At 43.8% G+C, this 1,042,371-nt stretch overlaps 1 protein-coding gene and 1 pseudogene across 11 annotated transcripts; both read left to right on the forward strand.

The window, feature by feature from the left end:
• The first annotated feature begins 59,980 nt into the window (after positions 1-59,980).
• Positions 59,981-967,758, forward strand: NTM (neurotrimin). 11 transcript variants are annotated; one of them, XM_005611723.4, is made up of 10 exons: positions 59,999-60,393; positions 580,737-580,821; positions 796,886-797,118; positions 857,208-857,333; positions 946,827-946,961; positions 948,912-949,032; positions 953,410-953,561; positions 956,734-956,769; positions 962,132-962,164; positions 967,130-967,758. In XM_005611723.4, exons 1-10 carry the CDS (start codon positions 60,312-60,314, stop codon positions 967,228-967,230), a joined length of 1,104 nt encoding a protein of 367 aa, XP_005611780.1. In that variant the 5' UTR covers positions 59,999-60,311; the 3' UTR covers positions 967,231-967,758. The 11 variants fall into 11 exon arrangements, with proteins under 11 accessions (XP_070129095.1, XP_005611780.1, XP_070129093.1 ...); XM_014741317.3 differs by lacking the exon at positions 59,999-60,393 and adding an exon at positions 335,744-336,659; XM_070272992.1 differs by lacking the exon at positions 956,734-956,769 and having other exon boundaries at positions 60,075-60,393.
• LOC111774478 (U6atac minor spliceosomal RNA) lies at positions 74,998-75,109 on the forward strand (annotated as a pseudogene).
• Positions 967,759-1,042,371: the final 74,613 nt, after the last annotated feature.

Raw genomic sequence — 1,042,371 nt, forward strand, 5'->3', positions numbered from 1 at the left:
AGGGAGACCATGCAATGAAAGTGCCCACACATAGTCTGTGAGGAATACGTGACCTCTGAATAGCAAGAGGAGCTCTTCCGAGCTGCCTCTCTGCACTGGACCTTTCAATTCCTAACACTAGAAGGGAAAGAGAACCGACCTTGAATACATGTGCTGGACTCTCCTAGGAGCCCCCTGTATGTCATCATGTCACTCCCTACAATGGTCCTATGTGTTGACTAGAATTAGCCCCACTTAACCGATGAGGAAACCGCAATGCAGAGAGAAGAAAGAACCTGCCCAAGCTTAGGTTGCTGATAGAAACAGCGCTGGGACTCCAAGAATCTAGCTCTGAGTCCAAAGACTTTCTCTATCACTAGGCTGCGTCCCGGGAGACTGAAGGTTAACCAGAGAAGATTCCAGACTGCGCAACTAGTATACTTTCCCCACAGCCCTGGGCATGAGACACATGGCTCGAGAATTACTGCACACGCCAGTCGTCCACCGCCACCACCTCGCGACGCAATAATGAGAACCACCTGCTGCAAAACAAAGCAAGGAAAAGAAAAGAAGGCTTCACTGTGGGCTGAGAATAGCTGCAATTAGCAGCGGCGCTTTGGCCAAGCACACAGGCAGAACATGGGGAACGACAAGGCACAGCCCTCTGCAGCCAGAACCTCAGCAGAGAAACCCAGGAGAGAGTTGTTCCTAAGGACCTCCAGCCTTGGACCCGATAAAGGAAAAAATGAGCTAGTATTTGTTGAGCTTTTACTATGTGTCACACAGTGTGCTACATACCTCCATATGCTATGCTTTATTTCCACTTGAAATCATCCTGTGAGCTGGCTCTTACTCCCATTCTACAAATAAGGAGACTGAGGCTCAACAACTTCCCCCAACTGGAGTAGAGCCAATAGCTAAGTAAAGGAATGTAGCTGAGAACTGAGCAAAGGCGGAGCCCAGGGGAACAAGGGAAGGAGAGCTGTCGCTGTGCAGATGCTAGTTCTTCTTCTTGAAGGCGCTGTCTCCCCAACCCTGTTCCACCAAGAGCCACTGCTCGACTTTGAGAGTCAGGCAAATCATCACCTTTCTGAAGCCTTCCCCAGCTCCCCCTGTTGGACTCGTAATTCAAGAACCTGACGTCATACCTAGCGTGCCGGCACCCACCTCATCGATACTCACATATGTGATGGCTACACAAAAAGTCTGGAGCAGCGCCCCCTGACAGAACTCTCCGGATGATGGAGATGTACTTTCGTCTATGCTGCCAGTGCAGCAGCCACTATCACAGTGGCTGTGGCTTTCGTATTGGACAACACATGTCTGGAGACCTGGGTTTTCTCTGCTTTCACCACTGGGGCCATCAGCCATTTCATTAACATGAAGACTTTGAGGGGCAAAGAGACGCAGCTGATTCTACACTTGGGGGGAATCCAGCCACGCTTCTAAGAACATGACTAGCTCATCTTGAAGCATCTTTGAGAACTTCCTCAACTTCCATTAGCTGTTGCTCCAGGATAGACACCAGGATAAGTGTAAGAAGTGTAAGGATTTGGTTCTCCACGGGCCCCAAGTCCCTCTCTGACAATAAGGGAGGCTGGTTAAACTCTTCAGAGGACCGTTTTGGGTCCTTTGCTTCTCAGTTCAGCACTGTGGGAAGCTGACAGAGACAGACAAAACCTGGGCATTAGCAGCTGGTGGGGAGCGGGTTAGAGATTAGTGTGCAGAGCGGGTAACGTGCAGATGGAAGACATCTGCTTGGGAGCATTTGAGTATCTTTCAGGACTCAAACACTAGGGCACGGCAGTAGCTATTCCAAGAAGTGTATCAAGAACACATTGATACTCCTTTAGAATGAGCCATCCTCCTTGCAGAGCACCTGGGGCCTACCCTAAAGGTGAGCAAGGGTCAGGGGCTGGCAGAGGTGGGGCAGGTGACAGGAGCTTTGGCAGTCTATGGACAGCTTTAACTCAGAGCCATTAGACCAACTCTGAAGGAACAGCAGTTTAGCTCCCTACTCTCCAGCGTGGTTGGGGGAAGAAAGCATGGCGGACCAGCAGCCACTGGGTGATGTGAGGTCCCTGGTTGTAAGTGGCTGAGACATCATTTTCCAGTTAGGCTGAGCTGCCTTGGGAGGCACCAGCTTGAGGCACCTCCTGGCTTAGTTAATACTGTGACCTGGGAGCTTGCTCTTGCAGTAGCCTTTTGAAGAAGCTCTTTGGGACGTGAAGTAGTTATTAATTGCAGATTTCACCCAACTCTGTGGGCCCCTGGATTCTAGGTGTTAGTGGTTTACTTGAATATTAAAGTGTAGTGGGGAGGGAGACTGGGTGGGTCATAGTCCTTTAGTGGTTCTGGGACATCAGACACAGTGAGGTCTCGTTCTCCTCCATGAAAATCTGACCCCACCCCCTTGCCGCTACCTTGGGCCAGTTACGTATTGCGCCGAGGAGACCTCCTTGTTCTCCTTTCTTTCCTATTTCAGGCCTTCTTTCCTCCTGAACTGCGGTGGTACTTTTCCCTTCCAGTCTGGGTGGGTACAGGATTCTCTAAATCAGGGCACTGATTCTGGAAATGCATGCTTAGTGAATGATGGCCCACGGTTGCTAGGCAAATCTGAGCTGGCTGATTTCTGCATGGAGTTCCCAGGATTCTCCATGGAGTGGCTCAGAATGGAACAAATCATTTGGCCCAAAGTAATGGGTTTCTCTGCTATTAGTAGAGGCAGCTGTGCATAACGACAAAAAGCATTTTTTACTGGCTGTCAGGAGCTCTCTAGACCTGCCTCTGTCACTGCCTAACCGTAGAGCCATGGTCTCGGAGGGCCTCAGTTTCCTAATCAATAGAATGAGGGCACTGGACCAGGTCCCATGCTTGCCAAACTGTATTCCTCAGAGCCCAATGTAGAGATGGTGGCAGGTGGGATGCTGGAATCCCCACTTCTGCTTCTGCTAGATTACCTATGTTTTTATGTCTTTTACTAGTGTATATATCTCTGCATAAGATTTGGTTTGAAGAAAGTATTTGGTGGTTAAAAATAATTTGAAATCCCTTGACTAAATGATCTCTAAGGTGCCCTTTTAACTCTATAATTTTAAGGCAGCACCTGCTAATTGGATCTGATCATAAACCCGGGTCAGAGACTAACAGCTTGTGGTAGGCTGTGTTTCAACTAATTTTAGCAATTTGCTCACTTCTTTCCATTTGACACTCGGGGTTAAATATGTAGCTGGTTTTTTGTGTACAAGCGTTTTTGTTTTTAAGCTAATTCTCTGAGGTCTGGGAGATTGTAATGGGGGAGGCTATCTCTTGTCGCATTTCCCTTCTGAGGGGCCTCTAGGATGGCGGTCGGATCTGTGAAGAAGGCTGAGATTCTGCCTTTGCCCATCTCTTCTGAGGACTTCAGATGCCTCTGCCTCAGGACGGATTGGCATATGGGGAGTCAGAGTGGCTTCCACTCCTGGGTCACAGGAGAAGTTGCACCTTACTACCCTATGCCAAACATAGTGAGTCATGCTCTCTCACTAGCCCCAGAAGGTCAGCCATAAGGATGGATTCAATGGCTTTGTCATGAATACCCATCTTGTGCTCTAAAGCTTCAATTCTTCTGTCTGCTCCTCTGCTATTTGGGTTTGCGCTCTAGGAATCACACAGGGAAACCTGCTCTTTGAGATAGAGCTAAAGAACTCCTTTACCCCCAAAGTTGTTTTATTTTTTCTTTTTAAATCAACTTTATTGAGGTATAATTAACATGCAATAAAATGGACCCATCTTAAGTGTACAGGTCTACAATTTTGAGAAATGTGTTCCCATGTAAATATCATCCCAATCAAGACATAGTACATTTCCACCGCTCGTCACTTACTCTTACCCTCTATGTTGTACCATTGTTATGCCAGTACAGCATAGTGGAAGAATGAGTGGTGGGGTGATGGAAATGCTCTATGTTTGATTGGGTTTAGGTTACATGGAATAAATACATTTGTCAAAATCCATGCAACTGGACACTTCAAATGTGTCCAATTTACAGTTGAAGAAATCGAAGCTTAGAAAGATTAAATAAATTTCTTAATGTCACTCCCTTATTCAGTGGCTGACCCTAGATCTGACCCAAGGACCGTTGATTTCTACCCCATACTCTGAACTACCACCTTATTCTGCCTCCCTTTATTACCTTCTTCACACATGGAGATAATGCAGGCTGGGAACTAGCAATCTGGTTCAACCTTCTCATCGTCTAAATAAGGAAACAGAGACTGAGAGGTGAGGTGATGTATGCAGGAAATCAGTGGCGAGGCCCAGAGCAGAGCCCACACTCAGTATGCTCTCCATCCTGTGATGGTGCTTCGCATGGTGATGCTCATACCTTCATATCGATGATGAATTATCACATCACAGGACCTGCACCCAAGAAGAGCTCTTCATGTCCAATTTTATTACAATGACTAGTCCTATGAATATGAAGTGCTTTACAGTCAGACTTCCCAGACAGAGCCAGAAATACAAGTGAACCACGTGGGGATCTTGTTAAAATATAGATTCTGATTCAGAAAGGCTTGGGAACCCCAAAACATTTTTGAAGAATTCAAAAACAAAATGAAGTAAATTTAACTTAGACATTCCCTTAATTTTCCTCTCTCCCTATGGAGGAAAAACACCCTCACACACATACACACACAAGCACATGTGCACACATGCATGCACATACACACACATCGGCTTTGGTCACAGACACCAGTGAGCTTCTGATATCAACCTTAGCATGACCACCAAAAGCCTTGACCGTAAGACAAATTCTTGGACATGGATTGATTGGTCACACTCACAAACCACAACCGAATGTTTTATTGGCTTACATTTTCCAGCTGGAATTAGATATTGCAGGATTGAGTATTTTGATTGACTTTGCATCTGGGTCGGTCAAAACTGCAGGTCCCCGAGAATGGCTGTGTTGTGCTGAGAGGTTTTCATCTTGTGCTGCCAGAAAGACTTTTGACTAGTGATTGATTGATAGATCCCGATCCAAATCCAATTGCTCATCCTTTCTGCCCAGAAGGATTTGGGATTTATTGATCTCTGTCCAAGCTCATCTGGGAAGAACAATGCTGCTACAACAGAGGGAGTGCCACTTGGGGTCCTACATTGTGCTGCTTTTGTTTCTCCTGCCAACTCAGACCAAGGCTTTATCTGCAGCACTTGCAGCAGCTGGCAGGCATGGTTCCCTGCCTCCGACAAATCTGATTCACCATTCCACTGCATGTCCTTTGATGGCAGGTTCATTCAGGCACGTTACAGCCGTACAGATGCAGGCTGACCCAGTTAGCTCTACATGCGTTGTGAATCCAGTTAATTGTATATCAACTAATTGCATAATTCATTTATTAATGGACTGAATTAAAATCCAAGTGTTGCGGCTCCTCTTCAGAGCATCAGGGTTAGTGAGATGCAAAGCCTTAAAAGAATTTCACTTTTCAGATCCGTGTTTGTCCCCTTCCCAAAACTTATTCTCTCTCTCTTTTTCATTTGGGAAAAGAAGTAATCCGTGAATTGAGTAAGTATGAGATTTTTTTAAAAAGTAGCTACATTATTAAAAATATTAATAATCCCTCATATGTAGCTTCTTAATATTAGGGTACAGATATTGACAGATAACATCGATGCCACCCGAAAGAATAGTTTTGAGAATGCATATTCCCAGTTTAGAAGGAAGTCCAGGTTTCTCTTGGGTACCTCCAGCTACTTCCTCCTGGAATGACTGTCCGTTGCCAAATGGTCAAGGCTACATGAGGTCTCTGTTCACTAGGGGAGATACACTCTTACCACCCGTGGGCCCCAGAACCCTGGCCTTGGACGCTAATCTCTTCAGAAGGAGGTTGCATCTTGTCAGCTGTCAGCAACGAAAAGCAAAGGTTCAGCATTGCTTCTTCCTAATGCCTGCCCTAAGCAGCTACCTTATTGTCCCCAAAGTCCTTCTCAGTACTGGTTTGGGGAACACTCATCACACTTATTTCTGCCCCTTTACCACAAGTATAGGAACAGCCTTCTCATTTACTCCGTGTCTTAGGTTGGGGTTCCCCAGCCGGAGACCTGAGATAAGAATTTGAGTGCAATACTTTTGGCAGGAAGTGAACTCAGGAAGCACCGGAAAGAGGAGTGGGGAAGTCAGACAGGAACAAGAAGGAACCCGAAAAGGGGCTTGTTATCAAGCAAGATATCACTGGGGGCAATTGGGCTCAGTCCATGTGAGGAACTCTGGGAGTCTGCTTAGAGCATTCCTGCCCACAAGAAAAGAAGCTCTTGTATTTATCCTCCAATTCTCACCCGTCATGGATTGAGGCTTCTCCTGGGAGCCTTAACTCCTTGGCATTTGTGGTAAGGCCCTCTCTCCAATGGCCTGAGAGAAGCCCTCAGGTGGACAATTACAGCTGCTTGCAATAGGATCCTAGAGACATGTGGGAAGGTTGAGGGCCAAGGGGATGTGAGCAGGGCATTGATAGACTAGAGTAACCCAATGGCTCTTACTAGGTCAACCTTCTTTTTTGTTTGTGGCTCCCTAGGACCTAAGGAAGCTCACACCAATCCAGTTTAATTGCTTCCATCTTGTCCACACTGTGGGTCCAGAACAAACTGATCTCTGGCTCTAGAGGTAGAAATTTCCCCACCTCTCCCTTATTTTATACTCTTTCTTATCTCCCAAAGGTCTAATTTCCTGCCTCAGGATTAAGTCTCTTCCCAGAGGGATTCTCAGTGTGTCACATAAATTTGTTTCGGGGAAAGCACACCCATATCCACAAGTGTGTATTCTGTCCCCATACCCCGAGAAAACATTTAAAAAGTTATCTGAGAGTGGGATGTTTTTCAATATCCAGTGAGTAAGTGTGATACATCATTATCTTGTTATAATAACAATAATAATACTTTCCCTTTATATTATTTTTATAATTCCCAATGCACTTGTATTTTCTGAGTTGATGCTACCCAAAACTCCTGGGAGAGAGACATTATTAGATATCAGCAAGAAGAAAACCAAATCCCTAAGAGGGTAATTCAGGCCCTGAGACAGTGTGAAATAGCCATTAAAAACTCAGGCTTCTAGGTCAGTTAACCTGGGTCCAAATTTTGGCTCCTTCATGTACCAGCTGTGTGTGCCCGAAGACAATTTGCTGAAGCTCCCTTAGATTATTTCCTCAAACAGGAAGCGAAATTTGTGATAGTACGATCCGTTGGATTGTTTTGAGGCTTAAATGGGATGATGAGGTCAGGACATGTTGTTATTACTATTAACTGACTCAGTCAAAATCGCACAACGCATGGGGCAGGCCCCGTGGCCGAGTGGTTAAGTTCGCGCGCTACGCTGCAGGCGGCCCAGTGTTTCATTGGTTCGAATCCTGGGCGCGGACATGGCACTGCTCATCAGGCCATGCTGAGGCAGCGTCTCACATGCCACAACTAGAAGGACCCACAACGAAGAATATACAACTATGTACCGGGGGGCTTTGGGAAGAAAAAATAAAATCTTAAAAAATAAATAAATAAATAAAATGATTAAAAAAAAATCGCCCAACGCAGCCCAAGCTGGAGCCCAAGTGTTCTCAGTGTTAGTCTTGGGTTTTTTCCCACCATTCCATGTTACTGGTTAAATCCTGAAAAATGAGCCCAAATCAGGCTTTTTGGGGTTGGGTCTGTGCTGAACTTTCCCTCAATTCTTAGAAAATGTGCAGTCAACTTTGGTGGGTGACTTAGGAGGAGGGAGTTTTCCCAGGCCCACAAATGAAAATAAAATTATTGAAAAATAGATCCATAGAGCTGCGGTCCACGTGGCTCTAAGAGAATGAATGTCATGTACCCAGCACAAAACTGTCTTAACCAGAATAAATTTGCCTTTTTATGCTGAGAGGAGGCTGAAATGAAGCTTGCAGGGTCTTGGTGTCAGCAGCATCATCTTTATATTCTTAAATGAATAACAGATAAAGGATTTGCCTTATTACAGGAGAAAGGGCCAAATGTGTTTGCTTTCAAGTATAGAATAAAATGAAATGCATATTCTCAATGTGTAACTTCATTTTGATTACCCGTCTGGAGAAGGAGAGCAGAAAAAAGCCGCCCATATCCACCCAAACTCTCCCTCCCTTTTTTTTATTTGTTATTGAAGCAAATGAGGCCAATTGTTGGAAATTTCTGTGTAGCCCTCAATGGCTCAATGGTGACTCTCACTGAGATTAATGCATTTAATTTACCTCTTTGGTATATCTGAGACGCTATTCAGCAGCCAGTTGGGAGTTCCTGGTCCTATAAGCCGCTTCACGATGAGATGCGCTGTGGCTGTCTCTACATTGGCGTGCTTTGTAAGGCTTTGCCCGTGCCAAGGAAGGAGCAGGGTGGGCCCTGCCTTTCGAGATTCCCTGCCCACTCCTCCGGAGATGGCCATAAGCTGACAAATGTGGGAAAAGTTGAAATATGGGAGGAGACAAGCACAAAAGACTTGTGTTTACCATCTTTCCAAGCATTCTGTCCTGTCTTATTCCAAAGTGTTCTCATCAGCAAAGAAGTCGCTTCCATTCAGGGCAAAGTTCCCGATCTGTGGGGTAAGGTAAGGTGACTAAGTTGTTTTCTCTGTGGCTCAAATCCTTTCTGGCTCTTAGATGTTAAGTATCAGCTTTGGCATTGCTCAAGACTAATACAGTGAAACTTCCCCTTTTCCATTTATTCTCAAATATTTAATGCTATCTAATTTATGTCAGGTCCTGTGCTAGGTCTGGGGGTACACATACAAGAGGCACGTGCTCCTCACCTCCTGGTTCTTCTAGCCTGGTCGGGGCGACCCACTGTACACACGCAATCACACAAGGATCTGTTCAATTACAGTTTTGATAAATGTCACTAGAGAAACACACAGGAGACCTAGTCTAGACTGGGGGATTTCAGGAAAAATCTTCCTGAGGAAATATGATTTACATTATATTTAGAAGGATGAGTAAGAACCAAGAGGAAATGAATATTTAATGACTGAGGTGAGAGTAGTACCCAGGCCTCCTGGCTTCTATCCTACAACTGGGTTGGTCCATTTTGCTGCATCTCTAGAGTCCAAGCTGCCTTGTGGAGAACATTCATGAATTCCAGACAGAAACTCTGCCTCTGTGGTCTTTTGGTCCCCAGTCTTCAGTATGCTTCCTTGTTCTGAGACCCCCAGTAGAATGAGAGACACTCTCCTATTTATATTCAGCATTTCCTGGGTGCCTATCCTCAGGCTGTGGTTGTGAATTGCTCTACCCACTCTCCCCAAAGGACAGGAGGACATTCAGCCACCCCTCACCATCTCCTCCAACCCCACCAGGAATATCTTCTGCAGGAAATCATTCCAAAGGACTTACCTTTAGAAGTTGAACAATGAAGCTGTGGTCCAAGACTTCCTCAGACAACTCTATGCAGGGTCAAAATAAGGGAAAAGTGCTTATATGGTCCCCTACTCATGGATAGATTTCCCCTTGAGACTCAGAAGAACCCTGAAGAGTCCACCTTGGATGAAATTCGGCAAGGACGCGATAGGTTATCCCTGCAGAAGGTAAGCAAATCTTCTAGGCCAAAGCAAGGTCCCACATCCAATTTCCCCCACACAATATGGCATGGTAAGGATTCCTCCAGAGGACAAGAGCAAACACAGCCTTAGAAATTCAAGTCATGGATAATTCACTTAGAGTTTGGAACCAATGTTTATAAAGGAATGTGAATGAACATTTCAAAACCAGCTTCCAGTAAAAATTGAAACTTGCTACCTGACATCAGGAGCTCATTGCTTCTACTGGGGCCTCGGTCGTTCCACTTGTCAGTACGGGACAACTGCCCTCATGATACTCTTTTCCTCATTGTGATAAAGATGGGTGAGGTACTTAAAAAATGCCAGAGGAGGGTACTGTCTGAACCAGTATTATTAGCAATTTGCCTCTCCTGTCAGAGAGAGTCGACTGAGGGTTGGGACATACAGGCCCTCCCTCAAAGTTCTTTAATGGCCTGACTGTGTGGATTGGAGAAAACCATGGCCCTCTCCCATTACTCCATGGGCTTTGTTGTCAGGCAGGAATTGCAACAGCTCTCTCTCCCTCCGTGCCATCCTCGTCCCCTGACTGCGGAGACAATGAGCTCTAAAGAAGAGAAACATCGTGTGGTGTGATGTGTGAGCCTCAGAAGGCTTCATCATTTACTCTGAAATGTTGGCACAGCATCAAGTTAGTTCTTATGTGACATTAAAAACCTCACTTCAGTGAGGAAAACAAACAGATAAAGAACACCAGCTAATGACTTTGGAAGGCCAGAGAGCAGCTGAAGTATTGTTTTTTTAAATGCAATAGATTTTAAACGGCATTTCCAATAATGAATAAGTCACCCAATTACTGCACTCTTCTCATTCTGAACACCTGTCCCAGTGACTCTCAATCCCCAGAGTGACTTTTATTTTTAACAATATTTATTATCATGAGTGTTATCACATTAGATGAAATCAGCTGGAGATAGACGCCGCATTCATTGATGGCATCGAGGCGCTGTGTGAAGATTGGTGAGAGTGTTTTTCATCTTCTTTCAGATGCCACAGCTGCTCTGAGCTGCCATTACTGACGGTCCCCAGTGGACACGGAGATAATCTCATAACCACCCTACAGAGGAAGATCACCCTAGGGTTCTCCCATGACTGTCACCTCAAAGGGGCCCTAAGTGTTTCACAAAGCACTTGCAGGAGATGAATCTAAGAACAGCTCTGCTCAGCAACCAGAAGCCAGTGCTTTGGGGAATGGGACAAAGGAGCTCTGACATCGCCACAGAGCACTTCCCATCTGCTCCTGAGGAAATGCTAGAGAAATCTCAGGAAGGCAAAGGGGCAACGACTCAGAGGTGCCTTTGGTGCATCCCCTTTGCTCTTTAGATGTGGCCCAAAAGTCAGGTAAAGGATGTTTACGTGGCTCCGACCATGTCTCTAGCACTGGGCCTGTCATGCGTGCTTGTGAAGGATCTAACCTGGAAGGGAAAACTCACCCACATCAAACAGCTAGAGAGCATTTTGTAAAAGAACATCCTTTTAGTGATTTATTCAACATGTATGAAAGCCTGCTCTGTATTTTATATGTGATATCTGGTATGCCAATTTGAAGACAAAGACCCTGCATTAAGATAGTTCTGATCCTAGTTCCTAGGGAAGTGGACATGCAAACTAATAGTTTAGATAAGGATGGTAACAATAGTTAGCATTCTAAGGACTTGGTGAGTATTGAGCTATTCAATCCTCACCACAACCCCCATTTTACAGACAAGAATACTAAGACATAGAGAAATAACTTGTCCAAGTTTACACAGATGCTAAGTGGTCGGTCTGGGATTGGAATCCCAGAAATTGGTGTCTAGAGTCCATGCACCTGACCGCTATGCTCTACAGCTTCCCACAAAGATGGGTGACAAGGATGAAATAAGTACCGTTTTTGGCATACTTAAACTGTGGGCTAACCAGCATGATAAGCGTTTAACGTGTTATACAATTTAATGCTTAAAACTACCCAGCTAGGGTCAGGACTCTTGGTTGTAAGAAATAGACTTAAGTAAGAAGAGGAATTTAGCACAAATAGCTTATAAAATTAAAGATATCAGGGCAGAGCCCAGGACAATAGTAATTAGAACCAGAGGCATGAACATTGTCAGGACTCGCTCTGAAATTCACTCCGTCCCGCCCCTTTTCCTTCCTCCTTCTCTCCTCCTGTCTCATTCTCTCTCTCTCTCCCTCTCTCTCTCTCTCTCTGCCTTTCCTTTGCTCCCCTTTTCTCTCTCTCTCTCTCTTTTCTTTCTGTCTCTCTCATCTCTGCTCTGCTCTCCATGTCAGCCCTCCCTCTTATCTACTGTATACCAGCTTTTATTACATAGTGGAGGCAAAGAAATCTGACAGCTCCTGTCATATCCCCACATCTTTACTACCAGAGTAAAAGATACCTCCCCCAGCTCTAAGAAATTTCTTGGTAAGGACATTGGCTTGTCTTCTGTCAAGTGCCTACTCTTAGACTAAACACTATGTAGGACTAGCAAAGAAAGGTCATAAAAAAATGCCATTTCCATTCTGGCCACATGTTAGAGCAGGAGGTGAGGGAAATGAATGTTTCCTCAAAAGAAGGAGTGAGAGTGGTGGCATGACCACTGAGAGAATCATTGGAAAGTTAACGACCAGCCCGAGGTGTGTTTATTACGAGTAGATTTGTTGATACCATTTGTGCAGGAAACTGGAATGAGAAACCGGGATGGAAAGAGGTTAACCAAGCATCACCTATTGTTCATAAGAGATTTGAACCTGGTGGAATATGTGATCAGGCTCTGTGTGATGTGGCTTAGTCTCTAAGCCATACTGGCATGTCACTAGGCGTTGAACTGTTCACTTATCCTCAAGGAAGAGATAGTACTCACCCTGTTTACTAAAGAAAGAACAAAATTTGGGGAAGCAGCGAGGAAATTATTCCAGATAAGGCCAACAGGAAGCAGCAGCAAGAGCTAGGCTAACATGAAGTCCCAACGAAGTGGCAGTTTTGTGCCTGAGTCAGAATAATGTGAGTGATGACTGGTCCCTTCACAGAGGTCTGTGGGACAATGGGTTCTTTGTACTCACTCCACAAATGGAGCCTCCCTGGTTGGCACCACAGATATTGGCTGAGCCTTGTCTGTGGCGTTCACACCTGCAGCTGGATGGTCAGTGTTACCTCAAAGAGCAGTTTGTGTTCTTGAGGTGAAGCTGTCGTCACCCACTGGGAAATACAGGAGTAGTCACACTTTCGTCTGTACCTGGAGATCACGCCTCAGCCCACACTTTCTTTCATGTCTCAGTCCCTCCAAGGTTTAGAAATAAAAAAAGCCAAGATGCCCAGGTGAACCATGCCTAGCAGAATCTATGACTAGGCCATACATATTATCTGCAATTCAGGCACTAGCGTGCTTTGAAATTGGACTTCCCCGAAACCCTGGGCTAATGGTTCTGTTCCCTGAATTATGGTCGTATGCACTTCAATCACTCTTCCCAGGCCCTTCCTGAGTTAATTTCTCTAAGAAACTTTGTTTTAATCTCAAGGGACTCTATCTCTCTCTCCTTTACTAGAGTTCTGATAGTCTTTGTTAACTACTGCTACTGCATTCTATTCCTTTCATCCTGTCCTCTTTTTCTTCAAGAAAGCATCTTCCCTTTCCTTCCTCTGCCCTCACCCTCTGCTCACAACTGCATTCATACTTCCTGGCTCTTCTTTCTTCTGGTAGGAAGCCACTTGGTCCCGTAAGGGTCAGACACAGTTTTCTTGCTCTTTCTGTGGAGTGGGCTGGAATTATAGGAATGTGCCCAGTCTCTCTTGTGAATTTAACTCCCATGACAAAATCACAAGGGCCTCCCAAAAGGTGGTTCCCAGAATTCACCATTGTTCACTTGACTGCCTCCACTCCAGGGAACAAGAACCATTCACTTATTGATAAGTTTCTGCCTTGTATCTGACTTTGCTATCAGTGGAGTTCACCTCAACTTAACCATCACTACAGGAGACTTTTTAAACACCCCGTAGAATCCATCATACCTTACAATCTTTTTTGTGGTGAAGAGAAGGATTGTCTTTTAAGCGCAAAAGAGAGAAATCAGAAAACAACCCAACTGGCACAAATCCTTAAGAATGCGAATTGTAAAGCCTATGTCTTTACTTCCTGTGCCCTCTTACCTCCAGGGCATAAACTGAACACGTCCCTAGCCCCCGTGGTGCAGTCGCCTTGCTCAAGTGTTTCCCAAGAAAAAGTCCAGCATCCAAACAGTGACTGGAAGTTTCTACAATCTTTATTCAGTTCCCCAAACGAGGGAGTATTCTCTCTGATCCCCTTTGACTTCTCTTTCTGTCTCCATCTCCTTTACTCTAGGTTTTTATGATGTCTTCAGCCAGACCCTCTGACTCTATTTTTTTTTCCCGCTTCTCCCATTACCCAGCTTTGTGTAACTAAGTAAAGCAGAGAGTTGAAGCAGCAGGAATTCCTCCCTCTAAGACACATGAGTGTGCGAGTGGATGTGTGTGAGTGTGTGTGCCTACCAATACTTTCTTGACTGCTTTCCCTGTACGGAGGTCTACCTGGGTCCTTTCTGTGAAGTTGGCAGTTGAGTTGTTGGAGCGCCTTGGCCCAGGGAGACGCTTGCAGGTATGATCTGGCTCTGAGAGGCTGCTCTCCTGTGTTGGAAGCAGATTTGCACATTTTGACTCAACAGGCAGACAATTGTTATGGAAATTCCTAACCTGGATGGCAAGGTTTTGGTGCTTCTCTTCTCTGGAGGTAAGGGATGGACTGGTTTTCATATGAGTTGCTTCAATTCACTTGTCAACTATTTTGTTAAAATTCCCCTTCATAGGAGAAAGATGCTCCTCTAGGAGTTTATAACATTTGTTGAGAGCTTCCTCTCTGTAGATTCCCAAGTTAGCCAGAGTAGAGTGAAGGTCACTAATGACTGTCCCTGCCCTCAAAGAACTTGGACTTTGGGGAGGAAGTCTCTCTCTCCCTCACTTTCCCTTTCCTCTCCCCATCCTCCTCCTCTCCTCTCTTCCTTTCTGTCCCTAGCCCCCTTCCCCTCCCCCTTCCTCCTTCTCTCACTCAGTGCACACACATACTCATTCATACGCTACAGATACACTTAGAAACCTACATGTCAGCAGCAATAAAAATAGAATTCAAATGAGTGTACACTTTAAGTATACTGGGAGATTTACTGAGGCTTCTTAGATGAGGAGATAAGTAAAAAGATATTCTCAAAAGGTATGTTTTATAGATATTTGTTTTCTCAACTTGAATTATATGTTGATTTTATCATGACAGAATGCAAAATTATCAGAATCAAATATGTAAGTTTCTTCTCAAAATTGCAGTCCAGACAATCCTCTTTGATTCATTCACTTCTCAATTATTTGTTGATTTCTGACTTTGTCCCTAGTCCTGGGCTGGAAGCCCTGGGTACAGAGACAACTGAGACCTGACCCCGCTCTCAAGAGCCCAAACGTCATCGAGGGAGCAGGACCATGCCATGCATGTGGTGAGCTGACAGTGGAGGCCATACAGGGAACTACGACAGCACAGAGTAAGGACAGAGGGCACTGGGTAAAGGGGTGATAAAGAGGATTCTTGAAGAAAGCGAAGCCTCAGGCGTGTCTTCAAGGGCCTGTAGGGGTAACCAGGTGAAGAGCGGGTAGGGTAGAAAGGGCATTGAAGCAGAGGCCATGGAGAAGCAAGGCCCAGGGATGGGGCAAGGCAGGGATGGCAAGTATGTGTTTGAGTTGGGGGTGGGGTGAGTTGACCTCGGGTTGCTTGGTGCTCCTGCAGCATAAATTCCAAAGGAGGGCATGTTGAAAGGCCAGCTTATGAAGGTCTTATGAGCCACGTGCAGCATCTTGGATTTTCCCTGTAAGCAGAGTGGATGACGGGGCTGAGGGGTAGTTTTAGTCTGGGAGTAATGCCATGCGATATTTACTTTACATAGCTCGCTCTGTGCCATGGCTGGATTTAGGAACAATTAACAGATAGGGGGATCAGTTAGAGGTCTTGCACTAATCCAGATGAGAAACAATGGGTGGATAAATTAGGGAATTAGTGGTAGGGATGAAAGAAAAGGATTCTATAAATCCCTAAAAGAGAAAATTAGGAGGGCTTGGTAAGTGATTTTTTAATCATGAAGCATCACCACACTTGTCAACTCTGTTCTTCATTTGATTAGTCCAAAGAGCCTTGGGGTCACCCCGAGTCCATTTCTGTCAAGTTCACCAATGTATCCTCTTGGTGTCCCCATGTCCACTGCTGTGACCGTGGACCAGCCACCAGCACATCCTCCCGAGAGGCTCCTGACGGATCTCCCCGTGTCTGCCCTTGCCCTCCTCCAGGTTACTCTCTAGATGGCAGAGAGAGAACCTGTTAGAACATGCCTGGTCAGAATCCTCCACAGCCTCTCATCCCTCTCAGAGGAGAATACCCTACAAGCCTTTGCTGGCCAACAGCACTCCACACGCCTCTCCTGCCTGTTCTCCTGCTGTCCTCCCATCGTCCCTCCACTCCAGGCACGTGTGCCTGCCCTGCTCCTCTTCTTTGCCAGAAGTGCTCCCACATCAGGGTCTCTTAACTTGCCGTCCCTAGTCCTGGGGTGCTCTGCCCAGTGGACGCACGGCTGGCTCACTCACTCACTTCCTGTAGGGCTTTATTTTCATGTCGTTTCAGCAAGGCCTTGCCCGGATGCCCCGTGTAAAATCACAATGCCCCCGACCCTCTCTCTCCCTCCCTGCTTCACGGCTCTCCTCAGCCCCCTCACTGTCTAATATCCAACCTGTTTCCTCTTCTTTACTCTGTGTCTTCACACCAGCACTGGCTGTTCCCAGTAGTAACCCTAGTGCCTAGAACAGTACCTGGCAGATAGCGGGTATTCAGTGAAATTTCTTGTTGAACAAATGAATAAAGAAATGAGTTGATTGTCTGGAGAAGTAAAAGAAGGGGAAAGGAGGAAGAGCAGCAGCTGTTGCTCCTGAGCGAGGGTCTGTGTGGAGTGTGGTGTAACCAGGAGCACAGGGAGAGCGAGGTCCGTGCTGTGATGCTGTTCAGTTAGAGACATCAAGTCACAGGCTTTCCAGAGACGACTCCAGAGGACGACAGGATTATAAAAGTACAGTTAACCGAATATGATAACAAATTGAGAAACAAAAACACAAACATGCCACGCCGGGCCATAGTCAGGACTCATACTGGGTGATTGACTGAGTGGATTTTATGCAGCTTCTGAAGAAATGGAAGTGTGTAGATTGATGGCGAAGCCTGTCCAGGCAGGAGGGGCACCAAGGAGAAAAGGGAAAGAGTAGTGAATCACGCCATCTTTTTAAAACAAAACGCCCACTCTGGCGCTCTGTCCAGCAGCCCAGCTTGTTTTCCTATCCTGAACGAAAAGAAGATGTCCAATCCCATCCAGCTTGAAGGAAAGTTCTCAGAGCCCAGGCCCGCTGCCCAGTAGGCAATGACCAGCAGAACATCCTTGTTCCCCAAGACTTGCCGGGGCCTCTGCCAGTCACGAGGACAAACTGCCAGGTTTGGTTTAGGCTCCTGGTACTTACCTGTGTGCAGACACCCACACGGACGCACAGAGAGGCAGCAGGGGCTGTGCGTATTTGAATGTGAGTTTACGCTGGACACATAGCTTTACTTTCAGCCAGCATTCACTGAAAAGGCCCCCAGCACATGGACGCACAGCCGGCCCACTCTTGCCAGAGCCCCTGTGAGGCATTTGGAGCACCAGCTGCTAACGTTCCCACCACAATAGTGCACCCCCTGCCTCATCTTCCCTTTCCACGCCCTGCTCTGCGCAACAGCGCACGGCGCGGCACCTCCTCTCTTCATTCTGCCCCCTCGCCTGCTGACCATGCAGTGTGTGCGTGTGTGTGGAATAGACGCAATGTTGTTTGTATACGTATATATGCATGTAACTTCCGTCATAGAGACGTGTGTGTGAGCAGGTGTGTGTTTTCAGAGACAAGATAGTTGACACAAGGAGAGCTGTATAACATAATGATTGACAGTGCGTGTTGCCAAGTCCTCAGATCTGGGTCAAATCTTCCTTCTGCCATTTACTAACTTTTGATCTGAAATAAAGGACACAATGTCTCTAAATTTTCCTTTCATCTGGAAAATGGGGATAGAAAATATGTTTTTCAGAGTTTTAGAAAGAATTTATTAGAATAAGTGAGATGCTGTAGGGCTAAATGTTAGTTGTTATTGTTAAAAGTGTAATATAACAACACGGGACACAACAATAAAGACAAATTGAATAAAAGACAAATATAAAATTGGAGAAGAAAGAAATACATCAAAAGAGAGGTGTAAGTTGGCTTGTCACCTGTCTACACGCCCCCAGAGAGGGCCCACGCCCCTCTCCTCTTTGCCTTGCCTGGGAAGACATTTGCGATGGTCAGGCAAGCCGAGTGCCGGCATTCAGCCCCGCTTCTCTCTAGGAGCTGGCAGGGGGCTGCCAGGCGGGAGCAAGGCTGTTCTGACTTCTTGTTCCAAACATCAGCTCTTCACCATGTCTTGACTCTGCGTAAGAGGCCGAGGATAGGAGGCAAGGCAGGAAGAGGCGTGGAGAGCAAACGTCCTCCGCCCAGCTCCAGAATCTGGCTGAGCTGGAGGTTGGGAACGAGCGCTCCACCTGGCCCTCCTTTCCTAGGAGCCTCTGTTGGAAAGTAAACAAAAGGTTTGGCTCTCAGGGACTTTTAAGCCATGCTCCCTGGGAACCACCTTCACTCAAAAATGTTTAATTAACATGTTCCCACCTTCCTAAAAATAGGAAAGAAAAATCAATAAACACTAAATGGTTACAATCCTCGGATCAAAGTGGTTTTAAATAAGGTTGTCTGCAGCTTCGGCCCTTCTCTCACACTCTCTGACCACAAGCAGAAGATGTGCCCAGTTCTTCAGAGGGGACTGATGTGTCCTAACTGTGTCCTACGACCCCTGCAGGAGCTATCCCATGGTCTTGCCTATTTCAAGTGCAGGTGAACGGCTGGATTTGTAATAAGGTGGGAACATTTCCCACTTCCAAACCTTTGCTCCTTTATCCCTGGTGATGGCATTATTTGCTAATCTTAGCAATTTGGGCTAAGGAGGAGTGTGGATCCAATTAGACAACTATTTCCAAAAATTACTGGTCTCAGGGCCTTTGCACTTACTCCCTCTGCCTGGAATTCTCTCACCCTGTATCTTCATGGCTAGTTCCCTCAGCTCCTGCAGGTCTCTATTGGAACAGCACTTTCTCTGTGAGGCTTCCCTGATCTGAAATTACAATGTTCCCCAGACAGTGAATGTCTTGTCCCCCTTCCTGCTTCTCTGTATTCCTTAGCACTGACCACTTTCTAAGATGCAGATAGTTTCCTGATTTAATTTCTTTATTTTCCGTGTCCCTCTCAAGGAGGTGGAGAACAGAGATTTCTGTCTGCTTGGGGCTCTAATGTATTCCAGGCTTCTGGAATAGTACTTGGCATTAGAAGGAGCTCAGTCAGTGTTTGTCAGACAGGAGGCAGGGGTTGAGAACCCGGCCTTTCCAGGAATCGCCAAGGCGCAAATCCCAGCTCCCCCACTCACCGGTTCTTGACCTTGGCGATGCTTCCCTTAGCCTCCCTGTGCCTCGGTGTCTTCATCTGTAGAATGGGAAGAATGGCAGTGGTACTGCTCACAGAGTTGCTATGAATATTAACTATGCTAATATGTAAGATGTTTAACAAAGCTCAACACCTGATGTGTGCTTTAAAGGTGACTGTTGTTACTAACAACGACTCTCAATGATTATTAAGTCCTTACTATGTTCTGGGAACTGTGTGAACCATTCAACTTTCATTGAGTGAACCATTATATGCAAAGTGCTTAGAATAGTACTTGGCACATATTAAATGCATAATAAATGTAAGCTATCATTTTACTTTATCTCCTTTAATATACGAGCCACACAGTGAGGTAGACACGATTACTGTTCTGATTCAGCGCCAGCCTGCTGGAAGGTGCCCGTCCCCAAGCTCCCCACAAGGCGCTGTCTCCCTGCTGCCGACATGCCACCGCCGTGTTCCAGGTGCATGAGGGACTGTTCACTCACAGGCTCGTCTCTTCTTCCTCCTGTTAGTTCCGGTGACTCTAGGGGAAACTCTGGGAGTCCTTGATCACCAACCCCACCAAAGTTCACATTCAATCCAAGCCTGCTCTCTCTTTACAAGGATGCGTTACATGCAATTTATCATATGGGGCCTGTTGGTTGAAATTGTTTAAATTGGCTCAGTTTAGACACTATAAATCCAGAGCACAGAGCTTCCGAACCGACCTGATTTGGGAACTCAGGTTGTGGCTTTTCCCCAAGGGCTTTCATCGTCCTGGCTGCCCTATAAAACCAAACTTCCTCCCACTCCTTTCTGCAGCAGCTGCCGCCTGGGAGAGTGCCCCCCCGCCTGCCCTCCCAGCTGGCGGGCGGGCTGGGGAAGCAGTCCAGCACAGACACGGCTGGCGGCGTGGAGCCAGCAGAAACCGCGCCGACATCATCTTAAGATCTTAGAATCAAGAAGAATTGTCAGAACTGAAGACAGGAGTGGGAGGTAGTCAGCAGGGGAGCTGGACAGTCCCAGTTCTGAGTGGCAGCAACTCCTCCGGGGACATCCCCAAACAGCGCTCACTAGAAGGGGTTGGTTTCTTTTTGGTTCATGGCCTGAAATATCCTCTTGCCTCAGCAGGAATGGGTCAGCCCTGCCAAAGGGCCTTGCTGCAGTTAAGGAAATAATGCCTGGATGTGTAGCGGCCAGGTCCGGAGCTTGTCCCAGGAGGATATTGGGAAACGAGTTGCAGAAGAGCCTTTTGCATGAGGGCAGGCTACTGATGAAGCTCTGCACTGTGCCCACTTCAAACTCAGCGAGAGGAAAGCTGTTCAAGCGATTGGAGAAGTCACCACAGGGAGGACCAAGGAGGGGGAGCTGGAGAGGACAGCCCATCAACATGTCACTGGAGGGAAAAGGAAGCATGCAACCTGATGCGGCCCTGTTGACAGAAGGAAGAGAAGAGGTGCGCAGTCAACCAACAGAGCGGGTGCAGGGATGAGAGACAGACGGACGGGGTGAAGAAGGATGCCCAGAGAGGAGGGGGGCCCAGGTGGAGGGAAGGGAGAAGTGGCCCGCTGAACTGATGGAAGTGGGTGATGTGCAAAGATGACTTTCCTTCTCCTTGGGAGGCCCGAGTGCGGGCCCTTCCAGCATATTACTACCTCCGTGTGTCAGGAAAAGCCTACCAACACGCCAACAAGGGCACCCTGAGCAAGAGGGGGTGAAGATGGCAAGACCATCTGCAGGAGTCATGAAAAGGCCCTTTCTACCTCCCTGTGTCCTACTTTCCCTTCCTTCCCTTTATTTTACTTAAAATGTTCAAATTTGGTGTCACTCTTGTGGGGTAAAAAAATGAATTGTTCTCTGGAGGGGAGTGACTTGAGCAGCATATATGACAAAAGAAAGCTGGTAGGTCTGGTTGCCCTCTTATGAGTGCTTCAGAACCTTGCTTAACTGTGCCATTGGAGGACATATGGAGAGTGAAGATCCAGGGCAGGAGGGGCAGATACTATCCCCTTCTCCTGGGGACAGGCGATACAACCAGACATGAGGGAGGGCGGGTAGGGCATCATAGTGGTACCCCTGGACAAATGAGGCCTAGGAGAGAGTGTGGGTGTGCCAGGTGAAGGAGGTGCCATGCATGGGTTGGTAGAAAGGCCCAGCAACATGAGAAAATAAGGCTGTGCCTCAGGAAAGAAACATGGTGGCCTTTAGTCAAGCTATGGAGCAGAGCCATCTCTGGTCCTCTCATTCCTTGGCTGTTTCCCGTTGTGGATCAGGAACCTGCCTTTTTCACAGGCCATTCCTCTCCCTCTCGTCATTCCTCTCTGCTCAGAATGGAATCTCAGAACTCCCAAACATCTTCTTCTTTTTTTTAATGAGGAAGCAGCTAGTTATTCTGATGTTTCTTGGAGGATAACAATAAAATATTGGAGAAAAGCAGAACAGCCTCATACGTATTTTCTCTTGCCTCACAAATGTTCCTCCAAAGTAATGTATTGTAACACTAAAAAATAAACACCGTTTTATTATGCAACAGACACCTGAGTATTTGTGACACTGTGTGTCACAAGTGTTCCTCATTTCTCCCTTCATTTTTCTTTCTGTTTCCTCCCCTCATATTGGAGCAGGAAAGGAAGAGGAGAAGGGGCACAAGCTGGAAGAAGACGTAAAGAGAGGCAGAGGGTGGAAATGAGGGTGAAGGAGAGAGAAGAGGAAGAGAGAAGGGAAGAGAAGGAGAGGAGAGGAGAGGAGGGACGGGAAGGGGGTCAGGCTGTGGTCGGAGTTCTGGGAATAGCTTTAGTAAACTGCACTGTAGAAAATTAGACTCCTAGTCAATATTTTATTTAATTGGGATTCTTTTTTTCTTTGAAATAGAAGAATAGAAGAATGGAGCAGGAATACTGTGAACATGGTGAGGTGGAGCTAAAGACAGATTTGGTTTGACTCATTACGTTAAGGCCATTTTCTTTTATTGGCAAATGAGATTCTGCTTTGGGAGTGGAGAGGATGGAGGAGTGGGAGGCTTTATGTATTCTCTAAGCAGAGTAGAAAGAGATTCCCAGAATTAGAAAATATGGAATAATCAGATTCTGTTTAAGGCCTGTCCTCGCGTCCAGAGGGATTACACCTAAGCCACTTAAGCTGGAGTCTCAAGGGCTGCAGTTGGTCCCGTTTCTATGAAAATCTCCCTGACGGGAGAGCACAGGTTTTTTTTAAGAGGGAAGAGGAAAAAGCTGAGGATGGTACTAGTCTAACTCTAAATGATACTAGTTCTTCTAATCACTCAATGATGCAGTATGTTTGCCATCTAATTTCATCCAAAACACCCTAAACTGAAAATAAAGTCCTGTTTAATAGGCATGCAAAGATGTCATTTCATTTTGCTGAATGTTCTAGCAGCAACTACTAATTATTTCAATGTATTTTTTTCCTGTAATTATCTGAAACAGACTATTCAGAGCTCCCCATTAACTTCAAAAATATTTCGGTGTCCTACAGAAATTCAATAGTATAAATTGAAATAGCTTTTTCCCTCTTTTCTTCAGTTTGCTGGGAATACAGCTGCATGAGGTTGAGGGAAGAAATGCATCTTGTACAAACAGAAACAACCAAAGAAGAATAAGAAAGAAAGAAATCCCGTCCCTAAAGCTCTCCTTGTGCTTCTGGGCCCCTTTCTTGCTGCATTCAATTTCCGTCTGGTTCTCGTGGGCAGATTATAGAACTAATCCCCCAGATGCTACTGTACTTTCTGCTGAGCAGAGGGAGGCTGGGTGGCCAATGGAGGGAAGGCAGACACAGGGGACGGAGCTGACGGAGGAAGCAGCGGAGAGGAATGGTGTCGCCTCCCTTGACTGTTTGCAAATCGACCTCCTCGCAGAACCAAGCCCCAATTTTATTGATATCGTTTGGGAGGATGAAGGACCCAGCCGTGTTGTGACCACCTGCAGCCACCTGAGGGGCTGCACTGCTGGGCTTGGACGATCCCTACAGGCTTTTTTGTGTCCCTCTGAAAAGGAGGGCAATCCCCTATCCCTTCCTCTTCCAGGGAAGCTTTCTACCCTGCTGGCCACAGCACAGCCACAACTTCAGCAGCAACGTAGAAATAAGAGGGAGCTGAGCTTTGACCTGTGCATCACATCTGAGGGACGGCAGAACCGAGAGAACCTCGTTCACAGTCTAGTTTCTTCATCTGACCCTCCTGTGGCATCAACTTTAAGAACAGGAGGTTTTCTCATAGCAAGTTGAATAAATGATAACAGCAGGTGCATCTCCCACTGGTGTGGGGGTTTCTAATCTGCTATGAGTGGGTTCATTGCACATGAGTCCACGACGAGCCTTGACTAAAAGCCACTGTACATAGAGCAAGCATTACCCAGACAGCCGTCATTTTAGATTGCCCTTTCACATACCTTCACCCACATGGGAATGACTGATGGGTTCAAGAGGGGGGATGCAGCTCCGTGCTGGCACGTCTCTGAGGAGCAGCTCAGCTGAGACCAGACTGAAGCTGGCCTCTGCAGGATCGGCCTCGGGTCACCTCCTGCTTAGCTTTCTCCCTTCCCTGTCCTGCTCCTCCACCCCTGACAGGTCCTCAGGGAAGCATTTCCTTGATAGACCACTTGTACATGACAAAAATAAAAAACAAAACATATTTCTGTAATCATTCTCTCTAATCTCTAGCTGTGTGGTAGAGATCAAGAAATGGATAGAGAAATTACAGAAAACATAAGCTTTTGTTTCCTATAATTTGAATCCTCACTTTCGTGTATACATATTCCGTCCCCATTTAATCTTCTTAAGACTACCTAAAAGGAAATCTCAATTAGTCATAAATTAATCAAATAATATTTATTTGGGAAAATAAGGAGCTGCCCAAGGAATGGTCAGTTGATGAAGGAAGACCTCCAGGAAGAGGCCAGTCCTACCTGGAGGGCACAGAAAGGGCAAGAGCCAACTGCCGGGTGTCGCTTTGATTCATAGTATTCAGAGCAAGGTCCTCCAGGAAGATTCCCGCCAGGAAGTAAAATTAGACAGAAGGACTGAGCTCTCTCTTTGCGAGGTGTGCTGAGAAGCTAGGAAGAGACTTCCCTGAAGACCTCAGGGCGAGTCATAGCGGAGGTCCAAGTCAGATTAGTGCTGTCTCTGGGGGAACTTCCAACTTTAAAATGCTATGATCTTTTGCTTGTGTCTCATTTTTGCTGAATGAGGGAGTCAATAAGTACAATGTTACATTTACATATAACTTAATGGCATTAAGAATCCTTGCATGTCTGTTAATCCATGGGCCCCTCCCACGACCCTCATGTGCTCACTAGGTGGATGAGGAAATGGGCTCTGAGATGGAACGCAAGTTCCCAAGCTCATCCAAGCTCTTAAGTAGCTAAGTGGGAGGACCTTTCTCTTTTGATTGCCTCATACCACTTCAATTTCTTGGTCAACATCTTCAATTTCTTGATCAACACCTCAACCTAGATGCCCTATGGACTATCACAATCCTCACGTTCATTGCCATTTCTCTAAGGCTGTTTATCCTTCTTAAGTAATCTCTCCTCACTGCCCCATAACCATCACCAAGCCGAAAACATGAAAGTCAGCCTGGATTCTTCCCTCTCCTTGATGCTATACTCACCCAGCTCATTAGTGGTCATTTTTACCTGCTAATAGCTCATAAATCTTTCCCTCTTCTCCATATTACTAAACATGTCATCTCTTCCTTGCATTCCTGTCTGTCATCAGGTTTGTCAAGTCTATGCTCCATACAGAGCAATCTCTGTAAGTTCACAATCTGGCCAGCTCAATTTCCACTTAAAACTCTGCGGTGGCTCCTCATATCCTTCAACATAAGTGTGGTTAGGAGCCTAGGGTCCAGACTACTCCCTCCTTTGCCCCTGAACAGTCTGCAGAGCCTTGGGGAGACGCACAGTCTGCAGAGACATACAGTTTGAAAGTCACTGGCTTATAGAAGAAAAAGAGCTTGCTGTGCGGTCAAAGCCCTCCATGCCCCAGGCCCGGCCTGTTCTGCAGTCTATTCCTTGTCACTCACCGTCTCCAGTTCATATTCTATAGGAAGATCATAAATACAATTTTTCTCGGCTTTGCAGATGAGACAATCAAGTCATGGCATGATTAAATAACATGCTCAGGGAGACACAATGGACACATGAGGCAGTGTGAGCCTGGAGTCCACACTCTGCCTCACAGCTCGCTATTTCTACCACAGGTCAGATGCACACCTGGATGGACATTTCCCCGAGTGGAGTCTAGATTGTTTTCTGTTTAGCGAGAGGAAGCAGAATATTTAATCATGGCCTTCAGAGAATTCAGATAAAAATACTTAAGTACTCTTAAATGCACTCAAATAAAAAGTGCAATTAATACAGCTCTAAAAAGGAGAGATTCTGATCTATAAAATATTGACCTTATAAGGTTGTGAGGATTAAATACAATAATGTAGATGGAAGACCTCTGTAATCGTGAAAGCAGAGAGCAGAAGCACAAATGTTTACAGGAACCAGGCAGGTAACAAAGAGGAGCTCAGCTCTCCAGGTGGGAACAGGGGTGCCCTGCACCGGAGGAGTACCTGCCCCATTTAAAGAGGCAGAAGCTGCTCAATTGTAACAGACTATTGCAAGAGATTCAGAAAGTAGGTGCCCAGTATTGCCACTTCTGAGGGGTTTTTTTTGGTGAGGAAGATTGGCTCTGAGCTAACGTCTGTGCCAATCTTCCTCTATTTAATGTGGGACATTGCCACAGCATGGCATGAGGAGCCGTGCTAGGTCCACGCCCAGGATCCGAACCTGCGAACCCTGGGACGCCAAAGCAGAGCGTGTGAACTTAACCACTACACCACCAGGCCAGCTCCGAAATTCTCTGTTTTTTAAAAGAAGCTTTCTGATTTTAAAATGTTGGCCAATTTTTTTTTTTTTAAATCATTGTGTGGGGCAAACAAAACACCAGGAATCTGGGAGAGGGTCTGGCTTTGAGGCTGCCAGTTTGCAGCCTCTGCCCTGTGAAAGGTTTCAGGGACGCTGGCTTTGCCGTTAGAGCTGCAGAGGCCCACAGAGCAAACCACCAATGGGCCGGGGCACTTGGAGTCGGGAGAGGCGCCCTCCGCAGGAGCCGCGAGTCTAGGGGGGTCCAGAAGAAGGAGACCACAATCGTCTGAAGATAGGAAGCAAACGTGATAGGTGCGAATCACCAAGCAGCAGAAAATTAGACACGTCTGACTGAATCAATGGGCTTTTTACAGTCACAGGACTCAATCAAGGTGGAAAACAATCAAGAGAAAACTAAAATCAATGAGTTCTAAACGGTTTGTTTTGAACCCTGGCTCCAAAAAGGAGTCACATAAAATGCTGCTAACATCTTCCCCAGGCACTCAGTTTGCTCACTTCCCAAAAGAGGGGAAAATAAAACACGGTCCTTCACATTGGGTTTTGTGACAGATTTGTAAATTGGATCCTGTGGCCCTCCTGCTTAGACCGTTTATGACTCCCCTACTATGCTCAAGGAGATACAAGCCAAACTCGAAAATTTCAACAGATAACCGGAAAGTATTAGAAAAAAACCCCAAAATGATAAAATAGAAATTGAAACATTAAAAAGTATAATAAACCGTTTTTCCCCAAGTCTCTTATATCCACTCTTCCTCACCCCAGTGGACGGTAATTCTGTCTTTCTAATTGCTCAGGCCAAAAACCTGCAGTCGTGCTGTCTCCTCCCTCTCTCACACAGGATGCCTAGTCCATCAGGAAATCCTGTTGGCTTTACCTTCAAAATATATCCGCAATCTAAGCACCTCTGCCAGCTCCACTGCTAATCCCCACGACCAGCCGACATGGTCTCTCCCCTGGATCATTGCAGCGGCCTCCTCGCAGTTCTCCTCCTTCTGCCCTTGCCTCCTACCTCAGTAAGAACAGGCTACGTGGTGGTGCTAAGATAAATGTCATCAATCTCTCAGTGACTTCACCAGCAAAGTCCCTTCTCACACACTCCACAGTCAGCACAGGTCAGTCAGTGGAGGGGCTCTGTTCAGCACCGTCTCTTGCCAACCCGCACTGACAAAGCAGCCGCCGTTGTCAGTTACGTGGTGGAGCTTAAAACTTCCACTTGGAGGTGAAACATATGCCTTCCGGTCACATCTCATTGGCCAAGGCACTCAACTCACATGGCCATGCATCACTTCAAAGGGGCAAGGAAGTGCAATCCAACCATGTCCCGGGAGAGCTGGAACTCATTTGTGGACAGCACTAATGACCACAACATCCCCCTAGGATCCAACCTCAACCCAGCAGACCAAGTGTCCTTTTTAAAACATAAGCCAGATGGTGTCACTCTTCTGCTCTCCATTTCCTCTGAGTCAAAGCCAGAGTTCCTGGGATTGCTATAAGGTGCTACGTTTTCTGACCCTCTGACCCCACGTTACTTCTCTGCTCCCAGGTGTCGTAGTTCCCATCCCTTTGCTCACTCCATTCCTGTGCTCTGGACCTCCTTCCTGCTCCTCACACAAGCCAGGCCCACACACATCTCTAGGCTTTTGCACTGGCTAGTCTCTCTGCCTAGAACACTCTTCCCCAGATTTGTGCATCGCTATCTCCTGCAACTTTTTATCTCACCTCCTCAAGGTTTTGCTCAAATGTCGTCTTACTTAAAATTGCATCCACACATCCCTATGTTTGACTAGAATTCATGGCTTTCTAGCTGCATTGTTTTCAGAAATTTGCTTAATCTCTCAAAGTTTCAATATCCTCTCTTGTAAGAATAGAATGATACCATTCACCTTGTTAGGATATTGTGAAGATTGAATGAGGAAACATATAGAAAGTGGGAGACTCCCACTTGAGGCTGGTGCTCTCACCCATTTACAAACATAAAATAGCACAATGACCAGTTAGTGGTCATTTGCAGAATCCTCTAATGTTGGGGAGTTGGCAAGAACCTTTAAGACGATCTGGTCTAATGTTCCCAAATTATCTTCAGATCTTTGTCAATGCTAACCAAAACATAATGAAGCAAAAATAAAACAAACCCCCAAAATTCCATGGCCAAATAAGTTGGGGGGGAAAGTTTCTCCTATTTATGGTCACTTTTTGGAGATTCAGAACTCACATTAGCATATTAAGAGCTCTGAGAATCCTTGCAGTAAAAAAACCTGTTCAACTTTGTTTAATCCAACATTCCCCAAACTTAATTGACCAAAGACTCTGTTTTTTCCTTCACATTAATGCTTATTAACATCCTGTAGAACTAATGTCCTGTTGAACACAACTTGGGTAATGCTGATCTAGTCCAAATCTCACACTTACTTGAAAACTAAACTGTAGACCAGAGAGGTTAAGTGCTTAGCCCATTGTGACACAGAGACAGGGTGAGATTGGACCCTGACTTGGAAACAATCCAGGATGAGTTTCCTCATTTTGCACTCCATAATAAATAAAGTCATCAAACATGAAAAAAGAAAGATGCTCTCTCCCCTTTTACTGATATTGTCAGACTCGCCCTTTGTGCCCCGGTTCAGAACTCAGGGCTTTCACAGCCCCTTTTCATTCCCTTGCCTGGTTCTTGCGGAAATGGATGCTCTTCCTTTTACCTCCAAGTTCCTCTATCCACTTTGGATTTCAGGGTGCAAAAAACCCACAAAACTTTGAGAACAATGTGTAGGCAGACTATCAGGTATTATGTATCTGTGCCAGTGTCTTACTAGACTGTATGTCTAAATGAGGGGGAAATTGCTCCATAAATAACGGCAATGGTCACCTGTGGCTCTACCATGCAGGAGAGCTGACAGATCGAAAGTTGCAGACAGCTGATCTGCCATTGCCTAGGCTCCCTTCCTGCCCTCAAAGCCCCCTGCACCATGAGTGGCCCACCACATGCTCATGCATTCTTTATCATTTTCTCCTATTCTGTGAAATGGGATGTCTCAGGTGGACATTTTCCGGGGATAAAAGCTTTCAGATAAGATGAATGGGCTGGGGCCAGGGACCGAACATATGTTATTGGAAAACATAGCTCCCGACTGAATATTATGATATTTTCTTCCCCAGCATTCCTTGGTTTATTAAAAAACAGTGTATAAGAGCTATCTCTAAAGCCACATCTATATTATTATTTACATCTAGGAAGATTACGTATTTCAGTAATGTACTTTATTCTCAGACATTGCGATATTAGATGCAAAATTATGTCTCTGGGTGACTCATGGTTGTGTAGCACACCCTTTCTCCTCTGATCTTTACGAGATCTTGGTTCTCAATAGCTTGTTTGTGCCTCGCAGTCACACCACGTGATGGGCAGGGATGACAGGACGTACCCTTTCTGTAGGTGAGTAAGTGGAGGCACAGATCAGAGAAGGGTCTTGCCCAAGATGAGATATCTAGACATTTGAAGAGCCTGGATGTGAACTCTTCTCATTGGACTCTACATCCGGGACTGTCATCACATTCATGACCACTGACCTAGGAAAGGTTATTTCAAATACTCCTGCCTTGTTCCTGAATGGATTCCTGCTTGGTGACTTAGAAACCCCACATGGTGGAGACCAAGGTCAGAGGCCACAGAGCTGTACGTGCCTGAGACCCTAGCTCCCCTTGAGAAGCACACTGCCATCACTGCCGCTCATAGCTGAGCAGATAGACTTGTCTCAATCTCTCTGCCCACCTAGGCTAATTTCGTAAGAGGAAGATATTATATCACCACTCTGCCAGTATAATATATTTTGTGTGTAAATATTTCTATGCCTTATTCAACAGAGATGTGTACAAGTAGTATAATACATTATTTCTCCCAAAATAGGAATAGCTCTAATGTGTTAGTTTTCCTGATAACAAAAGTAACACGTTTATTGTAAAAAATACGAAAAGCACAGAAACCTATGGAAAAGAATGCAAACATCACCCTCTCTTCCACTCCCCCAAAAGCAACCAACATTAACATCCTGGTGAACACTCTCCAGGGACGGGGCTCGCTCACCCCGCTCATGCGCCTGTGCAGGAGACAACATGGGTCTTGCTAGCTCTACTTTTCTGACATGGTTGCTTCAGTGCCATCCATAAACATGAATGAATTTAATCAATTCTGGGAGGTGGCCTGAAAAACATAAAGTCCTGTCTGGTGTAGTTGTAAAGCATCAGTTCTTAACTTTTATGAGATCATAGACTTTTTTGAGATTTTCATGAAAGCCGCGGATACTTTTCAGAAAAAAAAAATATATATACCCACATACAAAGGATATTTTGCATAAAACAATAAGGAATTCATGGATCCCCAGAAACCCACCTATAATTCTTGCAAAGCCTTCAAATCGGAAAGATTCCTGTTGTAAAAGAAGAAAGAAGTGTTCAAAACACTTATCACAATCCATATTTATATATTTGTTTGTTTATTTCTTTAATGTTTCTCTCTCCCACTAGATTGTGAGTTTCACAACGACAGAGATGGTTTATTTTATTCAAAGATGTACCCCCTAAGCCTGGCAGCTAATATATGTCTCAGTTATTTGTGAAATGAATTGACAAGCGAATGAATGAATGAGTGCTTATTGCTGATCCTTCTGTCCCCGGCAGCTACTGATGCATTCTGTAAAGAGGAGGCTTGGCTAGAGGAAGAATAGGAAAGGAGATGTTTGAATCCGCCTTTTTAATACATATATAAAAAAGGTGGTAGGGTGGGTGGCTGTTTTGGTAGGAGTTAATATTTATTGTTTGGTGGGAATGGGAGTTGTAAACTGTACTTCATCCAGGTATGGAGAGGACAGTAGTGGCCTGAGTCCTTGAAAACTTTGCCTAATGGTCTAGTCGCAGGAGGATCTTTGCCTCTAGCTGGAGGAAGAAGATGTCTGAGCCTGATCCGTGATAGGAAGGAATTTTTCAGGCTCTCCTTCCCATTTACATTGTTCCAAATTCCTATTTTTCCCTAAATTTAAGACCAACATGTTCGGGACCCAGCCTCTGTCTGCCTCATACTCAGTGTCTGGAAGATCATATCAGATTATTCGCAAACACTGAATTCCTTATTGGCTACCTTTCCATGGAAAACAATGCTCTTTGCTCCAAATCATTGGTGCTGCCAGTTACCAGGTTTGCCTCTGAAGTGCTCCTCAGGCTGTGTTCCACTGGGCTCCTTCTTCGGACCTATGATTCAGACTTGACTATCTAACGTACCTGGGCTTCAGAGAGAGGCAGAGGGACGCCTCATCCTCCTGAGGTATTAAGCAATGCGCAGAGCCAGGGTGTCATCTCTTGGCCTTTACTGCATATCATTACCTTGTTCAGTGTACTCAGCACTAATCGCACAATAAACACAAATGTGCTTGGTGAGCTGAGCTGTGCAAAGCAATCAACTGGATGGGAAGATTAGATCACAGCCATGCTGTCGGGGGGAGAGGCACAGGCGGGTGGGTGGGGATGAGCACGGGCTAATGGAGTGGCACTGAGGCTGTCTGATGGGAAGCAGGTATAGCTCTTCCAAACAGGGCCATAGTCATGTTCTCATTCCTTGCCTCTCCCTCTCTTTTGACCTCACAGGACTTTGACACTTCCTAGCTTCTAATCCCAATTGTTAGAGCCAGAACACCTGGGACCTAGGAAGTAATCAACAAACACATGCTGATTTAAACAGAGAGAACCATCTGATTAAATTATTCAAACATTTATTGAATGCCTCTTTTCCAGGTATTGTTTTAGGTGCTGGAAATAAGAGGATGCCCCTGCCATTGTAGGTCTAGCCCAGAAGGGAAAAATTCACACATAATAAAGAAAACGTATAATGTCATAAGGGGTAGAATAGACTTCAGTTATCATTCTATGAAAGCACAAAGAAAGAAGTGACTCTCTTAGCCTATAGCATCGGGAGAACACATAAGAAGTGATATGTAAGTGTGTATTTACTTAACCCACATCTACTGAGCACCTATAACATGCCAGATGTTAGATAAAGCATTGGGAATAAAATGATGCAAAATCATTTTGCCCTAAAGGAGCTTACATTTTACTGGGAGAAACAGACAGACGAAAAGGCATTTGAATCTAAGGCTTGTGGTAGATTGTAAAATTGTTTACAATGATGAGTTTCCTCTCCTGTAGGAGTATTACACCTACCCATTCTTGCCCTGTCTGCCTGAGAGAGGAATATACTTTCCTGCCTCCTTGATGTTAGGCTTGGCCATGTAGCTTGCTCTGGCCTGTTGAAGTGGGTGTATGTGGCCCACACCATGTCCTGTGAGGAAGCTTACATTCTACTGGATTGTTCTATTCAGCCTCTTGTGTTCCTATGCCGTCTGCCATGAGGACGGCTTGTTTCTGAAGGGGACTGCCCCGTAAGCATGGGTCCTGCAAGATAGGCTACCTGGAGCAGACCTGGATCTGACCCACACCCTGAAGCAGAGGCTCATCAGCCAGCTCTTATCTGCAGGCATGCACCATCAAAAAGACATCTTTTGGGTTTTGCTGCAAGCTACTGAGACTTTGGAGTTGCTTGTTATGCAGTGTGACCTAGTGCAATCTAACTGAGACCGTCTGTCTAGTAGAGGTAAGCAGAGACCAAGGTGAGAAGACATTGGAGAAGTTCAAAAGCACCCCTTGGGCGATGGTCAGCAAAGACTGCCTGCAGGAAGAGGCGCATCCAAGTTGGAGTCCTGAGTAGAGAAAAGTTGGAAGGAGAAGGATAATCCAGGAAGTAGGAACACCGATGTAAAGGCCCAAATATAAGAGCTAGTGTGATATAGTCAAGAGAATCTGGCAATAACTCAGTACAGCTGAGCTTAATTATGAGCTTTTGTGTGTAAAAAGGAGAGTGTGGAGCGTAGATTGGGAAGCAGATTAGTGAGAGAGAAGACTGGAGAGGTAAGAAAAACCATCTCATGAAGGGTTTTCCGTGCTGTGTCAGCAATGTGGACTTTATCTTTTGGGCCATGGTCACCAAAGGGATTTAAGGTGGGGTGGGAGATGTAACTTGGCACTTGAAAGAGATCATTCCGGCTGCAGTTGGAGGACTGACTGCAGAGAGAAAGAAAACTTGAAATAAGGAAGGCACTTAAGAGGCTTTTGCATGAAGGTGTGAGAATCGGGGTCAGTAGAGAGGAGAGGATGCAGAGTGGAGACACTCAGGGGCTGGGATCAAGACACTGGCAGCTGATGAGGGGCAAAGCACAGGTAGGAAAGATGGAGGACTTCCAGGTGTCTGGGGAAGCAAAGAACAAACGGTGATGCCATTCTCTCCACTTGGGAAATAGTACAAGGATTAGGTTTAGGAGTGGGTGTGGGGAGATTTGGGGTATATAGAATATATATATATATAATGCCTCAGAGGTGTCTAAATGAAGATATCCTTCAAACATTGGGTATTTGGGTCTGGAGCTCAGGAGAGAGATCTGGCTAGAGGTAGAGATTTGGGAGTCATTAGGATAGAGATGGTAATTGAAGCCTTGGGAACAGATTAGAGTGAAAGTCTATAAAATAGAAAGAAAACAGTGTTAAAAATGAAATAGAAATAGTGCAGAAACCTTTTATTTTAGGAACCATGGCTGTGAAGCAGGATGCAAGACAGAGGTCAAACCCTAGGTGCGTGTAAGTTTATTGTGGGTTGACTTGTGTCCCCTAAAGTTCACATGTTGGAGTCCTAACCCCTAGCACCTTCAAATGTAACTTTATTGGAAATGGGATCATTGTCGATGTAATTAGCTAAGATGAGGCTGTTCTGGAATACAAGGGACCCTAATCTAATATGTCTGATGTCCTTATGAAAAAGGAAATTTGGAGAGAGACATGCACACAGAATGCCATGTGGATGTTGGAGTTAAACTACCACAAGCCAGGGAACGACCAGAAGCCAGGAGAGAGAGCTGGAGCAGACCCTTCCCTCATGCCTTCGGAGGGAGCATGGCACTGCCGACACCTTGATTTTGGACTTCCGGCCTCTAGAACTATGAGATAATAAATTTCTGTTGTTTTATGCCACTGAGTCTGTGGTACTTTGTTGCAATAGTCCTAGAAAACTAACACAAAAGATGAGGAAGGGATTTTGTTTTATGATTTCTTTTTTTAACATGACATATTTAAATGGCAGTTGGAAAGGCCTGGCAAAGAAAAGAGAGGCTGAAGATATAATTGAGGGAAGGAAGCATCTGAGGAGGAAGGAGGAAGGAAATGCAATGCAGAGCTTTGAGGAACGACAGCAGGTGGAGACCATGACTGCCGTGGTGGAAGCACAGGTGGGTGCGAATACAAAGATGTTTGTAGGCAAAGGACAAGAGCCAGAGACATGTTCAGGTTGAGGTTCCTTTGGAATCTCTACTCAGATATCACCTTATCAGTGAAGCGTCTCTTTACCATCTGCTTACAGTGTCAGCTTGCCCCTTCTCTGCCCCATCTCTGTTGTCTCCGTGACAACTTCGCTATCAGACATACTCTATAGTAGTGAACTTGTTCACTTGTTTGCTGCTGTCACTTTCCACCAGAGCGTAAGCTCTACGAAGTCAGGGATTTTTGTCTCCTGTGTTTACTCCTGCTTCCGTAGTACACACCAGTGTCCCTGGCTTGTAGAAGGGGCTTGATAAATACTTGTTGAATGAGTGGATGAATGGATGATGACTTCCTTTTTTTTTTTTTTCCAGTGAAATAGGAGGCAAGGTCATTTGCTGAGGAGGAGAAGAGAGTGTGACATTGGGGAAGAGAGGTGTCTCAGGAAAGACAGAAACATCACCACACAATGTTAGGGGCCGAGTGCAGGGTGGAGACCATGAAATAGTTTATGAGTTGTGATTTTCTCCAGAGGGTCTTAGCAGCTCTCAAGTAGGAGGGGAGAATAACATTTGGATGCCTCTAAGGGTGAAGCTCTTTCCAGGTCAATCTAATGGAAGGAAAGGGAGCAAGGATATTTTGGGAACTTGGCAGTAGCATGCTGGAGTATTAGACCACGGAGTCTTATCTGGATGAGAAAAGGAATGAAGACAAGAGGGAACTGCAGACTGGGAAGGAGGAGGAAACAGCCCTTAGGACAATGAAGTTGAGAGTTCCAGGCACAATGAGTTGCACAACCTAATGAATGGAGGTATGCAAGGAGCCCTATGTAAGAAGGAGCTAAATGAGATGACTAGACAGAAGATGTGGTTAATCCCAGATGGAGAAGGGTCTTACATACCATATTAGGGATTGTTGTTACGGAAAAGGCTCCGGATTTGGAATCAAGACCTAGATAAAATTTGGACTCTGAAACTTACTAGTGTATGATCTTCGGTGAATTATTCTCTCTAAGTATCCGTTTTCTCACTTTTAAACTAGGGATAATAATAACATCTTTCTCATGGAACATTTATGAGGATTGAATGAGATAAGATATGCAAATGCAGCCAGTATATTTAAGAGAATAAATCAGATGACATATGATACTGCATATTGCCTGTTTAGAATAAGTGTTCAATAAATATTGGTATTCTATTTTGCTGTTTGTTTGCTCATTTGGTTTTCTTTTTAGACTAGAGGTTCACACCTAGAATGTAGGTGTGAGCAGGGTACAGGAGAAATGGGAGCTATTACATTCATCTGGGAATTTTTTTAATAGTAGACATGATTTCAATATTCCCTTTTAACTTGATCCTCATCTTGCTAAGAACAGCTGCAGGAGGCAATGGGGTGCCTTTAAAAGCTTTTATGTCGATGAATAACATATGGATTTGCACACACAGCTCTGGTGGTTGTTCAGAAAATAGATGAGTGGTGGGAGAGACTGAAGGGTCTTGCAGAGAGGGTGGGTAATGTGGAGGACAAGATGCTTGTCTTGGCAGGAGACTGGGGGAAGAGAGAGGTTTATTTGATCTCTGATTAACTTTTAAGTGTCTAAGGAATTAGACATTGGGAAAAATTACTTAGATTCTCTATGTTTGAAAGACTGGTCAAAATTCAAATCCTGACTCGCCACTATTGGGCATATGACTTGGACCAATGACATCATATTTCAGCTTTTGTTTTTCTCATATACAAAAGAGAAAAAACAAAACTCACCACAGAGGCTATCGTAGGGATAAAACGAGCTAATGTACACTGAAGGGTTTGCATGGAGGTCCCATCTGGCACTAAGTAAGTGCTCACCAAATGGCAGTAGTGGTTATTGTTGATTTTTTTATTATTGGTTTCCATGACTCTCTGGGGTGGAAAATTTCTCAGTTTTTTCAACAGGTGGAAGATCATGAGCTCTGCAGATAAAAATAATGTTTGGCTAATATATTATTTAGAGTAGACGCTAATCTCTATAATAAAGTGAGTGCAAATTATAGTGCTTTAAATAAAAGAGAAGTTTATTCCTCTCTTACCTAATGGTCCAGAGGTAAGTGGCACAGAGTCCATGGAAACACTCTGCCATCACCAACATGTGGCTGTGCCTCTGAGTCCAAGGCAGCTACTCCAGTTCTCTCATCTCTAAAATTCATGGGGTGTTCTATTGCTAGAAGAGGAGAATGGATAATGGGCTAGAAAGAAAGGAGAACAGGGTGACCCTGGGCAAGGGAACTTGAGGGGGAAAAATGTCAAAGACACATCCACTTTAGGCATCTAGATAACTGGAAAATTCTTAGCAAGGCATGGTAAGCTCCTTATCTGCCAAAGCTAAATCAGATGTAGCTTGGTCCATATGACTGAGTTACGGAGGGCCTTAGAGCCAAAGCCTTAGGGGGGTGATTACCATGAAGCCTTATGGGTGGAGAATCAGGTGATCTCCAGGTAGGACCATCATCCCAGTTTGCCCAGGACAACCTTGGTTTTAGCAGTGAAATTCCCATGTCCCAAGAAACCACTCAGTCTGAGGGAAACCCGGATGGTTGGTCAATCTATCTCCAGATTTCATCTGGAAAATTTATCTCCAGGGATGCCTCAGTTACTTCCAAGGAAGACAGCCTTTCTTTCTTCTATCCCCACAACAGCAACATACACACACACGCACACACACACTGCCCCCCAGAACTTCTCCACTGGATCAAAGTGCTATGCTCAATTTCTTATGGAAAAATAGAGATCAAGGAAAAATATAATTCATTCATTTATTCATAATTCATTCACTTATTACACACTAATTAAATATCAAGTACTATGTTAGGCACGCAACATACAAGGATACCTGAGACATGAACTCTGATTTTAAACTGTTCACGGTTGATCTGGGGCGAGAGGTCAGTAAGCTGATGATCACAATAAAATGTGGTAAGTGATAAGCGCTGCAATGGAAAGAAGCCCAGAACACATAGAAAACAGGAATATGTAGAATACATGGAAATATAAGGGAAATGCACCCAGTCAAGCCTGAGGAGAGCTGGGCAAGTTTCTTGGGCTAGAGACCCTGAGTCCTTGCTTGAAAGACAGATATTAACGTCTAGGCAAAGTAAGTATGGGGAGGAAGGTGGGGCAGCAGTGTGGTGGAGGAGAGGAGGTTGGGGAGGAGGACGGGGGAAGGGAGCTCTCCGAAGCAGAGGGGACATCTGAGTAGCTGGAACACAGATCAGGGCAAAGGCAGATTTGGAGTTGAGACTTAAAAAGGAAATCAGTTGGTTGAATGACACCCCAGCCTTCAAAAATCTCCTTGCCCTTCCAACCCTCTTCTTTGCCACTTCCTCCCAGAGTGGGGTGAGCTAGTTGTTAGAACTGTGTGTGCAGATCCTAATATGCAGCTGGACAGTGAGGAGGCTCCTTTTTTTAGAAATTATTTTTTATTGTGGCGACATTGATTTATGATACTGTATAAATTTCAGGTGTACATCACTATATCTTGATTCCTGTGTACATTACTTCATGTTCACCACTCAGAGACTAATTACCGTCCATACCCACGCACATGTGCCTAATCACCCCTTTCATCTTCCTCCCTCCCCTCTTCCCTTAGGTAACCACCAATCCAATCTCTGTTGCTATGTGTTTGTCATTGTTTTTATCTTTTACTTATGAATGAGATCATATGGTATTTGACTTTCTCCCTCTGACTTATTTCACTTAGCATAATACATAATACTTAGCATGTTGTCACAAATGGTCAGATTTCATCATTTTCTATGGCTGAGTCGTATTCCATTGTGTATAAATACCACATCTTCTTTATGCATTCATCCCTTGATGGGCACCTAGGCTGCTTCCAAGTCTTGGCTATTGTGAATAATGCTGTAGTGAACATAGGGGTACATGTATCTTTACATATTCCTGCTTTCATGTTTTTTGGATAAATACCCAGCAGTGGAATAACTGGATCATACGGTAGTTCTATTTTTAACTTTTTGAGGAATCTCCATACTATTTTCCATAGTGGCTGCACCAGTTTGCACTCCCACCAGCGGTGTACCAGGGCTCCTTTCTCACCACATCCTCTCCAACACTTGTTTCCTGTCTTGTTAATTACAGTCATTCTGACCAGAGTGAGGTGATATTTCACTGTAGTTTTGATTTGCGTTTCCCTGACAGTTAATGACGTTGAACATCTTTTCATGTGCCTGTCCCCCTCTGTATATCTTCTTTGGAGAAATGTCTGATCAGATCTTTTGGCCATTTTTTAATTGGGTTGTTGTTTTTTGTTGTTGTTGAGATGTTTGAGTTCTTTGTATAGTTTGGATATTAACCCCTTATCAGATATATGGTTTGCAAATATCTTCTCCCAATTGTTAAGTTGACTTTTGGTCTTGTTGTTGGTTTCCTTTGCTGTGCAGAAGTTTTTTTAGTTTGATGTAGACCCATTTCCTTATTTTTTTCTATTGTCTCCCTTGCCCAGTTAGATATGGTACTTGAAAATATGCTGCTAAGACTGACGTCAAAGAGCATACTGCCTATGTTTTCTTCTAGAAGTTTTATGGTTCCAGGTCTTACGTTCAAGTCTTTAATCCATTTTGAGTTAATTTTTGTGTATGGTGTAAGATAATAGTCTACTTTCATTCTTTTGCCTGTGGCTGTCCAGTTTTGCCAAAACTGTTTATTGAGGAGACTTTCTGTTCTTGGCTCCTTTGTTGAAAATTAGTTCCATATAAATTTTGGCATTCTTTGTTCTATTTCTGTGAAAAGTGTTGTTGGAACTTTGATGGGGAGTGCATTGAATCTATAGATTGCTTTAGGAAGTATGGACATTTTAACTACGTTAATTCTTCCAATCCAAGAGCACAGAATATCTTTCCATTTCTTTGTGTCATCTTCAATTTCTTTCAACAATGTTTTATAGCTTTCAGTGTACAGATCATTCACCTCTTTGGTTAAATTTATTCCTAGGTATTTTATTCTTTTTGCTGCAATTATAAGTGAGAGTGTATTCTTAGTTTCTCTTTCTGCTACTTCGTTGTTAGTGTTCAGAAACGCAACTAATTTTTATACATTGATTTTGTATCCTGCAACTTGACTGTATTCTTTATTATTTCTAAACGATTTTTAGTGGATTCTTAAGAGTTTTCTGTATATAAAATCATGTCATCTGCAAATAGTGACAGTTTCACTTCTTCCTTTCCCAACTGGATCCCTTTTATTTCTTTTTCTTGTTCAATTGCTCTGGCCTTCTTCTTTGTCACTTCCTCCCAGACCAGGGAGAGCTGGTTGTTAGAACTGTGTGTGTGGAGCCTAATAAGTAGCTGGAAAGTGAGGAGGCTCCTTTTGAAGTCTCCATCTTTAAACAAAGCTCAATATTCTGGCGATCGGGTGGATTAAATTAATCAGAAGAGGATCATACAGGAGCCAGATGTGTCCCAGCAGCCCTGATTCCCTGTCGTCAGTGCAGCCAGCCAGGAAGCACAGACATGAATAAAAGAAAAAGTGAGCTCTCAGAGTGTAAGGGAAGCATTCATTAACTCAGCCTTCTCCTTCACAGTGTCTGACGTCGGCCGCATGTCTCTCTATCAGGGCTGTGTTAAGCTGTTCTAGGGCCCAGGGCAGTTATAAAGTTAGATCTTCCCATTGCTTTCCACAAATAATGCTTAAAATTTTGAGTAAAATGAATATTAAACAAATCACAGGTTGCCATGATTCAGTCCAATCAAAATCCTATTTGGCATTTACATTAACATGTGCTGGAACTTAAATTGAGCATCTCCTCCTGAAGCCACATCCTGGCCTGATCAAGGGTTAATCTCGTAGGTCTCTTCTGTCCCCGATACATTACTAGCAGCAGTAACAGGTGCTGTGAGAGACCCACCTGGGGTGCATTTCTTGGTCCTGACACAAAAAATAGTAAATTCCGCTGTTATGGACTGAACTATGTCACCCCAAAATTCATAGTTGAAGCCCTAACCTCAAATGCGACTGTCTTTGGAGACAGGGCCTTAAGGAGATGATAAGGTTAAATGAGGTCATAAGGATGGGCCCCTAATCCAACAAGCTTGGCATCTTTATAAGAAGAGGAAGGAGGGTGGGAGGGACTCTTAGGAAGAAAATTAAAATAAATCACAATAGAGGAGAGTGCTGTGTCGCCACACCTCAGGCAGGGTTCAGGGATGTTTTGGAGACTAGCCTGGGTTATGTTGTGTGAAAGGTGAATATCTTTGCTGGAAAGATTTCTCCTTTCTGGTCTGGAGGCAAATGGGCACCTCTGTCTCCAAGGCCTCCTAGGGGGGCTTTTGCTCCAGAGAAACTAGAGCCCACCTTTCCTACCCAGTCCCCCTGCATGGGGCAGCTCCCACTTCTCAGCCAGCAGGAAGCATTGTCAGTGATGAATGTACCCCAACTACCCACACACATGCCGACAGAGTTTAAGAGCAGGAGTGCCTGAGAAACGACAAAGAGTGCATCTGGAACGCATCATGGAGTGAGGACTGGAGGTGCCCCCTCGCCTGCACTTATAAATTTATGGCTATTCTTGCTTCAGCCACTTCATTTAGCCAGAACCCTGGCAAAAGAGGCATGCATAATTGAGAGGCCAAACCAGCGCCTCCTCTGTGGGAGTGGAGGGGCCTGCTCGGATGCTGTTTGCGCAGGCGCACAGCAGTGTAGGGTAGGCGCTCTGACAGCATCTTCTGTGGCCTCAGCATTACTTTATATTTCGTGCCTCAAAATTCTATTCAGAAGACGCTATTTAGTATGGAGTATTTTTTATCTAAGTAGATGGATGCTGGACAGTCACTACGGAATGGACAGTGTCAAGAGGGTATGTACATCTCCTGGGTGGTTGATCTAGAATCTAGATAACTATTTTCTAACAATAAGTCACGCTACATCATGGGTCACAAAATCAATTTATTGGATCATGGTCAGCATTTTTTTAAAAGAATGGAGTAGAATAGAGTAAAAATTTTTAGTATACACACACACATACACACACACACACACACACACACACAGTGTGTCCTGATATAAAATGTGGATTGCCATAAAAAATTTGAAAGCCTTTGGTGTCTATGACCTTTAAGTCCCTCTTTAACTTGAAATTCCACAATTCTCTCATTTCCTGCTTTGTGCTGAGCACCGTGCAAGGCATCGTGGGATGCAGAGAGGTTTACCAAGTGTTCCCTGAACCGAGGACCTCGTCCAGGGAAGCGAGAGGGAGCTGACACTTCCAAGCTCCTACCCTCGGCCAGGCACTCTGCTGGGCTCTTGCATTTTATCTCTTTTAATCTCAGCAAAAATCCCGTGACATATGTTTTGGGGGTCGTTTTTCTTTTCATTTTCTGGGTGAGGCAACAGGTTCAGTGAGGCTAATTGACTCCATGTAGGTCACATAGTTATCAAGGAGCACAAGACTTCACATGAAATAATAAGGGACTGATACAATACAATGGAAGATGGCATTCCAAAAGTTTGCTTTAGACAATGATGGTCACAGGGAATCCAGGAGAGGAGAGATGGTGAGAAACGTCCCATGCAAGCTGACTGGTGCAAAGTGATAACTTGTGGAGGAGGCCATTCTAAGTCGGGGAGCAGAATGATAAAGAAGCAGAGAGAGTTCAGACCAATTGAAAAACATGACTGCCTCCCAGGTGCTGTGTTAGTGACTGGAGCACAAGAAGAAGCACAGGTGCCCCTGTCCCCAGGGAGCTTAAACTCTAGAGTGGCTGCTTGCAGAAGGAAGCATTGGGGTAGAAGCTGCCTATCTTTTATCTAAGAGCATTTTTAGGAGACTTAAGCAATTTCCTGGTACCTGGAACTAATAGTTGTAAATAGATGGCCCATGTAAAAAATATTCTTTTTTCCCAGGCTACCAGGTTTCACTGATAAAAGAGAAAGAACCACTTAGTGAATGGCATAGAGGGCTGGAAGAGCCCGGTGCTTTCTCCGAGCAGCCAGGAATACAATCAGGGAGTTTCTCAGGCGTGAGTAGGGCCTTATTCAGCAACTCTGAATAAAACCCACCGTACCTCCGAACAGCCAGGGAGTGGGTTTGGATAAGATTCATCCAGGATGTGGTATGTGCATAGATAGTCCTGGGCATTTCTCCAAGGGCCCAATCATCCTTTTGGTGTCTCATCTTTGCCTCTCAATCAGATGCCTCTTATTATTCAGACTCACCATGCCAGGGCTAAAATCTCTCCCTAATATTTAACTGGTACCCACCATCTGCTTCTCTCCAACATTTTCTTGTCTCCGCATCACATCTTCTATCAGAGCCAACTACTGTGGCCTGGACTTCATTCTTTGTCCTATTCCTCTACTAACTTTTCTGTTTTTGCAAAAGCTCATCAAAATGTCTTTTTGTCCATCTCGTCTCTTTCTGCCACTCATGTCATTCCCAATTCATGCCTCAAAGAGTGCCTGTGAGGCGCCCTTTCCACACAGAACGCATGCCAACTTCCTCAAACACCTGCCTTCTCTCATACTAAGCTCCTGAGGTAAGTTTTCCCTGACTGTGGATCAGAGAGACACCCTCTCACCTTATAGATGCATCCTTTTCATACCACTGCTTCTCAAAATGAATTCAGTGCCGCTGAAACACAAGATCATGAAGAATGGCAGTCTCTTTATCTTTGCTACATGACCTTCTAACAGGTGTTTCCAATGGGGGAGTCCCTTGTCTTGCTCTTACCTTGTCATGTGGTGCCTGTGCCCTGGGAGGGTTCAGCCAACAGAGGCAACGTTGGGACAGACCAATCTATTCACACACAATTAGTGAATTTGTTATGTGTGATTTCCTGTGCTCAGCATACGTACTGGGCATATAAAAGATAAAATAGAAACTCAGTCCTTCAGTAGCTTAGGGTTGAGTTGGAAAAAGGGGATGCAGACATGTTTGTAAAGAATTCCTGACAAAGGACACAGTCCTCAGTGGAAGCAACATGTGGGATTCCCAATGGCTCTGCTCAGGCGCTTTTGCCTGTTTGTTTCCTTTCTCTCAGGCCCACCAGGCCTGCCATCTTTCTGGGAATTATCGAACGGCTCCTCAGCCCTCGGCTTCCCCTGCCCCAACGTGTGCTGCTGCCTTTCACCTGCCTGCCCTCCCCAGCAGTCAGGAGATGGCTCCCCGAGGACGAAGGAGAGAAGCGGATTTCATCTTCCGTGCACCATGCTCAGCTCTGGGAAGGACGTCCTGATGAGTCAGGAGCTTGGAGCAAGTGCGGAGGGTAATAAATAACACAAAACTCCAGGTTTGTTTTTTTTTAAATAACCCAAATAAAAGCAAAATACTTTCTATCTAATTTTTTCATGTGAATTTCTCAGCTCTTTTATTATTTTTATTATACAAATATTTCATGGTCATATTTTCAAAAGAATAAATGAATACAGAAATATGCAAAGTGAAATAAGAAGGTCACTACTCTCCCTCCCTTCACCCCGCTCCCAAGATGAGCACTGTCTGCCCATTGATTCACCTGCATTCCCCTCTCAAGATACATGCACAGGTGTATTTATCTTTTATCAGTGCATGGGATACTGCACTCATTGTTCTTCGATTTGCTTCATGTAATAATATCATTCAGAATCCTTTGGTATGTGTACCTATACCCTATTCTTTTAAACAATTGTATAGAATTCTGTAGAATGAAAGAACAAAAATGTACTTCAAAATATCCGTCCTAATGAGTTATCTCAGTGGTCCTCATTTCCTTTGTTCCAGACAAGCCTGCAGCCAATGGTTGTACTTGCAAATAGTTCATTGTACCCCTGCATGTTTCTTCAGAGTAGAGAACCAAAATGTAGAATTGTTGACCAAAGGGGAATGTACATTTAAAATGTTGATTGACACTGCCCAACAGTGTGTGAAAATGCTCTTTTCTTGCACCCTCAACAACTCTTCACATTATCAATATTTTTAAAATATTACCAATCTATGGCAGGGGTTGGAGTGGAGAAACTCATTATTATTTAAAATTGAATATCTCTGCTTACTAGTAAGCTTGAAGATTTTCTCATACGCTTATTTGTTTGTTTTTTGTATTTCCTTTCTGTGCATTGTCTATTTGCCTGGGGTTTTTGGGGGGTTTTTTTAGGAAGATTAGCCTTGAACTAACATTGCTGCCAATCCTCATCTTTTTTGCTGAGGAAGACTGGCCCTGAGCTAACATCCATGACCATCTTCCTCTATTTTATATGTGGGATGCCTGCCACAGCATGTTTTGACAAGTGGTGTCATGTCTGTACCTGGGATCCGAAGTGGCAAAACCCGGGCCTCCAAAATGGAATGTGCAACTTAACCGCTGTGCCAGCAAGCTGGCCCCTATTTGCCTGATTTTATACTGGGATGCACTGCCCAACCATGGGAGGGTTGTCAGCCACTTTAGGTGTTGATAGCCTAAGCACCTCTCATGTATACTCCACCTCACAGTCAGCTTCCCAGAGAATCTGACCCGTGGCAGGCTGCCTGTCTTTACCGTAATGATTCCTAGGAGTACCTTAGATATTCTGGATACCAAACGAATATTGCAAAAATAATGGGATTCGGACCTTCACAAGCTAGAAGTGAAACTCGCCTCATTTTTCTCTACCTTAATTTGATTTCAACCCTTTCCACTAGATGGCAGAAGCTGAATCTCAGACCCAACCATCATCGCCCCTTTCCTTGAGTTGGGGCCAAGTTCCTGCGGCATAAGAGTACCGAGGTGTTGGTGGCATGATTCATCTGGTCCTCAGTCATCTTTTGTCTACACTGCCGCCCCTGAGAAATACTTTACATCCTCTGGCTGTTGATCCAAATTTAAAGCTGAATCATCCTTTGTTCCCATTCAAGGTGACTTTACTTGCTACTTCAGCCATTATCTGATGCTCTGGGATAACTTGACTGTTTTTGCTCACGTTGGGCATGAGAGTTATCTATGAGAACATGTCAAGCCTGTCCTCCTGGACACACCACACAGGTATTTTCACTCTACTCTCTCTCCCACAACATGGGCTGGGTTAAGGGGTAGGAACACTGGGGCCTTGCTTGTACCTGTGCTCCACTTGGAAAAAGACATGTAAGACTCTTTGTTTCTGAGTTTTCTGTCACTAGCAACCCCCTCACACACACACACACACACACACACACGCACAACACATTGCCCCTTGCAACACCAGGCTCAGCCTGTGGCAGGGGGCTGGAGGCAGGATGCCTTTCTCAAGCACCCTCCAGTTTCTCAGTTCCCTTTATTTCCCTTCAACCCCTCTTTTTCCCAAAGCCAATAGAAACTTGATTGAGAAGCGAGACAGTCAAATCTAGAGATTGAGAAGGTTACAAACATGTTTTCCAAATACTTTTTCTTTGCCATGTCCTGGGCTTTTGAAATTCAAACACTGAGAACGGACTCCTTTGTTCTCTGCATTTACTTCATCCTCTAGTCTCTGAGGCGACGAACATAGAATACCCTTGCTGCTGCCAAAATGTGGAGAGGGCGATTGTGGGGAAAGGTAGCAGGATAATAGGAAGTTAGGGAAAAATCAGTTCCATCAAAATATTATTCCACTGCACCAACATTTCTTTTACTTGTCTTAACTTTGTTTATGGAGTCTTTTGTCATGCAGACATTTATAATTTTTGTACAGAAAAACCTGTCAATCTCTTTCTTTATAAATTCTAGGTTTTGTATCTTACTTAGGGAAGCCTTCTGATATACAAATTAAAAATATATTCTCTGATATTTTCTCTAAAGACTTTAAGAATTTTGTTCTTTACCTTAAGCTCTTCATCCTACCTTCAATTAATTTTTTTGTACAAGATCAAGAAAGGAAAGGTCTCTCTCTCTCTTCCTTTTGGATAGACAATTATCATTTTACTAACGCCATTAATTTGATAGTCAATTCCTTCCCTATTGACTTAAAATACCATCTTTATTATAAACTAAATTCCTGCAGGTACACAAATCTTGTTCTAAACACTGTATTCCAGAGTATCCCAAACCCAGAAGAAGAATGAGATGGGAGTTTGTAAGTACGTTGTTTTTCAATTGGTTTCTATTCCTCTGTGTATTTCATATAGATGAGTGTGATTCTAATGTCTGAAGATAATGTTTTCATGCAACATGCCTCTAAATTTGAACAAGGAGCTTCATTTTTGATCCATCTCTAAAAAGCCAGTGAACTCTTCCAATTCTGGAGGAAAAAAATTGGTTATGCTAGACTACTAAGAGATTTTAAAAGATAATTTTGACTGTATGTAGTTTTTGTTGTGGTTGTGGTTGTTTTTGCTGATGAAGATTAGCCCTGAGCTAACATCTGTGCCAATGCCAATCTTCCTCCACTTTATGTGTAGGTCACCACCACAGCATGGCTGATGAGGGGTGTAGGTCCTCGCCCAGGATCTGAACCTGTGAAACGGGCCACCGAAGTGGAGTGCACCAAACTTAACCACTACACCATAGGGCCGGCCCCTGACTATATATAATTTTGTATACCATGAGACTCCATTGTATCCTTTTAATATGCTGGTAGATGTATTTTGAAATGTATTTCATGGCTATTCTTCTATTCAGGGTTTCTGTCTATTGAATCAATGTCACCAATTCCATAATCCTAAGAAATCTTTTATTTCATCTAGATATGCAAAAGTATTGGCTTAAAATTATGCCTAGCATTCTCCTAATATTTAAACTTTAATTCATGTCTTTTTTTTATTTCTAATGTTGCTTGTATTATATACTTCCTTTGATCACACTAGCTTGAGTTTTGTCTATTTTATTGGTCTTTTCAAATAACCAGATTTAATTTTTATTGATTGAGTTTTCTGTCTTACTGTTGTTTCTTCTATATCTTTCTCCTTTCATAGTTATTCATTTCTTCCATTGACTCTACTATTAATTTTCAGATTTTCCCTTGTAGCCAACATTGGCCATTTGCTATAGTTCTGGCCAATGAAAACTACTAGAATTTTGAGAAAACCTTTGCTTTCCTGAAAAAATGGGATGGACAAAGACTAATACACTCTACTTTTCTCCTTCTTCCTGCTTGGTATGTGAATTTAATGTCTGGAGAAGCAACAGACATCTTGAGAGAGAAAGCAAAGACTAACAGAATTGTCAAACCATTGATAAAGCAGCCCCGATATTGTTTAACCACTGAATCAATGCAAGTGGCTGCCCATCTCTGGACCTAAGCAAAGGAAAACAGCAATAGCAACAACTTGTTCTCTTTTTTAAAAGCCTTACATTTGGTTTTTTGTTTGTTACTTGTAGAAATATTACTAACAGACATGAGTTTCTAGTGTTTCTTGTTGTCTGGTAATGTCATTTAAAACTACGGATTTTCTTTTGCCACATTCCATATGATTTAATATATAATATTCTCATTCATTTATAAATATTTTGCAATTTTCATTTGAATTCCTATTTAAACTAGGATTTTCCTCTTTTCACGCAGTTTCTCTGATTTCTCTGTTAATTTCTAAGTTTATTGTATTTTCATTTGAGAATGTAGCTCTTGGCATTCGAACCATTAAAATATTTTGAGATTTTTTGACTTGAAGGTAGCTGATTTGTGAAAATTCCATTGTGTTTGAAAACGATGAGCATTCTCTATTTTTCAAATCCAAAGTTCTCTCTCTCTTCCTTATTTCTATATCTATCATCTATCTATCTGTCTTATTCATTTATTTATTTACAGACTGTTGATTCTGTTATTAAAACCTTCTGAGTACATTTTTTTGCCTATTTGTGCTCTCATTTTTTTTGAGAGTTGTTTTAATATTTTTTACTTTAATTGTGGAATTGTCCATTTCCACAAATGTTTTTATTTTGTAACCATTTTGTGGTTTCACTAAAGCTCACGACTACTATTTCTTCTTGGTGGATTGTAGTATTTATCCTATAAATACTATTCTTTCTCATGGTTAGTCTTTCTACCTGGATTCCTGTTCCTTTTGATATTAATATCATTGTTTTTGTTGTTTTTTATTGTTTTTATTGTTTTCCTGGTATGTTATTAAAACTTCTGTATTGCTTTATTTTATATGCATCTTAATTAAGTAGATTAAAATTAGATTCCACACCCCCCCGTCTGTGAATCTCTGTTTTAATAAAGTTAATATACTTATGTTTATTGGTAGTAAAACCTTGGTACTTTTTCAGGTCATCCAACTCTTTGTTTTCCATTTATAATTCTTTGTAGTTGCTTATTAAGCCCTCTCTCGGATCTTTTGCTGTATTTTTAAAGTCGTCTGTGTCCATTTTTTCTTTTCCTTTTCATTCTTTTTAGTTTTTCTCAAATAGTTTGGAAGTTATACATTATCTTTCAATTTTTCTGCAGATTATCCATACTTCTTCTTCTTCTTCTTTTTTTTTTTTTTTTTTTGCTGAGGAAGATTCATTCTGAGCTAATGTCTGTGCTAATCTCCCTCTATTTTGTATGTGCGTTGCCACAGCCTGGCTGCCAACAAGTGGTGTAAGTCCACGCCCAGAAATTGAACCTGGGTCTCTGAAGTGGAATGCACTGAACTTAACCACTAGGCCATGGGGCCGGCCCCAATCCATACATTTTTAACACATGGAATTGAATGTATTTTTCTGAAAAAAATCTCGGGAATTATCATGGTTTTCCTTTCTTTAAGAAATCTCAGCTTGTTTCTTATTTTTCCTGGTTCTCTGTTCCACTGCTGTCCATCCATCAAAAGCCTCGGTCTCTCCCACGTTAAGAGCAGCTGATGTTTGAGTTTTAGATGTTCATTTTTTTTCCACAAAGCATAGCATCAATAATTATTTAGACTGAGTTATAAGTATTACTGTTTTCTACTGTTACTTTTACCTGCATAGCTTGACCCTTAGAATATGCTTCCTTGTCTTCTCGATTATTTTTCACCCTAATCAGCATGTCTAATAAAGCTGTCCTGGTATTGACCAGTATCTGGTGGAGGCCCCATCTGGCATAGTGCCTTGTGTGACATGTCTCTGGAATCTGACTTCTGTTGCCATCTCCCTGCCGTTCCCTTAGTTTGGGCCCTCTCACTTTTTGCCTAAACTCTCCTTTTGACCTCCTAACTGGTCCCTCTGCACCCACGTGAGACTTAGCATGAGCTTAAAAAACAAAACCTAGAAACTCTTTTTTTGCCTTAAGCTACTGAGATTCTAGAGTTCTTCTTTTGTGTCAGTTAATGTGATTTATCTTGATTGATTCAGTATCCACTATGTTTATAACTGCTGGTCAGTCTCCCGCTTAAACTGTGAGCAACATTAGGAAAAACTCCAACTATTTACTAATAGTCATATCTGTAGCACTTGTGAATTGTCTGGCTCACCGTAGGCGCGCAATCAGTACTGGACCATCCATCCAGTGAATGATGGTGACCCCTCGATGGCAAGGATTCACCGTGTCTGGATAAGGCACAGAGCCTATCACAATGCCTGAACAGAGCTGAGGCCCAATAAATTTTTGTTGATGGTTTGATTCATGAATACATGTCTTTACGCCTCTCTAACTTGACAGAGAAACATAATAAAGTACCATATTACATTTAAAGGAAATATAAACTTCCATATTCTTGCAATATGACCAATGTTCTTCTAAAGGGAGGACATCATTTGGAGTCAGTAACTGCAGCGTGAGGGCTGAGGTCAGACCTCCTGAGTTTCCTGTCTGGTTTGATTACACGTACCTTGACTCCTTGATCTTTTCACTGCTCACTTTTCTCATCTGTAAGATGGGGAAGAAAAATAAAGGTGTGCAAAGCATACTGTGACACCCAATATACACATATTAGAATTCTGGTTATATTTTCAGTATTTTCACTTTCACACATGATTTAGAGTGTTGTAAATGAAGAAAACATAACTGGAAGGGAAGGAGGGAGAATATATTTGTTAACGTGCATGTAACTGTACTTTTAGCTGTTATTAAGGATCATACCTCCTTGCCCCATGGAAGTGCCTTACTTGTGCAGTGACATTTCTACAAACATTTCATTTCTAAGAACATCAAATACAAACATACTTGTTAAAGCCAGTTTCCCCATAGAAGGCTTTTCGACTGTATGATGGTATTTCTGGGTTGCTGTGGAAGGCAGGAACCATGTCCGTGTGCGCACGTTTCAATTAACAGCGACAGGAAGCTGTGCACTGAGGGCCCTAGAACCTCTGTTCCTCCAGGAACAGGTCTCCTGTTTGCAAGGACAGATGCAGAGAGCACCGTTCTGCCCGGAGTCACTTCTTCCTTGTCTTAGTAGGCAATTTTAATGTATTTTGATATTTTGTCAATACATAACCCCCAGAAAGCTTTTCTGAACCAAGTGTAAGGCAGATGTACTGACGCCTGATTCATCTATCAAGTCAAGAATCTACTCTTAACTAAAAAAAAAAAAAAAAAAAAAAAGAAGTCAAAGATAGAGCCAATAAAATTCAAAAATTAATGTAAAATCAATTGTTTACTTAAAAACTACTTCTCCCCAAAATAATTATATTTGTCTACCTGATTGAAAAATAATGCCCTCCTAGTAGAATTAATATATACTCTGTGCCAACTGAGTACTAATGGCTTTACCTACAGGCTGCATTTAATCCTATGACACTATTTTACTCTCAGGTCACTAATGGGTTAGCTGCCACTCACACAGCTGAAGTGTCCTGTAAACAAAAGCAGTGTGTGAGTGGGGCCTCAGGGGAGAACCCAGCTCGGCCTCAGCTCAAGGGCCACACCTCTGGACCTCTAATCTATCTTGCTACTTCCTTCTCTCATAAGGTGTTACTTTTGTTAGTGATATGATTATCACCATTACACCATCTGTGTGTGTATGTGTATATTTTCTTTTGTGCTCTGTACTGAAAATGATAACTGATACCTCAAAGAGCAGAACGAGGGATAGGAAGCCTGGGTTCCACCCACCTCGCTGCTGCCTCATGGTTTCGACTGGGAGCCTCTCCCTTCTCTCTCTTGAGGAAATCCACATCCTATTTTTAGTCCCATCACTTCTCTAAGATTACGTCCAGATCTAACATGGTATCGTTGTCTCCACCTCAGTCCGAAGCAAAATGACAATAACAAAGATTGCAAATATTTTAAGAAAAGATTATGAAATAGAATATACAAACATACTTTGAAAATAGAAATTCAACTTAGAGAAAGATGTACAAGTGTTAGTGCTGTGGATCTGTCCACAAACAATAGTTGCAGAACAATTCATTTGTAAGGGACCTCAAAATTCATTTATTAAATTTCCCTACCATTTAGCCCTTATGTCATCCTAATTGAAAGTTTATTCTACAGAATGGTGGGAATGACCTGAACACATGGACAATGGATCACAATTCTTAGGGAGACAAAGGCAGAGTGTACCGGTGGCTGGCTCTGAGCTCTCAGGAATGATTCAGGCAACTGTCTCCGTCTTTTCTCTTCTGGACATAAATCAAAGACTCTAGCTTTCTAGCCTGCCAATTCAACACCTTTTATAGGCACTTAATTCACTCAGAAATTAAAAATATATACATACTCCTTACAGAAAGTACCATTATTCTTCAGCATGACACATGATTTGATTTTAAGCCTTTATATGTCTCTTCGATATCCTACAGGGGGTTAGAATCAGTCAAATGTCTATGATGGATAGCTATTGCTGCCTAGCCTACTCACCGCCCACATTGACTCCATTGATACCTTACTCAAGGAATCTTTGTGCCTCCCCTTCCCCTGCAGAAGTCACCAACGCAGCTTGTGGAGGTAGCACACAGACAAGTCAGGTTCTTGTCAAGAAAATCACACTATGTCCTCTTACCATTAGACCTTGTGTCTCCCGTCTTGCAGAGCAATATTCGGACTCACTAAGAAGGCCAAGTCAGTTGTCATTGTTGGCAAACCCAGGCTCCCGGGTCCCCATCCTCCTCCTCTCCTCCCCTTTCCACACACTCATACCACACAGGCTCTCGTGTTTTCACTATCACTCCTTCTTTCATAACCTATGAAAACCTAACCTTTTCAAGAAGTTGAAACCCCTTCACCCTAAGCTTTCAGTGATAGACAGCTTAATTTATCCACTCTTTCCAGGTATGGTTCCATTTTTAAAGATTCAGAACTTTCAGTTATGAAGAACATAATTTTGGGGAAAAGAACAAGCCAGGGCATATTGCTTGAGCAGAGAAGTCTTCACAAGTAGTCATTCAATCAAACTTGAACTAAGGTATCCAGCTGCATTCTAGAATAAAAAAACAACGAACACGGGATAAGGAGCCAGAAGAGTTGATTCTACTCCTAGTTCTGCTTTTAACTTGTATGAATCTCAGCATGTTACTGCCCTTCTCTGGACACCACTTCTCACTGTAAAATGACACTGTGGGGGACTGATACAAACGTCCCCAGAGTCTGTTCACTTCACAATCTTCCCCAAATTCAACTGGTAGAGTTTAGCATGTTTTTCGATAGCATTAAGATAGCATGAGGCAACAGACTCAGAAATGTATAAATCCTTCCTCAGATCAGGTTCCTCCCCCACCAAAGTCTTCAACTTAGAGGTGCTCATGGAGGGAAGTGGCCAAAAGCAGTAAATTGACACTTTATTGTCAAATTTGGCTGAGTCATCAGCCCTAGCATAGAGAAGTGGGGCTGTTCCATGTACCCCAAGAATCCTTCCACTTTCCTCTAGTTTCAAGCTTAACTCCCAGCGTGTACTATGTTCTGCTCAACTGCCTGGTGGGCAGCAGACTTTAAAGAAGAGGATGCTGGGACCCACGTGTGTGCCAGAAGCCCTCGTGTGTGAAGGGCTAAGAGCCAGGAGCCTCTGTTCGACAAGCTGCCCGGTTGGACTAGGAGAAGCACAGGCAGTTGTCCAAGTCCAGAGGTCTGCAGGGCCCCTCTGAGGAAGTGACTTGATTTACTATGCATTCCACCATAATAATCTCCAGAAGTACCAGTTTTAATTGCTTTCAATTTCTTGCTCAGAATCAACAGCAGCTATGCCTATCAAATTCAGTTCAAACCTCCTAGACATTCAAGACCCTAGGGTTTAGGCCCAAACTACATGCAGTCTCAGTTCCTTGAACACACAGCCTCAGATCCACCCATTTTGGGTCATCTTGATTTCCACCGACCTCCAAGTTCCCTCCAACCCTTTGCCAGGCAATTCTCCCAGTTTGAGTGAATCCCTAACTTCTCTTATTCAAAGCTGACGAAGGCCAACGTCTCATGCTCTCACTGACCACCCAAGGCTGCCCCGAGATTTTTGCTTTGAGTCTCAGTCTCACTTGAAGTGTAGCCAAGTGTGGGGGAAAGAGCAGGGCCTTGGGTGTGGTGAAGTCCTGGCCAATTACTACCTGTGCAGTGGTGAACAACTTAGTTAACTCTTTGCCTCCACATTAATGGTGACAGTATCCACGCTCTAGGGACACTGTAAGGGTTAATTCAGAAGATACATACAAAGTGCTAGCCCAGTGTCTGGCACACAGAGATGTCCAATAAATGGTGGTTTACTCCCTCCACCCCACTCTTTAGGAGGAGGAAGGATTCGTTCTATGTTGACTCCATCTATGACCTTATTTTAATTGCAATTTGATAATAGCACTGGCTATTTATTTTTTAAAAAATAAACGGCCTCAGATACCTATCTCTCCACCTAAGGCGTTCTCTCTCCCACAAGCTTCACAGAATGTCTCCATGCTTGCACTATATCAGGGAAAGTAACATGGGAGGGAGAGGGAGGCAAAGGGAGTTGGTATTCACCTGCCCTCACGTGGGCCCTTTCAGTCCAGACACTTTCAGTTGCAAGTGACAGAAACTCGATTCAAAATAACTTGAGCAAATAGGGAAGCAGGCAGCCTGAGGTGTGCGTCTGCCTTTAGGCATGGGCTGTCCTACTGTCAGTGAGGTCCTCTCCTCTTGGTTCTATTTTGCTTTTTGTTGACTTCATTTTCTTGCAGACTTTCTCCACCTGTTAGGAAAGTTACCCGCCTCCACCACCGCCAACCGTCAGCGGAGCAACAGAGCCTGTTTCCAAAAGCACCTAGAAAATTCTCAGGGAAGAAACTGATTGACCAGGCCAGGGTCATTTGCCTACTCCCATACCAAGAGTATGACAGCCCCAATCAAACCACGTGGAACTGACTCCCTGGGGGCCAAGGAGGAGGAACGTGTGCCGTGCATCCAAAGACAACAGCTCCCCAGTCTCCTCCAGAGCCCAGGGAGCACCTCCTGGCAATAAGCCTCCTGAAGGCAGTGACGCTGTGAAGTTCTTACTGAACAGTCTCCAGCACAGCGTTTGCTTTTTCAAGCAAGCTGCTTATAAAGACAAAGGAGCCGGTGTGTGTGTGAGATATGGGACAGGGGCTTTCCGAGGCTTCGTGTTGGTTAATCCATGGCAACTCTGTGAAGTAGATATCATTATTTCCACTTTAAAAATGAGATGAGGGGCCGACCCAGTGGTCGAGTGGTTAAATTTGTGTGCTCTGCTTCAGAGGCCCAGGGTTTCGCCAGTTCAGATCCTGGCCGCAGACATGGGACCACTCATCAGGCCACGCTGAGGTGGCATCCCACATGCCACAACTAGAAGGACCCACAACTAAGGTATACAACTATGTGCTGGGGGGATTTGGGGAGAAACAGCAGGGAAAAAAAAGAAGAAGAAGATTGGCAACAGTTGTTAGCTCAGGTGCCAATCTTAAAAAAACATAAAAAATGAGATGGGAGGAGATGAGATGAGAAAATTGAAGATCACAGAACTGAAGCTGATAAACAGAATTAGGCTTAAGTCCTGGTCTTCTGATTTTAAATCTTAAATTCTCTCTGTTACAATACCGTGAGTATTGCTTCTTTTTGAGATGTTGACGATAATTCACAGAAATCAAGGTCAGATTACCGTGCCCATAATTCCACTGAAAACCCTCCTTTTGTAGGAATGTGGGTTTAAATCTCTGACCTTAATCTCTGTGCTGTGACGAGTAAGACTTTCGTTTTAATAGCAGCTTAGGCTAATTATCAATAAATGGAGAAAATCTCCTGCTCTAAGTCAAATACTCAAAATAGACCCACATAATTCAGATACTATTTGCACCCTAGACCCACTCCATTTACATGCAAACTGACCATCTACAGGAGCCACGTCCACCATGGCTTTCCAGGGAGAGCCCCTTTAAAAGGCAGGAGACTGCCTTCTCCCATTTCTGCCATGGCTTTCTCTCTCCCCAAAGCGCTATTGCGAGTCCGAGCTGGACCCGGCTCAGCCCAGGCACGCGGAGGGCAGGCGCCCCCTCCGCCCCCGGAGGCAGGGCTGTCCCCGCGTCGGAGACCGAGCGCGCGCCGCACGGAGCCGGGCCGAGGCGGGCCGCAGCAGGCGGACGGCCGGGCAGAGCAGCGGCTTTTGTTAAGTCCCGAACATTATTTCAGTGCCGCTCTTTAGATTTAAGCTCCCGCAGTTCTTTCCATAATAGCTGAGAGAAAGAAAAAACACTGCCCCGCACCCGCTTCTTCCCTCCCTCCCACACACCGCACCCGCCGCCTCCTCCTCACTCGGGCTTTCCCTCCTCCGGGCCTCCGGGCCTGGCCCACCGCGTGCCACATTGTCCGCCCCTCCGCCCAGGGCTGCTGTCAGGGTTCAGCTGGCGTTTGGACGGCGGGGCAGCCGGGCCCCACAGTGACCTCCCTGGACTTGCTGCTGGGCTCGGCGAGGTGACGGGTGGGCATGGGGCAGGTTACAGAGAATCAATCCCTATTTGTACTAGCTCACCGCACGCCAGGCGGCATCTTAAGCTACCTGATGATGAAAGGTTTATGAAACGCCATCCAGGCTGCCCTCTCCTCGGATGTTAAAGACCTCATCTGTTTCCCCTTCCTTATTCCTTATTTCTCATGCCTCCTCCTTATTCCTTATCTGCAAACAGAACAATCGTTTTTGTAGTAAAGTTCTCTTAACTTCAAAGAGTGCAGATGGTGAGAGAATACCACTCTGCCTAGAATTTGAGGTCCCTTTCCTGCCATTAATTTTGTCTTAGGACCATTCTTCCTCCTCCAACGCTTGAACTGGGAAGTAAATGGTGCATAACATGCATCTGGCTAATCCAAGAGGCGGATTGAGTCCTGCAGACACCTGATTAGGAGTACTCACGCCTTCTCATGCAGAGGAAGGAGCTGTGATGTTGAGTAAGGAACCGAGATTTCAGTGTCCCCTTCCAGTCACAGCTTCCCCCAGTCAGGGCTTCTTTAGTCATTGCTCAGTTCCAGTCACAGAAAGCCCTAACCACAGCCACAGGCCGCACCACCACGGAAGGACCAAGACACCCACTGTTTGGGTCACTTGCAGGATTGAGATTCCCAGCTCTGACTTAAAAGACTCTGAGACTGAAATGGAAAAAGGAAAAGAACAAGGCTGACTTTATCGATGTGACCGTTTCATTAGGCAAGGGATGGGCCTGGCGGAACAGAAGCCTTCTGTAGACAGCCCGGCATCAGCTGTTCAATCTGTAATTACAGCAATGAGCTGCTGAGTGAGGCAACAGGCCCATATAGGTGACAGTGTGTTAAACTCCAAGACAAAGGAGAGGAGAGATGGCTCCTCTAGAAAGAGGTTAACTGTGTGCTTTTGCAAAACGTGAAGGCCACTGGGAAATTTTACTCTAGTGGTAAATCCAAGCATTGGAAGAGATCTTCCTCTCTAGGTATTTCAGCACTTAGCAACACTCAGAGCCCAAGTTCGACTTTTGGTTTGGACCATCTCTAAGGACATAGTTTGCCTCAGTGAGGGCACAAAGCACCATTCTGAAACTGCTCCCTCCAGAAGTCTTAGTTCCCAGGCACGGATAGCTCTTCCCAGTGACACAGGATACATCACGTTAGTCTGTTTCCTTAAAGTAGTGAAGCAAATGAAAATTAGTTGATGTTTCTGATGTATGGCGATGGTTGTTAGGGAGTTATAATTGCTGTTCTCCTTTCAGAGGTGGAGTTGAGATGACTCAACCAAAGCCTCACAGGCCCGAGGGAGCAGAGCTGGGGTTTGAACCAGCCAGAGGCAGCTTCAGTCCGTGCCCCACCATCAACCAGCCGTGTTGATGATGACAAGTGTCTGTTGAGTGTCCCTGTCGTGTGCAGACGCGGTTACGTTATCTGTGTGTAGACAGTAACTAACATGGATCAGACGTTGTGCCAAATTTCAATTTTTTAATCTTTTAAAAATTTTATTGCAATACAGCAGGGCAAGATGGGGCATCTCAGGCAGGTCTTAAGAGCCCAAAATTTTGGTGGTGTATTTCCGTGTCTAACTTTTAATACAGTGTCTCTTGCCTGCAGTGTTCTTCCCTCTGCCTTAGATCTAGTCTCCACCTCACTTCCTAGGTGTGTCATGACTTTCTTCATCTCCAGAGAACTTTTAAAAACTATCCTAGAAAATGCCCATCTATCACTTCTTTGCATTCTTATGAAATTACCTATGTGCACCAGCCATTTGCAACTCAATTAATACTAAAAGAAGTATATGGGTTTCCTGTATTTCCTTTACTGACACGTGCTGTTTCATATAATTCGTAGTCTCACATACTACTAAAAATAGCAAAGAGGTTGTATATAAGAATGTCTGGTGTCTATTTGAGGCCCTCACAGTATTTAACAGAGGATAGTATCTTAGGTGTTAGTCTGAGAGACAAATGCTTAGGCTCCAGTCCTGGCTCCATTGTGTACCAGCTGTGTGGCTGTGGACAAGTTTTCTTTGAGCCTCAACGTCCTCATCTATCAAATGGGGATGACAATGGCACCACTTCACAGGTTGTGAGGATTCGGTGAGAAAAATGGAGGCAAACACTGACTGTCCCGCCTGGCACATAGCAAATACTCTATAAATCAATGGGAAGTATTAATTTATTATTGTCATCACACATATGGATACTTAATAAAAATTGTTAAATGTACAGGTTCATTGCAGGATCGGGTGAGGACATTCACAAATGGCAGTGTCTCTGCCTCTCCAGGTGGGGACTACAGACTTATAATGACCCGTGGTCTTCATGGGCACTCTGGAGAGAAGTGGAATGGCAGTAAAAGGAAGCCACCTTTCCTTCTGTACTGAACTTTTATCACCGTCACCAAAGCCATTGCAAAGTGTTTCACTGTGCGCGTCACTCTGCTGGGCACTGTGCAAAAAGACTAGTAGAGAGAAAATTCATGTCTGTTGGGAGCTCACAATATCAAGGACGTTTTGATGGACATGTGAATTAGAACATAGTGGCAGGAAAAAAAATCTGCTAACTTAAAACAACTTTACAATGGAAAGGGGCCCTGAAAGTTATTCCAGTTCTCTAATTTTATAGATGAGAGCAAGGTTCACAGAGGTGAAACGACCTGCCCACCGTCTTTGATTTGTGCGGCACTAAGGCGAGGGTCCAGGTCGCCACAGCCCAGTGCTCCTTCCACTCAGAGCTACAGGCTGCACTGCTGCCAGGCCTGCCTTCTTCACGCACACACGCATGGGGAATGGTGCCGCGTGGACTTGTGCAAAGTGATGGAACTGTTTCCGTTCCACCTCTCTGCCCACAAATAGAAACAGATACGAGTGCTTTCTTTTTATGCAGTTGGAGAATATATACATTAAAATGATGCATGGGGGTTACTAGGAAGTATGATAATTAGCTGTGGAGATCTGGAAGAAATATTTCAGAAATGCGTGCCGAGGCCTCGCGATGCTGGGAATTTATTAGAATCGGCTCGGGAAGCTTCTGTGGGGGCTAAGTTTTCCAGAAGTTTTATTCCTCGTACAATTGCTTCCCATAAGAGGAAACCAAAAACTAGAATCATCAACTTCCAGGGCCTTAGAGTTAGAAGATCTCTCAAGAAGTCGTTATATCCATCCGATTATTTCTGTCAGAGTTTTATTTTTACCCATCACCAAGAAGATAAATGTCTGCAACTTTCTGAGGACATTTTTTATAACCACACACAACGTCTACACTCAGAAAGTCCTACAGCATGTCTACCTGAAAGCTGACTTGCTGCACTTTAAACCACAAGTGCTTACATTGCTTTTTCAGTGAGAGTGTAGATGGGCTGAGGCCCGTAGAATAAACTCATTCCTTGTTCTCTTTGGAGGAGCCTCCGCGCGTCCCAGATGTACTTCTTCTCAGGCCTCAGAGGCCTCGGCCCTTTTCACGGTATCATTTACACATAGTTGACTTTAAGAAATAAATTAAGAGGATGGAAAACAGCAGTGATGCAGGTGTTCTGAAACAGTGGTGACAGAAGAAGAAAATAGAAGGTTATTTATTATTTTCAAAGCAACAAAGTAGGAGGTTGATTGGAGAAAGGTGAAAGATGAGAGAGAAAGAAATCTGTCATTGAATGATATTTTCATCAGAGCGGAAAATAGGTACCAACAAATGAAATTTGACTCATCTTTGCAAGTTCCACTGAGCATGAAAATGACCCTTCAGAATTTCCTATAAGCTGTTGCTGGCTGTGGGATTTTCCAGGGCCAAGGGAATCTGAGTTCAGGAGGCCAGGGGATGCCAGAGAGAAAGGGATTTTTTGATGCTTGGGGCTCTGAGACTGTCACTTTAAAAAATGAAAGTCACATAGAAGGGGCGAAGTGGCATTTATCATTCCATCTCTCCGGGCTCCTGTCTCTTTAATCAGCTAGCCTGATTTGCCCAGTAAATGATTCCTGAGTGTGTGTGCGTGTGCCCGCGCGCGGGGGTTGTAGCTCTGTCAATCCTTGGATTAGAACCAATGATTGCAGCTTGTAGGAGGGCTGTCCAGCGCCAGATTGTAGGATGTGTCTCAGTGCCAGAGTATGAGTAGAGATAATTACTGAGAAGTCACACTCTCTCACACCGTCGGCTTTCTTGTTGTGTCCTTCAGCAAAACAGTGGATTTAAACCTCCTTCCACGAGCTTGAGAGCAACGCAGTCTGTCAGGAAAGAAAGGAAGAAAAAACCGAACCTGACAAAAAAGAAGAAAAAGAGGAAGAAAAAAAATCATGAAAACCATCCAGGCAAAAATGCACAATTCTATCTCTTGGGCAATCTTCACGGGGCTGGCCGCTCTGTTTCTCTTTCAAGGTAAGAGCTTGAGATTGATTTGCCTACAGTAGACCCAAGAATTGTACAGTGTGCTTTATATGATTCTCAGACTCCCTGAGTCGGCTCTGCTGCGCGGTTTGCAGGTGGAGGAGAGAGCGTTTACACAGCATGGCTGGGACTTCATTCTCCCTACCAGGCTGTGAGAATATTGATTTGCTGCTGGCTGCTCCCGGAATGGGGGAATGTATATGCATAAGTAAAATGTGTCTGGTGCTCCTGTTAGGTTCGTGGCTATGTGCTAGTCTCCCTGGCTGTATGTACATTCTTGCACACATACACAACGGAGCACACATGTAAGCAGGGAAAATTACAAATTCAGAGGGCAGCAGGATTGCTAATGTGTTGCTTATGTTTCTGGGAAGAAATTACAAGACGAAACTTTAAATATCGCCAGTAAACTTGCAAAGCTTCTGAAAGGAGCAAACAGAAAATTCAGGCTAGAAATAATCAGGTAACTGTGCCTCCTACAAGCCTCTGGTCAGAGATCCAGCTTGAAGGGATGAATCAATTTGGAGCAGCGGTGGACAACTGTATTAGTTTTTAATGTGTTTGGGGGTGTGTTTGTGACTAGGGGTGGTGGGGGTGGGGTGGGAGGAGAACAAGCAGATAAAAGGAAGTGGGAGCAAGCAGGGGCTCTGAAATTCAGGAAACCTTATCTAAGTTGAAGGCAGAGAGGCAGTAGAGTCAAATGCTAATTTTCTGTTTATTTATGGGCCTGGAAGCCCAGCCGTGGGGGCGGCAGGGAAGGGCTGAGCTTGCTCCCTGGCCGAGGGTATGCTCTGATGTTGGCTGTGCTGTGTTGGGGTGCATTTGGAATCTGTTTCAACCTTGAGTCCATTTGCTGCACCATGTGGCCCCAAGCTCTGTCTCAGCTCTCACATTCCAGGAGCAGTCTTATTTGCCAACCTGCTTGCTCCCCCTACCCTGTCAGGGGGTCTGGCTTGCCTCTTTCATATTAAAGATGCCTGAACTCAGAGATGGAGACAGGCAGAGAAAGTTTCCCTGGGTGGTCCAGCAGGGCTCTCGGAGAGGATCCCATGCAGAAGCTCAGTGCTGTGCAGCTGTATTCTCAGAGGAAAGTTCCGTCTCATAGGGTGAGAAAGGATGGGGAGTCCCACCCACCTTGTTCTCCTCTCCTACTGCAGTATGGAGTTCGCATGGTCTCTGAGTCCCCACCTCCGATCCTGCCAACCTCTCTCTGAGGGTAGGCTTTGGGGACGGCTGCTGTCCCCTTGACATAGCTTCCAGGGGCTACCACGCAGGACCTCACAAGGTGGGCAGAGGGACCAGGCTGGCAAGAATCAAGGAGGAAGGCAAGGGGGCACTGGAGGAATCTGAGTCGGATGACAAGGAGGTGCACTGGGTGGATCTGGCAGGGACAGCCTTGATGTCGCCTGCTGCACTCAGCCTCAGAGGGCCACCGGCCTCGGAGTCTCTCCTCTCCCTTGGGGCCATTGGTGGGTGCGAGGGTGAAGGAGGCAACTTGGAGACATCCTTGACTGACTCTTCTTATGTAATATGGAGCAGCAGCCGCGTGTGTGTGTGTGTGTGTGTGTGTGTGTGAGAGCGTGCGTGGTCTCGCCCCTACAGGGGGTGTGCACACCCTGATTGTTCTGGTGCACAGGGACTCACCCAGTGAGATCAGAGCCCCAAGCTGGCAGTGGGGGAAACTGAGTTCAGGGCCAGGCACCCTCCAGGAAACAGCTTCTATCATACTAACAACGGAAATAAAAACTAACTAGGCGAGGAGTGGAGTGAGGGGATCAGAGGAAGGGCAAGGGAAAGTCCCAAGTCCTCAATAATTTCCGTCTGTCCTGAGGTCTGTGCCTCTTCCATCCATCACAGCAAACTGGAGACAATGGCCAAACTTCCACCATCAACAGCCCCATTGGCAGCGCGCCAGGAGCCCCAGGGCCATAGCGAATTTACATATAAATTAGCATACGTCAGAAATAAATGCAGGGAAGCATAACATTTGCTCATACTTTGAATCATCCCTGAATAGATGAGTAGAAAGTGGTGGTGCAAAATTCTCCAGTGTGAAATCTGGAGGAGTTCCTCTCTTGGGGTGGAGATGGAGGCGACTGGGGTATCTGAGACCTCCTCTCATTCTACCAAGTCCTGAATTTCCTAGGGAGAATAATGATGGCAATGTTTGTGCTGCTCCCCTCGAGCCAGCTCTGAATAGGCTTCAATCTGTCCTAATAGAACGAGGCTGCTCAATTTTAAAGCAGAATGACCCCCAAAGACTCCCACACCACATGCCAGGTGGACCGGCAAAGGTGATGTCTGTTTTCTCTTTCAGGGGGTGAGAGCCGGCGTCTGCCAGCCACCTCTTATCAAACTTACAGAATTACTGAGGCAGCCCAGGTCTTGCCTGCAATAATCCACCCCTATTGCATTGACCCAGGGGGACTAGTTAGAATGCAGTACACATTCCAAGGCGATTTTTTCTTCTCCTCTGTTTTTGTTTTAAGCTGCTCTTCCTAGAGCGGCTACTTCCTGGCTTTTTTGCCTTCTTGAAAAGGTGTCCAGTGCTAATGGTAGGTTATGAACCCCTCTCTGACTCACTCTTCCCCCCGCCCAACTGGCAACCATGATCCGGCTTAGAGGGGGAGGAAATTTCTGAGGCATCAGCACTGATTAGTGCTGGGCAGAGGGAGGGGTGAGGAGCGCCCTGGGGCTCTGGCCCTGAGACGCACCAGGGTTGATAACCCGGCAGCTCCTCTTCCCCTGGAGCAGGAGCGAGGAAGCTGGATTAGGCGCTGTGCTGTCCTTTCAGCACACCGCCCACCTTCTGCCACTGAGAGGCTCTGGAAGGAATGGCTGGTGGTGCCGCAGCTTTTCTCTTTCTAGAAACCCGACCATTTCTCCTTCGAAGGATTAATGCTCTTTTGAACACCTTCCGATGAGCTTGGCTAGATTTCTGTCTTACCTTTCTCGTTTTCTCTCATCTCCTCCCACCCCACCTCAACTTTTCTGCCCACCTGAGACGCCAACAGGGTAGAGTAGAAGGGAAAGGAGACTGGCTAAGTTCACACTCTCCTTCGCTCAGTGCCGACCACACGGACACTGTTCAGCTGGGCAGATCGGCCAAGTTCCTGCCACTCACAGTCAACATCCGGGTGCCAGCAGCAGCCTGAGTTGGGCAATGCTTCTAAGGTGTGAGGGAGACAGATGAAACCATAACAATGTTTACTGGCAAAGTGAAAAATCGGTTTGGGAGGATGGGTCCCTGGGCCTGATGTAAGCGTTGTGAGCACTTGGAATCATGGCCAAAAGAAAAAGGGGAGGGGGACAGAGGGGCTTCACAAAGCAGCCCCTGGCTGCCAGGCTGGGGCTGCCAGCTTGGCCGAGTGTTGGCAAGTCGTGCATAGCGCAACAAATGCAGCTCTCTCCCTCCTTCTTGCTCGGGGACGGTCCTCTGAGCGTTGATCAAGGTGCCTGGAGAGGCGCAGCAGTGACCAGCCGGCCTTGCTGCGTGAAGGCCATTTTTGGAATTGCAGCTTTATTTACCAGGTGCAAAGCTTAGTCCTGGTACTGGTTCTTCATTTTGGCACTTTTAAAGCCAAATGTAAGCCCAAGAACCCCTCCTTATCTGCTTCACTGCCTAGCCCCTGACTGCTGTCCTTTCTCAGTGAGCCTCTCCGATGATGGTGCTGGTGTTAAGGGTGCTGGGCTGTGTCCTTGAAGAGTCGCCTGGTTCTTGCTGGAGCTGTTCCTCTCGGGACTGTAGCAGTTCCCTGGGCTCTGTCCATGCATGCAGTCTGGCAGCCCTGAGATGCAGTGACCCAGGCTGGTACCAGCTACTTGTCAAGAATGAGACAAACAAACCAATGCTGGCTTCAGCCACGGTCTATCTCTTGGGATGAAGTGAGCTCTCTCAATATCCTGAGACACGGCAATATTTCTGCATCAATATGGAACACTTAATTCTGGCATTTGCAGGAAACACATGTTGGAAACATGCACAATGCTCTGGGCTGTCTACTCAGGGTGGAAACACTCCAGCTAGGACGCTCACGTCTGGGAATGAGCTCTGTTCCAGGGTTTTTGGTTTGGGGCTCACGGCCTGTTCCTGCCTGCCAACTAGAATGCTAAAGATGAAAAACAACTTTGCTTTATATCTAACCTCAGCAGAGATCCTACAGACTCTTCTCACACTCTAATGAGCGTGTCTTCCAAATTTAAGACAGTGCTGGTGGCCTGAGCTCAGCTCACTGGGGACATCTGAGCTCAGAGGTCCCTATGTTTTCTGTAGGGGAAAATCTTTCCCTCTGTGAGCCTGTCTCCCCACCTGCCTGACGAGCTGGGGAGCAACTCCCGTGGGTGTTGTAAGGACTCATTAATGCTTGTAATACTCTAAACATGTGGTGCTAAGTGGAACTCCATGCTGAGATTGGTGTATTTATGCAGTTTACTTCCTTTCTGCTCTATTGGCTTGTTACATGTTTACTTTATGTCTATAGTCATTTGAAATTCAATAAAACAAATTAAACATAAAAAATGAAAACATGCAAAAATAAGGTAATCAACGGCATACAGGTCAGGTGGGGTTGTTGGCGCCGTTGTGGCAGTCCTCCCCAGCATCTCCTGGTGTCAAGCTGATGGTGGACACTTCCATTCCATTAGACAGTGCACTGCAGAAGGCCAAGGGGCTTTAGAAGAAGGATGCAAGGAGCACGCCTCCTATCCATTTGTGCAAGACACTTCCACATGCAGGTGCAATGCTGGCAGGGCGAGCGGCAGAGAGGAGGAGCATGGGGGTGGAGGAGATCAGGAGCTGGGAGTTTTAGAGGGGAAAAAACCCAGCTCTAATCTGGATTAGCAATGCGTGGGAAAAAGAGGGCTCTATTCTCTGCTTTGACTATGATTTTGGTCAGTAACCTCTGAGAGCTTTAAATTTTATGTATTTTTGTATTTACTTATGCAACCTTCTGGATTAAGCCTGCTCTTCTATCACTGCTTAAACTTAAAAGAGCTTAAACTTGAAAGACACGTGTTCATCCCCCTTCCCTCCCATTCTCTCTTTCCCAATCCCCCCCCCCTTTTTCTCTCCCCTTTCCTCCCTCCCCCTTTCTGCCCTCTCCTCCCTCTTTTCTGCCCTCTCTTTTCTCTTTTCTCTTTCTTTCTTCCTTTCCTTTTTCCTTTTCCTCCATGGGAAAAATAATTGATCAGTTGACAGATCTAGGTCAAGCTGGCAGGGGTTGCTCTGCCTCATGCAGGCTTGCCTGGGAGAAGGAGGGGAAGTCTGTCCTCCCAATGCAGTAAGAGGGCGGCAGAACCAAGGAGCCGACGGGCGAGTTCGGCCATCCCTAGTAAGGGTGTCTGGGTCCTGTTGATTACACAGTCCCCAGCTATTTGAGTTACCTGACACTCTAATTTTTCATATCTAATTTATCTTTCCCTCCTTTCTGCTTTTTGCTCAGCTTCTATACCCTGCTTGTTCCAGTTTTCCTCATTCCTCTTTCTGCTTGCTTCTCTTTTTCTCTTCTCCTTTTTTCCTCCTTCCCAAACCAAGACAGATCACAGAATCTCTTCCATTTAAGTTATATTAGAGAAATGGTCTTTTGTTTATTTGCAAGAAGAAAAATACAAACTTGCCAGAAGAGCTCTGTAAGTCATTTGCAGACTGCAAACAGACCAACAAAGATTCACATTTTCATTGCTGAGAAGGAAGTATTTCAAGAAAGGCTGTCAAGCTAAGAAATCAAATATTGGAAAATACATTCTTCAGCTCTGTTACTAAGGGCATCTTAGGTTACTAAATTTGATTTTTTTTTTTTCTTGGCTTCTCTAAGAGTATTTCCCTTCATAGTAATAAAAGGCTTTCAAAAGACTGGCTGGTTTTGGCTTGAATTGCTTATTCACATCCACTCTCTAGAGGTGCTTCCTTTGCTTTGTCTTGGTGGTGCCACCAAGCTCTAACCTCACACAGACTCTCTCTAGTTGTTTACTTGTTCATTGGTTCAATCACGTGTTTGAACCAGCAAGTGTTTATTGAGCATCTATTAGGTTCCATGTGTTGTTTTAAGTGCTGGGAATGTATCAGTGACCAAAACCAACTAAAGGATGAGGCCAGAAATAGAGTACAATCTCCCTGATTTGACTTGTTTTGCCATCCTTTTTAGCAGCATTCAGAAGCACCAACAGAAGTGCCAGCAGCAATAGGGAGGACTCAATGACACAGCCTCTGGTTTCTCAAGCAAATGATCGTGGGTGGCCAGAAAGTGAATTTAACAAGTCTTCCATCCTTGTTTTTGGATAAGGAGCTGTGGAGGAGGATGCACAACCCTGACTGTGTTAAAATAAGTGAGAGGGGTTGCCTTTGCTGCTCCGTGTTGTCTCCTGCCAAGAAGGAACTCATGGACGTTTGATGTGCCCTCAGTTAGCATGTGGATGGTGAAGCTGGTGTAAGTTAGTTGGCTTTGTGACCATTGTCTCTTGTCATTCAAGTTATTGGTTGATTCTTGTCACCACTGCCATGCTGTCCAGCAGCCTACCCACCTCCTTTGTTTCGTGCCTTCTGCATAGAACTGGAGGGCCAAAGAAGGTAAGGGGTGAGCGGATGCCCATATAGCACCAGGCAGGGATTTGCCTCAGGCAACAGCTGTTCACGAACTTCTGTGAGGGATTCAGTTTCAGGGTAGATCTAAGATGATCTCCCACTGAGAGCCTTTTTATTTGCTACCCACTCATCACACCCTACTATAGGGTTTGTGGAATAATAAAGATACATCATTTATTTATTCTCCTCTGGCGCTATGCTGAGGAGGGGACACAAATCTTCTCTCAATCCATCAACTTGTGTTTTCAGCTATTTGTACCCAGAGGGAATATAGCTTCTGTTATGCTCATACCGTTTACTACAGATGCCCCCGAATGCTTGAGGATGATTGCCTCCCTGGCTGCTTCTATCTGTATGTCCATAGTGTTGGCGATTATTCTCAGCTTTTCTCATGTACAAGAACAGGTAACTACCTTTCTCATGGATCCATGTCAAGCAGCCAGAGCGATCTACATCTCCTGACCCTATCTCAGAGGTCAGGAAGGTCCTCGCGGCAGGGGGTGTGTGCACTGTGTGTTTATTTGCAATACTCTCATTCTCTAAGCCAGTGGCTCGCAAACTTGGTGTCCCATAGAATTGCCTGAGGAGCTTTATAAAAATATCAATGACTGGACCCTATCCCAGACCAATTAAATCAGAATCTCTTTGTGATGGGGCCTCCTATCAAGATTTTTAAGAGCTAAGAAGTTCTAATCCATGATCAAGTTTAAAAACTCTGAAGTACCTCTGAAGTTATCTGAAAATGTTCTACGACTTTGGGTAAGACATAACCCATATGCACCTCCAATTCCACATCTGCAAAATAAAGAAATTGGACTAAGAGATTTTCAAGTTTTGTTTCAAGTTCAACATTTTGCAATTCTGCCGATAGTCTTTTTGAGTATAATACTTGAAAGGTAGTGGTCCTAGAAGAAAATATTTAGAAACAGTCTCTGCTTGCAGTAAGCTGAGAGTATAACACAGTCACAGATGGATGACCAAAGTCACAGTGGGGTGTGTGTGTGTTGCATGCAAACACTACATATTGTATCATATATACTGTGTCCCACATCCCCACATACACAGGTATTTCTTTATCTATAAGGCATCCTTAGTTTAGGAGGAGGATTCGCTAGTCACAGCATTTCAGGTAGGGGGAATAAGGAATGATAATGACTCTAACTGATCAATCCCATAAGAGAGATTCAGGAGCCGTTTGAATGTGGGTCAAGATTGAATGTGTTAGCATTGGACTTAGAGACTGCGAAGTGATAGTGGGCCTTGGAATAAGCTCCATTCATAAGTGCACAGATCTGCATATTTCTCTTCTCCCTAGCCTACCTCCCCCTCCCCAGGATCGGTGAGCTAGGCATCTTGCTTCCATTGCTCTCCTTCTCATGGGCAACCAAGGCTCAATGCCAAGAACCTCAATGGCAATTTTGCACCTAGTGTGTCAGACAGAAGCAATGCTGGCTCCACTCTCTAAGCCAGGCCAGTCCCTCTAGTGCATGTAGGAGGGAAAAGTTGTCTGTTTTAATAGAGTCAGCAGGTCTAGGAGGCACATGGGGAACAGGGCTACTGTGCAGATTTGTGCTGAGTGCAGTCACTGGGTAACTCACCAAGTGTTCACACTGCTGGCTCCCCAAGGTGTTCACACTGCTGTGTCAGCCAACCCCAGAGTCACATCCAGCTCAAGCCCAGAGCAACTCTCAAGGTGATTTATTTCAGTCCCTCTCTTTGAGCTCCAACACATCAAAATGCAGCTGCAGTGGTCCCCTAGCTTCTGTCTCCAGTCCTTATTGGGAACTGCATCTCCAGATTGTCTGTTGTATCTGACCATTCAGGAAAACAGAAAGAGGAAGACAAAGAAGGAGAATCTGTCTTCTTATAGATTCCAGCCATTTGCCTTAGGTCTGGAGAGAAATTGTAACATTGTGGCTAGATCGCCTGGGCCCAAACCCTGGCTCTGCAACTTGCTACTTTGAAACCTGTGGCAATTTAATCAACCTCTGTGTGACTCTGTTCCCTCTTCTATAAAATGGAGATAATTATGGGACTTACCTTTAAGTCTGTTATGAGGATTAAATAAGCTTCTGCAGATAAAGTGCTTGGAAGGCTGCCTGGCACATAGTAAGCTCTCAATAAATATTACCTAAGAGTATTATGGTGGCTGCTAATACCACCACCCGCAGCACAAGTCTACTGTTTCTTCAAGATGACTTTTCTTCAAATATTTGAAAACATGATTCCCTCCTCCCCCTCAAGTCTCCTTTGCACTATGTTAAATAGTCCAAGCTTTTCTTCCATTTTCTATATAATCACCCATAGAAAGGGTGCTGACTGCCTTTTCTAGAGTTAGTCTGGTTGTTCCGTACTCTTCTCCCAGTGTGCTGGGAGTAGCCAAGAATATCAAGGGTCCAAATCCAGAGAGTGTGAAGTCTCAGGTCTTCAGAAAGGCATGAGAAATCCTACGGGTCTGGCTGGGTCTGTCAGCCTTTCTCCTCATCCTTTGTACTCCCTGTTCCATGGCCGCCTTGGGTGTTTCTGCTGTTCCCTCCTCACAGCTCCCGGGCACGCTGCTCCCCTCTGCTGAGTGCTGCCCTTGTCTACCATGAAAACACTTGTTAACATTCAAGACAAAATCCCACGCTCAGCCTCCCTCTGAAGCCTCTCGTTTCTTCCTTTCTGCCTCCGTTGCTCTCGTGCTGACCTCCATTCTGAATGTCCCCCAGGTGTTTGCGTAGTTACCTACTTAAACGTCTGTCTAAACTCTCACCAGACCATGAGTGCCTGGAGGTCAGGGACTGACTGCCTGATTTCTCTCTTCATTCCTAGCACAGCCAGCACAGTACCTGGCACAAATGTGACACCCAGTGTTTATGGACAGGAAGAAAGGAAAGAGGGGTTGGGGGAGGGATAAAGGCCTGGGATCCCCTTAGGTTTTTCAGGAGCTGTATAACTCTGTTGACTTATGGTAAGCTGTTGTGAGCTGCTGTTAATTCAATCCTTCTTTATCCTGTGCCTGTGTTGTTTTACTATGTACACAACAACCTGACCTCAGAACTTACCCTTTCTGAAGTCATCTTATTAGGTTCAAGAGATCTTTTTTGGGCTCCGAATCTGTAATCCCATATATTAGAAACCCCTTGTGGCTGTAATCAGTCATAAACCGTAGTTATAGATACCTAGGTAGTGGTAGATGAACCCAATATTTCTGGCTAATCTTAGCTGAGAGCAGAAAATAGTCACTCTAGTGGTCAAGAGATCAGATAAGTGGAGGAAGGCGTGGGTATCTGGAGCCGCGTTGGCATCAGAAGGAGCAACAGGGACAAGGGAAGTTTGACTCTAAGAAGAGGAGAAGGTGACTACATGCGTTGATTGAGTTGAAGACGATGCAGTGGTCAGGTGTTTCTTATCTGTTTCTTCAAATCTACTCTTTCTCCTTCTTTCCCAAAGCTTTCCACTGGGGCATTTGATTGTCCTCCTAAACGGTCAGGATGCTGGGCCCAGACATGGAGAAGATTAATTGACAGCTTTTTTCTCAATGCAATTGGTGATGCACAGACATCCACAGTTGGATAAACCGTTTTGTTAATTCTGAAAACAAATAAGAATTAATTAATTGATCCACATTTCTTCCTTTTCCATTTAAACTTTTTACTAGAAGAATCTAAATGCCTTATCATTATTTTTTTCATTACTTTTTTGCACTACTGAAGCCTTGTCCAAGGTCAAAATAATTTAATCATCAAATCCAAAGCTTTTTCACAGACTCCTAGAGTTGTGAGATGCCTTGGAATTTACCCATTCTCCCACCCAAGGCACCAATCTCACCTGAATGATGTTCACTAATTACTGTTCAACAATTCCAGAGATTTCCAGTGAGCAGACACTCACTGCCTGAGTTGCAGTCCCCAGTCTGGCTGTCTGCCAGAATCAACTGTGGAGCTCGTTCTAAGCAGATGCCCAGGTCTGACGCAAAAATTCTCATAGAATTTATCAGAATAGGGCAAGGTCATCTCTACTTTGCAGTAACTGCAGATCACTCTATCAGGTAGATATATCTGAGAGTAACTGGGATTAGCAGCTCTTTTCATAGTTGATAAATTGTGTGAGAAAACACTATCCTGGCAGGTACTTTGGATGCCTCCTTAAAAATCAATTCTATCCTTTCTCTTTACAAACAGTGTTCTAAATTTGTTCAGGGCAGCAATGTGCCCATTCAAAATACTCATCTCTGAGGTTCCCTTATAGCTGAGTATGGTCATGCAACACAATTCAGACTAATAAGATGTAAGCACAAGTGTACTGGGTATACTCAGGAAGCCTGAGCTTTGTAAACCTTACCATTCCTAATTCTCCTTGACTGAGAGATTGGCATACTACCTGGAGGTCCAGGAGTCAATTTGCAAACAGGAAGACAATGCACATCATGACTGGAAAAGAAGGAAGCTTTTAGGTTGAACCAAATAGACTTGCTGTTTTGGTAAATCAAAAATAGTTGAGTATAAACAATTTCATATGGTTCAACCTAATAGAAGGACCCAGGTTCAAGATGATATAACAGTTGTACCAGCTCTGGAATACATATTTTCGTACTTATTATTACTTATGGAAAAAAAAATCCCTGTTAATTAGTTTTCTATTACTTGTAGCTGAAGACAATCCTAATAAATCTATGTGGAGCAAAAAGTTGCCTCTTCCTAACTTCTGCCAATTAGAGCTACTCAAAATACAAATAATTTTGTGTGATCCACTTTCTTTCTAAGAGACGACTCTCCAGGACCCTGCTTATCTTGACATTCTTAGTTCCTTCTCATGATTATCACAGGCATAACTTCTGGACCACTAATCATCCTCATCGTTATCTTCTGAACATGCTCCAGTTTGATAACAATCCACTAAAGGCATCACCAGACAGAGCCTTCCAGATGTAGTCTGATTGGCAAAGTGGAGCATGAACTATTACCTACAACATTTTGGACGTTATAGTTATATAGGCCCACTCTATTATTCTGTTAGTTTCTCTTTTTTTTTTTTTCAGACATACCACACTATTGACTCATATTGATGTTGTACTCATTCCTCTGACAAAAAAGCTATTATACAAGACCTCTCCGATCCTTGATTACAGTTAATTTTGTTTAAATGTTTCTTTTAAGTATTTGAAACTTCACTGCAACTTGGGTCATTATTTATATCCATTGAGATTATTCTGGGACTCTGATGAACTGTCACCATCAGTTTTGTTTCATCCCCAAATGATATAAACATGTCATCTCAACATCAGCAAGGTGAATGATAAAAAAGAAAAAAGTAACATAATAGATCCAAGGCCATGGCCAAGTTCTTTCTTTCTTTCTTTCTTTTTTTTTTGAGGAAGATTAGCCCTGAGCTAAATACTGACAATCCTCCTCTTTTTGCTGAGGAAGACCGGCCCTGAGCTAACATCCATGCCCATCTTCCTCTACTTTATACGTGGGACACCTACCACAGCATGGCTTTTGCCAAGCGGTGCCATGTCTGCACCTGGGATCCGAACTGGCGGACCCTGGGCTGCCGAGAAGCGGAACATGTGAATTTAACCGTTGCGCCACCGGCCGGCCCCCAAGTTCTTTCTTACATTTATATTTCATCTACTCCAGAATGATCAATTCAGACCCTACTGCGTGCTAGCCATAAAAAACAAGACATACTTCTTACACTCAATAAGGAGACAACTCAATATAGTACGGTAAGTGCTAGGATGTTTGTCATGGCAGCATCTAAGAGATTTTTCAAGTCAGAGAAGTCTTCTAGAAGGAACAGATGGTAAAGCTGAGACACAAAGGTGACTAGATTTAGCCAGTTAAGAGGAGAGATGAGTGTCACAGGTAGAGGAAACTGTATATGCCAAAACCTAGAGGCAGAAGAGCATGGTTAAGAATTCAGGAATCCAACAGCCAATCAGGCTAGATTGAGTGTGTCTATGTGGTTTAGGGGGGCAAAAGTGGAGGGGGAGGAAGGATGCAGGTAGAAAGACAAGAGGTGTAGGTAAAGATGGAGACAGACATCAGACCTTAGGTGGCCTTATGGTTCTTATTAAAGGTTTTATACTGAGGGAAGAAAGGTGTGGTGAAGGGTTGTGTGCCAGATAGTAACATGATCAGATTTGCAGTTTTAATCATTAAATAACATTATTTGGGTTACTAAAAAATGTTAAAATGTTACTCTAGTTACAGTGTGGGAAATGAATTAAAAGGGGACAAGACTAGAGGCAAAGGAGCATCCTAGGGATTGTTGCAGCCGATCAGACATGAGTTAACCAGGGGGAGAGTTGCAGAGATGGAGGGAGGTGGCAATATTCAAGAGTCATGGAGGTAGAAAGGTTCCGACTTGGAGATGGAGAAGACAGAGGACGGTAAGTGACAAAGGAAAGTGAAGAGGACTTCTAGCTTCTGGATAAATGGTGAATAGGTAGGTTTTCAGGAGGTGGTGATGAATTCGATTTGGGCCATGATGGGTCTGAAGGTGCGTGCTGAACATATATTAGGAGCTCTCCAATATGAAATTAGCTAGATAGATCTGGAACTCTGGAGAGACATCTGAGCTTGGACAAAGATGCTCAACACAGAGATAATTAATTACCCAGGAAGAGAGTAGAGAGTGCACGAAGAGAGTAGAGAGTACACGAAGAGAAATGAGGGAAGACAACTAGTATTTAAAGATTGGGAAGAGATCTTGGAAAGAAGATTGAGAAGAAGTGGTCAAAAACATACAAGAAAGACCAGGAGAACGTGGTGCCATCGAAGTCAAAGGATGAGTGTTGGGGGACGGCAGGAACATTAGCAGTGTCAAATGCTGCTGAAGGATCAAGTAAGATTATACTTAGTAAAGAGAATATCTTCGATCACCTTGGGAGAACAGTTTTGTGGAGTGGAGCCATAGTGTGGTGGATAAAAGTGGGATGAGGATATAGAAAATGTGAACAATTACTTCAAAAGTTCGTGGGGTTTCGGGTGAAAAAAAAAGGGAGAAAGCAGTGAGACAAAAGGAGAGTGCACTTGGAGAGGATGTTGTCACTTTTGTAAGACGGGAAAGAGCCCTCTGAAAGCTGATGGGCAGAGACTAGTAAACGGAAGCATGGAAGAAAGACACAGGAGATGACTGACCAAGTGGGGTCCCTTAGGGAGTATGAGAGGGTAGGCGGGGCGGTGAATCTTGAGCACAGGTAGAAGAATGAGTATTGAGAAAGAGAAAGACCAATTGCATCACTATTTAAAGTAAGGAAGGAGAAATACACTTAAGAATATCCATTATGTTTGTGTTTGGCTGCAAATAACAAAACTACATGATAAAAAATGGTTTAAATAAGATAGAATTTTACCCCTTGGCTTACAGAACATCCCCTTTGTTCATGGCTGGTGCAGTGTTCCCTAAACTCAGGGATCAAGCCCTTTCTGTTGTTTGGATCTATTGTACATGGCTTTGACACTACGCTACAATGGCAGCATCTGTGTGCCAGGCAGTGAGATGAAGGAGGAGATGAAAAAGAAAGGGTAGAATGGATAAGTGTACTGTCTTCCCAAGATGGTCCTTTCCTGGAAGCCCTTACATGACACTCTTCCTCACAGTCCCTTGGCCAGAACTTGGTCACATTGCCACATTTAGAGGCAACAGAATGTGGGAAATACATTATCCACTGCCTAGACAAATTCAGGGGCCTATCACCATGGAAGCATGGGAGGATGAATATTAAGAGACAATTAGGGGCTGGCCCCATGGCCGAGTGGTTTAGTTTGCATGCTCTGCTTTGGCGGCCCGGGGTTCCCTGAGCGCAGACCTAGCACTGCTCCTTAAGCCATGCTGAGGCGGCGTCCCACGTAGAGGAACTAGAAGAACCCACAGTTAGGATATACCACTATGTACGGGGGGTTTGGGGGAGAAAAAAAAAGGAGGAAGATTGGCAACAGATGTTAGCCCAGGGCCAATCTTCCTAAAAGAAAAAATAAATAAAAGGCTCTTTGCCTATTAGGAAAAAAAAAGAGACAGTCAGTGTGTTGTACGAAAGGAAGGTTAGAACTCCCCTTGACAAGAATGGAAGAGGCCCTCGGACATGCATGGTTAAGGCATTGCCACCTCCTCTGTGGCATCTAACCATGGGTTTGCAACGTCTCTAATCATAAGGGAAATGCAAATCAAAATCACAATAAGATAGCACTTTGCACCCATTGGGATGGTTATTATTTTCTTAAGAAAGAGGAATATAACAGATATTGGCAAGGACGTGGAAAAATTGAATTAGAGCACTTACGCATTGCTGGTGGGAATGTAAATTGGGGCAATCACTGAGGAAAACAGTTTGGTAGTTCTACAAAAAGCCAAAAATGGAATTACCATATGATCCAGTAATTCCATTTATAGGTATATACCCCAAAAACTTGAAAGCAGGGACTCAAACAGATATTGCACGCCAATGTTGCCAGCAGCATCATTTACAGTAGCCAAGGGGTAGAAGCAACCATAGTCTCCATCAATGGATGAATGGGTAAACAAAATACGGTACAGACATACAATCAAACATTTTTCAGCCTTAACGAAATTAATGAATGAAATTTTATACGTGCTACAGCATGGATGAACTTTGAAAACATTATGTTAAGTGAAATAAGTCAGACACAAAAGGACAAATATTGTATGATTACACTCATCTGAGGTACCTGGAATAGGCCAATTCATAGAAACAGAAAGTAGAAGAGAAGTTCCCAGGAGCCGGGGGGAGGGCATGGGGAGTTGCTCAATGTACAGAGTTTGTGGGATGATGAAAAAGTTCAGGAGATGTATGTTGACGGTGGTTGCACAACACTGTGGATGTACTTAATGCCACTGAAGTGTGCACTTAAAAATGATTAAAATTTTATGTTACGTGTATGTTACTCCAATAAAGAAAAATGAAAAAAAGAGGTAATTAGCTGTCCTTGGCACAGTGTGGATGCAGGAAAGTGAAGCAGTTTGCATTTGATGCCTTTTATTTTTTCTGAGCATAATTCGGGGAGGATGTGTGTTTACACACATGTGTGAACAGCTTCACATATGTGTTTTTCCAGAAAGCAGAAAAGAATTGAACTGGTTCCTTATGTAATGGGTCAAAGAGCTGGCTGGTGAGGCTGAAGGGTCTCATGCAGGGTTCGGTGCTCCTTTCCTCATGGCATTCTCTTTTCTCCCGATTTTTAAGATATAAAGAGATCTACCACTACCTTATTTTTCCATCTCTTTTTCCAGTTCTGGTGATACCATTTAGGAGATGGTACCAGACCACAAAGATAGAGTTTTACATTTGCCGTTTACAGAGCACATCCACATCAAATATATTTGTTGATCTCCACATCAATCAGGATATTCTTTTCTCATCCCAGTTCTATTTGGAATTGAATTTTTTCCCTAAGCCTTTATTTTCCTCATCTGTAAAAGGGGATATTTAAAGTTCCTTGGAATGTAGTTTTCATGTTTAATTGAATTATGTTTATGAAACCTGTCACTCAATACATAGTGGGAAAGTGAAAGCCAACGATTTTACGAGGTTTTTTTCACAGCCCAGGTGTCAGTGGCCGTGCCTGCCCATCAGTTCTTCTCAGCTCCCCCCTCCTGTAATCAGCAACTCAGCTCGGTTCCGCCTCTGAATGACTCCTGTATCTGCCCGCCTCCTGCCTGTCTGCCACTGGCTCAGGTGCGGCTTACGTCATCGCTTGGACCAACGCAGCCTCTTAGTAGGGCTCCTGCTACCCGTTCACATCTCAGCTCAGCTCACCCTCCATCTTGCCGGTAATTGATTATCTTGCTAAAAAATACATTTTGTCACCTCAGTACTTTACTTAAAGTCTCCACTAGCCCGCCTGGCTTTCAAGATAAGGCCCAAGGTCCTCAACTTGGCACAGAGTCCCTTCCCTCTCTTGCCCCAGCCTCTTTCTTGCTGAGTCTCGCAGCATCCTCCTCATCTACTCTTTAGCCCCACTGACCCTGAGCACTGACCCTGGACACTGATGCCCTTCCACAGCTCTGTGCCTTTGCACACGCTGCTCTGTGCTGGGAATGTCCTTCCTGCAGGATTAGCACAGTGCAACACAGCACAGACTTGTTTTAATGTCGAGGATAAGGGAATAAATGAGGCCACGAAAAGAATTTAAAAGGCTGAAAAAGGAGAACAAAACTGTTTTGAGACCTACTCTAACCCACCATTTCTATATCTGGCCTTTTTGCAGATCCCTCCCAACAGTTTCTTTGTTTCTAGTCTGCCCCAGGGAAAGAAGAAGGGGTGCATGGCACATAATGTTATTAAAGCCACAGCTGTCCCACTGTGGTCCCTGAATCCCAAAGTCTGGGGCTTTCTGACGCGCAGCTATCTGCGTTTTAAGAAGCCCCGCAGGCGATTCACAGTAAGTTTGAGAAGCGCTGAATTAAGGGGGTCATGAGGCACAGAGGGAGGGAGCTGATGGCAAGGGCTGCTGCTCCCAGCGTCAGGACGGTGACGGGGAGGGAGTCACCGGCCCTGCCCCCAGGGGAGGCTGCTTCTCTTGAATACGCCCACTTCAGAAAAAATAACACCAGAACAGAGCAAGCTTGGTGGTATGTAAACTATGAAAATATTTACATATTTTCATATGTAACGAAATACATATTACTATGTAAGGAAATGCATATTCCCTTTTGCTAGGGTGCCAGATTTAGCAAATAAAAATCTAGGATGCTCAGTAAATTTAAATTCTGGATAAACAACAAATAATATTTTATTATGCAAAGCACATACTTATACTAAAATATTATTTCCTACTTATCTGAAATGCAAATTTAACTGGGTGTCTTGCTCTTGTTCTGTTTTATCTGACACCCTACCTTTGTCCATAAGTGTTAAATATGTGAGGGAAATCGCCTGATCAGAATCAGATGTCTAAAAGGCAGGAGTCAGTTTTAGTAACCGGTTTATTTACTCTTTAATGGAGAGGTATATGATTTGAAAGGGAAGAAAAATAACGGCTGCTTTTCCTGACTCATTGGATTATGTGTAAAATCTACATTTGGGGAAAAAAAGAGAGGAAGAGAGTGAGCATATAGAGAGAAAGAAACAAGATGTCGGTTGCAAGTGGCCCGCATGCCAGAAAGTTCCTTCCCTCAGTTGACATAAATGAGCACCGTCATGGGCCAGGTCCTGTCCCCAAGGCCCATGCAACAGAAACGCGGAGCGAGCTTCAGAGTTGAGCTCCCTCCCCTGAGGCCCCAGCTCCTGGGCAGGTTTTCTACAGCCACTCCTTACTGCCCCAGGTGACAGGATGCCACTTCAGAGGGTGGAATGTGGCACTGTGAGTGGGGAATGAATAACAGGCTTCCTAACAAGATGCAGCTGAGGGAGCAGCTTGCTGACAGAACAATTTGCTGGTGCCCGGAGTCTCCGCCCAGCCTCAGCAGAACTGCAGCGGGCGTCAGGAGAAACTCAGGACTTACCATTTGCCTAGGTGTCAGGTTCCCGGTGAGTCGGCATTCTTCCCACGGCGCTTTTCCAGGCCTGCAGCCTTGATGTGCGAGCCACCGAGGCTTCCAGAGCCCCAGGAATCACACGTACAACCATTCCTTCATTTTCCCCCCTCTTGATCCGCTTGTGTTTATGTAAATGGTTGGAAAAGCAGTTTTCGGCTTATTTCCGAAGCTTAAGGGCTTCCTGAGAAGCCTATTATTGAAAAATCAGAAACTGAAAAGCAACTTCTTAGACAATGAATTAGCAGCTCAATGACTGTGTGTAATGCAGAGTGTGCTGTAACTGGCTGCGTTACAACCGGGAACTCCCCTGGGATGCGGTAATCAAACACATGCCAACAGGTTGTCTGTTTCAACAGAGAGTGAGTAATCAAAGGAGATTTGCAGTTAATCCAAATATTACAGAGACGCATCCAAGAGAAGGCCAGGAAAAGGAGAAACTAGAAGAAGGGTGTGGGGAGACCAGAGCTTTCTGACCTGGAGTTCCATGTGCAACTGAGAGAACTTCAGGGGACAAAGTTCATCCATCTGAGCGCTGATGGCACCAACTACCTAGAGGGGAAACTGAGTCTTGGCTACACATTGAAGCAGACCAGAAAATTAACCTCAACACTTGCCTCTTCCACTTGACCAGTGATGTCAAATTGGGGAGCAAATTACCTAGCATTCAGTGATTTGCTGCAAAAGTCTGAGTCCTATACTGGTTTGAGGGCTAGGGGTAGGGTGAGGAGTGGGGAAGGACTTGCTCCATCTGAGAGGCGCTGGCTAGATAGTGGAACTATGCAGTGTTTCGGGGAGACGGTTCAGTTTGTGTGTCTATCTCTGTGGTTCTCACAGTGTGGTCCCAGGCCAGCAGCATCAGCATCACCTGAGATCTTGTCTGAAACGCAGATTCTTGGGCCCCATCCCAGCCCTATAGTCTCAGAAACTGAAGCGAGGCCCCGCATGCTGTGTATTAAGAAGCCCTCCAGGTGATTCTGACACTCGCAGAAGTTTGGGAACCACTGGCTAATCTGAGCACCTGCACACTGTGGGTACCAGCAATGCTCCACGTTCCTCTGCAGGCCTGTGGGTGAGCACAGCCATGGCTGGCTCGAGTCAAGATCCTGGAGCAATTCTGTGCTGAGCCGCTCGGTCCTGATCCCCTCACAGGGCTATGGAGTTTTTGGGAAAGAAATTTAACATTTATTAAACATGTACTAGTACTTGGTGCCAGGCCCTGGTAAATGTTTTATGTGTGATATTTTATTTAATCCTTTCTACAACCTTGTGAGCTAGGTGTTATAGGTAGGATTTTATTGCTGAGAAAATTTTGGCTCAGAAAGGTCAACTGGTCCAGGTCTGAATGTTTCCTGAGCCTATGCTCCTTCCCCTATCCCCCACAGCATCTCTGACAGGCGTCCTCTGCCCCCAGAATGCCTTGGGTGCCCCCTGCACAAAGCACTGCCAGCCTGGCAGGGCCCCAGTTCTACATTTCCATTCCTCCCCCACCCCACCCGACTCCTTGCCTCATGTTAATTTCCCACCTGAGTACTGAGTACTTTATAAATAGCAAATCTAAAATGAATTTTCTACCAGCGATCATTAGCTCCCTTGACATCCATTAAACATTCTCGCAAGCAGAGTGAAGTGACAAAAGGGATTGATTTTTACAGTATGCTTAATAGGGGAAAAGAAAGAAAGGTGTTGACAGTCCTTTTTTTTCTGTCCTGATATCACAAGGAATTTGAAATCAGTCAAATGACTTTTATCTGGAAAAAAGAAGGCTAGGATTGGGGGTGGGAGGAGTCAGGGTGGGGAGAGAGAAGCAGCCTGCCCAGCACCCTGCTCAGCCCACTTCTGCATTTGTGACAGGTAAACATGGAGTTAGTTAGCTCATGCCAGCCACCAAGATGAATATGTCAGAGTTAATGCGTCAAAATATATAGGGTCCAAGCCAGGGAGCGAGTGGAGGGCTGGGGGAGGCAGGAGAGCAGTGGTGGGGAGAGGCAAAGTAACCAATCTTCTGCGGAAACTACTGGAAGAATAAATGTGTTGATGCAATAGCTGAAGTCAGAGGAAGCTGGCATATGAGGCACTGTAGCTGAAAATTTAACTTTGATTTCAATTTTCATATTTGTCAGCAATAATTAGATTCACGAAATGTTTTGCCACTGTTCTAAAATACTAATAAGTAGAGGCCTTTGTAGTGTGGTTAATGGAGTCTTTTTTTCCTAGTGGTCTAGAAAAATTCCATTAAAGCAAAAAGTCATGCTATATTATGGCACTTCAACATACAGGCCTCTGCTGCCACAGTACTGCCGTCCCCGAGCCCGCCGCCCTCCGTGTAGCCACAGAGCCCTGGCTGGGGAGGGGCTTTGCATGTCATAAGCCTCAGCTGTCCATCATGTTTGACCTGCACAGACTTCCCCACATGGGGGAAGCCAGCCAGTCAGAGACAAAAGGAGACGCAAACTGAAGAAAGCATTGCCCTGGAAAGGACCCTCACCTCCTGGAGCAGGCTGAAGAGAGGACGGGGGAGAGGATGGTCGGGTGGGTGCCTGGCTCTGGCTGGGAAGTGCGGCTCCTGCCTGAGGACAGGAAATCCATCCCCGTTCATCACCAAACTGGACTCCCCGGGGTTAAGGCTGGAGCCCCTCCGAGTGGCAGAGCCCACATTTCCATCTTCTCCCAGTGCCCATCCTGCACTGGGAAGGCTGAATTCTCTGGAGATAGAGTTTGGTTAAAAGGTCTGAGACCTACTATTTTTGAGTGACTTTTTCCTGGGATGTCTAAACCTCTCTCTGATATCCCAGGGTGCTCCCTGCAGGCCAATATGTGGTGGAGGGGTAAATGACTCCCTTACACAGTTAAGTGTATAATACAGACACTCTCCAGAGAGCCCAAGTGGATAAGGAAGGGTCTGGAGCACGCTCACCTCCCTTCCACCCTGCCTTCACTGGCACACCCTTGCAGTCAGGGATTCTCATGCAGGTGCGCTGGTGTCTCAGAGAGGCTCTCTCCTGTTGCTGCAGAGCAGCTGCCTGTTAGTGCATCTCTTGGAGTCCAGTGAACTCAAGAACTCTGCCATGATGCCCTTAATTTTCCTTCCCTAAGTTTTGAAGAGAATTCCAAGCCATCAGTTCTAAGTTAACCAACAGAAAAGAAGAAAGCTAAATGGAGCTGTGTGATTTCCATCACCCACCCCCAAGTCCCCTTCCTGTCAAATTGTGGTTGCTTGACCTAGTAGTAGAGTGACTTGGAATTGACTAACCTTAAAAGGGAAACGATGGAGGAATGGATAGATTGGCAGGGAGCCAGACTCGGACTGACAACTCAGCCCGGATAAAGGACAACTTTTGGAAGCCACTCATAGCAAAAAACGGTACCTCCATCGCACCCACGAATGCAGGGCAACTCCTCGCCTTTGCCCTGCCCTTCCCTGGGACCCTGCTTTCCTTGGCCTTTGTCCCTCTGTGCTATGCCCTTGCATGCATGCCTATGTCTCCCAGTGGACAGAGAATGGCAGCCTGTGCTCCTTCCCCACAGTGCAGAGACCTTCCTGGGGCCCAGGCCTCTCCCCAGCCCCTCCTTCCTTCCCTCTCTCCCCACCAGTCGCTATTTTGCAGCCGCCTTGCTCTTCCCCCGTGGCATGTGCCAGATCTTATCCCAATGCAGCACTTCAGGATGAAAGAAGGAGGGGATATTAAATCCACCAGTGATACGCGTGGCAATTGGGAGAGGCTTTTGTTGTGTCATTTCCTACCTCCTTCAGCCTATTAAGCAAACAAAAGTGCTTGTGGAATGAGAAATGTAAATGGCCAATGCAAGCCGATTAATCCTAGATGTACAATTCCATTAATAAGGCCGCTTTTTAATAGGCAGCTCCGGCAGCAGCGGTGGACAGGCCGGGAATTGATGTATTCTCTGTAATTGTATTGCAACTAATAGGATATGAAGAAAATTGTACTGGAGAAGCAGGTCTTTCAACACCATTTTCCAATCAGCTGAAATAATGACTTGCAGACGAAAGCCTTGAAAAGTAACGACACATTAAAAAAATATAACATCATCCAGGAGTATCCATTATTCCCAATCTTAGTTTGGGAGATCTTTCTTTCATTCTTCTCCCTCCTTGCCCCCACCTTCCCTCTTCAACTCCTCTCTACCACAGGGAATAACCCAAACCCAGAGGAGTCCTGTCACTTGTCGATGAGCGCAAGAGCTGTCAGGGAGGCCAGCTCGCAGGCTGCGGCTGTGTGTCTCCCTATTTGCAAGTCAGGAGGGAGAAGGAGAGAGGCAGGGTGCGGGGTGGAGAGATCACTGGAAGGAACCCAGTGCTGGATCTTAAGCCAGTCAGATGAGTGATTCTGGGCCGTCCCTTCACCTCCCTGGCTTCCCTTCCAGTTCCCAAATGCAGTGAATCTGAGTTATCACAGGGCAGGCTGGGAGGAAAGGCGGCCCCGCAGCATTCCGGGGCCAAAGATGGACGCCTGCGCACAGGGGTGTGCTGGTTGCCTGAAGGCCGCCTGCCGACAGGCTCTGCGGGACCCGGGTGTCTCCCCATGGACTGCGACTTCTCACCGGACGCCTGGCAAGCGCTCTTAGTCGTGGGTAAATTCATCTGTTCACTCCTTCGCTCACTCCCTCATTCATCAGATACTGACAGGATGCTGAGATGCTCTAGATGCCGCTCCAGGTTCTGGCCGCGCAGTGGTGAATAAAGCAGACAAAAAAATTCGTCCTTGCCCTCATGACGCTTGCAGTCTATCAGGTGAGCATAGTTTTTGCGGAGCCCTCACTATATATTCTATCAGTCCTTAGCCTTTTCGCTGGCTGAGAAGACAAGCGGAAGCGCCTCTGCTTTTGTGGATTTCGCTGGGGGCGGCAGCCGGCCCCTTGCCAGCACCTCTCCCTCCCCGCTCCCCCTCCCTCCACTGCGGTCGCTGGGTCTCTTTCCTGCCATTTGTATGCTGACTCTGCCCCTCCCTTGGTCGCAGGCTGGAGAGTAAATATAAGGAGAAAAGGCAAAGCACATTTCGGTTGAAATCCCCAAGGAAACAGATGTGATTGCTGTACAGAAATGGTTCCAATAAGGGCAGAAAGGAATATTGCTTTTATAGCTTTTGGGACATAAAACATTTAGAAAATGTGATTGACTGGCAGGGTCTAATTTATCATTTATCTCATTCCCTCTGCTCTCTCACTCTCTCTTCCCCACAACACGGGGGCACGTACTTAGAGGCAAACTTTTTTCTCCTCTTTGCTTTCCTTTCTTCTTCTCTCTCAGACTTGGATTTATCATCATTCTGTGAAGCAGGAGAACTCCTGTGGCTATTTATAATTAATGCTCAGAAACCTGCCAATCCATTTAATGACACTAGCAGGTCATGGCCCCCTTATAGCTCTCCATTAATCATCATTAGAACAGCTCTGAGTTTTTACATTCTTTTTAAATGTTAATTCACCTCTGTAATGCTCCTTTTAGTTAAAACTGTAAAGAGGCAAGTGGCTGGTCCCTCTGTGCCGCCTGCCAGGGGAAAGCCTGGTGGAGCTGATAAAGCCGGTTGATTTCATCTGCTCTTTTGTCCTCCACCCTGGCCCCACTACCAGATGCCAACCTAGTTTGTTCTTTGGTTGCCTATATTTCTCTTTTAAAAAATGCCTAGTGACTTAAAGTTCCGGGCCAATAAACCCACTCTGATATCTTTGGACTCTCAGGGCCAAGGTGACAATCTGTGAGGAGTTACTGACTCAGTGTCGTGATGTGGTTTTCTAGCTCCTTTAGGTGATGGATGGAGCATAAAGGGCTCCAGGGGTAAGTCGAGCTGAGAACTGCCCATGTGATTTTTCCAACACTCAAGAATATGCTCCAAATGAGCCGGCTGAATGAGGTTATCTAAAGAATTCTCCTTCTTGTCAAGAGAGCTCACCACTTCCCCCATTTTTGCCACTAATGGGCTATGAGACTTTGGGTAAAACATTTCACCTGCCTTCTCACCTACAAAATGGGGCCCATATCTGTCCTGCCTAACTAATATGGTTAAATCTCTAAAGACTAGGTGGAGTTGAAATTATACCAAACTTTTAAAACTAATGTATCGATGCAAGGTGTCCATATAAGTCTCATTTCTTACCTTTCTCTGCCGCTTCACGTACATATCTCGACCTCCTGCTAAAGCAGTGCTCTGTTGTCGTTCAGGCCCGTGAGTGTGTATGCCCTCAAACCTCCATCTCGGTTGTATTTATATCATATTTCTCAAGCCGGAAAAGTATAGTAGAAAAAACATTAAAATGGCAATGAGGGAATCTGAATTTGAATATCAACTCTCTTACGTACTAACTGTGCAACTCTGAACAGCTTTCTTCAGCTCTCTCAGCCTCGTTTCCCTTACTTTTGGGCTTTATATTTCTAAGCCCCCTTGCTCTAGTAAGTCCTGTGATTTTATGGCTTGCCTCATACATGAGTCTGCCCAAAGGGCCGTGGCAGTGACGCAGGCCTAATTGGGAAAACCTGTCCCTTTGACCATCTGAGCTCTTAGATTCTCCTTGTCTCGTCAAGCAACGTGCCCAAGGCTTTAGAACTCTAACAAAAGCAGGCACAAATAGATGGGGAAAATAAAAAATAAGATTTAGTTCGTTTCCAACCCACTGTCTGACCTCTCGATACTACCCCTCTTTGTGCAAGGCATTCAGAGCTGTGGATTTGAACTTATTTTCAAAGTTGCCTCACATCCACACATTAAGTTGAGATAACTGCTCAGGGCCTACCAGGAAGCAGACATCTCCTATATTACATCATTTACTCCTTCTTAATACTTCTCTAAAGTAGGCTAACCTCGTTTTATACATGATTAAACTGAGGCATGAAGAGGTAGTGCTCCTGGTCTGAGGTTTGTGTAGCTTGCACATTGCGGGGGCACCGGTCAACCTAGGTCCCCTAAATTGAAGTCCAGACTTCTGTTTCATATAGTTTCATCTTGTTTTGCTCACTCTTCCGTTGTCTTTAGATGAGGATGAGGTAATACACTTTGGATAAAATAAAGACATACTGTATCAGCTGCTCCTGTTCTGGCATGAATTGTAACTAGTGACCTATGATTTGGGCTAAAAACCTACTTTCCTGGGTTGATTCCTCACTGTGCTTGCTTTCGCGTTGGCACCACGATGTATAAATGAGCTTCCATGGGATTTTCTACGGGGAGATCCACCAGCCACCCCTGTTCGTTTTTAGTCTTCCTACCTGTGTGGTCCCAGCCCCCATTCTTACAGGGACAGTCATACCTCCTTCTCCTTCCTGCGAAGCATCACTGACGCTCTAAGCAGACACCAGTCCCCAAGCTAGGCTTTGGCCATCTGTTCTGCCCATCACTCAAGAATGCAATAAAACCCACTTGACAATTATGTCAGCACAAAGGGCAGAGAGGGCTGCATAGCACAAAGCTGTGTAAAATTCATTCTTCCAAAGGTTGCCTCAAGAATATTCTGGCCAAAAAAAAAGCTCTAACAGCAAGTGGAGTATTGTGTCATCTGCCTTTTTCTCATTTCACTACTTTGCTTTATTAATGGATCTATGTTAGTTCTTGCTTGGTACAAGTTAATAATAATAAGACCTTAAAATCATGCAATGCTGTACACATTTGAAAGGACTTTCACTAATCTATTACATCTTTAAATCTTCCTGACTGTAGTTGAATTTTTGAACTGAAGGGGCCTTAGAAAACATTTAACCCAACTCTTCCAGCTGATTATTATGGATGTATTTTGTTTAGTTTAAGTAATGTATCCTTATCAAACATAATTTGGAAACCATACAAAAGTTGCTTTAAAAAGATTTAAAGTCACCCATGCACAATTACATTTAATGTATTTCCTTCCAAGTTTTTTCCTTATTCTCTGCCGTGGTTTTTATTATATAGTTATAATCATATCATTTATATCTCATTTTTTCTTTTAAGACTAGATCAGAAGCAATTTTCCATGTTGTCACATAGTGTTATTGAGCATAATTTTAATTGGTTTTATTGCATTACATCAAGCAGATGTATAATACCGTTACCCTATGTTTGGACATTTATGTTGTTCTAATTTTTGGCTGTTATAAATAATGTTTCAGTGAACATCTCCATGAGTATAGCCTATCCCAGTTTTACAATTGTTTCCTTTAGACCAGATCACTAGAAATCCTATTATCACCGATTCTCTTATTTTACTCAGGGGAAACTGAGGCATAGAGAAATGAAGTGACTCCAGGTACTGTGGTCAGTGAAAAGATCAGCATGTACACCAGAAGTCAGGCCTTTTGTCTCCTGGTTTCACATTTCTTCCACTATCTGGTGGTCCTCAGAATTTTTAAAAAGGGCTTGAAAAACGTCTTGGTTGTCCACGTGAAGTAATTTTGTTTTTAGTGTCCAAAGATTGAGAAAAAACACAATAAAAATTGCCATAAATTCCGTAGCCCTTCTAAACAATGTGCGTGAAATTAACTACAGCAGTGTCCATATTTATTTAGGAACAACACGAGCGTGGATGTTGAGAAGGATCCATTCCATCTGTTGACAATGCTTGATGTGCACATGGATCCTAAACCCCTTTTAAAAACTTTTGCCCCCCAAACTAGGCTCCATTGTCCTTTAAAAAGAAGGCATCTTTGGGGGCCTCCCCAGTGGCATAGGGGTTAAGTTCATGCGCTCTGCTGTGGCGGCCCAGGGTTTGCAGGTTCAGATCCCTGGCATGGAGCTACACACTGCTCATCAAGCCATGCTGTGGTGGTGTCCCACATACAAAATGGAGGAAGATTGGCACAGATGTTACCTCAGGGACAATTTTCCTCAAGAGAAAAAAAAAGAGGAAGATTGGCAACAGATGTTAGCTCAGGGCCAATCTTCCTCACCAAAAAAAAAAAGAAGAAGAAGAGTGTATCTTTGCTTTTCTGTCACGATGTTCGTTCCAAGCTAGAACCTGTGGGAACCACAGTTCTCTCCCATTGGACCTTTCCTGCCCTCTTTAATTTATAGGTAGAAGAGAGATGGAGTGACTGTTCTGAATATTGACAGCTGCAACAGGCCTGCACCAAGTTTTATGTAGACTGCACAGCTTTACAACCTGAAAGATAGTCTCCAATAATAACAATAGCTTAAATTTATTGACCACCTATTAGGTACTAGGTACCATCCTAATTGCTATGTATGTGTAATTTCTGTTGATTTTTACAATGTTCCTATTAAATGGCTGCTACATTTATCATGCTTTTACAGATGAAAAGGCTAAAGAGGACAGGAGTTCAGTTCACACTATCTAATTGGCATGCAATATCCTATTAGTTTCAGGTGTACAACATAGTGGTTCAATATTTATATACATTATGAAATCATCACCACAATCAGTCTAATAACCATCTGTCACCGTGCAAAGTTATTACCACATTATTGACTATCTTCCTCATGCTGTTCATCATATCCCTGCGACTTATTTATTTTATAACTGGAAGTTTACATCGCTTAGCCCCTTCACTGACTTCACCCATTCCCCCATCCCTCTCCCCTCTGGCAACCACTGGTTTATTCTTTGTATCTATGAATTTGTTTCTGTTTTGTTTTTTAGATTCCATGTATAAGTGAAATCATATGTTATTTGTCTTTCTCTGTGTGACTTATTTCAATTAGCGTAATATCCTCTAGATCCATCTATGTTGTCAAAAATGGCAAGATTTCCTTATTTTTTATGGTTGAGTAATAGTGGAATTGTTGCATATATGTATCACATCTTCTTTATTCATCTGTTGATGGACACTTAGGTTGCTTCCATATCTTGGCTATTGTTAATAATGCTGCAATGAACATAGGGGTGCATATATCTCTTCAAATCAATGTTTTGTTTTCTTTGGATAGATACACAGAAGTGGAATTGCTGAATCACATGCCATTTTTAATTTTTTGAGGAAACTCCATACTGTTTTGCATAGTGGCTGCACCAATTTACATTCCTACCAACGGTGTATGAGGGTTTCCTTTTCTCCACATCCTTGTCAACACTTGTTATTTGCCATCTTTTCAATAATAACCATTCTGGCAGGTGTGAGGTGGTATCTCATTATGGTTTTGATTTGCATTTCCCTGATGATTACTGATGTTGAGCATCTTTTCATGTGCCTGCTGGCCATCTATGTATCTTCATTGGAAAAATGTCTATTCAAGTTCTCTGGCCATTTTTTAATTGTGTTGTTTGTTTTTTTTGATATTGCATTGTGTAAGTTCTCTATATATTTTTGATATTAACCTCTTGTTGAATGTATGATTGGCAAATATCTTCTCCCATTCAGTAGGTTGCCTTTTCATTTTGTTGATGGTTTCCTCTGCTGTACAAAGCTTCTGGTTTTATGTAGTCCCATTTGTTTATTTTTGCTGTTGTTGCCTTTGCCTGAGGATACTGGGCCAAAAATATATTGCAAAGACTGATGTCAAAGCCTGACTGCCTATGTTTTCTTCTCGGAGTTTATGGTTCCAGGTCTTACCTTTAAGTCTTCAATCCATTTTGAATTTATTTATGTATATGGTGTAAGATAGTGGTCCAGTTTCATTCTTTTGCATGTAGCTGTCCAGTTTTCCCATCAATGTGTATCGAAGTGACTATCTTTTCCCCTTTGTCATAGACTAATTGACCATATAAGTGAGGGTTTCTTTCTGTACTCTGTACTAGGTTCCATAGATCTATGTGTTTGTTTTTGTGCCAGTACCACATTCTTTTGGTTACTTTAGCTTTGTAGTACAGTTTGAAATGAGGGCATGTGATACTTCCAGCTTTGCTCTTCTTTCTCAAGGTTGCTTTGGCTGTTTGGAGTCTTTTGTGGTTCCATATGAATTTTAGGATTCTTTGTTCTAGTTCTTTGAAAAACACTTTGATGTTTTGATGGGGATTGCACCAAAGGGTAGATTACTTTGGATAATATTGACATTTTAACAATATTAATTCTTCCAATCCATGAACATGGTATATCTTTCCATTTATTTGTGTCATCTTCAATTTCTTTCATCAATTTCTTATAGTTTTCAGAGTACAGGTCTTTCCCATCCTTGGTTAAATTTATTCCTAGGTATTTTATTCTTTTTGTTGCAGATAGGGTGGAGATTTGAGCCTTGGAATCATGGCCACCAATTGTACACTCTTCCCCTGTGCACACACAGCCTCCTTCACCCCACGTCCTCCAAACATTTGAGAAGTGTGATGAGGCAGGTCATGGTCCTTATATGTTCAGCTCTTGCTCTCATCCTTATCTTTCATTCAGAACCCACTTATGGAGTGAGGGACAATAAAGGACTCTCGGGACTCTCCTCTTTACTGGCTGGCTTTCCAGAATCACTGAGATGGCTCTTCTTCCTGAATAGGAATTTGCTGTGGTTATCCAGGCAGCAGCCACATTTGACCGAAGACTCTGTGCTCTGGCATGATTAGGAACAGATCTGTGGATGATTGTGATTACAGTATTAGATTGGGACACACAAAATGGCCAGTTTTCAACCATTTTGATGTCCAATAGCATCATTGTCATAAGGCTTATTCTAGTACATGTATGGGGCCTGATTGCCTCAGCAAGCTCATTCATTGGTTGATGACATATTGCAATAAAGGGAGGAAGATGGATATCTATCCACTTTGCCCACCCCTCAGCCAGCATAGGGAAGCTACAAAGGGACCCAAAAAACTTAGAGTATTGTAGGATAAGGAAGCTGTAATGAATAGATGATTAGGACATCACCTATCCCTTCTCTCCCACCTCTCTTCACATCACCTCAGGTTTACCAGCTAGCCTGAAGAAATTACAACTCTGTTTCGGTTCCTACTAGCTTTCATGTGAACTTGTGTTAGGGTTCTTACCCGCTTATGCTGAAGACCATATTCCTTTTCTGAAATGTAAAGCACCAGAGGAGCTCACTCCAGATGCACAGTCCTTATCCCTGGATAGTGTCTCTGTTCTAAATTCCTGCAATGTTGATCAAAAGCATGGGATTTAGAACTAGAGAGGTCTTGGTTTGAATCCTGATTCTACCATTTAATATGTGACCTTGAGAAATTTGTTTATTTTCTCTCAGCTTGGGTTTTGTCAACTATAAGATGATTTTAATGGTTAAATTCTAGAATATACGTAAAAGTGCCTGTGCATTGTGGACATGGAAGACATTTTTGCTCCCCCTTTTTTTCTGAATCTGGTGATCTGGGAAGGATGCCAGAGGAGGAAGTATGAAGGTACTCTCTTCACAGAGAAACACTATGTGCTGAACTGTAAATTGTCCCCTAAGTTCCACCAGGTGTAGTCATGCTTCTGTAGACAATGGACCATAACATTTCAAATATGGCATATTTTAGGAAATCTTGGACATGTTTTTTATTATTTAATTTCTTTCCTTTGAGATTGAAGTAAAACCAATTTCTGCTTCCTCTCTCTAGACCTAACCTTGGGCCTTCTGAGTTTTTGGAGTCTGATACTGAACGTCCCTAACAAACAGCCCTTTCTCCCATAGCGAGATACAAAAGAAAAGAGACATGCATAGAGACAGACAGAAACTTAGAGACAGAGGGAGAAAAAGAATTGATAGATAAATAGATAGATGTAGATATTTAAACTCTTAGAATCCCAAAAGTCAAAAATATTTAATCATCAGATAAACCTTTAATTAAAAACAAAATCTTGGGGTTGGCCCAGTGGCCCAGCAGTTAAGTTCGCACATTCCGCTTCAGTGGCCCAGGATTTGCTGGTTCGGATACTGGGTGTGGACCAATGCACCGCTTGTCAAGCCATGCTGTGGTAGACATTTCAGGAGATTTGATCTTCATTCTTATTGATTCTATAATTTGAATAATATTCTGAATATGTCAAGCTCAGGGACCAATTCCTATTGTGGAATCAAGAACTGTTTGCATTAGTCTACTTTGAGTGAGAGTGAATAGCCCAAGCAATGACCTTCCTCCACATTTAAAGTAGAGGAAGATGGCCATGGATGTTAGCTTAGGGCCAGTCTTCCTCCGGAAAAAAGTGGAGGATTGGCAGCAAATGTTGGCTCAGGGCTAATCTTCCTCAAAAAAACAAATAAGATAAATAAAAACAAAATCTTAGAGTTACCTATCCTTCTCAAACTCTTTCAAAACATTGAAGAGGAAGGAACACTTGCAAACCCATTCTACAAGGGCAGCATTACCCAAACACATAGACAATACAAAAGACAAAGACAATACAAAAAATTACAGGGTAGTATCCCTGATGAACATAGATGTAAAAATTCTCAACAAAATATTAGCAAACCAAATTCAACAATATATTAAAATATATATACCACAGTCAAGTAGGATTTATCCCAGGGATGCAAAAATGGTTTAATATCAATGAATCAATCAACGTGATACACCACATTAACAAGATGAAGGACAAAAATCATACAATAATCTCAATAGATGCAGAAAAGTCATTTGACAAAATTCAACATCCATTTATGATAAAAACTGTCAAAAAGTGGGTATAGAGGGAAGGATCTCAACATAATAGACACCATATATAACAAACCCACAGCTAACAACATACTCAATAGTGAAAAGCTGAAAACATTTTCTCTGAGATCAGGAATAAGACAACGATGTCCATTCTCACCACTTTTATTCAACATAGTACTTGAAGTCCTGGCCACAGCAATCAGACAAGAAAAAAAACAAAATAAAAGGCATCAAAACTGGAAAGGAAAAAGTAAAACTATCACTATTTGTAGATGACATGATACTATATGTAGAAAACCTTAAAGATTCCACCAAAAATATTAGAATTAATAAATGAGTTCAGTAAATTTTCAAGATATAAATATACAGAAATCTGTTGTGTTTCTCTAAACTAATAACAAGTAATCAGAAAGAGAAATTAAGAAAACAATTGCATTTGCAATTGCATCAAAAACATAAAATACCTAGGAAGAGATTTAACTAAGGAAGTGAAAGACCTGTGCTCTGAAAACTATGAGACATTGATGAGAGAAGACGAGGATGACAAAAATCAATGGAAAGATACACTGTGCTCGTGGATTGGAAGAATTAATCCTGTTCAAATGTCCATGCTACTCAAAGTAATCTAGATTCAATGCAATCCTCATAAAAAAAAAACCAATGACATTTTTCACAGAACTAGAACAAAGAATCCTACAATTCCTCTAGAACCACAGAAGATCCTAAATAGCCAAAGCAACCTTGATAAAGAAGAGCAAAGCTGGAGGTATCACACTCCCTGATTTCAAACTATACTACAAAGCTGTAGTCATCAAAAGAATATGGTACTGACATAAAAACAGACACATAGGTCAACGGAACACAGTACAGAGTCCAGAAAAACACCACGCTTATATGGTCAATTAATTTATAACAAAGGAGGCAAGAATATACAATGAGGAAAAGATAATCTCTTTAATAAATGGTATTTAGTAAACTAGACAGCTACATGCAAAAGAATGAAACTAGACCACTTTCTTACACTATGTACAAAAATAAATTCAAAATGGATTGAAGACGTAAATGTAAGCCCTGAAACCGTAAAATGCCTAGAAGAAAATACAGGCAGTCAGCTCTTTGACATCCGTCTTAGCAATATTTTTATGGCTCTGTCTCCTCAGGCAAAGGTAATAGGAGCAAAAATAAACGTATAAGACTACCTCAAACTAAAATGCTTTTGCACAGCAAAGGAAACCATCAATAAAACAAAAAGGCAACCTACTGAAAGGAAAAAGGTATTTGCAAATGATGAGGGTTAATACCTAAATATATAAAGAACACATACAATTCAATATCAAAAAACCAAACAATCCAATTAAAAAACAGGCAGAAGACCTGAATAGATATTTTTCTGATGAAGATGTATAGGTGGCCAACAGACACCTGAAAAGATGCTCAACATCAGTAATCTTCAGGGAATCATCAGTATCAGGAATGATCAGTAATCCTCTGTGATCATCAGGGAAATGCAAATCAAAACTGTAGGAGATACCACCTCACACCTGTCAAAATGGCTATTATCAAAAGATAAGAAATAACAAGTGTTGGTGAGGATGTGGAGAAAAGGAAACCCTCATACACTGTTGGTAGGAATGTAAATTGGTGCAGCCACTATGCAAAACAGTATGGAGTTTCCTCAAAAAATTAAAAATGGAACTACCATGCAATCTAGCAATTCCGTTTCTGTGGATTTATCTGAAGAAAACAAAACACTAATTTGAAGAGGGATATGCCCCTCTATATTCATTGCAGCATTATTTACACTAGCCAAGATATGGAAGCAACCTCAGTGCCCATCCACAGGTGAATGGATAAAGAAGATGTGGTGTGTAAATACATATATACACATATATGTATACATACAGTGGAATGTTACTCAGCCATAAAAAATAAGGAAATCTTGCCATTTTCAACAACATGGATGGACCTAGGGAGTATTATGCTAAATGAAATGTCAGAGAAAGACAAATACCATATGATTTCACTTATATGTGGAATCTAAAATAACCAAAAAAATGAAAAAACAAAAAAGAAGCAAACTGATGGATACTGAGACCAAAATGGTACAAATTTCCAGTTATAAAATAAACAAGTCATAGGGATGTAATGTGCAGCAGACAGAATATAGTCAATAATATTGTAATAACTTCATATGGCGACAGCTGGTTACTAGACTTATTGTGGTGACTATTTCATAATGTGTATAAATATTGAAGCACTATGTTGTACACCTGAAACTAATATAATATTTTATGTTAACTATACTTCAACGAAAAAATAAATAAAAATAAAGTTACATTAAGAAATGAAATAAAACAAACTCCTATGGGCCTTATAAGCATCCCCAGGCCACATAAAGAATAATCTCCCAGGTCATCTAGCTTCACCTATTCCCACCAAAGGTCGAAATCCCATCAAGCTACCTGTAGCATTTGAGAAAATGTGTTTGTCACCTTCTTTTGCTCAGGGCAGACTATTGGGCTATCTCTTCTCAGTGGTTTCCTTTAGTTAAAACATGAATTTTGAAAACAAGCAGACAAGGGTTCAAATCCCTGATGTGCCCTCTTCTGGCTGTAAGTTCTTTAGCCTCATTAAATGGAGCTATAAACTTTTGTCTGAGCGTTGTTCTAAAGATGACAGCACTTGATATTGACAAATAAAAATGGCAAGCAATAGGATATATTGGAGAATATGAGGAAGCCATTTGGAATAAACCTAATTCGGCCTGACCTTGTCTTTCCAAAAGGGCCTGACCCTGGCTGCTGAGCATGCATTGTATATCTGCTTTAGATATTCCCTATGGCAAGAACAAAGGCCCTTGAGATAAAGGTGCAACTTCCCTCCCCCTCCCAAGGTTGGCATTGTCGTCTCCTTAAGGATTAAGCATCTTTCCTTAGGCTAGAAACTGATTGCTGAGCTCACCTGTGACCGCCCAGCTCAAGACAATAGACTTGCCTCCTGCTATGCCCACCGAGATAGCAGACCCACTACCTGCTGTGTCCATCAAGCGCTGCGCTGACAGGACAATCTTGTGACTATTGTGGGAGGGACATTTCAATCATATGTGAAACACCCTGTTTGGGGGTATATAACCACTCTGTGCACCCCACTTCTTCGGTGCCCTTTCTTCCTTTGGAAAGAAAGGCCCCGGGCCATGGTCCTCAGATTTCAGCTCAGAATAAAGTCACCCAAATTTTCATTTATAGATTGGTTTGGATTATTTTCGTCGACAACATATAGCAGGTATTCAAAAAGTAGAGACACCGTGTTTAATTTCTGGTGTTTAGATGTGTCAGTAGTGGCTATTTCTTCTTTCTCCATCTTCCATTGAATGTCCTTAATGCTCACCAGTGTCCCTGTCCTCTCTCAGGATATTGGGCATTTGAACAAGATGTTCTAATTGGTGCAATTAGGAATGGTAAGCTAAAAGAATTTCCTTCAGATGAATTTTATCATCAAAATCTTCTTCATCACCCCATAGTTATTCTCATCATCATTTGAGTCAGACCATTAGATTTTCTTTTTTTATTTAAACTAGGAGTTTCACCAAGAAAGGGACTAAACTGTGACTGATGGCCATGGCTTGCTCTCTTAGTTGCAGGTGGAGGAGAGATCTTTAGCTATGCCTTGCACAGCCATCAAAGTCTTGGCAGAAGTTACCTTGCTACTGTAGGAAAATGTGCCCTGTGAGCTGAGAATCATTCTAAGATGGTTTCTGGATATAGTGCCAACTTTGGAAAGACAGCTGACAGGAACTGGGTAAAGGATCTTCATTGATTTGTATGGGTGGGAGCATTTGGCTTCACAGAGCCCTACGCATCGATTATATTCCAAAAATAATATTATGGATGTAACAGCATGAAAATCGCATGTCATGTCATAACTACAAGGATAAAATATTGGATCCATATTTAGCAATTATTGTGATCTCTGTTACATTACTCAGTTCCATACATAGAGCATTTCTAGTTTTCAGCATCTTATACTGAGGAATTCAGAAAAGAATGGTCAATGGAGACAATTTCTTCTCTCCACAAAGAGAGATAACTAGATCATAGAGAAAACAACCAAGTGTTGGAGGATCCTGCTTGCCCAGTGGCCAAATGGAGTCTGGCAGAGGAGATCCCCTAGGAAAGGTTAAAGAAATGAGAAACTAAAGGATAAAAGGGGCTACAGGAATCCCCATAGAAGATGGGCCCCATTAATGGGGCTTGTGGATAAGAAGCACAAGGCAGTAAATGGGTAGAGTCAATCTAGATGCAAGTTATGCCCACAAGGGATGGACAGATACTCAGAAACAACCAAGAACTAAACAGTAGCCTGCAAGAGGATGCTAGTATCCAAAAAACAATTATTAAAACAAAGCATGTAATCTAGGGTGGAAAATATAGACACAATGGGATATCCTCTGGTCATACTAGTACTATTCAAACCTTTATTAAAACTCTTATTAGAACCCTAGGACTTTTATGGCATGTGCTATAGGACCCCAGAGGCGCTCTGTGGAAATGATCAAAAGGCCATATCACAGGGCCTACGAGGACTGTCACGTGGAGATAGGGTCGTTCAGCAGGAGAAAGAAGTTAAGGGGTGACTCAGTACCAGTCCACAGTTAAAATAAAGGATACTCCAAGTGGATGACAAGCAGCTGTTCTTCATTAGGCTTTGGAAACTCAAGAAGGTGAAACCTAATTTAATTGCAGTAGGAAAAGCTTAACTGCATAAATGGAAAAGCCAACCAACCCATTTACACTTCTTCTAGATTCCTAGATCTTTGGGCCTCCTGGACTGTCATCATTCTCCGAGAAGAGACACTGCTTGTTCTCCAGTCTCAGATGGACAGAGACAGATGTTTCTGTCTCTTCCATGTCAAATAATGAGACTCTCCATTGCTCACCAAGAACACAGCCTACCCCTTGTCCCAAAGATTACAGCACATTCCCTAAAGCATGGACCCCACAGTTTTTCACTCCTCTGCTATTTGTACTTTAGTCTTTACTACAGATGCTTTGGTCCTATAATCACTCCTTTGCAAACACCCTCAGCTCTCTGGATCTCTTTCCTTTTGCTGCATTTCCCTGGCAAACCTTAAGGCTGGTTGAAACCACATACCCACTTTCTCTGATCCTGGACTTCTGGAGCTAGACATTGCTAGAAAAAAGCAATCTGATCTGATGTCTTTTTAAATCTCAGTGAGTACTTACTACTGCCTAGGAATCCTACTGTGAATTCCTAGAAAGTTTGTTTTCCTTTCCTTAAGACATCTAATATGTACTTTCTCCCCTCTCCTCAAAATGTTTACAGTCTTGCAAAAATCTCCTTTCTCCCGTTTGTAATGCACGACTCATATTTTGTTGAGATAGAAGCAATCAGAACTAACGCATCTTCTGGATACCAAGTGGTCCAATATACCTGCCTCTAATTTGTAGACCCATACCTTACTCCTCTTATAATATAAAAAAATCTCTTTCCATTTTAGGGTTAAACTTCTCAATTTATGTTGTGAGGCCTCTCTCCTCCTCTCTCCAGGATTTCAATCCTGCGATTATCTTCCTTTTTCTTCTGCATCATTACTTCTTTGCTCTCCACTGGATCATTTCCATCCACACACACACCTGCTCCAGTATCTCCCACCTTTAAAACAACAACAATAACATCAACAACTTCTCTTGACCTCACATCCTCCTTCAGCTACAGACATATTTTCCTGCTCCTGTCCCCAGTAAAGCTTCTCAAAGGAAAGGTCTTTATTTACTGTCTTCACTTTTTCACCTCTCACTCACTCTTCAACTCTCCTGTCTGGCATTGGTCCATTCCACTCCACTCTTCTCATCACTCTTCTCGTCAACATCATCAGCAACATTGATATTGCCGAATATAGTGGTCCATTTCTAATCTTTAATCTACCTCTCAGCTGCACTTGATATCATTGGCCCTTTCTTCCTTTTTGAAAATTTTCCTCTTGGCTGCCCTGGCATTGCACTCTCCTGGTTTGCTGCCTACCTCACTAAGCACTCCTTTTCCGTCTCTTTTGCTGACTTCTCTTCCACCTGATCTCTACATGCTGGGTTGCCAAGGACTTGGTCCTCAGGCATTTTCTCTCTCTCTTCACTTTTCTAGGAGATTTCATCTAGTATTGTAGTTTCCAATATCTCTATATACTGGTGATTGTCAAATTTGTATCTGTAGCCCAGACCTTGCCTGTGAACTCAAGATTTATAAAGATAGCTTAAACTTAATATGTCACTTCATTCATTCCATTACCCATATTTTCTCACATTTTCATATCTCTGAAATTGGGATGCATCTTACAGTCAGTGGCATCTTATAATCTCTGTCTGCCAAGTGGAGACTTCGAGCTGCCATTGCCTGCACATGCACAAACTTGGTCACATTTTCTTCATTTCCCTCGGTGATATGCATTGTTGCTACTACCTGTGTTAGTTTTAATTGTCATTTACAATTTCTTTAATAAATGAGTCTTTGAATCACACAATAATTCAGCATTGAAATAGAAATGATTGTGTTCACAGAAATGCGTGGAAACAGAATAGCAGGGTGTAAATTTGATTATAGGAAAGTACATATTTGTCTATGGAAGAATGACCCCAATTCCATATTCTCTTACAAAACAACAATCAAATGCTTTACTGAACCTAAGATGGAAAGGAGGCCCTCGGTCGACAATCTGGCTGTTTAGATACACAAAAAATGTTGCCTATCACACACTTCATCTTAAGGCAGAGGAAACTGACAAGTCCTGTGCGATAGAAAAAAGACTTCAAATCTAGGGAGGCTGGTATGACCGGTTAAAAGTGATTCTGAGGTTTTTTTCCCTTTCTTAGTAGTACTTAAGTTATATGTCTTAGAATAAATGGCATCTGCCATTTGATGTGTCCAAAATGGAACTCGTTATTCCCCCATCTTGCACTCCACTGAGAGGGTGTTCTTCCCTCAGTCATCTCTAACTCACTTAATGGCACCCTTCTAAACATATTACTCAAGCACAAAACTTAAGAATTACAATTCAAAGAAATTTATGCACCCCTATGTTCACTGCAGCATTATTCACAACAGCCAAGATGTGGAAGCAACCCAAGTACCCAGGAACTGATGAATGGATAAAGATGATGTGGTAGATATATACAGTAGAATACTGCTCAGCTATAAAAAAAGACAAAATTGTCCCATTTGTAATGACATAGATGGACCTTGAGGGTATTATGTTAAGCGAAAGGAGCCTGACAGAGAAAGACAAACACTATATGATTTCACTCATATGTGGAAGATAAACAAACATGTGGATAAAGAGAACAGATTAGTAGTTCCTGGTGGGAAAAAGGGTTGTGGGGGTGGGTGAAAGTGGTAAAGAACACATATGTATGATGATGGATAAAAATTAGACTATTGGTGGTGAGCGTGCAGCAGACTATAGAGAAACTGATATATAGTAATGTACACCTGAAATTACACAGTTATAAACCAATATGACCTCAAGAAAATAATTGAAGAAAAAAGTTATCTTTGTTCCTCCCTTTTCTTCACACTTAACATCAAATCTGTTAGCATTTCTTGTTAGTTCTCCCTCCAAAATAAATCTCCAATCCATTTTCATTCCCCTTCACTCAAATGCCTTCATCCAAGGGATCGTGACTCTTGCCTGGACTACTGCAGTAGTCGATTTTGCTGCTTCCACACTTTCCACTCATCCTTTACCTCAGGCCCCCTACAATCCATTCTCCAAACGGCAGCCTATATAATACTTCCCAGCATAAATCCAATTTTGTCACTCCTCCTTTACACTTAGAATAAAATGCACACTCCTCCTCACGCCCCCAAGGCTCTGCAATCTTGGACCCTTGCCTGCCTCCCAGAGGTCCTCACGTGTCACCATCCTCCTCAGCAGTTTTGCTCCAAGAACTCTGATGTCCTTCTGTTTCTTAAATGTGCTAAGTTTTGTCTTACTTTGGGGACTTTCCATTCAGTTGGTTTTCTTCCTAAAGCTTTTGTCCTCCAGACCTTCCCATGCAGTGCTGTTCACTACACTTCAAATCTCACAGAGGCCTTTCTCATCCAGTCTGTTTACACGTGTGCTCCTTCTCTGTCACTTCACTCTGTGCAGCTTCCTGCAGAGCACCTACCAATGCCTGAAGCTTTCTCGTTAATTTGCTTACTTGTGTGATGTTTATTTCCTCCAACTAAGATACTAGTTCAAAAGGGTGGGGAATTGGCTCGTTCGTTATTGTGTCTTTAAAAGTTAAGGCAGTGTTTGGTTACTAGTAGAGGATAGTTCAATAATGTCAGAATTAATGAAGGAAGTGGCGTCGCTGAATCTGAGAGTGACACCACCCTTCCAAAACATGAAATATAACTTCTTTCTAGAAATTAGAACAATTTGTTAAACCTCATTTACCCTGCGTTTACTTATTTACATAGTGGCCAGACAGAAATCCTTATCTCTCTGGAATGTTTTAAGAACTAATAAAATAACTTATGCAAACAAATATTTTGCCAAATGGGAAACCTTAATATATTGCTCTCTGAGAATCAGATAAAAGCTCTTGCCCCACTCCCAGAGTGACATCTGTGGTCTAGGAAAATACCTAGATGTGCATCGGACTCTGCACTGAACAGCCCCAAAGATCACAAGTAAAGACACCTTCCCCCACGCAAACATTAAGCTTACCTTGGTCCACATTCAGGCAGTTTTCAAGCTGATTAAAACAATTTGGAAATTAGGATGTTTGCTTTTTACAGTTGATGAGACAGGATAACATTTGCGTTGTCAATATTGAAGACCTCGGTGTGTCACTGGTTCCAGGCACTGGCTCACTGAAAGGCCCACACCACTTTCTGTTTATATCAGTGGCCTAAGGGTTTCTAGAGAATAGTTACAACACTGAATTTAAACAAAAAACAGGACTCTCAGGAGAGGACCTTAGTGACTCGACGTGTCTGTCGTAGGATTTGGTGTGTTTTCATCCTAAACAATCTGTTATGTGGCCAGAAAAAAAAGTGTCACAAAAGGGAGCCCTGTGCTCGGTGCTGTCCTTTGCCTGTCAGTTTTTATCCAAGGGCTGCATTCAGTGCCCTGGAAACCTGTGCCATGGTGGAATTGTGAAATATTTTATAGCTGCATCCAGTCTGCGCACGCGAAAAACCCAGTGACCAGGGACAGAAATGTGACATGCAAAATTTATGTGGGAAACATACCTCAGGCCCAGGAGGGCTTACAGAGCAGCCAAGGAGGGGACATCGGAGAGAAGAGCCATCAGCGGGGTTGGAAGGTGGGAGGAAAGCTTTGAGCACCTTCTCTGCCCTGGCTCGGGCTTTGTCACACCTTCACCTTAGCTTGAATACTATGCAAGACGGCCCGTGACTGGCTCTTGAGGGGAAGGAGTCCCGTGGTCAGGACATCGCAGGACTGGACTGCCTGGCCTCCAGCTCAGATCCCAGTGGTTCCTGGGCGGGGAGAGAAGGCGACTCCTGATGAGGTTTGGACCCGCCCCTTTCTTTGAGCAAATATGCCAGTAGCATTTGGGTTAATGAACTGTGCCTTTTAATAAATGGTTCTTATCTCGCCAGAGTGGTGCTAAATTGTCAGGGTTTTAAATTAACTTAATAGTTTCATAGATGGTACTTATTCACTGGTTACTTGGAAAGTGAATGCGGCCCCCAGCCTGGCTTCTTATTGAATTATGCAACAGTTAGTTATTTCATTTGGGTTTAAGGGGAAATGTTTAAGATTAATGTGCAATGCCTCAACGCCCCCCTTAATGGGCATTTCCAGGCCTACCCTAAACTAAAAGCCAGTTATTCATCATTGGGTCACTCAGTGCTATGCAGGCTTCAAGAAGAGGCTGCACTGGCCCAGGAATGGTCCACAGACTCCTGAAAACACTCCCCTGCTGAAGGAGGGAGACCAAGTGCCTGTCTTCTCTTCCTTTTGTTCATTTGTGCAAAATATTTACCGAGATGGGTCCTTTCCTGCCTGTAAGAAGCTTATAATCTCTAAGTCAGAAAGCTGTAAATGCTATAAAAGAGGTAAGTTAGGAAATTCTGGGACTTCTGAAGAGGAAGGAGAAATTAATTCTGTCCAGCAGAGAGGAAGAATTGGGGTGAAGTTTCTCGGAGGTGACAGCTGAGTGGGCCGTGAAGAGATGTATGTAAACACAGCGACGTGAGAGCACTCCAGGTAGGACATTCGTCTTCCGGCTCTCTACCTCATAACGATCAGCCTGTGGGTAAAAAAGAATTGCCACTTTTGGAGCATTTACTGTGACACTAGTATAAATTGTTAGCAAGAACTTTATGAGACATAAAGCAGCACTGTTTCCATTTTAGAGATGCGAAAACTGAGCCTCAGAAATGGTAAACACCTCGCCCAAAGCTACGCAGCTCTCGGCACACACAGATTCCAACTGAAGCCCAAAAAGGTCGGTAATATTGTTTTTGAGGCAATTTCTTTATACAGAAATTTACACCAGTCGGATCGTCATCACCATGAAGCAGAATCATCCATCATGCATTGGAAATTATGTTTGGAAAGAAGGAAACAACTTAGCATGTAGCTAGTGCCAATTATGTGCGAAGCACAGTGCCTGGCAGGTACTGTGGCAGGTACCGCGGTGACTAAGCCACTATCTGACCCTCCGAAGCTGCCAGGACATGCAGAGGAGGAGCACCATCCCCACCAACGAGAGACCTGAGTCCGTGACAGAAACCACTGATGTTGGCAAGCAAATAATGAGCAGATGTGCGGCCGAGTCCTAATTGCAGAGCGAAATGGAGTAAGACTGCAAAGCGTTGGCGTCCAACTCTGTCTGAGGAGCAGAAGGATTCGAGGAGAGTGTATAAGGGCGGCTGAGAAGGGGCACTTACCTGTGTGCACTTTGAGTCCTCGTTCGCGCTCCCCTGAGGGCTGCATCTATGGCCCAAGGGGGTGGTGGGGTGAACTGGAGCTGGTTACACACAGCCTTGGGGCCTCCTTCCACTGAGTGGGGCACACGTCCCACAGTAGCCAACTGGGATGGCCCTGCTGGGAACTTCAGGTGTCTCTGCCCCCGGGCAAGGACTCTGCTGTGACTGAAGAGAAACAGAAAACAAAACCTGGCCCTTTCAGCTCCTCCGCAGGTCCCTGGGAGAGGCACAAGGGGGCCTGCTGAGCAGAGTGACCTTGAGAAGGTCGAGCGGCGTCTGAAGTGGTGCAGCAGCACTGGGCAGGTGGAGCCGCGCGCCATAAAGGGAATCTTGTGTATAAAAGATCCGTTTTTCCTTTCTTCTGGAGCAGACACAAGGCTCTGACTTCATTTTGCATTCATAAAGCCTTCCTTTGGAAGCGCCTTTAATACTACTCAGGAGGCTTGAAGAAGCATGTTGGAGGGTCAAATACACATCTCCTTGGGCTTGCTTTCATCTGCCTTAAAAACAAAAATCTCTCCTTTTTTAATCGCCTCCTCCTGTAAAAATGGCTAATCTTTTGTTAACAGCAGCCTCCCATGGCACAGAATCTCAGCAATTAATACAGGAGAGCAAGGGAGAGACAGGCGGATGGGGGCCGCCAGTGGAGGGGAAGAGGGCCAGTGAGTGAGAAAGGAAAGTTGAAGGACAGGAGGGTGGGAGCTGGCTGGCCGTCACTCGAGGAGGGAAGAGAAGAGGGAAGAAGGATTGTGAATGCAAGATGCTGATTGGGTTGGCCCGCGCATCGGAGAAAGGTGCTTTCTGGGTGCAAGCCTGCAAATGTGGCCAGTCAATCCAAACTAGTTCCTTCAATGAGGGGCCTGGAACTGGAAGGATTTCAGTTGATTGCAGCCTTAGGACTTCTTCCTCCTGTCACCCTTCCTGTGATCCCTCATATTAACTTATTTTTGGTAATTATTAAGCAGATTCATTATTTTCACAGTTTCTGATTATGATTTTTGCTTTAGAAATACATTTCTAAAAAAAAAATACACAACTACCCTGCTTAAAAACCTTCAATGGCTCCCCATTTCTCCTGGGATAAAACTCCAAACACTGCAGCATGATTTGAGGTTCCTGTGCCTGAGTTTTATAAACATTTCCATCCTCATTTGCTGCCAGGCCCCTCTCCTTATGCCCTGCATTTCTGTGCTCTCACACAAGCCGTGTTCTGATGTGACTTTGCCCCAGCAGTTACTCTACCCATGTACCTTCGCTTCCTTCCTACCTGACAAATCTCTTCTTGTCCCTTAAAACTCTGCTCAAAGGTCACTTCCTCTGTGACACTTTCATGAACTCCTCATGGAGTTTTTAACCATTTTCTCTGAGATACTTGCACGGCAGTCTGTGTGCGCCACCAACAATGTGCTCGTTCTATGAGCTTTAAATGATTTGTGCATGTGGACAGTTTTTACCGCCAAGAGATGTTCAGAAGCATGGAATATGCCTTATCCTTCTTCCCAGCACAATGCCTGGGACCTAGTTGGCGCTGAGCACATCTAAGCTGAAGACTGCCAAGGCTGTAATAATACAGTACAATAACCTACTCCCCAACATTCAGTGCTGGGAAGAGAAAGAGGAGGAAGAGGTTTCTGGATTCTTGGGACTTTATCTCATCAGGCAGGAGTAGGAGATACAGAGAAAGTCTGCTGGAGGATTTGGGGGGGGGGTGCCTTCTGTGTGTGTGCATGTGTGTGTGTGTCGGGGGGAGGGGGTGTAGCTGGGAGCTGATGAAGCCGATTCCCGGTGAGGAGATCACAGTGAGCTACTAGTGGGGTTCCTGAAATCCAAGGGAATGATGCTTTACTCCCAAACGTGGAGGAGAGAATGTCCAGAGGCCCCAAATCTCAGCTGCAGGTGGGGATACCTTCCCGCCTACCGTGCCAGATTCGCAGAGCACAAAGAGCATTTTGGGCATCTCAGAGCACATGGCTGTCACTTTTTTATTCTTCTTCCCCAATTACGTGTTTGGAACAGAGCCCTGAGGACAGTTTTATGCAGCAAAGGGAACAAAAGTATAAGCAGCATTTGTCTTACTTATGTGAAAAGAACTGTTGCAGAATTCCCTGCATGTCTAGATCTGAAAACATAGCTGGCTCCTCTTTGTCTTCAAACCAGGTGATTCCTCCACCCAGAGCTATGGGTTCCCTGCCCCTCTTGCTGCGGAGTGAAAGCTGGGTGCCAGCCCAGTAAAGTGTCATTTAGTGTCACTGCGATTCTAATAGCAAATGTCCCTTCAGTACATTGTACCCTAAGACTTAGATTTTTACCTCCTCTTCTCCTGGCCTAGGTTAGCCTGGACACTCCTGCCAGAGAGATGTGAGAGCTAAGGAGCAAGGACAGCATTTGTTTTGAGCTCATAAGCCTGTAGACTCTGATCATGGAACAATGATGAACTCAGCAGTCTGGACCTCTGAAACTTGTCAGGAAGGACCAACTCTGAGCTTCAGCATGAGTCACTTTTTGAGTGTTTCAGTTTCATGGACATGATACTGTGTGGAAGGATGGAAGAAAAGGAAGGAAGGAAGGAAAGGAGAGAGGGAGGCAAGAAGGAAGGATGGAGGGAGGGAAGAAGGGAAGAAGGAAGGAAGGATGGCAAGAAAGAAGTAGGGGAGGCAGGAAGAAAAAGAATGAGCTAGGCACAGAAAGCAAATAGACAGTTTGGGTATTTGTGCATTTTCAATCCAAAGCACATATTTGGGATCCTAATATTCACCTCTATAATATCTATCATCTCGACTTCTAAGTAACAATCTGGAATATTAAGACAAAACTGTCTTCCCTTCTCCTCCCCACTACACGAGTTAGACGTTTCGATACTTAGCAGTAGACAAGTTTGTTAGTTCCCTAAGTAGTTGATGATAAGGAATTTGTTTGTGGAGTGGTGTGGTTTATTGATGACACTTGTGTCTGATCTGCTCTCTGCGCTTATAAGTACAAGATTTGTGCTTAGCTTGTTGAGATAATAAAATCTACAAAGCAGTTTCAGAAAAGAATATGTACTTGAACGTAATTCTCGGTGAAAGCAATGCCTCTTTGTGGGGCATGTGTGTGTCTGTTTCTGAATCATCACTAATCATGAGACAGGGGAATGTCTGCTTTCTAGTGGTTTGTTTAAAAGGAGAACACCTAAGACAGGTCACCTATGATGATCCTAAAATGGTTTTAGGTTCTGAGTGGAGCTTTGGCCTGGCCCAGTTACAGAGGCCTTAGGCCAAAGAATCTTCAAGATCTAAGGAGAACTTATGGTAAATTTGAGAGAAAGTGAGCCAGAATCCTCACCCTTGGTTTTGGGAGGCCAACACAGTTCTTTGGTCCCCTGGTACCTCAGCTCCTCCCATGTGCCTATTGAATAGATAATGGCTGTTTTTCCGAAGAAGAGTGAGAGACCCCAGAATAGAACTGGTGCCACCTTGCAGCCTCCTCAGAGAAGCCACTGCTTGCAAAAATATTGTTATCAATGTTAGAGAAGTAATTAAAGTGAACTAATCATTTCCCAAAATATTTATGTATTGAAAGTAATTCCGACTGATTGCCTTTAAATAGCATTTTATTCTGTTTCAGTAATAAACAGTGATGTGTGTGTTTTTTTCTGCTTTCTGAGCTCCAGCCCACCCACGGTGGGAAGGACCCCGGGGTGGTGTGTGCCCTCCTTTTGAGTACAAGGTGCGAAGAGTACCTCATCAGTGACACGGCCCAGCCTCCGTCCAGTCCCGGGAATAGCCCCTGGGCCACCCTCTTCTCCGGCCGCAGCTCTTTGGGCAGGAGCTTTGGGCAGAGAGAGCCCTGTCCTGCAGTTACAGACGCTATCTTCTCCCAAATCATTGTCAGTTCTGTGCTGCTTCCTTCACGCCTCCGGCTGAAAGAAACGGGAGTCTGATTAAATTAAGGCAGACACACAAACAGCTGGGGTGCCAAGACCAAGGATTTCATTGAAAACAATAGTGTTTGTGGCAGTGCTGTCTTTTGAAGGTGCATGCAAACACACTGTTTCTGCAGTAGAGGTGCAGACTCCTGGCAGTTCAGACCCTCGGGGGCAAGCAAGAAAACTTTAGAGGATGAAGAGGCAGGAACGAGGAGCCAGCATGGTCTCTCGGTGGCCTGGCTGTGAGCAGGACAGGAGAGGCCACAAGGTGAAGGCCTCGTGTGTCAGGAAGGCGGTTGGGGGACCTGGTTCCCGATTAGACACTAACTGGCTGTGGACCTTTGGGCAAGCCCCAGACTCTCTGAATCTCCATTTCATCTGCCGTAGTGCAAATGGTCGGATCTTTGATGTTCTTTCCTCTTATGACATTCTTGAATTCTGCAGAAAGAGTTTATATGCAAAGAAAGGTAAGAGCAAGATATTCTGGTCAAAGGTGGGATGACATGAAAAACATAAACCCTGGAGAAAAATTTTACAGTGGAGCTCCCTTCCCAAATACTGGGAGACAAAGGGAGCAGAAGTACCCAGGGGGTGGCATTCCTCTGGATAGGGGCTGAAGAGCTGAAGGCTCTTTCTTCCTGTCCAGGACTGAGCAGATTATCTGCTGCTCAGGCCTCTGGCCCACCACTGTGGAGCTTGCCCTCTGCCAAGGCCCTAGATCACTGAGCCCCATGAAGGGGCCAGTGGCGAAGGCCAGACAAAGTCTATCCAATGACAAGAGATGCTGTGGCAGATGAGGGCAGCAGGCTGAGATGGCCACTTCCCTCATGCATTTTCTTTGTGAAGTTCAGGAGCACTCAGAAGTGCCTACAGTTCCCAGGAGGAGGAAAGAGCACGGCTGATGCCCTGTGAGGTTACTGGGACGCTACATGACTGCCTCCGGGCGCCACTCTGGCCCTATGCCCAGAGTCCATGGTTTTGCAGGTGTCTGCATGTGCCTTGGCCTGTGATGGACAGAGGTGCAGGTTGCGTTCCTCATTCCTTCTTTAACTTCACGGAAATCTGCCTTGCTTACCCATCAGAGTACTTGAAGTTCCCTCATTTCTTGCAGGCTCTTTCTAACCCTTCTCAGGCCTGCGTGTTATTCCCTCAATCTCCAAACAAGATTGTCTGCACAATGCAGCTGCCCAGGACTTTGGAAAGCAAGTTATGCATTCCTGAAACCCGCCCAATTCCAGTCTGCCAATCCTGCCACTTGGCACCTAGTATGAACACTGCTGATGACTTGGGGTGCATCAGGTGTAAGCCGGGAGCTGATTCTTCCCTTGAGAATGATAGGACCATTTATTGACAGCAAATCCAAGGGCAGGCCATCTGGGAAAATAATAGCGGATGAAATTGGGATGGAGTTGAGCTGTAATTATAGACTCTTAGAAAAGATTCTAGGTGATTTTCTAAGTCATTGGGTTGTAGACATTTTTTTAAACTAGTGACACCTTTATAAAAAGAGAATCTCCTAGCAGCTCCCAGCATACAAAGCAGATAAAGAGGGCCTGCTTCATGGAGGCAGCTCAGTGTGGAGCCTGGTTGCAAACCTCCCAGACCCCTGGCCATGTGAGTGCATCCAGATACTGTCCATCTAAGCCAAGAAACTTCCTGCAGACAGGACACGAAGGAGAGTGCTTTAGTACCTTATTTGTTCCCATTTTGCTTGATTTTCTATTTCCAAGGATATAGTTATGTACTCTATTATTAAACAAAAACAAATAACTGTAAATAGTTGCACGTCTGATGAGGAACAGTGCAGAACCCAGAAGTGTGGGCACCCGCCTTTGAGGCCAGTCCTCCTTCCCCTAAGCTAGAGGCCAGGCTACCAGCACGACAATGGCGGGAAGCCTGTTAGGAAGGCAGAGTCCCAGGCCCAACTCCAGGCCTACGGAATCTGAAATACGGGATGGGGCCCAGAGCTCTGCATGTTAATAAGGCCTCCAGGTGATTCTGATGCGAGCTGAAGTTTAAGAACAATTGCCATGGCCTAAACCATGATGCTCCTTGAATTTTTGCAGCAATTTAGAATGTTTTTGGTGTTATATGGGTTAAGGCTTTGGGTGTTTCCCCCTTGGCATTTTATGTGTTAATTTTGGTAGTGGGTACAGGAGGTAGGAGAAAAGATTTAAAATATACAGGATGCCCCACATTAGTTACCTTGTGATTAAGGTTGCCAGATTTAGCAAATAAAACTATGGGATACCCAGTTAAATTTGTTGTTCAGATAAACAATGAAAAATCTTTTAGTACAAGTATGCAATATTTGGGACATACTTATACTAAAAAGTTATTTGTTTTGTATCTGAAGTTCAAATTTAATTGGGCATCCTCTATTTTCTCTGTTAACTATATTTGGAATAGATCATGAATTAGGAAAATATCCTTTTTTAGTGTATTTTCTCCTCCTTTCTCTACACCCCAAGTCAGACACATCTCAGTACTGTGCTCTGATTTCCCCAGTCCCTTTCTATGTTGGTGAGAGAAGCTGGGAGAGAGAGGAACGTAGTGGTAAAGGAACTCACCTTCAAACTTATCATTTTTATTATATTATTTCACTTTCACATTCATCACATCATAAAAACTGCTGAGTAAGAGGCCAAGAAAACCTTTGAGGACTCACAGGGCAATTCTCGTGCCCTTCCTCCCACCAGCAAACACCCTGTCTGCCACCTCCAATGTTTACTGATAAACTCACCACGCTGGCAAATGAACTGCTCTTGGCCTCAACTAGACTTTACCAGCAAAACAGAGTCCATGTTTGTAAGCCACAGAGTAAGACTCAGCAAACAGACTCAGTTTCTCCTGTGGGTGGGAGCAGGAGTGGGGAGCATATTGTAGGAGGCAAAGAAACTATCAGGGGTTTTACCATAAGATTTCCAAATGAACTTGAACCTCCAATAGGACTTGACTTGAAAGTCAAAGGGAACAGGTCTGCAGTCTTGTTTTTGATGTACTCCTATTTAACAGAGCTTGAAGTAGGGAGCGGATTGGGAGATTGGGAGAAATATTAGCAGAGAAGTGCAAATAGAATGGAAGGCAAAAAAAAAAAATGTTTTCTCACCATATCTCTTGCCTGATTTCCTTTGGTGGTGGAAAGAGTTAGGACTGGGAGTCAGCTGACTTGTTTTCTAGTCTCAATTCTATTTCAATATCACCGTGTGACCTTGCGTGAGTCACAAACCTTTCTTATTCTCAATCTTCTCATTTGTAAAGTGAGGGTATTTGTGAAATTAGAACCACCTCAAGTTCAATGACTAACAAGTTATACCATTTCTCTTAGGATCTGCTAAACTATTCCCCAGATCTCCACTTATCTGAATGGCAACTTAAACCATTGCTGCCCTGGCAAACTGATGAGAGGCAAGAAGTCAACTGATAAGATAGCAACTTATTTCATGCATAAGATTGTGCATTAAACACAAGGAAAGAGAAAAGACATTTGATAATTTTCCCCTGTACCTTCTACAGTGATAACAGCAAGGCCTCCTCAAACTGTGGGTTCAGGGCAGACTTTAATGAAATATGATTTTAGAGTAGGGGTCCCTTTGATCTGATCCGTGTAGCCTATCCTCAGTGGGGAAGGCTTTCCTGGCTCCAGAAAGGGCTGAATTTTGTTAGACATTAAGGGACTTGTTATTTGACACTAGTGGGAACTGGAGAGATAAGTTCATTGGTCTAGAGGAAATTTGAAAGTAGTGTACAACCCTCTGTGCACAGGTTAAAAACTTAATCATTGAGGGGACAAAAAAATGTTCCAAGACAGAAGGCTTTGTAGGGGACTGGAGCAGGTGTCTTTAGGCTCTCTGGTGTGGCTGGATGGACTTGAAGCTGGTATTGAGTTCCTGCCAGCTGCCACAGACTATGCCCGTTGTCATGTGCACATCTCCTCTGGGACAGACCTGCAGTGCAGAAATAGGCGTGACACCTAGCCATGCGATTGCCTAGGGCGGTCCCTGCAGATGGCAATGGATGGGCAAGACATTTTGAAACCACAATAACCCAAAGGCCCCCAAGTTCGAGTTCATGCAGGATTAGATCAGCATTTCATTTCTCTAATCCTCTCGGGGCTCTTTCCCTGGAAGAGAAGGGTCCAGCAGTTAGTTCTGACCTGGATGTTGGGTTGTTCTCAATACAATTTAATTCTCCAGAGAATCTATATTAAGAAACATTAGTGCTACTATTCTAGGCCGAAATTTTGTTATTTAGACGGAAAACGGCATGCTCATTATTTTATTTGAGGTGCTCAATTTGGCAATTGAAATGGGGGCTGTGTAAGTTATCAAGAAAAAGACGGAATCGAGGAACCTTAAGCAATCATAGCCCTCTAAAATCCATGTGGCCCATTTGTTTTCATATAGCAAGATGGGGCCAATCCTCCCCAAGGAGGAGGTCGGTCAATGGCTTTCCTTCCCTTGATCCATGACACATACAGTCAGGGAGCTGTATCGTATGTCTCACCTAAAACTCCCCTTTGGCTGTGCAAGTCTTTTGGAAAACAAACAGACCATTGTGGAAAATGTCCTAAGCTTTTGGCAGTCTCTTCATAGGTTTGGTTACAGGTTTCATTTGCTCTTTTAATGGGATTTTCTGTGAGTAATTGGCAGTCAGTAGGGTTCAGACAACTGGCTGAACAGGAGGCATCATAAGATCATAGAATTTTAGAGCTGGAAGGAACTCTTGGGCTTGCCTTCCAGACAGCAATTATTTTGTCTTAGGTTGAGCTAGGAGGTAGTGAGGCAGGAGGGATTGGATCCAGTCCTTTCTGCCACACAACTAGACTGATGGAGACCTTTAAATGTCAACAAAGCCATTTTGAGTGGAATTCAGAGCTCACTAGGAAACTAGTCTCAGATCTGTGCTGTTAGAGGAATCACAGGAACCAAATGCCTTGTTGTATCCCAGTGGAAGCATTCTGCCTGGGCTGCAGCCTGCCACAGCTTTATCAGCATGCTGGAAAACTGCCGATTTGAAGCAATGCAGGCTAGACGCTATCGGCGCGGATCGCTATTACTATTAGTATTATCCATCTACTATTATCTACCATGACTATCACTATTACTATTACAGTATCAGCAGAGGTCAGACACCACCTGAAGATACCCGGATCTCCTTTGTTTCCCGTCTCCCACTCACCAAGGAATTGGTAACAGCTCTTTCGGAGACTGGCCTTTGGGGGAATCAGAGCAGGCAGAGAAGGAACACCTCCATCTGAGCTCACCCACAGCTGCAGATGCGGAGCGAGCGAGGGGGCGGAGGCTGGCACAGGGATGAGGCGGGCCGTGATTGAGTTGGCCTCCCAAGCCTGCCCGTCCACTCACAGACCAGATGTGATTATGTTCCTGTTTGTCTCCTGTGCAAAGCCAACTGCTGTACCCTGGCAGGAGTCACTGTGAGTTTAGGGGCAACGAAACCAACATAGAGATTTTCCCGGTTAGTCCATTGATTCTAGTGATTTGCAAGAAAGCAAAACAAATCACTAGGGTTTTTTCTGCCTGTCTGTTGATATTTCTGTGTCACATGTGTAGACATATGGACAAAGTTTGAAAGCCAGGAGGGTCTACGCCCTACACCCACTCCCCCATACGTTAAAGTCACAGCATGCTTTAGGAACTCTTCAAGTTTTGTACTTTCACCGCCAAATGGGCAGAAGTAATCACCAAGGCATGCACACATTAGACCAGTACACAGAGACCCCACAGGTCAGGGTGAGTGGAGTGTCTCCTTTGGATTAGCTTTCACAGATCCATCTGTCTTTCCATTCATCTACCCAAACATCCACCGTCCATTCATTTTTCCATCCATCCAACAGATGGCCCAGCCTACTAGGTAGTGGGCACTGAGCTAAGCGCTCAGTGTACACTGATGACAAAAGCAGACCTGTGCTTGGTCCTTGCCGTTGGCTTGGAGTCTACTGGGGGAGTCATGGGAGTCATCAGTCCTAGAAAGAACAGCTAAATTGCTAGCAAATTATTTGTCTGATTTTATTATATACATGTAAGAAAATCTGTTATTATATGCAAGTAAGTAAGTATAAGATTATAATTTGTGGTAAGTACTATGACAGTGTACAGAGCGAAATGAGGGAGAACAAGCCAGTGGGGGGCAGCGGGATCCATAGACAGAATGATCTAGAGAAGGGCTCCTGAAGGAGTGACATTTAAGTTCAAACCTGAAGAATGAGGAGAGACCAGTAGTGAAAAGAGAAGGCGGAAGAAGGAGGAGCATGGGAGAAGCCTATCAGCTGGGAAATAGCTCAGCACATTTCAAGGGACTAAAAGAGGCCATTGTGCCTGGGTTGGATAGGTGAGGGAGAGAGTGGAACCAAATGCAATGGAAGGAGAGAGAAGCCAGATCATACAATTGTTTGAAGGCCATAAAAATGTTGATTTTTATTCTGAGTACAATGGCAAGACTTTGGAGGATGGATAGGGGTACAAAAGGATTCTTTTAGCTACCGCGTATAGACAAAATTGGAGGAGGGTAATAGCAGACATTGGGAGACTATCATAGTAGCCTGAGCAAGAGATGCCAGTGGTTTAAACAAGAGAGAATGTGGGTCAGGACTAGTGGCACATCATTCTTAGAGACTGACGACTGAGCCGTCCGTGCCCAGGAATGTCACTGGAGGATTCTACTATGGAAGCCTTCATCAACCTTCTCCCTTCCTTAGGTTCTTATAGGTAGGTGATCAGCACCAGGGACAGTGTCCTACTCTCACTTAACAGTTGCTCAATGGGAATTCTACAAATGACTGTGCAGTAGGCTGAATAATGGCCCTCCAAAGATGCCCATGCTAGGGCATCCCTGGAATCTGTGAGTATATTACTTTACACGGCAAAAGGAACTTTGCTGTTGTGATTAGGTTAGGGATTATGAGATGGGGAGATCATCCTAGGTTTCCCAGATGGGCCCAATGTAAAGACAAATCCTTTTAAGATTTTCAGAGGGAGGCAAGAAGGTCAAAGGCTGTAGCAGGAGATAGGACAATGGAAATAAGAGGTTGGAGAAGTACAATGAGGGGCCATGAGCCAAAGCACATGGGCCGCCTCTACAGGCTGAAAAAAGCAAAGAAATGGGTTCTCCTCAGGAGCCTCCAGAAAGAGACAGCCCTGCTGACACCTTGACTTCAGCCTGGTGAGACCTGTGTTGAATATCTTACCTATAGAACCAGAAGATAATAAATTTATGTTATTTTAAGCCATGAAGTTTGTGGTAATTTGTTATAGCGGCAAAGAGAAACTAATGCAAAAGGTAACAGCGGTGAAATCAGATAAGCTCAAGGCCCACTTAGTGTGTCAGGACCTGTTTGCTGCACCCCCCAGGCTCCCTGTTTTAGATACACTGGACTGACACTAGCCTCCCACTGTGATGCATCCAAAGTTTGCTTCCCTTAGCAGAGCAGCCAACTGAGGACATTCAAGCCTTGGGCTTCTGGAATTGGATAGGCTCAGGAGACATAACCCAGGAAGCCAAACAAGGAATGTATTTATTTTATTTCTTTTTTCTTCATAAAAGTCAATTTTAGTAAATATATTGAACAATGGCAAGAATGATAGCTTGTTAGAACTAGTGAGTGTTTGTTGGAAAATGCTTGGGTCTAATTGTCCTTAATGATGTAAAGCTTTTTCTATTCAACCCTATACCATGCTCTTGAGCCTCTTACCCATTCTCTGGCACTGGCTTTTCTCTCTTGTGCCCTCATCCCTACCTTTATTCTCTCTCCATTCTGAGTCAATGGAGTGTGTCTACCCTTCAAACTCAGGAGCAGAGCAGGCTGATTCCTGTGGGGTGTGAGATAGGCTCGAAGCTTGAAGAGGACTCCACCAGAAGATACTCCACCAAAAGCATCCCAACTTTTAACCAAGATTTTACTTCAAGAAATCAAGCATCTGCCCTGAAATAAACTTTTACACCTATCTGGCAGCAGCTATGCCTCCTCCACTGGCACCCACCACCCAGGTCTGCAGATGCCCCTCAAGTCCATTGGCATGGCTGGCTCATGAGCTTCCTGTGCTGGCTGACCAAATGCCCATGGCTAATCTTTTCCTCTGAGAAAGCAACTGGGCTTACCAGTCAAGAAGAGGATAAAGACATCTAAGACAGACTTAGAATCCCACCCTGCCTGATGGGATAGTCCCTCCTTTGCAGAGGCTGCCCGCACACAGTCCTGCCTGGAGGAAAGAGAAGGGATTGGACAGTGCTGAGGGTTCTTCTGGATCCTTTGACCTTTTCCCCACATAGACTCTTTCTTTGAAACCAAGACTAATGATCTGGTATCCCTCCAGACAGGCCTCCGGGAACAAGGGCTTAATTAGGGCTCATTTATAGAAAGTTACTGCATATGCAGTTCCAGGCGACTTCACCAAGGGCTTAAGGCTAAGATGACAGGGGGTGACATGGGTCAAGATTTAGACTCTCTTTCCCAGAACTGTCACCTCTAGCCTGCCTCATTCAGGCTTCCCACATGCTACCTCAAATTTAAACAAAGCAATTGCTGCCTAACCTATGTATCTTTATTAAGAACGCTCCACCTCAGCCTTGGAGAGACGCATATTTAGCAGTGTGATTATTTGGGGTTAGCTAGTTTCTTCCTCTTATGAATACACATGAGGATTCTCCTTTCCCTCCTAACTTTGTTATGATGACTGCCTCACTAATAAGGGTTTTCCTATAAATGCATTTTACTTTCATAATTGCTGAGGAGTTTAAATGCTCTCTAGAGATATTAGCTGTTCCTATGTCCTGTGAACAGGCAGTGGTCATCAGCATAAGCTGTTGAAGAATCAATGGATCGAATAACCCAGAGCATTCTCACGTTCAGATCTTAGCCCCATGTTTTGGCCACAGTGCAGTGAACTTGTGAACAATGTAAGTGTCCTGCTTTGTCCTGATGGAGGAAGGGAAAGACTTTGGTCCATCTCGGTTGAGCAGAGGATAGCTTAGGATTCTGATAGACTATTCAGAGGGATAGGAGTGACATCTGATAGCAGTCACGTCTGAACATTTCTTATCCACTATTTCAGATCTTGATGTGTGCCCAGCTCCAATCTGCTACCTCCCTTCTGCCCCCTCTGCCAGAATCTCCATCTAGACACTTGTCGCTTGTCTCTGGATGTCTGTTTCCTTCTCACAAGGTTTTCTACCTTCAGCCCCTTGTCCTGTCCAATCTGGCTGAGGAAGTTGCCAAATTGCCAGTTCTCCTGGCATGTTTACCACCTCCTTCCTTCCAATGAGCCCTCCTATGGCACTTCCTGTCCTTCCGGACTCAATTCAGGCTTCTGACCATGGACTTGTACTGGTAGTTACCCTCCGGAACTGACACTCCAGTTTAGGATCTCTAATTTTTTATACCCCTGGCCTACGCCAGCGAGATACCGAAAGAGAGTTGATAAAAGATGTATTAGCTTGCTCTGACTGCCATAACAAAATACCAGAGAGCAAGTGGCTTAAACAACAGAAATTTATTTTCTCATACTTCTGGAGGCCGGAAGTCCAAGATCAAGGTGTTGGTAGATTTGGTTTCTCCTGAGATCGCTCTCCTTGACTTTCAGTTGGCCTTCTTGCTGGTCTTCATATGGTCTTTCTTCTGTGTATGCCCCCTTGGTGTCTCTATGTGTGTCCAAATTTCCTCTTCTTATAAGGACACCAGTCAGATTGCATTAGAGCGCACCCATATGACTTCATGTTACCTTAATGACCTGTATAAAGACCCTATCTCCAAATAGTCTGAGGCCGTATTCTGAGGTCCTGGAAGTTAAGACTTCAACATGGGAATTTTGGGGAGACATAACTCAGCCTGCTACTTGTAGACATGAGAATGGTAACAATAATAATAATAACTCCTAAAACATAGTAAATGCTTACTGTACGCCATGCACTGTTCCAAGCTCTTAAAAATATCTCAGTCGACCTCCACAACATCTCTTTAAAGTGGGCATTATAAATATTCCTATTATTATCTGAGGCCCAAAGAGCTTAAGTAACTTGCAATAGACACTCAGCCGGTAGTAGATACAGGACTTGACCCCAGGAAGTTTGGCTCTGAATCTGTGCTGTTAACCTCTCTGCTATACTAATATTGCAACTAATGATCACATTTATTGAGAATTCATATGTGCCAGGCAGAGCATGAGAGCTTCACGAGCATTAGCTCAATCACTTCCACAACCCTTTGTAAGGTCAGCGTTTCAAAATCACCCTCTTACAGGAGAAAATAGATGTTGGCAAGATAAATGAGCTCACGTGAGGTTACAAAGCTAGTGAAAATCAGAGTCAGGATTTGAATGCGGTCTGTCTGACGACACAAAGTGAAGTTCTCACCACCGCAGGCCGCACGGTGCTGCCTCCTGATGCTTGCCTAGGAGGCAAGAAGTCCTGGGGCATTTCTGAAGGTAAATAGCGATCTTGATTCCACTAACTTGGCTCTGTTTGAGACACTTTAAGCAAATACCTTAACTTTCCATGCCTTGGTTTTCCTGTTGGGGAAAAAGAATTAAATTGACAAAAGATAAAGAAAGGAACAAAAAGCTTTTCTTGTTGGAAATGCTGAAGAAAGGGTAGTTTATCAAATATCATCTAATTTTGAGTTTCACTTTGGGAAGAAGCAGTTTGCCTTGGCTTTTAAAGTGACAGGACGTTACCCCTGGGACTGGGTGCTTGGAAATCAGTGCTAGAGAAGAAATGGCTGTCAAATACCTGTCATTAAAAAGATCATTAGTTTTTGATCGGGCATGAATTAAATAGAAAACAAGAAGCTGTGAGGTCCTTCTGAAACCCACTTGGTAAGAAATTTCTTGGGTAATTCTCAGAATCCCCAAAGTTTGCAAGTATCTTCCAAAGTAAATGGCCCACCTCCCTCCTCCAGATCATAGAGAAGCTGAGCCATTTTAGATACTAGTCTGGGCAGGAAATCTCATCCGAACCCCTCCCCTCCCCTGCCCTTCAAAGGAATGTATTCCGGTATAAATCAAGGAGGCAGCACGCGAGAACTCATTGCAGATGGCTAATTTTACTCCTTCCTCCTACACTTTAAACCCACTTACTTATTTGATGCATTTTACATGTAAAATTTATTTCTCCTAAATTTTAAATAGTTGTTGAACATTGAATAAATTGTCACCTTAAGATCAGGGACCATCTCTATTACTGTCCTTGTTTCCACTTTCTTTCAGTGAGTGAAGTGACAGCAAGCAGCCAACACTCGACGGTAGGATCTCTGTTTGCTGGGCATTGATTATGTGCCAGCATTGTCCTGGGTGCCTTGCATCTTTGCTGCACAAAATGTGGTGCCAGCACCAGCAGCATTTTCTTTGCTTGGGAGATTTTTGGAAATGCAGGCTCTCAGGCCCCGCTGCAGACCTCCTGCATCAGAATCTGCACTTGAACAAGACCCTTGGGTTACCCATATGCACGTTTTAGCTTAAGAGGCACTGGTTTACATCATTTCATCTATTCCTTACAGAGACTCTATGAAGTAGGAATTATTGCCCCTATTTTACAGATGAGAAAAATGAGGCTCAGGAAAGTGAAACGAGCTGCTTGAGGTTATGTTTACTGAATAGGTGAGAGACCAGGGGTTTCAACTCCATTTTCTCTGTCTCTGTATTCCATGCTTTTTCTGCTCTGCTGTGCTGACCTCAGGAGAATCCATTTACAGTAAAGCTGTAGCTTCAGAGATACCTAGCTTAGCGAGTTTTGAAATTTTCTGGGTTAAACCTACTCTGGTTAAAACATCTAAAGGTGCTGACCAGTGGACTCTCTGTCAGTACAGTCCATTCATTCATTCGTGGAAAAGGCATGTCGTTGTTCCTGAGCTTCTCTGGGTGCCCGGCAGCACCGTTGTCACTTCCCGGGCACAAGGACCAAGGGGCTTAGTGCCTGCCTAGGGGGAACGCTTGTCGCTGAGGAATCATGAAAGCGCCTGCTGCTCGGAGACCACAAGTACTTTCTGATATCAACCCAGAATCCCCAAAAAACACAGGCTGCCTGGAGATCAACATGTCCAACTTACCTCCAGGTTATACAGTATCTGGTTCCTTCTACGTTGCTGGTCAGGGTGTGGCACCTTTCCCCTTCCAGTCTCAGAAGGGAGCTGTAGAGAGCAGTCTGAGTTCCTCAGTAAAATCAACCATCAGTCTCTGTATCCGCAGCTCAGATTTTTCACGAGTAGGGCATTCCCATTTTCCTGAGGCTCCTCCATGAAGAAGCTAGACATAATGTCCACCTGGCCAGTCGGTTAGGGAGGCGGCCCTGCCCATTGACACCCACTTCCTACCCAGAGTGGAGAATGAGCTCAAAGCTGCCATGCAAATAAATCCTAATGGCTTTCCTCCTGCATTTACATTATTAGGAGTCCCTTTGACTGGTGTTATGATGATAAATGAAAAATGCTTTGCACCATTACACCAAGCACTAATGCAGAGCAGAAAGAATTTCTGCCTGTTTTTTTGCTTTGTTTTGTTTTTTTAAGAAAAAAAGAGAGAAAATAGCAGATGGGAGAGCAATTGGCTCCTGGTGTCCTGCTAAATTATTTGCACACGGGCCTGGGGGGAGGCTGCCTGGAGGGTGGGGCCGTTCACACTGCACTGAGCCATGCCCATGTGGGCTGCCTGCCTTTTCTATGCTGCAAAGGTTTTGCCAGGCTGAATTTTCCATTTCTCAGGATTCATTGACACTTAGGCCCATTTGATAGGCGGGTGTGCTGAGTTATGCAACTTCCTCAAATCATTACAGATAAATGCCTGATGCATCTAACTGGCCCGTGGACCAGCGTGTCTTCCTCAGAAGGAGCACCGTGAGAATTTACTGTCTAGTTTGTAATAGATTAGTTTTATTTTGTAACTTCTTTCTCTTTACATGTTTATCTTCTCAAATTTAGGTGCACTTTGTTGTTAAGATCATTGGACTAAGAGGGAAAAGGCCTGAGCTGAAGTTTTCATGTTCTCACCCGTCGTCACAGCTCGTGGAAGCCTTTCTGGGATTCGGTTTTCTCATTTTTAAAGTGGAGACATTTGATACTTACTTCTTGGGGTTATTTGTTTGGTTTGGTTTGGTTTTTTGGTTTTTGTTTGGTTAGGGGGAGTTGAGAAATAATTTAAGTGAAATAACGTATGTTCAAGGTTTTGTACAAGGTAAGGTGTAGGGGGAAGAACTATTCGTTTACTGTCTAGGTCCTTCCGGCTGGTCTGAGAATTAGATCGACACGAGATAGAATAACAGGAGAAAGTCCAACAAAGTTTAATAACGTGTATACATGGGAGAAACCTAGGAAAACTGAGTAACTTACTAAAGTGGCGGAAGCCACCAACTTAAATACCATTTTCAGCTAGGGACAAAGGAGGATGTTGGGGATAGCGGTTTGGGACTTCAAAGTGGAGGAATGTAATTCACATGTAAATAGAAATGCAAATGTTTGGTGAGCAGATGTTTGGTAAATAAATGTTTGCTGGGCCACCTATAGACAATGTGACAACAGAGAGAGAGAGGGAGGGAGAAAGAGAAAGAGAGAGGGAAAACTTTGATAAGCGAGCTTAGCAGGGACCCTCCCAGTCTACCACGCCCAGAGTCATCTATGACGATGGCCTGTCCTGGGAAGCGCCTTCTACCTTAAATTCTTTTAGGCAGTTAGTGGGAAGGTTAAGAGCATTTTGTTCCTAAAAATAAGCCAAAGAAACACATTTTGGGGTGGCAAATTCTGATCCCCCACAAAGGCCATAGTTTTTAAATAACTTCCCATAGTTCCTTGCTGAGTGTTATGCCCCGTCATGCCTAAACAGTCCAGGGTCAGTGTCTCAATCAGTAGCAGCCTTTTGATGTTAAGGCCCACAGACGCTAAAGTAAAAAATAAATACATTAAAAACCCAACAACACTATAAAGAGATTTTAGAAATCTGAGTGGGGAAGGCGTTCGGAACCCAGGGTGGAATACTGGCTCTTCTCCAAAACCAATCAAACAACCTGTTAATATGGCAAAGCCGAGTTCATCGCTTCCTGCGGGAAGGAGAACACCAACTCCACATGGTCTTCCCTGTGCCCCTGAGGGAGAAATGCAAATCTGGGCTACTTACTGAGATGTCCTAGTCTGGTTTAACTGGGTCTTTCAATGCAAGGGCTAGGGAGAGGCTGATTAGAATTCATAAGGATCCTGATGTAAATGGTTACAATCGGTGGACACAAAGAGTCTTAGGGTAGAAACTGTCCTTTGATATTTTTTATTGGTGACTTAATGGCTCTTTCAGGAGGCTCCTGAAAGGAACAATAAAGTTACTTGCAGCTGTAATCTTCTTGAGCAAGAGTCTTGTGAATAATAAAGTTGTGATAATAAATGACAGTGGAAGAGCGAAGACAGGAAGGTATGCAGAAAGTCTGGCTTCTCACCAGGTAGGACCCTATCAAGGCTGATCACAGCAGAGACTACTGCTGGTAGATGGCAAGTGTCATCCTCTTGGAAGCAGTCATTGAGGGCCTGGTGAGTCCTGTTGCCGTATTCTGCTTCCTCCTTGTCCCTAGAAGGGTCCTGTTTGGCCAAGAGGTCATGTTTCCCTTTAGATCCTTCTCACTCTTCCTGAAGACTCTGAGTGGCCATAATTTGGGTGTCAGGATGAAGTGCCGGAACTGAGTGTGCAGGTTCTTGAATTCATGTCCACGTGTGTCTTTGTGGGTCCTGAGTAATGAGGGCAGAAGTCCCGTTCCAGGATGGGGGTTGGACGCGTGGCAGTGGAGTGGCGAAGGGCCCCGGGAAGCCAACACGTCTCCACACTGACGTGTTCCTGTGTTCCTCAGCCCACCTGAGGAACTCCAGCTTTCTATCTCAAAGTAACCCAGTATGCAGGGAGGGAATTTCTCTGCTCCCAGCTTCTAAGGTGTTGTATTGAACAACTGCAAATAAAAAAACAATTAAATTTGCTAAAGGTCTGCAAAATCAGATCTAATCTCTTTGGGGACTTGGGAAAAACAAGCAAACAAAAGAGCTGGGTTATCGATTGCTGCATTTCAGCAGCTCTTAATCTGAAATGAAATCAGCCTGGACTGGGGCCCAAAGGCTGGAGACCCTGATATCCATTCTCCCCTTGTCAGAGGCCCACCTGTCAGAACTAGGGCTCCTTGTTCAACGACTAAATTAGTAGGCAGGTGGCAGGTTACAGAAAGCTGTGGCCATTGGGCTTTCTTGGGGCACAAAAGGCAGAGGAAGAACTGGAAGATTTTCTTAAGTGTAGAGCAGTGGAGCAAATTGAGTTCACAGGGTCAACGTTACTCTTCTTCACCATATCGACAGAAGCACCTAATCTGGCTGGCAGCGCTCTACCTCCATCCTGTATTTCCCTTTTATGAGGTGCTGTCACTCTATTATCTTCCCTGAGTTGGTCTTTACCCCTTTGACCTTCAGAGGTGGGGGCGGGAGGGAAGGCAGCAGACTGGTGGTCGGGGGCTCACCAGAGAGGAGAAAGACTTTGACCTTAGATAAACTAGGTGTGTAGCTTTCCCTGAGTTCAAATTACGTCTGGGATGGAGTGAGAGGGAGCTGGAATCTCACTGGGCGCGTCCAGTCCTGAAGCAGATGACTCACACCTGAGGAGCCAAGGAGCTAATCTGGGTTTGTGGCGCTTTGAGGGGTTTTTTTTGGTAATTGTAAGAAAGATCATTTGACATTCCCCGAAGCAAACCCAATAAAAGTCTGGGGTAAGAAATGTAGATCTTTTGGCAATTATCCTGAAAAGATCAACCAGACAAGTCAGAATATCTTAAAAGTTACAGTTTCTCAGTTTACTTCTTCAGATCCAGGGACAAGGAAGAAGAAAAGGGCCAATACCTCTATTTTAGTGAGACTCTTTGTCTTAGTCCACTCAGGCTGCTTTAACAGAATGCTATAGACTGAGTGGCTTATAAGCAACAGAAATTTCTCACGGTTCTGGAGCCTGGGAAGTCCAGGATCAAGGTGCCAGCAGATTCAATGTCTGGTGAGGGCCCCCTTCCTGGTTCATGGAGGGCCACCTTCTCCCCGTGTCCTCAGGTGGTGGGAGGGGTGAGGGAGCTCTCTGGGGTCTCTTTTATAAGGCACTAATCCCATTCATGAGGGCTCCACCCTCATGATCTAATCACCTCCCAGAGGTGAGCGTTTGGATTCCCTAAACCACGCAGTAGAGAGATGGCCGGGAGAGGGGCAGCCTCCTCAGAGAGGACCGTGAAGAGCACAGGCGAAATTGAGAGGACACTTCCAAGATTTTCCCAAGGACCTATGGAGCCTCCAATTCCTCTTTGTAAATAGGGATAAGATACCCACTCTACAAGGATGTTATAAGAACTCAGTGAATGTCTCCAGTGCATTCACAAGTCATCCATGAACCCAGATTTTGGATGTCATTACTTTCTAGAGTAAACATCTGTGAGGCTGATGATAATGATGATTATGAAGAAATATGAGTAATAAAGACACAAAGCGACACAAAAATAAATAGCTGTATAACTTACATGAGAATGTTGGAACAGATTAAGAAATTGGAGAACACTAAAGCCACTTGAGTCAACAGCTCTGGTATTTCCATGCACGCTCCTTGAACTCATCCAACTTGGTGTCTCTCAGGTAAAGACATGCCGAAGAATGCCTTTTTGTCTAGTCTCTGTATCACCAGGGTCTTTTACTCACACAGTGCTGCTCTAATGCACTTATTCAGTAGGATTTATAATGCAATTATGAATTCATGCCGTAAAACTTTCCCGGTCTCCAGAAATAGCTTGCACTTCCCTGCCATGTGTCCCAGGCGCTCTGCTCTTAGCCTCATCATGGCACTGACATTGCAATCGTTGATTTACTTCTCAGTCTGTCTCAAATGTGATTTGAGCTTCTTCAGCACAGGGACTGTGTCTCGTTCGCTATGCTCCTGGTACCTAGAATAATGTACAACACTTAAGTTGTGCTCAGAAGGTACTTGCTGGCCTTGCTCACTCATTAGCACATGTTTGTGGGGAGCACCTTTGCTGTCAAGCCGCAGGCACGCAGAAGTGTGACCACGTTTACTCTGGAGACTGCAGCTGAGCAGGGCTCAGCCAGAAGGAATTACTGAGTTAAATTGTGGTAAGTGCTGCAAAGGAAAAATACAGTGTGCAAGGAGAACGTACGAGGATCCCCAGCCATTTATGAGGGTGTGGGGAAGCATTTATGAGGAAATTATATTAAAATCTAAAATGTGAGGAAGAGTTATAATACTGAGAGCGTGAGGGGTGGGGTGGTGAAAGGTGAGTGAGAAGAATAGTCCTCTGAGAGGACAGAAAACTGTGAGGGGAAGGTGTCTGGATCTTCGAATGTGCAAAGCACCAGAGAGCCAGACAGATGGGAGGACTGGCTTCCTCCTGGTTGCTGGGTCAGTTGACGGCAGAGCAAAGACTGGAATCCAGGAGTTTTTCTCCCAGACCACACTGCACAACATAGCCGTGGTCAGGAGAATGAAAGCCTTGAGCTATTTGAGAGTGACAGCGGGCAAAGATCCAGAGTGATTACAGAAAAGGGAAATAACAAGTTCATCCTGAAAGTCACATCATGTTCATTGGGACTAATGGTTCCTCCTAAGCGAGACAGCAGTCCTGTACCTTATCACAGCGCTCAAACAGTGGGGTGGATGACCGGTCCCTGGCCCCGCAGCAGCCCTGCCCATTTCCTCTATCGAAATTCTCCCTGCAGGTTACAGCGCTAGAGGCCTCGCTGCTGGGTCGCTCATCCTGGAGAATCTGCTTCCCCAGAATGCTATCTCCCAGCAGGGTCCTGCAGGCTGCCACCTTAATAGCCTGTCTGACCACAGGCCCCCTGATCCTGTTGCTGGATCCCAGTCAGTATCTTCTCCACCCACTGGGCTGTCCCCAGAGGCATGCTGCAGGGAGATGGGCTACGAGATTCGTGTTAGCTTGATTTGCAGCAGCCCAGTGCAAAGCGTCTCAGGGACCTGCAAAGACCCCCACGGCCTTGACTACATTGCCTTTTGCTGTTTATCAGTGGAACCTGTCTGTTTTCATAGCCACTCCTCCGCCATGCTCAGGACTGCAGCTTTCCTGATGGGAATCATGCCCTGGCAGCGTGGGTTTCTTATTTGGGCATTGTGGGCAGTGGGAGGGGTGAGGAAAGCAGAAGAGAGTGCAGGAGGGGAAATAGTCATTCAGCATTGTGAGGGCTACTGCCCTGGCTAAGGCCCAAGCCCCTCCCACTTCCTTTCTGCCCCAAACACCCCACTCCCTACACCTGCTCATATCCTCACACTGACTTGGGGGGAGGTGGAGGAGAAGGACCAGCAGATAGGCTAACAAGATACCTCTAAGCAATGACGAGTCTAGGTTCCTGATCTGCTTTCCTGCATCCCCCATAGACGTGTTGCTCTAGGACAGCAGACTCCTGTGCTCATGAACTACCCTTGGCCCCTAGCTCGCAGCTGACACTTCATCTCCACTCATTAATTCAGTAAATATTTATACTCTCATTTGACTCCCACAACCACTGTAAGATTTAGCTAAAGTAGTTTTGATTTCTCCATCCATTTCACAGATGAAGAGGTGACCCTCTGAAGGTTACACAGAGTCTGGAGCCAGGTGTGCATCTCCAGATGCAGCAGGCTCTGGGAGAGGGTCTGCTTCCCCAGGGAGTTTCCACACAGTGAGCAGAGCCCTGGGTGGGACAGAGCCCAGCAAAGAGCGCCCCCATGACACACTCACTCCCCACCCCCCTTCCCATCACTCCTCCCACCATCCCTGCCACTTCTCACCTGCCAACATCCTCCATCTCCCCCTCTCCCCTCACCCGTCCCTACCACCCACCACTCCTTATCACTCCTGAACTTTCTTGTTTTGAGTGGTGGAAAGAAGGATGATGAAAGGCATCTACAAAATTAAGTTTCAAGAAAGAAACACTTCTCTACTTAAGGGTCCTTGTTTGGGAACTTAAAGCTTAGCGAGCTCAGGAGCTTTTGAATGTACCTCGAGTGGAGGGAGGACTTGACCCTCTGCGCTTCCAAGGCCCTATCTTTGACCAGTGCCAATTCCTACTGCTGATAACACTATAGCAGAGAGGGGAAGCACCGCATTCCTCTTTAAGGAGAGAACTGCCATTTGGGATGTGAGAAGGTAGTCTTCAGGATGAGCTTGGAAGTAGACAAATTCTTTCATCCTTTATTCTCTCCGAGTTGAGGAAATAACGGTTAACAAACCAAGACCCATCCCTTTATGGACTCCACAGTCTAGTGGATGAGACAGATATTAAATGACTAATTTTCTCATTAAAAATTTTGGACAGCGCTCAGAAGGAGAACAATTTTCTGTGAGAGAAACTGACAGAAGACCTCCTTTATTTTGGAGGGTGTCAGGGAAGACATTTTGAGGACGTCATAGTTAAACTGAAGTGACGGACCAGATTCTTTGTCTGGTTAAGAGAGGTTATGAATTGTTCAAGGTCACATAGCTAGCAGGCAGTAGACTTAGGACTAGGGGTCAAAGGACCTCAAGTCCATGGCTTAAAAAAGAATCCTATTTTTATCAAAATAATTATCAATAATACTACAAGTGTAATTTTAAAAAATTGGCGTCATTCTCCTCGCCCAAGAATCCCATTCTCCAAAGGCAGCCATTTTCAACTCCCTTGGGTTTACCTCCAAATTTCTAAATAACATGCTTGGAAAGCTATTTTATCAATGCTAGACATTTCTTTACTACAGAAAATGAAGTCCTATTAAGTGGATGTTGTATTTTTTTATATTTTTTGTCATCCTATATTTAAAGTTAATATTACTTAAAATTTTTTTCAGCTATAACATTTTTAATTTCCAAGAGTTCTTTATTATTCTCTACTTATTGTTTGTTTTCGTTTGAGAGGTAAGTGCTAAGAAGCTCTTTGGAAAGTCTCTATGTGAGCATGTTGACTAGAGGGCCTCATCCTGAGTTCATGGCGAGGAGCCAGACATTTTGTTGGGGAACCTTCAAGTATCAACAATTTTGCTCTGTTCTTGTGGGTGCATTTTCCAGAGAAAACTTCTCTGAAAAGTCTTGGAAAAGTCTGCTTCACTGAGAGTTATCTTCGACTCTGCAGTGATGTATTCCCAAGTGGTCCTCACCTGGAGTGAGCATCAGGGTCAAGGCAGGGCTGGTTAACCAAGGACTGCTGCCCCTCCCTGCCCGTTCAGGAGTCTCTGACTCAGGAGGTCTAGGGCGGGGCCCGTGAATCTGCATTTCTAACAAGTTCCCGGGTGATGCTGATGCTGCTGACTTGAGGACCACATTTTTGGAAACCACTGCTCTAGAGAATAAGCTTTCCATCTATCACCAGGATAGAAGTTTGGTGCCCCAGTCTGAGCGAGGATTTAAGGAGCATGACTTTTCCTCAAAGAGACTTTCAACAGTCTCCTTGTTTCTCCCCCCATCCATTACCACAGTCTCCATAAATGGATGGTGTCTCAAATTCATGAGCATTTCTAGAGTTTGCAGCCTGAATCAGCTTGTTTCTCCCATCCAGGCATTTCGGTTTTAACTTTCCCAACTTGGCTAAATCAGTTACTATTCATTCCTCTGCTTTCTGTCCTATACAATTTTCTCTACATATTCCATCTGCCGATGTTTTCTCTCATTTAATTTGTCTATATGGATTTTTTCATTGCTGTTATTTTAGAGAGGTATTGGAAGGAAGTAGAACTTAACACAGTTCTTCAGGCCACTATAATTAGTCATGTCAAGAGTAATTTCGATTGCAGGGCACTGCCTCCCTTCCCCGTGTTAAGAACAACTCTCTCTGGCCATACGCTTACAGTGAGCTGATGCTGTCCCCAACCAAAGCCCAGACACTGCAAATGTGCCATTATCCTAATCACGCAAAGCACTCTCATTTCCACTCCTGCCGAGGGAGGAATGCTTCCCAGAACTAAAATCCCAACTCCAAAAAGAAGAACAGGCGGTTTGACATTTTCTTGACTGTTTGGAAATTTTTCTAGCGCAACAAGCTGTTTATCCTCCACTCTGGTTCTTATTGAATTAAGGAGGAAGAAAAGCAATCAATTCACTCTCCATATGCTGCACGGTAAAAACCACCACTCACTAAACACTATGGAATCCTACATATGGAATAATATGTAGGAAAGGGGGAAAAAAGATAAATCCATCAACTAACAAGATAAGTGCCTTGTTCCTCCATCTGTTACTGCTGTGTCCTTATCTGGGATAGGAGCATGGCAGCCACGATATATCTTGTGTCAGGTATTATATTCCAAAGTCATATGAATGAATTTTCATGCTAGTAACCATGATGTAGCCCAGCCACAGCTAAATTTGTCCTAAGGCACCAACTGTCTTTTTGCATTTGGAAGTCCATTGAATTCACAGGCAGGAATAGGGTTGACTGCTGCTGTCGAGCGATGATATCTGTCTCAGAGCTTTTCCAGCACGGCTCTCTCTCTGCTGTGCATGGGCTGGTGGTGATGACTTAATGGGTTCACCTCTGAGGAAGTGCTCATGTCTTTGTGGGATACAGGAAAAAATTGGAGGCTTGGAGAAAAAGTATATAGAGGTCCTGTGTCTGGGTACATGTACAAGGATTGAATCATTGATTAGATGATTGGTTAGATGTGCTCCTTCTTAGGTCACTGGGGAAAACTTCAGATAGTCTTCAGTTGGAATGACATCTCAGGCTCTTTAGCAGCCCCAATTATACTGTGATGATTTCCTCATTCAAAAACAGAGTTTATTTTGAGGACTCAGGCTTAACTGAGCATCCAGGTGCAGTAACAGAGATGATGACACGTGGCGTCGGAACCCGTGATTTTGGCATTTCTGACAAGGCTGAAAATCTCAGTAGATAGATATAACTTGTTTGCATCCATGGTTGAGACTGAACCTGGCATTTCATTATAGAGATGGTGTAATTCATCTATATTATCATCACTGTCATCATCATCCTCACCGACGATAGCAGCAGCAGCAGCAGCAGTGCTACAGCAGAGGGTACATTACAGCTTTCAGCACTTGGTGAAAATCTTATCTGTGTCCATCTCTGTCTTCATAACCCAACAGTGTCTGATTCATAACAGGCAGTGTGCAGGACAGAGGTACTTAGACATAGTGTTCATGAGCTAGATTTGCTTCAGGAGTCCAGGTGAGACACAGCGAGCAACTGAACTTTGTAAGTGGTAAAGAGTTGGAAAGAAAAGAAACAGGTTGAAAATATGTAGCAAATAAACTCAGGAAATGAAGACTGATTATATTGTGATAGAATAAAGGATAGTGAAAAATGAAGTTTGTCTTCCAGGTTTTTAGCTAGGATGCCTGGGTTCATGGTTGTACCATATTTGAAGAATAGGAAAGAATAGGTCAGATTTATAGAAGAAAACAAAATGTTTCCTTTGAAATATATTGAGATTGAGATGCCTGTGGGTCATCCAAGGAGGGCTGTCCAGCAAGAGTAAGTGTATGAGTCTAAAACTCAAGGGAGATATCTAGGGATAAAGATATAGACCTGGGGTCTTCAGTGCACCTGTAGTATGGTAGGCAGCCTCTAAGATAGTCCCCAATGATCCCCATCTATTAATCTTGACACCCTGCATGTAATTCCTTTGCCTTGAGTGTGGGGTGGACTTGTTGACTCACTTCTAAAGAATAGACTGCAGCAGAAGCCCTGGGATATTACTTGCAAGACTATATTATTAATGTGCAGTTGTGCATCACTTAATGACAGGGACATGTTCTAAGAAATGCATTGTTAGGTGACTTTGTCATTGTGTGAACATCATATGTGTACTTACACAAACCTAATGGTATTGCATACTATACACCTAAGCTATATGGTACTAATCTTATGGGACCACTCTTGTATATGGTAGCAATGACATTTTGGTCCATCGTTGACCAAAATGTCATTATGGGGCATATGACTGTATTGTGGCTTCTATCTTAGGGTCTCTCTATCAGTCCCTCTTGGATCACTCACCTTGGGGAAAGCCAGCTTCTGTGGTATGAGGCAGCCTTGTGGGGAGATTCAGCTGGCCTGAAAAAAACCATGTGAATGAGCTTGGAAGAAGACCCCTCTCTTCCCCCAATTCCCCCAGTTGAGCCTTCAGATGAAACCATAGTCCTGGCCAACTGCTGACTACAACCTCATGAGAGATCTTGAGCCAGAGGAACTCAGCTAAACCTCTTTCTGATTCTTTAAACACAGAAGTCAGAAGATAATAAATATTTGTGGGATTAATTTGCTAAGTTTTAGGGTGATTTATTACATAGCAATAGATTACTAATATAGGTAGTTAAAATTATGAGAATATTTGAGCTCATCCAGGAAGAAGGTGTAGAGAAAAGGAAGTAGAACCCTGATCCTCACCCGTGTCAAAGGATAAGAAAACAGTAAAAGGAGACAATATGGGGGACAGAAAAAACTGTAAGGGTAAAATGAGAAAAAACAGGCCAACTTGGCATTATAGAAGACCAGAGGATGCATTTTACAGAAAGAGAGAGAGATCAACAGTATCAAATGCTGCAGAGGACTCCAGTAATATAAGATTTGAAGTGTCCTATAGGTTTGGAAATTGGGATATGGTCTTGGGTGATCTTATGAGGGCAGATTCAGTAGAGTAGGGAAAATAAAAACCAGATAGCAGTGGATTGAAGAATAAATGGTTCATGAGGAAGGGGAAAAAGAGATCATAGACCATGTTTTTTATTTTGTTTTTAGACTATGTTTTGAAAGGAATGATTGAGGAAGGGAGAAGGATTGGATGATAAAGGAAGATATGACATAAAATAATGGCTTTTCATGCTGGAAGTACTTGGAATGTGTTTAAACTGCAATAGAGACAGAAGAAGAGAAGAAGTGAAATTTCAGGATAGGTTAAGGATCACCAGTGGAAGAAAGACAGAGAAAGTGGGAGAAGGTGCAGTCAAGGACACAGGTGGGGGCCGTTGGTCTAAATATGACCATAGCTCATCAGCTAAGACTGGAGAAAAGATATAAAGGAAGACTAAATGTGGGTATAAACGTTTCTGGGAAGGAAGATGAGAAATTGTGAGAGATTATACTTGACCTTGATTTACTTATCAAAGCAGGAAAGGGTGCATATCACAACAGTGCTTCTCCAACTTTTCCATTCAATATTCCTAATAAGAAAGAAGAGCTCATGTACATCTGTAGCAACTTGAAGCCATAGCACAAAGTGATCAGCAACAAGCTTAAAAATTAAAAATAATTATTAATACATACTATTTATATTATATTCATATTAAAGCCATGTTTTAATATAAGATGTTTCAATTTGTTTTAATATTTAACTTTCCTCCAAAAATTATTCAAATAAAATCTATGTTTCTGAAAGCTGCATTATATTTATCCTGCAGTGTGTTTGTCTTGGCACATTTCCCTGAACCCCTAAGGGTATTTATAGGGCAGTTTGAGAGTCCCAGCATTAAACCATTAGCACCCACTGGCACATTAGCTCAATCAGATTTTGAAATTCATTCAGTTCTCAATGGTCACCTTGGGAAGCACAGAGCTTCATTTGAGTGAATGACTGAGAAAAATGAAATTTACATTTACTAGAGGAGATGAGGTGAGAAAGCAAAGAGAGAATAATCTTAAGCCTGGGGTGACATTGCCAGAATTGGGCAGTTCTCTTTGGTGTACCAAGGGTAGGGCTGTGTCCTCGTGGGGCATAAGGAAGGAGCTTATCTTTGAGGTGAGGCATGGCATATGGTAATCAGCCTGAATGTGGAAGTAGGGTATGGAGAGGTGGAAGTTGTTGAGAGTTGTAATAGAGTAAGTGACAAGGACACACTTGACCTCCATTTTTGCAAGTGATGAAGCTGCCAGGCATTAACGTTCCTGCAGGATGGGACTTATATATACCATCCAACCTGCGTTGCTTTTTGGGGGGCACCAGATAAATTACGAGCCCAATATTTTTCTTTTATCTCAGGGCTTGGCAAACTAAGGCCCACTAGTCAGACCCAGCCCATCACTTATTTTAGTAAATAAAATTTTATGGGAATATAGCCATGCTTATTTGCTGACATATTGTCCTTGGCTGCTTTTTCCCTATAATGACAGACTTGAGGAATTGTGACAAAGACTTTATGACCCACCAAGCCTCAACTATTTACTATCCAGCTATTTATAGAAAAAGACCCCTGTTCGAGATTGACGTATCTAATGAGATAAAACTTAAATAATTTCTGCAGATCAGTCCTGCTCATTTTCAACAATTCCGAGTTTTCAGGTGTTCAACTTAAGCCTCCTCAGCCTGCTGGAGGAGAGGCTGTGTTACACGTAAGAGACTTCTCAGCCTTCACCTGAACCCCTTCAAGTTTGGTAGTGTAAGCCCGTTAGAACTCTCTGTGCTTACATACAGTTTGCCTTTCAACAGAACTTCCTACGTCCAGCTCAGTCTTACAATAGTCTCCCAAATTCTCCAGTTTGCAGAATTTCTGCTGGGAATTAGCCTTTGTATTATAGTCTCCTTTCACCCTTCTCAGCTATACTCTTCCTTCCAAATTTTACTTTTTTTCTCTTTTAGAACTTCCAAGCAAGCACACTCAGAGTTCTGGACTCAAACTTTGCTCTTTCCCTCTTCTTTGATCCTCAGTAGAGACAGTGAACAGGACTAGTTAGTGTACTTTAAAAAAATATCAATTCTTCATGTAAAAGAATTTACTCCACCCATCACACGGAGGCATGCATTCATGCACCTTCTTCTCCTTGACCTTTGAAATCCAGAGCCCCTGGAGCCAATCAAAGGGGGTGCTTATGGCCTCCCTTATAGCATTGGACCCCACATGCCCACCCAGAGCCTTCCTCAAGTCATAAATGCTTCTCTGATGCAGCGTTTGGGATGAAGTCAACTCTGAGTGTAGGTACATACAGCCAGTGCTGACTACATGTGATCTGTAGTGGTTAATGCAGTTTGTAGGATGACTGACTTGTGACACTCAGCGCAATTTGGGGCCTCCATCTTCACTCTTATCCAGAGTATTCCCAGGAAACATGTTATAGTTTGAGTAGGTCCCAGTTGTTACCAGGACCTAAGCTGAACACTGGCTGTGGAACTTCACAGCCAACAGACTAATTGCATTTGAAGGCATGTGGCAAATTCAGATTTAATTATGGCTGACTTTAAAAATCACTGAGGTCCAACCCAGCGCATAGAGTCAGCAACAGGGATATAGACACTAGTGTCTGGTTCTAGAAAATCGATTTATCTATAGCAGAGTCCTACATGGTGGCACTATCTGGACCCAGTCAGTCCAACCGGGGTTAGGGCAGGTCCCCAGCACCTGCAGGTCCATTCTTGCATTCTAGGCCATGAAAGTGGAAGTTTGGGGAAGGCATAATTTGCTGGGTTATGTGGATACACAAGGCTCTCATTAGACACCTTCTAACAACTTAGAGCAATTCATTGTAAACTCCACCTACTCCCAAAGCAGTTCCTGCCTTGGGCTGGATTAGGGGATCAGGAAATGGAGGGAAGGACGGCAATAGCATTTGCAGAGCACACACATGGGAGAAACTGTTCCAGACTCCTAATGCATGTTCCCTACGCTGCCATGGATGGAGTGCCTTCGCGTGGCAGGTAGCTCTGGGCTCTTTGCATCCATTAGCTCTGTGGCAGGAGGGTGAGCATGACTGACCAGAACTGCAGCCTGCTTCTCCCGACAGGAAAAGCAGTCCTGCTGGGAACCACAGACAACTTCCCAGACGTTACTATGCACAGCTGAAAGCTTCATGTAGCATGACCCAGAGCTTTGTGTGGTAAGAGGTGGTGGCATAACATGTCACAGTGGGGAAACCATGTGAGGCGCCATGAGGGCGAAACTTTTGAGAGAAAGCGATGTGCAGTGAGGATTTTTAAGGAAGTTTCACTGTGTAATACATGGTGTAAGTCCTCTGCTGTCCCTTTAAATAAACCTTCATTCTTTTTCACTGGAATTCGGAAACAGCACATTGCACCTGGCCGGGAAGGGCTCTTGCTTTGTACAGGTTACATGTAGCTACCTATATCGAGCAGCCACCAGGTGCCAGGCACTGGCCTACGTACTTTATACACATTTTCTCATTTATTCTTCATAAGAGATCTCTGCACTGGATTACATTGCTAAACACATAGACTCGGAGAGGTTAAATGAATTGTCCAAAATCACACCGACAGTACGAGGCAAAGGTGGGTTTCCAAACAAGTCAGTCTCCCTCAGTCCTTCCCCTCCACCCAGGGCACGCTGCTGAAGCTGGCAGCCCAGGAAGCACGTTTGAACAGGTGAGGGTGAAGAAGCTGATGGAAAGCAAGTGCTTTTAACTATTGTCTTAACTAAAAATAATGTTAGGAAGAATAGACAGTAACAGGATGTGAATAAGAATGTGTAATGAACACCAAAGCCAAACATAATTATTCCTGCTTTAAATATTCTGCCCTTTTATGGGGTTCCTGCTGAGGTTCTCCCTCTCCCTGACACGGGCCGCTGAGCTGTGTGTTCGGAGGTGGATGTACACTCTGGTCAGTGATCGCTTCCAGGCTTTGGTGAATTGCATGTGGGGCTATTACAGCCTGGTTTGGGGATGACCACGAGGGCTGGTGGAAGACCCCTAACACGCTTCTTACCACTAAAAGTGAAGGTTAGGAGCACTTCCTTCTCCTCGTGACTGTCCAAGACTGATGATTCAGTTTACATTTCTTCTTTTCAGAGCTCACGTGCTCACTGTTGAATTAAACAGAGGTCCCTTCCCTTTGCTTCCCGCTGGGGCCCTGAAGGATTTGGGTTGTCTCTTGAGAGGCTCCCAAATCCCTGTTCTAATTTCAATTAGATGCTCTCTGTGGTGGTGCAGGCTGGGCTGAAGAACCGACTCCTAATCCCCACATTGGTGCTGATTCATATCTTTCCTGAGCTCCTTCATTGGCTGCTCCTGGGGGAGGGAGGGAGTGAGAACTGAGCAATCTTTCAGAAGAATAAATATGGTTTGTTTGTATTTGTTTCCACACTGAATTCTGATTGCATCCTGTGCCTTGACACCACAATTATTATCAATTTCCCCCGTCTGCTCTTCGATTCTTGCTGCCACAATGACGAGATGATGGATAACGTTAGATGTGGTAATTGGTTGAGTTGGGGGAAGGGAAAAGAAAGGAAAGACAGATGTTTCATTATGAGATTTTCGAAGCTCAGTTTGAGCCTCCAGAGCAGAGGCCTAAAATGAAGCTGCATTAGGGCAACTAGGAGGAGAGGGGACCCCATTCTGATGCCCTGCACACCTGTCCTAGTTCTGCATCTTTGCTTATTTTCCTTGCATTTTGTGTCTTGGGATTTCACACCATTTATGGTAAATGCTAGAAAGCAAATAAGATGGAGTGTGGAAAGCTAGACCACCCCGATTCTTCAGACTGTTGCATCCCCACTTTGTGGGGCAGTGGGCCACACGGCCTGGCTGAGTGACCATAGCCAGACTACGTCCTGTTGACTGGTGAAATCAGGTCACTCCTGCTTGCAATATCTCCTGATTTGTGTTTACAAATGGCAGCTTGGCAGCCCCTGCTGAGCTCCAACTCTTAGAGCTGAAGAGGTTGGTCTCAAATAAGAAGCAACTCAGAGGAGCTGCTGTGCCCTGGGCCCTCCCCTGGCTCAGGCTGCCTCGGCCCCAGCTGAGCATCCAGTGACGAGTGAGGTGGTGAAAAAGCCAGTTCTCCGGCATCACTTTCTTCCCTGCCTGGCGCCCATTCTCTCCCTGCACCGTCTGTCCTCCCACCAATAACTCTGCTACCCACGCGGGCTCATGCTCATTCAATTTGCTGCCTCTGCTTCACAAACACCAGCTTCCCCTCTGATGTGGTCGGGAGGGCAGGAGAAAGCCGTGTCTCTAGAATACACACCTGTGTGTGGTATGGCCCTCCCTGAGCCTCTAGGTGTGGTATTTCCCAGACAATCTGATAGAATCTGAAAGCCAAGAGAGGAAGTTGGACTCTGCCCTCTCTGGGGACCAGGAAGACCTCACAGGTGCTGACAGGAGCCTGCCCTCACGAGAAGAGCAGCAGAGGCTGCCACTCTCCCAGCATGATCGGTGCTGTGTAGTTCTGTCTGTCGATACAGGCCATGTGGAAGAAAAGGGGAGCCCTAGGCCCCAGTAGCCCCTTCCTTGTTCCCATGTGTTTTTTGAAACCACCAAGCAGTTGGCCAGTTCTCAGTGGACACTGACTGGGCGTGCCATAAATGTAACTCAATTCTGACGCTATTTACCTGAAGAGAGCATCAGGTCTCACAAGTTAAGGGCTCAGTCCTACAAGACTGCTCCCCACTTCAGATGCCAATCGCAAGTCCAGGTTGTCACCTGTGCTTCTGACTGGCCGGCTATAAATTGGAGGTTCCCACAACCCTCTCCTCAGGTTCAACTAGTTTGCTAGCAGGGCTCATAGAACTCAGGGAAACATCTACTTACAATTACACACAGTGTAATTGAGTGCACATTACAATGTGCACTCAGTGTTATAAAGGATATTATAAAAGATACAGATGAACAGCCAGATGAAGAGGTAGTGGAGGGATGTCCAGAAGGATCTTGAGTGTAGGCACTTTCATCCTCTGGAGTTGGGGCTCATCACCCTGCTGGCAGTAACCCAGAAGCTCATAGGATCTCGATGTTCCAGAGTTTTCCTAGAGCTCAATCTGCAGCCCCCGCTTCCCCTCCCAGGAGGTTGGTGGGTGGGGCTGGAAGTTCCAACCCTGTAACCACGGGGTCTCTCTGGTAACCAGCCCCATCCTGGGGCCATCTGGGGACACCACCCTAAATCACCTCATTAGCAAAGGCTCAGAAGGGGCTTCTTCTGAATGACAGAAAACAATCCTATTACTCAGGCAATCCCAAGAGTTTGAGGGTTTTGTGCCTGGAACTGGGACACAGACCAGATCCACTTCTTAGTACACCGTGCCTGTCGTCGAGGAGCTCCTCTCACAGTGCAGGCTCCACGCGGGGCTGAGGCTTCCTGTCCACCCTCTGCCATCCCTCTAGCGGTAGCAGCAGGGCCTCCAGGACACATGTACAAAAAGAAAGGGGACGGAACATTGTAGTGAACAAAAGACTGTGCTGGTCACTCCCACGGAAGGGGGGTAGGGAGTCCTCCAGGACTCTGGGCTATAAATCGGCAGTCACATTAGGTGCTTACATTTATTTTTTTCTCATCAGCACGGACGCTGTTGCTGGTAATGGAGCTGCCGTGCAGTAACTCATGCATGAGATTAGCAACAGAGGAGGGCCAGCCAGGGAGCTGCCAATTGCCGAGCAGGCACAGGTGAGAGGAGCCTGAGGGGGACCCTGTGTGGCTGCTCACTAGTGGGCTCTCACAGGGCCGAGAAGACTGGGCCTACAGTTTGAATTTACAGACAGGGAGGGAACCCTGGAGATAATTACAGTCCAGCCTCTGCATTTTATGAATGGGGAGCAACAGCCCAGATTGATGAAGGGACTGGCCTTAGGGCACACAGCAAGCTAGTGGCACAGCCTGGGCCAGTATTTAGAACAGTAAACTTTCCTTTACAGCGTGTCTTCCCTTTCTGAAGTCTTGCCTACAGAGGGATTCTCAGTGCAGGGAGGAGAGAGCATCCAGTGGGTGCACAGCCATATGGCAATTCCAGCATCACCACGTCTTTGTCTCCTTCATCTTCCCCCAGCAAACCCTCTCTCCTCTCCTAATTAACTCGCTCTCTCTCTGTCCTTGTGGTAATTTCCACCAGCTGGCCCTTCAAGGGAGCGTGTGTGTGCAGAATCGCTGGGGGCCCCAGGTGTGCTAGCTAATTGTGTACTCCCCACGAGGGACCGGAAAGTCCTTGGAAACCCAGCTCATCTCTCTCATGTGCACTCAGTGTGGGAAAGCTTGTCTGGACAAACAGGGCTCTGTTGTCAACTCACACTGGTTGCCAGACGGGAACTGGGTGGATCAAGGAGAGAGAGCTCCCGCCCCTTCGGTTCCAGGCACTGTCCCTGCATTTACTCAGCCCAGTGCTGGATCTGGAGACCAGGACTCTGAGATGCTCAGACACGCTGTAGTTAAGGAGTCAGTCACCTCAGAGGGAGCTGCTGTTCCAGGGCCACAGCTGGAGACCCTACATCTTTGCTCTCCTTCTCTGCAGGCCTCAGGGTAGGATGCCTTGTTCTATCTTTAAGTTGCCACCACTTACTTCATCCCTCAGAAAAACTTCTCAAAGGCTAAGCTTCCATGGGATCAGTCTTCCCAGGGACCACCTTCCTCACCACCTCCTTGTCTTTGCTAACTCCTCTCTCAGGCCTCAGGTTCCTTTCCGTTCATCCAGTAGATGGGGAAGAAAACCAAGGTTCCCGAGCCAGGCGCAGGGATTCACACAGGGGCATCGGGGCCAGACCCGGAAGCGGCGCACGGCTCCCAGGGGTTTCATCCGCCGGAACTCCATCGCGGCTCCACTGCCCTTGGCATCGCCAGCTGCCTGTCACCTCGCTCTGTGCCACGCAGCCTGGACCCCTTCTCCCTTTTACATTCGACTAATTCCTACTCCGTCAGCTTCTAAGTCAGGTTTGGTTCTACCTCCAGGCAGCCTCCCCTGAATCCTTAGCCGGGGAGGTTGGCCTCCCACATTCCCTGGGGTGCCCTAATGTGGCCCTAGAGCATCCATGGCAGTGTTAGCTCTGCTCACCCCTTTCTCACTGCGCCCTGACCGTCTCAAGGCATAAACTGTGCCTTTGTTTTTGTTTTCAGGTACTTTTTCAGTGGTTCTTAATAGAAATTATAACTTGGAATCACTCTGAGATCTAAAATATCTGTGCTTTGGACCTACCTACAAGTAATTAAATCAAAATCTTTGAGTGTGGGGTCCTGATAATTTTTTTTGAAAGCTCAAATATTCATTCAGGGTTGAGAATCATTATAGTAGATGCCTCAGAAATGTTTGCTGAGTAAATAAACTCTTTTTTTTCCAGCATTTAGGAATGCAAAGGAGATGGGGCAGCACAATGGGAGTCTCTCCAGTGTCCAGTGGATGGGTTATGCTCATTTCGTGTGATCTTTACACACAGAAACCAATCCATGTTAGTTATTTTTTAAAAATCATTCGACTTGTTCTGGATATTATAAATTGAACACAATAAAGTCCCTTTCTTCTATTTACAGAATTATGGGGAAAATGTGTCTATGTAGAGAAAGAAAAATAATTAACAAACATTTTATTATAAGCACTTATTGAGTGCCAATTATATGCCTAATCTCAAGAGGGACTGTGGGGATATATACAGTCTAAGGCATGGATTTTCAATGTCAGTCGGGAAACCAAGCAGATGCAGAAGACGGAGAATTATAGATGAATATTTTCTCTAGATATTTGTAAGGAGTACATTACTTGGTACAGATAATTAGAGAAGAAGACAGTGTACCATCAGGTGCTAATTATGCAGTATGGAAAATAATGTGAAAGGTGTAAGAGGAGAGAGAAATCATTGTGGGCTCATGTTTCAGAGAAGGCTTTGCAGAGGAGAGAGGCTGTGGGTTCAGCCTGGACGGGTGGCCCACACAGCACCCGGTGTGGGCAGAGGGAAGCCATGCAGGCCAGAGGACTCATATGCGCAGATTCAGAAATGGGCGGGTGTACCTGGACATTTTTAAAGAGACAGGTCTGGCTGGGACAGAAGGCATTTGGGAGAAGGAACATGAAATCCATGTGCTTGAGGAAGGCGGACCGAATGACGAAGGACTCTGACGAATGGGCAGAAGAGCTGAGACAAACTGGAGATGATGATAAGTATCGTTGGTGTGTGATCTGGGGACACTGTGGTCATCATATGCTCGAAAACTGATTCTGACAAGGTGTGCATGAAGGTGGGTGTGAGAGGAAGCAGCAGCTCAGAGGCCCATAAGCGGCCATTTGGGTCATCTGAGTGCGATGTCATTGGGCTCCTACCCATGGTGGGAGCGGAGGGAGGGCTGGGTGTGCTGCTGCGGTGGGTGTTCACAACCGAGAACCTCGGCATCTCCAGGATGGCTGCCGGAGAAGCCCAAAGCACCCCCCACACAGAACACGTCTGCTCCTCTGGGCTTTGGTACTGTCTCCCCGTTTCCTGTGCCCCTCGCATCATATCCTCATACAGTCAGAGGTAGTTTGGGGCCCTTGGATGTGGACCTGGGGTGGAGCCTCACTTGGAAGGGATGGGGCCAGTGGCATGGTGAGCTTGACGCTATTTTATCACTGTTGAAGCCTTCCGAATGTTTGGAGTTTTCTGAGCCTAATGGGCTGAGAAATGGAAACTCACTCAGTTGGCAACTCCTGCCCTCCCCACCTGCTGCCGTGCTGCTTGAGCTCTCGGGCAGCCTTCCTGCCAGCAGGCCGCACTGCCTCTCAGAGTTTTCCCATGGCATGGAAGCCCTTAGCCCAGACACATTCTTTGCTCAGCCCACGGTCTACTGGGGGTCTCAGGTGGGGAGTCTCCCTGCTTTAAAGGCATCCTCCTTTCAAAACTTTGGGAAAGACTTCTCCCTTCTCTGAGCCTAGAACCTTGGCACAGGGCTACTCATTTCTAGTGGTGTACTGAATTTAAATGGGCTGGCAGGAAGCTCTCTGAACCACGTGATGTGTGTGTTTTCATTTGTAGAAAGGGGCAAACAATACCTTTCTTCAATCATGTAAAGCTAAGTGATGATCTAGGAAAATATCTTCTGCATAGTAAGTGCTCTATAAAGAAGCTATTATCAGCGTAGACATTCATTTTCATCCCTGTGAAGACACTGAAGTTTGAGGGGCTTCTTGGCTTTCCCAAGACCGCCCAGCTGGTTAAGGTCCTTGGTGTAAGCCCAGCTCCTCTGAGATTCCTGAGAGCCCCACCTCCTCCTCCTTCAGCACAATGATTAGAAAAAGGCTGAGCGGGTCCCTGTGATGCCTTTGGGTGGGATTCTTATCACTAAGGTGACTGTGACTGCTACTTTATTCAGTGACCCCTCAGGAAAAAAAATAATAATAATAACCACCTCTGTAGTCCAGCTCCCCTTGGGACTGTGCAGTAGTCAGTGTCCTGGATGATAAAGCACACAGGACTCTGGTTTCTTTTTTCTATTGGACCAGCTCTCCCAAGACCGCATTTCTACCACATTTCCGTATCTCAGTGGGGCTGTCTGTCCTAAAAGGAGACATATTTTGGGAGCATAGATACTTCCTGAATCTCTGAGCTTCCTTTCATGCCCACAACATGCTCTCAGGTCCCTGGTCAAGGGCAGAAACACAGATCATCAGCCCTAAACCCCCAGAACTCATGGCAGGAGGAACTCCTCTCAGAACTGCACGTGGAAAGAGACCTAGTTTGGGAAATCGGGAAATAGGAGAGGAAAAAATGAATGCCTTCTGTAGAAACCCCAGCTTGCATCTTCCCAAGGTGTGCTTTCAAAGAGAGGAGACCTTTTGTGATTATAATTAATAATGGTGAGTCATCTGAAATACTTTTCATTATAAGAAGGCTTGAGGGACAGTAAATAATTGGTGCTAACAATCCCACTACGAATCAGGGAGCAACTTTTCTGCTTGAAGGGTAGAAATCGCTTTTCTCTAGTGGTACAGAAAGAGGAGACAGAGAAAGAGGGAGAGACAAGTACAAGGAAAAAGAGTAGTTTTATTCAAAAAACAAAGCAAGCAAACAAAAGGAGAAGAGCTTACCCAGGGATTACCAGGCCCGCAGGGGCCTTACAGAAGATCCACATTTTGGGCGCATCACTACATCGTGTGTTGGGCTAGAATATGTGCGCTAAAGCGGAATGAAGCATCTAACATTTCACAACCCCTCCACCGAGTCCTTATTGAAAACAAACTTCTTGCTGGCTCTCACATTTGCCTGCATTTGCTCCAAATATCTGCCTGAGGAGGCACGTGATGACTGTACCATCAGGGGAGAGTGAGGGAGTGTGTCCCTCCCTCCCGCGGGGTGGGCTGGAGGACAGGCAGGCTGGAGGGCTTCCCCGGCATGGGGCCTCCACACCGCCCACACCAGCAGGCCCCACAAGGCAGCAGGCTGAAACGCCTGTCTCCTCTCCCCCTTCCAACTCTAGGACTTCTTTGGTGGTGTCTCTTACAGTCTCCATCCGGGATCCTTTCCCCATCACACGCTGGCTGCTCTGAATCTCAAAGCACATATTTATCTTTTTTGACTTTTTATGAACAGACACCCCTCAGTTCATCTGTAAGAGGATTACTCTCTCTTAAAAACAAAATTTTTCCTTTCTTCTTTCATCGCTGTGTCTGAAAGGCCACGTGTGGCAGTGAGAAGCCTCCCCTAACACACCCTTTCTCTCTGTGTCTAGACTGCAGTTCAGGACGCATGGCAGCTTCCTGCTTCTTTTCAGGGCTGGAGCCAGGGCTGGGGATCTTGTGGGTGGAGGCGGGGGAGGCAGAGGCAGAGTGCTTACATCCATCGGAGGAAGTGCACGATTTGCAGGTGCTATAAATTTTAGGAAGTCGCCTCCATGGGCAGTATGTATGCATGAAGTGGAGGGGGATGGGTGGGAAGCAGGGAGAAAAGGGCCAGAGACTTAGAAATTAATGACACGCGCAGCGAGCCACCGCATCCTGACTTGGTAATAAGCTGGGGCCACAGAGAGAAGAAAAATCACCTGTATACAGATCCTGTATTTGGCATAGTTTAAATAATTTTAAATGAAACTGTCAGCCTTAACCTCTGAAATGTGCCTCCAGCAAAAGATAAACACAGAGAAGAGAAGACTGGGGTCTCAAGGGAGGGGGGAAGACATCACAATCTTTAACATTTTTAATCATCCTGTCTTCGCAAAACAGGAAACATTGTTGCAGATATCCTTGCAGACTATAAATTTTCTGATTTTTTGTGTGCTGTTCAATGCAAGCATGATAGTTCCATTTCAGAGGCTCAGCAAGACTTAAAATCTCTGCTCGGCAGCCACTGGCCCAGTGAAGGCACCAGGTGCTGTCAGTGGCTCAGCAATTGACCTGAAACCTGCAGGTAGCGGCAGCCAGCCCCTTGGGTGCAAAGGGTTGTCGCAGATTGGAGTCAGGGAGGTGCTACAAGCAAGGCAGAGGGACAGATGGCCCACCTGAGAGCTGTGCATCATCTAAAGTGTCTCTGTGCTCAGGCTGCTATGGGAATTTCCACCATCAGGCTCAGACCACTGAGATAAACCTCCGCCTTCGAGCTAACACCTTACTGAGAGTCTTAGCACAAAGGAACAGAACCACGTATCAGGTCAGGGGCTATAATTTTGTTTAGGAAACTGTTCCTTGGGAGGAAATCGGGCCCCTGAGGTAGGAAAAGAGGCTGAGAAGAGTGGAGGAAGGGTCTCAAAAAGCATAGGGGAGAGGGACTTAGCAATGGTGCTCAGAGTCAGATAGGACTTGGCTGAAGTTCTGGCTCAAATGGAGGATTGAGCCCAGGAGCAGAGAGAGGAGCTATGAGGGAGGTCTGGATCTCACAGATCAGGGTTCCAGAGCAAAGCAGTTAGATGCTAGTGGGTATGCCTGGTCTGGGAGATGTCTTGGCAAGGAGAGGCTCTCTGACCAGGGCGTCAGGCACTCCTCTGCTTGACACATGTCCTTCTCTGCTTTGGAAGCCCGTTGGGACTTCCCTCCCTCCTCGGTCCTCATCTGGCATGCCAAAGTCCAATGTTCTAGCATAGCTCCCAAGATGGAGGAGCCCAGAAAGCCAGCATGGCTCCTTGTCTGAGGGAGGTGCCCAGGATAGACAGCATGAAAGTCAGAGGTGAAGTTGGGCTCCGAGTGAAATGGAGCTGAGAAGTGAAAGTGGAGCTCAAAAGCAAATCTTAATATCATGCATATTAACTCGGAACCAAAGAACATCTTTGACTATAGGGAAAATCCCATCTACTTGCAAGAGCTTGTGGGCAGTTACATTTGAGTTGAGTCTGGAGCAGGTGACTCTGCACGTTCCTTTGTCCTTTTTTGCCCTCTCATAGGAACCTCTGCTCCTGCTAAACTAGATTGGATCCCTGTGCTTTCCTATCTCTCTGTTTATGTTTAAGCTCTTCTAAGACTTGAAATGTCTTCTTTTCAGTTCATTCAATGTAACATGCCAGGCACAGTGTTAGATGATGGAGGCCCATTGTGATATAAGATGCTTCAATTACACCCAAGGAATACAACATTCATTTTAGGGGAAGAGGACATGTAGCGTGTTATAAACCAATAATTCAGTGAATATTTGCTGAGCATCCACTCTGCCAGGAGTTGTTCTAGATGCTGGGGATATAGTGGTGAAAAAAGCAGAGCCTCTACCCTCCAGGATCCATGTGAAGAAAGAAAGCAAAACAAACAGCTGTGGTAAAGAAAAATAAAGAAAGCTAAGTTGGATAGAGAGTATGAGGTATACTTCTTTAGACAAGGTGGCCACAGGTAACTTCTCAAATAAGGTGACATCTGAGCACAGATCTAAAGAGAGTGAGGGTATGCAGATGGTTTAGGAGGAAACACGCTGCATGCAGTAGGGACTCTCATGTGCAGAGGTCCTGAGGTGAGCAGAAGCTTGTGAGCCCAGTGGGCTAAAGAGGAATGAGGGAAGGGAGGAGAGCAGAAGATCAGGTCAGAGAGAGAGGAGGGGCTGGATCCTGCGGGGCAATTAGGTTGACATTTGCATGTGACTCTGAGTGAGATGAGAAGCCATTGGGAAATGGATAGCGAATAGGTCGAAAAGCTGAGAGTGGGCAGATTCTGCGATTTCAAAGGTCACACAGAATTTGCTGACTTGGATATGGGATTTCAAAGAGTAAAGACAAAGATAACTCCAAGTTTTTGTCCAGAAGTTTGGGAAGCATGTAGGTTCTTTTTACCAAAATGAAGACAATTAAGTGGGGAGGAGGTATGCTGGAAATGGGAAACAGTTATCCCGGAGAGTGTGAAGTTTAAGATTCCTATTAGATAGCAAAGAAGAGATAGGAAGTAGGTGTGTATGTGAACCTGGAGTTCAAGGGGAGGTCTGGACTGGAAATTTTGCAATCATGTGGGTATGGAATTTCACTTATTTGAGATTGCCTTACCTCGGGAATGAGTGTGGGTTGAAAAGAGAAGTTTGAGTATTGGGTCCTGGGTCCCTCCAACACTCAGCTGAGGAGGAAGAGTCATTGAGGCAAGAAAGAAGAGAGGGTAGATTCTTGGCAGGCAGGCGCCTCCTGCAGGAGAGCCGTCACGAGTGTTAGTGCTGCCGGAGGTGGGGCAGTGGAGGCTGGGAAGAGGCCCTGGGGTTCAGCTGTGTCGAGGTGGTCGGTGACCTGACAGGAGCTTTCCTGATGGCATGGCAGAGACGTGCAGATATGCATACTTTGAGGGGAGCCCCATAGTAGACATATTTATAGGGCATAGGGAGTACAGAGAAGGAAGAGAGCGTCCCACCATCCCCGGGGAGCTCCTTCCACAACCTCTGTCGACCAAACCCCAGCCATCCTTCCAGGCCCATCACAAAAGCCATCTGCTCCATCGCAGCAACCCTCAACTACCTTCCCTCCCATCCTCTCCCTGCTCAGTTGGACTGGTTCGCTTTCTCCTTCACCACACTGTAGAATTTGTGTGACATCTTACCTGTTCGTCCCTGTATATGTTGTAAGCAACCTAAGGATGCGGGCCGTGCGTTATGCCTCACTCCCAGTTCTCTCTCACTTCTAGCACCTAGTGCATTGCCTTCAGGGAATGGCCACTCGGAAAATGATTGCCGAATTAAAATCTGAGAGTTGTTACCAACCTCAGGCTGCCCCTTCCAGGGCAGTCTACACTGGGTCATCAAACTCTGAAGCAATGATTCTCAAACTTCTTTCCCCAATCACTTGGAGACATTATTAGAACACGCGTTGCTGGGCCTCAGCCCTGAGTTTCTGATTCAACAGGTTTGGAGTAGCCCAGAAGTTTGTATTTCTAACAAGCTCCCGATTGCTACCAAGACTTCTAGTTTAGGAAAAGCACTTTGAGAAGCACTGCCCAAGACCTGAAATGTGATTTCTTTCAAGCGTGTTTATTACTTAGCTTCCCTGGAGAAGCTGGCTCGGTTTTTTGTGCATAGAGGCATTTGGTCTGGGTGCATGGGAGGATGTGAATGCCACCTCTCCATGCTGTTCAGTGGCAGCATGGCACTGTGCATTAGCCTCCTGCATGGGGCAGGGAGCAGACATCTGCACAGCCATCAGAGACCAAGCCAAACAGCTGCCATTCTGGACCTACTGAGACTGAGGGCCACAGGCCTCTTGCACTCCCCAGCAAGAGTGCCAAATAGATGGGTACAGAATCTCCTGCACCTTCTTCTCTACAGTTTCATCACCTAGGTTCCAAAAGGGCTTGGTGGCTTCCAAGGATATATCTTAAACTATCTTATAGATTTGTTCGTATGCATATCATTGAGGCCCTAAATTCTGCGTCCATCTATAAGGTTGTTGAGAACAAGAAATGAGCCATATTTATTCTGGATAATCAGAACTTTAGCTGTTGCACAGTGTCTGCTTTTAAGAAGAATGACTATAGAAAGGACAAATTACTAGGATGATTATGAGCAGCTAGAATGGAGAATGGCCCTCACTAGGAGCAATCGCTGGTTCACGACAACCAGCCCTAGCCATCCAATCTCATTTCCTTTTTATAACAAGTGATTTGGGAAATTTGGTAGCCATGGTTTTCTAGATTTCAGCGTGGCGTTTCTCGGGGCTCCTCATGGTGCTCCCGGGCGGTGGGCGGATTTGTGCCTGTTGAACGGCAGTCTCCATAGTGTTCTGAGTAATGGATCAGTGTCAACCGGAGGAAGGCCTTGCGCTTTGACCTGGTCCAATTTAACAATTTTTATCAGCATTAGAGGCAGACACAGCAGGCACACAGATCGCACTTCCACCTGATTCAAAACCAAGAGAGTTAATAGTCAGAATGGCAGAATTGAGTTTCAAGGGATCTTGACAAGCTCAGCAAGTGGGCCAGGTTTTAAAAAAATGGGACAATTATCAAAGCAGTAAAGAGAAACAAGGCTCAGTAGTGGAACTTAAAAAAAAATGTTTAGGAATTTTGGTTGCTAGAAAGCATAACATGTCATTAGTGCAGTGTAACTTCCCAGAAGTTGATATATGGGGCTGTATTAATAGACCAACAGTGCCCAGAACAAACTACATTGGCAGCATTATAAGTGGTTAGGGATTCACAGACAAACAGAATTATGTCCGAGCGGCCCAGATGATGAATAGACTGGATAATGTGTCTTATGATTCTTATGATGAGTCATAGAAGGACCTGAGAGGGCTTAGCTTTCGGCCTAGAGAGGAAAAGACTAGAGGAAGACACAGTGATTATTGTGTTCGAATATTTTGAAATGTCTCATGTGAATACTACTTATTTTGAATAGCCCCAAAGGCCAAAGGTAAGATGGATGGATGAAGTAATAGGGTTACAGATTTTGACTTAATACAAAGATAAATATTCTAGAATCCAGAATCATCCACAGGTGAAATAATAATATTGATGATGACGATGATGAAGTGAGCAAAAACTCTAGCAAGTCATGCAGGTTGATAAAGCACATGCTACTCCAAATACAGGGCTTGATTCAACTAGACTATCAGGATGGCGAGCGCAATATCACTGGGAAAATGCAGCCGTTGGCTGAGCAATGATGTTGCAGAGGAGATTCAAGCATCAGATAGGAGGTTGAACAGGATGACCTTTATTTTGGAAATACTGTGACTGTGCTTTTCTAGGCCTGTGCACAGAAAGAACTGTCAATACAAAATATTTTTATTCTTCACATTTTTTATATTATTTCCTCTGGATGCTTTCAAGTATGACAGAAATTGTGAAGATGAGGATATTGGTTGCAAAATCTGCTCTTGCCACAGATCTGAGTGGGAGACTGCCTGTGATCCAGGATTTGTGGGCCTGTCTGCAGGGGATCACTGTTTGTTTTATTGCTTATAAACAATCAATGTATTCGTTGTTGACGGCCAATCCTGTGCCAGTGTGACCTAAGTTGGCCAGTGCATTACAATTCCAACGCCCTACTGTGATAAAGAAGAATGTCTGCCACTCAATCACCAAGTTGGGCACCATGCAGACGTGCGAATCTTTTCATGCGTGTTTGTGTCTTCAATGCCAGTGTGGTGCCTGGCAACCATCTACATTCAACAATTTTTGGTTGATTAAAAGAAAATTAGAAAACAACTAAAGAAAAATCTCTGTATAACTGAACTTAAGAGACGTGAGAGATGAAAAACAAAGAGGTTCAAGTTGAACGTGCCCTTACCTTAAACCCAGCGAGCCCAAGAGAAATGAGGACGTAGGTTCAGACACAAATCTTCACGTGAATGTTTGTAGCAGCTTTGTTCATCATTTCCCAAAACTGGCAAGCCCAAACGTCCTTCAGCTGGTGAACAGATACAAAACGAAGGTACCGTGGGATACTGCTCAGCATTAAGAAAGAACATCCATGCAACACTGTGGCTGCCCCTCGAATGCTTTATGCTAAGCCAAAGCCGCCGGACAGAAAAGGCTGAATCCTGTGTGATTCCACTCACACAGTGGTCTCCAAAAGGCAGAACTGCAGTGACAGGAAGCAGCTGAGGGGCTGGAGGGGGGAGGAATTGACCACAAAAGAGCATGAGGGAACTCTGTAGGTGCTGGAAAGATCCTGTATCTTGATTACAAAGTTGGTGACATGATGGTGTGTTTGTTAAAACATGTCAAACTGTATCCTAAACATGGTGAATTTTACTGTATGTCAATTATACTTCACTTTAAAAAAACAAGCGACAACAAAATAGAGGCTAGAGAGGACTGGATCAGCCTTGGAGGAGGTAAGATAAAAATGGGGCTTCAAAGCTGGTGAATTAGATTTAGCGGAGAAGAGGGAGGGAAGGTTGCCACCTGAAGGCTGTGCTTCTTTATCCTGAGTTCTCTTTTCCGTAGTACACAGCTGCTACTGTTTCTGTGGAGGGACTTTTTCGTTTCAATGATTTCCTTTTGTTCTGCAATGAGGCAAACACCACGCGGATCCTGCCCCTTCGCAGCAGTGGACCGCAGCTTCCACGAGGCCCTGCCGTCAGGGCCCCTCTCCCGGGGCAGGAGCCTGTGAGCTGGACTCCAATGAGACCAAAGGTTAACCTTGACTTACAAGGGCCGCTCATCTACTCATGAGAAAAAGGCATGGGTAAGAAGAGGCTTTAGGGGCCGGCCCAGTGGCGCAGCGGTTAAGTTCACACATGCCGCTTCAGCAGCCTGGGGTTCGCCATTTTGGATCCTGGATGCAGACCTAGATGGCAAGCCATGCTGTGGCAGGCATCCCACATATAAAGTAGAGGAAGATGGGCATGGATGTTAGCTCAGGGCCAGTCTTCCTCAGCAAAAAGAGGAGGATTTGTGGCAGATGTTAGCTCAGGGCTAATCTTCCTTAAAAAAAAAAAGAGGTTGTAACTGTTCCAAAGGTTCAAACACAATGTCTCCTCGTCCTCTTTAAATGTAGTGGAGAAGTGACCGACCCAGGACGTTAGAGCACTGGGTTCTAGGGCCAGGTTTGCCTTGAGGCCAGCGACTTCACCTCTCTGGGCCTCAGCTTTCCCTTCCGGAAGAAGACTGTAGACAGATGACCAGGTGCCTGCAGTCCTTCCCCAGTGCTAGCATTCTGTCCTGTCGTGCTCCCATCTCTCAGTGGGAAGCGGCCAGAGGCTGTGGATCTGAGCGTGAGCCCTGCTCTTGACGCGCAGCTCCCTGGTGTTCCTCTGAGTGCAGCCGCCAGGCGCACACGCCAGGATCCCCGGAGCAGGAGACATCCAACACCAGGAGGCCGCCAACCAAGCAGAGCGGCACCAGGTGGCCTAGAACCCTGGCCCTACCCCTCGGTGTGTGACCTTGGCAAAGGCCTAAGCTCAATTTTCACAGCTGAAAGACGTAGATATTTATCTATTCCTGAGGACTAAGCATTGGAGATTAATGTACTAGCCAGGCATATTGCGAGCATTTACTAAATAACAGCTGCTAATGTATTATTATTATTATTATCATTGCTATCATTAACATCAAAGGTGTAACAGTCAGCATGCGAAAAGCAGTCCAACACACCAAGATGCAGTTTATCATCTACCTTCAGATCTGACCCTCATACATACTCTCCTTTCTGACCCTTTCTTCATGGCTAAACCTGTCCCTGTGAGATCCATGCTGGGGGCATCCACCCGATTCCCAGCCTCCATCCAAAATGGACTTGGCTCTGCCTCCTGGAGGCTCTGGGCTGCACACTGCTCAGGCGACGGCTCCAGGAGAACCGAGCCTAGGAAGAGAGGCTGGAGGGTGGGGGCAGCGCTGTGGCAGCTTCTGGCCTCCGGGGATTTATCATGATTTATGCCCAGGTTTCTGATGAATGTGTGAGAAACGCAGGGTGACGAAGCAGCACAAGTCAAACAACAGTAACATCTTTTGTTTTTTAAATGCTGTTGACCCAGAGCTTGGCTCTCTAGGCGATTTCCTCCTTGTCTCCCACTTTAGGACAGTTTCCTCCCTCTAGAGATGTTGATGAGAGTGCTGCTGAGCCTGTGAGGAAAGCACCAGGGAGAGGGGGCAGGAAGGATGGACACTGCTGCAGGGAAGGCGGCCCCTCGGTCCTTGATGAAAGTGTCGGGGGAAAAAGCACATCCTCGGAGACCTGACACCACGTGGACACCTCCCAAGAACAGGGAGTTGCAGACACACTGCAGAGCCTGGGAACTTTAGGGTATCAAAGAACTTTGTCAAGAGGGAGACTCTTTCCAACGTCAGCAGTAACCGATGGGAAAGGGGAGGGAAGCCACATCATCAATTCCTCACTAAATCTGCTCTTTCTGGCAGCCATCTCCAACCCCAGTGTATATTTCACAGGGTATAAATTAATGGTGGCCCCACAAGGATTTTGCCTCATAACACTAGTCCCACTCTCTTGGTTTTCTTCTCTCTCGCTGGCTCCCTCCTCCTCTCTTTCACTCCTTTTTCTTGCTGCCCCCTCCCCTGCTCCCAATTTGGCAAACATCCTACAAACTGAGACACTGTGACACCCCAAACAGGCACACAAATCAGGGATGTCATTGACAGAATTCTGGGAAACAGCTATACCCTCTGAGGGGTCAAGATGTCCTTCTGCCAACTAAGAACCACATTCTGTCAGAGACTCTGACAGAATTTCAACTATCAGTGTCCATCCTGGGCTTCCAGGGGTCAAGGGTAGCAATAAGTCATGCTTAAAAAGATGGTCAAATAATTTGCCTGCTTCTCCTAAAAATCCCTAGCTCCTGAACATGTCATACTGGGTTGATACCCTTCTTGGACAAGGCCTCCAATTGTCGTTTTTACTCAATGTCGTTTTAATCAGTGTTTCTACAACCTTGATGGAAGGACAAATGGCATTCAAATCTAGGGGGAAATCGCACATATACACACACATACTGCTGTAGATCCAGCCATTTCCCAATTTCCCCAATGGTGGATAACCCCAGAATGACTTATATTTAGCTTTGGTGTACATGATAGGTAATTAATGCATAGTGGCATCACCTTCCTAATCAGGCTTTGCTCAGCTGATAAATGAGTTTGAATTCCTTGAATACATCCCAGCTGGGTGGTGAGGCAGAGCTGCTCAGGGATGAACTACAGACGACCCCACAGACCGGCAGCCCACTGGATTGTCACCTCTCTGGGATTGCTGTTCCCATACACAGTTATTGCTTCTATCACAGCCCATTTTTTCTGTGCATTCCACACTGCAAGAGGGAATTAGAAACTCTGAATCAGGCTGAAATCTGAGAAAAATGCAGCAGGCCATGGACTAGGAATAATAGACCTGCGGAAGCAGGAAGCTGTGACAGAGGTGATTGCTGCGGGAGAGTCATGCCTATGATTTCGTCCACAGTGCCAGCTTACTACATGTTGTTCTATACACAATTAAAGTCCTTGTCATGCGTGGGACCTACTGTCCCCAGGTCCCAAGGCCTAAGCCCTTGGGACTTGTATACTGATCTGAGGTTTCTTGGGTGCTGTAATTTCACAAAGCAGAGCACCAACTCTGATTGAAAGTCAATAAAGTATTGAATTCCACAGCGAACACTGTCTCTTTCTTTCTCAGAATTCCAAACTGGGCTGTCATTAGCACAGACAGAAAGGACTGGGTACTCCCGTCTGAATGCGCCAAAGGAATCACAAACTGTTTCTGTGGGTCTGTGTAAGAGGAATTGAATCTGTCTAGGATAGTAGAAAAGGTCTGTGGTGGTCCCCTTGCCATTCTTGGAGCCACAAGGCCCTTCTCTGTCCTTTAAAGCCACAACAGGATGCCCTGATGGTTGCTAATATCCAACAGATGGCAGAGGACCACCAGGGGCTGTGGTTCTTTGAGCTACTCATCAGGGTAGAGCTATCACCCAGCAGGGGTTTCAAGCAGAGCAGGATGTGTGTCTAACAGGATCCTATAAGCTTTCGCCTGAAGCCCTCACCTTTAGCATAGTCAGCAGAGATACGAGCACCTGGGGAGCAGGTACATGATCTGTCTCCTCCCGGATATCACAGATCCTCCAGATGCCTGTGCGGAGCCCTCCTAGTCCTGACAGCCAAGGATTATGCCCATGAAAGGGGCCCGGGGAGAAAGCCATGGAGAGAGGAAGAGAGGGAGAAGAGAGCAGTAAAAGAGAGTGGGAAGACGGGGCAGGAAACAGAAACAAGATATGTGGGGCTATTTTCCAGCTGATAACACAGCCGTGATGCACTGAGTACTTCCTAAGGGCCAGGCCGTGTGCAAACTGTATCTCATGTAATTCTTACAGCAATCATATTACAATAGGTGCTATTATTAGCTCCAATTTATAGCTGAGGAAACATACTCTCTGAAGTCTAAGTAGCCTGCCCTAGGACATATAAAAATAGACATTCCAGCCGGAATTAAGACTTAAGAAATTGTGACGGTTTGGGATGAGTGACGTCTGAGTCCTCGTCTCAACTCCTGCCGTGGAGTCGTGCAGACTGTGTGCCAGCCCTGCCTCAGTTTCTCCTGAGGCAAGAGCCACTCCCCTTGTCTCTCTCTCAGATGTTGTGCAGCACAATTAGTTACTGGTTATAAGGCAGGGCAGGTGCCACTCAAGTTCACAACATTGCTGACCCCTGGTGACTGTGTCTACGAATTCCCTCCTTTCCGTGGGAATCGGGGTGGAGTAGGTCACGGCTCCAAACCCTGCAGCTGCTGACCAGATGCTAGAATCAAACCTGAAACAAGAGCCTTTGGGAAGGAGACGCCGTTTGTGGATGCAAAATCACAAAGCAATGATTTCTTCTCTCCTTTTAAATTATTTTCTTAGTGTTGGGGATTTACAGACTTATTCTTCTCTCAACGCCCTGCTCTCATAGCCTCTCATACAGAGGAAATGAAATCATTGGCCTACTCTCCAGCTCTTCATACGTGCACACACATGCACACACACACGCACACACACCACACGCTCTCAACCCAATCCTTAGTTTTCTGGCCTAGCAGGACTTTGAAGAATTGCTTTAGCCAATTGTGAATGATGAATGATGAAATTTTAAAAACACGTATTTATTATTGGTAAAGTAAAGATAGGGAAGGGAGAGGGTAAAGCCAGGCACAGAAGAAGAAAAAGGGACTAAGGATCAAGTTGGGAAATCAAGCGGAGAAGCAGAGAGGTCCCAAGGGGAGCTGAATTGTAGCTCAGAGAAGCCCGTGACCTTGATGAGCATGCCCTTGGCGTCCCCATTTCACAGGGATATGTATAAATTTCTCTCCTTCCCATTATAAGTCAGGGGCAGTCAGGAGCCGGGTCCCCACCGGGAGTGCGTGGGAGCGCGCTGGACTTCATCCGCCCGGGCTGCACTGCCTCTAGGCATTGCTTTTACACCACTGAGGAATTCAGCCGTGCTCCAGAACGCGTTTACAGGGCCGAGTTTAGGCCACTGGGAAAGTTTCCCCAGATGTTTTTGAACTGTGTCTTTAAGGTAGCTGCCTTCCTGGCTACAGGTCTGATATTTTCATAAACCTGCGATACCTAATTGTTGGACTAAATCAGTGTTATTCAAACTGCAGGTTTTGAGGTTATTAAATAATTCAGTCGCTTCCACCTGTGACTTAAAAAAAATGAAATAGGATTATCAAAGTGCATGGCATATAGTCGGGATATTTCATGAACATTTTGTTTTGGTGGTGGGGTGCATGTGGAGGCTGTGTTGTGATAAACAATGAATTTGTTACTGTGAATCACAGTCAGAACAGTTGAAAGCCATGGGAGCAAGTGACCCAGCAGGCCCACAGAGAGTCTGTGGGCCTCTGACCCTGAGCCACCCCATGAGACCACTTCAATCCAGAAAATGGGGGCAGAGAAGTCTTCTAATGACAAGCTATGCTTTCCTCTGTCTGTGGGACTGAATATTTGAGAAGATTCTAGCATATCTTCCACACCTGAAAGTTTACAGAAACCTCTTGAGTCAGCCCTTTGACCAGTTCTGGATGAGTACACTTAGGGAAGGGGAGGGGTTGGGGCGGGTGTAAGCTGCTGTAACAGGAAGGGCATCTAATGCAAAGGCTGCTTCTAGCCTGTGCACCTCCCTCCCGCCCCGCACTTCACCCGCCTCACTTTCTTGCCCGTCTGCTCAGTCACATCTGATTGACTGGCTGACTCAGGCAACCTAATGAGAGGTAACACCCACATGACGAAGCCAACGCTGTGTAATGGGTTGATTGACATCTCTGGGATCTGACTGTGTGCACAGCCCTACTTGCAGATAATGTTAATGGCTGAGGAATTAAAACGTTGCTTGGTGCCTAATGAATGCATCATGTGCCTCATATTAGCACATGCCAGCTGCATCGCTGGGAACCAGGAAGCAGCAACAATTTCTAAATTATTTATCAGTTTCCTTACCTCTCCCCCAAAAGAGAGTTGGTTTATGCATTTATTTATCTCATGGACCAATATGTAGAGTAATTGCTTTGGGTTTTTGTGATTTTTTTTTGCCTATGGATTTTCTTTTTCTGATTCAACAGCAGGGGGAAAAAAGAGAGAAAATATCATGTCAGTGTCATTTGAATCATAATAGCTACCAATTCACTCCCTTGAATAAATAGAGAAGCTTATTTATCAAACACAGACAAGATGTCTGTCGAGTTGTTAACAGAGGGAGAGAGATTTGAGTAGGCAGAAGCAATTGCAAAAGTTTGCATATCTCCAGAGCTCCCTCGGGAGGAGCAAGCAAGCAGCTTCTTCCCTGGCCTGAAACCTCGTGTTCGGCAGCTGATTGGCCAGCCAAACGTGACTGTCAGAACCCTTCAAAGGATGAACTGGGAGGCTGAGAGGACCAGGCACGACCTGAGGAGTGAGGCAGTGCTTGTCCTCATTCAGCTCCTTGTCCGTTTAAGGCAGACGGAATGGGTGAAATACCAAGATATGGGAGCAGATAGAAAGGGTTAGGTTGTCTGTGGCTCTAGCCTTTTTATTCTATTTTATTTTTTCATCTTTATCCTGGAGGGGCCCCTGCTGCTCTCTGTTGCAATCACAAGCTTCTGGTGCATCCTCCCTCTGTCTCTCTCCTCCCGCAAGCAGCCCCTCTGGGTCCCCCACAATGCTGCCATATGTCTCCTCTGTGAACCCTCCCGCAAGAAGCAGCCCCATGCAACAGGAATGGCCACTATCTGCTGAGTAGCTACATCCAGGGGCTCGCCCAAGTGCTTTACATATATTGTCTCATTTAACTCACAATAAACTGTGAGAAACAATATTTTATGACAATTTTATATAGACGAGAAAACCAAATCCCAGGTAGGCAAATGACTTGCCAAGGTCATTCCCACTACCACATGTCCAGTCAGGATTCAAGCCACCAGGTAGACAGACAGACATCTGGACTGTGGATCGGGGGACCTTGTTTTGATCCCTAACTGCTGGGTTATCTTAGGCAAGTTGCCCATACCTCTCTGGACTCAGTTCCTAGGCGGCAGGTGGCTGTAATAGTGGGCAGAGTCTGTTCAGGACTCGATTTTCTGGGGTTAGACCCTAGTACTGCCAACAAGGTCACCTTGGAGGGCGCTACTTGACCTTAGTTTTCTCATCTATAAAACGGAGGTGATAATCATAGTGTCTCCCTCCTGGGAATGGTTTTGATGATTGAATGAGTTACAGCACAGAGACCCCAGAGCTGAGCTTGGGGCACAGTAAGCACACACTGCATGTCGGCTACTATTCTTTAGTTTTTGTCTGTGTTCATATTTGTAACATGAGAGGATTAGATGCAATGATCTTTAAGGTCTACTTTGGTTTGGAAATTCTATGAATCAGGTCTGTGTTTACACTTTCTTAAAGCTCTGTAGCTATTTATGGTGTTATGCCAATGAGAACAAAATTAGAGGGTGAAAACTGGCATGACTGTGAGCAGCACGCACAGCTTGCACATGAAGATCTCTCTTATTGGCAACGCTTGCTCGTGTCTCCATCTCATTTCAGATGAACGTGAGAACCTCACATTATCCCCTGTGGGTAGGGCAGGGAGTACTTTCCCCATTTTAAAGAATTATTCAGCGATTAGCCCAAGGTAAGAAAGGTTAGTGGAAAAGCAGGACGCCCGTCCACAAGTCCTGCTTCCCAGAGAGTTCTCAGTTGTCCGCAAGGCAAAGGGATTTGAGATTCTGAGTTAAACCCCAAGAAAGGAGGCGCCTTAGAAAATGAGCTTTTGTCTAACTGTATTAGGCATTTTCTATTCCAAAATAAAAGACTGGGCAAAGCGTCTTGGCTGTATTTCATCAGCTCATCTTTCTCTAAACATAAAAATTTACCACTTTTCCTTTTTCTGACTAGAGAGCAATTAATCTTGTCCCCACTAGACCCTCGCACTGGCACACATTACAGCTATCTTGAAAACAGACAATTCCCTGGGAGAGGAGAAAAGTGAAATAACCCAAAGCAACAAGAAGGATTGGAGAGTCCAAAGCCTGGCCAATGGGAACCAGTGAAAGTTGCCTCGGGGGGCTCCTCCAGTGCCTCCGGGTTGTCATCTGGGGGGACAGACCTGCTGCCCAGGCTTGCAGGCAGGAGTGAGCAGGTCAGAGCTCCAAAGGAACGCTGGTTGGCGGGTTGCATGCAACAACGCTACACAAGGTCCTGAGGGAGAAAGAAAGGCCAGACCTGTGAACTCAGAAGAGAAAGCAGCCAGTGTGCTAGGAGATTTTGTTGAGTGAGAAGCAAGCAATGCCTGTTAACACGTGCATTTCTAAACTCCCACAGCCTATCTTATCTATACCATGTAACCCGTTCTGAGCTCCGCTGTGCTCCCTTGCTAAACTCTTACCTCCCTCAGGAGATCACAGCTCAGAGTTGACAGGAAACCTGCCGTACACTTTTACATCTTCTCTCTCATGCTGGGAGCATAGAAGATGCTCAGTGAATTCCTGAGAAGTCAAACTGGATTGACCAAACTGCATCCCACCCAAACATCACTCATGCAGGAGTGCTGTAGTCTCTGAATCAGCGGTGGGGTGGGCACTCTTGACCTGGGGAACCCAAGAAGAGTGGCTGATCCACGAGACCTCTAGACACACTGTATAGTTTTTTGTATCAATTGCCTTCCCAAAGAAGTTTTTCCCGGCTTGATTCATTCACTTATTCAACCAATATTGATAGAGTGCATACAACCTGCTGGCGTGGGACTAGGAAATACAAGGGTATCAAGACAGCCACAGCCTTTGTCCATGCAGAACCGATCATATATGGGGAAATGTCGATCATCATGATTACACGAATTGTTTAACTGCAATAATTACATATGCTACCGAGAATTAGTGAGTGTTCTAAGCGTGCATAACAGGGAGCCCCACCCAAACCTGCCCAGGGTGCAGGGTGGAGGCGAAGGAAGAAATCTTTGAGGACAGGCTGTTTGTATCAAGATTTAGGGAAAGAGTGTGCAGTGCCAGTGTCACCTCACATGCAGGTTGAGGTGCCAACGTTAAAATGAGTTTGTCTTTCCTGAGGACTCCCTAACTGATTGCGGGTTAGCTGGTGTAGAAGCAGGCCAGGAAATCCACTCTGTTCTCAGAGAATATGCTTGCTCAAGGGTCTTCAGGACAGCCTGCCTTCATTCACGTGTTACAGAGCACAGGAGCTGCTCCTGGAGTTCTAGCTGCTGGACGGGGACGTGGGAAGTGATGCAGAGTGCCTGCACCTGTCTTTCTGCCCTGTGTGCTCAGTGGCATCAGCCTGGGAATCAGCTCTTCTCCCCAATGACTTGAGAAGGGGAGAATCAAAATTTGCTAGCCAAAGATTTCATTGGGAACAAGGGTATCTGCCCGGTGTTGAGGTGGCTGGGAATTCTAACCAGTTACCTGAAACTAAGACATTTCAATTAACGTGTGGCACTTCAACGGCAATCTCTCTCTTCCTGGCTTCCCAGTCAGAAAGCTGTGTATTATAAATAACAATCAGCCGGCCCAGTCAGAGGCTGTAATTGTGTCTCTTCTTTCTGCTGACATCAGCAGGATCCCCTTGAGTGAGTTACTGTGTGGGTATTTAATTGGGTGACACATAGGGGAAGCCAGCTCCGCTCTGTGTAATTGCCTCAGGTATGCCCCACTGGTGTCAGTGCGTACCCCCGTACAAAGGCTCTTGGACATCACTCATGTCCCAGGAAGCTATTGCAAAGACATTAGGGAAGACCAGGGACAAAGGGAATCAGCCTAGGGGCTTGAAAAATGAAGGAAAGTAGATGGAAAAGAAGACTAATCTCATGTACAAAAACAGTTGCCCTGGTTTACAGATTGAACTTGTTTGGAACCTAACATTTATTAATTGTGTGTGTGTGTGTGTGTGTGTGTGTATGTGTGTATGTGTGTGTGTGTTTTGGGGGGCAGAAGATAAAGGATGGGGAAGAACGCTAGCATGCACATAATCACAAAATACAAGGGAGCAAATGTTAGGTGCCAAAAGAAAGGCATAGTCATTTATTCAAACAATTTCGGCACCACTTCCTTCATCTAGGAAGAAGGAAACAGGGGAGGGTTTAACTTTTTTTTAACTGATGAGTGTCTGGCAATGAATATATGTCATTTTACTCCTTACAATAGCCCTCTGAGGTAGTATTTAATGTGTCTGTTTGACAGATGAAGAAGCCGAGGCTAAGAAAACATAGTTAATAGGTGGTAGGTATTCCATTCAGACCTGGGTCTGTCTGACTCCAAGTCCCGTATTAATTCCACTGCAAGCCAGGGAGTCACCACCTTTCAGTCCTTTCTCAAGCTTCTTGAAGATCACAGTGATTAATTAATGTGCAAAATATTTGAGTTTCCAATGTGTGCAGGGAATAGCTTTTGATCCTGTAGGGAATATGAGGAAGAGTAATAATACCCATAACAGTAATAGCTAATGTTTACATGGTAATTACTATTTTCTAAGTTTTGTTCAGAACATTTTACAAATATTAACTCATTTAATGAGAAACCTGCATCTAGACAACTGGCTTCCAAGCATATCATCTCTGTGCTCCAGAACAGTGAGCCTCTCACACCCGGGCACTCTGGCTCAGGAGTCAGGCAGCAGGCAAGAGCGAGAGCAGGCTGTTAAGCCGCTGCCCAGGCCAGGGCAGGCAGGGGCACCTTGTGCTGTGGCACAGGGGCTCCACGCCAAAAAACAAATTCCCCATGCTTTGCCAATTGTACCAAGAAATTTTCCTAATGGAGTCCATGAGCAAAATGTATGGATCCCAGACGGGGAAGGGAGGGGTTGTGAATCAGTGGGTGAGGGTGTGTTCACTAGCTATTTAATCTTTTTCCCATTCCTTACTAGGGGCTCAATTCCTCTCTGCAGCACCTAGGGAGGCTGCAGATAAAGATGTCCTTTATCCTCTTAGCAAAGAGGCTGGGATGGGCAGGGTTTAAATCATATCAGAAGAACTAGAGATTAGACGTTACTTAAACTATCCTAGCTGCAAGGTTTTTGAGAAACTTGGAAGCATAATTGAATTAGGGAAGGGAAAATGGAAGCTAACATCATTGAGTGGCCGCTCTCATATATCACGGCAGTGTGATAGAGTGTGTTCAGCTCCCTTGCCCGTTCCCACTGTGCTTATTCCAAACCCAACCTCTCCTGCTGCCTAACCACCATGCATAGCTACAGCTGGCTCCCTTCTCCTCTCAGAGGACGCCGTGTCTCTCTCCCTGCTAAGGGCTGATCCTGCCGCTTCTACCACACATTCCACCTGCTCCCATCTCCTCTGGAACTTTAATTCATTCATCTCTTCCTTCTCTCTCGAGCATCTTTAACCTCTCCTTCCCTTTGACCACTTTTTCCCAACTTACTTTTTTTCAATCTATCAAGTTTTCTTTAAAAATTAAGAATAACAGTAAACATTAAACATCTGTCCCCTTCTAAGAATTGCTCTCTCTCTCCTTCCATTATCATCCAGATGGCTTGAAAGAGTAGTCCACACCCCCACTGTCTTCATCTTATTACCTCACATTCAATTCTCAATCAACTGTGTTCTGGCCTCTAGCCCCACTATTTCACTGAAATTGCTCTTGTTAAAGTCAGAAATAATGACCTACATATCAAAAACTACAAAGCACTTTCAGAATCTCTCTGATCTTTCTCAGAACATATTCACATCTCACATATTTGTAATGTTTGACGCAGCAACTAAATACTACCTCTGTCCTGCAACTCCTCCTCCTCAGCTTCTATGGTACCTGCCTTTCTTTTCCAATTGTCATTTTAAATGGTCGGTTTCTTTGGGTTCTACCCTTAGCTCACTTACTCTTCATGTTCTCCTTGCCAATTTCATTTATACTCCTATTTTAAAGTTCTACTTCTATGCTACTAATTCCCAAATCTTTATTTCTAGTCCATGAGTTCCGTACCCACATATCCAACTGTCTGCTGGACAGTCACCTGGATACCTCTCAGGCACCATATGCTGCACACTCTTTATATACAACCTTGAATTCATCATCTTTATCTCCTACCCTGTTTTCTTCCGAATTCTCTTTCTCGATTTGCAGCATCTCCATATGCTCAGTTGCCCGGCCAGGAGCCTGGACTTTTCAATATTCATCTTTCTCCAGAGCTCCATTTACAACCAATCATCAGTCCTGAAATTTTTATTTCAAAGATATTCCTTTTTTGTCTTCCTGATGCCACTATCTTAGTTTAGCTTCTCTTTATATCATTCTTGGATGTTTACAGCAGCCTCCTATCTGTTATTCTTACCTCCACTCTGCCTATCACCTCCCCTGCTCAAATACATCCTTCATACTGCTCTCTGAGCAATGTTTCCAAAATCTTGAGATGACCATATGAGTACTCATATTCAATTGGACAAAGTTTGAGCTTTTTTTTGTGTTACATAGAAAGGTTTAATATATGTGACCCCAGCCCATTTCTCTAGCCTCATGGCCTACCCTTGCTCTTTATGTTATATCAATATCATGCTACTTTCAATTACCCCAACCTATCATGGTTAAATCTCTTCTAGCGCTCTGCCCAGAGTGCTCCTTCTGTCAGCAACATCCCGCATTCTCCTCTCTTCCATCATGTCTTTGGCTCCATTAGCTCTTTAGTCTGTCCTCTCAGTTGACAGAGCACAGTCCTTCACAGACACAAGGGAATAAATTTGGCAAGCCAAGTCCAAAATTATAAGTAGATAGGGTAGGTGCCCATCCACATGGTTTGAATGGTGGGGCTTTGGAAAGCTCTCAACTAGTGATCTCCCATTGTTTAAAATTATTTTTATTATTGAGTCATTCCTTTGATCGCCTTTGTCTTCTAATTTTTGGAGAGTCCTCTATAAATTTCTCTGGGAGGAGGTTAATCTCTTAAATCTTTATCAGTTCCCACATATTATGGGAAGGAGGTCATAGTTAGCTGAGGATGAGGCCCTTCGTGAAATGGGACATGGGATAAAAAATTGCAATGTCGGGGGGAGGAGTGTTGCTCTACAGAGAGCTGAGATAATGTCAAATATGACAGTCCACATCACAGATCTAACTTGATTGAATCATGTGGATGGCGCCAGTAAGTTAGGATTCAGGTTAATACCCAGGTCACCAAGAAAGAGAAGAGATAAAAAGATTTCCTGAATAATACAGAATCATTACTCATGTAACCGTATGTTCACTTCCACAAAATAATGCTGCCAAAGATAGATTATTTATTTAATGGGATCTTGTGGGATGGGCCAAAGTATGTCTGAGTTTTAGAAATGAAAGATAAAGATAATGAACTCAGTACCCTACAGGTTGTTGGAGCTAGAGTGAGAAAGAAATTATGTTACGGTCAAAAGACTGGGAAGAGTGGAAGAGAGGCAGGAAGAGAAAGACACATTCAATAAACATGTGTTGGGCATCTACTACCCAGACACTGCTATGCCACTGAGATTATATTGGTGATCAATATGAACACAATCCCTACTGTGAATATCTGCTTGGCACAAGGTAGGTCTCAGTATACATATTTGTGGAAGGAAGGAAGAAAAAAGGAAGGATGGAGGAAAGGATGGAGGGAAGGAAAGAAAGAGCGAAAAAAGGGAGGAAGGAAGGCAACAGGTGCTCTATTTGTTGGTCTAGGATAGCTTAAATTAAATGAATCTGTATTAACAGTTTACTGTTTTACTTTTTACCCTATGATATGTTCTTGACCATGGCATGTTCTTCTAGAAAATTCATACTAAATCCATTCCCCATTAAGGTCAGGGAGCACTTTATCAGCCTAACCTGTGGACTGTATATCAATTCAGCATGTTAAATTTGATGAGTTATTAAAACAGATAGCAAGTGAGTGGTAGTTGGGATTCTGAAACCCGGTGCCATGAGGACCCCAGCTGATCATGTACGTGGGCCCTGTAGCCATGCTGGGCATCAGAGAATGCCTCCCTGCTAGTCTAGACCACTGAGTGGGCAAGCCATCTGGCGCATGCCCGGAAGGGGAGAAGAAAGGGGTACAGAGCTCAGGGCTGTGGCTAGTCCAGTCGTTGTTTTCTAATCAGTCTTAGTTATTTACAGACCCCAGAGCAATGGGGGGAGGGCAAGCTTATAACTTTTGATTAGAGGGGTTTATATGTGTTCTGGGCCAGTTTTGTAAGAAAGCTACCCCAATAAAGGATTTATCAAGACAATGAAAAAGAGAGACAAAAGGCTAAAGACCCTCTAGTGAAAACAGCTCTTTTATATTATGAGAGTCTAAGAGGGAAAACTTCAAACAAATGCCAGGCTTTGTCCATGCCCACCCCACCCATCCTTTCTCCTGCCCAGGCCAACACAGAGGCAGACGAGATCTCTAATCTTCACCCCAGGGTCTAAATACTATGGGTACTTGATTCAACCTCAATCATCTTACCCCAGATAGGATTTCCTTTCATTAGAAATGGGTTTCCTGTTTGGGCTATTCTTTGGGACCTCAAAGATGGCGAGTTCTAGCCAATAAAATAGTTGTGAATTGAAATTGGGCATTTCAACCCTGTGAAAGCCACAATGTGTTTCTCCAGGTAACCCACCACCTACATTTCAATTCAACTGGGCTCTTTATTGAGTGTCTACCCTGCCCCACACATGCGTTGGGTGGGAGGGGTAAAAGGCAGATTCCAGGCAGCTCCGGGACTTGTGGTGTGCACTGTGAGCACTCACTTGCTGAGGCCAGCACTGATTATTAGTGCCCTGCACACCGCCTTGAAAAGCCAGGAGCTTAATAAAGGCTTATTTATAAGCATTCTAATCATGATGATTCAATTACTCAATTATTTATAATTCATTTATATAACCATCAAACTTGTTTTGAGCACCTGCTATATGCTTTCAATATAAAGATGAATTAGAAACAGTCTCCTTGCCCTTGAGAAGCATTGTAGAGCTTGGTGGAGGAGACAGATGTACCAACAGACAATTACAGTGTAGTGGGAAGTGAGTTCTAACAGAAATCTACACAAGGGGCAAGTTTTCCAGACAGAAGGAAGAAACAAGTATTCTAGGCAGAGAGAAGAGCTCATATAAAATGTGAGACAGGTGGAAGGGAGCATGAGAGCTTCAGGGAATTGTTAGAGATGAGGTGCAATGCATCATAAAATGATAGTTGATGGATTATTTGAGGAGCCTGGAAGAGGACACGTTGAGAACTAAGGCTAGAGACGCAAGTTTAGGGGTTGCCTAAGGCACACCTAAAAGAAATGAGGCTGCGGCCGCTACAGGCTTGAATTCCTTACTGTGGACCCCTACGGTTCTTAAATGGTGGGAAAAGTGAGATCACAATGTGGAAAGGGGCAGTTCTGGAAATGAGTGAACCAAAATAGAGGACTATATATTAATGCAGGAAAGAGATGATGAGGAAATGAACTGGGCCTGTGACAGCGGGTGCGGAAGGAAGAAAGTGATTCGAAAGGTAATTGGGAGGCAAAGGTGAAGGTCATGATAAGCGGTTGTGTGTGAGAACAGGGCAGGACCTGGGGAGGGTGGAGGAAGTGCGCCATTCCCCTCAGAACAGGGGGTAAGAGAGAAGGGGAGTTATCAGGAATGATTGTCAAGCAGGATGCATGGAGGAAAAGCCACGGTGGCTTGCTCCATTGAAGGACTACTCCATCTGCTTCTAAACACGGTTCTCTTCCTTGTATACCTTTCCTCTACCCACCGAAGGTTGCCATTTTATGCTAGGAGTTTTCACCAAATGCAGATATCATGCAGACCCTGCGTATTGCTCTTCCCTGAGCAAACTGAGTTTGGGTCTCCCATGATGAAACTCACATACAGCTTGTGTGCATCTTGCCTGAATACCACAAATGCTTTGGAATAAGCATGGAAATTGGTTTCTAAGCTCCAGCAGTTTCTAAAATAGGGGTGGTTTAAAATAAAGCAGTACTATAAAAGGGATTCCTATAGAGCAGATTGTGGGAAATAGCAGTGAGCCTCCAAAATGGGAAACCTGGAGAAAGAGTCATAAAGGGCATCCAGACATTCCCAGGAAAGGGTGGTGCGGGAGGGAAACGTGTGATAGGCCAGGGAGAGCAGTCAGCTCTGTCTCCATCTCTTCAGTGTGGTGAACCTCATTTCTCTCCATCCCCTGAAGCTTCTTTTCACTTTATATCCTAGCTTGATGCAGATGTAATATATCCCGTCAGTGCAAAATTTGGGCTGGAAAATATTGTGGCCTTTGGAAATCTAGGAGGGAGTTGGGTGAAGGTTTTCCAAATGAATTGCAATGTGTAGATGCAGTACATTGGGGATGGGGAGGCAGAAGAGGGGAGGGTAGTGACTATCAGAAGGCTGTATGTGTGGCACTGCTTGGCTGGAGAAAATGGTAGACTGGATAGGAACAGGATTGATGTAGAGAATTTAATGATGGAGGGTGGATGAAAATTTGAGTAGAGTTTGTCTGATAGCTTCAATTTCCTTAGAGAAGTTAGAGAAAAGATTGTTTTCCGACACTATAAGGTTGGAGTGAATATTTAGCAGGATAGTGAAGGTTAAGAGAAGTGGAGAGAGAATTGACCAAAGATAATGAGTGGATTTGGGAGCTTCCCTCTCTGAATTTGGAGAGCATGAATGCACATGACTCCAGTCTACATGGTTGCATGGTCCTTATCGCTGGCCATGCTCGGCTTTCTGGGCAAAGGCTTGGAGTAAGCGGGCCAAAGGACTGGCTCCAGGTTGGGAATATATAAGGCATGTGAGTAGTGAGGGAGCTGGTGGTGTAGAAGAGGGAGAATTTGAGAAGTAGCTAGCATTGGGGCAACCACAATGAGACCAGCGATGAAGTGATGGCAAACATGAGTCTCGAGCTTCCAAATGTTATGTCACGTTTTCGTTGTATGAGAAACGGCTAAAGGATCTATGTGATCACAGGTCCTGTCTCAGCAGAATCAGTGCTACGTCAGCAGAGGCCGCTATATAGCCCACACTTTATAGCAACTGGGGTCCCTTTTGTTATCTTGGCTTCCCTACAATCAGTATGAACTCTGCATCATTAACAGTACTATCTCCTCTCTTGAAATGCAGCCATGCAGTCCCCTCCTAGGTAGAAGTTGTCTTATCTGCCTCTCTAGAACACCATTTAGGAACAGGGCCAGTAAAGAAGACATTCCCTTAGTAGCACTGAAAGTCCCCCCTGGTCTCCTTACTCATAATGAAATGGCTAAAATATGGGAGTTGATAAGGAAGGCAACATCCTCAGGTTGATAATGAAGATGGATGCTGCTAACATTTCTTATAACCATACTGAATACAGCTGTCAGGGCAGGAGGGATTTGAGAAGGTGGTATGTAATTAACCTAGTTGGAATTGGGCCAAGGAACCCAAGGTTAATGGCCCTGGGAATGGGAGCATTAATGACCACTAATAGTCAAGCCCCTTTTCATGTCTTACTCATTAGAGCTACCTTTTATATTCTATAAGATCATGGCCTTTGGCCCTGGGACCAAGGGTAATAGAGAGTGGCCACTCCCCCAGACAATGTGTTATGTGTTCTGACAGCTTCTGTCCAGCTCTTGATTCCCTCATCACAATATTCAGGTATAGTGTGTAGCAGATCTTAACACATACCAGCCATCTGCTGAACACTGCTGATGATAGCTAAGACATGTAGATGATGCATATTCATGGATAAAAATTGCTTCAGATTTTTATCCAACAGACTGACAAAAGCGTGACATCCTCTTGCTTTCACCTGTTTGGTGCTGGTATTCCATTTTCTAACACTCCTGGGTGAGCTGGAATAGAATCTTTAACCACTCTGGAATGTGTCCTCAGTCATATTTGACTGTGACAGGAATTATTAACATGTGAATATTCACAGTCTTCCGCCCTGACTTGATTGACAAAGAGAATGCTATTTTTGTCCATTCCATTTCTCCTTTCCTCTTATTCCCTTTACCCTCCAAAAGAGAATTCCACCTTTGCTATAAGCTAATCTTATATGATAAGCTTTTGTGATGCAAATTTGGGACACTGGCTAGAAAGAGACAGAACTGGAATGGGGAGATGAAGGTATAAACTCAGGGGAGAGAGGGAGAAAGCAGACACAGAGCAAAGAGAAAGGGAGGACAGTCTAATTCAATACAGTCATGATTTGTTGGGGGAAAGTTCATCACGGGGCTTGGAAAGAAAGAAGCTTCAAGGTAGCTGTGTCGTGTGCATGAGAGAGAAAAAGCACAGGAGAAGTAGGGGAAAGTGAATTTTAAGAAGTCTGGTTGATAATTATCAATCAGATCTCTTTTAGTATTCTTAGAGGCTTGCAAACAAACACTGGAATTATTTTAATTATGTCTGTGTGTTGGGTGTGGGAAGACCCCCCTGAGACCGGGTATGTGCAGTTCTGGCATTGTCCAGCTCACACGTTTAACTGGAAGACTGAAATTGATGCCCTGAGAGCAGCTCAAACCTCATTCAAACCTTCCTTCTCTTGACCTCAGAGTCAGAAACACATTTTGTGGTGCTACCTTCCCTAGTGAATTTTAAAAAGCAGAGTGTGTTAAAAATTACTAACTACCAAGCAGCTGCATGCTGCCTGCAGTAACATGCTTTACAGAAGGCTCCACGGTTACACAGCAATTCCGTACAATCTTATTGAAGCTTTACATAAACTCTCTGGAGTAGATATTACTTTCCGATTTTGTAAACATGATAACTGAGGTCTAAGCCGCAGAGTGACTTACTTGTCCACGGTTACAAAGCTCATAAGGAGCACCTCAGCCCACAGTAGAAGTCTGAATTTTTATGACTTCAAATAAAGGCAAGAATTCAGTGAAAACTATGAGGCTTTTCTTAGGTTTCAAGGGCCAAGCTCATTTGGGTGATTCTCTACACACAGTTACTTTGAGCCGTTTGTTGAAAGAGTGTGATCATCCAGCAGAGAAACAGAACCGCAGCTTTTCCTGCTGCATTTCATCCTGCATCATAGCTTCAGACAGCTGGTGGGCTCTTCCACTTACCTGGCCCTTTTCCTTGGACCCAGCAAAAGGGCAATGAGGGATGCAGAGCCTGTCTCCTGCCCTTGGGAACTAAGGACTGGGTACAGACAGGACAAGAAGAAGATGTCCTCATGGTCCTGACAGCCTTGGCATTTCCTCCACAAATCTGCAAGATAATTCAAGCCGTTAAATCATCCAAAATCTTATGCAGTGACTGTCATTTTTCTGTGTGAACATCTCACTGGCTGAACACAAGCATCTCAGTAGCCGTGGTGTCCCAATTTTCTTTGTTGGAGATAACAAAACCAAATGTAATGAGTGGGAGGAGGGACTGAGTGCCAGGGGCAGACTGAGGAAGTCTCTTGGGCCTAAATACACCTAAAGCAGATCCAAAAGAAAGCAGTGATTACAGGCTAATTTTCTGCCCGCGTTATGTTGTGTCCCACCGTCTCCACAAATAGCAATTGCTTTATGCCAGAAATCTTTCTACTAAAATTCTCTTATTGGTAAATTTTGTGTTTAAAAAAAAGGAGACTAAGGGAAGATTTTTCAATTTGAAGGTGAGACTATCAGGATACCACTAAAAGATACAAGGCTGGCACACACCCAAGAGTTGATTTTCCTTTTCAAATGCAAATATTAGAGAAGGAGAAATGGTTCTGTTCTTTAATTTTGCCAGTTAAGGATCTGGGAGGTCCAAGCTTTTAGCTTTAGGAATGCACAGCTCCACCTCGTGCAAACCCACTTGGTTTCCTGGCAAGAAAGCTGATGGTGGGCTGAGGTGGGGAGCATAGGTGAGAAGAGGCTGACAAAGTTAGTCATTCCTGAGTCGTCCCAGGTGGCCCATTTGCAGGGAAAGTGAGAGGGACACAGGAGACCCTTCTTTCTCCTGCATTGATCCCACCCCTTTCCCAGGAGCAAGGAGAGTCAGCTCAGCCACTTCACTGAGACCCTCTTACTCTTCCAGTCTCTCTCTCAAGTCCTAAAGGTCTTCGTATGATATTCAATCATTCGCTCATCATCCATTCTATGATCATTTACTGAGCATCGTCTATGTGGCAGACCATGGGCCACACCTAGGGAATTAAAAAACACAGTTAAGAAAAGGAAGCTGAAAGCAGGATAGTCAAACAGAAAGTGGAACATGGGCATTGGAATCAGATCTGAATGGCAAATTTCACCAAAACCCTTCTTGCCTTGGATAAATTACTTATGATCTCATACTTGTAAATTGGGGTAGTGGGGAGTAGATTATTGGTACCTACCTTAGAGAACTGTTTAAAGGATTAACCAATACATGCAAAGCAATTATCACAGAGCCTGTCACCAGATCAGGGATCAATAACTGTGAAATGATTCTTCCTTCTTCTGAATTCTCAATGGGGACCTGAACCTTTTTTTCTCAGGGAAGCTTCTGACTTACAACCATAAGGGCATCAGGCCCCCAGGCCAACTTCAAGAGACACTTTCTTGTGCCTGTCAGGATCCAAATCTACCATCCTCTTGACAAGGAAGCTGGAAGGAAGGATAAAGACTGTGACATGTATAGTGGGGCAGGGAGAATTTGAGACAATTCCAAGGGAAGGGTACGTGGACTGGTGAGAGGCCCTTCTGTGCCGGGTACCATGTTAGGCATTTTGTATAGATTATTTTGCAGGCCTGTGTGTGGGGTAGGAATCCCTGCCCCATCCAGTCTCAACAACTCCAGGAGAATGCCACCAGAGGGGTCGGAGAGAAAAATAAGGAATGGCAACTTCCCAGAGCCCCAGAAGATCGCTGAGCCTTGGCCTTTTACCACCATGGCATGTGCATTTCTGAGGACACGTGGCAGGATCATTAAATCCTAAAAGAAATGAAGATTTGCATTGCAGTTGGGAATAAGGTGTAAATTAGCAATTAGTCAACTTTTTATCCCATGTCCCCCGCAGACAGAGTTTTGATACCAGGGAAAATCGGCTTACCCTCCAACCACCCCCAGTGGGAACCTGGGGCTTGATTTAAACTTGTCTTCACGCGTCATGTACCAGTGCTGAGGGGTGTACTTACTTTTCTTGAACATGCTGACCCCAAGCTCCTGCAGCGCACATATTGTTATGGAACCTTAAAGTGACTAACGACCTTCAAGTTTGAACGCAGCCTCAAGGGCAGGATTGTGAAGGAGAAAAGGAGAGTGTTGGTCCCTATTTCTCAGAGAGTCTAGGCATGGATTATAATCCATACTTTGCCTAATATGAGCTATGTGACCTTGGGCAAATTATTTCTTTGAGCATGTTATATCTTCTGGAAAATGGCGATTGTAACATCTGACAGGGTTGTTGTAAGGCTTAATTTAGATAGCGCAATTTAAATACCAAGCACAGCAACTGCCATTTACTGGAGGCTCAGTTAATATTAGTTCCCTGATACGGAATACAGAACGAAGGACATTTGGCAAAGATTTAGTGTTTGATGATGATGATAATGATAATAGGAGCATCACTGTGGGTATTCAGACAGGAAGACAAACATGGGACTCTACTGCCTCCAGAACTTGGCAGTGAGTCGGGTGCTAGCCGTGGAAACGGGGGTGGATGCAGCTTTGCCGATTCATGCTACCAGCAGGCCCTGAAGTTCCAGTCCAGGCAGCGAGCCGTCTATGGCCAGCATGACACCAGGGTGCACGAGGAAATCGATGGAGCTGCTTGATCACTCATCTCAGTCTTCTACATCTCAGGTTCCCAGGGCCAACCACTAGTTTGTGCCCCTTCCCAATGGTAAGGACACTCTCAGATGGGGTCTCTCTCAGCTCCCTGACTTGCAGCCGCCCAACTCTGCTTCTGATTAACCCTTTGGAACCTGGCAGAGATGGATTTCCTAGACCAAGTTTTGCTGGTCAGGAATTGGCAGGGACTTAAAATAACGGAACCCCACACCATCCCTTCTTCCATATCCATTGTCATTTGGTGCTAGTTTCCTAAAGCACTAGGTTCTCTCACGATCAAGTCGAGCAACCCCAATCACCCATGAACGACTGTCACTGTCTTCCTTTTTCTTCTTTTCCTTTCTACCAATATTCTTCTCCAACTTCTCTTTCTCCCTTGTCCTCTCATTTAGCCTTGTTCAAAATTGCTGAGTCAAAGATTCCTTTTCCTGCTGCCTCTCTCAGAAAGCTGACAAATAGCAGGATGCTAGCACTGGATGGGCCATAAATAATGCACGGTGCATAGAAACAGCTGGAGAGGCCCTCTGATTACAAAGAAAAGATCTTTCGATAACATATTATCCTATTTACTCTTCTTAACGCCACCAGTTCTTCATTCAGCAGTGGCGCACACCTACTTGTTCATCAATATGAAACCTCAGCAAAGGGCCAATGTTTCTCCTGCTGTCTGATCCCAGGTCCACCACCAGGAAGGCTTGTCTGACATCCTCTCCTGATGTCTGCCTTGCCATTCTCCAGGCCACTGGGAACCTGCCATAATGGTGGCCAGGCTAATTTCAGCTCAAGGCTTATGCTTCATTATTTTAGTCTTGTTATAGTCTTGATGTCTTGATACTTGCTGAACTCTGGAAGGGACAAAGACCTCTACCTCAGTCCCCTGATGTTTTTTTAGTGCCTAATAAGTTTCATATTCAGGACTAAGGGCTTGGTGAATCCTGGATGCCCCAAACATAAACCTGTAAAGTATGTTATGATTATTTCCAGCTTCAGTTGAGGAAGTTACAACTCAGAGAGTTAATTGATTAGTCTAAGGTCACTGAGCTAATAAATTATAAGTCTAAGATTGAAATCTAGTATCTATGACTTCATGTTCCACATTCATTTTTCTTTCTGCTGATTAAGATTCAGAATTTGAAGACTAACATAGGGGAGTATTTCAGTCAGGGTAAGAGCAAAAAACAGAATTCCACTTGGTTCAAATGAAGATATGGTAATGAAGAGATGAATTACAGAGTTTGTAGGCAAGGTAAAGAAAATCCTACAGGAATGTTGAGGCCCCCAGTGATTCACAATCAGGGGAAGCTGCTACCATCTCCAGGTCTATAGCGAAAAGGGGAAGAGATGATGTAGTTGGAGCCAAGTGAGAGCTGGAGCCATGGAGAAGAGTCTGCCTGCCAGGATTTGTGGCTCAGAAGACTCAACCACTGTCAGGATGGCAGCCCTGAAGCATAGAGAGAACAGGAAAAAGACCACTTTCTGTGTGATGCATTTGCCAAACACAACTGGAACCAGCTAGCAAGGGAGAAAGTGATGTAGTCGGTGGGGGCAGCATTCTTTGACACAGAGGAGAGCAGAGAAGGCCAGAGAATGTCTGTCAGGGGTTGGACCGTGAAGAGTCATAGCACATAGAGCGAGCACGAGATCCTTTATCATATGGCTGGCTGGCATGTAAGAGAGTCACTGCCTTCTTCCTCAGGCTCTATATCCAGAGGTGGATTTTCCATGAAGCTGATGAAATTTAATCTTCGAGGTCTATTTCCATTATGTCTTGCTGCATAATGGACAACCCAGAAACTTGATGGCTTAAAACAAAAATGATTTGTTATTCCTTATATTTCTGTGGGTTGGCTGCATGGTTCTTTTGCTTCGCATGGTGTCGGCTGGAGCCACTCATGCAGCTGCATTCAGCTGAGAGCTCAGCTGGGTCTGAAACATGCAAGACGGCTCCACTCGCATGTCTGGGGTCCTCAGTTCTCCTCTGCATGGTCTCTCTCTCCCCACTCGATCTCTCATCATTCTTTAGTCTAAGTTGAACTTCTTTCCACGGCAGCTGGCTTCCAGAAGGGCAAAAGCAGAAATTGTCAGACCTCATAAGACATAGATCAGGAACTGGCACAGCATCACCTCTGCCTCATTCTATTGGTTAAAGAAAGTCAAAGACTAGCCCAGATTCAAGGGGAAGGAAAATAGATTCTACTTCATGATAGGAAGAGCAGCATGCACACACAAGGTGGGAAGAATTGTTGGGGGCCTCTCTTCAGACAATCCAGCACAGTTTGCCTTCTCACTAAAGAAATTCAAACCATCTTGTGTGGAAAATATATTTACCCCCTCACAAGGCACCCCTAATTTTCATCCCACTATGGCATCAAGCTCAAAGCCAGTATCTCATGGTCTGTATTGAGTGGAGATGTGCATGTGTCTCCTTGGGTTCAGCACCTCTTGAGCTGAAGAACTGTGAACTGAAAAATATGAGTAAAATTCTCCCACATTCAGCAAATAGTTGTGATGTGTGATCACAGGAACATGATAATTTGATTAAACACTCCCATTCAAAAAGAGAGAGATGGGAAGCAGAGAGCAGTTACTGGTCCACAGCAATCCTAAAATCCAGAGGCATTTGCTGTCCACTCACCCTTCCTGAGGCCAAGACTTTTCTTTACTTAGGGGCTCTGTGAGAGTCTCCCAAGCCACTGCTTTTGTTTCTACCATCTGACACTTGGCTTTGCCCTCCAATTCATCCTTCCTTTATCATAAGAAATAGCCCAAGCTTACACCTGAGTAACTTTCTCAGCCTGCTTTCGTCCCATAGGAAGTTGAGAGTTCCAACGCCTATTGCACTTTGAACTTCCCTATTCCTTTATCCAATCTGGCAGTTCTGTCATTAGGACAAAGCTCTTTAAACTATCCTGTGTTAGCTATCAATCTTGTTGGGGTTTGCCCCAGGCCTTAGCATAATCCTTTCTGAGATTGACCTCTTTCTACCTTGGGAATGCACAGCTGCTGTGGGACAACACCCTGATGATTCCTAGGAGTCCTTTTGTCTTGCTCAGATAGCCTAGGTCATTGCCTTAAATCTTCTAGAGGTCTTAAAACAGGGTCCTCTAGCCACAGCCTTGATTTGATCTTTTCTCTAAGGCCCCTACTTTCAGAGTCTTTTGCCACCTGGAGAAACTGTTCTGGGGCCCCTATGTTTTCTCTAAATTCTGCTTGAACGCTGCTGTCTTTCTCTGGTTACCCTTTCTTTTGCAGTACCTTAACTTACACTACTAAAAGAAGACACTTGACATTTTCCCTGGAAATCTCCTTAGCCACGTTTGCAATGTACTCACCTCTCTGCTCTTCGAGCCTCTACTAACACTCTCCCCTTCCAGCCTTTGCCTGCTGCATCATCGCAGAGCCAACGCCACACGTCTATGGCAGCATCACACTTCTGGGTGCAATTTAGTTGTCTATTGTTGGTTATTACTGAGCAGAAAGCCTTCCCAGAACTTAATAGCTTAAAACGGCAACCATTTACTTGCTCAGGATTTTGCAATTAGTGCAGGGCTCAGCAGGGATGGCTCAAGTGTGCTCCAGACAGTGATAGCGGGGGTCATTCATGTGGCTGCATTCAGCTGGGTGCTCCTTTGGAAATGGAACATCTAAGAAGGTCTCAACTATGTTTTGGGACAGTCTATTACACAGCAATAGATAACAGAAATAGAACCCCTCACTTCTACTGGCTCCTTACAAGGCCCTGGACGAGGCACTAAAAAAAATAGTCAGCTGGTCAAATTATTTTCTAACTATAGAAAAGTATGACATTTTAAGTGTAATTAATCAGGACTTCTATTACTTAAAATTTGACATAACATTTATCCTACTTCCCCTGTGTCAGGTGGCATTTGAATGGCCACAAGCATTTTTTGGACCCAGTAAAGAGGAATTTGCATTGGAGATACCCTTATTTTGGGTTTATTCAGCTGTACTTTATGTACTTCACAGTCACTTTCAAGCATATTCTATTCTTGCTAGCTCTTCTGATGTAGAGATGGCTTCCCAAAATGTTCCTACTGCCTGCATGAGACACCCAGCGTTACCCCGATGTGACACTGCAACAGGAATGTGTCTTCTGGGGCCTAGCACCGGAAGTGTGTGGGGAGCGGAGGAAAAACAAGGTTTGAAGGGTGAGGAGCCTGAGGATAATCTGGAAATTTCTTCCAAATATCTTAGCACACAAATGAAAGGAATTTGATAGAGTTTTTCCAGATTTGGCTAAAATCCTAAGAATTTCTATGTCATTACCAATCCTGATTTGGGAAGCTGAAAAAAACCATTCTAAATTATCAATTTAAAAAATCAACCATACTAGCAGACACACTGAATTATCTTTCTATTCTTTCTCTAGAAAATATTATAAAATTATTATCACGTGAAGAAGTGATAAATGTGTATATATATATATATATATATAGCTGAGAATGTAGGAAAAATATCACTGAAATGTAAGGGGAGATAGTTAATAATAATAGGTTATTTTTCTAGAGTTTCTGATGTCGCGATATTTTTCAGCTTTTAAAAATTTACGACTTGTGATTTCTTATCTTAAATAAATATTCACATTCATACTTAATTTTATATTTGTAATTTCATGATGTTTTCCTTAAAGAGGACCTCAAAACTATGTGAGATTCAGGCCCCACTGAATCTGGGCCATGCCTGTACCTAGAGCGGAGAGTTCTCTCTGAAAGGCAATGAATGGTGGGACAGTAACTAACAAAATCCTGGAGTTGGTGCTCTCTCTCAGCATGGAGGAATCATGCTCAGTGTAAAATGAATCATTTGGGTTGTGTTTCTGGGAGGATAGAGAATCAGAGGATACTAGAGCAAGATAAGACAAGATGAGGGATGGAGAAAGCAAAGAAGAAGGTCGCCTTACCTGGTGGCTGCCAAGACAGATGGAAACAGCACCTTGTGGCCCGAGGGCAGCCTCAGACCTGGTCAAGATCTGGGAGCACAGGGAGAATAGTAATGCTGCTAACAATAACACAACAATAACAGCTTAGTTCTCTTATTTCATTACTGTTTCAGGCATTGTTTTGAGCACTTTGTATGTATTAACTCACTTGACCCGTTTAACATCCTGTAAGACATTTTCCACTCTCCTATCCATTTTGTAACCAAGGAAAGCAAGCACAGAGAGGGGCAGGAAGCTGCCGTGGGGCACGCTGCCTGTGTGTGGTGGAGCTGGGGTGGCTTCTGCAGCAACGTGCAATGCAATACCTTGCATTGGTACAGCAACGTGCATTTTATCAAGCAATTTTACAGACAGCATCTCACTTGCAATCCTAGTTGTCCTGGAAAATTGGCAGGACAGTTGCTGCTAGTCTCATTTTATGGGTGATTAATTGAAATCTAAAACTACAAAGTGACATTTTTAATCACACAGCTAGTAAGTGGTGGTATTGGATCTGAAAACCAACTCCTGTATGCTTTTCATTATATCACACTGTGGATTAATATACTTCAGCTGTAGTACTTTTCAGTTTCTAAAACATCTTTATGTATAATGCTAACTCAATAACTTCCCCAACTTTATAATAAAAGTATTGTTATTATCCCGGTGTTACCAAAGAGAAATATGTGAGTCAGAGAGACGAAGCATAGACTGTACCTGGCTTTTGACTCCTCGGTGGTAATAACTGTGGTAATGAAGATGACGATGATGGCAGCTCAGACAGTGCCTCTGATGCAAAGCCGATCTGCAGGTTAGACGGAGGCCCCCATTTCACAGATGAGGCAGTGGGCCAGAAACATTGAGACTTTTTCAAGAGGCAAATCAGAATTAAACCAGGTTTAAAAGAATATAAACCCTGGCAACTTTTTCTTACACTGTACCTCCCTATTCCTTTGCCCAGAAACCATTACTGGTATTCTATTTTCTACTCCATCAAGGCTGAGCAACTAACTTTTATATTTATGACATCCACGATTGAGCCTAACCTACATACCCATCCTAATTTTTTCTTTGTAGCCTCTTATTTCAACTTTATTTCTTACCAAACTTATAATCATTTCTCCTCAAATATCTTTCATTCTTGTACCACTAAGAGTCTGTCATCCAACAAGTTCTATTTCCCTACTTTTTACCAAGTACTACACTCAACACACACAATTCTCTCTTTCTCAAATGTGCTTCCCCCATCTCTACCTTTCAAAACCTTCTATGTCACTTAAGGTTATGCTCTCACGTGTCAGGAACAGAGTAAATATGAATAAATGATTACTATTAATATTATCACTATTTTCATCATCAGTCATCCAATAAATATTTGAGTGTGTGCAATGTGTCCAAGCACCGTGAGGTGTTAGAAAAACAGTTACAAATAAGACACGCTATTGGCCTCCAGGAACCACGGTGGGTGTGGGGAGGGTGTATGGAAGGAAAGCGGGGACACACGATGAGTATGAGAGGGCAACTGACGGTGCCGTGAATCACCAGCCCGCTGTGGCGGTATTGAGAGCCTTTCAGAAAGGGCCGGGCCGCCTGGGGAACACGACGAAGTCGCCCAAGCGAACACAGAGTCACAGTGGATGGATGGCTGTCCAGTCTGCCTGAGACCACGGGTCTTTCTGAGTCACTGATCCCTGAGAACTAAAACTGCAACAGTCCTGGCAAACCGGGATTGTGGTCACTCTGCTGCCTGGCAAGTATTTCTGAATGAATGAATGAGTAAATCACGCATGAATACGCGAGAGGAATAATCCACTGCCAGTTGACCTCCCTCTGAATATTTGCAAACCCAAATCTGACCTGAGGGTTCGCAGCTGCCCCCTGCAGGGTCCTGTCCACAGTGATGTTCATTCAGAGGCTGCTGTCCATGGCACGATTTTAATAAGGAAGAAGATGGAGCTGTCACCAGAAGGTGGGTGAAGATAGCTCTGGAAATCTCCCCTCCCCAAGCCCATGTGTTTCATTAAAATATGTATGACAACATTTCTCCTCCTATTATTGTATTACACCATCCTTAATTGCATAATTCAACATTTTCAAGGGTATTTGGAGGAAATTTGGATGGTTCATTGACTGGTATTTGAAGGAAGCTGAGAATTAAATTAAAAAACATGAGAGGAAATTAGTAGTAAAAGAGACTGATTGAAGGGCTGACGTGGCTGACTCTGCGCTCCCGTCCCGGCGCCGAGGCACCAGTTTGGGTCTTTGGCCCTTCACACATCGCGCGGTGCTCCCAGCCCGGTCAGCAGGGGCCTCGCCTTCAGTCCGGGCCGGCCCGCGGCTGCAAGAAGCCTGCTGCGGGGTCCTCCCTGCCCTCGCCCCTCGCCCCTGTTGTTTGCGGTGTTTGTGATTTTTGACACGCGTTTTGCAGATTGCGTGTTTTCGCCTGCTCTGTTGTCTGCGCCCGGCTCTCGGGCTGATTGCAATCACGCTGATTAGGAGGTGGCGCCGGCCGGCGGCCCAGGCCGGCTCCGCCGCTGCCTGTGCGGTCGTCCTGGGCTCCTGGCTCCTGCTCCCTGCCCTGCAAACTTCCCTCTCCCACCCAGCATGGGTTCTCCTCCTTCCCTCCTCCCGGGTGCTGAGATCTTGCGCCGCAGCCTGGGCCAGCAGCCAGCAGAAGCTGGCGTGAAAATGAGGCTGGGCGGGGGCCTGAGGCTCTGGGACGGCCCCCAAGCTCCTGGCAGACATTCCAGCCCCAAAGCCGTTCCTGTCGTGGGAGCGCCCTCCTTCAGGCGCAGCAAAAGCCCCAGGTTCCAGTCGGCTTTACATGCTTACTCCCAGAACGGCTGCACATCAACAGAACTAGCAAACTGATGCTTTCCGCTTCACTGGTGGGTGGTTTTGCTAGCAAAAGAGAACGCTGGAGGGTGTGGGAGGTGTCAATTTATCAAAAGGGATGCAAGGAATTTGAAACGTGATTGCAAGAAATCTGAATGGCCTTCCAACTCCAGCGAGAGGCAGACTGAGATCTTTGGCTGAATTCAAAACTGGACGCCTTTGGACTGAAGGCACGTTGAGTTCCGGGGGAGCAAGTGAGTGGTCTGTGACCGAATGTTCAAAATGAAGCAGATCCCTTCCTTGCCCCTGTCAGCACTGGGATTGTCTGGGTGAAGCTCCCACTGTAGGGCTAGGGAGGAGGGGGCCTTCTGGGATCCTTTCCTGCCCTGGGATTTAGGGTTCATGGCTGAGAATAACCTAGGCAATGGCTTTCACACCCCTTTGCCCCAAAGAATGATGCTTTCGCAGTCCTGCTGGCAGCCAGGTGGGGTCCAGCCTCTGTCTGCGAAGGAACAGGCCTCCTGGTGACCTTGCATCTGTGCTGCTGTCACATGGGCAGGGTTCCTGCAGACGGGCCCCTCGCCCTCAGGGCAGTAGTGTTCAGCTTGGAAAGGACCTTCCTGAAGACAACTGGCAGCATCCTTGCTTGCAGACAAAGCAGGGGAGCGAGACCCCAGCAGGCCAGGGGCTGGCACAGCCAAGGGCAAGGAGCCCTGGGGCCTGGGCCACAGCCACATCCTATGACCTTATGGCTCTCCTGGAGGGGTCCCAGGAAGCTACTGGGAGCTGCATGCTGAGGGGGTAAAGATTAGCAAAGCCCTCCCTACTGGGGGCGTCATCTTGACCCAGCATCTTTGTCAGCTTATTTGAGAGCATTTAGCTTGTTCCAGTTCAATAATTCATTCAATAAAACTGTGAAGGCCTGGCATGATCTCGGACTGGAGTGTGGCTACAGGTACAAGGCTGCCCCAACTGACGGCCCCTCCCAGCACCTCCACCACCCACCCTCGAAGTGAGTACCAGGTGATGTTAACATCATTGGAACTGATAATGGGAATAATGACAGCAACCTGGGAATAGGCAGGCGGGTCTCTGTGAGGCCTTACCCGGACAACACAACCCCCAAAGAGCCTAGCCCAGCAGTGGTCCCGCATGCCTCTCCCTCGCAGCTTGCTCCTGAACAGAGACAGATTTCTGTTACTGAATTCTCTCCAGCCCGAGATAGATGCTCAGAGGCTGGGCTTCGCTTCACAGCAAGGTGCTCAGGCTTTGGAGGAGAAACGTGGCTCCATGTGATCTCTGGTCGGCGAGGAGCCACGCGTTTCCATCTCCTCTCGCACCAACTCCTAGGGAATGGGGCCCCCATCTCCATCCCACCTACCATTTTGTGCCAAAAGTTGCTGCTGCCAAGAGGCCCTTCCTGAGCCCATATCGCGCTTGGTGCTGTGGATGGTGCCACCATGTTAAAAACTGCTGAGGACAGAGGCAGCTTTGAGTAGACGTTGGGAGTATGGGCCCTGCAGTCAGACAGACCCAAGTTCAAGTCCTGGCTTAGGCCCCACCGCTCTTGTGATGTCAGATAGAACTGTGTTCAGTTTCACTTTCCTTAGAATAGAGGTGATACTACTACCCGCCTTGAGGAGTGGTCATGAAGAGTGATGTACGTGTTGCTTGGCACGTGGCTAATATTTATTGAATGCTTACTAACAGTTACTGAAATAATATTAAATATTTTATATTGTCGTTTTATTGATTCTGCTGTTATTTTTATTATGATTATCATAAGATTCTTCTGAGTCCTGCAAATGGCTCCAACCTCTGCCCTGGGGCCAGGACCTTTTTCGTCCTTTTGCTCTGAAAAAACCACAGCAAATTATTGCCCATTACTTCTGCCTTTTCCCTGTGGTCTTGTTTTATTAAAAATGCTAATTCCCCCAGCCTGCTTTCCCATCTTGGCATTTGCATATACATGAGCAGCTTGTCCCCATTCTGGAGTGGGGCTGAGCTGGGGCCTGAAAGGGAGCTCTGTTGGAGGGGCTGGCTGAGGAGCCAGGGCCAGAGCTGCCAGGAGGGGTGCCCACTTGCTCTGCTCCTCATTTGACCTCCTTTATGCTTGCTGGCCATCTCCTGGAGGCACCTGCTGGTAAGCAGGAGGATGCCGGCTCCTGCCTGGGGCTCTTCTAACTGGCATGGTCTTGCCAGTGTCAGTTCCAGGCAGGAGATGCGACCTGTGCACTCTGCAGTGGCGGGAGGCTGGTCCTGGCCATTCACTGGGCCAGGGAGCAGTGTCACTTGGCCAAGTGGTCCCAGGGACGTTCCGTTCCGGCACTCGGAGGCCCCCTCTGGAATCCAGAAGAGCTGAACGATAAAGCACAATGATTATTACAGCTCAGGGAAGACATGGCCGCTAAGCAGGTGTCCCTGCTTCCCCAGGAGAATGTCGGGGACCGTGGATTCCATAATTCTGTACACTCTTTATGGAGTGAGTGAGGCAATAGGCGAAGAAAGCATTCTTGGGGTCCATAGACGTGGGTTCAAATCCGATCTTGTGACGTAAAGTCTAGGTAAGTGAGGAGCTCACCTGCTCTGAGCCTCAGCTCTCCTCGTTAGAGTGGGTCAGTGGGAAGCGCTTCATAGAGTTAGGATGGCGTCCAACAGGTCAGGGCCTTGCCCAGGCTCATTCAGTCCCCTTTATCTCCTTTGTCACTGCTGTCATCCAAGCCATTCTAATCTCTCACCAGGACCACTTTGCCTGCCTTCTAAAATCTTCCCATATTCCCTTTTGCTTCTTTCCAACCCATTCTCCAAACCATGCCAGACTGTCCTTTCTAAACACAATTTGGATCACATCACTCATTTGTTTTAAACTCTAAATTGGCTTCCCCTTTTTCTTGGGGAAAGAGGTTCCCAAATCTCTAATTTGTCCTTTGTGCCCTTCCAATCTCGTCTCACACACTGGCTTTTTCTAATTGTTTAAAATATGCTAAGTTCCTTCTGCATCAGGGCGTAAAATCTCCTGAGCCCCCAAACCAGATTCCTCTCCACCTGCGATGACATGCTCTGAGAGTGTCCTGTGCTTTTGATGTGCACCTGTATGTCAGCTATATACATATTTCCATTAATTTGTTTATCTTTTGTTATTTTGTGAATCGTTTGAGCTCTTTGAGAAGCTATATCATTGCAAATGAAACCCCTGGGTGATGTGTGTTCTGGCACCAGTCACGGGATGGAAGAAGCCCTCATCCAGTCTAGGGCTTTAATGCCATCTAAGTGCTGATGTCTCCAGCTGCCACCCCTCCCTTGAACTCCAGACTCGTAGATCCAGCACTCCATGATCTCTCCACCGGAAGTCTGACAAATATCTTAAAATTAACATATTCACAGCGAAACTCTTGATTTCAGGCTGACCCATTCTACACACAGGCACACAAGCCCTCATACATATACACAAACGTGTTCCCTCTCTGGTGGTCGCTATTTTAATAAATGATGTGACCATCCAACCAGTTGCTCAGACCAAAGCTCTGGTAATCTTCATGGATTCTGCTTTCTCTTAGCCCCTGTCCCACATTCAATTCTACAGGAAATACCATCATAACTGGACCTTTGCATCATCCCACTGCCACATTCTCTCTTATCTGGACTGGCAAAACCCTGGTAATTGGTCCTCCTGATTTCACTCTCTAAAATGCAGCCAGAAAGACCTTTTTAACACGTGTATCAGATCTTAGCATCCTTCTCTTAAAAACCCAGTATGCTGGAATAGAATCCACGCTCCTTCCCTGGCCTGTGATGTCTTGCGATGGCCCTGCCTCTTCTCTGAACTTCGTCTCCTGCCGTGTCCTCCTCACTCCCCATGTTCCAGCACAAGACTAGTTCCCAGCAAGACAAGTCCTGCCTAGAACGTTCTTCGTCCAGATATTTACACAGCCAGCCCTTTTCATCTTCTTAAAAGTTGCCTCCTCAGAACAGCCTTGACCACACTATCAACAACTGCCACTTCCCCCCACCCAAGTCACTCTGTATCCCCTTCCTACCTTTATATTCTTCACAGCACTCACTGCTCTCAGACCAATACGATTTGTTCCCTGTCTTTATTTACCTGTTTGTTGTCTGTCACTCTCATCAGAATGGAAACTGCAAGAGGGAAGGATGTTGAGTGTCTGGTTGTATAACTCGGCAGGTCTAGAAGTCAGACTGTCTGAATTCGATTTCCAGCCACACCACTTACTAACTGTGGTGTCTTAGGCAAACTACGTCCCCTCTCTGTGCCTCAGGTCTCTCATCTGTAAAATGAAGGCAATAATAGTAATGCCTACCTCATGGGGATGTTGTGAGAGATGATAAATAGATATAGAACACGTGGGGCAGAGCTTCATGGGAGATATTCGCTCAATAAATAGTTGTGGAATACCTAAGTCCTCGATCCCAATGCTTTCTCATTCCCGGCACATCATTGGTGGCTGTGAGTTCCAAACTTCACAATCCCTGTGGCAGCCCTGCCCCCTCCTGACCGCAGTGGACGTTGGAGAGAGAATAAACCCACACAAACTACGATCCCGGTAGGCTCATGCTGAGAGAGGCCTCCACGCTTCTTTTCTCTTTCTTTGGCCAAGTTACTCGTTTTGCTGGCACAGACAGGAGGAGCCTGTGCAGTTTTCCTCTGATTATTCCCAGCTCTTCGGAGGTAAGAGGTGAGGTCTTCACCTGGGATAAGAGAAGGAGGTTTGGAGGCTTGGGGAGAAAGCAGGAGCTGTGGGGTGGCCAGCTCAGAGGAAAGGAGAGCAAATTCCCTTGGAGAAAGAGTACTAAGGTCATGGGGCAATTCCAGGCCCACTTGATGTTTGAGGTCAGAAATTGAAACAGGCTTGGTGGCATGGTGACGCATTTTTCTCTAACCCGTTTAGCTGCTCTGTTAGAGGTGAAGTTAACTGGAATAGGGATTAACGCAATGCTGTCAACAACCCCTACGCCAACCACAAAAGGGCTGTTAGTGCCTCCAGAGCAGGTGGGTCTGGGCAGGAAGGCCCAAACCACAGGCTTGAAAGGGAATTGGGTTCCAGCAAAGGCGCTACTTGGCTCCCTTTGACCCAGGCACCTGAGGGCCACTCAGATCAGAGCCATCTGTCCCAGCTGGCTGCCTCCAGGTCCCTGCTTCTGATTCCACTCACTGTAGACACTGTGGCATGTCCCTCCCCACAGGGCCTGCCTCGCGCCCGGCCCCACCAGCTGTCCCTGTGCTCGCGCTTCCTCTCTGTCCCCCACAGTTCCGCCCTGCCGTTGGCCTGTTCTGGCTGCCTGGTCCATGGCTGACCTCAGAACAAGGATTCACTGGACTTAGGTTCCCAGGGGCAAACATGGCCACCTGCCCTCTCCTGACAGGGGGTCCCCTCAAATCAGGTGGAACAGCAGCCACCCGGCTCACCCATGGCTAGCCCCTTGGGGCTTGACAGGGGCTGTCTGAGATCCTGTTTCTTGGCAGAGAGTCAGAAGGAATTTTCAACAACTGAGCACCACCATAGCACCCATTCCCAGCTCCAAATGGAATCAAGAGCCCATTTCCCATGGCACAGGGGTTCTCTCATCCACAGATGGTGTTGGTGAACTCACGTGTACCACTTCTATCTGTCTCTGGGCTTTCGCACCTCTACCTAGATTTGCAGATTTTCCAGACTTCCCCTGTCTGTGTACTCTGTGGCCATCTGGGTGTTGGTGCACCCCCACACGTCTGTCAGCTGTCAGACTCCCCCGGTATCTGTCTATTTATTGGGCTGTAAATTCCCTGCCATGGCGCACCCTGTCCATCTGTCCACCCCCTTCCGCTTCTTCTGCCTGCATCCCACCCCAGCCCTACCGCAGCCTTCTCTTTTTTGGCACTGGGTGCTCATGTCTCAGAATCAACATACACGTGTTGAAAACAACCCGCCCTGTCCGCAGCAGTAGCATCGCTGGCCTGAAACAGGCCGAGGATGTTAATGCGAAGGCAGGGTGCCGCTCTGTACCCAGCGGGATGGCAACAGGACTGGTGTGAGATCGCTAGCCCTGCCTCCTGCTCCACCATAGCGAGGGCACTCAGCTCTCTGAGCCCCGTTCACCACACTAAGCAATGGGGATAATGCGACCTGGGGTATCGAGGTCGTTGGAGGTCTAGACAACAAGATGTTACTGTATGTCCAGCTAAGTTTACAGCACATAGTAGGTCTTTAAAAGTGCTCTTGAATCTATGGCGTATGGTGGAAACCTCAAACATGTAATATTAACAACTACCATTTAGGGAATAATTATTCTCACCATGTTGAGGACTTCATATGCTTCGTTGTGTCAATTTTTACAAAATCCAATGACTTTGCTCATTAAAGTGTGGTCCCTGAAACAGCAGCACTATTATTACCTGGGAATTTTAAAAAATGAAGAACTTCCTCCTCCATCCCCAAACCTTTTGAATCAGAATTGGCATTTTAACAAGATGCCCAAGATGTTGAAAAGTGACATAATACCATCCTGTATCCTCATTCTATAGGTGAACAAAGGGAGATATAAACCGGATAACTAATTTGTTCTGCGTCACACAGCTAGCACAGGGCAAGTCTCGGGTCCTGCGGCTGGCCTCTCTGACTCCAGTCCTCTCCACCACAGCCTGGGGCGCAGGAGGATGTAGTCACAATCGTGCATTCTCCCGCCCGCAAGAGCAGGGGGACGGCCCCTGAGTGCTTTCAGAGCCCGTGGCCCGAAATGCCCAGAAGTCAGAAGCCCAGACAAGCTGAGAACTGTCTTCCTTCCCCTCACTGGAAGGAGGTGTGGTGGCAGGAACGCCAGACTGGGGAGGAGGAGACTTCAGTTTAACTAGCTGTGTGATCTTGGGCATGTTGCTTTACTTCTCTGAGCCTCTGCTTCTTCACTGATAAAGTGAGATGATTGGACCAGATATTATAACAATGTTCCTCTGTTATTATCCTTTTATTCTGCAAGTGATTATGTCCTGACAATCCATATGCATGAGAAGTTTGTCTGTGTTTTGGTCTGATGTCAGTCACTACTCAGGCGATGGAGTTGGCATGGGGGGAGAGGAAAAAAGGGTGTAAGAGGTTGTGAGAGAATGGTTGAATTCGGAAATCCAAACCTGGCCTCCCCTAGAACCACTCATGCTCAAGCACAGACAAATCAGAGGGCCCTGTGTCAATTACTCCTTGCGATTATTCTGGAGCTTGTTTGTGGGACTAGAGGCCCTTTCATACATCATTCCTAGGACTTTCCTCAAGGGGTTTATGGACCAAGGACATCTGGTGCCTGAGGCTTTATGTCTGTTGGTGTGATCATCCAAACGGGGAAGGGCCTATAACACTCCAAATGCTGGTGCCCGAATATCTTTAATTCCTTCTGAAGGGTCGGGGTTATTTCTCCATCGGGAGTGCTAATGGGATTCTAATACCCTGGCAAATGGGATTTTTTACAACTGCCATTCTGCAGTTACTGAGATGGCGTGTCGCTGGGACAGCCCTATAAATCCTGCCGGGTCGCCTTGAGGAGGAGGCGGAGAGGGGACCATAGGGAGCAAGGGCTCACTCCTGGTGCCAGCCGTGTGGTGGCCCGCGGAGGGGGCTGCTCTGGATCTGGTTCTCAGGGTGAGTTACTAACTCTGCTGGAGAGCTGAGCTAAGCCCTGAAAATACGCCAGGGTCCACAGCCCCAGGGCCTAAAACAAACCAGACTGAATGTGAGGGAAATGAGGCAATGGGTCTGTAGGAAATAGACTTTATTCTTTGCCTCTTGCTCTTTCTCTTTGGTTTTCTAAGGCATCTGTTTCTGAGGGTTTGTGGGCAGAGGACTTCAGGATGTTTGCATAAAGCAGGTACCTCTGTCTTTCTGAGCCCATTGGAACAAGACCCAGAGAAAGGCTCACGGTAGATTTTACAGAGAAGGAACACACAATAGGTCCATCCTGATGTTGGGGTAAAATGGATGCCTCAGAGTAAAAGCAGTGTTTAAAAAGATAAATATTTTGATAGATAGATAGATATGTAATGTTCAGATTAATTACCCTCTGAGCACAATTCCTTGTGAAGCCAAGTCACTTACGTCAGAAAACTGTTCCCTGATAGCCTGCACCACGAGAGATGAGAAAGATGGGCAGATCAGGGTATATTCTTTCCATTTTAGAGAAGAACACTACACTCGAAAACTTAAATAGGTTGTTCCAGGACACAGCAGTTTAAGTTGCTGAGTTAGGACTCAACATAGATTTTGTGATTTAAACCCAACCTGCTCCCCAGCCCCTCACGCTGTGTTGCATTCTCTAGGAAGGTATTTGGCACAGTCCCCTTTCCTCCTCAAGGTCAGCAGTCTCGGCGGACAGCTGCCCTAAGGAATGATCTTAGACTGGGGGTGGGGTTGCTTATGAGTTGGACGTTTGCCCGAGGGCCACCTAACATTGCATCGTGACTACTCGGGCTCCAGCTCCCCTTCCCTCTGTCCTCGCAGCACGTTGCTAGGCTCTCTCTGGTTGTGCATTTCTTTCCCTATCTTCACTGGCCTGCTGCCTTCCTCCCGCTGATGCGAACAGCTCATTCAGTGGCATCACACCGTATCGTGAGCATACTTCTGTCCACAGCAGAATGCAAGCTTCTCTTGGAGGCTTCAGCAAGCATTTACTGAGTAAATAACATTTGCATAACTAGATCCGATGGAAGATATGAAAAAAGATAAACCCCAGTTCTAGTTTTCAAGGAACTCACAAATTTCCTAGGAAGACAGGATATATACATAAGCTAAAAATCAAAGTAATTTGTTGCCTTTATAATGTGCACTACTTTCACAGCAGTATCTTGTTCCATCCTCCCTTTAGTGAGAGGAGGCTAGGTTTTAATTCCTTCTTTAAAGATAAGGAAATGGAGGCTCAAAGAGGTAAACTGAGGCTTGCCCAAATTTATGAAGCTAGAAAGCTTTTTAGCTAAAGCTCTATCTTAGGCCTGTTGCTTCAAGTAGCTGAGGGTGGTAAGAGGATGATGCCGATTTGGGTGATGTAGATGCAGATACCACAGGCCATCAAAGGGAGAGCAAAATCATTAAGCAGGAAGGATTGGAACAGACTTCACAAAGGATGTGATGTGTAGACAGGTCACGTTTTCAATTTCTCTAGAATTTCCACATGGCCATCACAGGGATCGAAATTCACAAGTTGTATGAAGCCATCCAGACTTTGCCACCTGGGGCAAAGCCGTGCCATCCCAGTGCTGGGAATGAGCCTGCCCATGCAGCTCTCCTCACCCGTGATCTCAAGCTTCACACTCCCCCTGGGTGGCCGCCAGCCCCAGGAGGCCTGCCCCTCTGGACCCTGGCTCAGAGCCCTGCAGCTCCAGCCTGGAGGAGCAGAGCCGGTTAGGGTGGCATTTTCCAGGTCAAGGAAGAACCTGCTCTGACACCACCCAGCACCGCTGTCATTGTCATTCTCTGGGTATAGATGGGGAATGGTCAGATGGGTCTACTTGCCTGCTGTCCTTGCCAGTTTCCTAGCCCTTCAAAGAGTGGAGCTTGGAGCCGGACAACCCTCAGTTCAAATCTAGCTCCACCTCTCACTTCTTGTAGGATTGCAGTCAATGTAGTAACTTCTTGGTGCCTACTAACTTCAGCCTCAGCAATTCCTACCTCCCATATCCTCTTATTATCACTTGGTTATTCTTGCTTTTATTTTATTATCAGTAGACCTTTCTAAAAGTCCCGGGGACCGGTGCAGCTGGAGGAACTAATGTTCTCCAGGGATGGCTGGCGCAGGGCTCTTTCTTCTGCTCATCCCTGGCTGGGCGGGGTCCACGCTGACCGCTCCACCATGAGAGGAGCTCTGTCCAGCAAAGCCTACCTCCTGATGGTCTGGAAGGAGCCATGAGCCATCTGCATGGACCGAAACTGGCATGTTGTGTCCTAACCTAGATTCTGCCCGCAACTTACTGTGTGGTTTGGGGAAGTCACTTAACCTCTCAGAAACTCCAGTTCTTCAGGTTGAAAACAGTTTTGAAGAGAATAAGACCTCTCCAGGGCTGTTAGGATCAAGGTAGACGATCCCTGTGGAAACACCATAAACTGTCGGTCCTGTGCTCCAGGCCATGTGGTCTTCAGCTGGTGCTTTTGGGAGCTCGTCATATGTTCCTCTGAGACCCACACACACAGAGACGCGTCTGAGCAGAGATGCCAGCTGGTTGGTGGCACAGGTTCCAGGGACCAGTAGCAGAAGTTCAGGAGGAGCCAAGCCACCCACTCAGGTCCCAAGCCAGCTGGATGAGCCCAGCAGGTGAGGCTGAGACAGCAGTCAGTGGGAAGAGCACAGTGGTCCCAGGCCCTCATTGAATCAAAGCGAGGTCGGGGTAGCATGGCAGCCAGCGACTCTTGGTTTTGGCCTGCCTCTGGCCAGGGCTTCCATGATATCTGTGCTGTTACCCTGTAACCTTGAAAACACTCCTTCATTTCCCTCCCTGCTTGAGGATGGTTTGAATACACCAGTGCCAGTGCCTCCAGACTTCAGTCTGAAACCTAGGGCCTCACGTAAGCTTGTCTTCAGGCCTGCACTTAAAACAACAAAAACAAAACAAAAGCCCCAAGGTTATGCATATTACATGACTGCATCCAATCTCTGCTTAGGATTGATTTTTCTCCATCCCCGATTGCAGGAAGCCAGAAAGATGGGATTATTGTCTTGGGCAATCATGAGCTGAGACACCTGGCAGCTGAGCCCTCTACCTCCTCCTTCCAAACACTTGTAAATAGGCAACATCCAGCTCTATCCTGCCCCCAGAATCCTCAGCTCCTATGGCACAGACGGAGGCATTTACTAAATCCCATTATAACTGGAAGCACTTTGCAAAGCCACTCTCTGTGTCCCAGGGTGACCTTTCAGCACATGAATGCAGAAGAACCTGACCCAACCAGGGCTGACAGGCACAAGGCCCCACTCTAAGGCACAGGATTTCCAGTCAAGCGAAGCCAGACCCACCTGCTGTCCAAACAGATTCCATTGATCCAGGAAGGGAACAGAGACAGACAAAGGGCCAGAGAGGTAATCGCCCACCAAGTACAGAGACCCACAGGCTCCCACTGTGGACCCCACATGCGACGCCAGGCCTGGTCACCAACTCTCTCTCCAGGGAAGAACGGAGCAGGCTGAGGGCCCTGTGGACACTAGTGGACCAAACTGCTGGGCTTCTTGTTTTGTGACAGTGCCCCTTGGGGCACACACACTGGAGCAGGGGTGCTGAATTGATCGCAGAAATAATTTGCTATGTGTTTGTTCATTTGTCTCTCATTTGTTTACCTTCTGGATGTATGTAAAGTCTCTGTCCATGTCCTTGCTGCTCAGCTCCAATCGCAGGGTCTCAGCGGCCCCGCCTGCTGCTCTTGCTCAGTCCAGCACAGGCAAGTGCTCTCCTAAGGACGTAGGCCAGTGCAGGGGCAGCGGACTCAGGCGTGGTGCTCTCACCTGGATGGAGAGCCAGCCGCGAGGCCGCTCCTCACAGCCTCGGGCTTTGAAGAGCGTGGGAGATGGCCAGCGCTTTGCTCCCTCCATCTCTGTTGGTCTGAACCTTAGCCAGACTTCTGCAGGCTCCGCCCTGCTGCAGGGTCAACCCAGCTCTGCGTTCCTGAGCTAATGACATCAGAGAAGATTGGACGTAACCAGGGGGGGCAGGAAATAGCTTCAGAAGGTGCTGGCCTGGGGCCGGCTCCATGGCCGAGTGGTTAAGTTCGCGCGCTCCGCTGCGGCGGCCCAGGGTTCGGATCCTGGGGGCGGACATGGCACCATTCGTCAGGTCACGTTGAGGTGGCATCCCACATCCCACAACTAGAAGGACGTGCAACTAAGATATACAACCGTGTACAAGGGGAGTTTGGGGAGATAAAGGAGAAAAAAAAAAGATTGGCAACAGTTGTTAGCCCAGGTGCCAATCTTGAAAAAAAAAAAAAGGTGCCGGCCAAGCCACAGGCTGCTTTGCTTTGCTGTCTGCCCGCGCCATCTCCTCAGCCACCTACCAGACCCGCATCCTCAACTGGGGGAGAATGCAATCCTGTCACGTGTGTGGTCCCTGAAGGGACAGCCCCGCACTCTGTGCCCTCCCTCTGTGGGCCCAGGTTTGCCTTCTGGAAGGTTTCCCCTTCCTCGGTCTTGACATACGCCCAATTTAGCATTCAATGCTCAGCCGTGCGCTTGGCATCACTGAGACTTGGAGCCTGGTTCTGAGGCTGCACTAGAGGCAGCTCCTGATGCCCCGTCTGGTCCTTTCCAACCCTTTCTCCAGCTGCATTCAGTTCTTGCTCTGTTCTGTGACTGCGTCGTTTCTGCCTGTGATGCCGCATTCTCCACGCATTCTCAGGGAAGCCTCCATTGCGCCTCACATGTGGGATGCCACGAACGGTGCTGCATTAATGCATGAATGCAGGGTGTTGTCCACTGCTGCGGGTCAAAACCAAGTGCAAAGTGAGGTCAACGCTTTGCGTGTGGCACCGCCTTTCTAGAAGGAAACTACTTGACCTGTCAGTGCTGTCACCAGGAAGGCTCCCTTCACCAACGTGCTGGGGGGGACTTTGTACTGAGCCCCCGAGAAGGAGTCGCGGCTCACACCCAGCCTCTGAGGTTTCCATAGCAGGCAGCAAAGATGGCAGCAGACCCTGGAGAAGGCCAAGCCAGCCGGACCAGAAACGCAGAACAAAGAGAGAGAAAGCCCTTTGAACACCCGTCAAGGGGCAGCTCCTCCCTGAGCCTGTGACACAAGGGGAAGGTGAGCAATTTCAAGTTTGTGTGAGACAGGATTAAGGAACGACAGCAGCTTCCTTCCTGACATCCCCCTTCCACTGTCAGATGTGGTGAAGATGGGACGAAAGAATAGATACGAAAGTGCTTTGAACTTTTTTAGGCTCAAAGGAGCTTTAAGGATCTAAGGCATTATGATTATCTTTTTGTGTGTGTGTGTGTGTGAGGAAGACTGGCCCTGAGCTAACATCTGTTGCAAAGCTTCCTCTTTTTGCTTGAGGAAGATTGTCGGCTGAGCTAACATCTGTGCCAATCTTCTCTATTTTGTATGTGGGACACTGCCACAGTGTGGCTTGATGAGCAGCGTGTAGGTCCGTGCCCAGGATCCGAACCTGTGAGCCCCGGGCCGCTGAAGCAGAGTGTGCAAACTTAACCACTACACCACCTTGCCCGCCCTACTGATTATCTTTTAACCGGATGGTAGCATTGATTTGTGGGGATATGGTGGGCTGTCTCTGGCTGCCTGGGCAGAGTCCTTGGAAGCTGAAAGTATTTATAAGTCTTGTTGTGTAAAGGTCATTGGCAGGCTAGGATTCGGGAGACATTTACAAAGGTGGTGGAGGGCCAGAGGTTAAGTTTTATCTTAATTGTGTGTTGCGAAGTGGCTCTCTGCCAACTCAGAGCCCAGCAGGGAGAGAATCCGGTTTCCCCTTCCTGCAGCACCGTTGCCCTCCTAACAGACACATGACTTCCAGCCTCACCCTGCCTCCTGCCTCAGGCACTTATGCTCCCAAGCCCTGGCATCAGGCTTCACCAAGAAAAATGATTATTCGTGATAATAATAATAATAGTAATGGTAAGTCAGCCGACACTATCACTAACGTCCCAGGGAAGGAGGCCTCAGAACATCGCCCGCAGCATAAACACTTTGATTTACTCTCCCAAGTTAGGATTCTGCTGTAGCTGATAAAGTGGAAAGATCCCAGTCAGAGAAAATGGGGCCTGAACACCCACCCTGACAGGTGCTAGCCTGTCGTTTGATTTTCTGAGTCTCGGTTTCCTTATCTTTAAGTGTAGATAATGCTAATGTCTCCTGTAATATTGATGCAAATGTCACAAGAGGAGGAGCCTGTCTCAGCTGGCTGTTAGTGCTATCACCAGTCTTTGAAACGCCTCGGAAGATACGGGAGCCCATTCACAAGCCTAATGAATCAGAATCTCTTTTTATACCCAAAATCAGAAAATCAGGTTCACTACCGAAATCAGAATCACGGGCCTAACTCGGAGTTTTTGTGAGGGTTACTGTTGATGCTGCGCGTCAAGCACAGCACAGCGGCCAGCGCGCAGCCCGGCTCAGGACCTGCTCTCACATCCTGGGGAACCTGAGCAGGAACACGGCTCTCTGCCCGGGGTGTGTGGCGCTTCCTGCCTCCCTGTGAACATTTACTCACCCGCTGAACAGTTTGGTGCTGTGTATCCTCCTCTGCCACTAGGACAAGCCCTTAAATATTGGGGATAATTACAGGCAAAATGGGAGAGCTGGATAGAGTCACCCACCCAGAGAGCAGGTAACAGATGAGGTGGGAGTTCTCCATGAGTTCAAGGTGAGAATTGTGAAGATCATTTTCTGCTGGTGTCAGGCACATTATTTTAGGAATGTGCAAATCTGGCCTTGGAAGCCAAGCCTGGTTCAAAACAATAATTCACAGTTAATGAACTTATAGAGTTATGGCCCTAGGATCAGAGCGTTCTTCTTGCTCATTTGGCCAGTTTGGCTGGATCAGGTGTTCAAGTATAGAAATGAGAAACATTTCATAGAGATTGCACATATAAAGCCTCCTCTGAATGCCCAGGCTAATTTACAGTCATTTTTGTTTAATTATCCTATGTACTGCCATAGCAGGGCTGAACAAATGAGTCTATTCTCTACCCAGTTTCTAGGTCGGGAAGTAGTCACGAAGAGAAGACCCATATGGAATTTGGGTTTAGAAAATATGCACAACTTGCTAAACTTGTAACTTTTCCAATGAGCTAAATAGAACTTATTCTTTTATTTTTTAAAATTTTTTATTGAGGTAACATTGGTTTATAATATTAAATAAATTTCAGGTGTACATCCTTATATTTCGACTTCTATATAGACTGCATTGTGTTCACCACCGAAAGTCTAGTTTCCATCCGTCACCGTACACATGTGCCCCTTTAAGCCTTTCACACTCCCCGAACTCTCTTCCCTCTGGTAACCACCAATCTGTTCTCTATATCTATTTATTTGTTTGTTTATCTTCCACATATGAATGAAGTCATACGGTAATTGTCTTTCTCCATCTGACTTATTTTGCTTAGCAAAATATCCTCAAGGTCCATCCATGTTATTGCAAATGGAAAGATTTCATCTTTTTAATGGCTGAGTGGTATTCCATTGTATATAAACACCGTATCTTCTTTATCTATTCATCCTTCGATGGGCACTTAAGTTGCTTCCAAGTCTTGGCTTGTGAATAATGCTGCAATGAACATAGGGGTGCATGTATCTTTTCAAGTTAATGTTTTCATGTATGTAGAACTTAGTCGTCCCCATTTATAACCATGTGTATTTGTTCATTTGCTTGGTTTTTCAAAAGTAAGTACACTAGATATAGAGAAGGCACTGCTTGATTGAATAGATTTCCTTTAATCAATGTTTTATTTCTGGGGTGTGCTTTTAATCTCTCAAAGTGCTCTTACCTGTATTATCTCATTTGATTTACACAATGGTCCTGTGTAGCAGGAAGCAGGTATTATTTTATTTCGTAGAACAGATGGAGGAACCAAGCCTTCCGCTCCTGAGGCAGTTAGCACAGGGGATGTGGTGGCATTGCTGGAGCTGGAACCTCAGGCTTCAGGATCTCCAACCTGTGCCCCTTCCATGGGATGACCGTCCCTCTTGAAAAGTTACACCTGCATTGTGAGAAAATATTTATTGTATCAACTTGACACCACCGGTGTGGGGGGTGAGAACTTGAAAAATGGCACAGAGGAATTTCTTGTGTGACTGCTCAGGGAGAAAGTTGTCTCTGTCTCTCTCTATCTTTTTCTCTTCTGCAATGTGAAAAAGAACCTTCTTTCCTGCTTCTGGGCCCTTTTAAGTGTTTTCCACGGAAGCGGACATAGAGCCACTTTAGAGTGCGTTTCAAGGTTGGTCGCTGAAGCGGGAAAGGTGACTACGGCAGACCAGGGGGCCATCCATCTGGAGACGGACGTGGCGTGGGTGTGGGAGGAGGGTCGCCGTTGGAAGACGGTGTATGTTTGCTCAAGACGGCTCAGCAGGCCCCTGGGGAAGTCTCCGGTTTTGGCACAGACTCAGGTCTCTTGGGTGGTGATCGGCAGGTCTGCCTTCTCATCGCCTCTGCTGTGGCTCAGGTCTGAACTGCTGTTTCGGTCTCAATTTACAGATATCCCAATCGTGCCCTGCAAATGGATGCTTGATTGTCTGCACCCAGGGTGTCTGTGCAAGATTCTGAATAACATGTAGAACAACCAGACTCTGGCTGCCTGTGCCACATGTCCAACGAAGACTCCAGGCTCACTGTACTGGGGACCCTTCCTCTTTAATGTCAGCTATACCCTTTCTCTGTTGCACACTCTAAATGTTAGCATTAAGTGCACCCCAGTGGCTTAATCACAAGAGTCATTATCAACAGGCAAAAATAATACGCAGGCCAGCAAATGGGGGTGCAGAGACCTGATCGAGCCCTCCTTTATTTCACTTACATGGGAAATCCTGTGCCTTACGTATGCCCTGTCTATATTCTTCCTAATTGGTTGCCCAAGCATCACTCTATTTTTTCTAGCCAACTAGAGTCTAGCTTTTCTTTATTTACGCTCCGGCTCAGGCAGAATGGTCTTCTGGTCCTTAGCATGGTCCTTGAAGAGACTTTACAGGACCCCTCTATCTGCGTTCACCTGCCATCAGGCCTTTGGTTCAATTAGCCCATTTTCCAGCCAAAGTCCCCATATGTAACTTCTCTTACTTACTTTCCCATTACCCAGCCCTCCCTCTTGCCTGAGCCCCTGCTGCTACTCGAGCTTGCACAGCCCATCTGTACCGCTCAGTATTCTGGATATCGGCTCAGCTATTTGAATTAGCACTAACACAAACATCCTCATTTACATGGAATGCACAGAAGGTGACATTCTGTCTGTAACAATAGGTTATAATTATCATGTCTCTCATTTGTATTCTATTTTACAGCTTCTTGAATTATTTTCACATGCGTTACCCCATTTGATTCTGCTTACAATGCTCGGAGGTAGGCAATTATTCATTCCTTCCTCACTCACTGAATGTGTATGGAGGGGCCAGGGAGGTGATTAAGACAGCCGTGGTTCTGCCCTCGTGGGGCTTATATTCTAGAGAAAGTAGGTGTTATCTTTTCTGTTTTACAGCTGACCCAACTGAGGCCCAGAGAAGGTAAAAGGCTCATGTCCCTCACATGGTAGGTGCAGGAGTGAGGCCTAGAGCCCAGATCTGGACGTCTACGCTCGGCTTTCTCTGCTTTACCTGGCCGTGTCTCAGAGAACAGAGAAGTCCTCATCACAGGCGGAGGCTGTCTTTCACAAGTTGAGCACTTGGAATTCAGGACACATTCTCCCTTAGAAATTATGTTATAAATGGTTACTATGTTACAAGGCCATTCAACAAAAGCCCAGTTAACCCGTTTAACCCATAATGTAGCTAAAGTGTGCTATTAATAGGACAATTCCTTCCACTGCTACACGTTTGGGAGGTATTTCATCCGGCTCATTCAAAATTGATGCTGTGTGAAAAAAAATCAACTTTTGGCCTTTGGATTTCTTTAGTTACTCACTGTAGGCAGGGTACCATCCCAGTCTAACAGGTCCTCTTTCCTCCATTTGTTTATTTTCCTCATATTTCTGCTCTCTCTATTTTTGTATGTTCTGCAAGGAGCTAATGTTATAAGAACTAAGCTTAGTTTGTGTGGATGGCATGCTATTAAATGAGTAAGTGATTATCTGGCTTAAGGACAAATATATGGCTGTTTCCATAGATACCTGATCATAATAGCTAATTAGACCAACATGTTTTCCAAAACCTATTTCAGGGGCATTTCAGAAGTAACATACTCCAAATGTAACATACGTCCAAGTATGTACCAGAAGGAATCTGCACAGATGCGAGCTGAAGCATGCTTACTCCTCCTCTGAATGTTAAGACCCCAGATTCATGCCTCGCTGCCTCCTGCTTCCCCTTCGTAATTGCTGAAGACGTTTATGCCTAGATTTTTCATAAATCAATGTTTCTCTCGTTTCTAATATAACAATAGGTCAAACTTCTCTTGGAAACATAAGCAAATTAAAATTTAAATTGATGTGATTTATATGGAAGGACAGCCATGAGGATATAAAAGACAAGACAGCAATGTGGAGTGGCTCCGGGTGCTTGGACTAGAGGAATGAGTAACTTTATGACTGCTAATCGAGCTCATGGCTGTGTAATGATTAAGTTCCGGGGTCCTCCACCATGCCCTCCTTCCAAGTTCAGCACCGACAGGCTGACTTTCGAGGAGTCGCCTTTTTCTTGGGACTGGTGATAACTGCAGTTACCAGAAGAAGGAGAGATTCAGGAGAACCGAGACCAAGCCCTGTGCAATCTCAGCTGACGCAGACATTAGGTGACCAGATGTGCCGCTAACAATGTTTGCAGGACAACACAGAAAAGCCCCCTGTCGGTACGCGTGGTGTTTCATTTTTAGCTAATGTCAGTGTCGAAATAAAATAGGATGATCTGCTGAAGTCTTGACTGATACGCATTTCATAACAGCTGTGCAATTCACAGTTGAATTGATGAGCTCTCAGGGTTAAGTGTTTCTGTAAAACAGAGACATCTAACTTGGAAAAGCTTTCTCCAGGGAAACAGACCTATTTGAGCTAAATCAAAACAAGATTAAAGAGTGATTAAAGTGCTGCGAATAAGAACGATTTGGAAAGGTTGGAGAAACTGGTCGTATTTAACCTGGGACAGAAAAGCTGTACGGAGATTTCAGGAAAACTTCAAGTGTTGTCCAAAACCTTCTCCAACCAGCGCTTTCCTCTGTCTCCATAGAGCACAGACCAAGGGAACCATCTTAAGCTGTATTATTAGGGATTTAGGTCAGTCAATGGTCCTGAAGCCCCAGCTGCATATTTAAATCATTTAGCCACCACTTAAAGCATACTGACGCCTGGGTCTTACCCTAGACTAGCGCGTCTCCAGAGGTGAGACCCAAGCATTAGTATTTTTAAAAGCTCTGCTGGTGATTCTAATATGTAGCCAGAGTTGAAAACCACTGGGTTGAATGAAGCGACAGGTTTCCTGAATACGTGGGTCCTAGGAACTGGTCATGAAAGCATCTGTAGATGTTAAGTTTTAAAAAAACTCAAGAGAGTCATATTTGAGCTGGATTGGTTATGGCTATACCAGTCAATTTAGTATCCCCATTTCTGACTTGGCCGCTTTTTCTAATAGTAAGTGGCCTGGGATCCTCAAGTCCCAGAGAGCATCGTAGCATGGGTTTCTCAGTCAATATTTGTTGAATGAATAAATTAAGAAATGAATGCTAAAAGACCTCAGAGGAGGGCAACTGTCAGTTTGTAAGGCTGACCTGCAGAGGTGAATTTCAAGAGTGGCTTCCCCAAAACAAGTGGTGCTTAAACTAAGAAATGGCTGCTAGACATTGTGATTCAAAAATATCTGCTGGGGCCAGCCCTGTGGTGTAATGTTTAAGTTCCTGCATTGGTGGCCTTGGTTCGGATACTGGGGGCAGACCTAACACTTCTTGTGAAGCCATTCTGTGGAGGCATCCCACATAAAATAGAGAAAGACTGGCACAGACGTGAGCTCAGGGGCAATCTTCCTCTCTCTCTCTCACACACACACACACACACACACACATCTGCTAAATTGCAAGACTTTCCTATCAAAAAGTGGTAGAGTTGGAAGTCAGAATTCAGAGGTCAACAAGGAAGACGGTGGTACAGAAGTGGAGGGAGTATGAGTTGATCACTCATTTGTGACGTTTGAAAGTAAAATGAAGAAGAGACGGTGAGGGACACCTGGAGGTGAAAAAAGGTGAAAAATTCTCTGTTTGAGTTTGAAGGTAGAGAGGAAGGATGGTGGGAGGAGGTTTAAGATGCTGGGCAGGGCAGTGTAGCCAAGGAAAGCAGGCTCCAGAGGAAAGAAGATTGAGGACACAGCTAGCAGACTTCTCAGAGTAATTCAGGTGTGCCTCTGGTCTAGTTAACTGTCGCTGAGCAACAAACTTCCCTAAACCCAGGAATTTGGTCAGAACTCGGCTGAGGGATCTTCCTGCTCCGTGTGGTATCAACTGGGGTCAGTGGGTGGCATTTGGCTGCTGACTGTGTTGGTCTAGAGGGTCGGAGGCAGCGTGACTCACATGCCTTGTTGCTTTGGAAGCCATACTCGCTTGGGCTCCTTTCCTTCTCCATGTGGACGCAGCACTTTTCTACCTGGTCTCTCCAGTGTGTTTGCCAGCCTTTTATGTGGTAGCCTAGAGCTCCCAGAGACCAAGATGGAAGCTGCCACTCCTCTCGGGCTGGGCCTGCACAGGCCTAGTATCACTTCTGCTGTGCTCTATTTGTCTAGCAAGGCACTGAAGCTGGCCCACATTCAGAGAGAGGAGAACGGAACCCACCTCTAGATGACAGGACTATCAAACAATTTGTGGCCATCCTTACTCAGGCACAGTCACTCTCTAGAAAGAACAAATGAACATAGAATGAACAATTCTGAGGTAGAAAATAGTGAAAATTCAGTAGAACATATATTGAATGGCCTGTACATGTCAATAAAAGAGAGATTGAGGCAAAAAAGTATATGTGGGGCTCTGGCCTTAGACTAATCTAGTTTCTAACCTTAGCTACTTATTAACTAATTAGTCTTGGACTGTTTCCTCGTCTGTAAAGTGTGGTTAAAGTAGGACCTACCTGAACAGAAACTGAATTCCTCAGGAAGCAGGAACTGAAACAATTTAACAAAAAGTTGTTTGTTGGGAGGTGCCCTTGAAACCCACACCAGTGGAAAGGTGGAGAAGGAAGCACAATTGGAAGAGGGACAACTCACGCTCTGGTGCAGGCCAGTCGTCACCTTGGTGGACCCCACAGTGGGGCACTTTGCAGTGAGAATGGCCCTTCAGAGTAATTCTGAGTAGACTGAGTGTCAGGTCTCTATTCAGTCATTGATTGTGGCCACCTGGGGAAGGGCCAAGGCCCTTGAGCGAGATGGCTCTCTCTAGCTGAGGGGATCCCTGAAGGGGCTGACAGCTGAGGGCATCTGTTGAAGCAGCCCCCAACAGCTGGAGCAACAACCCCTCATTGGAGGGGGTCTGGGCAGTACACCTCAGCGTCCCCCGTGCCATGTTAGTCAACCTCTAGACCCCGGCACAGCTCTTGTACACTGTAAGCACTGTTTGAATGTCAGCTTTTGTTTGCCAGTAGTGGTTGTGATAAAGGGTTTGTAGGCTAGAGGGCAGTTTTCTGAGCAATGATGTGGAGAGGAACCAGAGGATAGCTAGTGAGACCACAAGGGCTGCATCAGCGTTTAACACAGTCCAGGTGGGCAAGGAGTCAAAGGTAGCCAGAAAAAGCCCAGCTAATGGACTGGGCAAATTTTGAAAATTGCTAATACATTCCCAGAGCAGTGTTAGCAGGTAGCACTCTCTTCACCATGTGAATGAATGGAAAGGGAAAGGTCATGGGACCCACTCCTTCTCTTCCCCACAATTTCTCAGCATCACTGGGGCATGAGGTCATGGAAAGATAGTGGCCTCTGGGTTCAGATTCCAGCTCTACCATGCACCAGACATGTGAACTTTAGCAAGTGAATTAATCTCTCTGACCTCAGCTTCCTCATTGTAAAATGGAGATCACAAAGGCAAACTTGCAGGCTTGCTTAGTGGTCATGTATATATAAACTGCCTGGAAGAAAGGCCTGTGATCAACAAGTAAAAATTCTTATGACAGATGGGTTACTTGTGAACTGCCTCCTTTCTCCATTCAGAAATTACCAGGCTAAATCCCAGAACATTTAGATTCAGCTTAAACATTGATTGAGCATCCCCTGTGTCAGCTCCGCATCATGCACTTGCACATGTGTGCTCTCACCAGAGCCTCACAGTAGTACTGCTGCACAGCATTATCGCCCAGTTTCGCAGAGAGGGCAACTGAGGCTCAGAGGAGTTAAGAGCCCAAGGGGTTAAGTAGTGCAGTAAGCAGCCTTGAACTCAGGTCTCTTGACCCCAAGTCTCCCCTGTGTACCGCGTCACCATTACCTGCCCTAAGCTGAGGCACAGATTAAGTCTTTCTCTGCACCCTGGTGTTTGGCAGGGGTCTCGGGTCTACAGCAGGGCTCACACGATCAGGGGTCACACATTTCAGGATGGTTCAGCACCATAGGCTGGAGCATGCATCTCCACCATCAGCTTGGACTGTCAGCTTTCTTCATAATGATTAAAAGAAGGTAAAGGAGGAGGAAAAGGTCTAAAGAAATCGTCTTTGTACATTTTAATCTGAGCCCTTTTGAGCAGCGTGATAAGGCAGGTTGTGGAAATGTCAGCTTCTCCTTATCTCTAATTGACTTAAGTAGAGGCGGCTCTAATCCTTGTGTGCACAGGAGCCTGGACTGGAGAGATGAGGTCTATTGATTTCTACTTTTTAATTAACATATGAGCTGCTTAAAAACAATAGTATATTGGGGGCAGTTTGGGAGCAGAAGGGAACGTGTGGGAGGTGGCTTCCACGGCAGTGACATTTAGAGCAATATCGACAAGTGTCAGCGTTTGATTAGAATCAGGCTGGAGCAGAGCTCAGAGTGTGTCTTGTGCTTGGGCCTGGTCACAGAAGGCTGCTGCCAAGGCGACAAAGCAGTTTGTATTTCTAGAATGCACTAATGGGGAGACCCTTTAGTTTACTAAGCATTGTGCGTACGTTGCGGGGGCGGATCTTAAGGTTTGCATTTGTGCAAATTGCTCCTCAAACTGTCCTCTGTGTTGGTGCTTGTCCGGGGGCAGTTAATGAAGTTGCTGGTTTAAGTTCTATCTCATCTATGTGTTAGAAGGTTCATCCATGCTAATGAATAGCATCTGTGGTAATTTTGCCCATAGCATGGCTGATGTGCCTATGTGTACACCCCCCTGTGCACCCAGAGCTTACCCCACTCACATCCTATGTGCCTGGGTTAAATGGATAGGCTTTTGTCCTCATTGCAGTAGTCTCCTTATTCTGAACTCCAGACTGGTTGACTGCTGCCCCAGTTTTCTATAAAATCACTTCTGTTCTCCCACCCCTGAGAGCTGGAGTTCATGCTCAGCACTCTCCTCCCCTCCCTTCTTCACTAGTCTTATATCAGCTCGATCAAATCTGTGATCACCATTTATCTTCTGCATTCAATGAACATCACCACCACCTGGATATTCCCATTGCCACGCTCAATCTATGCCCAAAATTAGTTCCCTGGCATACTGTTTACCTGTAAGTCTGTGTAAGAACTAAGACTTGCTTCGTCTCCTGGACATTGACATTTGAACTCTGCTCTGTTCCAGTCGGGGATAGGAAAGGAGGGAGAAGCCTCATTGCTGAATTAGCTTCCCAAGGCCCATCCCTGTAAGAGCATTTCTATCGTTTCTTTCTTCTTTGTTTATTTTCAAGATTCCAGCACTTCAGAGTACTTCAGGGCCAAATGACCGTGGGTCCTGATACTTAGAACATTATTGGAGCGTGCGCTTAGGATAATAGGCTTTTGATTAGTGCTTTTAATATATTAATAGATGGGAGACAGGGGCATGGACTAGATGGCCTCTGAATGTTTTCTTTTCCAGGATTTAAAGATCTGACTATTCTGTAGATTTGGAAAGCAATAAATAAAATGATTGTTCATAGTATTCTGCCCATTCCATCATATAAAACTTTTCTCTCTCTCTTAGCTCCTGTTCTCATTCTGTTTATTTTCGTTTTACTTTTTATGTCTTCAAGAGGACACACTAATCTGGGAATATGCCGTTCTTCTCCATTAGAATTAATCTAAGTTTCTTAAGGATGGGGACCATGTATTATCCATTGAGATAGCTCCATACTAATAATAAAAGCTGACATTTATTGCGCACTGGCTTTGTGTCTCTGCACTTTACCTGTTTACTTTCTTTAATGCTCACACCCCTTCCATTGAGGAGTGAGGTTATTGTCCACGTTTTATAGTTGTGGAAAAGGAAGTTGGGAGATGTTAAGAAACATACACAGGTTCATGCAGCTAGTTAAGTGTGGGAGATGCTAAATCAGTGTGCAACACAGTTTTTCTGTATCCCTCCCAGTGCACAACACGCAGTAGATTCTTATTTAGTGCTAGTTGAATGATTGATGAGTTAAGACATGGATTCTATTTCCAGTTCTGCTACTAACTTGAACATTCCCTCTAAGTAACTGAGCTTTTTCTTCTACCCACCACCTTCCACAGGTCTCAGTGCATAGCAAGTTTTCAGTAAATATTCAGTAAATGAACACTAGCTGAATGGGTGAATGCATGGTTGATCCTGGAACTCTTTTCTAGGTCTAACAGTCTATGGCTGAAGCTTACGTTGCTTTCTCTCTTCTCTGACCTCTCACACCCACTCTATGTTTAGACATTTGATTATATTCTATCCTTTGTTAGTTCTAAGTGTTCAATGTGTGTGTTTTGTATTCCCTAATAAATCGTATTATATTTCCCTTGTATCCTCCATGGTGCCTAGCCCAGTTCCCAGAATATAACCGTACTCAGTAAATATAGATTGAGATGGAATTGAGTATTGCCTCAGCACACTACAAGCCAAAAGAAACACTGAAATAGCAGTAGCCTCCTGGGCAGTTGTTTTAGTCTTCAGAGAAACTGCCATGTGGTTTCTGCTGAACAGATGTCTTTGACAGGTCAGGGAGCAGTGTCCAGGCTGCTGGCTTAACGCACAACTTGACACACTACCACAGGGTACTTACTATCTGCCCATGAGTGCTGGTCTCCCGAGAGAAAGGGTGTTATGCAGGTTTTCGGAAATCTAAAGGGCAACAGTCTGAGAGAGAGACCCCAAGGTAATTGATAAAATTCTGCTAACTGAATGACTGGTGCCCTGAGACGATTGCAAACACACACACACACACACACCCCTACCTCAACTCTTTCTGATCCTAAAGCTACTTTTAAACTTGTGGGCAAAATTAGCCTATCAACCATGCTCCTTCCTGGAAGCGGGGAGAAAAAACAATTCTCAGAGGGCAATAGGGCGGGAAAATGCCAACGGGTTCCCGGTGCCCCAGGAAACAAGAAGAGCCTTGGTGGTCAGCGTCAAGAGCAGGCAGGGAAATCCTGGCTTCTTCAGCACCCCAGACTCCAGGACTTAATGAGCACCAACCTGAAATCAAGAATGATTGATACGCATGTTGGCGTCATGGCATACATATTTATCCAAAGATCATAGATTCTCTAGGAAGTAAGTAAAAGAAAAGTCAAGAGGATGACAGGAAAGTCCAGGCCTTGAGTGTCTGCCTACCCTTAGTTATCCTCCCTGCATCTAACCAGCCTGGCATTCTTTGCAGAAAGACGTAAGCATTCCTGTTTTGTAATTCCATGAATAACCTACTTTTGGAAGGAATGAACTCTTTTATCCTATTCCGCCCATGCCCTAAGTCACCTCCCCGTCTATATTCCCAGGGCTCTAACTCTCCACCTCACACACTGTTGTAGAGTTCCTTGAGGAGTGTGAAAGTGAGTTTCAGAAAGGAGCAGAATAGGAATTTGTCCATTCTTGTGCATCCATCACACACCACTGGACCCATCTGCGAAAGCGGGATTACTTGGTGCTGCCTCTGTACCTTGAAATCCCTCTGCACATCAGACATCAAGGCACCTTGCAGTCATATATTCACCGGAGGCTCTTTTATGGCAAGGACCATATCCCATCGATCTAGTACTCTCTGGTGCCTAGCACAGTGTCTGGTGCATAGTAGGCATTCAATAACCATTTGCTGAATCTATGAATGGAGGAAACTTTAGATGGGTTTCAGATGTACCTAACCTGCTATGATGGATGCTTTATATCCCCTATTTTAATCTATTTTTTTTTCTATAAGAAGGTTGAAAGTATGAGAATTTAAGGGCAAAAAGAAACAAGAAAGAAACACATTTAACCATGGAAGGCATCCAGTAAAGTTTAGTGCTTTTCACAGAGAGAACTTACCAGTTACTTAATTGGGGGACTTGAAAGCTCACAAAAGAGAAAGGAGGGTGGGAAAATAAGAGAGAAAGAAAAAGCACTTTCCTCACTATAGGGAGGGCTGGGACATGAACAAAAGCCCTGTGATTCACCCAAGAATGGAAGCTTAAAGCTCTACAACTACGTGCCAAGGCGCGAGAGGTCCTGCCAGCCTCAGCTCATGTGGGGCGTTTGCTCTTTGCCGCAGCCAAGGAAAGGGATTGAAGCAGGCTAATGGTGACCTTAGAACAGCTGTGCTGGAAGCCCATTTTGGAAAGAGGAAGCACCCTTATCCTGACCCTTCCCCTAATTCCCTACCTCCTAATTGCTAAAGGAAGCAAAAGAAAGAGTTAATTACTAGGCTAGCAAAACTAAGATCATGTTGCTGATGGAATAATTTATGCAGAAAAAAATATGGAGGTAATTAAGCAAGAAATCTGAACTAGAGGTGGGGGAGAAGAGAGAAAAGTAGTGGGAGGGAGAGATGACCAATGAGCAAAGTTACAAGGAGAGGCCCCTGCGACAGATAGCAGTGTGCCTTGAGCAACAGCCACAAGCAGGGGCTTCCACATACTATCTTACTGAGTCTTCACCATCGACACTGAGTGTAGCCCTGCTATTCCCGTATCCTAGACGAGGAAGCTGGTTTCAGCCAGGTTAAATGACAGGACCAAGACTCGGCCACCAGACCAGAGTCGGGATTTAACCCACGTGGGTCAGATAACACAGCAATGCTTTTGAAGCAGAACCGATGTAGGGGGTGCAGCCGGGGCTGGGGGTGGGGTTGCCGAGTGACATATTCTTATCTTCCTCCTTGTTTCTTTCCTGTGTTGCAACTGTAACAACTTTCTCTGAGCGGTTGAGACTGCCTGTCCCCCCACCGGCATAGAATTAAACAAAACACGTCCAAGACCGACCAGTGTAATAAATATTTATTGAGCTCTTACTATGAGTTAGGAATGCTACTATGTGCTGGGGATGCAAAAATGAGCAAAGCATTGTCCCTGACATAGGAAACTCCCAGTCCACCTAAAGGGATTATCATAAAACAAGGTAGGGTGACTTAGTAAGGCATGTATAAACGCTTGAAGAAGTAAGTGGGGACACATTAAGACCTCTGATGCGAGAGGAATTAGCGAAAGCTTCTGTGATAAGCTGATTTTTTTGAGGTTAGGGTGGGAAAAGCATTCCAGACAGAAGGAAGAGCACGCACAAAGGCCCAGACCATGAGAGGACCATTGCATTTGGGGTGCAGGGAGTCATCCAGGCTCTTTCATCGGGGAGAAAGTAGAGATCATAGTCAGTTTTCAAAATCTGCTGCCTTAATGTATGTTTGTTTTTAGGAGCAGGCTATTGTGGTAAAATAGACATAACATAAAACTTACCATCTCACCCATTTTTCAATGCACAATTCATTGACATTAAGTACATTCACATTGCTGTATAAGCATCACCACCATCCATCTCTAGAACTTTTTCATCATCCTAAACAGAAACTCGGCACCCCATTAATCAATGGCTCCCCACCCGCCTCCCTCCAGCTCCCACCAACCGATATTCTACCTACTGTCTCTGAATCTGTCAGTTCTAAGGACTTCATATAAGTGGAATCAGACAATATTTGTCCTTTTGTGACTGGCTTATTTCACTTACATAATATTTTTAATGTTTGTCCATGCTGTAGTATGTATCAGAGTTTCGTTCATTTTTGTGGCTGAAAAGTATCCCATTGTGTGTATATACCACATCGTGTCTATACATTCTTTTGTTGGTGGACAACTGGGTTGTTTATATCTTTTGGCTGTTGTGAATAATGCTGCTATGAACACTGATGTCCAAGCGTCTGTTTGAGTCCCTGATTTAAATTCCTTTAGGTATAGACCTAGAAGTGGAATCGCTGAGTTACATGGTGGTTCTATGTTTAAATTTTTGAGGAACTGGTCAACTGTTTTCCACAGTGGCTGCACCATTTTACATTCTCACCAGCGATGTACAAAAGTTCCAATTTATTCACACTCTCAACGACGTTTGTTGTTTTCTGTTTTTTTTAATTGTAGACATCCTAATGAGTATGAAGTGGTATCTCACAGTGGTTTTGTTTTGCATTTCTCTAATGATCAGTGATGTTGAGCATATTTTCACGTGCTTATTGGCTATTTATATATTTTCTTTGGAGGAATAAATATTCAAGTCCTTTGCCCATTTTTGAGTGGGATTGTTTGTTTTTTTTGTTGATGAATATATAAGTTTTGAGTCTCGGGGCCTATGGAATTGGAACTAAATATAACAAATAGAGTTTTTCGGCTTCTGCCAAAGGCACAGCTCTGCCTTGCTGAAATGTGAGACTGGAGAAGTATTTTAAAAAGTCCTATTGTTGTCATTGTTATATATTTTCTTGTATTTCTTGAACAAGTAGCCCCTCCACAGTCTCCCATGGCCAAAGGTAACACAACTCAGAGCAGATGTGGGAATGCCAAGCTAAACGAAAACCCAGAAGACCACCAGGAAACAATCTGAGGATGTAAATCATACAGCGTGAAAGCCACTGGATTAGAAACACATTACCCTTGTCTGATTTGCTAACACTCACATGTTCCAAGTAAACTTCAAGTGTGATTTACATCCCAGCATTTAAGGGAATGGGGAAGGGTGATCCAGCTCAGCCTTGATGAATGCCTCTCTCTGTGTTTGTAACTGCAGCCCTGGAGAAGAATGGGGTAGATGTCTCCGATCATGCAAATGGGAGACCTGGGCCCAGCAAGACCTTTGTCCATCAGTTTAAGGGCTTCTCTGCCCGGCCCTGACTTGATCCTGGATCATCAGTTACATCAAAGCAGCTGTGTCCTCTAGCAGATCTAGTCCAGGATTGGGGGTCAGAACTCCTGCCTTCGAGCCCAGCTCTGCTCGTGTTCCTTAGAGCTTCCCGAACCTTAGGCTTTCCTTCTGCAAAATGGAGAAATGGAGCTGTCACTCTAGAACTGTAATAGGATTCATACAAAACAAAGCATGTTCTGCACATAGGCAATCTGACAAGAAATACACTCTGACAGTGGTAGAGAAGAAGAAATAAACAAGGCGAAAAAGGCGACAGCAGCAAAGCACATATGCATAGAAAAACAAATGGCAATTTTTGTCCAGCGTCAAAAGCAGATGTTATCTAACAGTTGGAAATTTTATTTGTTGTGTTTTCCTTTAGATTTGAAGGCCCCTCTCCCATGGCACAGAACCTCTCCTGTGCCTGTCCCCCAGCTGGTGCTCCCAGAAGGCATTCTCCCCCACACATGCTCTCTTCCCCTGGGCTCTGAATTACCAGGCAGTCCTGCTCCACGAGCTAATCCCCAAGGTGCCTCTCCAAGGGAGGTTCAGCTGCATGCATGGATTCCGCGTTAAATCCCTCGTATCCACCCATCCAAGTGAACAGCTGGTAGTGGATACTGATAGCGAGGAAAGAAGTCATCGCTTTGCTGGGGGTTTCTCTGAATAATAAGTGAATGGCCTATGACATTTCCAAGAGCGTCTAGAACAGCCGTCACCAAGCTGCTGCCACCGCTTTGCCCTCTGTGGTTTGAAACATGGGTAGAGCCTTTCCTAATGCTTATGGGAAATTTGTATGAATGGTGACATCAGACCATAGCCAGGGCCCTAGGGACAGCAAGTGAAAGACACACACGTGCAGGGGCATTAGAATCAAGTTTTCATTTTTGGCTTGTGACCTTGGGCAAGTTGTAAAGCTTCTCCAAATCTTGCTTCCGTCCTCCATGAAATGGGGCTAATTTCTTACCAAAAATCTGTTGGGATTCAATATAACAGCATAAGAGAGGGTCTCTGGCACATCCCGTAGGCGCTCAATAAATGTTAGTTCCTTAGTCCCTAACCCAACATAAAAGAAAATCATATACTTATTTCTTTGTCCAAATAAAAAGCTTTGTTGTGATATTTCTGGGAAAAAAGAAACTTTGCCAATGATCACCCTGTATCCTTGTTGGGCACAGAGCCATTATTGAAAAGTCACTTGCAGAAACAGTTGCACCACGGCCTTGGCAGGAAGAGGGCTGTGCTCGACTGGAGCCGGCTGCCCGAGTGTCTGGAGCACAAAGCCCTTCAGTCCGTGCTGAGTCTTTGATGACTGGTGTGCGCTCAGCCGCCCCCAGCTGCAAATCCCTGCATTTGCAATGGAGGGAGCCGCTCCAGTGGCACTGAAGTGAGAAGGAGAAAAAAAGCTTTCCTTGCAATCAGGCTTGTTCTGCAACCACCACTGAAGGTGTTTTTAACATTCACATTGGTTTTGCCTCTCAGGGTCCTTGATGCTGCTCATGAAGGGAAGGGAACTCATTTGTCTATGTGCCCCTGTGGCCAAGGGTGGTCCAGGTGACAGCTGTTAGTTCTCAAGCATGATGGACCCCAGGCAGAAGCAGGACTTAATTAATCAATGCAGTGATTGAGCACATCCTGCAAGCCAGGCACTGTGTTAGGCACAGTGGGGGATAGAAAATAAGGCACAGTCTTGCTTTCCAGTATCTTAAATTCTAGCCAAGGGTGATAAAATATATGCACGTGAAAAGTTAAATAGCGATTTGAGAAATAAACAACGGCTCAATTCAATGATATAGGAGATGTCAAGCAATACTCCGGTCCATGATTAATTACCAAATGAAAGGTATAGACGTTAAGTGCTATGGGAAGAAATTAATCAGTGTGTATTTATTGACTGCTTCTTACACGCCTGTGACCATGAAACAAGCAAGATATTTCTAAGGACCCTTCCCTCACCTCCTCATCTAACGCTATTTTGAAGTTCTTGGCAGTCCATTAAGTGCTAGGCGAATGACATAAAGGTCTTTATCCGAATTCCCATCCCCTCCCTTTCTAGGTGCTCAGCCTCTGTGCTTAAGTCCCCAAGGGGAAGGAGGCCAGGAGTGCAATTTCCCCATCAAGAGGTTAGCGCCCACATCTTCTGGTGTGCATCTCCCTTGGAGAAGTCATCATATGGCCTTGAAACTGTTGGTGCATCTGTCTCCCTCATAAGAGCACAAACCATCCAAAGACAGGGCCTTGTCTTATTTGCTTTGTAGCTTCCTCTGTGCCACTGCTTAACATGGTGACTGACACACAGAAGCCACTCCCAAAACATGTTTGAATGAACCCTTACAGCATGCTACTGACAAGGTATTGCTGCTGCCAGATATATCTATCTATAGAAGAACTGTTAAGAGTAGATAGTGCTTTACTGGAAAGAATGACTCTTTCCTTGTCAAAAAGGTAACACTTGTAACAAAAGTATGGATTCAGTGGTTGGGTGGCAGCACTCACCTTATTTCTTTTTTTCTTTGATAGAGAACTTGGGGGAGTGGGTGGTCTTGCTCAATTATATCTTCCCTGAAGCAGTCCCAGGGGCAAATAGGTCATTTGCATCCTACTGGCTGTAGGAGCATGCTGGTTCTCCTTCCGGTTGGAGCAGAGGAGATGGGCAGTAACCAAGAGAGTAAGATGCAGTATAGCCTGGGCGCCTGAACTTTCCCAAGCCTGCTCTGTGAATGTTGCCTAACCCTGATGGCAAATCAGAAAGGCAGAGGCAGGGTGGAAGGTCAATCAATGGCACATGAACAGATTGGACTGGCAATTAGCAATTATTTACTGAGCACCCAGTAACTTTTCTCAGCATCACCCTGGTTATTAGAGGGGACAGTCACATAGATATGGAGCCCAGAATGTGGTAAGCACTTCATAAGTATTTACTGAATAAATAGATTAACGAATAAAGCAGAAGATCAGAAACATTTCATTTTTTTCTACATTTTTATATTAATGTTATCCAACATACAGAAAAGATGAAATAATTCTACAGTGAATACCCACTGTAATTGTATTCTACAATTAACAGTTTACTCCGTTTGTCGGAAATTAATCTGTCTATCTGCTATCCATCCATCAATCTGATGATTTTGATTTTATAAAGGCTATATTCCGCTTAAGGAACAAGGCATATCCATGTGAAACAGTTGCTCTGTGTTTCACAAGACAGTGCTGAATAGTGAGATTTAAGCACGCATCTGGTTGGAGCTGAGAAGATGATCTTCCATGAAGGATAGGATATTCAGAGACCATTTCCCGGAGGGAAGCAGGGCTTCCGCTGGGTCTGGAAGACTGAGTAAGATTGGGATGGGTAGAGAGAGAGAGCACAGTGTTTCGGGAGTGGGGTTCCAGGGAAAAGGTGAGAAGGAACGTTTTGACCAGCACGCACCATCTCTTCCTTCCTGCCTGATGTTGTTCTGGGGTCATCGTCATCCTCAACATCATCAGTACTGAGGACGAAAACTCGATGTGAATACCTGGGGGCTTCAGACCCTGAGGGAGCTGGCATTTTTCTTGTTGAGAGTATTTCCAGAGGTTGGTCCAGAGGGATGAGTCGTTTTCACCCAGAATGAAGTTAAAGAAAACACTCGATCTGGATATTGTGGGATGTTGGAACTTGAGGAAACGGTTAGGAAGTAGGTGGGGAGTTTGAGACTCCAGGCAGCTAGTCTGCCTGCCTGCTGAGCAGGGAAAGTGACAGAGACCTGATGGAGGGGAACACACTGGCCTCCCGGTGGAGCACATGCAGCAGGCCCAGCATAGGGTGGAGGCAGCTGGAGGGGAAAGCAGGAGCTGACAGACCCATTCAACACTAGCCTTCCTCTCGGTGTCTTCTTGGGAAGAGGCTTCTGAAGATCAGCTTTAAAAGGCTCTTATTGCTTAGGTCCTTCCTGGGACATTTGCTGGTAACGGGAGACAGACATGATCCTTGCTTGTGCCCAAAAGGCAGACAGAGAAGGTGCAGAGCAATCTCTGAGCACGTCTGCATGTCTCCACAATTTCGACAACTCGTTGCCTGTCCCCTGGCAGGAAAGGCTTTGGCCCCAGGCAGCTGGAACACTCTGCATTGCCTTTGGTTTTTCTCTTTTCCTCCACTTTCTCCCAGAACCACCCTCGCCTTTCACCTGCATTGTTTCCATCCCCTTGAATGGGTTTACTGAGCATGGATTCAGTCCACCTGGGGCTCCCTGGCGAAGGAACACAGCGCCTGCACTCTGTGGAGATGCTCGCCCCGTGCGGCGCGGGCGGAGCAGGCCAGGCACCTGGTGTTCACAGAACAAAGGGCACCTGTCCTGTGAATGGTCCAGCCACGCTCGCCGGGAGGAATTCAAGCCAGCGCGGCGGAAGCAGAAGCCGGTTCATTTTGTGACCACGCCTCTGTGTACTCTGTCAGCAAGATGGAGAACACTCACTATTTTTTCTGGCTTTGAGGATTTCCATGTTTATTGCTTGTTTGCTACCACCAGGGAGAGGACAAGGGGAGAAAACAACAACTTCCTCAATTTGAAATTTTAAACATGAACGTATGAGGTTTCCCCTCCCTCCCTGGTCCCCTGCAGTTCCAGCAACACATGGAACCAGAGAATGTCAGAGCTGGAAGCACTGGAAAAATCCAGACAACACTGCCTCATTTTACACACAGGGACACACAGGCGTGGCATACAGGGACGCGGTCAATGCCACATACCTAGTTAGAGGCAGCCCTGAGACCAGCACTGATGTCTGCAGAATCTGAAGTTAATTTCCTACCACTACACCATGCAGGCTCTATTTCTATTCAAGTGAAAAAGCCAGCCTTGTGTAGGAGACCCTACTGTGCATTCGGCACTGTGAGAGAGCCCCGCGCATCAGCTGCTTTACTCTCACCAGGCCCCGGAAGGGTAGGCATTTGTCCCGATCTGTTCAGCTGTTGAAATGCCTGGATCACAGAGTGTGTGATGCAGAACCAGGGCCAGAGGGAGAGGCAGTCACTGTCTCCAGGACCTTATCTACTTGCTGAGGTGATGACAGAACAAATGTGATGCAATCAGGAATGACATTCGCTGTATGTTGGAAGCACTCAGTGCAGGGCACACAGTACATGCTAGATGTTTGTAGAGGACAAGAAGGGACTATCCCTCATCAAGGGGCCAGAGAAGGCTCTTTTTTTTTTTTAGGAAGATTAGTCCTGAGGTAATATCTGCCGCCAATCCTCCTCTTTTTGCTGAGGAAGATTGGCCCTGAGCTAACATCCATGCCCATCTTCCTCTACTTTGTATGCGGGATGCCTGCCACAGCATGGCTTGCCAAGTGGTGCCATGTCCACACCCGGCATCCAAACTGGTGAACCCCAGGCTGCCGAAGAGGAACATGTGAACTTAACCACGGTACCACCATGCCAGCCCAAGAAGGCTTTTTGAGGGAGCAGCACTGAAGTTTCCTTCTGGAAGAATTTCAGCTGATGAGAAAGAAGGCATTTCCAGCAAAAGCAAGAACGTGAAATAGGATGTGTTCAGGGAACAGCATGCAGGAAGGTGTGCATGGGGAACGAGCAGCCGTGCAGGGGTGGTGGAAAGTGGGACTGGGAGGGACTTCAGCCATTCACGGGGCAGATGTTTACTGAGGGCCGGATGTGTGACCAGCCCCCTTGTAGGCCTGTGATTTTTGCAGCCAATAAGACAGAGAGGGTAAGGATGGGAGGCACATACTCACACGCAGATTTTGATGTGACAGCAAGTGCCTGGGAGCCTAATTTGACAGGGGCCATCTGAGGTAAGACTTGAGTGACAAGGAGAAGCCAGCCGTGGGAAAAGCAGGGTTGGACAGCCCTCCAGGCAGAGGAAAGGCAAGTGGAAGGCTTTGAGGCAAGAACAAGCTTGGCACATTTGAGAACGAGAAAATAAAAGGCCTGTGTGAAGTGAATTTTGGTGGAGTCTACCAGTGCGAGAGGAGTTTGGGCAGCTGAGCGGGAGTCAAATTATGCAGAACATTCTAGTCCATGGCTTGGAGATGGAATTTCATTCTGAGTGCAATAAAAATAAAGTCTAATCTCCTCCCCTGTGTTATCTGACCTTGGCCTCTGTCTCTGTGGGAACAACCCACCTTGGTTTGCCCAAGACTTCCCTCTGTTTCGGCACTGAAGGTCCGGCATCCAGTGGATGCCCTCAGAACTCTGGGTTGGTCACCTTACCTCCCACCCTCATTCTTGCTTACTACAGTCCTTTCATGATTGTCTGGGGCCATGTTGTGGAGCTTCTCAAAAACTCGGGTTGATTCATTAGAAAACAGATGGCCATTCATAATTTTTGAAAATGATGTTAATATAATTAAAGCTATTTCAGCATTTTTAAGATACTGATAATTTCTAGGGTCATCAATTTACATAAAGATGCCTTTCTGTGGAAATTTGGGGATTCATTTTGATGTGGAAAGGGTAATGGGCCAAAAGATGTGGCTTCGTTGGGAATGAAAAAAGACGGTCTCCATCCAGATGTTCCCATCAACACCCTCTCTTGCAGAATTGATCAGACTATTTAGTCCTCATTCTTCAACTTGAAAGTAAGAACTCAGACTATCTATCCACAGTGAGCAAGACTTAAAGAAACAGGCCTTCACGTGGCAGCCCCAGCTGAGTCTGCACAGGTCTCTGGGATTACCTAAAGCTAGTTGTGAGAGACAGACCGTAGCCTCTGTGCTCGCCGCCTCTGGAACTGTATTTTCTAGCTTCTCATTAGTTAGGTGTGAAATCAGAATAGGAACTTGCTTCTTTAAGAATCTTTACCAAGATAATGAAATTCATGATCTCACAATCACATAAATCACTGCCAGCCCCCTTAAGTCAATTCATATTTCTGTAGTTCGTTAGTGGCTCGGGAGGAAATTGCATTTATTATAATTGCCTCTAATTGCACCAGATTAGTGATTACAATTATTGATGGCAGCTGATTATTCATTAGGCATCAAATCAATTCCCGTGCTTCCTCGTTACTTGAAACAGTAACTCTGATGAGGAGAGGTCTAAAGGAGGCCACGTCCACCCTCTTCCCTGTGGCAGGCAACCTCCCAGTGCTGTCTCTAAATAAGCACCTGAAAACAATTAGGACTTAAAGACACAGAGAGGCATCCCTCTCCTTTCCCATCCAATGCCTACTGCCAAGCCCAATACTGACTGACGAAATTACGGAGTCTGTTCAACATCACCAAAGGCTATTTGGAGGCCCCAGAATGCTCCAGAATTGATAGCTCTTCCAGGATGCCCTTCTTGGTTGTATAGTGGAGACTTCAGAGTCCCCTGGCCCAACTCTTCTGGAATATATATAGCCTAGAATGTGCAAAGAGGATGGCCCTTAGAGGCGCACAGACAACACTTTAAATTCTGGCTGAACCCTTGTGTGCTATGTAAAGCCAGACAAGACACTAACCCCGTCTGAGCTGTAGAATCGTCTGTAGATTGGAAGTAAACAAGTGACGAGATCGTCTCTGCTTCCTTGTTCACACTGTTCACTACCACCTGAACAGCGCCAGCGAACATCTGAGGAGTGAATGCCTGAGGGCAACCACGCCTACCGGAAAGGGTTGTGGGGAGGCTGAACTCGATTACATATTGAGAGCTGGTCTTGCACCAGCTTGTTTTGCACTAGCTTCTAGACCGGGACAGACTAGGAAGAAGGACATGGCCACCGATTTCTGAAAACATTGGCCATGAAAACTTTATGAATAGCAGCGGAGCATTGTCTGATACAGCACTGGAAGATGAGAGGATGGTGCAAAAAGATCGGGCAGGACTCAGCTCTGCCGTCCACAGGGTCTCCAGGAGTCAGAACTGACTCAGTGACACTAACAAGAACTTGCACCAGGTGGGATTAGTTGCTCAACAAATGTCATTTCCCGCCTGCCTCTACTTCCTCCATACGTTAACATCTAAATTATCTTCAAAAGCTTTATTCCTTCTCTCTAGACACTGGCTCAATATTAGCCGTAAATCTATCATTCGCGTATTTTCTTGTCAGTGAACACCAGTGTATTTGCAATATAAAAGCAGCTTCCAGAAGACTTGCATGGTGGTTTTTGTTCTTTGGCTCTTACGTGGGTACCTACAGGATGCCAGGCACTGGATCTAGAGAAGTTGAGAGACAAATAAAACCTAGGTATTGACCTTGAACAGTTCACAGCCAAATGGGAAAGACTGTCCATTCTGTTTCCGTGCTTTGTCTGCATTTAAGGAATGTACAACCATAGAGGATGGAGAAAGCCAGCTCAGCTGGAGGGTCAAGAAGGCCTCATAGTGGTAGTATTTGAGATGGGCCTTGAAACTGCATGAATTTCTTCAAACGCCTAATGGAATGATTAGATTTCCAAGAGAGCAAATAGCACCTGAAAAGATAGGAAATCAGAAGCGAGCACCTCTTCAGAGCGGCACTGTGCACTTCAAGGTGTTTGATTCATGACCACTGTGACAATTGTAAGCGCTGTTTGCCAGATGTCCCCACGGGCAAAAAGTCCATGACTGAGAGGACTTTCCTCTCAGCAGCTGAGATGTCAGAAATGTGGAATTGTTGGAGGGTTTTTCCCTGCAGGCTTCTTTGAGACCATATGTTGCCTTTCGTGACACAGAATCCTAACCTATCCTTTCCCCAAATTTCCAGGTCAGCCATATCTCTCCCCATTTCAGTGCCCTTGTCCATCAGCTCCCCACTTTTCACAATCCCCTACTTCCACTCATGATTCAGTTCAAAGAGCGTTAAGTGTATTTAGACATGCTGCTGCCCATGCAGATGCAGAATCCTCTGCATGCCAGAGTGGGAAGGAGGGAGGCTGCGGTGAGAAGGCATGCAGCCCAGCTCCTGGTCAGGCCTTGTCTGCATGGGAGCTGCTGCTGGTTTCCTCTGTTGCTCAGACTTGAGCCCTGCAGTGGGTCCGACCTGTACCCAAACCTCTGGGAAAGGAAACAGCCATGCTCAAAGCAATCCAAAACACAGGGCCTGGAGCCGGGAGGATGAGTCCTGGTACCCTTTCTCTTGAAGGCCATACACTCAGTTGCCAACACTCTGCCTCTTTCAGGGAACCTGAAGGGGCACATGCAACCTCTGTGGGCAGGATGAATTTATCTTCTACCTTAAGTCTCCTGTGCATCCTACTTCTGAGTCAGTTGAAACTTCACCGTTTTATCTTGAGACCTCCCCCTCCTACATCTCAGGCTGCTTATCCAGGCGGGAGGAAATTGACCCTCTTCTCTAGCTGACATGTTCCTCTACCTACTGTCTTCTAAATGTCCCAGATAGTGGCAGTCTCCTCTTTTAGGGGGAGGAAATACATAAGTATAACATCTCTTCCAGAGAAACAAGAGAACATCAGTATTGTATGACAGATCAGACTCCCAGACAATGCTTTCTCTTTCTTGGCAACTGCACCCCCTTATCGCTTTCCCAAGACCCATTGGAGGGTGGAGTCTTTCCTGAAGGGCAAGAGGACACTCCCCCATGGACTGGTAAAGGAAATTGTATTCAGTGGTTTTCTGATTGTGGAGAAAGCTGCTGTGGTCAGAGCCAGAGGGAAGTTCTGCCTGGTGACTGAGAACCGTAGGGGTGTGCCTGGGCTGCTCTGGGAAGCCACCTGGAGTCTTCTAGTAGCTCCCACATGAGCTCTGCTCTAACAGAGCTCTCCCAAACCCTAAACTTCCAGAGAAATACAGGGCCAAGCTCCATTCCCCGCCCATCCCCCAACTTCTGCCCAGTCCTCCATCAGCCAGTGCTGCAGTCCTGCAGCGTCCCGGTAACAGTTGGTAAATGACTCCCAGTTTAGCTGCTTATGCAGGATGGTTGTGCAGTAAGAGCCTTCATCCTTATGGCAGGCACATTAGTGCCAAGTTTGCTCATTCTAATTAATAACAGTCAGTAAACACCAAAGAGAGCTAATGATGATTACAGGCCACAGCTCCTGCATGTTAGCAAACACGGCAGGCAGGTGGCCTCTCCTCCCTTCCCAGGAAAGAGGCCGGGTCTGTTTCTTGAGGAGCTGCCATGCCTCCTCAACGCCCCTGCTGCCACATTTAGTAAATCTCAGGTTACTTCTCACCTCAGTTCCCGGCAAACGGGAAGAGAACAAGGTCCATGCAGCCCAGGCAACGGAGAGGATCTGGCTTCGAGAACAGAGGGCTGCGAAGCAGGTCCTTGGGTCCATTCAGGTTCTGAGACAGCTTGCCCTTGAATTTGGGATTAAACAAATTTTTCTATTTTTTCCCTTATTTTTAAAACATTTTTTCCAATTTACAAAAGGATGCAATTTGCTTTGAAAAATTAAAATACTAGAGAAGTCTGTAAAGAAGGAACAGAGAGCCTCCCTTAGTCCTACTCCAGAGGTAAGACTGAGTCACTGGGTGGTCTGTGCACAGCCCTGGCTCCTCCATCTCCTCTTCTTTCACCAGTTCCTCCTCTGATTTTATTCTCCTCTATTCCTGTGCACACGTGGTTTCGTTCGACTACTGAATTATCCCAGTTATGAGCCCCTCCCTCCTTGTTCTGCAAAGCTTTTCCCCACTCTCTGTCCCTAGACTTCTCCTGACTCAAAAATCCTTCCCATGATCATATTCTAGGCTCGAGCAGGCAAAGAGGAGGAGTCAGCTGCACGGTGCCCCCAGAACACCTCGTCTGGGATGTTTTCTTACTTGAGTCCCTGGGCTTGTGACAATTAGATATAATTAGAGAAACAGCCTCTCACTCAGGTCTGCATCTAAATTTGCAGAATGTTTAACTTCTCAAAACAGTCCCTGACTCCATGCCCCTGGGAGCGTGGGGGTTGAAAGAACTTACTTGCTGGATTGTTGAGGAGGCTGACACCTCCATGTCGTGAGCCTTCCAAGTGGTCCCCAGCTGAATGATAAAAATGGATCTCCAGCCACCTGGGAAGGGAACTCTGTGGCTGTGGGAAGGGGCGGTTTGAGGAACAGAGAAGCTTGCTGTGGTATCCAAATCTCACCCATGGTTTTACCTTTTGCTGGAGGACCCAGACCCTCTCAATCTGTCATTTTCCCTTTGCTAATCCAATCCTCCTTCTTACAGAAATCAGTTCATTTGGCTACAACGGTAACATTTCTTCTATCACCATCACTGCAATTCAGACAAGACTCTCCTCCTCAGTGGATGGACTGCCCAGTCTATCCCACCCAGAACTGATTCTCTGAGGGTTTAAGAATGAGGGGAGTGTAAGGAACTGCAAAAAGTGATGAGGGAGCATTTCTAAGGATGTTAATGAACAGATCCAAGTAAATAATAGAGTGTGAGTAGAATGGTTTATCTGATTGTCTTTTTAAATGTATGGGACCTTATACTCTGTTTCTTTCATCTCTTTTTTTCTTTTAAGTGTGTCCCTTTCTATGGCTCTTCGTCTTTCCTCTATTTTTTCTCTATTTGACCACTTTCTTCCTCTCTCAGCTTTCTCATTCTCTCTTCTCTCCTTTTGATTACAACAAGGAGTTGAAGGGCATTTCTAAATTTAGTTTGATATATTTAGTGCATTTATTCATCCATCCATTCACTCATTTCACCAATACTCACTAAGTTCTTACTCTGCATCCATCTCTTTACTGGTTCGCAGAATAGAGAGATGAAGAGATAATCTCTGCTTTCAAGCAAGAGTGAATCAGTTTGAGGAGAAAGATGCAAAATCAAATAAACTGATAAATGGATGCTGGATATTATGGGAGTTTAAAGAAGGTGATGAGCAGGTTTACGGGGTCATATCAGGGGAAGTTCATAGAGAAAGCGACGTTTGGGCTGAATATTGAACTGTGTTGAAGGTATCGCCAAGGACAGGGTGGGAGGCAGAGAGCAGGTGTTTGAGGCCACAGGAGCCGCCTGAGCAAAGGCCCAGGGGCGTGCGGCAGTGGAACGTTTGAACATCAGAAAGTCGTCTCACCCGGCTGCAGACAGTGGCGACATGAAATGGTCCGGAGGTTAGCTGCTGAATGTGATCATCAAGAAGTGGGCAAGCTACTGGAAAATGCAAACAGTGTTTCCCGTGGGTCATCAGCTGAGGGAGTAGGGATGGTGACGTTTACATTCTACCTAACAGCTGGCTGTAGTGTTTGAATTTTTATACCGTGAGCATGTTTATTTGTTAAAATGTAACAATAATAATTTTATTAAAAGTATTAAAAAGTGACACGAGTAATTTTATTGAAAGTGTTAAAGTGACAGTAATGACTGATAGCATCGTGTGCCATGGTAAGGTGTTGCTTCTCCTCCTTTCTGAGAGCAGGGAGAAGGCAGGGTGACAGCTCTGAGACTAACGCTCTTGTGTTTCCTATGCCCTCACTTTAACGCTTTCTACATTTCTTTAACAAACTAAACCAAGTGTTTTTTTTTTACCTCTAAGTAACTCTTGGTTGACTTTATTTTTCTGTTGCTCCATGACCCTCGATACAAACAAGGTTCCCCACTGCTCCATGAGCAATTCCACTTCATCCCTGGTGATCGCCCCATTTCCCTGTCACTCTGTTTCTAGACACCTGCCTCTCCTCCTCCATTCTGCACAGCAGGGATTTCTGCTAGGGCTGAAAAGTTGCCTATTAATCGCTGAGCAAAGTCAGCTCCATCACGTTTTCCAGACTCAGGAGACCGCCTGTGCTTCTTGCACCAGCCGATGCACCAAGCTGCCCGGCTCCTCTCATTTGGAGCTTTTCCATCTGGTACCAGCACATTCCCCAGTAGCAAGAGAGCCCCAGCAGCTTCTGCAGCCGCCTCAGCCACTTGGGGAATGTGAACAGAAATTGCATAAAGCAGGAGTGACAGGAGCCACACTGGTCTTTCTGCAGGGCTGCCAGCGACCCCAGGAGGAAACGAAAAATCAGCTGTCCTTGGGGTTTGCGAGGAGATTGGGAGGCCCAGATAAAGAACCCTTCCTCTTTCTTTTCGCTGCTTCTCAGGCTGTACCTTCCTTCTCCTTCTGAACCCCTCTCCCAGGCCTCAGGCCCCTCTGTATGCCCTCCTCTCCCCTTGGCTGGTCTTCCTCTTCTGGGCTGGGCTGCTTTTTCCGTCCCTAAATCCCTGGTCCCATCTCCGAACTTTGTGCCCACCCCTCTTCTGTGAGGTCCTGCTCCAAACCACCTCCTCCAGGAAGACTTCCCTAGGACCTGTGTTCTTATTTATCTCCTGTCCTCTCAATTCCCGCCTACTTCACATCTATCAGGGATTAGGTGCCCCTAGATTCTGTACGTCGACCCTATGTCCCTTTTGGAAACTCCTTGAAGGTGGGAGGCAGGGTTTATGAGTCAGTGATGCTTCCCAAATCTAACAGCACAGTGCCAGGCAGGAGGCAGCTAGAAGCATCGAGATAAGATCACAAATTTGTTTTCAAGATCACAAGGAAAAGAGCAAGAACTTTGGAAAGAGACAGAGAGGTTGAAACTCAGCCCCGCCCCCTACATACCCCGTATTAATTCAGAGATCTTGGGCAAGAGCCTGAACGTAAAGGGGCTTCTCTTTCCATTACTATAACATAGAGACAGTGATCCTTCTCTGGGAGTTTTAGAGACTGTTACTTTAGGTATGTAAAGCAAGTAACTCAGGGCTTGGATTTCACTAGGTATTAATAAATCTTAGTTCCCTTCTTTCTTTGCAAGAATTTTTTCCTTTGGCCACAAGCATGTTTTGCCTCCACTACCACCCTCTCCTTCTGCAATTTTCCAAGTCAATCCCACCCAGGCAAGAAATAGCCCCCAGGCAGTACATCCAGGTGATGCCTCAGGAGTGAGTCAGGAAAAGGCAGAAAAAGAATCAAAGGCAAATATATATATATATTCTGATTCCCTAAAAGGGAGGGGTGAGGCTTGATCATCTTCTTTTATATTCATGGTGCTTTTCCCCTCCCCAGAGACTCAGTGCTACACAAATGTGAAGTTATAATAATTATGGTAACATTCAGATTAAATGTGATACTGACAAGCCTTCAGGAGATACAAAGATTTGCTGATTCCCACTGGAATGGGTAGAGCCAAGTCTCTTTCCTCAACCTCTTCTATTCTGATCCAGCGGGACTGCCTAGGGGTGGGGGAGTGGAGAAGAGAGGCTGACCCTTTGGAGCTTTATTTATTTATGTGATATGTATCAAATGCACCTGTTGCCTCCAGGCCTCTTAGTATATCTAAATCCAGTAGTTAGCATATACGTCAAATAAAAAGAAACAAAGCAACAGCAAATTTCCACTATGGACCAATAATTTGAAGTCAGTTGCTGATACCTGGCAATTTGGAGCAGTGATACAGAAAGCAACAGTAATAAAGAGCTTCATGGCCAGTGATCTGATTGCCCTCCAAACTAGGGGTCCTTGAAGGGAGAATCCAGGTATGAATGAATGAACGAACACTCAGAGGCAGAATTCCTCCTCGTCTCCACCATTCCCTACTCTTCTTAGTGCCCCAAAAAGGATGCCAAGGAAAGTGGTAACAGATCAGAGGCAGATTAGGGAAGGAAGCCTTCTCCTTTTCTGGAACATCTTCAGATCTCACTCTCGATTTTGACAGCAGAGGCATGGAGGTGCCTCTGGGAACTCTGCTCAGCAGACTGCAATCAGGTGAATAGAAATATATGTCTGGGGTCACATCCCAGGTAGGAGAAACTCCAGGCAGAAAGGGACAGAGGAAAAGAGAGATTAAAGGGTTATTGACTGCCCTCAAGATGTCAGGAGCTAAACTCCACGTTCATGTGTATTATCCTACAATAAGCCATAGGGTAGTGACTACGTCCTTAATTTCTTAGGGAAAAAAACCAAAACAAAATGAAAAACAAGACAGAAAAAACACTGCCATCCAAGGATGGAAAATAGTCTTCCCCAAGTCACAAAGGGCTGTGTTTTCTGGTACCAAAAGCTTTTATACCCCACGTGCTCATGTGCCTTGGACACTGAGAAAGGGTTTTCAGTCAAGGACACATTCTGTTGGAGGTTATTCAAAGCTATTCCATGCAGCCCTTCAAAAATCTTCACCAGTGGAGAGTCAGGGTGGGGGGAAATAAAATCTTCACATGAGGAAATTAAATTCTGCCCCAAAGATGATTAACATCTCCTAACACTAAAAACGAGGTTCCATCTTTCAAATGATAACACACGTTTTAAGGTAGCATCCTTTTCATGTGCATATGTGTGCAGAGTGAACAATGGTGACATGGTCAAGCATGTGGCGATGTGCATTGCGTCCCACACGGTGGACTCCTGAGCCACGGGAAGTGCTTGCATTGCCCCAGGGGAAGCATGTGGCGCTGGATCTGGAGAATTAGGGATCCACACTGGCGAAAGAAGCAGGAATGATAACAAGATAATAATGAGAACAATAGATAGCTACATTAAACATTTACTATGTGCCAAGCACTGTTCTGAACACATTACATGAAATGCATTAATTAAGGCTAAAAAAAAAAAAGGAAAGCCCTATGGAAAAAAGAAAGCCCTGTGAAATAGACACTATTCTCTCTTTTTTTAGATGAAGGAACTGAGGCTTAGATATATAAAGTAGTTTGTGAATGCTACCCAGCTGGCAGTGGGAGCCTGGACTCCAGCGCCCTGGCATTGAACTGACTCTGTGCTCCAGACCCTTTCGAGGAGAGGAGGGACTCAGGGGGATATTCGAGTCAGAGCAGCAGCTTAGAGGGAAGATAATGGCTTGTAAAGATAAGACTTCTAAGGTAGCCAAGAGAGTAAGTGAAACTGTCAGAACTATATGAGCCAAAAAGAATGGACTTTGAAGGAGGAGGGAACACATCTAGTGTGGAAATACTGTGAGATGTTCCTCAAAGAAATAAATAAATAAAAATAAAATCTCATGATTGCAATGGTCAAAGTTTAAGAACATGATATCTGCTATTATGGCTCTCTTGGAAATTCAGTTTTCAGTGTACACAAAGGCTCCAGAAAGTCTTGCAGCTGAGAAACCAACTGAACGTTGTTAAAACCAATGTGTTTCAGACACATGGAACCATGAACCAACTCATCCACCATTTTATTTTGTATCTTCTGTTACCATCCTTGTAGAAGTGAAGAATCCTCTGTCCGTGAGACTGCTCTGGGTAAAGTGCTTATCCCCATGTCTCTTTCCTGCCTGTTCTGCCCTTGAGGGGACCCACGGATGTCCTTTGCAGACTTCCTCTTGGTTATCAGAGAAAGAGACCCATGCCAGAAGCTATGGCTGCGATTGCAAACCCTGAGTCCCCAGGTACAGAAAGAAAGCAGGTAGCTACCGCCAGCCAGCCGATGAGGCGTACTGAAAAATTAATTAATGTTTTGAGGTTAAACTCTCACCTACCATACCAAGACTACCACACACAGGGTAGAGCAGAAAAGAGGGCCAAGACCTCTTCAGCATCCATAGCAGTTATACAACGGGCAGGGGAATCGAAGCTTCCTGTTGTCTAGGATCGCTACAAACACCTTTAAAGAAAGTGTCACTCAATTTACATGTTTTGATCAAAGTCTAAAGTTTTAGACAATCCAGTAGTCTCCAGTGAGCAAAAGACTTAAACGGGTGTTTTACGAAACATGTCCCAGATAGCCAATTCAACATCATCAGATATCAGGGAGAGGCAAATTAAGACCACAGTGACATACTAAGGCACGTGCCCCAGAATGAAGAAAGGAGAGGAGGAAGGAATGGAGTCAGGAGGGGAGAAGGAAACGGACAGGGAGGAAGATGAAGGGAGAAGTAAAAGGAGAGAGAGGCAGAGAACAGAAAAGAATCCTGCCAATGCAGTGTTGAAGAGAATGTAGAGGAATATACGTCTCACACACAGCTAGAGGGACTGTAAATGGGGGCAGGCACTCTGGAAAATAGCTTGCCTTTATCCACCAAAGTTTAAGATGTGCACACCATATCAGTCAGAAATTACACTCCTAGTTATAAGAAATTTGTGCACGTGTGCATCAGGGGCTGTACGCAGGAATGTTCCTGACAATGTTGTGTAAAATAGCCTGAAGATGGAAACAATGGAAATGTCTATCATAGTAGAATGAAGACACACATTGTAGTGTATTCCTTCAATGGGATGTCAAATAGCATTGAAAATTAGTCAATTCTAACTACACACAACAGGCTGACTCACACGAATCAGACTGAGCTGCAGAACACATAACGTACAACATTCCAAAACAGACAAAACTGAACTCTTACGCACTGCTTTCTTAGGTGGGAAAACCAACGAAACAAAAACAAAGCAAAAAACCCAAGGAAGTGGTTATGATAAAATTTAGGATGAGGTTACGCTTAGTCAGGAAGCAGAGTACATGAAGGGCAAGGGGCTCATGAGTTCTGGGGTGTTGGCTATTCTCTTTTTTGTCTGGGTGGTGGTTACAAGGGTATTTGGTTCACAATCATTCATCAAGCTAGATATCTATGTTTTATGCACTTCATGGGTGTTTTATTGCAATTAGTAGTAGTAGTAGCTTTTGGTGAGGAAGACTGGCCCTGAGCTAACATCTGTTGCCAATCTTCCTCTTTTTGCTTGCAGAAGGTTGTTGCTGAACTCACTTCTGTGCCAGTCTTCCTCTATTTTGTATGAGGGATGCTGCCACAGAGTGACTTGATGAGTGGTCTGTAGGTCCGTGCTTGGGATTCGAACTCGCAAACCTCAGGTCACTGAGGTGGAGTATGTGAACCTAACCATTATGCCACTAGACTGGCTCCTTTACATTTTTAAAACAAGATTTAAAAAATCTCAATGTGAACACAGACCAATTCCACTCTCCTGAGAGCTATATGAAGACTCCCGACAGCCTGCCAGACAGCTTCACCCGGGGTCCAACAGCCACCCTTAACTCTAAGGATTGTAATGAACTCATCCCTCTGGCCTCCAAGTCTGTTCCTTCCTTTGTGTTTTCTGATTTTAGGAATGGCAGCACCATCCCGTTCTGGAAACCTGGGAGTCATCCTCTCTCCTCCTCCCACATTGTTTACATCCATTTAGTTCCTAACCCTGACTTATTTCCACCTCTCTCACATTTAAAATTTTATCTCCACCTTTCACGCCCACTGCCACAATCCTGGTCAGAACCGCATAATTCCTGACCTATGCGATAGTGACACTTCCCAATATTTTCTGTGTCTATTCTCCCCTCCATATGATGTCATTTGCCTCACTACTCTCAGAGGGATCTTCCTCAAATGCAAATCTTATTAGGTCGGATCATAGTTTAAAGGTCTTCACCATTTCTCTATCATCTGTAAAATCAAGCTCGGATCTCTCCATGTGGCACACACAGCTATCTACAGCCTGGCGTCTACATATATTTTCACTCCTGTTTCCAGTGAACTTGACTTGCTATTTCAAGTTCTCTTAACCTATGGACCTGTTCTTCTCGCTGCTGCCAATAGCTTTATTCCCACTCTTTGCCTGGTCAACCTCACTCATTTATCAATTGCTCAAGGCCCAAATCAAATGGCACCTCCTCTGTGGATGCTTCTCTTCCTGCCTTTAGGTTTTGTAAGGGTTATGCTTCCCTCTTTTTTATGCTTCAGTAGCTTGACCTTAGTTTTATTTTGTTACTTAACATTCTCTTTGGCTATTATGTGTTGTCATGTCTGTCTCCTTTTCAGATCAAGTGAACTTCTAAAAGACTTTGTCACATTTACACCTACAGCTCCAAGGACAATGCTTGGCACAAAGTATGATCTCAATAAAAGCTGCTGAGCGAATGAGTGAACAATAAATGACTCACATGAGACCCTGTGGCAGTTTGAGACTTATGGCATACGGTGAAGCAGCTCAGCCCCTGCAATGTTTAGCAGCATGTCAGTTGTTGACTAAACACAATGTTTAGCCACTTAGGACTTTTGACAAGGAGAATCAAGATCCTCAAGGATGCAACAGCTTATAAACAAGCATTGCTACAAATACTCTTTCTTTGTATACAAAGTTTCCTTAGGTCACCTTCAAACAGCCACAAGCACATGCTCACACGCATCTACAAAGGAGTAACTCATGAGTACAAAGGAAGAGAGGATGCTACTTCTTATCGCTCTATTCTAGTAGTTTCTCCTGGCTTTTCCATTGCTTTGGACTGCTAGCTTAAGTAATTCACAAGTGCAGAACAACAAAATCTCCAGGATTAAGTTATATATTAACACCACTTTGCTAGGTATGAAAAGCAATTAGGTTTCAACAAAGTTTTTTGAAATCACTTGGCTGTTTTTTCCTCATTATTTATTGGAGAAACCCAACCTCCGCTCAGATGCTTTGCCTTGCCTTGTGAAGAGCACTGCCTCCTAGCTCTCCTCCTGGTCGGGGAGCAGAGGCTGCTGATGACATGGCATCTAAGCCCACTGCTCTTTCTGATTAAACTGCTCAGCGTGTCTCTGGGTGACCAGCTCAGCAAGACACAAGAACCTGGCTCTTTTAAGGAAGTCACACATTTTCTAGGTCATCAACATGTATTAAATACAGTCAATCTGCATGTCATAAATATAAAACGAACACAAACATTTTTCCCAACTTGTGGTCGAAGTCAATTTATACTCTGTACCATTGTTGTTTGGTCCTTTTTTGGGTGGTTCTTGGGGGAAGGATGGGATAAACTGACCAGAATTCCATGAGACAGGGTGATCATTCAGTCCTTACCATGAAATCTGTAATGAAGACAGTCTTCTAAAGGTAAAAATGCTTGAAACTCATTGGGAGTTCCCCAGGTTTTTTCTTGGTGAGGGAATGGATTGTAGAACAGAGCCCTCGAGTACTAGAGAACTAACTAATGGCCCTGAATTGCCTACATAGCCCCAAAAGTTTCCAGCCTGTGGCACATCCAGTTACGGGTCGATTAGGAATAAGCGAAGCACAGAGCAGCCTAAGAACATTTTGGGGGGCTCTTTTCTTGCTGTCATCGATCAGACCCAGCCCAGTTGTCAGCTTTGGTTTCCAGATGGTGTCTGGGGAGCGGAAGGTTCCTCGCTCTTCCCCAGGCAGGAGAGGTCCTGCTGCTGCCTTCTCTTTCCTCTATCAGTGCTGTCCTCTAGGCAGTGGCAACTCCAGAGGGCACAACACGCACTTTCTCTGACAGCATCTGTTCCCCAGAGCAGTCAATTCCCTCAGGGAACAGGCTTAATAGGACATTTTTGAATGCCCAGAAGTGACAATGCACTTCGAGCCCACGTCTCAGGCCTCCGGGGTAGCAAATAAGGAAGAATTACATATGACAAAGGGGCAAAGGGGCTGCCTTTGTTGATGGCTGGTGGCCCCCAGCTCTGTGCACACGCCTCGAGGAAGTTAACCAGCCTCTGAGGAAACAGTCAAAGGAAAGCCTCTTGCTTTTGCCAGGAAATGAAGGTTTAGCATCTTGTGGATGAAAGTGTGTGTTCTGAGAGCTGTCATGGTGGAGAATATGTCCTTGGAGCTGAAGGCAGCAGGTGAACAGAGATGGAAGATTGGAAACAAGAGTGAAAGACAATACAAGTGACAAAATTACAAACCACTATGACTCTGATGTCAAACTCTTATTGATGTCCAGTCCCCAAGTCACCTTCCCATATCAAGAGTCAGACCATTAAAACCAAAAAAGTTACCAGCACCACACTTAGAAAGGATAGAATATCACCAATTACTATAAAGTTGGAAAAACAACCTGTTATATCTAGATTACATGAAAGGCAGAGTATTATCATTTAATACTTCACGTTACACTCTTACTGGGAATGGCATTTAACAATGGATAAGTCGGGGGACCTGAGTTTAGAGCCCAGTTCTGCCACTTCCAGTTTGTGAGTTTTGGGCCAATTGCTGTAACTCCGTGCCTCAGCATCCTCCTATATAAAAAAGGTCATAAAAATTGCACCTATCTCAAAGGGAATTTTGATAAGCGAAAAACATAAATCTCTTTATCTATCTATATCTTATAGCTACCCAGGTATATACAACTATCTATCTTAGAAGACCGTGCTGTAAATGTTAGCTAGTATTGTCACTTATAATCATCCCATTCAGAGGCAGAACATTAATGATGGGAAAACTTGTACACTGTCTTGGTGTATGCATGTTTGTGTGTATGTGTATGTGACTGAAAAGGGGAATTTCAGGTGATTTTTGACTTCTTTTTTCAAGTCTGTTATGACATGCAGGGGCAGCTCATCCTAGTGTTTTGAAGCAAATATTGGTTGATTGATTGATTGATTTTCCGGGGTTTCCCGGGAAGGGAAGCAGGACATGGCTGGAGTCCTCTGGGTGTGCTTTGGGGCTTCAGGTTTGTGTGTAGCAATAAGTGTGGAACCAGACAGAGGGGCAGGGTGAGGGTGGGCTGGGATGCGCTGAGCGTCGGAGGCGGCTCAGAGGACGGCAAAATCAGCCCCAAGATGCTGCTGTGGCTGCCATTCTTCTTGAAGCAAATATTTAGATGAATTTTCTCCTTCCAGCTAAGCCACTTACCTTGGGGAAGAGGAAAGAAGCTATTCTTAAAGTAGAGTAACTGAGGCTATTGCATGTGCCTTTATGGTTAAGGTGTGCTCTGAGCCAACGAGTGGTTCTGTGACCTGGGCAACTTGGCTCCAAGGAGTGGAAAAGCAGAGCAAGATTCTGAGAGCACTGGCCGTTCCCTCCATCTTATCATTGACTGCTGACCCTTTGAAAGCCACTTCACCTTTCTGTGCTTCAAGATCCTCCTTGGAAAGGACAGTGAAGACAAGAATCCTTTTTACACACGGGAAGGAGATTGGCTCCTTTAGTCATCATGACTGAATCATAGAGTCAAGATCTTCCAACCTTTTAATGCTCATAACACCCTCTTGGTTCAGGAAGCCTTGGATCCCTGACCTAAAGCCAGTAATAGGTTTATCTTACTTCTACCTGGAAGACACATTTTTAAATCAACTTGATCATGTTTTCTCAGCCCTATTATGTGGCACATAGGAGTGTGTGGGTCTTTGCTTTGGACTGTCACCTTCCTGAATGCAGTGGATTCTGTCGTTGATCCAATGTGCCTGATCAATTAAATGCTTCTTAGACCGTTTTGATGATGGGGCGGGGGAGGTGAGTGATGGTCTATTATGCCTGAATCTCTGAGCAAATGTTAAATGTAGTCTTAAGACTGGAACATCAAAAGAGCTCAGCGCCAGAGCCCCACACCCAGCTCACTTTGCAGCATGCAGCTTGGCTTTAGGGGCTGACACCACTGCTGCTACCTAGAGATTCTGCCTCAAGGCCACTGAAAAGAGAACAACTACCCACCAATGAAGCCCCATCCCCTCCTGCCTTCCGTTGACTTGTTTGGTCCTGACATACACAAATAGGAACCACCCTGACGAACCAGTCAAGCCTTTTATACGCTGAGATTTTACCCTTTGAGAACATCCATTTAGAAATAGAAACCATCTATGTAGAGAGACGGGCTGGCCTGGAACCGGGGTGGCATCTTTGCTTCCTGCAGTTCCTTCACTTGCTGCTGCAGAGTCCCCTGGCCCTCCCCTGGGCTAGCTTGTCTAGCCCTCACTCCTGGGAAGACCCCTGCCCATCTGACAGACCCATTCTGGCGGGCTTAAGACGCTGGGATTGGAACCATCCATAACTGTCCAGTAGCTCATGATTACTCAGATAGTCATGGCATCAAAGGACAGAGAGATCTGTTCCCTATACCTCGGAGTTTTATATAAAAGTGTTACTGGTTTTACAATTCCAAACCTCAGCTGTGTCTCTTCTTTCCCTAGAGCTGAAGTCTGTTTTGTTCTCAAGTTTTGAGGATTTCTTCTCTTTTTGTGTATATACCCATCCTATTATTGAAACAGTTCCAGGAAGATCCCCTGAGATTTTGAGAATATCATTTGCTAACGGGATTGGCAAAATCCTAACGCTCCAAGCAGTTCCTTTCTTGGCCTGAAGAATACGGTATTGGAAAGGCAGCCAAGTACCACCAGGATCGCTGGACGTAGTTTCATGTCTTTAAGAGGACGGTGGTCAATCTGAGGGGAAGGGATGATGTTCTCTGAGTGGCTGTGCAGACACCGACTAGAACTTAAGCTTGTGGGAGAGAGAATTCAGTTTCAGATGTACCATTCTACTTGTATGTGGCTCATAGTGAGCCCAGAAAATGAAAAAAGAAAAAAAAGAAAGAAAGCAAAAAGGTAGATAAGCAAATGTGGCAAAATCTTGATAATTGTTCATTCTGAATGATGGATACATGGGGCTTATTTTGTCATTTTTCTGTGAATGTTTGAACATTTTCTTAATAAAAAGTAAAATCAAAATGTAATTGAAGGGATAATGATGAAATACATATTAGGGTATGTAAAACAAAAAAGAGCAAGAATGAGCATTTTTATGTTTATTTGTTCTTGTTTTTGTTTTGGTGAGGAAGATTTGTCCTGAGCTAACATCTGTTGCCAATCTTCTTCTTTTTCTTCTTCTTTTTTTTTGCTTGAGGAAGATTAGCCTTGAGCTAACATTTGTACCAGTCTTCTCCCATTTTGTATGTGGGATGCCTCCACAGTATGGCTGATGAGTGGAGTATGCCCATGCCAGGAATCTGAACAAGCAAACCCCAGCTGCCAAAGCAGAGTGCGCAGAAATTTAACCACTCGGCCATGGGGCCAGCCCCCTTGTTTTTGTTTTTGTTTTTCGCTCAGGAGGATTCTCCCCGAGCTAAAGTCTGTTGCCAATCTTACTCTTTTTTTTCCTATATGAGCCGCTGTGAGAAAATGGCCACTGACAGAGGAGTGGTGTAGGTCTGCATCTGGGATCTGAACCTGGGCTGCCAAAGCATGGTACACCGGGGCCAGCCCTGAAGACTGTTTCTGTTTATTTCAGTAACCAGCATGTCTTCTGGCTGGCCTGGATTTCTCTCAATAAGCCAACCTCCACTTTTGTGCCTTCCCAGCTGTATACCCAAAGGCCTGATCTAACTTTTCTCCTTCTCTTTAGTGAAACTTGGCCTTTACAGCAGTCATGCTACTCCAGAAAGGCCCATCAGCCACACCTAGCATCTCCACCTGGCGTTCCTGACAGTTCTCTGGGAAAACAAGGAAGTGGCTCTATTTTCTGTATTAGGGATTCTGCTCTGCTTCTCCTGTCCTTCCTGTCCTCCTGCCCCTTAGCATCCATGGGAAGAGTGTGGTGTGTTTGCTTCACAGGCTCCAGTTTATGAGATGTAGTCCTGACTTTAAAGAAGTTTGTGTTTTAAACAGTAAAGTAATGTTTTAGTTCCAAAGGAGATTATAATTGAGTTTTGTATTATTCAAGATATAGGTTTCAATGCTTTATTATAGGCAACTCCAAATATGGGGCTTAGTCAAGGTGGAAATGTATTTCTCTTTTAAGTAGGTAGATGGTTTAGGACTTGTGCAGTGATCCAGACAGTCATAGCTTTCAAATCTGGTTCCAAAGCAGCTGCTTCAGTACTTACCATCACATCTGTAACCCAAACAGCGAGGAGGAGTAAGGGAACAAGAGAATCACACATTAATTCCTTCCGAAGGCATGACCTGAAAGTGGCACACATCACTTCTGCTCTCATCCCATTGGTCAGACAGTGCCACATGCAGACCTAGCTGCAAACGTGAATGGGAAATGAAGACTGGCTATTAAAACAAGAAGAGAAGAAGTTATTGGTAAAAATTAGAATTTTCTGCTACAGTTAGCTAGTGGCCCACCAGGACTCAAATTCAGGTGTTCTGACATTCCATATGGTGCTATTTAAGACATGAAACAGAAAGTTAAAAAATGATTTTCTCCCCAAAATGAACGCACACAATTTGCTACACCCCATCTTTAAGGGACCCTGCAGGTGAAGGTCTCAGACAAGACCTGAGATGCAGCTGCTCTTTGCTAATCCTAGGAAGAAATGATTTTGCTGTCTGTTGCACTTTTTGCTTCATCCTATCTTTCAATGGAGGCCAGGGAGTTTTCCAGTTTTCTGCGTGGGAAGCCACAGTTTTCCCTCATGCAGAAATTACAGAGAGAGCTGCAACTAGCATATATCTATCCCCATAGTAGCAAACACAGTTGCAGAAATTTTGATTAAAAAAATCTGTTATCCAGGGTCAGGGCTGGAATATATGTTCCAACATGCCGTAAATTTTCTAGTAATCATATACTACTTTTTTAAAAAAAATCAGTAGCTTGAAGTCAGCCTGTGGTAAAACGTCCAAGGAAGAGAATCTTTTGTGGAATTTATTTTCCATTACATTTTTCTCCGGGGGGTGCCCTATATTCCCGGAGAAGTGATCAGTTACTTACCTTCTTCATTCACTCTGCTGGCTCCCCCCATCCTCCAGTCACATCTTTGGAATATGAAAAGCTATATTCGATGCTTAATGTATTCCTCCTGAAGAACCTTTAAGGCCATCTTCATAAACACAACATTTCTCATTTAATAAACAATCACTGTCTCATTAAATGTAAATTAGTTCTTTATCCTTAGCTGTATTTGTTGAATCTATTACTTACTGTGTTTACCAATTTTGTTTCCTTTGGCTGGAAAGCTTTCTGTAAACTCCTCATAAATATAACGTTGAAATGAAGGCACTCTCTCTCTGTTTGAGCACCTGCATTAGCAGCTTTGAACGGCCCTTTCCTTAAGGCTGCTGTCTTCCCTGGGCCCCTTATGCCGACGGTTCCAATCACCTGGAAACAGCTCAGCATGATTGCTGGCTCCAGGCAGCCAACCGTGGGCCTTTGTCTCTCAGCAATGTCCACGTCCACCTTCCTGGCACAATGCGGGGGATGTCCGAGGACTTGCTGTGGGGGGGACACGTATGATCTTTGAGAAGAATAAGGATAGTCAGTCTTTTGCCGAGTAGAAAAAGAGTTCTTTGTAGAAGCAGCAGCGTTTGGCACTCTGACTCACTGGGTTCTAACAAGTCCAAGTTTCCCGGCTTATAGGGCGCAGTGTAAGGCCCATCTGTTCCAGCAGGCCTTCCCTGATTAGATAGAATGCTTGGCAAACAGGGTCTCAGATAATGGATATTTGAATATTTTTGTAATTTCCATGCTTGTGCCTAACAGCTTAGCAGTTGGCCCTATGTTTAAAGAAAATGGGTAATAATCATGACTAATGTGGCAATTTCCATTCAAACATTTCAAATGGCGCTTAATTAAATCTCCCGGTAACATTTGGAAGCAAAGGTTCACCCTGCCCACGCAGTTCATGAAGGAAAAAGAGACAGGACAGTGGACGGAATCTTCAGGAACTTGTGGTAAGACCAAACCACGCCCAAAAGCTGTGACCACTCACTTCATGGCAGCCCCAAAGAGAGCACTGTGCACAGCCCAGCACTTTCCATGGGGCTGCTCACTGGCAGCCTGGCTGGGAAAGCATCTCATGACTGGCAGAGGCCCTCAGCCATCATCGCTCATTTCCACAGTGCCTGTGAGAATGGAGGCACCGCCGCTGGTTGAACTCCTGAAGGTGTGGTGACAGTTCTAGAAGGCTGTTCTTCTGACCCTGTCCCGGTGCAAAGAAGGCTTGCTACTTTCCGGGTCACACGGACGGCTGCTGGCTGGCAAGTTGGCTCATTCAGAGCGTGTCCTAGACGGCAGAGAAGCCCTCATCAGAATCTTCCCACAATGGATGCTTGTTCTGATTTTGAAAACCTTGAATATAAGAGCTTTCCTTAACTCTCCTTGGTAGCTTTTAATGTCCAGAACCCTGTTAATAATAAAATCTAAGAATCCTAGTATTTGGAGAGGACTTAGTAGTCTTCTAGATGGACCCTCTCATTTCAGAGATGAGAAGCTCAGCCCCTGCTCTCCCACCCGCCCCAAAGGCTAAAGACATATCCAAGTTCATTTCAGCAGTTTTCATCCTATTGGCCTGGGACCTGGGTCTCCTGACCTCCAGCCCAGTGACCTTTTGCTTCAGTGTTACAAGTGGATTTTTCCTCTGCTGACATCTGAATCTATTTTTATTCCTTCAGTGCCCGTTGGGGCTGGGCAGGAGGTGGAGTGATAGGAAAATTTATCAGTACCCCATTTGTATTCATTAGTCCCATCACACATGGCCAGCACTGCACTGCCTCACTGCCCGCTCCTGGCTCCTTTGGCCTTCCTTCCATTATGCCTGTCTTCTTCACCTCCTTTTGTCTCATTTTCCCAACCTGCAAAATCAGACAAATAGGATTTACCCTCTATCCTCTAGGGATGTTCGAAGATTGATAACACATCAGGAAAAAGACTGGATTTTATTAGAATTTCACAATATCCTATTTAAACAGAAAATAGTCCACTGAGAAAAGAAATTTGAAAATAATTTTCTCTTACGTTATTTTTAAAACTTACTTTCTTCCTCTAATTATTATTGCTTTTTACTTTTCAGTCTGGTACTACCACAATTTAAAGTCTCTTATAAAGGTCCTGAGGGCTCCTGAGAAAGCAGGCCATGCACTGAAGCAGGGCAGAGAGAAGGACGATGCAGGGAGCCAGGCCTGGGAGCCAGGCTGTCATGCTGACTTATGATGGATGAGGGGAAAGTCCATTTCTCATCTGTAGTGGGGGAGGCGAGGTGTAAAGAAAGATACACCAGGAGTCTCTGGGCGACTCATCTCGCGGCAGATGAACTCTCAGAAGCTACAGAGGTTTTAGCAGAAGAGAGAAAGAACTGAAGAATTAAATTCATTATGTGAAGTATAATCTCACGAGGAAATATCAAAACATGTCAGCAGCACCCAAGATGGGAGGGTGGGAGAGGGTGGGGAACTCGCTGATGGTTTTTGTCAGCTGCTAAACCAGGCGTGGTGGCAGAGAGGGCCCGGGTTCCCCTGCTCACGCTGCAGACAGCCTTCCCACCAAACTCCCGAGGAGGCTGGCACCGCCGGGGGCGTTTCACAGTGAATGAAATCAGGAGATTCAGCAGGCATACGGGAGACCTCTTTGAAGGCCCTCCTTCCCGGGATAAAATTCACCTTCCCCAGCCCTTTGCTTTGTGTTCCTCCCTTGTAGGTTCTGCAGACGTGGAATCTGGAGGGTAGGTCTAAACAAGGCCCTGGAAGGTGTCATATGGAGCTTTCTCGCTAGAGTGCTCCCTGTGCATTTCCAAATTCTAGCAGAGCTCTCCCCACTCACAAACAGCCTGAATCTTGCAAATGAAAATAGATAGTTTAGGGAGCCTTTCCCTGGCCCTTTAAACATGCTTGGTGGACTGGAATTCTCTTAGTCCTGCACATGCATCAGGCGCCAGCCAGCTCCTTTCCCACACTCTTCTGCAAACTCGGCCCCTCCAGCACCCCAGGGGGAGAAGCTGCAGAAAGCTTCGCCAACTCTGAGCATGGGGCAGGTTTTGCAATTTCAATCTCTGCCCTGCTTCTCATTCCCAGAGTGACCTTGGGCAAATCACTTTCACCTCCCTGAGACTCAGTTTCCACATCTGGAAAGCTGAGATAATAGCTACCTGCCTCCTGGGGGGAATCTGCGAGGCTTAATTAATTAATGTTTGGCAAAGCTTCCGAGACCTTTGCTTGGAAGAATCCGTGTGAGTGCAAATTATTATTATTATATCACTGGAGCTTTAACTCCAATTTTGCTGCTGAGGCTAATAATTATTTCTTTTCTGAAGAAAAAAATATTAATTTTAACTCTAAGTAATTTATCAGGTAGCAGGGAAAAAATTTACCATTTGTCAAGGACTATGCTGTCTAAATGGAAGTTCCAGCAGCCCCTCTCAGTGAGCATTGCAAGAAAACTTTCATGTTTTCCATCCTCCGGGGCATCTGCTCTGCATGCCCCTTCTCTGGTCCCTGCTCTCCTCTTGCTCTCCACATGGTCCAGGTGTTTGCTAGGTGGGCCAGGGCCATAGCTCTGCTGAACGTGCTTTTGGTTTCCCTGTGCTGAGGGGCCCTCGCCCCAGCCCCGCGTTCCACCAACTGCCCCATCCTCCCAGCTCTCCACACTTCCTTTGGCTCATCATAGAAGCCAAATGCCAAGTATTTTTAACGAACAAGACTTCATACAATACCCTTGGAATGATTTCAAATAACTGGGCACCCTCTCCTGTAAAAGCGTCAAACTAATTTACTGTGTCAAATGAACCACCTCCCCCAAGACAATGGCCCGTGTTTTCCAGGGGGATAAAAATAGTGCGCGGTGTTGGCAGTCATTTTCTCCCTTTCTTATTCCTGTCCCTGAGGCTTAATGGACCACCTGGCTCCCCACGCCAGGTTCTCTTCAGTCCCCCAGCAAACTTCCAGGACTTCTCCTTAGCTGTTTCTCAAAACAACCTGCAACACTTATGTTGCTGCATTACCGAGGGACAGATAGGTTTCTGCTGCCCAAGCTTTGCCCTGACCCTCCAACCTCAAGCCACACAGAAAGTCACATGAGTCTGTGTTTCTCGAGGAACGCTGTAATTGCGCATTAGCTTCCGAGCCAGGAGCAGACATTTTGTGCAAGGCTTTTTCTCTCGGTGGTTTATGCCCCTTGTTTCTGTAGGAGTTTTTGCAATGTAAAGGTTAGTGTAGACTCCATTTTACTGAGGAAGAAACTGAGGAACACAAAAATAGCTTTTCACTTCTCTTTCCTCCCTATGGCAGCTCGTCCCTATGGCACCATCCCTGCCCCAGGCTTTAAGACTCATTTTCTTGTCTGAGTCTTTCTTCTCACATACCTCTTTTCAGGAATATTCTCACCACACACACACAGACACACACACACACACACACACACACACACAGAAATGCACACACACATTTCTCTTCTGTAACCGAAATCCTTAACTTTCTCTGGGACCACTTCCTGTGTGTATTGCCCAGGCCACAGCGGTCTGCTCTCCGCTTGTACCGTCACAGTGTGTGAGACTCTGGAAGATGTACACCAGCTTTGGTGCTTCTCAGGTCTCACGTGTTGGTAAGACGGCAAGCGTGATGAGAAGACGATGATTCTGAGCGCGTAGCAGACGTCTGATTGCTGCACGTTGGCTCTTGTGATTATTTCCAGCACTGTTCCCTCTGGACAAGAGCAGCAGGACGGACTTCTATGTTGATTTCTCATCTCATCTCCAGTTGTTTCTCACCTCAAAGTCTATCTCCAGTCTCAATGAAACATCGGTCATTTCCTGAACGTGTCATGTTCCGTTCTTCTGTGCCTTTGTTCATGCTCATCCCTCTGCCTGGAATAGCATTAACTCCACTTTCTGTCTAGAAATCTCCAACCAATATTCTTGGCCCAGGCCGAGCTTCTCGTTGGTGAAGTTTCTGGGTCTGCTCCCTGCCCCCTTCCTCTCTTCCCAGGTAGTTGGAGCAGGTCACATCTTCCCGTGCGCCATCATGGAACCCTGTGGGTAACTGATTGTTAGCATGCTCTGTGCTGGGTGGAACATTCTTGTTTTCATAGCTAATTCTCCTCCTTGTCTAGGAGCATCTTGAGAACAGTCCCTAGCCCTTAGCTGGCACTCAATAAATATTTAATGAATGCATGTGTGCACAAATAAGTGCCTCTAAATTCCATGTTTTTAGAGCAAAAATTAATGATACATTTGGTTTATTTTGCTTATGTGCCAGAAAAATACTGAGGAATCTGCGTAGGGCCCTGATTTTCTATGGGACTCTGCATACTACTTCTGATAAATGTGCTCCAACGCAGCTTGCTGAGACCATCAAGTCGCTCTGTTCTAGCAAAATCATACACATATTTCAGCGACTGCTCTATCGGTCCATATTCTCAAGAAACAATCTTGATCTTTATGCCAATCAATCAACATCCTCAGGAAGTCCTGCCTTTGTTCAACCTTCAGTCCTATCAGCCCCGAGCTAGGAAACACTGCACTTTAGAGCAGGATGAGTAATCTGTGTGTACACACCAAGACTGAAGTGATTAGCAATGAAAATGTGATGTCGATATGAGATGATATTATTAGAAACGAGTTAAGTGCATTCCTGGTGTGTGCTTTTAATGTCTCACCCTTCAAGAAAACCGCCCCACACCGTGTCTCATTTTGTGCAGTCAATACGATCCTGATAAGACCTATCACAGCGCTTGCGGGGCTAGAAGAAATTAGACATTTAGGGGACTCCTCTAGCGCCACACTGATTGAGCTCAAATGATGCTGCTAAATTGACAGATGCATTTGTCCTTGCAAGCTACTAAGGCTTCTTTGCAGAACGGGTATTACAAATTCCTTAACAGCGAGGAGATAAAAACAAACCAAGAACTCCTTTATTCTACCTTTATGCTGCTTTCTCCAGGAGGGAGTCTCGGTGTGCCTGCCTGTGGTGTGTGTGTGTGAGTGTGTGTGCGTGTGTGTGTGTTGGATGCAGGGGGAATGCAGCAGGAGAGCCAAATTGTTGCTCAACTCATCATACACGCAGTGTGAGTCTTGAGCTTTCCAGGGCTGACCCTCTTTTCCTGGCCATTCTGTTAATTGAGCCAATCGTGCCAACTCCTGAAATGCGAGGACAGTCTTGTCAGCAGGGGAAGGCACCTTGCGCCTCCCAGCCAAATGTGGCACAACTTTAAACCGATTAATAAAACTCTTAAAAGGATAATACTGTTGGGCAAAGTGCTAAGGTTTCCTGCTCTTGCTTGGGTTGTATTTTTATTAAGCTGTAAGCCATGTTTTTAAGAAAAAAAGAGAGGGAGAAGAGGAAGCAGGAAAGAGACTTTTATAGCCTGCAGGCTCTTGTTTGCAGATTATTTTCTGAAGATGCTCAGTAGAATATCAATTGCCTGTGATTAGAAGTCCTGCCAGGTACTGCCTTGAATGGAAGATGCTTTGGAAGTGAGACCAGGCCCTCAGAGAAGCTGCACATTTTAGCTTTGGAAGATGGCTCAGCTGGAATTTTGCCCCCACAGCGGGCAGAGTCGGGCAGGGGGCTTGGGAGGCTGGGGCTCTGCTGGGCGATGGGCAGGGTTTGAAAGGAAGCCTTCGTACTCTGCTCCAATCCGCCTTGGTGAGGAGCAGGCAGTGTCCTCATTACCAGAGAGCTGGTCTGGGGGGCCTGGGAAGGGCTGGGCTGGGGCAGGGGGCTTAGGAAAAACCTGGAGTGAGGTCAGAGACACTTGAAAGAGCTCTGACTTCAAAAACCTGAAAAAACTCTCATTGGAAGTGCGGCTGTTCAGGGCCATTCCATGAGTCCTCTCAGATTATAAGTAATCAAATTCACCCAAACGTTAAAAAAATGTTCTTTTCTTTTTTTAGAAACAATGATAATTCTAAATGGAAATGTGCTTCTGCATCAGCTCAGTTGTGTAAATGCTGATGTTTCTGCCCCAAATAACTAAACAAAGATGCTACCTGGATCCATCCCATTTGTCCATCACAATGAGAAAGATGGTACCAGCCATGGCCGGGGGGTGGGGAGATGGAACCCCATCTGGGGTGGGACCCAGGGACTCAAATTCTTACAGATGTTTATAGTCACAGAGGTGCTGTCGTAGCACATGGTCTGCGTTCAATAGTTACTGGTAGAATGAATGCGCTAGTAAGCAATAGTAATGCCTGCTCTGGATATTTCATCTACGTGGAATCGGACGCTATGTGGTCCTTCATGTCCGACTTCTTTCGCTCAGCACGGTTTTCCACGGTCGTCCGTGTTGCAGCAGGCATCAGTCTTCATTCCTGTTTATCAGGTGCTTTCTTTTTTCCCAGTGTCTTTTATTGAAACTTCTTCTCATTTCTACCTATGGATCCAGGTTTTTCTCTCTCTCATGTTTCAAGGTCCCAGAAACCTGGGCCTTCTTGGCTTAAGCTCTGGGTTCACACTTCTTGGCCTGAGAAATCGTTCTCCTTGGCACTAGGTGAGCTTCTACTGGGTGCGTGGTCCCTGTGCAGGGCAGCTGCCGGGCTCCGAGATCAGCTTCCCAGCTTGGCTTTCCTTCTGTTAATTCTTGCACTCCTCCCGACGTCATTTAGTCTGTCTCACTCTTCCTTGCCCTCTGATCTCTCTGCTCAAGGCTTCTGACCTCATGCTCCTCCAAATGCGAATGCAAAGAATCACCCGAAGCTCATGTAAAATGTCACTTCTTGGACCTAAACTGCAGAGGCTTTCATTCTGTTCATCAGAATCAGCATTTTTAAACAAGGTTTCCAGGAAATTCTGAAGTGGGTGGTCCTGTGTCCTTCCTTTGGAAAACTTTCACTCCTTTCTAGTATACTCCTCACAGTACTGGAATACTCCTCACCCTTCTAGAACACTCCTCCCCCTTCTGGTACACTCCTCACCATTCTAGTACACTCTTCATTCTTCTAGAACACTCCTCACACTTCTAGGACACCCCTCACCCTTCTAGGACACTCTTCACCCTTCTAAACACTCCTCATTCTTCTAGAACACCCCTCACCATGCTAGGACACTCCTCACCCTTCTAGAACACTGCTCACTCTTCTAGAATACTGCTCACCCTTCTGGTACACTCCTTATCCTTCTACTACACTCCTCACTCACTCTTCTAGAATACCCCTCACTGTGCTAGGACACTCCTCACTCACTCTTCTAGAACACTCTTCACACTTCTGCTACACTTCTCACTCTTCTGGCACACTCCTCACCCTTCTAGAACACTCCTCACCCTTCTAGGACACTCCTCACAATTCTGGTATACTCATTGCCCTTCCAGAATGCTCCTCACCTGGTTTCTAGATGCCTTCTCTTTCCCCTCTTCTGTCTCTAGTCACCAACTTCTTTTCAGGGACAGGAATGGCCATTTTCCATCTAGCTCACCACTGCCTTCCCTCCCACCCCCACTGTCAAAAACCTCAAACTTTCCTTTATTCATTCACTGCTTTCTAGAAGCATTTCTTGACTTGAATAATGCTAGGTGCAAGGCCACAGAGGCAAATCGCTGGGACCCCTGATCTCAAGGAGCTCACCCTCCTGAGATGGATCCTGGTATGTCACTAACTGCTCCATGCATCCCCCCACCATTTATTGCGTGCCTATGGAATGTCCCGCGTTCTTTGAGCACAAGCCACAGCAGTGAACAAGACAGACAGGGTGGTTAGATATAAACACACAGACACAGAAATAAGTACGACATCCTCAGAGTGTTGAGTGCAGTAGAGAAAACTAAGGAGGGTAAGGGGTCAGGGGGGCCTGGGAAGAGACAGCCCCTCACACAGGAGGCTCTGAAAAGGGGTCTCTGAAAAGGTCTCTGAAAAGGTGACGTGGGAGCCAAGCCTGCGAGAAGAACGACCCAGGCCCTTGAAGATCCACCGGAAGAGCAACTGTGTGAGAAGGACAGGCCAGCGCTGGCTCCAGAGCGCCATGACGCAGCTGAGACAAGGTGCCAGGGCACGAGGAGAGGAATGCCCTCCATCTCGTGGCCCTCGTTCTGAGCCGCTGGCCCTCTTTTGGTTGAAGAAGAGCTCGTCTGCCGCTGATGCCAGGGGCCTTCTTCCCTCCACCAGGCGGAGCCCCCAGCCTCACCTGACCCTGGATGAGCATGCCTCTATGAAAACAGGCCAGGAAGAGGAGCAGAAACGATCAGTCCTTAGACTGGGGTGCTAACTAAAGTTTATTGAGACCCTTCAGGGTATAAAGCGGGCCCTAAGCAGGCAGATGACACAAGTCCTCTATGCCTGAAGGGTAGAGGGAGCTGGAATTATTCACAAATTCTGAGAAATTCTAAAACCCCGAAGTACTCTATGAACCTTGAAAGAAATGCATTTAGAATGAATTTAGTAGGTCATGAATTTGCAGAGTCCTTCACCCACAGGATATAGTACAGGCTGAAATAATAATTTAAGAATAATAACCATTTGTTCAATAAACAGGATTGCTTATTATGCGCCAGGCACTGCAGACTCAGAATGAACGAGAGCAATACCATCCCAGCTCTCCTAGAATGTACAGGGTAACAGAGAAGACAGCCACCGAAGAGTGATTAAGGCCACGTCAGTGCAGTATCGTGGGAAGAGCAACAACTTTCAAGTACATTTCTTCTGTGTGGCCTTGGGCAAGTTACTTAGCTGCTCTGTGCCTCAAGTTATTGATGTTTAAAGTGAGGATACTAGTAGTACCTCATCGGGTTGTTGTAAGAAGTAAAATGTTTTGAATGATGCCTGGCACACATTAAGTGCTCAATAAGTATTATCCATTAGGTAACTAACTAACCATATTTTTGATAAATGCTAGGCAGGGGAAGTGGAATCAGTAGTGTAACAGGAGCTCCTTGCTCCACCTGGAAAAGCGCCCCTGACACAATGACTTTGCAGGGGCCCCAAGCGCCGTAGCTGACGACGTACATATATTGACATGAATCCAAAGAAGTCCTGCAGAGTAGGTATTACACCTCTTTTAATTTACTCAGGAGGAAACAGAGGCTTTTCAGGAAGTTTGAGCATCCTGCCCAGGTCATCTACCTGGGAATGGAACCAAGTCGCACCCAAAGCCCAGGCACATTCTTAGCACTTCTCTTGGCGAAGACGCAGTTCTGGGAGGGAAGCTCCGTACTTAGTTACCGAGGGGAGCTGGGATGTTTGGGACCGCCGTGCGTCCCGCCCAGTGGCTCGTGGCATCAAGGTCAGAGGAGAGGGCTGGGCAGGAGACACTGTGCTGTGTTCCCGGGGGGCAGGTCTGTTCTTCCGTTTATGTTCTTCGTTAAAGAGCACGGTGTGGAAAGATGAAGGGGGCCCTGGTTCCCGTCTGCAGCTGACCCAGCAGCAGGGGGGCCGCCGTCTGAATCCTGTCCTTCGTAATCAAAGCTGTGCAGGTGTCGGCCTCTCAGAACTAGGTCACAAATGGGCCTGGCGCAGACACTCCTTTTTGGTACCATGGGCTTTGGGAGGAAGAGAGCACACATGAAGAGGGGTGTCTGTCTTCCTACGTGGTGTGTTGTTCCACAACACCAGCTTCTGTCTTGGGTAGGTCACAACAGGCTGGGCAAACAACCTTAGACAACAGTGTGAGATGCTGGTTGGGCCCACTAAAATAACTTTGGCCTATAGCAGTTGATTCATGGCCACACCTGGGTGCTCCGGCTTGCAGGGAGATATACAAGTGTGCGCCCTGTGGCCTGCAGACAGAACAGGGGCACACGCGGAGCTGCCTCTCTCTCAGCAAGGATGCTCAGGCCCCAGGATTTCCCTACAAGGCAGGCGAGTCAGAGCTGCCCCCATGGATGGGACAGCCTGGCTCTCAGGCTCTCCGTGGCTAGGCCCCAAGAGGACCCCCGCCAGAGCCAAGGATCCTTCTGAAACACAGAGCAATTGAACACGTTTGCCCCGAAAGAAAGCTCTTGTCTGTTCTTCTCCAGAAGATAAAAACTAAACCTGAAACGTTCCCACTCCCACCGCAACCCTCCATCCAGTCTGGGCGTTCCCACTTCCCCCATCTCTGCTTCCTTCCCTTTGTCTCTCTTTACCTGGCTGTGCTTTGTGATCTTCTGTGTGACAAATTTCAGCTGCCACCAATGTTCATGTCGAGCATGTTTCTCTTTCCCTTTGGATGACTGCGTGCTCGGTGAACGACTTCTCAGAGATGGCTCCCTGAATAGAAATGCACAGGAGACAGACAAAGCGAGCAGCGCAGACATCCCCACCATGGCTCGGGGAGTTTAAAAAGCCCCCATTGCCCTAGAAATGAGGCTATTAAGGTGTGACATGATTCTCGCTTTCAGACAGAGGCTTTTTAAACTGCTGTAGAGCCCAATCAAGAGGAGATGAAAACTTCAGTGTTTCAAGACACCCAACTCTTCTGCTGATGAAGGAGAACACGGCCGGACGCACGGAGAATGAGAAGCAGGCTCCTGGCACACGGTCAGCAGCCTGGCTGGGACGGCTCGCAGCCCCCCCCCCCCCGTCACCTCCTGTCTATCTGCTCGTCCTTTCCCCACAGCCTCCAGAGCCAGCATGAGGGGTGCAAAGGGGGCTTGGGATCCAGGAAAGGTCTCCGCTGGAGTCGAGCAGGGGGCGCCACCCCACCCTTGCACCCCCTCTTCCTCCTGGGGCCGTGAAGAATCCTGAACCGGAGCAGGCAGCAGCGACAGCCTTGTGACCCGCTGGGAAGAGGGGTGAGAACTGCGAGTAAATACCCCCCTGCCGGCTTGAGCCCAGGCTCTTCGTTATCATTCCCAGAAATAGCATCTGACCCACGGAGTGACTTTGGCACCAGGAAACCAGGGTTTAAATCCTGTCTCTGCTAATTTATCATTGTCTCGCCGAGCCTCAGTTTGTTTATTTGCACAATTCCTGCCTTTCAGAACTGTAGAAAGGAACAGATGAAATGTTTCATATTAAGTGCCTCACAGTAGAAAGCCAATATAGATTAGCCTGTGCCGTGTTCTTAAATGGCAAGGAAACGAAGGCAAGGAGTCCCACCCAGCAGGTTAGGGCTCAATTCAATTGAAAGTAACTTTAATTTTCTCCAATTGTTGAGTTGAAACAGAATTTCTGCTCTTTCTCAAAGTCTCACGTGGTAGATTAATGCCTCTCTCAGTCAGGTCCAGTTCTGCCAAAGCCCCTTCTCCTAAAGCAGTTCCCTCTCCTAAGATTACCAGGAGAAGCTGGAAGGAAAAAAACAGAGATTATTTTAGCCAAAAGAAGTACCCTTGGTCCTGCCAGCAGGGACCCAGAACCCCATCCCCAAATGTCTCCTGAATCCGGGTAATACCCAGTAGCGCTTCTTCACAGAAAGGTTGGGGACCTTAATCTTAAAGGATCAGATCCTGTTGACAGGCTACTCAATCATCTCTGGGGTCTTGGTGATGAGGATGAGCCTACCCCTTTCTGCGGGTTTCTTCTAAAGTGTCAGGAGTATTTTCCACCTGGAACGTTTGAATCCCCAGAGGTTTCGTCTTTGAGCCACCGGTCGTGGTCGGGTCTTAGGAGGCCATGGCAGGCTCATGCCAGGTTGGATGATGAAGACCTGTGGGTTCTCTTCCTTCTTTTGAATGCAATTTTCTTTATTCCCACTCGTGGCTCCAGCATATGAGTGTTAGGGCTGAATTCAGATTTGGGGGTGGGGGAGCCAGATGTCCGGTGTGTGTGCGCCTGGGTTATGCAAAGTTTCTGTCAGGTGCTTGGAGAGAGAGATCCAGCTCAGCCATTGGAAAATGAAACAATCTGGAAACGGCAACGTTGTTCTCTGCAGTTGCAGGTGAAGCATCCAGTGGTGACTGCAGTTTAGGAAATCATGTCATTGTGTTCCCCACTCTGTCGAGGGAAACATGAGCCAAAAGCAATCCCGAGTAACTGTACACCACATTTTTCAAGTCCCCTCATGTCCACCACTCCCTTTAATTCTTTCAACTTCCTAGGAAAAAAGGATCATTCCTATTCTCTCTATTTTGCATAAACTGAGCCCTGGCTGGTGGAGATGTGTTCTGGCCAAAGTTATTCAGTGTCAGAGAGGGAACTTCAGAATCCATGCCTGTAGTACACCCGCCGGGCCACACTGAGAGATCCAAGAATGCCCGTTAGAGCGCGTGAGTGTGTTTGAGGGGGTGTGCGCAGGTCTACGTTCCCTTAGCGTTTGTTGGGCTCCCTTCCTATGGTCCATCGTGGTGGTCAATGCCAGGCAGAGGTTCCCTAGGGGAAGGAGAAAGAGAAAGCAAAGGAGAGCATCAGAGCAGAAGGAAGGGGACAGACTGAGACTTTGTAAAGGAAGCCATATTATCGCTCCTTAAAATCCTTTTTCCTCCCTCAGCTTTGCATGAGGTCACTCAGCACTTGTCTCCCAGCAGAGAGGAGGAAGGCTCTCCACCCTAATACGTGCTGAGAGAGCCTCCGAGAGCTGGAGCCGCGAGGGGGCGCTGGGCTGTTTGATAGCAACCCCCAGGGGCGGGCCTCTCCTGCTTGCCTGCCCGCTTCAGACCCCTGACTGCCAGGGGCCTGAGCTCTCTCAGGCTTGGAAGAGACCTTAGAGAACATCGATCTCAATCTGCACTTGCTACAAGAACACCTTAGTCAGCAGGCCTTCTCAAAATGCTTTCCCAGAAATCCAGTCCCTTTGGATGTTCTTTAAATACAAGAGCAAAGAGGGCTCTATAGTTCACCAGTCTATGAAATTGTTGGACAACTATCTTCGTCTAAGGATTCACATTGAACCTTGGCATACAAAGGCTCTGAGAATGCCTGCAACCAGGAAAACTGTCAAACTATGATAAGACTAACAGGCTTTTATACAGACATGGTTTGAACAGCTTCAGTGACAGAAAGTCCACCAATACATTAAAATGCTTTCCTAAAGTGTTCTTATGGTACATATATGTCTTTGGGCTTGTAGACATATTTTATTTTCTCTTCTAGTTGAGATGTTTCTGGAACACAAGGACTATAGACCATATTACTTGCATCATAGTATACAACATATAGAGATGCTCAATACTGCTTTTTCCAAAAGGGTGTAGAAGAACATTGAATAAAGTAGTACGTCCAAATTGAATGGCATTTAGTGACGTAATCTTGTCGCATTGTCCGGTTGCTGTAACCTTTAGAGCTCAGACAGTCGAGCTGGAGCCTACCTTTCTGGAACTCTCAACATATCCCTCCTCCTTTTATCCCATTTCCTCCTGTGATTTAGCTGAACGTCTTCAAGAAAACAATTTGATGGTGTTCAGGAGCAATCACTGGGCTGGGGGGAGGGGACAGCAATAATGACAATGTTGGCTTACCCTTCCCCAAGTCCAAGAGAGTCCAAGGTGCAGGAAACTTTGCACAGACCGTCCCTGGACCACATTTCTCCCTTACTAACTCAAATCCTCCCTCTGGTACCTGTATGCTCCTGCTTTCTCCTGGCTCACTGGGCACTCTGTGGATTCCAGTCGAATTATCTCGAGCGGCAAATATACTCTAAAAGAAGGCGAAGTGCAATGCATCTTACATTACCAGGGTTAAAATTTCATTTCGTTCCTTGTCTGATGTTATTCGGGACTGTTATCTTCCTTCGTGCTCAGTAGGCAATAGAAATATATTCGTCGGCAGAAAGCCAGCCTCCGACACAGTATCTAGAAGATGCGCCAGAAGGAGGGGGTCATTGTGATTTGTGCTCCCTTCCTTCCACTCTGCTCCTGCCAATTAGGGGAGGGAGAGAGCTGACCTCCAGACCATAAATAACAGCTCTGCCACTGAAATCCCCCTGCCAGAGCATGGTTCTGTGCACATTGGCTACATATTCTACAGCTTCGTGTCCCTTTCAACCATTCTCCAGCACAGCTGGAAAAAGATGAGAGGAAACAGCAGGATGTGGATATTTGAGGGGTCTTCTGTCAAAAGGACCAGGATTGGTCTGTAACTAAACGTGCTGAAGGTAAGGCCTGCCTCGGTAGCCTCTGCCCTCCCATGATGGTGCTCTGCCCCCTCCTTCCTCGGGCTGTGACCCAGACCTGCCTCCACCCATCGTCGGAGCTTTTGCCCTATTCTTCACCCCTAAGATTATCAAAGCTTACCTATCTTTCTGTCCTTTTCTTTCAATGATTTACTCTCAACTGGACACATTGGGCGAGAAGCTCTACTTCAGACCAAACCTTAATGACTGACGAAGACAGTTTCCATTTAAATAGAAGACGATGCCTCCCTCCAAGGAAAAAGAGCATCTCTAAGTGTAGGTTCACGTAGGAGCTCGGGGAACAGATACAGCTTTCAGGACCCTCCAAGAATGGCCAGTGAGCACCTGCCGGTGTCAGGTTTGATAATAAGATGAGCCCTGATATAAATAATACCATGATTGTAAACAGCAGACTCCGGAATCAGGTTATGTGGGTTTGAATTGGACTTTAGACAATTTGCTTCCTGTGTGACCTTCAGGAAGTTCTTCATCTTCATCTACAAAATTGAGTATGATAATATTACCAGCAGTGTGACTCTTGTGAGATTAAATGAGATAATCTGTGTAGACCCTTAGCACAGCGCCTAGCTCAGTGTCAATGCTCTAAAGTATCAGCTCTCAATGTACCGACAATATTAGAAGCCCGTGTGGTATAAAGGCAAATTTCAATAATTTGGGGACCAATCAAACCTGAGTTTGAATTTTAGCTCTTTTGATTACTGGCTGTATGACTGTAAACAACTTATTTAACCTCTTTATAGCATCAGCTTCCTCTTTGGTAAACAGAAATAATCATGTGTTTGAAAATACCTTGTAGCTAGGAGGCATTCAATAAATGTTTGGGGATGAGGAAAACGTCTTCTGAGCAGACCACTCAGAAAAAATGACATGGGTTCCTCTGGGCATTTAAATGTGTGCATTTCAATAATGGGCTTGCTTTGTCACTTTGTCCTGAGGCTATCTATCAACTCTCATAGCACTTCTGTGAGGCACAGAGCAAATGTGGATAGCAGTGTGTCGACTGTATTAACAAGTGAGTGTCCCAGGCACCAGTCAATACAGCCCAATCAAGCATGACTCCAGACAGACAGGTTGCTTTCTCCCTTTGAAGCAGACGTTTTCAAATTATATTTTACATCTCACTTTTTCAAGAAGGATCTAAAATAGAACATTATTAAAATATACAAAATGGGGGCCCACCAGCTGGCATAGTGGTTAAATTTACATGCTCTGCTTCGGCGGCCCAGGGTTCATGGGATCAGATCCTGGGCGTGGATTTACATGCTGCTAATCAAGCCATGCTGTGGTGGCATCCCACACACAAAATAGAGGAAGATTGACACAGATGTTAGCTCAGGGCTAATCTTCCTCACCAAAAAAATAAAATAAAATAAAATTAAGAAGAAGAAAAATATACAAAATAGTGGAGCTGCTCGGAGTGAAGGGTGTGGACGCCTGCTCCATCTCCCCCTCAGCCCCTTCAGCAGCCTCTGAGCACCTCTAAGGAAATCTGGGACTCCACGAGAGACAGTTTAGACCCCAATGTGCCAAAGCCATGGCATTTTCTTTAGACTCTTTCAATGCATGGTGTGCGTTAATGGTGATTCCCACTGTCTTAGATTTAGTCAGATTAAGTTGTGTCAGACAAGTCTCCTTTCCGACTTTGACAGTGTTTTCCAGGGAAGTGCAGTAAGCATAGTGAATTGGTATTTCAGGAATGCATTTTACAGGGCCTTTGTAATAGCTTTGTTGGAATGACGAAGATATTTACACTGAATACTAGTAAAATTAGGTATATTAGTAAGTGGATGAACAGCTATAGCCAACAGATGCTGAATCCCTGATTGATCAATGTCAAGCAGTGGGCCGCAGGATGCAGTATTTAATGCTTCGGCTACGTCCTGAAGCATTAAACGTTTCCATTGGCAACTTGGATGAAGACAGAGAGATGACACTTAGCAAATCTGTGGATGACATGATCGTGAGGAAAAGCAAATTTGTCAGGTGATCGAATCCAGAAAGATCTTGTCGGGCTGGAGGAATGGGCCAAATCTAAGATGATGAAATTTAACGGTGGGGGGAGGGGAGGAGGATGCATACCTTATAATTAGTTTCAGTAAGTGAATTATTGAAATAAAGGTCTGTGTCACCCTTGTGTTAGCTTCAGGCCAGCCCTGGTAGCTGCAGGAGCTCCCCTAGGCTCAGGGCCCTTTAGGACGGCCCTTCGGGGAGCCCGAGTGCCAGGAGACGGCAGCGGAGGCAGGCCGGTGCGTCAGGCACAGCGTGGGTTCTAAAGAAGTCATGGCTGCAGGAAAGGGTGATGGGTCAGAGCTGGAGCCATTCCAGGCTGCGAATGGTGACAGGAAGCCAGGCGCATAGAATGACTGTCCCGCTCGCTCTCTCCAGGCATTCTCATCTCGAGGCCTGGGCACACCGTCTTTATGGGCCCAGGCTCTAGACTTAGACGCTGCGGGATCAAATACTGGCTTTGCTACTTACCAGCTGTGTTCCTTTAGGCAAGTTACTTATCTTCTCTGTGCCTCAATTCCTTCATCTATAAAATGGAGATGTACTTGTAGCTACCTGCCTCGCGGGGTTCTTGTGCAGATCCAGCTCAATAATGCATAGAAAGTATTTGTTATTTCGACTGCTGCTCACTGAGTGCACAGCTTGATCGAGGGAGGAAGGGCAAGGCCCACACTTCTTTGGGGGGAAGCTTAGCAGAATCAAAGCAGAACACTGAGCGCGGGAGATCCCGAGGCCTGGAAGCTTAGCAGGACCGTCACAGGAAGCAAGACAGGGAGCCAGTCGCCAGAACTGGATAACAAGGAGCAAACTGGATTTGGGGGCCAAAATGGAATTTAAGTGATCAAAAGAAATGCAAAGTCCCAGTCAAGGTAGCAAGTAGTGGAGAGCCTGGGGCATTAGGCGGGTACACTTTGAAGCCCTGGTGTTTGAGGTCAGGATTGATTGTAGACACAAGGCAGAGTGGACACCGTTGTGGACAGTTCCTGCTCTGGACCCTGTTCTGAGGAACAACGGGGCACTGAGGCTGGAAGTTAGGAAGAGGCTAATAGATTGGAGAAGTTTCGTTTTAGCAGAGTAGGAAAGGAAGAGGAAAAAATGTGCTGATTTTATGGATTGTCAGTTTCCTACAAGTTACAAGACTGAGGTATATGTTATATAAAACAAAAACATTTTTGTGTGCCGCCTTGCCCTGAGCCCATCAGACAATGCCCGGGGCTCCACGCTAACCATCGCTCCACACTTTTAAAAGTTAGAAGCAGCCCATGCTGGCCAGGATGGGGAAGCGACACGAGTGCACGTTGCATGAACAGAGGACAGGAGAGCCTGCAGTGTGCCTTTGAGGGAACCACAGCCGAGTCCACACACGACCATGCGGCCTCTTCGAATATTCGCAGGCTGTCTCGTGAAGGAAGAGAGGCTAGTCCTTGCTCAACATGCTGCTGAGGAACAAAGGATGGAAGGTCCAGGGAAAGAATTTTAACTCTTAAATTCAAAACCAGTGAAACGCCCAGGATGGAAGCCTCAGCCTGGAGAGGGGCGTGCTTCCCGAGGGCTGGCAAACACACGGGGGCGTCAGCGCTGCTTCAAGAGTCAGGCTGATGGCGGTCTTTAAAATTTCTTCCCAAACATAGCGTTTTATGTTTTTATGAAAACTGCTACAAGACAATTGAGTAAATCCCAGGATTTTGGCTGTGGTTCCAGTGCATGAGTGCCATCTTTGGAATGGCTGTGCTGGACGTCGTCTTTGCCTGCTGTCAGTTGCAGAAGTCCTTATTAAGCGAGCTGTAGTTCTCTGCCGAGCCAGGAGGTGGAGCCAGTCTATAATGTAGCTGGAGGACCCCCCAGGGAGGGCCGAGCAATGAAGTTGAGCACTGGAGCTATCTGTGTGGATTGGCAGCCATAAAGGAATGTGAGAGCTAATCGGCCGCCATCTGTCTTCATTTTGCTAACCCCCTCTATTGGATGCCACAAGCAGCTCACTTCCTATATTTATAAACATCCCCAATCAGTCATTTCTCTGCCCGCTGTCACATATTTGTGGCATTAATGCTAGCTGCTTTATCATAGATTGGACTTCATTTCAGGCATAACTCTCCTAGACTGTGGTTGTGAGATCTTTATAGCCACATTACAGTCTACAGCTGAGCTGTGATTACACATGAGCACTGCAAGGCCACAAACAGTGATCTGGCCCACACCCACCCACCTGCCAGCCCTGCCTTCTGCGGGCAGCTCTAGATCGTGCTATAGACATAGAAAAATTGGACCTTGAGCGGGACTTGGAGAACAAAGGGGCGGGCACACTTTCACGAGGACTCAGGACAGATGAGGGCTCCTCCACAGGGCTGAGAACTCACGGAACTGTCTCCTCTTGGCAGAGTCCCAGCAGACGGACAGAGTTAATGGAAGGAAAAGAGAGGTGAGGGAAAGAAGTTTACAACTGAACTGACCTTTCTTGGGAGCCCCCAGATTTCAGAGGTGACAATGGGGCCATAGGTTTTCTTTACCTTACATCTGAATCAGGAATAGAACTTAGCATTTCTTCTTGCTCTCTGCCTCATGCTTGCCACGTTTGTAAGACTGCTTTTGTTACAGAAACAAACAAAAATCATCTTTTTTTGTTTCATTGCACTTGGGTTCTTGTGTGTCTTGTGAATGAACCCTTGGAACCACAATGACGGGCGAAGTAACAAAAGTTCCCTATCTGGAAGTCATGGCAGCCATGAAGAGGTCAGAATGCACAGTTATTCTTGGTCAGTAAACAAACAAAAAAATGGGGAGGGGATAGTAAAATTTTAGAGAATTGTGGGCCTCTGGTCGTTGCTAGAAAAGTATGGGATATTGGGTATGCCACCTGCATTTTCAAAGAAAATGCTTTTTTATTCTGAAAAACCCAAATTTTCAGTCCTTTGCCATGCTTCCTTCTTGCTATTCCCAGTAGCCTGGAAAAGCTCTCCTCGCTCTGGTGGGCGGAGCCTGCTCTTCCTCCCCAGCGTGCTTGAGTTTTGGAGGCTCTTCCCAGACCCCCACAGGTCTCCTCTCACTGCCCGTGGCTGCTCAGGCCTCCTCAGGCAATCTTGTCACCTCTTCACTATGTCGTCCCACATCTCTGTTCCTCTTTATCCTCAAATGTAGATACTGTTTCTTCCTTGTTCCCCAAAGAGGCATGACCACGTGATGGTAGCAGGGGGTGTTGCTTCAGGGGAGAGGAGAAGTCTAATTAGATATAAGACGCCGCACAGTGAAACCCTCACTCACGGCCTTTCCCTGGCGTCCTCCCGCTCCTCCTGTGCCCGGTCCTTCCCTGAATCCCAGGGCCCTGACCTGCCCTCTACTCTCCCTGCCTCTTCTCAGGGGAGGGACATTAGTGCCCCGGCCATCCTCACTCCCCAGCGTTTGCTCTGCCCGCAAAGAACACGGGCTTTGACATCGTTATGTAGAACATGTCCATCCTGAGGGTCTCAAACTCCCCTTCCAGACTGGGCTCTGATCCTCAACTCTCCAAACCAAGAGGCCCGCTAAGGTCCTCCTCGCCCTGCATACTCCCACCCTCCTCATCCCCCCGACAGCCAGCGCTACTCGGGACAGGTGGGTCCTGCCCCCGTCCCTAGAAGGCAGAAAGTGCTGCTGCTGTGGCAGTTACACCCCTTGGGGGGTTTCCCATGCTGGCGAAATCTGCTTTACGTGAACACCAAGAATAGCCTCGCGGGGGGAAGTATGGACTAGAATCTACACTGACTGGCACCAACCAGCGTATGAGAAACATGGAGCATGGAAAAGCGGCCAGCTCTGCCGCCTGTCAGCCGGGCCCTGGCTGTATGTAAATGAATCCCCCGGTCTTTTTTTAGAGCCGTAGCAGTAACTGCACGTCTAAATTTAAGTGGGATGCTGCTCAAGTTAGCTCAGCGGTGAAGCCGTGCGGCAGAGTTGGACGGCCTGCATTGCCAGCCCAAGCTTTACCGCTTACTAGTTTTGTTTTGTTTTGTTTTCCCTCTGGAAAAGCTCCGTTTTCTCCTCTGAAAAGGGAATAATATTCCCCTCTGAGTTGGTAGGAGGAGCAATATTCACCTCAATGCCTTCAAGGCACTTAGGACAGTTCTCAGTATGAAGTTAGCACTCAACAGCTAACATATTGATATTATTGATAACAACCAATGTCACCTTCCCCAACTACCACTTTTCTGTCGAACAGACACCTCAAAAATCAAAAAGCAGGGGGCTGGCTCCGTGGCCGAGTGGTTAAGTTCACGCGCTCCGCTGCAGGCGGCCCAGTGTTTCATTGGTTCAAATCCTGGGTACGGACATGGCACTGCTCATCAAACCATGCTGAGGCGGCGTCCCGCATGCCACAACTAGAAGGGCCCACAACGAAGAATATACAACTATGTAACAGGGGGCTTTGGGGAGAAAAGGAAAAAAATAAAATCTTAAAAAAAAAAAATCAGAAAGCAGCCTCTTCTCAGACCTACTCAGCTTAGGGGTGCTGCCACTGCATCGGGTCAGAGCTGGGCAGGACCAGAACTCTTGCGCTGTCAGAACTGGGGACTACTGTCTCGAGCTCCCGCCAGCCGGTCTCATCTCCTCCCGGCTGTGGATCAGGGCCGCACTGCCTTCAACTGAGGCGCTCAGGAAACCTCATGGATGGGACATCCTTCAGGACGAGGGCTCCAGCGTGCTCTGCTGTTCCTGTGCCCCGCTCCCGCGTGGAGGCCCGTCTCTCTGCTCACTGGGAGGACCCCAGCGCTTTGCGAGCCTGTTTCCACGGAGCTTGGGAAGCGGTGACGGAAAGTGCTCTCGCAGCCTTGGGTTCCAACAGAATGGATCATGGTCTGGTTTTGCAATTGGATTCAGAGTCCTGAGCTGAAGACCATCCTGTTGGTCCTCGAGAGCAGAGAAGGTGGTCTCTCTGCACCTCGAATTTAACTCATTTCAAAGAAATTTGAAGTCTCATAACAGTGCTCCCTCCCTATCCCCCCACTACGTCCTCCCCATTATCTAACTCTTTAGCCCTTGTGGCAAATAGATATTAAAATATTAAATCTGTCCAAGATATCTTCTTCATAAAATATTAAGGGAAAATGTCTGTGTTAACAATGTTTTAGCATGAAATAATAAACAAACTGCAGTAATTGGGTATTTTTCTATTTTTCTTCTGAAGGTCATATGCCTCCACAAAAATCACCCTGGCAAACGTGCAATTCAGAAGAGTAATCGCACCTCACATTCAGAAACTGTGTTTTTCCATGTTCAAAGAGCTTTCTTAAACATCAATGAGTTCTCCACCAAATACCCTGGGAGGCGTGGATTGACATCTGCTAGTGCGGACGGAGACTCACAGAGAGCAACGCTGAGTCCCGTCTCACATCACGCCAAATCCTGGGGCGGGGATTCTTACCTCGATCTTCACGAATGGACCAGAAACAAGCCACAAGTGGGGCTTAGGGACCGACGGTTATTTATCCTGAATTTCTTAGGGGTTAATTCTTCTCCTCCATTCGCGTGAACCTGACAGATGAACTCCTGAGAAACGCTTTCATCTCTCCCCTTAAATCAGATATTCACTTGTTCCAAGAGTCCTCAGCTGGAAGAGGTCCCCCTGCCTAATAGAATGGGGACTACATGATTTTGAGGGACCATTTCAGCCAAAAGTGATCTTTCCTAAGTGCCAAAAATTAGAAGGAGGAGGGCTGCTATGGGAGAGCACAGATCACAGAGGTCCCCCGCATCTTCCTGGGCTTCCATCCACTAGGACCAGGACAGGCGGAAAGCTCAGAGATGAGCTGGCTGCGAGCCTTCTTTGGCTGACACCCTGCCCGAGTCAGGAGTGTCTGTCCCCAGGTCCCTGCTCCATGCTTTCTTATGTGCCCATTGCATAAAACCTCTTGCAACCATTCCCAATAATTGCAGCATAAAAAGTGAGCTGATCAGCATCCGACTTTTACGGCCAGCTACTAATCCAGCCAGTGTTTTCTATTAATACTTTGCTTTTATATCCCAAGATCGCAGAGCAATTTACAAAGATTAATTAGAAGCACCTCAGAACTCTCCTCCTTGGTGGAGGCCAAGAGAGGGGAGTTCAATTAGTCTCCCCCTAGAGTGGGTGTGAGGATCCTAAGTGAGGGCTTGTCTGGTTCAAGCCAGGGCTGTATCTGAGAATAAAACCCTCTGTCCCATTTGCAGGCAACAGAGAAACAGTGTGTCATTCGATATTCCAAAAGGATTCAATTGAGAGGAAGTAACCCAGCTATATGTGTTTATTTTCTATTTGAAAAATAATGTAAATACCCAAATTTGTTACTACCCCCTGGGTCCTGGCAGGATGCCTAAGATATCTGCTGTTTTTCAAGATTACAGTTCGCGCCACCCCAGGCTGGCCCATTTCACTTTTTGCTCTTCCCTGGCCCAGAGCCTACATTTCGCCGTTCCCTGAGAGGTCAAGGGTAAAGCTGGTGTAAATGTGACCCTTTGAGGTGTGGTAGTATGTGGGCTGCCTTCTCGGGCTCCCCCTCCTGGTGCACCATTGGGCCTGGCTCTGGGAGAATCAGCTTGGCACAGAATAGGCAATGATGGTGGAGAAAGGACTCTATCAGGCCATTGAGGAAGCGCAGCTGTCGAGGGGCCAAGGGGAGGGGCCGGGGGAAAGCTGCAGTGACGTTCTGTTTTGTTCTTGCAACCAAGGCACAAATTAAGGCAAAATTAGAGACTTTCTTTGGGAGATTGGACGGATGGGAGGAGGAGGAAGACGGGAGAGCAGAGCTTTTAAGGACAGCAATTTGAGAACATCTGAGACAAATCTGTGGTTGATTTTTTTTTGCGGTTAGTTAGTGACTTTCTTTTTGAATTCCGGAGAGGTTTTCCCCCCTTCCTTTCCCTTTTTGCACCGTGCACATGTAAATGTGATTGAGAATTCTTTCGTCAGATCTGCTGCCTTGGCAGCCTTCCTGCCAGCTGGCCTGGCTGGGGGAACCCACGCTGGTGGCTGATTGCGATTGACAAGTCCTCCCAGGCTTCGTGGGAGGAAGTTTGGCTTGGCAGACCCTGCCAGACCCTCGTCTGGGCTTTAGTGCCAGGAGGGAAGGAGGGCAGAGGGGACCCCCAGCAGGACTGAACTTCTCTCTGCCCAAGGAAGGTGCCCAGGCCACCACCACCATTTTGTCTTTGTCCACACAGCACACGTAGTGGCTGGTGCAGAATGCTTCTTATTCTCATCAGGATACCATTTGGTGCAGAATCTCTGAGGCCCAAAGTCAGAGTGCATCTTGAAAGGCCATGTAATCCGCACCCCTTCCTCTGTCTCCAACTCCGGCACTTCATCAAAGCGCCAAGATATTAGAGGTGTAAAAATCTTGCCCACGCAAAGTCACTGTAGCTTATGGCCAATTCTGCCTTTTTCTTCTCTATTTCAGCTCATTCTCTTTTGTGTCCCCTCTTCTTTCCCACCCTGGCTTCAGGCCATGTCATTTCCTTGTGTTTTTTCTTACTATCTTTCCTTTCGTCTCCTTGGCCAGCAAATTCTCACCAATTTACCAAGACCTACCTCAGGGCTTGTATCCTCCACCAAGTTCTCTCTGGCAACTAAATGGGGTAATGTTTACAAACTGTTGAGCGCAGAGCCTGGCATATAGTGACTGCTGTCTAAAAGGTCAATGAGATGATACCCTATCATAGTTCATCTCTAGTGTGTGTGTATGTTTTAGCTTAGTTTTTTTAAACAATATTTCACTTCTTCCTTCTTTGTCTCGAGTTCATAAAGCTACAGTGTGCAAAGACTCTCTAGAGGTCACTTTTTCTATAGGTGGCTGTGGCAGTCAGCCACTGAGAGGACCTCCGAGATCCTCTCCTGCTGGCACTCACGCCCTCGTGTAGTCCCTTCCCCCTGAGATTGGGTGGTACTTGCTGACTTGATTCTGACAGAAAGACCACAGCGGAAGTGCTCAGATGGCGCTTCTGAGACTCAGTTATAAAAAAGACTCTGGCTTGTGCCTTGGGCAAGCTCTCTCCCGCTCCCTCAGAGCGTTCACCCTGCGGGGAGTCAGCTGCCATGTTGTGAGGCCGCCCTGTGGAAAGGCCCACCTGGTCAGGGCCTGAAACCAACGGTCCTGTGAGCGAGCCTGAAACAGATCTCCCTCCTTCCAACCAAGCCTTCGGTCCAGACTGCTGCCCTGGCCGACGGCTTCACCGCAGCCTCCTGAGAGACCTGGAACCAGACTCTGGGCCCAGAAGCTGTGAGATAAGAAATGTTCATTATTTTCAGCTGCTTAGCTTGTTACATAGCAATAGATAACTAATACAGCGGGGTCTCAGGCCACTATAACACTCCATCCTCCTCTTATGATGCTTTAAAGAAAACGACTGTAGGTTCTCAAAAGGAAAAAAATACACAACCAGCTTTAGCATTAAGGGACTATTTTTTTAAGTATTTTTAACTCTTTGGAAAAAACAATCTAGATTACTGATCTCACACTGGCTGTATCTCAAACCAGAGCAACTTCAGCTATTGAAAGAGATATCAGACAATGCTGTCCATCAAATTCAATTCAATTGACTTAAAAAATAAGTAAATGTTCAATTGGGAGGCTATGGAAGAAGTGGAATTACTCAGACAAGAGAGGGACACTAAATAGTGCTAATTGTGCAGGTGTTATTCCACATGGCGTACGTTCTGTTGTCTCATTTAACCCTCGCATTCGTCCTATGCAGTGCATTCTATTATGAGTTCCATTTTACAGATGGGACAGCTAAGGCACAGACAGTTTAAATAGATTTCTCAATGTGATATAGCTGGTAAAAGTCTGACTTCAGAGCCCCTGCTCTTGGCCTCAAATGCAAGTTATTAAATACAATCAGGTCTTAAAACTTATAAATTAATTGGTTGAAGAATTGATGAATTACCTAGACACGAAATGATTTCGATACTATAGTGTATATTTTAAAACTCCATATCATGTATGGAAGATCTTATTTTGCCAGTCATAATACACACCCACATGAGTAGAATTGTCTCTTTAATGCTCCAAAGCACCCAGTACGTAACTCTATTCTTTCGTGACTATGCATCAGAAACAATGGGAGGAAGTAGGCCAGACAGGGCCCAGCATGGAGAGAAGCATGGTAGTTGTCAGTACTAAAGGAGAGGTGGCCGGAGATCAAAACAAGTTCAGGGTTGGTGAAATAAAAGTGAGAGAGAGAAAAATCAAATCCCTGTCTTTAGGAAGAGGTCGACGAGTAAGAGTGACCCAAAATTGATGAGTCAGACAAGGACGCGGAAACGCAACAATGGGACGCTTGTTGTGTGCCAGGCACTATTCCAAATGATTTACATGTGTTGTCTCATTTGATCTGCATGTCACCGTATGGCATGGTTACAAAAATTATCCCTATTTTGCAGATGAAGAAACTGAGGCATAAAGAGATTACTGTTAATCCCAAGCCATATTAGTAAATAGAAGGGCCAGAACACAAATCCAATATCGCCCAAGTCCAAAACCCTTCCTCTTAACCACTACACTAAGTTTTCTTGACAGTATAGTTTGAGGCAGTGGCGCTAGTAAGCCAAGGCCCTGAAGCAATTTGAACTGAACTGAAGAATAGGGATGTTCATCTTATGGTGTCTTTTATAGATGTTGGACCTGGGTAATACAGGGGAGCAAAAACCCCCTGTAGCCGGAAGGATGTGACATCCTGGCAACCTGATTCCACCTAGAACTAGAACAGACAATCAAAAGGAATAGGAACTGTGGGAATAAATAGTCAGTCCTGGTAGGATTTTACCAAACATCAAATATTTACACTTTTTATGTATCTATTATGGGCAAGGGCCCGGGGTTGGGTGCTATGGATAGATAAAGACATATAAGACAAGGTCCCTAGTCTGTTAGGAAGACAACACATATCATTCTATAACTCAGGGTGATGTGCAATCATTGCTAAGTGAAGTAAAGATCTTAACTGCTGGATGAGTCCAAGAGACAGCTCGCGTGCTGTGATTTGAGTTTTGAGCGAGAGCCCTTACTGAGCCAGTGAGGGAGAAGGGGAAAGGGCCTTAAGGAAGGCACGACTACACGAGGAACGTGGAGCCGGGACAGTGCTGCAGGGTCCCGCAGCGTGTGCACATTAGAGAGACGGGTGGCTTTTTGTCCTGTAGGTCGTGGGTGACTGCTGAAGGTTTTGACAAGACAGGCAACATGACGGAAGCAGTAGTTAAGCGAGGTTAAGAAAGCAGTTATACCAGGAACCATGGAGTTAACCTGGGAAAAAACTATCTAGGCTCTGGGGACAAGGGAAAGGCACTGGGCTGGAAGTCAGGAGAACGCGTTCCTGTGACTATCCTGCCGTTAATATCTGAGAGCCCGGCACCTGCAGACAGGGCTGCCCACACCAGCTTCTGCAGGGCCAAGACTGGCCTGTCCTCTTCTTCCTTGCACACGAGCACGAGGCCAAGGTGACTTTCTCCTCTCGGGGTTATTTAATCCCAAATCACAATTGTCATTTTGTGTTTGGTAACGTGCATGCAGTAAGTTTGGAATATGCCATATACAGGACAGGGAAGCACAAACCCACCCCTTCCTCATCACCTTTGTTGAAACATTTTCACAAACACACATACACACACCCCTCACAATGCCAGCTAAGCGCACTGGTCTTACTGCCCTAGCCTCACTGCTGAGGAGAGAAAAGCCAAATTTCCAGGTAACTTGTTGACCCCTGCCCAGTGTTTCTTAGCTTGGGGTGTAAGGCTGGTGTCAGACAAGACAGGGTGATAGGTTGATGCCTGTGTGAGCAGTATATTCCTCACCTCAGAAAGTAGGGAAGAATAGCTCTCCTAAACCAAAAGGCAGCAAACAAGCAAGAAATCCTCTCATCTACAGGTACACCCAGGGTCCGAATAAATGCAGATATTCATTAAGGAACTAACATGTTCGAACCCCAATACTGGGAATGTTATTCTCAAGATGATCTCTGAATATAATTTTGCAATCTTTCAGACTATTTTGCTAAGCCCCTACCACCAGCCTGTCCTCGCTATCATTGGCAGGGTTCATTCTCATGAAGGGGCAACCTTCTGTCCTGCCCCAGAGGGCAGCCCTCTTTGTCCTTTCTGTTTTCAGGGCCAGGATTTTCCCAGCAGTGCTGGCTCTGAGGGCTTCTGTCAAAATTAAACTCTCAGGTCTGAGGTGGAGCCAGTGGGAGCAGAGTTGCCTGAAGTGACTAGAAGTGGGGTTGACCAGGAGCTGAGTGCAAACAGCAAACAGGTTGATGCCAGAGGGGCAGGACCAAGGTCGGGTGGGAAGGCCACTTGTGAGCTGCAAACAAGGGAAGTGAGTAAGAGCCCAGGAGGGCAGGGGCAGGGACAGAGAGCAGCACTAAGGGGGCCCGACGACCTGGCTCTGAGAGAGTGCCACAGAATCCCATCTCTGGGGCCCAGGTGTCCTCTGGGTCCCCAAATGAAGACATTTGGATGGCCTCTTAATGTCCCAATGTCAGGTCACTGTCAGCACTTCTATGTATTGTAAGAATAATTTTCCTTCTTTGAATGCTTACTCTGGGCCAGGCACTGAGTAAAAGCTTTACAACTTTATCAAAATTGATCCACATGACAATCATGTTGACATGAAGGCCATTTTCCCATTTTATAGATGGGGAATTGGATCCCCTAATGGAGCTTGAACAATTTGTCCAAGGTGTGTTGGAGTCAGTGGCAGACCCAGGGTTCGAACCCAGGTCTGACCCCAAGGCCAATGATCTTAACCGCTGGTTTTTGCTGTCTCCACTCACTCCAAGGGCATGTGGGTGAAGGTGACAGCCGAGCAGCATTTGGACAGTGCTCCGTCACCTGCAGCCCAGCTGGGGTTGGGAGAGCGGGCTGTGCTCCATTTCTGTGAGCACGGGAAGCTCCCAGGAGAAAGCTGAAGTGCACGAGGAGACAACAGCAACAAGCAGGCCAAACGAACCCAAGGAGATGTCTGGGTATGGTTTCGGTTCATCCGTTCCAGGAGCCAGCAGCGTGGATCCAGCCACAGCTTCAACTTCTTAGGGAAATTTCTTGCCAGCTCAGCCATTAAGTCTCAAACACCTCACGTCCTCCCAGCCCCAACTTTACGGCTCCAGGTTCCCGTCTTCCCAACACCATTCACTCATCTCAGGCCAGAAGGCCTGGCAGAACACTGAATGGTCCCTGGGGAGGGGAGGCCCTCCTGTGGGAGGCCAGATCTGTAACAAACGACTTCCTAGGGAGACAAGCTGTGTTCAGAGGCCCTGCTGAGGAAAGCTGATGTCTCCCGGTGGGCCTGCCTGGCCTGTTGACTGCTGACAGGCCATGGAGCTGAGCCTGGGGAGGTGCACCCATAGGAGACTGGGGACCACACTCTGCCACCCCGCTGGGTTTAGGACCTAGCCTGCTAAGTTCCATCCCATCTGACAGCGCTACGTGGAGATGCACGAAGTCCTGCCCAACAGGACTGTCTGCTGATGAGCTGAGCCGGGAGTTGCCAGTGTGCATAAGGCAAGGCCAGGGATTTGGTCCCCATGAAAACCACTGATATAGAAAATGGCCACTCTGCTGCCTTCAGCCTATCTTGTACCAGGTAAACATGTGGCCTCAATCACATGAGGGAACAGGGGAGTGTGGATGGCTCGTCCCTGCTCATCACAGACAGTGGAGAAATACCCCCAGTACGTATGTGACTGGCACTGAGGGACCAGCCCGGAATGGAGAGTGGACGTCTTATTCATAGCTGAAGTATGCTCTCATGTGTCTGATCTAAGTCCCTCCTGTTGCAGTTAGTTGTATTTTCCCTTTTGGTTTCATTGGAAAAGTACGCTTCGTGTTACACTCTGGGGACGAACCAGCACTAGTCGTTCCTCAGTGTCTCCAACTCTCTGTGAACCCAAGACTGCTCTTCTTTCCCTCCACTTGCACAAGTAGCGTTTTGGCTCAGGTCTAATAATGATGCTCCTTGTGATAGGAGCTTGTATTGGTCAAGTTGATGATGAAGGGAAGAAAACTATTTTTTATAGAGTGTCTACAATGAACTCATCAAATTTTATCCCATTCAATTTAACATTTGACAAAACCAGAGAGGAATTTCCGGGGCTTTCATGAAATACGTAGTAGAGGGTGCTGAGTGCTGGCTTCAGACCTCCACCATGGTCTTCACGCTGCCGTTACTTGCTGAGAAGCCCTAGACATGGTACTTAACTGCTCTGCAACTCAATTTTCTCGTCTGTAAAATGGGGTCATAATATCTACCTCTTTAAGCACAGTTGCTGTACCCTTTTAACCTAGAATTTGCGATCACTAACCCAAGGTCTGGAGATCACAGAGGCTCAGTGATTACTTTAGTAACAGGTCAATGCTTAAATGGTTGTGAGATGCTTGAAATAGCACGTTTAAAATGCCTTATGGAACTTAGCATATAGTAGCTTTCCCAAAAAAGCCAGTTTCTTTTGCCTTGCAGTGGTAATGGGAGTCATGCAACCAGGGTCTGAAATTTTCTCTTCTGTGCGCGCCCGCAACACACATGCACATGTGCATGAGCATGCATGTGCGCACAGCACACTCCCTCTTTTGTTCAAAATTGACATTTCGGTGCTCTCTCTTCCTTCTCCCCTGCTACCTCTTGCTCCCTTGCTCTACCTGGGGTCCTTGCCAGCCCTTGATGGCCACCCGTCCCATGCCGCAGCCTCCAGGTCCTCTCTCCCTGTCCCCGTTTCCCCGCCGTCCTGGGCCTGTGGCAGATGTGCAGCCTCCTGCCTCTTCTCAGCCAGCGTGCGTCCCTGTCAGTCTCTGGCCATGCCTGGCAGCTGGAATTGCAATTCCCTTGTTTACAATGCATTGTGATTGCAGACACAGGCTGTGCTGTCACTTGTAATTTTATCTCGTCCTGTTCTCCCTGCACATTCTCTTGCCTAAGTGTCAAGCGCTTGCCCTTGTGAGAGGTACTATTGGCAGGAAATGTGCTCCAACATCTAGCAAAAAACCAAACTATTATTTATTTCTCTTTCTCTCCCTCTCCACTCAAGAGATGAAATAGACCAAGAACAGACCTGCCCTCCTGCAGCCTCCCCCCGCCCCACGCCTGCTTCCCCCTCTTCCCTCCGGTCCTCCAGCGGCTGGGGCTCCTGCTTCAGCTTGGACTTTGCTTCAGTGAGCCTGCAGACTAGGGGGCACGGCGAGGAGCCCCCCCCTTGGTGCACTCCCAGCAGGTAGTGTCTGGGCTCTCCAGAGGACCGCTGTGGCTGCAATCCTCAGGGCGGAGGGCGGAGCCTCCCCGGAGTGCCGGGCTCCATCAGGGTGTCTGAGACAGGGTGGAGAGAGCCACCCGCGTGCGTGGTGCTGTCCTAAGCCGTTTGCGCAGGGACCCTGGTTAATCCCCTTTACAGCTCTGCAAAGAAAGCACCATTATCTCTGTTTTGTAGATAAGAAAACTGAACCTAGGGCCCAGTCCAAGGTCACCCAGCTATGGTATGTGGGGAAATTGGGACTTAGAACGAACCCCATCTGGTTCCAAATCCCCCGTGTTTTATTGTATTTTGTTTTATTTTGCGTGTTTATCTGTGTTTCTGGACACACTCAGTCTCTGCAGTTCCCGTCTTGTTTTATGATCACCCATTTGCCTGTCCGCCTGCTGCTAGACTGCAGGGGCCTGAGCGCAGGGCCGGCGTCCTTTCGTTTTCCCCCTTAGCACCTAGCGCAGAGCCCAGCGCCTGGCGGGTCTTCTTCATACGCTGGTTGAGAATGAATGTATTCAGAGGGTCGACGTTGCTTTGTTCAGATTGCCGTCTGGCAATTGCTGAATTCTCTGCCCCGGCCTTATATACTCTTGTTTCTGCTGAACGTGCAGAATTCTTTGCCTCCAGATGCATAAGGTTGATTGTTTTAGACAAAGTTAGAGGGCGGGACAATTCAGAGCCTATACCTCATAACAATTCGATTCAAGAAGAAATCCACCCCAGTAGCCCCACTTGCATGCTGTTGAATTTGGCACTCGTAAGGATTGTGGAGAGGAACTCTGATACTCCTGTAGATTTTTGAAATCTATGTCAAGTCGCCTGTCCCTGTCCTGACAGCGTTCAGTTTTGGCGAGGAGAACCAGGGGTGGATGTCCTCTGAGCTCCCTCCCCCCAAGCCTTTCGTAATGCTCTCACATTACATCTACAACGAAAAGAAAGTTTACTGCTTTAAGAAACATTCATAGCAATCCTCTTTCCAAGGAAAATATTGCAGCAGCTTGAAGGGAGGGAGAAGGAATGAGAGGAGCTCTGGCTTGTTGATCGGCATTAAGACCTAAAGAAGTTGATAGGAAGGAAGAGCGAATCATTACGTTCTCTAAATGTCACATCAATGATTTCTCCTTTTTCCTGCCTGGTGTTCTGTCCCTGCTCACCTACTCACTAGCTGTGTGTCTTTGAGCCACTTATTCAACCTCTCTGTGCTTCCATTTCCTTATTTATAAAACTGGGCTTATGATGCCTCTGCCTTATAGGATTTTGCTGGGCTTAAATCAATCATAAAATATACGCAGGGGCCAGCCTCGTGGCTGAGTGGTTAAGTTCGCGTGCTCTGCTTCGGGGGCCCAGGGTTTCGCCGGGTGGGATCCCAGATGTGGACATGGCACCGCTCATCTGGCCACGCTGAGGCAGCATGCCACATGGCACAACCAGGGGCCCTCACAACTAAAATCTACAGCTGTGTACTGGGGGGCTTTGGGAGAAGAATTTAAAAAAAAAAAGGAAGATTGGTAACAGTTCAAGTGCCAATCTTTAAAAAAAATTGTATGCAGAACTCCTAGAACAGTGGCTAATACACAGTAAGCTTTCAGTTAAAGGGGGCTCTTAATACCATTGCTGTATTCACACTGGGAGTAAGGACAGTGACCTGAAAGAGCTGGGCGGCTGCAGCTGAGTGGCAGCATGAGACGGTTTAGGCTCTACATGGAGCAGGCAGGGGCTCACACCGCCGCCTGGGCAGGGCCCTCCAGCTGATCACCTGTGGTGTCTGTACCCTCCCTCCACATGGCCCTGCGCCTCCGCCAGCTGAAGGCAGCCAGAAAGCTTTGATGAGATCCAATTAGGAATACAGATTCTACATTCAAGAGGGCCGAGCGGTTCATGCAGAGGGAAGAAAAGACCCTGAAATTAGTCTAAGTGCTCTGCTCACAGATCCTTACAAGCTAAATGGTTAAGAAAGACGCACCATTCAGCAGCACTGACCCTGGGGGTGTCTGCCTCTCATCAGCTGGGACGCTATTATTGTTTTGCAAATGACATCTCCCTCTCAAGTGACTGTGTTCCCCCTCACTCTAAAAAACACATAAATAAATGGTATTTAGAGAGCCGCTGACTGTGGAGCTTGGCTGAGATGCAAGCCGGGGGCCAGCCTTTCCCATGACACCCCCTTCGCAAGCCCTAGGATGGGCTGTGCACGCCTGCAGGATTCGGGGTGACCAAAAAGGCGCATTGAACCACACAGCCTCCTCTCTGAAGCCACTCGGGCCTCTGTCCAGGAGTAGCTCAGGAAGACCTCAGAAGCAAACTCCAGATGCTTCAGGGCAGACTCAGAGCCAGAGCCAGCCAGAGAGTGGTGTCTCCTGCCGGGCAACAGCAGAGGGAAGAGGCGTGGGCGTCCACGGGAGGACGAGAGCCAAGGACAGAACACACCGGAGACCGCGCCTGGGCTGACGGCGTGCCTGTCAGGAGCTGGTCCCTTTGCCTTCCTCATCCGTGTGGTGGTGGGGAAAGCCCTGCTCTGCCTGGGCCCAGGCCTCTCTCAGACTATCCCTAACCGTGAGATCGGAACACCATCCCAGGACTCAGCCTCCTTCTCTGTGAGGAGAACACCCACCTGGGGACTGCGCCAACCTCGTGACACTGAGCAACGGGACTCTCCTTTCACTCAAAAGTGCCCCCACCTGACTGCATCTCCCTGGGTGACGGAGATGCCTCCCACTCTACTCAGCTCAATCCAACATTTGTCTTCCTTTTTCAGTGAAATTCAAGATTATTATTTAAGGGAGAGAGCAGGGATCAGCAAACATTTTCTCTAAAGAGCCAGACAGGAAATATTGCAGGCTTTGAGAACCTTGGGTCTCTACTGCAAGTACTTCATTCTGCCATTGTGGCAACACAGATAAGGAATGACAGCGCCTGTGTTCCAGTGAAACTTTATTTATGAAAACAGGCAGCAACGAGAATTTGGCCCAAGGGCCATAGAGTGCTGACCCTTGACATACTCCATCTGGGTTTTCCGACTCTGCCTACCTCCTCATGCCCTTCGTTCCTCTCCTGGTTCCTCTCCTTCCCCTGTGCTCTGCTGGCCAGGAGGGAGCAAGGCCCTCCTTTGGGATTCTGGTGAACCCATGGGAACAGGAGGCGTGTCTGAGGACTCCAGAGAGGCAAAGGCCCTCTGTCCTGCACCCGCCCGCCTCCTGCCTGCACCCGTGCTGCAGCCTTGCGCTCCGCCAGACTTCCTCTTGGGGCTAGATCTTGATTTACTCTCCCAGTTAATCTGAGGCTCAGTTTGGGCACTCAGAAAATTTAGGGACCCCTTTAATACCATATGGGAAGTTCCATCTGTCTATTGTTCTCTCCCTCTCCCTTCCCCTTCGCCTCTCTTCCAATCCCCCTTGTTCTCTCAATCTGACCCCCTTCTCCCTTTGCCTGCTTGCCCCTCTCCTTGCCTCCAAAGTCACTGCTTTCCCTGCAGGCGTTGGTGGTGAAGCCCCCGCAGGGGCTGCCCTCAGCACACCTCAGCTGGGAAACTGTATTCCACTTCCCAGCCCAGCCCTTCACTTCAGCTCCTCCATTCCCCAGGAGGGATCCTCTCCCACGCCAACTAGAAAGTCCAGCCCTAAGTCAATGAGTCCCTCTTCCTACTTCTGTGTGAACTGCGCCTACCCTGCACCCTCTCCCTGGGCAGGAGTGGGCTTTGAAGGGAATGGTCCAGCCTCCTGAGCTATGCCCTCAGTAGTCTCCACAGTGATTATTCCACTTTTCATGTTGCCCCCAGAATAAGGGGGATGAGACAAGTAAGCAAGCGGGGGAACATTCCATCAAAATGTCTCATTCCTAAGGCTGGCACACAGTGAGGGCACATGAATCTCCTGGCAGAGCAGCCGCTCCGTTGTTGGTGTCCTTTATGATTAGCTTTAGGGAAACTTAATTCAGAAGGATTCAAGAGTCCCTTTGCCCAGGGTGAAGAAAATGTTCCACGGCCTATCAGGAAGTCCTCAAGAAAGACAAGCCACAAAGCTCTACATGCTGCCAGCCTGGGTGGCTGGGGACCACACTCTTCCGCTCCTTTCCTTGTCATCTAGTTCTGCTCCTTGGAGCTCTACCGTTGGGAAGCATTCAGGGTCTGCTTGGGGGCTGATAGTGCAGGTCAACGTGTGTGTGTGTCTGGTGTGTGTGTGTGTGAGAGAGAGAGAGTGTGTGTATGTGTGGTGTGGGGGAGCTTTCCTCGACATTAGCCACTCAGAGACCCAGGCTGATGGAGGTTCCTCCTTCTGAACCCACACCATGTGGGACACGTGGCCTCCAAAGCTATCACCACAGCAACAGAAGGAAGAACTAGAGAGCCACAGACCTGCCCACGAGCGTTCCATGCCACTTCCACACCCATCCGTGCACCGGAGCTAGTCATGTAGTCCTGTCCAACTTCAAGGGGACTGGGAAATGTATGGAAGCACACGGATATTCAACGAGCAGTAAGTGGTTCTGCCACATGGATCTTTAGCGTCTTTAGACCTTAACAGCCACTTTAGAGAGCAGCACCTGGTTGCCCATACTATTTGTATATCTCCTCAATCATTACAAATAATTATTGAGCACCTACTTTATGCTGAATATATTCCTAGGCATTGGGGTTATAATGGTGAGCAGAAGAGAGCCTGTCCGTTCCTCAAATGGCTCACAATTAAATAATATAGTGTGACAAATGCTGTAATAGGAAAGGCACAGGGCACCATGGAAGCACCTGGCAGGAGGAGTTAATGTGCTTGGGAAGCTGGAGTTATCCAGGCAAAGAAAATACTGGTGGTGGGGCGTAATGAAAACGCAAGTTGCTCCAAGTCAGGTCCTCTATCTGCAGAAAGTGAAACCCAGGAGTCCCAACTCCCTGGTCAGAGTTGTGCCCCCAGTGGCCTCCCTTCTGGAAGAGGGACAGTTTGGAAGCAGAGAGTAGAGCCCAGTTGCTATAAGCAGATAAGCAGGGATTGTCTGCGGCTGAGGATCTCCCTTGCCTTCTCCCAAATGGCACTCGTCCCCTCTCTGAGCCAGCACACCTCTGGTGGCCAAAGTTGAACAGAACACAGGGAACCCCTGAGTCTGCGTCTCTTACAGATGTGAAACTACGAACAGCCCAGGATGCAGCTGCTCACGTTAGGACCCCTCCTCCAAGCAGCCTTCTCGGGGAGGTTGGGGCGAGGCTGTGGGGAGACACCTTGCTGTTTAGTAAATAATAGAAGAGATTCATAAAGTGCCGGGGAAGCACATTCCTCATGCAGAAATGTTACAGAATAACACAGGATGAATAATAGAAAAGGTTATTGAAAAATTCATAATTTCCAAGTGCCAGTGAAGGGCAGCTCCTGTGCTGTCTATTTGCCTGTAGAAAAGTGATTAAAATATATATTATTGTCCCATCTATAGGAAAATGTATTATTAAGTGGATACTAGCGTGACATTTGAAAAATCCATTTTCTTCCATTTAGCAGCAGAGGGATTTTGGCTGCAGCTTTGTGTTGCATGTTTCACAAGCATTTTAATAAGCCATTGAAAAAACAAAAAGGAATTTTAATTATGGCCCCCTGCCTCACAGCCATACTATTGCTTTGCATTTACAGTTCTTTTGCCAAAGAAATGTTGAAGCACATAATAGGGAATGTAAATATCCTGCCTACATTTATTATGTCACTTGCCAAGAAACAACCTGACCATTGACCAGTACTTAATGGGCAGAAAAAAGAAAGGCTGGGAAATGGATTTGCTGGTCCAGGCACAACAAGAAACAAAGCCTCGGGCTAAAGGCCTGCCATCTCTGAGAAACCTGAAGTCTGACTACCTCCTAAGCAGACATTCCCGATGCTGTCCCCGTGAAGCCAGGAGTTACTTCTGAGGTGTACTTCCACACGCTTCGTATTTCTGAAGAATGACTTGAGTCAGGGTTAGGATCACCTGATTTATCCATCTGCTTCTGGGAAGGCTGTAGCTCCTCAGCTTGAAGATCCTCGTGCCCAGTAAAATTCAGAGCTGGGTTCTGAATAGATTCAGATTCAGGGCTTGGGAAGAGTACCTCTCTGATCCTCGCTCAGTATTAATTTTCTCCTATGAGTTGAGGAAGGGTTGGGGACAGGAGGGGATCTGAGAGGAGTGGGCCACATCCTACCAACCCCAGGGTCTGATTCAGCTTGGACAGCTCTTGCGGCCGCTGGTCTTGGGCTAAGGGTTCCGCAGGGTCGGGGGTCATGAGGTCGTCCAGCAGCTAGGGCAGGAATTTAGGCAGAAACAACACGGTGTTATGAACAGTACATTCACAGTCCCTTCCTCTTACCAACAAATTGTGTAATTTTGCCAGAATCGCAAACCTCTCTGGGTCTCAGTTTAATGACAAGAAAATAGAGCAATTTGCATTAGATCATAATTTTCAATATTTTTATTTAAAACCAGTTTAAAAAATAGATAATTAAACCTTTTGCTCTACTGTAATTTCACCTGGGAGCAGATGAAGTGTTTCTCTAGTTTAAGGATGACCAGGGCATCAAATTGCCCCCCACCTCTTCCCTCTGCCTTTTCAAGGCACTCCCAGGAAGCCCAGAGCTCGGAGCTCTGATGCCACAGGGATTCCTGGAGCACAGTGTGGAAACCAATGTCTCTGGTGATATATAAGTCTCTTCCAGCTGGAAGTTTCTTATACTGAATTGTGGCCTATGTATGACTAGTCGAAATGAGAGAACGGCTTCTTCTGACCTTGTTTTTACTCCTCCTTATTTCAAGTCATCATGTATTTATCCATTTATTCAACAGACATTTATTGAGAATTGCACATGCATTGCAAGCAGAATACAATACAAGGACTGCCTGAATACAGAGCGTGTGGAAGAGGTGGTCCTTGCTCTAATGGAGCAACAGACATCTAAACAACTTGCCATCCTTCAAAACACAGGAAATAAGAGTGATATTGGATGTACAAGCAATTTGTTTACTGGTAAAAACTATGAAGTTTAAAAAGAAACGAGCTAAATGTCTCCATAGTTCATTTTTTTAAGGCCACTTCATTAATTAAATTCACCATGCTGCACCAGGATGGCTAAAATATTGAAATACTGCCCTGTGGGCTGGTGAATAGACTCTGCTCAGGTTTCCTGAGTGTCCTCTACTGCCTTCTAGCTTGTACCCACTCATCCCCGACTTTCCCTTGATCCAGCCACTCTTCTAAAATCTAGGAGGAGGGGAAGGGGTTCTGGACCCTCGAAGGCTATGGCCAGAGCCCGGCCTGAGTGTTTAGTGCCAGTACCTTATCAAATATTAAATATGTTGAATAACCCTCTTCCCAAAAAAGCCATGCTATGTCAATGCTTCTGTAGATTCTAAGTTCCCAGAAGACGGCTTCCACTTAATATTCACTCCCCATAGATTTCCTAGCGTTTCTCTGGCTTGAAACCAGATAGTGAAACTAATATCCCTCTTTAGCATTTTAATATTGTTTTGCCTTCTCTGTTCTCTCCTAGATGATCTCATTTAGATAGCATCTTTGCGTTAATGACTCTCAAATGTCTATCTCCAGCTCAAACATCCTGAGTTCTAGATGCACACACGCAACAGTCTCCTCGAGCTCTCTGCTTGGACACCTTACAGAAAACCCAAACTTCATCTTCCCAAAACTGAGTTCCTTTTTTCTACTGTGTTACAAACTCATCCCCCATTTGGTTGTCACTATGGTCAGTAAAGAGTGCCTCTATCCATTTAAGTGCTTATGTCAAACACCCAGGAGTCCTTTCCTTTACCATCCACCTCAGTCATCAGCCACTCTTGTCAGTTCTGCCTCCAAAACATGCCCTGTAATTATCCCTTCGTCCTTCTGTACTAATATCATCTTGGTTCAAGGCACAAATATCTCTCCACCCAACAACCAACTAGTCTCTCAATTTCTGCTTTTGCTCCCTCCTAGTTACTATTCCACGTAACAGCAAGTGTGGTAATACTACCCCTATGCTTTATAATCCTTCCCAATTACAGTGAAATTCAAACTTCACACCCTAGACTGCAACGTTCTGCAAAACATGCCCCAGGCTTACTTCTCCCAACCAATCCCGTGCCATTTCTCCCTCTCTTCCGTGCTAAACCATCCTGGCCACTCTCAGTTCGTCCACCATAACAATGTATTGGTATATCTGTCTCACTTCAGAGCCTCTGCCCTCTCTCCCTCTCTATCTAGAACAGTGCTTCTCAAACCATAATGTGCATGTGAATAACTGGAGACCTTATTAATATACAGAATATGATCTCATGTGTCTTGGGTGGGGCCCGTAATCTGCATTTCTAATAAGCTTCCAAGTGCCGCTGACCATTCGTCCATGGACATAATTTGAGTACCTTGCCAAGACAGATTTGGACTACTCCTTCCCAGCTTATTGCTTGGCTAGCTCTTCCTCAATTATTTTCAAATAGCTTGATTGAGGTATAATTCACATTCCTTACAATTCACCAATTTAAATTGTACGATTCAATGTTGTTTAGTATATTGACAGAGTTGTGTAACTATCACCACAGGCAATTCTAAACCATTTTTATCATCTCACGAAGAAAGCCTGCACCCATTGACAGTCACTCTTGACAGCCCCTGTCACCTTCAACCCTAGGCGACCACTAGTCTACTGCTGTCTCTACCAATTTACCCATTTTGGACATTGCGTATAAATGGAACTATGCAACACGTGGTCTGTGTGACTGACTTTGTTTACTCGGCGTATTTTTTTTCAAAGTTTATGTTGTAGCATGTATCAATACTTCACTCCTTTTTACAGGCAAGTAATATTCCATTATATAGACATATCACATTTTTTCTATCCATTCATCAGTTGATGGTCATTTGGGTTATTTTCACTTTTTAGCTATAGTGAATAAGGCTGCTGTGAACGTGCATGCACAAGTTTTAGTGTGGAGATATGTTTCCATTTCTCTTGTGTATACACCCAGGAGTGGATTCTGTGGGTCATATGGTAACTCTATGTTTAAAATTTTTAATAATTGCCAAACTTTTTTCCAAAGTGCTCACATCATTTTACAATCCCATCATCAATGTATGAGGGTTCCAATTTCTCCACACCCTCCCCAACACTTGTTAATATCTATCATTTTTATTATAACCTTCCTAGGGAGTATGAAGTAGCATCTCATTGTGATTTTGATTTGCATTTTTCTGATGACTAATGATGCTGAGCATATTTTCATGTGCTTATTGGCATTTGTATATCTTCTTCGGAGAAATGTCTGCTCAGATTCTTTCTTCATCTTTTTTTCCTTTTTTGAGGAAGATTAGCCCTGAACTAACATCAGCCACCAATCCTCCTCTTTCTGCTGAGGAAGATTGGCCCTGAGCTAACATCCGTGCCCATCTTCCTCCACTTTGTATGTGGAATGCCTGCCACAGCATGGCTTGACAAGCGGTGTGTATGTCCACGCCCAGGATCTGAACTGGCGAACCCCGAGCCACCAAAGTGTGAACTTAACCGCTGCAGCACCAGGCTGACCCCCCTTTCTCCATTTTTTAGATTAGATGTTTGTTTTTTGTTATTAAGTTGTAAGAGATTTTTATATATTCTGTATACTAGTCCCTTATCAGATATATAATTTTCAAACTTTTTTCTGTTCTGTGGGTTCTCTCTTTTTTTTTTATTGAGTTATTGATAGGTTACAATCTTGTGAAATTTCAATTGTACATTAATGTTTGTCAGTCATGTTGTAGGTGCACCACTTCACCCTTTGTGCCCACCCCCCACCCCACCTTTCCCCTGGTATCCACTAAACTGTTCTTGGTCCATAGTTTTAAATTCCTCATATGAGTGGAGTCATACACAGATTATCTTTCTCTTGCTGGCTTATTTCACTTAACATAATTCTCTCAAGGTCCATCCATGTTATTGCAAATGGAATGATTTTGTTCTGTTTTGCAGCTGAGTAGTATTCCATTGTATATATGTACCACATCTTCTTTATCCATTCGTCTGTTGATGGGCACTTAGGTTGCTTCCACGTCTTGGCTATCGTAAACAGTGCTGCAATAAACATTGGAGTGCACAGGACTTTTGGGATTGCTGACTTGAGGCTCTTTGGATAAATATGTGGGTTCTCTTTTTACTTTCTTGATGGCATCATTTGAATCACAAAAGTTTTTACTTTTGACGAAGTTCAATTTATCTGATTATTTTTTTTTAATAATGTTTAGTCTGGAGATTTAATATTTTAGCAATATTAAGTGCTCCAACCCATGAACATGCACTGACTTTCCATTTCCTTAAGTCTTATTAAATTTCTTTCAGCAATGTTTTATAGTTTTCAGAATACGTTTTGCATTTCTTTTGTTAAAATTATTCCTGAGTATTTTATTCCTTTTGATGCTACTATAAATAGAATTGTCTTCTTAATTTCACTTTTAGATTGTTCACTGCTAGTGTATGGAGGTATAATTTATTTTGTGTATTTATCTGTACTCTGCAACTTTGCTGAACTCATTTCTTAGTTCTAATAGTTTTGTTGTGGTTTCCTTAGGATTTTCCCTATATAAGATCATGTCATCTGCAAATAGAGTTTTAATTCTTCCTTTTCAATCTGGATGCCTTTTATTTATTTTTCTTGCCTAATTGACCTGGTTAGAACCTGCAGCACAATGTTGAATGCAAGTGGCAAGAGCGGACATCCTCGTCTTGTTCCTGATCTTAGAGGGAACGCTTTAGTTATTCACCAATAAGTATGATGCTCACTATGGATGCTTTGTAGATGCCCTTTATCATGATGAGGATGCTCCTTTCTATTCCTAATTGGTTTTTTTAATGTTTTTATCACGTAAAGGCATTTCTTCAATTTCAAGTCAGCTTAAATGGTCCTTCCTTAGAGATCCCTAAACTCTTCCCGGACAATCTCATGTCAGCTGATTTTATAATCAAGTTTCAGTCCTGTACTGCCTCTTCTATATTCCTTATTAAATATTATAATTTTTTTTACCTTCCTTGGTCTTATTTTTCTTTCTGTACCCCACCACATCCATGAAACTCTCCCCAGGAAGGCAGGGACCAAGTTTGTCCTGTTCACTGCTGTATTTTCTGTGTCTATCACAGTTCCTGGCAGATCAATGAGTCAATATTTGGTCAATGAATAAACATTTGTTGAATGAATTAATGAGTGTTCTGTGTAGACAGGTGCTGAGTGGTCACTCATTAGATGGAAGTAGAAGAGACTGATGGCCAATTATCCACCTTTAAGTAGACATTACAGTAATGAGTCTGAAAAATAGCAGAAAAACTTTTAAAGTGGAAGATTTCAAACAATGGCCAAGACAAAAAGAGAAGAAAAGGATGTGGGAACCGACCACAAGAAGAGCTCTGTGAGGGTGGAACGCCCTCATCCCCACACCCAAACCAAGTACATTGTGTTCAGTAGTCTGGGTTGTTAACAAGGGAGTTTTGTTTCTTTCCAGGGTGACAAAGAACGACAATAGCTATTACACTCTCCCCAGCAGGCTAGCATTGTAGGCACGGAGCCAGCCTGCTTTGGGGGTTTTCCTATCCCAGCCTGCTGCGGCTGACAAAGGAAAAGGCCATGGCAGAGGAGACCACATGGTGGTTGGCTAAAGAAACCTCTAAATGGACCTTTATCATCAGTCTCATCTCATTCCTTTTACCACCCTGGAGTTAAATCTGTCCATGTCTCAGCCTCCTCCTCCTCCTGAGTCCCATCGTGATCATCTAAATTAAAATCTGTTATCGGTTTCTGGGTAATCCTCTTTGATGCCCTGAGTACTGCAGGATCTGTCTTGCTCAGACCTAGCATGTAAGTGCTGATAGCTTTGGAGCAGCTGAAATGGCTTTGTATATCTCACACAAATGTCTGCATCGCTCACAAACAGCCAGGAGCTGGCAAAAAAAGACACAATCATGGCTGCAAGTTTTGTGAAATTGGGAATTGCCTTTCAGGACAGCTCAGAAGGGCTCCTGGACATCCTCTCCCTTGGAGAGAGGGGGACAGGGCCCATGCTTCTCGGCTGCTGTCGTGACATCGTCCTCCCCGTGGTTTATTTTGTTTGTATGTTGGTTGTTCATAACAATCTTGCTCCAGTAGGTTATTCCGGTTACTTCAGTGGCCAAATTAGAAATGTGAAATTTTTGATGAGCACATTCTAACTTCTCCTGGGCCAGTCAACCTCAATCACGACATGACACAATTTCAATTTAGTTGTTTTCCCATTTCTGCCTTCCCTTGCGAATGACCTTTCTCTCCTGGGGGAAGAGAGGTGGCTATCGGGTCCCGTAGGAAGAGTACGCGTTTGGCGTAAGCAGACTTCGGTTCAAATTCTGCCTCTAATGATTACTAGCTGCAAAATGCTGCACGAGGGACGTGAGCCCTCTAGAACTCAGTCCCATTACCTAAAACACGAGGACTCGAATACTCTTGTAGCACTTACTAGAAAAGAATGTACTTGACGACTGTTGAACTTAGTTAATTATTGTCATTCTCCCAAGCTCTACAGTAAACCAGATTGTAGACTCCAGGAGGCCAGGGAGTGATTCTGCTGTGCTCCCCGTATTGGCAAGACGTGTTGCACATTATTCGCTTGGTAAGCACATGTGAATGAGTGAGTGCTCAATGCTCAGGGTGACATGGTACATGTTTATAAAAATAGTTATTTCTTTCAGTTTGAATGGTTCTCAGATTTTGTGTACAGATTAGCACATTAGAAAATCTCAGTTAAGGAGAAAATTCCTTCCTTTTGAGCCTTCTCTCTGTGACAGTGTCACACCATTTTTCCTAAGTAATGGACCCTGATAGTCTAACACTTCCTGACCTGGGGACCTGTGCCTTGGTCAGATGCAGATGACTTTGCCCTGGCGCCCAGGCCTCGTTCCCTGGACCGTCTCCAGGAACTTTGTGTACACCACTCCCTTTTCGCTTCTCAGCCTGCCAATTATTCCTTTCTCCCTCTTTCTCTCTCTTTCTTTTGCTTCCTCCCTCCCTCTCTCACTCCTTCCTTCTCCCTCTCTTTGTGCTTTGATTCTGAACCTTCTCTGGTACTATCTGGTGGAGTTGCTTCATTTGTTAGACAAGACCACTTCTTCAGAGACATTGGGATTTAATAGTGTCCCACGAAGCTGGTGGCAAAGTCATGATTAGATAGCAAACTTTTAATCCTGATCTTTTTGGCACTCCTATATTTGTGCTACCTATATCAGCTGGAAATATTTGTTAAAGTAATAATTTAGAACTTTAAAAAAAAAATCAAGCGAACTCTTTTTAGCAAAGGAAGTCTATGTACATGACCAATAGTTAAAACTAAGAAAAGTGGAGGTGCTCAGTTCAGGGCATGGACAGAAACACGCATACTCAGCTTTCCCCTGAAGTTTTAGGAGGCTGACTGTGCAGAGACTTGGGGTCTAAAGACCACTTTCCTATGAGCACTGGATTTGGTGAAGGGCGACTGTTGGGGTTACATTCTCTGGGTCATGCTGCTACAGTAGTCCCCCCATATCTGCTGGGGATACGTTCCAAGACCCCGCATGGTACTGGGCCCTCTATATACTATGTTTTTTCCCATACATACATATTTGAGGTGCAACAGCAAAACTAGCATGACTTTCTTTTTCCTTCTTCACAATCTCACAGATGGAAGATTCGTTCTTACCGTAGATCTTAGCAACCTGAGCACACATTTTTTTTCTTTCCTTATTAAGTAGAGAACTTCCACTTTTTCACTTAAAGGAGGCACTTTATGGTTTCTCTTGGCATATCCAAATTGCCAGCATCATTACTCTTGCTCTTTGGGGCCATTCTTAAGTGAAATAAGGGTTACTTGAACACAAGCACTGCAATGCCGCGAGAGTCCATCTGATAACTGAGATGGTTACTGAGTGTCTAATGGACGGGTAGTGTGTACACTGTGGATATGCTGGAAAAATATCCTGGGTGATTCATGTCCTGGGTGGGACAGAATGGGATGGCGTGAGATTTCATCACTCTACTCAGAATGGTGTACAATTTAAAATTTATGAATTGTTTATTTCTGGAATATTCCATTTAATATTTTCAGACGGTGGTTGACCACGGTTAACTTGGAAAGCGAAACCACGGATAAAGGGGTACTGTACCAAGGTTCTGCCTTTGGTTTGTCTCAGCCACAGGGAGAGCTTAGGCTTGGGGTGCTTGGCATAGTGGGTTCTCTCTTTGTTATCATGCCTGGCTTCATAGTAGGATGTTGAGGTGTGGTCAAAGCTCTATTATTCAGTCAGTTAAACTCAGACAGGGCCTAGTCTGAGAAAACACACTGCAGGAAGCACCTTGCCCACATCTGGTAATGGAAGCCGTGACCGACGCCCTCTGCAGCTCTGATCTCAATCTCCTCCATATTTGTTTTCATGCCGTGTGGTCCCCTGATTGTGACTCAGTTTGGGTTTCCATCAACAGGCTTTGACTTAATCCGGAGAAGATCGAAGACTCCTTGATGGAGACAAGGCACTGGAAAAGCAGACGATGCTTTGTGTTTGAGCTGGATTTATTTCTGGGTTTTTTTTTTCTTTTTGTATGAATAACAATGCCAGTCCTGGGTCTGGCACTTAATAGATCCTTATTTGCTGGATGAGTAAATAACTACTCCCCTTTATTCACTCCTCTCTAACAGCCAAAGCAAGCTTCTGTCTTCAACCCTCTTACCCAGTCCCTGGTTCACTTCATATAAATGCTAATTAGGATGTGGGCTTAAGGTCATTATTCTCTCTCGGGGAGAAGACACCAAGGATAGGCTTTCCCGTTCCAGAGGAGGGCAGATCTCAGGATGCCTGTCTTTCTCTTGCTTCCATCCCTTCATCTAAACAAGGAGGTGGGAGGCTCTGCCCTTGGCGAAGGAGAAATACATTTCTTTGTTTCAGTCATTTGCACAGTTCTGTCATTATCACCCTAGCAGCATCTTGTGGAAAACAAAAATGTACAAGCACAAATTACTCCCGCTTCCCACAGTGGGCAGCCCCAAACAAGACACTTGCCAATGGTACCAAAAACAATTGCTAAATTGTCAAACAATAAACAGGGTAAACTGAGAGAGAAAATAAACCAAACAGAGAGAGAAAATAAAGCAAACAGAACGAGGGCATCAGCAATGGCAGAGCAAGTGGAGTGTCTCCTCTGCTGGGCGGGATGCTGCCAGGCCCTCACTGACACAGAATCAAGTGTTCCAGGTTTAAACCATGATGGGAAACCCAGCTCTTTCCACCCAAAGTAGCTATTGAGCCAGATGAAGAAGAAAGGAATCCATTAAAAACCTTGTTCCTGGGGCTTTTACTGGGGGTTTCGGCTCACAGAATTCACTTTTGTAAATAAGTATTGAATTCTTCTCAAATGTGGAACAGTGTGCTCAACCCAGCTGGGTGGAGAAGACCCACGGTCTTGTCTACAAGAAGACTGTTTTTAAAGGAGTTCTACACCAGAGCAAGGAGAAACTGATTTTAATACAAGGTTGTACACTGGGGCGAACGAGCAGAGTGGACAGCAAGTGGAACTGGAGATTAAGAGAGGCAGGTTCAGGAGGAGCTAAAACACTCAAAGAAGTGTGATGGGAAGACGGGGAGCACAAATGGGTATAATTTGGATGTGCAGGGGCAAGGCCATACCAGGAACGGAGGCCAGCATGAGCAGAGGCATGTGGTGAGAGGTCTCAGATTGGGTAGGAGGGAAAAGTAAGTAGAAACATACTTTGTAATAAATGTTGAGGATTTTATATGCTAGGCCAAGGAGTTTAGACTTCATCCTGACATCAGTGGAGAACTAATGGAAGGTTTTTTCAGCCAAAGAATAAAATGATGAAAGTGGCATTTAAGAAAAATGGATCTGGTCAAATCATGCAGAATCGATTGGATTGGAGGCGTTAACGGTGGCCAGACGACCTGGGATACTAATGCAAATAACGTGTTGAAAGGTGATAGAAACACAGAATAAGGTGGCTGTAAGAATGGAAAACAAATGGAGAACAGAAACACTTCAGCATTGGTCACTGTGGGTGTAGACAGGGCACAGGGGATCAGGGTAAGCCAAGGGGATGCTGAAGGTTTTAGCCTTTGCGCCTTTTTTTAGGTGGAAACATGGACAGAAAAATATCAGTTAGGAGGGAAAGGTGATTTTAGGGAGATGATGAATTTGCCTTTACTTAAATATGTTAGGCGTGAGAGAGTAGCAGGATACTCCAGCACAGATAGCTGGGGAAACTCGATTAGAACTTGAACTTCAAATGGCACCTTGGATCTGTGCAGAACTAAGTCCTGCTTCCTGCGTGTATGATAGCATTTTATAATCACATGCTACGCTCCGCGTATGTAAATGAATTTGGTAATTATAGGATAAGTCCTGTGGCTCTTTGCCTCTCTAGCTCCTCTGCATGGAATCATATTGCTTTGGGACTGTGAGAACAATAGATCAAAAGGGAATCCTCTTATATAAGGAGAGAGGAAAAGAGCAAGTAGGAATGACAAGAAGTTTCTAATTCAAATGGAGCTGAAGACCTAACACACATCCTGGTCCTGTTGCTAGTGGTAAAGAAGTGGAGTGAGAAGCAGAGTGGAACTAAAGAGAAAACAGGTGTTAGGAGAGAAGACATAGTGCTGGAACTGAACTGGACTTGGGTGATGGAACAGAAGCTGCCAGAACCAATGAAACACACTAAAACATGTCAACCAAGGTGGGAAAAGCTGGACTTTTCCCATGTGGAGCTATAACTGTCTACCTGCATGTCTGTATACATGATGACATGATTCCGAGGATAGTGTAAACGTGGATTCCAAAGATGAATTGCTGGTTGTGGCAGCCAGCCTTCAAGAGGAACTTCAATGAGCCCCAGCTCCTGGAATACATGCCCTTGTATAGTACCTTTCCACAGCATATCAGGGCTGGCCCTATGTGACTAAAAGAATACGGGGGAAGTGATGGTAGGAGACTTTAGAGGCGTGGCCATTTTTGACTTGATCTCTTGTATCACCTGCTTGGGGGAAAGCCAGCCCCTGCGTCTGAAGCACATTCAACCTGCCTCCAGTCAACAAGCAGCACCAACCTGGCAGCCTGTGAGGGAGTCACCTCGGATGTGGGTCCTCCAGCCCCAGTCAAATCTATGGATAAATTCAGCCCCAGGCTGCATCAAACTTCAGCCTCAGAAGTGACCCTGAGCCAGGCCTGCCCAGCCATGCTGCTCCTGAATTCCTGACCCACAGAAACTGTGAGAGGTAATAAAGTCTTCCTGTGGTTTAAGCCACTAAGATTTGGGCTGATTCGTTATGCAGCAATAGGTAACTAACACACTAGAGTCATACGAAATGTACTAGAACTGTTTAGAGTGCTCATCTCAGTTTTAATGAGAAAACATTTTGGCTGCTGTAATGCATCACCAAGCTATTGAAATTTATGAATAAAATGTTTTCAGCCCAAGGTCTATCCAAAAGTACGCAAAGTTTCGTGCAGGGAAGCAGAGCTCAGGAAGAGAAATGGATGCGTATTAGATGTCAAACACGTGCTTATTGAGTTCAATTGAATTGAAATTGCAGACGGTTACAGATGAGGCGCTTTACATTGTCACCTCACATGTTTATCAACTGCTGAACTCCTGACAGCAGTGTGCCGCGTGGAACGCTTCTGTGTGAAAGTCACTGTGGTGGAATGCAAGCTCAGCCAGCCGCGCCGCGGGAAGGCGGGCAGGAGTGCTCCGCCAACAGGAGCAGCAGCTTCCCTCTGGCTCAGGGCCCATGTGCAGAACCACAGAGGCTCAGCCCTTGCCCGCCCGTGCTCCTCAGTGGCCTGCCCTCGTCCTCTCCCTTGGCCTCTGCTGCGGGGGTCTATTTCTGTGACACCCACAGTTCAGCCTCGCCTCAAAGTAGGCGAAATCATTCCAATCTGATGCCATTTCCCTAGGGTGACTTGGGGCCAGGCCCTTTTGAGAACACATAGCCTTGGCTGTCCTCAAGTGAGCCTCCTGGTCTGTCCCTCCCCACGTCGTCTTCATTGAAGCTTCCGCTCCTCAACGCCTGCTTCCCTTACAGATTTCTAGCTTTCCCACCTGGCCCACTTCTTGCAGTCTGGTTGGGAGCTTTTCCCTGGGTGCTAGCCATCTGTCACATGCCTGTGCACTGTCCTTGCCTTGAAGCTCATAGGTCACTCTCACAAGCTGACCCCTGGTGGCCTCATTCACCATCCACCGACTGCAGACAAAAGCTGGTTCTTAGTCTGCCCAAAGACTGGGCTGTCACGCTGAGGTCTCTGCAGTGGCATTTCTAATTATTCCAAAGTCCTCCAGGGCCCCCTGGATTTTTCTTCCAGGCGGTACCATTAGGATCTTTCAGCACCCTTCCTCAGGCTGCCCCTCTGGGGTATGCTGTCCCCTCCTTTCTAACATGGAACCCCAAATGCCAGACTGAGGAGGGAATCCATGATAGAGTGGGCACTTCATCCAAATTTAGTAAAAATTTAAAACTTACCACGACTCAAGTTCAATAGTCTAATCTGAAAATATTCATAATTACAGCTTCCGCTTATTGGGCCTTGGCGAAGAGCCAGGCACTGTGCCGAGGAGGTTATATACGTGACCACATTTAATCCTCACCACACCACTGAGAGTTACTGTGATCATTGCTAGTTCACAGAAGAAGAAACTGAGATGAGAGAAGCTAAGTATGCAGCCCAAAGTCACACAGCTGTGAGACCTGAGGTCTGTTTAGTTAGCGGCATCCCCACTCTGAGGTGCTTGGGCACGCCCACTCTCATAACGCTGGAGGGATCCTGAGAGACCGTCCCCTGCAAGCCTTGACGCTGAAGCTGAGGACGCAGAGGAGCTGCGGGCTCCAACTCCTCGGCCTTGCTTTCTCCTACTCTGGGCTGCCTCCTTTGCCGGTGAAAATCCGTTTCTTCCACGCAGACTTGCGTCGTGCATTTCCCTCCTTGCTTTGCAGAAAACTTCAAATGTTGGAGTCGTAAAGGGACTTCGAGTGACCTCTTAACCCCGGGCTGCGCGATGACTTGGAGATCGCTGAGCTTGCCAGGTGTGCGCAGGATGCTGGCCGTCACCAGTCCAACTAGAAGAAGGCGTTTTGAGGAGCAGCCTTTCTACCTGGGAGCTGCCCTCCGCTCACGCCGAGAACGGCCTCTGACTGGCCTGCGAGTGCGCTGGGCCGGGTTCCGTTTCTGGAGGTGTCCCTGGTGCCCCCTGACCAGAGCCCAGTGGCCGTGCGGAGCTCGGGAGGGGTCCCTACCCCACCTTCATGGGGACCCGCTCCCGCGGCCCGCTCCAGCTCTATTACTAGCAGTTACAGATCCACGCCGGAAAGTGAACGCTTTCCCCAAAATGGGTCAGTTCTTTTTCTTCTGATCTCTTATTCTTCCCAGAGGGAGCAAACTCGCTGATGTTCCCCAGGGTGAGGGGCCGGCGTGGAGGCACGGCTGGCGCAGGCAGTGCACACCCTGCGAGGACGGCGCCTCCGCGTCCGCCCGTGAAGAGAGCGGTCCGAGGAAGGCCGTGGGGCGGGCGCTGCGGGTCCATCCCCCAAGGCCAGAGCCGGCTGCAGTTCGACGCCCGTGTGGCTGTTTTCTAGGGCTAGCTCTGGGTGACTTTTTCACTGAGATTGCCACTTCTTTGTCAGTTCTTATTTAAACGTCCCCTGGGTTGTAAAACTGCGTCGTCTGTCCCAGGTCTCAGAACGCAAAAAGCTGTTGCAGCTGCATATTGTCCAGAAGACGATGAGGCTGGAAAACGTGCTTGGGTGGAAGTGTCCTTAGTGGAAAGTGAGACACTGGGCGGCCTCCCGTCACTTGAGCGGCCCCAGCACGGGCCCCTAGGTGCTGGGTCTAGGTCCTCACCTTGTTATAGCTGGCTCCGCCCCACCCTCCTCCTGCCCCGCCTCCCTCGCCCGTGAGCCATGTGAGGTGAGGGAAGCAGGAGGTCTGGCAGCCAGCAAGGGGTCTTCACCTGAAGCCCTCCTCTCGTCCCGAGGTGGTGGCAGCGGATACGCTTGTGGTCAAGGCAGTAGCCCAGCTTCCCGGAGGCGGCACGCACAAAGGTTGTGCGCTCGGACTGAGAACGGGCGTCTGAGAGCGACCAGGTTCCAATCCTGCCTCTTCAGAACCTGCCCCCTCTGGGACCTGGATCAAGTTACCAAGCTTCTCTCAGCCTGCTTCCTCCGCAGCAATCCGTGGAAGATGGTATCTGCCTCTCAGGGTGAGGAGGCCAAGTCAGAAGCGCAGCACTCCGCCTGACTCACCGAAATCTCTGCATCAACAGGAGCCCCGCCTGCACTCGGATGTTTGGGCTGTGGCCCCTGGCAGCTCGCAGCTCCCAGGGGGCAGGGATTTTCGCCTTGTGTTTCTTCTCTAAACCCTTTGGCACCTAGCACGGTGCTGAGAATGTACACACCAGGCGCTCACGGAGTACCTTTTGAGTCAGCTGATGGACAACCGAGTCCGGGCAAGTGAACATGGCAGGACCGCTGCCAGCCGGCTGGCTGCGGTGACCTAGGGGATGGCCGGAGTCCTCCCCGAGCCTGTCCTGCAAGAGCTAAGGTCGAGGGTGTTTGCAGCACACCCGGCTGGTCAGCCATGAGGAGTACAGAGTGTGGCACTTGGGTGAGTATATTCAGCAGACTGGTTTTTTCATTTTATTGCTTGGCCTCCAGTGGAATCCTACAAGCTGACCAGTGCTGCTGGCTGCTCTCGGCTGCTTCCTCTGTCTCATGCACTTCCAGGGCCTCTTTCTTCCCGGGTAGCGAATCGTCTACAAGTATCGATTACCGGCTCCGCTCAGGAGAAAGCGGCAAAGGAGAGACTGTATCCGGGACAGGACGCGGCTCCCGCCTCACCCTCCTCTCCCAGGCCGCTCTCCCATGGCCTCTTCTCCTTCTTTGACCAAGGCAAACTGCTCAGTACAGATCCCCATCGCCCAGGAACAGTATTTGGAGTTGAAGGACAGAGGAAAAAGAAATAGTTCTTAAAACTAGGGAGTCGGAAATCACCACGGACAGAGAGCAGGGGAGAGGCAGACCATCACAAAATAGAGGAAGCCATCTGACAATGAGGTGAAAATTGCCACTGCTGCTGCTCCCTGACACCCTGAGCTTCACTCACGGGCTCAGGAAAAGGAAAACGTCCACAAGGAACCATAATAGTTTAGTGATGGCCTGCTGACTTGGAATGAGATAGAGGCTGCTGCTCTGCCGGGGGAGATCTCTCCTGTTTTCAACCCACGCTGACAGGATGTGGAAACAGCCTCTTCCCCAGGCCCACTCCTCCGGTGGCTGAGCACAGCCGCTCAGAAAAGCCTTGGGGATGGAGAGAATGTGGAGAAGAAACTCACGTCAAGACAGGGTTTTAAAAACATGCAGGTGGAGTGTGTGTGTGTGTGGTGGTTGGCTTTCCTACAGCTGTTTTAATGAATGTGCCTTCCCTTTTAGAGGCCCTCTGCCTCTCTCTAGCATATCTCTACTTTATGGCAAATGGGCTTTGATTTTGAAGCAAATTGACCTTGAAATAAGTTCCAGGATCTGAGTTCTTATGCCCCAGATGCTGGGTTTGGAATGGAAGCTGCTCATTCAGCAGATAGCAACTCCATCATATGAATCTGGAGGGGAGTGCCACACTGTATCAGCCTGGCTGGCGAAGGAGCATTGTGGGCTGGAGGCTGCTGCAGGCGAGGGTGGAAATATCTGGGGTGTGTGGCAGACGCTGGTGCTGCCTTGGTTCTCCTTTCTGATTGAACGCATGCATGTATGTATGTAATCGAGGCTGTACTTGTATTTTGGAATTGTGCCATGAGTGGTGGGAGTGGGGACTGCAAGAATCTGGGATTACATGGTGGCAAAACTGATCACAAATCTGTCATGTCACTGGGAAACTGAATATGGTTTATGGAAAAAAGTGTGTGTTATGTGCATGCACCTGTGTACACATGGAAGCCAGATTTTTATGATGCTTCTGATTAAGAAGTTTATCTCAGCCTCCGTTTTGCTGCGCTCCTGACCCTCTGTGTTCTAACGTGTCTTTTGTATCAATAGGATATCAGCATTACTCTATTGAGATTGTAATTTGGGGTTTTGATGTAACAGTCAGAGACAGCAAATATTTATCGCGCATCTGCCATGGCCTGGCAACGGAGCCACTCTCTAAAGTGAAAGCAGAGTAGAGCAGAGTTGTGGGAACTGCTTGGGCTCAGCGTACCGCCGGTGTGCTCACGGCCGGCTTTGGAGTGTTGGACAGTACAGGTGTCAGGTCTAGTTTAAAGGTGATTTTTGATTTGTGTTGCTTTAATGCGTCCAAGTGCTACATTGTTCATGAACTGAACTGGCAATATAAGGGCTCATGTCACCAGAGCAGAGATGTTCTCCTCCCATTTCCAGCTTCCACAACACAAACTGTCATTGAAACGAAGCGTTTTCCCCAGAGGTGGTTGTTGTTGAGGCTGAAGAAATGAAACAGCTCACTGCAAAGACAGCCAGATGCCTTTTACAGATTATAGAGGTGAATCTAGACCAGAAAGCTGATTGGGAGGCAGGGGGCGAGGGCACCGGGCTGTCCAGTGTGCCGTCTCACCTTGAGATGGAGAGTGATGGAGCCGTCTTAGAAGAAGCAGGGGCCGTCAGCTTGGCCCCTCTGGGCCGGATCTGGGCTGCTCTGATGTGGCCCGGAACCAAGCTCTTGGGATGCTGGACAGAGAAGTAGGAAGGGAGTTAGTGCCAGAAGAGCAATCCCAGAAAGGCTGCAGGCTGCTCCTTTCTCTTCCAGGGAGGGAGACCTGTGGGAGAGATCTGTATCGAAGCAGCAGCTGGGTATAACTCTGGTGACAGTAGACACTCAGCAGATCCAAGGCCTCAAAAGCCCCCAGAGGTTGCTTAGTGCAGCTCCCTCCCCTCTCTGGTCTGTGTCCACAACCATTCGAGAACAACGGCGTTTCATTTTAAATAGTTCTCAAGAACGTTTCATAAACTCCCTAAAGCACAGGTACCAAAACAAAGCCCAGCAGAAAGAGGACCAAATTTCCTCTGGACCATAGCCAAGCACAATCCAAGATGGATACAGATGTTTCGAAAGCAGGCAGTTAGTCAGTAAATGTGCCAATATACCTCTTCTCTGTGCCCTCTGGTGACATGCTTTCCAAATTAAATTAGCTTGATATTGCTCAGGGCTCCTATCTGACTCTGATTCATTCTGGGGGGAACAACATTTTCAGTTCAAAGAAGAGAGGTGAGCAGAAGTCTTTGTCCCTGATAACATAAGAATGTGGACCCTGGTTCTGCCTCCCTGATGTTCAAGTGAGACAGGCAAACTGGAATTTAATTGTTAGTTGCTTGCATTCCATAGTCAGCTTGCACTTTTGCTAGTTTGGGGATAACTGAGTAGTGAAAAACCAACATGTTCTGGAAACAGAAGGCTTAAAACCTCTTCCATGCATGGATACAAAGGAGCTTCTTCTAATGTGCTACACAATTGCTCGTATGTATTAGTCACCAATTATTTGTGCTACAAATGCAAGATGGTATTCCTAAGGTGATACTAAAGAAGAAGAAATATTTTCAGAGCATATGAAGACTGATGAGATAGGATAAAAGTCCTGTGGATAAAAATATGCTGAGAATGGAAGAATTAATGCTAGGCTAAAGAGGTATGCAAAAAAAAAAGACGGGGGAGGAAAATGTTAAATGTTAAGAGTTTTGCCCTTGGAGAGCGTAGGTGGAGCTCCTGGGATGCAGTATCGCTCCGTATGGAATGAGCTCAAAAGAGAATGCACAGGCGTCTACTTCTGACGACAGGAAAAGACATGTTTGGCAGTGGTTGGTAATACCCAAAAAAGAAAATGGAGGTGAATAAATGAAAACCTGACGTGACTATTTAGGAAGTTTCCTCTCTTCTTGGGCCATAAAATCATATGGAGAGGCAGCTAAGATGCACCAGTCCCACTACTGCTCCCACTCTGATTTTATGTTAGACATTTGACATGGACAGAAGACCCTGGAAGATACATGTCTCTAGTAACATTGAAGGTTGGGGCGAGAAACCACAGTGGGAGCACAGGGGATATCTTCACCCTTTCTAGTGCTTGAAGGTCAGGGATAAAAAGCAGAAAGGAGGAAATAAAGAGTAGTTATGTATTTAGTACTACAACACAAGAGTTTGTCTCTGAAAATGTAGTTTATCAGACTGAAATGATGGGCAGCTGGTGATAGACACGGTGTACCCGTGAAAGACAAAGAAAGTCAAGAGGGTCAAAAAGCAAAAATTGCATGAAATGGAGGAAAATGTCCGTATGGAACTATAACTTTAGACCTTATAGAGAACAGCAGGTGTGGTATAGAATGGACTGTGGAAGGCGAGGTGTCCAGGAGAATAACAGTAAAGAACGTAGAAGCAGTATTTCTACCCCAATTATCTATATACTAAAGCACAGAATATAGGTAATAAATAAAGGTAATATGAGATTTTACCCAAGGAGGTAAGTTCTGTGACTCTAAATTTAGACCCATCAGGACTAATTGAAATTTGGTTTCCTTTCCTTATGCTTTTTCTCATTTCTTACCACCTTCTGTTACCCCAAGGATCTCCTAATGTCCACTGCTAAAACCCTTTCAATGTCACCATCTTCTTTAGAAACCTCTTATCGGTCTTCCTGTTTCTACTCTTTTCCTATCCCTCCCTCTCTCCTGTTCACTACTCACCAGGCAGAGTTATCCTTTTAAAACATAAATCAGATGATGTCGCTTCCTGCTTAGAATCTCCCAATGGCTGCTCATCTCATGCAGCATTCAATTCAAATGCCCCAGCCTAGCTCACACGCCTTTCATAATCCAGCTCCTGGCTGCTCCACAGCCTCCTGTCCTACCACACCCCTTGCTCGCTCATCCCCAGCTACCTGGGACTTCTCACTGTTCCTCAAACCCACCAAGTATGCTTCTGCTTCAGGGCCTTAGCACTTGCTGTTCCCTCTGCCTGAAATGTTCTTGTCCCAGATATTCACATGGTAGCTCAGTAACATCATTCAAGTCTAGGCTCGCATGCTACCTCCTAATATAACACACCCTGTGCCACCAGCCCTGCTCTATCCTTCTTCATAACACGTTGCTCACTGTAAATCACATATTTATTTATTACATCTGAGCTCTTTCCTAGGCTAAGATGTAATTTCTGCAGTAGCCGTGCTTTTGTCTGTTGGTCCATTAACATACCTCAGTGCCTGAAGAAGCACTTGGCACGTGGAGGATGTTCAGTGACTATTTGTGAAATGAATGAACTAATAATGAATCATAACTAGAAATGATGCTAACCAATGACTTCAATCGCTAATGGTAATCGGGCATTGCCAGAACACAACGCTCCATAAGGTGTATGATGCAAGAATACAAAAGACCCAAATGATGTAACATACAAGAGCACAAAGGGGATTCAGAGCTGATTGAGCCCACTCCCTGTTAGAATAATGAAACTCAAAATGTCCTATTTATTAATTTTCACGTAACTAGTACGTGGTGGTCCACACAGGAACTTAGGTCTCTACTGTCATAGGCCAGAGTATTGCTTGTTTACACTATTCAGTAAGCTATTTGTCCTCTAAAGACAATCTGAGTCTCTTTGGGAAGACCAGCTGTTTGGATTTGACAGTCACTTAAGAAGCCCTGTAAAGTACAGTAGGCAGCGTGGTGGGAGAATCGGGAGACGAAGGGAGGAGAGGAGAGATGTCCGTTGACCACCTCTGAGGGAGCTTTGTGGGTGCCTATATGAGGGGTAGACATGGGTGAATGCAAGGGACAGAGTGCTGTCTGTCCTTAGATGCAGACCTCAGGTCAAGAGTCACCCCTGTAGACAAGGGAGCTACAGACAGGAACTGAAAGGAATATTTCCATGGGGACTTGGTGAGACATGCAGCCCATATTCAGGGGCCTAAACAGCAAAGAACAACATAGAGTCAGGGGCAAAACTTCCTTTCAATGCCTCATTGGAAGCAGGGGGAACAGCGTGTAAGCCGTGAAGCTGAGTGTCAGAGGGAGCATCCGGAGCTGTGGGCGTGGCAGGTGCTGTGCTGGAGTCGTCTGCAGGCGGTAGAGGCTAACAGGAGGCCAGGGGCGAGGGCAGGTGGGGCCCATTTCTAGGGATCCAAACCCATCGATGGGGAAGATGTGGCCAGAGATTAAGTTCCTGTAGTTAGGTAAAATGGGTAGAAAGCCAGCAAATTTTATCTCCTAAAAATAATGTGAGCTCGGGGACGGCCCCGTGGCCCAGTGGTTAAGTTCCCAGGCTCTACTTCGGCAGCCCAGAGTTTTGCTGGTTCTGATCCTGGGCGCAGACATGGCACCGCTCATCAAGCCATGCTGAGGCAGCATCCCACATGCCACAACTACAAGGATCCACAAATAAAATATACAACTATGTACTGGGGGTATTTGGGGAGAAAAAAGCAGGGGGAAAAAAGGCAACAGTTGTTAGCTCAGGTGTCAATCTTTTAAAAAAAATTAATTAAAAAATAAAAAAATAATGTGACCTCAGGGGTACCCACAAGCTGATGAGGACTGGGGAAAGATGAATAGAAATAAAATAGGTGCATGTGTGTTTTATTTATCTCCTAGTTTGCACAGTCTCATGTAAACAAGCATGAAAGCTGAGACTCCGATCCCCAGCACACGTCCAGCTCTGTCATCGGACTGCCTTACACAGGGACAGCATTCGTTTGTGTGCATAACATAGCCTAGTATTCAAAAATGGTTTGAAAAGAATGAACAAATAATTTATTTCTTGCTTGAAAAGTTAATTCATTTATGTTAATATTTCGTTTATTACCTCTAAGTTGACCAGATTATTAAATTAACCATTATTTGGTATAGCCAAAATTTTGCTGCACAAACAGTACAAATTGATTGTTTCTGTCCTGCGACAACACAGTTGAGAAAGAAGTGAAGAATAAGGGAGGGAAAACAGGGCATAAATTGGCTTCAGTTCTGCTTCTGGGCCCCTATTCTTTTCGTGTAGCAGAAGGAAAATGTAGGCACCCCGGCCTCCAAGGAAGTCCACACCCCAAGAGCTCCGCATGGACCCTGTGTGTTGGGCCCTTGAGTTAATAAGAGAAGAAATCAAATGAGCTCTCTGGGAACTGTCAGTCAGTCGGCAGCCATCTATTAAAATTACGTGTTTGTGTTTGTCACTGAGACATCGGTTGCCTTCCACTCAGGTGCTCCTGTTGGTACATTGGCCTTCAGATTGGAGTTCTCCAGAATAAAAAAGAAAAAAAAAAGAGAAAAAAAAAAAGGGCTCTGAAGAAACAGCTTATCTCAGATGATCTCAGAAAACTCACCCCCAGCATTGAAGAGGTGGGGCCCCATGAGCACACAGGCGCCCCTCTAACTGGAATTTTACTCTGTAAGTTCCTTCAGGATGAGCCCACCATGTAGTGGACAGCCCCAGATAAGTGGTAGTGTGGGCACAGTGCAAAGAGTATGAAGTTTACAATCAGAAGATGGAGATTGGGTCCCGATCCTACCCTGTGATAGCTGCATGACCTTGGGAAAGTCACTTCACCTCTCTCAGCCTCAGCTCCTTCATCATCGGTGTATATGGCAATACTACCTCCCAGGACCGTTTTGAAAATCAAATGAAAATATATGAGAAGAGACTTTGCACTCGGTAAAGCCATATACAAATACTGGTTATTATTACAATGAGATCCTTTTGGTTGTTCAATAACTAAAAGCCTTTCACTAAAGACTAAGACAGACACCACGTTGTCCGCCAAATTCCACTTTATACCAAATCGTGTTAGAGAGTCCGAGTAGTTTCATTTTAAAATTCCATCTTCCTCTGCCTGCATATTTAAATGAAAATTCACTTGGATGGCAGCATGCTTGGAGCAAGACAGTGGTAACTAAATAAACAAATAATCAGCAATGGATTAGGCCCTGATACGGATGCGAATGCAGAGCACCTGCAGTGACACCAGCCTGCGAGTGATCAGAGCTGATGCTCCTCATGCTCCCGCTTGTCACCCTTTGGGCCAGGACCCGCGTTCCCTCCCACACAAGAAAGCACGCCACACGATTAAGCACCTAATGTGTATGTAGGGAGTGGGGAGGAGTTGATGGTATGTTTGCTTTTTACCTTATCTTGTCTGTGTCCGGCTTTTCCTCTGCTGTAAACCTGAGAAAAGCCTCATGACTCTTCTACATCCGGCATAAAATGGAGGGCAGGCCCTGGGAGACCAGTGTTTGAATGCCCGCATCAACTCTCACCCAGCAAAAGCGGTTGCTTTGACAAAGGTGGCTAAAGATCCTTAATTCTTTCTGCGAAAAGAGCTGATGGGCCCTGTTGGGATGTCTTGTCCCAAGCTCTCTGTGGGCATCTTGTGCTCTTCTCAGAGGACCGGTGGTCCCATTTGTGCTTGAAGAGGCAGGCAGTTGGCAGGCCTCAGATTCTGTTTTCCCAGCTCATGGAAGTGATTTCCTGGCAGGTACTATAGTGAAGTCTGGACTGGGCATCCGATCCAACGGTGTCCCGTTCGTTTTCTGAGGACCAACTCACCCAACACATCTTCTAGCAGCAACATGTATCGTGTGTCTACGCTTGGAATACTACTGACCTGCTCAGTGATCTCAGGCACGTTGCTTTAGTGTTCTCGTCCATATGATGGACCCACTGCCAGTCACCTCACAGAGCAGTTCTGAGTATTCATGTAGTCCAAATACAGAGCTAAGATGCTCTCTGTCACCTTGTAAACCACGGACACCACAGGAAGTCTCCCCTGGCTGCTCCACTACTCTTGACTGCTCTTCACTGTGTCGCCACAGCACCCTGCTGCATATTTGTCCTGTTTGTGAGCTCCTTGTGTTATTGGCTATTTCAGAGTGCTGCCTGTGAGGGTGGGAAGCATGCCCGCACATACCTTTGTAGCACTTAGCATCTTGCTGAACGTGGGGCGGACATTAACAAATGAATGATTTGTTAACTCAAGTCTGTTTTGCTTCATGAATAGTAAAGTTAGAACGCCCATTCGTGCTAATCAGGAAGTGCTCCATGGCCCAGGGAGAGGGCAAGCCACTCTCCAGCTTACACTTCAGTCTGCTGGATGCATTCATTGGTTCTCCCACTGTACATGTCTCACATCCTACCGAGTGCCGGGCCCCTGGGGCTGGTGGCCAGGAGCTGGGCAGCCGTAATCCCCATGGAGCGTGCACTTTAGGGGCTTCAGTTGCTGATCTGCTTGAAGCGTTTTTGTCCCTTCAAAGAAGAAACTCTCAGTGAGTCAAAGTACTTAGAGATCTCCATAACCTGAAAATCTTGGTGGTGTCTGAATAATAACCCACACCTTGTTATGTTGAGCTGTCATCAAACTAGAAACAGAATTACCACATCAGACACCCTGCAGTACTGGTGGAGCTTATTTCCTCTGCTATACGGAAGGCACCCGTGTGGAGAAGCCACCTCATTTTAAAAACACTCGTGTTCTATTTAAGTGTGTTAAATTATCATACTCTTTGGAGAGGAATATGTCCCATCAAATCATATGGCTACATCAGAGGCCAAGATGCAGGTGTGGTTGGTCACCCTCCTGAGGTCCTCCCCTGGGGGGTCACGGGGAGCCCCCTGCACAGGGAGAGGGACTTTGGTGTTCCATTCCTGTAAATGGCAAAGGAAGGATCAAGAATCTTCAGGATTCAGAGTTGACCAAATGTACAGAAGGCAATTCAGTCACTTCTTGGGATTCATAGAAATTAGTCTTCCATAGACTTTTCCTAGAGAAAGAGAGAGAGACGTGGGGTGAGGGAGGATGGAGGAAGGAAGAAAGGAAAGAAGGAAAATTTCATATAACTTTTTAATTTTTTCAAAAATTGCCTTTGAGTGTAACATACATACAGCCAAGTTCACAGCACGGCAGCTCAGTGAAGTGTCACAAACCGAACTTACTCAAATAGTCAGCCTCAGGTTAAGGAACAGAGCAGCCCAATCCCACCCATTTATAGTCACCGTTCCCCTGGCCTACACGTCAATCTCCCGCTGACCCCCAGCCCCTGCGGTGAGTGCGCCTGCTCTTCAACTCGTGTGAACAAACCGGCTCGCAGAGCATGCTGTCCTCTGTGGCCGGCTCCTTCTGTTCAGCACTGTGTTCTGAGATTTGGGCATGTTGTTGCTTGTGTTTTTGGTTGCCATCCTCAGTGCTGGGTAACATTCCCTTGTGTGAATAGGCTACACTTCATGGAAAGTATTTATCAAAGTTTCCTAGAAGAGGAAAAGTTTCAAAAGTTTGAATACACGTAGAGAATATAGCTATTACATCGTGGTGAGAAAGACAGCTAATTGCACTAAAGCATTTATACTTGTTCAAAGATTTCTTTGTAGTAATTAGTAATTATTACAGTGCTAATAATTAGTAGTACTACAAAATGGATATGAATTATTAATCATTGTAAATGCCAATGTTTGGTTGTTTGGTAAAGAGTTCTATTTTGTCACCAAAATGAGTAGGAAGTGTGTGAGAAACATGAATCATTGAATCACAGCTGCAGGACACTTAGCTGTTCATCCCAACAGTGGCAGCTTACCTCAGTTGCAGGCAAAGTATTCCTCAATAAGAAATGATCAGCCTTTAAAGTACTAGTCTGGAAACTTCCTACATGTGGAGTGACAGCAAACGCCGCACGCTGCCAGGCGACGGCAGAGGGAGACGACGGGCACGATCGGGAGATGCCTTTTACTCACCGAAACAAACCAGAGAGTCAGCAGAGAGGTGAGGGCTCCTGGACAGTCCATGCTTATTCTCCACCCTGACCTGCAGAACCTTCTTCCAGGGTCGGTTCTCCTTATGGAAGCAGTTTTCATCCTCTGCTTCTTAGTTTGCTGAGAAAGCATAAATAAATAAAAAATAAACAAACAAATAAATAAGTAAAAGATAAAAAGAGCCCAGCTCTCCTTCCCAAAATTGCTTCTTCCTCCTGCCTCTTCCCAGGGAACCCAGCTTGTGAATGACAGCTGCTTGGGCAGGAGCTCTGAGGAGTCTCTGTGCTTATCTCCCTCCCCTGCACCCAGTGATAAGATAATGAGATGCAAGCTCCTGTGTGTCTGACAAGCTGGTCTCTCCAGCAGGAGAGTTGAGAGGCTCAGGGGCTGGGATTGGAGATTAATTAATGCTAAAAGACACAGTTTGATGTGGCAATGAAATTTCGATTATAATAATCTCTAATTATCTTGTAGCATGAGCGCCCTGACTCTCCCAGGTGTTTCTTCCTGGTTGGGAATAGCGATTTGTACATGAAATAAAGCAGACTGTATTTTTGGAGGAGCAGTAGGGAGGGGGTGTAGGTGGGACTGGGAAGAGAATTTGCCCCGTCCTGCTCAGAAGCAAGGGGGTGCCTAGGGTGCCTCTTTGAGGAAAGTGTAACATTTGAGGAGAGTGAGGTTGGCATTATTTTACAAGTGTAACTGAGGCAAGATGGAGGGAAATGTGATGAAGGAGCCAAGTGGAGCCAGAATCCTTATCTTTATTTGACTCCTGAGTGCCAGGCAAGGACTCCCTTCTGCAAGCCTGTGCCGCCTCCATGACTACGGGAGAAGCAGTCCCCTGGTGGAGGACAAGTTAAGTCTCATCTTTCCAGGTACATCAGGAGTCCTTTTTATAACAGAGATTTCCCCGTGGGAAAGAAATACAAGCCCTAAAGAGTTAGTGCTTGGACCAAGGAAATACGACCTCGACAGGGGAGAACAAGAACCCCTGGCTCCAGCTGCAGAAGCCTCTGCCCCAGCCCCTGAGCCCAGATATCTGTGGCAGGAGCTGTGTTTGCAGAAAAAATGTGGGCTAGTCAAGGCTGCGAAACTTCCATTCTGCTTCAAGATTACTCAGAAAGTTTGGAGGGCTTGTGAAGCCAGGTGAGGGAACTGACAAAACTTACCTTCTGGAAGAACACATAGGAGGGAGGAGACAAAATCTCTCACATCTACATGCTCTGAAATCAGCAGGAATTTACAAGAAAATCCTTCCACTTATTCGTGGATTCTCCCCAGGTGACCCCTTCCCCTCAGTGAGCCACAGCTGGGAAAGCCGTGCCATCATCACTGGCCATAGATAAGGAAGGATGGTTTAGAGCCTGGCCGCACATGAGCTGTGTGGACGTGAGTGAACTTCTTAACATTCTAAATCTGTTTCTTCATTTGCAAAATGTGGGGAATAGTAGTTATTAGTAATTCACAAAGACTATTTTGATGAGGTAATGTGTTTGGCATAATATCTGGCATATGCTTAATCAACATGGTGCTAACAAGAATATTTCAAACATACCCAGATCTTTTGCCCAAGCGCATAGACATCTGAAAAGCTTTTAGGTAGAATCGTTGAGTGTGTGTGCCCGTGTGTGTGTGTGTGTGTGTGTGTATTGGAACTAACTGCACATCGGTTTTATTTGGGGCAGGTCTGGTAGCCAAGAGTCAGATATTCAAATGGTACTCATGTCTCTCATCCTCATGCCCAATACTAATTATCCTGCTCTCTAAGGAAATTACTGCCTCTGTCTGAATCTCATTATGTGTCAGGAGTGTGCTGGTCCATCCAGACCAAGGGCTACCTAAGTTGAAGACTAGGCAAGGGCTTTTCTCACTGGAGACTAAGAGAGGATGCTGATGTACTGCTGAAGTTTTACAAGAAATCCAAAGGGGACCTTGCTGTTCCCCTGGGATAGAGGTAAGTATCCAGCTGGGATGATGAACCGTGTGATCAAGAGCCAGGGATATGGGACAAAGGCAAACAGAGTAAAAGGAGATGGACACAGTTCCTGGAAAGAGGCAGTTGGTTGACTCATTTTGGGGGGCATCTGCTGCATGGTGTGTGAGGGGCAGGGATCAAGTTGAAGGGAGAAGCAGTAGGCACAGCGCCTCAGCCTGTTCCTTAGATCTCTGCCAGGCTCATGGATTGTGAGCAGAGAGATCTCAGACAGCGTCCTTGTAAAGATTGTAACTCAGAGTTTGGGGAATTTTTCTATCATCCCTTTAAATGAAGATGACAGAGGTCTTCCCAGGAACTTAATAACAGATTCAATGAAGAGTAAAGCTGTGTGACTGCAAATACATTAAAGATTTTTTTAAAAATCTTTAGAACCATTACAGAATGCCTAAGTCATTTCATACAAGGCTGTCTTAGTCTGATCATTTCTAGTCATGCCAGAATGGAGTCCAGTTTCAACCTAAGCACAAGGAAGCTATATCACTCCTCACCTTCCATTATTCTAAGTCTGCATGTCTGTCGAGCCTCTGAAACGGTCTTATACTTGGAAAAATTTTGCATCCTTACCTGAGGGCATCCCATTTCTGAGCGGAGGGCTCTGAGAATGGGCAGCTATATGATGAGGATGTGCCTGCATGGGTATCCATACATTGAATAAGTGGCTGGCTGGGGAGAGTGGGACACTCCGTTGCCTCTTGCTTACACTTATCTGCTTAAAATTGCTTCTACTGAGGGAAGCCCCGAGAAGAAAGCAGCTGGCTTACAAGAAATACTCTGGAGGATGCACAAATACACATACACAATTTCAAAATGGGAATATTTACATTCGGTTGGTGTGGTTGAACAGAGGACAGAACCTCATTTGTTTTCTGTTAGACACACAATCTGTGTGCAAGAATAAAGGATCCAAAGTTATATTTTGCTAAAGGAGATGTATCATAGCTGGGTTTAGATTTAAGAAATAGAAACCCGAAAAATAGTGACTTAAATAGTATAGAAATCCCCTTTTCATGTGTAAAATGCTAAAGATAGGCTGTTCAGGGCTGGTTGCGTGGCTCTGTAGTCATCCAGGACCAGTGCTCCTCTGCACTAATTTTAGTGTGACACTTGGCCTCATGGTCTTGGTCAGAGCTCCAGCCATCACATAATTCACCTTCCAAGTGGCATAAAGGGAAGAGGAAAAGTCAAAGCACATGAATCAACTATATTTTAGGACAATTCTTAGAGGCTCCCACACAACCCTCCTGCCGGCTAGAACTTAATCACGTGACTACATCTAACTGCAAAGGAGATTGGGCCACTGTTTCACTAAAAATTGAAGATTTTATGAAGATGAGAATGGATATTGGGACAGAAAGTTAGCAATATTCACCTTGGATCAGGATAAATCTATAAAATTTAATATCCAAAAATCTGATATCCCCAGGAGGAGATGCTTCTCAAATATTTTTTCTCTCTTCCAAGCGCCAACTTAATCTCTTATGATTAATCCTGGCTTCAAAGATTTGGATAAGCCCTTTTAAATTGAATCTAGGGAAAATCTTGGAAATTTTTAGATGTGCTTGGCTCTTCCGAGTTCTCAGTGTTACCCTTTTCCATACTCCACTTGAGTTGAATAAAAATCTGTGTGTGGTAAGAGTTTACCAGGATTGATGACCATTTCTTCAATTATCGTCTCACTCCTCAGCATTCATCCTCCATGCCTGGACCATACAGCCAAATGATGGAAATGAGACTTACAGTCAGAGATCAAGTCAAGAGTCAAGGACTCTTAACATATGATCCAATCAAGACCCAATAGGCTCCTTTAGAAACTTGGCTTTACTCTTTGTTATAGCCCTCCTGGGTCAGATCAGGATAATCGCCTTCCGCGCTGGGAGCTCCTGGAGGTTAATTAGTTATCTGTACTGCAGATTGAGCCTTTTATTGAATATTTTCTCTCTGGTATATTACATGAAATTTTAACTAGGGTTTGCTAGGTTTTAGAATTATTTTTTTCTGAAAACCTAATATTTAATGATGTCTTTGTGACATTCTTCAGAGCAAGGGAATAAGTTTGGATGAAAAACACTAAAAGTAAAAGCTGCTTTCAGAAACCAAAAGCTTCCCCCAATTTTATTGTTTATATGTTCCACAATCGCTAACCTGCTTTTCAATATTCTCCAGTAAACTGTTCTTTTGGTCAGGGTGAAATCAAGTAACTGTGGAAGTACCGCATAGTGGTTAGGAACTCAGGGATGTCTTGAGAAATATATGGATTTTAGTAGGGCTCTAACCCCTATTAACAATTTGCTTACCCTCTCTGATTTTTAGGTTTTTACTTGTTAAATAGCAATAATAACACCTATGGTGGGGTATTGTGAAGAGTTTATGAGACAATGTACGGAGAGTGCCTAGCTTATTGAGTTCAATAAGTGCATATGTGTGTGTGTGCATGTAATAAATAAACTTACTGCCTAAAGTACCTAGACAGAGGAAACCATCCAAACCACAGAAAGTACCCAAACTGACAACATTTTCAATTAATCTAATTCTCAATTTCAGTCTCTGTTCCCGGTCCACGTTATTGTTAAGATATTTTCAAAGCCAGGATGGATTTTTAAATCGCAATGTGTATTATTTTCTAAAAGTTCCCTCTAATGTTAATAACAGAGATTAAAACCACTAAGAGAGTGGAGAATTTTTTTAAACTACATGTTTTTACTATAGACAGTAGCGACTGACTCACGACTCAGAAGGATGTGGGAATAGGCGTTGTAATGCTTCCTCCACTTGACTGTGGATCACGTTGCTATTTTTCCATTTCATTCACTTTTGTTACTACAATTTTCATAATTGCTTGCTCCTAATTATAAATTTAAATGCATTTAAGTTTCAGAACCAACAAGTCTTTTCCTCCCTCTCCTCCATTTTGATTGGCTCACACATTCTTACACGTTTGGGAATGTGCCCTGTGCCTTTAAGGCCACTCAGCTGCCATCATATTTTTTTGGTGGGGGGGTCACATGTTATTTCCCTCAAATGTTGGTAAACATTGCTCTCACATCATCTAGCCTTGAATGTTATCTTGGAGAAGTCTGAGATTAGCTTGGACTTATTTATTTAATTTTTTCCGGTGACTTTTTTCCCCCCCCAAGATGCTGGAGAGTTCTTACCTTCTCCTCCATGGCATTTCATGTAACAAGGTTATGTCTCAGCACGAATCATTCTGAAACAAGTGTTCAAGGACGTGGAGCACTCTTTTGAGCTGCCGATCCAGTTATTCCTTAATTTCACGGCTGTTCTCCTGTACTGTATACTGGAATACTTTTTCAGTGTATTTATTAGGTATTTTGGTTCAGAGATGCCACTTTTTCTTATGTTGATTCCCTCCATATTCATCATCTTCTCTAAGGATATCTCAGGAGTTTCCTTCATGCCAGCAATTGAATTGTCCATTGTGTCCCCTCTTTTATTATTGGTTCCCAATTCATTAGTCTTGAAATGATCCTCAGTGTGGGCCTCAGATCCAGTCTCACTTTTTCATCTCATTCTATTGTTTTTCATCTTATTTTATTTTACATTCATGCTCTTATCAAGTCATTGTACAGGACAGAGCACTCATGGAGAATATTCTTATGGATTTCAAGTTAGATTTTCTTCCAGTGTTTTTCACTGATGTTTGCAAGCAAAGTTTCTTCCTTTATTTCCAATTTGTTCTTCCCCTTCTTTCTGTAATATATTTAAAGAGTTGCCATAGCACTTCCTTGCATCCGGATCATTCTTGGGCAGCTTTGTGCAGTCCATCCAACTATCTGTTCTGATACCCTCTTCTCACTGCGTCCCAAACCTGTTCTGAGAGCCAGGTGCTTGACATTCTGTTCCACTTCATCACAGCCTGAGGGCCAGCGAGGGGGAGATGTCAAATGAGTCTGTTTGAAGTATTTCTTAATAATTGGGTTCCGACTTATCCTCTCATATTTTGTTAGACGTGCATTCCCAAGGGGGCTATCCTCAGCTTGGGAGTCTGTCATTTTGGAACACGCAAGACTTCACTTCAGACAGTGGGAAGCCAATCCTCTTTGAGAGGTTGTTCTGTTTCCTCTTCACCCATTTTACCAATCTCTCCTGTCCTGTGAACCTCAAACAGAATTCAGTGTCTGATGCTTTGAATTGAAAGTGAGGCCCAGCAAAAGTGAATATTATGGTTTGATTCAATCTCTGAACTCAGAGTTTTCTCTACATGTATTAAGATTCTCCTATTCTCCAAAATGTCAAAGAAAGAATTTGTTTGCTGCATATCCTTCTCAGTGTATCACCCAGGGTTCTCTCTGTCTGTCTGTCTGTCTCTCTCACACACACACAGACACACACATAGACCCACAGTCACTCACTAACAGCCATGCGATTTAGAAGAGCAAACAGCTGGACATAAAACCTGTCTTGGTCTTAATGAAGCAGAACTCCTACCATGGAGATCAATTTCAGAATTACGTCAGGAGGCGTTCTGTTCCTCGTGGTGTGATGTGCTCAGTGGAGGCATCTTAGGGGTAGAAGGAGAAAATGAGACAGCCCAAAGTCATGAATATCCAAAGCAGCTCAACTCCATCTCCTCAAGGCTATGTTGAACCAAAACCCCCTTGTGAGCTGTTTTGAGTTGCAGATCTGTTTGCAAATGAGCTTGGAGCACACTGGGTAAACGGGATGGTTGGTAAATTCTATTTCACTTCACCAGTGAGCTGAAAAAGCATTGGATAATATGTTATGAGTTGTAGATCTGTTTGATTGCATTGTTGCAAAGTGGGAATTGTTTTGCAACATAGATTCTTAATCACTGAGGCATCTATGATTGAATGCGTCGAAAATTGGCTGAAATTGAAAGTTAACTATACTGCAGACGGCTTATTCTGGTGTATAATTGAAAATAAATTCTAATAACTCTTCTCGAAAGAGCTGCTCAGAGGAAATTTCAAGCCCCCTGAAAAAAAAATGCTTTCTCAAAGAGACTCTTCCTCTGCATAATGTAATAATGAAAACAAATCTCTCTTCTAAGCCTGAACTAGTTTTCCTGGATTTGAATACACTGACCAAAAAAATGTTGATATTGAACACTTGTAAACTTATTTTGTAACGTACATCCCAAGCTTTTATGCTGGAGAGGTCTTATCATTTCCCTCTGAAGTCACTTTAGGATGGTTTTACACAAGGACAGCCCAGCAGGAAAAAAAAGGCATGAGCTTTTTAAATCAAACAGCCTTAAATTTGAACCCTTGCTCCAGTCTTTACTAACTTTGTGACATTGGCAATTAATTTTTTTCTAAGCTTCAGTTTCCATCTCTGTAAAATTAGTTTAATAATATGATCTAATTTTCCCTGCTTTGTATAGTTGCTGTAAATATGAGAAATAATACATTTATTTGAACAGTATCTTGTACGTAGTTGGCACTCAACACATTGTAGAAATTATATATGGATATGTGTATCTATACATAAGGTCTATATATCCATTCAGCTATCATTCATACATTCATATTCTTGCTTAAATATTTATTTACTCATTTCTGCCCAACCACAGGCAACAATTAATAAGAGAATCAGGAAGAGACACCCAGCCCCACCCGGGAAGAAGAGTTTAACTCTGGCCTAATTCAGAAAGACTGGAGTTCCCATCCTGTCCTGGACATTAACCTCTCTGAGTCTCAGTTTTTCCATCTGTAAGACGAAAATAATAACTTTATATATTTCATTAGGTTGTGGGAAGTGTTAAATAAAATAACGCAGAGTATCTGTCACACACTGAGTTCTTTTTAAATGTTCACTGGTAACAGCAGCGACTGTGGCTGCACTATCTCTGCGCTGCCCCAGAGTCCAGTGGGTGAAGCATGGGCTTCAGGATCAGACTGCCCTGGGCCCCTCTGACTCCTCCACTAAGGGGCTGTGTGACCTTGAGCAAGATACCGCATGTCTTCTGTGACATCATAGTCCCATACGTAAAATGAAGATGCTAACATCTCCCAGTGTAATGAAGAGGTTTTACTGAGATAACACACATGGTGAGCACTAACTCATGCTAGTTGTCTCCTGAACGCCTTTCCAATTATTGTTGGTTTAGTTTTGGACAGAGTTGGACTTTGACATTGCTGTTTTCATAGTGACTTCTGCTCAGAAGTGGCCGAAGAAATTGTCCCCTGTCCACCTCCCAGCTTCTGAATAAAATGTCTGCCTCTTTGTACAAGGCAGTGGATGCCCACTCTGTCTCCTGGTTAGCCTCCACAGTGCTGTGCTCATTTCCCTTTCAAAACCTAGGCCAGGGAGGCCTGCACCGCATGGCCAGAACATCCACCTCTGACTGGCTATGGCTGCTGCTCCTGAGCTTGTTTTCTCCATGGAAGGCCAGAGTCTCTCTCCACGGAAAAAAATAAATTAAATATTAGATAGCCAAAAAGCAGGAGGAGAGACTCTTCCTCCACCTGCAAGGGGAGCAATCTTTAAGGTCTCAAGCAACGTGTATGCATGTTGTATGTGCTCTCAGGCCCTCTGCACACGACTACGTCATGTCTCCTTCCTGGTTCCCATTCTGGCTTCTCTGGCCCCACCTGTATTCTCAGCTCCTTCCCTTTGGCCCAGCTCAGGACGTGCTATCTATGTTTCCTCCGCTGCTGCCAGCCCAGCAGCTTCACCTACGAATCCTGTCCTTCCTGCTAGAGAATGAAGCCTGGCCCCAAATCGATGCCATAGAGCAGCAGTAAATGACTGGCCCCACTCACCATTATCAAGGGTGAGTCTTACCTGCCCCTCATCCTGTTCTCTGCCCACCTCTGCCACCACCTACCTTCCCTCCAGTTCCTGTGTCCAAGCCAAAAAGAATAACAATACACTGTCCTTAAGTAGATATTTTGCATGAAATCTTACCTCCCCAAAGTCAAGCTAGCCCTGGTGGTGCACGAGAGAACCTATCTTGTAGAAAAGTTACAAGGATTAGACTCAAACGACAGCACAATCTCAAATCTTGGAACAATCTCAAAAAACGGTAGAATTTTCTCTTTGCTTCCCAGATTCTGATTCCAGTCTCTTCCTGTGGTGCAGCTTCTCTGTGGACTGATGGCCAAGAAGTAACAGTCCCCCTCAGTGGCCCCGTGTCCTCAGTAGCCATATCCTACCAGGTCACACGGCGGCACCTGGCACAGCACGGCCTCGATGGTGCAGCTGCCGTTATCTGAGGAGCTCCCTATGGTTTGACACATCCTGCTTCTCAGGTGGCGCAAGCTTTGCTGGAAGGAAGAGTGTAGGTGTACCAGTTCATGGAAATTTCCAGTTACAGGAAAATTGTGCCCCTATAATAAGGTTAGGAACACTATTGTCACAGGAAAGTCGATGGAATCGTCTACTAAGTTTTAGAAACTTAGGAAAACTTTCTTCAAAAGCACGTGTAGAAAGATGCCTCATAAGTAAGTTAGATAAAGCAGGCGTTATTCTGAGATTGCTCTGGCTAAAATGGGATGGGCTGGCCTCAAGTCATACCTCTTATGACAGTGGGTTTGCATCCCCTTTGTGTGGTTTGGAGGCCACATGACATACGGTTTACATTCTGGAAAGCTAGATCCTGGTTCCAAATAGCTGTGGTGTCTTCAACAATCTCTTTGGTCACAGTTCTATTTCTAGACTGAAAACAGTATATTTCTCCCTTCATGCCACATGAAAATATTTCTAAAAGTTAAATTTTAGAATAATTGTACTACTAACAACAACAATCATAGCTCAGACTCACGGAGTGCTCTCAGGTGCTACTCTAAATTCCTTTGCATGAACTAACTCATTAAATCTTCGCAGTCACCTTGAAAGGTTACTCTTACTATGCCCATCTGACAGATGAGAATATAGAGGCACAGAGAGGCTGAGTAACTTTCCTGATGTCACACAGCTAATGAGTAGCAAAGCTAGGATTTAGAACCATGCCATCTGAGCCCACACCGGCACTGCAATCTCAGACTGCCTTCCTAACACATTTAAGAAGGTGGCAGTCACAGCACTACATGGAGAGGTTTCCTAGAATGTTAAGATGTTAGCAAAGAGATCTTTGAAGTCATACTATTTGGAATGGAAAATGATACTGATACTTTTTGTCTCTCCCGGTTTGGGGATTTCCTGAGAAGTTGCTGACTAGACCTTCTCTTTGCTGATAGCATTTATTTTCCAAAGAAAATTGCTGTTTATCAGATAGGACTTGATAGTTGAAGTAGCGATGCTGCTTTCAATAAAGAAGTCTTAGAAGTCTAAAACAAATGATGGGTGCTACTTTTCACCGCACACCACAGATGTCCTCCCTCGGAGGCTGGATCTGGAGTCCCAGTGTGGTTGGGGCTCACAGGCCCTGCCGATCTTACTGTTCGGTTAAGAGTGGAATTGTCTCTTTCCAGAGAACCAGCTTTTCCCTGTCCCACTGGGCAAAGCCCTCTCCTGCAGCCTCTCAGGAGGGGTGGGTAGCCTTTCCAAAGGGGGCAGCCGTGTTCCCCTCTGGTTCCATTGAGCTGGCGAAAGACGGCTGTCCATCCTGGGGAAGGACAGAGGCAGAGAAGCTCCAGTTCAGAAGGTGTCTTCTTGCTTTCTTTCTTCTGTGATTTTGTGCTGGTTCTGTAACCTCCTTACAGCTGGGAAGAATTAGCTTTCAGAGGGCTTCCTTAAATCTGGAAAAAGTATGAGGTCAAAGTGAAAGAAACAGTCATTCCTCCTCCTGGAAGGATAGACATATGCAACTTATTATTATGCCAATAAGACAAAGACTGAAAATGAAAACGGGCTCAAGAAAGGTTTAGATCCACAGACCTCAAGACAGATTATTAACAGAGCATGTCTCCTCCCGCCTTTCGAAGGTGAAGCTCAGGGAGGACAGCGATCTTTCCCGACAGAGGCTCCCCTGCTGGCTCTCGTGAGCTATATTTTGGTGTCACCCGAACCATGGGATTGACCTAATTTGCCGTTTCTTGTCTTGTTAATGAGGCTAACGCTACCCCGACTGCTTTGGAAAAGACCTTGAAAAGTGAATCCAGAGGCTAGACTGCAGGACGTCACACTCCACAGGTGACTTCAATTAAGCGCTGTGACTCCTAAACCCACGCCGTTCCCACAGCTCACTGTGGAAATTATCTGTGAGGGTTTCTAACACTTGCGCATGCCTTCGGCCCACCCACCCCACAACTACTAAATCAGAATCACCAGGAGGGACCGAAACGCCAGGATTGTTTGAAATCCTCACAGGTGATTTCGATGCACAGCCGCCGTGCAGAAGGACTCTATTTGACACACAGTTTCTGCGCGTCGGTGACCAAAGGCTGCCAGAGTCTACCTTCTGCTTAGCTGCCGGGTTATGGTATCAAACAAGTTATTTTCATTTCCCAGGCACTAAAATCAGCACTGCGTGTTTGCTGTCGATATAAACAGCAAGGGAGTCATTGCCCGAGGGAGCGCCATTGCTCAAGAGACCTGAAATTGGTCTACACAAGAAAAACGGATTCTTAGGAGCTGTCCCTCTGTGCTTGTTTGCCATTTGAGGACAATTGATGGATGTCCACACTGTCACTACTTGCTAACCTCTCTGGTTCAACTTACATTCTGTACCCAGATTGACATTATCATTATGATGATGATGATGATCATCATTATTATTTTACCCATTTGCTACACTGAGTTCTGTGAAATAATAGGCGTGACTTTGAATGGGGCGTCAGTTTCGTTTGATAGCCCACCAGTGTGACCTTGGACAAGTCACTAACCTCCCTGGGCCTTAGGTTTTTCATTTACAAAAGGAGAGGAGGTAAATTAGGTTGACAGTTTTCAAAAGATATTTGAGAGGGGAAACCCTTTTAGAATAAAACAGATTAAAGGCGGGTTTCTCTGGCTGCAGGCAGGGGTCAGTTGGTGGGAGCCAAGCTCTGCCTCTGTGAAGCTCCCTGAGACCACACGACTCTCTGGTCTGGGAGCTCGGAGGGGGAGAAGAGCTGCATTTCACCTGTCATCGCTGAGGACAGCCTCAGTGCCCTGCGCTGTCATCCTGCCTACCTTCCACTGGGAGCCGCCAGCTGCCAGCCCCTCCTTTCCGGGAGAGACGAGGAGTGAGAGCGGACGGTGGCCACGTGGAGTACCCCAACTTGTAAATCACAGCAGCAGATAATCCCCAAGTTTTCACAGTTCTGATATTCTGAATTTTGAGACTCTTGATTTTTAAAATGTCTCCTAAGTAAATAGGAGACAAAAAAGAGATGCCCATCCAAATTTTTACAACAGGGCTATTTCCCGGCACAAATTCATCCATTTTGGAACAATTGCTCAGGTGGAATGGACAGTGACAAGCATGCCGAAGGAGCCTGGAAGCCGGGAAGGACCAGGAAGAGGGTTCTCGGGGCAGCCGCAGCAGGAGTCCTCAGCACGTTAGAAGGTCAGAGCTGTCTGGAGTTGAGTCAGTATCCCATTCTAGAAACTGGGCAGAGATGCGGAGTTGCTCGTCAAAAGAATAACAATTGGGGAAGTGGGAGAAGTGACTTTGAAACAGATGAAACAATATAAAACTCCAATAAACTCAGGTATCACTCTGGAATTAATGGAGGAAAAATTGGATCTGCTGTTAACTTAAACACCCATCTGCTCACATCCCTGGAGCCTGTAAATTTGTGGGGCTAATTAGTCGTTGCCATCCTGAGAGCAGCAGGGGGCTAAGCACGTTCCCTGGGGTTTTGTTACACACACAGCCCATTCTCCCTGCCTCTTCAGACGCCTGAGCTGGAGGGGAAGGGAGAAAAGTGAAGACGGCCAGTCCTGGAGAGATCTAGAAAGTTTGGATGAGTTGCCCATGTACGCATCTTGACCTTCCCAAAAGACAGAGTTGGAAATCTCCAAACCAATTAAAATTTCCCTACTTTTTTTCCACCACTACAACAAACATTGCTTTTTCTCCTCTACCCAATTATCGTCCTGTCCCCTCCCTCAGTACCCCTCTGCCGCCCGGCTTGACTTCTCTAACAGCAATTGTGCCTGTACCAGAAACGTGGAGGCGTAGCATAGGCTCTTCAGCATAATCACTCCTTAATTAAGTCAGGCTATGGCTCGGTTTCTCAGAATCGCTTCCAGAGGGCTTAATTTTACTTCTGCTCAGAATTAATATTTTACGTTTTACTCTTAAAAGAAACAAAAAAAGACTAAAAAGGAATTCCAGAAGAGGAGAATGAGAAAATGGTCCAGGGAAAAAGAGAGATCATATTTCAACTCCCATTACAGAAATGTTCAAGCCTCTGTCGTTATTTTCAGCAAGTAATACTCAATCTGTGACATTCACTTTAGCAAAACAAAGCACGGATCAAGGTAATTAAGCAGCACAGCTCAGAGTGAATTAAGGGATGATTCTATCAACAGGAGACACCTGCTGATCCGGCACTTTCCACGTGCCTGCTTTGTCCTGGCTGTGCCTGCGCTGGCCCAGGGCTGGGGGAAGCCTGCTGACTGTTCCAGCACACAGGGTACCTGGTGCACCTGTGCTCCAGCACAGTCAGAGCTCCGTGTGCTCATCATGAGGATGAAAGATGCGAGACATGAATGATACTAATGACGTTATATCTTCTTTCTCAAGAGCTGGCCAACTACTCTCCTGTGCCCTGGCCTGAGCACTCCCTGGGGGCTCCGCCCAGCTCTGCACAGAAACCTGTGGACCATTCATCCTGAGATTGCAGGGAGTCCATCTCCCACAAGAAGGTGCAGCACTGCTGGCCCTGGCCAACAACCCTGTCTGTATCCATTCAGCCACTCAGTGACCCTCCACATACCAGATTGTGTCCGGCTGCTGGCGCTACAACAACAAAATGCAGACAAGAGTGTTGCTTCCATCAAGGCCACAGGTCTGTGTGTCACAGCACATGGGGCAGGCTGAGAGTTTGCTTGCACAAATTCACTCTGAGTGTGTGTAGCAGAGCTGTATGAATCCTCAAGCAAGGACCAGAAGTGTATCCTGAGGATATATCCCACCTAAAAATGGGTCCGGTGTGGATTTTTGCAGTACGGTCATAATTGCATGTACACAAAAATTCTGTGTTTCTTCTATGATCATCCATCGCGAGACTACCTCTGCACGGTCTCCCGGGGTGCAGAGCTGTCGTGCAGGGAATCCATTTGGAGGCCAAGGAGCTGGAAATGAGGTGCTGTGGCTCTGCTGAATGTGTGGGAGGTTAGATGCAATCTCCCTGAGAGATTCCTTCTTTTCATCTTCAGCCCTCCCTCCTCTCTGCCTCCCAGCTAAGATTAGTGTTGACATGGGGGCAGTAGAAAGGGGTGGAGAGAGGCTGAAGATGCTCAGAGGGACCAGTTAGACTGGGTGCCTAACCATTTATCTAACTACATGGCATATGCAAAACTATGTGAACAGACATGATAACATTTGTATCTGTGATCTGTGTGATCACCTGAAATTCCGGTTCCAGTCGAATGTGGTAGGATGTTGAGAAACTTCATCCACAGAGCTGTGACTGAGGCCACACTCTTGACTTGCGCGACTGATTACTAGCCAGATGCCACCCTCAGTCCCGGTCTCATGGGCCACAAACAGTCCCAGCAGATGGGATTTCTCCTACCTGACCTGCTCTTGCCGAGGGAATGCCCGAATTCATTAGCTGCCAGAGAAGTTTATTGTACCAAATACTATATCAGATAATTTTGCTGTAAAACAGCAGGGATTGAGAAATCCTTTCCTATATGGATTTTCTTCATAACAGTATATACCTTTTAGGAGCAGACTTACAACAAGGGGCTTAGTTTACAGGATTTCTCAATTTCTTTCCCTAAATATTTCATCAGCTTGAGATATTTGTCTTAATAAGATTGAAAGATACATTTTCCACTGTCCAAATTGGATAAGAAGGGAAATGATTTGTTTTTTCCTGAAAAAGAACTTAGGATGGCAGTCAGCCCAGGTATGTCCAGGTGCTATATATGGGAGCAGGGACTTCAACATTTATCCCATTTTGTGCATTGTTACCAAATGCTTCTTCTGAAGAGGACAGGCTGGAAACATTGGCGAGTGTGTGCTCTGCCCAGCTTCCCAGGGTCAGGTTGGGGGCTCTGTGCTCTTGGTCCACGTGGAAAGGCCCTGACTCCACTGCTGAGTCAGGCTTCCTTTATAATAAGTACACCTCACAACAATCACAGGAGGAAGATACCATTATTAGCCACTTAAAAGTTAGGTAAATTGAGGCACAGAGAGGTGAAGTGACTACCCGGGGGATAAGGAAGCCAGGGGGTCTAATTTCCTTGACAAGTCCTGTGCTGGAGAACCGTGTCATGTGCCTGCTTAGTGAGGCCCACCCTCTGGGAGCCCCTCCTTCTCCTCTCACGTGTTCATCATTCTCAGCCTTTCCACAAAGCACCAAGTCCTGCCGAGTGAGAGCCCAGTGGCTGGAGAGAGGGCACAGGCAGAGCATTCTGGGGAAGTGGGGAAGGAGCGTTCCATTTCAATCACGCCTTTCACGGCAGACCTACATGCTAAGTAGGGAAAGGAATTCTGTGCATTAAACCCAACCATGTGAAGTCTTCTCTTCTCTATCCTCAAGCCGTGTCTTACTCTTTCATAGTCACCCAGTTTTAAAATTGATCTCTTCCATGAAGATTTCTTCCAATTGCTTATTTTGGCATTCTTCTAGTTCTAGGTCTAGAGAGCTAGATTTGCAGCTGCACTTGCATATGTTTATTTGTGTGTTTGTTTGTGCATGATTATGTTGTGTCTTGTAAAACACGTACGTATGTTTCTTGTTGCCTCCATTGGATTGGAGCTCCCCTTGGGAAGGGTCAAATATTCTGTCTTTCATACCATTTTTCCAAGAGGATTTTGGAAGATCGGTAGATACTGGGTTATGTGGAGTGCACAGAATGGATGAACAGCTAACGTTGGAGACTGGATCATGATCATGACCTTGACACCATTTTACACCATCAAAATGTCCATGATACTTGGCCTTTTCAAGGAGAAATGCAAAGCTTAGCTTCTAACTATTAAGAATATGAAACCCCAAGACCAATCTCAGCTATAGATATGTACGTATAGAAGCACACATGTAAAAGGTTAAAAAATGCACTTGCACAGTGAGCTCAGAGAAATAGACAAGAGGGGAAGTCTACTTCATGGATAGACTTCAAGGGCAAACACACAGTTGATCATCTAAGATGGGTCAGCGAACTACGGCCTCTGGGCCAAATCTGGCCTGTGACCTGCTCTTAAAATAAAGTTTTATAGGGATGCAGCCACACTCATCATTTGACTTGTGGCCAAGGGCTGCTATCATACTGCAGAGTAGAGGTGAGCAATGAGGCAGAGATGTGGGACCCAAAAGCCTCAATATGTACTGCATAGCCCTTTTCTCTATTTTTGCTGCATATGACCCTCTTCTAAACTTCACATGGAAAAATTCCTGGAAGTCCAACTTTTTCACCCATACCTTAACCCATTTCCCTTCCCTCCTACAAATGTCATTTTGAAAAAAAGATGTCCAGAACTTCTATCTCTGCAAAGGAATTATTTCTTCAGAATATTCAATGCTGCGGTCTATTTAGATACAGATTTTAGATGAGGTTCCACATTTTTTATTGTACTTTTCCTTTTTAGAGTACATTTTAGCATAAATGGTACTAAAATTCTTTGTGCATTGTCTCACACGTAGAATCTCTTTGCCAAATCCTGCAATTTTGCCAGGAATTTCTGGAGTAGGTGTGATAACCATCAGACAGTTCTTGACACCTCCAACCAGAAATGTATAGTGGGAAACTGAAAAGAAATGAACTCTAGAGGGGGTTTCAATCTCAGCTTTTTCAACATTTGGAGTTTTGTTTCAATTTTAACCTACTATTCCCAGTAAGACATATTTCCTGGTTTTCAGTATTGATTTTTATATTATAGAAGAAATACAAGAACGTACTCACTGTTTCTGGGCCATGTTCACACTTAATATGTTTACTAAGGAATGTGTGAAGCCCTAAGTCCAGAATTATAGAGAGCCAGAAAACGTGAAAGCAGGCGTGGATTCGATATGCTGCCTTGTGGGGCTCCCAGGCCTTAGGCTGTACATAAAATGTTTAGCCTTCAGACCCAAGCAGTACCACCTGACAACTCTGGGTTAACCCATCTTAAATCTCACACATTTATCAGTGGGATTATATCCCCCACCAACCTTCCTTAACTAAAGGTCAAGTGGATCATGGAGAGGGGTCCAGAAATAGCAAGGCAAGTCCTTGAGACTCAGAAGCATTTGATCCAGGGAAAATATGAGCCCTAAGCAAAGAAAGAAATTTACAGCTTACTTCAGACTTGAGAGTCTCACCATCAAGGATTTTCCTAAGTGCATGGATGGACCTGAATAGGTTATTAAAGAGTGCTGGGGATGGGGAGTACATCTGTAACCTTGAGAATAGGGTCACAGAGGGTGGCCACCACACTGTCTGTGGTGCTGCAGTATAGAATGCTACAGTAGAGACCTTTCGAAGAAGCTTGCTTCCAATATGAGGAAGGGCAAGCTTTGAAAAACAGGCGTGAGCCATCCGACAGACTGATCTTATTGGATTCTTGCCAGATTTCTGAATTCTATAAATCAGGCTCATTTAATAAACGACAGAATTAAGCCTTAGTAGTGTTAAACAATTTGTACAAAGTCATATAGTTTGTAAATGATGGAACTAGATGCAAATTCTTATCCGATTTTGCACTACACCGTGCTGAGTGAAAACTGTTGTCCCCTGATCTCTTGGAATCAAAGCTGGGTGAACGAGTTGACTTTTGTGTAGCTTATAGATAAGTTTGGTCTTTTTTGACTCACTAGAAATGATGAGTTTAGTACAATTACTTGAGGTAATTTCCATTAGGTATATATTGTGTCCTAGGCTGAGTCTAGCTTAGGACCTAGTTTCTTTTGGTAACATACACTCTGAACAGCCCCATCTCTTTGAACACTAAAATACCCTAATGATCATACTAGGAGAAGAGAAGGGGAAAAGTGTGGATGGTGGCATGTAAGCCATCATCCCACTCCTGTCCTCCCATCATACTTCATTATAGGGTGCAAGGATATAGGACCTGAGATTGTTGCACATTTCTCTTCGAGGCCTTCTTAAAGAACATTCAAGAACTACTTTTTGTGATATCTCCAGAAAGAGGAAATAGAGGAATAGAAATCACCCTTGGTCACATGAGTACAAATGTAAAGCAAGAGGACCTGACAAATATTGAAGCATGAGCCAGAGACAAAAGTGGGCCTGTGACATTCCCCAATGCTGTGCTGAGTGTACATTTCATCACATCGTGTGCCAGGTGCATGGAAACAGGTTGCGCTGACAGCCACAAGTGCTCAGTTGAGGACAGCACTTCCTCTATGACATTGCAGGGGAGGATGGAAAGATTTCTTTCTCTAAATCCTAAGTAATAATGATGGTAATTAAAGCACTGTGCATGGCACCAATTAATGATAAGTAGGGAATTTACTTAAATCAATTAAATCTAAAGTCACTGCTTTGGTAACTATATTTGAATACAGGCTAGAAGGACCTGGTGGGGCTCCCAGAAACAGAATGCAGCGTCTGTGTATGTAGTGGGGAGCGGGAGTGGGAATAAGTACTTATGGCACAGGAAGAGGTCTGGGCATTCCCAAGGCCTTTCAGCACCTGGAGAGCATGACGTAATTCACAATCCTGAAATGCATAGGCTGATAATTGCCTTAATCACTAGAGAAACATGGCTGAAATGTACTGAAATAAGCCATAAAACTCATTACAAGATAGCAAGATTCTATCTATTCTCTGAGGTCACGTTAGAGCTCCATAAGGTCAAGGAGTTAATCACCTCACTCAGTAGAAGGCCTGGAGATAAGAAACTGGTGTGTGTGTGTGTGTGTGTGTGTGTGTAAATCTTCCCAGATTCCAGGACAATAGAGATGTCCAGGTAGGTGAAAGTAAAGTGGATGACAGTCTAAAAATAGCCAATTATTTGTGCTTTCCTTTCTTAACTTTTGGAGTGAAAACTTCTGAAGTATTGGTAATCACTAAATGGACTTGCTTTGCAAAATTAGTCTTCCCCAGACTGATCCACCCTCATACAGTCAAGCTGTCGAGGGTCGGCAGTGGCGCAGGACTGTAGCTTTCGCATCTGAACAAACTCCTTTCCCATTGGCCTGAGGAAGTGAACCACAGACAGTTGGACAGGAAAGAACCTTCGAAAGGAATCACCTGCTCTCACCTCCCAAGTCTGTCAGATGAGAGAAACAAGGCCCGGGAGATGGAGGGCTGTCCAAAGTCCCAGGGTCGTCCGTGGTGTGGCAGAACTGTGAGGTGGTCCAGGGTGCTGTCTCACCTAGAGATCAGGTTCTTTGAGGGGGAAAGGCAGAGGCAGTGGGCAGCACACGCCCTTTCCTGAAGATGAAATCTCTGCATTCCCCACTAATGCCAAGTACAATGCCCTCTTAAGCTGGGGGGACGGATCCTCACCCCCTCACCCCTGTAAGGGGTGGTCTCAGAGTTATGGGTAAACCCAGTCCACTAGCATTTGCTGCTTCTGCATTTTTGTCCTCATTTGATGAAGGCGGCCCATGCTCATCTTCTCTCCAGGATCACTCAACTCTAACTTTGCTCCCCACTCTTCTCCATAGCTTCTAAGAAGCTAGGCCTAGATCCACAACTAAGACTAGATCTAAACTTCCTTGATTTCTCAGTAAAAACTGAAGAACAGCAAAGATAACAGAACTGCCAAAAGGATGATTATGAAGATGAACTGAGATTACGTACCTGGTTCATAGAAAGTCCTCGGTGAACAGTTCTCACTGTCCTCATCACCGTCAGCACCGTCCCTCTAAGAAGGGCTGTGTGACAGATGTGAGGAGAAGAGTGACTGACTAGTTTTCATCACCGCTATGGCCTCATTAAGAGAATGGGCTTAAACTGTAGCCAAAAAAATATCTAATTTTTTAAAAATAAAATCACTGAAAGATTCTATTATTTGATTCCAAGGAAATATCTAAAAATCCACCTGCCTTCTTCTTGGGATGATAAACGAGTTATTATCTGGAGATGGGGTGACTTCAGCGCCAGCTCCAAATGTTTTCAGGCATTTAGATACAGTTAATCATCAATAAATTACATGTAAATTTAAATCTACTCGTCAAGAATCCTAGGTTTTTGTTTGTTTCTTGTTTTTTGGTACATGTAGTTTCTAAGTCTGCAGATGAAAAAGATCAAGAGTGCTGTCATTTTTTTAGAACAAAACAAGAAACTCTAGCTCCTGGCTTCTATGACTGCCAACTCCTCTTGAAAGTATTTCCTTTAAGTTCGATTTGTAGAAACAATTTAAACTAAGCTCCCGAATATGCATTTATTGAGGATTTACTTTGATAGATCCTGTGTAGGTGGTTATTGCAGAACTAATCCTCAGTAAATATGTTTTTGATAATCAGTTGACTTTCATTTCACACACAATAACCAGCACAGAAACCTTAGGCATAAATATCTAGTTGAAAAACAAGCTGAATAAATACCAACCAGTTATTAAAACCAGTTATTGAGGATTGAGTCCTTGTTACTGTCTGCACCCAAATCAACTGGCCACATTCAATGGGAAATTTTAGGTGGGATTTCCTGGTAGAGGCCGTGGAATGAAGCTCATTCACTGACACTGGTAGGATGCTTGGATATACATTCAGCTTGGGGCTAATAGGTTTAAATGTTTGCTTTCTGGGCTGAGGATAAACGAAGAGAATATAAAAACCAAATGAGTCCGCTGGGAAGGGAGTGCCTGGGGCAGGTTGTCAGCTGTGCTGGTCCGCGAAGCTCTGTGGGCGGTGGGTACAGGCTCAAGATAGCGAGAGCGGATCTCCGGCAGTGCTGCATCTTGTCCAGGAGCTGACAGCCTTCCATCTGAATCCTTAGAATATGGCACAGGAACTGGGGTCTGCTGCTGAGTTCCAGATCTGCAACATAACAACTTGTGACTTTGGGCAAATGATGACCTCCCTAACATCAGTTTCCTCTTTTGTAAAATGGGAACATAAAATAATATTGACCTCATAAGACTTCTTATCAAATGCGATAGTAAGTAGGACACGCGAAAGGACTGTTAACTGGATAGCACACGAATAGAGATACTGTTACTGTGATGTGTTTCCCATGAGAAAAGGCTCGGTATGATATGCTGTGGTCCCTGATTAGACTTCCTTGGAAACCAAATGCATTTATTGGGAAGGCAGGTGTCCAGATGATACCCAGATTTCCAGTGGCCACAGACCAAAATTATGCAAGCTGGTGCTCCAGTCTCAGTTCCCTTGGCATGGGGCCCAGAGCCAAGTCCACCCAGTTGGTGGCTCACCTTCCTAAGTGCTCGACCTGCTATCACTGTCCATCTCTTTGGAGGATTGCTCGCAAGTGGTGTTGTCAAATATGTAGCAGTTCAACTTGGGGCACAACAGGTAGCAGTTAGCATTTAGGGTGAGCTGACTCACCATAACCCTGGAGGGACTCAGAGCAGGTCCTGGCTTGGGGAGAGGGTCCGTCCCTTACCTCCTTAGGGGCTCCATGAAGTCAGAATTCTGAGCAAGAAGCTCTGGAGCGTGACTCCGTCCAGCACGCCCTCCCCTCGCTGCTTGTTGGCCTGAAGGCGAGAGGAAGGAACCAGACTCACTTTCTCAGTAGTAGACAAGCAAAGAGGTGAGGGTGCCCCACACAGTGTGTTTGCTCCTTCCTGTCATGGGGCAGGAATCTTAGCATGTGGAGGGCATCAGACCCTCAGAGGGAAGGAAGCACTGGAACACGTACAGCTGGTGGCAGGCACTAGCCTTCAGAAAGTCGCTTGGAACGCAACCTATGCAATTGCCTTCATCGTGCCTGCTTTGCCAGGCTGTTTACTGGAGCAACCTTATTACCAATCTCCTAAAAATCCCCATAAAATCCATAGATCACAGGCTATAGCATTATTACAGCCACCAGCCTACATGATGAACCTCTGCAGTTACTAACCGGGGGCTGGATTAAGCAGACCTTGGTCACCAGGTCCTCAGTGGCATGCACTGTGTGGACCCCAGAAGCAGCTCCAGAAAGAAGGAGAAGGACGGAAAGAAGAAAGAGCCCTTGACAGTCTCTCTTTTAAATTCTCCCCTTTTGATGGATCTTTTTCTGAAGGTGTCCTTTCTTTCTCCCTTTGTTCTTTCTGTCTCACAAATCTCCCTCCACCTACCATCTCTCTTCGCCCCAGGAAACAGATGTGGGACATTGGAAAGACAACTTCACAGTCTCCCTGCTCCGGCTGGAGGGACGGCAGCAGCAGCGGCCCCGGGGGAGGGCGAGGCTCAGGCCTGGCTGGCTGCAGCTGTGGGAGAAATCTCTGATGAATTTCCAAACCTGCCTTTGCTTTGAATGTGATCAACAGTCACAGTGGGGCCTCTGTGTTTTACTATATGAACAAGCTCAGAGGGAGGGAGGCAATGCAGCCCCCTCCGCTTCCTCTTTCCTCCCCTGCTGCAGTGTGGCTGCATGGAGGGCACAGAGAGATGTGTCTGCTGCTGTGCTGTGGGCGTGCGCCCGCCCTGAACAGAGCTGTCCTGGAGAAGGTGGAAAAGGGTGCTGTGCAACAAGCACATGCCCGCTGCAGCTGTCCCCAGTCCTCCTCTGGAAAGTGCGAGATATTCAGCAAGATGTAAAGGTGGGGCCTACCCTCAGCTCCTGCCAGAATGTCCTGGGCAGAGAGCTTGGGGCACCCACATCAGGGAGCCTGGAGCCACTTCTAGGAGGAGAACACAGATGGGGACACACCCACGCTTCCCTTCTTAGGGCCCTGCCTCCCCAGCATCTCTGTAGGCTCCCCTGGGACGTGGCTTGTGGGATAATTGAGATGTATTGGTGACAAAATGTGGCTGAAAAGGGGCTGTAAATTACAAAAATTCATGCAAATAGAAACCTGTCTCACGTTATTACATCCTCCAGCCTTATCAAAAGGTGGATGTGAAGTCCAGAGGCATTTGTTAGATGCTCGCTGTTGAAGCCTACATCCAACTCTCTACCAGAAAACTGTGTGACTGCCTCTTGGCTTTCTTGCCTGTCCAGTTGTCGTTCAGTCATTGACTCAGCTGACATGTAACCCGTGTCTCCTTGTGCACACAGCAGTACTTAGTGGTGGCCCTATAAGACAACCCATTCCTGTCGTCAGAAGGCTATTTGGTGGGATCATGGGATCTCTTTTTAAAGGAACAAGATCAATCCTCTGACAGTAGAAGAGATGGAAAGGGGGAATGCTGGCCTCCTTTCCTTTCGCCTGTGGAAGCTCCTTTCACAGAAAGCAGTCTTTCTAAGTGCAGCCCTAGGAAGATAAGGAAAAGCCAGGTGGACGCCTTTCTCAATGGCAGAGCCAGTGTCCTTATATCTGTTCCAGGTAAGATACACTTGAATATAGGATGTGCGGGATCCTCGCAGCCCCAAGAACTGCAGTTGTAATGGGAAATAACTCCTCCGGGCCTTTTTTCTTTCAAAGAGCCTCAGGGATGAGCTAAAGCAGTGCTTCTCAAAGTCTGGTCCCCACCAGCAGCAACAGCATTGCCCGGCAGCCCCTCAGAAATGCAGGTTCTGGGGTCAGATCTTGGACCTGCTCATTCAGAGATGGGGCTGGAGCTCGGCAGCCTGGCTTTCATGCCCTCGGGGGCCTCACACACATGCCAGCATGCTGCTGCTCAGATTTGGCTGCGTGTTGGAATCAATCGGACAGCTTTCAAAAACTCTGATACCTGCGTCCCACTCTGAGGAATTCTGATTGGATTGGACTGGGATGAAGCTTGGGTACCAGGATTTTTAAAATCTACTCAGGTGATTCTAATCTGAAAAGTGGAGGACCGCCACTGACGTAGTCATCTAAAAGTTCAGCCCTTGAGAAAAGGCGGCCTCAGATCCTTACCCTAGCCCAGAACTTTGGCAGCTATGCTCCCTGTTTTCTGGAATTCTCAGCAATTTCTGGACGTTTGCCCAGTCTTTAAGGAGAAGATGCTAATTAGTAGCATCTAAGCTGACTCTGATCACCTTCCTTTCTAGAGATATCCCACAGATGAACGGAATGTGCCATGAGGTGAGGTCAGTAAGGGTTCCTGAAGCTTCCTGGAAACACAGGGAAGTTGCTGGCACAGCTGGTTTTGCACAGGTGGCATTCTTCAGCACTTTGTGTCAGAGACACAGAGGGGACAGAGGCTGAACGCAGTGAATGGGCTGGGCTGCAACCCTGCTCATAGTCCCAACCCCCTCTCCTGATATTACTTCCCCTCCAAATCCTCACCTCGTCGTGGTAGAGAAAGAAGGGTGAGGGTGGCAGGGAGGAAAATTGAGATCACCTAGACGTTTAGCACACTGCTATGTCTGATTGTGAAAATCAACAAATACACTCACTGGAAAGAAAAGGAAAATCTGCCCAGCGAAGTTCTGTGTGAAGCAACCAGAGGAAAGGAACAGTATTACTCAGAGGAATTCTGGTCTCCCAAGGGAGCCTCAGAGCAGCATAAAAATTGTTCCATTCTTAGGGCTGGCCCCTTGGCATCGTGATAAAGTTTGTGTGCTCTGCTTTGGCAGCATGGGGTTCATGGGTTCTGATCCTGGGTGGACCTACACACCACTCATCAAGCCATGCTGTGGTGGCATCCCACATATAAAATAGAGGAAGATTGGTACAGATATTTGCTCAGGGCAAATCTTCCTCACCAAAAAAAAAAAAGCCCAAACAAAAAACATGGTTGCCTTCTGAAATGCTGGGACAAAATCCATTGCCCATGTTGGCCTCAGCCACATCTCATCATTAGACATGTTGCCTGGCTCCTGGGAGGCCCTCCATCCTCATTCTAGGAAAGAATGTGAGGGCATATGAGGGACAGCCAGGAACGTTGTCAGTGCTCCCCTTTCCTCCCATTATTCCCCTGCATTCACCAGATTCCAGCTGACATCTCCCTGGGCCTCGGTTCTCCTACCAACAGCATGTCAGTACCAGACCTCTCTCTAGAGTGTGGAGAAGCTGTGGGTAGGAAAGGTAGGAGGTATTTGCGTTTCAAGAGTGTTCTGCAACAGGGAAGAAGAGAACGTGGGAAGAAGTGCGAGAGAATCCACTCCATCCCCATCCCATTTGGGGGTCTAGCTAGAGAAGAGGTTTTCAAGCAATCCCTCTGCCTATAGAATACTTGCCTAAAAATACCATACCTCTAGATGATCCCACGTCATTTCTCCACCTAAATAGACTCAAAAGCAATCCTCATTTCTTTTTCTTCAGGCAATATAGCATGGGCTGTGATGTGATACCTCTAAATCAAGGGAATAACTGCAGGTCTTTAGGAGTCATCCTCCCAATGACATGGACAGAGCTGGGAGTTGACATAGAGCCTTCACAGATGCTACGGAGGAGGAGTTCAAGGCTCGACCACCTGTGGCTTGCTACAGAGATGCTGTTGAAGGTCACAGCAGCATGGATGTGGGAGCAGAGCTCCTGTGGATGGACTGTCACATTCCCAGTTTGGACAGAGGAGGAGTGTGGGTGTAGGAGCAGAGAGGAGGGGAGGGATACTACCAAGCCCTGGATCCAAGCTCTTGCCTTTTCATCCTGTCTCTTTCCTTGAAGGCCCAAAGGCCATAAGACAGAGAGTTAGAGGAGAGCTAGTCTTGGCTCAAGACTAGAGCCACTCTCGGGCCAGGTTTGGAGTAAGTATGCAATTGTCAATATAAATGCTCCCCCTGGGAAAGCACTTGCACTGCATTTGGAATATGCACATTTTGAATTTGGCCAAGACCTTTGTGTTCCATGAGCCACCCTCATGGGCAGCTGTTCTTCTATTTTTTCTTTTTTTCTGGTGAGGAAGATTCACCCTGAGCTAACATCTCAATCAGTTGCCAATCTTCCTCTTTTTCCTTGAGGAAGAGATAACAACTGTGCCAATCTTCCCCTATTTTGTATGTGGGTCACTGCCACAGCATGGCTGCCAATGAATGGTTTAGGTCTGAACCTGGGAACTGAACCCAGGCTGCTGAAGTGGACCACACCCAATACCAGGCCACAGTGCGAGCCCTCAAGTGTCCTTCCTTATCCCCCAAAGGCTGAGGAGCGTCCCTGGCTGTGGGAGCAAATGGGTTAACTGAGTTAAAGTGAGGAATGGAGATCTGGAGAAGAACCTCTTCAGCTGAAACTGCTTTGAACAGTTGGGCTGTCACCATTTTTGGTGTTACGTTGGCCCTATGAAAAGCAGCCAAAAAATTATAGAAACACATCGGGCTTGTAGTGCCTTGAATGGGGACTGAATGTTGAGTTGGCCCCTCTAGGCCCTGAGCCAGGCCTTAGATTTCGGGGCAGGTCAGTGGGAAATCCATCACAGAAGAACTCTGCAGTGCAAGATGGGAGAAAACCAGGCAAACTTGCCCTTGCCATGGAGGGATGGAGACAGATGGTGGTCAGTGCATTTTTAAGGCAGCATTGCAGCAGGACCTGCTTAAAAAGGGCCAGCCTCTTCTGTGAAGTTTTCCCTGACAGCCTCCACCGAATTCCAGGGTTATTTTCTCTTTGTATCATCTCAGCACCCAAATGAAAGACACGGCACTCTGTCCTCTCACACACCCTACGCCCACCCCTGTGTGTCAGCTATGATGCTACGTTATAATTCTGTGTCTCCTGTTGGTTTTCCCCTTTAGACCACAAGAAGATAGAATCATATCTTTCATCTCTGTAGTCCTAGAGATATCATAGTATCTGGTGTATACAGACCCACAATCCCTTATCTGTAATTCCAAATTCAAAAAGGTCTGAAAACCTAAAGGTTTCTTATAACTTATTTTGTAGTAGAACCTGGGCTAGGTGTTGTCAAGTTTGCAAAGTCTAAATGTAGTAGCAAAGTAGAAACAATAGACTAATAAACAGCAAAATGGGAGAAGTGCTAAAAGCAAACGCGAGCAGCAAGCTGTTGGGTACACAGGACAAAGTAACACCTTCTGGGGTGAGCCACAAGAAGGCCTCCGAGACGACGTGGCACTTCAGCTGGTTTTAAATCTTAGAAATGATTCCCTAAGATGAGGAGGCGGGGGGGGCGGTGGTAAACTTGGGATGGTAGTTATAGTTTTCTGAGTATTTCCCAAACTTATTATATTTCTATCTTCCTGTGAAGTTTTCAAGCTTTCCCAGGACTGGGACATTATTTCCATTTTTTTCATTCTTTCTATATGGCCCAGTAAAAGGCCTTGTGAGCACTACTTTTGGGACTGTACCAACAAAATACGGTCATCTCCAGAATTCTCCTGCTCTGCAGGAAATATAGGCCTTGCACATAGTTTATGATCAAGAATATTTTCTTGAATAAATGAAAACTTAAGGAGTGCACCCTTTTTTAAACTAGCAAACTATTTTTTTTTTAGTTATTATTTTTTTTATTGAGGAAGATTGGCCCTTAGCTAACATCTGTTGCCAATCTTCCTCTTTCTGCTTGAGGAAGATTGTCACTGAGCTAACATCTGTGCCAATCCTCCTCCACTTTGTATGTGGGATGCTGCCTCAGAGCATGGCTTGATGAGTGGTATACAGGTCTGCACCTGGGATCCGAACACAGGCTGCCGAAGTAGAGCACATGAACCCAACCACTATACCACCTGGCTGGCCCCTAAACTTTATTTTTTAGAGCAATTTTTGGTTCCAGCAAAATTGAGCAGAAAATATAGAGATTTCCCACATACCCCCTGCCCTCACACACGCACAGCCTCCCCCATTATCAATATCCCCCACCTGAGTGGTCCATTACTTGTAGTCGATATAGCTACACTGGCATGTTATTATTTTGATGCTCACTTCTCCTTAAGAGTAATAATGAAGACAGACAAGGCATTGCTTACCCCACCATCTGATTTAGCACTTCTCTCTCCCTTCCCCGCTTAGAGGTTCGTGGTCTACTGAGAAACTTGCCCAGCTGCAAAGCCGCAGAGCAGGATTACAAGCTTTGAAAGGTGTAAACACTGAGAAGGCACAGAAATCATTCCTGTGCAACAGCAGGAAGCTCATAGGCATAGATATTAAAGGTGGAAAAAGACCCACGAGGTCAATCTCTCCCTCCGAGTCTAAACCGGGAGAAGTAATCGGGCATACCAGCTCCTGACTGCTCATTCACTGGGGAAACAAGAGCACATCTTCACCAGCTCCCTGGTCCACTGATGCACAGTGTTCTCTGTCTTTCCAGAATGTGGCCCAAGGACAGCAGTGCTGAACACCAAGCCCTTAAAACTCTTTACAGTTTACAAAGCCCATTTCAAGTACCCCTGCAGCCTCATACATCCTGACGGAGTACGCAGACTGCAGAGAGTTCCCCCTCTCAGAGATGAGGGCGCAGTGGGAGAGCAGGCGGGGGGATTTCCCACACTGGGGGAGGGGCGGAGTCCTGGGCTGTGCTTCCCACAGGCTGTGGCAGGAGGCGACATAGCTCTCAGGATCCCTTGGCCACAGCCTGTGATAAGACCCAAACAGTTATTCTTAGTGTAACATCCGTAAAAACAACAAAAAATAGCCATCCTTCTGAAGTAGAGAAGAGTGTTTTAATTTGTGAGTAGGGAGCAAAGTTTCTGAGACAAATAGTTTCAGGAAGAGCTTAAGTGTGGCTCTTCACTGGGGACCTTCTCCAGCTCTTCAGTGTACTACTGTGGTCATCAATCTCCAAGAGGTGAAGGAAGGTGCAGCATTTTCTGAAAATATTTGACCACGATTCCATTTTTGGCAGAGCACCTTGAGTGGAAAACCCTTTGTGGAATGCAGTATGAGAATCAGTCAAATGGGGGACACGTGGTTACTTTTTGAGTCAACTCAGCTCTGGGGTGTCCTCCACAGAGGTTCTCAGAGGAGCTTGAGGAGAAAAACCAGAAAACTAAAATCTCTAAGAAAAGGCTAAAAAGAACTGAGTTACTCAGGCAGAATAAGGAAAAGATACTGGCAGTACACTAAAGTTGATTCTAAACTATTTGACGTGTTAGGGGACTTGGTACATGGCGCAGGGTGGGGCTGTTCCCCCTCGGCAGAGGGAGGCGGGGAGCCATTGGGCTGTGAGGAATCTGCTGTGCGAAGGGTGGGAGACTCCGAGGCCAGGAGCAGGCAAGGCATGGACTCAGCATCTCGGAGTTCCCAGACAGAGGGTCTCCTAGGACACGGATGAACCAGGTTGGATCCTACCTTGAGGCAGGGGACTGGAGAAAATTACCTACACAGGTCTCAGTTGGCCTTACGGTGTTGTGATGAGCTATTTCTGTAGAAGCCTGAACCATGAGCACTAAGATGAAACTATGGCTGCTGTGTGACAAAGGGGAGGATGGAGACCTTGGGTGAGCTCATCCTGCCCTGGAGGACTGAGGGGGAAGATGGGCAAGGGACAGAGAGGAGGAAGACTCAGAGCCAGAGCCATTTGAAAAGGTCCCGGAGCCTCAGATGGAAAGTCACCCTGTGGAGAACTATGACCTTCCTCCTTCGTAGGCATCGGCCAGCACTGACCCCAGGTCTCCGGGGCACCCGCCTGTGAGAAAAAAGGCTCCACGCGCCTCACAACTTCAGTGCCTGCGTCTTAAGTCTACCTTGATCTCTGTGGTCTGAGTGTCTTCCCTCTTTCCTTCCTGACCTTTCCTCAGCGAAGAGAGGGAGCAGGAAGTGCAGGGCGAGGCTGGTGAAGAGGGACAGTGAGCCGTAACAAGACAAAAGGAAAATCATGGAGGGAGGCTCAGCCCTGGGGATGCACTTCTCGCAAAATCCGAGTTTCATTAAATATAGAAAGGTAGGATGAAAAAATAATACTCACTCATTGTTACAGTTTCAAAGTCGGAAGCTGGCCTTGATTTCAAAGAACTTGTGTGTAACGTGATGCATGGCTTTCTCTTCTGTCTCTCTTTTTATAGGTAAGTGACATTTCATTCTGCTCATCCCCAAGGCAAAGTTGGATGTTTTTAAAGTGGAAAAAAAAAATGAGCGGAAAAGGAACAGGGAAGGTGGGAAGAGGTGGCAGTCGCGGGGCAGCACAGGTAGGTGCCCCTGAATTCATCGTCCTTTCACAGACAGGCGAGGGGGGCTCTTCCCCCCAGAGGCCATGCTGAATGCCTGTCCCCAGGACGAGAGGTCCGGTCACGGCTGTGGCTTTTGAGATGGAGATGCCTTTGCTCTTGGAAAGAGGTCGGTTCAGTGAAATGGATGGCTGGTGCTCTGGCCAAGGGGTCTCCCTTGGTGAAGTTTCAAATCTGAAATGAGGTGAGGTTTTGAGTCCTGGTGCGATGTATCTGCTTCTTTGCTGTGGATTGGTGGAAGAGCAAGTAGGGGAAAATACGTTTAAATCTGGAGATATAGGATTAAAATATTCCAAGGAGGAAAATTAGGAATGTGGAAGATGCCCTGATGGAACTGCAAATGGTATGGAAATTTCTAGACAGAAAGGAGATTTGTGGGGAAACTGAGATCCTCTGGTACTGGTATGTTAAGCGTCATTTACTTAATTGTAGGGTCCGTCTCATCACTGGGATGGATTTGTCTGTGCCCACCTGGTCGCCGAGGCTAGAGCACCACTTATTTTCTCCTCAGCTGGGATCAGAGTGGCTTTCTAAACTTGGAGGATGATTTGTCATTATAGTCACCTTACCTCTTCTTGGTCATTGAAGGAAGCAGTTCTGAAGTTCAAGACTAGTTTGGGTCTTGGGTTCAAGACTCTTCTGAAATTCAGTTGCTTTCCCCTAAGATCAAAGTGGAAGTGCTTTGAGTTTTCTTATAATTTGCAAACGATCCACAGAAATAATTGACTGATGGCTCTGCCCACATGTATTTGTTATTTTCCTTGAGAGAGAGAAATGTAAAACATTCTACTTAATAGTCTATAAATCTAGACTGGGAACATAAAACTCAATTCAATAAAAATATTTAAACTGTGCAGTCCTATCTTACATCCAATTAAGGAGATAAACAGAATTGATTGAAGGGTGGGTTGTTAGAAAGGGGAGAAACACTGGAACAAAGCCAGACTCAGCCGAACTCTCGGAGGAGATCTCACCACACAAGAGACCAATCTGTGGGTGTTAGAAGTTTTAAAAGAGACAAAAATACCAGAATTTGTTATGAAAGTTGTTTAATTCTGTTGCTAATATTTGATATACACATGTTCTTTAAAGTCTCTTTTCCTCAATTTCAACAAAAAGGAAAAAAAAAAGAAAGCTCAAAATGCAACTTCCTCCTCTGAAGTGGGAAAAGTTTTATTGTATGTGGAAAACCCCAAAATACCTCTTTTCCTGAAGTCATCTCCCAATCTTGTGGTCATTTATCGTGTTTTCACGGAAGACACAGTGCCTTCTAGTGCATGTTCATGGCTGCAGACGGGCCCAGGGACGCTCTCAGCATCGCCCCGCAGCATGGGGAAAGCAAAGCTGCCACCTCTCTGGATTCCAGCCCAGGCCAGGGCTCAGCTCACCCCCACGCTGCAGCCAGAAAGCCACCCCCGAACCTTGCCCAGCAGATGAATTAAAAAGTGGGGTTCCTAGCCATAGGCAGCCCCTGTGTCACCCCTTCGTCATAAAACGCAGATTTCTTGTTGCTGCCTTTGGATCAAGGCTGATGGAACCATTGACTTTGTTAGAAAACTCCTCTTTTTTGGAATTTGTCTGCAGAATAAGGGCTGGAGGCTAGATTTTCCTTGTCTGATAGGCTGCCCTCTATGCAGGGGCAGGTGGTGGAGGGGTGGACAGGGCAGCTGTCTCTCCAGGATTCTCCTGGGACGCCGGAGCTTGCCTCATCTGCTCAGAGGCAGGGACGTGGGGAGGCTCTGGGGACTGTGATGGAGGAGGTCAGAGCCTCAGAATGTCTTATTAATAAGGAGGTAATAGAGCATATGTTAATTTTACAAGAAAAATTTCCACAGAGTATAGAAATACATGGGCTTATCTGAATAGTGTAAATATGCTACAATTCTCAGAACTATGAGAATAAAATGCTATTTGCACCTACCTTATAAACAACACATTTTCTGGCATTACCATGCCCTGTGGAGTAGGAGGACAAATGAGTAGTGCTTGCACACACATACATCCCCAAACACACGCACCAACACTTGCACATACAAACGCATATTTTTAGATGCAAATGCACAAAGCTATGATTTTGCCTTTGGAAGGTGACAAGGAGCAAAGACATTTTTCAGAATCAGATCTGCCCTCTCACTGTTGTTTCCCAAGATATATGTGCCTGTTTTATCCCCCATCCCTTACCAAACACCTTGCCCAGTCACTGGATTTAACTTCCTGGCTTGGATGCCAAAAGCAATAGGTTCAGGTTCTTCCTTTGCTCTGGAACCCATTGATCTGGCTGCTTTCCCAGCTTCAGCACCCCAGGTTGGTACAGTTCATCATGTGGGGTCCACCACTGATCTTCTTCCCTTTGTTTCCCTCTCTGCTCTGGATCCCGTGGCCTTCTTTGACTCCTCTTTCTGTCTGCACCAGTCCCAGCCTGGAAGGAGGCCAGGCTGCTCTATGGAATTTGCACTGAGTGCAAGGTGGTAGAGACTGAAACAAAAGAATATATGGAATTCCACAATTAGCCCAACCTTCTGCCACCCTTGCAAAGCCTGCTTTGGGGACTGCTGGAATCCCTACTCTTTGGGCAAGGACCATTTTGTCATGTTTTTTTAAAGCTAGCCTTTACTGGGTTTCAGATACCATGCTAAACAATGCACAAACAAACTCACATTCACACATATTTTATTTTTTTAAAAATCCTATGATGTTGGTTTTACCATCTTCTATTTACAAACAAGGAAATCAAGGTTTAAGGAGATAAGATAATTTGCCCAAGGTTGCTCAACCTTGAAGCCTGACTTTGAACTTGTAACTCTCTTACTATGACATCCATGTTCTTAACTGCTTGTATATAGAATATACTATCCCAGAAGAGCGAAGGGTGGCAGGAAAGGAATGTCTTCCAACAACACTGGACTTACTCCTTTCTAGCTGTTTAGATCAATAGAGCTCTTGACCACGAAGGTAGCCTCTGCACAGGCTTTGGAGGAGCCAGCACAGGTAGTGAAAACATGCAGGCTTAGAAGAACTTGGGTTTGAGGCCTGCATCTGCCATTAATTTGCTGTGTGCTCTCCGTCAATTTATTTAATTCTCTGAGCCTCTTACATCATGACAAAGGCAGATGCAGGATAATACTATTTCATAAGCTTAATAGGAGACCAAATCAGAGAATGATACCTATGAAAGGATGCTCTACCAACATGCACTTGTTATCATTACCTGAGATGTTCCATTGCATCCTGGTTCCCCAAACCTCTAAGTCTAGTTCTTGATTTTTCTGATGAGATCTACAACTTTTGCCAAAAGCAAGGAACAGTTCTTGGCAGCTTTCTGAGTCTTTACTTCCTTTTAATACCAGGCCTAGTGGAGAGCAAAATTGCCTGCCAATCACTCAGAAATGTGTGGGCCCCAGGAAATTAAATTCTCCCTCTCTCCAGCTGTCTACTCCCAAGTGCCAGGTACCAAGTGAATACACAGGCCACATGTTTCCCTTCCGTTGTCTCTTCCTCCTGTATGTTAATTTGATCATTTTAGTAGAACACATCAAACCAAGAAGATTTGAGATGTAGTTCATTATCCCCGAGGGCCAAAGGTTATAGGATGTAGTCAACGGGAAGGTGATTATTGCTCTCTTACATTATTCTCTTGGATTTCAACATTTTCTTTTTCCAACAATATTTAAAAGCCACCCTTTTACATTGGTCACCATCTTTTAACGGCATAGTGAGGGAAGAGAAGCTGAACAAAGGGGCCAGGGCCACTCAGCACGTCCTTGGGGCATGTGTGGCTCACTCTGAGCCGCTGGAACTCTCTGTGCATCTATGTGGCACTGGGGACAGAACGCACAAAACTGCTGTCTGCAGACTGCGTCCGGGTACACCACACGCAGTTGGGAAAACAACTCTCCAAATGCCTCCTGTGCTTGCCAGTGGCATTCACACACTCTCTCCTGTCCCTCAGGGAAATTAAGAAAGGAGCTCCTCTGAAGACTGATACCTGGACAGAGCGCTCGTCCTACCCCTCCTTTCCATACCTCATCTCTGGAGTGAGGTATCTTAATCCTTACATTTGCCCAACCATTCAGAGTAAAAACCTTTTTTGTACTGTGGGGTGAAAAATATTTTGGGTACACAGTGATTACACTGATGTGAAAAGCCAAGTGTAGAGCCCACGGCAAGTGAAAGATAAAGAGCTTTGTCTAAACTACTTGGTCAATGTTATAAGCTGACTTGTGGACTCTCCAAAATTCATATATTGAAGTCCTAAGCCCCAGGGCCTCAGAATGTGACTGTATTTGGATACAGGGCCTTTAAAGGCATATTTAAGGCAAAGTGAGGTCATATGGGTGGCCTTCCTCCATTCTGACTGGTGTCCTCATAAGAAGAAAAGATTAGGACACAGAAACACACAGAGGGAACACCAGGTGCAGATGCAGGGAGAACATGGCCACCTACAAGCCAAGGATAGCGGCTTCAGAATGAAACCAACCTCACAGACACTCACCTTGGACTTCTGGCCCCAGAACTATGAGGAAAGGAGCTGCTGTTGCGTAAGCCATCCAGTCTGTGGTCTTTATTATGGTCGCTTGTGCTGACTAAGACAGTCACAGCACGGGCACATCAAGACTCGGCCCCAGTGTCGAGAATGTGCAGAGACTCCTAGGGGTCATGCAAAGAAGGCAGGCTTATCATCCAAATTCCTCCTCTGCCGTATTTTGCTTGACCTATGGTAAGTTACCATTTTGATCCTCAGTTTCCTAATGTGTACAATGAGTATGACACATATCTCACTGCCACTTTGAGAATTAATCGAGATGATGAGTAATAAATATTATAAGACTCTAAGTGCTCAATATCCACGTCTCTAACTCTAGCTATTTCTCTCAGTAGTGATAGGAATAAAAAATAATTGTACATATAATGTTGTAATTTTTAGCATGTGCCAGGCATTGTGCTGAATATCCACCCAGGATACTTCATCTAGTTAGGCCATTTTGTCTCCTGGTAATCAAAGACAGCAACTCTGTTCTCAGGACTCTGTGCTTGGGCTTGTTGAATTCATCAGCCTGTAGGCAGGGGTCTGAGTGGAGGCCTCGAACTTTCCACTCCTCACCCTGCCTGACTGATATTCGTCAGCTTTCAGCCTCACTGGCTTGGGGAGTAGGACTGCCTTGGGTCACCGCTTGTCAGAAGCCCACAACCCATCCCTGGCCTGCCTCCCCTCTTACTATCTCCAGATGTCCCTCTATATTAATGACACTTACAGTTACAGACAACTGTGGCCAAACTCTAAGGATTCACTTACAAGGATTTACATCATTGAGGTTGAGATTACGGACCGTGAACATATAATGCGCCACGAACACACAAGACATTGACAGGGCAGGGGGATCAACTGTCCTGCCCATGGCCTGGTCTACTTGGACATGGAGACTTGCCTACAATGTGCCCTTCCCAGAACAGAGGATCTCAGAATGAAAAAACACAGTGAACACACACCAGTCTGACATCCTGAGAGAAGAGAAGCCCATGACCTCCAGGCATAGATTGACTGGAAGCCAAGAAGCACTGGATGACATCCCCATTGTGTGTTCACCAAGGACATGGCCTTCAGCCTCTTGGGTCCACAAACGGATGGATGAAATCAGTCTAACAGACATGGCCAGACTCATGGTGACAGACTCACAGAGCTACACTCACAAAAAGATGATGAGCACCGCAGAATTCCAATGGAACAGTTTACCATGGAAGAGGGCATGCCTTTCCAGAGATTGCTGCTATCAACATTTCTAGGAGCTGAGTTATTGATTAGTTTCTTGGTGGGTAGAAATCCGAGCATAGATTTGATCTGTGAGATAGGGCCCCACGCATCGGTGAGCATATCTGGGCCACTGCAGTTTTCCATAAGGGGCTGACCAGAGGGCCTCAGCAGGGTGGAGCGCTGTGACTGGCCCCTCACACCATGCCATCACCTTGGCCGTCAGGACCGGAGTGCTATGAAGTGAGTTGGCTTGAAGGATGACTTATTCCATCCTGCCATCCCTCCTCTTTGCCCCACTTAAAATTCCTCAGTTTAAGAGCATCCTTTTGCCCTTACAGGGAGGACCCAAATCCTCAAACATCTCCAAGGCTCTGCAGCTCTGCCTCTGCTGCTCTCAGCTCACCTCTTCCCCGTGCTTCCGTTGCTCCGGCCACATGGGCTGTGCACTGGTCTTTGGTCCTTCTGCCTGGAAAGCGCTCTTGCTCTCTCTTCACATGGATGACCTTAGGCATCCTTTATAACTAAACTCAAGATCCTTCCTTGTGAAGGCCTTCCTGGTCCCCAGGCTGGGTCATGGCCCTGGGATCAACCTTCTTCCCCGAGTGCATTTGTTTTGGTTTGCACTTAAGCATTCACTGGTGATTTAATTCCAGCTCCCCAGTGGACCAGCTGCCCCAAGACAGCAAGCTCTGGGGCTGCTTTTATTTCCCATGGTCTGCCCAGCACCTGGAACAATGTAGGCACTAATCCTGCTCGTGGAGTGGCCCAGGGAAATGTCCCTGTCCCGTGCAGTGAACTCCTTTCTGGAACAGGCTGGACCAGGAGCATAACACCTCTAGGGAGCCCTTTCAGAAAGAACACAACTGGGTTACCCTCTGTGCTTGATCAAGGTTGAAGGAGTTCACTGCCAACCTCAGGAGGCTGAGGAGTTCTCAACCCTGACCTCTCCTTAGAACAGCTGGGGGAGGTTTTAAGAAGCACTGATGCCCTCCGTTCATGCCTAGAGATTCCCACCCAAATGGTCCAGGAGCCTGGGCATCCTCAGGTGTTCCGTGTGCAGCCAGGCTTAGGAGCCCTGCTGGAAGGCGCCCTCTCTCTCGCCGTGTGAGTTTGATTAGTGCATGTTTCTTCCAGGTTCTTAATAGTCGTAGCACACTGTGCGAACCTCTTCTGGAGCCTCTCCCAGCTTGACCCTCACAACAGTTGTTAATCCTATTCTGTGGATGAGAAAGCGCAGTGCAGGGAGACTAAGCTTCTCCAGTAAGGATATGCAGCTCCCACAAGAAGAGGCAGGATTTGAACTCAAGTCTATCTAACCCCTGAGCCCAGCCTATAGATGCTATATCATATCACGTTACATTCTTGTGGTGCCGGACTTCGGGGACACTGTGTCATAAACATACATGTACATCTCCAGCATTTCCTCTTGGGATGCCTGGGTATTCCTAAGGGTTCACAGGTAGAACATGTTGCGAGTTGAGGTTAAAAAACCCCCAAGAACTTGATTATGTTTCCGAAGTGTCTAAACCCTGTCCTCTGTCCCCTCGTCCACCACTTAGAGCTTTGAGCTGAGAAAGAGCAGGGCCTGCGTGGCCACCAGTACGAGCTGTCTGGGCCCCACGCTTGTTAAACAGGAGTGAGGTAGAAAGTATGACGAGGCAGAAGCAAAGTCTTAAGATACCAATTTTTCCCCCTTCTAGTCCCCAATTTTGGACAAACATGGGGCCCACAAGTGAGTGAGGGAATTAAATTAACGAACACAATTTCTCCCTGTCATTGAACTCTGACTAATGAGTCTATTTCTGGGTAATAAGAGGAGCAGGAAGTGACAAGGCAGTGTAATGAATTAGTGGCCCAGAACCTCGTTAGTCAGAATAATCTTTCCACGAAAGATAAATGATGCAAACATTAATTATAAAGCCAGGGTGGAAACGCATCCCATTATTTGGCTTCCTAAGAAATCTATCCCAGTTATTATGAGGCGTTTCAAACAACAATGATAATAATAAAGTAAAGGCTCCGTCAGAACTCTAACCCTGGCGAGACCCGCTGGTGGTGGGAGCAAAGGGGACAGCTCTGATTTCTAAAGGGGCCAATTCTCGATCTCTTGGAAGCCACGGTGCGCTCAGAGTTTGCCCCAGGACTGGTTCCCCAGCCTCAGCCTCTCGGCGACCTGCAGCCCCCCGTGTCTCCAGCTTGGTCGCTCAGAGCCGTCCACTCAGGGCCACCAGACCCAGGTGAGGCCGGGAGTTCAGCAGGAGCCTTGACCCCTCAAAAAAATGACAAGGCCACGGGTTTTGCCATGAACTCTAGCATCCAAAAGACGCAGCAGAGGTCAAAACCACAAAGGAAATGGAGGGTCAGGGGTCAGGCTCTGGAATCAGCTAAATTCAAACCCTGCCTCTGTGTCTGAATAAGTTATTAGCCTGTTTCTTCACCGGAGAACTGGTGACAGCGGAGGTATCTGGTCAAGAGGGCTGATTATGAGGCTTAAAGTCGGCGGCGCAAGGAAGATGCTGGTACCCATTGCGCGTCCTGTGGATTCTGTTTCCTGGAGCCAGGTGAAGGCGGCAGAGCCGGCCCCCGGGGTGGGGCGCCCGAGCCAGGTCCTTCCCACGAGGAGGGCGGCGCGGGCCCGCCAGTGTCGCGCGGGGGTCGGCGGAGCGCGCGTCTGGCCTCGGTGGGCTCCGGGCTCTGTCCTCTCAGGATGCTCGTCGTCGCCTGGAATTTTGGTAGAAGCCAGGAGGGAAGGCGGGGGAGGCGGAGGAGGACCTCGCTGGGAGCCCAAGTAGCACAGGCTGAATCAGTAATAAATGTGGCTGCTGAGGCCATTACTCCGGAGAGTAAATAAACCGGAATTAAAAACCATAAAAAAGAACTCGGCAGCGTCCTGGTAATAAACTCGTCCGTGACTTTACGGCTCAGAGGTTCCTCCGCTTCTGAAGGTTGGGCTGTCTCTACCCCAGGGTCGGAGGGCGCTCGGTGGAGGGAGAGGAGTTTGAACTAAGGCGGGGACGCCCCGCAGGCCCAGTCCGGCGGCCTCTGCCCGGAGTGGAGGCTGCAGGCTGCTTTTGTTTTTAATCCTTTGTTGTTATCTCACTGGCAAACCTTGGTAATGAAAGAAGAAAAAAACCAATTAATTGGGAATGAATTTTAATTGTCTCTGACTTCTCATTTGTAGACTATTAAAATGAGTTCCCTATTAAGTGATCACATTGGGTTGAATCACTCTGAGAGACGGAAGGCACCCAAAACTGCTCCTCCAGGCCCGACTCCAGCCTCTTCCTTTTGGGCAAAAACTGGGCTCTTGGGTTTTAAGCAAAATGATGCAAATGGGAAAAAGAAAAGAAAAACTTGCCGTCAAAATCTTTTTTTTTTCTTCTTCTTTTATGTGTTTTTTTGGCTGAAGAACAAACGCCTGCGTCGGTTATTCCGTGGCGGTGCGTTTCTCTCCCACTTGGGGAGTGCTCTGGGAAGGTGGCTGGGGACAGGGCCCAGCCAGGCTTCCGTAGCATCTCTGTGAGCCCCTTCTCTGCCACCTGGAATGGAGACTCCCCAAGGGGCTGCGCGAGGCTGTCAGGAAACGGAGCCCAGGGGGGCAGGACAGGGAGGGGCTTGAGAAAGGACCACCGACAGCTCTGCACCCCGCCCACCATTGCTCTTAAGCTTTACTGAGGTATAATTGACAAATAAAAATGGTACTCATTTAAGGTGTACAATGTGGTGATATTGAATACATTGTGAAATGGTCTCAACAATCAAGCTAATTAACGTATCCATCAGCTCATAGAGTTACCACTTTCCTTTTTGCGTGTGATGCGAACACTTAAGACCTACCTCTTAGCAAATTGCAAGGACACGAAACAGTAATGTTAACTGTAGTCACCACGGTGTGTGTTAGCTCTCCCAAACTTATTCCTCTAGCATCACTGAAACTGTGTCCCCTTTGACCAACCTCGCCCCCCTCCACCATTCTGCTTTCTGCTTCTAGGAGTTCGACTGTTTTAGATTCCACATGTGAGTGAGGTCATGCAGAATTTGTCTTTCTGTGTCTGTCTGGCTTATTTCGGTTAGCATGATGTACACTGCAGCACTATTCTCAATAGCCAAGACACAGAAGTAACCAAAGTGTCCAAGGATGGATGAATGGATAAAGAAAATGCAGTCTATACATACAGTGGAATATTATTTAGCCTTAAAAAAGAAGGAAATCCTGCTATTTGGGCCAACATGGATGGAGCTGCAGGGTCAGTGACGTTTCGTTGCTCCGACATAGGCTGTCCAGGGTGCACGGACCCCTCTTCTTAAGTATTCTCAGAAGAATGCTCGTCCTGCCCCCTCACTCCACGTTTTGCTTTTCCAGGCGAGGCATAGGGATGTTGTGTCCCTGAGCCACTGAGGATGTGGCAGGTCGTTCGATGTCGCTGAATTAAGCCCAGGTCACGTAGTTATGGGAGTGGGAGAACCTCTCTTTGGAGATGGCACTTCCTGCCTCTGTTCCTCCCTGTGGGGCTGTGTGAGTGTAGGCTAGCTGGACACTAAGAGCCCAGGGCCCAGGAGGCCCCAGGGATGCCAGTGCCTCAGCCTCGTCCCTCAGCTCTCCCTTCTCAGGCTTCCTCCCCTTCTCCCTCCTCTGACATGTCGCTCTCCATCCTTGTCTGTGCCTCTCGCTCCCATCCTCCATCCTCTTTGCCCCATCACCCTCTGCTCACCCTTCCTCTTCCTCTTGTCTCTTTCTATACAGAAGGGCCATGAATTCCTCCAGAGAAGGCTTAGCTCAGGAATTTGTAGGTGGCTCTTGGCTTCTTGCCTTTCTAGGTAAGCTCTACACTCAGCAACTTTATGGCTGTCAAGGCGCAGCCATTTCTGTCCCCCTCGGGCAGAAGCATAATCAGCCTGCAAGGCCGGTTCCACCCCCTCTGCTCCCTGGGGCTCTATCTGGCTTCCAGCCTCACCCACACCCCCACCCCCTCATGCACAATTTATTTATGGAGGGCCAGCGGCACCTGTCTCCTTCCATCTAGATTACCTGCATATTCAAGGGGATTAATTCGCAGCTCCTGCTTACACTTGCCTTATTAGCTCTGGGCTTTGCAGAGAATGCGGTTGAATCAAGGTTAACTCTGGGTCTGTGGTGCGGTGGGCCCCAGCAGGACCCTCAGCCTCCTCTGGAACCCATGCTGGACTGGGCAGAGCTGGCAAATGGCTTGGAGCCCTGTGAGAACTGTCAGAGTCAGACGTGTAAGAAGTTAAGGCCTGGTGTAAATCTGCAGGTCACCAGAGGGTGACAAAGTGCCAATCAACATGGGTTAATCAAATGAATGACATCAAAAATGGCAAAGAGAACTGTGTCTTCTGAGCTCGCTCCAGAATGAGGGCCTGGGAGCCTGGTTGAGGCAGTGATACTTCTTGGTTTGGGATCTGAGGCCCCTTTGAAGGTCAAGTCAAGGTTGTGGTCTCCAGAATATGGTGTCTTTGACAGCAGCAGTTACCCAGCTCAGGAGCAGAGGCCTCCCCCCTCAGTCTCGGAGAGCCAGGCCGGCTCTTGGCTGCCCCTGCCAGTGCCTCCACTGGGCAGCAGATGGTGAGAGGCGGGCTGTGAGCACTTCTGCGCTCCTCTCAGTGTGCCCCAATCCCTGTTTCTAAACAAATGGTCTGTTTTTGGAGTGGACTAGGCTTTCTGACCCCATGGGTCCTGGATGATGAGCCTTCCTGGCAGAGGCAGGAGGACCACGTCTGAGCATTGCTGGCACAGGCGTCCCGCTCCCTCCCTCTCTATCAGAGGCCCCAAGAGCGTTGTATAAAAGAGGGTGCTTCATGTGCCCTCCGTTTAGGAGGACTTACAACAGGGCAGGCTGTCCCAAATGCCTTCAGGATCCAGGCAGGGCAAGTGAATGAGCAGAGCCCGCCTGGATGAGAAGGATGGCGGATGGCGGCAGACTGGACCAAATCCACCTCATCTGAAAGCATTCAAAGCTTATTTTAAACCCTGGGAATACTTAACGAGACAAATGTGCGCCAACTTCGGGCTGCGGTCCATGCAGCTTTGCAACCCTGAGGAAACTACACTAGATGCACCGGCCATCCAGACGGCTTGCGTCCCCCACCCCTGCCAGGTACCACGGACCCTCGCTGGGACATGTCTTTGCTCAGGCTGTTCTGGATTCCTGGAATTTCTGTTCCTTCTCTTCGGACTGGCTACTTCCCATTCATCCTTCAAGACCCTGCTGAAGCCCCCCATCTTTGTTCCCATTGCACTATGATGGCATTAACGAGAAGGCAGTGGAGATATTTATTTTTCTTTCCCAGTGGACTACCGGTACTTATAGGAAAGGGACACGATCTTACTTAGGTTTTGGTGCTCCTGGCTGGGAAGGGCCAGAGGATTGGAAACCCACGTTTCTGATGGTGACTGTGAGGCAGCAGTGAGACCAGAAGGCAGCTCCACTGCCCTTCCTGGCTGCCCACCAGCTGCGCTGCTGGTGAACTCTGGGGCAGCCCTCACTCAGGGCCGCTGAGGGTTCCTCACTGAGCGGGTGGGGCTTGCAGTTGACCCATCGGATCTCTACTGACCTGTGAAGAAGCCTGCCTTACAGGACGCAGCGAGGCCAGTGGCCTTCTCTGAGCAGGGCAATTGGGCAGGCTCGGAAGGAGTGTGTGGCCCTTTAGACCAGATGCAACTCTGATGCTTCTGCCAGGCTCCAGATCTGCACTTTGTAAGAGCTGCAAATTGTTTTCCCGTTGTGTGAGTGTTTGAGTGTGAACATGTGCGTCCTTTATTCCTATCCCCTCACCATCCTTGTCACCCGCCTCTGGGCAGGGCCTCCATTTAAACATGGCACCCAGCTAATGACACCCTACAGTTTGGGTGTCTCCTCACTGCCCCAGTTTTCTCCTCTTTCGGGATCTCTCCATGCTCCTCCATCCTCCGCCAGGAGTGGCGCTGGAGAGGCGGTCCGATGCCCGGGTTCCCAGCCGAGCCTCAAACCTCCCCTGGACGGCATCCCGGCCCTGCACCCTCCGGGCTTTCCTCTTTGGGACTGGAGAACACAGGCCTTACGTTTGCACACTGCCTTTAAAAACAAAGTGCCAGAACAGGCAACAGGGATTTCACATCTCCAGTCAGGGAAAAAGTTGCGTGCTTGCCACCCGCTCTTCATTTCTCAGTCTGTTGGTGTCAGACTCTGATGTGTTGAAAGGCAGCGCAAGAGGAAGGAGGTGGGGAGAACGGCGTCTCAGGGAGATAATTGACTTCAGAAAAGCTATGTCTGAGATGTAGGAAGAAAACAAGTGAAAATATGTTATTTTACAACCTTGATACTCCTGACCTCATTGAAAATAAATATACACACGCTGTACGGGCGATCAGGTAGACTGAAGAGTGTCCTAGCACGGGGTGCTGGCGCCCTCTCGCGGCCATTAGAAATAGTGCCACATCCTGTGTTCTGTTTCCCAGAGAAGCAGGCTGTGGCAGAAGCGTTTGGACACTGCCTGAAGCGCAACCAGAAAGTGCCTCAGAGCGAACTGAAAAGCAGCTCCTAAAGGTCTCCCTTCTCTACTCACGACATTTTTGTGACTCCTAGGGCTGGCTGGAATTCTAGAAGAGAAGAGGTAGGTATAGTAGGAATACAATTCAATCCAAGAGCTTGGTTTGGTCTTTATCTGCAGCTTATCACCTCCAGATCCTCTGTGGGTCTCAGTCTCATCACCTGCAAAATGATAAACTTGAAATGGACGATGCTTCCGGTTCTTTCCAGCTGGGATAGTCTGTCAAGTCTCAGCAGCCCTTGAGGAATGCTGAAGCACCAGAGAGCTGGCGATCACTGATATTAGTCTGGTGGGGGAACTCTTAGTATGGGGTTGCTTCCTTGCATTTAAAGTGCTACTATTATAGCCTTTCTCTAGCTCCGATGAATCTCGTGTAGGCTCAGTGTAACAGAACCAGCCCTATTGTTCCCATTCCCTGTTAGAAGAATATCCCTATTGTTATTACCAAGCCTGACTTCCCTGTCTGGTTACTTACATCGCTGCCTCTCCCACACTGATGAGAGAGAAATCCTTCCCCTGGGGAGGTAGATTATCAGGCACCTAGACTCACTCCAGCTCCCAGGTCTGCACCCACAGGAGGCTCATGAGCGCGTGACTCCCTGAGCTCTGAATTGTGGACCAAAACGTGGAGCTCACAGTTAGTGATATTTCGTCTTAAATTTTCCCTTTCATCTGACTCTTAACACAGTTCACTCACTTGCTGCTAGAAAAGAAAGCTCCCCAGTGTGCCACATGTGTCCAAAAGAGTACCATTTTCTGCATTAACCCCTCATAGCAAGAGTCTGTTTTCTGTTAAATGTTTAACCCATGTGAGCAGACTTTGACCCTCACCCACCCCGCCTCCTGGTCTTGGATGGACTTCCCGGTACCCCAGTGTCATATGTTCTGCGGCTCTTGGATAAGATGCATAGAGTCATTGATCTTTCTGGTGAAGCCCTTGGGAAGTCTGTTTAGCAAGGGAGCAATTTCAGGAAGCTGACTGTTTCATTAAGCGTATGAAACAGCAGAGCGGCTCATCTGTTGGCCACAGTTTGTCGCCTGGTTGTCTTGGCTCTAGCCCAATATATCATGGGTTGTTTTCCCAACACATTTTAAAATTTTTATTACTGACTATGATGTGATTTCACTGCTGTTATTATTATAATTAATTTGTTTCTTACATAGCCTAAAACACAGAGTAGACCTTTGCCAAATGTATCATTATAACTTTTCTGGAATGGTGGCCACATTAATAAATAATTAGTCCTCACTGAGTGCCTACTCAGGGCGGCTGAGCTTTGCACTGATTTCTTCTGTTTTTGCTACAGCTCTAGAGGGGAGACAGTGGTATCTTATTCTACCAGATGGAGACACTGAGGCTCAGGGAGGCAGAGCGGCTTCTTCAGTTGCTCACAGCTACCAGCTCCTGGAGGAGACCAGGCTCACACAGGGCTCTGGCGCCCACGCCTGTGCTTCTCTCATGGGACCCGCTGCCCACAGCCGCCCACAGCCCCCATAGCCCCCACAGCCACCCACAGCCCCCACAGCCCCCACAGCCGCCCACAGCCCCCACAGCCCCCACAGCTACCCACAGCCCCCACAGCCCCCACACCCACCCACAGCCCCCATACCCACCCACAGCCCCCACAGCCACCCACAGCCCCCACAGCCACCCACAGCCCCCACACCCACCCACAGCCCCCACAGAACCCCACAGCCACCACACCCACCCACAGACACCCACAGCCCCCACAGTCACCCACAGCCACCCACAGCCACCCACAGCACCCCCCACAGCCACCCACAGCCCCCACAGCCACCCACAGCCCCCACAGCCACTCACAGCCACCCACAGCCACCCACAGCACCCCCCACAGACACCCACAGCCCCCACAGCCACCCACACCCCCACAGCCACCTACAGCACCCCACAGCCCCCACAGCCACCCACAGCCCCCCATAACCACCCACAGCCACCCACAGCCCTGGCCCTGCTGACATTCTGTCTGGGCCCTGGTTCTCCAGAAGGTCATCTGGCCAGCACATTGACTGAGGCTCTGTGTGTCTTCTCGTGTGAAGGTGACTCAAAATCCGGGGCAGTGTGTTTTCAGTCTGAGCACCCTAGGAGACACTGGCCCTGCCCTTGGAGCAGAGGGAAAGCTCAGGCATCTGCTTGGATTGCAAGGAATCTGGGGCCCAACTGCAATATACGAGGGCCTCTTATTAAATGTGAAAGTATTCAGTGCAGGGCGGGCAGGCAGCTCAAGCAGAGAAACCTGGTCATTGGTCTGACTCTTCAAAACTTAACCAAGCTGGTTTGTGTGCCCTTGTCTGAGAGGAACGACGCTTAGCCAAATTCTGACACAAAGGAACCTTGGACTTGAAATCTTGTCTTTCTCTTCTGGAGAATCTGAGTTTTGACGGGAGACTGTGAGAGGACTCAAAGTCCACCTTGACTCTCAAATATATGAACCTGTGGAAGAGGAACTGAAAGAGAGGAGTCTCTGAGAGCAGATAACCGTTTTCAAATATTTCCGTGCGGTGTGGTGGGAAAGGAGTGAGATGTTTTCTATAGGATCACGTAAAGCGAAACCAAAACCTTAGAATAAGCTCACATTGATTGGGAACAATCAATCTAGTATAAAATAAATTTAAAGGTCTGAGGTGCCCGAAGAAGGAAAGGGCTGCACTGGAATTTTCTGGCACAGGAGGGTTGTGCGTGTGCGTGTGTGTGTGTGTGTGAACACCCATGCACGTGCTCGTACGTGCATACATAAGCACATGGTCACACATACAGAGGGAGGGGCAAACAGAAGATAGATTTAATCAGATGACCTTTACAATTGCACATTTTCTGGACTTCTATAATTAAATTTTTAAGATGGGCCTTTAGGTACCACATTGGTTATCAGAGAGAGAGATTTGCTCAAGAAGTCTGCCTGGTGCACTTTTTTTTTTTTTGAAAAATTTCAAATCTTGAAAAAAGTAACAAGAAAAGCATATTGAACAGCTTTCACTCATATTGGCCATGCATCTTCGAAGAACAAGGCATTCTCTTGTATAACCACAGCAATGATCAGTTCAGGAAATTTGACACAAATAGGATGCTGTTCTTTTATACGTGGTCTGTCTTCAAGCTTCCTCAGTTCTACAAATAACGTCCTTGACCACATTTCCGGCCACGGGCGCAGTCTGCTCAGCCACTCTCACTGGACACGCCTCTTTAGATGCCTGCCATCGGCCGTGGTGCTGCAGCCTTTGTCTTCCCGACACTGACATTTGTGAAGATGACACAGACTGTTCGGGAGTGCTGGGTGCAGTTCAAATGTTGCTCAAATCACCTGCAGATAGTCCCACGTCTGGCACATAACATCTAGTAAGAGTTAGCGACTGGAAGGGAATCTGTGAACTGGGGGCACAGGCCCTGGAGCCCGGCCTGCCGGCTGGATGACTTACCTTGGAGGCGGCAGGCGCTGGGGAGGGTGCCTGAAGTTTGAGTTCTGCTCTGCCATTTGAGTTTGCGCAAGTCACCGCCTCCTGTTAACCTCGGTTTCCTCCTTTCTAAAGTGAGGTCCTCCCACGACAGTAATGAGAATTAAGTGGCATATTGTAGGTAAAAGTGCTTAGTAAACTAGAGCAAAGTGCTGCACCACTGCATCATATTATAATTTATTATTAATACGCCAGCGAGGCAGCCTGAAGCCAGAATAGCAGAGTGAGCTGGAAAGGTCTGTAAGACGCAATGGAGAGAAGCAGAAGCGGAGCTGACGGGGCGGGCTTGCTGGGCGTGCAGCTGGACGTGGCGCTCAGGGCCCTTCTCAGGGTGCCCCGTGGCGCCTTCTCTCCACTACCAGGGGCTCCAGCACTAGTCATGGCCATGGCGCATTGAGCATCTACTGAAGGTCAAGGGCATTGCCAAGAGAAGCCAAAATGCTCATAATAACTCTGAAAGGTCTTATGACTTCTATGTTAAAATGCGGAGTTTCAGAGAGATTATGTTCTTCACTCAACGTCACAGTCACACAGTCAGAAAACGGCAGAATCAAGAAGCTAACTTGTAACACCTCCCGCAGAGGCATTGCTGTGTGTGCGTGTGTGTCTGTGTGTGTGATGACTGTTCTCGAAACTCTTCCCAATCCTTCCTTGGTGGCTCAGTGACACAGAGTCACGTGACATAAAGCTTGTCAGCAGGCCCAACTCTAAAGTAACAGAGTTTATTTAAATCTGTAGATCAACTCTCTTTAGGCAGGACCTTATTTTTTCATTGATATGCAGATGCATGCTAATAAGCTCTGGTTCCAAGCAGCATCTGACGACCTCCGTTTCATTTACTTATTGACTCTGTGAAGTGGTGTGAGTCTGGAGGACTCTTCAAGGAGTTCCTGGAGCTCTGCAGCTTCCCGGGGCCCTTGGTAACAAGCAGCCTCTCTCCCTTCCCCTGCCTGGGGGCCAGACCAGGATTTGGGGAGGCAGTAAACTCAGGTGCCCTGGGTCATGCCAAGACTGCTCTCCTGGACATCTCTCTGCAGCTCACACTCTAGGCAGTCATGCTGGTTTCAACAGGGTCGATGCATATGCCATCAGGGTTTATGGAACTGACATTGGATGTTAAACTTGGAAATATCAGGCTTTGCAGTTGGCCAGGAGACTGTGCCCTCAGGCTGTGCACACCTTTAAGTGGCTTTGCCCACTTGGGAATAGCGCCCATCACTCGGAATTCTGCTTCCCCCTATTTTCTGCACCAGCTCAACTGGAAGCCAGGGAGGCAGTTTGGGTATGTGGGCAAGGTCTCCTGAGTCTTGTCTGGGCATGGCACAGAAACAAGAAGCAATGTGAAACGGATGCCCATCCCCAGTCTCCTGCCTACCCCGTCCTGGAGCCGTGTGTGTGGGAAGGCTGGCTGGGGAGCTGGGTTAGACATCTAACTGTCCAGATGCCCCTTCATACCACAGTTCTTCAGACCCTCTTGTGCTGAGTTCTTCATTGCTCTCTTTTCTTTCTCTCTTTCTTTGTCAAGAGACTTTCAATTAACTGTTTGTTTTCCAGTTTGAGGGAAAGGTTGTCATTAGCTCTGTCTGCCTTCCATTACTCACCTTTCGTCTCTGACCTCTGACCCTCCCCACAAAGCTGAAGCTCGGGGCTGCTTCCCACAGCCTGTCCCGCACCACGGGCACTTGGAGAGAGAGCATTCCCAGAGCCCCTGGGACCACCCTTCCCAGTGCTTTCTCTTTGGCAGGCACACAGCTTCCTCTGACACCTTCTGTGATGGTTATCGCACCTATCATGTTACATAATTGCTTTTGAAATGGGAAATATTCCACTTTTGGAGAAAGTGCTTGAGGAGAAGAGCCACTCTCCTTGTCTTCCCTCTCCATGTGTGCCTGGACACGTACAACGCACAGCTGGTGACTGCATGATCTGTCCACAAACGAAAGTTGCCCCACTTCCTTCGGGTTCCTCAATCTGCCGGGGGCTCTTCCTCCATCTCCTTTTTGTTCTTGGGTCCAGATGTCCCCTCCTGCTCAAAGTCAGAAGGAAACATTTCGTGCACCAGAGAAGGAATGAGCAACAGGGATGGTGCCTGCAATAGTGTAGTCCAAAGTCTAGATCAAATATAGCAAAGAGTTTTTGTCTTGCCTGCCAATTGCAATCAGTTTTAGTGGCTTTCTGGATTAGTAAATTGAGAAGGATTCTGAAGTCAAGTCTGGGCTCAACAAGAAAGAAGCCCATGATCGATTAATAATGCCTGCCATGGGCATGGACATAGGAGTATTGGTGTTTAGTCATCCAAGAGATGATGCCGTACCTCTGAGTATGCTAGTCCTTTTGCTATTTGTGTCCAATTTCTGCCATTTCCTCTGACAGCTTCTGGGGCAATTAGTTTCCATAATAAGCCAGTAAGAAATGTTGTAAAAATGTTACAGTATCAATGTCACCTGAAACTTCTTAGAAGTGGAAGCCTTGATCCCAAGCACAGATATACTGGCTTCAAAACTGAGGTGAGACCCAGAAATCTGTGAAATCTATGCCCAGCCCCTCAAGTTATCCTGATACAGGCGAACCTGTGAGAGCTACTGTGTAACAGAACAGGAGAAACGGGGGATGTGGGAGCTGAAATGGAAAAGGCTAGTGATGGTTTTTGAATATCTCCTTTCTTTCTTTTAATAAAGTCATGGCAAGGTGAAACTACTGGTTTAGGCGTCTCTGGGTGAAGCCGCTTGAGAAGGACCTATATTTTATAGCAATTTTCAGCGGCAGACTTTATCGAGCTTCAGTGAATCCCTCCTGGGGCGCGAGGGGGGGGTGGGGGGGGGCGATGCTGTCCGGCAATGGCGTCCTTCTCTGGTGTTTGCACCGCTGCCTCGGCTCCATACCACCTTGCCTCACTTCTCCAGGCGTCCCTGCTCATGGAATTGGTGTTTCAGATTTCACTCAAGTGAAGCAGAGCAGATACCAGATGTGCTGTTGGAGGGAAAAGGGAATACTTAGTGGCATGAATTTGTGTGTGTGTGTTTGTGTGTGTGTGTGCGCGTGAGTGTTTGTGTATTTTCCCTTCTTGAACACTATAGCTAGAGAATGGAGGTAAATGAAAATTAAGTAGGTTGAGCTGGCCCATCTTTCCATTCTCAGGTGATATCTCTGGAAATACCACATCCAGGGTCCAGACCACAGGGCTGGAGGCAAAACCTCTGCACCATTGGCACCTCTTCCCTGGCCTCCAGGGGCTGTGGCTGGATCATGGCTGAGATATCTCCCAGGCCGTGAGGGACACTGGGTTAAAAATTCTGCATTGCTTCACCAGGTTCCTGATTTCAAATCCCTCTTCTGTCAGCTGCTACGGGAAGGGTGTGTTACTGTTGGCATGCTATCTACCTGAGCAGCCTCAGGTTTCTCACCTGGAAAATGGGATAGTACCTGTGAGGACTCATCCAGAATCTGTGCACATAAAATAGCTATGCCGTTGAAGGCACTTCGAGCCCTGCCTCTGGGATTATTCTGCAAGTACCAGGGAGGACCGGCTCAGAAGTTCCTTCCCCTCTGGGCTCTCCTGACTCCTCAGTGGCTGGGAGCCCCAGCAGGCTGAGATGGGCTATGGCCCATCCTCCCTTGCCCAGACTCCACGTCATGTGAACAAACTGTAGAATTAGGAAGCACTGACACCCTCTTCTTTGCCTGTGGTGCTCAGCCTGTGCCCCCTGGTGGAGACTGAGGATCCTGCAGGCCCTTAACACTGCCAGGCTGGAGGAGGGAGGAGGCCAGCCACTCCTCCTCTTGGTGCCCTGACTCAGGAGATTCAGTCTTTCCTTCTCGCTCCACTGCAAGTGCACCCTGCTCAACCTGCTCTCAGTATCTACCAAGGAAGTTATCTGGGTTCATCCAGGTCTGATGGCTGCATCTGAAGTTGACTATCTCTCACACCAGAAATGTTCTCTCTGGCTGTTCACTCAACTCTTCTTTTGGTCTTGAATCCCTCCTGGCTCCTGGCAGCCCAAGAGAGGGGCCAACCAGCACCTGTGCTGTCTGTGTGGAAGGTGTCTGTGCTCAGAGCTCACTCTGCATTTTATCTGCCAGCCAGGGCTGTCCTGTGGAAAGGAATATGCTTAAATAGGCACATAAATATCACAGATATGCAACACCAGCTTCCCCGACTTTCTCTGTCTCTTATACACACACACACACACACATGCACATGCAGAAACACAGGCCCATAGAACTTTCTAGAAATTCTACTGGTGTAAACAACTCCCACACTCATCTACACAGATCTTATTCCTCATTATAACTGAACTTTCCCTCTCAAAGTACAGCTTCTCTTCCTTCCTACTAAACTCAACTAGAAGTTCTGCACATTTTCTTCCTAATCAAAAGGAAATGCTGATGACTCCACTAGCCGAGCATCGCTCCCTGGGCCTCAGTAGCTCCCAGACATCATCCCCCGCCTTTGCTCCCCTGAAGTAAGACAGGAAAGGGACAGGGAATGTGTGTATTGCTCGAGACGCTGCAACAGATGGGTCTGTGTCCTGGGTACTATGTGGGGTGCAAAAGGAGATGAGATGACCCTGCCCTCAAGCCCCCATGGGTCACCTCCCTCCCGGGAGATAAGGAAGCAACAAAATAGGCTCCAAAAGAAGTCTGACTATGTGCATGCCAGACCACTGCTGGAGCAAAGACCAGAGAGAGGTGCAATGGTGAGAGGTGCAAGGGGCTCAGAGGAACATAATTTTGTGTGGCAGGATGGGTTTAGCAGTAGCTCTCTGTTGTAGTTCGGAAGTATACTCCACACGTGTCAGAGCTTTACTTCGTCCAAAGGTTAGCAGCAAACCTACACTTGGGCCTGTGGAATGTCAATCAACAAATGATATTATTACTACTGTGAAAGGGGCGTGGCCGAGCTCTTAGGACAGATGGACCAATCCTCAAGGCAGCAGATGGTGTTCATACTTTCGGGGGTTGCCAGAAGAAAGCTTCAGAGCAGGTGGCTGGACATCTCAGAGGAAGGTCCTCTCAGTGAGAGCCTCTGGATTCCCCGTTGTCATGGGACTGATGGCTCCCAGGCTCCTCCGGAGCTTCCCAACCTTGGTGCCATGTTGGATGTAAGGAAAGGACTCTCTGAGCGAGCGGGGAGCTTAGAGGGGCAGGCGTGACTGATGAAGGGCAGGCCATGGTAAGAAGAGGTTCTTGTGACTGAACCAATTCCCTCTTGACTTGGAGTTCAAAGTCCTAACTGCAACTCTGCTCCTTGCTGGCTGTGTGATATAGTGTTCAAGTTAACTTAACCTCACCCAACTGCATTTTCTCCATCACTAAAACTGGGTATCCATCTCTGGATTTGGTGGTGAGAATGAAGTGAGCCCATGTGCGTGTGCCCTGACCGTAGTGCCCAGCACAGAGAGAGGGATGTGGTGATGGTGGTGGTGACCACTAGGATGACACAGTGATGGCAGCTCTCTCTAGCTCCACTAACCTTTCCAGAGTGATCCACAGAGGGTCACTCTAGCCGAGTGACTGGTGACAACCTTGGGGATCACAGGAATATATCCCGACCTCACTCACCACCTGCAAACTCTAGAAAGGAGGTTCTCCCCACACTTTCAGGGCACGTGCAGCCTGCTGGTCCCTGCAGGGCGCACCGTCTCTCAACAGCCTTCTGAGGAGTGGGCTGCCTTCTCTTTCTCATGCCCTCTCCGGCCCTGGCTGCAGCTTTCTGGGTGCTGAGAGGGAGCAGGAAGGTTGTGGGGAGGAGGGTGCTGTCCTGGCCAGTCTTGTGTCCTCTGGCTGGCTGATGCACTGGATTGCTTGATGCTGGCTGTTTGTTTAGCTTTGGGCCTGAAGATGGACAATTGGGCCCAGCCCCAGGTCGGAGCATGGGGGCCTTCCCATGTACATCTCTGCCTCTCACCGCTAGTGTCTCTGAGGAGCCTCCTTGTCCCAACAGCCCACATTCCTAGAAACTAGGGAGGCATCTGGAGGCAGCAGTTTGAACCTCAGCCCAGGAGTTGACCTGTGAGGGATAACGTGGCACATGGCTGTCTAGGACTCGGTGTCCCAAGGTATGTAGGAGGGAACTGAGATGCTGACATGGGAAAGAGGAGCAGTGACCTGGGTGGAGGGGAAACTCCAGAAGGCGTTTCAGAGGGTTACTGAGCTCCTCCTCAGGACCAGCCAGAAAGGTGATGTCTGTGGAATGTTGGCTGAGACCAAAGGGAGGAGGCTGTGTGGCTTGGGGGCCTGAACTAGGACCATCTAGGTGGAAAGCTCAACCCAAGAGAGAGCTTTCTAGAGATTAGAAGGTAGGGGGTTAGCTATCCTTTGTACCTTACACAGGAGTCTCATTTAATTTTGACAACATCCCTGTGGGGAAGGATTTACAGTGGCCGTTTTAGAAATGAGGAAGCAGGAGCCCAAGAGCTGGGTAACTTGAACATCACCCAGCTTGGGAAAAGGCTAGGACTGCCAAGCAAACTCAGCCCTTCATCTGCACCGTTCCTGGGGACATTCACGCCGTGGCTGGAGGGCTCCCAGCCAGCATCTAAGCAGGCAAAATGGGTATTGAATGGAGAGTGAGGCTGGCAGGCCCACAGTCCCCGGGTTCCCAGGACTGGCCACACTGTAACGTAATGTAGCCTGAGCTGCATCAGCACAGGAAAGGAGGTGCTCCCCACACAGCCAGGGCACGTGCAGCCTGCTGCGCCCTGCAGGGAATGCCTTCTCTGAAAACCTCTCTCAACTTCTGTTGCCAGTTGATATGCCTCCGACCCCTCCTCCTGCCCTCACCCTCTGCTCATCCGACTGCAGCGGCACCGGTGTCGTGGCTGTCCCGCTCGTGCACTAACACACCCTCGCTTCAGGACATTTGCGGTGCTGCTTTTCTGCTGGCAATGCTTGGCCCTGGTGTATCAAGTCGACTACTCCCCCACTTCTTCAGGCCTCTCATCAAATGCCACCTGATCAGAGGACTCCCAGTCCCCCTGCATAGTAGAAACACGGCCATTCCATTCCATCTCTTTACCTTCGTCTATTGTTTTTTCTAGCCGTTTCAACACCTGACGTATATTTACTTGTTTATTTGTTTAGCGTTACTCTTTCCCCACTAGAATGACAGCTCCATATGACTGGGGACCTTGCTCACGTCTCCATCCACAGTGTCAAGAACACTGGCACAAAGAAGGCACGTAATGAATCAAGGTTGGGGATCTAGTCCTGGTGACTCGAGGGACTTTTCCAACCCCGAGACCCTAGGACCGTATGCTGCATAAGTAGTGCTGTGCGTGGCACCAGATGTTTACAAAGAAGTCTGGGCTTGGGCCGGTCCCCCAGAAGCTTATTACCACAGAGGAGAGGGGAGGAGCTCACGAAGGTGGTGAAGAAGCAGGGGACCACAGAGACCTCAGGAGGCGGGAGCTGCACTGTTTCTAAGGAGGCAGCCAGCCTGGAGCCGGCCAGGCCTACTCAGAGACCCTGATTCAGAGAGCCCTGTCTGCAGCTCTGCTGGCCGGGCCCCACCCGGACACCACAGAGAGGCTGGCCGCGAGGCACAGATGAGAACAGGCTAATTTCCTTTGATGTTTTCAAAGGTAGAAAAGAATTTCTGTCGCTTCTGAGAACAGGTAGCTGTAGGCTGATGTGGGTGGGGATGCTCCAGCTGCAGGAAATGCTCATTAGAAACAATTACACCCAGACCTGACCTGCTGGCATGCTTGGTGAAGCAGCCTGAGCTGAGCACCCTGGCCGGAGGGCTGTGGGCCAGTGGCACCAGGGCCACGACCTTGCTCTCCAAAGCCGGTGCAGACAGCCCCTTCACGAATGACCTCCCCTACTGCTGTAAAATAACAATTTGACGAATCCAGTGTTCCAGGGGAGAGTACCAAGTGTAACTGCATGAAATATGACAAAACATGAGATACGGTAATTAATAACACGAACCACTGATGCGCTGGGAGCTCGGTGGGTGTCCAGACATTCTGCCTCTCCCAGGTCCCCTCCCACCTAAGTAGTCTGAGTGTGACATTTCTGCCCCTTTCACCTTGCGTCTCCAGCAGGAACGCGGGCCTTCTCACCCCCTCAGTGACCCTAATGAGGGCTACAACAAGGGCAGGAGTTTGCATCCTGCTGCGTCCTGGACTTCCAGGGTCCCAGCAGACCCCTGTGCTTGGCAGCCCCTTCAGCAGGCTGGTCACCAGGCTTGGGGGCATCCAGCCTGGAGTGGGCACTTGTTTGCCTTGCCCGTCTCCCCAGGTGTGACTGCAGAACAGCGCAACCACGATTCGCTTGAATTAATGCTGCCCAAGTGCCTGAGAAGCCTGTGTTAGGCGCTGCAGCTGGAAGACCGGGTGTGAGGGGAGTGGGCACAGAGATGAATGGCAGAGTACTCTTCTCAAGGAGCAAAACAAGTCGACCTTAGTGCCACCGGGGAGAGAGGGGCAAAGGGTCACAAGGAGGAGAGGGGCACCCTGAGTTCGGCAACAGAGGATTGTGAAACGCCCCCTCGTGGCCTCTGCTGTGGATTCTTGGCGGGTTCCCAGCCCCCACGTGTCCTCCCTGCACACACACATCCCCCAGTGCCGAATGTGCTCTAGCAAAGCAATCAAGTGAACGTGTTTTTAAAAGAAAACTCATTTACCAAGCAGGCCTCTGGAGCAGTTGATGGAATAGCCCTCCTCTGGATGGAAATAGTGGTGTAATGGCCTTCCCGGGGCTACCTCTGCACTGACATTACAGCAGGCTAATAAACCCCAGAGGGGTGCCCGGTGAGCTGCCAGCCACTCCGCACATCTGGATCCGGCGCCCGCAGCTCCGGAGGACAGCCACGGGAGGGCGCTCCGGCTCCCCTCGCGCCGCCGCAGCTGCGGGGGTCGGCGCCGCCACCCGGCTCCCCCTTCCCCGCCCCAAGGGCTCTCGCAGCAGGCTCCGTACCCCGAGGGTGAGCAGGCTGCGTTGGTGCCGCCCTCCGTACCGCCAACTGGATTAACGCAGAATGGTTAGCAAAGCCAACCCTGCAGACAGGATTGGAAGGAGGGTGGGTAGCTCACATCACTAAATCAGAAACCAGCACGTTAACATAATTTATTTGTCAAGCCCGTGGACAATGCTTTCAAATCACATCAAGATGTATCATTTCTCTTTGGGATACAGGAGTCTGTGAATTGAGCTCCAAAATCACAAAGGCAAGAGTAGTCTGGGCTCCCTCTCCCCCCAGCTTCTCTCGGATGCACCGGACATGGGGTCTGCTCCCCCTGCCGCCTGTTCCCTGCGGGCTCTCCTGCAGCGGGGGCAGCGGCTGCGTTATTGACCTTTGTGTCCCCAGGATCTGGCCCATAGCAGATGTGTGCACAGTTCACGTTTGAGTTGAACTCGATATTGCTGCTTCTGCGGTGGGAGCGATGCTCGTGCTTATGGTATGGCAACCAAGTTGTCGATCCTGCTGTCAGACGATGTGACATCATTTGGGATCCGAAAATGTGGCCGTCAGTCCCACACACTTCTGGGCAAGGTGCCCAATCACCATGGGAGATGGTCGCACCCAATCTCAGAGGCCTGTGAACCCCAACACATCTTAGAAGTGTTTCCTCAGGATTTCTAGAGCACTTGTGAGCACCGCAAGGCACATTTGATTTATTTAGTTGGTCTTTAAAAATGTATTTAGTTAGTTTTAATTTTACATAGCATACCCTTCAGTAAGAGCAAAAGCTGGCAAATGAGTTGGATGTTTGTTAAGGAAAATCCCGGGCAGCCCCCTGGTGGCCGTGGAAGGGAGGACGCTGCAGGCGGGCCTCCGAACCCTGAGCCGGGCTTGTTACCGGGAGGAGGAGCCCTGTCTCCCCTCCCGGCTTCTGCCATCGCCTGGGCTCCGCGTGCGGACGTGAGGGAGAGCCTGGGACCAGAGGCAAGTAGGAACATAGCGGGCGGGGAGCTGTCCTGGCGCTGCCTCGGCCTCCCTGGTACAGCTGAGCCCTTGGAAACCCAGGAACTCCTGACAGGACAGCTCAGGAGGGGTGGGAGGACGACGGGCAAGGAGCGGGGTGGGGGAGCAGGTGGAGAGCGCATTTGCTCCCCGGCCAGGCCCAGCGCAGCAGGCGAACTCTTTTGTTTAACTTGCAGAACTTAATTCAAAGGCTAGCTCAGTCCCTAGGCCAGACCTAGGAGATTTATCTTGTGATGTTGATTTTAGCCCCATTCCCCTGAAAGCACTGGTTCTTTCTGAGAACAGGTGGAGGGAGAGTCCATGAGGAGGGGCTGGCCTGGCCTGTGGAACCCCAGTGGGAGGGATGAGGTTGCACAGGGCCTTGTGCAGGGAGGGGATGGAGCCCCGTCACCAGGGAGACCTCAGCTCCTCCTTTTCCCTGTGCCTCCTCCAGGCAGCAGGTCACCCAAGGTTCATGGGCTCACCTGCTTGCATTTTGAGAAGCCTGTTTCAGAAAACACTTCTTTAGACACCGCGTTCATCTTCTTCCAGGACACCTGCCTGTAATTTCGTTACGTAGCCACCTGCCTTCCTCCAGCCTCCCACTGCTTGCTACGAGAAAGAAATGAAGTGGGAAAAATCAGGATATTATTACCTTACTGGCACTTTATTCTCTTGTTTCCTTCATGTTCATTATCAAAAGATAACACAGAATACTTCTACTAGAAATCACTGCTAGACGTTGAGGACTGGCCGGTGTGGGCAGTGTGCCAAGCACTTTACTTACACTCATGGGCGAATTCCTTTCTCATATCCTAAAAAGTCAGTGCCATTATGACCCTTATTTTGCAGATGAGGAAACTAAGCCACAGAGAAGTTGCAAGTTGTCCTGGTCACACTTCTCATTTGGGCAGTGCCGGGCCTCATGTCCAGCCCATGCTTTGACCCTGAGGCTGGGCTGTTGCACAGGCAGAAGTCACTGGAATGGCAGAGTAAGGCGTGGCAGAGGGAAAGTCACTCCCCAGCAGGATACCCCAGTTCTTATGTGCCCTCACTGGTTTGAGAAGTAGAGAAATGCCACTCTATTGCTTTCAGTGCTCCAGTGATGAAATGTATACAAAATAGAGATATAGACACCCCCAGGGGTGGAAAAGGGAGGCAGGCAAGGGTGACATGAGTTCTGCATTCACCCTGTCCAATCTCGCTTCCCTACCCCTCCCTTCCTTCCCCCAGGCTTGGACAGAACACCTCCGAAGGCTTGGACCAAGGCCTGCCTCTACCCTTCCTGCAAGCAGCTCACACCATTCCCCAGGCCACCCCTCCCACCATCACCACTTGCCAGCCCTCTAGAAGGACTTAGCAGGGAAAAGGAATTATTTGGCTTTGATAGTAAATACCAATTATTAATGATCACATGCTATCACCTGAGACAGAGGTGTTTTCCTTGACGTTGTTGGCTCCCAGGTCTGCACGTGATGAAATTCAACTGTATATGAACCTAGTGGTCTTCAGGCTGGAACTCATGCTGTGACGTCCATGACGAGGGGAACTGGCTTCACAGTCAGGACTTGAGGCCACAGGGTCCCTCCCCTCGCACACATCTGTCTTTGAGCCATCCATTCATAGAACTGGGTACAGGAGTGCATGGAGCCGGCAAGGAGAAGCCTGGATCCCAGGTTACAGAAGAAGGAAAAGGTACGACACAGTGAGGCCTTCCCGCACATCCTGGCCCAGTTCACATGTCCACAAACATTTCCTCAGGAATGCAGACAAAGCTACCAAGGTCCTGGGAATTGAGGAGTAGGCATTCTCCCAGGGGAATGCCATCGTACATAGAGCATGCGCCTCTACTACACAAGGGATGGGCAGGACACACACAAGTATCCAGGCGGGAGCCCAGAGGCCAGAAGCTCTGGAAGAACATATTTTGCAGGCTGAATGCAAAGTTTCAAAGATATATCCAATAAATGAACCACTTAGTGGAGGTGGCCATGACTGCCCTCTCCCACCAATGCAAAATCAACCACACAGAAAGCAGAAATGATAGGTATTGCTATCACGGACTCGTCTCCCCAAGTAGGTTTATCAACCTAGCCCAAGGAATCTGGGACGAATATGATGTTTAAAAACTGGGGGACAGGGTGTGTTGGGGGCTGACACACATCACTGTGCCTTGAGGGGTCGTTTGAGGCCCAGCCCTCTTGTCCCCACCCACCCACATCTTCTGAGTTTCTGGACTTCATGGACTAAGACAGCAGCAGAGATACCCAGAACCTCCATAGGGTGCAAGAGAGCCAGCTGAGGGGGCTGAGGCAGAGCAACCAGTGGCTGTCTCCTGGCACCTGCAGATGGGCTGTGTGCAGGGCTCCTCCACAGCCCAAGGACCCAGATGAGACCTCTCTACTCCATGCTTGGGGCCAACCCAGATACTCCCATCCCGACACTCATTCCGCAATTGTCTGGGCAAACTTGCCACGTCTCTCCTTTGGCCAGAGCCGGGAGGGACAGGCCATGGTCCTTATCCTCCCTCACTGGCCAGTCCTGGGCCTCCAGGGGAAGAGGGAAGGGAGCACAGGAAAGACCCACCTGAGAGCCAGAGTGAGAATGCTGAGAGGCCATGGGACAACTCTTCAAGAATTTCTAGCGTGCCCAGAAAAGGGAAATGGAATCTTTGGTCAAACACAGTCGGGGAGAAGCTGCTCGTTGGTGTGTGTGACTGGCTTTATTGTGAGATTTGCTTTACTGCAGTGGTCTGCAACTGAACCTGCAGTATCTCCAAGTTATTCCTGCAGCTCACTGAACTTTCTTTCTTTCTTTCTTATTGCAGTAACATTGGTTTATAACATTATATAAATTTCAGGTGTACATCATTATATTTTGATTCTTGTGTAGATTACATCATGTTCACCACCCAAAGACTAATTACCATCCATCACCACACACATGTGCCCTGTCACCTCTTTTGCCACTCTCCCTCCCCGCCTCCCTCTGGTAACCATGAATCCAATATGTTTCTATTTGTTTGTTTGGTGTAGTTTTTATCTTCTACTTATGAGTGAGATCATATAGTATTTGACTTTCTCCCTATGACTTATTTCACTTAGCATAATACCCTCAAGTTCCATCCATGTTGTCACAAATGGCCAGATGTCATAATTTTTTATGGCTGAGTAGTATTCCATTGTGTATATATACCACATCTTCTTTGTCCATTCGTCCCTTGTTGGGCACCTAGGTGCTTCCAAGTCTTGGCTATTGTGAATAATGCTGCGATGAACATAGGGGGCGTGTATCTTTATGCATTCATGTTTTCATGTTCTTTGGATAAATACCCAGCAGAGGAATATCTGGGTCGTATGGTAGTTCTAGTCTTAATTTTTTGAGGAGTCTCCATACTGTTTTCAAATAGTGGCTGCACCAGTTTGCACCCCACCTGCAGTTCATGAGAGTGCCCTTCTCTCCACATCCTCTCCTACACTTATTGTCTCCTGTCTTGTTATTATAGCCATTCTGACAGGAGTGCTAAGACTGATGTTGAAGAGAATGCTGCCTAGGTTTTCTTTTAGAAGTTTCATGGTTTCAGGTCTTATATTAAAGTCTTTAATCCATTTTGAGTTAATTTTCGTGTATGGTGTAAGATAATGGTCTACTTTCATTCTTTTACATCTGGCTGTCCAGTATTCCCAACACCATTTATTGAAGAGACTTTCCTTTCTCCATTGTATGTCCTTGGTTCCCTTGTTGAAAATTAGCTGTCCATAGACATGTGGGTTTATTTCTGGGCCCTCAATTCTCTTCCATTGATCTGTGTGTCTGTTTTTGTGCCAGTACCATGCTGTTTTGGTTACTATGGCTTTGTAGTATATTTTGAAACCAGGGAGTGTGATACCTCCAGCTTCGTTCTTTTTTCTCAGGATTCATTTGGCTATATGGGGTCATTTGTTGTTCCATATAAATTTTAGGATTCTTTGTTCTATTTCTGTGAAAAATGTTGTTGGGACTTTGATAGGGACTGCATTGAATCTGTAGATTGCGTTAGGAAGTATGGACATTTTAACTATGTTAATTCTTCCAATCCAAGAGCATGGAATATCTTTCCATTTCTTTGTATCTTCTTCAATTTCTTTCACCAATGTTTTATAGTTCTCAGTGTACAGATCTTTGACCTCTTTGGTCAAGTTTATTCCTAGGTATTTTATTCTTTTTGTTGCAGTTGTAAATGGGATTGTATTCTTAATTTCTCTTTCTGCAATTCGTTTTTAGTATATATAAATGCAAGTAATTTTTGTATGTTGATTTTGTATTCCTGCAACTTCACCATATTCATTTATTATTTCTAAAAGTTTTTTGGTGGATTCTTTAGGGTTTTCTATATATAAAATCATGTTGTCTGCAAATAGTGACAGCTTCACTTCTTCTTTTCCAATCCGAATCTCTTTTCTTTCTTTTTCTTGCCTAATTGCTCTGGCTAGGACTTCCAATACAATGTTAAGTAAGAGTGATGAAAGTGGGTATCCTTGTCTAGTTCCTGTTCTTAGAGGGATAGCTTTCAGTTTTTCTGCATTGAGAATGATATTAGCTGTGGGTTTGCCATATATGGCCTTTATTATGTTGAGGTACTTTCCTTCTATACCCATTTTATTCAGAGTTTTTTTCATGAATGGATGCTATATCTTGTCAAATGCTTTCTCTGCATCTGTTGAGATGATCATTGATTTTTATTCTTCATTTTGTTAATGTAGTGTATCATGTTGATTGATTTGCAGATGTTGAACCATCCCTGCATCCCTGGAATAAATCCCACTTGATCATTGTGTATTATCTTTTTAATGTATTGTTGTATTTGATTTGCTAGTATTTTCTTGAGGATTTTTGCATCAATGTTCATCAGTGATACTGCCCTGTAATTTTCTTTTCTGTGTTGTCTTTATCTAGTTTTGGTATCAGGGTAATGTAGGCTTTGTAGAATGAGTTAGGAAGCCTCCCCTCCTCTTCAATTTTTTGAAAGAGTTTGAGAAGGTTGGTATTAAGTCTTCTTTGAATGTTTGGTAGAATTCACCAGGGAAGCTGTCTGGTCCCAGACTTTTATTTTTGGGGAGATTTTTGATTACTGTTTCGATCTCCTTACTGGTGATTGATTTAATCAAATTCTCTATTTCTGCTTGATTCAAATTTGGAAGGTTGCATTACTCTAAGAATTTATACATTCCTTCTAGATTATCCAGTTTGTTGGCGTATAGCTTTTCATACTATTCTCTTGTAGTTTTTTGTGTTTCTGAGGTGTCTGTTTTAATTTCTCCTCTTTCATTTCTGATTATTTGAAACTTCTCTCTTTTTTTATTGGTGAGTCTAGCTAAAGGTTTGTCAATTTTGTTTTTCTTTTCCAAGAACTAGATTTTTTCCTATTGTTTTTTTTTTAGTCTCTATTTCGTTTAATTCTGCTCTGATTTTTATTATTTCCTTCCTTCTACTGATTTTGGGCTTTGTTCTTCTTTTTCCAATTCCTTTAGGTGCACTGTTAGATTGTTTATTTGTGATTTTTCTTGTTTGTTGAGGTAGGCCTGTGTTGCTATAAACTTTCCACTTTTGCTGTATCCCATAAATTTTGGCATGTCGTATTTTCATTTTCATTTGTCTCCAGGTATTTTTTGATTTCTCCTTTGATTTCTTCATTGACCCAATCGTTGTTCAGTAGCATTTTGTTTAATCTCCACATATTTGTGGTTTTCTGATTTTCTTCCTGTGGTTGATTTCTAGTTTCACACCTTTGTGGTCAGAAAAGATGCTTGGTATTATTTCAGTCTTCTTAAATTTATTGAGACTTGTTTTGTGGCCTAATATGTGATCAGTCCTGGAGAATGTTCCATGTGCATTTGAAAAGAATGTGTATTCTGCAGTTTTTGCATGCAATGTTCTGTATACACCTACTAAACCCATCTGGTCTAATGTGTTGTTTCAGGCCAGTGTTTCCTTACTGATCTTCTGTTTGGATGATCTATGTAAGTGGAGTGTTAAAGTCCCCTACTATTATTGTGTTGCTGTCTATTTCTCCTTCTGTCTGTTAATAATTCCTTTACATATTTAGGTGCTCCTATGCTGGATGCATAGATAGTTACAAGTGTTATATACTCTTGTGGATTGTTCCCTTTATCATCATATAGTGCCCTTCTTTGTCTCTTGTTACAGTTTTTGTTTTAAAGTCTACTTTGTCTAATGTAAGTATTGCTGCCCCAGCTTTCTTTTCATTGCCATTTGCATGGAGTATCTTTGTCCATCCCTTCACTTTCCGTTTGTGAGTGTCTTCAGGTCTAAAGTGTGTCTCTTGTATGCAGCATATACGTGGGTCTTGTTTTTCATGTCTAATTTGTCACCCTACGCTTTTTGATTGGAGCATTTAGTCTATTGACATTTAACATAGCTATTGATAAGTATGTACTTATTGCCATTTTGTTACTTGTTTTCTGGGTGTTTTAATAGTTCTTCTCTGTTCCTTTCTTCTTCTCTAGCTCTCTTCCCTTGTCGCTTGATGGCTTTCTTTACTCTTATATTTGGATTCCTTTCTCTTAATTTTTTGTTATATCTTTATTATAGGTTTCTGGCTTGTGATTACCATGAGGTTCATATATAATAACCTATATATATAGCAATCTATATTAAGTTGATGGTGTCTTTAGTTTGACCTCTTGCTGAAAGCTCTACTCTTTTACTCCCTTCCTCCCACATTTTATGCTTTTGGTATCATATCCAACCTCTGTGTGTGTGTGTGTGTATCCGTTAACCTCTTATCATGGAAATAGGTAATTTTAGTACTTTTGTCTTTTGACTTTCATATTATCTTCATAGCTGGTTGATCTGCTACCTTTACTGTATTTTTGCCTTTATCAGTGATTTTATTGCCTTTTTTAAAAAAATAATTTTCTTATTCCTACTTGTGGTCTTCTCTTTCCCACTTAAATAAGTCTTTTTAGCATTGTTTCTTGGGGGTAAACTCCTTTAATTTTTGCTTGTCTGGGAATATCTTTATTTCTCCTTCCATTCTGAATGATAACCTTGCCAGGTAGAGTATTCTTGTGTGTAGGTTTTTTCCTTTCAGCACTTAAATATATCATGCCACTCCTTTCTAGCCTGCACAGTTTCTGCTGAGACGTCAGCTGATAACCTTATGGGGTTTCCTTCGTATATAACTTGTTGCCTTTCTCTTGCAGCTTTTGGGATTCTCTATTTATTTATTTATTTTGTAAAGATTGGCACCTGAGCTAACATCTGTTGCCAATCTTCTTTATTTTTTTTCTTTCTTCTTTTCCTCAAAGCCCCCACTACACGCTCCTATATTCTAGTTGTGAGTGCCTCTGGTTGTGCTATGTGGGTAGCCACCTCAGCATGGCCTGATGAGCGGCACCATGTCCACACCCAAGATCCAAACCTATGGAACCCCGGCCCACTGAAGCAGAGTGCATGGATTTAACCATTTGGTCTCCCGTCCAGCCCCTCTCTCTTTATTTTTAATTCTTGACATTTTAATTATAATGTGTCTTGGTGTGGGCCTCTTTGGGTCATGTTGTTTGGTGCTCTCTGTGCTTCCTGTACCTGGATGCCTGTTCCCTTCCTCAGGTTAGGAAAGTTTTCAGCTATTATTTCTCAAGAAGACTGCTCTTAGTGGGAGAAGTACTCAGATAAGCCCCTTGGAGAGGGGAGGGAGAGTAACAGGAGCCGATTACTAAGTGGAAGGCCCTTCACTTTCCAGAAGGGTGTGCAAGCCTGGAGCTGAGCTGCAGAGCTGAGACAGGCAGAGGAGAGGCTGCACCTGCCCTGGGGTTCTCCTCCATTGCCCCCATCCGGAGCACTCCATCTCTCCTCTAACAAGCATTGAGCTCCTCCAGAGGATTCATCACTGCCCGCTTGGTGCACCCGGTGCACCCACCAGTCTTGATCCAGCTATGCCTCCTCCCCACCCTCAGCATTAGGAGCAGTTTTCCTTCCATCGCTAACCTTTACAGAATTCCATTCACATCTGAAGGCACAGTGATAGCCCCTCTGTCCAGTGGCCTGGGAGTAGAAAGCTGGCAAGTGGTTTGTTCTCCCTCTGCTGGCTTCCTCCTTTCCTATGCGAAGCTCAGACTGCCTCCCACGTGCACCTCCTGCGACCACCCATGTTGACGGTGGCTGCTAGGGTACTTTTCCCACAGAGGGGTCTGGTAGTGTCTTTTGTGGTTGCTCCCTTCCTGCTGTGGGGTCTACAAGATCACTTTATGTGGCACTCTGGGGCCCAGCCTGGCTGAGAGGAGAGATCAGCACCAAGGAGGCGGCAGCAGGCAGTCTGTCTGTCCCCTCTGGTCCCCATCACTCCTCCTCCTAGGTCTCTCCATAGCTACTCAGTGTCAGCCCCCCTTGTGGTACCCTCCTTCCGCCTTACTCTCTCTGGAAGTCTTTCCCCCACCCTCCCTCCCATCCCTTTCATTTTTTTCTCTTCTCTTTCTTCTCTTTCATTTCTTCCTCTCCTTTAATATAAACCCCAAAGGGGGACAGTATAAGGACTACACCCCCAGAGGCTCAGGCACCTGCTCAGCTTCGTGGGGGTGCCATGGCAGTTCTGAGCTCAGGCCCTGCTCCACCAGGTGGAGCTGGTGAGGCTTCTCTAGAATGATCTTGGCCGAGATGAGCTAGCTGCTGCAGGCGGGCTTTCGTGAGTGTCCGCTGAGCTTTTACTCCGTGTGAGGTATTTTTAATATGCCATCTTACTCGGCACTCAAAAAAACCCACAAACTCTTGTGCAAGGTAGATATCATTAACTTTTCTTTCTAAGCAAAGAAATTAAAGATTAAGATGCTTGAGTAACTTGTGTAATTCAAATACTGAAAATGATGGCAGTGTGGATAAGATTCTGTCATCTGGTCCAGAAAGAAAGGCGCTGGAACAGCTCCTGGCAGCACCTGTGGGTGGAGTGTGGGGGCTGTGACCCCCCCAAGGCACACCCCCCCAAGGACCCACAGAATGCAGGAGGGAAGGGAAGAGCACAGAAGAAAAAGGGGGGCAGAAAGTCACAGGATACACTTCTGCAGTTCTTTACAACCCCCACATTTCTCTCTTCCATCTGGGAGGGGCCTCGAGCTCCCCCAGGGTTTCCTGGGACTTTCCTAGAGGTTGGCTTCGAGAGGAGCCCTTCCTGCAGAACTCTGGGGGGTAAGGCGCAACGTTAGTCCCGTTTAAAGAAAGGGAGAGAGAAACAGAGGAGAGAGGAGGGCAGAGAGAGAAAGGAGGGGGAGAGAAGAGATCAGAAAGGAAGGGAGGGAGGAGAGGAGGGCGTTTCCATTCTGGCATCTGGGCCAGGAAATGGGGACATGGGACTCTTAGCTGAGCTCTGATGTGGCCTCAGGGCAGAGAGTGCCTTGCTGAGTCTCCTAAAAGAAGGCAGACAAATGCAGAGAATGGGGCAGGAAGCCAAGAAACCCCAGTGCGACCCCGTCAGGGTTAAAGACACTGAGAATAAAACCCTAGGAAAAGAAGGGGTTAAAAGAGAAACTTGATTAAGGTTTAGTGATTCCAGGAAGAAATCAAAGGGAGGAATGTCACTGAGCATTCAGGGTTAGTTTTAGATGCTTTTGCTGAAAAATAGAATGGCAGGTCATTAAATGAATTTAGTTGGGATTCTGGGTTTTTATATTGTGGTTAATTAATCTATGTAAGTATTTATAGTGGTAATGGCAGAGCACCATCAGCCAAGACAAGTCATGACAAGGCAGTCAGGCCAGGCCCGGCACTGGGGTGGGAGGAGGCGTGGGACGGGGGCTTGGCCTTACAAGGGATTGCTGTGTTTTAGGTGTGCTGGGTGGGGGCAGAAGTGGGCTAGGGGAACCAAGCAATAGTCTCGGAGCTCAAGGGTCAACGGGCTGGTCAGTGTGACAGCGAGTGGGACAGAGCTTCATTCGGGGGGGCTGCTTTTCTAGTTCTAAGACGTTCTGTCTCAGTGAGGGATGGGGAAAAAATCTCCAGCTGAAAGATGTCACCTTCACCCTGACACGGGAGCCAGAGCATTTACAAATCTGCCCGTCACCGTGACAGCACGACAGATTGCAACCGCAGCTGGGGCTGAGGTAAATCGCCCTATAAGTCTTGCAAAAAGTTTTGGCTCTTAAGATTTTTATCATGGAGACAGGTTAAGGGATGGGGGTGCAGCTTGGAAACAGGAAGGAGACTGAAGCTGAAGCGCTGTGCCCACGTGCTCAGGAACTCGAGCAGCTGCAGGATTATCTGTTACCTGAGGGGAGGTGACAGGAGAAAATTACCCCGCATCAGCCGCATCTGTTGCTGAGCACCGTTTATTTCACCTGCACTAATTCACTTGGTTTGTCATTTTTCCTTTGTCTCCATGTCATCCACCAAACCCTACCTTTCTGTGCCCTTGTGTCCCCAGCCGGGCATCGTGGCTGTAGAAACAAAGCCTCAGGTAGCTTTGCAATGAACTGCAGTCACTCTTGAGTCTCTCTCTCCTCTCCCTTCCTTGTCATTTCCTCTATAATTGATTAGGAACTGGAGGCGAGAGAGGAGAAGCTGTGATTGCTTTTACAGCCTGGGTCTGCAGGCAAAGCACATTTCTCTGTTCGGCTTGGTCTCCTGGGATCTGCCTCTGTCAGGAAGAGGTGGCAGGGTATTAATAAGGGATAGCACTGGGAGAGGGCTACAAAAACTAGGCGAAAGCCCCGGCTCTCCCATTATCCTTGGGTGCTTGGCCAGCAACCTCTCCCCAGCCGGCGTCCTCTCACCTGCTACACAGGCCTGATGCCTGCTCTCCTGGGGCCTGCGGGGGTTGTGGTAAAGACTAAGTGAGATAGTATATGGGGAGCGCACTGTGCCTGCTGAATGAGAAAATGAATTCAAAGCACTTAATGGTGCCTTGCCTATAATAAATGTTCCATAACTACCATTATATTATTATGCAAATATAAGTAATTGTGATTTTTTTTTTTTTTTTTGCCCTTGCAGCATCTGCCATTCTTTTGGTTCCTAAGCTAGATACGTTTTTCATTCAACATTTATGGAGCAAGTTCTATGTGCTAGGCACTGCACCCTGTCCTGAGGATATGGGAATTTTTAAAATGCTAGCTCCCGGATCTGGGAGCACAGAGACTGGTGGGAAGAGTGGTCGCAGAGTTGAGAACAGGGGCTTCCAGCGCCTGAATTGGAAGGGCTCCCGGGGCGGGGTGGTGTGTGTGTGCCAGAGAAGGTCCTGATTGAGAAAGTGACATCGGAGCCTGGTTTGGAAGGGATTAGCCAGCCGAGCTGGCGGCAGGAAAGGGCATTCAAGTGGGAAACCAGCTCAATAATACCTGGGGCAGGACGGGGGAGCAGGGCCCTCTGGGGGAACGCAGGGCCCCCGGTACCCTGGAGCACGGGCCCCAGATCTCAGAGCGCGCAAGGGAGATGTGGGCAAGGGAGATACCGCAGAAGTGCATATTATTTCATGCCAAGGATCACAACCTTTCCTGGAGGGCAGGGAAAACCATTAAAAGCTTTTAGACAAGGAGCGACGGGATCAGATTTGCCTAAAAATCACTCTGGATTGGAAGGAGCCTGAACAGAGAGGAAAGATTAGCTAGGCTGACAGCACAGAGATCCAGAGCCTGCGAAGAAGCTGCCCGCTTTCGGGAGGGGCGGGAACCCCCCAGCTGAATTCTCTCAGCGCGGAGGAGATGCTCCCCAGGGTCTAGGGCTGGGTTGGGGCCAGGAGCCGGGAAGGAGCCGCCGAGCTGGCAGTCCGGAAGCCCCGTGCAGGAGCGAGCTGCGGCCAGCAGAGGGCAGTGGCGGAAGGGTTTAGACGCGGCGGCGCCTCCTCCTCCAGCTTACGCCGCAGGGAGCGGGGCTGGGAGGCCTGGCCGCGAGGGGAAATGCCCTGTGTTGCCCGGACGTTTTTCCCTGAAAGCGTCTGGGGCACGGTCCGGCCAAGGATTTAGTTTAAAAGAAATCTCTGTGATGCTACTGACAAGATACGTTGGACTTGGCTGAGAGGCCAGGGCCCCCGAGCACCGCCCACACGCCCCTGGTCTCGTGCTTATTGTGTTGCGTGCCCACCTGTCAGCCCCCACCCCCACGAGATGGTGTTAAAGGTTGGACGGGGTTAGCCCGAAGCCTTCCTGAAAGATTGACCTCATATGGCTCCATGCATATTTCATACTCATCATCTCATTTAATCCTTAGAGCAACCCTGTGAGGTGCGGATTAACATTTAACAAATGCGATTCAGAGAAGTTACATGGGTTGCCAGGAAATGGTGTAGTCAAATTTGACTCAAGAGCTCAGGCTGTTTCTACTATTTAACACCAAATCCTCTCAATATCCTTTGTCCTTTGAAATAGGATGTTTCTCTATTTCATTGGTGGTAAATCTGTGGATAGCGAGTGACTGAGAAGCCTGACCTGCACACCCACCTTGAAAACGGTGGGGGACACTGCAGCAGAGAAAGATGGAGGATGCCAAGTGCTTGAGCGTTAGCTGCAGCTGAGTTGCTTACAGGGTCATTTCCCACTTAATCCTTGGGGCAGCCCCACGGGTAGGATTATTATCCTTATTTTCAAGTGAGGAAACTGAGGCTCAGATAGGTTAATGGCCCGAGGCAGCACAACCAGTAACTTCCAGCAATCTATGCACCTCCACAGCCATGCTCTCGGCTCTGCTCTTGCCCTGAGAGGGACAGGAACTGAGGTCTGTGTGCCCACTTGGATGGCAGGGCTGACGTCCATTAGGAAGGCTGAGCTTCCAGCCCAGAAAAGTGCTCATCTAGTTAACGTTCCAATAAACTAGTTTCCGAACACAAAGTGTTGTTGATACAATAGACTTGTGATAATCCAAAACCAAGGAGAGCTGGCCCCTGTGGGGAGAGCAGCTAATTCCATTTGGGACGAAAAGAGCTGTGATCCTCAGCAAACAAGTTTCCTGAGCTGCCTTGAGTCTTGGAACTGTGTTGAGTGCTTGTTGTTGTGAGCAGTAGGAGAAGGGAGACACAGTGCAGCGCCGGACCGCCCAAAGGAGGATATGGGGCCACCAGGGAGGAGAGAGGAGCGTCAGCCCAGGAAAACAGCCCTGGTGACACAGGTGGATGCAGCCTAAATGGTCTGTGTAGGAGTCGTAGTGTTTCTTGGGTTAAGGCTGTCTGGGATACACGGGTTAGCCCGGCACAGTTACTTGCTGGCTCTAAGGAAGAGAGCATCCCAAGTCCCATGGACCTCCCATTCGCCCCACACGCCTAGATCAGACCACACAGGGTTGTGCTTCTGTTTACATATGAATTCTGGATTCTTTCCAGCACATTGCTCTCTCTGTCTTGTCGTTCCTTTTTCCTTTCCTATAAAATTAGTCTCGTAGCTAAGTAACCCTTCCCTGTTACGGAACCTCTCCGAGCCTCATCCTCCTCATGCGATGAATGAGCACGATACTCTCCTCGGTATCTGATTGCCATGAGAATGGAAAGAATTGGCTTACGTGATAGCAATTAGCTCAGGGATGGCACATAGTAAAGCTAAGTAAACATTGGTTTTCTTTCTCCCTTCACCCTTGCGTCTCAAACATGCTGGCATGTGCACACACAGGGCAAACCACAACCTGGCCAATAAATCTATGCTCAGTCAGAGTTAACTTAGAAATCAACATGGTGCAGAGGCTTTTAGAGGACTGACATTCCTCAGGTTATAGAAAACAATAATAATAAATCTTAAGGAATGTCACCTTGCCCCTGGCACTGAAGACAGGAACTTGAAAACGTTAGTGCAATAGCCTTGAGGGTGTGGAGAAAAGCGTAGACACAGTCTGCTCACAGCAGGCAGGAGGGCGGTTTTTAGAGGGAGCAAGCTGGGGGCGTGATGGACTGGCCACTTACTTGTCAGACTCTGTACTTGTTAATCTCTCAGATTTTATTTCAGGATGAGGATACAGGGTAAGATGGCAGCGAATGTGATAAATGCAGAGGTCACAGTCATTGAAAGTTTGCAATGAACTTGAAAATGTGCCTACATCCATCCAGAGCCGAGGAGACAGTACACTACTGCCACTGCTGGCGTGGTGGCCATCGTGAGGGTTTGCTGGGCCTGCCACCGCAGTCCCATCAAGCATGTCACATGGATTGTTTTACAGATTGGCTGATTATTTTCAATGCTTAGGGCCTTTAGTAATTTTGGAGCATTACTAATCTTCCATTATCTCTTCAAATACTATTTCTTAGCTCCCTCTGAAGCTTCTACTAGGCACGTGTCAAGTCTTCTCACTCTTAATTGCAATTTTGTATTTTTCATTTCTGTATTTCTGAATGACTTCCCTAGATTTATCTTCCATTTTGGTAATTTTATCTTCTCTGATAATGCTCAACCATTCACTGAGATTTTTAAATTTTCATGACTTCGTTTTTTTATTTCTTTTCTTCGTTTTTATTTCATCTCTTTTGCTCATACTAAGATGCTTCCTTGTTTGTTGGCTAATTTTGGATTGTGAGCACATCTTCAGCAGGAGAATGCGGGCATTGGAACTGCTGTGTGGCCTGGGGTGAGTGCATGTGCCTCCCAGAGCGTTCTGTGTTTGCTCTGCCGGGGGCCTCAGGAAAGAATCAGAGCCCCAAACCCACAGGCTGCGATTACAAATTCCTGGGGAGACATGGCTGTTCCACCCAGAGCCCAGGTCAGGACACACAGAGTTCCCTGCGGTCCCCATGCTAATTTTGAAATTGTTTTCTAATTCAACATTTGGAGATTTTCAGGGGCTCCAATCCATCCAGTTCCAGCCTCAGTTCCCGAGCCCCTGCTAAGACTTGGCCCCTTCGCTTACAGCACCAGGAGCTGCACCCTCCCCTCCCACAGCCCCAGGCAGCTGAGCACCAGCTCACATCCCCGCCACTCTATGTCCTCACTTGGTTGTTGATCCTTGGAGAATTTGCTTATTTTCTTGCAATCATCATCATCATTAGCAACATCATCATCATGGCTAACATTTATTGAGCCATCGTAATACGTGCAAGCTCTGTTCAAATTGCTCTAAGTGGATTAACTCATTTAACCCTCATAATGACACTATGAGGCAGATGCTATAATTATCCCCATTTTACAGATGATAAAATTGTAATTTCCTTGAAAGAACAAGCATTCCCCATTGAAAAAAAATAAGTCCTAAATATTTGCGTAATCATTTTCTAGCAGAGAAAGAAGAAATAGATTCATAAAGGAAAATGATTTTCCAAGGTTCACATAGTTAGTTCTCATCAGAGTCAGAACAAGCACCCTGTGTCCTTATTCTCAGCCCAATGGCAAATTTCCCTGTTAAGGGTCTTCCTTTGATGAAGTTCTATTCCTTTCTTATGTCACAGTCAAGATTTGATTTGCTGAGGGATATGGGAGAGGACGGTTATGGCATCCTTTCCTAACGGTCGGCCTGGTCGCTCGTCTCCGATCCCTATATTGCTGCGGATCTGTCTAACAACCTTGGCGCTGGGGAAGGGCTTTGCATCAACTGACCACAAAATCATTATAAGAGGTGGGTGTTAAATTTTCCATCTTCCGAGGAGGGTGTTTCTTATAAACCCAGATAGATTTATAAGTACAGATAGAACATCTCTCAATGAAAAGTGTTACGGTTGATGTGGACCCCCTCCTTTAATATGAGTTGTTTTGGGAAAAATAATCTATCTGCTGAAATCAACTAAGCAGCTTCTGAATTATGCTTTGAAGTTATATTTCTACTTCTGTAGAGAATTATGGTTAAAAACCAAAAGCAACAGTGAAACATAGGCTCCTCCTCTTAACTTTAGTCCTGAAGGCTTCTCTCACATTGTTCACGACGATGACTGGGCCTGGAACACAAGATTGGGCAAGTCAGAAAGTCTGGGGCTGGAGCCCAGCTATTCTTGGGACCTGACTGGTCCGATAAGGCAGGAAACAGCAGGAGGTGGTCTGAATTAACAGCCCTCTGAGTCTAAGAAGGCAAAGAATCAGCCGGAGTGGATGGGTGACTGCACCTCTTAGGAGAGAGCTCTCAGCTCCCTATGCTGCTTGGTGTGGCCTACTGACTGTGTCATTAAGAGGGCAGAGGCCATGAGGAACTGTGCTTCACCAGGGCAGGGCAGGCATTTTCCAGGAAGGTCATGCAATGCCTCCGACGTGCCCCACTTGTGTGGAAACCTCTGTTCCTACCTCCATCACTTCCTATCTCATCAGCTGCATTGGTTGCTTCCTCCTGACCCAAAACCTGTGCTTGAAACCAACTACCCAAGTTCAGCTTCCTGCCTTCCTGACTGTGCCAGTGTGCTTTCTACCAGAGGTATATTTTTTCCCCCTTTTTTTTTGACACCAGCCACGTATTCCACCTCCCACATGACAGCAGTCATTCCAATAAGCAGTCATTCATTCCCTTTATAGAACCTGGGATTGACCCAACCCCATCTATTCTATACATCAAAGCTTCCAGCTTGAAGCATAGTTCTTGGGGCCATGGGTGGAAAATTAACTGGGGAAATATACAAGAAGGCCCTTTGGGTTGATGAAAATGATCTGCGTCTTGATTATAGTGGTGATTATACAGGTAAATACAGTTGTCAAAATTCATTGACTAGTACACTTAAAATGTATGCCTTTTATTGTTTGTAAATTATACTTCAACAAAGTTGACTGAGAAAACCCAACTCCCATGTTGGACAAGGAGGCACAGAGGTCCAGGACACCAAATCCTCACAGATTCTCTGAGTCTCATCTAGGAACAGAAGTGATGCTGGAAAACACAGACGATGCTGAAATTAAAAATGCACTTTCGAGGAATGAATGTTTTAAAATGAGAGTCTTTGAGGACCTGTGATAGTCAGGCACTATGCTAGATCCTGGGACTGTGACTAAAATGATCTCTGATGTAAACTTACAGTCTACCAGGGAAGACAGAGAAAGAAAAAGTTTCAATTCAGTGGATAAGTGCTATGATAGAGGCAAGAATAGGAAACTGTGGAGGAGCTTCAAACCTAGATGAATGGCATGAAAGGCTTTCTGCAGGAAGTCCATACTGAGCCCTAGAGATCAGGAGAAATCCTCCAGGACCACTAGCAAAAGTAGCAGTCAGAAGGTACTGAGCACGTGTGTGTGTGTGTATGTGTGTGTGTGTGTTCAGTGTCTTGAACTAGACCCCCCCCTCTTGAAGACCAGGACTCTCAGCCACATAGAATGTTGGATACCGCATTTGGGTGGAAGGTCATTGAGGGGCTGGGAAATTATCAGTGTGTGATGGCACTGGGCACAGACTCTGGTGATCGTTCTGTTCAGGCACTAAGCAGAGCAGCTGGGTTAGCTGTGGTATCCTTTCTCTAGGAGTTTGGTTTAATCTGATTTCATTTGTTATTTCTGATTATATTGGTTACGATCCAAGCAATTATCTTTCTTGGTCAGAGACTCAATGCTTTATTGCATATATAAAGAAATGTTTCCCTTTTCTTAAAACTTCAGAAACTTTCTAATGACCAGCTTTTATCCAATGCCTCAAAGACAGTTTGAATATCTATCAGGATACTTGCTTCCTAAGGATCTCTTCTCTTTGCATTTTACCCTTTCTCCTTAAGGGATATCCTTTTCTCCCATGGCTTCCATTATCATCTGTAAGTTCAGAACTCTTGATTTTATATCTCTAGTCAAGATCTCTCCCCTTAGCTCCATTTGACCCAGTTGCTTACTGAGTCATAATAATCTTCTTAGCTCCACAATGACCTAGGTGTTTACTGGGCCATAATAATAACAAACACTTATATAGCACTTACTCTCTGCCTTGTACCATTCTAAGGACTTCACATGTGTTAACCCATTCAATCTTCACAGAAACCCATTGAGGAAGGCGCTATTATTGTATAGCATCCTCTTGGATGCCTTCCAAGCACCTCAAACTCAACAAGTCCAAAAGTGATGTCACAGCCCTTCCCCTAAAACCTACACTCAGCCTTCTGTATTTCACATTTCATTAAATGATACCATCTTCCCCCCAGGAGCTCAAACATGAAACCTGGAAATCATCTTTGACCTTTTCCATATTCAGTCTGCATTCCATCACCAGGTTTGCTCTCCCCTACCTCAAGGGGCAGCATCAGATAATGGCTAAGAGTTTTGTCTTTGGAGCCAGTCTGTTTAGGTTTGAATCTTAGTTCTGACGCTTAAGAGCTACAAGTCTTTATTGAAGTTACCTAAGCTTTCTGAGCCCCAGTTTCATCGTGAGAATTAAATGAGTTAAGGATGTAATGCATTCAGAATAGTGCTTAGAATATAGTCACGAAATGTTTCTCCATCTGTCTCAGTTTCCAGTTGGTGGACAGCATATTACACTAAAAAGAACAAGGCAATTAGTGACAGACAGACCTGGGATTATGTCCTTTTTTACTGCTTACTCTATGTGTAACTTGGTCTTGTTGGTTAATTCACTGGGCCAAGTTTCTTTATCTGTAAAATGGAGATAATACTCCCCACCCACAGGGCCACTGTGAGGAGGGGATGAGGAACCCTCTGAAAGAGAAGTATCTGGGCCTGGTGGATGGGAAGGGAAGAGGGAGCAACTCCGCAGAGTTGTCAGCTTTGCCGTAAACTAAAGGATCCAGAATCATGGGCAACAATTGTGCCTCTGACACCCCATCTCTCTTGTTTTTTATCCTTTTTTTCTTAAGACGTGAGTGTCGAGTTAGTGAGTTAGTGTGTAAGTCATGACCTATATCTTAACTGTACTCCAATGTTCAATGCCCATGTTTCTGAAAAAAGTATGGTCTCCAGGTCTTCCCTCCTCTTTACAGCAAGTACACTGCTGAGCACCTTTTCATTTCCTAGTTTAATGGTGTCTCAGCCATGCCCCCAGGGATAAGGACCTGGATGAACACAGATCTGTCCCCATCCCGTTGGATGGAAGGCCGGGCAAGTCAAGAAAGGGGCAGGGTGGGAGAGCTACACCACGTATGGGGCCCATTGTAAAAGGCAGATGTAGGACTCTTGTTCAAAACTTACTCAGCATTTCAGGATAGCAACAGAAGGACATGAAGCCAAAGTCAGGGGCTCTTCTGAGCTGTGGGACTGCACTGGGCACACACTCATGAGGCCAGCCCTGGTGGGGAAGACCGAGCTCCCTTTCCCAGGGCTCCCTGTGGCCTCCCCTCGGCTGCTGTAAGGGTCCTCAAACCTTCTTCCTCAGCCATGGCTTTGTCTTTTCACCCTCTGCCCAACCCAAGTGTCAGATTACCTTAAGAAGCAGAGGACCTCACACCAGTTTTCTGATCTCTCCGTCACCAGGAATTAGTCCACTCTTTGGACCCCCAGTTTGTCAGACTCTGCTAATCCAATGATCTCCACTCCTTGTCCCTAAAAAGTGAAGAAGGCAACAATAAAGATGTGTGATTTTTGAAAGTCAGCATTTAGATAGTGTCTATTGAGTTCCACACAGTGGGCTTTTAACATCTTTTTCCTATTTAATCTTTAAAACCGTCTATTCACTAGTTACTGCTGTCACTCCATTTTACTGATGAATTTACAGATTTAGAAAGATGAAGTATCCTGTTCAAGTGAGCAAGTGGTGGAGCTGGGGTGGGACCAAGCTCTCTGATTCCCGAGCAAGGGGAGAGGGTTTCTAGAGTCTGGAGAGGTGTGTAATGGACGAAATGAACAACCACAACCACCACCACCAAACAAAGAAAGGAGAAACAAACTGTATTTTTGACAAGGAGATTGAATATTATTAAGATGTCAGTTTTCCCTAAGTGACTTTATAGTATTAAGGCAATTCCAAGGAACATACTAATAGTTTTATTTCATTTAGTTGGAATAGCTGTCAGGGGAGAATAATGTTCACTTTTAGGCATAGCCAAGAAAACTCCAAAAGACAAACCGAATGGAGAGTAGAGGAACAGCCCTGCCTATTTTAAATCATTCCACCCAACTACAGTAATATAAACTGTAGGGTTCTGGCATAAGAATCAATAGATTGATATATGTAACAGGATCAATTGCCCAGAAACACTTTTATGAAATACAAGAATTTTGTGCATGAATATGACAATTTCAGAAATCAGTTAGGAAAGAAAAGGGTATTCAATAAGTGAAGTAGATTTTTCTAATAGTGAAAAATCGATATAGAGCCCCACTTCAAAATAAATTATAGTTAGATTACAGAGCAGAAAGTAAAATACAAAACCATTAAAACAAGAAGTAAATGTAAGTAAATCTATCTGAGGATTCCAGATGGAGAAAGTCTGTCTATGTCCAAAAGCAATGACATAATAAGGGAGGAAAGACTGATGAATTTGGCAACCTTAAAATGAAATCCTTCTGTATGTCAAACATCATACAAATTTAAAAACAAAGGATCAATATGGGTAAATATTTTTAACAATACTGTTAATATCTTTAACACATAAAGAACTTTGACAATCAATATGAAAAACATGAATATTTCAACAGCAAAATAAGCAAAGGATCTGAAGAGCTAGTTAAACATATGTTAATGATGAAGAAACATAACAAAAACTGCAAATCACTTTCATCAAAGAAATTCAAATTAATGTAAGATGGAGATGTGCCTCATTTTGCCTCACAAATTGGCAAAAGTTAGAAAATGTTGACTCTCTACCTTACTGGTGTCTATTCTCAAACACTGCTGTTGGAGATGTTAGCTGAAGGCAGCCTGGCTGCATGCAGCAAAGATCTTAAGATACCCATGCCCTTTCACCCGGCGTTCCCACTTATAGGATTACATCCTAGGGTGATTAAAATATAACTCATAAAAGGTTTTCGTAAAAGGTTTTTTGTTGCAATGATCTATAAAACAACGAAATAGTGGAAACAACCTAAATGTCTAGCCTTCAGAGAATGGTTACATACAATAAATAGGATGCAAATTATGAAGTCACAGGTTTCCTTCATTCATCACAAATCAATTGAGGAGCGTCTAGGTGTTAGAAATGGTTCAAAACCCTGGGAATATATCACTGAGCCAAACAACAAAAATCTTTGCCCTTGAGGAACTTACGTTTTTGTGGGGAGAAAATAGATAAAAAGTATAACACAAACAAATTACAGCAAGTGCTGGAAGATGGTAAGTGTTAAGAAGAAAATATAGATAGGTAGGCGATGGGCAGGGGCAAAGACTGAGGTGGTGGCGTTGCAATTTTAAAGTGGATTATCACAGTTGGCCTCACTTGGCAGGTGTCATTTCTGCAGATGCATGAAGGTAACAAGTGAGTCAGCTTTGTGGACATCCATGGAGACAAAAAAGCATTCTGTAGAGGGAAAAGAGGCTGCAAAGGCCCTGAAATCGGAGCTTGTCTGGTGTGTTCAAGAACAGCAAGGAACCTAGTGTGGCTGGAGCAGAGTGAGCAAGGGGGAGCATGGGAGCTGATAAGGACAGAGAGGTGAAACAGGGGAGGAGAGCATGAGAGGTACCTACCTAAGAGTGGGATTGTGTAGGCCATTGTAGATGCTCCTGCCTTTTCTCTAGCTGAATGGAAATCCATTGGCAAGTTATGAGCAGAAGAGTGACATGAAATGACTCATGCTTTTGAAGGATAACTATGGTTTCTCTGTTGTTTGTAGACTCCAGGGTGGCAAGAGGCAAAGCAGGGAGACTTGTTTGGGAGACTATTCTGCTTAATCCAAGAAAGGAATGATGGTAGGGGCAGTCAAGGTGGTAAGGTCCATGTGAGAACAGTTAGTTTGAAGGCAAAAGCAACAGGATTTCCTAAAGGACTGGTTGACAGCTATAAGTGAGAGACAGTAGTCAAGTTGTCCTAAAGGTTTTTGGCCCCAGCATCCGGAAGGATGGCTCTGCCATTAACACAGATGGGGAAACTTTGGTTAGGAGAGACCAGCAGTCACTCTCCGACATGTTAACTTTGAGATGTGTGTTAGCCGTTCAAGCAGAGATGTTGACTAGGTAGCACGTGGTGTGAATCTGCAGTTTAGAGCAGAAGTCTTGCAGGATGGACACATGTGGAAGTCGTCAGCGTATAAATGCTATTTAAAGCCATAAACCTGGATGATATCACCAAGAGCATAGATAACAGATGAGAATCTATCCAAAGTGTGAGCCCAGGCACTCCACCATTGAGGGAGTAGGGGAAGCAGAAGATCTAGTCACAGAGGTTAAGAGGGAGCAGTGCTTGTGATAGAATGGAAAAAACAAAACTAAAACAAAAACAGGACAGTTGGTGTCCTGCAGGTTAAGTGAAGAAAATGTGCTGTGAAGAGTAAATGATCAACAGAGTGAAATGCTACTACTAGATGAGTGAGATGAGGACTTAGCACTGGACAGGACATTGGATTAGCAACGTGGAGCTTATTAGTGACCTTGACAAGAACAGTGTCGGTGCAGTGGTGGGGGCGAAGAGAGAGATAGAGAGGGAGGCAATTATAGGCTGAAAGTCTGAACTAACGCGTCCATGAATGCACGGAAATCGTCTCCTTTCACTAATTCAAAGACAGTTCTCACCTCTTTCTCCTGTAGCATCAGTCTTCTCCTTTTCCTGGACCACTCTCATCAACATACAAATGTTCTACAATTTCTCTTATCGCTTCTCAAAAACTGCTTAATGACGTAGGATAATGCTCAAGATATCTTGTTGAAGAAAGTACATAACACCAAATAATATACTCAATGTGATGCCACCATCTACCCAACATGGGATTCAGTCTCCTTTCCTTAGTCTCTAATCCAGTGGTTCTCAAAGTATGATCCCCAGACAAGCACCATTAACACCATCAACATCAACATCTGGGAAGTTGTAAGAAATGCAAATTCTTCAGCCTATCCTAGACTCAATGAATCAGAAACTCTGGGATCAGGGCCAGCAATCTGTGGTTTATAAGCCTTCCAGGACATTTTGATACACTATTCCAAACTCTCAACATATTCTAGGCTGTGGTAGGTAAAAAAAGGTTGTTTCCCCCAATTATTTTATTGAAATCATAAAGGTTTATAATGTGTAATTTGAGTGTACATTGTTACTTATCAATTTCTGTATAGACTGCATCATACCACCAGTACTCTAATTTTTATCCGTCACCAAACGTAAGATGAAGGCATTTGTGAGTTACCTAGAAGGATCACATCTCATGCCACAGTGCAAACAACATAAAAATGACTAATAGATGTTTCTTTTGCTAGAAATCCTTTTGCCCACCACCATATCATGGAGTGTTCCTGGCCACTTCCCTGATTCCCTTCTCTCCAAGGCCTCCTTCCTTTTCATCCATCTTCCCACTTCTCACCCTCTCAGGAATAGAAACACCACTTTCAATTGTCTTGTATAGAGTAGTTTAGCCGCACATAAATTTTATTGTGTTTTTTCTTCTCAACATTTTTACGTTTGAAATATCCTACCAAACAGTCTTTCTTAAGGGGAGGGATTCTACTGGCAACAATTAGGATAAATATCTTATCACATATTTGCACGGGTGTATTTGTAAATGTGTGTGTGTATATTCATACACATATTTTATAAATACATACAGATCATTATTCATATCTATAGGTATCAATATAATAAAATGTGAACAATTGCCCATAAGTGGCGAGATAGTAGATGGCTTTTGTTTTCTTCTTCTTCTTCTTCTCCTTCTTCTTTCGCATTTCCCAAATTTTCTGCAGTGGGCATATTTCACTTGTATGCTAAAAACAAGTGAAAATCGAAAATAAAGAAGGGAAGAAAGAAATAATAATGAATTAATCAATGAAGGAAGGAAGAAGGAAAGAATAGAGAAAAGAAAAGAGAAGCATGCTAGCTTCTCTGCAATGTTGGGCAATGCGGTTTGACTGCATGGGGAGTCCATAGTGTGGCGGGGGAGGTGGGGCCCAAGGCTGGTCGAGGGCAGAGGTTTAAGAATGGCTGTGGTGATGTGTATGTTCTCAGTATTCCATCTCGTCCACTGTAGCTGCTGCCAGTGCCTCTTTAGAAAAGCATAAGGCTGGGAATTTAGTCTGGCTTTGTATGGAAAACAAGGATATCATACTACACACCGGCTTTGTAATTATAAAGAAATGGAAATTTTTAGAGCAGCAAAATAGAAAATAGTTGAGCACATGTTCTAAATATAACTACACAATGCCATACACGCAGTAAAAGAGAGAGAGAAAGATAGAGATCCAGCTACGCACAAAAGGGTATTGTTGTCACTTAACTGTGATAAAGTTCTGTTTCTAACCATTTACTTTATTGTCCTGCTTCTATCTACATGGTTCAGCCTAGTCTGTCTCAACTTAGCCTCAGCCATTAAGTGAAGTCCAAATGTTAAATGCCTCATTAACACTTCCTGCCACCAGGAGCAATTGTGTCTCGAGTGATTTTCTTAACTTCTCTGGGGCCAATTCATTTTTTCTATTTTTTAGAGAACTAATCTTTGAAAAACCTTCCTCTCTTCCTTTCTGCATGTTTTCTTTTTCTCTTTTATCCCCTTGAAAGTGTGCACTACAGGCAGGAAACCACGTACTCTTCTCTTTGTTTCCAAGTCTTACTCAAGCCTACTCCCCTCATTTTAGAATCAATTTCAATGTGCTATGTCACAGATTAAGCAAATGCCACCCTTAAAAGTAGCACAGATGTAAGGCACACATCTTACATCTTCATATGGCATTGTCTTTCTCTAGTCCACTGTCACCCAGTGATGTCTGTGACACGCTAGATACCACATTTTTCCTTCTCTCTACAGAGACGTGGCCAACTTCCACGGCCTTTGCTATTTCCCATGACCAAGAAACATGCTATTGTGGTTTGAGTGGTGCTATTTCGTTTGATTTATGGTCATTGACATTTATTGAAATGGACTCTTTAATTCTGCAAGCTGAAGCAGTCCTAGAATAATATTTGCCTAATAAATGCTTTTCTAATGATAAAATAAAGATCTGTTTGTACACAAAGATCTGTTTGCACATAAAATTATGCTAGGTGCTTCAGGAAGATTCACAACACAACAAACACTAGCTTCTAAGAGCTTATGATACAAGACAGAGAAAAGCATGGTTATTAGATATGTGGTTGTTAGGTAGGGAACAGGCCACCCCAAATACAGTGGCTTAACTAAGATAGAATTCTACTTGTCTCTCACCTCACAGTTCAGAAGTAAGTAGGCTAGGGCCCCACAGCAGCTCTATCATCTCCAACGCTTGGTCTCCATGATTGTTCCAATTATCATCAATGCTCAGTTAGAAAGGAAGAAGGAAGGATGCAGGGCAAGCAATGGACACCTCTTTTGCTCATATGCCATTGGCTCAAACTTAGTCACATGACCACATCCACTCAAAGAAGACTGGGAAATATAGTCTGTAAGTGCATAGCTGGATGCCCAACTAAAACAGAAGATGGGAGAAGCAGTTTTTATTACTGAGAGGAAGAAAGGAAACATGGTTTCCAGGAGGCTGTACTGGTTTCCTAGGGCTGCCATAAGAGATTACCTCAAACTGGGTGGCTTAAAGCAACAGTGTTTTCTCACCATTCTGGAGGCTGAAGTCCAGAATCAAGATGCTGGCAGTGTTTGTTCCTTCTGGAGACTTTGAGGGAGCATCAGTTCAAACCTTTCTCCTACCTTCTAGTGGTTGCTTACAATCCTTGGTTCTCCCTGGCTTATAAACATATCACTCCAATATCTGCTTCCATCTTCACATGGTGCTCTCCTCTCTGCATATCTATCTAAATCTCCCTCTCCTTTCTATGATAAAGATACCAGTCACTGGATGTAGGGACCACCATAATTCAGTATGACCAAAGATCAGGGGTTGTCAGAGGTTAGTTTCCTCTGAGACTTGGTTGCCTGGTTGTAGCTGGTTGCCTTCTTGCTGTGTCCTCACATGGTCTTTCCTCTGTGTGCATGCTGTTGGTGTCCCTCTGTGTGTCCAAACTTCCTCTTCTTATAAGGGCCCCAGTTAGGTTGCATTTGGGCCCACCCTAACAGCCTCATTTTAACTTAATCACTTCATTAAGGGCCCTATCTCCAAATACAGTTCCATTCTGAAGTATTAGGGGTTAAGGCTTCAACATGTGGATTTTACAGGGACACACATACACAAAACCGTAACATCATATCTTGACTTGATTACATCTTAAAAGACCCTATATTCAAATAAGGTCACATAAACAATTACCAGAGATCAGAACTTGAATATAGCACAATTCAACTCACTACAGAGGCTATTAGACCTATTCTGTATATTATGTCATCAGTAAATGCAGTTTTGTTTAAAAGATAGATTCACGTGAGGGAAAGAGGCAGTGCAAAGAGGGAGGCGGTTACAGAATTCCTATTCCTATCTGTAGCCAACTGAGTCAGGGAAAGCATAGGGTCCTTGTGTAAGAAATCCAGCAACACTTCCCAAACAGAAATTGGTCTGCTCAGATGGGAAAAACCTAAATCAACGGTGAATAGGGGACAAATAGGTGGGAAGATTTTTTTGGCATTTCAGACTATTTCCTCCACCAATCATTATTTGCTGTTTATATTGAACAGCTTATGAAGTATAAATGATATAGAATAAGCTGCACATGTTTAAGTGTGAAGTTCGATAAGCTTTGAGCTATCTGTAGACTCATGAATTGTTGAAGTTTAATCACCACAACCAGGGTAGTGAACATACTCTCCCGCCTGTCAGTGCCCTCCCCACCCAGGAAGCCACTCATCTCCTTTCTGTCACCAGAAATTAATTGGCCTTTTCTAGAGTTCCATATATTTGCAATCACACAGTATCTATCTGCTTTTGTCTGTGTTTTTACTCAGCATAATTATTTTGAGATTTTATCCATGCTGTTGCATTTATCAATAGTTTATTCTTTTTTATTGTTGAATAGTATTTCATTGTAAGAAGATACAATAATTTGTTTATCCATTCACATATTGATGGACCTTTGGGTTGTTCCTAGTTTTTGCTTGGTAGAAATAAAGTTTCTATGAGCATTCATAAGATGGTGTGGTCATATGGTTTTACTTCTCTTAAGTAAATACCTAGGAGTGGAATTGTTGGACCACAAAGTAAGTGTGTGTTTAGCTCTTTATGAAACTGCCAAACCACTTTACATTCCCACCAGCAGTTTATGAGAGTTTTAGTTGCTCCGTAGCCTAGCTAACTGTGGAATTTTAATGACAGCCATTCTAATGGGAGTGTAGTGGTATCTCATCATGGTTTTAATTTGAATTTCCCTAATGGCTAATAATGTTCAGCATTTTTTAATGTGCTTGTTTGCTAACTGTATATATTCTTTGGTGAAGGCGTTGGTCAAATCATTTGATAATTTTCATTAGATTGTTTTATTTTTTATTATTGATTTTGAAAGTTCTTTGAATATTCTGAATACAAGTTCTTTATCAGATATATGATTTGAAATATTTTTTCCCAGTCTGTGGCTTATCTTTTTGTTTTCCTAACAGTGTCCTTAAAAGAGGAGAAATTTTAAAATTTGTTGAAGTCCAATTTACTATTTTTTTCTTTTATAGATTATGCTTTTGGTGTCATGTCTAAGAAACCATTGCCTAGCCCAAAGTCGCAAAGATTTTCTTTCATGCATTTTTCAAGAAGGTTTTACGTTTAAGTCTTTGATCCATTTTAAGTTGATTTTTGTAAATGATGCAAAGCATGGAATGAAACTCTTTTTCTTTGAACCTGTGGATATTTAATTGTTCCAGCACCATTTGTAGAAAAGATTATATCTTTTCTCCATTCCATTGCTTTAGCTCTTTTGTGTAAAAAGAAAAAAAAATCAGCTGTTCTTGTAACAGTGGGTCAATTTCAGGACTCTATTTTGTTTCGTTGATCTGTATTTCTATCTTTATGCTAATACTACACTGTTTTGTTTACTGTAGCCTTACAACACATCTCCAAATCAGGTAATGTTGAGCATCCAACTTTGTTTTTCTTTTTCAAAATTCCCCTCTGGATTTTGAAATCAGTTTGTCAATTTCTACTAAAAAGAGCCACTAGCATTTGGATTGAGATTGTAGTATTAAATCTATGGTTTAATTTTGAGAGAAAAGCCATCTCAACAGTGATGAGTCTTATGACTGATTTATCTAGTAGGTCAGTATCTGATTTACCTATCTAGCTCAGTAATTTATCTAGGTCTTCCTCAATTTCCTTCAGTTATGTGTTGTAGTCTTCAATGTACAGGTCTTAGATATCCTTTGACAAATTTAACAGTAAGTATTTAAATTTTCAATGTATTTTGAATGGCGTTGTTTTTAAATTAAATTTCAGATATTCATTGCTAGTATATAAAAATTCAATTGGTTTTTGCATAGAATATTTTATCTTGCAACATTGCTGCACTCATTAGTTGTGGTGGCTTTTTTGTAGATTTCATCAGATTTTCTAGAGTGGCAATCATGGCATTTGCAAAAAGCAGTTTTACATTTTCCTTTCTAATCTGGATGCCTTTTATTTCTTCTTCTTGCCTTATTGCACTGTCTAAAACCTCCACTACAATTTTGAATAGAAATCACGTAAACAGACATCCTTGTCCTGTTTCTGGTTTTACAGGAAAAGCACTCCATCTTTTACATTTAGATATGCTGATAGCTGTAGGCTTTTCATAGATGCTCTTTATCAGACTGACAAAGTTCTCTTTTTAATTTGCTGAGAGGTTTTCTTTTCCTTAATCAGAATGGATGTTAGAATTTGATTTTTTTTCTCTATCTATTGAGATAATCATATGATTTTCTTATTTTAGTTTGTTAATATTATGAATGATATTCATTTGATTTTTTAAATATTAAATCAACCTTGTTTTCCTAGGATAAAACTTACATGGTCTTGAGCTATTCTTTTTATAGATTGTTGGATTCGATTTGCTAAAATTCTGTTAAGAATTTTGCGTATATGTTCATGAGGGATATTGATCTGTAGTTTTATTTTTTTGTAGTGTCTCTTTACACTTTTGGTGTCAGGGTAATGCTGGTTCATAGAATGAACTGGGAATTATTTCTTTCTCTTCAGCTTTTTAAAAAAGCTTGTGTATAATTGAATTTATTTCTTCCTTAAATGTTTGGTGAAATTCACCAGTGAAGCCATTTGGGCTGGCATGTTTCTTTGTGGGAAGGTTTTTATCTACAAATCTAATTGCTTTTGGATCTGACTTTTAAGATTTGTTAGGTGGGATCAATGCAATGTTTGGTGTTGGGCCCCGCTACTGATGCAGCCTACTTATGAGTACTCAACTCAACGTCTCATGAACCATAGGTTTTCCAGTCTGGCTGGTAGGAACAGGCACTGTTCCTGGCCCTGTGTGAGTGCTGGTCACTGTTTCCTCCAATTCTCTGGATGGTTCGTTCCCTGGACTTTGGTCATTTCATCACACACATGCACTGATGACTCTGCTGATACTGAAGGAGACCCTCTACAGATCTCTGGAGTTGTCTCTGGGCAGGTCTCTTCTCCCTGGTATTCTGTTCTGAGAACTTTGCCTTCATCTCCCTGGTCGCTCAGCCGCTCAATTCAAGGAGTCCTCTAGGCCCGTGTGATTGCATCTCCCTGCACCATGCCTGGAAACTCCGTCAGGCAGTCAGCTGGGGCAGTTTAGAGCTCACCTCATTTATTTTCCATCTCTCAGGGATCACTGTCTTTCTCTGTCTGCTATCTAGTATCTGAAAAACTACTGTTGCGTATATTTTGTCTCTCTTGTTTCCACTGTTATTGTTTCAGATGGGTGAGTACTCTGGTGCCTGTTACTCCATCTTGACTAGAAACAGAGGTTGACAGTTTGTATTTGAATCTAGGGGAAATCATGCAATGTCCTCCTGGAGAGACAGATGTCTGGCTGTGCCAGGTCCATAATGTCAGAGAGAATATTCAGGGAGAGGGATAAAGTTGAGCTCTTATTGTAGTGCAATGCCTTCCTCACGTGTGTGGTGATGCTGGTGTAAGAAACCTACTGTGCTGCCAGTCATATAAACGTACAGCACATGCGATTATATACAGTATATAACACTGGATAATAAATGACTGTGTTACTGGTCTATGCATTTACTATATTATACTTTTAATCATTATTTTAGAGTGTACTCTTTCTACTTATAAAAAAAAGTTTACTGTAAAACAGTATACTGTTAGGCTGACAGCAGCCTCATCCATTTCATGTTTACTGTGTCTCTTGATTGCACCATTTTCTCTTGTGTTGAGATTTAACCTCATGTTGTTTTGTTCATCGTGGCCCCTAAGCATACAGAATTCACTGCTAATCCAGTAAGAGGCCACATAGAGTGAGTGACCTGGAAATGAAATTAAAAATGATTAAGAACTATGAAGGTGGAAAATCAGCAATAGTTATTGCTCACCAGTCAGGTATGTCCAATTCCACCATAGGCACAATCTTGAAGAGCAAGAACAAAGTGATGGAAGCTGTTAAAGGATCTGCTTCATTGAAAGCAATAAGACTAACAAAAATTCAAGAAGGGCCTGCATCAGACATGGAGAAACTTCTAATGACCTGGATTGAAGACCAGACACAGTAGCATATCTCTCTCAGCACCAGCACGATCACGGCCAAAGCAAGTTTGTTTGTGATGTTGAAAGAGAAGGCTGGACCTACTACAATGTTGAATTAACTGCTAGCTCTGGGTGGTTTAAATGATTCAAGAATTGTTATTCATTATATAAGATGAAAATGAGTAGTGAATCTGTGAGTCCCGATGTGAAGGCAGCTGAAAAATTTTTAGAAACTCTAGATAAGCTGAATGTGGAGGAAAATTACTTGCCATAGCAAATATTAAATATGGATGAATTCTTCCTATTCTGGAAATTGGTGCCTAAAGGACTTTCATCCATAAGGAGGCGAAATCAATGCCAGATTTCAAGGCTTTTGAGGACAGGATAACAGTCTTGCTTGGGGGCAATGTTGCAGACTACAAATTGAAACCCTTTTTGATCTGGCACGGTGAGAACCCCAGGACCTTCAAGCATATCATTAAGCACATTCTGCCAGTGTACTACAGGGAGGATAAGAAGTCAGATGACCCAGCTCCTCTTCCAAGATGGCCTCCTGAATTGCTATGCCAGTGAAATGGAGAAGTACTGTTTGGAGAATAACATAGCTTTCAAGATTTTGCTCATTGTTGGTAATGCTCCTGGACATCCTCCTTTTATTGGTGATCTTCATCCGAATAAAAGCTGTGTTTCTCCCTCCAAACACCACCTCTTTGATCCCACCAATGGATCAAGGAGTTACAGCAGCTTTTAAGACTACTCCCCGGAGGACATTTGCCCAGGCTATTGCTGCAGCTGACGAAGACACTCAGAAGACACTGTTACAATTGTGGAAGGATTATGACATCTATAGCTCCGTTAAGAACCTTATTTGGACTTGGGGTGATGTCACCAAGGAGTATAAGAATGGCACCTGGAAGAAGACACTCAAGAGATTCATCTATGACTTCAAAGGATTTGCCAAGGATGAGGAGGTTACAAAAAATCAACAGGCTGTGGTTGAGATGGCAAACAGCTTTAACCTGGGTGTGGATGAAGCTGACAGTGAAGAACAACTAGAGGTGGTTCCTGAGGAATTGACTGATGAAGAGTTGTTGGAACTGGGACAGGAATGCATAGCTGAAGAAGAGGAAGAGAAAAGGAAACTGCAGAAGAAGAACCCCAAAAATGTTCACAGAGAAGATTTGGCAGAACCTTTGTAGACCTCAACAAGCTCCTTAAAAGGTTTGAAAACATGGACCCCAACACTGAAAGGTTTTCGCTAATAGAGAAGAATGTTCATGGTTCTTACAAGCAAATCTATGATGAAAAAAGAAACAAACCAAGCAAACCACCATGGCCATATTTCTGTGAAGAGTGACACCTCCTCAAGAAAAGCCTCAGGCAGGTCCTTCAGGAGGTGTTCCAGAAGAAGGCATCGTTATCTTAGGAGATGACAGCTCCATGCATGTTACTGCCCCTGAAGACCTTCCAGTGGGACAGGGTGTGGAGAGGAAAGACAGTGATATTGATGGTCCTGATGCTGTGTAGACCTAGGCTAATGTGTTTGTGTCTTCATTTTTAACAAAATGTTTGAAAAGTAAAAAAATAAGATAAAGAAGTTTAAAAATAGAAAAAAGCTTATGGAACAAAAATACTAAGAAAATATTTTTGTACAGCTTTACAATGTGTGTTTCAAGCTGTGTTATTACAAAAGAGTCAAAAAGTTAAAAATATTAAAATGTTTATAAAGTAAGAAAGTTATAGTAAGCTAAGGTTAATTTATTATTGAAGAAAAAGATATTTTTATAAAAGTAGTGTAGCCTAAATATGTTTCTAAAGTTTATAAAGTCTGCAGCAGTGTCCAGCAATGTCCTCGGCCTTCACATCCACTCACCACTCACTCCCTGCCTCACCCAGAGCAACCTCCAGTCCTGCAGTCTCCGTTCATGTAAGTGCCCTGTACAGGTGTAGCACTTTTTGATCTTTTATACCATATTTTTACTGTACCTTTTCTATGTTTAGATGTGTTTAGATACACAAATACTTACCATTGTGTTACAATTCTCTACAGTATTCGATACAGTAACATGCTATACAGCTTTGTAGCCAGGGAGCAATAAGCTATACCGTACAGCCTAGGTGTGTAGTAGGCTATACCACCTAGGTGTGTGTAAGTGCCCTCTGCAATGTTCACCATGCAAATGATGCATCTCTTAGAATGTGTCCTCATCATTAAGCGATGCGTGACTGTATCGTACGCCTACATTGTGCCAGGAATGTGCTAGGCGCTTGACATAAGTTATTGTTTTTAATTCTCATAACAAGCACGTGTGACAGCATGGTGTCAAATTTATGGAGAAAGAAGTGGAGATTCAGAGATGCCATACACCTTGTTGGATGCAGTGTTTCTACCTTCAGATCTGAAGCTCTTTGCCTATCCTGCCTGAAGAATCCTTAGCTTTGGACAGGTCTATGTTAATTTATTCTCTGAAGCAGTCCTGGAAAACAGATAGCTCTTGGGCTTTGGAATCTGAAAGACATATGTAGTTTGTAAGACTGTCTCCATCCCCCAAAATCAATCAGTCATTCAACAGGCATGTGTTGTAGACGATGAAGGGGATGGGGGAAACAAATCAGACTAGATTCTTAGTCTGATAAAGCTGGCAACCTAATGATGGCGGCAATGTGGAGATTCAAACTCAGCTTTGCCTAACATATAGGCTTTTCCACAACATCATTCTGCATTCCCAATATAATTTAGCACCATGCTGACCACCATCAGGCTAATGAACTATTTTGGCTCCAGAGCAGTATATTAAAGTAGTTAGAAATGTGGACTATGAATTAGGCCTCCTGAGTTCACATCCCATCTTCACTACTTATTATCTAAGAGATCTTGGGTAAATTACTTAACCTCTCTTTGCCTCAGTCTTCTTACTGATAAAATGGGGTTGATAATAAGTATCTACCTTATAGGGATTTTGTGAGGGTTAAATGAGTAGAGCACTGAGATGAATGTTTGGTCCATTTTAAATACTTAAATATTGCCAGCATAACTGCGTAATGCTCATTATTACTTTCTCAGTCATCTGCCTTCCACTCTGTCAGTACTATTTATGTGCTTAAGTAACACTCTCTAAGTTCTAGACATGCAAACCAGCTCACTACACTGGTGAGCAATAGGGGTGTGTTCTGGATCTCCTGCCAGTCATTTTCCCCCCACAAACTATAGTCAGTAAGAGTGACCTGCTTGACATTTAAAATGACCCCATGCCTATTGCCTGACTGCTGAAAGGAAAACTTTAGGGATATTCCTTTGATATGGACTTGTTATTATAGAGCAAGATTCAAAGGTTATTCTTCAAGCATATAAATAATTAAGTCCGTGTTTTAATTTAGAAACATACAGAGTTCAAGGTCTTGCACAACTCTTACAAAGTGCGAAGGAGAAAGATGAGGGATGACTTAGGGATTAAAGCAAATATGCCAACGTTGGTGTTTTATTTTCTACTTTCTCATATATTCTAGTGGTGAAGAGGATTACAGTGACAATCACGGAAAGACACTTGACCCCTTTGGTTTAGCTTCTATAAACTTGGAGGGTGCTTCAGGGCCACTAGAGAGTGATAGGGTCACAGCTGTAGTCAATAGGTCCCAAATAAGCACACCACAAGGCCAGTAGAGCTGTTTCTCCTCTCCCATTATGATTTTGCTGGTCTGAGATAGGAGCTTTTCTTTACCCCTTGTTGGTATCACCCAATCACAATATCTATATTGTGCATCTTTAATTTCTAATTTTACCAATGAGGAAATGATGACCCCAAAGAGTGAAATGTCTAAAGTATCCCAGTTGGTTAGTGGAGAGGAAGGACCAGGTTCTAACCCTTTGATCATAATTTATATTATTATTATCTTAAAAATCCAATATTTAGCATTCATTACTATTTTCTAATTTTTCAGAGAGGAACCTCTCTGCCCAGAAAGGTTAAGTGACATGCCATCCAGGGTCACACAGCTATTTAGTGACAGATCTGCAACTGGAATCCAGTTCTTCTGATCCTCAATTTGCTATTCTTTCCACTACAAAAAAAGAAAATACCAAAATCCTCTTTTCAGAGTCTGGTCATTGAAAGTTATGAAGCATTTTCTTCTTCTTCATATTATCCAGTGGTGTTTTAAGCTGTTTGCCATGGCAACCATCACAATATTAAGCCCCTCAAAGCAGGATTGGAAAGGCCACTGCAGCTCTGCTATTGTTCCCGGTGATGGTAATGGATGGAATAGAGCAGAGCCTAGAATCCGTTGCCTCTGATCCTCTTCCACTCAAGTGATGTCGACCACACAGTCGCTGGACCAGAATTCAGTCTTCTCCATGATGGTTTTTCTGTATGGTATCTACCCCGTGATAGGTTTATGTTAAACACACAGCAAAAAAAAAAAAAACAGGAATAAAAATGGTAGGTTATAGAAGACCACTCCTACTCTCCCTCCCTCTCTTCCTCCTTCCCTTCCTCCTTCCTCTCTTTCTTTTTGTGTCAACAATAACACAGCCCCCAAATCCACGTCAAGTTTCAAATGGTTTCAGCTGAGCAGATAGCTTCCCCCATCATGCCCTAGGCCCCTGAGAGAACAGACACTGGTCTTAATGAGAATATAATATAAATATATCCAGATCTGCTACTGCTTGTTGCCCTCCTCCTTTATCTCATTTTCCCTCCTCTGGTATCTTCAGCAAAAAGATGTGTGTGTGTGTGTGTGTGTGTGTGTGTGTGGCGGAGGGGGGGGTTTGTGAAGATATTGAGTATACTTGCTACAGACTCGTGGTGTTTGAAAGGTGTTTTGCTCTCTGTTGACCCTGAGGTGGCAGAAATCAGCCGAGGGAGGCAGTGGGGGAGAGGGAGAGATGGCTGAGGTGGTGGTAGGGAGCAGCAAGAAGGCCTAGGGGCCAGTGCAATTCCTTTGAACCAAATAAAGAATTCACAGTCATGTGATGTTTCAAAATAATTTCCCAGTTTGACATTATTTATCAGGCAGTACATCTTTTTAAAGAGGTCATTTGAGCAAGTCAGAGGAAGGAGGGGCTACTCTTTTTATAGCAGGGATTGCAAACCAATCCTGTAGTTAGTGCTAAGCGGACAAGCGGCGGGGGGAGCGGGCACAGGTGTTTAGGCCATTGCTTTGTCCTCCTGTCCAGATGCTGTGCCAGCTGCAGGGTGCTGAGGGAGCTCGTGGACCTCACCTTCTCCAAGTGTCTGATGCATAGCTGGAGGCGTCCTCTTTGGCTGCCCATCTGGCTCCTGGCACCAGGAAGTAAAATTATTATTATTTTTTCCAAATGAAAGGCTTTGAATCACAGCTGTTAATTACCAGATGATTATTAAAAACACATATTGCCTACTGAGGTTTGAGAAGACAACTCACGCGTGCTGTCTGCCTCTCAGAGGCTCTTAGCCTCAACCATTGTACATGTTTCTTCAAAGAACAAAATCTCACTTTACTATACATTCAGGCAAATGCAAATAAGAAGGGTAGTGAAGAGATTCCAGGACACTATTTAAAGTGAAGACTTTTTCTTCCTGCACAGCATGTTCCAGAATCTCAAATTGCTTGTCTTAGCCCAATGCTTGACTCGGATTACTTCCATTTGGGGGCCTTTCAAACACCTGCAGCCCCTCTGATGGTGTTGACTAAGGCCTGTGTACCAATGATGCCTGAGAAAAAGAAAGAAAGAAAAATGCCCAGCAGAAGGGCACTGATAAATTATAGATCTCAGCTGTCATGCTGGGTTGCTGGAACTTGGGTGAGGGACAGATGGAGGCTGCCTGAGCAGGCGCAGCCTGGGGGTGGAGAGAGCAGCCAGAGAGAGGTGGATTCTTTGCATGTCAGGGGAGATGGCTGGAAATTATGGCTGGACAAGGAAGGGGAAGTGGGCTGAGAGCTTTGAACTGTGTTGGAGTGGGAGTGGGGGGGGAGCTCCAGATGTTTATGGGCATTGCATGGGCATCCCAAGTCCAGGGGACAATGTGGTCAGACCTATAATCCAGGAATATCTTGTGCTCTCTAAATTCTCAGCATGGTGCTATGTACCGTGGGAAGGCAGGCATGCAAGGTGGGGTATCTTTTTTTTTGTGGAGCTTACAAGCTAGTTGGCAATAAAGACTACAATGGACGGGGCAGTTTATGAAAAAGGGGAGACAGAAAATAAGGGCTAAATTCACACATTCAACAAATATTTACTGAATACTCATCACTACATGAATCAAGTACTGTATCAATGAAGAAAATAGGAAAGCCTGAAATAACATCTCTACTTTCTTGGAGCTTACATTCTAGCAGAGTGAGACAGACAATATAAAATTTGAGGAAGTAAAATATACACAAATCAGAAAACAAGAACGGGTAGTCTTGGTGGGCGGGAACCTAATTACAAGCAGCGTGACCAGGGCAGGCTCCATAGAGGAAATGACTTGAGTAGGGGGAGGGACTGAGCCAGCCAGACACCTTGGGAAGAGTGTGCCAGGCCGTGGAAGCAGCCTCAATAAAGGTGTTGAGGCAGAAGCAAGCCTGGCACATTCTCTAGTCAGTGGCCTCAGTGACTGGACTGGAATGAGTGGCAGGGACAGTGGAGAGTGGGGCAAATGAGATAAGGAAAGTAAAAGGGGAACCATGTGGGACTTGAAAGGCTTTTACTGAAAGCTTGCTGGGTCTGGAGAGTGATAGCATAGCACAGAACAGAAAATAACTTAAACTGAGGGTGAAGCATCACAGTCCTAGAAATTCATCAGCCATCCCCCAGGCTGGGAATGTCTTGTTGGCTGTTCTTCCAAGCCTTGGTCTCCAGGTTTGTAACTAGACCTCCTTCCCTCTCCCAAGAATCCACTGCTCCATTGCTCTTGAAGCTGATTCCCATGTCACCTGGGCAGCTCCTAAATTCCTCTTACTCTTTTGCAGAGAGCAGACTGACTCTCTTGTCTCCTTACTCCTCCTCCAATACACCCTTGGGGGGCTTTGCCTTTTATCACCCCAAAGAGCCCAGCAAGGTCTTTTCCTAAAGGAAAGCAGAGTTCTCTTATGAAGACAAATTTCGTGGTCCTCTTGGGGCATCTGATTTCAAAAGCAGCCAATTTACATACTAATACACTCAGGTAGTACCTGTCCAGGTACACACTAGGAGAGTGGAGGGTAATGCAATAAGATGTAGGATAATGTAGTGTAGGGTTGGGTAACAGTGTGTAATGATGAAAACTATCAATTTAGGAATCAGACTATATGGATTTGCAATCTGAAATGTCCTGGCATTTACAAGCGATGTGACCTTAGGCAATTACACAACCTCTGTGCCCTGAGTTTTTCATCTCTTCAGAGGGGTCGTTATGAGAATGAAATGAGTTCATACACGTAAAACACATTAAAAAAAAACCTTGAATGGGCTGAGTGCTCAGTAAATGTTGGCTATGAGGGCCACTGCACACAGTGGACATTCAGTAAATATTGGTGAGATGAAATCAGGCAGATTGGTGCCTGAGGTGACAGGGTGTCACTATTGAAGACAAGAGAATGAAAAGAGAGTTATTTTGTGAAAACAAATGAGTTTTAACAATATATTAGTTTCTTTGTAATTGAGATATAATTCACATACTATAAAATATACCCTTTTAAAGTATATAACTCAGTGGGTTTTAGAATAGTGACAAAGTTGTGCAATCATCACCACTAATTCCAGAACATTTTTATCTCTCCAGAAAGAAACCCTGTACTCATTAGCAATCACTTCCCAACCCCTCCCCCGAATTCCACCAGAGGCTACTACTTTCTATCTTTATGGATTTACCTGTTCTGGACATTTAATATAGATGGAATCATTCAATATGTGGCCTTTTGTGTCTGGCTTCTTTCATTTAGTATAATGTTTTCCAGACTGATCCAAGCTGTAGCATGAATCAGTGCTTCGTTCTCTTTTTCTGGCTGAATTCTCCATTGTTTGGATATATCCCATTTTATTTATCTATTAATCAGTCGGTGAAAATTTGGAATATTTCTACTTTTTGGCTATCACTAATAATGCTGCTATGAACATTCATGCACGCGATTTTTGTGGACATACATTTTCATTTCTCTTGGATATATACCTAGTAATGGAATTGCTAGGTCAAATGGTAATTCTGTGTTTAAAACTTTGAAGAACTGCCAAATTGTTTCCCAAAGTGGCTTCACTATTTTATTTTCCCACCAGCAATGCATGAGGTTTCCAGTTTCTCCACATTCTTGCGGATACTTGTCAGGGCTTCATTTTGGTTAGAGCCATCCTAGAGGGTGCGAAGCAGTTCCTGTGATTTTGATCTCCATTTCCCTAAGGACTAATAATGTTGAGCATCTTTTCAAATGCTTATTGTCATTTGTATATCTTCAGCTCATTTGTTTTTAACATACTGCATTTGAGATGGGGATGGTAAATCTAAATAAAATTGTCCAGAGGGTAACATATGCCTTATAAAGACATGGGCAAATACGTGAGCAGGTGAGACTGGAGTTAGAGTTTTTGTAATAATCATCATATAGGTGGTTGCTGAAGTCATGAAGAGGCATGAGTTCTAGGAAGAACAGAAGATCAGGGAATCCCTGAACTTCTAGAAACATCCACTCTTAGTGGGAGAGGAAAAGAGGGGGAAGGGAAGAAGAAAGTAAGGGGTCTGCAAAAGTCAGGAATGGATCTAGGGTGCCTATTTGAGAGCAGAATTCAAATTTCGAGGAATTTTATTGGGATCAGCAAACTGCTTGAGGTCAGTGTTTTCTCTCTGAAATAAAACAGTCCCCAGGAAGATCATTGCCAGTTCCAGAACCCAGTCAGTAAGATCTCATCAAGTTTTATTACAACAAAAGAATTATAGTTGGGATATTATTACCAATGCTTCTCATATCAGCCTGCTAGGCTGCTTTTTAAAAAGATCTATGAAGTACTTTACAGATTCAGAGTACATTCCCTTATAGTTTCTCAAGCCAGAAAGAAAATGACCATACAAAGGAAAACACCTGATTGACGGTTCTAACGTTTTGCACGGCCCACAGCCTGCCCCTCCCCCCAAAGTGTGCTCTCCCTTTGCTCCTTCACGTTCACTCTCTAGACCCCAATTTTGTTCTATTTAGAAGACTCAGAGGAAAATCGCAAGCATTGTGAATCTTTCTCAACTTTGTGCTCACCTATTTCTTTAGATCAAAGTTATGTAGATCAGCTCCCATTTTCATGTTGCTTAAAATAACTCATTTGGTCTTGTTGGGTAGGTCAGTGCTTAGTTTTGATGCTTATCTCCCATTTGTGTCCAAGATCAAAGTGTTTCCTTGTATATAGTGTTATTTAATCACTCCAAATTCCTCTAGAAAAGGCCTGTCACTGTTCCTGTTTATGCCTCTTATTTCAGTTCATTTCATGCAGCTTCAAACACAACTGACACTAACCCAGGTCCATTAATGGAAAATAAAGGTCATGGCTGCAATGCCAGTCATCACCTTTCCAGACTTCCACCTGGGCTTGTGCATGCGTATGTCAATCTTTTCAATTTTCTTCTTGATTTAGTGGAAACAATCAGAACAGAACTGGCCCTGAATATTGACTGCAAAGCTTCCTCGAAGAAATTCACCAACAGGCATGCAGCTGGCTGACTGGATCCCATGATTGAATTCACCAAAATGCGTTTACAGAGGTGAAGGCCTGCTCAGCCCAGTCTCAGAGATGGAGAATTCCTCTTCTACGGAAAATGCTTCCTGGGCTGGGTGTGCCGGTTGTTGCTGGTATCTATTCTGTGCCTTGGTGCTCCCTCTGCAGACCGCCCACCAATGCTTCTATCTGTACATGCACTTGTCTATCTGGTGTCCTGCTGTGTGCAGTATGCATAATGGTTAGGAGGAGTCATGCACTTTCAAATTCAACTACCCCTACCACTGCTTTGTGTGGTCTTGAGCATATTTTACGTAAATTTTCTGGGCCTCCACTTACTTGTCTGTAAAGAAGTTAATTAAAGATCCTGTTTCAAGGGAATTAATGAGATAAGCTACAGCAGTCCTTATTACAATAGGAAGTGCAAAATCCATCTTGCATTTTGTTATTTATTAACCTAATTTGTTATTTATTTACCCAATTGAACAAGATGGAACCTCTCAAGTCTTTGTAAATATCTACTTCTCTCCTCAGTCCTGCTCTCTTATCTAATTGGTTCCTTTTCCTGTTGGCTGTATCACAGAAAGTCTCAAGAATCCATCGCCTTCTTTCTATTCCCACTGCCATTGATTCTTTCAGGCTCCACCATGTTTCAGTGATTCTGCCTCCTGTCCTCCGCCATCCTATTCCTCTTCTCTTTCCTAGTGTCTTCAGAGTCCTTTTTCTTAAACACACAGTCGCCATGACAAATTGAACAACTGACTTTCTCAATGGGAGATTTCAGTGGGAGAAATTTTCAGGCAATCTGTCAATTGTAATTTGATAAAATGCCCCTATACTTTTTACTTTCATGGGTTTTTTGTTTATACAAAGTCTTATTATCTCAAGCCTGGTGGTATAGTACTCCATAGTGCTTGCATTGTTAGTTTTATGCATTCTTAGAGGGCACTGAGGTAGCTTTTGGTGATGTCTAAAATGTATGGACATTTTTCTTTTGCCAGGATATACGATCATTTTTTAAGTTTTAAAAATACTATTTTATTTATACTCATGTATGAAAAAATGGCTATACTATCATGTTTACATATGTATCAGAATTAGAAAGAGTTTGATAACAACTAACATCTAAACTTTACAAAGAACACACAAACAATGAAACACTGAATGTTTATAGAGAGCAGAGTGGGGGCAAATAGTTAACTACAATTTTAATTTTCATTAAAGATCAGCACCCTCTGAGAAGAATCAAATCAATTAGTAATATTCAATTAGTAATAATCTCCACCACGAAACAATATATACGTGGAAAAGTTAAAGTCTCACACGCTGTAGTCATTTGTTCCCAATGATACATTTCACTTTCTTTTTGGATTGATTCTGTTGGTATAATATAATGTTTTACATTAACTTTATTACAGTGATAATCATTTATTAATTTATAGCATTAGCATGATGAATATAATTATTACCCAAATATTAAAGTCTTGTTTTAATGAAAAAATTTGTTTTCATGTCAGCTGACAGCTATGGTACTCTCCCATGTAGAAATTTTGCTGTTTCCCCCATTTGCATGACTTAAATCCGAATTCCCTTAGCATGGCATTCAATGTGTGTTATAGTCTACTCACCCAGCCTCCTCTTTCATTGCTCCACTGCCAAGAACCTTGACCTCTAGCTTTCTTTCTGGCTTTTTTCCTCATTTAACATCATCCTAGTTCTCCACTCCCTTAAAATTACTCTAGAACATTATTTCAATAGTTGCGTAATAGTCTATCATATGGATAGGCCATAATTTATTTAACATCCCCATGTGGTTGATCACTAAGATAGTTTCTAATTATCTGGTATTATGAATAATGTTATAAAGAACATGTTGTTCAAATTTTTTGTCTACATCAACAGATATTTTTTTGAAATAACTTACTGACAACCTGAAAGTACGCTTAAAATAGTGACTGGTGGCAGACTCCTGATGGACTTAGACATATCTGACAACAAAGGGACCCTACAAATGAGGCAGTACAGGGAGAGAGACAAGGAAAGATGGGGACAAACCTATTAGTCATTGACTTCCCATCCACAGATCTGCCACAGCATCCTCCAGCTCAGAACTGACTTCCTGGGTGAATTGAGGCTTGTCCTTTTAGTAATCATTCTGGAAATGAACCTGGTTTTGGAGTGGCTGAATAGCCATTACCATTATAATGCAGTTAGAATACTTGATAAGTCCCACTTAAGGATCCACTAAATCCCCCTGGTTCTTTTCTGACTTTGATTTACACTTTTCTACTTTAGTGAGCTCTTCCTTCTTTCCTTCCTTCACTCGCTCCCTCCCTGTCTTCTTTCCTTCCTTCCTTCCTTTCTTAATTCCTTCCTTGCTGCCTTCTTTCCTTCTTCCCTCACCCTCCCTCCTTTCCTTTCTTCCTTCCTTCCTTTCTTAATTCCTGCCTGCCTTCCATCCTTTCAGTAAGCATATATTGTAGGCCAAATATGTGTCTGGTAGTGTGCTAGGTAGAGGGACCCAGAAGTGAATAAGACGTGGCCCCAGCCAAAAGGACTGAATCTCATCATTCGCAGGATATAGAGTCAAGAATTTTTACTCTTGTCCCTAACTGTAATATCATTTCAGTGACTCCCAACTATTCTTTCTGCTTGTATTGGCCTGTTTTTCTTACTTTAGGTTAAAGACATTTCTAATATCCAGCCTCCTGCCCTTTGCTTTATTCCAAGATGTGTGATTATGCACAAGTGAATACTTCTCTAAAATGCTCTGAGCTTCTGAGATGGAAATTACTCTTCTTCTTGCCACTCTCAGTATCTTTATTAACAATCCCAATAACAATATGAGTATCACCAGCAGCACAATATCCCCCTGAGTCACTATTCACAATCATTATTATTATACCTCTTTTTATTATTTCCCCACTATCAACCAGGGGCTGCTCAGAAAATCAAAATCCAATAATAAGAATGAGGAATAATTAAAATAACACCAAGAACAATAGAAATGAGATGACAAATACTGAAAAAGCCAAGAGAATATAACCAAGGGGCTAACTTCACTGTGACAGGTGCTAATAAGATCAACTAGGAATACATAACAAAATCCTTCCTGGGAACTTGAAAATTCACTCCTTCTTGCTCAATGGCCTTTTTGCCACTGAGGTCTCAAGAGGTACTAGATTGTATAACACTTATTTAGCTGATCCTGCCAAAAATGTGCTGCAAGGGGGAAAAAAGATGAAGAAAAGAAAAGAAAACTCTTTCATTATGAGAGTCACACTGAAGAATATTTCCCCTCTGGCTGGATGCTGGCAAAGCTCCCGGGCACCCTTCACAGCTGCCCAGCTCCTACAGAAAGCTTTTTGGAGCTTTAGGGCGACTTCACATTTCATTTCCCCCATGTTCTACCCACCCTTGCAGGTTTTTACCCTCAGATAATGCATCTGAAAAATAGATATAATGTTCAGATGTACAGCTCATGAGAAAGCCAAGTAACATGGCTGCTTCTATACAAAACATTTACGATAGTAATGTGAAGTCATTTTGATGAAGCATATGAGTATTAAAAATTAGAGGGGATGGAATTTTACTGTCTGAAACAAAATCAGCTGAAAGAAAGAAACAGTTCGAATAGGCAAGTTCTGTTTTATGTATACATGGGTAAGGTGTTTAACATTGAACACAGAGTATGTCACTGAGCTTTACCTTTAATAGACGATAAGTTGTCCCCTGTGTTTGCATGCTTGGCAGTTTCTCTGGGTGCTTTCATGCTCTGTAACTCAGTTGCTCCTTCTGCTAATTTTATGCTGAAGGTCAATGTTGCTAGGCCAGACACATGTGTAGTGGAAAGAGCACTGGAATGGGAGCCAGAGGCCTTGGAGACTCCTTAGGTTTTTATTCATGAGATAAATATCCTTGACCATTCTTGAGCCAACTCTGTGTAAATACTCAAAACAGCATGATGCTCCACGAATCACTCCTTTCCATGTCTCAGTATTCTCATATAAAAAAAAAATTAAGGGCATTGGGCAAGTTGTCCCTCCCTACTCTGACATTATTTCCATTGTTTCAAAGATGAGAAACTAAGATCTGAGAAAGTTGATTTGTCCACGGTCATATGCCTCAAGGGATGTTTGACATCTAGAATCTAGTACAGCCAGTTCTAGATTCAAGAGTCATTTCCACATTACCAAAGCTACTTTGTATCCAGAATGCCATGAAACTAGTTACACCTCTCCTTTACCGATTCACGCACACCTTTACCTGTCTTCCACCCATTTGCCGGGTCTATTCTATTGCTCACAAGTTCAGAAGTACTCAGCATGCAGTCTATTAGGTGACTCTGGAAAGAGCATTGTCTGTCTGAGACGCAAACTCTTCTCTACTTACAAAGCACTATGGCACCAGTCAGAAGGGGCCGGGCAGCCCCGCCCACTGCCTCCTCCCTCTCTCCTCATATCAGTCAGCCCAGCGTCTGCTGCCTCCTGAAATGGATTTCACTTTCTGTTCCATCTCATTTGACACTTTATCAGCTGGAGATGGCTCAGAGACGGTGTTCTGTCAGCTCCTGAGATACATTCCATAGCTGCCAAAAACCTCTCATTCCATGGCAAGGCAGCTGAGGACACAATAAAGGAGAGAAAAAGAGGTGGATGATTAGCTTAACTCAATGTTGTTAAAGTAGTGCAAAAATCCCCCTGACTTCTCCTAGGGTGGCATAAAGGGAGAGGAGGGAAGAGGCAGAAGAGGAAGAATGAGCAAAGAATTGTCATTCCTGCTTCCATCCTGGAAGGAGGTTTGTCCATCTTAGTCGAGAATTTAGTGTTGATCCATCACATTCTCATGGATTATTGTGAACGTGTTTGCTTTGTAAATAAGTCATATTAACAGAGTATTCTTGTATGGGGAGCAGTGTCATTACAAGATTCTTGTGTATAGTGACTGTCCCTAGGGAGCTTAAAATCCTATCTGCTTTTTCATACACATGATAGTGCTCTCCATTTATTTAGAAAGCTGCTATGTCTGGATGTCAAGTTGTCAGGCTGACGGTGTCAAGGAGAGGAACGGAATGGACATTCACTAGACTCTGATGTATCTAGCCTTGTGTAAGGCATTCCTCACCTGGTAGCTCATTTAAGAGGGAACAATTGGTCACGTGAGTTGAGCCCAACCACTGGGTGAAACAAGGGCTAAGAAAGGAAACAAAGTGACTGGGAGGGTTCTCAGTGGATTGGAAGGGGAGGGGCAAAGCTACAGGAGCAGAATAGTGGATCTTACCTCTGTCTGAAAAGACCCACTCCCGTCTGGACCACAAACAGCAGAGATCAAGGAGAACCTTTGTTCTGAAGTTCAGTTAGCATATTTGTTCTGCTCCACTTCTCTTCTCAGTAGAAGAGAAACCATCCATGATATTTGTTTTACTGTACCACTATTTTTATCTGGTATAAAATGTGTTGATTTTTCAGCATTTTCCTATTTGTTATTTCATTTGCCCTCCAGAGCTCAGAAAAGAGCATCAAACTTGCTTTGTTTCTCCCTTCCTGATCCTAGGGGAAGATTAATAGATCCGGGTTTTATGATGTCTATGCTCTCTGCTCCCTTCCCCCTTATCCTTTCTCCTTCTTTATGTGCCTTCTCCTTCTCCCCTGCCCTTGCTTCCACAAATATCTTCCACTTGGAATCTGATTCTTGATTTCTGCCCTGGGGGGAGGCGGGGTGGGGAGAGTTCCCATTCTCCTCAAACTCTACCAGAAATATGAATGCCCAGTACCAGGCTGACATCCCAGACCCTGGGTTACCATCCTGGGCATTTTCTGTCCCTTGTCCAATTTAGTTTAGGAGGTTAAATGGTTTCTTTTTTGATATAAAAATTAATTTTTGGACAAAAAGAAATATGCCTGCACAGGGGCCAAATTTGTGTTGTCTCACAGCGCGGCTGTAATTGCACTGTAGATCAAACTGACTCCTCTGTTTTCAGTGGCTTTTTCCGTCTCTGATGTCCCTGAGGCTGCCAGGAGAGCCAGCAGCAGCAGTTTTCATTAGCTGCAGAGCAAGGGCATGGCGATGGATGGGCTGGGTTAGCCATCATTCGTAGCTCTCTCCTCAAATTCTTTTTCTGGATGGACACGTACATTGCAGAGAAACACAGATGGACCCAGCATTCAGGTCTCCTGCCACAGTGTGGCGGTGAATGGTGGTGGCAACGGGAAAACCCTTCAACCTGTTGGTGGCAAGCACTACGACTCTTCTGCTTTTAGATGTCAGCAACAAGAAGGGTTTGACCCATTTCCCATGGTCTCTACACACTTCCCGTTACCATCCTGCCTACCAGAAGCCTGTGTCCACCTGCTAAAAATGGCCACTGTGAATTAACATCAAGGTAAGAACTTGTGAAATAAGGCAGAACCAACAAGAAATGTTCCAGAGTAATGAAAGTGAAGTGGCTTTTACGCTGTGTTCAATATTGTGACTTCTAGGAAGACCATGGCTTCTCTTAATATCCCAACTCCCATAGCTAATTCTAAACTTCTCATACATAGCTCCACCGTTGTTTGTCTGGTATAACTAGGCACCAAGATCTATGGCCCTCAAGCCAGCATCTACTCTGCCAAAAAGCCATGTATTACTCCCCAAAGAAACTTATGGGATTCTGACATCTACAAGGTGAATGCCAACTGTTTATTCACAAATTATGACATGCATTCCTTCAATTTTCCCATAATATGTTGGGGAATGATTTGTGTGTGGAGAGAGGAGTGTTCAGACATACTCTGTACTTAGAGAGAACATCACGCTAGGTGTTCACTCCTAGAGTGTGAACAACTCCTTCAAATGAGCCAATACTTGAGAATGAGATTATGGGGTCCTCTGATTAAACTTAGGGCCAAGGGGTGCGGTCTTGGATCCCAGCAGCCGCACCACTGGCTGGAGTGGCCATTCACCTACTAGCTGCCAAGTGAGGTAACAACCCCTGCCCTGCAGTGCTCACAGGAGCACCTTAGAGATGACTGAGCTGCAAGGCCTCTGAGAAGGAAAAGTTCTTTCTCAAACCCCTTCCCCCACAGTTTGTTAAAGGAACCACTATTAACTGCATTTTCCCTGCTTTTGAGAAACCAAAACAGCTCACTTTGTTGGAATGGAATAAACAAAAAAGAAGGGTTTTGGAATCAAGTGTTTTAAGGTTTGAATCCCAAATTTACCACTTCTTACTATCATGGATAAGTTACTTACTCTCCAGGAACTTTATTTTCCCAACCTAAAATGTGACGATAGTAATGCCTCCCGTGAAAGGCTGCAGGAATGACTAACTGTCTTCGTTATATCAGTACGTTTCCAACATGGAGAGACTTTGGTTTCTCAGGTGCTTTATAACCTATGGCATGCTTCTCATGCCCCCACACTGGTCACCCCTTGCCTGCCTGTGTCCACTCTCCTGTCCTTTCCGGGGCCTGTGGAGGGCTTTGAAAGTCAGGGGTGCTCAGTGCCCCCTGTCGGAACCTGTCAAGCCACAGAGTAACCTATCGTTTGCTTCTGGTCCAGGGAGGGCAGACAGCTGTCTCCCAGGTCTGCGCTCCTGGTCAGCGTAGCAGGGCGCCAGCGGGGGAGGAGGGATGCTGCAGCGTTGCCGTCAGTCACACACAGGGACCTGCGGTTGCCAGAGGCTGCCTGAGGGTCTGACTTCTCTTCCGTCTTCACCTGCAGACAGATATACAGCAGCTGGCTGAAGGCCGGGAGCCTGTAAAAGCCATGAACTAGGAGGCCCAAGTGAGGGGAAAGCCTGATAATGATGAAGGCGCTAGATGCACAGCCTCTGAGACCGGGAGAAGGATTATCTGACAGTTCGGTTTAATGGAAAGATCAATGGTTTGGGAGTCAAATAGGGGTTTGAAGCCTCTCTGACACTTTCCTCAGCACAGCGCTGAGTAAGTTTCTTTCTTCATTCACTCTCAGTTTTCTTATTTACATCGGAGAGCCATACCTCCCTCACAGGGCTGCCGAGTAAGACTGTGTTCAAACAGCAGCCCCACCCCAGTTACCCAGTTACCACCGGTGGGGCTTTGGGAAAGCTGCTGACATCCATACGCCTCAGTTTCCACATTTGTGAAGGCTGCCTCCAAGGGTGTCGTGAGGATTAAGTCATGTGATGCACGTGAGAAGCCTACGACATAGGACCCGACAATATGAATAGGCAGCAGATCTGCCATCTTTCTCTAGTAAGCGGCTATCATTGACGTTATTATGTAATTGATTTTAGCTTATTATACACAAAAATAGATAGTCTTACCTACTAACTGGACTGGAATAAGACACTAGTTAAATTGTGTGTGTTTTTTTAAATGGCTTATACTAAAATCCCTAGAAAATTCTCATTTTCTGAAATTTTTTTCTTGACTCTAGAGTTTCCTTCCATTTAATCCATGATTCTCTCTCTCTCCCTTTCTCTCTCTCTGTCCTCCGTGTAGTAAAACGGAGCTCCAGGCAGTCAATTTCGAGCCAGTGGGCTGTGAAAAGCGGTTAGAATAATAGTTTATTGACCCTGAATGTGGCAGCTGGAACTGAGGGCAGGCTAGGTTCAGGCAAAGCATAATCGTCACAATGGAGGTTTGATCATCTTTGATCATTTTTGTGACCTTTAAGAGATAGGATGTTTGCAGAGAACCAGGCGGGCACTGTCGGAGCAGCAGAGTCCTGGGGAGAGGCCCAGCCCAAGGCGGGCCAGGCGTGGGTGGAGGAGGCAGGCGGCCGGCGGTGGGGTGAGGCCTGTGATCTGCACTCACCTGTGGGAGTGGACTCTGTGTCCTCTGACCTGAGTGTCTGAGCTCTGAGAAGTTACCGAGGTCCATTGGTGATGCTGAGCCTCGATTTCAAATCTGTCAGCGCCACAGAAAAACACTCCATTTCTCAGGTCATCTTTGGCTCCTGGGGCTTTGCTCCTAAATACTGACTTGCCTTCTTCATTCACTGAGGTGAGCACGGACTTTCTGATGGAAACACAATTAGGAACTGAAAAATATTTAAGCTAATTTAATATTTCAATATTGTAAGCAACTTGTTTGCAGCTGGGATTACAAATAAAAAGATAGTTGAAAGGTAAGATGAAGGAAGAAACTCAGAAAGAGGAGGGCATGAAAAAATGAATGAATGATGCCTGCATTTTGCATAATTTGTGAATTAAATATAGTAAAATAAAAAACAAGGATTTATAGCTGTATAATACTATAAATTTAATAAAGAAAATATCTAGGTTCTGGGCAAATTTTCTTGTGAACTTCAGAAAATATTTCTAAATAATAACACGTTACCTCATTCTATAAGTGACATCTTTACTTCATTGGTTGTCTTTAGATTTATTCATTTTGTGAGCCTTTGGTTCAACTATTTATATTGAAAGGGACATTATGTACATGATGATGTTTTGTTTTTTTTTAAGAGAATATGAGTATCTTTTGGTATCTGTAATCTGAATTATGTTGCAGTTTTTCTCTTGGGCTAGAGAAATAGCCCATGTGGATTACACAGAAACTGATTTTAGCCAAGCTGCTTCCCACATTAGACAAAAGGGCACTTAATGTCAGTTTAAAGATGTTGTGAGCGCTGGGTGAAATATATGAGAGGGGGAGCATAAATTGTTTCTTTTCATTTAATTTCTTTTCATTTTAAGCAGAGGAAATCCTGGTAAACAAGCTGGTCAGCTAAAAACCAACATAAGTAGAATTGATTGCTATGGGGGAAATAGAAAAAAGGCACCACGCTTTAAGTAGAATAGAATCTAGGTGAAGGGTGAGAACACAGAAATGAAATAATCTTTTGTTTTTCCCAGCAACAATTCAGCAAGTGCACACGTTAAATTTGCATGAACTGAGTGCCGAAGTGCTGACTGTCTGCTAAGGGCGTGTGTGAAGAGGCAGCTCTGAGGGTTGACAGGAGAGGCTGGCAGATTCAGCTCCACGTTTTTCAACTGTTTGAGCGTGTTTATCAACCGTCGAGGTCTCAGCTTTGTGTCACTGTTCAGTTCGGTTACTGCAGAGGGAGTTGGCAGAAACCATCCTCGCCTCCTTTCCCTCCTCTCATAAAGGATGCCATTGTTTGAACAAGGCCTGAGACTTGGTGGCACCTCCAGGCCTGGCATGTGTTTATGACTTAACTAGCTGTGTCTTTATCATTAACCCCTTCCTAGTTGTACATTTCACTGGTTATTGTTAATATTGCTTTTTTTTCATATTTTAAAAATATTAACTCTTGGTTAGTATATGTCTGTTTCTTGGGTCTGGTAATTATTTAAGAAATAATTTTGATAGAGTTAAAATGGAAGAGAAAATAAAATGTAAAAGCCACATTATGAAGTCTACATTTACAAAATTTCACTTTAAAATCAACATGCTATTTTCTAGAGACAAGGTATGGCAAGTTTCCACAAAAACTGTGAAACAAAATAAAACTAAGCCAAATATAATGCTAGGACTTTCATAGTACTCTTTCTCAGAGGGATAATTTGCTATGTGGATTTTAAATGCATTCAGGATTATGGATTCAATTAAATGTAATTGCCATACGTAGTGTTCCTACCAAGTGTTTTGGCCAGAAGGAAGGTATATTAGTCAGAATGATGACTTATCCCATTTTCCAAATATATTTGCCAACCACTGCCCCTTTTTGTGCACATTCCCTCCACATCTCAAGGAGAACAAGCAAAAAGCAGTCAGACTGGAAAGTCACGTTAAATAGTGGAGGCAGCTGTTCTTATTTCTCTGAAATGCGTACGCCCTTCAGCATGATACCGATAAGCTAGAGTTTCATCTAGAGTTTCTCATCCGGTTCTCTGGGGCAGAGCTGCGGTGTCCAGGATGATTCTCGAGTGCTTCAGGCCCTCTACCATCCTGTCTGTTCATTCCCGCACCTGGACCAAACACACCCTCGTGGGCGTTTCCATTTTCCTGTCCGTCTACTATGACTCTAGTAATCCGCCAGCATCTGATTGGTTCTTAGGAGGAAACCGAGTGTCTTTTTGCACTAGAAGCTCTTGATATTCCAAAATTAGCCCTTATCCAAGGAGCAAGTTTTCTGCTTCCTATCTTTGGAGACGCCGACTTTCTCTGTAACTTGAAGCAAGTCTCTTAACCTTTCCTGATTTCCCCATCTGTGAATCAGAGGTAATTATTCCTCACTTTAAGGAGCTATTGAGAGGATTAATTTGTTAATGTTTGTAAAGTACTTTAGATATGTAAAGTGCTAAGTGTTATTAAATTCCACATAAATAAATTGCAATCTGGACTCCAAAGGGACTGAATAATTGACTTCATCCTTACGAGTTTATAATATTTTAGAAAAACCACAAAAAAGTGGTTTTTTTCACCTAACGTTTATAAAGAGATTATTCTTCTTTGTATACAGAACATGCAAATCAACCTCTCCTACCTGCTCAAGTTAATAAAAACGTAAAAGAAATGACTGTCATTAGAAGCAAACTGAGTCCTGGGGGAAAGTCTCTCCCATTTCAAACACTGCTGCAATCCCCTCCTCACGCAGGCTCAGGAAAGCTGGCGGAGAAGGTAAAGGAACAGAGAGGTCTATCAAGGGATTGGATATGGATTAGACAATTAAAGGTAAAAAAACAAGAAGAATTTCCTAATTGGGTTGCTTCCTAGACTTTGAAACAGTTTTGGTAAATAAGCATAACGTACTTGCCCTCAGGCCTAATTTCTTCGGGACACAGGAGTAGACTGTGGAATTGGTTGCCCTTCCTTTAGTCCCAGATCCTAATTGTTGTATATTCCTCTGACATAATCGCACCGCAATGGTGGGTCGACTCCAGCCTCTGTGTCCTGCTATATCATGCTGTGTCACGCTGGAGACTACATGAACTACTGGCTGCACGTGTGCTTATCTCCTGGGCACATGCAAGCACTGTGCATACTGACATAGTCCCCAAATGATGATTCAGCTGAAGCCATTTCCTGTGTTTATAAAGGGTGATGCTCTTTAAATAGACGCTGCACACAAAAGCAGGGACCTGCACTGGTGTTGTGCTGACATACTCTCTGATCCCTGGTGCTAACAGAAAACACTTTGTAGAGTTGTAGCCTTGGGTGACAATGATTATTGCCCATGTAACTGGGACTATATTTCCTGGAGCTATCCCCAGAGGACTGAAGTCCTCCTAAAGAGAACAGAGTGTCTGTGTCCTACAATGGGGATTAGGAGGCGCCGCCTGGGGGGCCTGGTGCAGTTCCCGTCATCTTTCCATCTTTCCTGGTGCAGTCTCCTCATCTTTCAAATGCGGGGATTTATTAAAGCTACCACCTGCCTTATGGGATGCCGTAACTCTGAAGGTGTTGCAAAGTTTAAAAGCCCTATGCAAATACAATCAGTGCTATTAGAACCACTATTTTTGCTATGATCCGAGCCTTCTCCCTGGTTTAATGATGCCTCAGGCTCCATCACTCTGTCCTCATCTGCTGTGGTTAGCTCTTAGGAAACCTAACGTCCTTACAGAGAATAACTGAAGTTATAGCGCTGAAAAAAAATCCCTCTCAGTGGGCAAAAGACACCTTTTCTGTTTTGTTTTTTAATTTCACCAGAGGAAGCATTTCAAGGGGAAATGCTCATTCTGTAATCTGTGCCCCTCTTTCTGCTGCACCTCCTAACACCTGGGCTGCTGGCTGGCTGACGGCAGAAGGACAGAGCGCTGTGTGGGAGGCTGGGGCCTCCCAGCCCACTCAGCCTGCATTGTCCTCCATCAGGGGATGTGTCGTTCGCCCTCTCTCTGGGAGTCTTTATTCTCTCCTACTCCTATGGATAATTAGAAGGACAAGGTAAGTAGATATGGTGGAGAACAACAAAAAATCTTCCCTCAGAAGGTGACTTTCAGGGTTGGCGAGATTTAATTTATTTCTCTGTGGCAGCCATCAGGGACAGACATCTTTCCCAGAGCTGATTGGGTACGTTTCCTGCATGCTGGTGGGACTGGGAGACATGCTGCTCTTTTCAATCCTGGAAAACTGAAACACCGCTCAATGGAGAGCTCTTCTTGACTTGAACGTAAGGATATGGTGCAGCCAAATCGGTGTGGTGAAGTTTTACAGACAGCAAAGGAGGAACAGCAAAGAGAAAGAAGACAGATGTTCACGAATGCACTTCTTCATTATGCACCCAGCCTCTAAGTTTTCCTTTCTGGATCCTTATGGCATAATTTTCCAGACCAGGACGAGCGTTAAGCATGTTGTCTATCTCCTCCTGTGCAGTTTGCAGTTTCAGGTGGATAGATCTGTGCATTTGCAGAGACATCAATAAGTTTGTGCATTTAAATGCCCTTTATCATCCAAGAAGCTCAGAGTGTTATAAACGATGGGATATTGCTTTTTTTCTCCCTGCTTCAGACACCTAATTTTCTTATAAAACTTCGAATTTCAGTGTCATCCTTCATGAGTCTAGGGTACCATCAGAAAAAAATGACAACAATATCAACAAATTATTGTAACAAAGACTTAACAATACATACAGGAAAGAATCAGAGAACTGGAGTTTAAGTCCTGACTCAGCCACTTACTGACTTGCTGAAGTAGTTTTGTTGCAGTAACTTAATCTTAGAGAGTCAACTTTGTTGTCTGTAAAATTGGGGTAAAAATATCTAACCTGTAGTGTTGTGATGGGGAAAAAAATGAGATACCTATTTCATTGTAAAACATTATACAAATCTGAGATGATTATTATAAACATGTCTTAGAAGCCACTACATCCCTTAGGAGCAGTTTACTTTTTATATAAATATGCCAGAGGGAAACTAAGTCACAGATGGAAAATGTACTTTTTCCTACTGCAATCTGTAAACTAACAGCTCTGAATCTATTAATGTGGTAAAAACTACTATGAGCTTAAAACTCCTACAGCAAGATGCCAGCTGGGTAACTCACAAGCACCCAGCCTCAGCATCTCTTCTGAGTTGTCCCTGCAGACCTGTTCCTCCTTGCAGTTGCTGGCACAGCTATCTGCGTACTTCCTAAACCTTTCTCCCATCAGTCATCTCCTTGCTATTCATACAACTGATGTCTCAGTGAAGCCCCTCTTGTGTTTCTACTAAACGCAATAGCTTCATAGCTGAGCTCTCTGCCTTTGGTCTTTTCCTCACCTCTGAAATCATCTTCCAAAATCTTGCCAGAGCTGTGTTTATGAAATGCAAAACAAACCATGCCAATCCTAAATATAACTCCTCCCCTATGGATGCCCCGGGATGACAGAATAATCTCAAGCTTTTCTTCAGGATAAAGAGGGCTTTTTATCACATGACCTCTCAAATGCTGACCCGCCACAGTCCTACTTCTCATTGGAACCCTCAGCAACACCAAATCAGTTTTCTGAAAGCCGCATGCGATTTTCATGTCTGTGAACATTCTGTTTTTCTTGCATAGAAGCCCCTTCCCAGGTTTCTTCATCTGGCATGATCATTCTGTGGTCTCAGGCATGCCTCCACCAGAACACAGCCAACACATCATTACGGTGTCACTGTGATAGATCATGGGCCCCCCACTGCACTCCCAGGACACCCCATGGCACCTGTTACCTCTCACAGAGGTTGTAACTTTACTGACACATATTTCTAAGCACAGTCCATTGGCTGGGTTCAAGAAGTTTTGATGTCACTGTTCCTACAAGATTGAGATGCCATATGGGCCAAATCCGTTCAGTTCTGTAGTAGAGCTGTGTGCATTTGGTCATACAGTCACTCAGCCAGCTTTGTAAGGGTTTTCTATGTGCCAGGTACTGCAGCAGTTCTAGGCAACACAGCGTTGAAGGGGTTCTTCGTCAGGTGTCCGGGGTGTGTGCCAGGTAGTATATAAATGGGACACAGGCTTCCCCCATAGCCCGCAGAACCACGGACAGTTCCGAAAACAGAGGACTGGAGCAGCAGAGAAGGATTCTTACCAGCAGGGGTCACTGCAGCTAACCAGACGCCCAGACGCCCCTGTCGCAGAGGCATTAGGAGCTCTGTCTTGAATTAATAACATTTTAAACGTTTTCTATTTATATGTGAAAATTCACATTTCTTTGCCTTTTGGGACTAGACTAGATCTATTCGTTTCCTTTAATGGCTTTGTAAACACTGTGTCTGCTGTGACCCGCCCCTCCTCCCTCTCTCCGCGTGCCATCTCCTGCCTCCCACTGCATGGAGCGAGGAGTGGTTTTTATTTTGATTGCATTCATTTCCTATAAAGAGAGAGGCTGTGAGTGAAGCGTACATCGGTTCAAACGACTTTCTGTTTTGAGAATGTTCCCAGGGGGTGCAATTCTTTTAATTTATTTAATCTGATGTGCTTTTTCAGCCTCATTCTCTTCTGCAAAACAGATGGGAGGGACTGCCCAGCCCGGCCGCCTCTCCTCCCGCCTGGAGACCTGGGCCCTTCACCGCGGCGCGAGGGGCCTGGCGGAGCCGCGTGCTGGCGGAGCCGCGTGCTGCCGTGACACAGCGCGTAGCGGGGCTTCTCCAAGGCCCGGGGCCTTGACATCAGGAGGGCCCTGACTTTTCCCTCCTCTGGGGCCTTGCCCTTTTGTTTGGATCAAGAAGAAAGGACACAGAGCAGCATGTGTCCTCCACACTCAGACCCACGGCCGTTGCACAGGAGTCCTAGCCCTCCGTGGGCCCCACAGCAGATCAGCAGTTGAAGCAGGATCTGGCGCGGGAGCAGGTGCAATATGTGCAGACGGCTTCCTTTCCCACTGAAACGTGTCCTGAATAAACAGAATCGACTGCCACATGGTTATCAGGAACACAGGCTTCTGGGTCACACAGGTCTGGGTTTGAATCCCAGTTTGGCCTCTTGCTAAGAATGTGACCTTGGGCAAACTGACACGTTTAAGCCACAGTTTCCTAACGTGTAATAAAGGAATGACGATAATCTCCAGGGTTGCTCCGAGGAGTCAGTGGCATAGAGCTTGCAAAGTGCTCAGCCTTGTGTCTGGCACCGAGTAAGCAGCCAGAAGTGGTAATAAGCATGAAAGGTATTGCTATTAATTGTACAGAGTTAACACTATGGGAAATCATTCTCTTTCTTTTTCCGTTTGAAGGAACCAGGCTTGTTCGATGCAACCCCTAGGACACACGTCTGTTGCAGCACCTACATCCCCGTGTTGTCATTATTTTACATGCTGAGCCACTAGACTTTTTACCGTCAGCTGTACCGGGCAGAGGCTGAGTTGTTAGCATCTTATGTCTGTCATGTTTGGACAGGGTTCTGTCATAGAGGAGCAGCCCTATGAGTGTCCAGTGAAAGACAGCCAGGGAAGCTGTCCCATGGTCACTTGCTCCTTGATTTGTTTACTTAAGGTCCCACTTAGGTGACAAACCATTAGGCACCTGCTTACATGTGACAAGGAAAAAGCACCAATTACCTTAGTGTTGCCAGTTCTCTCTAAGTTTGTCTTTCAGAATAACTCTCTTGCATTTCTTTTTGAGAGAGACGTCTTTCTCTTTTATTCATGAGACTAGGTGTTAACTTTGTCTAGGGCTATTGTACATGGCTGTTCAAGCTGGACAGTGAACCGTCCACACATCTGTATGTGGTGGCCCTGCGTATTGAGTTAGAGAGAGACTTCTAAGGCATTGCATTAAGTCACATGCATATTGCTACGTACTCATGTATTTTTACTGTCTTTATTTTTACCGTCAGGAAAAATGTTACTCTGGCAACAAGATTATCACCTCCTTCCCTGTAGCTTGCCACTCCAGCCTGCAATACAAGTTACTGTGACAATTACAGGGCTCCTGGCTCTGCTGCCGCTTCCTAACTCTCTATAGGTGCCTCTGTCAACCTGACTGCTCAGGACAGAGACCCGGTAGCCTCCAGACCCTCCCTTCCTACAGTCCTGTCATCTCAGTCATCACCAAATCCTGTTGATTTCACCTCCGAAATTCATCTTGGACGTCTCCATCCCCACTCTCTCCATCAAGGCCAATGCCTCGGTCATCTGCTTCAACTACAGCAATAGCCACTGACTGGCATCTCGCTTCATTCCCAGCCTCATTCAAATCATTCTTATCACTGGAGTCTGCATGAGACTTTGAAAGCATGAGCTAGCTTATGCTGCTCCCATTCATCTATCAGTGAATTTCCTCCCGACTTAGGGTCAGATCCTGAGTGCTTCCCATGATCTGGAGAGCTCCACTGGCTCCAGTCTAGCCTCCCTCTACGTTCCCATCACATTCTCTCTCCCCCTGCCTCAGTGTTCTCAACTACATGGGCCTTCCTGCAGTCTGAGGAAAAAGTACTGAGCTCCGCCCCATTTCAGGATCTTCACATGTCTTTCCCTCCATCTGGAAGACTCTCCCCACTTCCCCAGCCTCACTGACTTCCTAACTCTTAGTCAGCCTTCAGGGTGTTCAAATGTTCTCCTTCCAGAGGGCTCATCTCTCACCTCTCTAGGCCACCTAAACTGGGTGGCCTCTGTCATTGTCTCTTAGTACACATTATTTGTTTGTATTTCTAATGATACATACCATTTGCAGGTATGTATTTATATCTGTGTGTTTGTTTAACATCTGCTCACACACTGGATGACAAGCTCTGTGTCTGGCAGGGATCCTGTCTGTCCTTTGCCATTTTATGCTCAGTGCCTGTAGCACAGCAACTGGCCAAAAAAAAAAAAAAAACAGGTGCTCAGAAAAGTGCCCGATGAAAAGCACAGCCAAACTTTACTTATTTTCTGAGTATTCTAAAACTCAATTGACTTCAGGAAAATGCAAACCAAAGTACCACGTGATAGCATGGCACCCCCCCCCCCCCTTACAATGACTCTCAGTCAAGACTGACTACAGCAGCTGTAGGCCAAGATGTGGAGCAACTGGAACTACCATGCGCCGTTGCGAGGGATGTCAAGTGCTAGAACTACTTTGAACAACAGCATGGCAGCTCCTTGTAAAGTTAGACATATACCCACCCTATCACCCAGCTGTTTCATGCCTTGGTATTTATCTAAGGGAGATAAAGCTATATGTCTATGCAAAGACTTGTACACCAATGTTAATGGCAGCTCCATTTATATTAGCCAAACTTGGGAACTATCTATGTCCATCAGTGGGTGGAGAAACAAATTATAGTAAATGCATATAATGGGATAGGACTCAACAATAAATAGAAATGAGCTATTAATATAGGCAGCAACATGGATGAATCTCAAACTGTTATGCTGAGCCAAAGAAGGCAGATACAGAAGAGTATAGATGGTACAGCTTTATGATTCCATTTATATGAAATTATAGAAAAAGCAAGGTTAATTTATAGTGACAGAAAGCAGAGCAGTGGTTGTTTGGGCCTGGAGTGGCGTGAGGATTGACTGCAAAGGACGGGAGGTAACTTTCTGGGTTGATGACAATATTCTCTATCTTGATTGGGGTGGTGGTTACACAGAGGTATATATTCATAAAAACTCACTGAGCCACACTCAGTGAGTCGCACATTTTATTGTATGTATGTATATGTATATAGCATACATACATATACGTATACACACACATAGATACATATATGTATATATATGTAAGTATGTGTAGGTATAAACTTTGATAAAGTTGGTTTAAAAAGTTCAGTTGGGGGCCAGCCCGGTGGCACAGTGGTTCAGTGAGCACATTCTGCTTCGGCGGCCCAGGGTTCACCAGTTTGGATCCCGGGTGCGGACATGGCACCATTTGGCAAAAGCAATGCTGTGGTAGGCATCCCACATATAAAGTAGAGGAAGATGGGCACGGATGTTAGCTCAGGGCCAGCCTTCCTCAGCAAAAAGAGGAGGATTGGCAGCAGATGTTAGCTCAGGGCAAATCTTCCTCAAAAAAAATTTTTAAAAAAGCTCAGTTGGCATATCAGGGAGCATAAGTTTTCACTGGTCATATACAGAAGTTTCAGCCTTGGTATAGGAGGGATCCCAGCGACCCCAGAGAGTGGAGACTGACCGAGGTGGCAGAGGAGAGAGCGATTCAGTTTTCCTTGATGGCATTTTCAGTTTGCCACAGCAAAGTGAAGCAGGGGCTCACGGCATTAAGATATAGATGGACTACATTTAGGATTGCCAGAAAAAAATACACGATGACTTGCTAAATTTCAATTTATGATAAATAACTAATAATTTTAGTATAAGTATGTCCCATGCAATATTTGGGACATATATGCTAAAAAATTATTTGCTTTTCATCTGTAATTCAAATTTAGCAAAGCGTCCTGCTTTTTTACTTGCTAAGCCTAGCATCTCTCCCAGCAGACCATGTTATCACCCAAATGTTTGAAGTCATCTATGGAAAGATTGTCTTTTGAACATGTTTTGCATCTTGTGATGCTACTCACATGGAAAATTGGAATCAATACTATTTGGTGAAAATAATGTAGATTTTATAGTGAGTCAGACCTTGATTCTAACCTCGACTTTGTTTCCTAATTCTGAGAATTTGGCCAAGTTGTTTAACATCTGTGAAATGAGGATAACAACATCTAACTCAGAGAGGAGTGGCAATGGGAGGATTAGGTACTGCTTTGGCCAGGAGAGGTCAGTGTCTCAACTTTCAGGAACTATAACACTGTGGTGCCTGGACAGGAGGCAAGAGCTGCTCATTGTTGGCAGTTACTCTAATTCTAAAAGGGATGCTGGGTGGTCATCTTAGTTATCACCATCAGCATCCCACTCCCGGTGGTGTTCCTGAAGAGGTCAGTATCGTAGCAGTGGTGGCAGGAACTGGACTAAGATGTCATTTTCACTCTGCTAATGCATCTTGAGAGAAAGGAAGAGGTATAGCATTGAAGAGGAGTAGGGAGGGGTCTTGATCTGCTCTGGAGAAACTGGAGGGGGTCTCCTCATGTTAAAGACTTGCTAAAATAGGGGATTGTTTCATCTAAGGAAGAGAAGAGGCAGGGCTGTTCCAGGGGATAGTGAAAACTACTCACTCTCCTTACTTACCTTACCTGACAATAACACAAAGACCTGAGGGCACTGGTGAAATTTATGGCCAGTAAATTCCGAGCCATTAAAAGGAAATGCTTCTTTATCTGCTATGCAGTTGACTGCCGTTGGAGGTCATTGAAGCAGAACCAGGGGCTATGTTTAAAAAGAGGACCCAGGAATTTTATGATCCATAAAATCTTGACTGCTAATGCAGATTGGAGCAGGGGCAGCTTGGAGCCCAGGGTGACAGAATGACAGCTGATGCCTTCAGCAGGGACAGGCTATCTTTTTTTTTCATTTTGAGGAAGATTAGCCCTGAGCTAACTGCTGCCAATCTTCCTCTTTTTGCTGAGGAAGACTGGCCCTGAGCTAACATCCATGCCCATCTTCCTCTACTTTACATGTGGGATGCCTACTACAGCATGGCTTGCCAAGTGGTGCTATGTCTGCACCCAGGATGCAAACTGGCGAACCCCAGGCTGCCAAAACAGAATGTGTGCACTTAACCGCTGCACCACCGGGCCGTCCCCAAAGGACAGGCTATCTTTGGTCTCACTTTTCCTTGTTCAATACATTCCTGGGCCCCACTCTTGGCACTGGGAACATCTCTCCTTTTACCTTTCAGTCCTAGGCCTGGTAGAGACTTTCTCTGGTTGCTAATCTATAGGTTCCCTCATCACCTCCTCTTTCACTTTTCCAAAAACTTTATAACTAGTGCCCAGTATGAAATTCCTTCTGCTGGAGTGCTATCATGCATGAACTCTGTCTGACTGGGCCCTGACTGATGATCCTGGATGTGCCATTCTCCCCAGGGTTATTTCTACCTGTCACACTCTATCTTAATAGGATGTATATATTAGCTATGATCAATGTGGCTGCATGGTCAAGGCAAAATTATATGGAAGAAAATCTGGGTACTGACTCTCTTCCCTCTCTTCTAGGACCCATGTACAGGGATGTGCTAGTTCCACAGTCAATGCCATGTGAGAGGGGTCAGATCTGGAGATAGTCACCTTTCCCCGGGGAAGATGGAAGCAATGCCAGGACTTGACGTTCTGGACTTTCACTCGTGTGACTTAAAATTCAATCATCAGGTGGTTATTGTTGTTATGCCTGATTTTTTCTTTTCTTAAGAGGAGGTTATCCCTAAGGTCTTCATGCAAAATCAGGATTCAAAGTCATTTAATTATTTTACAGAGGAACTTAACCGGAACGGGGGCAGTGGGAGAAACATCAGTAAAAATGTACCCAAGGTGAGGAAAGAAGCCTCTCCAACATTAAGATGCAAAGAACATTTTTAGAAACACAATTATAAAAAGTGCATTCTAGGGATAAGATGTGGATAAAGGCTTTGACGTTTAGCTACTATTCTACCAGCTTCAAATTTTAAACAGACCTCCATCCAGTATTCTATGGGTTTAAGTGGGTTGTATTTCAAAACACCCCCAGCTGGTCACTGGGCAATGCAAGATGCTGCTGAAAGCAAGTGGTCTTACTTAAGGAACAAGCAGGAAAGCCCAAGATTTTAAATCCAAGATATGCTGTTTACCTAATTTCACATTGTTCTAGTTGATGGCCAAGAATAAGCTTCATTTAAATATATAGCTATGGATCTTATCATTGTTTTCACTTCCATCTTTGATGTCTTAATCCAACTTCTGTCTTTTTTTTCCTACTAGCTAGTTGTAGCAAACTCTGATGATGCGGAATGATGTGAGCTTGTAATATAGGCATATTTCATTTCTGGACATATGTGGGAAATTGAGTGTTATTTACATTTGAAAAAATTGAGTCATACTTCACATTCACTACAAAATACTGTCTTTGAAGCAACATCTCCAGAGCTCTTTGAGAGAGAGAGAAAGAGAGAGAAGGAGAGAAGGAGAGAGAGATTCTTTCTTAGTAGGAGATTATTAGATTATTGCCCCCAAATCTACCATTTTGGTGCACTTGAAGATTTCTGAATCATATTTTCTTAAAACATCTGCCTAGATGAGTTCTAATAGAAGCAGTGACTGCTGGAACATGAGTGGATCACCCATCTTCATTGACATAAGGAGCCAACCTTAATAACTCCAGGCATTTCATTTTTGAAAAGTTTAGTCTATGACAATCCAAAGAGAACAGGAGGCACACTTACAGCTATTTTTTGGAACACATTCTCTGAAAGCCTTCACACCTTTATGACTCCACTTAGAACATGGCAACCATAACGAGAAAGTTCACAGCTGTGCCATCCTGGGGCAAAGGAAGGGATTGGAAGCAACAGTCTCACTACGCTCTTTATTCCTTAGTACTGTTCATTGGCATATTTATAAATTCTCTTAAAAAAAATGCTTCAGGCTTTTTAGGGAATGAGAAAATAATTCCATCTTCATGGTTCCAAGTACAGTCTTCCTGGGGCTGCAAAACTAATACTATAGAGGCTAAGATTGCCTGGCGTTCTGGAGCCTGAGAGCAAGCAGAAGTCAGTATTCACTTTACGCAGCTCTGCAGATCTTCTTCAAAGAAGCATTGGAACCTGGACCTTTTCACTGGCTCGTCAACTTCCCTGTCATGACTCCCTTTCCCTAGCTCTTATTCCTTCCTCCTTTTGTTTCTAACTCATTTGTTTGGAGAACACACACTTAGGTATTTAACAACAATTTTATTTGCCTACGGTAAGAAATTCACAGCCATATAAAACAAATTTGTAAGAGGTTAGAAGAAAGACCTTGCAAAGAAAGCCAGTTGCCTGCAAGTGTTTAAGACATTTTCCATGATTTTAATACTTGGGCTCATTAGGGCTTATTTTCATTGCTGCTACAAACTTCATGGGAAATAATATGCTTTATCCGGATCACTAATTTAGCTTCCTGACATTGATGAGATGGGAAGCAAGAATCCAATGAAAGCTCGATCCCAAATGGATTTATCTCTCCAGGAAGAGATCCAAGTTTCATCTTTATTTTTAGTGCTTTTTAGGTATTCTTTATAAGAGGGAGAGAGCGATGTCAGAGTGTTAATGAAAAAACTAAATAACTCTCTGAACATGAACCCATCATCTGAAAAACAGAAGCTAATTTTGAATTATTAAAGGAGGCTGGATCACAACTCACCACTGAGAAACAGAGGGAGGGAAAATGGTGTTTGGGAAGTCCAATTATTTCTGAACCAGAGACAGTCTTATTAAGTTGGGCAGAAAATTAATTAGGCTAATTAGAAAACCTCATTGGAATTGAGCAAGGAGTTATGAGAGGAAACATGACAACACTGGATGTGGTGGGAGAGGGAGAAGGTTCTGGGGAGAGTGAAATGAGTTTTTCAGGAAGCAATTGGAGGGTGATTCACGCGCATGGCAGTTGATCACTGGGTCACTTTAGAGGGAGGCAGCGGCGTTTTTATAGACTTTCTGTTCCCAGTTGTGGGTCTTCACTGAGTATTAAAAATGACGTCTGGTGTATGTTATAAGAGAAAAAAGAAAAAAGAAACCCTAAGATTTATTCTGAGGCTTCAGTGGGATTTTATATTTATTTTGGTATTTCCGATATGCTGGTTCATCAGCATGGCGCATTGTTAAAAAGTGCTGGGTGGGTGGTTTTTTATCTTCACGGATTTATGGAGTCCTTAAAACATCTGTTCCGTTCTGATTCCCCTGCTCAGTACAAAGATGTTAGTCAGGGGAAGTGTCTAATGATGCCCTGTTTCAGTGTACTGACGTTGGCAGCAGCTAATAGAGATAACCCTGATGAGAGGATCAGTGGTGTCTGGGGCTGGGGAAGGGAGGCCAGGGGATTCCAGCTCCAGGAAAAGTCTCAGGGAGACAGGGCCCTGTGATGGGGCTTGGTGCTGCAGACACTGAGACTTAAGGGTGAGGCAAGGGGGGGCCAGGAAGGGGACACACAGGATGGTGAGTGGGTCGAGGAAAACTGATCTCAAGGAAATCATGAGAATGGAAAGTGAACTCCACACTTTTCTACAGCCCTATTGCGGAGACCTCTTCCTTGATGGGTCCACTGGAGCCCATCTCCTGGCTCCTAGGGGACAATTCTTTCTGCTGTTGTTGTTTTCTGAGAAAGTAAGATGCAACCCAGCCCAACTCATCAGGATGGAGAGAATTTCAAAGAGGAGATATTTTCCATGTTGGGTAGGGGGTAGGACAGACCTCCCGATGAAAACTGATGGTACTGTAGATCAGAGACTCTGAAAGAGGCAAGAAGGAGGGACCAGAACGGAGATTTTTGATACCTAGTATATGTCAGAGGCTTTTTCTGCATTAACTCATCTTAATCCTCATGGCGATCCAATGTAGTAGATATTGTTAGTCACAGGGAGGTAATGGACTTCTGGGCATGAAGTCATATAGGAGCTGTACCTAATGAAAGAGGAAGCAGAAATTCAAACCCAGGTGTTATATGGACTGAATGTTTGTGTGCCCCCCAAATCCATATGTTGAAGCCCTAACTCCCAATATGATCTTCTTTTGGAGATGGTTCTTTGGGAGGCAATTAAAGTTAGAGTAGGTCATGAGGGTGGAGCCTTCATGATGGGACTAGTAACTTTATCAGAAGAAGGAGAGAAAGAGATCTCTCTCTCTCCATGTCTGGGAGGAAAGGCCATGTGAGGACACAGCGAGAAGGTGGCTATCTGCCAGCCAGGAAGAGGGGTCCCACCATAACCAGACCATACTGGCACCCTGATCTCGGACTTCAGCTTCCAGAACTCGAGAAAATACATTTCTGACTGAGTTGTTCAAGCCACTCAGTCGATGGTCTTTTGTTATGACAGTCTAAGCTGACCAATACACCAGGTTTGTTCCTGTTTGAAGCCCCAGGACTTCCAACAGCACCTCCAGGAAGTGCCTCCAGGAAGCCCCTCAATAGTGATTGAGGACACTGACCATTCTTTGCATAGGTTTCCACATGGCTCAATGTAACAGTGGTAAGGAGAGCCCTTGGAAAAGTTCCTATAATCCCAGGATGATAGAAGTTTGCCCTGCTTACCTAGAGAGGGACCCTGCTTTCCCCTTCCTCTGGGTAAGGGTAAAAAGGATCTTAACAGCAAGATTTAAAGGTGAGATACTGGAGGATGGGGACAAAATGATGCCAGAGGGTCTGAATTCTGAGTGTCCTTCATCACTGTAGCTCAAGGACACAGGCAGATGGGCAGCCTCGTCTCCCTGTAGGCCAGGGGCAAGTCAGAGCTGCATGTTTGAAAACTGCGACCTGAATCTGTGGGGCAGACACTGGGCAGTCCGCTCGCACTCCCCCAGGCGCAGCTGGTGCAGTGGCCTCTTGGCCCTTCCTTGCCGTGGGCCTCTTCTCAGGCCATCCTTTTCCAATCACTAGGTTTGCTTGTCAGGCTGAGCCAAGTAATGAGACAGGAGTCAATTAGCTCTCCCCAATAGACTGCTCCCCTGTCTATGCCCAGCCTCCCAGGTGACCCCATTATGATAATGGCCCAACCTGGCTGCTCTCAGAACAGGTCTGATGGAGAAGTGAGAGCCTCCTTGAAATGTGAATTACAGAGAGGCTGGCAGACTATGCCTCTGTTCCCTGCTGGCTCTGGACAGGAGCCTTCTGCCTCCCCATTGTCACCACTGAGCGATGCCATGTGCTTATTCATACCGCACGCTGCTGGCATCCCAGGAACATCCCATCATGCCATTCATTCCAACAATGGGCTCGATCTGCTGACATGCAGGGAGACAGGTGGATTCAGAGTGCAATATGTACTGCTATCACTCTGGCATCCCAATCCGAACTCAGTCTTTAGAGCAGGTGCCCATTTTTATATCCTCAGGTATATAATGGTGCCGCTCGCTCCGGAGCTCAGTAAACACACCTTCACATAAAATCTAAGCAGCTTGACTGCAAAACCTTAGGAGAAAAAATTAGCAAGTCAGTCAGTCATCTGGATATGTGATTTAACATCAAGCAACTTAGTCTTTCCAAATATTTGAGTATGTTAATGTTGTGATAACACAACCAAAGAAACATTGTGATACGGTGATCGAGTGTTTCAATAATCTCAAATAATTTTCAGAATTGTATCATTCTCAAACTCTGGCAAGCAGTCCATCCTCTACGCACACACTAGTCATTCAGTCAGAGCGGGTAGTTGAAGAGTAGGTACATAATATTTAGCCAAGACTAAAGCTAAATTTTGAGATAATTTAAAACACAGAGATTAAATGTATGTCACATGTGATAAGGTGTTCAGTTAAGGGGATTATATTATCCAAGTGATTTATAGCCTTAAACAAATTACTTTGTGTTCTAGGGGAGATAAAATCCACTCACAAGTCTGAGTCTAGAATGGGAAACTGGAGTGCCCTTTGTACTACAAACCCCAGGGCTCCTCATTCCAGAGCCCTTGGTGTTTTGCTTCGTATCCATAGGCAAATCTTTTTTTTTTGTATTGCGTAACAGTTTCCTTTTCTCCTCCCTTCTGTCAGCTGCTGTATATAGTGCTGTCCCTGTAGTTCTGGGATAATTTATTATTTAATTATGTAACCATTACATAATTCTTCAGCTTCAGCCTTCAATGTTTCTATTGTTGTTAATGTAACTGCTACGGAGGCATGTAAATTTTATTTATTGTTTCCATTCCGGAGCAATAATTATGTAACTTTGCAATTCGGCAACAATTATTTCTATTTGCTTAATTACATAACTACAACGATATTAAGCCTCTAAAACATTTGGTGATAGATTTATGTGGAAGATGCTAGGAGACAGCAATAATAATGATCTATCAGGGTAATAATAAAACTAAATAATAGTATTAATATTAATATTAATGGCAATAACGGTAATAAGCAGCAACATCACCATTTGCTTTTTCTTCATGCTGTATTTGGTCTCCTTAATGGGTTCCTTCCCAAGTCTCTGTGGTTAATTAGCTATATAACATTTGGTACTCAGCAGTGGGTACAATCTCATTTCCAGACTTTACCTGGCAAGGCTGTGCTTTATAGAATACCAGATGGAATGGGTCTGTTCTATCCTTTTATATAAGGCTTGGAGTGGGCAGATTTCTTTCTTCTGCGTGTCACCTGGGGCCCTTCCATACATAGGATACCCTGTACTGAGAGACACAGATGCTGCAGAATCCTAAGAACCTGAGATTTGTTTGAGATCCAGGTGTGTGCTGTGGAAGAGCCATTACGGTGGAAAGAGCATGGGGTTTGGAAAGAGACAGATCTGGATTGAATTCTGGCTCTGCTACTAACTAGGTGACCTTGAGTAAGTTACCTAACTCCTTTGCACCACAATTTCCTCCTATCCAAAATGGGGATAATGATATCTACATTGCAAGACTGTTGTGAGAATGAAATAAAATAACAGGTATCAAATTCTAGGCCTGCAGTAAGCGCCTGTTGGTAGCTATTGTTTTGAAGCTGCCAGTCAATGAGATTAAGAGGGAGAACATGACTTGAAGTTTCTCCTTTCTATAAATCACCTTGTTCTAGTCTTCTCAACTTGTGACCAGGAGTTCCCTCCCTCCCAGACCCCCGAAAATCACCGTAACAGTTAAAGAGCTAATATTTAGCCAATAATCACTGCATGTCAGATTCGTTACATGCATTATCTGATTAATCATCACAACCGCCTAAAAGGTAAGTATGATTATTACCACCTAGTTGAGAAAACTGAGACACAGAGAGATTGAGAGACATGCCAAAATCCTCCTAGTTCATTGGTAGTGGTGCCTGGGTTAAGCCCAGCCAGGCTGTCTCCACAGCAGGCGCTCTTAAGCCAAACTGTGTATTCCCTCCAGGTGCATATCCCAGCCACACAAAGAAGCAGCCATGTGAGTACCTCCCCTCTCTGAGGAGCCAACTTTCTCCTTCCCCTCTTGCCCCTCTCCAGTCCGTTCTCCACAGAGCAGCCTACCTAATCATCTTAAAACGTAAATCAGATGCCATTATTGCTCCTTTTAGACCCTCCAATGGCTTTCCATTACACTTAATATAAAACTCAACCTCTTGCCAGGGCCTAAATCTAAATATGTCTATGACTTGACCCCTGCTTACCTCTCCACTTCACCTCCTCCCCATCTCCATCACATGCAGGCCCCTCGACCTTTCCTGACTACACCATGCTCCACCCCCATCTCTCTCAGGCTATTGTGCTCACTTTCTGATGCCCGGAGTGCTCTCTATCTTCTCATCCTGTAGGTCTCAGCTTGTGTATAATCTCTCCTAAGAAATTTCCCCCAAAAGCCTTTCCTAAATTAACCCTGACCCCACGTCCTCTTATTCATTAAGAAAAGTCTTGTTTCATGTGTTACATGTATTATCCCTGTAGTTATTTTATTTTTCTGGTCATTTGTTTTTTGCAGTGTGTCTTCCACTAGGATATAAACTTCATGAGGCCAGGCACTGTGTCTGGCTTGTTCACAGTCCTACCCTGGCACATTGCTCAGGACCTGGACCTCAGTAAACATTTGCCTATGGAAAGAACGACTATCTGCCTTTGTGTGGTCATATATGCCCTTGGGGTTTAAATAGTTCATGCGTAATGGGAAGAAAGGAGATTGTATTTTCTCATGAGGAGTGTTGATTAACATCCAAGAGGTGATACAGCTCCCATCTTCAAAAGTTTAGACCTAGATGAGACTATTTTGGGGCCAGGAGCTGGGAGCAGAGAAGGACGGTAGTGTGGTCAGCCAGGAGGCGGGATCTGTCAGGGAGAAGGCAGCGAAACCAGAGGCACTGGGGAGTGTGAGGAGAGAGCACCTCCTGCTTCCATAAGTGTGATGGAAGTCAGGGCTGTTGTTCTAAACTGACGTTTGAGTTGGAACTCTGGGACTCAGAGCAGCTGCGTTTCCAGGGGTCAGACAGCAGGCCCCCATTCTGCCGAGAATATCTCTTGTTTGTACAATTACCTCCAAAGAACTCAGACAGACCAAATGCCATTATTCCACCTGTCCTCTAGTTATTATTATTCTATTGAAGCTTTTTTACTTCCTTGGGATATATATGTGTGATCTTAAAAATATAAGTGACGTTATTTATAGCAATGCGTTCTTTCTCCTTTCCACTGACTATTTTCGTTTTCAATCAGACGCTGTTCCTTCTTACACATCACATTTCACTCACTGCCACATGAATAACAGAGAGTATAAATATTCAGATCCAGGCCTCTGCGTCCCTTTTCTAATTCCCATTTTTCTTCTCACTTCACCTTCATGAGGATATTCCTCTCCCTTTTTCCCAGTAGCTTTGTCACCATAACTCCATCTTCTTCAATAGTCATCACTCTTATTTATTTTATTTTTAAATTATTCACTAATGTGACCAAGTAGGAATCACTTAGCTATTTTATGTCATCTCTCTGCATATGTTTTCTTTTGTGCGCACAACTACAGGGACGGTAATAAAGATTATGGAAGGGTCAACAGTCCAGAGTCCAGAATCAGTTGGCCTGGGCTCTATCTCAGCTCAGGAGCAAAACTTTTGGGACCTCAGTTTCTTCATCTCCAAAGAGAGTTCAACAATCTCTTCTCCTGGGGTCGTTGTAAGAATTAAACAAGATAATCCATATAAAGAGTTTGGTCATTTCTCAATACATCTTTACATTATTATTATTGTTATTATTAATTATAGTAGTAATGAGAGCATTTATGGTCCTAATAGCACCCGTGTAGAGACTACATCATGATTCCCATTCTGTAGGAGCCAGACCTCTGGGCACTGTGGGCTGGGTAAATAATATGACCTAGACGTTTTTGTATTATTTTTGAAAGTGTGCAGTTGCTATTGTGTTTAGTAATATAAACTCATTTAAATGCTACTGATTTCATGAAAAGTAAACCTGAATAGGTGAGGTGGAGGGTCTTGATAAGGTCTTGATATCTGAGAAAGTTGTTGAACATTGACAGAAGGTAGCAAGTAGAGAGACCAGGCGTATATCCAGCGCTCCAGCAGTTTCCTGTCAGAGAAACACACAATTAAGCCTTTAATGACTTCTGTTGCTGATGTCGTCTCGCAGAGATTCTCTGCTATATTTTCCTAGTTTGAATATTTCGTACCCAGTTCTGAATCCCCTATGCTTTTTTCCATTCCATCAGTTCTTATTTTATTCTCCAGTGATTTGATACTTTTAGTTTTTTAAGGTAAAAAGTCTCCGATTGAAACTATTCTTTCAATTAGGAAAGAAAGCCCTCAGCACTCTTCGCGCATTATGCCTCTGCTGAAAACGCTGGCAGAGAAGCCCCAGCGTGGCAACAAGATGAGACAGAAAGCAAGAAGGAAGGAAAGAGAAGTAAGTTACAGAACAAAGAAGAGGAATAAGTGCTCATCAGTAACTAGCTTCTGGTGCCCAAAAAGCATTCTGTCTCCTTTTTTCCGGGAGATCAAAATATGCTGAGTTCATTAGTTACTGCGTTGGGATACCACTGTCCTATGGAAGCCCCTCGGCACACCCTGCCTGCGGAGCACATTTCATTGACTCTTTCTTACAAGTGAGGCAACAGAGATTTGGAGCATTGGTGAGAAGTGCTCAAGGGGACAGCCAGTGACCTGAATCAGGCCTTGAGTTCCAAATGCTGTGCCCTTTCCACTTGTGCATTAGGGAAGGCTGGAGGGGGGCACCAATCACATGTCTGCCCTGCGTGTCCTGAACCAAATGAGAGAGAGACCAAGAAGTCAGATGACAATATTGGCTTTGTCACTGGTAATAAACACCATGCAGTCTCAGACAGACTAGCAATGCGACCTCAAGCCTCTTGCTCGTCAGCAGTCTGCTCTCCGCAGGGTGGAAGGGGACACACGGCATCCTGAGGCACCCAGCCAGCCAGAGCACACGTGCTCAGGATGGTTCCCAGGCTCACCAATCAGCCAGGTCTCTCCTCCCCTCAAGGGGAAGAGTGAGTGAGAGTGAGGGGCCAGTAGCATGATTCCAGCTCAAGTTTCCTCATGGAATTAAGACAATCAGGCAACGCCCAAAAAGTCCACTTTGCTATTTTGTTTGTTCACTTGTTTGTAATTAAATCCTTCATGCAGCTAACCAGGCAGCAGGATTCATGCTCCCAGTCACCTGATTTGCCCCTCTGCCTGACAGGGGAGACCAGATGGCCAGGGTTGAGCATTCTCACACTTTTGCTTCCCTCCTCCCTTTGTACAGAAGGTGGAGAACCCAGGGCGTTTAGGTGAAAGGGAAAATGAGGCCATAAATCTCCTTACCCAGCCTAGCTTTCGAGAGCTGAAGTGGTCGACACGGTGGGAGCTCTCTCCTTCTTCCATCAGCAGCGAAAGTACTCACATTCCAAATGGTCTCGGCATCTGAGGACAGTCAGTGCAGCTTTCCCAGCAAGAGTTCTTAGGCAAGTCCGATTGGAGTTAAGTGTTGACTTTGTAGGCTCCAGGGTTATGACCACTTCTGAGCCCTGGCTTCGTAAGTCATGAAACTTTTCTAATAAGAAATAAATCTGCTAAATTAAATCAATAGCCTTTGGGTGGAAATGATAGCTTCCACATGCAGAAGTTCCCAGATCCTGAGCCACACAAAACTGAATTGGAGTTTCCTGAAGTCTCCTGTTCATTGTTTCTTTTCCAGTGCTTTGCCATTGATCCCTGGAACGATTGGGAACACTGGCTCGTCACGACTTTACTTTGCAACTTCATGGTCAGTGTGATGAGTATCACTGCCCGCTGCTCATTCTCCTCAGCCAAGGTTTCTTGAGTCAGAAAGGCCCATTACTGAAGAGACACCATCAGTGTCTGTCCCTACATCCAGAGCCTGGAGATCTTTGTGGGTGGTACAGGTGCTCTTTCTGCTGCTGTTCTGAGCACTGGATGCTGGTTTTTGCGGATGCTCAAATTCAGGATGATGCTCCTTTTCACATTTTTTGTAGCCCTGGTGATTCGCATGAAGAGGTCCTCTAATCATGTGCCTAGCAAAACAGAGACCCACCTCTCTGAATGAGCTGTAAAAATCAACCGCCACCAGCTATAAAAGTTATGCAACGAAAATAGCAGTAAAAAATGTAGTTTCTTGATACAAGCCATCTTGGAAATTCTCAAAATGCTACATATTCTTGTCACCATAAAGCTTTTATCAATTATGTCACTCCTGTTCATGGTCACAGTAAAATGCAGTTGGTTTTTATGTTATTCTGTAAGCATACTGATGGACACGAAGGTCTCAGGGTTCAAGCTCTGAGCAGCATTCATTAAGTAGATGACAAGGTTGGAAATGAAGATGCCAGGGCTTCATTCATGATGGCCCCAGAGACTGGCTAGGCTAAGACCACGCTCTGTCCAGGTGTACCAGTCAGGACTTACTCAGGCATGTGCTGGGCCTTTAATCCTCTTCATCACCCAACTAAACCTGAGAGTAGTTTAAAGGGAAGTTACTAGACCTCCTTTGGGCCCAAGTCCATACTGTTTCATAATTACTTTATAATTCAGTCAGAAATGTCAGTGTTTTCAAGAAGAGGAACTCCTTGTTCTGCTGGGCCCACGAGGTGAGCAGCCTGGGCTCTTCAGGTGTCGGTGGAGTGTTTCTAAGGGTTATTGTCCCAGAGGCAGCCGCCGCCAGCACCAGCTGCACACACACTTGAGCCTCGAGGTCCTCCTCACTGCTCTGAAGCTGGCATCGCCATCCTCCTGCCTTCTCCGCCTCTTTCCAGGGGAAGTGCCCCAAAGCTCTGGGACGGGGGAGAGTATAAGCTGATCCCTGCACATCTGAGATGGACATGCTGTTTCTCATTGACTTTAAAAAACAACTGAGGGGCCGGCCCGGTGGCGCAGTGGTTAAGTTCACATGTTCCGCTTCTCAGCGGCCTGGAGTTCGCTGGTTCGGATCCCGGTGTGGACATGACACCGCTTGGCAAGCCATGCTGTGGTAGGCATCCCGCATATAAAATAGAGGAAGATGGGCACGGATGTTAGCTCAGGGCCAGTCTTCCTCAGCAAAAAGAGGAGGATTGGCAGCAGTTAGCTCAGCGCTAATCTTCCTCAAAAACAATAAAAAATAAAATAAAAAATAAAAATAAAAATAAAAAACAGCTGAAAACTTTGATGATTCTGTTGGTAATGGTATAAAATAATGTAGGCCTTGTGAAGAAGCCTGGAGTGGAACGTGTAGGCTGGACTGGACATACTGCCAGAAGATATCTTCCTTATTCTGCAGAAAGTTTTCTTTTTCTTTCCATTCTCTACCTTCTTATACCATTTCCAAATCTATTTTTCACTATTTCCCCCCAAACCAACCCCAAGTTTTGTGGTGGTTTGTTGTTTAAATGTTGTTTTTCTATTGGCACTTAACTTAAAAGAAGTTATCAAATACCTATTCTATTTTTGGCATCATGCTAGTTGCTGTGGATGCCGATTTGACAAAGGCATGGTCTCTGCTCCAGGGGAGCTTACACTGAAGAGACTGTGCGTATATATATATAATCTCCTAACTGTAATACATGTGATTATTATACCACAGGTTGACTGTTACAGAGGATGGTAGGCAGAGTTCTATGATGACCCCCAAGTTCCTCCTCCCATTTGAATAAAATCTGTATAACCTCCTCCCCTTGAGTGTGGGTGAGCTCAGTGAATATGACAGGAGAGCACTCCTGTGATTAGGTTATTAATCAACTGACTTTAAATTAATCAAAAGGGAGACTATCCTGGGTGGGACCCAGCTGATCAGATAAGCCCTAGTAAGACAAGGCAGCTGTCAGAGAGACACTCTCCTGCTGGCCTGGAAGGAAGCAGCCTGTGGAAGACTCGATGTCTAGAGCCTGAGGATGGCCTCCAGGCCTTGAGAGTGATCCCTGGCTGACAGCCAGCAGTAAAACAAGACTCAATCTTTCAGTCCCAAGGAGCTCATTCTCCCAGTAGTTGGAGGGGGATTGAAAGTGGATCTTTCCCTGACTGAGTCTCTAGGTGACAATACAGCTGGCCAGCTCCTCAGTCTCAGCCTTGCGATATCCTGAGCAGATCACTGAGCGAAAACATAAGAACTCCTGACCCATGGAAAACATTAAATAATAAATTTGTGTTGTTTTAAGGTGGAAAATTTGTGGTGGTTTGTTCTGCAACAAGAGAAAACTAACACATGGTGTTTATACCAAATACCAGGGGATCACAGAGGAGGGAATAGTTAATTCCATCTGGGAAAGAGCGGGAATGTTACAGAGAGAAGATGCTATTTGAGATGAGACCAGAAGGGAGAGTAGATTTGCCAGACAGACAAAGGGGAGAGACATTTATGGCTGTGATATCATCCAAGATATGTTTGTGGAACAACTGGTCCGCTGACATACCTGAAGGGTAGGGTACCTATGCTTATTTAGTTCTTTCTTAGTACAGCCATTTCACAATGATATTCACGGACTTCTCCATGGGTAAAGAAGTGGAGTCACCTTCATCTTAGTTTCGCACGTCATTGATGTCCCTCATATGCTATTGGCCAGCATTTTCTGTATCCCTCTTTTCAGCATTAGTCTCATATTGATTTATTTTTAAATCAGAAACATTATTAATGCATGCAGCAAATAGTTGAGTGGACATCTTTACCTTGTCTCATGACATTTTCTCTTCTTTCTGACTACCGTCATTCTCATATGGCTAATGTGCTACCTCAAACTCATAACCTTAGCAATCCAAAGTCACACATTTTCTTGTCAAATACAGTCTTTATCCAGGGGCGGTAAGAAACCTGGCTGTGTTCCAACTTCCATGTGTCCTATGTCTTCACTTGGGGTGACTAGGCACTGCATGGGCTTCCTCTCTTTTATTATGTACTTGGGGTCCTCGTGTATCATTCTGTCAGCTACAACTGCTGGACTCACAGTACAATTCCCATAAGCATTTTAAAGCCTGAATTCAATAGTGTTAAGGACCTCCAAATCCTGACATCTTCTGTTGTGCCATTTTTAAACAAAATAGTCAATAGCCATGGTGTCATTGACTTTGCCTTCTTCCGTTTTTCCAAAATTGCTCTGAAACCTTCCACTGAGCTTGGAGTACTTAATCGTCAGTGAATTCTTCATAAATGTCAGTGGGAAACCTATCTATTCCGAGAGCTTTCCTTTATCTCAATAGCTTTTATTAAGCTTCCTCCCCCTGAGGCACTGATTTTTGTCCCTTACAACCTCAATTTCTTCTTCCGAAGCAGCATCCTAGGGAGGACATTTCTTCCTTCTCCCCTTTCTGTCCTCCTCTTGGGGATGCCCATTCTTATCACTCACACTAACCCTTGACTCTTTACAAAATTACACATACTTCCTTAAAGAGCTGGAGAAATTATTTTCAAAAGTCACTCAACCATAATTCCATTTGGCAGAATAATATGCATTTCCGAACCTTCTGTTTTCTAGAATGGTCTCTAGTTAATATCATTCCAGCTAGGCCAATAGAGCATCTCCTTGTCACAGATGTATTCATGGCATGTGGAATAAATGAGGAGGTCATATTTTTAGCTCCAAATACAATTTTCCATCTCTGTTTTAGGTCTTGTGTGATCGCCAAGAATTGTGGCAAGAGTCTTTTCTATTGCTTGCCATTAAGGGACATACCTCAGAGCTGTTCTTCTTGTGGTTTCCAGGAATGCATTAAACTTAAGGTGAAAATAATTTTGCCTCAGCATTCGATACAAGGGTATCATTAATGATCTGAGTGCTATTGCGGACTACTTCCTTCCTAAGATGTCTGTGGCTTCTAGAGCAGACTCAGATTTCAAAACCACTGAGAGAACTCAGCTTGCTGGAGAAATCCTGTAATGTCTCAGGAGAAAAAGGGTATCTATGTTTCCTTCCTCTTTCTCTTCCTCTCCCTTCCCTGCACATGTTCACAAGGCTTAGCGACACCTTGGAGTTTTGTTTTTATGGGAGTTGAGATAATCACTCCAAAGGTGAATGCTTGCCCAGTTTACAGGCGGACTCATCATTGCTTCTTTCCAGCATCTCTGGATTGTAACACGGCACAGCGGCCGCCAGGGGAGAGCTGCACTTCCAGCTGATCGATAATTTACAAAACACACTCAGCCGCATCTTAGGAAAAATACATGGAAACACCTTGTATGAGGCCTGTCCCCTGAAAATATTGGATGTGGAGCATTAATACTCAACTGCTGTTGGCACCTTTATTTATTAGTTCACTTGGTTTATAGTTTAATATCAGGTCGCTTTTTGCTGTGTACAGCAGTTGCTTAACCAGGAAAAAGTCCACATGTTCCCTCCCTGGAGGTGAGCTTCTCTGCCAGGCAAAGATGAGATGAAATTTTGGCAATTTTTAGGCAGCAGGAATCAACATAACTGAAAATTTTATCATTTTAGTTTTCCTTACTTGGTAAATCCCCAAAGGAAAAATTTGCCCTCATGATTTCCCCCTTCTCTCCATTGACACCACCTGAAGGTGTGCATTTGGGGAACGTCTGTTCCAGATATAAGCTTTGATCATCTCTTCCACCCAAAAGGAATAGTCATTAAGCAACTCTTGGTGCACGGTGCACATTGTAGTAGTTCTGTCTCACTTAGGCACACCATGAAAAGAATTGCATATACTAGGTCTGTCTCCTCTAGGAGGCTTTAATTTAGAATAGACAGGAATACGGGAAATTCAGTCAATATGAGGCTTATGGCTGAACGAAGCCTTCCATGCCAAATAGGCAATGGTGATGCGAAATTGATGTTGAGCCGGGACAATTTCTGATGGGAGTTAAGCACAGAAGTGACTATTTGGGATGGTGGCCTGGTTAGGGCAGAATAAGCACTTTTACGAAGATAACCCACACTGCTCATTGTGTTTCCAGCCAGTTCCATGGGCCAGAAATTACACTGAAAGTTCTTTTCTGGAGCAACATTGGTGCCTGCTTTATTTCTCTGCTTACACCTCTGCCCCGTCCCTCTCTGTCAGGGCAATGGTCAGCACCTTGAGGCTATCTAGAACACCATGGGTGGAAGCCCCACTCTTAGTCTGGTCTCAGCTGCAGGGCTGTGTCATTTTGCTTAATTGAAAAGTCTTAATGGGTCTGCGAGGCTCAAAGGTTTAGCCATATTTCAATTGTTTGTCTTCTAAAAGCAGTTTCAAACCTGTGCGACTCCAAATTTCTGATACTTTTATTCTGTTTCTTTTTGTCTGCAAAGGAGCTCATTTTTTCTTGAAACACCTTGCCAAACACAGCAAGAGAAGATCAACATATGCTAGCATTCTGGCTCTTTCCAACCACTTTCCTGGGATGCTCAGGCTCAGTAGGCACTTGGTCTGCCTTCCACACTAACAAGGGTGACCGTTTTACCAAATGTTTCACTGCAGCAAAGCAGGGATTTCCAGCTTGCTTGATCTGTTTCCTCACTGCCTACCACAAAACTGCTAAGCTCCTGTCAGCTATTTCAGATGTTTTTTTACGGCAGCATCGTCTGCTTCAAGACCTTGATTTCTGTATTGTATCGGATAATGCTAGCTGTTGCAAGAAGCAAATTCCCACATTTTAATGGCATAACAAAGTAAGTTTGTTTATTAACAAAGTAAAGTTTATTTTCCCTCCATGCAAATTCCACTGCTTCACGGAAGGCTGGCTTTCCTCCACATGGTTGGCGCAGGGACCCAGGTTGCTTCGGTCCTGTGCCTCCTCGCGGTCCTATGGCCTCGAGGTCTTCAGCCTCCAGCTAGCAGTGCAGGGAAGAAGGGGGGCTCTTGCGGACCCTCCTTGGAAGCGGCGCCATGTTGTGTTACTTATGATCAGGCTCCGTTCCAGTAGTTCTCAGTGAATGTCTGTGCTCAAGTGTGAGGAGACTGGTAAACGTGGTCTCCGTGTGCGCAGCCACTTCCCAGTGACAACAGGACACTAGAAAAGGTCGAATCACAAGGTTTCGGTGCTATGAAGCTGCTTCTTCCATAAGTGGAGAAAAGTTTTAGAAGAAATTACTGAGTTCTATTCTGGAAGGAAAAGAAATATTCAGTAATACTTATGTATATATTATGTAATATATACACATAAGCATATTCATCCATATACTTATGTATTTAAGTATTATATTGGTATCATATATTATGTATAATAATACACAATAAATATAACATTTCCACCAATACCCTCCAGAGGTAGGGTACCCTCTCTTTGCAGTCCTGAGTTAGAGAGCCTTGTTTGGGAAGAGTTAATGTCAATGAGAAACACTAGTTTCCATGAAGAAAATACACACACCGTAACACACACACACGCACCCCTCATAAGTGAAGATCTTTTCGTGAGCAATATAATTCCAATTCATCCTTATGACACAAGCCCTCTTTTTTAAAAATTTTGGAATATATAAACCATAAATTTCCACACTCGGTTTTTTATGAGTAAACACTTTCCTGCATGCAAGCTCGGTGTCAGCCGGCACTGAGGCAAGCAGTATGGGATCCTTCTCTCAGGCTGACCACTCTTAGGAGGTGTTTGAAGTAGACGTTTGCTCTGCACAGTCTGCTCTCATATTGTGTTCTTGCTTCAAATTATGATATTTAAAAACACCCAAAACCTTATCCTCGTTTTTGCAAAAATGGCTCCCAAAAGCATTGTCAGTAATGCTGCTAGTTCACTCTATTTTCCTGGCAGATTGACACCCTTGGATATTACAGTTGCTACCAAGTTCCTAGTTGCTTCAGGAATTTTTACATTGTATTAGTGTAATGACAAAGTTTATCTACAGTATATGACTATGAATGTTCCACCATGCACTTCCATTAATAGACACGCCATAGTTTTTACATTAATCATAAAAGGGAATTAATTGCCTTTGGGAGTTTTTACCTATGAGCAAAAATGTTTGAGCCAATTATGCTTTCATGGTAAGGGATGAATACATTGAATTATGATACATAGATCACTGGTGGATTTCGGGAGAAGGGAGGAACTATCCCAGGAGAATAAGCCATGAGTGAGCAAGTATTAAAAAATTTAAAAACTGATAATACTGTCATTACATCACCTGTCACGGCTCAGAAGTTTAATCCCATTCAATGCAGGAGATGAAAAGGTAAACCAGGTCTGCTCAGTAACAGTAAGCGCCTGTCATTCAAATCCCAGCATCCAGATGGATTTGTAGAAAAGCAACATGAACCTGCTACAAGGAGCCAAAAGCTGCAGTGCTAGCTGGTGACTGGCTTTCCAGAAAGTTAAACTGAAGCTAATTCAACTGGATCCATGCATCCCCGTGCTTTGCAAAAGGATAAGCTGTCAGTATTACTTCAAAAGCCACCAACTGTATTCTATAGAAGTTTAAGAAGTTTAAGAAGAAATAGAAGTTTAAGATTCTATTTAGAGTCGATAAAGCTGAGCAAGAAATTTGAGTGGCTGATCAGACTTAATACACAGGAAAGTCCTTTTTCACACATGTAAGTATTCAAAGGCTGAAGGGTTTTTGTGTGGCTGTTTGCAATGACTTGGAATAAGAGGTAATTACAGGGTAGAAGAAAGATCATTTTAATAGTAGTCAGGAATGCTGCTTCTACCACAAAGTACAAGTTCCTCAAATTCTACACTCATTTATAAAATGAGGAATTTAACCACATAACATTTTTTTTTTTTTAACAAAAACAGCATATCATGATGGTAAAACTCATATCTTAATTCTATATGTATTTAAGTCTCATTTGTTATTTCCCCTCAATATTGGCTCCCTTTTCCAGTCTCCCAAACTCCTCTTGAGCGCTTGAAGTTTTCCCGTTAACTACGACAGGAGAACTCAAAGACGGCCCCCAGATTCTTACCCTCTGGTATACATGCCTGTGTAAACCTTGAAATTTGAGTGAGAGCAAGACCTGTGAGCATGATGAGATACTCTCTTATTGCTCTCTGGGTTGGGTTATGCTATTTGGCAAATGTGATTATGTTACATTATGTAAGTTTCCATCATAGCAGACAGGGGAGGGATAGAAAGTCAGACAGATGTGTTCCTGTTGGCCTGTAAGAAAGTGAATAGCACTGTCATGAATGGTTTATGAGGGCTACATGCCCAAGATCCACAGTTAGCCTCTAGGAGCTGACAGTGGACCCAGCCAACAGCTAACAAGAGCACAGGTACTTCACTCCTACAGCAGAGGAAATGCATTTCGGCACAGCCAGTGAGCTTCAAAGAGAGAATCGCAGGTGAGATTCCTCAGACAGAGAACTCGGAACCTCAGGTGAGATCACAGCGCTGGCCAACATTTTGATTTCAGCCTGGGAAGACTCGGAGCCGAGGACTCATGAACCTCTGACCCATGAAAGCTGTGAGATAATTGTAAAATTTTGTTGTTTAAATTGCTAGGTCCATGACAATTTGTTATGCAGCAATAGAAAACTAATATGACCATATGCAAAACTTCAAATTAATGTTCAAGTCATTTTTTTATTTCATTTTATATTCATTCATTCTTACAAAAGATATTTATTAAGTAGCTGCAATATGAAAAATGGCGTGGCAGGTACCAAACTAGTAGGATATAGGTTAGTTAAGAAAAGTTAGTCTAGGTTATAGACTAGTAAAGAAAATAGGTATATCAACAAAATCTGTTAAGAATGGTTCACATGTGTTCTAAGAGTAGCTCATATCTGGTGTGGCCAGGACACGAAGAAGAAGTAAATAAGTCTACTTATGGGTAGGGGACATATAAGAAAAGGTTCTATCATAAAATGTAACTTGAATTAAGTGTTAAAGAAGAATAGATGTTCTTCAGGGGGAAAGGACAGAGAAGAGCATTCTGAACAGAGAAGCTATATGACCAAACACACAGCGATGCTTTTGTAGGCCCTCTAAGTGGGTAAGTAGGTGAAAAGGATAGGCTGTGGTGGAGGAGGAAGAAAGAGAGATGAGTCTAGAGATAAATCTGAATAGAGACGTGCTACCCAAAGTGTGCTTCAAGGACTAGCAGCATGGATATCACCTGTGGACTTCTTAGAAATGCAGGCCCCAACTACATCTACTAAATAGACTCTACACCTCCTCAAGTGATTCACAGGTACTTTCATGTTTCAGAGAGCCCTGATGCTGGTGAGTCTGCACCCTGTCCTTTAGATAAATGAAATGTTTTTAAGATGGGCAACACAATTAGATCCATCTTTTAGAAAAAAGCATTGGAAGAAGTGAGAAGGACTGTTTACAAGAGTATGGGACAGAAACCACTTAGAACTTTATTCTAATAGTCCAGGCAAGAGAACAAAGCAGGAACAGTGGGCACAGAAAGGAGCAGATAAATAAGACGGATTCTAAGAAGACAGAATATCTAGAATTCGAACAACAGACTAGATGAGGTAACTGAGGGCAACTGAGTTGTCTAAAACAAACCTCAGGTGTCTGGTTAATATGATTACGTGGATGGAGTGGTCATTTTAAAATGTAGGAAATATAGAAGAAATGAGGAGTTTCATTTTGGGTATGGTGAGTTTGGTAGGCCTGTGGGACCAAGGTGAAAATGTTTGGTAGGAAGTGGATATATGGGTGAGGTCACTAGGAAAGTCTGGGTCATGAATTTGGATGTCAGGGACTTGGAGGGTACATCTGAAGTCATGACAGGGAGAAAGTGTTTCCAAGCTGATAATTCCTGCTTAATGTTCGCTTCCAAAATTTTTTAAGACTTCTAGACTTAAGATTTCCACTGGTACTTGATTTCCTCTCTTCCACTTTATTAAAAGAACACTTAGAAAAACACATATGTATATCCAGGATTAAAAGGTTTGAAATGGGCTAAGCACATCCAGCAGCCCTTTAGATTCTGATGTGAGAGGATTCTGGCTGCTCCAGGTGGGAAGTGATGCTGGTATGGAGGAAAATCCACCTACCCATCAGCTTTCATTTACTTCCTCATTCATGAATAAATCCAAACAAAGAAGTTATAACTGTAAGAGACTCGTGAGAAGATGCGGTGAAGAATTGTTGTACTTACAAGACGCATGTTATCACACCCAAGATCTAAGGGAGGAAACAGAATTTTAAAAAAGTTATGCTACAGAAAACAGAAGATAGCTTTAGAATATCTTATATATATTTTCCATAAAGGCAAAAAAAAAAAAAGTCACTAGCTCTGTGGAAAAAGCGATAAAATATCAGATGCTGTGCTAGCAGATTGAGTTAAAAAGAGAGTTCCATTATATCGAGAAATATTTAAGGAAACTACAATTTAAGAAGAGGAGTATAGGAAAGAAATAGCAGTCTAAAATTTAATCACTGGTGCAGAGAACACATTTGAGAATATTTTTCAAAATTAAAATGTGAAGAACAAAGAAATGAAAAAATTAGAGCAGAAAGAATAACACTTCTTACGTAAGGAGAACGTGCATCCTACAAGAACATGTCATACCAATTGAGAACAACATACATAGAATACATAATTATTTCCTAAGCTACATAGACACTTTAACTTACAGAAAGAAAACATTTGGTCAACACCAGGAGAAATAAATGAAAAAAAAAAAAAGAACATAGGCATATATGAACCCAATTTAAGTACATTATATTATATATTAATTCATATTGCTAAATACTTGGCACCATAGTAAATGCTGAATAAGATTCTGTTGAATTGATTCATAAAATATTGCAAAAAAAATCAAAAATTTAGTAATGAAGCTTCTAGAATTTTGCTTCCGGCCAAGAAAGATTAATTGGTACCAGAATTCCCTCCTGCTGTAAAAAGAAAACGGAACATAATATATGAATCAATATTTTTCAGATATTGGACAACAATCAGTGAGGACCATGATCCCTGAAAAAATGAAAACAGAGGAGATGAACCCTATGATCGGCTTGGCACTCAGTCTGGAAGCACTTTCGGGAAGCACATTAGTCTTGCCGAGTTGAACAGACTAGAGATCAGTGTTCAGCGAAGTTGAGGAGACTGGCAGGAGGGAGGTACACGGACAAAGAGCTGCAGAAATGGGCATATGGGGCCCCATGATTTTACTGGTGAATACTAAGAGGCACATCCATCAAGTAAACATGCACATGGCCAGGAAAAGAACCATCAGGGATTTCTAAGATGGATCACTCCTAGAACTCCACAGGAATTGGAAGAGAGTCCAGTTCTGACCAGCTAGACTGGAGAGACCTGACTGAACGTGTGGGGTGCTCAGTAAAGATGACAAAAGGATCACAAAACAGAAAATAAGTGAAACCAAAAGTTTATTATTTAAAAAGATTGTTAAAATTGATAAGCCCCAAGAAGATTGATCAATAAAATACAAAGAATTCAACAATTACCAAAATAGAGATGAAAGAGGGAGAATTATTGCAGCTCCTACAGACAGGAAAAGGATAATAAGGATGTATAATAAAATGGTATGAGAATAAATCTGACAACTTAGATAAAATGGAAAAATTCCTTGAAAAACAAAAATTACCAAAATGTCACAAGAATAAATAGAAAATCTGAAAAGCCATATATGTATATATAAAATAAATTAAATAAATGCATAGTTAAAAATATTTCCACAAAGAAAACTCAAAACCAACTTGGCTTCACTGGTTAATTATATCAAATAGTTAAGGAAGAAATAACACCAACCTATGGAAACAATGCCAGGAAATAGAGAACTAAGAAACACTTCTCAGCCAATTTCATGAGAACAAAATGGTTTTCAGATAACAAAATGGTTATCATTTTGTTATCAGAACCAAAGAAATTACAAGATTTTTTTTAAACTCTTTAAACCAAAATCACATATAAACATAGATACAAAAATTCTTCACAACATATTAGCAGATTGAATCCAGAAATATATGAAAATGATAATTCATTATGACCAGTGGATTTTATCCTAGGAAAGCAAGATTGGTTAAACATTTGAAAATCAATATAACTCTCCATACTAACAAAATAAAGGAGAAAAAACTCAATAGATGGAGAAAAAGCATTTGACAAAGTTCAACTTCTGTTCCTGATAAATACTCCCAGCAAAATAAGTTGAAAATGTAACTTTCTCAGTCTGACAATGGACATCTACAGAAAATCTATCATCATCCTTAGTGGCGAAAGACCTAGTGATTTCCCCCTAAAACTGAGAACTAGGAAAGAATGTCTGCTTTCACTACTATTTATTGTTGAGCTGGAGGTTCTAGCCAGAGCAAAAATATTAGGAAAAGAATAAAATGTTACAAATTGGAAAGAAAGATGTTAAGTTGTCAGAATCTGTGGATGACATGATTGTATACTTAGAAATCTGAAGGAATCTATGAAAGACATTGGTACTAATAAGTGAAATTAGCAAGGTTGTATGATACAGGATCAATATACAGAAAATCAAGTTTATTTCTGAATACTAGATGAATTGAAAAATTCAGTTAAAAAATCCCATTTACAGTAGCGTCAAAAACATGAAATATTTAGGAATGAACTTTTTCCAGCTTTATTGAGATGTAACTGATATATAACATTGTGTAAGTTTAAGGTGTATAATATGATGATTTATACATGTAATATTGCAAAATATTTACCACAGTAAGGTTGGCTAACACATCACCTCACATAATTATCATTTTGTTGTTGTTGTTATGGTGAGACCATTAAAGCCCTACTTTTACAGCAACTTTGAAGTGTATGATACAGAATTGTTAACTGTTGTCACTGTGCTGTATATTAGATCCCTGGAACTTATTCATCTTGTAACCTAAAGTTTGTACCATTTGACCAACATCTTTCCATTTTCCCCACCCCTTAGCCCCTGGCAGCCGCCATTCTATTTTTTACTTCTATGTGTTCAATGTTTTTCGATTCCACGTATAAGTGAGCTCATACACCATTTATCTTTCTCTATCTGACTTAGCATAATGACCTCAAGGTCCATCCGTGTTGTCACAAATGGCAAGATTTCCTTCTTTCTCAGGGCTGAATAATATTCCATCATATATATGTATCAGATTTTTAAAAATCCATTCATCCATTGACGGACACTTAGGTTGTTTTCATGTCTTTGCTATTGTGAATAATACTGCGATAAACATAGGAGTACAGATATCTCTTCAAGATAGAGATTTCGTCTCCTTCAGACATATAATCTGAAGTGGGGTTGCTGATCATATGATAGTTTTATTTTTAATTTTTTGAGGAACCTCCATACTGTTTTCCATAGTTACCACACCGATTTACACTCCCATCAACAGTTCACCAGGGCTCGCTTTTTTCCACATCTTCACTAACATTTGCTATCTCTTGTTTTTTGAAAATAGTCGCTTTAACAAGTGAGGTGATATCTCATTGTGGTTTTGATTTGCATTTCTCTGATGATTAGTGATGTCAAGTACATTTTCCTGTACGTGTTGACCATTTATTTGTCTTCTTAGGAAAAATGTTTATTTATTCAGCTCCTCTGCTCATTTTTTAATCAGATTGTTAACTTTTTTGCTATTGAATTTTATGAGTTCTTAATATGTTTTGGATATTAACCCCTTATCAGATATATGGTTTACAAATATTTTTTCCAATCCTGTAAGTTGCTTCTTTTGTTGGTTGTTTCTTTTGCCATCAGAAGCTTTTTAGTTTGATGTAGTTCCACTTACTAATTTTGCTCTTGTTGCTTGTGCTTTTGTTGTTATATCCAAAATATCATTGCCCAGATGAATGCCAAGGAGCTTTTTCCCTGTGTTTCCTTCCAGGAGTTTTACAGTTTCACTTCTTATATATTCATCTTTAACCCATTTAGAAATAATTTTTACAAGTGGTACAAGTAGAGGTCTAATTTCATTCTTCTGTATGCAGTTATCCAGTTTTTCCAATACCATTTATTGAAGAGATTATCCTTTCCTCATTGAGTATTCTTAGCTCCCTTGCCATGTGTTAGTTGACTGTAGATACAAAGGTTTATTTCTGGGCTCTTGATTCTGTTTCATTGGTCTATATACTTATTTTTATGCCAGTATCATACTGTTTGGATTATGATAGCTTTGCAGTATGGTTTGAAATCAGGAAGTGTGATGCCTCCTGCTTTGTTCTTCTTTCTCAGGATTGCTTTGGCTATTTGTGGTCTTTTGTGATTCCATACAAATTTTAGGGTTGTTTTTTCTGCTTCTGTGAATAATGTCATTGGAATTTTGATAAGGATTGAATCTACAGAGGGCTTTGGATAGTATGGACATTTAACAATAGCAACTCTTATGATACATGAACACAGGATATCTTTCCATTTATTTTTGTCTTAATTTCTTTTATCAATGTCTTATAGTTTTCTACATCTGGATCATTCACTTCCTTAGTTGAAGTTATTTCTAAGTATTTTATTGGTGTTGATCCTATTGTAAATGGGGTTTTTAAATTTCTTTTTCAGATAGTTCATTGTTATTGTATAGAAATGCAACTGATTTTTGCATGTTCATTTTGTATCTTGAAACTTTACTGAATCTGTTTATTAGGTCTAACAGTTTTTTGGTGATGTCTTTAGGATTTTCTATATACAAAATCATGCTTTCATTGAACAGATTTGGATGCCTTTTATTTCCTTTTCTTGCCTAACTGTTTGGGCTAAGACTTCCTGTATTATGCTGAGCAGGAATGGTGAGAGTGGGCACTCCTGTATGGTTCCTGTTCTTAAAAGGAAATCTTTCAACCTTTCACTATGAGTATGATGTTATCTGTGGGTGTGTCATATACAGCCTTTAGTATGTTGAGGTATGTTCCTTCTAAACCTAAGTTGTTGAGCATTTTTGTCATGAAATGGTGTTGAATTTGTCAAATACTTTTTCTGCATCTATTGAGGCGATCACACGATATTTGTCATTCATTCTATTTTTGTGGTTTATCACATTTATTGATCTGTGTATGTTGAACCATGTTTGCATCCCAGGGATAAATCCCATTTAATTTGGATTGCTAGTATTTTGTTGAGAATTTTTGCATCTGTGTTCATCAGAGATGTTGGCCCGTAGTTTTCATTTCTTGTAGTATCCTTATCTGGCTTCTGTATTAGAGTAATGCTGGCCTAGTAAAACGAGATTGGGACTGTTCTTTCTTCTTACAACAGTTTAAGAAGAACTATATTCATTCTTTAAATGTTTGGTATAATTCACCCATGAAACCATCTGCCCTTGGGCTTTTTAATTTTGTTAGGAGGTTTTGAATTAATGATTCATCTCCTTACTTGTACTTTTCTGAATCATGTTTCATGATTCAGACTTGGTAGCTTATGTGTATCTAGGAATTTATCCATTTCTTCTAAGTTGTCAAATTCATTGGCACATAATTTTTCATAGTAAGCTCTTATGATCCTTTGTATTTCTGTGGTATTAGTTGTAATAGCCTCTCTTTCATTTATACTTTTATTTATCTGAGTTCTCTTTTTTCTTGATAAGTTTATCTAAAGGTTTGTCAATTTTTGACTCAAAATCTATTTGTCTGATCTAAGTATAGATACTCCTGCTCTCTTGGTTACCATTTTGTGTGGAATATTTTTTTCCATCCCTTTACCTTGAGCTTATGAATTTAGCAGAGTTTTATGTTACAGGATCAATGTACAGAAATCAGGTTTATTTCTGTATACCAGAAATGAATTGGAAAATTCTATTAAAAAATCCCACTTACAGTAGCATCACAAAACCATGAAATATTTAGGTGTGAACTTTTAATATTTGTAAGACTTGTTCAGTTGGAACTATAAAACATTGCTGAGGGAAATTTTTAAAAATTAAATAAAAAAGAAGATATACCATATCTATGGATTGGAAGACAATATGCGTAAGGTGTAAATACTTCCAAAATTATACATAGGTTCAATGAAATTCCAATAAAAATTTTGGCATTAGTTTTCATGGAAATTGACAAGCTGACTTAAAATAGCCATACACATATGCTCAATTGATTTTCAACAAAGCTACCATGGAAATTAAGTGGGGAAAAAGATTGCTTTTTCAATGTATGGTACTAAAAAAACCTGGATATCCATATGGAAAAATATAAACATCTATCTTTACCTTGTATCATACACAAGCACAACTCACAGTGGATCATAGATCTAAATGTAAGAGCAAACTATAAAATTTCTAGAAAAAAATAGGAGGAAATCTTTGTGACCTTGGGGTAGGTAAATATTCCTTAGATCTGACACAAAAAGCATAAACCAAAAGAGAAAAACTAACAAATGAAAATTCATCAAAATTGAAATCTTTTACTCTTTGAAAATGTGAGAAGATGGCAAGTCAAGTGACAAAATGGAAGCAAATATTCTTAATGAATGTTTCTGACAATTGATTTGTACCTGTAATCTATAAATCAATCTTGAAACTCAGTAAAAGGTCAAATAACACAATGTTTTTTAAAAATGGGCAAATGTTTAAACAAATCTTTCACAAAAGAATGTTAATGAAATGTTGATATCCACATGAAAAAATGTTCAACATCAAGCAAGTCAGCAAGCAAACACAAATTAAAACCACAAGGAGCACCACTTCCCACTTTCTAAAATGAATGCAATTAAAACAACTGTAAAATAAGGTGTTAAGGAGGATGTGGGAGCCGGTAGAACTGTCATGTTTTGCTGGTAGGAATGTAAAATTGTACAATCACTTTGGAAAACATTTGGCAGTGTCTTATAAAATAAAACACACACTTGAAATATAATCTGCAATCCCTAAGCATCTACATAAGATAAATGAAAATGTGTCCACACAAAGATTTGCACTCAAATTCTCATAGCAGCTTCATTCACAATAGCCAAAAACTGGGGATAATCTAAATATCCGTGAAAAAGTGAATGGATAAGACATTTGTATTAAAGCCATAAATTGGAATTCTATTGAGTAATGAAAAGAAACCATTGATACACAAAACAGAATGAATGAATTCCAAAAACATTATGCTGAACCAAAGAAGCTAGACACAAAGGAGAACATAGTATGTAATTCCAACTGTATGAAGTTCTACAATGGGCAAAACCAAGCTATAAAGAAAGAAAAACAGAGCTGAGTTGCCTGGGGTCAGAGTTGGGGGTAAGGTAGAGGGACAGTTGGTGAAATACACTGCAAAGGGACATGAGCTAACTTTGGGAGGTTTAGGAAATCTTTTAAAGCTTGATTGTGGTGGTAGTTACATGGGTGAATAAAATGTCCAAATTCATTGAACCATACACTTTATAAATGGTTTTAAGTTTCTCCTTTTGCTCTTTCTGTATTTTTCCAAACTCTCTCTCCAAATTCATGTTTTAATATTTTCGTCAAAAATAAACTAAAAGATTATTTTTATCCACTTTTATTGCTCTTGCAGGAGACATTGTGTAAGTACTCTTTACAAGCAACCTAGTCAACTCTACATACTATAATCAGAATCTACAAAAACTACAGTCCTTTAAATCTTCCTTACTGCACATATACAAATGTAGGATTTCTTTTACCAAAGATGTACTGCATTCATCGTTAAAAAAAAAATATAAAACAGCAGGAGTTGATCAGCCTTTGCATTGGAATCAAGACTTACAATTTTCTTCATGAGTCTTGCTGGAGCTCACCTGTACAATCCTCTGGTCTTGATACATAGGAGTGTGGGCAGTGGCAGGTGTAGGCAGTGGCCCGTGGGAGCCGGGTAAGATGACCATACACAGAACAAGATCTGTGGTGAGGCCAAAACAAGATCCAAAGCAAAAATCAAGACTATATGAATTTTAACAAGTGAAACACAATGTAAAATGAGACAGAGATAAGAACAGATCAGAAATAGTCTCAAAAATGAGAGAACTGATTCTTCCAGATAGCTGGGAAAGCTAATTTTACAATTGAGCCCGTGGCACTAAGGCTAACAAAGAAATTACGTAGTATTACTTAATTATCCTTTTCCACTGAAAGAAAGCATGCCCATTTTCTGATAGAAAATGTGTTCCTGGAGCAGAACTGAAGACAGCATTTTCTGGGGGGACAGTGAGCATTGGGTAATGAGGTAAATGATATCTTCAAGAGAATTTTTTTTTTTTACCTCTTATTTTCCTCATTTATTTTTTTTATTAAGGTTATAAAAGTTAACATCCTTGTGAAATTACAGTTGTACATTATTATTAGTCATGTTGTAGGTACACCACTTCACCCCTAGTGCCCTCCCCCCACCCCCCTTTCCCCTGGCAACCACCGATCAGTTCTCTTTGTCCATATGTTAACTACCCCCTATGAGTGGAGTCATACAGAGTTCGTCTTTCTCTGTCTGGCTTATTTCACTCAACATAATACTCTCAAGGTCTATCCATGTTGTTGTGAATGGGACAACTTTGTCCTTTTTTATGGCTGAGTAGTATTCCATTGTATATATATACCACAACTTCTTTATCCAATCATCTGTTGCTGGGCACTTAGGTTGGTTCCATGACTTGGCTATTGTGAATAATGCTGCAATGAAGATAGGGGTACATGGAGCTTCTGAAATTGCTGATTTCAGGTTCTTAGGATATATACCCAGTAGTGGGATGGCTGGGTCATAAGGTATTTATATTCTTAACTTTTTGAGGAATCTCCATACTGTTTTCCATAGTGGCTGCACCAGTTTGCACTCCCACCAACAGTGTATGAGGGTTCCCTTTTCTCCACAGCCTCTCCAGCACTTGTCACTCTTGGTTTTGGATATTTTTGCCATTCTAACAGGTGTAAGGTGATATCTTAGTGTAGGTTTGATTTGCATTTCCCTGATGATTAGTGATGATGAGCACCTTTTCATGTGTCTATTGGCCATCTGTATATCTTCTTTGGAGAAATGTCTGTTCATGTCCCCTGCCCATTTTGTAATTGGGTTATTTGATTTTTTTATTGTTGAGTTGTGCAAGTTCTTTGTATATTATGGAGATTAACCCTTTGTCGGATAAATAACTTGTGAATATTTTTTCCCACTTAGTGGGCTGTTTTTTTGTTTCAATCCTGTTTTCCCTTGCCTTGAAGAAGCTCTTTAGCCTGATGAAGTCCCATTTGTTTATTCTTTCTATTGTTTCCCTCATATGAGGGGTTATGATGTCCGAAAAGATTCTTTTGAAGCTGATGTCAAAGAGTGTGCTGCCGATATTCTCTTCTAGAAGACTTATTGTTTCAGACCTAATCTTTAGGTCTTTGATCCATTTTGAGTTTGTTTTAGTAAATGGTGAAAAAGAATGGTTGATTTTCATTCCTTTACATGTAGCTGTCCAGTTTTCCCAGCACCATTTGTTGAAGAGACTTTCTTTCCTCCATTGTAGGCCCTCAGCTCCTTTGTCAAAGATTAGCTGTCCATAGATGTGTGGTTTTATTTCTGGGCTTTCAATTCTGTTCCATTGATCTGTGCATCTGTTTTTGTACCAGTACCATGCTGTTTTGATTACTGTGGCTTTGTAGTATGTTTTGAAGTCAGGGATTGTGATGCCTCCAGCTTTGTTCTTCTTTCTCAGGATTGCTTTAGCAATTCGGGGTCTTTTGTTGCCCCATATGAACTTTTGGATTCTTTGTTCGATTTCTGTAAAGAATGACATTGGAATTCTGATTGGGATAGCGTTGGATCTGTAGATCGCTTTAGGTAGTATGGACATTTTAACTATGTTTATTCTTCCAATCCGTGTGCATGGAATGTCTTTCCATCTCTTTATGTCATCGTCGATTTCTTTCAAGAAGGTCTTGTAGTTTTCGTTGTATAGATCTTTCACTTCCTTGGTTAAATTTATCCCAAGGTATTTTATTCTTTTTGTTGTGATCGTGAATGGGATTGAGTTCTTGAGATCTTTTTCTGTTAGTTCGTTGCTAGCATATAGAAATGCTACTGATTTATGTATGTTGATTTTATACCCTGCAACTTTGCTGTAGTTGTTGATTGTTTCTAATAGTTTTTGTATGGATTCTTTGGGGTTTTCTATATATGAGATCATGTCGTCTGCAAACAGCGAGAGTTTTACTTCTTCATTGCCTATTTGGATTCCTTTTATTTCTTTTTCCTGCCTAATAGCTCTGGCCAACACCTCCAGTACTATGTTGAATAAGAGTGGTGAAAGTGGGCACACTTGTCTTGTTCCTATTCTGAGAGGGATGGGTTTCAGTTTTTGTCCATTGAGTATGATCTTGGCTGTGGGTTTGTCATATATGGCCTTTATTATGTTGAGGTACTTTCCTTCTATACCTATTTTATTGAGGGTTTTTATCATAAATGGATGTTGGATCTTGTTGAATGCTTTCTCTGCATCTATTGAGATGATCATGTGGGTTTGTTTCTCATATTGTTAATGTAGTGAATCACGTTGATTGACTTGCAGATGTTGAACCATCCCTGTGTCCCTGGTATAAATCCCACTTAATCATGGTGTATAATTTCAAGAGAATTTTTAAAAAGCAGAAACCCTGCTCAAAGACACAGTCCTTGTGCCCAAGAGGGCAGAGGAGGTGATACTAAGATGGAGATAAAGATGGTCAATTTGGGACACAAGGTTAAGGCATTGCTTTCTGATAATCTAATTTAATACAGTGGTGATAGCACTAGGAGAGAATAAAAAAATAGTTGCGGAAGATATTACACAGTCTTCCTCAAATATCAGATATATTCAGAGGCTTCTGGCTGATGCTGGGACTCAGACAGTTTATGATTGAATCCTCTAACAAGTACCTATAGTGCAGGCATTCTATGTTGCTGTGATGGCCATATGCTTCTGACACCAGATGGAGAGGAAGATGTCATTCTGCTGTGAAAGTTGAGGAGCCAGACAGAAGGCTGTCTCGCTCTAGAACAGGTGGGGACAGCAGGGTTTCTCTCAGGTAAAGCCAGCATTTTCTTCAGGGAAGGGCTCTCTGTCTTCTAAAGCACTTAAGCATGTGTTTGGTTAAGACCTGAAAGTTTTACACAACCTGGAAAGAAATGGCTTTAGCTTAAAAAATTTTGAGATAACTGTTATATCTGACAACCCTGTCCGTCAAAGGAGCTTCAGTGTTCACACTATGGAATACCTATTTTTTAGACAGGCTACATCTTGATGTGTTCGCCAAGATGAGTAAGCTACAAGGTGAGTCGAAAGCTTCACCTGTGTATTGGGGTTATGTATGTTTTAACATATTTGTGCTCATGGATGCCTTACAAATGTAGTGTTTGCAACTTTGGTAGAAGTGATGCTGACACTCTCAGATTCAGATTCTTCGGGAGGCTAACTAATGTCAAACAAAGAGTGGAGGAAGACACAATTTAATTCAGCATTATTTCACGTCCCGGAATATTACTGAGTACCCTCCAAGACATCAACGAGATCAAGAAACAGAAACAACGACATCAAGGCACTATAGGGGACTTTTTAAAAAAATAAATAAAACACTCTTAAAGTACCCGAAACGTACAAAGACAGAATTGATCTTTTAGACTTATCATGTTATTTAAATATGAAAGGAGACCTAGAAAATAAGTTAAACTCTAGCTCCAGCTGATAGAATTTAAATTAGAGATTACACCTGCAGGAGTCTATTTCCACCCCAAGACTGGTTAGCAATAGAGTTTAGATACAAGTCTTAAGAGGCATTCATAGAGTAGATCTGTTGGTTGCAGACTATTCTGTCCATTGAGTTAAAGACCAGTTTAATAGATACCGCAAATAGACTAAACTTGTCATATGCTTATAACACGTAATTGTCACGTGCTTATAGCACATTAATTGTCATGTGCTTTTTTTAATGTGATAGAATTATATAAATAGAATTATATAAACTCTGCATTTCTGTAAACTTCTATGCATATGCCATTCTATGGGCAATGGTATTACTTAGTCTCCACTTGCTATTGATAGCTAGGATGAAATCTCTGATTAACTACAGATACTACACTCATTAAGATTGAGAGATTATTTTTCAAAGATCCTAAGCTGAAATAGCTCTCGACCAGCTCTAATATCCAGTAACCTCTTGATTCTATTCCAGTTTTACTTAGACTTCCACCACCCTCTGTGATTAAGCCATATTTTATTATAATATTTTTAAATTAATTGCTCAATTGTATTATTAATATTTTTAATGAGATATTTGTGTCTGTACGAGGAGTGAAAATGATTTTGGTATTATGCAATATCAGATTTATAAAACAAATTTGGAAGTTTTATTTTATCTATGGCCTGGAATATTTCGTATGTCATTGGAATTTACAGGTCAGCTAAACCTCAACTGTGAACCCATCTGGTCCTGATTCCTATTAAAAATGACAGGTATTTAATCTAATCTAGTCAGAGTTTCCAGTTCTCAAGTGAGTTTTGATAATTGGCATTTCCCTGGGATTTTATCCATTTTGTCTATGTTACTATTGCGCTTCATGTAGTATTCTTTTAAAATGATTTAATCGGCCTGGAGTCAATGTTTGTTCTTCTTTCTTTTTCCCTTCTTTCTCTTTTCTCACTCCTTATTGTGTCTATATTTGTTTTCTCTTTAATCAGGTTCACAAAGGAGTTTTCAATGAACTGGACAGTGGATGTTTTCCCCTTCTCTTTTCTGTTTTTTTTTTTAAATTAATTCTTGAGTGCATCTGTGTTAATCCTTCCTTCTTGATTTGTTTGCTTATTTTGTTGTTCTTTCTCTAATTTCTTAAGATGAATATTTGGTTCATTCACTTTTCACCTCTTTCATTATAATAAAGACAATTGGGGATACACTGATTTATCCTGGTGTTCCATAGACTTGATGTGAGGTATTTTAATTTAATTTGCTTCTTTGGTAAGTTGCAATTCCTTTTTTTGACTCAAAGATGATCTGGGATATATTTCTTGTTTTCTAAGTAAAGGTTTTGCATCATGCTTTTATTATTTATTTTTAATTTAAGGAATTTTGATAAGAGAATGTTGCTGTAAAATCTTTAACTTTTAAAATTTCATGAAGTTTCCATGTAACCTAGTGCAAGATTAACCTTTAAAACTATCCCTTTTAGATGGTATAAATTAATACTATCTGAATATAGAATATAAGAATATGAGATTGCATCTGAGGTCAGTTTTATTGACTATATTCTTCAATTCTTTTATCTTCTTATCATTGTTTTTTGTCTACTAAATATGCCAATTCTAAGGAAGTTGTATTACTGTTTCCTATTATAACTATTCTTTTAAAGATTTTTTTCGCATTATGGATAATTTTGTTTTACATAATTGACTGTACATTGTATACTATATAGAGATTTTTACCTATGTCATCTTAATCACTATTCACCCTAAGGCTCCCCCTTTTGTACTTTTAGAAGTTCCATTCTGTTATTAATGGTTATAGTCTTCTCTGCTGACATACGTATTCTTTCCCTATTATTTGAAAACAACATAAAATCTAACCTCCCCACTACACTGACTTTCATCTACAAAGATGTCCTATTTTTCTCCCAATCTGCCCCAGGTAGACATGATGCCTGGGAAAATTGTGTTCCTCCTCCTGCTCATCTCACATCAAATCCTTGATATTCTTTAACTTGCTTCTCCCACTTTCTTTCCCCTCAACCTGAAGTTCTAGGTTTTGATGCAGAATTCTGGACAATTTTTATCATTTCTTTTTTAATACAGGCCTTTCTTTTCAAGGGTGAGTTTAACACATTCTGGGGCAATTCATCCTTATCCACTCTGAGAGGAATGGAGAGGCACTCATTTCTCAGCCCTGTATCACCTTTTCTCATCTTACTCTCCCTGTAGCCTCTGTTCTGCTCATCCCTTGATTACTCGGAGTTGTTCTTGAGTATTTTCTTCAGAGGGACTGTATGCATGAAGCGGTTTCTGAATTATTGCCTGGTCTCAGTATCTTTCTTTTTCTGTGACAGGTGAATGATATCTTGATGAGCATAGGATTCTAATATTGCAGTGGTTGGCTCTCAGTGATCTATGGATGTGATGTCATTGTCTTCTAGCTTCCTGTGCTGCTGATGAGTTCAATGCCTGTCTTTTTCCTTTGTCAGCCACTTATTCTTTCTACATAGGAATTTCTAAGACTATATATTCATATAGAATTCTGGAATTTTATTGCAATATGCTGAGGCACGTGTTTTACTTATCAACCCAGCCTGGAGTAGAGTAAACCCATTCAACATTCAGACTCAGGTCTGTCAGCTCCCCCAAACTTTCTTCTATTATTTGTTCAGATATCACCTCTCTTTTCTCAGTTCTTTTCCCTGTGTTAAACAATTTTTATTTGTTTATTAGACTGTTGTGTCTATCCTCATGATTATCGCCTCTTTATCCTTTTAATATGTGCTTTGAGAATACTTGGCCCCTGATGTTCCAGGCAACTAATTTGAAACTCAACAATGGCGTTTTCTCTCTACATTCACTTCAGATTTTTTTGGTTGAGAAATTGTGCAATCTCTCTTTTTTTTTTTTTTACTGCAGAAATACCTGTGTGCTAAACTTGAGTACATACATACATATATATATGTATACATATATATATTTTTTAATTCCATTTGTCATCTCTGGGAGTCCTATTTCCTTGAGCATGTGCCCTCTTAGTTTTGACAGAGCCTTATTCTCTAACTGCTGATCCCCCATGAATAGATTATTTTTCTTTTTTCTCTTTGGGATTCAGGTCATGTTGAGAAATTACTGGATATGTGCTGAAAGGTGAAGAGGGCTCTGCTCCTGGGGATCAGCAGAATAAAAAGTGAATTTGTTCCCTGCCCCCACTTCCTCTTACCTTTCTGCCGTCAGGAACAAGTAGGACTCAGCTTGCCTGTTCAGTTCTTTTTAAGCCTCCTTAGGACCTAGGAAAATCAGGCCACTCACACTAGGGAAATGTTAAGATGGTAGTCTTCCTCCTAGGAGCACACAGATTGATGTGGGATAGGCTTATCCCAAGGTCCACCACTTTCTGGTCTGGACAGACTCCCCGAAGGCAGTTCACAGAGAGCAAGTCCTATAGAAATTCTCTTCATAGCAATTCCAGCAGTTTCTTGCATCAGACTGTCCTTTGGCCCCAGATATGTGGCTCAAGAGACACAGATTAAAGTTGGAAATGAGGAGAAAAGAGAAGCATTCAGGTCATCACTTTACCAGGTTTGTTTTATTTATTCAGAAATATCTTTGGAGCAATCTCTATCAAACCCAGAATGCAAGCAGCAGCAACAGCAACAGCAACAGCTGTTATTAATTAGTAGTGGAATTTTAAGGTTTACCAAACACATTTGATCCTTGAAATCACCCTGTATTGTGGGTGTTAGTGTGAGAAAAGAGGTTCAAATTGTTTAGTGCAATGGCTAAATTTACAACTGGATAAAGAATGACACCAAGGCTTTGTCTTTCTAATTCCATTGATGTTTACATAACCGTTTTAACAAGCAAGAGAAAATCAAGACTAGTTTTGTTCTATCTACTTTAAGCTAAGTAGATAATAATGTAGTACAGTAAAGGAGAAGTAAAGTATATAAAAAAATAAACAACATCCAGCCTCAATATGAACAGAGTACTTTCAGATATTCTGGCTAAGGAAGTTATTTTCTTTTATTCGATGCGGTGTTAACTTTCTAAAGCCACAGACAGTATCTTTTTTGCTTGTTTATTTGTTTTTGTGTGTGTTTACACTTTTATTTTATCATTTGTGTGTGTGTATGTGTATACATACATAGATATGTATATACAGAAAAATCCACACATCCTATGTATACAGCTTCATACATTTTCCAAACTGAATACATCTATGTAACTAGCAGCAAGGTCAAGCAGCAGAACATTACTCATGTTTAAGAAGCCCTCCATGCTCCTGTGCAGTCATTACCCAAGCCTCAAATGACCATTACCCTGACTGCCAACAGCCTGGATAACTTTTGCAAGGACAACCTGATTTACCATTCTATATCCAGCATCTAATACAGAATGTTTCCTGTGCTTGGTAAATATTTGTTGAATGAGTGAATGAATGAATGCGTCAATGAATAACTGAGTCAAGTAGTAAGGGAAGAGAGCCTTAGAAGGTGAAACATTGCCAAATATGGCTTTGGAGCCAGAGATGGAAGAGAAGGCTCAATCTTAATCGGTTGTGTAACTTGAGGCAAGTTATTTAATCTTATTGGACATCAGGTTCCTTATCTAAAAAGAGAAACACCAATGTCTATCTAATAGGGCTTTTTGTGATAAGCCTTAAAGTTAATGTATGTAGAACCAGTGCCTGGCACCTAATAGGCTATTTATTATTGGTACCTAATAACTGTTGTCATTATTTGAAGAAAATGGATCCAGCTTTCTGTATTTGGGGCATGACTAATCTCCTTACCTTGATCTTTTCTGTCTTAAATAACATTCAAATCCTAGAAAAAAAAGAAAAAGTAATCAGCAAATAGGGAATATCATGGGGGTAATGCAGCTAGTGTGTGTCATGGAATAAGTTGAGGCCCTGATCTGGGTTTCTGCTCCTATGCCATAGTGTCCTCTGCTCATGGTATGTTCTCACGGTTTTCTGACCCTCCAGGCCTTGGCTTATTCCTGGTGGTGGAGCCCCAGCCCAGCCTGGTTAGATTTAATTTGGTGTCATGTCAAGCCCAAGTTCCAACCCCACACCTTGATTGTTTGAGTCCCACAATAATCTAGCCTCACGTGACCCACAGCACTAGAGTTTATGCTCTTCACATCTATGCTGTGCTGCCACCACCTCTGCACAAAGTTCCCTCTATCTGACCGCCACCTCCAGCCATCTTTGCCTCCTTGCTGCTCCCTATTCCATCTGAGGCAGTAAAGGATGCAGATAAATGTCCATAACAGATGGACACGGCCTCTTCACGTGACTCCTCCTGAAATGCAATGTATGGCCCTTGTTCTTTAAATTAAAAGAATTTCGTTTTGTTTTCAAGTTAAAAAGAGCAAGCATAGAGGCTGTTGATTTGATGTGTAACAAGAATGATCAGGTTATAAGAAATGGTTTGTTTTCTGCATATCTTGTCAAATATCTTTTGAGTAGGTCCCTGATTATCAAATGATTTGTATTTACTTTAGATAAGTTGTTTAATTTCTCTTGCTAGCAGTTATCTCTTGTCAGAAAACAAAATTCAAGTGAGTACACTTTAAAGATATTATTGGATTTATTCAGAGATTCATGAATTGGGCAGCATCCCATCTAGTGGGTAGAAAGTAGCTCGGAAGAACTGTACAAAATGGAAGCTTTTATAGGTAGAAGGGGATGGGGAAAGGAAGTTACCAGCAAAGAGCGGGTTGTTTCAGGCAAGGTCACCTTCCTTTGTGGGGATGGCAGGGTCTATCAGGCAGATCACCTTGCTAGTGTTGACCAGGTAATTCCAGATTGGCTGGTTAAAGATCACATTCCTGGAGGAGGCTGAAATTGCAATTAAGTTAGGTATTAAGTCTTGGTTTGGTGTCATGGGCTTAGCACAAGTGACTCCATTTGGGGCCTGTTGTCTCTTTTTTAACAATTCTTCTCTTTTGATCAGACTTTCAGCTTAAGTGAGAGATGTGATCAAAATTTAAGGCATTAGTGCCACTCCCACCTACTGCTCTGAAGCTCTCACAGTTTTTGCTGATCCTTTGTGTAGTATTCACAGGTCATGACATCTTTTTGCTGAATCTTGGTGGCATTCACAGGCCACAACTTCCAGTTCACAATTTTTTTAGGTTGATCTTTCTCTTTGTTCCCTTTCTGACGTTCCAGTCTTAGGGAAATCATTCACTTTGTGGTTAGCAGCTGTGAGCATGCATTTAAAGCCTTTGATAGAATACAGTATACCAAGGGGATTACTATTATTATTATAAGTAGGATAATTCCCAAAGTCTGGAGTGTACTTTGGAACCATCGTCCTCAAGACCCAAAGCAGTCAAAGTCAAGTAAGTCCAAGAAAAACCCCATTGAAGGAGTCACCTTTTTAGGCCAAGTGGCTTACTTAGTGATCTTATGAACTGAGATTCAATTTCCTTAGAAGTGTTAATCTAGATGCAGCAAGTGGTGTTGACCACAGCACAGACTCTTCCTTGTTCAGCTAAAAGTTAATCAAGGACTATCTTATTATCAAGAACACTTTGGCCAGCGAGTCTAAGACTTTTCTTGGGCAGCTATTACTTTAGCAGCAGATTCTGCAATATTTTCTCCTTTACTAAGGAGAGATTCCTGCTTATAACCTGATTTGTATTCACTCCTAAGCAGAGAAGTAAGGACCTGCCAAAGGAAGTGAATCCTGAATTATGAATGCCTGGTAGGTTCTTTCTAACTGGACAATGTAAATTCAGGGGAGTTGACCAACGAGGTGTCTCAGTTTGTTTGTGGACATTTAGGGAACTTAAGAAGCATCGCTCAGTTATGTACCATCCATCTAGGCATTTACAGATCTAAGGAAAATGATTACCACCACAAATCCTGTCTGAAGAGCACAAACCACTCCCACTAAGGTGGCATGCTTAATGGACAGGTAGGAGTTTTTGAGGATGAATCCAGCAGTCTGAAAGGCAAAGGCTACCCCCCCTTAGCAATGGCCTGGGAGATATGGATGATGATGCTATCTTTCCAGGTCAATACCAGAATAAACAAAAGAAAGGATTTCATGTTTCGTTAAAGTATGAAGTCTTGATCTGGTGTCCTGGGTGGAAGCCATCTATCTCAATGTCAGCTACTTTTCTTCTTAGTCAATTTGACTTGAAGTTCTCCAGTGTTTGCAGAGGACTAGATGTCAGGTGGTGACTTCTTCAGCTGTGAGATGTGTACCCAAAGGTTAAGTCCCTGGAGTTTGGCTACCACCTGGATTGTGAGGAGGGCCTGGTATAGCCCTTTCCAAGGAGATTCAAGGGAGTCTTTGTTCTTAGTGATTCCAAATCAGAATGGTGGAGAAAATTGGAAATGTTAGTTTGGAGAGTTATAGCCAGATGTTTGAGGAAACTAGAAGAAGTCAGGATCCAGTTCAATTTACAGGTATATCACAAAGCCTCAAAGACTATTAACAGGACTAGAATCTAGTACCTATAAAAGTGCAAACATAATTTTTCTCTCTACAATTATTCTCAATTTTTTTTACCACACATAATCTTAGCAAGGCTAACTTATTTGCATTAAATTTGCTCTGATTATTTACAGCAAGAATAAAGATTGACCATATAAGCTCTTTTTAAGGCTGCTTAGCTGGAACTTTTCATAGAGAATTTCAGTTTAAACTCTTAAAATCCTCTGAGGCCAGGAAACAAAGCCAAGGACTTGCCATCAGATTTTACCTGCAATATCTATAGTTTGGGTGAATTCTTCTCTTCTTTAGGTCCTCAAAAGCATCCTGAGGTTCCTGGGCTGGCCAGAAAGTAACCTTCCTTACTCACCTATTAAGGCTGTTGGGCACCCTGTAAGCAAGCACCAGGCTGAATTTTCCAAGCAGTTTCTTAAAGCTGTCAAGTCATATTTGAGTCTATGCATGTTTCTCTCAAATCAAAGCCAATCAAAGCTTTGGTAATATAACCAATGTTTCCAATTTTGTCTTGTTACAAGGAGAACAGATGATTCTCATTAAACTTATGTTAATAGCCAATGATTTTGCCATGACAATAATACTCAAGAGTTTCTGAATCCCCACAGTTAGTTTAAGTCAAAAAGACTTCATTTAGAATTTGATTTTTGGAAAGTTCATCAAGAATATTAAAAAGTTTTTAAAACATTAATTAAATAAGATCATAGGTCACTGTGAAACAATACTTAGTTGTGCATTTAGCCAAAGTGACAATTAGAGATTTCCATGCAAATTCATAAAGTTAAATAGTTGAAAAAAACTTAGCTCTTTTTATAGAGAAGACTCAGTGTTCTTAAGTAATCAAAGACCTGATAAAGGCAGGAAGAAACACAGAAAGTTATTTTGATAAAACACAGAACCTTTGTTTTCTAGGCAGATTACTTAAAATGTAAAGAAACACCTTTATCTACAATTTCTCATTAAGAGCAGACCAATAATCTAAGAAAACCTGTCCTTTCAGCAGATCAAAGAAAATTAAGGTTTATTTTTACGTACATACCTATTGATATTAAAACTTATTTTTAAAACCCTTATAACAATTCATTCAATCTTATCTAGTTTGACCATGTATAAAATTCCTTTCCCAAGGTTTCTTTCCCACAAACTTTCTGCAACTTTCTTTTACATTCCTATGTTTTTGTCCTATGTTTTTCCTCTTTCCCATTGTGAAATAACCAGCCTCACGTTAGGACAAATTTACTGTCTTTTCCCTCAACAAAATTCATCTCCATGTCTCATACCTTCTTTTACCATACTAACATGAGAGTCTGATATTTAGATGTCCCCATGCTCTAGTGGCTTTAAGAGCTCCATCTGCACCCAGCAATTTTGCAGCTTGTTTTTGGCTTTAAGATTCCCATTATCAATAGACTTCACCTCATGTGCACATTAACATGCCAGCAGAAACAAACAAGATCTTACTGTGGACTGACCAATAGAAGGCGCTGTGCACATCGCTGGCAATTCCCAACATGGAACTGGGGATTGGGGAAAGGATTGAACCAGAAGACCCCATAGAATGGGGACTGTGGACTTATTCCAAACAAATGGAGAACTGTAGCTCCCACCAGAGGTTCCCAACATGAAATCCGGGTAGCAGGGGACAAAACCAAAGGCTGGGGGTTTCCAACCAATGGAGGACTGTGGACTGAAGCAAAGGCTAGAGGCTTGGGCTCTGGGTGGAACCATCTGCTAGCTCAGGCTGACCTGCCCTAGACTAGAAAGTCAACTAGATCAGAAGCTCAATGCAGAAAGACTGGAGCACAGAACCTAGAGGAACTTAGCCATGGCCTTCAGAAACAATGAGAAAGGCAGAGTACTCAAAAAGAGTTTGCTGGTGCCACACCTGTGTTTCCTGTTGTCCTTGAATGCTTTCAAAAGTTCACTTTGGATCCCACTGCTGCCACCAACTCTGTTAAAAACAAATTCAACTGAGTTGAATCTTATTGACTATATTCACTGATTCATGAATCAGGGAGCATTCCATCTAACAGACAGAAAGATGCTCCAAAGAGCTGTACAAAATGGAAGCTTTTAAAGAAGGGGGGGGGGGAGGAAGTTATTAGCAAAAGAAAGGACTGTTTCAGGCAAGTTCACCTTCCTTTGGAGGAAGGTAGAAGAAAGATTACCTCACTAGTGTTGACCAGGTAACTCCAGATTGACTGGTTAAAGTTTACATTCCTGGGACAGGCTGCAACTGCAATTGTTTTAGGTATTAAGTCTTGGTTTGGTGATGTGGGTTTAGCACAAATGACTCCATTTGGGGCCTGTTGTCTCTTTTTTAACACTCTCCTGTGAAATGGAATGGTCTGGGACAGATTCCTCAAAGTGCAGTTGGGCAAATGAACATATAGTAGGCAAGTCAAGAGTATCATTAAAATGCAGGCCTTGGGAACTCTTCTCAGCAAGAATTGCCACTGCTTAGAAGGACTTTTCAGTACTTCCATTTTCCATCTCCATCACAAAAACTGCAAAACACTGAGAGCTACCTGGGAATGTAGTCTGAAAGGTTCATATGGAGCCTACCATGTTTGCAGAATAGTTTTCAGAGTAGTAATAATGGTAATGATATTACTATTTGGCTGCTACTACTCCTTTCGTTGTTATTATTATTAGTGGTAGTGATAATAATAATTATGCTAAGTATCTGCTGAACTTCATGAAATGAAAGACTATCTCTGTCTTTTTATACCCTAATGCCAGCGCTGAACATCTGGCACAGACTAGCAACTCAATATATATCAGTTAATGACTGAATAAAGGAATACCAGGTACTATACCCAATACTTTGCTATGTTATCTCCTTTAACTTGAAGCAATCATATATAATAGGGAGCATTATCTCCATTTCACAAACAGAAAAACTGAGTAGCAGAGATGTTAAACAATTTGCCAAATCACAGCACCTAAGTGTTTCCCTCCTGGGTCAGGTTGATTTGAGTCTGTACAGTACCTTCCACTATTCTGTAATTGTGCCAGCTTTTGGAACCACAAGGCAAAAGCTTCTTTTAGACCAGGTAAAATCCTCATATTATGCAAATCTTACATCATGTTTCCTGCCTCCCACTCTATTTTTCTCAAAAGTGGGAATCAGCGTGCTAGGAAGAGATCCTGGCAGAAGATTCCTGAAACAGGGATACGAAGTCTTGAGGCCTCTGCTTTGGTCTGAGCATTAGAACATGGGACCGAGGTCAAGCTCTACCTTCCAGATGCTGTGCTGGGCTCTGCTTCTCATCATTTCTGTGTGTGAGAGAGATAGACAAATGGAAAGGTTGTTGCCATAGAGCAACAAGAATGATTAGAGGGCTGGAGGGATTGACTTGTGAGATAAGATTAAAAGGCCTCAATAGTCATCATTTGTCGGAGCTGTGACTGGGACAGACAGGATAACCATCTACCAATATTTGCTGGGGGTAATCATCTCAGACCACTGCACTCTCCACGCAAGTAGATGCTGGTTGTCAGAAAGGAACGAGGGGTTTGAGAGGGCGTGGACTGTGGCGGCACGCACAGCCTGCTGAGTGCCATGCTGCCTGCCTGACGCCACCTTCACTGTTCAGGGGCTCTTCTGCACCTCTGGCTTGGGAGGTAACTGCATCTCTGCATCTGCCCTGTGGGCAGTCACACCAACATTTTGGGTACAATGCAGTCTTTAGCGCTGGGTAGTCATTTTGCTATGGCCTCCTTCAAAATAAGGCAACAGAGGGAAAAGGATAATCCTTTAACTCCAGTGATCCTCGGAGCTCAGGTATTGCATTCACAATAGCCATTAGCCAAAGAAGTCAGCTACTGTCTTCATGATCTTTAGTTTCTGGTATAAATTAATACTGTAACATATGTAGTCTGCCTTTATTTCTCATCCACAGTTTACTTAATCCCTCAGGAGTTATCCCAAGGAAGACAGATTTTCACTCCTTGCTGCTTTTTACCAATCCATTCATTGAATTTCACAAGTGCTTGAATAAACAATGACAATAGACTGATACAAAATAGGTACTCAATGACTATTAGTTGAATGAATAGATGCATGAATATATGGCCAAACTGCATATATGGCCAAAGCTGCACCTTTTCACAGTCATTTTTAAGAAAGAGTGTCCTAGAATACATTGGCATCTAAAAGCAGATTGTGTAGAATTTAGAGAAATAAAGAGTTCCTTGAGACATGTGAAAAAATTCATGTTCTTTGAAAGCCCTCACCTGGATTGCTCTACATTAAATAAAATGCTCATCTCAGACAGCTACAGTAGGTACTGCCCTCTATAGATACACAGTCTGCCCTCTGTATCTGCAGGCAGATTCAACCAACCCTGAACCACTAAGCATATTCATTGTACCACGCCATTTTATATAAGGGGCTTGAGCATCCACAGATTTTGGTATCCACGAGGGTTCCTGGAACCAATCCCCTGCGGATACCAAGGGACGACTGTATATCATGATCACCTGGCCATGTAGTAATTGGTGGATAATTAAGGTTTTGGAGTTAGGGAGACCTGAATTTACAGTTCAGCTCCACATGTCACTGGATGTGTGACCTTGTGCAAGTTACAGAAGCAGTCAGCAGTGCTGCCTTGTTGGATTCTGAGACCAAAGGGAAAAACCAGCAATACTAGTCTTTGTTTAAAATTTTCATCTCTCATTTATTGTCACTTTTTACATTCATTTTGATTTTTTTAAAAAAATGTACTAAAATATGTATGATGATTGCTGAGTTTTTTGTCACTCCCTTAAATTTTCCTCCCAAGGTGAAGACCTCACTTACCTCACCCTAGTATCACCCTTTCAGCATCACTTTTTCTTCATTTTTAAAATAAGACAGCAATTTCTCCCTCAAAGGGTCATTGTTAGAATTTAATGAGTGCAGTGTCTAGGTGCTCACAGCGTATGCTCAGTAAGTGGTGGATATTGTCGTTATTAGCTGTTGGCTAAGTATCACTTAAGAAAAGAGTTGTAATGTTTTAGGACTGTTCTTAGATAGACTACCGGTACTAGGTCAAATGCTTAATATATAACTTGAAGAAATGGTACCAGTTCACTTCTAAGCTGCCTTTTACCCCCCTTTATATGATTCTTTATGATAACAAAATACTGTATGTCAGAATACAGCAAGGACATATTTATCCAGTATTATCCATGAGAATCCTGGCCTCACCAGTGCAGAGGCCTAGGATTCTCCTATGAGTTCAGTTCGCGTTTAGGCCAGTATGGTGTCGGGACAAACAGTACATGTTCGTGATCCTTCCTCTATACACTGGATGTGGTCTGAGGTGTGGTAGAGGCAGTGACCCATGTTGTGACATTGCCTTGGGGGACAATTGGCTGGGGAGACAGGGCCATAAAAATATCTGAGTGATATAACAATGAGCACAGTCACAAGAATGTATGGGGCACTCTAGGATTATAGAGGGTGGTGCATAGTCTAATGTGGAGGGAGAGGTAACTTTCTTGGAGTAAGCGATGCGTGAGCTGCGTCATGAAAGTTGACCAGACAACTGCATGTGAGGAAGGGGAAAAGGTGTTGCAGATGAGAGGAAGTCATGAGCAAAGGCTGTGAACCAGCACTTGTGTGCAGAGCTGCAACAGTCAGGACTGGGCAGGAAAACGTAACCCACCCTATACTAAGTGGGGTTACCAGAGATTACCTCATATAGGGAATTGAGCAACAAGATGTTGGAAGATTGAAAGGACAAAAGGAAATACTGAAGCCCTCTGGGAGCTGGGAGAACGAAGGGAAGAAGTTGGGATTGTCAGAACCCAGAACTTGCAGACTTGAGGAGGGCCTGCGGAACTGGGACCAGTCCTCCAGCGGGAGGGTGCTGCCGGGCTGACGCTGGGGTCTCAGGAGGGTGTAGGAGGCACACTGTGCGCAGAGCTGGCAGTTACGCCTCTGGGGAGGGGGCATTGCCACTGCCTGTGCTGTTTCCTGTGACAGCAAACAATGAACTGAGTTGGGGATGTGGAAAGAAGCAGAAATGGAACCAACTGCTCCTGGAACTAAGTGCTGCTGCCAGAGAGAAGGGCCATTGCTGGGGCAGCAATGAGGAAGAGCAAGCCATCAGAAAGGAGCAAGTCCCTTCCACATTTCCTGCCTTTCATCCTTTATGTCCTCTGCTGACAAACCTAACAGGAAGCCAGCTGGAAAAGAAGAAATGTAGCTTGTTGAATTCCAGCCTCAGCGTCACAAAGCAGAGTATAGAGGGTCCATGCGGAGCTGAGAGACACAGTGGTTTATAGTAATGGGAGTGACTTTGGCATCAGTGGATGAGACGAAAGGCTGGAGCTGGAGCTAGGTAGAGCGCCCAGGGAGGAAAGTCTCAGGATTACCCGGTCCCCCTGTAATGCACGGTCCACTGTCGACATTGTGCCTTATGGGGAGGATGGATCCCTGTCTGCCTTCCTCCTAGAGAGGGTGACATTAATAAGTCAGCGAGGGAGGAGCTGAATGTCACACTTACAAATAGTTGGAAATGATCCTCAGCAAGTCATCAAAAATATTTAGAAATGATTAAATGGAAATACCTTCCTTCCTTTTGTTTTCTCTTGGTAAAGCACTTCATTGTTCAAGGAATAACTAAAGGAAGTTCTTAGCAGGCTCTAATAATGTAATTCTAATTAAATGCTTTTTAACATAAAAAATATTCTGAATAATGTGTTTAGTAAGTAATGGTGTTCTTGAGTAATCTTTACACCAAGCAAATGACTTAAGACCATTTATTAGAAGCTAGGAGGATCATTTTTTCATTGTTTTTTTCTTTGTGGTTTCCAAGGATGAGCACAAGAGCACCAGCAAAACAGTAGAAGGCATTTTGTACAGATGAACGACTGTCTCTGTCCACATCTTCATAGAATGTTGACTCTCGATGTGATTTTGTAAGGAAGGACAGGAGCCTTGGAAAAAAACCTGGTTCCTGACCCAAGGAATTTATAAGCGAAATGAAGAGATACAGTGGACAAACAGCATTTGCCTATGCCTGTGGCAACATGTTTGTTTGTCATGGATAAAACCTAAGGAAATATGAGACAAACGGGACCTGTTCAATATACCTCTCCCTCTAGCTGATGGCCCACGGTGGGAGTCGTTGCTTACTTTTTTGTTCTTTTGCTGATGCAGGCAAGAATCTCTCAAATATCGAAAAGTAATAAGACAAGTACAGTAATGTGTGTAAATCAATAATGCATTTTAGAACAATTACTGATGTAAGTCCCAGATGTCTTTTCTCCTGGACAGATTTTATATTTGCTGGAAAATAACAATCACTTTAGTATGTATCACTAATTAAAAACTGTTGAATAATTTCCAACAGATATTAAGTAATTGTTGGCAATTCCATGTCAGCACCGGTAAATAATCATCTCACCTTGTATCACATAATTAAAATTACAAAGCCCCCCCAACAAATATTAAGCAGTCATAAATAATTCCAATTGTGTACAAGTAGCAGCCACACATTCGACTCAGTTGTGTTTGTAATTTAAAATGACATTTTTCATTTGAGTGCTGATTTATGAAATTTTAAAAAATCAATTTGCCTTTCTTAATGGGCTAATGCTCTTTGGGGACACACCAGATGTTCTTCTGCCCAAGGTTGGCAGCTGGGCAGGAAAAATTAGCCAAGCATATTGATAAGAGACCTAAACAAGAAAAGGGTAGTGATAACGGGTGGCAGGGTAAAATAAATTAACTGAAGATTTGCTATGAATTGGTTCTTGTGGTCCTCATTTTTATGATTCACGTGGATGTACAGGCTGCAGTCTGCAGATTCTCTCAGCGCCTGTCTGTCCCTCTTCCTGACTGTCATTGTTGGCGTATTGGTGTCAGCGGCCAGGTCAGCACTGCAGTTCTCTTCTCTTCTGCTGAGGAACGGCCTCTGAGTGCAGGGAGGAGAGGTACCCTCGTCCCAGTGCTTCATTGCGTCTCCCTCCCACAACCTCGCTGCCACCACAAGAAGGGCAGGGTGCAGAGTTGAGAACGAGGAGTGCAAAGCCTGATTCTTTTAGAGAGATCACAATCTTTCCATTGATTTATTTAACAGATATTTGATGAGCACTTACTTTGGGTTATGTACTACAGTTGGTGCTGATGTTAGGGTTTCTTAACTTTTAAAAAGAGAGGCACTATACTTCCTTTGGTCTTTCACCTCAAACCATATAAGGCCTATGGATCTATATTCAAAAAATGGTACATGTTCTTTGTCCATTTCTTCTAATGTGCGAATGCCAGAAATGATGTAGTTAGATGATCTTTGACTTTATGGATTCTGAGATATTATTATGGGTCATTTAGGGTATCTGCAATCTCGTTCTGTGTACATGGAAAATGACCATCTGTAGTTGCCCCTGCCCTGGGTTACTGAGGTGCTTTCAGGAAACAGATGGCAACACCCAGTGAACTTCTAACTGCCTGTTCAATGACCTCTCCCCTACTAGACCATTAAGTCCAGGAAGAACAGAGTTCATGTCTATATTAATCAACAATCCATTCCCTGCAATTAGCCCAGTACAAACATTTGTTTTATTAATCGTTGATTAAAATTCTAAAACATTAAAAGGAACAGAGAACAAAATTGCCAACACCTTGCACCCTTTATTGTCAATTAAGAATAAATATTCATCTTGAAAGACAAAAATGGCTACATATACTATACCCCACCCCCAACCCCATGTGACCCCAATCCTGACTAACATCCTATTTAATTCTTTTTTTTTCAATTTATTTTTTTATTGTGGTCATAATAGTTTGTAACATTGTGAAATTTTAGTTGTGCATTATTATGTGTCAGTCACCATATAACTGTGCCCCTTCACCCCTTGTGCCCACTCTCCACCTCCCTTCCCACTGGCAACCATTAAACTGTTCTCTTTGTCCATAAGTTTATTTATGTTCCACAAATAAGAGAAATCATATGGTGTTTGCCTTTCTCTGTCTGGTTTATTTCACTTAATATAATACCCTCAAGGTCCATCCATGTGGTTGCAATGGGACGATTTTGTTTTTCTATGGCTGAGTAGTATTCCACTGTATATATATACCACATCTTCTTTACCCATTCATCGATTGATGGGCACTTGTGTTGCTTCCATGTCTTAGCTCTTGTGAATAGTACTGCAATGAACACAGGGGTGCATAAGCCTCTTTGCATTGTTGATTTCGCCTATATGACTCTTAATGGAGTGTGTGCTTCAAACTGTCCCATGCTAATGCACAGAGTCAGGCTGGGGCGTTATTCTTGGCGCGGCACACTGGGACAGTTCTGAGGACCACATAAGTAATAGTCCGAGCTGAGTTAATGGGTATCTTTGCCCTTCGCATCAAGAAGAAACATAGCAGCTGCACAATCAGATCCCAAAAGATTTTTTTATTTGTTCTACATCCTCAGGTAATGCGTGGGCCATACATAGGGTAGGATTCATTAAGAATTCTAGGTTGGAGGAAGGGAGTGGTAATTAAAGGTCACTGAAGACATCAGGGAAGCCAGGAGGTCTTCAGGTTCGGAGCCCAGTGTGATACATCCTGGCTCAGCGGAGATTTGGTTTCTGTCTGTGCACCAGAAGTGAGGAGGCAGATTCTGGAGCTTTGAATCCAGTGACAGCTGATCAAAGGAGTAGTTCTAAGTGAAGGGTGACCCCTTCTCTGATGTGGGCACAGAAGAGCACCTGTGAAGAGGGGAGGAGAAAAGAAATAGAGAATCAGTGTATTTGCAAGTGTGGCTTGGTCCCTGGGTTGGCAAAGTATATTCTGATATTCTTAATAAAATATTTGATCCCTATAGAAAGTCATTTCTGAAAGCTTTGAATAAGTAGATGGGTGAAAGTTCAGGAGGGTGGAGAAGAACACAGAAAAGTTTGAAAATTATGGTTGCAGTAGATTCTATTAAACATCTGGGTTGGCCATGTTGATAATCGGAGACAATGATATAGGACAAAAATGTATTGCTTTTGTGAAAAAAAAAAAGTAGATTTCTGTGGATAAGACCTGGATTCTCAAATAGCTTTGTTTTGGACTCCCATAATGGTTTCATTAAAACTTAGTGACATATTCAAGAAGATGATGTTTAATGAATTTCTAAATTTGTTAAATTCCCCAAGGGTACACAGTACAGAGCATTTTGGCAAGTGGTAGAAGAATGCATGGAACCCTGTGTCTCCGGGAGTTCTCTCTCTAATTCCTCAGGTAGCTCTAACATAGGAGCATCTAAACAGGCACTTGCCAATCTACTTTTCTCTTTAAAGGAGGCTGATTTGATGATTGCTTTATATAATGCTAAATTCCAGTAATTTAAATGATGCATCATTTTCATCCTTTCTCAGTCTTTATACTGACACTGCTTCACGCTCTGAACCTTCTATCAAGGATCAAAACCTTTCTAGTGCCACTGACTTGGTACGTCTTCCTCCTCAACAGGGTCCTTAACTGCCCTCAAGTCAACTACGACAGCAGTGCCATATAATAGAAGGAATTTGGACTTGGATGTCATGTGATTTAATTTGCATCCTTAGTCCACCTCTTACCACTTACAAGACTTTGGTCATTTTTTTTTAACTTTTATGAAACTTACTACCATTCTTTAAAAATTGGGAAACAGCAGCCATCTCTAAGCTTATTGGTGGATTTAATGAGGGGATGTGCATAAAGCACCTGGTGTGGATCTTGACACATTCTAGATCGTCAATAAATCTCAGTTTCCCAAACACTCAGCACCAGGCCTGGCAGAATGGGCAACAGTGAAGGAATCCAGACACTCCTGTAAATGCTTACACTTCAGATGCAAACAGATCTACCAAAATGAAGGGTTTAGGACTTTTGGAATGTGAGAACAGGGTTTGTAGGAGTAATTACGGTCGCCATCGCCTTCTCTGGTGGAGCTGACCTAAGGAAGTGGTGTTGCTCATTTACTGAAGACAAAACAAGCAGGCTAGGAGGTTTCACTGCTATTTAGCTCATATTTCTGTGTTTGTGTTGGCAGAGTGTGCTTTAAAGCTGTGAGCTTCAAATGCTATCCTTCCTTGGTCCCTAGGCTCTCAGTGGGAATTCTGAAACATGGAACCACAGGTGTCCCCAAAGGAGGCTACATATCTTTCCTTCTTTCTGCAAAAGCGTCACATGGGCTAAAGAAATTGGATGGGTACATTTTGCTTTGTTTAAATAGCATTTGCTTTTGCTGCTTTTAATCATTGGTTCCCCTGAGCATGGCACGCTTTCTGCAGCACACACTGACTGCATACCTAACCGATATTTTGAACACAACAGCTTGACTCCCCTGTTGCTTGGATGATAGCAACTGGCTAGGTGTTCATCCTCTCCCTTCTCCCCCCTCTATGGAGGCAAGGAGATTTCAAGTGCAATTTGGCCTTGCACATCAAGCAGCAATTTTCCTGCAGAAACCAGAACCTCCAAAAACTCTACCCTAATCAAATCTATCAAGTCCAATTTAGAGGTGAGTTTGTGTCTGTTTATCAAGGAAACAGAGTTGAAATTGCCCCCTTTAATGGAATCACAGCTGCCCACCATAATCTTTCACATGGACGTTTGAATTAATGGCAGGACATGGCCCATGCTCTCCAACCTTGGAATTTGTTTCCAGTTATAGGAAATTGCTGTAATTTGTGTTCTGGGATTCTCAGGGATGTTGAGGCATTTTATGCTGGGGTTAGAATTAATGTGTCAGAGGAATTAAATAATTCAGAAGTGGTTGGGGGAAGATTAGCACTTTTATACAACACCCAATGAGTCACCTCTGCATCAAATCAAACCTACTGTGACCCACACGAATGACTTTTACCAAGGCAAGGAGAAAAAAATAGAGAAACAACTTTTTCTGAAGTTGAGATTTTAAATGAGAACACCACAGCTAAGGGTAGAATGTATTTGTCCTTCTGAACATAGGGCAGCTTTTGGTTCAATTGCATGTCAAGAGTCACCACACTGGCTGGGCAGAGAACCAAGCTAAGACATCTAGCTGTTCCCCGAGCCAGGGAACAGGCCATCAGTGGAATGTAGTGCCATCCCTTCTCCTTACCCACTCCTGCAGTAACCTCAGGAGGTTCAATTTCCCACTGAAGTTCCGGTCTCCCCTTAGAGATTGTGTTCCATTCAGCACGTGGAGATAGATACTATGGCCATTTTGCACAAGGACAGTCATTTCATTTCTAAAATGTCCTTACCAAGAGACATTCTATTCCTCTTTCAAGTATATTAACATCTTGTATTTATATACAACTATTCTAGCCACTTTTCCTGCTCCTTTTCCTGTTTTTATCCCATTTTATTCTCACAGTACAGAAGGGAGGTGAAGTATTTATAATGCGGTATCGTAAATGATGAAACCAAGGTTAAATGACATATCCAATTAACGATGGCACTAGAAATGCTCTCTCCTGACACGCTTTGACATCATTAAACTGTCTCCCGCTCCCTTTGCCTGACTATGAGCCGGGCACATGCTTCCTGATGCAGTCAACGCGCCCCGGCCTGCTCTGCCCCCCTCCCCGCCCCACCCCCCCCCCAACACCTTCTGCTACACCTCTTTTCTCCTTCAAGGAAGTTTCTCCTCATCTTCACCCTTCCCTCAAGAAATAATTCTGAGCATTACAATAAACAGGTAATAGAGACCCTCTCCTTGTGAAATGCACCTGAAGTTTTTCCTTTTTCTATTGAAAATAAAAGACTCTTAAATTAGAGAATCATAGAAATTCAATAAGTGTGGGGAGAAAGCCTATTCATTTTCTTGAAGAGTGGCTAATGTCTCTCAAAAAAATCTCCCATTTGGAGTTAATTCAGCTTTTCTCTTGCGTCTTTTCTTGTTCCTTTCCCTCCTTCCCAGGCCTGCCTCTTTTCATTTTACTTAGGGCCATTTGCATGAAAACGCATTTCAGCTACCTGAGGTTTTTATCTGCTGCTGTTTATTCGCCCTCAGAATTCATAATCCCCTGATACAGCCTTCATTTCTGCACCAAGTGAGGGTTCCTTCAGGTAGGAGGGTACAGACCACCGTGGAGGCCTGGATGTCATAGGAGGGTCCTGGCATCAACAAGGACTGCTGGTAAAGTGCCTGGTGTGGGGACAAGGTGATGCTGGCGGGCCGCCAGGCTGTCTCTCCTGTGGCATCGGCAGCTCTGCTTGTGATCTGTTGACTGACTGTCCATCATCGGCATGTGTTGCAAGTGCAGAAAGCAGTGGCTGGTTTCCTGTGCTGGAAAGTGCTGTGCTGACCTTCCTTCCTGCACTTCTGATGGCTGACTAGTAGCCTGAGCAACTGCAGAAAGAAAGGGGAAAACAAAAACGTGGTGTTATTTTCCCCCACTTTATAAAATTGCTTATCGGATTATTGATTGAGGTTTATCCATTCTGTTGTGCAATACCCTTTGCTGCTGTTGAGAGTTGTGAAAAACTGCCTCTCTCTTAGGAGAGAGTCTTATATGCTGCCCACAGGGCCGGGAGGATCTGGGCAGATGCAGACCCAACTCCAGAGCAGTCAGGAATGACACCCATCACTGACAGGTGCAAATAATTCTAGCACGTTATTTACCGGGCATCTTGAGCTTCCAGACATTTCACAGAACTGCAGAGTAGCAGATAAGGCAAAGGTAGATCACTTTCCCTCCTGTGGCTGATGGGGGAGCTTCATTTTGTGGGGTATTTTCCTCCCTCTCCCTGACAAACTGTGTGAGAGAACACCACGCACTTAGAGTTCTTGCCATCTCTATGCAGCTCCATACTTTGCCACCTGTTTTTCCCATAGCACTGTTTTCCAACTCCTCTCTTGAAGTTTAAACTGACTTATTAATTATCAAGTAAGCTGGCTGGGTCTCAATTCCCCCTCCTCCCTCCTGCAACATTGCACTCAGGCATCTACATCTCAGACTGGCCTTCCTGCCCTTCTCCTTCTGTGACCACTCATCCTCTGTACCCTTGGAGGCTCCACCTTTTTTTGTCCCCCAGGCAAAGGTATTCTCCAGGGTTAAGTCTGTGGCCCTTTTCTTTTCCATATTTTCTTCCTTGGCATTCTTATCACCTCCCACTGTCCAATTATCACCTCTGTGGGAACGATGCCTAAGTCTGTCTCCAGCCTTGACTCCTATCTTGAAATCTAATTCTGCATTTGTAATTGCCTGAGGAATATCACCAGCTCTCCCCCTTGCCCCTACATAAGATCTGTCTCTCGGCACTGTTGATCTGCTGATTCTAACTTTATAATGCTCCACCCCTCCTTTTCATCTCCACCACCTCCATCCTAGTTCATTATTTCATTACTTCTCACTTGAACTATCAGAACAACCATTAATTAATCTCTCTCCCTTCTGTCTCTACCCTTCTTATCTCTGCTATATTAATCTTCCCAAAGCACAGCTCTGACCCTGACACTCCTTAGCAGAAACCATTAATGATACCTCTTATGCCAGGAAAGTTAAGTCCAAATTCTTTTCTCAGGCATGGGTGAGGGGGCAGTCAGCCAAACTCGTAAGCTTGACACTTATTGTTTCCCGTGGGTGCTCTAGTCCCCTCAAACCCTCGCCTTCTTCCTCTAGCGTGCACAAGCATTCCATGCCACACTGGACAACTGGTAGTTTCCTCAACATGCCACACTGGATGATGCCTCTAAATTTGATCATGTTGTTCCCCCTGCTGGGATTATGATCCCCTCACCCCCCGATCCCACCCAACTTCACTCCATCGCCTCCACCTTGACAAACTCTTTATTATTTTTCAAAACTCAGTGTAAGGATTATGTTCTCTGCAAAGTCTTCTTTCACCTAACTTGATGGGGCTAGCCATTCCCTTCTCTCTACTCTCATCATGCCTTGTACATCTCTATGTTATAATATCCACTTCTATAAAGCTGGGTCCACCTTGACCATCTTATTTGTCTTTATAGCCCCAGCAACTACCCCACATAGAATAAACATGGGATCATGTTTATTCCCTCACCTCCTAACCAGTCTGGAAAATTTGTTACTACACGACCATCACTACGATTTCTTCTCTCTCTGCTTTTTCTCTGGTCCTTCCAGCTGGAATCCCTCCTCTATTATCTACTCACCAAAATTCTACTCATGTTTATAAGGCTCAGGGTAAATACCTTCTCCCATAAGAAGCCTTATTTGATCTCGTTTTATAAAATGTCCTTGTGTGTGTGTAAACTCCAAACATGGAAAGATCATGATTCATATTTATCAGACTTGAATTAGGATTTTGACTCACACAAATAGAAGTTTATTCCTTCATTTTTTAGAAGTTTACTCTACACTACTCTAATATTACAACTCCTCTTTCAAGGACAGTAATACTTATGAGAGATCCTACGATGGCACCTGGAACACAGCAAATGATCAATAAAGATTAATTCATGTTCTTCTTTCTTTGAGGCACTTATCATTTTATGACTTTTAGCACAGACATTCATGTCATTTTCTTATTGTCGATAATAGAACAAAGCTCCCAGTGGAAGGACAATATCTTATTCACATTTCTTTTCCCAGCAGTGACTATCAGAGCCCCTTATATAATTTAGTTGTTTAGAATATGTGTTGAATTTAATGGAGCAAACTGATTTAGAAAACTTTATGCTTCAAAAAGAATATAGTTTTGTTATCTGCACAAAATTAAATATGTTTATGGTCATGCCTCTAAAATGTTGGACATTACACTTCTGGTGAGGAATGTAACCTACATGATAACATATTTCTATGGGAAAATCAGATTAGGCACCCATCATTTCAATTTAGTGTCTTTAATAGAAATATTGCTCATTCTCTCTGTGAGGACTGCCTATTATATCTTTATAAGCATGAAAAAAATGAAACAGCATTGACTTGACAACATTCCTTTCAAAGGTGGTCAATGAGGTAAATTAGATTACCTGGTGAATTCCATGCAGTAGTTGAACTATCCTATAAATCTAAGTGGAAAATCTTTAAAGAACTTTGTTCTCAACTATGGGAAAAATAGAAAGAATTGTTTATGTGCCTTCAACTACTACGCCTCAGAATCTTAAGAATATCTGGTGACCATCAAATTTAAAGATCTCTTAGTTTCAGTTTTCTCTTTTGAGAAAGAAAGCAAGGTCAATAATAATCTCTTTGCTTAGATCACAAAGTTGATATGAGAACCACATGTGAAGTTCTTGATTCCAGAGTGTGTCTTTGCTTGCACATCCCTAAAGCCTAATAGAGTGTCTGGGACAGAAGAAGCGTTCAACAAAGATTTATTGACTACAGGAAGAAGATGAGGAAGATTTTTGAGGATTTTGTAGTGTAATATATTAGAATTCATATTATGTAGTGCCACTCTCTTATTTTAGATGAGGTAATGAGACTCAGAGAGGACAAGGAATTTGCCCAATGTCACACAGCAAGCTACTGGCAGAGCAAGGAGCGGATTCTAGATTTCATGTTTCCTGATCCAATGCTTTTCACATCTGTCACACCATTATCAGCCATGTCCCAGATGCGATAAACTCTTTGAAGATAGAAAAAACCAATTCATTTCAACTAACGTTTGTTAAGCTTTTAGTATGTTCCCGGGATTACAAGATGAACTACACGGTTTCTGCTTGTCAGGTCACAAACTTTCATGGAGGAGGAAAACACATAAACTGCTACTAAATACTTATTAGAAAATAAGTACTGTAATGAAGATACAGAGAAAGTGCTGTGGGCTCACAGTGAATGGAGTTAATAAATAGGATTATAGGGTGGGCAAAGTTGAAGGCTGCGGAGTGGTTTTCATGGGAAAAGTGATATTTTTGGCTGATCTTTGAAAGAAACACATGGCAGGCATTAGCTAAGAAGAGGGGGAACAGTCTGGACAAAGGAAAAGTCTGGGAGCATGAAGGAGGAGGAGGGTGGCAGTGCCTCAGCCACAGCTGTGACTTGAAGGAGTCACAATAGGGATATGGAACAAAGACTGGAAATGTCAATGTGGCCAGATCACTGAGGACCAGGAATGCCATGCCTGGGAACTGAGACTTTGTTTGAGATGTAATGAGGAGCCATTGAAGGTGGATGAAGGTGGGCACTATCCTTTTTGGAAAACTCTTCTAGCATGATTAGAGTGGAGAGATGGCGGCAAGGAGAGCAGTTACAAGGCCCTTTCAAAATCCAGAAAAAGTGCTCTCCAGATAGGAAAATAGTGTTAAGAATAGAAAGAAAGCAACAAATAGGGGAAATGTGATAGAGAAGAACTAGCATCTTGAGCTCTGGATTTGACTGGCTGTCCCCTTTGTGTCCTTATACAACTTCCTTAAATTCGCTGTGCCTAGTGTTTTGATCTGCAAAGTGCCCACTCATAGTATTGCAATGGTAAAGTGCTAAAAAGGGTGCCTGGCTCACAGAAAGTTCTCAGTAAGCATTAGTGGTTGTTGTTGGTACCAAGATGTTAACATGGAATGTGGGTCTCCTGAAATCAGACAGTTTCACTCACTACTGTATTCCCAGTGTGTAGAAAAGTGTCTGACACATATTGAGCATTTAATAAATATTTGTTATTGTGTTTGTTATTGTTATCAAAGTCTTTTGTGCTTTGCACCTTCTCCCTGTATACCCTTCTGATAATGATTTTATATGAAGTTATTTACATAAGGATTATAACTGGCATCTTCAGATAGTATGCATTGATAGGTGGAAGATTATTAATGGTATCACAATCTTTTCTAAAACTATCACTTTCAATTTATTCAGCAGAGGGCTTGGGAAACAGAAGTTGTAAGCTGAAGATGAACATGTTGGAGGCATCACTCCTTGAATTGATTTAGAGGATCTGTGAGCTGAAGTTAAGCCGTAGGGATTCAAAAGGCAAGGGTTCTGTTTGGCTGCTCAGTGGACTCACTGGGTCGTGAGAGCTGAGCCATGCTCTTTCTAAGACTTACTTTACTTGTCTTTGGAATGGGATTTATGAGCTGACCTCATAAAACTTTGTGTTTATGACTGGATATGTGTTGATAGTGAAGGACGATGACGGCAGTAGATGGAGAGACTTCATAGAGCATGCACGGATTCCTAATGATAAGCAGGAATTGCCAGTCCAGTTCTAAGTATTCATGGGCTGGAGTTCTCTTTGCACTTCTGCTGTTAAGCATATGCATTTCTTTGATCATAATTCACTTTTCTTCATTAAAATCTTATTAGTGAAAAATATTCTTCCAGCCACCTTCAACAAACACTTATAAAGAACCTACTATGGATCACACTCTGCTAAGTATGATGTAAATAAGTGTAAATAAAACACAGTCCTTGTGAACTGTGAACACAAAGAAATACTACCTATAAAAAAAATAAGTTCAATAAAGAGAAAAAAGTGCTATCATAGAGATATACACAAGATAGAAAACAAAGAAACATCAGCTCTGTGGAATGGAGTTGGCGCTGGTCAGGGAAGGTGCTAGAGTCATGAGCTGGGTGTCCAAGTGTGAGGTGGATCACGGAGCGGGGTGGTCCCAGCTTTGGTAAACAGCACACGCAAAGCTTGTACTAAGTCACCACTGTGAAGCAGCCCACATGGAAGAGAACATATTAAGAATTAGATTGCAAAGGGAGGAAGGCGTCAGGTCTACAGAAGTATGCTCGTGTCCACACATACGCACACCACGTGGCTGGTGGGACAGAAGAAAATGCCTGGCCAATGAGTTCAGACAGATTTGGAGCAGAATCCTAGCTTCTTGAAGCTTTTGAGTCTCAATTTCCTCATCAGTAATTAAAGATTCATCATATCTGTTTAGTAGTGCTAATGTGAATAGAGATATTTAACATGTCCTATGTCCTAGAAAATACATATAAAATATAAAGGAATTAGTGAATACTTATATGGTAAGTGGATACGTATGCCTAACGTGTCCACATATACATATATAAAATGTTTGCAGAGAGAGATACTGATTGATTTGGTGATGGAGACTCAGTGCTTAACTTTTTAAGTTCCTTTCTCAATTTCTAGAAAGACTAGTATAGTCATTTAGATCAACATGCAGCAATGGCACTAATTCCTTAGCAAATAAGCAATCCTCTTTAAGACACTCCCGGCCTTCTTGGGATAGCTTGGTTGCTGATTCATACCACCTGTGCCTGATTTGTTCTTCATGTTTCAGTGTTGTGCTGCGCATCCACCCTCACCTGTCCCAGGGGATTTGCTGCCATTAGTTCATGCCCGTGCCTTGTGGAGCAGCCAGTCAAGCTATGGCCTATGGAGGACGTTCGTGTAAGATGGGGAACTGTGGAGAGCGGAGAAACTGTGAACAATCAGCACCAACGGGAGGCAGCTTTTTGAGTCACGTCCAGCACCTCAAATTGTATTTGAGCACAGGTTTCAGAATTTCCTGGATATGCCTCCACCCCCTTTTTATGTCAGCTGCACTCTCAGTTTTGTTGCTGTGAAATCTCCTCTCTCCTTTTTGGGGAACTCTCCCTGATTTTGATCTGAGGCAGTTGTCATCTGGTGACAACCAGCAATTCCTGTTTATGGTACCAATATAAATCCTTGGCTTCCCCCTCAGTTCTCCTCACAAACCTGGGGGCCAGGGTGCCAAATGAGACAGTAGCTTCTCTGACTGTGTCCCAAGGTAGGTGAGCTATTGGGCTCCAGTGGCTGTCCTTCCAAATCATCTACCAGATTTGTTTCCAAACCCCTGCCTTGACATCAATGTGTGTTTTGATAGAAGGTTAATGCATACGTGAATACACAACTTTTTGATTTATTGTCGTTGTGAACTCATCACTCTTTCCTTTAAATTAAAACTCCCTCCAGATGGGGATCTGTGACACAGATTTATCGATCTGCAATAAAACCTCACTCATAATCTCTACAGCTGCCCATTCATCTTCTCCAGAAAGAGGGTTCATTACTCTGGATGTCCCAAGAATGAAAGCAAGAAGCTAACTTTCTCCTTTTGTTCCCATCCTGCCCCTCCTTTGCTTTCTGCTTCTCTCCTCCCTCCTGCTCTCTGCCCACCCCTTCCTTTGACTTCATGCAACCAACTGTATCCCCAAAATGGAATTACTCCATCCCCCATCTCTGTCATGTTCCCTTATATTTCTCTTCACTCCCTTGCCACCCACCCCAAAGATGTTCTTTATTGTGGGCATCCTGGAAGTGTTGTGACATTGAATCTGATCTGTGGCTGTAATCAATAGCCCAACACTCCACTCTGCTCCTTCCAGATGGGTTTGTACTCCCTGGTTTGGACAAACTGCTATGCACTCAGGAGATGAATGAGATCATTAGAAAAAGGAGACCTAAGCAGCCAGATTGATAGAAATCAGAACGAGTGACAGGTGGGAATGCACTAAGTCTGTGGCTGAAACGGGATAAATGTAGATAAAGAATGCTTACCTCTGTGTGTTTTGTTGGGTCCAAAGAGCCCTCTGATTTATTGCCTAGGAGATATTCTGGAGTGCACACATAATTGAGGCTGCTTCCACTGGTCAGCAGATGGCTTGGTCAGTGTGCCAGGATGCAGGAGAAGTAGCTGTTATCTCAGACTCAACAGAAGGAAGGGCAAAAGGACTTTTGGAGTGATCAGATGGATTGCCTAGTCAGTTCAGTGGAGTATCTCTTTATCTTGCTAAAATTCTCTTGGATTTCCCTGCTGGCAAAAAAAGCCTGGGTATCGTCTAGTCTAGTGGATTTCAACTGCAGTGTCATGATACCCTGGTGTGTTGCAATCAGCTGTATGGTGCAATGCAACACCCCAGCATGTCACAAGTAATTTGTTACTTCCAATAATAAAGTACTGAAATTTGCAAATGAACTTAAAACAATCAATTAAAACAGATTCAAGGTTATACTTATAATGTCATTTTCACTCATATGAAAACGATACAATTTCTTGAATAGGGATGGGATGTATTTAGAGGTAACCTGGAAGAAATTACACATTGTATATAGAGGTCTTGTGTGCATGTGGGAATTGAGAATTACTGTCCTGGACTGTCTCTCTTACCTAGGCAGGAGGACTGTCCTTAGAACTCCAAGTACTCATCTCTTGCATCCTCGTGGCATGACAAAAGATACCGTTTCTCATTCTCATTTTAAAATAGCAAATTCATAACTCATTGCCAAAGTCGGGATTTGAACCCAAATGTATAAACTATTGTTCCAGTGCACTCTTTCCACTGACCACTGCTTCCTCCAACAGGCAGGTGTGAAGAGCCTGGGGCAGAGGCGAGGAACAGGCAGAGCAAGAGCGATAGGCAATGAATCACCATTTATCACTGTAATCAGGAAGCTACCCCAAGCAGGTTTAATCACCCCATGCGGAGAGGGATGCAGAGCAAGTTTATGGTTTACAGTGAGCAGGCTGACACAGCTGATTGATGTCAAATATGTCATGATGTATATTGTAAAGCAGGGAGATTTAATGGTGTAACTCCATGGCAGGCTTGGAAGTGAGATGCTGCAAAGTAAGGAGTGATGGATGGGCTCATTTACATGTAAAATTGCCAGTGGCATTGACAGCACTGGTATGTGAGGGGAAGATAAGAGGCACATAGCAAGATTCACTCTTGTCCTAGAATTGGAATATTAAAATACAGCTGTGGCAGCATCTGGAATTTGCAATGAACTTTAAAGATATAATTATTTTTCACCTTTTAGCTCTGAGATAATCTACGTCTTTTATAAGGTTTTCTAAAAAGCCACCATACCTTCCCTGGATCAAGTACTTACAGTATATGGTGATGCTGGTATGAAATTTAGTTGTGTGGAGGTTGTTAGCACACCAAAATACTCCGTGGCTTTTATCTATCCCCAGTCTAACAACTTTAGGGTGCTTGTAGAGTAACCATGTGAAAGACTGGAACACACATTTTAAAACTCCTTTTGCCTCCCCCAAACTCTTGCCATCCTATGGTTTTCTCCATCCTATGCTAGGAAGAGACTCTCTCTCCTCTTATGTGTGTGTGTCTCTATTTAATTCTCCCCTAATAAGGCCGCATTATCAAGTACTGACTAACGTCTATTACATTTGAGAGTATGGGGAATGGATTTATCCTTTCAACAAATAATGATGTTTGAATCAACTCCAGCTAAACATTCAGCCACAAGGATAGACTGCTGGACCTAAATTGATGGATGAAGAGCACCTCATATTTGTCCTCCAACATTCGAAAAATGACAGTATAGCATTAGAGTCTGCCCACTTGCCTGTCCTTCCTCTCCATTCCACTGTCCCTCCTTTCTCATTTCCTCTTCCACACAATGTACACCAGGTACTGTGCGAGGCACTGGAGACATAGCAGCAAATGAGGTGCCAGGTTAGAGCACAGGGCACAGAGAAGAAAAGAATCTCATGACAATACTTCACGATGGCTGCTACAAATGCCTGGGAGGGATCACGGGAATGCACAGGAATATCTCCATGGGACAAAGGGAGGAACATGGCTGTCAGATAAACAAGGAGGACTTTTTGGAGGAATTAGCATCTGAACCAAGACTGAAGTTAGCAAGTTAGCAAAGTAGGGAGGAGAAATTCTACCCCCCAAAATGGTGTATATATGACTAAAGCAAAAAAGTTTGGAAAATTCGAGGACCTGCAACTAGTGCAATACACGAGAAAAGAAGCACTCAGGAAGGGACAGTCAAGAGATGAGGCTAAAGACACCATCTGTATCCTGAAGAGCTTGGCTACACCTGTCTAACGGTGTGGACTATGAGACACAAAGGATCCCTTGGTACAGACGATGATGTGTTAGATTCGCCCTATGCACGTATTTGCCTCTAACAAGCTGAGTCTTTTCTGGACATGATTGTCAATTGTGTGGCGAGGAATACCTGTCGACAATAGTAAAAATTATCATCAAAGCTGTGCCTTTGGGGATGCTCACTGCTTGTAATTAAGCACATAATATTTAGAACTAAAAATTTACCAAACATTTGTCAATTCCTTTAACGTATTTTATGTACTTCTTCAAAAACCAGATGATTGTTATCATCACAGCAAGTTAATTTTAAATGTTAATAGCATCCATACCTTATCATCCAACAATTCTTTCATTCCTTCAAAACATATTTATTGAGAACCTACTAAGTTCAAGGCATTTTGATAGGTGCTAAGGACACAAAGATGAATAACATAAGAGTCTTCATAAACTAATGAGGAAGACGCACACATGTATATGAAATGATTGCCAACACATCGTAAACTGAGCTATTATGAAGAATGACTGGGGCTCTGGGGAATAGAGGAATTTGTGGCCTTTGCCAGACTCTGTGACACACAACAGAAGAGATATTTGAGCTTTATCTTAAAGAATGTTTAGGAGTTTTCCATGGGCAAATTTTGCAGATGACGAAACTAGGGAGTTTTGATGTAAATAGTTCACCCACATTGAGTTTCATTGAATTTCACCAAGAAAATCAGAATTATGTTATTAAGTTCATTGAGCTCGACACAGTAATCTTTTATTCTTCTAAGGACTTGGTTGCAACATTACTTCTATGATTCTCCTCGGAGGGTAAGGTCGTGGTTAGGACTAGGACATCTGAAATCACAGAGACGTGAGTTCTCATTTCATCTTTGCCATTTACTATGTGAGATCGTGGATGAGTCACTTGATCTCTCTAACCTTCATCCTCCTCACTTGTAATAGTGCCTACTTCACAGAGTTCATAGAATATTAAAAGAGATAATGTACTTAGCTCGGTGTGAAGTACATAGTAAGAGTTAAATAAACGTTAGCCATGTATGATTAATATTATTATTATTATCTGTCATTTAATGCCTAATGAAACTTTGAATGAACCAGGACACAGTAACTTTATGGAGCTAATGTACCTCCCAGAAACCTTACTAGAGCTCTCTTCAGAAAGAACGTGGTCCCGTTGTAATAAATCAACACCACAAAAGTGGGTACACATGGCCCCTATTCTCTGCTAGTCGCTTGGGTTTTGCTCCAATTATTCTGCTATTTTCCCTGGTGTTTCCTTTTTTGCTACGAAGCTGAAAACTTCATGAATGTGCAGTTTACTTGCTCTTCCAGATCATTAACAAAGCTGCTATGAAGGCTTGTACCTGGCTCTCTTCCTTCAGCATCCCTCCCTCTAGGTGCCTCCCCAGCTGGTTCTCTGCTAGCCCAGATTGTGAGTCCACACAAATATGTTCTTCTCTCACACACACGTTGTTGTGTGAAAACAAAGGTACTGGAACCTTTTCATGCAGTTTCAGACAGTAGTTCATTTTCACTCCTCCCCACACCTTGTTTTTTTAAAAAAATTATCCAATGCTTGGATCCTAAAAGACACTCCTAAACTTGGTTCTGTTCTTAATCAATCCAGTGAAAAGAAAAAGTGAGAAAAAACCTAAAACCCTCAAAACAGAATGGGGAAGTGAGAGGGACCCACATTTAAAACCATTCTAATTTCTTGCCACTTGTTCTGCGCTGGACCTCCATGTTTCCTGGCATTGCTCATCATCTCCATATTGTTTCCACAGCTGCCCTTTGTTCTGCACTGCTGCACCCACCCTGGTGCCCAGCCTAGAAACCTAGACCTCTGATTCCTTCCACCCCCTCACCATCACATCCAGACAATCGCCAAGTAAGGCCTGGCAATTCAAACTTCCAAATGTCTCAAAACCAACCACGTCTCCTTTAGCTCCACTGCCACCTTCTATATCAACACACCATAGGCAATGGCTTTGGATGATGTGCCTCCATTTTTACTCTTCTGCAGTATTTCTTCTACTCAGCAATCAGAGATCTGTTCAAATGCAAATATGATCTTATTGTTCTCCAGTTGAAATACTTCCATGGCTTTCCATCACTCTCTGGACGGGATCAAGCTTGCACTCCTTTACTTGGGTGAGAAGGATCTTCTTAACCTTCATGACCCTTCATCCCCAATGCCCTCTTTGTTCCCCCAGCCCCCACCTTTCTGCTGGCACTATCTAGAATTTACCTATTGGTTTAGAGTTTAAATATGACCTCCTTCTGGGAAGCTCTCCAACTCAACTATACTCTGTTCTATGGCCCACTTACATGCTTCCATAGCTTTCCAAATCCCTGGAGCATAGCACTTACCATGCAGTGCTCTATTGTAGCTGCTTATCAAACTGCTCTCTCCCTTGCTAGGCTGCACTCTGTGAGAGCAGGCACTACCTCTCTTGCTCCTGGTGATCATGCACAGTACCTGGAGCACAGCAGGTACTCAATATACGTTAGTGGAATTCTTAAGAATCCTTTTGAATATCTTTGAAGGATCCTTTTTGGGAGGTAGGGAGAGAGGGATGAAGCCAATCAGGGATGAAACTAAAATTATCCTGGGAGTGGGAATGAGAACCCCCTCTGCACAGGAAAGGGGATGGCTTAGGTTTCTCCCCACCATCTGCCCCACTGCCACCTGTATCTCTCTCCAGTCCCTCTCTTGATCAGGATCCTGTCTCTCATTTCTCTCAACATGACAGTCAGCAGAAGGGCCTAAATTGGGATATTTTCCAGAGGCAGGTTGAGTAAGCACCCACTGAGCTGACCCTGATAGAAACGCTTAAGAAGCTTTGCAGGAGGATTAAGCAGCTGCCTTTAATCTTGCTTCTGTCCGGGTGGTGGGAGCAGATTCCAGCGTGTGGGCAGGGCTGGGCTGCAGAATGTCTGAGCCTCTGAGTTGCAGGCTGTGGGGGGTGGGCACTGAGGAAGCCAGGAGTTCGGAATAGAGAGAGAAATCTGGCAAAGAGGCAATTGTTTCCATTTCAACACTTTAAAAACCCAACTGAATTATCTTCTCTTATCTACTCCTTTATTTACAATTCAGAAAGCTTTCCTGTTTCTAAATGTGAGGTGCTCTCATTAGTGACTAGAAGATTCTACATTTGCGGATTATGTAACAACCAAGGCTAAATCCAGAGACACAGAAGCAGAAGAGGATTTATTGTGGATCACATCAAGTGAATCCATACAGGGAGATATCTGAGGCTCAGTCACTCATCCTGAATGCAGTGCACCTCAGATGCACTGATCCCCAATCATCTGCTATTTTCACAAGTGTCAGGTGGTGTGGCCCCGGGTACAGTATCTTTCTCTCAGCCCCCAGCACTCTCCAAATAGTAGACAGTTGCCCCCAAGATTACCCTAACTGTAGGGCATGATACTTTCTTAAGAGCCCTGAAAAAGGAGAGTTAACATTTTTGCAAAATCTGGGGTATTCCTTCTTGGATACTCCACATTTTAAAAGCCTTGTTAATATGGATTAAAGACAAAAGCAATTATCTCTAGATGGGGAAATAATTTCATTGGATATTAAAACTGGAAAAAGAGTTTAAAGATTATTTAATCCAACTCATCATTGACAGGTGAAGAACCTGAGTCTTTGAGACTTGCCCCCAAATCATGCAACCATGTATTGACTGAGCTGGCTTAGAATTAGGCCTGGCCTACTTTTAGCTATATCACAGTAGAGGTTTAAGAAGTTAAGGGTCGGGTTTTCTTTTTTTTAGGAAGGTTAGCCCTGAGCTAATGTGTGTCAATTTTCCTCCACTTTATATGTGGGTTGCCACCACAGCATGGCTGACGAGTGGTGTAGGTCCATGCCTGGGATCCAAACCTGCAAACCCAGGCCACCAAAGCAGAGCATGCCGAATTTGACCACTCTGCCACGGGGGAAGCCCCACAGGTCTTTGATGGGAGCCTTACACAGAGCTAAATGGGGTCATGTGCCATTTGAGTTTCCTTTTAGTTTGAAGGCTTAGAGTTGAGTTTCTAGGTCAAGTCCACACTTAGTATAGTCTAAAACATAGGAGGCACTCACTGAACATTAATTGGATAAATGCTGAATTTGTACTGTCTAGTTTCATGTACTCTGAGTGAGTTTCTGAGTATCTGGAACTTCCAAATATTTCACCTAACCCTCCCTGAGATCTTTAACTATTTTCCTTTTTTCCTATGTCACAACATCTATTTCCAAATATTCCTTATTCAGGCTGCAGGCTGCGTGGGCATTTTGAAATCCGGACACTTGAGGATACATTCCCTGGCTTTGTTTCACCTGGGTCTATTGTTTCAGGTTTTAATTTCAGTATGTTAATGTCATTCTCTCCCAGAACTGCTCAGTCTCTCTTTGCATTCACTTCCAGGCTGTTCTGAGCACCTGCAAGCCTGTGTGAATTTCCCTGAAAGACTCAAGTGCATCATTGTACTTGTGTATTAATAATATATCTGATTCATTACTACTGCACCCCAAGCAACACGACCTCAGGGTATATATGACATTTAAGACTAAAAATTATTTCACATAGAACAGATCTGCTTAAAAAATAAAATCATCTTTAGGGATTTAGGGAGAGTGAGAGTTTAATGGATGGTGCTGATTTTGAAAAACAAATAGTTGACCCTAAAACAGCTTCTCTTAGTCTTTTCTTTCACTGAGACCAAGACACTATCCTCAGCCTGGCCTCAAACTAAGGCTTTTGCTGGGCAGCTCAGTAGCAGCTCTCCAGCAGGGAGAAATTCACAGCTGCTCTCTCATCTCTTAGCCAATAACATGAAGAGGCAGGGCACCAATTGGAATATCCCAGGAATCCTTAGTGTTTTATGTGCAGCATGCACTGGGTCTTTTCAGTCTGTCCTGGAAGGGGCTGCCGAGCTTCTGTGCTGAAGATCTACATGCGTCTTTCTACGGCTCTGGCTCTACCTTTCTGAGCTAACTCATTGTCTAGCATTGGAGCGTTGGCCACACCATTTCAATTAACAACAACCCCCAGCCCTTGTGTGCACTGACTCAAGACTCAACGCTGCCTGTTTATGTCATTGGTTTATACTGAAAGACTTCCGGATATTTTCCTGACCTTACAGGGACTGAGAAGTAGATGGGCTGATGCCGGCTACTATTGCTGGCTTCGAATTTTACCACTTATTGTCTTTGCAAATAAGGGTGAATTCTCTCGACTGTGCTTTCTTCCAAACAGATTTTTCATCACCAACACCGAAAATGATCGGCTGGGGAGCTGGGGTGTTTACAATGAGCATTCTGCACTTGCTTACTCTCACACATTAGCAGATGTTTGCACCCTCCAGTCATCAGCTGAAGGAGTCTGAGGGGGACAATGACCTGAAATCTCCCTCCTTGCTTCAGAGCCGACCTTCACGCTGCAGTGCATCCTTCACGATGATTTCCAGGGAATTAATTTAGAATGGCTTTCTACTATCCTGCTGGTATCTCTGCAAAGGGCTCCCTTTGCCCTAAGCCTGCCTGATTTCAACCCATTCTCTCGCCTACTGACTTCAGTAAATGGGGAAAACATATTTAAATAAAACAGAAGCCAAGTTTCTAAGGAGTTATAGAGATCTCTACCTAGTGACATAGACTGAAATCTCAGCAGGTGCAAACTTATCCTTCCTGGAGGAAAAACTATATCCCTCTTGGCTTTAAAGCCATACATTTGCATATTGATAGACTCCACGGACTTGTGGAGCCGGGTTGGGATATTAGAAAATAAAAACCACAACTCAGGGAAGCACTTTGCTTCTTGGAAAGTTGTGGGGAAGGTGATTATTTAATATCTAGTGAGACAGAAATATTCAATTTCCAAAGACAAGCCGCACTTTGATTCACCCATTAGAGGCACCGTCCATTCATTTATTCATTCACTCATTCAACCAATATATAGTTACTGAATACCCTCTGTGTCAAACATTGTCAGTAACTGGGGAGACACTGGAGGGAAATAATAATAGTGTCAAAGTCTGTTGCTATATACCTCTTTTCTCTACTGCTTATCTACATTTACCACTTGTCTGTGTGTCTGCCTTTTCATCCAGCATCCATGCAGAGTAGAGCAGGAATTATAGAGTCCTATCTCTGCTTCTTATCAGATGCATGTCTTTGATCTCCCCACAGAGATTTAATACACAGAAAAGGCACTCAGGGAACATTTGCACTGGTTGTTCTACATGAGTTCTGGGTCATGGGGTTTCAAGGTCATGGAACTGGCAAACCCAAGGGGACTGCAAAAATGTCTAGTTATCAGATAATCCTTTTTTAATAGATGAGGACGCTGAGACTTGGGGAGTTTAGGTTACTTGCCAAAATCACGAAGTTAGTTATTGGTGGAGGAGAGATCGGACCCCACTTGTCCTAATGCCTTCTCACTACTCTTCCTACTGTGTGAGTTTGTGACCAAAACCTGTAAATCCAGCTGAAGACTATAAGAGACCATCTGGTCCAAAGCTTTGGCTGCAGATTTAGAGTCACCCAGAGGAGCATGTAAAACCACTGCAGATTGGGTTCTACCCCAGGGAACTTTAATTTATTTGATTTGGGTCCAGGTTCGGATGTCTGAATTTTTTAAGGATGTCCTAGATGATTCTTATATATTGCTTTTAGAAACAACTCAAGTGGTCCATTCACCCACACATTCTACTACCATGTTCATTCATGCATTTCATTTCATATATTTCCTTAGATATTAATTTAACGAGAAAGATGTACATAGAACATCTCCAAAGCAATCCATATCCTGTGTCAGGAAGATTCTGCCAGCCTCCCAGCATTCCACAGGCACCTTCCAAATCCCGTCCCCCAGTTACTAAACATCACTAACAAGCAGGATTAGCCAGCAGGCCCGTGAAGGCTTTCAGCTGGTCCCATTTTCCAAGCTTGCCTCACACAGGAGCCACTCGAGAGCCCTGCCATCGTCTGCTGGGACCACGTTCATGTTCAGGACCGTGACAGAAGGCACCAGGGGCTCATTTCCCTTTATTTACTTTTAATTATAATTTTCCTGCGTGGCTCTGCCCTCCCGGGAGAGCAGCAGCACCCTGTTAATGGGATTATGTGGTGTGGATGCTGCTGTGTGCGTGTGCGCCGCTCCTCCTGTCTCTGAATTTCACCCAGATAATTGATTTTGGTCTGTTCCCTGACACTTGCCTTTGCAGCACAGGGTGTTATTAGGGCCTTTGTTCCATTTTTGAGTGATAAAGCCTTTACAAGCCAGCCAAGCAAAAGCAATTGTTGCATCTCTCACTTTTCTTATTAACTAACAGAGAATTGCAGGCAGCTTGAAACCCGCTGAGAGAAATAATAACATAAGCGGCTGCTTGGGAGCAAAGTGGGTCCTTTCAACCACAACAGCCTGGAGAGATTAACAAGGGCCCCTCCTCTCCCTCATCCGCTGGATCCGAGCTCTCCGTCTTCTGTCTTCTATCCTCTCTGTCTTCCCCTCTTACATCTCTATCTGCTCTTGGACACTTTTCCACCCCCTAAAGCAACACAGTGGTCTATGGAGAAGAGGCATCATGTGAGATTCTGAAGGACCACAGGATCCCCACATGGACACTGGGTCTGCTCGGTGCCTCTGTTCCCTGCGGAGTGGAATCTCCCATCTCAACCATGGCTGCTTGTTGGTATTTAGGAGTTTCTGTGCTTGTTCTTACATATTTTTCACCTAAAATATTTATTACAAAATATTTTAAGCATATAAAAAAGAGAGAAAATGAACATTATTGTATCTACTGCCCATATTAACAAAAAAATGTCAGTCATATAGATGAGGAGTCTTGAGAACCCATGTCTGATCTGTTCAGCCTCTCTCCCTCCCCACAGAGTTCAACACGGTTCCAAATTTAATATCTGCCATTCCCAGGCATTCATTTCTATCTCTACCAAATATGTGTGCCACTAAACAACGTAAAATACTGTCGGCATGTTTTTAAACTTATAGAAAGTATATCATACCATGTGTACTTGACAATCGGAAAGTTTTATATGTGACATTCTTCTATTTGATACATGAGCTAAAGTTCCTAAATTTTTACCATTGAGTTCTATATTTGTCATATGATAAACCCCAACTGTGTACTTATCCATTTGCTGGAGGACGTTTCGTTGCTTCCATACACTTTGCAGTTACAAATGTTGCTGCCATCGTATCTGGGTGCACATCTCCTTGCGTACATACACAAGACTTTCCATAGGCACAAGCCTCCATGTGGGATTGCTGTTTGTTAGAGCTGTGCATCTTCATCTCTTGTGGATAATGCCAAGGTGTCTCCAAAGAGATTTTCTCCTAAAAGTGTAAGAAAATGAAAATTAGGGATTGTTAATCACATTTCACATGTGAGCACAGAGAAATGATCTCTCCCTTTGTTTGGCCAGGAAGACAATAGCTTTGGGGAAAGGAAAACCACTTGCCCCAAGTTTTCATTTTTATTCTCCCCCCATCCAGGGTGTCTTAGCTTAACAGAAGCATCACTATCCTCCCAATGGAAGTGGAAACTCATCCCTTGCTTTTGTTTTCCTTGGTGACATTGATTTCTGTCCTAGAGCCATGGCCAGGTAGGAGCCTTAGTCACAGACATACTCTTTCTTGTGGCAGCATGGTCCCTGCTCTGTGACAGAGGCTCTGCTCAATGACCAGAGCTGCATGTTGCTTTGCATGCTCTCCAGTTGCCATGAGCCTCAGCAAGTCACGGGAGCACACCGGCAGAACTGCGAGTTTGTCTTACGACTCTGTCTTGAATTTGAGTTCTCACCCTCACTAGTTTTGTGATCACAAACAAACACATCTTCTCAGGTTCTGTTTCCTCATCTGTAAAATGAGATGATCACCCTAGCCTTGCAGAGAAGTTGCAACGATTAGGGAAGAAAGCACGGCAAATCAAAAAGCACAGTGCTTGGCCCCCGGTGATCTCCCGTTGAACAGCAGATGTGGTTTTAACGTATGCTGTGCTCTGCATGTCGGGTGTAAGGTGGCCTGAATACCCCGTGGGGGGAAGGGCTCCTTGCAGGGAAGACTTGCCCCCACCTCCTTGCTTTGGACTTCCTTCCATTCCCTGGGCCGGAGCACACGGGCAATGCTGACCATGACGGTGATCCATGACAGTGTGGGGACAGTGTGGTGGACTTCAGAGGACTTTCCTAGACCTACCCCAGACCCTACCAAGGAGACTAGGAAAACCAGTTTCTGTGTGGACAAAAGGCTCAGATAGGAGTGGCTTCCATCTTGACCCTCTTCCTCGCCTCCGTGTAATTGTACTTTGGGGAGGTGGAAGAGCAGTGTCCTTCCTCTCCAATAAAAACTCGGGAATATCAAGACACCGCTCAGATCCCCTTAGAGGTGGGAGAGAGGACAGGGTCAGAATCCATTGTACACTATAGGGCACAAAGCTATACTATTTTTACGTTGTTTACTTCTTCACAGTTCTTCTTGTTTTCTCATGCAGTTGTCACCAATTTAATTACCCCTCTGCCTTTGTTTCTGTCTTGGCTCCCACTCCTCCTGATGTACTTCTCTCTCACCCTCTCCTCGTGTTTTCTTCCTCATTCTCTCGACTTCCTGGCACCTCCACAATTCACCTGCCTCCCCCCAATGACTCTCTTGCAGCCCTCTTGAATGAATGATTACTGGAAGGAAAAGAATTGTTTAAAAACGACAATGTTTTCTGTGCACCAATGTGTAAAATTTACAATAATAAAGCAGAACGGCACTAAATGAATTATGGTTTTAAAAAAACAAATTACCCACCTGTCAAATACTATTAGCGCTAGAATCAGTAGGAAGAATAAGAATGAGTGTACAGAGGGAGCTTTTCTTTTTTTGTAAAGCAAATATCAGCCCCTCATAACAGCTGGTTTGAGTCTATGAATGAGCAACTGATAAAAAGAAGGAAGGTAGGAAACTCACCATTGAATCGTTTTTCACCGTGTCAATGAAATGTGTTACATTTGTGTGGAGTTCAGACGTGTTCCTGTATCTAAGTAAAGGGCTTATTGCCTTTCCCCAAGCTTAACGATATCTTATGTCATAGGAGAGGGAAGATGGGAAAAGGGAAATTACAAAAACTAAAGTGGGTGTGGAGGTGAGTTTTCGACATCCAAGGACCAATTTGATTCTCAAAAAAAGCGGGTTTAAAAGAAAAGCCACATACACAAGAAAATACCTTGTCTCTGTGAGTAGACTAAAAGGCAATCTACATTTGGGCAGAGAGCAGTAGTTTTTTCTTTTCTTTTATTTCTTTCAATGCTGAAAGTCTGGAGACGAACTGGATCTTTAATGCGATAGGAGTCTTGCTTTCACAGAGGAACTTCAAAGTTAGTGTTAGGAATGGGGAAGAAAACCATATTACTTAGGAGGTGAGTGGTATCACTGGTGATAAGCACAGGGCATCCCAAGACCGTGGAACTTCCTTATTGACTCTCAAAGGGTTATTTTCTTCTCTAACGTTGGATAAAAGAAAACTTGGCCACTGGAGGCAAAGTCCAAACAGATTCTCAGCTTGCAGTCACTTGCAACTTCTTTGAATTCATCTAAATCTCTTGATTTTGTCCTTCAGATGAAGATTAAATGACCAAGACATTAGTTGAGTATGAAATTATAAGTGGGAGAAACTAAATTACAAACAGATTTAGCTCATCTGGCCCGCAGGAGACGCACATTATATCTCCGTTGAATGAAGGAATTTGCTATGAAACACCTGGACGGCCTGTGACAAGAGTTCTAATTAACAAGCTTCTGGTTTTTGTTCTGTTAACTATAGATAATGCTTCTTGCTCAACTCTAACATAATAGAATACAGTCTTTAACAGTGTCTTAGGAACTTTAGATAAAAAGAAATAGAGAAATAGAAATTATTATTAACATTATAGTAGCCTAAGTGAAAAGAACACTTTCCTATCATATTCATAAGATTTTTTTATATCTTCTTCAAATTACCCTGATGTACATTGCTTTAAAAAAACAACTTTGAGTTAGAGAAGTAATTGTGGGTATATTATTTCAACTGGAATTAAAAGCATTTCAACAACTAAGCCCACATGTGAAAGGTTGGTGCTTTGGTCTATGTTTCCATTTAAAGTGTCCAGATACAAGAGTGTGAGTCAGGAAGACACGAGGGTAAGCAGAAGACTTTCCAGTTTCTGTGTGTTCTTTGTGCAATTTAAGACTGTGTGTGATTACAGTGTTAGTTGCCTTTAAGGGCTTTGTTTTCCCCTGGGTTACAATATCTAAGGGAGGCGGGGGGAATAATAGGATAAAGAGAACTGAAAGGAATTCTCAAAAGGCATTGTGGAACACATCAGCTGAGGCACAAGTTATAAGTGAATCTGAGGGAGAGACAGTTAATTTCCTTCCATGCAAGCTTGAGGCTGAACAGAAGAACTTACTTGGCATAACTTTGTTTAGCAGGAGCAGCAAATTTTAAAAACTCCTTAGTGTAGGAGAAAATAATTCAAGCCATTTGGTAATAATTATCCCTTAAATTTGTTCAGATATTGCGATCTGTTGTTCCCTAAAATTTCTATATCATTCAGTTCTGATAACATTTGTTCAGTGCCCATTGGGTTTCAGATTGGTGCTGGGAACTTAAGGCTCTAAGAAGTCACAGTATTCAATAAATTACCTGAGAAAGTCAACACTTTATTATAAAATAGGCTTTGTGTTAGATGGTTTTGCCCAACTGTAGGCTAATGTAAGTGTTCTGAACATGTTTAAGGGAGGCTAGGCTAAGCTACTGTGTTTGGTAGGTTAGGTGTATTAAATGCATTTTTGACTTATGATATTTTCAACTCATGATTGTTTTATTGGGAAATAATCCCATTGTAAGGCAAGGAAGATCTGTACAGGAAACGATTACTTATACAAAAGAGTGAAGGGAAAATCAACACTATCAGGTTCTGGAGAAAGCTGTAGGGGATAAGACCCAAGTGAGATGATGACAGAGAAAGTTTAGCTAGGAGGAGCAATAACTCTTGTATTCTAGGGAGGAAAAAGAGAATGTGCTCTGATATAGGGATGATAGTGGGTATACTCAGTTTGAGTATAAACACAGAATTGTTTTCTAATAAATTCTGTCAACTTTTCTGAAAAACAAAATCACCTTTCCTCTTTGGCCAGCAGGGATTCTTAATAATATCTATTCAACTCCATAACTATTCAATCAATTAAATTTTTAAAACTTGACCACTTGCGTTTAATATTGTAATTTCATGTTTCTTCAAATCTACTTCCCCGCAAGGATTCAGATTTTGATTTGAATGGCTTGGAATGTAGGTGGGGCTGTGGATATGGTCTGCTTACTCACTCCTAAACCCTTTTGCCTTCGATTTAGAGATGATGTTCATGCAAGGAAGAAAGCAAATGCGAAAGGACAGTCTCTGAATCATGTCAGCTTTAAGGACATGCCTAAGCTCAAAGTGAAGGGAGGGAGAAAGATATTCCATGCAAATAGAAATCAAAAGAGAGCAGGGGTAGCTCTACTTATATCAGACAAAATAGATTTTAAGCCAAAAATGGTAACAAGAGACAAGGAAGGCCATTATATAGTGATAAAGGGGTCAATTCATCAAGAAGATATAATAATCATAAATGTATACAAACCCAATATCTGAGCACCTATTTATATTAAGCAAATACTAACAGACATGAAGGAATAAATAGACAACAATACAATAATAGTAGGGGAATTCAATACCCCACTTTCAACAGTGGACAGATTATCCAAATAGAAAATCAAGAACAGAACATTGGACTTGAATTATACTTTAGATCAAATGGATCCAATGGACATATAGAGAACATTCCATCTAACAGCAGCATAACACATTCTTCTCAAGTATACATGGAACATTCTTCAAGATAGATCATATGATAGGTCACAAAACAACTTAGCAAATTTAAGAAGATTGAAATCATATCAAGTATCTCTTCCAACCACAGGGGTATGAAACTAGAAATCGATAACAGACAAGCCCACAGCTAACACCATACTCAATGGTGAAAGGTTGAAAGCTTTTCTGCTATAATCAGGAACAAGACAAGGATGTCACTCTCACTACTCCAATTCAACATAGTACTGGAAGTCCTAGCCAGACAAAGGAGTGAACAAAAAGAAATAAAACAAATCCAAACCAGAAAGGAAAAAGTAAAATTGGCTTTGTTTGCAGATGATATGATCTTATATATAAAAGTCCTAAACACTCCACCGAAAATGTAGTGGAACTAATAAACCATTCAGGAAAGTTGCAGTATACAAAATAAACACGCAGAAATCAGTTGCTACACAGAAACAATAAAATATTTGAAAAAGAAATAAAGAAAACAATCTCATTTACAATTGCATCAAAAACAATGAAATATGAATAAATTTAATGAAGGACATGAAAGATCTGTACACTGAAAACCACAGACTTTAATGAAGGAAGTGAAGAAAACACAAACAAATGGAAAGATCTCCCATGTTCATGGATTGTAAGAGTTAATATTGTTAAAATGTCCATACTACCCAAGCCATCTATAGATTCAAGGCAATCCCTATCAAACATCCAATGGCATTGTTCACAGAAATGGAAAAAACAATCCTAAAGTTTGTGTGGAATCACAAAAGGCCCTGAATAGCCAAAGCAATCCTGAGAAATAAGAACAAAGCTGCAGGCATCACACTTCTTGATTTCAAACTACACTGCAACGCTATTGTAATCCAAACAGTACAGTGCTGGCATAAAAACAGACACATAGACCGATGGAACAGAAGCAAGAGCCCAGGAATAGACCTTTAGATAGATGGTCAACTAACACATGACAACGTAGATAAGAATACTCAAGGGGGAAAGGATAGTCTCTTCAATAAATGGTTTTGAGAAAACCATATAACTGCATGGAGAAAAATGAAATTAGATCCCTATCTTACGCCACTCTAAAAAATTATCTCAAAATGGATTAAAGACAAAACATAAGAACCGAAACAGTAAAACTTCTGGGAAAAACCTCCTTGATATTGGTCTTGGCAACAAGTTTTTGGATATGACAGCAAAAGCACAAGCAACAAAAGCAAAATTAATAAGTGGGACTGCATCAAACTAAGAAGTTTCTACACAGCAAAAGAAACAATCAAAAAATTGAGGGAGAAAATATTTGCAGACTGTATATCTGATAAGGGGTCAATACCCAAAATATACCAAGAACTCAAGAAACTCAATAACAATAAAACAACCTGATTCAAAAATGGGCAGAGGAACTGAATAGACATTTTTCTAAAGAAGACATACAAATGGCCAACATATACATGAAAAGGCACTTGACATCACTAGTCATCAGGGAAGTGCAAATCAAAACCACCATGTCACCTCACACCTGTTAGAATGGCTATCATCAAAAAGACAAAAGATGATAAGTGTTGGTAAACATGTGGAGAAAAGGGCACCCTTGTGTACGATTGGTGGGAATGTGAATTGCTGCAGCCACTATGGGAAACAGTATAAAAGTTCCTCATAAAATTAAAAATAGAACTACCGTATGATCCAGCAATCACACTTCTGGGTATATAGCCAAAGAAAATGAAAACAGAATCTCGAAGAGATATCTGTACTCCCGTATTCATTGCAGCACTATTCATAGTAGCCACAATATGAAAACAACCTAAGTGTCTGTCAACAGATGAATGGATACAGAAGATTGGTATATAAATACAATGGAATGTTTTTTAGCCCTCAGAAAGAAGGAAATCCTGTCATTTGCAACAGCATGGGTGGACCCTGTCACCATTAAACTACGTGAGATAAATCAGACAGAGAAAGACAAGTACTACATGATATCATTTATATGTAGAATCTAAAGAAAAAGCCAGACTCATAGAAACAGAGAGAAGAATGATGTTTACCAGGAGCTGGGAGATGTGGCAAATCAGGAGATATTGGTCAAAGAGTACAAACTTCCAGTTATAAGAGTAACAAGTTTTAGGAATATAATGTACAGCATGGTGATTATAGTTAAATACTGTATTCTATACTTGAAAGTTGCTAAGAGAGTAGATCTTTAATGTTCTCACCACAATTGAATATTGTAATTACGTAGTCTAAAGGATGTGTTAGCTAATGCCATGGTGGTAATCATTTTGCAATATATAAGTGTATCAAATTGACACCTTATATACCTTAAACTTAGACGATGTTATATGTCAATTACATCTCAATAAAACTGGAAAAAAGAAAACGAATGGTTTCTGCCCAAAGAGAGTTGGCTGCACTCTAAGTTGTGGATCTTAACTACTCAATTAGCTTACTATCTATAGACTCTGGAGGGGCAGGTGGAGCCCCAAAAGGCCCAGCTAGTGGAGTCTCAACTCCCAGCAACTCCTCTAGTTGATGTTAGTTCCCTCAGAACCAAAAATCAATTACTTCTTCCAGTTGACCCTCAGCTGGCGGCAACTCATCACTTTATTGGATGCTCTAGACTCTTTGCTCCAATCCAATGAAGTTCCCAGAAAATCTCAACCCCACAATCTCATCCACTCCTATTTCCTCATGGCCCATGGACACTGTTAGAAATATCATGTGTAAGTTTCCAGTATTGTGAACTCAAGTTCCCAAGGAATAGTCTCCGATGTCCTTTCCCGGTCATACCCCACTCCATTTCTTCAGAGTGCTCATCTCCTCACTTCATTAATACAAGTAAGCTCAGTAGACCTTGCAGCTCAATAGACTATTAACTGAGTGACAACTGTAAGACTTTATTATTACAGGCAGACATCAACTTCATGAGAAACCTTTGCAGCAATCCTGTTCCCCTTGAGAAAGGAGAACAAGTCAAGAGGCATTCTCCCTTGCTTTTCCTGTCCCTCACGAATAGTCCTTTTTTCAAAAATCCTCCATTCTAGCCTTCTATATTAGGTCAGGATAGAGGGATTGCAGAGCAGAAACCTTTCAGTCAAACCTTTGAGGAGGTGATTGGTACCACAGCTGCTGTTTCTCTGAACTGAGAATGTGGGGTAAGCAGTGGTTGATAACTTCAGAAAAATTGGGAAAGATCTACTTAGCACTTTATCCCATCTTATTATTGGATAAGATAGCAGGAAGCTGAGAATGGGAGACAGTTGGAATACAAGTTGGACAGAGTAACAAAAGAGAATTTTCAAGCATTAAAGGGGATTCACTAGAGGTCAAGTGTTGGGGGCCAAGCACTCCTGGCAGAAGTGGGAAAGAGCAATAGGGAGCTATTGTGGGTTGCACACAATGGAACAACAAATGATCACCCTGACTGTAGCACTGAGAAGGATTTAGAACGCCAAGAAAGAGAGGAGTGAAGTGGTTAGGTGCATTCAGAATTCATGCCTATCAGTTCTGAGGTAACTTATTGCCATTGAGAAAAGCCTGCCTGACATTTTACCCCTAATTGACCCATTTTCAATGGCCTGTGTTTTCTCTATAAATCTGAAACCTTGGAACCACACCACTTCCCCTTTGTCACACTACTCTACTGTGATTATGCAGCATAACCCAAGCTTAGTACATTAGCTAAGAGTGAAAACAAAAATTTAGTTTTACATTTAGTGGTTATCTTAAAGTTCAAATTATATACAGGTAGGTAAATGATAGCTATCTGGTATCATGTCTCAATTTAGCTTGTCATACTCTAAAAAAATGCTCAAATTTTATGGACAGTTATCTCTCTAATTTCTAAGTCCATCCTTTTTCTGCTCTTAAGATTATGCTCATCCGCACTTTAAGCAATCCCATAACATCATTACTTGATAATATTCTCTAGATCTCCCATTTCAGACATTGTACATAAACCAATTCCCCATTGGTATAAATTTATCTCTGTGTTGGGTCCTTACTTTTCTGTCTTTTCTGGGCAGAATTGCAAAATGGTCAGGTTCATGGCTCTGGAGTCAAATTGCCTGGGTCAAATTTCTAGCTCAACACACAGCTATGTGACCTTGAAAAGCTATTAAACTCACCATACCTCGTTTTCCTCATTTATAAGATGAAAGTAATAAAAGCCTCTCCCTCAGCAGGCTGTTTTTAGGTCTAGATGAAATGATTCATGCAAAGCACTTATCACAGTGTTGTCCATAGCAAGTGTTCAATAACTGTCACTTGTTATTATTGTTTGCATGATTATTACCACCATTACCACCATGATCACCATCACCACCATCATCACCACCATCACCATCACCACCATCACCACCACCATCACCACCATCACCACCATCACCACCATCATCACCACCACCACCATCATCACCATCACCACCATCACCACCATCACCACCATCACCACCATCATCACCATCACCACCACCATCATCATCACCACCAACACCACCATCATCATCATCACCACCACCATCACCACCATCATCACCATCACCACCATCATCACCATCACCACCATCACCACCATCATCATCATCACCACCACCATCACCACCATCACCACCATCACCACCACCATCACCATCACCACCATCACCACCATCATCATCATCACCACCACCATCACCACCATCATCACCATCACCACCATCACCACCATCATCACCATCACCACCATCATCACCATCACCACCAACACCACCATCATCATCATCACCACCACCATCACCACGATCATCACCATCACCACCATCACCACCATCATCACCATCACCACCATCATCACCATCACCACCATCACCACCATCATCATCATCACCACCACCATTACCACCATCATCACCATCACCACCATCACCACCATCATCATCATCACCACCATCATCACCATCACCACCATCACCACCATCATCATCATCACCACCACCATTACCACCATCATCACCATCACCACCATCACCACCATCATCACCATCATCATAACCACCTCTGTTACTCTCTCTCTGTCTCTTCCTTTCTCTCTCTCTCTCTACAAAGATACACATACTCATACACACACATACATGCTTATGTCCAAAACTCAAGGTTACACAACTTCCTTAATCATCCCTTTACCTAAATCTAGATACTAGTGATAAGAACTCCCAGAGCACTGATCCTCACTATCATGTCAAAGGAAACCTTTGTCCTATTTGGGACTCATTTCTTTAATTGAAAATAGTAGCTTCCAAAATGTTGGAGGGCTCCTTTTCATGTCTACATCTATAAAAATTAATAAATGACTGAAATTGTTATGGTTTGCTATTGTTTACAAAGCATACTAGCAAATTTGGTCACCTTTGAAGACCCAACATGGCTCTGAGGAGGCACTTGTGTCCCATTTTACTGATAACCAACTCTGCCATGAAATTAGGTGATGTGCCCAAGTCCACACAGCTGGAAAGTGGTAAAGCAGAGCCCTCGACCTCAGCCGTGTCACCCACGCACACCAGGCTGGGGCTGGACTGCGTGTGAATTCTGACAGGAGTCCCTGCTGCAGTCTGGTGACTTCCCTGAGTCTCCAGGAGGGCAGAACTCTGGGCAGTTGTCACAGGGTTCAGGCCGCACTTAAAACCTTCCCACTCAAATTTGGGAATGTGTAACTTTTCAGGAGACCTCACAGCTTATGTAGCAAATAACTTTCCATGGGGAAGCCATTCCTCGAACTCCAGAGGAGACTGGAATTGTATTCATACTATGGCTTTGCAGTAAAAATTAAGTAGCAGATACTCTCACTCTGCAACCTAAATTAAAGAGAATGAATTTTACTTGACTACTCTCAGAACAGCCCCATGCTCAGATTACCTCAAGGTTTATAGAAGACCCTTACATATTCATGAAAGCACAAAGGATGCCAAATAAGTCTGCATACTGAAGGTAGAGAGTGGAGAGGTCTGATTTCCTAGCACATATATATGTGAAAAGCCAGTATTGGTCAATTCTCCTACAGAGGAGGGTTCTTCTGCATACAGATGGATAAACAAAGGGAAAACACTTTGCTTCAAATCTACTTCAACTCCCAAATCAGCCATCAAAACAAGCCACACACTCAAACACAAGTATAAACACTCATGTCAAAGTCTAGATGTTAAAGGAGGAAAAAAGCAGAGGTCATATGTATGCATAATGCTTTCTCTTTTTACTCATGAGTTCAGAGTAATGTTTTCACCTGCTAACTCAATGTCAGAGTCTGAGAGACAGAACTCAGACTAAACAGCCAGGGGAATGAGCACGTGATGTTTGGCAAAGCAATCATTACAAAGAAACCTCACTTCTAAGGAAAAAAAAACATGGATGCCCTAAGGAGGATTTGACCTGGATATCTGTTCTTTGATGGTAAAAAGGAAGCATGATTCTGTAGACTCACTAGCAGTAAAGAATTTACTATGAGCTTTATTTATTTATTTATTTATTTATTTATTTATTTTGAGGAAGATTGGCCCTGAGCTAACATCCGTGCCCATCTTCCTCTATTTTATATGTGGGACACCTGCATAGTATGCCGAACCCAGGCTGCTGAAGCAAAACGTGCAAACTTAACCACTGCGCCACTGGGCCAGCCCCGATGAGATCTATTTTTAATCCCCATACAGGACAAATTTTGTTGTGACAAATTCCAATGGCCTATGAAAATTACTCTTGACTTCACCCTCAGCTTGGATACGAGGCAGACTAGTGTAGGGAAGCCCGCAACAGGATCTGGTATCAGACTTCTGGACCCATCACTGACTTATTCTGTGGCCTCAGATGAGTTTCTAAGACTTTCCAAGCCCCATCTTCCCTGCTGTAAACTGAGGAACAATAACACTAACTCCTTCTCAGGGTTGCTGTGGGGATCAACTGACGGAAGTGTATGCCTGTATGTAGGTGTCCATGTAAACCCACATGCGTACACATTCACACTCGTACATATACACTTATACTCATGCATACACGCATGCAAACCTATATGAGAACACTCTTCGAAAACTAAGTGCTATCCAAATGATAAATGAATTTTAAAATATAATTTAGGGTGCTCTGTTGTAAGGTATTTGTTGCAATAATATTTTCTCCTTAGTAATTCTGGACTAATTTGCTATTGCTCATAAGGTAAACAAAATATGTATGAGACGGCAGGATTAGAATTGTAGTTAATACCTATAAAATAAAGTTTTTCTCTGTGATATTAACTAGTCCAGAAAATATTAAGGTCATAAAGCTTATTCTACCAGTTGTGTCTTGAACAGGAGTTTGCAAATATAATTCTTACCAAAACATAGTAGATTACACCTGTTCGAATGTTCTCCTTGGGTATCTTCCCTGATTTTCATATTTGAGGATTGTGACACAGTGGAAAGAAAGGGAGTTTTCAAATAGACCTGAGTTTGACCCTTGTTCCAGCACCTCCTAGCTGTGTCAGCACGAGTAACTCACTCTCTATTTCTATTATTGCTATCAGTAGCTAACATTGGCCGACACTTAATATGCTCCAGCAGCTGCGCTAAATGCTTCATACACATTATCTCGTTTAATCCTCAGAATACCCAATGAAGTAGATACTAATTTTATCCCCATTTTAAAGGGAAGGAAACTAAAGCACAAAGAGGTTTATATGACTTGCCTAAGGTCATACAGCTAGTAAGTGACAGAGGAATGTTTTGGATCCCATCTGATTCCAGATTCATGCTCTTAATTGGGAGAGAAGGTCTTAAAATTACATGTTATACTATGATAACTTCAACCACTAGCAATCATCACCACCTGTGAGAGCTGCCTACAACCAGGCACCTTATTTGGTGTTGTAAATGCAATGTCATCTTTTACCCTTATATCAATTTTATAAAATAGTCATTATTTTTTTTGTTTTTTAAATAGAAAATTAATAATTAATAGATTAGTGTCAAAAACTCACCCAGGTCCCACAGGTCACTAAAGGTAGAGCCAAGATCTGGGCCCAGATCTGCCAACCTCCACGTTCCAGGCTTTTCCAATAGGCTTCACTTAGCAGTAAAGGTCTTACCTCTCAGCATCTGAGCTCGGTTTCTGGATTACCTGTCCCTAGAGCCTTGATTTGATCTGAGATTCCTGGAGCCAGGCGCAGGCATGGTGAGGCAGGCCTAGGTGTGGACTGTAGAGGGAGCAGGAAGTGAAGACAGCATGGAGCGGGAAAGGCTGAGTTTAAAATGAAAGGGAGAGTCTGAAGGAAGGAAAAAATCAAAAGAGGACTGGAAGGAGGTGCTAATATCAATCTCAGGTGCACAACCCAGGCCAGTCAGAGAGGAAGGGCTTCTGGAGCTCCCTGAGGCAGTAGGGACTGGAGCCGTCACTTGAACACGCGTGGGTAAAGCCAGCTCAGGAGACTGAGGGCATCTCTAGCTTTACATGTGAGTCGGAAGGTGGCTGTCAAGCCTAAATGAGACTTAAGTGTGACTTGAGGTGTTTTACAAAACCACTCAGTGAAGTGAACACTCAGTTGGTTCCCAGCTGGTGCTCTTTCCTGCCCCACCACCTTTTCCACTCCAGCCTGTCCTACAGGAAGGAGCTCTGTCTCCTTTCTCCTGAGGAGGTGGTACAGCCTGGCAGTTACAGGGAAGGTGGTGTGACGTGCAAGGACACAAGCTTTGTTATACAAAAGGGTAACTTTTTTCTTCCTACAATAACTCAATTTCTGTTACAGGACTCCATTTTGCTCAAAGACAGAAATTTTCATCTAACTATTTCCAAGATTTTTTCCTCAGCGGTTTTATAAACTCCTCTTGCTCCCTCCCCCACCCTGCTGTATTCTCCCTTCCTGCTTGAGATTGATCTAAGTTCTGGAAAGTTTGCGTAGGCTCATGGCGTGGGGGTGGGGTGAGGTAGGGAGAACATCAGTATACGAATGTCTCATTTCTATCCTGATATCCTCTGTCTAGTCTTTGTTCATTGACTTCTGTTTCATCTCACTTTATTTCCCTGCCTCTGTGCTACTCAGAGTAGGGGGCTCAGAGCCCTGCATCCTCACACTCTTTTAGCAAGCTCTGAAAGGCTGAAATTCCTTATGGCTTGGGCTTCTCATTCCGTCTTCTCCCATTCTCCAGTCTCTTCTACACCCAGGGTCTCGATTATGACCAGAGACCATGGCTTCGTGTGAGACGATTTCATGGTTTCTTCCCCTGAGTAATTACTCATTCACCTTTCATTCAGTTAACAACTATTTATTGGATCCTTACCATGTGGCAGGCACCATGCTCAAGGTTGTAGCTTTGAGTAATACAGATAAGGTCTGACCACATAGAGCTTCTGTTACGATCTTCATTGTCAACATCATCACTGTCATCCCTATAAGAATCGTCATCATCACTACTACCTAGTGAACTTTACTTGGATCAAGTTTCCTTGAAAAGGTTCACATGCATTAGTTTATTTCATCTTCTCAGCAACACAGTGAAATAAGCAATATTATTATGTATGCTTTACACACTAAAAACCTGAGGCAAAGAGAGATTAGGCAACTTAACCCAGGCCACACAGTTACTGAGTAAAGAACCAGGATCCAAACTTAGGCATACGTGGTCTATAGTCCATGATTTAAATTACCTTGCTATACTACCTTCCAAATTGGATATATGACCTAAAATGTTTGTTTCTTTAATATCTAACAAGTAAGATGGGGTTTATGTATTATCGGCGGATATTAGGCAGCTAAAATCCTCTGAGGGACGTTGCCTCCATGGTGACCCTGGCCATTATTTCACTTAACAAAATCTTTTACATTCTTACTATGTGCTCAGTATTGTTCTCAACACTGAGGAACACAGCAGCAAACAAGATCCGCAAAAATCCCAGCCCTCGTGGGGCTTACTAACCTGGAGGTTAAATGTATTATAAGAGGAATAGAAGATTTTAGGGGATGGTAGATACCTGTCCTTTGCTTTTTACTCAGGATTCCCACATCTCTTTGGGCTCAGAGCTGGAGCCATTTCTCTTTTTTTAAGGTCCAGGTGATAATGCAAAGTTTAATGCACAGCTCCCACCCTAACCATTCAAAACAGCAAATGAAAATCGCCAAATACATGAGTGTATGAGTGTCTTGGAGGCTATGACTTATGCCATCCAGAACGTTGCTGGGGATTGGTTTTAAGCTCCCTAGTCTGAGTGATTAAAATATTTACAGTATATATAATTGACAAAAGATTTATATCTAGAATGTATAAACAAGTCCTACAAATCAAAAATAAAAGGACAGGCATCCAATAAGAATGGCCAAAATATTTAAACAGGCACTTCACAAAATGACCAATAATTTGTAAAGGAACTCCACCTCACTAATCATTAGGGAAACGTAAGTTAAAACCGCAAGGATATATTACGTAGTGTGTATCCATCAGAATGGAATGGCGGAAGCTAAGAGCTTCACGACACCAGGAGCTGATGAGGGTGCAGGGCAACTAGAACTCTCGGACGTTGCTGTCGGGAGTCTAAATTGGTACAAACACTTTGGGAAATTGTTTAGCACTGTTAACTACAGAACCTCACATTATTCCTTCCAACATAGATTCCCGAAGCGTAGATTTATACATGCCCCAAAAGACAGTTTTACAAAAATATTCGTAGCTGCACTATTTTATCTTCAAACTAGAAGCAACTCAAATGTGAACAGTTAAATGGATATCCGAATTGGGATGTATTCATCCAATGGAATATTATAAACTGCTAAGACCAACAAACCGTGCGTAACGTGGATGAATGTCACAAACACAATGTTGAGCAAAAGAAGCCGGACACTGCAGAATTCATAACAAGTGATTCTGTTTATATAAACTGTAAAAGCAGGCAAAAGTGACCCGTAGACAGAAGTCAGGATCCTGTTACCTTTGGAGAGTATGGATGCGGAGGGACCCAGAGAGGGGCCTCTGAGCTGGGCTAATGTCCTATTTCTACAACTGGTGGTAGTAATACAGTTGTGGTCACTGTGTGAGTACTTATTATGCTGTAAACTCCGATGTGCTCATTTTTCCTATATGTATCTTATATTTCAATAACACTTTTCTTAAAAATAACTAGGATATCTACCACTTTCCATTTCCTGGTTCTTCCTCTGTTTTCCAAGGTTTCTCACGGAATTCTAATTCTGTAAACTTGTTTGAGAGCTTCTCCGGGGAAGAATTCTTGTCTTTTCATCTTTGTAAACCTCCCTTAAATCTTTTTGGACCTAAATAGCGAATGAATTAAAATATTTGTCGAGGAAATTCTCATTTTTTATGCCATCGTACAGCACAGTGCGTGGAACGCAGTAAGCAGAACATGAATACTGGAATGAAGGAATGAATTCATGCTTTGTAAATTACATTAATACTCTTTTTTAGTATCTATACTAGTATGCAGTTTATCTGAGCCTAGAAATGCAAGCTTATTTAACACAGCTTTCCAGTGAGCATGTGTGCTTCTCCCCGTTTTGTGAGTGGCTGGGCCTTGCTGAGTCATTGCAGGAGTCAGGTACCCAATAATGGATGCTTTGTTTACTTTAAATATGTGAAAAATGCTTTCACTCCTCAGGGGATTATTAATTACTGGTTTACTAATTACTCTGAAACTGTTTTTAAAAAAGAAGTCTAGGCAGTTGTTTGAATGAATTCTTATTTAAGTGAGTAATTAGTTGGATCAAAATAATTGACTAAATTAAGAAATCCTTTAATAGACATTATTTAGGTGTCAGTTTGATTGTGCTACTGGTGGTGTGTAACAAATTTGTTGTGTGATTAGCAATAAATCAGTCACTCTTGAAGGGAGCCTCTTCAGATCAAAAGGGAAGTCTCTTGTGAGGCCTGTGGAAAACCTAAGTATTCCCTACTTATAAGCTACGACATATTTTGCATTTTGTTTTTAAACTTTAGTTTACTGACAAGACTTAAAAGAGTCAGGGTACAGAAGAAAGTACATATATATTAACATGAAAAACTCTGATGGGGAAGGAAGGTATTTTTTGAGCCGTGTCAAGAGTGGGGCGGGTGGGCGTCCATTCGTAGATGAGCCCTTCCACACAGGCTTCTCCGAAGCTCACCCCTTCTTCAAGACCGTTTGAAAAGGCACTTATTCTGTCATGCCTTCTCTGACCCTCACCCCCTCAATTAAGTAGTTAGTGACTCTATAAATTGGGTTTTCTAACAGATTGTTCAAATCCTAAAATACTGTTCTCACTATGCTGCAGGCGTTCGCTGATAGACTGTGACCCGCCGGGGTGATCATCTTTGTAATCTGAGAAATCAGCTGAGCTAGTAAAGAGTGAATCAACAATGCATGAATGAGTTAACATTTAGGAGATTCACATCCACTTGGGTCCTTGCCAAGAGCCTTTTTTCTGCTTTGTGAGCGATATGGTTTTTCTCACGATGAAACGAACAGATTCCCGCTAAGTAATGCGAATTCTTCTGCCACGTTTGCCCAGGATGGTCCTTAATCGTCAGTTTGAAGGCCAACCCAGAACAAGCCCAGCGAAGGATTTTTAAACTGGCACCAGCTCCTGAATGGAAAAAGTTACTGTGCACCCACGGGCTATGCATAATCTCATAGGGGACCGTCCTCATTAACCGCCGTGATGTCAGGCACCACAGCTGACAGGGGAGGGGTGATCCCCGTTCTATGGGGGGAGACATGACTCTTGGTGGTAGCGCTCCCTGACATTGGAACACGTGTTCTTACTGGGCATGACTTTAACCGTGTGAGCTAGAAAGAGGTCGTGTATAATACCAGGTTTTATATTAAACAAAAATAAATTTTCTCTAACGCGAGTTTTCAGACAGGTTGTCCTAATATATTAACTTCTGTCTGTGTTTTGAATAGTCAATTTCACGGTGAAATGAGTTCTTAATAATATATTTACCACCTGGGAGAAATCTCCCAGCCATCTGGAAAGGAGAGGGGATTTAGTGCCTCCAAACGAGATTGGATTTTTTTTTCACAGTTATTTATTTATTTTTACCTCCGGTAGCGGGAAGGAAGACCTGGTTCCAGCACCGCCGCTGCAGTGGGTGGGGCGCGGCCTGCACCCGTCTGTGCGCATGCTCAGCCACCGCCTAGTTAGGAAGGCGGGCTGTGTCCTCCCTGGCGGCAATCTAGACCTTTAGAATGTCAACGATCCTGAAGGAGTATCCAATGTTCTATAATGCTGGTGGGAAATACGGAAATAGTAAACTTTAGTGTCTAGACTTGTTTATATTGTGCATTTTTATGGGGCAACAGAAGGTAGAAGATCAGAACAATGGCTTTAGACTGGAGAATACTGGATTCAAACCCTGATTCTATGATTTGTTAGTTATGTTACAGGTTAATAAATCCCCCTGAGCTTCGTCTTCTGCATATTTAAAATGAAGATAATTATATCTGCCTTTCAACGTTGTTGTAAGGATTGCAGATAGTGTAGAGAAAGTACCTAGTACAGTGCCGGGATCAGCGGTCAATAGGAAAGTGGTCAGTGTGAGAATATGGAACAGCTGAAAGAAAGTTAAAAATATATGACTGTGTGTGTCTGTATCTACATGTGTGTGCACACATACACACACACACCTCAATACAAAATATAACCTCCAGTTGATCTGATAGAAGATATCGAAACTGGATGGATAAAAAGAGGGGCTTAAGTTTTGAGAAGAATTTTCCAGAATTAAAAAAAATCTATTATTTATTCACTCATCAAATAGCTACTGAGCACCTACCATCTACCAAGCACTCTTCTAGGTGCTTTGTAGTGTCCACGAAGAAAACAAATATTCCCACCCTCTTTCAAGTTACTTTCTCAAGGGGGAGAGTGGACAGAAAAGGAGTGGTAAACACAATAAGTAAGTAAATCTTATATATTTTCAGCTGATCAGTGCTCAGAGAGAAAAAACAGAAAAGGCTTAACGCTTGCGAGTTTCAGGGCTGAGGCAGGTGGCAGTTTTAGCAGAGTATTCGGGGTAGGCATCGTTTATAAGATGACACTAGAGCAAATATTTGAAGGAAATGAGGAAGTGAGTCATGTGGACATCAGTGGAGAGAATAGTCCAGGCGAGGAATCAGCCTGTGCCTTAGCCCCAGGGCACCTGCCAGGCTGCTCAGTGAGCTGCAAGGTAGTTAGTGGCTGAGGCAAAGGGGTCCCAGGGATGTTGTAGAAGTGAAGGTAATAAAGATAACAGGAAGCGAGAAAAGGAGAGCCTTCTAGGTCATTGTAAGGACGTAGGCATTTATTCTGTGAGAAAATGACAGCCACCACAGGTTTTGCACAGAACTTACATTTGAAAAGGATCAAGAAATTCTTGGCTGCAGTGTTGAGACTAGATTTGGGTAAGCACGGGCAAATGTAGATGTAAGGAGAACAATAAGGAAAACTATTGTAGTAACCTGTGGAAGAGGTAGTGGTGGCCAAGGCGGTGGCAGTGCAGCCATTGAGAAGTGACCAGTTTGGAGGAGGCATGTACAATTGCAAAGCATTTGACCTGGACGAGTGGAAGGATGCACTTGTCATCAGTTGAGATGGGGAAGGCTGTGAGTGGGTCATGTTTGGGAGGTCAGGTGAGGAGTTCCATTTTGAAGATACTGAGATTAGTGTGTCTGTTAGGCATAGGTGAGGTTGAAGGGCAAGCAATTGAATATTCATTTCTGTAGTTCAGATTTGTACCAGAGATATAAATTTGGGTGGTGTTGGCATATAGGTGTTATTTAAAACCACGAGATCCTCAAGGAAGTGGATGAGACTAGAGAACTCCGATATTAAGGAGTAGGGGAAGAAATGAGGATACAGAGAGGGAGTCTGTAAAGAAACAACCAGTGAGGCAGGAAAAAAGCCAAGAACGTGGATGCCACGTGAAGCAGGCGTAGCACGGAGGGTGGGGCGATTCGCTGCTCCTCATAGGTCAGGTTAGACCAGGCCTGAGAAGGGACCATTAGGTTTGGAGGCAGGGATTCTAACAGCAACCTTGAGAATATTTTCAGATGAGTAGTGAGAGCAAAAGCCTGATTGAAGAGAATTTAAGAGACAATATGAAGAGGTGTAAAGGAAACAATGAAATATACAGATTTTTTGAAGAGTTTTTTTCCTACAAAGGGGAGCAAAGAAATAATAAAATTAAGGTCAAATAGTAGGCTTTTAAAATTTTTTAAATGGAATATACAGCAGCACCTTTATATGTTGATGGGAATGATCCAGAAGGAGAGAAAACATGACCTGAATGAGTGAGTGTGAGGCCAGTATGAATGATGTCTTTGAGTACATTAGATGGAGAGAAATCCTGTGCTCATTGGAGGCAGCTGTGGGTACTGATGCTGGCAGGTAGGTGGAGGGGTGGTGAGTCTATAGAAGTGCTCTTCTGAGCAGTTTTAATTTTCTCAGTGAAGTAGGAAGTAAAGTCAAGAGGCGAGTCTGAGGATGATGGAGGGAGCATTAGAGGTTGCAGAAGAGAGAAGGTGTGAAATGATCCTCTCGGTGAGTGGAACACTGAATAAACTAGTGGGATGGAATGGTTGTCCAGCAATACAAAGCTCTCTTGAGGCTTTTGAGGATTAATTTAAACTGAGATCCTTCAATTTATGGTCAGTTAAATAAGTACAATTTTTTGAAACATTTTATAAGTCGTGAACTGTTCTTGGCTATGGAGATGTAAAAATGAATAGGATGCAGCCTCTCCTTTCAAAGAACTCACAGTCCTACAGGAAGAGAGACTGAAATGTAAAATCGATAACTATAACAAATTGTGGTAATTCTAGAAATGAGTTATACTCATTGTTTTGGGAATTACTGCCAAGTGGTGTTGCCAAATATAGTGACATAGCAAGCTGGTGGGTATTTCACATCTGAATCAGAATGTGGTGCTCCATAGCTACCTTCCATTTACTCAATAAACATTTATTAAGTGTCGTGCACCATGCTACCTGTTAATGCTACAATGGCAAATAAGATAACTTCTGCACTCAAAGAGCTCACCAGCTAATGCCGTGATTTCCAACCTTAGCTACACATTAGAATCACCTGGGTGCTTTTAAAAATACAGATCCTCACGCTGTAGCCCATATCAATAAGTCAAAATTTTTTAAGTTCCCCAGTGTTTCCAGTACGCAGTCAAGGAAGAGAACTGCTCATCTAGTGAGAGAGACAGATAGGAAAATAGAAAATGAAAATATAGGTGAGATAAATGCTATAAGATAGGGAAGCACGAGGTACTAGAGGAGCCCAGCTGAAGGTTCACCACCTCAGACACAGGGATCGGTGAAGAGTTCCCAGAGGAAGGGCCACCTGGGTAGAGTAAAGAATGAAAGTCAGTGTGGGAAGTGAGGAGGAAAGAGTAGTGCAGCTGAAGGAGCAGAAGTGGCAAAGCCCGAGGGATGAAAGAACATGCTCTGTTCAGAAATCCGTGAGTGGTTCAGTAAGTTCAGAGCAGGGGGCATGAAGTAGGAGAAAAGTGGCAAGAGATGCTGAGTGACCGGTAGGCAGGAGCCACATTGGAAAGGGCAAACAACGAGATTTGTCCCCACGCTGTTGCTGAATCTTCATTCAAAGATGGCCGGGGAAGCCTGCCTATCATACAAAACTGGGTTCATTAATTTGCTGAGCAGGGGAGTGGAACACCTGCAGGACTCGCAGAAGGGTCAGGAGTTCGGGAAGGGCACTTTACATGGCTCTGGGGGCTGGGGTCAGCCACAGGGTGGTTTTAGGGCAAAAGTGAGTGAGCAGGGGCTGAGCAGGGATTGGTTCGGTTTTGTAAACCATGTGAGTTGCTGGAACGGTCAGTGGTCTTTTCTCTGGAACGTATGAGTCGATGAGAAGTTACTATTAAATCAGTTTGGTCTATTCTCTGGTCTTATTTTGAAACATAAGGGTCTGAATGAACTGATATTCAAATAATTTGAGCTTAGATTCTTTGTGTGGTGTACCATGGTTTGGTAGGGCTTCTCTGCCTTTTGGGTTGTGGTCCAGTTTTGCAAGCTGTGATTTCTGTTTCGTTTCTCACGATTTACTGTGTTAAGAAAATGTGGCGTGGTGAGGAGAGCACTGAGAGTCAGGAGCGTGCCGTAAAATACTGTCCACGAATCTGCTGACACCTGGAGGTGACCTAAAGATGAACCACAGCATCTACTGAGTGTGTTCAAGGCATCTAGAGGAAAACAAGTGCATGGAGAACTGACCATTTTTTAAAAGACACTGTAAAAGAAGTGTCTGATTGACTGTATCAGCTATCAAGTAAGGAAATTTGCATACATTTTCATGCAAACACTATTGAAATTATCAACATTTATACATGAATATTCCAAATATATAGAAAGCCATGATGAACAATGAAACACAAAAACGTGTACTAGCTACCCATTTTTCTCACATGTTATCATTTTTACCAAATTTACATTTTTACCAAATTTACTTCAGACCTCTTTGTGAGGGAAGTAAAACATTATAGTCAAACTGAATCGCTCTGCTTATCCTACTTCAATTCCATTCTCCTCACTCCTTTCTTCTCTCCCCAGACGTACCCCAAATTTAGAGAATTTAGTGGGATTTCTTTTTCTAATTGTAATGCATTTGTGTGTGTAAGTAAAATATAATATTGTCCTCCATGATTTTGAACTTTTATAAGTGATCTCAATCTGGTTATATCCTTCTATCTGCTTGCCTTGTTTATGCAACTTTATGTTTCTGAGATTTGATTCATTTCCATTGATTATATATATCTGATATACATATGATGTATATATGTATATATTATTCATTTTAATTGCAGTGTAGTGCTCCATTTTATGAATATACTACTGTTTTGGCTCTCTATCATTTCAAGACAATTGGGTTGTTTCCAATGATCACAAACAACGCTGCAGTAAACATTCTTGTATGTGGCTGCTCGTGTATGCGTGAGAGAGATTTACTGAGTGTTCAGCAAAAGCACCTTCAAAATCTCTAGATATTGCCAAATTGCTTGATAAAGTGGTTTTACCAATTTACAATCTCACTAGGGTGCATGCGAGTACACGACTTGCTGAGTGTATAATGATATCTTATTGTTGTTTTAATTTGTATTTTCCTGATTACTTTTGTTGTTGAGCGTTTTAAAATACTTACTGGCCATTTGGTTTTTCTCTTACTGAACTACCCATCTTTCCTATTAAGTCTTTTTTTTTCCCTTTCTTGGAGGTAAATATTTTTTTTCACACTTTGGTTACTAATTCTTTTATAGTTATATGCATTGCAAGTGCAATTTTTTTTTCTCCAAGTCTATGACTTGTGTTTTCATTTTATGATTTTTAGGGGATAAAGAAGGGGTTTTTTTGTTTTGTTTCTCTTTTAATTAACTAAAATTATATTCTCCTTTATGTGTGTGTGTGTTTGCATAAAAAATCATTTCCTACAAGAAGCACATAAAAATACTCTGTTATATTTGTATGCTAAAAATGACAAAGCTCTGCTTTTCATATTCGGCTGTTTTGTCTGCCTGCAGTTGATTTTTGTGTATGGTTGAGAAAGGGGTCCCGGCAATCTTTATTGATTCACCAGGAACCTGCAGAGTCACTGCTTTCCTAAATCCAGTTTCCACATAATGCGGTCTGTTTCAGGGCTTTTATCCTGTTCCACTGGTCCATTTGTCTATTCTGGACCCATACCACATGTCTTGATTACTCTAGCTCTGAAATACGTCTTGCGATCTCGTAGAATGAGTCTTCCCATTTTGCTTTTCAAATTCATCTTGGTTATTCCTGACTCTGTTCATTCTCTTAAAATTAATGTTTAGAACCACCCCAGATTCTCTTGGGATTTTGATCGGAGTTGTATTAAATTAAATTTGTAGAATAATTTGGTGTGAATTGACATGTTTATGATGCTGAGTTTTTCCACCCCTGAATGTGCAATGTGCTTCCATTTATTTAGGTCTCATTTTTTGGTTTTCACTAACATCTTATTGTTTTTTTTGTAAATCTCTTACACATGTTTTATACTGTCTTTCCTACAAACCTTGTTTTTGTTGCCATTATATATGGTTCTCCTCTAATTAATTTCTTATTTGTGTGCTTCTTGTGTTTAAAAATTTAATTAATATTTCTATATTGATCTTATATTCAGCAACTTTTCTAAACTTACATATTAATTCCAGTTAATCTTTTGATTTACTTGGATTTTCTACTTAGATAATCATATCATTAGAAACCGTTACAAGGCAGTTTGTTGTCTTCATTTCTAATGCTTCTTTTCCTTATTTCTTTGTGTTCTCTCTCTGTGCTGACTCTGACCCCTGACTCACTGTTGAACCAAAGCAGTGAGAATGAGCATCCTCGCTTTGTTCCTGACCCTTAAGTGATTGCTTCTAATAGTTTCATTATTAAATATGATGTTTGTCATACGTTTTTGGTAAATTCCCTTTCTCAAATTAAGGAAGTGCCTTATATTCATAGTTTTCTTTGAGCTTCCATCACAAATGGATCACATTTTATTAAATAGTTGTTCTGCACTTATTGAAAAGAATATTAGTGGGGTTTTTTTTCTCCTCAGAATTGCCCAACCATTCCAGAAGTTCACTGAATGAATCCGCTAGTTGTAACCCAGAGGCTGGCTCAAGAAAAATACAAGAGACAAAAGCAAATAGGGATCACACAGATGGTGTCCACCTTCTAGAACGGAGCTGGGAAGAGGCTCCTGACTCAAATGGAAATCTACTTCTTCAAAACTAGTCATCTACATCATTGCTTCTCAAAGTATAGTTGACAGACCAGTGTCATCAGTGTCACCAGGGAACTTGTTAGAAACGCAGAGTGTCAGGCCCACCCAAGCCAGACTAAATCAGAATCTGGATCTAATGAGATGCCCAGACACATCGCATGCCCATTAAATCTTGAGAAGGCTTCTTAGACAGTGTCCTTCAAACACCAGAGGCAAATTCATTCGTGTAACCTAGTTATTAACACATTTTCTAAAATTACACCAAATTTACATTCATAGGACAAAATAACTTGATCATTTAAAGAAAAAGACATCTCTGGATTTTGCATCTCTATAGGAGAGTGACCTATAATTTTCTTTTTCTGGTACTATCCTCTTCTGGTTTTGGTATCAAGACTATTCTAGCTGAACAAGTGATCCGGGGATTCTTTCCTCTCCTTATCCTCTCCGAAACAGTTTAACTTTTGAGTTTTCTGTATGTTGTATTTTTGTTATAACTTATCTGTAAATTACTTTATGCCTAATGGTGGTTATTAGGTTTTTTAACTTCTGATGACATTTTGTTTTAAATGTCACATGTCTAATTTGATTTTCCATGTTTTTAGTTTCTTTATTTGTTTTCAAATTTACCAGTAAATGTTTGTTCCTATTAATAAAAGATTCTCCTGAATTTATCATCATATACTGGTTTGTTGTATTCCTAATATTGCATATTTGTGCCTTGTCTTTTGTTTTTTTCTTTACCTATGTTAACAGAGGTTTAAGGGTTTTGCTGGTATTTTTCAGAGAGCCACTTCTTGACTTTATCAGTCCTCTATAATTTTTATTTGTTTCTATTTCAGTAGTTTCCTCCCTTATTTTTGCTATTTTCTTTATTTATTCTGTTGTTTTCTAACTACATGAGTTACATGACTAGCTCATTAATTTTCAATCTTTTAAAAAATGTTTAAATCTCCCGTTAGTATTGTATGGTTTTAGCTATATCCTCTGTTTGATATTTCATTATCATTTAGTTCCAAATATTTTTATTTCTTATTTGGTTCGTAAGCTGAAAGTTTCATATACATATATATTTATATAAGTAGTGACTTACTCTATGGTCTAAATAGTAATCTGTGATAAATATGCCGTGTGCACTTGCAAAGAATGTTTATTCCCTAATCCTTCTCTAATTTGTTAGGTGCAGGTTTCTGTAAGCATCCGGCCAGGCAAGGCCGAGTCTCTGAAGAGCCTGGGGACAATAAGGATCCGAGACTGGGCTGAGGAGGCAGAAGGACTGGTAGTAGTTCTCAGGATGGGACAGAGCCCAAGTCATGGATTAGGTCTGAGTGACAGAAACCCAGTTATTTTGGGGGGAAGCTAACAACAGAAAAGTAGAAAATGGGATATGGAAGGGCAAGGCATAAGATCAGAGCTGGAGCAACCAGGACCTTGTCAGTTTAGCAAAACCTGCATTGGAAAAGAACCAGGGACTCGGTGCTACGATGTTGGCATAAAAATCAGTAAAATAGGAACTTGATCATAAAGTGATGGTTAATGTTTCTAGTTCTGTGATCATAGATTTAATTTCAAATCTACATCTTTCATTTGGTTGTAGGGACTACAGCTGCGTTACTACCGTGTTCTAACCTTGGCTTTCTATTCCATAAAATAGGAATAATAATAACATTCATCATGTTGAGTTATTGTGAAAACTAAATAATAAAATGGTTAGTTTGGTCTGTGAAATCTAGTGGCTACTCAATGAATCTTAGCTATATTTGTATTTTAAAAATATTTTAATTCTATAATTTTGTAATATGAATACCTATACTCACTGACTATAATAAGGCAAAACAAGATGAAAGAAGGTACAGCCCTATGCTGAGCAGGCATAGGACGTGCTCTCAGAGCCTAGGCCACAGGCAAACCCACGGTGGGAGTCAGAAGGTCTGGCTTGTGTCAGGGCAGCTTCGGCGGGTGGAAATCATGCAGTTGCTGCAGGAATGGAGGCAGCATCTTTGCTTCTCATGTGCTTGAAGTCCAACAACATTCTCTCCTCTTCTCCCCACTTGCTGGGGCAGTAACATCAGGTCAGACATCAGTCTAGAGTTAACCAACCATTTCTTAACTTCAAGAATCATAATGCCTCAGAGCCTGGCATTAGCAAAATGCCTGAGATCAAAAACCAAAATTGGGGGCAAGGAGTCATGTTAACGTTCTTTAATGGGGGAAATGATATGCTGTAAGGAAGTCCCATTACTTCAGTAGACTGTCCTTCAAAAGCCAAAGGCAAAAGCATACAGGCCTTCACTTTAATTGTATTTTAGTCCAAGTGATGAGATTTAAAATTATTTTGAACAAAGCCTTCTATTTGCCTTGCCTCTCATTCAGCAGGAGATATTTTCCTACTCCCCCCATTATTATTTTTACCTTTTGGGTAAGAGTTTTGCTGTTATCTATACTACTGCAGCCTTCCACCAATGGCAGCAAGCTCCACGCCTGGCCTGTGTTGGCTTCCGTAGAGAGGTTGCCACACACAGGGGACAAGTGTACTTACACCAGCATTTTTGTAACCTGAGAAGAGTAGTCTAGACCTCACTTGTCAGGTTGCTTCGAGATCTAAAAATATACTACTTGCTTGCCTTACGAGTCAAGATGTTGCACACATTGCCAAGAGTTGGTTAACACCTACCATCTACAAGGCAGCTACCTATATTAGGAAGCCAATATGGTCCTTGTTATTCCCAAATCAATAGAAGTCTCACCTATCAAAGCCACAGAAAACAATGATTGAGGTTCCCTATCATAGCCAAGTTAGCCCCCCAGTAGAATAAAAATGCCTATGTAGGAAATCTGACTGACTGGTTCTCCCAAGACCCAATAGAAAATCTGTGGGATAGACAGTTTTTCAGGTAAAGGAATGGACTACCCCATCTGTAAATTGTCTAGGTGCTAATCTTGTTGCAATTTGTTCTATCTGCTTTGTGGTAATAACCCCAACCTGACCATTACTCCCAATGAGCTTCAGAGTTAGTGCTATGCTTTTGCTTGGGATCGTATTTAATATACTCTAAATATGCTTAAGGAGTGCCAGTCATCCCTTCATTTACCCACCCAGCACGTGTTCTATCACATCTGTACTGATAGATAAGACAGATGCTAAGAATACGTGATGAATAAGACATAGACCCCTTCTCAAGGAGCTCAGAGTTGAAGCACAGAAATAGACACAGGGGAACACAGCTCCTAGAAATGTACATGTAACAACACCAATAAGCCCAAGGTTGTATGGGTACCCAAAGGACTGCCACCTAACTCAAACTGTGAGCATCAGGGATGACTTCCTAGAGAAGCTAGTGTCCTCTCAGGCTCCTAATGGATGCATAGGCTTTCTTTGTGTAGAGCTGGAGGTCGAGAGAGCAGTGAGGGAAACCCAGCTGGATAGATGGTTCAGAGTAAAGGTATGTATTTGAGAAAATGTCTTCTTTATTTTTAATTAAAAATTTTTTTTTTGCTTTATTGTAGTAGCATTGGATTATAACGTTACATAGCTTTCAGATGTACATCGCAATATAATTCGAATTCTGTGTAGATTACATCATGTTCACCACCCAAAAACTAATTATAGTCCATCACCTCACATGTAAACCTAATCACCCCTATTGCCCTCTCCCCTCCCCCCTTCCCCTCTGGTAACTACCAACCCAGTCTCCATTGCTATGTGTTTGTTTGTCATTGTTCTTATCTTCTACTTATGAGTGAGATCATACGGTATTTGACTTTCTCCCTCTGACTTATTTCACTTAGCATAATACCGTGAAGGTCCATCCATGTTGTCACAAATGGCCAGATTTCATCACTTCTTATGTCTGAGTAGTATTCCATTATGTATATATGCCACATCTTCTTTATCCATTCATCCCTTAATGGGCACCTAGGTTGCTTCCAAGTCTTGGCTATTGTGAATAATGCTGCAGTGAACATAGGGATACATGTATCTTTATGCCTTTGCGTTTTCAAGTTCTTTGGATAAATACCCAGCAGTGGGATAGCTGGATCATATGGTAGATCTGTTCTTAATTTTCTGAGGATACTCCAAACTGCTTTCCATAGTGGCTGCACCAGTTTGCACTCCCACCAGCAGTGGACAAGGATTCCCTTCTCTCCACATCCTCTCCAACACTTGTTTCCTGTCTTGTTAATTACAGCCATTCTGAGCAGAGTGAGGTGATACTTCATTGTGGTTTTGATTTGCATTTCCCTGATAGCTAATGATGTTGAGCATCTTTTCAGATGCCTGTTGGCCATCTGTATATCTTCTTTGGAGAAATCTCTGTTCAAATCTTTTGCCCATTTTTTAACTGGGTTGTTGGTTTTTTTGTTGTTGAGATGTATGAGTTCTTTGTACATTTTGGATATTAACCCCTTATCTGATATATGGTTTGCAAATATCTTCTCCCAATTGTTAGGTTGTCTTTTCATTTTGTTGATGGTTTCCTTTGCTGTGCAGAAGATTTTTAGTTTGTTGTAGTCCCATTTTTTCATTTTATCTTTTGTTTCCCTTGCCCACTCAGACGTGGTACTTGACAATATGCTGCTAAGACCAATGTCAAAGAGCGTACTGCCTATGTGTTCTTCTAGAAGTTTCATGGTTTTTGTTCTTACATTCAAGTCTTTAATCCATTTTGAGCTGATTTTTGTGCATGGTGTAAGGTAATGGTCTACTTTCATTCTTTTGAATGTGGCTGTCCAGTTTTCCCAACACTATTTATTGAAGAGACACTTCTTTCTCCATTGTATTCTCTTGGCTCCCTTGTCGAATAATAGCTGTGCATAAATATGTGGGTTTATTTCTGGGCTGTCAATTCTGTTCCATTAATCTGTGTGTCTGTTTTTGTGCCAGTACCATGCTGTTTTGGTTACTATGGCTTTGTAGTATACTTTGAAATCAGGGAGTGTGATACCTCGAGCTTTGTTCTTTTTTCTCAGGAATCCTTTGGCTATTCGGGTCTTTTATTGTTCCATATAAATTTTAGGATTCTTTGTTCTATTTCTGTGAAAAATGTTGTTGGAACTTTGATAGGGATTGCATTGAATCTATGGATTGCTTTAGGAATTATGGGCATTTTAACGATGTTAATTCTTCCAATCCAAGAGTACAGAAATCTTTCCATTTCTTTGTGTCTTCTTCAATTGCTTTCAACAATGTTTTACAGTTTTCGGTGTACAGATCTTTCACCTCTCTGGTTAAGTTTACTCCTGGGTCTTTTATTCTTTTTGTTGCAATTGTAAATGCGATTGTATTCTTAATTTCTCTTTCTGTTACTTTGTTGTTAGTGTACAGAAAAGCAACCAATTTTTGTATGTTGATTTTGTATCCCCTAACTTGACTGTATTCATTTATTGTTTCTAAAAGTTTTTTAGTGGATTCTTTAGGGTTTTCTGTATAGAAAATCATGTTGTCTGCAAAGAGTGACCGTTTCACTTCTTCTTTTCCAATATGGATCCCTTTTATTTCTTTTTCTTCCCTGATAGCTCTGTCTAGGACTTTCAATACTATGTTAAATAAGAGTGGTGGCAATGGACATCCTTATCTGGTTCCTGTTCTTACAGTTATAGCTTTCAGTTTTTCTCCATTGAGAATGATATTTGCTGCGGGTGTGTCATATATGGCCTTTATTATGTTGAGGTATTTTCCTTCTATACCCATTTTATTTAGAGTTTTTATCATAAATGGATGCTGTATCTTGTCAAATGCTTTCTCTGCATCTATTGAGATGATCATGTGATTTTTATTCTTCATTTTTTTAATGTGGTGTATCACATTGATAGATTTGTGGATGTTGAACCATCCCTGCATCCCTGGAATGAATCCCACTTGATCATGATGTATGATCTTTTTAATATATTGTTGTTATTCGATTTGCTAGTACTTTGTTGAGGATTTTTGCGTTGATGTTCATCAGTGATATTGGCCTGTAATTTTCTTTTTTTGTGTTGTCCTTGTCTGGTTTTGGTATCAGGATAATGTTGGCTTTGTAGAATGAGTTAGGAAACCTCCCCTCCTCTTCAATTCTTTGGGAGAGTTTGAGAATGATAAGTAATAAGTCTTCTTTTAATGTTTGGTAGAATTCACCAGGGAAGCCATCTGGTCCTGGACTTTTATTTTTTGGGAGGTTTTTGATTGCTGTTTCAATCTCCTTACTGGTGAGTGCTCTATTCAAGTTCTCTACTTCTTGGTCCAGTTTTGGAAGGTTGTATGTTTCTATGAATTTATCCATTTCTTCTATATTATCCAATTTGTTGGCGTATAGCTTTTCATAGCATTCTCTTATTATCTTTTGTATTTCTGAGGTGTCCATTGTAATTTCTGCTCTTTCATTTCTGAATTTTATTTATTTGAGCCTTCTCTCTTTTTTCCTTGGTGAGTCTAGGGTTTGTCAATTTTGCTTATCTTTTCAAAGAACCAGCTCTTTGTTTCATTAATTTTTTTCTATTTTTTTTTAGTTTCTATTTCATTTACTTCTGCTCTGATTTTTATTATTTCCTTCCTTCTGCTGATTTGGGGATTTGTTTGTTCTTTGTTTTCCAGTAGCCTTAGATGTGCTGTTAGATTGTTTATTTGGGATTTTTGTTCTTTGTTGAGGTAGGCCTGAATTGCTAAAACTTCCCTCTTAGAACTTCTTTTGCTGTATCCCATAGATTTTGGCATGTTGTATTTTCATTTTCAGTTGTCTTCAGGAATTTTTTTATTTCTCCTTTGATTTCTTCATTGACCCAATCATTGTTCAGCAGCATTTTGTTTACTCTCCACCTCTTTGTGGCTTTTCTGGTTTTCTTCCTGTAGTTGATTTCTAGTTTCATACTTCTGTGGTCAGAAAAGATGCATGGTATTATTTTGATCTTGTTCAATTTATTGGGACTTGTTTGTGACCTAATATGTGATCAATCCTGGAGAATGTTCCATGTGCATTCGAAAAGAATGTGTATTCTGTGGTTTTTGGACGGAATGTTCTATATATATCCACTAAGTCCATCTGGTCTAATGTGTAATTTAAGGCCAGTGTTTCCTTATTGATTTTCTGTTTGGATGATCTATCCATTGGCGTAAGTGGAGTGTTAAAGTCCCCCACTATTATTGTGTTACTGTCTATTTCTCCTTTTATGTCTGTTAATAATTGCTTATATATTTAGGTGCTCCTATGTTGGGTGCATAGATATTTACAAGTGTTATATCTTCTTGTTGGGTTTTTTCCTTCATCATTATGTAGTGCCCTTCTTTGTCTCTTGTTCCAGTTTTTGTCTTAAACACTATTTTGTCTGATATAAGTATTGCTACCCCCACTTTCTTTTCTTTGCCATTTGCATGAAATATCTTTTTCCATCCTTTCACTTTCAGTTTGTGAGTGTCTTTAGGTCTGAAGTGTGTCTCTTGTATGCAGCATATATATGGATCTTGTTTTTTTATCCAGTTGGCCACTCTATGCCCTTTGATTGGAGCATTTAGTCCATTGATATTTAAAGTAGCTATTGATAAATATGTATTTATTGCCATTTTGTTACTTATTTTTTTCTGGATGTTTTAGTAGTTCTTCTCTGTTCCTTTCTTTTTCTCTTGCTCTCTTCCCTTGTGGTTTGATGGCTTTCTTTAGTAATATGTTTAATTTCTTTTGTCTTATTTATTTGCTTACTTATTATAGGTTTCTGATTTGTGATTACCATGAGGATCCTATATAATATTCTATGTATATAACAGTCTATACAGAGTTAATAGACTCTTGAGCTTGACCTCTTTCTAAAAGCTCTACTTTCTCAGCCCCCTCCTCCCACATTTTTTGTTTTTGTAACCATATCTAATCTCTTGTTTTGTGTGTGTCTATTCATTACCCTCTTATCATTGAAATGGGTAACTTTAATACTTTCGTATTTTAACCTTCATCTTATCTTCACAGGTGGTTAATATGCTACCTTTACCTTTTTTACCTTTTACCTTTACCAGTGATTTTATTGCCTGGTTTTTTGGGGAGGTTTTTTTTGGATTTTTTTTATCCTTATTTGTGGTCATCACTTTCCCACTTAAATAAGTCCCTTCAGCATTTCTTGTAGAACTGGTTTGTGGTGATAAACTCCTTTAATTTTTCCTTGTCTGGGAAGCTCTTTATCTCTCCTTCCATTCTGAATGACAACCTTGATGGATAGAGTGTTCTTGACTGTAGGTTTTTTCCTTTTAGCACTTTAAATATTTCATGCCATTTTCTTCTCGCCTATAGGGTTTTGGCTTAGAAATCTGCTCATAACCTTATGGGCTTTCCTTTGTATGTCATTTGTGGCCTTTCTCTTGCTGCTTTTAGGATTCTCTCTTTATCTTTAATTTTGGACATTTTAATTATAATATGTCTTAGTGTGGGCCTCTTTGGGGTTATCTTGTTTGGAGCTCTCTGTGCTTGCTGTACTTGGATGTCTGTTTCCTTCCTTAGATTAGGAAAATTTTCACCTATTATTTCTTCAAATAAATTTTCTGCCCCTTGTCTCTCTCTTCTCCTTCTGGGATACCTATAATATGAATGTTAGTGCACTTGATATTGTCCCAGAATTCACTTAGACTGTTCTCATTCTGTCTAATTCTTTTTCTGTTTTCTGTTCAGCCTGGGTGATTTCCTCTAGTCTTTTGTCTAGCTCACTGATTCATTCTTCTGTATCCTCTACTCTACTATTGAGTCCCTCTAGTGAATTTTTCATTTCCAGTATTGTATTCTGCATTTCTGATTGGTTCTTTTTAATATTTTCTAGTTCTTTGTTGATGGGCTCACTGTGTTCATCCAGTCTTCTCCTAATATCTGTGAGCATCCTTATGAGATTTTGTTTGAAATCTTTGTTGGGTAGGTTGCTTATTTCTGTTTCATTTAGTCCTACTTCTGGTGTTTTGTCCTGTTCTCTTGCTTGGAATGTATTCCTTTGTCTCTTCATTATGCCTCTTTCTCTGTGCTTATTTCTATGTATTAGGAGAGTTGGGTTTGTCTCCTGATCTTGGAGAAGTGGCCTTATGTAAGAGATGTCTTTTGAGACCCAGCAGTGTGCTTCCTTCTTGTCACCAGCCCAAATGATCCAAGAGTGACCCCTTTGTGGGCTACTTGTGTCCTTCTGCTGTGGCAGGGTTTCTCCCATTGCAGGTACCCAGGGAGTCTAGTCTTTCCTTCCCTGGCCAGCTGTTTATAAATCTGGTTTGGGGAGCCTCAACACCATTGGCTAAAAGGTCTAACAGCACACTCCTGTTGCAGTTTTACTCTTAATTGGGTAGGTACTCAGTGTAGCTGGTTGCTAGACTCAGGGGTTTACAGTTGCTATAGGCCTCAGGCCTACAAGGCTGTTGTCAGTTCTCTTAGGAGTGCAGCTGAGTGGGACTGGCCCTAGGCATGGGAGCACTCAATTGTTTCAGGCTTTGGAAGGTGGGGCTGATCATTTTTATGGCTATTTGTGAAGCACAGGTCTTCTGCACTGATAAGCCTCAACCCCCTCCCCCCCCCCACACACACACAAGATGACACACACTATCAACACAGTCCTGGTCCATGCACACTTCCCAACCCCCTGGAGCGTACCCCAATGCCCCACTGCAGAGGACCCCCCTCCACCAATGCCCCCCACAGTTCAGCTGGTCCTCACACAGGCCCTGCCCCATAGAGGCGGACACACTTGCCTGCCTGTAGAAGATCAAGGCACCCAGTCAATGCAGGCCGACAAGTAGCCTGAGGGTTTGCTGTTGGGCAGGGCTGGTCCCTAGGGCAGGCTGTCTTCCCTGGCTGAACTGGATTAAATCTGTGTTCTAGTGGGTGTGGCAGACCCTTGGGCTAACAGGCTAGGGGAAGAAACTCAATGGCGTCCAGTCCACTGGGGTCTGTGTCAGCACACCTTGACCAGGTCAGAACAATGGCCCCCACCAATGTCTCAGTCTCTGGAGAGGTCCCTCCTCTCACCGAGCAGCCCCTAGAGCCCACCAGGTGAGTCTCTTTTCACCACAGGATTGACAATCTTCTCTCTGGTGATTTTAGGTTGCTGAGATGGGTGAGTTTGTGCCTTGGCCCTTTAAGACCCAGGTCTTTTTGGCTTTCATCTGATAGCTTTTCTGGGGGTATCCCCACTGCAGTTAATAGCCAGCAAAGTCAGATAGTGAGACCCTCGTCTCAGTTGTGCTGAGTCTTAATGATGCTTATAGCAGTATCAGCCCCTGCTCTGGACCTCACTCCTCCAGGGAGGGCTGTGTACCTTAGGGTGGCCAGCTGAGAAACTCCGCTGCTCCCAAAGGTGGCTTTTTTCTTTCCAGCAGGAATTTCTGCCTCTTCTGCCTTAGTCAGGACTGTCCTTTGTTGTGGGGGTTCTTTTTATCCAGTTTTCAGTTTCCTATCCAGGGTAATTTTTCCAAAAATAGTTGTAACCTGGTTGGGTTCATGGGAGAAGATGAGTTCAGGGTCTGCTTATGCTGCCATCTTGACAAAAAGAGAAAATGTCTTCTTGTACATGGGAACACAGGCAGTTCAATGTTTCTGGAACACAAAATGTTACTATAGGTGGTGTGGGATGGAGAGAAAGGCAGGAATCGGGCACAGCTGGCTTTGCACCATGGTGGTGGGTTTGGATGTTTCTCTGTACACGACAGAGAACTTTAGTAGGCCCTGAGCAAGGAAATAGACATCTGCAGATTTGTGTGTTATAGAAAGTTTGCCATAACTTTAGGACAGAATATCAGGCAAGAAAAAGCATTAGGAATCTTACAAGCTGGCACAACTTTATGGACCACTCAGTGTAGTGTCTGGCACATGGTGTATTAGTTATCTATTTTTGGACAGCAAATTGCTCAAAAACTTAGTGCTTAAAGCAACAGACATTTATTTTCTCACAGTTGCTCTGGGTCAGGAGTCTGGGCAGAGCTGAGCTGTTTCTCCTGGCCCAGGATCTATCATAAGGCTGACATCAAGGTGTCTGCTAGTGCTATTGTTGTCTTAAGTCTCTACTGGTGGTAGATCTATTTTCAAGCTCACTCACATGTTGTTGGCAGGATTCATTCCCTCCTGGGCTCCTGGCAAGAGGCTGCCCTCAGATTCTTGCCACATGGACCTCTCCATATGGCAGCTCCCAACGTGGCAGCTCGCTTCATCCAAGGGAGCAAGCAAGAGAGCAAGAGACAGAAGGTGAGCAAGAGGAAAGTCACAGTCTTTTATAACCTAATGTTAGACAGTGATGGTATCCCAATCCTTTTGCTGTGTTCTGTTTGTTATAAGCAAGTCACTAGGTCCAACTCACACAAAACGGGAGGGGATTTATTTACCTAAGGGTGTAAATATAGGGGGAGAGAGGAAGGATCATTGGCACCATCTTGGAGGCTGGCTACAACACATAGGACATGTTTGTTATATATTAGTAAAATGTTTACTGAATGAATGAAACACTTTTTCTCTATATTCTTTATTTTCTTTTTTTGTAACAGTTTTCTGAGGATCATATAGATGTGTTGTGCTATTGAATGGAATTTTCTTTAGGGATTCTAAACTTCAGATAAAAAGTTGGTATAAAAATACAAGATATCTTGATATTTTTTTTCTTAATCTCACTGAAATGCCCTTTCCTCCCTTCAGGCCTAACTTTTATCTTTGCCTCTGGATTTTAGCTAAACAAATAATTTAATAACTGCAGATAAAGACATGGAACCCTCCAGGTAGCCATACTCTCAAGTGGAAGTTTATTTGATTATTCTTATTAAATAGTTGATTCCCTTTCTTCTCCTTTAATAAAGTTAAACTGTGGCCATCTGGAATCCTTTTCATCCACATGAAAGTCTCTTTCCTGGTGATGTGATAATATCAATAGTAACGTAGCCTTCAGATGCCTTGAAGGCTATGGGGAAGGTCGTGATGGATGTTATCACACAGAACGCAAGCATCCCATGAAACATACCTGCTATGTCAGCTTCTCCTTCAGTGTCTCTTGAAGAGATCCACTTCCCTCTGACCTTTGTGCATTCATTGCATGCACATTTTCAGAATATTCCTGATAACTAGCATTTAGATGATCTTTACATTTTGCAAAGAGCTTTCATATCAATCATTGCCTTTGGTTCTCATCCTAGCTCTGGAGAGTATCAGATGGGCCTCAGATCACACTTCTAGGAAATATCAGAGCCAGAACTAGAACCCAAATCTTCTTTGAGCCTGCTTTTTAAATTACATCATGTTGCATTGTGAAGTTCCAACTTTTTTTTTTTCATAAGTTGGAGTCACTAACTTATATTACTCTTAAATGTTTCCAGGGAAGGGTGCCTTAAACAATTCCTTGCTAAACAGCTGATTTTTCTTATACAAGCTGTTTTCCTGCCTGTAAATTTGCTTTCTCATCTATGAAATAGGTATATAATCATTTCTTCTAATAATGATAATTGTATGAGACTAAATGAACTCAACATAGTTAGGTTTTCAAGCTTACTTATTTTGGTTTACCAATGACGTGTTTCAAGCAAAGCCTACTGCTAGACAAATTAAGGATTTAGAGGGATATGGAGACACAGATCCTCTCCCCAGGAAAGATTGTAATTTAGAGCACTTGTTCTTATGATGTTCTGAGTCAAGTAGTTGTTTGGATTCTCTGAGGACTGTGGCCCTTCCATGAAAAATCTTCGTTGACAAAAAATTATGCATAGAGTTCCCGAGGCAATTATAGATCAGCTAAAACTCATCTTTGGATGTGAGTTAAGACCTCCGATCTAGATGCATGTGGTCTGCACACGGGACGCTAAGTGTAGGCTACAGTAACCTTTAGTAGTAGGCTAATGCCCAGGATTAGCTTTAATGGCTTGCTAATATTAGTGAAAATGTAAACACTTGAAATCATTCCATTGACAGGTAAATGCACTTTCACATTCTCCATTACAGCTTTAGGTATTTGGGTTAGCAACCAGACTGTCTGAAGTGAAGGATTGCTGCACAATTCGTAATACACAATGAATACTCACTTAGTCCATTCATTAGATTAAATCTGCATCCTAGCAGCTATTAAATGACACTAGCCCATTGTAACCACAGAAAAAATAAAGCTGGTAGTATTCCCAAGCCTTCTCCACTTTACTTGGCTCTGAGGTCAGCAAGTCTGATCATACACTAGCAAGTCACCCTTTTCTCCACGACCTTGTAGCATACACATTTCTACTTGGGAGATGCAGAGCAGGGAGGCTGGTCAGGAGTAGGTTTTCTTTCCTTGTCCTGAGACTTTGGCTTGTCCTTCAAAATGTGAGGTCATTGTTCTCAACTCGCTTAAAGAAAACCAAGAAACAAACAAAAAAGGGATTAGCGAAATTCCTTTGGGTAGGTAGAGCTGCAGAGGAGAATGGTCTGATGAAGTGAGCAGCAACAATCGATGTTCAAACGGAGGTCAGCAGGTCAGGCTGTGCCATTGGATTTGGCCAGGATTGTTTAGTCAATAAATGACCTGGCAGGAAATTCCTATAAACAAACTGCCCTGTCTTTAGTTCGGGAGCCGACCCACAGGGTTTCCTGATCAGAAGCACCGGCCACAGGCTGTCTCTCACACTCCTTTCAGCAGACGTATCTGCTGAGCTGAGCTGCGTGTACAATGTCCTCCCTGCCCTCCTGCTTCGTCTCCCCATCTCTGCAGCTGTCGTCCTACCACAGCTGTCTTGCTATTGTTAGTGGGTGAGCACGTGCCCTCCTGAGTGTCCACCTCTAAGCTGAGTTACTACTTGCTGTAGGTCAAGGAGATCCACATTTTAATATGGTCATTTTCTTGCTTTGCCAAATCTAAAGGAGACTATTTGAGTTCAGGTTGTACATAATTATTGGTGTCAAATAGATCTAAATAAATTATTAAATGTAAGTAAAAACTATGGCAGCAATCCTGATGTTTGAAATCTTTGGTTCCATACAGCAATAGGGTCTTAGGAACATAGACCTGTCAAATATTGGGCAACAAAGGGGCTGGAGGATATACAGTCCAGCACCCGCATTTCACAGACATAAAACTGGAATCCTAAGTGATTAAATGATGTGCTGTCCACAAGTCAGTCCTCTTTCTTTCTTCTTTTTTTTGTTTTTTCCTGAGGAAGATTGTCCCTGAGCTAACATATGTGCCAATCTTCCTCTAGTTTTTGTATGTGGGGTACCACCACAGCATGGCTGATGAGCAGGCTGTAGGTCTGCACTTGGGATCCGAACCTGCAAACCCTGGGCCACCGAAGTGGAGCAGAAGAACTTAACTGCTACACCACTGAGCCAGCCCCAGTCAGTCCTCTTTGTAATGAAAAAATATTTTTTATTACTTTTATTTTTTGGCTAACATTTCCATTCAGCATGGTTTCCATCCCTTAGTAAATGTAAAGAATAGCATTTCTCTTCAAAGTTGGAGAGAGGGCTGGTTTTTAATATGATTATCCCTAGGACTGCCTGCGTCTCCAAACTCACTTGCTAAATTAAAACTTCCTTCAGATTCCAGCTGCTCTATAACCGTCCACACTCCGGAACAATGTGGCAGTGTGTCTGGCGCTTGGTGGAGGCAAGTTCAGGAGAAGTCCCCCCATTTTTCTGAAATTTCTCCTCATGCTTTGTAGCAGGACTTAGCATCCCTCTGTTGTGCCACTTTCCTTATACAGCTCTCTAGTAGGCACCATTCAGGACAGAGCGCCATTCTGTCCTGCCAGGCAATGATCCGTGCGAGGGCAGGAACCATCCACCCCCCGCACAGAACAGCCATAAATTAATAATTAAAAATACCTTTGTCAAATGACAGATGTAAGAATGACCCATACATTACTCAAAACTTTTGTAAAAGAAAAGGAGGGGAAAGAGGGATATAGAAGAAGACAGAGAAAAAAGCAAGAGGGAGGAAAAAGTCCTCATTTTCGTGAGAGTTCTGAGGAAGGTTTGGGTCATTTTCATTTCATCTCCTAAATCAATTTGCGTGTCTGGAGCCAGGGCCTGGGCCTCTCCTCATGTTGGGAAGGAGTGGCTTTATTACCAGCCACTGGACTCGCTGATAGACTTGTCCTTGATGTTCTGGAATGGAGCGACAGGCAGCGGCTGACAGAGAGGCAGTGTGAGGAAGGCTCCCGCAGGGACGGAGTGTTCGAACCTGCTGAGGCGGCTCCCCACGGGGCCATGAGCTGTGTGCAAATGGCAGTCGGTGTACGCTTTGAAGCCTCCAGCCTTGGGAACTTCAAACAAGGAGAGGACAGACGGATGATCTATGGGAAATTAATATCTAACGGGGCTCAAAACTACTCTCCCTGTCACCTTCATCTCCCGCGCGCTCGCTGACAGTATTTACTTTCTGAACATACTGAACATTTAATCCAACAGAGGCTCCCTCACCCTTAATTTTTCTAAAACGGAAAACCTTACATTTCAATACCATCCATTTTAACTATTTTGTTTTTCGGCTTCACTTTGAACTGTTCCTTTCTCTAGGTTTTGGAAAGTTCTCTGGGAGCAGAGGAGTGAACAAGGTTTGAGGAAGGAGCTGGACTGGCAGATGGAACCCCTTGCCACTGCCCTGCCCTGCCCTAAAGATGCTCCTGGAATCCTGCTCAGAGTCAACCCCCACTGGGTCAGGAGCAGGTCTTCTTGCTCACCTGCGTATAAACCCACATACCCTAGGATTTGTACTTTGATTTGATTGCTGGAGTAGATAAGCTCACCTTGGACCATACCTGGAAAAGACATGGTTTGCCTCCATTCATCTATCCATCTCTTACCCATTCATCTATCTACGCACCATCCATCCATTCAATCATTCATTCATTTGAACATTCAGGCAAATAGACATCTACAAACATTTGTAGAGCATCTACTATGTGCCCAAAACTATGCTAAATGCTGGTAATACAAAGAGAAGAACGTGTGGTGCTGCCTTTGAGGAGTGTGTATTCTACACTGGGAAAGACCCAGAAGCAGACAGTTCTTTAATGCCACCCTCCTGTGTTTGACACACACAGGTTAACCTGTCCCTCAAGTCCCCCTTGAGGGCCCCACATAGTGTTGTCTTTTCACCATCTTTAGGATGACCAACTCGTCCAGTATTGCCCAGCACTGCCCAGTGCTTCCCTAGCTTTAGCACTGCAAATCTCATTTCCTAGGAAATCCCTCAGTCTCAGGCAAACCAGGCTGGTTGGTCACACCGTGTGTCCAGTTCCTACCCATTGACTCACCACCATGTACCCACCCGTTCTCAGCATCCCCTGGGAACTTGTCAGAAATACAAATTCTTGGACTCTACCCATGACCCTCTGAATCAGAAACTGGGAGTGTCACAACAATCTGTATTTTAATAAACCCTCCAGATGACTCTGGTACATGGTAAAGTTTGAGAACTACTGCTCTAAACTGGTTCTGACTTCTGACCCATCAATATCTTTCTGTCCTTAGGGGTTCTCAGAATCCTGTAGGTGACTGACTAACTGATTTGATAAACTAAATATAGCCAGGTGCTAATGATGATAGTATATTCCCTGAACTAATAATCATTAATATAGAAATAAACAAGCAAGCCAGTAAGTAAATTAACTATGATGGGGAAATATACTTAGGCAACAGCAGAAAGCTGAGACGCCACATCTGGTAGCTGAGGGATGTCTCCCCTTGAAAGGTCAATGTGTGTGAGAGGCTGAGGTAGAGCCTCGCTGTGTGTGGGCTGCCTAGAAGATCACCCCCCTTTCTAGCTCATGTTTTTACAGAGTTCTACAGTGCTTTTGTGTGAAGTCTCTGCACTGTTTGCCCCGCTATATCTGGAGCAAATATTTGGAGAAGTGCATTGCCTGTACACAAAGCCAGCTCCAAGAACAGTGCGAGGAGTCAGGGAAGCTGGCCTGTCGTCTCAGCCTGGGCATTAAGTGATCTTGAATAAGTAATTCAGCCATTCTAGACTTCACTTCTTTTACCCACTAATAGATGTGATAAGTGTGCGCCTCTTCTTCCAAGGTCCTGTGAAGCAGGTTCTTTTGAGAACTATGTCATCATAAACTGTCGTTTCTGTGATGACTGCTTCATACACTCCTATGTTGTATATAAATGTATAAATTCGTACAATATGGGAAAGATTTATACACTCCATATTGAATGAATAATGTATTTTTTTCTTGAATTCTGTAGAAAAGCATGCCAGTAATAGAAATTACACAGTGGAGGGGTCTGGGGCAGAGGCACGTGGTAAGTTAGGAAAGCACCCAGACACACTGCGACACCTTGTGCTAACTCTATTTCTTAGGCTCACAAAGAAAACATTAGTAATAATAAGAGAACACCACCACTGAAGTTGTCTCAGAGGAAGATATGCGTTTTCTAGTGTGCTCCAGGGTGTAAAGGCTGCGAGGGTCCTAGCCATGGGACAGGGATGGTCTCTGACCTGTCTTCGTGGTAATGGCGGCTCAGGCGTGAGAGATGCTGAGCACAGTGATAAACAACATGCACCACGTCCTCTCCTAGGAAGCTATCATTTGAGTGAAAAGTGCGGCACTAAATAACAAATTTAGAAAATAAGGTTACGTCTGTCACTCTTGAGCGCTGTGGAGGCACTAAAGATAGGGATGTGATTATGGGGAGGGGATTGCTACCTGAAGATGGTATGGTCAGGGCAGGCCTTTCTGAGGATGTGGCATCTCAGAGGAGCTCTGAAGGAAGAGAGGAAGCCAGTACTCAGAAAGCAGAAGGAACCATATTCTATGCAGAGGAATCACCAAGTGCTCGAGTCTTGACATAAGCCTGGGCTCGGTGTATGGGGAAAGCAGAGAAGATCAAGTATGGCTGGGGCACGGTGAGTCAGGAGAGGGGAGAGGTGAGCTCAGGGAGATGGAGGAGGAAAGATCCGGCCAGGAGATTTAGAGTTTGGATTTTATTTTAATAGTAATGAGAAGTCACTGGAAGTTTTAAAGTAGGGTGAACCTTTAATTTATTGTCCAAGTGGGATTGCTTTTGAAAGTGAAAGGGGCATTCTTAATAATGACACCTGCACAATGGTCTCACAGGTAAATAGGGGCTTACGTTTTCCCTGATTTTGAGCAGTATGGTGACATGATTTCTGTCTGTGAAAGATCATTGCAGCTGCCATGTAGAGAATATACAGCAGGAGGGCAGGAGTAGAAAAGCGAGCAGTGGAAACCAATGTGACGGCCATGGTTGGGGGGGGGGGGAGGCTAAGAATGGGCCTGAGACTCAGCCAGTCACAATGCAGGTCAGGGAACGCAGATGCGATGGCAGTTGTAGACCACCAGAAGGAAGAGGCACCACATGCAGCTTAGAATTGGTAAATTTAGAACAATTAAAGTGAATATTTCTTTACCCAGCAGGTAGTAAGTATATGAAACTTGTTACTCCAAGACATGGCACTGGCTGACAATCTAAAGAGGTTAAAGGAGAGTGAAGGGAATGAGTTGCTAAGGGAAACTAGGTTATTTTGGATACACCCACGATGTTGAGATATTAATTTGAAGGAAAGTAACGGTGGCCTCTCCATATCAGCCTCAGAAGTAATAGAGGACTGAAAATCTTCATTTGTGACGCTGCTTGGCAATTTTCACACTTTAAATTCCCCGCTGCCCACCAAGAAGCTTAGATCCTCCTCATCCTAATAGCAGCAACAACAAAAATAACAGAAAACAGATGAAACCAAAACTTTCTTTTGACCCTGCCATTCCTCAACCTACTAACCCTTTTTCTTCTTCCTGTTAGTGTCAAATCTCTTTACATACCTGTACACACTTTCTGGTGTTTATCTTTTTGCCTTCCATTTCTCCTTAAATTAATGCTTTTTAAGTTTCATCCTAACAACATTCTTAAAGGTCTCTCTCAAGGATGGTCCAAAACCCCTAAGACCAGATGCAATGGAATCTCTCTTCCTATCCTTTCTTTCTTGTTTGCAGCCCTGGGAGATCTCTGGGCTCCCTACAGATTTGGGACCCTCACCTCCCTCAGTGAAGTTTGGCCTCTTGGGGATGAGGACTGTGCCTTATTCATCTTTGTATCTTAGTAGTTAGCTTAGTGCCTAACACAAAATAGCTGCTTCTGAAATGTTGTTTAACTGAACTATGTATAAAATGGTCCACCATGTACACTGCCAGATCCTCACACCTCACAGACCGTGGATGCCCAACAAAAGTTGGTTGAATGAATGAAAGAAGGACCTGTTGGATTGATGAGACAGTCAAAGCATATTTATCGTGCCCCTTTAGGGTGCAGCTCTGCCTTAGGTGCGCAGGTGCTTGCAGTAGTGGGTAAAATGAGGAAGCTCTGTCTGTGGTCTCAGTTTCCTCGTCAGCCATTCACTGCTTAGCAGCGTGCAGTGCTGAGGCTTTTCCCCATCACACTGCTGCTGCAGACTCTCCGTCTCTGACAGTGTGGCAGTGTTCCTGACAATATCAAATGCAGTGACTTTTTATTAGGTCGCGAAAAAATTGTATATCGTGTAATTTTATAATTAAGAAACATTTAGAGTTTATCTATATCAACGCTCTCCAAATTTTTCAACGTGTTACTCATTCTTTTAATCCCCATGACACCATTTTCAAGTATGTCTCCCCAAATCTATTTTCAGCAACAGCTCATTTTCTCCTTCAAATAAAAGTATATGTATCTGCCATTCAAAGCAACTGATCAACCTTAATTCATAAACTGAACAAATAGTTATTGAGTTACTGTGTCCCCAGTGCTGTGCTGGATGCCAGAAATTAAATGATGAGCAAAACACAGGCTCCTTTTGCTGACAAACCTTATGATCTAATGTAGGAAATATCCAGTGTTACCACATTACTGAGTTTATATGATTCCAGCCAAAGTAAAAGACATTTTATTTAGATTCAACTGCCTTTGAATATGTATTCAACTGGATCTATGTATTCTCTTATGTATGTATTTGAAACATTGAACATGGGTATGACCATCTTTAGATAAATGTATTCTTTTACATTTATATTTGAAACTGAAAATAGGCATGGCCATCTTTAGAGGCTCGAATACACCGGGGGAGGCTTCCAGTGTTAAGCCATCCCGCTGGTGGAATAGCCCATTTTACAGACAGGCATGTTAAAACCCACACAGAGTTTTAGTGGCTTGCTAAGGGTCACACATCTACTCAGTAATAAAGCTGGGGCTAGAGCTGAGACATGGATTTCCAATCTTGTGTTTTTCTTTTCTTTCTGTTTTGATTTCTCTGATCCTCTTTCTTCTACTTCTTTGTATATAATATTAAAGTATCTTAGAAGTCCATTAGTAATGGAACCTGTTTAACTTAGTTTAATCCAGCATTTTCCAAACTTAATTTAACCGCAATCCCCTCATTTCACAAAGCAGTTATGAACACCTCCTGGGACACAGGTCCTTGCACAGAACAGACTTAGGGAAATACTGGCCCAGATAAGAAGTTCAAACTCTTTAACCTGTCATTTAAATTCCTTCACCCTCTACTTTTCCATCTTTATCTTCCATAATTCCCAGCTTACATCCTATCCTAAAGTCAAAGTTCTGAGTTATTTTATTCCCTGCTCAGAGTATGCCTTGCTCTCCACTGTTGCATCTTTTCTCACCCATATTCTGGGCTGTCCCCCTCCTACTGGCTCATCTCAATTCTGCCCATCTTTTGAGCTCTGCATACAGCTTCCAGTGATGAGTGCAGCTGGAAGCAACCATTTCACCTTTCTCTCCCTTCCCACGGTACTTAGAGTCTCTACCTTAATTTGGCAGTGAAGACATATGACTCTTTGCTGTTTGTTGTCTTTGCATGATTTTGTATCCTTTCCTGTGGATAGGCATCTTGTCTTGTTCCTTATAACTCCCATAGGGCAAGCAGGCAGGAAAAACTGAGAAATTTGAAAACCAGTCAGGATTTCTCCTTCTCCCTACCCTCACTAAATGACATCTTCAATGTGTACATCTCTTCCATTCTCATTGTTAAAGCTTTAATCCAAGGCTGTTATCTCTTGTCTAGGTCATGTTATTGTCTCCTAACCCGTCTCCTCATCTCCTGGCTCACCCAGCTTCAATCATCCTCCGCCCTCCTACCAGATGACCTGTTTAAAATAGAAATCGCATCAAGTCATTCCAAAGGTACCCCATAATCTGCAGGAAAGAGCACCAACTCCTTCACGTAGCATAAAGCCCTTCACTGTCTGGTTCCTAAAAGCCCTTCCATCTCTCTCTCTCTCTCCCCACTCTATCTCTTCCCCACCCCCTACCCCTCACCTTCATTCCCAGCTTGTTTTGCCATACTGAGCCCTTAGAGATTCTGGAATATGAAAATTGTTTCGTGATTTTCGTACATGTGATTGCGTTTGCCTTGAATGTTAACCCCCACCTGCCCATACACTATCTTTGCTATCTATTGCAGTTCTTAATTTCTCTTTGTCTGCCATGCTTCTGCCAGTTACTATGCTGAGATTCTTGTGAATATTATATGATGAACAGATTGCTCTCTCTCTCTCTCCCCTTCCTCCTTTCCTCTTTGCCTCTCCCCATTCTCACACACACATACCTTTAGACACACTGTTTTGCAATTATTGAATTATTTATCTATTTCCCCCGTGGGGTTACAAGCAGATAGGGATCCTGTTTGAGTTATCATTTTGTCTATACTACCTACAAAAGAACCTGGCCTATGTAAGGAGCTTAGTATTTGTTGAATAAATTAACAAATGCATAAATGGTTGCAGTTCCTGGTACCAATGAGGCTACTGTGCACTGGTGGGCTACATGCATCTAAAATAGGACACCAAGTTAAGTAAGAAGAATCCTGCAAGGGAGGCTATAGCAGTTGCAGGTGCTTTGTTCTATTCTAAACTGACATCTTGGCTCACTGACTTCCATTAAGCAGGCTCTGTAGAAAGTTGAGCCCTAGCAGCTAGGAACACATGCTTGAATCCTCCCTTCAGAAATAGGGCCTGAGAGACTGAAAGACTGGCAAACAGGCTGTGGGGCTTCATTCTTCCTTAAAAATCTCCAAATCAGTTGAAATTGGCAAGAATCCAGACAACTGCATTCCTCTTCCCAGTGTTTCTCCATCGCTGCTTCTTTATGGGACTACCTCAGGTACTTCAAGTATAAAAGGGGATGGAACGGTAGAGAGAAACTTTATTCCTCTAACCTAATCAATTATTAGTATAGAAAACTTGGAACATAAAGATCACACTTCACCCACTCAGGGATTTGCCACACTTCTATTCCTAGGAAATGATTTCAATTCTTCAAAGTCTATTTTCACCTTTAACGTCCACCCATCCATCCAACAGTCCATCCATTCATCTATTCATCCACCCATTCATCCATCACTTATCCATCTGTCGATCCATTCACCCACCCATTCATCCATCACCCAATCATCTATCCATCCACCCATCCATCCATCCATCCATCCACCCATCCATCCATCCATCTATCTATCCGTCTAACAGATATATAAGGTGCCTGCCTGATGCCAGGTATAATTTTCAGGGAATACAAAGATGTGTTCTTTGAGTTAACAATTTGTAAATATTTTGTGTTATCTTTGAGAGTGCTCTGTAAATCTGTAGTCCTGACCAGTAGAAAAGAGAAAACATTCAAAAATTAAGGTTTCACGGAAACTCTTATTTCTTTAAAATTGTATAGAGGACTGAAAATCTGAAGCTAATAGAGAACATCCTTGATATCTTGGATGGCTTTCTCCACATTGTGCTACTGGGAATCCAGGTGTGTTAAGGGACAATTAGAGGTAAAACTGATGCTTGTCTTTTTCAAACAGTGCCATTAAGGGTCACGTTCTGGTTTATCTTTCTCCCCTTTCAACCACATTTTGCAAGTCGCACAATATTCAGTAAAAAGGTGTTGCTATGTCTGAGACTTCTCTTGTCTTCCTGAAGAGTACACCTGGATGAGATCTTGGTTCTATCATTTACCAGTTCTGTGACTTGGGCACATTACTTAACCACTCTGTCCCTCAGTTTGCTCATTTAAAATATAGGGATAATAATATTACCCATTACCTATCACATCCCATTGTGAATTTTAGCTGAAATCCATGTATGTAAGGAGCTTTGCATATGCCTGGTGCACTGTAGTTGCTCAACTAACAGTGCCGAAGAGGATGATGATGTTGCATGATGTTAATGATAGTCTCTGAGACATTCTGCATTTCCATTTCAGAAGTCCCCCACTGTTTCTCTTCTTCTCTTTCTCTTTTTCTGAGACTGTTAAAGGTTGTTCTTATTTGTAAGCGCTTCCCGCCCCCCCTTTTGCCCTTCTTCCTCACTCCTCCTTCTTCTCTAGGTTCCCGGGGCAGGAAGAAACGTGTTTTTTACTGTGAGTAACTCTCCTAGCTATGAGAGTCCCCTGAGTGCTGAGAGAGCTTGGGCACTGCTGGAGGTGATGCACCTGTACTGGGTGACAGCCCATATCTGTAGCCACCACCAGCATCAAAAGAAACCCCAGGAACAGATGTGAGATTCAGGATTAAGCATAGGACAAAAACCAGCAGGAGGGTTTTCACTGGGAGAGGATGTATCAGGAGTCCTGCAGACCACCCCACATTTGGAGGTTCTCTAGGAAGACTCATAGGACTTAGCATGTAACGGCACCCATGAGTAAGATTTATTACAGAGGCATAGCAAGGATACACAGCCAAATCATGATGGATAAAGACACAGTTAGGAGGAACCCGTGTGAGACTTTCTTGTGCTCTCTCCCTCCCAAGAGGGGCTGCACAAAGCTCATTCTTCCTGCAGCAAAATGTGTGTGATTTTTCTGCCCAGGGAAGCCCTTTAAAGACTCAGTGACCAAGATCTTAATGGGGGGGCTGGTCATATGAGTACCCTCTCCCTAGCACATAGCAAAATTCCAGACTCCCAGAAGGAAAGCAGGTGTCCAGCATAAACCATATTGTCTGTACAAACAATGTAGGCACAGAGAACCAGGCTTATCAGCTAGAGAAGCGTGAGAACCCTTCCCAAATCCAAGTTCCCTGGCACCAGCGAAAGACCAACCTTGCAAGCAGGCCCTTCTAAGGACAGCAGCCTCAGACCTGCTGTGTTAACTTCATTCTGCACAGAGGGCCATTCCGTTCCCCAGCTAACAGTACTGTTTTCCACTTGTTGACTCAGCCCTGTGTGATTTCTGAGCCAGTCCCACCCAGGGTGGGAAGTTAATTAAGAGCTCTGTGGTCTATGTAATTCATCTTGCACTGATGATCCAGTATGAACTCCAGGGAGCCTGTGCCTTTCCTTTATCTTTTGGCTGAACCTCAGCCTCCCTCTTTCACACACTCTGGTTCCCCGTTAGGCCTGGATCTCTGCCTCAGCTCCCAGGCTGTCTTCCTTGTCCCCCTCCTGAATTATTACCTCCTCTTTCTTAATAGAAGTGTTGATGAGTCTGCATCCTCTCCATGAGTTTCACAGCCTTCATGGACACACGTTTTTCTCCCCCTATCTTACTGGTTTCAGACTTCTGAGAAGGTCCCGGGAGCCAGAGGCCATGATAATCCCAAAGTTAACTAAGTTAATGCTGATTCTGATGCTCACTGCTGGCCCTCACCCAGTACACTGGCCATCTCCCTCTGATTTAACATGACCTAGAATTGTCCCAATTTGCCATGGGCTTTTGGACCCTGTCCATTGATGTCCCAAAGGGTGCAATCTTAGTACTCGAGGATTTCTTCCACGCTATGCCTGGGTCTCTGGCTTCTCCATGGGTACCTTTTTACTGGGAACTGAGCATGTCTTTGGTGAAGAAGACAATGGAGTCAGAAAGAAGACCCACGTCAGCTGCCAAGAGAAGACACTGCCTTCTATTCATGTGAGCTCTCCTACGTGGAGCTGAGAAAGGCCTAAACAGTGACACCAAAATATTAATAAAGAGAGGACTGCGCTGTCCTATCCTCAAGTGTTGGAAATACTTCAGACCAATGTGACCTGTAGCTTAATTGCACATTTTCAAACAGCCTTTCTAAATTAAAACGTAATCCCCCAGCAATAAGGGGCGAGGTTGCCCCTCTCCCTCGCCTGGCACTTCATTTCTCTCACTCTTCTCTTCTTATCTCACTCCTGCTTTAAATCTCTTTCCTTCTGCTTCTCTGTTCATCCTTCTATGTCCTCTATCTATCTTTTCCTTTCTTGATGAAAATTAAGGAAAAAACAACTTGATAGATTTTCCGATAACCTTCGCAGAAAGTCTCACCGGGTTACATTTTGCTTTAATAGCATTTAAGCCAATCTGCCTGATGTTGCTGTAAAGGTCAATTAAATTCACCCTAAAAATTTCACTCCTGGCTCATTATACAATTGGAAAATGAATTAGAAGCACATGCTGCCCCTGAGGTTTCTGATATTTCACTAATGAATATGTCTTAGAATGCAAAAAAAAGGTGTTGTAGGCCACACAGCTGCTTGCAGTGTTACTGGCCTGGCACAGATCATTGGCACAGGTAGCAGCTTGAGACAGTGAATGCTAGTTAGTCCTGTCTCCACTCCACTTTAGGAGATGTTCACACTTCTTTAATGCCTGAGGGTATGATCAGCTCTTCAGCATCCCTGTCTACGTATCTGGAGCCCAGTTTTAAACCCCAGGAGAGACATCTAGCTCACCTTTCTCCCCTTTGCCTGCTCTTAGTGTGGGTTCAAGGACTGCAAGTTCAGTCTAGATAAAATATGATTCTGAAGGTAAATCTATAAGGAAGTTTGGGGCCTGGGGCATGTGTATTTCAAAGCCAGTTATCAGCTGATGTGGGGATTCTCAGATTCTGATGATAAGGAGGGACATGGTAGCTGTAAGTAGAGAACAGTGCGTGGGGGAGGAAATATGCATTTCTGGCTTAACTGGGGCCAAGGGTACAGGGAACAAAGTCAAATATGGGTCTGACTTAAAGAAGTAATTTTTAACTGACCTTCCTCACTGCTGGAAAAAAAAAGTCACCAGACAAGATAGCAACCTCCTTGTCCCTGAGAGTGTCTTCAACAGAGCAAAACAAGCCTGTGGCTGCCTTCTCTCCAGGGAGTTATGTTTCAGGTAGAAGCCTCATTTATTTATTCATTTATTTGTTCATTCAACGTATTTATTGATGTGTCATAGACAGAACTAATCTTAGGAATGGCTACAGCTGCCTTATTATGTATTGAGTTTTTTATGAGGGTAAAGTTATTTATTTTTTTCTTTTGGTGAGGAAGATTGTCGCTGGGCTAACATCTGTGCCCATCTTCCTCTATTTTGTACATGGGATGCCACCACAGCGTGGCTTGATGAGCAGTGTGTAGGTCCACACCCGGGATCCGAACCCTTGAACCTAGGGCCACCAAAGCAGAGCATGTGAGCTCAACCACTACACCACCAGGCCAGCCCTGAGGGTGAAGTTACTTTTAAAAGAAGTTTCCATATCTAAGTATTGAGTTTAAAACCTGTCCTGACATTCAGGTTTTGGAGGACTTTCATGTTCCCCAGACTGCCAAGGCTATGACTATTCTGCTTGCATGAAACTGCAAACTGGTTTGCTATTTTAAGGCAAGATGGCTCCAAATCTCACAATATGCGTTATTGGATGTCTATCTTAAGGTTTAACTATAAACCTAGCTAAACGAACTAAAATATATAGAGACAATCTCTCTAGTCCTTCAGGAAGGGGAAGGGCAATCAGTGATGTTCATCCTATATGTTTCACAAATATCCATACAGGATTTCAGTATTTTAGAGCTGGAAGGTACATCAAGGTCATCACGTGGAGTTTTTCACTTCTAAAGTGAGGAAACTGAAGAGGCTTTCCTCAAGTAGTTAGTATGAGAATGAGCCACACTTCACCCAGGGTCTTTGGACTCCAAAGCAATGTTCCTTCTTCTCTGTTTTTCTACTATATTGGCTTTCTCCATTTGTAAAACCCTGTTCCTCATGTAAATGGTGTTCCAGAAGATGGAAGCCTTCAGGATGTGTGTTGAGGGTGGCCAGTCAGGTAGTGAGGAGAGGAGGGCATGGGCATGCAGGGCTGTTGTCTCTGAACCCCAGGGGGTGAGTTCCCTTTGCTGTACTTGGCCTTGGAGCCAGCCTGCCTCTGAGAAGGATTTCATTAACATGCTCTTGATGTTTTCATTTTCATCTCCTGGTACCAGAACGTTCGTGTCCTTTATCTCAAATCTAGTGTTAGTAGATGCTCTTGGAGTCCTGTTGACTCCATTGTGCAGCAAGCTGAGCCTATTCAGAATGTCGCCAAGAAGCACCATGTCTTAGATCCAGGAGGTGATGATCAAAGGCACTCTGCCACTCATTAGCATCACTGACTGTCAGCAATCTAGCCTTGGAGCACAAGAAATAGAAAACTGTGCAAACTAAGGGCTGGAGATTGATGATGGCATGAGGGAAGGGTTTTCCCTTTCCTTCTTTCTAAACTCAGTCTGCAAGTCATAACTCTGAAGGCACATAGCCTTCCTATCTGACTTCCACAAAACCAGGACACAGCCTCAGGTTCTGCTGCCTCTTCCCTCCCTCTTCCTATCTGCCTTCTCTTCTCTAAAAACCCCTCAAGAGCGCAGAATCTCCTGTTGTCCATGAACATGAGCTCAGGCTGCCCCATGGCCTGGGAGGGCTGGCCAGAGCTTGTGGGGCTGGCTAACTTTAGAAAGCATTTTGTCACAACTAGAAGGACCCACAACTAAGATATACAACTATGTCCAGGGTGGTTTGGGGAGATAAAGCAGAAAAAAAAAAAAAAAAGATTAGAAAGCATTTTGATACATTCTTATTTAAAAGTCAGAGCTAGTTATACCAATATGATTTAACACAATCAAATTTCAGATAAACCAGTGCAGGCTTTGAGAGTAAGCCTGATGTATTTGGGCTTCCTATGGGAATGGAACTGGCAAAATACAAAATGAGATGCATGGGGCACTTCAATTTGTGATGCTGTACCCAGCCAGGGAAGTCAGAGGGAACAGAGAAGAAAGAGAGAAGCGGGGATGGAAGAAAGAGAAGAGACAAGGAGGCAGACCAGGCAATCACAGAATTACCCTGACGACAACAAATGGAAGGACTAGATAGTTTAGAATGCTATGTATCCTTCTTGGAGTGTAAGCAGTCAGGGAAGAAAAGGAGGGAGAGAGAAAGGAAATCCAGTGAAAGACAGAGTCAGTCAAAGAGGACAGAGCACATCAGGAGGGAAAGAGTCCAATCACTCCTCTGCTGGACACAGGGCTTTGAGTGTTGTCACATGAGGCCATCATTCTAGGGCTGCTGTGACCGGCAGGACCCACCCACCAGATCCTCTCCTCGGACTAACCGTTTTCAATTAAGACTATCAGAAAAGCTAATTATAATTTTAAATCTGCCTCTCAGACTCACTCTCCCTCTTGTTCTAAACGGATTGCTTAATGGTCCCAGTGCAAGGCTCTGAAACACTGGAGGTTTCCTATTATTTCTTTGCCTCCAGCAGGGACCAGGGAGTTCCAGAGCGTTAGATTTCAAGGGAAAATTGGAGTAGCAATACTCTCTTTCTCTTTTACAGAAACAAAGACTCTTAGCATTGGGAGAACATTCGATTTTGATTTTGATATAGTTGGACCTTCTACTGCATCAAAGAGTTTCCCTGCATGCCATCTGTGACCAGGATTACCTGGCTTTGTTTGAACACAACTGGTGACAGGGAGCTTGTTACCTTAGGTCCTTTGTTGGGCAGCTCTCATAGTCAGAATGTCTCTCCTAGTGTTGAGCTGACATCTGCCTCTTGCTAATTTCCATGCTTCAGTCTCAGTTCTGCCTTGTGCTCAAGATTTCTGGGCTTGGACAACCCAGTCTTCTGATCTCAGCAGTACCTGAGCTTGGGAAATAGGAAAGCTGGTCCCTCTCTCCACTGAGCTCTCCTCCGTGGGATCCGCCACCTGGAGTGCCGTTCTGTGTTGGGGGTACTAGCTTCTGAAGCTGTCCCTCCTATCGCCTGCATTTCAGATCTCCTAGATGAGCAGGGAGACAAACAGCCTCCCACTTCAGTTATTATGCTGTATCATATACGATGTGTAAGTACCCTGGAAGGTAGGTGTTAGTATCTCCATTTTTAAGTAAGAATTCTGAGGCTTAGAAAGATTAAGTGGCTTACTCAAAGTGATGTGACCAGCAAATGGCAAAAGCCAACGCTCAGGCTGGTGCCTGTTAACTCCAAAGCCTGTTTTCCTATGACACGCCCAGCAAAACACATGGGACACATGGTTTACCATGTAAGAATGTGCTTGGGAGTATATGTTACAAATAGCTATTTGAAGATGGGAGTGTCCAGAAAGATCCTGAATATGTTATATGTATATGGACTAAATGGTTGGCTAGCATCAGAGTCATTCCAAAGGTCACCCCTCTACTTTGCATAGCCAGCCTCACACATCCCTCCCACTCTGCACTTGACAGCTGGTGGAAACACACAGACAACAAACAAAGGCAAACAGCGCTAGCGGGGCCTTAGTCCAGTCATGTCCACGTGCGTGGCCTGTGGACTGCCTCCCTCTGCCACGCCCTGCCCGCTCCCTACACACACACATTCTGCCTTTTCATTCTTTTTTCCTATTCAGTCTTGTCTTGAATTTACATGGGCAAAAACAAAACAAAATAAAAAACACAAGCACCTATTAGGAGTGAGGGACCGCACCCCTCAAGATCACCAGTGGGTTGCTGGCTGGTGCTTTGGAACTGCCAGGCCAGTCAGTTGTGATGGGCAAAGCCCATTTCTTAGAGGGGGCACCTGGGGGCCAGGAGCCCAGCACGAACCCCACTGAGCAGGGCACCAGGGGCCTGGACCCATCTGTCTGCAGGGACGGATCCACTATTCCCTTCAGATCTCCAAATCCGGAAGGAACGTTATTAGGAACTAAGAACGCACCTCGCATTAATTTAGTGTGTGTGTGTGTTTCCCCTGCAAATCTGTAGGGACTAAAAATACCTGTGCGCTCCACGGCCCTGGAGACCGCTGACAAAGGAATTTGCATTCGCAGTCAGAAACACCCTCCGATTACTTTTGAAATAACCTCCCTTACATTTTAAACAGGTTGGCGGATTCATCATTTAGGCTACCGCCAGGAGGCAGCTATTAAGAGATGTGGCAGGGAACAGCATTTTTCTTAAAAGGTTAAAAAAAATGGTTATTTTCATTACAGTGTCGTGATTTTTCTGGTTTAAAAATAAAATCCATTTGAACTTGGGATTCTTTAGGCAAACTGATATCTTTAGGGAAAGTAGGTTAATAGGAAATGTTTTTGGAAGAACCAGGCTGTCTTCCCCATTCCTCTGGAATGAGAGCAGGACACTGTGCGCTGCCACCAAGGCGGAGAGCAGGACGCAGATGGGCGGGCGGAAGGGCCTGTCTTTTCCCTTCCAGGTCTCTTGGACGAGGGAGCAGGGTAGGAGGGAAATGCAAGATCACTTAGCAGCCTGCAAGTAAATTAACCAGCAAATTAACTTTTCAGATCTCCAACTGTTTGCCCTCTCAAATATATCAGTCCTACCAGTCTATTGTTTCCACTTTGCAGCAGGGCTGGGAACAGTGTGGTTCAATTCAAATTCCAGGGCCTGGGGAGAGCAGACCTCAGGGGCTCCAGAATGCAGGATGCAAGGAAGCAGCGGAGAGGCCACAGGCGCTGGAGCAGAGAGGCTGTGCATTTGCAGAAGGGGCATCAGAGAGGGAAGGAGCCAGGCATGTGTGTGCGTGTCTATGTGTATGTCTCTATGTATGTGTATGTCTGTATGTGTGTTTACGTGTATGTGTCTGTATGCGCATCTGTGTATGTGTGTCTGTGTGTGCATCTCCGTGTGTCTGTGTCTCTATGTGTGTGTGTGTGTGCGTGTGTGATGCAGGGGATGGGGTGTGGTGAGGGAGTGTTAAAGGCACAAAATGAAGATTTTGCACAGGACCACAGGCCTCAGGATCCCACACCAGCAGATGGTGCTGTAGGCACAAGTTTGAGAGAGGCAAGGCTACAGGTTTGCTGGAGACCTCAGAAGTAATTACCATGTTGAATGCAGGATTTAAGGGAAGATCACACCCCGTCTGCATGGAAAGCAAGCAAACCCTGAACATACCTAGGAGTTCTGCTTCCTCGCCAAGGAGCCCGTGTTATTTAGACTCATTGATTGAATTGCAGGTTGCAACTAAATGATGCCTCATATGGCTCCATCTTTGATGATGGGCTCGCTGGCTCCCTCGCGCCACCTAGAAGGAGCACTTTATAGTTTGGATATATGTTGGAGGATAAGGCACCCCTTTGTTGTACAGCTGCGGGAACGAGGCTTCATCCCTGGAGCCCCTCTCTCTCCCTCTCTCCCACCGATCTTTCTCTTGGCCAAGTTTTATCAAAACATCTCTCATATCTCTTATTCCCCCGTCCAGTAAAGCCTTCCATTACCTCACATCTGAGCTCATTTAATCCTCTCCTACCGGCGTCTCTGCCTGCAGTCATTCCCACTCCCATCCGTCTTGCATGCTGCCACGAGGTTAATCTTTCCCAAGCACAGTTCTGATTACGTCGCTCGGCGCAGACACTTCAGCGTCTCCACTGCCAGCTGTGGGGTCCAGCCTAGTCTCCAGCCTGGCCTCAGTCTGGGAGTCACACACAGCGCCAGCTGCACTTCGCGTTACCTCTTGCTCTGCTCGTTCCAGAGCCAGAGCTAGCTCCTTGCTGTTTCCCACGTACAACCAGAGCTCTGCCTCTACTGTGTTAGTGTTTTCATTTTCAATTTCATTTCCAAATGCCCCAGTCTCCTCAGATCTCCCCATCATACGCTACCTGCTCCGTGAAGCCGTCCTGGTCACACCAGCTTGAAATGCCCACTTGCTGCCCCACACCCCCAGCCTGTCCCAGCGCCTCTCTTCTGCACTTGGCCTCGTTCACCCGCTGTGGGTCCCTGCCCCCCTGGCCCTGCCTTGCAGGTGGCACATCTCCTCCTGTTCCCACCCCTGCCGTACAGGGGAACTCAGCAAAACTGACGGGGAAGTGAGGCCAAGAGTCTACCCTAATGTGCTTTTTTCTCAGCTAAGCTTCAGTTTGAGGCAGTTTGTGGTGATTTCTTTCCCCCAGCTTGGAAACAGGAGGCAAGAGGACCCTGTCTTCCACTGCCCGGCCGCCATGACCATGAGCACTCCCTACCCCTGCCTGCTCCAGCTCCCTCACCTCTTCATGGGGCATTAGTGGGCATCAGGAGATTTGATTTTTAACTTCTACGCTGCCCCCAAGTGGCAGGCCCGTCTACCTTCTGGGCCTTCTCCCCTCCACGAGGCTCAAGGAGGAAAGACGGGGCCTTGGCTCCTGCCACAAACCCCTTGCCCTCTCCTCTCCCACAACTCATTTGAAAACCACCATTTCAGAGGAAGAACGGCCTTGCAGCTCTGTGCTCACTGTGACCCCAAGGTTGCCCTCTACCCTTTGCGTCTTGAAGCTTTCCTGCCCTCCTGGGGTGGCTGGGGAAGCGCACCAGCAGCCAAGAAGCTGCCGCTCTGGCATCGCTTACCGTTCACGAGCTTCCCCAAGAAATTGGCCTGTCCCTCCCTTGCTCGTCTTCCGAACCAAATAAAATTTAGAATTATTTCAGATGGCCTAGTTGATGCCAACTTTCAGCCTCCCAAGTGCTATTTCTAAAAATTTATGCTCTCGTTTTATTTTATTCTTAGTAAGATTATAGACTTTTTCAAACAGAAGGAACCTTTAGTGATAATTTGGAAGACTTAATTGTGAATCTCAAGTCAGTGGCTGCTGTCGCATCTCTTCTCGCCGTCACTGTCCTTCCTCATCCAAAATAGCCCCGGCATTCCTTTTGGTATGAGAGGGAACCTTAAGGCTACACTTTGGGCTGTCCAGCTCTGAGCCCTCATGCGGTGGGGCACTGAAGGCCGGAGCTCACTCCCTCCCCTAGAACCCGAGTAACTTGGGGGTCGCACGGCTTTGAATCAGCTGGCACTTGCTGGTTACTGCGTATGTGCCATGTGGATGTCATCTCATTTAATTCTCACCACAGCCCTACAAAGTGGATCCAATCTCACAAGCTGAACAAATGGAGGCATGCAAAGTTTAAGTAACTTGACTAATGCTCCAGCCCTTAAGAGGCGACGCTAAGACATGAGCCTAGGAATTCTGACTACAGAACCTTTGCTTTTAACTCGTCCATTTTACTGCGCTCCTGTGAAGGCAAAACCCTCAGGGCAGGGAAAATAGTTCCACGGTGAAGTCACAGCAGAACGGGAGAAGATGAGCTTTGGGTTTGGACTGAACTGAGTCAAGTCCTGGTTTTACCAATTGTTGTATGATCTTGAGACGGTTATTTTAATTTTTCTGAGCCTTTGTGTCTTTATTAGCAAAATGAGATGAAAATGCTATTTCAAAAAAAAAGAGCACAGTAACTGAAGTTCTAGGTGTGGAATTCCTGGCAAGGGTGCCTGGGGAATCGCAGGTTCTCTCTGAAGGCGGGTTTCTCCCTCTCGGGGTAGAAAGTTTGAAAGTCCTCGCTTTGCGCGGGATGAGCCAAGGCCAGCTGCGCCTTTCCCTGGAGCCCAGCCCCGCTCTGACACCAGGTTGGGAGCCAGTTCTGGCTCTCTTCTTTCAGCAACGCCCCTTTGTAGCTTTGAGCAGGATCTCTCCCCTCCCCGCTGGGACGTGAGCTACATTACCATTTCCAAGGTTGGAGGTGTTCTATTTCCTTGAACTTTCAAGGTGAGAAAGTGCTGATAGAAAGACACCAACCTGAAAAATTTAGAAGCCAATTCACAGAGAGAAAATGATTGAAATAAAATGCTTTCAGCCCAGAGTATGGTGTTTCTCAATCAGGAATGAGCATCAAAAATGCCCTGTGTGTAGCGTCCAATTATTTAAATTTTATAAAGCTATCTTTGAAGCCCCTACCCCACTGACTCCTAAAAATTCATAATAGCTGAGATGAAAACTCAGATCTGTGTTTTAAAAATATCCCTGTTTCAGAACCACTGAGCAGGCATGGTACAAGGTGCCGGATGGGCCTATTTAAGCACCTGACCTAGCCTAAATACAGAATCAGCAAGCTGCCGTCATAGGGAGCAGATGTAAAAAGCCCATCTGAGAACAGTGTTACATATTTTATAAAGTATAGCTGAAGATATTGTCAGTTTATTATGTGTTGCTGCACATGCTAAACAGGGCCAAGAAAGAGGCTGCGTGATCACGTGAGCTGGTTTGTTTCTGTTTTAATCAGTGAGAACATTAAAACCAACATACGTTGTCCCTCTGTCTCGGCAGCTCAGAGCTAAATTTGAGCTCACTTAAGCTCAGTTGCCCAGCCCAGGTGGTGCTTGATACCTTTCTTTCCCTGTTCATTTCAACTGGTTTGTGTTCCTGTTTTCATTTTGAGCTATTCTGTTTTATATGTATTTTAACATCGCAAGCTGTCTCAGACCCTTTTTCTAAGTAGGTGGAATATAAATCATGAGTAAATAAATAAAGCTACTGAGGCAGTGAGTGACTTCTGAGAAAGGAGAGGTATCATAGGCAGGCAGACACAGCAGGACTGGATATTATTATAATGGGTTTTTATACTTTGATGATAAAACTATAGCTATTAGCTTTGAAATATTGTTTATACATTGTTGCCTCTTATATGCTTATTAATTGATTTGTATAAACTTACATACATAGTTTATCAATATGAATACTTTACATTTATGAGCTTGTTTTCTTCCAATTAGTCCAAGGAGAAACCCAGTGACAGCACGACACCCATCCACTGTTCCCCGACCCTCCCTCTGGAGCCCTGTCCACCCTCTCCTGCTCCTGTGGGCCGTCCTGCCCTGGGTTCGTGGGAGACTTTCTCCCTTTCCCTCCCTATTTGCAACTACTGGTCCCCTAGGTTCTTCCTTTCTCATCACGTACTTTGTCTTCTTCCACTTGTTTCCCTGCAGCTTCTGCAGTTTCTCCCAATTAAGAATGAAGAAGTTCAGTGAATTTCAGTCCTAAAACTGGGAAAAACTGTCAATGCTTTTAAGGGATTTCAAGGCTCTTCATGAAGACATGCTGTGTACACCTACAGAACTCCCTTGGCACTTTCACAAGATTCATTCATTCTTCCATGCTACTGGATTATGTTTCAGTGCATCTAAGACATCCCATTAGCAGATCATTCTCTGCTAGGCATAATCCCGCCAAATCCCGGATGTCCTCCAGCAAAAGTGGAGTAGATTCTGGCCGATCTGGCCAAACTAGCCACAAACAGGTGAGCAAGCAGAGCTCAGATGCTTGGGCCAACCCTCGATTAACCTTGAGGAAGTCCTTCCTTAAGTTTCACCGGGCTCAGCAGTATCTGGCTTTCTGGTAGAAAGTTTTAGAAAGATTATGCACAAGGAGGAGCAGATATCGACATACTTAGGGATGCCCAGATTCATCAATTTCTCAGCGTCCTTCTACCTTGTTTCATTTGTCTTGATTCCCCGAAAGGGCCAGTGGCTGCCTCATATATTGGCTTGTTCAGCCAGGATCTATGTTCATCAATTCTCCTTTTTACAACAGTCATCCGATTGGTATTACCAAATAGTTACGTATTGTTTTCTGGCTTTCTTTGTCAAATTTCAGTAAATTTGAAAAAAGCTCACTAGTTGGTATGTCTGTGTGTTGGAAGGATGGGGATGATGCATATAATGAGTACAAAACACAGTTGTAATATGTACGAACACATCCAATCTGGTGATTTGTATTCTTCCATCAGTGGATAGTGGCTATACTGAAAGCTGGTACCATTAAGATTTGATTAATGAATTATGTTATCATATTGTTGGATACTGGGCCAGATTTAGAATGGGTAGTGTTGGCACTTAAAACCAGCAACAGAGTATTTAGTACCATATGCCTTGATGGTTGCTTCAATGTGAAAAGAATATAGAGACCTTCTTGGCTCCCACAGTTGATGTAGGTTGGGGAAAATGGGGCCCATCACCTCTCCTTCAGTTGCTTTCACTGAGTCCAGCAAGACAAAGAATGAGAACTGTGAAAATTTGGTGTGGGGTGTGCTGCATATAACCATATTTTTCATCCTAATTTTATTTCTTTCAAGATGAATTGTTTTCATCATGATGCTTTGTTTTTCAGTTACCATTATTAAAAATGAAAACTACAACAGCAGCAGCAAAATAACAGTAGGATATTTTCTATTAAAGAAATATTGCTAAGCATCATATGAAAAAAATTTAAATCTAGAGTTTTATATATCTAATGGGTCAAGTTTCTTAACCGTAATATTCAAATCTTACAGGCCCTGATTAGGGGGTTATAGTTAAATCTTTACTACTTTGCTGCTTCTTGTACATTCTTGGCCTAGGTCTACCAATTAGTTTAATGCAAAATGTGTTTGTTAGATAAATCTTTCTCCATTCCTTCTAAAAATGCCTAAATCGTACTGTACTACTCTAAACTAGTTCATCTATATGAAAGAAATACTTAAGGTCTTTATGGTTTAGCCTATCAAAGTCTACGAAATGATTGATCAAAACCTTTATTATTGCCAAAGTTCTCCTTCTGACCCAGGGAAAGGGTCGAAAAGCCCATTCTCAATCCCAGTTTGGATTTTCTGAACCCCTGACAGAGCTGCCAAAATGAGAAACTAAGTTGTGAATTGTGATGGGAGAAAAGTTGATATTGTCTAACTCAGCAAAGGACAAGCTCGCTGAGGCCAGGGCTTTCCCTTCCTGGGGCCTCTTTCTATTTAGGACGCAGTAGGGCAGCAGCTGGAAAAATGGCAAGAACACAGATTTGAGCTCCAACAGAAACATCGCCACATCGTGGATTCTCTACCGGTTTCCTGTGAGGTGGAAAAATTACCAAACTTTCTGGAGCCTGGTTTCACCACACGTGACGTGGGATTAATACTTTGTCCTTTAAAAGTTTTCTCCTCATCATCCACTCCTCCCCACCTAACCAAAAACACCTGGTTTGTTGATCTCATATATTGGGCCTCCTGGAAACATTTTATGTAAAGATCGTTTTCCCATACTTTAAAAGAAAGAACGACTGAATATCACGGTTTACAGTGGTCTGGGAGATCCTGAGGGCAGGACCCATGGTTTGTCCACTGCTGTGTAGAGCCCAGCCAAGGATCTGGTATATAACACAGGAGACTCTGAATTGATTTTGGAATATCAAATGAATGAATGAATCTATAATAATGGGAAAACCGCTTGTCCCATGTCCCTCAGGCAAGTGCTGTTGTGGTTGCTGTTATATAATAGAAGTAGAACAGAAAGAAAATCAGGGAAGCTTTCTGTTGGACTGTGAAATATGTGACGGATTTTAAGTCACGAGAAAGCAGAAGTATCCATGTATACTTCCCTGTCCACAGTGACCTGTACATGATCTCGCACAATTAATCATTTAATACAGCCTTTTGATAATGACGACACTGAAAATGATGATAACTCTCTCTTATGTGGTCTCCACGGACATTGTCCCAGAGATGGATATGGCCAGCTGGGCAGAGGAAGTTCTCTTGGCGACTCATTTCTTTGTCCCTTTGTTCATTCTCTATTATTCCCTTTAGCGAAAGGCTTTCCAAGGGCTGTTTTTCGGTTCATCCTCCTTTGCAGAACTGAGAAGTGGGGTCCTGAGGGGTAAATGGTGGCAGAGGCAGTAAGGCAGCTAATGGGCAGAGGAAGAAGAGCCCTGTGTACAAGGGAGAGTCAGGCCAAGGGAGTGACACTTGACAATTTTGTTTTGAACTTCTGTGTTATTTCCAGTAAAGCGATTTCCTTGACATTTTCCTGTGGCATTTGAAGGGGGGAGAAAGTAGATTTTTTTCCTTTGTCATCTTTTTTCCTTTTCTTCCTCTCCAAAGTGATTTATTTGGTCTTTCTCCAAAAGTCAACACTCCTCAGAGTCTAATAAACAGTGTGAGTGTTGTAGAAGGATGCACGTTTGTTCTCCTCTGTCTGCATGGGGGCCTGTGTACAAGGACGTGTGTGCATGCATGTTGAGCCAACAGCTGTGGCCCCATACAGCTAAATACTGTCACATGAAGCTTGTGATTAAGATCCCAGTAACTAAACAAGCTGCTGGATGCGCAGTTAGAGGTGCACTCCACTCCCCTCTACCATGTTCACACTCTGGCTTGTGGATTACCCGAAACCTATCTTTAATGTCTAGCTTGTCCTCAGGTGCCTGGCCCTATTACTCACCTGATGTGTGATCATGAAAAGACCAATTAATTTTAATCTTAGCCCAAGCAAAACATAATTAGAGAAACCTGCTAGAAGAATAACATATGAGACTTTCCAAAGCCAAAAGCAGGTCAAATTCCGCTGTGAGGAATGTCAGGAGACTGGGTTTTCATCCCCTCTGTATACCAGACCCACCTGTAAAGAGAGATTGCTTCGGAGTGCAGCATCGGCAGGAGCTGAGAGAGACCTGCTTACAGGAGTGAGACGTCCTCATTTTCTCCATCAGTAGAACACACATAACTATGGCTATTCCAGAGGGCTAGTGTAAGATTTCATGAAAACACATGTAAACTGTAAAGTGCCATAGGAACACAAAGGATAATTTTGCTGAACTGATGCCTGATATACTGGAACGGTACCTAACTGCCTGTTCCACAATGGCCCCTCTTTGGCTTTTCCTTCTTGCACTTTTCTCTTGGTTTGGTCTGGGGCTTTGAAGGGACAGGCTGTCTTCAAGTTCAGTTCCAGAAGGAGTCTGGCCAGAATTCCAGACTTGCAAAAACCTCATAGGAGTGTTCTTGATTACCAAAGACTGCACCCACGGAGTCCCAGAGAGACAGCAGCTCACACCTGCGGCTCTGAGAGGGCCTCCGTTCTTCCCCTGGGATGCAGCAGACACACAGCAATAATGAAATACACCCATGCCAGACCTGCTTAAATCTCCGTTGGGTCTCCATCTTTCTTTCTCTAAATGCTTATGGAATAAATGGAATTTATAATCAGAAACCATAAACTGATTTATTACTCATCTTGAGGACAATATTTAATAACATATATTTTATCACCTCTTTCTAATGCTTTGTTGTGGAATTTTACTTAGAGGGACTCTATCCTCTATATCAAGCTATCTTTGGCACCAAAGGGGACTAAGGGGTCCAGAGGCTTTGGGAGAACATTCAGCTGCCCTCTGGGTTGTTTGGGAGGTCTCGGGTTCCGCGGGCTGGGCACCTCTTCTCAGTCTCACCACCTGAGAAGTGAGGCGATGTGAGGCGTGTAGGGGCTCATTATCCACTCCCAGCACCGGAAATTCTGTTTGGGGATTGATTCCTTTGAGCCTTGAAGGCATTGCCTTTACAAGTGTTCCCTATTCAAGTTCTGGAATCCTTGGAAGGAAAACTTGTTATCAGGGAGCTTCGGGATTATGTAACAGCCAATTTAAAAAAAGCATCCCATGAGAAGGAGATATGGGGTAGTGGCTAGAGTTGGGGAGAGGAGAGGGCTCAGGAGGAAATAAACAGAAGTGGGAACCAAAGCGGATTTGGCACACTTGACCATTCTGCTTGGTGGGATAGACTTAGCCTCTTAAGCTCCTACTCCTTTCTTCTGGGCCCAGTCTCTTAAAAGAAAGAGAGAGGGCACTAGCCTCTTGGCGTAGTGGTTATTAAGTCTGGCACACTCTGCTTAAGCATGGGTTCAGATCCTGGGCACAGACCTACACCACTAGTCAGCCATACTGCGGTAGCCACCTACATATAAAGTGGAGGAGGCTGGCACAGAAGTTAGCTCAGGAATAATCTTCCTCAAGCAAATAAAAAGAGAGAGAGAGAGAGGGAGAAAGAGATCTTTGTCTTATATGAGGCCCCATCGCCCTTAAATATTCCAATGTTTATCTCCCCCAAATAAGAATCCTATCTTCTACCAATATATAACCCTCCCAATCAGGAAATCAATAAGACGCCAATGCAACCTTCCAACCCACAGAACTCATTCATGTGTTGCCAATTGTCGTAAGAGTGTCTTTTTCCTTTCTGGCCGAGGATCTTTTCCAGAGCACACATTAAATTCAGTTGTCATAACTCACAGTCTCCTTCAATCTGGGGCAGTTCCCTGGTCTTCCCGCATCTCCCATGTCCTTATCAGACGTCATGTATATCCAGGCCTTCCGTTCTGCAGGGTGGCCCTGAGCCTGCCTGGTCTGCCCCACCTTTCTTCATGACCAGCCGCAGACAGGGCACTGCTGGCAGGAGTATCACAGACACGAAGCTGCACTCTTCCCAGTGCGACGCATCAGGCGGCACAGTGTCCGCCTGTCCTGGAGATGTTCGGCTTGATTCCTTGGTCAACCTAGTGCCTGCCAGGCTACTCTCCCGTGTGGACAACCTTTCCTGGAAACAACTTGAGAAAAGTCTAAATTTGAAGTCATCCTGATGCCAGACCCCACTCCCAAACCCATCTTCAGCACTGTTGCACTTAAACTGAAGTAGGTCAATGAGGTTGATACAGCAACACAGGGCAAAAAAGAGAGTTTCAGCAAGGTGGGAATGGGAAATGTTCTTACCTGTCAGCTTAGTCCCACCGTCATGTCTTTGGAAGGATATGACAGGCTTCAAATTCAAATATTCTCAATTTTATCTTTTGAAAATTTATTTGAAAATTATTTGTTTTATTTTTCACCTTCTGAGTCGCAGAAGGAGAAGAATGCAGCTACTTGAGGTCTTAGGGATAAACTTCAGGGAAGATCCTTGGCTGCAGCTGTAGCTCTTATCTGACAGTCTTTTAAATTATTGTTTTAAATTCTCTTCTTTCTAGATCCCATCCATGGTCTTCTTTATGGTTCAATGGTCTGTGGCCTTAGAATCTTGAAAAGCTGGAAGAATTATCTATGTTACAAGGGGATGTTTCAGGATTTTTGTGCTTGTGTGTATACCGTTTGCAATTTGTTTACTGTTTGGTTTTTGTTTGCTTTTTGGTTTTGCCATTTTTAAGAATTACAATAGAGAAGTAATGTAGAGCCATAGTGGGCCAGAGAGATAGAAACTGGACACAGGAAAATCAGGTTCCCTCTTTCCACTCTTATTTCCTAGCCTCCCCCACCATACACAAAACATCCCTTCTGGGCAAATCTCTAAATCTCTTCTAACCCAATAGACCAATCACAGGACTCTTGATAGAGGGAACCAAGAGGACCAATTCTAAGAGCAACTTTTTTCCTCTTCTGAACCACTGCTGAATCCTTAACAAGGCACCAGTCCTCCCTGGCACCAGCTCTGGCAGCAGAACTCCTGGGCATGCCCGTCACCAGCGCCATGGCTAACATACCTGGGTCTATGCTAAATTACAGTCTAGAGAAGGGAGGACTGGGGGGGGGGGGCAGATGATCACAGGTTATAAATACCTTCAAGGTAACAATGCAAATGAGGGAAGGGAATTATTCATCTGCTCAGCAGGTGCTAGGACAAGGAGCAATAGCCTGGAGCTGAGGAGGAGAAAGTTTAGGTAGGGGATTAGCAGAAAAGCTCCTCACACAGAGAGTTTTCTGCCCAGGGCTCTAGGCCTTGGAGTCCTGTGCCAGGTACCCGGGACAGAGCATGATAATAGGCATCGGAAAGAATTCCTGGCGGATTCAAGAGTCGTGGGGGCTAACCCAAAGCTCTCTGGTTATCATCTGCATTCCTAGGATGGAATCCACACAAACTTTGCCTCAGGCATTTACTTTCTAATGTGGCTGTTCAGGAAACAAATTCCTCCTGTTTGATCCTTTGTAACAGCTGAAAGCCAAACTCAGAGTCTCACTCTTTCCCTTTTGCCCAGGAAGCTGGAGGTACCTGTAGCCCAACCTTGATAACTCGGGTCCAGCCCTGAGAAGCACTAATTCCATATGCAAAATGTAGGGCTCTTGAGCCAGATTTGGTGGGTAAGGAAGTGATACAGTAAGACACTTAAAAGATAGTAGAAACAACAGAAAGAACATTCCAGTAATAATTGTTACTGATGAAATTATTACTTGACTGCTTTCTGAATGTGTCTTATCTTCCCAATAAAAGTATTAAGTGGAACAGAAGAAAAAATAAGGACTTGAATGTGAGACCCATGTGGTTTTGAATCTTAGCTCTCTCAAATCTAGATGAATGACATTGAACAAGTGTTAACTGAGCCTCTCTCAGCCTCAGTTTCCTCAGCTGAAAATCTAGGATAATAACGCCGACCTCTGAGAGCTGGTGTGAGATTTAGGTAAACCAATTGGCACAGGCCTGTTACGCAGCAAACATAGGGTGTCCCCATTTCTCTCTCCCCACGTTGCCACCCAATTTTTCCACCTTCCATGAACAGTACAGATTTGCCAAATTTGGGTTCTAAATGATATGCGTGTGCACACGTGTATATTTATATATGTATGAATGTATATGTAAAGATAGATATAGATATGGTTATGGGTTTAAACATATATTATTTGAATTCTCTTTTCCACCCATTCTAACAATACCTACCTAGTATAGGTTAGGCACATGATAGGTGCTTAAAAAGTATTTATTGAGTTATATTCCATTGGGTGGTTTTGTTGACATCTCCCAAAGCATCCTTAAACTGAAGGTTCTTGTTTTCTTTCTGGTCATCTCTGCTGTTGATCAATCCAGAAAATAGATTGGTGGTCACAGTTATCACCATTGTTAGATGTAAGCATGAGTCTAAACTTTACTGACCTCCCCAGATCCCAAGACCTCTGAGAGCTGCGTTAGCGCAGACGCTTTGGACAGTCCTCTGCCTTGTGACAAGTCTCAGGGCACATGACGGACACACAACTTGGAGCTACTTAGCTTAGTCCCAGATACTGCTTAACAAGTATAATACCTACACACGTCTTTTTTAGTTCCAACCATTTTCATCTGAAAGCAGCTCTCCGTTCTCTTACCCTTGTCCTGATTCAGCCAGGTCTTTCTTTCTGGCATCCAAAAGCGCTGGAATCGCTAGTGGAAATTGGTAATCTGCAGCCATCTGGCACCCCTAACTAGTTCACGGCTCCATGGGATTCCATTCTGAGAATCCCCTCATTATGGCCTTTTCCCCAGGCTGCCTCTTGTCCTAGGAAGTGGCCAACCATAAAAGGCATCCGTTAGTCATGAACTGAATTTCCTGAGCCTCCGTGGAACTTGTTAGGAATATTCTTATTGAAAGGATTCAGTATATTCACATATGATCTGCTTTCCTATGCAGATTTCCTGTATTTTCAGCCCTGATTCCACTACTTTCGGATCTCCTATGAAGGCCTGTGCTTAGCTGTCCAAGTGAATTTGGGTCTCTATTGTTTGCTTGTTATTGGCCTTGCATTAGATTGTCATTGTTAACACTCACTGAGCACTTACTATGACAAATTAAAACAATATGAACATAGGCGAATATAATTTCTTTTTTACAGTCCTTACTAGTAAGACTTGAGGAGGCCGTGCAGTCCTGGAAAGTATGTGGATTTGGAGCCAGAAACACTGGGTGTGAATCCTAGATTGGTCACTCAACTGTATGATCTTGGGTAATTCACTTGATCCTGGTGAATTTCACTTTGGGGATAATAAAACCTCTCCAAAGAATAATTGTGAGATTTCATTACACATGCATGCATGCGTGTGTGTGCGCGCGCGCAGTCTCTGACAGAGAGCAGCCAGTAAGCAGTAGACACTAGAACCGCAGGCACATTAAATATAGCATACAAACAGCAAGAGCTGTGGCAGCATTTGCCTCCTCCATTAATAAAAGCTAAAAAAAGGCACTAAGAAAGTTTAGAGGAGAGAAAGATTATCCCCAAAATTCTTTCAGGGAAGACCAAGAAGGCTTTTAGGCTTGTCATATGTTCAAACTATGATTGATTTCTTTCCAGTCACTGAATACCTTGTCTCTGTGCTTTCAGGGCTGGTGATGGGGCGAGGAACCCGCACCTTCAAATAGACGGGGCTGTGAGAAGCGAACGGCTGTTGAGTGAACACGCGCCAGCCTGGGCAGGGCAGGCAGCGGCAGGGTGTGACCAAATGGTGTGCTGTGCCTATCTCCATGTCTCCATCAATAGCAGAGAACAAGTTCACACAGCTTTCTTCTCTTTGCCTAAGTTGAATTAGCCAGCATTTAGAAAATCAGGTAAAATCCAGGAAAGCTTTATAGAGGAAGGATACACTTCAACAAAGTGCCTGAGAGAACGTCTTGCCTATAGGCAAAGGGTAACATCACACTACACATATCACATGTGTATTAGGGTTCCCTGGAAAACCAACAGGATGTGTGTGTGTGTGTGTGTTACATATATGTATATATGTGTATAATATATATGTATATATGTAATACACACACACACGCATATATAGAGAGAGAGACAGAGACAGAGACATTTATTTTAAAGAATTGGCTCTCTTGAAAGTGGAGGCTGGTAAGTTTAAAATAGGGCAGCCAGCAGGCTAAAAGCCCCGGGAAGAGTCAGTGCTGCTGTTCTGTTGGGTCTGCAGGCAGAAGGCCTTCCTCTCCAGGCAGAGTCAGTCTTTTTTCTGTTAAACCGGTCAACCAATTGGGTGAGACCCACCCACATTATGGAGGGTAATCTGCCTTACTCAAAGTCTACAGATTTAAATGTTAACCCCACCTAAAAAACATTTACAGAAACATCTGGAATATGTTTGCCTAACTATCTGGGTGCTACGGCCTTGTCAAGTTGACACACAATACCAACCATCACAACCTGACTGAAATTACTTCATGACACATATGCTAACACCGCTCGCTTCCTTCCTAGAATGTCTCACAGACAGTGGGGTTTGGACTGAGCCACGCATGAAGGGGGAAGTGAGGGGAAAGGCAATTCACAACTGAGATGAGGAAGTATGTGTTTGCAGAATAGAAAAGGAGAGGGAGTAAATGTTCTCTGCCAATTTGTGATGGTTGCTGAGGCCAGTGATTCTTGGCCTAATTATAGAGAGCCTTGAATGACACATTGGAAAGTTTAGGCCTGATATAATAAGCAATTGATAAGAGTTTCTACTTCATTTTATTCCTCCTTTTTTTCCTAAGAAAACAGAAAGTGGGTGAGAAAAAGTTCAAGAAAATCATGAGTGACTGGGTCAGGCTGTTTTAAAGGCACAAAAGCTATACTCCCTGGGACAGAAATGTGTGGCACATCCTCAGTCCACATTCCCGCTGAGGATGGGAGGCGGCAGTTCCTGGGAGGAAAGAGCTCCTCTGTTCTTAGCCTCTCACCTGGGAAGTGGCCCAGGCAGTCCCCATCAATGAGAAAATTAGGGATTTCTCTTTGGTTGTTTGCTGCTTGTCAAGACCTACACATCAGCACACAACCTTTTTATGTCAATTACAGTACATCTCAAACAATTAAAAAGAAAAAGTCAAAACATTAATATTTCATATTGAAAGGTCATGATATCTCCCATCTCCTTTCCAAAGGTGGTGATAAAGAGCATGTTGGCTTCCCCACCATAATACTGTAAAACACAAACAAATCAGAGGTGGACACATCCGCTCGCAAGGCATCAGGAAGCAGAACCTATCCAGATCATAGCCAGATTCTCAGAGACCTTTGAGTTACGGCCATGTTCAGAGAGCCCCAGAACTGAAAGAGAACAAAACAGCATCTAGTATACTCCTATCATTGTTCAGAGGAGGAAACCGAGGTCCAGAGAGAAGTGATCTTCTTGGTGGTACACAGCTAATTTGTGGAAGAATTAAGACTGGAACTCAGTTTTTCTGAACCCCTGACAGGTGCACATTCTCTTTGGCTTAAGTTAGAAACTCAGAGTCTGAACTATTAAAGCAGAAAGGTGGTAGGGAGAAGATGACAGACCAGTGCCAAAGAGTGTTGTTCAAAGGTTCTTCCTTCAAAGGTGCTGAGCTGTGATGGATCTTCAAGCTAAACCTCATTTTCACAAGAGAAGAGAAGGGGCAGCATCCCACCTTTGTACATGGGAATGATCCATAGATAGATGACATAGAATGGGAGGAGTCTTAACCTTAATTAAGAAGCTGTTTGTGTGTGTTGGGAAGGTGGAATATGGTGGATACAAATAATAATATTTAGCATTTATTGAATACTTAATATGAGGCAAGAGCTATTCTAAGCCTTTCATGGGAATCAACTCATTTAATCCTTACAACTGTCTTACGTGCTAGATCCTATCAGTGTCCCTATTTTACAGACAAGGAAACTGAGGTGTTAGAAGTTGTTAATATGCCCAGGGTCTCATAACTAGAAAATGACAGGGCTGAAATTTTGACTCTGGAGGGAGGACTCTAAACTCCTACACAGTGGTGCCCATTTGGCTTTGGCTACCCACAGAAAACGTCATCTGTGAAAGTGTGACCTTCCACAAATGAAAGATCTTTGGGTCTAGTACAGGCAAACTGTGGGGTCCAGAAGGCTCCAAGAAGAGAGAACAGTGTGGGAAACATTGGCAAGAGGGGCAGGAAGGAAGAAGGTAACGGTCTGGTCTGAGTTGGTGATAGGATCATGCCTGCAAGAGGTAGATTGACAAATGCTGGAGGAACTTTACCTCAGTAGGTTCCTGGGACAAAGCACTCAAATATGGGGCAAGAAGATTAAGGTCCTTTTCCAGAATTTTAGAGTGAGTGCTTCCTGTTTGCCAGGTCCTGTTCTTAGCCCTTTACAGGTTATTTTATTTGATCTTTGCAGCAAACCACGAGGCAGGCACGGTTAGTGTCTCTATTATCCAGAAGGGGAAGCTGAAAGGTTTAGTGTATGAGCCCAGATTTACAGCCAGATAACAGCTGAGTTTACTTGATGCTGAGACTCACAGGGTTGGGTCAGAGCTGTGTGTGTCTTCATCCTAATGTAAGTACTAGTGCTCAGAAGTGGACCAGGGTTGACGGAGTCTCAGCTTCAAGGAGTAAGCAGGTCTGTAAAGACCGGCCACCCATCATGCATAGCCTGGGAAGCAGGGTGCATGGGATTCATTCATTCACCCATGTTAGCACCCACCATGTTCATGGCAGAAAGGGCTCCTGCCCTCAGAGAGCTTACAGCTTGACAGCATTCACTCCTAAGGAAAGGAGAGGAGAGAGCAGGCCTATCTGTGACAAGCAGTCTAGCATGGCAGAATCACTCCTTCAAACCAGCACTTTTTACAGTATTCCAGGCAGGTGGGGGCCCCCCACAGAGAGCCGGCTGACACATAAAAATGGCCTTCTGCATTTCTGCTGACACGTCGTCTGTATCTGATGGAGTAACATCTTCATTATGAAATTAGATGAAAATCCTGATGCACAGACTAATAGATAACATCCCACGCTTTTCCTCAGGAGCCGAGCAACAGAAACAGCAAAGACCAAGGAGTGGAGCCAGAGTCATCCCCTACCCCATCCGATTCCATTTTCATACCCACCTGTCATCTCCCCACAAACTTCATTAGCTCACAGAGGGGATGGTGTCTCATTACATTATCAGCCACCACCACAACAGAAGAGCTTTTTGTATTGAGGCTGCAGTTAAATTATGGATCAACTAGATAAATTTTACACAAGAAGTTCCCTGTGGTGCAGTGCTCCCTATGCATTCAGGACCCCTGATTTCCAGCACAAGAGCAAGCAAACTTTCTATTTACGAAGTCTGCACATACAGGCCATTGAAGATCAGAGAGTTGGAGTTGATGGAAACATGAGGCACGACACCCTGAAGACTCTGGATTCATTCTCTCCTACCAGGGAGGGAGCGGAGTGGGTTACTCCCTTGAGAGACTGAGCAGCTAGTTCTCTGCCTTCCTTCACCCTCCCTCGTCTCTCCAGGAGATGCCTATCTTCCACGATGGCTTTGTTGACCAGGATGGTTTCAACCCGACTATCGCAGGAAGGAAGCTAGGCACAAGCAGGACTCAGTGCAGCCAGGGAACAGGTGCAATTTCATCCTGTTTGGTTCACTCTGCCCTGGTTAAATGCTTCCTTTCCTGCAATCTGTGCCACCTACCTGTTTGTGTTAATGGTCCCACCGTGAAAAACACCAGGTCGCCTTGCATAAACCCAAGCCCCCACTCTCCTGGCTGGCCATGGAGAGGGAATTTCCACATGGGCTGGAAGGGCTGATAGATCCCCTGGGCTGTCTGATTCCTGGGCCATCATTCTCTTTGACAAGCCCTCCTGCCCAGGTGTGCAATGGGAGGAGAATCTCTGCCCTCGGGTAGGGCTGTACTAAGGGAACCTCTCAGCTGCCACCGGCGCGGGTTTTTAGGTGATGGAGCAGACCACTTTCCAGTCCTGGGTTGAGTTAATTTTGCTCATATTTGGGCTCTACATCAGAGAGAATCCTTTCTGCCTGAGTCCTAGGCATGCTCCGTGGGTTTATAGAGTGAACCGTGTTCATGTGGTCCCCTTTTCTTGCCAACTAAATGGGGAAGGACTTCTCTAGAGGATTGTTGATTGTGTGTCCTCTTCTCCTTACCAGGGGCAGGGCCATGCTGGGGATTCAGACAAGATCCCTGTACCCCAAAGGTGAACGGGGCAAAAATAGGTCAGAGATATTGAGGGGTCTTTCCTACAAAGCTCTGACCATGACTATGGTAGAGCCAAAGTTTGCTACAAGCTATCCTTATACTTTCCTAGCAAGGAGGAAGAGTCTCACATGGGCCCCTGGGCCAGGTTCCCTCGAGACTGCTCCCCATTCTGCAGTTTCCATCCATCCCCCTTGAGGATACTAAGACCACTCTTTTATGGCATACCTCCTGTGTGTTAGGCTCTGTCATGGACATTATCCTCACTTTGATCCTCATGATAAACCTCAAAGTGGGCACAATTTTTCCATTTCACAACTTGGGAACCTAAGTCTTAGAGTGGTTAGGACGCTTGCCCAAGTTCAACTACTTGGTAAAATCTACATCAATATAACTCCAAAGCCCCTGATTTTTCTACCACATTGTATCTGGGTCCTTATATCTACCTCCTGCCTACTACTAATTCATCCCAGTTTAATCCCCAGTTGATTGTATTGTTCCCCATCTCTACTTTTAGACTTTAGGTTGAGGCCACAGCTCTCTTCTTCTAGGCCCTTCTTTAGCTCCTCAGCAGCCTTCCATTCAGGCCCAAGGGAGCTGCCTCCCCTTTGACCAGCCCCAAACCAAGCTATTAATGTTATGTAGGGAATTATCTTCCTTCTTCATGTGAAAGACACATCCTTGGCCCCCAGCGATATGGCAAACATTTAATAGCCAACATTTATCTTCTACCTTTCTCTCTGAAGTCAGTCATACAGAGGCTGAGCCTTTGGCTTATAGGGAAATTTTTCTTCATAGGCTGGTAGGAGATCTACAATTAACACCTGACAACAGAGAAGAATTTAGGTTATGAGTCACTAACATGCAGGGAATATTGGTGAGACATGGATCCTTTATTCCAAATGCCAAAGAGAAGCTTATTTTTCTTCTGATGTGTCAAACAGCTGTGCCTCAATAGCAGTGTACATTGAATGAGGCATTTATCTACACGGACCCCTGATATCAGAGAGTGCATTCCACTGCAGGTAACAGAAACCCAAGTTCATAAACTTAACCATAGGGCATGAAGTCCAGAGATAGGCAGGCTCCATGAGGAGAAGCACCATGATGTCACAGCTTCCAAGAATCTTCTTATCTTTCCTTTCTGCAATCTTCAGTGTCAAATTCTTGTCCTTATGGTTAAAAGGTGGTTGCTTCATCTCCCCCTTCACTTTGATTTCCAAGCAGGAAGAAGAAAAAGAAGTTAGAAGGGGAAAGAAGTAGTGCGAGAATCAAGAAACAAAACTGTCCTAGGCATCTCCCGGAGGTTTCCATTTTCAGACCACTGGCCAGATCCCCATCATGTGGCTGCCCCTTGGGTACAAGGGGAGCTGGGAAAGGTAGTTTTTAGTTAGGTCCACTGGTGCCCTAAACCAACTCAGAGATAGCTGAGAAAGGAAGATGAGGAGACACATATTACGTAGATGGCTGGTAGTTTCAGATATCTTCTACTATGTAGACTTTTCCAGGAGAGAGAGGAAGCCACTAGAAGGAAACTCTAACATTCTGTACTTATACTAACTATACTATACTTACATACTATAGTAACGTTCTATACTATTCTTTCTTAAAGACAGAGCCCTCTGTTGCCTCTCACGTTGTTTATCACAAGAGTCCCTTAAGGGTGTCCACTACTTCTTGTCTCCCAACCCATCAGTCAATCATCCACTGATGCTCAAAACGTCTGTGTTGTTCTACTGTCATTTTTACAGTTAAGGAAGGATGACTAATTTTGTCTATTATATAAGGAATTCATAATGACCGTAGAGCAATTCAAATAAGGATAATAGTGGGTAGAATAGTCCAAAATGGATCATGTGTCTACCTTTTATTAAAAGCTCCAATGAATCCCCATTTCCAACAAAATGGAACACAGACTCTTTAGCAAGCCATGTGGGGTCCTTCTTTCCAGCTTCACCTCTCACCACTCCTCAGCCAAGAACAACTTCTCACTTTTTCTTAAACAAGCCATGATCTTTTAAAACTTAATTTTTTTCCTGTTCTTTGCTGGAAATAATCTCATCTCTCTTCCTCAATTGGTAACTTTCCCCCTATTCTACAAAACCTGTCTCTTCTGCTAAGTGTTCCCCAACTCCTTTGATCCTCACCTCCAAGATTTCAGACTTCCTCAACATCACTATCTTAGCTCTCATCATCCTGTTGGTAATTTGTATATGTGTTGTCTCCTCCACTAAGCGATGAGCCACTGGAATGTCAGCACAGGCTCCTATAGACCACTGCAGCACCTGTATCTACTACAGCATTTGCTACATTGTAGTTACTTATTAGACCATTATAATAGCACTATTCTAGGCACTTTGTATGAAGGAGGTACTATTATTGTTCACCCCATTTTACAGAGGAGAAAAACCAAGGCAGGAAGAGAGTAAAGGGCCACATTTATACCTTTAGCAAGTGAGAGAGCTGTGAGTGGAACATTGGCCTCTGGCTGCAGTGCCTATACATTTAGTCATTGCTCCACACTGCTTTGCAGTAAAATACCTGATTAGAGAATGAATGACAGCACAGATATTGTCCAGCCTGTTTTGGAAAGAGTATCTTATACTGCAGAGAAATATGTCGTTCATTCCTTTCCAGCTTATGACTCACTTTTGATCCACTTGCTGGCCCAGCTCTCATGCCTTAAGCAGTGAGCCTGGCATGATGGGGGCTGCCCTCCTTGAGGTTCAGCCCCAGGGTCAGTCCCTTCAGATGGAAGGTCACATTGCAGCATCTTGACATGGCTCTCTTGTGTTGCCTGCTCTCTCTCTCCCTCTCTCCCTCTGTTCCTCCCCTTTACCCTATGGTCCTCTCTTGCTCTCTGCCCCTTCCACTTCCCTATCATAGATGTAAAATGCGTGCAGCCGTCTCCGATGCTGCTGCTAACCACAGGCGCTCAGGAACAGTCTTGCTCCAAATCCTGCCTCCTATTTTCATATTTCCTGTGGCATTTCATAGAAATAGCAGAACAATTGCTCATCCACAGGGGGTAAAGGGAGCAGGATTTTATATAATTAAATGTTAAAGTGACAACGTTTCAGCCTATGGGGAAGTAGAGGGAAGGGAAGATGGGATTGGGATGGTCCAGGGTGAAGGAGAAGCCTGGGCTGTGATTCAGTCATGCAGAATCCAGCCTTAATCCTCTTTTTCATCTGTGACAAGGATGATGGACACAATGTGAGCCCTCGGTCCTGTCTTTCCTTCCACCGAGTTGTAGCAGCAGACTCCGAGCGGGGAATGGGTCTCCGCCAAAGGCTGCTTGGAATCACCTGCTTCCAGAGACACCTCTGGATTGTAGAAGCGTTAATTTATTTCCATCTTCTGCTTTGGTGGGAGAGACAAAAGTGATGGTTCATCTCCCAAAGGAACATTCTTAACACGATGAGGGACAGAGACGAGAAACATCTGTAGGTAGCAAGCATGCTCAGAGTTTCCTCATAAACACAGGTTTCCATGAAAACCAAACAAAGGAACGTAAGAGAAAGGCCAGACACATTCCCCTGCAGTTCCCAGATTTAAAGAAGTCACACAGCCGCATTCCTTTCAAGGGTGGGGGACCAGAGGCAAGCCTGGCCCAGAACACTGCTCCAGGCTGCACCCAGGGCTGGCCTTGCACACGGCCCCCTTCCCGCACACATGGGTGCACATGGACATGCTCTCCAGCCATTTGTTCCTTTGATGTGCACTAAGTGAAACATAATTACCCACTTTGTCACACTGCATGTGACTTTGACGGCCCAGTGTGTGGGCTTTTTTTAAAAATACATTAGAAGGTCCTCAAGGGGAAACAGTGTTCCTTTTGGGGTTTGTTTCAAGGACTTCTACATGGTTCTAAACAACAGAATCACCAGAACTGGTCTTTCCAGTAAAAAGCAGCTGCCTCTTCCCCACCGCCTTCACCTACAAATAGATAGAAAGGACAGAGAAAGAAAAGGGCACAGGGCAGGGAAAGAGAGGCACATCTATGAGGCTTTGATGAAGCCGATGGGGGAGGACAGGAAGGGAACCGTCGGAGCGGAAGCCCACTGGAATACACGGCTTTTGCATGTTAAATCATTTCCAGAACCAAGGATGGATGTCCCTGCACGAACCCTCTGCCTCCACCTTCAGAAACGTCCTACTTAAGCATGCGTTCAGTAGCTTTCCCAAATCCCTTGTCCGCCAAGTCTCATTTCTCTTGCTCACACAGGCTCCTCCTTCCCAGACATGCAAAACTCATCTCTCCACAGCAGCACTGACCTCTTTTCACTGGACCCTCCTCCCTGATCCAGGTCCCCTTTCTAAAGGAAGGCGCCTGGCTACTCCAAGATAGTGCACATGTGCCTACATGCACACGTGCATGCACACACACACACACACATACCACACCCCTAACTCTCAGAGCCTTCACATCTTTGTGGATACACACACTATATCCCCTGGAAACAGAGCATCCTGAACACATTTTGAGTCTATAAATGCTGTTAGAGATGAGGCTGTGAGTTTCCTTAAATGTGAAGCCTGCTCATTACTGCAATTAATTGGCATTGCTGTGCTAACCGTAAGTTGGCCTGCCTATAATAACCAGCAGCAGCAGCCTGCTGTGTGTAGGAGAGAAGCAGTGGTGGGGGCTGAGCCCTGTGCAGTGTTTACAGTGGAGGATACAAGAAATCCATAAGCATTTTCCTTTTTTATAAAGCAAGGTTGCACTATTGGATTTATATTAGCAATTTTCAATCATCTTTTATTAGGCCTACATTGATTTTCTGTTCATTTTTTTGCATATTAAAGCATAATAAGCTGAAGAACTTTCATTCTTGGTCAGCTGATAAAAGCAACATCACCACCCAATTGCTTATTAAGAGCTCAAATGAGCCCCTCATGAAAACTCCTTTGGATGGAAACAGACACGTGCTAAATGAAATGGTTATCTCTAAAATGAAGTTGACTTGAGGATTCCATATCAATTTATGTGTCTCTATCTGGACCACTGTTGGCCATGTGATGGCAGGTCTCAGGGATTTGTAAGAATCATTCATTCATTCAGCCTTTCATCCTGGCGAGTACTTCACTGAGCTAAGGGTGCAAATGAATTCCAGCCCTACTCTGGCCTAGCCATGTGAACTTGTTTCTACTATGTAAGCTTTCAAGCCCTTCATTCCCTCATCTATAAAATGAGGACATTGACCTAGACGACTTATATAGGCCTTTTTAGCTCTAAAGTAAATTGATCTAATGAAAAGAAAAAAAACCCTTCTAACAATGAGTTAAGGAAGATAACCATGTGTTTCTTGTAGGGAAGATGCCATGTGTTTATACTCAACTATAAGACAGGCAGTATGTTGTACATGCTATAGGAGATACCAAATGTTACAGGAATTCAGAAGAGGGAGATCATTCCTCACTGGGGTGACCAGAGGGGACTCTGTGGAAGAGGGGGTCATTCAAGTTGTGTCTCGAGGAGTGAGTGTTTCATTGACAGAGATGGGGTAGGGGATAGGGCATGTCATGTGATGGGAACATCTCACTCTTGGGAAGAGCGGAAGGGAAATCTGAAAGGTATGTTGTCTTGAATTCCAAGGAAACAGGCCATTTCAAGAAGGAGGAGACTATTTCAGGGGGGCCACATGCTGCCAAGAGATCAAGGAGGCTAACCATTACATCCTGAATGAACACTACTCCCGATAACAGGCCTCTGGTCCTCCTGGTGTGCTGGATGGGGTCTACTAATGGCCAGCTGTGAAACCACCCCATGGTGCTCTTCATGGCAGAAACTGGTTTCGTGCTCCCCAAGCCTGTGGCATCTGTAAATCCTGCTTATTGTTATATGGGCAACAAATGCTGCTTTTCCAGACACTCAGAAGTGACACACTGGGAGATGAATGGCAGGTCTGTTACATTGCTCAGACATTTTGGATTGTCTTCCTTTTCTTTCTCTGTGTCACATTCTTTCACTATGCCTATTTCTTGACAGTGGTTCTGGTTCTCGTTCCATCTGTTCCTGAATTGTCATCTTCCTTTTGTTCTTTATAAATTACTCCCATTGTCCTGTGTAAGTACTCCTCAGCCTCCCCATGGGCCATGGCATAAGGACTATTCCACAAGGAGCGAGGCTGGAGTCTTGTGTTTATCAAACCGCAGTTGAGTAAAGCGAGTCTTGACTTTAGAGTTCAAAGACTGGATTTGACACTTAGATCTTCCACATTCTACCATGGGGATTTGTCAGCTGCCTTTACAAATATGATTCTTGGTTTACTCATCTATCAAATGGGGACAATGGTTCTTCTGGACAAAGTAATTGAAAGAGACTCAAATTACATGGCAAAAGCTAATTTATTTTGCAGGTGCGACATTTTGATCTCTATTATAGTTATTATAACTGCACAGAGAGAGGGAATCTTTATCATTTAAAAAAATTCATCAACTATTCTATAAACTATTCTATAAAAATCATCATCATTCTACAAGCAAAATAATGTATATGACTTAAAATTATGTGTACATTTTGCATAGCTTGTCTCAACCAGTGTGCAGTTTTCTTTCTCGTCAGGAAATCGTGGCTGATTTCTGATTTAAGTCAGGTACATGGCTTTTTTTCACCTGTTTTCCTCCAAGCGTTTTCTACTGGACGTGGAACTCCTCAGGTGCCTCTACTAGGCATTTGGATGCACAGGTAGACCGTGTCAAAAGGTTACCACGTCCTGCCCTCTGGTTGATCGTACTCGGGTGGTGAAGGGACTTTAACGGTCCTATAGTGTCCAAGCTCATCTGTCTTTTTCTCAAGGAGCAGATCACATTGTAGACAGGAGCGATAGAGAGCACTTGGTCCTTGCCCAGGACTGTCAGTGGAGCTCAGGCCAGCCCACACCCTCAAGGAACAAGAGTGTCTTTCTCCTGACTGGAGTCCACAGAAGGCTGGAGCTTCTCACAGAAGGCAGTGTGCAGAGGGGCCGCCAGCCTGCCCGAGTCCATCGGCGGCACTTCTGCTTTCAGACAGGAAGCTTTTCTCTTGCCCACTGCTGCTCCTTCTCTAGGAACAGTCGTGGCATATCTTTTCTCTCCCCTAAGGCAGAGCTCCGAGTGTCATTTTTGGAGCTTAGAAGTCACTTTGAACCTTCAAGCTCTATGCTGGAGGATTCTTCCTTATCTTAAAGGATACCGGGAGGCAGAAAAGGCCAAGAACATCAGAGAAGAACAGCATATTTGTCCAAAATCGAGGATGTGGGCAGCGTAGTCTGGGCTATTTGTAGGGATTTGTATTAGGGTTAGGAGTTTTAAAAATATGCATTTGTGTATCAATTACTTTGGAGGGCTCAATTGTTCAGGTGAAGGCCCTTTAAAATCGCATCACTGCTGGTCTAAAATACATTTGAAAGTGCGAATGCTGGAGGTGGAGAGGGGGAGCCAGAAGCCCACTTGTGCAAATATAGGGACATAAATGACTCAGTTTCCTTCTCCATAAAGAAGAAAATAACGCTGAGTTACTTTCCTGGCAGGTTAGCTAATGTGTGGGTGTATGTTAATTAACATCTTAAAGAATTGTGAAAGCATAAAAACTTGAGAAGTACCCTGGTGTAGTATGATTCTTGGTGCATTAACCAGCTTGTGCCTGCCAGCATTTATAAGAGTGAGAGAACAAGAGAAAGCAGGGAGCAGAAAGCAGAAGACATGTGCCCACGGAGCAAGACTGGTTCAAGGCTGAGCAAAGGAATCTAAAGTAGAATACCATCCTCATAGTGTACCTCAGAGAGCACCGTCCTCATAACGTTAGCTCACCTTCACTGAGGAAATGGGAATGCAACACTTCAGATGCTTTGGGCTGCAAATAATCGAACCCTTACCAACAGAGGCTTAGAGTATTAGGACAACAGAAAGGCATGGAGGGAGGCTGTCCGAAAACTCTGTAACAGCCTCTGGGATCCAGGATCTCACAGTCAGTCTCCATCATGCTTGAGATGTGGGGTCTTCATTCCATGGGTGGGAAGTGGCTGCATTTCTTCAGCCCTCACGCTGTCACCTGACTATGATCAAAGACAGGAACAAAGCGGGCATAGAAGAGTGCACCTGCTTCTTTTTGATTGGGGGGAATATCCAGCCCATCTACTGAGTCATGTGGTCATCCTTCAATGCAAACAGACGGGAAAGTGACTATCTGGCATTTTTCGCTTTTATTGTGAGAGACAGCCTCTGCCAGTGGAAAAGAAAGGAAGGGAGAAAAAAAGATATTTTATATAGATGTAAGCTCCTAGTGCCTTTGTAAACAGTGGACTTGTAGATAAAGATCAGGGATTTGTTGGGAAATATTCACTCTGTGAACACCTGAGACAATTGCGCAGCTTCTCTCTAACTGCCAGCAATATGCTTGCCTAATTAGTTTCTCTACGGTCCCCACCTCTCTGTGTTCAAGCTTTGGCCTTGCGGTGCCTTCTCCTACCCACGGATCATCCCCAACAACAGACCCTACTGGATATGCATGTGGCGCCTGCACTGTAGACTAGATGCCTCTGTTGTAGCCCTTCCACACAACAGAGAGTATGTAAATGAGGGCTTAGGGACCCCAAGCAGCTTTGCATTCCTGGGAAGTTCACTAACTCTGCAAAACTGGATACAGTAAAATATGTGTATGGCAGCCCTGAAAACCAGTACTGAATCCTGGCTTGGGCCTGAAAGAAATGGGGGCAGTTCTATTGAAAAACCAGGCAGAAGGCCTAATGAGAAATTAGTCAGATGTTCTGTGACACTGCCTAACCCACAGGCTTCCATCTGCTTGCACCCTTCTCTTCCAAATGAAGTACCAGTTGTGTTTGTTCGGTAACCAACTGGGCATCCTTCCTCTCATCTCCTCAAATTGCAAACCAGCAGCAGCAGCAGAAGTTTCCTCCCTATCAGACCAGAGCAGCACATGAAAGTTATTCATTCTCCTCCCTCTTTCCTGATGCATTTTTCATCATTAAAGGGAAAATGTCATTTTGGTGACAGATATTAGTATGATTGGTGTCAGGAATGAATCTTCCTTTCTCTGTCAGCCTTGCTTCACACGGTCCTAAGACAATGTTCTGTTAAAAGGCCACTTCCATTTCCAACTCCAGTGGTGTGCGAGAAGGGCAGGCTTCGGCTGTGATGGATGGGCTTAGTCAAGGCTGGAGCGGTGCCAGGGAGCGCAGCTGGAGCCTGACCCTTCTACCACCAGGCGAGCCTGAGGAGGTTTCTAGGAAGCCCATGTCTTATTTCTGGCTGAATTCTGTTGGGAGCAGTCTTAAAAAGAGGAAACCTCCAGCTCTGTTTGGTGACAAGGTTTTAAGAGATAGAAGATTTGCCATCATCAATGGCATCTAGAGTGATATAAATCCAAACCCTTCTATTGGAAAGCTGACCTAGAAATGAAAATTTTTGTTTTCTTTCAGCAAAAATGTAGGCCAACCTCTGCAGATGTTTTTCTAGGTGCAGCTCTGAGCCTTGCATGAGCTAGAGGTAATAACACTTTCGCCTCTGCAGCATACCTCATCTGATGCTCTGCAGAAAACACCCCTCCAGAATTCATTTAGAGTTCAGTTTCTTTATGCGTGAAACACAGATAATACTACCGCAGCTGTCTCTCTCAGCTACTGAGAGGCGGCTTCTTCAATGCAATGAAGGTTTATTGAACTCACACTCTGGGCCATGCGCTTTGCTCAGCCTTGGGAAATAAAAAAAAATAAACGGGAAATAGCACCTGCCTTCAGAGAGCTTATAGCCTGGTAGGTGAGATCAGGCAATTATACACAGTCAACCATAAGTCAGAAATATATGTGTTTAATAAATTAATATATATATGCATATATTCTAAAAAGAGTTTGATTTTAACTAGTTGGGGGAGGGGCAGGGAGCATCAGTAAAAGTAAAATTTCAAGAAGGAAATGGAATTCTAACTCATCTTTGAAATCTGAATGGGACTTAGAAATCTGTGGATGAAAGAGAAGAGAATCCTGGCAGAGCAAAAATCAGAGCAAATAGTTTGGGATACGCAGAGAGGCTGAAGAGTCACAGGATGGTGGATGAGCGTGGAGGTTGGACCACAACAGAAACTAAGGCTATAAAGTTAGCTTAGGGTATTTCTAAGGGCCTTGGCTGTCAAACTTGGGAATTTGAACTATATGGCATAGGCAGGAGAGCCACTGAAATTTCCTGTACAGATAAAGAACATTACGGAACTATCCTTCAAAAACGTAAAGCTGGCTTCTGTGATAGAATTTTTTATATCAGGAGTTATCCACTTTTTCTGATCCAAATCTCATTAAAAAATGTTTTGTAACACACTTATTACTATGCAAAATTAAGTTGATAATAAAATAAGCTACTTATACACTTAGTTCAAAAAATGACCTCTGTAATGTCCTAACTGGATCTACAAGAGAAATAAATAGAAAATGATTGATAACCAAATAAGTATAAAATAAATCTTCTGGCCCAACTACACATAGGCTGTATTGAATATCTACATGTAGAATCTCCACGAATGTGATGGCTACAGCACAAGCTGATACGGGGGTGTATGTAGAATTGGTGACTTAAATACCATGAGAAGTGTTACCATCGGTCACATGATTTTCCAAGCTAGTGAATGATTCTTGGTGAAGATCTGAACAAATCAAAGCACAATCTTCCCTTGGCTTATAGGTGCTTGCCTTCTTGGAAGATTAGTGAACATGAAAACCTTGCAAAAATATTTTGTGTTTATATATCAAGCGGAGTTCATTTTAGGCTTATCGGAAAAAAAAAAGGTTTCACTCACCCAAATGTCTGACAAGCATTCTGCACCCACGACTTTGCTGAGTCTAGCCTCTCTGGCCCCCATGCACTAGGGGGCAGGAGCGTCTCCACAATTATAGTGACAACCAAGTTCCCCTGAGAAGTCTGCCCAGCCCTTCCAAGAAGCAGCAGTTTAGGTAGAGGCAGCGTTGGAGGCAGAGAGATGAGTTAAGATTTAATTAAAATAGTAGAGAAAAGAAACAAGGGGAGGCTTAGCCTTAGCCATGGCTGTGGAGTCCTGGAAAGGAGGAAGAAATGTAGGAGACTTCCCTACACGAGTGAGAGAAGGATGGAAAGGTCCGCAGGAAAGTTTGAAGCTCCATGCAAACATTGTTGCTGCTAGAGTTAAATGTCATCATATCACTTCACAGAAAGGATATCTGAAGCCCTAGAAAGGTGCAGCGACTTTTCCAAAGACACAGAACAGTCAGGAATTGCATTAGACACCCAACGCCTCAGACCTACCACTTCGCTGTAACTACTAAAGCAAAAGAGCTTCCGCTCAGCATGGAGAATTATATGCAGAGAACTAGAGCAGAGCAAACGCAAAGATAGAAACAACTTCTGGAAACAGTCAAATTGCAAGTGTTCTACTTAGTACCTTGTTATTTTATGGAAAGCCTGGAAAACTCTAGGATTCAAACAAAGATAAAGATTCTACAATCCATCCACTTCTGTTTGCTTATGCTTCTAAATATTCATCAGTAACATTTAAGACAAAGGAAAGAGATAATTACAAGGGGAGTTTTTTCAAGATAGTAAAGGTTAACAGGATTCTTGGCATTTGTGTCCTGTCAATTTCCATGTAATTATGCTCAATTCCCAGAATTCAGAGTCGGTTGTGCCTGTTAATGCTTAAAGATGATATCCTTGGAAAATAATTTATAAGATCGTTTCTCACATTTTTCAGGTTCAAACCAAGCACCCTGGCTAATAGTTTGATTATTATTAATGTTATTCTTGGATGGAGAGTGCTAGGAGGTCATAAGTTGGATTTGGGGATTAGAGTGGGTTTTTATGAGAGTGTGGTAAGCTAGCTTTCCCAAGAACAAAATAAGAGCACTGAAAATATTTATATAACCTGATTTATAACTTCTCCTATTTTAGTTTGATAAATAAGAACATGGGAAGGACACCTCAGTTCCCTAGAACTGTACTACCTCTTGGAAGGAAGAAAGGAGTCTGGTAGAGACGTCTGTGCAGGGAGGTACAACCAACTGGCCTCATGGAAAAAGATTAAGATGTTAGATTCTAGATGTTTTTACATGTTCATTCATTCAATCATCCTTCTTACATTGATTTATTATTGAATATATTTTATCTCTTTCTGTGCTAAGATAGAGTGATTATTAATAAGACACTGTCCTTTCCCTTTTCTGTTCTCTTGTAATCTTGCACTTTCCCTTTGTAATATATATTCCGCTTGTGATTCATTGATTATCTGTACAATTTTTCTAACGTTTATCTCTTCAGTGGGAGGTAGCCTTGGGGGCTGGACCAAGGATATGACAGTCCCTGGTGTATCGCATTGCCTACCCTAGTACATACTTGTTGAATACATGTGAGAAGGGTGCTCTCATCCCAGCTGGGCAATCAGAAACCATCTTTCCAACCAGCTTACTTGAAACCTGATTTGGAAGAAAATTTTCTAGAGTCCTTCTGGTCTTAAGCCTGCCATTCCTTTAGATCGCTGGGGCCCTGTGCATGTTCTTCAGCTATGTCTTCTGGAAAACAAAGTGACTAATATAGCTTCCCAAATAATGTTATAGTTAGACACCTTCTGGGGAAGCAAATCATGTGGAGCATAAACTTCCGGCCCCAGGCCTATGCATTATCTATTGTTCTGGACGATGGCTGTCATAATGCTCTTCCACTAGAGTGGAAAATGAAGAATTATATGTAAAACTGATTGCTTCCCATCATGCTCTGGAAAGTAGGCTGATACAGGGAAGCAACAAGGCGGAGAAGAAAGAGCACGGAATCAAGAGTTTAAAGGCACATGCTGTAATCCGGCTCTTCTGGTCATTAAAAGTTGAGTCCTTGGGGCCAGCCCCAGTGTCCTGGTAGTTAAGTTTAGTGTGCTCTGCTTCGGCGGCCCTGGTTTGGTACCCGGGTATGACCTACACCACTCTGTTAGCGGCCATGCTGTGCCGGTGACCCATGTACTAAAAATAGAGAAAGATGGGCACGGATGTTAACTCCAGGCAAATCTTCCTCAGGAAAAAAACAGTTGAGTCTTTGGAAGGAATGAGCCAAGGGAGGTGAGGAAAGTGCCCGAAGTACATCAGGAGGGAATGTCCAAGGAAATAGTGAGTGCAAAGAGAAGTAGGCATCCCAAGCCATTGTTAAGAGGGGAAGTCAGGAGTCAGACATGGAGGAAATAGTCAGGGGAGTGGAGGATAGGAACAGAAGGCACTCCGACTAATTCTACCTAAAAAGATGCTTTTCCCTTGCTCAGGGTTCATTTTTCACACAAATCACACACGTATTTTCTTGGAGCATTCCAAAAATACTCTTACAAGTGTATACAAAAGTTCTCGAATGGGTTGTGCTATAAGGTATGCAGGGGGAATGATAAGCATAATTCCATTATCCCTGGCAATGTAGACAATAGAATTACTGGGTAGATGAGAACGTGACATTAGAAAGGTCACACCAGGTCACATCAATTCAGATGTCCTAGTCACCTATCTTGGACAGTGGCAATTTTGCACGGGAATCATACTTCAAAGGTTAGAAATATATATCAGACACCCTAACCTAATAAACCAGTATGGGTCTGTCACCCATTAATTTATCCAAATCTTCCTTATCCTATTTAGATATTATTTTTGCCTGTATAACCTTTTATACAGACATGCTTGTTCTTATCCTTAATCTACCATCTTTCAATTTCTTGAGATTCTTTTTTATTTCTAGTTGGAGTTCGCTCATTAAGCGTGTGTACACCCTATCCTTACACTTCATGAATACCAAATGTCCCCATCTTCTTAATGTCTTTTCATTTGTAAGTTTCTGCCAGAAAACCATTTTAATTTTTGAATTTTCCCTGACTGCATTATTCATTTAAATTCAGCCAATATTTATCAAAAACCTATTATGTGCCAGGCACTGTGTTAGGCTTCAGGAACATAACAGAGAAAAAGACAGAATTTGAACTATTACACATATTACAAATGTTAGAAATGCTGATGCAGTGGGCATTTACCCCAGTTGAATGGCATAGTTAAGGTAAGGTCTTTATGAGGAAGTCAGAACTTAAAAGGATGAATAGACTTACCCAGAAAGATGTGGGGACAGTATTCTAGGCAGGAATGCAGCATACGCAAAGCCCCTGAGTTGAGAAAAAGGAACCTTTGAGATATTAAAGCAATAATAAAATAAAGACCAACATGGATCTATAAGGGAAGAAGTGACAGGAGAAAAAGTTGAAAATAGATAAAGGCAACATCATGAAGGCTCAGAAACCACATAAAAGATTTTGGGCTTTATTTAAATCGTTGTGTGGCGTCACTAAGGACGGAATGGGGAGAGTGACCTGGTCAGATTTTCAGGAAAACTTTATTCCAGTGTGGATCCTGAAACAGATCTAGAAAAAGCAGATGGAGAAAATCCATGTAAGAGGGAATTGAGATGCCAAGGAAGAAAATAAAGAGAGATGGTGGCTGAGGCCAGGGTGAGGCAGTCGGGGTTGAGAAAAGTGGCTATCCATTTTTGGATGAAGAACCCATGAGAGAGAGAGACAGAGAGACAGACAGACAGACAGATTGGATTATGGGGAGGCAGGCAGTGGTGAGGGAGAAGGAGAGATTGAAAGTGACTCCCGATTTCTGACTTGAGCAATTGGGTGCATGAAGTTCCTGTATTATTTGTGAGCTATGATGATAACTACTATAAACACTACTGAAGAATTTAGCCATCGTAATTTTGAGTAAAGGTAATATTTCTTTCTTTGTTTCTATTTTTCCCAATATCCTGCTAATAGCTTTCATAAAACGTTTGGCCCAACCCTTCATTTTTGACAAAAATCCTGATACCTCAGACAATAATCTATAGTATCATATTCCAAAATGTAATATGAAGACCATAACCTAGGAACCACTGGCCATGACTGATTCCAATGTTGTTTTCCTGGGATATAAAAGAGTAATTACTGGCTACTATTTCTGGATTTTGTACCACATGCCAGGTACTTCACTGGATACTTTCCACACGCCATCTCATTAAACTCACAGCAAACAGACGAGGTAGGTGATATTCCTATTTAATAGAGGAGAAAATTGAGGCTCTGAAGGTAAGAAAATTATCCAATGTCAAGCTGGCAATTTGCGGAGCCAAAGCCACTAACCCCAACATCCATGCTCGGTCCACTCCTCATCACTGTCCCTTCGTCCACTGCCCGGAGTCCAGCATTTTAGACACACACTTTAGATGATTTTTCCTAAAATATATTACATCACGTTTGTCCACTTCTCTGCACACACATGACTTTATGGATCATTTCCAGCTCACGTGTGTCACCTAAAGATTTAATCACTTAGGGAACTTCGTGACTTCTGCAAACTTGGGAGAGTTTTCTATGCATTCCCTCTGACAGGTCATTGACAAAAATACTATGTTTGGTTTGTCCTAGCAACATGCCCTTTGTGAATCTAATGTTAATACATTGCTGTATAGAAACATGTCAATATATCCTTGATTTTTGTCTTAGCTTTACGCTAGTTCTCCACTTTTGAAGAAAAGAGTCCCCTCATTACCCACTTTGTTATTTTAAGGCATCTTTGATCCTGACACCTTGTCAAAACTGTTGTGAAAGCCTAGGTAAATTATTTTCACGTGTTGTCCCTTATTCACACGCATACTCACAACATTTTCCCCATCCTCCCTCCTACAGGTTCAAAGCACTGTTCAAGGCCACTGTCCCAGGCCACTCACAAGTTTCTCTGACTTTCTCACTACCTGCAGCTGCACCTGTGGCTTCTTGGTAAACTAGATGGAGAAAGCGTATAAAAGGCTTAGGGAAGTCATTCCTGTCCAGGAGGGAAAGCCCATATCGACTCCCAGGCTGGGAAGGGTGTGGTACTCTAACTGCAGCCTTCACTGTTCAATGGGAAAGCCCCTGCACTTCTAGTGGTAAGACGTAGAGATGGACCGGACGGTAAAAGGAGGAGGATGCGTAAGCTTACAGAAATGTGTTCGATTATTTCTTGAGTTTCTAAGACTCAATAAATAAAGACGCTTTGAATACGGAGCATTTTTTTAACTGAAGATGCTGTAAGGATTGTGAAGTGTCTCTAGTCTGACTTGACAGAGATTGAAATAAAGGAGAAAAAAGGAAGTGGGACAATTTGTGTATTAGTTTAATTAGAAACACAAAGAAGCAAGGCTTCCACAGGAAGTACAAATGCAAGCCTTTCACAAGCAAACAGTGAGAATACGTTTAGTTCTCTTAGAAACTTGTGGAATGCCTTCTCCTGGATGCTTCCATATCCCCTCCCCATGTCCATCTCTGACTCCATCCCCTCCCCCCTCTCCAGGGCCTGTGAGGCAAACGGTGAACATTTATAAATCTAACTCCGGAAACTAAACCTCTGAAAACCTTAGGGTCAATTATTTTAGTCTCAACCAGTTTCCATGTCTCGAGAAAAGTTAACTCAGCTTGAACACTAGCCTATCTGATTATGCGTTTATCTTTAACCCACGTCTCGTAAACTGATTTGATGAAACCAGAGAGTGAGTGTGTGCTTGTATGCATGCGTGTAGAAATTTTGTAAATGTATTATAATCATAGCAGAATAACGTTCCAGAAGTTCAGCCAGGACAACGTTTATAATAAAAAATATTGATTGATTTCAGGGAAAGCAAAGATCAGTTCTCCCCAATTACACTCTCACTGCCCCTTCTAAAGCAGCGTGACTCAGGAATTATATCACAGCTCTTAGTCTTTTATATACAGCTGCTCTTATCGAATGTTCCTGATGGCATATAAAATAATGCATATGTACATAGAATTTGTTGTGTGTCCTAAATGGCTTATCCTAAGAAACTCAGGAAAGACTGAGACAAAACTGCATCAGAACAAGTCTAAAACATGAAGTCCACATGCAAAAATTGCTAACAGAAAGGAGAGAAAGAGAGAGAGAGACCGAGAGAGGAATTCAAAATAAAAGTAAGAAGAGGGAGAGAGATATAGGCAACACAGAATAAGCTCTTACTGAAGAGATGGCAAAAAATAGGTCCCCAGAAAGTCAAAAGACACAGAGTATAAAACTTACTAGTCCAGTTGACCTCTCAGGCCCTTCCTACTATGATATTCTAATAGTCTAGTCTTAAAAGGATGGTTTAAATATTTTCTCTATGGCTGGGTGCCTGGCATGGACTATGATCTAGGCAGCCATGTCCCAGCTAGGCTTTAGGGGAAGATTCCCAAATGGGCAATTAATTTAGATTTAATAGGACAGTTACCGTAAGCTTAAATAAATGCCAGTTAAATATTAACAGCATATTTATTGAAGATTAACATTGCTGGTTGCATTGTGGGATTTCCTTTTCCTTAAAGAAACTCTTTATCGCAAGACTTTTAATCATCTTGACTCTTCTATCGGCTTGCCTTAGATCCAGGGCTGCTCACTAATTACTTCGTAGAACACTTTTCTGAATTTTGAAGTGGATATCTTGATGAACGAGAAGAGTGGAAGAACATGATGATGGGGGCTATTTCCCTATGAGAGGAACTGGTAAGAGAATATGAACAATAAACTGCTTTTGAGAAAAGTGTGAAAAAGCGTTATAACCATAGGCTGTTAGAGTTGGAAGGGTCCTGGAAGTCGTTTAATCCAAACTCCTCATTTAGAAGGAAAGTCGAAGCAAACTGGGCAACTTCATACATCAGACTTGGGGCTTAAATGCAACACCCTCAACCCCCAGCCCCTCTACCACGTTGTTGTCTTACTCTGGAATAATTCTTCTGTCAAAAGTGCGTTAGCCCATTTGGATGCATTAGGCCTAGAGGTTCTCAACAACACACCTATCATGAAGATGTTGGTTCTTTTGACAAATGAAGAAACCAAAAATTCAAAACAGCAAGTGACTTATCTAAGGTGACATAATGATGGCCTGAGTTGACTATAGAACCCAGGTCTTCTGGTTTGCAAAATGATACTTACAAAAGGTCATCTCCAGTAAAAAGGACAATTGAACCCATACGTTACTGAGCAAATTCTTGTCTCACTAAAATTTACTTTTGTTGCTGCTCTTGGCTGGGGAACAAGAGATAAAACCTCTAAAGAAAATGCAGAGAAAAGGTTAAAGAGAGACATGAGTAAAAGACAACTGTTAGAGAGAAAGGTGTGCAGGGGCAGAGGCAAGCCAATTCCTTTGACGGTAAATTTGGGTTCTTAGCTTCTGGTTTGGGGCTGTGAGATTGCCATTCATGAGACTCTTTCCATATGAGAAACCACTGCCTGACTCTGGTTGGTCTGCATCTTGTAAACCTTGGAATTGGTGTCTGTCTATGCATGTAGATGAATGTCTGCACGTAACCCTTGCTCCCTTGCACAGAGGTTCTGATGCTAATCCCGAGGCACTGCTCTGGGATGTTCAATGGTAGAAATTAGGAGAGATGCGGCAGACACAGGATCTTATCATCTAACGACTAGTCTAAGATCCAGAGCTGAGGAGGCTTTGGATTCAGCCATCAGGCAGACAGGAGCAAAGAAGGGCTTAGAGCTTCATGGGAGCTGCTCAGAGGGCATTGCTTATTGTCTGATGGATGGAAGTGTCTTGTCTTTTCTCAGGTTATTTTGCTATGTTTCAGATATACGTGGGAGCATGACAGATAAAAGTTCTCAAGCTGCCGCAGAAAGAGAAAACCATATCCTCTTTCTCAAGCGCAGGCTGTTTCCCAGAGACCTATATCCTGTGTACTTTTGGAGAGCACTGGGGTGGTGACACGGGAGGGGAGCGGGAGGGTCACCCTTCTTCCTGCCCTGACTTGGAGGCTAAGCTACTTCCCCTGTCTGCCCACATCTCAGCGTGAAGCTTCTGCTCTGTCTCTGGGATGCAACCCTGCAGGAAGTGCACACTGAGAGTGCTCATAGGCCTGCGCTCAGAGGGCTGTTCCTGGGGTCTCTGAACAAATGTCATACTTTGACCTCCTCTGAAGGAGGGAAGCCTATCCACTGGCCATCACTTCTAGTCCCAGTGCAGAAGCACAGTGGCTACCGTGTGTCCAGTCCCTGCTGTGTAACAGGCCCTGTGCTAAACTCTTTACATCAATTGTCTTATTTAATCCTCACATCAACACTTTGAAGTAGGTACCACTGTTACCACCACTTTACAAACAAGGTCTTTCTCCTGAGATCACACAGCTAGTCACGGGAAGATGACTTCCAGTTTGTGTGATCCAAAGCGTATGGTCATTCTTAATCAATAAATGTGTACTGAATGAATCGATGAATGCATAAACACAGAACGTTGAAGCACTTAGAGGTTTTCAATTGGACAGAGCACGTCAGACGTACCCATCCTCAGTTTTAATAAGCACCACCTGTGAATACAAAAGGCAGCTTCTGCTCATGGGCCTTCTGGGCTTGAGTTGTGTCACTTCTGTCCTGTATGCCTGCAACTTGATTCCTGCCCACATGCATTGCCTGCCCCTTCACCTCCTTCTTGCTGTTAAGTCCCAGCTTAAAGGCATTTCCTTAGAGAAACATCTTCTGATCCTAATTGGATCCTACAAGAAACTTCTGTCATATGCATTCTTCCATTCCCTCCCCATAGCTCTATCTAGTGCTTTTAGTATCTGTCTCCCTGCCTGACAGTGGGAGTTATGAGGGTAAGACCCCCGGTGCTTTTGTTTTTGTCTCTCTCATCCAGTGTGAACCCACCACCCAGCACATAGCTGGCATTTAGGGTGCACTAAACACTTGTTTGTTGAGTAGATTAACTTCTTCCCTACATTTACAAATCCTTGAGAGTACCCTTCCCCTCCCAATGCCATTTTAAATGAACTTAAAAACCATCGTTAGTGCTTGGAAATCTGGACAAGTGTAATGGGGCAAACAGTTCCCAAGGGGTGGATGGACCCCAGATCAGTGATGAGGATGTCCTCAAGAGCTGACATGGAGCAGAGGGTTGAGTTCATTACACCTTCAACATTCAGGAATGTAAATACAAATAAACTCCTGACAAACCCAGTAACACTAGACTATAAACAAATTGAGGGCAGGAGCTACGTCTTCCATCTTTGAATCTCTAACTTCCAACACAGCTTCTGGTGGATAGGAGGAGCTCAAAATCTCCTTGTCAACGTTTACTGAATAAACTGAATTCAGATGAATAAGTGGATACCCAGAGGGATACTGGACAGTGATAGTATCACTTCTTCTGTGGTTCTCTCTCTTGTCCACAGGTAAAGGAGATGCTTTATTATTTAGCTCTTCAGCAGTTTCCTTACCTGACAAATGGAGTGGAAGGAACAGTGGAAAGGGGCCAGGAGTCCAGAGTTCCAGTCCTGATTTACCAGTTATTGACTTTGTGTCCCCATGACAATGATGACTTCCTCCTGGGCTCAGTCCTCCACTTATGCAAAGAGCAGTCAATATTAAACATCTCCCAAGGTCCCCTCTTGCCGTATCCTTCTGTGACTCTGGGGATCCCGGGTCTTGTTATGACTGGAAACCTAGGTAAGGAGAGACCCCGCCCTACAGACCCCTGGCTCTTGGGATGCTCCCCTTTGGGTGTCTGACTTTGGCTCCTTTGGTTCTTTGATTTCGATCATTCCTTCTTACTTTTCTGTCTACCTACCAACTGTTCTACCAACCATCTCTCTGCTTTATGCATTTCTGATAAAGATTTATGACTTTCAAAGTCCATAGTAGCCTAACCTTTGCCATTTCTCCCTACCCTCCTTCTTGATTCTCTCTATTGGTGACCTCTTTTTCCTCCCTGGAGGCTTCTTCTCTGTCTTCAAGTTGCTTTTTTGCTCTTCAGGCTGAAATCCTAACGTGCTGCACTCTAGCCCAGATGAACAATGGTTTTATTTTGATCCTATATTCATATAGGAGACAAAAATAGCACGTATTTTTCCAGAGTCCAGCCCTTCCTCACTCTCCTGGAGGCATCTCTTTATCCAGATGGACACTGCCATTTCTGATTAAACCTTCCAATATCTATGTGGTGCCATGCCACTCTAACTGCCTTGCATTTCTCATCTTCTTGCCTGTGCTCCTATTTGGAATCTCCACCAGGAGAGGGGGGCCTTTAGCCTTTTTAGAAAAGAGGAAGCAGAACTGGCATTTCTCAAGCTAGTGCTCTTCTCTTGGTCTCTTGTGTGTGTGGAAAAGTCATGGCTCTTTAGCTAACCTGGCTTGCTGTAGGTAACAGAGAGTAAAAGCAAACAACAGCTGACTTCCCTTTCAGTGGGAATTCTTCCCTGTTCCAACCCTGCTTTAGTGTGTAGATGCTACACTGCCAGAAGTCTCTGTCTCCCATCTCCTCACCTGCCCGCCAGCCCTCTGGAGTCTGCCCAGGGAACCCCTTCTCTCCCCATCCTCTGTAGTCATTGGATTATTAAAGGGAATATGATTGTTTTCTTTTGCTTAGGCAGAATATGTGTGTGGGTGCGTGTGTGTGTGTGTGCGCGTGCGTGTCTGTGAGCTTGAAAGGCATTGTCCTATAGATATTTTTATAACCTGAAGCAATTACAGCTGTCAGCACAGAGACAAGCTGTGACAAGTTGATTTATGTGTACGGTATATGTGTACGCAAGAGGGAAGGAAGGAAGGAGAGGGAGATGGGGGAAGAAGGTGGAGGTTGGCGCTCGTTAGGAATCTGCTTTCCAGGAGGCAGAAAGGAAGTTGTTTCTATAAAGAACACAAATAATGAAATTGCTCTGACTGTCATCCCTTTTTCATTAACTCGGATACGCTGGGAAAAATAAAATAAATCCAGCAGTTTTTATGAAGCAAGAGACAGGTTAGAAGATAAGCCACTAAGTGCTGGTTATATTTAGGGATTAGGAGATGGGAAGGGAGTTGACATATGATTTTGATCTTCATTATTTAAACCACTTCAATAAGGAGTTTGAATAAAATGGATTCCACTTTGTTAATTGAGCAGGCATCTCTGACCTTTCCCCACTTTCTAAACTTCCATTTTTGAATAAAGTTTGGATCCCTGGGTCCACAAAGAAGGCACGAGGTTGTGGGTGGCTTTTCTTTGTCCACCCTGAGCACTGCCTGAACTCGGCGGGGTTTTCTGCCGGCCGCTCCTGGCCAGGATGCTGCAGCGCAGCGCTGTCCCCTCGGCCAGAGACAAAGGTGGGTTGACTGTTTTAGATCAACTGCACGCAGACTACTACAAACGGAGCATCTTAAAGGGCCCATAAAAAGAATTATTTTTCTGCCCAGCCATCATAATGAAGCAGTGGCAGGCAAAATGTATTAATAAAGCATCTTCCACCTTAAATGGATTTCTAAGTATTTTACTGTAGAGTTAATCATGTCTGTAGGCCCCTCGGGAAGGCCTGCTGTTGCATTATCCACATTCCTAGATGCAAAAACTAACGCTCATTTGTACCTACCTGGGAATTAGATGCAAGAGCCAGGCTTAGAATTTATTCTGAAAGGAATCATCACTGACATTTTCAAGCCCATAGGGAAATGACTCCAAAGCTCAGGATGAGTCCCTTCCCCCCATGACTGGCCTTTGTTTCCACTTGAGGTGGTGAGGATGGGTTTAGGAAGAGGGGTCGGTGGGGGAGCATGAAGGATGGTTAAAATGGACAGGTGGATGATTAGAGATAATTCCTTGGCTTTGGGGGAAGAAGAATGCCAAATTCAGCAGACTGAAAGCACACGTAACCTCACGCCAGGCGACTGCTGTCATACAACATCTTAACTTGGTGATATCATTCAACTTCCCATTTTCACAATTTCTCATTGTAAAACGGAGATAAAATAGGGTCTTGTAAGAATGGACTGGTGCTAAAACAGGTTAATCTTCCTCCTTTTCTTCCAAAAATATAAACAAAAGTCTCCTGTTCTCCATAGACATCATATTTTTTCCTGATAGTAAAGTCGTTTTTTGTGGCCATAAGTTGACAATCGATTTTTTTGGTGCTATATATCAAAAGGTCCCCACTGGCCAAAAGTAGCAGATGGGTTTCCTGGAGAATTTAATATCAGGAAAAGTCACCAGAGGAGACGAGAGAAGAATGGGCCTAATGATGGATTAATTGAGATCTTCAGTGTAAAGTTGCTCAACTTTTCACGGTCGACCACTTTCTAGTCAACTGTTAAAAGAGAAAGGCAAGCCTGCTCAGGCTTTCTTCGTCACCCTGGAGTTTGGCTTTCACATCTGTAAACCCTACCTTCACCTCTAGAGACCTAAAGTAATTAGAGTGAGGGGGATATGACGAGTGAAAAGTTTGCGTCATCCCTAACACGCGTGTCAGCCACATGTAAGTGATGGTTATTACTTGCAAGGCACAAGGACTTTTATGACACCAGGACTCTTAATAGTTATAAGGACACAGTCTCTTTGGTGTTGGCAGGATAGTTTTGGGGAAGAATTTTCTGTTATTTAACAGTTGTTTAAAAAAAAAAAAAGCTTCCTGGTTGGATATGATCGAAAGTCGAGCAGAAACAACAGAGCCACTGTTGCTTCCTCTCCACCCCCAGGGAGAACTTGCTGCATGCAGGGAGCTCTGATGTGGACGTCCCTCAGGAGAGAGTACTCAGGGTTAGCGGTCCTGTGTAGGCTGGGCTGCCCTGGGCTTCCCCCTCCTCAGGACCCAGGCCCAGGAGGGAGCAAGCATTCCACTCTGTCACAGTCGAAGTTAAGGGAGAAATAAAAATGTGGGTACAGGGGAACCCACAACAGCCAGAGAGGAGAAGTGACAGGAACTGAGGCAAATCCAGTTTATCCTGGGTTTCAAGAATTTGAAAAAACACTTCTTAAAATGAAACCAGCTCTGCAAGAGTGTGAAGCCAGGGAACTTGGGAGTCAGCTGTATAAATAAAGCAAGGGGCTCGCACTCGGGTCGTCTGAGGGGGCACTTTGCAGGCTAGCGTCTTTTAATGTCGACAAAACAAGAATGAAGAATGTAAGTCAGTGTCAGAACTTGACCAAAATTTTGATGCGATTTTGCCAGTTTCGCACACGAAGAGGCTTCTTTGATGTTGCGTTGTTTTATATATGGAAGCTCTCTGCTTAGAATAGTGGTGTTGAGTCTCTGGCGTTTGAAAGTAGCTTTTGGGGGGGCTGTCGGGTGGGCGTCAACTATTGAATAAAAATGAGGTTATTCTAAAACCTCCTCCCCACACTCTAAAATTACCCCAAATGCTAACGGAATTAATCTGATAATTTTAAAGGTGCATGTATGCATGCTGCAGGCTTTTCCTGTCCTAGTTAATTAGTTTGTGACCCTTATTAAGATGTCTCGGGCTTATGAAGACTGGGTGGTAACTTTGCCTTTCTTCTCAATTTGGAAGTGACAGCTCTTTAAGGGGGAAATGGTTAAACTCGTGGCCTTGGCGCCCGCACCGCCGTTTGCGGCATGGCGCGGCGCGGCGCGGCGCGGCGCGGCGGGGGTTAAGGTGGGCGCCCTCGCCCCGCGCCCGCCCGCCCGCCCGCCCGTCGGGATGAGCGCGCAGTCGGCCCGCCCGCTCGCGCCGGCACCGGAGAAAGTGGCGGTCAGTGATGGAGCCGCTGCCATGACAACCCCGGCGGTCGGGGCCCGCGCGCGGCGGGGCTGCTCCCGGGAGGAAGGCGGCGCGGAGGCCGGGGGCGGCCGCTGAGCGTGGCGTCCGCGCGGCTCCGGTGCTGGCTGCGCCTCGCCTTCCCCAGCGAGCGAGCGAGCGCAAGAGCGGGGGCCGCCACGGTCCGCTCCTGCCCGGCCGCCGCCGCGGCGACTGCTCCCGCCGAGGCCGGCGCATCGCAGCGGCTGCAGCGCCCAGTTCGGCTCCGAGGAAGTTGACCGAGGCGGCTGCGGCAGCATCGCCGGTCCGGATCGCACGAAGCCCGGCGTAGCCTTCTCCTCCTCGCACACCCCCTGCCGCCTCCTGCGTGCTCTACTTTCCATCTCCGCTATTGTTACAGATTATTCTCTGCTGGCAATCCTTCCTCCGAAACTTACAGAGAAAGTGTTGGATTTCCCCTTGTTCGAACAGAGGAATTGCAGACCACCTCTGGGTAGCCGGATCTAACCCAACCCCTGTCCCCTTCTGGTACCAAAGTGCTTACTCCACTCCAAAGTGCCATGTCTGAACTGTTAACGGGAAGAAGGGGCTCCTGAGCCGTGCCCACACCTTTGCACCTGCCTTGCGCTTTCCCGTTCTCGGCCACCTTCCTCGGCCGAAGCAGCACAGAGGAAGCCCCCCTTCGGATGTCCTCCGTGGAAACTGGTTCTCCGAGGCTGGAGCACTGAGGCTGGATCTGGGGGAGGAATATTAGACTTGGAGGAGTCTGCGCGCTTTTCTCCTCCCCGCGCCTCTTGGTCGCGGCTAGTTCACTGCTCCGTCCCTGTGCTCGCTCTCTCACCCCACCCACTTCCTGTGCTCGCCCGGGGGGCGTGTGCCGTGCCGCTGCCGGAGTTCTGGGAAGTTGTGGCTGTCGAGGATGGGGGTCTGTGGGTACCTGTTCCTGCCGTGGAAGTGCCTCGTGGTCGTGTCTCTCAGGCTGCTGTTCCTTGTACCCACAGGAGTGCCGGTGCGCAGCGGAGATGCCACTTTCCCCAAAGCTATGGACAACGTGACGGTCCGGCAGGGGGAGAGCGCCACCCTCAGGTAGGGAGCTGCCATTCTTGTGTGAATTATCAATGATTTGTCTGGGGGTGTGGGAGGAGAGGGGCAGGGGTGCAGGTGTGTGTGATGGGAGCCGCTGGCACGGAGGTCTCTGGGCTGCACAATTCATGGACGAGCTGGGTGCTGCGACCCGGGAATTTGGTGGTCATAGGGAAATGCTCAGAGGTGCTAGACATCAGCCGTTTTCCCAAAACTGGCCTCCTTGGCTCAGGACTTGGTAAGCATGAGGGGTGTCTGGGCAGGAAGCTGCTGAGATTGAGGACAGTGGCCTGGGCACTGTCTTTGCTGGGACCTAGTGGCCATGGTGACTAGTGGCCTGGCTGGGGCTCAGCGTCAACAGTCTTCTCTGAAGTTAATGAGTCCCAAAGGGCGGGTCTGGCTTCCTGTGAACGCCCTCACTCTGCCCATGCCATGGGGAGTCGCCTGCCTGGCTCCTCTACTCTGGTAGGGCTGCTCTTTTGTCCTGGGCCTGAGGGTACCCGGGCTTTCCTGAGCGCCTTCATGCCATGAGCTAGCGGGCAGAGGGATATGCTTTCTTCTGTCGGAACATGGCTTTCTGAGATTGATGTCAGGGAGGTGAGTCTGATTTGTCCTTGGAATATCAATTTACTCTGGTTAGCTGTGCTCTCTGGGTGCTGTCCACCAAAGCAACACGTGCAGAACTTGTCTACCCAGCAGAAACGAGCTGTCAGGGTTGGGTTCGGTCCCAATTGGCTTCTGGGCTTGAGGCTTACAGGCGCTGGAGGAGAAGACTTTTGGTCATGTTTTCCTGAGGCAGGAAGAGTCTGTCTCCCTGATTGCCCTGCCTGCTGAAACGCTAACTCGATTTCCTGTGTCTGCGCACTGAGCCGCTCACAGGAGAGCAACACAGAATTAGCGGCTGCAGTGGGAAATCTTACTCTCTGGAATGTTATGAGAGACTCAGCATGAAGTAGACGTTAAGAAGGTTCATGGGAAGGATGATTTCCCTGCCTCTCTTTGATTGCATATGCCCTCTTAAATAAAGTTTTCCAAACTAGGTCGTTGAGCTAACTGCAAGGCAGCATGGCAATATTCCCGTTCTTTGCACAGGAAGATTCTTGGAAAGATAGCCTCGGAGCTGGTGCCCACTGTTTTTCGCCCTGGTGACTGTTCTTCTAAGATCAGATTCTTTGTGGATGGTACACTTAAGGCAGTACCCACTGGATAGAAAATGTTGAGGAGGGGGCACTGGCAACACAGAGCTGACTTGTCGGGAGATTACCAAAGGAAGTGTGTGATTTAAGGACGCTTGCAAGGCCTGCAAGCATCCCATGCTTCTTTGTCTTTGGGGAGCTAACCCCCATGGCTCTGGTGAACTAGTAGTTACTCATTGGTTCAGGAAATGCACCTCTTCCACTGAGCCCTTTAGGGACTATTTTGAACAAAGGTTGAACATCTAACTGCCTCCCAACCTGAAATAACTAGGTATCTGCTTCATAAAGGGATTTCACAGGAGTTCCGAGTATGCCATGATTTCAGACTTTTAAAGAGAAAAACAAAAACAAACCTCTAAAGCAATATAGTGGATGGCTTTTAAGGTTGTCTGGATGTCCCTTTTGTCCCTAACCTTTGGCTGCAAGGAGAAGCCTCCAAGAGATAAACTGGACATTCTCGCATGGAGAACGTTTTAGAAACAAATGGGTTGGTATTTTCAAAAGGAGGGAGGAAGGTAGTCAGCGCTGTAGAGATTTGGAGATAAAGAAATAGCAGAGGGGCCCTGACAGAAGGTGCTCCCATGTGATAGGAGCAGTGAGGGGGGTTGGACGGCCAGGATCTAGTCTCCAGAAGGCAGCCCCCAGGCTCATGAGAATCAGGGCTCTCTAGACAGTAGCTGAATTTAGCAGATGCTCAGCCAGGGGATGGGCCTGGGTTAGGAGCAGCTTTCCTTTTAGTCACACTGTCATGCCCTAGCTGGCTTCTCTTTCTTTGTCCTTCCTTCCGCACCTCTTTCTTTCTCAGACTAGGGTCACTCTCCTTGTCTTTTTCAGGCACTAATGTTTGTTTGCATTTTCACATGTGCTCTAGACTCACTGGTCTTGTTTGGGTGTAGACGGGAGGAAGTGGGATATGGTGGGACACCTCTCTACACCCAACCCAGCCATGTCATAAAAAGGTCCTCCTGGAACCCCTCCTGACTTTCGGTGCCAGTCCCTGGGGCTGAATTTCCTCCTGATATGCAGGAGGAAAACCCTCCTAGTGGATGGACCCCTCTAGGGCAGGGATTAGAGGAGCTAGAATCTGCTTGACATCAACCTGTTGGCCGTGGGCCTGATTTAGGATGTGAATTGGGCAGCAGGTGCATGAGGCAGCCTGCACAGAGGCTGCTCATGTCTCTGCAGGACGACCCTCATTCTTCTCAGGCTCTAATGTACTGGAAGAAGGAAGTGCCGCCATGTTGGGGTGGACTTTTGTGGAGTGGAAGCCCTTGAACTCTCAAATACAAGCTCTGCACTTTGTAATTCGGTGTGCAAAGAAGCAAGTAGGAATTCCAGAATGCATTTTGTTTGCATGAAAAGTGATAAATTTGCACATAACCTGATTCCAGGTTGCAACAATCTAGTAGTTCAGAGCTCTGGGTCATTTTGTTTTTGCTTTTTATTGTGTGTATGTGGGTCTCTTCTTTCCTTTTTATTCCCTCCCTCTCTCTGTTCCTCCTTCCCTTCTTCCTTCCTTCATTTTTTTGTTCAGCAACTGACCAAGCTACACAGAACTACAACTAGAGAGGCCCTGAGCGCCTCTGCCCTACCCTGGAGAGCCACCCTGTCCGCATCGCTGTGGGTGATGATGGGCATGACGCTTGTAGTTTTCTTTTCAACCAGCAGAGGACTTTTTGCTCTAATTTCATTTTATTCTGCTTTGTTCTCCACCAGTTTCATTTTTGAGAATCTTTTCCAGTCCCCAAAGAATGAATGCTTTTTCAGTGGCAGATTCTAATGTGAGGCAACTGTTTTTTAAGGTTTTATTTCATCCAATTAGCACTAACAATCCTTGCAGAGGTATTGGGGAACCTTTCCCCTAACATGGCGTTGACAGCCTGAAAAGAATTGCAAACAATTTGCATTCTCCCACTCTTTCTGCCCTCCTGCTGATAGTCTCTATGCATATTCTTTTAAAAGGATGAGGTTACATAAAACAGAATGTGCAGTAATAGTAATATTAACCAGGGTGTATTGAGTGCTCACTATATGTTAGGGAGTGTTCTAAGTGTTTCATATATCTCACCCATCATCCAACCTCATAGCATTACCATTTAACCCCAATAAAAACCTTGTGATGGAGGTGCCATTATTATCCTCATTCTACAGATGAGGAAACTGAGGCATGAAGAGTTTACATCATTTGATTAAGATTGCACAGCTAGGAAGTTTTGAAGCCAGATTATGAGGCACTAGTAAAAATAATGTTTATAAGATGAATACTACTATCAATTATTGGTCAGTTACCGAGTTAAACATTTTGTATACATAGTAACATTTAATCATCACAACAACTCTGAAATAGACTTAATTATCCCCATTGTGTAGATGAGAAAGCTGAGGCCCAGAGAGGGAAATTTAACTAAAGTCACACAAGTAGCAGGGGGCAGAGCTGGGATGCTGGCTTGGGACTTTGCTCCTTGACTTTGCACACCAAGGTTCCCTCTTAAATTCTGTGTCCTCCTAATTCCTCGCTGGTGCTTAATATCCCCTCCACTCATTTCGGCTTAGCTCCTGTCTTGCAATGTTGCTTAGCTCTCTGTCTTCTTTCTCCGTGGGGATTGGCGAGCAGTAAGCTCTTGGAAAACAACGATCATGGCTTGTAACGCCGTGAGCACTGTGTGCTTTCAAATGTTTACTGAACTGATGAAATGAATGAAAACAAAACTAAAATATCCCCCAGCCTATATTCAATTTATCTCTTTACCACACTTCTCTATCATTTTAGTTTAAAATGCAACTGTGGTCAACCAACAAAGATTTATTGAGCGGTTCCTACATGAAGGGAACTGAGCAGAGTGTTGAGGTATGAAAAGGTATGAGGTGTGGACTTCTCACTCCAAGGCCTTGGATTCAGCTCAAAGGGCTGGACTTGGACAAAGAAGTAGTTAGCAGTTGAGGGAGAGTATGCCCATTCACAAATGCGTGATGCGAGGTCAGAGGAGAGCACCCTCTCTCCCAGTGTGGTGGGCCCAAGCTCCTCTGATGGAAATGCTGAGAAAGCAGTGAAGAGCAGTCCTACTGAGATGTCCAACTGTGTGAGTGTCATTAATTAGAGAACTTTGCTAATCATTGTGTTACTTGGCAATTTTTTTTTTTTTTGGTGAGGAAGATTGGCCCTGATATAACATTGATTGCCAGTTTTCCTCTTTTTGTTTGAGGAAGATTGTGACTGAGCTAACATCTGTGCAAATCTTCCTCTATTTTATGTGGGATGCTCCCACAGCATAGCTTGATGAGCAGTGCGTAGGTCTGTGCCTGGGATCCGAACCTATGAACCCCAGGCCACTGGAGCAGAGCATGCAAACTTAACCACTATGTCACCAGACTGACCCCATCACTTGGCAATTTTGATGAATGCGTTTCATAGATTCCCCAAATATGGCAGCAACTAGCAAAGTGAATTATTCCCTTGGGATCATCTCGTAAGTGTCAGAGGCTGAACTACACCTCTGCAGTCTATCTAGATGAGAGGCTTTGCACTGCACCATGTCGTTTTGGGGGGATGAGTTAGAAATAAAAGGTCTGAGAAAGGTACAAGATTGAAGTTGCATTTTGGTGTAACAGTTCCATGGACTAGCAGAGAATAATGTGGTTTTGATACTTGAGAAAACCCAGGGAGTTCCCTTCGGATGTAGGAGGCTGCGGCACTTTCCTCTTATCCGGTACAGCTCTTAGCCTTCGTTCATCAGCAGATGGAGTCTCTGTTAGTCTCTTCGGCTGCTCCACAGCCTGCGGAGGGAAGAACCGTGCCTGCTTCAGGTTTGTATCCCATACCTGGCACACGACTCGGCCCATGGTTTTTGCTGGTAAAGTCTGAGTGACTGTGTTGCTGCCCTTCCCTTCACTCCCTCTGTCGTAGGCACCTTGGCCTTCTGTCTGCTTCACGGAGGCAGAAAGCTGCTTCTAGCTATAGAGCCCTTACACTCATGACTCCCCATGCTGGGACAGTCCTACCCGCCATCTTCCAATGGATGGCTGTCTCTCATTTTGGCTTCAGCTCGAATGGAGCCCCTCGCGGAGGCCTCCCCTGATGCCCAAGTGAAAATAATCCCCGCCCGCCTCCCCCACTCTTCCTCTGGTGTGTCGTCCTGGATTTTGAGCTCAGAGCCGAGATCTGCATCCCGAGTTTTCCCTTCATTTATTTCGTCATGTGTTTATGACCTGTGTACCTCCAACTGGACTGTGATTTCCTGAGGAGAGGCACTTTCTCTGTCTGCTCTGCGCTGTGTAGTCTTTCTGGCCTGAAGAATGTGCTCAGCAGACGGTTGTAGTGTGAGCGAGTGAAGGATGAATGTCTGAGACCACCATATCCTTCTCCTCGCTCGTCTCTGTCCTTTTTCTGGAGTTGTCTTCGCTCTCCTGGCCCTGGACATGTTACTGGCTCCCTGTCATTTCTGTCTAGGTCGTGCAGCTGTGTGAGGCTTTCCTGTGTGTGAGGTTGCTCTTGAGGAGGTTACGCATGCACATCAGGACGAGCTGGTGTCTTTCTGCTCAGAACACAGATGGACGGTGTCAGTTATCTGTTATTTCATAGCTGCACCCATGACACTTGCCCTCTCTCTGCCAGGTCACTTCCCTACCCAGTCCTTGAGCCTCTGAAGAAGTGCTGTTCTCTGATGATGTACTCAACCCCAGCTGGACCTTAGGGAAATTAGCATTCTCAAGATAAGGAGGGGCCAAGAACCCCGCCTCTCTGCCCATCCTTCTTTCTCTCTATTTGGAGTCTGCTGGCAGCGTTGTCTCCTGGTGTAACTATCGATCCGTTGTTTATGAGTTAACTTGTTCAGAATAGCAATGCCACTCAGGCGGTGTCTGCTGCCCTGACCGCCCTGCCCCCTCCCAGGATCGAGCACTGCGGGCTCACCGCTGAGGCTCGCCACGCGTCCAGCCGGTAGACCATGGCTCCAAAGAGCATGGACAGATGGGGCTGCGGAGGGAGGCTCCTGAAAGCACACTCAGCCTGTTGAGGAGCCAAAAACTAAAATGGGGAAACTGAAAACCCAACCAACCCTGGGGCAGAAGGAGAAGGAACATGTTAGTTGTCACAGGAATCTAGGGAAGGGTTCGGAGGGCCAGTCAGTTCTCCGACACTCGTCACCTACAAGTATAGCTGCTTTGCAGACATATTTCTCTTTTCTTTTGAGTTTGAAAGGATTGCAGTGACCAGGGAATTCAGCCACCTGGTTTTACAGATAATGAGGCTAGTGATGATCAGTCTCTCCCAAGGATGCCTTCTTGCAAGGGTGACAAGGAGCTGATATCCAGCCCCCATTCCATCACCCACGGGAGCCCTAGCTCAGGGCTACCTGCGCCTGAAAGAAGGCCACCTTTTCCTGGTAAGCGCAAATGTACCCTGCTGACAGTGAGGGCTTCGGAGGCCACAGCTGTCCATCACCACGCTCTCTCCCACCTGCTGGCCTTGTCTGGTACTGAAGCCTACCTTCTCAGCCCTCAGGCTCTGCCTCTGATCCTTTAGGGACAGCTCTGTTTACAATGCATCAGGCGCTAAGCACTCTCCCAGCAGTCTTCTTTAATCCTCACAGCTGCTCCACGAGCTGGGTGCAGTTATTATTCCATTGTACAGACCAGGAAACCCAAGCACAGAGCGGCAAAGTGCGGCATCTCCCAGATCACACAGGCAGGTGTGGCTGGGACTCGGAGGCCCCTGGTCTGCCTCCTGGGCCAGCTGTCTCTTTGTGTCATAGGGCTCTTCTCTTCCATGCCTTCTTTTCTTCATTGCCAAGTTCTCTTCTCAGAAACCAAGTGAATTTGGTTGTTCCTCCTTGTCCTGGAGCACAAGAACCTCCTTTCTGGAAGTATTTTAGGAATGGGGCCCAGGGGTGTTTAATGTTTTCTGTAGTTTATGGCCTGGAGATGCAGAGAATGACCCAGCTGGCCTCTGGAGCTCCCATCTCATCAGAGAATCCTAGAATCTCCATAGTTTGTTCAGCGTAAGACTTTTATTCCGAGTTCTTCCACCAACGTTTTGCTTCAGATTTCAGCAATCTTGGACTCTTACACAGAGAGTTAACAATTTCTCACATGGCCATGTATTCCTCTGGAATGGGATATGGAACAAATCTAGGTGGGAACACAATTCTATGAGGATTCCACAAGCCAGTGTATCTGGATGTGCTGGCAGTGGGAGGTAGAATAAGTCAGACTTTGACCTGTAATTTTCCTTCTTTGTTGTACTAAATTAGGAACATTGATGTCTCTCCTGGGGAATCTTGAAAACATTTATAACTATTATTACTAACATATTTATTCTCTTAGGTTCAAAGTCTCCACTGATGGGTAAAATATAACATTATCCTTCTATTATTTGAAGTCATTTTACTTCCTTGGGAACAGGTTGATGGGTTCCCACTCTGTGTAGTAGACTACTGATAATAAATAAATAAATAGTACCATTAACATCATATTGATGGTCAAATAATACTATTTTTAGGAAATCAAGAATTGATTGGGTTTAGGATGCAACTCAAATTACACGTGTGAGCCAAGGGAGAGGCGGGAGCGGTTGGAATGTTTAATGGGAGTGCAGTTGATGGAGACAAAGATCACCAACACACAAGACCTTCCTAACTCATAATTTCTTGAGTTGTTTTATTTCAGAGGGGGAGTGAGAAGAAAGGTAATTCTTTATTTTTCACAAAAAGATTGTTGCATAGCAAGTTAGGACGGTTCATGGCTCTGAAGATGAATTTTCTACCAGAAAAAACCATATGGAAGATTCTGTTGAGCCAGGTTATCTGAAACAAATAGTGTGATCAGGAATTCGTGTATAGATTTAGGATTTGTAGACCTTTTTTCCTTTCAAGACTGATTTTTCCATGATAATTCCACTGGAGTCAGCTGGCAAAACAGGGGTAGAGATGCCATCTCTGGCGGGGCGGGTGGGTCTAAGCCCTCCCAGCTTTAATGTTCTCTGATTGTATTTTCCCTTCATTCACATCTCCTCTTGATTCATTGAGAGGCGAGCTCAGAACTGGCACAGTGACGGCAAAAATAGAAAAAGAACTGTCTTTGCATTTGGTAATTTTTCTTCTGTGTGAGTCTAGGGCAAGACCCGTGTGTCTGGCATTAGAAACTGATCTTGGAATTCACTGATACAGCCACAGGAACAGTCCTTTTCACTTCAGCCCTATGCCAGGGGCTTAAATTAGTTTAAATTATATATAGCAGTCTCAATCTTTCATGATACGTTTTTCCCAAAATTTATTGGTTCACATGGTTTGGTTATTTGGGTTTATCTGGGCAAATTTGGCCAACTTTCTGTTTTGTCCGTGTGAGATATTTTGGCTTAGAAAGCTTTTGGGAGGTAAGATTTGTCATAAAATGAACATATGAATTAATCTTATAATCTTACTGATGGATTTTTAAAAATAATATAATTTTTAATGAAAACAGCATCAACCTCTAGACTGATGGAAAACGGCAAAGCTGAAATCAACCTTCAGATAAAGCTTTGTTGGCCCCGTGGAGGAAAAGGAAGATAGGTTTGTGTGAAAATAATTTCTTGATCTTCTCTGCCTTTCAAACAGGCTGTAATGTAGTCGATGAGTAGGAAAGTGCTCTTGCACTCAGAGTAATCAGTTTTGGACAAATTTACTCATCCAGAGAGCTCAATCCAACACTATTCTAACTGGTCAGAAGCTATGAGGAAGAAAGTAAGAAAAAGAAGATGTGCAAATGATTTTTAAGTTGGTGTAGTTCTTATACATGAAAACTCGAAAGAGCAACACTTTGGTGTTGTGGGTTAAATTGTGCCACCCCACCTCCACCCTTCCCAAAAAAGAAAAAAAAATATATATATCTTGAAGTCCTAACATCCAGTAACTCAAAATGCAACTTTGTTTGGAGACAGGGTCATTGAAGATGTAATTAGTTAAATAAGAAGTAATTAGCTAATTAGTTAATTAAGTGTAGGGTGAAGACCTACACGGAGAAGGCCATGCGATGATGAAGACAGATGCTGGAGTTGTACAGCTGCAAGCCAAAGAATGCCAAAGGTCGCCAGTGGAGCTCCAGAAGCTAGGAAAAGGCACGGAAGGATTCTCTCCTACAGGTTTCAGAGGGAGCATGCCCTGTCCACACCTTGATTTCAGACTTCTGGCCTCCTGAATAAATTTCTGTTGTCTTAAGCCATACAGTTTGTAATGCTCTGCTATAACAGGCCCAGGAAACTGATACACTTGGGTATTAATAAAAAGTTTTCTTAAATAATCATCACATATAAAGGACCACTGAAAGACATGGTTAGACCACTTCATCACCCGTCATGACACGAGCCACTGCAGTCCATAGAACTCTGAAACGCTCGGACGACTGTTTCTCTCCCAGTCATGACCCCCCAACCTCTCCATCACAAATGTCTGGGAGGCTGATGGGGAGTAGGAATATAATTAGAATTGATTACCCTCTTTTTCCTAAGAGACCATCAGGACAAACCCTATTGTATCTTACTTCTCAGTTATCTTAGGCACCTCAGAAGTCAAAGGCCTCCCCAGGCCATGTGTCATTGTTTAGATTCTTGTCACCATATGGTCTTGTACATCCCCTAATCTGACCCAGCTGCAGACCTCTCCCTAATCCTCTGAAGAGTTCTGCTCTCTTGTCTTTAGGATCTGCCATTAGCAAAATGCCTCTGTCCTCAGCCTCTTCTCTGACTGTTCCCATCTTTTTTTTTGTCCTCAAGCTGAAGCTTAGCTGTTTTCTGTGTTATTTCCACTCCTAGAGTCATCTCAAAAGTGACTGTTTTTCTCCTATACCTGCTTCCCACAAGGCCTGAAAGATAGATGTTCTCCTTGCTGTTCGTTGTGGCTTCTGGACATTTCTTTTTCCATCTTTCTCAAACTCTCCAGTTACATTGGGGCACATGCCACCTTCCCCACAGCCCTTCCCTCACTGTGGTCTTCTGCTGTCTATCCTGACCAGTCTCCCTCACTCCTTGTCCTAAAGTGAATCTGCCTTAGGACTCAGACATTTCCACCTCGATGCATCCGAAGCAGTGCTCTTGATACCAGCCCCATGTAACTCATCACTGTCCACCACCAACCTGGTCTTCCCTCAGCCTGTCCTGGCCTTAGGAATGGGCACCCCCATGCTTTCATCTAGCTGCTCAGGCCAAAAACCTAATACATAGACATTTTTTCTTTCTCTCTTATGCTACATCCACTCTGTCAATAAATCCTCTTTGACTTTACTTTTAAGATATATCCTGAGTCACACCACTTTTCACCATCCGAACGTTACCTCTCTACTCAAAGCTACCATCAACTTTCTCCTGGACCGTTGGTAGCATCTCCTCTGGTCTTCCTACTTCCACTTCTGCTCTACCAGAGTCCATTCTCCACCTGAGAGCCTGAGTTATCATTTAAGAGCATCAATCAAGTAGCAACGCTCTCTGCTCAGAACTCGACAGTGGCCTCCAGTTACATTTAGAATGAAATGCGAACACGTCAGTGGTGCACAAGACTTTTTGTCACCTGGTACCAGTGTTCTACTCAGACATCTCCCTCTGTCATTCTTGTCCCACTCACAAGGATGCAGCTCCCTGAATTTCTCTGTTGTTCCTTGAGCCCACCTGGTCCATTCTTGCCTGAGGAAGTGCTCTCTCCTCTGCCGAGACCCACTACAGTGCTGTCTGGCAGGATCCTTCATGGCGTTCATGTATCTGCTCAAATAGTGCATCCTCAAAGAAGACTTTCCAGACCATGCTTTTTGAAAAAGTCATACCCTCGGCCCCCACGTCACTCTATTACCCCACCTCGCTTTAATTTTCATCATAGCTGTTAACACTTAGAAAATTCTGTTAATTATTGATCTATTACTTATTTATGGCCTCCTCCACTAAAATGTAGGATCCACAAGGCCCCTGACTTTATTGCTGTCATTTATGGTAGCTAAATTACCCCCTGGAACATGGGACATATCAAGGAATGTTTGTCAAGTGAATGAAAAGTTTAATAGGAATAAGAATGAGCTGTTACTGGTAAAAATTGTCTCCCTTTTATCCGAAAGAGGAGGCTCGGCGGTCTCTGCGTTGGCAGAGGTCTGGGTGTCCTGGCACAGAGCTCTGACACGGTGTGTGTGACCGCCCGTTGCGTGTCTTCTGGGACAGTGAGTGGACCGGGCCCTGGAGGAGGGAATCGTGGGGACGGTGTGACACACTTCGTAAAATCTGCATGTGTGGAATTGAAAGGACCTTTACATTTCCACTTTCACAAGAGGTTTTATAGAATATCTGATAAGCGCTTAAGTAAGGATTGGTTTCTAGCTCAAGGCCTACAGGCTTAGGGGAAAGGAAGGAAGTGGCAGTGAGGCAGACATCGGGCTGCGAGCCTGAAATTCAACAGATTATTCAATGTCCATTCTATTATTGTAAACTTTCTGTATTAAGAGAAGTTTACCTTAAGGCTCTAGAGCATAAAAACTAAGCACCAGCTCTGGAGCCACCTCTCCCTGGGTCCAAATCCTGGTTCTGCCACCTCCAGGTATGTGATTTCTGGCACGTTGGTTAACTGCGCTCCGCCCCAGCTTTGTCATCATTTAAGGGAACTTAGAGTGTGAGTACTGAACCAGGAGTGAAATAGGAAGCATTTAGATCAGTGCCCGGCACTAAGTAAGTGTCAAGCTTTGTACGGCCAGGGAAGCTCCGAGCAGGGGCCAGTAGTAATGCTGTGAACCTCGTGATCCTGGGAGCACTGTGGAGACATACAAAGAACAGGAAGGGGGGCACTGGGGTCATGGCTGACAGGGGTGCAAATCCCCCAGCGACGTGGCTCTCTTTGTGGTGGGATGATTTCGAAACCTCAAGTTTCCTTGTTTGGGGAGTGTGAGTAGTGGTCCAGGGCTAGAGTGATCTGAGTTTCAGTCCTGGATCCATCACATCGTCATGGAATACTGCTGAGAATACTGGCGTGCCCTCAGTCTCCCTGTGTCTGAAGGGAGAAGAAGCGGGGCGTGATGCGTACTGCTCTGTTCAGCTCTTTACGTTTCAGGGAGATTGTTAGCTGTTCAAAAATACGTCAGCTGTTTATTCTCCTCCCGGGGCACAGAGCTGGACTGCATTTCTCAGCCTCTCTGGAATTCAGGTGTGGCCATGTGACACTTCCCCCGGAAGGAGTGTGAGCAGCAGTTATGCGTGGATTGGCCCATCAAAAGATCCCAAATGCAGTGCTTCATGCTCTTTCTCCTCATGCCATCTGGATGCTGATGTCCAAAATTACCTTGGAAACCTGTGTCCTATTTCGCAGAAGCTGCACGAGCCAAGTCACTGAAGGCCCGCACAGAGCAGGGCTTCTGCCCCCGCCCTGCCCACTGACCCGGAACCGTGTTCCTGAGGTCATTGATGAAGAAAAATGTGCTTCCTTCAGAAAAGCCTTCCGTGATTTCGGAGTTTATTTGTTGCAGTAGCTACAGTTACCCTGTCTAATGCAACACAATGTTCTAATTCATATTTTCTGATTTCACCTGCTTAGAAATACATGGATATATTTTTTAAATCCAAAGTTAAGCACTTATTAAAATTTCTTGGCAAGCCTTTTGATGGTTTTTGCATGTGTCTGAAGGTGGGAACCATGGCCTTTTCCAACTGAAGCCTCAAATGTTTGATTTTCATTTGCTTGACTCTTTACATCTCCAAACCGAGTAAAATGTGTGCTTTCCTCTACAAGTAGGTGAAACCAGTGACAAAGAAAAGTTCTACCTCGAAGTAAATTAGCACATGTCTGTAATGGATACCACTCAAGACATACTATAATTAGTGAAAATCCCTCTCAGATGACAAATGGCTCATTAATGGCTGCAGGTTTCTTATTCGGTGTAACCTTTTGTGCTGGAGATAGTCTAACGTTCAGTGTTTTAATTGACACACAGTAAAGAGACAGATGAGATGATTTGTAGGCTTGTTCTGAAAATGTTGAAGAAAAAGGAGAGAAAACCTCTGTCGGAGGAGGTCAGATTTCAGAAGAGCACGAGCTGGGGGGCTGGTCACGCGTGCCGCTGAGTAAAGGGGAGGGAAGGCAGGAGGGGCGTGCAGAGGCAGCCTGGTGACAGCTCCCGAAGAGCAGAGGCAATGCAGAGACATCGGGACTTAAGGCAGCTCCGCTCCATGATTTCCTGGTTCGGGGTCAGGGATGGTCTTACTTTCATTGTCGCCTCAGTATGACGCAGAATGCTGGCACATAGTAGGACCTTAACATATCCTTGGAGAGTAGATGGACCAGCTTTCATGTGTCACTTCAGCACGACTCACTGCACGTCTTGTTTGTGCCAGGTGCTGTTCTAGGTGCTGAGTTCCTCCTGTGGAGCGATTGTCAGTGAAGGGCAACTGGGGCTGCAGCTTATATGCATTGAAGACAAGGTGTCCTCTCCTAGCACACAACTTCATAGACCAGTCAGGAATCCATGCCCTTCCTCCAGTCTGGCAACTCATTCACTAGGGCTCCTGGTTGGGTGAACAGGGTCCCAACTGCGTTCTAGGCGCCTCTTCAATGTCTCGAGCCCAGTGCCCTGGAGCAGTAGACAACCTGCACAACTGTACCTAGCAGGCACCAACTATCAATGGATACATAAGAGACAAACAATACATTATGTGGTGAAAAGCATTATGCCAGAAAATAAAATGTGGGTGAGGGGCAGGTTAGCTTGGGCTGCAGGGAGAAGGGTGTTTACAGGGTCAGGAGCATGACCGTTGGGGAGAGCCCTGCAGGGGTCAGCAGGAAAAACATTCTAGGCAGGGGAATCAGCAAGTTTCCTGCCTATTAAAAGAAGAGCAGGGCAAGAAGGAGGTGGTCTCGGGACTAAGAAGGAGTAGAGTGAGAAGAGACAGATCCGGCCTGAGTGTCTGTGAGAACTAGTGTAACACACCAAAATCAAGGAGCAAATGGTGAGAGAAGCACAGATTTTAGGAAATGAGAAAAATAAAAATGCCGCACAAACAAATGCCACGGCTGTGTCGATTCTGTTTGCTGCCTGTGGCTGCCTGAGAGCTCACAGGTGGACGCTGGGCAGCCGTCACAGCCAGGTGGTCGTGTGGCAGGCAGCCGGTGCTGGGTGCCTTGCCCTGCCTCACACACCTCAAGCTGTGAGGGTCTAGTGTTTTCTAACTGAAAGATCGTCCTTCGTTGGTCCATTATTCTTTGTCGTTTTCATTTATCACATCTGAAAATTATAAACATTTAAAATCTGCATAATATCCGATTTGATGTTTTTCCTCTTGCCATTTCCGGGATATTACATTGTGAGATGAAGCCGGCGTTTGACGATCGTGTGTGGATGTGTGTGGATGTATAAGCAGACACATATTTGGAACTAATGGACTCATAGAAATCAGAGATGGATTAGGGCTAATGAGCTGTTCAGAAGAATTATTTAGCACATATTTCATATCTCTATTCAGTAATCAAACCTCCACACTGTGTATGCTAAGAAGGTGAGGTTTTTGCCTTTTTTTCCCTCTTTGGATCCTATGTGTTTGTGTCTGAAAGTTTAGCATTGTGCTCCCCCCACAGCATTTTGCACTGACTTTATTAAGCATCCAGCTTGACATTTTCCTGCCCTTAGGGTTATCTTTGGTATCAAAAAAATAGTTGCTTTGCTTGTTACCGTTAGTATATAACTAGTCGTTGGTGCCAAGCTCCAAGGACCCACTGGGGCGCTGGGCAGCTCAGCGCAGGTGGCAGGGAGTCGGCAGGGACTGAGTCCTGCCTCTCCCCAGTTGCTTCTGGTCTTTGGGAGGGATGGGCCTGACTCAGAGTGCGCTGGCTGGAAGATGTGGAGAGTTAACCTAGGCAAGAGCATTAGAGAAATAGGTTTTTGAATTTTTATCCAAAGCACCTGATTTCCTTGCTGCCTTCCATTCTCAGTATGGTAGGAAATGACCTTCCTGCTGGAGGAGCAAGTGCACTTGGCTGTTGCCCACGCTGGCTTGTGCTGTTCCTTCAAGCAGAGATGTGCAGCAGACCTGCAAATTCCCATTCACAGCATGGCTTTCTCCTCCAACCAGAAGGAAGAAGGAGTGCGAGGTGGGATGCTTGATGGTCCGGCATTTTACCCTGAGGAGGACTGACTTTTTGAAGCTGTCACAGAGACATGAAATTATGGGATTTAAAGAAGCCTGGGAGATGGGTTAACACATTGTCAGCTTCCCAGAGTTGAATGCCTATCCTGTGAACTTTCTTTATAGCTTGGTTAGATATAATACATAAACGTTGATCCTAAACATATATGCTCAACTCTTGTTAGTCTATGTAAAACGTGCTAATTGAGAATGTATTCTCTAGTGGGAAAAAAAAATAGACTCTGGGGTTGGGACAAATTGGAGCTCGAACTTGATTTGTGAATTTATTAACCTCTCTTAGCTTTTATTTTCTTATCTGTGAAATGGGGCTAAATAATACCTTAATACCTACCTGACAGAGTTGTTGTAAGAATGCAATAATAATAATAACAACAAAACACAACATCATTAGCAGCACGTAACGGGAACCTATCATTACATGATAAACGCTTTACATGGGCCATCTCATTTAATGATCATAATTATTTATAATAATTATATAGGATAATAGGCAAAATCTCAATGATTGTGCCTGGCACTTTTAGGCATTAAACATTTTCTTTTCTGTTAGTAATATGTTAAATTAGCAAAAAAGGAAGCTAAAACTGTTTGTCATGGATGGATGATGATGGACGATATGTTCTCCCATCCATGTCGTGGCTCTTGCCAGACTTTGTGGATGTAAACCTCTTCTGTGCCTCTCATCTGTGTGATGTCCCGCCACAGAGGTGCCTTCAAGTCCTGCAAAACACCATTCTCTGTGGCTTCCTCAGTCCGATTGCTTTCTCCATCCCTTCTCCCTTATTCTTTTCTTCTCTTCTGTTTCCCAGACACCAGTCCAGTGGAAGTGCCGCAAACAGCACAAATCTCAGTCTTTCCTTGATCTTTCCAATTGGAACAAACTTCTTATTCTCCTATGTTCACATAGCATGTTATTTATAACCATTCACTCATGTGTTCAACAAATGCTTCTTCAACACCTGCCGCGTGCCAAACCCTGTTCTAGACCGTGGGACACGAGAGTCAATGACAAAGAAGTGGTTACCTTATATAATGTCAGGTAGTGATAGCTACTCTAAAGAGAGCAAACCCATCAAGGAATGGAAAATGGAGAGTAGGTGGTAATTTGAGACCCGGTGGTTGGGGGAGGTCTGTCGGAGGCGGGGCCTTTGAGTGAGGTCTGATGAAGTGAGGGAGTGAGCATGTGCACATTTGGGGGAGGGTGTTCCCGGCAGAAACACAGCAAATACAAAGATGCAGAGGCGGGAGCATCCTTGGCTTGCACAGACAGGAGAGAAGAGTGGAGCCAAGGCCAGGCCGCTTGGCTGCGGTAACAACAATGACCACTCGGGATTTCATTCTTAGTACTGTGGAAGCCACTGGAGCAGTCTCATCATTTTAGCTGCTGTATATTAACATTTAAAAAAGTTTTTCTGTATTTTATTATTGTTTTCATGTCCTACCCTTGTTCAATTTTTAGTTCTTTAGAAGCAAAGACCATATTTGATTTGTATCTTTGTATCAGCGATGGGACAGAGCCCTCAGCTGGCTTAGTGAATCTCCTCTGAGCTCTCACAATTACCTGAGCCGCCGCCTCTCATCAGCGCTCACCTTAATACACGGAAAAGCTCTTTCTCTGTCTCTCTCTCTTTGGTTCGGCTCACACTGACTCACAAAGTATGAAGCCACTTCCAACTGTTCCCTTGTGAGGATTTCCTTGATGGATCGTGAAATATCCCCGGAGTACGAGTCCGTTGGTGTCCTTGGGTGAATAAAGAGTGTGCCATCTCTAGACTTTCATTTTCATTGATGATCAAAGGCTCAGCCACATTGCCAGGCCCCTATTGCTCATGGTCTTACGATGGTTGAAATTGATGAAATGTCCTGAAAGAATGATTTGTAATAAATGCTTCGGCAGAGAGGCCATAAACTGCTATTCTTATTTTATTATTTAATTGAAATTTTTTTTCATGGCTTTTAAAAAGCACATAATTACTGTTCATTTCACTTTGTTATTATCGCCCTGGCTGGTGCCGGGTTGTTTGTTAACCCTACAGTGTGTGCCAATGGTATTTTTGGTCTGTATTTCCCAATAACTACTGCTGAGTTGCAGAAAAAATGTTAATTAAACATACTCCTATTTTTAAAGGAGATATTTACATATACTTCCTGTCAGAAATACATTTTGAACTTTTCTATTATTTCTTTATGTTTATCACCAAATTCTCTGCTAGAAAATGGGAAAGAACGGATAGGTGGTGATGAGGCTATGGTCCGGGCAGATGGGTAATGATGAAGAGTGGGCGTCACGTGTTGTCCTGTGATTGGTCCTTCTTTCTCCTGACTCATTTTGGATCTGCTGGCACCTCTCGCTGTGCCTGGCTCGTGGTAGGCACTGGGTAAATGTTTGATGAAATGTTTGTTTGAGTAGCACAATATTTAATGTATACTGGGAGCCAAATATGTATTATTTTCCTTTTTATTATGAAATATGTTGTATATCAATGTGTATATAACATATCTATGCATTAAAGCATACCAAGTTGATCTCCTGTGTGCCCTCTGCCCACTCTAAGAAAGAGGACCTTCCGTCACCTGGACCTCCCATGCTCCCACTCTGTTTTATACCCTGTCTCCTCTGAGGAGCTGACCACTGCCCTGATTTTTTCTTTTTTATTGTTTCCTTCTTTTCTTTAGAGTTTTATAAACTATGTAAGTATTCTTAAACAATATGTTATCCAGTTTTATTTGCTTTTTTCCTTTATATAAAAAGAATTCTTATTTATTATTGTGCAAATGTTTTTAATTTAATATTATGTATTTTCTAATCGTTTGAAATTAATATCATCCTGAATATGAGTAAAGGCAGAATTCTATCTAAGTCATTGTGGATAATTGTCTGGTTTACGACTCATCAGTTTAAAGTGGGTCCCTGCCCTGTGAGTGTGAGTGTGTGTGCACACACACACCTGCCAAACCCTGGAAACACCGGAAGGCTCTTCTGTCAACACAGTAACCACAGTAACGCTCATAAAGTTTCTGAGTCATAGAGTTACGTGTCACTTTGATTTTCTCCTTGTGTTTTCTATAATTATTAAATTTTAGTTTGCTAAAATCAAAAAGAGATCAGTGTTATAAAATCTAATAGAAGTAAAAATAGGTTACCCATCCTACTGTGTATGGGTCACAGGGCTTTTTGCGCACATGCTACCCTGGAGGGCATTCTGCTAAGTACCACGTAGGCTGCACAGATGAGTGAGGCATAGTTCCTGTCCTCATCCAGCCTCCAGTCTGGCCAGGTAGGAGAAGCTTCAGAACCAGGACTTCAGAAAGAGGTTTAAAAGGATGCCACGGCTGGTCTGGTCTGGGAGGCCACTTATAATCTGCAATATGGGAAGGGCTGGTTGGAGAAGCACAGAAGGGGTCCTGTGGGGTGGCAGGAGAAGGCAGGAAGGGGCCTGGGTCTGTGAGAGCTGAGGGTGGCTGGGCTGGCAAGGCCAGAATATGCCAGTGGCCTGGAGCAGCAGGAGGTCACTAACTGAAGTTAGCTAGTTCCTAGAGGGGGAGAGGGTGGCAGAGTTCTGGGCCACCTCAGCTAGTCCTGCCCCCACGGCCACGCCTTAGTCTGTTCCAGAGCTGAGCCAGGAGCAGTTGGGGTCTGTCAGAACACAGACTGATAAGTGCATGCTCTGTGTGGCTATGTTAGACTCAGTTTTATTCCGCAAATATTTATTGTTTGCAGACCATGTGCCCATCACTATTCTAGGCACTGTGGAATACAGTAGTTAACAAAACACACTATGTTCCTGTCCCCACCAAACCTACCTTCCAGCAGAATGAGACAGACAGTGAGCAAAATTCCCACAGAAAACGGAGGAGGTGAGCTGCTGGTGCGTACTGTGCAGGAGAACGAGGGGCGGGGAGGTGGGAAAGGAGGATGAAGTCTACTTTCAAATGAGGCGCCTAGAGACTCTTTGCTTATTTGTATATTTTAAATTGTCAGCAGAAACAGATATTATTTTAACATAAGAAGAAACACATAGAAAAAAAATTAAAGACAGTAGTTTAAGGCAAAAGAGTCATCCCTTGGTATCTGAGGGCCATTGGTTCCAGGACATGCCCCCTGCCAATACCCAGACGCTCAAGTCTGTTATATAAAATGGCATAGTATTTGCATATAACCTATGCACATCCTCCTGTGTACTTTAAATCATCTCTAGATTACTTGTAATACCGAATACAATGTAAATACTATGTAAATAGTTGTTATGCTATATTGTTTAGGGACTCATGACAAGAAAAAGTCTGTACGTGTTGAGCTCAGATGCAGCCATCGTAGGCCTTTCGACCCACGGTTAGTTGAATCCAGGGCTTCTGAACCCACAGATACGGAGGGTCCAATGTATATACTTTTTTCAACATTTGAGGAAAAGAGATTGTACAAGCTATATCAGGAATATGTTTCAGTCTAAAACTCTTACAGCCACAATGTTGATCTTTATTTATCACCTACGTTCTTCTTCCTCTATCTTAATTGCCCCGTCTGAAAAAATAAAAATGAAAACACTCTGTCCACCTTCATCACTGAAAACTTGTCTCTGATCAACGGATGAGGGATAACAAGCTGCTGCTGATTATGGTGATTATTCAAAGCTTAATGAGCATGCGCTTATCATCAGTGGGCACTGCAAAGAACAGGACGGGAGTTACACCCTGCCCTCAGGAGGCTTTCTGGAAGGTTCTGAGCACTGAATCAGAGCTGGTGCAGATACAAGAGACTGGTTGGAACAGCCAATCCTCAGGCGACTTTTAGCCCAAGGGCCTTTGGAACCAAATTGCATGGAGCAGTTTAACTGCCTGGACACCACAAGCCTCTTAAAAGCAATGGCCGGTGAATAAGCCAGAAGTCGTAAATAGATAAACTAACAAGCAAATAATGGAATTAATAGATAGAGGAGCAGAACCAGTGCTGTGAGCACCCGCTAGATCAAGAAATGTCAGCTTTTCTCTCAGCTTTTCCTCCACGGCGCCAACTGTCAGTAATTTAACTAACATTTTGTAAATAAATGTGGCACTCGGACAGCTGTCAGCGCGCCTGCTATAAACACTCCTTTGTCACTGAAAGCTGGCAGTGCCACGCTGTTTCTCCTGCAAGTGCGGCCGGCACTGCCAGTTGGCTCCTGGGCCCAGGACTGTCAGGGAAACGCATGGAGACAACGGCGGAGGCCGGCCCGCTCCTGTAGACCCACAGGCTTGTGCGGCTCAGGCCTTTTGGTTACACTTGGCCAGTTGGTGAGGCGTTGCATTTTCCTGCCTGTCCTGTTGACCACAGGTTGTTTTCCAAACACCTTCGTGTTTCAGTTAGGAATTCTGCCTCCCTGACCCTTTACCTTCCCCCAGTGATTGTGCTCTTCCTAAGATATTTATTTATCTGGGTCAAAGATACTAAACTTGCTCTTTCCTCCTCTAGCTGCTAGATGGTTATCTAATTCTCCACTGCGTAGTTTCCTCTGTGTGTAAGACGGACGCCGGGACTGTGCATCCACTCTCAGAGGTTTCACCCCCGAGCTTGAATGAGTCAGTGCTGTGGTGTGCTCCGTGTCCCTGGTGCACTCTCCTTCCAGGATTCTGAACCTGTACCCAAACAAGAGCAGAGGGGGAGGAAGATCTGTCTTAATATAAAGGTCCTGTGGGTAATACATTCGGGTTATTGTAATATATGTAATCCAGCTTGGTGAGAAAAAGGGTGTACTGGGTAATTAAGTCGTCAGAAATATATTTAGTAATAAGAAAACATAAAATGGTCTAGCGAACATTTACTGAACTCTCTTTTTGGCCATGTTCCTTTTCCAAGCCATCTATATACTATCTCACTTATCTCTGGGTGATCTATTATCATCCCTATTTTACAGATGGGGCCCTGAGCATGGAGACTTTAGGCAACCTGCTCAAGGCCTGATGCCTAGGTGTGGCCGAGTGAGAGTCTGATCTCAGAAGACTAATTCCAAGGCCTGTGCTCCTGGCAACCACTCCACGTCCCTATTGTGGTTACTGTGTGCGCCTGGGGTGGAATTACCAATTTCAAAGAAGTTAGGACACAATAAACCCCACGGTAAAACTAAGGAACCAGCTTTGATCTTTCTCTAATGAATGAGAAGCCTTTTTATAGGATTGTGGCAACTCATCAGGAACATTATTCCCTGGAAGATATCATGGTGTAATATAGAGAGAATATAGGGGAGTGATTAAGAGAACGGACTCTGCTGTCAGCTTGGAAATCTACTTAACCTCGCTGGCAAAATAAGAATAGTAATTAATAGAAACTACCATGTAGGGGTGTTTTAAAGCTTAAATAAAATAACTCATATAAAGTATTTAGCAGTACGTGGCGCAGAGCAAATATTCATTCTCTCATTGAAATATTTATTAGGTGCACATGATGTGTCATGGATTCTGTGGTGAATAAGAGAGACATCATATATTCTTGGAACTTATATTCTCCTGAAGGGAGATGGTGAACAAGCAAGCAGACCTATACAGTGTATCAGATAAGATGAAGTGCTGTGATCCAGGCCACCTGGGTGGCTGCTCTAGGTTGGCGGGTCAGTGACATTTGAGCTGAGATCTAAATGGAGGGAAGGATCTGGGAGTAGGGCACTCCAGGCACAGGGAACAAGCTTCCTGTGTTGCAGGAAGAGAAAAGAGACCATTGTACCTGAAGCAGAGTAGACAATGTGGAAGGAGCTGCAGGATGTTGTGGGAGGGATGCGACGGGCAAGGCTCTGTGAGCCAGGTAATGGATTTGGGTCTCATTTCATTATATAAGAGGAGCCATCAGAGCATTTTCATAGAGCAGTGACATGGCCTGAGTTACTCGGTTACAACCAGAGGCTGCTGGCTGGCCATTTGGGGAATGGTTTATAAGGCTGAGAAGTGAAAACTGTGACACCTGTAGAGATTATGCAGAATCCAGGTGAGGGCTGACAGTGGATTTGACCATGGTGGAGGCAGGAGAGATTGAGAGATGCTTGCAGATATGTTTGATGGTTAACCAGACAAGCTGATGCAGTTAATATAAGGGTATTAGTGATTGTAATAATTGTACTCTGTGCTATTTTTAAATAACACTTTACTGGTGGTTTTGTTGGACTATCATTATTGCGGTATTTACATAATGAATTATTTACATCTTGAGATGTACCCATAGAATTATTTGCCACAACTGCACTTTGAATCAAACATGGATATTCTAATTTAGAAAGCATCGCTACCCGCCTCCTCTACTTAAAACCCGGTCAGAGGCGCCTCCTTTTTGCTTTTACTCCCTTTCTCTACTTATGAGACTGAGATTGATTTCTCTTGTTTGTTAAAGTTATAAATATTCTCCCCAAGAGTCCATTTGTATCCAAGTCTGCATCCGAAGTTTCCTGATAGTTATTTTGGATTGAAGTGCTGTGTGTCTGCTGCCCACAGAGAATTCGGCAAAACAAGGGAGGTGTCACGGGGGCCCGGTGAGGAGAGGAAAGGGGGTGGAGGGACCCTGACCTAATCCACCATCTCCCTCTGACCCCCTCCCGCTTCCTCCCAGGACCAGGTATGTTTTCTGTGGACCTAGTTTCGTCTTCCATAGAATAATGTATTTTAGTTAGGGCCTCTTTCTCTAGTCTTCTTACCTGTAGAGTTTTAGCCCCAAATGACAGAGGGATCTTAGTCCTGGATTCAAGCCCTGTTTCTTGTAGAACGAAGAACAAAGACTGTGCAGATGAAAACAGTGACATATCTCACTTTTTAATAAAATGCTGGCATTTGCTATCGTTAATAATGATGTTTTGTTCCTATGCAAAATCAACATTAAAGTATTAGTATTATAATTTTACTCAGGTATTGCAATAACTGGGAATGATAAAAAGAGAGGAATCAAGGAAATCATAGGTATATATGCATATAGAGAGCAGGTTCCTAAATATCTTATTAACTCCTAAGCGTATCAGTATAAAAATTGGTATTCAGAACGATGAACCTGAGACATCATTTTAAAATATATTAAATTACATTCAGCATATGCAGTCTCCCAAGGCATTGAAGGAAGCTGTATATTTTAAGCAATTTGTCATCAAAGTTGGTTAAAATTAAGGTGATAATTTTAGGTCGTATAGAATTAAACTTCAGGTTTGTCTCCATATTTATTTATATGATATGTTGCGTTCCTATATATAATACCAGAAAACTGACATATCACTGTAAAAATGCGTGTTTTCTATTTATCTTACTGTAAAATACTTGTTTCTTACTTATCTTACATTTTGAGTGTCTTTAAGAAGGTATTGTTTGCTTGGGTGTATTTTTATCGCGCTGTGGATATAGCTAAATGATGAGGTATCAAACCCCTGGCCAAAGGGAACTGGTTCGTAAGATCAGCCACCGCTCGGAAAAAAGACCCTACCTGTGGTACCTCAGTGGAGGGAACTGAGGAGCATGCAGATCTTACACAGTTAGTACCAGGATTCATTCGTCACTTATTATGTACCAGACAGTGTTCCAAGCGCTTACGTCTCTCTCTTAACAGCAACAACCAGTGAGCTAGATTCTACTATTAGTCCCACTTAGCAGGTAAGGAAACTGAGGTCCAGAAAAGTTAAATAACGTGACCGAAAAAATATGACTAGTGAGTAGTGGAACCAAGTTTTCCGTTCAGTTCCAAAGGAGACTTTTATCCTAGATCCGAAAGAAAAAGTCCAACATACCTACTGTCTTAGCTTTTTAGTTTTCACCTGTGAAAATATAAAGATAAGAGACAAGAGGGTCTTCCTCCCTGTCTGTAACTAGCCAGGACGTCTGCTCTGTTATTCCTGCAGAAACACAGGCTCTGCACTTTCGCTCAGGAGTAGAGTCAGCAGTTTATGTGTGTTTTTTAATACCCTCTTAGCAATTAATTATTCCTTTTAATAAACGCAATGAAAAAGAATTGGTATTGGACTCGTACTTTAATTGAATTAATAATTTATTCTGGCTATTAATGTTTTTTTAATATTCTGTGTATTATTTCTTGTTCTATTAGACAGATATGGCAGGGAGATAAAGTGTGAGGCTGCCCGGCCTGTGTGTGCGGAGCTCTTTGTGTAACGCATGGGCCGCTGGCAGTGGTCGGCATTAAGTGGGCGCTTGTTGCAGGGAGGGGGTGAGATACAGTGATGCCTTCTCATCACTGCTGAAGTGACTGAGGTCTTTTGGATAATTTCCTGGGCAAAGGTGAATGAAATAGCAAAGTCACTCATATATGATGCCAAATTTTTCATCTGAAAGTGACTTCTAGAGTCAAGTCTATTCCCATTTCTCTAGTCATAGACTGATCTAGGCCAGGGAATACTCTGCACTTAATACCATGACAGTCTGGATCTGGGCCTAACTGTAGAAATAAATCATAATTTCTTTATAGCCAGTTTTCCATTTAGAGAGGCAGCCCCTATGTTAGAGTTATAATAAAGGGCATGAGGTATGGACCAAAACTATTTCCTAGTGGATGTTCAGCAAAATATCTCAAAGGGCAGAGAAAAGATGAAATTCTTTTAGATTGTATGTAGCCTGTCCTCTGTAGCTGACTGTTTCTGTCTAAGGTTACTGAGCCTGACCTCAAAATAATGTTGTCTGTTATGTCTGGGTAATAATAGGCGCGCTTGCTGTCAGTTTAGCTAGGACACCTGATTTGTCCATTCATTGATCTGACATGCACTGGGTGCTAACTACGTGCTGGGCATCATTCTAGATGGTTGGGATACACAGTTGACCAAGATAAAGTCCTTGCCTTCATGGAAGGTCACAGTTTTGTGGAAAAAACTGATGATAAACACACAATTAAGCAAGGAAATTTTTGATGATAAGGTCTGAGAAGAAAAGGAGCAGGTGAGGTGATAAAGAATAATTGGAGCGGGGTGGTCAGCAATGGGCTGCTGAGACGGTCATGCTTGAACTCAGCCTTGAGGGATAGAAAGGAGCCAGCCAGGAAAAGAGCGTGGAAGGAAGTAGAGAATTCTAACAAGAGAGAAAACAAGCACAAAGCTCGTGTGGCTGCAACCATCTTGGCATGTTTGGGAAAGTCAAGGTAGTCATTGTGGCTGAGCATAGTGACAAGAGCAAGTGTGCAATAAGAGAGGTCAGGAAGGTAGGCAGGCACAAGCTCATGCCCTGCCTTGCTGGCCAGAGTGAAACCTTTGCATTCTTTGTGTGCGGTGGGAAGGATTAGAGGTTTTAAGCAAAAGAGTGTCTTGGCTGTGTGTGTGTTTCTAAAACGCCCAACTGCTTTGTATACAGCAAAGTGTGAGGGTGACAAGAACGAAAGACCCCTTTGGAGGTTCTTGTGGTCAAGCCAACGTGAGATGATGGCGGTAGCTTGGATGAAAGTTGTGGCAGTGGATATGCAGAGATGTAGTTGTGGAAGCCTATATTTTGGAGGAGAACTATAGGACGTGATGCTGGACTTTGTGATAAGAGAATAGAAGGAATCGAGGATGACTTCCAGGGATTTGACTTAAGCACTTGATGCTTCATGATTCTCTTGACCAAGAGGGAAAAACTGGAGAAGAAGTGGGGTGAGGAGTATGAGGAAGCAAGATGATCTCCTTAGATATACTAAGTTTAAGATTTAGAATCAAGAGGAGTTTTCAAGTAGATTTATGATCGTGGAGCTCAGGGAAAAGATGAGAGTTGGGGATATAAATTTGGGAGAGATCAGCTTGTATTTGTTGTTAAAGTCTTGAAACTGGATAAAATCACTAAAATAGGAGAGAGTGTAGCTAGAGTGCAGAATCAAGGATTGGAGCTCCGAGGCTACACAGCATTTGAAGATTAGAGAGAGGAGGAGCCAACAAGAATGCAGAGAATCAGCAGCCAGTAGATAGGGAAAAAACCAGGAGGGCGTGGTATCCAAAAATGCAAGAGAAGAAAGAGTGTTAAGGAGGGAGTTACCAACTTTGTGGAAGGCTGCCCCAACCAGGAGTTCTGGAAAATGAGAGAAATGTCCATGAGATTGGATAAGATGAAGGCTTCATGATCTTGGCAATAGGTATTTCAGAAGAGTAGCAGGGAAGAGGAACAAAAAAGATAATAGTAACTGGAGAGGGAAATCAAGTCAAAATAATTGTGTGATTGTATCTGCGATCAGACACATGCGACCTGGAGCCTGATTGCGTGCTGATGAGAAGGTTCCAGTAGAGATGGAATCTTTATGATGCAAGAGAGCAGAGATGAGAGGCAGAGCAGAAGTCGAGGGCTGGCCTTCGCAAGAAGCAAGGGCTCACTCTTGGTGCAACAGTGCTTCTGTTGCTTGCTTCCTAAATTTTTCTTCTTTTAGAACCCCCTTATTCTTGTAAACCACTCAGCTGGGACGATTTGATAACATATTTTTATGAATTTTCCAATAGGCTAGTTGAGAGTATGAGGAATTTTGCATATGGAGATGGATGAATGAGTGATGTTTTGCGGGCCTGGGGGAATTGAGAGCAGTGGGGATGGATGCCAGATTGGAGTCGGAGACGTGTGGCCCAGTGCTGGAGCACATGGAGAATATCATTTGGTTTGAGGAGCCCCAATATGGGCTACTTCATCACCCTTAAGTTTTACCTATGTCTTCTCTCTTGTCTAACTGGTTTTGTTCTACAGATCTGAGCTGAACCAGAAGAATCTGGTTTTCTTGTTTGTTTTTTTGTGAGGAAGATAGGCCCTGAGCTAACATCTGTTGCCAACCTTCCTGTTTTTTCTGCTTGAGGAAGATTGCCACTAAGCTAACCTTTGTGCCAGTCCTCTATTTCATGTGGGATGCTGTCGTAGCATGGCTTGAAGAGTGGTGCTAAGTCCTTGCCCAGGATCCAAACCTGCAAACTCCGGGCTGCTGACGTAGAGTGCGGGAACTTAACCGCTACGTCCCGGAGCCTTCCCCCAGAAGAATCTGTGTTAAACTGTCTGTGTACGTCTCACCCCAGAGAACTTTCCTCATGATTTTTAGCTTCATTGTGGATGACCCCAAAATGGGATGGACAATTTTGAAGCCATCTGGTTTGTCTCGACTTCCAGTCTCCACCCTGAGAGCATTTACCAGACACTGCTTGATCGAGGTTTCTTATTTTTGCTCTTGACCTGTGCAAAGTGCCGCGTGCAACTGCTGTGCAATCCCACTGCTATATAATATAACGGGATAGCAACAAATGCTGTCGTCTGCTCCCAGGAACAGTTAATCGTAGAAGAAGGGGAGTGGGGAATGCTTGTTGGAGATCAAACAAGTAAAGACATTAATTGGTGTAATTTACTGGATAAATATGTTAAAGTTTACTGGAGGGGGTCTATATTTGCTTGGTTGTCTCAAGTGTTTTACAAATAGCACCAACTATATGCACAAGCAAATTTCTGTGCATGGTGCCCATAGGCCTGCCTGCCCTTCCTTCATTACAGAACACCTTATACACCTAGTTCATTTCCCTTGAGTTACAGAACTTATAGACACTTTTGTTGCAAATGATTGTCCCAAAGCTTTCAGGAATGTTTCTTTATTTTACCTCTTTAAATAACTCTTGGTGTTTCTCAGGGTCAGAGTGTCCTCCTCCTGATTGTGGGTAAGTTCAGTGGAGTAACTGAGCACCTAACACCACACGTGGGTCTTGTCACTCTTTGTACCCAACAAGTGTTAAGTGCTGGGGAAGGATTTGTTGCTGAATTTCGCATGTTGTCCCAATGTTGCTACATCCTTGAAACATGAAAATTATTTAAATACACCAGCCTTGTTTTGATGACATAATCAGTTTATGAGCTCACACAACCAGTGATGTTTTTAAAATGCCATTTCTGAATATGGGTACACATTACCAAAATATTTTATCAAAGTGGACCCATCCCACCAAATACATTGTTTCCTTTTAATTGACTCTCTTGACCAGAAGGGAAAGTTCACATGGCAGTATGAATGGCCCATGTGGAAGAAGACGAGGGGAGAAGGAGGATATTATGGAGGATAAAAGAGAAGAGGCACATTTTACAATTTCTCACACATCTTATTTGTATTTACTTTTTTGGTTTTTTTTGTTTGTTTGTTTGAGGAAGACCAGCCCTGAGTAAACATCCACCGCCAATGCTCCTCTTTTTTGCTGAGGAAGATTGGCTCTGAGCTAACATCTGTGCCATCTTCCTCTATTTTATATATGTGATGCCACCACAGAATGGCTTGATAAGCAGTGCGTAGGATCTGAACCCAGCCAGCCGGCCCACCCCTGTATTTACATATTTTTTTAAAGGGCCATAACTCATAAAACTATTGCTTTGATTCCACTCACTCACTGGCATTCTTCTGTTCTGTATTTGTGGGCAGAGTGAAAACTCATTAGTCTGGAGTTGGAGTTGCATCCCTGAGCACTCTTCACTTCTCTGCAAGCCCCAGCCCCAGCCCCCTGGGGGAGTCAGAATAGCACAAGGAAAATAGCCCTTGGGATAGGAATGCAAATCCTGTCTTTCCCACTCCATTTCTGTGTGTGATCTTGGGCCAATTAATTAATTACTTAGCTTCCATTTTTCTTATCTGGAATCCTTTTTGTAAACGAGGATTAGAGGAGATAATGTTCATAGTAGAGGGCTGGGTGCAAAGGCAGGCAGCCCATGGCATCCCCCAGCCCGAGAGCTGCACATCCATTTCCCACAGCTCCAGATGATGTCCTTCCCTCTGGTTCAGCCGTTCTTCGGCCTGGGGAAGGGGGGATGCTGCTGACAGTGGTTGGACCCCTCCCATGGGGCAGGTGCTGTGGAGGCACTCTGTGGTATGTGACCTCATGACTGTGACAGTCACAGCTAATCAGTGCTGCCCTGGGATTTGAACCCAAGACTATCTGCCTCCTATGTCCTTGATCTTTTTCACTAAACTATTCTGGGTCCCCAAACTGAACATGGGCTAATGGCTCTTTCTACCTGTGAAGTAGTGCTTTCTGGGTTATAAAGCATTTCCTCATAGTCTCTTTACTCCTCTCTCCCTGGAAACTATAAGCACCTGGAGAGCAGGGAGTGTCTTTATCTCTGCGCCTCTACAGCCAGGCATGGTTCCTGGTCCATAACACGGTGGAACAAACAGGCGAAGTGAATGATAGACTTTTATTCACTCCTGTCTCAAGCCTGGGAGGCGCCAGGAGGATTGGGATAATGCTTGCAAAGCACCAAACACAGCTGAGCAAATGCAGGTTCTTATCGCTATTATTGGGGAACAGGTATTATTCACTTGGAGTGATCAAAACAAACCCCTCCCAAAACGACTAAATAATGGATTTGAGCTCTCAACCCAATTCTTGTGTTTCCAGTTGACTTCATCACCTTTCAATCTAGGTGAAGTGTAGATGTATTCAAATGGGCAAGTGTTTGCTGCATAATAATTCACATTAAAGGGCACACTTAAAATTATTGAACATCATCTCATATTACAACTGATTTTCCTTCCTCCACTTGCTTCCTTTTTTCCCTTTCTTCCCCTTCCTTCTGGAGACATCTATTGATTACCTATTTTATGCCAGGGTTTTGTTATTTGCTGGAGATTTAAAAAAAAGAATTAAAGAGAACTGTAAAGCCATGGGAAGATGGGTACTTCAACAACTCACTGCAATGCAAATGGAAAGTGATATAGCAGAGGCAGGCGCAAACTGCTCTGCAGAAACAGAAGGGAGAGTGGATTAGTGGGGTAATTGTTGCTCGCTGCTGTACTAACAGCTTCCAGATCCTAGCAAGCCACAGGATTCAAGTTAACTTCTTACTCATGCAGTGTCCACTGCAGGTGACCTGGCTGTCCCAGTTGACCTCCTCAGGGAGTGATTTAGGGACCTGGGCTCTTTCCATTGTGTGGCTTATTTATATTGGAGCCCTTGTGTCCATGCAGGTGGAGAGGAGAGAGAGGATAGAGAATCAGCAATGCCTTTTGGGGTCAGGCCTTTTTAATGGAGCCTAGAACTCTAACATGTCCCCACTTAGCTGAAAGGAGCAGGGAAAGGCATCCTGGCTCTGGTTCTGGGAGGAATGACAATGGTTGTGTGGACACATAACATTTTCTCTGCACAAGGAACAGTTATGCCCATTGAGAGCAAGAATGGGGCCAGGGGATCCAGGAGGACTCTGCAGAGGAGGCCACCTTTGCCAAAGCTCTTGAAAAACGCGTAGGGTTTAACCACGTGGGAATGTTGCAGGGCATCCCAGGCAGAGAGACGCAGGAGGATTGGGCATGCACCTGTGGATCTTTGTAATGCAGTCAGGGGCGGGGAGGCATCAGGGGAAGGGGCGTTTCAGGCAGCACTTTGCTGTCACTGCATCCTCACGTTCTCTTCCCGGCCCTCTGTTGACCATCTCACCTGGTGGTGGGTATTTACTGTTTTGGTTACCCAGCATCCAGACTCCTTTCCTATTCGAGGAGATTCTCTGATGTGTGCTCCCGGAGGGGCCATCTCACCTATGGAAGATCTCCACATACTTGCCTTGCTCATTTCCTGGCATGTAGGGTTTGGACATATGAACTAGGCTCATCCTAACCAAAGCCACATCAAAGATGTCAGCTCTGGGCTAGTGACACAAAGGAGAAGGAGTAGCCAGAGGCCAGCATCACTCTAGGGGCTGGGCCAAGTAATCTGTGTTTCGAACCCATTGTGCTTCTGATGTGTGCTATGTTTGAGAATCACCACTTTCACCTGTTTCTCCCTGCTGAGCCCACCCTCAAAATTTCTGATTCAGTGGGCTTGGGGTGGGGCCTGAGAATTTGCATTTCTGACAAGTTCCCAGATAGTGCCGATGCTGCTGGTCTGGGGGCTGTACTTGGAGAGCCTCTGTGCTGTCGTATTACCTCAAACATATACAGACTAGGAGAGACAGGAGGGCCACCAATGGAAAGACTCTCAGGCAGAATGAAAGGGACGGAGGAAGGAGTGCACCGGGGTGACTCTTCCGCCTCTCTTTCCCCTCTGCCCTCTGAGACACTACGCTCATTGCTGCCCAGCTCTTCCCATCACATTGGCCCATGGTGCATGGGTAAAAATTTTAGAAATGCAACTTCTTTTTTCCTCTACAAGTGCTGGTTCTGTCGTTAGAAATGTCTTGCCAAATTAGATCACAAATAAGCCAAGAATATCCTTCAAAATGCAGATAATCAGATGTGCGGCGGCAGAGTCTGATCCTTCCCTCACACATCCTGGTGCCGGCCCAGAGCTGCTCTCTTCACAGCCTGGCAGACATTCTCATTCTCACTCACATTTCTCTACAAGAGAACGGGTTACCGGATAGACTGATAGTCCTTAAAGAAGATTCTTTCTTAGAGGGACTTCATAAAATCCAGATCTGGGCATTATTTGCATGTGAAAATTCTGCTCTTCTTGCTCATAAACTTTTCTGACTCAGTTGTTTCTTTTTCCCTTTTTTCTAAGAGCTTATAAAGGACTGGTAATTTTAAACCATCATATGCGACACTGATATGCTTTTGGTAGCAGATAAATGCCACTGGCTGATATGAAGACAATTTGTCTGGAGAATATGAAGTTCTGTATATCCAGAATTACTAGGCACAGTGTAAAATTCTCTGTAAAAAAGAAAGAAGAAAAAATCGCCAGGCGCTCGCTCGCAGTGCTGGGTTCTGTGCTGTGCTCTGTGGATCTTCCTCCTTGTCTTGTGTTAGACACAGAGGCGGGGGCTGCTGGGGAGAGGGGAGTCCTCAGTGAAGAACTCCTGTGTGCCGGAGGGAGCTCAGGCAGTTCTCTGATCCACGCAAAAGACAGGGAACACACCCCGTAGTCTGAAGGTCCACCTCCTAGTCCTGGCTTTGCTTCCACACAAGGAGCAATGACATCAGCATGTCGTCTCAGCATTTTGCCCTTGAAATAAATTTCTGCCTGCTGCTCTGATATCCAGTGGCTCACTCCTCACTAATTCAAAATAGGTCCCAGTGGATTGGCATCCCCTCCATCTGAATTGCAGCGTGCGCTTCATCTCCTCCCGTTTAAAATGAGGATGAGCAGGCTTATAGTGTTTAAGAGTGGGAGCTGCTTCAGGGTTAGGTATTTGTAGTTTCATGAATTATTTATTTAAGCACATGTATACAGAGCATTTATGTGTTGGAGTAGTTGCCTGATCACACTCGAAGGGGTGTCGTGCAAATGTGCCATGCCACAGCATCCCCATTTTGACATATGTGGTGTATAGAATCAAAACACTGCTCCTGGGATAGAACAGGATTAGTTCGGTTTGGAGTCATTTGGCTCTCATGATGCAAGACTAAGTAAATGCGTTTTATCAGCTCCCCTGTTGGGTAAGGATAAAGCCCAGCCTGGATCTATTTGGGCTTCATGCCTGGAGTTTGAACTAAACACACTCCCATTGGTGTGTTCTAGAATTTCATTGTTTTTGTTTTTGTTCCCCTTTTCACCAAGAACAAATCTAGGAAAGCAGCAGTATGTGCTTTAAAAGTTTATAGCATTTTCCTTATAGAGAGATTCACAAAATAGTATAAATCAAGTCCAATTTTTAAGTATTTATGCGACACAAAGTCTCTGCTTTCTCTGTTTCCTTAGCATCTCCCGTCACCCGGAACGCACATGCACAGCGCCCAGAGGTCTGCTGTGACACTTAGTGATGCATTCAGGTGTTTAATTTGAAGCCGTGTGGGGAGTGAGATGCCTGCGCGTCTCTCGTGTGTGGGCAAATCCAGCCTCAAGCTCACTTGGAACCCTTTACTCCACCAGTGTGGCTGGGGGCAGCTTCTTGACCCCCAGGGTGTTTTCACCTGCTCCTTTCTGGTCCATCGGAGGATAAAGATTAAAGTCAGGGAATCGAGAATGAGTCCCTAAATCATATGTAAGCGGATACTCTTCTCTGAAAATAGTAAGAGGTGAAATATCAAGAGTAAAACGACTAGGTATTCAAGTTTTTAGCTAAATATTCAATATTTCTAAGATTATTTGAGGAATTAACCCAAAAGTGAATCATTAGCCAGCCAGTGTTTGTCAGAAGAAAGGGCAAATTGCATACATTACTTGGTTAATAGCCCCTGTGGGGTAGTGTCTGAAGTGTATAGTGGCCTCCTGCACCCTTACTGACACCCTCCCAAGGTCCCACACGGAAGGGTAGATGTAATTGCTGGCCGTGGTGCGTCCATCCTGAAATCTCTGCGAGACAGAAGTATTAAAATGAATAGGCGGCGTCTGGCAGGTCGCTTCCTGCCAGTGATAAGCAATCTTGCCTATTAAGTGTCTTCCAGTGCAGGCAGACACTTACATTCTGCGCACGGTCACCAGCACGGCGTGGGGTGATTGATGGAATATATCTATACTTTGTATACAGCTAATGAACTGGGGATGGTTGCTTAAAAGGAAGACTGATAGAACCCAGAAGTCTATAGCCACATTCTGTCCAGAAGGAGAATGAGGAAGCAGTCCAGGGACTCAGCGTAAAGGGGCAGATAAATCAGGCGGATAGACATTCTAAACAGGCCTGAGAGGCTGGGGCTTGCCGGCAGTGAGAGACTCTGGAGACCCAGGGAGAAATGAGGAAATGGACCGCTGAAGAGCGCCTTGCAGCTTTCCATCCTTAGCACGCTTGGGGTGGGCAGCCATATGTGCTTTTTATAAAAGCATCTTCTTTCTCAACCCTAGAAACATTTGTCTTAAAAGACATTAGAAATTGTACCAATGCCCTTATTTTAGACGGGAGAGAGCACCTAGGTAAAATAAATTGCCTCAAAAGTCAAACAGGCAGATTTCCTTACCCTTATTGTTCTTTAAAAGGAAAAGAAAAAGGTTGTTGTTGTTTAGAAAAAAAAAGAAAGGGAGAAAAAGAGACAAGCTCATTGTAAAAGCCTAAACGGTTCGGTATTTTAAGTAGAAAGGAGACGTTTCCTTGGAGAGGTCTTTCTCCTCATCCTCCAGAGGATTCCATACATTTGCATATATTTTTACATTCATTTCTACCCAAATACAGTGCATAAATATGAGCTGTACACTAATGAAACATGTTTCACGTATTGACCTGTGGCTTTTTAATTTACAAATAGTATATTGGCAACATACATCCTTGTCAGTATGAATAAATTAATCTTGCTTCTTTTACCTAGATGAATAATATTCTATTTTCTAAGATGCCATAATGTATTTCACTAGTTCCTTATCAATTCACATGCAAATTATTTCCAGTTCTTCTGCTCTGCCATGCAAGCCCACCGTGTGTGTCTGGGTGCGTGCATGGGAGCGTCTCTGTAAGGCGGACTCCTGGACACAGGATTGCGGGACCAGTGTATGCACACTGAAAGTTTGAGAATTATTGTAAAATTACCTAACAAAAAGGTTATTGGAATGTGCCATCCCGCCAACTGTGTATAGAAGTTTCCAGAAAACCTAGCCAGTAGTGTGTGTTTTCAAACATTTGACATTCGTCACGCTGGTAGGTGAGAAATGTTTAATTTATATTTCTTTAATGATGAGGTTGACTGTCTTCATATATTTGCTGGGCTTTTCAATTTCATTTTCTTTGCATTGCTTGTTCATGTTACTTTCCTATTGTTGTTGTCTCTTTTTCTCATTGATTTGCAAGAGTACATAATGTGTTAAGGTAATTTGACCATTGTTATGAATGTTATAAATTACTTTCGAGTTTGTTGTCTCCAATCTTATTTTGTTTATCAAACATATTTTTCTGTATAAAATGTTTCATTTTTATGTAGTCAAATAATTTTGCCTTTGTGACTTCTGACCTCATGGTTAAAAAGATCTTTCCTTTCCCCATCCCCAGATTTTGAACAATATGAATTATTTCCTTAATAGTTTGTTTAATTTTCATGATTACTTGTTGATCCATCTGAAATGTATTTTATGCCAGGTGGGGCGTCCAGCGTTTTTCTTCTGTATAAACAAGCTCATAGTCCCAGCATCATGTATTGAGTCTGCCTACTCCCACTGAGTGGAAATGCCATCCTTATTATATAAAAATAACCATATGTATCTTGAACAAATTCTAAACTCTCTTTTATTCCATTGATTTGTCAGGCTCTTACTATTAGAGCCAGTTCTATGCTGTTTTTAAGTATTACTGTTTTGTAAACTCTTTCAATACTTGTCAGGGAGAGCTCCCCACATTAAGTATCCTTTTCAGATTTTTCCTAATTGTCATCTGGGGAACAAGATGAGAGGAGAGGCCGTGAGACTCCATCGTGCTGGTGCCTCCGTGTGGTCCCGATGACCCTCTTGGCTGTCCTGGCTCCTTGGAGCCTTGCTCCCCTCCATCTGAAAGTCTGAGACAGTGGACATTCACCTGTCACTCCCAGAGGGCTTTCTCTGACTTTCTTGGTAACAGGCCCTCTTGTTGGGAAAGCTGTGGGGGCAAAAGGCAGTGCTCTGTTGTGTGGCTTCTCTCCTGCCTCTGGCAGCTGGCTGGAGAATGGCTTCCTCCTTTCAATTACGGTGGGCTTGCTTTTTTTACACTATGCTCTCTTACATGATTTCCTCCCGTGCTTGGCACTGACGAACCAGCTTTATCTTCACGCCTGACTTTATTGTCCACCCTCACTTCATGTGTTAGGTATGGGGGAGCCCCAGGGGCTGCTTGAGAAACTGCCTTTGCCTGTGCAGCCGATGTCCACCCTCATGGTCAGGTCAGCAAGTTCTGCATTCCTGTCAGCCTGCTGTCTCCTCGGGACTGCGTCTGTCTGGCTGCAGTGAATCCCAGCACCAAGCAGAGCTCCTGGCAAATAGAAGCACTCAAAAAGTGGCTGATGAAGGAAGGAAGAACTAAGAGGAGGGTGGGGGAGAGGAGCAGGACGATACAAATATGCACCAAGAATTTGGGATGAATGTAACATCTGCCAGACACAAAGGCCCTGAGGTCTGTCTTTGATTCTGACTCTGTGATCTTGTTTTACTGCGTTAGCACTCTGGGGCCTGTTTCCTCACACATTGATACCATTCAGTTACCCATATGGGGAGTAGTTAATATACCAGTTAATAACATTGACTTTGGCATCAGTCAGATCTGAATGTGAGTAATGGCCGTACCACCCACTGATTTTGTGATTGGTTTAATTTACTTTTTTAAGCCTCAGTTTTTCTTCCTTAGGCTAGTAGTGAGGTTGAAATGAGATCATGCATTGAAAGCACTTGGCACAGAGCCTGATATGAAGTTTGCTGTTACTGCCGTCGAATTGATTCTGACTCCTAGTGACTCTGTATATAGCAGAGCAGACCCTGCTCAGTCTTGTGCGCCATCCTCTCCCATTACGGCGCTCTATCAGAGAATGCTCTGCTGCTATTCATAGGGTTTCTGTGGCCAATATTTTTTGGAAGTGGGTGGCCAGGTCCTTCTTCCTAGTCTGTGTTAGTCTGGAAGCTCTGCTAAGCCTATCCACCATAGATGACCCTGCTGGTATTTGAAACACCAGAAAACAACTGGGCCATGGCAGTAAGAGCACCCAAGCTTAACCAGGACCAGCTTGATATGAAGTAAGCACCCAAAATATTAGCTCTTACCAATAGGATTTCTGTAATTTTATTATCATTATTACTCCTATCTTATTATTATTAAGTGCAAAGACGATAAATGCAGTTATGTCTTTGGCCATAAGGCCATAGGTGCGACCCTGAGCAAGACATTCTAAAAAAAAAATTAGCACAATGGTTATTATACCCAAAGATGTGTTTTTCAGGAATTAACAAAACTTAGCCATTTTTGCTCACCAAAACATTGCTGTTCCTCTGATGATGGCTTGTTATAACAAAGGAGTTAGTGTATCTCAGAAAGTTGACTTGCTTTGTGTCTAGAAAGAATGATTGCTTAAATGAAAATTAGTGCTTCCCTCAACACTCTAGTCTTAGGACCCTTGCACTTGCTGTTCCCTCTGCCTTCCCCTGGATATCTCACTGGCTTCTCAAGAACATGGATCAGGGTGGCCTTCGCTGACCACTGTTGTAACAAAGCTCTACGGCCCCGACTCTGGGCAATTCCTTACCACTTACTACCACCAGACATGTCCTGATGTTTTTATTTTTTAAATTTTATTTAAAGAATAAGAACATCTAACATGAGATCTACCCTCTTAACAGATTTTCAAGGGTACAACATAGTATTGTTAATTACAGGGATGTTGTTGTCCAGCAGATCCCTAGAACTTACTCATCTTGCATACTTGAGAGTCTGTGCTCGTTGCTTAGCAACCCTCCATTTCCTCTTCCCCCAGCCTCTGGCACCACCATTCTACTCTCTGATTCTGAGTTTGACTGTTGTAGGTATCTCATTATCACTAATGAGATAAGTGGAATTACGAGATAAGTGGAATCAAGCAGTATTTGCCCTTTGTAACTGACTTATCTTATTTAGCATAATGTCCTCTGTGTTCATCCATGTTGTTGCATATTGTGAGAGTTCTCTTTTTTAAGGCTGAATGCTATTCTGTTGTATACATATACCACATCCTCTATATCCATTCATCCATCAGCAGACATTTAGGTTGTTTCCACATCTTGGCTGTTGTGAAGAGTGCTACAGTGCACACTGGAGTGCTAATATAGTTTTGTGTATTTATTGTTCACCCGTCTATTCCCTGTCATCCCCAACCAGAACCTAAGAGGCATGAGGGCAGTAGCTTTGTTTTGTTCACTGCTGTTTTCTCAGAGTCTAGAACATGTACTGTCCTAGACTTAGATCCAAGCACCTATTTCATTTGTCCTTAATATTTACTAAGATGGAAGGCAATCTCAGTCCAAGTTTTAGGCTTTGAACAAAATGAAACTCCCAGAATGATTGGAGAAATGATCAGCTCTGACATCCTTGGGAATTCAGAGTCTTGTGCCTAGTCTACTCTCAGTACTGGGCCTAGACCCAGAACAGTGACCCACATCCCCACAGTCTCTGAAGAGCATCCGTTTGAGTCATGAGAATGCCCTGTGTGAGGCCTGAGTCACTTGTAAGCCTGGTTTTAGTTGAAGATCCAGACCCACTAAGAACTAGCACTGTCAGCCTTGCAGATCATTTTCAAAAGTCCTGAGAGAGCAGAAAGCTCTGTTTTGATGTAAGATGGACATTTCTCGTTCCTTCTCATGCCCCATTCCCTATTTTTCCATCCTGTTGAGACTCCCATAGCTACTCTTATTTCTCTCTCCCAGCACTTTGCACACTTCCTATTATTTACTATTTGTAATTAGTCTGTTCCTGTTTTCCTCACTAGAATATAAACTCCATGAGAAATGCTTCCCTGTTGTTTTGTTCGCCACCCTGTCCTGACTACCAAGCATAGTGCTTGACTATATTTAGAGAGTAGTGACTGGATGCCGATTGACGGTTTAACTTTGTTTCACCTTCTCCTTCACGCTGCATCCCACGGGTGATAGGAACGGGATGCCCAGCCCTTCCCAAACCTGCCTTCAGTACCACCTTCCTAGGTTGCTCTATGGCCTCTGTTGGGTCTGTTTTTCTCTAGATTCTTCACTCTGCAATGTGTCCTACACAGCAGGGATCTCAGAAGGATGCTCCTGAATATGGCCCAGGGCAGAGCACGTTCCTCCTTTCTCCACTGCACACAAAGTTTTGCTTACCAGACAGCATCAAATTCCCTTGCCCAGTTTTCTGGCATCTGACACGCTGACTTCAACCTCCCATTCTATCTTTTCTCCCCTGTATCTGCACTTTGCTTCAGCCAAGCCAGACAACTCACCTTCATCAGATAGACCCTGCATTTTCTCTCATAAACTTTGTTCACACAGCACCCTCTGTCTGAGGAGCCCTCTCACTCCCCTTTCACCCCGTCCCCTTCTTTGTATGTTTAGGTCCCACCTGAGCTTAAAAAGAACATAGAATCTGGTTAAATCCTGACTGTGTTTGACCAGTGGATAACTCCTCCCTGAGCCTCTGTTTAATTTCTGTCAAGTGGGGCAAATAATGGTACCTACCTTATCAGGACATTGTGAGCGTTCAATTATATACTGTATATGGACTGGCAAAGAATAAGTGTTTCATAAATATAAACTATTATTTCTCTTCAAAGCCCAACTCAGAAAAATTACCCTCTGCCAACTTTCTTCTAATCTTCCCGGGCGTGGTCTCATTTCTTCCTTACCGTCTCCTCGAGGTTGTGGCCATGTTGGCCATGAATTAGAACTCTTCACACGCATGTTCTGTCTTCCCATCTGTCCATCTAGGATGGGAAACACCTTGAAGTCTGGAAGCCTGTCTTGTGTTCTCCACAGTACTCTACGCTGCAGGTGTTCTGTATATTTTTTAATGGACCCAATCATTTTGCTGCTTCCCAGGCTTGATTCTATGACAGTATCCTGGGTGTCAGGTAAGAATAGTCTGATTTTTATGTTGGTAATGGCCCTGCAGCTAGGCCCTGCTTTTGAGCTCTTAATATGGTACTAGGAAAATCATTAGTTTCGAAAGAAGTAAGATCAGAGGGTGAATACAAAAGCATTTGATGAGGCTCTTAGTGTAGCAGTATGTCTCACTCATCTTTTTTCCTTAGCCTTTGAAATAGACAATGGCCTGGAGCCTTCTCGGCAGATGGACCATGTTTGTGCCTTAGCCACTTAACAGCCATTAGCCTAATTCCATACACTGCAGCCAAATTAAATAATAAGTAAGAGCCTATGAAAAGCTGGTTTGGAGGCAGTGTTACTGCCTTTCGCTTGATGGCCTTCTCTGAAGCAGATGTTCCCTCTCTACCCTGTTAACCAAGTCCCGTGACAAGGAGCCTTCACACAGAAACAACAGTAGAGGCCTGGAGGAGTTTCCTGAGCTCTAGAGATAGGTGCAAAGTCCTGTTCTAAAACTGAAGATTCCACCACCCCTCCCAGCCTCCATGCTGCCTGCTGAGAAGACCAGGATTTCAACCCGAAGTCATAATAACACGATTTCTGCTTTGATTGGTCAAGAGTTGCTGTTTGGGTTTGTAGATAGTATATGACCTATAAAAGTGCACGACAAGGAAGTAACACCCTGGTCTTACTCCTAACAAGTCTGACAATAAATTCTCCTTTATTATCCCTGTTTTCTTGCATCCATGTCCTTGCTTATAGATCCCTCCTACAGGAATGCCTCCCCCTACCCCCAAATCCTACACATCCTTCAAGGACCCACCTAAATGTCCCATCCCCATATGAGTGTCTCTGATTCTCAACTTCACTCCCTCCCAGGGGTGACCACATCCTCCTTCAATCCCCCTTCACACTGAATCGGAACATAATTTTTCATGGTATTCACTATTTTCAAACTTGTAGTATGAATGTTTGGATATGTGCTTTACCACCAGAATCTAGGTTCCTAGAAGGTGGGGACTTTATATTGTTCTTCTATGTATTTCCTAGAATTTAACCTTATTTGCAATATGTCTGTGTGTGTAGATTTATGTACATTCACATACAGTAAATATTTTTGAATCAATTCGTGCAAACTCATAGCAATTTAACCTTACCTACTGTCTCTCAGCTTGCCCTCGGTGGCTTCAGATTCTCTGCATGTAGGCGAAAGTTCTCTGTATATGCACGTCTCTGTCACTGTCATGCTCATTGCCTGGCTGGCAAGGGGTTAGAATCAGATATCTTCTAGAAAGTGTAGCTGTATTTCTCAACTTAAAATTTGGCAGAAAATAAAGGAAAATTTTATTAATTTTCATTAAAAAAGAAGAAATTCATTACTCTAATACAAAGATCCTTGTTGGAATAGTTGTACCTTATAAATAAGCACACGTGGTTCTTAGGTGTGGTAGCTGCCTGGTGGCCAGCACATCACTTCTATTCTCTCTTCCTATCTTTGCTAAAAGTTCCTCCAGACTCCAGAAAAGAAAGGCAAATTAGTTAATTTGTTGTGATTCTGCTAGTGAGGTGGCAAGTACATTTAAAGTCCTTGACCCTAGTAACACACATCAACTTGTTTGTTTTGGGTCAATTTTATCAATTTTGCAAAATCAGAAGGTAGCCACTCATCGTGGTTCCTGGACAGAAATCATCAAGTCCTCCAGCTGCTGGCAAGGTGGAGCCTGGGGAGGGAAATCAGATGCTCATTGGTTTTCAGGCATCAGGAAAAGACTGGATGGTCTGTTGTCGTGGCAACATTTCTTTGATGTTGCAATAAGCGTGGAATGTGAGGTGCTAAGGTGTCCAAAAATAGAGACACAATGTATCCTTTTCCCCTGATATTTTTATAAGATATTTTCACAACATATTTTGGGACTAAAAATTAAGATCCATTTTCCTGGTTATGAGGGTAAGGTGGATATGGTACCCAAGGCTGTTAGAATGGCAGAAGCCAAGTTTGTGTGTGTATGTGTTGGGGGGCGTGGGGTATGTGTGGGTGTGTGGCTGTGTGTGTGGGGGTGTGTGTGGGGGTGTGCACTGTGAGCACTGATAACAGGCATTTGCAGACCAGTACATCTACCTAGGGGCATGAAATACAGAGAAATGCAGTATTAAAGTTATGTTAAACTTTTTGGGAAAGTAGACACTCTTACCACCTAAACCAGAGGAAGGAAGGAGCTTTCTTTAGGTAAGTAATTTCATCGGAGTGGTGGTTTTCTGTGATTGGTTTTCTGTAGTCATACTGGCTTGAGCAGCGTTAAGTCTGGTTGAGGCTCAGTGCTGGACAAAATACAAAATGGCCACAGGCTCCCAGACTTCTGTGGAGCAGTGGTTTACTTTCTAATGAAAAGGGAGGAGGAGAAAAGAGTAGGGAAAAAGGAAAATTGTTGGTAGACTAACAAGAGTTTAATAAACCAGGAGAAGGAAAGATAAAGAGATCAAAGATGAGAAAAAAGACAGGGGAAAGGAATGGTGTGCCGTAAAGAGAATGGAGACCTTGAAAGTGAGTCTGATTAACCAAGCCACTCTTCAGAGACAGAGAAGGCATCACATTCCTTGATCACCTTAGCAGCCACTATCTTTCATAATATCAGTTATCTGTCAGGTCGAACAAGTGAGTTCCTTTTAGTAATGATTTGTAATTAAGTAGGTCAAATCAGAGGGATGCAGCAGCATCTTCTGACACTGTTCCCCAGGGTAAGATGCTGACAGAGCTGTGATTTAGGTAGGATAGGACCTCCTTTTCCCTACAGTAACCACCTGAAGGATGCCTCCTGGCACTGAAGGGAGTCTGGGAATCAGAGGTCAGCGGTTTGGGGAATGAGACACAGGCATTGCAAATAGCCTAGGGGGCTTCTCTCCCCAGACCAGGCAGGGAGCCTCAATGGACTGGTGGCAGGGACAGGAGGTGCAGGACCAGCCTGCTGTACTCTGACCCAGGCTCCGGGAAGCAGGAGGACTGCTAGAGCTCAACAGCACCCAAGCTGCCGGCCACACCTTTGCCTGGATGGTGCGGAGGCTCCGACTCCGCAGGGAGAAGATGACCCGCTTTTCTCTACGGCACGGAGTCCACGGTCAGCCAACAATTGGCTCACTCAGGGCTTCCGGTGCTGCGGTAGGAGTATATAGATTCTTCCCTTCCCATCAGCCCCTCCCGGGAGCCTGTGTGCCTGGTTGAAGCAATTTCTCCCCACAGTGCCTCGCATGAAGTGTGTGCTCAATCAACTTTTACAGAATAAATTGTTTTTTTAGAAAACAAATCATTTTATGTTTGTTATGAAAGTTTTAAGAAACACTGATAAGAAAATACACACGCACACACACACAATTAAAGGCATCTGTAATTCACCACCCACAGTTCATCATCATTAACACGCTGGTATATATGCTTTCTTTACTTTATACAGTTATATATCTGATTATATTTTTCATTTATAAAAATGAGTCTCTATATTACACAATCTGTTGTTACATGTATGTATATAGACATGGAAAGGTATTACGGAATATCTATGTTATATATGTAATACCTTTATATGTTATTAAATAGCTTATAAATTATATTTTGTGTCTACGAAATATTCCATTTTACAGATGGGTCATTATTTATTTAATAATCCTCTATGGTTGGACAATTGGACTGTTTCCAGTTGTTTGGCTGCTGAAAATACCATTCAGATGAACATCTTTGTTGTTCAGTTTATTTGCAACCATGATTATTTCTTTAGGATGATTTCTTGCAAGTGGAATTGTAGCAGAGAATACACCAACATCCAGTGCTTGTTGATACTTGCTGTCAAAGTGCCCCTGATGGGTGACCCTGTGCACTCCTAGACGGAGTACATCCTCATGTACACTTCTCTACTGGGTCCCTGCCCACCCCCAACATCAATGACCAATGTTGACTGTTATAATTCTGTTTAGGTTTGCTAGTCTGATAGGTAGACATGCCATGCCATTGTTTTAAATTGCATTTCTTTGAATAGTACTGAGTTTTAACTTTCCCCCCACAGAGTGATTGATTGTCTGATTTTTCTTCCCAGATACCTCCGCACATGGATCCCGGCTGCACTCCTAAAAGTGGCAATATGGCAACTTTTAGGCTTTCCTTTTTATTGGAGAAGCATTAGATAGAAAATACGCTCCATAAAATGCATTTCAAAAAAGATTTTAAGAATGTAAGGGGAGAAATGTAGATGATCAGAGAGGCAAATTACAAACTGAGGGCAACTGTAATAGTTTTTAAGAAAGGCAAAAACTCAAAAGATAATAAATGGTAAAAGAACAAAATATCTTAGGAAATCCACTGCTTGGGTGAGAATCCTATACTGAGTGTGTTCCAGTATAGGAACAAGTGCCTTCCTCAAGGGAAGTGCCCTTTCCCAGCACCACCTCCAGTGTTCCACTATAACAGCGTGATTTTGTACCAGTGTCCCCACCAGGGACACATCCTACTGTAGCTCACTGATAACAAAATCTTCCTCTCCTAAATATAAAGTCCATGCTTTAGCTTTTAAAAATAACAGCAGAAAATGACCAGAGGGGCACTCTGCGACGTCTAAGAATCCTAGGGCAAGACAGCCTGTTCTTAAGATAGCTCCGTCCTTGTCTTGCTGAATTATTTACCAAACCTGTGGGAGCAGAGGCTGAGTAAAGGCACTTCCTTTCTGAACATGCCCAGGAACTCCCAGGGCCTGGCGGGGAAGCCGGTGTCTCTAGGATGTCTGATACCTGGAGTCTGGGAGTCTGCCATTGATTTTCTTGAGAGCGAACCTCTCTGCAGACGCCACAGCCCTGTGTTAGCCAGCATCGTAGAGGACTGATCACAGGCAGGCAAAGAGAACGGGGAATCCCGTGCTCTCATTTCACCTCTGTCCTGCACTGCTGCTCCCCTTAATTTCCATATCTGAGTGGAAGGAGAAGACAGGGGTCCCCACCTCCAAGTCAGAATAGTGACCTTCAGCACTTGAAAGTCCTAGTTATTACCGATACCATTAGAGCCGTCCACACTAAAAAGGCCTTTGGGAGTGGGAGGGATATGGGAAAAGATGACAAGCATGATGTCTGCATTGATTTCTTCTTGACACAGGTGATTTCAACAGGCTTTCCAAGGAGGTGTATGGTCCTTTATCATCCCTTTGGGTCCCTGGCCAGATTTGTCAGTTTCTTGGGCAGGAAGGCTCTTAGGAATGAGGATACCTGGAGAAGTCTCCTGGCCTTCGGGCTACTGCTGGGCATAGTCTCCTCTGAATGTGTCTCCGGGTCGCTTGGGCCACAGTGCAGAGCAGTGCTCCACACAGGACCTTCCTTCCAGCACCGGGACATGGTTCTCTCCTTCACATTTATTAGCTTTCTTCTCATCCTCTTAAAATTTGCATTTCTCTTCTAGCAAGGTGTCTTGCCATTCACTGATGGAAACTGGGCAGGAGTGGCTACCCCTGCCCCTTCTCTCCAAGGTCAGCCTCCATCTGTGTGGGACAGTGTCAACCAGAAGCAATGCTGGCAGCCCTGAGTCATGTAATAAAAGGTGTACGGGGGTGGGGATTGGCAGAGAGAGTGAATTCAAAGCTCTTCTGTTAACCAGCTTTGTGTATGAATCGGATTCCTGAACTGTCCAAAAGGATGAGTGAGCACACTTTCATTCCTCAAGCATCCATTTTGTGCTGTCCACTTTGTGTCCTGTCAGTTATCTTGTTTAATCTTGTTGATCGTATGTTAACTAGGGAGTCTCATCCCTCATTTGCATACTCAGTAACTGAGGTTGGTAGCAGTCTAAGGTCGTATAAGCTACAAAGTGGCCATGCTAGGATTTGAACATCAGTTTTTATTTTAGTGCAAATCTTGTTTTCTTTCCAAGATGTTATAGTTGCCTTACTTCACAGGGCTGTGTTGAGGATCGGATGATTATAATATATATGAAAGGTAAAAGAAAACAGTCTAAGCATTTTTTGGTCGTGTTCTTCTTGCTTTTATATTTTAGTCACCTCTCTGTTATGAAAAGGCAAGTTTCCAAAGGTCCTGGCTTTGAAAGGAAATAACACAACTTGGAGAAACAAGGGGAGAGAACTTACAGTCTCTCTGCTCATCCCAGGAAATCGGTTGTCCTACAGCGTCATTCCGAAAGGTCCATTTGTCACCCTGGGAACTCAGCCACAGCCCTGCTCTAGGGTCCACTGCTCTGGACTGCAGCGGGCCAGGCTCTCCTGAGCAGGCTCAGCCTCCCGTCCTGCTGATGTCCACTCGTGCTAGCACATTCTGAAATATCTCCCTGCCTCATCCCAGGGCTCATGCATCCTTAAACCCTGGAATCCAGTTCTTACTCGTGATTTTTATTGTCACAAACAATATAAATAAAAATAAAAGTAATAAATATAAGAGTATTTTAGTTGCCATCCCACTAGTTTCCGCCATCATTGTTTATGTCCCTCTCCCACCATGGAGCATTTTGGAATAGGAGAGATTAATTTATCATCTTGTCCTAGTTCCCTAATCTCAATTTAGAAGGTGTGGAGTTTTAATATGAATATAGACTTTTTAGAATCAGAAAATTCTTCCAAGGGATGTAGCTAGGCGTGTGTGTATATATATTTATATTTCTCCCATGACTTCATGTAGTATGTTTAAAGCTCCTGGAAATTTTGCTCTAGGAATGGCAGCAGAAGAAGCCGCAGGCTTCATGGTTGATTGCTTTTCTGATTGGTGCCGTAAAAAAAATGCATTAGAGAGAGAATGTTTGATTTAAAGAGCACCTAGTTGCCGACACCACCTCTGTTTGTTTTCCTTCCTTTAGCAGAAACCTTGTAAAATTTTTATGAAGCATTAATGGATCTGAGATTTTCTCAAGGAAATTTTATGTGGTGAGCTTAATCCCACACATCCGACACAATTTAGCAGTCTTTAGAGACATAGAACATAAAAAGCCCTCGGAAAGGACCCTGGGTGCCTCAGTGCCACAGAGAAAGTGGTATCGCGCAGGGAAACGGACTTTGCTCACGCACGATCCTTTAATATGAAGTTTCAGGCCCTGCTGGGTGGTAAAAGGAATAACCAGGCTGGATAGAGTAATGAGATATCCCGGCCGCAGAGAACACAACACAAGTAAGTCAAAACTGCAGGTATTAAATTTTAATTCATAATTTAGCACTGACTTCAAGAACTTCCCCTATATAACTCTACTCATCAATGAGAAAATCACATTAGGAAAAACAAAAACTTATTTGTATCAACAACTCCTGTGATGTCAACCTGAAATCAATGGCTTTGATCTCAGAGAAACATACACACTCACACACACACACTCAACTCTTGCCTCCAATTTATTTTCTATATCTGAAACCAAAGAGCTTTGAAGAAGATAAATTAAATTTTGATATATGCTGATGAGTGAAATCGCATTCTGTAATGTGAAGCTTGGTATTCCATAACCCAAGCAGCTCAATGCATCTTAGAATACTAGTGAAAAGTGGGCATTTAGAGGAGCCCCTCACTTTCCTGTTCGAGAGTTCTTGTCATTTATTGGGGGAATTCTATTAGATTTATGATCAGCATAATAGGGGGAACAGTGTCTTTTGAGAGAGAGGAGCTCTCACCTACTAAGACATCTCAGTGCCCTATTGAAGGACTGTGAAGGGTCTGAGATTTTACCTGACTTCAAGCTGATAAGGTGGCCTGCCACAGTTTCCTCAATGCCGGCAGAAGACACAAGAGCCCTGGGTCAGAGACAAAAGACTTCATTACTCATGGCACAGCAAGTGTCATGAGCTTCATGTTCATATCAGTCCCTTTTGTCCTTCAAGTCCCAAGAAGGTGATGTGTGTGGCTCAGGTGGATACTGTGTACTCAATTTGAATGACTATGGGAAGGGAATGGGGAAGACAACTAAGGATGTTGGCAGATGTTTCCTGAGAGAGTTCCAGGAGCTGGGGCCATCCCTTACTGTTTCTGATAAACTTTTCAGTGAGGTTAAGGGGAATAGCGGTCAAATTATGGTCAGAGCCATCAAGAGTGGGATGGCAGACCCAGTAGTCAGTTAAATTAATGTGTTCATACAATTTTAGAGAGCCATACTGGTCATTTTCCTTGTGAAGATGGTTCCACAGGCAGTTCTAAAAGACAAAAGGTGATTCATGTCCCTTCCACCCTGTAATTCCCAGGGTCTGAGGCGTCCCTCCCCAGCAGCCTGGGCTTTTCTTCTCTACGTCTATAAGATTGGTATGTCACATCCAGCAGCTATAACTTTACCCTTTCTAGCCTACTGGAATGTAGATCTTTGTACCTAGATCTTTTATCCAGAAGAGTCAGCTGCAAGAGGGTCAAGGGAATTTTTATAAAACTTAGAGAGATGCATTATTTCCCCACTCTGGCCTGTGTGGGCCACTGTAGAGGCTTTTAGACAAGAGTGTACTCAATCACATGACCATTATCCTTTTGATCTAGGACCATGTCAGTCCAACAAGAGAATCCAGGGGGCTGAGCCAGAATTAAGTTTGAATCCTCTAGATCACCTTTTGATCAGGTTGTCACCTAGAGGGTGAACTAACCAGGCTGGTCTGGGGTTGCTGTTAGAGGAAGGAAAGAACATCATCCCCAGGAATGGTCAGAGTGAAATCTTGAATTTTCAGACAGGCTTTTATAACCTCCCATTTGTTTTGTTCTGTTCATTATCCAGGAAGTGGCTGAAAAGAGAAGATCTTTTTCTTGGAACAGCCACTCTCAGCAACCAAAGTGACATATGAAGGTGCGTAGACTGGGAGGAGATGAGGGAAGCAGAATCAGAAATCTTTTTGATCCAATTTTTCAAAAGTTGTTCCAGCACTCAAAAATATCAAATGGCTATGGCTGATAGGAAGAATAAGTTCCATCAGATACCTTGACTATCAGCTCTTTGTTGAGTTGTTTTAGTGATAAAAGGTGCAGCATTGCTAGATTGCAGAGGTTCTAGAAAGCCTAACACATGACCTAGATTCTTTTCAAGGGCCACAGAAGTGTTGGCTAGAATTAGCGGATTATGCTAGAAGAGCAGCACTCTGCTGTGAAATTGTGTCTACTGCAGCGAGGCAACAACAATAGGCCTGAAGTGGGGGAGTCAAAGGTCACATGTAGGCAGTGGGCAGGAGCAATGCCCCGTGCAATGTGGCCTCCCTCACCACAAGGTAAACAGGTCACCTTCGCCAAGAGTCACAAGTGGCAGTCCCTGCGTTAGACACATAGAGTCCTTTACTTTGTGCCCAGTCTTGGATGATGGATGTTTTGCCACATCCAGGACAATGATGGATCCAGGCATCAATGGTGTTCATCAAGGTGATGTGACTTGATTTCAATTGGTCTCTTGAGAGAACAGGCCATTGCTGTGGTCATCCTTATGAGTGACCTAGGAGGTTTGATTAGCAGCTCTGTGATTTGTTTCCATAGATCATGGCCCCAAAGAGGGGTATCTAATCTTCCATTCTGTAGTTTTCTAAATGGCACACCAAATAGCTAGGCTGTCAACAATAGTCCAAGAGTCAGTAAATATGTAACAAGATTCATAAAGAAGAATGTTAGCCAGAACTATGTGAATGACCTTGAGTTCTGCCACTGAGTGGAATGGCTATGTCCATTTTCGGTTCTAGTCTGCTGGTTCTGAGATTGAACAGCTGCAGCAGTGTAGAGGACACTATTGGGTTTCAGCTTAGTTGGAGCATCAGTCAGCCAGGTCCAGCATTTAGGGGAACCTCTGTGAACTGATGGCCCTACTGAGTCAGTGGCTTTGATTCAGGCAATGGAATTGGGGATAAAGTTTCTGCAGAAGTATAGCTGACACTTTTCATGTAAAGCTGAGATGCCTCTGAGTTAGGCAGCCTGCATTCTTCAATAGATCATTTCCATTGACAAGCAAGGCTTGTTGGGTTCTCCCACCTTGACAGTCATTGGGTCCTAACTGAGCCACCTCAAAATGGGGATATCAGGCCAGAGAGTCTCGAGGCCTCCAACAGTCAGGTGCTCAGTTTTTACAAGAGCCCAGTAACAAGCTTATGGCTGCTTTTCAAAAGAGGTGTATCTGGTAGACATGTCAGGGAGGTTAAGAGTCTAAAACCCCAAGGGAGACCTCTGGATGAGGCTGCTTCTCTTTTCCAGAGGCTCCAATCAGCAAAATAATCACTCACAGAGCCTTGTAGCTCAGAAGGGTCTTGAGGGTTGGGGCACCCCAAGAGTAGAGAGTATGCCACAGGTTGCTGGGCAGCTTCCAACACAGCCTGTTGGTTTGGGCCCCACTCAAAGGAAGCTGACTTGAGAGGCAGTCAGTATAGAAGAGCAAGTAGAAGGCTGAGTAAGGCGCATCCTTTTTCCATTACCCAAAGAGTCTGTTGACGTGCCAGACCTTCCTCTTGGTGGTGAGAGGCTGAAGAGACAGGAGTTTTCCCTTGACCTCCAGGGAGATTGAACATTGTATATCTATATACATAGTCCAAAGAAACTTTATGTGGCAGGCAGGGCCTTGAATTTTGCAGGGGTTTATCAGCTAGCCTCTTCTGCTGGGGGAGGTGTGAAAGAATTGCATTCAGAGTCATTGAGACTGAGGCTTCTAACTTGCCAATTGATAGAACATCATCTATGGAGTAAAAACTTTGGACAGAGTAGAAGCACCAGTGCTAAATCTTGATCCGACCCCCTGGTGACACAGGTCAGGGGAGTTTGTCCCACTAGCATTTTTCTATCTATAGCTCTTCCTAATTGAGAGGATCTCTGTGACACTTATGGGATGTGAAAGTACAAGCATATAACACATCAGATCCTACTGTTGATGTAGAAGCAACAGTGGCAGCAACAGTACATTGAATTGGCTTAAAGGGCCCAGCCCACAAAGTTACACTAACTTCCCTTCTCCACTGTGAGCCCTGCTCAGGCCCCATTAGCTGAATCTAAGTACCCCTTCACAATAGGGACAGGTAGGATGGTGACTTAGGATTCTGTATCCAACAGATCCATAACATTTTGATTCCTTCCCCTCGTCGAGTTTCCCTAGCATACTTGGATGGGTACACACAGCCTTCAGTCCGCCTTGGGGACAGGGAGATCTCATGCCCCCTGCTGATCATTTTTCTGCTCAAAGTAGCTGAGGTCAGGGCAGAGGGGGTGAGTAGGATCAAGGGGTGTGGAGGTAGAAAGCACTTCTGCACCAATAAGCCAGGAACAGCCAACCAAACAAATTTCTAGTGTTTTCAATCCTCTCAAAGTTCTATATTTCTATATAACTCATTGCTGATGCCATTTATTTCAGCTCTGGGCTGATTCCTAGGCTCAGCAGCCACAGCCATATTATCTTTCTTATGGGGCTGTGAAGTTTGCTGCACCACTGTCATGATAACATCCCTTCCTCCTCCCATCTGGAGGAGCGTAGGCAGCAACCAAACACCACTGAGGACTTGTTTCAATCCTCCCTGTCACCACTCAATCTCCAACATTCATTAATAGGTAGGACAGCGGGAACACTTACTCACTGCTCCACCCCCACCACTGGGCAATGACATTTGCTACAGGATCCCAAAGAGTTGTTTTCTATCCCTTACTGCAGCCGGTGAAGCCTACCTTTTTTCTCTTCCAGAAAGCTCTTTCTCTGTTAATATCCTACTCTCATCATTGAAACCTATCAGGAAATGTGGAGGGTCTGAGATGCTACCATACTTTCAGTCTAACAAGGTAGCCTGCCACTGTTTCCTGGATGCTGATAGAAGACACAAGACTCTAGGGTCAGAAACAAAGGACTTCATTACTCTGGCACAGAAAGCAGCACAAACTTCAGTTCACATCACCTCCTCATGCCCCCCAAGTCCACAGATGTGATGGAGAGCAGCCAGGTGGGTGCTCTGCACCCAGTGGGTTTGCATTGCAGCTGAGTAACCCTGAGTTTAGGGAACCTGAATCTTTTATAATGGACTTCAAAAAAGCCTGCTCAACGTGTGCCTGGGAGGGACACATTGTCTTTATTATAGTGGGCACTAAAGAAAACATGTCCTCTGCTCTGAAGGGAGATACTATTATCTTCCAAGGTTATTTATCTACAAACATCTGTGGAAAGATTATTGGGTCTTTTGCTTGTAAGATATGCAGAAATGCAAGTGACCTATGGCAAATTTTTCCTAAGACGTTGCTAAAAGGATCCAAGCCAGAAGCACTGGGACAGGTGACTGTCACAGCTCTAATCCTGGCTTGAGAGCATCCCTTGATTCAGTAAGTACTTACCAGAATGTTCCAGGTTCTGGAATAGACACAGAATATATGATAAATAACATAGTAATGGTTTCTTCCCTGACAAAACTAAACTTATATATAATAATGGTGGCATCTACACTTAGGTAGTGCTTACTATGTCCTAGTACTTTTCTAAGTAATTTACATTTTAATTATCAAAGTGACACATTGAGATAGATGTTATTGTTATTATTCCCATATTTACAGATTAGAAAACTGAGGCACTGAGAGGGAAGCAGATGGAGTCGGGATTCAAACCCAGGCATTTTCTCGAGTTTGTGTTTCTAACTACTCTGTCTTAGACTGCTTCTGGATTACCACACAGTATCATGAATTCAGTGGCTTTCTAATACAAGAACAACTGGGGTCATCTAGGAGGAGTTTCTAAGCCAGACTGAAGGGCATACAGAGGAAGTGACATCTAAGAATGATCCTGAAGGGTGATCGGGTATTAACCAGTCGAAGGTGGTGAAGAGATTTTCCAGTAGTGCAACTGCATGTGCAAAGGCAGTAGAGGTGAGTTGGGATGGCTCATGATAATATCTACTTTGATGGGTCATTTACTCTAAGGCACACGTTCCTTTGGAAAGAGTAAGCTTGATGAAACTTTCCCCAGACTTCTAATTCACCGCTCTCTATTTCCTGTGTATTTGGATCTAGAATATTCCATACATTTATTGTCAGGATGTCAGAGGAGCCTCTAAAATGTCAGTAAAGTAAGCCAGAGCATAGCAGAAGTTATACACAAAACCCACCATTCTCTGAGTTTCTTTTGATTTATGTAGGACTCATAGACCCCAGGTGCCTAATTATTTAGCAAGTAGAGAAATTAAGGCCGGTTATGCAGAGGATTATGGAAGAGAAGAAAAAGATTCAAAGCCCAGAAGACTGTTTGGATGTTAATAGCCTCTTTAACAGTCTCTCTTCCTTATGGGATTCTATTAGGCATCATTTTTCCCATGACCAATGGCTGGGTCTTACCTTTATTGTCTCCCTCCTGGCAGCAGTGGTGGGGTTCCCTTGGTTGTGAGTACTAGCATAGTTATATTGGTCTTCCACACACTAACCTTCCGTGTGATCACCCAACATGTTCCCACTTAGTGTCACCAGATGGAGAGTTCCCTGTGATCTGACAGTTCTGAATAATTGATACTCACTCATACTGAAGTTGAGTTTAGGTTTTGTGGTTCAGCAGGATGCTTTACTCTTGTTGACCTTAACCTTCAGAAGCACTCGGGCATTACCGAGAGATCAATAAAACTTCCCCCGGCTGGTCTGAGAGGACAGGAGCCTGACAGAGAGTGATGATGGAGAGGAGAGGGAGCAGAAGATTGTGCTGTAACCTGGGGAACAGGAAAGGGAGAGAGTGTGAGCCAGGAGGGCGGAGGGAAGGGGTAGCATGGGGCTGGAGAGGAAGAGAAAGATAATTTATAAGAAGGATGAAATGAAAAATAGAGTGATGGAAAAAAAGGGGTTTGACAAATAAGGAAGAGAATTGGAAGGATAATAAACAGAAGCATGAGAACAAATGAGGGAGATGCAAGAAAGGAGATTTATTCCTTAACTCTTGTGAATGGAAGGCTACAGTATGCAAAGGTATATACTACAGGGAGTTCTTAAGAAACACAACATCTCATGGGAAACAGATGACTGAATAGCTTATAGAGTGAAGCAGAATAAAATAAGGGTTGTAATAAAGGAATTAGGTCACTGCTGGGCATGGGAGGGAGGCGAAAGGGACTTCATGCTTGAATGCCAATTGTATGCTAAAAGAGCATCTGCATACTGTAGTTTAATTATTTATCATTAATTATGTTACATTGTATAATATGTTGTATAGAATTGTTTATGAGTTATTATTTAGTGTAATTATCAAATAGCACTTCAAGGTGGAATTATTGTCCTCATTTTAAAGACGAAGAAACAGAAGCTTACAGAGGTTGAGTGTTTTGAGTGAGCACATTGTTAAATGGGGAGCTGGAACACGCGCCCATTTCTTATGACTCTTACGCCTGTGTGTTCTTCTCACCCTCTCAGGCTGCCACCCACAAAGCAAAGCATTCCGGTGATTTATTCGTACGGAGGCAGTGGGGAAGTCTTTGGTGGACTATAAACTAATTAAAGGCTGGGGCTGTGTCTGATTTTTTAAAACTTACCATGGCTAACATAGTAAATATTGCATAAAATATGTTAAAATATTTGTGGAAAGAAGGCAGAGTTGGAGGGAGGCAGGGTGGAAGCAAAGGAGAAAGGGAGAAATGAAGGAAGGAAGGGTGGGAAGGAATTGTATTTGAGCTGAACCTAGAAGAATAAATTGTATTTTTCTGGGTATGGTGGTGGGAGGAAGAGTATTTGAGGTTGAGTACCATCATCAAAAGTACAGAGTGTGTATGTGTGTGATAAAAGAATGACAATTCATTCTAGCAAGATTCTAGACAGAAGAAAATAGTGGGAGATAAGGTTGCTAAAACAGAATGGATCTTGATTGATTGATTCATTCATTCATTCTTTCCTTCAACAAATATGTATTGAGTGACTACTTTGGCTGGACATTGCTACAAGGGCTTAGGACATGTCAGTAAATGAAACAGCTAAATACACGTGCCCTTATGGATCCTACATTCTAGTGATGAGAGACAGGTAATAAATATAATACACAAATAAATAATAGAGAATGCAAAAAGTAATAGTGCTTATGGATGAAAAAAAGAGCAGAATAGTGGAGTGAGATACAGGACAGGCCCAAGTAGCATATTTAGGGTAAACCATTAGGAAGGTGATATTTGAGTAATATCTTAAAAGAGGTGATGGAATGATTAACGCATTTGTCTAGGGGATGAATTCCAGGCAGAGGGAACAGTCTGTATTAAGGCTCTAGGACAGAAGTGAACTTGGAGCATTCATGGGCAGCCAGGAGGCCACTGTGTCTAGGGTAGTGTGCATGCCGCGAGGTTGGAGGACAGAGAGGCGGCAGCAGTCTAGATTGTATCAGGCCTCGAGGACTGTCTCACTCTGAGAAAATAGGGAGCCACTGGATGGTTTTGAGCAGAGGAGCAGCTTATGTTTGAAAAGGATTTCTCTGGTGGCTATGTGGGGCAGACGCGGAAGCAGAGGACCAGTTAGGAAGTTGTTGAAGTCATACAAGCCACAGATGGTGGTGAGGAAAGTGGCTTCAGAGGGCAATGCTACCCAGGGCTGGATTTTGGAGAAGTTTAGAAGGAAGATCCAATGAGATTTGCTAATGGACTAGATGCAGAGTTTAGAGAAATAGAGGAGTCAGGGTAACTCCAAGGTTTTTGGCCAAGTTGTCAATATCTGGGAAATATTGTGGGTGAGGCAAGTTTGTCGGAAAAGATCAGGAGTTATTTTGTGCAAGATAATATGAGATGACTATTAGACACCCAGGTGCAGATGTCAGGTGGGCAGATGAATATAAAAGAGGCTGGAACGTAAGGGAGATGTCCAGGTAGGAGCTTACACTGGGAAGTCATAAGCACGTAGATGGTATTTAAAACCACGAGGTCAGAAGATAGCACTAAGAGAAGAGGAGAAGTCCAAAAATCCTAGATGGTCTCAACTGCCTTGCCAAGGTTTGGAATTGTTTGATCGATGGGGAACTATTGATATTTTTTTGAGAATAGGAGTACCAAAATCTCAACTGGGCTTGTTTTGTTGGTGCTTTTGTTTGTCTGTTTTATACAGATGCCACTCTGGTGGTCCTGTGCAGATGGCCCAGGAGGACCAGTCAGGAGACTGGCACGGAGCTGTGTGAAGGATAATGAGGACCTGAAGTGGAACTGTGGCAGTGGGGATGGAGGGGCCGAGAAGGGGGAAAGATAAAGGGAGGAAGGGAAAAGACAGCAAAACCAATTGTCCTTTCACTCAGTTCAAAACAGAAATCACCAGATCAATAGGAAAGAAAACATAATTTAAGCCTGAAAAGAAGGTTTTTGTGCTTTCTCTCTCCTTTTTTTTTTGAAACTGCTTGAGGCATGGCTATGGTTTATAATGCGTTGCTTCCTAGGGGCATAGCTGACAGCAATAGGAAAGGAAAATAGAGACAGAGTTTTCAGTATTTCAGAAAACCGGTTTCTGTCTGAACTGTGGAAGGTAAGGAGCTCGCTCTTGTCATTACCTGTTTAGCACGTTCAGAATCTGGGAGAGAATTTGTGAGACAAATAGATCTGTGTATATTTGGATAGAAAGATGGAAATGTCACCATTCCCCCAAATCCCGTGGTTTTTTATATAATTGCAATCATACCACTTATATAGCAATAGATTAAAGGTACATATATAAAGTAGCTAGCCATGTGCTTAATGCATGGTAACTAGTATTTTACCAACAAGAATGCTTTACGATTTAAAATCACTTTTATGTACTTTATCACAATAAAGTCTCACAATGATCTTATGAAGTAAGTAATGAACATTTTCCCCCCCTTTTACTAATAAAGAAACTAAGCCCTAACCAGGTGAAAGTGACTTGCTCACATCACAGGGAAACGGAAGCAAGAATCAAACCAGTTTGCAAGCTGAGGTCTGCTTTTCCACAGCATGAGCTGCCCGGAAACATAGGGCCTATGCCACTGAGTACCCTGGATCCTGAGTCTAGAGCCTCCTCAGGCCCATTATGTGCCATTAGAGGATTCATTCATGATTCTCTAAACTCAGCACCATCTTTGACAACTGTTTCCTGAAAATGTTAAGGTTAAAGAATGGCAGGCTACTGCTGCCATCCTCAAAGGCACCCAGAAAAGGTAGGCTCTGGGGCTCACAGAGTAGGTTAAAAATGGCCGCCCACTTCTTTGTCTCTTCTCCATGAAGTACCCCATCTTGCCTGGTTAGGGTTTATGTCTTCCCTACTCTGTGCACTGTGCTTCTGGATCTTGCTGGCTGCCCCATGGTTTGTAGCAAGAGTATAGTGGGCTTTGGAGCAGTGAGGTTGTTGGTGGGATAATTGATCCCCAGTGGAGCACAGGGGTGGTAATTCCTTTTTCATTCTTATCCATCACACATATCCTCTCTAAAAGGCAATTTGAATAGAGCTTTTAGGTGACTGAACACAAACAACTTTCTACCCCGTTAATTCTCCTGATGATTATTTCAACTATTTCCCCACTGACTGTTTCTCTTACTGCTCTTTACGTCTATTGAAGACCAGTGGTATTTAAGACCTACCTGGTGAATTCGTTTGTCAGCAGGCAAGGGGACTCTGCCTCTATCTCTGAAACATCTGTAATCAAACACAGTTAATTATAGGGCAAATACAATACAGCAGCAGGGCTTTTAAAGATCAATTAGCATGCAATTCAAGATTAAAAGCAGAAGAGAACTAATTCTGTTTTCCATTTGGGTGGTAGGCTGCTTAAGGAATAGTTGTACAAAGGCCAAAGTCTTGGCAAGAATATTTAATCAGAAGTAAAGAGAGTTTACCCAGGTGTCTTGGTTACTCATAAGAAGTGGGGGACTCCATGGGAGAGGGAGGCGCTGGAAGGCAGGCTACATTCTCCAGGAGACCTTTCATGGTTTTCTCTCCTCCTAACCTCAGATATACTCTATTCTTTTAGTCATCCTCTGTGTGAGTTATTTGCACTTGTTCATGTTTTTCTGTAATTATTCATAACTTTGTCTTCTTGACCTACACCGTTTGTCCATCAACTCTGGAGAGCAGGGACCTTTAATCTGTTGCCTTTGGAGGCTGATAGAGGTGGGGCATGCTAAGTTCTCCATGCCTTTTACTATGAATTAAAGCCATATAATAGATATCGAGAGTTTCATTGTTTGGGGTTTAGTGTCACAGGATGTGACTAGAAGTATTTTAGACACTGGACAGATCTGTCCCTTTGAAGTCCTTCTATTATGTCTAATTTTGAGTACTATACAGAACGGACACTGTATACATTTTGAAAATGGTAACCTGCTCTCTAAACTGAAATTTTTCTCTAACCCCAGTGAACCCTTTGCCCTTTCTCCCCTTTCTGTGTTTTCATCTTAGTATAAGGAAAGAAAGATGATAATTCATAGATAAAGGCAATGAAAGTTATGCAGGTAGAAACTTCACCCACACCTTATCACAACCAAATCATAATTGTCCTCATGCATCCAGGTCAAGAATGACGATGTTAAAAGACACTCATCATGGCTCTGATTTCCTTGTATTTTACCTTAACTCGGCTTGAGTTAGTCATGAGATTCAGCTGAGTTTCCTGGCTGCTTCCATGTTCTACTGGCTAGTGAGCCTGGGCTGAGGTTCATTTCCTTTGAGCCTCTCTCCACTTCTGTGCAGGCTAGACTGCAACTCCACATGGACCTTCCAGATTGGTAAGCCCTGTTGTCATTCATTTGTCAAGCCTAATGTCATCAGTCCTCTTCTGCAGACTTCATCCTTCCCAAGCTGGCGGTTTGATTTTTACCTGCAGATTCACGTCTGTTCCCAGTTCCCGGGACCCTACACTGAGGCAGCAGTTTTCTAAATTGTTCGAGTCCTAAATTCTGGGACTTAACAGCATCCAGCTTGGCAGCTTGTCTGACCACAGTTGGCACTGCATTTCTCACACCTGGGCTCTTCCTCATTCTCCATGCCGAATCCTACTCGCTGTTCTTCATTATTTACACCACAGATGCAGGATGGTTGAAGGTTGTCAATCACATTCCTCAGTTCATAGACATTATTATCTCTGAAAAGTGCTCTTATTTTTCCTCTTCCTTCACGATCTAACTCTTGTTCCCCTTCCTCCGTGGTCCTCCACACAAATGTGTCTCATAAATTTCATTGAATGTGCTTATATCTTCATGAATCACGATGATGTATTGTATGTATATGTCACTGATTTGTCCGTTCCTCTAATTCATGAGGGCCATTTCCAGTTTGCCTCTATTCCAAACAATTCCACAACAAACATGGCTTTGTACACCAACACGAAATTTCACTAGGAACAGAGCTAGTGGTGGCATTGCTGGCTAATGGGACTCCAAATGCTTAATTTTTATTAAGAGCTTCCATATTCTGTTTCAACATGGCTTTACATGTCGACACTCTCCAGTAGAGTGTCAGAATTCCCGTCTGCACACATCTTCACCAACGCTTAGTTTTATCCACTTCCTGATTTCTGTTTTTTTTAGAACTCTGTTCGTGGATGTACAATGCTAGCTCGTCGTTGTTCCCAGTCTCCTTTCATCGTTTGCTGTGAGTGTGAGCGCCTAGCATGGCTTAGTTTGTCTTTGAGGCTTTTCCTTCTGTGGATAGCAGATTCTTCTCTTTTGCCTATTTTTTGATTGAACTGCCTATCTTTTTCTTATAGATCTCCAAGAATTCTTTGTATATTCTAGATATTAATTACTTGTCAGTTTTGAAAATAATCCTTTTTTATTTTTTGCTTTATTATCTATTACCTTTGTCAGTGGTGCATTATATAATGATTAAAAGCATATATGCTGGAACCAAACTGTGTGGGTTCAAATTCTAGCTATGTGGCCTTAGAGATGGTCTTTAGTTTTCTGTCTGTAAAATGGGTATATTAAGGTTACCTTCTTTATAGGGCTCTTTTTAGGATTAAATGAGTTAAAATTTGTAGAGAATTACAACAGTAGCTGGCAAAGAGTAAGTTCTATACATATTTTTTTCAATGAAAACAAATCATTTCTTTTTTTTAGCTTTATAATTTCACCTTTCCCATTTTGGTAATTAATATGAAGTCCACTTTAACATAATATAATATAACCTTAATGTAACAGAAGGTAGGGATCTAGCTTTATTTTTCCTCAAGTATGAACAAGTTTTCCAGTATCATCTGCTAAACAGTCAATCACACCCTGTTGCGTTGTGGGGCTACTGTTTTCGTGTCGAGTTCCTATACATTCACGGTTCTCTGTCTGAGTTCTCTTGTCTTTCCCCTTGTTCTGCTGTTCCCGGGTCTGTACCATACTATTGCGTTATTCTAGCCTTACTACCCAGTCGGATGGTTTTCCTTTTCCTCTGCTTTATTTCTTGTGACTGTGTTTCTGCCTGGATCTCGTCGTCATTTTTCTGTCTACTTGTACTGACAGAGCACATGATATGACCCTCATGGTTTCCTTAAGAGTCTCAGAGGCTATCCTGGACCAAAGGACTCTTAATGTATTTTCTTCCTGTATTGTTAGAGTATAAAACCCTAGGAACTGCAACATTGGTGCATCTTTCATTTATTTGTAGTTTGCCAGCTATAGTGTCGGGGGCAGTTAAGATGTTTTTAAGGGTAAAAAAATAGCACCACTTACCATCTCGCCATATCATTCTAAATGAAAGGAAGTCTAATGATTTCTGTGCACAGTTGAGTGAATTGTGAGTCAGCTTTTTCCTTTTGAATCCATCTCATTCAGAGAGGTCTAAATCACTGTATAACTTCTAGCGAAGCTAAACAATTCAAACCAACAAATAATCAGACAAATAAACAAGTAAGCAAACAGACTAACAACAACAAAATAAATACTATGTGCTGAACAGTCAACTTAACTCATGGGTCTTCAGGACTCGCGAAGAACTCTAAATTCATTAAAGTGGACTTCAGGTTCCCTAGAACCTCCCCTGGCCAAGGCTGCCTCTTCCTTCTGTTCCCATCTATAATTACATCACCAGGGAGGACTACACAAAAGGGAAGTGTAAAAAAAAAGGCCAAATCGCATATCCTTTCTAATCCATTTGGTTGATTCAGTCCTTCCGGAAGGATACAGAGAAAGTTGAGCACAAGACTCTACTGTGGGAACTCAGGGCTTTTGGGAATTCCAAAGCCTAGAATTCTGAATATGGGGACCCCAACTTGGCCCTTACTCCACAGCGTGTGGATTCAGTTCAGCTCCCCACCATCCAGAGGAAGACTTTTGTGTCTTTATCTGTGCTTCTCCTGGGAAGTATCTGTACTTGCCCGTCCACTCCATAGCGGTGGAGTCTTTAGGGCAGGAGTCATGGGCTTTGTTCTTCTACGTCTTGCATTATTTAGAAGAATGACTGACACAAATAGGCATTTTAGACATATTTGAATAAATGGACAAGTGAATGAACTGTGATAAAACTGTGTATTTGATAATTTATTACTTGTCCCAAGTATATTTAGCCTATCACTTTTAAGACAGGAATCCTTTTGCATCTTGCTTACCACCCCCGGATGTTTGTCCTATAGGTAACTTGAACTGTGATCAGCATTAACATGCTTATCATTTACATGTGAACTCATACCTCTCTGTTCTCAGGTTAATTCAACAAACATAATTTAAGATCTACTCTGAGCACAGTATAATGTCTGAAAGGTGCATGAAAGATATGTATAAAGTGAAAATAGAATAGAAGGTGTGAACACGAGCTCTTGGGTCAGATTGCCTAGGTTCAAATTTTGACCCTGACCCCTATAAGAACATGATCTGGGATAAATCACTAAAATGCTCTTTGTCGTAGCCTTCTCATCTGAAAAATGTTATTTTTCTCATAGAGTGATTGTGAAAATTCAATGAGATAACATGCATGCAAGGCCAGGCACATTCTTAACATATCATAATTATTAGATACTAGTGTTATTGAAAAACTCTCAAATTTAGATGGGAAAATAAGACATAGTCTGGGGCAGTTTACACTTCTGAAAAGGCTGAAGCATATCACAGATGTTCTAAGTTATTTATGCCTATACTGTGTCCCCGGAGTCCCCACCCCATTTAGTTTGCAAACTCCTTGAAGAGGTCTCACTACCTTGACAGGTAAGCATTCTGCTCTCAGTGGATGGTCTTCAGACGTGTAATCTGACCCATTTTATGCCTTAGAAAAAATTTAGATCATATAGCTCCCTGTTCTCTCTGTCCATTTCCTGTTTCTTCCCAGCTTCTGTATCTTCAGATAATGGGTGAGACCAGAATAAGGATTTTTCCTGCTTATGGAAAGTCTGGTCTCCTAGGTTTGTACACCACAAAAAGTTAAGGAAAAAAAAGTCAAACAAATAAACAAAAAAAGCTTAAAGGCTTAGACTCCTATGTGAATAGACTTGTCATCATTGGAAGCTCCCTTTTCTTGAACCACTCTGCAGGGGTTATGGAAAGGTGATGTATGTGTGTATCTGGCTCACACACTTGCGTGATAGAGTTGTTCACCACCGGATTTCCTACTGTGGCTGTTTTGTGCTGTTTCAGCCTGAGTTCATGTGAATCTTTTCTCAACAGTTTCCTTCTTGTGAGGGAGAATGTGGGTTGCATTCGAGAGCCGTCAGCTTACTGCTATTACACTTGAAAGGAAGAGGGTCCTGAGGGGAGTGGAATTTCAAGTTTCCATGGGCATCAGGAAAAGGAAACAGTTCTGCCCAGAATTTGCCGTCATTTATTTTGGAGAGCTTTGTGGTGTGCTCTGTGCAGGATCAGGGATGCGATGAGCTGGACTCGGGACCCCGGGGGCCTCAGCAGAGAATCGGGTACCTCCAGTACCAGCAGCCAAGCATCCTTAGTGAAGCCTAAGCTGTGTTTCCTGGGGTCTTGATACCTTTTCAGAAAGAACTACGTGGCCTTTGAATGCATTTTAGACATGCGATTGGTGCAGTTTGATTGCTGTTTTCTTTCTTCTTTATTAATTTGGAAAATCTTGAATGCAGTTTAACTCAGTTTTCAACATAGTTAATAGAATAAAGTTGACACGATGAGAGGAGGGTAGTGAGTGGACTTAGAGCTGAGAATGGGTGAGTATCGGAGATGAGCTGTTTTGATTAGTCTGGTTCCCTTCTGGCTTTGGCTGCCAGTTGGCCTGGTGGGAGGCAACCTGGTCCAATGGACAGCCATCACTCAGCTCTACTTATAAGCTGCCTTTTACATTTGACAATTTTCAATGTTCTCTTCACATTTTCTACCCTAAGGAATCGTCTGGTATGTTTGTGTTTTCTTAAATTCTTCCTTTCTTGCTTCCCATTTTCTTTTTTTGACTGTAGGAGATGGGTACACTGGTTAACACACAGATAATTTAGAAGGACGTTTCAGTCAGTTTTCTCCTCTACCCCCGTTCAGGAGTAATCACATTTACAAATGAATGGATCCAATTAATAGTATAAATAAAGTCCCATATGCTCTCTGGAGTTCCAAGATCCATAGGTCAAGGGCATACTCTCAGTATACCAAGTCTGTCTTCTGCCTCTGTTTCAAATTTTTGTAGGAAAACAGTCCGCTGTGGTGAGCCCGTAGTATTTTACATGGAAAAGAATCACAGCAAACGTCCCACGTGATAACAGCTCTCATTTCCATAACTCTGCTCCCTCTTGAGCACAGGTACATTTAATTCTCACAAGTGTTACCTAAATGAAGGAAGCAGCATGAGGAATACACAGAGAATGAAAAATATCCACGTGTGTGGGTAGTACATGGCCGCTAATCTTTCCTGACATTTACTTTCACTCATGAGCACAGGGGTGACCAGCCCCACCAGTCCTAGATGCTGAAGATAAATGTCAACCCCATCTGTTGGAAGCTTTCTATGCATACATGCATATTGGAAATCAAATATATTTGGCATATCACACACTGAGGCTCGAGTGCCCATCCTTCAGAAGAGCATTGATTGCTCTCTGCCACCCACTCACCACTGCCATTTGATAGAGCTGAGGAATGGAGGACTAGTTTGCTGCATTTGTAATGGGAGAAAAATCCAACTAAACTTAGCAGTTTTCACATCATGTGCTTTCAGTGCCGTGCTTTGTCTCCCCACGTGTTGTGATGCCAAATTTCCCAAGAGCATCTGCTCTTCCTATTGTGAAAACAAAGAACTCGTGTGTGTCATGCAAGGGCTATTCTAGCCCTGCCAGATAGTTCTGTACATTTTAATTGTCCTCAGATTGCGCTTCACCAGTCACTCAGGTGCACACCACTTCTTCAGCCCCAGGCAACTGAAGTCGTCACATTCATGAGCAATTGCTTCCCTCACATAAAGGAAAAGAGGGTTTTGGTTTTAAGGTCTTGCCAGTTCACTGACTAATTTACTCTTAACCTTGAATATATAAAGCCATTTGAACATTGTGCTTGTATGACATGGTTAAAGGCTTGTGTAAATATATCCAATAAAGGCTGGGATCTAAAATAGTCAGAAAGAGCAGACTTTGTTTCTTTTGACTAGATGTGATAAAAATCTAATGTCCAATTAAGATCTGAAGCAGAAACCTTTGTAACCCAAAGCAATGTAAGTTGCTTTCAGGAGAAAAAGGGGAAAAAAAATCTCCGTTCTTAGGGAGCCATTAACAATGCAGTATAATGTGGCCTCTGATACATAAGAACAGCCTAAAGTAATTTGTGGAGAAAATCAGTCACAAGCTAAAGAGAAAAGACAGTTGTCCAGATTGATTACAAAGTCAAGAGGGACTGCCAGTGGGGGCAGCTGGAGTGATAGCCAAGGAGGAGGCCCTTCCTCATGGGCTCTCCATGGCCAGAAGGAAAGAAAGGAGCCACGTAAAGTCAGGCAGCCTTAGAGGTAACTTCTGGAATCTTAAGAATGAGAGCACACTTCATTTATTCAGTTGAGATAAAAAGCCTGCTTCAAAAATAAAGGTGTATCTCATACTTTTGAAGACAAAGTGTGAATTGGTGATAGAGCGAACAACAGCGTAGGCTGGAAAACCTGGAACAAAATCATCGTAAGTTGAGTTAAGAGATCTCAAGGAAACTACTCATTTGAATATTTTATCTTATCATCTGTTTTTCACCAAAATAGTAATAGACTCCTAGAATGTTTGCAATGGAGGTGACTTTCGAACATCTAGTCCAGTGGTTTTCAAACGACTTTTGTCAGAGAACCTGTTCTTCTGAACGAATCTTTCCAATTTAAGAAAATAAAGCAAACAAACAAGATCAGAAGAGAAAAAGAGTGGACTTGCTCATGCTAATGAGCTGAAGAGGTCTGAGGCTCCCCCTGCCTGGGTCTGCTCTGGAGGCCCCGAAGGAGAATGCCAGGGCTCCGTGAATAGAATTGGAACCTAAGTTTTTCTGGTATTAGTTCTCAAACTAGACTTGTGCATATTCTGCCAAAACATGTTTCCTTAGTTTAATAAGTTTTTAAAATGCTGCTTATATGATCCAGAGCTTGGAGAATTGCAAAGCACACCAGTGCATTGAAGGCTGTGAGGAACCCTTTGGGTTTGAAATGTATTAATGTGTGTTTGATCCAGTTTTTTACCTGCATACTTGAGTGTACCTGACTAGGGAACCCTCTCGTCAGAATCACCTCTTAACATCTGTGGCAAACAAGTCCCCTACAATGCAGTTTAGAAAACACAAATCTTGTTAGGGTCCTGGTCTAATTCCTTCATTTTTCAAATGGGGATACTGAGGCTTAGAGAGCTGGTAAACTAACCTGCTCTGGCTGACACCATTGGAAGCATAGTTAGAAACCAGATGTAGCACTCTTGAATCCATGAACCCAAGGGGCGTTTCAGATATATTCACTTTAACAGGTCCACACAGCTGTGGGCAGACAGCGATCATATTCTGTTTGTCTGTGCTGAACACTGAGACACAGAAAGTCAGGGATACCCAGTCAAACTCAAGTCTAACTGTCCACTTGTGCCCTGGTTTGATTACAGGGGTCTACATCAGTCCATCTCCCTGATGAAGGCGAGAGGTAAGGCTGTCCAATTGTTTTTTGTTGTGTTTTTTAGAATTCTTCTCTTTTTTTTTCTTTTTTTTGAGGAAGATTAGCCCTGAGCTAACTACTGCCAGTCCTCCTCTTTTTTGCTGAGGAAGCCTGGCCCTGAGCTAACATCGTGCCCATCTTCCTCTACTTTATATGTGGGATGCCTACCACAGCATGGCGTGCCAAGCGGTGCCATGTCCGCACCCCGGATCCGAATCAGCGAACCCTGGGCCGCCAAGAAGCGGAACATGCGAACTTAACTGCAGCGCCACTGGGCCAGCCCTTTTCTATTGTATTTTTTAAAGATTGGCACCTGAGCTAACTAACAACTGTTGCCAATCTTCTTTTTTTAATTCTTCTCCCCAAAGACCCCCAGTACATAGTTGCATATTCTAGTTGTGAGTGCCTCTCATTGCGCTATGTGGCCGCCGCCTTAGCGTGGCTTGATGAGCCTTGCCATGTCCGTGCCCAGGATCTGAACTGGTGAAACCCTGGGGCGCTGAAGTGGAGTGCGCGAACTTAACCACTCAGCCATGGGGCCGGCCCAAGGCTGTCCAATTTTTATATTAGGACATGCTAAGTCTGAGACTTAAACTAAAGGAAATATGCAATGACGTTGTTTGCAATTGACATAGTAATTTCTTAAGATTCAAAGAAACCAGTGCATGCTCACAACCGTTTATAGTGATTTAAGTTGTTTTGCTATGTTGGCATTAGAAAATTGGGCAAACCTCTGGCCAAGGTGGAGTACAACCCATATGAGCTCTAGAGTTGCAATGAAAGGGAGTTATGGAACCCTCTCAACTGTCCAAACTTAATTAAGATATGATCGGGCAGCCTCTCTGTGGCCATTAATTCATTGTTGGGTAATCCAATAAGGGGATATTGTTAGAAGCTGTTTGAGAGATACTTGCCTCATTATTAACTCAAAATTGCCCAGTAGGCAGCACTAAGATGTCATTTTTTCTGCTCAGAAGAGGATTTAACATTGAAAGACATTTGACATCCACTTTTGACAGTACTTTACACTCAAGCATTATGGTTGAAACATTCACAAGTCTGTGGATATGATAATGGAATGGTGACATCTAATTACTAAATGGCAATTAATGATCATAGCCCTTTGTGAATATGTAAGGTCATTCACTACAAGGAAATCATTGCTCTTTGCACATATTAATTAATATAGATAAGCAGGTGGTGACAGAAAGGTAGCTTTATAACTTTATTGTTGCCGAGTAAACTTAGTCATATTCACTTTGCCCCTTATCGATATACAATTAATTGCTTGCTGACTTGAAACCACATGGAATATAGTTTTAGAACTAATTGAAGAGGAATAAGAACTGTAGGGAAGTGGAGGGAATGGATATCAAAAGAAAATTCAGGGTATTAGTAAACTACTTGGATGCCTTAGTTACTTCTACTCATATTTTTGAAACAGGAATTGGTAACTTTTACCAGATTGGTAGCCAGACCTTAAACAGTAGTAAACTTTTTGCAACGTGGTGTCTGGCATATCCAGAATAAAGTTAATTTGTTATCTCCTCATAGAATCCCAAAGGTCTGGATTCTATTGTCAAGTCAAATTCAACCTGGTAGTGGTGTTCCATCAGTCCTGGTGGATATAGCCAATATTTGTTTGCCAAACACCTGCTTGAAAATAGAAATTTTAATTAAAAACAAGAAACCGAATTCTGTTATCTCTATTGATCCCCTCCAAACTCCCCAGATTGTTTTATGATGATTTACTTGTAGAATTTCAAAAAAATAAGTTTTTTAAAAAAATGGACAATTAGTTGAATTTTACAGTGTTCTGTGTAGAAATAGAGTGAGTTTTCACTACGTTTCCAAAAGTGAAAGGGAGACAATACCATTATTTTCTATATTATTTCATTCCCATGTATTTAATGAGTACATACTATGTGCCAAACACTGGCCTGAGCCCAGGATTTGTTAACAGAAGAAGCTTTGATTGTGGCCCTGAAGACACTCAGTTTGGTGGTGGAAAGGACGGCAAACAAGCGATTACGACGCAGAGTAGTAAATTCCACAGCAGATGTATAAGCAAGTTGTGAGGGCTTATGGGAGCAAAGAAGAGCAAGAGTTGACTTTGCACGTAACCCATGCATCTACATGCTAGCAGTCTGAATCAGAATCTGTATCACTTATGGGAAGTACTTTGTTCTACAGACCTATCCCCCTGTCATTACTTCAAGTGCTTTCATAGTTCTGCAGTTTGGACCTGTGGGGAGAGTCTGTGTATATGTATGTGTTTATAATAAGTTTAAATAACCTGATCCTTTTATGATCTCACCAATCCCTATTGGGATCGATTTGTTTTGACATAAGGGAGGGAGATGAGATTTGGCATGTGGTAGGTGTTTTAGGTGGACAAGTCCTGAACAATTTGGGCAGTTTAGAAATGTCCTGCATCTTTTTACTCTGAATTGTGTAAGGCTGCCTGTTGAGGACTGGAGAGGAGAGAATTAAAGTGTTCTGACACAGTATTCCACATTGCCTAGGTTTTAAATAGGCAACAAGATTTCCACCTAAGAAACTCCAATGTGGCTCTGTTTGACCAGCGAGCTTTCTGATTAACTGTGTAATGGCAGCTGGGTGCCCCCTGAAGTCATTTCCCTCCTCTCTCCAGCCATGGGCAGGAGTGCTCTTGATGAATCTCTGCAGGCACTCCTTCCTCAACCAAGGGATGAGTCATTGGCATTCAAGCTGTTAAGTGGTTAAAATAAAACATTTTCATGGAAATGTTCTGCTTACCCTGTATTCCCTGGCACCTCTGCAGTGTGTCTGTGGTAAGAGAGGACCAGTGGGGACACACATCACCCTTGTTTTGTCTCTCTTGTTGGAATAGCCAGTATTTCTGTGCTAGGATAGGATTTGAAAATTGTTCTAGTTCATTTCAGATCACCCTGCATGTCTTCTCGGGCTCTGAAAGTAGAAGAAAAAAAACCTCAAAAGCTACAGTTTGAAATTAAGTTGGAGATTGCCTATCAGCCTAAAGGCAAAAGAAGTCTCTGAGACACATGCTGAGGATGGCGGACGCTTTCAGACAGCAGCACAGTGTTACCATGAAAAGGGAAGGCTTTTCTGTTGTTTATACACAGGAACTTGCCCTGATTGGAGAAGAGTTTGTGATCCTCACCAGTGTGGGGTTGCTTTGTTAAAATGACTAGGGGAAGGCACAGAAGTGAGAGTGTAAGAGAAAGAAGGGGCAGAACAAAGATAAAATGAGTAGGAGGATGGAAAGGAAGAGCCATTGCCTGGACATGGATGGAGGGGGAGGGACAGTGGGGGTGGGTGGGGGAACAGATGAGGAAATGAAGCAGATAACAACTGCTTCTCTAATTGCAAGAGCAGCTGGGGACACTGCAATCGGACCCGCTCAGAGGAGAAGGTCCTTCCAGCCAGGGTGACCTCCTATGGAATGCAGAGTTTCTGCTTCTCTAATATGTGCCCTTGAAAGCATGCAACATTGGGACATATAAAATGAAGGGAAGGGAGGGTGGAAAAAAGGGGAAAATTATTATAATTCTTAGCTGATTTTAAAAAGCAGTGATTTGGGTACTTTTATTCATTACACGTAATAAAGGACTCAGGCTGTGTTGCCCATGACTTTAAAATCGAGAACCCTATTAAAGCCTTTTCTTGTTAGTAACTCAGTGCTTTGGAAACTCACTAAGAAAAAAAGCCAATTTAATCAAGGCAAGATTTAACACAAAGGAAGAACCTGATTTTGCCTTTCTGCAGAAAAACTTTGAGGATCAAATGGCTTAAGATTTTCATTTACCTTAAGAATCCCTGTGGAATCAGCACTTGGGGGAGGGGCTCCTTTTGGTAGCTTGCCGGGCACACCCAGATTCCGTTTCTTCACGCTGAGTCCTGACCGCTTCCTTAGCTAGTGAAAGAAAAGTAATTTTTTCAGTAGTGCTATATGGAGGAAAACCGATGACCTAAATGAGGGGGCAAAAACAAATCTACCTAATGTCCAAAGGTAGGGAAAGGTTGGTTGGTTTCTCTTGACCCCAATGGATCCCTTTCTTAATGACTAATAGTGTATCTTCCATTGCCAAAGGATAGTGTGTGATATGATGAAAGGAGATGCTGGAATTGGGGAGACATAGATTTGAAACCAACTCTTGCATTTGTAGTCTCTTTAAATTAAGTAAATTAAATTCTCCAAGCCTCATTTTTCATATCTGTAAAGTGGTGGGTATAGTATTGTATCTGCTATTAAAAAAACCTCAGAATTTCACTGGGTCAACTTCATGTAAGTTTATGTCTTGTTCACTTAACAGTCTGAAATGAGTGTTTCTGATTGTGGTGAGGAGAGAGCTCCTGCTCTGCACAGTCACCCAGGGACGCAGGCTAACAGAGGCTCCGCGATCTTGGACACATGCCATCCAAGGTCACCCTGAGCACTATCTTCCAGCCAAACAAAGAGGAAAGAGCACGGAGGAGCACACCTGGGAGGTTTTGAAGGGTCATAATGGTGCATATCAGTTCTTCTTGCATCCCTTTGGCTAAAATGCAGTCCCTTGGTCTACCTGGCTGCAGAGCCTGAGAAGAGGAATCAGCCTAATGCCAAGAAAAAATAGGAAATGGATTTTGTTGTGTAGCTAGCCATTATAGCTACAGTATTTTCAAAAATATCCATTTGCACTCTTCTTCACATATTTAGAACACACATAGCCTCAAGTTAGACAAAACATTGAATCTAACTATTGCATCCAGCTCGAAGTCCAAGATCACTTGATAATATTTACTCATTTTTTTCATGACCAGACATGGCTTTTCATGGAAAAGTGGCTTATAAAACTAAAAAGATTGCCACTCCTTGTTCCAATATCCTTTTTTAATTTTTTATTGAGATATAATAGACATATAACAGTTTCAAGTGTATAAATGATGATTTGGTATTTGTATATATTGCCAAATTATCACTACAATAAGTCTAGTTAACAATCTGTCACTATACATAGTTACAAGCTTTTTTTTTCTTGTGATGAGGACTTTTAAGATTTACTTTCTTAGCAACTTTTAAATATGCAATACAGTATTATTAACTATATTCACCATACTGTACGTTACATCCCACTAAGTGGAAGTTATAAACGTCTCTTTAATGGGTTGAAGGACAGGATTATCACAATAAAACATTTGGACGTTTTGGAGTTTGGCAAGAGAGGAATTGGAGATATAAAGCAGTGACCGGTGGGTGGTCTGGTGAGTGACGCCTCTGTCCTGGCAGTTGGAGACATTCCTCACCTAGAGTCTGATTCTGCTCTCCAGCAGGAAATTTTGTATCTGTTGTCCCCTGGGAAGTTCACCCACTGGGTAATTCTTTTTCGTTCAGTGTCCTCCATGACCCCATGGACAGTGATCATTGTTGAGCCCATCCTCCTTGGGGGCTGAGTGCTTTATGGAGCTTGTTTTCTCTTAGTGCATGTGGGGGACATTGGCAGTTGTTTTACAGTCATGGGCTCTTTTAAAATAGACCCATGGTTTCTTTGGCTACACGCTTCCTTCAAAAATGCCATAAGCTTCTGCTCTGTTTGTTTTCAGGCAGATCCATTTGCCATATGCAAAATATCAAAGGCATAACTGGCATAACTCTCAAGCCTACATTATGTCCTTCCTTTTGTGCCCCCATGTTACTGTCTCTCAACTTAATAGGGCTACACTGAGCTCTTCTAAAGAAAGGGCTTGGTAAGGAAGGCAGCAGCTTTCATTTGATAATTGCCACAAAGGTGAGTCCTTTTATCCAACTTAGAAGTCTTAATGAGCCTTTCCTTGCTTAGAGCTGTTTTCTTGCTTCCTGACATTTGGGATCCAGGTTCAGTTGGTTTTTCTAAACCTGGAAGGCCTCCAATTTCTGGAATCAATCTCTCCTTCTCTCCTCCTCTCTAATTTTAATATCTGCTTGAAAACTGGTACATTCTTTCCTGAGCTCATCTCTTCTTTGTAAGCATTGGTGTAAAAAGAGAGCAGTAATTAATACACACAAATACTTCGGCTCTTTCCATTGTAGGGGAGGAAGACATTTCCTCTTCCCAAAGGTGGGTTCATCTGGCCGAAGAACGAATTACATTCACATGAGACAGAATAGCAAGAGAAAATTAAACAAAGCTTTATGAGGAACCATGGCCCGGGGCCTCTCTTCCCGTAGGAAGAAAGGGCACCGAAGAAGTGGGGTGCACATAGTGGTTATATACCCCCAAACAGGGTGTTTCACATGTGATTGAAATGTCCCTTTTACAACAGTCATGAGGCCGCTCTGTCAGCACAGCGCTTGATGGAGGCAGATAGGTCTGCTGTCTCAGTGAGCGCCGCGGGGTGGCGGGTGTGTTGCCTCCGGCTGGGGGGGGGGGTCACAGATGAGCGCTGCACTCGGTTCCCAGCCTAAAGAAAGATGCTTAATCTTTAAGGAGATGCCAATGTTGGGAGGGGGAGGGAAGTCAGTTATAGGAGGTTACCAGAGAAGCACAATAAAATGCAGATTTTAAGTCCTTGCCTTTGGTATTGATTAAGAGTTTCTAGAGAGAAAGTCATCTCCTTTCTTCTTCCTGGTACAGAGATGGGGGGCACCTTTTACAGATAGAGATTTACCTTACAGATGTAAGTGTCCTAACAAAGGGCAAGTTCCATTCCTCAGAGCCTCCTTCCCTGTCCCAGTTTATCAAAAGCAATCAGCCTCAAATGATCCTGATGCCAAAGAGACATATCTTGGGGTGGCCAATTTCAGGTCCCTACACCATCCATTTCTTGTAGAGCAACAGGCTCAGTAGGCACTTGGTTTGCCTTAGAAGTTATCAAAAGTGACAGTTTTACCAAATATTTTGCTATTTCAAAACAGGGAACCCCAGCCATCCAGCCCACTCTCTCTGTTTCATTGGCATCGATTGCCCAACCACAGAGTGGTGCTACTGATTGTAAAGTGTGGGAGGCTTTGCCTCTTGTGGTCTTCAGGGATGCTGCTGTATGGAGACTGCTATGTTCAGTGTGTGACTTCCAGGTCTGCCATGAGTATCAGCTTCTGGCTGGGGGAGGGGAGAAGCTAGAGCAGCACGTGAAGGAGACTCCCAGGGCCGGGATTGGTAAGTCCTAAGTGTCACTTCTACCCTCATCCCATTGGGTCAAACTCGGGCCCAGTGTCACACGTAATTTCAAAAGTGGTTGGAAAATGTCATCTCATGAAGTGCCTAAGAAGAGAAAGCAAGTTTTGATGACTAGCCTCCAATCTCTCTCATAAATACCCACCACATGTAATTCTTGTAAGGATTGAAACAGGCTGTGTAAAGCGCCTAGGGTGAAAACACAGCATATCATATGTACTCGGTGAGTGCTAGTCATTTCAGCTCCCTCCTCACTCTAGATATTCCCCAAAATAGCCAATAAGCACTGAATAAACGTGGAGTAAATGATTCCGTATCCACAGTTATTTCCCCTCTGAATTAGGGACCTTTGAAATCTGACCCTGTTTTAGACTGAACAATTCTGAATCTCTTTGGGCCTGATTCTTCTTAGAATTAAAAACATCTCTCCGGAAACCTAGACTATTTCTAAAGAACTCCATCTGTCTGTTGGAAACCGTTTCAGAGTTGAAACATCAAGCCTGACAGGTCCTTTGGCCACTAAAGATGCAGCCCCTGGGGACATGCCTATGCTGGCTATTAACATAAAATGGCAGAGCAGAGATCGGATGAAAGTCATCTGCTATGCTGAATTTGGCATCCTCCTTAAACACATTGCCTTTGAGTGTACTTTGCACAAAAGCTGGATTTTCTTTTCCCCAGATTTTAAATCACTTTGCAGACTACAGAAAGAGTTGTAAAGGGCCTGTTTTGTTTCCTTCCATTTCTACACTTGTTTATAATGTTTGTTGCTTTTACCCTCTCCTCGTTCTATTTTTTTTCAGTTGGTTACCTTTTTCCCAGCTTTATTGAAGTATTATTGACAAATAAAATTGTAAGATATTTAAAGGGTATAATGTGATGATTTGATAAACGTACACAATGTGAAAAGATTCCTCCATCAAGTTAATTAACACATGCATCACCTCACATATTTACTTTTTTTCTGTTGAGGACGGTTAAGTTCTACTCTCTCAGTGAATTTCAACATGCAATGTAGTGTTATCAACTCTAGTTACCATGTCTTATGTTAGCTCCTCAGTCCTTATTCCACTTGTAGCTGAAAGTTTGTACCCTTTTACCAACCTTTCCCCTTTTCCCCCACCCCCCAGCTCCTGGCAACCACTTTTTTACTCTCTGTTTCTGAATTTGATTATTTTTGTATTTTTTTAAGATTCCCCATTAATTGACACCATGTAATATATTTTTCTTTCTCTGTCTGGCTTGTTTCACTTTGCATAATGCCTTCCAGATTCATCTATGTTGTTGCAAATGACAGGATTTCCATTTCCTTTTAAAGGCTGAATAATATTCATATATTATATATATCTCTCACATGTTCTTGATCTATTCAACCATCGACAAGCTTAGGTTGTTTCCATGCATTGGCTATTGTAAATAACACTTCAGTGAACATGGGAGTACAGATATCTCTTCAAGATAATGATTTCATTTTTTGGATATGTATCCAGAAGTGGGATTGCTGGATCATATGATAATTCTATTCTTAATTTTTTGAGGAACCTCCATACTGTTTTCCATAGTGGCTGCACCAGTTTGCATTCCGTCCAACAGTGCACAGAGCTTCCCTTTTCTCTATATCCTTCCTAGCATTTGTTATTTCTTGTTTTGTAATAATAGCCGTTCTAACAGGTCCTTTGCTCATTTTTTAATTGAGTTTTTTTCCCCATTGAGTTGTATAAGTTCCTTGTATATTTGTAATCTGAACACCTTATCAGATATGTGGTTTGCAAATACTTTCTCTCATTCTATATGTTGCCTTTTCATTTTGTTGATGGTTTCCTTTGCTGTGCAGAAGCTTTTTAGTTTTATGTAATCTTGTTCATTTTTGCTTTTGTTGCCTTTTCTTTTGGTGTCAAATCCAAAAACTCAAGATCCGAGATCGAAGTCAAGGAGCTCACTCCCTAAGTTAGCTTCTAGAAATTTTATGGTTTTAGAGCTTACTTTCAAGTCTTAATCCCTTTTGAGTTGATTTGTATATGGTGTAAGATAGGGGTCCAGTTTCATTCCTTTGCATAGTTGATCAATTAATTAAACATTTCTCGTGTCATGGTGTATATGGGACATGTATAAACGTAACTTCACCAGAGTGAGACTTTCCCTAACCATCCTATCTAAAATCACAGCACTTTCTTCCTCTCACCTGTGTTTTAATGTTTTCCTTAACATGTTAGATACCAGCATATTACTTACTTGTTTGCTTTTTGTTCATTTTCATCATCTAGAATAAAAGCTTTATGGGGGCCAGGATTTTTTATTGATTTTGTTTATAGCTCTATCCTCACTGGCTAGAACAGTGTCTGACTAAAAAAGGAGTTCAATACGTATTCATTGAATGAATAAATGATTCTTCTTCCTTGCTCTTAAGGAATTTAAATTCTAGTAGGGGAATTCTGACACATACCCGCATAATTATAAGGCCAAAAAGATTATATTAATTACCTTAAAGAGTTATAGTGTTAACCAAGAGAAAAAAAGGAAAACAAAGGGAGAAATAATTTTTGTTAAGGATCTATTATGCCTTAATAGCTTTGCTTACATTATTTCATTTATTTTAATCCATACAGTAGTCCTGAAAAATAGGTCACAAATCTCCCACTTAACAGCTGAGGAAACTGATGCTCTAAACGGCAGAGTCATTTGATCAAAGTTACCAAACTAGCAAGTAGTGGAAACAAGATATTAATCAGATCTATCTGGCATTTTAAATCTGTGCCAGTGATTTATAAACTTCTTCATATCCCCCCATAGAAATAAACATATCTTAATTGTAGCATTTCACAGACAAGCTCTCACACATATGGGCATGTGCAAACACACACACACACACACACACATACATACACACAGATGCATGGAAGTATTTACTTTATATGCGAAGCTTTCTAACATTTTCTATCCTATTTATTCTATCCTATCTATCCTATCCTATCTATTCTATACCATCCCATCCCAAGCCATTCTATCCTATTTTTTATTTTGATTTTGACCCATTAAAGAATTTTTACAACAAAACAAATGGGTTACAAAGCAGGATTTGAAAATATTTGCTCTTTGTCATGTTACCAGGTATTGAAAGAAACCGGAGACATAGATCGCATGCTGAGGATTAGGGTAGACTTTATTGAGGGGTAATGTTTGAGCTGGGCCTTGAATGATGAGTTGAGTATAATAAAAATCTTAAAAGTAATACAAATTTCACCCATTCAGACAATAGTACTCATATAATTTAGGCTTCTATCAAATAATCCAGATGCTTTGCATTTTGTGATAAGGCTGAAGAAAAGTCAAAACGCTCTAATGCGTTGCTTTATTTATTTAGATAATCAGTCAGTCAATCAACTGATCAGTTATTCTCATTCACTTAGAGGTAATTATTGAGCTCTGGTTGTATGTCAGGAGGTGGGTTCAGCACTGGAAACAGAGATGTTCCCGTTGCTGTCTACCCTTAAGGAGCATGTGTTTGTACTTCACTTTCCAGAAGCTGACCTGGCAACTAACCCTTTGCACTGGGGCTTTCCCACTCTAGTCTACTGTCCGCAAGGAATTGGCATTCTTCCTTGGCTGTGTGCTAGCCATCCTGGGGATACAGCGTTGCTCTCTCCTTTCTTCTTTCTTAAAATGGGATCTCTAAGTTAAACTGGAGCTATTCCTTGCGTCCTGATGCCATGCATTGGCAGTGGTGGGCTTTCTCTGTAAAAGCCTTCCACGTAAATGATGGATCTAGATGTGATGAGGTAGATTTATGGGTTTTTTCGTCACCTCTCTTGCCTGAGATCAGGTTTATTCCCCAAGTCAGGGAAATGAAAGTTCCCTCATCCATTTAAATCAGAGATTCTCTGGAGAAGTCGTTCTGTGTGGCTCCCTGGGCAGTACCTTCTTCTTTATGGTTTTCCGGGTCTGATGAATCGATTGCGGGTAAAGGCAGTGAGGCAGCTGAGCTTCGGCAACAAGGCCTTTGACAGGAGAGCCTCTAACAGGGCCCCTGTTTTGAGTGGGCTTTAGATGACTAAAACATAGTACCAAAAATGTTAATATATATTTCCTTAATGAACTTGTGTTATTTTGGAATGGATAAAAAAACAAACTAAGCTATATAAACATCAAATACAGTAGAAAGAGACATCACCTTTCTGATCCTGTTAATCCAGATTTAGTGGGCCTGGAACGTTCTCCACCGTTTTCTGTTTGTTTGTCTTAATTGCTCTACTAGAGGTTATTGGTACTGTGACCAACCACTGAGATGTGTTGTGAATGTGCTCCTCCTGATGTCCTCTTGCGATGCTCTGGGCTGAAGGTCCTTCGAAGGTAGTTCTGCGTTATGTGCCTCACCTTATTCCCAACATGGAGTCTTACAAAAAGAAGCTGCTCAAAAATGTACTAATTGACAAATTAATATCAACTAATATACCAACACAGCAATTTGTAATTTATAAAACACTTTCATATACATTTCATCATTTGATTTAAAAAAAATCAACAGCCATTTATTTAGTGATTTGTTCTTATCAAGTTTTTACAAAGTATTTAACTTACTTTTCATAGAATGGAATTACAATATGAAATTACAGTAGTTATACATGGCATAAAAGAAACTGATTCTTGGTAATTATTCACCTAACTTGTAGGATCAGAAAAGTGGTAATATACTAGTCTAATAACTCTGGGCTTTCAGTGTGTTTTACAGAAGAACTAGAGAGCATCAGCTAATCTGGTGGGGTATTTACTGAAAATTAATTGAGGGGTTCTGATGTGTATCAGTCAGCTTTTGTGAAGTTATGTTGCAATAACAAATGTTCCCAATATATTAGTGTCCTGCAACGACAAAGATGGCTTGCAGCTCTGTGTGCATTCTCTTTCTCTCTTTCTCTATCTGTAGATAGTTAGATAAATAGATTTATTTATATATGTTTGTGTGTATCTGTGTGTGTATATAATATATATTTATTTATACACATGCATACATGCATACACACACACTCACATTTATTTATTTAATTCCTAGACCAAAGTTGGAAGGAGTAGGTTTTATTTGAGATATGCAGTCTTGCTCCAGAGAGAAACAAATGGCAAAACCACAGGATGGCTCCTAAAGCTTCCATTTTATAGCAGCACGTGAAATTTCTGTTCCTATTGCAAATGACCAAGACTGATGTCAATGAGGTGCAATATATAGTTCTTTTTATAGAGAGAAGCTGCAAATACTTAGAACAATAAATATACTCCACACAAATATAGAGTGAGAATGTGGAGATCTGGGTAGAGGGATCCATCTTATATTGATTTTGATCCTCAAAAGTAACCATAAGTTTGGCAGAATAGATTTTATTCACTACATTTTATAGACAAAAACCCTAAGGCTGGGGTTATCTTTTTTTTGTTTAACATTTTCAAGTATCTTAGCTGATAAATGGCAAATTATAAATTTGAACTGAAATAAAAATCTGACTCTTTTCCTAACCTAAATCTGATACTCTTCTTGAGCATGCTACATGTGTGAATGTTTGATGTCAGAAATTAGAATGAAAATATTCTGGCTATAGAGTGTTGGACAATTCATTTTTAAATTTTCACTCATATATTTCATTTTCTTCAAAGTGATCAACATTAAACCAAGGTAGTTTTCTTTGTCCATGGATATGATCATTATTTTTAGCTTATTTTATTAAGATTCCAGTTTTGGCATATACGTATATGTGTGTGTGTAAAGTCAGGTTTCTTTAGTCCTCTGCAGGACCTCAGCAAAATATTCTTATAGATCCTGCTAACGTGTTGACTTTCAAATCAGAAATTAGATTTCGTTGATGCAAACCTAAACAGAGAAGAGAAACATAATCCACCTTCCTGCATTATTAAGATTTCAGATATACAGTTTTGATAAAAGCTTGCAAGTACAAAATTTGCTGTCAAGTCTAATGTAGCATGGAGGATTCTGTCTGAGTTGGCAAAGGATCACATTTTCATCTCCTACGAGGCAGGGATTGAGCTCTATAAACTATTTTCCACATGCATGCTCTACTCAAAAGAGAAAAAAGACTATTTCATTTTGAATCTTTGTCTGGTTTTAGATTGGGTGGGCTCTAAACCCACCTGATAAATTGCATTGTGTGTGTGTAATATACATACTCTCTGACCTAAGCGAAAACATTGACTTCAGGTACAAGGAAAACCAATGCTACACAATAAATGGACTAGATGACTCATTCAGTTGGATTCATGTTTGCTATACATTTAGTACTGTGGTGTGTACTATAGAGAAGATGCAGTGCCCTTCTGGCCGCCAAAGAGTTCTTGCTGAAGAGATGAGTTATGTGATCTGGGGGAGATGCTCTTGAAGCAGGATTTAAAAAAGGCTGTTTTCGTCTGACCTGCTTTGTTTTCCCTAAGATGGGGGGAAAAAATCCATCTACTCTACTGCATAGTTGAGAACGGTAGTTCCATAACAAGAAGGTCTGGTTTGGAATTCAGAGATTGAGTCATTACTGGACATAGACAGTCACTTTTCTGACCTTTTCTTCATTTGGCACCCTCTTCTGATTTACTAGTAATTAATAGGTGATTCATTAATTAAATTAGTTCAGCCCTTCATTTAATAAACATGAAATGAGGTCATTGTCTGTGCCCAGAACTGTGCTAACTGATAGAGAGCCAAGGTTATAAGCATTGCCCTTGCCCTTCATCTGAAAGTCCAGTGGGAAAACAGACAAGCCGAAAACAATTCCAGTGCTGTGTGATAAAAGCTATGTCAGGTATAAGCACAAGCTGTTTCAGGACATGGGGGAAGAGTAAATTTTCTAGATTCGAACATCTTGATAAGAGTTTCTAGAGGAGGTGGTCCTTGAGATGAATCTTCATGGATGAGAAAACTAATTACCCAGATAATGAAAGGGGAGAGGGCATCCTGGACACGTTGTACATGTCGTAGCATGCACTCAAGAAGATAGGCAAGAAACGGCACATACAAGTACTCATGACAAGTAGTTAAGTTTAGTGGCAGTGTGGGGGATTTGGGAGGAGGAGAAAGGTTGGGGATGACAGTAGACAGGTAAGACAGAAGTCAAATTTATGAAGCACTTGGGGCTGGCCCCGTGGCTGAGTGGTTAGGTTCGCGCGCTCTGCTGCAGGCGGCCCAGTGTTTCGTTGGTTCGAATCCTGGGCGCGGACATGGCACTGCTCATCAGACCACGCTGAGGCGGCGTCCCACATGCCACAACTAGAAGGACCCACAACGAAGAATATACAACTATGTACTGGGGGGCTTTAGGGAGAAAAAGGAAAAAATAAAATCTTAAAAAAAAAAAAATTTATGAAGCACTTATAGTGCATGTTTATGAATCTGTGTTATTTTGGACTTACGTGCAGAAGCCAATCAGTCTAGCTTAGGCAAGAACTTGCTTAAAATTATTGGATGCTCTCCTGGAGTGCAAACACAGGGCCACAGCTTGTCTTCAAAAATAGACTACCACTGAGGACAGGAATGTGATCAGGGACCTCAATTTTGCTGTTCTCTTCATGGGTTCTTTATTCTCATTATACAGAATTGCTCATCTGCTTTTATCATTCATGTGATGGAACACAGATGGCGCATCATCCAAGGGTGTATCTCACATATACAACCACCAGAAAGATTGAATGCCTCTCTGTGTTCATTTACAAATTGTCTTTGAAAGGAAGTTGGTTTGATCTGGTGCCTATACTTTCACCACTTTAACTGTAGCTAGGAGGCAAATTGTGTTGTATGAACGTCATTTGGCCTTGAGGCTGCAGGGGAATGGTTGCATTGGAAACTCCCAGAGAAAAAGATCGGGAATTTTACAAAATATCCCTATTATATAAGTGGGCTCCAATGACAGTCCACTGGTAAGTACATCATAATGACTTCTGGAGTTTTGGAGACATACACCACTGAAGATTCTGATTCAGTAGATCTGAGGTGGAGTCTTGGGATTAGTGATTCTATTGCCTATTTAGATTGGGAGCCATTTTAAGGAATTTAGATTTTCTCTCAAGGAAGAGAGGAAACCTCAGGAGGAAGAAGGAAGTGTTACAGGATAGGAGAGGGTAGATTTGCATCATAGTTCATCCATGCGGGCCAATTGTTTGGAAGGGAGAGCATGAGAGTACGGTGACTTCTTAGGAGTTTCTTACATTCATTCTTCTGAACGAATGTAATAAACATTCATCCTTCTTCCTTATTCATTCTTCTAGGGCAGGAGTGATGCAAATAAAGAGGCGGAATATTTAGAGAGTTTAACTGGCAGTTTGTTGTCATCAGTTATATCTGGGGGAAAAGGAATGCATCTAGAGCTACTCCCATATTTTTGGATGGGTAATGAGGTAATTAGGTGATAGAGGAGGAGAAATGGGATTTGTGGTGGGAATTGATGAGCTGAGTATTGACATTTTGTGTTTAAAATGCCTACGGGGCCTCTAGCTGTGCAAATCCAGGAAGTAGTTGGGTATATGGGAGTTCTGAGCTAAAGATAATGCTTTTGTAATCATGTTTGCAAATGATAGATGAAGACATTGTGTGCGGATTTCCTAGGGTGGGTATAATTAAGGACAAAGAGTCTATGAATTTTGGGGACAGCAAGAATTAAGAGGGAGTGAGAAGGCTGGAAAGGAGTAGCCCATAGAGGAGACACATCAACAGAAGTATAATATAAATCAGGAGAGACTAGGGAAAGATTTTAAAGAAGACAGAATTGGCCAATAGCCTGAAACATTGGTGTCAAAAGTGTCTACTGCGTTTTGCTGGGAGCAAGTCAGTTATGACCTTGAAGAGAGCAGTTTTATCCTTTAATATTATTGGCATATATCTGTTTTACCTATCTCATGGTAAACTTTATTCATGCATTTGTTGAGTAAACATTCTGTGGTAATATTGGTAAGTACACAGAAAAAGGACCAGCTAATGTGGGCTGATGTGTTGGCAGAAGTTTGCTAAGAAAGGCAGAAACTCCTCTGTCTTTTTTTAATGTTCATACTTTTCAAGATTTTAGCATAAGCTCACTCGTCTCTCCTGGCTCTACACAGACACCAAGGACTACTTCATTCCACTTCAGTGATTTTAGCCTTCGGGCCAGTGGCTCCCCAGTTTATGTTTCTGGCCTTTGCTGGATATCAGATCTAATTCTCCCACCACCTGCTGGGTATTTTCACCTGGATGTCTCACATGTACCTCATATTTAACAAGGGCTGAACTGGACTTCATTTCCAGCTTCATATTCTGAGTTCTTATTCCTAAACTAGTGATCTACCTGGTCACCCAGAGCAGACACCTCAGGGTCCCCCAGCCTCCTCCCTCTCCCTTATTCCCTGTTGTCTGCTGAGTTTATTTTTGAATGACTTTTATCTCTCGTCTGCAGTCACGCTGCCACTGTAGTAGGTCAGATTCTTGGTGTTTCTTCCCTGTATTATTGAAATAAGCCAGCCTCCCTGCCTCAGGTCCTCCACCCTCTAAGGCATCCTCCTCCACTGCATGGCCATCGTGATCCTTCTGCATCCTTTAAGCCAATGCCCTGCTTCCACCATTGGTGGCTGTGTGCTAACTATAGGTTACCATCTAAACAATTTAGCAGGTCATGCAACACCTTCTTAATCTGTCTCCATTCTAGGCCTATCCAGAAATTTAACACAATTTTATATTTTCATGCGGTCTGCCAGGTCCTGAGCTAGGTCCTGTGATAACAGTGCCCTGCTCTAATGGGGCTTACATTCAAGTATGGACGACAAAAATGGAATGGGGAATTGAGAATCTAATGAGTGTTTGAAAAAAGTGCCTGGAGTGGTGTGACCGTGTAGCTATGTGTCCCTGTTAGTCTGAGTGGTACGGGGTACCTGCCATGGAGGCTTCTCAGAGGAAGCCATGTCTAGGCTGAGGCCTGGCTGAATGAGGAGGAATCAGGTAGGTGAAAGTTGCAGGGAGGAGAATGCCGCTTGTCAGGATCCTGAGTGGAAGAGAGCGTGGCGTGTGGAAGATGGCGACTTGGATGGAGAACAGAGAAGGGCCAAGGCTAAGGGATGTGCCTGGTTGGACCTCAGCAGGAGCCAGATCATGCAAGACCTCATAGGATTGCCTTAGGGAGTTTGGACTTTCTCTTATGGGCTGCAGGAAACAACCAACGAGTTTGAAGGGGCAGTGACACGGTCAGTTTGTGCTTTAAGAGGATGACTCTGACTACTCTGAGCAGAATGAATTGGATAATGCCAAGGGTCAAGGTAGGAAAAGCAGCCACCTTATTGGTCATATCCTATTGTCTCCTGGGCCCACTGCCTGACACCTTCCACACCCAGCGCAGTGCCAGGCACCCCTGAGCTAATGTCTTAATATCCAAACCTTCCCTATAAGGAGTGAATGAATGGTCTAGACATAACAGATGTCTTACTGTACCTCAAGTATGGGTGGTTCTTTTGCATCGGCTGCTACTGCACAGGTTTCCTTTACCAGAAAAGCCCCTTGCCTTTGGGCACTGCAAACTCCTAGGCACCCATTAAGATGCTGCTCAAATCGCACCTTGCATACCTTGTCTGCTTTAGTCCTTAGAGCAAGCATATGAGACAACCATTTTATCTCCACTTTACAGATGAGGAAAAAGAGGCTCAGAAATATTAAGGACTCGCCAAGAGTCACATAGTGGGGTTTTGGGATTTACAGCTGAGTCTCCTTGTCTTCATATCTGTTTTCCCCACTCTGCAAGGCTCCTGAAAACATGAGTGATGGAGGATGGATAATTTCCGACTCTGGGTCATTGCTACAGCCCCAAGGTAAACCTGACTCCCTGGGCCTATATTTGCCCTCCTCCAGGACTTCCGATCACACCCTCTGACTCATCACCTCCCTTGCTCTGTCATCCCCTGTCCCTCTAGATGGAGGGACTCTCTCCATACAGCAATAACTCATTCAAACCTATAATTTGCTTTCCTAGCTTTCTGTCTTCTCTGATCTGGAAAACTCAAAGCCTCCCCAGTCAGTCACACTTTATGAACACTGTCACCTGATCTGGATGCTCTGGGGGCAAAGCAACAGCAGTGCCCAACTTCAATGGAGGCATTTCAACATACCATCACCCTTGTTTCTTTGATATTCTCTTAGGTCTAAAGTCAGCATCCATCACTTCTCCTGCTTCCTTGGGTTCTGTGTGTGGATGCCTGAGCGCTCGAGTGGACCGGCTTGGAGGCCATCCCCCTGCCCCACCCAGCTCCTCACCTTACCCCTCTGTGCTTCCACCAGGAACACTCAGGCTGCCTTCCTCCAGCCTCTGTCCTTGACTTCTGCAGGATGATGCTGGCTCTTTGTGGGGACATGTAGAACACAGAGCCTGGATAATAAATTTGGAAGACTAAAGATTTCAGATCAAAGCACAGGATCAGGTTGTCTCCGTCACAGTGACTCAGAAGGGGCCTCCTGGGCCTGAGCGGAGAGCCCCGCTGGGGACTGGGAGCATGCAGGGTTTGCAGCCCTGGCCACGCTCCAGCTGGGTGGAAGGTGTTCTCACCCTAACTGACAAATTTTCTCTGAACTGCGTAGAACACTTAAAGTGCTCTGAGCTGGGTTTCTGGCTCCTATTCTTTCTCTCTCTCTCTCTCTTTTTTCCTTTCTGTAATGCAGGTGTCGTAATAATGGGAAGATGTCCTTGAAAAAGTGCTATGGAGCCTGGGATTCCCTGGTGGCTTCATTTTTTATCTTTCTGACGAAGGTGCTTTCTTGCCCAGCCCCTGTTGGTTATGAATCTGTCTGCCGAGTCTTCGGTTCCCACTGTGTCTGGAGAACACTACTGAGATTTTGGCATTTTGGTGCCCCGAAGTGCTTGAAGGAACTGCAAGGCCATGTTCACATGCATTTCTCATGCCTCCTTCCTACCTCCCCTTGCTCTGCTGCCTTCCCTCCCCCCATTCCCCAGTCCTTCTGCCCCACAACCTGCCTTCTTCTTTGCTCAGGGCAAACCCTTCCTGGCGGTGTTTGCTCCATCTTTCCTCGAGGCCTTGTAAATGTACAGACCATTTAGACTTTAAGACAGTGGGGCCACTTTTCATCTCAGGCCAGGCTGCTGCCTGGTTTTACGGGGTCATAAAAGTCCTGACAGGAGTCATAAAAGCCTCCAATTGCACTGCAGAAACCCTTGGAGTATATTTTAAGGGCCCCTGAGTTTTCATTTTGCTGCTTTTATGGGGACTCGTAAAAGCTGCGTGAAGCAAGCCCTCTGATTGGCTGCTCAGCACGGAGGTAGTTAAAATTACAGCTTTAGACAAATTGTTCCAGTCCCAATAAATCAGCATCCGGCATGTGGCAGGGGGAAGGCTTCCAGTTCTGCTGCATTCCCTGTGGCCTCCCTTGTCCCACCTCCCAGGCAAGGCTGTGCGTGGGGCCCGCCCTCTCAGGGCCGCCATCATTGCTCGAAACCATTCCTTGCAAAGAGAACACTTGTTAATCACCCAGCTGTTTTTATGCAATTTACTGAATAGCTGGTTGACTTTTTTACCTCCATAAACCTGATTTTTTTTAACCAAATTGATTTACTTTTAAATCAATTGAAATTAAAGGGATACAATCTCAGACTCTATCCATCAGCATGGCTACAGTATACCTGCTGAGTATAACCTGCTTTCTCCCTGCGGATCCCCTCACATCCCATCTCCCAATATGCCCTTCCTTTCTCCACCTTCTTCCTACTGTTGTCTTAGCATATCTGTCCTAGCCCTACGATGGGCCAATATAGGGACACTACAGGGCCAAAATGATCAGTGGGAATATCATTCTCTGGATCCATCCCAATTTTCCACTGGTTGTACGTGGTAGAGAGCCAAACCAGAGTATTATGGGAGGCTGCTTGCCCTTATTAACTTTTTATTAGCTTGTGGCACAAGTATGTTGCCAGTCTAGAGAAGTCTCAAGATATTGAGTGGAGAGCCAGACATTGTTTCTTCCCTTCTTTCTACACCCAGAATCAGTCAGGCCCAGCTGAATTACCCTGCTAACAGTCTGAGGCTCAATCAATCTCTTCAACTGAAATTTGGAAGTTAAGAAGAAAGGGACTAACCCTTCACCACCTTGGACCCTCTTCCTTTTCAGGCAAAGAAGGCTTTCAGGAGAGGCTCTGATGGTGGAAGAGGCAAGGAGGAGGGTCTGCTCATGCCCTCTTGGGAGAAATGTGCTACTCCTGTTTGTGTGGCTGCCTCTGTTGCCATGGCAACCACCTCTCTCCCCTGCTATTTCTGAAGAGCACGTGCTTGTGGGAGTATCATTCTGAAAAAAGATGCTTAGTCCTCTTTCTCTGAGGTTAGCTAAGTCAACACCTCCAACAGTATGAGGTATTTTATTACTTGGGAAATGCCCAACTAAGTGTAGATTGGTGGGAAAGCAGAGTGAAGCAGGGAGAAGGGCTTGGGGAAGGGGAGGAATGGAAGGGAGTGCTGCCAGGCAGTGGATTAGCCTGAGAAATTAGAGGAAGATACATGTAAGAAAAGCTCCACCACCATTGGTTCACTTTCAGAGTCATGGGCTGGCAGATCAGCCCATCTAAGGCAGGGAGGCAAAGGGAGGCAGCTGTTGCCGCAAATGTCCTGCATAAGTCAGAGGAGCAAACAGCTTCTCTCCTGACATATGCCTCTGTTTTGAAGGGCCTTATTCTTTTCTTAAATAAATGAACTAATCACAAAGGTTACGGGCTACGGGAGAGAAACACATCTTATTTCTGTCTTGCTCTAGTTTTATATAATTATTCTATCAACTGTGGCTGATCAAAGCATTCATTAGGGAGAAACTATCTCTCCTATGCTTTTGTTACAGTTTGGAGAGATTTGACAGGCTTTATATGCCTCTGGCTATATTTCCCTTTTTCTTTTTCACGGTTGATTTCTCTCTTCTTCCTCTCCTGCTCCCCTTTCTCCGTACTAGTGATTTCTAACATGACTTTTTTTTCCCTCTTTTTCCCCTCCCCCTGGCTTAATCAGATCTCTCTTAAGGCATCAGGGGAACCATGAGCCAAAGCAGTTCTGGGAGTTCTATCTGCGTGTCTAGTGGGTGAGCACTGCGGCAGATCTTCAGTGTCAGAGAAGCGATTGGCCACATGGAGGTGCAGAGGGCCCTCCGCTAGGCAAGCGCCCCCTATCCCTCCCTGCCTTCCTTGTGTCTTTCTCATGGACGCCGATTCTGTGCTGAGCTTACTGCTCTGTTCCAATAGCCTCCTTCCACAGACAGGCACATAGCTGACATCCCTTTGTTAAACAGAGGGGGAATTCTGTGCTAGCAAAGGATTTCGGTATCACCACCTCTCTGTCTTTGCAAACTCTCATCTTTCAGCGTGGTTTTTGCCGCTCCTCCTTTCATTATTCCAGTGCTATCCTTCCCGTGGAGGTTGCTCCAGTTTATTTACCATAAAGGGTTTTCCCCCGAGGATTTCAGCAACCCAATAAATTACAGGAGGATGTGACTTGAACTTGGAGAGCATGCGAGTGAATGTGTACAAGTACATTTTTCATATTAACGTGCCTCTGTATCCCATTGTGTGGCATAATTTTATCTCATTCTCCACTGGGCTAATGACAGACTCCTTCACAAATTTATGAAAGTGCTTTGGTCTTCAGTCTGTATTTCATCCTTCATTTATTCACTCATTCAACACACGAAGCACAGACTCTGTGCTGGGTACTGTGCTGGTGCCTGGGGACATGGAGATAGATAAGAAACAATCTCTGCCCTCTTGCAATTCAGAGACAAATAGGGCAGGAAAAATGTAATCAATTACTTACTAAATATTGTGGACAATGCAGTGATATATAAGGAGGAAGCAGGAGTAAGCAATGACTTTCTGGGAGTGTTTAATCTTATCTGGATTTTCCTCCAGAGGAAAGAATAAGGAAAAGGCATTCTAGGTAGAGAAAGAAACGTAGGAAATTCCCAGAAACATAAAACAGCATGTTTGCTGCATTCATAGTTCTCTGCTGAAGAAGACCAGGTGAGAGAAGCCTTGAACAATAAAGAGGCTGAAGAGGAACTCAAGGATCAGATTTTGAGGGGTATCAGTATTGCAAGATACAAAACGTGGATTTTATATTACTAAAGAAAAAAAACAGCATCACATGTTTCCATATCAATGTGGGGCATTGCATGTCCCTTCAACTTAGTAAATACTTATTGAGTACCTGCTGTGTACAAAGTAGTGCTAGGTGGGGCAGAGTTACAATGATGAAGAGATACAAAGATGATGTAATGATGTATGTTAGTACCAGCCTTCTAAGAATCAGCAATGTTTTTGCAGAGACAGGGCATAAACATAAAAAAGCTGACTAATAGCAACACACACACGAACACACACACACACACACACACACACACACACACCAGACAGCAATGGAAAGTGAGATGACAAGATCATACATCATGAGTAATTGTCGAGTAATCTTGAGGATAAAGTTATGGAAGTGGAGGACATGGATGGTCAAGGAAGCCTGCACAGAGGAGGTGAATTTAAACTGAACCCAGCAGGGTGGGAAGGACTTGGAAAGGTGGAATCTAGATGGATAGAAAGATGTGACTGAAGGTGTTATGGCAGGAAAATCCGGATCTTAATTAGAATGCAGGGAACGCAAGAGGCCTGCTGGGAGGACAGGGATGGAAAAGCATGGTAGCTGGCACTGGATGTTGTTGCCTGAAGATTGTGGAGGGTCTTCAAACGTCAGATAAAAGGTACTGGACTTCCCCCATTGGCAGAAGGGAGTCACTGAAGGTATGAGCAGGGAAGTGACATGGTGCTGGTTACCCTTCTCTTAAAGGGTGTTTGTGGCACCTTTATTGTACAAAAGCCATCAAATTAATAATTCTTGAGTTATCTGGAACATTCCTATGGCAAGATATCATATCTTTTAATGGGAATTCAGGAATAGGAGGTTATGATAAGCAACTGAATTAGGAGGATATTAAAAGGGAAAATTTGGGGTGAAGAGGATAAGAAGGTGAGTTTTGAGTGGCAGTGGTCCTAGATAAATCCTACTGTATCAACTTCTAAGAGAATGCAATTTATACTCTGAATCAGCATGCAGAAAAATGAAATTGTGCTTTTGTGTTTGTTCCCCAAACTAGGAGGCTTCTGGTTATTGCTTGTACAACTTTCTACCATTAATATGCACAGACTTATGTTTTTTCCCTTGTTTTTCTTTTTTCTGAGGAAGATTAGCCCTGAGCTAAGTGCTGCCAATCCTTCTCTTTTTGCTGAGGAAGACTGGCCCTGAGCTAACATCCATGCCCATCTTCCTCTGCTTTATACATGGGACGCCTACCACAGCATGGCTTTTGCCAAGCGGTGCCATGTCCGCACCCGGGATCCGAACCAGTCAACCTGGGGCTGCTGAGAAACAGAACGTGCGATCTTAACCGCTGAGCCACTGGGCCGGCCCCCTCCTTGTTTTTCTTCTAATACTCATGATTCTTCCCAAGAATCTCAGTCTATGTATTAAATTGTATGGCATCAGATTGGACCCAAGTTCTGCCACTTCCTTGCTCTGTGATCTTGGATGAGTTATTAAAACTTTCTGCGCCTCAGTTAAGTCACGTGGAAAATGGGGGAAATACTAGTAACAGTTTCGTAAAGTTGAGGATGAAGTGAGTTTTACACATAAAAAGCACTTAGACCAAGTCCTGCACTGAGCAAGCTCTTAACCGTTGTTGCCTTTCCTGGATCCACTGCTTGCTGAGCTAGCTTCACTGAGATGTTCACTGTGTAGAATTTGGTTCTCCCTCAGCCACACAGATTCTCTAAAACCTCAAGGCTCTCTTGTAACCTTTTTTTTGAGCATTCCTTAGCCCCTGGATGGCCCAGCTCCCCTACCTTCATTTTGCAGATTTCATAGTCCTCTTCATTAAACATTAGCATAATGTATTAGCATATCTTTAGCACAATTATATTTTGATTACTCTAGTCCCAGTCAGACTAAAAGATGCCTTCAATCTAGGTATAAATAATTTAGAATGTTTATACCAAGGGGAATTACAGAGGAGGGAAGGAAAGGAAGGAGAGAGAATATGTATGTGTTTGTATGGGTTTGGTGGACATGGGGCAATGATTGTGGCAAAAGACAAGTTGGATTGCCACTTTATCTTGCATCTCTTCTCTGAGCTATGCTTAAGAATGCATACGTGTATATATATTCTAAATACAGGCACCATTTTGAATTACTTCAAATCCTTTCCTTTCTTTTAATTTTATTAAATCTGTCAAAAATGTGTCTCATTTGTTAAGGAAAACATAGCGGTTTTGAGCTTCTGTTTCTTCCTTAGGGCCAGATCCCTGTGTGAATGCACCCTCTTCTGATTCATCTTTGGAAGATGTCTCTTCCCTCTTCCCTCCCCTCATCATCGATGTCACTTGCCTTTGTGCTACTTTATTGTCAGTTTGGAGACCTATTTCCCTTGATTGGTATCCTCAATAACAGGCTAAAAGAAATCTTCCTATGTTTTGGCTCTAAAGAAGTTTCACACACACACACACACACACAGATGGTTCGTATCGGCTGTAACTTGAGCATATCTGTGGCAGGATCACAATCATTCAGAGCCTGTAAAGTTCCAGCTACCTTGGAGATTGATTCAGCTTTCAAGTAGCTGTGGATGGTAAGATAAAAGGACTGCTCTCCTTGGGAACTCTTAAATAATGACATTATTGGTTAATATCTGAGCAGAATGGAGAGAAGTTTAAGGTCTGAAATGAAGACAGTTTTTATAGTGACATTTAGAATGGATGACATATGTCTAAACCCATCCTTGAAAATTGTTACTTCTGTCCCTTCCCACCCAGAATGACAACAAGATACTTGGGAGAAGTAGATCTAAGTATTCTTTTGCTTCTGATGTGAAAATGCTATTGATGATGGCTGAAATGGGGTGGGGGTGCTAAGGAAGCAGGGGACGACTCTGTGAAATGATAGCATTGGTATAGCTGTCATTAGATTAGGTTCACCTTGGGAGTTTTCAAAAAATACAAGTTCCCAGGCCTCTAGCCTGGAGATTCTGCACATGCAGGGATGGAATTTCATCAGCTGATTCTGACAATCTGCTATATTTGGGAATTCGGGTTTAGATGGTGTCAGAAAGGTCTGAGATTGAATCTTCTCTTGGCCAATTTACATCTACAAAGCCTTTGGCAAGACACATTCTCTCTGAGTCTCAATTTTCTCATCCTGTGGTTATTTGTTCTAACCCATCTCCTCCCTAGATGGTAAACAACTTAAGGGCAGTATCTCTGTTCTCTCTTTTTATCAGCTCTTGCATAGTGCCAGGCAGGGAGTAGAAACCTAGTTAATTGTTTTAGATTGAATGAATGAATGAGCGAATGAATGAATGTTGGAAGGAAAGGATATATGAATGATATCTCAGACATTTCTTGTGTGTATTAAAGAGATAATAATGTGCAATACTCCTTACATATAGTGGGGATTCAAAGAAGCTTCTTTCCTCCTTTTCCATTCTTATTTTCTACACCAGCGTGCTCACTGTGTTTTGTTGTTTTCATATTCCTTTGCCTTCTGTCTCCGTCTTTCAGAAGGGGAACGAAGTGCTCAGACTGTATTCCTCCTGTTGTCTATTTCACTTGCCTCGACCCACAGCAGGTCCCGTAGTTTACATATTAGCTCACCTAGACAAACTATCATTTTGACTTAAATCCTTCTTGTTTCCCTAAAGAGAATGCTTCCTTTTATTAGCATTTTTAAAACAACGTTAAACAAATAATAAATATTTTTGACGAAATAAAAAATAAAGGATTTTAACCACATCTGGGTATTTCAGTTATTAGTGTTCATCTGTGCCCCATGAATGCGGATAAGTGAGACATCTTTGCATTATCATCCTGTCACAAACAGCCTCTTTTCCTTCCTCTCTTCTCATTAGGTATTCCCTTCTTTCAGAAGCCTCGTCCCGTTTGGCTAATGCATCCTGACAACTGCCTTAATGGGAGTGCTTGGTGTTAGCATTCAAGGATGTGTAGGAGTTGACAAAAATCTACCTTGCAATCCTTTTCTGGCTTGAAAACAAACCACTTCACCCAGGGAGACCTAGCATCTGTCTCTCTCAACCTCAAATGCTGAAAAAGCTTGAGAGGAGAGGAATGGCCACTGATTTAACAAAGACAGTTTGATTTGTTTGTCTTTCTTTTCTTCCTTGTGAAAAGGCTAGAGGCAGGAGGAGAAATTTGGGGAGTAGAAAATGTTTCAGTCTACCCAAAAAAACAGGAAAAACTCTAAGAACAAGAAGAGTTGAGAAAATGTGAGAAGACAGCTTCCCTTTGATATACATGAAAGCCTCTATTGCAAGCCCATCATAAGACAAACGTATCTCTTCAGGACTGGAAACCTCAGCAAGGCCCAGAAGACCTGGTTCTCGCACCTAGGCAGCCTGCGGAGGCGTCCCCCAGGGCGGGTGTGAGCAGCACCTCTTCTGAATTCAGGGGAACTCTGCAGTCATTTCCTTTGGGAACAAAGCTTAACGGGCTAGTGATTTAGGGACACAACTAGGAATCTCTTTCTTCCACAGAACTAATGTAGACCAGGTCATCTAGAACTCCCTTCCTGCGTTTATTCCCCAGGGTCCCCAATCTGAAGCTGCTTGTCCTCTGTGGTCATAGAATAGCCTTGGGCAATTGTTGGTGCTACTCGCTGAATATTTTGCACTCTCTGAATCCTAAGCACTTCCTTTGGTAGGATTCTACTTCCTTCTTTTGTTGGGGGAGAGCATGTGACTACTTCTGGCCAGTGAGAGGCAACTAGAAGAGACAAGCATCACTTGGTGAGTGGGTTACACATTTTATTTCCAGTATAAAGCCCTCTAGAGCACTTTCCCTCTCTTATGACAACCAATAGCTTTAAAGGTTGTGACTGGTCCATCAGCCTGGGTCCCTGAGTGACTGGATGAAAAGAGCCCCTGGGCATCCTCCTGCAGGCTAAACTGTGATGAGCATCTAGAGGGAGAGACAAATAAACTTTTATTGTTTTAAGTGACTGAGACTTTCAAATTGTTTGTTATTTCAGCATAAGCTAACATAGCCTGGCTGTTACAGACTCTGATTCTAATGCGAAAATAATCAGGAATTGAAGCCTGGCTCTCTACAGTGGCTGCTTACTTTTGATGCTCAGCTTTCTGCAGGGTGAAATGGAAATAAAATAATAGTGGCAGTTCATACCAGGATCACTTGTGAACACAGATAAGACTGAGACCCAAAGCCAGGCTCTGAGCAGCAGAGGACCACTAGGAGAGTCGGTAGGATCTAACTCCCGCTAAACACTAGGAACACAAGTGATCTGGGGCCTGGCAACAGCTGAGGGCTAAATGAATAGGCCCAAAATGTGAGTTCTCCAGTCAAATATTTCTGATAATCCTTTTCATTGCAGTCTGCTTTGCTTTATTTATGCAAAGAATATATCCCTGGGGAAAAAATCAAGTCATATCATAAATGCATCAGAGGAGCCTACTATTTAAGGAAGTCTATGGTGAATCCTTTTGTGAAGGAATAATCATCTACCCTGATTTGCATTTGCTTTGCAAATTTTGTTTTTGTGTGTGTGTCTCAGGTTTTAGGAGTTTGAGGCCCATCATGATGCATTCTGTCAAACATAGAGTCCAGCGGAGCTGAACTGTCCTCTCAGGTCAGCTGAAGCACAGAGCTTGACGTCATGATGCGGGCAGAGCTGGGGGACAACTCAGTATGAGCTTTTAACTGAAAAGCTCTGCAGCTGGAGAAGGTGGGTTCAAGGTAGGTGGTGGGGTTAGATTTGATATACAGGAGGTCAAAGGAGGTAAGGAACATGAGGAGGAGACAAGAAACCATGGAGTGGACCAAATTTAGATTATAGAGGATGGCATGAGGAAATTGTCGGCATGAGGCACCTGGGGAGAATCCACCAAGCCCTCGGTTAAGACCCTCAGTGAGGAGAGGCAAGAGGACACGTCTGAATGTACTGAGCGTGAATAAAGAGGCCACTGGGCTTAGATTTGCTTTGCCCACTCTGCCTTGACTCCACTGTGTGGAGCCATGTAATAGTGAGAGAGCGTGCACTGTGGTCAAGGACAGACGGGAGATTAAATTGCAACTCTGCCACTTATTGGATGGATCTCTTTGGGCAAGGTTTATATATTTTTTAAATTTTATCATTATTATAGTATTTCTGAGCCTCAGTTTTCTGTCCGTATGCAGAATGTCATAATCCGTCCTTGCAGGACTGTTGTATGGATCAAGATCCCATGAATGTCAAGTACTTAATATTATAGCTGACCTCTGATAGGACTCAGGAAATTACAACTATCAATGTTGTTGACTGTATATTTATTTTTTCCTCAGATCCTAAATGTTAAAGTGTTAGTATAGTGTCGAGTCCATGATAGGGCTTTTATAAATGTTCGCATAGATAATGAACCATCATGGTAGCACACAGAGTATGGAGAATGAAAACTAGATGTGAGTACTGAGGGGTAAGGAGCCTCTCTCTGTATGTCGTTTGCCTTTCCTCCCAACATTACAAATGCCCCCCAATTGCCCCGAAAAACATGTCTATTTCACAGAATCCACATTTCTCAGAAAGATTAAAACCATGTTCAATGATTCCATCTTCTTTTTTTATCCTTTCTATCTTACCACATCAGGTTCTCTATTCATTTGATTTCAACAACTCAAAGCGCTCTCCCTTTTCTTTCTTTTCTTTCCCTTTTCCTTTTCTTTTCTTTCTTTCCTTGTTTTTTTCCTGTTGTCAGAGCCCTAGGAGATTCTTTTCCCTTTTTAATTAAGAGCGAATGAAAGTAACAAAGTGTTTTATAACTGGAGAGAATTCACCAGCGGGACACCAAGGTGGAAATCCACACGGTGAAAGAAAGGCAGACAGACACTACATCAGCGCGGTGGGAAGGTGGCCTGCACTTGCTCTGCATCCTGCTGTCTTATTGCTCAGCCCTCCCTCTGCCCATCAGCCTGGAAGCTTTACCTCTGGTGAAGTCCCCCTGTCTTTTGTTAGGAAAAGCTGCAATTGAAAGCTTGGTTTTTTAAAGCATTTTTAAGCACACAGTGTGCTCTCCTGAAATACGCCTGTGCCTGCAATGGTCCTGCAAGTTAATTCCTGCTGCCCAGGGAAGTGTCCTAATTTTCCCTGACTTTCACTGACCTACTCCTCACTGTGTCCCTGGTTGTCTTTAAACACAGGTACAGCTTGGGATTGGAACAGCAAATCCCACGGAAGTGTCTGTCAGATGTATATGCGTGTGCTGGTGTAAAACAAAGATGGTGGCTAAGAGAAATTGTGTAAGCAGAGAAGGAGAATAAAAAGCTATTGCAGAAAGCCATGTGGAAAGAGAGACGCTTTCTGGCACAGAGGCAGTGCCCAGTCCAGTGTTGTGCCGTGCTCTCCAGGCAGCTCTGGAGCGTTCTGATATTGGGAGAAAGGAACGCAAGCCCTCGGTGATGTCTTTGGAGCCCTGAATCTGAGTCCTTGTCTTCCGGAGCTATGTTTTGCATACGGCCCTTTGAAGACGGCATTATGAGATTCCTAATGAGGAAAACATGCTTTTATTAAACTCCTGGACCAAATTGCCTCCCTGTTGCCCTCTTTCTTTTTCATGAGACGTGATGGGTTATTACATTTGTGATTAAAAAAATCCGTCATCGGTGTGTTTGGCCTTTTCAGTTTTGTTGGAAGGTGATCGTGACTCCAGTTCTCAGAGGAACAGAAGGATGGAGCAGGGAGGGCATGTTTTGATGTTTAAGGAACTCGCCCTGAAGAGAGGGTTGGCTCTTTTTTCTGTGTTCGCTGCTGACCGTGTGGTTCAAGGGGTTGCAGAAGGTCACTGAGCTGACCACATGCACACTGTACCTATTCTTCACAGCAACAGTGAAGAAAAGGGACAGGCCGATTTCTTAAGTCAGACAGCAGATTGTAGATGCCCATAAAGATAATTCTTGAACTTTTAGAAAATCCAAATGCTTATCCTCACCATGGCTTTCACATGATACCTAATCAGCTTTTTACTTCATGTTAGCTTTGTACTACATATCTATTTGGATCTAAATGTTTCAGAAATGACTTCTTCCTAGAAAACATTGATCACACAACTGAGCATTTGAAATTCAACTAATGTGTGATATAGCAGCAGTCCCAGACTTTCAGCTCACCTGGTTACTGGGCTATCGAAGGAGGATGAGCGTAAGGATTCTGTTCCTCTGTGGTTTGACCACCTGCTTAGGGATCTAGATATCAAGTTGTGGGGATAACTACTTCAGTACAAAGGTTGATTTTCTTCAGAATCCCCTGCTGCTCTTCCCAATGACTTGACACGTACTTAGACTACTAGAATGACCTTCTAACTGGTTTCTTCATTCCCATCTCAAGCCTCCCATCTGTTCTGTATTCGGAAATACTTCTTTGTGCTAAAAAAGTGCCTTGATCATGTTAATAGTCTCCTTGAACAAACTTTAAGGAATTTTCCCTTCAGTGGCCATTCCTGTCTGATCCAGGCATCTGAGAGTCTCTGTTACGTTACCCACCTCTACTTCTTTATGTGTTATCTGACAACAGACTCCCACAGGAACCCTTCATGGTAACTGAATGATATTACTAGCTATCATTGAAGGGACTCAGATTTCTCCAGCTCACACGATGTTGCCAGTATCCTTTTGTCTCCTTGTTAACCTTTGCCACCCTTTATTTTTACTATCAAAATTGTACAGTTTTCTCAAGGCCCAGCCACATGCTATCCCTCTTAAGATTTCCCTGATGAAAGTATGATTTACTTGATGCCAGATGAGTCAGGTTATATCCTCAGCTCTTAGATAAGACACTTAGACTTCTCTTCGTCTCAGTTATATTTCTATATATAATCTCTAAGCTCTCTTGAGCTTCTTTCTGTAATAGGACGCAACCTCATCCTTGTGTATTTCCTATGGGCATTACCACCATGTGTGGCTGTGAGTTGTTTGTAAACGTGTTTAGTTATAAGCCTGAGCAAGCATGGAACCATTTCTTAGATGATTGGCATCTGCCATAGCAATTAGTTCTATGATTTGTAAAATTTCTTTCATAATTATGTGAAGATCTGAGTGAAGCCACCTCCGGTGAAAACTCATACTTTATAAGACAAAATAAATCAAGATGAGGAACTCCTTGAGACGAGTTTTTTGCAGTGTTCCTAACATTTTCCTGAAATATAAATAAATGCGTTTTAGTAAGCCAGCCTCTCTTTGAAGTGATGTGAATTCTAGCAGTGCTTCAGAATGAAGGGGATCATCAGGCCTCTCTGTTAAGAAATGCAGAATAGACTATGGCGGGAGATCAAATCTGTGCCTCACCGCGAACTGGAGGAGTGATCAGTAAATGTCTGTCCTGCTGTTTATCAGCAGGGGTGTTTATATCTAACATGTTCTTTTTTCTTGTAAGAAAAAGATATTTGCATTTATGATTTACATTTTTATTACCTACAATATACCTGAGCTTTGTAAGCATTATCCCAATTAATTCTCATAATAATACTATGACCAAGAAATTATGCATTTTAAAGTTGAGAACACTAAGATTCAGACAGTATAAGTAACCTGGCCAAGGTCCCACAGCCAGGAGGTGGCAGTGGCACTGCTCCCACCCTGACCCTCTGAGTCCAGAGTGCACGTTCCTTCAGGGCATCACGTGGTTTCCGTATGTGCCTTGCCTTTTTCTGCCTCTGTGCGGGTCATTCCCAAGCATGTACTGCCTCTCCCCATCCCACATCTCTACAAGTGTCCTCCCTTATCCCCAAGCCCTGTTCTCCATCAGTTTGGAAGTAATCACTTCTTTCATGGGAATTCTCACGGCACTTTAGATTTCTATCTAAAACTGCTTGATATAATTAATCACTTTCGTCTATATAAAATAGTCATTTATGTACTGATTTCATCTTCCTCCCTGCACAGGGAGCTCCTGGAGGGCAGAACTGATGCCCTTTGATTCATTTGTACTCTTCAAGAGTGACTAGAACCGTTGATGCAGTGTAGTTACTCTGTGCACGTATGTGGAAGATGAAGTCGGGGAAGGAAGGAGAGAGAGAGAGAGGAAGAAAGGAAGGAATTAGAGGACAGTAGAAGATGGTGTATAATTAAGTGCTAAATTGTGTGGTTCAGACTAATTATAAAGCCTTTTAAAAGAAATTCAGTTTTATTACTTTCAAGACTATAAAGTAAAGTTAATTAATGGCTAACAAAACGTTGTCAAGTAGCTGTCTTGTCATTCCCACTGTAATTAATCAATGCTTTTTGCATAAATGCAAAAGTGGACTTAAACCCAGCCCATATCCAGATTATTGAGAATTTCAAATTAGTATAGTCTGAAATAATGAGTTTTTTAGAGGGTTAGATAGAAGGCTAAAGAAGAAAACATAAAGAAGACAGAGGATGCCTCTAAATATTTTTTCTCTTTAACTAGTTCTAACCAGGGCCTTTATAATTGTTGAAGCACATATAGGACCTTATTTGCCAAAATTATAGCATATTTGCTTAGAATTATTTTTTCTTCCTCTTCTTTTGATTAATTGAATGATTCATTCATTCATTTAAAAAAGGAGGATCTAAAATGACTATTTTAAGGGTATATCAAAAATGCTAAAATGATGCAGTAATAGAACAGATTAAAACAGTATCAGAGGGAGGAGGGAAGGAAAAGATAGAATAAAAACCTAGAAATGATAGGATAGGACTTATGAACAGTGCAGCATAAGAGTCAGGAGAGAAAGAACTGCTGGATAACTTCCAGAGTTCTTGCTTAGGTACTATTTGGAAAGGCTTAGGGAAGACAGAAGGAGGAGAAAGAAACTCGTGAGGTAGAATGTGGAATTTAATGTTGGATCTGCTGTGTTTGGGGTGCTTATGAGCTGTCCAATTAGCGTTATTCAGAGAGCAGAAGGGAGGGTCACCTGAAAGAGAACCAATTTTGGAGTCATTGGTAGATGCGTAGGTCAAGGTGAAGCTTTTCACAAAGGAGCAATGTATAAAGTCAATAGAGAATAGAACAAGGAAGGGTATCACAAAGATTGAAGTAAGATTCAGAGAAGTTATCTAAACAATGGTTTTGAGGAGTTTCCAGAGAAGTCAGAGAAAAACCTGGAGAGAGTGATATCAAGGAACCTAAAAGGAAATATTTTTAAAAAGAGGTCTTTAAAAGAAGAACTGTAAACCATGATCTATCAGCTGCTGTATTTAGACTGCCATAGTTGAGTGCAGGCTTCATCGTGGTAGAGAAGGGAGCTCCACTGGAGCTGACTGTGGAAGGAGAAGTATTATTTTAAGGAACTTAGTGGTAAAAAGAAGCAGCTAGTGGAGAACTTGGAGAAACAAATGGAGTTGGGAATAAATGGGATCTAGAAAAAGGGTGATGGCAGTAGTCTTGAACAGGAACAGCATCATCTCCTCCACTGAGAAAAGAGTGGAACTGTGAATATCTGACTTTAGGATAGAGCTGAATGAAGAGTTCTGTTCACTGTTGTTTTTTTTTTTTTTTTCCTGTTGTTGTTTGCTTTTGATAGCTTTGTTAAGGTATAATTTACATACTATAAAATTCACCCATGTTAGTGTAAAATTCAAAGTAAATTTATAGAGGTGTGTAACCATCACCACAATCTAGTGTCAGTTTTAGAATGTTTCCATCACTCCAGAAAGTTCCTTTGTGCTTATTTGCAATTAATCATCACTTTTACCCCCACCCCCCCAGCTCTAGGCAACCATTGATCTGCTTTCTGTATATACAGATTTTCCTTTTCTGAATACTTCATATAAATGGAATTATACAATATGTAGTTTTTACATTTGGCTTCTTTCATAATGTGTTTGAGGTTTTTCCATGTTGTAGCATGTATCAGTAATTCATTCCTTTGTATTTCTTAATAGTATTTTCTTGTAAAGATGTGACACATTTTGTTTATTCATTTACAAGTTGTTAGACATTTAGATAGTTTCCAGATTTGAGATATTATGAATAATGCTGCTATGAACATTCACCTCCATGTCTTTATGTGAACATATGTTTTCATTTCTCTTGTAGAGATTCCTAGGAGTGGAATCACTGGGTCATATAGTAAGTTTATTTTTAACCTTAAAAGAAACTGCCGACCGTTTCTCCAAAGTGGTTGTAACATTTTACATTTCCACCAACAATTTATAAGTTCTTCATCTTCTCCACATCCTCGTCAACACTTGTTTTTGTCTCTCTTATAGCGATCCTAAGGGATGTAGAAACCACAAGGGGATCTCCTTGTGGTTTTAATTTTAATTTCCTTAATGACTAATGATGTTGAACACCTTTTCATGGCTCATTACTCTTCATAAATCTTCTTGGGTGAAATGTCTATTCAAATATTTTGGCAATTTCTTAATCGTATTATTTTTATTCTCATTTAGTTGTAAGACTTCTTTGTATATTCTGGATACACGTCCTTTATTAGATGTATATTTGCAAATATTTTCTCCCTGTCTCGGGCTTGTCTTTTCATTTCCTTAATGATATTTCTTAAAAACAATAATTTTTAATTTTAATGAAGCCCAATTTATCTTTTTTCCCCCCTGTATATATCATTCTTTTGCTGTTGAATCTAAGAACTTTTTGCCAATCCTTGGTCAAGAAGAGTTTCTCCTGTATTTTCTTCTAGAAGTATCATGATGTTTTAGTTCTTACATTTAGATCTGTGACCCAATTATAGTTATTTTCTGAGTATGATATGAGTTCAGGACTTAAATTCATTTTTATTCATACATATATTCAACTATTCTAGCTTTGTGTGTTGAAAATACTATCTTTCTCTCATTAAATTGTCTTATCACTTTTGTCAAAATTCAATTGACCATAAATGGAACTTATGGCTTTTCTTTCTTTTTTTTTTCCTTCCTGTGAATGAGATTTATTTCTGGAATCTCAATTTTATTCCAGTGATCTAAATGCCCATCCTTGCCCAAATACTACACATTGTTGATTATTGTGACTTTATAGTAAGTTTCAAATCAGGTAATGTAAGTCCTCCAACTTTGATCTTCTTTTTCAAAATTGTTTTTGCTTTTCTACATCTTTTGCATTTCCATATATAGTTTAGAAACAGATTGTCAATGTACACCAGCCTGCTGAGATTCTGATAGGGATTGCATTGAATTTATAGATCAATTTGGGGAGAATTGCCATTTTGACAACATTGAGTCTTCAAATCCATGAACATGGAATGTCTCTCCATTTATTTAGATGTGTTTTAATTTCTTTACACACTGTTTTATAGTTTTCCATATAGACATTTATTCCTAAGTATTTGATTCTTTTTTATACTACTGCGAATGGAATTGTTGTCTTAATTTCGTGTATGGCTTATTTTTTCTTACTATACAGAAATACAATTCATTTTTGATTATTGATGCTATTTCCTGCAACCTGGAAAAATTGTTTATTAGTTCTAATAGTTTCTTTGTGAACTCTAGAATCTTTCACATCCAGGATTATATCACCTGAGAATAAAGACAGTTTCATTTCTTCATTTTCAATCTAGATGTCTTTCATTTCTTTCTTTTTTTCTCTCTCTCTTTGCTCCGAGTAGAACTTCTGGTACAGTGTTGAATAGAAGTATCAAAATTGGATTTTCTCATGCCAACAAATTGGACAATTTAGAAGAAAGGGATAAATTCTTAGACTCTTACAACCTCCCAAAACAGAATCAAGAAGAAATAGAGAATCTGAATAGACCAATCATAAGTAAAGAGATTGAAACAGTAATAAAAAACCTCCCCAAAAGTAAAAGTCCAGGACTAGATGGCTTCTCTGGAGAATTCTACCAAACATTCAAAGAAGATTTATTACCTGTTCTTCTCACACTATTACAAAAAATTAAGGAAGATGGAAACATTCCTAACACATTCTATGAAGTCAACATCACCCTGCTACAAAAGCCAGACAAGGACAACACAAAGCAGGAAAATTACAGGCCAATATTGCTGATGAAATTAGATGCAAAAATCCTCAACAAAATATTGGCAAAGTGAATACAGCAATGTGTTAAAAATATTATACACCATGATCAACTGGGATTCATACCAAGGACACAGGGATGGTTCAACATCCACAAATCAATCAATGTGATACACCACATTAACAAAATGAGGAAGAAAAACCACATGATAATCTCCATAGACGCAGAGAAAGCATTTGTCAAGACCCAACATCCACTCACAATAAAAACTCTCAATAAAATGGGTATAGAAGGAAAGTACCTCAACATGATAAAGGCCATATATGACAAACCCATAGCCAACATCATACTCAATGGGGACAAACTGAAAGCCATCCCTCTGAGAACAGAAACAAGACAAGGGTGCCCATTCTCACCACTCTTATTCAACATAGTACTAGAGGTTTTGGCCAGAGCAATTAGGCAAAAAAAAGAAATAAAAGGATTCCAAATAGGCAATGAAGAAGTGAAACTCGCAGTGTTTGCAGATGACATGATTTTATATTTAGAAAATCCTAAAGAATCCATTGGAAAACTATTAGCAATAATCAACAACTACAGCAAAGTTTAAGAGTACAAAGTCAACTTACAAAACTCAGTGTCATTTCTATCCTCTAATAATGAACTAACAGAACAAGAACTCAAGAATACAATCCCATTTACAATCACAACAAAAAATAATAAAATATCTAGTAATAAATTTAACCAAGGAAGTGAAAGACCTACACAAGGGAACTTTGTGTAAAACATTACTAAAAGAAATAGATGATGACATGAAGAATTGGAAAGACATTCCATGCACATGGATTGGAAGAATAAACGTAGTTAAAATGTCCATACTACCTAAAGCAATCTACAGATTCACTGCAATCCCAGTCAGAATCCCAAAAACATTCTTCACAGAAATAGAACAAAGAATCTTAAAATTCATATGGGGCGACAGAAGACCCTGAATAGACATAGCACTCCTGAGAAACAAGAACAAAACTGTTGGCATCACAATCCCTGACTTCAAAATGTGTTACAAAGCTGTAGTAATTAAAACAGCACGGTAGTGGTACAAAAACAGGCACACAGATCAATGGAACAGACTGAAAGCCCAGAAATAAAACCACACATTTACAGAAAGATAATCTTTGACAAAGGAACCAAGAACGTACAATGGAGAAAGGAAAGCCTCTTCAATAAAGTGTGCTGGGAAAACTGGACAGCCACATGCAAAAGAATGAGAGTAGACCACTATCTTTCTGCATACACAAAAACAGACTCAAAATGGACCAAAGACTTGAAGGTAAGACCTGAAACCATAAAACTTCTGGAAGAAAATATAGGTAGTGCACTCTTTGACATCAGACTTAAGAGGATCTTTTTCAAATACCATGTCTACTCAGACAAGGGAAACAAAAGAAAAAATAAACAAATGGGACTTCATCAGACTAAAGAGCTTCTGGAAAGCGAAGGAAACCGCAATTAAAATGAACAAACAACACACCAACTGGGAGAAAATATTTGCAAATCACATATCTAATAAGCAGTTAATCTCCATAATATATAAAGAACTCACACAAATGAACTACAAAAAAAAGAACCCAATCAAAAAGTGGGCAGAGGATATGACAGACAGTTTTCTAAAGAAGATATACAGATGGACAATAGGCACATGAAAAGATTCTGAGCATCACTAATCATCAGGGAAATGCAAATTGAAACTACAGTTAGATATCATTTTACACAAATGTGGTAGAGGGTGTGGAGAAAAGGGAACCCTTGTACACTGCTAGTGGGAATGCAAACTGGTGCAGCCACTGTGGAAAACAGTATGAAGATTTCTCAAAAAATTAAAAATAGAAATACCATATGATCCAGTTCTCACACTACTGAGTATTTATCCAAAGAATTTGAAATCAACAATACAAAGAAACTTAGGCAACCCTATGTTCATTGTGGCGTTATTCACAATAGCCAAGATGTGGAAGCAATCCAAGTGCCCATCGACATTGGATAAAGAAGATGTGGTACACACACACACACACACACACACACACACACAATGGAATACTACTCAGCCAAAAGAAAAGACACAATCGTCCTGTTTGCAACCACATGGATGGACATTGAGGGCGTTATGTTAAGCGAAATAGGTCAGACAGAGAAAGAAACATGCCGTTTGATGTCACTCATAGGTGGAATATAAACAAACTTACTGACAAAGAGGACAATTTAGTGGTTACCAGGGGGAAGAGGGGTGGAGGGTGGGCACAAGAGGTGAAGGGGCATTTATATATGGTGTCTGACAAATATTAATGTACAACTGAAATTTCACAATGTTAAAAAATATTATGATCACAATAAAAAAAAAGAATGCAAAATGGTACAGCCACTTTGGAACACATCTTGGCAGTTTCTTATAAGATTAAATATTTACTTACCGTATAACTCAGCAATCCTACTCCTGGCTGTTTACCTAAGTGAAATGGAAACTTTATTAACACAAAAATATAAATTAAAAATATAAATACAAGTGTAAAAAAAATTGGATTTTCTTGCCTCTTTCCTGATCTTGGGGGAAAGCATCATTCAGTCTTTTATCATTATTGTATGACGAGCTGTGGATTTTTCAAAGATGCTTTTCTCAGCTGGGGATCTTTCTTTCTAATCATATTGGTTGAGAGTTTCTATCACAAAATAGTGTTGAATTTTATCAAATGTTTTGCTTCATCGATTGAGATGATCATGTGGCTTTTCTTTTATTCTATTACATGGTGTGTTTGATTAATTGATTTCCAGATACTAAATCAAGTTATCACTCCTGTGGTAAGTCCCAGTTGGCGCTGATGTAAAATGCTCTGTATACATTGCTAGATTCAGCTTACTAATACTTTCTTTGAAAGTTTGCATCTGTGGTCATGAGGGATATTTGTCTGAGGTTTGGATTATTTTTCTTGTGATTTCTTTTTCTGGTTTTGTATCTGGTAATACTGGCCTCATAGAATGAGTTGGGAAGTGCTCCACCTTTCTTTATATTTGGCAAGAGTTTGTGAGGTTTAATATTTCTCTTTTAAAAATTATTGTGAAATCACATAGGTCTGGATTTTCTTTGTGGAGACTTTTTAATTATTAATTTAATTGTTTGATTTAGTTCTATTCAAATTTTCTCTTTCTTCTTGAGTCATTTTAGTAACTTGTGTCTTTCTAGCAATTTGTCTATCACATCTAAACTGTCTAATTTGTTGTCATAAATTGTTAATATTTCCTTCTAGTGTGTTTGTAGTCATATAATCTTAGCATCTGTAGGATCATGTCCTGTTATTCAATTTTGATGGTTTTTTTCTTCTCTCTTTTTTCTTCGGTACTCTAAAGAATCGTCAATTTTGTTGCTCTTTCAAAAAACTAATTGTTGTCTCATTGGCTCTCTTTGTTGTTTTTTCTCATTCTATTTTATTAGTTTCCCCTCAAATCATTATTATTTCTCTTCTTCTGTTTGATTTCTATTTATTTTTTTCTTTTCTATTTTCTTAAAGTGGAAACTTAAGTTATTGATTTGAGACTCTTCTTCCTTTGTAACACTGGTGTGTATAGCTGTAAGTTTCCCCCTAACACTGCTTTTGCTGCATCTCATAAGTTTTGATATGTTGTGTTTTCATTTTCATTCAGCTCAAATTATTTTCTAATTTTTTATACCATCTTCTTTGACCAAGGCATTATTTATAAGTGTATTTTTAAATTTCCAAAGATCTGGGGACTTCTCAGATTTCTTTCAGTTATTGGTTTATAATTTAATTTTCTCATTATTGAGAACATGCTTTCCATGATTCAGTCCTTTTAAATGTTGTCACTTACTTTGGTCTACCATATGTTCAGTCCTAGAGAGTGTTCCGTGTACATTTGAATTAGATCTGCGTGCTGCAGACATGGGCGAAAGTCGTCTGGATAAATCAGTGAGGTCCAATCGGCTGGCAGTGTGGCTTCAAGTCTTCTGGTTGTTATAGCAATTGTTGAGAGTAGTACTGAAATCTCCAGCTTTAGATATTCATTAGTCTTTTTTTTCTTGCAATTTTGTCAGTTTTTGCTTGATGTATTTTGAGTGTTTTTAGGTGCTTTATACATCTACAAGTTTTATATCCTTCTGATACGTGAACTTTTATGAAATATGTCGTATATGAACTTCATCATGAAATGTCTGTCTTTGTCTTTGATAATATTTCTCATCTTAAAGTCTATTTCATGTGATATTATTTCCAATCTGGATGTTTTCTTTCTTATGGTTACTGTTTAACTGGTATATCTTTTCAACCTTTTACTTTCAACCTATTTGTAGCTTTGAACTTAAGGTGTATCTCTTTTAGATAGCTTATAATTGGATCTTAGATTTTTATCCAAACTGATCATCTCTGCCTTTTGATTGGGATATTTATACTGTTCAGATTTAATGATAATTATTTTTATTATTTGGTTGGATTGACATTTGACATTTGTTATTTGTTTTATGTATGATTCCTGTCTTTAAGTTCTTCTGCTTATTTAGATTGACTTTTTTGTGTTTAAATATTTTTAGTGTATTATTTTAAATTCTTCTATTGACATTTTATCTATATATTTGAGTTATATTTTATTGGTTGGTCTAATGATTTTACTATATATATGGTAAATACTACATATATATGTATGTGTATATATATATACATATATATATACTACAATGTAGCTTATCACCATCTACTTTAGATTAATGTTTTTTTAATTGTGTTAATGATAGGTTACAATCTTGTGAAATTTCAGTTGTACATTAATGTTTGTCATTCGTGTTGTAGGTGCACCACTTCACCCTTTGTGCTCACCCCCCACCCCACCTTTTCCCTGGTATCCACTAAACTGTTCTTAGTCCACATTTTTAAATTCCTCATATGAGTGGAGTCATACACAGATTATCCTTCTCTAGCTGGCTTATTTCACTTAACATAATTCCCTCAAGGTCCATCCATGTTATTGCAAATGGAATGATTTTATTGTGTTTTGCAGCTGAGTAGTATTTCATTGTATATATGTACCACATCTTCTTTATCCATTCATCTGTTGATGGGCACTTAGGTTGTTTCCATGTCTGGGCCATTGTAAATAATGCTGCAATGAACATTGGGGTACATAGGACTTTTGGGATTGACTTCAAGCTCTTTGGATAGATCCCCAGTAGTGGGATGGCTGGATCGTACGGTAGTTCTATTTTTAATTTTTTGAGGAATCTCCATACTGTTTTCCATAGTGGCTGCACCAGTTTGCATTCCCACCAGCAGTGTATGAGGGTTCCTTTTTCTCCACAATCTCTCCAACATTTGTTACTATTAGTTTTAGATATTTTTGTCATTCTAATGGGTGTAAGGTGATATCTTAGTGTAGTTTGATTTGCATTTCCCTGATTATCAGTGATAATGAGCATCTTTTCATGTGCCTATTGGCCATCCGTATATCTTCTTTGGAGAAATGTCTGTTCATGTCTCCAGCCCATTTTTTGATTGGGTTGTTTGATTTTTTGTTGTTGAGTTGTGAGAGTTCTTTATATATTATGGATATTAAGCCTTTGTCAGATATATGACTTGCAAATATTTTTTCCCAGTTAGTGGGTTGTTTTTTTGTTTCAATCCTGTTTTCATTTGCCTTGAAGAAGCTCTTTAGTCTGATGAAGTCCCATTTGTTTAATCTTTCTATTGTTTCCCTTCTCTGAGAAGAAATGGTGTCCAAAAAGATCCTTTTAATACTGATGTCAAAGAGTGTACTGCCTTCGTGGCGCAGCGGTTAAGTGCATACTTTAGATTAATGTTAACTAAATTCTGATGAAATATAGAAAATTTGCTGTGTTACAACTCTATTTCCTCTCCCTATTTTTGTGCTATTATTGTCAGATATGTTATATCCATATATGTTATAAACATAGCAATACAATATTATATTTTTTCTTTATTCAATTTTATATTTTAAAGATGTTAGAGAAGAAATGAGAAAAATACTTTTGAATAATTCCACATTGTTACCCTTTTTTGTGTTCCTCATTTCTTCCTGTGAATTCACGTCACCATCTGGTCATTTTTTTTTATCCTGTAAGACTTTCTTTAGTATTACTTACTTGTAAGGTAGGTCAACTAGCAATGAATTGTTTATCTGAGAGTGTCTGTATTTCACTTCATATTTGAAGGAGAGTTCAAATCATTTTGTTTCTACTGGAAATAGAATTCTTGGTTAACAGTATTCTTTTCCTTTCAGTACACTGACTGTGTCATCTCACTGCCTTGTTTTTCATCATCTTTGGGAAGCCTTCCCAATTATTTCTTTGAATCCATTTTCTGCCCCTTTCCCTGCCTCTCCTCTCCTTTGAGACTCCTGTTATGTATGTGTTGGTACTGAGGCTCTATTCATTTCTCTTCTTTTTTTCCCCTCTGTTTTTCAGTTTGGATAATTTCTATTGATCTCTTCAAGTTCACTAATTCTTTTTTCTGTCATCTCAAATCTGCTGTTGAGTACTCCAATGAATTTTCATTTTCTCATTGTATACTTTGTACTCCAGAATTTGCATTTGCTTCTTCTTTGTAATTTTTGTTTCTTTGTTGAAAGTCTCATTTATTGTTGTCATACTTTTCTTTAATTATAAAAACATAGTTTCCTTTAGTTATTTAAACATACTTATAAGAGCTGCTTTGTAGTTTTGACTGCTAAACTCAAAATGTGGAGACACTCAGAATTTCTATTGCCTGCTTTTTTGTAAGCATAGGTCATAATCTCATAATTTTTTTTTCTTTTTAAAAATTTACTTATTCATTGGAGAGTTTAATACATTCACATGGTACAAATTCAAAAGGTACAGAAAAGACAAACAGCAAAATGTCTTCTTTGTCACTCCTGTCCCACAGCCCCTTAATTCCCCTTTCTGGAAGCAATTACTGTTGCCAGTGTCCTGTGTCTCTTTCAGATATAGTCTGTGTGGAAGCAAGTACTTTTTTTAAAAAAAAATTTTTATTGATAATCTCATGATTTTTTTAAAGTGGGCATTTTAGATACAATATGGTGGCAAATCTGGATCCTACATTCTACCCCTCCGCCCTTGGAGGAGGTGGTTGTTTTTGCTATTTTTGTTTGTCTCTTTTTGTTTAGTAAATTGACTAGAATAATCTGTGAAATCTGTTTTCTCTGCTGTGCAGTATGCAGTCAATATCACTTCTCAGAATTTTCTTTAACATCCGTGTTTTACTTTTTAAGCTTAGTCTCTAATGGGTTGCCCTGGGTCTGTGAAGCTAGATTGTCAGCCAGTGATTGAACAGAGGTTGTGCTCCAACACCTCAAGCCAGTACGCCCTGTGCTGACAGATTTGTGTGTGGGTAGGGAGCACATTCGAAGTTTGGGCCATTTTACAATCTATCCATCTTTTTACCTTCTGCCAGGGTCTTTCGTATCCTTTCTTCACATGTTCACAGCCTCAAAGTCAACAAAGAGTATATGGCCGACTCGAGGCCTTGCCAGGCTAAGCTGTACATGCATGCATATAATGCGTGCCCAACCCTGAGCAAAACCTCCTGCTGGTGGAATCACTTGCCCTCCCTCCCAGCCTTTGAGAGTGTCACTTGTACCCACAACACCAACACCATCACCTATAGCTCCAGCTCAACTGGGCATCTTAAACTGTGGCAGCGGAGCAGCTAGTCCTCCTGACCTGTCCTGCCCTGAAGACCCTCCACATTGGCTGGGCATGGGGTGGGGTCAGAACTCTACAGATCTCCACATTCTTCACCAAAGCTCAGCAGTTTTACAAGAATATATGCATCTCAGACAGTTGTATGCTTTTCTCAATTTTCATGTTGCCTAAATGGCTGTTTTTGTTAATTCTGTTCAAATTTATAGTCTGTTTTTCTTGGACAGAGTACTTGCCAGTCTCCTTTCTTTGCCATAGCAGACGTCCCTGGGTTTTATTTAGCACTGTTCTCAGACCTTTAAATTTGTGATTTTGGGTGATGTTTCTTCAGAGTCCACATGATATTTGTTATCACAGCTCTCTAAATTTGTAAGTAAACTTTTAGTCCCATGTGGCCTTGCAAAAGACACTGCCCTCACTTTCTGTCAGTTGCCATGAGCTCACCTAAGAGCCTTGCAACACTTAGTTTCCAAGATGTTACCTCTGACTGTGGAGTAAAATTAGAGGCTCATATTTGCTAAGGAGACTACAGTCAATGACAGTCTCCAATCCAGGCTTCTCTTGAATTTGCTGGTTAAACTCAGGACAGATATTCCATAGGTAGCTTTAGGCCTGAAATTATCATGTGGACTGGATGCCTGTAACTGCACTGAGTAATGTACAGTAGGAACAATCTAAGAGAATGTGTATCGTGGTTCTTAAAGATTTGAAAGCTGCAATTCAAGGGCTGTTAAGACCTTCAGCTGGTGATAATTGGATTTGTGAGACAGTGCAACATGTGATAAAAATGCTCCTGTTGGAAGGGATCCCAGTTTTCTTCTATCCTTCCTATTAATGTGATAAATGTTGCTGTCTCAGCTGATAGGGCCATGTTGGATAATCAGATTGGAATCAAGTGTGAGTTGCTCGGGCTGGCTCCATGTGAAACTCATGGGAAGACTTGAAAAAAAATACTGTGGAGAACGAAAGAGGGCCCTGGGTTTGCAGAGGGAGCATCTTACTTTCATCATGAGGCTCTTTGGTACAGGGAAGACTTATTAATCATAGACCCTAGTCACGTGCTGCTGCCTCTGCATGCCAGGTCCCGTGGGAGGCTGTGGGAAAGGCTCTCCAGTGTTCCTAGGCAAATGCTGTAGTGGAGGCTCGGAGAAAACAACAGCATCTCTTATGGGGGTGTTGGGCCTGGGAGGAACCAAAATAATGTTGGAAAACTAAACTTTTCTTAATTAAAGCTGGTGGCAAATAAACTCGAGTAATATGGCTCTACAACTGGGAAACAGAAGTACAATTTGAAGCTGATGGCTGTGAATCTGGGGCCTCTGATCATAGCTGGCCCTTCAGGAAGGACAGAAGCCTTGGCAAAGGTGTTTCCCCTGCCTGGAGGACTGGCTGGGCTAGGGACAGGCAGCTAGAGTGGCTTGCTCTCTGACTGTTTTTGAAACAGTATTCCCCACCAAGATAGCTAGCTTTCTGGGTTTCTAGACTCCTGGAATCTGCTCATGAAGACCAGCCCTTTGTCCTATAGGCTTGTTTAGGATTTTTCCTGAAGTGAAAAGCATCATTGTGAGTGCTGGAATTGAAGAGATGAGGCTCAGAGAGGGGAGGAGAATAGTATTTGTTTGCTTTTCTGTTTTTAAACATTTTTATTTCTTCATTTTCTCAAAGACCCCTAGGCTGTGCTCTTCATCGTCCATATGGTCCATTGGACAGCTCCTGGTGGTCTGTTCTTGACCATCCATCTTGAAAGCCCTGTATAGGACAAATCCATGGCTGCTACCTCTCCTTCTTCTATTTATGCCTCACTAACTGGCTGCACTTATGCTGGGTGGGTATTTTCCAGGCTTTCCCTGAAGTTGTTAACTTCTGGCTCAGTCACATTCTTGACCTCTGAGGCATGTGGCTACAATTTTCTTTTGAATATTTTCCTTAGGCCTCTTTCTCACTTGTCTGTGAAATTTAGTCAATCTTTTCACAAGGTTAGGAACAACCCACAACAATGTACATTGATCATCATGTGTGCGTCAGGATGGGCTAGACTATGCTGCGGAAATAAATAAACCCTCAGATCTTATGGGCTAAACACAATCAAGTTAGTTCTTACTCCTTCTGTTGCCTGGAGCTGATTGCACAGACCCACTGAGAGTGTCTCCCCTGTCTGTGACTCCTGGATCTGAGTTCTTTCTGTTGTGTGGCACTACTGTCTTGGAGTTCCACGGCATCCAGCTACAGATGAGAGAGAGAGAGAGGGTACAAGCCTGAGCAGTGGGAGAGCATGGAAGATTGAGCAGGAGGTTTTATGGCTGGGCCTGGGAGTGGCATTTCTCCAAGTATTCTTTATTTTTTTTTTGAGGAAGATTAGCCCTGAGCTAACATTGACCACCAATCCTCCTCTTTCTGCTGAGGAAGACTGGCCCTGAGCCAACATCCGTGCCCTTCTTCTGCTACTTTACCTGTGGGACGCTTACCACAGTATGGCTTGCCAAGCAGTGCTGCGTCTGCACCCGGGATCCCAACAGCGAACCCCAGGCCACCCAAGCGGAACCTGTGAACTTAACCTCTGTGCCACCGGGTCGGCCCCTCTCCACATATTCTATTGTCTAGTAGTCAGTCACATGGTGTCAGCCTCCCTGTAAGGGAAACTGGGGAATGGAGTCTTCCTGTGTGCACAGGATTTGGCCAGTCTTTACCACACCATAACTACTAATATCAGTCTGTCAGTTATCGAAGTCTTAGTGCCTGGGCTTGAAGGGATCTTTGGAAGCAATTTAGTAATTCTTCTATCTGCATTTAAAATACCTTGGACCAGTGCTTCTACAACTGTGGTCCTGGGACAAGAGTGGTCCTTAGCATCACCTGGGAACTTGTTAGAAATGCAAATTGTTGGGCTCCACTCCGGACCCACTGTATCAGAAATTCTGGGAGTGGGGCCAATCCATCCGTCTTTTGATAAGCCCCCCCTAATGTTCTGAGGCTCCCTAAGGTTGGAGAGCCACTGTCCTAGACCAGCGGATCTCACTTAACCTTGGCCACCCATTGGGATCATCTGGGAGCTTTTCAAAGTACTGATCTCTGGTCTACACCCTGGAGATTCTGATTGAATTGGCCTGGGGCTATGTCCTGAGCTAAAGAGGAGAACCATTGCCCTTGAATGATTTGTGAGAAATGTTTTTCCCCCCTGAAAATAGATCCCATGTGGCTTCAGTGGCACTTAATAACCACTCAAAGGCTGTGGGAGTGATGAAATTTCATGTCGCAAGCACTCCCCTATCCCTTTCAACTGGAAGCAGCCATCAAGCTTTGCATAGTATGAAGACAAAACAGAGATTTGAGAACTTACAAATGGAATCCTGATTCTGTCACTGAATCATCATTGGCCTTGGGCAAGTCAGTTAATTTCACTATGTCTTGTCTGTCAGACGGGAGTAGTAACACTTGCCCACAGATGTTTCCAGCATTATCTAATTAATGAGCAGCGAGTGTTTGGGAAATATGAAGTACTGTACAAACGCTAATCATTATGATGAATGCAGTGCATTTTGCAGATACAAAAGTGCTGTGTATATGCTCATAATTATTATAATTATTGCTAATACCAATAATATTGCTACTACGAACACATTTCCCTTGCAGTGGGAACTGAGTTTGTCCTTTGGGTTAACAACTTGCCCTACATTGTCAGGAAGTCTTGCTAAGCAGCTGTTTAATGACCATTGCTCTCTGCCTCCCCGGAAAGTGTCACTCATCAGGAGTGCAGATAGTCATGTATCAGACCATTCTGGGGTCTACTTATGAGATGTCCCTGACTGTTAGGTCACTGCCAGATCATGTTACAGAAGCTCTTCTTTAGGTTAAGGAAATGCCCAGAATATAGAGTTTATCCAGTCTTTCTAGTATTTTCATCACAGGCATTTATTTTGTCCTTCTACACTGATATTTTATCTACAATATCTTTGCCGTCTGCTTTCATATTGTGATAAATGTGCTGAAGAAGACCCTAGTGTGTGTTGGTGAGTGTGAGTAGACTCCAACGCTGACAGTTCACAGATATTATCAGCAGCAAATGGTGTTGAGAACAGGACAGACGTTTTTGCTGTGGTTTTGTTTTGTTCAGTTTTAGCTTGGATTTTGACTGGGAGGAGGGGTCAAAGGCAGCTGTGTCTCTCTTTTCACTTCGCAAGAAGGAATGGTACTGAGAATTGTGGGATTGGTTTGGGCAAAGCCGATTGGAAACAAACAGGATCAATAGATGATATTAAGATACAGAAAGTAATTAAAAGATACAGTTAGCATTTCCCCATATTCATGTTCATTCTGACTTTCATTTCCTGGTCATAGGATGTGGAAGTCTGAATTACTAGAGCTTCATCCACATTCCTGCTTCCTGATTTATTCACAGAAAAATAGGAATGAAGCTTACAAAAACTCCTCCTGAGAATTATCCTAGATTAGCCTGAGACCTTGGAAAAAATATGGAGCTGCCTGATGGTCCCTCCCATAGACTCCTGCGGGCCCTCCAGACATCATCACCGTTTCAAAACCCCAGTGGCTATCTTCATTTTCCTCTTGGTGAGGCCACACATGATAACTGAAATGTCAAGTTTTTTTGCGTTAGCCTGGGGCTATATTAACTCAATGGGTTAGTGCTGATTGTCTTATGCTGATCAGATGTTCTGACTGGCAGAGATGACTTGAATAAATAAAACTGGGGAAACGTAATTATTATCACTTTATGTGGATCCAAGTTTCTGACCTACATCATTTTCCTGCCTTCTGAGGAACTTCTTTTAACATTTCCTGCAAGGCAGGTCTGACAACAGATTCTCTCAATTTTGATTACCTGAGAAAGTTGTTATTGCTCTTTCACTTTTGAAGGGTAATTTTGCTAGCTACAGAATTCTGGGTTGGTACATTTTTTCTTTTAACACAAGCCATATAGGTTACATGGGGTAAAAGGAACTAAGGTAAATAGATCTTTAGTGTGAGGTTTTATGCTTATCTGGCTAGGGGTTAAACAGTGTTTACCACTTGTTGTAGCTGTAGGTGTCAAAGGCTAAAACTTCCTCTGGTATCCTTGTTTTTGCCTACTCTGTTGTCTTTAGGTTTTCCTAAAGACTCCTTAAATAATGTCTGAGATGCACACTTCTTTTGATTGCATTCCCCTGTTATTACTACACAGGCCCCCTTCTGATGTGGCGGCGAGGCGTGGGAGGAGGAGAAACATTCTACAGTCAGGTGATTAGGTCTTAGTATTTTAGTGAGCCTGTGTCCCTGGCCTGTGACCATTACAATTGTGTCTCAGTTTGTGTTGCTTTAGTGAGACAGGATGGCTAGGGCAGGCTGCAGTGGACTGTTTCCCTTTCCTCAGGTCATTTAGACTCGGGCAAAATAATTTCTCTTGAAATTAGGCCTTATGAAGAACAGAATACTACAAGTGTGTTTCCATATGGCAACCTTTCCTCTCCTGCTATGAAGTATGAGGGGATTTTTCTTTGGTCTTCACTGTGAGAACCGAACCTGGTAGGGCTTCTGGAGATGTTATTTGCAAATGTGTGTGGGAGCATCTCTAAAGACTGGGACCCCCTGGAGTTTTTAACTCTCAAACTTGTCCACATGGCACCTCCAACGATCTGTGGATTTGTTGTTAACCATATTAAGTTTTCGTGTCCCAGTACTGGACCACAAAGACTTTTGCTCTTGGCTTCAGCCCCTGTAAGCTGTGATTCTCTGTATCCCCCTAACTGTCTCTTCCATTTTGGGGGTAGTGGTTTGCCCTGTGACTTGCTTTCTGTTGAATCTAAGAAGCTCAGTTTCAGTTTGCTCAGCTTCATCTTGTTGTGTGATGAGACTAACGACTTCCAAGTTACTTACATCCTGGAGTGGAAACTCTGTTTGCTCCAATAATTATCACTTAACAAATGCAGCCTGTGTAGTCTGTCAGGCAGGAAAATAATCATAATCATATGGGTCTTTCCTGTGAAAAAGTGGGAAATGGAATGTACATTGACTTACAGCTACAACTATTTGTTTTTACAAACTGCCTTTTTAAGAGAAAAAGAAGAAAACCATAGAAGGGTGGGAGGAGGTGGGTCAGAGGAGTAGGTATAAAACCAACTCTGCCTATTCATGGGGAATGAATAATCAGCAAATTCATTACAGATCCTTATGTTTCTATAGGGAAGTCTTATTTATGAGGCACCGGCAGCGTTCCGTATGAATGAATTTGTCATATAACTGATCTAGCATCCTTTCAATTGAACTTAAAACATTACAATCCTTTTTGATAGAATTCTTTTTCTAAAATATATTATTGTTCTGTCTTATTGAGCAAAGCGTAGAGAATATCATTTATCTTATTTTGTTACTAAGGTCATTATTGTAAACATCAGTCACAGAGCAACTCTGTTGTATGCGGAGCAGCTCTCAAGGGCTCTGGAGGTGACAGGACTGTTTGCAGGAAGCACACTACCTGCCTTGCTTCCTGACGCTTATCTTTGCCCTTTTCACCAATGACTCTTAAAGCCCCCAGCCCATCTCCTCAAAACAAAATAAACTATATTTTACTTATATAAAATCTGTTTATCTCCAAAAATCACCTCATATATCATTTCATGATGCACAAGCAAACATTGGAAAAACACCGTTGTAGGATAGGGAGAATTGAAAATCAGCAGTGGAGGGTCTGGCCTGGTGGTGTAGTGGTTAAGTTTGCACGCTCCTCTTCAGGGCCCAGGGTTCGCCAGTTCGGATCCTGGGCGCAGACCTATGCACTGCTCATCAAGCTTTGCTGTGGAGCCATCCACATAGAAGAAATAGAAGGACTTGCAACTAAGATATACAACTACATGCTTGGGCTTTGAGGAGAAAAAGAAGAAAGAAAGAAAATCAGCAGGGGAAACTAAATTTATGTTTATTTAATTACTAAGTAGACTATATGTACCAAAGTAAGTTACAGGCTCTGGCCTATATGCTAAAAAATAAATAAATGTGTACCATGTCAGTTGTATTATGGAGTACCATGGAGAAAAATAAACCAAGGCAATGAGCTAGAGGTAGGGGTGGTCATGAAAGAGCTCTTTGTTAAGATGATATTTGAGTAGAGACCTAAAGGAAGTGAAGAAAGAAACCATTTGGATATTGTGGAGTAGGGAGCGGGAACTGCATGTGCTAAGGCCCTGTGACAGGAGTATGCTTGGGATCAGGAAAAAATAAGAGGCAGATGTGTTTCTGGCAGGGTGAGGGAGGGAGAGGAAGAAGGAGATGAGAGCTGAGAGGTAGTGGAGGCTAGATCATTGAATTAGCTATTGACACCAACAGTGCTGCAAATAAAACTCGAGGGCCTACAATAGCATCTTTCCCCTCACTTTTGGATTTGTGTATTAGCTGCAAGGCTGTAGACTGCAAATTAAGCTCAGCCCTCTTTCACACCTGTTCATTTTGAGGCCCAGGCTGAAGAGCCAAAAGTTACTCCCAAATCTCTTCTCCTGGCAGAACACTAGAGTGCAAGACGAAAGCCCAACCACTGATGCACTTTGCAAGTCTCAAGCCTGCTCACCTCCTGTCTGCTAACATCCCCCAGGCCAGACCAAGTCACAGGGCTAAGCCCACAGCCAGCAGGCAGGAAGTTACACCCTGCCCCCTGTTGGGGGGTAAAGAACTGTGCCCGATTATTCACTCTCCCTCAAACAGAGAGGGATTTATAGACCATTGGAAGTCTTTAACTTTTACTCTTTATCGAATGGAAGTCACTAAAGAATATTGAGCCAAGGAGTGACTTGCTCTGACTTTTGTTTTCAAAGAGTAACTCTGGGAACATGAGGAGAATAGATTCTAAGTGTCAAGTTGGATGCAAGAAGAACGGTGAGGAGACTGTTGTCATATCCCAGAGCAGAGATGATGGTGTCTTTGACTGTGGTACACAGTGGGCACAATGTGGGATAGACACCTCCTGGATCTGTTCCACAGGTAGAGCTGTCGGGATTGGTTGAGAGATTAAACGTTGGGTACGCGAGAAACAGAGTGATCCAGGATCAAGTAGGACTCCAAGACTTTTGCTTGGAGGACCTGGAGCAATGAGTAGGAAGACTGGACCAAGAACAGGTTTGAGAGCTGGGGGTGGGAAATCCGGAGTTCTATTTTGATCGTGTAAGGTTTGAGATGTCCATCAGGCTTTCAAGTGGAGATGCCAAGTAGGCAATTTTAAATATGAACCTAGGACTCGGAAGAGAGGTCTGATTTGGAGATAGGATTAGATAAAAGTTTATGATAGATTTACACCTGTATTTGTCTTGGATGTTGAAAATAATATTTCACATAGAGCCAGACTGTCTTATATAATCATTTGTGGGTGGGAGATTCTAAATCCTCTTGTTCTCTACTGGCTTTTCACCCAAAATATAGCATGCCCAAGCCCTCTGCTCCCTCTTGCTCTTCCTCTCACTCTTTCTTTCTTTTTTTTTCTGTGAGGAAGATTGGCCCTGAGCTAACATCCATGCCAATCCTCCTCTGCTTTGCATGTGGGATGCTGCCATAGAATGGCTTGATGGGCAGTCTACAGGTCTACACCAAGGATCTGAACCCGCGAACCCTGGGCAGCTGAAGCAGAGCACGTGAACGTAATCACTATGCCACCAGGCCGGCCACCTCCTTTCTTTCATTCCTAATTGACATTTTTAAAGAATAATCTACTTCTTCATTTCCATCTGTTCTTTAATCCACTGGAATCTATATTCTAACTGCTACATCTATTAAAACTGCTCTGACCAAAGTTCCGATTGTGCCAGCCCCGCCTCTTCCGGAGCTCCCTACAGCTTTGGCTTCTGCGGCACTGCCCCCTTGCCTGATTTTCTTTATGCTGCTCCAGCTGTTCATTTTTTCTCCTTGTGTACATTTTCCCTCCTATTCTAACCCCTTACACATTGGTTCTGTCCATGACCCAAAGTTGTTAGCCCTCTCCCTGGGAGATCTCCTTCATTTCCTGCATTTTCACAGCTGTTTATGTAGAAGGGCTGGCTAATTGCCATCTCTGACTCTGATCCCTCACTTGAATCTATTCAAGATATTTCCAGCTCCATGTTGAATACATCCAAATCCATGTCTAATAGGTTCCTCAATTTCGAGTCTCCAAATGAAATACCCCTGGGGATCAGAGAGGTAGAGGCTCTAGTGACACATAACGTCTGATAGATATCGTCCTCGCCAGTCCCCAGGCCGACAGCCATTCACCTCTGAATTTGTTTGTGACGTTCCGCTGGGGAACCATCCCCTGCCGAGCCATCCTTTCCTTTGTTTTCAGGTACTCTAATTTAAAACATCTGATTCAAATGGTATCTCCTTTAAGAAGGTTCCTCTGAGTTCATAACTAGGATACAATGTTCTTCCCTGGTACTCCGCCAACATCCTATTTACATGTCTCATCAATTATGTTGACATTGCGTGTACATCTTTTCGCCTAACTTTCTAAATTAAACTTCTCCAGGGAAGAATGCTGTATTCATCAGTGAACTTCACATACCTCCATCAGTACTCAGCACTTGGCAGGATCTCGATAAATATTTTTGAATTTAACAGAAATGACACTGGGATCGATGAATCCAACTAAAGATAAGCAAGACCCAGATACAGCCATAGACACATAGTCTTTTAGGCGTCATGGCTTCTCCTCTGGAATTCGTAATAACTTTGGTCCATTCAAAAGCTTTTTCTTCATGACCACTATACACTGTAATGAGAGTGTGCTCATGACCGTAGGCAAAGGCACGGGATGATTTACATGAGTTCTGACAACTCCTTAGAAAGAGAAAGTAGCCCAATCATGCCCGGCCAGATGATGAGTGTGTCTCATGTTATTTCCAGGCACTGTAGGGTTTTATTTTTGTCATGCACCAAATGGACTTGGTGTCAGGCAGTCAAATGTCTGGCAATCTGCCTCGCTGAAGAGATAACATGAGTAGCGAGTAGAACATTATTGTGTGATAATGATTTCCAGCAGCTATTGAAGATAAATTCCAATGCAAAGTAGAAAGCTTTATTTCCAGGGGAGGAGATATCGATCCTGTGGCCACTGTAAATAAAATGAGAACTGCAGGTGTAAAGAGAGGTCCAGTCCTGTCATTGCCACCGAGATCTGACTAACAGAAGGAATTGCCCTGTGAAGCCAAATGAAAACTCACTTTCTATGGGAAGTTTGATGTTCCCCTGATGCTGTTACTTTCTTGTAGGAATGTGTCACAGGAATCAGATGGAGCATGTGAAACATAGGAGCCACCAGAGAACAATTACCAGTACAATTCCTAAATGTGGAATCACACAGAGACCTCTGAGGATCAACCAGGATTTGTCACAGTACGGTCCCTAGGATCTTGCTTAGTTCTTTGAGAGGAAATGTTTTATGAGTTGGCAATATGTTGGGAGCCTAGGCTGCGGAATTGTTTTATAGACTTAATGGCTGGTTAACACACTAGTCTCTTTTCCTTTCCATACAGGTTGAGATTGATGATGTGATTATTCTTCATTAGCTTTTGAAGAACTGATCACGGCAGCCTTTCTAGTTCGTAGACTGTTCAATCCAGGGAGGCCCTTCAGGATCATCTCATCCAATCCTTTTACTTTTCAGCAAGGAAATGATGACCCAGAGATAAGGAACATAGACAAGGTCACATAGTTAACTTGGACTGTTTTTTTTAAAGCATTATGAAACTGTGTGACTCTTTTTAACCTTACTAGACTTCTGGTGATTGTAGAAGATATTTTCTTTGGAATAGCATTAATTTATTCCAGAATGAGAAAATCTTCACAGAGACCTTTCAAATTCATAAGCATCTGGAGGAGAGCTCCCTCCCTCTTGTTCCCAAGGCTGGAGGGCACATTTTTATGTCCTTCCACTGATAAATGCAGACTCTCTAGTGCTCTCCTCCTCCTTATTCTCACCCAGGCATCAGCTACTAGTGGGCCTATGGGTCTAAAGTTGCCTCTCCAAGACCTCTGGAGGGCCCTGAACTTCACTGTCACTAAGTTCAAGATCTACGCCATGTGGATCCATGCACCTCACACATCAGTGAAGAATGTTCGCAGGGTAAATGTTGTTGGAGATCTGTGACTGAAGGTCAGCAGTCGACAGCTTGCTCAAGTGGTGATCAGACAATGGCAAATAGATTTACATTAAATACATCTAAAACCCAAGAGGCCATTTTTATCAACCCTCAGCCACAGGGGCACAGTAACTCTCTCACGTGGCTGTTTCCATGGCACCTAGTTATCAACAGTGATTAGAAGGTGGGAGTTTAGGGCCAAGACCCTGGAGAGAGGGGTGGGCTCTGTCTCTTCCCAGTCTCAGAGAAATGCCCCACTGATCCCCAGCGAGTTGTGTCCTGCGTTAACCACAGCATGGCTGCGTGCTTTGATTAAGGCTTTTGTACTTTCTTAACTTGATGGATGTAATTCTCCAGGTCTTGGTCTGCTTGCTAATCCCCTGTGTTGTTAAGAAAATGCTCCTGCTGCCGTGCACCGATGATCTCCATATACACCTGAATTACACACACTCAAATGCGAAAGGGATATTGAAGGTTTGGGCCTGTTTCTAGTCTCCTGGCACTTTGGTTATACACAATTTTAAGCTTGTTTATGCTCATGTTTCTGATATTTTTCTTCCAAAGCTTTCTGTTTTTCATTCATGAAGAAAATCTGTTGCTGTTTTTCTTTTTTAAGATTATGATAGTTTACAACCTTGTGAAATTTCAGTTGCACATTATTTTTAGTCATGTTGTAGGTGCACCACCTCACCCTTTGTGCCCCCTCCCCACCCCCCCTTTCCCCTGGTAACCACCAATCAGTTCTCTTTGTGTAAATGTTAACTTCCACCTATGAGTGGAGTCATACAGAGTTCGTCTTTCTCTATCTGGCTTATTTCACTTAACATAATACCCTCAAGGTCCATCCATGTTGTTGTGAATGGGGCGATTTTGTCCTTTTTTATGGTTGAGTAGTATTCCATTGTATATATATACCATATCTTCTTTATCCAATCATCAGTTGATGGGTACTTAGGTTGCTTCCATGTCTTGGCTATTGTAAATAATGCTGCGATGAATATAGGGGTGGATGGGACTTTGGAATCACTGATTTCAAGTTCTTTGGATAGATACCCAGTAGTGGGATGGCTGGGTCATAAGGTATTTCTATTTTTAATTTTTTGAGAAATCTCCGTACTGTTTTCCATAGTGGCTGCACCAGTTTGCATTCCCACCAACAGTGTATGAGGGTTCCTTTTTCTCCACAACCTCTCCAACATTTGTCACTTTTAGTTTTGGATATTTTTGCCATTCTAACAGGTGTAAGGTGATATCTTAGTGTAGTTTTGATTTGCATTTCCCTGATGATTAGTGATGATGAGCATCTTTTCATGTGTCTATTGGCCATCCGTATATCTTCTTTCGAGAAATGTCTGTTCATGTCCCCTGCCCATTTTTTGATTGGGTTGTTTGATTTTTTGTTGTTGAGCACTGCTGTTGTTTTTATTTGCTTTTGGAGAACTGAGAGGACTGTGGATCGAGAGAAATTGGCAATGTCTCTTTCTAACGGACCTGAAATGAACTTGATATTGCAGCTCTCTTTGACGTTCATTTTAATCTGTAAGAAGCTCTATTTATGACTACAGCACCCCACAGCAAAGCTCCCTCTTTTCTACTGCTGTAGTTCATGTCTGTACCAGTCATTTGGCAGTTAATTGTATACTGCTTTGTGGCATTGTAATTTCACTGTTTATGTATCTATACTATTTGTGTGAGTGGACTCAGATCCTTGAGGGAGAGAATTGAGTATTACACTTCTTTGTCTCCTCTCTAACACCTAGCAGAGTGCTATATGCACAGTTGGCTGTCAAACAATATTTGCTGAATTATCTACCACACAGAATTTCTTAATGCCTCTGCATAATGGTCCCAGAGAGAATGTTACATAAAAAGAGACAATATTCTTCCTAGTATTAAATATTCGGTGAAATGCTACAATAGTGATGTTTCAAAGCCTTGCAGATTAAATGTTTCAGGGAGTGTAAATTGGCTGTTGGTGTGTGTGTGCCCATGCACATGCGTAGCATTTTTACGTGCATGTGTTGGGGAACCTATTCCTTTCATCTCTAATTTTGAGAACCTTAATCAATCCCTCTAATTAAGGATGGAGAACATGGGCTGGGTAATGGATATCTTGCTATGGATGGCAAGGCAGTAATGCCTCGACTGGAAAATAATTAAACCCCAGATTTCAGCCTGTCTCTCTATCACCTATCAGCAGCAGCAAATCTGCCTTAACAGCCAAGAATTCCCTTATCTCTCAGTGACTCTGGACCATGTGCTGCTGCTTTCTGTAGATGGCAGATAGAGCTGTATCGCTACCCGGAGGTGACAAGAATATAATTTACAGGCTCAATCAGTTCTGGTTACCATGTAATTACAGAGTTATTACATGGTCATTTGTTTCTGATGGACACCGGCAATCTCTTATCCTATTCTCCTGTGGTCTGTTTCTTGTCTTATGCAACCAAGGATGTTTAGTCTCTTCTGCATGGAGTGGCAAATGGTGTGCTAGGGAGGAAGGACAGAAATAATTCGGGATAAGATGTTGATTATGCTGGGATGCTATTTGTTCTCCTCAGTTGTCCTGGTGATAATAAAACATCCTGTGGCTTTCCTCCCCTAGGCTCCAAGTTCACATTTTCTCCGTTCAGAGAGGATGGAGACAATATTGTACTTGGCAGCATGGCGGAAGTTGGGTGTAAGGAATATTCTGACCCATCCACCCAACAACGAGACGGCACTGTCAACCTCAAGATTATGTCATTGCCGCTTGTAATTTGAACCTCATGTTAAAACAGTACCTGTGGGAATAAAAATTCCTTCTTATAATGAAAAGAGGAATACATCTGAGTGTGTAATTCAGTATCATAGAGAAACCGCGAGAAGGCTCAGTAACCTGCCCGGTGGCACCAAGTGAGTAGCATGTCTGGACCTTGCATGACACAACTTTGCTCCTTCCACTTTAACACATTTAAATGAATTCCTGTCATTAGGAGGCGCTGTCCTTTTAAAAGTACAAGTACTAGATCCCATGTGAAGAAATTTGAATCTTACCACATATTTGCTCAAATGACTTGGAATAAGCTCCTTAACTCTATGTTTTTGTATTAATTATCAGTTGATGCGTGTGATACCACTTCACTTTCTGAGGGGGTCTAACGTGTGAATTTCTAATTTGGGGCAAAATGGACTGAATGAGGCATTTTTGTCATCATCAAACAGTGTGATAGCCATGTCGCGATGTGGGCGGTGTACTGGAGGCAGCATTGGAATGCAGGTCAGGAGATCTGGGCTCTGGTCTCAGTTTTTCCAGTAAACTATGTGATTCAGAGTCTACTACTCTGCCTGCTCAGGCCTCACTTGGCTTCTCCGGAGAGTGGACAGATGGACTAGACAGTTGCTGAGGTCCTTTCCAGCTCTGACAAGTCATCTATGACTCCATGATTTAAGTCAGCCTGCAGGAAAGGCAGAAAGCAGCTTGGCATCTTTGGGCAGAGAAACACAAGGTCACAGGAAGAAAATATTCAGTATTGTTATCAGAAAAGCTTCTCTGTATATGGGGTAGGAAGGTGCCGGGTGCACGTCACATTTTAGTTGATAGAATGCTGTGACTCATTAACACACTCTCACTTCTCTCGGTTCAAAACACCTTGCTGATTTAATTAAAATACTTTTTTTTCTTTTGAATGGCTTAAAAACAGCACTAATTATAATGTAACTGCTATGTAACTAATATGTGCAGGTAATATTGTGATTATATATAGACAGCCATATGCTACTGTGCAGCCATTCTCAATGCTGTTAAACTGCTGAAGCGGATAACTCCATGTCCGCGCACAAAGTAATTGCACCAAACTAATTTGTGTTTGCAAACAGATCCCAAATTAACTATGTAAATAGGCAGATCTGCAAACAAAATATTATAGTGTGCATGTGTGCACAAGCATGGGGCCAAGTGGAAGTCCTTTCCTACCTGCATGAGTGATGTTGTCGGAGAAGGACGGGGGGTTTGCCTGTGGCCTGTGTTGCCTTCCTTGCTCCCAGGTTCCTCTGAACTCTGGTCCTGTGTTAGCAATTCTGAGTCACTCTGTTTGAATGTAGGTGACTGAAGGCGATCTAAATTTGTTTTCACTAGGAGTAAAGGGTTATTTTCATGAATCCACCTTTCTTGACTGCTGGCTACCCTCCTGTGCTCCTTGGCCAGTGATGTTTCCAAGATGGCTGCCTCTGGCTAAGTGGTTAATATGGAGTGAAAGTTTTCTCACTATAAAGAAAGGAGAGTTGGTTCTCTGACTTGGCAGTTGTTAGTGCCCTGAGGACAACATGGTCTTCAAGTCAAACAGGGCTATTTGAAATCCGGCTTCACCTCAGCAATCATTTAACCTTCTGAGCCTCAGTTTCCTTGACTGTGAAGGACAGGAGGATGTTACACTTGCCTCGTAGGGCTGCTGGAGGATTAAGCGAATGTGTGTGTGGCATTCAGCATGGGGCTGGCAGGTGGACAGTGCTCAGTCAGCACTTGCTGCTGCCCTTGCTGTGTTTGATGCCACCATGGTGGTGGTCATCCTGGCTCTCCCCACACAACTCCCTGTGTGCCCTGCCAGCAGAGTCAAGATGGATTTCAGACGGGCTCCCAAGCTGGGATGTCAGCACCAAAGAAGAAAGCCCACGGCATTGGTCAGGGATCTCCAGAGAAGCAGAACCAATAGGCTATGTGGAAATATGCAAGAAGAGATTCGTTATAGGCTCTGGCTCATCAGATCATGGAGGCAGAGGCATGCTACAATCTGGTGTGTGCAGACCGTAGAACCAGGAAAGCTGAAGGTATAATTAAGTCTGAGTCCGAAGTCCTGAGAACCAGGAGCGCCAATGACCGAGGGCAAGAAAAGATGGACGTCCTAGCATCCTAGTTCAAGAAGAGAGAGAATTCGGCCCTCCCTCTGCCTGTTTGTTCCATTCAGGCCCTCACTGGGTAGGATGCTGCCTGTCCACATTGGTGAGAACAATCTCCTTTACTCAGTCTGCAGATTAAAATGCAGAAACACCCTCACAGATGCACCCAGCAATAATGTTTTGCCAGCTATGTGGGCACCCCTTCGCTGAGTCAAGTTGACACATAAAATTAACCAACACGCCCACTTTAACCAGGGAAGGTGAGCCCCAAAAGGAAGTCAAACGTGTCTGTCTTTTTCTCATCTGCATCCCACCCTGTACTCAGCATCTCCTCCTCCAGTTCCGGGTTAGTGGGCTCCTCCACAGCTGCCCTCCACCTAGGCAAACCTTCTGTTCTTCACTTTTCTGACATGCTTCTTGTTTTGTAAAGCCTGGCTCTCCTGAGGCCCTTCTCTCAACACTTGCCCCATGCCTGGGTAGTTATTTTGAGCAAAGGCATTAGTAGGGTACAGTAACCATGCTGGTCTCCGTGGGACCCTTGCTCCACTGGTACCTCTGCCTGAGACACTCTTCCTGGAGACCCGCAGGGTACAGGCCCTCCCCTCCTTCAGGTCTTCACTCAAGCCTCACCTTCTCCAGCAGGCCCACCCCCACCTGGTTGCAGAGCAGTCGGCCCTCCACTCCCACCCACAGTCTCCATTCGTCTTACCCTGCCCTAGTTTTTCTATTTTTTTATAGCCATCATCTCCTTCTAATATTTTATGCATTTTACATATTTATTTTGTCTGTTTGTTTCTCCCTGCTTACTTATAAGCTCCCTGAAAGCAGGGTCTTTGTCTGTTTTGTTCATTAATGATTGTCAAAGACCCCAGTCTGTGCCTGACATGAGGAGGGCTGCTCATCAGTTTTAATCAAAGATTGCTGTTTGGGCTCCTCTGCTTGTCATCGCAGAATCTGTGTGGACTGGAGGGAGAAGGACCCTGAGACCAAGACACAGAGCAGAGCAGCCTTCGCGGGGGCCTCGGAGGTAATAGAACTGAGGGACCAGATAGAGCCAGCGGCCTTGTGGGCAGGGGGCCGGAACCAAAGGGAGCAGAGGCAAACCTCAGTGCAGGGCTGTGGGGACGAGACAGCAGCAGCGCAAATCCAGCGCGCCCTCGTGTTGCATAAGTGACCAGGTGAACCACTTGGTCTGTCTGCAGCTTAATTTTCTCATCTGCCAAGGACAATAATATCTGCCATATTCACCTTATATGTTTTGTGTGAGGATCAATTAAGGCAACCATGAAAGTAATTTCATAAATATATATACACACACATATATATATATCACTGTTCAAATATTAGTGGCTTATTATTATTTATGTCTGTCTCAGTTTACCAGTTTGAGAAATGGGCCATACCAGGAATGGCCATTAATTAGAATGGAGATTGAGTGGGAAGAAGCATATTTCTGAAGGACTGTAAATCATCGTTATTACTTATGGATTGCTTTTATGAGCCAGCCAATATAGAGAGCATAGGTGAGATGGACTAGCTTAAAAAGCCAGAGGCAGACTAGACATTTCCAAAGACTCACCTCAAGGGAATAATTAATATGAGAGTTACATGCACCAAGAAACGCGCCAGCTTGGGAGACGCTTTTCGGGAGAAGAGGTTTCGCCTTCCTCGGCACACCTGAGGCATCTCTTATTTCATATTAACCTAAGATTAGCAATACCCTTGTGGCACAAAACAGTGGGTATTTTGATTAGAACAAATAATCGGTCCCCAGGTGCTAGGCATCACCTCTTTCTCCCTGTGAGCCTTCTTGTCGTATTGATGTGTCTGTCCATCCACCACCCCTAGCCTGCAGCACAGGCAGTAGGGCGTGGTAGACGCTATAAAACTTGCTAGCCATTCAGGTTTGAGAACAAGGTCTCCTGTTCTCTCGTCTTCTTCGGCCTCCCTGAGAGTCCTTTCTTCTGCCAATGGGTGATCTCCTTAACCTCTGCTTGTTGTCGCAGAGGCGGGTCTGGAGAGAAGGAAAGAGATTTGTATCTGTGCATGTGCTTTGGTTTCAGATTTCCGTTTGGATATCAACTCACCGTTTGCCAGCTATATGACCATGAGCACGTCACTTAAGCACCCAGTTTCCTTACTGGCATAAAAAAGGGCTAATAACTAGTCCCACGGTTGTTGCAAAGACTAAATTGGTTAATATATGTGGACGTACCTAACACAATTCCTGGACAATTCCTGGCATATAATAGACATCCTGTAAATGTTAGTTTTGCTCTTCTGTTCACACAATAAACAAGCTGGAGTCTTCCATATCCAGTATTTAAAAAGAGAAGGGTTTCAGTTGCATTTACCTAGATTGGAGACTTGCTTTGTTTAAAATGCACATATCAGCCTGTATCTCTTTGTTATTTTTGCTCTGTCTATTTTTTAAGGTGTGTATGTGTGCGCATCTGTGTTGGTGGGGGTTTGTTTTTCGAGGAATCATTTTTTGTTTCGTGTTTTTGGCTTTTTTGGTTTTAATTTGTAGGCAAATGGATGGGAGAGAACTGCAAGAGGAGCCAGGTATAGCTGAAGATGAGAATGTGGAAATGAAGGATGTTCACTAGACTCCATCTAAAGTGCTGATGGCAAAGGACTTTAGTTCATCAAATCTCTTCAAATGTATTCAGAATAACCTTAAGCATATTTTCGACAGTCATACATTTTATTTTTGTCTCTGGGCGTTAATGTGCTGACTTATGGGATTATTAAACTATAATTCCCCAAGATATATTTCTGTCACTCAGTGGGCATGAATGTGCAATCATTAGCAAACCCAAGATTTAGGATTCTTGTGTCTGCATGTTAAATGGGAGCAGAAAAAAGAGCATGACTGATGCCAGAAGTGAGGGCAACCACCCACCACTCTTCCTGAATCGCTGGCAAATTCTGAGTGCTAGTGGAAGGATTGTGGGATTTGGAACCAGAAGACATGAGGACCAATGCTGGCACTGCTGTTGGTTAGCAGCATGGCTTTGGGCAAGTCACTGAGCCATTCTGAGCCTTAGTTCCCTCATCTGTAACATGGAGAGAATATCTGTCATGTGAAGATCAATTAAATTACATATGTTAGCAGATTAATAAATTGTAAAACGCTGGCCACTGTTATGTTATTTATTGTTAGTCATCCTGAGTTATTGTGAATATTCCAATTTGGGAAATGAGAACCAGGATTATAACCTGATTATTACAAGGGTCTGCTTTTCTGTCGACCATGTGAGGTTCATAGTTATGCAATGTTTTAAATGCTGGTGAGCAGTGGGTCACTCACCGTGTGTTCTCTCTTACACTTTGAAAGGTAGGTAAGCATCTATACACTTTACTCTAGAACCAAAATGAAGAATTCAATTGGCTCAGAACTTAGAGCGGCTGCTCTTTTATATACCAGCAATGAACAAGTGGAATTTGAAATTAGAAACAAAATTTCATTTACATTAGTGCTTCAAAAAATGAAATACTTGGGTATAAATCTAACAAAATATATGCAAGATCTATATGAGGGAAACTATAAAACTTTGATGACCATAATCAAATAAGAAGTAAATAAATGGAGAGACATTTCGTTTTCATGGATAGTAAGACTCAATATTGTCAGGATGTCAGTTCTTCCCAACCAGATCTATAGAGTCAATGCAATCCCAATCAAAGAGTTTATAAGGAGAGAGACAAGACCTAGAATACCCAACACAATATTGAAGGAGAAGAACAAAGCTGGAGGACTGACGCTTCCTGCTGTAAGTAAGGACTTCAACACTTACTGTAGAGCCACAGGCGTCAAGACCTTGTGGTCTGGAAAAAGAATGGGCAAATAGATTCATGGAACAGAGCAGAGCTTAGAGGGTGTGTTGATTTTTATATTAGAAGTCAAATAGCATGTCCCTCTTTCGTATTCTGTAGGAAAGAGCCAAGGCCTCTGCACGGCCTGTGGGGAATAGCCATTTTTCTAAAACAAATATGGCCACTGTAACTGGAAATGCCCAAGGGAGATTTACACTTCCTGCTGGTCAGTCACTTCTCTACAGGGCCTCCAAATGTGTTTCTCCCTGCTGAAGAGGAACAGTTTTACCAAACAAACAAAAACTACATCAAATAGCCATAGGGCCAGCCCCAGTGACTAGTAGTTCAGTGCAGCGTGCTCTGCTTTGGCAGCCCAGGTTCAGTTCCTGGGTGCGGACCTACACTACTCTGTTAGTGGCCATGCTGTGCTGGCAGCCCACATACTAAAAAATAGAGGAAGATCGGCACGGATGTTAGCTCAGGGAGAATCTTCCTCAGCAAAAAAAGAAAAATCCCCATAGGGACAGGGGCCGTGGCCTTGTTGTTCACCTTATAGCCTCAGCACCTAGGACTCTGCCTGGCACAGAGTTGATGCTCAAAGCAAATATTTCTGAGCATTATTCCACTCATTGAGCTTATTCCTACACTGGGCTAAGGTACTTAATTTATGCCTCTGTTATGTAAGTAGAAGTATGAAGAATCCTCGATTAAAGAGGAGGAGTTCTAGAGGCTGGGGCTGCTGTTAGGCTGCTGGAGCATAAAAGTGGAATTCAGAAATCCTTTTACATGACTCTATGGGCCAAGGGAGAGTTGAAAGGGATTTCTTTTGGCAGGATGCTGAGGAATCTTGTGTTTACTCTCATGTTTTTGCTACTGCTTGTTTTGGTTTGTATGTCTCTCCACTCCTACATGGCCACTAAGGGTTTGGGCTCTGTTTTAAGATTTGACCTAATTCTTCCTCCTCTAAACCTCATGGATGCTGCCTAATGGGTGTGCCAAAAGCAAAAGGAACTATACTAACCACTTATCACTTAACAGATGACACTTTTTAAAATAGGAACTACATGCATTTCAACAAAGGGGGAGGGTGCTCTCGGTAGACTGTCCAGACGTCAGCACGCTGCCTCCTCTATCCTCCATTGCCATACAATTACTGAAGCCCAGTGTGTAGCGAAGCAAGGAGCTCAGGAGCATGTGTGGCTCTACGTGGAGCCACGGACCCTGACTCAGGCAATTTTCACAGTTTGTTGATTTGGGTTCATTTATAGTTTCTACACGATTGGAAAGTGGTCACCCATTATGGCCCTTGACAACTACTTCTGGGTCAGTTCAAGCATGTGATTTAATTATTCTCCCCATAGCTGGATGGCAAGGAGAAAACAATCACAGCGTTGGATATTCAGGGAAAGTCCGGGATTATTGTTGTCCTAGAAGTGTCGATTGATGTCAAGAGGAGAGAGAAGAGAAGGTTAAGTTTGAAGAATCATGCAAAGAAAAAAAAGTTCTGATCTAGTGAAATATGTATCACCTGGCCAGCATCACTTTGTCCTAGAACCATTCTCCTGGTTAAGGAAGGCCCAATCTTAGTGGGATGAGTGGCAGTGCTGCCATTCTACTAGTTTAAAAGGGCAGAGGCCGACTGTGGGGGTGTGTGTTAGTAGGTAGTATGCATTACCTACTATGAGGCTGTGCTATGCTGGCGACCACCAAGTCTCTCATAATCTCGGCCCGTATGCAGGGCTCCAGCAATGATGACTTTGCCTGTGTGACTCTTTCTTTCAAGAACATATAAGGCCTTTGCATGTTAAGATTTACGTTACTACTGCAGTACATGGAAATCAAATCACATGGGACACTTGTGTTTCAGAGATGGGAAATCTGAGGCCAAAAGAAATATGAATTGTGGAAATCAATAAGTATGTCAGCTTAGGAGAGAGGATGCCTCTCCCGAATATTGTCATTTCATGGTATCTCTTTTGTGCATCTTCCCATGGATCAAAATATTTTTTATTTCTGTGTCCCCAAGGTGGCCCACAGCTATGAGAGAAGATGAACAATACAGATCGAAAGGGCCGAGAAACAAGAGAGTAAGCTGTCCCATTTGCTATCCTGAGTGTTTCTGGGGCACAAGGAAAATCAGCCTCCACCACGGCCTTCTAGACAGCACAAATCCTCTTATGAGACTGTGTTCCAGAGCAGCCTGTGCTTTCTGGAGTAGAGCACTGCCTGGGGGCCTGCAGTGAGCTGAAGGGGAAAGGCAGTTTTCATTTTGTACTAACAGCTTTAGAGTTTCTTTCTTTCTTTCTTTTTTTTTGAGGAAGATTAGCCCTGAGCTAACTGCTGCCAATCCTCCTCTTTTTGCTGACGAAGACTGGCCCTGAGCTTACATCGTGCCCATCTTCCTCTACTTTATATGTGGGACGCCTACCACAGCATGGCTTGACAAGCAGTGACGTGTCTGCGGCCGGGATCCGAACCAGCGAACCCCAGGCTGCTGAAGCAGAATGTGCACACTTAACTGCTGCGCCACCGGGCCAGCCCCTAGAATTTCTTATTGTTTGTTGCATTCTGTTTGTTGTTAGGACCCACCATTTCTGTGATAAGCAGTCACACATCTCTTTGTACTTATTAAAGGGTTAAGCGCTGGCAGCTCCGTGAGGCAGTTGCAGATCTCAAGGAAGGGGAGTCAAAGGTGACATTGGCTGACACTGTTGCTGGGGAGGAGGAGGGATGGAGAAGGAAGAAGCCAAGGAGAGAAAGGAGGGGATGGGACGGGAGTCATGGAACTTGCCCTCGCAAACATACTGATAATTAGACTACACTCTTAACAATTGATAACTTCTCTTTTTTCAGTTTATAATTCTACACGTAGAGATCGTTAAAGATATTCTTCTGGTACATTTTCTTATTTTAGCTTCTTTTACAAACATAGTGTTATGATTCCCTATATGAGTAATTATTTTTCAGACACATGATTTCAATAGCCATTTAATATCCTATTCTATGGCTAGTCTATCATTTCCTTAAATACAAGTCAACAAGAAAGGCCTGGACTGTACCTAACTCCCAAGTGTGAGTACACTAGGTCAGAGACGGGTTTCCTCTGTGCACATTTACCAGCGTGGGCCAGTAGTGGTAGGGCTGAGGCTTTCTTTCCTGGGCGCTTCTCTTTTTCTATGGTGCCATGTGGCAGCTCTGCCTCTTGATATCCCTGGGTCACCAGCTCACTTTCTTAGACTCCCTGAAACAGGAGACCATTTTTTCTGAGCTCTTTCTGAGCTTCCACTATTTCTGGAAATCCATCAATGCGTTCACAGCAGTTGTTTGGATGGGAAAATAAAAAGACGAGAGAATACTGCTGTCCTGGTTTTGTGCAGGTTATGTATAATAATATAATTGCTTATATAAAGTTAAGAAACGGAAATGGCATTTTACCTGTGCAGCTGTGTCTCTCACCTGACTGTGACCATCCTTACCGCATGAGCTGGACAGGTTACTCCACCCATTCCAGCCTCCATTTCCACAAAATAGGGATAAAAACAGTGCCTATTTCATAGGATGGTTCTGAGGATTAAATGAGATAAATAAGATAATGTGCATGAAATGCTTAGCACAGAGAGTGGCACCTAGGAAGTGCCCAAGAAATGGTGACAATTCTTGCCATTTTGTCATTATTGTTATTCTGAGCTTTTCCACATCAGAGACTATATCGCATTTATGTTTGTCGGAGACATTTGATAAATGTTAAATTGAACCAACTGTTCTAAGGAAAAAATAAAGAAATAAGAAAAAGAAAAAAAAAAACCTATTCCTTTATATAACAACACAGCACTTCTTCTGGCCAATGGAGAAAACACACATCCTTACTGCTGTGAGTTATGATAGACTCTGAATAAACATAAGCCTTTCATGTGACCTAATGATTAATGACTTATGCAAAGAAATTTTAATACCATTAATAAAAAATTAAGCAGCAAGCTTTCCCCACTTTTTTGACAATGTCTGGCTTTCACCTGTTCTCCTGGGGACAACAGGTTTCCAGGAACATGCTGAGTACAGAAAATAGATCGTTCCCACACAGTGCTGCCCTGTGTTCCCCATGTCTTCCTGAGCAGCATGTGGGAGGGATACAAGGCACTCGTTAGAGAGAAGAGAGGGGCCTTTGTGGCATGAAGCAGAGGGCCGCTGAGGGTTCTGCCTGCCTGCCTGCCTGTCTGTCTGTCTGTCTATCCACCCATCCATCTATCTCGTATTCTTTAACCTCCTTTACCAGGTCCCGTCTTCTGTGCTCTTAAGGACTGGGATCTGCAATGGACATCCGTCATTCGAGGGAGAATGAGCAAGGTTATGGCACTGAACGCTCAGGAAGGAGACTTACCCAATTAACTAAATAATCTTTCAGTGTTGAGGCCAAATTTCAGTCAGTGTATCCAGGCCAGCCTGATGCTGATTCCTGAATATCCCTTATGAATATTTTGTCTCCAAGCCTTTGGACAGCATCATTTCCACCTCAGATGTGATTTTCCTCTTGCTTCAAAGGCTTAGTCTCAAACCTCATTATTCATTTTGAAGCAAAATTTCCCAAACCGGAATTCTCGGACTTCAAAACCAGGGGAGTCTGCCAGAACCCAGTCATCATTGAAATTCCTGAGAAAACGCTAGCTACCTAGCCACAGCTCTATTCTTGACCCTAGAGGACTGGGTTGGCCAATATGCAAGCTCAGCTAAAGACTGACGTCTTTGGCAAACTTCCTTCTCTTGGATCCCACTGTCCCCTCACATACTGTCTGAGGCCAAGAGAAAACTCTGTCTTTCCCAGTGAACTTATTTTCACTATGGTCTTGAGGGCTCCATTCCATCCTTGACCCTTGTGAGAGCTCCCCTTGAGGTCAAAGTCGAGTGGACCAACCCTGTGATGTCTCAAGTATATGAATGGATTGCCCTTGTAGCCTTAACACCCTCCCTTCCTATACTGACCTAGCATTTCCTTCCTAATTAGTTCATATTATTTTTTTACAGCTGTGTGCACCTGTGAGTGTGTGCGTACCTAGGTTTATGCTTGCACACCTACTCTTATTAGCTACATTCAAACTCTTAGGAGGGAAAGGTCATTCCTTCTTTGTCTGCCTTTTTGATGAGCTCTCAGAATCTAAGTGCGTACACGAGGGTCTCAAAACACACTGCTGCCTGACCAGCATGCGGGCTGCCCCTTTTCAGCCAAATCTGAAGGCACACTTGTGGAGCAGCATAGCACCCCTATGGGCACGCCTACCCCTGCCTCCAGTTCCCAGGCAGACCCCACAGCTCCCTCGAAGATCAGAATATCTTTTGTACTCTGTCAAGATCTCTGGGTCCACATCACACACAACCCTGGCCCCTGTATGGGGAATGTGTGCACCATTCTTTGGTGCCAAGAAGAGAGGGGCCAGTATTGTGTCCTAGGGGTGAATAGTGGGACCGTCGCAGCCCTTGAAGCTTTCCTTGTGTTCACCTCTGCAGCAGAAAAAGAAGAGGCTTTTCTCACTCATCAGAATGGAGAGTGCTGCATTTCTCGTCATGATTCCAGAGCCCCTGTGAAGCTGTGTGTGAGACAGCAGTGTGAACGTGGTTGACGTTTGTGGATGGTTGGGTCCAGATGGCAATGACAATGGCTCAAGGACCTAGGAGTCGAGAAATCCCAGCAGAAGTCACTTTGGCCTCAGCATTAGCATCTCGACATCCTCAAGACAGATAAACAAACAAACCAAACCCAACAACAGCAGCAGCAACAACAACAACAACAAAAAAAAACAAGAAAAGCTATTGTCCCCAGAACTAAAGAGCTGTTTCTTTTTGAGCGATGACTAAAACCCGCAGCAGCCAGAGCTTCTTTCCTTCAGCAGCACTTGTTAGAGTCAGGTGGGGGGCGTCTGAAGAGTGAGCCCATGCCGTGCAGGAGGCTGCAGCTTCATTTACCCAAGGGAGAAGCGCTTTTGTCTTACGGCTCAGGACTTTTGTTTTTATTTTGTTGTTAATTATGAGCACAAAAGAAAGGACATTCAGTTTTTCATATATGACCAGGTCATAGGAAAAGTAATTGAAGGAAAATATAATTGGAAGGTGATGTAACCTCCTGACTTTATGGTTAAACACCTCAAATACCAACTGTCAACAAACAGAAAGAACAACTCAGGCACATCTGACAAAAAGGAGAAAATCAGACCACAGGGTACGTCTGAAAAAAAATTCCCAAGTGATCCCTGGAGGAAGATGTCCCCAGATGGCCCAGGAAGGGGGACCATGGGGTTGACACGTGCACAGGGCATTTCGGAGGAGAAAGGGCAGTGAAAGTCTTCCCCTTCACCTCTGCATCCCGCCACCAGGCCTGCTGCAGGGACTGGCTATTCATGAGAAGGTTCCCCGGGTCCTTTGAAGCACGTCAAGCTCCTGCCTGGAAACAGGGCTGGGTTGCGGCATAGACGGAGATTGCAAAAAAGAGGAGACAGAAGGCAGCACTTCCAGTGAGCAGAAAATCAACTCCCCTCTAAAAACATTGTTTTTGAAGTCAATAAAGTCTCTCTTGCAGGGCAGTCGGTGGGCGGAGCGCACGCTTCCCTTGTGACCTTGCTTGTTATCAGCACTGCTGGAGATGTTTATTGCTTCCATCACACTACCTGAGCCAAGGTTTCACTGCTGTCAGTGGCGGCATGGCGGGTGGGCCTGTGACTCATCTGGGAAGCCTGCACAGTGCTGTGTTCAGCTACAGGTGCAGCGGGGGAAAATTGGAGTGGCAGGGGGAATTTGACCAAAGGAGGGGCACACATTTCTGTTTAACGCAGTCAGGAGGGCAGCCATCGAGGCTCTTGGCTGTTGGACGTACCGTCTGCTTGGTGGAAGAGGAGCTGCCAGCTTAGAAGGCCTGCCCTCAGGGGAAACTGAAGTCCCATTTCTGAGTCTTTCTGTGGGGCTCTTCCAGCAGCGTTCACTGGGTCTCTAGCTCATCACCAGGTTATTTTGAAAGATGCAGTGCCTCTCTCTCAGCTTTCCTACTGATGTTTTCTGAATTTCTGGGTTGGGCTATCCCAAAGGCCATTGGAAACTTGCTCAGTGACATTTACCTAACTGAGGCCACTGGCAGCGTGACACGGTTGGGTGACTTTAGGGCTTAGAGAGAAAATACTGGCAGGAGAAAGGGAAGGGCAGTTAGGAGGGAGGGGAGACATGGGTCCTCTTTCCTGTAATGCCATGCGACGCTGGAAGGCAAGCTGGTTGGCTAATAATTATCCAGCCAGGAGCCAGCCCAAGTCAGGGCTGTTGATGAGAAAGGCAGAACCTGGATCTGAAGCTGGCAGGGCTCCAAGAGCTGTCTGTTTCCACAGCCCCTGGCCTCCTGGAGCAGCAGAACAGTCCACAGTTGGTCCTCCCAGCCAGTGTGAACAAGCCCTCTTCTTCCGGATTCGTCCAGTTCCCGAGATTCTGGAAACAGATCCATAGGAGACAAAGAAGGAAGGAGAGGTGCCCAGCAGTTCTGTCCTGGGAGGAGATGTGTTCAGGAATCATTTGTTTTGTATACCAGGTACCACTCACTGTTGGAGCAAGAGAGAAACTGCCCCTGCCTTTATGGATGTTATTATCAAGGGAGGGGACAGACGTAAACACCAAATCATACTGATAGTTGCTTACTGTTGAGATCTAGGCTTCAAAAGAGAAGTATGTGTTATGGGAAGGCTTATGGGAGACAAAGCCTAGACCAGAGCGTCTAGAAGCTCCACGAAGAAGGAGCTTTCAGCTGAGACTCCATGGATGAAGAGGAGTTGGCTAGGCAAAGGGGAGGAGATAGAACCGTGAGCCAAAGGTCCCGAGGCCAGAAGCAGCCGAGCGTGTGCACAGGCACTGCGAGGCCCGTGTGGCAGGGAGCGAGGCTTGCGTGGCAGGGACATCAGCAACAGAGCGGAGTTTGCAGGGGCACTGGCCTCTTCTCTTTTGGGTTTATTTGCCTGCTTCTGTTGTTTTTCTTTTCATATTTATACGTATTGTTTCCCCACAGGTACTGTAAGGAACTTAGGTTGTCTCGTCCCTCTTTTGCGTAACTGTGCCTGACTGGTGGTAGGAACTTTGTCCATTGGACTTGATGAATTCAGAGCCTGCTATGTGTCAAGGGACGGGAAGGACGTCTTGAGGCTGGCTGGTTGGCTAACCTTGATGAGTGGAGGTTTTGTGGTTAAGAGTTTGCCTTGCGGAGTCGGGTATGTGTTAGTTCACATCCTAGCCCTGGGACTTTGGCCAAGTTACTTAATCTAAGTCTCAGTCACCTCGGTAGAAAAATACAGATAATACTCACCAAAGTCAAGTATGAAATTCATCAGCAAGTAATAATGATGATGATGATAATAATAGTGACATTTTTACCCAGGCACGGTTCTGAGTGTTTCACAGATATTAACTCACCCAATGCTCAGAGTGACTCTGTAAGCCAGGCACTATTATCATCCCCATTTTACAGATGAAGAAACTGAGGCACCGAGAGGCTATTACATGGTTAATAGGAGTTAGCATCTGGGTTTAGAACCCATGAACTCTGCATCCTGAATCTGCCCTCTCGACTACCACGTTTTCTTAGATTTTCAGTCTGTGTGGGATCTCGAGTTGCTGGTGATGCTGAGTCCACAGTGCCCACTAGGGAAGGACGTGAAGTGACCACAGTGAGTCAATTCTCCCTTCTTATGGAGGGGCCACTGTGAGTCAGCTCTCCCTTAAATAATGACATACAAAAAGGAAAATATCATTGTATATTTTGTATATCGTTACTGCATATCATTATTTTGTATAGGGTCATTGTTTGCCTGCCATGTTGGTCTCTTGTGTCACCGGGGTGAAGATGGAGGAACCCGAAGGGAAGGTTTCGACTGCCTGGACAAGCAGTCCCTGCTGATGGACGAGCTGACAAGCTGCCAGCAGGACTGGCACAGGGAGCCAGGAGCTCCCCTCTTCCCCCAGAGGACCCATGCAGGACGAGTTCCAGCCAAGCCCTGGCTACTCCTCATTGCTCACCTAACTACCTCCGTCCATAGTTTTGATCTGAGATGTGAGGAGCAAAGCCATGCATGAGCTTTCTCAAGCGCTGATCTGTTTCAGAAACCATTGTCAGGAATGCATGGATGCCAGTTGCTTATTGCTCTGTGATCCCAGAAGATTGGATTCAGTGCTGTGGAAGCTGGCAGAGTAATGGGCCTGACCTTGCCTGGGTGGGTGGGTGGGGATTGGGGGGTGGTTACTGACTGATTGCACCAGTTGGCCTGGTGCTCATCTCCCAGGTTGCACAGATGGTGAAGGGAACAGGATCAATTAAATTGGTGGGGAAAGTTTCAGTTTAATATGTGGGAAAAAAAAGTCAGACATTTTAAATAGCCAGGTAATTATTAAAGGAAAATAAAAACATTGTAATGTTAAGAAAATATCCAACTGGCTTAGAAAAGTGTTCTGTAAATCCTCAATAGACGTTTATCCAGAGGAGGAATATTCACTACGCCAAAGTTGCTCTTAATCCTTAATCCACAAAGCTGTGATATCAGGATTTCACCAAGTAAGAACTGGCGTGGCTGCTGACTGGAACCCCCCATCTGTCCCCTCTCCCCTCCTTTGTTTTTAGGACACCAGCATTCTTTCTAAGTTTGGGAGTCCTGATTTATTCATGTGTTTGAATACCACACCCTACCACTGTCTTTGGCATTCAAAGTGTAAATGGCACTTTATCGGGGAAAATGTGAATCTTGTCAACAGCCCCCAGCTCTGCCATGCTTATCAGGGAAAGAGAGGGGGAGAGCGAGATTCAGAGAGATGTATCTAGTCCTGTTCATTCCAGAAGAGTGATAGATAATAACATTTCCAGGCTAGAAATGGCAGGAAATCTGGCGGACAGGAATTAAGGCACCAAATGGAAAAGTCAATCGCTTATTCAGCTGCAAGTTTCATATTTGAAGTTAATGTTATTTGACTTGGAGCCTCCCTCCTTGCCTGCTTCTTTCTTCCGTGAGGCAGGCGGAATAGCACTTAATTCTCTCTGGCAATCATTTTTTCCAGGCCCAATGAATTTGTGTGTGTGTGTGTGTGTGTGTATATACATTCTCATTTAAATTTATATTGTTTTGCAAATGTATATTTTTCAACCATGTTAGGTATTTCAAGGCTCCACATAAGTAAAAGGAGGAAACTGTGATTGCTTTTCTTATGATGCCTCTTGCCACCTCTAAAATAGACCTAAAGCAAGAGCTAAAGTCATAAAAATAAAAATAACAATACTGCTTTTGTAGTGTTTTCCATCATATTTCATAGTTTCCTGCTGCATTTGCATTGCATTTGATGGAAATCACTAATGGCAATGATAAATCAATCACAACAAAAATAATTGACTAACCACTGGGCAGCATGATTTAAGTTATGCCCACACTAGTCCTCTGAGGGAGTACCTGTTAGGGTCTTCGTTTACCAATGAAGAAATTCAAGCTTGGAGAGGTTACCTAATGTGCCCAAGGTCAGCCACTCAAGAAGTGGTGGAGATGACAGTTGATCCCAGGCATGTCTGACTCCAGCGCCTGACCTCTTCAAAGGTTCACTCTGCAGATGATGAGAATGAGGCAAAGGACTTGTGAAGTCACAGAGGAATAAGGGACAGATCCAGGCACTGGATTCCAGTCTTGTCAATTCTTACAGCTGAGAAGAAAAAAGAGAATCTAGTCACCCAAACAAACTAATTCTTATAGGGCGGGACCTTCTAGTCCCTCTCTCAATGCAACAGAAAAGGGTTGTAGAATTCTCGGCCAAGCCTATAGCTGTTCTCTTGGGATGTGGGAGTTAGGGGGTTGAGTGAGGGTGGGAGGCCAACCTTCCAAGGGTGAAGTAACATCAAACAGAGAAGAAATACTCTCTCCTCCCCTGCCACGAAACCTTCCAAACGAAATTTTTGCAAAATTAAGCAAACGCTTGTCTCAAAATCCAAAATGGAGGGTTCGTCTTCTCTAAAGCTGTTTCCTAAAACAGAAGATGCTTAATATGTGTTCGCTCTTTTCCTTGTGCTGATTTCCCTAATTGGTGGGTTTCCTTCCAGTAGCAGCTGACTATTCCCCATCGGAGTAGAAGCACTGAATCTTGGGGTCTATTTACAATAGCAAATATGTGGTTACCCAACAAAAACCAATGAAAAAATAAAATAAAAAAACCAAAACCAAATAAAACATTGTGCTTCAGCCTCCTGCTGGACAAAGGGCCTGAGTTTTGGGATATAGCTGTGTGTTCTCCATAGAAGACTGGGGATGAGCACCTCACAGTCTTGACTTTTCTTCCCCCTTAAGCAAAGCTGTAGCTTTAGCTTCAGCTTCAAAGCCTTTTGTCTATACCTTCTTTGGATGAACCCAGTTGATTCTGATTTGGAGTCATAGTCACTGAAAATAGCCAAATAATTTTGAATATACTTCCATGTGACGTTCTTTCTCTGAGGAGCTCAAAACAACTTTGTGTTTATTATGTCAGTTCTACTCAAAATATCCCTTTAAGATGGGAGGGTGACAGTCGTGATTTTCACATCAGAGAGAAGGAAATAGATGGAGGCACAGGTAGTTTGCAATAAGTTAGAGGAATTTCAGCATCTCCTTGATTATGCTGGTGGCTGGTAAACAGACGGAATAGAGAATGTTGCACCTGGACCCAGGAGTGCAGCAGAAGGAGGAGGAGGAAGGGGCAGGAGTGAGCACACTAGCTTGTGAACTTGAGATTTAGGAACGTTATCAAATCTAGCTTGAATGGAAAAAAGTGGATCTCTTTAGGTAGTACTAGAAACCTTCCAAAAGCTAACCCAAGTATTTGTGTAATTTGTGACCAACTGAATAATTCTGTTAGACGCTGGAATTGAGATGGAGGAAGTGGAAAATGATCAGAAGCCCTGCCTGCAGGTAGTGGAGCTCAGAATTATCCATAGTATGGGAGGAGTGGAGGAACAAAGGCAGGTAGTCCTCCTGAAGCATTCAAAGGGCTTGGTGTCGGGGGTCTGGTAGAAGGCGTTGGACCTGGGTAGGAAGCAGAGCCTGAGTGGTCTCTGAGGAGCTGGAATGTAGGTACACGGGTATTCTCTTAAGGTGTTCTGCACACAAGGGTGAAATACTGCTTTGGGGAACATGCCTGCTGCGGACATTGCGGTATTCAGCTTTCCACTGGCAATGCAGATGTAACAACGTTGTCACACCAAATGAATGTCCTCTGTGTGTTGATTTGGTTTGGGTTTGGTTTGGTTTCTCCAGAGTCCTCTAAAAGTCTTGCCCCCAGGTTCTTGCTTATTCAGTCATGGACATCAACGATAACAACTGAGGGTACCACTTATTATAGGCATTAGTCGCTATGTCCAAGGGCTTAACTGAATTACCTCATTCTACCTTCACAGCTTGTTATCATCACCCCATTCTGAAAGTAAGGACGTCAAGGCTCTTAGAGATTCAATAACTAATCTAAGGTCACACAGCAAACGTGACTGACTGCAGAGCATGGGGATTAAGCCTCTACATCAGGCCTTTTCTCATTAATTTACTCAGAAAGGAATTTGGAACTCCCATGGATTGGCTTACGGGTCTCAGCACATGTCTGAAAAGAGGGTCCTTTGGCCAGTAAGCACTGTGGCATTGTGATTTACTCTCAGTTCAACTCCTGGATCCGTTCTACACTAGCTGTGCAATCTTGATGAAGTCATTTAACTTCTCTGCACCTCAGAGGACGGGTGCAAAGATTAATGAATGAATATTTGTAAATCACATAAAACAATGTCATTTGACATTATAAGGGTTTGAGGAAAGCTGGCAGGGCTGGTGAATGAAATTAACGGAGGTCTGAGTTCCCTGCTAAGCTTTAGTATGGAGCGAGCCATATTGCAAAGGAAGAGACTGGCTTTGAGTTGGGATCAAATGTGGCTGTATCTTTGACTGTCAATTTTCATCCTCAGATCTTCTCACTTGAACACCTTTTATGGGCACTAAATTTGTTTTAGGATAATGAAAGCAGATGTTCCGTTTATGCCCTCACCCCATTCACCTACATGTCTCGTCTCAAAGACACTTTCTCTCCCTCAGGACTGACTCTGAGCACGGCGGAGCGCATGTGTGTGGGTGAGGTGGGCACTTGGAGAGCTTGCTTCTGAAGAGCTGTAATCTCAGAGGGGTTAACACATTATCTGGGCATACTCAAATAGGATGAGCCATCAGATAAAGAAACAGACCAACTCACGAATGAATAGAACGTGTTTATTAGAGTGGAAGGAAAACAGCTTTCTGGCACCGCTAGCACTATGGCATCAGGAACAGCAGCTGTAGCCCGGGACAACAGGCAGCGAGAATAAGAAAGTACACATGTATTTTCAAAGTGCTTAACGTCAGGAGTGGGTATTTCCAAGCGAGGAGGAGATGCTTGCCCATGTGTGTGTGTGTGTGTGTGTGTGTGTATGTGTGAAAGAGAGATGGGAAGAGATGTAAAGGGACAGGGACAGAGTCACAGCAGAGTGGCACAGAGGTAACGAGGCAGGAGCGGGTGGACGTAGACCCAGGGGGACCTGAGTTCAAATCTCATCTCTTGCACTCAGGAATTGGGCAGCCTTGGCTTCTTTACTTGACCTCTCTGAAACTTTGCTTCTTTATCTTCACAGCCCAATCATAATCCATCCTTGGTTGTCTTGTATCTCAGGACCACATGAGATGATATATTTGAAGTGTCTAGCACAGGACCCAACACACGGAAGGTGCCCAATAAACGCTAGTCCTCACTGTGGTTCTGCAGTGGAGTAGTCCCAAAAGGGCACAGTAGGTCTTCTGTGGTTCCTGAGCACAAAGACAGCTGTGCTTTCAGGAGAGGAGGAGGAAAGGCAAGAGGCGTGAGGCAGCGAGGAACCGTAAAGAGCAGATTTATGGTTTCATTTTTGCAGTGGGTGAAGAAATACGAAATGACAAACTCCTCCTCTTTTAAAATTAAGAATTATAATTGTCCTTTTTAATTCAATAAATACAAAATATGACTAATCTATATCCTTGTTCCAAACTTTGGCAATTTAAAAGGGAGAAAGAGAAGAGGTGGATGGAGGGGATGATAGAAATGGCTCTGAGAACGAGCCCTGCACTGCAGTCCTGGGTTCCTACGCATCCTGCCATCCCAACCCCAAAAGAGGGGCTCAGTTTTTATAACCTGAATTTTCAATATAGGATTTGCCTGGCAGACAGAGAGGATTCTGCTTCCTAAAAAGTTTGATAGTCACTAATGTATATTGTTTGATGTATGTTCTTCCCCCTACAAGGTCGGGTCCACCAGTGCAGGGATCAATAATGGTGCATCTAGTCTGATGTATAGGATGAGTCCATGAATGAGAGAAAGAAGAGGAGAGAGGAGAGGAGAGGAGGGTTGAGGCGGGGAGGAGAGGAGAAGTAGACTTTCTTGGATGTAGGGAATGTCCTGTCCTTGAACATTGAAATTATTTTTCAATCTTGTTTGCTCTTCTGAAATTCCTCAGCCTGTAGGCTCTAAATCAGTACATTTGGTCATTTCTTCATTTGTTATGCCCCTAATCTCATTGTTAGCCAAGTTCTTACATCCCCAGACTTTGTGTGTTCAACTTTTGCATAATCCACAAATTCTCCAGTATACTACACTGAAAGCACTTTGCAAACACCCCATGGAGACTCAGGTGCCCCACTGATGAAGGCGCTACCTACCGCCCAGCAGTGCTGCTCGCCAGCCAATAGCTCAGTTTCGGGTGTGCTGCCCGCTTTGTTGGTAGAGCAGTGTTTGTACAATTGAGTATTTTATTGCATTCTTCCCTCACAGAAAAGTGAAAGTGCTGAGACCAGTGATAAGAAGCATAGGTTTCATAAACTGAACACAGTTGAGGCAAAGATGGAAATCATTAGGTGTGCACAAAAAGGCAAATGGTTAGCCTCAGTAGGATGCGTGTCACACTTGAGCTGTCTGATTGTGTGTTCAGCTGTGAAGGAAAAGAAAAAGGAAGAACACAGTGCACCAAATATTGTCAAAGTTTAATTCCAAAATATGGTGTATTTTGGCGTTGTATGGTCTCTGTTAGGTTTCTAGGAATGCAGATATAACTCTGGTCGTCCACTGTCACGCATGGTTTTAGCCGTGTCCCGTGGTGTGTGAGAGTCCCCTCCTGGATTCCCTGCCCTCCTTCTCTCTGCTCCAACTCAGGATTCATTTGTACTAACACCACATGAATCTTCTCTCCTATCCCTCTTTTACCATAAAGTTCCACAAGGTCTCCTAATTGTCAAATAGACTACACTGTGTTTTATTTTCAAGAATTCTAGTAATGTCTTCTCAATTGTCCAGTTTTTAGGAAAACGTCCTTGAAAAAAATGCTTGCCATTTCTCCTACTTCTCCCAACATTCAGTCTCCACTGTAGGCTGCCCTTTCTCCAAAGACGCCATCAGCCTGCCTCTTTCTTTCCTCTCTGCCTCTAGATCCGGCTAGGAACTCACATTTCCTCTTAAATTTGTTCTTCTGGATCAACTCCAGAGGGGAACTCCAGACACTTATTTTGTATAAGGCAGCCATGCTTACACGGTAGATCCTGAATAAGCAGTTTAATTGAATTTTAAAGTAGATCTAGAATCCCTATGTTCTTTCTTAGCTTTTATCCTTTACCAGGAATGTCCAGGAGCCAGGGACTGTTTGCTGCTTTGTTCTGGGTTTTCTCTCTCGTCTTGCGCTACCTCATCTCCTGATCAGTTATTAAATTACCTAAGACCATTGCCCCATGTCTTTGCTTCTCATTTCCAAGATCTTTAATTCATTTTTTTTCCATAACCTTCTGTGCTGATCTCATCATTCCTGTTCTTGTTTTTGCATGCAATACTTTTCTTTATCTTTCTGTAGATGTGAAACTTATTTATAGAGTTCTATTCTCATTGCTCTTTTAGCTCTGATTCCTCTTATTTAAGTTTTTCTGTCTGTCAAGCCCTTTTATTTTGCATCTTCATTTGATTTCTGCAGTCCCTGCCTTGGTGAACTGTTTGGTGATTCTTGATTGCATGCTCATCTTTGTAACAGTGAATGCCCATTAACTGCCTGGGGCACGTCTTTGTGCCTTCTGATGGAGGAGGTGGGCAGGAGGTGCTACTCGAGGGATGTGCACTGTTTTCAGTGATCGTGGGGAAAGAGAGGAAGGTCTTATCAGCAGTGTACCTCGTCCTGGCTGTGGTTGATCTCTGATTCTACCAAACTCATCAGCCTTGGGAATTGCCCTGTATATTGGACTCCATCTCCCACACTCATTCCTCGAGCCTTATGTCAGACACTCCATGTCTTACTGCTTGTTATAGAGATTCAGTCTGTCTGGTTCCCACTGCAGTGGAATAACTAAGGCCAGGTTGCTTCAGACATTCTCCAGCTCTTCTCCCTCTAGACAGGAGCACTGTCCACGGCTGAACTTGCCCACACATACCCTGGTTTGGAGCTTCTCTGTGGTGGTTGCTTTGCTCTGCTTTATATCATTCAGCGATTTTTCAAGTTCTCATTTCTAGTATATTTCTTTTTTCTCATTTTCTGGAGGTTTTTCTTGGGCAGGGGGATTCAGACAGGGAGGGAAGACTGCAACAAGCCATGTAAAACTAGAAGTTGCCCCCTTCTGTGAGTCTGAGATGTGCTGACTCTCAGAATGTCACCAAACCAGGGTTCCACTGCACAGGACCTAGATTATGTTGTTTGAACCCTGTCACCTGTCACATACACGCAATCTGTGCATCTCAAATGGAAGAGGCAGGGATGCACAGTGGATTCTTGCTCTATGTTGCATGAAATCAAACCAATATTCCCCACAATTTCTGTTGTAGATATTGTAAAAATATGAAATAAAGGAAGAGTGAGGGAGGAAATTAAAGAATGCTGCTGGGGTTATGGGTAGTTCAAACTATTTTTTAGGACTCTTTTATACATATATATAATTTATGACTCCGTATATGTATGGAATACATCCCCCACCCCCACCCCAGCCTGGTGCTTTCTACCTCCTAGCCTTCCTGCCTTGACCATTCCTTCTCATAGTCAGTGTGCTCCAAGATCAGGCTCTTGACCTCCAGCCTACGTTTTAGTTGTCCACTTGACTCCTGTCCAGCTCTTGCCTCTTTGTAGACATAGGCTGGTCTGACATGTTGGTAGCATGGGCCAAATGGCTCACCAGCCTGACCACACAGAGCCTCCTGACTCCCTCTTCCTCATGGCTGCCTCTGAGAGTCTGCATTTGATGCCTTGAGAATCTGGTCTCCACAAAGGAGAAGTGAAACACTGGAGAGGCTTTGCTGCCTCTAAACCACAGTGCTTTAGGTGTGCTACACACTGAATTGTGTCCCCAATTCCTATATTGAAGCCTTAATCCCTGATGTGGCTGTATTTGGGGACAGGACTTTTAGGAGGTAATTAAGTAAGGTTAAATGAGGTCATAAGGGTGGGATCCTAATCTGAGAGGATTGTTGGCCTAATAAGAAGAGGAAGAGAGAGAGAGAGATCTCTCCATACACATGAACTGAGGAAGGGCCATGTGAGGACCCGGCGTGAAGGCAGCTCTCTACAAGCCGGAAGAGGGTTCTCACCAGGACCCAACCATGCTAGTACCCAGATTCCAGCCCCTAGAACTGTATATAGTTCTAGACAGGAGCACTGTCCATCTATATATTCTGAGATGTGCTGACTCTCAGAATGTCACCAAACCAGGGTTCCACTGCACAGGACCTAGATTATGTTGTTTGAACCCTGTCACCTGTCACATACACGCATCTAGAAATATATAGAAATATATTTCTGTTATGTAAGCCCCCCAGTCTACGGCATTTTGTTATGCATCCTGAGCCAGCTAGAACAAGGTGCGGAGCCTTCTTTGAGTCGTAGAATGGGAGAACAGGAAGAGGCCTTAGGGATCATGTGATGATCACTTTACACACGTGCTTTAGAAATGAAGAAACAGAGGCCAGATATATCAAGTGACTTTCCCAGAAAGTCGGTGGCACTGGCCGGACTAGAATTCAGATCTTAAAATGACAGCCCAGTGAAGTGGAAGCCAAGCCTGACTTCCTAAGCCAGGCCAATGTCTACGAACACTGAGCGTCCAAATATGCCCCAGTGCAGGTGCTCTGTAACTAGTTCCCATGGGAATCCATCTCTGAGCCCTTTGAATTGCTTCGTGAACTTTACTTCAGCTTTAGAGTCTGGTTTGTTTCTTCGGAGTATTCACGTCAAGGATTCCCACCCTTTTTGTTCCCTTCCCACCCCACTGATTCCCAACTCCATTCCCCAGCCAGACCCAAAGCTGCACACCATCTCATGGGCTCTCTTCCTCACTGAGTTCTCAGGAGCCCATTCTGCAGTGTTGAGATCTGGATACATACTTTTTCCAGGTCAGAGTCTCTTCCAGACACCTCAAGCCATTCAAGATCCCCAGACAGGCATCCCACAGTCACTCCAGACTCCTGTAAGAGACCCCTAGTTCCAGCAATATGGATCGAGGGGGAGTTCTCCTTCCTCATGAGACCGAGGCCTCTGGTTCAGTGGTGGAGCTGCCTCCACAGGCCACGACTTAGTCATATCACTTCTCACGAAGACCACACTTGGCTTTAAACTTCTTCCTGAAGATGCCGTGCATCCAGCACCTCCACTTGGGCTCTCTGTTAGCTCGGTGTTCTTCTACACTCTGTGTCTTATCACAAGTTCCCTGTTTGTTAGGACTGACAGTGGAGCTGTGTGAAAAGACTCAGTTTACCCAGTGCATTCAGGGCTGATGACCTAAGAAAGCACAGAGAAGGGAGGCCTTGTCTTCAGAGTTCTCATTTACTTAAGAGTTCTCATAGACTTAAGAAGTGAGTCTAACCTAGAGTGAGGGCTTCCTAAATTTTAAATGCTAATGTGCTATAGATGGAGGGGGTGTCCAATTTTAATGAGACACAGGCAATAAGGGAAAGTGAAATATTTGAACTGCTGTCCTCTACTGATGTAAGGTGGATAGAGATAGCTTTTTGCTACTGATAAATCAGTAAAGTAAATACAGAAATGTGGAGCAAAGCAGAAAACATTTCACTTGTCAGATGTTATTGGTGGAAATTGTTCATAGAAACCAAAGGCCAACTTTGACTTCCAGTCACAGAAATAATATACTGCATTGGATTTCCTTGAGAATATACAATCTCTTGTGCAATTGTAGGCAGCTAGTATTTTCCTTCCATGAGGGTCTAGACCTGACATTGCAGAATAATTTTAAAATCAGTGTATTGCTTGCTTCATATGGTGTGATTAATCTTTGTTTGATTTTGCATGTCTACAAATGGTGTTAGTGGTCATAACTGAAAACTATTGCTATTTTTATTGGTCTGGAATGTGAGTGTTTGTGCTAGAGCATCTGTAAAAGCAAACACATTTGCTATGTTGAAAAAATAATGAAGATCCAAGTGATTTTAAGATGGCATTTTGTGAATGAACACTAAAACGCTGCTAGATTTCTATTTGTTTTACTGTTAATGCTGCGCTGAAGATACAGTGACGCTGCAGCACATTTCTTCCCTGTTGCTTCTTTTCTTTTGTCTTTCGAAACATACCCATCCTAGTTGCAATTTTTATGCAAAACTCAAGATAGCCATGCATTAACTTCATGATCTAAGAAGCAAATAAATGTAAAAGTAAAGGATCTCGTAGCAGTGCCAACCCTTCTGTGTCATATGTAAGTGACATTTTGCTTAGCCTTTGCATATTTTCTGAATACATTATAATATAATGGCCAATATATCACCATCATCTAAATGTCCGTATCAACACATTAGGTGTTATGCTCACTGATGTTTAGCTTGTTTCATGTTGCAATTACAAAGGTCCCTCAAACTCTGGCTGATGAATTATTTTCGGTTCCTTGTGGGGAGGGGTTGTGTTTAATTTCCATACCCACCTTTATTTAATAGAGTGATGTGGCTAATGGATACGTTGAATTAAGTTGAATTAGATTGAATTGAATTGAACTGAACAGAAATAAACTGAATTGTATTGAATTATAAACCAGAGAGTGAAACTACAGGGTGATCTAATAGTATCTGATAATAACAGAATACAGAATTCATATGCCCAGCTTAGGAGACATTTGATAACTCACAAGTGAGAAAATTGCCCTCCTCCTATGTTATTGGGTATCCTTGCCAAGTGGAGATGAATGTCACATGAGAGCCAAGGCAATTATATAGTTCAAGCATCTTCTGTATTTGTGTGGTAGCAGTCTGTGCCAGGAGGGTTACAAACCTGCTTTATTATTCTATATGCCACCAAGTAGGAGCTCCAATTTTTATAGAATTTTTAAAAAAATTTTCCTTTTGTTTAGCAGCAGTTGGCCCTGTGCAAGCACTTAGAATAAAGTGATGTGAGTGTGTGTGTATCAGATAGGGGGTATCATTTGCTGGTTTTAATTGGTAGATTCAACATCTTCCACTAACAGTGCAGAAGCCACTGGCTGAGACGTTACCATGGTAAATCAAACCGTGGTGTTTGATTGGTAGCCCTGAAGCAGGTACAGTCATTTTCATCAACTCCAGGAAAGTTGAGGCCATCTGGTTTTGCCTCACCTGGAAGTAATTTGCCACCCCAGGTGCAAAAAATTACCCTGAGGTCAGTAAGGGTGAACCTGCCTCCGGATGCTCCAGCGGAGCCTGAGAGAGGAGCAGTGTCACAGTAATTTTTATCTGTTTGTTTTTATATTTTCGAGCTTGGAGAAGTGAGGGCTAATTATGCAAACCAGAGCCAGAAATAGACTTGGCAGGTGCTGACCCAGCTAGTTCCAAACAGCACCGCAAAATCCCTCAAACTCATTCGACAGCGACTGTTTTAATGGTCCAGCTCTGAGCCTCGTAACAAATTTGGATTTTATAAAGGGAACTTTTTCTATGAATCAAGTTTCTCAAGAATACAGCTGAAGAGAGCCGTGCACTTTGGCAGAGTAAGGAGTGAATGCCATACATTCGTAGGGAGGGAGATCTTTCAAAAAGGTTTCTCCCTCCAAAAATGTCTTTCGAGCATACACATTTTCCATTGCACCTTAGTATTTTAGAGAATCTTGTGATCACATAGGATGTAACCAGACCTAACCCAAATATAGATAGTGAGAAGACTACAGAATCATTAGCTCTTTGGAGTAGTTAGAAGGATTTATTTGGCTCATGTGACATTGATTTGTTTTGGCTGCACTTGAAATGTGTGGTCTTTGCAAGTCAATAGAAATGAAGTTCTTTATTGAATAGGAAACACTCCATGGAGTAAATTATACAAAGAAACAAAAGGCAAAGGCTCTCAGTCTCTTGTGTTTGTGTGGGAGTGGATGCCAGGGAGGCTGGGCTGGGCTCTGGAAAGGAGAGTGCAGGGGCTTGAAATAAAGGGGGCAGGTATGAACTGCATAGTTGACTTAAAGGGAAGCCATGGAAAATCTTGGTTTGGAAGTTGGCAGGATGAAACATATGATCAGGGAAGCCTGAGAGAAGTAGGGGACCGAACACCACAGTAAATCGCTGCTACAGCGTGCTTCTGGCAGAGGGCTGGAATTGGGAAGGCCCTGCAAAATCATTGAGAGTGACGCTTCGTTTTATTAGTGGGGGCTGCAGAGACTGGCCTAGGGTAAAACTGAGAGGGAGTGGTCAAAGCAGACGTGACCCCAGTTTTACAGTATTCTCTTGGGGAATCTACTGATCCAGCAAAGCCTGATAAACTAATGGAATCAAGTCTCTCCCCACCCCTCCATGCCCTAATTGTTCACTTACTTCAGAGCTGGACTTCAGTCATTCGACACAATTTTAATATTGCAAAGATTGCGTTGCAATTGCTTGTTGTCCAGATTCTCTTTGATCATTGGCTCAGTTTCATCGAGGCCAGAGCAGGCGAGGAATTAAAGTGCAATTCCTTGTCCTGCCTCGCTGGGCTTTGTCTGGAGAGGATGCGCAATTAGAAATCCTCTTTACTGAGCTATTCTCCCACTCCACCTCCTCGCCAAAAGGGGCACAGACATAGCGCTTGGATAGACCAGCCCCTCGCACAGTCTTCACCCGCTCTGACCTGCTGGTCCTCCCTCCAGCGTCAGCCTCAGTGAAAGCTCACTTCACTTCGCCTAAAAAACAATGCGAGTTTGGGGAGCAGAATGTTCTGTCCCAGCGCACCGTAGGTACAGCACAGTTCGCTCTAAAAGCTAACTAAAATGTAAGGGAAATTGAGGAGGGAGGTCATATTCAAAAAGCAGTGTGAGGAAGAGAAGAGAGAGTGAAGGGGCACAAGGAAGGAGAAATAAGAGAAAGAAAGGGCGAGGAGAAAACGGAAGACGGGTCCTTTCTTAGGGGTGGCCTTTTGTGAGCAACACGCTATTTTTAAGAACCTGATAAAAATGATGATCTTTTTCTCCAGGAAACCAATTCCATCTATGGATCTTTGGGTAGGAGATATATTTTTATATATATATAAACTTGTGCCTAACTTAACCACAATTTTGCAAAGTTACATATGTAAGTGTGTATATATACATATGTCTATTATATGTGTATATATATGAGTGTCTGTATGTGTGTGTATAAAACATAATATATATATCTCTAATAAATTGCAGTTAGGTTAAGTGTGAGTTACCCAAATGGAAACAGACATAGATATCAAACACAATCCTTCATTCTCCAAAAGGTACAAGAGTGCATAATGAGGGGGAACTGAGCAAAGACAAATTCAAGGTGACTGTCAGGAATGAAGAGTTAATGGTGAGGCCTCCCACAATGTAGCAACTTCTTTAAGGGAAAGGATTTGAAGACACGGGTTTTGGGTGATTTAAAATGAGCTTCACTAAAGCCCTGGATAACACAGTGAAGGAAACAAACCTGAAAATAGCTAGAGGAGCAGGCAGAGAGGACTAACCGATCTTTGCTCTTTGAACCCCATGGCTCCCTTCCATTTCGTCTTTCTTCAAGCTGACAACTTTACTTTCCACAGGGAAGGCAGCCTCAGTGACCACCACCTTGGATTATGGGTCAGAACATCTTACCTTCCTATTTCAAATGGATGAACGTTTCATAAAAATACTACATTTCAGTTGTTTTCTAGAACGTGATTTGTTGTATGTGTGTTTCTGCATTTCTGCTTAGTTGTGAAATGCAATGTAATATAATGGAGTCATTGTCACACCTGCAAAGATGTGCACATATGTTAAAATTCTAAGAACACATTTGTCTCTACTCTCAAAGGAAAAGGTTGGGGAATTGCATGTTCCCACTGGCCTATCTGCACACAAGAGTGTATGATTCTTGGAGAAACATATGCAGCTGGCTGTCTGGATCGTTAGGAATTATGAAAGGCGGGCTTTGTAAACATTGCATACATTCCCAGCCATTGAGCACTGTGACATTTCATGACCAGCTCCCTCAGAAGAGATGCCAAGCTCAGATGTCCTTTCTGCAGTAGACTTGCATAATTAGGCTGCCCCCAACTCTTCACCGGCACAAACACGCATGCAACATCTTTCTGCTGTTGAGTAATCATATGTACCTGGCCACTTTTCTGCCTCCTCAAAAATAATTTCAAGTCAGAAAATCACAGTATTTGAAAATGTGCCTTTTGTACTATCTCCACCCTTAATTGGGTCCTCGTTGTCTCCTTCCTGCAACCTCTTGCAGCAAGTTCCAAGCTGGCTCCCTTCTCGCTGATGTTTGACTGTTCATGTCTTTCCAGCACCAGACAACTGTCTATAACACAGCAAAGGTTGTGCTATTCCATATTTTAAAATCTTTCTATGGATTCCAACTCATATCATAAAGTCCAAAACCTTTGCTATGCCATTCAGGAACTTCACATTCTGACTTGAACATAAGTTTTATAGCCTCACAATGGAAGAATTAAGGGCCAGGAGTCTAAGTGGTAGTCTTGACTTTCTCACTTGCTTACTTAGTGTTATTGGGTACTGAATTAAATTCGAGGAACTGTGTAGGTGTTCCTTGCTAATTGTTCTAACAGCATTTCCGTTGGTTACATTGAACTCAGAAAGGTCCAGTAACTCATCTGTGGACACATGGAGGTGCCTCATTTGAACTCAAGTCCATCTGATGCCAATGCCTGTATTTAACCACCATGCTATAATGTCCTTCTTTACTCTGCCTATGTGTTCTTAGGAAATGTCTCTTTCTTTTCTAACATAAAGTGGAAAGTCAGGGGGTAAACTAGGCCAGCAGTTTTCAATGTTTTTGAAGTTCTTCATGTCTTACATGAAGCACAATTTGAAAATCACTAGAATACCTCTAAGAGGATATCTGCTCTAACATTCTAATTTTCTCTCTGGGTTGGTATTGGTCTATCTCCACCCCTCCTCTGCACTGTGAATCTAATGGTCCTTCCATGTTGAACAGCATCTTCTCAGAAAATGCTGGTCATTTCCATACCTCTACTTCTCCCACTCACTTCACTTGCTCTGCTCTCTGTGAATCCTTTTCAGTCCTCTCCACCCAGAGAATGGTTTTAACTGCTTTATATTTTGAGTCTTTGTTGTTGTCTTTATTGTTATTTAGAGTTGTCTAATCTTATTTAGAGTTAGTCTTCCACAGATTCTGAACTCTTGGAGGGAGAATCATAACTTTTTCATCTTAGGTTTCTATAGAGTCTGTATTGGTTTTATGTAGCTGCTGTAACAAATTACCACAAACTCGGTGACTTAGAATGACACAAATTCTCTTATAGTTCTGGACCCCAAAGATCTAAATCAGTTTTACTGGGCTAAAATCAAGATGTGGGCAGGGCCACACTCCCTGCAGGGGCTCCAGGGGAGAATCTGTTCCACGCTTTCTCCAGTTTCTGCTGGCTGCTAGCATTCCTTGGCTTGTGGCTCTACCACTCCATTCTTTAAGACCAGCATGTTTAAATCTCTCTGCCTCATCTTTACATTGCCTTCTCTTCTATGTGTTTTCAAATCTCCCTCTGCCTTCCCCTTATAAGCATACATGTGATTACATTTAAGGCCCATCTGGATAATCTCCATATCTCAAGATCCTTAACTTAATTACATCTGCAAAGACCTTTTTTATTTGTGCTTTTTCATATAACCTCACATCCACAGATTTCAGGGGTTGCGATGTAGGTACGTTTGGGGGCCAAAGTTTTTAACCTACCACAGTTTGCCATTTGCCCCCAAAGATTCACATACATTCCACATGCAAAATACATTCACCTTATCATTCTTAACCCATTACAGCATCAACTCAAGTCAAAAATCTTATTTAAATATAATCAGCTCCCAAAGTCCCCAATTTCATTATATAAATCAAGTATGGATGACACTCTGGGTATGATCCATCCTGAGATAAAATTCCTCTCCATCTGTAGGTCTTGAAACTAGAAAACATGTCTGTTTCCAAAATCCAATGGTAGGACAGGCATAAGATCCCAGTTCTCTAACATTCTTACTCCAAATGGGAGAAAATGGAAGGAAGAAAAAGTTCATCACTCCAGAGCACTTTCAAAATCCAACAGGGTCAATTCCATTAGAATGCAAGGCTTGGGGATAATCCTCTGTGGCTTACGTCTTCACCCTCTGGGCCCACAGCTCTGCTTTCTGGCCCTAGACTTCTGGCTTCTGGGCCCAAGTCTCAGCCCTCAGAGTCAACTTTCCTTTTTTCTTGAGTTTGCAGCTCAGAAGTTTTATCAGCCTGTTTCCTGCCTATAGAATTTTTTGAGTCCAACAGTTTTCTTTTATTTTGTCATAACTTCATCCCTTTCAGTCCAAGCTGGCAATATTTCAGCTTTATAATGTTCTTAAAAACTTTGTGGGTCTCTTATGTATATCATGGGGATTCATACCATTAGGCAAAAGGGTCTTCCACAGAAATTTCCCAGATAACCCCATCTCTAGTCCTGTCTTTTGCTGATATGGTTGAGTGAATCCACGTGTCATACATCTAATATCTTCAGTGCTAGCAAAAGGTTGTCAAGCCGCATCTTTGGGTTTTTCTTCAGAGCACATTTTCCTGACAGTAAACCTCCAACCTTTAGCATCTTTTGTAATTTAAGTAAGCTGAGAATTTCCCAAAATTCTCAAAGCGGAGTCCTTTTTGTTTAACAGTTCTCCCCCAATTTATTTCTTTTCTATCATATTTTACTCAAAGTAGAAAGAAAACATCAGGTCATGCCTTCCACACTTTGCTTGGAAATCTCCTCAGCTAAATATCCAAGTTCATAACTTATAAGTCCTGCTTTCCACTCACTGTGGGACACAATTCAACTACATTTTCTGCTACTGTATAACAAGGACCATCTTTGTTTCAGTACAATAACGTGTCACTCATTTGCTTCTCAGCCCTCACCAGAAGTGACTGTACTGCCCATATTTCTACCTTAATCTATTTAAGACAGTCTAGAATTTTTCCATCATACACCTAAGAATTCTTCCAGACTCTACCCTTTATCTAGCTCCAAAGTCAATTCCACAATTTTAGGTATTTGTTCCAACAGTACCCCACTTCGTAATACCAAAATCTGTATCAGTCAATGTTCAAACACAAAAACAGAACGACTAAGAGGTGTACATTAAAGGATTTATTGCAGGAACTGGCTTACATGATTGTGGGAACTGGCTAGGCAAGTCCAAAAACCATAGTGCAGGCTGTGAGGAAGGGCAAGCTAGAACTCTCTGGCATGGGTTGAAGATGCTATCTGTGGTGGAATGTCTTCTTCCCAGAAGACTCAGTTCTGCTCTTAAGGCCTTCCAACTGATTGGATGAGGCTCTTCAAAATTATGTACGATAATCTGCTTAAAGTTAGCTGATTTTAAAAATTAATCATATCTATAAAATACCTCCACAGCAACAACTGCATTAGTATTTGATTGAATACCAAGGCATTATTCCCAGCTAAGTTAACGTGTAAAACTGACCATCACAGAGCTGCCACTGGGCCTGCTTGTACAGGGTGCTTGATGCATGTGTACAGATGAAAATTAAATGCTATGTTAGGAGACTGTTATCCTCATACCAGTGAGGAAATCACTTCCCTGAAGTACAAGAAAATAAAAGTCATTAAAATCCATTAGACATGGTTATAATGGGAATGTGGGGAAAGAGCATGCTAAATATTGAGAAGAAGTTAAACTCCTAATAAGGTGAGATCTCCTAACCTGGGGCTTGTGGAGCCAAATGAGCTTTAAGAGGTCCATGAACTTCCCTGAATTATGTTGAGGGCATGTGTGTGTGTGTGTGTGTGTGTGAGAGAGAGAGAGAGAGAGAGAGAGAGAGCACATTTGTCTGAAATTAGAGTCCATAGTGTTCATCAGATTCACAAAAATAGTTAACTGTTTTAATATTTAATATAAAACAAAATACTGCCACATATATATGGTAGCCAGGTTCTCCATCTATAGAATTAGGCCTCATTAGGAGTCTGGGCTATGGATTTAATACAATCTTCTTGTGTTCATGAACTCGCATCTCCCCTAGACAGTCTGGAGTCAACTCATGGAGAACTCAGAGATAATGCTAATAATCGTACTCATGGGGATTCATCAGGGCCGAATCAGTAGATACCTATTACCCCAAAGCCTACGAGTATATGTTTCCCACTAATAACTGATGCCTCCTGGCCCCAAATCAATGGCTAGGTAAAGCAAGGGAGCAGTAAGGCAGCATAACTCCCTGAATGAGCCAACCCCAGCCCCTCCCCTGACTTAGAAAGGAGTTAATGCACACAGATGGCTGCAAACCCCCTAAGCAGTCAGCATACTGTAAAACAATATTAACATCACTGCCTTTTGAATACCATGTCTTGTAAACCCCAGGATATGACAAGCCTCTTGAGAATCTTCTTTGATTGTGTTACTCAGTCTCCCGTAGGGAAGTAAGGAGGGGCAGGGGGTAGATACCAGAGGAAACATATAATTAAGAGTCTCTTAGAACAATAAGGGTTCTCAAACACATATGCATGAAACTGATTTGTTGCTTTTGGTATTTCTGTTGGTGAGTAATTAACCAAGTTTTGGGAGAGCTTGTGCTAGCTTGGGCAATCTGATTGTTGCGAACCATGGGGGAAGAATAGTTCCCTTTAGCTATATGTTTTCAGAGATACTAAATGGAGATGTGAATGGAAAGGAAAGAACAGACTTTCTGGAGAGATGCCATTATGGTAATGTCAGAACTTCTCTTCAGACTCAGATAAATCTTTCTTGTTATCATCCTTATTTTTAGTTTTATAGGAAACAGGAAGCCTACTTCAATGTGAGAATGCTGTGTAAAGGGATCTCCTTGTCACCTCCCCAGGAGAGATCCATGGTTGTCTCCCTGGGTCTCTGGTTCTTCCTTTTACTGGAGCAATTCCTCACCACGGCAGCAAGTGTGTGTGGATTGTGGGGAGAGGGTGCTTTATTCTGCAGCTGAGAGGAATAGAGATTTTCTCCTGGGAACCCTTCTGAGAGAAGAACAAGTTTCTGAAGAACACTTTGTGCAAGTTATTCTATGGCCAGATCTGAAGAGATATGAAGATGGTGTCATTTCTGAAAAATGAGGCTGGTTTAAGAGTCCCGCCCTCTGGCAAACTGCCTGTAGCCACTGAGTCTCTCAGCTTAGAGATGTGCTAACTCCACTTTTTCTGGGGACCACTTGGGCTTAATAAGAGAAAGAGTTTGGCGGTCATCTAGGCTAAGGTTTTCCAAATGAAGTGGCTTCTGAATTAACAACAGGGAGCCCAAATGGGAATTGTCGTATTGATGAAAGGAATCTAATGAAAGTAAAATATTTTGATTTACTTTGGAGACCTTGGGCAGTTAGCTCCCTGAGTCTCAGTTTATCCAACCAGAAAAATGGGAGCAGAGGTGCTTCCTTATCCATAGAAATGTTATGTGACTTAAGGAAGTAACGCTTGTGTAATGATTTGTTAATGTAAACGACCCCACCAGTGCTTTGTATTACTTGTAGTAAGTTTGCAAAGTACCTGGCCCCTCCGATGAAAATGAGCTTTGGAAATGGCAGGCTATGAATATTGTAAAAAGGAGAAATGGCTTCCCCTGCTTTCCAGAAGGGTACTTGAGGAATATAGGGCCACTTAAGCAACATGGGAAGACATTCAAAATGCCCTGGCCTGGAGCAGTCTTTAAAAACTGCCACCCAGAACCCCAGGACGAAATTCACCATGCTGACCATTAAGGCAAATTCAGTTTTGGAAATAAAGTTCCATTAAGTTATCTGTCCAGTAGTCTAGGCTCCTGTATGGCCCAAGGTTGCATTCAGAGGCCAAAGTGCGTGCTGTGGCTGAGAGCCATTCCTCCTATAAACAGCTTCTCACTGGCAGCAGTCTCAGACTTCCGTTCTCTGTTTCTTCAGTCAGTTCTCATCTCTGGCCACAAACCTGTTCTAAGGGTGATAGATCGTCAGCCGATGTACACACCTGCTCCCTCATCAAGTCAGACTGCAGAGGACACTGTGGGTCTGCTAAGGGTTTTTTTTTAGGGACTTTTGGGGGCTCAACCTGATTTGAATGTGTGCTATCATGCCGCTGTCACAGTGGCAGTTCTAATTGGCTGAGGATGAGTCTTGAAATGTCACAGAAAGATTTATCTCTCAGCACAGGTTCTCCCTCAACTAATTTTGCAATTGGCCACTGGATAATGGGTTGTTTGGAAAACAGTGCGCAGTCTCAGTGGCTTTTTGTTTTAGCGTGAACTCGGGAGGCTTCTGGAAGCAACGGGGCACATGGGAATGAAAGCCTGACTGGCTCAGAGACTCTTCAGCAGTGGGGGCAACAGGCCTTGCTTGCCAGGGATTTGGCTGCCTCTGTTTCTCAGGGTGCTGTCGCTGTCCTTGTGGGAACTCGCCAGACAGGTGGGTGGAGAAACCTGTCTTGGTAGTGAGGGCTTGTGAAGAAATATGGGGCTTGACATCTTAGACCTGTTAGATCTGCAGCCAGAATTAATTTCAGAGAAGATAGTTCATGAAAAATGGACTTCCCCTACTCTCTTTTGGTTTCCCAGAAAAATATATTTTGTTGATCTGAAGGTGCCATCAACTGCAAGGTGCTTGTTGATCTAATAACAGCTTTTTAGGGTGGGGAGAAGAAGGAAGATGGGTAGCGTGTCACATGCACATACAGGTTATAAGATAAATTTCTAATTCAGAAACTTTAAAATCGGAAAACGTATTTTTTTTAACTGGCATAAAACAGTGTTTTTGGTGGCCCAACAGTGAAAGTCTGAAATACATTTGCTCTGGAATCTCCTTCCCATGGAATTCCCAGTTTGATATTGCATTTATTAAGATAGTGAAGGACTGGCTTTTATTGGTTGTTTTATACGTGTTTACATCTAAGTTAGAAGAGAATTTCTGAGGATCTCAGGTCCAAACAAATCCCTCTCATCTCCAGAAAGCTCTAGATCTTCTGAGCTATTATTAGCCTGGAGAGTATAGATAATTGCAGTCTACACAGAAATCTAAAAATAAAGTGTTTCTTCATTATCTCTAAAGATTTTTTTTAGCACATAGCCTTTTCCAGAAAGGTTTACAAGTGCTTAAAGGATGGCTCTTTCCATTCCCCACTCTTCCCCTGGAAATTTGAAGAAAAAGCAAAACTACCAAAAAGCAGAAATCAGGCGAGAAAAGAAAGTGCAACAATGGTCTTATTAATCTGCCTCAGAATGATTGAGAATTGGCTGAAAATCTAATTCTTCTTCTGCAATAGGTAACCTTTATCTTGCTGGCATTTACCTGAGCTAAGTTGGTGGGTATGTAATCAATGACATGATTTCATCATTATTTTTTAAACAACAGACACAATAGTATTGATCACCCCATACATTTCATGCTAAAGAGCTGCATTAATCTGACTTAATCAGTATGTGCTCTTGAAACAGTTGTCCTGAAACCTGTTTTTAGCAACAGTCCTGCTTGCTAAATATTTCTTTTCTTCATCTATAACTTCTACTTAAATCTTGCGAACTAAGGGCCAACAGCCTTTTTCTGTAAAGGGTCAAATAGTAAATATTTCAGGCTTTGTGTCCCATGCTGCCTCTGCCACAGCTTCTCAACTCTGCCATGCAAGCACAGAAGCAGCCAGGTATAATGTGAAATCAAATTCGCATGGCTGTCGCCCAATAAAACTGCATTTGCTGAAGCAGTCGCTGGCTGGGACTTGGACCGCAGGCTGTATTGCTAACCACCCTTGTGGTCCACGGTTGGAGAAAGAAACTGTAATCACCACCATGACTTGTTGAGGGCCGACTATGTAGAAAACATTGTTCAACTCCACGGTGGCCAGCTCATCACCTTTCCTGCTCTTCTGGAGCTGACGCTCACATGGAGAGTAGAGAAACATAAAAGCTAGTAAGTGAGTAAGCGGAAATAAGTTCAATTGGCAATAAGTTATATGTGGAAAAAAGGTGATTTGATAAAGAATAACTTACACTTGGGGGAACATAATTTGTAGTGAGGAATTAGAGGGTTTGAGTATGAACCCACGTTTTCAAGACCTGTGCCAATATTTTCTAAGGAATCGTGCATTATCTCCCTCAGCATCAGCTTCCTCATTTACAAGTTAATTAATCGCAGCGCCTGTCTCACAGGATCACAGTGAAGACGAGGGAGATTCGTGAAAGGTCTCTTGTGAACCTGCAGAGCCGACTGCGTGGCATTCCCTCTCATTATCAATATTGTTTTTGATATTGTTTTTATCACCTATATCTTTATTGTCCCTCATATTTGCTTAGAAGTTTTGTTCCAAAACATAACATAGATTCTTTAAAGAAACTGGGTGGACTACAATTCTGTGCGCTTCATATCTGCTTAAGAGAGGACTTCTCTAAGTCATTGACAAGTTGAAGCTGCTCTCTTCGTATTCAGCTGACCTGAGAAACCAGTTTAACATCCATACTTTATCCCTACTAGAATATCTGTCATTGTCAGCAGCCTGTACTACGGACTTGTTGGTAACACATGAAAAAACAAGGTGAGCTGGTCTAGATCCTTAGAAAAAGAGCGTGAAAAAACTTAGAGTTGTTCTTGCCCATCAGAAGCTTTATGAACATCTATTGATAAGGGTGATGAGGGACAAACGTTGATAATTAAGCTCTCGCATGTTCAATCCACTCTCTGATTCAAAATGGCCGTCTGAAATGTATACTCTGTTTCCACTTACTGGAGGAAGATTTCAATAGAAGTTCAGAGTTCTTAGAAAATGCATTCCTACAGAATGGAGAGAGCAAGAAGAAAACACAGTAACAGCTAACCTTTGCTGAGCCCTTATGAGCCAGGCACATTGGATTTGACTGTTTCCCAAACCCCACAATGAACTACCACAGCCTTCACAGGTAGCACAATTCTCATGTTACAGAGGAGGAAATGGAGAGTTAGAGAATCTAAGTGTCTTCTTCAAGATCAGCCGGCTGGTAAGTGGCAGAAGCAGAATTCCAGCTTGGACCTGCCTGACCCAAAGCCAACCCTCTGTTTACCAGATGGTGGGCTCTAAATTTTTTGATTGCTAACTTCCACCAACAGAAAAACAAACCATACAAAGTAAAGCAAAGAACAACAATTAAAAAAAAAAGTCTCACTCATAATATATGCATATTTATTAACAAGTTAAATCCCTTTACCATTATACTAATATATATGGAGCAAATTCTCAAACATTCACAAAAAACTAAAGGTAAAAAGGATGCACTACAAACATAACTAGAGGGGCTGGCCCTGAGGTGTAGTGGTTAAGTCTGGCACGCTCCACTTTGACAGCCTGGATTCACAGGTTTGGATCAGGTGGACCTACATCACTCGTCAGCCGTGCTGTGGCAGTGACCCACATACAAAATAGAGGGACATTGGCACAGACGTTAGCTCGCAGACAATCTTCCTCACCTAAATAAGTAAATAAATAAATAGAAATAGAAGAAGCATATTTTCCCCCCATGGGAGGGGATCACCACCTGCTTTGAATGACATATTCTTTGTATAGCACTTCACTGGACGACCCTGGCAGGCCAAATAGACACATCAGGTCTAGCAGTATATGTCTCCTGGTAAATCTAGTTTAATCTCTGTATGTAGCCCTGCCTACAAAGGCTTCGTCTCCCAAGAATTCCAAATGAGGGCTGCCTGGCCTGGGGAGGATGGCTCAGGCTAGGCGAGCCGGTGATTATTCATGCAGGGGCTTTCCCCCAGCAAGTCAATGGCAGCGGCTTTTCATGTCACTGGGAGCAGAGCTTAGCCTCCCTCTGAGCTCCTCTGGCTACTGCTGCAATGTGCTCACCACCGGGGTACCCAGGTGAGTGCCGCTGGATGACCCAAGCAGTAAGCTCTGGCCATTTCAAAAATGAACTGCTTCTTCCAGCACACAAATATCTTGCTAATTAGCAATTAGCCCTCAAGGGAGAAGAAATGGAGGGAATTGGGGATCTGAAACAATCTCCTAAGGGACATGGAAAAAAAGCAGCACTTAAAGTAAGCCAGATAGAAACTGGGAGCTGTCTCATTTGGGCAAGATGTCTCGAGCTGTTTTTCTAAATGTTTTAGATTCAGCAAAGGACCCCAAAGCATTCTGCCAAGTGCTTTTCCCTTTAATTTTTAAATGCATTCAAATTTCAAGGGGAATTTAATCCGTATGTTTCTGGTTCTTTTACACTTAACTCATCAAAATGTTGTTCTTTAAGAGCTGTTTGATCTGTAAGGCTTATGAGCCTTTGTTATAAGCCTTTTCAAAACCTCTTTCCCCCTTTTGAATCAGCAAATGGAACTGTGCCAATTCTGAATGGGATTTGAATAAAGAGAAGTCCAACTTTAGGATTATGCGCAGACCCTCCGGGGTATCTGAGCTGACTTCGCAGAGACACACACTTGACCCTGGCGTGGTAGCAGGGCCAGCAGCATCCTGGGCACACTTAGCACTGGCAGCAGGGCTTGGAGAGAACCCAGAGGAGAGAGGCGATGCAGCTCAGAGGGCGTGCACTTCTGCTAGAGAACTAGGAAACCTTAAAACTGAGCCTTCAAAGTCATCTGGCTCATCCTTTCAGTCAATGACATCTGCGACACACAGTAGTGGAAATAATGATGTCAATAGCGGTAATAGCTAATACTCAGGAACACTACCTAGATTGCTAGCTGCTTTTCTCGTGCTTTATATGCATAATCTCTCTTAATTCTCATCACAACTCTGTGAGGGAGCTGTAGGGGTAGTAAAATTTAGTGGATACGAGCTTAGGATTCTGAATCGGCTGGCCTGCATTTGAGCCCCAGCAGCAGCATTTATAAACTCGAGCACGTTAGGAAAGTTCTTTAATGCTCCCAGAGTTGTGCTTCTATTTGCTCTTGTTCCTGTTATGATTGTTGATGCTGCTGCTCATGGTGCTGTCGTTGCTCCACTGTCTTATGGGGCAGCCATTTCTGTTGTTAGCTACTGTTGTTGGAAAGTTGTCCTTTTTTGGTTTTTGTCTCTGTTTCCATGTCAAAATCTCCTATCTTACAAATTATACCCACTAGTTCTAAAACAGAGTTAGGCTAACTCCTTGTCTACGTGGCAGGCCTTCATGTACTTGAAGACAATTAGGATATGCCCCCAAACTTCTCTTTTCCAGGACTAATAACCCATATCTGACCCACCGTTCCTGGCTGGGACCTGCTTCCTGACCTCTGTCTTCCCCTGGCTGCCTGGACACGCTAGAATGAGCACAAAGCGTCAGATGAGGTCTGACCGGTGTGAAGCACAATGGGACCCTGCTCGCTTTGTGTTGTATTTTATCCTCCTGTTAAGATGGTCTTAGAATCTTTCAGCTTGAGGAAGTCACATTATCCCTTTTCCTTCATCTAGAGCTAGTGTCAGTAATATAAGATTTTTCTTTTTATATGTGTGCTGGTTTTAAGGCGGTGCTTCATCTTGTATATATCTGCAGTTGATCTTTTGTTTCAAAATATGGTGCTTTGTTGTGGACCCTGTTGAATTAATAAAAATGAATAAGGATTTAATGGGAAAAATACATATCATACTGAGTATTTAGATGTTAAGTGGGGGTGTGGTCAACAGGAAGAGTTTCGTGAATTCCTGTTCATATATTAACTAAATTCATAGCCTCCTGATCCCAAAACTTCACAGCCTCATCCTTAAGAGTCATTGAGAAGCTCAAGTAAGTTTTGTCATGAAAGAATGCTGAAAAAAATATATTGTCCTTGGCCCTCCCATTGAGTAAGCAACTGAGTGAGCTTACACCCTGTGTAGGACATCTTTTAATTTGCCAAGTGACTAAATGTGCAGTCATTGCAGCTGGCGTCCACCAGCTGTGCCCACATGGCCCACTCAGCTGGACTGCTTTTCAAAGAACAGACAGGGCTCATCTACCTTATCTGGGTACTAAAATCATCTTTGGGTTGGAACATTTGCATGAAATCGCCAGCAGCCAAGGGTAGACAGCTTCCCTTGACAAAGGCAGCTCTCGTCCTCCAGGCCAATGGACAACTTCTAGGGAGCACTCTGCCTGCGGATGAGTGCTCTGCTAAAATGGCTAGGCCCAGGGCTGCCTGTCAGTCCTGCTGTGATTCTAGCCATCTGTCCACTTTCCTTTTACCTGCATTTCATCTTTGGAGTCTCATGGGCTCTGGTAAGCTCTTTAAGCTTCTCTGACCTATTCTACCTCTGAGCTGGGCAGTCCCTACAGGTCCTTACTTAACCTGAGAGCTTTTCAAATGCATCTCCATGGAAATTTTTCCTCTTGCTAACAGTCCTTGGTTTGGATTTTAATCTCAGAAAACTGTGAAATGTACTTGTTTCATATGATGCTTTTCTGAGAGGTTGCAGAAAGATCTAATAGCTGGGTAGCTTATGACAAGTGGGAATGAAGAGAATTGATTAAGCAACAGCGCCTGCATTTCTAATATGTAACCAGCCCAGTGACAGATACAGGAAAAACATGAAACTTTAAGACAAGCTCTCCTGTCCTCTACCCAGTCTTGACAGTTATTTAATATTGTGGGGGGTGGGGGGAACACGACCCATGTAGAGGAAGTAGTATAAGTATATGAGAGAATATACAAGCAGTGCTAAAGAATTTGGTACAGGCTCTAGATTCTGTGGACACTCAAATGAGGAAGAGCACACTATAGGCCAGATTAATTCAGAAGGCAGGACAGGATCTGAGCTTGTTAGCTGGATAAGATGTAGGTTGGTACAGGAAATGGTGAGATTTTGGAATGAGGGTGGATCACTGGAAAATTATCTTGTACGTGGAAACCAAACACCTGCACACACATACACACACACACATACATACAAACATATATACAACACAGAAACGATAAGCCAACATTTCATCCTCGTTTAATTTCCTAATAACTAAAAGCTACATAACTGCTGTTGCCAATAGTGATGTACACTGGCATATTTCTAGTAAGACCTTTCACTTCCCAATAGGATGGACGCTATCTCTTTTGAAAGCCAGAGTAGCTCTTTAAACGTACTAACACTTGTCTAAAATAACATCCAAAATAACCATCAAAATAGTGTATGAGATAACCCAATGACTGGCACACAGAAGGTGAAAAGCACCTGTGTTATTTATACTTTCTAGAGCCCTTACTTGTGTGCTAAGCACTCTCCCAAATCCTATATATATATATATGGTTTCATGTCGTACTTACAACAACCTCTGAGGGTAGGTAATACTATTATTCCCATTCACAGAAAAAGAAAATGAGGGCCTGAGAGATTGAGTAAGTTGCCTGAGGGCAGAGTGTTAATAAATGAACCAGGCATTCTGACTCCAGAGTCAGGTGAGCATTTAAACAATGTGTACGTAATAAAATCATCTGAATCCGCAGAGCAATGAACCATTTGCAAATAACCTTCTCATGCTCATGCGTTGCCTCCTTTGTCCTTCACAACTTTCCTGTGGCAAAGAGAGTATTGTGCACATAAGAAAGCGGAGGCACGAGAAATTCCTCCAAGGGGTTCTAGTCTCCCCTCTGCTCAGAACTCCCTCATGCTGCTCTGGTGGTGACTCATCACACACTGTCCTTTCAGTATTTTTACCTTCCCATCCCTAGTGAACTTCCCTTCCTTTTAGCTTCCCATCGCATGCTTCTCCCCTGGACTCTGGGATCATGCCCAGCTTCGCCAACTCCTCCATCACTAGGTCAGATAGCCTGTGCTTTCTTTGACCACAACCTCCTGTCCTTTCTCAGCTTGCCCATTAGTTATTTCTCTTCTCTGACCTCACTGAAACCTAAGGTTCTTTGAACACGCCACTTTCCCTCATCTCTCAGCTTCATCCTTTCTTCACTTCCTTCCCCATCCTGCCTAGATGTAGAGATCCGTGGCTCCATCTCTCATTGCCAATATCCTCAATTCCACTGTCCTTGTGTCACACTCTCTTGCAAAACTTAATTCCAGAAAGAATTACATCTTAAGAGTTTACACTGGTGCTGCTGGAGAAAAATCATAAAGTTTTTTACAGTGCCGTCTCCATAAATTCATGAGCTCTCCCCTCACCTAGACCCATAAAAAGCCTGGCGAATCTGTTTCCCTGTTTCGACATCTCTCCAGCGTTCATTCTTCTTCTGTGAAGAAGCACTGTGTGCTTAACCCTTATAGTCCTGCCTTTCTCTCTTCTTCCCAGAGGATTATATTGCCTTGAACTTGGCATTTCCTCCTTTGGGAAATTCCTTTTAAAACTCATCTTAAACATCATTTTTCTCAGAGAGGTTCTTCCTGCTACCTATATCCTTTCATGGTTTCCTAATCCTCCCAATTATAACACATACCACGTATTTTTATTACTTGTTTAACTTTACTATCATCCGTACGTTTCAAAAGGTCAGATCCCATATATTGTATCCCCAGCAAGTACACATTTTAGTAGGTGTCCAGTAAATATTTGCTGAAAAAAATGGATGAATGAGTAAATGAATGAATGAAGAAAAATACACATATGCCATCACGTAAGAGCTTTCATAACCTCCTGCCCCTGAGGCTGTGAGTCCTCCCTATTTTCATCTTCTGTCCTCTTAGAAAGGGAAAGGTGTTCTCCTCCCACCCAAACCTAAATCTGCCAGTGATGCCAGGGACCTCTTCTACTCCCATCTTCTTGGCTACCTTGCTTTATAATTTTCCTTCTCTTTCCTCTACTCAATCTCTTACTATCTATTGTCTCTTCAGCAATTAAACATGATCAAATATATTTCATATTTACAATCAAATCCTTTTCTTTCTTTCTTTTTTTTTTTTTTTAAAGATTTTATTTTTTTCTTTTTTCTCCCCAAAGCCCCCCAGTACATAGTTGTATATTCTTCGTTGTGGGTCCTTCTAGTTGTGGCATGTGGGACGCTGCCTCAGCGTGGTTTGATGAGCAGTGCCATGTCCGCGCCCAGGATTCGAACCAACGAAACACTGGGCCACCTGCAGCGGAGAGCGCGAACTTAACCACTCGGCCACGGGGCCAGCCCCAATCAAATCCTTTTCTTGATTCCATGTCCAACTTACGTTCTGTCTCTTTCTAGGCATTGTTTACAGTTGCTGTCTCCACTTCTTGACCTCACATTTAGTCCTCACAGTCCCTGACCTCTGCCCCCATCACTCCACTGAAACTGTGCTCTTTGTGGCTCTAATTGCTGTGACAGTCATGGAAATGTTGGTATCTCCCTGAGGTTCCTTCGTGAGTGTGTCCTTTCTTCTGGGTTCCAGTGCCATCTATATGCTCATGACTCCCTAATCAATAGCTGCAGCCTAATCTCTCCCCGGACCTTCAATTCATTGTCCTTTGGACCTTTGCATGTAGAGACCCGCCAACACCTCAAACTCAGTAGGTCTAAACTGATTGCATCATCTTTCTCCCAAACTCACTTCTTATACAGTGATCCTCTACCCAGAAGATGAAGCCAGAACCTTATTATCGTTCCAGTTCCTTTGTCTTTATTTTCCAAATCTCCCTCAAAGCTGACCACTTTTCTTTCTTCCACCACCACCTGGCTAATTCAAGCTGCCTTGATCTCTCATTGGGATTACTGTAGCACCACCTACCTGGCTCTCCCACCTCAGGCTGGCCCTGATCCAATTCATTCTCCCTGCTACCGCCAGAGAGAGCCTTTGAAATGGAAATCGGATTCTGTCCTTTCACTGTTTAGAACTTTTCATTGGTTTTCCCCTTATGTTCAGCATAAAGTCACACCTCCTTAAATAGGTTTAGGGGGTCCTAAGTCTTTCACCATCTGATCTCTTCACATCCCTCATTTCTACCTTCATATCTGTACCCACCCTATCCCTTCCAACATATTCCCTACAAGCTAATTCTATTCTCTGCCAACACAGAACTGATTCCAGCTTCCTTCCATGCTCTCTCCTGCTTCTAGACCTTTGTGCATGCTGCTCCTTCTGCCTGGGACACTGTGGATCAGAGGTCTTCGTAGTGACACATGCTTACTGAGTCCACAAAGAGCATGGTGCACTAGAAAGAGCATAAGATTTGGAACCAGCTACCTGGCTTACAAATTTATTCTCCCATCTGTCTATCCAGCCATCCAACAGATATTAGAGCAGGCATGCTTCTCAGCCTTCCTTCCTCCAAAACACACTTCACCTGCCTATCTTCTACATGTCTTCATGCTGCATCTTAGGCATCCACTACTCCAGAGAACCTTTCTTTAACACACTCACTTCTCTCTTTTTAGATGTTGCATTGTACCCTAACTTCCTGTACCATAGAAGCTTCTTTAAGTCAACAAATATGTGTTGACTTCCTCTGTTGTCCAAGGCGTTGTGGTAGGCACCAGTCGCACTAGACTTTGCTTGTTTATTTGTCTGTATCTCCAGTAGGATGGTATGTTCCATGAGGGCTATGACAGTGGGCATTTCACAATTGTATTCTGCCAGTAACTAGCACTACTCCTGAATTATGGTAGATTATCAAAGCAATATTTGTTGCCTGGCTGGCTGGCTGGCTGGGTAGAAAGATGGAAGAAAACATTGGCAAGCCTAGTTCCAGATCTTATGCTCTTCCTGGTGCACCGTACCTTCTCTGTGGGCTCAGGAAGCATGCGTGACTATGACAGACCTTCTGATACCCCATAGCGGGCACTAGCTCTTCTCAGTGGGGGCAGGGCTTCTTCTCCCTGGCTCCTCCAGTGTCTCTCTACCTCATTTCTCTCTGTCAGAGTCTCAACTCTTAAAGATCTTAGTCCTTCTCTTTGGGAAGTCCCCAAAAGCAACTTAGAGTGCCATATATCTGAGGGATGAGGTTGACTTAGGAAGAGCTGAATTATTTGGTTGGAATTTGCAGTCCATTGAGGACACTGGATCGAGGTGTTGGTAAATAGAAGCCCCTTTCAGCAGAAGAGCAGCAGGCTTTTCCTCCTCTTTTATTATGATGATGATGATTATTTTTGTGGTTCCCATGGAAACAACCAGAGTGAGAGAACAAAAAAGTCAGGGAGGTTAGAATGATGAGACGGCCCCCATATGCTTAAGAACACTGAGTGTGTGTGTGTGTGTGTGCATGCGTGTCTCTGTGTGTGTGCGTGCACTGCACTCACTTTGTTCTCTAGCACTCTGTTGGGTCAGGGGAAATTGTGATATTTATTCACAGCATTTGTTACAATCGGGCTCAACAAGGAGACAACTATCAGCTTTTAGCAATTAGGGAGCCTTTGTCATGACAGCTCCATCAGATTAATAGCAGGGGGAGAGACGGCAGAGATGGAGACGTTCAGAACATGAGCCAGAAGAGTGTCAGAGAAGAAAATATAACTCAAAGATGGAATCCCCAGCTCGGCAGCGTTCCCCTGGCGTTTTTAGCGGAGCGGGATCACCCTCTGTGCCTCCTGTTTGGTTTTAACGGGGCATATTAAAGGCAGCTTCCTGGCAGGCCTGAGTCCTCGAGCTCTTCATCTGCTACTCCACTTTTTTCCTCTGGCTTTCTTATTCTTTACCTAATTTGGGGCTTGAAAGAAAAGCCAGCCCGGGGCCCCTTCTCAGCGTGGTCAAGCAGAGTGCTAACATCTTGAGCCAACAAGAGAGGGTCACAAGAACCTTTCCCAAGTAGGCCTTCCAGCCACTGTCTCCCCTGTGGCTCTGGAGGGACTGGTCTGGCTACCTTCTGAGTCTCACTGTGGCTATAATCATCAGGAGGCACTAGAACTATGTAGTATCTCAACCACGAAAGGTGTGGAAAGAAACAGACGTGAAATCCCTGAACTGGGAGTGATTCATTTTGATTGGCATTTGAGTAGAGAACACAAAAGACAAGAACCAAAGGGGGCATCCATGTCAACGCTGGTGAGTTAGCCCCTTCAATTGGTCTTCCCTCTTCATTCATGGGCAGTTGTGTCTGAAAAGTGAAGGACTTCCTTTCCCAGCCATCTTTGCATGTGGGTGTGGCCAAGTGTCTGCTTCTCACTCATGTGCAACTTGCAGATCTTCCACGAGCTGTTTATCAACAAGTAAAGCAATACAGTATTAGAAGACTCATGTTAAAAGCAGAAGAAACCTCATCAGCCTCGGCCACTTAAAGACTGCTCAGAGCAGAGCCCCAGCAACCCAGGCCTGTCTACTGACCAGGAACACCCACAGTGAGCCGAAAACACTCTTCTTTTGTGTTAGCCACTGAAATTTTTGAGTTTCCTAGTAACAGCACTTACTACCACCCTAGCTAGTTGTCCAGTGGGAGGAAGTGGGACGTCATTTCCTAACCATCCCACTATTGCTTTGTCATCCCCCAAATTTGCCATAGCTCCTCTCTGACAAAGTGCGGTGAAGCCTGAGCGGCAGCTTCTCTCCCACAGCCCACGCCTCCTTCTCCTTCAGCACCACTGCCAGGGACGCGTGCCCCATATCTTTTAGGCTATGTTTTTATCGGAATGATTTTTTTTTTTCTTTCTGACCAGCGGCCTTTGATTGCAAGGAGCGACTCAGTTAGACATTACCAGAGTAACAGAGTGTGTTGTAATTGGCCAGGAATCGGTCTTGAAATGTCAAGGAAAGATTTATTTCCTAGTGCAACCTCTCTAGGTGCTAATTTTGCTATAGGCTGCTGGATAATGGTTCCCGCTCACAATGGGCGAGAGTTCCTAATCAGAATACAGAGCTGTAATTGGGTTGAAGGGATTTTAAATCATTAAAGTTGCATTTAGAAAGGGGAATAGAAATAGAACCCCAAGATTGAATGACTCACTTAGTATTTAATGAGGGAGTCATGGAGTATTACTTATAATATTCTCTTAATGACCTTACAAGCAATGTAACTCCCCCCGCCCTCCAGGGTCTAGTCACAAGGCACAATTCTGCAGTCTCAGATCCAACACTCCGGAGCGATTAATTACTGACCCATCAAGGAGCAATCAGGCTCTGCTCGGCCAGCAGAAGCTCTGAATTCTTCCCCACTGTCTCCTCACTCTTCATCTCCCTGCCTGCCCTGTTCTAGTGCTGCCAAGAGGGGAGTCGACACTTACCAAGCCATAAATCATCATGCAGTTGTTGGAAAGCCCAGTTTACCATGAGAGCAGGAGGGTGTCAAAGAGTAAGATGTGGAAGGTCCGGGAGGAGGGGGCGTCAGAAGCAGGATGGAAGGCTCTGGGGAGCGCACGGTCTGCAGGTCTCAGAGGATATTCTCTGGTGCTTCCCTCTGAGCTGGCACGTGCCAGTTTATCCAGTCTCAGTCACTGGTTCATTAATGACTGAATCCCCATATTACTGGGTAAACTCACTAGTAACCACCAGAATCAGAGAACAAATGGCATAATGGGAAAGAGAACAGATTTTTGAGTCCTAAAGGTCAGGCCCTGCCTCCTTTGAGTCATGTGACCTTGGGCATGTTACTGTCTGGCACACAGTAGGCACTAAATAAATAGTAGCTTCCCTTAGTATCATTGTGACTGAGGGTCGCTCACTTCCCCCGTTACCCCCAGTAAATCTGTTTTGGGTGATATGAAGCTCCAGCACTGATTTTGGATTTTATCTCTGGGTAGATCTGCAAGGCCCCCAGATCCATAAGTGGAATTCTTTAGAACTTAGTTTAAAAAAGGGCTGCTCACGGCAGATGTACCTATAACTTGTGCAGATTTAGAAAGGACCTGACCGTCTGGAGAGAGCATGTGCCTATTGTTCGTATGTTGGCTGCATCATTGCTAATGGCCCCCTCCCACTGATGACGCACAGTCTGGAAACACGGTCTCTTATAGAGAGCGCTGTCTGAGTGGCCCTGGAGTCAGAAGAGTCCGAGTTGGCCTCCGTTGGTCCTTGGCTCCATGTCAGCCAGGCTGCTGCCAACATGGCTGTCCTGTGCGCTGGCGACCAGGATGAGTCTGGGCAACAATGGCCTGGGGTTCTAAATCATCAGTAATGTTACTTGTTCCATCCCGAGTCAGGCCCTTAGGGAAATGACTTCACTTCTTCTAGTACTTAAAAATAAGTCTCTGAGTTTCTCTTAGTCTTCAATTGTAATTCCTATTATCTTGCCACATGATTGGGACATCATGATGAGTAACGCTTGCTCCAGATCAGGCTCCCAGATGAGGCCAGCGTGAGAAGATCTGCTGAGAATGTCTCTGAGCAGAGCCCTGAAGGGAGGAGGGGCTTCTTTAACACCTGGGGGAAGAATGGGTGCCTGGGGAACACAGGCTTTTCTCTTTAAAATCACAGTCTTACATGTTTCACCTGAGTGATCGTCACGAGGCCCATTCCCCATAAAAGGGCGAGAGGGAAGGGGTACTGACAGTGTTGGAGTGTCTGCTCCTGGGCAGGTGGTGGACCGGTCACTGTGCAGACACTGTGCAGTTGAGTCAAACCTTCCACTGCTAGCGCCCTGGTGACAGCCTGAAGCTTCCGCTCTGCCAGTCTGCCTTTCCTCAACTCAGGCAAATAAAGATGCGCAGCAAATAGTTTGTTATAATGTTTGTTATTATTAACATCCGTCAGGCCCACTAGAAAGAAATGTGTCATGATTCGGAAAATTAAAACAGCTAGGATATTCTTTAATTATGAGGTGTTGACTGATTTAAGTTTAGTAACTGTGAAAACATCAGTAGTAATGTAGGTGGTTTACCAAAAATTAAAAATAATACCCACTTCATACAAATTAAAGCCAGAGCAAAGTAACACTGTGTGAAAGAACATGCTGTACTTTGTGCAGTTAGTCTCTTCCCCCAATTGTGACTCATTTATAATAAATCTAATAATGTTTTAGATGCAAAAATGTGGTCCATTATTTTAGACTCCTACGGAGATGCTTTTGTACGAAGATTCTTTGGCATGGCCGCCGTCATCGGCGGATGACGCGTTAAGTCATCGGTTCTGAAACGTCCAGTGTCTGTGCTTTTGCTTTACCGAGGCCACCTCTGCGTGCTGCGAGCTGGACTGTTAGAGCCCCGGCTCAAGGGCGGCAGTCGTTACTAAGCCAGGCGCTAGAACGACCGATGACAGAGACGTGCGCTCCAGTCACACACCTCGGGTGCTCCCAGAAGGTGGCCCTTTTCTGACTCTAATGCAACTGCTTTGGCTTTGGCTGTTCAGTCTTCAATTTCAACTCCAGCCAGGGCTGGCCACTAGCCAAGAGGGCACCTTTTAAGAAGTAGAAAACATGCCCACGTGGGTAAACATAGCCCCAGAAGTACAAGGCTTTGTAAACCTACAGCATCTTTGCATGATTTACATCAGGAGATGAGACCCCAACCTGGGGCTCATACCTGGATTTTAGTCCTTTATTTGCCCTTGGTCAGGCTCCTTTGTGCAGTGAACAACTGTGCAACTCATGCATGGCAGCCCTGCTCTCCTAGAACCTGGACTGTTTTAATCACTGTCAGAGCAGTGTTCGAGGGATCTGCTAAATGTTCACGCGGACTTTCTGGTTATGTTTAGTTGGGAACCATACATAGTTTTGTCTTCTCTATAAAAGCAGCAAATCCCCAGAAGCTGGTCAGGGAGCACCAGCTGTTTACTGCCTGCAGAAGCTGCTGCTTATCTCCTTGAAACAACCTGCCTTTTAGAGATCATGTCTTAATTAACTCAGTGTTATCGAAACTGAAACTGTAGCAACATTGTAAAATCAAATTGTAAATGAAAGATTAAGGGGATGAGCTCTGCTGACCTGGGAAGCGAGCGCAGCCTCTCTCTCCGGAGTGGCGGCCGCTGGTCCAGGCCGGTCGGGGCGACCTGCGGAGAGTCAGAATGATCAAACCATGCATGGCTCCATCTGGAAGGGGTCTTGGATGGAGTTTTTATAATCCAGAGGCTGTCACATGTTTTCTATTTCGTGACAAAGAATTTATTCTTCTGATGTTTAATATATTCTGATATATTCTATTCTATCTTATTTATTTCATTTTTAAAATTGATGATTAAAAATCATCCAATTGATTTCATAACCCACTAGAGGTTCACAACATGAGGACTGAAAAGCAGTGACCTAGTCCAATTCCTAAATTTTAAAGTGAAGGATTGAGGGCCAAGATGTGAAGTGATTTGTCCCAGGAGGATCACCGGTGGCAGAGCTTGTTCTTAAATTCAGGTCCGCTGACTCCCGGCGGCTCTGTGCTGCGGTCTGGTCTGCTGAAGCTGTCCCTGCGGGCCGCTCCAAGAAGCAGGGTGTCCTTCCTTCCGGTGTAACATGGGCTGAGCACATCCCTGACGTGCCCTGGGGAGATAGGCGCTTTCTCTTACGTCGCATGGGTAAGAACCGCTGGTGCTCGGTGGGCAGCTCTGTGCTCCCAGGCCGTGGCCCCACGGGGGCAGGATTCTAACCGCCCGGTCTTGCCGTGGCTCCTTAAGACGGTGTGCCCGTTGCCACAGCACCCTGTCTCCCTTCCGCCCCCTTCCCCCGCGTTGCCCCAGCTAGTTCCGTGTGGACTCCCCTGCCCTTGAGCTGCTCCTTCTGAGCCCTGGCCTGAAAGTGCAAATAGAGTGGCAGTCTCCTGGAGACTGTAGCTCTGATTTAAAAGAAAATATTTGGGACACCATGACAGGCATTTCTTAACTTCTTTTCCTATGTTTGCGTATATTTAATGTACTGAAAGAAGTTTTCCAAACGAAAGCCTCCTGTTTGATAACCACACCCATTTGCCTCATCTCTATCCGTCTTTGAAGCAATCTAAGGACCAAAATAGTTTATTTACAGTATTGATCTGCGTTGTGGATAAAACAGGCACTCAGTCTCCTTTTCCCTGCCCGGATGGCTTGGGAAGCTGGCTGGCTGGCACTCACAGTGACGCCACAGACAGGCATGGAGCCAAGTGATGGGGAATGAGTTCGTCCCAACAGCATGCAAGTTTCCTTCCTATTTGAAGCCCGCTTTCAGTCTCCCTCACTGGCACATGCTTCTGTGACAATTTAACTACAATGTATAGAATTGGGGCGTGGGAGGGGCAGGCCATCTCTCTGGAGTTCTTCGCATTCCATTGCCTCCTTTCCTGTGGCCCCGGGCACATGGGCACAGACTTCCTTGAATGGCTGCATTCACAGATGCACAACTTTCTACACACAGTCAGCTGTTCTTGACCATTGCTGCCTTGCAATAGCTTTGTTCTCTTTTTGCTGAGGGAATCCCCTCCTTTCTTTTCTCTGAAAGCTCACAGCTGATCCCCCGCCCCTCACATACATAGACAGACGCTGAGCTGTGTTTAGCTATGTGAGGTGGGCTATCAGCTGCGATTTAATGAAGAGTATCACTGTCAGATTTTACAAAATGAAGTTTCATCAGATGGGGAAGGAAGACGTCTGCATAGAAACTACAGAGGAAATTTGACAGCTTTTTCAATCCAGTTATCAAAGCATTTGCAGTTCAAAGCGGGTGAAGCAATAATGTAATTTTAACACTGAATGTTCATTTGTATCTGAGTGTTTCAATAAATAAAATGGTGGGGGGAAATGAGTGCAGACCTGTTGTCTCCGATCCACTAAATTTAATATCCAGAGTATTGACTGACAGCTTTTTATCACCATAATTAGTATGGATTGTTCCTGAGGCCATTGATCAATCTTCCCTACCTCTCTGGACTTGAGTTGCTGTTTTTTCCTCTCTTGCCCTCCCCACTTTTTATTTTAATATTGATCTTGCCAGTTGCATTCCACCATAGCGAGGCTGCTCACTTAGACAAAAGAAACCTCAGAGGGAGGAGAGATGGCCGCTGTTCCTAAGTTGTATTCCACCTTTGACATCAGTCTGCCTCATCCACCTGATCTTGTGGACTGACCTTCCGCGCCCCTTATGTAACCATGCACACTACCTCCCCCACTGGGTGCAGCTACATGAAGACCAGCCACAGAGACACTTGTTGATGAATATCCCTTCTTTAATATTTCCAAGCTAAATAAAGGATTTTGGATAGACTGATGAACTCAGCCATGTGAGTGTGTGTGTCCATGCATGTAATCTGTTCCACATAATGTGGGCCAGAAACCCAAGACCTTCTTATTTCTTACCAAGTTTCTTCCAGTTTGCTGCCCTAATTCTTTTATTTCATTCCCTTTTCCTTACCTCTTTCTGTCTCTCTGCCTCACATTCACCAGTGATGGAGTCGTGTTTCTCACTAGCGCTTCCCTTAACTATTGTCAAGATAGTGACTGTCTCATCTCCTGCCTCCTATCGTTTCTTGGCTAACGTCAACCTTCCATCCTCAAACCCTCCACACAGAGGACAGTGGGTTTGGGTTCATGTCAATACACACTTTTATCATGTTTCATGTGCAGGCTCCTGGCCAGAGCTCATATAGCTTTCTGTCACCTGATCCTTCCCTCCCTCAAAGCCCCACTTCACACCACTCTCCACGGGTCCTCCACACTCGAGACTGAACTGCCTGTCTCGCATCTTCAAGTCTTTGCTCACATTGTTAATTTTGTCTGTAATAGTTTTTCCATCCTTTTTCCCTTTGACTACTCTTTCTCATCACTCAGGAATTAGCTCAGATGGCATCTTTTAGGAAACATTCTTTTAGCTGTCAGAGTACCTAAATATGTCTTCCTTCTGTGCTCTGAGGTTTTTGTGGAATATGCATACATTTTCTTCCTGTGTGTCTTTATCTCACAGTAGAAAGTAAACCTCTTGTGGACAGGGACTGTGTATTTTTCTTCGTTCTAGCCTCCATGCGAGGAACCACACCTTGCATCTAGATTGTATTTTTTAAATACTGGAAATAAGTACCCCTAAGAAGAGAATCAGCAGACCCCAAGAGCTGGGGATCCCCTGTGTCCAGTAGGATATGTTCATAGTGCCTGTAACATGCTGTAACATGCTGTGCTGGAGAGCAGTGTATGAACAAGAGCTAGATAGAGTCTCACTTATGCTCAGAGTGGGGAGGAGAGATGGGGAAATACCCCTTCTGCAGGTAAGGAGACAGCAAAGTATCTTTCTCGTACCGTAAAGAACCAAGGCATTGCAGATTGGTTGGGTTGTACAGTATGAAAGCTTATCAGCCTGCACATTAAAATGATGTTTTCTCATTGGTCTTCCTAATGGAGTTTCTCTCTGTCCCACTTTGTGGTAGAGATCACGGATCAGCATCACTTTTCTGAAGGACATTTCATAAGGGGAGTAAATGTCACGCATTTCTAAAGATGCCCAGATGAGCCCTTATGGACTAGCAGGGTTTCCACACTGTCTGGAAGACGGCTCCTACTTCCTAGTCTTCCTGGCTGTCTGGAGCCTGTCTCCCCCACATCCCTGGCACAGCAGCCCACCCCCACAGTTACAGGTGCTGCACACATCTTACGCCTCATGTTGAGGCATTAAACTAAGTGCAATGCTCCTTCCTAACTGAGCATAACAGAGCCAAATTGGACTGTAAAGGCCACGGTTCCTGAGGGCCCCAGAGAGCCTGTGGCCTCTACAATGCAAATTGGCCCCATAGAAAAGCAAAACAGCGCCAGGGCTGGCCCTCATTTCATCCCCATCATGCCTATTGTGGAACATCAGCCACAGATGTTTCTGGAGGTGACCCCCAGATGCACGCAGGCACAGGCAGCGCCTCCTCCTCAGCTGCCTCTATCCAGGCTTCTATCAGACAGATTTGACAGACTGATACCAATTGGCACATCTTCCCTGCCAGATTGGAATCAGGCCCTTCTATCATCTTTGGGTCCATTGTGGCTTCAAGGAAAACGTACAGAAGGAATGTGATTCCTAGCTACGCAGCCAATTTTCCCTTTGCTACAGTGCTGGCATTTCTAATCTCAGGCATTTCACTGCTGCAGAGCACATAGCTACAAATACAGTCTCCAGCTCAGGAACTTTGATATTTGCAGGCACTGGAAAATGCCTTTTTGTGTTCATACAGTTGGTCTGCTAAATTTCTTTTAAAGAAAAGTATTAAATGAGCTTCAGATGTATTGTTACCTTCTTCCTAATTCTGTTATATGTGCTGAGGGAGTGACAAAAATCAAGGAAGACGCGTACTATCTTTCTTTACCTGAGATTTCTGCGGCTTCTGCACATGTGTCCTTTAGGCCGGAAGGCATGTCGGTACTCCTAGTTTGCCTTTTGGGACCATGTCCTGACTGCACCACTAACCAGCTGTGAATTTAGGCAAGACACTTACTTTTTCTGAGGTTTCATTTGCTCGCCCCTAAAGTTCTTTCCAGGTTGGTGTGAGGGTTAAACGAGGGAACATGTAGGAAGCAGCCTAGCACAGAGCCTGATATACAGCAGGAGGTCAATCAATGTCATTTCCCATCCCTTCCCAGGCCATTGGGTGTCCCTTCACATGGCTTTCCCATGGGCACATCCTTATTCCACAGCACCTTTGAACTTAAAATAGTTTACTAATAATAAATCCCATTTTGTGCTGTGCATATAATGCACACATACATGTATATGTATGTTATTTATGAATGTGTGTGAGGATATGCACCAAACTATTTATAGTAGACGTTTCTGAGTGAGGAGATCATGAAGCACGGTTCCTTCCTTCCCTCCTTCCTTCCTTTTTCCTTTCTGCCTTCCCTCTGCTCTTCCCTCTCTCCCTTCCTTCCTCCCTACGTCTCTCCTTTCCTTCCTCCTTGCTCCCTTCTTTCCTTCCATCCTTCCTCCTTCCTTCTCTCCATTCCTTATTTCCTTCCTTTATCTTTCTCACTCTTGTTCTTCTTTCTTCGTCTTTCCTTCCTTCTTCTGCATCTGTTTTTTCCTATAATGAACATTTTATAAAATAGTAAAAGATAGAAAAATATTTTGAAGGGTTCACCTGAGGCTCTACCAGAGCACAGATGCAGGAACATGATTTGGGAGCAGAGCTAAAGATGTAATCCAGTTTCTGGAAGCTGTGCCCCATTTAGTGAGGATGAATGGCAACTTGGAGCATAGAAAACTCCCAAGGGAGTGGGATGCTGTAAGTTCAGAATAAATAAATGTGTCTGCTTATTAATTTAATATGTACTGTTAGACCAGGAATCCATTTGTATTCAAGCAGAAACGAGAGCTATTAAAAGACATCTCAGGAGAGAAACATGAGAAATCAAAAGAAAAGAGAAAGGAACGGAGTAACAACGGGGGCATTAGGGGTGGGGAGGGAAGGAAGAGGCAGGAGAAAGGACCAGGTAGAAGACCTTATGAAGAAAGAAGAGTGGAAAGACAACACAACAGAAAGAGACAAGGCCAAGGGACCCAGCAGAGAGGATTATCCTAGTTCCGGGGTCAGGATAGAACTCAGGGACCTGCAGCAGCCTGACACGTGGCGAACTGTCCTTAGTTATCGTGAGTTGACTCCTTCAGCCCCCAGGCTGGGGATTTCAGGCGGTTTCCTCTGGTGGGCTGGCTGGCATTGCAGGTTTCTGTCCTCATACAGCCATGATGGGCTGGCCACCGAGTGCTGAGCTGACTGCTTCATGTTGCGGGACACTGGCTTTGGGCCCACCTCCACCAGACCTATCTTTTTCTCCTTAACCTGAAGATTTTTTGCGACCTAGGAAGAGGGAGTGTTCTGGGTGGCTCCTGTGCATGCTATGAGAGGAGGTAGGATAGAGTGCCTTGAACCTGGCTACGCTGACCTGCAAAGTCCTTGCTGTAAACCCAGTCCCTCCTCGGCACGGGAATCTAGAAGTGGAGTCCCTTGGACGGGGGTCTGGCAGCACATGCTCCATGGCTAACAGGGCGGATGTTGGTCTGTAATAAGTCAGTGAAATAGTGAGTTTCAATTACTTACATGTTCCCTGAAGATGGAACAATTGCCATTATCCTACATAATATTGCTTGACCTACATTTTTACTTGAAAGCCTTCAGCTAATAATTAGTTTGAATGTTGAGTTATAAATAAACACATTCATGTTGCAGAAATGAAAGGGGATAGGGCAGTGACACCCCACACTCCTCCCTCTCTTCCTGCCCTCTTTCCTTTGCCTTTTGTTTGATATTTCAACTTAGCTTTTCCAAGGTGATAGTCACTGGGGAGTTCTTGTAAAGAGGAGCCCCTTCGGAAGTAATGAGGCAACTGGGCTTTATTCGGGAAAGCGGCAGGATCATGAGTGCCGGCGAGATTTGAGCCATCTGGATAAAAAGGGTCAAACTATCCGCTGGCAGCAATTAAGCAGCTCCGTGTGGAGAAGTCACATGACCATGCCAAAGGCGCTGCCAAGAACAGGAGATTAGCAAACAAAAGTACCCACCAGAAGGTGTCCAGGTTGGCTACTGCTCTGGCCACTTGGCATTTGCGCAGCTTCCTTTCTCTCCGGTGTCCCATCTGTCTGTGCCCACAGCCCACCTCTAAGCTGTCTGCAGAGATTTTAAACAAACTCAAACAGAGCTGAGTTTAAAATGTTGCAAGTCCAGAGCCAAGTGGATCATGATGATGAATCTTAGACATTTACAGCATCTCTTCTCAAATGGGTTTGTGTTGCCTCCGATGTTTTGGTTGCTCTTCGTTGCTTCATTGTGGTAAGTGGAAAGGTGTGGTGTAGGTGAGAGTGATGATTAATTCTCTGATGGTGAGTGTGATAGCTTATCCATAGATGTTTACAATGAGGTTAGGGAACATGTGCCTCGATTATTTTAGCTCTTTGTGAAGCCTTGAGAATAAACTGAGTCACTTTCTGAGTTCTGGAAATCTTTGATAAAAAAGTCCATAAAAGGCATGCAAAACTCCCAAATGTATACACTTACTCATTCAACAAATATTTATTTGCCAGGTACTGTATCAGTCTCTGTGGCTAGAATAGGGCCCCGTTCTCACCCATGTTACCTCTTGGTAAAAAGAAGGATGAACAGGCATTGTGACTGTAGACTACCCCCTACCTAGAGTCCTCTTTTGGATTTCTAGTTGAAGTCAATGACACAATAACTTTTCCCAATGATTTATAACACCCTAAGCCTTTCTTGTCCTCTGTGCGTGCCAGTGTGGAATGGCAGTTCAAATAAAAGAGGCATGCTTTCCCCGAGTTAAAGACGACTTGCTATGCAGCAGTCTATGATACAGTGTCATTGTTCCTCATTTTCTTAGTTTCCGTGACATAGCTCTCCCCGAGTTGTCTTTGTCCCACTTCAATAGACACTGCTTGGTCCCCTACACCATCTTGAATATTGGTGTGCTGAAGAACCTTGTGTCCTCTCCTGTACCCTGTCTGCACATAGACTCTCAAGATTTCTTTAATAAATTTATATTTTTGCCTCAACCTCTCCAGTAAGCTCCAGACTTACAGGAGTGAAAATCTGATGGACAGTCCATGCAAACATATAACGATATGGTAATCATTACTATGATAATACTTACTATGGATTCAAGGGGTGATTCTACCAGGCCGTTGTATGTAAATATCTAAAAGAGAATGATTGATTTTTCTCTCAAACCCTGATAATCAAGCCCACTCCTTCTCCATAAAGAATGCTACCTTCCACCCTGTTGCTAAGACCAGAAATGTAGGAGTCAAACTTTATTCCTCTTTCATTTTTCCTCCCAGCTCTGCTATCTCCGCTGTTTCCAATCCATCTCCAGGTTTCCTTGAGTGTACTTCCAAAATATATCCCTAATCCATACTTTGTTCTTTATGTCCACAGCCTCTAGTTAAAGCTGCTCTCATCAAAAATGACAGTAACTACGTGAGCTTCCTAACTGGCCTCCTTCTACCTCGAGATTCCCTTTATGCTCTGTTCTCCAGAAAGAAGTCAAAGGCATCATTTTAAAACATAAATCAGATCATATGGCTTCTCTGCTTAGAACCCTTCAGACCAAACTCTTCGCACTTAAAATCCAATCTCCTTACAAAGGTGTCAAAACCGACAAGATCTGGCCCCTGCCTTTGAAGGTTTACAGTGTTCGCCTGGGCCCACTTGGCGTGGCCACTCTGGTCTTCTCTCTGCTCCTGGACCACACCAAATTCTCTCCTTTCTCAGCACATTTGCACTGCATCTCCTGTCCCTTAGATTTGCACTTGGCTGGTTCCTGCTTGCTATTTAGATTTCAGGACAAACGTTACCTCCTTGAAATGGACTTCTCTGAAGACGTCTCCACCCCTCTTCCCAGCTCTCTCGTTATTCTCTAGTCCATTGCCCTGGGCATGGTCTTCAGAACACTTGTTGCTGTTTGAAATAAATTCAAACCTTGTTTTAGTGTCTCTTTCCTCCAACCAGTGGGAGAGGAGGAGTCTTGTCTTTTGCGTGCCATAGCCCAGTGCCAGGAACCGCGCTGGCTGAAACTTGATGCTTGACAAGTATTTGCTCGCTAAGTGAATGAATGATTGAATAAATGAATAATGAACCTCTCTCTCCATAATTTTGGTTTTCCTAGTACTGGCAAACTTAAAAATGGAGAAATAATATGCTCTTCGAAGTTTCTGCATGCCTTATCTTTATCAAGGCAGTTACCTCTCTGGAGAGCTGACTTGTCAGCCCATGGCTGAAGTGTGATCAAGTGGACTGTAGGCGTGCACTCAGTGTATTCCTTATATCGTGTATGCTCGTGGTGTGGGGTTTAATGCCTTTTCCATTTTTGGTTAAATGGCTTCACTGAAAATGTTTTTAATCATGTTCATGTTTAGTTGAAACTTTGTGGCAAGAAGTAATTTAAGGAAATATGGATTTTTTTTTAAATTTGAAAATTACATTAAAACGTTATTTCTGGGTTTATTTTAAAGATTTAAATGAGTAAACATAGGGTTGTTTCTTGAATTTCTGTATTCATGTAGAATATATTCACATGCTCTTTTCCTGAAGAGGAAAACTAGGATGTTGAATTCTCATTTTGTGTTATAAAAGAAGTGAAAATATGGCAGGAAGGTATATATGTATGTAGATGCATATATATGCATTTGTTATTTATTTGAATGTTTTGATCTCTTGACTTTTTTTCTCCTTTCTCTTTGTGTTGGAAAATTTGGGGTAAGAAAACTTCAAACCTAAAATTCTTTCGAGCAGGGTAAGTTGAACAGAAGGAACATATTATCCCGAGCTGCTTTTGGTAAGCTTAAACACAGCTTTGATACAGCCTAGAGAGTTAAACCCAAGGGCAAACACCAGGAACCCATATCTAGTTCTTAATGCTGCTGTCCTCTGCAGTCCTAAACAAGCCACTGCCCCTCAGGGCCATGGTCTCCTAGGTGTAAAATGTGAATTGTTTTTGGAATATCAGTGAGAGTTTAATGAACTGGCCTTTTAAAAAGATACGTAGATGCCTCAACATCAAAGTCAGCTAAAGGAAATACACACTAGGCTTCAGATGTGCTCTACTGAATGACTTTCTTGTCTAAATTCTTCAAGAGGTAAGATGGAAAACATTTTTTCCCAGCCAGTCGACACCAGCTGGGATTGGAGTCTGTCTCCATAATCACGATTATTAATACAAATTCTTTAGCGCAATTTTGCATTTGTTGGTGAGGTTGTCAGTGATTCATGCTTGAGGCAGAAGACGTTAGTTTGATTCTAACATAGGCATTTTGGCAGAGGAAGAGGGAAACTTTACTTTTTTCAACAGAGGATAGAAATGACTCAGATTGCAAGTAGCTGCTCTACCATACAACAAAAGGTCACTCCTTGCCTCTCATTTTTTCCTTCCTCAATTGTCTGGAATGAGGGCCAAGCTATTCTTCCCCCTCCCTTCTTTCTCGTCTCGCAATGCATGGCTTTCTTTATGTAGTGCATTCTAGTCTGTGTGTCACCCAGGCTGAGACAGTGCTATGCAGATGGATGCATTTTAAACAGACCGCAATTGAAGCAGACTTGCATCATTTAGCCTATCCACTGAATCCGCATTGAATGGTAAATCAAAGAAACCAGTGTCCCCTAACATTTAGCCTAGTTAAATGTCTTGAAAAACAAGTTGCGTAGAAGGGTGCGGCTAACCTATTGGGTGGAAGAAATACAAAAGAAGAAAGGAAATGAAAAAGACAAAAGATATTTTCAGAAACCATTCACTTAGTAAATAATGGGACTTCTTAGAAAATCCCCTGAGTTTCTCTATCAATTGATAGAAAATGGTGTTTCAGTCTTGATATGGTGCATGGCTGGCTGAGTCAACAGCAAGCCCACTGAGAGAGCATGTGGCTGTAAGTACCACGTGGACACAACTGCACCCAGCCCACGGTGAATCCTCCCATTAGAGAAGATGCCCTGCTGTCTAATCCTAACTTCCCCAGGTTCCTGGGGGGTGAGGTTTGGACTGGAATGCCTGTGTTGGTCTAATAAACATCTACTGGTACTGGGAACCATGTTCCCTTCCACACAACACACCGTGTTCCATGATGGCGGTCTCCCAGTTTAGGAAAAGTCACCACTATCAACCACATCCCCGGGCTTCTGTTCAGGTTAGCTTTGACTGAAGCGATAGCAACTCTATGTTCCTATTTTAAGATTGCAGGGATAATCCTCCTTGGTCACAGTTGGTGAAACAGCCAGAGGAGGTCTTGTTACCTCCAGAAAAGACCTGGAAGCACTTGAATTCCTGCTGGGCCTACCGGACCATCTTTTATGTTTTTAGACAGAAGGAAAGCTTATTCTGGTAGAGATCTTGAGAGCTATTCCTCCCGGTCACCCTCTCCTAGTCGTTCTTTATATTGTATCAACATGCCCATCCCTCAGAGTATGTTCTTTTCGTACACATTATGCAGTTTTCCTGGTGGCTTTGATTAAGGATAACAGTGGCTCCCTCCTTGCTGTGTTCTCTGGATGCTTCCCATGCAGACCTCACTGAAACACTTCACCTGGGTGGTTGGTAAGATAGTCAACCACTGACTTGCTTTTTAAATAACTTTGGAATCATCACCACGGTTGTAATAACTGCCTCTGTGATTTGCATTTAAATAGTGTTTTCATCCACAGATCACAAAGAGGAAAGCTATCTTAACTCAACGTCATGACCTGAATTCTCTTCTTCTCAAAGCCAGCCCATGTGCACCAAGTACAAATTTTTCCTCCGTGTTTCATTCAGATCTGTGTACTCTACCGATCAAAACAAGTGTTTGCTTGCATTAGGATGGAAGTGCCCAAACAGCTCAGACGTGCACTGGGTTCCCTGCCTTGCTTGTGCCTCATCTGCCCGGATCCTAGTGAGCTGTGACTGCAGCACCTCCATCCCGGGCTGGGGTGTGAGAGGCAGGAGTCAGGGCTTGGCTTTGTCAACTCCCAGATGGTGTGCTGAGCACCAGGCGGTTACAAACATTATCTCTTGAGTTGTCAGTGGAGCCAGTTTGATCTGGAAGTGATCGAGAGGTAGTAAATATGGAGCCCCCAAAGTCACTTTAGTGTCCCTCTCCAGAGTGCAGTTGCACTTTGAAGGGACTCTCCCTGCAGTCCTTTGGGTTCATTGACTTTTCAGTTCCTGGGGAAGGCTGAAGAGACAAAGAGCTGGCAGAGCTCGGGGACAGCAAAGGAATCTGAAGTGAACATCAGGCAGAAGACTTCAGCCCGATTTATGACAGTTCCCTCCTGATCACCCAGTTTACCCACTGCTGGAGCCTTTCTCACTGGCCTCAAGTCTTTTTGTTCCTTTTCATGTCATTCTTCCTCATCTTTTGGCAGGAATTTTTTTTCATACTGTACACTTGAACTTATTTCATCATCAACACATTTTTCTCTGTCCCATGGATTCTTTAGAAGGCATCTTTTGAAGATATGTTTCTATTCAGACACAAGCTTTTGTTTAAAAAAATAAAAGAGGTGTAAATATGGAATGTTATTGAAAAGGTCTTATCTTGCTTTAGACATGACATCTAAAAATGTGTTTAAAATAAAGAGCAAGTGTTGTACAAGGCATGTGTCAAGGCAGTTGGCTTCCTGTAGTGAGAGCTGGGTCTGCTTTAAACACATTTCTGCCCCTGCACAAGCTTTTTATGTGTTAGGTCCCTGCGACCCCAATTCCTCTTTAGTTTGCGCCCCTTCCTGATCCACCACTAGAGGGACATGCAGGGCCCTTGGTGTGCTGCCTTGTTCAGTTACCATAAGGAGAGCACTCTCGATGAGGTAGAAGTATTTTCCCCAAAATACTGATATTGCCCTTATAAGAAGCATAGCCTTCCTCACCCGAGGGATGCTGCCCTCTTTCCTTCACTACCCCGCTTCCCACACTCTGCATTGCCCTTTTGCTTTGCATTTGAATGTAACGAATTCATAATTCTGTAGGGCAGAGAAGAGTATGGGCAATTAAAGTTTGCTCTTTAAGCCCTAAACTACAATAGATAATTGCAGGGGAAGGCTCTTGGAGGTCCTCTAGTTTAGCCTCTTTAAGATGAGGAAACCTAAGTCCAGAAAAGTGCGCTGACTTGCTCAAGGTCACACAATAATTGCTGGCAGCCCCTGATTGAAACTGCTCACTAGGACATCCTGAATGTCTTTTAGCCCAGAGCTCACCTCACAAGGTGCACGGTGGTCTGATCTCACGTGTGTCAACTCCGGTGCCTGTAAGCTTGAGTTGCATTGCCCTGTAGTTAAAAGTAAGAGTGGGCGTATCCCTATACAAACTCCAGGAAGGTGTTTCTGAAGGAGTAGGCAGACTCGTCTTGTAGGGGGAGGGACAGCCGTTCATCTGGCCTCGGTGACATTCCACCACTGTCGGTAACCGGGCCATGCAGGCAGCCTCGGAAACCAGCTCTGGGCCCAAGATCTGTTGCAGGCACCGTGACTTAGTGTTGCCTGACCACTTGCCCTTGTTGTTTTAATGTTTACTTAATTTACAAAACGATGATGTTGCATTCCTCTCCCTTCATTGATTAGCACTCAAACCTCCAAGGAGCCAGGAAATGCAGATCATTCCACATGCTGCACAGCAGAGGTAGTTGAGCTCAGCTCCTCACCGCCTCGAATCTGGAAAGGTCCTCTGTCTACCGCTGCTCAAGCAGATAAGCAAAGCAACCTCTGATGCCTGTACACATGCTGACCCTCCTCCTGCTATGTGCTTTCCCCCATTCATCCTTTGGTTCGCTGCTATAGTGTCTTCCAAATTCAGCTCAGGTGTGGTCTCCTCTGCTACTCTCTGAGCATTTTTCCTCCCTCCTCAGTTTGGATTTGGTGTCTGTACCAGCCAGAAACCACTCTTCGTATATCAATAAACACACCTGGTTACACTGGTGTTGGAGGTGATAGAAGAACTGAGAAGCCAACAAGGGGATGACAAGACAACCAAGAGATTAAACAACAGCTGGTTATACTATCCTCCTCCCCATCCTCAGCCATCTCCAGGGCTGGAGGGCCGAAGGGTGACGCACTGGTTTGAGCTCAGTGGCCAGGCCCAGCCAGGAGGGGCTGCACAGTGCAGGGAGGGCTGGAGCCCCTGGGGAGACAAGCCACTGCCTAGATCTGCCTAAACAGAAGGGGAGGGAACCTTCTCCCCCTCCTGCCCTTCCACTGACCCAGCCAACGCTGCAGCCAGAGGACCAGGAAGCCTGGGAAATGTAGAAATGCGGTTCTCTGGATATAGGGTAGAGCAGAGGAGATCAGGAAATGAGCCAGAGAACAGATGCATGGACGGCGCCCCTTCGCTGGACTCACAGCGTCCTGCACCTACTGCCCTCGCAGCAGTCACCACATTGTATCCTCGTTGTCGGTGGGATAACTTCAAGGCAGGGATTGTTTCCTATACCATGAGCGCCCAGCACAGTGCCTGGCACAGAGAGGTACTGAACAAATGCATGCCCAGGTCTGGGAGACTATGGTATGCCCTGGAAATGCACGTAATTGTTATGAAGATCAAGCCAAAATTATGAACTCGGCTAGGAGGACTGAGGAATAGGGCTTTCTTCACCACATGTGACAGACAGATGGCTCGGCCCTTTTCCCTGATGCCACCCGCGTTTGTAGACTTCAAGATGAAAATATAACGCAGTTAATTAAAATACTGTGGATGAATGAACTGTAGATTTAGGGAAGAAAGAGAAGTGCTGTGCTGAGCCCAGTTACAGGACAGTGAAAGAGACTTGCAGAGGACAGAGCAGAGCTCTTGGGGATGCGTCCTCCGGGGGTGAGGCTGTCTGTCTTCTGGCATGGACTGATCAAGGCAAAGGCTCCCCAGCCCTGACCAGTCACAGAAGTCCAAGGCTCCTGAGTGACTCATGTTCATTTCAAATTCTGCATTAGAAAATTCTATTAGAAATCGAGTGTTCTTTTAAAATTGCCTCTTTTTTTCCAATTTTTGAGGAAGATTAGCCCTGAGCTAACTGCTGTCAATCCTCCTCTTTTTGCTGAGGAAGCGTGGCCCTGAGCTAACATCCATGCTCATCTTCCTCTACTTTATACGTGGGACGCCTACCACAGCATGGCGTGCCAAGCAGTGCCATGTCCGCACCCGGGATCCGAACCGGGGAACCCTGGGTCGCCAAGAAGCGGAACGTGTGAACTTAACTACTGTGCCACCGGGCTGGCCCCTAAAATTGTCATTTCTTTGTATGGGAACTCTGATCTACCAGTCTAGTAACACCCTCTAGCAACACAAATGGTATTCAGTCTTGCTACGTGAAAACAGAAGGCATATTTGCCAAGCTGTCTGTGAGGGAAGGGAGCATCGTTTTTGTTCTGTCTGTTGTTGAGACTGGAAAGGTTAGAAAGGTATGTCAGGCTCCAGACTGGGGATGCTGAGTGTGGACCCCTTTCCCTGGTCTTTGTGCCTCCTGTCTGTCTTATTGGCTGTGTCACATATGAGCCTTTGGCTTTTTCAAGCTTCTACTGGTGGAAAAACTGACAAATCATTACTCTCAAAAGTGGAGGGCTGTGATTTGCAAAGCAAGGGGCTTTGAAATACCCTGATACCTAAAGCATTACCATCCTTAGTGTAACTAATACTGAAGAAATAGTGCTATGAGGCCCTTTGATTCCTCCCAGGAAGAAAATCCCAAAGGCAGTAGGCTCTAATCTGCTTGGCTGACATGATGCAATAATAACCAAATAGCAGAACAGCACCGCTGTCCACAGCTCCCAGCCTCCTTACACTCCTTTGTTTTTGTTCATTGCACTTATCATCTGATGTATATGCTTATTTTGTTTTTGTTTGTGTCAGCTCCGTGAAAACAGGGCCTTTGTCATTTCTTTTTTAATTCACTGCTCTATTCCTGACTCAGAACAGGCACGTGGTGGGGCCTCGATAAGTATGCATTGTGGAGGATAATACGTATTCTAGACACCTGTGCTACTTCAGGGCAAAGCTTAGCCAATAGTTATAGGCGTCTGTCTAGTTCCTTGCCCCTCCCCACACCCCCAAGTACCTAATTCAAAACAGAAGAAGATCTTCATCTGCTTTGGACCCAACCGTGCTGGACTATCTTGAATTAAATCAACCTTGTCACTCCATCTGCCCGCCCCTGTGTCAGTGTAGATTAATTACTACATAATATAAAACACATTTGTGTAGCATCTTCACAATAGTCTCAGGGTCCGTTGCAGTCTTACAATCTAAATTGTAGCTTCAAACATGAATTTCTTTAGTTTAAATGCATAAGCTAAGCAGGCAATCTTTTTTTTTTTTTAACCTCCCGATTCTAAAACTAAAAGACCAGCTGATTTCAAAGTCCCTGAGTATTATTAATTACCAGTGGCTCAAATCAATGCACAGGTTTTGTCTAGAAAGCTATTTCCTCCTTAGGTGAATGGCTGGGAATACAATATGTAGTAATCAACAATTTGAGATTGTTGTAGACTGAGAGTGTAGATTGAAGCTGAGAAAAGGCTGCCGCTTGGCTTGGCCCCTCCCCTGCCCTGTGCAGATGGCAGAGAATGAATCTTGACTTTGCAAGGAAGACAAAGCAAAGTGGAGGTGTTTGCCTCGCAGTCACAAGGCAAAAATGGCAGAGAAAAGATAGAAACCCCAGAACATGGGCTTCCTCTCCGAGCACAGCTACTTGCAGTTTGGGCAAGCTGATCCACTCTTCTCTCACCCTGGGAAACATGCCCTCCTCAGGAGCGGCAGGGTGGGGGCTGGAAACAGATGAGAGTCCACCAACGAAAGGAATGATGAAGTGGCCCTTTAAATATAAATCTCTGGAGCCCCAAACCCGGTGGATGTTCCCTTAAGTATTCAAATGAGATTGCAGCATCAGATTGGTATGCATTAGGCTGGTTTCAATGAAAATTAACATGTAATTGCTTCAAATGAAGTAAGTGAGGAGGTAATCTGTTCTTAAATTGGATTCCCAGGATTTTGTGGTACCATAATGCAGCTGTGAAATGAAATATATTTTAAGGATGATGTCCTCAAGGGGGTGAAGGGGCTAGGAGGGGGAGAGGAGTAGATAGAGAATATAGTCAAAGCTCCTCTCTGCCCACCCCCCTCTGCCCCCCGGCCTGCATCCTTCTTTCTCAGTCTCATTCTCCAACTGCCAATGGATGAAAAGATATTTTCCCACCCATGGGTGGTTCCCATTTTCTGCTCCTAAACAGATGCAGTCTCCCCACTAGGCATCAGCTGGTCCTCTTCACCTTCTTACAGTGGCTGGAGCTGATTCCCAGAGGTACTGAACGCTCCTAGTTGCCGTAGCTCTGTGGTCCCTCAAAGCTGGATTTATGGGCAGAAGATGCTCATTCGGCATATGGCCTCTATTGAGGCCATCCGCTACTGCCCGAGTTGGTCATATTGTCCAAAGCACATTGTGCAGTGGTATCAATCATTGCTCCTTGTACTCCTGCTATCTGAATGTGGGGACATGCATGCTTGACCTCATGACTGACACTTCTGATATCAAAGACTTGAGTTTGGAACTGCAGTAGCAACAGCAGCCAAATTCATTACCGCTACTGTCTTCCAAAGCCTAGGTCCAGCCAGCACCCTTCCCCCCCGACACACACACTGCCCAGCAGCCATGATATGGTCTGTGAAGTCTGAAAATGAGCCTGGGAATAATTAACCTTCTTACTCTTCCATCAAGATGGGAAGCGGCTGGGTGAGGAGTCAGTGCAGGTTAATACATTAAATTGTTTGCCTTTGCCATCCTAGGCTGAAATGGGATTTTCCCTCACAAATGACATGAGCTGGCAGTGCTCTGGTCTTGTGGCACCACTCCTCTCTACGAAAGAGCCATCTCTGATGGACTCTTGGGACCTTCTGCACCAAGGCCACCTAAGGGTAAAGCTGTTCAATGAAATGAATCACCTGGCCAAGCTGGGGTGGAGGTTCACATGGCAGCACTCCTGCGGGTCTGGACCAAGTCCCTGTCAAGGGGCTGGCATCGCACTGGCATGGCTGACTGTGCCTTAGCACATGAGGAGATAGGGATTTATAGTACGCTGTATAAAAAACGTGTGTTTCAATAAAAGAGCCCCCATCAGAGCTATCGAGCAGGGAAATGAATAGGAAATGGAGAAGAATGTGATTCTGTGCGTCACTCCTGCACCTCTGCACCCTGCCCAGCCTGAGCCCTGCCTGCCTTTCCCCATCGCAGCTTGGTTTTATAGCTTGGCTGGTGATGTTTGTAATTCCCGTCTTTGGTTCTCCCTCTGTTGATGTTGCTATTTTCTTTCTGCACATGTTGAACAGCTCTGGCTTTAAAACTGATCAGAGCTAATGGCTTCTTCCAATGTACATGTTGTATTTCTGGAAATGTCTCAGTATATGTGCTCAAGAAGATCTTCAAAAGAATGCCAGAATGTTTCCCTTCTCCCCAGGGGTTGGTGGACTAATGAATTCAAAGAAGATAAAAGTGAGGAGAACGGAGTGAGGGCAGGTGACAATACTTGGCTTACCCTGCTGAGCTTAGGTCTCCCGAGAAACGGTGGACTGAGACCCTGAGGATCCTGGCTGTGGCTTTTACTTCCTGCTATACATACGGTCACAAGGTTGTAAAGAAACTCCTACACAGGCTCTTTGCTGTGGGCAAGAGAGGGACTAACCACCATGATGACCTTTTTAATGTCTATATAGGGAATCGGGCCTCTGGCTACGTTTTAAGATAGAATTTCTTTACCACATTGGGCAAATCATCTATGTTGATTGGTTTCTTTCTTCGTCTGGTAATGGGAGGGGAATAATATTTGCCTATCTGCCTAGGGTTTTGCAAGGATTAATAGCTGTCTTGCCCTCCACATCCCCAGAGAGAGGCCCGCCAACAGCAAAGAAAGAGACCTCAGCATTCTTGTCTAGGTGGCTCACAGGTGTGGTATCTATTTCATAGTTTATTTGTAGTCTAAACCCCACTGCACCCCTTGACAGAATCTGACTGGACTGCCGCAAGCTGAGCTAAGTTAGAAGAGGCTGGATGGAAATGGATTTTCTGGTGTGTGTGTGTGTGTGTGTGTGTGTAAGCGTGTCCACTAATCATTATTTTTGGATGATCTAATATCTTGTATTAATCATTTTGAACCATTTTCTGCTCTCAAAATCTGTCAAATGATCGCCTTGATTTGCTCTCCTGGTTTAACTCTCTGCAAAGTTTGCAGTGTTCACAGGACAAAAGTAGAAAAGGCCAGTGGTTTTGTTCTCATTTTAGAGCCAGAGAAGGAGCATTTCAATCCATGAGCCTGAGGAGCTGCAATTCATCTAATCACAACGCTCCTCTCATGTGAGGACATCGGTCGGTCCTTCTTCCCAGGGCCTCATCTGCTTTGAATACAAAATCAGGTCATGGTGTTAATTCCCTGCTCTTACAACAGAAACCAACATCAAGGTCTAAGTATAAAAAGTAAAATATAAACCCAAATGCATGACAGTAGCAACAGCAGATACTGCAGTCTGACATGGAATACCAAAAAACCCCTCCAGTCATCTATCAGACTGCTAGGGTCAACAGGGGTGTGATGAAATGCAGGGATGAGGGACTAAATGGAAAATGCCCGACTCCATTTATTTAAGCAAAGAAGTATGAAGTACAGAAAATATAAGTGGAAAGCGGGTCCATTACGGAATCTTATTCCGAGCTCTATTCTTGTCATCCCCCGTTTTGACCTATGAAATCCCCTCCTGTTCCTCTCTTAAATTCTACTCCAGAAGCTTTAATTCTCATTTTATTTTCCTTCCCCACTTGTAATCTATGTCCTCACACAGCTCTATAGCCCACTATTCCGAGTGGCAGCCCCACCCCTTTTGTTCATCCTCTCTCTCTAACGAGCCTAGACTGACAATTTTGCCAATAGTTTTCATACATAATAACTTAAGTGCATCACTTTTCTACAAACATGTTATCATTAGAGTTCAATTCTTCTTCTCCTAGCCTTTGTGCCTGGTAAATACAGTCCTCTGACGCGTGTTTTGGAAGATGGCTTCGTTTTATGCATGTGCCATTAGTGCCAATTGCACAAAGCAGAAACACAAATTACCTGCATTCTGCAGACATATCTAATAACCTAGACACCATGGGCGACACGCGCTGCAGCCTCTACCTCTGTACACGAGACTGAAAGGGGAACACCTACACCGCCTCTTGCTAGGTAAAGTGCTGTAGCGCTGATGAGCAGGTGTAGGGAAGTCATGGCATAGCCTCGTGCTGGGAGCTGGCCACTGGGCGGGAGCCCTCGCCCAGGAGAGATGGCTACATGCCAGTCTCTGGGACTGAGGAGCTTCAGACCCTGCCAAGGCTGAGAATTAGTATTAAAGTAATCCCTGCTGGAGACGGGAGCAGGAACAAGGTAAACAACAGGGGAGGCGAGAGAAGGGTGCCTCCTGGTGTAAGGGACACCTAGGGAGGTGTGTGTGGGTTTTTCCCCCTATAGTGTTCTGTAAGATTCTCTTCCAACTGGTTTTATTTAGGCAACTCTGTAGTCAGCAAATCAGCCTCCCCTGGCGCTGTTAACGTCAAATCAACAGGGTTTTCTGGGAACAAATATTTATAACAAAGAACCTGGGCTCCACCAATGCCACCTACTGTCAGACTTCATGCATTTGTTAAGGGAGCCTAATGGAGAACCTCGTCTGCCCAGGGAGAAAGAAATGAGGGTCCCCTCTGAACATGGGCTCTGGAGCCTTTGCTTCCAAGAACAGCTGTTGGCAGGTATCAGCACTGCAGCCTCAGAAAGGGACAGGGTCAACTGGGGGACCTCTGGGGTCCTGAGCAGATCAAGCCATTTCCATGGCAGACCCCCCACCCCGGGCAGGGCTGGAGCCCTGCCTGCCCAGGACTCAGTCCTCCTGATCCAGTCTCATGACCCCCTCAGTTGGCCTGCCCCTGCTCAGAATCCCTCCGGTTTGGAGCTTGTCACAGTGCTGCTCAGAAGTGGATTCTTGATGCCTTGTGACACACATGTGCTCACAGACGCATGTGCACACACACACATGCATGTACACACTCATTCATCCAATAGGAAACAAAAAAGAACTGAGAAAATGGAAATAGCTGTCTCTATGTTTTCTCTTTTCTCCCCATTTAAAAAATATTTTCCTTGCATTCTCCCTTTCTGGCCTTCTCCTATGATTTTTCTTTCTCTCCTGTGCCCTGTCCTGTCAGCCTCCCTGTTTCTCCATCTTGACTTCCCGCTCTGCTTCTCCCTGTCCCTTTTCTCTCATTTGTAATGAGGCTGCTCAACTGCCAGAGGGTCAGTGCTGTATATCACTGAGGGATCAACGTGAGGGCCACATTGACAAGGAAAGCTGTCATCAAATTTTACAGCTTCATATAAAATGCACTGTCCATGGCAAGGACAGAGAAGGGGCTGGAAGGGCACAGAGGGTGGTCTGGGGAGAAGGAGTGGACAGAAGAGAGGTTCTTTAATGGCTGAGGGGGGCAGGAAATCTGTGTGCTTTCCACACAAGTATATTCATGGAGACACATCTGCTATCTCTTCTAAACCGAAGCATGTTCCCAGAAGACTCACCAAGAGACCCAACAATTAGTAAAAGCTTCTGTGATGGAATGTTGGTGGGGTCCATTGTACAGAGCCATGGAGAAAGCTGATCGGAGCAGTCTGAGTGCAAGGAGCCATGGGCAGTGTTGTGGATGTGACCTACAGCCATTCTTCCTTGAGAAGTGCCCTGCCATTGGTCCTTCCTGTAAAATGCTGTGTGCACATTCTGTACATCAATCAACAGGGGTCTGTGTACCTGCCATGCAACCAGCTGGTATTAACCACCATTGACGCTTAGTAGAAAGGCCTCTGTCCTGAAGGCCTTAACAACCTGGGAGGGCAAGTCAGCCCAGCCCACATGAATCAATTAGAGAGCCACATATGACAGTTCATTACCCAGACTGAAGTTCCTGCATTCTCAAATCCTTCCCTCAAGTTCCATTCCTTCTTCTGGGCCCTGCACGCATCCACTTACCCAAGCCAGACACCAGGAGGCAGAATAGGTCCTTGCTAGATAGAGTATGGCCCCCTTGGAGAGAGACCACGGGGATTCAGTACCCACTCTGTAATTTATCAACAGTGTGACCTTCAGCCATTTATTAGGCCTCAGTTGCCTTGTGTGTAAAGTGGAGACATTTGTGACAGCCCCGTCACGAGTGGTTGTGTGGGTCAAATACGATAAAGCACGTAGCACTTAGCCCAGTGCCTAATGCATGCTGGTGATCAGTACATGTTCACTCCTATTATTATCGTGTGCTCCATCCTTCCTTAGCCCTCCCCCCCCTAGATTTTCAGTCTGGGGAAGCATCTCTAATCCCTGTCCCCTCTGCTGCAGCCCTGGGGCTCTGCCCGTCCTCAGACCTGGGGCCCTGGCTGGGCTGGACCACTGGGAGGTCTTGTAAATGCTGCCTCTGCTTCTCCTTGTTTGCTCTCCTGTGGGTAGTGGTGATCTCTCGGACCATGGATCTGAGCACATCCCTGTCCTGTCTGAAACTCTTTGTACCTACGCGTTACAGTCCACATTCCTTAGGGTCACTAACACGGAGGCCTTTCGTGAAGATGCCTTTGCTCACCTGTCCAGGTTTTTACACATCTGTTTCTTACCCAAATCCTACTCTCCAGCCCCTCTCAATAGTGCCTCTCAGCTTTATACATCAGGAGAATCTGGGGAACTTATTCTGAGTATTGGGTGGGAAAGTCTTTATTTATAAAATACAGGTTTTGTTTTTTTTTATTTACGCAAGTGTGTCTGATGTGCTTTTCAAGCTGGAAAGCACTGACAGTGCCCCAGACACTCCCTGCCTTTGGCCACACAACAGGCAGACGCCCTGTCCTGTTCATCTTTGTGTATCCAGCCCCTAGTGCATTTAGTGGCACACAGTAGGGATGCAAAAAAAATTTTGGTGACTGACTGAATCAATAAATAAAGGACGTTTCCCACAATACCCAAGGGAATTAGACTAAACCACATACATCCACAGGATACAGGGAAGGAGAGATGAGGATAGCCTGCTGGTGTGCCTGTGTGTGTGTGCACGCGCATGAGAGAGAGAGATTGGGGTCCAGGGTGGGGAGGGAACTGTGGGCTGTGGGCAGAGGAAGGAACACAGTCCAGGAAAGGTGCGACATCACATTTTGTAAACACTAGGAGTGCCCCTGGCACCTTGCACCACGAGGGGAGGGGGAGACTGAGCGTAAGCAGGGTCTGGCCATCCGTGTGCCAGTGAACGTATGTTGATGGGAACAGAAATATAAACAGCCAGGATCAAGAGGATCCTGAGGCCATCAATTCTTCCCTGAAGAAAAGTCTGATGGATCGAAATTGTCGTACAAGAGCGCTGTGAACAATAGCAGGAGATAGAGTGTCTCTGCAGCCCAGCCGTGGCGAGTGACTTCTTAATGGCGAGGTGGTGAGGTTCAGGGACAGTGCTGAGGTGACAAGAGATGCCTGCGCCAGTCATTCATTGTGGGAGACGACGGTGGTGCTTTCCTTTTTTCCTTCCATCATCCCCTTCTTTTCTGTGATAGATGGGGACCCAGCCATTTGTGGTATGCAGAGGCTGACAAAATGAGGAGATCAAATTGGAAATCAGAGCTCTCACCACTGCTGGTGGCGCGGAGACTCGCGGCTCCCTCCCACGGCGGGCAGTGGGGAGGGAACAGCTGCTGTCATTTCTCCCTAGGAGTTGTTTTGGGTTTTACTTTTATTTCTCCCAAGACAGAGGCGCTGGAGAGGGTAGCCAAGGCAGCCAAGAAAGGAAAGGAGAGAGGGGAGAATGGGGACGCACGAGGAAGGGAGCCCTAGGAGGGGGGCCGCATGGGCAGGAAGGAAGCCTGCCGGGCGCCTTTTCTCTGTTTTTCGCCCATTGCACCCTGGCATCCTGTCTCTGCCAGCTGTCCCTGCTTTGTGGTCAGAGGTGCCCTTTGTGATCTGTAAGATGGCGTTTAACCTACAGGGTGTGTGGGAAATGAGCCACGCCACTGCTCCTTTGGCAGGTTGGGAAACTAAGGCACAGCCCACTCCGGGCACTTTAACTTGCTCCTGTTTGGTTTTACTCTCAGTGTTCAGCCCTAAGAGTGTCAAAAGGTATCATCACATCTATCTTTGGATGGATGAAGAATTTATTCATTTCTTTGCTTTTCTGCTCCCTTATCCCAGGACTCCTCCTAGGGCAAACTGCCCCCAGGGTCCCTGAGGCTGTCTTATGGGTGGATTCTGCCCTCTGCTGGATCAAAAGGTGGAGAATGAGGCAGAAAAGGGGACTCATTCCAGAATACGTACCTTGGCATGCTTCCCAGGAAAGTCTTTGGTTAAAGCAACCTGAACCCTAAATGAATACAGCTCAATATGCCTGTGATGTATTAATACCCTGATAAGCTGGTCAGAATGTGTTTCCAAATAGACCTATTACATAAGTGGCAATAAATACTAACCATCTCTCCCCTCTCTGCGGCTTGTGCATGGAGAAGGATCTACAGTGTAGGATCCCGGGGCCATGCAGGCAGACTGTTGGCAATTCCGACCTTCTGACTGATAGGAAGTCCTGAGCTGCTCATTACACAGGTCCCCTGTGACATCCACATCGCACAGTTGTGCCCTTTGCCCACCATTTTAATGACTTTCTATTTTGTTTTACAACCTGCACTCTGCTGCATGTCCTGGTCAACAGTATCTATCTTTGCTGCTGTTGGTTGCTGCCCCGATGCTTTTATGGGCATTGATTCCCTTCACTGGTTCCCCAAAGAGGTTCTTTTCCTTGAGCTGGAGTGTCATTCCGGCAGATTACGGTGTCTGCCACTCTGCGCTCCAATCTATTGCTGCCCTGGGTTTTATGCTGTCCTACACATGCAGCCAAACCTCATTCATTTCGTTTTCTGGGGCAAGCAGAATGGAAGAAGTTGCTATTAATAGGAGAATGGATGTCATGCTGGCAGGCTTAGTGATGTCCAAGTTTATGGTCTGCAAATTCCAGAGCTCGGCTCTGGCCTTAGATCCACCCTTCTTCCTCTAAGTGACTGAACCAATCAAGATTCTTGCATCGGAATTGACTCTCTAAGAGTTTTACCCTCTTTTCAGGCTTTTGTGAACAAATGGTATTCTTGTATCTAGGCAAGCTCACCCATATATCCTCCTCTCTTCTCTGCTTGTGACCATCAGTTTGCATTTGGAAGAAGGATGGCCAGGGTCGCAGATCAGTCTGAGTGTGGAGGGGTGGGCAAGAGGGAGATGGACAGGAGAATTACATGGCAAGCAGCACACCAGGGCCTCTGAGGAAGCTCTGCTTCACAGGTTTCCTGGACACTAATGGATGTGAATCAACTGAAGTCACTCGTGTATTTACTTTGATCAACTTGTTTACTAATCATTTATCACAAATCAAATAGTAAAGCAATTTCTAAACAATGTCCCACAGATAAGAAGCCTCTTTTGAATATGCATACAGAATGTTCCATCTCAACTATTCCTAGGCCTGCCTACTCTCGGCAGTGGATTGTAGAAACTCAGGGACTGCAGAGAGCAAAACCTCAGAGGCTGCTTCTCCAGGGACTTTCCTCAGGTCATTGTGGACTGGCCCCAGGCTGTATAGATTTCCCCTTCATACAGGAACGGGAGCCACAGAAAATCTTCCAGTGGATTATAGTTGTGGGTGTAGGAGTTTACCCAACTGAACTCACATGCCGGGAGATCACATAGATGTAGGCAGCTGGCAAGGCTGGGAATAACCATAGACAGCGCCTGGAAGTTTTCCTTGGGATGGATGGTGTTAGGGGCACAGAAGACTTCTTTTGACAAAATGTTGTTGGGAAAGTACAATTTACAAAAGCAGCATGTGGGGGTAGGAAGTTAGTGTCTATGTGGCCATGTATTCTGAAAGAGAAGTTTGGGGCTTGCCATATAGGGACTTGGTATCCAAAACTATTTGCATTTTTAGAAAGAACAATTGTCTATAATGTATATGACTGTGTAAGCATTATTGTTACTATTGGGTCTCTAATGACAGTTTGAGAGCCAGCTTAGAGGAACTTTTCCAGCCTCTTGCACACATACTGATCCAAAGTGTTGGACTTTACCTCCAGTAACACAGCAAAGGGGTAGCAAACAGACCCCAGAGGCTGAGTCCAGGGGTTGCCATTCTTAAGAGAGCCTACCTGTGGGAACTCTGGGAAACTTGACCCAATCACCTAGACCCACGGGGTTTCTATCCGTGCTTTTACAATAGGAGAAATATATTTTTGATGGAATTCCTAAATATAGACCTTAGGTGGGTTTTCCACGCCTTCCTAGAAGCAAGGTCACCTTTGTATTAATCTATAGCTTCCTGTCTGTTTTTCTTCAAAGTCAGGGAAGGAAAGACTTGTTAGGAAATAAAAATAGGATTTTTGTTGTCATTGTCTTTGCTTTTCTTCAACACACACACAAAAATAGTTGTCTCCCTCCACCAATCATTTCAAATTGGGGTTTGTATGACTATATCAGAAAGACAAGGAGGAGGAATGTAAAGGGTATTGGAGGTAGCAAAAGTTCATGGCCTCAGCACTGGAAACAGTGGAAGCTATGCTCAAACACTTGCACTTCTGCTTCTTGCCCCCTTTCCTCTGCGCTCCTTCCTGGTCGCTATTCCTCCCCTTCCTGAATTCTCTGGTGCAGTTTAGCTCAGGCTTTTTATTAAGAATAATCTTCATTCCTGCAGATAACTGTATAGTCATTCTGTTTCTCTCTGGGTGTTCTGCAGATCATGAACATTTTAAACAGGTTTTGACGAATCTGAAACTACTAACGTGCAGCCTATGCTTAATTAGAAGAAGCCAATTCCAGGGACAGTTAGGACTTCGGGAATAGGAGCTTTGTTTCAACACTAAATATTCTCAGAAGGAGAAAGGAGCCCAGAGATGACCAGTAATAGGAGACCATCTTGGCAGATGGAACGCTTGCGTCTAGAAATCAGTTAATCAGTAGGGTAGGGGGAAGAGAAAAATCTCAAAAATGAGACCTGGTTAGAGTTGTTAGGGAGATGCAGGGAGAGACCATATCAATCACATAAAGTCATAAAATTAGGAGAATGGAATGTGTCTCCCAAGTGGAAGGAAGGAGAAGATATGCATTTTCAACCTTCTGAGTTTTTAGATTCTCTTGATAATTACAATGAAAGGAGCAAGCATGTTTCTAATTTTACTCCATGCATTTAAATTCTAATTAATATTATTTGATCCTTCTGTGTCCTGCTGAGGTGAACTAAAACATGCTCTCTTGCTCTTATATCCCCCTTTCTCTAGAGAATTTGCATAAGAAGTGAAGGCAGGCTTGCGTTTACTGCATTTTAGTAATGGGCATCCTTGCCTTCATGGCTCTACTCCGCTGTCTATTCTGACCTCCTAACCTTTCCTCTCTGTTCACCTTGGCAAAGAGGGGGACAGTTAAGGGTTTCAGATGGCCCTGTGCATCAGGGAATAGGTGGCATGTCCTTACCGAGGTGCACGCAGCAGACCTGGGAATTCTTGCAGACCTGGAGGTCCCTCAGAGATCTCTTTGTCTTATATAGAGAGGAAACTAAGGGCCAAGGAGGCAAGGTGACATGCCTGCCATCACTCATTTTGTAGTCCTAGGTCTGGGGTTAAAGATTTGCCTCTGCCCAGCTTTGATTTGATAATTCCATGAAATATAATTACATGTGAAAGAGTTTTGCATGCTGTCGTGCACAAGGAAAGTTTGAGTTATTCTTTTTCTGGTTAATTAAGAAAAAAAAACTCTTATGAAATGTCTGCTGCATCCTCCCTTCTCATTTTGCAAGCTTTCCTGGAGCGTCAACTGTGGCTTGGTGACTTTTGGTGTATGGTGCACCGTGCCACGTGTGCAGGCATGTCAGGCTCCTCGCAGCCTGGTGTGAGTAACCATGGAGAAGAGTTGGAGACATTCCAGTATTTGGGCTGTGCCTGATGCCAGCTATTGTCTCGGAGACACCTGGCTTAGGATAGATGCCTGCTGCAGTTGCCTTAGCTTCAAGCAACAGATATTTACTGACTGACAGTAATAGTAGACTAGGTATCCTGGGAGGCACAACAGGTCTGGGGGGGCGGTTAAAAAAATAAAGGAAAAGAAAATATACCAGCCTTGCCTTCACAATTGCCATATGGCCTGGTTAGTGATGTGACAGAGGTGTGTGAGGTGCTGTGGAGTGGTGGATGTCAATGCAGATGTGGTAGGTCAGATGGAGCCTTGTAAAGGAAGGTGCATGTGGAGGAGGAAGTGGGGAGAGAGGTGTTCTAAACAGAGAGAACGCATATGAAATGGTTTGGGGTCATGGGAGAGCATGCCACATTGAGGAAACTGCAGGAAAACTGCAAACACATATGGTGATATGGCTCCCACACAAGGCGGTGGGTCTGACTGAGGCCCGGGCCATCACTGGTGTGTTACTCTAACTGTTGGAGCTTCATGCTGAAGGCTCTGGGAACCACTGAAGGGTTTTGAACAAATGAGCCTCCAACAGATTTGCTAGAAGGATCCTTCTAGCAGAAGGAGAGGGTGGACTAGAGGGGTTAAATTTGGAGGCAAGAGACCTGTTGGCGAGGCCGGTGCAGTGACCATCTAGGTAAGGTGACATTGGATTCCCTCCATCCCTCCCACCGCTGGGTGTTCAGAAGGTAGCTGGTTTGAGTAAGATGAGGGAAAAATTTGAGCATGCCATTGAAGGGTCAAGATCAGAGAGTAAGTTATGCAGCGAAAGAGCTAGCTCTCCTATAGACCCACTAGAACCCCATTCTGCAGAGACGAGTTAATCGAGAACATCATCAAAGGCACTGAGAGTTTTTGTCAAGGACGTGGATAATCATTTGCCCGGTGTGTGTTGAAGGAAAGTACTTTGGAAGGAGTGGCCGATGCAGCTCCAGTGCTGAGAGGACCCATTCTGCTGCCTCACCTTTTTGCGTCTGCACAGATACAGCCTGCCCCTCAGTCTGCCCTTGGCCATCAGCGCTTGCTCTTACTGCCAGCTTGAGGGTGCGGGCCATGTGGAAGGAGCACATCCCTCTCTAAGGGTTACTTGCCTTTTGTTCGGGGCTGGGCATTGTAGTTTCAGGGTTAGAATCACGCCTAGTCTTTTCTGCATCTGCCCATGTTTGTCATTGAATTGCCTGTGTGGATCCCCTGCTTCTTTTCATTTAAGTAGCTATTATCTTCTTTGTATCATAAGCTCCTAACACATAGGGAGTAAGGAATCTGTGTTGTTCTGAAGAGTGAGCACTGCATCTCCACAGGCAGAGAAGCACAGTAAACAAATGTTTAATGTTGAGCAGGTCATGTAGGCATGCGTTTGGTTACTTGGAAAATAATACTGAAGGGAGGGACAACTGTATTTTCACAGAGGAATTGTAAACATTCCACCTCCTTGTTCTTGTAGAGTCCTTTATACTCCTCCTTAAATACTTACTTTGACCTTCATGACGGCCATAAGAATTGAGTGGGCAGAAAACTTTTTCCCCGTTTGATGCATATGAAAACTGAGTCACAGAAAGTCTAGGGACCCAGGCTTGTCACAGCAGATTAGATAATAGAACAAGGACCCGGCTAGCTCGACTCCATGGAAATCAGGCCAAAAGCCCTGGGCATGGTCGTTGCTTCTCTTCAATATGGACAAGCAAGCTGAAGTTATATCTGATAAGATACACTAATTCATGGCATTGTCCAGATGGTAGAGACCTTATTAAAATCTGACTAACACCCAGTGCATTGTCAAGCTTTCAGAATATTCATTATAGAATCTCTCTTAGAATTTGCTAACCCAGGAGAACACTATTATTTTATCCCAGGTTAGGGAGCAGCAGACGCGGATTCTCATCCCCAATCTTTTTTTTTTTTTTTTTTTTGGAGGAAGATTAGCCCTGAGCTAACATCCGCAGCCAGTCCTGCTCTTTTTGTTGAGAAAGATTGGCCGTGAGCTAACATCCAGTGCCCATCTTCCTCTACTTTATATGTGGGATGCCTGCCACAGCATGGCTTGCCAAGCGGTGCATAGGTCCACACACGGGATCTGAACCAGTGAACCCCGGGCTGCTAAAGCGGAATGCTCGAACTTAACCACTGCACCACCTGGACAGACCCTTATCCCCAATCTTTTTTGAACTAAATAGTTACAGAGCCATAAGCTTATAAATGAAGTAGCTGCACAGACTTAACTTCTCTAGGCTCCTTATCTGTAGGTTGGTAGATGATCTCTCAGGTCCCTCCAAGCACCAAATTTATACTCATTTGTCAAGTTCTCAGCAGACAGACTACTTCTACAAGACTTTCCCCGGCCCCTTGGACTAGAGTAGGTTCTCCAGCACTCGTCTGTCTTCTGTGCAACACTCCAGCGTCCTGTGAGAGACCTCGCACTTCACTACAGTCGGTCTGTCTGCCTCTCTTCTGCATGAGCAGAAGGTCTGTCTGTGTCTGTCTTGTACATCCTGCATCACCTTGCTTAGGTGCTGGACAATGCATGGCGCATGGGAGGTGCTCGGTGAACATTTGTCCAATAAACGACCAGTTCAGTAAACTTATTCTTACACACCTCTGTTCATCCACATCTGTGGAGCTAACAACGAGAAGTGAAGTGCAAATACTGAGAAGGAGAAGGACAGGCCTGGTGACAGGATCCTTTTGAAGGGAAAGGTCATCAAATGGGCTGAAGAACGGGTAGGAATCCTGTGACCACAGACACCCCTTCACTCACGTCCTTCCTGCCAGCCTGTTGAAGCTGATCCTGTCTCCCTAACAGAAGAGCTGTTTAGATGTCTGACGGTCTGAAGAAGACTCAATATCTCATGGAAGGGAAAACCCTTCTTGGAAAGGGAAACCTCAGTGTTAATGTTGTTTCTGGCAGTGACTGGCTCCCGCCCCCGTTGTACTCTCTTGCATTGCTCTCAAATGAGGTTTTCATCTTGCCCTTCGGCACTCCTAACCCCTTAAATGGCACTTCACTGCTACAGGTGAGAGCAAACCACGCTCATCTTCTAGAGCCTTCTAGGGCCCCTACAAGCTGACTGTAGTCTTCCTTCTCGCACTTTGTTCCTCTGCATCCTCACAGAAACACCCCTTCTGTCAGATCACACCCTAAACATGTGCCACATATCCACACCTGTATGTTTAGAGTCCATTTTCTTCTTACTGAGCACACCCTCTCATCTTTTCTCTGTTGATGCAGATGGAGTCCTCATTCAAGGTAGGCTCAGGCTCACTCCCTCCGTAAGATTTCCAGTCCACATGCTCTTCTCCCCCGCCCGCCACCAAAACTCCTGAAATCCTTGCTAGGTGTCCCTTTTAGTACTCACACTTGATTAGGTTGTATTCCTCTTGGTATCAGTATCTCAGAACCCAGAAATGGTCTTGCCCTCAGAGGCCTCTTTTAGCCCTCGATGGCCCCCTACCTTTTCCACTTTTCTTGGCTGCAGGCTCTCCTCAGCCCCATCTCCTCTCTCCCTGGAGCCCGGGACACTGGCTCTGCCCCCCGCCCAAGCCTGACTACGGAGCAGCCTGCATCTTTCCAACACCTGCTCTTCTTTGCAGCCTCCAAAGCATCCCAAGCTCCCTTTCCTTTGGGGTTTCTCTTTCTAATCACAAAACGTTTGTGAGAATTACAAAGAGGATTGTCTTAGTTCTGGAGGCCCAGAAGCAAGCCCTGAGATGCGAATTTGGGTGAGAGTGACTTATTAAGGAAGTGCTCCCTGGAGAAACCAGACAGGGAGTGAGGGAAGCAGGGCAGGGTCGGGCGAGAAGCCAAGTGGAGAGGCTCAACTTCAGGAACTTACCCACGACGGTGGCCTCAGCCTCAGCCTCAGCACAGCGAGACTCCGCAGGCACAGAGAGCAGCTTTCACACTCCCGCAGGCCTCCCTCTGCTGCCAGCGGGGCTGGGGGGTACGGGGGGAGGGGACGGATGACACATGCAGACTCCCAGGCACTTGCAGCTCTCTGTGAGCGGCCCCCAAAGACAGGCCTCCAGAGAGAGTCAGAGGCGTGGGCTGTTGGAGGAGAAGCACACGGAAACCTGGGGAGCGGCACAGATGTGATCAAAGGGACCCGAGGGGGCTGGGCTGAACAGGGACTACTGACATCTTCCACACAGGTGGGGACATTACGGTGGATCTCAGACCAGGGACCCGTGGCCGCTTGCTGCTCCCTTCAGATCGACTTCTCCGGCTCCGCGCTGGATCCCCATCACGGGCTCACGCATCTCCCTTTGGAGGCCTGCTCTAGCATGAGCCCACACCCCTCTTTCCTCCAAGCCTGCCCTTTTTGTCATCAGCTGAGGCAGAGCAATAGGGGCATCCTTCCCTTAGGGGAACCCACCTGTGAGACTTCTTTCTAGGCCTTTCCTTCTGGCCTAGGAAAGGTCCTTTCAGGGCTTTCCACATCCTTAGTACATGAGATACATGGAATTGGCTGGGAGTGCCACTTGCTGTCCCTCTCTGTGGTGCCTCCGTGTCACCAATGTCCATTTTATGATGGACACAGTAGGGGAAAGACAGGAGGCTGGAGCTGGTCAGTAGCCACCTTCAACTACAAGCTGGTCTCAGAGGTCTGTGTTCCTCGGAGAATGAGTTCTTCAAATCACCAACTGCCACAGGGGATGGATGAGGAAACCCGACAGGAAATATGCCAGCGGCGAGGTCTTTACCCGGGATTGAGCAGGATTCGGGATGGCAGCGAGCCGAAGGAGGGCGGTTCCCCCCACCAGGAGCTTTGTCTTTCTGAGGGGTGCATCGTGCCCCCCAAAGTATCATGCCACCCAGATTGACTCTGGAGAGGTCCAATTCCCTCTTCTGTGCTCAAATATTCTTGTGCTTACTTGTCATAGTGAGCCCTGTTTTCCTGGACCCTGGGGACCCTCTCTTCTCACAGGCCACCAAGGATGCACAAATGGAGGAGGAGCTTTGCCACCACTCCAGTGTGCGGCCCTGTGCTGGTCTGCTCTCCTGTTCCAACTTTGTCTCAACCTCTCAGATGTACAGGTGGCACTTTGTAACCAGGCAGCCGCTCTCCTGGGAGGAAGCTGCCAGCTTACCACTGCCCCTCACTGCCTACTGGGCCCCGGACAATCACTTTAGACACAGTGGCATCACCAAGAGGTGAAATAATGTGTGGCCAAGGTCATTCACGAGGAAATGGAGAAGGCCCCCTCTAACCCAGGAGCCCCCCTTGTCATTCTGGAATTCTCACTTTAATTGGTCTGTTCTTCCTTCCCACCGGTGTGCTGTGGGAGTTTATGCAGCAGACTGTCTCTTCCTAGGGAAGGAAACGAACAGCTGTGGCTTTAAGTGGATTGCTTCTGTCCCGACCCCTCCCTTCCCAGTCAGGGTCATAGGTGTTCACAGTCTCTGGGGTGGGGACCAGGTAGAAAGGCAGCCTGTCTGCTGATTGGTCAGAACCGCCTGTCAGGCTTCACGCTCGCTGTGAAGGAAAGTCAGCTGAGTTGGGTCTAGGGAGTGGTTTTGGTCTCCTAACCATGAGGTTCTCCCCATGCCCGTGGTGTTCAATCCTAAATATAGGCGCTCCTTCAGCGATGGTAGGAGGGTCGTTAGAGGCAGGATCCAGGCCTGGGAGAAGGATTCAAAGTGTGTCTAAACAAGGACCTGGAGTTAGAATTGGCCCCAGAGTTGGGGCCCGGAGTGACACACATGCTGGCTTCACCTGAGGCTGACTCGGAGGTGCCAGCCCACCAGGCTCTACATCTTTCTTAGCCACTACTAGCCCTGGGCTGGGAGGAGCCGGGTCCTTCCAGAGCCCTTTTCCAGCATGGTCCAATGTGCCTGATGTGTACAGCCCATCCCAGTTTACCCGAGTGAGTTCTGGTTTTCAAAGTGTAATTGTAAAAAGGATCTGGACTAGCAGTGTTCCCCTACAAACACCCTGCCAGGCTAGGTCTACCGTCTCCAGGATGAAGCTCCATCCCAGGCGTGGGCTTTACATGGTCCGGCTGATGAGGACAGGAGGAAAAGTAAAAAAGAAAAAGAGATTGCAGACAGATTCACTGGCTGGAGTCTCATTTCTTCTTCTCAGCCTCCTTTCTGCAAGGGAGACCACCCACTGAAGAAGAAAGAGACAAGCTCAAGTTCTGTGCCTTTTATAACCATCGGTAATTTTTTGAGGCAGCTGCTGCAAAGTTCATTTTCATTCTCTGAACTTCAGGATAAAGCAAAAAATCTTTCACATGGCGTTCTGCACAACCTGCCTGCAACAGCCAGGGTTCCTGCAGGGGAAAGGCGGCGTGTGCAAATTGGGGCATTTAAGGAGGGTTTAATAAAATAGATATTTACAAAGATGTGGCTGAAGTGTAGGAAATCCCACAGGGGATAGTCCTAGTCAGGACCCTGGGGCTAGTATAGGAGGGCATCATTAAAGCCTGTAGGCCTGAAGGGATAAAAGGCGGAGGTCACAGCACCCACAGGGAGAGAGGGCTGTGTGGAGAGGGCCACTGGCCAGCTGTGCTCTTTGACACAGGGACATAGCCAGCCTGTGACAGCCCCTCTCCTACTTCCTCCACCCCATCTCCTGTCCCTGCTTGCCATCGGCTGAACCCAACGGGAACCCGGAGGACAGGGGAACTTGTTAATGTGATCCTACGTGTCTGTCTCCAGTGGATTGAGGGGACATGGAGAGAGCAGTGCGCTCGCTCGCTGGCCTCATCTCCCGTAACTTTTCTCTTCTGGCAAGGCCTGACACTCCATACCATCCAGATCTCCACCCAGCCGCCCACATGCCAGTGCTATTTCACGGCTCTGTCGTTCTCGGCTGGCTCATGCTCTCCTTCTGCCTGAAACGCCATGCCCCGCCCTCTGCTATTTAGCAAGCTCCCTCCAACCTCAAAGGCCTCCTTAGCTGCTCTCACAAGACCCAAATTTCCCTGAAAGTAACCAAGAGTCCTTGGAATAGAGAAACAAATATTATATACTCCCTGCCTTCCCAGAGCTCCACATAGCACAGGAAGATGGAGCATGAACACACTGCTATCAGTACATCCACGGCACCAGTATATCTGGAGAACATTCATGGGGGATTAAAAATTTTGCAGAGGAAAGGTAGATGGGATACAAAATAATATTTAAAACTGGCCTTGATAGGGAAATAGGAGTTTGTCTAACAAACAATGGGGAAGGGCATTCTAAATAAAATGAGTCACTGAATCCTAAAAGTGAACAGAGAGCTTGAGCGACAGAGAGAAGAAGTCCAGTATACCCAGTACCTGGCTTGCCTGGGGCAGTGTGTGTTGGGGAGAGGTGAGATGGGGCTTCGCAGGGGGCCATTCACTGGAGCCCAAAATCAAATGGCAGATAAAGTCCAAGGTGAATGTCCGCTGAACTCTCCCTCAGCACTTTTGGACTCTCTGCTCTAGGAAATGTTGGTCTCCACAAAGGGGTTCAAGAGGCCCTCATCTGTATGTGGACTGTTTGAATATGTTGTGGAAAGGAATGGAAAGAGAAACCTGTAGGCTGCCTGGCTTCGGTCTCCTGGAGATGAAAGGTCCCATTGCTTTTTTCTGTGGTCATATGGCAGATCAAGATGCTGCCCCACCCAGATCATCTTGTGCTGGAGTTTAGAGTCCTTCCTTGCCATATGGATGTAGCACATAGTTATTGAATAAAGAAGTGGCTTGTGGGTGCTATGGCTTACAAGTGTGATACGACCTATCGAGCAGTTCTAAGCCTCCTTCAGCATTTGAATTAGTATTGGGTTTTTGTCACCGATACAAATCAAAATGTCGTGCCATTCATTTCAGAAAAGTCATGGCCCACCCAACTCAGCAGTTGGTTTTAAGATGATGCTACTTCACTTGACGCGGACAGGAAGAACGGATGGATAGGTGTGCTTATTGCGAACCCTTCTCAGAGGTCCACAAAGCCAAGCCTTCTTGATTTATTCCCAAGACATTAGCGAAGTGGAAGGTGATGGCCTCCACTGTTCTGATTCCCTCAAAGGGTGAGCATGCGTGGAGGGAGGTGTGTGCGTTTTGTTGGTAAAGGTAGGTTGGTGCTGACATACAGAGCAGTTACCCTCCCAGCCTGGGCCTTTGCTGCACACCGGCCCCACGGTCCTTTACTTCTCAGGAGTTTGTGAAAGGTGGCAGATTTTAATCAAAAAATTAATCAGTCAACAGATATTTATTGAGTGCTTACTGTATACTCAGTACGGTGTTGTGTAGGGGCACATGAGAAAAATAAGTTACCATCTAGCGAGTGATATGTATAGACCTAGAGTGAGAAAGAGTATATATAATGGATTGTATAATCATATTGTTTGTTGGGTTTCTCCTACATACAAAACAATGCATTTACATGCGTGATTTCATTTAATCTTCTCATTAACCCCACGCGGAAGGAAAAGTTATTTCCATTGCAGACGAGTTAAATGAAACGCAGTGATGTCAGATGGCTTGCTGAGAGGCAACAAGAACAGAGCTGGACTTGAATTCCAGCAGTCTGACTTGAGGGCCTGTTCTCTCTCCTCTTCTCTGCCTCCCTCAGACTACAGTCCCCCGCAGCGGGCGCTCACAGTGCAGTATGTGCACAGCTAGGTTTGTCCCCTGGTGCTTTGACCTCTATCATAAGAGCTCCTTGTGCCTTGACCCAGGCATGACCAGCCTTGTCATTATTTTCATAACTAAGACAGACTTCATAGCACGCATCCATTTTTTAATGTAAGGCAAAAAGTGGCTGAGAAATGCGAGGCCAGTGTGCACTGAATGTAAGTTCAGTGTTTTTGTCTCTAGATGACCCAAATCAATTTTATAAGTATCCCCATAAGTTTATATTCCAGTGGAGTCAAAATTAGCAACCCCACTAGTAAGGCCTTCTCCTACAGTAAAGAGCTAAGGTGCCAGTGATGTCTGACTTTCCCGCGGGTCAGTGATGAAGCGTACTGGTTTGTGTGTTTGCTGGTTCCCCCAGAAGGAGATCTGGAAGATGCACACGCCAACCCCATGGAATTGGGTGTCAGTATTTCCGAGCTGTCCACATTGTGGTGTTTCTCTGTGAAGCTTGAGGAGAGGGGCAGGCACAAGCGAAATGCTCAGAGGAACCCAACTTAGGGGCAGCTGGAGCGTTTCTGTGTGATAAGAAGAGACTGTGACCAGGTGCTGTGAAGGGCGGAAGCACTTATTTCGCTGCAGTCGTGAGCGTTGCTTGAGACGTGTTGCTTTTCAAAAGCAGTTAAGGGACCATTTGGTAGAAGAATGGTTGGATTACCCACTGTCTGGATCCATTATCGTCCTCAGGTCTTTAGGCAGGCGCGTTTAAGAAAGGCCAAGCCTGGATTTCTCCCTCTTTCTTCAGTAATCCTTCTCTTTATTTCAACACTTTCTTTGTCTGTCTTTAGAAGGTTCCAAGTTCCAAGCAAATATATTTTGCTCCATTTTTCTTCCAATTTCTAGGCCTCTCTCTCTCTTGTCTCCTCCCAAATCCAAAAGTAGCGTGAGGCCCGAGTTCATACTTTTATGGTTTTATCTTTGCAGTACTCATCCTGGGCTTGCTTAATCATTTTTTTTTTTTGCTGTTCCTCTATGTATAACTGCAGCAAGTGTAATAAAACCACTATTCATCAGCAAGAGATTAAGGACATAGAGGGCTGCGTTTTTAGAGCGTTGGCACAATCGGCGCAGCTGCAGAAAATTACAGGTATGGCAGCTTTCTCTACCATACGCTGTGCTCAGGTGCAAGGTCCAGCATGGGCGCATGGTGCTAGTCCTCTTCCAGTCAACTACACATGAGGCTATTTATCATCGAAGACAATGCATTGACTATCCACGCAGGCCAGACACTCTTGATAAGCTGTGTTCAAATAGACCAGACCTATTCTCTTTAAGGAGAAACTTCTCCAAGAAAAGAAATAGGGTGCAGGCAGACACACAGACTGAGAAGGGCATTGTGAGTCAGCAGTGAAATGGTACAAAAGCATCCTTCCTAGGCTCTCCCACTCTGAATATTGCCAGGATGTTGCATAGACCAGGCCATGGGCTGTCCATGGGGGCTGCGCATTGGAGGGGAGGGCGGCGAGCCTGGTGGCAGGGAAGGGCCATTCACGCAGACAGTCAAGTCTGCTGGCCACTTGCTGGAGGGCTGGAGGGCTGGAAGTAAGTAGAGGCGGCGTTGAGGCTGGGGGACAGGAGGCGTCCACCACAGTTGAGAGATGTTTGGAGTTTGGGGAGTTGGGAGTGCCAGGGTTCGTTCCAGAAGCCTTACATGTGTGAAGGTTATTCCTCTGTTCTTTGTGTGTGCGGCAGGATGGGCAGAGAAGACGCTCGAGGTGGGAGCTTAGTGCCTCTCAAGATTGTGGGGGAAGCTGAGAGACTTCCAAGGTTTGGCAGGGCACTCCACCCCTTTCCACCTCTCCATTTCTCTTCCCAGCCAGCCTCATGCTGACCTGTGACTGCTTCCCCAATGGCAGGTGGCCATCTCCAGCTACACTCCCCTGGATTAGTCAGGGATAATTGACATTGAAAGCTTCCTCACTCCCAGTTAATCATATAGTTAATTACCTTCCTGAGGGAGTTGGAATACCGCGGTGTATTTTAGGAGTGATTTTTTGGAACTATGTTAAAGGCTGTCTCTGAAAAAAGGAGCCTGTTGACTGCATTTCCTACAATAATCTTCTACTGACTCCTCACCAACCAGAGTGTTCACTGTGGCTGAGAGAGCAATTATGCTCGTTTTCACTTTTTTTTTTCTTGAACCTGAGAGAATTGTCTCCTCTGCATCGTTGTGGAGACTCGATAAATGAGACAGATAGATGGGGGCAGGTATGAGGAGGTGACAGGAGCTGGCTGCCAAGTTACCTTTGTGATCCATCTCTGCAGAAGCCAGCGTTAATTCCGTGGAGCCTCAGCAAGACTGATATGCAGCACTGACAGTTTGGACATCTAAACATGACCTTGGATGTGCCCAAAACCATAGCTGACGCTATGCCAAGTTCCCAGTGTAGTATATCACAGGGGCTGCATCACCGTGCTGGCAGCTGGCTGCGTGCAGAGTGTCAGCATATCTGCACGTGAACATCTTTGGCCCTATAAGTGTGGTGTGGTGTGGTGAGGCCGCTTCCGTTTCAGCCAATTTCCCATAATTAGACAGTCACGAGGAAGTCCAGGACAGTCACTCGTGTTCATCAAGAGGCTGTGCAGTGCCCCTACTGTGGGCATCAGAAACAGTTATTCGAGCAGTTTAGGGGTTGTTGATCAGCATTTCCTGCACCACGGCCGGCCATTCACCTGATGTCTGGTCAAATTTCAGCTGCTGGAGGAGAAGATAACTAGGACTGCTTCTGGCTTCCCAGAACATGTTGGCTGTAAGAAAGTTCTCTCTTGTAAAGTAATGGAAAGCTGTTTCAAACAACAGTCAGTTCCTACTGCCCACTTGCTCCATTGTTTTCATTTCATCAGTAACCAGATGTCTAACTTAATGGCTTTCAAAGTGTGGTCTCTTGACCAGGTAGGGGCCCAGCAATCTGTATTTTCTCAGGGCTTCCTGGTGATTCTGATGCACAGTGAACGTAAATGTTACAGGGCCTCTTGGGAGGTCCTATAAGGACACTCAAGAACACTGAATTTGAACAAAGAAACAAAACTGGGTATGAGTCTTGATTCTGCAGCTTAATATTAGCATGATCTTAGTCAACTTAGATATTTCTAAGCCTCAGTTAATCCCATCTGTAAATTGGCAATACTAAGTGGACCCAACCAAGTTTTTGAGATGATGAAGTAGTGTATATAATAGACCTGGACAGTACCAAGCATATATGTAATATGTGTTCAATAAACAGCCGTGAATATGAATTTCACCCACTTCTCTGCTTGGATCCAAGCAAAATTTAGAGCAGGGACCGCCCTTAAAGTTATTAATATGAATAACATCCCAGGTACATTACTAGCAAAGCAAGCTGTGGAGTGTGTTGTTCTTAAGGGATTTCAGCCCACTCTGGTTCCATAGGCACATCTCAGGTGGGGTAGCCTGAGAGGAAGAGCATCAGCTCTACAAGGAAGGTAAGGAAAGGGACGACATGAGGTGCTTCTTCCGTCGGCCGCACTTCTCACCCTCTCGTTCACCCTCAGAGTATGTTCTGGGCATTGTCATCAAAGCCAAATGGAAGTCTCGGAGTATACTCTAGACCAGTCCAAACTTCATGTGCATTCTAGTTCCCCGGAGATCTTATTAAAGTGCAGATTCCAGTTCATTATATCTGAGATGTGGCCTAAGATCTGCGTTTCTGTAAAGCTCCCAGTTGACGCTGATCAGCTGGTTTTCTCAAACCCTAATGGCCATACAATTCACTTCTAGATTTATGTTACTTAAGGAATGGTCTAGGGGCCATCAGCATTGGTGTCACTAGGGGGATTACTAAAAATGCAGAGTCTCGGGCACCACCCCAGACCTACCAAATCGGAATGTGCATTTCAGTAAGATCCCAAGGCAGTTCGTAAGCACGGTGAATTTTGAGATCCCTTCAGGGTGTGTATTTATTCACACAGGGCCCTGCACTCAGAAGGACCCTTGATTAAATGCTGTGCTCTCAGCATCTTGAATTCTTAATAATTCTTAAACAAAGGGCTCTGCATTTTCATTTTGTGCCGAGCTCCACAAATCATGTAGCTGGTCCTGGATACACTGCTCTATACCAGTGTTTGTCAAACTTTGGTGTGTCTATGACCCAAGTGGGATATTGTTAGAAATTCATATTTGTGGGTTCCCAAAGATTCTGAATCGGTGGGACAGGAGGTGAGACTAAGAATCTGTAACAAACCCTCCATGTGATTCTGATGCGGGTGGTCCGTGCCCACTGCTAGAAATGCTCCTCCACTCTTTCCCTAGTTAATTCTTCTGTCATTGCCATCCTGTGTTGTCCAGAAAACACAATAAGCAGCACAAAACTTGCCGGACACCAGAGCAAAGGTGTTTCTGGTTGAGTGGTTTTCCGTAGCTACGGGAGCTCTCAGCAAGGCTTCCCACCTGCCGCTGAGTGGCCCTGCAGTGATCGTGTGACATTTACACAAGTACAAGCAGAAAGGATGCAGGGACAGGATATCTCATCTCGAGAGGGACTGCCTGGGGAAGCTGGCGTGCTCAGCAGCAGTTCTTAGACTTTTTATGGTCACAGACCATTTTGAGAATTCAGTAGAGGCAATAGTCCCTCCCCACTGAGAAATTCACCTTTGCATCTTCTGAGGAGCACATAGGACCAGGAATTAGATGACCAGGCTGAGAGGTCTGACTCCTTCACTTGTTAGCTCTCTAATCTGGGGCAAGTTACCAGACCATTCCCACCCCTGGAGTCCTGGTCTTTAAAGTAGAGAATGAGTAAGATCATCTACCTCACAGATTTGCTGCAAGAATCAAATGAGACAGTCTGGATGTAAAAGTACTTTGTACACTGAAAAAGAATGTATAAATTTGAGGCCTCATTATACATGCCGTGCTACATTGCTATTTCCAGCATTATAGTTAGGATCAGGACACTGTGTTTGTGAATTTAGCCTAAGGCCATAGAACATACTTGGTGTGGCGAGAGAGGGAAATGAATACAGACAGATATGATGAGTACTTGGCGAGAGTAGATGGGAAATTTGAACGTATAGGAAAAGAGAAGGGAGCTTACACAATTTGGGGACTCCAGATGCAAAAATAAAAGAAAGAACATCTATTTTTACATGTGCAAACGGTTTTGAGATTTTGGAAAATGACTTTAGTCTAGCAGTAATTGAACATTTCTGCCCCTAGATATAATGAAGATAAATAGCAATGGTGGTGGTCCATATTTAGTTTTGACTTCAGAAGCCTTCTGTCGGAATTTGCTATTCTGAGATGAGAGGAATAATGTTTAGTAGTTAAAATCTGGGTCTCTGATCTAGCACATATTATCTGTGTCACTTGGGAGAATTATTTAGTCTTTCTGTTTTTCAGTTCCTTTTTACCAATAGAACTTTCCTCATAGGGTTTTCATAAGTATTGAACACCTTAGTATACCCCAAACACCCAGAGGGTAATGTGAGGGATTCTTATCATCCACGTCATGGAAATTCTTGAGCAAAGGGAGGGCTGGTAGTGTTCCAAGGCCCAGCCATTCTTGGTGAGGACGATGCCTCCAGGTTGTAACTATTGACTAGTTACTACTCAATAGTCAGTAGTCCTGTGCTTAGGTGGTTGCAGAAGCCCTGGCATGCTCAGGACCCAGAAGTCTGACATAGCCAATGTTCTGAGACTGTAATGCCATAAGACCTCTGCCACCAAATTCCAGAAAGTCCCACCCATGACAAATCAAACAAAGGAAATGTATGTGGGCAGGGAGCGAAGGCAAGGCATGATAACAAGTCATCCTAGCCTTGCCCTGAAGACCTCAGTCTGATGGCTCCAATTTTCTCTCCAATCCCTTGACCATCCATCTGATCTTCCCTCCAGGTGCACAATTGACAACCGGGTCACCCGGGTGGCCTGGCTAAACCGCAGCACCATCCTCTATGCTGGGAATGACAAGTGGTGCCTGGACCCACGCGTGGTCCTTCTGAGCAACACCCAAACCCAGTACAGCATCGAGATCCAGAACGTGGATGTGTATGACGAAGGCCCATACACCTGCTCTGTGCAGACGGACAACCACCCAAAGACCTCACGAGTCCACCTCATTGTGCAAGGTAGGCAGGGCTTGAGTGGGCGGTCTGGGTGGGGAGCAGGGAGAACCTGTATTGGACACTCCTTCTGTGCTTCTCAACAGAGATGTGTTCTGTTTGTTCCATCGGACCAGGACATCTTCCTTAATGCCATTTTGCCATTCGATGCTGAATTTTCAAGTAATTTTCCCACTCAATAGAACTAGGATTTTTTCTTCTTCTTCTTTTTTTTTTCTGGGGGGCTTTTGTTCCAATAATATATTTTCTCAGAAAATTATCTTCTAATTATTGCTTTCCTTGGCTTTTTCCTCCTCTAAGTGTTTTTAGGTTCCATCCAATTCTAAGCTTGCTTTATTTTAAGACCAGCATTTTAGCTCTTCTGTCACTACACATATGCCGTACCCTCACACAGCCTTCAAGGAAAGCAGAGCTGACCACAGATGCTCCAGACACCTCCCTGGGATGCATCCTTCGCAGCCGCCTCCATTGTTCCCAGTTTGCTTGCATCTTCTCTCATCTCCCAGCCCAGTTTCTGATACCACATCTCCCCTTTAACACCTGGGTCTGATTGCCATGTTTTCGTTGCACCTCAACTCCCCTCCTCTTCCTCTGTGCTGCCCCCTGCCCCACCCGGTTTTTGAGGCCTGTGTATTTGTTTTGTTTTTGCATCTTTCCTGGTTCTGTTCTCTCTGGGTTTCTGAGGCCCTGAGAGTGGTGCTCCCTTGTTCTCCATGAAGCAGACTGGCCTGGAGCATTCAGACAACGTTTAACCCCTGTGGACAGATACCTATTAGGGAGGAAGAGCTCAGAGTCAGACTTGGCCACTTTCTGGGTGCGAGACGTTGATCAAATTATTAACTGTGCCTCGTAGTTTCCTTCTGTAAAATGGGAGTCAATGTTGTGAGGATTAAAGTTTACATGTACTAATGTGTCAGATACTTAGAAGAGGGCCTGGCACACACAAGTGCTGCTTAAGTGTTACCTACTGTTATTATTTTTAATATTGTTGTTACTTTTTAACTTTTCTCTAAAATTAAAAAAATAATTTTTTTTTTTGAGGAAGGTTAGCTCTGAGCTAACATCTGCCGCCAATCCTCCTCTTTTTGTTGAGGAAAACTGGCCCTGAGCTAACATCTGTGCCCATCTTCCTCTTCTTTATATGTGGGATACCTGCTACAGCATGGCTTGACAAGTGGTGCATAGGTCCACACCCGGGATCCAAACTGGCGAACCCCAGGCTGCCAAAGTGGATTGTGCGAACTTAACCACTACAACACCAGGCTGGCCCCAATTTTTAACTTTTTAAACATCTTTTACAGTGGACCAAATACCTCGTTTTATTGTCTCAGAAGCTTAAGCCCTGAGCGATGGAGCCCGGCTCCTGTTTGGTGTTTCTTTTCCTCTGTGATTCCCAGATCCCATCGTCCAGCTAAACGGCAGGTCCAGGGCAATGGACTCCTATTCTGGAGGCTCCTTCAGCGGCCCCGCCTTGTCAGTGCCCAAGGGAAGGGCAGAGTTGTTGGCTGATTTGTCAGAGAAACAGTGGGCAGGAAGGTGGCTCAAGAAGGAAGAATGCAAATGAGGCTGGAGAATTAGGGAAGGCTACCTGGGAGATGGCTTGATGGTGGCTGGGAACTGGGAAGAGCATGGTCGGGCAAGCGACGATGATACGAGGACACACCCTGACAAGAACAGCATGGGCTCCGGCTCTGGTCAGGGTTTATGCCAGCGGGATGGTCCAGCACCTCATGCTGTGGCAAAGCTTGTTCATATCAAGTTGTTTTTATTTATTTTTTTCTTATTCTTTCTTTCCAAAAGGAAATTATGATCGCTTTTTCTTTTATTGGTTCTATAAATTAATATTTTTGAAACTGCTGGATAAAAGCAGCATTTCTTAAAAGAAATGGGATTCTATTGAAGGTATCAGAGTGTATTACAAACAGCAGAGTAGGTATTGTTAGGTGAGATTTTTGTTTCAGTGTGTGCAAGTTTTTATTGTAAAATACACTTTTAATTGTAGATAGTGCGTCAGAAAGCGTTTGAGAATCACCGTTCTAGTGAGGAGGTGTGGCGAGTGCTGTAGTGGCGTCAGCCACAGTCTCTACTAGCGGCGCTTTAGAAGCCATTCCCCGCATCCCCTCTTGCTCCATCCTCCCCTTATTCTTGAGAGCATGATATGTAGCAATAGCAAAGAGATATTAGGATCTATGCACTGTTACAAACATTTGCTTTAGGAAGCAGAACCTTTATGGAACTGGAAAATGGAAGGAAGAGTGAAAAAAGGTGAAGCTTCCTTGAAAATAAGGACTGTGTTTTTGTCATTCTTTTTTCTTAAGCCACCCGCACACACACCCCCCCCCCCCCCCCCACACTCCGGCCCTAAGTACCTGAGAGAGTGCCTGATACAAAGTGAACATTTAATAAATGCTTATTGAAGCAAAGGCTGGAATTATAGCCCAGAGGGCTTATATAGGCTCAGCGAGAGGAGGCAGATTGTGGGGGTTGGGGGGGAGACGGGAGGCAGTGAGAGGACGGGGTCTCCATACATCTTCGCTCATGTCCCAGCTAATGGAAAATGTCTGCTCCTCAGCTCGGTGCTTACGTCTGTGATTTGGCTAGATGCCCTCTTAGCATGACATGCTACCTCAAGTATTGGAATCTCATCTTGGACTAATTTTCGAATGCTGATGGCTATATTGATCTGGAAACAAGCTGGGTTAAAAAAGGCCCTGGTCTTGTACACAGACTCAGCCCCAGCTAATCTGCTGTCAATATGCCTGGACTGAGCATTATTGACACTTTAATGAATAGAGGATCAGAATTTTTCAGAGCAAACCTGTCCCCACTCTTAAAAGCAATCAGACAAACTAAATAGAGCCACACTCCTGTTTCTGTATTGGAAAGAGGATACATCACCATCCAGGATTAAAAAAAGAAATATATTTATCTTGGGATCAGTTATTGTACTGAACATAAACACTAATTCCCCTAGCAGAAGCTGACTGTCTGGATTTTGTTGAAGTTGCTAGTCAACCCTGAGCAGAATGCTACTGGAATGAAGTTAGGCATATTAAGTGTTCAACATGGTATTATGATCATTAAACACACACACACACACACAAACACACACACACAATAGCAGCACCAGAAAAGAACTAAACTGATATTCTACCCATGAGTCTGTGTATTTACGTGTATGTGGTCAGCTTCATATATAAATATGAAGGAAAGTAATGGCATTTCCATAGAGTCATGCCAGCTGCTTGAGGTCTTGCTTATGTCTTTGCCCTTACCATCAAATACCCCTTTGACCCCGTTAGGTCTTTGTACTGGATCTTCTCTATGACTGTGTTTCAACATGTATAGGTTTTGCTGACAGCCTTGATGACACCTTTGCATCTGCCTAAGAATCAGACTCTTCAGCCCTTTGTGTGTGCACTCATTCATGCCTTCATTCATTCATGCAGTAAATCATCACTGAGAACCAGCTCTGGTTAGCAGTACCCTGGCCGAGCACTTAGCACACGAAGATGAGTAAACGGCTGCCCTTGAAGAGTTAGTTACGTTCGTGTGGCGAAGATGGAGCTGTATGACATTTACCCAAGTCATCCCCAGGAATCTGGCTTCTGAGAGTATAGCTGCTGTTGGCTGAATCCTTCCTGGGCACTGACTTGCTCCACGCTCCTGGAAATACCTGCAATGTCGGTCCTCTTACCCCCATGTTATCTGACTAGATGTTTTAATGGAATTCAGAGGTAACCTTTACAAAAGTCAGCCTGGTCCATTTATGTGGCATCCAGATTTCCCAGTGCTGCTGTACACTGGTCTGTTCTGTAACTCAAGCACAGGGTGAAGAGCTGGGGGCTTCCCTTGGCTCGTGTTTCCAGAGCTTCAGCTGTAAGCGTCATCTTCAGTCTTTCCAATCTTCAGGGCAGCCTTTCCCTGGTGGCAAGTTCTAGATGTGTGCTTTGTTCTCTAGGATATTTTAAAAATGTGGCTGATAACACTTCATATCCTTACAGTAAAAGAAAAAGGGAAATGCTCATAACCTTTTTTAATGGGTCCATCTCTTCTTTTCTCACTACCTGTTGCTGTTGGACTGTATTCTCCTTTGTTCTTTTAGAAAGATAGCTCTGGGGCTACCTAAATTCTCCTAAACCTTCCCCATGCTGCCGGGGGTGGGGATGGGGGTGGTTTCCAAAGGTCCCGGCAGGCTGTTCTAGTGATTGGAGCATGGACTGGGGCGTGTCTGTCCTGGGCTGGAGAGGAGAGTCCTTGCAGTGGGCAGTATAGGGGTGGAGGAGCAATTATGAAGTAGAGCCATAGAAAGCTCCAGGCAGAGTAAGGGTGAGTGGCCCAGAGAACTCAGCCTGCTGGGTCAAGGATGTCAGACCAGCCTACAGGAAGAAGGTGATGGTACTTCTGATTTGCATTGTCCGAGGTCAGCGTGGAGGGAGGAACAGGCTCAGGGCTGCAGACAGAGCCTAGCTCATCGTGTGAGGCACGTCTCTTAGGCAAGGCACGAACAGGGGACAACCTTGGGGAGGGGAGTGGCCCTGGAGCCAGTGTGGCAGGGAAGTGGAGGGAAAGGCAGTAGGGGCTGGAGGCAGGAAGGCGGAACGGAAGGAAAGCTGAGCTAAGTAGCTACACAGTCACTACTTGAAATTAAATTTTATTTAGCTAAAACCTACCAATGGGAGAAAATATTTGCAAATCATATATCTGACAAGGGGTTACTTTCCAAAATAGATAAAGAACTAGCACAACTCAACAACAAAAAAATCAAACAACCCCATCAAAAAATGGGCAGAAGATATGAACAGACATTTTTTCAAAGAAGATATACAGATGGCCAACAGACACGTGAAAATATGTTCAACATCAGTAATTATTAGGGAAATGCAATCAAAACCACAGTGAGATATCACCTCACACCCGTTGGAATGGCTATAATCACCAAAACAAGAAATCACAAATTTGGAGAGGATGTGGAGAAAAGGGAACCCTCATACATTGCTGGTGGGAATCAAACTGGTGCAGCTAATATGGAAAACAGTATAGAGGTTTCTCAAAAAATTAAAAATAGAATTATCGTATGATTCAGCCATCCCACTGCTGGGTATTTATCTAAAGAACGTGAAATCGACAATTCAAAGAGATTTATGTAACCCTATGTTCACTGCAGCATTATTCACAACAGCCACGACTTGGAAGCAACCCAAGTGCCCATAAACAGATGAATGGATTAAGAAGATGTTGTGTATATATACAATGGAATACTACTCAGCCATAAAAAAGACAAAATCTTGCCATTTGTGATAACATGAATGAACCTTGAGAGTATTATGCTAAGCAAAATAGGTCAGACAGAGAAAGACAAACACCATATGATTTCACTCATTTGTGGAAGATAAACCTGTGGTTAAGGAGAACAGATTAGTGGTTACCAGAGGGAAAGGGTGTTGGGGGAGGGTGAAAGTGGTAAAGGGGCACATATGTATGGTGACTGATAAAAACTAGACTATTACTGCTGAACAAGATGCAGTCTATACAGAAATGATATATTATAATATACACCTGAAATTTACACAATGTTACAAGCCAATATGACCTCAATTAAATAATTTAAAAAACAAACAAATAAAATTTAAAATTTACTTTTTCAGTGGCACTAGCTACATTCCAAGTGCTTCACTAGCCACATGTGACCAGTGGTTATTGTATTGAAAGGTACAGAAGTAGGATTTTCTTAGCATTGTAGAAAATTCTGTTGGACGGTGCTGTGACTACCATGTGAAACAGCACGTGTTTGAGGAAGAGTGGATTTCATTGACCTGAAGGATCAAGAATGGCGTGGAAAAGAGAATGGAATTTTGGAGAGAAGATGGAAATAAGAAAAGATGGTGGTCTTTTAAAGACGAGAGAGAATAATTGAAAAAATGGAAGACAGGAGTTCTTCCATTAGCTAGGACAGAGAAAAAGTCCAGAGTCTGAAAACATACCCAAAGGAGAACACACAGAATTGAAGACTGGGTAGCTGTGGGAATGGGGGTGGGGAGTCCATGAGGACATTGAGATCCCTGCTGTGGAGCCCTCGGGGAGGGCGATACTAACCCATGGAAAACGTCATGTGGTAAAGCGTCACGTGGCAGCAGAGGTAGAGGAATTCAGACACTTGGACTTCTTGATTGTAAGATGTCTTGAACCCTCCATTGAAAATGAGTTTGTGAAGAGTGAGAAATGCCACTCAAGGATTTGCATTCCCACTTAGGCAGCCAGAACATAATCTTGTAGGCCAGGGTGAGGGAGATCCATCTAAGATTTATTAAAATTCTGGCCTAGTGATTTCCATCCCTTTGACCTTAGGGTGTTCTGCTTTATGAGTGTAATTAATAAGTGGCTGCTTCTGGAGTCTAGCTGCATATTTTAATCCTTTCCCCTTCTCGATCTTGCTGTCAAACCAAGCTTCTCAGACTACCTAAAATGGCCATACCCCTGTTTCCATTATTCCCTTGGTAGGGGCCGCATCTTGGAAAGCACAGAGTGAATAAAATGCTTCATGGGACTGAATCGTTTGCCAAATTAAGGGCAGCATGGAAAACATCTCAAAAACCTTACTTGTATTTCTAAAAGCCCTTGTGTGGTGTTGCAGCGAACTGCTCTGTGGTCTGCAGAACACCAGGGCTGGCCTCGTCATTGAGCGGGGCCTGGGGCTGCTCCCACGCGGCTCTGCTCTCACTTACAGACGTATGTGCATGACAGTAACCAGGAGATTACAGTGCTTATAAAAGTGGAGATGTTAGTCAAATAATAATAATAATAATAATAATAATAATAAAAGCTTTTGTCTTGTTTATCAGTTTTCCAGGCCTTAGTTCTCTCTTTTGTCACTGGAGCATCTAATCACCCCCTCCCTTTTGTTTGGTGTAAATGAGATTTCCTATTTCTTCCTAGGCAGAATTAATCTGAAAATCCCTGCTATTGTTTGATAGTTAATTACCTGCCTTTTGGAGTCAAACAGCTCTGAAGCTCACGTGAAAGGAAGAAACACTAATGTCTGTGGGTTGGGACAGGAATGAGAGGAGGAAGCCAGGACACTGCCATCCATTCTAGAGAGGAAGGGACCCCGCCAGGGAGATATCCAGCACAGGCAGGTGACTTGCAAACAATAGTGCCTGAGCGGTACCAGCCCTGCATTTACCTTTTATTTTCTTCCTGTTCCAGACACTCTCCCCTTATCTGCTTGATGTGTATAATCCTGTTGCTTTCCAATCCTAAATAAGTAATTGACCTTGTCTAGCCAAACTCATTATTACGATTAAGAGAACAGGAACAATAACTTTTAATTTCGAAATGGGTACACTCCATAGCCCCCCCCCCCAACCCTGAACCTGAACAAAAGGAAATTTGAAATACAACGTATCAAAGGGAGTAATGTGCTCTAATCCTTACATTGAAAGCAAAGGTTTCTGTCTCTCCAGCGGCATCACCCAGAACGCAGCATGCCCTCTTGGTACTGCAAGTCTCTTGTGGAGCTGAGAAGACCTTTGTACTAACTATTTTCCATTCAAGCTACGTCTTTGCTGAGTCCCTGGTGGAGGAAAACATCCCCATGCAGCTCTAAATCAACAGAAGTCACCTTCTGAGTACATCTGTGTTCTTCAGGTTTCAGTAGCCCTGTGTGACAGTAGATCCCATTTGCCATCCCAAACTACTTACCAGATTCTCTGTCCTCCTCCTGCCCTATTCAAAAAACAGGTGAAAATGCACATTTGGTCTGGTCATAAGACCGTGCATCTGAATTTGACAGAACTTTCAAAAAGTCGGGAAAGTAAATTCCACGAAAAAATGGAGGGTTCTCAAAACACCCTGGAGAATGACAAGGAAGTAGAGCGTTTTACCTGACACTGACTTACAGGATTTAGAAAGCATGCAAATGAGGCAACTGGGTTCTACCTGGTGAGTTTTTAAATGTCTTGATGCAGTTTCTGACGATGAAGAGACAAAATTTGTTAGTGGGTTAACTAACATTTCAGTAAACCCACTGAAACATCATCTGTCTGCAAAGCCGAGTAGGGTAGAGTCCATTAAACTAAAGAAATCTGAACAAATCGTTATAATAAAAGTCATTGGTTTAGTGACGGCATTTTCTGTGCCTTCCGGTAAGGCTGGGGAGGGTCCTCATCTTTCTAAGTAGTATGGGAAACTTCACATCTGCCTCCTGGTGCTTCCAGGTCAGAACAGTAAATAAAAATATGGTCCCCCTATCCAAGCCCTTTACACCACTCACAGCTTTAAGGAAGCAGAAAGCTCCAGTGACGCTATTGCTTCTCAGCAGAGACCTAGAGGAGTCAGGCAGTATCCCTGCAGGTAAGCAGTTGGGAATCCCAAGGGAGGCTCTTTAAGCACCCACAGAATTCTTATCCCTTAGGTGGTTTTCCCCAGCGAGTCTGAGCTGCCTCAGGTTCCAATACCACAGAACTGAGAAAAGTTGCTCTGATTCCTCCTGGACCTTGTATAGCCCTGCAGCTTCCAGGTGAGACAGGTTGTCATTTTACTTGGGGAAAAGGCAAGCATCAGATCCTGAATAAGCAGCACTTCCTAGATACGTTTCTTTAGACTCCCATTCCCATATCAGAAGCTCCCTGTGGTTTATTCAAGCTGAATTTGAAGCAAATAGTGACAATTAAGGATTGCATGAGGTCTCTTTGTGTCCTCATGACCCACTGGTACAAATCTGGCTAATCCTAGAATATGTCCCCAAAAACCCTCAGTACCACATTCCTAAAGGTTTCAGTAGGTCGCACCTATAGGTTGTATCTACGATGGTATCAAGGAGAGCATCACTGGTCTGAATGCCGTGATGTTGCGAGAAGACTCTTAGTACACACACAAAAAAGCCCCTCAAAGTCTCTGCCAATTCTTCTCTCCTTGCTAAAATGGAAATACCTAGTTTCTTAGGGCATGAGGAGAAGTTGGTGACTAAGTCTTAGTCTATCTGTTGTCCAATTGAGGATTGTCAACTGACACCTTTCAATTCCTTTTAATAGTATTTCGAAGCCAGGCACTGGGGGCATAGAGATTCAGAGGGAGTTTCTGCCCTGTCTAGCAGAAGAGACCACTATACTAAAAATAACTCTCTCATGAGGTAACATGGGTTAGGATGCTTATACAGATAAATGCAGTGAATACACTGAAAAGGAATAATTGAATTTATATGCACAATCAGGCATAACTGCAAGGTTGCATTTCACCAGGGTCTTCAGTGGTGACTGGGATTTTTCAGGGGATCCAGAGAGGAGAAGGCATCCCAGGCGGGAGCAACGGCATGTGCAAAGCTAGAAAGTCTGAAACTGTATGACATGTTGGAGGAAGAGTGAAGATGCTAAAGTGTTCACTGGGCAGGGTTCCTGGGGGGAAATCACTGGGCACGTGTCCAGAGAGATAGGCTGCCTCTGCGTTGGACAGCCTGTGAGCCGAGGAAGGGGCTCACTGAGAAGCAGTCGGCCGTGGAGTCAGGTAGATTTTCAACACAGGCTTGGTTTTCCTTGATGTTCATAAGAACATCGCTTTTCTTTCTCAAGGAAAGTTACATTAGATTGTTTTGGCAAAGGACAAACATCCAGAGGGCTATCTGAAATAGAAATATGACCAGGTCAATTTACCAGGTCAAAGTACCAGGGTCAATAAACCTTGGGAGGAAGGAAGAAGTATTGGAAGGAAAGAGTGTATCCAAACCCAACAGGGTCTATGTCCTTTGCATGGTAAAGATACAAAGGGGAAAGATTGTCAAAGACGCTTCTTCCACCAGGTCAATTTTTTTTGAAGTATAATTGACATATCAACTAGGTCAGTTTTTAAAAGCACCACAATATATGTTTTATAATTGCAGTCACAGTAATGATTCTTTTTCCACAGTATAGTTAAGGTGCATTTCTTTGTACACTAGCAACTGGAGTACACTGTCCTGGGGGTTTTTGCTCTGTCATCATGATTATTGTACTGGAGAGGGCAAGGATGCTGCTAAGGATAAATGAGACTTGCAAGAAGGGGTCCACAGCCCTTAGGAACTGTGAGGCTGGCCCATCGCCTGCAGCCACCTCTCACGGTTACCGAAGAACCCATGTGCATTGAGAAGACTCTGTGTGTCAGATGTCTGCAGGCTAATTTAGGCTTTGAGGTGTCACCACTTGGAATATATCTTAGGACTTATATTCGCATTGAATGTCGTCTGTGTCTAACGTTGGTATGAAATCTAATTGGCTTCTGCTGGAGTTCAGCTCAGTGGTGAAATGCTCCTGGAGTTGTTGGAGCACAACGTTTTTCTTTTGAGAGATCTTCCTTTCATGTTATTTGAGAAAGAATTTATTGATTTAAAATTAGGACAGTTTAATTTGGTGGCATGTTTTCTTTATGTCTCAATTATGTATTCATGTCTTTGTGGTAAACTCAGCTGGTGGAGGGATTAAGAATTCAAAATAGAAGATTTGCACTTGGCAAATAATGCTTTCTACTGTGATTAATTGGGAGTCTGTACAATGAACCCAGTGTTGGCTCCGCTGGGGATTGAATAGCTTAGCAGAAAGAAGTAAATTTCGGGATTTAGGAGTCCTAGATTCCAATCTGAATCTTGACAGTAAGTACCTGGAAAAATGACCTACTGCTTTCATCTATTTCAGATTAGATACACTTTACAGAAACTTTTTGATATATAACATAATCTAATTTGGAGAAAGTTACCAAATAGACGCGAGGACACTGACCGCCACTACATATTAACGTTCTTCATTTTTGTACTTATTTATTAGCAGTAAAGATTTTTAGGCTGTTACTTCTGTTTATCTCCTTTAGGCTCTTTAAACAGACCCGATCCTCTATCCCACGAATGCATGCATGTTCCCGGTTTTCTGATCTCACTGGTGATGGTCCTCTGCTCTCCTGCCGTCACCCCCTTTGCTCTCACAGTTATGTTTGGACATGTTTTGTGGTGGTCGTACTGTGCTGTGAAACTGGACTTTAGAGACGGGCACTTGCACTAATGCTGCCCCTCACTCTAAGGACCCAAGCCGTCCGTGCCTTCTCTTCCTTCTCTGAGAAAGGAAGATCAGAAATTGTGATTTTCTTTTTTCCCTTTCACTCCTGCATAGATTACCATGTGTCAAGTACTGGAATACAGATTGAAATAGATACACAGGTGAATGAGACTGGTTCCTACCACCAGGATATATTATGGGGATGTGGGCAGCAATTAAATTTTAAAAGGGGAGCTGCTGTAACAGAGACATTCAGGAGAATCCTTGGACTAAGGGAGAGGTACCTCGGCAAGCTTGGGAGCAGGCTGGGGTGTCCGGGAAGGCCAAGCAAATAGAAGTCTTTCAAAATGGATAGTCTGACGTTTTATCTCTCCACTGTTAAACTGAAAATAAAATAGCTAGTCTGCCCACACTCACTCTGTTCCTCACCACCTGTTTTCCCGGTGTACTGTGAGCCTACTGAGGGCAAGGAGCATGTCTGCTGTTGCATTCTATCCCCAGTGCCTGGAATTTAGTAGGGGCTCACAGGCTACTTGTTGCATAATGATTGTACTGTAAAGCTTCTTTTTTTTTTTTGGCTGAGGAAGATTGTCCCTGAGCTAACGTCTATGCCAGTCTTCCTCTATTTTGTATGTGGGATGCCACCACAACATGGCTTGATGAGTGGTGTGTAGGTCTATACCTGTGTTGGTGTGTAGGATCCAAACCTGTGAACCCCAAGCTGCCAAAGAGGAGCGTGCAAACTTAACCACTATACCACCAGGCCAGCTCCCTCTGTGTTTTTAATCATTAAGCAACATGATTCATCGTGTGTTGGGACTGGCAGTGGCAGGCTGTGTAATGGCCACCCAAAGATATTAGGTCCTAATTCTTGGAATTGTGAATGTTAGCTAATATGATGACGTCTTTGCAGATTTGAGTAAGTTAAGGATTTGAGATGGGGAGATTATCCAAAATTACTCAGGTGGGTCCTAAGCGTAACCTCATGTGTACTTATAAGAGGGAGGCGGAGGGAAGTTTGATACAAACACACGCAGAGGAGAAAGCGATGTGAAGATGGAGCTGAGAGAGATTCAAACTTGCTGGCCTTGAAGATTGAAGTGATGTGGCCACCAGCCAAGGAGTATCAGCAGCCACCAGAAGCTAGAAGAGGCAAGAAGCCAACTGTCCCCTACAGCACCCTCAGGAAGCATGGCTCTGCAGCACCTCGGGTTCAGCCCAGTGAAACTGGCTTTGGACTTCTGGCCTCCAGAACCGTGAGAGAATACATTCCTGTTGTTTAAGCCACCAAGTCTGTGCTGATTTGTCACAGCCACCACAAGAAACTAATAAAAGGACCTTCAATGTTTGGAGTCCCTAATGTCTTAAAGTCAGAGACAGTTGGTATTTCAAATCTGCCAGAAGTTTGGGTTTGTTCACTGTGAGAATTGAACTCACCTTTGGGGCAGACCGTTTTTCATCAATTCGTGTTTAAAGGAGCCTTTTTGGAACCACCCTTGTCAGGTAGATGTAACAAAGTTCCTTATCTTTGGGGCACCTGCAGGAGATGATGAAATAATCCAAATGCCAAAACTTGCAGCTCCCTCTGCCAGTACCGCGCGCCTGCGTGTCCCTCACGCACCCCTCTCTTCCGTAGGTCCCCTTGTGGGAGAGGCCTTTCTGACCCCCTGCATCAAATCACTCACTGGGACTCTCTTGTTTGCTTTTCTTCATGACATAAGCCACCTGTTGACATGATGTATATTCCATGGCCAAGACTGTAGTTGGTCTCACCCCAGCAGACGCATGCGCTGTGACGGGGGCTCGGCCAGCTTTGTTCACTGTTGTATCCCAGTGCTAGAACAGGGTTTGGCACATAGGAGGCCCTCCGTAGATATCTGTTGAAGAAATAAATAAAGGGAAATGGGCCTGCCATTAAGTGAACTTGATTTTTTTTTCAGCATTTATTCTGTTTCTTTGCTTGAGTGTGAAAGCGTGAACTTTTCTGTTATTTCTGTCCAAATGAGTTGATCAGCCTGTTCTCACACCAGGTGCCATTGCACTGAGTGTTCCAGGGTGGATTTCCTCAGCAAGGGGGGAGGGGCTGGTGCTCCAGGTGAAGGAACGACACAGACGGAAGGGCTCCAGAGACTCCCCTCGGTGGGCTGGAGAGAACGCTCGAGCTGTGAAGGGAGGCCCACAGCCTGGCGAGGGAGAGGGCCAGATCTCTGCCTGCCTGAGAAGTTCCCATTTCATCGTGGAGGGGATGAGGAATCGCAGACAAGTCTCAAGCAAGGAGATTCCATGAGTCATGTTTTTGAAAGACCTTTGCTGTCAGAGTGGTGATTGGGCTGGAGGGGGAGTCCTGAGGCAGGAACACTGAGAGAGAATGAGAACATGGCTTATCCTGTGCTCCTGACCTGAGGAGACCCCCTCCCTCTGTGGGGGAGACAAATAGCACTTGAGAGCCACTGAGTGAGGCTGGAGGGTGTGTGCACTCGTCAGGGTGGGCTGGGCCCAGTGTCCCCAGATGACCCTCTTCCAGAGAGACTTATTGAAATGAAACCAGCTCACCAACAGGAGCTAAAGTTTACACCAGGCCATGAAGAAAGGGTAAAGCTTAAAATGAGGCAGGAAAGGGTAAGATCAAGCACCAGGAGAGCCATTTAAACAGAAGATTTTTGGAAATAGGAAGAAGAGCAGATTCAGAGACTACCACACATGAGGCACCAAAAACTGCCTGTCAGACCCCTCATTCCTGCTGTCTACCTCAGGATCTCATGAAGAACTTTCTAGAAAAAAATAAGAAGATGTATGTTGACTGCTCCCCAGACGGACTGGACCTGAGTCACTCAGGTGGAGGTTGGGTGAGGAACTGGTGTAAGGGGGGTCTGGGGCTCAGCAGAGCCAATGGCCAGAGGCAACTGAAAGTCAAATTGAGAACATTTTTTATATAAAATACTAAATTATATTCTGGCTCGGTAGAAGGAATTGTATCAAATCTGGTGTGTAGGCCTGTTGTGTGTTTCTAATTATAGTGTGGCTGTCGTCTTCCTGAGCTTGTTGCTGTGTTGTTGTTCAAGTGAAAAATAGGGAACAGAGACATAAAGAGGAGCACATCAGCTACATGGGCCTGTATGGTCTTTCCCCATATTCTTCTACTTTGTTTTACTGTCGTTTCTAGAGTTATTCGGCTTTTGTCTTTCATTGCTGCATGCTGAAACATCTGCAGCCCCTTTTCTTTCTTTGGGCAGGGCAGCTTCCAGCCTGGTTAGGACTCAGGAAAGGCATATTCTGCCCTCTTCTGGAGCTCAGAGGCTGTTTTTCCCCTAACCAGGACTCACGGGACCAGGAAGCGAGGGGTGGAAATGTCAATGGCACCACTCACTATTACCGCTAGTGACCGCTAGCAAAATGTTTGCTTCCTGTTCCCTCATCTTTATGCTCTGCTGGTCTGCAGACCTTAGTTGCAAGCGGGGGAATGCTCCCGCCCAGTGACACAACAATGATTCCATTCAACTGGAAATTAAGACTGCTACTAGCCTGATAAATGATTTACAAATATTTTCTCCCAGTTGATGAGTTGTCTTTCCGTTTTGTTCATGGTTTCTTTTGCTATGCAGAAGCTTTTTAGTCTGAGGTAGTCCCATTTGTTAACTTTTTCTTTTGTTTCCCTTACCCAAGTAGGCATGGTGTTCAAAAATGTCAGAGTGCACTGTCTATATTTTTGTCTAGGAGTTTTATGGTTCAGGTCTTACCTTCAAATCTTTAATCCATTTAGAGTTAATTTTTGTGTATGGTGCAAGGAGTTGATCTCCAAAATATATAAAGAACTCATACAACTCAACAACAACAAAAAACAAACAACCCGATCAAAAAATGGGCAGAGGCTATGAACAGACATTTTTCCAAGGAAGATATGCAGATGGCCAACAGACACATGAAACAGTGCTCAACATCACTAATTATTAGGGAAATGCAAATCAAAACTACAATGAGCTATCACCTTACACCAGTCAGAATGTTACCAAGACAAAAAACAACCAATGTTGGCGAGGATGTGGAGAAAAGGGAGCCCTCATACACTGCTGGTGAGAATGCAAAATGGTGTAGCCACTATGGAAAACAGTTTGGAGATTCCTCAGAAAATTAAAAATAGAAATACCATAAGATCCAGTTCTCCCATGACTGGGTATTTATCCAAAGAAGTTGAAATCAATGATCCAAAGGGATTTATGCACCCCTATGTTCATTGCAGCATTATTCACAGTAGCCGAGATATGTAAGCAACACAAATGCCCTTCTACAGCTGAATGGACAAAGAAGACATATATATGTATATATATATATACACACACAAAGGAATACTACTCAGCCATAAAAAAGACAAAATCGCCCCATTTGCAACAACATGGATTGACCTTGAGAGTATGATGCTAAGCAAATAAGCCAGACAGAGAAAGACAAATACTGAATGATTTCACTCATATGTGGAAGACAACAAAGACATGGATAAAGAGAACAGATTAGTGGTTACTGGAGGGGAAGGAGGTTGGGGGCTGGGCAAAAAGGATAAAGGGGCACATATGTGATGGATAAAAATTGGACTACTAAGGGTGAGCATGATGAAGTGTGTTCAGGAATTGATAAACAATAATGTAGACTGGAAGTTACACAATAGTACAAACCATTATATAAGCCCAATAAAATTTCTTGAGGGGGAAAAAAAAGACTGCTACTAGCCACTTTGGTCTCCTTATACCTCTGAATCAACACACAAGGACAGGAGTTACGTATTGGCTGGGGTGATTGATCCTGACTACCAGGGAGAAATTGGATTCCTGCTCCACGATGAAGGTGAGGCGGAGCATGTTGGGAATACAGGAGATCCCTTAGGCCTTCTCTTAGTACTGCCATGCCCTGTGACTAAGGACAGTGGAAAACCAACAACCCTATCCAGGCAGGACTGCTAGTGGTACAGACCCTTGAGGAATGAAGGTTTGGGTCATCCCACCAGGTAAAGAACCATGACCAGCTAAGGTGCTTGCCGAAGACAAAAGGAATACAGAGTAGTTAGTGGAAGAAGGTAGTTATAAACACAAGCTACAACCACGTGACCAGTTACAGAAATGAGGACTCTAATTGTTGTATTTCAATAGTTCCTCTTTATCTTGTTATGAAGATATTTGTGTGCATATATATATACATTCATTCAGCAAATACCTTTGTTTCCTTTCCTCTCTTATTCCCTTCTCATGTAACATAAAATGCATTGACTTTGTATCAGTATTTGTGGTGTTAATTTTACATCATGGTATTTAAGTTACAGGATATTAGAAGAGTAAAGACCCCTCAAGAACTTTCCCTCATCTTGTAGGGAAGGGATTAGTGCGTTTTTGGTTATATGCAGGATAGTTGTATCATGCTAGGTAGAATCGTGACCTTGCTATTGTCTATATTTGGAGAGTAAATGTAATTTAAGAAGATGGGTATGGGTGCCAAGTTAACAAGAGGTGGACTTGTGATGATTAATTTTGTGTGTTAACTTGCCTGGGCTAAGAGATGCCTAGATAACTGGCATCCCTTATTTCTGGGCGTGTCTGTGAGGGTATTTGTAGAAGAGGTTATCATTTCAGTCAGTAGCCTGAGCAAAGAAGAGCTCCCTGGTCAATGCAGGTGTGCAGCATTCAATTGATTGAAGGGCTGAATAGAACAACAAGGCAGGGGAAGGGCAAACTTGCTCTCTGCTTGAGCTGGGGCATCCATCTCCTCCTGCCCTTGGACAGCGGCTCTCCTGGTTCTCAGGCCTTTAGATTCAAGCTGGGACTCACACCATCAGCTCTCCTAGATCTCAGGCCTTCAGACTAGGACTGAATTTCACCAGTGGCTTTTTTGGTTCTCCAGCTTGCAGCCTCCATAATTCTGTGAGACAATCCTATAATAAATCTCCTCATATATATATATCCTGTTAGTTCTGTTTCTCTGGAGAACCCTAATATGGATGACAAGTGAGTTTTTCATATTAAAAATCTTTCTTAGATTTAGAGTAAGTTCAGCCCTATAGGTGATAGCTAACGGCACTGGGAAATGTAGGCAAGGGCAGTCCATAGCACTCAGGACAACAAGAAGCCCATCAGCCTGGCAATAGAAGGTAAGTTGAGACAGGGTCATTACCACCTCTCCCTCCAAACACACAGAAACTCCTGCCTCACCTTTCAACCCAGGAACTGGTTGAGGAAAGAAGCATTTATAGCACAAATTATTTCCTCCTTCATTCATTCACTATTCAAATATTCATTGAGTTCCTTCTATGACCACACATCATGCTTGACTCTGTGGGTAGAACACGAAGACCAGATACTTGTCCCCAAAGAAGTAATATTCTATTGGGTGACAAGAGAAGTAAGTAGTTCATTGTAATATAGGCTGAGAGTTGGGGCCAGTCCTAGGGCCTGTGGCAGTGCCCCAGGGGACTTCCCAAAGGAAACTAGACTTGGTGGAGAGCTGAGTAGGGCTAGTAGGTGAAGTAGGGTAGGTGTACCGTCAGACAGACAACAGCATGTGCAAAGACTAGGACATGAACGGGAACTTGGCCAATTTTGAGAACCAAAGGGCATCCCACAGGCGGGCCTTGAGAGGAGAGAGGGCTGAGAGGTGAGGCTGGAGAGGGAGCAGGAGCCGGATAACAAGAGTCTTGTAAGCTGTGCTACCAAGTCGGGAATTTTTCTGAAGAGCAAAAGGGGCCCAAATTAGGGGAGAACAGACCCTGTTCAGGAGGATTTCTCACAGAGTTTCAGTTTGGAAAAGAGGACATCTGGGAGCAAAGCAAAGGCAAAAGGGCCCTCCGTGGTTCACCATCCTTATCCAGTCTATCCCTGACCTGTGCCCACTGGAGCTGCCCTGGGCAAAGAGGAGGCCAAACCAAGCTCGCAGCCTAGATTTTATCCTTGAGCAGGGATTAAATTGCTCACTGATTCTCCAGTCGGCTTCAGCGGGCCCCTCTCAGAAGGTCAGTAGAGTTGTCGTGTAGCCGTCCCTGTCTGCCGTGGGCAGTTCTCTCCCTCTCTGCCGTTCTCCATCTGTCTCTCTGAGGCTGTCCAGCTACTTGTTTTATAGCCGTGTGTACTTTTTGTTGTCTTCTGTCAGTTGCAGTTTTTCATCGTTCTGGTTTCTTTTTGATCTTTAATCTTTTTTGTTTCTCTAAAGCGTTCTGTTTTACTCTTCAAGTCATTCTCTAGGCTGATCCACCATTCTCTCACTTGTCACCAGCAGCCTGCTTCCTTTTGACCTTTTGTTTTCAGACTGTGCCCTCTTTTGCTTGCGTGCTCTTTGTTCTAATATTTGCCAGAATCTTCTTTCCCCCAGCCTCTACCTTCTCTTTCTGTCCCTTCCCCCTCTCTCCTCGGTCCCTTTATCCTTTGGTATCCCTCAGTCTCCCCACTGTCCCCTTCCCTCTCAGTTCACAGCTCCTTGCTCCTAGCATGCTGCCCGCTCCCTGCCCTTCAGTCTTGGCTGTCACCTGCCACCTGTCCCTTAGGGCCGTTTCTCCTCCAAATGGCATCCATAGTTTTGCATCCAACACTAAGAGCTTACCTTGCTATTGTGGAGAGGATAAGATAATCAAATGTGCCTTTTATTTATTTCGTTTTCATTTCACTTAATAAGCGCATCTTGAACTGAGCTGCAGTTTTACCCACAATATATCATTTCCCCTGGGGAGTCCACACACAATCTCCGTTGAAGTTCTCTTCCTGCGCAGTGCCGGGAGGGGAGACAGTATACTTAAGATTTCTTTGTTGAGACTCAAACACATGTCTGTGTACTTTGTCCCTAATGCGATATGTGTGTATATGCAATTGTGTGTGTTTGTGTGGGGAGCTTTCCATCTGTTTATGAGCCAGAAGGAGCTCACAGCTGATCGTGGATGTAATGAACTTGTAGTGTTTATCCACAATGGATATGAAGACCATAGAGGGAAAGCAGGCTCAGCTGGGGGCCTGGGGACTGCTGAGATGACTTGAGCAGAGGTGCCTTTCCAAACGGCCTGATGCTTTACTCCACGCAACTCCCCACTCATCTACTCTAAGGAATGACAATTGTGGAAGTACGAATCATCAGAAATGTCATGGCCATGCCTCCAGCCACCTGGAATCCTTCTCTGCAGAGAGGCACTGCCTGTTATCAGTCCTAGCCTGGCCACAGGCAAGAACATCAGGAAAGAGGGGTTTCCTGGAATGGAGCAGTGGCCACAGTACAAAAATTTTGGCTGAGTCCCAGGTGCCTTCTCTGACTCCTGCTGTGCACACAGGCCTCTTTTGCTCCAGGCTGGGATACTTCACTGGGGCACAGTGACTCTGATGTGCCCACAGATAGTTGGGTCATAGAAGATTATGACCATAGCTTCTCTTCTCACAGCGCTATTAGAGGCAACTGTAGGAACTCAGTAATAGGCAGGCTTTTGTCATGCAATGATAGTAGTATTTATAGCTATACCTTATTGAAACCTTACTATGTAGCAGCCAGGAATTGGAAGAAGCACTTTACGTATATTATCACATTTAATATTCAAAACAACCATATGCCACAGATGCTATTATTAGCCTTACTTTAGAGATGAGGAAACTGAAACTTACTAATCTGGGTAAGGTCACACATTAGTAAGTAACAGAGCCAGAATCTGTGCAGTCTGACTCTACCTAGGCCACCGCCAGGCTATACTCCCCTTTATGAGCACAGACGCAGGTTAATCTGACTCAGTGGACCGGATCCCAAGTAGGAATGGGCTTTATAAACATGGGTCATGGGCTCAAATCACTTCAGAGCTAGAAGCCACCTTGAAGCCCACCTAGCCAGTGATTCTCACATTTCTTGCCCATTACAATTACTTGGGGTATTGTTAAAGAGGAATGATGTTGAGGTCCTGTCCCTGAAGATTTTGATTCAATTTATTAGAGATAAGGCCATGGCATGATTGTTTTTTTAAAACTTCCTGGGTGCTTGTATTTTTCACTCATGTTGAGAACCATTGTTCTAATATTACAGATGGGAAAACATGAAACTTAAGAGGTTAACTGACTTGTCCAAGGTCACAGTCACACCACTGATTAAGGGCAGCTGTGAGGACCAATCCCAGCTCTCCTGGCTCTCATCCAGGCCTCTTTCCCTTGCCCCTGATCAAAGACAAATCTTTACTTATATGTGTGAGAGAACACAGTAAAACATGGTGGGTAAGAGTTTGGACTGAGACCTCACTAGGTTAGAATAAGAGCTGTGTAACCTTGGGCTTCAGTTCTCTGTGCTTTGGGTTTATCTCATCTGCAAAATGAGGATAATTATAAAGTCTTTCTCAAAGAGTTGTTGTGAGGTTATATTGTGAGATGATTCCACTAAAAGGTTTCATAGTCCTGCCCAGCATATGGTAATTTTTTTACTGCATGGAAATGACTGTTTGTTAACCATCGGCCTTGCCAGCCATTCTCACGGTAGTCGTCAGTGATGTCAACTTTGATTTTTTTTTAAAAAAGTAGAATATAAGTAAAGAATGTTTATTCAACTAAAACTCACTGAAGATGACATGTGTTCTTAAAATGTACCTCGAGCATTGGATATCACCTGTGGATCCTCACTGAGTGTTTACTGGTCACGTGTCTGGCCACTGGTTTGGCTGAGGGGGGCCTGGCATTCAAATCTAGTGCTCCCATATTGCTGCTCCCACATGTTAGCACAAATAGGGGTACTGTTCTGCCTCCCCAAGTTTTCCTCAGTCCTATCACCCGAATAGACGTAGAGCATTTATAGTGGCGATGATGGGGAATAACATTAGCATTTACCCTATAGACTAACAAGGCCTTTCCCTACGGAATTATTACTGTCAGGAGGCATGCTTTTTTCCTTTTAAGTTCTATCCAATAAAGAAGCCATGATAGAACACAGTTAACTCTCTAAAGATCTTGTCCCTTAGCTGAAGTAAGATTTTCTTCCCAAGTTTCCTCTTACCTCACTAGACCTTTCCTATATGACTGTTTTATTCTCTGCTTCCTCTCACCTATTGGTCTCCACATCTTACCCTTCTGTTCTTCTCAGTTGGGCTACATCAGATCCAATGATCCACCAGGGCCAAGGCTTCAACTGCTGTGGTGTCACTAATGACGGCCACATCCTTATATCCAACACCAGCAAGCTGTATCTGTAAGAGCCCATTGGATTCTCCTCTTGAAAATTCCAAAATATGTTCAAAATTAAACAACTCATCTTACTCTACTGCCCTTGCCACCCCAAATTCTTCCTGCTTGTGTATAAACAATCTTGAAGAATGGCAGATCTATATTCCTATCGCCCAGGATGGAGAACGAGAGATTATCCTTGATTCTTTCCTTTCTGTAGCACGACTCATTCAGTCACCCGATCCAATAGATATCCCTTATTCATCTCTCTCCATCTTTACTGTCGCTGCCTTGCTTCAGGCTTTTATCACATTTTACCTAACTGATTGCCTTACATACTGTCTCTGTCCTCCACTATGCATGCTCTGTCCAGTGATCACAGTGATAATAATAGCAGACATTTATTGAGTTCTTACCTGATGATGTGTATCAGCTTAGCACTCACAGATTCTCATTTAAATCCCACAACAACCATAAGCAGTAGATAAGAATCTGATATCTACACTGTGTAGATGAGGACATCAAGGCTAAGAGGGGCTGAAATCTTGCTAGTGATCATAAAGCTTCCGAGTAGAAGTTGAGACTTGAACCTGCATCTGCTGTTGAAGGAATGCCCCATGGTGGGTAGGCCCTCCTTAGGAGGTGGAGCCCTTGTTCTGCTTTCTCACAATCCTCCTGCTAAGTGCCGCCTCCTGCAGAGAAGTCTTTTTTCTTCTATTTTTTGGGGGTTTCCCTGTCTCCTCAGCAAGGTTGATTTCATTGCATTTTCATAATATTTCATGCTTTAATTTAATTTATTTAGTGCTATTGTACAGTGCCCTGAGCATCTCAGGAGAAGCGAGAATTTTATAAATAAAATTATTATTACAGCTGCTCTGATAGCAGCCCCTGAGCTATTTAGTAGATAGATCAATTACTCTCAGTGTTGACAATTTCCACCTAAAGCCCTTTACGGCCCAAGTTTTTCTTGTCTTTTGCTGCTCTGTCCTGCTTGTTGTGGCCCTGACACAGTGTGTAGCATTTCTCCTCCCTCATCAGAATTGAACAGAGAGCATCTCAGCCGAAGTTCCATGTAATGTATTCTAGAGAACATGACCTACTTTCTTCAACCTTTTTGAATCACTGAGGTTCCAAATCCCATTTGCTAGCCCTGTAATGTCAGTTTTGCAATAGGTCCACCCTCCTTGCCCACCTCATGCTAAATAAGACGTCATCTATTTGTCTGTGTCATAAATCTCTTCCAGGGTACCCCGGAGCTGGGTACGAACTGGTCGCAACGTTTATGTGGCACCTGGGATTTCAGGACTCTAAACTTGGAGATTTGTGCAGACAAAATTTTTGTCAGTCTTGGAAGGAAGTGAAGCCCAAACAGGGGGAATAGGGTAAGAGTCACTGTGTTATTGACCATCATTTCTAGCATCAAGACTACTTTCTGGAACATAACTGCTACTCACAATCTCGTAGCACTTTATTAGCAAGAGATATGAAAGTATCATTGTCTTCTATTTATAGAATGCCAGTGACATGGTGAGGAATTCACAGGATAAACCAGTGGCCAAGCTGGGGTTTCTCCCTGGACATCTCCTAAATCATGCTATTGAACTTGTCTTTCCCTCTCCTGGATCCCCACATAGCATGCTCCTCTTTCATTCTTTTCGACACAGTTTACTCAGTCATTCACTCAGTAAAAATTAACTGGGTGCTTACTACGTACCTGTTATATGGCAGGCCTGCACAGTGATGAGCAAGGCTGACATAGTCCCTTCCTCCTTCTGGAGACTGGATTCTGCACTTATTCTCCTTTCATCTTGAGTTGCCTCCCTCTCAAGCATATATTATCTTCATAATTTATGATTGTTTTAAAGATGTCTGATGAAGTTTCATAATTAACCAGGAGAAATACACTGTCCTGTCTTCATTCTGTGTTTTTTTTTAGAAAATAAATGGAAGTAGCCAATCTGTCCATTACAAATGAATTCATTCCTCGTCAAGTGGCGGCTGTCTTGTACCTCGCCTGAGGCTTCTTATGTTGTGAGCAACATATTGGCTTTAGTTGTCAGTAGTTCTTCCCAGCTGCACTGGGAGCCCTAAATGATGGGTAGACACAATCACTTGAAAGAATTTACTGTATTATACGTGGCAGCCATGAATAGTAGCAGAAAACACAATGAACTTGTTTAAGGTGGAAGTGTATAACCCTTTGTCCTGGCCAGTCAGAGGTTGTTGGATATGTAACAACTATATTTCCTTCTAGCCAAATAAGAATATTAAATGAACTATGACTCAGATGTCTAGGTCAGCAAGAAATAGACAGGATGAAGCCTGTTTTGTCTCCGAAGGGAAGAATAATTTCCAATGAAAAATGACTAACCGGAAATATTCAAATTGCTATAAAAGATGCAGCATAGAAAACTGTCTAATTCTGTTCAGTTTTCCTGCAGCTCAGAAATGCCTTGCAATCCACAAAGTAGTCAGAGAGAACCCAAGGAAATTTACTCTCCTGGATCGTGGATTCTCAAGATACATTAATCACTGAGTGACAGTTACATCCCTACTAAGTGCAAGCTACTGTTGACGATGCTGCTTGTGCTGACTAGGTACATTCCACCACAGTTCCCCATTTTATGATGAGTTAGGTGGGAACAACTCATCATTTGTCACGTCTCTGGAATACATCTAAAGAAGTACAATTCTAGGCCCTTCCTCCCCCTCCTATTTCTCCAAATAGATGGTGAACTTCGGAGGTCCTCTCACATGGGTCAGGACAATCCTGCATTGCTAATGGAAGGCTGGCTTGGTCCATTGGTCCCTTCTTTACTGGGTATCTCATATCACTCTCATTGTAATTCTGTGTTAGTCCCTTAATAAAAATGGCCGGCAAGCCCAGAGATAACAGAATAGGAATCAATGGGACCTGCAATTGTCTGCATGCCAGATTCTCTTGTCAGCCTAGTCTCCAATCCATTCTGCCAAGTCAATCTCCTCTGGGACTGAGACGTTTGAAAACAGTGCAGCAGCCTCATCTCCCGGGCAGTGTTTTCCTCCATCATTTGCTTTATTAAATATTGATTTTCTGTTGCATTATTAAACCTTAAGTCCAGAGCATAAATTCTGGGCTGATACTTTAATCTGGCTTTCCCCATTTTTTTTGGCGTTTAGAACTGATTTTCAGGCTAGTTCTCCTGGGGAATCTTTAAGTCAACTCAAGGCCTGAGAGAAACCTGCCTGCAGGAAGGGGAGGAGTCCAGTCTTTCGAAGTAGCCTGCCTCACCAGTGCACTGCAAGAGTGACTGAGCTTGTGTCAGGCAGACCTTCGCTTTACACGGTTGTAGACACAGAGCCTGTCCCTACTGGGATTCAGGTGGTTGAACAAGGAAGGTCTTTGGATTTGCACCACCAAGCCCATTGACTAGGCAAATGGTATGCTGAATTGATTTTAGAGTCAGACATCACAGAGATCTTCAGACATTATCTAATCCATTAGCCATTCACCCCCTTTTGTTTTGGTCTCTATTATTCCTAGGATTTGCGTCATTGGTTCTAATCACACAGGCCTTTGGCTTTTCACTTATTTGAGGCCTCTTGTTCATTCTTATTTCCTCTTCCTCTATCTTCTCTCTAAGGGTCAGTGGTTGAATGGTCAACTGTCTCAGCCCATTGTGGGATGGAGCCATCGCACACTTGCCCAAATTCTTTCCTGAGAGATGCAGACACCTCCAAGCAGCCATGTTAGCTGAAGTGATCTCCAAGTTTGATTTGCCATCCCTTGAATAGCCTCCTAGACTGGCACTGTGACTGGCCTGAGCCTGAAGGTCAGATGCAGAAGGGATGGTCATGCCCTTGCTTTCAACACTGACAGACAGACAAGAGAAAAATGAAAGTAAATACTGATGGAGTTTCTCTGACAAGACTGAGATATTTCGCTGTCTACATGGATGTTCGTAGAGAGCTGTGACCATCTCCCTGTCTGGATTTCAGTCAGTCCCATCTTTCTCTCAGTGCCCTGTTAAGTCCTACATCTCCAGAAATCAAGTGTTAGGAAATTATTCCAGGAACTGGCAGAGCCTCTGGAAGAATGCCAGGGGTTAGGAGAAGGATGAGGACACTCTGGGACAGAGAGGGAGCACAGCTAACTCAGGCCAGCCACTGACACCTGCCAAATGTGAGCCTTCAGATGCTGTGGCCCATGGGCTTACTAAGCCTGTGTAACCACATCAGATGAGATTGAAAAAGATCCTTGGGGAATATGTCACAGAAAATGTGTGAAGTTCAAGGTGGAAGAGATTGTCTACTCCATTTTCTCCAACCTCCCTCATGTCACCAACGTCTGTAGGCTTCCAAAGAATGAGACACGTGCTGTTAAAGATCAGAGAGATACCAGGGCCGCCCAGTGGCACAGTGGTTAATTTCGCACGTTCCACTTCAGCATCCCAGAGTTCACCAGTTGCGAGTTCGGGTCCCGGGTGCAGATCTACATACTGCTTGGCGAGCCATGCTGTGGCAGGCATCCCACATGTGAGGCAGCAGAGGATGGGCATAGGTGTTAGCTCAGGGCCAGTCTTACTCAGCAAAAAGAGGAGGACTGGTGGCAGATGTTAGCTCAGGGGTAATCGTCACCCCCACAAGAGAAAAAAAAAAGATCAGAGAAATCCCAGGTCATAAATCTTCCCACAATTCCTTTTTCCAAACCTGAATCTCTCTATAATAAGTAGGTAGGTAGGCAAGTAGTGCCTACTAGTCATTTGAACACTGTCACTGATGGCCAACTAACTACCTAGTCACGTAGGTCCTATTTCCTCTATAAAAGCTCTAGCTTTTATATATGTATTCAAAATTTGCCTCACTCTAATGTCTGCCTCTTGGTTATTTCTGCTAGAACTGCATGGAATAAGTTAAATGTTTTGTAGCAATAAAAAGGCTTGACTTTTAATTAAGAGATACGAATTTTGAATCTTACTATCCATGTAAATTTCCCCAAGTTATAGGTCAAAAAATGGCTGAATATTAGCAGTTGTGTATGTTTCAATCTGATGCTTAATCTCTCTGAGCTCCAACTTTCTCATTTATAACAGCTTGAGTATAACCACTCAGCAGTATATTGGGGGGGGGGGGTTGAAATTAGGTGAAGTGCCTTAAATTAAGAAGCATTCAATATTTTTTTAATTTAACTGTATAAATATTCGTTAAACTCCTACTGTGTATCAGGCACTTTGGTAAGTGCTGGGAATAGCAAAGTGAATCGTAAATGGTTCCTGACCCCACGATGGTAATTACAATATGTGAAGATGCCTATTATGTTCTTTAAGTCTCCTCTTTTCCCCTAACTAAATAGTTTAAGCATTGAATATGTCTATCATTGTACACACCTCCTTATATTGTCATTATCTCTTCATCCAAAAGATGTAACTCTTTTGGGCTCAAGAGTCATTCACCAAATGTCACATATTTTTCTCAGTAAATTTGGGTTGTTGAATGAATTTCTAATTCTTCATCATTCCTTTTGTGATAGATTCTAGTGTCTTCACTTCGCTCTCAGATGTTAGCTAACCTTCTCCCAGGGCAGCACAAGCTCACAGAGGCCAAACAAGCTCTCTGACTGTCATCTAGTCACTGCATGCCCTGTTGCTGATCCTTTATTGTCCTTTCATGCCCTTTGTCTACCTCTATGTTCCCTTTGGTTTCCTCATGGACAATGTTTACCAATCTAATGTGTGTCATGGCTTAAAAATCCATTTTAATTACATGAATTCACTCAAATAGTTAAAAGTTTATTGGAAAGATGGGGCAGACTTTGTAGAAATAAGAGGAGCAAGAACAGGTAAACCCTGTGAGAAGGGGCTGCCCTTGACAATTTCTTTCTGGGTTTCTCTTGTTGGCGCTGTGTGGTCTCCTTATTTGTGCTTCTTTCTACACATCTCCTGTGGTCTCTTGAGTCTCTTTCTTAGGATTTCTCTGATCCCCACTAACTTCATCTCACGTGTGGCCTTGGCCTGCCTTGGCGCACATTCAGACAGCTGGAGAGATCGCAGCCCAATAACTTGGTTTTGGTGCCTCCAGTCCAAATTAGCAGGAAATCGAGTCCGACTGTCTTTGTTTGAGTTAGGTGACCACTCTTGTTCCAATCAGCTATTGTTGGGGTGAGGGTAGAGATCATCTGATATATTATGCTGTCTATGTCTATTTGGGGTTCTGCTATTTCAGAAAGTTTATAGGGGTAAGAGGTGAGCAATTGACAGCTCTAATACAGAGATGTTTTGTAATGTGTGCAAGGTTAAAAACCAAGGATGAACTCCTGAACCTTTTGCCTCCCTCTAGTTTTTCTCATCTAACTTACTCCGTTTATGAGCACTGCCAAGGTTATGTTTCTCCCTGAGACACCATCGGAAAATGTGTCTAGGGAATACAAGCCTTCTCTTCAAAAGATAGGACTTGGGGATAATGTGTTCAGTGGCTAGAAATCACCCTAACTTGAAATGCTTTATCCTTCTAGAAGGATGAGACTATTAAAGTCTATTGAAATGTCAATAATTAAAATCAGGAACAGTATTGGGAAAGCCAGCCATGTTCCATGCCACATCTTGGCTCTCCCCAGCATGGAGCCTCACAAGATGCCTAATTTCCCATTTGTACATGGTGGAGGGCTCCAGGTCACACAGGAATAATGCAAACGGGTTGGGGACCCAGGGTCTATGGGCTATTTCTGTCTCAAGTTATTTGGATTTTTCCATTTGATGCCATCAGAAACTCAGGAACTGATCATTTGTGCTGGAAATAGCACAACTCCTGCCCTTCATTTCAATCGCTTTTGCCATGTTTGATTGGCGAATTTGATTGCTGGCCACAGAAAATTGCATTTGTGTCAAGAGCATTCTGAACAGATCAATGTAGAAGGAAATCAGGCAAGATCAATTGCAATACCAAAGGACTAGTATAAAAAGTCATGCAACTCACATGTCATCCTGTAACTCTCAGTGTCTAAACATTTCCCACGTTCTTCAGCACAATTCATTGGTTGAACCCCATAATACTCCAGGAGGTCAGTTAGTGTCTGATGCTAGGCATCTAGAAGAGAGGGAAATAACACTATGTCAACCCAACTGTCCTTACACAGAAAACTTGCCAAAAGTAAGACAACATGTACTAATACAAATAATTATTGTAATTACTCCATATATTTTTGAGGTACTGTCTTATGTTCTCTAAGCATATTTCTAATTTAAACTTCAAAAGAAGCTTATGAGTTAAATCTCTTTATCATTACCATTTTATGTCTAAGAATGAGACTTAGAAAGGTTAAGGGATCTGTTTATGATTGCCCATGTTTGAACAAATTCCGTTCTTTTCACTATCTCCATTTGTTTTCTTTGTATTTTTAAGCCACAGAGTTCTATACCAACACGAATAAGCATTATGATTGCTGCCCCTATTCTTGTTATTTTACTAATTCCACCAGACGTGTAGCAGGCTAGGTAGGCACTTCCTCCTCTCCATGCAGGGGCAGTGGTATCCTTGGAGGACAGCCACTCAAACTCTTACTGCATCTATAATAGTTGTATGCATCTGACCCTTATAAAGTAGTTTCCCTGTCTATTATCACAACCAGCTTTTAAAGTAAGTAGGGCGAGTATGATCCATTCCATTTTCTAAGTGGAGTAAGTGAGACTCACAGAATGTGACTCGTACTTAAGTTAGTGAAGAGTGGAGGCCCCTGGCTACAGAGCTGCTGGTCTTTCCATGTCCTTGCTCTTCTATAAGATAAAGCATTTACTTTTAAAGAGAGCACAACTTAAATGGTATGCACCTTTTTCTTAAATATTAGACTGTCTGCACCTCCACTCCCTTGAAAACATGAAAAAACAACAACCACCAAAAATCAGTTCAGAATGCTTTAGCCAAACAGTGTGTCTTATGTCTTATAAACCTGTTTGGTCGTCCCCAGCCCTTCACGGACTGCCTTCAACAGAGAGATGCATTGGAAAGAGGCTTTCACTGGTTACTGGAACACCAGAAACAGGACTTCAAGATACTTAATGATTTAGTCTTGTCACTCTTCTTTGCCAAAAAATGTTTATATTGATGGCTTCCTGCATTCTGTGCCCTCTGCTGGGCACTGAGTAGCTGCTGGGCCTTGAACAAGTCACTTTGCTTCTCCAGGCCTCGATTCTGTCATCTGCAAAATACACGTAATAATGCTCCTTTCCCTACTTCAAATAGTGATTGTAAGAATAAGATTAAATCATAAGTGGTTTATCAATCAAAACTGGTTATATTAACTAATGAATCCCTGTACTTATGTGACGTATTGTTTTAAGGACTCGAAAATATTTGCGAATGGATTGGCAAATTAAGAATGTACTTTTCTGCATGCCCCACGGGTAACAAAACAATGCTGAAGAAGTGACACCACCTCAGGTGTGTTGGACAAGGGGCAGAGCAAAGGGAAGTCCCCGTGCCCCGTCGTTTCCTCTGGGTGGAGAGGGCTGTCTTTGGCAGGATTCAGCCACTCATCTGTGCTCCTGGAACTGCCTGCTCTGAATGGTGTGATTTCTGTGGCATTTTCTTTCTCTTCCTGGCAATGACTCTGAAGTCTTATTTTTGCCGCCTCGACGGTAGGGCTGTATAGTTGACGGCCTCTCTGCGTTGCTGGAGCTGTGCGTCTAAACCATGCTTGCCTCGGCTCCACCGCCACAGAGTTCATTACTTTTGAAAAGCTTCACGTTTGTTTGTGTTCAGATTATTGTTGCTCTACAGAGGGAGGTTATTGTCAGGCAGGAGAGGAGTGTGGAGCAGAGTTCATGATAATCAAACTCTCTCTTCTCCTTAGATGAATATTTCTTGATAACAGGACTTCACATTTGTCTGATCTGGCTGTTCGGAACCAGGGGACCAAGGACCTTCACTTTTCCCCTGCAGCATGCTGGAGGGAGTTCAGCAGCATTCAGTTTTGGGATGTGGGAGGCTGCTGCTTTGCAGATAAAGGGGGTAATAAAAGTGCCCAGCTCTGGTACTAGAGAATGATTTCGTGCAGAATATAGACACGTCAGATTTTTAATTAAAGGCATACAGTACACTTGGTCCCCAGTGACAGTGTGGGTGCAGGGCACGTGTCCTCTCCACTTGAGCTGATGATCTTCTCTCAACTCTGTGATGATCACCACGTCATTTTCAGCCCTTGTCTTCCTCTTTCAGTGCGCAAGTCCACCCACACTCTCATCACTCACGTATGTCCACACCCTATCTCCTGCTATGCACCTTGCACCAGCTGCATAAGCATTAGAACCTCAAACGTGGTAAAGTCAACCAAGATTGTGTAAATTTAGGGTATACCGGAACATAGTCTTTATGCAGACAAAGAATAAGTTCTCTGCTTTCTCAGAGATGGAGTTGCAGAGGCTATGTGTCTGGAGTGGTTGTAAGAGATATAACCAAGACCTTTTAATTGGGATTCTGCCATTCTCTGCATCTTCCTTCTCAGTCTGAAAAAAAATTCCTACCCCAATCTTTAAGACTGAACTTAACTACCTTTTCTGAGAAACCACCCTTAACTATTCCCACACTCCCCACCCCATCTCAAGAAAGTTGCTGGCTTCCCCCCTTGAACTTGTAAAGATTTTTGTTTGTATCATTACTGTAGCATTCCTTACGTGTTTGTGATTATCCATCTTGTGAGTGTTCCCTTTGCCCTCATTGTCTCCCTTGAGGACAGAGCCAGGTTTTTATTTATTTATGTATCATCACCATCTAGTGTGGTCCCAACATATGTTTGACACTGAAGAAAGGTTCACTGGATAAATCCATGAAAGGATTTTGCTTGATCAAAGCGCATTGCAATTTTCCTTCCAGTTGAGTGTTACTGTATGCAGAAGAGAATCCATGTAGTGCAGAAGGCTGGCTCGTCATCTGTCCTCGGGGAACTCACAGAGCTTCTCATTCCAGGGCAGAGGTCGTCAGGTGCAGTGCCTCAGGTGGGGCTGTTTGCACAAGGCTAGGTGAGAAAAAGTAGCCATTTGTAAAAGGTGAGTTTTTGGCATTTTGTTTGGAGAGATAGAATTATCTTTCAGAGGGAAAAAAACAGAAAAAGTCAGTTTCGGAGAAAGTCTTCATCTCTATAGAAGATGAAACAGTTTTATATTGAAGGCAGTTTCTTTCCCTTTTGCAATATAACAAGTAGAAGATATTGTCACATCTTGTCATTTGAAGAGTGTGAAACTGGGTTATATAAGTAACAAAAGCTATCATGAGTATGCTGCTGTTTAACAAATGATAAATATTTGAGGGATTACTCTTTATACATTCAGAAGGAATTTCTAAATAAGACACCAATGGGTAGATTTCCTCCCCGGTTATGCGTAATATAGGGTATCATGTCTGTAGATTCCTTACTATTCTGGGAATGGGGAAGGATTTTAGCCTCTCTGAATCCTAGTCAGGTATATGAGCATAAAGTATTTTTTGTTTCTTTGTTACTCAACCTTATCCTTGATGCCTTCCATGCTACATTGTGTGGATCATTACAGCCTAAAGCACAGCAAAGTGGAGGTGATTATCAAAATTTGAAATGCTGTGACATTTTGCTGCCTAAAAGTAATTGATTTATTAGAGACATTACAATACATGCATGATTCAACATAAGAGGTTTCTTTGAACTTGTTCAGTATCAAATCCTCTGGGAGACTATTTGTTTTCAGCATCTCAGACAGAAACTCTCTTTGATTTCGATTCAGTTGGCCTTATACAAGTAAATATTATAGCTCAACAGTAGCACTCCAATCCGGTGGACACAGTGTGATCCAATTTAATAGCTTTAACAATTCCAACTGGTGAGTACCAGAATATTAATACATTGTTTTGCACTTCTTTTGCCACATAGTGGAACGAGGGACAGGATCAGATGACTTTATAATATATTATTATCATTACTATCATAATTATTGCTAAAAATAAAGATAATATTTCATAACAAATCAAATAAAATAGAGAAAATTTCAGAAGACCTTTGATTCTTTCCTAGCAAGCAACTTCTTAGTAACGCTATACTTCAAAACTGTGTGCAAGGACCTATAATTGTGTTCAGTGGTTCCACACCTGAGCAAAGAACCAAACAGACTAACAAAATGCCTAAAGCTAATGAAAATCTTGTTGTTGAAAGCAGTGAAGCCCCAGTGGGGCATGGGGTAAAATACTGGGAAGATTAGAACCTCTGCCTTGATGGCTGTGAACTAATATACTTATCCTGACTAGGTAAACCTCTAGTTAATTCCCAATTGCTTCAGGCACCTGTTCAAAACCTTTTGAAATAGAAACAGTCTTAATCCAGGATACTGTTTGCTTCCTTATCCAGTATTTGTTGGTTATAAATGTTCCAAAGCAACTTTATTACTCCTCACCCTCGTGAGAAAAGATATGAAAATGAATAATGGAGTAATTCAGGGACTTTGCTTACTAACTCATGTTAAACAGGCTTCTAGAGTGCATACCCACGATGATGCCTGAATAGGACATAAGATGATGTAGGTCTTGGATAGCACATAGTCCAGGTCTAGAAAGGGAAACTGTCTCCTTGTAGATGGGGAAACTGGATCATCAGAATCATATCACTTGATGAGGTCTCAGGGAGAAACACGTGGCTTATGCTTATTTGTTTGAAAAAAAAGAAGTGAGGATAAACTTTATTATTAGGTAAGTTATTGTTTGTCCTTTGTTATTCAGAAAAGCTGCAATCCTTCCTTCTTACTTGTCAAAGCATTCATATAACTAAACATCATTTTGCTCTTTCTGTCAGGAAGCTCCAAAAGAAATTTAAAGCTTACCATCAAAATTTATGTTGACATTTATGGTTGGCATTTGAGGTGTTGTTCTCCTTTTCCTTAGACCTTATTTTCTGTGTTGACTTTACTCTTTTATTTTGTGTTTTCATTGTAAGATGTCTCAAATTTATTGTGGACATGGTGGAATATAAATAATTATGAATAACTTGATAAAGAGAGCTTTATATATACATATATATAAAAGATATATGCATATAAAATTTAATATTGTTTTAAATAAGCCCTGGACAATTGACCACTGTGTTTTCTAGGATGTGGATCATCTGTCCATTCTAAAAATTGGGGGTGGCAGAGGAATGCTCATCGCTGTCTGTCAAAAAAGCATGATTGCAGAGAAAGGAAGTACAGATTGAATTAAAATAATAAAAATTTCATTAGTGTAGATATAAACCTTTTAAGAGAGGTAAGATTTTTATTCAGAACAAGAATGTTTTTAAAATATTATGGAAAAATGTAGATTATAAGAATTTAACATTTAACTTGTCATTTGGATTAATGGATTCAAAGCAAAGAAAAACTTGGGCGTTTCAGTTATTCAGTTCAAACAATTACATTAATTAAGGAAACTGAATTCACCTTTTATTCCTGATTTTATTTATTTTCCATTAATTTATTGAGTACTTGCTATGTTTCAGGCACTCTGTACTGTCTGAGTACTCAGAGATAAAGAGAATTGCTGTCCTCACAGAATCTTCAAGAAGCTCCGTCCTCTATTAACATGCAATACAATGAGCTGTTGTCAGATGCTAGAGAAACAAAAAAGAAGGTCAAAACTGAACTGCTTCTTGCTAGAGTGCAATCAGGGAAGGCTTCCAGATCTGAGTCTAGATTTAATGGGCTGAGAGGAGTTAGCTACACAAAGATGGCGAGTCTGCCAATCAGGAACCCAGAAAGTATGCACAGGAGAGAGTTCTGAGGAAAGGGTGATGGGTCAGAGATCCTGGTCCAGTTTACAGGTAATAATGGGTGAAAGTTGGGGGTGGGTAGCCAAGGACAGTGAGTGCGTATGTGTGTGAGAGAAAGAGACAGATAGAGACAGAGACAGACAGGCAGAGACAGAGAAAGAGGGAGAGTGTTTGGCTACATCACAGTAAAGGATGAGATTGGAGAAGTGTAAAGCTTCAGTCCTGGAGGTCAGAGGTCTGCACAGCTCAAGATTTTGCACACTGCTAACCTGAATGAAAAGCAAATACTTTAAAAAATTAAAAGCAGATGAGATTTGCATTTCTGAAAAGATAATTCAGTCATTTTGGAAGATGATTTGGAGAGGGACCAAAACTGGCCTCATCTAGTATAGTACTTTCAGGGGAGCAATGAGAATGGCCTAAATTAAGGTAATCAGCCATAATGATGGAGAAGATAGAGAGTTGAATGGTTTTTCACCAGTGAGAATTCATGGAACTTGGTGATTGATGTGAGAAGTAAAGAAACTGAAGAAGAATGAAAAAATTTCTTGATTGAAGGGTAGTATAACATAGTGGTTTAGCATGTGGCCACTGAGAGCAGACTGGCTGTCTTAAAATCTGGCTGTTCAACCATGATATGTTTCTTAACCTCTCTGTACCTCAGTTTCTTCACCTGAAAATGAAAAATGATAATAATGATAGAAAGCTATTGGGAAATCTGATACTCTTTCTTGAACCTCTTTAAAGGCCCATGCACACCAGTTTAAGAGCTCTTGGAACATAAAAGAGGGCATTAGTGGGTTTGGAGAGACAGGTGATTCATTCAGTATAGGACTTCACATTCACTTTGTATCGTGTGTTCACAGTCTAATGAATTATTACATAAACTCTGAAGATGAAAGGGAATAAGAACATCCTTAAAGAGAATGAAATAATCCAATAGAGAGATGTTGGAGATGATTAGCAAGGGCATTCTGAAGGCAGAAAGAAGTTGACAGCCATGTTAAGTCAAACATGACTTTTAAAGAAGCTACTAAACAGTGATGGGTTATTACTAAAGGCAGAGATTAGCCAAAAAGTAAAGCAGACTACTTCAAAGGGACAAGGAAAATGGGGAAAAAGGTTCAAGGCCTTAAAGTAAAAGGACAAATCACAGAAATTTTATACAGCTGAATAGCTTCTCCTAAACCGGTAGTTCTAGTCTGTCCTTGATTCCAGAACTGCAAGCTCATAGATTTCCAAGCCCGGAGGAGAAAACAAAACAAAAAAATCCTCTCAGACTTTTCTATAATTCGCTTTCTGGGAAGCTGGACACAAACACAAGGACCAGAGTTACTCTATAATTCTGATACATTTCTAGTCACTACACTTGGTAGTTCCCCTCACCACCTGCACTCCACTTTTCCTTAGAGGATGCACGATTAAAATCTGGTGGAGCTCTGTCATCAGGTTTCCTTTCTATTGTTTCCTGTTGCTACCAGCCCCAGGCCAACATGGGCCCCTTCCTGGAAAGAGTTTCAGAAGGAAAAAACAAGAAAAGAATGAGCAGAGAGTAGAGGAAAGAAATGATAAATTTGGTCCATCACTATGTGGATATGGTCAATCATCCAACACTATAAATTAAGGCTACGTATTTTACTTGAAGATCTCAGAAGGTTGCAAAAAAGTAAGGTATGCTGTTCTTCTAAGGGCATCGGAAATTTCTTATTGTCCAATCCCATAACATCGTTTCAGTATTCACTCTGCTGAAATTATAGTTGCTACCTCTCTTCCTCCTGGTATGCTCTCTTTCCTAATTCTTCATGAAACCACTCTCTGCTGACTTTCACCCAGCTCTGATCCACTCCATCTCAGTTCCCTTTGTTTAATAACCTAGATTGTTCTCATAAATCCTAAGTGCTGGTGTTCCAACTCTTCCCTTCATGTCTTTCCCAGGTGAGCTACTCGGTTGTGGCCTTAGCGTGGAGATATTGATATGGCAAGCATCAGGGTATGCTCTGCCTCATCTCTTTTCTAAGTTCCCAAATGATTACAGGTTGTCTCTTGAGCATCTGAACTTGTAAGTCCTGCAGGCAATTTGAACTCAACATATTCCAAACTTTTCTTATTATCTTCTGTACCTAATTGGGTTCTTGGTTTCAATCAACAGAGATCGATTCAGGTTGACCTAGCAAAAAAAGGAATTTATTGCAAATATGTTGTAGAACTCATGGAATTGACCAAGTTGATTCAGAAATGGAAAAGAGGTCAATACATACACAAAAAACCCCACAAAATAAGAAGAGTCCCTCCAGGGCACGGCGGCCACCACAACTAACATAGGCACCATTCCAAAGTCTGTAGCAAGAGCATCCAGTAGACAGAGACCAGTTCATCTGCCTATTCTTCAGCTGCTGGAATGTAAGAATGCAGCTCTCTGACCTTACCAGGTTTCAAAGTGGGCCTGCACTATCTAGGGTTTCTTAAATATAGGAAGAGGGCTGAGATTCTGGGTTGTAGCCCAAAAGAATGGCAAATGCCCGCTGCATATTCCATGAGGTAAGTCTGTTCTTCAACTGGTATTTCTTATCTCAATAAATCACGCCAATATATGTTCACAACCAAGCTAGAAACCTCAGAATAATCTGCAAGGTTTTCTTTTTCTTAATGGTACACATCTGTTTTGTTGGTATTGTCTATTTAAGTCATTAAGTCTTACAATTCCATCTACCAAATGTTCTTTAACTCTTTTCCACTCTACTCTTTCCCCTCTTAGATCAACCCTATGGCGTTTCTAACAAGGACTTTGAACGCTTTCAAGCAATGACGAGGCGAAGGGTGTTAAGGTTGCGGGCTCCAGTGTTAGACCACCTGTGTTCAAATCATGCCTCTACCATTCACTAGCTGGATGACCTTAAGCATTTTACCTAACCTTGCTTTATGTCATATGTAAAATAAAGTTAATAATAATACATGCCACGTGGGGTTGCTGCAATGATTGATTGAGGCAGTATGTTTAAAGCATTTTGAATGCTCACAAATAATAGGCATTCAATAAAGGAGGATAATGCTAAAAATCAAAAGTCGTGGGGATGGTGAGGTGGTGAAGATGGTAACAACGGTGGTATGAACAGGAGTAACTGCCTCTAATCAGTACTCTCTTGGAGATGCAGTCTATATTGCTGCCAACATTATCTTTCCAGAACATAAATTTGATTTTGTTACTCTCTTACTCAGAATCATTTGATGGCTCCCATTTCCTATGAGATAAAATCGAACTAGTAAAACATATGAACTCCTGAAAAATGGGACCCCACATTATCTCTACCACTCATCACTACCCATGTTACCATAGAAGAACATGGACCAACTCATGCCTCAGGATTTCAGAGATTTTGCTTCTCGTAGCTTCCCATGTGCTCTCTCTGCTTCCTATAACACTCTCCATTGCAGCCTTGGAACTCCTACATTTTCTGTAAGACCAAAACACATGGCAAGTTTGTTTGCATTTCCCCCCTGCCCTTTCCCTATGTTTCCATCACACTTGGTATATACATCTCAAATGGCAGCACTGTGAAGTATTTGTTGCATATATTGTCAGCTTCCTCATCTACTGGTGTGCCCTTGCAATGAATGTTGCTGTTTTATTCGTTTCCATCTCTGTGCTGTGGGAGTGGCACATGGTAGGTCCTCAAGGAATGGTTATTCAACTGCTGCCTTAATTAATACATTTGTAATGACTCTGTGAAGACCCAGAGTCCAACTTGTCCCAGATGAGTGCACCATGCCCCACTGGCTACATTTGGCAGTGAAATGAACAGGCAGAGCATTTGAGGGTCTTCAAGCTTTGCTTTAATGATTTCCAGTTGAATGATTTCCTGCTTGGCACCAGGCACCTTGCTAGAAACTTTAACAGAATACTGGGAAGACATGGTCCTCTTTCTGAAGGAATTTTCATTCCAGGATAAACTCTAGGTTAATGGACATCATACTTATGGGACTCTGGAGCCAAGTTCACAATCACCATTAAGGGGAAGAGCCAAAGGACTGTGCATGTCCTAGAACAATATTTTAAAGCAGAATCTACTACCCTTGCCAACACAGGTGCCCTTTGAAAAAGCTCCATGTTCCTTGAGAGAATCGGGACAAGTATATTTTCTCTAGATCTAACAAGTTGTAGAAACTTTAGATCCCTTCTCCAAAAAATAAAACAAAGTCACAAACTCTTGATCAGGGTAACTACTACTTGCTCTATTGTATTTGAAAATAAAAGGTGCTATTGAATGAAACTAAACTATTTAATTGGGAATGAGATGAAGAGACCATCTGAATTCAAAAATAATTCTCACAAAGTTTAATTATTGAAAAAGAATAATTTTATTAAAATACATGAACCCTCTTTCCATCTGTAGAATATGCCACACTACCCAGAAAGAATTCCCATGTGATGTTAAGTTCTGGAGACCAGAGTTGGGAAAACACTGCTTGAAATGCTTCCATCCCAGTCACTATGCTCTGATTCAAAAACAAAGGATTTTCATGGGTACTTGGAAATGATCAGCCATTATCTAATAAACAAATGAGTGTGCAACAGTAAAGCCACAGCACCTTCATTGCACTGATCTAAAGGATCCCACTGATTTCCCTGTAGTCAGAGCAAACCGCACTGAGTTCTCCAGATGGCAACCATTATTGCCTTAGAATCTGATGCCCACACCCCTTTAACCTCTTGCAATGCCAACAACCCTTACTTATGAGTTACTTGGGGAACGTGACCGATGTTATTTCTGTGGAAAATCATTTAATCTCTGCACCTTCTATACATACAGTTGAACTAAAATGAGAAAGAGAGAGATTCTGTATTTGAAATATTTTATTTTGTTTTTTGAGAGCCTCTCTTGAAAGGACTGAGTTCAGGGATATCCACTGTTCTTCCTGCCCCATATCCTGTGTCCACTGACAGAAGAGGGGAAATTCCACCCAAACTTCTGCCCCCTTGCTAGGGCTGGAGAAAAGGTTTCCTTTCTTCTCTCTCCCCTTTGCTTTCTTGGAGAAGACAGGATGAGGCCGGGCTGATCCAGTTAACTCAGTGATGATTGACTACTTCCAAAGCAGACTCCTCTCCCCAGCTCATACTCTTTGGATCCTTCCTTGCTTAAGCGTAGAGGGAAATTGCACTTCCGGGGTTCCTGCGGGACACAGACAGGTGGGGCTCTGCTCCCTCTATTTAGTCTTTTCTACCTGCTACTGGATGGGTACATCAGATTGGCTTCAGGCAAAGAGCTGCTGCTTTTCACTTCAGGATGAAGGGAAGAGGAAAATCATTTTCCTGCAGGCCCTGACTCACTGCCCGTCCAACTGTCCTGGTATTAAAGCTGATGGAGCCCTTTGACCCCACCTGAAGCTTCGCTCTGCCCCTCAGATGTTTGCACCTTGAAGGAAGAACCAGTGGACTAAAATTTCAATGCTGCAGTTTTTGAATTTCTTCTACAAATGGAAATTACACATTACAAATATGTAATTCTACCAAATCAATTTGATGATGAATTAGCTACACGTAGTCTTCTGACAAAAAGAATATTCAGTTATAGGCAGTTGACCTTTAGTCAGGTTAACACAGCATTATTAATATACCATGTCACTGTGATCCTATGCTTCGTGTCATTGGGTCAGATTTTGCAATTTAGGAGGCAACATTCTTGTGAAACTGTGTGGCTGGGCCTTCCATTTTCAGCTCGTCTTCTTTGTTGTTTGAATTTCTGTTGATTTGGATTATTACTGTGCTCTGCCTCAGCCCACCAGATTCTTTTGCCGAGACTGTTTATACCTTGTGACAGCCTTATGATGTTATCTGATCTGTTATTCTTCCAGTTCCTCTAAAACGGTCTCATGTCTGTGTTTAGTGCTATAGAAACCGAAGAACTTTTTGACAAAAATGGAAAACAGAACAAAACACTCTCAGTCCTTGACGTTGGAAGGCATTACATGCCTAAACATCAGATTCTCTCTGTCCTCCTCTCTATTCCTCTCACTGTCTCTCCTTCCCCAGTGTGTATGTATGTGTGTGGCTAGGTACAGAGATACGTGTATATAAGCCTGCAAGCATGTAGACAGGCATATGTATAAACATATATGCACGCATTTTTTGCAAGAGAATCAACACTTTTGTTGTTTCCTTTAATGCTCTCTTTTCACTTTTCTTTCTCAAGAGAGAAAGTTTTCTTCCATCAGAACATTGCTCTGAAATAAGCCTGCATTTATAATGCATGTTGAGTTTTTCCAGTGCTTGTATAATGAGAAATGATACCCAAAATTAGAGCTTGATGCCTTCCAATTATCCCATTGCATATGATTTTGTTATACCACAAATAGTTATTTTCTTCCTTCCCAGTAGCTACATAAATGGGCCATGGTAATCCACTCCAAAACAAATGGCCAGGCATTGCTAATTTTGCTGTATATAGTAAAAAAGTAATCTTCATCATTAAAAAATAGCATATCTGCTTAGTGTCTTCTGGTCACAGTCACAAGGCAGGCTCCAGACCTTCACCGTGGAAGGAGGGTGGAAGTTGGTTCTCCAAGGACACAGCTTCTCTGAAAGCTAGGACAGAACCCAGGATGAGGTAGAAAGGGGCTACAGGGCTCTGTAGCGTCAATTACGCTCACTTTATTTTGGGGCTTGGATTTGCTCCTGTTGACCCTGCTTTGTGCTCAGGCAAACAATGGGTCAAGGCACTTAAAGCAGGCAGCTGCACTGGACTCGATTCATCCTAATCAGAAATAATGGCCGTGCTCGCCTATTAATCTCTTTCCACCCTGGAAATGGGAGATTAGGGGAAGAGCGAAGTCAAGTCTAAAATGTTCTGCCTTAGATGGGTAAGAGGATGATTGAAATCAATAAAGCCAAGGCTTTTGGGAAGCCTACTTGATTCCAAATTTACTAAAGACAGAAAGAAAGAAAGACCAGCAGGAGCCTTTGGTGACTAGAGCTTGACCACTGAGCTATTGTAGCAGCCTTCTCCTCATGGAGACTTCCCAGGAGGAGCTTAAGTTTTACTTGATTCCTCCTCATTCTGATGTTCTTCTTGCATGAGGAGTGGAAATCAGAGTGAGGTCAAAATCAAGCAAATTGGGAAACCGAGTAGCCGAAGTTAAAGGAATCAGTCAACGGCCAGCAGACCCCGGAATACATTAGCTTGTCTATTTCTACTAGCCCACATCTCCTCAGTGGAAATCCCATCAAATCGTAGGCCTCTCGGGCAGACTTCCCTTCTCACTTTGGCTCTGGGATCACAGCACCCTGAGGAAGCTTCAGGCCACTTGAAATTCACGATGATGGCGACAGACAGAGACACCATCTCGTCATCCACACGGCTGCTGCGTTGGCCAGCTTGGCTTTTCCCCCGTGAAGTCTTCTGGCCTTTAGGCTGTGGTAACCCAGCCATATTTTGTATTTTTTTCTTAAGTGATATGAAAATACTTTCAAATAAATTGCCTACTTTGGTTCTCAGAAAAACTCTGTAAGCCAAGGCAGTTGTAATACTTTCCTTTTTATAAATGGAGCCAATAAGTCCTGAAACATCCACCCTTTGGCCCCAAAGTGTACCAGGGCTACAAGCTCTGCGGTGTCGCCCTGGCTCCAGCACCCTTTGCACCGCTGGTCGGGTGTCTCTGGCTGGGGCTCCCTGTGACCTTATGCGTGAAGGTCTGAGTGCCTGGCTGACTGCATGTGGGATGCACTTGTGGCATACTTTCAGACTGGGGCGAGTGGTGATGACAGCTGTGTGAATATGACTGCTCTCTTGACCCCATGTCTAGGAGAATGTTGTGTGTCCCTGACTGCCACCATCCACACATGTACCATCTTGCAGTCTCCACTGTGTGCATGATGGAAGTGGAGCCAGCGGGATCTGCAGCCTTTCTCACCTCACCGTGCAGTTCCACAGGGAATGTGCTACTTTGAGGCCCTTTTCAGTCTTGCTTCTCTTTTCTTCATCCTCCCTGGAAAGGAAGTTACTCAGATGGTGTGATATTTTTAAGGCTTGAGTGCCCTGAAAAAACAAGATGAAACGTCTAGAAGTATGTTCAACAACACCATATCTGGCTTCTCTGCATACCCCCCCCCCCACTTCATATTTTTCTTAGCTGTTCTGTTTTAGTTAGCGCCAATATAGTGCTCCCCTCCCACATATCTCTTTAGGGTGAAATGCCTGCTCAGTATGCTTTGGAAAGGCAGTATATTTTAGGCAGCCTGATAAAAGACTCTAATAGCCCCAGATTAATGCATTCATTCTAGCCAATTGAAGGATTCATTACAGTGCTGAGGCTGAGGCTCCTCTCTGACGAATTTGCCCTGGGTAATGAGCCATTCAACAGCTGCTAGCCTGCATTGCTGGTACCCTGCAGAAGAGGGCAGTGAGTGGAGCTGAGCAGACGGAGGTACAATGCAAAGAGCAGGGGAGCTTCTGGACCTCTCCAGGCACTGGAGAGCAGCTGTGAAAGCAAGAAACGACTGGTGGCCACATCTACTTGTGGTGCCGGAACTGAGAAGCACCTGATGGGGGATGTGCTGAGGAGTGGGACAAGGTGTACAGCTCTACCGTATCTTTACAGGTTGAGAAGTGAGGTTCACAGCAGACAAGTATGGCTCTGCTTTGAAAGTGAACCCTGATTGGGCAACTATAAGGACAGTGAGATGTGGGAGAAGCTTCCAAACAATTGCAATCTGTGCCTCTGACTAACATCTCTACATAGTGATTTCCAAAGAAGGAAAAAGAGACAGAGTCAAAGAAAGGGAGGACTCTCTAAACACTAGCTAGCCCAGTGATTCTGTGGGACAGGGTGGGTGTATGATGGTGATTTTACCCTCAGGGGACATTTGGAGACATTCTTGGTGTCCAAGGGGAGGAAGTGAGATGCTACTGGTATCCAGTGGGTAAAGACTAGGGATGCTGCTAAGGATCCTACAATGTACAGGACAGGCCCCCGCACAACAAAGAATCATGCAGCCCCAAATGTCAATAGTGCCAAGGTTGAGAAACTCTGGCTAGCCCTAAGCCTTCCTGTTATAGACCAGAAAGCTGAAACACAGCAAAAGTGCTTGGCCCGGGGTTACACAGACAGAGAATGGAGGAGCTGAGGGCACAGAAGCCTGTGTCTTTTCTCTCTCAATGCCATGCCCTTAGAACTGGGAGGCCTGCTTTCAAATTCTGCACTGATAAGTACTTTCAGGAATGAAGTTGTTCCTTCTCTTCCTGGACTCCAGAGCACCCTTCCCAGCCCATGTCTCCAGGAAGGAAAATTCCATTGCCTGCCTTTATGAACTCATGCTGGTCCCTAACCACTTTGGTCTAGGCAGATTTCTTCTGGGGGTTAGCTTATTATCTTTGTTATGCATTTTAGAAGTGGATGGTACTGCTGATAAAAATAGGAGTTGCCAGAGGAGCTAGCACCAGACGTTATGAGATGCCGTATGTGCAGTGTTGTTGCAAACAGTTTCCCATGAGGGTGGAAAGGAGACCCCTACACATACACATAACTGTATCTCACAATTATTAAATATTGATTCCTCTCCGCGGGGGCCTGTGCCTAATTTCAAATGAAGGCAACTGCATTAACTTGTGCTAATCTAATCTAGACCAATAGCATTGCACCCTTGGCTGTCTCTGCTGACCCTGCTTCTCTGATTGACAGTGTAGCTGCCAGCTGACTCTTTGCCAACCATTTTCACTCTAGAAATGAACAGATATGAGTTTATATTTGAAGTTATAGGATGTATGGGGTGTGAACACTGGAGCTTAATAAAAAGAAAAGAAGCCTCCTTCATGATGGATAGCAATTACAGAGAATTAGATTAGCATCAGTGTCTGGAGTAATCGTAAACGTTTTCTGGTGTGGATGTTTGATGGCATTAGGAAGGGGTGGGGAGTGAGGGATGATAGGAAGGAAGAGAGGCCAAAGATAAGAACAAATATGCAAGTCCATAGTGTGGGCCTAATGGAACTGAGATTTATTTTTCTGTGTGTCTTTTTAAGCCTCTAGATAGATCACAGAAAATACAGCCAGCCAGAAAAGAAATAGCCCAAATGTAATTTAGAGGACAGCTTTTTAACCAACACTTCAGCTTGGAGACACCTGTCCTATGTTCCTTGAAGATGCCCCGCTCAGGGGAGGAGTATTAAAGTTGCTGATTTATCTTCAATAGCGCAGATCTATTCCTAATTTATTGCCTAGAGACAGGGTTTTGTTTAGCTTTTCTGTGTTACTCAACATAACCTTCTCAGTAAAAGAAGAACAGCCTATAGACCATTGTTTTTTTGATTTCCTAGTGCTCTAGAAGAAGAAACTGAACTTGGACTTCTCAAAAGCATGTTGACACTTTCTCTGGCTTAATGACAAACAGCCAATTTTGCAGTAGGACGTTTGGCTGTCCTGCCCTCTGATTCCCCATAGAAATGTGTGTATACATGCACACATGGGACACTTGTGTAGCTTTTGGGATGTGTGTGGCAGTAACAGTCATTCGAGTGTCAAAAGTTAGGCCATGGAAGGGGCCAGCCCGTTGGCACAGCAGTTAAGTTTGCACACTCCACTTCAGCAGCCTGGGGTTCTCCAGTTTGGAGCCCAGATGTGGACCTATGCATGGCTTATCAAGCCGTGCTGTGGCAGGTGTCCCACACATAAAGTAGTGGAAGATGGGCATGGATGTTAGCTCAGGGCCAATCTTCCTCAAGAAAAAAAGAGGAGGATTGGCATTGGATGTTAGCTCAGGGCTAATCCTCCCCCCCCCAAAAAAAAAAAAGTTAGGCCATGGCAACCTTTACCAGAAATATGTCTTTTAATACCTTGGAGGGACAGGAAAGATAATGTGTATGATTCCGTTCAGACATACAAATGAACAGTCTTTGGTTGTGCCCCTGCAATTTGCAAGGAACACTTACATGCTGGGGGATATAAAAGTGAAGCATAGGAAAGAGATAAAAATACTCTAGACCTTTCCTTTATGAGCCTCATATTCTAGTAGGTAAATACACCAACAATTCTAAGACGTGATGTCATGCTGTATGAGAGTGCTTTGAACAAAGGACTACAAAAGGGCAAGGGGAGATTAATTCTGACCGGGGAGTTCATGCATTCACTAAGTACTTGTTGAGTTCCTACTGTGTGTGGGACACTGTTCTGGTGACAAGGGTAGAGTGGGGACGTATGGATATGATTCTGTTCTCATGGAGTTTACCTTCTTTTTTTTTTTTATTTATTTATTTTTTTTTATTTTTTATTTTTTTTTTTTTTAAAGATTTTATTTTTTCCTTTTTCTCCCCAAAGCCCCCCGGTACATAGTTGTGTATTCTTTGTTGTGGGTTCTTCTAGTTGTGGCATGTGGGACGCTGCCTCAGCGTGGTCTGATGAGCAGTGCCATGTCCGCGCCCAGGATTCGAACCAATGAAACACTGGGCCGCCTGCAGCAGAGCACGCGAACTTAACCACTCGGCCACGGGGCCAGCCCCTGGAGTTTACCTTCTATTGAGAAGAGAAAGAGAACACACACTAAACAAATAAATGAGAATTTCAGAGAATGGGCATGTGCCCTACAAACAAGGAAGCAGAGCCATAGGATGGGGCAGGCCACATGGTCAGGAAGGATGAAGGGCAGGTGACAACTGAAATGAGAACTAAATGATAAACTACTAACCATATGAGGATTTGGGGATTTGGGGGAAGAGCATTTCAGGAGAGGGAACAGAAGCTGCAAAGGCCTGATGGAAGAACCAGCTGGGCACCTGTAAGGAATAGAAATCAGGCCAGGGGACCTGAACAGAGTGAATTCTGGGCAAAGCGGTCTGCGAAAAGTCAGAGCTCCTCAGGGCCCACTATGCTGAGTCACAGAAACACAGGTATAAACTTTGAATTTCATTCTAAATGTGATCAGGTGCCAGTGGAGGGTTTTAGGCCTGAGATGCTATGATCTAATTTATGCTGTTATTGTTTTTAATTTCTCCAGCAGTGACGCAGAGAATGGGATGTCTAACAGTAGAAACATGGAAAGAGGTGATGGAGGTAGGTAGTAAGAGGGAAGAGAATGATACTAAGTCAGGGTGAAGGTTATTTTTGAGATAAAGTCAACAGGACTTAATAACTGGATGTAGAAATAGAGGGAAAGAGAAAATAAAGGATGATTCCTATGTCTTTGTCCTGAGCAATCAGGTAGATGATGGTGTCATTAACTAGGAAGGGGTACTTAGGATGGGGAGATGGAGAATCCAGAACTCTGTGTGGGACATAGCAAGTGATTCGTCTATTGAACAATTAAATCAAGATGACAAACAGGCCAAATAATTATCCTTTATTGAGCACACACTACATGCTCAGTATTGTTCTAAGCTCTGTTGTGTATGGACTCATTGAATCCCCAGGATAGCCCTATAGGAAAGATAATTATCATATCATCTTTCTCACAGAGGGAGAAAATGAGATCCGTGTCCATAGAGCTAAAAATGTTGAATCCAGAATTTGATATATGAGAGTCAAGCTCAAAGGGGAGGTTAGGGCTGGAGGCATGGGTTTGGAAACCATGAGCCTCTGATAGTCATTAAAGCTATGGATGACATGGGAGAGGATTTTATTCAGAAAAGAGGGCCAATAATCTAGCAATAGATCACACCAATATTTAGAGTTTGAGATTGAGAAGGAGTGCCAGTAAGGTAAGAGGAGAACAAGGGCAATGTGATATTGCCAAGCCAAAGAACGAAGTATAGATGCTGCTGAAAGAGAAATAAATACGACAGAAAACTGGCCATTAGATTAAATAAAATGTGGCAACTTGGATTTCCTTACACAGAGGTTAGGGAAAGCCGCTCTAGTTGGAGTGGTGAGCGTGTATGTTTGCGTGTGTGTTTCTACTTTTGACCACTTAGAGTGTGCTAAGTGTTTTACACGAACTCTCTCAATCATTCCTGTCTGTGCTATTAGGTATGGTTTATTATATGCTCTTTGCAAATGAGCACACAGAGAAGCTGACTGTTTAAAAAATAAATGGCTAATAGAGAGTAGATCCAGGATGGGCATCTGAGTCTCATTGGCTATAAAACCTGAGCTCTTGGCTACAGTGGTATTCTGGAGATTTCCAGATGACCTTAATGCCTATTAAGTCATTCAGATAGACATGTATAATGTTTGATCGAGAATAATTATAGAGAAGAGTAGAAAAGCGAGTGGGGAGAGGAAGGCCTGATGTCTCAAACCAGAGACTTTAAACCTTATTTCCTGGGGAGTGGGAGCCAGCAAACTTTTGAGCTTTTGGATTAATTCATTCACTATCAGTCATTGAACCAATATGCGTTCAGGGTCTGTCCCATGGAAGGCACAGGGCCAGGGACAAAAAGGTGAGGCCGTGATGACAGACCCTCACAAACTAGTGGAGAAAGGAAAATTGCAGGCCCAAATAATATGCAAAACGTGTGCAAAGATATCAGTGGAGTACAACGGACAGAGAGACAGTTCCAACTGCACAGAGGCAGTGGTGATGAATGGCCTAGTTGGGGACAGGTGTACTTCTCTAAGACCTACAGGACGAGCAGTGTTTCAGAGAAGTGGAGCTGAGAAGCAAGAGTCTGGTAAGAGGCAGAAGAAGCCTCGTAAACAAAGGCATGGAGTCAGGAAAGTGAAAGAGAATGTCATTCTGCGACAGTCGTAGTCTGGAGGGCTATAGGAATAGTTCTAAATAGAGGGCCTTGAATGTCAAAGTATGGATTTTCTAATTTTGTTCTGTGAACAACTGTGAGTAATGTAACATAAAATATCACAAAGCATCACCAGGAGGAATTGAAGAAAAGAAATAATGTCACATCTAGAGAGTTTGAATGATTGGGAAGCATAGCGGAATACAGTTGTTCACATAATTTGTATGGAAGAGGTTTATTCCACAGTTGAAGATATCAAGGACCTTAGGTTCAGAGTGTCTGTCAGGCATGAGGCACAATATCTGCTTCTATATGCTTTTCTGTGATTGGACATATTTTGGACAGAGTGGCCAGGCTCCTTGATGTTCACAGATAAATGAATGTTGTTCAGAGATACACGTCTATTGTAGCTCTTACGGGTAAAAGCAGATTCTGGTATGAAGACCATACAATTGCATTTCCCACCGCAGGTGGTCAGGTGCTCGCCACCCCTCTGTCCCAAGGAGGGAGAAATCCCTTCCCGAGTGATGCTGGGGAGCAGATGGCCTCATGTCAAGATCCATCGACACCCTGATGGGCCCACTTCTGCCTGCTGTGAACTGATGAGGGAGAAAGAGAGTTATTGTCAAATTCCCACCTTGCCCTTTTCCATATAAAGTTAACTTGCAATATATATATATATATATATATATATATATATATATATGTATATATATTTTTTTTTTTTTTGCTTCGGTTGCTAATGCATTTTGTTCTCCGGAGTGCAAGAGACCCAGCTTCCTGCGTAGCCTTTAATTAGTTTCTGGATGATGACATCTCCACCGAGAAGCCACTGGTTGCGTCCCTCCAGTCTCGGGGGGAGATAACGGAATCTAATAAAGACATTTGGTATTTCTGGGTGATGTGTTTGACAAGCTTTGTATTAACAAGAAGTCATGTTGAAACTTTTTTCTTTCCCCAACTGCACTCCCTCACGTGCTCCAGCATGGTGACATTTCACAGGGGGATTAACAGAGCCGCAGCTCGCCCGGAGAACTTGTAGCTTGATGCAGACCAGCCTGCATCTCCACCCCTCATGCTAGAGGGGAAGAGGCTTCTTGATCTGTTCACCGACCGTAACCTTTATGAGGGATTTAGTGGCAATAAGGCCTTGGAACAAAAAATCAGTTTAAAATCAAATGACAGGTTACTTTGGGCAGCAGTGGGGCCACTTCATGGGCTTCAGGATTCCAGGCCAGAAAATGAGATGTCTCTTCCACTTGCCTAAGCTATTCCCAAAGAGGGTGGTCACAGGGAATGTGGGTATAACTCAAATTTTCATTTCGGCATAAGCAACATCGGCAGAAGGTACTCCAGTGAGGCAGAAACTGCCCGGGGGGCTGTCCACTGTCCCCTGAACTCGATCTTGCAGGTACTTGAGCGGGAAGAGAACAACCTGTGGAAGTATTTGTAGCATACCGCAGTCAAGGAGGGGTGATGAAGACTTCGCCACAACCTTCCCACTGCAGCCAGCACGATTCCCTGTTGCGGTCGGTTTTATGCTTGTATTTGAGGGCATACGCTACCAGTGCTTTTAGGCAATTAGGAATTAAAGTGCCAATGGCGCCATCGAGGCAGCTGAGAATGTAAGTGAGCTCGGCACAGTTGGCAGCCAGCAGATTGACAGCACAGAGATGCAGGCATCAACAGAGCTGGGCGAGGGACACCTGGGGACAGGGACTCCATCTCTGCCCTGAAAGGGGCAGCCTGGGAGAAGGGAAGGATTAGTACCTGCCCCCTGGAGAGTGTGAGCAAAGAGAATCATGGCCAGGAGTTCAAAAGATTGTGGTGACATGTACATACATGCTTACATATTTGTTTAATTTGTACTATCTGAAGATAGAGAAGTATGAACTTCATCCTGGGGTCGAGTAACAGCACTGACTCTTGTAGAAAGACCATTTCTCTCTCTACAAGGTGGGCTTCTGAGCAGAGGCAAGAGCACCCAAGGGGCAGAATTAGCCAACATCTTCCTGAATTTGGAGAAAACTGACCCCTATTGAGAATGAAATAGCCCCACAGGAAGTACAGGCCCTGCAACTGAAATTTATCTAAATGGTGCCTCCGGCCATGGCCAGGGCTGCTGGGGGTGCCCAGCCCTGTGTCCTGAGCCACACGGGGTCTGTGTCTTGTTTCTCGGAAAATCTTTTGGCACTTGTCCAAAACATCTCTCTGGTGGATGGGGTCTGTGATCAAAGCGGCAGTCACAATTGCGTACCTTTCCTTAACTGGTCGCTTGAGTTCCATGGACATCAGCTGCGTTCTTGCTTTGGGAAGAGAGAACCATGGTAAGATGCCAGATGCCAAGGGAGCAAAAGAATCAGCTTAAAGAAGCCTCGTGTCCATGTTCAAAGAATATGGTAAGGCTATGGTGGTGGGGGACAACAGGAATAGACAACTCCTGGTGAGGAGAAATTAGAAACGTGAGGGATCGGAAACTTCCTGCCAGCCGCTCGCTCTGAGAGTGAAGAAACTGTGTGTGTCAGAAGACTTGAGAGGTGTGCTATGGTGAATCGCGGTCAGCAGCTGCGGATTGGCTTCTGCAGCAGACGATTGCGCTGTTTCCCACTAAGTGACTGAACTCTGCATTGTCTCCATCCCAGTAGCATTCATCAGTGGGGCGATTAGCAGTTCACTGAGTGCCTTCAATTGCACCTACACATTTCATTCCATCCCAAAACCCTCTAGGAAGGGCTTGGGTCTGAAACCTGCCACTTTCTAGCTTAGTGGCTTTGAGCACATTACTAGCTATTTAAAGCCTCAGGCTTCTGGATTAAATGGGAAAATATATGGGAAGTATCCAGTATTTATTAGATGTTCAACAAATATTATTTCTCTTTCATGAGGAATAATGTTAAAAAAGTAATATTGTCCTGGGTTTTCTATTTTGTTGTTTTCTTTTCCTCATGAAATCATGTAGGTGGATCGGGTTATTAATTGATTTCCATTTTGGTCGCATCATTTTAATTTGTAGGACCTTTCCTTTGTGTGAATTTTACTTGATTTTTTTAGGGACGCCTTATTGGGGAATCTGAAATTTGTCTGACTTCCTGCTTGATGACCTTGGGTTAGTTGTACATCCTCTCTGAGTTTCAGTGTATTTACTACTCAGTGAGGGTAATGCCTATGAGTTCCTGTGAGCCTGTAAAAGGAAGCAGTAAATGTTAAGCCCTCGGCAAAGTGCTTGGCATAGAAGGTGCTCAGTGGTTCTTCCCTTCCTATCGCATCCCTCCTCCCTTCCTGAACCGGTCCCTAAAGAGCTCCTCTGGTGGGCAGGAAGTCATGTGCGTTCAACCCAAAGCATATGCCCTTATTCTAGAAGCTGGAAAGCAACTAATCCTGTCTGATGGCAGGTCCATTTCATGATTAGCAATAATTCCCTTATGTTCCCACATTAAACAATTGATGAAGAGATACTTCTTAGCAATTTCTTGGATGTTGCCAAATATAATGGAGCACTTATGGTTACAGGTAGGTTGCTGTGAAATTCAATTTGCACTAATATGCCCAGAGGCAAGAAAGCATGGAGTGAGGAGTGTGTGGTGTTTACTTTATTCTCCTACGTCTCTATCAGGAATGACTAAACTGGGTCAGGGAGCAGAGCTCCTCAAAACTTCCTTCCGCCTTTCAGCTCATCCTGAAAGGAACAAATTCCAAACTTCAGAACCAGTGGTTTATGACTAATCCCCAATAAATCACTAGCTTTTCTGCCAGGGCTTCATGATTCTCCAGCAAACATGAGTGGTTTTAATATGGAGAGAGAGAAAGAATAAGATGTAAGAAATGACAAAAGGGTTCTGGTGAAAGAAATAACAGTTTGCCCCAGGCTATGTCATTAAGGAGCTCTGTACATTTTCAAACTCTAATTTGGGATTCTGAACATCTGTAATCTGCCCTTTCCCTTCTCAAACTTAGAGGCAGCAAGCATATTTTTGGCAAGAACGTAGGATCTGTTGCACATCCCCGTCCCAGGCTACGTCCTGTGTCCTCACTCAGAAATGCTGTTCATCACAGAACCAGTAAGTCCGCCTCTGAAGGAGTAGTTAGCATCTGCTTTGTGGAGAACGGGCATGTCCATCTCAACCTTAAATCAAAGCACATCCAACACGACACCTAACATCTGTATTTCTCCTCATTTTACCTCTAGAAGTATACATTTTTAGTAACCCTAATAAATCACATTTTAATAGTACTTTATGTTTAAAATATGATTTCTCACAGTTTTGTCTGATCCACAGAACATCTATTTTGAAGAGGCGAGACATTCATTAATATAAATAAAATAAACGCAGAGTTAAATGATTTACATGAGTTCATACAGCTTGTAAGTCTTGGGTCTGAGCTTAATACCTAGTCTTCTGATGCAAAGCTTAGGGATCTTTTTATCAAAAGAGACCCCACAGATCCCACATCACTGGAATACATATTCTATTATACAGATATTTCTATTGGGAAGAAGGAGGAAGGAAAGATGGAAGAAAGGAAGGAAAGGAAGAAAAAAAGGAAGGGAGGACTGACTAGTTTTTTCAGTAAAAATAAGCCAAATAAATACCTTTCTCAGTGGACTCAGCAGTGGGTTTAATTGTCATTTCTCTGTCAGGCATAGAGACAGCTGGGAACACCTGGTTTCAGGAAGCAGCAGCCAGAGCACTGCCTCCAAAGGCAGCTCTCCTGGAGGCTACCACTCTTGGGTTCAGCACACGCTGAGAGGAAGGTGAATGGGAGGATGACGATTAGGAATGGCTGGTGATGGAATAGGGAGGAGGACAGATGTTTATGCAAATGTGGGAAGGTCCAAAAAAAACATATTGATGAAACCTCCCACCCACTCTTCTGATAGAGAATAACACCAAATAGAAATGAACAGAGAAGGCTCCCTTTCCCAGATGTACTATGGGCATAGAGATGTTCACATGGAGATGTGAAAGAAGATGCCGGATGAGGAGCAGATCTGCATGTGGATGGATGAATCAACAAGACTCAAAGGAAACGATGTTGGGAATCTGCATTCTACTGTACTTAACTCTCTGTATGAAAAGAATATATTTAGGACAAAACATTATCTGCATTCAGGTACCATGCTCTATACTTATTACCTGGGCAACCTTGAGCAAATCACAAAAATCTCACTAAGCCTTAGTTTCTTCATCTGTAAATAGGAATAATAATAGTACTGCCTCTTAGGATTCTTATGAGATTAAATCAAATAATGGAGTCAAGCTCCCTGTAAAATGTCTAATTCACAATAGAGATTCATAATGTGTCAGTGCCCGGACACACACACACACACACATATATATACACACACATGGTTAGTTTCTGTTTATTTTTCTATCTATGCATCCATGATTCCACATGCATCTGTTACTTTTCTAACCTATCTACTCCCTCATTAAAGAAAACACTCTAAACCTCTGCAATTTTCAGTTGTATGTACTTGAACAAATTCCATGACTTCTCTGAATACTCATCTGTGAAATGTGAGAAGAGAAACGATTAGGGTGACCAGTTTATCCCCATTTGCCTGGAAATTCTCTGGTTTCAGCACAGAAGGTCCTGTGTTCCAGGAAACTCCTTAGTTCCAGGTAAATCAGGAAAGTTGGTCATTTTAGAAATAGTATCTGCTTGTGAGGTTAACACAGGGGTAAAATAGAGGTAATATATGCAAAACACCTGTTCTATAGCAGATATTTAATAAATAGTAGCTGTCAACATTATTATAGATGCTGACAGTCTTTGGGGGCTATTTAAAGATCTTGAGGAAGTTCAGTCATTTCACTTTATTTGCATTTTCATACAGCCTTGTAAAAACATTCTAATTCATTCATTCAAAAATATGTGTTGAACACGAACTGTGGCAGACATTGTGGCTTGTGCTGAGTACTTCAACAAACAAGACAACCGCTGGGGCTTACAGTTTATTTGGTAGAGCAGACAATTATGCAACAATCTAATATGGGGAATTCTGCTTCGGAAAAGATGATCAAGGAAGGCTTCACAGAGGAGCTAGGATTTAAGGAAGACAGAGCCAGCCAGGTGAAGAGCAGGGAGAAAGGCAAGCCTAAAGGATCTGAGTCAAGGAATGGCTTGAGGTGATCCAGGAGGAAAGGAGGCCAGTGGGGCGAGAAAAAGAGAAGAGCGTGGGATGGGTGTGGAGAGGGAGGCAGGATCTAGTTCTTGACAGGTCTTTGAGGCCACGGAAGGAGTTTGTCTTTATAGCCCATGACTGACTCATCTCAGTTTGCAGTAGCCTGAATCCATAGCTTAACAACTCAACTTTGCATTAGACTTTGTCTTGGTCCACAGTGGCCAGTGTGAAAAGATGGATTAGTCCACAAACCAGCATCTGCTTGATTGAATGTTTAAGAGCTTTCTGATCTAGATTGAACATTCATACACCAGGCAATTGACATAGGCCTGTGTCTGTGTGGGGTCTGGAAACCAGGAAAGTTGAAGGCACTCCAGATTGGTCCTTTTAATTCTGCAGAGACAAAGGTTCCAAGGCCTTGGCAGCGATGCAGCCCTTGCTGTGAAAACTGTCTTGAGTTGCCGTGGACATCTCAGATCTTCAGTACAGAGAGGAGGCAGGGGAAGTGCCTCTGGCAGCAGAAGAAGCCATCTGGGATGCATAGATCTGCATGTGTCGTGGGGAGTAACCTGGTCCAGGCAGCTTATGTGCATTCTCAACCCCACAGGACCGTGCAGTGCTTAATAAAGCATCTTAATTTGGATTTAATAGGATATCTACTGTGTGCTAAAAACAGCAAATTGCTATTTATTAATGACATAATTATTAAAACTTAACACCTGGGCAGTGGAAGCTAAACCAAGAGTAGAGAAGTTCCCCAGAATACTGTTTTAATAATTATGTTATTTAACTATTTGCTCATTTGAATTAAAATCCAATAAGATCAGATTAAACCTTAACATAATACATTAAATATGGAACTGTATCCAAAGACTGTGGCTTATCGGTCTTCTGCCTTTCTTCCCAACTGTAACCTAACCACTTCTTGGTCCTTCTGTTTCCATAGTGGTGTGTCTGCTAGATTTAGATCTCAAAAGTCAACAGAGATGTCTCATATATCTATGTGAAAACAAGCTGATGGCCCTTTTAAGCATCCGTGAACTCTTAGCAGAGCTCAGACCTCACCACGGACCTTTGATTATATAACTTCAGCCGTTAACAGGATGGTTCTGCCTGCCTGCATGTCCCTTATCATCTCACCCTCAGCATGTCTAAAACAGAATCAAACTAGTCAAACTAGTGTTCTCCCGAAAAGTAGTTCTCTCTGCGACATGGAGAGGTCTGCTAGGTCTGCCATCCAGCTGCTGTTGAACAAAATGGTGTTCATATTTGACTTCATATTCCTAGCTCCTCCATCCAGGCAGTCCTCAACTGCCCACACATTTTTCTTGGCATTACTCTCAAACCCATCCTTTTCTTTCCATCCTTATAGAGTCAGCAGTTTAATTCATGCCTTGAACATCATTCATACAGATTGATTTCTCTAACTCCAGTTTCTATCTATTCCACTCCCTTTGTTACCAGATTATTTTGCTTAAAGTACATTTTAAAAAAAATTATGGCATTCCTTTTTTTAAAAAAAATTCAAATGCTTGCCATTGCCTATAAGATAGAGTTAAAATTCAAGACCTAGCTACTGGGGCTGTTCCGTAGTCTGGTTCTAGCTTACCTCATTGATTTTTGTATCCCATTCTTCCTTGAGTCAGTTAAAATTTATCTAGGGTTCACTCTGTGTTGACACTCACATATGTATTTGCCAAGCACACACAGTATTAAAACTCACTTATTGAGTACTTCACGTTTCTATGAGCTTCTTTAAGTGCATTTTATAAACTTACCCCTTAAATCCTCAAAGGAACCCTGTGAGGTACATGCAATTACTAGCTTTAATGCAGAGATGAGGAAGTGAGGCACAGAGAGGTGAAGTGACTTGGTCAGGCTTACCCATTTTGGCTATAGGAGAGCCAGGATCTCAACCACCACTCTCTGTTGCCTCTTATAGTAAATAGACTTTGTATCTTGACACACCTCGTGGGTTTCTGTCTTCCTGTTGATGTCCATATATTGTGCCCCTTGAAGCAGTTTCCGTCTATGTGACTTTTTCTGCCTATGTGACTGTTTCTCATTTGTTGATATCCCAAATAGACTCTATAGCTGAAGTGAAGTCACTCTGACTCTCCTACTCGCCACGATCCTCTCTCTTACTAACTCACCAGAACTCCAAATTTGTACCATTCATTTAACATTCAAGCACGTGCAATGTTGTGACAAATTTTGCTTTATTAGTCAACTCTCTGGGATGTAGGTATGCACTATTTCACCAAACAGATTGTGAGTTCATAGAGGGCTAAACAAAATTTGTGTATTTCTGCACGTCATTCATATACCCAACCACAGTTGTATGCACAGTAGGTGTTCAGTAAGTTTTTGTTGAATGACTTTTGTCCCAGCCTCCTTTAGCAGCTATTCTTCCATGAATGATTATGCCTGGCAACAAAAAGTCTTAATAAGAGTATTTTTCTTGTGTTGTCTCCATTGCCTAGAATGTCTTTCCTCTTCTCCTCCTCAGAACGAATTAAATTTACTTAAGTTCTTGGGCTTAACTTAGGTGTCCCATATCCAAGAAACCTTGCATGACGTTCATCACCATCTGGCTTAGGTGTTTTATCTTCTGTATCTCCTCAACACCTTATGTATCCTTCTATGTCACAATTCATTAAAGGAATATACTTCTTATTTTATATCTCTAGACTGTGAACTCCTTGAGGACAAGGACTGTGTCATTTTACTGTTATATTCTTAGTGCTAAGCCCAATGCTGGTTATATGGAAGTGATCAATGAATATTCATAAATGAATGAATAAATGAGTGAATTAATGAGTGAAAGCAAAGAAATCCTATTTCTAACAGCCTGCATGGTGAGAAGAGGAATGATGTGGAAGGTATCCGTGGAAACGATATAAAAATATAAGTGACTATCTCAGTTGGCCACAACTTCCTTATGAACATGGATTAGTTAAGATCACAGTGCATCCTTATCAATTCAATTTAATTTTAAATTCTGGCAGTGTGCTAGAAGTTGCTACCTAGAATATGATATTTCTAATCCCCTGGCATCTTAGGCACTATGCCAATTTAGTTCTGATAATTCGGATTGCATCTCTGGTCAAACCACCTCAGCTCTATGCCATGAATGGTCTGCCTTTCAAATTCATCCAGGACCCGTTTGCCACCTTCGAGCTACACTCTTAGGCAGGACTGAAAGGACAGCAAGCATTTCTCCAACTTCCACATCATGAGTTAGGCAGGTTCCAGTTGTTAGTTGAGGGAGACAATTCTAGATGATTCTTCTAAGCATGAGGTGTGATTGTCTCATTTAATATACTTACTGTGCTGACAGCTGTGGCCCAAACTTCCTTCTCTTCGACTTGAGGACGATCTGTTGTTCTCTAGTGTATGATTAGCAGATTAGCTATCATGTAAAAAGCCAGGAAAATGAACTTCCAGTAAGCCCTTCCAAAGCAAGAGTAATTCATTACCCAGCCTGATTTCCACTTAAAATGTACTTTAAGCACACTTCCAACTACAAACTCTAAATCACCCTGTGTTCACGAAGTCCATCATTTTTTATTTTATTGCATGGCATTGGCGTGACATAATCCCTTGCAGAGCATCTCAGAGTGCTTTACAGATCAATAAATTACTTACCTGCACAGTTGAAGCAATGTCTGCAAGGCCAGCACAGTCATTCTGCAGGCAGCTTGTCCTCCAGGAAGCGGGCAAGGCTGTGTGAGTGCCAAGGAGGGGCGGCAGTGGGGTCCAGGCAAATGTATGGGCTGGGGAAGTGGAGGTTCATGAAGTGAATGTTCCAGTGAAATCTCCATGAATAAAATACATCAAGTTTAAGTGATTCTAGAACTAAGAGAGTTTAGAAATTTGGGTCCTTCAGACAGTCAGCAAATCAAGTGTTCAGTCATAACTTAGCAATTACCTTTCTGTCCTGGAAGATTCAATCAGCTTTTAAAATGATACAGCCATAAATTGCAATCTTGTGTCTTGGAAGTCCTAGATAGTAGGACCAATAGTCACTCCTCAACCCTCACCACATTGAATCTTCATTGTTTCTGTCCTACCAAATACCTGTGAGAATGCAGACAAGTGTGTGTGCAAGTGCACACACACACACACACACACACTGCCTTTCCATCTGAAGCTTGCTGTGGACTTAAATCTAAAAATGGTTAATTCGTGCTTACTCTGTGGAAGACATCCTGTTCAGGACAGCAGAAAATTTTTAAAAAGTTGGTAAGATCCATGCTCAACATCTTATACTGAGATAATTTATAGCATAGACAAAAGATGAGACAAATGTAACGTAAGAGAGTTCATCTTAAATGACTTACAGGAGGCTATATGATCTCCAAGAAGGAGAGGCCACATCCTCTTAGAGACCACCTGGGAGACCGTATGGAAGAGGTGGTAACTCAACCAGGCCTTGAACAATTCCTTGGGTATAGGTGGTTGGAGAGAAGAGCCTAAGTGACCAAGATCAGCAGCAAGGGCATGGGGATAAGGAAGCAAAAGTGCAATGCATGCATATGAATGAGTGTTCCCGGGCAGGTGGAGCATGAGGAAGGAGGGGAAGACAATTTTAAGGAGAAAGAGGTACAAGAACAAAGACTAAGGAAGGTATCAGCATGATACTCTCTTTTTGCAGTGGAGAAAGTCCAACACAATCAGGAGGGAGTGATGAATGGTTCTGGTAGAAGAAAACCCAGCATTGAAATTTCCAAGCAATCTGATTTTCATGTGAGGGTTGTACTCTGGAACAAGGAACAAGGTCAATGTTCAGCTCCCCTGGGACCTCCAGCAGGCCAGATGGCACTGTGGACTGGATGGATGCTGTGTCCTGAAACTGCACACTGGTGGCTCAGAGGAGTACTTTTTCAAGGAAAGAACCGAACAGGAAGACCACTGAGAGAGCCTGATGGAGGGGCCACTTTATTTGCGAAGAACTAATGTGACAAAACCAGTGTCAGTAAAATTGAAATGACATGTGTTGATGCAATTCTGAGGTTTTACAAACATTTAGCAGGTTGGAAAAGTGGTTCCCTTGAACAACCATTATAAATCCATCATATAAATATTTATTGTTCTTTTACTATGGGTATAAATATAAGTAAGCCATGGCTCAGGCCATCAAAAAGCTTGTGGTCGAGTGGGTGAGAGATACCAAGCAAATAACTGTAACATAGTAAGAGAAATGCCAAGAATTGGAGTTTGGGGGCCCCCAAAATAGCACCCTTACTTTATAAGCCAATTGGCAGACAAGACAAATGAATAGTCACACAGGAACCAAATATCACACTCGCTGGTGGTAAAGATGATACTGGACGATTAGGTGTAGATGTGCAGCAACGAGCTTCTAATGCTGCACCCCAGATCGAGACGGGTGCACGCAAGCAAATGCAATTGTGTTGCTGGATATACCCGTCACCATGGGATGCGGCCCCTGTGAAACGTGCACGAGGAGGAACACAGCAGAATGTAGGCTTCCTAGGGGATGCCTGGTTCCAAAACAAAGGACGAAGGAAGTGCAGAGGGAGCCCTGCTCCCAAATTTACCAATTAGAATGAACCCCTCCCCGTTTTGTGGGGATTAATTTAGAGTATAGAAAGAGAAAGACGCCAAGTGTGTTAAGGCTAAATGATGTTCCTTTTGACGGTTCATCAGTCGTGTGTTATGTACTCTGGGAACACAGATGAGGAGGAGCAGTCATTTTGAGCTATGCAGGAGGGCGAGAGGAGTAGGGGTAGGAAAAGCTGCAACAAAGTGGCATTTGATTTGAACCTTAAAGGATGACTGATAGTTTTCCAAGAAGGACGTGAAGAACAGTAGAGATCCCAAGCACATGATGACTAGGAAGGACGTGATGTGTTGCGGATGGAAAGCGGAGTAAGTAGAGGTGCAGTCACTGGGAATGACAGTGGCAGCATAGGTTGACGGGTGATTCTGAACGGCCTGGGGTGCTAGGATAGGAGCTTGGATATTATCAGGTAGGCAATAAGGAGCAATTGGAGGTGTTTAGGCAGAGATGTGATATGATCACAACTGCATTGTATAAAGACGACTCTGAATGCAGTGTGGAGAATGCCTCGTGGATATGTGTCGGACACGGGTGGGGATGAGAGAGGAGACAGGAGGAGGGTGGAGGCTGGGAGAATAGGTATGCAGTTTTGCAGTGGAATCCATTCCCATTCCGACTCCCTGACTTTGTGATTAAATAGGAGGGAATAGAAGCTAAATTCAAGGGAAGATATTTCTTTCATGTTTAAGGTAATTCCTCTAATTTCTCATGATTTACTTCTGTAATTCCTATGAATTTCAGTCTCTGGCTATTCTGCCACCTACCATTTTAAAACAACAAAAAAATATTTCAGCAGGATTTTAATTTTCCTTCTACCTGTTTTGTCTCCACAGTATCTCCCAAAATTGTAGAGATTTCTTCAGATATCTCCATTAATGAAGGGAACAATATCAGCCTCACCTGCATAGCAACAGGCAGACCAGAGCCTACGGTTACCTGGAGACACATCTCCCCCAAAGGTAAGAGAAGCAATTTGGTGTATCGTGTCTTGAGAGGACATGGGAGAATTATTGGTCACGACTAGGAGGTTATGGTGATTTAGTCTAAAGGCTCCTACATTTTTAGGAGTTTGATAACAACATACTCATGGCTTTGCAGAGAATTTTGGTGTTCTCTGCAAGATAGGTATATCCTATGAAGTTTTAGAAATCATATTTGAGGATCTCTCCAATCCCTGGGAAATTGATCCCAATTGTTTCTGGATGAAGTGGTGGCAAGAGGCTCTGAGTGAAGTTACTACTCGGGTTTGATGAGGCGATGGTCAGCTTTGGTGGCCTCGTCCCGCTGGTGTTTTAAGAGGTAGGAAACACTGACACACGATGGTGAATGAGAGCTTTGAATGGCCACATTCCTAAAGGGAAAATTTCCACCTCCGTACTCCTTCAGCATGGCCAAACATCTCGTCTCTAGTCTATTAGTTGTTTTGTGGTTTTGTTGTTGTTTTACTCTGATTAATCCTAGGTAACAAATAGAACTTAATGTGCGCCTAAAGTGGAAAGTTTACTTTGTCTACATGTCTAGCTGTTTTGTAGACCAGAGTAAGTATTGTTTTGTGTTTTCGTGGATTGAACGTTAAACATTTAGAATTCAAGGCAAGATGTCATTTACCATTAAGCTAGATTTTATGCAGGGTGCCTTAAACTATTTTGTTTGTTCTTAAATATTTACTGAGTGCTTACAATAATCCAGGCACTCTTCTAAGTACTGGGGATATTGTTTATATTATTTGTATATTTTATATATACAAAATATATAATATGTTATTGTTTATTTATATTTATATTAAACAATAAACTAGGTTTATTGTTTATTTTAAGCAATAAACCAAAACATATAAGTTCCTGCTCTCACGAGTTTACCTTCTTACGAGAAAAATGACAAAAGGAATGAATATACAATATAACAGGTGGTGATAAGGATGAGGAAATAGACCAGCATACATTGACAGAAGGACAAGAGGTTTGGTCAAGGAAGGCCTTTGAAAAGGTGATTTTGAGCAGAGACACGAATAACAATTCTTAATTCATTACTTATTGCCAGTTAATGTGAAATATGTTTATGTAGGTATTTATATATATGTATGTATGCATGTATGTATGAAGGTATGTGTATTGTTGATAGTGCAGGATTAAAGATTCTAAAGGAACCATAGTGGTGGCTGTTTGCTTGGTGTTGCACGGTGTGTCCCCCAAAGGCAGACCCTGAGAAGGTGACTGGAATGCAAGAAGTTTGTTCAAGGTGCTCTTGGGATCAACCCTTTGGAAGGGAAGGGAAGGGAAGGGAAGGAAGCCAGGTAGGCAGAAGGAGGAGCTGAGTTGCGGTGCAGTCCAGTGGAACATCTCAGCTGACCCTGTGGGGAGTTCTGAAGCTAGGATGACCTTTCAGACATGTCCTCTGTTGAGGTGAGGGGGCTAGCCTTCTATATCAGCACAGTGGTCAGTCCCTGAATTTGGGCTGTCCTCAGAAGGGCTATGACCTTGGGCCAGGCCTCTCTCTTCCCATGAGACAATCCCCATAAAGGGTGGCATCTGAGGGCTGTCCACTAGCCGCATGTCCACCCACTGGCTAGACGTCCTTCATTCCTGAGGGTGACAGAGCATTACAGTGTCTGCTCTGCACTGGGACATTTCAAAAAATAAGTTTAGGGCAATGAATGGGCCCTAAATACCAAATTCTCTCTCTCAGATAGTGTCAGTTTGCCCTCCAAGAGGTTCTCAGAGAAGACATGAGATTTTCAATGTGTTTGGCCTAAATTCCCGGCAGCTGCCCCATGCCACCATTCCTGATGAGCAAGGGGATCAGAGAGAGCTACTCACATGTCTACCCATCTCTTGATTTGAAATGACCTTCACATGTGGACTGACCTAAACTCTGAGAGAAGGCTACAGCTGTGCATGTGATGATTAGTGATGTATTGTGGCCCTAGGGCACATGCGAAGGAGGGGCCATCCAAATGGACAGACTTTCTAAGTCCATGGTGCACACCGTTCATCACTGCTTACTGCAGAGTCCCAGTAGTATCGGATGCCAGGGTGGTCTGTGCCTTTAGCATCTGCAGACATTCATCATCCCAGGGACACCCACTTCACCTTCCGTCAAGAGGCACTGTGCCCCTGCCTCTCACAGGTCTCCCTCTGTCTCCTGTTTGATGTCTTTTCTCATTGCCTTCCCCAGCCTTCTGCTCTTTGTCCTAGTCTGGGTCCTTTTTTTCCTTCTCCTCCATACATTTTCTCGTTTTGTCTTGCCCTTTTATGCTTTCTTTTTTTGTTCTTCACTTTCCCTTTCTCTTACAGCCTAAATGTTTCCACTTTAATTGCATTTCTTTCTACGTTTTCTTTTCTTTTTATTTTCTCCCTCTCTTTCCTCTCCTCAGTTCCTTTTGTCTCACCTCTGCTTTGGAGCCCTCTTCCGTCATCTTGCTGAAATGCATGCCTACCGTGTGCCCTAAAGTCCTTTTCTCTCTTTCGTGACCATCGAGCAGACTCGTTCCCCCAGGGGACTTTACCTGAGCCTGGGCCAGATGCTTGCATTTTCCTGGGGTTTCAGCTGCTATGGAAACAGAAGATGGATCAAGGGGAGAGGGGCAGGGTAATGAGAACCTACCTGTGGATTAGAGTAATTTAGATGAACAGCTTTTCCAGATCCCTGGTCCAGATTATCTCGCCCAGATTAAACTGATGAGACACGCCAAGCAGTAACTAATCGCCTAGGGCTCACCAGGGGGCCGTTTGCCCAGTGACTGATTATTTGGAGATCAGAGATGTCACTGGACTACTGCCAAATCTGAGCTGAAGCTAGAGACCCTTAGCAGTCAGACCTTCGTCTTTCCCACCTAAATATTTCCAAAAAGGTGCTTATTTTAAATCAGTTGGGACAGGCTTGGGGTTCCTTGGAGAAAAAGATATGCCACACCTTCACAAAGGCTCCAAAGGCAGAGAGCTATTGTTATCTTTTGTCTCATTCTGTGCAGGTAGATCATGTTTCAGCCAAGATCATTCTTACTTACACACCCATTAAATCCTCGAATGGATAGCTGATGGAGGCTAAGCACTTTTGGCAGCCCTGATGGCTTCACTGCGTTTTCTCTCTCCAGACTGATCCGTTTGTTCTGTACATTTCTGAAAAATTCTAGTTTCCTCCACCGTAAGTCATATGGTGCTACTTGCAATAAACTTCTATAAACCTCCTTAGAATGTATGTTTGTAGTCTTGATCACCTTTTGTGTGGAAAAGAAGTACAACAGTGTTAACCACCATTTTAGCAGCGGTGGCTCACGCATTTTGATATACAGAAGCTAGGAGTTACCATCTGGTAAGAAGGGGGATGGAGGGGCCTTGCTTGTGAGGTTGTCTGCCTAGCACTTTACACTAGATGAGGAAAATGTCAGTTGTCCATATCCAAGGTGGAGGGATAGTAAGGCCTCCCAAGCTACCTCTCGGCACTGCTGTTGATCATGAAAAGTAGATTTTCACTTATTGTTACTGAGGGTGTGTCTTCTTAGTTCCCTTCCTGAAATTACTGTGCCACAGAGTTCAGGGAGAAAGTGCACTAGCTTGATAAAGATACCTGCCCTCATTCTGCACACCTGTTTTGGAGTGTACACCTGTTGCATGCACCTGCACAGGCCTTGATATTTTCATGAGGAAGAGCCCCCATTTCACTGTCTTACACAGAAATGCCACCTCAATCTGCGTGAATGTTGTATAGCCTCTCACCAAATTCCACGTAAGTGTTAATGTTCTATCTCAGGTGCTGAAGTACCCCCCGTGGGCCGACGCGTGCCTCTAGACACACTTCCCGTTCATGACCCTGTGCCTCTTCTTTTGTCCTTGTCTAGGCAAGAATTTATTTCAGCATAGCCCTTAAGTTCTAGTCTTTCTATCTCCAAAAGAATGCCTTTAATGCTCTCTATTCTTCTAAGACTGCCCTAAGTAAACAGAAGTACTATCTCTTTCAGTGTATCCTAAATGATGCTTTTTAGGATCTCACTCTCATAGAAAAGTATCCTCAAAGCCCAAGTTTTATGTCTCAGCTTCTGTTGGATTGTAACAGCTTTAGAGAGAAGGCTGAGGTTCCTTACTGGCACATTTCTGGGAGCCCAACATGAAACTCAAGTGAAGGTAAGAGTCTGGCCACTGGTGTGCTGGTTCCACCGTCCATGTGGAATCAGGGATCACTGAGGGTCCTAATGGAGCTCCCCTCTTGGGTGCACCTGAGGTGGGCACTGCTCCTTTCTCCCATCAAGCAAAACACTGAAAATAAAAACCTCACCGAGTCTCCTGAAAGAACACCTTTTCCCCAGATATTGACTCCAGCTCAGAAAGATCCAGTGACCTGCTCGTCGAGATGTCCTGGTTTCTGATTCATGAGTTCTTTGAGACCAGGGCCTGTGTCTCACTTGTCTTTGATTCTTCACCTCCTAGCACAATCAATGCCAACACCTAAGAAAGCATCTAAGAAATGTTTGCTGATTCAGTGAACAAGCACTTATATTTGCCAGTGCCCCAGAGGGGCTTGCCTGTTCTCCCAGTTCAAAGACTTCAACTTCCTTAAGGAATTCTCCTCTACTTTGATGTCGCAGTCCAGACCTGTCATGTGTTCTGCTGCAACTCTGCTAGCGAGTCTCTAGGACATTTTCTGTGGCCTTCACAGAATCTTCTAGCCTTTCCTGAAGTTCTCCTCATGAGGAACCTGATGTGGCAGGGCTCAACTTCCACCTGGAGAGACTTCTTCTGAAGTTTTCTTTTGCAAAAGTTGAGAAGGCTCACAAGTGACTCTGAAGGTGGGTCTTCTGTGAGCTCCCTTCTGCCTTCATCGCTGCCTCACTGCAATCACTCCCCTGATGTGTGTGTTTCTCTGACCTTCTCTTCATCTGGCCCTTCTGGGGAACCTCATCCTTTTGGTGACTTACTGTCCCCAGCCCTACCTGTGCCTAAACTCTCAGTGATTGCCAACAGCTTTGTAAAATAATCCTGGATGTTGCCAGGGAGAGTTCATTCAACAGTATACAAAACATTTGCTGTTCCTCATGGGTTAAGAAAATAAAAAAATATAAAGAAAGAAATCAGTACAAAAAAGAGAAATATTATTTAAAAATCTCCCCCTACCCCCGCCCACAGTGTGTGAATTGAGGTGGGATAGAGATTGATTGGTTGTTCTTTCTCAGGGCCACACAGAGGCCATGGGGGCAGAATTAGAGAGGACCATATGTCCACTGAGTTCCAAATCAAGCCCATGTTATGGAAGCTTTCTCTCTCTGCAGCATGGGGTGGGCCATTCTGCATGCCCTCCACAGCCGTACTCGTAGGACTGAGCAACCTTTCTCAGAGGCCAAATCTCTTCCCTTCCCAGCTCAGTTCTCCTGCCGTGTGAGAAGAGGCCCAGTGGGCAGTTGGCTGTCCTGGCCCTTGTTTCTCGGTTTCAAAAGGCACCAGTTGGTGAGGACAAAGAGACCCTCGAACAGGAGCTCTTGTACTTGCCAGTGCCCTGAGCCCTCCCCTTGCCACACGCCCACCTATTTTCCCATTTGTCAGCACTGACAGGCCTTCCTCCCCAGCCAAGCAGGACACTGAAGCACTAATTGGCACTGGAGGTATCACAGCTTGAGTTCAACCAGAGCTGGCGTGCGCCATGACTTCGGTGACAGCTCTGTGAAAAAGTGTCAGGAGCGGAGCTCTGGCGTGCCATCGGCTGACTGCAGCACCCTGGCACTAATGAGCAGCCTGTCAGCACCAGCATCAGGGGCCCCGTGTGGCAGAGAGATCATTAGGATGGCAGATGAGAAAAACTTCTCCAGCAAAGAAGAGCCCGGGATGGGAGGGAAGGAGGACAAAATGGAACTAAAGGCATCACCTTACCCACAGATGGTAAGCACCCAGCAGGAGAGGACCAAAAAAAACAAGGAAAGAGAAAGATATTTCTAAAAGATCTCTATCTATGCCCATTTTGGACAACTCTTGGAATCTCGTTTTGGTTGGGGTGGCCTGTAATTAATCGATACAGGCTGTAAATCTTGTCTGCAGTAAGCCCAGGGGAAAGTCAATGACTAAATTAACTCTCTAGTCATGGCTTCTGAGCTCTGAAACCAGGAAATCACCTAAGTTCCCAAGGAACAGTGTGGGAAAAGGAACGGAGGGAGGAGTGTGGCCTTGGGATCTGTGTCTTTTTGCTCCCTGCCCAGCGGACCTACTGAGTGGCCAGCTGCCTGCCTACATTCTGCTGGAGTGTTAGAATCCAGGAGAGGCAATTAGGAGCGGGAGCCTTTCTCTCTGTTGTTTCATACCAGATGTGGGCTGTGGAAATGGCCAGTGTGTCTGCTCTATGTATCTGCTTCCTGAGGGCGGGTGTGAATTTTCCAGCTCATCCATTCTTCTGCTTCAGGCTCAAGCCTGGGCAGTTCTGAGCTTTACAGAATGCCTGGCCCTTCTTCGTGGCTTTGGCCACCTGCAATGACTCCATTTCCATGAGTGGAGGCAGCCTGATAGATGGGCTTTGAGGGCAGGTTCAACTGGATTTGAATTCCCTTCTACTACTCACCAGCTGGGTCGTGCTAGGGTAGTGAAAAACCTCTCCAAAGGTGCACTTCTTTATTAATTTTCTTCTTGCTTCTTGGCATGACACATAGAGTTTTCATGATTTGGTCCTGGACCCCGATTGCCCCACACACTGTAGTCACACTAACAACTTGACATTCACCACATACTTAGCATCCTCACCTTTGCACATGCCATCTGTTCTCCCTAGGTCATCATCCCACACCTTTTGGATAGAGTTCTACTCTTGTTTTGAAACCATGCCCAAATGCTACTGGTGTGAAAATGTTTGCTGACTTTCTTCAGTCAAATGAGTCACCTCTTCCTCTCAGATCCCACAGCACTTTGCACACATTTCTATCGATGGCAATTCTTGCAGTTACTCGAAGGCTCCTGAGGTCCTCCCCCTGTCCTGGGGCTCAGGGAGGGCAGGAACAGTCCTTACATGGTCTTGTTTTATCCTCAGTGCCTGGTACAGCACCAGATGATTATTGGCCCTACAAGTGATTTTTGAACAAAGTATCCAATACCCCTAGATGGAGTATTTTTCCTCTCTTTTGAAAATTAAGCCTTTCTGGTGCATAATTTAAAACAAAATCAATTTTAGGGAGTAAAGGGTCAGATACAGGAGTTTCATCTCTTCACATCTGTCCGTCATCTCATGTTTCCCAAACCAATCAAAGGGATTCTTAAGAAAAGGCTCTTCCCTCTGGTCTGCCCCCAGGACCAAGCCTTAGACTCTTCATCTGCAAAGTAGAGAAAATGATGCCTTCCTAACATGGATGTGGCCAGAATTAAAAGTGCTTGGCAATCAGAGCAACCAGTCCTGTGACAACGCACAGGAGGTGCCCATCGACGTCACCCTTCGCTGCCTCGGCCAGGTCCCTCCTCTTCATACCCACCCATGTGACGAGAACAAATGGAGAGGAAATTAAGTTCTTTCCTCTGAAAAGGTTGAATCCTTCCAAAAGCCCAAAGTCGGTCAGTTGCCAGAATGGATGGACATTCAAATATGCGTAGTCAGCCCCCTCCTCACTCCCACCATTTTCTAATTAACAGAGGTGCTGGATTAAAATTCCCAGAGTACTGCAAGTAGCCATCCCAGGAGGGCCAAGTAATTGCTATTGCAAAAGATATCACAGTGGTCATTGACGGTGGGAGAAAAAAATAATTGCACCATAATGGAAAGTGGCAGATCTCCTGTCCAGAGAAGCAGCAAAGCATACGGTATTAGGCATCAGGCCCAACCTAGACAGAGAAAGCGATTTATTATGATAAAGAAAACCAGTGGCACAACCTCAGGTGTGGGGCAAAGTGAGCCAAACGGTTTAAACGCAGCCGTGCAGACCAAGGTGGGAAAAAAGAAAGCGGAGGAAGACATGTATAGATCATTCTTTAACTCCGTAATTCTCTTTAACTGTAAAATTACAGCTAGATAGATGCAGTTAGGGTAAAATTTGCCAATGTCAATAAGGGTTTTTGTAAGTTTAATATTTATGATCTGGTTTAAAGCAATATTATAGCTGTACAGCTTCTCACTTCAAAGAAGAGAAAAATCATAAAAAGACTAGTGGGGAAATTAATGAGTTCAATGTGTCTGAATTGAGAACATATGAAATCAAGCCTCGGTCTAGAAACCAAGGGCAGGAGTGCATACCACAGACACTGTTTGTGGTTTTACCCAATTATTTTAAAACCCTTGAAAAATGTAGAATCAGACATCTGCTGAATTCAGACATTGCTAACAGCATCCTCCCCTACACTCTCCTGAGTCTTAGGCTATTTATGCCTGTACTTGGTGACCGTTACCATGCAGAACTCTTTTGATGGAACAAAAAAGGAAGCATAAAAGCAAGGAGATTGTATCATCTTCCCTACAGATGCTAACCAGCCCCGGCTCAGTGAGGTGCAGAGGCTTGTTAAAATGGCAGCCCCTCCAGGCCAGGAGATCCTGTCGCTGACGAACACCCATAACAGGCAGCTCTACAGGGAGTCCCAGAAGGGCCTCAGCAGGACCTCACCACCCACCACAACCACAGTAACCTCCTCCTCGTCACACCCCTGCAGATCAGCTAAAGGCTTCAGGCGTTCCATGTCTGGGCTCCAAGAAGAACTGCCGGGAGAGCTGGGAGAAAGCTTCTATTCAAATTGGCCTTGTCACTAGGACTTGAATATGTAGTTCTGACTTTGCACCTACTTTGGATCTTGAATCTTGTCTCAACCTGTGATGACTGATTTTGCCCTTGAGTCTAAATTGCAACCAGAGTCTCTATCATCCGATAGTAACAATAACTAAGAGTTTGTGGATGCTTAAAAACATGCTAGGCACTCTTCTAAACATTTACCATAGTGGTGTGTATTCTTCACAATAGCAGCGTGAGACAGGTCCTGTGATTAGCCTGCTTTAACTGTAAGAGAACTGAGGCTGAGAGAGGTCAGGTAAATGGGCCAAGGTCACACAGCTCCTGCTGCAGAGCTGAAATCCAGCCCCTGGCAGTGTCTCCAGAAGACTGGCACTTAACCGCTGTGCTATATAGTGCCATTATAAAGGGGGATCCCTGGCCCAAAGCATCAACACCATTTGCTTTATATCCTAGACCTAGGGTGGCACCTAGAAATCTGCATTTTAACAATCCCACAGGTGATGTGTTGCACGCTCAAGTTTGAGGATCCTGCTGGACAGCATTTGCTACATGCTGGGCACTCTGCTTCACATACGTTGTTTCACTCAATGCCCACAAATGCCCTAATAAGTAGACATTATTTTCATTTTAGCACAAAGGAAATGGAGATTTCAGAGGATACTTTGCCCATAAACATCAAATGGCCAAGGTGAAATTCAAATCTTAGTCTTTTTGACTCCAAGATCCATATTCTTAATGCATATTGATTTCCTGCCTGCTTTCTGACCCTTTGCTGCTTCTAGATCTCTGGGACATGTCAATTCTCTGGTTTCAGACCTCGTGCCAACCCAGGGCCTAGGGTCCTTGGGCTGTCCACTTTCTCAAGGTATTCTTGCAAATTCCTCCATACTCTTGTCCAGAAACTGGACTCCAGGTCGGGCACTGCACTTGGCCACAGCATGCCATCCTCCCCAGTGATGTCAGGCTCCTTCCGTGGCTCTTTGCGTGAATACCTGTGAGCAGAGGACAGAGCCCCCGCATGGAGGATTGACCTCTCCTCAGTTCTCCAGTGAGTTCTCTTCCTCCCACTGAGCCAGGCTTTATGACTTAACAGTCTCTTCCCTCTCACCTCCACCTGGACCATGCAGCATGGCAGTGATGCTGCTCCTCTCTGACTTGGTTTATTGTCTCCTCATGTTAAATACTATCATTCACTCACACAATGATATGTCTTCTGCTTTGGTTGTCATTATTAGGTTGTTTTATACTTTAACAACTTTAGATATGAAAAGAAATTGTGGGATTCCAGGGTATGTTTTCATTGTCTGACTCCATTTAGTTTCACTACGTGTCCTTGTGGTATTTGGCATACTTCATCTTCCTAGTGGTATAAAATGCTTTTCCTACTGGAGCCAGGACAGTTGGAGAGGAATGAGCAGAATATCAATTCAGTTCCTCTGAGATCAGGCTCCAGCCTCCCTCCTGGCTCAGCCGTGCAGGTTCTCCAAACACTACTGCACAGTCAGTCTGTTCATTGCCTTGGAATTTGGGGTCAGGAAGTTGTAGCCCTTCTTTCCCTAGGAGGATCATCTTGCCACCTTGTTTCTCTCCAGCAGAGGCTGACTCCTCTCTACTTCCCCCTTCCCTTTGCACCGAAAAACAAATCCCTCTTTTCTCTTCTAAGGGAGAGTTAAAAAGAATGACATTGGACTTTATCATTCCTCCATAATGGATTCAGGACTCCTCCTGTTTAACTAATCTGCAGCCCAGGAGGCCTTGTATTCCTTCTCTAATTCCTCGCATCACTGCTTTGCCCTTTATGCAATGGTTCACTGAGGTCACTGTGGTTGAAGATATGTGGCCAGTCATCTGCATGATAGAGAAAGACAAATGGCTTTCTCCCTCGGTTGATTTATTTATTCTGTCACACACCATTCCAGAAAAGGACTTAAGCAGAGAAGGTGACGTGGACTTGGCCCCAGAAAAACTCCTCAGCAAAACAGTTTTGATTGTTCATACATTAATTCATTTATTTACTCAATAATCACTTATTGATCACCTACTGTGCAATAGGCAACTATCCCAGGCATTGGAAACATACAAACGACAAAGCAGATAAAATCACTGGCCTCACAGAGCTTATATTCTGGAGGGAGAGACAGGAAATAAGTCCATCGATAAGTAAACCTTATAATGTGTTATATGGTAATTATTGTGTAAAAATTAATCAAGATAAGAGGCGAAGAGATTATCAGGCATGTGTTTGGGGTTATAATCTTAAAAACTGTATGTAGGGGATGGGTTCATTAAGAAGATACCCCATAGAAGTTGGGGAAGGAGACATTTGGATAACTCCAGCAGAAGCATTCATGGCAGAGCTAACGGCATGCAGAGGCCCTCAGGACACACTCGGCATGGCCAAGGATCATCAAGCAGGCCATGTGGCTACCAATTTATTTAGTATCTGCCTTCCTCTCCATAGACTAGAAGCTACATAAGGGCATGCTTTTCCTAACACTGTGTGCACCAGTGCTTAGCATGGTGCCTATCAAATTATAGACATTCAATAAGTATTTGTTTAATGAATGAGCGAATAAAGCAAGTGTGGGCTTATAGTGTGAGTAGTTGAAGAAGCACGCTTGAAAGTGATGAGGTTCCAGTCAGAAATTGTGGTCCCTTACTTAGCGATTTCAGGTTCCCGAGAATGACATGCTCAGGCCAATGACAGTGCTAGTGATGGCTGAGACAGCTGAGACAGAGAAGAAGGTCCAGGGAGAAGAGGGGTCCAGTCCCTGTGTCTGACAAATCATGAGGGGACATTGAAGTCACCCCAGTTAGTGGCCCAAGTTAGTGACAAGTCGGGGTGTGAGCCAACTGTGAAAGCCCTCATAGAATCATGAAGAGTTTGGGACATCAGTCACTGGCAGCAAAGAAGAGGAAGTGTACATGCAACATTGCCAAAGGGCAAGGGCTTCAAAGGAACAGGGGTTTTCAATGAAAGTGTGAAAGAGGAGTAGTCTCCAAGTGACGAGTCAGGAGGACCATGTCCCAACCTCCGGATGCCAAAGCAAACAACCCAGCAGTTTCTTCAGAGAGCTACCTAAGAAGCACTGGCCTCAGGAAACAGCTGGGTTTTAACTAATAAAGGCAGTTCAGGGAATGCTCAGCCTAGAGGCTCAGGGCCTAGGGGAGGATTTTGCTCATATTGTGAGCGTTCCAGAGGGCACAGTGATCAGACTTGGAAGGTGGGGAGAAAGAGGAATGAAAGAGCTGCAGGGCGTTGATGGCGTTGGGCGGGGGTGTTACACAATGCGGTGCGTGGTCAGCCCACCAGTGAGGGGTGTGAGGCACAGTGGACTCAGTCCCAGTGGTCCCCAGTGGAAGACAGTGAAACCACATCCACAGGTTTGAGCTGCAGCCTGTATCTGTGGTAAGGGATAGAACTCCCTTTTCTTTCTGAGCCTGAAGGTGGGGTTGTGACGCTGTTGGCAATGTCAAGCCTTCTTGTGATCCAGAGCAAGGAGACTGACCTCTAGGTCAAGGTCAGAGATCATGAGATGGCAAGAGTAGAGAATACAGTATGGAGTTTAGAGATATGTAGAGGCCAAAAGGATAGAATCTGGTAATGTGTTTAATGTGGGGTGGGTGTGAAGGTGGGGACTAAGCTGACAAGGACTCCCACACATCTGGTTTGACCTCCCCTACTGCCTGTTTTGGGGGACTGCAGATTATCTGTCTAGCTTTTCTCCCATGTGGCAATAGGTAGGAAATTAGGTACTATTTAGTGTCTGATTTATTTCTGCCTATTTGATCTATGTGGGTTAGCTACCTTTAGTCCAAAAATGATTGTAACGACTTCAGACTTATTTATTTATTTTTTAGAGAATCAGGATTTATTAGATTGAACAGAAATGATAGAGTACAGCAGAGATATGATAAATAGGCAGAATGAATCATCTTTTATTCAACAGATATTTATTGAGTACCTAAAACATGACAGTGCATATCTAGGTGCTGCCTGTGCGGTGAACACAGCATTCAAAGCCTTTGCCCCATGGAGCTGCAGTGTGGGAGTATAGGTTACATTTAATAAATAAATATGTAACCTAATGTCAGGGAGAGATAGTGTTTTGGAGCAAAATGAAACAGAGATGGAGTAAAAAGTGATAGGTGATGCTCCTTTAGGTGGAGTGTTGAGAGTAAGCCTGAGAAGAGACCTAGAGACCTGAGTGAAATGCGAGGTGAATGGGACATATCAGGAGAAGGTTTCCAGGCAGAAGTACCCAAAAGTCCAAAGCCCATGAGTTAAGAATATGTTTGGTGTATATAAGGAATAGTAAGAATGTTGACACAAAGAGAAGTGACATAGGATGATGTAAAGAAAGCCAAGAGTCAGATTATGTACTGTCTTGAAAACCATGTTAAAAATTTTGGCATTTGTTCCAATAAAAAACACTGGCAAATTTTAGGCAGGAGAGTGAAATGATTTAATAAATGTTTTTAAAGGGCCATTTTAACTGCTTTAAAAGAAAGATGGGGTCAAGGTGGGGAGTGCATAAGGGTAGCAATCGAGATACTAGTTAGGATGCTGTTACTTTAGTCCATCAAGAAATGATGATGTCACGGACTATAGTGGTAGGGCTGAATATAGTAAGTTTGTGCTTAATCTGGAATATGTTCTGAAATTAAAGCTGACAAGGTTTGCTGATTTATTAGATGGGGGTTGTGAGAAAGAGTTAGAGATCAAGGGTGACTCTAAGATTTGTGGTCTGTGCCACTGGTGACTAGTGATATCATTTCCTGCTATCAAGAACTTCAAGAAGAGCAGGCTTGTAGCGGAAAATAAGGAGCTTGGTACTTTAGATATACAAGTGGAAGTGTTGAGTAGATAGTTGGCTATGCAAGGTTACAAGGACTAGAAAAATAAATCTAGCTATCATCAGCATTCATATGGTCTTGAGAGCCATGAGGCTGGCTATCACCAACAACAGAGTGAAGACAGATGCAAGAGAGTTGTGTGGACTGGGTCTTGGGGCATTCCACTATTTAAGTGTCAAGAAGAGGAGGAGGATGCAGCAAAGATGATTGTGAGGAAGTGGCCAGAGAGTTGCAAAGGAAATCTGAAAGCCGAGTGAAGAGAGCACTTCATAAAAGGAGGGCATGATTTATAGCACAAGTGTTCTCAGAAGTGAAGGGAGATGAGGCCTGAGAATTGACAAAATGCACTTATATGAGACAGTGGCGTGAAGGTTCTGGTGAAAGATGGTAGACAAAAGATTAACTGGAAAGGGAGAGAATGGGTTGAAGAAGTGGAGAGAGTAATAAACTTTTTTGAGAAGTTTTGCCATAAAGGGTAACAGAATATGGTGTTAGTGGTTGGAGGAGTCTCATCTGTAGCCTGGATTCCTTTGGCCATTCCTCAGTCATTGTTACTTGTCTCTCTTCCTCAGATGAAATAAAAGAAGGAATTAGCCAAGACTGTTCTCTGCTTGTTGAACAACCTATACATTTTTATCTTCAGCCAAGAGACCTCAAAATTTTAAAGAAATTTTGAGTGCTCTGGGAATTTGGAGCCAAAGTCGCCATGTTGCTAAAGCAACTGACTCTGACTCTGAGAAATATCGTCTGGAGGTGAGACTACCTGTTGTGAGGTCTAGCGAGGTTTCCACTGGTTGAAGCACTTGTAGGAAACATTGCTTGGAGTGTGAAACAACCCATGAGAAGGGGCATGGATACCGAGGATGATTTCTGTTATCCTCCAACCCCTCCTTAGAGACCAGGGCAGAAGTTCTCAATGTCCTTTATAGTTGGTACTCAATGACCAGATACTCAGCTGGAGCAGGGGTATCTGAATTCTTCTTTTCCTCCAAACCAGAGCAAGAACCGAGTTAGCCTGGGGTAGCCACCTCTCCTGGCCACAGATAGTTATCCAGGTGAAGCCTCCTCCGTGCCTAGAGCAGGCTCCAAAGGGGATGGAAGCGGAAGGCCAACTAAATACCCTAGAAGCGCAGACAAACACAGCACAAGTGCTGTTTTAGGAGAGATAGTTGTTTTGGGCAATTATAGATCTATAAAGATCTACGTCCTGGAAATTCTGCAAACATCCGTGCTGCCCCAGTGTGGCTGAGTCTAGCTCAGGCAGGATAGAGGAAGCAGAGAATCTTAGTGTTTAGTCTAGAATATTAGAGATGGAGGAGAGCTCACCAACCTGGAAGAAATTCCCACTGGGACAGGTGCTGACATCTTCTGCAGCTAATCCTGGCTTCCAGGTAGAACCTGAGTGTCTATCCAAACCGTTTCTCCTCAGAGTCCTAACAAACCCGTTCTCATTGTCCCCATTACCCCACAGGCACTTCTTTCCTCTGAGAGGAAAAATCCTTGATTAATAAGGCACAGTGTATAAGATGGAAGGATGGGAGGGAATTGCTTTTATCCCTCTCTGTACCTCTGTTTCTTATGGCCCTTGAGCATTCAGGGCAATTTAGTGAGTGTGCCCACAATGTTTTCTTCAACATCATTTTGCTTCCCTTCGCGTTGCTTTCAAGAGTGCAGCCTGACCAGTCCCTGTTCTGCTCTTGAATAGTCACAGTCTTCCGTGTGTTGATACGTTTTCTCTCTTTATCACAGCACTTTCCTAGGCCTCTTGATTTTGGTCACTCAGGTGTTGTCATGGCAATGACATCCTCAGTAGAGTGGTGCTGCTCATGTTGTCATGGTTATAAGGACCTCTTGCTGAGAGCCCTACTTCATTGTCATCCTGCAGACAGCAGTAAGGTACCCTACGATCACTTGGCAAGCCTGACTTCTTGGGCTAAGAGCAAGTGGTGTTGTGCCTGAGAATGCAAATGGCAGTAATTAGAAAAATAGCAGCAGCCTGAAATGGTTAAATTCTCTCCATATGAAAAGGAGGAGATTGAAAGAGGGATAGTCGTCGTCACTACCATTATCATATCCTTCTCCTCCTCCTCTTCATTATCATCAAGACCATAGCTGCTAATATTTTTATTGTAGGTTGGCTATGTTCTAGGCACTTTTCTCAATGTTTTACATGTATGAACTCTTTAAGACAACCTTATGACATAGGTGTTGTTACTGCTCTTTTGGCCAAGACTTAACAGCATTTTGGTTGCAAGAGTCCCTACCCTGAACCCATTACTCTATTGCTTACTATTGTCCTGTTTTATTATTGATAGCAAAAATCAAGATGAATCAACCCAGCTACCGAAGGGGTGGCTAAGTCAGATAATCTTTTTTTTTTTTGCTATAATTCAAATAGTTTATATTTTTATACCACTTGTAAATATTAAAATATTTTCATTTGATTCTCTAACAACCAGATTAAGTTAGCACTGCTAATAACCTTATTTTACAGATGAGAAAACCCACATTAGGAAAGTCTGCAATTTCCAAAGGAAATTTGGCTGCTAAATTGCGTGTCAGACTAGGTCTGAACACATGACAATGTTTTGATTCACAATGCCCTACTATCTATCATATCATATTATATAGCCCAAACCAAAGCTCTGGGGATGAGAGTAGCCAAGCCATCTAAAGTGAATAGTTGCCAGCACTATTGGTGGTAAAGAATAAATGGCAGGTCTTGGCATGTCATTCCGGTAGCCATTTGTCCTCCTTTGCCCTCCTTATTCTATGTCTAATAACTCCACTATTCCAGTAGCTACTCTTATCTATCACAATATAGGCAGGAGAGCAGCAGCCTTTCCAACTACTGTCATTGACTCTGTGCTGCTTTGAGCAAGTCATTTAACCTGTGTGGGAGAATCCCAATAAAAGGTTAATTACAGCTCTATGTCTATGCTGATTTTCAGAAAATGACAATGGAACACAAATAAGTTACTTAGCAGCCGCCTCTAAGAAAGTACAGCTTTTAAGTCAGAAAAAGCTCAGGCCTAAGAGTTGACAGGTCTTCTCATTTGATTACAAGGGGCTTGGAGAGAGATGTGCTTATAAGGTTAATAAATGTGGTAAAAACAATAGTATCAAAGGCCTATAGTGTTCTTATTGTATGTCAGCATTTTACCTATGTCAGCTCATTTGATCTTTGGAACAACACTATGAGTTTGGAGACTATTATTATCCATATTTGACAAATGAGGAAACTGAAGCACAGAGATGTTAATAACTTGCTGAAGGTCGAGTAGCTAGTAAGAGATAGAGCTGAAAACTGAACCTCGCTTTCTAGGTCTGTTTGTGGACATCGGCCTGCTGTCTTTCACGGGCATGGGTGGTTCCATGGGGCCTGAGCCTATGCAGAGGCATGACATGGCACACTTTCAAGACTTGAGTTCTGATTATATCACTTTCTTACAGTGTCCCCTTGACCACATGGCCTGCCCTCTGTGAGCCTAAGTCATCTTCATGTCACCTGTAAAGTGAGCATCACGATAGGATGCATATTCTGGACGTATGTGAGTTTTACATGAGATAACACATGGAAATGCATGCCCTGTGCCTGGTATAAAATAAATGCTCAATGAACATTTGTCATGGGTGTGTGGCATCAAAGGTGGTGCAAACAGTGAGCATTAGAATGTGTAATCATGCTTGTCCTTGATGATAGCATCTTCTCTTATTTTTAAAAAGGAACAGGCTGCTTATAACACTTGAGTGAGGTGTCATAGCTCACATGTGACAAGTAAGATTTGGATGTCCAGCTCCTGTGCCTTTGCACCACACCTCATTTCATCTGATAGAGTCTGGCCTATACTATTTTATATGCCCTCTTGGCGCAAGGGATACCATTTCCTTTTCACAGCTGTTGCAGAGCCTCAGTTTCCCCCTGAGTCAAACCTACAGCCTCTTAAGTTTCCTAGTGGACATCAGAGGATCCTAATGAATGTCTGTTGAATGGAGATACTGAATGACTGACTGCTAATTGTCTCCTTACCATCCTTTCTTTCGGCTACAAAAAAATAAGTTTAAAATTAGCCACATCTGATTTGGATAAGAAGTTTAATTAAAATAGCAGAAAGTGACTGAAATTTAACCAAAAGTAATGTTTTGTTCTAGGTTTTAACAAACGAAAACACAAATAGAAAATCATTATTTCTACTTTAAACAGATGCTTAACCGGGCATTTAATGATCTAGCCTTGAACTGGGATGTGTTCTTGTCATTTCTCTGTAAGCAAGATTCTATCCGTATTAAATTAAGTGCATGTAGCTATCAGCTGGGATACCAGTCTTCAGGGATGGGAGGCCTGACAAAGAGCCTCCAGCATTACCACTCTGAACAAAAGTAGCTTGGGCATAGGGTTGGTGCTGCCACAGGACTTGATACCAGGTGCTCGCTGCTGTCCTCATGTGATACTTATGCATCGGCTTGGAGGATGTTTCCATGTGCCTTTTAAAAGGAAAACCCTCTTCTCGGCCCAGCTAATTGATAGGGCAGCCTAGTAGGAGGAGGCCCATGTGCTGCCCTCCCCGAGCGCCATGGCTGCTGAGTGAGTTGGAGGCAAAGTGAGAGAGGGCCAGGAGGGTCACAGCAGTGTCTCTTTCAAGATACAAGTCAGATACAAAAGGGAATTAAAATCTCACGTTGTGTTGTTGTCGCCTCACCCGTGTCTCGCCTCAGAGAGTTCCGCAGCTGGGGAGTGCTGAGAAGTCAGCCTTTTAGAGCTGTTGCAACTCATACTGACTATAAACTTCCCACTGTGCGAATAAAGGAAGGGCGGTGCTTGCCAAGTGCTCAGAGGGGCAAATGTAAGTTCTTTCACCATCTGATGATGTACACCATGTTGGGAAGCATTAGGGGGAAGAAAGAAAAGGAGAAAAGAAAGGAAAGAGTGTGTTGCAAAGCTGGCAAGTGGTGATCTGGTATTCCTTGATAACTCTTCGACTGAGGCACATTGGAGAAGCGGAGCAGGCGACCAGGCCATCCTGTGAGGCACGCCTCTTCAGTAATGAGGCTCGGTTGCCTCTGGCCTCTACTCGGGAAAGGAAAACCTTCAACACACAGATGCCCACCTGACATCCTGGGGTCACGTGTGATGAGAGGGGTGGCAGGGGATACTGGAAAGTCAAGAGCATTATGTCAGGACACTTAGTTTGAGTCTTTGCTCTGCCAGTTACTAAGTGGGTGACCCTCAACAAATCAATTAACTTCTCTGAGCCTCCACTACCTCATCTGAAAAATAGGATCAGAATATGGAGATTAGCTATCCTAATTGCACATGTTTTATAAACATGGAAACATTATGTGCATTGTCCTTCATTAAAAGTTCTGTATTAATCATGCCTATTCTCCAGGGCAATGTCAAGAAAGTCAGGAAGACAAGGAGGAGACATGTGAACCCAGTACGGGGCAATCTTCTCAGACAAAGATGTTTTCACATTTTTGTAACACAAACTCAAAAAGCAAATGATGTAACCATTGTTTATGACCGTTGTTATAACAGCAGCAATTATCATTTGTCCCCATTATCTTTGTTAAGTCTTACATTTATTTATGTAGCATAATTAATTTGAAAGTTCACTTAAGCGTTTCACAAATGCTACTTAGAATGTAGCCCAAGTGAGTGAGAAGACTTGAATATGGAACATGTTTAAAAAGAGCAGAACAATAGGCACAACCGTGGAGAACAGAAATGAAAAGGGAGATCCCAGGGCCAAAGGAAGATTTACAATGGTCCTAGTTTCAGAGTTGGGCTGGCATCTTGGACTTCCGAAGGATTTAGGCCCTCGAAGCCAGCGCTGGTTCTCTTTGCCCTGTATCATGACGCCAAGGATCGGCAGACTACAGCCGGGGGCCAGGTCCAACCTGCCAGCTGGGTTTGAACAATCTGTGGGTTCAGAAGGAATTTTACCTTTGTAAATGGTTGAAAAAAATTAAAGAAGAATATTTCATGATGTGAAAATTATTTGAAATTAAAATGTTTTATGAGAACATAAAACAAAGTTTTATGAGAAAAGGGCCACATCCATTTGCTTATGGCTGCTTTTTTCTTATAGTGTCAGAGTTGAGTAGTTGCGACTAGACCATATGTCCTACAAAACCTAAAGTATTTATTATCTGGTCCTTTAGGGAAGAAGTTTGCTACACGAAGACTGACTCTTGACAGTTCTGCTTGCTACTATTAAAATTCTTTTTTCATCTAAACTCTCTTCCTTGGTTCTCTTTCTCATCCTTCTGTGAACCTGCAATTATGGTAGTTCTCATATACATTCGAAACCCACTTCTCTGTCTTTCCAAGAGTGGCTCCGTGCCATTCCTTGAGGGCTCCTCTCTGGCTCACAGATGTTAAGCTCCACCTGACACCTATATCTAACCTTGGTTACCAACGTTGTCCTCTGCTACCACAAGATACTTATTTGCCTGGCCCCAGAAGAGTACTTCCCTGATTTTCAAACTACTCTGTACTCTACCCACTTTGCCTTTTGGAGAGTCACTTTTTTCTGGGGTTTCACAAAAATGCAGCACTAGCCCAGGATCTTTGAACTTGTCAGCTGAAAACATGCTCTCTGATCTGGTGTTGATTCTGGTTGTGCCCCTGGGGAAGTTTGTTCAGATGTTGTTGCTGTCTTTCTTTTTCACACAGTATCTTGTGGTAGCTTCTGAACCTGCCTTCACTAGTCGTCTTAACAGCGGGCACCATCTTCAGGGAGAAGCATGTTTTCATTAAATCAGTACCTTCCAACCATCCCGTGTCATTGCAGATTCTTCAGCTCGTCTGGTTTCACACCCGTATTTGCCCATCGCCAGCGCCAGCCCCTCCTCCCTGATTCTGTCTGAAATGTGTCTGTAGCACTGACTTTATTATTTGTGAAGCAGAGGTGACAGGCCTTACGTTTCCTGGATGATCATGGTCGTATGTGCTCTACTCAATTTATTACATTCCTTTTGAATCCCTCAGGCATCTCCAAGATGAACAGTCTTTCAGAATCCCATCATTATGATTTCATAGTTTCAAAAATACTTTGCACATTATAATAATAATAATAATTTGACCGAAGAGAGAAAAGCATCATTCTGTCAAAGAGATTTCTTTTCTATTGAGATGGACTTTGAAATCCTGTCACTCATTTTCAAAAGTGAATCCCAAGTTTTATATCAGAAAATTAATTCGTGGTTATTGCTAACTGTTGGAAGTACAGTGTTATTTATATTCTTCTTTAAAACTCTTCTACTTTTCAAAATGTTTAATATGTTCTTGCAACAATTTTATTGTCATGAACTTCAGCTTTATAAATGCATTTTCAATTTTAAATTCTAGTAAGATATGTTTGAAGACACAAGACATTGAATTAGAAGGATGGATCTTAGGGGAAATACCAAAACATGCACATATGCCGTATGTGAGACCAGTTCTCACCTACGACGAAGCCTGGATTTCTTCGTTTATTTCCGCCTTGCCTGTGATTCATAGAGCTTCATATGATCGTAAGATTCTGTTTTAGCTGAAGTCAGAGTCGTGACATTCCCTAGTTGTTCCCAGAGGGAGAAAGCTGACAGAGTCCAGTGTTGGGTGGATTTCCTGAGAGAGTTCCCAAATGCTATATGGGCCTGCTTATGATCTCATCATTAGGGTTTTTAAAGTGAATGCCCTGGGAAAGCTTGCAACTAAGTAATGTTCGCCTTTGCATGTGTAGTCCATTGAACACCGAGGTGTGGTTGACAAACATCCGCCGTGGTGCTCAGTGGCATCCTCCGTCCTCGGCGCTGCTGCCAGAGCCAAGGACCACACCGAAGGCCCTCTCCCGGAGGTGCCGGGTTACAAACCAACCAGCAACTGTTTTGACCACAGTAATAGATATATTCTCCTTTATATGATAAATGTGTGTGAGTGTGTGTATATATAATGCATATACCATAGCCTGATAAGGTTTGATATCATACTCTGTTCCTGTTTTCTCATTGAACTATATATATGTACATATATGTTTCCGTTAAATTTATATATATATAAAATTTTATTGCTCATTTAATTCATGATACTTTGATCCGAATGGCTGTTTACAAAATAAAAGCTAGGCTTGAAGAATGATTTTGCTTTCATTAAAATTATTAAAAAGCATCCTTAGGGGGGCCGGCCCCATGGCCGAGTGGTTAAGTTCACGTACTCTGCTTCAGCGGCCCAGGGTTTCACTGGTTTGGATCCTGAGCGCGGACAAGGCACCGCTCATCAGGCCACGCTGAGACGGCGTCCCACATAGCAGGACTGGAGGGACCTACAACTACAATATATAACTATGTCCTGGGGGGCTTCGGGGAGAAAGAAAAGGGAAAAACTAAAAAAGAGAATTGGCAACAGATGTTAGCTCAGGTGCCGATCTTACAGAGAAAAAGCATCATTAAATAATTTTTCTTGAGTGTTTATTATTTGCCAAGCCCTATGCAAAGTGCTCTACATAGATGATCACCTTTAATCTTCGTTACAGCCCAGTGAGGTAGGTACCATTATAATTTCCATTTTACAGATAAGAATATTGAAGCTCAGAGAGGTTAGGTGACTTTTCCAAAGTCACACAGTAATAACTGCTGTGGCTATTTTTCATTAGCTCTCATAGTATCTACAGAAACTCATTTTATATTGAAGGAAAACAGCACAGTGGATAGAGCATGGACTTGGAATCACACAGACCTGTATTTGGCTCTTAGGACCTATGTTTATCCTTTGTCAGCCTGTTTCATAATTTTAAGTTGAAAATAAGGTATATCTCTAAAAGTAAGACTGAATAAGTATCCTGGGTCAGCTATAGGCATAAACGAGTATTTAATCATCAGCAGCAGCCATGAGTACTAGTGTTGTTATGAAGAGACCATGGCAGGAACTCATCTATACATGAATCAGCTTAGGGGTGGATGGAGCAATGAGGAAGCTCTGAGTCAACATCAGAGGCGGAGAGACCAGGGTGCCACTCTGGACAGGCGGGGGGCAGGGACGTGCCTGTGAGCCGTGCTGGTGTTACAGTGTGCCCACAGATTCCTCGAAACCCCCATCAAATGAAGCCCAAGCCCCTTCCCTGGATTACGGGCCAGTTGCCACGACTCCCTCCTATTGAATGGAAGGAGCTGGAAGCGAGGTGCTGTGATGTCCTTGGCCAGGTCACAGAAGGCCAGGACGTGCTGCTGGTTCCTCATGAGACATTCGCTGGGGAGCCTTGGGACACCATATAAGAAACAATTACCTAAGACTGCCATGTGGAGACTCCTAAGAGGCCCCGGGGGCCCACGTCCCCAGGCTCAGCTGTTGGAGTCTGAGTGACGAGCCTGCAGAGGACCCCGACTTCAGCCCTAGCCACCAGCCAACTCACAACCTTGTCCAAGAGCAGGCGAGCGCCTGGCTGAGCCCGTCCCCTCCGGCCTCGTGAGCGGACAGCAGGCCTGCTGCTGCTCTGAGCCTCTCTTTGGGGCGGTTTGTTCCTCAGCAGTGACTCACCGCAACATGGCACCAGGCATGGGGTGACTGACTGTCATGTCATCCTGCTTCTCACCCTGGCTTCCTCTTCCCTCTGCACTGCTTCCCTCTGCTGAAGACAGCAGGGACCTAATGTCCTGGGCCACATGAAGGCCTTTCCAGGGCTCGAAGTCTGTGGTCTGATCTCAGAGTTTTCCTCTCAGATTTCAGTAATCTCTGGTGAGCAGGGTGTCTCTATCAGACTCCAGGGAGCTCCCAGAACCACAGAAGGTAAGTCAGGCGCTGTGTCCCGAGAATTAGCTCTCTGATCTCCCTGCCTTTCGCTCAGAGCACCCTTAAAAATGGCGAAAATTTGGAGGTCTGTCATAGAAAGGTTTCCAACCCATAAGGTTGGACCCTCCGTCTCTCGGGCTGTGGGCTTCTCCATGGATCCAAGGCCATTCCCTCTTTCTGGAATCCACAGGCAGAGGCCTGAAGCCGCTGTCCCTGTCATTCCCTCTAAACCAAAAGCAGGGCAAGTGGAAGCTTGGGAATCTGTCTCCCCAAAGGCAGAGGACATCAGAGAGCAGAGAGAGGTTGGGAGCACGTGAGCAGGGAAGGAAAACGTCCCCCGCTCTCTCAGCTGGCCCCAGGCCAGGCCCCAAGTACATTAGCTGCACCGTTTCAACAGGCTCGAATTCTGTCCGCAGCTCAACCATCCCCTTGTTTACTGTTGAAATAATTACTACTTTGCCATAATATTAGCTCTGAGCCGTGACTCCATTACCATTATCACCGGAATATTACCCATTTATTATCTCCCAGCAACCCTGGAAGATGGATACTGGGCTTCCGAGACCAATTGTTCTGCAGCGGATGGGATCTTGGTGCACGCTGCTTAATGAGGTAAACTACATTACAGCCAGCGTTAATTTGGCCGCCCTGCACCCCGCTACATCGCTCTGAACCTGTAAATCTGCCTCTGTTTTTGATGTGCACTTAATCAGCCAGGAGGAGACATCCCGTGAGAAGGGGGTCGAGCTCGGGGGAGAGGAGAGGAGAGGAGAGTGAAAGTAAGCAAGTCCTTGTTACTGGGTGTGTGTTCCAGACGAGGGAGACTGCGGAGGCTTGGGCAGACTTGGGAAGCAGGCGGAGCGAGCAGGCAGAGGCCGCACATCCTCTGGTCTTTGGGCCAAAACTGCTGAGAAGATGCAGAGCTGCTATGACCGTTTCGACGTGATCAGTGCGCCTCCCCTCTCACAGCTCAGCACTTGTGGATCCACAGAAACTATTTCCTGATCACTTTTAACTTTTCTCTTCTATTTGACATCCTCGTTATGACCACAGCAACCCACAACAGACGTATTAGGAGAAGCAGAAGACAGAGCTAGACAATGAGACTGTCTTTTGGCAGGAGGGGTGGGAGAGACCCGGGAAACACGCCGCTCTCCTGGCTCGCTGAGCACACGGGAGCCTGTATGTGGGCGCACAGAGCTCACTGCTGTGGATGAAAGGCAGCTGGAAACACGTCAGGTGAATGGAGCCGCAGATGGCAGGCATTTCTGCATCAGGCCTCCCTTGTCATCTACATTCCTGCTTCTCAAACTGTAAGGTGCATATAATCACCTGAGGATCTTGTTAAAATGCATATTCTATTCAGATTCAATAGGTCTGGGGTGGGGCTGAAGATTCAGCATTTCTAACCAGCACCCAGCGATGCTGACACTACAGGCGCACAGATGGACCACACTGAGGACTGAGGACCTGGTGACGAGTGAGGAGCCTCTTCTAGCAGAAGACACTTTGCGTCTAGAAATGCCAGTACTGGCTCGCTTCTGAGCGTGCTCTGTTCCGAGCAGTCTGGTAAAACAGCAACGTGGTCCCCATTTCAGAGGCAGATGAATGGAAATGTGTTGCTTTTGCTCCATCAAATGTTGGCAACTTCCACACAGGTCCTGGGGTGAACAAGGTGCTAAAACATCTCAGAAATCATGTTCCAAGTACAACAGAGAACAGGAAGACTGCCAGAAAGTGGTGCCTTTAGTTTGTAGGTGGAGAACCTTGTAATCCTGAAGTGTCCTAAGAGGTTTCATGTTACAAATGGAGAAAGAACCAAATAGGCTTGAATACAACGTCGAACTCTTGAAACCTCAATCTAATCCTCTTCTCTAAAGAGAGATGTTCTCTGCCATGCCGCTTGTGAGTGTCCCCAAATCATCTATTCTTTTTTTATCTTAAAAAATTTTCTCTCCACACAGCCTAAATAAACTTGAAACCTAACCTATTATCCCATATATCCAGCCCAGGTAATCGGATGAAATTAACAAAACTGCCTTTTAGAAAGTTCTGCTGTTCTTTCTCTAAAGAGTGGAGCTCACATGCTTCTCAAAACCTGTCTCAGTTTACCTCCTGTCCATCTTCCCAAGTACCATTGAGTTTGAGAGAGAGGGAGAGGGCGAGAGGTCTTTGTGATTGAATGGGTAATCTCGGAGCACCAGGAACCGGCGGGCAGTATAAACTGGGGATATATTTTACTGCAAATCTTCCCTACCAAAGCTTTTTGTTACATCCATCTTTAAAACTCATTATTGTTGTTATCTCAGAGCATACATCGGAAGTATAGCATCAGAGTGTGTGTATGTGTGCTTATGTTTGTGTGTGTTTCATTCTTTACAACACTCAAATACAAGAATAATTTTCCTTTTAAAATTTAATTACAATTAAAGGGAAAAAAAACGATGGCAACTTAATTTCCTATTGTCTACCAAACTATTCTACTAGTGGTTGGATAAAATTTATATGGCTTGGGATCATTATGCCTTCCCTGGTTCCTTTGTTCATCCACCCATCCATCCATCTTTCCATCAATGAACATTTATTTAGCATCTACTAGGATCCAGTAAAGCTGGAAATACAAATATATAAGAAAAATAAGGATGAATTAGACATAGTTACTGCCCTCAGGGATTTCACAATTTAACAAGAGAGGGAAATTCATAAATAATTTATTGTGATACCTTTTGGAACATTCCAGTTGTTCTTGCCTTCCTGCAACCCTGCAAGCAGTTTGCTTTGTTGAGATCATCTATAATTCTTTTTACTGAACCAGAGGCAAAAGGTTATGTAGAAGCCAGCAGAACGCTGAGGGTGTCAACTTGAGTCTAATGTTGAAATAGTGTGTCTAACTGTCTTCTGGGGTGGTTTCCAAAACAACTGCAACGCTAGATCTTTATCTTGAGTGCCCCCATTTTAAAATGGGGCTATACCAACTTGATGTTCCATCTCAAGACTGTTTTGATATAGTCCAGTGAGAGATTGGCATGTTCCAAACACGCATGGAACCCTCAGCGTCCCTTTCTGCTCGGCCGTCCACCGTTGACGCTACATGTGTGAGAGGACAACACCACCCTGCTGAAGGCGCTTGGCCACTTGCCTCCTTCCAAGAGGGGAGCCTCTGCTGAAGAAAGTTGCCCCAAAAGAGCCTGAGAGGCAGTGGCACGAAATTTGATGGAGAAAAAAATCAGCCTCTGAGAGATATATCATCAGTAGAAGGCACTTTGGCATACCAAACTGGTGAATTGAGGCAGTTAGTCAGGAATACTGGGGGAACAGGGGAATCCCAAATAGTTCTGTTAGATGTGTTAGGATATTTGCCTCAGAGAAAATTTAATCATGAATCAAATATATATGTTTTCTATATAAGAAAAATTATAATAGGTAATACATATAAATACATATTATGTTAGTAGTATGTGTGTATATATGTGTATTATATATTGTATATTATGTATAACATTACATTTTGGCACATGAAGACTTTGCTGATTTGGTTGATAATCAATCATGTGGCTAGTGTTGATCCAGATTTAACCGTATTTTTTGAGGTTAGCATGTGTTGGATCCAGAAGTATATACTTAAGTTTAATATCATTTAGTTTTCATCCCCGCTGGCAATACCATTCAGTGATGTCTAGTTACATGAGCCAAATTAACGAAGAGGAGGTTTTGGCCGTTGAGCAGGGTCATCAGTCAGAGTGGTTCATGCTGGAAATGCAGTGTCCTTGTGGAATGCCTCTGTCCAGGACCCCTGGCCTCTTGCCATGACCTATCACAGTTTTCTCTACAAAATGAAGCGAATAATGAGTTACTCCCTACTGTTAACACTCAAAATGTCTATGATATAGATAAAAACTTTGGGGCCCTACTTAAAAGCGATCATGAAAATGCAAAATTAGTTTGCCTGTGTCTGTACACAAGCCTTTGCCATCAGCGCATCCTCCTGTCGTTCTCCCAGATTTCTAGGACATCCATCAAGCCCAATTGCCCATAAACAGTAGAAATGCTCTGTTAAGAAGCAGCGTTTGGGAAGGAAAATGTAAACTAGCCTTTGTTGTGATGCTCTCAGTGAGTGTGTGCTGTCTTCTCTCTCGCTGAGAGGGAAATTGCTCTGGGGACAGCCTGTGTTACCCTATCAGATGCCATTGCAGCCCTTGTTCAGGTGTGCTATGCAGAGGCTCAACCGCTTCTGGTGGTTTGACCCCTTCTCTTTGGTTTCCTTCATCGTGTGTGTCTCTCAGCTCATTGGCAGAAGTCAGAGGTCCTCAGCAGGGCTCTCTGTCCTTAGCTCCAAGTCCGCAGTCAGGCCTTCACCATCCTGGGGGCCTATGGAAATCAAGGCCTCTTTATGTGCATGATTATTTTTATTTATCCACTCTCAAGGGAAACACCTTCTTAGCGGTTACAGTGCATACAAGAAGATGACTGAAGCTTCCTTTTGATGTCCATGGAAATGGGGGATCATCCTCAGTAAATTCTTCCAGATTCTCAATTCATAAAGACAAATGCTAAATTTTAAAAGGTCTTGGTTAGCTAAAAAAAAGTTGGGGGGGGGAGTGGGAGAATGGGAACTAGCGAGGAAAGAAGAGGCCGGCATCTGGGCTTGCCTTTCCTCTCCTCTGGTTATCACAAGAGCAAAGAATCCCGACTGGCTTCCTCCCTTCCCACTCAGCCTGGGCCTGGGCTTGAGGCGGGTTTCACAGGGCCCAAGAAGACACCCTCTTTGAAAGGAAAACAAGAGTAGCCGCAGAGTATCTGAGATTCGTGAGATCACTACACAAATTAAAACCTTTTATCAGCCTCTAATAGCTGAGCAAACTAATTATATTTTGGCCAAACTTTGCCAATGACTCCCTCGAGATATTATTATAAAATTTTGAGCTTGGAAATGTGTCCCCATTCTGTCAACATCAGGATGTTTCAGCTGCAGGAATGAGGCTCCAGCTTGTTTTAGCTGCCGTGATGTGCTTTGCATAAACTGTGGCATTTGCACCCGGGTGTGGCTGGGAGGGCAGCACAGCTGTGTTTGAAAACACACAGAGGGTGCGTTTCTAGCAGTTAGACTTCAGACACAGGGGCTGAGTGTCAAGAAGAATCCATTTTGCCCCCCAATTGTAAGGAGATGCTGCAGGGTTCTTAGCTCAAGATGTAAACGCACTCACTCGACATCTCTGTTGGAACAGTTTCTAACTTCGGGGACACTTGTCACCTCCATTCTCAATACCTCCATTTCTTCATATGTAGGAACAGCACTTCCCGATATGTCACTGCTTAAAATCTTCGAGGGTCTTAGAGCAAAATCTGGAGGAGGGGCACTTTCTCGAAGACTTTGATGAGAAGACAATAGACCCTGATTTGTCTTGGATGATTTAGGTTTACAAATAATAAGGGTTCAAACCCTATGTGGTTCAAGTAAAAGTGAATTTGTCAGTCACCAAGTGTTTATCAAACACACTAGGGCAATGTGGCATTATTCAAGGTCCATGATGGCATTCATTGTGCCTGTGTACACCAGTAGATCCCTTCCCTGTCCTTGTACTTCCGAATAATTCTCTGTGTGGCCTCAGAGAGCAGAACCACCCTGTGGCAGATGCGGCCCTCCTCATGCACAGAGTCCCGTGAAACAATCAAAATCAAAGGCAGCTGGAGAAGCCCGAGGCTTTCCCTCACCCTTAGCCTACTATTGGAGCAAGAGCCAGGGACTAGGGGCTGCTGTTGGTTTCCTTTGCTGGCTTTGTTTGGTGCAGCTGAAAGCAGAAAACTGAGCAAGATGACCTTCCAGTGTACCCAGGCACCTTAGGACAGTATGCTCAGGTCTGCCAGAACTGACCATCTGCTTAACTTTTTGACCAACATGGGCCACTGGTGCAGCCAGGGAGCCTGGAGGGTCAGGAGAAGTGGGAGGCTCTTGGCCACTAGTCCAAAAGAGAGTGTTGAGAATGGCCTACAGGGACACAGAGCCTCCAGCCCTGCAGTGTGGCCCAGAGCCCTCTCAGGCCCAGAGCGAGGCAGGAGATGTGGAACAAGGAGACTGCCAGGGGCCAGACCCCCCCCCCCCACCATAGGGTCCCCGGTTCATTTTTGTCTCTGCCATCTGCCATCCCATCTCAAGGGCTCCCAAGATGGGTTCATCAGATTCTTGAATTCTTTCCAGTTGTCACTAATTACACTGCAGCTCAGTAAATCATCCCAAGCTAGAGCTGACAGGGAGAGAAGCAGGCCCTCTGCCACACGGAGCTGGGGTCCCTGCCACACCTGCGGCAGGCACCTCAGAGGCAGCCACCCCATCAGTGCTCCAGGCAGATGGGATGGAGCCCAGTCACCCATGCCCGGGTGCCCCTCTATCCCTGGGCTGCGCCTGCGTATGCGTTCTCATCCTGGTACCTGTCTCAGGCAGTACAAACAGACTGGGAGAATTTAGGCGTGTGGCTCTGACCAGAGGTTGTGATTGCTGTCTGGATACGGAAGGCAGCTGAGGCGAAAGCTATATTATCATTTCATCTGGAGTTTTGTGGACTTGGGATGGCGCTTCTCAGATTTCATTACTAATGCAATGGACTGATTCACTGGATCCAGGATGTGGTGTAGAGATCTGTGTTTTAAATGTGTACCCTGGTGGCCCTTGGGAAGTGACCTGGTACCCACTTTAAGAACCTCTGAACACTGGATTACACTGTACCTCTCTCTGGCTGTCGGCTCCTAACTGACCTCCTGTTTCTGGATGGGGTGGTAACATCCTCTTTTCAACCTTGCTGTTCTAATAAGGACACAGATTCCTTCTGATTCAAACCACACTCGATGTGTCTGCACACTGGAGCTACACACACAGCCCAGGTGCACAGACCCACAGCTGTTGCTCTGAGAATGCCTGTGAGCTCTCGGAGTCCCGCAGCCTTGTGTGGCAGGCAGGGAGGGGGCGCCCCGGAGCCCCATTGCCCCGCCCAGTGTCCCTGCCCAGCCCCTTCGCTGCACAGACCGCTGGCTAATGGGGTGGAGCTGGCTGAAGTGCCTTCTATTAATGGAGCAGAATATAAACAGAATAAAGCCTTCATTTCCCAGGCTGTGGTTTCATTATTAATATACTTTACAGTTCACAGGTTGTACGTTTGCACCCGTGTTTTCTCAGCTGGCGTAATCTGCAGCTCCGAGTGAGAACAGTCATAAAATTTTCATTTCCAGTTGAATGTGCGTCCAATTCGCCGTGAAATGTTCTATCTGTCGTGAATATTAAGTGCATTGAAGCAATGGCTGCTAGATTAGGCGAAGAGGTTCCTGGCCCCTCCCAGGCCTGACAGAGGACACAGGTTTGCAGAGCTGTGGGGCACAAAGCCTGTGGTTTACAGGCTGCCTCCCTGAGCTGTGGTGCAGGAGAGAAGCGTGCCACAGAGGCGGCTGATGGGTCAGGAGTAATGGAGAATGTGCCCCTTGGGGCCAATGAAAAGCAATCAGACAGGAGGTGAAAGGGGACTGGAGGTTCAAGTGCAGAGAAGAGGGTAAGGTTATACAGGCCCTGGCTGCTGCTGCTGCAGAGTGAGGGGTGGAGGGGAAGGAGGGAGCGGATGGCAGAGGGGAGAGCAGGCCTGAGTGGAGAGTGCACATGGGGAGGCTGGGTGGCAGGCATAGTATTAGAAGGAGCAAATGAGCATTTTAGGCACGGTGCCTCTGTGGACACATCAGTAAAGCAAAGCGGATGAGGAGAGAGCATGCTGGGGGAGGTGCCGGGACAGGCAGGAGTGGCAGCAATTAGGAAAGCATTTCTGTCCCATGGCCTGCAGATGTGGAGCAGGGCAAGAGAGGCAGAGGGGCTTGGTCCTAAGAACACACGTTACCTACTGCCCTCTGGCCGGGACTGGAAGGGATTTGTCTCCCAGCACTGAGTTGTCCTCGCACCCTCTCATGCCGTTACCTGCGCTCTTCCAACTAGTTCTCCCTTCCCATTCCCTCCTCTCCTCTTAGTTGTTGCAGAACTGTGTTTTCAGGGTGCTTCAGGGAGCACACCCAAACAGGGGGCAGGGGGCAGGGACGAGAGAACAGGAGGGCTCTGGGCACCAGGTTCCACTAGGTCATTCCAGCTGCTGCATCAGGTTCTGTCCTCCCGGTGGGCCAGTGCTGGTCCTGTAAGGTTTGATGTGATGGCTGCCCCAGGCTGGGGGCCGTGAGAGGCAAATAGGAAGACTGAGGGAAGCAGCGGAGTCGCCTTGCCTCAGCCCAGCCTTGCCAGCGATTGAGGGAGCCAGCTGTGCCCTACAGCAGAGTCCAGGGAGACAGTGACGTCGCTGTCCCAGAGCTACAGTGCTGATACGGGCGGCGCCCAGCCCGCACCTCCTCCCAGGCGATGACTCCTCCAAGTCCAGCCAGCTGGCCCAGAGAGAGAGTGCGCGTGTGTGCATGCACACGTGTGGGCATACGTGTGTGTCTACGTATACGCAATTATACATCCAAATCCAGCGGCTATACAACCCTTGGCTGTTTACAGTTTAAGCTCTCAACAGCCCAGCAATGGTTGTTTCCCTCTGTTGTGGTTAAGGAGTAGGCACGGGAGGCATTTCTCCACGGTCCCAGGGTGAAGTCATGATGGTGGAGGTCAAAGAGAACAGCCCTGTTCTAATTTGGAGCCGTGTCCCCACTCCTTCAATATTTATTTGACTTCCTCTCTTCCGTTTCCAATTGTTTTTCTTTGGATAATGTTCAAATAATTTTGTGTTTCTTAAACATACACCTCCTGGGAGGAGTAAATTGGGAGGCAGAAGCTTAAAATGAGCTGGGCAAAGATGGTAAAATGATCAAAGATGAATAATATACCCCGCAAAATCCTACACATATAACCCAAGGATGGATGGTCTCTTCTATCTGTAGCCCATCTTTCCTCATACCAGTCACACACCTACTCACCTTAATCGCTTAACCTTGAGAACATACCTGGAAGTGCTCTTAGGGCACATAGGACCCTCTCTGGCCCCTGTCTCATCCCTGTCCCTGCTCACCACTGCTCTGCAGGGTGCCCAGAGCAGAGAGGCTGCACTCATGTCTCTGCAGATGCTGCTCCTTCTGCCCTCTCTCCCCCAAACCTCGTGCTCACCCCTGTAGTTGCTCCAGGGTCCCTTTAAATGCCCCTCCTTGGGAAACCCTTCCTTGGCACCTATTTTGACCCCCAAAGCACAGCCCCGCCCCCTGAGCTCCCTAGGAGCAGGAGCTGGATATACACACACCTCGGTTCCCTCCTCCATCACTGGGTGGTTTGTCATCTGTTTGCACATTCAGGTTCCTCCAGGGACAGTCCCCCTTTCAGGGCAAGGACTATAGAGTGACCACCCTTCAACAGACGTCCTGCCCAGAGCCTGGAGCACGGGCACTGGAATGAGAACAATTTGAGTTTCAAGTGCAGCACAGCCACTTACATGCTATGAGACTTTGGCTGAATCATAAAACTGACTTGTGCCTGGATTTCACATCACAAAAATGGGGATAATTAGCTTCCTTAGAGGGCAAGGTGTAAGAAAATAAAAATGCATAAAGATACATGCACCCCTATGTTCATTGCAATATTTTTCACAATAACCAGGACTTGGAAGCAACCTAGGTCCCTGTCAAGGGACGAATGGATAAAGAAGATGTGGTCTATATACATAATGGAATCCTACTCAGCCATAAGGAGTGACGAAATCCAGCCATTTGTGATAACATGGAGAGACCTTGAGGGTATTATGCTAAGTGAAATAAGTCAGAGGGAGAAAGTCAAATGCCATATGATCTCTCTCATAAGTAGAAGATAAAAACAACGACAAACCAACACATAACAACAGAGATTGGATTGGTGGTTACCAGAGGGGAAGGGGGGAGGAGAGAGGGCAAAAGGGGTGATTAGGCACATGTGTGTGGTGATGGACTATAATTAGTTTTTGGGTGGTGACCATGATGTAATCTACACAGAATTTGAAATATATTACGATGTACATCTGAAAGCTATATAATGTTATAATCCAATGTTACTACAATAAAAAAAAGAAAACTTAGAAAGATAGTACATAGTAAATAACTGCTCAGTAAATGGTGGTTCCCTTTCCTTCAATAAATATCTCTTCTTCCCCAAAAATGTTTATTGAGTGACTATATAAGAAAAATATATAATAAGTGGAAAATTAATTCATTAAGTAATTTTCAGATTCAGATTCTACTAGGGATTCAGAGGGGAAAGATCCAGGGCAAGTGTGGCCAGGGTCTTCCAGGAGAATTTGGGCCTTGAAGTAGTCCTTGATTTAGAAAAAAGGGCCTTTTCTTCTGAATGTAAAAGGCTAACCCTGTACACATTTGTAGGTGTGCCTCTCTCTCTCTCTCCCCCCAATCCTCTGATTCCTTTCCTTTATTGGAGCTGAACATTTTGCTTACACTGCCTACCTCATGGAACTTTACCACATGTGTCTCTTTAACCTTAAATTTGAAATTGTTAACCTCTCAGGAAGGTCTCCTCCAACTCTTAATTCCTGGGATCTTCCAAGAACTTCACTTTCTCTTCACAGGCCCTGGAGAGAGAGGGGTCTGAATTGGCCATCAACAGTCACAACTCAAAGCATCTACACACAGGAGGAAATGGAGAAAGTGCTCTCAGAATATTCATGCCTGCCCAATCTTTCATTCTACCCATCGTTTCTCAGAACTCCTGCCCTTTACCTGCATTCAGAATGAATTCCACCAATGGCCCATTCTCAGGGAGAGACGGAAAAAAACTGTACATCCTTCTCCTGGCTTGTCAGTGTAGAGTTGAGATAATAATAGTCTTTTTCTGATCCCCTGAACTTTCCCATCTGCTTCATAAAACAATGGCAATTTTTTTCCCTTGCTCTGTCTTTCTCTCTCTCTCTTTTATTTTTATCCTCCTACACTATAATTTAAAACTGTGGCAGTGCTATAGCCCTCAAGTTTTTTTTTTCCCCTCTCTTCTCCCTTGCTTTAAACATGACTGTTATTTAAAATGGCCTTTCATCTGAGCACCAGGAAGCTGCCCGAGCAGGGAAACTGCCTTGTGCCTTCATAGAGGCGGGTAGGGCCAGTCTGGCCCCTGGCCTAACCCAGGACCTAGTTCCCTTCAGGACTGCCAGGAAACTCAGAAGTGTTGTTTGTGTGCTTGTTCCATTTTCCCCCAAGGCACTTTTTAGAAGACATCAGAAGCCAAGGTCCTAGAAATGCCCTTACCTCTGAAAGGGCCATCGTATCAAGCTGGTGACCCTCCATGGTCTACCAGGCATCAGATCCAAACAAAGGGATTTCAGCTGAATGCAGTAAGTTCAGTGTGCCCAGAGATGCCAGGAGGGGGACATTTGTCAGCCGCCAAGTGCTGAGACTCTCAGCTGTTGCTATGCAAGCTTTTCCTCAGCTACTCTGCCAATCACACCCACCCTCTGCATCTCTGCCTCAGCTGATGGGCGATGTGCATGAAAGGGAGATGGCCAGGGGCTGCTTTCCATGGGAAATGCCATTTATTTCAGGTACCAGGAAGGAGGGCGATGCCCCTGGTGTTTCCCATACCAATGCTACAGCACCCCTCTGCGTCTGATCTGAAACTCTGGCTAGTTATCACTCTGCTGGAAAATTCTTCACACACTGCCTGTCTGTGTCAGTTCATTTCCATGTATGCACCTGTACCTCCAAAAGCAATGTTGGTCTTGTCTTTTCTCTCCAGAGCCCCCTTTGAACTGGCATTGGCAAAGAAACCATGTTGTAAGTAATCTTTATGAAAGAAGATGCCATTGCAATAAAATACAGTGGACAGTACAAGCTTGAAAATAGCGTGTGTGTGTGTGCGTGTGTGTGTGGTGGGCGGGCAGGTGTGTCCCAGCCCTCATGGAGATGATTACTCCACTCCTCAGAGTATGCAGCCATTCTGCCAGCTGGAGAAGGGCCTCTCTGGGGAAGACGTGTCTGCCTGTCCCCAGCAGGTCTGTCCCTGGAAATGGATGGGGTTTTTATCCTGGCGAGAGGGGGCTGTTTCCTTGGCTGTGATGCCCGAAAAGACCCATGGCAGGAGGAAGTTCTTGGAAGTCTAGTCTCTCATTTCAGGTTGTTGGATTAGATCCTAGATGTCATTGCTTCCATCTCTTCTTCTCTTTTGGAAATCTCCCTTCTCTCAAACAGCGGACAGGATCTTTAAACCATATAGAATTATTCAGATAAGCGAGAGCCTGTGGACCCGGAGCCTGGATTTACTCAGGAATGTGACGCCCAACCTGGTGGTGGTGGCGGAGGTTGAGGCCTGCCTGCCCTTTGTCTTTCCTTTAACTTCTCAAAGGGTCATTTTCATCAATATCTTTTCCTTCTTCTCTGACGGCCCAAGGATGTCAGAATATTTTAAATTCATCTGTCCCATTCCGACTTCATTGCCATTGCTGGCCTACAGTTTAATTAAGAATATATTTTAAAAGTATTATTTTACACAATTTTCATTTATCACATATTGATCACACCCTGTGCTCTGCATTCCCTTCTGCGCATCCATCTGGGATTATTTTTTATTTTTTTCTGTTTAAAGTGCCTCCTGTAGGGTTTCTTCTAGTGTAGGTCTGCTGGTGGCACATTTTTGCTTAGTGAAAATGATTTATTTTTACCCTGATTCCTGAAAGGTACTTTTCTGAGTGTAGGGTTTTCAGTTGGAAGTTATTTTCCTTCAGCGTGATAAGGGTCTGTGGGCTGCAGTGGGCTGTCTGCTTTTCCTTCCACAAGGATGCTTCCACCTTTCTCCCCAGCTTGCAACAATCCTAGTTGCTTTTAAGACTTCGTTTATTTTTGTTTTTGTTTGCAATTTCACTATATGTGTCTAGGTATGGATTTTTTTTGTTTCTTTATCATGCATTGGATTTGTTGGTATTCTTGAGATTATGGATTGAGGTTTTTTATTAATTCTGAGAAATTGTCAGCTATTATCTCTTCAAATATTGTCTCTGATTCCCTTCTCCCTTTCTCCTCTCCTCTGAGATTCCTCGCTAAATGTATGCTGGCCCTTCTCCTTCTGTCTGTGTCCCTTATTCATTCTTTTGCTTTCTCTATCTTTTTGTGTCTTCATTCTACTTACTGGGTAATTTTTTTTCTTACTTATATTATAGTTATTTAATCCTCTCTGTAGCTGTGTCTCATCCTTCAAACCTTTCCATTTTTTTAAATCTCAGTTTTATTTTTCATTTTGAGAAGTCCTATTTTGATTGTTTTCCTCAAATGTGCTATTTACTCATTGTCATTTTATTTTCCATGAAGATTTTTCAAGTTTGTCATTTGTTTGTTTATATAAAGTAAGTATGGCTGTTTCACAGTCTGCATCTCATAACTCCATTATCCGACATATTTGTGAGTCTGTTATTTGTCATCTATTTAATGCTGCTCTCACTTTTGGTATCTTGTTTTCTTGTGTGTCTGGTTATGTTTTGCTGTATGATGTTCATTGTGTTAAAAAAAACGTGAAATAATTTGAGATTTAGGATTATAGTACTGCCCCAGGATTATAGTACTGACCTGGGATTGCAGTACTGTCCTAGGATTACAGCACTGTCCTAGGATTGCAGTACTGACCTAGGATTGCAGTACTGACCTAGGATTGCAGTACTGACCTAGGATTACTGTACTGTCCTAGGATTACAGCACTGTCCTAGGATTAGAGTACTGTCCTAGGATTATGGTAGAGACGTAGGATTACTGTACTGTCCTAGGATTACAGTACTAACCTAGGATTATAGTACTGTCCTAGGATTAGAGTACTGACCTAGGATTACAGTACTGTCCTAGGATTACAGTACTATCCTAGGATTACAGTACTAACCTAGGATTACAGTACTGCCCTTCAGAGATCATTTGGGTTTATGTCTGCAAGACGGCTGGGAGACTCTCTGTTCAGAACTACTATAAACTAAATTAAGGTCTTCTGGTTCCCCAGATAACCCACATAATTTAGACCATAATGCTGTTTCTTAGAAGAAATGTTCAGCTTCCAGTTCACTCTCATCTTGGGGACACAGCCTTATGAGTTCTCAACTTACTGTAGGTAGGTTTTCTTATCAGACACCTCCATTTCCAAAGGCTCTTGGCCTTTGTTCTGTTACTTTGGCCTTTTTCAGTTGTCCAAGATTTAAATTTGCCTAACTCAGCAAACGCCCTCAGGTCAGGGACCATTTGACTGGATTCCTGTTTGCCCTTCAATTTAGGGTTTGGTAATTCCATACCAGGAAGGAAGCTCTTTGGTGCTTTTAAGAAGGATGTAAACTATGCCTTATCAAGCTTATTCAGTCGTTTTCAGTAGGAGGATTGGCTGAATAATGTGATCTGTCCTTTCCAGAAGTAAGAAGATGGGTATTTTCTTAACCTACAACCCATTTCAGCTTTCCATCCACACACTGAAACTTCTTTATGTGGTGATGGCTGTCTTCATGGGGAAAGAGCAAGGCCTCTGGATTCCACTCCAGTATTCACTGGCTCTTTGTCTTTGTGAGTTTTTATCTTTCTGAGTCTCAGTTTCCTCAGATGTGAAGTGAGGAGACCCATAACCTGTACTGCCTACCTCTCAGGGTTATGGAAGGCTTAAATGAGCTCATGAGTGTTTGTTGTTTGGTTGACTTGATGGTGTGTATGAAAGTGCCTTGTGATATGCCAAGCCTGCTACATATTTACTAGGTTTGGAATTTGCTGGCTTCTTAAAGAGGGTAGAGTCTAAGGACAAAAGTAGAGTAAGGAGGAGGGCAGGGCCTCCACAGCTGCTGGCCCTACCCAAGAGAAGAAGGCCTTCCGGGTAAAGGTGACAGAGCCCTGCATCACGAAAGCATGAAATGCCCCGAGCCTGGGGGTGTCGCCTCGCCTGCCCTCTTCCAGGTCAGATAGAGACTGTGGGGGATGGAGGAGCTCTGACCTGCCCAGGGGAAGGTCTTGACCGGTGGGTTCCACTCGGAGCCCTCAGCTGTCCCCCAAAGACCCTCAGCCTCCCTCCCCTCACCTGCCCTGTCCTCCCCTCTTGGCCGGGCTGGTCACTCAGTGGCAGTTCTACTTTGCAGACCTTCTTTTCCTCATCTTTATTTTAACATTTTTCCCCATCTTATGAAAAATTAGAAATTTATCTACAATCAGCCTGTCGCCTCCCTATCAGCTGCCCCTGCTCCTCACTTCTCATTTATTTCTGACCGGCATCATGTAAGGCATCCTTAATTTAATGAGCTAGAAACTGCCCACAGGCAAAACAGTGAGCTGACGTCAGGGCTGGCTGCAGGTCCAGTTAGTGATCCTGGATGTCTCAGATTGTCCACCTGAGAGCAGAGTCCCAGGAAAGGGGGTAGGGTAGGGTGGGCGTGGAGTGAAACTCGGGAGAAGGGAGGCGGGAAGCAGGAAAAGAAAGCCCCAACAAAGATCCCCAGTCTTCTGTGGGGAAGCCTGGATGGAGGGTGCTGGGTTGGAGCACATGAGACCCAGCATGTGCTGGGGAGGTGGCTGTGAACAAGAAGTTCATTGCTGGTTGAAAAAAAGAGAGAAAGACTAATGACAGCTTCGGGATCCTCTTTGCTAAAGACGACGGTGAGAGACGTGGCCTTAGTCACATGGCTACCTGGGTCTTTTCTTGACGACACCTGGCTAGGTAAGCAAGGGATGCGTCTGTGTCCACCCCTATTTCTGAAGTCATGTTCAGAGCAACATTGATGGTCTCTGAGCGGTTCATAGATATTTTTGTAGGGAGGAAAAATGGACCTTGGTCAAATAAGTTTAAAAAATTGTGCGTGCTCCCTTCCGCATTTGGCCATCTAGGGTGTGTAAGAACCTATCAAAGATTCTGAGGAGCCTTGCACTTAATCTATTTAATTCAAATTTTCCCCAAACTTGTTCGATAAAAAAATCTTTCTCTTGAGAATGCTGATTTCAGATGCATCTTGCAGGGCATTTAGAATTTGGGGAAAACATTAATCCCAAAGCAATAGTCATCTCCCTTTTACCTCTTCTGTTCAAGGACTTTCTGTCAAACAATTGCATGTTTCCAGAAGGGTCTCTGTAGGAAAACTGTCTTCCTGGAGTCCTAGGAGCTCCCTGTCTGGCAATGATAATCATTGCCTTTTACTGAGAGTCTGCTGCATGTCCTGTGTGCGCTGTCTGTGTGCTCTTCAATCCTTGTGATGCGCCTGCAGGATGGGCAGTGTTATCCCCATTTCACAGATAAGAATACCACGAGTCAGGCTTGTTAAGTTCAGTGCCCACAGTCAGTGACTAAGCCAGGTTTTCATCTAAGGTCTGGTTGACTCTAATGCAACATTTTCCTACCATACAACATCAATTATGAAAATGGGACACATTTACAGAACAAAACAATTTCAAAAAGCGAATGCATTTAGCAACATTTCTAAAGTTATATATAAACCTTTCCAAAGTTATATATAAGCACCATTTAATGCTAGCTCCAGAATAAAACCTGAACATTATCTAGCCTTATTTTTCTTTTCCATTTGCAAACAAGGAAACTGAGATCTGGAGAAAGTGAGATCACATGGCCAGCTGGTGTCACTGTCAATATGATCACACAATATGATCACTCTGGCTCCTGGCCCAGAGTTATTTATACCCGTGGCAATTCTTTTTCCTCCTCTTCTCGTTGAGATGAGCAGACACTTTTCTTCATGCTAAGATTCCCCAGTGTGCAATGTGCAAAGAGAAGATGAGGACCCCTCCCCCTCAGCTCATTCCTTACGTGAGAGGCATCGAGAACAAGACCCTCCTGTCTACCTGCATGCTGGGGCCTAGCACAGTGCCTGGAGTGGGGAGAGAGGAGCTGAGTGAGTTACTGTCCAGGCTGCTCCTGGATTCTCCTCATGTCTAGAAGCTGGGGAAATGAGACAGTTTTTGCAGGTTTAGCTATGAACTCAAGCCAAGGACAGGCTGGAAGGCAGCTCCCGTGCGCCTTACCCCAAGCCTCATTGTCACCTGTGTCCTTGGCTTTCCAGTCCGCCTGCCTCCAGTTCACCAACTACCTCTAGATTTGAGCTTCTGAATAAAGCTGACAGCGGGGCACTGTTAGCTCCCGGGGCTGCCAGACAGCGTGCAGCTCAGCTTCTGCCTACAGACTGATGCTATCATCTGCCCCGCCCCTTCCCAGGGAAGCTTTTTTCCCACCTGCCTTTAGCCCCTGCTTTCTAAACTCTCCTCAGTCACTTGTCTCTTCCTTGCTTTACCTACTGCCTGTGATTTTGCTTCTTCTCTTGTCTTTGTCTAGAACTCTTATAGTCTTTTCTCCTTACTTTCCCCGGTGTTTCTTAGAATGCCAGTCTTACTCTCCTCGCCATCTCTCTGACAGCTTCCCCATAAATATACTTTGTGCTCTCTCTCCTGAGCACGTCAAACATCCTCACGGCGTTTCTTCATGCCCCCGCCCACAATGTCTCCCTGGGCTACTTCCACCATTCTCCCTTCCTTCAACCATTCTTGCCTCGTTTCTCTTCATTTTTTTCCCCTCTTTATACACTGTTCCTCTTCCAACTTCAATTTTCTTTTAAAGAGCATCCATTTCTTGCTGCACATGCTCCCCATTCCTCTGCCATTTGTGTGGGAGCCCCTAACCTCTCCTAACCTGTGTCGTTGTCCTTGTTACCAGAAGACAGGGCAGCTCTGTCCCACAGACGTACCAGTGACTGGCGGGCTGAAGGGAGCCGGGACTTCCTTTCCCCATGCATTTGGAGAGATTTCTAGTTGGGGCAGCATCCTCTGGCTCCTGCTTGGGTTCTCTGGCCTGGGGTTTCTCCACCTCGGCACTGTCGACATTTTGTTCTGGGTAATCCTTTGTTGTGGGGGCTGTCCTGTGTATTGTGGGGTGTTTCGCAGCCTCCCTGATTTCTGCTAACTACATGCCAATAGCATCTTCTTCCAGTTGTGACACCCGAAAATGTCTTCAGACATTGCCAAGTTGGGGGCTCAGTCACCTCTGATTGGGAACCACTGCCCTTGCCACAGCCTACAGCCCGACTTCTGGAAGCTGGTGCTGAGGTGAGTACACGAAAGAGGCAGAGGTTGGTCAGGATGACTTGGAGCTTGTCTTTTTGCTGTTCCTGTTTTATTGGTCCCTTTGCCTCTGCTCTGACCTTTTCTACTCCTTCTTTAATCTTTTTATCCATGTTCTTTTTAGCCTCCCTTCACTATAATCCAAACTTCTTTCTCACATGACGACATGACACTCTTGAGTCCCAGTCTGCTAAAAATGGCCCTGATTAAACCCTTTCAGTGATTCTTACATAGGAGGCTCTGCCGGGGTTGCATCTGGAGCTTCAGAAGGTCAAGGTGTCATTCGACTGCTCAAGGGAACGGGCTCTTTGGCTCCCAGGTGGCTAATGTCTGTTTGATTAGCTGTAAAACAAAATCTAGAAAATGCCAAGAGGCAAATCTCAATTCACCTTTCAGAGTAGAGCTCACTGCCCAGTCAGGGAGGGGAGAGTTAGGGTGGTGAGTTCCACAGCTGTTAAATTTGCAACAGGTAAGCAAGCAAATAGACTCAGTCTAAAGTGGCTTCTCTCGCCTGCTGTACCACCTGGGTCACCTTCATCTTGCAGCTGATGACTCCCAGCTGGAAGACAGCTCAGTGTTATTTGCTGCCCTCTCTGCTCAGCTCTGCCTTCCCAGTTGGGTCCCCGCCTCCATTCTAAGCAGGCTCCCCCTTCACTATTCTGGTGCCATCTTGTTACTCAGGTGCTAAGCTCACCTCCGCAACCAACAAGCTGGTCTCTGGTCACATGTCTTCACTGCACATCTCTGTACATCTCACTCCTAAATCTGCTTTAAAAATGGTAAACCCAAAGAACAAGAGAAACCAGACACACCCAATGAACCTCCTCTTAGATAAAATACAGCACTCTCCAGCTTCTCTTCACTCTTGCTATACCACATTTGTGCATACTCATAGTCCATCCTGGAAGGCAAATGTGGAATATTCAGTCAAGGCCATGCATGTGGTGGGTTCCCACTGACCATCTCCTCATATGATGCTCTCCTGTGCATACACTATGCTTCCCACAGGATTGTTGCCTTGCTTGACAAACATCCTTTTCATATTCTTTTCCAAATCAAACATGGTGCCCCAGGTGCAGCCCCTCTCTCAGGATTACAGCACTACTGACCTCACAGAAATTATTACTACAGCGTCAGGAATAGATAGAGGCGATTGTCTAGTGCTTTCCCTGGTCTGCTAGTGATCACAAAGGTAGAATGCAAAAAAAATTGACCAGGATGTAGGTGATCAGTGGCCCAGGCCACTGCAATTTAGCGCCTCTGTAACTTGTGTGTGCTTACCTGGCTGAGCCAATCCATTGCTTTCCACCTTTGAGTTATATAACTCTGCCCCTTTCTCTGACTCTCTGTGCCTTTCTGCGCCTTCGCCTCACCTGGTCATTTTCACACCAGATCATTTTTCAGTCAGGATGCTTTCTTCGTTCAGCCTGACCCCTGCTGTGCTGGCTTTTCTCTTGGGCCTGTATCGACAGGCATGGCCTGTTCTCAGATGGGGAGTGTGAAAGTGGTGTGAATGGGGCGTGGTTTGGCTACACAAAGCCCTTTCCGACGCTCTGCAGTGACTACAGGAGAGGCCAAGATGGGTTCATCAACCACAGACTCAGACTCCGCAGCCCAGTGCTCTCCTGGGCACCTGCCGATTCGAGCCGAGTGAAAGTGGGCCTGCCTCCTACGGACCCGTGTTGTCCCCGGGGCCCCCAGTTCCCACAAACAGGATGTGTGTGTTTGTCTGGCTGACTTTCTGCAGGAGGCTCTGTCACTCTCCAACGTTCCCTTTATCATTGCAGCAAAGTATTTAAACACTACCTACTGAACCCCATCTGTCACCGCGCCCCGTCGCTGTCAGGGCCCTGCCTCCCCAGGTCTGTGAAGAAACTCGCTGGCAAAGGCTCTGTGCCAAACAACAGGGCAAATTAAATCAAAGCGCGCTCTGGCACCCAGGGGGAAAATGCACATCAGCTTTGACTTATTGCATGGAGCACGCTTACAAGAGAGAAAGCAGCGGCTTTTGTCACTGCAAGGGGCCATGAAAAATGAATTAGGGCCTCTGCTGAGAGAGGGCATGGAGGAGAATCTTTCATTCTGAGACGATGTCCTCTCTCACCTTGCAAGAAGGAAATAATAAAAGAAGAACTTGCGGTGGGTCTAAGTCTCTCCAAGCTTTGGCTGTATCCTCAAGCACTCCGGGGTGTAGAAAGGAAGTGAGGAGTTGGGGAGAAAAGGATCTTGAGAGGCGTGGTGACAACCTGGGTTGTGCGGTGCTCCCAGAAGGCAAGAAGTGAGCAGGCATGGCTGAGAGAGAGCAGCGCCCTGCGGGGGAGGGAGCTGGGACGAGGAGGGGTGTGGAGAAGACACTGGGTCTGCTCCTACCTCACCCTGCTGATTAATTAGACCACAAACCCATGGGAAATGTGGCCATGACATTTCCCAACCCTTACTACAGGCCACTTACGGGGCTGACTCTTCTTCACACTTGATCTCTTTTGATCCTCACGTTCCCAAGAGACAGGAATTATTTTTGCCCATTTTACAGATGAGGAACCTCAAAAAGTTTAAAACAATTGCTTACAATCAGCCAATTTCTGTGTGGCAGGGTCGGGATTCAAATCTACATGTTTCTGACTTCAAAGTGCATTGCCTCCCTTTATGAAAGAATTTCTCCTCTGTCTTCTGGTTCCCTGTGAGACACAGCTCATTTATTTCCTATGATGAGGGAGGGGCCTTCGATCGCCTAATAGATTGCTCACCTGCCATACTAATGGAGCTGGCATTCACTGTGGGTTTAGTCTCAGAGTCTTACCCACCAGACACATTTGTACTTCGTGACAGCGTGGAGCTCATGGACAGCTGCTCGGGCATTTCTGCTGCAGCCCTTCACAGTAGAGGTCTTGGCGGCAGACAGCGTGACCTGCGTCTTCTGGGCGAAAATGAGCCCACGGACCATGGCTAATTAGATGCCAGGCTGGCCGACTCGGCCCCATGCGCCGGAGCTGGAAATGCATGGCGGGGTGTTCGTTGGTCTGGCAGAGAGGACGTAGGGTGGAGGGACATGTTTTCTCTGTTCTGTCTTCATCTCAGTTGTTAATCATCTTTTGCCCTGTGCATCCATCTATGGGTTATTACACTCTGCAAGTGTGCATTTGCAGATCTGGGCTTGTATAAAATATATTGGGCATTGGTTTAGATGGCAGGTAAGTTTTCTGATTTTCTTTGAGAGGATTGCTGGATGTCACCAAATGTTTGGGCAATTCTTGGACCGCTGATGCATTTCAAATGGAATGTGCCACGTAAGTGGTGCCTCTGCTTTTTGCAGTCTTTCAAAACCGGTACTCCCTAGGCCCAGTCTTGTGTACTCTGCTAACCTTGCGCTGTGTCTACATATTTCTTAAGTGTTGGGCTTACATACTTTGGCCGTCTTACACAGATCACTGGGCATAGCAGGAAGAGCAAACAAGTGTAGACCTAGGGCCACGGTGTAAACAGACCCCTGATCTAGAATGAACCTTTTATCTGACCTCCCGTCTCCACTCAGCACAAGCAAACAAGGGCACCACCTGCGATGGCTTTATCAGAAATCCATGGGCACATTATTATAGTGAACAGGCGTTCATTCACAAGACAGTGACACACACCCTTCATACATGTGACAGTCAAACTGACTGGTTGAATTCAGTCAAAATAGGCCAATTCAGTAAAAACTCAACAGTTCTGTTTGGAAGCTTCTTCTGTGCTTAATTCCATAAGTTTTCTATTTCTAGGCTGTCGCCTGATGTAACGGTTTGAAATATTAACCATCTCTTCAGGAAATTAACATCAGCATTGACTGCCCCCTGTGCCTCATATCTCTTTGAGAATTATTGCTGTTGGGTGGCTGGTGGGTCGAGGGGGTGATAATATGTAAGAATATTGTATCAATAACCTCTCTCCCTCCGAATATCTGATTTTCTAGTACAATCCCACCTTTAGAATAGTTACCATCCTAAATATGGGTGCAAGTTGTGGTGGGATCAATCCCGTAAAGAGAGTTAAGTTGCACTGCACAAACTGAAAGAGAAGGAGAGGACCCTGGGGGAGGAAGCCCTCCCTGAGGGGCCCAGATGAAAATCAATGAAACATGGCAGCTGGACCTCATAAAATGGTGCCGTTGCGGATCGGCCAAGAAGCATGCCTTTGGCTGGTCAGTGAGAGGACAGTTTCAGAAGTTTTGAGTAGAATCGGTTGATGAAGGGGTTTGCCATGGAAGACTCACCCCAAGAAAAGCATGTGAGTATTTTGTGCCTGGGATGCTGGGAGGGAGAGGGTTACCATTTGGGGTGTTTGGTGACTCTCTGCTGGCACACAACTCATGTTGGCCCTAAACTCACGCATAACGTTTGGGTGAAACAGGCAGTCTTTCTTCCCTCAGTTACTAGGGGACTTCGTAGATGAATCCCGTGTTAACTCTGAAAGGAATTTTTAAAATCCCACAGTGTAGTCTTTTTTTTGAGGCAAGAGAACAAGTTCAGAGAAGTTAAGTGAATTTCTCAAAGTCACACAGCTAATTAGTAGCAGTAGCAAGACTAGAATCCAGGGATTTTGACTTTTATTGTCATGTTTTTCCTACAATGTCATGATGCCTCTTTGTACCACCATGGCGATATTTAATTTTTTGTTTGTTTTTAAGAAAATTCTACAGTTTTACTTTGAATAAAGGTGCTTCAAAATGTGGATGATACAGTTAGAAGCTAAAGAAACTAGAAGATGAATAAAAGATGCCTATACATATCTTTAATATGGCACTCAGTGCTGAGCTGAAAATTTGGTGCAAATCCGTGTCCTCAGATTTGACTCGTCTATAGATTGCACAACTAGATAATAAAATATTTCAAAAAGCAAATCTATTCACAATCTGGCCAAACTGACTTGTTTTAGCTGAAGACCTGCAGCAAAAGAGGGTCAACAGGTGGGAAAGTCCTTGTCTGCAGAGCATGGCCTGAAGCCTGGCTGAGTTGTAGGTGTTGGCAGCAGAACACCAGGGGACCTTCTGTTCAAAGGTGCCCCAAACCCAGCAGCGCCTAGTCCTCAGCCTGGTTTGGGAAGTGTTGGTAGGAGTCCTGTTGTCCTTTGCCCCTGAGCACCCTGGGAGGCCCAGGTTCCTGAGGAGCAGGAAGTGGGAGCCGCTGCAGCGTCCGTGGGAATGGCGTCGTGGAGAGAGCTCCCGCTCAGGAGCCGGAGGATTCGCGTTCGGTCGCTGGCTCTCCTCGTCTTCGCCGCACGGTCTTGGGCATGTCTGTTAACTGGATGTGAAGGTGAGATAGCTCATCTCATTAGTCGGCCTGGTGCACGAAGCCATCATCACTTCCTCACCTGGAGAAAAGGGGGCGTTCCATGGAGAGAACTGTTGTTTAACCCAGGGGGCACAGGCAGCTTCATCTACCTGCTAGAGCCACCACACGAGCTCTCGGGAGCCTTCATAGATCGCCTCGTCTCTCTGAGCCTCGGTTTCCTCTTCCCTGAAGTCAGGGTGGTACCGATGCCCACCCAGTGAGTGGGGAGCACTGCAGGGATGAGTGGAGGCACCCTGACACTTCTGCAGTGCAGACATCGGTCCACCCAGTGCCCACAGAGCGCCACTCCCGTGCTGCCGCTCCTCCTCTCACGGCAGTTACACTACTGTGAAAAGTCAGTTCCACCAGCAGGGTGAGTGCCAGGGAAGAGGGGGACCCGATCTTTGCCTGTGTTTATCAGAGCTGGTAGCTCACCAGCTCACCAGTAAATGCAGAACCAGTAGTTCACACTGCCTGCATTCGGGGACGTGGTGTAGATGGAGGCGTCTCTGACATGCCTTTAGCATTGAAGGTTTGGGCATCCAGGGCCAGGCGAGCACAACAGGGGATGGAAGGCTTGCACGTCACTGTCTGGACAACGGGCGGCTGCGGCTCAGTAGGGTGGGAGCTGCCAGTCTAGCAGTTTTAATAGAACAGGAGCAGATAGATTTCAGTGCAAGAAATGAGTATAAATATTGTGAGTGGGGGAAGGGAGACAGCAGAGAGATCGTGTGCGACTGGTCACAGTGGGGAAACTTCGCAAGAACTGGAAACCAAAAACACAGAGCTGAGGCAGGTGACCGGGTCGAAGCCACTGATAGCTGTGAGCCCAGAGCTTGCTCCGCGAGGTTCGGACTGGAGGGGGGAGACTCCAAACTGGTGGGGCTCAGCCCCGACCGAAGCCCACCCAGGCACATACAAGGAGCAGTCAGCTCCCTCCTTGGCCTCCCTGCGCCCTCCCTGCACGCGTCCTGGGAGCCCTGCCTGCCTGCACAAGGTCTGCAGCCCGTGCCTCACCACCCAGGGCGATTCCACATCACTTCCTTTCAGGTTTCCTGCAGGGCAGCAGCCCCTGCCACCGTAGCCCCACAGATTTCTTCCTCAGCAGCTTCCTGATTTGCCCCACGTATGCAAACCTGCTCCGTGGCTCCTTGTTCTGTTCTCCTCTGTGTGCCGGGTTCCCGAGGTTTCTCTGCGCCTGTTGGTCTGAAGCCCCAGGGTCAGCAGGATCCGTGCCAAGGCCCTGTCTCCGCCCCTGCCTGCCTCTGCCCTGCCTCTGGCCCACCCTTAGGTGCCCTGATGCCTAGACCGCACCTTACCTTGAGAACAGCTGCTCCTTCCATCTGAAAGCTGCCCCCTGCCATTCTCGCAGCTTCCATATGGATGTCTCCTGGGTTGCCGACCTCCCTCTTGGACTTAACCTGTGGTTTCGGACTCCTTCCTGCAGGTGCCCTTTCTGCCCTGGCCTTGTCTGTCACTTTTCTCAGCTCCTTCTCTCTGGTTCTGCCACCTCCCATTCCCAGTGTGTCACAATCGAGGCTCGTGCTACTGCAAAATGTGTCTCTGCCCCTGGTGGGCGCCAATGCTAATTCAAAGGCTGTGGCTTATCCCAACAGGATTTATCTTACATTTTGTGGTAGAAGCATGATGACATGGACCACTATGGATCCCATAGAACTAAAATTAAAGAGAACATGCTATCCTCTTGATAAGGAACAGGGAACTGGTATTCACTTAATACTTACCTGGTCCAAGCCACTCTTTTTGTCTTGCTGGATTTGTGCTACAGCCTACTAACCTCACCCTGCTACACCTTAGCCTTGCTTCCGCCTCTTTGTGGCACAGCACCCAGAGTGATCTTTTGAAGCTGCAGCTTGCTGCTCCACGGCACAAAATCCTGGAGTGGTTTCCATCTCATTCAGAGAACAAGCCTGCGTGATCTCTTTGGCCTCATTGCTCTATCTGTTGCCTTTGAACATTCTGCTCCAGCCACACTGCCTTCCTGCTTGCTCCTCAAATGTGCCATGCAGATCCTGCCTCAGGGCCTTTGCACTTGCTATTGCTTCATGGACCAATGCTTCCCCAGATGTTTACATGGCTCACTCCCTCATTTTCTGTAGGATTTGTCTCAAGTGTCACTTCAGTGGAACTTCTCTGAGTTTCCTGTCTGCATTTGCCCTCCTATCACGTAACCCCTATCTCGCTATGCTGGTTTCTTCCCTCTCAGCACTTTTCACCATCTATACACTGTATATTATTTATTTATTCTATCTGTCTGCCTCCCCACTTTGAGGTGTGAGCTCCTTAAAGGCACGACTGTGGTCTGTTTTGTTCACTACTCCATCCCCAGTACCTAGTACAGAGTGTGCCATGTAATAAGTGCTCAATTAATGTTTGTTCAATGAATGAAAACTCTCATTCACCCCTGCTCACAGTTGATGGCTATCCTTCTAGAAAATCTGTTGTACATGTATACATACGTGCATGCAGAACCCACGTCATACATAAACAAGGTACCACAGTACTTAAAGTTCTAGAACTTCATGTTCTAAACTTAACAATACATCATAAAAGTTTTTCATAGGAATCAACATAGCTAGATGGCACTCAGTTTAGCACTGCACAGTCCATTAAATCTGTGATACATAGTAATTTCTGTTTTACTCTTTCGAAGAGTAATTCCCCAAGTAGCCTTAGACATACAAATGTTTGTACATATATATGATTATTTCCATGGCTTGACTCCTACAATGAAACAACTTGGTCATAGGACATGTTTGTTTCAAACTCTTATATGCCAGCTAGATTGCCCTCCCAAAGGGCTAGGTCAGTTACAACCTCGCCCACCCGTGCAAGCGCCCGTTTCCCCAACTCTGAGCTCAGAACAGATGCTCTCAATAGTTTCCATTTCTGCCAGCGTGATAGGCAGGACATTGCACCTCATTTTAATTTGCATATCCCTGTTGCTAGGGAAGTTACCATGCGAATTTTTTCATACTTCAGATGTTTATTGGATATTTGTATTTCTTCTGTGAACTACTTGTTTATGTTCTTCATCCATTTTTCCATTGGGCTGTTTATCATTTTTACAATTGGTTTGCAGAAGTACCGTCTATGTTAGAGATGTTAACCCTTTGTTTAAACACTGCGATGTCCTTCCCTGGCTATCTCTTGTTTTTTTACTTTATTTTATCGTGTCATTTGTCATACACAATTTTAGATTTGTGTGTAATAAAACCTGTCACTCTTTTCCTTTATGGCTTCATCATCTCGAGCTTTGCTTAGGCAGGCTTTCACACACGCTATACTGTACTGTGTATCTTTGTAAGCCGTCTTCAATCCCTTAAAAAAAATAAAGGGAAGACATAAAGAAATGAATGAATTAACATAAGAAGCGTTCCTCCCAGGCACGTCACATGGAAGACAGAGGGATCTTGCATTTACCCAGCACTTTTACTTCCCAAGCGTTCTCAACTTTATGATCTCATTACTCAGGTCTGTAGTGTATCCAACAGACAGAACTGCCAATGGCTCCCGGAAGCAGCGGCTCGTTGTATTTACCTCCGTTCCTTCTGCTGCCCCCGTGGAGGAGTGTACGGCCCCTTTAGGTTTGGAGCTTGGGGGCGACAGCCCTGGCTCGCAGTCCTCGACTGCCTCCCACAGCCCCCATCGGGAAATAGATGCAGGGGCGGGCCAGAGGCGCCTGTGAGCTATCTCGAGTGCCCCACTAAGTGCCGAGTGGTCATGGGCCCTTTGCCCTCCATCCTTTGCCTTGCTGGTTTCAGCTCCCGGCAATTTCTCCCAAGACGGCAGGAGTTACAAATGCTGTCTGAGTGGGCAGCTAAGAGGCAGAGAGTGGGGAGGGGGCAGCAGGTGAGGGAGAAACTTCCCATCCCCACTGGGGTCCACGCAGCCCTGCACTTCCCTGCTTGCATACTGCCAGTCCAAGCAAAACCCTAAACTGTTAAACTGAGGCTGTGCCGAGGGACAGGCGGGCCGCCCGGGCGCTGGAGCCCAGAGGCTGAGGCTGGCGCATCAGCTCCACTGCCGACCGCTGGGGAGATGCGGCGCGTAATTTTACCTTCCTTCATCATGGTTATCTTCCATTACTGTGACACTAGAATCTACTCTTAGCTCCCGCAGTTGTTCTCAGAATTAAATAAAATTGCACATCTGAAGTATTTTAAGCATAGTTAACACTCAAGAAAAGCCTGACGTTTTTATTAAAAAGTTACAATATATATAAATATAAAAACCTCTGGTGTGGGTTGAAAGAGGATGGCTTTTGTAGGCAAACCTGGATTTTACTTCTGGCTCTGCCATTTTTCAGCTGTGTGATCTTGGGTAAATTACTTAACTTCTCTGACAGGCTGAAGTTCGTTCAGGGCCCAGAGGGGACTGCAGCTCTGCTCTGCCTTTGCTCAAGAACCCACCCAAACTCTCCATCGCCTCCTGAATCCTAACCAGCAGCTGGGCTCTCCCAGTTAGGATTCTTGGCTTACAAAAAACCTGCACCGATTCTAACATAAGCTACAGAGAATATAGAGTCAAGAATTTGGGGGCCCACAGCATGTATACCAATCTTGGCAAGAAGCAGGATACATGACAGCTGAGGAGGACATTATGAGAATGAAGCAGATAAATAATGATGATGATGATGACGACCACCACTGACCGAGTCTCACTGTGTGTCAGGCACTGAGCACTGTACACGTAAGGACTCATTCGGTTCTAATAACGACTGCAATGAAGTATGTATTGCTGTTGTCTCCATTTTACAGATGAGAAAACTGAGGTAGGAATTAAGTAAAAAGCCCAAATGAACACGCTCAGAAAGTGGCAGAGGTGGGCCTCCACTCCCGGCAGTGGGCCCCAGCTGCAGCGGCTCACACCCAGGAACACTGTCAGGATGCTCCACTGGCCCTGGCTCAGGGCTCCTGGAACACCAACCTTAGGCCAATCTCTTCTGCTCACTCCGTGTTCAGGGGTGCAACCCAAGGAGGAGCAAGGGCAAACGTGCAGGAAGACGGAAGAAGGGGAAGCCGACACAAGGGGCTGCCTTCTAGCGCTAGCTGCAGATTCATAAAACGGTCCCTGCCAACCTGGGCTCCGGGATGACTCAATAGAACCCTATGAAACAGCTGCACTGGGATGACGATGCATCAGCTCGCTCCTTGGCATCTCCAGTCTCTGTTGGTCGATGCCCACCTAGAGGAATGTTAACTCCTCGTGTCTCCAGCCGTGTTACCCCATCTCCCAGGAAGCCGGAGGCTCCCTGGGATTGGTCTGGCCAGGGTGCAGGCTCAGACGTCCCTCTTGTCATCTGAGTGGTGCGTGGCCACTGTGGCCTTGTGGTGACAGCCACAGCACACTGTGCGCCCGAGCTGGGGTCATTGCAGCTAAAAGTACAGCGAGCACCCAGAGCAGCCTGGGGTGAGGCAGAAACCGAGTCCCATCCTCCATCTAAATATTGTTTCACATGAAGACCATCCTATCGGGGCCAAACAGAAGGCACACGTAGTGAGCACAGAGGCCTTTAATCTCTTCCTATGAGAAGCCAGCATGATGTAAGTTTTAAAGATAAAGAATTCCAAGGCTAGAAGGATTTTGTGATTTGAAGGGGGTTTTATAGCTGTTTAGATATTGGGGTGGAAAGAGAATCCAGGTTCCCTAGACCTTTCTGAGTAAAGACTTTTGAATTTCTGATTTTTCTTGGTAATATAGATCTGATATGCCCATACAGTCTGGGGTTGGGTGGGAAGAGTTACAGGCAGGAAAGCTGGAGATGTGTGTGCGGATGGATTATGGCCACCTGTTTTGGAATAAGTATGTGTAATGGTTGAATGACTAGTTAACATCTGAACCAGAGAAGTTCGTTAATAGATTCTGACTGTAACTGTTTCATTTGAAACCAAACGATCTTTTCAGAGATTACAAGAATTAGATGCTGTTAGTCCTGATGAGTGAAGGTTGGCTTATCAAATAGTGATGAAAACATCTAACACTGATGCTCTGGTGACACAAGAGGAGAAAAAAGGGGGACACTCACTGCTTATCGCACTTTTCACGTGCCAGCCCCATGTGGTAAGGACAAGCAGCATCTTATATGTATGTACTGTTTCTCCTTACCCTGGAGTAGCTAGATCAAAGTAGCTTTCCTTGCAAAGGCTCATTTAGTCTCACAGCAAAGATTCAGTGTATGAACGACTAGACGTACAGCCCAGGAGTGCAAAATCAATTAATTTGAGAAATAGAGTGTAATGTCATAAGGCTGATTACTTAGATGCTGCTGCTGAAATATTGTAAAGATCCCTGGAAGACACGCTGTCGTTCAGGTATGTACATTTCTCACCCTTTGGTTATACCACTCTCCTTACATCTCCTGGAATTTACATAAGCTTGCTCACTCACGCTGTCTTTGCCCATATTCAATGGGTTTCAAATACACATTCAAGCCCTTACCTTAGGCATTTTCTTGGAAGGATCTTTCATCCTAACTTTGCCCAGATCCCTTTTTTTCACTTTACTTAAAAATTCATGGAAAATCATGCCTTATCTATGAAGCTTCCCCATAGAGTCCAAGTGGGTGTGTTCTTCAACATTTAGGAAAGAAACTAATAGGAAGGAAAGAGAGGTAAACACGCCACCAAGAACACTCTTTGTCCCTCTTGTCTCTATTGGGCACAAGGCTCGTAAAAGTCAGAACCTGGATCTTAGACTCTTAGCACAAGTGTTCACACCTGCACTATTGCAAATCATGAATTCAGTACATATTTACTGAGTGCTCACACTGTGCCAAGGCCTGTGCCCGTGTGGAGCAGAGGGACACAAATGGAGAAGACCAAGACCATGCCTGTCAGCTTGTATCTACGTGTTCGCTGGAGCTAGTTCCAATAAGGTGTGTCTTATGAGGTGAACGTTTGGAATCTATATTTTTCTGACTAATCACAAATCTAAACTAGGTCCAGGCAACTAAAAGGAAAAGGAAAACATGTATTGAGTATCCCTTTGTGCCAGGCACTGTGCTAATTAAATGTATATATTATTTTAATTTCTACCACAAACATGCAAAGTAGATATTGTCCTCATTTTTCAGAGAATTCAGCCTCTGTGAATAGTTCAATAAAAATTTAGCAGCACATGTATAATAATGAAACATCTCCTGCATCATGTTTGTTTGTTGTTTATGAGGTGGTTTTTTTGTTTTTTATTTTGGTAAGGAAGATTGGTCCTGAGCTGACATCTGTGCCAATCTTTTTCTATTTTGTATGTGGGGCACTGCCACAGCAAGGCTTGGTGAGCAGAGTGTAGATCCACATCCAGGATCTGAACCCGCAAACCCTGGGCTGCTGAAGTGGAGCACGCAAACCCAACCACCAGACCACAGGGCCGGCCCCAATCATGTTTTATTTTTGTTTTAGAAGACTGGCATAGGATCCCATTTGGTGAGAGAAGAGGCTGTCCATAGGTTTAGGGTTGGCTGATGGTTGTGATTACTAATTCAGGTGTGCATGCACGCGTGTGTGTTTGGAATGGAGAGATGAATTTAGAATAAACTTGCACCATTTTTAAAGGTAGGCTGGGCTAATGCTAATTTCATAGTTCAAAAAATGGTCCAGTTGCTAAAAGGACAGTAATATTGACAATGACATCTCTAGCAGAAAAGAAATAGTGGTGAATCTGGGTCAGAGGTATGATGAAGGTCAGAGAAAGCTGGCTACGTCCCTGAGTGACCCGCAGTGATCACCCACCTGTGGCCAGTCACTATGGCTCAGCCTCACACATAATTGAAGGGTCGTAAGAATCTCGGTTCCTCCTGACTCCTCTATCCCCTATATTCCAGAGCAGAAGCAGCATGGCGGGGGGAGGGTGGTGGACAGAATTGAATCTGAAGGCAGGCGCCACGTGTCCAGTTTAATTAAGTGTAAGAATGGCTGCTGTGAGAGGCAAAGGGGGAAACCCAGGACAAAGGATGTGATGTTGTTCTGAAGCAGGGAAGCTGACAACATGCAATAGGACAAGAAATAAAATAAGGAAAAACCACTAATTATTTCATGTGCTTGAGAATCTGCCATCTATTTAGAATTATGTTCCATTGCAGATCCAGAGATCTAGAGAGGATAGAGAGGGCAAAACTAGTGACAAACTACTACATGTTTTTTAAATTAGCGACCAAAGGTAACTAAATTTTCCCTTTGTGTTTCAATGGGCGTAGAATGAGACAAGCTCTAACCAGCAGGCTGGCATGCTTCCTGGGCTAGGAGACCATTGCTCCAGCTATCCCACTAAAACACTGCACACATTTTAGTAGAGTGTGGTGCTTCTCCCCGTAGACTTGTGTTAATAAAATACTTAGCAATAACTATCCTGTCTAATGTGGCAGATGGTTATATAGATCTTACATAGTTCAATTTGTGCAACAGCCCTGTAGAATGGGTATTTCACAGGCCAGGATTTATACCAAAAATTGCACAGCTCATAAATGATATAGCCAGGATTGGAATCAAGATTCCGGACTTCTAATTTAGTGTTCTCTGCATTACACAATACTGCACTGAGATTACCAGGACACTACTGCTGACCTAGGAAGGTGAGAAAGCATAGTTATTGTGTGATTTGGGGTCCTGGCAAGCCAACAATCCAAAAATGTTCCTGAAATCCCATCACTAAGGAAGAAATCCTGTAAACACATCTGAGAGATGCGTGATTTACTCCATCAAGTGATTTGTTTTTTTGAAATCAACTTTACTGGACTATAATTTACATACAATAAAATTCAAACATTTTAAAGTTGATGGCTTTTGACAAATTGTATACAGTCATGTAACCACCCCCTTAATCAAGATATAAAACCTTTCCGTGCACTAAGAACATTCCTTCACACCCCTGGACAGTCATCCGCTCCCGGCAGCACGCAGCCCCAGGCAACCACTGATGCGATTTCCAGAACTATAGACAGAATTTCATCTATATGAAGCCACACAGTGTGTATTCTTCTGGATGAGGCTTCTTTCACTTAGCATAACGTCTGTGAGATTTATCTGTGTTGTTGCAAGTAATATCACATGGCGTTATTATACCATAATATTTTATCCATTCATTTGTTGAAGGGCATTTAGATTATTTCTGGTTTCAGGCTGTTATGTATAAAACTGTTATGAACATTTGTATACATGTCTTTCTTTGGGTATATATTTTTATTTCCCTTGAATAAATAGCAAGGATTAGAGAGGCTGTGTTCCATGTTGTGTGGTTTAAACTTTACAAGATATATCAAAACAGTTTGCAAAAATTGTTGAGCCTCTCAACTACCAGAAATATATGAACCTCCCATTTGATCCACATCCTAGATATTTGGAAGTGTGCCATATTTTTTGTTGTTACAATTAATTAAAATATAATAACAAATGTGGTTGTCAGTATTATTGAGATATAATTAACATAGTTAACAATTCACCCATTTAAATGTGTACAATTCAATGATTTTTTTGTATATTCACAGAGTTGTACAAGTATCACTTTTTTTATGTAACACAATCAGTTTTAGAAAATTTGTATCACCCCCAAAGAAACTTGTATCCTTTATAAGTCCCTCTTCATCACAACCCCCTCCTTATCCTCTCTCAGCCCTAGGTAACCATCAATCTACTTTCTGTTTTTATAGAATTGCCTGTTTGATATATTTCATACAATTGGCGTCACATAATATGTGATCTTTTGTCACTGCCTTCATTCTCAAGGTTCATCCATGTTGTAGCATTTATTAGTACTTTGTTCCTCTGTATAATCAAATAACATTCCGTTCTATGGATATACCACGTTTTGTTTATCCATTCATTAGTTTATGGGCATTTGGGTTGTTTCCACTTTTTAGCTATTGTAATAATACTGCTATGATCATTCGTGTGCAAGTTTTTGTGTGGATATATTTATTTCTCTTGGGCATATGCCTACAGGTGGAATTGCTGGGTCATATGATATCCCTGTGTTTCACCTTTCAAGAAACTACCAGACTATTTTCCAAAGTTGCTGCACCATTTCAAATTCTCACCACAGTGTATGATTTTCCCATATCCACACCAACATTTATTATTATTGTTTTTTTTTATTATAGCCATCCTAGTGAGTGTAAAGTGTTATATCATTTGCATTTGCCTCATGGCTAATGATGTGAATATATTTTGACATGCTTCTTGGCCATTTGTATATCTTCTTTGTAGAAATGTCTGTTTAGAACCTTTACACATTTTTAATTGATTTGTGTTTTTTAAGTGAGTTGTAAGAGTTCTTTATATTTTCTTTATATGAATGCTTTATCAGATTTATGATTTACAAATATTTTTCCCATTCTATGGGTTCTCTTTTCCCTTACTTGCTGGTGTTCTTTGATATTAATTCTTTAAAGCTTTAAATTTTGATGAAGTATAATTTATGTATTTTTTTCCTTTTGTTGCTTGTGTTTTGGTGTCATATCTAAGAAACCATTGCCTAGTCCCAGGTTGTGAACATTTACCTCTATGTTTTTTTGTAAGCATTTTAATTCTTACATTATCCATTTTGAGGTAATTTTTATGTATAGTGTGTGGTAGGGTCCAATTTCAGCCTTTTGCATGTGTATATCCAATTGTCCCTGCATCACTTTTTGAAAACAGTATTCTTTCCCCTGTGAATTGTTTTGACATCCTTGTCAAAAATAAATTGACCATAAATGTGGGGATTTGCTTCTGGGCTCTCAATTCTATTTCGTTGATCTATATATCTATCTTTATGTCAGTACCACATTGTCTTGATTACTGAGGCTTTGTAGTAAATTTTGAAATCTGGAAATATGAGTCCTCCAACCTTGTTCTTCTTTTTTAAGATTGTTTTGGCTATTCTGGGACCCCTGAATTACCATGTGAAATTTATTCTCAACTTGTCAAGTTCAGCAATGAAATCATCTCAGATTTTGATAGCAATTACATTGAACCTGTAGATCAATTTGAGGAATATTGTCATCTTAACAACATCTAGCCTTCACATTCATGAACATGGAAAGTCTACCCAATTATTTAGATTTTATTTAATAACAGCCAACAATGGTTTGTAGTTTTCAGAGTATGGGTTTTGTACTCTTGTTAAATCTATTGCTAAGTAATGTCATTTTCAAATTGTTCATTGAAAGTGTACAGAAATACTGTTATTATTTTGTATATTGATCTTTTACCCTGTAATATTGCTCAACTCATTTATTAGTTTTACTAGTTGTTTTAGTGGATTCTTTAAGTTTTTCTATATATAAGATTATATCATCTGTGAATAGAATTAGTTTTACTTCTTCCTTCCCAGTCTCAATGCCGTTTATTTTATTTTCTTGCCTAATACAGTGCAATCTTCAAAAGAATTGGTTGATAGTAGACATTCTTCTCTTGTTCCTGAACTTGGGGGGAAAGCATTCAGTTTTTCACCATTAAATTTGATGCTAGCTATGTGTCTTTTGTAGATTCACTTGATCAGGTTGAAAGCTCCCTTCTCTTCCTAGTTTGTTGAGTGTTTTTATCAGGGAGGAGCATTGGATTTTGTCAAATGCTTTTTCTGATCTATTGAGATGATCATGTGTTTTTTGAGCTATATTCTGTTGATATGGTGCACTATATTAATTGATTTTCAGATGTTGAACCAATCTTGCATGCTGGTGTAAATCCCATTTGGTCATAGTTTATAATCATTTTTACCAATTTCTGGATTTTGTTTGCTAGTATTTTTGTTAAGGATTCCCACATCTATAATCATAAGAGATACTAGTCTATAGTTTTCTTTTTCTTGTGATTTTTTTTTCTGGTTTTGGAATCAGGGTAATACTGGCCTCATACAATGAGTTGAGAGGTATTCTTTTCTATTTTTTCTTTTTGAAGAATTTCTGAAGAATTGATATCAATTCTTCTTTAACTGTTTGCTAGAAGTTACCAGTGAAGCCATTTGGGTCTGGGTTTTCTTTGTGAATAAATTTTGGTTACTAACTTAATCTATTTATTGTAGGCCTATTCAGTGGAAGTTTAGGTTATTGATTTGAAATCTTTCTTCTTTATTTTAATGTGGACATTTAGAATTATAAATGTCTTTCTAAGTCCTGCATAAGTTTTGATATATTGTTCTTCATTTTCATTCATTTCAAAGTATTTTCTAATTTCCCTTTGACCCACTGCTTATTTAGGAGTGAATTATTTAACGTTCACATATTTGTGGATTTCCCAAATTTCTTTCTGTTACTGACATTTTTATTTCAAACTTTTAATGGTCTGAGAATGTACTTTGTATAATTTCAATCCTTTTAAATTTATTAAGACTTGTTTTATGGACTAGTACATGGTCTATCTTGGAGTATATGCCATGTGCCAAAGATGTTTATTGGGTAGAGTATTTATCCAGTGGAGTATTCTATGCCAGTATTTCAAAAATTTTTGCCAGTCTAGTGAGTGTTAAGTATTATTTCATTGTGGTTTTAATTTACATTTTTCTGCTGAATATGATGTTGAATATCTTTTCATTTTTATGGGAAATTTATGTATCTTTTATAAAATAGCTTTTCAAGTTGTTTGCTCATTTAAAAATAAATGCAGGGGCCGGCTCCGTGGCTGAGTGGTTAAGTTTGTGGGCTCCGCTGCGGCAGCCCAGGGTTCGGATCCTGGGCGCGGACATGGCACCGCTCATCAGGCCACGTTGAGGCGGCGTCCCACATGCCACAACTAGAAGGACCTGCAACTAAGATATACAACTGTGTACGGGGGGTGGTTTGGGGAGATAAAGCAGGGAAAAAAAAAAGATTGGCAACAGTTGTTAGCTCAGGTGCCAATCCTTAAAAAAAAAAATAAAATAAAATGCATTTTGTTATTATTGAGTTATAGGTATACTATAAATTTGGGATATAAGTTCTTTGCCAGATATATATGTATTACAAAGATTTTATTTCCATTCTTTGGCTTACATTTTAATTTTCTTAAGATGTCTATTTAAGAGCTAAAAGTTTTTCTTCTGATGAAACCCAAATTGTCAACTTTTTCTTATATAGCTAACTTTTTCTGGCTTTTGCAACCACTCTAAGGATGTTTGTCCTACCCCAAGGTCATGAAGATGTCCTTCTAAGCTTTCTTTAAGATATTTCATAATTTTAGCTTTTATGGTTAGATATTCAATCCATGTGAGATCATTTTTATATGATACTAAGGGGAGGTTTTTTTATTCTTCTGATTTTGATATCCGGTTACTCCAGAACATTTATAGGAGAGAGTGTCTTTTTGCCCATTGAATTACGTTGGTGACTTTGTCAGTTAGAAATTGGCCATATTTGTGTGGGTATTTTGGAGCTAACTGTTCTCGTTCATCAATCTCTGTGCCTGTCCTTTGTTGATACCACATTGTCTCGATTTTTGTAAACTTTGTAGTAAGCCTTAAATGAGATAATATGAATCTTTCAAGTTTATTCCTCTTTTTTTTTAATATATATATATATATATATATATATATATATATATTGGCCACTGTAGGTACTTTGCCTTTTCATTTGTATTTTAGAGTAATTTTGTCATTTAAAAAAAAAAACAGTGTTTTTTATTGTTAGATATTTGTTCTGAAAGAGTTAACATGGCTGACCAAGACTGCTATCTTTAAAGAAGACCACTTAGAAGGTTGGGCCTTAGGTGGTGTCTTGGAACTTGGTAAACAATTTCCTACACTTGTATAAAATTTACCCTAACTGATAAAGGAAGCTCACTGTACCTCGACTGTTTGTACAATGTGGTTTATGCTACAGACCTGCTTTCCTTCTGGGATTCTGGAATCTGGGGACACATTAGGCAGAGGGTGACTACGTGACCAGCCCTCCATTAAAACCTTAAGCACTTAGTATCTAATGGGCTTCCGTAGGCAGAAATATCACACATGTTGCTGCGTATTCTCTGCTGGGGGATGACTGTGCTCTGTGTGACCCCTCATGGGAGGGAGAGAGCACAAGGAAACCTCATGTGGATTCCTCCAGACTCCTCCTGTGTCTTTGTCCTTTATGACTCAGCTGTGTATCCTTCCCATGTCTCTGTAATAATTCTCAGCCATGAGCACAACTAAATGCTGAGTTTCACGAGTTCTTCTAGTGAATCTCTGAGTATGAGAGAGGTCTTAGGGACCCCTGACACACTATTCTATTTCAATATGTGGTTGCTAGTATATAGAAGTACAATTGATGGTTTTTGTATATTGACCTTATATTATATGACCTTGATAAATTCACTTATTAATTATAGCAGGCTTCTGAAGATTCCTCATATTTTCTACATGGGTAATTATGTCATCTACAAGTAAAAACAGCTTTACTTCTCTTCTAATCTATTAGCCCTTTTACTTTTGTTTCCTATCTCATTCCTCTGGTTAGGTCTCCTATTGAACAGAAGTCGTAGGAGTATACATTCTTGCCCTGTTTCTTATCAAAGGAGGAAGACATTCATTTTCTCATTATTAATTTATTATTTACTTGTTCACCTGATTTATGACTGTACCATTGCTTGATATTTTTCTAAGAGCATATTTCCCCTAAACAAGAGATAAGACCATAGCATAAACTGTGTGGGTACCACATGAGCAAAGATTGAAAGAGAAGCCCTTTACCGAGGAGGAGAAAAACAATCGAAAAGTGACAATGTGGTATCTAAAGAACTACTTAACATGTTTGCTGTTTTTCCTCCAACTTGCCTTTCTTCTTCACTTATATATCTCTTAGTTCCTACTCCAATGCCTACATAGTAGGTTCTCAAAAAAAATAAGGCTTTTAGAATACTTGAATCAAAAATCAATCACTAAGGGGCTGACCTAGTGGCGTAGTGGTTAAGTTTACACACTATGCTTTGGCAGCCCGAGATCCACAGGTTCTGATCCCAGGTGTGGCACACACACACACACACACACACACACACACACAATCAATCACTATAAGGGATTATTTTTAATTTTGTCAGATGCTATAATTGTATTTGGTAATGTATTATCAAAAGTGTTACTTTTTAGGATAGATTCTGAAGTATTTCCAGGGAAAATGAAATAACGTCTGGGATTTACGTTAGAATATTCCAGCAAACAACAATAGTAACTAAAATGAGATTGTCAGAATATTGATAATTGTAAAAGCTGGGTGCTATGTATATCATACTAAAGAATATTTTTGAAAAAATTAATCACTTGTGCTAAAGTTTTGAGATAAATAGGAAATTCTGTTTGGGTAATATTATTTTTCAACTTTCAAGAAATTAAAGGCATGTTTGCCAATTAATTTTTCGTAACAGATTATTGAGAACTGTAGCAGATATTGGTACTGACAAGGCATCAGTCACTGACAGATAAGAGAAGTGCTTGTAGAAGGAGCAGTCTGCTTTCACTGTCTCGTCTTCCTCGGGCCACACCCACTGCTGACTCACCAGGATCGACTTCTACAGGCACCGCTGCGCCACGGTACTCAGACCACCATGGGTCTTCTAGTTGCCAGATCTAATAGACACCTCCTCATCTCACTTCGACTCTCTTCCTCCTTTATATTGTTTACAGCCTGCCCACTATTTCTTTCAGATTTCTGTTCCTTTACTTGGCCTGTGTTCCAGTTAGCTAGTGCAGTGTAAGGAGCCATCGCCAAGCTTAGTGGTGTAAACTAACCATTTTAATCATGTTCACAGATACCTTGACTCAGGGATTTGGACAGAGCACCATGGGGACAGCTTATCTCTGCTCTATGACATATGGGGCGTCACTTGAGAAGACCTGAAGTCTGGGGACACTAGACAGTTTGGGAGATGGAACCATCTCCAGGCATCCTCACTCACTGGTGTAGCTGCTTATACTGGCTGTTGGCTGAGGCCTCTGCTGGGCTGTCAGCCAGACTCCTACACATGGTCTCTCTGAGTAGTCGGTCTACATGGCCTTGTTTGGGCTTCCTTACAGCAAGGTGGCTGGGTTCCCAGAGAACAAGTGATGCTGTAATACAATCCTCCCCAGATCCAAGGAGAAGGCATCACAGAGTCCACCCCAATGGAAGGATTATCAAAGTCAGTGGGGCACGGGGACGTGGTTGAGAGATCTTTGGAAAACACAGTCTGCTTTAGCCTCCTAACACTCTTTCATGGTTCTCTTTCCTCTTTGAAATTTCTGTCTTATCTTTATTTTGGGCCCTTTCTCAACTTACTACTTATGACAGTAGTCTCCAGGGTGGGTCTGACATGGATCCTTTCCTCTTTTCACTCTCCACTTTCTCCTTTTGTCTCATTCCAGGCCCCCGCTTTAACTACCACCGATGTGTAGCTGCAACAAACAGCATAACAAGCAGACCTGCAGCTCAGACTTCACTCCCGAGCTCCAAATCCGAATATTGAACTATTTAGAAGACAGCTCCATTTTAATGCCCTACAGCCACGTTTTTTTGGGGTTTTTTTTTGCTTGAGGAATATTCGCCCTGAGCTAACATCTGTGCCAATCTTCCTCTAGTTCGTATGTGAGCCACTAGCACAGCATGGCCACTGACGAGTGGTGTAGGCCACACCTAGAAACCAAACCCCAGACACGGAAGCAGAGCATACCGAAATTAACCCTTAGGCCACAGGGCTGGCCCCTAGCCACTTTAAACTTATATTATCCACATGGAATTCATCATTTGTTTCCTGTATTCCTTCTTACAGGGAATGGCACCACTGTCCTGTTGCCCCAGACAGAAGATTGTCAGTTATCTTAGACTCTTTCTTTTTATTCCACATATCTTTTCCATCAATTTCCAAGTCCAAGTTCTTTAGAATGATTTCCAATCCTTTTAAATATCCTTTCATTACCTTAATTTCTCTCCATTTTCACTGCCACTGCCTGGTTGAGGCACATATTATCTCTCACTAGGATCATGGTGCTATTTCCCTTACTAATCTTTCTATCATGTAGAGTTGTGCTTCTCTACTTCATCCTCCATCTGCTCTAGAGGGCACTGTATATCATATATATCTGCTTATGTTAGTCTCTTGCTTCAATTTCGGAAATGATTTCTCATGCTTCTCAGGAATATCCTAAAACCTTTTTGCTGGTCATATTTAGATAGCTGCCCAAGTGCCCACGCTTAATTCTCACCATTCTTTCCACAGCTGTACTTTAAACCTCAGGCTCAACACATTACTTATAAAGATCTCTTAAAACACCGTATTCTTCTATGCCTCTGAACTTTCGCACACACTATCCCCCTTGCCTGCAATCCTTTTCTCCCTTTGTCTTCTAGGCTTTTTGTTTATATTTGCCCTCTTAAAATCTGAATTTAAGTGCTACCTCTTCCATGAATATTTTCTTGGAAAATAAGCAGCCCCCTTCACCCACACACATACACACGCCCACCGATACTACCAACAAGAACTCTGTAGATGTGTGGGCGGGATGGGATACTCTGCGTTGTTCCCTCTGCGTACTTCCAGTGTAAAGTATCACAGGCTGGTATATTGGTTGTATCACATAACCCTCTGTAGGCTGTAAGTCTCTTAATGTGAGAACTCTGCTCAGTAATGCCTTACTTGTTAATTCTATCAACAACATTGACTAGTATCTCCTACTACATGCCAGTCACTATTGTCGAAACAGAGTGCCATGGTAAACAGTATTTTATTTGCAGCCTATCTCTAGCTCGTGGAAGGTATTCAGAACATCTGTGTTGAATTTTTACAAAAATCAACAATGAACTATTGTAGGTGCTCACTGGTGTTGTTAAACGGCTGATGAGAAGAAATGCTCCTCCGTGGATCTCAGCTGGGGTCGTTAGAGAAATCCTTCTGTGCCAATAGGGCAGGAATTGTGATTTACCAGTTTACATAATGCAAGTAAGTAAATTTGAAGTTTGCTGTCAAAGCTCCCTTGATTTATCTTAAAGTATGTTGACGTCTGTATCCCAAAGAAGAGATGGTAACATAGCACCACACAAGCTCGGCATCCCAAGCATGCAGGCGTCCTCATGTCCCCCTGGGTGCCCACAGCTCTGTGGCGCTCAGACCACACTAGCCTGCACTTTCCCAGAGTACAGCTGGAGATCCTCTGAGGCCTCACGCTCTTCTCAGTCTTCCTTTGGTGGGTTCTCTTGGGATTTGCTTCCATTTGCTTCTAGTTTGCAGACCGCACCCCGATTTTAAAGTAACAAGTAAGAGTTCTTCCTCACCCTAGAGAATTGGCTGTCCTTGCCCACAGGGCTGCAAAGACTCTGGAGGAAAATCACATGTGAGGCAAATGACATCATTTCACTTTTAGCAGCTTTTATCTTTTTTCGGCCTCTGTTGTACTGTAGACATTTTTATAATGGGCATAAATCTTCATTTAATTTTATTCGACATACACTGCTTTAAAAGTGCCACAGAGGCACTGAGTATCACTTATTTAGGAACTGAGTTCTGCAAACAGCTATAAAGGATCAACCCTGGGTGTGACCAATGGTAATTTAGAGCATGGCCACATTTTGATTGGCTGAAGTTTCTGTTAGTCCACTTAGTCCACACACCAATTGGCGAAGCATAATTACAAGCCTGAAGCGCGCAGGGACTTTTCTTACCGGGAGGACTATTGCTGCCTCTCTCAGCATGTTAGCATCCTTGAGTAAGTATCTGACAGTGTCTAGGTAAATAAATTCTGCATACACAAAAGCACAATGGATTCCTCCAACATAAATAGAATTGAGAAACGTATATATATATATATTTTTTCATAATTCTACTTATGCAAATAACGCAGAAACATTTGTTCACTTTCAATTGGGACTGTTTATGGTGCCCTAATAGATGATTGAGGTCCTTACCCCCATAGTGGGCATTGACTGTGGCAGAACCTTCTTTCATTAACAGAACCCCAGTCTATTTTTATTAGACATCTTGAAATAGAGAAGCTTGATGCCCAGAAATAGCATAGGAAGCCTGATTCCAGAGCATGAAGCATGAAGCATGAAGCCCAGAGAGCGACTGACAGCAGGTGCTCACTCAGCTAGGTCGAGCACTGACGTAGTTTTCCTTTAGGTTTGGAGCCAGGGTTGATCACATACTCTAGGACGCATCCAGGAATACAGCCTTGTGAATTCTCACGGTGACGGCTAATATCAAAAATTAACCTCACACATGATGAAAAGAACAAGAAAGCTGATAATTCTTTTAAGTATTAAAAAACAGTACTGATATTAATAACAGGTGAAATTTATTTTTATTAACTCCTACTTCTAAAATTTCAACCAGGGTGCTTTAAGCCCAATCTCCTAATACTGCTATGTTTATTGCCAAAAGTAACTGTATATTGATATTTCAGAAATGCTGCAGGGCTTTTATGTAACTAGTTGCTATTTTACCTCAAAAAAAATAAATAATGCTTCCTGTTTTTGCTTTTACTTATCTGGAATAAGTAGCTATTGACATCTGCTAAAGTCTGTATAAAGATTTATTTACTTGAGTGCAAATTGTGACCAATAGGGAGCCTGGCTCCATGTTTATATTGAAGGACAATAAATTATGATATTGACTGGGCTGAGACATCAATATTTGCATTGTTGTAAACATTTAAAAAATCTCTATGAAATATTCTTCAGAAATTCTCTTGTCATCAGAGTAGCTGAGCTAGGGCTCTTCGGGGAATAGCTTGTGTCTGGAAGCAAGTGGGCAACTTGAAAGAGCTATAAATTGTTCTGGTTTCCAAGTATACACAAAGACACAGTTTTTATGGTGATAGATAATGGTGATTATTAGGAGCTTTCAGATGACAACCCCAAACCCCACCCCCAAACAGAGGATGTTTGTCTAAACCAGCTCCCTGAGCAGAAATATTCTCCATGACCAGCTTATGTCTTGAAAATCTCATGTGTTCCAAAGAATATCAATGCCCAATACAGTGAAACATCATTAATTCCAACTGGACTAATTCATAACTTGATATATTTAGACTCAGCTAGGATGAACTTTTCCTTTGTGTTTACAGTGGAAAGAAGAAGATGACTTAAGACAAATTAAAGCAGGTAAAATGATCAACTAAATACTTATTTAAGAAATCTATACAAAATATTGTAACTGCCTATGAATGCCAATGTGTTCACTTCTAACATCTTATGTACAAGAGGGGTATGTGTGCATTTATGTGGTATATGTAATTTTTAACTAATTGTATGGATAGAAATGTGGTTACATAATTTGTCAACGTGTTCATATTATTGTATGCATTTGGGAGGGATAAGGCACAGGCAATTCCTATTATATCATGTATAAATTAAACTTCTGGGTCATTCTTAATTCCTAATCATCTCCAACTTGGCATCCTAAGCTCCTTTGTCCAGCCCAGTGACACTGGGTGAGTGACTCAAGGTAATGAGCCCTACGTTTTGGAGAGGCATGGACCGAATGTCCTAGTGCAGAGCTGGATGCCCATCATCTTTGTAAAGAAAGGCAACTGTGGGAGCATCCTGATCAGAGATCAAAGAGCTTGGAAAGATGAGCAAAATATGATGCCTATTAAAGTTTGAGCATGAACTTGGATGGAAAATTTGGCATTTAAAAAAATATTGGCATCATGGGTGTATTCCTAGAGGGTGAAAAAGAAAAGAGAAAAGAAAAGTCTAATACAGTCTGCAGTTGCTTCAGTCTCTTCCCCAGGCTGTTCATCACAGCACCTTGTTCTAAGTTAGTCTCAAGGACTGACAGTGCTTTCAGCTAAGAGAGCTAGAAGGGGAGGCCAAGATGGGCAAGAATAAAAGGGGCCCTTCCTGTTAAAGGAGGGGCTTCTGAGGGAAAGTGGAAATTTTCCTGCCAATAATGATGGCTGCAAATGAAACTCTCAGCTCTTGCCCAGTCCCCTGGCAAGTCCCTGTTCTGTCAACACCCCAGAGACTCCATGTCCTTCTCCTCGCACTCCTTTTCTGGTCTTTTCTTTCTCCCCTCCTCCCTCCCTTTGGAGAAGCTACCCAGTGCAAGTGGGAAGGGCTGACTTAACCAGGTAGGCCTGTCCCAGGACTTCCAAAGGCTGACCTAACCTCCCAGGGGGCTGCAGTCCAGCCTCCAGCTTCATAAAGGAGGATTGTTGTGAAGGTGAAATAAAATGCAACATTTTTGGCAAGTAGAAAGGCCCAAACAGGCGAAAATTTCCCTCCCTCCTCTTGGCTTTCTCTTTACCTGGAGAAGAGCAGACAGACACCCAGGGCGGTAGTCTGCTGGGGATGCCACCACAGAGTTCCACAGACTGGTGGCTTAAGCAGCACACATTTATGTTCTCAGCACAGGGGCAAGGTTTTGGCAGGGCTGGTTTCTTCTGAGGCCTCTTTCTTTGGCTTGGAGACGGCCGTTTCTCCCTGTGTCCTCACATGGTCTTCTTTCTGTGTGTGTCTGTGTCCTCATCTCCTCTTCTTAGGAGGACACAAGTCCTGTTGCGTTAGGGTCCACCCTAATGGTCTCATTTTTCCTTTATAACCCCTTCAAAGGCCTCTTCTTCCAATGCAGCCATATTATCAGCTACTATGGGTTCGGGCTTCAACACATGAGTTTGAATTTAGGGAGGACACAATTCAGCCAGTAACACCCAGTCACTCCCTGCCCTCTGCCTCCTCCAGCTCAAGGACTGTGCCCCGGGTTGGCTGGGATTCCTCCAGGGCCCTGGGAAACTGCCTCGAATGGCAGAGTCACCAGCTCAGAGAGACTGGTGCATAAGTAACTCAGAGTTAGAGCTCATGGTTCTGCCACAGCAACACGATGATGAAAGCACAGCTTGAACCTAAGTGAGGTGCTCGCTCACCTGGGAAAGCTGTGAGGGGAAAGAGCAAGATTCCATCTGGGGGCTGCACTCCTGATGTCACTAGCAAAGGGAAAGCTGCTCCTTCTGGCACTTTCCTCTCCAGACTCATCTAAGCTCCCAGCTTCCCTGCTTCTCACTTGCTCCTGCCTGGGCCCCATCTCTCTCAGAGCCATCCCGGGATATAGTGTTCTCTCAGCCCACCTGCCCTTCAGAGGACTGGACCTTAATCCTTGCTGTTTTCATGCCTTCACTTTGGCATTAACTAGGGGCCGTCCTGGCTTGTCCACATCCCTCACCCAATGCCTTCTCCACTCTGTGATCACAGGAACATCAGAAGTCACTGTTATGAACTCCTTTTGTATCTTTCTCTTCTCACCTTTCGAGCCTTTTTGTTTTTTTAATTGCCATGTACATCTTAAGGGAAGAGGAGTGACAAGTTCATGGTCTGGATGACTCTGTTTTCCTAACCATCCTTCTCCACGGCAGTCCTGACCCAGCTGGCACCTCCTCTCTCACTATCTCTTCCTCCACCCACTCCAGGCCTGGGCCACACTTACCGCTGTTCAGGAGCATCCACGCATGGCCATGGTATGTGCCTGGGCTTGCCGTGTAGCATGGCACCACCCATCTCACTTACTCCTGCTTCTCCTTGAGCCATATCTTCAGTGCTTCCTTTGGGGTCAAATTCACAAAACATGTTCAGCTCTTAGGTCCAAAGGCCACACAGGAGATAATTTATTCTTTAGAGCATGCCCCCTTTCTCAGGGAAGGAATGAATCTTCTCCACCACCCCTCCTGGCCCTGTTTGCTACCAGTCCCCGAAGCTGTCTGCCTCTGTCCCAGCCTTGACAGATGAGTCTCACTCCACCAGGGTCTTTATGATTCAAGGTACAGTCTACCCTCTTGTAGATGGTAATCTTGTTAAAGTAACCATTCTAGCTTATCCCGCTGCATCACAAGACCAGTGGAGCTAAACTCAGGACTGACTTCATAGGTGGGCAGTGTTGGCAGACACCTGCAAACTAAGAGTTGTTGGTTGTGAGCAAGACCCATTGCCCCGAGTTTTGTCTCAAGAGGTGTGGCTACTAGCTGGCAATTGACCGTTAGTATCTTTAGTGTAAGTTTGGTTCCTGTGAAATAATAGCTTCCAATATCTATGCAGTATTTTACAATTTACAAAATGCTTCCATATATTTAAGATATTTAAGCTAATCTGTAAACTGTAGAGTAGATATTAATTCCTTCCAATTTAAAGGGAATATAAGATAAGCAACTTTCTCAAGATAACACAGTGGCAAGCTCAAACTTTAACTAGTCAGGTCTATAATGCAAAATCTCTGTCTATTACAGCAGTCTGCTGCTCTGTAAATTGGAAGTGTTTTTAACTACTAGTAGTTCTTTTCAAATGGGATTGTGTGTCTCGTCCTATCCTGGAAGGAGGTCTTGTTTGATGGATTGGAAGAAGATACGAAGGAAGGAGACTTAGAAACAACATGTAAGTGCTACTAAGGAAAAGGCTGGAGAGAGAGAACACAAAATTACATACACTTTACGTTTCTCATGACTACTATCATCACTGCAAGGAGCAATTTTGGCCCACTTCTTCTTTTTTTTTTTTTTAAGGAACGTTAGCCCTGAGCTAACATCTGCTGTCAATCCTCCTCTTTTTGCTGAGGAAGACTGGCTCTGAGCTAACATCTGTGCCCATCTTCCTCTGCTTTATATGTGGGACGCCTACCACAGCATGGCTTGACAAGTGGTGCCATGTCCGCACCCAAGATCCGAACCACGAACCCCGGGCTGCCGAAGTGGAACGTGCAAACATAACCGCTACCCCACCAGGCCAGTCCCTGGCCCACTTATTCTCGACTCTCTACTGTATCATTGCTGATGGAACTTTTCCTACTCCATCACTGTGTCTGAAGAAACTCAGTATTCCGTGATTCTCAACTGGGCACTATTGCTAGGGGATATTTGAGTATGTGTGATGGTGTTTTCGGTCTGCAGAATGACTGGAGGACTCTAAGGGCATCCAGTGGAAGGGGGCCAGGAGTACCTAACATCAGCACCGCGTAGAACAGTCCCACATAGTGTTGAACTCACCTGACTACCGCGACTACAGTGTCACCACGGAGAAACTACACTGGAGGGACACACGAAATTCATAAAGCTCTGGCATCTGTTCATCGGGCCCCCAAGAGCCCAGACTGAGCGCTCTGCTCTGCCTTTCCTTGTGCTTTTACCTTCCTTTGAGAGGTTTTTCTTCTTTGATGTTATGTCCTTCTTACTCTTGAAATGACTCAACCACAGAAATTCCTTCCCCTGACACATGAACAGGGACTTCCGCCTTTAAATTCCTTCTTTGTCTATATTTATTCTTCAAAATATTCTCTAGACCAGTGGAGACCCCTCAGGCTGTTGATGACAGAGAATATGCTGTCTAATGCTCATCGATCATTTCTCCTTGTCTCATCTGTCTGTCTAACCAGTTTTTAAGCCCTAGAGGCAAGGCCCATTCCAGTTCTGTTTGTTTCAGAGCTGAATGCCTTTCCCATGCACAAATAGTGGTGAAATAATGGTGCTTTAGATCATAATTGTAATTTTGGTAAGTGGAATATGCTACTCTTTTCAAATGCTTATTTTTCATAATGTTTAGAATGAATAATAAAAGAAACATGGAGCCTATGGTTCAGAGGTTCTGTTTGGGGACCTTTCCCCCTAATAACTTGAGAGGAGCCTTCTTTCTTCCAACACTGGCCCATGTGTCAGCCTGAGTGTGCATGTGACTGAGCAGAGGGCCCTTGAGGTGTGTATGTGTCAAGCTGTGAGTGTGTGTGAGTTTGAAGTTCTGTGAATTCCTGGGGAAAGACATCTGATTAATAAGAAAAAATAAAACACTAAAAAGACTTGAGAAGATGGTCTGGAAGACTGAAAAACCCCTAGAGAATATGATTATAGGAAGTCAAGTGCAAATGAATCAGGGATTTGTGATTCCATGAATATTTCCCAGTATAGAACATCTGAAAAATAGACTTAAGGGAAATAAATGGCAAATCTAAGCATTCTCCTAAATAGAGAGGGAAAATAATGTGGTACCATATGTGCATGTGTGAGCATGCATGTGACTGTGTCTCAAATAAGCTTACAATTTTTTGAGCTTACAATTTTCAGTCTGTGTGCATGTCCAAAGAGAGTATGTTGGGTGTATGTGAATAAAAGGAAAAATGCAGTGTTGTGGGGATGTGTTTGGTGTGTATGTATCTATTTTGAAGAATATTGAGGAATATTTAAGGCTATTCCCTCAATAAACATTTATTGAGACAATGTATATGACCCCTGGAGACAGACTATTTAGAAGTGAGATTTTAGTTACTTTATATGCTTTGTGAAATATAATCTCCTCTCTTGTCAAAATCCTTTAGCATTGTGCGCTACACACAGAACGTAGAGTTGGTGTTTCTCTGGGAAGTGAGGCAGTCAGTTCTGCTAACCAGTGTGTGGGGAGACAGCCTGGATGGGACACAAAGCACAGAGTGGAGAATGTGATTCTCAGTGGAATCCAGAACCAGGAATGCTGGAGGCCAAGAGGATTATGAGTTTCCCAAAAATCTCCAAGCTATTTGAAGGAACATTGAGTTTCTTGGTGTACAAAAGATCCAGATTTACTAAAACTGAAAGGACAAGTAGATTTTTTAAGAAGCTTTAAAACTTGGGGACATCCAAGATTCTGACATTTGAAATACAATTTGTTTGGCACCTATATTGTACCATATACTGTGTTAGCTACTAAAGTTAGCTACTTTTTGAATGTACATTTCTATCAGTTTTAACACATGCATAGACTCATGCATCTACTGAACAGCATACACAGCAGTCCTGTTGCTCCAACGTGTATATATGATGCCCTTTGTAATGAAGCTCTTACCTCTCTCTTAACCTCTGTTGTTCATATAGGATGATTTCTATTCATCTGTCTTCATGTTCACTGACTCTTTACTCTGTTGTCTCCTTTCAGCTGTTGAGTCCATGCAGTGAATATCTAAAATTGAATTCTAAATTTTTTTGTTTCTTTCTTATGACTTCTCATTCTCTGTTGAAAATTTCTATCTTCACATGCACTTCAAAATTGTTCACCTTTACTTCATGGGGCATAGTTATACTAGCTGCTTTATAGTCTTTGATGATTGCAACAAATAGGTTTTCTTAGGGTTAGTTTCTCTTAATTGTCTTTTCCCTTGTGAGTTGGTTAACTTTTCCTTGTTCTTTGTATGATTGGTAATTTTGCATTATTTCCTCCACATTTTGCATATTATGTTAGTTGACTCTAGATCCTGTTAAAATTCTTTGAGAATATATCCAGAGGTATACTGTCTAAAACAGCTAATTGGTCCAGTTAGGTTCATATCATAAGTCCTGACCATCCTTCTGATTGTGGTTCCAATGCCAGTTCCATTTTCAAAGGTGGTGTTATTTAGATGTGTCCTCTGTTGGCCAACTAGGACTCTGGGTGGTAGTATGCACAATGGTTTGGTTCTCAAAGCCTTTGGTACACTGTTTTTGATGAAATTCCACACACATTCAATGGTGAACCTGGGACTTTATACACTGTTTTATGTGATCCCTGTCTTGAGCTTCCTTCTGTCTGTGATTTCCTCCCACTCTCTAGCTCCTATGGGCCTCTTTTCTCTACCTTCTACCTAGAAAGAAAAACTGTTAGCCTCCTCTTAATGTTTCTCATTTTCTGTGACTGAGTCAAACTCTAGGGCAAAGCAGTGAAAGACAGCAAAGAAGGAACAAATGTAACGGAAATTTTTCCACATTTTTCAGACCACAGGGGCCCTTTCCTAGTTCCTCTGGTCATGAAGAGGATTTGGTTTTTTGAGTTTTAGGTGTTTGTGTGGCAACTCTGCTACTGCTCTTGCTGCTGCAGGGCTGCAGATCCAGGATTGAGGCTGACCGCAGGGCAGAGACAAGAGGAAAAAACCAGAAAACAAGGAATGTCCCTTACTCTCTGCATCTTACAAGTTTGCCCATTCTCAGACCCACAAGAAATGGTTTATCTGGAAGCTTTTTCAGTTTGCATCTACCACATAGTTTCAGGATTCTGAGTGTTCTGAGTCTAAGCCAGGAAAGATAAGGGGGAAAAAAACACAGGCAAGTTATCACTATCTTGTTCTTTCCTTATGTTTTGATTTCCCTCCCAAATCTGCCTGCTATTGTTCACTGAGACTAAAGTCCTGAGATAGTTTTTTTTAATGTACACTGTCTCATTGTAATGAGTGGGAGAGTTGGAGAAAGGTGTGCTAACTACATCTTAACTTGAACAGCAAGTCCTACAGAGAATTAGTAATAACTGACTAAAATCAGTCTCATTTCCTATCACTATGCATGTGTAATTTTAAACAATATCAGTGGATCAACATCCCTCACTACCTGCCCTTGGTGGACCACTGATGTAGGTAAAAGCTGGGAGTAATAGGAAATTATAGTCAGGTATGTGTGTCATGGGTTGTCAAAGAATTTAATAAGGGTGGACCCCTTCATTTTGTGTCTCTGAATATGCATTTGAATATAGAGTGGATTACTTTAATAGACCCTTTTTATACGAGTATAGACAGAAAATTAATGCTGACTTAGTAAACTATAAATTCATTGAGAACAGGGAACATATCAACTTTACTTTTATTCATTCATTCATTCAATTATTCAGTAACTATATTGTGTATAACTTTATGCTACAGATGCAGAAATATTATCTACCCTTAATATACTATTAGTCTGAAAGGAGAAATAAGTAACTAGATAATTTAAATATGATGTAGTAAGTGTTATCATGGAAAAAAGCACTGGGTGTTTAGGATGTACAGTGAAGGTGGAAGGCAAGAAGGCATTATCCCAAGAGCGCCGGAAAGATTAAGGGAGGATTCTCATAAAAGATGAAATCTAAACTGTGACCTTAACCAAAAGGAAGAGACAGCCTGAGAGACAAGATATTTCCAGGTGATAGCATGAGTAAAACCAGAGACAAAATATAAGGTGATGTTCTTCTGGAATTATAAGTTTTTTCAGTGAGATTTGAGCCAAGTATGGAAATATATGATGGAAAATAGGTTAAACAAAGAACAAGAGGTTAGGTCATGATGGGCCATATAGGAATTTATGCTGAGTATGTGCTGACTGGATCAGATGTCTATACCTATTGCAAGAAGTAAAATAGATTGTATCTGAAAACATGTTTTGTAAATTAGAAAGCCCAGAAGCTATTTACTAGTCCCTGATGTGTAAGGTGATAGAGGTAAAAATAGATAGCAGAAGATAGATTTAAGGCATATTGCACAGGTAGAATCAATAAGACTTGGTGGTTGATTCAGTATTGTATTCAGGGAGTGGTAAGTGTCGAGAATGACTTCCAGAATTTTAGGTTTAGCCATTTGGGCAATAAAGATGCCCTTTGTTAATAAGATAAAAATTGAAGGAAAGGAAAGTTTGAAGGAGAAAATCGAGAATTCTTTGATGGAAATATCAAATTTGGGATGCCTATGAGACTTTCAAACGACTCCTTTAGGTAGGCCATTGCATATATGATTCCAGGGCTCATGAAAAATAAATAAGGTAGGGAGATAAATTTGTGAGTTATTGCCATATAATTGGAAGTTCAAAGCCGTGGAATAAATGACATTGACTGGGAAATGATCATATAGTAAGGAAAAAAAGAATGCCTAATGCCTAGGACCTGGCTTTGAAGAATCCCAATGCGTAGAGGTTGGACAAAATAAGAGAAGCCAGTAAAGGAGATTTTGAAGGAATTTCCAGACAGGTAGATGGATAATTAGGAGAATATGTCATTACAGAAGCCAAGAGAACTCCATTTAAGGGAGTTAATTGTCAACTGTGTGTGTTGCTGCTGAGAAGTCTCTCAACAAAACGCTAAAATGAGTGCAATGAATCTGGCAACTTAACAGTCATTCAATGACCTTGGTGTGAGTAGGTTCAGTGAAGAGGTGTAGGCGGAAGCTAGATTGGACTGATTGGAGTATTAAGAAGAAGCAGAGAATTCTAGAAACGTATTTGGACAATAGTTTCAAGAAGCTTGGCTGTAAAAAGGGGCTGTGAAATATAGGGTCAGTGGAGAGGAGTGGTGTTAAGGAAGACATTTAAGGGGTGAAATAAATCTAGTTAGATCACAACTATGAACTAAGACTGGGATAGCAAACTGATTTTTATCTCTTGAGCAAAGTCAATTGGTGTGATTATCTAGAATGATATGTTTAAAAATAATAAAAAAAAATTGGAGGTATAAGTAAATAAATAGTAAGAGAAAAACATTTACAGAAATAATCCAGTAGAACAATAGCAGATGAAGATGTAGGAGCAAGTAGAGGAAACTGAGTCCTTGAAAAGGTGAGAGGGGAAGAAATTCATAGATCAAAGGGACGAATTGGCGTTTTGATATCAGGAGAGACAGACGGCTGTTCTGCTGGAATCCTAGTATCACCCAGGAATAGAGGTGAAGGGTGTGAGGGTATCTTCCAGTGAAGGATTGCAATGAGGGGTCATAAAATCTAAGTTTTCTAAAACTTAGAAGACAATGAGATGACAAGCACAGATGTAGAGGTTTGCAGATCTGATCATGAGAAAATGAATGATGCTTGTCTAGTGGCTTCTTGGGCTTTTTTTTCCCCTCAGTAAAGCAAGAGACAAGGTCATCAGCAAAAGGTAGCACCGATGGAGAGAGAGCATGATGAGGTAGTGAGATGTTTGAAGAGAATGAAGAAAGAAAAAATAAATCTTGAGAGTGGGGGAGTGTGGTTATCAGAGAAACATGGTAGAATTCCAGGGCAGTGTTGAATGCTTATTTGAGGCAGGTAGTCATGAATGTATGGCAAAGCCAAACTGCTGGTTCGCGTACATTCTGAGAGCAAATACAGAGAAGACAGATAGTTAGATCCATCTGGAGTGGGGTTTCCTCAGACTAGTGGAACATACCGATAGAGATGAAGAAGCTATGAGTATTTTCCAGTTGGAGATTACAATGATGGAACATAAAAATCTAAGTTTGATCAAAAGGGATGCAAAAGTAAAAAAGACTAAAATGTGTTGGATGAGTGGATTGGAGGCCTCAGTGAAGTAAAACAATTGTTTCCATAAAGTACTGAGCAAATGTGATGGCAAAGCTAGGAAGCCATGGATAGAGGGAGATGCTCAAATTCATGACTTCTGAGGTGGTCCAGTTTCTGAGAAGTTCCGGTTGTGAATGTGGAGTAGATCACTGAGTGACAGAGGAAAACACATTGGAGCTAGGGAGATGGAGCATGTAACAGTCAGGTTTCTGACAGATCATGTTTCTGGACGACAAAGTCCCTGAGAGTGATGCTGGAGTTGGGATGGAGATGGAGCCTGAGCCAAGAGCAGAGGTGTTCAGTGAATGGGAAGCGAGGACCAGGAGGTCAGCAGAGAACAGAAATGTAGTGAGGAAGAGGAATGTGGAATTACTTTGATGATATCAGCCTCAAAGGTGCAGGATTTTAAAAAACTGGAGTCTAGAAGTTTCACTGGAGAGCAAAGATGGCAACCAACAGTAAAATGAATCAGTAGCCTCCACCTGACAGGACAGGTCCACAGTGGAATCCAGACTCCCAGACTCGGTATTACTGTAGTGGGGGGGGGGGGGCCCTCTCCAAGAAGAATGAGAGGATATGAGGAGCTCCTGGTAATGCTGTAGAGATTCCAGAGTGCAGAACGAACAAGTGTGGAAAGGAGAGGAAGCGCGTGGCGGGGAGTCAGATGACAGGTGATGTTAAACAGTGTGATATGAGACTATAGGAAATAGGAGGTGGCTGGAGAGATGGAGACTTGTACTTCAGGGGTCAGCAAACTACAGCCTGTCACCTGTTTTTTGGTTTTTTGTATATCCTGCAAGCTAAGAAAGTTTTTTTGTTACATTTTTAAATAGTTGCATATCAATCAAAAGAAGAATAATATTTTGTAACATTTAAGATTATGTGAAATTGAAATTTCATTGTTCATAAATAAAGCTTCCTTGGAATGCAGCCACACTTACTTATTTCGGTCTCCTCCATGGCTGCTTTTATACTACATCATAGAGATCAATCATTGCTGCAAAGGCTGCATGAACTACAAGGTCTGGAATATTTGCCACTCTGCCGTTTACAGAAAAATTTTGATGACCCTATTCTAAAGGATTGCTTATGAGGGTCTCTTGGGGAAGAGTGGTTATTCTAGCCAATACTGGTATCTTCCAAGTATCCAAGGATGCTCCAGTGGTGTTCAGACCAGCTGTTCCCACAGGCTTCATACAGAAGAGTGGTTATGGCTAACTACTCCCAAAGGAGTGACAGTGGCTTTGAGAACACAGTAGTCATGGGAACAAGTTTCTGATTTACCTCAGCAACTGGAGAATTGCCTTTAGCAAACACTTGCATTCTGCTTGCTTGCTTTGTTTGTGTAATTTTATCATCTGCATATGCTCTGGCCCTCTTACACTCTCCTCTCCTTTTCCTCTCTCTCTCTCTGTCTGTCTGTCCTTCTGCTTCTCTCTCCCTCTCTCTGGCCTGCCTTTATGAGCTGCTGACTCCATTGGTTGATTCATGAGCTTCTGCCCATTTCTCCACTGCCCCTTGGAAGGTGCCAGTCAAGTCCTAGATGTGGCGGTTAGTCTCCCGAAGTTGATAATTAGAACAGAAATAGAAAATATCTTGAGGCCCATCAGTTAAGGTTGTTACTTTTCTCAATTCAAGGACCAATAACATTTTGGGTGGTGATCAAGTAAAATGTCCCTTTATCTTTCTCTTGGAATTGTGGAAAAGGAAGAGAGTTACTAGGTTTGAAGAAGCCCAGAGCAGTGGGAGTTAAGACAATTTAAGTAGAGCAGTTGAGGACAGGTAGAGGTAAAAAGAATACAGCACTGTCAGTGGCAGGCAAAGTTCCTGGGTCCTAAGAAGGAAGGAGGGCAGGGTAGTCACATCAGCACCTGTGTAAGGATGAGGACATTTGTCCTATTTGTGCACTTGAGGCTTCAAATCTATTGAAGCAGGTGATGGGGATTGCTCAGGGTGGTTCTGAGCTCCGGCTTGGTATTGCCCTGTTAAGCTGAGTTTGATACTTTGTGAACAGAAGCAGCTGTTGCTTGAAACCACATCCCAGTTGCTGGCTTGCACAGCGCTGCTCACTGTAGTGCTTCTTGTTGTTAGTGTTTCTGCTGCGGGAGCTACCCCTTCTTCTGCTGGGCCCCGTTTTGTGTTGATGGCAGCACTTTTTTCCCTGCCTGTCCCGGGAAGGTAAAGAGCCTAATCACATTCCCTGCAATCATTCCACGACTAATTACAGACAGAGCTGAATCACCAAGCTGATTCCACTCAGAAAAAATTTCCACCGAATTGATGGTGACACAAGAAAGCTCTCTGAGACACTTCTGATTAGGGCACGCGGTGTCCTAGCTCATTCAGAGGAAGCAGGGACGCTAGCTTCAAGAGCTTTTAACTAAAGATATTTGTGGAGATGGCCAAACCTGGCTCTTTTCTTAGTCACTCCAGGCCTAGCTTGATGAAGGCTTTTTTAATCCCCCTTAGGAAATATGGATTAAATTCTTTAACCTTAGGAGATTTGAGAGGTCTCTTTAGGTGTCCAGCCCTTTTTCAGTAAAAAAAGAAAAACAAAAAAAACAAAAAAAAGGGAAAAAATAAACCTTAAAAGATAGGTATCTGCTGTTTTCTTAAAAGTCACCAAAGAAAGTTTTAAATAGTTCATTATGACAGCTAGAACAGCCATCAAAATTATAGTCATTCAGTTCATTCACTCAATCGTTGACCAGAGGGGCCTTCTATGTGTTCAGCACTGCTACAGATATTGGAGATATAGAGACAAATGAGTCCCTTCTCTCTTGGAAATTCAAGTCCAGTGGGGTAAACATATGTAAATACATAACAATGCAGTGTGATTAGTGTAACACTACAAACAAAAAAAAAATAAACTGGGTAGAGAGGAGGTAAGGAGGTTTGAGTGTCAAGGAAGTGCTCCCAGAGGACTAATACCCAAAATGGTTCTGAAGGATGTGTAGACATTGCAACGTGGACAACGGGCATGCAACCCCAGGCCGAGAGGGAGAAGATACAAAGGCACAGATGAATAGGCTGGTGTTTAGGAGCTGTGCTGGTGCATCCACTGGGTGTGGGGAGAGAGAAGTTGGTAATAGAAGAATCTGGAGATGTAGACGAGAGACAGCTCGTAAGGAGCCTTTAGATACCATGTCAAGGAGGAATGTGGAGCCATAAAATGATCACTGTGGCCGCAGTGGTCTTGGGTCTCTGCGGGAATGGTGAGAATTCTGAACCCTTCATTCCTTTCATCCTAACTCTTGGTGGGAAAAGAACTCTGAACTCCCCTCTTTCAGTGAAAAAAGAACTCCTCAGATCTATGTATTCCTAAAAAGGATTATTTATAAGTTACTTCCTTTCCCATCCTCCACAAAATATTTAGTGAAATATACACAAAGCTGTGCGTTACTTCTGGAGTCATGTCCTTCTCCCCATCATCAGTTATATTTTGAGCAGTTTTTCTATTTTTTCTCTGTGGGCCTGGGGGTTGATAGAGATTTGATTCTGTACCATCACTGGGGGATGAACCAAAGGAACATAGAAAGGTGGTTATAATCTTTTTGGAACCTAACCTCCTTTCAGACCTTTTTACAGAAATGTATAGAATCTCAGAGGAAAACCACACACACAGATCATAATGTCATTTCCTGAGGTTCAAAGACCCCTGGGGTTGAGTTCCACAATTCTCAGATGAAGAACTCCTGTTCTTAATCTAGAAGGCATCTTCCTGGTCAATTACAGACTGACTGTACACACTGCTCTGCTTTTCCAGAACCAGATCATTAAGGTGACTCGCTGCAAGGGGACTTCCGGCCCTAGGGGGTGCAGAGTCAGCGGAACCTTAGCCTGTTAGGAGCCTCTCAAGGAAAAATAATTCCCTTAAGTTAATCTGGGCAAGGAATTTCAAAGCAAGTGAATTCTTCACATCTCAGCGCTCGGTACTGGCTTATATCTCTAGAGATTTAGCAAACAGCCAAGATACTGAGGTAATATGACACCGCGGAGTTCTATATTTATCCCCTATCAATGTCTTTCAGATCAAATTGGCTGAGTTTACAAATCAAAAGCTGATTCCTTTATTTCTTTTTTATTTTTTTTTAGCAGCCATCAGCTGCACTACTGCAAGTACCCAGGTTCCAGACGTCAAGCTGCAAACTCGAAGCATCCAGCTGTGTGCTCTCTGACTTCATCATCGCCTGTAATGGAGGGTCTGCATGCAAACCACGCTGACAGCCCTCGCGGAAAGGCACGCAGCAGAGAGCACACAGCTGCCAGGGCCTAGCTGGGGGGCTGAAGCCAAACCTGCAGAGAAAACTAGTGTCACATCATCAAGGGGAAGGATAGGCCTCTGAGACACACAGGGCCTGGCTCCGTGGAGGACAAGGGCTCCTTCTCATATAATTACATCTGGGCTGCAGCTCCTCCTTAATATAAAGCTAATGATCATTCTCAGAAAATTTCCCAATCAAAACATTAAGGGAATTCTTTTTTTCCTTTTAGCTATCTGTAAGTAAATATATTACACTTCATATATGCATATTCCTACATATTCAGACGTATACATATATTCAGTTTCAACTATCAAACAAGTTCTTAATATATGCCAGAACCTATGCTAAGTGTTTTGCTGTTATCTTTATAGATAGATAGATAGACATGTAATTTATAGTTGGCATGAGTATGTAATATTTTTATTGGATCTCTATTTATCACTTTATGATGGAATCAGTTTAATAGATTAATTTTAAACTATCAGTTTGCATGTCCTTCTTAAGCAAAGAGGACAGAGAACATTGAAATTGTCTGGGGAATGGTATCTTGTATGTGTGGGACATAATGCAAGAGAAGCTGTGATGAGCTGGAGGATACCAAAAACAGGTCTTAGGAATCTGACAGAAAGCTGAGGGAAACGCTGAGGCAAGTTTCCCAGTATAAGAAGAGTCCATATGAAATAGATACAGTCTGAGGCTGGCAGGAAGGTAATGACATGGGACATCGCACACATTGTACACTCTATGACTTTAACTCTTGGCTTGCTAGCAACCAACTCTAGTGTGTTTAAGGAGGATTCCTCTTATATAATGGAAGCCAGCTATTTAGAACAATTCAACCTGTTCCATTCCCTAAACATGGGACCTATGTTTGATACCAAACGTCGTTTTCTCATTGACTGAGGCTGTACCTCAGTGCTACGACAACCCAAAGCAAGTTTAGGCCTCCAGAATTTTTTTCTGAAAGAGATCTTGTAAATTCGCCCCTTCTTGGAGAGATCATCAGACCCACCTTTCCGCCAGCCACGCTATCTGTATCCAAAGGAAAGGCCATGGCAAAAAATATATGTATAAAATATATTTATATCCTTTTCTTTTTGTTGTGGAATTAGACACATTTCTCAAGCCCTCAGCAGGTTTCCTATGAGCTATCCAGCTATATCTGCTTTCTTAGAAGAAATGACACTAAGAAATGTTATCCCTTGTAAATCAAATCCTATTTTAAGTGAAGAGAGTAGAACTTTCTAGTTAAAGGATCTGTGGTGAATCCTTTGTAAAGTTTATTATTAATTTTTACTAGAAAAGCAGAAATTTGATTATTCTTTCATTTCTTGCATTGAGATTTTCTTGTATCAAGGATCATCTGTATTAAAATGCGCTCACGCTGAGCTGTGGCATCAGTGAGAATAATGGTTATGGCAGCTACTGTTGATCGCGAGCTCACTATGTTCTAAGTACTCTACGCACGTTTGCTTATTTAATGCTCACGATAGCCCTATAATATAGTGTTATTTCCCCCATTTTACAGAAGAGGAATCTGAAGTATGGAGAAGCGAACTATCAGCTAGTACCTCCTGCAGGGCCCACTGTGAGGGCATTGGAACTCAGCAAGGTCCCAGTGCAATAGGGGCAAGTGGTGCTGAGAGCCTCAACCAACTCTTTGGCCTTTTGGCTCCAGTCTAATAGCAGATCCTCAGAAGCTATTCTATGTAGATAATTCAAAACAGATATCATGTTTGGAAATGCTTATGAACTTTGCTAGTCTCAGCTTGTTGCAGCAGATACTGCTGTCCGGCCTTTGGGTAGAGCCCCCGTGTTCCCAGCCTGATGTAGCCTCCAAGGATTGCATCAGTGCCATGTCATTGTGGCTATTAGGAGCCATCGGGGTGCCTGGAGACCCTCAGCTCTCCCTCAGAGTTGCCTCTAGTTAGTTGTTGGAGTCCCGACGATGTGCTCAAATGCAAGTCTTCTCGTGTTCTGCCCCTTGCCCCCTCGATGAAGGCCCTCAGCTTTGCCTCTGCTGGCATAGTGAGAATGAGGTCTGTTCTGAATGGTTGTGGGCTGTGCGCTCACAGATCCAGGCTGCACAGAGTTCTCAGCTGGCAGGGGATGAGGACGGCCTTTCCCAGACCACTGGCAGGTGTTGACACTGGATGTCACATCCACACTGCCCGCCTCTAACATCTTTCATGAACATATCTTCTGTAGTTTCTGGCCCAAACCACCTTCTCCATCAGACCTCAAAACCAGTCTCTCTGGCTCCTAGGGATTGGTATTCAGGAACAGCAAGCACACCTCTGTCACCCTGTTCTTGTCCATTGGACCTCCCAGCCTCTGAACAAAACCATGTCTTCCTCCATCAAAAACACAAAGCCTCACCTGCTTGTCAGCTTGTAATAAAGGCACCTGGAGGGACACTAGCTGCCCTGTCCTGTAAACAGCTGTCCCTGAAGCTCAGCCTGAGTCTAACAGGAACATCCTCATGCTAACTGAGAGGGAGACAGCCGTGGTGAGTCCTGGTCTAGAACGAGACTAGTCACAGGATTTGAACCAAATTTTAAAAATAATGCCGTCCAACTCTCAAATTCTGAGAGTCTATGTTCCATATTCTTTTTCAATTTCTGAGGTCTAATGATTTTTTATCTCCGCTGGTATATATGCCGTAAAAATATTAAACAAGGAGACAGCTGTGTCTTCTCTTCTCCAACAGCTACAGCTGTTCTCCTGACAAGCTTATTCTTGGGTGTGATAAAAATGATAATTGTGGCTATTATTATTTTCACTTATAAAGGTTTTTAATGCCCAATCTGTGAACTCAGAAACTGGGATTTTCTTTTCCAAAGGGATACTACTTACACAGGGCAGTTCTGTCCTTCGGTTGGTTTAAGACTGCTCAGCTCAACCCTTGGATGGTGTGAAGCTTCTTTGGGGATTTGGGGGCAGGTGTGATCACGTTTCCAGCTTGCTTCATTTCACTGTTGGGTTGTCAGATTTCACTTAATGAAATAGCTGTGTTCCTGAAAAGTTGGCTGTAAAACAAATTCTGTTAGATAAATTATACTTCCTTATTGATCTACATTTTTAAATTAAGGATGCATACCCCAGAGGAAATAATTGGCCCCAAGACTAAATATAAATTATACTAAACACTCAATAAACCTTTTAAAATAACATATTTACAGAAAATCTGTTCTGTTAGAACACTAATGGCAATGATATTTTTTAAAGTCAGGAAATACAAATATTATGCTAAGAGCGATTACCAGAGTGGCACTGCCTTGGGAATAGAGCCACAGGAGTAACATGAAGTCCATGACTTTTTTTTAAATTGAATTCAGCTTGTAGTTCTGAGTCTATCAGTCAATCAGTATGTTAATAAGAAGGTGACAAATTTCAAATTATATAAAGTACTTTCCTGGTTGCCTTGAGACCCAGAGATGTCCAAGACTCGGTCAGCGTTTCAGTTGCACCGGAAAATGAAAGCAATGTGTATAGCATAAAACAACCATTAGAAAAGGCTGTTATAGTTGCAGGAGCTGTGGACTGGGCACCAAGAGACTGGCGTGCTCTGTCACTAACCAGACATGGATTCCTCTAACCTGCAGTTGCCTTCATGAAAAATACGAGGATTGGACAATATCACTAATTTCCAAACTTGGCTATACCTGAGAATTTCCTAGCAAAATTATTAAAACTCTTCATCCCAAGAGATTCTGATTCAGTATGTATGGGTGGGATCTAGAAATCTATGTGGAGACCACCATTCTAGGGAATTCCCCTGAAGGCAGACTGTGTTCTAGCATGGCAACTGTAGAATTATAGGATCACTAATGTCCCTCTAAGCTCGTCAATTATTTTATGATTTCAAAGACTGGATGACCTCAGGACAGCCATAGACAGTGCAAGTTAGGAGGTAGACCAGACTGTGTTAGTTTCCAAGGGTTTCCATAACCAAGTGCCGAAAGCTGGATGGCTTAAACAACAGAACGGCCTCGTCTCATGGTTCTGAAAGCTGGAAGTCCAGACTCACGGTGTCAGCTGGGCCGTGTTCTCCCTGAAACCACAAAGGAGAATCTGCCTTTGCCTCTTCCAGCTTCTGGTGTCTGCCAGCAATCCTTGGCTTTCCTTGGCTTGTGGAGGCTTCCCTGCAGTCACGTGGCCTCTGTGCATCTTCACATCATCTCCCCTCAGTGCACGTCAGTCTGTGTCCAAATTTCCCCTTTTTATGAGGACATCAGGCACATTGAATTAGGGCCCACCCTAATACCTCATTTTAATTTGATTACCTTTGTAAAGACCCTATTTCTAAGTAAGGTCATATTCGGGGGTGCTGATGGTTAGAGCCTCAACATATCTTTTTGCAGGGACACAATTCAACCCATAACAGGGAGTTTTTATGGAAGAAATGGAATTTGAATGCTAGGTGGTATTTTCTTAGGATGACAGAAAAAGCATAGCTTTCTAAGTGATAGAAGCAATCTGTGAAAAAGAAATACTCATGTTTGTCCAAGATGAAAAATAGCACAGCCTGGCTTCAGAAATGCAGTAGTGGTGTGGTGATGATAATGATAATAGATGATAGCTAACACCTGTAAAAACTTAACTTGTGTGGGGCTGGCCCAGTGGTGTAGTGGTTAAGTTTGTGCACTCCACTTCAGTGGCCTGGAGTATGTGGGCTCAGATCCCAGGCATGGACCTACACATTGCTCATCAGCCATGCTGTGGCCGAATCCCTCATACAAAACAGAGGAGGATTGGCACAGATGTTGGCCTATGGCCAATCTTCCTCATCTCCCCCACAAAAAACCAAAAGAACCCAAAAACTTAACACGTGCCTTTCACTGTTCCAGTTGCATTCCATGTGCGTTCCATCCTCAAAGTAACCCTAGAGGTAGGTACTATTATTCTAAGTGAGTTGTAGAGATGAAGACATGGTGGCACATAGGAGTTAGGTAACTGAACAAATCATGAAACATGAGGGCAGAGGACTGGCTTTGTCCAATCCCAGACTCTGGCTTTTTGCCGCGATGATCTGTTGCCTTTCCCCCGGCACTCACGTGAGGTCAGTTTGGACGAGTAGATTGGGGCCACTTCATGAAGGGCTTTGATAAGCAAGGAAGTTTGTGTTTGATGTTACAGAAACTTGGGAGCCATTTTTAGGGTCTAAAGAGGCGTGGCATGATGATGCGGATATTTTAGGAAGATGAGTGTGTCATTTCCACCTGAGGATGCATTTTCTTTAGAAAAGAAAGATTTATAAATGAGAAGCTATTGACCATGAAGACTTTCTTTTCATAGGGTTTTGTCAAGTGATTCGCCTCTTTCCCACTGGTAGCTCTTAATCAAGAGTTTCCCTTAGCACTTTAAAAAGTCTGCTCTGTTGATCTGGTTTTTCTTCCCCTCCAATATTCTTTGCGAGTTCTTCATAGGAGTGATAAAGCATTGATCATTTCACAGCCAGAGTACAAATGCTGTTAAAGGAAGACTTTCCTTGAATCATTAAATCTATAAATTCAGATTTCAGTTTTGTGGGTCTTGTTTGTTTATTTCTTCATTTTAAGCAGCCCCTATAGGAATCTCTTTTGTGGTGGTTCAAAATGTAATTTATGTGTGTACTGATTGTCTTTCTCACTGGTTTTCCCCTGTATGCTTCTGGTAGAGAAAAAAGTATGTGAGGAGAAAGGGGGAAATAATGACAATGACAGCCAAAATGTATACAGCATTTCACTAGATACAAATTGCTTTTCCTATGCCTTACCCAATTTAATCAGAAGGTGTGCATATAGTAATTGGTGAGCAATGGAGTCATTGTGATTTTTCTATAAGCTACATTTGGTCTTGGGAGCAGATGATAGTAAAACAAAGCCTCATTGGTTTTTGCAGGATGACATAAGAGTAAATCCTCCCCTCCGTCTGGATTGGTGGAGACATATGCCTTCCCCACGTCTTAAACCACCAACTTCCTTCCCTATGTAAGATCGCCTGATATTAATAAATAAAATTACACATCTACTAACACATCTCCACAGAAAACTTGATCAGTTCTTGCTTGTGATCACCCTAATATTTGTGTACTCGCATTTCAGTCCATGGCTGTAGTCCCCCCAACTTGCTTCTCCATTTAGATGTCCATACAACAAGCTCATCCAAGCTTGGTCCCTGGAAATCTTACTCTGGTCACACAAGAACATATTTGGATGGTAGAATTAAAACAGATGCATGGTCTCTAGTTGGAGAGAAGAGCAAGAGAGCCAGAGAACTCTGTGTCTTTTTGTTTCCCTGCTTTGATGGTGTAGTACACAGCCTCCCAGGAGATCTGAGGTCCTACCAGTCACTGCTCCGACACTGGAACTCAATCCAGAAACAGCTGTCCAGAGCTAATTTATTTCCTAATGCTACGGCACTGTTAATTTATAAATTACACTAGTAATTTGAGCTATTATTAATTTCAGATGGTGTAGGGCAAGCCTAATTAAAATATGACACCAATTGCCACACATATGTACCAAGGACTACCATTTAAAATTAATGGGAATATTAAGTGTGACACTGGTCTCCGAGATGCTTTGCACAGTAATTATAGCATTCTAGCAGGGACAGATCTGACAAATGTAGGCTTGAGGTTGGTGGCAAATAAACAACGGCAACATAAAAGGAATCACAAATTCTTCATTTAAACCTTTTCTCCTCATTTCTTCCACCCTTCCTCAAATCAAGGTTAGTACTTTTTCCCCCAAAGATGTTTAGAAAATAGCAATAGTAAAGACTACTGTGACAATTAGAAGTTTCTTAGGGATTGGGAGTGTGACTTTGTATGGGTTAACGTTGCTTGTCCTCTCCATATCCTGGATCTGGGGCCCCGTTTTCTACTTAGTAGCATGTTCTTGGTTCTTCTTGTGAATTGAATAACTCTTGCCTTTTTGTTGTAATAGATACAGGCTGTCTTTTGCTCTTCCATAGGTAATAGAGGTAGGAGAATTTCTGCACAAATATTCTAGGTTCCATATGGCATGAAGATACATAAGGGAATGCTCAGACTGGGCATATTGCTAGATGGTGGCACAGACTTATGAACAAAGAATGGCGGCAGAGTTGGGCAAGTAGTGGCCCTTCTTTACAAGATAGTTGTTTTGTTATTGTCATTGTCATTGTTACTGTTATCTTGACAAAAATGGTTACTTTAACAATGTTACAGTACAAACATAACCATAACTTACATACCACATATATGATTCTTTGTATTATGTTAGTTTCTTACTGTTGTCATTTACACCCTTTGGATCAGCAGATACATGTGGCGTCATGGAGGGGTTTCATCACCTGGAGAGAAATGTGCCATTCTTCCCTTTCCACTCATGTGGGGCCACTCATGTTATTGTAGCTTCATTCCACCTGAGTCTGTGCCTACAGACAGATTACAGGATTACTAAGTGAGGCAACAGGTGGGCAGCACATAAGAGTTTTCAAAGTGCTTTCGTATATATTTCTTCATCTGTTACTCCAAACAGCCCTCTGAGTTGTGAGGATTGTATGCATGTTATGTCTAAGAAAATGTCTCTTAGTTGCCAAGGACAGTGTCAACTTATGCTTATTGTCCCATAGTAACTATTAATAGCACCCCTTTATTCTTAAAAGTATACCAGTTTATGTAATAAAATATATCATCAGGCTAATTATCTTCACTTCACAGAGGAGGCAGGATAACCCCGGGATGTATGCAGTTACTTTCGCTCTCCGTCTACATTCGTCTGCCCCCAAGGAGGCTGAAGCTCAGGGTGACGAGGAGAGCGAACGGTGAAATCTGCCTTCTAGGCTCTAACGTCATGGTCTTGCCATAATTGAGTGCTCATGGCCAGACCTCAGGCAGGAAGTCCAGTAGGTAGAAAGCTGTTATTATGATTCATAATTTTTGAGTAGAGAACTGAGTCTTAGGATGGTGAACCGACAAAGCAAGATTTGCAGCCATGTTTTCTTGCTCTTTACTTTCTGCTGTGTTTGAGGTTAGGGTGTAGAGTCTCTGTTGTTATCTGTCTTCAGGATCTTGTACCCAAGTGCTCCAGCAGATTGAAGTTAGAAAATTGATTTCTGCTCCTCTAAGTGAGTGTCTAAATCTAAAAACAGAAACTTGAATTTATTTTATTGGTGTTTCCACTGCCTTTTGTGGCTTGTGTGTGTGTGTAAATACTAGTGTGGTATTTTTAATTGATTCGTGGTCTGGGATGCAGCCATCGACTCTAAACTTCAAGGTTCAGGCTAAACAATATGTTGAGATCAGAAAGACTTAATATTCTCCTACGATGCCTAACTCAGATCCCAGAGCCTGACTGCTTGGTAAGATTCGGACAGTGTAAATGTCAAGATTATTAATCACTTGTCGAGTGCCAGTAATTCTCTGGGCACTGTGCTTAGGCCAGGTAGGAACACAATCATTTCAGCTGGTCCGCTGGGGAGCTAAAGAAGAGTCGGCGATAGAAGCCACAGAAGAGCAGGGGGAGGGAGAGTCAGATTCTTAAGTTCCTAAGAATCTGAACTTAGAAGCGGCACAATTCTCTGCAGACACAAGCAGTCCCATCCTTTATTTTCTAAGTATATACCTTTGGTGTCTTTTCTCCTACTTCACCACCTCTTCTCCTGCAGCGGTGGGCTTTGTGAGTGAAGATGAATACTTGGAAATCCAGGGCATCACGCGGGAGCAGTCGGGGGACTATGAGTGCAGCGCCTCCAATGATGTGGCCGCACCAGTGGTACGGAGAGTGAAGGTCACCGTAAACTGTAAGTGGTCCCACGAACCCCCAATCCGCATATGTATGAGGCTGGCTCTTGTCGTGGCCACAAGAAAGAGCTGGATGGCAGAACCAACTTCTGACTCAGGATGGGAAATAACGCAGGGTCATTGTCCATTCTCTGCTTTCAAGAGCAACAACTCCAAACTGTAGTTAAAAAAAATTGTAGCTCAAAGTAATTTAATATAATCCCAAACTTGACTTACGTTCCTAGAAAATCATTAAATGGCATTCAGTACATGATTTATATAAACGTGTCTTTGAATCCCAGTTTTTCCCACACTTTACTCATAATGTCTCCAAGCTTCTCACTCTCTAGACAGTCATCTCAATAATGGGGAGAAGAAAAACTCTGTGTATGAAGGAAATATTACAATTTCTACTTATAGTATATTTATTTTATCTCATTCTTTTACAATTATATATGTTTATGTACATGGTGTGCATTCATAATTTGCATATAAATAGATAAACATGCACATATTAGAGGGTGTATCTCAAACCTAATTTTGGCTCATAGAGGTACAGAGTCCAGAAGGTTTGGAGGCCACTAGACCTCTCATTCTTTATTGACCATCCAAATGGTCTCGGACGTTGATTCTACTCCGCTTTCCCACCCCTCTCTCTCACCCTTTCCCCTCTTGAGTCCTTATTATGTACGTTGACTCAGTTCTTTATGACATTTTGAAAGTTTTCTCTGCTGTGCCCACTCCAGGAAGTCTTATAACCGAGTAGAACCCAAGGACTAAACCAGCAGACAAGAAGCCTTTCTCCTTCAAAACTAGGGTGGGTGGAGGGAGAGGGAGAATATTGTGTATTTTGTTACTCATTCTTTCCTTTAAAATTTTGGTTTATGTTACAATGTGAACCTAATTAGTACAGGGCTCTTTAAGAAGCAAGGAAATAGATATAACAGTGCTACCATTTTTTGTACCTACCACAAATTTTATAAAAAGGGACTTAAGATGACTTACAGTTAATAAAGACTAACCTAAAAAATACGGAAATGTAAGCAAAGAGAAAACAGATTTAGGAAAATAAGTGAAAGCTAGGGATAAATCAGTGTATGAAATATATACCACAAGGTGGTTAGATGTGGGTCCAGAGTTTGGCTTTGAGTTGCTGAAGAAAAAAGGGAACATATCATCTGCTTTAAAGTTTGTGTCCATAGATAAAAGCAAACTAGTTTCTTGGGAGAAACACTGCTTTTCCTAGTACTAAGACCCAAGAGAAATTTCTCTTTAGGATCTCCACAAATAGAGTTATTTGAGATATAGTCAACAACATCAATATGATGTTTCCACCATAAATAGAATTGCAAGTCTATTATGGCTGTTTTTCATAATGCTCTTCAATGAAAACTGTTGGAATTGTCAACGGTAGTCAGGTAAAGACTTCGAATGAATGCCAACCAAGTGTATAGGTCTCATTTGGTCTGGCTTGATTCAGGGATCCATTTTAGAATACCTAGAAGAATGACTGATCTGTATATCGTTCAGGTAATTCTCCATGAATATTATTTCTTGCAACTGAACCTTTGATGGGAATTGAATAGTTCGAGGTTATATACTCTGGCAAGAACCTGGTGTGCAGAAATCCTGTAAGGCTGATTAAAGGTTCTGACTGGCAACCCCTGGAGTGTAGGGTTGATGGATTGGCATTATCCTTTGAAAGTTAAAAAGTTTAGACAGGAAATATGCCTGAATACCTGGTCATTCCACCTCTGTATGGAGAAGAGAAGCAATACATGCCAGGGAGACCTGGCTTTTCCTTAGAACGATACTGAGTGGTTTCATTCTCTGGCACAATTTGTATAGCAATTCATCAGCTCAAGTAAGCAGATGTGGAGCAGGGAGTGGAAAACAAAATCAGTGACTGAGGCAGCCTGCCTCATTTCAGAATGCATTTCAAAATGCCACAGGACATCTTCTCTCTGCAGATCCACCATACATTTCAGAAGCTAAGGGTACAGGCGTTCCCGTGGGACAAAAGGGGACACTGCAGTGTGAAGCTTCAGCAGTTCCCTCGGCAGAATTCCATTGGTACAAGGATGACAAAAGGTAAGGACTCCCTCCCTCCCCCACTGCTCCCCAGGAAGAGGGAAGCTTTGCAGGTTGCTGATTCCAGATGGTTGCCAGTGAATCCCTGTAAAATCCTCTTCGGAATTCCTCCTACCTGTAAAACGGAAACAATACGCAAACCAGTCTTTTCTTAATATTAATGAATTTCAGCTATGCTTTTAATGTGGCTATGCAGACTTATCACTTGCCTGCCAAGAAGCCTGAAAGAAAACATTTTTTTAGGAAAGTAAAATCTCAAAGGAAAGGCCACCAGGACATTGGAAGGCTTGTTAATGTTTTATAGGCCAAGAAAATAATATGTTCTGCCTGAAGCTATTTTTAACACATCCTCAGTCCTGCGTGAAGGCATTAGGAATGCTCACGGGTGCTGGGAGTGGCTTACAAGCTAGCGGTAGCCAGAGGTCTCCAGCGCGGTTGCAGACTCTGTCAGTAGTTGGGTACCAAAGAGCCCATGACCCGATTTAGCCCGCCCTTCGTGCCCAGGTTGTTCTTTCCCTGTAGGAGAAAAGAGAGGTGACCATTCCCTTCCCTCCCATGTTGCAGCCATCATCAGGGTATTTGTTGTGATTCACGGAAGACTGTCATTGCGAGGAGTTCTCAAATGGCATGTTAGCACAGGGTTCAGCAGCTCAGTACAGCCAGGCAACATGACAATTACTGTTATCAAAGAGCTATTTTAAGGTGGATGAACAACAAATAAATGTGCAAGAGCTGTCCATGTTCAGAACACTTTCATAAAAACGAGGACGGGTGAGGCGAAAGAGTCCTGCTGTGTATGTGGGGTGGATAAGGAGGAAGGCATTACGGAGGCTGAGAAGCTGAGAAGGGAAGACAGCAAAGGGGGGAATTGTGAGAAGGGAAGCGGTGTGAGCAAGTCCAGGCCAGGAGCCACCCAGCTCTTGCCACATGACTTAGGACATCTTTAAGGTGCCTTACGTTTCTTTCCTTTTGAGGTCGGTCAGTCACCAAAAGCTCACCAGTCTCTGAATCAATCGCTGAATTTTGTTTAGAACCAAGTCACTTAGTCACAAGATTCGTTGTGTCTTATCACAATCCTTCCAAATACGAAGCAGTGCTTGTTCTCCTTTAAGTACAAGTTCTGGCAGCCTCTTCGGTGTATTGTGTTCATCCAGCCCGTTTTATAGCTGAAAGAACTGAGGCAGAAAAAGGAAAAGCAAACTCATAAGAGATAAGAAGAAGTAGCTGGCTTTCCCCCTTTTTCCAGGAATTCAGAATCAAGCAGAGGGGAGTAGTATTTCCCCAATAAATAAACATGGTTACCTTTCTTAGAAACCATGCTTCACTGGTCTCTCCCTCCGTTCTCGTGGTACCAGGAGGAAAAGTGAGGCCTGAAGTTCCAGTATCAGAAAAATCAACAAGAACGAAAATACTACAGAGCTACAGGGCCAGTTCCTGAACCTTTGACTGTCCAGGTTGTCATGAAAATTAATCAGCTGTATCCTATTTTTTAATTATTTATGGGAGAAAAGTACAAGCAAAATGTAGGGGAAAGCAAGATCTTAAAATATGTGGAGGAAAGTAGAGAAGGTCATAGGCAAAAGTGGCCAATGGTGAGAAAAAGGGAGAGAGAGCTGCGCTCTGCAGGGCGGCTGCATCATAGGAGGGGCCACAGCCTCTGCCAGTATTCACCCAGGAGGAGAAAGGCAGACGGCATGGCCAGGGAGGGTTTCAGAGGCCCTGGCTCAGGCAGCTTTGATGCCTCCTTTGTCTGAGCTCTTCTCCTGACAGCTCCTTCTCTCCCCTTTAATTGATTCTGGTCAGTTTTCCACTTGCTGCTCATTTATTTATTTCCAGTGTTCTCCATTGAATGGAGTTGTCTGTCCTCCTGGCACCCAGCTCAACAAGAACATCTCTGCCTCTCAGTCCTTGTTGCTGCCAGTCCTTCTCATGCCGCCAAGGCGGCAGGCACCTCCTCCAGGCAGGTCTCAGATGTCACATTGCATCTGGCCTGGGGGAAGCTCTAACCCAGCTCATATTCCCAGTGAGATAAGCAAAGTTCTGAGGCAAATCAAAGGAGTCTATGTGATGGGGACAGTCAGTTTTCTCAAAATTTAGGTCTAAGGTAGATCTAGATGCTTTGACTGCATAGTAGCACCACTCAACTGCATGCCACTGTGTGTCATGAATCATAGGGAGAGGAAATGGAAGGCTGTATGCAAAAGGGCCACCCATCCACGGGAGCATGATCCAATGAAAAGCCTACTGGTTCATTAAGAAACTAAAGCCTAGTGGCAGTGTGGGATGGGGATATGGCACCACATGGAAAAAAGGCAAGCGCGTTGTCAGAATCTGCAAAGTGCTGCAATGCTGCCGGCTGCCCTACGCTGCTTTCAGCTAATGGTGTTTCAGAGATGTCAAGCAGGAACCTGCTTTCAGTAAGTGTCTGCCCAGTGCAGAACTGAAATCTCCTTCACAGCTTGGTTCTGACGTGAAGGCTTCCTTCCCAGCCCAGGAATGGCGTCAAAATGGCAAATGGGACCAATATGCTTGAGGAGCTCTCAGAAACCTCCTGGTGGATGGGTGTACAGCCTTCTTGGGACATCACCCCCTAGAGGATGAGTGTCTACATGACAAGCTGGAAATGGTGGCGTCTGGCTGCACAGCCAGGTGCCTCAGTCCATTCCACAGTGCTCACATTTTAATGAAGTCCATGGACTAAGGCCGATTCACTGCCCCTAGCTTAGAGAGAGAAAGGCTACCAGAGGAAAATCTAAATAGCAAAAACCAAGGCAAGTCCCTCCAAACAACCTTCTAACTTCCCTGGAGACAGATGTTGAGTGACAACTCAAACCAGAGCCTGGCTCTCTCTTCTGGTCACTGATCTTGGTAAGTTCTGGCGGTAGAGAGAATCATTTTGTGTGGCTACAGAGACAACACCTTCAGATAATGACAAAGCAGCTGCCCTCTATCCCAAAAACATACTGTGATGCAGGGCCAGGATGGAGTTCTCGACAGCTAATGCCATAGAAATATATTATATTAAATAATGTTTTCTACTTTACAAAGCATTTTCTCATTATCTTGCTGGGCTTCGCTTTCTGCTTCTGCCTTGAATAGCCTTTCTTGGTTTGATGACTCTGATACCAACCATTTGTCCCAATTCATGTCCCCTGAGTCTGTTCCAATGTGCGTCCACCCTGACATTGTTTACTCTCCATACGTCCTGCTCCAGCCAGGCCATGAACAGGCAACTTAGGTTTGTGACAATGTTCCCTGAGATCCTCCACTGAGAAGTATTTTTTCCCACTAGCATTCATCTTTCCCGAAGCATGGACTCAACTTCTGGACAAAGAAGACAAATTATTGCAGGGAAAGTAAATTTTGGCTTAAAGCCCATTCTCTGAAATAGGACATTCCAGAGTTTTTAAAAAGAAGAGAGTTGGTCTCATAATTTCCATAGAGACATGCAATTTTAATAGGAATTGCTGCTATCAGCCTTTTACGATGGAAGATATGGCCCTGCCAAGCCCTAAAGTAGCTTTCTTCTTACCTTCTGCAACTGCCCAGGAATGGTATCCATGGTTCTAAAAAGCATATCCGTCCTCCCCACTAACTATATGTGGCATTTCTTTAGTGGCCCCCACCACCACTATGTACCCTTGTGGCCCACTGGACTGCCATGGTGGCTTGCTCAGGGAGACTGTCCTGGCTCTACAGGGTCATATGCTTGGGATTCTATCATCCTTCTCAGACTGAGCTGCTATGATATTCTGGGCAGATCACCTTTCCCAAGCCCTTCAGAGTCCCTGATATTAAAGTGATCCCTGATTTTTATATCCTATCCACAGCCAAAAATTAGGTATCATTTGTAGAATGGATCAAGTTTTAAGGGAAAATTTTATTACTCAGGTGCTTGAAAAATATTGTTCCTTAAAACCTCTCAGGTTTTTCTTCTCTTTGAAGATTGAGCTTTTCATTTTCATGGTTGTCATCATCATCACCATCATCATCTTCATTGTCACCAGCAGCAACATCAATTAAGACCACACTTTTGAGTACCTACTGCATCGATAATATTGTTCTGCATGTTACACAACTGGTACATCGTGTTTGTTGAAGGCACCTGCCTTCAGAGAACTTAAATATCTGTATAGGGAGATGATTATCTGTGTAGTGCCACAAGTATCTCCAGGCACATACATAAAAAGAGAGAAATACAATTATATGTATCATTGTGTGTGAACTTCTTGTATACTTGAATGGAAACATAGTGATTATAATGATGTCAGAGCAGGGGCAATGAGAAGATCATTAATTCTAGAATCTGTCTTCTTCCTATGAGAAAAATATAACCATCTCCTTTTTTTCTTTTTTTGTCTCTCTTGTTTGTCTCAGACTGGTTGAAGGAAAGAAGGGGGTCAAAGTGGAAAACAGACCTTTCCTCTCAAAACTCATCTTCTTCAATGTCTCTGAACATGACTATGGGAACTACACTTGTGTGGCCTCCAATAAGTTGGGCCACACCAATGCCAGCATCACACTATTTGGTAAGACTGAGCGCTGAGCTGGGCAGTGAAAGAGGGGAGGGTTCATATGGAGGAAGAGGAATTGGGAAGGAAGGCCCAGAGGGGCAAGTCGAAGAGCGTTGGGAATTAGTCAGGCAGGGGCGAATGAGAAGAGGGAGAAAGAGGAGAGAGAGAACTAGAGCATGTATGAATGTAGATACTGGCAGTGGGAAAAGAAACATTCCTGTTTGACTCTATAACGGGAAAAATCCTGAGACAGGAGAAAAGGGCTTTGGGATGCCAAAGTGACATTTAATCTCTTCTCTTCAGTGCTATCTCCTAAACTAACTGTGGGGATTATATTTGGGTATAATAGTAAACGGCCCAGAGAGGAACATTTACTATTTAAATACTTTGTTCATTGGATTGGTGTAAAATGTTACCATTTCTGAAACTTTTTTCTGGCCAGTGGTTCATAGAAGAAACGAAATTATATTTATAAAAGTGGAATCTTGGGCCTGGGGATCCTGAATAGTATTAGCTTCATGGGGAGAATTAATACAGAGAATGGGGATGTCCCTCATTCTCCATTTGCATCAAAGGGTGCTGTCTGGCTGGATTGAGATGGATTTATTCAACCAAGCCACCATCCTGACAGAGTCACCTAGTCATTCATGCATTAATTCATTAAACACCTATTTATTGAAGGACTAGTGCGTACAAGGCAAATTGCTATGTCTTCATTACATATCTGGCATCTATATTGGTGCCAGAATCAAGTAAAGGAAACAAAGAAACGAGCTCCCTTGTAGACCCTGGATGTCTGGAACTTGCATAGGAAGAACAACCACGCAGAAGGGAGTCTGGATGCGTTTCTCTGTCATCGGGCAGGACTGAAGGCATCCAGTGATGGTGTCCATCCCTTGATGGGTGCACATTCTCCCTATGGGCTACAGGGTTAATTTCTGCTTTCTTTAGGGGCAAAGCCCTCCATACCCCAACAAGTTCAGGTAGCTTGGAATTTTTCAGATCTGTTCTCCTAGTCTTCCATGTTACCAAGCACTCTTGAACTTGGTGGGGACGGAAACGTGAGGAAGTTAGCAGATAATTGGCAAGAATATGAATCCTTTTATTCTGAGAACTCCCAGATAACTCCATAGCTTCAAGTACCTCACCCTCACCCCCAGCCCTGCCACTTCCTTTCTGTGGCACAGTGGATCCAGCTTGCCCCGAATGACCTACCTGTGGGGCTCCATTGTCCCATCTCTGTTTCCAAATCACATTCTATCCCCCTTCTATCTAGCACATAATGCCCAGCTTTATCCAAGAGGGCTGGGAAGGGGAAGTCTGCCCTTGATCCCAGAGCTGGTAGCTCAGAATGGGCAGAGCTGTGATTAGAGTGATTGATCTGTCTGACATCTTTCACACAGGGATGATCATAATTGCCCCTCACATTTGTCAGGCCTTTTTGGCTTTTTGGCAGGTGTCTGTTTGTATGCACAAAAGGGCCAGAATTCGAAAGGAATGGACCCCCCTTCCCGTGCCTTGCAAATCTGAGGCTCTCCCTAGCTCTCCTTCCTACCCCTCCCAGTTCCCCCCTCCACCCACAGCAGTCCTCATTCCTGTAAACAGTTTTCCCCCACCTTTGACCTCCTTGCTCTTCTGATTTGGATGCATGAAATGGTTTTGCAATTGGCTTTATCACTACTGTCTAATTCCCTGGCCTCTTCCCCTTAAGCTATCTTAAGATGAGAATAGGGAGGAAAAGCAAACTTTAAGAGTGAAATAGCTGGCATTTGTGACAAGGAATAAGGTGAAGCTTGTGTCATAAATCTGCTCTTTTCAGCAGACATATGTGTGGCAGTTAACAACCCCCCATTGGTCTGTCAGCATTCACCCTGCATCTTTTGGGGTGGGCCTGCAGTTGCCAGCTTTCTGGAGTTCAAGGTTCTCTAAAAAATTACATTCAAAAGTGGTTGTATGTATTCAAATTAGAAAGATGGAGTCAAAGAAAGGTGAATGGGGTATGCATGGAGGTGTTCTTTAATGCGGAAGGCTCAGACCCTTTACATGCTAAATCTCTAAGAGGGAGGAAAAGTTTGGAGCATTTTCCAAATTTAATCAAACAGAAACCAATGTTTTTAGCCTCAGTTGAGAGACCGTTTCTGAGGACCCCATCCCGGAAATGCCTCATGGGTGACAGAGTTCCGTGGACAGGACAGTGAAATCCTGTTAATGCGCACGGTGGGCCTTTCCACCCCCTTGGCACCCCCTTGGCTCCCTCTGAGGTTAGGCCAGACATTGCAGCCCCTAAACTCACTATTGAGGCCCACTGTCGATAAGGCCGTTTGACAAATATAAACTTATTAGGCAGTTGTTCGTGTCGTTTCCCATTATCAGAAGACCCCTCAGCTCAGAGCCATCAAGCAGACATGCAAGTTTGGAAAGGAGCATTTACTTTATGCAAATATACAAACTGTGTGATGAAGTTCATAGCATCACAGAAAGCCAGCTAAATTATCTTCATCTTGCCATCAACTTGCACATAAGCTGCACACCCTCTGCACATGATCTGAACGTTGAAAAGTGAGGACTGGTGGTGCTGGGAGGCTCCCATCCTGGTCGTTATCTGTGAGGGTACTTAAGCCAAATGGGGCAGGGGTGAGCCTTCCTGTCGTGAACCAATAGGTTTCTGAGCTCCTGATCCCTGAGACTGCAGAGATTGTAAGGGACTCGGAGAGTACTGCTCCCATGATCCTGAGTCACCGTGGTTCCTGGGGAACCTTGTTCCTGCCATGGTGCCATGGGATCAGAAATTCCTAAACTTGGTCTCCCAGAGTGAAACAATGGGGATGGGGATGTGGGACAAAAATCTCATCTGGAAAGGGACTTTTGTCCTTTGTTACCAAATCAGTACCCAAACTCAGTACAAGCTAAGAGTAAATTCATCTGCACTAAAAAATACGCAAGCGACCAGCTCCCTCACTTCCCAACCGTGGCATCCAAGTATGGACGCATAAAGCACTTTGGTGCTTCTCATGCTGCATCTTGTCCTACCACCTTTGGTTTTTGTGTCTTTCTTTATTTATCCATTCCTCCAAAAATGTTTGTGAAAGGCAGTATACAAACTATATATGACAAATATATAGCTACTGTATATAATATATGTGTTTGTTTTCATTTTTCTCTCCTGTATGTCCCTCACCCGATTTAGAACTAAATGAGCCTACAAGCTCAACTTTGTTGCAAGGTCAGTATCCCCATTGCTTTATGGTTTCTCTCCCCTCCCCTTTCTCCCAGAACCCCATTCCCCTCCCCCTTTCCCCGCTGCTATGCATTACCGGAGAATTCTATCTATAAACTTGCTTAGAGGATGGCAGTGAAAGCTAAGGAGGTTACTGGGAGCTGGCGAAACTCCAAGGATAGCTCCATTTTCTCCGCTCATCCCTTGCCCACACTTCCCCAAGAGGACTGGGAGGGGGAAAGGAAAAGAAACATCATAATTATTGCAAAGCACAGAGACCTGTGTGAAGGCAAAAGTTTGAGAGAGTGAGTCTGAACTAATAGGAAGAGAACTCCAACCCACTAAACAATTTTCACAACAAGAATCCTATTGATGGCCTTCAGCAGCAAAAGCAAACACTGTGTGCAGAAAGACTCAAATATTCCCTAAAAATGCACCACCTGGTTCACACTGAGGTTCTCCAAGGGAGGAAGGTAGGCATGGTGCCACAGGCGTGGTAGTCAATAAGCAGTGATCTGGAGTGGGATGCAACCGAGTTCTAGTGCAGAGCCTGACATTTAGTGGTTCTGTGTTCTTGGACAAGTCACTAAGCCTTATTTAGACTCAATTTCCTTTTCTATAAAATGGAATTGATCTGCCTTATCTACCTTAGAGTTGTTCCAACATTCAACTGAGAATGCATATTAAAAAGGCTTTGAAAACTGCTTGGTACATTTTGAATCACTGAAGTCCCATTTCCAGATGCAAGCTGAGAGACAAGGACTTCCCTCAGTGTCATGTCAGAGGGTTCACTAAGTCACTTCTCAAGCCTTTCTCCCCAGCCCTTTACATCCTTTTCCACTTCGGAGCCCTTCGCTATGAATGACTTCTGCATCTCTCACCTCTATTTGCACAACTCTTCAAATTTTCCCAAGGCCCACCAGCCTAGCATGAATGATTCACTAAGACCATAACTAAGCATTTGGGCAGAAATGGGCCCAGCTAAGTGGTAGAATTGGATGCATGCTGCCTGTGCTGCTGTTCCTCTCCTAAGGACAGTGCTGACCATAGGATAGCCCAACAAGAAGGCAGCTGTGATGACAATGGGGGGAATGGCTTTGTCCACCTTTTGCCCCAATCCCCTGACCTTTCTCATCCCACCTCTCCCCACACCCATCCTGTTCATCCATTCACCTCTGGCTTTGCAAACAATCATCAGAGGATGGCAGACTTAGAAAGTAGGGGAGGAGATGGAAGGAAATGAATTATATGGAAAGCTGTTTGACAGATGAGAAAAATATTTTTATCGTGAAAAGATTCAGGGCTGCATTATTCACCTTGGTGATGTAGAGTGCCATGGTGATGAACTACAAACAGGAAAATGAAACAAAGAAAAAGTGAAGTCAATGGAAGCCTTCAGGTTCAACTTATGATTCAACTTATGTTTACTGAACCCCTTGCAAAGCGTATTCATGGATCTAAAATAGAGAGCCTTAGAAATGTAGCTAAATAAATGGTAAAAGGGAAATTTGAGAGACTGGAACTAAGACAGGCGATGCTGCAGGATGTGCTTTCAGAAGTGACTAAGCTCATTCTGATCACTTAGCTCTTCATTCTCAGAGGGAATAAGAGGTTTTAAAATGGGTAGCAGTTGCTAAGGAGTTAGTATTTAACTGAAGATGTACTCAACTGATAGAGGGAGCATCGTCCCACTCCTAAGCTGACAATAACAGTCCCGACCAGAAACAAACAAATCACTACCTGACTGCTGAGCACGGGGCCAGGGGCAGGCTCCACATGCTGAGATGAAGCTGGCCTCCCTTCCTCTGCTCTCAGCTATGAACGAGGGTGAAAGGATCTCTATGCCAACTTTCTCCTCTGATTCTTGAGATGCTCTCAACCCCTCACCCTTCTTATTGAGCGCAGGGCACTGGGTCAAGGCCAGAAGTTGTAGATTGTAGACATGTAGAATGATCTAGGATTTGGATTAGTGTGGTCTTCAGTATAGCTCTTGGACTCTGTACAACTAAGAAATATTTTAGAGGAAACAGACCTTGCACCTGAGGCATTTCCCTCATTCATCTGTGTTTTTTATTTTCCTCCTCCTTGGCTAGTCTCCCATACAATAGAGAGCTACCCATTTTCTCAGGGAATACCCCCAAGTTATGTCCATCTTATGTGACAAATACCAAGAAAAATTTGCATGAATGTGTGGTTTTCCACTGACAGGGAACACTTGGCTTGAAGAGTAGTTCCAAGATATTTTGCTACCCAATATCTGGATGGAATAGAAGGATTCTGATAAGAGAATTTCATTCCTTCTCAGCATTTTCTGCCACCTTGAAATATTTTTCTGCTCCCCTTAGCAAACACAACAGATTGCGTGTCACCCGTGTATTAATATTTGGTCGAGCAGGACTCCTGCCATGATGAATAAGGACTCAGGGACATGTCAGCATCCCCCACTGAACTCCCTCATAGGCAAGTGTGCCAGGCCCCATGCTGCAAACTCAGCGGCTTAGTGGCTGTTCATTTCCCATCCACTGGTCCTTTGTCTTTTATCTCCTAGGCATTAAGTCAGATTTGATGGTATCAGTGGGCAGGGAAAGGTTGGCTGATTAATGCCTGTGAACCTCACAGTGACTATCAAACCAACTTATTAAAGAAGGGAGGACTAAAGTAAACTGATTCAGAATGAAAAACTTACAGTAGGAGAGATGATCCATTCTTCCCTGCAGAGGATTAAAGACAGTTAATTAGGCCCAGCTATCCAGCAGTTAGCATTTCTATGCCACGTGTGTCTAAATAAGAGGAGATGTAAAAAGAAAATTCCATCACCCTCTTTCTAGAAGGTTCATATATCCATCCTGACATGAGGCCAGCCTCCTGTGCCCACTAGAACCAGACAGCAAGCAGCCCTCTGCTTACCTCAGTAGTTGAATTCAGTTGGCTTTGGTGGCAAAAAGATCACTGTATGGGTTGACCAGAAATATTGGCTTGGAAGGTTGGGGGAAAGGATTCTTTTTTGTTTTATTTCATTCTTCCTTTATTTTGAATTTTTTTTTTCCCACTCTACCTGGATTCTCATTGGCAAAAAGATCTCAAATTTCAGGCAAGCTCTTGGTGAGGAAAATACACGCTTAGATTTTCAGGGATTGTTTGTTTTCTTGCTAGCTAAGCATTAACGCGAAGACTTGAGCGTGTAGCCAGTACTCACTTTGGAAGCTCAAGCAAGGCTCATACTTCTGGAATCTGGACCCAATAGCGATAGCACAGCAAGCAGGATATAGAAGACAGTGTTAGCATTTCTACATCTCTTCTTAGTACCAAACCAAAGGGAATGTGCTTGAGTGCAGCATGAGGGGCTTAGAGTAAATATAAAGACTATCTTGGCTACATTCCCCACCTCACTGTGATGAGATATGAGCAGGGGCACATTATAGTCAACTAGAAGAATTGAAATATGGCTACCTGGAAAAGGCCAAGGATAAGTTCTAGCTAAGGTCAAGGATGTGTGTCCAATAGTCCTTTAACTATGTGGATACTAAAGAGCGTTGATCTTCTTTCAAGTGGCATGTGTTGGAGAGTCAGGGGAAAAAGTAGCTGGATGAGAACAATTAAGCTGAAGTTCTCTTCATATCTTTGCCTTATGGAAGATAACTTCTGGTATCTGGAGCACTGCAGGAATGTATGCTTTCAATCTATTTCTCTTTCTGATAGTTCCAACAACCCAAACTACCAAACAGAGCCCTTCTCTGTGTCCATCTGCCAGCATTTCTGTCACTCTATGGGCTACTGTCCCCTCAATGCACCCTACATTTGTATTGTCTGTGGTTTGGGGGTGAAAGGCCTGTGACTGCTTTATTCCTCCAAAACTCCCTCTTCAGACTGTCCTCCCTCCTTCCGTTTACCCTCCGTCTTGGTACAGAAAGATTCAAGTCAGTGGTACCTTAATGAGACAATTCATGAAAATAGCCCCTCCTTAGCTTCTGGACCGGTTTCGAGGGCCCAGTAATTACTCCAAGGGACTGTCCTTGTTAAACGCACAGACAACACGGCACCAGCACTCCTGGCTTTTCTCCACCACCTGGACTTTACATCAGATCTTCTCTGAATCACCCCTTTGATCTTTGAGCATGGATCACCTCTTGCATCTTTTTCAAAGTGGCTTCTCAAGGTTGCTAATGTCCACTGAGATCAAGAGGGATATTTTATCTCAGCTCCATTTAAAGAATAGATTGAGAGCTTGAATGCATAAGTACATATTCAACTGATTTGGGTCAATGGTTTTAGTTAAGTTTAGGCTGAGTTATATCTAGATTTTCTTTCCTTCTGCACGAGGACCTTTGCACAGAGAATTGTATCACTTCAATGCAAAAAATTTTAAAGTCATTTTCTTTTTTTCTCAGCTTTGTTGAAGTATAATAGACAAATAAAATTATAAGATATTTCAAGTGTGCATCTTATTGATTTGATGTACATATGCATTGTGCAAGGATTTTCCATCTTCTCTATATCCAGGGTGAACAACCGCAGAAGCCCCCAGCTAAAGAGGGAAGTAAAATATTAGGGATCATTCCACTTCAGGCCAGTCAGAACATCTGCTATCAGCAGACATGGTTTTGTGAATTGCTCTGAGAGCTCAACGTTTGTGAAATGGGATCTTTCATGGTCCGGTCATCAGAGAGGAGCTGGCGCCCCAGCATCTCCACAGGCGGGCAGCAGCATGTGTGAGTGCAAAAGGTGCTCATTGCTGCAGGTTGTCCAGAGAGAGAAAGTCCTAGGGGCCAGCGTGCTAGTCTGACACATCAAGAGAAGTCAAATATCAAGCATCTGGGCTCCTCTGGTACAAGTAAGCTAGCTCCCCAGTATTTCTAAAATGTGTAGATAAATACCACTCAAACTTTTACATCTCAAACATAGCATGGGTACTTACAGTCAAATTGCTGTTGTGCAATCCATTTGTATCAGCCAATTTTATACTTAAGGCCTCTAGACTTCAACTAATTAGAGGATTGCCTGGTGACCAAAGAAAGAAAGTTCTACAAAGAAGTATTTATTGGCTTGGGGCCTCAAGCTTGACGTTCCTGAGTTCCCTGCTCAGACAAGGTGGATGTGTGGCTTTCGATGGGTCAGAGACCCGATCTGACTGTCATTCCTATCCTCCCCTGGTCCCCAACTCAACCTTATGGCAACTGACTTCTCATCAAACCACAGAGGGGCAAGTACAAGGGCTGGTCTGTGGTCAGGACAGCAAGAGACCAGTGTACCAGGGCTGGAGAAGGCCCTGGGCCAGGAGCACTGGCTGTTCCCCAAACTGTCTGAGGGCAAAGCGAGTGCCTCCGACTGCTTTCTACCTTAACAGTGGCTTGTTTTTAATTTCTTTTAGAAGTGAAAACTACAGCTCTGACCACTTGGAAAGGTTGGTATATTTATTTTCCAGGCAGCTTCTGCCTTGGTGGGAATGGGCTATACAAAACTCTTGACCTTCTTCCAAGATGCCTTCTCTTCTAAGCTAACCCCAGGAAGCAGCCCAGTGGGTACCTTCCCTGACCTTGGGCTGTCTCTATGTCAATTTAGATTATTAACCTGTCTCCAAAGACATCCCACTCTCCCTGGGTGGCTTCCACTTGCAGACATCTAACTTCTCTTTACTGGCAGCACTAATGAGCACCTGTCAGTGCCCAGAATAGCTCCATGTCTGGGCTCCTCTGTACCAGGCCTGCCTCTTTCCTTGCACACAGATGCCCTAATGTGACAGTTTCTTAGATCTTGGCCTTGCATGCTGCCCTTTGCTTACCCCATTCTCTCTCTCTCTCTCTCTCTAACTTGGAGTTGGAAGGGAAGTGGCTAGAGGGAGGGAAAAATCGAAGGAAGGGGGTGGTTCTTGGGTGAGTCACTTGGCTACGAATAAAATGCATCTTATTTGAGGCTTTCATTCCTGCCAGATGTTTCCGGTGGATAATTGACACTCGTCACAGTTCTCTGAGACCCTAACTATCCTGGTAATTGGTCTCTTTAGGCCTTCTCAGCTCTCTAATGAGATAGAGGCAATAAAGGCACCCATGCAGAGTGGAGGCGTGGCGAGATGAAGGGCAGAGGCCTCTTCTCTGTGGCCCATGTCACCAGGCAGATGGGCTGAGTTGTCACTCTGGCCAGCACAGGCTCTGGGAGGGCCTTGCTCCGGGATACTGGGACTGCACCTGCCTGGGCAAAAGGTGCTCATCTTGTAGCGTTCTTCCATGGGCTGGCGAGTGTGGTTCTCCACTTAACCAGAACCCAGAGGGCAGAGGGCAGGGGCAGGCCCAAGGCTTCACTGTACTCTTTTACCCTTCATTCTCTGAAGACGCTTGAGTCACACAAAGCAGCAGGTCCGAGTTAGTGGAAAGAAAATTGCATTTGGAGATAGAATTCAGGGGATCTTGGGGAAGTAACTTAAGGCCTCTAAGGTTAAGATTTTACCTATTAAAGTAGGAGATAATAATCCTTATCTTGTACATGAGCATCTTTAAGGGACTGGAGCACCTTTCCAACTGCAAGCACTCTGCCTGAAATCCCAGTCGATATGATTTTACTTCTATGTATACTGTCCCTCAACCACAGGAATTTTCAGTGACTTTTATTGGAAAGAGTTAGAAAAAGAGGGGAAGGGTATTTGGAAGACAAAATTGAGGAAGAGCAGGAGACAAGGCAGGAAATGGGTTTTTCATTTTGTTTTTCTCCAAGTAGAATCTTAAGAGAAAGAAAAACACAAAGTAAATATGGGCATGTCAACATGCATCACAATGTTCCTGCTCTTTCCTTCCTTCAAGAAACTTTCATTGAATACCGGCCATGGGCCCAGTTAGACACAGGCCCTGTCCTTAAGGAGCTTACAGCACAGAGGAGGAAATACCTAAGTTAGACAAATAAAGAAAATTACAACACAAGGTGGTACTTATTTTAACAGCAGGATGTACATGGTGCTGTGGAAGGAAACCAGAGCGAGTCACGGAAGGCTGCCTAGAGGAGGTGACTGGGGGCCAGAAAAGAACCTGCAACAAGAAATGGGAGGGAGCTGGGTGAAGAGTGTTTCAAGCAGAGGGGCAGAGGGTGTGAAGATGGAAAGGAAAGAGAATATGGCTGGAGGGTACACACTCTTGTTGCATGGAGTCAAGGGCATGGAGAAACCAAAGAACGTGTGGCAGGAAGAGAGGCTAAGGGAGCACATCGTGAGCCGTTTATGAAATGTAGTGGGTGTTTCTACCAAGCAGCTGGGAAGGCTGCAGAAATCAAATAGTTTAGTAGTGCGATCAATATGGAATTGTGGAAACATCACCCTGGAATTAGTATAAAGAATAAACTCAAAGGGTCAAGGTCACAGGTGGCAAGGCCCAATTTGTGAACTTTTATGGACATTGAAAGGAGAGCTGTTGCAGTCTCCTCTTTGAGAGATTGTCTGGGGTATCCCTACCTCACTGTTTCTCCAGAGACCACCCTTGTTTTCTCCTCCTTCTGTCCAGCTTTGTCCAGGTCAGTTTTCCTGGACGTGCTCGAGGAAAGGAAGGGGTGGAGTGAGGGGAGAGTGTGTGGAGAGGGCAAAGGAAGGCTGGATGTGACCCTGCACAGTGAGTGACAGCCCGCCCGTGGGCCTGGGGCAGGAGACAGGAGCAGCAAAGAGGCCCCGCAAGCTTGTCCAGGGTAACAGCACATTCAAAAGGCAGCTCTAGTGTACTCAGTGGCCTTTTCATTTCTTCTATGGGCAGAGTTTTCTGACATACCAGGTCAGGATCCCCTGATAGGCTGTCTGTGGTGCTTCCCAGCAGGCAGCAGAGACATAAAGGCTCTCTGAGGTGTGCAGCAATGAGACCTAACACGGTGCCCAGAGAGAGCACCTGCAGAGCCGCCCAGCCATTGTGAGGTGCCCTGGGGGTTGTTTGCCAGCTCACAGCCACCTCCCTTGTGGCGCTGCCGAGTCCCTGGCCTGCAAACAAGGTTTTCCGACTTTCCTTACATGGTAACCAAGCCAGGTCCCTGCTGGGCTGCACGCCTGGCTTGTGGCATTCTCCATTCTCCTCCCTGGAGGCTTCCACTGGCTGGGCAGCCCGAAAAGGAGGAAATGTAGGGGAGAAGCAGAGAGCATTTAATGCATGGAACTGGCATTTGTTTCCCTTCTCTTTTCAGGGCATCTTCTTAGCCATGGCCAGGGTACAGGGATGGGGGAGGGGATGCGCTGGGATGAATGGAGTGGTTTCAAAGCTGTGAGTTTAAGCGATCAGGACAGCAAAAGAGATGAAGGAGAAAAAGAGCCATGTGCCAATGGATGTGTACCTGGCCAGGAGCACAGTGTGCCAGGTGTGCAGAACACATTTGGAATCACTCTGCAGTGCACACATGGGAGGAGAGAATGCAGCCACTAACTCTGCCCAGCTTAAACATGGAACCAAGCCCCCACAAAGGCCTACTGGTCCAGTGGACTCAGAAACAGCCTTTGTGTCTTAGAGGCAGCCTCAGGCACAGGCAAGGGTCTTGGTGTGAAAGACCTTGCCGTGGCCCAGGGCAAGAAGGGCTTCCTCATAGGGCAGAAACATAACTTCTCACCTGAGAAGGCATCGAGGAGGGGCTTCTCTCCTGGCATTCCAAAGGATGCTGTGTAATAACAGAGTGAGTGCATATCAAAGAGGGAGTTCCTGGTGGTGGTTGATATAGAAACATAGTAATTAGATTTTAGAAGATACAACCAATTAGTGACCAGTGGTAGATAGTAAGCACCTCTGAAATTGAAATGGAAGTCATCGAGAACTTTACCGAAATGCTCCTTTATCATCTGTATCCCACCATGGACTGGGAGCAGGAGGGCACTGCATGGCAGATGCCTTCAGTTTTGTGTTGCCCAGAAGGTCACCTCCCTTCAGGAGGGAGAGCAGAATAGGTGTCTCTTCTGCTTCTCATCATGAGAACTTGCACTGCCAGGAAGTCCTGGCCTTGGAAATACTGAAAACCAGACATCAGAGATGCATGAGGTTAGATGACCTGGTGTATTTCAAACTCATGACTATCTATTTAGCCACTGCCCCAGAATGACAGATTTGTCCCCAACATCTAAGAAATAAAATCATATGGACAGCATTTCCAGGCCAAGAGTTCTAGGACATGATGGAGTCATCCCATGTGGAATCAATGAAGCTTGGTTTGATGCTGATCTGCATTAGCCAGAAGTGTCTCCAATGCTCAGCATTCAAGTCAGGCAAGCAGGTTCCGGCTTTATTCCTTCACCCCAGTGAGGACATGGACTCAAGGAGGACACCAGCCTTAAATACCTTCATTAAATTCAATGCAACAGAGCATGCCAGAGCAAGTCCACTCTGAGAAGGTTCCCTGCTTCATTAGGTACCTAATTCATCTGGGCATCCAAACTTGTGGGTATGGTTCATGAATCTTAGCTCCGTTTGTTATGGGTGTTCTTGGCCATGGGGTCAAGGTAGCCAGAAAGCTTATGCTTCAAATGATAAGGAAGCTTCTGGGGAGTTTTATGACCTCAAAGTTTTTTGCCTCCTGCCTTTGGCTCCATCTCAGAGTATCTGTTTGCAGGCCAGATTGGTGTGTGCCTCTTAGGGAAAGGTGTCATCCATCTCCCACCCAAAGACATACACTATGGTGGGTTCTGCATCCAATTTTGCACATATATTCCCTTACTTCCACATACATAGCAAAAGGCCTCTTATTCCTTCACTTGATCCCACCTCCACTTCACGCAGACTGGTTTTGGCTCTTCAGGCATGTAATACTTGAACTAGGTCTGCTGTTGCCTCGTCCAGATGGTGAAGAGGTCAAGTGCTCCAGGTGGAAGCCCAGTACACTGCCCTGAGAAAGAGTGATTGACATAATGGACAGTGAGCCCATGCAGCAGCAGCAGGGGGACAGACTGCTGCATCCAACAGGTCCTTTCCTGCATAACAGGTTGAGCAGCTGGAATGTTGTATGAATGTTTAAGTCAGGCAGTGCTCAGAAGTGATTGGATGGTGATGCAAACGATGCAGTCGTCTTACTTTATTGCAGCTCTATGTAGGCTATTAATTAAACTGCCACCTTCTTCTTGAACTTGACCCTGAGCCCTGGCCTTAGCATGTTATGACACAATAAAGGTGTACTGGCCACCATCCCACCTTGACCCTAGCCTCATGTTCTCTCTTTGCATGGGGACGCTCCCTGTTATAGATTGTGCATCCAGGGGATTGAAGCTGTAGAAGGTTAATTTCTAATGCAGCCCCTATGTAAGCAGCTGGAACACCAAATGCTCCCAGTTAGAGGGATGCTTTGTCAGAGGCAAGGCCTAATGAAAGCTGACCAGGCAACAGAGGTTCCATCTTATACCAGGTGGCTCCTGACAAATGTGTTCTCTCCACAGGCCCGGGTGCAGTCAGCGAAGTGAACAACGGGACGTCGAGGAGGGCAGGCTGCATTTGGCTGCTACCTCTTCTGGTCTTGCACCAACTCCTCAAGTTTTGATGTGAGTGCCACTCTCCCGCTGGGGAAATGCTGCCGCCACTCCACCCACCAACAGAAGAGCAAAGCAACTCCGACAGCAGCAAGAGCAAACCCGTTTCTAAATACAACACCATCAAATGAAATTCCAAGAAACAGAGCCCAATGGGACACAAATTCGAGGGAGGGGACAAAGAATACTTTGGGAAAACAAATTTAAAAATGAAATTCAAAGTCGCCTTGCAGATATGTAGGTAGAGCTGAGTTTTCTTTCTTTTCCTAAATGGAAGAACGCACACCTGGCTTTGGACCCACCTGCAAGCTGCATTGCGTGACCTCTTTGTTACCAGGTGGGCAAGGGCTCAGCCGCTCTGCCCGCTAAAGTGCCCCACCAAGGAAAATTTTGCAGTCGGGCATCCCAAATTCAATCAGTCCATAGAGACGAACACAGTGAGACGTGCGGGCCCACATGTGCCCCTGTGGCCCCTTTCGTAGACTGTGCACTATTGTGTGTGTTATGAAACGCAAAATTTAAAAAAAAATAAAGAAAAAGGAAACTAAACAAGACAGCCTGACAGCTACAACAATCCCACAATCAACAGTCACAAAAGATGTTATTAAACTTTTTTTTTCATTTTACTACATGGACATCATGGATAATAAGGGATTCTGATTCATTATTAATTTTATTAATTATATTTTCTGATATGAGTCTAGAACTTAGTGCAAAAACAAGACAAAACTAAAAAAATACACAAATGAAAGGAGTGAAGAGGAGTATGTTTGTTAAACATTAAAAATGAATAGTGTACTTCTTAACTAGGTTTACAACTGGTGGACCACACACCGGGCATTAACCACCTGGTGAGGATTTGGCAAATCCACCAAAAAAAACACATGTGATTTAACCAACATCTCCACCAGCGCTACAGATTTCTCCTTATTCTGGCATTTACTGCAGACAATACTATGCTTCCTCACGCTGTTTAGAAATGGAAGGGTGATCTGCACTGTATCTTCAGTTTGTTGGCTATGCTTCTTTTGATGACATATATTATACAGTATATAGACACATATATTTTTTTTGTTAGAGTTCTAGCCATTTTATTTCTCAGCAGGGTCCTTTCTCAGACATTACTGCATGCTGTATATGGCGTTAGCTGTGTGTTGATCTTTTAAAAGATGATAGAGTTTACTGGTAATTGTGTAATCAGCTCCTGCCTTTTTATTTTCTTGGGTTATTTACATGTCAGAGACATTTATAAAAAGTGAAAAGAGAAAAAAAAACAAAACACTAATACCAGGCGCAGCATCTTTTCCAGGTGTGGCTCTCTCAAGGCAAAGGCCGCCGCAGGAGGCCTCCCTTCTCCATCGTGCCTCGGGGCATGAACAAACAGCAAGCACCTGAACAGCTAAACAGTCAGTAACCGCTTGTTTCAGCCCATTATGGGAATCTCTGATGCCTTCGTGACCACTGGAGAATTGAATCCTCTTGGTTTATTTTATTTAATTTCCCACCTTTGTGTGCGTGTGTATGAAAGAGAAGAAAATGCAGTTTTTAGGTACCCTTTTTTTCCTCCCCCGAAGTCTGGGAACCAGAGTGGCCTCGGGGAGGGGTCCTGGATGTGATGAGGGAAAGTGGGATTGGGGGCTGGGGGAGGGAGGGGTTGTCTCTGACTTGACATTAAAAAGTGTTCCATGTCCCTCTTCACCTGGTGTGGTACATCATTCTCAAGTGGGGGTGAGGGGAGCAGAGCCTGCCTGGCTCAGGTGTGAAGACCGTGGAGGGGATGGGCTCCAGACTCAAGCTCCTGCTCTTTAGGCCCCTCCTGGGGGTGGAGTGGGCCTGTTTCTGTGGAATGTGCGCTTGTGACAGACAGGGGTGCGGGAAACCACCTTCACCCTCCTAAAGGAATCAAGGAGGGCGTGTCTCATGGGGACTGTGTCAGAAGGTCCTGGCTGAGGCCGGCAGCATCCTGCTTGAATCCAAACACCTCACCTCGTAACCTGGGCTAAATGTCGAGTCCAGTTAGGGAAAGGCTTTTACATGTGATTATTTCAGGGAGGCAGCATAGTGCAGCTCTCACAAAAAAGAAAAAGCTTGAAACGTTGTGGGTTGGTATCGAATAATCCTAAATCCCATCAAGCAGTGCTCTGGGGAGTGTCTTCCCTCCGTGCCTGTTCCCCAAGCCTGGCCTCCAACCACAAGTTAAGAGGAAAGGTAGATTTTAATACAAAATAGTATTCAAATAATTCTAAATTGTTCTGATTAATTCTGGGAATTAAATAAGTAGCCGAAGATTCACTGAGAGGCAGAAATGAGGTGAGAGCCAAAACACTCAGGAATTACTGAACTTATGTCTTCAGGGGTCAATTCCACCTGAAAGTAGGAAATGTTTGGAAAGGAGTAATTTCATTTCCAGCTGCTGCTAGCAAAGTTGAGAAAAGATTGTTGATTTCATGTTTCTCTGTGCCCTTCTGACCTTCCACCCCCACCGCCAGGTATCAGATATCCCAACTCCTTCCTGGCGGCATGCTCTGGAACACCGTGGCCAAGCCTCACAGATTTTGGCTGTGTTGGTGTCATTCCTCCCTTATGCCCCAGAACTGCTAAAAGCAAGAAGCTTTGAGTCTCCTTAGAGTGAAAGTGGGTGGGTGAGAATTATTAGCTCTCCCATGCCTCAACTTCTTCAGACACTGACCAGAGGATTTGGGTGAGATCATGGTTCATTGCAATAGTGTGGGGAAAACACAGGTAATTTCCATATTGCTAAACTTGAGCCCAGAGCACCTCTGAATAAAATATACCAAGGCGTCTGCAAAGAGACACTTCCTATACTTTACTGGGACGGGAGAACATAGCGGTGCATCACCTCCATTTGAGTCAGAGCTTTCTCTTTCACATTAGTAAGCATGCTTTAGATCAGTCTATCACCATCCTGCTAGGAGTAACTGGTCAGTCATGGCCAGCTCTGTAAAGTGGCATTTATCAGGAAGACTTCACTTTCCCTGTTTGCCAACTCAATTGTCCTTCTTGTCTTGAGGTTCTTTAGAGCTCTGGTTATTCAAGAGCATATCTCTTGTAGAACCAGCTTTGCCATGACTCACGGCTTCAACGGATAGGAGAACTCTCTATCCTGCCCCAAGAGGGGTTTCCTCTCATCTCCTGCATAGGGTACCATGTGACCTCCAATCTGCTGAGTTTCAGTCTTTAAAGGGAGCATCCAGGTGCCCACAAGAAAGGCCTTCAACCAGATCTAGAGTTCCATGTCCAGGAGGATATGGCTTTGATAAGAGCTTATAGGGACAATTCTCAGGCCCATATCTTCTCAGGAAACAGGAGCTTAGCAAGCGTGTTCATTACAGCGAGTGAAGAAAGGCATCCTGAATAGTGCCTACAGTTACTTTTCTTGACACAGTTTGTGATGGAAGACCATTAATACAGGCTGGCCTGGATTGCACATGTGCTAGACTCCCTGAGACTCAAGTCACTGTCATACTTTAGGATTCATTCAGTACCCTAATTTTAGGATGTTTCTTGGGGGAACAGTGATTTAGGTTTGGGAGATTTTATCCCATAATTGTTTCTCATATGTGTAGGGCTGGTAATGGGGGATTTTCAAGCCCTAGCCACTCCAAACATTCCTGTAGAATCCCAATCATCTTCTGTCAACAGAATATCTGCGCTCTAGCCACACAGATGTGAATGGCTCCAAGTTCCTGCAGTTAAATCTCCCCCATAAATCCTTCCACACAGTGGGCTCAGGTGTCTAACCTGAAGACTTGTCAGTACTTGTCCAAGGAACGCCTTCTGATGAGTGGGACTTGCAAAGCTGGAGCTATTTTCACAGTCAGTGACCCATAAATTTTCATTTTTGTTGCTGTGGATGGTGATAATGATGGTGATGATGAATGGCAGTTATTGGTTCTTCAAGCTGGAGATAAGTTAGCAAATGAATTAACACTAAAATATGATTGAGATTTAGCTCACTCCTTTGGAGTGGCCCCATCTTTATCTTACAGCTCTGAACCATGAGTTTAGAAAGGAAGAGAGTCACCCTGATCAATCACAGGATTGTCCCTTTAATGTGTGGATTTGTTTGATAAAAATTGTAAAATCTGGCATCAGCAAAACATCCACATTTTCTATTCTCACAATGGTAAAAGTTTGAGGTGCTTCTCATTAGAGGAGAAAAACCTATGCAAAAGGAGAGATGTGGCAGAGTAGATGGTCCCTGCTTATGACGAGCCTACACGCAGTCGTGCTGCTACTGGCCGAACACATCTGCACATGCTAATCATTTGCCCTTCTTCAGACAGGCAACTTAAAAGAATTAAGATTAGTGGTATCTGAGAGAGGAACTAGGTAGTACCTCTTTCCAGCAATTTTTTAAGTTTTAAGCCAAATTCCAGAAGTAATTTGGTTCAGAACTTGCTCCTTGGGACATGACTGTAAGGTAGTGTCTCTTTTGTCATCCCATAACTGCCCAATCAGGCCACTCCGAAGCACTAGTTCTTACATCTCTCTGCACTTAATTCAGACTCGTTGTCCATGAGCGTCCAACTCTGTCTTCCTCCAAGGCAATAAATGCAAATTAATATCCCCATGATCTGTGAGTAACGAGGTCTCTGACTCTGCATCTTCATTCTCATTTCCCTGTCTCCTACAACTCCATATCTCTCCCATCATATCTATATCATGTGACTAGAACAACATGGCTTTCTGAAGGAAAGATTCCTTAATTCCTTAGCTCAAGTTAAGATCACTTCTTGCAATTTATGTTTGATGCATTTTGGTGCATCATCCTTTATGATGAAGGCTTGGTTTCGCTTTAGTGTTTTGAGTGTCGATTTTGCTCCCATGCAAGCCTCCATGTAACTTAAAACACCTGCCTCTGGCGTATTGTGAAAGTATGTGAGTGCGATTCCATGCTTTGGGGATCACTAGCAGTATTTGAAAATGGATTATTCCTCTGCCAGAATATCTATTTGATTAGAGCTTCCTAGAAACATAACTTGGCTATGGTCATAGCACGTATATGGCTTCTAGTGAACCTGATTTTGGAATTTCTTAGTGTCAATGCAGTATTTTGGATACAGAACTGAAGTGATAATCAGTAGAACTAGGTTCTAGTCCAGATTCTATCACTAGCTGGTGGGGTTCCCTTTCTTTATCTTTTATACAAGGTGTTATGATGGAAGATTGTTCATCTTTTTCAGTCTTTAAAATTCAATATTCAGGTAATTCCAGATTTTAGAAGATTTCTGCAAGAAACAATTGAGAAAGCTGCATTTTTGGTAAGTGACAGTTGAAGGTGTGAATCTGGGCAAGTTCTATAGCCAATGCATTTGTCTTTGTTTCCAGAACGGCTCATGAGAAGGGAAAACACATAATCAGAGCTGCCGTTTCTGCAGGTTTCAAGTGACTCCTTAAGGAGGACTTGAGGGATGGAAGCTCCAGCCCTCGGAATGGAGTGTTGTCTGATAAAAGACAGTGGCTTTTTCTGGAACGGGAAATGATGTTAGCCCCAAGCTGCTATTCAGTTTTGCTCTCTGTGTGACACAAGTAAAACAGGAGAAAATAAACGGCCACACATCAGAAAGTCTAGGGGACACGTTGGAACTAGGAAAAATTCTCCAAGTTCCCACGAGGAATGTGTGTGTGTGTGTGTGTGTATGTGTATGTGTGTGTATGGTATCTACTGTAATTACTTAATTACTTAATTATTCAAAACAGATGACACCTGTTATTCCCAAGATTCATCTTTAAAATAACGGGAGACAGTAATGAAAAGAAGAGTCTCCAGATAAGGTTTTTAATGATCATATCACTTATCGTCCTGATAAGCATTCTGCTCGAGGACCCAGAAAGGTTTGTGCAGGTCTCATTTGACGTATTTGTGTATTTTTGGTTCCATTCTAAGTTCACCATGTCCCCCTCACCTTTCATCCTGCCCCCTAGACTCTGTGCTTCATTTTTAATTCCTCTGTGAAGAGCATGAGGATGGAAGAGGCAGTAGGCAGAGCTCAGACTGAGTTTGGCGTTTGAAGATGCGTGAGCCCTGGTCCCTTCCCTCAAATGTTTGTGCCCGGCCACTCTCTTAAGCTTCAGTTTCTTCTGAAGCATCACTTGCAGAGCTGATGAAGGACCAGATGGGGCCATGAAGCCACCTATTCTGCACTCTGTAAACTCAAAAGGGAAGAAAAGCACAAGCCATGTAGCACACGTGTGGGTGAAGAGTCCTTGTCTTCCCTTGGAAGGATGAAGGAGAAAGAGGAGGACAAAGAAAATAAATGCTTGATCAAGTCATCGATTCAAGCCAGCACATGTCATTTTTTTCACTCTTGTCCACAATTTTTCTCATTCATATTGACTACTTGGAAAGGAAGACAGACAGGAAGTAAAATGTAGAGCAATACATGCTGTTTGTTAGATACAAAATTCTTTTCTTTACGTGTCCATCTTAGAGTTTAACAAACAAGAAAAATGAAAATAAAAAGATAAAATAGAGAAGAATGCAAAAAAATAAGACATCCTTTAATCTGTGTGATGGAGTCTATGTATACATACATCAAGTGTGTTCTGTGGTGCTGAGAGTTAACTTCTCAGAGTGGAGAGGAGAGGCCCTTCCTGCTTACTCACTAGTCGCTGTGAGCACCATTGCGAGGCACGCTCTTGACAAAATACAATCAGATTTCACGTATTAAAAGTAGCATGTGCTATTGCTTGCAAATTTCCCCTCATCTTTTTGAGGAATGGGTATAGGTAGAGTAGCGAGAATGTGAAACCAGCAGCCAAAGGATGCAGTCCAGCCCAAACACAGCCTCAGATTTGCTGTGGGATCTGCACAGTTCATTGCACCATCCAGGGCCTCGATTTCCCAGTTAGTAAAATTGATGTTGACAAGCTGGTCTCGGAAAGCCTCCCAAGGTCTGAAATCCTCCTTCTGCCTTCTTCTGTAGTTCACATCTACCTCTAGAAATAAGAATATTCCATGTTTGAAACCAAGGCAAAGCCTTTGGGCAGGCATTGGCCATGTGGAGACATGTAAGGGATACTATTCACACTTGACTAGGAAGGGGCCTGTTTTTTCTGGCATGACATCAAGATTGAAAAGGCTACCATTCTCAAACCTTTGGATGTTAGGCTACTCTTTGAGAAGAAAAATACAGACACACTATCAAGACCAGAAATCCGAACAAGTACAAATGCACAAAATGCTCTAGAAGATCTCAGATGGTTTGTGGGCTGTTCCAGACATGCCAGTGAGCTCCATGTTAAAACATCCCACCGTGAAGTTTCATCCTGGATTTTTTTCTATAGGCTGCTTATATTTCTCAAATATACTTGATAAGAATTATGTGCTACATGCTGTGATTTTTAACTAAATAAACAAAAAGCAGAGCACACTCTGGAGTCACCCAGGGAGTCTCATATAGATTAGAGCCCATCATCTAGGAATCAAACCCATAATGATCTAACGCACAAGCTCTTTGTCCCCAAATTCTTTTTGCTAACTGACTCTTCTCACTGTATGTTCCTTACTCTGACAATTATACCAGTTTCGGTAAAACCAAACCTGTTTGTGATTTTATTTGTAATAATTAGTGATTCTGACTCCTCCTGTCAGCCAAAAAGCTCATAGCCCACAGTGAGCCAAGGAAATCAACTCAGCACTGTTTTTATACTATGCCTTTTAGGACTAAGGTGGTCAGGACATTTTACTTAATAAAACCTAATTCACCAAACGCTCAATGTGTTAGGGTTCCAGAATATCAGGATAATTCATCTTTCTCGCCAGCATTTTCTTCCTCATATTCAGGGTACAGGATGCCCCCCCTCCAAGGGTGAAATATCTTTTTCATCTACTAAGCATTTGATTGAGCCAACACAAGCACAGCATGTGTATAAGAGGGTCAGGCAAACCATTTGCCCAGCTCTAGTTCTGAACAAGGAAATCAATATTCCATGGCGTAATTCACTAGTAAGAAGTAATCGTCCTCTATCACAACAGCACAAGGGCAGTAAATTCATTACAATGTGTTTGCTGTCACTTCTCTCACGTATCTCAACACTGCTGTTTTACAAACCCTTCAGACACCCTGGCCTCCTGATCATTTTCACATTAATACATGTCTTTTTTCCCAGCCACATACAGAATCATTCTTCCAAACATTGCATACTAGGAGCATCTATATTAATGACTCATCATTTCTTGTCTTTAAAAATATTAAAGGATAATCAGTCAGGTAAAGTCCATGACATAGGGTGATCTGAGCTCCAGAACACTGGGAATCAAATTGGAATTTATGAGTATAAGCATAGACTATTTTCATTAATAAACATAGCAGTGTTAGGGCAGGTTCCCAAACTGTCAATGAGAAAGTCTGTATGACTAAATAACCCCACTAACCTAGCTCACCCATGTCTTCTTTAGTGGCATTTTTTCTATATAGTTCCCTGTATCTGCTTTCCCTCCCCCATTCCCTTCCTCCAGTACAGCCTACCTTTGCACGAATAACCTAAGAAACAAGCTACCTAAGAAGAACTAACTTGGAAACAAAAACATTCAGTTATACAAGGTTGTTCCAACACCTCTCTGTTTACACTAAGCATTCAGAGAGTAACATTATGGCTTTGGTAAAACAATGTGATCTGGTTGGGCTACACCTGGGAATATGCATTACCAATACTTTGAATTACATGTACAGTGCCCTGATCTACACATCAGCTCAGATCATTATCAAGGGCTTAGTTGACATCTGAGGCAGTTCTATGCTACCAGTTGCATCAACTGATCCTAGTCACTTGGTTAACATTAGTCAGGAAAGATGGTTGGACTCACATATTTATTCAGCTTTAGCCATCTTGTGAATAACCCAGATTAGCCACATGAAGAGAACAATTACCAAAGAACTCCTAGGTTCCATTATTTCAAAAGTTCCTTAAAGAGTGATGTCCGCAACATGGCTAATAAGACGTCCTTGTCATATCCCCTGCCTCAACAACAACAATTTGGCATCCATCCATGGAAAATAGTGGCTTTGTGGGAGCTGTGGGATCAAGTACTATACATCAAGGGACCATAAGGAGTCTTGACCACCTGTGCATTGGGTAATAGTCATACAGACCTCAATCCTGGCTGTGCATCTTGCAGGGGCCCATGACCCAGATTCAGACCCTCTCAGCCACGTTCCAGGAGCCCCTGGAGGACACTGCCTTAAACAATCAACCAAGAACTTGAGAGTCTTTGTGGAAGTATGGGTTTCCAACAGAGAAGTTCAAGCACAGCATTAGAGTTAAAAATATGATGCATTAGAGAGCGTAAAAGAAATAGTTTGACTTTACCTGTGTAACCTCTCCCCAAAGGCAGCACAACTCAGTGCCGAGTGAGACCTTCTTACCCCATGATTTCTTCCACAGGGGAAAGTAAGTGTGTATAAGTGAGCACTCAGCTCCCATGATGTGTGCAACATTGCCAAAGAGGCCCAGTTCTCTCTTGCTCCATCCAGAGTACTAAATCATGAGCTGCGTGACTTGGGGTGCTGGAAGAGGCTGGGAGAGAGCCAGATAGGACTCTAGGAGGGCATTAAAAAGACACAGATCCTACTAACTAGTTGCAGGCTCTATTAAGAAGCTTTCCCTTGAACTGCTGATGAATCTTCACCCACGGACTCCCCCACTGGCCCACAGCCATCCTCAGCATTCCATGTCCCTCACCCACACACCCACATATCCTATGGCCAGCTCTCTGGGCATGCTCCTAACGTTGGCAAGAGTGAGCTTTGATAGATGGCTAGAGAACATGTGGAGAAAGCTTTCCCAAGCTAGGAGAAAGCTCTCTCTAAGGGTCAGGGAGAGACCACAAACTTGAGCCTTAGTGCTGCCCTTGGGTAGGCAAAAGAGAGGTGTCACCTCTTGGCCTCATGCATTGAAGAATTGAGAGAAGGCAATCAAGCCTAAGAATACTGCCACAGGAGACAGCATGGAGCAGGCATATCCATAGATTGCCTGAGAAAGCTTCAGAATCCCCAGCAGAGCTGACGGAAGATATTTCTTTTCCAAAGTCAGTTATTAAAGACTATAGGAGATGGCTGATACTATAAACATGAAGATACAATGCAAACTTCCAAAAACGAGAAAAATCAAGGAAATATGACACCACCAAAGAATCATGATAATCTTCTAGTAACCTCCTCCAAAGACTTGGCGATCTGAAATTTACCCAATAAAGGGTTCAAAATAGTTATTTTAAGGAAGCTTAATGCGCTACAAGAAAGCATAGAAAGGCAAGTCAACAAAATCAGGAAAACAACAGAGGAGCAAAATAAGAAGTTTAATAAAGAGCTGGAAATCATAAAAAAGAACCAAAGAGAAGTGCTGGAGCTGAAGAACACAATGAATGAAATTTTAAAATGCAGTAGAGACCATCGACATCAAAATGAATCAAGCAGAAGGAAGAATCTGTGAATTGGAAGACAGGATCTTTGAAATTATTCAGTTAGAGGGAGAAAAAAGAATGAAGAAAGCCTATGTGATTTATGGGACACCATCAAAAGAAAAAATCTGCAAGTTATTGGAGTCCCAGAAGGAGAAGCAAGAGAGAAGGGAGCAGAAAGATTATTAAAGAAATAATGGGTGGGCTGGCCTGGTGGCACAGCAGTTAAGATTGCATGCTCTGGTTCAGCGGCCTAGGGTTCACCAGTTCAGATCTTGGGTACAGACCTATGCACCACTTATCAAGCCATGCTGTGGCAGATGTCCCACATATAAAGTAGAGGAAGATGGGCACAGATGTTAGCTCAGGGCCAATCTTCCTCAGCAAAAAAAGAAATAATGGTGGAGAACTTCCCAAATCTGGGAAGAGATATGGATATCCAAGTTCATGAAGCTCATCAGTCACCAAAGAAACTCAAAGAGATTTCCCCAAAATACTTATAATTAAACTTTCAAAAATCAAAGACAAAGAGAAAATATTAAAAGCAGCAAGAAATAAAAAGCTTGTCACTTAAAAGGGAACCCCAATAAGGCTATAGGAGAATTTCTCAGCAAAAAATCTTATAGACCAGGAGAGAGGGGGAGGATATATTCAAAGTGCTAAGAGGAAAAATTCTGCCAACCAAGAATACCCTATCTGGCAAAATTGTCCTTCATAAATGAAGGAAAGATAAACACTTTCCTTGACAAACAAAAGCTGAGGGAGCCCATCACCACTAGACCTGTCTTATAAAAAATACTGAAAGGACTTAACCAAGCTGAAATGAAATGACACTAATTAGTAACATGAAAACGTATAAAAACATACAAAACACTGGTGAAGTTAAGTAGTCAAGTTCAGAATACTCTAATACAGTAATACGGTGGTGTGTTAATGACTTTAGTATAAATTTAAAGGACAAAAGTATTAAAAATAACTATAGCAAAATAACTTGTTAATGAATATAGAATGTAAAGAAAGGTAAATTGTGACAACAAAAATATGAAAGAGAGGAGTAAAAGATTAGAGTTTTTGTAGGTGATCAAATTTAAGTTGTTAGCACAAAATAGACTGTTATATCTATAAGATGTTTAATGTGAGCCTCATGGTAAAAACAAAACAAAAACCTACAGTAGATATCAAAAGATAAAGAGAAGGGAATAAAAGCATACCACCATGAAAAATCGTCAACTGACAAGAGAAAGCAGCAAGAGAGGGAAAAAGAAATAAGGAAACTATAAAACAGCCAGAAAACAATTAATAAGATGGCATTAGTAACCCCTTACCTATCAATAATTACTCAATGCAAATGGATTATATTCTGGAAATCAAAAGGCATAGTGTGACTGGATGGATTAAAAACAAGACCCAACTATATGCTACTTACAAGAGACTCACTTTAGGTTTAAGGATGCACAGAGGCTCAAAGTGAAAGGACTGGAAAAGATATTCCATGCAAATGAAAACCAAAGGAGAGCAGAGGTAGCCATACTCATATCAGAAAAAATAGCCTTTAAGCCAAAAACTGTAAGAAGAGACTAAGATGGTCATTATATAATGATAAAGTCATCAATTTATCAAGAGAATAAAACAATCATAAATATACATGCACTCAACATCAGAGCACCTAAATGTATTAAGAAAATACTAACAGATATGAAGGGAGAAATAGACAACAGTCCAATAATAGTAGGGGATTTCAATACCCCACATTATACAATGGATAGGTTATCTAGACACAAAATCAATAATGAAACATCAGATTTGAACTATACGTTAGATGAAATGGACCTAATAGATATATACAGAAGATTCCATCCAACAGCAAAAGAAAATACATTCTTCTCAAGTGCCCATGGAATATTTTTCAGGATAAGTCATATGATAGGCCACAAAATAAGTCTTAGCAAGTATAATAAATCATATCAAGTATGTCTTCCAACCACAATAATATGAAACTGGAAATCAATTATAGGAAAGCTAGAAAATCCACAAATATGTGGAAATTAAGCAACACTTTCCTGAACAATCAATGGGTCAAAGATGAAATCAAAAGAGAAATAAAAAAAAAATCTGAATCCAATGAAAATGGAAACACAACATACCAAAATTTAGGGGATGCAGCAAAAGCAGATCTAAGAAGGAAGTTTATAGTGATAAATGCCTACATTAAGAAAACAGAAAGATCTCAAAAAAAACCTAAATTTACACCTCAAGGAACTAGAAAAAGAAGAACAAAGACTAAACTTAACATAAGGAAGGAAATAATAAAGATAAGAGAGGAAATAAATGATATAAAGGACAGAAAAACAATTTAAGAAGTCAATGAAACTAAGAGCTGTATTTTTGAAATGATAAACATAATTGATAAACCTTTATCTAAAATATCTAAGAAAAACAAAGAATACTCAAATACGTAAAATCAAAAATGAAAAAAAGAAATTACAATGGATATTACAGAAATATAAAAGGTCAACAGAGACTACTTTGAACAATTAAACACAAATAAAATGGATAATAAAATAGATAAAATCTTGGAAACATACAACCTACAAAGACTGAACCATGAAGAAATAGAAAATCTGAACAGATGAATAGCGAGTAAGTAGATTGACTCAGTAGTCAAAAACCTTCTAACAAGGAAAAACACAAGACCAAAGGGTTTCCCTGGTGAATTCTACCAAACATTTAAAGAAAAAATAATGACAATCTTTCTCAAATGCTTCCAAAATATTCCCAAAATCATTTTATGAAGTCAATATTACCCTGCTACCAAAGCCAGATAGGGACACTACAAGAAAAGAAAACTATAGACCAGTATTCCTGATAAATATAGATGCAAATATTCTCAACAAGAGATTAGCAAATCTAATTCAACAGCACATTAAAAGGATCATACTTCATGATCCAGTGGGATTAATCCCTGAGATGCAAGCATGTTTCAACATATGCAAATAAATGAATGCAATATGCCACAAAGTAAATTGAAATATAAAAATCACATCATCTCAACAGATGCAAAAAACAAGTAGACAAAATAGAGCATCTTTGCATGATAAAAACTCTCAACAAATTGGGTATAGAAGGAATGTACCTCAACATAATAAGAACCATATATGAGAAGCCCACAGCTAACATCATACTTAAGGGCCAAAGGTTAAAAGCTTTCCCTCTGAGATAGGAGCAAGACAAGGGTGCCCACTCTCACCACTCCTATTTGACATAGTACTGGAAGTCCTATCCAGAGCAATCATGCAAGCAAATGAAATAAAACAGATCTAAATTGGAAAGGAAAAAGTAAAATTGTCTTTGTTTGCTGATAATATAATTTTATATATATAAAATCCTAAAGCCTCTGCCAAAAAATTGTTAGAACTAATCAATAAATTCAGTAAAGTTGTAGGATAAAAAATCAAAACACAGAAATCAGTTGTGTTTCTATACACTAACAATAAAATATCAGAAAAAGGAATAAAGAAAACAATCCCATTCACAACAGCATAAAAAAAACCAATAAAATACTTAGGAATAAATTTAATCAAGGAGGTGAGAGGTTTGTGCACAGAAAACTGTAAGACTGATGAAAGAATTTAAAGAAGACTCAAATAAAAGGGAAGATATCCCATGTTCATGGATTGGAAGAATTAATATTGTTAAAATGTCCATATTACCCAAAGCCATCTGTAGAGTCAACAAAATTCCTACCAAAATTGCAATGGCATTTTTCACAGAAATACAAAAAGCAATCCTAAAGTTCGTAAGGATCCGCAAAAGACTGCCTTAAAGCCAAAACAAACATGAGAAAACACAAAGCTGGGCATCACATTTCCTGATTTCAAACTACCTTACAAAGCTAAGGTAATCAAAGTAGTGTGGTACTGGCATAAAAATAGACACATAGACTATGGAACAGAATTGAGAGCCCAGAAATTAACCCTTGCATATATCATCAACTAATATTTGACAAGGGAGCCAACAATACTCAAGGGGGAAATGATAGTCTCTTCAATAAACGATGCTGGCAAAACTGGATAATCACATACAAAAGGATGAAATTGTACCCATATCTTAAAACACTCACAAAAATAACTCACAATGAATTAAAGACTTGAATGTAAGACCTGAAGCCATAAAACTGCTAGAAGAAAACATATAAGAAAAACTCCTTCACATTGGTCTTGGTGACCTTTTTTTGGATATGACACCAAAAGCACAAGAAAGAAAAGCAGGAATAAGCCAGTGGGACTAAATCCAAAAATTAAAAACTTGCATAGCAAAAGAAACTATCAAGAAAATGAAAAGATAACCTAAGAATAGAGGAAAATATTTGCAAACCATATGTCTGACAAAGGGATAATATCCAAAATACATAAAGAACACATACAACTCAGTAGGAAAAAACCAAACAATTTGATTTAGGAAAAAAACAGTTAAGAGGGGCTGGTATAGTGGCATAGTGGTTAAGTTTGTGCCTCCTGCTTTGGTGGCCCAGGATTCGCTGGTTCAGGTCTCAGGCACAGACCTACACACCACTCATCAAGCCATGCTGTAGCAGCATCACACATACAAAATAGAGGGAGATTAGCACAGATGTTAGCTCAGTAACAATCTTCCTCAAGCCAAAATAGAAATATTGTCAACAGGTGTTAGCTCAGGGCCAATCTTCATCACCACAAATAAAAAAGAGCAGAAGAAATGGACAGATATTTTTCCAAAGAAGACACACAAATGGCCAACAGGTACGTGAAAATGTGCTCCTCATCACTAACCATGGAAATGTAAACCAAACCACAATGAGATATCACTTCACATCTGCAAGAATGGCTATAATCAAAAAAGATAAGAGAGAACAAGTGTTGGCAAGAATATGAAGGAAAGGAAACCCTTGTACACTGTTGGTGGGAATGTGAATTGGTACAAACACTATGGAAAACAGTATGGATGTTTCTCAAAAAATTAAAAATAGAACTACCATATGATCCAGCAATCCCACTTCTGGGTAAACATCCAAAGAAATGAAATCAGGATCTCGAAGAGATATCCTCACTCCTTGGTTTATTGGAGCACTATCACAATGGCCAAGACATAGAACCAACCTAAGTCTGTGTCTATGGATAAACGGACAAAGATGTGGTATATATATGATGGAATACTATTCAACCATGAGAGAGAAGGAAATCCTGCCATTTGTGACATCATGCAAGGACCTTGAGGGTATCAAGCTAAGTAAAATAAGTCAGACAAAGAAAGACAAATACTGTACAATATCACCTATATGCGGGAAATCAAGATCAAGATGGCAGAATAGGGAGATCCTTAGCTCACCTCCTCTCATGGACACACACAAACTACAACTGCATAGAGAAAAACAATCACTGAGAATGACCTGAAGACTAGCAGAGCAGATTTTGCACAACTAAGGATATAAAGAAAAAGCCACATTGAGATGGGTAGGAGGGGCAGAGACATCATCTAGTCAAGACCCACACCTATGGCATGGTGACCCTCAAGCAGGAGGGATGTCACAACTGCAGAGGTCCTCCTGAATGACCCAGCACCTGAGGCCCACATAGGGCTCTCCAGCCCAGGGGAACTGCCCCAGGAAGACCAGCCCCAGTAACATCTGGCTTTGAAAAGCAGTGGGTACATCCAAGAGAGCTGGAGGGCTGTAGAAAACAGAGACTCCACTCTCAAAGGGTGTGTGCACAAACTCACTCTGAGTCCCAGTGCAGAGGAAGCAGTTTGAAAATTGCCTGAGTTACATGTGAAGGAGATTCATTGACTAATTCTAGGGTGTGTGCTGGAGGCACAGGGATCTGTTGGAACTTTCTCCAGGGATGCAAGTACTGGTGGATGCCATTTTTGTTGCTTTCCTTCTACCTAGCTATCCCAGCCCTGGCAGGAGTCATTTCTGACACTCTCCATCTACCTTGCTAGCACCACTCACCATTCCTCTGCAAATCCACACCAGCCAGGACTGCTCCAAATTGGTTCCTGTTTTGCCCACCAAGAGGGCAGCCTCAGCACTAGAGCCCCTCCAAAGGAGCTGACCCCAGGTGGACAACCTTGAACACTAGCATCTCTGTAGCAATAGTAGCCCAGGCACAAGAGGAGGGCACACTCAGCCTACACAGGGGACACACCTAGAGTACCGAGTTCTAATGACTAGGGTGTATTGAACTACTAGCCCCACAGTACACCTTCTAAATAAGGCCACCTCTTCAAGATAAGGAGACATCATTGGTCTACCTAATGCATAGAAACAAACACAGAGAGTTAAGCAAAATGAGGAGACAAAGGAATATATTCCAAATGAAAGAACAAGGCAAACCTCAGAAAAATAACTAAACAAAATGGAGATAAGCAATCTATCAAATAGAGTTCAAAATAATGGTCATAAAGATGCTTAGTGAGCCAGCCCTGTGGCCAAGTGGTTAAGTTCACGCACTCTGCTTCAGTGGCTGGGGGTTTCGCTGATTCAGATCCCAGGTGTGGACATGGCACTGCTCATCAGGCCATCCTGAGGTGGCATCCTGCATAGCACAACCAAAGGCACTCACAAGTAGAGTATACAACTATGTATGGGGGGGCTCTGGGGAAGAGAAGAAAAAAAAAGATTGACAACAGATGTTAACTCAGGTGCCAATCTTTAAAAAAAAGAGGATGCTCAGCAAACTCAGAAGAGGAATGGATGAATGTAGGAGGAACTTCAACAAAGAGATAGAAAATATAAAATAACCAATCAGAACTGAAGAATACAATGGATGAAATAAAAAATACACTGGAGGGAATCAATAGCAGATTAGATCATGCAGAACAGATAAGTGATCTGGAAGACAGAATAGTGGAAATCACCCAAGTAGAACAGCAAAAAGAAAAAAGAATTTGAAAAAACACACAAGGATAGCTTAACGGCCCTTTGGGACAACATTAAACATACTAATATTCACATTGCAGGGGTCTCAGAAGAAGAGAAAGAGAAAGAGACAGAAAACCTATGGAAGAAATAATTGTTGAAAACTTCACAACCTGGCAAAAGAAACAGACATCCAAGTCCAGGAAGCTCAGAGTCCCAAATAAGGTGAACCCAATGAGAACCAAATCAAGACACATTATAATTAAAATGTCAAAGTTAAAGATAAAGAGAAGATCTTAAAAGCAGCAAGAGAGAAACAACTAGTTACAGACAAGGGAAATCCCATAAGACTATCAGCAGGTTTATCAGCAGAAACTTTGAAGGCCAGAAGGGAGAGGCACAATATATTCAAAGCGCTGAAAGGAAAAACTTACAATTAAGATTATGCTACCTTGCAAGGTTATCACATAGAATTGAAGTAGAGCATAAAGAGTTTCCCAGACAAGCAAAATCTAAAGGAGTTAATCATCACTAAACCTGCCTTAAAAGAAGATTTAAAGGGACTTCTTTAAATGGAAAAGGAAGAGGCCATAATGAGAAATAAGAAAATAATGAAACAAAAAATAAATCTTACTGGTAATGGCAAACATATAGTAAATATAGTGGGTCAACTGCCTAGATAGCTAGTTTGAAGTTCAAAAGACAAAAGTAGTAAAATCATCTATGGCTACAATAATTAGAAAAGGATGTACAAAATAAAAAGATGTAAAATATGATGTCAGTGGCTGGCCCGGTGGTGCAGCAGTTAAGTTAGCACGTTCTGCTTTGGCTGTCTGGGGTTGACCGATTCAGATCCCAGGTGCGGACATGCCACTGCTTGGCAAGCCATGCTTTGGAAGGCATCCCACATATAAAGTAGAGGAAGATGGGCACAGATGTTAGCTCAGGGCCAGTCTTCCTCAGCAAAGAGCGGAGGATTGGCAGCAGTTACTTCAGGGCTAATCTTCCTCAAAAAAAAAGCACAGAACTGCTTTAAAAAAATGATGTCAAAAACAAAATATGTGGGCGGGAAATAAAAACTAATTGCATTTAGAATGCACTCAAACTTGAGCAACTATCAACTTAAAATAGACTGCTGTATAAATAGGTTGTTATATATGAATCTCATGGTAATCATAAACCCAAAAACCTAGAATAGATACAAAAAAAACTGGAAAGGAATACAAAAACAACTCTAAAGAAAGTCATCAATCACAAGAGAAGAGAGCAAGAAAAGAAGAAACAGAAGAGCCACAAAAACAACTAGAAAAAATAATAAAATGGCCATCATTATATGCCTACCAATAATTACTTTAAATGTAAATGGTTTAAATGCTCCAATCGAAAGGCATAGGGTGGCTGAATGGACAAAAAACAAGACCCATATATATGCTGCCTGTGAGAGACTCACTTCAGATCTAAAGACACACAGACTGAAAGTAAAGGGATGGGAAATGATGTCCTATGCAAATGGAAATAAAAAGAAAGCTGCGGCATCAATACTTATGTCACACAAAATAAGTTTTAAGACAAAGATTTTAACAAAAGATAAAAAAGGGCATTACATAATGATAAAGGGATCAATTCAACAATAGGATATAACATTTGTAAATATCTATGCACTCCTCAGAGAGAGGGGACTCTCTGGGGACTTAGACATTGGTGGCAGCCATTGTTGTGACCTAGTGCATGTGTGCTGACACAGTCGCTGGCAGACACCATTGGAGTTCTTCCCCTGGTCTGTTAGCCTAGAAGTCTGCCACACCCACTAGAGTGAAGACTTAATCCAGTTCAGCCAGGGCAGGCAGTCTGCCCTAGGGACCAGCCTCACCCAACAGCAAGCCTTCAATCTAGTTGTTGGCCTGCATAGACTGGGTGCCTGGATCCTCTGCAGCTGGCAAGTGTATCTGCCTCTGTGGGGCAGGGCCTGCATGAGAAGCAGGTGAACTGTGGGGGGGTGTTGGTGCAGCGACTGGGTACACGCCAGGGGGTTTGGAAGTGTGCATGGGCCAGAACTGTGTTGATGGTGTGTGTGGACCTCTGGAGGCATGGGGCTATTCAGTGGCAGAAGACCTGTGCTTCACAAACAGCCACATTTGTGGGGATGGCCTCACCTTCCAAACCTGAAACTATTGAGTGCTCCTGTGCCTGGGGCCAGTCCCACTCAGCTGCAATCCTACGAGAGATGACAACAGCCTTGCAGGCCTGAGACCTACAGCAGTTGTAAGCCCCTGAACCTAGCAACCAACCACACTGTGGATCTACTCGCTTAACAGCAAAACTGTAATAGGAATATGTCATTAGACCTTGCAGCCAACTGTGCTGGGGCTCCCCAAACCTGATTTACAAACAGCCAGCCAGGGAGAGAAAGCCTAGTCTCCCTGGTACCTGCAGTAAGAGCAACCCTGCCATAGCAGAAGGACACATCTAGCCCACACAGGGGTAACTCCAGGAACATTTAGACTGGTGACAAGAGAGAAGGACACTGCTGGGCTTCAAAAGGCATCTCTTACATAAGGCAAGTTCTCCAAGACCAGGAGACATAGCTGACTCACCTAATACTTAGATATAAGCACAGAGAAAGAGACATAATAAGGAGGCAAAGGAATACATTCCAAGCAAGGAAACAGGACAAAACCCCAGATAAAGGACTAAATGAAACAGAAATAAGGAATCTACCTAACAAAGAGTTCAACCAACAACTCGTAAGGATGCTCACTAATCTTTGGAGAAAACTCAATGAACACATTGAGAACATGAACAAAGAACTGGAAAATATAAAAAAGAACCAATCAGAAATGAAGAATACAATACTGGAAATGAAAAATTCACTAGAGGGACTCAATAGCAGAGTAGATGATACAGAAGAACAGATCAGCGAGCTGGACAAAAGGCCAGAGGAAATCACCCAAGCTGAACAGATAAAAGCAAAAAGAGTTAAAAAAGAACAAGAATAGTCTAAGGGAACTCTGGGACAATATCTAGTGTGCTAACATTCATATTATAAGTGTCCCAGAAGGAGAAGGGTGAGACAAAGGGGCAGAGAATCTATTTAAAGAAATAATAGCTGAAAACTTTCCTAACCTAAGGAAGGAAACAGACATCCAAGTACAGGAATAACAGAGAACACCAAACAAGAGAAACCCAAAGAGGACCACACCAAGACACATTATAATGAAAATGTCCAAAATTAAAGATAAAGAGAGAATCATAAAAGCTATAAGACAAAGACAACAAGTGACATACAAAGGAAACTCCATGAGGCTATCAGCAGACTTCTCAGCTGAGACCCTACAGGTGAGAAGAGAATAGCATAATGTATTTAAAATGCTGAAAGGAAAAAACTTACAGCCAAGAATACTCTACCCAGCAAGGTTATCATTCAGAATAGAAGGAGAGATAAAGATCTTGCCAGACAAGCAAAAATTAAAGGCGTTTACCACCAAGAAACAAGTTCTACAAGAAATGCTGAATGAATTTATTTAAGTGGGAAAGAGAAGCCCACAAATAGGAATAAGAAAACTATCAAAACAAAACCCCACAGGCAATAAAATCACTGTTAAAGGCAAAAATACAGTAAAGGTAGCAGATCAACCATCTATGAAGATAATATGAAAGTTAAAAGACAAAAGTACTAAAATTATCTGTTTCAATGTTAAGAGAGTAATGGATAGTAATACACAAAATAAGAGATTAGATATGATTCAAAAACATAAACGTAGGTGGAGGGGAATAAAAGAGAAGATCTTTTAGAAAGACGTCAAACTAAGGAGACCATCAACTCAATATAGATTGCTATATATGTAGAATATTATACATGAACCTCGTGGTACTTCAAACCAGAAACCTAAAATAAATAAATAAGAGAAAGGAAATCAAACATATTACTAAAGGAAGCCATCCAGCCACAAGTGAAGAGAGCAAGAGAAGAAAGAAGAGGGAAGAACTACTAAAACATCCAGAAAAAAAGTAACAAAATGACAATAAATACATATTTATCAATAGCTACTTTAAATGCCAATGGACTAAATGCTCCAATCAAAGGGGATAGGGTGGCCAATTGGACACAAAAACAAGACCCATATATATGCTGCATATAGGAACACTTCAGACACAAAGACACTCACAAACTGAAAGTGAAAGGATGGAAAAAGATACCATGCAAATGGCAAAGAAAAGAAAGCAGGGGTAGTAATATTTATATCAGATAAAATAGACTTTAAAACAAAAACTGGAGCAAGAGATAAACTAAGGCACTACATGATGATAAAAAGAACAATCCAACAAGAAGATGTAACAGTTGTAAATACCTATGCATGCAACATAGGAGCACCTAAATATATCAAGCAATTATTATCAGATGTAAAAGGAGAAATAGACAGTAACACAATAATAGGAGAGGAGTTTAAAAATCTGCTTACACCAGTGGATAGATGATCCAAACAAAAGATTAATCAGCAAACAGTGGCCTTAAACGACACATTAGATCAGAGAAATTATTAGATATATACAGAGCATTCCATCCCAAAACCACAGAATACACATTCTTTTCAAATGCACATGGAACATTCTCCAGGATTGATCACATATTTAGGTCACAAAAGAAGTCTCAATAAATTTAAGAAGACTGAAATAATATCAGGTATCTTTTCTGACCACAAATGTATAAAACTAGAAATCAACTACAGGAAGAAAATTAGAAAAGCCACAAAAATGTAGAGATTAAACAAAATGCTACTGAACAACGACTGGGTCAATGAAGAAATCAAAAAATTCCTGGAGACAGCTTAAAATGAAAATATAACTTGCAAAACTCTATGGGATACAGCAAAATCAGTTCTAAGAGGGAAGTCTATAGCAATTCAGGCCCACCTCAACAAACAAGAAAAATCCCAAATAAACAATCCAACAGTGCACCTAATGGAACTGGCAAAAGAAGAACAAATAAAGCCCAAAATCAGCAGAAGGAAGGAAATAATAAAAATTAGAGCAGAAATAAATGATACAGAGACCAAAAAAAAAAAAAGGGAAAATATCAATGAAACCAAGAGCTGGTTCTTTGAAAAGATAAACAAAATTGAGAAATCTTTAGCTAGACTCACCAAGAAAAAAAGAAAGAAGGCTCAAATAAATAAAATTCAGAAATGAAAGAGGAGAAACTACAATGGACACTTCAGAAATACAAAAGATTATAAAAGAATAGTATGAAAGCTATATGCCAACAAATTGGATAATCTAGAAGAAATGGATAAATTCTTAGAATCATATAGCCTCCCAAAACTGAATCAAGAAGACATAGAGAATTTGAATAGACCAATCACCAGTAAGGAGATCAAAACAGCAATCAAATACCTTCCAAAAAATAAAAGTCCAAGACCAGATGGTGTCTGTGGTGAGTTCTATCAAACATTCAAAGATGACTTAATAGTCATCCTTCTCAAACACTTCAAAAATATTGAAGAGGAAGGGAGGCTTCCTAACTCATTCTATGAAGCCAACATTATCCTGATACCAAAACCAGACAAGGACAACACAGAAAAAGAAAATGAAAGGCCAATATCACTGATGAACTAGATGCAAAAATCCTCAACAAAATATTAGCAAACCAAATTCATCAATACATTAAAAGGATCATATACCATGACCAAGCAGGATTTATCCCAGGTATGCAAGCATAGTTCAGTATATGCAAATCAGTCAAGGTGGTACACCACATTAACAAAATGAAGGATGAAAATTATATAATCATCTCAGCAAAGGCAGAAAAAGCTTTGACAAAATTAAACACCCATTTATGATAAAAACTCTCAACAACAAAACAAAAATTGGGGGGTGTGGCGCCTGGTGGCATAAATTTAACCAAGGAGGTGAAAGAACTGTACTCTGAAATCTTGAAGACATTTATGAAAAAAACTGAAGATGACACAAATAAATGAAAAAATATACAGTGCTCATAGATTGGAATAATTAATATTGTTAAAATATCTGTATTACCCAAAGCAACCTACAGATTCAATGCAATCCCTATCAAGATACCAATGACATTTTTCACAGAAGCAGAACAAATAATCCTAAAATTTATACAGAACCACAAAGACCCCAAATAGCCAAAGGAATCTTGGGGGAGAACACAGCTGGAGGTATCATGCTCCCTGATTTCAAACTATAATACAAAGCTATAGTAATCAAAACTGTATGGTATTGGCACAAAAACAGACATAGATAAATGGAACAGAATAGAGGGCCCAGAAATAAACTCATGCTTGTGGTCATTAAATCTATGACAAAGGAAGGAAGAATATACAATGGGGACAAGACGGTCTCTTCAATAAATGGTGTTGAGAAAACTGCACAGCTACATGTAAAAGAATGAAACTAGAGCTCTTTCTTACACCATTTACAAAAAGAAAGTAAAAATGGATTAAAGACTTAAACATAAGATCCTAAACCATAAAACTGCTAGAAGAAAACATAAGCAGTAAGCTCTCTGACATCCATCTTAGCAATATGTTTTTGGATCTGTCTCTTCAGGCAATGACAACAAAAGGAAAAATAGACACATGGGACTAAATCAAACTAAAAAGCTTTTGCACAGTGAAAGAAACCATCCAGAAATCAAAAAGGTAACTTACTGAATGGGAGAAGATATTTGCAAATGATAAGGGATTAATATTCAAAATATATAAAGAACTCATACAACTAAATATCAGAAAACCAAAAAATCCAGTTAAAAAATGAGCAGAGGACCTCAATAGACATTTTTCCAAAGAAGACATACAAAAGGCCAATAGACACTTGAAAAAATGCTCAACATCACTAATCATCAGGGAAATGCAACTTGAAACCACAAGATATCGCCTCACTCCTGTCAGAATGGCTAGTATCAAAAAGACACCAAATAACAGCTGTTGGAGAACATGTCGAAAAAAGGGAACCGTTGTGCACTGTTACTGCGAATGTAAATTGGTGCAGCCACTATGGAAAACAGTATGAAGTTTCCTCCAAAAGTTAAAAATAGAACTACCTTTCAATCCAGCAATTCTACTTCTGGTTATTTAGTGAAGAAAGACAAAACACTAATTCAAAAAGAAATATGCATCCCTAAGTTCACTGCAGCTTTATTTACAATAGTCAATATATGGAAGCAACCTAAGTTCCCACTAATAGATGAACGGATAAAGAAGATGTGGCATATATATATATATATATATATATATATATATATATATATGGAATGTTACTCAGCCATACAAAAAAGAATGAAATCTGGCCATTTGCAATAACATGGATGAACCTAGAGGGTATTAAGCTAAGTGAAAAATCTCAGACAGAGAAAGACAAATACTATATGATTTCACGTATATGTGTAATCTAAAAAACAAAACAAATAAACAAACAAAACAAAACAGAAGTCAACTCATAGATATAAAGAACAAACTGCTAGTCACCAGAAGGAAGGGGATTAGGGGGTGGATGAAACAAGTGAGGAGGATGATGGGGTACAAACTTCCAATTATAAAATAAGTAAGTCATGGAGATGTAATATACAGCATAGGGACCATAGTCAATAGTATTGTAATAATTTTGTATGGTGACAGATGGTTACTAGGCTTGTCATAGTGATCATTTCATAATGTATATAAATCTCGAATCAGTATGTTTTACATCTGAAACTAATATAATATTGTATTTCAACAATACTTCAATAAAAAAAGAAAAAATATATCACTTATATGTGGAATATAACAAAGCTGAATGGTGGTTTTCAGGGGCTGGGGGTGGGGAAACGGGATGTCGGTCCAAGGGGACAGATTTCCAGTTATAATATGAATAAGTTCTGGAGATCTAATGTACAGCCTGGTGACTATAGTTAACAATACTGTCTTATGTACTAGAAAGTTGCTAAGAGAGTAGATCTGAAATGTTTTCACAACAACAGGGAATGATAATCATGCGAAGTGAAGGAGCTGTTAACTACGCCTACTGTGGCAATCACTTGGTATTATACAAGTGTATCACATCAGCACATTGTACACTTTAAATTTACACAGTATTATATGTCAATTCTATCTCAATAAGGCTGCAGGTGGGGTTCCTTAAGGGAAGAAGTCTGTCGTATTAAACTCCAGTTTTTCAGTGGCTAGTGGTTTCTGGCGTGAGAGGTAGTGAACAGAGGCTCACTGAGGGTCCTTGCTTCAACACTAATATCTTAGAAGAACTTCAAAACTCCCTTTTGGAACATTAGCACTCCATAGACAGTTGAAAAAGGAATCCAATAGATATTTGCTGTTGTTTGTGACATTTAAGTTTATGTAAGGATTTTTTTTCAGTCCAATTATTTTTTTATATTTCTGAATCATCTTATCTTCTTTCTGGCACACTTCTTCCTAAGAGTAAACAAGGACCCTTCTAGAAATCAAAGAACTGCCACCAGTGAGGAGAAAACTAGTTACACTTGGGATTGGACAAGAAACCACATATATTCATTTATTCCCTGTTATTTATTGAGGATATACTATATTCCAGACACTGTACTAGGTGCTGGGGATAAAATGGTGGGCAAAACAAAACCAGTTCCTGCTCCTGACACATTTCCAACCTAGTGGGTGACAGAGTCAAAGATAAAATTATCGTACAGGTCCAGGATCCAAGATGGCGCCGTGAGTAGTCCTCTTTGTCTCTCCCCCTTCGAGTCTACAATTATTTGGACACTCATCGCTTGACAAAGGATATCCAGACAGCATCTCAGGACGTCTGAGAGACCCACGTGACTATACATCGGAAGGCGGACGGACTTTCCTCCGGGAGGATGTGGAAATAGGTGAAAACTCTCCGACCCCGACGAGCAGCCTAGTACCCGCAAGCGGCTTTCCTCCAACGGACGCCCCCAGAGGATCTACACACATCTAGGGCAGGAGCGAGCACACAACAGAGGAGCGACGGTGGAAACAGGTGACCAGAACCCTACCTAAGCCCCCCGCAATTACTCCTAAATGCAGAGGGAAACTTTGGAGTTGCACACCTGAGCCCGTGGGGAGAGTCTCTCCCCGCCATTGGCGGGGAGACCCTGCCTGGTGTTCGCGGCGCCCGGAGGGTCCCAGAGAGAGTTGCTGAGGGTATGGAGGTCTCCCAGCTGCCGTTGCCCGCCCCGTGGGACTAGGGATTGCCGGAGATCTCGGAGAGGACCGGGGCTGGGGGAAGTTTCAAAGGTCAGCTCTGCGACCCAGACAGGAAGCGCCAGAGTTCCGCACGGGCAGCAGACAAAACTCTCTGTCTGCCATTAGCAGAGGGGCCACACCGAGCATTCACGGCTCCGGGAGAGGCCCAGAGAGATTCCCAGAGGGCGGGGCGACCCCCAGCTGCCGTTGCCTGCCTGGTGGGACTAGGGATTGCCGGAGACCTCGGAGAGGACTGGGGCTGGGGGAAGTTTCAAAGGCCGGCTCTGCGACCCGGACGGGAAATGCTGGAGTTCTGCCCGGGCAGCAGACAAAACTCTCTGTCTGCCATTAGCAGAGGGGCCACGCCGAGCATTCACGGCTCCAGGAGAGGCCCGGAGAGAATCCCAGAGGGTGGGGCGACCCCCAGCTGCCGTTGCCCACCCCGTGGGACTAGGGATAGCCGGAGATCTCGGAGAGGACTGGGGCTGGGGGGAGTTCCAGAGACCCAGCTTCGTAACCTAGGGGGAAACCCTACAGGCTCACAGCAGCCTTAGGGAAAGCCTCTGCACAGCACCAGTAGAAGGCACCCAGCCACCAGCCACAAGGCTGGAAGACCCCAGGGCAAAAGCAGCATAGCTAGGTGAACTAACCACAGACTGTAGAAGATGCCAATAGCTCTCCTGCGACCCATAGAGGACAAGTGAGATTTTGTGGGTGCCGACAGCAACGGAGCGACAAATATAAGTGATCCCACCCCTGGCCGCTGGAAAAGCCCATAACACCGTTGCAGACCCCAAGGAGAGAGCACATCTAGGTGGGCTGCAACAGTAGGCACCAGCAGCCTGAAGCCCCCCTGTGACGGCCCCCACAGCAGAGGAGGGAATCCAAAGGGCCACTGTGGCTATGAGGAGGGGCCCAGGCCCAGTTAGCAACTGTGGACAGGGTTCCTGGTTGGTGCAGTATAAACAGCTGCTCCCCCACCGCAGCAGCTGAAACAAGTGAAAGGAGCAACTAAACTCTATCTCCATGCAGAGGCACAAATCAACAACATCAAGCAATATGAAAAAATACATTAAATCTCCAGAACAGAAAGAAAGTAACAAATACACAGAAAACAATCCCAAAGAAAATGAGATATATAACCTAAATGATGATGACTTCAAAACAGCCATCATTAAAATTCTCAATGAGTTAAGAGAGAGTTCTGACCGTCAACTCAACGAGTTCAGGAGCTATGTCACAAAAGAGTTTGATACGATAAAGAAGAACCAAACAGAAATATTGGAAATGAAGAACACAATAGAGGAGATTAAGAAAAATCTAGATGCTCTGAACAGTAGGGCCGATAATATGGAGGAAAGAATTAGCAATTTGGAAGATGGCAATATAGAATTGCTGCAGGCAGAGGAGGAGAGAGAAGCAAGACTAAAAAGAAATGAAGAAACTCTCTGAGAATTATCAGATACAATTAGGAGATGCAACGTAAGGATTATAGGTATACCAGAGGGAGAAGAGAAGGAGAAAGGGGCAGAAAGCCTATTCAAAGAAATAATGGCTGAAAACTTCCCAAATCTGGTGAGGGAGATGGATCTTCAGGGACAGAAGCCAATAGATCTCCAAACTTTATCAATGCAAGAAGACCAACTCCACGCCATATAGTAGTGAAGCTAGCAAAAGTCAACGACAAGGAGAAAATACTAAGGACAGCCAGGCAAAAGAAACTAACGTACAAAGGAACCCCCATCAGGCTATCAGCAGATTTCTCAGCAGAAACTTTACAGGCTAGAAGAGAGTGGAATGATATATTCAAAAATCTGAAGGACAAAAATCTACAGCCGAGAATTCTCTACCCAGCGAAAATATCCTTCAAATACGATGGAGAAATAAAAACTTTCGCAGATAGACAAAAATTAAGGGAGTTCATTGCCACAAAACCTCCTCTTCAGGAAATCCTCAGGAAAACCCTCATTCCTGAAAAATCCAAAAAAGGAAAGGGGCTACAAAACCAAGAGCAGAGGAGATAAGTAGAAGGACAACAACAGAGAGTAGCAGCTCTACATCAGAACAGATTAAACCATGGGACGAGAAACAAAGGAAACTGAAGAAAACCGGAAAACAAGACACAAAATGGTAGTGGTAGGCCCCCACATCTCAATAATCACTCTAAATGTAAATGGATTGAACTCCCCAATCAAAAGACACAGAGTGGCAGGATGGATCAAAGAACAAGATCCAACAATATGCTGCCTCCAGGAAACACACCTCAGCCCCAAAGACAAACACAGACTCAGAGTGAAGGGATGGAGAACAATACTCCAAGCTAATAATGAACAAAAGAAAGCAGGTGTCGCTATACTAATATCAGACAAGGTAGATTTCAAAGCAAAACAGATAAAGAAAGATAAAGAGGGACAGTATATAATGATAAAAGGGACTCTCCACCAAGAAGACATAACACTTATAAATATATACGCACCCAACACAGGAGCACCAAAATTTGTAAAGCAACTCTTAATAGAACTAAAAGAAGACATCAACAACAATACAATAATAGTAGGGGACCTCAACACACCATTAACACCAATGGACAGAACATCCAGACAGAAGATCAACAAGGAAATAATAGAATTAAATGAAAAATTAGACCAGATGGACTTAATAGATATATATAGAACACTTCATCCAAAAACAGCAGGTTACACATTCTTCTCAAGTGCACATGGAACATTCTCAAGGATTGACCATATTTTGGGAACCAAAGCAAACATCAATAAATACAAGAGAGTTGAAATAATATCAAGCATCTTTTCAGATCATAATGCTATTAAACTAGAAATCAACTACAAGAAAAAAGCAGAGAAAGGTGCAAAAATGTGGAGACTAAACAACACGCTTCTCAACAAACAATGGATCATTGAAGAAATTAAAGAAGAAATCAAATTTTATCTGGAGACTAATGAAAATGAGAACACGACATACCAAAACATTTGGGATGCAGCAAAAGCAGTCCTAAGAGGGAAATTCATCACAATACAGGCTCACCTCACTAAACAAGAAAAAGCTCACATAAGCAACCTCAAACGACACCTAACAGAACTAGAAAAAGAAGAACAAACAAAGCCCAGAGTCAGTAGAAGGAGGGAAATAATAAAAATAAGAGCAGAAATAAACGATATTGAAACAAAAAAGACAATAGAAAGGATCAATGAAACAAAGAGTTGGTTCTTCGAAAGAATTAACAAAATTGACAAACCCCTAGCCAGACTCACCAAGAAAAGAAGAGAGAAATCGCAAATTAATAAAATCAGGAATGACAGAGGAGAAATCACAACAGATACCAATGAAATACAAGAGATCATAAGAGAATACTATGAAAAACTATATGCCAACAAATTGAACAACCTGGAAGAAATGGACAAATTCCTAGACTCCTACAATCTCCCCAAACTGAATCAGGAAGAAATGGAGAATCTGAATAGGCCAATCACAAGTAAGGAAATAGAAACGGTAATCAAAAACCTCCCCAAAAATAAGAGTCCAGGACCAGACGGCTTCTCTGGAGAATTCTACCAAACATTCAAAGAAGACTTAATACCTATTCTCCTCAAACTGTTCCAGAAAATTGAGAAAGATGGAGAACTCCCTAACACATTCTATGAAGCCAACATCACCCTGATCCCCAAACCTGACAAGGACAACAAAAAGAAGGAGAACTACAGGCCGATATCACTGATGAACATAGATGCAAAAATCCTCAACAAAATTTTGGCAAACCGATTACAGCAATACATCAAAAAGATTATACACCATGATCAAGTGGGATTTATACCAGGGACACAGGGATGGTTCAACATCCGCAAGTCAATCAACGTGATACACTACATCAACAAAATGAAAAACAAAAACCACATGATCATCTCAATAGATGCAGAGAAAGCATTTGACAAGATCCAACACCCGTTTATGATAAAAACCCTCAGTAAAATGGGTATAGAAGGAAAGTACCTCAACATAATAAAGGCCATATATGATAGACCCACAGCCAACATCATACTCAATGGACAAAAACTGAAAGCCATCCCTCTGAGGACAGGAACAAGACAAGGGTGCCCACTTTCACCACTCCTATTCAACATAGTACTGGAGGTGCTGGCCAGAGCAATTCGGCAGGAAAAAGAAATAAAAGGAATCCAAATAGGTAACGAAGAAGTAAAACTCTCGTTGTTTGCAGACGACATGATCTTATATATAGAAAACCCCAAAGAATCCACAGAAAAACTATTAGAAATAATCAACAACTACAGCAAAGTAGCAGGGTATAAAATTAACGTGCATAAATCAGTAGCATTTCTATACACTAACAATGAACTAACAGAAAAAGAACTCGAGAACTCAATCCCATTCACAATCACAACGAAAAGAATAAAATACCTTGGGATAAACTTAACCAAGGAAGTGAAGGATCTATACAATGAAAACTACAAGACTTTCTTGAAAGAAATTGACGATGACATAAAGAGATGGAAAGACATTCCTTGCACATGGATTGGAAGAATAAACATAGTTAAAATGTCCATACTACCTAAAGCAATATACAGATTCAATGCTATCCCAATCAGAATCCCAAGAACATTCTTCACAGATATTGAACAAACAATCCTAAAATTCATATGGGGCAACAAAAGACCGCAAATTGCTAAAGCAATCCTGAGCAAGAAAAACAAAGCCTGCGGAATCACAATCCCCGATTTCAAAACATACTACAAAGCTACAGTGATCAAAACAGCATGGTACTGGTACAAAAACAGGTCCACAGATCAATGGAACAGAATTGAAAGCCCAGAGATAAAACCACACATCTATGGACAGCTAATCTTCGACAAAGGAGCAGAGGGCCTACAAAGGAGAAAAGAAAGTCTCTTCAACAAATGGTGCTGGGAAAACTGGACAGCCACATGCAAAAGATTGAAAATTGACCAGTCTTTTTCACCACACACCAAAATAAACTCAAAATGGATCAAAGACCTAAAGATTAGGCCTGAGACAATAAGTCTTTTGGAAGAGAATATAGGCAGTACACTCTTTGACATCAGTTTCAAAAGAATCTTTTCGGACACTGTAACTCCTCAGTTGAGGGAAACAATAGAAAGAATAAACAAATGGGACTTCATCAGACTAAAGAGCTTCTTCAAGGCAAGGGAAAACAGGATTGAAACAAAAAAACAGCTCACTAATTGGGAAAAAATATTCACAAGCCACTTATCTGACAAAGGGTTAATCTCCATAATATACAAAGAACTCACACTGCTTAACAACAAAAAAACAAACAACCCGATCAAAAAATGGGCAGAGGACATGAACAGACATTTCTCAAAAGAAGATATGAATATGGCCAATAGACACATGAAAAGATGTTCATCATCGCTAATCATCAGGGAAATGCAAATCAAAACTACACTAAGATATCACCTTACACCCGTTAGATTGGCAAAAACATCCAAAACCAAGAGTGACAAATGTTGGAGAGGTTGTGGAGAAAAAGGAACCCTCATACACTGTTGGTGGGAATGCAAACTGGTACAGCCACTATGGAAAACAGTATGGAGATTTCTCAAAAAGTTAAAAATAGAAATACCCTATGACCCAGCCATCCCATTACTGGGTATCTATCCTAAGAACCTGATATCAGAAATCTCAAGAGTCCGTTGCACCCCTATGTTCATCGCAGCATTATTTACAATAGCCAAGACGTGGAACCAGCCTACATGCCCAGAAACTGATGATTGGATAAAGAAGATGTGGTATATATACACAATGGAATACTACTCAGCCATAAAAAAAGACAAAATTGGCCCATTCACAACAATGTGGATGGACCTCGAGGGTATTATGTTAAGCGAAATAAGCCAGTCAGAGAAAGACGAACTCTATATGACTCCACTCATAGGTGGAATTTAGTATATTGATAAGGAGATCTGATCGGTGGTTACCAGGGAAAAGGGGGGGTGGGGGGAGGGCACAGAGGGGGAAGTGGTGTACCCACAACATGACTAACAAAAATGTACAACTGAAATCTCACAAGGTTGTAATCTATCATAACATTAATAAAAAAAAAAAAAGAAAAAAAATTATCGTACACACACACACACACACACTATAAACGTGTTCTGCACAGGGTGCTGTGAACACATGGAACACGAGGAGCTATCTAGGAGTCCAGGAAATTTTCCCGATGATGTGACATGTGATCTGAGCTACCAAGGATGAGAAGGAGTTCCATGTGTAGGTTGGAGGAGGGAGGAAAGAAGGACACAGTAACCACTGGTACCAAGGCCCTATAGTCAGAGAGAAGACCAGCATAACAGAGAAAACTTTCATCTCCAACTTTATTCTTCCCATATACATCATTTTAATTGATTACTGTTTCTTTTCAGGTAGAGAGAATCTCATATGTATAACCAAATGCAAACCAGTATGACTGTCATTTATCTTACACACAATAACTCACCAGTGAACCTTCTGTGTTAGAAGACAGAGTATTCTCAAACCTGAATGCAGCACATCTCAGTTACTGGGGGAGATACCTATTAAATTAGAAGCTCTAGGGCAGGGCCATGGAATGTGTCTTCTAAAGAGGTTCCCCAGCTGAACTCTCAAAATAAGGAAATCCGAAACAGAACATGTGGTTCTTCCAGTTTTCTTTATCTCCATAAACGACACCATGAAACTTGGCTCAAACCAAAAACCTAGGATTTATCTTTGCCTTCCTCTCCCTCACCACCTACATCCAAGCCCTCAGAAAATGCTCTCATTCCCAATGCGTATCTCATGTGTGTCCAGCTCTCTTAGACTTTGCTCCCACCTTCCTCCAAGGCCCCATTCTTGCTCTGTCTACTCTATGCTAGCCCCCTAACAATTCCACAGCAGCCCCTAACTGGCCTCCCTGTTTCTTACATTCTCCACACAGCTGCTAGAGCGACATTAAAACAAACAAAGAAAACCTATCATTCTACAGCCTATTGTAGCTTTTGACTCATTTTAACTCAATTAATCCTGACAACTCTCCCTTGGGTATCCCTCTGACTCTAATTTTCAGATCCCTACATTCAGACACAGGGAGTGCTCAAGGTCACTACAGGTGAAACCAGGATATTAACTCAGGGGGTCTGACTCTGGAACTTGCAAGCTCAGTCTGTGAGCTATACTACCTTTAATAAATATCATTTTTATTCAATTCTAAGATACATTTTTTTTCACTTAAATATCTTAGAAGTTGGAGACGTGTCTTGGCATGCCATGGTTTAATTGTCATCATTTTTTTTTTGTGGAACATAAAATAATGGCATATCATGATGCTTAGAATTGATGAAATGCAGTATTTGTTGAATGAATGGATGGTAGTAGGAGGTCACTGGAGCTGCTCTGGGCATCTCTGCTTTACTCTTTGCATCAGGGGAACAACACATACACATCACTGAGACCTGTGTAACTATTCTTATTACTATCAAATATTTATGGCTCCAATTATATTTTAACTTATTTAAGAAAAAGAACCTAAGGGAAAGTCATATTAGAGTAATCCACCCTTTGTTTCACATTTCTTGATGACAAGTAAGAATTTAGACACTCAAATATTCAAACTGCTATTATGAGCCTTTTTTTTAAGGCATAAACTCATCTCGTTTTCCATCATTCTAGGTGGTTTGACCTAGATGGTCCTAATTTTGGTCACCATTTTTCTTCTTCTCTGTGAATCACACACCTTTCGACACAGCCGAATGTTTTCTTGTGTTAGAGGAAGACAAAACCCCACCAGGTAGATAGGACGCTCACCTTTCTATTCGTTTGCCTGTATTTTATTCATTCCTTTAGATGGATGCTTTGGATGGGACATCTGGGTGTTTGCAGCACTATAATCAATGAGTGTGGATTATCTGCCTAAACAATCATACACTAGTAATAGTACTAAAAGTAAAAATGTATACTCATCTATTGTTTTTAATTTATAAAGCAGTTTTACATACTCTATCTCCTTCAATCTTACTCTAAGCTCTCTGTAACTATGTAAGGAGAGACACTGCCTCTCATACTCTGCTTCTTAATTGTCTCTCTCTCTGAATGCTCTCAGGGCTCGGAAATGACTACTTTAGATAGGTCCAAAGTCATGAATTAGACACGCAGACACTGGGTCAAGAGTCTCAGCAAATTCTGGAAGTGCTCTTCAGAGTGGTAATGAGCCTGTAACTTCAGACCAGAGCTTACTATGTGTGTTCCATGGCACTTGGCGTATCTTGGTATGGTTAGATTTGGCTGGAGAAAATTAACAGAGCAGGGCCTGGGCAACTGGAACCCCTGAGCCTGTAACATCCAACCATGAACAACTTTGTCCATTTCACATTGTCTATTCGTCTACACTACACACATGCTCTATGAGTGCCATGATGCAAAATGCTGGAAACACTGCAGACTTCATAGCAGATTAAACCTTCCGTCTGGGCCCTGTCAATAGGGACATACTCCACTGCATAAATTTTGGGGGTACCATTACCTCTAGTCTATGTAAGGGAGATGCCACAGAGCTGTGGATGGAGTGCACAGCCTGCATGGCTTCCTGCTGGGGCCCTGCATCTCTCTGCAACATAGATGCTAAAACTAACACCATCCAAGTTTAGACATTGCCTCTTTCCCAGAGATTCCATGCCAACCAAGGGGTTTTGAAAAAGTTTTGGGCTTTGGAAAATTTCTAGGAATAACCTGATGATCTCTGGGGAACTACAACTATAGAGTAAGAATGTACTGTGCAACCTCACTCTGTCTGTTTCTCATCTCCCAGTGACTTGAAAGGACTTTCTCTGACTTCCCCCTCTGCTAAGATGAATTTCCTAGGAGAGATTTCCTAGTGGGCCGGATAGTGCTAAGATTAGGACTAGCATGGCTGGAACACATCCTCTGTGGTTAACCCAGAATTGTTCAGCAAGAGCATGTGGCCAAAATCCATCAATACAACGTGGGTACTAGCCCTTCTTGCTAAACAGGATCAGCAGCCCAGCCATTAAACAGAGCTGGAATGCCTGGGGCTTTAAGACCCTCCAGGAGCCCACAACCTCTGGGAGTTTTTACCTTCGATTCCACTTGAATCCAAGAGGCTTTAACCCTGCTGGCAGCTCCAGAATTACTGCTGTGGATTAGGGAGAAGTTGTTATGAAAAGTTGAGGTTGTTGCTAAGTGAAGGAAGTCTCCCAGAGGCAACTGACAGAGTAAAAACAACACCTGGTTAAACTGAAATTGACATGAGAGCTCCTCTTGGCTTTAAGCTGCTTTTGTAAGGGTTAGAGTTCCATCTGCCTGATACTGAAAAGGCAATAAGCATAGAAAATAGTACTTCCTCCTGACATGCATTTCCCCAGCAATGGGGGGACACAGGGAGAAATATGGTAAACCATAAGGACCAGCAAAGAGTTTTTGGATATTGGGGTATGAGAGGGTCCTCAGCACGTCTTCACTACCCAGGTGCCAAGTGTCCTTTGTTGGGGAGGAGTGTGCTGTGTGAAGCAGGCAGGTCCTGCACTTTGATGTTCTCTGCCATCCTCACCCAGAGAAAGGAATCTATAAGGAGAAATGGCTTCCTCCTGTTCAGGAGGCCTTAAGACCCTGGTTGGTAAGAGGGCAAGGCTCCTGACATCTAGTGTTTAGTTGGTTTTGAATGAGAGGAGCCCAGAGCAGTTGGCCAGCAGGCCTTGTCCTTTGGGGGCCCTTACCATGGACTCAGTACTGTGCTGGGTGTAGAGAGATTCTGGGAGATCTGCTCACGGTCTCACCCTCAAGGCAGCCTCCTCGCTACAGCACTGCTACACAAAACAGAGACTTATTTCAAAAGACAGCAGAGGGGCCCGGCCCCGTAGCCAAGTGGTTAAGTTCACGTGCTCTGCTTTGGCGGCCCAGGGTTTCACCCATTTGGATCCTGGGCAAGAACATGGCACCACTAGTCAGGCCATGCTGAAGTGGTGTCCCACATGCCACAACTAGAAGAACCCACAACTAAAGATGTACAACTATGTACCGGGGCACTTCGGGGAGAAAAAGGAAAAATTAAATCTTTAAAAAAATATGACAGCAGAGTGTGAGGTCATGCCAAATGGTGTTGCCTAGATTCTAAGGATGGGAAGTGTTCCAAGGAGATTGGGATGGGGGGATGGCTCTAGGGGTCAGGATAAGCCATGAAGTAGGACTTGAGTAGGGGGCAGGAAGACAGGATTTGGACAGCAAGAAGAGGCGGCCTTCCAGCAGGGAAACCACATGAAGGAAACTCCAAGGTGGAAATGAACACAGCAATTACACCTTTCTCTAGTGAGAAGAGACAGTAAGAGATGGGTGAGACCTGTGTATTGCTCAGTTTTTGCCTTTCTGTAATGCACATGAGCAAAAATCATAGATAAAGGACACATAAACAAATGGACTTAGCTTATTGCTGTAAAGCTTTGACTGCAAGCACCCAGGTAGAACCCCCAGCCCTGGACCTGAGTTGGCTCTCCTGTGGGTCACAGTTCTATTGTCTGTCACTTAAAGATTTTCTACCCTAAGAGAAGTTGCTTCCTATTCTCCTCCTTAGGCTTGACTTGACTCTCTTTTGTCTGCTAGAGTGGTAAGTTCTAATGGTATGAAAAAATATAATGAAAACTAATACAAAGAGGAAAAGGGAGAGTTATATTCTAAGACCTTGAGCTTTAATGAGAACCTAGTGCCAGGGAGGAAACGAATCTTTTATTGTTAGTATAGCAGTGACATCAACAGATCAAGACGGACTACAGCCCAATAGGAGCTCGCCTGGGAAAACCTGATCTTCCAGGCCTTAAATGCTTAGTGTTGAGTATCTTCCTTTTGCCCCTCTAAGCCAATCTTCCTCTTCCATCCTACTCTGTACCCAGGAGGCTGGCTTTAACTGCCGGCCTCAACTAAGCCCCTTTTTTATCTAGGTACAGGCTGGATTTGGCTGGTGGGGGGCCACCAGCAGGAGAGCAAAAGGGAGAGGAGAGACTGGGCTATTCATTTCCTGGGCTCCTCTCTACTGGCCTGAAGTTGGCAGTGGCTATGTTCCTCCATAAAGGCCTCAGCTCCCATCAGTCGGCTCTCTCCACAGCTATAGGCCTAACCAAATTCTCATAGCCACTCCATGACTTGACCTTTCAGGTCCAGGGATGGTAGTAGTAGCTTCCCACTGTTACTACACCTGAGGAGTCTCCCCATCCCTTGATGGTTTTCCTTAACCCCAAACACATCATTGTAACTGAGCCCTCCATTCATCTCTCTGCAACTGCCCTTTTGGGTATGCTGCGTGCTTCTTGCAAAACCCCTGAATGATCCATACATTGCTCAATCTGGAGAGCTCCAGAAGCCTCTAGGGGAGGTGTCCAAAAAGGACTGGCGCATCTGAGGAACTTGCACCAGGGCTATGTACCAGCCAGTACAGAAGCATTTCCATATTTTAGGAGCCACTGTAATCATACAGGTAGTGCTGGCTGCCTATCATCCCCGTCCTGAGCATTAACTGCTTGTCTCATTTTTCAAATAAAGAAACCAAGACTCAGGGAGGTCAGATGAAGTGGCCCGTTAGAATTTTCCTGTCTGCAAGGGTTTTGGGCTTCAGCTTACAAGTCCTTTTGGGATGGTGAATGCCACATTCTATATATAAAACCATGACATATAAAGGAAACATGTAAGAAATTCTTTCAAAAGGGTCAGAACCCTGACTGCATTTATGTTCTTTACCTGTGATTTCTTTTTCACCAACTCAATGAGTTTAGTTTTTCTGCTCCCTGGGAAGAGCCGATATCATAGCAGAGACCTTCCCTAATTCTTTGTTTTGGTACAATGTCTAACATGTTTTTGGCATTTAATGAATGTCTATTAATAGCACATATCCATGGGGGGCTTTGTGCTCAGTGTGATCATTTGTCCTTTCATACACAGACCTAAAATACAAAATAAGGGATTGACTTCTTTCCGTATGAAATCCTAGATCAGCTCTTGAGAGGGCTTTCAGAGGTCGTGTAGCTCAGCTCCTTGTCTCCAGCCAGGACTGGGCTTGAACTGTGACAGTCAGGGCACTGTCTTCCACGAGCACCTCTGCACAGGTCCCAGGAGGGCCCTTCCCCAGCTCTAACAGCCCAATGGCATGAAGATGCCTCCTCCTGACTGATCTAAATTCCTCCCGCCAGAATCTCTGCCTGCAACAGTGTGCACACGGTGGAGAAAGGAAACCAGTTACAGGCCAGGCAGGAGGAAGCAGAAGGAAAATGAAAGCAAACCAAGTGGAAAGTTATGGCAAAGGGCTGAGACGCAGTGGGCTCCTTCCTCTATAGTCAAAAACAAAAGCATGTCCTAGTTTAAGATGTTTTGGGGCAGACATGCATTCACCCACCAAAGAGACAGATGTTGAGCGTCCACTGTGTTTCAGGCACTGCATTAGGCACTGAGGATGTGGGAGAGGATATGGAGACGAATGTAGGAATATGGATATAGGAACAGGACAGAGGAATGAATCTTGACCATGAGGAGCATTGCTTTTAAAAAGGATGACAATTAGAAAACAATACTATGGTTTGTTGTTTACTCCCTCCCATTTTCAGAAAGGGCCTAGTCCTAGGAGCTTGAGATATGAGCAAGACAGTTTCAGGATGTTTACTTTTCAGCAGAAAACTGGAGTGAATCAATAACTGTTTCTGATAAGTATCCAAATACTGTAGTACCCATGACATTGGGTTTTGTTAGAACTAAATGAGTTAATATGTACATATATATAAAGCACTTTGACCAGTGCCTGGAATTCATTATGTCACAGAGGAAAGGTACAATGTGAACTGAGAGAAAACTAGGCACCTAATCTGCTCTTGGGGATCAGAAAACACCTCCTGGAGGTAAAGGACATTTAAACAGAGATCTAAAGCCTGCGTCGGAGTTCATCAGGCAAAGGTGGAGTGAAGGCTGGCAGAGAGCCTTCTAGGCAGAGGAACCGGCATTGTGCAGATACTGGGGAGCAAAGAGCTTGGGACAGGAAGGGCGGGCTGGGGCGCAGATAGAGAAGAGGAGAACCAGGAAGGGATGCAGCTAGATCGGTCCTCGGGGAGTGGATGGTTCAGAGCCCCAACCGCTGAGCAGCAGGTGGGCTGAGTCAATCAGCCTCCCTGGAGCGGGGCAGCCCTCCTATTGCACACTCAGTATCCTGTAGTGCTGAGGACCAGATTTCAAAGTGGGGTCCACTTTTCAGGCCTCTGTTCATGTGCTTACTCCAGGATAGGCCTTGGAAGCTGAGTGGAGTCTGCCTGGGTCAAGTCACATCTGAAAACAAAGCTATACCAGTGGAGGTTCCCTGTCAAATCATCCAGGGTCTTCCCATTAAAACTTCTTTCCATCACCTGGAGAATGAAGCTCCCAGACAAATAGGGAACTGAAAGACCTTGAAGTTAGGATCCCAGGACTGTCACCTCCCACATGCGAATGGGAGAGATTCATACTGTGGGGACCAGTGCCCTGGGCATGGAAACAGTGCCTAAAGAGAAAGAAGCAGCTCAAAGGCTAATGTTAGTGCCGTCTTTGTAGGGAAAGACCTTAAGCAGCTCAAAACTGAGCAGCAGACACGGTTTGGGGATGTGGAACCTTTCTCCACCAGCAAAGCCTCAGAGCTAGATCTGCAATTAAGCAACAGAGGCTGGTCTCCTGCTCTGGCTAAAGCCACCTCCCCCGTGGTCCTCACTCATGGGGCTCTCACACCCCACCAGGCTTGAGCTGCTGCTAGGACTCCACTTTTTAGGTGACATCTGTTCCACACAGAGGGAGCAGCACTGGAGCAGATCAGCTTGCAGTACCCAAAGGCTCACACGCCAGAGCCCCTGGTCCCCTGTCCACCCAGGTGGCCAACATGCTCTGAACAGGAGAACATTTTTCCCTCACAAAGCACAAAAGGTCTTGTTCATCCTTCCCTTAGGACAGACAGCACAACCTACCCTACCCTGCCCTTTTAAAGGAGGCTGTGCTCAGTGGTTCCAGAGTGACCTCCCCTCTAAGGGATTCGCCCAGGCACTTCTTGGGTGTGCAAGGGAACCACTCAGTTCGCCAGCACTGTGAAGCAGCTAGCACTACCTCAGCAAAGAAGAAAACTGTGCTCAAATATTTCATCTTGTTGGCAGACCCTGTTCAAAAGCTTTTTAGACAATCTGGTCAAGGAGACTACTTTCAGGAGAGTAGACTAGTTAAAGACTTCTGCTTTCAGCCCTGGGGAAGTAACAGGACTGGATTCATCCTCCTGCTGTAAGCAGTTAGAAAACAAACTGAATACAGGCACCCAGACCCTAGTCATTGGGTAATATAGCCAATATAGAGACAGTTGTCCCTAGGAGAAGGGAGACAAATCAGCGAGGTCAGCGATTGCCCCAGCTTACTGTTCAAAGAGAGTTTCCAGACTTCAGGACAGGAAGCATGGGCCCAGCATCGAGCCTGGCACTCCCCTGAAATGAGAGAGTTTGGAGCCCAGGGAGGCTGACACAGCCAGGATTCACAGGGAGAGAGTCAGAGAGAAGAATGCTGCACAGAGCTAGAGGGCACCAGGGATGTGCATAGCTCCCATGGAGTCTTCCCCTGGAAACTGACCATGCTACCATGTATGTGCATGTGACACCCAAGCCCAGGAAAGACCACCAGAATGGATCAGGCTGAGAAAATGACCACACATCACACAGGGATGAGAGTCACTCCTGCTCCACCGGACAGAGTGAAAAGTCCTCCTTACATATATCTACTTTTGAAAAAAAATTCAGCTGTTCAAAACAAAAAAAAATTGTGTTTCCTACTTATGGAATAGTCCAACTTGGGTGTTCCTGGTCAGCATCAGGAGTGGAGGCCGTGTCTACGGTCAGTCGTGAGCCGACGCTGAGGCAGGCTTTGCTGTACCTAATGGTGGCATCCAGGGCTGCCCTGGATATGAGCAGCCCTCTAGCACATCAGGCAGGAAAGAGAGGCTGGAGAAAGTGTAGCTATTTCTTAACCACTTTGTCCTGGAAGTCACACATATCATGTCTTCTCTCATTATTTGGGAAGAAATTGCCACCTTGGCCCATCTACAGCAGGGCTTGAAAATGAAGTCTCTGCCTGGGAAGCCTCTTCACGGGATCAGTGAGTCTTAGTTTCTGCTGCAGACAGAAGAAAAGTCTGGCAGAACTTTGTTTTATTTCAATGACTGATACTAGAAAGAAAGCTGAGGAGTAACTTGTGGGGATTCCTATGATTGCCATCTAAACACCAATCAGGATTCAAAAAAATTACCCCAAACCCAAAAGTACATTATTTATTGTGTCGATTGCCTACCATGCTGCCGCCACCTTACCATCCTTCTCATGCAAAGCTAGTTTAGCCTTCAACCAAACTCTTACAAATTGATGCAGACAGTTGGTGACTCAGTTCCATTTTTGCTCTTGAAATCATCATCATCATTTTATCAGTAACCACCATTTGAGGAAATGAGTGGCAAATTCTTATTAAAGCAAGGGAGTCAAAATTAGAAATATAGCCTTTTTTTCTTCTGCTCATAGTCAGGGACAATGTGTTCCTGCTGTCATTACTAAAGTGTCAAAATTCAGGAAAAATATGCGTTCGACCTCTTCCCTGACACTTCCCCTCATGCTCCATGGTTGCGTCTGTCTGGCTACAGGCTTTTGAGGGATGTCAGTGGCAAGAATGCCGGATGGCTTCATGAAAACACACAAATCACAGGAAGACGACTTCCTTGATGTAGTCACCCCTGCAAAACTTTTCCGGTGGCGTGGATCAAAACTATGGAAATGCTAAAAAAATAAAAACATTCAGACTCATGGACGTTTTTCCTACTAGTCCTTTAAGCATAATTCTACTCCAGTAGGCCAAAAGCCTGGTTTCAGCCACAGAGACATGGGAGAGTTGCTATAGCTCAGTCATTGTTTGTGAACACAGAAGGTGAGGGTGGACCGTACCTGGTGGTCCTGGTCAGCCTACACTGGCTGTGCAGATGTAGGACCTGGAGCTCCCCAGGCTTTTATGTGCTTGGAAGAAAAATAGGACCTGGAGAGCTACATGTGTCCTAGGCCCTGGGAAAAGATGAGAGACAAGTCGTTGGCAGGCCCCCAGGTGTTGCCCCTATTTCAGCCCATGGATTCAGTCTGAGCGCCACGGAGGAAAGCAGTCACCCCATTTTTTCATGTGAGACATATTTTCCGAAGAATAGAATGATGTTGTGGCTTCTTGGAGATTTTTTTTGCAGCCTTGGAAGGCAACGTTTTAAAGGATTCCGCATTTTCAGAGAAGGAACAAACAGCAGTGGAAATGGTGTGGTGCCTCACTAGGTGGCATTGGTCACCAACATCATGAAGGAAGGCATGGTCGAATGTGGGAAGTCATGGCCTTTGTGAGATATACCAGAGAAAGAAAAGGGCAAACATGCTGGGGTACTTGGTGGTGGGTCAGGAAGGAGGGCATGAGGACCAGCTGTTACTCAGAAATGAGGAGAGGCCAGCAGTGTTCAAGTCACACAATTCATAGGACAGGAGGGTGCAGCCTGCGCTGCTTTGGGTTATATATATTTTTGGTGACCTGATACAAGTTTTGGGGGATTCTAGTCCAATGTCCATTTGCATCACGACTAATTGCTATTTTGAGAAGAGAGTCAGAAGCTTACTTTCCCCACAGCTGCCAAACTGCCCAGAGGCTCCAGAGCGCAGCTTCACCCTCAGCAGCTGGTCCTGGCCGATCGCATGACAGGAAGTGACAAGTTGTTGGAGCTCCTTGGGTGTTGGAATCAGTGCCCCTGAGGGATGTCCTGTAGTAACTGGATATATCAAACAGGGAACAGGACCTATACAATTTTTTAAGAACTCTCTAAAGTGGTTAAATATTTTAAAATTTCTCAAAAGCACTAAGGGAGGAAGAGCCCGGAAGGTAATATGTATGTCAGTATCCATGTAGACCCAATTTCTAAAACTACAGAAGACTGTGCTCGTCCTAGAAAGGAGGCCTGTGCAGACGTCCTAAGACATCAGGCTGGGTCTGTATGGCACGGACACTTGTGTAGGCCATGTGGCAGGTGGTGAAGCCCAGAGTAAGGCCCAAGAGTACCTACAACAGCAGGAGATTTTTATGAAATGCGATGACAGGACTTAGAAAAGAATTTTTAAGCTGTGACTCTACCAAACCATTTAGATGTTACAAGACTGGCAGGTCCCTGAGGCAGAGTCTACAAGGCCTGCACAAACGGTCATCTGTGACCTCAAAACTGCGAGTACCTCCGTCCCTGCTGCCCAGGGCAGAATCTCACTTAAACCGCAACTGGTCACGCAGAGGCTGGAGGAAGCTGCAGGTCAATTTTCTTTACCATGAAACGGGGGCACCGAAGCCCCTGCACAGCAGCCGAGATTAGAGCAGCTGCTCTGGGAGGCCATGCAGAGGGAGGCACGGGACGGAGCCAGGCAGAGGGGCTCGAGTGAGTCTGCGGGTGTCAGACACTTGTTCCCCTGGAACGGCACGCTGACAGTTCACACTTGGAGCTGAATGTTCACTGTTAGTAAAGTGAATTCTGGAGAAGAAAGAGGGGAGGGCCGGGGATAGCGGGGCAGCAGCAACCGAAGGCCCAACTCCCATCTCAGGGCAGGAATTGATGTGGGTGTCAGAGCACCCTGAGGTCAGACCGTAACCCTGAAGGCTTGCTGAGGGGGCAGCCGGTCTTGCCCTCCGGGCAGACTTTCTGGGAATAAGATTTACTCCTAAAGAATTTAACGCTAACAAGCAAGTCAGCAGAGGAAACTACCCTCTGGTCTCTGTGGAGGCAGGTCTGAAAAAGAGCACAGCTTTTTAGCAGCCAGGGATTCAGCCTCTCGGGGCTGTCCTTGCACCTGCTTCTGTGGCAACGAAGTGCAGAGGAGGTGCCGCTCAGCTCTCAGAGAGGAATGCTTCTGGAAAACCCGAAGAATGTGCATGCAAGCGCTTCTATTCTGTGCTAGTTGTCTTGGTTTCCTGCTGCGGCAATAACAAATCCACACATATGTAGTGACTGAAAACAGCACAGATTTATTATTTTAATAGTTTTGAAGGTCAGACGTCCACAGTCAGTCTCACTGGGCTAAAGTCCAGGTGTCAGCAGGGCTGGTTCCTTTTGGAGGGTCTGAGGGGGAATCCCATTTCCTGGCCTTTTCCACCTTCTCGAGGAGGTCTACATGCCTTTGCTTGTGGCCCCTTCCTCCCCCTTCAAAGCCAGCAGCGTAGCATCTTCTACTCTCTTTGACTCACTGACTTTGCTGCCATCGTCACATCAACCTTCTGCTTCCTTTGCCACATTGCCTTCTCTGACTCTGATCCTCCTGTGTCCCTCTTATAGGAACTCCTGTAATTACGTTGGGCTTTCCACAATGATCCCCCATCTCAAGATCTTTAATTTAATTACAACAGCAAAGTCCCTTGTCAAGAAAGGTAATATATTCACGAGGTCTGGGGACTAGGACATGGAAATCTTTGGGGCCAGGGGCAGAGGCATTATCAAGCCTATCACAGTAGGCCATCTGTGGCAGAATAGAATGATGCTGGCAATATACCTGTGGAGGTTCTGAAGCAACTGTCCTCCTGGAAGGATGAGGATAAACCAGAAAGACTCAAGGAAGAAGACGTTATGTTACTTTCAAGTAAAGGAATTTAGGAAACAGTTCCTTGAGAAGTGTCCTTTTTCTTCATGGATGAATGGGACCCTGGAGAGGTTATGAAAATATGGAAGCATCAGACAAAAGGAAGTGCCATAACTGCCTGTGCCAGACATCAGTGTTCAGTGTTTTACTCAGGACCGAGTTGGTAGAACACTGCTCTGTTTATACTAAGAGGAGACGGATTATTATTAGGGAGCCCCTAAAGTCTAAGTATGTGGTGAGGGGCTCTCTCCAGCTGCATGGGAGATAGAGATGCTGGTATAAAACCCAAAACTGTGAATGAAGAGACTGGAGCTTGAGATTGGGTCTAGGAATCCACACACATCCATCTAGCCACCATTCATTTCCAGACTCACTCTCTTTGATTCAAAAACAGCTGCCAATGAAGAAGGCTTGAAAAGGGCTTCTCCAGGATTGGGATCAGTGAGCAATGACTGTGGCATTCATGCCAGAAAGAGCAGTGTGGGGTAGAAGAGCCTTATCAAGGTGGCTCTTTTTAAGAAGGCCCAAACTCTGCGTTATGCCCAATGTGGTTCACAGTGATTCTGGGAGTGGCAGACAAGGAGAAGCAAGGCCCGGAAACGCTTCAATACAAGACTAGCTGTCCAGATGCAAGAGTGTGCTGAGCAGACATCCCAGAGCTGCCAGTGCCTTCGGGGTGTGCCACAACTGCTAAGAGCCACCTTGCTCAAGGCCTTGCCCTGCCTGGAACAGCCTACCTGTGGTCACAATGAAACAGGGTCTAAACATATGGCCATTTTGGATGAAAGCAGAACACTGTGAAAGGCAGCACTTTCCCCAGAGCTCCCTACCAGCTCAACCCGGGCTTTCTTGGGCCTGAATCATGGCTTGACCTCTCCTATTGTCCAATTCTGCTTCCTCTCCCTTCTCTTAACAGGTGTCGCTTTCTAATAAATATGTTGCATCTTAAACACTGGACAGTTTGGTATTATTTAAATAGAAGTCAGCTTGCCTCAGAGAAGCATGAGCAGGCAATGTAAGACCTGAAATTTGGAGCACAGATGAACCTGAGCTAAGTTCAGTGGCAAGGAAGGGCATTATCCTGAGGGGAAAATAAATCCAGACATGAAGTGCTTGTTTATAACCAAGATGCTGGGAATATCTGGTTGTTGCTCAGTGTGCCATGATGGCAAGCTCCTTGGGAGCAGCCGCCTGGCGTGGTAGTAGGCTTTGAAGGAAAGCGACTGAGCGAGTACTCTTGAGCTAAGAAAGTGGTAACCTTGGAAACCAAGCATTCAGCCCCACTGCAGTGAGAGCAGGGATTTCAACTGGCAAAGGCCTCTTGGCAGCACAGACCATTTGTTCTAAGCAGTGACAACATCCTGCATCCAGAAGGAATGGCAGAAGACCAGTAGAGTACTCCTGTCCTTTCTCTGCCTGGAGTTGAGAGAAGAGCTGTGCCCTCCTCTCACTCCTCTTTTGGATGGGGTGGGTTCCTAGGGTCTTCGATAACTCAGGAGGCTATGGGCTCTAGAGTGTGAGGCACTACTTCCTATTAATATGGGCATGCGGGTCCTTGGGTAAACAATTGGAAACATCAAAGAGATGTGGATGTATTTGTAACCAAAGCTGGTAGGACAGGTCATCAAGATATTTAGACATGCAAATTGACACTATCACTCGTGCATAATACCAAATTAATACTAACACTTAGAGCTTCTATTTCCCGTGTGTGGAAGAGAAGTTGTCATTTGATTTTCTTCCCACATAAGAGACGCTCAAGCAATATTGGTCATGAGTGTGCAGAGTCTAGCAGCGGACAGAGTGAACTTAAATTTCTTCTCCAGAAAAGAAGGTGGAACTGAGGAAGTACAGCCAACCATGAGTCACACCTCTCCATGAAATAACTTCAGCAGCTCAGAGGTTTTGTGTGGTCTGCTACTCTTGCTCATAGTTGTCATTAAATAATCTTGCGAGGAAGATTGGGTGTCATTAGCCTGCAGCACTGTGCACCTAACACTGCAATAAGAAAATCATGATGATAACTTTTAATATTATCCCTCCAAGGCAGGGCTCAGGAAGGGTGTTTCCCCTTGAAGTGGGGGTTTGGGGATGATTCAGTTGAGGCTGAGGCTGGGGAGGGACATAGAAGTTAAGAGTCTCTGCAGGAGAGTCCAGGGCAAGGTGTCTCATCGGGGGATTGAGGCATACCCCGTTTGAAACTGAACTCATCCTAACTAGGTAGGCGTCAGTCACACACGGCCCACACAAAAGTGGTGCAGAGAGCAGGCTTGCTGCTCTTTCACCTGGGAATACTGCGAGGCCTGAAGAGGATGGTAAGAGAGAGGGAGAAGCTCTGGATCTCCGGGGAGATGGCTAGAGTCCCCACTTTTGTGCTTGAGGCAAGGAGCTCTCAACAGTCTTTATTAATTAGCAGTGTCACAGTCAGTTTTGAGGCATGTCATAAGCAATTTGTTGGTAATAATAAAGTAGCAAATTTTTCCAAAGATTTCTTTCTTTATAAATTAGATTAGTGTGCAAGACTTCCCTGGTTGTAACTGAGAGATAGCCAAATCGAATTAGTTTTGGCAAGAAGAGGAACTTACTGCAAGCTCCACAAAGCTAGAAGAGCAAGGGGACAGCTGGGTGTCAGCCTGCAACCAGGAACCCTATGTCCCCGGGGCATACCCATTTCACCTTTCAAATCTGCTTTTCCCTGCAAGTTGGATTCATTCTCACTACAGCAGAGTCTCCTCTGCAGGGCAGGAGACAGCCGCAAACTGTTCACAAGCCTCACAGGTCACACGTTTTCCAGCAGAGCATCCTGAATCTCTGTTCCAAGCTCCAGTTTGAACATCTCTGAGGAATGTTTCTTATGGGTGTTTCTCGGGTCACGCAGCCACTGCCCAAACAATCAACTGTGGCCCAGGTGTGTCATGCTCCTATTCACCGGACTCCAACAAAAGTCCACGCCTCCCAGAGAAGCCTACATCACCCAGACCCGATCTCCAAATTGCTTAGAGAGCCATTACTCTCGCCCAATCCCCCACCTCTCTCCAGTTCCTTCATATACTTGTTTGGAACTCAGTCTTTTGGTAGAAAGCCCCTGCATCCTGAACTCCTTCCCTGAAAGTGATTTCCGTGTTCTTCTCCCAACTGCCCTCGAAGATTCTACCTCTCCAGTTCCTCTCTCAAATGGAGGCAGGTTCTCCCTCTCACTGTGCCCCAAACAGCTCTGAGTGTGTGCTCGTTGCTCTCTGTTGCTCCGTCCAAACCACTTCTTCCTTTCTTAAAATCCCCAATCCTTTACTATCAGGTCTTTGAACTATATCTATCCCTCTCCCTTTTTGTTATCCTCATCCGCTGACCTACTGATCACTTCACTGAAGATTTGAGCACTTGCTTCATTATCATCCTCTCTACTCTCATCTTCCGTATCCGTGAGGACAATTCATCTAACATCCTGCTGTTATATTTGGGCCAGTGGGGATGGGACAGGTGCAGAGGACAAAAGAGAAAGGAAATGTAGTTGAAACAAAAAGTGAGGGCTCAGCTCAGCCTTATGTTATGTGGGACTGTCCGTAGGTGGTGCGGGGAAGCATATGCCAGGGCAAGAACGCTGTGGACAGCTTCACAGGGGCTGGAAACAGCCTCATCCATTTGAAAAACTGGAAGTCATGTTGACTGGCCAAGACCCAAGGAAAGTGAAACGTGCAAAGGGGTGAGAGAAAACAGTGGAGATTTAAAGTTTGGAGGGCTGTGTATGCCACGTTTAAAGAATTTCACCTGTTTCCTGTCTTTACAATGAGGGATGGTTGAACAGCTTAGCACCTGCGCAGGTCTTGATCACAGTGTTTTGTACATTACACAACAATTTGCTTCTCAGACTCTCCTTTGACTGTGGATTCATGAGGCCAGACATGGTCTTATTCATCTTTATATCTCCTTATCTAACACAGTCCACACACAGTAGGTCTCCGTGTTTACTGAATGAAACAGTAGAGTTTTGGGAGATGTCTGGATTTTCTGTTCATAGAATTATTTATAGAGAAAAATATAATAAAAATGTATTCCAAGTTATAAATAATAGGCTTATAGAAAAGCCTTAGAAACCCTGTGCATCCACAGCCCTGGGATAAGATTTTGTAAGTTTGACACCTTTTAAAATCTATTCTAGACAACAGTGATTAAGCTGCCTGCGTTGAGGACTTTGTGAACACGTCTTTTACATGGCTTTATTGGTTTAGAGACTGCAAGGTGATTTTCAGGTATCTTATTTTATTAAATCCTCTCCATCAAGTTTAAGGGAGTGAGAGATAGGTCTTGTTGCTCTTAGGCAGAGATTCTAAGCCACTTGGCCAAGGTCAAACCCCAAACAGGTGGTAGAGCCAGACTTAAACTGCCATCTTGGTTCCAAACACAGTGACCCCTCCACAGCTTTGCGCCACCTCTGGATCACAGCAAGGACACCTGACGTCAGAGACTGTGGGTAACAAGTGAAGCTGTTACATGCACAGCTATAAAAAATCCAAGGGAAAAGCCATCTGTGCTAATAAGTGTGTGAATGACCTACAGAAACTGGCGATACTTTTATCCTTTCACTGCTCATGCTATTGGTCAGACCCTTGTACTATGTCTGGTATGAATCTTAGTCTCTCAAGAAAGATGTGCAGAAATGTAAAAGGGCTCAGTCTATTATATCTGATGTGGAAAGAATATTATAGGGAGGATTATGGTCACCACCTCCACAAAGGGCATAGCCTCACAGGAAATTAGCAAGTTGGAGCAATATAAATATAGGCCAGAGCGAAGAAAAAACTTACTGATTGTGAGGGCTGTGAGATGCAAAGAATGCTTTTTCAAAGCAGGATATGAAATCTCTATCACTACAGATTTGAAGAATAAGAGAAATTCTGTTCAGAATGTTGAAAAGCCTAGAAACTGAAGGATATATAAAGTTAGCCCTGCTTCTGTGTCCTCCGGGGGGGGCGGGGGGGGGGGGCATGGTCATGCGCGCCCTGGGGCTTACCCTGACCTTTCTGATTTCATCCATCTGCCTCTCCCACCCAATGCCACTGTGTAGCTTGCTTACTACAGTGAATGTGTTTTGCTTTCTTTATTTTATAAAACTTGTGAAGTATGGTCTAGGCTTACATTCCCAAAGAAAATCTGCTGTCTGAAAGGCACCACCTGTTGGTGATGCCAGAGGTGAAAACAGAAAAAAACTAAACCATCTGTCTCTTCCTACGTTGATCCTCACCAAACTCATCACCATGTTAGAAATATCACATGACACTTTTAGAAGGGGTGTTAGTTACTCTTTTCACTCTTTACCAATTGCTTTACTCTGCATTCTCCCCTGGATCCAAAATGATTATATGTGTCTGTCTTATTGTTTAAAATAAACATATATATATATATATATATATATGTATATTTATGGTTCTTTAATGTTTTTCTTCTTATACCATCACATGCTATTGTTAGGATCTGTTGTGATAGATTTCAAAAAATGACACAGTTTTCCCTCTCACTATATCCATGCCCCTTGAGATGCATAACTCTGAGAGGACTTCCACTTGGCTTATGGGATGTGAGCAAATGTGACACAAACAGAGGCTTTAGAAGTGCTTGGCCCTTGGGGTTTTGGTCTCTTGCTGCTCTCTTTGAACAATGTGACCATAATTTGAAGGAGCTTAGGCTGGTCTGCTAAAGGATGAGACGCTGCATGGAGAGAGAAGCAGAGATAAGTCATCCCGCTGGAGGTACCCTTTAGATGAACCAGCCAGACAACCGCCAGACATGGGCTGAATCCATGCTAGGTCCTCCAGCCCCTAGCTGACTCCCTCATTGACCTCAGTCTCATGAAAGTCTAAGAAATTAACCAAGACTAAGTCATCCTGTACCAAAGCAACCACCAGTTAATACACAGAATTATGAACTAAATATATGGTTGTTTTAAACGGCTAGTTTGTTACATAGCTAATAATTGATAGAGTCTGTAAACTTAGAAATGGCAGGATTTGTTTCTAATTGTTTCCCTTTTGGATTGATTTTGTTTATTTTAGGAAAAAAAACTCCAAAAACTGAAAAGACATACAGAGACTGATGTATCAAAAATCCATGGGCACAATACTTAGATTTTAATGTTGTATTTGTTTCAGATCATTTAACAGGGGAGAATTATGAATAAGATTGACCTCCCCCAAAATCCATTCTCCTTCTTACTTCCTTTGAACAACTACTCTCATGAATTTGGTATGTATTTCCCCTGCAAAACTTTTTGCACTTTTACTTTAAACACATGTTTGTGTGTGCATATTTTCTTACATAGGGAATTATTCCTTATTCAATGAGACTAAGATATATTGAATTATATATAAACGTCCTTCATATATGTAAACCTGAACTTATTTTTCCATCTACTGTTGATGGACATTTGGAGTTGCTCCCAACATTAAGTACTGCAAGTCCATAAAGATTCTAGTATGTATCTCTTTGTGCACATGTGAGAGAAATAGTAAGAAATAGTTATTGAATAATTAGTGTGAACTTTCTTAATTTTACTAGAAATTGCCACCTTTCTAAAATAGTAATAATAGTTTAAGTTTTGCTCAACAATGCATGAGTTTCAACTACCTCACATGAAACAGGTATGTGATTTTTTTTTCAGGCAAGGATGGGGTTGAGGATTAAAACAAACATTTTAAAAAGTCAAAAAATTATATAAAGACATATGTGTAAAAAAGTCATATATAATAAATGTTATATTTTAATCAGATATGTGAAAATAGTATTTTGTTTTATTTGTATTTTGGTGATTACTGATAAGATAAACCATTTCTTTACATTATTTACTCGTCCTGCAGACTTTCTTTTCTCTGAATTTTTTGTCTATTTCATTTACACATTTTTCTATTGTGTTTGTCTTTACTTATTGCTTTTTAAAAAGTTATTTTTATACTTTTTTGGATATTTACCTCTTGTTGTTTATAAATGTTGCAAATATTTCTTCCAGCTTGGTCTTGCTTCTTACTTATATTAACCAAAAGAAATTCACATTTTGATGTAAATGAATGTAATTGATATTTTTATTTGATATGTGGATGTCTTTTCTGTTTCACTCTTTCTTTAAAAAATTATTTCTTGAAGAGTGACATCAGCATCACGGCAGAGTGAGCTGTTCACTTAAGCTCTCCCTACTAAGATACAATGAAAAGGACATTCATTAACCAACAGAGGACATACACTCAACACAATAGATGTCTGAGAAGTCCACCCATCCATATATCTGAAAGTGGGGGTGCTGGACCTCATGGAAGGCAGTGGAAAGACGTAAGTGGATTTCCTTCCCCTCCCCTGTGGCAGTGATCTAGGGAACAGGACTTTATCTGGCAGCTGGCAAAGACTCTGAGAGGAACAAAGAGAAAAGGCAGCCCTCCATGGGAATGCTTTCACTCTTGGAGTTGCTTCCCAGCCTGGGGGAACACTCCACACTGAGGTGGCGAAGCCACTGCAGGGGTGTCTCCACCAAACTGGGAAGCCCAGGTGGGTCACCAGTGAGTGCAGAGCGGGAGCACAGGCGGGAAAGAAGGCACTCCTTGACCCCCATCCTGCCTGGCACACCAGCTCAGCCAGTTGGCCAGGGAAGGGGATCCCTGACAGGGTGCCTGTGCCTATGTGTGTAAAGCATTTGTGGCCAGCAGGCAAACACAGAAAGGCCCTATCAGCACAGCTTCTAATGACAGGCACAATTTCCAGGGGTCAATACAGGTTCAGAAAACACAGCCACTGCCCCACTGCCCCACTGCCCCAGTGGTGGCAGGTGGAATCTGAGAAAAGATACTACCATTATGCGATGGCAAAGGTCCACCCCATCAAATCACATGAAGAAATAAACTAATACTGTGGACGAAAAGGAAAATGACAAGTATCCAGAAACCAATCCTGAAGTCACAGAAATTTACAATCTAAATTACAAAGAATTGAAAATAGTTATCATAAAGAAACTTGATAAGTTTGAAGGAAACTCAGAAAGACAGTCAATGAACACAGAATAAAATTAATGAGCAGAAGGCATTCATCATAAAAGAGATTGAAACTCTGAAAAAAAAATAAACAGAAATGTTGGAGATGAAGAACACAATGACTGAGATTAAAAAAAAAATCTGGAATTCTTAAATAGCAGAGCTGACGTTATCGAGGACAGAATTAGTAGTTTAGAGGATAGAAATAAAGAAATGCTTCAAGTGGAGAGAGAGAGAACTAAGACTAAAAAGACATGAAGAAATTCTCTGAGAAATATCTGACTCAATTAGGAAATGCAACAGAAGGATTATAGGTATTCCAGGGGGTGAAAAGAGGGAAAAAAAGCACAGAGCATGTTGAAAGAAATAATAGCTAAGAATTTCTGAAACCTGGAGAAGGAGCTGGACTTACATGTAAATGAAGTTAATAGAACTCTTAATTACATCAGTGTAAAAAGATCTTCTCCAAGGCATATATTAGTAAAACTGACAAAAGTCAATGACAAACAAAAAATATTAAGGCCAGCAAGGCAGAGGAAAATAACCTACAAAGAAACCCCTATCCAGCTTTCAGTGGATTTCTTTGAAGAAATCTTACAGTCTAGGAGAGAGTGGAATGGTATACTCAAAATACTGAAAGACAAAAACATTCAGCCAAGAATACTCTATACAGCAAAAGCATCCTTCAGATACGATGGAGAAATAAAAACTTTCCCAGATAAACAAAAGCTGAGGGACTTCATTGCTACAAGACCCCCCTAAAAGAAATGATCAAGAAGGCCATGATACCTGAAAAATATCAGGGTTTACAAAACCGTAAGCAAGGAGATAAATAGACAGACAAAATCAGAATATTGCAGCTCTCTATCAGAAAAGGTTAGAAAACACTTAGTTATAACATTAAAGATAAAGGGAAAGATAGCATCAAAAATAACTATAATCACTTCATTTTAATCACAAACTCACAACACAACAATAGAATAATTTGTGACAACGGTAACTTAGATGCGGAAGAGAAAAGGGATGGAAGCTGCTTAGGCTAAGGAGATAAGAGGCTATTAGAAAATAGACTATCTCATCTACAAGATCGTTTATACTAACCTCACTGCAATCACTAAACAAAAAGTCAGAACAGAGGCACAAATGATAAACAGAAAACAGAGAAAACCATCATAGATAATCACCAAACTGAATTGTCAGTCATAAATACATGGGAAGAGAAACAAGGCAATGCAGTACAACAAGAAAACAAGAGATAATATGCAGTATGAAGCCCTCATACATCAATAATCATTCTAAATGTAAACTGAATTCTTCAATCAAAAGACAGAGTGGCAGGATGGATCAAAAAACAAGACCTAACAATATGCTGCCTCCAGGAAGTACATCTCAGCTCTAAAGACAAACACAGGCCTAGAGTGAAGGGATGGAAGACAATACTCCAAGCTAATGGTAACAAAAGAGATCAAGTAGACTTGCAGACAAAGTAGACTTCAAGATAAAAACAGCAATGAGAGACAAAGAGGGGCAGTATATAATGATAAAAGAGACACTCACCAGGAGGACAAAACACTTATGAGTATATATGCACCTAATACTGGAGCACCAACGTACATAAGCAACTATTAACAGACCTAAAAGGAGACATTAACAGCAATACAAAAATAGTAGGGGACCTCAACACCCCACTTACATCAATGGATGGATCATCCAGACAGAATGTCAACAAGGAAATAGCAGAATTAAATGAAAAACTAGACCAGATGGACTTAATAGATATATATATATAGAACATGCCATCCAAAAGAGCAAAACACACATTCTTCTCAAGTACACATGGAACAGTTTCAAAGATAAGCTGTGTGTTGGGAAACAAGGAAAGCCTCAATAAATTTAAGAAGATTGAAATTATATCAAACATCTTTTCTGACCATAATGCTATGAAACTAGAAATCAACCATAAGAAAGAAGCTGGGAAAGACACAAATATGTGGAGACTAAACACCAAGCTACTGAACAACCAATGGATCAATGAAGAAATTATAAGAGAAATAAAAAATATCTAGAGAGAGGGGCTGGCCCCGTGGCCAAGTGGTTACATTTGCACGCTCCGCTGCAGGAGGCCCAGTGTTTCGTTGGTTCAAATCCTGGGTGCAGACATGGCACTGCTCATCAAACCATGCTGAGGCAGCGTCCCACATACAACAACTAGAAGAACCCACAACAAAGAATATACAACTATGTACCAGGGGGCTTTGGGGAGAAAAAGGAAAAAATAAAATCTTTAAAAAAAAGATCTAGAGAGAAATGAAAATGAAAATATATCATACCAACTCATATGTGTGCCACAAAAGCAGTCCTAAGAGGGAAATTCATAGCAATACAAGCCCACCTTAACAAACAAGAAAAATCTCAAATAAGCATGCTTAGGCTACACCTAACAGAACTAGAACTAGAGAAAGAAGAAAAAACAAAGCTCAAAATCAACAGAACAAGAGAAGTAATAAAAATTAGATGAGAAATAAATGAAAGAGAAACCAAAAGAAGTAGAAAACTAAGAGCTGATTCTTTGAGAAGATAAACAAAATTGACAAACCCTTAGCCAGACTCACTAAGAAAAATAGAAAGAAGTCTAAAATAAATAAAACTGGAAGTGACAGAGGAGAAATTACAGTGGAAACCACAGAAATACAAAGGATTATGAGAATACTATGAAGAACTGTATGCCAACAAATTGGACAATCTCGAAGAAATGGATAAATTCTTAGACTAATACAACCTCCCAAAACTGAATCAAGAAGAAATAGAGAATCTGACTAGACCAACCACAAGGAAAGAGATGGAAACAGTAATCAAAAACAAAAGTCCAGGATTAGATGGCTTCCCTGTAGAATTCTACAAGCATTGATAAAAGATTTAACACCTATCCTTCTCAAACTACTCCAAAAAATTGAATGAGACGTAATACTTCCTAACTCATTCTATGAGGCCAAGATCACTCTGATCCCAAAGCCAGACAAGAGCAACACAAAGAAGGAAAATTACAGGCCAATATCACTGATGAACATAGATGCAAAAATCCATAACAAAATATTGACAAACGGAATACAGCAACACAGTAAAAGGATCATACACCACCACCTAGTGGGATTTATACCAGAGATGCAGTTATGGTTCAACATCTGAAAATCAATCAATGTGATACATCACATTAACAAAATAAGGAATAAAAATCACATGATCATCTCAATAGATGCAGAGAAAACCAACATCCATTTATGATAAAAACTCTCAATAAAATGGGTATAGAAGGAAAGTACCTCAACATATTAAAGACCATATATGACAAATCCACAGCCAACGTCACACTCAACAGTGAAAACCTGATAGCCATCCCTCTGAGAACGGGAACAAGACAAAAGTGCCCACTCTCACCACTCTTATTCAACATAGCACTGGAGATTTTGTCCAGAGCAATTAGGCAAGAAGAAGAAATAAAAGGTATCCAAATTGGCAAGGAAGAAGTGAAACTCTTGCAGTTTGCAGATGACATGATTGTCTATATAGAAAACCCTGAAGAGTCCATCAGACTACTACTAAAAATAATCAGCAACTACAGCAAAGTAGCAGGGTACAAAATCAACTTACAAAAATCACGTGTATTTCCATACTCTAATAACGAACTAACAGAAAGTGAACTTAAGAATACAATGGCATTTACAATCGTAACAAAAAGAATAAAATATCTAGGAATAAATTTAACGAAGGAGGTGAAAGACCTATACAATAAAGACATTACTGAAAGAAATTGATGATGACATAATGAAATGGAAAGATATTCCATGCACATAGATTGGAAGAACAAACATAGTTGAAACTTCCACAGTACCTAAAGCAATCTATAGATTCAATGCAATCCCATTCTGAATTCCAATGACATTCTTCACAGAAATAGAACGAAGAATCCTAAAATTCATGTAGAACAACAAAAGACCCCAAACAGCTAAGGCAATCCTGAGAAAAAAGAACAAAGCTGGAGGCATGGCAATGCCTGACTTCAAAATATACTACAAAGCTGTAGTAATCAAACACCATGGTACTGGTACAAAAACAGGCACACAGATCAATGGAACAGAATTGAAAGCCCAGAAATAAAACCACACATCTATAGACAGCTAATCTTCAACAAATGAGCCAAGAGCATACAATGGAGAAAGGAAAATTTTTTCAATAAATGGTGCTGGAAAACTGGACACCCACATGCAAAAGAATGAAAGTAGAACATTATCTTAGACCATTAGGCCATACACAAACATTAACACAAAATGGAAGGGTTAGCCCTGTGGCCAGGTGGTTAAGTTCAACATGCTCCACTTCAGTTGCCCAGGTTCAGTGCCTAGGCGTGCACTTACAGCACTCGTTGGTCGCCGTGCTGTGGCAGCAACCTACACACCATATAGAGGAAGACTGGCACAGATGTTAGCTTGTTGTGGATCTTCCTCAGCCAAAATAAATAAATAAATAACTCAAAATGAATTAAAAACTTGAAGGTAAGACATGAAACCATAAATCTCTTAGAATAAAATATAGACAGTACACTCTTTGACATCAGTCTTAGAAGCATCTTTTTACATACTATGGCTGCTCAGACAAGGGAAACAAAAGAAAAAATAAACAAATGGGACTACATCAGACTAAAGAGCTTTTTCAAGTCAAAGGGAGCCAGGAACAAAATGAAAAGAGAACCCACCAACTGGGAGAAAATATTTGCAAATCATATATCTAATAAGGGGTTAAAATCCAAAATATATAAAGAGCTCATGCAACTCAACAACAGAAAAACAAACAAGCAAATGAAAAAATGGGCAGAGGATATGAACAGACATTTTCCAAAGAAGATATACAGATGGCCAATTGGCACATGAAAAGATGTTCAACATCACTAATCACTAGGGAAATGCAAATCAAAACTACAGTGAGGTATCACCTTACACCTGTTAGAATGGCTATAATTACCAAGACAAAATATAACAAACTTTGGAGAGGTTGCGGAGAAAAGGGAACCCTCATACACTGCTCAGGGGAATGCAAAATGGTGCAGCCATATGGAAAACAGTATGGAGATTTCTCCAAAAATTAAAAATAGAAATACCACATGACCCAGCTATCCCACTACTGGGTGTTTATCTAAAGAACAAGAAATCTACGATTCAAAGAGACTTATGTACCCCTATGTTCATTGTAGCATTGTTCACATTAGCCAAGATTTGAAAGCAACCCAAGTGCCCATCAACTGAAGAATGGATAAAAATATATAGTGTATATATACATATAAAGATATACAATGGAATACTACTCAGCCATAAGAAGACAAAATTGTCCCATTTGCAAAAATATGGATGGACCTCTCAGACATTACATTAAGTGAAATAAGTCAGACAGAGAAAGACAAACTGCAGGATTTCACTCATATGTGGAAGACAAACAAACACAGGGACAAAGTGAACAGATTAGTGGTTCCCAGAGGGGAAGGGGGATAGAGGTGGGCATAAAGGGTAAAAGAGCACATATATATGATGACTGACAATAATGTACACCTGAAATTTCACAATGCTATGAACTATTATGACCTCAATAAAATAAGAAAAAAAATAGCTATGAGAAATAAATTCCTATATCATGTTCATATGATATTTACTACTATTTTCTTTAATAATTTTATAGTTTTGCATTAAATCCACATGGAATTGAATTTTAGTTAGAATAAGGAAGGGATCGTACATTATTCCATATGGAAAGGTAATTATTCTTACCAATTTTTAACCATTTTCACTTTCCATATTGATTTTAAAAACCATCTTTATTAGATAATAAGACTTAAAATGCTTGATGCTGGTCCCAGGTTTTCTATTCTGCTCTGTTGATTTTTTTTAATCTATTCTTGCATCAATATGACATTCTTTTTTCTATTTTTTGAGGAAGATTAGCCCTGAGCTAATGTCTGCAACCAATCTTCCTCTTTTTGCTGAGGAAGACTGGCCCTGTGCTAACATCTGTGCCCATCCTCCTCTATTTTATATGTGGGACGCCTGCCACAGCATGGCATGGTAAGCCGTTTGTATGTTTGCACCCAGAATCAGAAACTGCAAAGGCTAGGGCCACTGAAGCAGAGCACTGGAACTCAACCATTAGGCCACCGGGCCGGCCCCTGAAGTAAATTTTGATAAACAGTAATATAAGCCTCCCCTCTTTGTTCTTATTGGGTAGAACTGTCTTGGCCGTTCCTATTTTTTACTCTTTTATTTTAGACACACTGTTTTAAGCCCCACAAAATAGTCCTTTGAGATTATGATTAGAGTTTTATTGCATTTAAACAATAAATTGGAAGATTTATATATTTATAATACTGAATTTTCATGTCAGAACAATGCCTATCTCTCTTTTTATTTAGGTTTTCTTGATATTCTTCATGAGTTTTGTATTTCCATAATAGTTTTGCATATCTTTTGTTAGATTATTCCAAAGGACCTTTCATAGTTTTTGTTGTTATTGAAAATAAGATTTTTCTTTTCTGTTACATTTTCTCTTTAATTACATCTGGGAAAAAGAAATATTCTTTAATATACTCAGGTTATATCCAGCAATTCTACTGTGCTTTTTATGTTTATAGATTATTTTGGATTTCTGTGTACGCAATTACATTTTAAATAAATCAGAAAGAATATCCTCTTCTCCTTTTCAGCTCTAAAACATGTTTTGTTCTTCTCTCTTGTCCCATTTTTGTTCAGAGCCTACAGTAAAATGCCTACTACTCATTCATATCTCAGATATTCGTTGAGAACCTACCCTATGACAGATCCTGTTTAGATACTTGCAATATACAGGATACAAAACAGAGAAACATTTCTTCCCTAATGAAGCTCACATTCCAACAGTGGGCAAAGTGAAAAAATATATATGTAGGAGGTTAACCAATCGTTAAGTGCTATAAGAAAAATATAAAGCAAGCTTAGAGGGCTTAGGTACAGAGGGCATGGGATGCAATTTTAAATAGGATTACCAAGGTAAGTCTTGAGAAGGTAATATTTGAGGAAGGCCTTGAAGGAGCTGAGGGAGTTCACCTTGCAATGGTCTAAGGGAGCAATTCAGGTAGAGGGAAATTCTCAGACAAGGTTCAAAACAGTGGAGAAGGTGAGAAATAAGAATTGATTGAATTCTCGGCTTTCTGTTGGATTGGATGTGATTTTTAAGAGAATTCAAGCTCTCAAGAAAGATTCTATGGTTTGTGGCTTAAGAAACCAGAAAGATAAATGTTCTTTCAACTGGGAAGAGAAAGACAAAGGTTAAACAGCTTAAAGGGGAGACGAGCAAGAGTCTAACTGCAGACATGGGAAGCTTGAGATGTACATTAGACACCCAAGTAGAGGTGTTGACGTGGCAATTTGATATTTAATCTGAAGTTCATAAAAGATGTATGGCTGGAGATATAATTTAAGGACACTGACAAATAGAAAGTATTTAAAGTCAGGAGACGACATGAAATCATTAAGACTGAGGACTGAGCCCTGGAGCTCTCTAAAATTAGAGATTCTGGAGAAGATGAGGAACCTGGAAAGGTGAGGGAGAAAGAACAGCCAGTTAGAAGAAAAACTGAGACTATCGCATCCTAGAAACCAAATGAAGAATGTGGAACAAGGAGGAGAGAGGGAGCAATGGTATCAAGGCTGTCGACAGGTCAGGTAAGATGGATCTGAGAATTAACCATTGAATGTAGTAATGTGGAAGTCAGCAGTGACCTTGTTAAGTTCATTTTTAATAGAATGATGGGACAAAACCCTTTCTGAGACATTTGAAGAGAGAATAGAGAGAGACGTCTGACACAGTCGATATAGATAACTCTTTTGAGTTTTGTTGCAAAGGAGAACAGAAAATTTAAGCTATAGCCATAAGAGAAACAAAGACAGGAGAATGGAGAAATAGCTTGTTTATATGCTGATGGAAAATACCCAACAGTAAGAGAGAAAAATTATGTAGGAGACAAAGAAGATAATTGCAGAAGTGATGTCCTTGAGTAAGTAACAGGGAATGAGATTGAGGATGTAGCTGGAGAGATGGGTTTAGATAGAGCTCATAAGGTATTTCTAATCAAGTCGTGGACAGGTCCTTCTATGTATACACACATACACCTATGTTTCATATATTTTTAACAGTGGAAACGAAGTTGTTCATAGTTGTCTTAAATGTACCTGTAATTATGTCACCTTTTCCCATCTTCATTATCTTGGAAGATGTCTATTTGCAGATAGTGTTTTAAAAATTCATGATATATGTATTTACAGACATATTCAAGAAAAAATAACTCTTATGTGACTTTTCTAATTCCAATACAACTTATATACTTGAGTTTAATTCTAAAAAGCTTTGTGAAGACTTACTCAGTGTGTATGCATTACAAGGTTTATGAGTAAGTTCAACTTTCTATGATAAATACCAAATGAGTAAATACAATTTCCCACAACCAACAACTAAAACAAGCATTGTGCTAATCATAACTTTGAAGCTAAGAGTTATATTTTATGGAATAAATGCAAATTATTTTGGTTAGAATCTCTTAGGAAAATTTTCTTGTAAAGAAACTAGCCAAGAAAACACTTCTATGGCAAAATATAGGTAAAAAAATAGATACAAGTTTTAAAAAACTTTATGCCACCTGGCTAAAAAGTACTTGTATCTACAAACCCTCTACCTGAAATGATCATTATTTAACATTTGAAAGAGTAGCCGATGGTTTCTTCTGATTTTAACGAAGGCTGGATCAATGTATTAGGGGCTTATATTTTTCTATTTCTACTTCTCTTTTTTTCTTGAAGTTTTGCCATAAGTTTTCTATTGTCTTAATATAATTTATAGAATTAGCTTTTGGTTTTGTTTAAAATCTCTATAGACTCATTTAGTTGTTTTTTGGATCAATCATTTTTACTTATATTTTTATTATTTCCTTAATTCATTTTATGGTTCATTTTTCTTGTCTAGATTTGTGATAGAATGCAAAACTCACTAATGAGTAACTCAAGTTTCAGATTTTCTTGTTTTTTAATTTGTGCATTTAAAGTTATAATGTTGCATTTAAAGCTATAAATTACCCTCCAATTACTACTTTAACTGCAACTTGCAATTTGTATATATAGAGCTTTCCTTGTCATTCATGTCTAGATATTTTATAAGTTTATTGTGATTTCTTCTTTAATTCATGAGTTACCTGGAAATATGTTTTTCAGTTGCCAAATGTATGGGGAGAGGTCACTGACATTGTATTTTTGTTGATAATTTTGCATTGTAGTCAAGGAACGTAGTCTGCATGATATCTTTTATATTTGTGACAAATGTATGAATACAGATATAAAGCTTTATGATAATGGTGGCCTGCTATAGCATAATTTAACTATAAAAATAAAATTAGCTCTTTGCTTCTGCTCTCTGCCCAGGTGTTTTCTTACAAGAGTCTTTCCTTAGAGTTGTGGAGGGCAAATGAGACCCATTGGGGAATGCAGGGGAATGGGGGGTGTCCCCAGATCTCAGAATTATCCCCGACCAATCTCTCTAGATCAGACCAATGAAATGGGTGACAACAAACCTGGAGCACATTGACATTACTGTTGCTATCTTAAACATCCCTGCCAGGCACAGGGTCCAGTGTTGTTTCTATGGATATTTCAGGCAGAGCTGACAACTGTCATCAAGTGGCTCAAAAATGAAGCTGGAACATAGTTGGATTTGGATTCAGGAGCAGGACCCCCGGCCTCCTGTCAAGTCCTATCTTTCCAGTTCCCTTTCTTCTCTTCCTAGGGCAACTTCACGTAGGGTTTTTTCCTTGTAGGAAATTCAAAAAGTCCCATGTGTTTCACCAATTCACCTGTTAAGTGATAGGCTGAATCTTTCTCCTGCCTCATTGCAAACAAGGAGCCAGCTTCATAAAGTATTATTTGCATTGCTTTGCATCTCTCCTTGTTTCACTTTCCTTTACTTCACCCTCATTGACCTGGGTTTGTACCACTTAAATAGAAAGTCAACACTTTAATGCTTAATTCAGGCTTTGTTGTTTAGGAATCTCAGACTAAGGCAGTTGATATTACAAGTGAAACCTTGAAAGCGTATCCTTAAAATTATTCTTGAGTTGGATTGTCTACCTGTCTAGAAGCAATATAGACTTTATTACTGGTGTTACTAGGATGATAATAAACCCTGGTATGGAGTCGCATTGAAATTTATCTAAGCTCTCATTGGTGGCTAATTGGGATAAAATGTAGTTAAAAGGCAAAGCATTGGAAGAGCAAGTTTCATTGTCAATCAGTATGGGAACCTTGAACATTACAAGGCTTGTGAAGTAGGTGGATGATTGCAATGCCACTAGAGACTTTGAAAAGCATTACAGGCTGAGGACAGTTATTTGCCACCTGAGTGTGTCCTAAAACTGGAGGGCCTCTCTGGTAGCTTTAAAGGAGACTCTTACGTCCTGCAGCTCACAGTAGCCCAAGTTGAAAATCAGACTCCAAATCTGAATATTAGATTACAGAGGTGTAAAGAAGTCTAAATATGCAGCCTCAGAAGTCTTCTCCTATCAATGGCAGTGCCCGGAAAGTGAAAGTTGGGATCTAGAGACAGGGGACGGGGGGCACATTTATGCATGAACCAAAAATATTGGACTCACAAGTTTTTCTGAACATTCTTGCTAGGAAATCCTCAGGAGAAAATCTATTCCTTCTCTCTTGATGGAAAAATATCCTCCTTTTACTGAAAGATCATGTGATAATTTCATCTAGAGAATATGCTTCACAAGATGACTTTACTCCCACAAGATAATGAGAGTCAAATCTAAGCACAGATTAAGGAGATGTGGAAACGCTCTTTTCTTTAGGGAGATGTAGTCTTCATTTCAAAGGAATTTCAGGACCTGGCAATATATATAGCAGGAACCTGGGCAACACACATCGAAGTGGATCTTGGGGGTATTAGAACAAGACTGTGATGAACTATACAGCTGGATAGAGGAGAATTCACTAACCTGCGCTACTCTCCCACAATTCAGCAGGAACTTCTGGAGTAAATCCTAGAACAGCTGGAATGGCTTCTTGAAACCTGGCCTCAATAATGGTCTGCACTAAAGTAAGTGATATGTCAGTTTTGAAGAAGGGATAAGAAGACTTGGTGAAATGGAATGCTAGAGTGAATTTATTATGGATGACCTTGGATCCTACTACCTGACTACACTCTCCAGGAGGGTCCTGAAGACACATACTACATTAGGGCAATCAGGAATGCATTGGTGATGGGCATTATTGAGAAGCTGAGTAACAGCTAACCTCTGAGGACTATGGTATATTGTGGGTATTGCTATGTTTGAAAAGACATTTTTCATATCAATATCAATAACGGGATCAAAAATGACAGATGCTACATAGCAGCACATAACCGTCATAAGCAAGGTGAATGTAATTGCTGCAATAGGCAGTAAGGCTGTCTTACCCACAAGAATATATGATGGTAGCTAATAAATCATGGTGTTTTTAAGGGCAGGACTAAAGGACAGAAGACTATGGTATTATTTAGTTTACACAGGAAAAAAAACAGACAGATACCAAGTAGCATTGATGTTAATTGATACAATAGTAAATCACAATCCCTCACCTAGTTATCAGATCTAAGATAGTTCACAGAATCATAATCAATTTATTGAAGAAGAGGTCATGTCCCCGTCAGGCATTGCCCTGCTACTCCACTATAAATATTTGAAGTAAATATTTCTCTGATCCTTTCCCAAACAGAATTTAAGAAAAGTTCTCACTATGCAATAGGGAAACAGACATTTCTATAATTTTTAGCTGTTGAATCTAAACTTATATTTATATCACGAAATGAAAAAGACCAACAGGGACCCCATACTTAGGGTGAGGGATTGCAGAAGCCAGTTGATAAATAGATTTTGGCCTGAGATTATCTCAATTGAGGTTTCACTGAGTCAGCAGATTCACCCTGTGGTTATTTCCCTGGATCCCCAACTGCATAACTGGGATAAATATTTTTAGCATCTAGCTGAACCTTTGCTTTGGTTTCCTGATCCACTGATACTATGGTAGGTATTGGTAAGCAGAAACTTCTGAAATGGCCTCCCCATCCTTCGTCCTCTCCCATTGCCAAGAATATTGTATTCCTTGAGAAAATGTATATTCACATCACAACTAAAGACATAAAAAGAGGCAAGGTGATAGTCTCTATCATATCTCTTTAATTTATCTGTCAGACTTTACAAAAATGCGTCATGGCAGATGGTTGTCCAATACAACATAACTTAACGAGATGGCATTCTAAGTCACAGCTGTTGCTTCAAGTGTCATCTTTACTGAGAATTAACACAATTTCTGCCACTTGATACATAGCTAATAATTTGGAAAATGCTATTGTCTGTTGTCTTAATTTCTAGTACTTAAAAGGATCAAAAGTGGTTTGCCTTTACATGGCAAGGAAAGCAGTATACCTTAATGTCCTGTTGTAGGACATGTGAAATAGTATGTTCTAGGTCATAATATAGTCAGTTCACAGAGACTTTCCTTGTCTTGACATTCACTGGAAGATCAAGCTGGTGAGAAGGAGTCACATGTAAAACCCTAAAGAAATGCTTGTCATACTATCTGTGGCAAAAGTCAGTTTAAAAAGTTCTTGGTTTTTTTAATTTTAATTTCCAATAATTTACAAACCAATACTTTTGTAAAACACAGAGCCAAGAGCTTGGATGTTGTGGAAATGTCAAAGTGATATATAAAGTGCCTAATCACTCTTCCTTTCTGTGCTTATTAAGTGATCTCTTGACTGGTGAGTTTATCCTTTGGACTTATCCCTTAGACCCACAATGAACAGTCCAGAGACCAGCAGCACTTAGAGACCATAGTTTGATTAGCACTACTCTAAATGCCAGAGTAAGAGATGTATATATTTGCATGCATATAAATATATAACATATGTATGTTTTTACTTATTTATTTATTTATATATGTATAGGTATGTTTGTATATGTATATACACACAAACACACACCTCGACCATAGAATAAGAAATTAAAAAATTAAAGAAACTCAGAAGCTTGGCATATCAATGAAGATTTTGGTTATCCTGTGGTCTGGGGTATGTGGTAACATTGTAAGGTACACCACGCTGCACCTCTTTCAAGTAAACAAGAGGCAAGGCACTTGGTTTTTCTCTTTGGATTTTGGAGGTAAAATATACTTCATTTGGGAATACTGCTTCAAAGTACTTATTGAGTCATCCATAGACAGCCATAAAAGGGTTTTCAGTAGGTTCAGACTGCAGTACACGCTGTTCTGCCCCTTGGGCCATATAACTCAGGTGCTAGAAGACCTGAGGTGGATAAGGATGCCATGTGAAGTTTTTGTCAAACTCCAATAGAAGTCTAAAAGAAAACATATAAGCTTCTGGCTTAAAACCATGACTTCTCCATCAGAGAACTATATTCCACTTGAAAAATAGCTTCTAGTAAGACACTGGGGCATAGTAGAGACTGACCACCTGACCATAGAAAACCAAAAAGACTCTAACCTGTAATGGCAGAAGAGAAAGAGGGCAAGTCCAAACATAGAGGCACATCCCAAGCTCTGCATGAGTTACATCTTCTAACCTTCCATTGGGTAAGGAAAGTCACAAACCTAACCTAAAGCCAAGGGGCAGGAAAGTAGATTCTGTCCACTGTGAGGTCAAAGAAAGTCACATGACCAAGTCAAACATCAATGGAATCGGGACATATAGTCTTCCCAAGGAGGTAGATGAGAGAGTGAATATTTCTTAACAATAACATAATCTATCACACGTACTAAATTATAAACTTGGGCAAGCTGATCAGAAATCCATTGCAGAATGAAGTAGTACACGTGGGACCAAGCTCAAACAGATCCAGGAAGCACAAATGTGTTACACAAAGTGATGTTATTACATTTGATGTCCGACATCCATTCCCATAAACCACACTTATAACCTCATTGTGATGTGAGAAGGTTCCTGTGACCAACTGAGAGAAGAGGAAAGGAATTTGACCTTATTCCCAGATATGTCAGTACAAAATGTTAGCACTATCAGGAAATTAACCACTACCTCATGGTCCTGAAGGCATGGTGAACAGTGGTAAAAGGAAATCCTTTTGGGATAAAGCTAATCATCCATTTTGTAAGAGGGAGAGGTGGCCAGAAGAAAAATATAGACTGACTTCTGAAAAAATGACTTGTCTGATTCATCGGAGGCCTGAAAAGAATAAGACTAGACAAATACAGATGAGGATATCTTGGGAAGAATTATGTGGATGGACCTCTGACACTGGAACAAAGTGTGGAGATCTTTTATCTCATATCAATGCCCAGTAGAGAGCATACATTGTAGAGTACCTGCACAGTAAGCAAGTGGGAAGTATGATCTTTCCAGTGGATATCAGACAGCTTCTTTCCTCAGCTATCCTGATGCACAGCCAATGGGCTTTGGTGCAGAGATGGAGGCTATGAATGGATCCACCAATCCAAGTTCGTATTCACAAAGGCCTAGCTAATGCCTCTGACAGCAAAAGAAACGGACATGTGACACTACTCCTTGGAGTTCCTACCAGCCATCTGGCAGAGACTGAGTCCATTGAACTGTTTCCATAATGAAGGAGCATAAGTTTGCCTTTGTTAGAATAAATATAAATATGTACCTGTGCCTCTACCATCCAAGGCTTACAGAATACAGAGATATGCAATTATACAACAGTGCTTCATATCAAAGGGCATATTTAACAGCAAAGGAGATCTGACAAAGTCTCATGATCACAGGCTCACTTCTCTTTTCTATGCTATCACCCGAAAGCAACCAGCCTGAAAGAACAGGGAAACAGCTGCCCATTGATGTCTCAGATAGGGCACCAATAGTATGGCTTCTGTCCTCCAGGATTTGGCATGTGTTTTAAATCAACCACCAATATATGGTTCTGTATCTCCAATAGCTTGGATAGACGGGTTCAGAAAACAAGGTTGGAAACAGGAATGGCTCCTCCCGCTAGCATACTCAATGGCTGAGTTGCAGAATTTCCAATTTCTGTCTCCTCACCCTTGAGCATGCTGAAGTGGAAGTCCTGGTTCACAGGGTGTGGAGAATGCTGCCAGGGGATACGTTAAATCTTACACCAAACTAGAAGTTGAAACTCTTGCCTTGTTATTAGGGTCTTCTCATGTAAGTGGTTAAACAGGCAAAGAAAGGAGTTAATGTAACTGGGGGGGTTAGGAGGCCTTGTTTATCATGAGTAGCTAGAATTGATACTACATGATAAAGATACATCAGTATAGATACTTCATTGAGGTGTCTCTTAGAACTCCCATACTTGATAGTAACTCAGTTATTATAACAAACGCATCCCAAACAGGATAGGGAAACTAATGGCTTAGATACCTGTGGGATCAAAGTCTGGATCACCCTACCTGATGTGTAACCCTGACCAGCCTAACTGCTTTCCTACAGTGAGAGAAATCTAGAATTGCTTGCAGAAGAAGGGAGAAGATGGAAGGCTTGCAGGCTTGGAACCGGCTACAGTGATGGGTACTGTTCTCTTATATTAACCCTCTTTGCTTAAGTGTTTCAGGAGCTCACAACTGGCTATAATCTGTAAGCCCTTAGACTTGTGCCCCAATTCCCTGCCCTTTGGGGAAGGCACGAAGGTGCCATTTTCTCACAACACGCATGCATGCACACACAGGATAGAGGTCCTATATTGTAGAGAGGAAATTGAGTATAGTGGGTAGGTGCACTTCCTGCCTCCTACCAAGCCTTGCTCCTCAGCCACTGCCACACAGCTTTTTTCTCTGGAGTTTATAGCTTCTCGTAACGCTTCCAAAATTTGATGAAACAGCACACTGCATGGTGTAGGATCTCATATCCCACGTGGCCATCAAAGGGGTCAGATCTGCAGCCCAGGAGTGCAGGAGACTTGACAGTGTTCAGAACACTTCAACTAATAGAAAGCAGGAGAGGGAATGCTGTTGGGAAAATAAATTCGCATCTTTCCGCTCTCCCATGGACTATCCCAAGGCGTGGTTTTCCCACGTACACTGTAGAAGACTCACGTGTCAAGCAGTAGTGACAACTAAGCGACCTGCTTTGTCTCTTCCCTGCCAGGATCACTGTGGAGCCTTCATCTGTACACACGCATTCTAACTTCTCTCCTCTCCTAACAAATAAGTATCCCCTGTTTCTAGTTGAAGGCAACCCTGCTTGCCCAGTAAAATCCATCCCTTGTTTGCCTACTTAGTCCCAAGGTTTTGTCCTGTAATTATTTCCACTGTGTCCTGCATTATCTTTTTCCCTCTCTACTGAAGCATTTCCATCAGACCACAAACATGCCAGGTTTTCCCATCGTTAAAAATCTATTCCTCGTCCTCACCTCCTCCTCCAGCTACTACTTATGTCTCAGATATCTTTTATAGCAAAACTCCTCTAAGTAACTCTATGGTCTCGACTTCCTCTTCATCTATGATTTCTTTAACATATGCCAGGATTTTGTCCTCACTACTTCATTCATTAAAACTGCATGTCAATGTCCTTCCCTTCAAAAAATAATTTTCCCTCCAATGTGTCAGTCAAGTCTCAATCCTAACCTCGATACACCTTTCGGCAGCACTTGATCCAGTTGGTCAGTGTCTCTTTGAAGCACATTTTTCACTGGGTTTCTAGGGTACCCCCTCTCCTTTCCCTTCCTACCCCCATGGCAGCCCTTTCTCATTCTCCTTTACTTGATTGTGCTCTTCTTCCTCATCTTTGGATGTTGTCTTTTCAGATCTTTTCTCTTCTCTACCTATAATTTCTTCCTGGGTGACTTTTTTCCAGCTCTGGCTTTCAATGCCATCAGTATCCTGGTCACTCCCAAATTTGTGTCTCCAGCCCAACTTCTCCCCTAAACTCTAGACTAGCATATTCAGCTACTTAACACTTGGATGTCTGAGAGAAACCTCAAAGGTATCATGCATGCACATGTACACACACGGACACACACACTATTCCACTTATATCCAGTACAGTATACCAGCCTTCTTCCAGTTGTTCAGAAAGAAAATTTGGGGGCACTCTTGATTACTCTTTCTCTGTCACACTCTCTCCCAACACATCATAAAATTCTGGAAAATAAACCCTAGATCCAAATGCTTCTCATTATCCCCACTGATGGCACTTAGGAGAAGCCACCAAAATGTCTACAAGGATGACTGCAATCGTTTTCCAACAGGACTTCATTCCTTCTCCATTATAATCTACACTTTGCACAGCAACTGGGAATGATACTTTAAAAATGTAAATCAGATCATGTTTTTGCTAATTCACAAGCTTCCAGTGATTTCCCAACCCACTTAAGGTAAAAAAAAGAAAAAAAATTTTATCAAGCTTACAAGGTCCTACATAACCAGGCCTCTGGCTATCGCTGTGATTTCATCTGCTAGCTCTCTTCTTACTCATTCAGATCTAGCTTGACTTCTTTGCTATTTCTTCAACATCAAAGTATGCACTTACCCCTGGACCTCAGTACCTGATATTTCGGCTGTCTGGAATGCTCTTTTCTAAGACCTTAGGCTTGCTCCTTCACGACGTTCACATCTTTACTCAGTCTATCCCCTTTAGGCTATTCTATGCTTCCTCATGGCACTTATCACTAACTGACAACTTACTACATATTTACTTGAATATTTCCTGTCTTTCCCACTAGAAAATGAGGTTCACGAGAATTAGGGTAACACTTTATTCATCATTTCATTCTGGCACTTAAAGGAGTACTTGGCTGATATTCAGTAAGTATTTGCTGAATGAATAGATGACTAAATGAAATGACTCTATGGTTCTTTACCATTAATATTCACACATACATTCATATTTAGACTTATTTATTTATTTATTTAAACCACTTGTTCTTTTTTGTGTGCTTATAACGTCTTCTTACTCCAGGAATTTTAGTTTTCTCATAATTGTTGTGTTTTTTACTTTAAATATTCCAAAGTTGGATTTCCATGTATATTTTCATGTTTTGGATTATGACCTTATTTTTCCAGATGATTTCTTCTGTGGGGGTTCTTCGTGATCTGCAGATTATAGAAGCATCCATAAGATGTGATTTCTTAGTTGCCTCTGTCAAATTGTTACTAATTTTGCAGGTTCCAGACCAATTTTATTTAATAAAAACATTTGGGTCTTACATCTTAGAGCAGTTCTAACTGGGCCTTCTGCTTTCTTGCAGTTGAATAATATCTCTGCTCTGTGGTCTAGACAGGGGAATTGCTTCCCTGCTTTCTTCAGACCAGGGAGTGAAGTTTTTGCTGAGGAGCCACATTTTCCAGCCTCCTAGATTTATCCAGGAAGCATATTTCAGCTGTCCCCCACACACAGGACTGGCAGCTAATGTCCATGCCATATAGCCGTTAAGGCCCCTATGGCATGTGTCTTGCCCATTTTCCTTTAGAGATCCTATGGTCTCAGCATCTTCTTTCCACTGGATGCTCCATCTTTCTTCTGGAAAGTGGAGTTAGTCCCTTTTTGTTTCCAGATTTGGTTACATAATTGATTTCTCTCAAGAATATTTTATGTTGTGGTTTTATGTGTTTGAAGTGGAAGCTGGCTTCCCATAATAGTTCAGTATAGTCTGCGCTGGAAATCTCTAATTTCATTTAAAAATGCCTTGGATGACATCACAGGCTCAGAGGTTCACAATGGTGGTAGTAGTGGTGTTAAAAATGCAGTGTATCGTGGGAGAACATGGGGAGACTCTAAAGAGGAAATTAGCATTGAGAAACACGTCCACTTGCCTGAAAAGAAGTAATAGGTGGTGTATTCATTTCCTGGGGTTTCTATAACAAATTATCACAAACTTAGTCATGTAAAACAACATATGTTTATCTCTTATGATTTTGGAGGCCAGAAGTGAGAGATTAGCATCCCTTGGCTGAAATCAAGGTGTCAGGTCCTTGCAGAGACTCTAGAGGAAAATCCAATTCGTTCCTTGTCTCTTTGAACTTCTGGTGGCTGTCAGCATTCCTTGGCTAGTAGTTGTATCACTCTAATCTTCAAAGCCAAGATCTTGAAATTTCTCTCCATTCTGTCTTCATATCATCTTCTCTCTGTGTGACAAATATTCCTCTGCCTCTCACTTATGAAGACATACCTAATGGCATTTAGGGCCTGCTGGATAATCCAGGATAGCCTCCCATCTCCGGATCCTTAACTACTAAATCATATCTGAAAAGACCCTCCTCCGCATTTTTTAAAAATATATATATATAAGGGTAGACACAGATTGCAGGGATTGTAATGTGGATATCTTTTAGGGGACCATTTTTCAGCCTACTACAAATGGTGATGATAATTACAAACAGGAAAATCTGTCCCTCTTCTCTCAGCACCCTACAGGAACAACTTCAGAGGGAGAAGCAGAAATGATAGAAAGCATGTAAGCCAAGACCAGGAGAACTGATAGACAGAGGAACTGTATACAGAGGAAAGAGAATTGGAAATGCACATCAGAGAGATGATAGTTTTTAGATTATTCTGTTCCATGTGAAATTCTAGGGAGAAGATTGAGTACAAGGAAGATGATGGAACTGCCTTTGGCACTCCCAACTCTTCATAGCTCAAATGACTTTTAGGCAACCACATTTACTTTGGAATTAAACAGTTCAAGATAGTATGAATGGCTGATGGAATGAAACTGCAAACTTATGCCATGCTCTCCTTCTTCAGTGACTCCAGAAGCATAAAGAGCACATGGATCCTGAGGAATGGGGTCAGACAGAGATCAACACATTCTTTTCCAGTTCACTGGGGTCAACCAAAGGTCAACAAAAATCTCTCAAAATAAAGCATTTTGTGCAAGAAGAGTATATTTCCTAAATTTGGGGAGGTGGGAGGGTAAGACCGTGGTGTACAGGGGTCACATAAAAAGAAGGGTGGAGTTGCACAAAGTTCAATAAACTAAAAAGTTCATTCGGGTAAAAAAGAAATTGTTAGAGGTCACTTATGTCAAGTTGGAGTCTAACTAAGTGCTGTTTTCTCTTCAAAATTAAGCACAACAGGAGTGTTCCCTAAAGAAAAAGCGGTCAGAGAAAGGACAGAAGTTTGCCCACAAATGCATTAAAGTTTCTTGAGATTCAGCATAAAGACTATGCAAGATACCTTGTAGATGCAAGGTTCCAAACAATCGATCCACTTTCTTCTGATGATGGGAAAAATAGTGGCGAATTGGGTGGTCTAGGACTTTAATCTAAAGGGTGGTGGAAGACCCCAAACTTCCAACCCAGTTTGATCTCTGAGTACATTCCACCCCTTGTAGAGTCACAAGAACTACTAGCAGAACTCGTCTTTCTAAAATGAAAATAGGCCCTGAAAGCAAATGCTGGTCATGTACAGACCCTGCTGAGGATCTTCTCTAAACCAACCCTGTCGCCTTTCCTGTGCTCCAGTTCTCAGGACTGAAGTAAAAACTCTTGACTGCAGTGTGTGTGAGGAGTCTAGAAGAATACTGGAGGCAAGTTGAACTGTGGGGTACATCTAAGAAGGGAAAATCCAAGGAGACACTAGAACTGTGAGCTTTGGTCAACCTCAGGGAATGGCACGAAAACTAACAAGCATTTATTTTCAACGATGAGCCAAGCATATCAACATATGTATCTCACTGAAATATTTTCGACAGCCCGTAGGTGGAAGGGCTGTCCCCTTTTACTGATATAAGACAGCACCTCAACAACATAGCTCAGAGGTGCAGCAACAAGGCCAACACTGGCGTCTTTGTCTTACTTCCATTGTCAGGAGCATTCTTGGGGTGCTGAGGGTGGGGTTTGAAAACAGCAGAAGAGGGTCTCCACACGTTCCTTACCTGCATCTCGATTGCTTCCTATCCTGGGAAAAGAGGTAGTTAAAACTTTCTTTCCTACTCTTGTTCCCTCTTCAAGGTGAGATAAGCCCCTCCAATGTGTTCTCCTGGCATCCCGACCTCAGCACCATCACTTTACATTTATTTGCCCCTGTTCCAGTTGCCCTCACTGGGCTTCTTGAGAACAGGAACTGTGTCTTCTTTAGGGCTCTTACCCAGTGCCCAGCACAGGGCTGGCTATAAATAAATGGCACAGAAACCACAAGCCATCTCCAGTGCAGAGTGAGGGAGTAGATCCGACATCACTCAGATCTGGGAGACAGTTACAGAGTGCCCTCTGTGCTCAGGCACCATGCCAGTTGCTCACACATTATTTGCATTCATTAATCTCAAACAACCCTATGGCATAGCAATGATTATTGCTACTACCACAGATAAGGAAACTGAGGCTCAGAGAGGTAAAAGGACTTGCCTGAGGTTACATGGCAATGGACAGCGTATGGATGTGAGCACATGTCTTGTGGGTCCAAGTTCAGAGTGCTCCCCCCACACCAAATTTACTGATTGCCCCTCCACGGACACAGGCCTTTATCAGGACTACCAGGAGAAAACATGGCCTTTGCACAAAGGGAACTTAAAATAAGAGAAGACAAAGAGAACTACCTAGAGATCCGTTAAAAAGCAGCATGTAAAGGTAAAGGGCCAACTGACCAACACGCTGGGGAGACATGGGGATTGGGAGTGATCCCGGGTAAGTGGGGTTAATCAGAGGAGGCCAGGCTTCCTAAGGGAGGTGACATTTGAGCCAGCACAGCCAGCAGGTCTGCAATGCAGAACTGGCTCACTGAAGAGCAGGCTCTGCTCACTTGGAAGTGGGTGTAATTAAGTCCTTCCCCAGCAGCTGCAGAGCTGAGGTTGCTGGGCTGCCGCTGGTGTATTGCTAGTGCCCCCCTGTGCACAAAGGAAGAACTGAGAAGCTTACGGGGCATCGGTGGTGGCACTGCAGCTAC

Source organism: Equus caballus, chromosome 7 (assembly GCF_041296265.1).
Source record: "Equus caballus isolate H_3958 breed thoroughbred chromosome 7, TB-T2T, whole genome shotgun sequence".
In the NCBI taxonomy this organism is placed as follows: Eukaryota; Metazoa; Chordata; class Mammalia; order Perissodactyla; family Equidae; genus Equus; species Equus caballus.

Excerpts from the sequence above, each read along its gene's own strand:
- NTM (XM_005611723.4), top strand. The coding sequence starts at position 60,312 with ATGAAAACCATCCAGGCAAAAATGCACAATTCTATCTCTTGGGCAATC. Across the intron at positions 949,033-953,409 it reads TGGTACAAGGATGACAAAAG|ACTGGTTGAAGGAAAGAAGG; the intron begins GTAAGGACTCCC and ends TGTTTGTCTCAG. Across the intron at positions 953,562-956,733 it reads TGCCAGCATCACACTATTTG|AACTAAATGAGCCTACAAGC; the intron begins GTAAGACTGAGC and ends CACCCGATTTAG.